Source organism: Prionailurus viverrinus, chromosome B2, assembly GCF_022837055.1.
Source record: "Prionailurus viverrinus isolate Anna chromosome B2, UM_Priviv_1.0, whole genome shotgun sequence".
Lineage (NCBI taxonomy): Eukaryota > Metazoa > Chordata > Mammalia > Carnivora > Felidae > Prionailurus > Prionailurus viverrinus.
The window spans coordinates 63,696,278-64,644,613 of NC_062565.1; the positions used below are offsets into that span (position 1 = coordinate 63,696,278).

The window sequence follows — 948,336 nt, forward strand, 5'->3', positions numbered from 1 at the left end:
ATGGTTCTGGCATTGCTGAAGGATGGATTGAATGGATTTGACAAATCTACATGCATATACACAACTGAAACAAGTTTCAGAAGACACTATCCATAGTGGGTGCACTCTATTTTCTGTTTTATTCTATTTCATTTTTTAGTGATGGTGACCAACTCAATAAATTGACTTCAGAACCAGCTAATGGGTTGCAGCCTATGGTTTTAAAAACATTATATTAGACTACAGTAGGCACCAGATATGTCAAGAGGTATCTTTCCTCTCGTTTCCTGGTATGGGGCCAATAGTTGGAACACCCCTAAAAATTCATAGGGTAGTAGGAAGGGTTCCTTAGTTTTAACACAGCAATATTTTTTGAAAGTATTCTTTTGAAGTGAAGTTACCATAAACTTAGATTTTTTAAAGATGCCATGTGTTCCACACTCACTTTATAGATTAAAATAGAGTCACTTTTAAAACTAGCTTCCTAATAGTATACAGTTGTAAGCTTTCTTCTATATATCTTTTCTTTAAAAATAAAAAACTCAAGGGGCACCTGGGTGGCTCGGTTGGTAAAGCGTCTGACTCTTTGTTTCAGCTCAGGTCATGACTTCAGGGTTTGTGAGTTTGAGCCCCACATCAGGCTCCATGCTGACAGTGTGGAGCCTGCTTGAGATTCTCTTTCCCTCTCTCTCTGCCCCCCCCCCTCACTCTCTCTTTCTCTCTCTCAAAAATAAACTTAAAAAAATTTTTAAAGTAATAATAAAAGAATAAAAGACTCAAGTGCCTAGTGACACATAGCAGTTGTGTGAGGAGGCTGCAAATTAGCCACAGCTAGAGCCTTGAAATTTATCAAAGAAATCTGGCTGAGAGGCTGATTAATAATCAGAGTTGCTAAAATGAGGACTCCCACAGTTTTGCATGGGGTGAAGTTTTACTGTAAAGAAATCTCACCACAATCAAAGCTCTATTTTTAATCTGCTTATTTTGGTTCTGTATTTGTAATTGTAGTTTAATAAGATATAGCAAGTGAATGGAGCCCCATGATGATAGCCATTTCTCTCTGAAATCACTCACAAATAGATGTGTTTTTGCCATAGACCATTAATACAAGAATGTGTTATTTAACATAAACTCCACCCTCACCTCTAATCTTCTTGGCGTATTACTTTTGCTTTCTCTAAAATATGAACATTTCCACTTCCCCAAGGAAGAGAGAAATCAGTGCCCCTCCACCACACATGTGCCTCCAGCACAAGTTGATATATTTGCTGCCTTGTGGATCTTCAATTTGTAGCAGCTGATTCAAGTCCAAAGCTTCTTTCGCTTCTTCCAATAAACCTCACATACTGATCACTCGGCACGTTTTTCTACATACCGTAAACCCTCCTTTTCTAACAGCGGTTCCCAAAGTGACATCAGAATCACTTGAAGGGCCCCTTAAAAACATATCTCTGGGCTTCACCCCCCAGAACTTCTGAATCGGGAGATTTAACATGGATCTGAGAATTTATATTTCTTTTTTTTCTTAAAGTTTCTTTATTTACTTTGAGAGAGTGAGCACAAGTGGGGGAGGGGCAGAGAGAGAGAGAGTGAGAGAGAGAGAATCCCAAGCAGGCTCCACACTGTCAGCTCAGAGCCCGAAGTGGGGCTCCAACTCACGAACCCTAAGATCATGACCTGAGCTGAAGTCGGACCTCAACTGACAGAGTCACCCAGGCGCCCCCGAGAATTTATATTCCTAACAAGCTCCTGAGGTGATGCTGGAGCTACTGGTCCAGTGAGAAAAGCTTCTCATGAAGGTAATGTTTTCAACTCCATTGAGCTACCCCTCCTTTTCATAACCGATAATGACTTGCAGACTGTAATTTTTTGTAGTTACTTGCAGAATAAATTTTTTAAAATAAATATCAGTTGCACCCATAAGACAGAGCTACTGGGAACTTTCATACTTACGAAAACATATTATACTCTTTACAGTGTATATATTAAGGAAATTTACTTGGCAGAACGTAGTACAGAAACCCAAGACTTTCCTTCTGCACTATTATCATTTATCAACCAAAAAATATAAAGTGTGTTCCTGAATCCATGTTACCCTTTATCAATAAAATATAGAAAGATCCTTCATTCTTAAAATCCTCTTTCTCTTTTACCAAAGAACACTTAAATAAACATTGTTTCCATGTTGCATCCTATGAAATTGTATATATATTCACTAGCTTTCACACCCTGGTAAAATATTTGTTTACACTAGGTGGCAGTGTAATCCTGCAATTTGAAACCTGAGCTAAGGCGTCAGACTAGAATTTGATTTCCAATCTTTAGGTAGATAACTTTGATTTTATGTAAATATTCCATTCTTGATTAGTTTTCCTACGTATATACTGAAGTATTGTAATTGATTCCACTTTAAGGCTGCTCTCAGAATAAATGTGCAAATACAATGCAATCTGTTCAGAAAGTCTATTGAAGGAGAAAGACACTAAATGAACAATTAATTTTTTATTTTAATTCTAGCATAGTTAGCATGCAGTGTTATATTAGTTTCAGGTGTACAATTTAGTGATTCAAGAGTTCCATATATTACTGAGGGGTCATAATGATAAGTGCACTCTTACTCCTCATCACCTATCTCACCCATCCCCCTGCCCACCTCTTCTCTCTAACCATCTGTTTGTTCTCCAAGAACAAACCATCTGTAACCATCTATTTGTTAAAGAGTCTGGTTTTTTTTGTTTGTCTCTTTTTTTCCCCTTTGTTCATTTGTGTTGTTTCTTAAATTCCACACATGAGAGAAACCATGTTTTGTTTTGTTTTTTCTTTCTCTGGCTTATTTCACTTAGCATTATATGCTCTAGATCCATCCTCTTTGTTGCAAATAGCAAGATTCCATTCTTTTTATGGCTGAATACTATTGTGTGTGCGTGTGTGTGTGTGTGTGTGTGTGTGTGTGTGTGTATACAACCCCCTCTTTATCTATTCATCAATCCATGGACAGTTGGGCTGCTTCTATAGTTTGACTATTGTAAATAATGCTGCAGTTAACATAGGAGTCATATGTCCCTTTAAATTAGTGTTTTTGTATTCTTTGGGTAAATACCCAGTAGTGTTAAATCCTTGATCGTAGGGTTGTTCTATTTTTAATGTTTTGAGGAACCTCCATACTATCTTCCACGGTGGCTGCACCAGTTTGTACTCCCACCAACAGTGCAAGAGGGTTCCTTTTTCCCCACATCCTCGCCAAAATTTGTTGTTTTTTGAGTTTTTATTTTAGCCATTCTGACAGGTATGAAGTGATATCTCGTTGTGGTTTTGATTTGCATTTCCCTGATGATGAGTGATGTTGAGCATCTTTTCATGTGTCTGTCAGCCATCTATATGTCTTCTTTGGAAAATATCTGTGCATGTCTTCTATACATTTGTTTTCATTGGATTACTTGTGCTTTGGGTGTTGAGTTTTATGAGCTCTTTATACATTTTGGATACTAACCCTTTAACAGATATGTCACTTGTTGGGGCACGGGGCTGGCTCAGTCAGTGGAGCATGTGACTCTTGGTCTCAGGATCATGAGTTTGAGCCCCACATTGCATGTAGAAATTACTAAAAAATAAATAAACTAAAAAGAAAAGATATGTTATTTGCAAATATCATCTCCCATTCAGTAGGCTGTCTTTGAGTTTTTTGTTTCTTTGCTGTGCAGCAGCTTTTCATTTTGATGTCACCCCAATAGCTTACTTTTCCTTTTATTTCCCTTGCCCCAGGAGACCTGTCTAGAAAGATGTTGCTACAACCAATGCCAGAGAAATTAATTACTGTCTGCACTCTCCTCTAGGATTTTTATGGTTTGAAGTCTCACATTTAGGTCCTTAATCCATTTTGAGTTTATTTTTGTACATGGTGTAAGAAAGTGGTCCAATTTCATTCTTTTACATATAGCTGTCCAGGTTTCCCAACACAATTTGTTGAAGAGACTTTTTCCCATTGCATAGTCTTACCTTCTTTGTTGAAGATTAATTGACTATATAATCGTGGGTTGATTTCTGAGCTCTCTATTCCATTCTATTGATCTATCTGTCTAGTTTTGTGTCAGTACCATACTGTTTTGATTACTACAGCTTTGCAGTATATCTTGAAATCTAGGATTTTGATAACCTCAAGTTTTGTTCTTTTTCAAGATTGCTTTGGCTAATTCGGGGTCTTTTGTGCTTCCATACAAATTTTAAGATTGTTTCTTCCAGCTTGGTATCTTGGTAGGGATTGCATTAAATATGTAAATTGCTTTGTGTAGTATAAACATTTGAATAATGTTCATTCTTCCAATCCATTAGTGTGGAATGTCTTTGTGTAATCTTCAATTTTTTTCATTGCTTTCAACATCTTTCATCATTTATATAGTTTTCAGTGTACAGGTCTCTCACCTCATGGATTAGGTTTATTCCTACATGTCTTACTGTTTTGGGTACAATTTAATGAGAGTGATTTTTTTCATTTCTCTTTCTGCTAATTCATTATTGGTGTATAGAAACACAACAGATTTCTGTACATTGCTTTTGTATCCTGCAACCTTACTGAAGTTGTGTATCCTCACAATTTTCAGTGGAATCTTTCTGGTTTTCTATATATAGTTTTATGTTATCTGCAAATAGTGAAAGTTTGACTTCTTCCTTGCTGATTTGGGTGCCTTTTATTTCTTTGTATTCTCTGATTGCTGTGGTTAGGAATTCCGGTACTATGTGGAATAAAAATGGTGAGGGTGGACATGATGTTAGCTGTGAGGTTTTTATATATGGCCTTTATTACATTGAGGTATGTTCCCTCTAAACGTACTTTGTTGGGGGTTTTAATCATGAATGGATGTTGTACTTTGTTAAATGCTTTTTCTACATATATTGAAATGATCATATGGTTCTTATCCTTTCTTTTTATCCTTTCTTTTATTAACGTGATATATCATGCTGATTGATTTGCAAATATCGAACCACCCTTGCATCCCGTGAATAATTCCTGCTTGATCGTGGTGAATGATTCTTTTAATGTATTGTTGGATTCAGTTTGCTAGCATTTTATTGAGAATTTTTGCATCCATGTTCATCAGGGATATTGGCCTGTAGTTCTCTTTTTTTGTGGTGTCTATCTGGTTTTGGTATCAGGTTAATGCTGGACTCCACTAATTAATTAGGAAGTTTTTCTTCCTCTTCTAGTTTTTGGAAAAGTTTGAGAAGATTAGGTATTAATTTTTCTTTAAATGTGTGGTAAAATTCACCTGTGAAGCTATCTGGTCCTGGACTTCTGTTTGTTCGGGAGTTTTTTTATTACTGATTCAATTTCTTTTTTTTGTTTTGTTTTGTTTTATTTTTTTTAATGAAATTTATTGACAAATTGGTTTCCATACAACACCCAGTGCTCATCCCAAAAGGTGCCCTCCTCAATACCCATCACCCACCCTCTCCTCCCTCCCACCCCCCATCAACCCTCAGTTTGATTCAATTTCATTGTTGGTAATTGGTCTGTTTAAAATTTCTATTTCTTCCCTGTTCGGTTTTGGGAGGTTATATGTTTCTAAGAATTTATCTGTTTCTTCCAGGTTGTCTAGCTGGTTGGCATATAACTTTACATAATATTCTCTTACAATCATTTGTATTTCTGTAGTGTCGGTTGTTATTTCTCTTCTTTCATTTGTGATTTTGAGCCCCTTTTTTAACTGAGTCTGGCTAGAGGTTTATCAATTTTATTGATCTTTTCAGAGAAACAGCTCCTGGGTTCATTGTTCTATTCTCTGGTTTCTATATCATTGACTTCTGTTCTAATCTTTACTATTTCCTCCCTTCTTCTGGTTTTGGGTTTTGATTTTTCTTCTTTTTCACTCCTTTAGGTGTATGGTTAGTTTGTTTATTTGAGATTTTTCTTGCTTCATGAGGTAGGCCTGTATTATTATAAACTTTTCTCTTAGAACAGCTTTTGCTGCATCAAAAGATTTTGGACCATTGTGTTTTCATTTTCATTTCTCTCCCTGTAATGTTTTATTTCTTATTTGGCTTCTGGTTGACCCATTCATTGTTAGTAGCATGTTATTTAACATGCATGTATTTGTGCTCCTTCCAGGTCTTTTCTTGTAGTTGATTTCTAATTTCATAATGTTGTGATCAGAAAAGATGCATGGTATGACTTTGATCTTTTTGAATTTGTTGAGACTTGTCTTGTAGCTTGATATGTGATCTATTCTGGAGAATGTTCCATGTGCACTTGAAAAGAATGTATATTATGCTATTTTAGGATGGAATGTTCTGAATATATCTGTTAAATCTATTTGGTCCAGTGTGTCATTCAAAGCCGCTGTTTGCTTCTGGATTTTCTGTTTGGATGATCTTTCCATTGATATAAGTAAGGTGTTAAAGTCCCCTACTATTATTGTATTGTATTATTGATTAGTTCCTTTATATTTGTTATTAATTGTTTCCTGTATTTGGGTTATTTCATGTTGGGAGCATAAATATTTACAATTGTATCTTCTTGTTGGACTCCTTTATTATTATATAGTGTCTTTTTTGTCTCTTGTTACAGTCTTTGTTTTAAAGTCTATCTGGTCACAGGGCACCTGCGTGGCTCAGTCGGTTGAGCATCCGACTTTGACTCAGGTCATGATCTCACAGTTGACAAGTTCGAGCCCCACATCTGGCTCTGTGCTGCCAGCTCAGAGCCTGGAACCTGCTTCAGATTCTGTGTCTCCCTCTCTCCTGCCTCTTCCCCACTAATGCTCTGTCTCTCTGTCTCAAAAGTAAACATCAAAAAAAAAAAAATTAAAGTCTGTTTTGTCTGATCTAAGTTTTGCTACCTCAGCTCACATTTGACATCCATTTCCATGGTAAATGTTTCTCCATCCCCTTACTTTTAATCTGCATGTGTCTTTATGTCTGAAATGAGAATCTTGTCAGCAGCATATGGATGGGTGTTGTTTTTTATCCATTTCATCATCTTGTGTCTTTTGATTGGAGCATTTAGTCCATTTACACTCAAAGTAAGTATTAATAGATATGTATTTATTGCTATATTTTTACAACTTTTGTGGTTGTTTTTCTAGTTCTTCTTTGATCTTTTCTTTCCTGCTCTCTTTCATGGTTTACTGGCTTTCTTTAGTGATATACTTGGGTTCCTTTCTCTTTATTTTCTGTGTATCTATTAGTAGTTTTTGATTTATGATTACTATTAGGTTTGTATACATCATCTACATTAATCAATCTATATTGTCTATATATATGCGTAAGTTTGAGGCCATTCTTTACTACACCCCCCACCACATGTATAGGTACTTTACATCCTTTTATTTTGTTAATCCCTTAACTGATTTTTACAGATATACTTATTTTTACTGCTTTTGTGTTTCCTACTTTCCTTACCCTTACTTATGGTCTTTCTTTTCCCACTCAAAGAGTCCTTTTTACCATTTCTTGTAGGGCTTGTTTAGTGGTCATGAACTCCTTTAGCTTTTCTTTGTCTGAGAAACTCTTTATCACTCCTTCTATTCTGAATGATAGCCTTACTAGATAAGGTATTCTTGGCTGAAGATTTTTTTTCTTTCAGCACCCTGAATATAGCATGCCACTCTCTGGCCTACAGAGTTTCTGCTTAAAAATCCACTGATAGCTCTCTTTGCTGCTGTGGGCATTGTTTGGTCCCCAGCCAGGGTGGGGTGTGCAGTTTTAATAAGGTGTGCACTAGTCTGTTTATGAAATGAGACCTGCCACCACCACCTCCAGGACCAGGGCGGCCTGGGCAGATCCACAAAGTGTGCACATGTGGGGCCTGTGATTTCAACAAAGCGTGTGTCAGGCTTCTGCAGGACCCACCACTGCCACTGTCACTACCACCACAGGACCGAGTTCCCATAAAACAGGTTGGGAAACACAGTGTTGGCGAGGTTTGTTCCAGTCTTCTGGGGGAGGGGACCTGTAGAGCTGGGACTGACGGAAACATAACTGGGAAGGGCGGATCTGCCAAAGCCCAGGAGGCGGGGCCTGGTGTAAGCAAGTTAGGTAGTGAATGTTGGCACCTCATTAGTTCCCTCAGGTGGCCATGTGTTTATACTGGGGAACTGGGAGGAAGATGGCCTGCTAGCTACTTTGTTCCTGGAGAAGTCTCTCAGTGAACTCTGCCCCTCTAGGACACACTCTGAAATTAGTAAATAACTCTTCCTCCTGTATGTCCCAGGCATTTTTCAAACTGCTGCTTCTATGTTGTATCTCTGCAGGCTGTTTGTTATTATAACTGTTCTAACAAAACTGGACCATCTCCAAGGTTAGGAGTATGACTACTTAGGTCCGAATCAGTACCACCACTTTCTAGCTGGGAGACCCTGGAGAGGTAATTAATCTCCCTGTGACTTGGTTTAGCTCATCTGTAAATATGAATAATAAAAGTGCCCACCTTTTGGTATATTTTATAAGGATTAAACTAGAGCTTAGAATGATGTCTGTAACTCATAAAATTTAGCTACAAATTTTGTTACTATAACTTTCTCTCATCTACTTAATTTTCCCATTTAACTCCACACTGCTGCAGTAAATCGTGGCTTATTTCTATCCCCTTAGGAAGGATGTGGCTTATGCTAGAGGCGAAAAACTCCTAGACAGTATTCAACTACTGGAAAAAACCATCCATATATATATATATATATATATATATATATATATATATGTAAATCAGCCAAAAGCCCTCTCCTCCCTTCCATATTCACATCTTTTGTTTTTTTACTACACTTTTATGATTCTTTCTCCAAAAATACCCTTAATGAGCCCTTTAAGCTCACCTCAGCATCAAGAATACCTTCTCTCATTAAATATAACAGAGCATTATATATATGACTTCTAAAATTAAACAAAGCAATTATATATAACATAATATAATATAAAATTGGTCTTTTGTTTTAGAGGTAAAATGTAAACACTATAGAGAAGCAGAAAATATAGATATAGAAAAAAGAAGAAAAAAACTCTCAGTGAGATGACCCACTATTAACATTTTAGGATGTTTCTTTTCTATACACAGTTGTGGTCATACTCAATACAGCCTTACAACTTTCAAAAATGCACATCACTTGAGGCACACATTTTCTTTCACAAAATTTAAATGCAATCATATAGCATATACAAAATAAATAGCAAAGCCCAGGTGTAAGAACTTTGCCTTGAAGCCAATATTACAGCTTTTAATTTTAACTGCTGTAACCTTAAAAGAGAAAACAACTATAGAGAAAGAAACATTTGAGTAACTGGAGGAGATTCTTGCAGCAACTTATGGCTTTTGAAAAGTGTTCTTTTTCTCACCCAAAGCCACTTGGGGCTGTAAACTCATAACCAACTGACTAACCACAAAGCAGCACAGGCATGCACAGACATTCCAGAGGCACCAAAGGGCAACCACAGAGGAGCTCTGCCTCCTGCCATTCCTGCATTTCAAATATCCCTGAAACCATTATTAACGACAGGAATAGCAATAGCAATTGACACTCGGACAGGTGATAAAGAGCCTTTGTTCTTGAAGACTGAACTTAGAGCCCTTACAAGCTGAAAGGGCTCTAGCATTAGCACAGTCAGTGATTCCAGGCAGTTAGTCAGTCTAGGGTGGACCAGCAGGGATGAAGAAGCAGCCAGGGAGTACCAGCTGGTGACAGAGGCTCAGAATTAGGGCTGCTGCCATTATCCCAGTCCGTCTTGGCCAAGGGTTTCCCCAGGACTTTTTCTAGAAGTGCAATATAGGAGAAAATGGAAGGAGGAATGCCTTAATGCCAGGAACTGTGCCTCATACCTAAAAGTTATCCCATTTAATCTACCCAGCTCACGATAATTGCTATGTTACAGGTGAGGTAAATGAGGCTCCAAAATGCTTTGTCTTCATTCCCGCTCTTCCTAGAAGCAACCTCTGTGACCAGTTTCTTATATGTATCCATGCAAAGATAACGTGTGCATACTTGAGCATGTGGTATGGTCAATAAGTGTACATTTACAGATAATACAAATGGTAACTCTGTACATACCATTTTGTAACAGGCTTCAGGCAATCTTTTCATATCTTTGCATATAGAATTCACATGACTTAATAAAACATTCTAATTTACCTTGAAGAAAAAAGCTAGGTAACTTTGTTAAGGGAAACTCCAGATCACAGGCCAAAGCTAACACTGGGTTTATGTGCCACCAAAGCCAATGTTCTTCCTATAGTTTGTTATTTCTGAGTACACACACACACACACACACAGAGCACAACGTGCTTAAGTACATGTTCCATTTCACTGTGCATCTAATCCTTCACAGTTATTTTCTTTTCTTCATAAACTTCCAAACTGAAGAACTTCTTCAAAAGTTGACAAAATGTGTCCATTGTGCCAGTCGCCAACTTGGTGCCCTAATTGAGGGTGCTGCATCCAAATGTTTGCCTTACTGTCGCTTTGCTGAAAGCTACAAGAAAGCAGTAGTAAAGATCTTTTCTATATTTTCTTATGGTTCTACACATATCACAATTTGTCTCATATTTTGAATTCTCCCAGGTTAGGGACCTTGATTATTTATAATCTTGCCCATATGTCCTTTATTACCACTAGTCATCATTTTGTATATTCAGCGTCAAAATTTCAACCAACACCATATGAAAATCACAATGCGGGGTGCTAAGAAAACTTACAGGACCATGTAATGCCCATCTGCCTTCAAGGAAGAAGGATACATACACACACACACACACACACACACACACACACACTGTGAAGCGCACTTTAGCCAAAATAGACCCCCAAAAGAAGATAAGTAGAATCTTAAAGTGTTTTGGAGAAAGAAAGGCAAAAGAAACTGATGCTATTCAGAAGGATTCAAAAGCATCTCACAGAGGAAGTGACATTTTACCTTGACCTTGAGAAATGAATCATATTTTATAGGTAGAGAAAGGCAGAACGGGTTACAAGGCAACTGGAATAATGAGAGCAAAACCTCAGAGGCATGATAATGCATGGAGTGTATTTAATTATGTTAAAGGCATGACCTAACTTTTTGAAAATACTATTTGTGTGTCATTGTTAACCCAGAGGTCAAAAAAATCAGTATCATTTAACTGTAAAGAAGTAAATAATGAGTCGAATGATGTTTATGACTTTCTTGTATTTAGCTGCCCTTCACAGTAATATTTTATCACTGAAACACAGTGATAAATCACACACAAATCAGCAATCCATTTCTATAAGAAACATAGAAATAAGAGTTTCAATTGCAGAGTGGCACCATTCTAGGAGAACCTTTTTGTTGTCTGCAAAGGATTCTCACTTTGGGGGTACTGTGAAGACATAAGGAATGCCAGGTACTCTGATGCCAGCAGCAAGAGTAACAGAGGCTAGATGTCTGTACTAGGACACAAGTTATTTTCTACCACACAAATTACAATTCTTTTTTTTTTTTCATTAATGCTACTAATAGGCTACTAAAATTGCTTAAAGTCAGGTGCGGGGAAGGGTCAATGTCATAAGCAGCAATGCTTTCCTTTCCTCAGAGGAAATTTGATCAGTAAATAAAATGTATATTACTTTTAAAAAACAAAGGTCCAAGAGAATCCTGGGTACATACTAGGTGATAACTTTAGGCTGCAAGAATGAAGGCACAGAGCCAAGAATGGGAGATGTGTTGTGTGCAGGGAAAAGATTTGAAATTGAAGTTGCTCTGAACGGTGAAATGAGCTCTCAAGTGGAGCTCAGAAGGGAGAAAGGGGGAAATGTGAAGTGTAGCTGGAGCAAGTCAAATGGAAATCAGCATGCCCATGGTGTATTTCCTAAAACCTATTCAGTCAAGCAGAACAAAATAGTAAAGAAGCAATAAAAGAATAAATGACCTAGAATTATTGGCCTCACCAAGCATAACTTGCTACATAGGGTTGGTTTCGGAAGCAGATGTAGAGAAATTGCAGCCCCACAAGGCTTTCATCACCGTAGATGTTCTTTTAAGCTTTGTTATCTGACAGGACACTGTTGAAAGCCAAAAGAACGTGTAAAATGTTATTACCAGAATCACAGGAGTAACCAGTAGAAATCTGTCTCTTGGTGCAATATTGGGAAATGTCATTTGGCTACAGATTTGTACCATAATAAAGTTGTCCATAAATACACACTATAAACACAGAAGGCAAGAAATAAATAACTTCAATGTTATATCCAAAGGCTAAATGATAGACCCTTGGTGTGTTATTGTAAGCAGTTATTTAAGAGGGGGGGAAAATGCCAAGTTAGTTGACCTGCATTGGACTATAAATAACCATAAAAAGACTTTTTAAAGAAAGCGAAAGATTATGAAAAGCCTCAGGGTTTTTCTGTGTTGCCTCTAGAGCCCCCCACATTCATTCCTGTTGCTGTGTCCAGAGTTACAAATTCAACTATAATTTTAGCTGCAATTCACGCGTATCCTTCAAAAATAAATGCTTTCTGCAACCTAAGTTTTTTCAAGTATGAAATAGTGAAACTAGCTTTAATACAAAACTTTTCATGTACTATGTTTTCCAAAACATCATTCACCTTCTCTCTGCCTATCATCCTGCGTGTTCTTCCAAGGCATGCTTCCAAGCCCTTCTCAAGTAAGCGCCACCTCTTCCACAAAGCTTCCCTATTCCTCCAGCCAGACGTTCTCCATTCTGATCACTCCTGGGAAAAGCTATTTGCATGAAATGATGTTACATTCAGTTTCATAGGCAGGAGAGTAGAGTAGAGAAAGCAGAGACCTCTAAATTCAGACAACTATAACTTGAGCCCTTGCTTGTTCCACCAGTATGTCTCCTTTTATTCATCTTCTGCCAAATGGGGACTTCCCTTAGAGGCTCACCAGGAGACTCAATGAACTAATCCATGTGGAAAAACTTTGTAAAGTACAAAGTATTCTGCAAAGGTAATTATTTTTCAGAAATATTTAGGCAGCACCTCTTATTTGCAGGACACAGTTTTGAACACTCCATAGTAATCACCACTGAAGAAGACAGATTCCTACCTCACAAGGACCTTAAAATAAGAGACTGATGGCAAGTTAGCATTTCTGTAAGTCCACAGCAGAAACCTAATCACAGTGGGGAGAGAAGAGAGTAACATTAACAGAGGTCAGAGAGTCAAGGGATGGGAAAAGCAAAGACAGTGGTGAGAGGAGAATAGGATCTAGCAAAAAGTTTTCTCATTTACTTGTTTTAAAATAATTAAGGGGTGCCTGGGTGGGTCAGTCGGTTGAACATCTGACTCTTGATCTCAGCTCAGGTCTTGATCTCAAGGTCGTGGGTTTGAGCTCCACATTAGGCTCGCTAGGGGTGGAGCCTACTAAAAAAAAAACAACAACAAAAACAAATGAAGTAACTTAAAAATAACAATTGTATGGTGTTTGCTACATGCTGGGTACCATTCCAAGCATTTACCTAGATTACCTCATTTAATCACACAGCAATCATCAGTGGTAGGTGTAATTATCCCCAAAGTAGTGATGAGGACACTGAAATGGAAGAAAGCTGACCACATTTGTGGGCTGAGAAAAAGGAGCCAATGCAGAGGGGGGAGAGAGAGAGAGAGAGAGAGAGAGAGAGAGAGAGAGAAGAGGAAAGAAAAGACACTATCAGAACTCAGAATAGGAAAAGCTCAAGAATTAGGGGTGATCATTATTTTCCTATCTACATTTTTCTTGAACTCCTAACTTCTCTACAATAGGCATTATCACCTTTATAATAAAAAAGTAAACATTATAAAAATACGCTTCACTTTAATGATTTATATTGTCTAAATTATTCTTTATTTCTTCTATGTGAAAATAAGCCTTCCAGTAAGAGACTTAGCTCCCCGAGAGTGGGAATGGTGCCTTATTTTTCTTTTTTCCCCATCATCTAGCACCTGTTGTGTGTGTGTGTGTGTGTGTGTGTCTACATGTTACTTTTATTTTTTTATTGTTTTTTTAATATATGAAATTTATTGTCAAATTAGTTTCCATAAAACACCCAGTGCTCATCCCAAAAGATGCCCTCTTCAATGCCCATCACCTACCCTCCCTTCCCTCCCACCCCCCATCAACCTTCAGTTTGTTCTCAGTTTTTAAGAGTCTCTTATGCTTTGGCTCTCTCTCCCACTCTAACCTCTTTTTTTTTCCTTCCCCTCCCCCATGGGTTTCTGTTAAGTTTCTCAGGATCCACATAAGAGTGAAAACATATGGTATCTGTCTTTCTCTGTATGGCTTATTTCACTTAGCATCACACTCTCCAGTTCCATCCACGGTGCTACAAAGGGCCATATTTCGTTCTTTCTCATTTCTGCATGTTACTTTTAGAGGAAACAAACCCAACCAAATGCGGATCCTTGTTAATATGACCCCCAAATTTAGCTTTTTTAAATACTAACTACCCTATATTACTGTCCTTAAGTACTTTTAGGATCTGCTTTTAATTGTTTTTCCTCCCCTCTGCCTCTCTCCCATTATTTCCTACCACCACTGCTTACAGACCTTAGAAACTAGGGAAACTTCTGGGGCCAGCCAGGTGACAGATTTGTTCTGTTGTTGGCTGTCAAGCCTTTCTCCTGTAATAAGACCTGGAGGCCCAAGTAGTAATTCGAGCATACTCTCATTTTTGTTTCCTTGTCATTTTCATTAGATGAGTTATAAATTAAATTGCAGTCTTTTACACTTAATCTTAAAGTAATGCAGCTTTCCTTCAAATTATTGATTTTTTTAGTGTTTTAAAGTTTATTTACTTAATGAGAGAGAGAGAGAGAAAGCACACATGTGCGAGTAGGGGAAGGGGAAAAGAGAGGAGAGAAGAGAAAGAGAAAGAGAGCAGGCTCCACGCTGTCAACACAGAGCCCGACATGGGGCTCAAACCCACAAACCATGAGACCGTGACCTGAGCCAAAATCAAGATTGAACATTTAACTGACTGAGCCACCCAGCCACCTCTAATTTGTTGATTTTGAAAATTTTTGTCACTGTTGTTGTTTATTGAGGGGAGGAGAAAGCAAAAATGGCTGTTTTCTCTATATTTTGATATGTATTTCTCCCCCTTCTCTCTTAGCAAACCCATCTCTGAAGTTCATGTTTCTCTTTATTCCTCTGAGAACTGTTTTCCTTACTTTCCTCACTACCTTACATTAAAAATTCAAGGAAAGAAGCCTGGATTCCCAGTTTCCATTCATGAGAATCACTTCCTCCCAAGTTTCAGTGCAAGTCCAATATGGCTTTGTCCAGGGGGAGGAAGACAGTTGTGAGAGGACAAAAGATAAGCATCTTGTTTGTCTCTGTACACAGGCCCTTGTGTGGACCTATGTTTAGCACACTCGCAAGAGGTAGGATGTTGTAAGTGCACACCTACTGTACACACTTGTGGGTGAGAGGGGTCCCAAGAGAGGAGTGAAAAGAGAACTCCTTAAAATAAAATGTAGGTTTTACTCTCAATATGATGATATTAAAGCTGTCACACAATGCCTGATATTCTGAAATGATTTTTCCTCTGAATTTTTTGATCCATAAGAGACATTATAGTTGTTAAAGAATGTAGAATTGCTTGGATCTACCCACAGAGATTTAGATTTAATTGGTCTGGGATGGGTGCCCACCTGGGCATCAGTATTTATTTTTTTTAAGTTATTTATTTTGAGAGAGTGCGTGCACGTGCACGTGAGCAGGGGAGGGGCAGAGAGAGAGAGAGAGAGAGGGAGGGAGAGAGAATCCCAAGCCCAATGCAGGGCTCGAACCCATGAACTGTGAGATCATGACCTGAATCGATATCAAGAGTCAGACCCTTAATCAACTGCGCCACCCAGGCACCCCCGGGCATCGGTATTTCTTAAATACCTTCCTACACTTCCACCCATCCTGTACCCCCATCCCTAAAGTGTAGCCAGGTTGAAAATCACTGGTATAGAGCCAGTCCAAAATTTAAGGTTGGTGGAACGTATATGTATCCTCATTGGATCTTGGAATACATTCTAGATCTTGTTTCTTTTTAATTAAAATTAAGAATGTATCTGAGGTTAAAAGAGAGTCAAAGACTTTCAAATTATCTCTTCCTACAAATATGCACACAAATATTAAGCTAAAATAGCACTCAAGGGCTGCTCAAGGGACTAGCCAAGAAACCTGACCTAGTTATCTTTCTACCAGCTGCATGGGACATCACTAAACTTGTTAATGAGACAGCAAAGTTGTTTAGGAAGAAAAATTCTCTTTACATGTTAATAAGACTCTGAGCCAAGAAAGCAAAAGAAGCATATTTTGTCAAAAGTCTCTAGGATAAGATATTGTACTTAAAAATCATAGTCAAAGAGATTATATAACTCTGGCCTTGAACACCAAGATATGGGGAGCTTTGGGATACAGAAAGCCATTATTTGCTTCAATTCCTAGTTTCCAATTATGTAACAGATATATGCTCAGGTGGTTCAAGTACAGTAAGTTAATATTTAAAATAACAAAATGGGTTTTTTTGCTATGAAAAGCTTTATTGTTTCCCTTTGGTCAGGCTTGGGAGAGGGCTCCAAGGTAATTAAAAAGCAGGCAAAAGCCCTGACACCAAGGGGATGCCAGAGAGGTCTCTCAAATGCTGATGAGCTCCAGAGGTTCCTAATCATGTTTGAGGGTGAGCCTTTTAGAGAGATACTGGCCCAGCCCAGGCTGGGGGCCAGGCAACCTGTGGAAATGAGTCAGGTGGTCGCTATTTCTTTGATGAGTTCCACCGCCTCATCCGGCAAATGGTTCTCCAGGAATTCACAAAGATGGACGTCTGTGGGGGCAGAACCAAGGGCATGCAGATCCAAAAGGTCCTGGTTCAGGTTCTTCTCCAGAACCATGGCAGTTCCATGGCATCCAAGAATTTACCCCACCCATTTTGGGATGGCTCCTGCCCTTGCTGGAAGAGGGAGTGGCTGGTTTTGCATCCTCAAGAGACACTCAGCACCCTCCTGCTTCTCTGCCCACTCCAGGAAGAAGTGGCCCATGCCCTCCAAACCACAGGGTTGGTGTGGAAATAGAAGCCCAGAGAGAGGTAGGTGTGGGAGGCATGTTGGCATGCTGATGAGGTGGTTGATGGCAACCTCCACCTTGGTGGAATAGTTCTGACGAATACAGCCAATAATACTGTAATAATGGATGGTGGTTACACTTATCATGGTTGAGCACTGAATAATGTATAAAATTGTTATATCAATATGTTATACAACTTAAACTAATATGACATTGTATGTTAATTATACTTCAATAAAAAAGTATGTCAAAATGTATGCCAAAAAATGAAATAACAAAACATTTCACTCTTCAATTACTAGTGAAAACTAAAACATTGCACCCCATCTTAGAGGGCATTAACTAAGAAAAATCATGCTTCAAAGTTTTAATTATGAGCCAACTGCACCAGTGGTTGCCACTCAATTCCTTGGCTTTGTTAGCAGCTACATTTCGTTCCTGGTTGGTTACGTCCTAAGGTTAGGCAACTAGATCAAGAGCCTTTTCTGAAGGTACAAGGACTTCTTTCCTGCAACAGACAGAGGGCAATGAAACACAATTCTCATGACACTCAGTTTGAGAGGCTCTTTGCTTATAAAGCCTCTAGGCTTAGGGTGATGTCGTAGACACACACACACACACACACACACACACACACACACACGTTGTCTTTACAAAGAATGCACATTACATCCTCACTAATACATAAACAAATATCTAGGGTGACCAACTGGTCCCAATTTGCCCAGGACTTTCCCAATTTGAACACTTAAAGTCTGGTGTCCTGGAAATCACCCACCCACCTTTGTCCCAAGCAAATTGGGATGGATGGTTACCCCAAAGACAACCAGAATCAGAATCCAGTCTGGGGCAGACTTTAAACTATCAGACTCATCCTTCAAACCAGGTGTTCTTTCCTGATACTGCTAACCAGTGCATGCCAAAGAGGGTCAGATTGATACCATAAGCCACCATGTACACGCTACCACCATGCTTTATATATGTTATCTGGAATCCCCCCAACTATTGTGGAAGGTAGTTGTCATTGTCCTAATATTATAATATAAAGAAATTGAGGCTCTGGTGAATTAAGTGCTCTGCCCAAAACCTCACTGGCAGTAAGTGGTAGAGCTGAGATTCAGGCCTAGTTCTGTCCAACTTCAAAGTCACAGCTCAGTCTATATCATTCTCTGCCTCTTGCATTCGGGTATCTAACACCCACAAATTTTAAGAAGACCTACATAGAGGAGATTTTATAAGAAATAAAACAAAACAAAGTAATAAAATATCAAGAAAGATTGGAAATAATAAACAAAATATCAGAATCTATATGAATTCAATAAAATAGAGGACATAAATAAGACAACCAGAAGCTAATTGATGGATTACAAATTGCCCAAAGTCAAATTCATAAGATTCTTTGTAACAACCTCCCAAGTAGTCAAATAAAATATTTGTTGCCTTAGGCAAAAAGAATTTTCTATTCATATGTATGAAATACTGTGTTCCTAATTATTTGTCCTCAGAGTAATAATGCCTAGTGTAAATATGATTTGTTGCCTATATTTTTATATTTTGATTTATCCTATATGCTTACAAAGAAAAATAAGATTATGAAGCTGCTATTTAAGAACTGTCTAAAAGAGGCAAGAAATTTTGATTTATAATTTAAATCTTAACTATGCAGATTTGTTCTCAGCATATATTTAAGTTTGAGTTAAATCAGCACATATTCTTGGACGAACATAATTGCAAGGATATTCTTCAAGAAATTCATGTCTGCTACTTTTTGTTTGGCAAAAAGTATACTTGTATATTCCTAATTTCTCCCTATATATCAGTCCTATTATCTGCCCTCTTACACTGGATCTTAGGAAAAGTGCATACCAAAGGAGATTTCCTTCTAGTAACCACATAGAAAAAAGGGAGTAGATGTCCATCACTGTTAATGAGAGTGAGTCTTGACAATGTATGACAGTAATGGCAAGGCCTTCATGTGAATTTCTCTACAGAGAAGCAGAAAGGCAGCTTTTTGATGCTGACCCTTAATTGACTTTTTAAAATGTGTGCTCTTACTTCACATCATCTTAAAGTTGTGCGATAACTTTAATAAAATGCTTAATACTCTTAGATGTAGTCATACAACCAGATTTACAAGCGGCAGAATCAACAACCAAGCCTAAAATTGTGAGGGTCTCTAATATTGTGGTTTACCAAACACCACTGAAACCTGGAAGTTTACTGAAAGGTCTTTAGGATATCATTTCCTTCCATTTTTAGAATATCTTTTCTCAGAGAAGATCTGGTCATGGCACATTTCAGAACTTTTTATAAAAGTCTTTTTCTTTAAAAAAATTTTTTTAAACACTTATTTACTTTGAGAGAGAGAGCAAGCAGGGGAGGAGCAGAGAGAAAGGGAGAGAAAGAATCCCAAGCAGGCTCCACGCTGTCAACACAGAGCCCAGCGCAAGGCTTAATTTCACAAACCGTGAGATCATGACCTGAGCCGAGGTCAAGAGTCAGGCGCTCCACTGACTGAGCCACCCAGGTGCCCCATAAAGGTCTTTTTCTGAGAAAAACCTATATAATCTTTATGTTGCATGGCAATGGGAGACCACCAAAATGTTATATTTTATCAAAAATATTCATTTTTGGCAGCTGTTACCAACTGGCCATGATAAAGCAAAATGGATGTAATTTAGTCTCTATGGATTAGATATTCTCTAAGAAATATGCATGACTCCCTGGTAGCAAAAATGACTTCCTTTGAACTTTATGTATAAAATAAATGAAATCTGCCATGGACTGAATGTTTTTCAGCCACAAAATTTATATTTTAAAATCTTAATCTGCAATGTGAGGGTATTTGGAGGTTGGGCCTTAGTGGTGATTAAATCCTGAAGCCACATGGGGCCCCATGGCTAGTATTAGCATCCTCATAAAAGAGGACCTTGGGAGCTCTCTTGTCTCTTCCACCATGTGAGGACACAGTGAAAAAATATTCTGTGAACTAGGAATCCAGCCCTCACCAGATACTGAATCTGCTAACTGCTTGATCTTGGACTTCCCAGAGAAATAGATTTCTGTTGTTTATAAGCCACCCAGTCTATGGTAATTTGTTATAGCAGCCCAAACTGACTAAGACAGACTCTTGCAACACCTTAAACTCATACTGGAGGGCATGAAGAATCAGGGCTAGGAACTCTTCAACAAGCTGATGAAAAATACAGAAGAATCAAGAGTGAGTGAGAGCAAAAGTTCTTTTTATTTTAAATTATATACTGTATGACCTTAGTATAATCTAATGCTATTGCCAGATTTTTTTTTTAATTTTTTTTTCAACGTTTATTTATTTTTGGGACAGAGAGAGACAGAGCATGAACGGGGGAGGGTCAGAGACAGAGGGAGACACAGAATCGGAAACAGGCTCCAGGCTCTGAGCCATCAGCCCAGAGCCTGACGCGGGGCTCGAACTCACGGACCGCGAGATCGTGACCTGGCTGAAGTCGGACGCTTAACCGACTGCGCCACCCAGGCGCCCCTTTTTTTTTCTTTTTTTTTTTTTTTTTAATTTTTTTTTTCAACGTTTATTTATTTTTGGGACAGAGAGAGACAGAGCATGAACGGGGGAGGGGCAGAGAGAGAGGGAGTAGATTTTTAACAGTTATTGTAACTGCTTCATCTACACTATCAGAAGAAAAAAATGGAAAAGAATAACCGGAAATAGAAGCAAATCAAATTTTATGATTCTAATATCTGTAAGCTGAAAATATTATATTGTACTTTTTATTTGGCTATTAAATATGTAGGTGTCTTCCTTCTTTGGCTAGATTTTGCTTCATTACTAATGGGGAAAAGATAACATGTAAATTTCACTATATTCCCAGAACTCCTGAAGAACAGATGAACACTCTGAATAGTGGTAAATACAAACTGATCCATAAAAACAGAAATACCTCTAAAATAATTAAATACTTCTTTGTACAAAAACTCAACTCAAAGGGTTAAAAGCTAAGCACTGTTTCTAAATACAAATTCAATGCAATCCAATACATATGTGTAATTATAAATTATGGGTCATGTTTCCTATTTACCTATGCTTTTTTCTTTTCTACAGGTCTTTATACATTAGCAAGACAAAATTGGGCACAAATGGACAAGTTAATTGCCAATGCCATTAGAATTCTCATATTTCTGTAATGTGAATGAAATTGCAAATTAAAACTATTAATTTGTAAATTTTTTAAAAGGTCACATTGTTACACAGGAGCCTGAATGTGAAGAGAACAGAAATAAATTTCAAGGTAGCTGTTGAGTGAGAAAGTTGGCTTTTATAATTCCCATTTTGTTGAAACTTTTACATCTACCTTTTTCTTTTCTCCAGAAACTTAGACATTGTGTGAAGCTGTAACGGTGTGAGATGCGGAAGGTAATGGTCTGGAAAAATTCTGGATCAAGTGTTTTGGAATTCGTACCAATGGCAAAATGAGTCAAAACCAGGTTGAAAGATTCTCAAAAGCATCTTGTACCTGCTAGTAGCAAACTGTGAGTCATGTTATTTTTTTTTGATCCTCTGCAAGAGTACAAAACAGGAAATAATTTTAGAATCTAATAATATTTCTTTCCTGTTACTTAGACAGTTTTGACTTTATAATTAAAATTCTAATCTTTCTCAGTTGTCACACAAATATCTTCTCCATATCCTGAATATTAGTTGTGTCATGACAATCTCCTGGAAGGAGCTCATCGAACACAGGGTCACAGCAAGGCAAGACATATAATATGAATTGAATAGCAGTTCACAAAAGCCAAATCTAATGAAAAGGGAAAAACCCAAACCCAATTCAATGTAGGTGTTGGTATCCATGTGAGAATAGAGGCCACTGATGATCAAAATTAATCCATCTTTTAAAAATGACAAAATGGGGGCGCCTGGGTGGCGCAGTCGGTTAAGCGTCCGACTTCAGCCAGGTCACGATCTCGCGGCCCGTGAGTTCGAGCCCCGCGTCAGGCTCTGGGCTGATGGCTCAGAGCCTGGAGCCTGTTTCTGATTCTGTGTCTCCCTCTCTCTCTGCCCCTCCCCCGTTCATGCTCTGTCTCTCGCTGTCCCCAAAAGTAAATAAACGTTGAAAAAAAAAAAATTAAAAAAAAAAAATAATAAAAATGACAAAATGATTATATAGTGCTCCTGCATAAATGTATAAACACAATAAAAAGTTTTAATATAGACACTATTACTAAATTCAAAAGCCAACACATAAGAATAATTAAATTATCTCTCTCCACTCTTTACAACAAAGATATTGGAAAACAGGCAGCAAGAGATACCAGAAATCTAGTCAAAAGTTTCAATGGCTCTACTCACCCCAGTACTTCCCCTAAGTAAGAACAGCATGGGGAAGCTGAAGCCCATGTTTGTTGGTACCTAGGTGACAATATTTTCTTTTATACTACTTCAGGGTTCAACTAAGAGATGAAAATCATTTCTAAACCATACTAACTGTTGAGAACCCTGAAGGTCTAAAATTTTACCCTAAGGCAAACTACTAAGATAGGCTACCATACATTCATAGATGCTGACAAAAGGCATAAGATTCCCGGGTCGGAGACAAAGGATAGTTTACTATTCATAGCTATACCCAGAGTATCAGCATTTGCGCTGGCTTGGCATTTGTGCTGAGCCCCAGTAACCACAGGGTGATGTGAAGAAGGCCAGGTGATACTGCATATGTAGTGTGGCGTGATGCCAGAGAGCTTAGGAAATCCAAATCATTTATAATGGGAAGTAAGCCTGTCAGACCTTACCCTGGAGGGAAACGTATTTATTATACTGAAGAATAAACAAACTTGACCTTGCTCCAGATAGAGACACTATCTCAGTGGTCCAAGGCTGTTTACTATACCAACACCCTTGAAAAAGTAATCTGGAATAAAGACAGTCAGAGCCCTCTGCTCATAAGATGTACAGAAACTTAAGAACCTGTGGAGAATTATCTCTCAATGCTGACCGGCAGTGAAAATCTATACTAAGATATAGCTTGTGGTTCTTTAAAATCTCCAGTTGCAGCTTAGTATACACAGCACCATCTTCCTCAGAAGCTCTATATGTACCACCCTAGTCCCCAATTTTCCCATGTTTTTTCCTTTTGCTCTCCAGGGGTTTTTCCATATTGAGGCTACTCCTCTTCAGTAGAGTCTACTCCTTTTACTCAGGTACCTAGGCTTGCCTCTGACACACGTGTTTAGTTCATGCCCTCTGCCAAGATGCCCTCACTGGTAACCTACCAGTAGACCTCCTCACCTAGCTTGTACTGGGACTCTGGTACTGGCCTGATAAGAAACCCTTACCCCTCAGAGAACACATCTGAGCTATGAAATTGATTATTTCTAAGGCTGGTGACTGGTGGTGACTAGATAGTCATTACAGGCAACTGGGATTAGGTTTGGTCTGCTCTAGCCTTTTTTTTCCTTTAATGAGTTTTCTAGGGAAGGAGGGGATTCATCCTGTGCATATGCAATTTTAGTTAATGCGGTTTACAATAGTCTTTCAGTCTGTAAACCCAATATGTTGCCATAGAAACAGATCTCCATCTGAAATGCATCCAATCAATTCTGAAATTGCCATTCAGAACACCTTCATAAATTGGAATGAATCCAACAGGTACCCAAAATGTCAGTGTGTAGGCAGTAAGTTACAGTTCTCCTTTTATTTAATTATTTTAAAAATAAGAAATGCAGAGAACTCATCTTAGAAATACATAAAAACATAAAGATATTCATTCTAAGTAAGAACATCTCTTCTTGATTATTTTATTCTTGAAGCAGCACTAAACTAGAGCAACATATGCCATTCAGAAAAGGCAAGATATGTTTCAAGTGACTAAACAGAATGTGATGGTTCATTTAAACAGCATTATTCTTAGCAAAAACCCAACAAAACCCAAAAATCTGTACATTTATTTATTGAAAGAATTCAATTTTTAGAGTGTATCTTTTAATACTCTCTTGTCTCCTTGAAAATATTTTTGCCATTTAATATGCCCAAATGGAATGTTATTGGGAGTTATGTAACCCGAGAAAAGGGAATCAAAATTTCCAAGTTTCAGGGACAAGTTCAGAAACTTTTCTCCTGGGGCGCCTGGGTGGCTCAGTTAAGCATCCAACTTCTGCTCAGATCATGATCTCATGGCTCTCAAGAGTTCAAGCCCTGCGTTGGGCTCTGTGCTGACAGCTCAGAGCCTGGAGCCTGCTTCAGATTCTGTGTGTCTCCCTCTCTCTCTGTCTCTCTCTCTGTCTCTCTCTCTCTCTCTCTCTCTCTCAAAAATAAATAGAAACATTTAAGAAATTTAAAAAAGAAACTTGTCGCCCATGGAATTTATGACAAGAAAAATAAAAATTAAATTAATTAGATGACCCATCAGCGAAATTAGTCTACCCCAAATGATGATTTGTTTATGCATTGGCAATAAAATTTAAGTGTTTCCCAAACCCCTTCCTGGGGTCCACATTATTTTACTAAAATTTCACCAGGGAAATATTAGTACAGAGTCTATCAGCACTGTTCAATAGAACTTTCTGCAATGATGAAAGTACTGTAATCTTCCTATCCAATATGGTAGTCACTAACTAGTGAGGACTTGAATATAGCTAATATGACTAAAAAGCTGAACTTTTTTTTTTTGAAGATTTATTTATTTATTTTGAGAAGGGCAGGGAGGTCAGAGAAAGAGAGAGAGAGAGAGAATCAGCACAGAGCCCAACATGGGGTTTGATCTCACAAATCATGAGATCATGACCTAAGCTGAAATAAAGTGTCAGATGCTTAACCAACTGAGCCACCCAGAAGCTCCTAAAAAGTTGAACTTTTAAAAAATTGTTAACCAATTTAAATTTGAATTAGGACATGTGGCTAGTGGCCACCATATTGGACAACATACCTTTGTAACTTAATACTCATAGTTAATACTCAGAGTTGGAGTCAAACCGACAAGGTTCAAACTCTGGCTTCCCTACTTTTTCTCTATTACTCTTCTCTCCCCAATCATTGATAAGAAGATTCAATATGTTATATTACTTGTTATATAAATTTTAGCAATTATTATTATATCTCAGTTTCATAATTTACTAGCCATAAGGTCAAGTTATCTAATATCACAGAACCTGAATAATTGCAAAATAGGGTTAATACTAGTGCTACATGGGATTGTTTGAGGATGAAATGAAATGATGCATTAAAGGGTTTAGCACATGCCTATCACATGGGAGTACTCAATACATATTAAATCCTCTGTTAAATTACTATTAAAGTAATATTTTAACATGAGAAATTTTTATAACTTGTGGGAAGTACTGGAGAAAACAGGGAGAGGTTATAACAAGCCAATTAATTAATAATTGGGTAAGCCAGTAATATTGAGCCAGCAAAATTTGTTCACCAGAAAAATTTAAGACTATAAACCCAGGGATTCCACAAAGATTCAAAAACCACAAGAGATTCATCTTAACACAGTCTGTCAACTTTTCCTTTTTTTAGTTACAGCCTCATTAGTAAATATATATATATATTTTTTTTTTCTTTTTAATATGTATTCACCTTGTCTTTCTTAGTATGTATTACTCTTTCCTTGTTTGCAGCAGCTGGTCACACAGGAAAGTTAGGTAGAATAATTATATCACTGCAGGAAATCCTGTTTCAAATTATTCCAAGATGTGCAGTGCCCATCAATGACATACCCAGCTCTAAAAACAACATATTAATAGCCACAACTTTACACATCCCAAAAGATTTTTTAACGTGGTATTCAAATAAACCAATGACTCCCACATTACATATTAACTCCCTCTCTATTTATATCTTAAATGATAAAACATCTAAAACTTAAGAGTTTGAAGGAATTTTTAACACATTATTAAAATGTTTCTTCAAATGTTACAGCAAGACACGAAGTCTGGAAAAATCTGAATTGGAATGCTGCTAGCTGTGGCTTAAAACAGTTTTATTTTATAAATGGACCTGGTGTGCTCGTCTCATCATTTTTCTGGCATCTCAACAGCAGCCAAGGAAAGTTCTTGTCTGTCCAGCAGTGTCTCTTTGGTAGAGTTTAAGTAGGTCAGGGCAAGAAGCAAAAAGCTTTCCTTTCAGTGAGGAATTAGACTCAGAACTTCCTTTATATTTTAAACTACTTTCACTGTACAGTTGCCCAAAAACAAACATATAGCATACCCCTTGTTCCCAGACGTGTGCTCACAGATCCTGAAGAGACAACACACCTTCAGTGTTGGAACTGCAGATTTCCTGGAATATTTTGGACTACGTTGACCACAGTTTGGGAAACTGCCCATGTGATATCAAAGACATGGTAATGTGTCCTTGTAGGTTACTAGTACTCCACCATGGCTGTCCAACCAGCAGCCTCCACTTAATGAGCAGTTAGTTGTCATGACTAGTCCAGCCCTGTCAGAGAAGGTAGTTTGGCTTTGTGTAATTTTGAAGTACAGATTGGAGTAAGAGTAGGAAAGAAAGAAGTGGTATGAGGGTCAGAATTATATTTAAAGATAGCAGGAAGATGACCCAAAGGTAATTTTTCTAAGACTCCCAGATTAGATTATAGCATCTAGTACTGTCTGTCAGGAGGGTAAAGATCACATTTAGAAAAATGCTTGTATTGATCTGAACTTTCAAATAGCACTGACATCCATGATAAAGGTTTTGATAGTAATATTTAAACACTTGATAGTGTTAACCCTCATACTGCAGATGGTAATTGGGGTCACCCCACCCCTTGAGTTTTAGATGAGATTGCCGTGGTCTGTGTAAGTTGAAAGCCCTCCTAGGATTTTGCTGATTTGGGAGAGATTGTATTCTTGAAGCCTCCTCTACTCTTGGATTCTTGCATCCGTGAATGTGCCTCTATTTCACTAGGCATCAATTTAGACAGAAAATACATACCTTTCATCAATTTCCACCATTTATGTTGTTAGTAAAACTGACTGGAGGGGCACCTGGATAGCTCAGTCAGTTGAGCATCCAACTCTTCATTTTAGCTCAGGTCATGATCCCAAGGTTGTGGGATTGAGCCCTGTATCAGGCTCTACTCTGAGCGTGGCATGGGATCCTGCTTGGGATTCTCTCTCTACCTCTGCCCCTCTTCTCCATTCACACACTCTCTCTCTCTCTAAAATAAAACTTAGGGGCACTTGGGTGGCTCGGTCGGTTAAGGGTCTGACTTCGGCTCAGGTCATGATCTCATGGCTCACGGGTTCAAGCCCTGCGTCAGGCTCTGTGCTGACAGCTCAGAGCCTGGAGCCTGCTTCAGATTCTGTGTCTCCCTCTCTATCTGCCCTTCCCCCATTCCCTCTCTCTCTCCCTCTCTCTCTCTCAAAAATAAACATTAAAAAATGTTTTTAATAAAATAAAGTTTTAAAAATTGTTTAAAAAACTAGAGATTTTGGTGTCAGGGTTGGGAGGTAGGGGCACATATGAGAAAAGTTCTTTTCTCACATAATTTCACAAATAACTTTAAAAATCTATCATCACCCCTCTTGTTTTCTCAAATTGTCTCTAGCTCCTGCCATTAGGCAATGCAAGCTGTGAGCCTGAGGTAACCCAGGGACAGCTGGAGAGGCGCCTGCTCCAGCCCAGTGGCACCAGGTGAGACTGTTTGACACCAACAAAATTCTAAGCAGTGGACATGATTCTTAAATCTCTGTAAAACATGAGCCTTAATTTCCTTCACCCTGGAGTAAAAGCAGATGTGGGGCCTGGACTATTTGTGACATAGAATAGAAAATGTAAGTATACCACTGTATGGGAATGATAGGAAGGAATAAAATTAAATAGCTATAAATCTAGGTAAGCCAAAAGACAAATTCTTCATCCCACACTGCCCCAGTTAATCATGGCATAATTAAGAGAAGTCACTTCCACATAGATCTAAATAGTGTTCTAGGGTGGAGTTCAAATGAAATACTCCAAGAAATAAGTACCAGCATACCAAGTATTAAGTAATACATGTTTAAGAAAGACATAAATGAGAAAAATGGCCAATACACAGAGTGGGTATGGGTACTTCATTACCAGACCACAGTCTTTATTTCACCACCAAAAAATTAAAAAGGATAGAAAAGAAAAGAAAAAAATGGAAGCCTTTCAGCTATAACTCTCACTTAAATCTAAATCCTTGATAATCAGAATAAAATTGTACCTTAAGATTTAGCTTCCCAGTTAATCTTGTTGTGTGAACTATTTGATACTGGCTTGTTTCAAATTCTAAATTGCTTTTATTTCCCCCTGTTGAAGGGATTTGGAAAGAATCCCATTTAGAAAAGAAGCCATCAGGGCAGGGAAAGTAGTATTAACACACTAAAGTCACTACATATACTTAAAAGAGTCTTGTAACCTTGATTTAAGTGCTAAGCTAAATATGGTTTCTCATCATATTTCTGTACTTGTGAGCTAATGCCACAGAAAAGCAAACTGAAATGAATGAGGTTCTTTGATTAATTTTCTGGTATAAGACAGTTTAAACATCACATTGGTGATGTAATTTAAATTACAGCAGATGGAAATGGCAGAGTCCTTAAATAGATTTCTGCACACTCTTCCAGGAGTCAGAAGTCTCTTATTTAAGTAACAGAGCCTATATTAATATGATGTACTTGTTGATATCTGCTACTCCTAATGAGCTGCCAGGTTAGAGGGAGTGTGACTCATATGATCCAGATGAATATTGCCACAAGAAACAAGTATACAATTCCCATTCTGTTATTCTAGTAAGTGAAAATGGCTCTGTGTTGTAACCAGGTGAAGGTCTATCTGACACCCTAACAGGAGTTCACCAAGTAAATAGTTTTAGGGATTTGATGTTATTGGTTTATTACCCATCCTGACTCTGATACTCATAATAATATCTGCTTTAGAGGCAAGCATGCTAGGACTCTTACCACTTCAGAACTAAATTAAAACACTTAACATAAACTATAGTTAGGTGTTGGTCTATAAATCCATCATATCTCTCTACTCTCACTCTGTCAAACTGGTTCATGATGACTGAAGATTGAGCCAATTCTTTTCCTACTTGAACTTCCTTGCTGCATGAGTTTCTCTCTCTGGTTCAAGCCAGAGAGGCCCTTCTGGGTCAGTCAGGCTGCTATGCAATTGCTCAGTACTCCCAGCCACCAGCCTATGTACTTACTCTGAAACCGGAAAGCCATAAACCATGGAATGCTTTCCAATTTCCTTTCCCAGGAACTATTTTCTCTTTAGTTTACACCCCCCTCTTTTGTTCTTAGCCATGCATCAATAGAGTTATATTCTATGATAGGCAGAATAATGGTTCCCCAAGGATTTCCACATACTAATCCCCAGAACCTGTGCATGTGTTATGTTACATGGCAAAAGAGACTGAAAATGTGATTCAGGTTATGGATCCTAAAATGGGGAGATTATTCTGGATTATGAAGGTACACCCAGTCCAGTCAGTGGAGCACCTAAAAGTACAGAAATTTGTCCAGCTAGAGTTGGTCAGAGAGATGCAGCAGAAGACAAAAGAGGCAGAGAGATGAGGCAGAAAGGAAGATCAGAGAGATTCAACATCTAAGAAGGGTTTGACCCACGATTGTTGGTTTTGAAGAGATCCACTTGACCGGAGGACATATTATAAAGAAAAGGCCAGGTGTGTCTGTAAAACCTTTTGCTAATATCTTAGGAAGTTCAAAAGGTCAGAATATTCAGTTGCAGAAAGTGCTATTTGAAGAGACTAAAGGTGTGATGCATAGATCCCTTCAGCCATATCAGCAGAAGCCCTAGAGACGAAATTATCTAAGAAAAACCTGTGTAGTGAATTCCCATGACATACATAGGAGACTCATGAAGTTCTTGAGAATATTATAACAATGGAAACACATTCAGGACTGAATGTGGCAGAGAGAGTACAAAATGATAAGAGGCTGTCAGGACCCTACAGTTCCACCAACAGAAAACAGGCTGATAAAACTACTCATTGTAAACATGTGCTACCTTTCATGAAAGGGGAAGCATAACTCAGACAAAGGAACCAAGAGCCCAGAGGGTTTAGCTGAGAACCACAGGGGATTCTTTTCCTTGGACCTCAATATTTAATGGAGTTTGTATGTTTGGATTTCAAAATTACTTGGGACCAGTTGCTCCATTTATCTTTCCATTTTCTCTTTTTTTGAACTAGCATGTCTAGAATATAATGCCTGTCACATCATCATATGTTTGGAATAGATAATTTGTTTCTTTAGTTTCATAAGGCCAAAAATGGAGAGGAATTGTGCTCCGAGAATAATTATACCCACAATTTTACTCATACTTGATTTAGATGAATTGGGTCATTAGATCTGGGATTTTAGAGCTGATGAAATTTAGAATTTAAAATGATGCTGTAATGGATGAGATCTTTGGGGATCTTGGAATGAGATAAACATATTTTGTTTTATGAAAAGGACATGAATCTTTGAGAGCCAAAAGGTGGACTGTGGTAAGCAGAATAATGAGCTCCCAAAGATTTTGATGCCCTAATTCCCAGAACAGTGTTACTTTATATGGCAGAAGGGAAGGCACAATCACTGTGCTAATATGATTATGGTTATGGACATTAAAATAGTGATAGTATCCTGGATTATTCAGCGGGCCCAATGTAATCACTTGAGTGTTAAAAGTGGAAGAGGAAAGCAAAAGACTTAATCCAAGAGATATTAGCAGGAAAGATGAGGCAAGTAGAGAGGTCAGAGAGACAAGTATGAGAAGGACTGGACCCACTGTTACTAGCTTTAAAGATGGAGAAAGAGGCCACAGGCCAAGGAGTGCAGCCAATGTCTAAAAACAGAGAACAATCAGGGCGTCTGGGTGGTTCAGTTGGTTAAGCATCCGACTTCAACTCAGGTCATGATCTCATGGTTCCTGACTTCAAGCACAGAATCCACTTGGGATACTCTGTCCGCAACCTCTCCCCACCCCACCCCCATCTCTGTTTCTCTGCCCCTTTCCCTCCTCTGCTCATGTGCACGTGCTCGTTCTCTCAAAAATAAAATAAACATTTAAAAAAAAGTAGAAACAGAGAACAGCCCCTAGCCAACAATCAACAAGGAAATAAGGACCTCAGTGCTATAACCACACAGAATTGAATTTTGCCAACAACCTGAATGATCCTGAAATTGGATTCTCCCTCAGAGCCTCCAAGTAAAATCCTAGGTTGGCCAACACTTGATTTCAGCCTTGTGGCACCCATAGCAGAGAAACCAACTGAGCCTATCAAACATCTGACTTACTTAAATGAGAAATATTTATGCTGTTTTAAGCTGCTGAGTTAGTGGTGGTTTGTCAGTAACAATAGGCAACTAATACATATTCCCTTACATGGTTAGATTAAGATTATTATAAGAATTTGATTCTCTCTGCATTTCTAGTAGTGTAGTAATAATGCCTCCATGCCCTCATTTTATTTATAATCAAAAGATTATTTTAAATAACCTTGTCTCTCACAGAAGGAATTTGAAATTTTTATTTTGTGCCTTGTGCTTAAAGTTAGAATGTTCTCTTTTATTTCGCTGCTGCTTTTTAGAAGAATCAGTTTATAGATTTAACATCTAAAATGTCCCTATCCAAAATTAGCCACATCACAAGATTGTAGTACTCTTATGAGTTTCTCCCTTGAGTTTTAAATGATGAGTTTGAGTTCCATAACTTGCTCAAAGTGGTGTGCTGAAAGAGAGTGATCAGCTAAATTGGAAAGTAGGAATTCTAGCCCTAGCTCTGATACCAAGTAGGTAGGCGGCTTCTCACAAATCAGTTTACCGCTCTGGATCTCATTTTCTTCCGCATAAGATTAAAAGGTGTGAGAAACCAGGGAGGCTTCCATGATGAGGTGCCACTTCATTGAAATCTGAAACACTGGTAGGCATTAAGAAGGCAGGTTGAGTGCAGGAAGGAGAACAGTCCAGAAGATTTAGCATATCCTGTTCTATGCTACAACATCATTTTCCTGATGAATTCAGTGGCCAAAAAACCAGAGCCCAAAATGGCCCAAAAACTGGTTTAGAAGAATTCACACCACTTATTGGCAGCATCTCTGAGGAGGGTTCTATGAAAAAAAGTGAGGGTTTAGAGAAACTTTTATAGTGTAGTATTTATGGGCAGGGACTTTGTTCTCAAAATGCCCGATTCAGGTCCTGGTTCTGCCATTTATTCACTGTGTGTTTTCTCTAGATGCCTCAGTTGCCTTATCTTTAAAATGTAAATATGTGTGCAAGCACTGCTTAGGAGAGATCTTGGCACATAATATGCATTATTTAAATTACCAGGCACTACACAGGTATTCATCAGTATTATTGCTGTGGAATGAATTGTGTCCTCCCAAAATTTAGATGCCAAAGCCCTGACTCCCAGTGTGGTAGTATTTGGATATGGGGCCTTTGGGGGTAATGAGGTTTAGAAGAGTTCATGATGGTGGTGCCATCATGATGGGATTAGTGCTTTTATAAGAAGACACACCAGGGAGCTTGCTCTCTCTGTCTACCAGTTGAACACACAGTGAGAAGGCTGCTATCTACAAGCCAGGAAGAAAGCTTTCATCAGAAACTGGCCATGCAGGCACCCTGATCTCAGACTTCTAGCTTCTAGAACTGTGAGAAAATAAATTATCTTATTAAAGCCACCAAACTCAGGCTGTAATGGCAGCGTGAGCAGACTAACACAATTATTAAAGAAGAATTTTAGGTTTTGTTCTTAAACTGCTATTTTATTGAACTTTTAAATGATAATACATTAATGTATCATTTATAATTTAAAATGAATAAAACCAAATCAAGGACAAAAGCCTATAATTTCTTTGTAGTGATACCTTCAGTTATCTCAGACTCCAGAATTGAACAAACTGTAGGTTGAATGAGCCATAAGTGAAAAACATCAATGGACAGTTTAATCAATATTCACTCTCAATTTGTAAGGTGTCTCATTGATCCACTTGTCAACTTTAAAGTGATGCAATTAACAAGCACCGCAGTAAAAAGATCCTTTAGGATGATATCAAAAACTCAAGAGAGTACTAAAATGTGGCTTTTCTGATGACATTTAGAAATATATATAAAGTTCTGCAATTACTTCAAAGGAGTACTTTATGAAAAAGAAGTGTTCAAACATTTTTTTTTAATTTAGAGCTTAGATATCATCTGTGAAACTGGTAATATACTATTAGATAAAACACTTAAAGAGAAATTATAAGTTGCTAAATTAAATATCGCTTTTAAAAAAGACAACCATATGCCTGTTATCAGAATATAACTTAAAATGTAATTACTACTACCTTGGAACTTAAATTTAGTAGGTCAGACAGATATTAAACAATCAAATAAATCAGTGTATAATTACAAATAATAATTTGGGTTTGTTTTAATTTTAATTCCAGTTAGTTAACATACGGTGATATATTAGTTTCATAGTCAACATAGTGACTCAACAATTCCATACAACACCTACTGTTCATCACAGCACATGTGTTTCTTAATACCTATCACCTATTTAACCTATCCCCCACCATCTCCCCACTAGTAACCATCTATTTGTTCTCTGTAGTTAAGAGTCTGTTTCTTGGTTTGCCTCTCTTTTTTTCCCCCTCTGCTCATTTGTTAAATTTGTTACATTTCTTAAATTCCACATTTGGCTATTGTAGAGAATGCTTCTATAAACATTGGAGTGCATGTATCCCTTTGAATTAGTATTTTTGTATTCCTTGGATAAATGCCTACTAGTACAATTGCTAGATTATAGGGTAGTTTTATTTTTACCTTTTTGAGGGAACTCCACATTCCACATTGTTTTCCAGAGTGGCTGCACCAGTTTGCATCCCCACCAACAGTGCAAGAGGGTTCCCCTTTCTCCACATCCTCACCAACACATGTTGTTTCTTGTATTGTTGATTTTAACCGTTCTGACAAGTATGAAGTGATATCTCATTGTCATTTTCATTTATATTTCCTTGATGATGACTAATGTTGAACATCTTTTCATGTGTCTGTTTGACATTTGTATGTCTTCTTTGGAAAAAAGAATATTTTTTCCTATTCCTGTCTTCTGCCCATTTATTAATTGGATTATTCATTTTGGGGATGTTGAGTTTTATAAGTTCTTTATATATTTTGGGTACTAACCCTTTATTAGATATGTCATTTGCAAATATCTTGTCCCATTCCATGGGTTGCTTTTTAGTTTAGTTGTTTCCTTTGCTGTGCAGAAGCTTTTTATTTTGATAAAGCCCTAATATTAGTTTACTTTTGCTCTTGTTTCCCTTGCCTCAGGAGACATATCTAGAAACAAGTTTCTATAGCCAATGTCAATGTCAATGCCTGTGTTCTTTTGTAGGATTTTGATAGTTTTCTGTCTCACATTTCTGTCTTTAATTCATTTTAAATTTATTTTTGTGATTGGTGTAAGAAAGTGGTCCAGTTTCATTCTCCTGTATGCTGCCATCCAGTTTTCCCAACACCATTCATTGAAGAGACCATCTTTTTTCCCATTGGATATTCTTTCCTGTTCTGTCAAAGATCAATTGACCAGATAGTTGTGGGTTCATTTCCGGTTTTTTTATTCTGTTCCATTGATCTATGTGTCTGTTTTTGTGCCAGAACCATACTGTTTTGATCACCACGGCTTTGTAATGCAATCTGAAGTCTAGAATTGTGATGCCTCCAGCTTTGCTTTTCTTTTTCAAGGTTGCCTTTGTTTGTGTTGTGGTTCCATACAAATTTTAGAGTTGTTTGTTCTAGTTCTGTGAAAAATGCTGTTGATATTTTGATAGATATTGCATTAAATCTGTAGATTTCTTTGGGTAGTATAAATGATTTAATAATATTGGTTCTTCCAATCCATGCACATGGAATGTCTTACCATTTCCTTGTGTCATCTTCAATTTCTTTCATCACTATTTTATAGTTTTCAGATTACAGGTCTTTCACCTCTTGGGTTAGATTTATTCCTAGGTATTTTGTTGTTTGTGGTGCAACTGTAATAAGATTGATTCCTTATGTCTCTTTTTCCCCATGAAGGGTGATATTTGCTGTGGGTTTTTTGTATATGTCCTTTATTATGTTGAGGTATGTCCCTCTAAACATATTTTGTTGAGGGTTTTTATCATGAATAGATGTTATACTTTGTTGAATGCCTTTTCTGCATCTACTGAAATGATCATATGGTTCTTATCCTTTCTTTTGTTAATGCAGTGTGTCATGTTGATTGATTTGTGAATATTGAACCACTCTTGCAACAAAGGAATAAATCCCACTTGATAGTGGTGAATGATTCTTCTAAAGTATTGTTGGATTTGGTTGCCTAGTATTTTATTGAGAATTTTTGCATCCATCTTCATCAGGGATATTGGCCTGTAGTTCTCGTTTTTAATGGTATCTTTATCTAGTTTTGGTATCAAGGTAATTCTGGCCTCATAGAATGACTTTTCCTTCCTTTTCTATTTTTTTGAATAGTTTAAGTATAATAGGTATTAACTCTTCTCTAAATGTTTGATAGAATTTGCCTGTGAAGCCATCTGGCCCTGTAGTTTGTTTGTTGTGACTGATTTGATTACCAATTCAATTTCTTTGCTAATTATCAGTCTGTTCAAGTTTTCTATTCTTTTCCTGTTTCATTGTTGGTAGTTTATCCTTTTCTAGGAATTTATCCATCTCATACAGGTTGTCCAATTTGTTGACATGTAGTTTTTCATAATATTCTCTTATAGTTGCATTTCTGTGGTATTGGCTTTTTATTTTTCCTTATTTATTTATTTATTTATTTAGGTCATTTATCTTTTCTTTTTGATAAGTATGGCTTGATATTTATCAATTTTATTAATTTTTTCAAAGAATCAGCTCTTGGTTTCACTGATCTATCATATTGGGATTTTTGTTTGTTTTAGTTTCTATATCATTTATTTCTAGTCTAATCTTTATTATTCCCTTCCTTCTGCTGGCTTTAGGCTTCATTTGGTGTTCTTTTTCTAGCTCCTTGCATGTAAGGTTAGGTTGTTTATTTGAGATATTCCTTGCCTTTTAAAAAAAAAATTGATTCGTTATTTTTTGAGGGTGGAGGGGCAGAGAGAGAGAGGGAGAGAGAGAATTCCAAGCAGGCTCCATGCTGTCAGCACAGAGCCCAACACAGGGCTTGGTCTCACAAACTATGAGATCATGACTTGAACGGAAATCAAGAATCAGACGCTTAACTGACTGAGCCACCCAGGTGCCCCGAGATTTTTCTTGCTTCTTGAGGTACACTTGTATTGCTATATACTTCCATCTTCAAAATGCTTTTGCTACATCCCAAAGATTTTGGACCATTGTGTTTTCATTTTCATTTGTTTCCATGTATTTTTCAATTTCTTCTATATCCTGGCTGACCCATTTAATGTTAGTGGCATGTTATTTAACATCCATGTGTTTGTGGTCTTTCCAAATTTTTTCTAATGGTTGACTTCTAGTTTCATAGCGTTTTGGTCAGAAAAGGTGCATGGTATGATCTCAATCCTTTTGTATTTGTTAAGACCTGTTTTATGACCTAATATGTGGTCTATTCTGGAGAATGTTCTGTGTGTATGTGAAAGAATATGTATTCTGTTGTTTTAGGATGAAATGTTCTGAGTATATCTGTTAAGTCCATCTGGTCCAGTGTGTCATTCAGAGCCATTGTTTCCTTGTTTATTTTCTCTTTAGATGATCTGTCCATTGACGTAAATAGGTTGTTAAAATCCCCTACTAATACTGTATTATTTTCAGTGAGTTCCTTTATGTTTATTATACATTTTTTATATATTTGGGTGCTCTAATTTGGATTTTATTTTGTCTATCCCCTCTAAATTTGTCCATAGTACTTTTTACTTATTGCTATTAATCTTGCTTGCTGAGACCCTAAATCAGCCTTTCCATCTAGTCTACGTAAAGAGGTATACACAATGAAGAAATTATTATATAAAGCACAGAGCACTGGCCTGAAAATCAGTTGAGTTCCAGCTCTGCCCCCAGTTAGTGAAATTGCAGAGTTCTTTGGGCTCTGTAAAATTAAGTGGTGCCATACATGTCCTGGTAGGGTCCTTGCGATTTTAAAATCATGGGATAAATGTCTTTTCAATCCCAACATTATTTGGGATCCCAGCAATTTGCTATTTCATAACAAATAAAGGTTGTGTCTCCCAGCAGAAAAAATGAATTTAAAATTATTGATGTATAAACAATTCGTACAAATAAGTAATAAGTAAGAAAACTTGTAAGATACAATAGTCTTGGCTTTAAGAAATATACAATAAAGAATGTTCAGTATAATCAATAATGCACAGGTTTGGTTGTGACTGGAAGGATGGTTAAGGTGTGCAATGTTGAAATCTTTTTCCCTACAGATCTTTAAAAACAAAGAAGATTTCAAATTGCAGTGGGATGGTTTAAGAAATAGTAAAGTTGAGATGACATATATAAAGCACATTCCAAACCTCTGAACATTTCTGAGACATTTTCTTCATACCTAATGTATTTTTTTCCATAAAAGAAGAGTTCTTTTTAATTATCCATGGACATACATTATTAATTAAACTCTATCTTTGAATCATAATTTACACTAAAGTCTCCAGAAGTTAAAAATATGTATGAAAATTTGAAAACTCCACTCAAGAGGTCACTGCAAGGACATTAAAGGCATTTACTTTGTTTAGGTGTGATGTGCCTTATGATTAGGGCTGAGTCACACTGCAATACTCTAGGGGAATTAAACACATTAATCTAATTATGAGAGTTTCACAGCACTCTTAGCAGAAAGACATTCACCAAATTTCAATTATTTTTAGAAGATCTATCTTTGATTTTAATTTAAAATGTGATTAAGTTCCCTTTTCTGTTACCTAAACTGAAGTAAAAGCAGTCTTTAAGTTTATTCAAAGACAAAAGAATAGCATTATTAGTGTTTGGCTCTTTCACATAGCTTACATTTAACAATAAAATGTCAGTTTTCTTCATATCTAAAGATATTATTTTCTCAAGTAAGTTTAATATTTTCTCAACTAGGTTTAATATTGGACAGTCTTGAACCCAATAAGGTGCAAACATTACACATTTTATTTTTTTCCCAATCACTGTCTTCAAATATATTTTGTCAAATCTCTTTTCCTGACCTTAACAGCATCTCAGGCAGATCCTCTAGCTTTTAGGTCACTATGAATATTTTAAAAATCTAGTCCAGTCTAGGCTAGTTTAAATTTCCAAATCTTATATTCAATTTAGTGTTTATAACCTTGCCTTCCAAAGCACTAGCCAATGCAGCCTGAAGGACATGGATGATGTCAAGTTCATGATATGCTCTTTCACTCCTTCAGAGAGGTGGGAACAGAAACATGATATGAAGAGATGGGAATGGGGTCAAGATCATTGGTGCTCATTGAATATCTATGTGCTCCTAGATATTTTGTATCCCTCGTGCATCAAATTGGGGCAATACGACCAGTTCTTAAAGTAGAACATAAAGGCAAATGAGAGATGTTTCTTCTGGTCTAGGCAGTTAAAATCAAGGATATCTTCTATATGTATACTCTTTCCCTTGGCTGTGTGGCTGAAAACAAAGGACTCAAGTCTAACACGGCAGTGTTGAACTAGATGTTGCCTGGGTCTCTGAGTTGCAACTAGGAGAAAAGTGGGCTGCCCAGCCTGCATCAGATTATGATGTAAAGGTATATACATTTCTGTTTCACTAAGCCATTGAGAATCTTTTACCACAATATAATCCACCATGCATCCTATTTAATGCAAAGATAGACTGGGAGGTGAGGCAAAATGAGTAGGCCACACTGGATCTGATCAAAGAAACAAAGGAGAAGGAGAGGATGGGTACATGAAATGACAGCAAACCCACTTGAGGTTGTTTGTACACTGGTGAGAAAGAGCCAATAAAGTAAGAAACTGGCAATGTTATGAAGACAGGAGACCATAAGTGGGTCAGTTTTCATGAAGATAATTGAAAGACTAAGGTTAAGGACACAAGTGAAGAGACAAGTCTGGGAAGGAGTGTTTGCCCAAAGACAAGAGAAAAGGAGAAAACAAATCAGCTGGAAAAATGATTAAAAGTTGCAGAAAATCTTATAAGAACAAAATGGACCACTTTTGCCTATCTTCTGATAGAGATGTAGTCAAAGGAATTTCTAAATGACTTGAGCTTGTATTAAGTTTCTCTCACATACTTAAATTTATTAAGTTTTATCCCCACAGAGTTCACTTAATACCTATTCTTAAGGTATACTAAGCCTGATATCTTCTAAATCTTATGTGCTTTTAATGCATTTCTGGGCAGAGTTACTCATGCTCCTTGCACACTAGCAATATCATAAATTAGAATTGGGAATTACTGAGGTATGAGTTTACCAACCTGAACGTGATAAAAGTCCAACAGAATTAAGCACAGGTTTTACAGGAAGATATTTTGTTTAAATTGAGCACCAAACAGAAGAAAAAGGTTATTTCATTTTTTTTTAAGTTGGAAAAACATAATTTACAGAAAAGTATGATATGCTTTGTATTAAAAATACCAGAAGGGAGGAATAGAGGGAGGAAGGGAAAGGTGCCAGTGGTCAGTAGATAATTGGGCATGCAAATTTACTGTTCCCAATGAATGAGCTGATAGATTTGGAAATATTAACTTATTTTACGTGTGCCAGTATCACTCTTTAAAATCAGGTGATGATTGTCATGTTTTGTCTCTTTAAGAGATCAACCTTTAAATTGTTCAAGGATTCTATTTCAAGAGCACAGAATAATTATTAGTTGGTTCTTCCATACAACTGGTAATCAAGCCTTTTATTCTTCCTTTCCGATATCTCTTATGTCTGCCCACACTGTATCATATTTCAGCCCTTTGTCACCTTATACCAAGATCCTCTAGATCTTCAGAGTTCCCAGCCTTCCAGTCTATCCTGAATGCCTCCTAAAAGTGCTATTTTTATCATGTCATTCTCAGACTTGAAACTTCCAGTGCTTCCCCACTGTGTATAATAGAGAGGTTATTTGCCTGACATTCAGGAATGGCCTTCAAAGGGATTTTTTTGAGGGTACTGAAATTCTGTGCAAACTTTTTTATGCTGTATGTTATTTTGCTGGTAAAAATATCCAGTTTTCTCATATCCTGTGGGAAGCCCTAAAAAAGTTTGAAAACCACCAATCCATAGGTAAAAACCCAAACTCAATGACCAGCATACAAGAAGTGAGATCAAGCATGCATTTCACTAGTGGTCCCTAAGCAGATTTTCTGCTGGGTTAGTTCTTCTCATCCTACTCATTCATTTGTTCATTCACTCAACAAGAATTCCTTGAGCACTTTTATGGTCTATACATGAACTGTGGACACATAAATGAACAGAGAACACATAAATGAAAGAACAGTTTCATCCTTACAGTACTTCCGAGCTCTTATCAGAACACACCTCTCAGGCAGGTGGGGAATTAGGTCTGTGAGTAGGCCTGGGATTTCAGGAATTGAAACAAGGTATGAGAGTTAAAGGAAATGGCCCTTAGGGGTCAAGAACAAAAGGAGAATGAAAGTAATATCCAAAGAGCTCCTCTAACACATCAAGTCCAAAGGGGAGTGGTAGGCGAAGAAGTGAAAGTCAAGCAGTAGCAGATGGAACAAATGAATTCAAGAAGATAAACAGAAGGGTGAGCCAGCAGAGAGACTCTGGAGTGCCCACGCATACAGTCGGATTCCTTGCCATGTAGCCTCCACATGTGCCAGTGGGAGAGGAGGACACTAAAGGGTGCCGAGAGAGTCCTAGAAGCTTTACAGTGCTGGTCACACATAGGCTGATCCTTCAAAGAGGAGCAGGATTTTGTCAGATGGACAGAGGGGAAGGTAGGACAATCCATAAAAGGGAATATTAAATGCAAAGGCCCAGAGACTTGACACATCACGTTTTGGGGAACAAAAAGTGGTTTAAAATAGAGATGTGGGGTAAATTATTTAGAGATGATGCCTAATAACCCTCTCTAAGTATATAGATACTTGGCAATCCAAAAGAAAATTAGACTTGTAATCCAGAATGTTAGAATAACCAGAGGTCACTAGACCAAGCCCCTTTATTTTACAGACCAAGAAACTCAGGTTTGGGGAGGACATTTGTCTCACCCAAGTTAACTAACAGCAAAGTCAACACTGCGTTTCTTATATGCTAGTGTAGGTTTTATTTGATGTATGCACATAACCTGATCCAAACCATTTGGCATCCTACCAGAACTAGACATTCAGAAGAAAAACCGTTTATGACTATAAAATCAGAAGGTAGGTGGGGAAATGGTAATTTTCCACTTTCATAGTTTATAGTACTGAGCATCATTGGAGAGTCTAATAATTAAAAAGAAAAAGGTGAAAAGCATGAAAATGGTGAGGTAATCCTATCGTCTCTGTCCATTCCAGAATTAGGGCCTAGCATTGTGCCTGGTACCTAGTCAGTGGTGTGCTGGAAAATGGTTAACAAGCAGCATTCAGGAAAGGAAGGGTGGAGACTCATTTGTAGGGTTTTCCCATTTCTGTGGTGTAAATATGTCCTTCATGGCCACTTTTAAGCTACCAATGTGATATAAATGAGATGCTAACAACTGGCACTTAGGAGTCAGTACAAGCTGGTTCAAATGTGTTACTACTAGTAGATGAGAATAAACACCTAATGAATCCATCAACAACTAACCACCACCTGTAGAACGTCCAGCCTCCTTCTGGTTTCAGTTAAAGTTGAGCCAAGCCTGTTCATTTGTGACAGACAAAATGAAATAGTTTATCTATTGGTGCATTTACTAAATGAATATAGACACTAAACCCTACCTTCCTAGTACAATAGCACTAGCCTGATCCTCCCTACCTTGGTTCACTACCTTGAACTTGACCTTGCTCTTGGTGGTAGTGTTACCCATCACAGTTTCAGGAACAAGTGTGACACAAAAGCACTGTCCAGAACCATTGGGAGATTCTTTTAGAGTACTTAAATCATCTGGATTTGATTCTGAAATTATTTTGAGATCAAGAAGATGGAAGTCATGTATAAATCAACTTCAAGTGTGACACCCAGAGATAATACCAAGTGATGAGAAAAGGCTATATGGAAACTTAGTGACATTCACAAGCACCTGCTATAGAGGCAGAGGGTCACTCATCACTATTAATATCTCTACTGGTATTGCACCTTTAACATGGCTAAATGTGAATATTAGGCTCTGGATAAAGTACTACAGTTTGGTGTCTCTCCTAGGAGTTGAGCTATTCATTGCCCAGCCACGCTAAAGTGGGTATTTGAATGGTCCTTTAAGGAAAGGCATTCTAGGGCTAGAAAATCATGCTGGGACATCCTCTGCAGGATTTCACCACTTAATCAGCCTAGCTGGCACTTCTGTAACATTCATTGAGAGGGTTTCTTGTTCTCTTTCCAGCTTTTCCCTTGTACCCTCATCTCCCAAATGCACTTTGTGGGAACCAGGCCACACTGGCAGCTCTCTGCTGCCCTCTTCTGTCACCAAGTGGTAATGACTCTAGTGGCCCCATCCTTTGGACAAGAAACCAAGGTCATGCGGAATTTTCTTCAAAACCAGTTATTCTCTGTTCTTTACCTTCCAGCTTCTATATATTTCTGTGAACTGTTGACACCTATTCATGCTTTGTACGCTGGCATAAGAGACAACTACCTCTCCTGGATTCTTTCATAATTTCTCTGTTGACACGTGTGGGTCCTTTCCTGAATTTCTACTTCTTTCTTATTAACAATAGATATCTTCAAAGAGATAATTCAAGGACATCTGCTTCTTTTCCCCCACATTCACTCCTAAAAGAAAATCAGCCCCTTAAAAATCTTCGAACAGCTACAACTGAAGTTATATTTTTCTATTGCAAGACCTAACATTTCTACACTTCTATTACAAATGTAACACTGCTACATTGTTCACTTTTTCTTTTCACAATCCTTATGTATACAGATTTCTAGGATAGAGTTAATAGTTTAGCTAGATGTCTCACCCTGGCCTTCAAATGACAAGAATATAAGATCCAGGTCTCTCAGGAACAAATTGTGTAGATCTTTCTTAAAAAATTAAAATATTACTTACCATGTGGATTTCCAGCAAACTTATGAAAATTCATCAACCCTAGAAAAATAATGGGTAATCACACCCTAAAATCAGGCAAATATGTACATAAACCAAGAGGATACAGGAAGTAAGATTATTGTCTCAGTGTGGGCATTAGCAAAGGGTTTGCTGTAACAGCTCCTGCCCAGTTCATGTAGCCATGAGTTGAGGTTTGCCAACAAGAAAAGATGGTTCTTACTTCCCAGAGGAAATTTATTTTCACTACCCTCTGCAACCCCTCTCCTGTGCAACCCTATTAAGAATGTACAACTCTATAATTTACAGACACAGACACATGCTAATTATTCTATTTTCTAAGGAGATAGAAAAATTCAGTCTGCCAGTATCAGTTCCAAAACGGATGATCTATTGAGGATTAAGTTCTAAGCTTATATTCTCTACATTCATCCATAATAATAAGATTTTGGTTCATTTGAACATAAATGCTGCAGCTGGAGTATCTGAAAGCAGGATTTATTAAAATCTCCACCCAAGTTATTACTGAATATGTTGTCCACATGTCTGACACGAGTTTTCCAAAAGTAAATTAATATTTACTGAGAAGGGAGGTAAAATGAGTCCACAATGTAAATGAATCACCTCATTTCTATTTTAAATAATTGTACTTTATATTACCTTTTAAATTAACATCAGGTATTTTCCATTTTTAATAAAGAAGTATCTTTCTGTCGTTGAGTAAAATCAGCTGATCCAAATCAAATATTATACTATCAAATTTAATAAAAGTAAATCACTCTGAAGTAAGCATAGCTTATTATGAGTAATGTAGTGTACTTACTATAAAACAGCTTTTTTTTTTATTTTTTTTTTTATTTTTTTTTTATTTTTTTTTCAACATTTATTTATTTTTGGGACAGAGAGAGACAGAGCATGAACGGGGGTGGGGCAGAGAGAGAGAGGGAGACACAGAATCAGAAACAGGCTCCAGGCTCTGAGCCATCAGCCCAGAGCCTGACGCGGGGCTCGAACTCACGGACCGCGAGATCGTGACCTGGCTGAAGTTGGACGCTTAACCGACTGCGCCACCCAGGCGCCCCTAAAACAGCTTTTTAAATTGCTTTATTATAATGTTGTCAGTAGGTAAAGGCAGCACCAACAATGGATTTTACATATTCTAAGGAATGAGACATCAATATTCTTGATTTTTAACATGACAAACCTAATTTCATCTGTCATATAAATAGCCCATGGCATAGAGAGTCATCACTCTGCACATGTGAGAAAATATATTCAATCAATTAAATGTAAAAGAATGTAAAAGAATGAACATACCAACATTTAACATGGATATGTGTCAGAACTTAAGATTAAATATAGGTAATATTACTGACAAAAAATTCTTCATTTACCTTTTGTATGTACTGCAAACAGATATGCTTTTGTAGAATCTAGTCTGCCTCAATTATAAGTGGTTAGAATCTACTAATGAATTTGTATGTCTTGAATTTCCAGCCTTTATATCTCAGGCCGTCAACACCAAGAATATAAAAGAATGATATAGTCATAAAGATTTTATGTAAACACATAGTTCAGTGCTTTGAATTAGAGTAAACATAAAGATTAGTCATTAATTTGCTGATGGTTCTTAACGTTTCTTGTCTATCTACCAACTTTTTTGTACATCTAAAGCTGTAGAAAACCAGTATTTCTTCAGTATGGCCACTAGATGGCAGAGACTTGGAACTGGGTCTTGGCCTAAAAGTCGTTTAAACAAAACAAAACACAAAACAAAATTGTTATGAATGGTAGGCATAGAGAAATAGAATTTATAATACTTTGGCTCAAGAAGAAAAGAATTAATAATGAGTTTTTCCTTATACCAAATTTAGGTGTCCCATATAAAGATTTTAGGACACAAGGAGTTTGCAGTTTGGCATACATGGCGGTAGGGAAGAAAATTGGTAATGAGAGACAAAAATATTTTCCCTGAAATTTATCTGTTTTTCACCATAATAAATATTACAACAGAATAGCAATAAAGGGAATCTATAGGGGTTAAAACCCGTGGTTCTCTCTCCTCACTTTGGAATGAACACAGATAAACATATGTATGCAACTACTAGGAACGTACTCTTACAGGTTAACAAATAAGTTGAAGTTTAAATTGAAGCCATCTAGTGGCATACTGAGCAATTTATTTATTTTTCAGAGATTTTTCAATGTTTGTTTATTTTTCAGAGAGCACAAGCAGGGGAGAGGCAGAGGGAGACAAAGGATCCAAAGTGGGTTCTGCGCTGTCAGCACAGAGTCCCATGCAGGGGTTCAAACTCAGGAACCGTGAGATCATGACCTGAACTGAAGTCGGAGACTTAACTGATTGAGCCATCCAGGCACCCCCACACTGAGCAATTTAGATGCCTTTGCATACAACTTCTTATTTATAAATCCCAATAGTAATTTTTACTCCAAATAACATTTTTAACACCTTTATTGAAATAAAATTCACATTCCATACAATTCAGTCACTCAAAGTGTACAATTCAGTATTTTTCAGTATATTCACAAAGTTATACAACCATCACCACAATCTAATTTTGTAACATTCTGTCCTCTTTCAAAGAAACCCTGTACCAGTTGGCTGTCAGTACTCATCACCTTTACTATCTACCTCACTAATCACTAATCTACTTTGTGTCTCTATGGATTTGCTTATTCTGGGTATTTCATATAGATAGAGTCACACAATATATGGTCCATTGTGACTGGCTTCATGCTCTTAGTGTAATGTTTTCAAGATTTATTCATGTTGTAGCATGTATCAGAACTTCATTCCTTTCTAAGGCTGAAAATACTCCATCATGTGGCTATAACACATTTTCTTTATCCATTTTCTTCATCAGTTGATGGACATCGAGATTGTTTCCATCTTTTAGGTATTATGAATAATGTTACTATGAACACTGGCATACAGGTATCTATTTGAATCTCTGTTTTCAAGTTCTAGGTTATATACCTAGGAGTGGAATTACTTGGTAATATAATTCTATGTTTAACTTTTTGAGCAACTGTCAAACTATTTTCCACAGTGTCTGCATCATTCTGCGTTCCCACTAGCAACACACAAGTGTTCCACTGCCATTTTCTGGAGGTTGTTTATTTGTTTGTTTTTTATAGCCATCCTACAGTGTATGAAGTGGTATTTCTTTTTTTTTTTTAAGTTTATTTATTTATTTTGAGAGAGAGAGAGAGAGAGATAGAAATCATGTGTGAGCAGGAGAGGGCCAGAGAGAGGGAGAGAGAGACAGAATCCCAAGCAGACTTCACCGTCAGTGCAGAGCAGGATGCAAGGCTCAAACTCACAACCGTGAGATCATGACCTGAACCAAAATCAAGAGTTGGACACTTAACCAATGGAGCCACCCACGCAACCCATGAAGTGGTATTCCATTGCGGCTTTCATTCGTTTTGTTTTTTTGTTTTCAAAAACCAATCTATCTCCAACTTCATTTTGATTTTCTACATTCTACCTACGAATTATAAAATTCTCAAATTTTATAAGACATTACACTGTTAAATTCACTAAATTCTCATTTATATCTATTCATTTTGGCTCTTGATAAAAGCTACTGTAAAGAAACTTGTTTAAAAGACTACCCATATTGAAATAGCATCTGACTAACTGGTCAAATTATCTGGAAAAAATTTTTTTTTCTCACAACTGCTGTTTTTCAATCTTGACCCCAATCTTCTAGTAAAAATGGCAGATGACACACAAAAATGTTCCATGAATTCATTTATAAAAGTGATATACAGGGGTGCCTGGGTGGCTCAGTTGGTTAAGCGGCCAACTTCAGCTCGGGTCATGATCTCACGGTTTGTGAGTTCGAGCCTTGCATCAGGCACTGCGCTGACAGCTTGGACCCTGGAGCCTGTTTCAGATTCTGTCTCTCCCTTTCTCTCTGTTCCTCCCCCACTCACACTCTGTCTCTCTCTCAAAAATAAATAAAGATTTTTTAAAAAGTGATATACATTGTGGTGAGGACAACTACAACCATTATTGCACATTGTATCAGGCATTTACATCTGATAAGCCACAGGCCTAAGGTGGCAAAGTTACTAAACTACTGAACTTGGATTCAAACCAAGATGTCTGGCTTCAAGGACAATTTTGCTGGCCTCTTTGTTGTGTCCTCTGGAGACGGGAGTATCATATTAAATTTCCCAGTGAAGATTTAATATATGTGTCTGTAGACATATAGACAGGATTTAGATTTGTGATGATAACACTGAGGAGGTCCAGGGACAATAAGACCTTGTATTTCAAAATTTGTGCCCACCCAATATCTTAATACAACTATGCATAAAACTGCAAGAAACATAACAGAATATGAAGCATGACAGTATTCGTTCATTTGTTCTTTCCTTTATTCATTCATTCATTCAAAAATATTTAGAGTGATGATCATATGTTAGATAATACCCTAGGCACTGACAATACATCAACGAACAATAAAAATTCCTGCACTTGGGGACCTTCCTTGCAGTAGATAGACACAGATAAGAAATACAGGAACCTAAAAATAAAATAAGCTCATTTTTGATGGTGAAAAAAAGCTAGAAGAGAATTCAAAAGGGTGATGAAATAAAGAGTTGTGGTGACGAGAGGCTACTTTGGCTCAGAGAGTCAAACAAAATCTCTCCACAAGGGTGACATTTGCACTTATGCCAAAAAAGATGAGAAGGAGCCAACTATGTCACGATCTGAGGAAAGAGTGCCAGGCAGATGGAACAAACAAAGCAAGTGAGAACACATGGAGATGAGAACAAGCATAGCTATTGCAGGAAGAGGCAGATGGCTACAGAGGTTGGGACATAGTAGATGGCAGTGAGACAGGTGGTGATAAAATCTGGGGAACAGGTAATGTCAGATCATGAAGGCTTCTTGGCCATGATAAGGAGTTTGGCATTAGTCTAATTGGGGGACTAGATGTTAGAGAATTTTAAGAAAACAAACAAACAAACAAAAAACCGTGGTCAACAAATATGGTAAAAGTGATTAGATTCAGAATGTATTTTAGAAGTAGAACCAGGATATCTTGCTGCAGTATCAGATATGGGCAACAGAAAGCAAAGAGTTACATTTATGAAATGGTCTTACATTGTAAAATATAATTTGTACTTGTATTTTTGGAAAACAGAAGAGCAAATGTAAATTTCCTAACAGGATTGAAATTAAAATAAGAGAAAAACTCTGTTTCTCATTTCTCCTCTGGAGAAAAATTAAAATTTTCCATCACTACATCAGACTGCGTTCCAATAATTTTAATCACACCATGCCTCTACTGGAAATGACATGTACTTTGTTGTATTTGTTGTGCTATATGCAGAGCATTTTTCTAATAAAAAAATGAATAAACTACTTGGCCATAATCACCAAAAGGCTTCTCATTTAAATAGTTGCATGTGCTCCTAGTGGCAGACATATCTAGGGGTATCTGCCTCACAATCACAGCCTCTGTCTCTTCAAACTACCTTCACCTATAATCCCACCCAAGGAACCAACCAGACATCCATGTTTGTACCATGTCATTTCATTCCCTAACCCCAAGACACATGAGATCGCACCAAGATTGCCCAGGACTGGCTAATTTATTGGCAGACGATTGATAGAACCAAGACAAAAAAGAACCCATTTGTGGTGTAAGTTCTGGAACTGAAAGAAAGCATGCAGACTCAGAATTCAGGAATCCTATAGTTTGGGTGGCTATCTTCCAACTAGAATTCCTGGCTGCGACACTCCCTTCCTCCACTTAAAATATGATGTTATTGACACATAGTTGGCTTTCACTTAACTTTTTTCAAAATAAATCTAATGCAAGCCCTGGCTACAGGGTGGCCACTGGTGAGATATTGCTCACCAACTGATCTATCTTCTCCATTTCAGAGAAAGGATAATTCTGTCTCAGAGTATGAGTCTTCCAAGATCACTTCACTACCACGGTAACCCTCTATGTTTCTAGGAAAGTGAAGGTTAAAAATTACAGCTCCTTTTTCCAAAAACCCTTAACTGGTATTCTGTGCCACTTAAAACTTTCCTGATAGCCACCAAACCAAGAGTGAAAACTTTAAGAAAAGGCATTTTTTTCTGGCCAATTTTATTTGATGCAGCCCTAGTTTGCTAGCTGAGATTAGAATATGTTTGGTGATAAGATGCAGTGTATGAGAGTTACAAGTGTGTTATCACATTCTGCTATACCATGGGGCCAAAATAAAAAGAAAATATGTAGGGATATCACTAAAAATATGCAGGAACCTGATAAGGAAAAGGAAGTCTGCAATGTGACAAAGTCCACAGATAAATTTAATCAAGTGGAGCAAAATTCAAATAATAAATATTCTGGGCACCAAAAGACCTGAAATAGAAACAAGGACAATGTGATACATTTTTAACTGTATATTCCCACCCATACTATATTCCTGTGTATACCCTATACATATATGTATATAAATTCATAAAGAAAGGGCTGCAAGAAGGCACACCAACTGGTAATACCAGTGATTGCCTTTGGAGAGGCCATCAGGGACCAGGAGTGGTCAGAGGGAACTTGGGCTTAATCTAGAATGTCTGCTTTTTTTTTTTTTTTTTTTACAGCAAGAGTATATGTATAAATTGCTTCTATAATTAAATGTGTTTTCTAATTATATAAGGAAAATGTGAAGAAAGGCTTTAAAATGAAAAAAAGAAAAAAATGACATCATAAGAATTATGCTAATGTGAAAATAGTTGCCAAGGACAAGGTGTAATGTTGGACAGTTTGCCACTGTGTGAATCTACGGAAATCGTGGCTAAAGGCTTACAAATTCATACTACCAAATTCTACATAAAGCTTTTTTATAAGTCCCTCTAATCAGTTTTTTCATTGAAGTGGGAAGGAATAAGATCTACTACCACTAAATGGGCACGCTGCGTCAGTTCTCAACAAAAGATGAACTGCTCTAAATTCATTCTCACCCAACCTTGATAAAATCTGAAAAGATGTCCCCATGAAAAAGCTGGAAAGAGATCCACTAAAGCATCAGGACTAATTAAGGACCCTCACTTCAAACCCTTAATGCTTTATGCTTCTATTGAAATGAGTTAATAGTGGACAAACAGAAAGCAATGGATGACAGGTAAGCTGTTCTAAGAATTGTTAAGAGCACAACCTAAAGTTGAAATATCAAATAATTATCCATCTTGTCATTTTTTAATCACCCTGTTCAAACCACCTTGTTATTCAACACGTAACTGAGATTTCTTACCACCAAACCAAAAATTTCCCCAATCCCTTGTCAGAATACTAATCACACTTTCAAAACATGATTTAAAAAAAGAAAAAAAAAGAGAGAAGATAAGGAAAGAAAATAGTGAGAAATTTACTTGCTTGGGTGCCAGATATCTCAAAGTATTCCAAAAGCAAGACCTAATCTAAAGTGTTCTAGAAGCAAAAGATAAAGTCATATTTATTTTCATTAGCTTTACAAACATCTTACCTACCTCACTAAAGGTGTTTAAAAGGAAAATCTGAGAGATGAGATCATGATTTTCTGGCTAACATAAAACACCATCTGAAAAAGTACATGAAATGTTAGGGAAGTTTTCAGAATGTCTAGGAGGAGCATTAAAAAAATTTTCCCTTGGTAGTCTTTCCTTCTGTTTTTGAGGATGGAAAATGCAAATAAATAAGGCAATTTTTTTTAAACACACTCTCTCTCTCTCTCTCTCTCTCTCTCTGTCTCTCTCTCTTTTTCGGTGTGTTTTTGTGTACACCACTGAATCACAGTGAATAGGGTGATGGACTTTCAATGGACTTCCCATTAATAACTACAGCTTTGCACACATCCGTCCATTCTCTTAGTGCCCGTAGGCCCAAACCACACATCTGCACAACAGCTGGGGGTGGCCCCAAAAGCTGTGCTGCAGGCCCCAAAGCAAGTAGACATCACTAGATTCTGGGAGAATTGAACTCGTGATCCTGGCATCCACGAGGCTGTAATCAAAGGAGTTTACAACCAATAACTGCTTGGGTAAAAGTAGTTTTCAAGAATAATGATGGCATGAACAGTATTTCAGAAAATAAAAGTATATTATTGAAGACTAGAAAATAATATAGAATAAATTTCTGATTTCAAATCATGTCCAAAATACCTTTTTGTTGTTTTTTTTAAACCTCAGGTAACTTTTGGTGAAATAACTTTGAGTGTATTTTTCAAACCTAAAAATTTGTTTTTGTGTATTTTAACAGTCTATCTTTTCAAAAAGTAATATGTATCAAAATCAATTTAGAAGATTCTTTGAGTTATAAATTCATTACTAGGGGAACTATAATAAGCTATTGATCAGAAAAGACTGGATAAGCTAAGGTAGGAGCAAATTAGTAATAAACTAGTAAACTAGTAAACTAACAAATTTTACGCTGATGTGGAAAAATAAAAGCAACCATGAGATTCAACACAAATTACCAGCAATATTTAGCTGCATAAACATGGCTCTCAGATCCCAAGTGAATGCAGTAGCCAGAAAAACCAGAAGTGAGGAACTGTGATGGTTCATTTTATGTGCTTTTGTATGCTGTGGCATCCATATATTTGGTCAAGTCCCAGTATGGATATTGCTATAAAGTTATTTTTTTAGATATTAACATTTATAGCAGAAGACTTAGAGTAAAGCAAATTATCCTCTATAATGTGGGTGGGCCTCATCCAATCATTTGAAGCCTTTAAGAGAAAACAGACTGAGGTTCATCAGAGGAAGAGGTAATTCTGCAGTCTACCTTTGAACTCAGGCTGCAGCATGAACTCTTACCTGTGTTTCTAGCCTGCTGGTCTATCCTGCAGATTTGGACTCCCCAGCCCCTACAATCATGTGATCCAATTCCTTCAAATCTTTCTCTGTCTCTTTCTCCGTTTCTGTCTCTCTGTCTCTCTCTCCATATATATATATGTACATATACATATACATATACATATATTTACACATCATATTTGTTCTGTTTCTCTAGAGAACTCTAATACAGAAACCAAAAACAAATACTTTCTCTATTGCCTTAACAAGTTTTTCCTCCTGGAAAAAATAAGGGGGGAGGAACATAAAGACACATACCTATGATTACTTTTAAATAGCTGCATCTCCATGAAAAAAGTGAAGGGAAAGACTTTGGATTCATTTTTTCTACAAATGCTCATGGGGCACCTGCCCAGTTCTGGGAAACACAGCAGAAAATGAAAGGGACAAAGCCTCAACCCTTGTGGAGTTTACCATCCAGTAGCAAGATGGAGATGACAGACAAACAAATACACAGTGGATTAAATGGTGTAAGAGCAATGAAGGAAAGGGAAATAGAGAAGAGGGTTTCTATTTTAAATGTAGTGAGCAGGGACGGCCAAGAAGCTATCAGCAGAAGAGAGAGCCAGGCTGAGGAAAGAGCAAATACAAGGTGCAAGGAGGGCAGGTACCTGGGAAGGCCAGTGGGGCTGGAGGTGAGTCATCTAGGGAGAGAATAACGGAAGACAAAATCTTTCTCTGGGTGATGTGTAAAGCTATTGGAAGGATTTGGACAAAGGAGTGACATGATCTGACATGATTTTGAACAATACTCAGCTATATGGAGGATAGATTATAGGAGGGCAAGCGTGGACTAAGGGAGACCTTTAAGATGCTATACTACAGGCAAGAAAGGATGATGACTGTAGTTATTAGGTGGTAGATATATAATCCCATCCGTACATGGAAAACAGAACTCCAAATTGGAGATGGCCCTTTTAGAAATACCAAGATTTAAAGGTTATACAGTTGGTTATGGCATAGAAGGATGATCAAGGCTTATGCATAAACCCAAGCAAGCGCTCTTGGAAGTTCCTTGGCAGGGCACAGGCAGGAGAATCCATCAGAGACATCACAATTACAAGGGCTATATTTATAATCACAGATAAAAATGCTTGAGATGTTCAAGTTCCACAGCTATAGAGAAAGGCTGTGGGACCAAAAGGAACATAGTGTGCTCTGCAGTCTAAAAAAGGGAGCAATAGCTTTCCTAGCCTGTCTCTAGAATTATCCCAGATAGGCAAAACGTTGGCCATGTTTCCACATTCAGTCTGGCTTCTTGGCACATATATCCTTATAACACAGATGCATCAGTCTGTCTTGGCAACAGCCATTATGATCACCCACCTTAATCTTCTTGCACCAATTCAATGCTCAATAACAACCTGATTATAATGTAGCTTCCCATGGAGATTTTCCTATGAGAAGCAAGTTCTCATACTAGTGATTATGAAATTTAAGTTCTGATAGTTATGCTTTCAGTGTAAGTTAATAAACAGGCTCAGTGTTATATTTATGTGAATGTCATGAGTCTAACTGATATGAATCAATCTACTTGGATCTGAATGCTCAGAAAATTTAAGATTTCTGTCCTGCTAAACTGAGGAGCAGACTCCAAATCTATGATAATGATGCCCTCAGGTCTAGCATTAATAAGCCAGTCTCTGAGGTGATTTGAGTTGTCCTTTGACAAGAGAATAAGTTTCTTAGGTGAAGAATTCAGGAGGAATGTGAAAGGAATGAAATGTGCAAAACTACAGAGACAGGAAATGGAGGATTGCGTTCCCATCATCATTTAGCCTAAATGAAGCAGAGACTAAGTGTTTGAGCAATGTTGAGAGAGAAGCTTGGAAAAATTGTTTAAGGCCAAAATATCCCTTGAATGCCATAATGGGAATTTTGGATTCTTTCCTAACACCAAGGAGAGTGGGAGCTATTTTTAATCAGAAGAGAACTATAGAGGTGTATAGATATGTTTTAGAAAAATATGGCTGATGACGGTGTGGAGGATTAGACTAAAGTAGAGAGAGACTGAATGGAATGGGATGAGTTAGAAAGAGTCTCAGTGGAAAACTACATGGACCTGAATAAAGGCAGGGGCAATGGGGTACAGAGAAGATGAAGAACCAGCAAGACAAGACAAAATAAGCCACATGTGAATATTAATGGAGAAGCATGGATAGATTTAGCCTAGCCAAATAATTGGAAAGCAAACTCATTAACTGAGATAGGCAATGGAGATGGAAAGGCAGGCTTTGGAAGGGGTATATTGAGCTTAGTTTTAAACATGTTGATTTTGAAATGTTTATGGGTCATTCAAGTGGAGATGTCCAAAAGGCAATGGAACGTAAGTCTGTAGTTTGGGAGAACCATGTAAACATAAGCTGTGACTCTGGGATTTGCCACAGACAATAAGCAAAGTTATAGAAGCCCATGAGTTAGAAGTTGGCAGTGGTGTGGATGGTTCACAAGTGAGATGTAAGAAGATTAAGAATGAAATTCCAGATGCTCACAATATATAAGGTGTTGACAGAGTAAAAGGAATCATTAAAAGATCCTTAAAAGTAATCAAAAGTATGAGGAGGGAGAAAAATGAACAATGTTATAAAAATCCAACAGAAAAATATTTAAGGATGAAGAGAGAAGTCAGCATTTCTAAACACTACAGAGTAGGTAAAAGAAAATAATGATGGAAAAGAGACCTTTCCATTTAGCAGTCAAGTCATTGGTAATTTTCATCAGAACCATTTCAGTGAGGTAATGAGTCAGAAATAAAATTGCAAAGACAGTAGGTGAACACAGCTCTTTCAAGAAGTTTCGAAGTTAAGAAAAACAAAATGGCAACTTGTGAAGGAGACATACTCATCTAGGATCTGCTTTCAATCCTCCTAACTACTCTCCCTGCTTCCGCTTGCTCTTCTCTCCAAGTCATACACTATCCTGCTGCCAGATGAATCTTCTAGAATGGCAGTTACTGAATGTGATTCCTTCCTTAAAATCTTCAATGGTTCCTCATTCTTTCTTATTCACACTTCAGCCTGACATTTGACATTTCACCAGGATTGGTCCTCCCTATACATCCCATACCCACCCTCCTACTGTGCCTCAGCCAAGAAGGACTTCTCAGCTGCTCTTATGTACTAATCATTGAGCATACCCTTCCTTCTAATTGATATATTATCTGCTTTTTCTCAAGTAATCAATCTACCTGTTCTTCAGGGGTCAAGTTAATTTCCAAGTCTTTCATGAAAAACAAGGAAGAAAAGGAAGTGAGAATAATTACTAAGAAGTTTTATCTATTTTACCTTACTAGTGGGCTAGAAAGAAGGCAACGGTAAAAAGAGAAAGGGAAACAGCTTGAGAAAGTAAAAATGTCTATACCAATGTAGCGATCAATAACCATACTATTTTGAAAATAGTATCATTCTTGGCCAAGCGTTTATATACTTTTGGTAGTTAAGTTCCCTGTTTACTCCCAGTTGTAATGTCTTGTTTTTACAGGACCATAACAAGTACTGTATTTAAAGCTTTTTAGCCTCTTATGAATACATATATGAATAATTGCTATTTGACAGATTTGGGACCCAGATTTGGAACTCAAACACTAGAGAAAAATACCCTGGGAACTTTTCAAAATTACACATATTCCTGGAGATTCTGTTCTCATCTCACTTGGTTTACACCCCCTACCTACTGGCTTTTGAGTCTTCTCACTGATAAGTGAGGTGCTTGCCTCAGGTATGGGTTTGAGAACCACCGAAGAGTTTGTTGAGTGAGAAAGGTCAAAACTGCTACAGAATTTCAGTTTGGTTATTCCTCGTGAAACAGAAAACACAAAAAATGGAAGCAATTAGCTGGGTGACTTCAATTCCTCAGAATATAAACAATATCCCCCAGGAAAGTATTAAATGGTATCAGGAGATTTTTCCTCCTGAATAGTCACTTAAGAATTTGAAAAATATGCAAGGAGTGCCATCTCAAAGTAAAAATAAATCAGCCAACAGACTGTCTCCAATCTGTTGGGTGATATATTTGGCATATTTTATAATTAAATACGCTGACTTTTAAGAGTCTAAACAACTACTTTGTTTTCTTAATAAGACTGCATGGAACTCTGTATTCCTTGTCAATCATATTGATCCTGCTGTGTCTTGTAGACAGGCGATGCTGCTTTTTCCTGCAACACTGTATTAATACCTCTTAATGATATGGATGCAATTCTATTGAGGCACTAATATTTTTATTCAGTGTATGAACACCAAATAGTCCCAAGCTGTTTTGATAACTAGTACCTTAGACTGTGTTATTGTTGTTTACTCCATGCAATGATAGTCAGTATTTACTTAGCATCTTAAATTTTAATGGCTTTATGTTTATTTTTATTAACAAAAGAAAACAGAACTCTTTGAAATAAGTATCTGATGAAAGATACTAAGGTACCAAAAGTTCAAATTCTATCCCAGGATTTTAATATCAGACACTTGTCAAGACTATATCTTCAGGGATCATTTCTATCGTTTGTTACTAGAGAAGTTTCTCTGAATGTGTAGAGTACCTGAAACTGTGAGGAGAGGGTGCAGTGTTCCTTCCTGTGAAGCTCACTCTGGGTGTTGTCTTTGCAGCTGCCCTTGGTCATTGATAATCGTTCTTCTCCTCCTTTGGGGGAGTAAGAGGGAAGAGACACTGTCTGAGTAGTTTCTGCAAAAATAAAATAAAATAAAGCAAAGTAAAATTAAAAAAATAAAATAAAATAAGAAAATCGTCTCACTTGGCCCTCACTCATGGTGAGCATCAGAATCACTCAGGGAGCTTGTTAAACATACAGACTCTCACACTGGGAAATTTCCATGAGGCCTGAAAATCTGCATTTAAAATGAGAACTCAGGATGGTTCTTGAATTACAGTTTGAAAATTACTGACCCACTCCCTCACTTATACATGATGAAACTGAGCCTGAGAGGCTAAATAACTTACCCAAGGCCACGTAGCTAGATAATGACAAGTGTAGAACTGAGATGGCTAACTCCCAGCTCTGTGCTCTTACCACCCTGTGACCCTGCCTATTTGGACTGCCCTCTCCCTGGATTCCTATAACAGGAGCTGTCATCTCTCTAGTCCTCCTATGAAGAGAAGTTCACAGACAGCAGTACCTACAGGTGCCATAGACCAGAAGGAAGTTGTCAATGTAAAGTAATGAATTTTTGTAATGAATAGTAGAAGAAAGGCTGTTACCATAAGGGGAGTACAAACTATACAAGCACCAATGGAACATTAAGGCAAAATGTCAAGAGCTTGGTGAGATAGACAAAGACTACTATGAAATGGCAAGTTTACTTATTTTACTCAATGTGACTAAAATCATCAATAAATTTTCTTTACTCAGCATTATATTTTTTATATTTGCCATCTCAATAAATGTATAATAAAAATATTTGATAGCTAATAATTAAGTGTAACTAAATCTGATAAGTGAATATCAGAGAGTCTATACCTTGAATTTAGCTTATCTTTCTAAATTTCAGTTTATTCTGTGAAAATATGTACTATGCTAAACCTACCCACTATTCAGAATTATCCTGAGTACAGCAACATTAGATGAATAGGGTCTCATGCTGTCCTAGCACATGGTAGATACTCAGTAAATGTTACAAAATTTTAAAAATATTGTATGGTGGAAGAATCAGAGAGATTACCATTACATACATACCAAAGTAGAATTGTTGATACTTCCCATCGCTAGAGTGCTGTAGAAATTACGAAACATGACAGATCAAAGATGTAAGAAAGATTTAGGAGATTTAAGAGGACACTTATGTATAATAACAGGGATGGAACCAATGGAATACAATGTCAAACAAAAGAAGCCAGAGGCAGTAACATAAACGCTATGATTGTAAACATTAAAAACAAACAGGCATTGACTAAACTATATTTCAGGGAATGCATAGTTAGGAGGCAAAACTACAAAGCAAAGCAAGGAATTAATGAAAACACCAGGATAGTGCTTCCCTCTAAAAGGTGCAGAGGGAGTTGCCATGAGGAAAGATGCATGAGGGATTTCTAGAGTGATGGCCATGTTCTATTTTTTTGACCTAGGTGGCGTTTACATTAGTATCCCCTTAAACATAATTATTTACTTTTGTGTTTTATGTATTTCTATGTATGTATGTTATATGTCACAATAAAAATTTTTTAAGGTTTTTAAAGAGGCAAATTTAGTAGGTAAAGCTAAAAGGAGACACTAGACATTCTTATTAGACATTTGAGTTGTCTCTCCACATGAACTACTAAAATAATAGAGTACAGCTGTGCAGCAGGTTCATGTAAATATTTATCTGTGTCCTGACCCAGAGGACTCACCCTGGAGGTGTTGTTATGTTTAACTGGAAGGCATTTGAACACAGGTTGCCAGGATGCATTCAACACTAAACATATATCCAATCTAATTCCATATGACTTACTCATGAGTGCTGACTATATTCAAAATCTTCAGTCTTAAAAATAGTCACGTTTGCTTATTCCAACAATGCTTTCAGCCATAGTTTCTATGGTTCCCAACTCCACATGGAGAAATAATATATGCCCTAAAGGGTAAGATGACTAATTTTCTGAGATTCACAAGGACAAAAGTTGTCATTTTGTGACTTTGGCTAAACACATCTACAGCAAAATAAATGCAGGATGTTTTCAGAAACTAAACTAAGACGTTAACCAGAACATTAGAAGATGAAAATATAGTCAATGGCCATGGTTTATCATTTCATTATTTAAATTGACTAATACTATCTGACATCTAGATAAAACTGTTTGGGATGAGATACCCATGTTTGTTTTATCATTTGTTTTAAGTTACATAATAGCTAGAAACTTGAAACAAAACCAACTTGGTCTCAGAGTTAGTGACAACTGCTTCCATGCAACTGAATTTAAATGTTTCTAATTTCCTGTGGTTTATTATTTGGAGCCAGAAAATGGACCTAACTTAATAATATGCTACTTCAAAATCAATTAACTGGATTTGCTTTAATGAAATTTATCATACAAACAAAACCGTACAATTTATATGCACAACTTAAAGAATGATAATAAATACCCATGTGCCCACCACAAAACTTAAGAAATAGAATACAACAAAATCTTTGTTTCCCTTTCTCCCCCATAAAAGATAAAAACTATTCTGAATTTTACAAATATCACTCCATGCTTCTCTCTGCAGTTTTTTTTTTTGCCACATGTATGCTGTATATACAATTATGCATACTGTTTAGCTATACATGTTTTAAGCATTATATAAATAGAATCATGTGGTAGGATGAAAACTCAATAAATTTTATTTATTCAGCATTATATTTTTTAGATTTACCATGTCAATAAATATATATGTACTTTATTTTCAATGTTTTATATTCAATTGTATGAATATATACCATAAAGTACCCATTCTTATATTCATACAGAAGGCATTTGGTTTGTTTCCAGTTTGAGTTTTTCTTTTTTTTCCTATTACAAAACAACAACAATGCTATAAACATTCTTAGACATGTTCTTGGTGCCCAAGTGCAAAAGTTTCTTATGAGTGACTATCTAGGAGTGGAATTCCTAGATCATAGGTATGCATATCTTTAAGGTCAGCAGATATACCAAAATGTTTTTCCAAAGTGGTTGTGCAAGTTTACATTCTTGAGGGTTTGAGTTTACTTTTCATTAAATCTATTCATTTACAAACAAAGCAACAATATTAACTTTCCCTTGTAGATTCTTGTGGTTACAAGTATTAGAAGCAAACCCTAAAAGGAGAAATTAATTGGCTCACATAACCAAACTGTAAGAAGGGTAAAGGTAGAGTTGGCTTTGCATGTGATTGGAAGCAGAAATTTGGATTTCAACAGGACTCCTCTAACTCTCATTTCCACTTCTCAGTGAATATGTTATTCTCATTTCTCTCAGAACATTTCTCCACCAAGGAAGGGACATTGTTACTGATGCATGGGGACACTTGTACCTCAATGTTTATAGCAACACTCTCAACAATAGCCAAATTATGGAAAGACCCTAAATGTCCATCAACTGATGAATCGATAAAGAAATTGTGGTTTATATACACAATGGAGTACTACGTGGCAATGAGAAAGAATGAAATATGGCCCTTAGTAGCAACATGGATGGAACTGGAGAGTGTTATGCTAAGTGAAATAAGCCATACAGAGAAAGACAGATACCATATGGTTTCACTCTTATGTGGATCCTGAGAAACTTAACAGAAACCCATGGGGGAGGGGAAGGAAAGGAAGGGACATTGTTTCTGTAGATCCAGATTCACTTCCTTCCAATTTCTTCTCAGCTCCAGGTTGAAAATCCTGACAAAAATCTCTGACTGGATCAGCCTGAGTTACAAGCCCATACCTTAAATTAATAATCACTGTGACCAGTAGGTGATGCACTCTGATTAGGTCACATGACCATTTCTGTGTCCAGAGGATTAGGGACTTTGTTGCCAGATAAGAGGGAAGAGAAAAATGAGCAGATAACAAATATATGCACTAGTGTGAGCAAAACCAGTAAAGAATTATTATAACTGGGATTGTGGCTAAATGAAATAAACCTTCTACCTCAGTCTCACATGAATAAAAATTATCCTTTTTACACCCTAGAAACCAGAGGACACAGAGAATATCACACCTGAGAACTTCGACTCTTCCACCATTAGAAGGTCAGGTAAGACACACTTCTCTTTCCGCTTCCCTGTGGAGGAGCCACAGGTAGGAGAGGTGAGAACAGAAGATACCTCAGAACTTGAGCATATCCTCCTTGAGACTGAACTTGACCCAAAAGGACTGTTGAGGCTATAGAGCTAGAGAAAGTTTTAAATGTCATAACATTTTTTTCTTAACAATATTTTCTTAACAGTTTTTTTCTACTAATCAGAAGTTAGAGAGGTGCTAGGGTGGCTCAGTCCATTAAGTGTCCGACTCTTGGTTTTGGCTTGGGCCATAATGTCAGAGGTCGTGGGTTCAAGCCCCCACACTGGGCTCTGTGCTGAGATTGTGAAGCCTGCTTGGGATTCTTTCTCTCCATCTCTCCCTGCCCCTCCCCAGCATGTGTGCTCTCTCTCTCTCTCAAAATAAATAAACTTTTTTTAAAAAAGAGGCTGGAAGCTTTGAAAAGGGTCAGAATTGTTATAGACAGAAACAAATAACATATGTCCAACAATTGACCTGTGAAATAACACTGTATGCCTTCTAAATTCCTACTTTGTTCTTCCGGCTTATGCAGTGCCGACATAACCTCCTCTCAGCCCCTCCTGGCTGCAGGCTCCCATGTCTCCACTTGGTCCCCTCCCTGCCTCAGCTTTGGGGTCATAGAGCCTTGCCACCAGGATGCCATGTAGAGTCAGCATCCATGCCACCTGGAATGAAAAAACAGGTATATCTGATGCTGTCAGGCCCAGCTAATATTCCCTCACACTTATCATTTCTGTGTACACCAGCCTGACTTTCATATCCCAATGCCTTCATTTCCCTGACTAAAGGTTTTCTGTGGCCAGCAGTGTGAACTCACACTATAGTTTTCACATGCCGAGGAATTAATGCCCTTTGGAAGCAGCCCTCAGCTAATGACTGTCTGGTAGACAGTAGATAGATACTTTAGCTCCTTAACCTTAGGTGTGGGATAACCTGAAGTATGAGCTCAAAATTATTCCCCAGTGTCCCCCAGCAGGATTAGACTCTGTCCACAGCAGGAACTTGTTTGATAGCACAACTGTGAGATAATAGAACAAAATGTGTACTGGCCTCTGCTCCCCAATTCCTGTCACAACACTCCCAAAACTTGTGTAATTTCCTAAGTGCTGAGAGCACTAGCAACATTTTTGTTCTAATATTTGGGCTTTGACTCCACTTCCTGAACAGAGCTCCTAAAAACCTTTGTAATTTCCTGGGTGATAGGGGTGCCTTTGTTCTAATGAGGTGACTCTGGGCTCCTGGATAGCTCCTAAATGAAGGCTGGTCACCGGAAAGAATAAGCCATGATTAGAAGCTTGGAATTTTCAGTCCCACCTCCTATTCTCTTGAGGAGAGAGAGGGACTAGAAATGGAGTTAATGATTGATCATGCCTATGTAGGGAATACCTATGTAGGGAAGCCTCCACAAAATCCCAATAGTGAGAGGTTCAGGGAGCTTCCCAGTGAGTGAACACATCTACACTGGGAGGGTAAAACACCACAAATCCCTGAAACAGAACCTCCTGTGCTCAGGACCCTCCCAGATCTCATCCTGTGCACCTCTCCCTCTTGCTGTTCATCTGTATCCTTTATCATATCCTTTAATAAACTGGCATATGTAAGCAAGTGTTTCCCTGAGCTCTGTGAGCCACTCTAGCAAATTAATTGAACCTGAGGAGGGGGTCATGAGAATCCCCAATTTGTATCCAAATCAGACAGAAGTTGTGGGTAATCTGGGGATCTACGACTTGTAACTGGCATCTAAAGTAAAGTGACAGTAGTACTGTGGGACTGAGCCCTTAACCTGTGGGCTCTGACGCTGTCTCCAGGTAGAGAGTGTCAGAAATTAGCTAAATTGTAGGATACCCAGTTGATGTCATGGGGAATTGTTTGGTGCCTGGAAAACCTCCCACACATTTGGAGACCAGAAGTATCATAAGTGAAGTGTTTTGCATGAGTAGTAAAGAGATACACAGGAGAGGGGAGAACTGGGGCTTTCCCTATAAAGGAAGAAGACTACTGAGTACTGCTCACACAACACTTTTATTGGCTTTCTTCTCTTTCGTTTAATTTCTCCAGTAACCTATTGGTGTTTCCTAGAAATACATCTCAAGTAAAGCCTCCTGTACCCAAATCCTTTCCTTGGGTCAGCCTCTGGAGGGCCACAAATTAAGTCAACAGGGAAACTAAACTTAAGAGCCTCTAAATACATGATCCCGTTGTGTTTAAGTTGGCGCAGATTGCCACAGGGGAGTCTGGAAGGTAAGCTTCTCTCATAATCCTAAGTAGGAGACAAAAGCAAGAGCCCATACCCCCCCACCCTTATTATTACCCTCATGTAATTAATGCATGCAAAATTAGGACACATGTTTCACTAATCTCTTCCCTCACGCCTCCCCTCTCTCCCCTTCTTTCCATGCTGGAAAACAGGCAACCTTTTTGATGTTCCCTATACCATATATTCCTTCTACTATCAGAAAGCAAGCTTCCTGCTTATAGATCATAAAAATTTTCACTATCATTGGCTAAGAGGTATCCTTTCTATACTACATGAGAAACCTATGTGCCAAATTATCCAGATTCAGCTCTTGGTATGTTAAAGGGGAAGATTAAGGAATTTACAAAATTCTCTCTCAACGCTTGTTATATACAATTATTTTTTTTAATTTTAGGAGCTATCACCTGTTTTTATCTTTCATTCTTTCTGGAACATCCATTTCCCTGGTAGAAACATAGATACTGAAGAAAAAATACAGAGAAAAGAAACAAAAGTCAAATAAAGAACACAGAATTTCAGGACCTTGCCTAGGAAAAAAGGTCAATGTCAAACAAATAGTTCTCCCAAGATTCAAAGAATCTTGGAATATATATTTAGCTTATATTGTTCAAAGTTCTTAGATTTTCCCATCCGCAGTTCTTCAGTTTCCAGTGTGTTACTTCCTGTTATGATATTATTCAAAGTAGTTTATTTTTTATTGTTGTTTTTCAAAGAGAGGCAGGCTGACCAGTGGTGACTTCCTAAAATTTGCCCTTCTTAAAAAAAAAAAAAGAAGAGAGAGCCTGAAAGACTAACAAGAGATCAAAAAAGAGATGAAGAGAACAGAGCTGAGAAGTGTATTTATGGAGTTCAGGTCAGGGATGAATAAAAGAATAAAATGAAACTATTACAGAGGTGAACTTGTCGTTAGAATCAACAAAAGGTAAAATAGATATGGATAAAAATATAGTCAGGGACAAAGAAGACATGCTTGAGGAAATATCAAAATGAAATAGAAAAGAACAAAGACATAAAATTATAAGAAAGAAGATGACAAATATGGACAACATACAAATAATCACTGTTCTGAAAGAGAACACATGGAATGCTAAAAAATTCAAATACATATGGGTATGCCTTGTTTTATTGAGCTTCACCTTAATATGTGCTTTGCAGATATTGCATTTTTTACAAATTAAAGGCCTCTGGCAACCCAGAGGCTGGGTCACCTTTAAAGGGCTAGGATAGAAGGGTTAGGCCTTGGCCACCATAATGCAATGTGGTTCCACATTCTGCCCAGATTGGCATCATAGCTGTGTGCTTGATCATCCCCAGCATAGCCACTGCGCATATCCAAGGCTCACTAAAGGGGACAAGGGAAAAAGTGTTGCCCATTATTCATATGAGTAGAGTTTAATGGAAAGAGGCTCATGTGTGGAGTTTATCATTACTATGTATCAAAGGGTTTGGAGAACATTGATTAAGGAAGCATTTTCCTGATTGAAGAAAAATAACTCAGTTATGTTCATCTACCCCTTCTAGAAGGTTATGCACTGAATTAATGTAGTGCATAGTAAAAACAACAAAAAAGTAAAAAAAAAAAAAAAAAAAGTGTTCTGGCAACCCTGAGTTGAACAAGTCTGTCAGTGCCATTTTCCCAACAGTATCTGCTCTCCTCCCTGCATCACATTTTGGTGATTCTCTAAATATATCAAACTTTTTCATTCTTATATTTGTTACAGTGACCCGTGATCACTAATTTCAACTTACTGAAACAGCTCAGAAGATGGTTGTCATTTTTCAGCAATAAAGTATTTTTTAAGTTTATTTATTTATTTTGAGAGAGACATAAACAGCACAAGTGGGGAGGAACAGAGAGAGGGAACTCAGTGCACAGAGCCCGTCAAGGAGCTTGAACTCATGAAACCATGAGACCGTGACCTAAGCCAAAACCAAGAGTTGGATGCCTAACTGACTGAGCCACCCAGGTGCCCCAACAATAAAGTATTTTTAATTAAGCTATGTGCACTGTTTGTTTAGTGCAATAATGCTATTGCACACCTAGTGGACTACAGTACAGTGTAAACACAACTTTTATGGCTTTATGTGATGGTCTGGAACTGAACGTGTAATTTCTCCGAGGTATGCCTGTAATTGAATAAATATCCCTGAAGTAAAGATTTGAATTTCTGTTTTACAAAGACTTGGCTTAGCCAATACCCCAGAAAATTTGATTATGGTTTATTAATCAGACATATCCTAGAAAAGGGATCTGGGGTAGGGAGTTGTAGAAAGTTACACAGGCAAGAAATAAGAAGTGCATGAACCACATCAGCTAAAATAAGAAAGAAGAGAAGTAAATGAATTCAGGAGGTATTTAGGATCTTGACATGCTAGAGATCAGCATAGTATGGTTGTTAAAAGGCCAGCTCTATAATAAAACTTCCTGAGTTTAGATCCCAGCTTTATTTCTTGTATTATCCTGTGACCTCAGCAAGTTATTTTGCCTCTCTGTGCCTCAGTTTTCTGACCTTTAAAATGGAGATAATAGTAGCCACCTATAATAGGGTAACTCTGAAGATTAAATGAGAGGACACATTAGAAAAATGTGAATTAGAAATTTTTAAAAAATAGAAAAAAAGAGGACACTCTTAGCAAAATGACTGGCCCATATTAAGTACTATTAATTATTATTAAATTCAATAGAGATTGGTAATTTTCTGAAGGTGGGAGAGTCAGAGAGAGAGAAGATGAAGATATGCCTAGGTTTCAAGATTAGACAATCATAGCACCATCCCAATCATCCACAAGGAGAAAACAGAAAAGATTATACAAATTTTCTTAGTTAGAAAGGATCCATTCTGAACATTTTAATATTGAGGTGTCTTTTGGCATTTAGGTCAAGGTGTTCTGTGGATATCAAGAGCTCAGGAGAGCAGTCAGGGCTAAAGGCAGATGTTGATATCTTTAATGTGAGCTTGAAGACATGGATGTGGGTAAGATCTCCTTTCTGATGCACAAAATGAGAGAAGAAAAGGAGGAGAGCTGAACCTGTAGAATATCCTCATTATGGCAGAGCAGAGAACTGAGGTTCATGACAAGTGACCAGTGGAAAATAAAGAGGAGGAGAAGGATAAACGATTGAGCAAAAGGCATGAGGACTTCGGAGAGCCTGTGGGCAGGAGCACGGATGAGCAGCCTAGCTTTCGTCAATAGGAGGATACTCTTTCTACTGTAAGAGAAAGAAAACTGTAATGATGTATGTGGAAGCAGATAAGTTTGTAGGTGGCCGTTAGTAAAGCTGAAGGGTTCCTCACCAGTGCTTTGGTTTTGTCTGTAAAGTAAGAGAAAGTCCATCTGTAGCCAAATACAGGAAGGTGGTGCAGAGCAAGGTTAAGAATAAGTGATGATAGGAGAGTGGCCAGAGATGCCCCTCCCCCTCCCCTAAGAGAAGACCACAGTGAGGACACAGCAGACACTGAATGAAAAGCATGAATTAGAGTATTGCATATCGAAAAAAAATTTGCAGGATTTTTCCCCCTGAAGCTTTTCCAGTGTTCTGAACACAGAAACAAGATGGTTAGTTAGATCCAGGATGGAGAATTTGAGGTAAGATGTGGCCTGCAAGGTTTATAACATGGCTGCTTTTGCCATAAAACAAAGTAGGAAATAATTAAATTTGTTCCATTTCAAGATTCACCTGGGAGGATAGTGTTGGCTTATGGTATAGAATACCTGTACCCTGCTTCAAGAGCCTATTATCTATGGAAAGGACTTTAATCCTGTAATAAAATCTCTCATAGCATACAATGAACAGTATTTCCTAGAATTTTTAAAAACTAATAAGAAGGAAGTTTGAATATGCTGAGTAACGTGCAAGCCGGTTATTGGAAAAGGAAAGCATAGTTGAAAGATTATTGTTTAAATGCCCCTTCAGCTATCTGAAAGATTCCATTTTATATAACAAGTTCTATAAAGCACAAGGCTTAGTCAGAGAAACATCAGTCTCATACCTGACTTTTCATACTTAGTATAAAAGTCTGGGGAATTTTTTTATCCTCCATCCGATTATGGTTTGAAATTGTACTTCCAGAAAAACAGGCATTTTAGAATCAATTACTTCAAGCAGTACATGTAGATAAATGCATTTTTAGTTCAATTTTAGCATTCAGTAGTTTGTAGCAAATTGTTTTGAGTGTAAATACGCAATCCCTTCTTTGATCATTTCAAGATATAATTTATTAACTACCTCAAACTTTGTTCACAAAACAGCATCATGGTGTAAGATTGTTAGGGAAGCTTGGCAACAAGTAGAATCTATTCTTGCCTTTTTTCCAAAGGGTCAGTTGTCAATATAAAAAATATGTCGAAGAAAAGGTCAATCAATGAGGGACAAGGCAACGTATTGAAGGGTAATTAATCAAACTGAGGCAAACATAAAAAAGAGAATGCAGAATAATGACAAGGAAAAAATTAATATAAAAATAGTAAGGTGCATGTTATGAACCAAAATTACAAGGCAAATTCTTCAGAATAAACAAACTCTAAACAATGAGTCTATGAGGAGCTGCCATAGGGCTTTAGTTTCTCATGCACTTGCACTAACTCTGAAAAGGTAATGATAATTAGTAACCCACTTTCCCCCTTCTTTGACTTTCTATCTCAAAACAAAGCAGGTCAACGAACAAACGTTAAAAAGTTAAAGGCCATGTGAGAAAGAGCTCATGATAAGACAACAGAGGTGCTCTGTGTCTAAAGGAAGAAAAGGGAAATACAGTTCTTAAAATCAGATAGACTGTGAAGATAATAAAACAATTAGAACTGATAAAGAACTTTATTCCTTAACACTTTTCATTATGGTATTGTTTGTATGGTATATATGTGTATTATTACTTCCACTATCCTCTTTCCATAATCATCTAGGTCAGATGTGGATATAAATGATTTTCAGAAGTGTATTCTTGGTATATACCATATCACACACACACAAAAAAACCAATGGCTCTCTAATAACTAGCCACATACATGGCATTTCTACCCATAATAGTAGAGTAAATAATAATAACTTTCTTTTTTTTTAAGTTTATTTATTTATTTATTTTGAGAGAGACAGAGTCAGTGGGAGAGGAGCAGAAAGGGAGGGAGAGAGAGAATCCCAAGCAGGCTCCATGATGTCAGCACAGAGCCCGATGTGGTGTTTGAACCCACAAAACTGTGAGATCATGACCTGAGCCAAGACCAAGAGTCAGACCCTTTAACCGATGGAGCCACCCAGGCACCCCAATAATAGGAACAACTTTCTAACTGAACTAATGTAAAATATGACATAGATGCATTTTATATTCTACAATAACCCATTCATCTTTATTACTTAGATTTTTTTCTAATTACCAATACTTTTGTTTTGAACCTATGAGAACCTATGCAATCAGTTCTTTGTCAATTCTTTACTAGTATCATTTGAATTTAAGAAAGTTGCATTGCAAAAAAGAATATAGTTTACAATTATATTTGAGGATGAGAGCACTAAAAATCTAATGATGCTTATGAAAACCTGGCAAATAGTTGACTCATATTTGCTTTCATGACCTTATTAGATGTGTAGTAAACTAAGCTGATTCCTAAAGCTCCCTTCCTACTTATTCTCAACTTCCATTATACATGCTATTTTAATAAATTATTTAGTTTCTATTGTTCTGAGTTCTTAGAGTTTTCCACATCACAATTCTCTGGTTTCCAGTGTGTTATTTCCTGTCATGAGATTTTTTAAAGTAGTTTGTTTTTATTGTTGTTTTTCAAAAAGAGGCAGGCTGACCAAGGGTGCTTAAGGATATTTCACAATGCTAGTTCTTTCCTGCATACACACACACACACACACACACACACATACACACGCCCACACCCACAAGTAAGTACACACACATACACTTCTATATACGTACACTTTTCTTACAAAGAGCTGGACATCAGTCACAACTCCTCACACTGTTGAGTTACAGTGGCTTACTCTGTAGATACTGGGTAAAGAAGCAAAGAAAACAGGTAGACTTGCCCTTCAGCTTGATAGCCTCACTCCTCCTGGCACACCAGTCATCCTTCCTACAAGTTACATCCTGTCTATAGACAGACTGGCCCAACAACAAAGTTGTATCTGTTAAAGTGAAACATGCCCAAAAAGGTGTGTGTTGGAGCAGAGGGGCATGGGGAAGGGCAGTGAGTTGAAACAGGAAAGCGGATTCTAGAAAGAGATAATATCCAACCCATCAAAATTTTATATATACTAAGTCAGGCAAATCCTTGTGATTATTTTTACTTACATTTGGCTCTAGAAGATAGCAATATTAGCATATTCTAGAAAAGATCAACTTTAGTAAAACATCATTAAGTGAGAGACATATAATTAAATGTTACTGAGAAAAAAAATTTTTTGAGTCTATTTCATACATTTAAGTTTAATGAAGTCCCAAAAATATGCTACCTGCACACATAAAGTAAACACCAGCTGGGTAACTGGGTGGGGTTGAAAAAGAGGCACTCAATTATTTTAGATTGTTCATTCCTTATATACATTTGGTTTTATGTGTGAGAGTGTTTGTCACCCTGATTCAGAATGCAATGATTTTTAATAGTACTTGTGTCATCATTTTTTCTAAGCCTGCCGAATAATTTATTGTGGAAGAGCTAAAAAGGTGCTCTAATTTGCTAGTATTTCAAAGAATTTATTTCCTCAGGGAAAGAACTGGAAAGATTGGTTCCAAATTTAAAATATCAAATCTGGTAGTTTAGCACTCAAAAATGAGTAGTTACATGGAGTTACCAGTGATACTTTAAAATTCATATTCTGGCTATATGTATAGGGTTTTTCTGGGCAAAATCATAGTAAGTATACCAAAGTGAGATAACAGTCTTCATTCCAAAATGTTCCCCCAAATAACTTCTGAACCATATGGTAGAAATTTGAAACAGATGACTAAATTTGCTGTCATCTTTGATTATTGTCAATAATAAAACCAACAGAGAGAGCTAGACTTTAAACACTAATACCTTATAAATATGAACTTACATGAAACTATAGAAATACTCTCTCAAAATACTCTTTTTCAAAAAAAAAAAAAGGCAAAACCAGAGATGAAGGAAAGAAACAAATATTGAGTAACACTAATTGCCAGCCAGACACTGGGATAGATCTTTTACATACCTTAGATCATTTAACAGTATAGTTAGATAGGAAATGTTCTACAGCAGAGGTGTTTAGTTTTTTTCTAAGCTAGCGTAACTCTTGACTCACATGTTAATAATGCAAAGATTATTCATCCTGCCCTATGTTTCTCTTGCACAAGATTTTCTTTCTTTTAAAAGTTCTATTTTTTGACTCATCATCTGCCCCAGGCTGTCTCCAAAAGATTGGTTTAATACCCTAATGAGTCATGTTCCTCTTCCCAGTCAACTGAGCAGGATATCAAAGCTTCTTTATCTTTCTGGGTGGATACAAAGTCATTAAGCATAAATATGTCCTTCGCCAATAAACTTGTGGGTTGGGTTCAGTTATTAACTTGGTGAGCCTCCACCCAGCAAATTATTCTAGGAAATAATTTGATGAGTGAGGTGTTTTATATTCATATTTCAGCAAACCAGTAATCTCCCTAAGTACTGCTGCTGAAGGCTGAATGACCTGGAAAGTTTGCCATCCCATCCCCATTAGTGCACAACCACCGAGTTTGACAGATGAAAAGATGCGTTGTCAACAGAATCATTTTTTGTTTTCTTTTAAACGGCGTTGCCTTGCTTGTTATAAAGATCAGTAAATCTTTGTTCGTTTCAACTTTGATGAGGCTATGAGCTGTTGTAAAGCACAGAGCTGCATCCTAACTTAGGGAGTATGGAAGTGGGAAATTGGAAGTGAGAGTCAATGATGATCAAATATGGCCCCAAACTGAGAAGTTCCTCCTCCACCTGGAAGAAAAACAGCACTGGGAGCATATACCCTTCTTTCCACTAAGAGAAGAGATTAGATTCACTGGTATGTTTTCGGTATAGCAGCCTGTGGTGTGACAATGGCAAATGATACAACTTCTGTGCCACTCCTCCTTCCAACCAGACATACACTTGATACAAAGGAGAGCCTGAAGGGGTGGAGAGTAGGTAGGTGAGGCCTTTAGGGGACATAGCAAGTTGGGCACCTCCATTTTCATGGGATCAAATACAATTAGTTCTAATCTACTTGGGAGCTGAGTACACTCTTAGTTCATAAAACACCATAAGCAATATTTCATTTCCTAAATGCAAGGACATAAAGGAAATTTAATTTTTGGGGGGAAAAACTCTCCTGAAATCAAATGAGTTAATTTTGTATTGAATTCTTACCATGCAGCTGGTGCTGAGCCAACCAAGCTCCTTACATGCTTTTTTTTTGCTCACAAAAAGCTTACCATAAGTCCATAAAATAGACATTATTTCATCATTTCAAAAATGAAAAACTTAAGACAGTCCACAGCTGAGCCAAAAATTAAGCCAAAGTTTTGTTTGTTTCTTTTTAAGAGCCAGAATTACTTTTTTTAATTTTTAAAATATTTTTATTTATTTTTGAGAGAGAGACAGAGCGAGTGGGAGAGAGGCAGAGAGAGAGACACACAAAATATCTGAAGCAGGCTCCAGGCTCTGAGTTGTCAGCACAGAGCCTGATGAGAGGCTCAAACTCACAAGCTGTGAGATCATGACCTGAGCAGAAGTTGGACATTCAACCAACTGAGCCATCCAGGCGCCCCAAGAGCCAGAATTATTGACAAGTATATTATATTGCCCATATAGTAACCAAATAAAACTAATGTAACTAGCATGCAGTTATATTATAATTAGTTTGTATTATGTTATAATTAGTCTTATAATTAGTTTGTATTATGTTTATATTATAACTTGTTTTGATATAAAAATTTTACAATTTTTATTTTTAAAAATCACAAGATGATGAAGTTTTCAAAGTAAACATTGTACGACAATGAAAAATAACTCTATAAAAAATGGCTAAAATTCCTACTATAAACAGCATCAAGATTCACTTTCAAAAGCAGTGATCCCACTGAAAACCACAAAGGGGGAAAAAAAAGACAAAATAAACAGAGATTTGACACAGGTGGGTTGTAAGGGCTCAGGTATTCTTCTTTATACTTCTCTCTATATTTGTATGTATGTTTAAAATATTTTACATAGAAATATGTTCATAAAAACCAGATCATTACTTATGCAGAACTTCCTCATTCTGTATTCTGGCTATAATCCTTTCCTTGACTATTCCCCAGGTAACCTGCGCTCTGACTTTGTGTCTACATCACAGGCATAACCAAAAATAATTAAAAAAAAGAATATATATGAGGCAAAAACCTATCTTAAGTAATAAGAAAATATAAAAAGACGCTAGGGACAGATGATTTAATAAATTCTTTTAAAATCCCATGCAATATAACAACAAAAACAACAACAAAGCTTCCAAATTAATTTTACAAATTTAGTACAAACCTAATACCAACAGATGAAAAATACAAAGAGAAGGCAGGAAAGGGCATAGGGGAAGAAGGGAGACACTAAGAGAAATTTAAAAGAAAATAAATTAAGAACAATATATTTATGAATATAGATGGAGACAAATGTTAAATAAAATTATGGCAAATTTAATTAAAAACTACATTGAAAAAAATCAACCCCCACCAAAGAAATTTTACTCTCATGAAATGGAAGGAAAAGAGTACCTAATATATATAAATATACACATGCACACACACACATATACACACATGAATCTTTCTCAACCATAGAAAAGAATGAAATCTTTTCATTTGCAATGACATGGATGGAACTAGAAAGTATTATGTTAAGCAAAATAAGTTATTCAAAGAAAGACAAATACCATATGATTTCGCTCATAGGTGGAATTTTTCTTTTTTAATGTTTATTTATTTATTTTGAGAGAGAGAGAGAGAGGAAGGGGTTGGGGCAGAGAGAGAGAGAGAGAGAGAGAGAGGCTCCCAAGCAGGCTCCATGGTTAGCATGAAGCCCGACATGGGGCTCAATCCCACAACCATGAGACCTTGACCTGAACTGAAATTGAGTTGAATGCTTAACTCAGGCACCCCTCATATGTGGAATTTAAGAAACAAAACAGATGAACATAGGGGAAAAAAAAGAGAGACAAACCAGGAAACAAATTCTTAACTATAGAGAACAAACTGAGGGGTACTGGAGGGGAGGTGGGCAGGGGAATAGGGTAAATGGTTGATGGGTATTAAAGAGGGCACTTATTGTGATGATCACTGGGTGTTACATGTAAGTGTTGAATCACTAAATTCTAACTTAAACTAATATCACACTGTGTGTTAATAAACTTGAAAAAGAAAAAAAGAGGTACCTAATAAATCTAAATAAAAACTTGAAAAAGAAAAAGAGGGGGTAGCTAATAAATTTAACACTAATTCTTGATTTTTTTAAACATCCACAGTAAACTAGAAGTAGATGGATATTTCCCAAACATGATTTTTAAAATATTATCTGTTGTATTAGTTAAGGGAACACTAGTTGCTGCAAGAGATAAACCCTAAAATCTCTGTGGTTCAATAAAATGTTTATTTCTTATTCCTAAGATGTCCAAACACTGGCAATGTCAAAGCAGGTGAAGAAAGGTGGTTTTAGGAGGGTAGTGTGTAGATGTACTGTCCACGTGATCATTCAGAGATTTAGGCTAATGGAGCCCCTGCCAACTTCATTACATGACCTCAAAGGCTACCTTGAGAACTGACATCTAATCAGCAAACAGGGAGCAAGAGAAGATCATACATGAGATATTTGTGACATGCATTATGTCAAGAAGTGGCACCCATCACTTCCACTAGCATCCTGCTAATTAGGGCTGACTCACATGGTTGCTTCTAACTGCAAAGAAGTCTGGAATGTGATCTATTTGTGTGCCAGGAGAAGGGAGAAACAGGTTTGCATAGCTAGCCAGCTTCTGCCAAGTTTATCCTCCTGGTCATCATATAGCCTTTCACTCTTCTTCCAACACGGAGTTATGTATCTTCTTCCCAAGAGAAACAGTTCAAAAGCCCATACAGTCACTGAATCTGACCTAGAATCAATAATCTCCAAGAGATGTTCTTTCTCTATCTGGTAATGGTGTGGTCTGAGAGTCCAGCAACCTATAAACTAAAATGATAAATTACCTGCCCCTTTCCCTCACACACATATGTCACTCCATAAAAAGGGAGTCCTACTTTCCATATTCAACTCCTTTTTGTCTTTTATCCTCATCCTATTCTCGGTATTTGGAAATACTCTTGTCTAAGTAACAACCTCAATCTCTACTCGATAACAAGTTGTAGTTTTCATCTCTCAAAAGCTGCCTCGAGCCACCCTATTTAAACGCTGTTTCTGATTCCATTTGCTCCACCTGCACTTTTGCTCCTCCTGCTGCTATTATTCCCATCCCCGATGCAGAGTTTATAAGCCTTTATAAGCCTTGCTAAGAAATCTGCACTTGATCCTAGATAGCTACCAAAGAATTTTAATCATAAGCATGATAACATAATAAAATTTGCATTTTAGGAAAATCACTCAGCAGTAGGGAGAATGGTTTGAATGGACATAAACTGAAGCAGAAGACATTCAGAGTAAGCTAGAAGAACAAAGAAGAAGGAGGGGGGGGAAGGGGGAGGGGGAGGGGAAAGGGGAGAGGAAGAAGGAGGGAGAGGGGAAAGAAGAAGAAAAGAAGGAGGGCTAATTTGGGGCCTTGTTATTATCAGTGAAATAAAATACAATTTTAGAAAAATTACTGTATCTAAGAGACCTTGAACATATCAGCTCAGGAATATTAAAGCTCCTTCATTTGTCTTGTAGAAATAGAGAAAAAGATGAGGTAAATAATATCTTCATTTAAAATTAAAAATCATTGGGGCACCTGGGTGGCTCAGTTGGTTGGGTGACTGACTTCGCTCAGGTCATGATCTCACAGTTTGTGAGTTCGAGCCCTGCGTCGGGCTCTGTGCTGACAGCTCAGAGCCTGGAGCCTGTTTCGGATTCTGTGTCTCCTCCTCTCTCTACCCCTCCCCTGCTCACGCTCTGTGTCTCTCTGTCTCTCAATAATAAATAAACGTTAAAAAAATTAAAAAAAATAAAATTAAAAATCATCTAACATTGAATTTTATACTCACCCTGAATGTAAGAAAGATAGACTATTAGTTTGTTTACAAAGGATTCATTGACTAATTTCAAGCAGGATTAATTTTATTACCCTATTATTTTACTGTCAATAATACAGTAATACAGTAATAATACAATAATACAGTAATAATACAGTAATAATACAGTGTCTAGCAAGTCTAAAAATAATGGATTAACTCTTTAAGGATTAACAAAAGGAAGTGAGTTCTATTTGAATTTTTTTCTTAGAGGCCCAGAATTCTAAATTAAATATTATCTTACCATGCATTGTTAATAAATTGTTTCATTGAATAAGATAAGGTATGTGAAAGCATAAACATAAAGTACAACATTTATTGAAGTCTTCTTTGTACAAGGCACGATACCAAGATAGAAAGAAGAGAAAAATATGTATTCTATCTTAAAGGAACGTTTATACTAACATATATACCAAAAAAGAACTCAATGTAAGATGAATATCTTCCTATGCCAGAAAAGTACATAGGAAGCATTTGTGATTGCCCTGTAAATACAATCACTTTGGCCAGAAAAAATAAATCAGATTCCAAACCGAGGATTTATAAGTAACTGAGCAGATCAAAATAGGCCCCAAATCTACCCTATCCCCTTTCTACTTAAAGAAATATCCAGGGGCGCCTGGGTGGCGCAGTCGGTTAAGCGTCCGACTTCAGCCAGGTCACGATCTCGCGGTCCGGGAGTTCGAGCCCCGCGTCGGGCTCTGGGCTGATGGCTCGGAGCCTGGAGCCTGTTTCCGATTCTGTGTCTCCCTCTCTCTCTGCCCCTCCCCCGTTCATGCTCTGTCTCTCTCTGTCCCCAAAATAAATAAACGTTGAAAAAAAAAATTTAAAAAAAAAAAAAAAAAAAAAGAAATATCCTAAGAAAACATCAAAGCCTAATGAAAGGAATGAAAGCAGTAAGTGGAGTACAACTGACAATGTTATTGACACAGGAGAATCACGGATTTTGAAGCGTAGGACATTAGCATCTTGCTCACAGTACAGAAGTAGAAACTGAGGGCTAGGGTGGTTACATGGCTATCCCAGATTCACACAGTTTTTCAAATCTGAAGATGTAATGTAGCGATAGTCTTTTTGTTTTACCAAATTGACAGGTAGAAGAATAGTCCTCCTGGACAAAACTCAATATTTATGCAGTAGGTATTTTCTACATTTAGATGTAATCCAGTTCAAACCTTTTCCAGTTTGTGAAAGTATCTTAAGAGAAAAGAGAGTTTCAGAAGGAATATCTTCAATCTTTAATCTCTTCTACTTTCCTATCCCAATGCTGTGGTAAGGACAATCTAAAGCAAAAATTATCTAGGAAACTAAAGACTCCCTTTATGCTAAGACACTAGAAAACCCTGTGGCATCAACATTCTTGTCTTAGTCTATTTGGGCTGTTACAAAATATACTATAGACTAGATGGCTTATAAACAACATAAATTTATTTCTCATAGTTCTAAAGGCTAGAAGTCCAAGATCAAGGTGCCAGCACATTCATTGCCTGGTGAGGACCTACATCTTTGTTCACAGATGGCACTTTTTCGCTACATCCTCCCATTGCAGAAAGAGAAAAGGAGGTTTTGGGGGCTACTTTTATAAGGGCACCAATCCTATTCATGAGGGCAGAGCCCTCTATGATAAAACATCATAGAGTACTCATAAGGGCTGTGCCTCATATTGGGGAAAAATTAGTCATAAACTAAATTCTGCTCTTATATCTCCCGACAAAGCATAAAAGCAAAACTTGAAAGGATCAAACTGGTTTAAAATAACTTAGTTACACTCCAAGATAAGCTCAAGAATATTTACAGGAACACAAAACTATTTGAAGCCCAACAAAGTAAAATTTACAATGTTGGCAATCAAATAAAAAATTATCAGGAATTAAAACAATCAGAAAAACACAATCCATCATAAGGAGAAAAATCAATCCATTGAAACTGACCCAGAGATGATACAGATAACAAGACACAGATTATTAGGACATTAAGCCATAACTGAATTCATATACTCAAGAAACTAGAGGAAATATTGAACATGTTAAATAAAGATATGAACAATATAAAAATTATGCCAAATAATTTTCCCTATCCTACATTAGAAAACCACAATGTGTGAAATGAAAAATACACTGGAAATGATTAACAGCAGAGTAGACATATAGAAGGAAATATTGCTGAACTTGAAGACATAGCAATAGGAACTATCCAAAATGAAACAAAGAGGGGGAAAAAACTGAAGAAAATTTTTAAAAGAACACAAATAAGCTGTGGGACTACTGTAAGACATCTAAAATATGTGTAATGATGGTTCCCCTCAGAAAGGAAAGAATGGTAGAGAAGACTATTTGAATAATGGTCAAAAGTACTCAAAAATTTGATGAAAAATGTAAATTCATAGATCCATGAACGCAACAAACCAGAAGCACACACACACAAAAAAAGAAGAAAATTACACCAAAACACGTCATGATCAAATTGCTTAAAATCAGGAATGAAGAAAGGATGGGAGCAGGGGAAGGCATATGACACAATCAGGAACACCAATAAGGATAACTGCAGATTTCTTGTTGGAAATAATGCAAGTGAGAAGACAGTATAGCAGCAACTTAAGAGGAAAAAAACTAAGAGGAAAAAAATGTCAGTCTACAATTCCATACGTATGAATAAACAAAATGAAGTGAAGACTTTTTCAGACATACAAAGCAGAAAGTATGCATCACCAGCATACCTGCATTAAAAGAAATGTTAGAAGAAGAACTAGGAATGATAACAGATGAAAATTTAGATCAACACAAAAACTTGAAGAGCGCTAGAAATGACAACTATGTGGGTAAATACAAAAGATCTCTCTAATTATTTAAATTAAAAAATAATTGACTGTCTAAAACAAATAATAATTCATTATAAGGTTTATAACACATGTAGAAATACATGTAAAATGTAAAATGTATGACAATAACCCAAAGCCTGAGAGGCTTTGCAAATTTTTTACACTACATGCAAAGTGGTATAATATCCCTTAAAAGTAAATGGTAATAACCTAAAAATGTGTATGATAACCCTTAAACTCTGAAATATTATAATAAAGAGCAGTAGCTAATAAGCCAAAAAAAAGATAAAATGTAATCTTTTAAAAAAATTAATACAAAATAAGACAAAAAATAAGAAAAAAAGGACAAAGAAAAGAAGGCACAAATAAAACACCAACAGCAAGATAGTAGATTTAAACCCAACCATGTCAGTAACTACACTAAATGCAAATGATCTAAACATTCCAATTAAAAGGCAGATTGTCAGTTTGGATTAAAAAAGCAAGGCATATCTATATGATGCATGCCTTCAAGAAGCCCACGTTAAATATAAAGACACATATAGGTTAAAAGTAAAATGATGAAAAACGATTTACCATGATAACATGAGTTAAAAGAAAGAAAATTGGAATGTTGGTATTAATATGAGACAAAGTAGATTTCACAGCAAAAAAAAAAAAAAATCACCAGGATAAATGAGGGCCATTTCATAATGATAAAGGGATAAATTTCCTTAAAAAGACGTAATGATCCTAAACATATATACACTTAATAAAAGGACTCAAAATACATGATAGTTTTTGAGTCCTTTTATTAAGTGTATATATGTTTATATATCAATACAGGATGAAATATCAAATCCATAATTATAATCAGAAATTTCAACACCCAACTCTCAATAATTGATAGAACACATAGAAATCAGTAAGGGTATAGAATACTTCAACAATACTACCAATCAACCTGACATAAGTGACATTTCTAGAATATTGCACTTAGCAGAATACCTTTTGTTTTCAAATGTGCACAGAATATTTATGAAAATCACCCATATTCTGAACCATTTAAAAAATGCCAACAAATTTTAAAGGACTCAAGTAATACAAAATATAGTCTCTGAGCACAAATACAATTATAAATCAATAAGAGAAATATCTCTAAAATATCCTCAAATATTTTAAAACTAAATATCATACTTTTAAATATGTCATGGGTCTAATGAAATTAGAAATTAGACAGTATTTTGAACAGAATGAAAATGAAAACAAACATGACAAGGTTTGTAGGATTTGGCTAAGGCAGTACTTAAAAAAAAATTTCAAGTATACTACCAACACTTATATAGAAAAGAATAAATGTGTCAATCAACAGCCTGAGTTAAGAAATTAAAACAAGAACAACAAAACCCAAAGCAAGAAGAAGAAAGGAAATAATAAAGACCAGAGTGGAAATTAATGATGTAGAAAACAGAAGAACAATAGATAATATCAGTGAAAACAAAGCTGATTCTTGGTAAAGATTGATAAAATTGACAAACTTCAAGTCAAACTGATCAGGGAAAAAGAGAAGACAATTATAGCAGTATCAAGAACAAGAGGGGTAACATCACTAAAGGCTCTACATTTATCTAAAAAGATCATAAGGGAGTATTATAAAAAACATTATGCCAAAAAATGTGATAACTTAATGAAATGGACAAATTTTTCCTGAAAGACACAAACTATCAGAGCTCATTCAAGAAAAATAGTAACCACAATGCATTATATCTACAAAATAAATTAAATTTGTAATTAAAATTTCTTTCACAAAGAAAACCTCAAACCCAGACTGAGAGTAAAGTAAACCCGTGAGCATATATTTTCTTCAAGAAGTTTCTATAAATAGAATCACCCATAAGCTAACCATTTACTCAGCTCCCAGATCACTTTAGGTTGCATTTGTTTCTAAATACTTTGGGGGTGGTGGGGTGTGGGGAATGGTTTAGGTAGCTTTTAAAGACATAATGGAAATAATGAATGAGATTCATATTTCCAAATACAAAGCTTTCCTTTTTCTGTACCCAAGATAAAGTTGGCAACTGCTACATATTTAAATAAATATAAGGATAAATAAATTTGGTAGTTGACCATGAAAGAAATAAAGCATAATGATAACTTTAATATAGAAAAATGATTTATTATAGTCCCCCCTCCCCATCTGCTGCATTCCCATCAATATTCCCAATGTAAAATCTAAGAAGTGGAGAGTTTTTCTGCTGAAGAGATTTTAAACATATGAGTTAATTTTGCATTCCCTGTGGAGGTCTGCAAATTGACATAGGAGATTAGAGTTGTATATTTTGTTTATTAAGAGGGTTTAAGCACTGATTTTGGATGCTTCTTGTTATAAATTGATCTATCAATCTATCATTACTTCTCATTACTCCTGCCAGTGACAGGGACAATCAGAAATGGTACCTTTTGTGTGTGTGTGTAAAAGATCTTTGTAATAATCAATTTCACAATATCCTCATGAAGCAGCTTTTTATTATGATACCTTACAGATCAGGAAGCTAGAAAAGGAAGTTATGCAAATGTATAAGGTAATTGATATTAGAAAGACATTTTGAAGTTTTGACTATGTGCTTAATCTGTGAAGTTACTAATATGGCTGTGAGGCCCTGGGCTTAAGTAAATGCAGTGAGGAGGAGGGTAATAGAAACTAGAAGGTTGGGAGAGCAATGGAGCTATGTGTGATTGGGGAAAGCGGAGCAGGATGAGTCTAGTTTGAGATATGTTGAGTAAGAGAAGTCAGCAATATGTGTGATGATGTCTGATATGTGACAAGGTCTGATATGAAGCAGAAGTTATCTGACTAGAGTTGGCTTAAAGATCAGTATTCAAGATAAGAATGCCTGAGTCATTAGAAGATTGAGATTCTTGCCCTAATATGTTTGCTATCACAGATCAAATAGTAACTAATATAAATATTATTTTTAAAGAAAACAAGGTAAGCTTCAAGCATGTAAGGAGGAGAATAATTCAGAAATCATTTCATTACTGTTACTTGATACTAGATAATTATGCTTCACAGGAATGATTCGTGGGATGGTAGTGGGAGGAATGTCTTCTGTCTGACAGATTCTCTCTGAATGATCCAAGCAGACACTCTGTCTGGAAATCCAGATAATCTGAGTTGCAACTCCAAAGTCACTGCTTGACCTCTCCTTTCACACTGTATAACAAAAGCTTTTCTGCAGTATAATAAGTTATGTGGCTATCAGGTTTTTTTCTGTAATATCATTGTTAAAAACTACTGTATAAACATTTTAAAAACTATTTATAGACCCAAATATTTTTTCCTTGAATATATTCACTTCTAACTCAGAAGAATATACAATAAAAAGTCTTCTTTCCTCCATTCACCAAGCACTCCAGGCTCCAAGTTTCCCTCTCAGGAGCAACCAACATTATAAGTTAAAAAAAAAAAGGGGGGCACCTGGGTGGCTCACTCAGTTAAGCATTCAACTCTTGGTTTCCGCTCAGGTCATGATCTTGTGGTTTCATGGGTTTGAGCCCCGCATTGGGTTCTGAGCCGGCTGTGCACCCGGCAGAGCCTGCTTGAGATTCCCTCTCCCCCTCTCTCTCTTCCCCTCCCCCACTCACACTGTCTCTGTCTCTCTCAAAAAAACTTTAAAAATAAAAAATATATATTTAAAAAGAGAATAAGAAACTTTTTTTTTTGATGGTTTGCTGTTACATTACAGGAAGAAAAAATTGGTAATTGAGTTTTATATGGTGGTTCTTCCAGAAAGATCATGGCTATTAAGTTATGAAATAATGTTACAACATTAAGTTATTAACTAATACATTTGTCTTTCTAGTTTGTAGCGGTTCATAACCATTAAGGAAGCTCTGTAATAAAACTTTGTTTTGCCCCATTTCATATTGTTAAAATTCTATAACCTTAAAAAAAATTACCCTTGAGTACTGTTGCCACTCCCTCAAGTTGCACATGATTAAATCTATATACAGAGAAAAGACTGCCCCAAAAGGGGAGTTAGTATCTTATATTAGTTATTGTATATTGTATATTATATATATTTATATATATAAATATATATAATATATAATTATATATTATATATATAATATATAATTATATATTAATATCTTATATTATAAATAGAATAATAAATATTCTATTTATTAGAGAATACTCAAATTCTTACCAAACATAAAAAAAAAAAATATATATATATATATAAAGGAAGTTAGAATCCCCTGTATAAAATCCCCAAAAGAACCATATTCCTGGAAAAAGATGGAATAATTTTGACTGTATTTTTTTAATTAAAATTTTTTAAGTTGATAGTGACCTACTGAAAGCAACAAGAATATTTTAAAGACCATAAATCCCAGGAAGGAAAAAGCAAGCTTACCTGCTTAATGAATTAATGTCTAGCAACAGACAAATACAGACATAGTTTCATGAGGCTATTTTCAAGTTTACAATATTCATTTCTTCTAATGTCTCAATCTTTACCTGAGCCGATATTGTGCAATTTTATAGGGGAGAGATAACCTGATATTCGGTTAAAGAGAATACTCCAGTTAGAAAGGTTTACTGAAGATTCAAAGATGTTCTTCTGTGCCAGGGGCGCCTGGGTGGCTCAGTGCTGACAACTTGGAGCCTGGAGCCTGCTTCAGATTCTGTGTCTCCTTCTCTCTCTGTCCCTTCCCTACTTGTGCTCTGTCTCTCTCTGTCTCTCAAAAAGACATAAATGTAAAAAAAAAAAATGTTCTGTGCCAAAGTTAAATTATATAAATCAACTATAGGATGGAAAGTATTCCAAACCTTCCATTCTTTGAGTATTCATGACTTGTAAGACTCAGCTTAATGTACATTAAATGTGACACAAAAAATGTTAATTAGCATAAATTCTGACTCAAAACCTGGGGAGATAAATGGGAAGTAAATTTAGAATCATAAGGTTTCTAAAGGACCTTAGACACTATAATCTGATTCTCTTATTATATGAGAAAACTGGGACCAAGATTACACAGTATGCTAAAGAATCTAGAACTTTAACCCAGGTAATCTGACAACTAGATCAATGCATTCTCTAATAGAGATAACATAATTTTTCTAATTGTCTTTAATAGATTATTTTATATTCTTCTATTGGTGAATAATTTCCATGAAGTCTTGTCTAAATTTCTAGATTAGTTAAGTGCTCTTCCTCTCTTGGGTTCCCAAACAACCTCTTTAGTACAGTTTATCGGCATCTGAGGAGCATGTCTGCCCATACCAGATTGTAAATTCCCTGAGCATTGGGACTGACTCGATCCTCATTGTACCCTATTAGCTAGTACAGTGCTTGACACACTCTGAATAGATAATAAAAAATACCAGTTGAATAGATCTTTCCTTGAAATCCTTCAATGGCTCACCATGATCTGATCTTTGCCTGCTTCTCTAACCTCACATCCCCAAGTTGTAGCCATCAGATTATGCTTAGATTTAGTTCTGTGCAAAGATCAGTTTCTTGTTACATAGTTCTATCTAAGCAATTTCTTTCTCTTTCTATCTCTCCACACATACACACGTATCCCACTTTATTAACTCTCTGGAATCATTTTCTCTTGGAAGTCTTTCCTGACTCATGACCTCTTCCAGCCTAAATTGGATTCATGCCCTTCCTCTGAGCTCCAGAGGAGCTCCTCCTTGTGCACCTATTTCTGCACTATACACATTACGTTGTAAAGTCATTATGCAAAACTCCAACCAAGTTCTCTTTTATTCACGTTGGTACCCTCAAAAATTAGTACACTGTCTGGCACATAGATGTTTTAAAAATGTGATTTGAGGGGCGCCTGGGTGGCGCAGTCGGTTAAGCGTCCGACTTCAGCCAGGTCACGATCTCGCGGTCCGTGAGTTCGAGCCCCGCGTCAGGCTCTGGGCTGATGGCTCAGAGCCTGGAGCCTGCTTCCAATTCTGTGTCTCCCTCTCTCTCTGCCCCTCCCCCGTTCATGCTCTGTCTCTCTCTGTCCCAAAAATAAATAAACGTTGAAAAAAAAAATTTAAAAAAAAAATGTGATTTGAATAAAAAGAACACATAACAGAGAAGGCATCTTAGCACAGGGTGTATTTTAGGGAGGGGATAGATGTGTAAATGCAAATAATGGAATATTTAATATATTTTTTCTAAGAGATGAAGAACTAAAGGAATAAAAAAGCCTTTCAGTTTTGAGCCTATAAATTCAAATCACAAAATAAACAATAAAGGCCCTTATGAGAAAGGATATTAAAATGGTATTTGGCTATTTAAAAAAAGAGATTAGGAACCAGGAAAGCAGACCATTCATTCAAATGCTAATAGACTGGTAATAATAGGATAACAGGGCACACAGAATCATGTTAGAAATACATACTAAGATGAAGAAAAACCAGAAGATAAATTATATTCAAAACCTATCCCTCAAATGGCCTGGGCTACGGGGCATCATTACAGATGGTCCCTTACTTATGATGGCTTGACTTACCACTTACAACTTTACTATGGTGAGAAAGTGGTAAGAATTCAGTAGAAAACAAACTTCAAATTTTGAAAAAATAATTTTTTTGGCAGAATGCAGTATACTGTCACAATACTGGGCAGTGGTAGTGAGCCAAAGCTCCCAGTCAACCATGCAATCCTGAAGATAAACAACGAATCCACTTAGAATCATTCTGTTTTTCAATTTCAGTACAGTATTCAAGAAATTATATGACATATTCAACATTTTAGTATAAAATAGGCTTTGTGTTACATGGTTTTGCCCAACTGCAGGCTAATGTAGGTATTCTGAGCACATTTAAGGGAGGCTAGGCTAGGCTGTGTATGCTTTGTAAGTTAGATGTATTTCATACATTTTCAACTCAATATTTTTTATTTTTTATTTTTTTATTTTTTTTGAGAGAGAGAGAGCGCGCAAGTAGGGTTGGGGCAGAGAAAGGGAGACACACAATCCCAAGCAGGCCCTAGGCTCTGAGCTGTCAGCACAGAGCCCAACAAGGGACTCAAACCCACAAACAGCAAGATCATGACCTGAGCCCATGACCTGAGTCGAGGTCAGATGCTTAACTGACTGAGCCACCTAGGCACCCCGATTTTTTTTAAGTATTTATTTCCAAAGAGAGAGTGCACTACCAGTGGGGTAGGGGCAGAGAGAGGGGGAGAGAATTCCGAAAAGGCTCTGTGTTGCTGGAGCAGAACCTGACAGAGGGCCTCGTCAGACACCATTGAGATCATGACCTGAGCTAAGATGGAGAGCGGGATGCTTAATCAACTGAGCCACCCAGGCACCCCCAACTCACAATATTCTCAATATATGATGGGTTTATAAGGTCATAACTCTGTCATAACTCAAGGAAGATCTGTATTCCCAAATAAGTGCACAAACCCTTTTCTTTTGAATTCATTTTTATTGAAACATACCTACAAAATTTACCATTTTAACCTTTTTATAACTACAGTTCAGTGCCATTAAGTACGCTCATTGTTCTACACCCATCAACACTATTCATCCTCCAAATTCACTTTTAACACACACCACAGCCACAATTTCCTTTTTTTCATTAACTTTGCTTTAGTAACACAGCTACAAAAAATTCGCCTGGATTACATTCAGAAACCGGGATGAGAAAGTAAATCACAAGATTATCCTTCACGGGCTAACCAAATCATAGGCTTCTTTTAATGGAATTTCAAAGCTAAAGACTTCACTTCATCGCCCCCTCTCCCCGCCTTTGTGGGCATCAGTAACCTAGCAGTAACCATAGCAGCATCCACGATTTCTCCAAAAATGCAAGAAGTCCCTAAAAGCCAGCAGTTTTGAGCCAGCGTGGATTTCCTGCAGCTTCCTTTCCTACTGCGCAAGGGGAGTAGCGCAGGGACAAGGCTCTTTATCCAGGACGGCAGCCAAAAGGTCAGGAAGAGCGAATAAAAATCAACGTGAGAAATAGAGCTGAAGTCTTAGCACTCCCTCCTTTTGCGATCCTCCTATACCCTCCTCTTCAGCATGAAACACAGACTCTCGCCTTGTTTCTTTAAACCCCTAGTCAGACACTTCTACAGGCGTTCGCGCATTTTATTGACGCAAAACTCCCGTTCTCGCGAGAGCTTGGGATAGCCGAATAGAGTGGATAAATCCCGAAATCTGTTGGCACTGGCGCTTGAGAGGCTTGGAACGCGGGGGGAGGGGAGGGGCTAAGTGTCTGCAAGGGGCGGGGCCTAGCCTCAGAGAGGGGAGGGACCAGGGAGGAACGGGGAGGCGAGAGAAGGCCGGGGGCGGGGCCGCAGGGCCGGAGACCTGTTGATCGCAGGTAGCGCTGGCTGGCCGGGAATCCCTCGAGATTGGGGCGACTGCGCATGCTCACTGGCCGTGGTGGGCCGGTAGCCGAGCGGCGGTGACGAACCGGCTCCTCCGCTGCGGTGGTTGCGGTTGCTGCGATGGCGATGTGAGGGGGCCCGGGGCGGGATGGTGCTGACCCGGGTAGGGCCGTCTTTTTCCAGCAGGACAACGAGTTCCTCCGTCCGACAGGCAGTGGAGGAGGCCGAACCCGGCGAAAGGTAAGCCTCTGTCTTCACCGTCTCCCCGGGTTCCCTACACCCAGGACCCCTCCCTCCCTCCCTCTTTCCCACGGGCCCGGCAGGAAGCGGCCTCCTTCTCCTTGTCCCCGCTCGCCCGCTGCGGCCCCTCGTCCGGCGGCTGCCGGTCGGAGCCCAGCCCTGGGCCCGCTGAAGGTCGGTGGGGACGGCTGTGCAGAGTGCCCTCCGGGTGGCGAGGAGCCACGGCGCTCACCGGGTGCTCCCTGCCGCCCCTGCCCCTGCGGCATGTTCTTCGGCCGGCTCTTCCTGAACCTCACTCCAGTTCCCAGACCTCGCCTGCCCTTCGCCGTCTGCTCCATCCTCGCCGCTCTGTCCTCCCTTTACCCCTCTTTCGTAGTTCTGCTCTTTCATCCCCTCCTCCCACGTGCCCTTTCGCTCGGCTGGTCTCTCCGTTGAGGCAGTGTATCCTTTTGCTCCCCTCGATTGCTTCCATCTCGCTGTGCATCCCTAGTCTGGCTCTTCTTCCTGACTCTCCTTACCCTCACCGACCAAGTTTGCCTCTGTGATTTCTTCCTTGGCTCTCTTCTCATTTTTCTCCTGTCGGCACATCTTCGTTCTCTTTTTTGAGTTTACGATTCTGTGTTTGCTTTAATGTTTTGCGCTGGAGTTCCTTCGGTGCCCCACCTTACCTTCGCAGGCCCTTACTCCCATAATCTTTAGCTCTTTTTGGTACCCTGTTTCATCAGTTTCCGTCTGATGGCTCGCGTCCTCCCGTCCTTTTCCTTTATTCCTTTATTTCTGTTATCTAATCTTGGGTGTTTCTCTCTCTCTCTCTCTCTCTCTCAAACTGCTTTTGGTGTTTTGAGGTTTTGTTTTGTTTTGTTTTTTTGCTTTTTCATAGCCTCTTCAGTCTGTTTTACTTTTCATTATATCTCTGAAGAGTTGTCTCTTGTGCTTTCTACCTAAGCTAGGTATCCTCTTAGTATTCTTAATTCAGCCTCCAATTTAATAAAATCTCTTATCTCTTTTCTTCCCTTACTGGGAATATCATCAAAAGAGTGACAGTAGCAATAAACCTCTTATATTTACTGATCGAACCTTTAATTTCTAAGAATTACGTTTATATGTCAGAAGAAGTAAGTTGAATATAGACTTGATGAAAGTATAAAGGGTTAAGATTTGTTAAAAGCTGATCTACAAACATAAGGTTAAAATTTGGAAATTTTGTTGCCCTTCAGTAAATACAGTTGTCCAAGAGCTGACCTTAAATGAAATTTAACAAATTTTATTTTAGAGAATTCGTTAATTTGCTATTTTATATATTTACTATTGCAACTGATTGCATCATTTTCTTGAGGGTCTCTGTTCTCTTTAATAAATGCATATAATTTCTACTAATTTAAGAATAGGTGTAATGTGCCTACTGAATGAAAAACATGTGAGAATAGAAGTATTAAATTTTTGAATTGGGCAAAAGACCTTTCTAACCAGTGTTGGAGCCCCCACCATTTAATTTACATAAAACCGCTCTGTTTAAATAATGGTGTAGTATTTTATTTTGAAGGCATCTGCTGAAGCAGTTACTTTCAGTGAAGTTTGCCTTTATTCTAGGGTTGAAGATCAACTGGATTATGTATTTCATTCTGGAATCTCAAAGCAGTCCACAAACAGTAAATTCTTCCTTACATTGTCTATGTCAGGTAGGACTTAAATTTTTCTGTTTCTGTTGTACAGAAGGGAGACACCAAGGCAAAAAAATGTAGTTTCTTATTCAAAGTGATACTAGAAATAAAAGTGGAGGGAAATACAATTTAGGATCCAGTGTCATTAAGCCACACCTCTGTTGGAAGAACCAGCAATTATTGTGTGTGGTAAGAAGTGACGAACTCCTCAACTTTTAAGACTTTTTTAAAGTGATTTTTCCAATGCAAATAGATAACTGCTGCTTCTGCAGGAAGCTTTCCATCTTTCAAAGACAAATCTTTTTTTATTTTTAGGTAGCAATTCATGAAAAAAGTAAATGCCTACAAATTCTTGTTGTGTTTTTTTTGTGTGTGTGTGTGTGTGTGTTGATTCTGTGCTCTTAGAAATTAAAAAAAAAATTATGGTGGACAACAGGCACAGGACTTGAAGTCAGAAGATCTAAACTAGGGGGATCTGGTGGCTCAGTCTGTTAAGTGCCTAACTTCGGCTCCGGTCATGATTTCACAGTTCATGAGTTCCAGCCCCAGGTCGGGCTCTGTGCTGACAGCTCAGAGCCTGGAGCGTGTTTCAGATTCGGTGTCTCCCTCTCTCTGTCTGTCCCCCAGTCGTGTGCTTTCTCTCTCTCTCTCTCTCTCTCTCTCTCTCTCTCTGTCTCTCTCAAAAGTAAATAAACATTAAGAAAGTCTAAACTATTATGATGACTCATGATATTAATTTGTAGAAGCCACTTAACCTCTATAGGTAGGTGTTTCTACCTGTAATAAGTGGGTAAAAAAGGTGGCCACTCAGTGATCTTTCAGTGGCAAAGAAAGCCTTATTTAAAGATACTTAGGGCCACCACAGGCAAAACTTGCTATATAAATACTTTATTTCCATCTCTTTTAGACTGTGTAAGAGAATAATTGAATGCTTAAATTCCAGATCAAACTGGAACTTCAGTTTTTTAATTTAATTTTAATTTAATTTCTGTGAAAAATCTAGTAGAGTGCTGGTGAACTATATACTAGCTTATACTAATGTTCATATTACAATGAAACAGATACTGTTGCATTCAGTATATAGAATTAAAATGCCCTTTGTCAGGATTTGACACTGAAAAATGTAGGAGTTATTCATGTCACTTTGGTTACCTACATAATTTTCTGTTGTCTTATATTTTAGTTTTGTTTATTGTAGAAATATACCCTTGACAGTGGGGGTTGTTTAGGAATTAGAAAGGGCAAGAATTTCCTTCACTTTGATTCTGCGTATTGAGGAAAAACTGCTTAAAAGTGAATGTGGTGGTATGTATCTGTGCGTATTTAAGTGAATGGCTAGAGGTGGGTGCACATAGATTTGAAATGAGGAATGTGTTTTTTTTTTATTTTTTAATGTCTTTATTTTTGAGAGAGAGAGAAAGACACACAGAGCATGAGTGGGGGAGGGATAGAGAGAGAGGGAGACACAGAATAGGAAGCAGGCTCTAGGCTCTGAGCTGTCAGCACAGAGCCTGATGCAGGGCTCGAACTCACGAACTGTGAGGTCATGACCTGAGCCAAAGTTGGATGCTTAACCGACCGAGCCACCCAGGCACCTCGAGGAATGTGTTTTTTTTTTTTCTTTTCCTTGAGTTGTTTGTCAAGAAGAAAGTCTGGAAATGAATAAGAATAAGCAGAATGGTGATACAAAAATAAAAGCTTAATGAACTCAATGATTTTTTAGAAAAGTTACAAAGCACTGGTTGTTAGGTCTAGATTTTTCAGAAGGAAGAGTGAAACAGCTCCATAATGGGTTTCACCATTTTATTTTTAAAGATAAGCATTTTTTAATAAATGCATACTTAGTTATCAGTAATGTGCTAAATTTAATAAAAATTAGCCTCTTTTTTCTTAACAGGAATATAGAGGTGCCAGGCATATTATCCCAGATTATACCAGGTCTCTCCTGCTTGAATAACGCCTTCTTATTTTGATGAAATAATCCTTATGAGCTATCTCTCAACCAAAACAATATCCTGAGAAAATATAGCATATTTCCTTTTATGGGATTAAGTCTCTTTACACCATCCATAATACAGAAAGTATTTCTACATTATATTATCAATATAGACGTCTATAATTAATAGTATTTTGGAACATTTCTGTCAAGTTTTATGAAATGTCCTTTTACTACAGTTCTTAATATAATCAAAAATAGAAGTATTCCTTTTTGAAATCCCCTTGAAGTTGTCTTATGGGATGCAGCTGCTTCATTCAAGATTGTTTTTAGGTCATTGGTATCTCTGACATCTGCTGCTTGATGTCTTCAAGTTGCCAGTAAGTCATGGCCTGCAACTGGAAGTACTGTTCACTGTAAATGTCTAAACAGCAAGGTCAGGGCTTATTGACAGTCACAGTTTCAGACCTTAGAAGCCTATATTTCCTTTGCCATCACCTTTGTCTTCTGGAATTGAGGACCCCATATGTTAAAACCACCCTCATTTGTCCTCAGGCTTACTGAAAATTCATTCTTTTCCTCAGGAGGGTATGATTAGAGTATAGGTGTCACTAGTCCTATTCTATAAAATTAGTAATTTTATTTCAAAGTATGATAATTATATAATATAATGCTTGCCAAGGGCCCCAGTTTTGTAGAAGAGTTCTGAAATAGCCTTCCAGTTAGGGGGAACCAAAGAAATGTCTTTAGGGAGTGAAATCAGTAGAAAAAATTTTTGAATAGGGAGTTGTAATATTCACGTTTCCTTCTTTTTTCCCCTGGTTTTTCTCAACACCTGAGATCTTAGTGGAAGCCAACTCTTTTCCCTTTAAGGTCTGATGGCCTGTAAATGACAATACGTATTTTTAAGTTTATTTATTTTGAGAGAGAGAGAGTGCAAGCACAGGCAGGGGAGGGGTAGAGAGAGAGGGAGAGAGGGAATCCCAAGCAGGCTGTACGCAGTCAGAGCAGAGCCCGACATGGGGCTCTATCTCACAAACTGCAAGATCATACCTAAGCTGAAACCAAGAGCTGATCGCTTAACCTACTGAGCCACCTAGGCACCTCCTAAATCACAATATTTTTAAACCACGAAATTGAAACTGGTAATAAAAACCTATTTAGTTGAGTTACATTGTTTCTCTAAATGAAGTCTTATTTTAAAAATTGAGATAAGGGGCACCTTATCAGTTAAGCATCTGACTCTAGATCTCAGCACAAGTCTTGATCTCAGGGTCATGAATTCAAGTCCTGCATTTTGGGCTATGTGCTGGACATGAAGCCTATTTAAAAAAAATTAACATATTGAGATGTAAGGAATTGTTGAATCACTTTATTGTACACCTAAAGCTGATATAACACTGTATTTTAACTATACTGGAATTAAAATAAAAACCTAATAAAAAAAGGAAAAAAAGTTGACATAAAATAAAATCATAGTATCAGCTATTTATTGTGCACCATGTACCAAGTACCATGCTTATGGCTTCATGTGTGTGTGTGTATAAAATCTTTTTAATTCTTACCTTTTGACCTAGAAGTTACAAATATTTCCCCATTTGAGAAAAGTAAGATTTAGTAAGTCTGGATTAGAAGCCACATCTCTCTGACGTCAAAGTTACTGCTAGACTAAAGAAAGCAAGATAGCATAGACTTTTATGAAAACATTGTTTGCTTCTTAGAATATTTTTCAAAGAGGGGTTCCTGGGTGGCTCAGTAGGTTAAGCATCCAACTTCAGCTCAGGTCATGATCTCACCATTCATGAATTTGAGCCCTGTGTCAGGCTCTGTGCTAGGAGCCTGGAGCCTGCTTTGGATTCGGTGTCTCCCTGTCTCTCCCCCTCCCCCCCCCCATTCACACTCTGTCTCTCTCTCAAAATAAATAAATATTTAAAAAATTTTTTAAATTGTTTTTTATAGTTATTCATTTTTGAGAGACAGAGAGACAGAGCACATGTGGGGGAGAAACAGAGAGGGAGGCACAGAATCTGAAGCAGGCTCCATGCTCTGAGCTGTCAGCACAGAACCCAATGTGGGACTTGAACTCATGGACCGTGAGATCATGACCTAAGCCAAAGTCAAACACTTAACTGGCTGAACCACCCAGGCGTCCCCCAAATTTTTTTTAAAAAATAATATTTTTCGAAGACAGCATTATACTTATTTTTGTTCTGGTTCTGAGCTTTGTTGTCTGTTGAGATAACCAATATGATGAAATATTTTAAGGGATGCTGGGCAGCTCCCTGAACTAGGTAGTAGATAATGGCTGTGGTTCTTTGTGAATTTCTCTTCATGTTAAAAGAGGTAACTAGTTTTTGGTCATTTGGACTATTCTTGTTTTTTTTTTAAGTAAATAATAACATACTACATTCAAAGGAATTCTGTATTAAGTTACTGGCAGATTTGTTTTATGTCATTGATGTGTCCCTGAAAAGTTTATGTGAGCTGGGTTTAATAAATTAAATCTGTTTTCTCATTGTTGATATAATGTCAGAGGTAGCTTTCATTAAGTGTCCCATAATGAGCAATAGAAGTTATTTGTCTGTTTATGTCATTCTCATTTAGTAAGTCAACCATGGGAATACTCTCAGAAGTTACCAACATTCTTTCAGTGTTTAAAAAAAATTCTTTGTACGGATTTTCTATCACATTAATACAGTTATCCAAAGTGAAGAATGTTTTTTTTTTAATGCTTATTTATTTATTTTGATTGAGAGAGAGAGCATGTGCATGAGCTGGGGGAGGGGCAAAAAGAGAGAGAGAGAGAGAGAGAAAGAGAATCCTAGTGCCTGACATGGGGCTCAGTCTCACGAATGGTGATCATGACCTGAGCTGAAATTTAGACTCAGATACTTAACCTACTAAGCCACCCACGCACCGCCAAAGTGAACAGTATTTTGTTTTGAGAATGCTTTCTTCTTAATCTAAGTGCCAGTTCTAAGATTAGTAATCATGTATTTCTCTTTTATTAGATAATAACTGTTCAAAACCAAATTTTAAAGAAATTAGAAGATAACAGTGCCTTTACAATTTCAGATTTTGTGTTTCTAGGTGTGGGATGTGAGACATTTGAAGATTTCATAATTAGAGAAAAATGCTAATTACTTGGAAAATTAAATGTGGTTAATTTATCAAGGATTATTTTTTTCATTAATGCTGCATTCTGATGTCAGTTTTTCTTTTAGTGGGGGCATATTTATCTCATGGCTTGATGATTATTCAGTCTATTTCCAAAACAGGTCAGGTGTGGACTTTACAATTATGTAAGTTTAAATTTAGGCCATGTAGTTTGGCACATTTGAAGGTTTTGTCGTTTTTCCATTATTTCTTAACTGTAATCTTAGATAAGTTGTATACACGTTTTGCTCTTTAGTTCCCTTACCTGTAAAGTGGAGTAATAATAGCTCTTTTCAGATTTTTATGAGAATTAAATGAAATCACATAAAGTTACTGGTATAATAGTAGGTACTCCAAAAAGTTCTGAATGTTTGTATTTGGTTTCAATTTGATAGTGCTGTTGGGTTTATATCTGATATCAGTAGAGAAACATACAGCTATTTCAAATATACTTTGTCTATCAAGCTGTTCTCATTATTTTCCCTTTGGAAGGTCTCCTCTTCCCCTGTCTCTAAAAGAGAAGAATTTAGTACTCTTTTCTCTTCTTAAATATTTCTGTAATTTGGGCAGTATAGCATATGGCTGACTCTCAGGAATTCATTGTGATGAGTAATCACTAGCAGCAAAAGTTTCTAGACCAGTGATCTTCCTTAATTTACATCTTCCTTAGTAGATAAGCTCATCTTCACTGTGAATCAGTTTTTGAAATGAGAGATGTTACTGATGAAAGTGTGTTGTGCATGTGAAATATTGTGAAGGCAAAAAGAGAGTTAAAAGCCATCTGAATGGTATGAACTTCAGAGTCAGGCAAGTGACAGGTGGCTTGGCCATTTTAGAGCAGGATATAATACAGTGACTTAGCATGTTTAGCCCCTGCAAGAGGGAGCTTATAAAGCTGAGAAGGGTGTCAGGGCTTCAGCCAAACAGAAAGAGAACTAAATGTAAATCAAGAAATAACATATTCAGATGTTTAGATATTTAGACTGATATTTAGACTGAACCAACCAATGTAGACTTAACCAATTTAGGTGGCCAGAATTATACCAGATGGCAGGGTTAGGGATGCACGACTAATCTAGATATCACTGGTTGATTGTTCTCAGTTTGCTGTTGTGTAGTCTGACTTGGTCAGGATTAGCTCAAAGACTGTAGGGGCCTGAGCCTATGTAGATTGGAGTTCTACAATGCTCTAGGTGAGTGGGATTTAGAAAAGGTGGCAGCTCAGCACACTCCCACACCCAAAGTACACATCTTCAGACTTTTCTCAGTTTGCTGTAGCACTTGACTGTTATAAGAGTACTTTTTTCACAAAGTTAGGAGAACAGCATTTTGAAGGCTTCTGAAGGTGCTCCTATTTTGAGCTTCCTGCTTATTCATTAGGAGAAGGCCCAAGAAGATGAATCCAAAGCTGACTAGCTAGTAACAAATGGATTGAGTTAACCTCCTTCTTTGTTCCCATCATATTCATATTTAACATATTTGAATTGAACTGTACGTATTAGATGCTTTCCTCTGTTGGTCCCAGATCCCAAATGTCAGTCTCAGGCCCCACATCTCTCTCAAAGTGTAAACCCCTCATCTATTTGGGCTTGAATGTGTTGTTCCTTCATTTGGTATCAGTTCCTATATGTCTGTCATATTTGGAGTTTCTTGCTATATTGAATATGAACATTTAAAGATGTGTTTATTTTTTGTACAATATGGCCCCTAAAAGCAAGGTTACTGTGTTTAGTGTTCAGCTGAAGAAACAGTGAATTTTTTCCTAAAGCTGGAAAACAAAGTGAAACGTGTTTTACTCACTGGTAAATGGTATATTGATTGTCAATGTGGAGCCTTTCTAGGGGAATTTTAAGATTAAGTTGGCCCATAATTGATTTTTGCCTTACGTTATGTCTTTAGTATCTTCTACATAAGATTAGGCATCATTATTCAGCCTGTCATCGCTGGACCCATTTGTGCCATGGCTGCTAACTTGGGGATAGAATCTAGAAGCTGGAGTTGTTGGCTCTGTAATTGATAGAAGTGATTCCTTTATTCCTTGTGTTGGCAAAGGGAGTGTCTCAGAGTTCTAATTTTTCAACTCCTTTACTCTCTTCCTTAGGAGAAAGAACATCCATCTTTAGGGCATATATTTTGGGTCTGCAGTTTGAGTCAAGGCTGTTAGTTTTTTTATTTCTGTGAGAGGATCTGGTCATCCCTTGTGGTCTCCAGTTCATCTTAAGGAACCTCTAAGCTGTGCCTCTTAGTTTCAGATATTTCCACATCCTTATAGACTTCTGATAACACTTATGAATTCAGACTGTGTTCAAAATGGTTCAAAAAGCTTTTGCTTTAGGATTAGTATAGATGATGTATGAACATCTCCCACATTTTTCTAGATCTCCATATCTGGACTCCCCTTTGTGGATATTGGAGGTCTCTCAGCTGATCTGATGGGAGTGAACATCTCTATAGTCTTAGAAAATATGCATGGTTTTTATGCACCTAGTGCTATTTCTGGGGCAGTTACTACACATTCCATCAGTTAAAGAGATGGCTTGGTATTCCTAGACTAACATATTCAATAGACCTTTGTATATGTAATTTAAAACTTTCTAGTAGCTACATTTTAAAAAATAAAATAAGCTGGGAAAATTAATTTTTATAATATATTTTATTTAACCCAACATATCTAAAATATTTCAAGATGTGATAAATATATAAACATATTAATGAGATATTTATGTTCTTTTTCTGTACTAAGTCTTTGAAATCTAGTGTGTACTTTATGCTTAGAGCATATCTCAATTAGTGTACTACATTTTTAAAAGTTAAAATAGAACATAGTCCTATCAAAATGATAAAGTTATGTTCAGTGGAAAAATTTATACTGTGTTAGTGTTTGGATTAAAATTTAAATTACTAAAAAAAATAAATAAAATTTAAATTACTTTAAAATTAAAAATTCAGTTCTTCGGTCACCGTAGTCACATTTTAATTGTTCAATAGCCAGGTGTGTCTAGGGGCCACTGTGTTGGACAGAGCAGCTCTAGAGGGCCAAGAACTTCTCTTGCAGGTTAACAGGTGACTTTGTTTCTTTGGAAGTAAGCTATATTTTCCTGAGGTATTATAAGGTAATTGTCAGATTGTTCTCCCTGTCAGTGTAAGAGCCTTTCAGTATAAATTTCCCATGTGGTATCAGAGTCAGTTTCTGTTTGAGGTCCCCAGTGCCTTCTTTGGATTGGAGTTTGTAGTTTAGTCAGCTAAATTTTCTTAGGGACCTAGGTAATGGCCCAGGAAGGAATCCTACTTCAACAGACCTCTCAAATTATTCTGTTTAGCTACTTTGCCAGGTCCAGGAAACAGAAAGAACAATTTAGTCTCAGGTAAATCAGCTTATCCCCGTAGCTCCAAATGCTCAGATTAAAGTGACAGATTCTAAGCCAGCAAGCCGACTGTGGAGCAGAGTTCCCAGACATCATCTGGGTAAAAGGAAAGATGTTCTTTCTTCACCTTCTTTCATTCTTAAGAGAGAACAGACCAGGATTTTTCTGTTTCATGAAAGATCCTTTTCCTGAGGAGCAGAATGCCTAAGAATCTGTGTTAGTGAGAGATTGCAAACTCTAAATGCATTTGCCCTGTAGATGAATTTGATTTGAACTACATAGGTATTGTTTGTTTGTTTTTGTTTATTTTTTAGCTGTTTGGCAACATCTGAAGTTTAGTAGATTTCATCTTTAGAAAAAAATTTTTCCAATTTCTCCTTGAAAACTTAGAACTGCTGACATCTCTGGGCCAGCAAGAATTGGCTATACCTATGTGGCAGTTGCTCCCTATAATGGGAAAAGGGAAGTTTATGAGTTTATGAGAAGAGAATCACACAGATCCCCTTTGACTGTGAGAGTCCTCTGAGTTTTTCTTGTCCTTCTCTTTTTGCCTATTCTCCTTTTCCTTTAGTCCTTCTTTGAAATTTTTCTTCTACCAATACTTAAACATAAAAATAATTGTTTACTCCTTTTTTGAGGGGGAATGAAAATCAGATTTATCAGCATCACTCTGTCTATACGTGTACATGTATTATATATTTCTACTTAGAGAATAATCAATAAAAAGACATGGATTTGAGAAAAATGAGACAGTAACAATAGAACAAAAAACAGCAGAATACGAGAGGAAGAGTGAAAGAAGTTACAAACAGACCTAGAACATATGCTAGTAAAGGAATTTTATCATAAAAGTTTATTCATGCATGTCTCTTGTTTTCCTTATATCAGTGTAATAATTCCTTTCTTCAAGTTGGTTGGGTTTAAATAGAAAAATAGTTACATTTAATATTTATGGAAGAGTCCATGTTAATTTATTAAATCTTTGTTAAATATTAAATTGAGTGCCTACTGGGTGTCAGGCAGTGGGGAGACAGCTGTGAACAGAATAGTCAGAAATCCTGCCTTTAAGGGTGTCTGGGTGGCTTAGGGACACCTGGGTAGCTCGGTCAGTAAAGCGTCCAACTTTGGTTCAGGTCATGATCTCGTGGTTCATGAGTTTGGGCCCTGCATTGAGCTCTCTGCTGTCAGCGTGGAGCCAGCTTCAGATTCTCTGTCCCCTCTCTCTCTGCCTCTCCCCTATTGGCAGGTGCTCTCTCTCTCTCTCTCTCTCTCTCTGCCTTTTTCTCTCTCAAAAAAAATAAAGATTAAAAAAAAAAGAAGAAGAATTCCTGCCATTATAAAGCTTACATGTTAGTGGGGAAAAATAATAAAAACTAATAAATTAAAGCCTTTCATTTGTTAGATGGAGATAAGTTTGAGGGAAAACAAAAAAACATAAGGGAGGAAAAAGGATGTACCAGGAGAGTTACTATTTATTTTATTTTTTTTTGAGAGTTACTATTTTAGATAGTGTGCCCAGGAAAGGGCTATTTGAGTTCAAGACTGGAAAGAGGTGGAAGAGTGATTCATTAAAATATTGGGAGGGAGGGGCGCCTGGGTGGCTCAGTCAGTTAAGCATCTGACTTCGGCTCAGGTCATGATCTCACGGTCCGTGGGTTCAAGCCCCGCGTCGGGCTCTGTGCTGACAGCTCAGAGCTTGGAGCCTGTTTCAGATTCTGTGTCTCCCTCTCTCTGTGACCCTCCCCCATTCATGCTCTGTCTCTCTCTGTCTCAAAAATAAATAAACGTTAAAAAAAAAAATTAAAAAAATAAAATAAAATAAAATAAAATATTGGGAGGGAAGAGTGTTCCAGAGAACAAATGGAAATGTCCTGGAGTAGGAATATATTTGGTGTGTTTGAGGAATAGCAAGGAAACTAGTGGGCGGAGTGGTAGGAGATAAGGTCAGAGAAGTTATAGAAGATACAGATTACATGTATCTTACGACATATAGGCTGTCGTAAGGGAATTTTACTGAGTATTGTGGGAAACCACTGAAGGTTTGGAAGAGAGGAAAGAGATATAATTTAGGTTCTTTTCAAATAATATATATTATTATATAACATTAAAATACACTACAAATTATGTATAACTGTATAGTATTAAATATATATGTTATGCAGTATATAAAGGATCATCTGGCTGCTTATTTTGCAAATAGCTTGCAGTGGGTGGCATATTAGAGTATAGGTTAGTTGTTGTTGCTGTAACAAAGAGTTATAAGACATAAAAGGCTGAGCAGTCTAGATAGGTAGGACATCTGTGCTCTGTGAAGCTATTCAGGAGTCCAGAATCTTTCCATCTTTTTGTTTTACCATTCTTTGGGGTTTTGTCCTGATTTGCATGGTCAAAACTAGATCACTATCAAGAAGATGCTCCCCCTTTGAAAAAGGGAAATAATTGCATCAAGAAGAATAAAATACCTAGGAATAAATTTAACCGAGGAGGTGAAAGACCTGTACTCTGAAAACTGTTAAGACATTGAAGAAAGAAATTGAAGATGACATAAATGGAAAGATATATCATGCTTATAGATTAGAAAAATTAATATTGTTAAAATGTCCATAGTACCCAAAGCAATCTACAGACTCAGTTCAATGCATGTCAAAATACCATTGACATTTTTCACAGAACTAGAACAAATAATCCTAAAATTTGTATGGAACAACAAAAGACCTTAAATATCAAAGCAGTCTTGAGAAGAAAAAACAAAGCTGGAGGTATCACTCCCTGATTTCAAATTATACTACAAAGCTGTAGTAATCAAAACAGTATGGTACTAGCACAAAAACAGACATATAGATCTATGTAACAGAGTAGAGAGCCCAGAAATAAACCCAGCTTATAGGGTCAGTTAATCTGTGACAGGAGGCAGAAATACTATGGGGAAAAGACAATCTATTCAGTAAATGGTGCTAAGAAAACTGGACAGAGACATGCAAAATAATGAAACTGGACCATTTTTTTTATACCAGATTAAAAAAAAATCCAAAAGGATTAAAGACTTAAATGTAAAACCTACATCCAAAAAACTTCTAAAAGAAAACATAGGCAGTAAGCTTTTTGGCATTGAGCTTAGCAGTATTTTATATATATATATATGTCTCCTCAGGCAATGGCAACAACAGGAAAAATAAACAAATGAGATTATATCACACTGAGAGGCTTTTGCACAGTGAAGGATACCATCAACCAAACAAAAATGCAGCCTACTGAATGGGAAAAGATAGTTGCAAAGATGTATCTGATAAGGAGTTGATAGCCAAAATATATAAAGAACTCCTACAACTTGATAGCAATAAAACCCCCAAACAACCCAATTAAAAAATGGACAGAGGACCTGAATAGACATTTTTCCAAAGAAGACATACAGATGGCCAACAGACACATAAAAAGATGCTCAACATCACTAGTCATCAGGGAAGTGCAAATCAAAACCACAATGAGATACCACCTCACAACAGACAGAATGACTAGTATCAAAAAGATGAGAAATAACAAGTATTGGTGAGGAAGTGGAGAAAAGGAAACCCTCATGCACTGTTGGTTGTAATGTAAATTGGTGCAGCCACCATAGAGGACAGTATGGATGTTTCTCAAAGTATTAAAAATAGAAATACCATACAATCCAGTAATTCATTCTACTTCTGGGTATTTATCCAAAGAAAATGAAAACACTAATGCCAAAAGATGTATGCACCCCTATATTCATTGTAGCATTATTTATAATAGTTAAGATATGGAAGGAATCTATATATCCATCAAGAGATGAATAAATAAGATGTGCTGTATTAATACAATGGAATATTACTTAACCATAAAAAAGAATGAAATCTTGCCATTTGTAGCAATATGATGGGACCTAGAAGGTGTTTTACAAAGTGAAAAAAGGCAGACAAAGATAGATACCATGTGATTTCACTTATATGTGGTATCTAAAACAAAACAAATGAACACAACAGAAGCAGATTCATAGATACAGAGAACAAACTGGTAGTTGTCAGAGGGGATGGAGGTAGGGGAATGGGCAAAATAGGTGAAGGGAATTAAGAGGTATAAATTCCCAGTTATAAAATAAATAAATCACAGAGATGTAATGTACAACATAGGGAATTTAGCCAATAATAATGTAATAATTTATATAGTGACAGATGGTAACCAAAACTATTGAAGTGGTCATAAGGTATAAAAATAGCAAATCACTATGTTGTACACCTGAAACTAATATATTAATGTATGTTAGTTATAAATTACTAACAAATAAAATAGCAGTTATTGAAAGTGGTAAAGTCTATATGTTTATGATAAAGAAAAGAAATCTATGAAGAAGAGTGAATGTGATCTTTATTCTAATATTTTTAGTATCTAAGGTAATTTTACCAAGGGCAAGTGGTTTATTTTTTAGGCTATAAATATTTGGGGTGTGAACAAAACTATCCATAGCATATCCAGGCATTCTTTTTTGTCAAAATGTTTAAAATAGTTCAAGTGTGTGTGTGTGTGTGTGTGTGTACATACGTACATATGCACACATGCACATTTCATATGTTTATAATTTCAGAAATTACTCTACCCAAGGAGTTATTTTAAAATGGTAAGTTTTATATCTAAAAAATTAATAAGCTTATAATATTTTGAAGATTCATGAAGATTGTTTTTGAGCCACTGAACTAAGAAAGTATTCTTATGTATTATTGCCCTTTGAAGTATATATAGTGAATCCTTAACAAAGATATAATAGTTAATATTGGTATCAGTGAAACTGTGAATGAAAAATCTCTAAAACTTATTTTTAAGCCTTATGCAAGATACAGATCTTTTAGATAAATTGAGATTGTTAAGTAATGAAGCATATGTTTCCTTAAAATGGACTTCTTATGTGTAAAATAGAACAAAATGTTTAAAATGTTATTTTCTTTCTTTCTCACAGGGGGAACAATATATTTTCAATAAGAATCAGTAACTGGAAGTACAAGTTTGGTTATTTAATAATGTTAAAATGAAGCTTTAACCAACAGAGGTAAGAATATGTTACTTTTCTATTTAAGAGATCAGAATATTTATCAAATTTCTCTGAAGAACTATTTCAAAAACTATGAAGGGTCTGAGATTTTATCCCATTTGCAAGCACAAGTTGGCCTGCCACAATGCCATGGATGTGAGCAGAAGACAGGAGACTACCCCTAGATCTAAGAAAAGGATGGGTTGTATTCACAGCAGTAGCAGTAGCAGTAGCTATAGTACCAGGCCACACCTGCATGTGAGTAGTTTGTATTATAGGAGAGGAACCCCAAGCTAAGGGGACCCAAATCTTTTATAATGGATAGTAAGTCTGTCTGACTTATGCCTCAGGGGGAGACTATCTCTACTAATGGAATAAACAGATTTGCTCTTTGTTCCAGTATGAGACACTATCTCTGACTTCTAAGACTGTTCGATAAATATATATCCCTGAAAAGTAGCATGGAACAGAGACAGTCAGTGTCTCCTTGCAAAACATGCAGAAACAGGAGACTGGAGAATTGTCTTTCAACACTTTCTTAACTCTGAATTGTGTTTTAAAGCATGTATTATTGATAAAGATGATTGTTACAGTACTTTTTTGAAATAGTGAAATAGTTCACTATTTTGAAATAGTGAAAAGATGGAAACCACTGAAATACCCAATAATAGGAGATGGTTTAAATTATAATAGTAAACAATTGAAAATAATATTATAAAACTATGTTTATTGACATAGGTGTTCATCAAAAAGTTAAATAAACAGATTATAAAATATGCATGAGGTTTGATCCCATTTTTATAGAAATTTTACAAATGCACACACATATGAAGAATATATACCCAAGTATACATTTTAGTGGATAGAATCGTGAATGTTTTTATTTTTGCTTGTGTATATTTTTTTAAACCTCTTAAATGAATATTTCAGGCTTTTCTAATGAGGGAAATTTTTTTTTTGAAATTTAAAAATGAATAGTAATTTAAGAACTTCATGTAACAGAAAAAAACCTTCATGAATTTTAATGGAAATTAAAGAATTAAAGAATGACTCTGGGGTTGCCTTTATGTGCAATGTGAATAATTAGATTGTTTACTTTTTTCTTTACTATTTTATCTGTAATAGATAAAATCCAGAGTTTCTTTTAACAGTTTGCTATATTATTTATTATCACTTAGATGTCACAAAGGGAAACAAATCTTAGAAAATACATTCTGTTAGAACATACCTGAAATTATAGATTATTGTTATTTAGCACATAAATTATTAGTAAGTATATTTAGTTGATTCTGGTGCTCTTTAGTTGGGATAGACTAAGTTAGGTACACTGAACTAATTTGCTTCATTGTTTCATTTTTATTTTCTGCCTATATATCATACTCTGAAATATGTTTAAATATTAATGGTTTTCTTAAGTTGGCATTTTGTTGTGCTTCTCGTGATTTTTTTTCTGCCTTCTCTTACCAAGGTACTGTCACCAGATTTGTCTTCTGAGTATAAATTGAAAATGACTGAAGTTCAAGCAATGGTAGAATTCTCTGTGGAGCTAAATAAGTTCTACAATGTGGATTTATTTCAGAGAGGGTGTGTATTTTAATCATGAAGATTATATATCTTGCATAGGAAAAGGTGTACAGTTTCCATTTAAATTTAATTACATACTTATATTCCAGTATATATAAGGAAAAAAATGAACTGTATTCAAATAATTATTTTCTTAGAAAAATTTTATTTTAAAGTAGATGTTTGAGAATTATTCATATGAATTTAATGATAATGCTGAATATATGTAATGTGCATTTATGATTTTGTACTGAGCCTTGAAAGGACTTTTATGAAAATGTATAAGATCTCATTTTTGCTTGTAAAAGCTTATAGTGTATGGGAAAAATAAAATATATGCACAAAACAGCTAAGTGGAAACAAAATGATGATCTTTCAAGAAGTGTATATAGAAAGTGCTCTAGGAATCAGAACAGAAAGACATTTTTTCTGGGTTAATATGTTAGGAAAGTCATTATGGAGAGTGCGGTTCAAAGTAGGCATAAGATAAAGTGAAAAACTCTTGGTAGGAGAGAGCAGCATGAATCAAGCCTTGGAAATAGGAATGAATGTGCTATTTTAAAGAATATTTAGTAAATTAAATATTCTCTAGGAGAATTGCAGAAGAAAAGATAGTAAAGAAATGAAAGGTTATGTTTGTGAAGGGCTCTTAGTGTCTGGAGAAGAGTTGACAGTAGGGATTTGGGCAGCCATCAGTGGTTTCCAAGTAAGAATGAAATTATCACTATTATTACAATAAACACTAACATGATGAAGATTGTGATATATTAGATTGATTGTTGTAGAAGAAATAGAAGCATAAGGGACAGTTTAGAAGTGCTTGCAGTAACTCAGGGAAAAAAACCTAAAGGAATGTACTAAGAGTGGTAGTAACGGAACTCTGACTAAAAGAAGTTGGGTGAGAGAGATTTTCTATTAGTTTTTGTTGTTGTTTTGCTTTGTTTTGTTTTACTACTTTTGGCTGCTCTTGGCTTTGCCATCTTGTTGAAAAAATAAAAACAGCTGTCCTCTGCTTTACATGGTCTCTCACTTCTCAGCAGGACAGGCTGAACTTATTTTTATGGCAGAGACAAGAGTCAAAGAAGGAGAGCAGAGGATGCAGGACCCCTTGAATTGCCACTCTTGTTACTTCCACTCCATTCTGTTGACTAGGCAACTTATGAGACCAGCCCGGGAGTCTAAGCTGATAGTTCTTAGGCTAGTAAAACTTACTTAAAAACTTTATGAGGCTTCTCTGTGACTGATACAGTTCATTCCAAGCTCTGGAACCCACACCCACAACTGTCTTTTGAGACATGACTACTAGATGTAATCACTATTTGGGGATCAGAATTCTGTGGGATCATGCCCTTAAATTTCCTAAAAGTCCTTTTGTCAAATTGAATGTCTACTTAGACACTGTTTTAGTTTCTGTAGCAATCTTAAGAAAGGGATTTATAGTCATATTCTTGGTATGATCTTTGTCCATGGCAGCATTTTATTTGGAAAATCTTTAAGGGGTTTGTTTTCCAATCTAACAAGTTCTAGTCCATCTATATTCCCTCTAAGTCCTGTTTGTAAAGTGACTAGTTCTTTCTTTACCTCATCTCTTTCTTGCAAAACCTTATGATACTTAGCAAGGAGCAACGAGTTAACATTTTCATCATTCTTCCTGGAAATTAGCCTGCTCAAGTCCCGAAGTTTCTTAGATACATTGTCCAACTTCTTCTAAGTTATTGCTGACAGTGTATTTTACAAAAGTTTCTGTGATATATTACATGGGTTACCATTTTTAAAATCTCTGTAGTTTACCCATTTTTCTTGCTTCTGTAATTGTAACTGTTACATTAGTCTCCAAATCAATGCCATATATTTGAAGTTTTCCTTATGGTACATACTACTTCAAAGTTACCAATTTGTGTATTAATATGTATTGTGGCAATATGCAACTAATAATAAACACAAAGCTTCAAACACAAAGTTTGAATTGAAATGAAAATAAACATTTATTTTTGCTCACAAGTCTGTGGATTAGCTGAATGATTTTGATCATCTGGGCTGGCCTGGCTGACTTTGCTGGGCTCAGTTATGAGTTCACACTCAACTGGAAGGTTGGCTGGGTGCTAGCTGATACAGAATGGCCTTACTTGGGTGGACTCAGTTCTGTTTTATGATCTCTCATCCTCCAGCTTATTTTCACAGAGGAGGCAGGGTCCAAAGAGAGAATCTATGCAAGAAGACCTTTTAAGACCTAGGCTTGCAACTAGCATTCTTCATCTCTGCCAGACGGTATTGCCCAAAACAAGTTATAAGGCCAGTCCAGATTTATAAACCAAATTAAGCAGTGAAAGTCTTAGATGCCTTACTAACTCCTCTGGTTGCTATGACAGTCTCTCATTTAAAGTAAGAAATGCTGTATATATTTCTTTTGTTTCTCTCATTCATCTTTATATATGCTGGTTTCCCTTTGGGTTTTATTCATGCTGGTATTTGACCTGTGGATCTTGTTGTTTTTCACCAGTAATAAATATTATGGGAAACTGATATAAGTAGAATAATTTTATTGTTTAATGCATACAGATATATAGATATTGGGGCATTGCATATTTTAAAATATTTTTTGAAATCATTTTTTTGTCTATTTTTCTTCAGTTTTTACCAGATACGTGCATCTATGAAAATTCCACCAAGAGTTCCTCACAGAGTAGAAGCTAGTTTGTTACATGCAGCAGGTAAGCCAAGGAATACTTTTAACATTTAAGAAAATCTGAAGCATCATTATAATGGCTAATAATAACATTTAATAATTATTCTTATTTTGGAGGCGCCTGGGTGGCTCAGTTGGTTAAGCATCCAACTCTTGATTTTGGCTTAGGTCATGGTCTCGCAGTCTGTGGGATTGAGCACATTGGGCTCTGTGCACTGACCTGCTCAGAGCCTACCTGGGATTCTCCCTCTCTCCCTTTTCTTTTTGTCCCTCCCCCACTCACACCTTGTCTCTCTCAAAATAAATAAATTTTTTAAAAAGTCTTCTTCCTTTAAAAAAAATTACCATTTTTAATTACAAATATAAGATACTAAAGGGTATCATTATAATACCTTTTATAAGAAATATATTTAAGGCCTCAGTAAAACAAGCATGATTATAGGTTCCTTGTCTTTTGATTTCTTGTGAAGAACAAATGAAAGAATGTATGTGAAATTTCCATGAAAACAAACGTAAGTAGGGGTGATATCAATTACATCATGTAAGATGTAATTTTTAAAAATATACAGTGAATGTGTACATATAATTTGATATATGATTACAAAGGTGTTTTATGATAAAGTTTTATAGTATGCCTTTGAGAATATTTATTAGCTACGTTTTGGTCTGGATTAACTACAGTAAAAAACAAAACAAAACAAAAAACAAAACAAATGCCAGAAAGCAATATATAAGGTATAAGATGGATATATTACAGCAGTTCAGTAATTTACTTACATTCTGTGGAGAGACCAGCATTAAAATGTTTGAGCCCAAACTGGTGGTCCTGACATAATCAGTGGGCATTTTTTAGCTTTCCTGATACAGTATACTCTGTTTCATTCTGTACATTTAGGAAATGAAATGGTTAATGAAACATTCTAGTGAGTTAACATATATGTCAAATATGAATAATGAATTTTGAAGGTATCATTAAAAATAAAATACACCTAACACTAAAGCTATGCTGACCATAATTCACTCTATTTTTTAAATTTAAGAAAATATTTTAGGAATTTGAAGTGTTTAGGATTATCTTTTTAGTATCCTATGTGTACTAAAATGCTAGATTATAAATTTTAATGAATTGTACAAAATGGAGAGTTTATTCTTTCTTTCTGAAGACTCTTCAAAAGCTCAGGGAGACTTCTTGCTTATGACCAAAAATATGTACATTCTTTCTTTTAAAAAAAATCAATTTTTGTGTTGGCCTGGCATACATATTAAAGTATATATTTATTGTCACTTGGACTTTTGTAAGTCTACTTTCTATGAAACACAGAGGTTAAAACCACTAATATTACAAGATAGATTTGGTCCTCCCTTTTTGAACTTCCTTAACCTAGTAAACTAAATGTCTTCCCTATTGTGTCATCTAAAGTTGCCAGTTGAAAAAAAGACCTTTTTATTTATTTTTTTCAGCTTTATTGAGAATTAATCAAATAGAATTTCATATATTTAAAGTATACAGTGTGATTTGTTATATGTACATTATGAAATAATTGACACAATCAAGATAATTAACACATCCATCACCTCACAGTTTACTCTTTTTTGTGTGTGTATTTGTGCGTGTGTGTGTACAATGAAAACACAAGATCTACTCTTAGCGAATTTAAATATACAATACTTTATCATTAAAGGTAGTCACCATGTTGTGCATTAAATAGAACTGAAAGTTTACATCATTTGACCTCTCCATTTCTTTCTCTCATCCCTCAACCCCTAGCAAGTACAGTTCTGCGTCTGTTTCTAGGAAATTGACTGTTTTGTTTTGTTTCCATATGTGATTCCATGCAGTATTTATCTTTCTCTGTCTGACTTATCTCACTTAGCATAGTGCCCTCCGGGTTCATCCATAATGTTGCAAACAGCAGGATTTCCATCTTTTTTATGGCTGAATAAGACCTCTCTCTTTCTTTTTCTCTTTCTCTTTCTCTTTCTCTTTCTCTTTCTCTTCCTCTTCCTCTTCCTCTTTCTCTCTCTCCCTCTGTGTGTGTGTGTGTGTGTGTGATACCACATTTTCTTAATCCATTCATCCACTGACAGATACTTAGATTATTTCCTTATCTTGGCTATTGTGAATAATGCTGCATTGAACATGGGAGTGCAGATTTGTCTTCAAGATACTGATTTCATTTCTTTCAAACATATACCCATGAGTGGGATGGCTGGATCATTATGGTAGCTATAATTTTAATTTTTTGAGGAACCTCTATAAAGTTTTCTGCAGTGGCTGCACCAGTGTGCACTCCCACCAACAGTGCACAAAGGTTTCCTTTTCTCTGTGTCTTTGCTAACACTTGTTATATTTTGACATTTAGATAATAACAATTCTAGTAGATGTGAGGTAATATCTCTTTCTGGTTTTGATTTACATTTTCCCTGATGATTAGTGATGTTGAGCATCTTTTTATATGTACCTGTTAGTCATCTGTATGTCTTCTTCAGAAAAATGTCTGTTCAGATCTTCTGCCCATTTTTTAATCAGATTGTTTTTGCTATTGAGCTATGTGAGCTCTTTTTTTGGATTTTAATCCCTTGAGATATATATGATTTTCAAATATTTTTCCACATTTTGTGGGTTGTCTTTTCATTTTGTGGATGGTTTCCTTGGCTCTGCAGAAGCTTTGTACTTTGATGTAATCCCACTTGTTTACTTTTGTCTTTGCTTTTGGGGTCAAATCCAAAGAACATTACCAAGATCAGTGTCAAGGGCTTTCTCTCTTATGCTTTCTTCTAGGAGTTTTTTGGTTTTAGGTCTTAAATGTAAGTCTTCAGTACAATTGAGTTAATTTCTGTGAGTGATATAAGATAGGGGTATAGATTCATTCTTTTCCATGTGGATATCCAGTTTTCTCAGCACCACTAGGACACTATCCTTTCCCTATTATATGTTGTTGGTACCTTGTCAAAGATTAGTTGACCATGTGTGTGAGTTTATTTCTAGGCTCTGTTCTCTTCCCTTGGTCTGTGTACTTTTTTTTAAATGTCATTATCACACTGCTTTGATTACTATAGCCTCGTAATAGTAATACTATAGCCTTGCAATTAGGAAGTGTGATGCATCTAGCTTTGTTCATTTTTTCTTAATATTGCTGTGGCTTTAAATGAATTTAGGATAGTTTTTTCCTGTGTCTGTGAAAAATGGCATGGAAATTTTGATAAAGATGTTATTGAATCTATAGATCCCTTGGGATAGTGTAGACATTTAACAGCATTAATTCTTCCAATCTAAGAATGCAGGATCTCTTCCTTCATTTGTGTCTTCTTCAGTTCCTTTCATCAGTGTCTTATAGTTTTCAGTGTACAGGTTTTTATCTCCTTGGTTAAATTTATTCCTAAGTATTTTATTATTTTCGATGCTATTATAAATGAATTTCTCTCCTTTTTAAATAATAGAGTGATTTTAAATTTATGAAATAAACATACTAGAAAAACTAACTTTTATTTTTTAATTGAAGTATAGTTGACACATAATATTATATTAGTTACAGGTGAGCAACACAGTGATGGGATTGCTTTCTTGATTTCTCTTTTGAATAGTTCATTGTTAGTGTATAGACAAGCAACTGATTTTTGTATGTTGATTTTATATCCTGCAACTTTAGTGAATTTATTGGTTAGTTCTAACAACTTTTTGGTGGAATCTTGATATCATGTTATCTGCACTAAGAGATAATTCTACTTCTTCCTTTCCTGTTTGGATGCATGTAATTTCTTCTTAGTGCCAAATTGCGGTGGCTGGGACTGCCAATAACAGAAGTGATAAGAGTGGGTACTCTTGTTTCTAACTTTAGAAGAAAGATTTTAACTTTTAACTGTTGGGTATGGTGTTAGCAATGGGCTTGTCCTGTATGGCCTTTATTATGTTGAGGTATATTTCGTCTATGCCTAATTTATTGAAATTTTTATCATGAAAGTATGTTGAATTTTGTCAAATGCTTTTTCTGCATCTACTGAAACGATCATGATTTTTGTCCTTCATTCTGTTAATATGGTATATCATTTATTTGCATATGTCAAATCACCCTTGCATCCCAGGGATGAATCTCTTGGTCATAGTGTATGATCCTTTTAAAGTACTCTTGAAGGGGCACCTGGGTGGCTTAGTTGGTTAAGCTTCTGACTTCGGCTCAGGTCATGATCTTACGGTTCATAAATTTGAGTCCCGTGTCGGGCTCTGTGCTGACAACTCAGAGCCTGGAGTCTGCTTCAGATTCTGTGTCTCCATCTCTCTCTGCCCCTCCCCCACTTGAGCGCTCTCTTGCGCTCTCTCTCACTCTCTCTGTCTCTCAAAAATAACAACACAGGTATTGAGGAGAGCACCTTTTGGAATGAGCACTGGGTGTTGTATGGAAACCAATTTGACAATAAATTTCATATATTGAAATAAATAAATAACACATTAAAAAATTTTTTTTAAATAAAATAGTCTTGAATTTGGATTGTTAGTATTTTCTTGAGGGTTTTTGCATTTGTGTTCATCAGGGTTATTGACCAGTAATTTTCTTTTCTTGTAGTGTCTTTGGTATTGCTAGCCTTTTGAAATGAATTTGAAATGTTACTTCTTGGTCAATTATTGGAAAAATTTGAGAAGGATTGGTATTAATTCATCTTTAAATGTTTGATAGAGTTTGCCAGTGAAGACATCTGGTCCTGGGCTTTTATTTGCTGGGAGATTTTTGATTGCTGATTCAATGTTTCACATTTTGGTCTGTTCAGATTTTGTTTCTTTATGATTCAGTTTTGGTAAGGTGTATGTTTCCAGAAATTTACCCATTTCTTCTAGTTTATCTACTTTGTTGGCATATAATTGTTCATTGTAGTCTCTTACCCTTTGTATTTCTACAAAGGATAGTTATAGTGTCTTCTCTTTCATTTGTAATTATTTGAGTCATCTTTTTTTCATAGTCTACCTAAAGGTTTGTTCATTTTATCTTTTCAAAAAACCAACTCTTAGTTTCATTGACCTTTTCTATTGTCTTTCTAGTCTCTATTTCATTTATTTCCACTCCAATCTTTGTTATTCCCTTCCTTCTTACTTTGGGCTTAGTTTGTTCTTTTTCTAGTATCTTGAGGTATAAGTTTAAGTTGTTTGAGATTTTTCTAGGTTATTTGTATGGCAGAAATTTACATGTAGTTAATATCATTTACAAAGTAAGGTTCTTTTGACATTTTGACAAATATTATTTCAGAAATACCCAATAGAGTACTTTCTTTTTTTTTTTTTAATTTTTTTTAATGTTAATTTATTTTTGAGAGAGAGAGAAAGGGGGGGAGGGGCAGAGAGGGAGGGAGACACAGAATCCGAAGCAGGCTCCACCAGGCTCTGAGCTGTTAGCACAGAGCCTGACGCAGGGCTCGAACCCATGAACTGTGCAATCATGACCTGAGCCGAAGTCAGATGCTTAACTGGCTGAGCCACCCAGGCGCCCCTAAATACTTGCTTTTTAAGTGCCTTAAGTGCCTTTTCCTGGACACTGTCACTGTGATTTTGGTTTAGGTTTTTTGTTTGTTTATTTTTGGTTGGATTTTTATTAGGTGTAAGTCCAGATTGAGTCATTGTCACTATCACCAGCTTCTGATACTAATAACTGTGTGTTATTGACTGTGAAATGTCAATTATCTGATAATTTACTAGTGTGTGGAAAGGAAGTATCTTTTAAAAATAGTTGATAGCAGACACCAATCTTTAAAAGAGAAAGCTTGGGTTTGGAAAGCAATAGGATTTTATAATATATAATTTTAGTTTGTATGTGAAAATATTATTTATGTGTGCATTTTTTATAGCATTACACTAGAAAATTTTTAAGAGGTTACATCTTTTTTATTAAATTATAACAGCCAAAATCAAGAACATGAGAACTAGATTTTGAACATAAGAAGAAAGTGTTAATTTCTTTCATACTTTTTCAAAATAGCAAACTTTTGTCTCTCATGTCTAAAATGTAACACCTAATATAATTTTTCAAGATAGTTTTTTATCCTGGGGTGCCTTGGTGGCTCACTTGGTTAAGCAAGTGACCCTTGATTTCGGCTCAGGTTGTGACCTCATGGTTGTGAAGATCAAGCCCTACGTTGGGCTCCATGCTGAATGTGGAGCCTGCATGGGATTCTCTCTCTCTGTCTCTCTGTCTCTCTCTGCTCCTCCCCCACTTGTGCTTTCTCTGTCTCTCTCTATCAAAAAGTAAATGAATAAACACTTAAAAATATATCTTTTTTAATGTTATATCAGTATATTTTCTTTTTCTCTAGTTTAGAATATCTTTCCTGTTTATGGTACATGATCATATCTATGGATTTTTACACATAAAATGACCTTTAACAAATTACGAGGTGTGCATCTTTCTTCATCCCAATACCATTCCCAGCATGACTATCTTTTATATGTGTGTAGTACCCCACAGGTTCTTGTTTCATCCTCTGAACACCTCTGGGATAATGTGACTCTGGTATTTCAGTTGTATTTTCTGCCATTGTACCCCAGGATAGCCTATCATGTTAAATGTTTAAGTTCATATGAAAATTAGGTATAGTAGATCCAAAATAATGTTCTCATGTCCAGATGAATTTTTCCTTATCAGCGATCTGGAAGAACAAAAGAGAGGGAGGGAGAGCAAGCACAAAGAAAGCAACCAGTGTATTCTAGTCTTAGAGGTACTGATTTGGTTCTCTTTTTATGCCCCTTCTCTTCCAAGATGTGTTTCATTTTAAAATAGTATTTAAGAGTTCCTGGAGTTTGTATCTTTTTAATACTAGTAAATTTGTTAGGAAAAGGTATCCTTCCCAAAAGTTTCTCTAGAAATTATTCCTGTGAATTTGGTTGACTTTGTTTTAATAAGTACAGATCTTTGATGTCTAGACTCATCCTTGATAACATAAATATATTCAGATAGGGGTAATTTTTCTTTATATGGTGTGTTTATTCTCTTTTTACCTCTCTTCCTTAAAAATTCACTTTTTCTTCTAAGGGCTTGGATTTTCTCTATACTTTTATTACACACCCTATTTTTCTGGTTGGATTTGTACTATCATCTTAAGACCTTTCCTTTCCAGCACTGTATTTTACCATAATTCCTATACTTTGTGTGTATTTCTGGAAAACTTTTAGAAGAAGAAAGAAAGTACTGATTTTGTCTGTGAGTTGCAGAAGGGCAAGTTAGATGTAGGAATTAGATGGTATCATACAGCTTATTGCAACACATTTAAATTATTTCCAGCATGAAATTGTGCTGACAGTGAGAGGTTTGAGTCAGGAAATAGCTGTCATCTGCAATAGCATCAGTCATAAAAGACAATGAGTATTTATAGAGCTGTTGAAAATTGATTAATAAGAAAATATTTACAGACTTCTACAACAAAGAAGTCATTCTTGATTCTAAGGAACCGTCCCCAGTTTGAAATGTTAGAGCACTATGTACTATTGTGATAAAAAGTGCAAATAACAACTCCCCGTTTCTAATAACAATAGCATTTTTTAAGAAAGAAACATACATTGTTTTATTTGCTTTTTTAATATCCACCCATCCCTTTTTTCTGAAAAAAATAAATAAATAATTTTTTGCAAATAATACAAATAGTTAAAAAATCTATTAGTCTAGAAAGATTTGTAGTGAAAACATAGTTACTTCTCTAGATGCATCCACTTTTCACTATTTCTTTAGTTCTAATGGTTTCCTTTATATAGGCTTTTTTACTTCCTGGTATGATAAATGACAACTGAAGATTACACTACTTTCTCCCTCTCTTCTCTGCTTTTTAGGAGATGCCATTATGCCCGTGTCATTCTTTGACTGTTTCTTTGACCTTGGCTGTAACTGTTAAATGATATATTGTTTAAACCTCCATTTTCGATTTTAGCAAATAAGACAAATCCTATTTTGTAATGCCTCTTTTTTCAAATTTTCTCTTTTCCTCCACCTTTCAACTTGTTAAATATATCCTTTGTTTTATGTTATCAAACTTTCTAACATTCATATTCTGTTTTGTAACTGTAATTAAATCTTACTGTGCTTTGTCTATGGGTTTGTTCCAAATGTTGAAAACAAGTAAACAGCTTTTCATTTTTCATTTCATTTTCATGAGAGGGAGAGTACTTATAAAATTGAAACGACTATCCAACATAAAGAAAGGATCTTAAGTTTCTGGCAAGACAAGACAAATCTAGTTACCATTTTGGTATTGATCTGGGTCACCTGTTACAGAGAGGTAGCTATAGATATATCTTAGAAGCTGTAAATTCAAAGATGTGGCTCTGTTGTAGTTAATAAAGTAGTGATTTGGAATCAGAATACCAGCTTCCTTTTATGTTACCTTGCAAAACTCACTTAACCTCTGTGAGCCTCAGGTTCTCATCTGTGAAGTGTGTTACCTGCTTTACAGGGTTGTTATATGTTTAAGTGAAAGTTCTCGGTAAACTGTAAAGGACTGTATATATGTAAAATATTATTATTTGACTTCTGGTACTATAAGAAAGAATGAGAAACAGTCACGTTTTGACTTACTGTGTATACTATTTGTGAACCATTTAATGCACAGAGCTAAAAATTATAATAAAGTTATTTTGATGATTTCCTGTGATATATATAATTGTGCAGCATAGTAAGTACATACGATAACATCTCATGTTAATATGTAAATTACAATGTTTTCTAAATTAACAAAGCCATTTCTGGGATAAGAAGAATGAGCTAGAATGACCAAGGGCAAAAAGGGAAATCCGAGGGAAAGAAGAGATCTCACAAAAGACCCCTGAATTTATAACTTGTCAAGGAAATCTAAGTACCTACCCTTGCATTTCTATGCTTATAAAACTAACTTAATCTGCAGATAGTGTTTGAATTTGGATTTGTTCTGCCACTCACTCGTAAGTGTTGTTCTGCCACTTAACTAGCTTTAGGTCTTAAGCAAATTACTCTGTTTCTCTGAGACTTACCTAATCAGTGGAGGGAAATAATCCCTGTCTTACAGTGTGTTTGTGAAAATTAAATGAGAAAATTAGATACAGAGACCTGGTATAATGTTGAGTAAATATTGGTTCCCTTTGTCATGTCCTCTATTTCTACCCTAAATTACCCCAGATGTTAAAAAACTGAAAAAGGTGGACTCTAGGATCTCAGAAACAACTTGATTTAAGGACAGTCATGAAGAAGGAGTTGCCTGTCAACCATATATGTGCCTTTTCTTCCTTAGTTTTCAAGAATTAGCCTTACTAATAACACAGGATAACTGAGTGGTATGGTTTAACCTTTCTATACCTCCTTTGGGTCTTTTCTTCCCCTATGAAACACCTACTTCTTACTAGTGTAAGGGTTCTGTGATATGTAAGAGTGTACTGCATACCTATGTTTAAACTAGTTTATCAGTGTGACATAGAAGACCGAGCACAGGCTTTGGGGCAAACAGCAGTGGCATTTGCTCCTAGATAAATTATTTAAATTATCGGAGCCTTGGTATCTCTAAAATAGATTAGTTCCTGCACTATAAAATTGCCTAAAGGATTAGTAATAATATACATAAAGCACAGTGCCTGGCACGTAAGTGCTCTGTAGATGGTAGCTAGTAGTAGTAAAATAAAACGACTACTTTCTTCTTCTTTTTTTATTGGATAAATTTGACATACAATATGTAAATTTAAGGTGTACCATGTGTTGCTTTGATACATTTGTTTATTATAATGTGATTGTTGTAATAATATTTATTGACATTATATAATTGTAGCACAATATTGTTGCCTATATTCATTATACTGTACAGTAGATATCTATGGCTTATTTACTACTCCTTACAGGTTTGTATTCTTAAATAACATCAAACTTATTTCCCCACCCCCTCATCCCCTGTTAACTACCATTTTACTCTGTTTTTTACGACTTTGAGTTTTTTAGATTCGACAAATAAGTGATAATGCATTATTTTTTTATTTTTCTGACCTATCTCACTTAGCATAATGTGCTCAGGGTTCATCCATCTTGTTGCAAATGGCAAGATAGTCTCCTTTCTAACAGCTGAATAAAATTCCATTGTGTATATATACTCCATCTTTTTTATCCATTCATTCATTGTTTCTGTATCTTGGCTATTGTGAATAATGCTGCAGTAAACATAGGAGTGCATTTATCTCCTTGAAATCTTTTCATTTCCTTTAGATATATACCAGAAATGAAATTGCTGGATGCTATGGCAGATCTTATTTTAATTTTTTAAGGACCCTCCATATTGTTTTCCATAGTGGTCAGGCCAATTTACATTCCCACCAGCAGTGGATAGGGTTTCCCTTTCACCACATTCTTGTTAGCACCTATTGTCTGTTGTCTTCTTGATAATAGCCATTCCAATACATGTAAGGTGATAACTCATTGTGTTGTTGATTAGCATTTCCCTGATGATTAGTGATGTTGAATCTTGTCATGTACCTATTAGTCATTTTGATGTCATTTTTAGAAAAATTTCTATGTAGTTTTTCTATGAGACTGCTATTCATGAGGAGAAAGAAGGGAAATTGCATAAAACTTCAAACAATAATATGTGAGGAAGGTCTTATTACTATATATATATATTTTTTCTCTACTTTGATAAAAATTTCACAGCTAGATAAGCATTTGGACTAATAAGAAATCAACCTTGCTTGAACAACAAAAACATTTTTCCAGTTATTTGTATTTGACCAGATTTTTTCAAAGTCATTTATTCTAGATAAAATTTTTTGCGTGTATATGTATTCCTATCTACCACCACCCAGTGCTTTTATACAGGTGATAGCAGTTAAGAACAAATTAATATCAAGAAAAAAGGAAGGTTGGGGCACCTGGGTGGCTCAGTCTGTTAAGCATACAACTCTTGATTTCAGCTCAGGTCATGATCTCACAGTTTGTGGGTTTCAGCCCTGCATCAGGCTCTGCACTGACAGTGCATAGCCTGCTTGGGATTCTGTCTCTCTCCCTCTCTGTCTCCCCCTCCCTCTCTCTCTCTATCTCAAAAATAAATAAATAAATAAACAAATAAATAAACAAACAAACAAACAAACGTTTTTTAAAAAAGAAAAAAGGGTGGAAATAAGGACTAGCTATCAGAGTAAGGAGGGGTTGTCCCAGTTATGTGCCTTGGCAGTGGTTAATTGGCCACTAGAAATAAAGCTTTAAATATTTTGACATGCTGGTAGATGAACCATCTGTTTCTTCTCTGTTAGTTGTCTCCTTAAGCTTTTCCCAGCTATCAACTTTTCCGGGCCTTCCTTTGAGAGCCATTGAAATATTTTGACAGTTTTGCTGAATTGTTAAGATTTTTCATGATTTGACCCTATCCTACATGTCTAACTTTATTTGCTACCATTTCCTTGTGGATTTCTCCCCATGGAACCACTTCCAGTTTCTCACATTGGAAGAGTTCTAACTTACTTCATATTTTGTGCATGTATTTTCCACCTCATTGTCTCCTTTGTCCTAGTTTAGAAGTTTCCTCTGCTATGTTTCATAACACTTTTCTATAAACATCTTTTTAACATCTTATAATTTTTTGTTATTTATTTTATTATAATGCAATCAAACATCAAGAATCATAAAAGGAGATTGCTTTTTTTAGAATGAGGAAGATTTGGGGTGCCTGGGTGGCTCAGTCGGTAGAGCGTCTGACTTCGGCTCAGGTCATGATCTCGTGGTCTGTGAGTTCAAGCCCCACGTCGGGCTCTGTGCTGATGGCTCAGAGCCTGGAGCCTGCTTGGGATCCTGTGTCTCCCTCTCTCTGCTCCTCCCCCGCTCATTCTCTGTCTCTCTCTCCTTCAAAAATAAATTTAAAAAATTTAAAAAAGTTTTTTTAAATGAGGAAGATTCTGGGGTGCCTAGATGGCTCAGTTGGTTGAGCATCTGACTTCGGCCCCAGTCATGATCTCACGGTTTGTGGGTTCAAACCCCGCATCAGGCTCTGTGCTGACAGCATGGAGCCTGCTTTGGATTCCATGTCTCCCTCTCTGTCTGCACCTCCCCCACTAACTTTCTCTCCCTCTCAAAAATAAACAAACATTAAGAAAATTAAAAAAATATAATAAAATGAGGAAGGTTTAAATAAATAAATCTTCATTTTATGTCACTAATCCATTACTGTTAATAGTAACTGAATGAGCTCAACAATCATGAATGGAAAACTCAGCAGAGTTAGATCTTTCAATAAACTTGGCATAGCTTATGAAACTTGAGTCCATTTGGCATTATAGCCCTCCATTTTGCTTTCCCTAGATTGAACAGCTTCCTTCCGTCACAACCATTGTCTTTTTACCTGGCTTAAGAGATAGTGATAATTACATTGGCATTTGCTTTGGCCTCCAAAATAGGGAGTTAAGAGATTATCCCATTGTAGTCCAATTATTTGCTTGAATGTTTCTATTCAAACTAGATTGGGAACTCTGAAAACAAGGGCAGGGTTCTTATTTATGTTCATATCTCTTAGTTCCCGATACTTTAGAAGCTTAATAAATTATGGTTGAATGAATGCTCACTTGTTCACAAAATAAATAACAGATATCAGTACTAGCTGTTTAAGCAAAGGGAATATAAATGTGAAAGATAATGATAGGAATAAAATATAAAACATAAATTATCACAACTTAATGTAAGTATTCATAGGCCTCTATCACAGGTCTCTAAAAGTGTAGATCAGATGTTTGGGTTAGCAGATAACTGACAGGCAAAGTGACAATAGAGTTCTTTCAACAAGAAATTAGGGCACTAAATTAAGTTTGATGAAAGTTCAAGTATTGAATAAATACATGATAAGGGCTTATTATGTGTAAGACATAGTGCTCACTCCTAAATTATAGCAATGAAAATGATATATGTGGTCCTGACCTCATTGATGGAAGTTATCATCTAGTAAAGATTAAAAAGCACAGAGTGTTTCACAGTCAAGACAAGAAAAGAACTGTACACATATGTTTGGGTCTTTTTGTTTCTAAGACTCTTCGGTAATAGCAATATAAGACACAAAAAAGGAATAGTAAAATATTTCAGTAAGTTTTTGCAGGCAGAAAACAGAAGTGAGAGCTGAACTGCTTTTTAAGGACACCTTCTCCCAGGGATTTCAGGAAGGTACAGCAGGTGAAGGGAAATAAGGAGTGGGCCTGAAATCAGAGATGAATTAAAGGTCTGTAATCAGGTCAGCTGTTATAGTTGGCCACCCCAGACCTAACTGCAGTATGTCAGGAAGATTAGTGTTTACCTTAGGATAAAAACGTGGGGACTTTTCTCTAAGTAAATTGCCATGAGATATTAACATATTAATGCTTCAGAGTAAAGCACATTCTTTATTCCGTGTGTTAAAAATCTACTTTCAACAGACTTTACAGTATATAGTATAGTGTTGCTATAATTTAGGAGTGCACATTGTTGTACAGCAGAGTTCTAGAGCTTTTTAACTTTGCATGACTGAAACTCTGTACCACTGAATAGCAGTTCCTCATTTCTCCCTCCCCGCGGCCCCTAGCAATCGCTATTCTACTTTCTTTGATGAGTTTGACTATTTTAGATAGCACATATAAATAGAATCATGCAGCGTTTGGCCTGTTTCACTTAGCTTAAGTCGTCATGGTCTATCCATACGTTGCTGCATATTATAGGATTTCCTTTTATTAAGGTTGAAAATATTCTGTTGTATAAATCATTTTCTTTACCCATTCACCTATTTACGGACAGGTTATTTCTACCACTTAGCTATTGTGAATCATGCGGCAGTGAATTATGGAAGTGCAGATATATCTTCAAGATCCTGTTTTCAATTCTTTGGGATAAATAGCAGATGTATAATTGCTGGATCATATAATAGTTCTATTTTTAATTTTTTGAGGAACCTTCATTCTGTTTCCAGTAGTGGCAACACCATTTTACATTCTCACCAATAGTGTACAAGTGTTCCAGTTTCTCCACAAGTGCTGACCCTATACATAATACCACTATATGGAGTAAGAAGAATGTGAGACATGGACCTTGACTTCAAGAAGTTTATATTCCTTCTCTTCAGATTCTCTCCCTTTCCATCTTCATTTGACTCTTTTTTATGGTATTGTCAAATACCATTGTCAATAGGGTCTTTCCTGAGATCCCAGACGAGGTTCACCCTCAGAAGATAACATAGCACTCTATTTCTGTCATACTCAGTACAGATGTAATTTACAGAATTCGAGGAGGGCAGGGAAAGTGGGGTTTTTTTTTCCTTTGGTTTGGTGTACTTAACTTGAAACAATGTATGTCACAGAGTAACTGTACAACACATGTTTAGAATTTTTATGAAAAGTATCACATTTTTGAAGATCATATAAAACATTATTTTATTAAATAATAAAATGAATACCCAAATACTCATTCCTTCATTTAAGAAATAGAACATTGTTGGGGTGCCTGGGTAGCTCAGTCGGTTGAGTATCTGACTTCGGCTCAGGTCATGATCTCATGGTTTGTGAGTTTGAGCCCCACATCGGGCTCTGTGCTGACAGCTCAGAGCCTGGAGCCTGCTTCGCATCCTGTGTCTCCCTCTCTGTCTGCCCTCCACTGCTCATGCTTTCTTGCTCTCTCTCAAAAATAAATAAAAACATTAAAAAAGAAAAAAAGAAATAGAACATTACTACTACCATAAAAACCTCCTGTATACCCCACCTCATTTTTGTGTTAATCATTCTTTTTGCTTTCTGTATAGTTTTATCACCTGTGAATGTCATCCAAGTATATATATCTGGTTGAGTTGGAGAAACTGAATAGTAAGCACAAGCCTAGTTGTGTAAGAAAGCTGTAGTATCACTACTGTTAAAAGAAGTCTCCCAGAGAAAAAGCTGAATGAAGTCTCTGGGTCATAGTACGCTTCTGTATACTAAAAAGTTTTAAGACCCCTTTTTGGGGGAAGTTAGCCGACAAGGTCAGGAGTGAATCATGTGAAATTTAGATCTCATCACAGTGCTTCTGGTAAGTTTGTAATATGATGAAGTATTAGATAACAAACACATTGAGTAGGCTGATTTGCCTCTAAACTTAACATTTAACTTTTCTTCCTCCAAGGGAATGGGTCAAAGCAGAAACCTTCTGTTCAGTGAAAAGACTGCCCTCTTATGATCTAGGCAATAGGGCAGAAACTTCCATCAGTGTGCCCTCAGATAAACTGAGCAGTGAAAAGAATCTGGTCAAGCTTTTAATCTGTTCCTAAGTTAAAAAATGATACCATGGCAGCAAGAATCTTTCATATGACAGACCTCAAAATATCTACTTGTTGAGGCACACTAATCCAATATTTATTAGCCACGTTCTAGAACTAAGGCAGAAGAAGGGCTCTTAGTACCTCACCCTAAGTCATCCCTTCACTAGGTTTGCCCTTTTCATCCTACACGGGTTCTGACCTCAGGTCACCACTCCATATGGATACCTTCTTATTCCATTTGAACTCTGGTGTCCCACTCTAGGCTCCCTGCTGTGCAGAGATACCCACCTTGTTGAAATGTTTAGATTCCACCTTGTTGGAATGACCTGACACCAACAACCTGGACGGAGGTAGAACAAACTTGACATGTAAAGGGCATGGTCTTCCATGAGACTGATCTTACTTCAGACATAAGGTGCCACTTAAAGGGTCCACTGGCTACCCTCATTTCTGATTAGATAGCAACAAATTTGGGGTTCCCATTACACTTCAGGTGTGATAATTCACTGAAACAACGCACAGAACTCAGGAAAGCACTCTACTTATTATTACAGTTTTATTATAGCAAAGGGATACATATCAGAGCCAGCCAAAAGAAGAGGTGCATAGGGCAAGGTCTGAAAGGGTTCCAGATTTGTAAAGCTTCTTTGTTCTCTCTGCAAGGAGTCAGGACATATTACCCTCCCAGAAAGTTTGCATGTGACAATATGTAGAATATTGCCAATCAGGAAAGCTCACCTGATTGAATCATTGCTCAGTCTTCAGTCCCCTTCCCCTCACTGGAGGTTGAGCTTAAACCATGTGGGTCAGTCACCAACTCTGTAGTCACGTAGTTGACTACAGCCTCCATCCTGAGTCATCTCCTTACCATTATTTGGGCCTACCATGAATAACTCGTCACTGGGAAATTCTAAGGATTTAGAGGCCTCTTACAAGGAATTGGGACAAAAGCCAAACTCTTTATTCCAAGGATTTAGAGGTTGCCACCCAGCAAGCAGGACAATGGCCAATCAAATTCTTCACTATGCATCTATGGAAAACTAAATTGCTTCCTTCTGCGTGTACAGATCAGTTGTTCCTTTTAAAAGAATCTACCTTGAGATTCCTCATTTACCTTCTCAGATTAAGATAAGTTGTACAAAAATTTTATGATGGTTATAATGTACTTATTTATTCATTTTTTTACATAGAAAGTAGTAAACTTTCAGAAATGTTCTAATACTGCTATGTAAAATGGTAATGGTACTGGAGTAATACAATAAAACTTACGGTATTTTAAAGTATTAATTTACTTGTATTGTGTTTTTACTTTTTACCTGTCAGTTACATATCTTATCTGTTTTAGGTATGACTTTAGCCTTTCCAGCTTCAGTTCATGATTCTCTGATTTGCAGTAAAACATTTCAAATTCTATATAAAAATGAGGAGGTTGTTTTAAATGATGTCATGATCTTCAAAGTTAAAATGTTGTTGGATGAAAAAAAGGTAAACATCTCTTCATATATATTTAAATATTTTTTATAGAGCCTCAAGGCTTATTTCTAACTTTGTGTAAGTATTCAAAAATATCTTACATTGTAATTTCTCTTGAGATTGAAGAAACCCTTGAAGAAATGAATTTTCTGTTATCTTTGGATCTACACTTCACAGATGGAGATTATTCGTAAGTAGACTAATCAAACAATTAAAAATCTTTCGTTTCTCATAACTGGTATCTATTCTCCATTTTGTTAGAAATCTATCCTGTCCCTTTCTTGTTTATTTAAACTACTTCTGTCTAGATACCATTTGTTTTCACTCATAGATGGATCTTGAGAAACTTAACAGAAGACCATGGGGGAGTGCAAGGGGAAAAAAAACAGTTACAGAGAGGGAGGGAGGCAAACTATAAGAGACTCTTGGATACTGAGAACAAACTGAGGGTTGATGGAGGGTGGGGGGAGAGAGGAAAGTGGGTGATGAGCATTGAGGAGGGCACTTGTTGGGATGAGCACTGGGTGTTACATGGAAACCAATTTGTCAATAAATTATATTAAAAAATAAAATTAAATAAACTACTTCTGTCTAACTGGAACAGTCTCATGAGAGTGGTTACACATACTCTTTTGTACCCATGTCCATTCTGTGTGCCCCAGGTAGCAAATCAGACAAGTTGAAGAAATATGATACAATTTCCTAGACTCTAGAAACTCCACTGATAATACCACTACTATGAGACATTTAAATGTAACTGAACTCTCTTTCACTATATCACTGACCATCTTAGTAGCATGAGTGATGCCATGTTAAGGCGGGACTCTTGATATGTAGAGTGTTATCAAGACTGATGACTCTTATACTTTGCAGTTATTTCTAGTTCAGTAATTCCTAGAGCCCTTGAGGAAGTTTTAGGACTGGCTACTCTGAACTTGTTCACACATGCGGACATTCAGTCATATATGTTAGGGACACGTGCTTATATTCATTTAAAACAAGAATCAGAGATTTGTTTAGCAATTCTATCTTCTGCAGTTTTTTTTTCTCATTTCAAACATACTTGTAGAAATACTTTTTAAAAGTTGTACATACATTTAGACTCTTGTGGGAAAAATGGCTAAGCAGTCACATCCTGAAAAGTCTACTTGAGATGTCCTCTTTACTATCGGGGAGGAATAAGAATTTTTGATGTGGCCGCTACTGCTCCTCTATAATACTTGTTTATTACAAAGAATTCCTTAAGGGATTATTTTCAAACCAACTCAGAATTTTATAAATAAAGTAAAATGAAATGAGTAAGTAGTTTAACTATAGGTAGTTACAACATATGTATGGGTTAAAATACATACACACACACACAAACTCATTGGGAATCATTCTCATGGCATTGTTTTAATTTTTTATATGTAGAAATCTGACAGACTAAATATTTATAATAAAATATCTACCAGTTGCTTACTTTCAAGCATCACTTAATAACAAAATTTTGTACAATAAAAGTAATTTTAACTGTCTTTTGGGATTTATTATTATAAGATTTGACTTCTGTTATACTGCAACCTTATAATGAACAGTATACCCTAGGGAGTAAAATTTAGTGTAAAGTAAGAGTACTTCTTAGTCTGTCAAAAAGGATTCGTTTTATAGGAACATTAGTAAAACAACAACAACAACAAAAAAAAAAACCAGTCTATATCATGGACTGGTAGAAAACTAAAGGTAAGATCTGGTTATTATTACTAGATTTAACATTTCTGTCTAATGAGATGTGATGCTTCAAAAATTATTCTGAGTTTTTAAAAAGTAATTAATTAAATATTAGCCTTTACTTTATTATGCCATACTTATATGCAAATGTGTTGCTTTTTATAGGGCAGACGACCTGAACGCCTTGCAGCTAATAAGTAGCCGAACATTGAAGCTGCACTTTAGCCTCCATAGAGGCCTTCATCATCATGTTAATGTTATGTTTGATTATTTCCACCTCTCTGTTGTGTCTGTTACAGTCCACGCATCATTGGTTGCACTGCACCAGCCACTAATAAGGTAAATTTAACCAATACCCTGGTCCTAATTAATGTAGTATCTTTTATTTTATAGTGAAAACATATACATTGATAAAGTTAATTAGGAATTTCTAAATTTATAATTATTAAGTACTTTCATTTTATACTAAAGTTATAAAATAATAATATTTAAGAGCATGGGAATATTAGATTGATAAGTCTTTTAATGAAGAAGTATGAAACAATCTTTGTCAAATAAACTGATCAAGAAAACCAGTGCAGTCTGGAAATAATCATACAGCATTGTTTAGTCTGTACCTGTGTTTTTGTTTTTTAAATGTTTCTTTATTTTTGAGAGAGAGAGAGTGTGTGGGAGGGGGGGAGAGAAAGGGAAAGAGTTGGGGAGAGAGGATGACAGCCTGATGCGTGGCTTGAACTCACCAATCGTAAGATCATGACCTGATCCAAAGTTGGATACTTAACCTGTTGAGCCACCCAGGTGCCCTTGTACCTGTGTTTTTTGTTTGTTTGTTTTTTTAACGTTTATTTATTTTTGAGACAGAGAGAGACAGAGCATGAACGGGGGAGGGTCAGAGAGAGAGGGAGACACAGAATCTGAAACAGGCTCCAGGCTCTGAGCTGTCAGCACAGAGCCTGACACTGGGCTCACGGACTGTGAGATCATGACCTGAGCCAAAGTTGGATGCTCAACTGACTGAGCCACCCAGGTGCCCTGTACCTGTGTTTTTAAGCAGTGCTGTACTATATTCATTCTCTGGAAAAGTATATTCATTTTTTTCTTCTTTTTTTGGCCTCGTCTCTGGATCAGCTAATTCTTTCTTAAATCTGTTGCTATATAATAATTCTTGTTTTCCAAGTCATTAATCAATTTTATGGATCTTTACTAATAAGCTTTTAAACTGTATCATGTACCATTTTCTCCTAAAGGTACATGATATTCTGGATTATAATAAATGCGTTGAGATAATTATTTATTTCTGCCCACTTCCATAGGGAGATGAATTGTTTTTCATTATGTAAGAATACATGTCAAGCTTTTCAGTTTTTTAAACATTGTCCTTTTGTGGTATGGGCAACAGATAGACACTTAAAATCAGTAACTTACATGAAAAAGACTCCAAATTGATTTGATTTCTGAACTGTCTACTTTACAATTTCTGTCACAAATCTGATCCCAACAACTGATACTTAGGATGGTGCTTCAGGAATGTGATGTTAAACTGATTTGTCAGAAAAACTAAGTAGGGGGCGGGGGCGCTTGTGTGGCTCAGTTGGTTAAGCATCTGACTCTTGGTTTCCACTCAAGTCATGATCTCATGGTTCGTGGGATTGAGCCCTGCATTAGGCTCTGTGCTGACAGCTCAGGAAGAAGTCTTTTTCCTAATGACTTGCTTTGCTTTCCTTATACCTGTAACTAGTTGTTTTATTATCTTTTTTTTTTTTTAACTCTTAGGACTTTGAGAGCTTGTTCTCGGTTGCTATAACTTTTGTAAACAGGAAAGTGTTCCTATTATATAATTTTATTGTAAACTTTTTCAAAAAATTTTTAGATATTGATTGAATAAATTAGTATGTAATAACATGAAAGGTAAATGAAATTTCTTTGATAAAGTGCTTCTTTTGAAATATGACTTTGAAATGAATAGTATACAATATTTTTAATGAATTACATGTTAGGTTTTAATGCTAAAAGTTTATTTATAAAATATATTTCTGTAGTTTTCTGAATCTCTTGTTACTGTAATTTCAATAATCTCTAACTAAAATATTTCAGCCATTTTTTTTCTTTTTTTTTTTTAAAAATTTTTTTTTTTAACGTTTTATTTATTTTTGGGACAGAGAGAGACAGAGCATGAACAGGGGAGGGGCAGAGAGAGGGAGACACAGAATCTGAAACAGGCTCCAGGCTCTGAGCCATCAGCCCAGAGCCCGACGTGGGGCTCGAACTCACGGACCGCGAGATCGTGACCTGGCTGAAGTCGGACGCTTAACCGACTGCACCACCCAGGCGCCCCACAGCCATTTTTTTTCTTTAGAATATTGGCTTAATTTCTCTTCTGAGAAATACACAATTTATAGAGGTTAGCTCATCTTATTGATGTTGCTTCCTAAGGCCCCAAATAAATAGAGTTAGTGATATTTACATCACTAATCCTAGTGAGTTAAATGTGTGCTTCCTCTTGCAATGCAGCAGTTTTTGCCACAGACTAGTAGGAGAAAGAGGCAGCTCATCTCCTAGAGACCGTCCAATGTCTCCTAGAGACATTTTTGGCTCGGAATTAGAAGCCAAAGGATTAGCTGTTGGCTCTGGTTAGTGACTGGAAAAGAAAATGAGATGCCACAACAGCTGAGGTTGCTGTTCTTTTATTTAGCTGCCGTGGGCCTTGATCTCCCCTCTGTTGTGGCTAGAACTTTGCCATGAAAGATGCAACACCTTTTGCTGCCTTTTTCCTTTCCTGGAACTGAGAAGGGAAGCAAGGAAGGGGTAAAGAAAAGCTTTTTGCTGGTGCATGCCAGTAGAGGGGTCACGTTAAGGGTAACATTCCTCACTATGCTTTGACAAGTTTTTTCTGAGGTTTTATTAAATGGCTTTTTTCTCCTCTAAACAAAATGAAACAATATTTTACAAATATCATCTTTTTAAATGCTATTTTTATTTAAAATAATTTCTATGATCAACACAACTACAGACATTAAATCAATTACTTATAATAAGTGGGGTTAGATTTCTTTCTTTGCTTGTATTTTACATAATCTGTTTTTAGATTTTTTTTTTTAAGTTTATTCATTTTTGAGAGAGAGAGACAGAGCATGAGCAGGGGAGAGGCAGAGAGAGAGAGAGGGAGACACAAAATCCAAAACAGGCTCCAGGCTCTGAGCTGTCATCACAGAGCCTGATGTGGGGCTCAAACTCATGAACCATGAGATCATGACCTGCGCTGAAGTCCGACGCTTAACTGACTAAGCCACCTAGGTGCCCCTATGTACTGTTTTTATATGTGAACTTTTCTAAGTATAACTTCTATGACTCAATTCTGAAAAACACATTGTGGCAAATGTAAGTTACCATTGACTTGCAACTCCCTTCTTTGCTGGGATGTGGATATTTAATTTTTGCAAAGCAAATTGATTTTGCAAATGAAGACTGCTTTCTGCTTATGGCAAAATTGACTTTCATTCCTGTCTTTTCCATTTTGCCAAACTGTCAAACAGTCCAAATGCTTTGGGCTACTTATAATTAACCAATACTTTATCTCAAAATTGTATATGACTTTAAACATTCAAATAGAATATGCCTTTTACTGTATAGAACTTATGGTATATTAAATGTAATGTTAATATTAACAATAGTTCATATATGATTGAGACAGTACCTTGAACTGCTTGAAGATTGTCTTAATAGAGTTCATAGGCTTATAGTAAAGAGAAAGGAAATACCTTGTTTTTGCTAAATAGAGGCAACAAATAGATTTAGTAGCTTTTCTTTTTCTATATTTAAGTGGGAAGCTATTTCTATAAGTAGAGTCCATATTTGATTAACTTTATGAACTTGGTACCAGTTCTGACAGATTAGTATTTCCAAATTAAAGCTTGATCCTCATTTGTCATTTAACTACTTGGATTCCACACTGTTTTTATTTTTAGAATCCTTTGAGACTTCCTAAAACCCAGTTATGGAGACGTTATCTCAGGCATCTAGTCTTGATTTTTTATATATTCTTTGTCTTTTCATAAATGATTTCAGTTATTAAAGGAAATTTTTCAGAATACTTTAGAAATTATAACTTTGCAAAACCCTTGCTCTTTATTTTTATAAGATTTTCTTTTGTAAGTATTCAATATTCAAATAGCCTATTAGGACAATAATAATGTAATAATTATTTCTCCAGCTTTCCTCGCCCTGTGAAGACAACTTGGCTAAATAGAAATGCACCAGCACAAAACAAAGATTCTGTGATTCCTACTCTTGAAAGTGTGGTCTTTGGTATAAACTACACAAAACAGTTATCACCAGACGTAAGAACTGAAATACTTATGCATCCTTTTTTCCTCTTATTTTAGATGAAGTGTTTTTTAACTGTTGTATCTGTGAATGTGATGTTTATGTTATTAATTATTTGAATTCAGTAATTTACAGATCTAGTTGAATATGATCTTAACAAATTGGTTGGTTCCAGTTGTTTATTGTGAAAACTAACCTGATACTTAGCGATTAACCAGATTTAATGGATAAAGATCTTTGACAATGTCTTTTTTAACTTGTTACTATCACCTCTTGCTCCCTTAACAGAACTGGTAGAATCATTCCAAAGGAGCTTGTAAAGAACAGTTGCCAGAGTTGAGACTCAGCTTGCAATAGTATAAGTACAACCAATATTTCCTTAAAAGGAAAGGGACTTATACTATAGAAGCAGAGTATCTGTCCTGCAGTGCAAATGTAATTTGAATCTCCAATTTTCAAAAACCATAATTTAATCTGTTTGTTTTAAAAGCCCACTGTAATTGAAATTACTAGAGTCACATTTTATATGTTTCAATTACTTGTATGAACAGAAGCAATTCTCTAAAATATTACTGAATTTTTATGGTTTAGAATAGTTAGTAAATGTTTAGAATTTTTCCTTTATTATTCGAAGTTTTAAGTGTAGTATTTTTTGGTTACTAATACTGTATATCCCAAATCTATTCTTTGTTTAGGGTTGCAGCTTCATCATTGCAGACTCCTTCCTACATCATGCGTATCATTTCCATTATACACTTTGTGCCACTTTGCTGCTAGCCTTCAAAGGATTGCACAGCTACTTCATTACGGTAACAGAAGAGATTCCCTCTTGTCAGAAACTAGAACTGGGTATGTTAAAAGTAGCCAGACCTAATCTATAGTTGAAGTCTTCTCTTCATTCTCATTTTGCTAGTTATCAGCTTTGCCGTAGCTTTTCTTTACTAAAACTACAGTGTTTATATGCTTCACTTCTACTTCTTTCTCAATTCCATCTTTTTTGACCCTTGATATTACTTTCTGCAATTTAAAAATTCTTTTTATGCTATTGAGAAATAACTTCTTGGTTCTAAGTTTGAAATGAGTCTTTTGATAGATTTTTTAAAAATATATGTCAATATACCATTCCTATTAAAATATAACCAGAAAACATACTAGATAGCAAATGTTACAATTCTCTACAAAATCATGGGGAGATGAGCTAAATCTGTACTTCCAAATATTTAAGTCTAAGCAGATTGTAGGTGCTTGGATCATTTTTATATACATTTGGTTCTAAGTGATCTCAGATCTTATTTCTTTTAATTCAGAGAATAATGTTACTCAGTTTTAACATTCTGAAATTTATTTAAATCATTAAAATAATCAATCTTGGTTTTAGTCCAGCAGTAATATCTGCATATATGTTACAGTACACAATAAAAAATGATCTTGTCTTGATTTTGCATACCATTTGTAGAATGGTATACAGAATGCTTTTGCACATATTTCACAGAAGATAAATTTTGGAGATTAGCAAAAATAGGTTTTTATTCAGACCTTTCATGTTAGCTTAATAAGCTTTTCTTTTCAAACATCAGCTAATAGTTCATCATAATAAGCACATTTTAAAATTCTCAGAATAAATTAATTTTATCATTATATACTTGAATAAATCAAGAATTACTTTCAAATTTTACTTAATCAGTTTTCTTTGTTTATTTGTTTCTCAAGGATCTCAGTCTTTTAACAGTATTGAGGCACTCTTAAAAATAGTCACTGTTATTGAAAATAATTCTTGGGTTTGAGACTAGTTAGCCTATTATTATAATTGCCTATTTGGGGATATAAAAGAATTGTAAGAACATGTAATGATTTGTATGTCACTTAAATTCAACTGTGAGAAAATGCTGATATTGTGCCACTGCCTATCAGCAGTTACTCCAGTGGATTTGATTAACAGATACCACTCAGTTGACTACTTAGAATACTTAATTCAAGGATCCCAATGTATATACAGATGTACAAACAATAGGAAAATTTATTCTTTTTTGTTCATGTATTCTTTCCCAAGACAAAAATGGTAGAAACATTTTGATCACTCTCTGAAATACTCTTTTTCCTTGCTATTTTGTGTATTTAGAATCCTTCTGTTTCTCTTAGGAAAATCTTGTAGGAAACCACTGCCTCAAAAGTCAACTTTTTTAAATGTTCTCTTTTGAACATGTAAGAAATGTTTGTAGAATAGAACTAATCTAGACTATCACTATCCTCAATTCATGGAACAATGATGCTCATATATTTTTTAATTTGATTTTTTTGGAACTCCAGCACATTTTCTTAGAATCACATTATAAATTTTGGTTAATGACCAAAGTACAAAATTATTAAATTACAACATTGATGAAGGACAATACCAAGTGCCTGAAAAATAGAATTCTAAAAAGAAGCAGTGTGAAACTTAGAAGCCATGAATAATGGTATTTCTACAAGAAAAATCTGTTAGTAGTTTGGATGTTGAATGGTGTAGTAGAATTCATAGAGGCATTATCTTGTAGTGCTTAAGAGTGCATGTTTGGAGCCATTTCTGTCCCTTACTAGCTTTGGGACTGTATACACAAAGTGGTTTTCATTTGAAAGAGTGATTGAGGGGAACCAGATGTGCATAAGTAGGAAGGAAAAACGAGGACATCCAAAAGGCAGAGGGTGTAAAGGAGCTCTAGGAGTAAGACTTCTTAATGGTGTAGTTCCCTTGGGCTTTTATGGGCACCTACTGTGTCAGGTATTAAGCTAATTACTGAGGAAAGAATAGGGTCTCTCTTTAAAGAACCTTGACTTCTCTTCTTTTAATAAGTGATCAGTTCAACATTGGGATGGACAGGAGGAACTCACCCAGCAAGACAGGACTTCTTGGGGCTTTAATGTAGAGAGTTGTACCTGAGATGGGCACATAAATATCGGTATAAGGAAGACATCTATCTGCATATAATTTTCAAATAGATTTAACATGTAATACTTGAGAACGAAAAAGCGCGAGTCACATTTTAAGTTAGATAAAAATATTTCTAAAAGGAAGTAATATTTATTGTTAAATACATAATGATTAAAACAAGCATCTCTTCAAAGCCAAGATTTATTTCAAATATCTTACACAGTATTAGCACTTTATTACTAATTTATTAATATAATTCAGCATGATAATTCATTTATTTATCAGGTTATAAATTATCTTATGGGTAAGGGTGGCTTTTATATATATTACTTTGGCCTTATACATGTAATATAGAAAAATCATAATTAAAAGAGCCCTTATATTTAATATCAGAAGTTAGGTACTAAACGCATACAAACTTTATTCCAAATTATTTGCTTAAAATATTTTATCACAAACCAACTTCTAAGGCAAACCTAGACTTTAGTCTTAAATAGTGATAGAATAAAATTATTAGTACCTTACACATACTACCTACTCAATATATTTATTGAATAATATATATGAATGAATGAATGAAATGGCACAATATAGTTTTTGTTGTTACTTATAAACTATATAGGCATCAACACATAACTTATCATAGTTTACTAGGGATCTTTAAAATCAAGACTCATCTTCAATAAATATTTATTGGTAGCATTTGTTATTCTTAAACTTTTCATTTTTATATTTTCTATTTATTGTGAATTTTAATTTATTCTTCAATGCATCTTCTAAATACCTAAAAAATACTATTAACTATTTAAAAAAATAATTACATATTCTGAATTATTAACATTATTTATTTTTATCCTAGCAAAATTATATTTCAAGCACTAGAGAGTACTTCCATAAAGCACTGTTGACTATCATTATATTCACCAGTTTTAATAGGTGGATATAAAGTAGTTCTTAATTAAAGGGTGTTTATTGTGTTTCCTTCTACTATTTGATATTTTTCTTGAGTTTTCAAATAAGTATATATAAAAGTCTTAAACTCTACCATGCTTTGAAAAATAGATCTAAACCCTATTCCCTCTTTTAAAATAATACCTTGAATTCCTTTCTGCTTTTGCCATTTTCTTTTCTACTAGTTGAATGATGTACATTTTTTTTTTTTTTTTAAATAATGTGTAGTTAAATATGCGTTTGGTGCAAGGAGCTCTTACTGGAAATGAGAGTCACAAGTTCAGGAATCTAGGCTTTGGCAAATGATGTAAACTTTCTGGGCCCTGGTATCTACACTTGTAAAAGCAGGGGTTGATCTAGCTCATTTCTCAGATCCCTGCCACCTCTAAAATTCTTAGTCTAAGAAATTAAAACATAAAAATAACATTGGATTATGAAATGTTGAGTAGTTCATACATTTAAATAGAAAAAAGAACAAAGTAATATAAACTTAAATGTACATCATTTGCAATTCTAATAAGCTAATTAACTAACTGAAAGACTCTGCTGTGGTGTTCTAATCTAACTGCACTGTCAGATCAATACTAAGTCTATTATCAGGTTGGAAAATTCTAGTAAACTTTATTGTAAAAGGAGTATTAGTAACTAGTGCTGTGTGCAATCCTTGTAACTAGCCAAGGCCAACATGCAGGTCCTTTATGAGCGCCTTCTCAGAAGAAAACAGCCACGAACCCAGAAAGACACCTGTCTAGGTATGTTTACAAATAGGTTAAGTAAATAATCCTTTTCTATTAGTATGAAATTTTGCTTTAAATTAGTGTCAAATTTCATAAATACGTATTTATTAATATAGTATGTTCCTACCACTATTATTTTAGAAATTCTAGAATCAGTTTTGTTTGTAAATAAGCTTCAGTTAATTTCTTAATTTATAATATTGATGTTTTTAATTAAAACTTGAAAAGGTAAATACAAATATTTCTTTGGCTATTTTCCATATTCTTTTTACAGTTCCTACAAAGAGCACTTTTTGGAAACCATGTGTATTGCCAGAATTTGTGTTTACTGATAATTACCTTAAATTTGTCCAAAGTCAGCTTATCTTTGGGTAGGCCCAATTATAATGAAATGTGGCTTAAAAACTGAAGCGAATTAATTTCATGCACTATTAGAAATAAAGAAGAGAAATATCTTCAGTATCTGGTTTTGCTTTCTAAGTCAATTTAGATTTATTTTTTACTGTTCTTAGCTTCAAAAGCAAAATAGTATCAAAACATTACTATCCAGATATTACATATTTTAACGGAAATAATCTGATTTCATTATTTTATTTATATGTTTCCCTGCATATTTTAGACTTTTGTTCTTGAATAGCAATAGTACTTAACTTACTGTACTTTCATAAGTATATTGAAGGTTTTTACTTGGTGTTGAATAGGCCCATTACAATTACATTTTTTAAAAGTTATGAAAAACTATAGAAATAAAAAATAAAATCATAGTGTTTATTTCTTGGTTTTCAGAAATATGAACAAAATGAAATTAAGGAGCCAAAGTCTTTCTCACTATTTCTCAGATGAAAATAGCTCAGAAAAAGTTAGGTCAATTTTCACTAAAACTGTTAATGGAGAAACTGATCTTATTGTCAGAAAAGAAAAAAGAAAGGTTAAAGATTTATTTGTGGTTATTATTTTAGAATATAATTTTATATTCTCATATAAAGTATAAAATTAAAGAATTCATAATACTAAATTGTGATCATTCTGACATACTTTAGTGGATGAAAATATATTTCTTGTTTAAACTGTTATATTGCCAGCCTATCAGCTTATGTTTGAGCATGCTAAATTCTAAATAACTGTACAAAATGCTGCGTATATTAAGTTCTATATAAAGAAGGGCCCAGTTTTTGGTTAGATGGGAAAAGACCTGATTCAAACCATAATGAAGTTAAGTGATACTTTTATTGAGGTATTTTTTATCCTTAAAACCTGGTATTATATTGGCATTTTCTGAGCTATGTTATTACAGATATCAGTTGAATGAATGAATAGATGAATGGGTGGGTGGATTTAGAAAATAAATGTAAGATATATTTACCCTTTGACCTAGCATCCCCACTTTGGTTAACCTTTATCATAAAAATATGAGTACTAGTATGTAAAGATATATGTATAAACATGTTTATTATAGTATTTATCTTTATGATAAAACTCTGAAAATAAAGATAAATGCCCATTTTTCAAATGAAAAAGAGTAGAATATGAAGGAAATTTTCTTTTTTAATTTTAGTTAGTTAACACAGGACAATATTGGCTTTAGGAGTAGAATTCAGTGATTCATCACTTACATACAACACTCAGTGTTGTCACAAGTGCCCTCCTTAATACCCATCACCCATCTAGTCCATCTCTCACCAACCTCCCTCCATCAACCCTCAGTTTGTTCTCTATTATTAAGAGTCTCATGTGTTTGTTTCCCTCTCTTTTTTTCCCTTTCCTTCTCCTGTGTTCATCTGTTTTGTTTCTTTAATTCCACATATGAGTGAAATCATATGGTATTTGTCTTTGACTTATTTTGCTTAGCATAATACATTCTAGCTCCATCCACATCATTACAAATGGCAAGATATCATTTTTTTTATGGCTAATATTCCTGTGTGTGTATACCACACCGTCTTTATTCATTCATCAGTTGATGGACATTTGGGCTCTCTTCTTAGTTTGGCTATTGTTAATAATGCTGCTATAAACATTGGGGTACATGTACCCCTTTGAATCTGTAACTTTGTACCCTTTAGGTAAATATTTGAAATGTAATTGCTGGTTTAATTTTTTGAGGAACCTCCATACTGTTCTCCAGAGAGGCTGCAGCAGTTTGCATTCCCCCCTAACAGTGCAAGAGGGTTCACCTTTCTCCACATCTTCGCCAATACCTATTGTTTCTTGTGTTGTTAATTTTAACCATTCTGCAGGTGTGAGGTGATATCCCATTGTGGTTTTGATTTGTATTTCCCTGATGATGGGTGATATTGAGCATCTTTTCATTTGTCTATCAGCCATCTGGATGTCTTTGGGAAAAAATGTCTATTTATGTCTTCTGCCTGTTTCTTAACTGGGTTGTTTGTTTTTTGGGTGCTGAGTTTGGTAAGTTCTTCATAGAGATTGGATACTAAGCCTTTATTGGATATGTCATTTGCAAATATCTTCTGCCTATGGAATGGCAGTTTTCCACCATGTCACCATCCAGTTTTCCCAGCACCATTTGCTGAAGAGACTGTCTTTTTTCCATTGGATATTCTTTCTTGCTTTGTTGAAGGCATTTTTTTTTTTAATTTTTTTTTTTCAACGTTTATTTATTTTTGGGACAGAGAGAGACAGAGCATGAACGGGGGAGGGGCAGAGAGAGAGGGAGACACAGAATCGGGAACAGGCTCCAGGCTCTGAGCCATCAGCCCAGAGCCTGACGCGGGGCTCGAACTCACGGACCGCGAGATCGTGACCTGGCTGAAGTTGGACGCTTAACCGACTGCGCCACCCAGGCGCCCCTGTTGAAGGCATTTTAATAATGTTTGTTCTTCCAGGCAATGGGCATGGAATGCTTTTCCATTTCTTTGTGTTTTCTTCAGTTTCTTTCATGAGTGTTCTATAGTTTTCAGAGATCTTTAACCTCTTTAGTTGGGTTTATTCCTAAGTATCTTATTGGTTTTGGTGCCATTGTAAATGAAATCGATTCCTTGCTTTCATTTTCTGCTGTTTCATTATTAGTGTATAGAAATGCAACAGATTTCTAAATATTTATTTTATGTCCTGCCACTTTGCTGAATTCATATATTCTGGTAGATTTTTGGTGGAGTCTTTCGGGAGTTTTATATGTTTCGGGTTTCCTACATAGAATATCATGTCATCAGCAAATGGTGAAAGTTTGATTTCCTCCTCACCAATTTGTATGTCCTTTATTTGTTTTTGTTGTGTGATTGCTGAGGCTAAGACTTCCAGTACTATGTTAAATACTAATGGTGAGAGTTGACATTCATGTCTTCTTCCTGACCGTAAGAGAAAGACTCAGTTTTTCCCCATTGAGGATGAGATTTGCTGTGGGTCTTTCATACATGCCCTTTATCATGTTGTAGTATGTTCATCTAACCCTACTCTCTTGAGGGTTTTTATCAAGATTGGATGCTATATTTCTTCAAATGCTTTTTCTGCCTCTATTGAGGGGATCATGTGGATCTTATCCTTTTTTTGATTAATGTGATGTATCACATTGATGGATTTGCGAATATTGAGCTAGCTGTGCAGCCCAGGAATAAATCCCACTTGATCATGGTGAATAATTCGTTTAATGTACTGTTGAATTCAATTTGCTAGTATCCTGTTGAGAATTTTTACATCCATGTTCATAAGGGATATTGGCCTATAATTCTCCTTTTTGATGGGTTCTTTGGTTTTGGAATCAAGGTAATGCTGGCTTCATAGAATGAGTTTGAAAGTTTTCCTTCCATTTCTATTTTTGGAAAAGTTTGAGAAGAATAGGTATTAAGTCTTTTTTTAAATATCTGGTAGAATTCCCCTAGGATGCCATCTGGCCCTGACTCTTGTTTGTTGGGAGATTTTTGATTACTGATTCAATTCCTTAATGGTTATGGGTTCATTCAAATTTTCCATTTCTTCCTATTAAAATTGTGGTAGTGTGTGAATTTCTAGGAATTTGTCCATTTCTTCCAGATTGCTTAGTTTGTTGGCATATAATTTTTCATAGTATTATACTTGTTTGTATTTCTATCATGTTGGTTGTGATCTCTTCTCTTCCATTTGTGATTTTATCTATTTGGGGACCTTCTCTTTTGTTTTTGGTAGGTCTGGCTAAGGGTTTATCAATTGTGTTTATTCTTTCAAAGAAACAGCTGTTAGTTTTGTCAATCTGTTCTGTTTTTTTTTTTTTAATTTCTATATCATTTATTTCTGATCTAATCTTTATTATTTCCCTTCTTCTGGCAAGAGGCTTTATTTGCTGTTCCTTTTATAGCTCCTTTAGCTGTAAGGTTAGGTTGTATATTTGGGACCTTTCTTGCTTCTTGAGGTAGGCCTGAATTGCAATATACTTCCCTCTTAGGACTGCCTTTGTTGCATTCCAAAGGTTTTGGCCTGTTGTGTTTTCATTTTCATTTGTTTCCATGTATTTTTTAAATTTTTTCTTTAGTTTTCTGGTTAAACCATTCATTTCCTTAGTAGGTTATTCTTTAAACCTCCTTGTATTTGAGGGCTTTGCAAAATTTTTTCTTGTGGTTAACTAGAAGTGTCACAGAGTTGTGATCTGAAAATATGTATGGTATGATTTTGATCTTTTTGTACTTGTTGAGGGCTGTTTTGTGACCCAGTATGTGATCTATTCTGGAGAATGTTCCATGTGCACTCAAGAAGAATGTGTATTCTGCTACTTCCCGATGAAATGTTCTGAATATATCTGTTAAGTCCATCTGGTTCGTTGTAAAATTCAAAGCTGGTGTTTCATTGTTGACTTTCTGCTTACATGATCTTTCCATTGCTGTATGTAGGATGTTAAAATCCTCTACTATTATTGTATTTTTAACAATGGGTTTCTTTATATTTGTTATTAATTGATTTATATATTTGGATTCTTCCAAGTTGGCATAATATTTACAGTTGTTAGATCTTATTGGTGGATACATCCTTAATTGTGATGTTATGCCCTTCTTCATTTCTTATTACAGTCTTTGTTTTAAAATCTAGTTTGTCTGATATAACTATGGCTACTGTGGCTTTCTTTTGACATCCATTAGTGTAATAGATGTTAGCTGCTATGTCACCTGTAGAATTGGTGTTCCTGGTGATGTTCTCTGGTCCTTTCTAGTCTTTGTTGCTTTGGGGTTTTTTTATTTTTTTATTTTTTTTTTTTTCCTCCACTCAGAGAGTCCCCCTTAAAATTTCTTGCAGGGCTGGTTTAGTGGTCATGAACTCCTTTTGTTTTTGTTTGGGAAATCCTACATCTCTCCTTCTATTCTGAATGACAGCCTTGCTGGATAAAGAATTCTTGGCTACATATTTTTCCCTTTCAGCACGTTGAATATTTCCTGTCACTCCCTTCTGACCTGCCAAGTTTCAGTGGACCGGTCTGCTGCTAATCCTACTTGTCGAACCTTGTAGGTTAAGGTCCTATTGTCCCTAACTACTCTCAGAATTTTCTCTTTATTTTGTATTTTGTAAGTTTCACTATGATATGTAGTGGCATTGACCTGTTTTGTTGATTTTGACAGGAGTTCTCTGTGCCTCTTGGACTTGAATGCCTGGTGTGTTTTTTTGTTTTGTTTTGTTTTGTTTTGTTTTGTTTTTGTTTTGTTTGTTTGTTTTTTGCTAGATTAAGTAAGTTCTCAGCTATAATTTGTTCAAATAAACCTTCTGCCCCTTTTACCTGTTTTCTTCTGGGACTCCTATGATACAGATATTATTTCACTTAATGGAATCACTGAGTTCCCTAAGTCTACTTTCATGATCTAATAGTTTTCTTTCCCTCTTCTTTTCAGCATTGTTATTTTCCATAATTTTATCTTCTGTATCACCTTTTCTTTCCTCTTCTTCTTCATTCCTTGTTGTGACTATTTACCATCAGTTTTGCCTCTCAGTTACACCATTTTTTATTTCAGCCTGATCTGTTTTTAGGTCTTTTATCTCTGCAGCAAGAGTTTCTCTGGTGTGTTCAGTGCTTTTCTTTCAAGCCAAGCTAGTAGTCTTATGACTGTTGTTCTAAATTCCTATTTAGATATTGCTTATATTCCATTATAAGATATTGCTTATATCTGTTTTTAGCAAGTTCCTGACTGTGATTTCTTCTTTTGGGGTGAATTCCTGTATCTTGTCATTTTAGCTAAGTTTCTGTCTTTTGCATGTTTTGAAAGCTTGTTATGTTTCCTGCGCCTGAGAGTAATGCTGTATTAAAAAGGGGTCATACACTGATCAGAGCCTGGCACTTAAGGAAGTGTTTCTAGTGTATGCTGTGTGCACTCTGCTATTGGGTTTTGGGCTGCTCTTCAAGACTGGTCAGCCCTCTGCAGAGTTCCTTGCTTGCAGTGGGGAGTGTTTGGACCTTTAACTAGGTGTGCTCTGATTTGTTTGTTAAAATAAGCCTGGAAAGAAAAGAACAAAAGAATAAAGAAGAGGGGGGGGGGGGGGGGGGGAAAGAAACCTGATCCAAAAGAAAAGGAAAAGGAATGAAAAAAAACCAAACAATCAAAATATATAAGCCTTATTCCAAAGAAAAAGAAAAGAAGAAAGAGAAAGAAAATGAGAAAAGGAAATGAAAAAACAAAGAAAAAAGCCATAAGGCTGATTCCAAAGGGAATAAAAAGAAGAAGAAAAAAAGTAAGCCTGATCCAGTTTCCACCAGAACTGCAGGTGACGCTTTGAAGTACTCTATGACATTAGCCTTGGTACATGCAGGGTGCTGCCTGTGCTGGTCTTCTGGAGGAGAGGACTGCTGGACTCACTCAGGGTCAGACCTGCCCCAGTAAATATGCAATTGCCAGGCACAGAGGGACGGGGCTTGGTGTGAGCAGGTCCCACCTCCACTGGGGTCAGTTGTGTTGCTCTCTGAAGTCCCACCATGTCAGTGGTAAGAGGGAAAATGGTGCCACCCCACTCTCTTATCCTTGGACAGGGGATCTCACACCCCAATTTGTTCAGGAAGCCCTCAAAGAATAGTGAGGGCAGTCAGCACGCCCTACGCCACAGCTCTGGTGTGTGGCTAGGATTCAGAACTCAAAATCTTAAAGGACCAGGTACCACATGGACCCACTCTCCTCTTCTGGAGTAGAGCTTCTTTGTGCTATGTCTGATGTCCTTTGTGTCAGAAAAACAATCCCTTACCTGTGCAGAATCTATGGTTATCTGCCTCTGTGTGTGCGTGCTTCTGTCCGCCTTTCACGGGCACCTACAGGGTCTTTTGTCCTTGGAGAGGCAATATACTTCTTCCAAAAGTACTTCAAGAAGTGGAATGTTCTCTTCCAGTGCGACCCAGGAGATCCCATTACCACACTATCCTATCCACTCCAGGGCCAGCGCCCTCCTCCCCAGGGGCAAACACCACAGCTCCACTCTGGAGAATGTCATACACTCCCAAAACCTCAGAGTTTGAGCTCCACAGACTATTTGCAAAAAACCTGGGACACTGAGTACCTCTCACTCCCCAGTCTATGGTCCAGAGAGGTTTTCCTCTTGTACGAATCCAACACTGCACTCTCAAACCCTTTCTCTTTCTCTCCCTTTTGTCTCTGCACAGAAAGGGTTCACTCCCCACCGTGGCACCACTGTTTTTCTCTCCCCCAATTCTCTTCCACACACCTCACACCTGCACACTGTCTCCCTCCAACTGTGGAGATCCTTCTGCCAGTCCTCATACCGATTTCCTGGGTATCCTGAGTGATCTGACTTCAGTACAGCTGTGTTTGAGGGAGGAGAAAAACCCAGGGTCCCCATATTTCTGTCATTTTCTACTGACCATCAATCAAGGAAATTATAAGGCATGCACACCAAGGAATATTGTGCAGCCATTTAAAAAAAAAATTAGGGCTGCATACCAGATTTCTATGGAGTATTGCTGAGAGAAAAAAGCAAAGTGTAGAAAAGTGTGTAAAACACAATCATGTTTTTATTTAAAAAAAAAAAAAAGTGACTCCAAAACCCATATAAAGGCATACCTCGTTTTATTGTACTTTACAGATACTGCATTTCTTACAAATTGAAAATTTGTGGCAACCCTGCACTGAACGGGTTTGTTGGCACCACTTTTCCAACAGCATTTACTCACTCCATATGTCTGTCACATTTTGGTAATTCTCACAGTCTTTAAAATTTTTTACATTATTTTAATATTTGTTACAGTGATCTGTACCCAGCAATCTTTGATGTTACTATTGTAATTGTTTGGGGCACCATGAACCACACCCATGTAAGATGGTGAATTTATTAATAAATATGTGTTCTGACTGCTCCACTGACCAGCTTTTCCCTCATCTCTCTCCGTTTCCTTGAGCCTCTCTATTCCCTGAGACACAACAATATTGAAATTAGGCCAATTAATAATAACCCTACAATGGCCTTTAAGTGTTTACGTGAAAGGAAGTGTTATACATCTCTCATTTTAAGTCAAAAGCTAGAGATGATTAAGCTTAGTGAGGAAGATACTTTGAAGGCCACAACAGGCCAAAAGCTGAACCTCTTTCTCCAACCAATTAACTGAATTGTGAATGCAAAGGAGAAGTTCTTGAAGAAAATTGAAAGTGCTACTCCATTGAACACATTATGATGAGAAAACAAAACAGCCTTATTGCTATTATGGAGAAAGCTTTAGTAGCAATTTCACTCATATGTGGTATTCAAGAAACAAAACAAAGAAGCGTAGGGGACAAAAAAAAAAAAGAGAGGCAAACCAAGAAACAGATTCATTTTTTTTCTTTTAATATGTAATTGGTTTGCATACAATATCCAGTGCTCATCCCAACAGGTGCCCTCCTCAGTGCCCATCATCCTCTTTTCCCTCCCCCCCACCCCATCAATCCTGTTTGTTCTCAGTATTTAAGAGTCTCTTATGGTTTGCCTCCTTCCCTCTGTGTAGCTTTTTCTTTTTTTTCCCCCTATCCCTTCCCCATGGACTTTTGTTAAGTTTCTCAGGATCCACATGAGTGAAAACATAGGGTATCTGCCTTTCTCTGCCTGACTTATTTCACTTAGCATAACACTCTCCAGTTCCACCCACAGTGCTACAAATGGCCAGGTTTCATTCTTTCTCATTGCCAAGTAGTATTCCATTATATATATAAACCACATCTTTATCCATTTGTCAACTGATGGACAGTTAGGCTCTTTCCATAATTTGGCTATTGTTGAAAGTACGGCTATAAACATTGGGGTACAAGTGCTCCTATGCATCAGCATTCCTGTATCGTTTGGGTAAATTCCTGGCAGTGCTATTGCTGGGTCATACGGTAGATCTATTTTTAATTTTTTGAGGAACCTCCACACTGTTTTCCAGAGTGGCTGCACCAGTTTGCATTCCCACCAACAGTGCAAGAGGGTTCCCGTTTCTCCACATCCTCTCCAGCATCTATAGTCTCCTGATTTGTTCATTTTAGCCACTCTGACTGGCATGAGGTGGTATCTGAGTGTGGTTTTGATTTGTATTTCCCTGATGAGGAGCGACGTTGAGCATCTTTTCATGTGCCTGTTGGCCATCCGGATGTCTTCTTTAGAGAAGTGTCTATTCATGTTTTCTGCCCATTTCTTCACTGGATTATTTGTTTTTTGGGTGTGGAGTTTGGTGAGTTCTTTATAGATTTTGGATACTAGCCCTTTGTCCGATATGTCATTTGCAAATACTTTTTCCCATTCCGTTAGTTGCATTTTAGTTTTGTTGATTGTTTCCTTTGCAGTGCTGACCTTTTTATCTTCATGAGGTCCCAATAGTTCATTTTTGCTTTTAATTCCCTCGCCTTTGGGGATGTGTCAAGTAAGAAGTTGCTGCGGCTGAGGTCAGAGAAGTTTTTTCCTGCTTTCTCCTCTAGGGTTTTGATGATTTCCTGTCTCACATTTAGGTCCTTTATGCATTTAGAGTTTATTTTTGTGAATGGTGTAAGAAAGTGGTCTAGTTTCATCCTTCTGCATGTTGCTGTCCAGTTCTCCCAGCACCATTTGTTAAAGAGACTGTCTTTTTTCCATTGGATATTCTTTCCTGCTTTGTCAAAGTTGGTCATACTTTTGGGGGTCCAATTCTAGGGCCTCTACTCTATTCCTTTGGTCTGTGTGTCTGTTTTTATGCTAATACAATGCTGTCTTGATGATTAGAGCTTTGTAGTAGAGGCTAAAGTCTGGGATTGTGATGCCTTCTGCTTTGGTTTTCTTGTTCAATACTGTTTTGGGTATTCAGGGTCTTTTGTGGTTCCATACAAATTTTAGGATTGCTTGTTCTAGCTTCGAGAAGAATGCTGGTGCAATTTTGATTGGGATTGCCTTGAATGTGTAGATTGCTTTGGGTAGTATTGACACATTTTAACAGTATTTATTTCAGTCCATGAGCACGGAATGTTTTTCCATTTCTTTATATCTTCTTCAATTTCCTTCATAAGCTTTCTACAGTTTTCAGCATAGAGATCTTTTACATCTTTGGTTGGGTTTAGTCCTAGGTATTTTATGATTCTTGGTGCAATTGTGAATGGGATCAGTTTCTTTATTTGTCTTTCTGTTGCTTCATTATTAGTGGATAAGAATGCAACTGATTTCTGTACATTAATTTTCTGTCACGACTTTGCTAAATTCATGTATCAGTTCTAGCAGATATTTGGTGGAGTCTGTCGGGTTTTCCATGTATAATATCATGTCATCTGCAAAAAGTGAAAGCTTGACTTCATCTGTGCCAATTTTGATGCCTTTGATTTCCTTTTGTTGTCTGATTGGTGATGCTAGAACTTCCAACACTGTGTTAAACAACAACTGTGAGAGTGGACATCCCTGTCTTGTTCCTGATCTCAGGGGGAAAGCCGTCAGTTTTTCCCCATTGAGGATGATATTAGCTGTGGACTTTTCATAAATGGCTTTTATGATGTTTAAGTATGTTCCTTCTATCCTGACTTTCTCGAGGGTTTTTACTAAGAAAGGATGCTGAGTTTTGTCAAATGCTTTTTCTGCATCAATTGACAGGATCATATGGTTCTCATCTTTTCTTTTATTAATGTAATGTATCACATTGATTTATTTGCAAATGTTGAACCAGCCCTGCAGCCCAGGAATGAATCCCACTTGATCATGTGAATAATTCTTTTTATATGCTGTTGAATTCGATTTGCTAGTATGTTATTGAGCATTTTTGCATCCATATTCATCAGGGATATTGGCCTGTCGTTCTCTTTTTTTTGCTGGGTCTCTGTCAGGTTTGGGAATCAAAGTAATGCTGGCTTCATAGAATGAGTCTGGAAGTTTTCCTTCCCTTTCTACTTTTTGGAACAGCTTGAGGAGGATAGGTATTCTCTGTGCTTTAAATGTCTGGTAGAATTCTCCAGGGAACCCATCTGGTCCTGGATTCTTATTTGTTGGGAGATTTTTGGTAACTGATTCAATTTCGTTGCTGGTTATGGGTCTGTTCAAATTTTCTTTTTTTTCCTGTTTGAGATTTGGAAGTGTGTGAGTGCTTAGGAATTCGTCCATTTCTCCCAGGTGGTCCAGTTTGTTGGCATATAATTTTTCATTGTATTCCGGATAATTGCTTGAATTTCTGAGGGGTTGGTTGTTATAATTCCATTTTCATTCATGATATTATCTATTTGGGTCATCTCCCTTTTCTTTTTGAGAAGCATGGCTAGAGGTTTATCAATTTTGTTTATTTTTTCAAAAAACCAACTCTTGGTTACATTGATCTGCTCTACAGTTTTTTTAGATTCTATATTGTTTATTTCTGCTCTGATCTTTATTATTTCTCTTCTTCTGCTGGGTTTAGGGTGTCTTTGCTGTTCTGCTTCTATTTCCTTTAGGTGTGCTGTTAGATTTTGTATTTGGGATTTTTCTTGTTTTTGAGATAGGCTTGGATGGCAATCTATTTTCCTCTCAGGACTGCCTTTGCTGCATCCGAAAGTGTTTGGATTGTTGTATTTTCATTTTCATTTGTTTCCATATATTTTTTAATTTCTCCTCTAAATGCCTGGTTGACCCACTCATTCTTTAGTAGGGTGTCCTTTACCTCCATGCTTTTGGAGGTTTTCCAGACTTTTTCCTGTGGTTGATTTCAAGCTTCATAGCAGTGTGGTCTGAAAGTATGCATGGTATGATTTCAATTCTTGTATACTTATGACGGGCTGTTTTGTGACCCAGTATGTGATCTGTCTTGGAGAATGTTTCCTGTGCACTCGAGAAGAAAGTATATTCTGTTGCTTTGGGATGCAGAGTTCTAAATATATCTGTCAAGTCCATCTGATCCAATATATCATTCAGGGCCCTTGTTTCCTTATTTATTCTCTGCCTAGATGTTCTATCCATTACTGTAAGTGGAGTATTAAAGTCCCCTGCAATTACCACATTCTTATCAATAAGGTTGCTTATGTTTGTGATTAATTGTTTTATATATTTGGGGGCTCCCGTATTTGGCGCATAGATATTTATAATTGTTAGCTCTTCCTGTGGATAGATCCTGTAATTATCATATAATGCCCTTCTTCATCTCTTGTTATAGCCTTTAATTTAAAGTCTAGTTTGTCTGATATAAGTATGGCTACTCCAGCTTTTTTTGACTTCCAGTGGCATGATAAATAGTTCTCCATCCCCTCACTCTCAATCTAAAGGTGTCCTCAGGTCTAAAATGAGTCTCTTGTAGACAGCAAATAGATGGGTCTTGTTTTTTTATCCATTCTGATACCCTGTGTCTTTTGGTTGGTGCATTTAGTCCATTTACGTTCAGTGTTATTATAGAAAGATATGGGTTTAGAGTCATTGTGATGTCTGTAGGTTTCATCCTTGTAGTGATGTCTCTGGTACTTGGTCTCACAGGATAGGATCCCCCTTAGGATCTCTTGTAGGGCTGGTTTAGTGGTGATGAATTCCTTCAGTTTTTGTTTGTTAGGGAAGACCCTTATTTCCTTCTATTCTAAATGACGGGCTTGCTGGATAAAGGATTCCCGGCTACATATTTTTTCTGTTCAGCACATTGAAGATTTTCTGCCATTCCTTTCTGGCCTGTCAAGTTTCAGTAGATAGGTCTGCTAGTTCCCTTATGTGTCTCCCTTTGTATGTTAGGGCCCATTTATCCCTAGCTACTTTCAGAATTCTCTCCTTATCGTTGTATTTTGCCAGTTTCACTATATTATGTCGTGCAGGAGATCAATTCAAGTTACGTATGAATGGAGTTCTCTGTGCCTCTTGGATTTCAATGCCTTTTTCCTTCCCCAGATCAGGGAAGTTCTCAGCTATGATTTGTTCAAGTACACCTTCAGCCCCTTTCTCTGTCTCTTCTTCTGGAATTCCTGTGATACGGATATTGTTCCATTTGATTGCATCACTTAGTTCTCTAAATCTCCCCTAGTACTCCTGAATTTATCTCTCTTTTTCTCAGCCTCCTCTTTTTCCATAATATTATCTTCTAATTCACCTATTCTCTCCTCTGCCTCTTCAATGTGCACTCTGGCTGCCTCCATTTTATCTTGCACTTCAGTTATAGCATTTTTAATTCATCATGACTATTTTTTAGTCCCTTGATCTCTATAGCAATAGATTCTCTGCTGTCCTCTGCTTTTTTCAAGCCCAGTGATTAATTTTATGTCTATTATTCTAAATTCTTGTTCCGTTATATTGCTTACGTTGGTTTTGATCAATTCATTAGCTGTCGCGACTTCCTGGAGTTTCTTTTGAGAAGAATTCTTCCGTTTTGTCACTTTGGCTAGCTTTCTCTACCTTATGCGTTTTAAAAGCTTGTGTGCTCTGCACCTGTGAGCACCGCTATATTAACGGCAGGCCATACACTGTCTAGGGCCTGGCCCTTCAGGAGGTGTTTTTTTGGGGGCTTGTTATTTGCTCTCTGTTGTTGTGACTTTGGTTATTTTATTACCCTACTCATAGTAATATTTCGGACCCTACACCAGGTGTGCTTTGATTTGTTCCTTGGAGTAGCCCTGCTGATGTGATTAAGCGAGTACCCCAGTCTGTGTGCCTCGGTACCTAGATCTAACACTTCTAAAAAACGATTCCCTGAGCATCTTAGCTTGAGGCCTCCCCACATTGTGCATGACAGAAAGGATCCAAGAAACAGATTCTTAACTGTAGAGAACAAACTGATAGTTATTAGAGAGGAGGTTGGTTGGGGCAGGGAATGGCTTAAATATGGAGATTAAGGAGTGCACTTGTTGGGATGAGCACTGGATGTTACATGTTAAGTGTTGAATCACTAAATTGTATACCTTAAACTAATATTATTCTGTATGTTAAGTGGAATTTAAATAGAAAGTTAAAGATCAAACCATCCAAACATTCCCTTCAGGCAAAGCCTAATCTCGAACAAGTCTCTAACTCTTCAGTTTTATGAAGGCCAAGAGAGATGAGGAGGCTTCCAGAGGAAAGTTTGAAGCTAGCAGAGACTGGTTTATGAGGCTTAGGTAAAGAAGCTGTCTGTATAACAACAAAGTGCAAGATGACGCAGCAAACTGTTGATATAAAAGCTGCTGCAAGTTATCCAGAAGATCTAGCTAAGATAATTAATGAAGGTGGCTACATTAAACAATATATTTTCAATGTAGACAAAATAGCCTTTTACTGGAAAAAGATGCCATGTAGGACTTCCACAGCTAGGGAAGAGAAGTCACTGCCTGGTCAAAGTTTCAAAGGATAGACCGACTCTCTTATTAGGGGCTAATATAGTTGGTGACTCTAAGTTGAAGCCAGTGTTCGTATACCATTCCATAAATTCTAGGGCATTTAAGAATTATGGTAAATCTACTCTGTCTGTGCCCCATGAATGGAACAACAAGGCCTAAATGACATCACATATGTTTTCAACATAGTTTACTGAATATTTTAAGCCTGCTGTTGAGACCTACTACTCAGAAAAAATATTCCTTTCAAAATATGACTGTTAATTGATAATGCACCTGACCCCACAAGAGCTCTGATGGAGATCAGAATGAGATTAATGTTGTTTTCATGTCTGCTACCACAGTATCCATTCTGCAGCCATGGATCAAGGAGTCATTTGGCTTTCAAGTCTTAATTTCATGTATTTCTTAAATAATAAGGCTTGAAAGCCATTTCATAAGGCTGTAGCTGCCATAGATGGTGAGTCCTCTAATGGATCTGGGCAAAGTAAATTGAAAACCTTCTGGAAATGATTCACCATCTGAGATGCCGTTAAGAATATGTGTGATTTATGAGAAGAAGTCAAAATCAACCTTAAAAGCAGTTTGAAAATTTATTCCAACTCTTGTGGATGACTTTGAGGGGTTCCAGACTTTAGTGGAGGAAGTAAGTGTAGATGTGGAAAGTAAGTGCGGATCTAACAAGAGAACTAGAATTAAAAGTGGAGTCTGAAGATGTGCCTGAATTGCTGCAATCTTGTGATAAAACTTTAAAAGATGAGGAGTTGCTTCTCATAGATGAGCAGTATCTAATACAGTATGTAAATACAATTTTATTTATATATTATGTGACTCAAATATTTATGTGTTCTAATGATTTTAGTTATTAGTGGAATATTTGTTCACATCATAGGTTGATTGTGTTTACCACATAAATGTAACTTTATTTTATCAAATTTAAATGTTTATTTTTCTTTTTATCAAATAGTATACATTGAAGTCTATCTACCTTATGAGATAGGGAGCTGATGAATGAATTCAGGGATGTTCTAGAATGTATTCTTGCGTTTGTGTGAGAATGATCACTTAACAAGGTTGTGGAGCAACAAGACAATGGAGTTTTGTGTGATCACAAAAACTTATAGTTCTTGTAGGAGAACTCATTTTAGTTTGATTTCTGATTAAAAGTTAGGTGTATCTAAACATATTTCAGGCCTTAGTGAAATTTCTTCCTTGCAAAAAGCAGGGAACCTTTCTGTTCTATTAGTTTCTGTATTCCCTTCTAAATATTACCACTTTAATTTAGGTTAATCTGTACACCTCCTTATAGAAGGTTGTAGCATACATTAAATAAATCAATTGTATGGACAAAATATACTTCAGTTTTAGACTGTCTTAGAGAAATCTGCGTGTATTAAACTAAATTAGAAACTCAAAGATTTTTTCATTCATTACCATTATATAAACTTCTGATCCATGTATGTTTTAAGTGTTTTGGCGCTAAAGATTAATTTGACTTGAATTTTTTAGGAACAGCTTTTGTTAAAAAAACAAAAAACAAACAAGGCATGTACATACTTAAGACAAATGTTAAACTGTTTGAAATTTGCAATGTATACAATGCAGTAACACCTAATTATATGTTTTATCTTTTCTGTGATATAGTTGTGCAAGTTACTTTAGGTCCACAGTCAATATTTCCTTGACAGTGTTAACCTCTTATGAGAACTGGAACACTAATAATAAGAACATAGAATTTAATAGGTTTAACATTACCTACATGATTAATGTGTTTATGACAGTATATTACATTGAAATTTACTTCATTGAATATAGTGCAGATATTTCTCAACCTTCTGGTTTTTTAAAGGTAATTTACACTTGACTCAAACCTGGGACTTGAACTGCACAGGTCCATTTAAACGAGTATCTTTTTTCAATATAGAATAGGACTAAATGTATTTTCATTTATGATTTTCTTAACATTTTTTTCTCTAGCTTATTTTTATAAAAATAGAGTCTATAATACATACAACGTACAAAATATGTGTTCATCAACTGTTTATGTTATTTATAAGTCTTCCTGGTCAGCAGTAGGCTATTTAGTATTTAAGTTTTAGGGGAGTCAGAAGTTAGACTGCACGGGGGGATTGATGCCCCTAACCCCTGTATTGTTCAGGGGCCAACTGTATTTAGATAATTTTAAAAATAGATTCAGATCTAATATTGAAATATTTCCTCTAATTACTCTTTACTCCTTTCAGAGGAAATGGATGTAGAAGCTCGACTTACTGAACTATGTGAAGAAGTTAAGGTACTTGGATTTTTTTAAATTAACATTATCAAGTTATTTGAGTGGATTCTGTTTCCTATTCTAAATATTTTATCCAAGAAAACTTAATGATTTATTCTTCCTCAAGTGGTTGATCATAGTAGAATAACAGCTTAGTTGATAAAAAGTTATTTGGCTTCAGCATGAAATTAACTTATTTTTAAAATATACATTATTCTGCATATGAATGAGATAGCAAAGACAACTAATTGTCAGAAATGTGCATTTTCTTCAATTAGTTTACTCAAAAGAATTTCTGGACAATTTTTAAATCATCCTTAAAATTACATATATTTACAAAATGATAGTTCAGAAATGAAAATTGATTTATTTCAGCAGACCAGTTTGTCTCAGACCATTTTTCCAGTAGTTTATTCTTGAAATTAAATTAAATTGATTTTTCTTTTTCCTTTTTTTTTTTTTTTTTTGTTTTTTTTTTTTTTGGCCGTGAAACTAAATGTTCTATTTTAAGTATTCTGTTTTAAGATTACTATATATTTCACTCTTAGTTAGCTACAAATCAGAGACATAAACAAAAATATATATTTGGCTTTGGAATGTATTTCTGTATGTAAATTTGAATAAGGACTAGACCACTTTGAAAAGGTATTTACCTTCTCCTTGTAAAATTATGCATATGCATGATACACAAGTAATTTTGTATCCTCTTCTAGAGGTTTTCCCCACAGCTCAAATAAGAGTATTTTCTTTAAAAATCAACAATGTTATCATAATAGTTGCTCACAAGAACATTAAACATTTAGAAGTAATCTTAATAAGATGTGTACAATTAATGTGAAAAAATCTTCAGTGTTTCACTGAGATATTTGAATAAGTAAACATGATACTTTTGAATGGAAAGAGAAACAGTCACGGAAAGATACCAGTTTTTCTTAAGTTAATAATTGATACATTCATATCAAAATACCATTGGAAATGTTAAAATTTGACTCACTTTAAAGAGCACTTGGAGAAAGGTAAAAATGACTAAGAAAAACCTTAAAAAATACATTTTTGTAGAGGGACTTGCCCAAATGTATGTTAAAATGTATATAAAACTAATGGAAATAGAGAATGACTTCTCTAAAAGAATAGAAAAACAGCAGCTTCTTGGTGGGGACTCAGTTCAGCATCTGAGTCTGTTTCAGCTCAGGTTATGATCTCACTGTTTGTGAGATAGAGCTCCACCGTTTGGCTCCGCACTGACCACCAACCCTGCTTGGGATTCTCTCTGTCCCTCTCTGTCTGCCCTTCCCCTACTTATATATACATACAATACATATACTTTGTATCATATATATACATACACATATGTATGTATTTCAAACTGTTAACAATAATACAGACAAGAGTTGCATGAAGGATGGAATTGTAAAGGAAAATTTTTATTCTTTGCTCTATATCCATCTGTGCTAGATTTTAAAAATACTGTATGTATTGATATATTACTAATAATTTTTTAGGTACACATTTAAATTTCAGTATGTAAATGGACATCATAAAACTTAAGATCAACAACATATGGTAAATTTTGACAGCAAATAGAATAGACAAAAGATATACTATTTGAAGAGCTCTTTCAAATCAATAAGAAAACCTATAACCATTTTTAAGTTAGTATAGGATACTCATTTACAAAATAGGTTAATAATTGAAACATATTCAATCTCACAATCATGAAATAAACAAAATTTTAAGTATTCTCATACCTTTTTTAACCTATCAGGTTGGCTGTGATTTTCTAATAATGTAATGCTTGTTAAGATGTGATAAGATACAGATTCTTATATTTCTCTCATAGATCTTGGAGATCTTTTTCAGATATTAATTTGGCAGTATATATTCAAAGCCAGGGTATTACTTGGCAATCAGTACCAAATAAAAAATCAGAGATTCATATACATTGTAATTTATAATGTAAAAATATTAACCTAAGTAAATACCCAATGGTAGGAGAATGGTTAAACAAGTTATGGGACACTTACAGTCTAAAAAATGTTATACAGGGGTGCCTGGGTGGCTCAGTCAGTTAAGCATTCGACTTTGGCTCAGGTCATGATCTCACAGTTTTCGGGTTTGAGCCCTGCATCGGGCTCTGTGCTGACAGTTCAGAGCCTGGAGCCTACTTTGGATTCTGTGTCTCATTCTCTGCCCCTCCCCACTTGTACTCTGTGTCTCTCTGTCTCTCAAAAATAAATAAATGTAAAAAAAAATTTTTTTTGTAATAAAAAAGTTATAAAACCTGAAAAACATGCTTTCAAAGGGCACCTGGTGGTTCAGTCAGTTAAGCATCCACTTAGGCTCAAGTCATGATCTCACAGTCCATGAGTTCGAGCCCCATGTCATTGGACTCTGTGCTGACAGCTCAGTGCCTAGAGCCTACCTGAGATTCTGTGTCTCCCTCTCTCTCTGCCCTTCCCCTGCTCACACGCTCTCTCTCTCAAAAATAAACGTTTAAAAAAATCCTCATTATTCAATGGAAATGGCATAATAGTATATATGATTCTAGAGTTTTCTCTATGTATATAACTGAAAAAAAATTGAAGACTCCACGCTAAAATGAACTTAATTTTCTTTTTTGTTCTTCACCTGTTTTCCAAGTCTAATATTTAAGTAAGCAGCATTTTGTAATCAAACAAGATCAATGACTGCTATGAAAAAGTACATATCCATAAAAGACAAGATGTTATTTGAGAAAATATTATACAAATGTAAGATCGTATTCCTACATTTATACATATAACACAATTTGTTAACATTTTTTCTAATTTCCTTTTTAACATAAAAATATTTTATTTATATTTTGAGACATAGTGCAAAGATTTATGTAAACCAGAGGAGTAATTTATTTATGCTTGTAAGGATGCTTTCCTAATAATGAAAATACTAAAGTCCTCTAAGAACCTTGGTGCCATGATTTCTGAAAAGGAAAATTAATAATTACAGGGTAGTTAGACAGCCTTGCTTTCAGGGGATTAAAAAAAAGTGTTGTTTACATTGTTCAACCTATGGTAAAACCAAGAGAATTATTTCTACATGTGTGGAGATTATACAAAGAATAGCATTGCTTGCCTTACACACTGCTGTTTAGTTACTGTCAAATGTTTATTCAAGTCCTCTTTTTCTAAACTCCCTTAACACTATTCTTGGAACAAGACTGCTTGTTTCAACTTATTTTAGAGTACACTTTAATCTTCTGTTTGTTCTTAAGAGAGACATGAAAAACTTGTTAGCATCATTTCTAATACGTTTATAAACTATTTCCTGGGGCAAAAGACATTTGTAGATTTATTATACATTGACGAATCAATATTTATTATATGTTGAGTCTCTTAGTTTCCATTCAGGAATTCTGGAATTTTTCAGCATTTTCTGAGTTTGTCCATAAATTTGGGGGACTTTTTCCTTATCTGAAGTCTGTAATTCCTTATTCATTCATTCATTTATTCATTCAATAAATATTTATTGAGTGACTACTGTGTGTACTAGTAACCAAAGTCACAAAAGTGTATAAAACACAATCCCTTCCCTTCTTACTAATTTTGCTGAATTTTTGTTTTATGTCCTCTCTGAGCTAGGATAGAAAATAAAAGCCTACTGAATTGCAAACTTCAAAAATAAGTAAAAATAGGGGTGCCTGGGTGGCTCAGTTAGGCCCCCAACTCTTGATTTTGGCTCAGGTCATGATTTCATGGTTCCTAAGCTTGAGCCCCACGTTGGGCTCTGCCCTGACAGTGCACAGTCTGCTTGGGATTCTCTCTCCCCCTCTCTCTCTGCCCCTCCTTTGCTCTCTCTCTCTTTCTCAAAATAAATAAATACACTTAAAAAAAAAAGAAGTAAAAATAAACTGAGTAAGATTAAGTGTGATAAGCAACATTTTTTTTTTTTAAAGGGAGCATGAAGATATAATTAGTACTCTTTAGGATATGCTGAACTTGAACACGTTTCTTATCACATTCAAATATAGTCATCTAGTGAGTGATGGCTCTAGAGTTCGGGAGAGATGTGGTCCAGATATAAAGATTCAGCAGTCATTAGTGTATGTGATAATTGAAACTATGAGAGTGGCTTTCAACCTTAACCGGAATAGACTACTACCTTCTTTAGGATGGGGAAATGAAATCATCATCTATCTGTATATTTAAGGTAGATTTCCTAGTGTTACTAGCAATTGAAGACAAATTTTTCCAGTAAGATATAATCTGCCTGAACAGTGCTGCCTCAGTGAATTAAAGAAAGGCTTGCCTTCATAACAAAATGCCTGTCCAAAAGAGAAGGAATTATTCTGATGTATAATGTAGTCTTATTTTTCTTTGTTCACAAATCCATATTTTACTTACGCAAGAAATCCAATGGCTTATAGAAGATTCTGCATTTTGTGGTATAGTTTATTACTTTTAACTTTTATCATGAGTTTAGGAGAATATTTAAATAAATGGGACAATTTAATACCAATATTAGAACCCTCGTAACAGCATAGTAAAATTGGTTATCCACTTTTGTTTCCTTACTAAACTGAGCTTCTCCTGTTAATCTTTGATGTAGATTGGAATGTGGGCCCTAGCATTTAAAATGTGCTCAATAAACAGTGGGTAAATGAATTGTTAGAAAAGAGAAAGAAGTGTTTGATGACTATAAAAGGACTATCAAGGGCAAAATAAAACTTAGAAACTTAGGATGAAGGAAAAGCAGTTAGTACTTTAGAAAGTATCTCTGTTCTTTCTGAGGAGTTACAGATTTTCTAAGTACTTCAGTTAGATTGGAGGGAAAAATCTTAAGATTTCATTATCTTCTAACACTTCTATAACTTTCATCATGATTTGTACTTATGTTTAAAATTCTCAAGATTTTAGTGTTTGAGTTGATCATGCTCTTTAGAATCCTATGTGTAATTTTAAACTATATTTGACATTATTTTGGTAACAAGATACCTCAGATATTGAAATATCAATTAAGTTGCTGTAGTAACTGTCAAATTTTTTTAAAAAGCCATTGTTCACTTGGTCTCTATACATATGAGCACGTGCACACACACACACTTTTTAAAACTAAAAATTTGCCTTTGTATTGATGTTCCAATAACATTATATTTAGATATAGTAAGTCTCAGGAAGCAGTGAAGTTTTTTTCTTGTCATTTCAGAAAATAGAAAATCCTGATGAACTGGCAGAACTTATAAATATGAATCTTGCACAACTTTGTTCCCTTCTCATGGCTTTATGGGGTCAGTTTCTGGAAGTTATAACACTACATGAAGAACTGAGACTTTTATTAGCACAAGAGCACCATACTTTGAGGGTAAGTTAAAGAAAAGTGATGTTAGAACATTTTGATCAGTATTAATTATCTTTGAATTTCATTATGAATAAAAAACCTGATTTTTACCCTTATGTTGATAAATTAGAAAAGAGACATTTACTGTTGTGTTATTGTTTGATTTCTTAAGTTAATAATAAAACAATACAGTTAATCACATGATTTGTCTCAGTTGCAACTCTTGCCAATAAGAAAAATCATCTAAGTGTAACTAAAATAGAAAACTATATGATACAGGCTAGCCACTGGAACCCAAGAACAGGTATTAGTCAGGTCTCATTAGAAACAAATCAGGAACAAGAGAGCCATCTTAAACTAATCTAGACTCTTTCTCCGACTTTTCCTCCTTTTGCCTCATTTAGGAATGTGTATTACAAACTTGGAAAGTCAGGGGGTAGTAATCTAGACACACATGTTTGCTGTAGGCTTACTATGGACCTTGTGCAGAAATTTTTGTACAATTTTATTGTATAGCTTATCAAGAGGCTTTGATATATGAAACATCTGACTACTTTTCCAGTCTTATCTCTTTGTATGCTCTGTACACACATTAATTTTCCTGACCTACTTACTAGTAGGTCCTTGAAAACACCGTGTTTTCTTTTTTTCCTTTTTCTTTTCTTAATTATAAAACATATTATCAAAATTAGAAAAGTACATAAAACATGCACATTTTAACAATTAATTACAGGCACATATCCTTTTAACTCTCACCCAGACCAAGAAATAGAAAATTGTGAATACCACAGCAGTGCCTTGTGTGTTTTTTCCAATTTCTCTTCTCTCCCTGACATTTAGAAGTAATCACCATCTTATCTTTTCTGATAAGGAGTTCATCACTTCTTTTAGTTTTACCATCTGTGTATGCATTCTAAATAATACAAGTTGTTTCATCCTGTCATGTTACTCAGCCTATGTTATTGAATTCTATATAAATGAGATGATACAGTGTATATTCTTTTATATCTTCTTTCACTCAAGATTGTGTTTGTGAGATTAATCCATGTTTTTATCAGTAGCTATAACTGTTCATTTTCATTGGTGTGATGTATTTTATTTGCATATACCCACAGTATGTGTATCCATTCTGCTGATGGACATTTGGATTACTCCTAACTTGTAGCTATTACAAACCAAGCTACTATGAACATTCTTGTACATACTTCCTGGCATGATAGTTTCTCTGAATTATTTACTTGTAAGGGAAATTGCTATGCTATGTCATAGGATCTGTATAACGTCAGTTATTTACAAGCAAGTGCCACACTATTTTCCAAAGTGGTGCCAGTTTCCACTGCCACCAACACTTGATGAGAGCTCTTGTTATTCCACATACACCCCACACCTCTTGATTTTTGGCAGACTTTAAATTTTGCCAGTCTGATACCATTGTAGTTTTAATTTGCATTTCTCTGATGACCTGTGAGGTTGAACACTATTTTGTATGACTATTGGCTATGTAGATTTCCTGTTTGTAAAATACCTGTTCAAATTGTTTAATCATTTTTCTATAGGATTACCTTTCTTTTTCATCTTGATTTGGAATACTTTTCTATGTATTGGGCTTTGTTACATGTTTTGTAAATAAATCTTCTCTTGTGTCATTGTTTTTTTTTTCCCCATTATCTTTGTGCTGTCTTTTGATAAATTAGAGGTCTTAATTTTAGTGTAAATGGAACAGAAGAGAAAGGCCAGATATAGACGTATCCATACTTGGACATAATATATCCAGAGCAACATATAGAGAAACCTCAAGATTTCAAGAAAAGTTGAGATTTTCAATAAATGATGTTGGGACAATTAGGTATTCATGTGGAAAAAAAATACTATGTAAAATTCAGTTTAAGATGGATTGAAGACAAATATGAAAAGCAAAGTCATAAAGCTTATAAACTATAATAGAGAATTTACAGAAGAGTTACTAAAATAGTACAGAATAATCCTATATACTCTTCTTCAGAATCACAAGTTACAATTTTGTCATGTTTATCATTCCTTCTTTTTATAGATAGGTTATACACACACACACACGGATTTTTTTTTTCCTGGATCATTTGTTTTTTAGACGCATCATGTTCTTTTATCCATAAATACTTAAGGGCATATTGACTAAGAACAAAAATACTTTCTTACTTAACCATAGGACAGTGATCAACTTTATGAAATTTAATATTGATACAATATTGATATCTAATGCAAAACTCATTTGATATTTTATTATTTGTCTTAATAATGTCCTGCCTGACTTTTCCCCTTTTCCAGGATCAAACTCAGAATCACACATTGCATTCAGTTTTCATGACCATTTAAATTCTTTAGACTCATTTAATCTGGAATAGTTCTTTGTATTTTCTTTGTCTTTCATAAAGAGTATTGGCTAGTTTTGTAGACCATTGTTCAGTTTGGGTTTGTATTATGTGTATTATGTTTCCTTATGGTTAGATTCAGGTGATATAGTAATAGTGGAAATGTACTATATTTTATTTCTTTGTCAATCAGTTTTGGTAAATTATGTTTTTTAAGGAGTTTGTTCTGTCTAAATTTATTAATTTATTGGCACCAAATAATTCATAATATCCTTCAATTATTTTTTTTAACATCTTAAGTATCTGTAGTGTTTTTCTGTTTTATTTTTGCTGTCAGTTATTTGTGCCTTTATTCTTTTTTTCTTGACTGGTCCCATCAGAAGTGTCATTTTACTAGTTTTTTCAAAGAACTAACTTGATGTTAATTGTCTCGTGTGTTTTGTTTTGGGTTTTATTAGTTTTCCTTTTGACTTTAGTAGTTCCTCTTACTTTCTAAAGGTTTATTTTGCTTTTTAAAGCTTCTATAAGTAGATGTTTAGCTTATTGATTATAGCATTTCTTTTTTTCTGCTTTATACATTTAAGTTGATAAGTTTTTCCTTAAGTACTGCTTTAGTACAAGTTTTTAATATGTTCTTTTTATCCTTCGGTTCTCAGTATTTTCTAAATTTTGTGAGCAGTTTATTCTTTGATTCAGGGTTGTTTAGAAGTTTTTTTCTCATTAGTATATAAAATGGTTTATAAAAATAATAAATACATCTATTCCTTCTTTTTCTGGATATAAACATAAACAATTTACTAGTCAATGACAGGACTCCATAGGACTAGTCAATGATAGGACTTTATACACACACACTACCCCAAATGGGAAATTATGCAGCATACCAATAATAATTTGGTTGGGAAATCTTTGATTTAAAGCACTATAGGTAAACAAAACCATTTTAAAGAATACACTAGATATGTTGTCCTATATTTAGCAGTTGTTATTTTTGCCTTGCTCAGAAATCCAAGAAATTGAGTGCCTGCCCATAGTCTTGTGAAATAAGGGACCAGAGACCGTTCTTGTCCAAAAATTGCCATATTTTGTATCAAGTGACCCTGCAATTTGAATTAGAGGTTGGCACTTAGACCAAAAGTAGTCATCTACAGCGTGAACATAGAGAAGACTGGTAATTTTTGAAGGTGGCTGCTGCATTAACTCTGCTGATTTGGAGCATTTTCTATTAGAAGAATGACTGAATAAAGTATTCAGATCATTTGTCTTGAATAATTCAAACATGGGACACAAAAGAAGAGACCCAATTACTAAACAGTGGCAGAAACCAAGAGAAGGTCATAGACAAAAGTCATGAGACAATAGAAGCCATGAATAAACCATTTATTACAAGATAGGGATGAAAGTAAAAAGGATCAAAAGCAAAGCAGGGAGAGTGTCAGAGATAGAGAGGAACGTGAGAATGGAGAAATGACTAGAAAAGGAAAGAACAAACACTGGTTTCTGAACTGCTACTAGAGTGATACTAGGATATTAGTCTAGGTGTTATTTGCTAAATGGCAATGAACAGCATTTCAATTTCATAAGAACTGGCTGTTTGGCTACAGAGTCACTTCCTTGGATGTCCTTACTTTATATCCTTATAAAAATCCCACACAGCCTGAGGTTATCTGACCACATCTCCGTCTCTTGCTAACTAAAGAGCCTGTATTTCCAAGGCTGTGTTTCTTTGTTTCCAAATGTATTGATTTCCTGGTTGCCTTTTTGTTGTTGATTTCTAGTTTATCTTCATTGTGGTTAGAAAAGTCTGTGATTTCAGTATTTCAGTATTCTTGGAGACTTGCTTTATACTAGGAATGTGTATTCATCAGATTGCTGGGTTAAGTGTAAAATATGCTGGGTTAAGTTTATAGATCATTTTGTTCAAATTTTTCATATTCTTCATGAATTTATGGCTGCTAGTGCTATCAACTACCAAGAAAAGTGTGGTAAAATCTCCCATTATGGTTATAAATGTGTCTTATTTGTTGTTACCAGGTAGTAAGTGGCAGAGATGGGATTCAGACCCAAGCAATGGTTCAATAGCCTGTGTTCCTTACCGTTTGACATACTGCCTCTCAAGATAGAGAAGGGAATTATAGCAAGGATCAGAGGCAACTTTGTAGCATAATATTTTACGAGGTTGGGGTTGTCCTGGGTAGAATAAGAACAAGAAGGTAAGCCAGTAGAGAAGCTGATGAACGCAACTTTGAAAAAAGGGAGCAAAGAAGGAAGGCCAAGATAAAATTGGGTTTTTGGAAAACTAAAATGTCAAAGATAAACTGAAATTTTTCCTAGAGCTTCGTTTTTCTCACTCCATTCTAGATAATAAAAAATGGCCTATTTAACTCCTAAAAGAATCAAGGAAAGGTAATTAAGACACAGAGAGAAAGTGCCCTAATGTTACTTAACCAGGAATAATAATCCTTGCCCTGTCATGCCCTGCTCTGATGTATATCACAAAAACTGGAAATGGTGGTATATTATGTCCTTTGATTCCCATTTATGCAGTTGAATAGGAACTTTGTTCATAAAGTTTATCAGTATTCTGAGAATACATTGCTAAGCCTACAGTAACCGAAGTAGTCCAAAGGTCATTCATTGTTTGTACTGGGACAGAATTGGCTGTAATGAAGTATATAGGCTGTCTGATAATGTATTCAGAAACAGTGCAATTGAACTAAGTTACAGAAATGAACGTATGATATGGAATCTCTTGTTGGAGTGAAAGCAAATAATGAGGCAAAGAAAGAGTTGGACTAAAAAGAGGAAATGTAATTCTATACTTGATAAGAACAATGTAATGAATTAGTTTAACATTTGTTCTACCATGTTATGTGATATCAATATTCAGAAAGGACAGATTTCCTGAATCTTGGAAAATTAAGTCAATCAGACTGGTAGAATTTTGTGGTTACATGCCATACACATTCACATTAAAGCATAGAGACTATTATGTATGAATGATTCCAGTACCCCATATTACATAAAAAGATGAAAGGCAGTAATATCAGAATCATGGCAGTATAAAATGTCTTTTGTTTTTGTCCCACCCACAACAACAAAAATTTAGCATCTATCCATGAACAGAAGTGACTGTGGGAGCTGTGGGATCTAATACCATATACTAAGGAACCCTGGAGGCAGCTCACCCACCTGTGCATTGGATAATAAGTGGAAGGATTTCAGTCTTGACCCTGCAGTGGCCTGTTTACCAGCTCTTGATGCTCGTGGCTACAGTCTGGGAACCCCTGGGGAATTAGATTTAGATAGTTACCCAGGGTTGAGAGAACCTTTGCAGAAGTTCATATTTCCAGAAGAGAAGTTCCAGTATTCCATTGGCAAAAAAAAAAAAGTACAAGTTTGGATGCATTAGAATTCTAGCAAGAGGAATAGCTTGTCTTTAAATATATCATCCCTCGCCCAAAATAGCACAGCTTACGTCTAAGAGAACCCTTCTTGGCCTGTGATTTTTCATGCAGAGAAAAAGAAGAATGGATGAGTTGAGTACCCAGCTTCCCTAGCTGTGCAGGACATTGCCAAAGTGGCTCCTCTCTCTCTCTCTCTCTCTCTCTCTCTCTCTCTCTCTCTTGCTCTCTCGCTCTCTCGCTTTCTCTCTCTCTCTCTCTCTCTCTCTCTCTCTCTCTCTCTCATCCCATCTAGAGTTCTAAATCAGGAGTTCCATGACTTGGGGGGGTAAAGTGGAAAGAGACTGGGAGAGTGGCAGATGGGTCTCTCAGAAAGCATTAAAGGGACTCATACTTCTCACTACATCACAAACTCCGTTAAAAGTTTGCTCATGAGCTACTTGGACAGCCTCGGCTGTGGATCCCTCCAACTGGCCATGGGTACCTCCACCATTCCATATGCCTCACCCACACCCTCCCTTCTACTCTGCATCTGGCTCCCTTTGTGCGCTGCTGAAGGCAGTGACAAAAGTAAACTTTGGCAGATCTGTAGCTGCAGGCCAGGAAGAGACCGTAAATGAGCTGTGGCATCACATTTGAGAAATAAAAGATAGGCAGTCAGCACTCAGCCTGATATGTTGCAGGAAGGAGAGAAGGAATACAATATTAAAAAGTTTGCCAAAGAGGGAGCAAGAAATATAGAGCAGGTATATCCATAGAAAGCCTGAGAAAACCTCAGAATCCCTGTCAAGACTGAGGAAATATTTCTGCCCCGAAGACAGTAAATACTGGAGGAGGTGACTGCTACTTCAAATGTTAAGGTAGAAATGCAAAACTCCAAGGAACATGAAACATCAGGGGAAAATGACATCACCAAAGGATCATAATCCTCCAGTAACCGAACCCAAAAACAGGGAGATCAGAAATTTACCCAATAAAGAATTCAAAGTAGCCATTTTAAGGAAACTCAGCTACAAGAAAACACAGAAAGATAATTCAACAAGATTAAGAAAGCCATGCACAAAATGAGAAGATTAACAAAGAGATAGAAATCATTAAAAAAAAAAAATCAAAAGCAAATTCTGGAGCTGAAGAATTTGGTGAATGAAATGATAAATGCCGTAGAGAGCATTCACGACAGAATGAGCCAAACAGAAAAAAAGAATCTGTGATAAAAGATAGGAACTTGAAATTCCAGTCAGAGGAGAGCAAAGAAAAAAAGAATGAAAAAGAGTGAAGAAAGGCTTCCTGATCTATGAGATACCAGCAAAAGTAATAATTTGTAATTATTCAAGCTCCAGAAGAAAAAGAGAGGGAGAAGGGAACAGAAAGCCTATTTGAAGAAATAATTACTGAGAGTGTCCCAAACATGGGAAGACATTTGGATATCCAAGTACATAAAGCTCATAGGTCACCACCAAACCAACTAAATCTAGGGAGGTCCCCTCCAACACACTATAATAAAACTGTCAAAAATCAAAATCAAAGAGATAATATTGAAAGTTGCAAGAAAAGAGAAGATTGTAATCTACAATCAGTGGATTTGTTAGGAAAAACAAAGACTGGAAGAAGAGAGCTACAAAACAGCCAGAAAACAACTAATGAAATGGCATTAATTAATCCTTACATATCAGTACTCTAAATGTAAATGGATTGAATTCTCCAATCAAAAGTCATAGAGTGGCTGAGTAGACAAAAAAAGAACCAACTATATGGTGCCTACGAGAGACTCACTTCAGCTTTAAGGACACACATGGGCTCAAAGTGAAGCAATGGAGAAAGACATTCAATGCAAGCAGAAACCTAAGAATAAGGATAGCTATACTTGTTTTTTTAAGGTTAGTTGTACTTATATCACACAAAATAGACTTTAAGTCAAAATGATAATAAGAGACGGGCAACTAGGTGACTCAGTCGATTGAGCATCCAACTTTGGCTCAGGTCATGATCTCCCGGTTCGTGGGTTGGAGCTCCACGTCAGGCTCTGTGCTGACAGCTCAGAGCCTGGAGCCTGCTTCAGATTCTGTGTCTCCCTCTTTCCCTGCCGCTGCCCTGCTCGCACTTGTCTCTGTCTCTGTCTCTCAAAAAGTGAATCAACGTTAATAATTTTTTTAAAAAAACAATGAAAATGAGATAAAGAAGGTCATTATATAATGATAAAGAGGTCAGTTCTTCAAGAAGATCTAACCATTTTAAGTATATATGCACCCAGCATTGGAGCACCTAAATATACTAAGCAGATACTAACAGATCTGAAGGGAGAAATAGAAAACAATACAGTAATAGTAGGGGACTTCATTACCCCACTTTCAACAATGGATAGATCATCCAGATAGAAAATCAATGAGGAAACATTGGGCTTGAACCATACTTCAGACCAAATGTACCTAACAAATATACATAAAATACTTGATCCAACAGCAGCAGAATACACTTTTTTCTCAGGTGTACATGGAAGATTCTTAGCAAATTTTAAAAGATTGAAATCATACCAAGTATCTTTAAATCACAACAGTGTGAAACTAGAAATCAATTAACAGAAGGAAATCTGGAAAAATCACAAATATATGGATGTAAAACAGCACTCCTAAATAACCAATGGGCCACAAATCTCAAATAAATAACCTAAATTTACATATCAGGGAACTAGAAAAAGAACAAACTTAAGCCCAAAGTTAGCAGAAGGAAGGAATTAACAAAGATTATAACAGAAATAAGACCAAAAAACAATAGGAAAAATCAAAACTAAGAACAAGGTTTGTTTGTTTGTTTGTTTGGAAAAGATAAGCTCAACACTTTTAGCTAGACTGAGAAAATAATTTATAATATAAAATGAAAGAAGATAGAGTGCAACTGATAACCACAGAAATACAAAGGATTATGAACAATTATAAACCAACAAATTGGATGAGTAAAGAGATTGAATCGTTAACCAACAATTACTCATCAAAGAGAAGTCTAGGAAAAGATGGCTTCACTAGTGAATTCTACCAAATATGTAAAGGATTAAAGCTAATCTTTCTCAAATTCTTCCCAAAAAAATCAAAAAAGAACACTTCCAAACTTTTTTACAATGCCAACATTAGCCTAATACTAAAGCCAGATAAAGAGAATACAAGAGAAGTAAACAACAATCCAATATCCTTGATGAATGTAGATGCAAAAATTCTTAACATAATATTAGCAAACTGAACTGAACAGATTAAAAGGATCATACACCATGATCACATGGGATTTATCCCTGGGATGCAAGGATGCTTCAGTACACACAAGTAAATAAATGTGATATACCACATTAATAGAATGAAAGATTAAAATTACATGATCCTCTCAATAGATGCAGAAAAAGTATGTGGCAAAATACAATATTCTTTTATGATAAAAACTCTCAACTAGATATAGAAGGAATGTACCTCAACATAATAGTAATATGACAAGCCCACAGCTAACATCATACCCAAGGGTAAAAAGTTGAAACCTTTTCCTTTACTATCATGAACAGGACAAGGGTGCCCATTTTCATCACTGCTATTCAACAAAGTACTGGAAGTCCTCATTAAGCAATTAGACAATAAAAAGCAATAAAAGACATCCAAATCAGAATGGAAGAAGTAGGGGTGCTTCGGTGGCTTTGTCATTTCAGCTTCTGACTCTTGATTTTAGCTCAGGTCATGATCTCGTGGTTCGTGAGATTGAGCCCCACATCTGGCTTTGCACTGACATCAATGTGGAGCCTGCTTGGGAGTCCCTCTCTCCTTCTCTCTCTCTTTCTGCCCCTCCCCCACTCACGCTCTCTCTCAAAATAAACATTTTTTAAAAAAGGAAGTAAAATTGCTTCTGGTTGCAGATGATATGATTTTATATATTAAAAAATGCTTATGACTTCATCAAAAAACTGTTGGTATTAATCAACAAATTCAGTAAAGTTTTGGGATACAAAATCAATATATAAAACTTAGTTGCATTCTGTACACTAACAGTGAAATACTTGAAAAAGAAATAAAGAGAAGAGTCCCATTCACAATAGCATCAAAAATAAGAAAATACTTAGGAATAAATTTAACCAGAAGTTATAAGATCTGTTACTGAAAACTACAAGACTTTGATGAAAGAAAATGACAGAAACACAAATGGAAAGATATTCCATGTTCATTGATCAGAATTAATATGGTTAAATATCCATCTATAGTTTCAGTTCAATCCTTATCGAAATTCCAAGAGTATTTTTCACGGAAATAGAAAATCACAGTTCTAAAATTTATATGGAACCACAAAAGACCCTAAATAACCAAAGCAAGACTGTGAAAGAAGAGCAAAGCTGAAGGCTTCACATTTTCTGATTTCAGACTATATTACAAAGCTGTAATAATCAAAACAGCATGGTACTGGCATAAAAATAGGCAAATAGACAAATGGAACCAAATCAAGAGCCTAGAAACAAACTTTTGCATATATGGCCAACTTATATTTGACAAAAGAGCCAACTATACTCAATGGGAAATGGTGTCTTCAATAAGAGGTGCTGGGAAAAACGAGTAACCACATGTAGAAGAATGAAATTGGACCCCTACCTAAAACCATTCACAAAAATTAGCTCAAAATGGACTAAAGACTTCAGCCTAACACCTGAGACTATAAAACCCCTAGAGGAAAACAGGGAAAAAGCTCCCTGACATTGGTTTTGGCAGTGATATTTTGGATTTGACACCAAAAGCAAAGGCATAGGTAAATAAGTGGGACTACATCAAACTAAGAAGCTTCTACACAGCAATGGAAACCGTCAACAAAATGAAAAGGCAACTTAGTTAATCGAGAAAATATTTGCAAGTCATGTATATGATGAGCTTAATATTTAAAATATATGAAGAACTCCCGCAACTCAACTAAAAAAAAAAAAACTGATTAAAAAATGCACAGAGGCACTGAAGAGCCATTTATACAGACATGCAAATAACCAATGGGTACATGAAAAGATGCTGAGTGTCACTGATCATTAGGAAAGTGCAAATCAAAATCGCAATGAGTCATCACCTCATACTTGTTAGAATGGCTGTTATAAAAAGTCAAGAGATAACAAGTGTTAGCAAGGATCTGATAAAAAGGGAACCCTTGTGCACTGTTGGTGTGTATGTAAATTGGTGCAGACACTATGGCAAAACAGTGTGGAAGTTTCTTAAAGTCTTAAAAATAGAACTACCATATGGCCTAGCAATATCACTTCCAGGTACATATCCAACGGAAAAGAAAACAGGATCTCGAAGAGATACCTGCACTCCCATGTTTATTGCAGCATTATTCATAATAGCCAAGACATGGAAATAACCTAAGTGTCTGTAAATGGATGACTGGATAAAGAAGATGTGGTATATTTAGGTTTCCCATACTATCACTTTGCTTTTGTGAAAGACCTCCACTAGTTACCTGTTTTTGCTAACCAGAAGAAATACCAAGAAGATTGTTGGTTTTATGAAATGGTTTTATGACCATTTATGAAATTGTCATTGCTTTCTTACTTTATGCCAATTCAGCTTAAGAAAGGTTTCATAGTCGGGTGGTGCCTGGGTGGCTCAGTCGGTTAAGCATCTGACTTCACCTCAGGTCATGATCTTACAGTTTGTGAGAGTTCCAGCCCCACATCGGGCTCTGTGCTGACAGCTCAGAGCCTGGAACCTGCTTCAGATTCTGTGTCTCCCTCTTTCTCTGCCCCTCCCCCATATGTTATCATTCTCTCTCTCTCTCTCTCTCTCTCTCTCTCTCTCTCTCTCTTTGTCTCTGTCTCTGTCTCTCAAAAGTAAATGTTAAAAAAATTTTTTTAAAAACTCAAAGTTTTCACTGGAATCCTCTGTTTTTAGATAGTGGGAGAAACCTGTATATACAATGGAATATTATTCAATTATTAGAAAGGACATCCTTCCATTTGCAACAACACAGATGGACCTTGAGGGCATTACACTAAGAGAAACAAGTCAGGGAAAACCAAGTACTGTATGATATCACTTACATGTAGATTCTAAAAAAGCTGAACTCATAGAAACATAATAGAATGGTGATTACCAGCAGTGGAAGGGTGGTGTGAAATAGGGAGCTACTGTTCAAAGGGTGCAGACTTCCAGTTATAAGATAAATAATTTCTGGGGATCTAATTTATATCATGGTGTTTTAGTTAACAGTACTGTACTGTATACCTGAAAGTTGGGAAGAGAATGGATCCTAAATGTTCTTACCACAAAAAAGAAATGGTAATTACGTGACATGATGGATGTGTTAGCTAATGCTTAAGGTGGTAATCATCTTGCAGTATATAAGTGCATCAAATCAATACCTTGTACTCCTTAAACATGTATGTTGCATGTGGTATGTCAGATACACCTGAGTCAGTATAGCTGAGAAAAAAGGTTAAAGGTATTTAATATCAAGTGAAAGATGTCTTTGTCATTTTAAACTGAGAAATGGAATTATCAAGGAAGATAACTTATAAAAAGCAAAAAAATAAATCGAAAATCAATAAATTATAATGAAGTTTCTATGTGTCAAGAACTATAAGGAATCTGAGATCTGTAAAGGACTTATAAGCACATAAGGTAACCTGTAACCTAGCATACATTTATTGATGCATAGGGGTCCCACATTTGCAGTACATGTCCCATTTTGTAATGGACATGGGCATGCATGTTATTTACTCCAAAGGGAATCTTTATCTACCAAGGCTGTGAGCAAATCTGCTCTTTGCTCCTGAGGAAAATGTATCTCTGTCTTCCTAGGCTATTCTCAATACAAACATCCTTGAAAAGATAGTCTGTAACAAGGACAGTCAATGTTTCTGCTCACAAGACTTAGAAATGTAACAGACCCTGAAGAATTGTCTTTCAACAGTGTTTTTGGAGAACTTATTTTAACCAGTTTATTTCCTCAACAGTTTCACTGATCTTTATTGCTAGTGCTTCCAAAGATGCCTCTTGTGTTACAGTGCTTCCCATTATACCATCAGAGATGCCATATTTAATGTGTATTGTAGCTTGTGCCTAGAATTGTTAAGTCCAGTGTTGAGATCAACATATGCCATTTACAGGTTTGGAGAGCCATGTTGTGTGCTTTGTACTTTGTCCTAGCATTGCAGACTTGTATTCTGCCCTGAACAAGCTCTTGTTAGGGCTGCTGAAATAAGACAGAATAACAGTTGATCTGGCATTCTTTCAGGGACAACTTGAATAAATCTTTACTTCTGTCCTACTAAATAAATACCTTGAGTTGACAGATAAAATACAGAGTACCTGATTAAATTTTAATTTAGGTAAGCAATGAATAACTTTTTTTTTTTTAATTTTTTTTCAACGTTTATTTATTTTTGGGACAGAGAGAGACAGAGCATGAACGGGGGAGGGGCAGAGAGAGAGGGAGTCACAGAATCGGAAACAGCCTCCAGGCTCCGAGCCATCAGCCCAGAGCCTGACGCGGGGCTCGAACTCACGGACTGCGAGATCGTGACCTGGCTGAAGTCGGACGCTTAACCGACTGCGCCACCCAGGCGCCCCAGCAATGAATAACTTTTAGTATAACTTTTAGTATGCAGCGTTTGGGAAATACTTACACTAAAAAAATTATTTGTATTTCAATGTCCTGTTTTGTAGAATTGCCAGATATAGCAAATAAAAATATAGGATGCCTAGTTACATCTGAATTTTGGGTAAGCAACAAATAATTTTTCAATTTAAGTATGTCTGGTGCAACCCTATCAAATAGGATACCAAAGCGGATTTAACCTTGTTTTATATATTTTTGGATTAATGAAGTATGTCTTATGGAGGTGCAGAAAATGGGAAAGAATTCCTTGGTCAAGAAGAAAATAATTTTGAGCTTAGTAATCTTGCGTGGAAGCAGAACATGTGGTAAACATGGCTTTACTCAATATGCACTGATATTTATGATCCTAACCTAAAGCAAAGAAATCCAAGTTGATGTAATGTTTTTGCTGTTTGATTACTTAATATTCTTTGCTATTACTCATTTAAACTCTTCATTTTACAAGCCTTTCCTTAGACTGTAAAATGAAAATAATTTGCTTTATAAGCCTTCGTAAAATAGTATTTCAAAGTATACAATTGTCAGAATTAGGGAAGTTTTAAGAATTTTCATTGATCTCTGTATATTCCTCTGAATTTGTTAAAGTTTATTTATTTTGGGAGAGAGGGAGAGAGCGTGCATACACATGTGAGCAAGCGTGAACAGGGGAGGATCAGAGAGAGAGAGGGAGAGAGAGAAGCCCAAGCAGGCTCCACTTTGGGCTCTCCACTGTAGAGCCCAAAGCAGGGCTTGATCTCAGGAACCATGAGGTCATGACTTGAGCTGAAGTCAAGAGTTGGACACTTAACCAACATGAGCCACCCAGGCGCCCCTCCTGTCAATTTTAGTGTGAACCTAAAACTGCTCTAAAAAAGTAGTCTTTAAAATAATATTTTTTAAAGAAATCTTCATTGGACATCCTCATATGCAAATTTCTGTGCCCTGTTTGGCATCTATGTTTTATTCAGAGTTGTGCCCACCTTTGCTCCCATAACCCTATTTTCTTTGAGTAACATCTCTTCTACCTTGTAGTTGCATATTTAGTGATTCTCCCATAACCAATGACTAGAAGCCAAAGGATTCATCTTAAAATTGGAGAGAGAAAGAGCTATTTTTTCTTTCTGGTTAGATAGAATACATTGTTGTGCTCTTAGAAATGTAAAGTTTGGGGCAAGATTTCCTTCTTTTTGAAAAGAGTAATATTATTTCTCCGAGTAATATTCCATTGTATATGTATACTAATCTTCGTTATCCATTCATCATTCAGTAAACATTTGGGCTCTTTTCATAATTGGGCTATTGTTGATAGTGCTGCTACCTTTGCTTTCCATGTCTGGGGCTCGGCTCTATTAAATCTTGAGTAGGGCAAGATTTGTTATTTTTATTGTGGCCAACCTACTGGGTTGCACAGTGGTATTTCATTGTGGCTTTGATTGGCATTTCACTAATGACTAATGATACTGAGTATCTTTTTGTGTGCTTGTTGGCCATTTGTATTATTTGAGAAATGTGTATTCAAAGAAGTGTGTATTCAAAGTCCTTTGCCCATTTTTTAATTGGTTGCCTTTTGTTAATTGAGTTTCAGGAGTTCTTTATATATTCTGGAAACTAGACCATTATCAGACATATTATTTTCAAATATTTTCTTCTATTCATGGATTGCCTTTTTTACTCTCTTGATAGTATCCCTTTATACACAGGGCATCAGGACAGGAAAAAAAGTCCTAAACTAATTTTTTTAATAAAAGGGTCTTATAAATTAAAGCCAATATATTCAGCAGTTATTTTCATAGTAAAATTTTTAAACAATGTAACTTAACCCTTTTTTTAATTGAAAGAAAGTGTTATCGTTATGAGTCCTACCAATAAAATTTTCTTGGGATCATTCATTTATTACATACAGTTGGAGAAAATCCACATAGCAAGGGAAAAATGGGTTTTTTAATTTAAATTTCCTTAATGTATATATCTATGTTACAGTTAGATTTTCATGCCTAATATCTATGTATGTATGTCTGTGTATATATGTATGAATATATGTCTGTGTGTGTATGTATATATACATAACATATATAGTCCTCATAGAGGCTTATTAGCACAGAAACTTTACATTCAAGAGATCTAAATTTTATAAATACTAATACAAGCTTCTTGAATTATCATTGGTAACATATTTTTTAAAACCAGGCATAAAATATAATCTCTGCCTCTTCTGTTTAACCACTTAACTGGAGAAAAACATGAAAAGGAATTAATTTTATTATCTCTAATCAATATTGTCACATATGCTTTTAATGTAAGGTGAGGTTCCCCTCTCCCAAAGAAAGGAATCCTGTAAAAAAAAGAAAGATTTACTTTCTATTTAAGCCCTTATAAACATATTATTGAGTGCTCTCTCAACTTTATTTTGAACATAAAGTAAGAGAAAAAATTTATTGTCTTCAGTATAAAAGGATATAAAGTCAGAGATTAAGGTTGTATGAAACATGGTGGCAAGTGAAAGATAGAGTTTCTTAAATGACTTTAAAGAGCATTCCAAAACAAAATGCTCAGGGAATAGATCACTAAAGTTCTTATCACTATTTAGAGACTGTTTAGAGAAGGCATGTTAGCTTAAAACACCTTAGGCCATGACAGTGTTTTAAATTTTTTTTTTTTTCAACGTTTATTTATTTTTGGGACAGAGAGAGACAGAGCATGAACGGGGGAGGGGCAGAGAGAGAGGGAGACACAGAATCGGAAACAGGCTCCAGGCTCTGAGCCACCAGCCCAGAGCCCGACGCGGGGCTCGAACTCACGGACCGCGAGATCGTGACCTGGCTGAAGTCGGACGCTTAACCGACTACGCCACCCAGGCGCCCCCATGACAGTGTTTTAAATGATTTTACAGGCTACCTGATAAGATCAGTAAAAAAGGGAGTCAAAGATATGTACACATATTAGTCATTATTGCTGGGATTGAACTTTACACTGGCAAGTGTTGAATATCAGTTTAAACAAACTTTGTAAAGATTTTCTAAAAACCAACACAAAATATTGTTATAGTGATCACAAATTTATGAAACTAATGAAAAAAAATTTAGTATTACACAAATGACTTGGGATAAAATTTCCTATGAAGGCATTATTATACATGGATCCAAAAGGGGCTATATCTCAAAACACTTGGACAAAAGTGAGGATTATGATTGAGTTGAACTCAGTGTTCTTGAGAACTTAAAGGTTCTAGAGAGGTAAGAGTTATATGATCTAGGAGACTCAGCAACTCATGTTTGCCATTGATTGAAGTGACAGAGGCCAGTAGACCAACTCCCAGTGTCAGTGAAACACAATAGATTGTATAAACTACACATCCAACAGATAGATGAGGATATGAGAAGAGTAGAACATGGATTTTATTGTGACAGTCTACCAAGTGTTAGAATATATGTATTACATCAAGTAGTGAGGGTTTATTTTTATTTTATTGAAGTCAAGTTTAAACCAGTGAAATGCACAAATTTCAAGTGTATGACCAAATGAGTTTTGAGAAATCTGTTCACCCCATGTCACTAACACACCAGTCAATATATAGGACATTTCTATTACTTCAGGAAATTACCTTGTGCTGCTTTTCATTTTGTTCCCACATCCCATAAGCAATCCCTCTTCTGATTTCTATAACCACAATTTAATTTTATCTACACTTAAAGACCTATAGATTCAGTAATACAATATGTACTCTTTCTGCATCTGACTTGCTTCACCCATTTTTATTTTTATTTTTATTTATTATTTTTTTTTTTATTTTTTTTTTCAATGTTTATTTTTGGGACAGAGAGAGACAGAGCATGAACAGGGGAGGGGCAGAGAGAGAGGGAGACACAGAATCGGAAACAGGCTCCAGGCTCTGAGCCATCAGCCCAGAGCCCAACGCGGGGCTCGAACTCACGGACCGCGAGATCGTGACCTGGCTGAAGTCGGACGCTTAACCGACTGCGCCACCCAGGCGCCCCTACTTCACCCATTTTTAGATTGATTCATGCTGTGTGTATATCAGTAGTTCATTCTTTTTTTTGTTGTTGTTGCTGAGCAGTATTCAATATCTGTTGTCCTGTTATTTGTTTTCATTTTTTGGCTATTATGAATAAAGAAACTAACAATTCTTTTTGTGAACGTAGGTTTTTATTTCAGTTATATAAATATATAGGAATGGAATTGTGTGACCTTAGAGTAGGTTTATCTTTAACTTTATGAAAACTGCTAATCATTTTTTCCAAAACAGCCATACAGTTTTAAACTCCACCATCAATATATGAGAGTTCCAGTTGCTCATATCCTTGCATTATTTGGTATTTTCAGTCTTTGATTTTAGCCACAACAGTAGGTGCGAAGTAGTATTTCAGTATGGTTTTATTTTGCATTTCTCTGATGACTAATAATAATGAGATTTTTTTATTTTGAATTCAGTTTTGTATAGTGTTAAATTAGGTTGTTTTTTATTGTTTACCTATTTAGGAGTATTTATATATTCTTGTTATAAGTACATTGTCAAATATATGTATTAAAATTTTTTCTTTAGTCTGGGGCTTGTATTTTCATTTTGTTGATAGTGCATGTAGATGAAAATACTTGTTTAAACCCAGTCTCTTTTTTTTTTTTTTTTCTTTTGGTTTTGGTGATTTTTGTGCCCTAAGAAATTTTTGCCTATCCCAAGGTCATGAAAATACTATCCTTTGTTTGCCTCTAGGTGTATTAGAAATACATCTTTTACATTAAAGTCCATTGTCTGTCTTGAATTAACTTTTGAACGTGATTTAAGGTAGAGGTCAACATCCATTTTCTCTCTCTTTTTTTTTTTTAAGTAGGCTCCATGCCCCATGTGAGGCTTGAACTCAGAACGTCATGACTGAGAGTTGCATGCTCTACCAATTGATGCCCCAAGATCCATTTTTTTTTAGTTAGTTTATTAAGTTGTTCCAGCACCATTTAAAAAAATTTTATCATGGAGGTGTAGTTGACATACAGTGTTATATTAGTTTCAGGTGTACAACATAGTGACTTGACAATTCTATACATTACTGACTGCTCAACATTGATAAGTGTAGTCGCCATCTGTCACCATATACTGTTATTACAATATTATTGTCTACATTCCCTATGACATACTTTTCAACTCCATGTCTTAATTTATTTTATAACTGGAAGTTTGTGCCTCTTAATCCCCTTCACCTATTTAGTTCATCCCTTGAACCCCATCCTCTCTGGCCACTACCAATTCTCTGTATTGATGAGTCTGTTTATGTTTTTTTTTGTTTTGTCTTTTAGATCCCACAGTAAGTGAAATCATATGGTATTTGTCTTTCTCTGACTTACTTCATGGCATAATACTCTCTAGGTCCATCCATGTTGTTGCAAGTGGCAAGGTTTCATTCTTTTTATGGCTAAGTAGTATTTCATTATATATATATCCCACATCTTCTTTACTCATTTACCTGTGGATGGATGCTTTAATTGCTTCCATATCTTGGCTAATGTAAATAATGCTGCAATAAACATAGGGGTGAATATATATTTTTGAATTATTGTTTTCATTTTCTTTGGGTAAATTCCACTACCCAGTAGTGGTTATACTAATTTCCACAGTGGTTGTACCAACTTAAATTTCTACCATCAGTATACAAGGGTTATCTTTTCTTCATATCCTCTCCAATTGGCTTTTAGATACTAGCTATTTGGATTGGTGTGAGGTAGTAGTTCATTGTGGTTTTCATTGGCATTTCCCTAATGATTAGTGATAGTATCTTTTCATGTGTCTCTTGGCCATCTGTATATTTTCTTTGGAAAAATGTCTGTTAAGGTCCTCTGCACATTTTTAATTGCATTATTTGGGTTTTTGTGTGTTTTAAATTGTGTAGGTTCTTTGTATTTTTGGATATTAACCCTTTATTAGATATATTATTTGCAAATATCTTTTTCGATTTAATAGGTTGCCTTTTTGTTTCATTGATGGTTTCCTTCACTGTGCAAAAGTTTTTTAGTTTGATGTAGTCCCAAAAGTTTAATTTTGCTTTTGTTTCCCTTGCTTAAGGAGACATATCCATAAATGTGTTGCTAAGGCCAATGTCCCAAGAGATTACTGCCTGTATTTTTAGGAGTTTCACGGTTTCAGTTCTCACATTTAGGACTTTATTTTACCTTTGTGTTTGTTGTAAGCACATGGCCCAAATTTATCTTCTTGCATGTAGCTGTCCAGTTTTCCCAGCACCATTTATTAAAGAGACTGTTTTTTCCCATTGTATATTCTTGCCTCTTTTGTCATAGATTGGCAGTATAAGATTGGGTTTATTTCTGGGCTCTCTATCCTATTCTGTTGATCTGTGTGTCTATTTTTATACCAGTGCCATACAGTTTCAACTACTCTAGGTTTGTAGCATATCTTGAAATCTGGGATTGTGGTATCCGCAGTTTTGTTCTTTCTTAACATTGCTTTGGCTATTGGGGATCTGTTTTGGTTCCATACAAATTTAGGATGTTTGTTTTAGTTCTGTGGAAAAAACTGTTGCTATTTTAATAGGAATTGCATTGAATCTATCAATTGCTCTCAGTAGTATGGACATTTTAACAATATTACTTCTTCCCATCCATGAGCATGGAATAGCTTTCCATTTGTTTGTATTTTCTTCAGTTTCTTTCATCAGTTACTATAGTTTTCAGAGTACAAGTCTTTGATCTCTTGGTTAAATTTATTCCTAGGTATTTTATCCTTCTTGGCACAATTGTACATTCTAACCTTATACCAAGAGGAACTAGAAAAAGAAATCCAGAGATAGTAGAAGTAGAAATAATAGAGTGAAAATAAATTGAGACTAAAAAGTAATAGAAAAGACCAATGAAATCGAGAGCTGGTTCTTTGAAAAAATAAAATTAATAAACCTTTAGCTAGACTCATAAAGAAAAAAGGACTCAAGTAAATAAAATCAGAAATGAAACAGGAAAAATAACAACCAATTCCATAGAAATACAAAGGATTATAACAGAACTATGAAAAACTATATGCCAACAAATTGGACAACCTAAAAGAAATGGGTAAATTCTTAGAATTTTCCATAACTGAATCAGGAAGAAATAGAAAATTTGAACAGATCCATCAGTAGTAATGAAATTGAATCAGTAATTAAAAAACCCCCAACAAATAAAAGTCCAAGCTTCACAGGAATTCTATCACAAATCTAACACAGAGTTAATACCTATTTTTCTCCAACTATTCCAGAAAATAGAAGAACTTCCAGACTCCTTCTGTGAGGCCAGTATTACTCTGATACCAAAACCAAAGACATATAAAGAAAGAAAACTAAAGGCCAGTATTCCTAAAGAACATACTTGCAAAAATCCTCAGCAAAATATTAGCAAACCAAATTTAACAATACACTAACAGTATCAGTCACTGCTGTCCCTGGGATTTATTCCAGGGATGCAAGAATGGTTGAATATTCATAAGTCAATCAGTGTGATATATCACTTTAACAAGACAGAGGATAAAAACCAAATAATCTTGACAGACATAGAAAAAGCATTTAACAAAATATAACATCCATGCATGATGAAAACTCTCAACAAAGTGGGTTAGAGAGAACATACCTTAACATAATAAAGGTGACATATTAAAAACACAGCTAATATCATACTGAGTAGTGAAAAACTGAAAGCTTTTCCTCTATGATCAGGAACAAGACAAGGATATCAACTCTCCCCATTTTTATTAAACATCATACAGGAAGTCCTGGCCATAACTATCAGACAAGAAAAGGAAATAAAAGGCATTCAAAGTGGTAGTGAAGAAGTAAATCTGTCACTGTTTGCCAATGACATAATAATATATAAAGAAAACTGTAGGGTCCCCTCAGCGGCTCAGTCAGTTGAGCGTCCAACTTTGGCTCAGTTCGTGATCTCATGGTTTATGGGTTTGAGCCCCGCGTTGGGCTCTGTGCTGACAGCTCCGAGCCTGGAGTCTGCTTCGGATTCTGTGTCTTCCTCTCTCTGTCTCTCCCTTGCTCACACTCTGTCTCTCAGAAGTGAATAGATGTAAAAAAAAAAAAAAAAAAAAAAAAATTTTTTTAAAGAAAACTCTAAAGAGTTTTTCTACCAAAAAACTATTATAAGTAATAAATGAATTCAGTAAAATCACAGGAGACAAAAATTAATATAGAGAAATCTATTGCATCTCCATACACTAATAGCAAAATAGCAGAAAGAGAAATTAAGAAAACAATTCCATTTACAATTCTAGCACCATTATTTGAAAAGCCCTTCTGTCTGTCTGTCTGTTTGTTTGTTTGTTTTGGGGAGAGCGCAAGCAGGGGAGGGGCAGAGAGAGGGAGACAGAGGATCTGAGGCCAGCTCTGCACTGACAGGCTGACAGCAGCCTCAATGCAAGGCTCCAACTCAGGAACCAAAAGATCATGACCTAAGCTGAAGTCAGTCACTCAACGAGCTGGTTCCCCGAAAAGACTTTCTTTTATTGAATTGCCTTAGCATCTTTGTTGAGACTCAGTTGACTGATAAGTTGAATCTATTTCTTGGCCTTCTTTTCTGTTTCATTGATCTCTTACATATCTTTATATGAATACCACCCTAACTTGATTGTCTTGTAGTTGTACATTCTCCAATTTTGTTTTTCTTCTCTTTCAGATTGTTCTCTTTCAGATCCCTTGCATTTTTATGTAAATTTAAAATCAGCTGGTAAATTTTTATTTTAAAAAAATCTTGCTCAGATTTTGGTTTACATTGTGTGCTCAAGGGTTTAATACACCGGTGTTTCATGCTATTAAAAATGTCTAGAGGCGCCTGGGTGGCTCACGGTTAAGTGTCCGACTTCAACTCAGGTCATGATCTCACAGTTTGTGGGTTCGAGCCCCTCGAGCCCCACATCTGGCTCTGTGCTGGAGCCTGCTTCTAATTCTGTGTCTCCCTGTCTCTCTGCCCCTCCCCCACTCACACTCCATCTCTCTCTGTCTCTCTGTCACTCTCTCTTTCAAAAAATAAACATTAAAAATGAATGAATGAATGAATACAATGAAATTGTTTGTATGTTAGATCCTCCATTAAAGGGTTCCAAATTATATTAATTTTAATTTATTTTGTCTGCTTTTTATGGGAATGTTGTAGGTTTATGTTTTATGCTTTTAAAGCAGGGCCTTTTTGTTTCAGTATCAAGCTCTCATAACTGCCTAGTATACTTATGTACATTTATGTATATTCTGTTCTCCTTTTTCCTTTGTCTCATTTGCTTTTTTCATATGCTGTGGATTGAAAAGTAAATAACTTGGGGCGCCTGGGTGGCTCAGCCAGTTAAGTGACTGACTCTCTTGGTTTCAGTTCAGGTCATGATATCATGGTTCATGGGTTCGAGCCCTGCATCAGGCTCTGCACTGACTGCACAGAGCCTGCTTGGGATTCATTCTCTCTCTCTCTTTCTCTCTCTCTCTCTCTCTCTCTCTCTCCCCCCCCCCCCTCCCTGCCCCCCTTTACCTCTCCCCTGCTCTCTCTCTCTCTCTCTCTCTCAAAATAAATCAATATTTAAAAAAAAAAAAGAAAAGTACATAAACCAGTTAAGTTATATCTGGTAGTGACCATAAATCAGCATTGTGCATAAAGGGATCTTTAAAGTATCCTACTATGAGTACAGTCTTAAGAATTTGGGGCACCTGGGTGGCTCAGTTGGTTGAGCATCTGACTTCAGCTCAGGTCATGATCTCACGTTTCATGGGTTTGGGCCCCGCATTGGGCTCTGTGCTGACAGCTTAGAGCCTGGAGCCTGCTTCGGATTCTGTGTCTCCCTCTCTCTCTGCCCCTCCCCACTTGTGCTCTATGTGTCTCTCAAAGGTGAATAAATGTTAAAAAAAAAAAAAAAATTAAAGAATTTTTGTTTAGTAAACATGTGTGAGGTGACTGTTTTCTTCAAGGTAACATAGGTAATATGATCTATCTGATATTTAAATCCTGCAATCCTGCATTCAAGATTCAAATATTACCTGGATAGGCATGTATAAAATTATTATCATAAATATATTATTAATGTATTATAATTATGTTAATAATACATGTTATTTATTATAAGTATTATAATAAATACTGTGATTTTATATGCTAGTCATTTTATACAAATGCTATTTGTAATATATTATTATACTATAATAAATTTGTTATAAATTTATGCTGTAATAAATATTATTTAGCAATTTAAGCAGCATGTTAGAGTGAACACCGATACATTAACACTTAGTTCTGTAAAACATTGATAAATACCCATTTTGAACGTTGAGAAGCTTTTTTTAACATCCTAGCTGTTTGCTAAATTTTAAATAGTTGATATTGCCAACTAAGTGAATTTTTTAAAATTAGGGTACATACACAAAATTTGTGTTACAAGCATATATACCAAAGTAGTAAATATATATTACTTATCCTAGGTTTGAATTTGTAAATTTAATATTTTTCTATGTATATCTTTTGCCCCAAATTAAGTAGTGCTGCCATCAGGTGGTAGTCATACCTTAGTTCTAGCCACACAGTACATTGAATAGAGTTATTTATTACACATTGCCATAGCAGAAAATTATGGCAGGGGAAAATTAGATAAAGAATTTTGTGTGGGTACATGGAGGGAAGGAAAGGCTTTCTCTTAATAGGGAGTCTTTGTGTAGAAGGGAAGAGATAAGTGGTTTGAAGCAAAGATCTGGAATTTCTTAAATCTTTATTTGAATCCCATATTTATCAATGAGTAGCTATGTTATCTTGGCCAAGTAATTCCCTCTTTGTCCCTGTTTCCTCACTTATTAAATGAAGACATACTCACTTCATAGGGTTTTTTATGGTTTAAATAACAGAGTGAAAATGAAATGCTTAGCATGGAGCCTGGTAGGTAGAATGCTATCAAGAAATGATAGTTATTATTGTCAGATCAGAGTAGATAAGGAGAGAAGGAAAACCAACCAGCCAGTTTTGTAGGCCCAGCAACAACTGCAGGAATCCAGATAGCTTCAAGCTGCATTTCTTCACATTTTACAACCCTCAGGGGAAAACATCTCTCATAGATAGACAGGCAGGCTGAACCCTTTCTTCATCTTTCCCTTAGTGTTGGAGAGAAAGAAGAAACAATTGGACAGTATCTGAAAGTAAAAACACAAACCACATTCTTCTTACAGATGCCTCACATCCATCTCTCCTTAACTCCCTCCCTGACTTCTTCCTCTAAAGACCCAGTCTCATCTACTTACAGAAGCAAGTTTAGTAAGTCAGAAATTTAGCTGGCTAAGTGTTGATGACAAGTAAAATATATCTCCATTTTACTTTATGTTGAAAATCAAAGAACCTTAAATCATATTCCCTTTTAGAAAAGAATCTTAGCTATAATATAATCTCAGGATGTATTGTAATTTGTCTCTCTTCCCTGTACCTTCCAAACAAAACATCTTTTCCATCTCTTTACTATTGCTTCATATTCCTCTGATAGCTGATAGAGCCTTTTCTTGAACAATTAGAAATGAAAGGGTCTAAATACAACAATGATGAAGGAAGTATTCAGCTAGATTCGACCAACATTTGCCAAGTACTTCTAAAACATACCAAGATAAATGTTTGGAGGTAACCAAGATCATCAAAACAAAAACAAAAAAAAAACAAAACAACAACAACAAAAGAAAAGGTCATCAAAACATAGTTCATACTCTAAAGAACACTACACATTGGTAGCAGAGACAATTCATGTATACTAAGTATTTTAAGGAAAAATATGATAAATGTTATAATGGCAGTTATAATAGCTTTTATTTATATACACTTACCAGACCACAAACTGCTGTCACATGTTACCTTGTTTATTCTTCACAATAACCTTAAATGTAGAACAGGGTATTAGGAGAAATTTGAAAATGAGTCATCTGAAGCTCAAAGGTGAAATGTCCTGGAGTCACAATGCCAGTAAGTTGGTCAGTTAGTTCATCTGGCTATTGTTCAGCATATACTTGCATAATTGGCATATAGTATGGTGTAAGTGCTGGCTGATTCTTTGATTTTTTTTTTCCATGTGTTGGACACTGTTCTTGGTACTGGGATCTAATGGTGAATAAGACAAACTAAATCTTTGTCTTCGAGGAGGATAGATCATGGATCCATAATGTAAACCTAAACTTCTCACTCTACATTTTATTGTTTCTCTTATTTCATGCAGTACCAAAATACAGTACTTTAGCAACATTGAGGAGGGAAATTAATTCTTGTATAGGGGTGGTTATAGAAGGCCTAATGGAGGGAAGTTTCTTTTTCTACCATTGATTGACCTTGTAAATCATGCCATTTTATTCATATACCCTTTTGGATTTTTTTCAGGTACGCAGATTTTCTGAAGCATTCTTCTGTTTTGAACATCCAAGAGAAGCAGCCATTGCATACCAGGAACTTCAGTGAGTAGCACAGACCCATAGTTTAAAGGATTATACCTCCTCTTGAGATCTCTGTCTCAAAGTTTTTCACACCAAATATATGGTATTTACAATAGAAGAAATTAGAATTTAAAGTTCAGAAATTCCCTATTTAAAGAAATTTGGTTTAATTCTATGAATAACTTTACCAAAGACCCATACCTTACATAAAGAAGCATATGCCCTATTCTCATCGCTCCCATATCAGACCTATTATAATCTTGGTAGTCCTAAACAGCTCTGGCTCCAGCCTTCCATTTTTCCATCTTATATCTTTATATTTGCAGGTAAGAATCTCTTAACATCTGTAATATATAAATTACAGATTTTCACAAGTGGTCTGACACTGCCTTTTTTTATGAAAATGATCTACAGCTAAAATATCCAGAATAGATGCCTTTCATTTTTCCTACTGAGTATATTTAGATCTGATTTTCTTTGGCTTTAAAGAATATTTTGAGGACATTACGCTGAGTGAAGAAGTCAGACATAAAGAGTAAATATGGAACAAGCAAAAACTAAGGTGAAAAAAGTCAGAACAGTGGTTGTCTTGTTGACTTGGGCTAGGTGTTTGACTAGAAAGACATGAGAGAACTCTCAGAGTAGATAGAAATATTCTGTATTGTGTATCCCTTTGTCAAAATCATACAGCTAAGATTTGTATATTTCAAAGCGTGTGAGTTATACCTCATAAAAACTATAATAATGGAGTATGGGGGTCGGCAGTGAGTGCAGGTATATAGACAAGAAAAGCAAAATGTTAATTGCTGAAGTTGAGTGACAGGGTTTATTATACTATTCTATTTACTTTGATATGTTTGAAATTTTCCATAAGAAAAGGTTTTTAAAAAAGCATTTTGTATTCAAAGTTAAACACCTTGTTTTTAATAGTTATTAATTATATTCACAAACATATGTTAAGTATAGCAGTAGCCGTGGAATACATTTTTTTCAATAGTATTATCAAGTTATTAGTAGACATTTGAGCTTTTGACATTTCTCCTGTATGCTATTCTCAGCAAATCAGTAAATTTGCACATCAAGCAGAGATAAAATTTTGAAATAACATTTAAAAATATAGAAGAACATAATAGAAATTAAATAGTTTATCAACAAACCATAATTTTGTAAGTCCATAATTGTCAACAAACCATAATGTTCACTGTACCAGTTTCTATCTCTGACTACAGAGCTCTTTCATTAGGAGGTTATATCTTTAGGAAAGGGCCAGATGAGAATGGTGAGAGAAAGGGTGGTGTCTATAAAGTGGAATTGAGTATGATATTTTTTAATTACACTCTGACTTAAAGAAATATTTTTCAGTGCTCAGAGTCATCTACAGATGTGCACCGCTATCAAAAATACTTCCTTCTGCAGTTCTCTTCCACCTCTACCTATTGAATGTAGTGAACTAGATGGAGATCTCAATTCATTACCTATAATCTTTGAAGATAGGTATTTAGATTCAGTTATTGAAGGTAAGTATAATCTAAACTATCTAAGTTGTGTGTGTCATTTTCAGTATATTCTTCGTAAGATATATAATACCATTCCTTGCTGTGGGACCCTTTTTCCCCCTCTCGTTTTATTTATCTTTGAGGTTATTAGAAGGTTATAGTCAGTAAACGTAGTCTTAAATCATGTGAGTTCGTACACGTTGTTTTAAATATGAATCTTTTTTTCTTTGGATAAAAGACTTAGATGCACCCTGGATGGGAATTCAGAATCTTCAGAGATCAGAGTCCAATAGAATGGATAAATATGAGACTGAAGAAAGCTCTATAGCTGGACTTTCTAGCCCAGAGTTGAAAGTCAAACCTGCTGGTGCCTCCAGTTTTTGGTATACAGAAGGTGAAAAGCAGCTAACAAAATCTCTAAAAGGAAAGAACGAAGAATCGAATAAATCCAAGGTTAAGGTTACTAAGCTCATGAAAACAATGAAACCTGAAAACACAAAAAAATTAATAAAACAGAACTCTAAGGATTCTGTGGTTTTGGTAGGCTACAAATGCTTGAAAAGTACAGCATCAAATGATCTCTTTAAATGCTTTGAAGGCAATCCTTCACATAGTCAGAAGGAAGGTCTGGATCCCACCATATGTGGATATAATTTTGACCTAAAGACCTACATCAGACAGACAAGTCAAAAGGAAGCTAGCTTTTTGCCAACTAATACAGAGAGAACTGAACAAAAGTCTCCAGACATTGAAAATATGCAACCAGACCTGTTTGATCCTTTGAGCTCTGGCAGCCTAAATCTTTGTGCAAATTTGTCCATTTCAGGTAAACTTGATATCTCCCAGGACGATAGTGAAATTACACAAGTGGAACACAATGTGACATCTAGAAGTTCATCTGACGATTGCCCTGATCATCAAACAGCCCCATCTTCAGGAGTCAGAACAATTGAAGTGAAGCCCTGTAATAAGGATCCTTTCAGTGGAGAGAAAATAACTGTTAAAATAGGACCTTGGACAGAGCTTCGACCAGATGAACTATTTGTGGATAATTTACACCTACCCAACTTTGAGTCCTTAGAATCTAATGGTAAATCTAAATCTATAGAAATAACACTTGAAAAGGAAGCTGTGCAGGATGCAAAGTGCCATTCTATTGGAGAATCATTAGCTAAGTTAAGAAGTAACCAACCTGCTTCTTCTACAAAAGAATACCATGTTGTAGTAAGTGGAGATACAATTAAGTTACCAGATATTAATGCCACATATGCCTCATCTAGATTTTCAGATTCAGGTGTTGAAAGTGAACCAAGTTCTTTTGCAACACATCCAAATCCTGACGTATTTGAAACTGTGCAAGGGCAAGGTCCTTACAATAACGAAAGATTATTTCCTCAAGTTTTGATGAAACCTGATTATAATGTAAAATTTTCATTAGGAAGTCATTGTACTGAGAGTACAAGTGCTTTAAGTGAAATACAGTCATCTTTGACATCCATAAACTCTCTACCTTCTGATGATGAACTGTCACCTGATGAAAATTCTAAGAAACCTGTTGTGCCTGAATGCCACCTAAGTGATAGCAAAAGTGTATTAAACGTAGGAACAGTTGACTTGCCAAAATGTGACGATAGTAAAAAGTCCAGTATTATTTTGCAACAGCAGAGTGTCATATTTTCAGGGCATTTGGACAATGAAACTATAGCAATACATTCCATAAATTCAAGCACTAAAGACCCTTTACAATTTGTTTTTTCAGATGAAGATACTTCCTGTGATGTGAAAAGTAGTTGCAGCTCCAAACCTAACTTGGACACTATGTGTAAAGACTCCCAGAGTCCTGATAAATCTAATAACTCTGCAGGGACAGCAATTACATTAAATTCAACACTGGTTTGTGTAGGTGCCCCTTGTGTCGTTTCAGGTTTCATTTCTACTAATACAGAAGTTAGAAAAGATGAAACTGTAAAAAGAAAAAATGATGATACCTTAAATCTCAAACAAATAAATTCAGAAGCCCAAACAGTTAAAAATGAAACTCACCTGGGTACAAGTGATCCTTTTTCAGCCAGTCCTGATATGGTTAAACAAGGGCTTGTGGAAAATTATTTTGGCTCTCACAGCAGTACGGATATTTCTGACACATGTGCTGTTAGCTATAGCAACTCAGTTAGCCCTCAGAAGAAAACTTCTGAAAAAGAAATTAGTAATCTTCATCAGGAACAGGGTAAAGAGGATGAGGAGGAAGAACAGGATCAGCAAATGGTTCAAAATGGGTATTATGAAGAAACAGATTATTCAGCTTTGGATGAAAAAGTAAATGCTCACTATACAAACAGAGATGCACTAGAAGAAGAAAGACTTATAAAATCTGAAAAACTAAACAGTGATTATCTAAAAGATGGTATAAATATGCCTGCTGTCTGTACTTCTGGTTGTTTGTCCTTCCCATCTGCACCACGAGAGTCTCCTTGTAGTGTTAAGTATTCTTCGAAAAGTAAATTTGATGCCATTACAAAACAGCCAAGCAGCACTTCTTACAACTTGACTTCATCAGTTTCCTGGTATGACAACTCACCAAAACCTCAAATACAAGCGTAAGTAATAGAGCACAATGGCATGTGCTACTAAATATACGTATAGAACATATATATGTATGTCTCTGATAACATATATATTTCATGTTCTCTGGTTTCTGTAATACGGAAAGTCCTTCTTTGATTAACTATCTAAAATGGAGACATGAACTCCGTATACTCTGTGACAGAAGACATGTAGTTCTCCATATGATTGTCCTGTTCTGTGGGCTAGACATTTTTGATACATTTTCCATTGGTAGTTATATGCCAGATGTATGGAATAATTGGGGTTAAAACTCTTTCTTTCATCAGTACCTCATTTCTCCCCCACTAACTTCCAGACAGCATAGATTTTATAAGTGCATCTAGCAAATAAGGGCAATATTAGATAATGAACAAAAGGTTAGTAGAAACTTCCTAAACCTACCAGACCCAGATTATCTCAGCTAAGTCCGTGGTTTCCAGACTTGAGATTTCGTGGAGCAGTAAAGTATTCAGAAAAATTTGAGGATATAAGTTTACTAACATGGCACTAGTTCTCAAAATACTCTGCTGCCTTATTCCAGTTGGAATTATAATCCCTGGAGTAAAAGGTCTGGACATGTCTACAATAGATTTTCCAAGTTCCCAGATTATTCAGATTTATATATATAATTAAGATAAATACTGCCAAAGCTAGTGAAACAAGGGAGGTGGTATGATCTGTTAAAGAATTGTAACACTGAAGGTTATATCACCTTCTGGGTACCTCAAATTTTTCTGAGTCATTAATGAAAACACTTTATGTCTTCATCCAGTGTATCCTGCTCAGTTTAGTAGGGTTCATCAGCTTCTTCTCAGTCCAAATGATATAATATTATTTTAACAATTAACTATTTTAGTTAATACTTTTTGATGTTTGCAGTTCCTAAGTTGATTAGATTTATCACTCATTCAAAATGAGTATATACCACTAATTATATTTAGTCACATCCCCCTCTTGGTTCTGTTCCTTTTTATTGGTATTTTTAAAGGAAAAATATAAATAATCTAAGTGTTATAACTACCATTCTTCCTGTTAACTTGTAGAACAGCTCCTCAGTATACATTTAAATAAAATTGAAAAGAAGCAAAGAGGATAAGCTTTGATTACAGAATAAGCATCAGATTGTCATCTTTCTGGTACTTCTCCCAGCTTTTCTACACAATATAAAATTTGGTAGGAAGCATAACTTCACTCTTAATATTTTCTTAGTTGATTTCAAGTTTAAAGCATTCATTGTATCTTAGCAGAATATGTACTAAAAATAGCAAAGAAAATTACTCTCTGATTTCTAAATTATTTAGGCGATCCCAAATATTTTGATTATTTTAAACCCCAATATCTGCTGGGTTTCTTCTTATAGTTCCCTAAATTCAGCATACTGTCTTTTTGGCTCTAAAAACTGAATATGATACTTAGTAAAGAGTATCTCTTATTATATTTTGTTCAGCTTCCTTCAGGCAAAAGAAGAATTGAAGCAACTTAAACTCCCTGGGTTCATGTACAGTGATATCCCTCTGTTGGCATCCTCAGTCCCTTATTTTAGCATGGAAGAAGAGGATGGTTCTGAAGATGGAGTACATCTTATTGTCTGTGTGCATGGGTTAGATGGTAGGTAATATCTATTTGATATAACCCATGGCAACTCAATATATTTTCCTAATAGATTTCATTTGGTTTTTATTTAATCTTTGAATTGGAAAATATTTTAAATTGCTTAAATTATTTGAATCTTAAATACATTCTAAGACAAATATGTTTAACTTTGCATAGTATTAGATTAACTTTTAAATAAATTTTCCATGGAACTGTACCAACATTCTATCCATGTACCAACAACTTATTTATTTTAACTTTGGATTTTTCTATCTTCTGTTGTTCGTTTTGTCAGCAGTCACCTCATGGCAGTCATTTTGTCTCCCTTTGATAGTCTTCCTAGTGCCCCTTTAGCCTGATGCTTTAAGCCTTATGAACTAGAAAAATCAATACCTAAGAATTAAAGATTCACTAACTAGGTATAATTTAAATTCTAAATATAGTGCTATAGTTTTATGGCAGCTATTTTGGTTACTGAACAGACTTTTTCCCCTAGATTAGGAACTATGTTAGAAAATGCCAAATATTTCTAGACTAGCAGATTATTACTGTGCTATAATATTCTGTAAGAACAAATTGAGGAAAGATTTTGTAAATTATAAAAATACTAAACACAGGTCTAAGCTAGTAAATATTCACGAAATTGAAGATTTTTCTTTAAAAAAAAGCAAAACTTAACTCTCAAGAAATAAAGTATCTCCAATACTGACCTCCCACCCCCGCCAGCCCCCGGAATAAAATTTTCAAAGGATTATTGCCCAAGAAAGACTTCTTGGCCCAGTAGACTCTCTGGAAAATTCTTCTTTGAAATTTTTATGAAACACATTACCCCCTATTACATAAATTATTCCAGAATAATAGGAAAAAAAATGGAATGCAGCTTATTTTATTCCTTGAAGTTAACCTAACCTTGTTACTAAATCTGGAAAAGATGTCAAACCCACACCCCAAAGAGAAGCAGACCTATCTGACATAAATTTAATAATGATTTAATAACACTCTAGCAATGTTGTGGAAATAAACAGGTAAGTAAATGAGTAAGAAAAATTTTTATATGTCCCCCAAAATATCTAGTAAGTAGAATCAATACATTAAGTCACTACAACAACTAGGATTTAATTCCCAGAATGCAAAGATAAGTACCTATAAGGAAATTTACTTAATAATAAAGGAAATTTATTAGTAAAATATAACTACATCAGCAAATCAAGTAAGAAACTATTGATAAAATTCAATGTCCATTCCCAGTTTTGACCACTAAGCACCAAACCTTAAGTTTTAAAAAGCATTAATCTGATTTATTAATATGATTAAGCATATATATTCTCAGCCAGTGGAAAACATATACTTTGTAGTGAAACACTAGTAGTATTCCTTGTAAAATCAGGAATAAAACAGTTATCTCTATCAATGCTTGAAATATCTAAAAGATAAAAATATTGGGAGGGTAAAGTAGAAATCCAATAATCGGGAACATCTTTACATTGCTAATTAAACTGAAGGAAGTAACCAAAAAGCCACTAATTTTTAAAAGCAATAATTATTTTTATGTTATGTATTATATCTAATAAGTATTCTATATTTATAGATATCTTTTAAGTTAGTAATTAAAATAAACTCTCTTAGATTATGTAAATGGAATTTTATTTCTACTTAACTGTTGCAATACCGCCAAAGGAAGTGAACAGATTAAATCTGAAACACGTTCAAGGTTTGTTAAATGATCAACTATAATAGTGATGGAAGGAGTACTTCCGTCAGTCATTCACAGCAACCACGTTCAGCAATCTCCAAAGCTAACAGTATAATAAATACACCGTCCGATAGGAAAGTGAAAGCATCAGTGTGACCAAAACTCCTAAGAAACCAGGTGTGAAAGACATTGTCTGGCTAATGGAAATCAGCTTTGAAATGAAAATTGAGGACTCTATTTCAGAGTGCTTTGTCTGTTCAAAACTGGCAGACATCATATATTTAAAGACAGATATATATTGGTCTTCAAATATATGATGATATACTTTATACCTTTTGCTTTATCTCATCCTTTAGACATAATTTTTCATTGTCTTCATTTTCTAGGTAACAGTGCAGATCTCCGATTAGTAAAAACTTACATTGAACTTGGACTGCCTGGGGGAAGAATTGATTTTCTTATGTCTGAGAGAAATCAGGTACAGTATTATAGCAGTGTTTCCAGTGGAAACAAAGATTTTTGTATTGCTTTCTACCTAAATATTTGCTTACTACAAAATGTCTGTTACAACTAGAAATAACTTTTCTGATTTGTATGAAATTTAACATTAATACGTATCACAAGGAAATTGAAATCACTTACAGTGTGACTTGTGAGCTCTTCACATGCACAAAATTTCTAGAATTTCACATTTCTATGCAAAAATTTTATTACTTAAACCATTGTAAATAACCTTATGTTAAATGTGGATGGTGGGCTAAACAACCAACCTAATGAAGCAAGTGTTATTAAGAACACTGAATCTTTTCTTTTCCTAGAAATTTACTCTTGCTCATTTTAATATAATGAATATTATTCACCAGCTTCTCTAAAAAACATTGATCTTAACCATATTTTAATACCTAAATTAAAAATGTTTATATTCAGTTTTTCATGTGATTATTCATATTCAATATATAATATGTCTGTTTTCCTTTGTTTAGAATGATACTTTTGCTGATTTTGATAGCATGACTGATCGCCTTCTAGATGAAATAATACAGTATATTCAGATATATAGTCTAACAGTCTCAAAAATAAGGTAACTTTTATCATATTCTGTAATATTGTATAACATTTTTATGTCTGTGAATTATAGAAAAATTACAGAATTTGTAGTAGTTTTGTTGCACTATTATGAAATATAGGAGACAATTCAGTTTATCCAATTTAAAGAGAAAAGAAAAAATTTTTAAACTTTAGGGAGAGACCATTATATGTTTCCATTTATATGAATAATCCAGAATTGGCAAACCAGAGACCAAAGTAGATTAATGATTACTTAGGGCTCGGGGAGATGGCAAATGGGGAGGTAATAGCTAAAGGGTATAGGATTTTTTTGAGGTGTTGAAAATGTTCTAAAAATCTCTTGTGGTGGTTGCACAACTCTGCTAATGCACTTAAAACTATTAAATTGTACATTTTAAATGAATGAATTTTATGTTACGTGAATTATATCTCACTCAATAAAGTGGTTACCAATAAGAAAGATTATAGAGCAATGGATATATACAAACAAATGAAGCAACAGAAATACTTCCAAGATTTCATGACTGTACTTTGTAAGTCTGTTTTCCACAAGCAAGAGACGATGATCAGCCAATATAAGTCTCATAATTTAAGCAGATATTGTAGATAGACATGGGAAAGAGAAAAATGTTTGTTTGTTTGTTCTAGTATAGTAGGACTTAAAGAAAAAGTCAAAACTAATCATTCTGCCTCAAAAAGTTTAGTAAACTTTTTGTTTACTAAATTTAACACAGTGATCTTATATTCCTTTTATTCATTTGAAAATAATATTTTAGTTTTTTCATTCATCCACAAAAGTCTTACATCTTTTAGATTAGATTGTCAATTAAAATCAACCATTATTCAAAAGCCTTATCTGGTTAATTGAGGCTTGTTAGTTACCATCATAACTCTCACCCCACAGCTTCAGGAACTTCACCTTGGGAGGGGAGTTTATCCTGAGCTTCTCACTAGCTGTATCTATAAGCCAGTTTAAGATAGCTTTCAAACTCTCTTCTTTCCTTGCTTATTATTCCCAGGGATCAATATACCATCTATTATAAAATGATGGTAAGCAGAAAGGCTCTTTTGATTTAAACTATTCCTTAATAAAAGTGAGGTGCTTTATAAATATTAGTTACTCTTTTGGTATAATCTTAGATTTATAGTAAGATAATACACATATTTTATCTGTGCCTTGAAAGTACTCAAAGAACTCTCCCACTTTAGAGTGTAGACCAGAGAACAAATGAAAAAGATATGTAATTTCTCCTAAGTTATCCTTTATAGGTACAATTTCATTATTTTGTTTTAAATCGTGACTTAATGAGTAATAATTGCAATGTGTGGTTAAGGAGGCCCATTTATCATCCAGTCAAACTGTAGTTTACTTTTAAAATGTATTTGTTTCTAAGCACTTACAAACTATGAATATAAATTTTCTGATAAGCAATATCTTGTTTCTGCAGAATATACATTTAAATTATATAATAGGAATTTTCTACTACATTCTCACATTTTTATCTTCAAAACTTAAGTTACATAATTTCAAAGTATCAAACCATAATTTAAAACATTCTCGAAATTTCCAAATTCTTAGTATTTCACATCAGTGTATAGTGATATTAGCGTTAATATTTCTTTTTAAAATTAATACTATGGGAGAAATGTCTTTTTTTTTCTTAAAGCTTTATTGGACATTCGTTGGGCAATTTAATAATCCGTTCAGTGCTTACAAGGCCAAGGTTTAGATATTACCTCAACAAACTTCATACCTTTTTATCTCTTTCTGGACCTCATCTTGGTACACTCTACAATAGCAGTGCTCTTGTTAATACAGGTAAAAAGTTTTATTGTTCAATATAAAAAATACGGCATGGGGAGAAAATTTAAATACGGATTTAATGTTTTCTAGTGTTTATTTTAGAGCTGATATGTCACATACTTGGAATTGATGAAACAAAAGATACAGCTATTTTTCTACTTTGTCATGCACATGAAACAAGCTGATAAAAGTCATTTCAGAAAATGAATATTATATTGAGATGATATATGTCAGAAGTCACAAAAGCATTTTTAACTGTTTTTAGTTAAACTATCTAAATATTTTCAATAAATGTTTATCTTATAAACAGGCTATTCTGTCGTTCCATTAGTTGAGCAGATAAAAAGGAAACACCTGTATTTAAGGTATTATAAAGTTATAAAATATTAAATGTAGGATGTTAAATCTGATTTTGTAACAAAAAAAGGGATATTATGAAAAAATACATTCTAAAATTTTTGAACAAATTAAATGAGAGTTAAGACCCCAATTTTGATTAGAATGAATATTTTCATTAAGAAAGAACTGATACTTGGGGCACCTGGGTGTCTCAGTCGGTTAAGCATCGGACTTCGGCTCAGGTTATGAGTTTGAGCCCCACATTGGGTGACCTCGAGCCCCACTTCGGGTGAGCCCTGTTTATCTCTCTTTTCTCTCTCTCCCCCTCTCTGCCCCTCCTGGGATTCTCTTTCTGCCCCTCGCTCACTTGTGCCTTCTCCCTCTCAAAAAAAAGAAAGAAAAGAAAAATCTGATACTTGCTTTGCCTTTTGTTTGGTTTGGTTCTTCCCTTGGATTTTTTAAGTAGTTTTTATAGTTTAGGCTATTGATTCCCATTGTGAGAATAAATTAGATTTCATTTGTCTCTTTGCATTGAGCCTTGAAACTCTTATTTCCATTTTCTCTTTTACTTTCATTGACAAAGAAACCATACTGTTTTCCTTGTGCCGCATTCCAAACTCTGGTATCCAAAATAGATTTGGATAGTGGTAGATTTTTATAATTTTAAAAAGAGGACATGAAAAAGATGAAATCAGTAAGTAACATAAACTAGAACCCAATGTGAATAGTATGCAGCATTTTGAATTTCTTCACTAAAATTTAGTTACAAATTTAATCAGTTAAAGAGTTTTTTTTCTCTTCTTCCCCTGTTCCCCTCTGTAATATCAGAAGTAACAAAAGTAGAAATTGATATTGCACAGTTTTGAAAACCCATTCCAGAGTGATTGGGGTTTCACTTAATTTAAGAGGAAGATGCATTTAAGTATGGGTTACTGATAAGTAACCATTGTAAAGAAATACAATTAAATATGAAACTTCATTATAATCAGCTCTTACTAGAAAACATTAACCAATTGCTAATCCTAAGAGTTAGTCCTTATACAATTAGTCCTCCATAACTATATTTATCTCTAGACTGAAGATTCAGTGCTTAAGTATTTGGATCTACTACTGTGTTTGAAGTTTTTCCATCTCTGCTTCTTTAGAATTTGAACAAATATATCTAAAGGTATAATTTTCCCAAATTTGTTCTTCTTAAACCATTATGTATTTCATTACTGAATAGGCTAGAAATAGCAAGCCCTCTGTTAACCACCATTAACCCATAGTTAAATGTATATGTTTATATTTGTTATCAGAAAAAGGAAATATTTTGCAAATATATTTGTTATTAGCTAAGAAGATGCTAGTTTGGTAGATGTCATTTTTGAAGTGAAATGTATTTTAAAATTAATAATCTTGACATATGTTACCCTATATTTCCACTTTTACTCACATGTCATCTATAACTCTCTAGGTCTGTGGTTTATGCAGAAATGGAAAAAATCAGGTTCTCTTTTACAACTGACATGTCGAGATCATTCAGACCCCCGCCAAACTTTCTTATACAAGCTTAGTAATAAAGCAGGTAAGTATACAGTAAGAGTTTTGAAAATATTCACTTGAAAACCTATTTAAAATAAGCCTTTAGCAAATAAATTATCAACATGTCTTTCTGGTGATTAAAAAAGTATCAGTCAGGCGTGCTTGGGTGGCTCAGTCAGTTAAGTTTCTGACTTCGGCTCAGGTCATGATCTCATGGTTCATGAGTTCAAGCCCCATGTCGGGCTCTGTGCTGGTGGCTCAGAGCCTGAAGCCTGCTTCAGATTCTGTGTCTCCCTCTCTCTCTGCCCCTCTGCCACTCACACTCTGCCTCTCTCCCTTTCTCAAAAGTAAATAAATATTTAAAAAATTAAAATTAAAAAATTAAGTATCAGTCAACTGTAACTTTTTAACGTTAATTTATTTTTGAGAGAGAGAGGGAGGAGCAAAGAGAGAGGGAAGCTAAAGCAGGCTCCAGGCTCTGATCTATCAGCACAGAGCCTGACGCGGGGCTCAAACTCACAAGCCATGAGATCATGACCTGAGCTGAAGTCAGACACTTAACCAACTGAGCCACCCAGGTGCCCCAGTCAACTATAATTTTTTAATAATGAAATAGACTCCTAATTAAAGCTAAGCAATTAATAACATAGTTGTTTGATTTTAATGGATTGTATTTGTGTTGTGTAAACACAGGTACTTCGAAATTATCCTTAACTTTTTGACATTTATAATTTAGTACTAATCATAAGTCAGTTTGGCAACTAGGCCTCTGCATATCCTGGCCCTCCTGCCCCCACCTCAGTCTTTAACCCTTTTTATTAAATGCCATATATTTTTCTACCTTCCTATTCAATGGCTATAAAGCTCTTCTGGAAAATGTCAGAAACTAAACTATTAATAATTATATCCTCTATAGATTCTTACTACTGGATGAATCTTGTTACTCATCTCTTATTAACTGATTATCAAATATAGTCCCTATCTTGCGTTACATTCCAGGTTTTTACAACCTGAGGTCCTCAACTACTACTTTGCCATCCTCACTGTCTATAAATTACCTTACCTCTGACTTTACCATCTCTTCCTGTCTCACCCTCACACTCATGTCTCCCTACCATATTTTTTTCCACTGTGTCCTTTGAAATCTCCATTTGAGTGGAACAGACTCAAATGTTTATCTTCTTCAAAGAATGCTCTCTCCATTTCCTTTAGAAAATGGAGACATAAGTGAAAACTAGATACTTCCCCAGCCTACTCTCATTTCCCCACTCCCTCTGGTTGTAGAGCAGATATTGGCAAACTTTTTCTCTGAAGAGCCAGATAAATATTTTGGCTTTGCAGGCCATGTGATCTCCGTTGCATTGTAGCACAAAAACAGACACAGACAATACATAAATGAGTGTGGCTGTGTTAAAAAAAAAAAAACAAAACAGTAACAAAAACAACTTTATTTCAATTTTATTAACAACAATTTTATTTCAAATAAAAAGAAAAGAAAAAGCAGCAGGCCAGATCCCACAGGCCATTCCTTGCTAACTCCTGCTACAGGAGAAGCTCAGTTTCTCATATACTGTGTACTACTGAGAGGGGAGGAAGCAGTCCTCTTGCTTTCCTTTTCAAACTGCAATGATTACTCCTCTATTGTCATAAAACTTTCCTTTGGATTTGTACCATCCAAGCTCTGCTACCTTCTAGTCATCTTCGTTTTTCTTTTTTTTTTTTTTAACGTTTATTCATTTTTGAGAGCCAAAGACAGAGCGTGAGTGGGGGAGAGTCAGAGAGAGAGGGAGACACAGAATCCAAAGCAGACTCCAGGCTCTGAGCTGTCAGCACAGAGCCCGACACGGGGCTCGAACCCACCATTTGCGAGATCATAACCTAGGCCGATGTCAGACACTTAACCGATTGAGCCACCCAGGCACCCCTAGTCATCTTTAATATAATGATCTCCTGGTCACTCCTCACATATTCAGTGAGAACCCCAGTAAGAGTTCATTGACAAATAGAGAATTACACTTGGGAGAAGATATTCTTCTTGGATCTTAATATACCTAATCTTGGCATCATTTTTGGGAATTTGATTAAGTCAACCCTTTAGATGATCATCAAGCATAATAGAGGCTTTCTCAACTATAGTAACCTTCCATTCCGCTCCACTTGGAACCCTACTAATGGCTGCATTCCACTCCTGAAATTTCAATCAATTTTCCATTCTGAGACAACAGTATTCTATTCTCTTTCTCACTCATTCCCTTACTCTCATCTGCTTTTCAGACTATTTAAGATCCCTACTAAGTATTCTTAAATTACCCTGTCCTTCATGGTTCACTCCCTTCCTGTTCCATCCCAGACCCCATGATTTATCATTTTTATCATGCATACATTATTACCCCAGGTATTACCATCATGGCCATCTAGCAACCTGTGTTACCGTTTCTTTACCTGGCTTGTTGAGCTCTACCAAAGTGGATCATACAGACTTGCAAATCACTACCACGGTAGATCCTTGGAGTTACCATCTAGTTAACTCTAATAGCATCTTAACCATTCCCTAGAAGCTTTTGCAGGTTTTACCTCTTTTCATCAAACTTCTAACTACCACTGCTACCTTCACTTCAACAAATGACTTTGTTTTCCTACTTTATCTGCGAGTCAAGGCTATCAAGCAAGAATTTTCCTACTTCCTTTCTTTTTAGCTACAAACATGACCACACCTGTGCTTTCCTTATAGTTCAATAAAAGATATATGTCTATGGTGCAAGAATAATTTCCCTTTCTGTTTTGGAACCCATTCCTTCTCTCTGTCTTTCAACATTCTCCTTTCAGTGACTAATTCCTTAACATATAAAGTTATTTTGTTTTCTCCCATCTTAAGTTTTAATAATAATAGATACCTCCTTTGATCACTGATTCTATTGTTCTATTTCTTTTTTTTTAATTTGTTTTAATCTTTATTTATTTTTGAGAGAGAGAGAGAGAGAGAGAGAGAGAGAGTGCAAGCAGGCGAGGGGCAGAGAGAGAGGGAGGCACAGAATCTGAAGCAGGCTTCAGGCTCTGAGCTGTCAGCACAGAGCCCAAAGCAGGGCTCACACTCGTGAATGGCAAGATTATGACCTGAGCCAGTCAGACACCTAACCGATTGAGCCATCCAGGCACCCGTATTTCTCTTTTTTAATAAGAATTGAGCCTCATAAAAAAAGAAAACAATTACTTTCACTACTTCCTCACCTTTTATTTCACTCTTCAATCCATTATAATCTGATTTCTGTCCTCACTTCTCCATTGAAACTTGCCATATCCAAGTATCTCTTTTCTTTCTTTTAGTTGAACATGCTGTCATTTGTGACTATTGAAAATACCCTCCTTCTTGAAATACTTTCCTACCTCCCAGTCTTTATCAGCCTTTCCTGATTTTCTTCCATGTTGGCTCTTTGCTTCCGACGTAGATTCCTTTTCTCTCCTTGCCCCCTAAATATAGGTGTTCTTGGGCTCCAGCTTCTGTCATATGCTCTTCTCACTCTGTACATTCTTCTTTGACAACATCATTTCATATCCATCTTCACCATTGGTAACTCAAGTATGTATCTTTAGTCCTCTAGGCTGTATTCTAGACTTACATGTCCAGCTGCCTACTAAATAAATACATTTGCTTAGATGTCTCATGGTTGCCCCAAATGCAATATTTTTAGATACCTCATCTTTCCCCTCAGATTAACTTCTCTCAGTTCTACATCTAACACAGTCTGCACAACCAAAAACCTGGAAGTTGTCTTCTAGACTCCTTCTCATTCTCCCCATACATCTGCTTAGTTACTAAGCCCTGAAACATTCAGCCTTCTTAGTAACTAATAGAGGCTTCACTTTCTTTTCTTTGCTATTTTCTTAGTTCAACCTTCATCACTCTTGCTGAAGTTATTGCTATGGCCTCCAAACTGGTTACTCTGCCTCCTCGGTGCCCCTTTCTCCCTAGTCTTACTTCTTCTTTAGATAAAATTACCTTCTGAAAATTACATCAGGCCATATTGCTCCTGTTTGAAAAATCTTTTCATGATGGCTTGTGGCTTTCAGGATGAGTTTTAAATTCCATGACTTACAGCATCAAATCCTTTATAATCTGGTTCCTGATTCTTTTACTGATTTCATATCCTGCTCTTCCCACAGATATATCCTTTGTTTTAGTCATGCCACACATGTTTTATGCTACACTCACCCATGTTTTTTCTACCACCATTCCATGGTGGTAACACCATGTGTTTACTCATCTTTTTAGAACTGATTCTCTTCAGGGCGCCTGGGTGGCTCAGTCCAGTTGCGTGTTGGACTCTTGGTTTCAGCTCAGGTCATGCATGATCTCACGGTTTGTGAGTTTGAGCTCCATGTCGGGCTCTGCACTAGCAGCATGGAGCCTGTTTGGGATTCTCTCTCTCTGCTCCTCCCCTGCTCATGCACACACACACTCTGTCTTTCTCAAAATAAATGGACAGACTTAAAAAAAAAACAAAAACAAATTCTCTTCATCTTCTAAAGTTAAACTCAAATACTACCTGCTATTAAAAGCTTTCTTGATGCCCTCTCTCATTTAATGCTCCTCTACTCTCAGAGTACCCACTAGATTGCCCAATATATACCTAGATTTTACACCTCCACACTGACCTCATCAATGAATTCCAGTCTTCATTTGCCCTCTAGACATCTCTACTTACATATCAAACTGAATATGTCTAAACCTGAACATATTGTTTTCTTTTGCTAACTCTTCTTTCATCATTTTAATCGTACTCTGTCTTCTAAATTACTTAGTTTTTTGAAATACCTCAAAAAACTTTGCATTTTGCAAAACTTTGACCTCACTTCTTTGCATTCTACCTCCCGAGATTGTTAAAATTGTAACTGAACTCTAATTAAACACAGAATCTGAAGCAGGCTCCAGGCTCTGAGCTGTCAGTTCAGAGCCCAACAGTAGGCTCAGACCCACAAACTGTGAGATCATGACCTGAGCTGAAGTCAGACACTTAACCACCTGAGCCACCCAGGTACCCCCTGAGCCACAGTCTATTTAACTAACTTGGTTCTTGCTAATAAAGTAAACCTGCCATGCAGAAGCACAATATTAGTATTAACGCATTGTTGTTGAAAAACTGTTATTAAAATTAGACTACTAACTTTTAAAATGCATTTTTCAAGTACAGTACTGTCAGACACCAGGGTGGCTCAGTCAGTTAAGCATTCAACTCTTGATTTCAGCTCAAGTCGTGATATCACGGTCTGTGAGATTGAGCCCCATGTCAGGATCCACGCTGACAACACAGAGCCTGCTTGAGATTCTCTCTCTCCCTCTCTCTGCCCCTCCCTCACTTGCACTCCCTCTCTCCCTCTCTCTCTTAAAATAAATAAACATTGAAAAAAAAGTACAGTACTGTACTGTCATTTCCCTGTAGAACCATGTCAGAATCTCTGCAAGGAGCTATTATTTTGAAAAATAGATGTTAATATAATGCCTATTCTTACAATATATGGTATAGAAATAAAACAGTGCCAAGAAATTGGGTGGTCATTGGGAGTATAGAGTCTAAGGACAGGTTCATTGATTTTTTTGTTTAATGGGAGATATTACAGTGTTTTATTAATGATAATGATTCATACAAAAGAGAAAATTGATACAAGAGAGGGACAAGACAGCTACTAGAGCCATGTCTTTAACTAGGAAGGAGGGAATGGCATCTCACATTCTAGTGAAAGGGCTGGCTTAAGGTGGGAACATACACAGCTCATCAGTAGAAGAGCAAAGACAGAACATGAAGTCACAGGTATGGTAGGTTAGTTTGGTTAAGATAGGAGTATGTGGAAGTTCTGTTCTGATTCTTCTATATTTTTCAGTGAAAGAGGAAGCAAGGTCATGAGGTAAGACTGAAGAGGGGATAGAAGGTGCTGGCAGTTTGAGGAAAAATAGTCATTTAGCATAGCACACAAATGAATGTTACCTAGCAAGGCTGCCATAGGCTGTGCAATGCGCAGCCCCAAGAAGTGTCATTCTCGTGACACCTGAAGTTGCACAGTATGATAGCCCTTTATGGGGAACACGAATATATATCTTTCAGAAAAACGAAAAAGCCAGCTATGCTGTTACATAGGCTGGTTTCATGCGACTTGGGATAAAATTTTAGTGAACAGCATCAACTTAGATTCAGAAAGCACAGTACCTAGAACAGCTTGGGTAGAAGTAAAGATGGTATACTACAGGACAGTTTTTTTTCACGGTTTGGGCTACCCCTTAAAAGAATTTTGAAGAAGTATGTACTTGTATAATTTTAGGGTGACACCAAAAATATATTTTCTATAATTTTAAATAGTGGCAAAGGATATATTTTCTGGCATATAAGGTAGTACATACTTCCTGTAATTATATTTTCATAAAAATATAAATTCATTCAGTTGGAGTTATATATTCAGTTCATATAGTTTCTAGAACTTGTGTGCCATAAAATCTAATTGGCAGTGCTAATTCTTATTGTCATACAGTCAAGTCAAACTTATTTTTGTCAGAAAACATTGTATTTCATTCGTATTTTGCTTCATTCCCCCAGAGACTTTTATACCTCAGGCCATATGCCACAATAAAATCTGAAATAGATTGGAGAAATGCCTTTCTCTAATAAAGTGGGAGAAGGACAAGTCATTTTTAGGAAAACCCTCATACAGAAGTTGAGATCTAGAATTCAGTTTCCTTAAAGCTATACATGCCCATCCTCACCATCTAGAGTTTTTTTTTTAATTGAAGTATAATTAATATACGATGTGACATTGTATGTATAACTCTGTGCATATATGACATACAGTTTCAAGTGCATGGAAAGTCTTAAATTACCCCTAAAGGTAGATGTATACCAGTTTGAAGACCTCTCTGCTTAGGTCAAAATTATATGACCTAAACTAAGCACCCCAATCCTAATGTATTGTCATTATTGGCTTGTATCTTATTTAATAACCACATGGATTTCTTATTTTTTATTTATTAGTCTGAGCTACATAGCAAAATTAGTAATACATAGTAAAATTAGAACATTACTGGTAGTGGGGTGCCTGAGTGGCTCAATTGGTTAAGTCTCCTAAACTTCAGCTCAGGTCATGATCTCACGGTTTGTGGGTTCGCCCGCGTCAGGGTCCCTGCTGTCAGTGCTGAGCCCTCTTCGGATCCTCTGTCCCCCTCTTTTCTGCCTCTCCCCTGTTTGTGCATGCTCTCTCTCTTTCTCTTTCTCTCAAAAATAAACATTTTTTTAAAAAGGTGGGGAGCCAGCTGTTGGGTAAGCCTCCGACTCTTGATTCAGCTCAGATTATGATCTCATGGGTTTTGTGAATTCCAGCCTCTGCATCAGGCTCTGTGCTGACAGTGTGGAGCCTGCTTGGGATTCCGTCTCCCTCTGTCTCTGCCCCTCCCGCGCACTCCCCCTTCAAAAATAAATAGATAAACATTTTTTTTTTAAAGGCTCCACTAGCAATCCAAGAGTATTTAAGAAAAACATTACTGGTAGTAAAGTGGACAGGAACTTGGTTTTTCAGTGCTTAAATGAGTTAATTAGTTCAAAGTATCACAAGACCTAAATTCACGTAGTTTGCTGAAAAATAAAAATAGAAGAACCTGACTAAAATCCGTGGATGGATCACAAACCTCCTATTTTTACTGAAAAATCTTAAGTATGTATTCTCTTGACATCATACTTCAATAAGGAGAAAATATTATTAATATTAGGCAAGAGTCAGATGAGAACTTAAAAATCAGCTTTAAATGATTTCATATAGGGTGTACTGTTTGTTCTTATGGAAAAGTATGATTTTGTTTCTTTAGGAAACAGCCCTAAATATTGAGGATTATCTTTTAGAAAGTAAGAAGGTCATAAAATACTTCCTTGTAGAATTTTATCCCACCCTATATAATCTCTCTTGTACCCACGCACTACCATGTCACAGTCCTTGCTCTCACTCAGCACAAACACACATTTCTCATACCAGCATGTAAACTACAGAACAATGAAGGTAGGGGTTTTTTTGTAGATAATATATGGAAATTGGAGAACGAATTCATCAGATTTAAAAAGCCATAAACTTATTAGTACTACTAAGGAAATTTAAAAAATTGTGGTCACTTAATATATTAAATATAACATATTAATAGAATATAATAGAATATAATTAATTAATATAATATATTAAACAATATATTTAATATAAAATTAAAAGTTAATTCAAATTAACTTTTATTTAATTTTTATTAAATTTATTATTTATTGTTTATTTATTAAATTAAATTATTAAATATTAAATTTAACTTAATATATTAAATTAAAAGTTAATTTAAATTAACTTACTAATTTAAATCTGGTTACTTACTGCATTATAATTCCATATTTTTTCTTCATAGGGCTTCACTATTTCAAAAATGTTGTGCTAGTGGGATCTCTACAGGATCGCTACGTTCCTTATCACTCTGCTCGTATTGAAATGTGTAAAACAGCTTTAAAGGACAAACAGTCAGGTAACTAAGTAAATTAGAAGTATTTTATCTCCATTTGTTCCTCTGACAGTGCATCCCATTGTGATTTGTATTTGTATTTTACCAACTACAAATGAGATTAAAACTTTTTTCCTATGTTAATTGATCATATTATTCTTTGAAATGCCTGCCTATGACTTTGATTCATTATTTTACATTGAGTTATTTATCAGTTTCTCAGTAAAATCTCTATGTATTAAAAAAAAAAGAAGTATTTCACACAGTTGTATCTACAACATGAGCTTTTTCCCACATTTTTCTTGTAGTCCCTTTCTTTCTTCTTCCTCTCATCTCTCCCTTTATTTCCTTTTCCATCCACTGTTATTAACATCTATCCTTACTCTTTTTTTTCCTTTCTTTTCTCCTGGCATGTGGTGTTTTTGCCAATAAAACCATCATTCTTATGAAAGAGTTCTTTTATCTAATTACAAATGCTGCTTTTGCTGCCTCGAAGGTAATCTGTACTTTGATTTCCTCACAACTGTTGGGATTGGTGATTATGGTAACAATCATGCTGCGTGTTCTGCTGTATCTTGCTTTTCATCAAAGATGGCAGCAAAGACTTACCTCACTTTAATAAAGTAATAAAGATTTTATATATTCTTTTGCTAGTTTTGAATAATAAATTTAAATCATAGCTATTTAGAGCCAGAAGGAGACTTGGGTCTTGTTGGCTCATTTTATAATTGAGGCCCAGAGATGCTAAGTGGCTGATCCAAAGTCACTGGTGATTAATTAATTACAGGCTTAGGGCAAAAACACAGGTGTCCTTCCTTCCCATATTTCCTCAGTCCCTTTTTTGGAATGAGGCTGATTTTTAAATGAACTCTTAATCCTTTGCATTTTCCACAGTTTAACAGTGAGCAGCCTGTTTAGGCAGGGACTCTCTCTTACATATATTTGTATTGGCATTGCCTGGCATGATGCCTGGCACACAATGGGTGCTCTGTTCATTTAACACATTTTTTTTAGCATTTTGTGACATCAAAATAACCTTTTTTTAATTATTATTATTAACTTCTGTTGTAGCAGGGATTTAAGGATAAATTAAGAAGAGATTTAACTTCCAGATGGGTCACAAAAACTAGAGAAATGCCCTTTGTTTTAACAGTGATCTTTGCCACTAGGGGGCAGGGGGAATCTAATAAAGACAGGTTTGGATTTATTCCTATGTAAAAATACTTTTTAAATAGCATAGAACCAGAAATCCAGCTTGACAATCATAATGAAAACTAAGAGAAGATGGGGCGCCTGGGTGGCGCAGTCGGTTAAGAGTCCGACTTCAGCCAGGTCACGATCTCGCGGTCCGTGAGTTCGAGCCCCGCGTCGGGCTCTGGGTTGATGGCTCAGAGCCTGGAGCCTGTTTCCGATTCTGTGACTCCCTCTCTCTCTGCCCCTCCCCCGTTCATGCTCTGTCTCTCTCTGTCCCAAAAATAAATAAACGTTGAAAAAAAAAATTTAAAAAAAAAAAAAAAAAAAAAAAGAAAACTAAGAGAAGAGGTGAGAGAAAAAGTTTTGTATGAATTTATGTGATAATAATCTCTCATATATCTCTCTCTCCTTTCTCTAAATGTACTTCCATATTCTTTTCCTTTCTCATGATTCCTCAGGGATAAACTCTGCCTCTCAGAAATTTGATACTTGCCTCCCTAAAATCCACAGGTCTATGGATATATGTTTGCACTCGTCTATAGTAAGGTGGTGATACACAAGCATTAAAAACTGTTTGCCCCTCGTAAGAAACTTTGTGCTTTTATATACACACACACACACACACACACACACACACACACACACGTATATATACTTGTATATATACGTGTATATATACGTGTATATATACGTATATATACGTGTATATACACGTATATATACACATATATGTATGTATACATGCGTATTTACATATATGTATATATACATACATATATATACGTATATATACACATATATATATGAATATATGTGTATATATGTATATATATATACGTGTGTATACACACACACACACACACACACACACACACACACACACACATAACCTTCATCTCTTATGCTTAGAATGAGCTCAATAAATTCATTGTAAGAATTAACCAAAGAGAGGGAGACAGGAGCACAATTTTGGATTTAAAAGCAGGACCCAAGCATTAAATAAACCCTTGGATGAAAAAAATAATTCTGTCTGACTTTGGAGCCAAACTCACATTGTCTTTCTAACTATAGGAAGTTGCTGTTTTTGCTCAGAATAATGTGGAAATATGTGGAATACAGTTGAATGCCACAAACATTTTTAAAGTACTTGCTATAGGTTCAAGTTTTAAAAGTTATAAAAAGCAAAATGTCTTTTTTTTTTAGTATAGTTGACACACAACGTTACATTAGTTTCATGTGAACAGTGTAGTGATTCAGCTTCTGTGTACATGATGCTATGCTCACCTCAAGTGTGGCTACCATCTGTCACCATACAATACCATTACAGTATTACTGACTATTCCCTATACTGTGTAAAAGGCAAAATGTCTTAGCATGGCTACCTTATTGTCACAATGGTTCAACAAGTCATAAGTGACTTAATGTTGACTAAAACTGTTTGTTCTGTTATATTCATTGCTTTGAGTTAAAGTATCAAATTGACAAGAATTTACAATAAATTTGCAATTTTTACTTGGCTAGATAAATAATGTGGTTATTTATATTTTTTATAAAATCATCTAAAAAATGATGGTCAAAGAAAAAGAAAACCTTTTAAAAGACATTTGTCTGCTTTAAATGGAAATAATAAAACTAAATTTTATAAATTACATAAAAGTTGGCATAGAATTTTTTTCAGTTACTTACATGAACTAATTTTCCTACTTTCTATTTGTTCCATAGGACAGATCTATTCAGAAATGATCCACAACTTGCTTCGCCCAGTTCTGCAAAGCAAGGACTGTAACTTGGTTCGATATAATGTCATCAATGCATTGCCCAATACAGCTGATTCACTCATTGGGAGAGCTGCACATATAGCTGTTCTTGATTCGGAAATATTTTTAGAGAAATTCTTTCTGGTTGCTGCCCTCAAATATTTCCAATAGGATAAAAACATTGTTAGAGACTTGATAATTACCTCATTCAACAATGATTCAAATAATGTATTATATTAAGCTGTAGATGCTGATAGTTCTAAGAATATTTATACCTTTTTGTATGGAAGATAATTTATATCATCCATGTTTAGAGCTTTTTAAACATCAACTTTACTTTCTAGGTAATGTGGCTGTGCAATATTTTTTTAATTTTATCTTTTTACTTTTCTATTACTTTTTCATATATTTTGCTACATAAGTATTTCAGTGAAACTTTAAGCCCATATGTATATCTGATTGTTTATTATTGGCTTTCCACAATTCTCACATCGGACACATCATATTAAAGGCCATTATCGCTAGAATAGCATGAGATTTTAAATTTTCTAGTATTGGGGTATTATTTAGTTAATTATAAATTTTACTTTTAACATTTTACTATGTTTTAACTGGAAATAAAACTATGGCTGCTAAAGTATATTTTTTGAAGAAATCAACTCTAGCCCAGTCAAACCAGGTAGTTCCTAGATGACATGTTAAAAAAGTTTTCTAGAAAAGTCATTATTACTATTGCTATTAAACATATGTCATGCCTATTAAAATATATTTTCTACTGGTGATTTCAACATTATTTCTCATACTGACTTTTATTACTGGAACTTTTCATGTTCATGTTAGCAGCATCTAGAGATTTTTGAATGTTTGAATGCCCTCTGCATAGATTTGGTTGGAATTTTGCTAAATTTGGTAGTGTTGCTTGAACTTTCTGACTATATTTCTTTAACTTTTTTCATGGACTTTCTTGTATGTACATAGTAAGTGTTGAAATTTATGAAATACTTTTATGAATTTAGATAATTTTTAAATATTGTTAAAATTTGTTGAACTAAAAAGTAATGTAAATAAAATAATTCATGTTAAAAATGGAACAAAATAATTACATGTTTGGGGATACAGATGCAAATGTTTTTGATATATGGAGATGTTTAAGTCTTTTGACTTTACTAAAGGTGCTGAATAGCATTAAATTCACTATTTTCCTTTCCTGTTTTACTTGTGAAAATAATAATGCACTAAGGGTGGATAGAAGGTCTGTTTGCATCCACCAGTTGTGGTGGACAGAGGTTTTTGTAAGTATGTGTTGTATAATTGATGCATGTTTTATTTTTAGCATTGTGTTATTGCCTCTGATGTTAATAAATGAACAAATGACTATCTGGAGGAACAGCTAAAACACTTGCTTATTTTCAGAATACTAGAGTATATTTTTATTTAAAATTGGATAGACTATGTTAATTAATTGTATAGACCAGCATAATTATATAACTTACAGCCTTTCTATTTTTATAATTTATATCTTTTGCATATATTAAGTAGTTGAAAGGTACTTCATTGGCTCTCCATAATTCTTTACTTTGTAAAAGTGTTTGAAAATTCAGTGAATTGACTAAGCAATATATACCAAGTGCATTATAACTGGAAAATATAAATATATGCATTAACCACCACATATTTTTGCCACACACATTTTTCATCTTGACATACTTGGCCCTGAGTTTGAAATATGCTTATTCTAAGTTTGAATAATCTTCCAGGTTTATCAAAGGACTCATTCTTACTCATAATCATTTTATTTGAAGATAAATTGCTCTTATAATCATGGTTGGTTGGTTGTTGGTTTTAAAACAACAGTTTTTTTTTTTTTAATATGAAATTTATTGTCAAACTGGTTTCTATACAATACCCAGTGCTCATCCCAACAGGTGCCCTCCTCAATGCCCATCACCCACTTTCCCCTCCATCCCACCCCTCTTTAAAACAGTTTTAAAAGCACATCAATGATTATGGTTTAAAATCTAACAGATTTCACTTTTCATTTACCAGGGAAACTATCATATGTTATTTACCTCCAAATTCGGATTATAGGGGTGGGATGGGGTTCTGAGGGAGAGGGGAAGTGATTGTCTGAAACACTATAATTGACTTTTACAGAATGAATCTCACTGAAGTGTATACCCGTAAGGATTCTTGTTGCAAACAACAAAAAGCAATTATGATTAAATTAAGCAGAAAAAGAATTTATTGGAAGAATATTAGGTAGCTCACAGAATTTCTGGAAAGGCTGGAGAATGAGCTTTGGAAAACAGATAGAAGCCAAAGGAAGCTGGATGACCAAAATTGTAGCCAAACTCTGACCTCAAAAAGAGCTGAAAGTTTGTGTATATGTCTACTAGTAGTGGTGCTTCTGAAAACAGGATTCCAAACACTCTGCTTATTTGAATCACTCCTTCCAGATTCAAAGTCTGATGGGAATGTCCAACTGACCAAGGTTAGTTTATGCCAGCACTCAGGCTGTCAGGCCTCAAAGACAGCAAGTATATCCAACCTTCTCAGCTTCTGCAGTAGAAGATGGCACCATTTCTCTCACCAAAGTCCACCAAGCATATGAAATAGGTTTGATGACTGAAAATCAGATATAGAAACATGAGAGATCAACTGTTGTCCATCTCTTTGTCTTTCTTTTTTTATTTATTTTTTTAATGTTTTATTTATTTTTGAGAGAGAGAGAGAGAGAGAGAGAGAGAGAGAGACAGAGCTCCAGCAAGGGAGGGGCAGAGAGGGAGAGGGAGACACATTCTGAAGCAGGCTCCAGGCTCTGAGCTGTCAGCACAGAGCCTGACGCGGTGCTCAAACTCACAGACCGCGAGATCGTGACCTAAGCCAAAGTAGGATGCTTAACTGACTGAACCACCCAGGCACCCCAATCTCTTTGTCTTTCTAACATCAACATATACCATTCTTCCCATATTTACACATTTACATATTACTAATAGTACAATTTTCCTAACATAATACTATTATCCCTCATCCACTTTCAAGTCCAGAATCTCCATGTGATGTCTATTCCTCTAGTTCTGTAATGATCTTGTCTCAGTAGTATGCAGCCCATAGACAAAATTGTGACCTAACCACCACCACCCCATATACAAAAATAGTGTAAGATAGGAAAGAAAAGAGAAATTAATATATAAGCACATGTGTGCACCAATGGGGAAGAAAATATAGTTAGAACAGGGCTTTGCAAGCTTCCTTGTTGAGAATTACCTGAATTACTTGTTCAAAATACAAGTTCCAGGGGCGCCTGCGTGGCTCAGTCTTTTAAGTATCCGACTTCGGCTCAGGTCATAATCTTGCATTTCCTGAGTTTGAGCCCCTCATTGGGTTCTGTGCTGACAGCTTGGAGCCTGGAGCCTGCTTCAGATTCTATCTCTCTCTCTGCCCCTCTCCTGCTCATGCTCTCTCTCTCAAAAATAAAACATTAAAAATTTAAAACAAATTCCAGAGCCCTATTACAGACAAATTGAAACAATCTCCAGGGTAGGATATGAGGAGCAGCATGTTTTGTCCCAAAGGTCTGATTTAAAAACAAAACCATACAGCTCTCAATTCTGCCACTGGCCGGCCAGGAGGCTAAATTGTTACAATTTGTCACCACTGCCATTTATTCTGTTTCCTTTGTGTTCAACCAGTATCTCAGTGAATGAAATGTCTTTACCTAGTGGTTGATGCAAGGATCTGAGTCTTGAGTGGCCTTGCCTATGTATGATTGCAGATCTTTGTTTAATTTTTATAATTCAACATGGGTATTGTGAGGAGGATCTTATCCAGGAGATAAGATCTCCCAAGTTCTAGTCAGACTCCTTTCCCTATTCCCTTTTCTTCCATGGTCTTCAGGGCCAATCACCCCAGTTAGCACCATGACCAATTTTTTAAGTCCTAACCTAGAGGAATGAGCTAAAAAATGACCAGTTTACAATCCCAACTTCCAATGCAGAGAATACATTCTATCCCCTTGTACCCCACTCTGTGTACAAAAATTGGTACGCCAACAGAACCTGGAATCATGGAGATGGATAGTGAGAACCATAAAGGGTCTAAGATTTTATCCTGCTTGTAGACTTGCTTGCTACAGTGAAATGGATGCCAACAGGAGACTCCCGGGTACCAAAGACTATTACAGCAAAATCATAGTCAAAGCATCAGCATATTTGCACTAGTTCATGGAGCCCCAATTCCCACAGTGATGTAGAGGGCCAGATGACTCCTGTACACACTATGGGTTGCATCACAGGAGAAAAGTCCAGAGCCAAGGGCCAAGCAGTTCTGAGCAAGCAGCAAAGAAGCCAGTCTCTTTTCCCCAGGGGAGCAGCAGTTAAATGGTAGTAATACTCTATTAGATGCCTATATGACTAACTACGGAAATTGCTAAGTATCAGGAGATGGATAAGCCTTGCCGTTAGCATACTCAGCAATAATATGAAGGAAGGCCCAGGACCCATGGCAGATTGCCTCTCCTCACAATGGAAAGCAAAATATATGGACAGTATATTAAATATAACAAGATATTAGTCCCTCTACTACTCTTTGGATCCTGTTATTCTGTCAACAGAAGAAATACTACTGAAAACACTGTTAAGTCATTTGGAGCATATGCCAAGACCTTTAGGACAGCATCTCAAAGTATTTTCTGACCTTCGTCCAAAAGTAAACCTTCAGTAGGGTTGTCCATTATTCTATAAGACCAGTTGGCTTCTGGTCTGATGGGGATATGTGATAAAGCTTGTTAATCCCAGAGGCATCAGAATTCTACAACTTTCATAAGAAAGTGAGTTCTTTGATTAGAAGCAATGTTGTGTGGGATGTTATATAAAGTATATGTAGTATAAGGTATTCAGAAGGAATGTATAAAAGAAGTATAAGTCAGAAGTATAACCAATCCAAATGCAGTATCATTGTTCCAATAGAACAAGTTGCTACCTCCTTCATCATCGTAAGATTCCATTGTAATCAAACCTGCCACCCAGGCTATATAGTGCTATATCAGGGAGACAGATTGTTCACTGCAAGTAGTGGTGCTAGCCAATCAGTCTTGGCAGGGGAAAAGACTATATTAAAAGTATATGTATATCTCTATGCCACCATGGCTACCTGGTAGTGGGTCCAGCTGTGGTGAGAGAATGAGGCTGATTGATGTCTACAAAATGGGTCACTATGGTAGGCAGCCTCTAAAATGGCCTTCGTTGATCACCATCTGCTGGTATTCATCCTTTGTGTAATCTCTTCCCCTTGGAGGGCTCTGGATATACTGACTCACTTCTAATGATAGACCACATCAAAAGTGATGGGATGTCATTCTGAGATGAGATCACAAAGACTGTGGTTTCCATCTTGAGCAGTTTTCTTGTTCTGTCATTCATTCTGTGGAAAACCAACTGCACATATTATGAAGTGACCTTTGCAGAAGCCCACATAGCAAGAGCTGAAGGAGGTTTCCAGTCCCAAAGCCCACAAGGCATTAAATCCTGCCAGTAATTGGGCTAGTAAACTTGGAAGCAGATCCTCCCCTAGTTGTGCCTCCATCTGGGACTGGATCCCCAGCTAAGACCTTGACTGCAACCTCCCTTAAGGCCTAGAGCCAGAGAGCCAGAGGTACACTGGCTCCTGGATTCCTGACCCATAGAAACTGAGAATAAGTGTTTATTGTTTTAAGATATGAAATTTTGGTATATGTGATGGAGTGATAGGTAAGTAGCAGTAATCTTGTTCTGATTAAGAGACCTTCTGAAATTGGAGCCTTTTTTTTTTTTTAATTGAGCAACAAGATCCAAATGTTCTTATGCTTTGGAGTGATTTTGAGAGGTCCTATTCCAAAGGACTATTCCAATACCTTTATATTCCCAGTCCCTGCCCACTTGACTAAACCAGTGCCCATGAAGTGATGTAGATCTTTAGAGCTTTATCTCAAGCCATGTCTCCTTCCGGGAAGGCAAAGTGTACAAAATAAAGTTCTAGCCTCTTGAGAGGATCTCTCCCCCAGGCATCTCTCTCTGTTCTCCCCCACCCTGTTCCTTCAGGGCCTCTGTTAAATGGGGCTCTAAATGCCAAGGCAGTCCATTGACAGCTGAGTCAGTATATTTAGCAAAGCCATCTGTATAACAGCTTCGAATTTTTTCCTCAGTCAACTAGTCACAAGCAACTTGTTAAGCTATATATATAAACTAAGGGTCAAATGTATGTGTGGGAGCTACCTGCTAATAAAAATTGCTTGAGTTTTGTTTCCGGCCCTGATCTGTATATAATACTCTTAGTAAAAGGACTCCTTATCTAGGAGGATCAGATAACTCCCAGTTCTTGATGAGAAACTCAGATTGCATAGCCCCCTAATGTCACACTGTCAGACATTACCAGCGCCCAATAGTTAGCCAAAAAATTTTCTGAAAAATAAAAAATCTAGGGACCTGCACTGTGATTCTGTAAAGATTTCCATAAGTTACATAAAGCCTCCTGATCTGCCACATATGTTCCAAACACCACTGCAACTTTGGAATTCAAGGGCCAATTGGCAGGGCTCCTTCCACTACAGCCTGGACCAGATGGCAAGCCTTCTCTTGCTCTGCACTTCACTCACAACTGTCATCTTTCAGGTCATCTAGTCAATGAGTCAGAAATCACGAATTAGTGCACTGAACAACTAGATGTTTAAAAAACAAAGGAGAATTGAGGGGAAAGAAAACTATTACACGGGCAAAAGAGTAAAAGGTACTTTTATCTTTGTATACTATAAAAGAGATCTTTCAAAAGACCTCTGCCTCAGATTAAGAGGAATACACGGAATTATTCCCTCATCCAACTTCAGCATGATTTGGGATTTTAATCACCAGGAAGGTCAGGGTAGCTTGAGTCGCTCTTCGCGAAAAGACTGACGCTCTCCATCCGCCTTTTCCTGCACACAGCCCAGGATTGGAGCATAGACTCCTAGAAGAGCTCTGGAAGCCCCGCCCCGCCCGGCCACACGCACGCCCCGCCCCTCCTTACGCAGGCCCCACCCAATCTCAAGCACGCCCCGCCTCACGAGAGATCCGCCCCGCCTGTGGGTTGGGCTCCGAACAGCGCCGCTGGCTCCTTCTTCCTGCTCCTTCTTCCTGCTCCTTCATCCTCTGCTGGGCCCAGAGGACGCTGCAGGAGTCGGCAGCATGACTGTAACGAGGCTAGCTCGGTTGCTTGGCTACATCCCGGCCACCGCGTGGAGAGCGGCAAGTAAGGCGCCCGGCCCCGGGGCCAAGGTCGCGGGCGGGGTCGCGAAGGCCGAGCGCCGCGAGAAAAGCCTCCCTCGGGGAAGCCGCGTGTGTGTCGGGAGTCTGAAAGGTGCTGGGTGTTGCAGAGCTTCTCTTCCTCGGCTCAGCCACCCACGTCTTGGTCCTGGGCAGGTCCCTTCACCTCCCGGCTCAGGGGTGGGACTAGGGCTAGAAGATCACCCCAGCCCTTCGAGAGCCTGGACACCTGCGTCCTTCCGGTCACTACTCAGGTCTGGAAGGGCAGCAAACGTTCTAGGTTGTTTACTTTGGAGCTCTCAGGGCGCACTACGCTTTGATGCTCGTGAAAAAAAAAAAGGAAAATTCTTTTTTCTTTCTCACCCTTGGGAACGAGAATCATTCATTTACTTTCATTTACTTATTTAATTTACATCAAAAAATGTAGCGGTTTACTGTATTAAAAAAACTGGAAAAGTGCAGACGTCGCCCCACAGTAGCAAATTAGTATAATAAAAATTAGATGAAGTCGAATTGTTAACTACAAAGAAGTGTGTATGCTTTCAGTAAAAACTGACATTTTTAACCTATTTTTGTTGGAAGCTTTTTTCAATATTTTGAACTTAACCACAATTAGTTTAATTGAGGGCATCCTGGAGAAATTGTGTAAGTTGAAAACAGAATTACTGCTTCTCATATTAATGAACTACAGATTTCTATGCAGTTTGTTTTCTGTATTCATTTCTCCCCAGATATATTACTTGTTAATTGTAAACATTTAAATGTTCCAGGAAAGAATAATACAGAAAGTGAAAGTCCCATTTTTATCTAGCCTTCAGGGTAATAACTGCACGTTTTGTTATGTGTTCATTCACCATCCCTTTCACGCTTGTGTTAAAAACTTAAGAATGAGGTATTTGATACCCAAAACACGTACAACACGAGTAAGTTATGAAGCACAGCTTACATTTATGAACCTATTTTCCAATTTAAGAAACAGAATATTTCTGTTATTAAACAGCAACCTGTGTGCTTTTTCCTGATGCAGCCGTGTAACTTTACATGTTTTTGATCTTTATAGAAATGCCTTCTTACCATTTGTATTTTACTTGCTTTTTTCCTACTAACACTGTATTTTAAGAATCATATATGTTGCTGTGTAAGGTTGTAGTTATTTTCAGTTGTGAGAATATATCGTACAGTTTTTCCATTCCTCTTCTCAGTGGACATTTGGGTAATTCTGGAAACACCAAGACTGGCTGCTACACATTCTTGCATAAGTTATGGGTGCTCTCATGCAAGGAGTGGAATTCTGCAACCTATGGTATAGGCCTTTGCAGTATTACAATGTGATGCCAAGTTGTAAAGGCATTTTCTGTTCCTACTGGCAATTGCATTCCTACCAGCAGTGTATTAGAGTTCTTCTTGCTCCACATACTTGTCAATATTCGATAATCATCAGAAAATTTGATTTTTGCCTGTGTAGGGTTTTGACATGGTAGATCATTGTGATTTTGCTTTAGGCAAAATCTGGGTTTTGTATCCAGTATCCTAGCTAAATTCCTTTTCTCTTTTAACTTATCCAATTAGAGAAGTTAAACATCTTTTCAAATATTTATATTAGCTTTTTTGGTGAAATCTCTTCATTTTCTTAATGGATTTTTTTTTAATGTTTATTTTTGAGAGAGAGCGCGAGCAGGGGAGGGGCAGAGAGAGAGGGAGACAGAAGATCTGAAGTGGGCTCTCTGCTGAAAGCAGTGAGCTCCATGCGGGGCTCAAACTCCTGAACCGTGAGATCATGACTTGAGCCCAGGTCAGATGTTCAACCGACTGAGCCAACTGGCACCCCCATTTTTATCTTTCTTCTTGATATTCTTTACATATATTTGAATGCTAAACGTTTTTTGGTTATGTAAGTGGCAAATAGCCCAGTTTGGGGCTGTTTTTGTCACTCCGTGGTGTCTTTTTTAAAAAAAATTATATACAGTGTAGCACAGTAAAATAATGGTTCTGCATGTACAATCACACATCTTCAAAAGAAAGTTGTCTTTTGATGAACAGATAATCATAATTATATTGTAATTTTGTCTTGATCTTTTGTTTATTGTCAGTGCTTTGTGATCTTGTTTAAGAAAGCCTTTTCTGCCCTAAAGTCAGAATTATTCTCCTATACTTTCATCTCAAAGGACCATAGTTTTGCTTTTTATATTTAAGCCTTTATTCTACCAGGATTGATTTTTATATATGGTGTGAGGCAGGAAACCAATTTCATCTATTTTTCATGTCAATAATCAGTTGTCCCAGGTCCATATAGTAGACCTTTCCCCACTGATACAATGCCAGCTGTCTTAAATCAAGTTCACATAAACATATATGCATGGGTTTATTTCTTGGTTTCCTTTTCAGTTGCATCGATTTGTCTATTCCTGTGCTGATATTTATCAGCTGTCTTAATAACCATACCTTTATAATAAGTCTTAATATCTAACAGGGTAAATCCTCCCATTTGTTTTTTAGAAGTGCCTTGGCTCTTCTTACATATCTGCTCTGCATATCAAATTCTTTAAAAAAAAAAGTTCCTGTTGCGATTTGAATGCTTCTCAATAATTTTTTAAATTATCATTTTATGACTGCTGCTTATGTATAGATACATAGTTGAATTATTAATGCTTTTGTATCCTGCAGCCTAGCTAAATTACTTTATTAAATAATTTATTTGTAGCTATGTGGGGAGGGTATGTATGCTAGGTAGACACTTATATTATCTGCAAGTAATGAAAATCTAGTTTCTTGCTTTCTAATATTTATATCTTTTTTTTCTCTTGCTTTCCTTGCTCAGATTTACAGTAACATGTTGATATCTTGTTTGTGATTGTAAAGGGAATGTGTTCATACTTTAAGTGTCATATTAGCTGTAGATGTGCCCTTTATCAGGTTAATGAAGTCCTATACTATGTCTAGAAGGGTTTTTGTTGTTGTTTATGTATTTGTCTGGTTTTTAAGACAATAAATCTTGAAATTTACTGAACTCATTTTTCTTCATCTTCTCAGTGATTATATCATTTTTCTCCTTTAAATCTGGTGAGTTGGTGAATTGTAGATTTTGCTAATGCTCTAGCATTCCTAGAAAATAATTCAAATTGATCATGATTATATATTTTTTTAAGTTTTATTTATTTATTTTTGAGAGAGAGCACAAGGGGAGAGGGGCGGGGGGGACCAGAGGATCCAAAGCCAGCTCTGTGCAGACATCAGAGAGCCCAATGTGGGGTTCAAACCTTAAACAACTGAGTCACCCAGGCGTACCATAATGATTATATTTTTAATATGTTGGATTTGATATGTTTATATTTTGTTTAGAAATTGGCCTGTAATTTTGCTTTTTTGCAATTTCCTTTTCTGGTTTTGAAATTAAGTTATTCTAGCCTCTATTCGAGAATCAAATTCGAGAGTCTTCCACCCTTTTGCTGTCTTTGTTATATTTTGCTTAAAGAGGTTATTTATTCCTTGAGTGTTTGGTATAACTCGCTATAAAACTATCTGCTCCTTCAGGGAAGATTTAAAATTACTGATGTAATTTCTTCGACAGTTATTGCATTGTTTATCAGGTTTTCTTTTAGTTTTGATAAGTTAAATTTTTCTAGAAAATTGTTCATTTTGTATGCTTTGATTATATAGGCATAAAGTTCCCTTTTTAAAAAATTTCTGCTCTCATTATGTAATCTACTTTTTAAATTTTTTTCCTGTTTATTTATTTTTGAGAGAGAGAAAGAGACAACCAGCAACAGAGACAGTGTGAGCAGGGTAGGGGCAGAGAGGGAGGGAGACACAGAATCCAAAGCAGGTTCCAGGCTGTGAGCTGTCAGTACAGAGCCCAACACTGGGCTCGAACTCATGAATGGTGAGATCCGGACCTAAACCAAAGTCAGACGCTTAACTGACTGAGCCATCTGGGCTCCCCCCATTATGGAATCTATTTTCTTCATGTTATTTATTTTGCCTTCTCTGTCTCTTTTTTTTTTTTTTTTCATATTTGCCTAACTAAATAGTTTACAGTAGTTTTAGTCTCATCAGGGAACCAACTCTTGGTTTTGTTGATGCTCTCAGCTTTTTTTTTTTTTTAAGTTTATTTATTTATTTTGAGAGAGAGAGGGCACAAGCTAGAGAGGGGCAGAGAGAGGGGGAGAGTGAGAGAATCTCAAGCAGACTCCACCCTGTCAGCATAGAGCCCGATGCAGGGCTCCAGCTCACAAACTGTGAGATCATGACCTGAGCTGAAACCAGGACGCAGCCAGTGGCTTACTGACTGAGCCACCCAAACACCCAATCTCTTACTTTTTTATGTCTTTTGTTTGTGCTATCATTTTCTTCTCTAACTGTGGTTATTTTCTTTCCATTTTCTGTGTGTCTCTCTCTTTAAAACAAAACTAAACAAAACATGGAAACGGTGCATCTCCCATGGCATAGTTGGGGCTGCAATAACAAGTTACCACAGTGTGGTTTAAAAAAAATTTTTTTTTTCAACGTTTATTTATTTTTGGGACAGAGAGAGACAGAGCATGAACGGGGGAAGGGCAGAGAGAGAGGGAGACACAGAATCAGAAACAGGCTCCAGGCTCTGAGCCATCAGCCCAGAGCCCGACGCGGGGCTCGAACTCACGGACCGCGAGATCGTGACCTGGCTGAAGTCGGACGCTTAACCGACTGCGCCACCCAGGTGCCCCCACAGTGTGGTTTAAACATCAGACATTTATTTCTCCCAGTTCTGGAGGCTAGGAAGATCAAGGTGCCAGGACATCTGGTTTTGGTGAGAGCCTACTCCTGGTTTGCAGATGGCCGTCTTCTCATTGTCTCCTCACATGGCAGAGAGCAGAAGGCCACAGCAGGCTCTCATATCTCTTCTTATGAGGGCACTAATCCCATTCATGAGGGCTCCACTTCATGACCTAATTACCTCACAGAGGGGTCACCTCCTAATATCACTACATCAGGGCTTAGAATTTCAACATATGAATGAGGGTGGTGAGGGGAACTCAAACCTTCAGTCCATATAATGGGTCTTCTTTTTTTGTTTGTTTTAGAAACATGGTGTGGTGCTTGTTACATAAACAGCATGTGGCTGGATTTTGTTTTGGAGTCTGACAAGTTTATACCTTTTTAACTGAAGAGTCCATTTATAACCATAATTATTGATATAATTGGCTCTATTTCTACCATCTTTTTTCACCTTCTGTTTGTCATACTTTGAGTTAAATATTTTCTTGTTCCATCTTTTTTCCTTCTGCTGGTTTGGGAGATATACATTGTCTTTTATTGGTTATCCTTGAAATTGAAATGCATACCTAAGGAAGTCTAAAGTTAACACCTTATCCTAAACATTACAAGGTGTGAAAATGCTTTGAATTCACTCACCCTCTACCTTTGTTGTTCACCCTTTTAGGTGTGTATATGTGTGAGTTCTCATGTATATGTTGGAATGGGTTGTGGTTTTGATAATCCCACATCACAGTTGTTATGGTTTTATACAGTCAATGAATGAAACTTTTATTTTCTCTCTATTCTTATCTCACCCTTCACCTTTGGGATCACTTTCTTAAAGTAAATTGCTTAGAAGTTCCTTTCATGACAGTCTTTTGTGATAAAGTTTCTTAGTGTTCTTTTTGATACATATCTTATTTTTAATCCAAAAATCTGGTTTCTTTTACTTTTTGTTTTTTAAAGGTGGTTTTAATGGGTGTATCATTTTCTCATAGCTCTATCTTCTGGCTTCTATTGTGGCTATGGGGAAGTTATCTGTCCAATTTTTGTTCCTTTATTAGTAATCTGTCTTTTATCTGTCTTCTTAGATCTTCCTTTGATGTTGGGATTGTTCATTTTACTTTGTGTCTAGATGTACTTTTTTGCCCCTTTAATTTGGCATTTCTTTGTGCTTCCTACACCTAAAGATTCCTGCCTGCTTTATTTCTCATGGTCTTTCCATTATCTCTTTGTGGAATTATGATTAAACAAACATTTGTTAGACCTTCTCATTTTATCCTCCACATGTGTGAGCTTCTCTTTGGTTATTTTCATCTTTATCTCCATGCTTTTTCCTGCATAATCGCTTCAGAACTAAATTCTAGACCACAAATTCTCTTTTCAACTGTATCTGTTCTGCTATTTAGCCCTTCCTTTGAGCTTTAACTTTAAATTGTTATATTTCTTAATTTCTGTGTTTTTTAAGTTGGTCTTGCATAGTCTCTTACTCATTTCTCCTTTTTTTGGCTTTTTTTTTTCCTTGAACACATTAAATAGTTATTTTATATTCTGATGTCAGTGATTTCAGTATGTTGAATCTTTATGGTCTGGCCCTGTTTGTTGATTCTGCTGGCTGTTGGCTTGTGATGGCTTGTTTCCACACATATTTTCCTGAGATTCTCTCTGTGAGACTTACATGAGACATGGGTTGAGAGAGTATTTTTCAGAGGATTTGCTTCTGCTTTTGCCATGTGACCAGGGCACTTCAACTTTAGACCTGGGCCCACTTTATATAAGGTATTCCCCTCGGGGGGTTTTCGACCGTGCAGATAGCGTGCAGTCAGGCATACATAAACATAGGTATGGTCAGCCAGTACTTTCAAAATCTCTAGAAGGGTTCTTTTACACATCCACTCAGAACCAAGGTTGAGATGGACACTTATCCTTCCTTCACAGTTCTCTTCATTAACTGGAAGTTTTTTTCTAGCTCCTTGTTCTTTAGACCAGCAGCATGAGCATCACCTGGAGATTGTTAAAATGCAGAATGCAGATGCCACTCAGACCTACTCAGAATCTGCTTTTGTAACAAAGATCCCCGGGTGTTTTATATGCACATTAAAATCTTCAGGCTTAATTACTTTTCTGAGTGCTGTGCCTCCTTGAGTCTTGGCCTCTGATAGGCTTTCTGTTTTGTTCAGGTTCAAAAGACTCCTCTCCCTGCTGTCCTGGGAGCTCTGTACCCTAAATTCTAGGTGAGAAAGGCACAGGATATATGGTGGTTTAAGTGTTTGGTTACCTCACTGGACTGCTTTGTTAGTTTCTCATTATTTACTTTCTTAAAGGTTCTTTGATTAAAAAATTTTTGTATATTTTTCAACCTTTTTAGATGTTTTATAGCTATAGGTTTTTGGCATCTCTAATTTATCAAACTGTCAGAAACAAGTTCTGAAAAGTTGTTTGTTTTAATTTTTTAACAGTAATTCAGTTTTTTTCTGTTGCTTTTATTATTTCTTCTTTAATAATTAAAAAAATTTTTTTAATATTTATTTTTGAGACAGAGGGAGACAGCACGAGTGGGGGAGGGGCAGAGAGAGAGACACAGAATCTGAAACAGGCTCCAGGCTCTGAGCTGTCAGCACAGAGCCCGATGTGGGGCTCGAACCCATGAACTGTGACATCATGACCTGAGCCAAAGTTGGACACTCAACTGACTGAGCCACCCAGGGGCCCCTATTATTTCTTCTTTTAGAAGGTCATCTATGGGGCACTGGGGTGACTCAGTTGGTTAAGTGTCCAACTCTTGATTTCAGCTCAGGTCACGATCTCACAGTTGGGGAGTTTGAGCCCTGCGTTGGGCTCTGTGCTGTCAGCACAGAGCCTGCTTGGGATTCTCATTCTCCTCTCTACGCCCCTCCTCCACTTGCACCTAGTCTCTCTCTCTCTCTCTCTCTCTCAAAAAAAAAGGTCATCTTGTTTCTTGTAATGTACTTGTAAACACAGTTCAGAGTAAGCTTTGGGTAAGGCCAAATCACCCCCTGATGAAGAAGACATGGGCTTTATGGTGGTGATTTTGTTTCTCAAAGGATAATTTTTGCTTTAAGTTTGTCAGCTATTGCCCATGTAGTTGATACAGTCAGAAGCTTGCTGATGGCCAAAATGTAATACTAACATTAATATACAGCTAACTTTTGAATAATTTGGGGGTTAGGGCCTGAACCCCTGTACCATAGAAAGTCCACATATGACTTTTGGGGTGCCTGGATGTCTCAGTTGGTTAAGCGTCTGACTCTTGATATCAGCTCAGGTCTTGATCTCAGGGTTGCGAGTTCAAACCTCACGTTGGGCTCCATGCTGGGCGTGGAGCCTACTTAAAAAAAAATCCACATATAACTTTTGACTTCCCCAAAACTTAACTACTATTAAAGCCTACTGCTGAACGGAAGCCTTAGGATAATGTAAACAGTTGACTAACACGTATTTTGCATATTACACATATTATATATTCTTACACTAAAGCTAGAGAAAAGGTTATTAAGAAAATCATAAGGAAGAGAAAATACATTTACAGTACTGCGCTGTAAAAAGTCCATGTGTATGCAGACCTGTGCAGTTCAAACTTGTTTGCTCAAGGGTCAGCTGTAATTACTGATGCTTAGTAATTACTGATGCTTACTGATTACTGTTGTTTGACAGGCAGAATCCATAGGAGTGGCTCTGGGGCTCACCTTCACCTCTTTGCTAATCCTTATCATCTGATAAACCCTTTTTTCTTGTTGTCTGCCCATCAAGCTACTCATATGTGTCTCACTGTCACCATGACTGCCAGGTCGCTGTGCATGGACTCGTTTCCAAAGCTATAAAGTTTGTGGGTGCCAAAGAGCACAATGTCCCTATCTTCTCTTGTACTGTCCAGAAATGAGAGGAATTCTCCACATTCTGTCACCCTGTTACCTGTCTGCAAAAATAGTTCTTGTAGGCCTCCCTGATCTCAGAGTCCCCTGAGAAAACTGGTTTTTTAGCTTTTCCTTGCAACTTTTTTTTTCTACAGATAAAGTTCTACACTTTGCAACTCTTCTGTCTTTTCCAACAACACACCTACCTTCCTGTTCCTTACCAAAAACCCTTTTGTACGTTGACTCTTGTGTCCTAGAATTAGGCTCAAGTTATTATTACACTCAGTGTGCGCACATAGAGACATATGCATTACTTAATTTCTCTGAACTAGCCTGCAAGATAAGTAGAAGTACCCCCATTCTGTAAATAGGGAAACAGATTCAGTGAGATACATACAGTAACTTTGTCAGGGCCACATTGCTAATAAGTGGTGTCGCTATCATTGGGACTCGTGTGATTCTAATGCCCTTGGTTTGCAAGTTTTTTGTTGTTGTTGTTGTTGTTGTTTTTTTACTTCTTTGTTGTATTACTGAAGCAAGGGGCCAAGCTGCTGTAATGGTTCTGCTGATGGGACAGGCAGGACACCTCTGCTTTGACAGGTAATTCGGGGATCCATGTTCTTTTCATCTCATTGCTCCACCATCTGTAGGGCAGTGCCGATGATCAGCCCCATATACAGTAGTAGAATTTTACTAGTTATTTACAACCTATGTTCTGAATGGTTGGACATATGTTCTGAATGGGCACTGTCTATACAAGTTATTAAATATTTTAAGTATCACCTTGCTCTGGATTTTGTCCACATCTGCATGGTTGAAGCTGGGTCCCTGCCATGTCTATATTACAACACAAGGAAATGGGAAAAGAAATCCAGGGCAATTAGCTTGTTGCAAAATTAAGGCAACCTAAAATTTACGCATATCATTTTCAGTCACAACCCATTGGTCACAACTTGCACACATGGATGCTTGGCTGCAGGGGAGGCTGGGAAGTGTAATCTCTAAGTGAGTGGTCTGATGCTCAGCTTAATAGCAAACAAGGTGGGAGTGGGAATCCTAGAACTAAACGGAAGAAGGGAAAAGTGGCTACTTGAGACATTTAGCAGTCTCCACCACATTGACCTAATGCCACTTTTTCAGAAAATGATTTTGTTCATATTGAACAGAATTACTGCAAATTAAAGACAGTCACACCTGCCCCATCAGATAATTGTGAGGTCTAGTGACATGTCCTATTTTTAGCTTCTAGCACAGTGCCTGGCACATAGTAGACATTTAACACATATTTATTACTTGTATTATTTACATTTAGTATATCTGTATCACTTAAGAGGAAAAAGATTTTTTTGTTTATTTATTTTGAGAGAGAGAGAGCAGGAGGGGCAGAGAGAGAGAGAGAGAGAGAGAGCGAGAGAATCTGAGCTGGCAGCGAAGAGCCCACCACAGGGCTTGATCTCACAAACCATGAGATCATGACCTGAGCTGAAACCAAGAGTCAGATGCTTTACCAACTGAACCACCCAGGTGCCCCAAGAGGAAAAATATTTAGCTTCAGATTTTGTCTGCATTATAATTGGTAGCCAAGACTATATTTTGTGCCATTTTTATGATTTTGTATAAGTGCTTAGGAATTTCTACAGATTTGGAACATACCAAGATTAATTTTTACACTGAATATCATTTCAAGCTTTGAGTTAAGAGATTTTTTGATTTGCAAAAACAACCAAGCCTAAACAAAAAGTGTTAATTTTATTGTACTGAGTTGAGCTTGAGTGCACAGGAGAAGATGGCTATTGGTATATGTTAAATACTTGCTGATTTTTAGGCTTCAAAGTGAGTTATTTGATGTACAGTAGCATAGACTTACTTAGTAACCCGATGCACAGTCTAGTCAGTCATTAGCCACAATTTAGATCTAATCTGTATTATCACTGAATTATCACGACTTACAGCCTTTCATGCTTTACAAATTTGTAACAGATTTGTAGATGGATAGATAGTTGGACATCAGATGATGGACTGAAGTTTCTATTGTGGAGGATGGCCAAACTTCCTAAATTGGGGTATTTTGATGTCAAATTCTAAAGAATCCTATATTTCAGACAAGAAGTGACTAATTAACAAAAAGCCCATGATTTGGAGTGGAAATATCTTTCAATTGAGCATTGTCCGTGTTCACCAAAATTTTCAATATTATATTTTTCTAAATAGTTAATCACAATGAACCAAGATCAGATTGTTATATGAAGTATGTTAATATAATCAAAACTCAGATTTCTATATTTTCCATTTCTTAAATAAAAATAAATGCTGGGGTGCCTGGGTGGCTCAGTCGGTTGAGCGTCCGACTTCAGCTCGGGTCATGATCTTGTGGTCCATGGGTTTGGGCCCTGCGTCAGGCTCTGTGCTGACAGCTCATAGCCTGGAGCCTGCTTTGGATTCTGTGTCTCCCTCTCTCTCTGCCCCTCCCCCGTTCATGATCTGTCTCTCTCTGTCTCAAAAACAGATAAACATTAAAAAAAATTAAAGAAAATAAATGCTGCCTTATAAGATGTTATTACCAGTTTTTCTCTTTAGCCTTTTAGTATATGTTTAAGTATTATTATGAGAACATAAGAAAAAATGCAATATGTGCTTAGATACTGAAGTGGGAGTTTGAAGGCAAAATGATCTGTGCTCTAAGTCAATAAATAAAAATTTTAAATAAATACATGTTTTCATTTTAATGTATATAGAAATTTTTATATAAATTCCAGGTTGGCTGTGGACTGAGCCACCCAAGCGCCCCTGTAATTTTTTAACTTTTTTATAATTTTGTTTATATAATTTTTAAAAATTTTTGTTAATGTTTTATTATTTACTTTTGAGAGGGAGAGGCAGAGCATGAGTGGGGGAGGGGCAGAGTTTTTCTCAGCCAATTAATATCGTAAATATGAAGCATTTATATAAGTGAGTATGTAGATGGGAGAAAACTATATTAATCCTGTAGATCATTGTCATAGCTTTATTAAAACATTCAGTTATATATTTTTTTAATATTTGTGTTTTGTGGGCTCTTGGATTTGTGGGAGAATGCTAGTTTGTATTCCAGTTGGTCAAACTATAATTTCTCTACTCACTCATACAGTAGATAAATGAAGAGCCTGATGTACTATTTTGAAATTGCTAATACAGTTTGTATGTAATTTTAACTTTATCTAATCTTACAAACAAATCTTATATAAATTCCAAGTTGGCTGTGAACAGTGTATATGTATAAAAAGATACACACACACACATATATATAAATATGCGCATATGTGTGCATATATATATACACATTATACATACATATATATATATATATATAAATACATAAAACTTTTCAAAGTAATTTCTGTGCCCAACATGGGGCTCAAACTCATGACTCCAAGGTTGCATGTTCTACTGACTGAACCAGCCAGGCTCCCCTATATATAATTTTTTTTAACTTTTTTTAATGTTTGTTTATTTTTGAGAGAGACACACAGAATGTGAGCAGGGGAGGGGCAAAGAGAGGGAGACACAGAAACCAAAGCAGTCTCCAGTCTGTCACCACAGAGACTGATGTGGGTCTCGAACTCACGAACTGTGAGATCATGACCTGAACCACTGAATCGACTGAGCCACCTAGGCACCCCTATAATTTTTTATTTTTTTCATAATTTTGTTTATATAATTTTTAAAAATTTTTGTTAATGTTTTATTTATTTTTGAGAGAGAGGGCAGAGCATGAGTGGGGAAGGGGCAGAGAGACAGGGAGACACAGAATCTGAAGCAGCTCCAGGCTCTGAGCTGTCACCACAGAGCCCGGCACGGGGGTCGAATTCATGAACCGCGAGATCATGACCTGAGCCGAAGTCAGACGCTTAACTAACTGAGCCACCCAGGCGCCCATGTTTATATAACTTTTTAAAGCAGAGGGTAGGGTGATGTAGTGATAACTAGAATATGAATAAAATACATATAATGAAAGAAAATTCTAATTATATGTAATGCTGCCAGGAGCTTCCAGATAATACTATGATGACAATAGATAAAATTTGTCACAGTTCTCAGTGCTATGCATGAATTGTCTTATTTAATCTATTTAGCAACTCATGAGCTAGGTACTCTTACCTTCAATTTAGACAGGAGGAAACAGATTTAGAAAGGGTAAGTCACTTGGGGTGCCTTGGTGGTTCACTCAATTAAGTGTCAGACTTTGGCTCAGGTCACATACTCAGGGTTTGCTGAGGGTTTGTGAGTTCGAGCTCCGTATCAGGCTCTCTGCTGTTAGCGCAGAGCCTGCTTCAGATCCTCTGTCTCCCTCTCTCTCTGATCCTCCCCCGTGTGCATTCTTCCTCTCTCTCTCTCTCTCTCTCTCTCAAAAATAAATAAACATTAAAAAAAAAAAGCAACTTTGTAAGTCGCTTGACAAAGGTCCAACAACTAGTAAGTGCTTGTATTAGTTTCCTACTGCAGCTGCAACAGATTGTCACAAACTTAGTGGCTTAAAACATTTTCCAGTTCTGGAGGTGAGAAGTCTCTGGACTGAAATCAAAGTGTTAGGGCTATGTTCCTTCTGGAGGCTCTAGGGGGAGAATCTATTTCCTTCCTTTTCCACCTGCTAGAGGCTGCTACAGTTCCTGGACTCATTGCCCCTTTCCTCCATCTTCGAAGCCAGCAATATCCATCAAGGCTATTTCATACTGCTCTCTCTCTAGTTCTCTCTTCCAGTTGTCTCTTCCCCTTTTAAGGATTCTTGTGGTTACAGCAGACCCACACAGATAGTACAGGATAATCGCCCTGGTCCAAGGTCATCTGATGAGTAGCCTTAATTCGAACTGCTACCTAAATTCTCCTTTACCATGGAACCTAACTTATTCATAGATTCTGGGTATTAGGTTCTGATCTTCAGAAGCCATTATTCCACTTAACCACAGTGGTGGAACTGGCACTGGTCCCTACCTTGGTTTGCCTTGGAGCCATTCCTTTAGAAAGTTGAAAACCCAACCCTGAGGTCATTTTTTCAGGGTGGTTTAGCCTTTTGAACATTATCTTGACAAGGGTTGCATAACTTTCATAGTACTGAAAGTTGTTCAACTTTTCTCTTTATAACCTATAGTGAAAGTGATCTCACTTTTATATTGTAAATGCCTAACACATTTTTAAATGTTAATTGGCAGGAAAAGAAGACCATGATTAGGATTCAAATATATTTTAATTAGGATTAAGATTTATTTATTTATTTATTTATTTTTCTTCAATATATGAAATTTATTGTCAAATTGCTTTCCATACAACCCCCAGTGCTCATCCCAAAAGGTGCCCTCCTCAATACCCATCACCCACCCTCCCCTCCCTCCCACCCCCCATCAACCCTCAGTTTTTTCTCAGTTTTTAAGAGTCTCTTATGCTTTGGCTCTCTCCCTCTCTAACCTCTTTTTTTTTTTTTTCTTCCCCTCCCCCATGGGTTTCTGGTAAGTTTCTCAGGATCCACATAAGAGTGAAAACATATGGTATCTGTCTTTCTCTGTATGGCTTATTTCACTTAGCATAACACTCTCCAGTTCCATCCACATTGCTACAAAGGGCCATATTTCATTCTTTCTCATTGCCACGTAGTACTCCATTGTGTATATAAACCACAATTTCCTTATCCATTCATCAGTTGATGGACATTTAGGCTGGATTAAGATATATTTAAGTCACAAGTCCCTTGCGATTTAAATAGTAAATCCTGTCATTAAACTTTGTACTATTTAGTTACTGTTAATGATCTCATTTCTGGTATTTTGGGCATTGCTTCAGACAGGAATCAGTATTTTATATTAGAAGTTTTTATGATTTTGATAATGGTTAATTTATTTCAGAGCTCTTCTTTTTAAACTGATAATATTAGTTGCCTCCAAGGAAGGGAAATGCCTGTCTGGAAGATAGAGGGAAGATTTTTAGCTATATGTCCTTTTGTACTTTTTGAACTTTGATCAAAGTGAGTGTATTAACTAAAAACAAATAAATTGTTAATTTTTTAAAGTAGAATAAATAAGCAGCTCCTATTTTTTCACTGTCTCCACTCTCTAGAATCACCACTTGTGTGTTGTTCCGTGAGGAAAATGAGTTCTCAAGGAGAAAAATCCAAACCCATCAAACAGTCTCATAAGAAGCCAAAGTTACCAGAAGGTCGTTTTGATGCACCAGAAGATCCTAATTTAGAGAAAGAACCACTGACAAGTGAGTATAGGCACGTCTCACAGATATTACAGGTTTGGTTGCAGAATACTGCAATAGAGCAAATGGCAGGAAAGTGAGTCACATTATTGTTTTGATTTTCCAGTGCATATGGGAGTTATGTTTACACTCTATGGCAGTCTATAAAGTGTGCATTAGCATTGTGTCAAGAAAATATATATGTATACCTTAATTTAAAAAAACTTTATTGCTGGGACACCTAGGTGGCTCCATCGTTGAGTGTCTGACTTTGGTTCAGGTTGTGATCTCATGGTTCATGAGTTCAAGCACTGCATTGGGCTCTTTGCTGTCAGCACCGAGCCTGCTTGAAATCCTCTGTCCCCTCTCTCTTTATCCCTCCCCCCCCAAAATAAATAAATATTAAAAAATACTTCACTGCTAAAAAATCCTAACTATCATCTGAGTTTTTAGTAAGTTGTAATGCTTTTTCTGGTGGAGGGACTTGCCTTGATGTTTATGGCTGCTGACTAATCAGGGTGGTGGTTGCTGAAGGTGGGGGCTGTGGCAATTTCTTACAATAGGACAACAATGGAGTTTGCTGCATTGATTTATTCCTTTCATGAAAGATTTCTCTGTAGCAGAGATGCTGTTTGATAACCTACAGTAGAACTTCTTTCAAAATTGAAGTAAATCCTCTCAAGCTCTGTTACTGGTGTATCAACTATGTTTATGTAATATTCTGAATCCTTTGTTACCATTTCAACAATTTTTTTAATTTTATTTTTTAATATGAAATTTATTGTCAAATTGGTTTCCTTGTAACACCCAGTGCTCATCCCAACAGGTGCCCTTCTCAGTGCCCATCACCCACTTTCCCCTCCCTCCCACCCCCATCAACCTTCTGTTTATTCTGTTTTTAAGAGTCTCTTATGGTTTGCCTCCTTCCCTCTCTGTAACTCTTTTTCCCCCTTCCCCTCCCCCCATGGTCTTCTGTTAAGTTTCTCAGGATCCACATAAGAGTGAAAACATATGGTATCCGTCTTTCTCTGTATGACTTATTTCACTTAGCTTAACACTCTCCAGTTCCATCCACATTGCTACAAAAGGCCATATTTCATTCTTTCTCATTGCCACGTAGTATTCCATTGTATATATATACCACAACTTCTTTATCCATTCATCAGTTGATGGACATTTAGGCTCCTTCCATAATTTGGCTATTGTTGAAAGTGCTGCTATAAACATTGGGGTACAAGTGCCCTTATGCATCAGCATTCCTGTATCCTTTGGGTAGATTCCTAGCAGTGCTATTGCTGGCTTACAGGGTAGATCTATTTCTAATTTTTTGAGGAACCTCCACGCTGTTTTCCAGAGCAGCTGCACCAGTTTACATTCCCACCAGCAGTGCAAGAGGGGTTCCCATTTCTCCACATCCTCGCCAGCATCTATAGTCTCCTGATTTGTTCATTTTAGCTACTCTGACTGGTGTGAGGTGGTATCTCAGTGTGGTTTTGATTTGTATTTCCTGATGAGGAGTGACGTTTAGCATCTTTTCATGTGCCTGTTGGCCATCTGGATGTCTTCTTTAGAGAAGAGTCTATTCATGTCTTCTGCCCATTTCATCACTGGATTATTTGTTTTGCGGGTGTGGAGTCTGGTGAGTTCTTTATAGATTTTGGGTACTAGCCCTTTGTCTGATATGTCATTTGCAAATATCTTTTCCCATTCCATTGGTTGCCTTTTAGTTTTGTTGATTGTTTCCTTTGCAGTGCAGAAGCTTTTTATCTTGATGAGGTCCCAATAGTTTATTTTTGCTTTTAATTCCCTTGCCTTTGGAAGTGTGTTAAGTAAGAAATTGCTGCGGCTGAGGTCAGAGAGGTTTTTTCCTGCTTTCTCCTCTAGGGTTTTGATGGTTTCCTGTCTCACATTCAGGTTCTTCATCCATTTTGAGTTTATTTTTGTGAATGGTGTAAAAAGAGTTTATTTTTGTGAAAGTGGTCTACTTTCATTCTTCTGCATGTTGCTGTCCAGTTCTCCCAGCACAATTTGTTAAAGAGACTTTTTTCCATTTGATATTTTTTTCCTGCTTTGTCAAAGATTAGTTGGCTATACATTTGTGGGTCCAATTCTGGAGTCTCTACTCTATTCCATTGGTCTATGTGTCTGTTTTTTTGCCAATACAATGCTGTCTTGATGATTACAGCTTTGTAGTAGAGACTAAAGTCTGGGATTGTGATGCCTTCTGCTTTGGTTTTCTTGTTCAATATTACTTTGGCTATTGGGGGTCTTTTGTGGTTCCATACAAATTTTAGGATTGCTTGTTCTGGCTTTGAGAAGAATGCTGGTGCAATTTTGATTGGGATTGCCTTGAATGTGTAGATTACTTTGGGTAGTATTGACATTCTAACAGTATGTATTCTTCCAGTCCATGAGCACGGAATGTTTTTCCATTTCTTTCCTTGAATCTTCTTCAATTTCCTTCATAAGCTTTCTATAGCTTTCGGCACACAGATCTTTTACATCTTTGGTTAGGTTTATTCCTGGGTATTTTATGATTCATGGTGCAATTTGAATGCGATCAGTTTCTTTATTTATCTTTCTGTCGCTTCATTATTAATGTATAAGAATGCAACTGATTTCTGTACATTAATTTTCTATCGCAACTTTGCTGAATTCCTGTATCAGTTCTAGTAGACTTTTGGTGGAGTCTTTTGGGTTTTTCATATATAATATCATGTCATCTGCAAAAAATGAAAGCTTGACTTCATCTGTGCCAATTTTGATGCCTTTGATTTCCTTTTGTTGTCTGATTGTGATGCGAGAACTTCCAACACTGTGTTAAACAACAGCGGTGAAAGTGGACATCCCTGTCGTGTTCCTGATCTCAGGGGGAAAGCTCTCAGTTTTTCCCCATTGAAGATGATATTAGCTGTGGGCTTTTCATAAATGGCTTTTATGATGTTTGAGTATGTTCCTTCTATCCCGACTTTCTCGAGGGTTTTTATTAAGAAAGGACGCTGAATTTTGTCAAATGCTTTTTCTTAATTGATTGACAGGATCATATGGTTCTTATCTTTTCTTTTATTGTGATGTATCACATTGATTTGCGAATATTGAACCAGCCCTGCAGCTCATGAATGAATCCCACTTGATCATGGTGAATAATTCTTTTTATATACTGTTGAATTTGATTTGCTAGTATCTTGTTGAGAATTTTTGCATCCATATTCATCAGGGATATTGGCCTGTAGTTCTCTTTTTTTGCTGGGTCTTTGGTTTGGGAATCAAAGTAATGCTGGCTTCATAGAATGAGTCTGGAAGTTTTACTTCCCTTTCTACTTTTTGGAACAGCTTGAGAAGGTTAGGTATTATCTCTGTCTCTTATAGACAGCAAATAAATGTGTCTTGTTTTTTTATCCATTCTGATACCCTATGTCTTTTGGTTGGGGCATTTAGTCCATTTACATTCAGTGTTATTATTGAAAGATACGGGTTTAGAGGCATTTGTGATATCTGTAGGTTGCATGCTTGTAGTGGTGTCTCTGGTACTTTGTGGTCCTTGCAACATTTCACCCACAGAATCCCCCTGAGGATTTCTTGTAGGGCTGGTTTAGTGGTGATGAATTCCTTCAGTTTTTGTTTGTTTGAAAAACCTTTATCTCTCCTATTCTGAATGACAGACTTGCTGGATAAAGGATTCTTGGCTGCATATTTTTTCTGTTCATCACATTGAAGATTTCATGCCATTCCTTTCTGGCCTGCCAACTTTAAGTAGATGTCTTATTGGTCTCCCTTTGTAAGTTAGAACCTGTTTATCCCAAGCTGCTTTCAGAATTTTCTCTTTATCCTTGTATTTTGCCAGTTTCACTATGATATGTCATGCAGAAGATCGAATCAAGTTACGTATGAAGGGAGTTCTCTGTGCCTCTTGGATTTCAATGCCTTTTTCCTTCCCCAGATCAGGGAAGTTCTCAGCTATGATTTGTTCAAGTACACCTTCAGCCCCTTTCTCTGTCTCTTCTTCTGGAATTCCTGTGATAGGGATATTGTTCCGTTTGATTGCATCACTTAGGTCTCTAATTCTCCCCTCTTACTCCTGGATTTTTGTATCTCTCTTTTTCTCAGCTTCCTCTTTTTCCATAATTTTATCTTCCAATTCACCTAGTCTCTCCTCTGCCTCTTCAATCCATGCTATGGCTGCCTCTATTTTATTTTGCACCTCATTTATAGCATTTTTTAATTCATCATGACTATTTTTCAGTCCCTTGATCTCTATAGCAATAGATTCTCTGCTGTCCTCTGCTTTTTTCAAGCCCAGTGATTACTTTTATGACTATTATTCTAAATTCTTGTTTCGTTATATTGCTTAGGTTGGTTTTGATCAATTCATTAGCTGTTGCGACTTCCTGGCGTTTCTTTTGAGAAGAATTCCTCCGTTTTGTCACTTTGGCTAGCTTTCTCTACCTTCTGCGTTTTAAAAGCTTGTGTGCTCTGCACCTGCAAGCACTGCTATATTAAAAGAGGGTCATACACTGTCCAGGGCCTGGCCCTTCTGGAGGTGTTTTTTTGGGGATTGTTACTTGCTCTCTGTTGTTGTGACTTTGGTTATTTTATTACCCTACTCGTAGTAATATTTTGTGCCCTCCACCAGATGTGCTTTGATTTGTTCCTTGGAGTAGCCCTGTAAAGGAAAAACTGATAGACAAGCAGGAGACAAAAACACGCAAACACACAAACAAATAACACAAACAAATAAACAAAAACAAAAACCTAAACACTAAAAACAAAAAACCCCAAAACATGGACTACAAATAAAGAAGAAGGTGGAGGCAGTGCTGATGGAAGAGCACATACAAAGAGAGAAATGACAGGGGTCCGGTGGGGGGGGGGGGGGGCGGCTGTGGGTGTGTGTGTGTGGAAATAAAAGTTGACTAGGCAGAGAGACTAAAAGGCTTAATCCAGAGGGAGAGAAAGGAAGATAAAGAAGGAGGTGGGAAAAACGAAACGAAGATAAAATTACCCAGACAGGGTAGATGGTATATGGCTAGATTATTCTAGAGAAAGAGAAAGGAGTGTAAAGAAGGAGGTGAAGAACATGTATCAAGACAATGGATTAAATATGCCTGTTTAGACAGACCAATAACCAGAGTAACCAGCCTAGGGGAGGGAAGAGATAAGGAGGAGAAATTGGTTGGGGGTGAGAATATATCTATATATCCAGAATTGACCTAGAGTTAATCCAGGCAATGCTGCATTGCTTGTCTCAAGTAGCTGTCTGCAGGGTCTGTGCCACTCTGGTGGATATGCAGTTACCCAGTGCAGAGGGGCGTGGTTTGGTATTATCTGGACCCACCTCCACTATGGACCCCCAGAGTGATCCCTGAGGCCCTTCCTTGGTGGTGGTGGGGGAGGGGGGAATGGTGATCTTCCAGTCTCTTCTCCACGGAGCCGGACCTGGTGGACTGTTGTTTGAGTCGTCCTCACTGTGCTGCGGACGCAGATGGGGCGGTCCTTCTCGCTCCACCAACTGCCTTGACCCTGTGCTTGGCTAGAATTCAAAGTCCCGCTCTGTGTGCTCTGGTGCTGGGAAAGCGCCTCTCAGTGCCGCAATATGTGTTCCCTACTGGCTTTGTCTGTGCCATCGCACTTCAGGGAAGACTGACTTCTGTTGCAGACTTATTGCGACTGAGAGCTGCTGCTCTCACTGCAAGCCCCTGGGGTGGCAGATGCAGGCAGGCTTTGTCTTTTCCCACAGCACTCCAGGGAAACTGGAGCTGCCTTATCCTCCTGCAGACTGAGCCCTCGGCCCAGCCACTGCGCCCCAGGGTGGCAGATGCAGGCAGGTTCTGTCTCCAGGGAGGGAACCACTTTCTCCAGTTGCAGACTGAGTCTCTGACCTACCACTGCACCCAGGCCTGGTTCCCCTCCTCCCCAGGTGCTCGAGCAGGGAGCTGGCACCAGTCCCAAGAAAGCCCCACAGTTAGAGATCGGATCCCTCTCAGTCTCAGTCTGAGGTCTTTCTCCTGTCCAGCTAGGTCCTGCACTTCCCTAGAGGCTCTTTCTCTTCCCTTTGTCTCTCCACAGAAGGGGGTCCCTCCCCTCTGTGCCCACATGGCCTTTTTTATTTCCCCCAGTTCGCAGTTACCCACCTATCTTTTTTCCAGCTTTCCCATTTTCTTCCTAGTAGATTCAGTCTCTTTTCCTCCCAGGCTCTGGTGTTCAAAGTCCTTTGGCTTCTATACTTCTTTGTTTGAGAGACGCGGGACATATGGATCCCCCTACTTCTCCGCCATGTTGGCCCTCTCACCATTTCAACAATCTTCACAGCATCTTCAGTAGGAGTAGATTCATCTCAAGAAACCACTTTCTTTGCTCATCCACAAGAAGCGACTCCTTACCCATTAAAGTTTTTTTTTTAAGTCTCTCTCTCTTTTTTTTCTTTTTTTTTAGTGTTTATTTATTTTGAGAGAAAGAGAATACATGCATGAGCCAGGGGTGGGGGCAGAGAGAAAGGAAGAGAGAGAATTCCAAGCAGGCTCCTGAGCTGTCAGCGTGGTGCTCAATCCCACAAACCAGGAGTTCATGACCTGAGCCAAAATCAAGAGTTGATTGATTTAGAGATCAACAGTTAATGAGCTACCCAGACGCCCCATTGTCCATTAAAGTTTTATCACAAGATTACAGCAATTCAGTCACATCTTCAGGCTCCACTTTTAGTTCTAGATTTCTTGCTATTTCTATCACATCTGCATTTTCCCCAATGAAGTCTTGAACCCTTTAGAATCATTTATGAGAGTTGGAATGAAATTCTTTTCAACTCCTTGTAATGTTGATATGTTGACCTTTTCCCATGAATCACATATGTTCTTAATGGCATCTAGAATGGTGAATCCTTTCCAGAAGGTTTTCAATGTAGTTTGCCCAGATCCATCAGAGCAATCACCATCTATGGCAGCTGCAGCCTTATGAAATGTATTTCTTAAATAATATGACTTGAAAGTCAAATGACTCCTTGATCTTTGGGCTGAAGAATAGATGTTGTGTTAGGCATGAAAACAATATTAATCTCATTGTACATCTTCATCAGAGCTCTTGGGCACCAGGTGCGTTGTCAGTGAGCAGTCATATTTTGAAAGGAATCTTTTTTTTCTGAGCAGTAGGTCTCATCAGCAGGCTAAAATATTCAGTAAACCATGTTGTGAACAGATGTGCTGTCATCCAGGCTCTGTTGTTCCATTTATAGAGCATAGGAAGAATAGATTTAGCATAGTTTTTAAGTGCCGTAGGATTTGTGGAATGGTAAATGAACACTGGCTTCAGCTTAAAGTCACCAGCTACATTAGCCCCCCTAACAAGAGAGTCAGCCTATTCTATGAAGCTTTGAAGGCAGGCATTGGCTTCTTTTCCCCAGCTATGAAAGTCCTTTTTCCATAGAAGGCTGTTTTGTCCACATTGAAAATCTATTGTTTAATGTAGCCACCTTCATTAATTATCTTAGCTAGATCTTCTGGATTGCTTGCTGCAGCTTCTATATCAGCGCTTGCCGCTTTACCTTGCACTTAGATGGTATGGAGATGGCTTCTTTCCTTAAACCTCATGAACCAAGCTATGCTAGCTTTAAACTGTTCTGCAGCTTCTTTACCTATCTGTCTTTAAAGAACTGAAGAGAGTAGGCCCTTGCTCTGGAAGGCTTTATCTTAAGGGAATATTGTGACTGGTTTGATCTTCTATCCAGACTACTATAATGTTCTCAATGAGCAATAAAGCTGTTTTGTTTTCTTATCATTTGTGTATTCACTGACGTAGCACTTTTAATTTCCTTCATGAACTTTTCCTTTGAGTGCACATTTTGGGTAACTGGTTATCACAAGAGGCCTAGCTTTTGGCCTGTCTCAGCTTTCAATGTGTACCTTCCCTGTTAAGCCTACTCATGTCTAGCTTTTGATTTAAAGTGAGAGACATGTGACTCTTCCTTTCATTTGAACACTTAGAAGCCATTGTAGGGTTATTAATTGGCCCAATTTTAGTCTTATTTTGCTCCCGGGAATAGGGAGGCCCAAAGAGGGGGAAAGACAAGGGAACAGCTGTTCATGGAGCATTCAGAGCATTCACAATGTCTATCAGTTAACTATTTTATATGGATATGAGCCCTGATGCCCCAAAACAATTACAATAGTAATATCAAAGATCACTCATTACAGATCACAATAGCAAATATAATAATAATGACAAAATTTGAAATATTGTAAGAATTACTAAAATATGACACAGAAACACAAAGCAAGGAAATGCTGTGTGTGTGGAAAAACGGCACCAATAGACTTTGTTCACTGTAGGGATGCCACAATTTGTAAAACATGCAGTATCTCGGGCTCCTGGGTATTTCACTTGGTTAAGTGCCCAACTCTTGATTTCAGCTCAGGTCATGATCTTGTAGTTCATGGGTTTGAGTCCTGTGTCAGGCTTGTGCTACTGACAGTGTGGAGCCTGCTTGGGATTCTCTCTGCCCCTCCCTCCCTCTCTCTCTTTCTCTCTCTCTCTCAAAATTAATAAACTTTTTTTCAAATGTAGTATGTGTGAAGCACAGTAAAATGAAATATGCCTTTATAGTAAAGCTCCTTCCTTAATTTTTGAAGTATCAAAATATTTTAGTTATTGAAGAGAAAGAATGAAAGAAATATGTTATTGTTTATAATTCTTTATTAACAATAATGAAGCATATTTCACAATGACTAAATTCCCATATTGACCATCAATATGTGTAGATTAAAAAGAAATAATTTCTAAGCCCCTGACATTGATTGATTGTGTTTGATTGTTTTATTCGTTATAAGCCATTATTCATATGACAAAGTATATGAACTGAGACCTGCTTTGATCTGAGTAACAGAAAACCACTTGAGCAGACTTAAACAAGAGGTAGTGTAGGTTGTTATTGGGCTACGAGGTACATAGGTGGGGTACTCAGGGCAGTGATGCTGCTGGACCTTGGAAAAAACAGACCTTAGGAGTAAACAGTATATGGAAACCAGGATATTCTCCCTCCTTCTCTTGTCCCCGGTCTCTTCTTTTTGTTGTTTTCTGTCATTAGACTCCCTTTTTTTTAAAAACAAAAAAAATTTTTTTTAACATTTATTTATTTTTGAGAAATAGAGAGAGACAGAGCATGAACGGGGGAGGGTCAGAGAGAGAGGGAGACACAGAATCTGAAACAGGCTCCAGGCTCTGAGCCGTCAGCACAGAGCCTGATGCGGGGCTTGAACTCACGAACCGTGAGATCATGACCTGAGCCGAAGTCGGACGCTTAACCGACTGAGCCACCCAGGCGCCCCTAGACTCCCTTTTAAGTCCACTGGGCAGAAGGAACTGTTCCCAGCATCTACTCAGGTCAATAGAGCAACTAGCTGAAAATAACTAGTTGTTTAGTTATAATTCCAAAAGTATTTTATTTTATTTTTAGTAGGCTCCACACCCAGCATGGGGCTTGAATTCATTACTCTGAGACCAAAAGTTGCCTGCTGTACCAACTGAGACAGCCAGATGCCCCTCTAATTCAAAATTTCCTAAGAAAAGAGCTCATTGGCCAAGCTTGGATTGGGTGCCTATAGCTAAATCAAAGTGGGTGGCACTGGGGTGGGTCACAGGTGAAGGTGGTGGTTCTCACTGTAGCCATATAGTTGGAGAAAGAGAAGAGGAAGTTTGGAGAGGAAAGGGGTTTTTGAGGATGGTGGGATGATAGACTAAACATTGTTTTGTATTTAGTGTACACAAAATTCCACTCATGTTCTAAAGCTGTGGGTTTTTTTTAAGTTTGTTTGTTTGTTTGTTTGTTTTGAGAAAGAGAAGGGCGAGCAAGCCGGGAAGGAACAGAGAGAAAGGGAGAGATAGAATCCCAAGCAGGCTCCATGCTATCAGCACAGAACCCATTGTGGGGCTTTGATCTCACAAATCGTGAGATCACGACCTGAGCTGAACAAGAGTGGGCTGCTTAACCAATTCATCCACCCAGGCACACCAAGCTCTGATTTTTAAAATGGTACTTTATTTTTATTCTGTACTCTTTTGTATCTTTGAATTGTGGAACATGTGCATGCATTTGCTATTCAAAAAATAATGTTGTAGACAGCATACATGCAAACATACCAGTTTGAAACTTTGGCAAGGCTGCCCTGCTTGTCTAATTTATACAGTCTCCTGAGAGTTAACCCATCTATGCAGTGAAGCATCCTAGGTAAGAAGATAATCAACAGAGGATATAGGGACCTGTATGTGGAACTCTTCAGAATATGAAAACTTCTGTTTTTGTTCTTTCAGTTAAATATTTCAATTCATAGCATCTTTTCTAAGCCCAGTCTAATAACCAGATCAATCTGCCAAAATCATGGAGACCATTAAAGAGTTGGTATAATCTAAAGGTAAAATTCTTTCCTGGTTTTAGCCAAGCACAAAAATCTGAGAGGAATATTTTCATTAAAGCATCATACACAAAAGCAGCAATCCCAGAAGTAAACCCCCACCTATTGCTCAGTTGGTTTTTGAGAAGGTTGCCGTGTTCATTCGGTGGCGGAAAGGACAGTTTTTTCTATAAGTGGTTCTGGGAAAACTGGATAATCACATGCAAAAGAAAAAAATTGTACCCTTACCTTATACCATACATAAAAATTAAAAATGTCGAAAACCTAAAATTAAGAGGTAAGCCTATAAAATTCTTAAATGAAAACATTGGGGAAAATCTTCATGATATTGAATTTGACAACTGTTTAATTGCTATGACACTAAGAACATAGACGACAAACACAAAAAATAGATAAAATTACACATTAGCAAAATTAATAAATTTTGTACATCAAAGGACATTATCAAGAGAGTAAAAAGATAACCTACAGAATGGCAGAAATATTTGTAAATAATATAGCTGACAAAGAGTTAATATCCAGAGTATGTGAAAAACTCCTACAACTCCACAAAAACAACCTAATTCAAAAATGGGCAAATGACTTGAACATACATTTCTCTAAAGAAGATATACAAATAACTAACAAGCACTTGAAATAGGGCTCAACACCACTAATTACAAATCAAAACTACAGTGAGATACCACTTCAACTGCAGTGGGTGTGTATGATGGCTACAATTTAAGGAAAACTGGAAAACAAGTGATGGCAACAACGTGGAGCAACATAGCAACTGTTCATAGCAACTTTATTCACAATAGCCAAAAGAAATGACTCAGATGTTCATCGATAGGTAAATGGGTAAACAAAATGTGGTAAGTACATATAGTGGAATACTATTCAATCATTAAAAGGAATGGCATGTCATTTTTTTTTTAATTTTTTTTTAATGTTTATTTATTTTTGAGACAGAGAGCATGAACGGGGGAGGGTCAGAAAGAGAGGGAGACACAGAATCTGAAGCAGGCTCCAGGCTCTGAGCTGCCAGCACAGAGCCCGACGCGGGGCTCGAACTCACAGACCGTGAGATCATGACCTGAGCTGAAATCAGACGCTTAACCGACTGAGCCACCCAGGTGCCCCGGGAATGGCATTTTAATAATGTGCTACAATATGGATGGACCTTGAAAACATTATGCTTAGTGAAATAAGTTAGACACAGAGGGACAAATACATGATTCCACTTAAATTATGTACCTTGAGTAGGCAGATTCATAGAGACAAGGTAGAATAGAGGTTATCAAAGTCTAGAGGAAGGGAGAAAGGGAAAGTTTTTGCTTAATGGGTATAGAGTTTATATTGAGGATGATGAAAAACTTGTGGGTGTAGATAGTGTGATAGTTACCAATGAGAATATATATAGTCAGTGCCACTGAATTGTACACTTATAAGTGGTTAAAATGATAAACTATATCATAATGGGATTAATATGATAAATGTTATATATATTTCACATAGTAAAGAAAAAAGCACATTTCAAAAGGTAATCATCTGTTTGACACAGTGCCAGCTATTCATCTTAATTTTTGAGCCGCTGCAATTTATGTTGAACCTACCATTTCTTAGAAGCTGGTCTGGTAAATATCACCAAACCCAGCAAATGCCTTTCAGTCCTCATTTTATATGAACTGTCTACAAGGTTCAACATTGTTAACCACTGCTGCTAGAAATCTACCTGTCGTGGTTTTGGTTATGCTTTGCCCGTTTCTCCTCCTATTTCTTCAACCAATTTTTCCTCACTTCTTTTTTAAGCTCTTCTACCTCTGCCCAAAAGTAGAGAGTCAGAAATCTGGGGATATCCTTCACTCCTGCTTCTCCTGTGTCCTGGATCCAATACCTTCTTAACATGTCAAACTCATTCATCCTGCCATTGAAGCCCAAATTCAAGCATCTGTGGTTTTGTTGGTCTCCTAACAAGTTTGTCTTCTTCCTTGTTTCCTTATTTCTGGGCTTGTCTCCCTGCCTATGGTACGCATGTCATTCTAAGAAAAATATATAGGTGGTCCCTTTGCAGAGAGTAGACTTCATTAAGATAATAAAGGGGCGCGCTTGGGTGGCTCAGTCAGTTAAGTGTCCAACTTCAACTCAGGTCATGATCTCATGGTTCGTGAGTTTGAGCCTCGTGTCAGGCTCTGTGCTGACAGCTCAAAGCCTGGAACTTGCTTCAGATCCAAGTCTCCCTCTCTCTCTACCCCTCCCCCACTCACGCTCTGTCTCTCTAATAAACATTAAAAAAAAGTTTGTTAAGATAATAAAGGAAGATTGTTTGCATCTGAACACCCTGTTTGATGCAAAGATGAATAAGGAAAATGAGATACGAAAATAACTATCAACAGGACATCATGTGGTAACTGGCATAAGAGATAATGCAAAAAGTTCAGAAAAAAAGGAGAGAAAAGAGATTAACATTGAGCTTGGTTTAAAGGGCACAATAAAATCATAAGTAGTTAAGGAATGGCAGGGAGACATTTCAAAAAAGAGAAAGACGGGCACCTAGGTGGCTCATTCGGTTGAGCATCTGACTCCTTGATTTCTGCCCAGGTCATGATCCCAGAACATGGGATCAAGCCCTGTGTAGGGTTCTGCACTGAGCATGGAGCCTACTTAAGATTCTCTCTCTCTCTCTCTCTCTCTCTCTCTCTCTCTCTCTCTGCCCTCTTCCCTGTTCATGTGCTCTCTCTAAAATAAAAAAAAAGAAAGATGTGGTCAGAGAAAGAGAGGCCAGGGAGATGCATGCAAGATACAGCCAATGTTCCTGTTTTGCTGCAGCATAGGGTGTATATAGTGGATTAATAGAATATAAAGCTAGAAAGGTAGATTTGGCTCAAGTCTGGGAGTGCCTGAAGTACCAGTTTATAGCATATGGGCTTTATGCAGTAGACAGTGAAGAAAGCTCTCAAGTTTTTTGAATGGAGATTATTTTAATCAGCTTTACTGTAGTATAATCTGCATATAATAAAATTCACCCATTTTAAGAAACAGTTTTATGAATTTTAACAATGTTTATAACCATATAACCAACACAAAGTATAAAACAATTCAATCCCACAAAGAGCCCCTGGTGCCTCTTTATAATTAGTTTCATTCTCCCATCCCCCTGGCAACCATGAATCTGTTCTCTGTCACTATAATTTTGCCCTTCCTAGGATTTTATATAAATGAAATCATACAGTACATAATCATTTGTGTCTGGCCTCTTTCACTTAATGTAATGTGGAGGAGGGATTCTGTTTTAGAAAGATTAATTTATCCTTCTATGCAGGTTAGGCTGGAGTCATGAGAGTCAGAAAACAGAGATGAGTTAGAAAATGGTTGCATTAGTCTAGAATATGACTCCAAGCATGACTCAGGATGGAACTAATGAGAGTAAAGAATTTCAGAAAGCTATAGATTATAATGAGGGTGAAAATTGGGTTAAACAAACATGAGGGAAAAGCCTCCATAGGAGGCTGCAGTCAGAAAGAAGAAAGCTCAAGAGTGTGAGACTTGGAGAAGGAACATATTCAGGAGATAATGAAATCGAAATGGATTGCACAAGTGGATGTGAAGATCACTAGGAAAGAGGATTAAGGACCTCCTTGTCCCCAGTATGTGAGGATACTAATGTGCATGTTGATATGAAGAACAATGGGGAGAGATCAAACTATGAATCAAATATTGATCCTATCCAAGAAGTTAGAAGAGTCTTTGACTTTATTACTGGACTACAGAAAAGCACTGGACAAGTAAATGGTGCAGAATTCAAAAGAGGAAAGGCTGTAAAGATTTGGTGGTAGAATGAGAGACTGGAAGTAGCAGTGAGGTGCAGGGACATCTTGACCCTTTCTTTCTTGCCTAGTGCTATGGACTGAGTTGTGTCTCCCTAAAATCCATATGTTGAATCCCTAACCCCCCAATGGGGATGGTATTTGGAGACAGAGCCTTTAAGAGATTAGTTTTTTTTTTTTTAATTTTTTTTAATGTTTATTATTTTTGAGAGACAGAGCATGAGCGGGGTAGGGGCAGAGAGAGAGGGAGAGACAGGCTCTGAAGCAGGCTCCAGGCTCTGAGCTGTCAGCACAGAGCCCGATGCAGGACTCGAACCCATGAGCTATGAGATCATGACCTGAGCCGAAGTCGGGCTCTCAACCGACTGAGCCACCCAGGCGCCCCTAGAGATGGTTTTAAATGAGGTCATGAGAATTCCCTATGTCGGAATTCGTGTCCTTATAAGAAGAGACACTAGAGAGCTCGCCATCATTCTCTCCCTGCCATGTGAGGACACTGAGAAGGGGCTGTCTACAAGCCAGGAAGAGTCTTCACCAGAACCCAGCCATGCTGGCACCCTGCTTGCAGACTCCTAGCCTCGAGAGCTGTGAGAAAGTTAGTTTCTGTTGTTTAAGTCTACAGTAGTTTGTTTTGGCAACCCAAGCTGATGAAGATACTCGGTGAGCCCCAGAAATATGGGAGATGGAAGAGCTTCCATTAGATGCTTTCAGAGGAAGTCCCAGCAAGGAGTTCTTAGAAAATAGAATGACAGGGTAGGGAATACTTGATTCACAGTAGAGAAAGAATTTTAAAAACAGATACATATTTGAAAATTTTCGGGGTTAATTGTCTTTTTTCCTAGACAGGGACTATGGGATTTTGGTGATGTTCATCTAGTTTTCTAAAGAGACACAGAGTAAGAATTGGGGTTCTTTCTAATAGCTGACTCCTCTTCTGTCCACCCCATATACAGAGCAGTAGTTTATGGGTTAAAAACAAGACTGCAACCAGACTGTCTGAATTCAAACTCTGTTTATCACTTGGTAGCTAGCTGTGTGATCAGGAGCACCTTTCTGAACCTCTTTGTGTCTCATGTTCCTCATCTATAAAATGGAGACAATAATTGTTCCTGTCCCATATGATTATTATGAGGATTAAATGAGTTACTGTGAATAAAGTACTCAGAATTGGGCCAGACTCAAGATGAATAGTCCTTTATGAACACACAGTATTCAGAGTAATAGTTGTTATGTCCATGAATGGCAGTGTCAGCTAACCATTTCATGAAGCCAAAATCCTATGATGAAGAACAATAATACTCATAACTAAAATTAATTGGGCATTCTTAGGTACCTGGCAGTGAGCTGGATCCTTTACATTCATCTCTTTGTTTAATTTTCAACATAGCAAATCAGATATGGTTGTTATACCCATTTTACTGATAAAGAAAACTGAGGCAGTGAGCCAAAGTAACTTTGTTTCACAACCTTCCAAACCCTGTGGATTTGTACTCTGTATTCCCTGCATTCCTTTCCCTCTCTTTTAACCCATCCATACAAATGCAGCCACTCCCCATATTGGGGCCTGAGAACACTCCAAGAATTCTAAGTAATTAATGTAGGTAATAAAGTTCATTGGATATGACAATTGTGTCCAGAAGTGATTTCTCAAACTTGGGGAAAAGAACCACATTTACAGTTCATTTAAAAGACTGCATTGTAATAACCTAGTCAGTAGTATCTAGCCTATTAACTCTGCAACTCGACCACTCTGTCTTCAGAATTGGTCTTCATGCTTTTCTTGTCTCTATTGACTGTGGTTTTTTTTTTTTTTTTTTTCCTGTATCTTCTGTCTTTCTTTAGAATTTCCAGATGATATTAATCCCGTTACCAAAGAAAAAGGTGGACCCAGAGGCCCAGAACCTACCCGATATGGAGATTGGGAACGAAAAGGACGCTGTATTGACTTTTAAGCCATATATTATTAACTTCAGTATCTTTTTCTGAATATGTACATCTGAATTAATTTATTTCTCATTATTTTCTCTCTGTATATCCTTTAAGTCATTTAATCTCTATAATGTGTTTAAAAACACAAATAGGGGTGCCTCGGTGGCTCAGTCAGTTAAGCTTCCAACGTCGGCTCAGGTCATGATCTCTCAGTTTGTGGGTTTGAGCCCCGCATCGGGCTCTGTGCTGACAGCTCAGAGCCTGCAGCTTGCAGCTTCAAATTCTGTGTCTCCCTCTCTCTCTGCCCCTCCCCTGCTCATACTCTGTCTCTCAAAAATAAATAAAAATGTTTTAAAAACCCACAAATAATGCCTTGAAAGGAAATATGCTGCTATAAATTAAGAAGGGGGAAATATTTCTACATTAGCACATTAATTTTAATTTAAATATATTGGAGTATATAAAAGATGATTAGAGCTGCATATTTCATCATATTGCATTTTAAATTAATCAGCTGCTTATAAAGTACAAATGTAAATAAAACAAGTTTTAATGATTTTTATTGCTATATGCTAGGTAATAGTGCTTTTTTAATGTGAGTTAAATAACACGTTGTAGTTTTATAAGGCCACAGTAACAACAGAAAGTCTAGCTCCAGAGACAGATTACTTAGGTTCAAATTTTGGCTCTGCTACTTACTAGCTGTGTGACCTGGGGTAAGTTATTCAACTTTTCCACACCTCAGTATCTTCATGTGTAAATTGGAGATAATACTGCCCTTTTTGGGTAGTTGAGAACTTTAAATGAGTAGGTACATGTACTTGGAACAGTGCATAGCACAAACGTCTCATTAAGTGTTAGCTATCTGTAAATCATAAATGTATTTTTCCAAGTCTCTAGACTTTCTGGGGGGAAATATTTAGAAACTAAGTTTGAAATACTTTAATTGAAATTGTTTTAGGGGCGCCTGGGTGGCTCAGTCAGTTGAGCGGCCGACTTCAGCTCAGGTCATGATCTCGCGGCCCGTGAGTTCGAGCCCCGCGTCAGGCTCTGTGCTGGCAGCTCAGAGCCTGGAGTCTGTTTCAGATTCTGTGTCTCCCTCTCTCTGACCCTCCCCCGTTCATGCTCTGTCTCTCTCTGTCTCAAAAATAAATAAACGTTAAAAAAAAAAGAAATTGTTTTATGAATATAACATTACAAAATCATTAGTAAGAAAATTAGTGATTTTTTGCACTGATGAACTGAGCAGAAATATGCACTAGTTTGTTAAAATAAAATTTAGGTACAGAGGACCAATTTGTGACAAAAGCAGGGGATGAAATGGGCCAGCTTAGTCAGTTTTGATGACTCAAAAGCTCTTGTCCTGTGGCCTTTGGATAACTGGGCAGGAAAAGTCAAGGCCAGTTTATAGACATGGAATGGAAAGGAAGAATAGAAATTGCTGGGCTTGCCTGTGGCAACCCATGCTGGCCTCTGGCCTTACTCTGTCACAGGGATTGGGCCTTCAGCCCCCAGGCTACACTGAAATTACCTAGGAAGAAGGGGTTTGCACGGCCTGTAGAAGATAATGCAGTGGGCTGATGATTGTGTGACATGAATTATAAGTGTAGTATTATTTGAGAAGATTGTAGGAGATTTATTTACATAAATAAACTTTTTGTAATGTGTGTTCTCAGAAACAAACTAACTGGTGTGGTAATTGGGCCTAGTCATCAGTCTTTGTCAACATTTGTTCTTCTAATGGCAGTTACTATGTATGTTGCTAAGTAAGAACCACATTCCTTTAAAAACATTCTGTAATTTAGTCAACCTTCAATTAGCCCACATTCATGGAGGTTTTTATTATGTTACTCCAGAAATACTGTATCAAATTATTTTGTATTGCATATTCTTGCTTGTGTTTATGATGTGATAGAGGAAAGACAACTTTGACACGTCAAACACTAATATAAAGGATGTTACAACCAAAGTGTTGAATTAAGATAACAGAATCCTTAACCTCTGTTAATAGTAACATGTTTCATGACAGCTGTCAAATATATAGGTAAGATTTGATGGCATGAAAACATTTATGGTCTTTATGTCCATCAAACATTAAATGGAAAAACCTGAAGTCTTCAAAAAATGATACAGCAGCAATGGATATGCATCACTCACATCTCCTATGAGAAGCAGAGTTGACTGAGAACCCCAGCTACTATCCTATGGAATCCAACACTGTGTTCCTGCTGAGGACACACTTTCCCCAGGCTGTTCTCAGCCAATGAATGAGTATGCTGGCCCACGCCCCTGGTGGGTGGCATTGACTCAAACACTCCCATTAACCTGCCCAGTACTTTGTTCAGACCATGCTTTCTTCAGACCATCTGAGACTCTTCCTACCCAATCCTCCTTTCCTTCTCTCTCCCCTTCACAGGAGTCAGACTCTGCCTACTTTTCCCCTTTATAATTCAAAACATCTCCCCAATAAATCTCTCACATCTAATCCCATCTTATCATTTGTTTCTCAGAGAACCCAAACTAACATGGATGATTTTAAAAGAACAGCTTATAGAAGAGCAACTTATAGGCAGGATTTTTTTTCTAGTACAATCATAGTCTAATCACTTAAATTTTACATTGGATATTTCTGGGAAATTATAGGTTGTACTTTTATATAGAAGGCACCACGGAGCCTTGTACCTATTAGGTGTTTTGGTAGAATTAAGTTATGCCCATCCTTTTTTCTTATTTTGATGTCAGTTGCTGTGACCTACTAGTCAAAATATAATATTGCCTATTATTAAACTTGAAGAACCAGGGGCACCTGGGTGGCTCAGTTAGTTAAGTGTCTGACGTTGGCTTGGGTCATGATCTCGTGGTCTGTGGGTTCCAGCCCCACATTGGACTCTGTGCTGACAGCTCAGAGCCTGGAGCCTGCTTTGGATTCTGTGTCTCTCTCTCTGCCCCTCCCCTGCTAACACTCTTTCTCTCTCTCACAAAAATAAAATAACTTTTAAAATGTTTGGAAGCCATAAAAAAAAAACAAAACCAGACTGTAAACTGGGGGCTAATACTCAATTTCACAGAAAAATAAAACAAACTTTTAATTAAAAAAATTAATTAAATTAAATAATTTTTTAAAAAATGAAAATAAAAAAATAAACTTGAAGAACCAGCCTAAAGCCATATTCTGCAAGTAAATAACAAATGTTCATTAGATGGATAGAATAGTTTACAATGAGAGAACTTAGTAAAAGTAATTGTTAGTGTTGTATCAAGAATTTTAATGATAATTTCAGAACAGGACAGTAATTTTTATAAGTACAAGATAAGAATGGCAATGGAGTGTTAGTTAACCAATACGGATTGATCAATTTGGGAAGAAAAGCAAAATGAAGAATGCCCGAGTTCATTCCTTCATTCTGTTGATTGTCTCATTTAATCAGTGATTATTTGTCTACCATGTTCCAGATACTCTGCTAGGCTCTGTATATTTGGTGACGAATGAAACAGAGCCCTTGCCATCCTGGCATAAAATCTGATGGATTTGATCTGCACATGAGAACAGTTCCAAAAGACAACTGATTGAAGACAGTGCATTGCAAGTGACTGTATTTCACCCCAACAAAGCCAAAGGGAACTTCCTGTGTTTGATGAAGATACCACTTTCTGGATTTTGTTACTAGACGACTGTTTAGAGACCTAAGTTTTCACCTTTTTAACTCTAAACTGATTCTGTGAGCTATGAATCAAGTCAGATATCCATTCTGTGATCAGTTGTGCTCTGACCTTGCCAAATATCAGACATTGACGTAGACACTGACCAAGAAGATGTGGAGTGAACAGAGTGATATAATTAAAATTCCTGGACACGTAAAGATTCTTCAAGCCATTTCTGGCTCCAGAAAAGCATTTTTGGTAGGCATCCCTCTGCACAACCACTGGCACTAAAGCTGTCTCTGACTTCCCTAAGCTAGGACTGGCTGCTATGAATGAATTATAAAGATTATTGAATGATCCATACAAATGAGGGTATGTGTGAATATTAGGAAATATTTATGATTATTAGTATTCGGTGTTCTGTGTCCTCTGGGGACCGTGTTCTAAGTCTGTCTCCTTCAGAGCTTTCATTTCTAGAAATAGATAACTCTCTTCTGACCCTCCCATTGACTTTGGTCTTGGTCTAACGTATGCTGCTTTTCATCTCCCTCTCCTTAGTGGGAGCAGTACTGTGTATTCTCTCTAAACCACCTTTTCTCTTATGATCACCCAAATCTGGATGGAAGATTTAAAAGGCAGCCTTCTGGGGGTCAGTCAGTTAAGCGTCTGACTTCAGCTCAGGTCATGATCTCACAGTTCATGGGTTCAAGCCACAACTCAGGCTCTGTGCTGACAGCTCAGATTATGGAGCCCACTTCAGATTCTGTGTCTCCCTGTCTGCCACTCCCCCACTCACACTCTGTCTCTCTCTCATAAATAAATAAACATTAAAAAAATGTATAAAAGGCAGGCTTCTCTGTTATTCAAAGTTTTCAGATAACGTAAGAGAACCTACTGTGTTTCTGTGGCGGTTGAACTTTTTGTTCTTAAAACCCTCAAAAGGTCTTTGGAGGCCCCTAAGTTATTTAGGATCCCAAGGAACTTTTGTTTATGTTTGTAACATATATTGATATTTACTATATTAGGAATGAAAACTGAGCAGTCCTTAAAATATTTAATTAGTTTTAAAATAACCCCACAATTGGGGCACCTGACTGGCTCAGTGGAGCATGTGACTCTTGATCTCAAAGTCATGAGTTCCAGCCCCACATGGGGTATAGAGATTACTTAAAAATAAAAAATAAATTAAAAAAAAACATAATAAACTCATTACATGTTAGCATATAATAGCATTTTTTTTGGAAAAATGAAATTTTTCCAAAACCAAAAAAAATTAAGAAGGATGGTATTGTTTCCTATTTTTGTAATTCTCTTTAATGTCTAACAGTAGAAGGCAGCTGTATTTTCATATCATCTTCTGCATTCAGTCTGTTGGGGTATTGGTTTTTTGCTTTGTTTTTTTAATTTTAACATTTATTTATTATTGAGAGACAGAGAGACACAGAGCATGAGCAGGGGAGGGGTAGAGAGAGGGCAAGACACAGAATCTGAAGTAGGCTCCAGGCTCTGAGCTGTCAGCACAGAGCCCAGCCGACGTGGGGCTCAAACTCACAAACTGAGATCATGACCTGAGCCGAAAGCGGTCGCTTAACCAACTGAGCCACCCAGGTGCTCCTGGGGTATTGTTTTGATTGAGGTCTATCTAAGAAAAAAGCTGGCTTCACACAGGTACATAGTTAGAAAAGGGAGGATCTCACAGATCTCCTAAAAGGGTCTTGGGGACCCCTAGAGTCCTTGGACCACACACTTTGAAGAGGTGCTGAGCCAATTTAAGTAGAAAGAAGGTACTAAATGCAGACTCTTTGGAAGGACTAGCAGAATAGGCCGAGCCTCTAAAACCAATATCAGAACCACACAACAGCGCTGGCTGGAGAAAGGAACTGCTGTCTGAAATCCAGGTCAACTGTACATCTTGCAGGCAGCAACCTGCCACCACCACTGCTACGGACCTTGGAACCCCTGAGGCTGCTGCTGACCACACTGGCAAACCAAAGTCCCAGTAGAGTTTTTTTCCCCCTCATCTAACCTATATCTGCATCACTGTCTTATGTGAGTGGACACTAAAGTCAGATGTTTACCCTAGTGGAGGATAGGACATGTACTTTTATCGAATTCTGTGTGGGTAAGGGAGGCTCCACATGGGGAACTATCAGGTGTAGAGATGATGTTCAAAAAATTTTGTACAGATGTTATTGTTGACCACTATCCTCTGAGAAAACTAGTTAGGAATCAGTTTTATTGGGGTATAGAAGTGTAAAATAAAGTATAATGTAGATGTGTAAACATAAGGTTTAAGTAATCCCTAAAACATGCTGAATGGCTATTCCTGTTCATTTGAAGAATGTTTCCATAAAGTTTGGTCATTTGAGCCTATTAATTTCTTTTTATGCCACTTATATAGTCCTTGTTTAATGAAATGAACATTAGTTATGTGAAAGTTGCTTAAAATTCAGTAACAGCCCATATTCATTTAAAATACAGTCTAGGGGCGCCTGGGTGGCGCAGTCGGTTGAGCGTCCGACTTCAGCCAGGTCACGATCTCGCGGTCCGTGAGTTCGAGCCCCGCGTCGGGCTCTGGGCTGATGGCTCAGAGCCTGGAACCTGTTTCTGATTCTGCGTCTCCCTCTCTCTCTGCCCCTCCCCCGTTCATGCTCTGTCTCTCTCTGTCCCAAAAATAAATAAACGTTGAAAAAAAAAAAAATTTAAAATACAGTCTAGGGGCACCTGAATGGCTCAGTCGGTTAAGCGTCCAGCTTCGGTTCAGGTCATGATCTCGCGGTTCTTGGGTTTGAGCCCTGCGTTGGTTACAGTCCTGTGCTGTACAGCTCGAAGCCTGGAGCCTGCTTTGGATTCTGTGTCTCCCTCTCTTTCTACCCCTCCCCTGTTCACACTCGGTCTCTTTGTGTCTCTCAAAAATGAATAAACATTAAGAAAGAAAGAGAAAGAAAGAAAGAAAGAAAGAAAGAAAGAAAGAAAGAAAGAAAGAAAGAAAAAGGAAGGAAGGAAAGAAAGAAAGAAAGAAAGAAAGAAAGAAAGAAAGAAAAATAGAGAATTTGGGGTGCCTGGGTGGCTCAGTCGGTTAAGCATCCAACTCTTGATTTCAGCTCAGGTCACAATCTCATGGTTCACGGGTTCAAACCTCATGTCGAGCTCTGTGCTGACAGTGAGGGGCCTGCTTGGGATTCTCTCTCTCTCCCCCTTTCTCTGCCCCTCCCCTCAAAATAAATAAATAAAAACTTAAAACACAGTCTAGATATATTTAGGCCCTGTATTTCTAACTTAGACGTGGAATGTGAATCTTGTCTACCTACAGCCTTGAAACCGCAAGTACCCCTAATTAGGTGTTGCCAGTACAAAGGAATCATGGACAGATTGAGAAGGGAATTTTTGTTATGCAGGTGTGAGAAGGGGATGAAAATCAAAGGAGCTTGTGGAAGCACCTTAGAATATTGGAAGCTGAAAACATACAATGGAGAAAACTAGGAGAGTGTCTGCAGGGTTGTCTGTCTTTGGACCCTTTGGAAAAATCTGAATTTACAAACTGAGATATTATAGACTGAACTGTAAGCATTATCTTAAAACATTGCCTATTTCTAAGCACAGAAGATCAGTGTAGTTAAGTTGGCACCTACAACTTTACAGATAATTAAAAGTTTGGATTCTTTGGGTTTATCAGAAGAGCTCCTATTTTGTCTCTTCCCTAAGTCAATGACTCAGGTGGATCCCTTATTTTTAAAAAAGCTTATATAAGATTTTATTGTGATAGTATCCTCTCATTTTCTGCTGGTCAGAAATGTCAGAACTTCTGAGTGGGTTGTCTCCCATCAAATCCGAACACTTGATTACATGACCCTCTGCCATTGTCCACACCCACACACTAAATGTTTCAACTGGGCAAAACAACCCAGATCTTTTTACTTCACAGTTTTATATAGATAGGTTAACGCTGATTAGAATGCCCCCTGCCTTTCTCTACAAACACATACCTTTTCTCTCTTCCTCTGGTCCTTTGCTGGAATGAGGCAAGGTATAAATTACATAAGTGAAATGACCTTCTCTACTTCAAAAAAAAAAAAAGATTCCTGTCAGACCTTAATGTTTTTCCATGTGATGAATCCCAACCACCTCTCATCAAGCCTGCCCCTGCAGCAGCTTCTCATCCCTACTGTAGATGCCACTGGGGGCACACACAACACTGCCCTGCATGTATGGACTGTAGTGTTTGTGGTGACTTGGCCCTTGTCCTCCTTCCCAATCTGTGTTTTTCTGTTCTGAAGGTTCTGAGAGTAAGTTAAATTCTGCCAATTAGATGCACTTGATGAGATTTGAAAGGGCATGTGAGGCAGGGCTGTCATCCCGTTGCTAGCTTTTTAGGTGGCAGGCTCAGCCACTCAGACTTCAGATTGTCCTGGAGTGCTGCTGCACTAGGCCCTAGCCTTGTAAGGTCAAGAGGCATCGCAACATCTGTGACTCCGGATTCCTGGGTCACTACTACGTTGGCGTATTGTACTGAACAGTTCCAGATAGAGACTTCTCATTCCCCACCTTCCCCACTGTGGCTGAGGTGATGGCCACCCCCTGCCATAAGCCATTTTGGCCACCTTTTTCCTGAAATTATTCCTAGAAATTCGTTCTGGAGTCTACCCACCTAGCCCTTCCACTGTCCTCACTTGAATACCTTCCCACTTAGAGTAACTAGAGAGGTTTCTGTTTCCTCAGTTGAATCCTGACTGTCAAGCTGTTTATCTGTGAATAGACCACTTATGTCCTGTTTTGTTCCTGGATTCTGTACTTCCTTTTCTCTATATATCTGAAGCTACTTGACCGCCACCCACATGGCAATCCCTACTGCAGCTGACTAATAGGAGTTCCAGAATGACAGAGAAACAGGGTAGAAATTATTAAAGAGGCAATACAAGACTATTTAGCAGAATCAAAGAATATATTACCAGACTAAAGACGCCCACCAATACTAATTCCAAGTCATAATGAAATTATAGACTACTAAGGATGGTCAAAAATCTTCCAAAGAAGAGGTGGGGCGGGGGGGAGTCCATAGAAAAGAACAAATGGTACCAAATTTTCCAGCAGGACACTGGAAAATAGTGAAGCAATCTGATCCAATTTTTTTGAGGGTAAAGTTTTTTCATTTAGAATTCAGTACAGAATTTCATTTAGAATTCAAATGTGTGCATAAAATATGTACAATTAAGTATGAATAGACTAAAAATAGTTTCAGACAGCAAAGCCTAGGGAAAAAAGCTTTACTCCCATATACCCCATCTTAGGAAACTGCTGGTGGATGTGTTTTAGCAAAAGATGGTATAAAAATTAAATAAAATAGATGGGATCCAGGAAGCAAGACATTCAACACAAGGGGTTCAGTAAAGGAAGATTCCAGGGCACAGCTGAGTAATAGCCCAGAGAACAACCAGCCTGGACAAGAGTAAGAGGTGGGAGGTGTGTGGAAGGAAGATATGGGAGAGAGAGGGAAGTGGAAAGATGTATTATTGAATGTGCTTGAGCGTTAGAAAACTCATTGATAAGCATTTGACAAATGTTGGAGAATTTAGGAAACATCAACAGGAACATAGGAAACTATACAAACACAAAAAATGAGATAATTTTTAAATTATCAACTCTAGGGAAAACAAAACTTTGTACAAGAAAAAATGTGTACCTGCAGTAGTACACTGCCTGTTTCAGAAGGTAGCTCAGAATGTATATGATTATTACATAATCACAAGTTTTTAAAACATTATTTGTTGAATTTTTTCAAGTCATGACTTACCTGTAAGGAGAGGAGCAGGGAGAAGTGGGCAAAAGTTGGTAGTGTTAGAGAACTCAATCTACAACTCTGTATTTTTTTTTAATTTTTTTTTCAATGTTTTATTTTTATTTTTGGGACAGAGAGAGACAGAGCATGAACAGGGGAGGGGCAGAGAGAGAGGGAGACACAGAATCGGAAACAGGCTCCAGGCTCTGAGCCATCAGCCCAGAGCCCAACGCGGGGCTCGAACTCACGGACCAAGAGATCGTGACCTGGCTGAAGTCAGACGCTTAACCGACTGCACCACCCAGGCGCCCCGTACAACTCTGTATTAAGAAGCCATTATCAAGAGGTAATGGCTAAAATCGATTACTCCAGAAATAACAGTGTATGTATATCATTTAGAAATATGGAGGTGAACACCAGAAGAACCAACTGAAAGAGCTGAAAGTGGTAGCCCCAGGAGGTGAATTGGCTAGGCAGGAACTGCTGTTTTTCATTAGAAGCTCTACTTCATTAGAAGCTCTATTTTGTAAAATAAATGAATATATTAGTTATTATTCTAAGAATGTATATGGGTTTATTGGGAAAATTTAGAAAACAAAGTATGAAGAAGAAAACAAAATGATCTATGAAACCTCTATACCTGCTTAACCTTTGGTGAATTGTCCTTCAATTGTCTTAAGTATGTAGATATGTTTTTTATGTAGGCGTTATTCTAACAATTTCATAGCCAAAATTATATTTCACTATTTTAATCTTCACTCTCTTAGTCACAAGTGATATTAAACACTTCTCCCTATGTTTATCAGCCTTTTGCATTTCCTATATTAATTGCTTTTACTTGTCTCTTGTTCATTTTCTTTTGGATATTGGTCTTTCTATTATCAATTTGTATGAGACTTTTGCTTTTCAATTCTGCTTGGTTAGGCTGAAATTTTTATTTTTATGGGGTCACTTAAAAAAATTTTTTTTTGGTATAATTTGGCCTCTATGACCTTAACTTATTAATATCCCTTAACAAATTCCTTTGGCGGTTCTTACCCATGATGAAGTTCCAAGTTCTGTGTCCTTCCTGGTCTGGCCTTTGACATCTGTTCAGGCCTGTCTTCTACAGGCCCCTTCCATTCCAGTCAAGACCTACCACTCAAAGCCTCTCAAACAGGCTTTTCAATATCTCCACACCTTGACAGATAAACATGCTTTCTGCCTGAAATGACTTTTCTTTCCTCAAAAACATCTTTTGAGCTATACCTCACCTTCTTGACTATCTTTTCTGCGTTATTTCCACATTCAACTATTACGGACATACTAACTTGTTTTAGAATTAATTTTCAATTCTGTCTCCTCCATTAGTCTGTGGGCTTCCTTACCTATCTTTGTTTAGCTTTGAACCCCAGTTGCAGTACAGTGCTAGGTATTTAATAAACAATAAATGTCGGCTCAGTGTTGAATAATTCATTATTTGTGGTAGGCAGAATTCCATAATGACCTCAAGATTCCCTCCCCGTGGTGTATGTGAACTGTATAATCCCCTCCCCTTCCAGTGCAGGTAGGACCTGTGAATATGATGAGATAGTCATTCTCTTTTTGTTTTTTTTTTTTTTTTGTTTGTTTTAGAAAGAGAAAGAGAGAGCATGAGCCGGGGAGAGGGGCAGAGGGAGAAAGAATCTCAAGCAGGCTCCAAACTCAGCACAGAGCCTGACACAGGGCTCAGTCCCAACCATGACCCTTGGATCATGACCTGAGCCAAAATGAAAAGTCAGACACTCAACCAACTGAGCCACTCAGGTGCCCCAAGATAGTCATTCTCTTGGTTAGTTTACATTATAGGACAAAGGTGTTGGAATAGTTGTTCTAGTGGTCGTGTTGCCTTTGTAAGACTCCACTGTAGCCAACTTGAGGAAGATTCTCCTGCTGGCTGTGAAGAAGATGCTCTGTTGTGAAAGTGCCATGACCTAGAACCTGAAGGCAGCTCCTAGGAGCTGAGAGTGATCCCAGTTGACAGCCAGCAAGAAAACAAGGACCTGAGTTCTGCGACCATAGGCTCTGAATTCTGCCAACCACCTGAATGAGGATGGAAGAGGATTCTGAGACTCCGATAAGATCCCAGCCCCAGCAGACAACTTGATTTCAGTCCAATGAGACCCTGAGGACAGGGCCTAACTGACAGGTAGGTGCCCAGCCTAGTCCAAGGAAGCTGTAGATAAGTTTGTGCTGCTTTAAGTGACTAAATTTGTTGTAATTTCTTATGCACCAGTAGAAAACTGATAGAGCCTTCAAGCTGCTATTACTAGGGCATTGGCCTTGAATTGCAGGAGAAATGACTGAGTGGGCTTTAAGACCTTATAGTTTGGACAACCTGGATCCTTATTTTGATTGTTTGTACACAAAATCCTTCTGAAAGACCTGCCCTGCCAAACTCTAACCATTGCGTCTCTTAAGAGAAACAAAGCCCTATGACCAGCAGGCATTCTTCTCTGTGCCAACCTCCTATTGATCAACAACAAAATTTACTTACTGCTCTTGGGTTCCTTCTTGCCATGCTCTGTCTACATATAATATCATTCCTGTTATTTTGCAGTGAATCTCCCTTCCCTATGGAACCACATATGTGTGAACTACCACCTGCTGTTTTTTTGTGACAACTTTTGTATGCTGCATTAAGCCCGCTTGACTGAATCCTCAATACCCCACAGCCTGGTCTTGTTCATGGCCCAGAAGGTAGATCTGCTTCTTTCACAGACTCCCCTCTAATAACAGTTAACCTGGCCCAGTATTCTAGATTTGGGCTGGGTGGGTCCCTCAGGTGTGATAAAATGATTAATCTAAGTCATTGAAAGAACATTTAAATATATAATACTATTTGCTTTAATTTAGAAAATATAATGAGAAGCATTTTTATAACTTTGAATTGCTATAAAAAGTGTCCACAATTCTTTTAGGTATTGATTTATTAAATAAAAATGCACTTATGAAAGATGAAGTTAGGGCAGGCCAAGTTAATGTGCTGCTTGAGGGAAGACAGAAGGGCTGGAAGGGCTGGGAAGGGCCAAGTTGTGAGGAATTTAACCCAGTAACAGACTTGGTCTCAAAATATCTGAGACTGGGCCTGGTCTTAACATCATTTTTATAAGGATATAAGCTGAGCCACAAGGCAATTGCCCTCTGTTTTCTGTAAATGAACCAAGAACTTCAGGCTATATAAGCGACCTCATTTACCTTTCAGAAACACTAAATTCACTTAAACTACCCATGTTATTTGTGTTTAATTTTTTAAGGAAATCTAAAAATAGTGTACTAGAAATGGGAATCTATAGGGGTGCCTGGGTGGCTCAGTCAATTAACAGATGACTCTTAATATCAGCTCAGGTCATACTGTCATGGTTCATGAGATGGAGTCCCATACAGAGCCTGCTTGGGATTCTCTCTCCCTCTCTCTGCCCCTCCCCCTGCTTAAATAAATAAACATTAAAAAAAGAAAAAAGATAGGAATCTATAAGTACAGCAAGTGCCAAAACAACAGAATAAAGTTTCTTTACCATGTTCAGATGCTTTCCAAAATTTTAGAATAATTAAAATGTAAAAGGCAAAAATAGTTTTAGAAGAGAATAATGCTGACATTTTCAGATACCCTGCCAAAGCAAAGCTCCTCTTCTGGCATGTAGCAGCCTGACTTCAGCGATCACCAGTGGGGGATTGAGCTCCTGCTGACTTCCTGCCAGGCCCCTCCACCCCCACATGCCATCCCCACTGCAGGCAACCGAGCAGGCCTTGTCACCACACCAGGGTCAAGTCACTAAAAAGATGCTTAGGCGAGAAATGTCATAGCTATTTCAGTAATTGAAATATGAAGTATTTCCTGTTTTCCCCTTCACAAGGTGAGTACTAGAGAAATTTTTCAGGACACGTGCAGAACCAATTCAAGACCTACATATCATGATTTAATTTAAGCCCCCTTAGAGAACTTGCTTTTCTCCAAACTTTTTCATCCTACACTTAGTAACATTCCTACACTAGAATCACTCCCAAAAGGCTCTCTAAATACATACTTGTCACAGTTAAAGATAATAAGTGCACGTTAACATGTGTATAACTCATTAGAATGTGTTAATTACTTTTGGTATATTCATTGCCACTTGGCATTAAGCAATCTCCTGTGGAAAGATACCAGCTATCATCGTTATTATTGTGGCTTAAGCTTTTATTATGGAAATTTTAAAAATACACAAAAGTAGAAAGAATGATATAATGTGTCCCCCATGTATGTACCCATCACCCAAGTTTAACAATTATTAATATTTATCAACAGTTATTAATTTTGTTTCATTATCCCCTTATCCACACTTTTTCTCTCCTCTGAGATATTTTATGGCAAACAACTTTCGACTAGATGTGTAATATTTTGTAGAGTGAAGTTAAGCAAATTAAGAGAATAAGTCCCTTACTGGACAGCCTGTCTAGCTGTTGGTGGGTGACATTAGCAGAGGTTGTCAGCAGGAAGGAGGTAGTAACTAGTAGAGGAGTGGGGTACTGAAAGGTCAATGAGGTTTTTTAAATGGATATTTTCTGAGAAAGAAACAATTGATCTTGACTGCAAACCAAAAAAAGAAAGAAAGAAAGAAAGAAAGAAAGAAAGAAAGAAAGAAAAGAAAAGGTCTAATTTTAAGGCTTTGTTTCATCTTAAGTATAGGAATATTGTGTCTATAGTTTCTTTTATTTCAAAGTATTTATTTTAGACTTAAAATACTCATACTTACACTGAGTTTAAACATCCTGTTGTAGGCAGGCTGGCAACCCATTGGTTCTCACTTTCTCAGTTTCACAACCTATTCTTAAAGACCAAGGACAGTGATTTCACAAATTTTAGGAAATATATTAAAAAGTTTCACCATCTTTTACATTCAGGAAAATTATTATTATTGTTTCAGTTCTCTTTGATTATATAGTATATTTCCATTTCTTTTCCTTTGGAGAAGTGGCAGTTAAACTCTTTGGGACTGTTAACTATTCCTTAAACAAATCTCTATTTCCAAATATTCACCATACAGTCAGTCCTTCAAGTAGTCCCTTGTCTATCTTTAAATGTAAATGTAACCCAAGTGACTAAGTCCTCCTTATACTAGCATGTTTGGGAAAGGGGGGCTATTCCAGGACATTGTGTTCCTAACTGCAGAGGTGACCTCCTTGCCACTTGGCCACTCAGTGCCTGTCTGTGGCTCATAGTCCTGCCCATACCTCCATTACCCATGCTTCCTCTCAGAGGGATGCTGATGTTGCCAGTCATGACATGATGCAGGGTGCAAGGAGAGGGCCATACTTCCCTGTACTTCTGACACAGAGGTACACGCTGTTTCTCACACCATCCTCTCAAGGTTTGAGGGGACTGAGATTGTGTTGTGGGCAGCACAAGACAGGGTACACTAACATGATAAGCTAAGCTATTATGGAAAAATCCACTGGGTTTTTTTTTTTTTTTTGATGTTATTGGTTTCCTTCAATCCTTGTACCCTCAACAGAGAAGTATAAATTCTCTATCCCTTTCATCAATCCAGTAAGAAAAGGCCAGTCTTGTGTTTTAAGGCCCAAGTTCTTTTTACTCTCTGACTCCACCAGGGAATCTATTGTGATTCGGATTCTTTGAGGGAGGCTAAACTGGGCTGCCTCTGAAGGAAGGGGGAGGAGGGCTCAGGCTTTGGCCTAAGGAGGGAGTGTGGCCCATTTGTACCCTACCCCAAGCAGCACCCCTGCTGGAAACACCTTTGAGGGGATGGAGTGGGGATACTTGGGGACCAAATGCCAAGTGCCCCAGCCTGGAGAGCTGTATTCATTTCCTAGGGCTGCCACATCAAAGTATCACAAACTGCCTTGCCTGGCTTAAAACAGCAGGAATTTATGCTCTCACCATTGTGGAGGCCAGAAGTCTGAAAATCAAGGTGTCAGCAGAGTCATGCTCCCTCTGAAACCTGTAGAGGCGAATCCTTCCTTGCCTCTTTCTGGCTTCTGATGGAATGCGGACAGTCCATGGCATTCCTTGGTTTGCAGGCACACAACTGCAATCTCTGCTGTTGTAGTCACATGGCATTCTCATTGTGTGTCTCTGTTTTCACATGACCATCTTCTCATAAGGACACCAGTCATATTGGAGTAGGGGCTCACCCTACTTCAGTATGACCTCATCTTAACAAATTACATCTGCAATGACCCTCTTTCCAAATAAGGTCATATTTTGAGGTATTGGTCTCAGGACCTCAACATATCTTTTTTGGGGAGAGACACAATTCAACCCATAACAAGAACCATGGTACAAGATACCTGTACCAAGCCTGCTATGGAGGAGGCAGCCACCAGCCCTTGAATAGGCCAAGCAAGCTTGAATAAAGAGTGTTTTCAGCATCGACCAACCAAAGAACAGAGGCCATCCCCACATTTTCTAAGTTGTGTAAGCATTTAGAGACTCTTACACAACCTGAAGAGGGTAAGGAAAACTCCCTCACTCCACCTCCACCATCCCAAATAATATGACTGCTTGTACTCCCTGGGAGGACAGATACACGGATTCTGCACTTGAGTGCATGGAAACATATTCAGATGATTGCACTTGACATCATGGTTCTTAATGCTCCCTGGGCCATCCCTACCTCCAGCCATTTCTCACTGGCTGCTTTTTCTCTCCTAATGCCTCACTCTTTCATTTTCTGTCCACAGTTGCTAGTGTTCTACCTTTAGAATACTCTTTTAAATTTTCCATTTGAAACCTTTGTGGACCATATACACATAAGCAAAAAAACAAAGGTCATTTCCTAGTCAAAAGGAACCATCTACTCCTAGTCGGCAGGCTTAATAATAAAACATTTTGCAGTGACAATTTCTCTTCAATACATCCTATATAAAATTTGTAAAAAGATCTTATTACCCTGGCTGACCCTATAAGCAGCAGGGAAGAGACAGAAAAACATGTTCCTCTCCTCATAGAGTTAGTCCCTAGGTGTTGAGACTATGAGAGGCTGGATTTTTTTCTTCCAGTTATATAAAAATCAAACAAATTTCTGCTCAAGTTCATTTGAGATAGCACCACTCTGATTTTTCCTTAGTTTTAAAACTAGAATCTGTCTACAATTTTTTAAGTCCCATAAATAGCAACCTCCTACTCAGAGACAAAATGGAAACCTCTGTACACTGCTCTGTAATCAAAGCATCTTCACACAATTGCACATAGAAGTCCAAGAAATAAGGCAACGACAGGCAAACTATATTTATAAAAGCATTTAAATGTTATGTAAAAGCATTTTAGTTATATTTGATAATACAAGTAATTATCAATAAAATTGCCAAACCACTTTATTTATTGAATACTTTTTAAAAATTCCCCTTTAAAACAATGAAAAGGTGGGGCTGTAGGAAACTGCCCTCACCTTCCCTTAATAGAATATCATTAAGACAGTACTAACAGTCTGAATACAGGATCATTTTACAAAGAAGAATTAAATTTGTTTTTTTAAATACATATATGTAGGGCACCTGGGTGGTTCAGTCGATTGAGCTTCCAACTTTGTCTCAGTTCACGATCTCGGGGTTCATGAATTCAAGCCCCACATCCAGCTCTCTGCTGTCCACACAGAGCCCGCTTCAGATCCTCTGTCTCCCTCTCTCTCTCTCTCTGCCCCGCTTGTGCTATCTCTCTCTCAAAAAAAATATTTAAAATACATATATGTACATATAATTTTTCTTCATGGCTGTGCATATTTGTGATCCAATGCCTGAATATACCCACAGCCAGTCCAGGGAAAATTACTGCATTTCACTGACTTATTTACCTAAAGCTTTATTAGCCATAACCTATTAAAATGTAAAAGAGGAAAGGGGATGGTGGGGACCAGAGAATGCTGCCTGGATTCTATTGTTTAAAAACCGAGAGCAGTGCCTGGAGTGTACTGTTGCAGGGTAGAGCGAGAGTGGGGCAGATGCACTTGAGGAAGGGTGTTGGGATGAGGATATTTATCTTAGAATCATGGCTTCTAGACCCTAACCACAGGTCTTAGATCTTGGAAGTACTTAGAGGTATCTAATGTTCAGCCGAGTAAACAGGTGCAGAGACTAATAAGTGACCTAGATGAGCTCACCCTCTCACTAGCTCTAGGGCCAGTACTTAGCTTTCTAGACCTCCAAGTCAGTGCTTGCAACCCTCCCTTCTACCCTCCTCCCATCCCACCCCTCCACTTCATTGCTTCTTTTAAAACTAAATTTAAAATGACTAACTTAGAAAAGGAAGTTTCCAGTTTGAATTCGTTTTGAGGTTTATATGTTAGATCACTAATGTATTTTCCTCTGTATTAAGCCATTTCAAAGTATGACGTATAATGTAGATGAAACTGATAGTCCAGCAAATATCTTTTTAACTTTAGAAACAGTTGCATTTGCAGAGATTCTCAGCAAGCCTGTTTGTCTCTTAACTGCTTCTAGAATTTAAAGGGGAACAGTCAAGAACAGCGTTATATGATTACTTGCCTAAATATGTTATCCTGGCCTCTGGCATCTGGGTAACACTATTAGTATTTCAACTCCCTCTTTGCCCCAGCAGCTATCAGCTTGAATTCATTTCCCCACACAATCCATTACCCTCTGAAAGACATTTAGCAATACATCATACCCTCACACCAAGAAATATGAGCATTGACAGTTTAATAGCCAGTTACAAATCATTTCCATAAAGTTTATGAGTTATTTCTTGGGTTTAAAAGTATTGATACAAACTAAATTACATACTGGTAATTTTTTTTTTATGAAACCATCCATTTTCCTTTATTTACTCCCAAGCAGAGCAAAACAAAGCAAAACAAAACAAAACAGCATACTTGTTACATTTTTCTTAAGTCAAACCAGGGTGTTAACAGGGTGAAGAGTCAATATACAAGGTATTCAATGAAAATTAATCGAGGCCACTCTAAAAAATATCACTTGTGCAAACCAAACCCATTTGTCATTCATATTCTTGAGAATAAGTAACTGGTGAAACTCAATGATCAACTATTTACCACCTGAAATTTTTATAGTGACTAGTGCAGTCATTTTGACTCCTCACTTTCAGCTTCCCAGCATCCACACTAAGGTTAGAATTATTCAGAACTGGCAGATGATCATGTGGTATAATAATATGGTTGGTTTTTAGAATGGCACATTCATCACCTTCCCCATAATGGCTGCTTTTCCTTGAAACTGTTCTCTCACCTGGGACAAGCCCGTCACCTGTATATAGAGAGCACCCTGGCGTCTCCTGTCAACATCAAGGTGGTGATATTAAAGATGGACAAACCTCCCTCCAACTCACTCTCACAAAGGCCCTTGGCCATTGTATCGATTGTCCTTGTGAACCTGACATCATGTCTGTATCATGGGACAACACCCCTTGTATGCTGAGCCCAGGGCCTGGAGCAAAGCCAAAGCCAGACTGGGGTCCCCTTCAGCAGAGGTGTCTGGATGGTGGGAAGCTCCACACCTTCTCACAGAGCCTGTGGCTACCCTTCCACCTTTCCTGGAGCTACCACCAGCTCTAGTTAAATTGATCAGAAGTTAAAACTGGACACCGCCTATGTATTACAAATCCCAGATGTTATCCAGAGCAGAGGAGAATAATTAGGAAATTAAACAATTTATGAACTAATTGCTTCAGAGGCTCTTGAGAAGTAGCTGTAGCTAAATAAGAACGTGGACAGTGCATGAATTCTCCATTCAGTTCCTGCAAGCCAGGAATTCAGGTTCATCAAGTCCTTTTGGAAGGTAAGATTTCTGGTCAAGGTGGAAAATCTTACTTAAGGAAATGAATAATCCCAATTATAGAAGAATCAAAGAACTTGGAATAAACCAAAAAATTACTGTCTCCAGTCCTCTTATCTCATAGATAAGAAAACTCAAGCTTAGAGAGAGTAAGTGTGGGAAACACAAGATCACATGGTCTCCTACCCTCTCATGTAAGACTAAAGTAACTCAACCAACCAAAGCAGCCTCTCTTGATTCAACCTCCTTCATCAGGGTACCCATTGCCAAGGGCACCTGAGAGGTGGCAAATAGTTATCCACCAAGAAACTGTCTGGCCCATGTCCCAGGAATCTTTCAGAAATTGTACTGGGTTCTAGTTTACTGACTTTTTCCCTATTATGAAATACCCCTTTCCATTTCTTTTTTATTTTTTTAAAAATAATTTATTGTCAAGTTAGCTAACATACAGTGTATACAGTGTAGTCTTGGCTTCAGGAGTAGATTCCCATGATTCATCACTTACATACAATACCCATTGCTCATCCCAACAAGTGCCCTGCTCAATTCCCATCACCCACTTTCCCTGCCTCCCCTCCTACCCACCCCCACTCCACTCCCCATCAACCCTCAGTTTGTTTTCTGTATTTAGGAGTCTCTTAGGGTTTGTGTCCCTCTCCTTAACTTATTGTTTCTTCCCTTCCCCTATGGTCTTCTGTTAGGTTTCCCAAATTCCACAGATGAGTAAAAACATATGATATCTGTCTTTCTCTGACTGACTTATTTCACTTAGCATAATACCGTCCAATTCCATCCATGTTGTTGCAAATGGCAAGATTTCATTCTTTTTCATCACTGAGGAGTATTCCATTGTATATATACATACCACATCTTCTTTATCCATTCATCAGTTGATGGACATTTGGTCTCTTTCCATAATTTGGCTATTGTTGATAGCACTGCTATAAACATTGGGGTACATGTGTCCCTAAGAATCAGCACTCCTGTATGCTTTGAATAAATTCCTAGTTGTGAGAAATAGCCATTTTCAAATGAAATATGGATATATATATTTATGTGCCAAACTATACATAGAATGGCTTACTGTTTCTGCACATAGCATTCTGCACAATGCTTTCACTGCCATTCATTAATATGTTTGGTAGGATCATATCAAATTTGAAAAGAAAATTACCAGTCTGAACCAACACCTTGATTAACTCCAAGCAGAATTAAATGTCAATTTGTGAGAGTGCTAACATTATCTTGAAAACAAAATACACTAAAATTATTATAAAAATAAAAATAGACCACTACTTTTACTTGGTTTGTACCCATTTTTGTTCTTAGAATTACAAAAATGAACACATTTGATAATTTCCCCCTAATAGGAGTATGTATATGTATGCATATATAATACATTCAAACAGATAAATACACACATTTACACATATACACACATTAGGTAAAGAAAAGTTAGATTTTTTTTAATGTTTATTTTTGAGAGAGAGAGTATGAATGGGGAAGGGGCAGAGAGAGAGGGAGATACAGAATCCAAAGCTGTTTTCAGGCTTTGAGCTGTCAGCACAGAACCTGATGCAGGGCTCGAACTCAAGGACTGCAAGATCATGACCTGAGGCAAAGTTGGACACTCAACCAACTGAGCCACCCAGGCGTCCCCCAGAAAACTTAGATTCTTAAAGCTGAGCAGGGAATTACTCCTAGGAAATAGTACCCCCAACATTCCCACCCCACTCCCATGCATTGACTCCTATATCCATCAGCATACACTGGGATCTGCTGAGGTAATAAATAACCCTTGGGTTGGGGGCCCAAGGGTCTTTTTAAGATGCGAACAATCACAAACATTTTTAGCCAGGATTATTATTTCTTTGATAGTATAACTGCCTCAAAAACTTAGTTGGTCCCTTCCCTCTTCCTTTGGTTGGGATAGGGACACTCAGCTGATGTGGTTCAAGTGCTCAGCAGGGTAAAGGAAACTTGGTCATTGTGGTCTGTGTGTTCAGAAGAGGTAGAGCCAAAGATCTTGCCTGAATGTTTGGAAAGCTGATTACATATGGAGGGATTGAGCAGATAAGTAAATATATTGAGGATAATAGGAGCCATGTTTCTTACTGTTAGAGAAAAGAGGTGCAAATATGGTACAGGGGAAGACCAGAATAAATGCTAGAGTATCAAACTGGAATTGGAGATAGAGGTATCAGTATGAACATTTGATTTTCAAGGTAGGTGTGTAGATAGTTGATAGGTATTTGTGTACATGTTTTCTTGTGTGTGTATATTCATACATATATCACTTAGCTTTTTCTGCTGAGAAAGCCTAGAAGTATTGATATTTCTGTAGAAATGAGCATATGAAACTCCCAGATTTTGGTTTCTCAATACTATTTTCAATTCAAGAAACTAGGGTTGTTAAATAAGTGACAGATAGGGCTGGATCAAGGAAAGTACAAAATAAGCCTAGAATATCTAGTTTTGTCATAAAGTAAGTATGTGTTCAAAGAATAATAAGCAGAAGGCCATAGGCGCCAGCTTCAAAGATCTCCCACTGGTCAAATATGAAAGATTTTGAGGCTAAATGGTGATCCATTTATACTATGGCAATGTATACTACTGCCTCTAATAATTTGGAAGGCAAATGATGTGCCTCTAGACTTGCAGTTTTAGGGGAGGGGATGAGTTAATATTTGCTGCATTTCACAAATTATTTCAAGATAGATGAGTTCAGACATAACTTTGTTAGTTTACAGGCAGGAACAAAAGGGAATAGAGAATCTAGAAATTTGGAACTTGCAGCATTGAAAGAGGCACCTGCAGCTTAACTCCAAGTAATAAAAGATGAAAACTAAGAAGTGGCTTGAGTTTGCAGCAAGGATCAAACCAAGAATATGGCTGTCAAATTCATGGTTTGCATCAATGAATGGATGAGGTACCCAGTAAGTCCTTTCAGTTGGAAAGAGAGCTCAGGGAAAACACACTAGAGAATGTGTCACTCTAGAATTCTTCAGTCCTTATCAACCACATTGACCTTATTACATTCACCATCTCTCTGTTCTCTCTCACCACAACACACACACACACACACGCACACGCACACACACACACACACACCGTTACTTTTTCTGTACCCCTTGAGAAAGTAAATGGCAGACATGATGCCTGTTATCCCTAATACTTTGTTAATCTATGTGAATTCCACGGCTAACATCATACTTAATGGTGAAAGGCTGAATGCTTTCCCCCTAAGATCAGGAATAAGACAAGGATGTCTGCTCTTGCCACTTCTATTCAGCATTGCTCTGGAAGTTCCAGACAGAACAACTAAACAGGAAAAAAAAAAAAAAAAGATAAAGTAAAAAAAAAAAGTCATCCAAATTGGAAAGTAAGACATAAAATAATCTCTACCTGCTGATAATATGATCATGTACATAGAAAAGATGAAGGGATCTACTAAAAAGATATGAGAATTAATAAATGAGTTTGGCAAAGTTGAAGGATAAAAGATCAATATACAGAAATCAATTGTATTTTTGTATATTAGCAATGAAAAAATCAAGATGACAATAAAAAACAATTTAATTTATAATATCATCAAAGAGAATGTGATACCTATGAAGAAATTTCTTAAAGGAGATGAAAACTGTATTCTGAGAACTGCAAAACATTGTTGATAGAAATTAAGGAAGACCGAAATAAATGGAAAGACATTCCCTGTTTATGCATTGGAAGACTATGTTGTTAAAGTGGCAATACTCCCCAAATCGATCTATAAATTCAATACAAACTCTTCAAAACATCATCTTCCTTTTCTGAATAAATTGACAAGCTGATTCCAAAATTCCAATGGAAATGCAAGAGACCCAGACAAGCCAAAAAGTTAAACAAAACAAACTGGAGGATTCATGCTTCCCCTCCTGATTTTAAAACTGACTCAAGCTACAGGAATCAAGGCTGTGGTAGTGGCATAAGAATAGACGTATAGATCAAAGAAATAGCACTGAGAGTCCAAAAAAAAAAAAAAAACCCCTTCACATGGTCAATTGATTTTTTGATAATGGTAGCAAGGCAATTCAATGGAGAAAGATAATCTTTTCAGCAAATGCTGCTGGGAGAACTGGGTGTTCACATGCAAAGGAATAAAGTTGCACCTGTCCTGGGGCACCTGGGTAGCTCAGTTGGTTGAACGTTGGACTTCACCTCAGGTCCTGATCTGGCAGTTTGTGAGTTTGAGCCCTGTGTCAGGCTCTGTGCTGACAACTCGGAGTCTGGAGCCTGCTTCAGATTCTGTGTCTCCCTCTCTCTCTTCCCCTCCCCTGCTCATGCTCTGTCTCTCTCTGTCTCTCAAAAATAAATAAATGTTAAAAAAATTTTTTTAAGTTGCACCTGTCCCTTACACCATAAACAAAATATTAACTAAAATTGATCATAGACCTAAATGTAAGAGCTAAAACCATAAGTCTCCTCGGAGAGAGCATAGGCATACATTTTCATGACCCAGAGTTAGGCAATGAATGTTTTCTTAGATATGATACCAAAAGCACATGTGATAAAAGAAAAAATAAACTGGTCTTCATCCAAATTAAAAATCCTTGTGTTTCCAAGGACAACACCATGAAAGTGAAAGACATCCCACAGAATGGGAGAAAATATTCACAATTCACATATCTGACAAGGGACTTATGTCTAGAATATATGAAGAACACATACTACTTAATACTAAAAATGCAAATAGGCGCAAAGGATCTGAATCTATACAAATGATGAATGAGTATGTCAGAAGATGCTCAATGTTATTAGCCATTAAGGAAATGCACATCAAAACCACATGCAATGCTGCTTCACATACAGTCTGATAGCTATAATGAAAAAGAAAAAAGAAAAAAAGAGAAAAGACCATTGCAAGTGTCGGTGAGTATGTAGAGAAATCAGAGCCCTCATTCAGTGCTTTGGGAATAGATAGCCACTTTGAGAGAATGTTTGGCAGTTCCTCAAAATGTTGAACATAAAGGTACCATATGACTGAGCAATTCCATTCCTAGGTACATAGCCAAGAGAAATGAAAACATGCCCACACAAAAACTTGTACATAAATAGTCATAGCAGCATTATTCATAAACTTGTTACGTTTGGGATTTCTGCTAATTAGACTAACATATGTGGTGCTTTGGTTTGCTTTAACTGATTTCCAGGTAGGTAGACTATTTCTGTATATGTTTACCACTTTTTTGGTTTGTTTTCTCATTTATGTCTTTGACCACTTTTCCATTTTATTTCTTTTGGAGGCTATTTTTCTTACTGACCTGTATGTAAAGCAAGTCTTACCAAAAACAAGTTGCATTTGACAGGAGGGGTGAGGAGGTCTGAGGTTTAGGGATCCACTGTAGAACTTGGCCCAGAGTGAATAGTGAACAATTAGGAACAAATAAGAATGTCTGCTCTCACCACTTGTATTTCACAATATAAATATTGGGAACAATGCTTCTTCTCAAAAGAGTGGGAACAACCCAAATTCCAATTTGATGAATGGATAAATAAACTGTGGTATATGCACACAATGCAATATTATTACACAGCAATAAAAGGAATGAAATATTGATACTTGCTACAGTATGGGTGAACCCTGAAAACATTATAAACACTACATGAAAGAAGCCGATAACATGAAAGAAGCTGATAACAAAAGATCACATATTGTAGAGTTCCATTTATATGAAATGTCTAGAAAAAATGTACAGAGATAAAATGTGTATCAGTGTTTGCCTAAGGGTAGGAGGGAGAAAGGTGGATGGGGTGTGTTGTTAACACCTTGGGGCAATGAAAATGCTCTAAATTGATCGTGGTGATGGTTGCACAACTCTTAATATACTAAACACCGTTGAATTGCATACATTAAATGTGTAAATTGTGTGGTTGTAAATTACGTCTTCATAAGCAGTTTTTTTAGTGTGCATGTATTAAAGTGGAAGACTAAAAAACTTAAATTTCCAACCAATTAGGGTTTAAGATGTGGCATTTCTTTTCTGTTTTTACATTGAGGGTAGATGAAGTACTGTGTTCAGAATTACCTAGATTATTTTTTCTGTCTAAAGTTATGTTCATTTGAAATACAAATAGGTTCATTTGTTTGTTTATATTCAATTTTAGAGCTATACCTACATTTAATTTTATTTTTTAATAATTAAAACATTTATGTTTCCAAAATAAAAACTATACATGTTATGCTCAGACAAGCATTGATCCTTCCCTTATTCTTCCCATTTTGTTCCCACCCAAGCCCCATATATGACCAATTTCATTTGTTTCTTATTATCTTTCCTAAGGTTCTTTTTTTCTTTAAGATTTTATTATTTTTTAAAGATTTATTTAGGCTTATTTGCCTATCTTGAGAGAGAGAGGGAGGGAGGGAGGGCCAGCGAGAGAGGGAGAGAGAATCCAAAGCAAGCTCCACCCCATCAGTGCAGAGCCCACCCTGGGGCTCGAATTCACGAACGCTGAGATCAGATGCTCAACCAACTGAGCCACCCGGGTGCCCCAAAGATTTTATTTTTAAATAATCTCCATACCCAGATAAAGGGCTCAAATCCAGAATCCCGAGATGAAGAGTTGCACGCTCTACCGACTGAGCCAGCCAGGAGCCCCTGGCAGAAGATTTTTGAGAAAAACCAAGTAAAAAATGAAGCATTAAAAACTTAAAACATAACAGCATTAGGTGATATAACTAATGTAAAATGGATTGACTTGCTTATTAAAAGATAAAAATCTCAGTTTGGATTACAAAGCAAACCTAAATATAATCACCAAAAGGAGATACACATAAAAAAGTGACTCAGAGCTTTAAGGTAAAAGAATGGTGAGAGATATACCAAATTCACACAAAAAGAAAATAGAAACCCCACTATTAATATCAGACAAGGTTGAATTTTATAGGAAAAAGCATTTAAACTAGACAAGGAAGATCATTTTACAATAAATAAAAGGGTTCAATAGAAATGCACTATGGATTGGCCGAGGAATTTCACTTTTAGTTAAGATGTATGTGAAGGTTATGACTACAGTATTGTTTATAATAACAAAAGACAAGAATACAGCTCCCCCACACCGACAATTTCTATCATTAGGATTGGTTGAATAAATTATAGTATAGAATATTATCTAACCCTGGAAAATAGTGCATTTCTAAGGAACAGCATCAAAGATATATTGTTAAGTAAAAAAAAGCAAGATACAGAACAATATGTACAACATGCTTTCATTTGAAGTTATATTGTGTATGCCTAGACAACTTCTGGGAGATCTATTTATTGCCTTTGGGGAGGACGATTAGGGAATTGGAGCTGTAGGTTGAGATTTAAATATATATAATATATATATTATATATAATATATAAATATTTAAATATTCAAGTAGGGTAAGAAAATTCAAATAGTGTAAGAAGGTATGTAGGTACATCTATATATTAGAAGGTTTATACCTACATACCTTCTTACACTACTTGATTTTTCCTGTATGTATTATCTTTTTACTTAAAAAAAGAGCTAATTTTAAAAGTTTTAAGAGATGAAAATCATTTCCAGGCCCCAAATTCTATTGTATCATCATACTGCATAACACTGTTCAATAGAGAATCTCCAAGAATACAGTATAAATTGAAGTATTAACAGTAGAAAATGGTTGTTTATGTTATTTGGAACTTACATACTGCTGAATATTTTGTAAACCATGTGTTTAATTTTGTCACCAGAGGATTGTATGTCGTAGAATGTGCCATAGCGTAAGTCTGGTTATTTCTTTCCACAATGAAATGAATAGTCTACAAAGTCCAGTTTCTTGAAATAAGTGGAAAAGTTTTAGGTGAATTCTACCTTCCCTAAGGTAGAGAAGGCATCATGGTAAAAAAGTACATTGCTGTTTTTTTTATTGGACTAAGGTTTGAATCCTTCTTACCACTTATTTTCTGTGTGACCTTAAGTGAATCATGTTGTCTCTTGCAATCTAAGATTCCTCTTACATAAAAGGGGGATCACTTCTTCACTGATCTTATGAGGGATTGCAGGGATCCAGGAAGATAATGGATATGAGGAAATTAATCAAGCCTAAGGGATTATTAATAATTTCACTACTCAGCATACGTAGACCATGTATTGAAAACATCCTAAAAAGGAGTAGGCAGGTATTCAACTGTCAGTTTACTAGAGTTTTCTGAGAAGACAGATTAACTGAAACAGCCACAGTGTGCTGGCTCGGAACACAGGAGGCTACAGTGCTCACTGAAGTGTGGAAACTGATACCATAATGAAACATGAGAGAGGAAGCTGTTGATCAGATACCTGATTTTTAGGACCATGGAGTGGTACAGAAATACTCAGGGTAAGATTTGAAGTACTTGAGTTACTGGGACCTCAGTGACTCACAGTTGCGGCGAATATACCACTACATCTTGCTTTAGGAAAATTGTTATTTCCAAGTGTGATACAAGAAGAGTAGGGAGAGATGGCCTAAATCAAAAGACAATTCTAGGGGTGCCTGGGAGGCTCAGTCGGTTGAGGATCTGACTTTGGCTCAGGTCATGATCTCAGGGTTTGTGAATTTCAGCCCTGCATCAGGCTTGTTGCTGTCAACCGGAGCCTGGGTTGGATCCTCTGGCCTCCTTTCTTTCTTCCCCTCCCCAGCTTGTGCATGCGCTCCTGCATGTGCGCTGTCACTCTCTCTCAAGAATAAATTAAAAAAACATTAAAAATTTTCAAAAGGTAACTTTAATAATTCAGATTAATGATTAGGAGTGCTCTTTCCACATGTGATCCCACACAAAAGGAACAAAGGGCATTTTACTTTAATAAGGTCAAGGCTGCAGGTGGATCGGCTCTGGGCGGTTAGTGCAGGTGTCATTCAGAGGCAGGACGAGGAGCACAGTGTATGCATTCCCCTGCAATTTGCAGCTGTACACTCACACATAAACCTGTATCTCCAAAGATTAACTAAAATTCTTATGCATTAAAAAGGTATTAGTATGGCGAAAAGGTATTGCTTAATAATTCAGTGCATACATTAACCTAAGAAGGGTTTAAAAGTCATTTATTGGTATGAACAATTCACTGCCAGCCCATTTTCAACTGGCAATTTTATTACCATTTTATGTCAAAGGTTATCATTTCTCTCTTTCATATTTTCTTTTATATATGCTTTAATATTTTTTATGGGACAGATTTAATAATAAATTGTGAGATATTTCTTAATTACGTCTTTACCTCTGAGTTTTTTCACTCTTCTGCTGCTCCTTGTCCCTGGAGCACATAACAGATTTCATCAACAACAAGAAATTAGAGGTCTTAAAATAAAAAGTACTTGTCTGATATAGGCATAGTGATACTACAACAGGAATGTATGTTAAATAGAAAGTGGGGACTGGATATTAGTAACCAATGAGCTTAAAATGCACAATAGATTGAGAGATGCTTTAAAAAAAACCCAAGAGGCAAAATAGGTTTAGGTTCCATATGTGAAAATAAAGTTCTTGGAGCCCAGGAAAGTAGTAATTCTGTTTTCTGCTGATCAAACCACAGCTGAGATAAAGAGTTCAATTTGGGAAAACATAATCTAGAAGAAATATGGAGGAGGGCCACCAGAATAGAAGGAATCTGGAAATAGGTATGCGAGGAAGCACAGAAGGTATTTGGGAGGATTGGCCTGAAGAAGAGAACAAAAGAAGGACACAGGACAATGCTCTGAAAATAGACAAAGAGCTACTAAGTGAAAGAAAGTGTGAATTTATTATATTTATCCACAGAACTAGAATTCTTATGCAGAAATCAGAGGGAAGTACATTAATGGGTTAAATTATTTAAAGTTATGTTTTAACAGATAGACCTATTTAAAAATGGAATATGCTCTTAGGACATAGCTATTTCCCCACCATTCAAGTAGAAGATAAACAGGCACCAATTAGGGACACTATAGAGCAGTGCTATCCAATGGAACATTGTACAGGATTACAAATGTCCTAGATATGTCCTATCAAAACAGTAGTACTAGACCACATGGGCCAAAGAGCCCTTGAAATATGACTAGTGTGACCAAGGAACTGAATTATTTTAAGTAATTATATAACTCAAATTTAAACAGCCATATGGGCATAGTGGCTACCATATTGGAAGATACAGATATAGAGTCTAGAAGAAATTCCTGCATCAGGCTGAAATTTGGAATATACCACCTCTAAGAGTTCTAAACTTACCTCCTAATGCCTCCTCTCATCCTGCTTCCTTCTCCCCACTCCTCATACCCCACTCAAATAATACTAACTTGCTTATATTTCCTTGAATATATGGTGCTATTTCATGTTTGTGAATGGTATATTTTTATGGAATGCTCTCCTCCAACATAATCTACTTTTCCTTATTCTTCCTTACATTATCAGTTATTCTTCTTTTGTAGAATTTTCCTGATACCCCAAAACTTCTGTCCTCTGATATTGGCATGTATATCTTTTTAAGTGCATCAGACAATATTCCAATTGTATTTCTTTTTTTTTTTTTTTTGAGATTTTATTTTTAAAATCCAATGTGGGCTCAAACTCATGACCCTGAGATCAAGAGTCACATGCTCTACTGACTGAGCCAACCAGGTGCCCTGACTCTGAGTTTCTAAGGTTTAGGGCAATTTTGGGTCTCCAACATGTAGCATAACTGGCTTCCATTAGTAGTTCCACAGAAATGGAGGATGCGCATGCCTGATACTCCAACTGACACATGTATTTACAAAATGATACCTAAGAAATCTCCATACGACGGGAGATGTTACAACTTAAAATTTATAGCTAAGAATAAAGAAGTCAAGGTTTTAAGATAATTTGTCCAGTATAACACACAAAAAGTAGAACAAATTGGCAAATGATTGCATATTAAACTCACCTCACTGCTCCATTCCTGAATATCACTGTGTCAAGTTAAATTCAGTTACTTTGGAAGAATTTTAATTAAAGCTCTTAGATTCGCAAGGGATCTCAAGATATATCCTGCCTTTTAGCAGGAGATCCACAAAGGCTAAATAAATTTCCCAAATTTACTCAGCTAGGAAGTATCAGAGTTGGCTTTAAAACGAGTTCTCCTATTTATTAAGAATTTATATCTCTGAGATATAATACTAATTGTTATTTTAAAATTAAATATATGATCAAATTTTCCTGATTCCAAAATAATACTTGTTCTTCATAGAAACATTAGAGAGTACAGAAAAAAAAATAGGAAAGTATGGAGACTAAAGATCATCCATAATCTCCAAATGCAAAGACTGATTCATTCATTCATTCTGTCAATGTTCACTACAAAAGACCACCAGGAACACAGCTGGAATTGAGTAAGTTGGACTTATTACTCATTGCAGTCAGGGAGAATACACATCATGGAGAATCATGGGGTCTCTCAGCAAGACAGTGTCTCAGAGAGAAGATATTACAGGATTTGTGCCTTGGTTAAGTGATTCAGGGAAGGGTCTAAGGAATAAGTGAAGGAGTTTCCTTCTAAACTGGTTCATGTTAGAAAACAAGACAGTTCTGTGATTGGGTATGTCAAATTTTAGTTACAAGAAGGGTACACCCAAATGAGAATGAAATTTATAAAGAAGAAGTCACTTATTTTGTCCAAGAGAGAAAGCATCTGGGAGTAGAACATTGACCTTGTTTTTGTTTTGCCTGTTCTTAGACAAAATTATGAAGTGGCCTTACTTGTCTCATTTCATCATGGTCTCAGGATAAGCTTGAAGTTGTTGATCTCTGAGATGGTTTATGTCTAATGGGAATATAATGTGCCCTACTGTGTCAAGGCCAGCTCTGAATGTCAGGGGCTGCCACTTTTTGTCTTTCTTCTCTATGCATTTATTCAGTCAATAAATATTTATTGAGCACCTACTTAAAATGCAGATAAAGAAATTAGAATATAGTGGATAAAATATAGCCCACGTTTTCCTGGACATTATATTCTAATGTGGGCATTTAACTAAGGAAACAAATAAGTATATAACACAAGGTCATGTAATGCTGACTGTCACAGTCAATGCTATGAAGAAACATAAAGCAAGGAGAAAACCCCGAGTGGCAGGGTTTCTGGTTTTTTTTAAATTTTTTGTTAAAAAAAATTTTTTTAGGGGTGCCTGGGTGGCTCAGTTGGTTAAGTGTCCAACTTTGGCCTAGGTCATGATCTCGCGATTTGTGAGTTCAAGCCCCGTGTTGGGCTCTGTGCTTAACCCACTGAGCCACCCAGCCACCTCAGGGGTCCTATTTTAGATAGTGCGGGCAGAGCAGGCCACTTTTGAAGTGGTCTGATCAAAAGTCTAAACAAAGTGAGGGAATAAACCATGAGATGTCTGAGGGAAAAGAATTCCAAGTAGAAGGAATAGCAATTGAAAGTTCCTGGTGGGGAGGGGTATGTTTGCTATGTTTGAGGAGCAGCTGGGAAGCCAGTGGGGTGGTAAAGGAGTGACAATGGGGTCTCTGGGGAGGGGAAAGTGGGGGAAGGAAGTCAGATCCTGTAGGGCTTTGTAAGCAATGATGAAATATTTGGACTTTAAGTGTGATCATTGGAGGATTTTGAGCAGGGAATAACATGATCTTGCCTATATTTGTAAAGGATCACTCTGGCTGTGGGAGGACAGCAGGCGAGAAGTGTGATATAAGGCAGGAGACCAACTAAAATACAACTTTATTAGTTCAGGTAAGAGATGATGCACTGTTCAATATGACAGCCACATGTTACATGTAACTACTGAGCACCTGAAATGTCCAGGGTCACCTGGGTGGCTCAGTCAGTTGAGCATTGGACTCTTGGTTTCAGTTCAGATCATGATCTCACGGTTCATGGGTTTGAGCCCCAGAAATTCTCTCTCCCTCTCTCTCTCTCTCTCTGCCCCTCCCCTCACCAAATAAATAAATAAAACTTTAAAAAAATATGGCTAGGGGGCGCCTGGGTGGCGCAGTCGGTTGAGCGTCCGACTTCAGCCAGGTCACGATCTCGCAGTCCGTGAGTTCGAGCCCCGCGTCGGGCTCTGGGCTGATGGCTCAGAGCCTGGAGCCTGTTTCCGATTCTGTGTCTCCCTCTCTCTCTGCCCCTCCCCCGTTCATGCTCTGTCTCTCTCTGTCCCAAAAATAAATAAACGTTGAAAAAAAAAAATATGGCTAGTTCAGATTGGAGGTGCCATAAGTGTAAAATACACATGGGATTAGGAAGATAGCTGAAAAAACAATGTAATATCTCATACCTTTTGTTTATTACACACTGAAATAATAACATTTTGGATATATTTGGTTAGATAAAGTATATAATTAAAACTGATTTCACTTTATTCTTTTCACCCTTTTTTTAAAATAAATTTTTTATGTGAACTCTACACTCAATGTGGGGTTCAAACTCATGAGCCCAAGACCAAGAGTTGCATGCTGTACCAACTGAGCCAGCCAGGTGCCCCTCTTTTTATCCTTTTTAATATAACTACTAGAAAATTCAGAATTATTCTTGTGGCTTCCAGTATATTTCTATTAAATAGCACTGGTCTGGAGGCGAGGGTGAAGGTGATGTATTTCCAGGGTGATGTTGGCATTGCTTGCTGATAGATTGGAAGAGGGGTATGAGAGAAAGAAAGGAATCAAGGATGATTCTATGGCTTGAACTTGAGTATCTGGGTTAATGGAGATGCCATTTGCTGAGCTAGGGAACACTGGATCAGAATCACGTTTGGGGGATAGGAGATTGAGAGTTCAATTTTGGATATGCTAAGTTTAGTGTGTCTATTAGGAATCCACGTGGAGGTATCTAGTTGGCAGTTCAAAGGAAAGGACAGGACTGAGGATATAAATATGGGAGATATAAGCGTTTGGATGCTATTTAGTCTTGGGACTGGATGAGATCACCTTAGAAATAAGAATGGTGGAGAAAAGAAGCAACCCAAGAACTGTGCCTAGGAGAAGTAGGGGGAAAAAAAGGAATCTGTTGGGGAAAAAGTCCATGAGAGTGTAATATCTCAGAAGTCAAATGAAGAAAGTGTTTCAAGAATTTGGAAGTGATCGGTTCTATCAAATGCAGCTAAGAGATTCAATTTGTGAAGGACTCAGGATTGACCATTGGATTTTAAAATGTGGATCAGAACATTGTCAGTGCTGTGGTAGAGATGAGTCCTAATATGAATGAGTACATGAGAGATGGGAGTTGGAGAAGAAGATATAGTGATTCAAGTCCATCCTTGGGTTTTGCCGCAAAGAGGAACAAAGAAATTAGAGGTAACTGTAGGGCAATGTGGAGTCTAGTAGTGACAGGGATGGGATCTGGTAACAAGTGGAGAGGTTGCCTTAGGTAGGAACCCACATTGTACTTCCATTTCCAACAGAAGGGAAATCAAAGAACACAGCATGGAGGCAGGTGAGTTGAAAACAGTTTGGTGAGGGCATTTGGAAGTTCTCTTCTGATTGATTTTCTTTTTAATTTTTTTTTTCAACGTTTATTTATTTTTGGGACAGAGAGAGACAGAGCATGAACGGGGGAGGGGCAGAGAGAGAGGGAGACACAGAATCGGAAATAGGCTCCAGGCTCTGAGCCATCAGCCCAGAGCCCGACGCGGGGCTCAAACTCACGGACCGCGAGATTGTGACCTGGCCGAAGTCGGACGCTTAACCGACTGCGCCACCCAGGTGCCCCTCTTCTGATTGATTTAACTTTCTTAGTGAAGTAAGAAACAAGCTATCTTCTGACAAGGGCAGGGAGACTGGTGAAAGACTGAGGAAAGAAAATGTGTAAAATAGTCACCTTGAAGAGTTGGAGAGTGGATATTACTAAAGAAGATTATAGCTCTTGGGTCACTATGACTTTCCCAAACTTTCATAAAATGCAATGATTTCAGTATCCATGTGCATAATTCTTCCAATACTCTGGCCTTGCTCTGGTCTTGTTCCTTGCTCTCCTCTCTTCCAATGATCTTCTCCTCTAGCACTCTATCTTTTCCTCCACTTACTCCCATGATACCCTAGACCTTATCATTTACATGAAAGGGCCACCCTCCCATAAATTTCAATTTCAAGCTCTCCACTTTCTGACCACCACTTTCCAACTTTCTAGCTTATTTCCTTTAGTACCCCAATCCCAGCAATCCTCCACTCCATCCCTACCTTTTCACTATCCTTCTTTTATCTATCCTTCACTGCCCTCCTATTCCATCTCCCTCATTTGGCTCAGGTACCTTTGTCAATCATAGGCATCCCCTTGACTATTGCTTCCAGTCCCTTGCCCTGAATGTGCCTTGTCACTGCTCAGGAGCAGCGCTCTAGCAATTCTCCCCACCTCCACCCCCAGTTCCCTCAAATTGTCTTTCTCTTCTTTTCTTTTATTATACAATACATGCTGTGATTTCTCCCATCTTAACACCATTTTTAAAATCCCACATTTTCCATTAACTACTATGCTTTCTCTCTTTCCTGTATAGAAAAAAAAAGTTCTTAAAAGAGTTACCTCTATCACTGATTTCACATCGTTCCTTCCATTTTCTCTTAGAACCTGCCTGGCCTAACTTTACCACCACCCCACTAAAACTCTATTTTGCAAAGTCTAGTTATTTATTCTCAGTTCTTATTTTACTCTGTCAGAGATTTCATCTTCTTTCATCCTTTTCTTCACTTGGCTTCCAGGAGATCAGAGTTTTCTGATTTTTTTTTTTTTTCTATATCACTGGCTAGCCCTTCTGAATACCAAAATGCTCAGACCTTGGACTTCTCTTTTCTATCTCCATTCACTCCATTCGTCATCTGATTCAGCCTCATGGCATTAAATGCCACACGTATGCTTATGACTCCCAGATCAATATTGTCTTTGGCCAAGATCTGTTTCTGAATTCTAAGCTATATATAACTGCCTACACAACATACCCACTTGAGTGTCTAACTGGCATCTCATATCTAGCATATCCCAAACTGACATTTTATCATCTCTGCTAAACTTAAACCACCCTGTCTTCTTCGTCTATGGTTAATGGCAACTCCACTTTTCCAGTTGTTCAGGCCAAAAGCCTTGAAGTGATCCTTGACTTTTCTCTGTCTTGCATTTCACAATCAATGTGTTAGAAAATGTGCCCATTTCTTACCATCTTAGGCCACCCTAGGTCTCCCCTGACTGCTGCTAACTGAGTGGTTTCATATGTCGTTCACTTTTGGTCTGCAACACAGTATCTGCAAAGCTGTAAGTATGTGGAAGAGAATGGTGGATGTAAGAGGATAAGGAGAAGTTTCCTAAGCAAAAGAAAATAAAACCAGGGAAGAATAAAATGACTGCTAGCCATTTTTGAAGGACTACTAGTAGTTCATCATAGCTGAAGCAAAGGATATAAGAGATAGGCCTGGAAAAATACACAGGGGCCAGATTATGAAAGGCCTTCTATTATTTACTAGGCAGTGTGGACCTTATTTTACAGGCAATGAGGAGTCAATGAAAAGTCTTAAGTAGGAGGGAGCATAAGCTGATTTGTGTTGCAAAGATCACTATTACAGCAAAGGGGAAGAGAAGGTCGACAGGACATAGCTGGGGTAAGGGGTGGAGGGTAGACAGTCAGAAAGAAGAACTTTTGGAATAGCCTAGGAGAAAGATGACAAGGACCTGAAATAAGATAGGTTTTGTGGAGATTGAGAAAGAGAAGACAAAGCTGAGAAACCTTAAACATATAGAATCTTTTAGATCTGGTATATGATTGAATATGGGGAATGGAGGGAATCAAAGGCCATGCCCAGTTTTCTGCCTTGAGTGTATTTGGATGGTGGTGCCATCATCTGAGAGAGGAGACCAGAGCAACAAGTATAGAGGAAAAATGATGAATTTCTGTTGGACCAGGTGCTAGGTCCAGGGACATCTCACTGAAAACATTCAGGAAGTTGTAAGTTTAATAGGTCAGGAGCTCTGGAGAGAGGTTTGGGCAGTAGATGTGAATTTAGGAGTTATTTGAACACAGCACTTTGTTCTAGTCTGGGCAGTGTGAATTGCTCAGTGATGGTACACTATGGGAGAAGAAAAATAATCTAAGGATAATATTAAGTATGTGCACAGAAAAAGAAGCCCCTGGGGGCGCCTGGGTGGCGCAGTCGGTTAAGCGTCCGACTTCAGCCAGGTCACGATCTCGCGGTCCAGGAGTTCGAGCCCCGCGTCAGGCTCTGGGCTGATGGCTCAGAGCCTGGAGCCTGTTTCCGATTCTGTGTCTCCCTCTCTCTGCCCCTCCCCCGTTCATGCTCTGTCTCTCTCTGTCCCAAAAATAAATAAACGTTGAAAAAAAAATTAAAAAAAAAAAAAAAAAAGAAGCCCCTGAACATTCAGAATGGTTGGAAGTAGATGAGAAACAAGAGGGGGTGGTGTCTCAGAAATTCAGGGAGAAAAAGAAAAAAAATCAGGGAGGGATTTCAATAAGGGGAGTTATCATTAAGAAGTAAGATGAGGACTGTCTTAGTCCAGACTGCTAAAACAAAATACCACAGACTGGGCGTCTTTAACAACTGATTTTTATTTCTTACAGTTCTGGAGGCTGGGAAGTCCAAGATCAAGGTGCTGGCTGATTCAGTTCCTGATGAGGATGCTTTTACTTACTTGCTGTCTTCTTGCTGTGTTCTTATATTTGAGATGGGTTGGGGGAGAGTGAGAGAGAGAGGGTGAATGAGTGAGCTCTGATCTCATCTCTGCTTCTCATAAGAACACTAGTCCTATCATAGAGGACCCAACCTCATGACCTCATCTTAACCTAATTACCTCCCAAAGGCCCCACCTCTAAAAAACATCACATTGAGGGGTAGGGCTTAAACATATGAATTTGGGGGAGACACAAACATTAAGTCCATAACAAGAATTAAAGGAGTCCATTAGAGCCAATACTATACTGTCTTAATGATTACAGTTTTGTAGTAGAGGCTAAAGTTTGGGATTGTGATGCCTCCCACTTTGGTTTTCTTTTTCAATATTACTTTGGCTATTCAGGGTCTTTTGTGGCTCCATACAAATTTTAGGATTGTTTGTTTAGCTTTGAGAAGAATGCTGGTGCAATTTTCATAGTGATTGCATTGAATATGTAGGTTGCTTTGGGTAGTATTGACATTTTAACAATATTTATTCTTCCAATCCATGAGCATGGAATGTTTTTCCATATCTTTGTGTCCTCTTCAATTTCCTTCGTAAGTTTTCTATAGTTTTCAGCACACAGATCTCTTATATGTTTGGTTAGGTTTCTTCCTAAGTATTTTATGAATCTTGCATGTCTGGCCTGGTGGAGGACAAATATCAGGAGGCCTGTGTGGCCGGAATGGAGCACATGTTGGGCACAGCAGCTTGTGAGGAGTTCAGAGAAGTAACAAAATTTGTACAGCAACAAAAGGAGAAATGGTGGTGGCAGAGACCAGCCTAACAACAGTAGAGATACTGACAATTGGCCAGAATCTGGACATATTTTTAAAGTACACTGATTGTTGATGGGAGTGATGTATGAGGAGTGTGTGAAGATGGAAGGTGGGAAAGAAAGAGAAGATCAGGAATGACTCCAAAGTTTTTGGCTTGAGGAACCAGAAGCATGAAGTTGCCACCAATGGACAGGAGAAAAACTGCAGGAAGGGAAGGGGTGTGTTAATGGCTATGTGGGTGGAGATCAGGGATCTGGCTTTGGACATGTCCACTTTGGGGACTCTACTAAACAATCCCACAGTGAAGCTGAGTAAACAACTAGATATGTGAGTCTGGGCATTGGGATGAAGATATACATTTGGGAGTTTTCAGCATATAGATGGTATTTGAAGCCACAAAGCTAGCTTAAACCATCAAGGGTGTAAGTGTGGCCAGAGAAGAGAGGATGGCCAAGAACTAAGCCTTCTAACGTAAAGAAGTCAGAGAAAAAGGAGAAACCAGTTAAAGGATTCAGAAGGATAAAAACAAGGACTATCTGGTGTCCTAGAGGTGAGGAAAGTACATCAAGGAAAAGCATGATTACCTGTGCCAGGTGGTGCTGCTGGATCAATAAAACGACTGGATTTACTTGTCATTTGCAATGACATGGTTGGAGCTAGAAAGTATTACGCTAAGCGAAATAAGTCAGTCAGGGAAAGACAAATACCATATGATTTCACCCAAATGTGGAATTTAAGATATAAAACAAAAGAGCAAAGGGAAAAAGAGAGAGATAGAGAGAGAGAGAGAGAGAGAGAGAGAGAAAGAGAGAGAGAGGAAAACCAAGGAACAGACTCTTAACTATAGAGAACAAGTTGATGGTTACAAGAGGGGAGGTAAGTGTGGGGATGGGTGAAATAGGTGATGAGGAGTAAGAGTGCACTTGTGATGGGCATTGAGTAATGTATGGAATTGTTGAATCACTATGTTGTACACCTGAAACTAATATAACACTGTATGTTAACTAACTCGAATTTAAGTAAAAACTGAAAAAATTTAAAAAACATTAAGGAGTCCCTTAGAGAGGTGCCTGAGTGGCTCAGTCAATTGAGCGTCGATCCCGGGGTCATAGGATTGAGCCCCACCCACGTCAGGTGCTGCACTGAGCATGGAGCCTACTTGGGATTTATTCTCTCTCTCTCTCTCTCTCTCTCTCTCTCTCTCTCCCTCTGCCCCCTATTTGTGTGCTCTCTCTCTCTCTCTCTCTAAAATAAAAAATAATTAAACTAAACTAAACTAAACTAAACTAAACTAAAAAGGAGTCCCTTAGATTTGACAGTCAAGAAGCACTTGCTGGCCTTCATCAGAACAAAAGTTGGTGAAGCTGTGAGTGTAGAAATCTGAGGGCAGATAAAGGGAAAAGTCTGAAAGCCAAGACAATGATCTCATTCTAATTTCCCAGTAACTGACTTCAAAGGGAAGGAGAAAAAGAGGAATGTTTTTGGAGAGGGGTGCAGAACTGTTTTAACATGGAGAGATTTGAGCATGCTCAGTAAAGAATAATTTGATACTTTTAAAATACTGCAGAGAAAGGAGATGACAAATGGAGCAAAGTTGTTCAGGAAATGGAAGAGGATGGCACCAAGAGAAAGAAGAGTTGGACAGGAAGCAAGACTTCTGCTGGGATTACAGAAGAGGAAGTAAGTTTGGGGGCAGATAAAGTAACATGCAAATGTTAGCAGGGTCAGCTTCCTGGGTGTGTGACCTGAGCAGTTGCCTAGAGCTCACTCTCAGAAGGAACCCTGTTCTTCATTTAATCTCTGCCTTGAGCACTTTGAAATTCTTAATAGTGTTCTCTTTGAACTTGTATGTCATATGTGAAATTCAGTGGTACAAAGAAGCATGAGAAGATCTGCCTGGCAACCGTGTGCACACACTCAAGTTTAAGCCCACACATGTGGGAGGCAGCAGGCAAGTCACAGGCATACCTGACACAGACCTGGAGAACTACTGAAGGGTGTCTGGGGCTGAGAACTGGGTCCAAATTGGGTGGTGATTGTGGCAGTAGCAGCAGAAGCAACTGTAGCCCAGGAAAAGAGGAGGGCATGGAGGCAGCATCCGTGCCTGCAGTAGGAAGCAGGCTTGCATCTGTCCCAGGACCCCAGCTCCACAGCATCTACACAAATATGAACTTTTTACATGAGCAGTGGGACAGGAGCTGTTGGTGTGCAGGCAGCAAACTTGGTAAAATTATGTCAATTCAAAATGGAAGTTTACACATGGGCATTGCAATCATGCATGTCAGAGAGTTATTAGACTATTTCAGAGTTCAGAAATCCTGGTATTGAAAACTACTCAACACAGTCAAGCAAAGGCCTGTTAAATTGCCATTGTATAAATTTACATTTATAATTAAATTCAGACTTGACAGGAAACTGATTTGTATGAAGAGTTAAATCTTTTTAGAAAAGTTGTTTAGAACATCATGTAGCTGTACTAAAATTTATACTTCAGAATAATTTATCGGAAATTTATCTCAAATGTTGTCATAGCCTATAAAACACTCTTAAGAGCTCCAATAATAGTTGCTTCAGCAGAAAGATCCTTCTCAAAATTAAAAATTATCAAAAATGATTTTCAATCTTGCATTTGAAAAGAGCTACTGATGTTGCTTCCAGTTAATATCAATTGAAAATGAAGTTGTTAAAAGTAAAAAGTGTGCCAACCTAATAAATGAACTTGAAGAAAAGTGAGCCAGAATAGTCTTGTGATTAGGATGTCATGTTAATAAAATACTGTTATTTATTGTATTATATAAAAGTATGAAACCAAAAGTTTTTTTTTTCAATTTGAAAGTTTATGTTTTATTCATATATCACTATGGATAAAGCTTTATATTTTAGTACCCATAACTGCACTTTTTTCTTTTTTCTTGCTTTTTAAAATAAGGGGCCCCAGGGCACCTGGGTGGCTCAGTCTATTACGCATCTGACTTCAGCTCAGGTCATGAGTTCACGGTTCACGAGTTCGAGCCCTGCATTGGGCTGTCTGCCATCAGTATGGAGCCCACTTTGGATCCTGTTTTCCCTTCTCTCTCTGACCCTCCCTGGCTTGTGTGCTCCCTCTTTCTGTCTCAAAAGTAAATAAACATTAAAAAAATAAAATAAAATAAGGGGCCCTGTTTTTCACTTGGCATTAAGCTCTGCAAAACATGTAGCTGAACCTGGGTGTAAGGATGGGATGTTGAGGAAGCCTAGGCCTGATATACTCAGTTTCTTTTTTTTTTTTTTTTTTTCCTTCTAGAAAGTTGGAGGCAAGAAAATGAAAACTGTAGGGAATAGGAAGTTGTGTTCTGAGGGTTGCCTTCAAGGAAGAGTTTTAAAGATCTAAAATGTGGGGTGCCTGGATAGCTCAGTCAGTTGAGCATTAAGCTCTTAATTTCAGCTCAGGTCATAATCTCACAGTTTGTGAGTTCAAGCTCTGCATCAGGCTCTGCACTGACATTGTGGAGCCTGCTTGGGATTCTCTCTCTCTCCCTCACTCTTTTCCTCTCTCCCACTCTCTCTCTCTCTCTCTCTCAAAAAAAAAAATAATAAATAAATAAATAAACAAACAAACAAACATTAAAGAATATAAAGATTTAAGATGTAATGGGGGAATCAGTAAGGGAATATAGCATATTGTCTGGGGGTTTTAAAATACTTTCAACATAATAACTTCTATAAGCTTTTGAAAATTACTACATCTATAATATGCATTTTATGACAAATCATAAAGAAAATTACATTGGTGGATTAACCTATTTCTGCCAAAACATTTCTTAGGTTTAATATCATGTTGTGAAGAAAAGTCAAATACAGTTAGCCTGACTTGATATGAAATAAATGGTATGCTAAGGTCTCAACTGCTATAGATGATAGAGAATGAATGTAAAAATGTCATATAAACTGTAAAGCATTATAAGTACTATAGTTGTTAAATTTAGTTCTAGTAAATGATCTATAAAATGTGAATTTTTTTTTTTAATTTTTTTTTCAAACGTTTATTTATTTTTGGGACAGAGAGAGACAGAGCATGAACGGGGGAGGGTCAGAGAGAGAGGGAGACACAGAATCGGAAACAGGCTCCAGGCTCTGAGCCATCAGCCCAGAGCCTGACGCGGGGCTCAAACTCACGGACCGCGAGATCGTGACCTGGCTGAAGTCGGACGCCCAACCGACTGCGCCACCCAGGTGCCCCAAAATGTGAATTTTTAAAAATGTAGGTTTGTTTATAAAAGTGTAATTTTCCATATTAGAAAACTGGCATATGGCCTCTGTGGAAAATGTGAAAACTTTGTTATATGGAGAAAAAAATTACGGGTCCTTCTTTCAAAGTCTATTACTGTTATCATTTTGATATGTTTTTTTTCCAGATTTTTTCCTCAGCAATAATTAGAATCTAAGTGTGATCATATAGTTACATGTTATATAAATTTTTCATAAAAATTGTTTTGATATTTGCATGATTGTCCATTATGTGGCTCTGTCATATGTGACTTATCCATTTACTTATTGTTGGACATTTAGGTAGTTTCCAATGTTTTTGTAATTTTATATAACTACATGAAGATTCTTCACTGAAGTCCTTTCCAGTTAAAATATTTCTAAAATTAAATGAACATCTTCCATTTCTCTGCCTGTACCCCCCCCCCCTTCTTAACAAACACAAATATGTGAGTCATTGATGTATTTGAATCTTGTTACTAAGGCCATTGTGCATTTGAAAGTATCCTTAGAAGGTGAAAAAACACTAAGCTTAACCCCATAGGAAATTACCTTTATGAATTTATTCTCTGTTTTATGGCCACACAATAGCAATGCCTGAGAATTTCTTAGCAGGGAGGAAAGGCAAAAATTCAGATATTGTGTGATAGTTGGGTTAATCATTGCAGAAAAGAACACAGGCTGGAAACAGGATGAGGATCCCTGCCAGGTATAATTAGCTGTTTTCTATCACCTCTAAACTATTTAAATGGAAATGGGTCATTTGGAATCACATTTAGATTTTCTCCAAAATGACTATTCTAACTAGGAATATTTCACTTGTCCTCTGTTCAGTTCAGTCTGTTTATTTTGTAGTCAGGGGACTTGAAGGAGTTAAAGCACTTTGCAAATGCCTTCCTGTGTTTGGGATTATTTTCCTCCCCCAACAGGATCTGGCTTGTTAGAGCCTCAGATATGTCTAAAGAAAATTCTATGTTAGATGCATCACTGAAATGCTTGCTGTCTCACTAGGAGCCCACATGAAAATGGCATGGTAGAGTAAACTTATTTTTGTCTCTTCTCATGAGTTTTCCACAAAACAGCTGGCCTTTTCTAAAAGGAGGTTGACAAACAATTTACGAGGTTTGAGAAGGGACTAATTAGTATTGTAGGTTGATTAGGGATCACATCTATTTTTATTTAAAAAGTCACACACAGAGAAGCATTTGTTAGGTGGCTTGCTATAAAATTACTTTTCACTAACCACAGCGTTACTGTGTGGCTATTGCATTGGAACAAAGCCCATGATTCTTGATCACTGTTTGAAATTGGGCTTATTTGTAATCGGTGTCCCTCAACTACATGATTTTACACAGCTTTACGCGTTGAAGCAAGAGGTAGTAGGAACCCTGACTTCGGTCTTAATTAATTTTTCAAAGTAGAGACTAGGACTAATGTGCCTTTGCAGGCCTTTCCCATGGGGGTGAACAGAGATGACCGGTACAACACAAGAGTCCTGCATTTGAGGGAACAGTGACCAAAAGGGGCCCCTCCCCACCACCCTGTCCCTTCTTGACCTCTGAAGAGGAGGCCCTTTCAATGCCAGGCCAACACTGGGCCAATCCGTACCTCACAAAACATGCATAATGAATAACACAAAAGAACGCCGAGAGATGGCCTTTTTAGGGTTGAACTCTCTAACTTTAAATCTCATTACTATGCTTCTCTCACTGTCCTCCAGCTAGATTAAGTCTTCTGGTTAGTCTGAATTAACTTGGAATTCCTAAAGAATCAGGATCTCTCTTTTCTCTTTACACTTGTCAAACCTCAGACTCAGGCTACTTTTCCCTACACCACTCTCCTTTCTCTGGCTCTTTTCACCACCCCCCCCCCCCAACGCCTCACCCCCCCCAATGCGGTTTTGGTTTGGATGTCAGCTTCCCTGACCACACCTCGCCTCACTAGAACCCAACAAACAAACAAGCAAACAAACAAACAGAAGACCACAAATATAATAGCAGCAATGACAAACAAATTTAGAGACTGTTGACTGTTTTCCCACAGCATTCTGCTCCTAAGCTTTAAATGATTCCTATACTTTGTTAGAAATCACCTATTTACTGGGGGGTGTCTCCTCTGTTAACTGGTAGCATTCTTATTTGTTTATTTATTTATTTACTTACTTACTTATTTAAATTCAAGTTAGTTAAAATAAGTATAGTATTGGTTTGAGGAGTAGAACCAAGTGATTCATCACTTCCATATAACACCTAGTGCTCATCTCAACAAGTGCCCTCCTTAACGCCCGTCACCCATTTTGCCCATCCCCCCACCCAACACTCTACCAGCAACCCTCAGTTTGTTCTGTGTATTTAAGAGTCTCTTATGGTTTGCCTCGCTCTCTGTCTTTATCTTATTTTCATTCCCTTCCCCTATGTTCATCTGTTTTGTCTCTTAAATTCCACATATGAGTGAAATCATATGGTATTTGTCTTTCTGTGACTGACTTGTTTCGCTTAGTGTAATATACTCTAGCGCCATCCATGTTGTTGCAAATGGCAACGTTTCATTAGTTTTGATTGCTGAGTAATATTCCATATATGTATACATACCACATCTTCTTTATCCATTCTTCAATCAAAGGACATTTGGGCTCTTCCCAAAATTTGGCAATTGTCGATAGCAGTACTATAAACATTGGGGTGCATGTGCCTCTTCAAATCAGCATTTTTGTATCCTTTGGATAAATACCTAGTAGTGCAATTTTTGGGTCATAGGGTAGCTCTATTTTTAATTTTTTGAGGAATATACATACTGTTCTCCAGAGTGGCTCTACCAGTTTGCTCTCCCACCAACAGTGCAAAAGCATTACCCTTTCTCTGCATGCTTGCCAACATCTGTTTCTTCCTGAGTTGTTAATTTTAGCCATTCTGACAGGTGTGAGGTGGTATCTCATTGTGGTTTTGACTTGTATTTCCCTGTGATGAGTGATGTGAGCATCTTTTCATGTGTTTATTGGCCATCTGGATGTGTTCTTTGGAAAAGTGTCTGTTCATGTCTTTTGCCCATTTCTTCACTGGATTATTTGAGTTTTGGGTGTTGAGTTTGATAATTTCTTTATAGATTTTGGACACTAACCCATTATCCTATATCCATTTGCAAATATCTTCTCCCATTCCATTGGTTGCCTTTTAGTTTTGTTGATTGTTTCCTTTGCTGTTCAGAAGATTTTTATCTTGATAAGGTCCCAATAGTTCATTCTGGCTTTTGTTTCCCTTGCCTCCAAAGACATGTCTAGTAAGAAGTTGCTGCAGCCAAGGTCAAAGAGGTTGTTGCCTGTGTTCTCCTGTAGGATTTTTATGGTTTCCTGTCTCACAGTTAGGTCTTTCATCCACTTTGAGTTTATTTTTGTGTATGGTGTAAGCAAGTGGTCCAGGTTCATTCTTCTGCATGTCACCCTCCATTTTTTCCATCACCATTTGCTGAAGAGACTGTCTTTTTTCCATTGGATAGTCTTTCCTGCTTTGTCAAAGATTAGTTAGCCCTACACTTATGGGTCCATTTCTGGGTTCTCTATTCTGTTCCATAGATCTATGTGTCTGTTTTTGTGCCAGTACCATACTGTCTTGATGATAACAGCTTTGTAACACAGCTTGAATCTAGAACTGTGATACCTCCAGCTTTGGTTTTCTTTTCCTACATTACTTTGGTTATTCAGGGTTTTTTCTGATTCCATACAAATTTTAGAATTGTTTTTTCTAGCTCTTTGAAGAATGGTGTTTGTTTGTTTGTTTGTTTTTGTTTTTTTGTTTTTTGTTTTTGACAGGGATTGCATTGAATGAGTAGATTGCTTTGGATAGTATAAACATTTTAACAATATTTGTTCTTCCAATCCATAAGCATGGGATGTTTTTTCATTTCTTTGTGTAGTCTTCAATTTCTTTCATAAGCTTTCTGTAGTTTTCAGCATACAGATATCTTACCATGTTTGTTAGGTTTATTCCTAGGTATCTTGTGGGTTTTGGTGCAATTGTAAATGTGATCAATTTCTTGATTTCTTCTTCTGTTGCTTCATTATTGGTGTATAGAAATTCAAGTGATTTCTGTACATTGATTCTGTATCTTGCAATTTTGCTAAATTCATGGGTCAGTTCTAGAAGTTTTTTGGTGGAGTCTCTCACATTTTCCACATAGTGTGTCATGTCCTCTTCAAAGAGTAAGAGTTTGACTTCTTCCTTACTGATTTGGATGCCTTTTATTTCTTTTTGTTGTCTGATTGCTGAGGCTAGGACTTCCATTACTATGTTGAACAATAGTGGTAAGAGTGGACATCCCTGCCGTGTTCCTGACTTTAGGAGGAAAGCTCTCAGGTTTTTCCCATTAAGGCTGATATTAGCTGTGGGTCTTTCATATATGGCTTTTATGATCTTGAGGTATGTTCTTTCTAGCCCTATCTTTCTTTTTATCAAGAAAGGATGTTGTATATTGTCAAATGTTTTTTCTGCATCTAATGAAGGGATCATGTGGTTCTTATCCTTTCTTTTGTTAATGTGATGTATCATGTTGATTGATTTGCAAATATTGAACCAGCCATGCAGCCCAGGAATAAATCTGACTTGATCATGGTGAAATTATTCTTTCAGTGTATTGTTGGATTAAATTTGCTAGTATCTTCTTGGGAATTTTACATCCATGTTCTTCAGGAAAATTGGTCTGTAATTCTCTTTTATACTGGGGTCTTTGTCTGGTTTTGGAATCAGTGTAATTCTGGCTTCATAGAATGAATTTGGAAGTTTTCCTTCCATTTCTATTTTTTGGAAAATCTTCAATAGAATAGGTATTAACTCTTCCTTAAATGTTTGGCAGAATTCCTTTGGGAGGCCATCTGGCCCTGGAGATTTTTGATTATTCAATTTCTTAACTGATTATGGGCCTGTTCAAGTTTTCTGTTTCTTCCTGTTTCAGTTTTGGTATTTTATATGTTTCTAGGGATTTATCCATTTCTTCCAGATTGCCCAATTTGTTGGCATATAATTGCTGATAATATTCTCTTGTTATTATTTGTATTTCTTTGTTGTTGGTTGTGATCTCTCCTCTTTCATTCCTGATTTTATTTATTTAGGTCCTTTCTTTTTTCCTTTTGCTACATCTGGTTAGGGGGTTATCAATTTCATTAATTCTTTCAAAGAACCAGCTACTGGTTGCATTGATCTGTTCTACTGTTTTTTTGGTTTTGATAGCGTTGATTTCTGCTCTAATCTTTATTATTTCCTGTCTTCTGCTGGTTTGGGCTTTATTTGCTGTTCTTTTTTCCAGCTCCTTTATTTTATTTATTTTTTTAAAATTTTTTTAATGTTTATTTATTTTAAGAGAGATAAAGAGAGACTGAGTGCAAGCGAGGGAGGGGCAGAGAGAGGGGGAGACACAGAATCCAAAGCAGGCCCCAGGCTCCAAGCTGTCAGCACAGAGCCCGATGCGGGGCTCGAACTCACGAACCCATAAGATTATGACCTCAGCTGAAGTCGGATGCTCAACCGACCGAGCCACCCAGGCGCTCCTTTCCAGCTCCTTTAGATTTAAAGTCAGGATGTGTATTTGAGACATTTCTTCCTTTGTTAGGAAGGTCTGCGTTGCTATATTCTTCTCTCTTATGACCACTGTTGCTGTATCCCAAAGGTTTTAGATTGTCATATTTTCATTTTCATTGGGTTTCCATGTACTTTTTAATTTCCTCTTTGATTTCTTACTTAACTCATACATTCTTTAGTAAAGATGTTCTTTAATCTCCAAGTATTTGTGGTTTTTCCAAGTTTTTTCTTGTGGTTGATTTCAAGTTTCATCGCATTGTGGTCTGAAAATATGTATGGTACGATATCGATCTCTTTGTACTTGTTGAGGCCTGATACATGACCCAGTATGTGATCTATTCTGGAGAATGTTCCATGTGCACTGGAGAAGAATGTGTATTCTGTCGCTTTAGTATGAAATGTTCTGAGTATATCTGTTTGGCCCATCTGGTCCAGTGTGTCATTCAAAGCCATTGTTTCCTTGTTGATTTTCTGCTTAGATGACCTGTCCATTGTTGTAAGTGAGGTGTTAAAGTCCCCTACTATTATTGTATTATTATCAGGGTCTTTCTTTGTGTTTGTGATTGAGTTTTATATTTGGATTCTCTCAAGCTGGGGGCATAAATATTTACAATTCTTAGATCTTTGGTGGATAGACTGATTACTTATGATATAATACCTTTCTTCATCTCTTGTTACAGTCTTTGTTTTAAAATCTATATTGTCCGATATAAATATGGCTACTCCAGGCTTCTCTTGATGTCCATTAGAATGATAGATGGTTCTCCATCCCTTTACTTTCAATCTGGAAGTGAGTTTGAGTCTAAAATGAGTCTCTTTTAGGCACATAGAGATGGGTCTTGTTTTTATTTTTGTTTTTGTTTTTATCCATTCTGATACCCTATATCTTTTTATTGGAGCATTTAGTCCATGACTGAAAGATATTTAGAGTGATTATTGAAAGATATGAATTTAGTTCCATTGTGCTGCCTGTAGAGTTGGTGTTTCTGGTGATGTTCTCTGATCCTTTCTAGTCTTTGTTGCTTTTGGTCTTTTTTGTTTTGTATTGTTTTCAATCTACTCAAAGAGTTCCCCTTAAAATTTCTTGCAAGTCTAGTTTAGTGGCCACTAACTCTGTTAGTTTTTGTTTATCTGGGAAACTCTTTATTTCCCTTTCTATTCTGAATGACAGCCTTGCTGGATAAAGAATTCTTGGCTACATATTTTTTCGATTCAGCACATTGAATATATCTTGCCGCTTCTTTCTGGCCTGCCAAATTTCCTCAGACAGATCTGCTACAAACCTGATCTATCTTCCCTTGTAGGTTAAGGATGTTTTTCCGTTGCTGCTTTCATGATTTCTTTCCTTGTCTGTCTATTTTGTGAATTTAACTATGATATGACTTGGTGATGGTTGGTTTTTGTTGAATCTAATGAGAGTTCTCTGTGCTTCTTGGATTTTGATGTCTGTGTCCTTCCTCAGATTAGGAAAGTTTTCAGCTATAATTTGCTCACATAAACCTTCCACCCCTTTTTTCTCTCTTCATCTTCTGGGACTCCTTTACATGAATGTTATTCCTCTTTAATAAGTTGCTGAGTTCTCTAAGTCTTGTATCATGATCCTTTGCCTTTGTTTCCCTCCTTTTTTCCTGCTGCATTATTTTCCATAATTTTATCTTCTATCTCACTGATTTGCTGCTCTGCTTCCTCCATCCTTGCCATTATAGAGATTGCATCTCATTTATAGCATTTCTAATTTTGGCCTGATTAGATTTTAGTTCTTTTATGTCTGCAGAAAGGAATTCTCTGGTGTCTTCTATGCTTTTTTTCAACCCCAGCAGTCATACTTATCATTGTGGTTTTAATTTTTTTTTAACATTTATTCCTTTTTTGAGAGACAAAGAGAGACAGTGTGAGTGGAGGAAGGACAGAGAGAGGGAGATACAGAATCCATAGAAGGCTCCCAGGCTCCTAGCTGTCAGCATAGAGCCTGATGTAGGGCTTGAACTCACGAACCGTGAGATCATGACCTGAGCCCAAGTTGGATGCTTAACTAACTGAGTCACTCAGGTGCCCCTATAATCGTGGTTTTAAATTCTAGTTCAAACATCTTACTTCTATCTATGTCAATTAAATCTCTGGCCATCATTTTGAAGATGCATATTTCTAAATGAATCCAGGTTCTCCCAATGGAAATGGCCAGTGAGGCACTGGAGATATAGACTTGAAGCTGATGTGAGAGATCTGAAGTCCATTGGGTGTCTCCTCCTAGTGGCCTGACATGGCTGCTGAATCCCAGGGTCTTGGCAGTCTGGGTTCAGTGAACCTGCATGGGGAGGAAAATAGGCAGATAACCTGAGAGGCAAAGGACAAAAGGAAAGTGTTGCTTCAGAACCTCTAGGCCAAGGAGTTAGTGGAACTCCCAGTACAAAGTGTCAAGGCAGAGATGTGGAATCTCTGGGGAGCTGATTGAATGGCAAATGAGGCTCCAGGGGAGATGGGAGTTTTGAAGAGCATGACAGAAATTAGAACTTGGAAAAGATTCCCTGATCCAAGGGGAAAGCAGCTGTCAAGGCTGTCAAGGCTGTCAAGGCCTGTAGAGTGGCAGGCACAAGGATGGACCCTCCACAGTTCCTTGCAGTAGAAATGATAGTGAAGTTGTGAGATGCATAGCCCCTGACACAAACACATGTGCTTTAGGAGAGAACAGCAAGGGGCTGAGGACTCAACACTGCCAAAGAAGGAAAGGATCAAAGTGGAGTTTTCTTAAGGCTTAACAAGGAGAGTTTGGATGTAGTTATACAGAAGTGCCAAGAGTGATGTTTCCAGAAAGAAGGGGAAGTCCTCAGCAGAGAATGAGGAATAATGGGAACAAATGAAACCAAATTATGCTCAACTTTCCAGTGGACCTATATTATATAATGTTACCCAATTCCTTTTCTCCATCTTCTTTCTATTGAGGTATAATTTATTTACAATAAAATGCAGAGGTTTTAGGGACATAGTTCAATGAATTTTGACAACTGTATATATCTGTATAAAATCATCACCCCAGTTAAGATACCAAACATTTATATCACCCTAGAAAGTTCCCCTGTGCACCTTTTCAGTAAATCTCCACCCTAGTCCCTTCCCAGACAATTATGGTTCTGCTTTCTATGATCATATATTGGTTTTGTGTATCCTCTAGAACTTCATATAAATAGAATCATACAGTCTGTATTTTTTTGTATCAGGCTTCTTTTACTCCACATAATATTTTTAGATTTATCCAGTTTGTTTTGTAGATAGTAGTTTCTTTTAATTGCTGAGTAGTTTTCCACTATGTAAATACACAATTATTTGTCTATCCATTTTCTTGTTTATGGACAGTTGGGTTGATTCCAGGTTTTGGATATCATGAATTAAGCTGTTATGAACATTCTTAGGTGAGTTTTTTTGTGACTGTATTTTTTTTCATTTTTCCTGGAGTGGAACTGCTGGGTCATAGGAGAAGTGTATGTTTAACTTCATAGAACAAATAGTTCTGTAAAATGATTATAACATTCCATATTCCCACCAGCAATAAAGTAATATTAAGTGTCAGTTGCTCTTTAATATTTGGTATTTGTATTGTTGATCTTTTTAATTTTAGTCATTCTAATGGGTGTGAAGTGGTATCTCATTGGTTTTTTTTTACATTCCCCAATAACAAATGATAATGAGCATCTTTTTTTATCTCATTGGTTATTTATGTATCTTCTTTTTGCCATTTTATTTTATTTTATTATTTAAAAAAATAAATGTTTTACTTTGGAGTGATTTTAGGTTTATAGAGAAGTTGCAGAGGGTCTTTTGCCATTTTAAATGAGTTGTCTTTTTATCATTGATTTGTAGGAGTTCCTTATATATTCTCTAGGTCTTTTGTATTTATCATGTATTACAAATATTTTCTCCAAATCTATAGTTTGCTTTTTATTTTCTTCTTAAAATATATTTTCTAAATTTTATATTTTCTCCAGGTTTTTGAGATATAATTGATATATAACATTGTGTAAGTTTAAAGTTTACAATGCTTTTTCATATGGATAGTGTATCTTGTGTCCTACGAAATCTCTGTCTACCCTAAGGTAGTAAAGGATAAATAATATTTTTAAATAATTTATAATAAATCTATGCTTATTTCCTTTCCCTTTTTTTCCTAAAATGATGCTACTTTTGGTTTAAAATTACTAAGATAATACACACTGTTTTGGTAAGAAGGTCAAGAATGAGAACAGCAGAAAATTCCACATAAAAAGTGTCTCATCCCAGCAAAGTTACAAAACCTCAAAGGCCTAGAAGAAAAGGACTAAGTTCCTTTAAAGGGTAGCGAAGTTCTTTGAGAACATATCCCTTCCACTTCTATCAAATGGCACACGACTCATTATCAATAATTTTGGTGCTCTACATAAATCAGTTTTAGTTTGACTTTTTATATCTAACAAACAAAAGAGGAATGCGTTAGAAGACTTCCTGGTGGTTAAAGTATCTAAAGGGAAACTAAAGAGGCAGCTTCAGAAAGACAGCAGCTGAAGTAGCTGTGAGGATCAAGGGAGCAGGATCCAATAGATGAACAGATCTCAGTAGGGATGAACCATCTCCAACTGTTCTTGTCTTTGTGCCACACAGTTCAAGCTCAACTTTCTAGGGGAAAGTATCTGAATGGCCTAATTTGGGCACATGCCCAGGGGACCTTGGCTAAAAGTCCCTCCTTCAAAACTGGATTCAATAGAGGAAGGAGATAGTTCCCCAGAGAAAAAATGGGGCACTGCTACTAAAGAAGGCGAATGGATTCTAGGAGGACAAAAACAATACATGCCCACAACATGCCTTAAAAAGGCAGAACATATATCTTTCAATTTGTGTTTGTGTCTTCTGCTTTAAGCAGGATGAAACTGCCTTTATTCGCTCATCTTTAAGTCTTCCCTCAAATAACTGGGCTTGGTTGAGTTAAAATATATTACTGCCAACGCCAAATTTGTGAAAGCAAAGCCCATCCCAGGTTAGTTTTGTTGTGGTGTTGTTTTAAATCTTGAAGTGCAATGTGTACTTCTGATGACTTAGAATTTTTCTTTCTAAATTGAGATGCAGAAACTCTGTGGACTCTAATATTAAGTGGGGAAAAAGGGATAACACTAAATAAAATATAACTTGGTCAAGATTGGAAGTGAGTTAGGATTGAAAGTGATACAAACAATTTTTATGCATCAGATTCCCTTTTTAAAAAATCACTTAAAAAGTTATGTTTCTTAATTTTGCTCTTAGACATTATATGTTTTTACAGACAAGTTCCTACATTCACTCTTTTTGCTCATTCATGCATTCTGCAAACATTAATTAAGGTCTTGCCGTGTGCATTAGCAGCAGAGGCTCTGGAGATCTGTGATGAGATTGTGAAAGAACCTGATTTATGAAGATACATGATAAACTATGATAGGATTGAGGGATGGGATTGGCTGTTTTGTTCACTAATTTTTATCTTTAGTACCTAGCACAGTGCCTGAAAAATAGAAGGAACTTAAAAGTATGCTGCTGAATGGAAGACTAAATGAATGGAGGGAACAGTCAACTGGTGGTGTTGGAAGTACAGAAGATAATAGGATGGAACAAGTTCAGGAAGATTTTCTTAGAGTTGTTTAACTCTGCTTCAACAAAATTCTGCTTCAACAAAACTCTTAGAAGAATGAAGGCTTGAGTTGCCAAAGCCCAAACTTGAGGACTGGCTATCCCTCTATGTTTCCATCAGGCTCTGCATTTAGTTACAGATGGAAGTTGGTTATCTTATCTCCAACAAAGACTGCAAGAGTGGGATGTGTCCTTCTGGCTCTTTGTAATCAGGCTTTTTGTGACTGGGGATGCTGGTTGCCCATATGACATTAAAATTTTTTCAGTCTCTGTACTGGGGGTAAAAATATGAGCAGAATTTGAATTTGAAAATTACTTCTTCCTACATTGAGTGGTGTGATGGTGTATGTTCTTCTATAATAGACACTCGCTCAACACTGTATATTTGAAATAACTCCCTTCTGGAGGAAGGTAGAGAAGAAGTGTGTGGAAGTTATATATCTTTGACAGAAACCACACTCTCCCTACACTGAGGAGAGTCCATTGGTACCTAAGCATTGATCACGAGTACTCCACACACCAGTTGGGCAGGGTTTTTAGGAACCACAAACCCATTAACATTCCCTGATATAACTTTTGAAAACAAACGAAAATAAAATCTAGGTCTTTCCTGGGTTTCCTCTCTTTGCATGTTGTAAGTTGTATTTGTTTATATTTCTCCATGTTTGTGTATTCTCTTGCTTTAACATACTTGGTCTCTCTTTAACTCTGACCATTGTTGGATCTAACTTGTCCTACTCAGTTTTCCATCCCAGGGGGGTAGCATGGCTTACGAAAAGAGCAGGGCCTTAATGCCAAAAAGCAAAAAGACCTAGCCTCAAATGCCAGTTATGCTCTTTCATATCTAGGAAACTTTCAACAAAGTATTCAACATCTTTGAGCCACAGTTTCTGTGCTGTTCAGTTATATTTCCGTTTCCTCTTTCTGGGTGCATGGTAGGATTATACTTCTGGTTCCCTTAATATTAGCACATGTCATGTACTTGTCAGTGGATTGAGAATAGAAGTAGACACGTGTTATTCCTGGGGAGAAGGCTGTAAGAAACTAATCTTGTTGCCTTTCTGCTGAAACATGACAGAGATTCTATCAGTCTGATCCTTGAGTGAGGGCAACATGGAGCAGAACACCAACCCAATGGATACATAGCATGACCAAGAAATAAACTTCTATTGATTGAGGTCATTAAAATTTGGGGGTTGTTTGTTACTCAACATGAATTATCCCATCTGGCTGATGTCTCCTAATATGAATAATGATTATAAGATTTACCTCAAAGAGAATTACCAACCCACATTAGAGGATTAAAATGCAGTGGCTTGGGGCGCCTGGGTGGCTCAGTCGTTTATGTGTCCAACTTTGGCTCAGGTTGTGATACAGCTTGGAGCCTGGAGCCTGCTTTGGATTCTGTGTCTCCCTCTCTCTGCCCCTCCTCCGCTTGTGCTTTGTCTCTCTCCCTCTCAAAAATAAACATTAAAAAAAATTAAAATAAAAAAGCAGTAGCTCTTATTACTATTACCCCCCCTTCTGCCAGCTGTCTGTATCTACCATTCTTATCAGACATTCCACTTCCACACTCATACATGGCTCACTCTTGTCCATTTCACTCCACCCCCATAATTCTCTTTCACTCTACCCATAATTGTCCTCCATTGCCCTCTGCCCACCCCCCTACTCCCCCACCCCCGCTTACCAACTCCTTCTCTTAGTCTTCTGTGGAATACCAGCTCCAATTTGGTCAAACTCTCTAAACCTGTTTCTTGTCTTTTTTTCTCCAAATGGGACAGATTTTTTAATTTAATTTTTTTAATTTTTTAATTTATTGTGTGAGAGAGAGAAATTGTGAGCAGGGGAGGGGCAGAGAAGGGGGGGAAGAGAGAGAATTCCAAGCAGGCTCTGAACTGTCAGCACAGAGCTGACATGGCACTTGAACCCATGAACTGTGAGATCATGACCTGAGCCAAAACCAAGAGTCAGACGCTTAAAAGACTGAGCCATCCAGGCACCCCTGGAAACAGAATTTTAGAGTTAAAAGGGACTTCACTTCTCTAAGAATCTGTAGAAACACACATTCAACCTCACTCTTCAGCCATCAAACATCCATAAACACCTTACCATCTGGAGTTCATTGATAGAAGTTACTTCTTCCCGAAGAGCTAGGTACTCTAGGTCACTAGGTACTCTGCCCCACTCTTTTTTTTTTTTTTTTTTTTTTTTTTTTTTTTTTTAGCTCTTAGCATTCATTTCTTAAGGGCACCAAATTATCTTTGGCCTCAAAGGAACCTGTAGTCATTTAGCTGTTCTGACTTCACCTCTCCCACACACAGTTTGGACATTTACCTTACACTCTACAGTTAACTGTAGCCATGCTTTCTATCCCTGTACCTATATTTTCTTCTCTCTGGCCTTTCTAACCATCCTCATCCCTCCCTCAACATTTTACTGAAACACCAGATAGTTGCAGTCCCTGGGAAGTATCACCAGCTGATTTCTCTTCTCTTGCTCCTGGGCTAAAGGAAAACAATGAACTGTACAGACCCATGACTGTGTGTTATCTAAAACTGAAGTAATTGACTTTTCTGGACATTTGGCTTTAGTGCTCATGCTTACTTCTCAGAAACCTCTCCTACCATGGCCTCTGGTTCTCTTCCTGGCCACACTTTACCTCTCTTTTCAAAGGTTCACCTTTCACTGTCCACTCATCGTTTAGCTGGAAATCCCCAGAGTTTTGTCCTCGGGACTCTTTGTTTTTGTCTACATGTCTACATGTCTCTAGAGGAGTCTCATTTTTACCCTATGGCTTCTATGACCATTTAAATGTAGATGATTCTCAACTGATTTTCACTAGCACTAACTTCTCTCTAGATCTTTAGAAGTAGATATGCAATGTCGTATTAGACATATGGAGGTGGGTATCACATGGACATGTCCTTAAGTAAACACCTTTCCCCCTCTAACCACAAAAGTGTACTATCCCTTCTGTCTTGGTCTGAGTTAATGGCATCATCATTTACCTGTCTCCCAACTTAGAAACCTTGGTGTTATTCTCACCTCCTTTCTCTCAACCCCCACATACAGTCAGCTGCCAAATCTTGCTGCTTCTAATTTTAAAACATCATTTGACTTTGTCTCTTCTAAACTCTATGCTACTGGCTTAAAATAGGCCTTTGGCATGTCTTCTTTGGACTTACTGCAACAGCCCTGTCTGTAATTTGTTTCCCTGATCCCTGACAGTATCTCTCCCCTCCCATATCCTCCAGCCTGCCATTATAGTTATAGAAAACAAAGCTAACCAAGTCTTTTCTCTGTGTAAAAGCTTCTTCTGGCTCCATATGCCCACAGGGTAAAGTTCAAACTAGATAGCCTGGCTGTAAATTTCTTAACCTCCTGACTCCATTCTACCTCTCCTCCTTGTTTCCTTTCCTGTCTTCATGTTCTCTGTGCACATCCTATTCTCACTGCTTCCAGCACAAAACCATGCTTTCAGAAGTCTATGTTTAAACGCATATATGTATTACATTTATGTAATATATGTGTACATATACACATACATATATGTAAGTATATTTAAATACATGTAATATATTTATATGTAAATGTATGTAATATTTATATGTAAATACATGTGATGTATATTACATATAGAAAATATATGTAATATATATATATATATATATTTCAAGATATTTCTTTTCTTCCTCTTCATCTGTATTCACTTGAAAAATTCCTACATGGGGCGCCTGGGTGGCGCAGTCGGTTAAGCGTCCGACTTCAGCCTGGTCATGATCTCCCGATCCGGGAGTTCGAGCCCCGCGTCAGGCTCTGGGCTGATGGCTCAGAGCCTGGAGCCTGTTTCCGATTCTGTGTCTCCCTCTCTCTCTGCCCCTCCCCCATTCATGCTCTGTCTCTCTCTGTCCCAAAAATAAATAAACGTTGAAAAAAATTTAAAAAAAAATTCCTACATGTGTTAACATCTAGTTTAAGCATCATGTACTCTGTGAAGTCCTCCTCAGTTCTTCCAGGCTATTGGTATTCTCTTCCTTTTGTCCCAGAGCATTTTATATTTGCTGCAGACTTTACTGTGCGGCTTTTAATTTTTCTATTTATGTGTTTGCGTCTTACATTAGACTGTAAGCTTCTGATTGTCAGAGAACTTTACAGAAGTTGTTCAGTAAATATTGATGAATTAATGCAACATTGTTTTTCTCCCAAGGTGTTTTTGGTATCAGTGTCTTCTTTTTCATTCTTTATATTACATATTTAATAAATAGTCAACTCAAACTTAGATTTTTAATAGCCTCCAGGATGACCATCTAGACAAGCACTGTTCAGTGATGTAGCCACTGGCTACATTTGGTGATTGAGCACTTGAAATGTAGTTAGTTCAAGTTGAAGCAAACTGTAAGTGTAGGCTACACATTGGATTTTGAAAACAGTAGGAAAACAAGAATGTAAAGTATCTCAGTAATAATTTTTAATTTTATTTTGACAATTACTCATATGTTGAAATGATAGTATTTTGGATATATTGGATTAAATAAAATATACCATTAAAGTAAAATTTTCCTGTTTCTTTTTTTTCTATTTTTAAATGTGGCTACTAGAAAACTTAAAAGTATATATATGTGGTGTGCATTATATTTCCATTAGACATTGCTGTGCCCCTTTAATCATGTGAATCATTTCTTGGTGATAAGCCTGTGTCTGTTTTGTTTTTGTTTTTGTTTTTTCCTTAATCCTTGCAGTGGTAAGCAGAATTTCCAGGGAGGAGAAAAATGGTGTCTGTTAACTGGTATTGTTGGACTAACCTTCCCCAAACATCCCTTTTTTTAATGCTACCATCCTACTTGAAGAATCTGCAGGTTTTCTGTTGTCAGCGGCATCAAGGCCATATTGCTTTGTCTGGTTCCCCAAAGAATTAATTCTGTTGCACCTCACTCACCCAGACTTCTCTCTCACTCATCTTAAGTAGTACCCTTGACCTTTTGTCTGTGTTCCAAGATCCTTGAAGTCTGTGCTTTTGTGCATGCTTCTCTTGCTCAGTATTTTCTTCCTTGGCCCCCATTTAAATCAAGCCAGACTTTAAGATATGACTTAAAAGTTCTACCTCCCACATAATGTTTTTTCTGTTTATTGGAACTGACTCTGATATCCTACTAGTTATTATTTGTCAGAGACACACAGTTTAAGTTCTAATTTGTTCAGTTACTCAGCATCTTCACTGATATCACCATTCAATTGAATTACACAAGAATTTTTGAGATCTTGTGCCAAGAACAGGGATAAGTGAGTATGAGAGTCACCTTTATGCAGGGCCTATGGTAGAAATTGGCCCTGCGGAAAACTATAGGACACAGGCCCCATCTCATTGCCTTTCTTAGCATCTGTTCCTCCATGGGCAAGAGCCACGTTTATTCTGATTGCAAAAGCTTCATATTAGAAATTGGTCATATGCCATGATATGCCAAAATAGTCAAATAGCCTCACACAGGGTTCAAATCCCCTGAGTCCTGATTGGGGAGCTCCGGGTTCTAATTAAGTGTCTTCTTTCCCTAGTTTTTCACACGTTAAAGAACACTGTTTATACAGCTTCTTGTTAAAGTAACATCGCCCAGTGTTTGCCTCTTTGTGAAAGGCCTTTACTTTCCTTATGAAAGGCCTTGTTTTGTTTTAGACTCTGGATCCAGACTGCTTTGGATTTGAATCTCAACTCCTCCACTGGGTAGCTCTGTAACCCGGGCAAGTTATTTAACTCTTCCATACCTCATTTTCCACATCTGTATAATGAGAATAACGTTATCACAGGGTTGTGATAAGGGTTAATGAGTTCATAGTTCTTGGCACAGAGTAACCACTCAATGTCAGCCCTTAACATATGTCACTACCAAACTATTTCTCTGGGACTGTTTTCACTATTTTATTCCACTAGTGTCTCCAATTTCTAGGATAGTGCCTGTTTCAAAACTGCAGGTGAATAAACATGGAATGAATAAATGAATGCACTCAATCACTTTTATTTATGCATTTCCAACGTTGCGCCAGCAAGCGCAAAGGCAAGAAAGCAAGTCAAAGTCACCTCCTTGTAAAGGTCTTCCTTCACCGGGTTTCACCTGAGGGCACTCTGGTACAGTGTGATCTCCAAGGTGGGGAAGCCCACAGCGGGCAGCACTAAATACCTTCCCGCAATCACCTTTGGCGAAGGGCCCAGCGCAGAGATCCCCTCCCGGCCGGTTTCCCGGGGAAGTTCGGCGCATGCGCAGCTCGCCCGGCGCCTGGGTTCCTTCCTGCGGCGCCACCCGGAAGCTTCAGCTCCGTCTCCCCCCTCCCCCTCCCCCTCCTTGTGCCTCGCCGGCTCTGGCTGTGCGTGCGGGGCTGGCCCGGCGAGGAGGCGGGACACGTCGGCGCTGCCACCCGCCGCCGCCGCTCCTCCTTCTGTTCCAGCTGCCGCTGCCGCCGCCGTTTCCTTGGCTGAGTCCGCCCGCGGTCCGGCGGCTCCAGGTGTGTTCACCCCGCCCAGCTGCCAGAGCCCGCCGCCGCCGTAGCTGCCCCGGGCTCCTCGCCCCGCTTCCGAGATGGCGACGCGCTCCTGCCGGGAGAAGGCTCAGAAGCTGAATGAGCAGCACCAGCTCATCTTGTCCAAGCTGCTGAGGGAGGAGGACAACAAGTACTGCGCCGACTGCGAGGCCAAAGGTAGCGCGGACGTCGCCGCCCCTAGTCGGGGCCTCCTGCGGCCGGTGACCTTCCCGTCGCCACGGCGCCCGGGGTCCGAGCGGACGCCGCGGCTGCGCCCGGCCGGCCCCGGCCCTGAAGGGAGGGCGGGCGCAGGCTGGAGTCGCCCCTCACCTCCGCCAGAGGCGGTGGCGAGGTCAGGCCCGTGGGCGCCGGCACTGGCCCCAGCGCCTTCTCTTCCCCGGCCCCAGGGCAGAGCCGTGCCCGCGTCGCGATGCTCAGACCCCCCCCAGAGGGCCGGGGCCAGAGCCGGGCCGGGAGCGCGGAACGGGGCGACGGCCTGGCCAGGGCTTAGGGTTAAAGGGTTGCCTTCCACCCGCCTCAGCTCGCAGGTACATCCGTGGGTGGGGCCACCCTTAGTCTCGGTCTCCGCCTCGACCCTTCCCCCGTGACCACGTCGTGCCTCCCGGGGCTCCGAGGCTCGGTATCTCAGGTGGAGCCCTACCTGCCTGTCCACCTGACAGCTTTGTACCGGGCTTTTGCTTCTTCACGAGAAAGAGTATGGTGGTCCTTTTTTGCTGGTTTGGAGTTTTACTGAGTGAAACCATTGGGGAGGGGTCTTTAGTAGTAGTAGTAGTGATAACTGTTTTTTTAAATCTAGATATTAGCCAGAATGAAGAGGAATTTCATTACGTGAGTCCCGTGGACGGTGTGCTTATTATGTTTCTGAAGCTTTTAATAATTATATTGTGTCTGACCAGTTGCTTTGGGAGAACATGTGGACATTGGTTTATGTGACCCATAGACGTTGAAGGTGCATTTTTTAAAGATCCAGAGGTGAAAAAAACCCCCTAATTTTAGTTTGTTCCGTTGGAGGGCTTCTGCCTCAGCTTTTGAAATAGATACACTATTTTTAGCCTATATGTTTGGGTTTGGCGATCTGATTTATATTTAATGTCTTCTAAGTAATCTCATGAGAAAAAGGTTTCAGATTTTTAAAAAGAAACCAGTCATGGGTTCAGGAAAAGATCTTGCTTATTTGTAAATTGGTTTATTTGGTGAGAAATAGGTAGTTCTCCAAAGCAGAAGTCAGACTTTGAGAATGTCATTTAAGATTTCTGTTATTTGACTTAGACTTTTCCTGAAGCTTTACTGTTCTTACTCAATATTGTGTAAATGAGGCACGTTTCAGTGGGCTGATAATGTTTGATTAGACTAAGCCACATGGCATCAGGAAGTCACTTCACTACCATACTACCATAACAGGTACTGGATCCCTGGAAGGTCATGTGGGAATACTGTAACTGACCATGTGTTGAAGCACTTTTCATATAGTACCTTGACTCACCCAAGCTGATATTTATTCTGTGTAACTTTTCAGGTGATGAATTAAAAATGCCTGATTATTGTAGTAAAACTTGTTTACCTCATATTGATTATGTGTGTGGATTTTTGGGGAATACTGTTTTGTATTGAGGCTCAATTACTCATCACTGCAGTAGTAAAACGCTGAAAAATGGGGCCTTTAAAAGGCCAGAAAAAGAAATGAGCTGCATTTTGGGTAATAAGTTACATGCTTAAAAAGAGATCCTAGTATATTTTAAAATCTATTCATTAAATATTAAATAGTAACAGTTTTAGTAAGTACCTTCATTAGGTATAGAAATAATTGAAAAATAATGTTTGTTTAAATTTTTGTCCCCCAAAAAGTACTTTATAAAATCAGATATTCACTAATGCTTCCCAAAATAATTTATAGGTTTTTAAAAAGCCATTATTTGCCACATGGTAACATTTCCATTTCCATCTTTTGAAGTAAGGAGAGGAGAATCATGTACTTTTAAAATTAGGGCAAAAATTTTATTTTAATCTGAGGAAAAGGGAGCATTAGTTTTGCTTGCTATTTGTATTGCCACTGAGGTCCATAGATATATATTGCATGAATGTTTTTATTTTGGTTTTGTTTGGTCTTCTGTTTCTGGGTTTGTTTTTGAGAAATGGAGAAGGTTGGAGAGAAGAGAATAGTATAAAGAGTTTGAGGATGCAATGTGAAGGGCATGAATTCCAGTCATGATTTAGAAAGACCATTACTCTTTCCATGTTGTTACTAAATCTTGAATGATACTAAATTGATCTTCTAAAAATTTATTTTATTTTATTTTAAATGTTAATTTATTTATGAGAGAGACAGAGTGTGAGCGGGGGAGGGGCAGAGAGAGAGGGAGACACAGAATCCGAAGCAGGCTCTAGGATCCCAGCTGTCAGCACAGAGCCCCAAGGGGAGCTTGAACTCACGAACCATGAGATCATGACCTGAGCCAAAGTCAGACGCTTAACCGACTGAGCCACCCAGGCGCCCCAACTTCTAAAAATTTTTTTAATGTTTATTCATTTTTGAGGGAGAGAGAGAGACAGAGCGAGACAGAGCGTGAGCAGTGGAGGGGCAGAGAGAGAGAGGGAGACACACAACTGAAAGCGGGCTGCAGGCTGTCAGCACAGAGCCTGACACGGGGCTTGAACTCACCAACTGTGAGATCATGACCTTAGTGGAAGTTGGAGACTTACCCGACAGAGCCACCCAGGCACCGCTTAAATTGATCTTCTGAATTATTTCACTGTTTTATCTTGATCTTCCAGGAAAAAACATCACAGTTAAGTTTAATTAGTTTAATTAGATTTGATCTCATAGTTGTATTACTTGAAAAATTTGACATGATTGGACCACTGATATAATTAAATATATTTTGTACAAGTTTTGAGTCTTTGCTATGGTTGAACCCCATTATAGAGCTCTTTAGTAGAGTTCTTGGCTTGTTAAATGATTTTGGGTTCATTATTATGCATGCCAGACAACATAGTAAATGCAGATAGTGAAATTCTGATTAAGTGTATTTTTAAAAGATATGCTAAGGGTCTTATTCTACACCTTAGCTATTATACAGAGTTCCATACTGTATGTATATATATATGTGTGTGTGTGTGTGTGTGTATGTATATATATATATATATATTAATGTTTTCCTCACTAATAAACTACATCAAGCTTTTCATGTATTTTGAAGCTATTTCCTAGTTAACTCAGTTTTCTTTAAAAAAATACTTCCTCCACTGCTCTTTGAGAACAAGTACCAAAGACTAAATTTAAAGTGTAGGGCTAAAGATTACCCCATTCTGTTGACTTGTAATAGTTGGCAGAGTTATATCAATTGGATTTTGACATTTTCTTATTGAGTCACCAGTGTGTGTTTCCTGAGTTGACATTATTTAAGAAGTAAGGAGGGAGAGAAGGATGGCATAGGTGCCAGTTTCCTGCTCTTGATTCTACACTTACTAGATCTGTTGAGCAACTAGAGAAAAAAAACAGGCAGATGGGGCTGGACTTCCTCTCCCTGGCCTCATTGGTGACTCTCTGGGAGTTTTAATACAGTTCTATTGGTTATTAGTTGGTGGCGATTTATGGAGCAGTGAGGATTTAGAGCCTCTTGCCAATCTAAAGTTTAGTTTTTAGTATTTAAAGTTTCATCCACGGTTAGTACTAGTTTTGATTCTGAACGTGTATCAATTGGCATGAATATGTTGCCTCTTGCCCAGTAAGTTTTGGGGTAGTAAGAAACAAGGTTTTTTGAACACTTAGAGATTGTTTTGTTTCATCTGTCTGGTATTAAGAGGTTAAGTTCCTTGCCCAGATCAAGCAATTATTTCTTCATTCCACAGCTCGTGACTTGAGGGGACACTGCTAAACACTGTATTGGATTATGGAACTAAAATATTTGTGAGACCTAAGGAGACCTAAGGAGTTTGTTCAGAGAGGACTGCATTTTTGCAAATGAGTAATTCCAAAACAGTGTACTAAGTGTTATAATAGTGGTTATAAGAGGTGCCTCCCTCTCTACTTATTTTGGGCTGCTGTCCCATCTCATGTGACTTTTGGTTGTCTTCACGGTTCCTAGAATGCTGCCTCAAGGCCCTTGCACATGCTGTTCTTTTTGCCTGTGAAGTTCTCTAACAGTTTTTTGCTTGATCAGTTTTACATATCATCCCCTTTCTGCTTAAATGTTTCTTGAAGTGCTTCTCTCTGATTTTCTATATTAGATTAGACTTTCCTTTATACGTGTAAGACACATCCTGAATGTTTTATTACACTTAAGTACAGTTGTAATTAAACATTATTTGGGTATTTATTGGGTAATCTATATCCCTGTTGGATTATAGCTATAAGAGAGAAGAGACCTTGTTTATCTTGTTTAGGCTTGTATCCCCTGCCCTCTACACAATGGGTGACATGTGGTAGGTCTAGTGTAACTCAACAAGTATCTTTTGAATGAATGAATGTGAATGAGTACAGAGCCAAGGGCAGGCAGCAGGGTATGTGGAAATAGTTCACATATAGGCGGAGTGACCCTGTTGGAAAATATTTACAGGAGTCTTGTTTGAGCTAGGTTCAGAAGATGGAGTGGGATTTTAGCAGATGGAGAAGGAATTAAAGGAGACAGCTGCACACACAAGGTGCATAAGAGGTATTTAAAATAACATAAGAGGTTTCCATGTGGACTTTTTTGGGTAAGCTTTCTTTAAGCATGGTCAGATTTGATGGTGGCGGGTCAGGAAGAACTGAAATGGTGAGAGATTCCAGGCATGTCACTTAATTATCACAGTAGTCCATGCAAGAGTGTAAGGACCTGAACTCACTTAATGTTGGGGTATAGGGCAGGAAACAGAACAGCTGTAGCTATTTTAAGGAATAGGGTGTTTACATTGGAGAGGCTGAAGGAGCAAAAATTGGGAACCACTATTGGACTTCTGGCTTCAAGGCTACACACTATTACCACTGCTACTGTTACCACCACTGCCATGGCTTCTCACCCATGGAGCTGGTGAGCCAGCAGATGGGGGAATAAGACTATGGTTACTGCAACCCTTCAATGTCTTGTTAGACATTTTTTCAGTTGCCCTTACTATAGGAAGATGGTCTTTGCTGAACTTGTGCCTTCCACGTGCAAATAACTGGCAGACTAATGTCCAACACTTTGCCTTCAAGGGAGTCTTCTAGCTTTCTAACCTTTTCAAAAAGTAGAAACATGAAGTGAAGGTTGTGAGACCCAGTCCAAGAGTCTACTACAGGCAGTGAGGATGGAGAACATTTTTCATTAAGTGTGTAATGTTTAAGAGTTCTTATGTAAACTTATTTTAAAGTAATTCATATTAAAAAGTAAAATTCACTTGAGAAACTGATGTTTATAATGATGTTGATGCTTATAGGATAAATTCATACAAACAAAATCTTTGATTGTAATTCACCTAAAGAGACCTGCAAATCTGAAAGTTCCCTCAAAATGCTAACTTCAGGTTTGATTGGTCCGTTGTTGTCATAATTCTGCTGATCTTGAGATTTTCTCTGATGATTATGTGTAGAGCCTGGTGTCAGAGCCAGGATAGAAACCACTGGTCTCTCTCTGACTCATCAGAGCACAAGCAGGGGAGGAACAGAGAGAGATGGAGATACAGAATCAGAAACAGGCTCCAGGCTCTGAGCTGTCAGCACAGAGCCTGATGCGGTCTCCAACTTGGAACTGCGAGATCATGACCTGAGCCGAAGTTGGACGTTTAACCGACTGAGCCACCCAGGTGCCCCTATCTTGGCGTTTTAAACCACAGAAACAACTTGATAGACTTGAAAGAGCACTGACCTGGATTAAGTTAGTAAAGCTAGGTTTGAGTCCAGCTTTTGCCTCTTGACTTACTTGGTGACCAGTTGTCCCTGTTCTCATTGAACCTTACTACAAAGATTTATTTCAGCTCTGATGTGATCTGTGTTCTTTTTTGAAACCTATGTTTCATATCACTTCTAAGTCAGTATTTATTGTTGATTTCAAAAAATTGTTTTTTTAAAATTAATTGATAATTTAATTTTGGGTCTTACAGAACTTTGGATCTTGATCAAACCTGTATACTTTTAAAGCTTTTCACTGATGATTTAGGTCTTTCTGAGCCAATTACCTGGTATTATCTTTAATTATTCAAGCTGTATCATATAACCCACAGGAATATTCCTCACAGATTGAGGAATCCTTTTGTTTGAAACTTTTTCCCTAATGCTTTCATGGATTAGAGTAAGATCAAAGAAACTATCACCTGTTCTAGTCATCTACTACAGCCATACTTTAGGACTGTATAGCCATACATAACCATACATTTAGTCATACATAGTACCATATGGAAATGATTTAAAAAATTTCACTAAAAAGAGCTTAGAGGCACGTGGGTAGCTCAGTTGATTGAGTGTCTGACTCTTGATTTCAGCTCCGGTCATGATTCCAGGGTGGTGGGATTGAGCCCCACATTGGGCTCTGTGCTGTTGGAAATATGTACTAATTTCATGCTCGTGTCCATTTTGAGTGGTAAATATGAGGACTTTGAGAGTCTAAAGGGCAGAGAATTATAAGCCTTCCAGTAATTCTCCATTCTCTGTGCATCCTCCCCTTTCCCCCAACAATTTTTCTTTTTTTTGCCTCCATTTCACAAGAGATCCAGTGATTGCTTTTAGGAGTGATTGATGATAGACTTTCATATGTCTATCACTGATCTTTTGTAAAGAGTGCATTTCAAGGACCAATGATCAGCTAAACCCAAATCTTAAAAAGAAAATAAAGGGAATTTAAAACTTCTCTGGGAAATTATATTTAGGATAACTTTATCTTCCAATACAGGAACATTCATTAAAAATTATGGTTTAGTCTAGATGTTTTTTAATTGATGTATTTCTACTCTTGAAAGCTGCTTTTAATGTAGGGTGGTGATGGTGCATTGTGCCAAAAAACTAGCAGAAGTATGATTTTTGAAGTGAAATGATCATCACTAGTATATTAATTTCCTAATGCTGCTATCAAAAATTATCACAAACCTAGTGGCTTAAACAACACAAATTATCATCTTACAGTTCTGGAGGTTAGAATCCAAAATGAGTCTTCTTGAGCTAAGATCAAATGTGTTCCTTTTGAGGCACTAGGGGAGAATCTGTTTCCTTATCTTTTCTAGCTTCTGGAAGTCACCTGTGATGTTTGCCTCATGGCCCCTTCTGCCATCTTCAGTGTGTCATCTTCAGATCTCTTTCTGCCTTTTTGTGTTTGCATCAATACATCTTCTCTGGCTTTTGTAAGGACCCTTATGATTACATTGGGTTTATCTGGATAACCTAGGATAATACTATCTCAGTGTCCTTAACTTAAACACACCTGCAAAGTCTGCTAGGTATTATGATAATTTATAAGGAGCAAATAAAATACAGTCTAAAGTTTGTCATATTATTAGCCAAAAGAATGCCCCATAAGTGCTTTTAGCTCCAAGGAGCTGTACAACTTTTTGATTCTGTGACATTGGAATTTTTTGTTGTGAGACCTGTGGCTCACTTCCTAGGACTTGAAAATCATTGTTTGGGGGAAATCCCTGATTTTAATGGCTTCCTATTGTGCCAAAATGAGTTATTGCTCTATTAATATGCCCTTTATAAACAAAGAAGGGTTTTCTCGAGTTTATGTCTTCTCTTTTTTTTTTTTGAATGTTTTTATTTATTTTTGAGACAGAGAGAGACAGATTATGAACAGGGGAGGGGGAGAGAGAGAGAGGGAGACACAGAATCTGAAGCAGGCTCCAGGCTCTGAGCTGTCAGCACAGAGCCCGACATGGGGCTCGAACTCACGGAGTGTGAGATCATGACCTGGGCCGAAGTTGGATGCCCAACCGACTGAGCTACCCAGGCGCCCCTATGTCTTCTCTTAATAATTCTTTTGTTTTTGACCTCAGGAGAGTGATCCTTTTACTGAGATTAGCTTGCTCCAATCTAGGGTTCATGATAGTAGGATATATATTTGAATAGCTAAATCAGAACAAAACTGTGGATTATTTTTAATGGCAAACAGTGGAGCATGAACTTGATCAGGAGCCTTCACCACTGCACCATATCTTTGTCAAAAACCAAAACACTGCACACGGGGTAAAACAAAGCAGAAAGATGAGTTTATTATAAGGCTTTTTACCTGCAAGTCAGGAAACTCAAGGCTGTGGGAGCAGTGAGTTCGGAGTTGCTCACAGACTAAGGGATTTTTATAGGATAAATACAGAAGTTACTTGGTTGCCTAGTGGTCTTGTTTCTTATTTGGATTTGGGTAGCTTGGTTAGGAACAAGAAGTTCATAGATGGCCTGAACAGACTTGGTGTTTGATGATTGGCTGGTGTCCTTTACTTATTTCTGAGAGAAGAGCTGTAAGTTTCTGTAAGATTAGGTTAAGTTTCCTTCATGCATTGGTGTTGACTGTGTCCAATTTGTCCTTGACATGAGTGACTTCATTTTGGTTTGGTTCTACACCTTCTAGACTTAAGAATATGAAATCACATCTTATATAGATAAAATTTAAAATGAGATTTGACTGGGCTTTAAAACCCCTTAATAGTTTATATGATTTTTATGTCTTCAACTGTGTATAATTATTCTTATGGAAACAAGAATTTCATTACTTCAAAATAATTGGGCTTCATTAAAGAAAAGAAACAAAGGAAAGTTTCTGCATTTCAAACTGTTCTACTTAAAGTTAAATATTGTCCCTAGTGGTGAATGGCCATAGGTGAATACTCAGGTTATTTCTCCTTGACAGCATTCCTTTTTATAATTTTAATATTAAATTTGTGTAATCTTAATAAATGTTGATATATTTATTAATAGAGCTATATATGATGACTATTACATGATAATAATGTATATGAAGCATTTATAGAGTTTGATATATAGTAGGTAGTCAGTAAATGTTGCATTTGTATCTTAAGTCTTGTATAAGACCTATAAACATTTTTGTTTTCTTTTTTCCTCCAATTATTTTATTATTATTATTTTTTTAATGTAAGTATTTTTTTTCTTTTTTCTAAGTGTTTTAGTTCTGGTTTAGTTAACATACAGTGTTATGTTAGTTTCAAGTGTACAGTGTAGTGATTCAGTAATTCTGTACATTACTTGGTGTTCACCATGATAAAGGTACTCTTTAATTCCCATCACCTATTTTCACCCTCCTGTAACCATCAGTTTGTTCTCTATAGTTAAGTGACTGTTTCTTAGTTTGTTCTTTTTCCATTTGCTTGTTTGTTTTGTTTCTTAAATTCCACATATGAGTGAAATCATATGCTGTTTTTCTTTCTCTGACTTATTTCCCTTAGCATTATAGCATGTATAGCATATATCTAGCTCCTCCAATTACTTTTTAAGAGAATTGTTCAAGGTTTCAGATGTAAGAAAACTCCTTCCTCCTCCATATTTTCCCTAAGTTTTATTGTTGTGAAATTTTTCTGAATTTTGTGTTTTGTTTTTTTTTTAACTTAGAAGTTGTAATTGACTATGAGGGTTAACTTTTGGTTGTAATTATTGTAGGAAGTAAAAACAAACAAACAACTATCCAAATATTTGATAGAGACACATTCTGTTCTTTGTAATGTGGTTTCCTTTTCTATTTGCATTAAATTGTTATTTTTTACAAGCAAAGGTTACTAGTCTCTTGTTGCAATTACTCTCTCCATATTGTGAGATTACAAATGATTTTTTTCATTGTGGAAATTTTGCTCAGCTATTGTACAGAAGCAGCTTCCCTTCTATTGTTTATTTACTGAAAATTAGTTGTTACTTGGGATTTGTTTTTTAGCAGGGACAACGATTTTACTTCCGTAGATGAGACAAGGCTATCAGGTGACTGCCTTCTTTTTTGGCCTTTTATCACTTGTCCCAAATTTATGGCAATTATACTTTGACTGGTTTTAACTTAGTTGGTAAAATATGCCTGTAAACAACAGGAAACAATAGTTTTTGCCTAAAATAAATGTTTGTCTAGCTTTCAAAAAAATAGTTGAGGGGACTTCCAGTTTTTAGTCTGGCTTTAAGACTGGAAGGAGCTTCAAATCTCCGCTCCATCCTAACAAGTAAAAAGCTCAGCAAACTGCAAAATCAGCATCTCTTCTTAGATCTTAAGTGAAGGCACAGGGCAAACTGCTGTCCCCAAAATAGGAGAGACAGGCGAATATAGAGAATCACAATTCAATTATAACTGTGGAAACCAGTACTGAGGTAGGAAAACTATTGACAAATTGCTGGAGGCTCACTGTGGACAAATATAAGAGTCAGAACTCCAGGAGGACACAGTTACGGGTAAGGTCCCACACTTTGGTGAGTTTTACCACCAGAAGCTCAACACAGTGAATATGGGGTAAAAACCTATGCTTCTGGCAGGGGAAGGAGAAAAGGAACCATCTTGAAATACACCAGAGCATTCTGTTCTTACTTAGCAAGGTCTGCCTTCTGGAGAAACTGTTTAACTAGAGCTTAACCGACTTGGGGAAGGGAAATATCTAACTCCAGCCACCTGTAGCCTTTCTCAGGAGAGAAGGGAAATGCCAGTTTCAGTCTACTCTAGCCATCCTGTCCCATGGGGGAAGGGGACAGCTGTGGTAGGGGGGCTGAGATTTGTGAAGCTCACAGTACAGACAGAGGCTCACTGAAAGAGTGAGATGTAATCATAGAACTATGGAATGCTTCCCACCACATTACTAAAACTGTCTACAGCAGTTAATTTTATCTAGCACATCATATCCAGCTGTCAAGAAAAAATTACAAGGCAGGGTGCCTGGATGGCTCAGTTGGTTGAGTGTCCGACTTTGGCCCAGGTCATGATCTCAAGGTTCATGAGTTTGAGCCCCATGTTGGGCTTTGTGCTGACAGCTCAGAGCCTGGAGCCTGCTTCAGATTCTGTGTCTCCCTCTTTGTGCCCCTCCCCAGCTTGTGCTCTGTCTCTTTATCTCTCAAAAATAAATAAAAACATGAAAAAAATAAAAAAAAATTACAAGGCGTACTAGGAGGCACAAAAAATAGTTGAGGTTCTTAAATTTCACAGTGAAATTGTGTCACATATCAGAAGTATGGTTACAGGCTACCAGCTCACCTTGTGACATCTAAATATAGTTGGAAAAACATGTAAAAATACTTTCATACATTAAATGAATGTGTAAAGCATATGTAAATGGCTAAGTTACACTGTGTTCAGTTTGAATAAACTTGTTCACATCAAATCTATTCCAACCTCTTCCAGTTTATTTATTTTTTTTTTAATTTTTTGTTTATTTATTTTTGAGAGAGAGAGAGAGAGACAGCATGAGTGGGGGAAGGGCAGAGAGGGAGGGAGACACAGAATCCGAAGCAGGCTCCAGGCTCCGAGCTGTCAGCACAGAGCCCGATGCGGGGCTCGAACTCACAAACCGTGAGATCGTGACCTGAGCCGAAGTCGGACGCTTAACCGACTGAGCCACCCAGGCGCCCGCAACCTCTTCCAGTTTAAAAGGTTCTGAAGTTTTGTAGACGAGAGTATCGGTCCCAAATAATACTGTTACCCAGAGCTAAGGGACAGATCTGTAAACTTTTGCTGCTCAACTGAACTATAATCTTTATATTAGATCTCAAATACTCACATTCAAATTATTTTTAGAATTCACATGAAGTAAGGAGCATTATACTCATCAGTGACATTTCATATATGTATGTGTCCCTTGAAAATGTTTACATGGAGGTTGTAATTACTCTTTATATTAAACCTTGGCTTAATATTTCTTTACCAAATCAATGATTTGAAAAAGTTGGGAGGGGGATCCTTCTAAGTTAAAAGAAACAAGAGATACAGCTAATCACAGTCTATGGTCCTTGAGAGGATGTTTTTGGAAAAAGATATTTACAAGAAAATTTTGTGGTGAAGCACTGTTGTGGGAAATAGAACACATTATTAGATGGCATTGAAAACTTATTGTTAATTTGGTAGGTGTGATAATATTGTGGTTATGGGGAGAAAACTTATATTTTTTAGAGATTCATACTGAAAAAGTTAGAGGTGGTATCTTGATGTCTGAAATTACTTTCCTGTACCTCAACATAAAAAATGAAAATATGGCTAAAATGGCAAAATCTTAACAATTGTTGAATCTGGGCAGTGGATATGTGGGTGTTTGCCGTGCTATTCTTGTTTTCTGTTCTGTATTTGAAAATTTTTGATAATAAATATTAAAACAAGATTTTAGTTTTTAAGAAATAAAATCAAGGTACCAAATAAGTACATAAAAAATGTTCAGCTCTCCTTGGTTGCAGGTTTTTCTTTTTTTCCATTTGGAAGGATAGCACTAATTAACTAGTCTTGACTGATAGTATGTTTCTAGATATTTATATAATTCTCTATCAAATGATATCAACATATATCAAGTATTCTGAACATGCTCAGAGTCTGCATAAACACACCAAGAGAATAAAAGAAGTTAAAAAAAATCAAACTATGATTACAAAAACAGTGTGATTAAGGAATAATTACATAAACTTTTGGCTCTTCATGGTAGACCCTTAGTGATTTTAGGTTGCTGGTCAGAAAAAGGATTATCATGGAGCTGTTTTAGTGCTGTGTAGCTGTTAAAAAAGCATTTGAAAATGCAGTAGTGAATGCTCTGATTTTACTTCTCCATCATCCTGTTTTTTAAGAATATGTTAAAGAGAACTGCCACAAACCATCACAGTATACCAGAACCTCTAATGCTAATCACTATCTTGGATTTTATCCAGGGGTTACTTAAAGAAGTATTCATTTCACAGGTACTTTATGAACACCTATTATGTGTAAGGCACAACTGCTAATTGCTGTATGAATTGAAGTAGTGTAAGGTATGTGAATCCTTACAAGGCTTCTGTTTAGGACTTTCCATTGTAGGACATAGAAACAGAAGTAGAATCAGGTGCTTATGAAAGCCCTAGAAGGGGTAGAAAAGTAGGCTCCATGCTGATGGAGCCTCTAGGACTGACTCCCAGATCACAGCAGAACTGACCTTCCAGGGAACCATTAACTCAGAGCCTGTCACTGAACTGTTGAGTCTAAGAAAACACCAAATTAGCTGTAGCCCAGGGATTAGAAAGCTACATCTGCCTTACAATACCGGTAAACTGGTAAGTAGGTACTGGAATGTGGGGTCTGTCATCATCTGTGTCAAAATTGCTTCACATCCACGAAGTGGGAGACTAGACATTCTATGATCTTGTCTTCCTGCAGAAAATAGCTAAAAAGGGCAGGAGAGTAGTTACCGCACTTTTGCTTTCAAATATTGCATAAGTGCATCTAATTGATGGAAATGTTCTCAGTCAGAACTTTATAAAAGAATCTGAGAAATAGAGTTTTTTAGCTTTTCATCCTCTGAAACCAGGAAGGCACACCAGAAATAGGGTGGAATAGAGGTTGTGTGAACAAATCAGCAATATCTACCATGGTTTCTGTCTTAGCTAGTTGCATCAGAATGAATAGAATGTATGTAGCTTGAGAAGGAAAGAACTAGAAAGTCCTCCAGCAGCCATTTATTTTTTCTTTGTCTTTGGCTCTGTCTCTGGGTCTATAACACATGATTCTTTTTGCCTGCTTCATTCTTTACTAACTGCTTTCCCTTATTCATATGCTTGCCTATACCTCATTAGTTCCTAAGTCTATATGACCTGTTATTTGGCTTCCTAGAGGCGGTTGTCTTTTTCTTTGGGTCATATAGTATATTCCTGGGTGAGATGAACTGGCCCAGCCTGGACCATGTGCCTACCTCTGATCATTGTAACATGGAGGTGATGTGGTTTGAAGTAGTGGGGTTCAGAGCTAATGGGCAAGAAAGAATTCTTGAGACATCTTTGGGAAAAGGTGGTTTTATTAAAGCATGGGGACAGGACCTATGGGCAGAAAGAGCAATACTGGGGTTGTGAGGAGTGACTGATTATACAAGATTTTCTATCCTGTGGACAGGAGGGTGATATTAGGGCTTTAGGAAATTGAGTCTATAGGTTTCTGGAGATGGCATTTTTTCTTTCAAATCATTAAGACAGTTGCAAACTGATGGAGACTCTGCCCTGCATGACCTTGATCTCTATCAGTTAACCATTTGTTTTTCCTTTTGTTCTTGGGCAGCCTGAGGAATGCCTGAGGAATGGGGGGTAGTGACTGTGGGGTGTTAGCTTGTGCTTTGCCCTCAGCTTGCCTTTTGCTCCCTCATCATTTCCCCCCTGAACAATTTTGACCCTTAAATCTCTAAGGTTGTTGAAGGCAGAAGGTCTCATGTTCTGTGTAGCTTCTTTCTGCTGAGTAGGGGCGTAGAGATGTTCCTACTTTTGGCTTGACATTGATCATCTGGGGAGTTTATATATATGAGTTACCAAAGGCAGAGGCAGCTGAATCCATTGTGGACAGTAAGTATCTCTGTGGGTGGTAAGGATCATCGATGTGAAATCATTGTAGTGATGGAGTCTTGGCACCAAGTAGAGACATTGAAAAAGCCAACATACTAGGTAGGATTAATATGGCTATAAGGAATAAGTCCAACAGAGAGACCCCTAACAGTTGACCATAACCCCCCCTCCCCCCAAACCAGTAACTTAACCAATCATTTAAAGAGAGAGAAGGATTTTATAGAGCCTCAGTTTGGGTGTCCGTATCTTTTAATAGGCCTGTGACATTTTTGTGATAATCTGGAGTATATATACATCACTCTCTTAATGGCATATGTGCCACCTTGTGGTACTGTTAAAACATCTAATGCCATTCTATTTTGTAGAACTGTTTCATGCATTTGAGTTTATTTTTGAGAGAGAGGGAGGGAGGGAAGGAACATGTGTGTGCATGTGAATAGGGAAGGGACAGAGGCAGAGGGAGAGAGAGAATCTTAAGCAGGCTCCATGCCCAGGTTGGAGCCCGATGCAGGGCTTGATCTAATGGCTGTGAGATCATGACCTGAGCCTAAATCAAGAGTCAGATGCTTAACCGACTGAGTGACCCAATTGCCCCTGCATTTATTTTAGTGTTTAATAATGTAATGCTGTTTTGAGAGTCATTTGAGGCCTTAATTGTGTAACAGGTGTTATTAGCCATCATATAGACTCTGTTTTGTCTATATGATGTAAGCGTCAGATAATTAATAAGAGGCACTTTTATAGAAACAAAAGAAAAATATACATTAATGGTTAGAGCAAATTATAAACCCAGTGTTTGAGTCTCGAATGCTGCCCATGAAAAGATTTTTGGGTGTCAGGCTTGAAGGATCCTCAGATAGAGTGGGAACAGGCAGCTGGAATCAGATGGGTTTTTCTGGTTTGTAATTCAAATGTATCTGGTGATCCTTTTGAAAGGCCCATTGTAAGAAGGAACTGTCAGTATAAATTGGGGAAAAAAGAATGAAAAAGTACTACCATCACTTTCCTTTGAAGAGAAATTTGAGGTCTTCCATAGGTTCACAGAACAAGAAGGGCTGTTAGTTTGCTTATTGGTTTCCTGTGAATGACTTACAGGTTTTATTCTAGATATATGAGCCTGTGAAGAGTGTCCCTCTAATGTTATTGCAGTGGGTATACATAATATGACCTGGTAGAGGCCTTTCCTTTTGGAGTAAATCCCCTGCTGTATTAGACTTTCAATCCTTTAAATAAACCATGTCTTCTGGGTTTTTATAGGGTGGGTTGCCAGTAGCTGTCACATTAGGTATAGGGAGCATATGGTTTACGTATTCATTTAAAGATTTATGAATTAACCCACCTTCAAGTTAATAATTTAATAAAGAACTGTAGTCTTTATTGATTGGTCTACAGTGAGAAAAGACATTTCATATACAGTTGTTGGGAATCCATCCCACTTTCCACTTATTCAAATAATCATATGCTGATGGGGTCTTATTATTATTCCCACAGAATAACAAGCAAGAAGATTGTCAGTACATGAGCTGTTTCTCTGAAGTTTACCTCAAGTTGTCCAGCATCAGTTTTTAGAGCTTCTAGGAAAAAGCAGTTTTAGTTTTTAATGACTTTAAAAGTTAAGAGAATGGAAGAAGATTGGAAACCTTAGTTAGAGAGCTATAGCCAAATACTTGAGGAAACAAGAAGAATTTAGGTTATACTGTAGTTTATAATAAATAGTATTAAAATTTAGTATCTACAAAGATGTGTTATTGAAACATAGTTTTCCCCTATAATTACCCTCATTTCCAGAGATACCCAAATCAAGACTAATTTGTTTATAAAACAAGTCCAGTTTAATTGCTTAGATAAGCTCGGGAAGAATAGCGATTGACCATGTAGATCTTTTAAAATTTGTTTTGCTGCACCTTTTCATAAGGAATCTATATTGAACTTTAGTAGCCTATCTAGGCCAGAAGCCAAGCCAGATACTTGCCATCACACATGCCTACAGTACCTGTAGACTTGGGCAAATTTCTCTTCTTGAGGTCTCCCAAATATCCTGAGCTTCCTGCACTTGCCAGGAAGTGACATTCTTTACTCACCTGGGAACTCTGTAAGCAAGGTATTAGGCCAACATTTCCAAGGGGCTTTATGCTTCCATGTGTCATAAAGTCAGCTTCAGTTCCTTAAAGCTGTTTGGTCATATCCAAGTCTATTCATGTCTCTCAAAAATGACATTCCAGTCAAAGCCTAGGTAAAATAACCAGTGTTTCCAATGGTGTCCTGTTGCAAGGAGAACAGATTCTTCTTGAACTTCTGCAAATGACTATGATTGCCATAGAAGAAAGAATACTCACTGAGAGTTTTCTGAATTTCAGGGGGCTTAGGTAGACAGAAAAGTTAAATGCTTCAGTTTGTTTACAAATGAATACTTTATCACATTTCTGTAAATCATAGATATTTTAAGGGAAAATGTCCTTAATCCAGAAGAGCAAACATTAGAGAACCAGCAGTGTTTCAGACAAGAGTCACAGAAGTTATAATCATCTTCAGTTCATTTAATTTCATGTTAGTAATTCTTGTTCAGTTTGAACACAGCTTTTAATTAGTTCTGGAAATTATTACCCATTTCAGTTTTATGATTTTAAAAATATAAAAAACCTGTATTTGTTCAAAAAAAGACCTTTTTATGAGTTTCCTTGAAGATGAAACTTATTTTGAAATGACAAATGATAATTGATAAGGAAATTCATTTATTTCTGTGACACAGAAAATTTCAGTAATCAAAATGTTAAGCGATGGTCTTACACCAGAACACATTAAAACTCAGGAATTTCATTTATGAATGTATGTATGTATGTATGTATCTATCTATCTATCTATTTATTTATGTATCTATTTGTATAGTTATAGCATTTACCCAAGCAATACAACCTAGGGCTTATCATGATTTGTTTGATAGTTCTTTCCAAGTAACTTAACATACCAAATAAAAGGTCCTAATTGGTCAAAAAGATTTTATTTACAATTTAAATCTTGAGGAAATTTGTTGAAGAACCTGAGAAAGTTTAAAGCACATGCCTGAGTAGGATTATAGATCATTACCAAACTTTAAAAGTTCAAATTATTTAATCAAGTGACAATAAGAGATTCCAAAGGCAAATATGTAGGGTTATATAGTTGTTAGCAAAACTTAGCCCCTTTAATATTGAGAAGTTTAAACCTTAATAAATCAAAGACCTCATAAAAACAAAACATAGAAACTGGGTTTTTTTGTTTTTTATTTTTGGCAGATAAAGACGAAGAGAAAAAAAATCTTTGTTTATATTTTCTTATCAAGAGCAGACCAACAATCCAAGAAAAATGTCTTTTCAACCAAGAGAAAGCAAGCAGACTTTCGGTCTAATGCCAATACTTGTAAAATCCATTCATTTCAACCTTAGTCCATCCTTACCACACGTGAAATTCCTTTCCAAAGATTTCCCTTCACAAACCTTCTACAAATTTCCTTTACATTAGTTTTCATCCCAAGCCTTTTCCCTCCAAACAACCAGTCTCATTTGAGGACAAAATTATTTTCTTTTACCTTCAACAAAAATGTATTCCCGTTTCTTAGATCTTTCTTACACATACAGAGTTGCTTCCCTTATTTCCATCAGTCTTACATTTTGCAGAATTTTAAGTCTTAGAAACCTTAGTCTCCAGTGAAAACTAAGCAGTAACCAACCAGTTCTGAACTGTTATACTGTAATTCTTTAGATGGTAAATTTCTGAATCAGTTAAGCACAAAGCATGTTTTTTCCGACTGATTTAAATATCTTTAGTTTCTCTGCAGTAAGAAGCCAAAAACACAAACCTATGTTCATTTAGTATTTTATCTTATTTAGAAAAGACCTAGATGTCCAATGATTTCAATCCAATTTATCATCTAAGCAAAACGTTAAAGTTTCAGGTTACCAAAGACTTTGATAGCTATCTTCATAATTATCCATAAAAACTTTGAGACAGACAAAATTAACCATCATTTTAAGTCATCCTTTTGCTAACAAATTGCAGCAGAGATATCACAAGCTTATTTGACATTCAGTAAACCTAGGTAGAATAAAAGTTTCAACTAGTTTAAATACCAAATTATATTCTACCTGGGTCTGCTTAAAAGTCAATCCATTTTTTCCCCTTTCTTGATTTTTATCTGGAGTACTGGTGGGGAATTCTGAAGTAGGCGATGTTAAGTCCAAAAGTGTGCTCTTTGCTCCTTGACATTGAGGGTGGGAGGAAGACCCAATGGTGCTGGAAGCACAAGGATGGTCAAGGAGCCATTTATGCAAGCTGCACCCAAGGTGGTTCAGAAACAGGAGGAGGAGGAGGGAAAGGCTGAAGGAGGTGAGGTGCTCCCATGAAGGCTGGAGGCCGATGAAAGTCCAGAGGGCAGAGAAAGGGGTTTCCCAGTCTTCCCAGGCAGATAAGCAGATGCAAGTTTTTTCCAGCAACAAATGGAATTTAGGGCAGACCATGTCAGGCCTGAGAAGACAGGGAACTTCCCTGAAACAAAAGGAGTTTCGGTAACTGCTTGGGAATATTCCTTAAAGTCCCTGTCCCAAGGTAGACTAACCACAGTTGGCTCCAATTTTAGCTATTAGCCTCAGAAATGAATGAGGGAGAAGCCCCCCATATACCGCTAATTTAATCTGGGTCTATTCGGTGGAGCAGTGAGAGATAGTGTCCCCTTCCTTAGGGATGGCCTGTGTTTCCTGCAGCAACCTGGGTTTTATTAGGAGGAGGCCTGTTTAGACAATTGTAATCCAGTATGTCAGGATGGAGTTTATCAGCTTGGTTCTGCAAGAGTTCCTTAGGTCTGGGCCCTGATTTAGAACCCTAAAGCCCTGGGCCTAGGGTACCTCTGTCTATTTGCCCTGTTTCCTGCAGGAGAGATATAATTGATAGATCCTACTGAGGCCATGCAGTGTTACAGGAGATCAGTCCTTTCTTAAATTTTGCAATCTGAATTGTTTCCAGTGGGTAAAAAGGCATTCCAAGGGGGAGTCCTTAGGAACGGAAGAAGCCTAGAGAAGGTTTGTTACCAAAAATCCCCACTGACTCCCTGGTGGCGTCCCATGCAGGATATGTCAGAGGTTCCCGGTGTCACGAGCCACCGGAGGTGTCCCTTGAATAACAAATCATTATTGGTCACTGTTCCACTGTAAAGGCCCTGTAGGGGGAATTACTTGTGTCCCTTCACTTCTCCATTGCATTGTAGAATACAAGTGGGTACTGGTGAATGGACCAAAATACCATGCTGTGCCATACCATTCAGGCTGTGCCAGGAAGGCTGTGAAGAACCCATCATTTTTAACCTATGGAAAACATTAGAAAGAAAAGTTTTACAAGGGGGAGTTACCTAATTTTATAATTTAAGTAGTTAGTAGGGGACATTCATGGAAAACAGTAAAGATAAGTAGTCTTTTACAGCCAACTTCTCTAGGAAATGGTGCCTGATTTGGCTTTAATTCAGTTGGGTACTGGTTTTGGCCATTTTCAAGTGGAGGTCTTGCAGCCAGAAGTGGCTAGACCAGGGATGTGGAAGGGATCACATTAGACCAATGAGGATGTAACCTCACACGGGAGTCTGAAGATTGCCAGTTGTTCTGGTGACTTAGGTGGCTGTCCTGTTCTCAAGACAGGAATAAGGACAGGAATAAAGAGAGGACATCAATGTTCTGGGTCTTATTTCCATTCTGGCCAGGGTACTAACTTCCAGCCAAAAAACAGACTTCCTCGTCCCTGTATAGTAGCCGTGGGCGAAGAAGATTGCAGCCTGAATAATCGACATGAAATGTTCCAATAAGATGATACTCCTTGGCATGCCTGGATGGCTCAGTTGGTTAAGTGGCCGACTCTTCATTTTGGCTCAGCTCACGATCTCACAGGTCTTGATTTTGAACCCCACCCTGGGCTTTGCACTGACAGCACGGAGCCTGCTTGGTATTCTCTCTCTCTGCCCCTCCCCTGCTTGTGTTCTATCTTTCTGTCTGTCATAAATATATAAATAAATAAACAGTAAAAGAGAAAAAAAAAAAGGCCATACTCCTTGAAAAGCCCCTGAAATGAAAGTAAAGGGAGAGGAAAGGAAGTACTCACTAAGTTCGCACCGAGGCTCAGAGTCCAGATGAAAAGACTCAAAGCCTCACTTTGGGTGCCAAAATGATGTGGTTTGAAGTGTTGGGGTTTGGATCTAATGGTTAAGAAAGAATTGAGATGTCTTTGGTGCAGAAAGGTGGTTTTATTAAACAATGGCAACAATACCATGAGCAGAAAGAGCTGCACTGGGGTTGTGAGGAGTGACTGATTATATAAGAATCTATCCCGTGGACGGAAGGGTGATGTTAGGGCTCCAGGAAATTGAGTCTGTAGGTTTCTGGAGATTGCTTTTTTCTTTTAAATCATTAAGACAGTTGTAAACTGATGGAGTCTCTGACCTGCATGATCTTGATCACTATCAGTTAACCATTTGTTTTTCCCTTTCCTTTGTTCTTGGCCATCCAGGAGTGCCTGAGGAATATCATAGATACCCACCTTGGTGGGTAGTGGTTGTAAAGTGTTAGCTTGTGCTTTGCCCTCAGGTTGCCTTTTGCTCCCTCATCAGAGGCAGGAGAGCTGCAGGAACAGCAAATAGGAGTTCCTTTTCCGTGGCTAAGAGCAGACAAGTTCTCTAAGAAGGAAGAGTAGTTTATATAGTTAAAATATTAATGCACAATTTAGAGGAAATTTTGATTCAAAACACAGATGAAATGGTTAGTTTGGGACAGGAGAAAAAAATCAGGAAAAATACAGATCAGTTTATGTGGAAGGAGAGTAAGAGGGATCTGGAATCTAAGGGACAGTTAGGTGGTGAAGTCATTTGCTGAGAATAAGGATAGTGGGACTTTGTAGGGGGATTTAAATCTATTCTCTGCATAGAAAACTTGCTAATAGTATGAATTTTAAAATAATTTAAAAGTATTTTAAACTAATCTGTTCCCTTATTGATGGGCATTTGCTTTCTAACATGGTTATGAAGAGTCCTGTTGTCAAAACTTTGTGTACACAAAATTATTTCTTCACAATAAGATCTTCTGTGTAAAAAGTGTATGTTAGAGTATGCTGATTAAACTGTGTTTGAGTTGTATTGCCAGGAATCTTGGGGCTAGTTTACCTTCCCACCAGTAGTGTACAAAGACTGGCTGACCCTGTGCACACAACCTGTCACTGGGTGTTCATGTTTTTGAAAAGTTTTCTTAACATGATTGGTGAAAATTTTATGACACTTTAATTTCTTAAAATTAATCATTTTAATGGGCTTATTGGTCATTTTTATTTTATGATTTGTCCCCTTCATTTTGGGAGCAGGGGTTGACTGCCTTTTCCAGATTTTTCTCTTGATCAGTCATTAGGCCACAACACAAAATTCGAGGCAACATTCATACCTGTGAGTATAGTGGTAGGCCACACCATTCACTCCTAGATTCTATAAGCAATGAATGAATCTCAAGATTCATTAAGTGATGGTGGAGTACTTTGGGAAGATTTTCAGGCCCGTATCTACGTTTTTTTCTTTTTTCTTTTTGGTAACCATAAAATTATAGACAGTTTAGAGATAGAAGAGACCTGTCATGTGCCTAGTCTGATCTCCTAGTAGAGCAATGAAACCTATCATGAGAGATTAGAGGACTTGCTCAAAACTTTGCAACAATGAGAGAACTTGGGAGTGAACCTGTTCCTGGGCTATTGCCTTCTGAATCCATAAATGAATGTGTTACTCTTCAGTTAAAAGGTAACTCTCAGCTTTTTAATTTTTTCATTTTCTTTACATTCACAATCTATACAGTGAGAAGGGTTGTAAGTTATGCATTTTTATGCTTAACCAAACCCTATCTGTGTAATAATAGGATGTTAAGAAAAAAATTTGGAAATCACAGGAACAGTTACATATTAATTATTTAGCCGTTTTTTTTTAAACAGTGATTTGGCAATAAATATAAACATATTTCAAAACTTAGAATGTTGGTTGGTGTCTGCAGTGTTATCTAAAAGCAAATACTATCTCGTGAGATAAATCTGTAAATAGTGCTGAGAATAAGCTTAAAAAAGAGGGATTTTTGTAAATATTGGATATCTTTGTGCTTGAGAGGGAAATTTTGCAAATACAAAGTACTAGAATATTTGTGAAAGAGCAAACAAAATAAAGGAAAACTGTAATATGCTTGCTCAAACTTTTGAATTTTTAAGCTGAATTTTTTAATGATGCCATATCACCCGAATAAAGTAAGAAATAGGTTTGACAAGGCTTAAACTTTAAAATTTTTTTTTTCAACGTTTATTTATTTTTGGGACAGAGAGAGACAGAGCATGAACGGGGGAGGGGCAGAGAGAGAGGGAGACACAGAATCGGAAACAGGCTCCAGGCTGTGAGCCATCAGCCCAGAGCCTGACGCGGGGCTCGAACTCACGGACCGCGAGATCGTGACCTGGCTGAAGTCGGACGCTTAACCGACTGCGCCACCCAGGAGCCCCAAGGCTTAAACTTTAGTAGGACAGTCAGGTGAAACATGGATTGTTCTTAAAATTAAGCTTCATTTCATTTTTCCCTTTTATTTTATACCATCCTGATGACTAGTGAATCCTTAAATTATTACCACCATTTAATTTCTTTGCCACAGTAAATTAACATTTGAAAAATGGCAGGGGAATGCTTTTTTGTTTTTGTAGTTTTTGTGGATTTTAAAGTTTTCCAGTGTCCTTATAATATTTTGAACTAATGTACATATTCTTTCTTCGAAAGTTTTAAGATAAAAACAGTTATATACTATATAATAACGTTTCCTCCACAGTATTCTTCCTCTAGTTGACTGTGGGTTGGCAGATTCCTTGCTCTGCTGTTATCCTTGAAAGGACATTACTTTGGTAGCTAAAAAGCATGGGCTTTGAAGGCTTAGTGCTTTGGGTTAAAATCTCAGCTCTCCCATTGCTGCCTCTGTGATTTCATTTTTTTCTTTATCTCCCTCCCTCTCCTCTCTTTCTCCCCTGTCTCTGTCGTTCCTTATAGTGGGAGTGTGGTATTTAAACTTTCTAAGCTTCAGTGTCATTATGTGTAAAATGGCCATACCTGTTGTCACAGGATTATGAGAGTTAACTGAATTTATGAAGTAACGTCTGGCCAAAATAAGGTTTGATAAATGATAAGGGTGTGATAATTATGTCAGGTCTTGTTTTTTTAAAGCAGTTATAGTCATTTATTCATTTTATTGCTTTGCAGGAAACATTTGTGAATTATATTTTGTTTGGTAAATAATGTAATTGAGCAGATTCTGAGTACAAGAGTACTTCATGGAAAGTTCAGGAAAAGAAGGTAGTTATCTTTATCTTTTTTAACCCTTTATGTGCTGGTCCACTAGAGTAGACATTAGAGGTATGCAACAGAAGCCCAGCCCTGCCCTGCCATTTAGGAGTCTTTACTTTGAGGAGAAAGGCAGGCCATAAGCACAAATACTATAAATATAAATACATATGTAATGTGTATTTATACTATATATGTGTATATAGTCTGGACATCTGAGTGGAGGGGGTAGTGCAAACATTGAGTGTTATAGAGGTTCAGAGAAAGTAAAAATCACCAAGAGCAGGAATTGGAAAAGGCTTTTAACAAAAAAGGTAGTTCTTGAAAAGGATAAGCGTGGCTAAGTTATTCTAGGTAGGAAGAAGCTGGAAGCAGGCTTGTCCATATACTTACTTAGTGCACATGCTTTTTATGTTCCTAGAAGCAGGTATAGGTACCAGGCAAAAATGTAGGAGAGTGGATAGACAAGGGAGTGATTATTGTTTTGGGAGTCATTTGCCTGGAAATGTTTACCACAGCCATGAATGGATTAGACACAGATCAGAGGGTCAGTGACCAAGACATGGGGAGGCAGCAGTCAGAAGTGGAATCACTGAGGGAACTCAATAGTGGCCTGCAAGACTGCAAGGAAAACCAGAACAGAGAAGCTTCAGGACAAGGGGGCTTTCAGAAGTTGGTATGTAACAGGGAGAAAGGAAAAATTAATTGTAATAGGCATGTAAAGGGGCTAGAAAAGGTCTCTCTCTCTCTCTCTCTTTTGTTGTTTCTGGATATTTTCTTTGTTCTTAGAAAAGGGCATTTAATTTTGGTAGACATTAAAACTATTTCCGAAGCACTTTATGAAAGTGTGTGTTGTGAAACTCTTCAGAGCTTGTTTTCCACCCTTTGTACAGTAAGAGTCGAGAAAAGTGAATCTTCAGTATGTTGGCACTGTTTCTCAAGTTTTTCTCGGGAAACAGTTACCTTTTTTTTTTTTTTTTTTAAACATTGATGAGGGAGCAAAAGGCAAGCTGATGGCAGAGCATAAGCTAACCTCCCACTCCCGCAGGTGGGGATATGTGTGACATTCCTTAGGGACTCGTGGACGCCCAAGAACAAAGGAAAAGGAAAATCAAATGGTTAGAGATCACAATCATGCAGGACAGAGTCTCCATCAGTTTGCAACTGTCTTAATGATTTAAAAGAAAAAAGTAGTCTCCAGAAACCTAGACTCAATTTTCTGGAGCCCTAACATCACCTTCCCTTCCATAGGATAGAAAATCTTACATAATCAGTCACTTTTCACAACCCCAGTGCAGCTCTTTCTGCCCACGGGTCCTGTTCCCATTGTTTAATAAAACTATCTTTTTGTCCCGAAGAAGTCTCAAGAATTCTTAGCTGGTGACTCTAAACCCCACTACTTAAAAATTACATCAGCACCGTTGCCACATTTCATTGTTTGTTTTGGTTTTGGCATTTAGTTTACTTTTGAAACAAATGCTTTGTTTTTTTCATGAATTTTGATAACTTTTATATTCTATGAAGAAAATTCTTTAGAATTTTTTTGTGGCCTAAGGAATATTGTAGTATATATGTAAATGGCCTTGAAAATGAGGCTTGACTGACATTTTGTCACGGTTATTTTGTTTTATTTGAAGGATTATAGTTAACTCTTGGATCAACTGATAAAATTGACAAAAACTTGTTTCTGGGGTGACCTCTCAGTTTCTTTTTGAAAAATGTGTTTCTTTTTAGCAGATTTTCTCCCTTACCTCCAAGAAGTACAATTCCTTTTGTGTAAGTTAATATACTAATGTCTTTTGATTCAGTGCTATTGGACTTTTGGAACATTTGAATTTGGTGTTGAGGTGTTTATTATGTATATCTGCCCTCTGCTGGTGAAAATGCATTATTGCTCTTAATAGCTTCAGTAATTTATTTGAATGAAGCAATACTCTATATCAACAGTGACCATAAAATTACATTTGGAAAAAAATACATTTATCATTTGAAAGGAATATTTTTTTAGGATAGTCCTGTGTAATGAATTATTCTGCCTAAAAGGCCAGTAGTGTCGTGGGTGAGAAATGCATACCCACTACACTAATGATTATTTTTACATCGTTTGTGTTTGTATTCTTTTTTGAAATTTTTTGAAATTTCTAGACCTATTCTGTCTAATGTGGTAGCCAATAGCCATATTTGGCTATTTAACTGAGGTTACATTTTCAGTTCCTTATTCCCACTAGCCACATTCAAGGCTTAATAGCCACCTGTGGCTAGTAGCTACCATGTTGGACAGTGCAGATTAAAGAATGTTTCCATATCACAGTTCAATCAACAGTGTATTCTAATGTTTAAAATTTAAATAACAAGGATTATTATTTTAATGAAGTAGTTCTTACAGTTGCAATGAATTTCTTTCTTTGCCATGTACCTTTGGATGTGTAATGATAGTGATACTGGTTTTGATTTGCATTTCCCTAATAGCTGATGCTTTCAAACATCTTCTCACATGCTTATTTTGCATCTGTATGTTCTCTTCAGTGAAATAAATCTGTTTTTTTATTTCTAATAGAGTTTTTTTTTTTTTTTTACTGTTGAGTTTTTTTATACACTTAAGACTTTTTTTTTTAATTTTTTTTTTTAACGTTTATTTATTTTTGAGACAGAGACAGAGCATGGACGGGGGAGGGTCAGAGAGAGGGAGACACAGAATCTGAAACAGGCTCCAGGCTGTCAGCACAGAGCCCGACACGGGGCTCAAACCCACAGACCGCGAAATCATGACCTGAGCCGAAGTTGGCCGCTTAACCGACTGAGCCACCCAGGCGCCCCAAGACTTTTTTTTTAAGTTTATTTATTTTGAGAGAGATAGAGACAGCGCAAGTGGGGGAAGAGCAGAGAGGGAGGGAGAATCCCACACAGGCTTCAAGCTGGCAGCACAGAGCTGTACAGGGGGCTTGAACTCAGTAAACCCCAAAATGATGACTTGAGCTGAAACCCAAGAGTGGGATGCTTAACCTACTGAACCACCCACATGCCCTCCCCCCCTCCATTGTCAAGATACTATTGAGTTTTGAAAGTTCTTTATATATTTTAGATACTAGTTTATTGTTAGATATGCATATATTTTCTCATATTCTGTAGCATGTGTTTACATCCTTTTCACACGGTCTGTTACAGTTTTGATAAGGTCCAGTTTATTAATTTTTCCCTTTTATGGATTATGTTTTATGGCAAGTCTGAGTACTGTTAACCCAAATTCTGAAGCTTTCCTCCTATGCTCTTTCCTAAAAATTTTACGATTTTATAATTATGGCCATGATTCATTTTGAGTTGTTTTTGTATATGATTCAAGTTATGAATCAAAGTTAATTTTTTTGCATATGGGTTTTCAGCTGTTCCAGCACCATTTCTTGAAAAGATTATCTTTGAATCTCCTTTGAATTATAAAGTTACAAAGTTACTGTAACTTTATAATAAGTCTTGAAGTTAGATAGTGTAAGTCTCTAACTTTGTTATTCTTTTTCAAAGTTGTTGTTGCTATTCTAGGTTTCCTGAATTAACATATGAATTTTAAAATCAGTTTGTCAGTTTCTACAAAGTAATCATCTGGGCTTTTAATTGGAATTGCTTTGAATATGTAAATTCATTTGGGAGAAAATTGACATCTCTAACAGTATAGAGGCTTTCAGTCCATGAGCATATATATCTCTCCAATTATTTAGATTTTATTTCTTTCAGCAATATTTTGAAAATTTCAGGATACAGGTCTTTTCTCAGATTTATTTATTTATTTTTAGAAATTAAAAATTTTTTACTGTTTATTTAGTTTTTAGACAAAGAGACAGAGTGCCAGTGGGGGAGGAGCAGAGAGAGACAGAGACACAGAATCTGAAGCTGTCCACACAGAACCCAACACAGGGCTCAAACTCACTAGCTGTGATATCATGACCTGAGCCGAAGTTGGACGCTTAACTAAGCCACCCAGGTGCCCCTTGTCAGATTTATTTTTAAGTAGTTTTTATTTTTAAATGTTATTATAAATGGATTTTTTAACATTTCAATTTTTTATTATTGTTGGAATATAGAAATACAGTAGGTTTTTGCATTTTTATCTTGTATTCTGCAACCTTGCTAACCTCATGTATTTGTTTTAGTAACTTAAAAAAAAAAAATAGATTCAGATCTCCTACCTAGCTGATTTGTTATCCTCAAATAAAGACAATTTTTACTTCCTCTCCAATTTGGATGCCTTTACTTTTCTTTTTCCTACCTTATTTCACTAGCTAGAATTTTTAGTAAAGTAGGAGTGGTGACAGTGGACTGACTTCCTTGTCTTGTTCATGATGTTAAAGGAGAAAGCATGCGCACTTTCGCCCTTAAATATGTGTTGACCAAAGGTTTTTCACAGATTTTCTTTTGTGGAATTGAGGAAGTTCCCCTCTATTTTTAGTTGTCAAGACTTTTGAATATCAGAAAGGGATGTTGAATATTATCAATACTTTATCTGCATATATTGAGATCATAGTTTTGTTGTTGTTCTTTAGTATAGGGAATTACGTTTAATTTTGATTGAATGTTAAACTAACCTGCATTCCTGGGACAAACCACACTTGGTCATGATGTATTATCTTTTTCATATATTCCTGGATTTGGTTTGCTAAAACTTTATTAAGAATTTTTGCAAATATCTGTGAAGGGTATTGATCTTTAAGTTTCATTTCTTATGATGTCCTTGTCTGGTTTTGGTATCAGGGTTATGTTGGCCTCATAGAATGGATTGGGAATTACCTCCTACCATTTTGTGTCCCCCCCCCCCCCCCCCCCCCCCCCCGCCCAGTTTCCTGAAGACTTGTGTAGAATTTGTATCATTCCTTAATTGTTTGGTAGATTTCCCTAGTGAAACCATCTGGGCCTAGAAGTTTTGCTGGAAGGTTTTTAACTATAGATTCAATTTCTTTAATAGATACTGGGTTATTCAGGTTTTTTCTTGCGGAAGGAGCTCATTTGTGTCTTTCAAAGAATTGGTGAATTTCTTAGCATAAAGTTGTTCATAATATTTACTTGTTATCTTTCTAATATCTGTAGAATCTGTAGTGATGCCACTTCTCTTATTCCTGTTATTGGTCATTTGTGTTTTATCTCTTTTTCCTAATCATTTGGATTAAAAGATTTATCAATTTTAATAATATTCTCAAGGAATCAACTTGTATTTTCATTGACCTTGGTTTCCTTGTTTTTTGTTTCATTGATTGCTGTTGTCTTTAAGTCACCTTTGCTTTTGAAAGGTATTTTAGCAGGTAAACAGTTCTCAGTGGACAATATTTTACTTTCAGTACTTTTAAAATATTGTTTCACTGTCTTCTAGCTAGCATTATTTCTGATGAGAAAATTGTCATCATTGTATTTGTTCCTTTGTACATTATGCATTTCTTTCCCCCAGTTGCTTTTAAGATGTTTCTATTCATTTGTAGTTTTAAGCATTTGTTTTAATGTACCTTGGGTGATTTTCATGTTTATTGTCTTTAGGTTTTTTTGATGTTTATGGTCTTCAAATAATTTGGAAACATTTTTGCAACAAATTAAAAGAAAATTAAAACATTTGATTATAACTTTTCATGCTATAAAATATTTCATGTTTCAAAGATCATCTAATTCTGTTTTCTCTTGTTGAACACATGTTAATTATAGCTTTCTATTCTCAAAGTGATAAAGAATTTGGCTTAATATTTGCATTTTTTCTTTATGCTAAACATGCAACCAAGAATAATATATACCACAGTGTTATTTGTTAAAAATCTTAATATATCAATGTTTTATTGTTTTATTACTGATATCAAAGATAATGGGATTTCTGGGTGGCTCAGTTGGTTAAGCATCTGACTCGATTTCAGCTCAGGTTGTGATCTCAGGATCATGAGTTCAAGCCCTGCATTGGACTCTGTGCTGGGTGTGGAGCCTACTTAAAAAAACCAAAGAAATAGGGCGCCTGGGTGGCTCAGTCGGTTAAGCATCTGACTTTGGCTCAGATCATGATCTCACAGTTCGTGGGTTCAAGCCCCTTGTTGGACTCTGTGCTGACATCTCAGAGCCTGGAGCCTGCTTCCGATTCTGTGTTTCTCACTTTCTCTGCCTGCCCCCCCCCCCCCCCACTCTCACTCTGTCTTTCTCAAAAATAAATAAACATTAAAAAATTAAAAAAAAGACAAAAGAAACCAAACCACCTCCCCCCACAAAGATATTAAATGGGCTTATTTAGCCATCTTTATTATTTGTGAACTTGAAAGAAAGTAATTGAACTCTGTAGCTAATTCAGAATATCATTTTACCCAATAGTTTCTGCCTTCACCATATCAAAGGCTTTTTAAAAGTAACAGTTCTGTATAGAGTCACTAGTTATTTAAATTACTTTTTCCACATTAAGCTGAAAATTGGTATTAATTGAGCCAGCATCTAAAAAACGTGAAGAAGAAACAAGTTACTTTTCTTTTTTCTTCTTTCAAGTTTATTTATTTATTTTTGAGAGAAAGCACACATGCAGGGAAGGGACAGAGAGAGGGGGAGAGAGAGAATCCCAAACAGGCTCTGCACTATCAGTGTAGAACCCAAGGTGGGGCTCCAACTCACAAACTGTGAGATCATGACTTGAGTGGAAACCAAGAGTCGGATGCTTACCTGACTGAGTCACCCAGACGCCCCACAAGTTACTTATTTTTTTTAATTATTTATTTATTTATTTTGAGAGGGAGAGAGAGAGTGTGCAAGGAGGTGAGAAACAGAGGGAGAGAGACACAATCCCAAACAGCCTCAGCACTGTCAGTGCAGAGCCTGACTCCTGGCTTGAACTCCGTATCCGTGAGATCATGACCTGAGCTGAAATCGAGTAGGATGCTTAACTGACTGAGCCACATGGGTTCCCCCAAATAACTTTTTGTACAAAAAGTAGTTTTGTGTAGTTAGCAATAAGCACAAACTCTGAATAAGTTGAGTATTGATTATATGTTTTTTCTTAAGCTGTGATTTCATTCATTTCACTGGGCTGTTCAAAACTGTTCAGCGGCTCTTCTTGCTAATAGTATAAAATCAAATTTAGAAGTCAAGTCTCTGCAATGTCTTCAGACTGTATTTTCACTTATGCTGTCCTCCCTTGTTTTCTGTTAGGTACTGTTGATCAAAGATACTGTGAGTTCCCACCTCTACGTGTGTGCTTGGTTTTTGTTGTCAGGGCCTTTGCACTTACACAAAGAAAACTTTGCTGTTTTCTTTCTAACTGGCTCCTTGCTTTAGGAATTTATTTGTTATTTACTTATCTATCTATGTATGTGTTTGTTAATTAATTATAACTTATTTAACAATTTGGGAGGTTCACAGCCATCAGCAGTTCCAGTAAAATTTCAGTTGGGAATTTTGGAATCTCCATGGAGTTGTCAGTGTAGTGAACCTTGTAGGTAAAATACATGCATACTTTTGATAGCACATGTGAAAGAATCTGTCTAAAATTGTCTTAATTATTTTTGTTCTCTGCAAACCGAGCTGGGTCACTCAACCTGGCTTTACTGTTTCAGATGTTAGTGCATGCTCTCTTTTGACAATAAATTCATGACCACCTGAAGATACCAATTTGACACTCATGGCATCCGTCAGGCCTTCACAGCCACCATAGGTTTTCTCTTCTCCATCCATTATGTTCTTATGAAATTCTACTTTACTTCCACAGGAACCTGGTGAGGCGGGGATGCACAGTCTGTTGCCCGCTTTCGCCTATAGAAAGTGCCTAGGGCTCTGTTTAAATGCCACTTTATCAGTGTTGTCTTCCCTGACCACTGTACTTAAAATAGTATCCATTCTTTTTTTTAAGCACTTCTTATCTTCCTTACCCACTTAATTTTTTTCCTCCATAGACTTTATCTTAAAATCTGACATCTTATACATTTTATAACTTGTTTGTTTCTCTGTCTTGCTCCACTGGGATATATAGTTCTTGAAGGAAGAGACTAAATCTGCTTTAGTTCCCAGCTCGATCCCTAGCATCCAGAAAGTTCTTGGCACATAGTAAGCATTCAGCACATATTTGATGGCAGTAACTCAGTGAATGAGTGAATGAACAATTAACCTTCTGAGTCTTTTCTGCTCATCCAAATCTCATCTATATTTCCAGGCCCATTTCCAAGTTACACTTCATTCATGAAACTGTCTTTGAATGAAGCTGCCTCCCAACTACTTCAGCTCATCATGATATTTTCCTCCTTTAAACTCATGGCATTTTCGTATCACTGTAAGAATTTTCTAACAGATATAGTTGCACATGATTGGAGTAGTCTCTAAAATTGGGACAATTTTATTACTTGAAATGTTTACAGAGTGACAGACTGGCCTTGTTGGTGGGGGGGACAGGAATTCATATATATAGTTCTCTTTGTGCTAAGTGCTTGTTTAATTTTGAGGGACCCTAAGAGATAGATGAATTCACCCTATTTTGTAGTTATGGAAACTGATATTTAGAGACGTCATATGTTTTGTCTATAGTTCCATAGTCATAAATGTCTGATAGGTGTTTCAAAACCAGGTCTTTTTTTGTAAAAGAGCTTTTATGCTGCCTCATTGAGTAATTTCTTCATGAACTCAAGGTCTATTATAATTATGTGAAGTTTGGTATTTTTACTATTGAATGAAGGCCTGAATGGCATAGAATTACAGCATTTGGTTAGGAAGAGAAAATGTTTGAATAATTGTATAATTAGAGAAGGGAACCAAAAGGGAAACACAGGCACCAAACTTTATCATTCTGTTCATATCTTGGCTTGGTGATTGGTCAAGAATTTGGACAACAAAGTTGGTTGATCTTATTTTGATTTAAGACTCATTTATTGCTATGGCTTATTCTTCGATTTTTGTTTTTAGATGATCTAAGTGATCTTACTTAAAAATTAAAATGAAAAATCTATTAAGCCAAAATCTAGAGGGTAATAACTACCATGTATAATTGGGAGGTATGTTAATTAAAGTTAATACTTATCAAGAACTTATTTGTGTCAGATACTGTTATTTTGTGTACATTACCTCATTTAATGTTTTCTGTGACCATTGTCAAATATCTGTTTTCTGCACCATTTCACAAATAAAGAAGCTAAAAGCTTAGGAAGTGTGTCCCAGCCCACAGTGAAATGGTGGAGTCAGCAGTGGCCTCAAACTTTTTGTCTCTGAGACACATTGAGGAAAAAGCATTTTGCATGGTGCCTCAATATATATATACCTACGTACAACTGAAAGAAATGTTTCTTGAATAACATTTATTCTTACTATAGTATTGCACATTCTGTTTTGTTATGTTTACTTCAGAATAGCTATAACATATATATGGTCATTATCTGCAGTCTGAAAATCTCTGCTATGTTCACTTCCTGACTGTACAATAGTAACCCACTTTTGGTTTCTTTACTTGCTTGTATCCTCTTTATTATAACTACCAACTTATATTTTGATAGCAGAAACAAAAAAAATTAAGTCTTGTAGTGAAAAAAGGTTACTTCCCCCCACTTAGGCTTTTCATTTTAAGCTAAAACTGATGAACTAATTTCTTGTTTTTAGTGGAGATCGTGTTTATTGATATTGCATTTTTTGAACTTGCCTTTTCTCACGGTTTCATGTGGACCAGATATATACCATAGTAAACTGTTTCTGAAAGAAACTTTTATCTAGCTGCACAGAGGGTGATTTGGTAAACTACTATAGGATCTGTGTAAAATAGAGATTAAAGTGGGTTCATATTATTGTTTAGATTGTACTGTCATTCCATTTATTTTCTGGACACTTGAAATATTCACATATTTAAAAAAAATTATGTAACCCTACTTGTATTTAATAAATGCTTTTGTATTAATGAACAAATGGAAATAAATTAAATCTTTCTCATACTGCCATATGGTACCCCCATTAATCAAAATTAAGATACCTATCCACGATTTTCTGAATTATTTTATGTGATGAGTATTTCTAGAATTTTGGCATGAATGTGTATCTAATAATAATGGGACCTAGAATTCAGGAATGAAAGAAAAAAATAGAATAATTGAGTTGCTAATAGGCCTAGGGTATATTAAATAAACCAATGTTTAATATAGTTTCTAGAATTTAACATTGGGAATTAGAATAATATTAGAATAAAATGTAGGATTAAGAATTGTTGGGGAGGAAACATTTTCTTTACCCTTCAGAATTCTTCTGGCTTGTCTAAGAATTAAATTGACATGAGAGATAGATTAACAGGAGAAAATAAAATTTAATTCATATGTGTGGAAGCCATTGAGAGTATGGTCTTATTTTCTTCTTACTTTTGCCTTGACCAGAAGAAAATAAAACACTTATTTTTAAAAGTGAATTATTTTGGCATTTAAAAAGACTTGAAAACAGACATTTAAAACTTAGTATTAAAAATGCATAAATCTAACACATTTTCAAGTGGTACTTTTAGGTGAATTTGTTTCTAGTTACACTGTTTAATAGAACTATGGCATTTTTTTCTTTAATATATTGGGGAGACATATTTGGGTATTAATTCTCATTTTTCTTAGGTATTTTTACCTAAAGGTCTTTTTTTTTTCTTTGTTTTTAGAGAGTGCACACATGCATGCACTCGTGCGTGCACATGCACACAAGTTGGGGAGGGTTAGAAGAAGAGGGAGAGAGAGAATTTAAATAGGTTCCATGCCCAGCATGGAGCCTGATGTAGGGTTCCATCTCACCACTGACCATGAAATCATGACCTGAGCCAAAATCAAGAGTCAGACAATTAACTGACTGAGCCAACCAGGTGCTCCTACCTAAAGGTCTTAGAAGACTATAAATGCATGAGGATTCCAGAAAAAATATGTTAAATTTTAAGTTTAATGTATTATTTTCGTGCTGTTGATTGGGAAATAAAAAGTTATATGACTTGCTGATTTTTCTCAGAGCAGATTTTGTTAAATGACAAAAACAGAATATTTTATTAATTGTTCCCTTCTCCACACAAGCTGTGTTTCCTGTATTTTTATTTTTTCTTGGTCATTGGTACTAGGGTAAATATATATAAAGTTTTCTCCCATTTCAACTTAAAGACTTTCTTTGTTCAGTGGCCATTAGGCATATCATTATATACAGCCCTACTTCAGTCTTAACTTGTAAGGAAATTCTTGAGTATAAGTTGATTCCCTTTGCCGCATTTACTTTTTGCCCACAAGCCTAGACTAATCTTGTATTTCTGATAACCATGATCCATTTTTCTAGTGGCATTTTTCTCACAAGGCTCAGAATTAGAAAATTTCCTTTTTGTCTTGGCTGTGGAATATATGTGAAAATCTCTTTTTGAGATTTGCAAAAAATTATACTGCTAGAAACTTTAGAAAGAAACGGACAAATTAACAAAACAAGACAAAAAAATCCAAAATGTAATAATTCTTCTTAAGTGGTTAGGAGAAATCTTAAAAAAAAATTCAGTATTACTAGAAGTTGGGCTAAGGAAGTAGGTGAAGCTGACCATGAAGGGCCTTGTTAAGTGATGCTTAGGGGAGTTAAACTTTATCTGATGGTTTGTAAGTCTGAAAAGCAGTGTTTATATCCAGGAGGTTATTTCAGAGGACATTGTAGTAGTCTAGGACTCTAGATGATGAGATCTTGAACTGGGGCAGAGGCCCAGCTGGAATGAGATTAGTCATGGATTTGAAAAAAATTAAAAAAATAAAATGATTAGGGTGTTTGCTTGATGGAATGGTTATGGATGATGCAAGAAAGAGGAGTTAAGAAAGACTTCTTTATTTCTCCCCTTAAGTCATTAGCTGGGTAGTATTATTACCAGCTGAGTTGGAGGAATCAGGAAGAGCTGTGTGAAAAGGAGGGTAAGAGGGAAGAGTTAAGTGGAGAGGTGAATTTCATCTTGGGCATGTTTAATTGGTGATGGTGTGGTGTCCAGATTGGTTATTAAGAATTTGATGCTTAGCGGGGTGCCTGGGTGGCTTAGTTGGTTGAACACCTGACAATGTCAGCTCAGGTCATGATTTCACAGTTCGTGAGTTCAGTTTGTGAGTTCGAGCCATGCATCAGTCTCTGTGCTGACAGCTTGGAGCCTGTCTGCCTCTCTCTGCTCCTCCCCCACTCACGCTCCATGTCTCCCTCTCAAAAATGAATAAGCATTAAAAAAAAAAAATTAAAAGAATGTGATGTTTAGAGAAGAGATATGCCACATTTTCTCAATTATAAAAAATACTTTCTTGTATTTCTGATATTGAGAAGTCCCATAATCTATGTACCTTTAATGTGTTATTTCTCCTTAAAAACTATTATTTTATATCATATATAATCAGTGGAATGGGAAGTGCAGATTTTGGCCTTTTAATAATAGTAGGTGATATTAGCAGGAAAAGTGTGGGATACAGGGAAAAGGCCATACTAGTCTTACAAAAATGATTTGTAAGTACAGAGTGCTTTCATGTGGATTTTGTCACTTGAGGTTCATAGTGGTCATTTGATTATGGAAGATGGTGGTATTTTCACTTTCAGATGAAGAATCTGACGTTTGAAGAAGTGTAAATACAGAGATAATTTTTTCTTAATTATTTTTATTACAGTTGTCTATGGAATGATAATTTATTATTCATTTCTACAAATGAAAGCATATAATAAGATGAAGGAAACTATTCATGCAGTACTCTCCCTCACCCTTTTTCCACTCTTCAGATGTTAACATTTTACCACATTTGTTTTCTTTTTCCTGTATGTATACTTTAATTTTTTTTCTGGACTCTTTGAGATATGCTCCTGTATTCCTAAATACATCAGTGTTTATCTTCTAAAAACAAGGACTTTCTTACATAACGACAGTACAGTTACCAAAATGGGAAATCACCTTGATACTATTATCTGATCTATAGATATTACTCTGATTTCACCAGTTGTCCCAATAATGCGAGGAATAACTTTTTGATTTGTCAGATTCAACAAATACGAATGAAAAGAGTGTTAGGAAAATAAGCAAGCTTTTAGATTGATGTTAGAGCATTTGTAAACAGTCTGCTTTCCTAAGATAATTAATGGACATAAGTCTTTGAGTATAGTTCCCTCCTCTGTATCCTGCAGTTAGACTTTGAAGTTTGGAGAGATTAGGGGGTAGACTACTTTTTGTTTTTGCCTTACAACCTCTTCCCATGCCTGATGGAATAGTAGCCCATGCTCCAAACTTTCTTTGGAGGAATCTTGGCAGTATTTTTCTTATTTAGCTTTATCTATTTCTCTCTTGTCTTTGTTTCATACTTACTAAGCATGTGCTGGGCACTGAATTAAAGTGCTGGAAGTCTGTAGATGTAGTGATTATGATGGTTTATTCTCAAATAGTTTGAGCAACAGCCATTTACAAATATTTCATAGTAAATGTTTTATTACTATATTTGATGTAGGGGTGTAAAAGTAGCCCTTCATAGACCCTAAAAAACAAACAAAACCTCATTGGTAATTCTTAAAAAAAAATTTTTTTTTAAATGTTTACTTATTTTTGAGGGGCACCTGAGTAGCTCAGTCAGTTAAGCATCCAACTCTTGATTTCAGCTGAGGTCAGGTCATGATCCCACAGTTAATGGGTTCCAGCCCCGCATCGGGCTCTGTGCTGGCAGTGCAGAGCCTGCTTGGAATTCTCTCTTTTCTTCTTTCTCTTGTCTCTCCCCTGTTCTTCCATGCTCTCTTAAATAAACTAAATAAATAAGAATAAATGTTTATTTATTTTTGAGAGAGAGACAGAGTGTGAGCAGGGGAGGGGCAGAGAGAGAGGGAGACACAGAATCTGAAACAAGCTCCAGGCTCTGAGCTGTCAGCACAGAGCCCAATGTGACTTGAACTCATGAACGGTGAGATCATGACCTGAGTCAAAGTGGGAAACTTAACATACTGAGCCACCCAGAAACCCTTCATTGGTAATTCTTAAACATGTCTTAAACATTTCTTAAGGTATGCCTATAGTGAGGAAGGCATATCCACTTCCTCAGGTCCTTTGTGTTTATTGTTCCTATTGCCTTAATTCCTCTTGCCCAGATAGCTGCATGGTGTGTTCCCCTACTTTCTTCAGATCTGTGGTGAAATACAAATTTTCCTGACCAAATAACAATTACCTTTCCCTTCCTTCTTTCCATTTTTCCTTTATTTTTCTCCATAATACTCACTGCCATTGACATACTGTTACTTTTACATGTTTGTGTACAGCTTTCTGTTAGAATATAAGCTCCATGAGGGCAGGAGTTTATCGGTTTTATCACTGAATCTCCAGAGTCTTAAACAGTAGTGCCTTGAAATAGTAAGCATTCAGTAAATATTTGTTGGTTAAATACATGTGCTGCTATTCTGACTGTAACAGACTTAAGGAAAAAAAAACATTTCTGAGGGAATTAAATGTTATAACTTTAATGCTTTTTCTGAATAGAGAGGTTTTAAAATTCCTTTGTTCTAGAACTTTTCTTTTAAAGGTTTATATTCTATTCGGTTATTGGTTTGGTTGTACATAAGGTTCTTAGCAAATAAGATACTGAAGAGAAACAACTGTAGTGTGTTAAAAGTTGATTTTTTTTTAAATAAAACAAAAATATTCTTTTCTTACCATTTAATGTCAGTTTTGTTTCAGACGAATTGTAGAAGAAATTAATTACCTCTGTTGTTGCAGGTGATCTTTGCACTTACAGGGCTTTTTTTGTTTGAGGTTGTTTTTTGTTTTGTTTCCGTTTTTGTTTTTGTTTTGTTTTTAAGATGGGAAATTTCTGTGAGCTCAGTTTTTAGTAATCATAATTGCTTGGCCGCTATCAATGCTTCCTATTCCAGCCTCCAGGAAGTGATTGATTAAAACAGCATGATCCTTCTAATCAGCATTGTAGTGATTCTTTGAAGCTTGTAAAGCCACTTAGGAACTGTGATTATCAAATGTCATCCCTACATGTCATCTTTAACAGTACTGATGCTACTTTATAGGAAAACATGAATTTGAGGTAGGTTAACCATAGGTGACTAGGTCATACCAAAATATGTTACTTTCAGATTTTAATAAAAGGAATATTTTAAAGAACATTTTATTTCCTTCTTAGTAAAACATTGTATGTTAAATAGTTAATATTTAAAAAAAATCATTCTGTTGAGTGTATTTGCTGAAAGAAATGGTTTGACACTTGTTGAAATACTACTTATGGAACTTCTCTTTAAACTTTTTGGTTTTATGCTGAAACCTTTTTAATAGCACCTGCATCCATGACTTCTTGCCTGACATTTCTGTGTTTCTGCCAGGGCTCTATATCCTGAGATCATCAACTAGTATATTCTCAACTTCAACTTCTACTTCTACTACTGGCTGCCATTCTTTTTTTCTGGTAAAGTAAGGGAAAAGCAATAAAAATAATGTGTGATGTTCATGTCTACATTTAAAGAAATGTACACAGGATTTTTAAAAAAAATTTTTTTAATGTTTATTTTTGAGGGAGAGAGAGAGACAGACAGAGAGATACAGAGCACAAGTGGCAGACGGGCAGAGAGGGAGACACAGAAACCAGAACCAAAGCAGTCTTCAGGTTTTGAGCTGTCAGCACAGAGCCTGTCGTGGGGTTCGAACTCATGAACTGTGAGATCATTACCTGAGCCAAAATCAGACATCCAACCGACTGAGTCATGCAGGCACCCCTACACAGGTTTTGTTTTTTTTTTTTTTTAAAAACAGCCTTATTGTGATATAATTTGCATACTATAAAGTTCACTTATTTTAAGTGTCTAATTCAGTGATTTTTTTAATGTTTTAACAGAGTTTTGCAACTATCACCATAATAAAATTTTAGAACATACCGTTACTCCCAAAAGACCCCTCTTCATGCTTATTTGTAGTGATTCCCCTCCCTGCAACATACATGTACAGGTTCTTTTGCAAGGTTGTAGTTCACCTGTTTACAAGGTAGAAAACATGTTTTCATGGGTTGTTGCTTGGTTTTCTTTCTGATCAGCAAGACCTAGCTGACCATGAACAATGAAAGGCTAATCAGAACTTTTGGGTAAAGAACAAAAGGCCTTGTGATAGCAAAAGAGAGAGCTTCTTCCTTGTTTCATGTTTGATTGTGGACAATATTTTTATGCAGGCTATTCTCTTTAGTATCTTTTTTCTTTTATTTTTTAAAGTTTTATTTATTTATTTTGAGAGAGAGAGAGAGCAAGCAAGCAGGGGAGGGGTAAAAAGAGGGAGAGAGAATCCCACGATGTGGTGCTGAAACTCAGGAACCATGAGATCATGACCTGAGCCGAAGTCAAGAATCAGGTGCTTAACCCTCTGAGCCACGTCACCCTGGAGCCTCTCCTTTTTTTTTTTTTTTTTTTTCCAGTTTATTTATTTATTTTGAGAGAGAGATACAGAGAGTGAGAGAGTGGGGGAGGAGAAGAGAGAGGGAGAGACAGAATCCCAAGCAGGCTCTGCCTTGTCAGGGCAGAGCCCAGCGCGGGCGGGGCTCAAACTCAAAAACTATGAGATCTTGACCTGAGCTAAGATCAAGAGTCAGACTCTTAACCAACTGAGCCACCCAGGCATCCCATCTTTAGGATCCTTTTTTTTTTATTATTAAAAAAAAATTTTTTTTAATGTTTTACTTATTTTTGACAGAGAGAGAGACAGAGCATGAGCAGGGGAGAGGAGGGTCAGAGAGAGAGGGAGACACAGAATCTGAAGCAGCCTCCAGGCTCTGAGCTGTCAGCACAGAGGCCGATGCAGGGCTCGAACTCACAGACCGTGAGATCATGACCTGAGCCAAAGTCGGACGCTCAACTGACTGAGCCACCCAGGTGCCCCTAGGATCCTTTTATTGTGTGTCCCTTTCCCTAGGCATCCACTACTGTGATAGTGTGTTATGAAAATACTCTTTACAGCTCAGTTGATTTTTGCCCTCCCTCTCCCCTGTCTTCCCCCTTGATCAAAATTCTCTATCCTTTGCAATTTCCTTCTTCAACAGATCAAACCAAATCCACTTCTACTGCCTGTAATCTTGGGGATCATGGGGAAAGAAATAAAGTTAATTATAATAATGTGGGAAGCATTGATACTTCTGGAGAGTTGAAAAGATTATTTGCATCTTTAGTCTATATTATTGGCCTCCACAGTAAGTGAGTTGGCATTTCAAAAAGTTGACACAATGAAGTAAAAGCAGTCTGCCAGTGTAAAGGAATTTTGTTTGGAAGGTTGGAAATATCATAGTAGGAGATGGAGAGTTTCCATAGTTGCATATTGAGATATGTCCGCGGCATCGTCTTGGCTCTTTCTCCCCCCTTTCTAGCATTTAAAACCCTAAATTTCTTACTTCTGAAAATGGTGTGGTAATATTTCCTACCTCACATTTATTAGGATTTCGTCAGACAGTATATTTGGAAATATGGTGAACGATGTCTTGAATATTCAGTATGGTGGTGGTTTCCTCTAAAAGAACCTTCTAGCAATTTTGGCAGCAGTAACTCAGGTGGCTCAAGGCCTTAGCTATCATTTGTAAGCTAGAGGCTGCCTACATTTTTATACCAGATGTTGTGCTGCATCCAGAAATCAATAAAATGATCCTTTTCTTAAAGAGATCACAGTTTCTCAGAAAAGATAGCTAAAACAATTAACTGCAAAACATTGTGATAAATGTTAAAAAATTTTGGGGGGAATTGGAGAAGGCTTTATAGAAGAACCAGTCTTAGAAATTACATTTAGCAGTTAATGTTGTACTCTCCGTTCCTTATCTTGTTTTATTTTCTATTTATATAAAGAAAATTCAAAGTAGTTTTTCTGTTTGCTAGTCTATCATGGTAATCAGAAACTTAAGAGAAGTTCCTTCTCAGATGAGAATGCAGTTTCATCTTATTTCTCAAATGGTACAAAAGCTACAAGACAAGTTTATTCAGTATATTCACTGATGATGGATATGAGTTAAGGTGCTAATATTAGTGAGGCCAAATAACATCTTCTGTTTACTGGAGCTTTTAGTGTGATTGTGGTTATGAGATGAGTAATATTAGTTTAGTTGATGCTAGCTTATTTGTGTTGCTTTTAGTGAAATAGTGATATGGATAACTCAAAATAACCCAATATTTGAATTTCAAATAAACTTTTGATTTTTTTCTCAGCAGATTTGATTCCTAGTATGTTAAAATAAATTTTCACAATTTGAGTCATATACTCAGTAAGAGTAGTGAAAACAGATAAAGAAATATGCTGAATGCTTGAGTTAAAGCCTTGTCAAGAATATTCTAAAATCTTGCTATTCTAAATGTGCTTTGTGTATGGCAACATGGGCATCACTGGTTGTTTCTTAGGAATGCAGGATGTCAGATGCCATTCCAGGGCTACAGAATTAGAATCTGCATTTTCATAATATCCCTAGGTTTGTGTATGCACATTAGAGTCTGAGAGATACTGATCTAGAACTGACTTTGCCTTTCCTTAGCTTAGTTTGAGATACAGCTGCTACAATAATTAAACCTTCCAGGTAATTACCTATTTTTATTTCTCTGTTTATCTTAGATTTTTGTGTAAACTTCAGAACAAATAGCTGGAAGTATTGTAAGTGATGGAGAATGGGGAGGCAACTCTAGCTAGAACAGTCATGAGAGTCCTCTGTAAGCAGGTAGTGTGTGAATTGAGGCCTGTACAACAAAGTGGGCCAGACATGTGAAGACCCAAGGAAGAAACATTTGGGCAGAAGCAGCAACAAATGCGCAAGCATGAAGGCCAGACAGGGCATGTATAAATAGTATGTGAGTGGGAGTGCTATGGTGAACTTGAAAGTGCTATTAGAAGCCTTCTTCAGAGTCAGGGTAAACCACTGAGCCTGCCATAAGGCCTCCTGCTATCATCTCCTGAAGCTGTCCCCAAATACTTTTAATACTCTAGCCTCCAATCATACCAAAGTCTTCTACCATACCTCACCTTTGTTAACCTTTGCCAAGAATGTGTGTTGGTATATTCTGTGCCTACTGCCTACTAGTCAGCGTTTAAATATTTAGATCAGGCTTTGTCACCTATGTGAGACCTGCATGCCTTCCAGCAGACTTTGTCTCCTTAGTTGGAGACATTGCCCCTTATGTATATCGCCTTATGCTAAAATTGATACTCCATGTTATAATTAAGATTTATCCATGTTGATACATGCAGGTTATTCATTTTCAAATTGTATGGTGAGATAATCATACTAGTGAACATATAAGTTATTTCCAGTTATTTGGAAACCATGCTGCTATAAATTTTTTGGTACAAACTTCTTAAATATACATGTATTAGTTTCTTTGTGTGTTTTTCAGACATATTCAGCCATGACCCAGAGAAACATTTTACAGCATGACTTGATTTATGTGTGTACGTGTGTCTGTATACACATATATGTAATCGATTTTTTTAAAAAGTTGAACAAAACTGTATTTACCCTTTGTGTGATGAACTTAAATCTTTCTTCCTTCTCTTCTAAAAATAAGTACTTATTGAGATTAATGAGTTGTGATGTGCCATATAAAATAGCTGCTGTAGGGTATGTTATATGTGAGTGTGTATGTGTACTAAATATGCCATATTACATATATAGCTTGGTAAACCTATGTGTATGTGTATCTAAGCATGTGTGAATAGATTGCCTTGTAGAAGGGTTTATTCATCTAGAACTTTTACTGGATTTCACCAAATTGTTTTTTAAGTGGTTATACCTATTTATACTTGGCTTGGCCTCCTCACTCTGGGAACTTAGCTTTTTACTTTTGTGTCTATGGTCTTACAATAGCATTTACTTGGCAGAGTTGGTAAGTACTCATTGAATAGTTTGGTGAATGAAAATTAGGATTTCATACCAGTACTTGAATGGCTGCCATGCTGAACAGTTATTATTTTATCAATTTTAGGTAAATTTTACAAGTCCAGTGTTATAGAGTGAATAACCCAATTTTAATTTTGGTTAGGCTTTTAAAAGTCTATTTTTGGTAGTCCCTGGGTGGCTCAGTCAGTTAAACTTCTGACTTCAGCTCAAGTCATGATCTCAAGCTCAGAGTTCGAACCCCACGTTGGGCTCTGTGCTGAAAGCTCAGAGCCTGGAGCCTGCTTTGGTTTCTGTGTCTCTCTCTTTTTCTGCCCCTTCCCCACCCACTGTTGCTCTCTCTCTCTCTCTCTCAAAAATTAATAAACATTAAAAATTTTTTAAAAAGTCTATTTTTGAAGGTCCCTGACTATATTAGTTAAAATGTGGTAACTGTATTCCAAAGAAAGATGCATTGACAAAATTGCATTATTATTTCAATTGGTAAAAAACGATTGGGGCTAACATTTCCAGTAAGTGATAGCCGTTTATTTTTTCCTTGCAGGAATCAATAAAATGGTTTTTTATAGTTGTATGAAGCTGTATAAAACCTGAACATCAGTTAACATTTAATTATATCTTGCTTTTTGTTCAATAGTAAATGGCCATTTTTTTCTATTACTGCTAGCATGATTCTTGTACAGTGCTTTTATACATTTGATCCCTTTGTCATCTTTGGTTATTGTAGAATGCACCACTCTGGTGCTACAACTTTTTACCTGTATGGACAGTTACTATCACATTGTGCAATTGATGCTTTCTAATTCATTCAGTCATAACATTTGCTGCATCAAAAAAAATTGTGCTATAGAGAAAAGTCTCCATTTGTATTTGGCTGTGAGTCTACCATATTCTGAGGGGAATCATTCTATTTTAAGAACAAAAATGAACGAAGCCACACTTGGAGAGTGTTGAAAATCTTTTCCCATCAGCTCTGGACTCACTGCAGTTTTGGGAGTTGTCTTTTTCTAGAGGAGGAAAGTATTGCGTTTTGATTTTCAAAGTTTCTTAGTATGACAATAACTTGCACTTCAGTAGTGCTTTAAAACTTTCAAAGTATTTTCCATACAAGACTCACCTAAGAATGAGGCAGCCAATGTTGACTATACTTAACATATGAGAACCTTGTTGAGAACCTTGTTACTAGTCCAGGAAAGTTTATGCAGTTCACTGGTGGCAGAGTAGGTTGAATACAGGTCTTTTGGTTTCTAATTCATTTCGATGCTGTTAGCATCAAACATTTAAATAGAATATATCCTAGATGTTTCTCAGGTTATAGGTATCATTTCTGAAATTTAAAAGCAGGATATTTTGGCATAAATTATACATGCGTAAACTACCTCTTAAGGAATTTTCGAGAGGAATGTGTGTAGTTTTACTGCATTGTAATTACTGAGTTTGGTGTTATTTTGTAGATTTAACTCTCACCTTTAGATAAAAAGTATGCACTTAAAACAGAAGTCTAATGTTTTAAAAAGCTTGGTTTTTATTGATACCTCTTACTGTATATAGTTTTTTCATAATCAAGTGATTTATAAAAAATCAATTAAGTATATGTTTCTGAATAGTTGACAAAATTGCCAGATACTACTTTTATTTTTCCATTTTTACTTTAATTATATAAGCAATATACGAAAATAATCATAAGTAGATTTAAAATTATTGAGAAAATACATTCAAAGATATAAAGAATAGTATAGCTAGGGCTTTGTATTCTTGTATCCTTAATGTAAATTTCTGTACAATTTTTTTCAGAATTTTTTAACCATGATCCAAAGAACTAATATTTCATAACATACCTTAGTTCATATATAACCTTTCTTAAATCAGGGTTATATTTGTGATTTATCCATTTTATAGACTTCTTGAGGCAGATGTTATTGTCCCTCATTCTTTCTAACAGTTGATTAAAAAGTTTTCCCAATGTGTTGAATGTAAAATGGGGGTTGTTGTAGTTTTAAAGGGCATTTTCCCTAACTGCTAGTGAGATCATGCATATTTTTATATGTTTATTGTCCATATATTTCTTCTTATGTGAATTACCCATTCATATCTTTTTGTATGTTTTTCTTTTATGTTGGTTGTCTATTTCTTACTAATTTCTACATTTCATTGAAAACTCCTTAATTTATATTTGTTGGCAGTCTTTTTTTGTTTTTATTTTTATTTATTGTGAGAGAGAGAGAGAGAGAGAGAGAGAGAGAGAGAGAGAGAACAAGCTGGGAGGGCCAGAGAGAGAGTAAAAACAAGCTGGGAGGGCCAGAGAGAGAGGGGGACAAAGGATCTGAAGCAGGCTCTGTGCTGACAGCAGAGAGCCTAGTGTGGGCTTGAACTCACAAACTGTGAGATCATGACCCGAGCAATACTTTACACACTTAATAAAGAACTTACTTTATACTGTGGGACATTACTGGTCCTGGTTTAACTATGCTAGTGAAAACACTATTCACATAAATTAGTTTTAAATTCTTAGGTTTGGGAAAGTTTCTAGAAACGCAAAATTAGTAAACTCATTAAGGTTCTTGAAGGTTGATTTATAACCTTGCTGCCAGTGCCATTGTAAACTTTGAGCATGTAGAATTTTGTAAGGCTCCATTGTAATTGTATAAAAATCAGAGTGTCTCACTTAAATGCTGTCATAATATTTATTTTAGTTTTTAATATTTATCTTTGTTTTTTCTCCTTAATTAGGTCCTCGATGGGCTTCCTGGAATATTGGTGTGTTTATTTGCATCAGATGTGCTGGAATCCATAGAAATCTTGGGGTTCATATATCCAGGGTCAAGTCAGTCAACTTAGACCAATGGACACCAGAACAGATACAGGTAAACATTTCCTTTCTGAGAGACTATTTAAAATATTTAAAATGAGGGGTGCCTGAGTGACTCAGTTGGTTAAGTGTCAGACTTCGGCTCAGGTCATGATCTCCAGGTTCTGTGCTGACAGCTCAGAGCCTGGAGCCTGCTTCAGATTCTGTGTCTCCCTCTCTCTCTGCCCCTCCTCTGCTTGCACTGTCTCTCTCTCTCAAAAATAAATAAGCATTAAAATTTTTTTTAAAAAATATTTAAAATGAATTTAAAATCTTTAATCCTTCTTATATCCAAGGGTTAACATTGCAAAGTAGTATATTAAAATGATATGTGCCACATATACAATTTGGATGTTACTTGAATTGTCCACTCACAAATGTTTATTTCTTTTTGGGTATGTAGTGAACTCAGTTTTTAGTCTATTCTTACCTAAAATGTTGACTTTGAAGTCTTTAAAAAATGAATTCCTTTTCTTTGTGTTGATGAAATTAGCTGGTATAATTCCATACTCTGTTTTGTTATTCTGTCAGTAGAGGGAGCCTGGGTAAAGATAAAGAATAAACCACCTCTTGCCTAAGAACTGACTTGAAAGATTTCCCTTCTGTACAGAAATGTTCTTGATTTTCAAACAGGGCCCAATAGTTGGAAGATAGCCCAGTTAGCAAATGTTCTAATGACTGATGTGGATTGTTTTGAGTGGTTTAGCATTGTTAGAGATAAATCTGTAATTTGAAGGGCTTGCCATTTTTATAGTGTGACAGTCTTAAATTCTCAAAATCTTTCTAATACTTAAGGATAACTGCTAAAATAAAAATATTTACTTCTACTGGTTTTAATTTGTAATTCACAGTGAATTTATACTACTTTTTCTTATACCCTTTTTGAACTAGCCAAGTATACAAATATATATTGTTGAACTTCAGTGATACCCCTACATGCCTCCAATCAGAAAACACCAAAAAGAACACAAAAATTGGCACGGATAGGGTGAGGTAAGGGTGAAAGAATAGAATACAATACTGAGGGGAGTAGATCATATAAAAAAATAAAGATTTGGTTAAAAAAAGTAAAACTTTTGTACTAAAGACCTGTTTATGCCAAAGTATATTCTAGATAGAACCAAGATTTAAATATTTAAAAGAAATTAAATCTTAGAAGTATTTGGAAAAAATAACAGATCTTTAGGCTGTAAAGTCAAACAGAACTCATTTAGTTCACTCTTAAGGTTTTGAGGTTTTTGCTGGCTAGGGCATAAAGGAAATATGACACTTTATGTATTTTCATGATCCTTGAGGAGAAAAATTATTTGTTCTATCAAGGAAGCATAGCTTTTTGAACATTGCATATAAGGCACTGTTCTTGATAGCATCTCTATAGTAACTTTGGTAACAGATTTCAAATGTTTTTTCTTAAGTTGTCTTCAAGAAAATGTGAAGTGTAGCTTGAAAATGCAACTTGGTGTTTGTATTGGGTTATGGAGGTACAAAACATTCAAGACCCAAGGTATATTGCCTTTTAATGGTTCATTTCACACTAAGGATAAAACATGAAATCCATGGACAATTCAGTTCTCCAGAAATAATATTTGTCTCAAGTAAGCTGTTAAAAGGGGTTGAATGGCAGTTTATTTGAGGTAGACAGCTGTTCTTTTCCTGTAGCTTAGAGCAGAACTTCCCAGTCAGAGGGCTACAGTTTACTCATTTTCTGTGGAATAAGTTACCGTCAACAACAGCAAGATACTGAATTATTAAAAATGGAAGGCTTTTGAAAACAATTATTAAGTAATACACAATTTTTGAAATTGTATTTGGACACAATTTGAATGGTTTTCAACTGTCAGTTTCTTGAAATAAGAATTATTCTTTTGGAATGCAAGACTTTCGATGAGTATCACCAGAGAATGCTCTGTATGACTTCATATACCACACTGCTCCTCTTAAAGATCAGATCTTCTGTGATAAGAAATAAGGTTAGGATGCGCTCAATTAAAAATTAAATAAGTAGACAATGAAGTTTTAGTTTTAAAAAAAAGTATGGAGAAAAAAGTATAGAGAAGGTTAATCACACAGACAAATGAGCATGACATCTAATATTCTTGTGGTGGGCCTTGTAAGTACTTGCTCTTTAAAAATCATTCTGGGACTGCTGTTCTATAAAAATCCCCCAAGGTTCCATTCTACAGAGCACAACCTTTATCTTAACCTAGAAAATTTTAAGGCAACTGATTCTAAAAAGGCAGTAGAACAAAGTGATTTAGAAAGTTGTCTCTAGATAGTTAGGTTGCCACAGTTAGACCTGGATGAGCTTGACAGGATACTTCACCTCAGGGTGCCTCAATTTCTTCATTTATGAAATGGAATAGTGAGAGTATCTACTTCTGTAGGTTGTTGTGAGGATCAAATAAGTTCATATGAGGAAAGCATTTAGAACAGCACTTGATACATTTTAAATACTCGATGTTAGCTTATCAGTTATTAGTAGTATTCATTCATTTGTTCATTAGGTAAAACCCTCAATACTGCTGCCTTGAATATCTTTCTGATCCACGCAACATAGCTTCTTAGTAAATCCACTGTGATGAATTGGTTGTTAAATGTACTACTGAGTAAATAAATAAATTGACTCGTGTGGTATTATTGAGTATAAATTACTTTTTTGAGAATATTTGTGAAGTATAATTAATTCATTTTTAGTAATATTGCATGTTAAGGCATTTTGAGATGATTAGGTGATCATATTGGCTGTCTGTTGAGGTTGCTCCTATTCAAATTTAAGTTTATCCTTTTGCCTGTAATGGTAGGTATGTTCCATTTAATCCACTTCTATTTATACCTATGCATTTTATTTTTTTACTTAAAAAATTGAAGTATAATTATAGAGACAATAATTTACAGATATAAGTGAGTTTTATGTGTCTTGGCAAATGTCTATACTGTGTCACCAACACCCCAATGAAGATATACAGAGCATTTCCGTTATCCTAGAGAATTTACTTGTGCCAATTTAGGGGCAACTACTACATTGATGTCTGTACCTTTAGGTTGCTACACGCTGAGATTTTTATCTTTTGGATAAGGAAGAGTGAAGATCACAGTGTTTTAGTGTTCCTTACTCATATGACATTTTATAAGAATTTCTTTGATTTAAAAAAGAAACAAAACTTGGGAGATTATTATTTGTAGAGAGAATTACTCTACTGCATATAGTTCTACCCTATGTCTTCCCTTACCACCCCCCTGCCCCGCCAACATTTCATGAAAATTATGCTTCTAGTTTTCAAAGATGGTACTTAGTTTTGGGTAGTTATATATATTTTTAGATCTTTAATAGTAAATGTGGAAACATGATTTAATCTCTGAGCCCAGTCAGACTATAAGTAAAAATGTTCTTTTTTGTATCTCTGTAAAATGTAACTACGTAATAAGTTTTGCTTCAAAGCTTCTTATCAACTGATATTATACGTATACCATATTTATGTCAGTTTTTTATATACATGTTGTGAGTGTGTGAACCAAGTTTTAGGACATCTGTCATATATCATAGCTGTGTTAAAATAGCTATATGCTTATTTTTGAAAGAAAATAATTTATCTACCAAAACTTACTTTGATTTTTATTAGCATGGAAATAGAGTTACTCACCTTACATTTTAATCAAAATTCTTTTTTGAAATGTGGTTCATGGTCAGATTAAATGTCTTTAATTTTGAGTTTATTGTCAGGCACTTTTCAGATTTTTGGAAAGGACTATGTACTTTTATAAATACCTTTTTAAAAAAAATTTTTTTAATGTTTATTTATTTTTGACAGAGAGAGAGAGAGAGAGACAGAACATGAACAGGGGAGGGGCAGAGAGAGAGGGAGACACAGAATCCGAAGCAGGCTGTAGGCTCTGAGCTGTCAGCACAGAGCCTGACGCAGGGCTCGAACTCACAGACTATGAAATCATGACCTGAGCCGAAGTCGGATGCTCAACCGACTGAACCACCCAGACACCCTTATAGCCTTTACTTTTTATTATGTACTGGTTTGTTAACCCCAAGTATTACCATTTTCCTACATTATTTAAATTTTTTAATTATTCATTTTTCAGTGCCTTATTGAAGGAGTTAAAATGAAGAATACCTTATTTTTTTTTTAATTTTTTTTTCAACGTTTATTAATTTTTTGGGACAGAGAGAGACAGAGCATGAATGGGGGAGGGGCAGAGAGAGAGGAGACACAGAATCGGAAACAGGCTCCAGGCTCTGAGCCATCAGCCCAGAGCCTGACGTGGGGCTCGAACTCACGGACCGCGAGATCGTGACCTGGCTGAAGTCAGCCGTTTAACCGACTGCGCCACCCAGGCGCCCCAAGAATACCTTATTTTTATTACAGAGGAACATTACTTGTGCTCTTGTTTCTTAGCTTACTTTGTGCAGAGTCTTGTAAATGGTACTAATGAAACATCTTAGTGAGATTTTGTCCCTATTGCAAAGTATACTCCATATATTTGGTATTTATCATGATAACATTTGGACCACTTTTAATACTTTATAAATCTTTTAGTAATATTCTCTCTCAGGTTGTTTACTACTGACTAGTGTCATTTATTGGTATGGTACTTAGTATTTTCTTGGGAACACCAAGGCCACACAACTGAAATTTATTGTTTATAAAGTATATCATGGGGAACTTCACATTTGAAATTGCCAGTCTCCATAGATACATGATTTATCCTTAGTGAACTTGCCTTCGACATTTGTAGGCATTTTTACCCCATCTTAATATCTTTACCATTTTTACTTTAGCTTTGACTATATTTTGGCTGGAAGGAAAGGTCTTTATTTTTTAAATGTTTTATTTATTTTTGAGAGAGAGAGAGAGAGGGAGCGAGCAATCGCAGAGTGTGAGGGGGGAAGGGCAGAGAGAGAGGGAAACACAGAATCTGTAGCACGCTCCAGGCTCCGTGCTGTCAGCACAGAGCCTGACCGGGGGCTCGAACCCATGGACAGTGAGATCGTGACTTGGGCTGAAGTGAGAGGCTTAACCGATTAAGCCACTCACGGGCCCTGAAGGAAAGGTCTTTAAATCCAACTGTTTTCACATCGTTGTTTCCGATTGTAACAAAAGAATAGAAGCTTTCTTTCCTCTCATTCCATCCAACCCTAGTGTTTTTGCTTTGACTTGCAGCTTTTTGTTTTCTTGTTTTAGGGACAGAATAGTAGGGGGTTGGCTGCTAGTTTCTCTGCCTTTATTTTCATTTGCAGCTTTCCTTCTTGCTTTTCCACCTAAGAATTATACTTATTTGGAGGCATATTTAAATTCTTTCTTTTTCTTTGAAATGTATTACTCACACCCTTCTGCCATAAAAAAGTCTTCCTAAAATACCATCTTCCCCTCAACACACAGCTCTTGGCTTGTTCAGCCACTGAACATTAATTAAGTACTCACAGTGTGCCAGGCACTGTATTCTAGTGACTAGCTCTAATCTTCCTTTAGCAGTTGAATTTCTCAAGCAAGATCTTTACCCACTATTTCATTTCTTTACCTTCTGCTTCTTTTAACTCATTTCTAGTCCCATCATTCTGCTAAGTATGTACTCCTAGAGAATACTAGTTTACCCCTAATGGCCAAATCCAACTCTCCTCCCTACTCCTTGGTCTTCCTGCTTCACTTGATACTACCCCCTGCCTTCTTGAACCTTTTTCTTTGTAAAAGAAGTTGAAGTTATTATTCTACATCTTTTATTTGGTTTATTTAGTCTCCCTTTTTTTTAATGTTTTTTGTTTTTTTTTTTTTTTTACTATTTATTTTTCTGGTTTTTTCCCCCTTTTGGACATTTTCTACAGTTTTGTCTTTAGCCCTATTGTTCTTTAGTCTTTCTCCATAGGATAACCCATTTACTCTCACAGATTCACCTGTTATTTTTTTATGCAGATGGTTCTCCCCTGTCTTTCCAGTAGTGACTTCTATAGTGAATGTCAGTTATTTTTTACATTGCCTGTTAGAGACCTTTGGTATTCATGGATTTATCATTCTTAAGAAGCCTTGGATATCTTTGATATGAAGTGATTGGTAACTTTCCCAAGCATCCATTTTAATTGTATTAATTGTATGTTCTATGAGGCTGGAGTTGGCCAATTTAGTTGATTCCATAGCACTGGAATTTCACATGGCTTTACATATCTGTTCATCTTTGTGTATTAAGTAATTCTTGTGACATAATTAACAATTTTGTTGCTTTATGAAAAATGCTTTGCTATGAAACAAAGGAAGCTGGCTATTAATGCGACGATAGAAATGAAGAGAAATGAATAGATATGACCAGGCATTTTTTTTTTGTCAGATAACATTATGTGTTTGAGTAGAATAAAGAACAGAATATCAAAATTAACTGTTGCTCTATAGCAGTATCAGTAAAACCTCTATATGTTTCATATGGAAACAGGAAAAAAAGATTTATGAAATTGTTTCAGTGTTTCAATGTAGGAAATTTTGGCTACAGTCATAGTTATTAATGGGTAGCATTTATAAATGTTAAGATTGGAAGATGCCTAGTAAGCAGCCTGACACATTTAAAATTTAAATAATAATCTGGTTGTTCAGACTGGTTTCTTAGTTAATGTCATTATTCTGATTAATCTTAAAAGCTTGTGGTGTCCTTTGGTTCTTACTTCTCTCTTTTGTGTGCCTCTATATTCCATCAGTTCTTAATTCTTTTGTTGCTTCTGTTGCTTTCCATTCTCATTTCTCCTGCAATGTCCACAGCTCTAGCTTATTCCTGATCTTCCTATTCACTGTCACCTCCCCATCACTTTTACCTACCACATTCAGAATAATCTTTCTGGAACATTGCTTTGGTCATTTGACTTCTCTTCTGAGAGATTTGTATTGGTTCTCCTCTGAGAATCATAAAAGTTTTATTTTCCTTAAATTGGTAATCATATACTTCTGCCATCTGGCTTCATTGTGTGTCTGTGACCTTACTCCAGATGCTCGACAGCAGATCTCTTTGGCTGTGTAGAGACAGCTGTTCCAGTTGAATTCTTCTGGTGGTGTGTATGTTTGGTTTTTGTTTTGGTTCTGCTGTTGTTGGAAATGTTTTTTGCATATTCCTTTTTTCAAACCAAATCTCCATTCTTTAAAACCCAATAAATCCCTACTGTAATAAAGCTTCTACTAAATATGACTTGTGCCTAATTATCTACTACCATATATTGTTATTTACCTTTGTGCATGTCTGTTGGGTTAATTGTAACCTTCCAGTAGTTAGAAACTGTATCGTATGTGTATTTGTAGTCCTTGTGATGGCCTCCAGAATGCTGGGAACACAGTATGTGCTTAATTTTTGTAATGGCACACTGAGAACAATCTTTGATTTGATATAATTCTGTGAGATAATGTTTGCTATAGTTAGCACTGAATGGGGTAAATGGAGAAAATGAAAAAAAAATCAAGCATATGCTCTCAATTTGTCCTATATTATTTATACAGTCTCTCTCTTTTTTTTTTTTTTTCATTACCTCTGTCCTTTTCTTCCCATGTTCCTATATACTTTTAAATTCTCCACATACAGTAGCTGTAGGAAGTATAACTTAAGCTAGTGTGTGGAAGTTCCAAGGTAATATATGCAGGTACTTGAAAGGCAGTACTTTCTAGTATTTCAGGCCATCCAAAACTGAAACTTATTGCCTTGAAAAGTAATGATTTTGCCATTATTGGAATGGTTTGTGCAGAGGCTGGGCAACCACTTGGAAATCTGTAGCTGGGATTCAAGCACTGAATGGGCAAATGAGAAACAATTTAGATGACGCTGAAGTCTCTTCCATTCTTGATCTTGAGATTCTTTGATTGTATGTTCAGTCTCTTTGGTTACCACAGAAATTGAAATAACACTTTAATTATTTGCGTTTGAATAAGAATGGTATATTACAGTTAGAGATGTGATTCAACTTTTTCCTAAAAGCCAAATTCTACCTTCGAGGATAAAAATTCCTGCACTCTGGGATAAATCATAAGAAGGTGGAATGATTCTCAGATTAAGTGAGAAAGACAAGTTATAGAAGTGTTTTGAACAAAGTTTTGTTCTTTATGCTTTCATAAGGAAAAAAATCACTAGCTAAATGGATATAGATTTCTATTTTAACCTTGTTATTCTTAGAAATACCTGCTGTCAGGTAGCTTGGTAGCTTTTAGTTTAATTTAGTAATAGATTTGTGATAGTATTGACCTGCTTGTCTTAATTAATTAATTAATATTTTATTTTTTAATCTTTATTTTTTTTACATTGTAATATCATTTATTTTTTTCAATATGAAATTTGTTGTCAAATTGGTTTCCATACAACACCCAGTGCTCATCCCAAAAGGTGCCCTGCTCACTACCCATCACCCACTCTCTCCTACCTCCCACCCCCCATCAACCCTCAGTTTGTTTCAGTTTTTAAGAGTCTCTTAGGCTTTGGCTCTCTCCCTAACCTCTTTTTTTTTTTTTTTCCTTCCCCTCGCCATAGACTTCTGTTAAGTTTCTCAGGATCCACATAAGAGTGAAAACATATGGTATCTGTCTTTCTCTGTATGACTTATTTCACTTACCATAACACTCTCCAGTTCCATCCACGCTGCTAAAAAGGGCCATATTTCATTCTTTCTCATTGCCACATAGTATTCCATTGTGTATATAAACCACAATTTTTTTTTTTAATATATGAAATTTATTGTCAAATTGGTTTCCATACAACACCCAGTGCTCATCCCAAAAGATGCCCTCTTCAATGTCCATCACCTACCCTTCCCTCCCTCCCCCCCCCCCCCCCCCCGTCAACCCTCAGTTTGTTCTCAGTTTTTTTTTTTTTTAATTTTTTTTTTCAACGTTTATTTATTTTTGGGACAGAGAGAGACAGAGCATGAACGGGGGACGGGCAGAGAGAGAGGGAGACACAGAATCGGAAACAGGCTCCAGGCTCTGAGCCATCAGCCCAGAGCCCAACGCGGGGCTCGAACTCACGGACCGCGAGATCGTGACCTGGCTGAAGTCGGACGCTTAACCGACTGCGCCACCCAGGCGCCCCGGTTCTCAGTTTTTTCAAGAGTCTCTTATGCTTTGGCTCTCTCCTACTCTAACCTCATTTTTTTTTTCCTTCCCCTCCCCCATGGGTTTCTGTTAAGTTTCTCAGGATCCACATACGAGTGAAAACATATGGTATCTGTCTTTCTCTGTATGGCTTATTTCACTTACCATAACACTCTCCAGTTCCATCCACGTTGCTACAAAGGGCCATGTTTCATTCTTTCTCATTGCCACGTAGTACTCCATTGTGTATATAAACCACAATTTCTTTATCCATTCATCAGTTGATGGACATATAGGCTTTTCCCACAATTTGGCTATTGTTGAGAGTGCTGCTATAAACATTGGGGTACAAGTGCCCCTATGCATCAGTACTCCTGTATCCCTTGGGTAAATTCCTAGCAGTGCTATTGCTGTGTCATAGGGTAGGTCTACTTTTAATTTTTTGAGGAACCTCCACACTGTTTTCCAGAGCGGCTGCACCATTTTGCATTCCCACCAACAGTGCAAGAGGGTTCCCGTTTCTCCACATCCTCTCCAACATCTATAGTCTCCTGATTTGTTCATTTTAGCCACTCTGACTGGTGTGGGGTGATATCTGAGTGTGGTTTTGATTTGTATTTCCCTGATGAGGAGTGATGTTGAGCATCTTTTCATGTGCCTGTTGGCCATCTGGATGTCTTCTTTAGAGAAGTGTCTATTCATGTTTTCTGCCCATTTCTTCCCTGGATTACTTGTTTTTTGGGTGTGGAGTTTGGTGAGCTCTTTATAGATTTTGGATACTAGCCCTTTGTCTGATATGTCATTTGCAAATATCTTTTCCCATTCCGTCGGTTGCCCTTTAGTTTTGTTGGTTGTTTCCTTTGCTGTGCAGAAGCTTTTTATCTTCATGAGGTCCCAATAGTTCATGTTTGCTTTTAATTCCCTTGCCTTTGGAGATGTGTCAAGTAAGAAATTGCTGCGGCTGAGGTCAGAGAGGTTTTTTCCTGCTTTCTCCTCTAGGGTTTTGATGGTTTCCTGTCTCACATTCAGGTCCTTTATCCATTTTGAGTTTGTTTTTGTGAATGGTGTAAGAAAGTGGTCTAGTTTCATTCTTCTGCATGTTGCTGTCCAGTTCTCCCAGCACCATTTGTTAAAAGGCTGTCTTTTTTCCATTGGATATTCTTTCCTGCTTTGTCAAAGATTAGTTGACCATACGTTTGTGGGTCTAGTTCTGGGGTTTCTATTCTATTCCATTGGTCTATGTGTCTGTTTTTGTGCCAATACCATGCTGTCTTGATGATTACAGCTTTGTAGTAGAGGCTAAAGTCTGGGATTGTCATGCCTCCTGCTTTGGTCTTCTTCAAAATTACTTGGCTATTCGGGGCCTTTTGTGGTTCCATAAGAATTTTAGGATTGCTTGATCTAGCTTCGAGAAGAATGCTGGTGCAATGTTGATTGGGATTGCATTGAATGTGTAGATAGCTTTAAGTAGTATTGACATTTAACAATATTTATTCTTCCAACCCATGAGCACAGAATGTTTTTCCATTTCTTTATATCTTCTTCAATATCCTTCATAAGCTTTCTATAGTTTTCATCATACAGATCTTTTACATCTTTGGTTAGATTTATTCTTAGGTATATTATCTTCTTTATTCTACAAATATTTTCTAATTTTTACATTTAGTACTGTAATATAGCACAATTTTTTTCTTAATTTTTTTTTAATGTTTATTTTTGAGAGAGAGACAGAGTGCGAATGCGGGAGGGGCAGAGAGAGAATGAGACACAGAATCTGAAGCAGGCTCTAGGCTCAGAGGTGTCAGCACAGAGCCAGAAGAGGGGCTCAAACTCACAAACCATGAGATCATGACCTGAACCGAAGTTGGACACTTAACCCACTGAGCCACCCAGGGGCCCCTTACAGTGACTTTTTAAAATTAGTTTTTCAGTGTTCTGTCTCCTTGTTTGAGTATTTTTCTTTAGTGACTCTCTTACATGTATGTTGGATCAGGGTGCCTAGGTGGCTCAGTCGGTTGAGCGTCCGACTTTGGCTCCGGTCATGATCTCCAGGTTCTGTGCTGACAGATCAGAGCCTGGAGCCTGCTTCAGATTCTGTCTCTCTTTCTCTCTGCCCCTCCCCCCACTCGTGGTCTGTCTGTCTCTCTCTCAAAAAATAAATAAAACATTAAAAAAAAAGTTAACATGTGTGTCAGATCTTGATTGCTTAACTCCAGTATTCATCACTTTCTCTTGGATTCTTCTCATTGCTTTTTTTTTTATTAAACTTTTTTTCCTTTTTCCTCTCTAGTTTTTTTTTTTTTTTTTTTCTTCAACGTTTATTTATTTTTGGGACAGAGAGAGACAGAGCATGAACGGGGGAGGGGCAGAGAGAGAGGGAGACACAGAATCGGAAACAGGCTCCAGGCTGTGAGCCATCAGCCCAGAGCCCGACACGGGGCTCGAACTCACCGACCGCGAGATCGTGACCTGGCTGAAGTCGGACGCTTAACCGACTGCGCCACCCAGGCGCCCCTCCTCTCTAGTTTTTATCGGCCATTATTTGTTGTGTTTATTTGTTCTCATGTTCCATTTATTTCATATTCATTTCTGAAATATTTTCCTTTTATTTCTAATTCCTGTTTTTATTTTAATTCTGATATTTTGAATTTCTGATTTAGTTCTTTCATAACTTCACATGTCTTTTAACTCATTTTACATGTTCTTTCATATCTTGCATATGTTTTTTGGCTTGTTTTGAATTAGTAGGTGTACAGTGTTGATCTGTTTTCTGAGTGTATTTGTTCTAGTGTGGATTCGTTGTAGAGATGTTATTCTGCTTCTTATTCTCTTTTTCTTCTGATAACTGTATGAGATTTGACCTTGATTCTTTTCTGTTGATCATTTTTATGTAGTATTGGTTTTCTTTACCTTTAAAAGGAATTGAATTTTTTTTTTTATTTTATTTTTGAGACAGAGACAGAGCATGAGCACAGGAGGGGCAGAGAGAGAGGGAGACACAGAATCTGAAGCAGGCTCCAAGCTCTGAGCTGTCAGCACAGAGCCCGATGTGGGGCTCGAACTCACGGACTGTGAGATCATGACCTGAGCTGAAGTCAGACGCTTAACCGACTGAGCCACTCAGGCGCTCCACTTTTAAAAGGAATTGAGATTCAAGATAGCTTTTCTAACTGCACATTGGTTTTTGTGTAATGTTTAAAAATAAGGCTACTTGTTTTCTGAGATTTTTTTTTTGCTCTGTTCCCTTTTCCCACTTTTATCTCAAGCTTTTCTTTTATTTCCATTTTTTTAGTCCATTTCAATTTTGAATCCTTTCCCAGGACTTTCTCCTCAGGGTGGGGCTCTCTTCTAGAAGGGAAATTTGGTGGTTATGTCATGAGAATTCATAGGGGCTAGATTGTTTCCCCCCATTTCAAGCTTATTGTAGACCTTTTGCACATATTTGCTATTGGATTGGGTAAAACTCCTTTTCAGTTTCATGTGCATTCTTCAGACTGGTTCACTGTAATTTCCAGTTTGTATGTCTTCACTGTTTTATTGTTCTGTTTCCAGATCCACTCAGCTCCCCATTAGTGGCAGACATCTTGCAGGGCAGTGGTTGTTAGTGCCTTGTCTCTACCAGATAGTGTTATCGGGTTTGTGGTGATACTCTATCACCAGGTTTTGTTGTAAATATATTCTATGGGTTTTTGGTTTTTCTGTCTAGTTATTATTTTCTTGTTGTTTGTTTTTGGTGAGAAGCTTCTGGGAGCTTTAAAACTGTGAGAATTACAGAATTCCTATGACAAGCAATATTTTATAGAATAAAATTCCAGGTTAATAAAGCTAATTTGAAGAGCTCCATGATTTCATTACATCTGACCTGCTATGTATTAGAACATTATTTAATCTCTCCACGTTTTGACCCATGGCCTCATGTGCATTCTTTTAAAGTTGATTGAGATTCACTTGTATTGATTCCCTGCCAGGATCATGAAATGTGTCCTCAAAGAAGAGCCGAGCAAGGGGGCAGCTTACAGTGTTCGGTTTATGTGTTGCCTGTATGTGCAAAGTGAGATGAAGAAAGAAATGTGATACTGTCTGCAACAAAATTTAATCTGTGAAGTTTAATAAGAGGTTTGCATTTTTAAACAATACATTTGAGAAAAAGTCACATGTATTCTGAATTTGTGCAAGATTATGCCCTGTATTTTCCTCTTGATTTTTAAATTGATTTTGAGGTTTTAAGGTTAAAAAGTCAGTAGTAGTTTTTAGAATTATCTTCCTAGTAACTGTCTGTAGTTCTTTGGGTCGAAGCAGTGAACAAGATGTTACTTAGATATTAGACATTACTAAGATATTATTTAGTGCAAGTCTTTATCAGTTCAACTCTGTTCATTTTACAGTGCCTAGTCTAGATAGAACTGAGAGAGTAGAACTAAAGGAATACTAAACTATTTGAAGAAAAAGGCTTGTATCTCCATATAGAGTGCTATATTTGGTAGGAAATTGTTATGTGGCAGTGAATGAATATCTGTATGAATAGATCATTTTAAAACATTGTTATTATTCATTGCATATAATATTTATAATATTTTAGAGGTGTAGTCACTGCTCTTCCTTGCTTTGTGTGACTATAATAATGATAGAAGATGGCAGACATAGTCAGGCTGGGACTCTGTAGACCTGGGTTCTAGTTTTGGCTTTGTTAACTAAATGGTGGGTAATCTTTAGAAAATCACTTAGTAGTGACTCCTTTCTCTTTAAAAAAAAAAAAAAATCATCAGTATCCAGTGCTATGCTAAGTTCTAAACATATTTTAAGGATGTCTCATTGCTATTTTTATAGTGACCTTTATTTGTTTATGAATTTCTGGAAGCATATTACAGAGTACACAGGGTCTCCTGGGCAGAAAGATGGAGAAAGCATGTTGTATTTGAGAAAGTGAAGTAGTTTCCTGTGACCAGAGTATTGGGTGCTGTTATATATGTCATAGGAGATGAAGGCAAAAGTTTCAGTGGGGAGTTAGTTGGTTTGGTCTTGATCCTATCACTGATAGGGGGAGGGGATAGGGATACATCAGGGAATTCTTAAAATATAAATTGAAGAGTGATGTTTAATGGTATGTTCCATTTAAGAACCTACATCTGATGGACTTGTTCCTGCAGTGGCCAAGGCAGTGAGTGACTAGATCTTAAACTAAATTGGTGGTAATGGGGGAGGGAGGGGAAGGCTGTAACAAATAAAAAAGAGTTAGAGTCACTAAGGCTTCTGACAGAAGAGGGGAGAGTCCAGGATGATTGTTGAGCTGGGCCTTAAGTACCTAGGATGAAAGTAGTGGTTTATTCCTAGACTTCAAATGGTATGGATTTCATAGTACAGATTAATAAAGACTGTGATGTGAAGCTTTTCCAACTTTGTTATAATGGTGTTTAATTTTATTGCTTTAAAAAATACATTCTCTGAATTTGTAAGAACTAGCAAATGAAAATTGGTACCTCTAATTCCACATCATCATTTAAAATTTTTAATTTTTAAATATGTGTGGTTTACTTACTTTGTACCTAGAAACAACAATTAAAACAGAAAGAGAACAATTCCCCTAAAACACAATTTTATGAAACCTGGAGGAATGGACTCTGTATTAAATATTTACAAAGAGTTCCTGAGACCAAAAATGGTGGCCCTTCTTTTCCAGCAGCTGGAATCCAAAAGATCTTGAAACCAGTCCTGAAAAGCTTGCTCCTATGCAAGAAATCCTGGTGGCTTTTGAGAGGAAGATAGAGAACTATTCTGGAAAATTTCAAGTGGTAGTAGAGGTGAGTCACTGACATGAAGAATTTATCCAGGGACTACAAATACTCATTTCCTCTTTTTTTATTAACGTTAAAAAATATATATACGTTCAGATAAGGCAGTTTGAAAATCTTAGTCTTTGTGTTCTGAAAACTTTAATGAATAGAATATAGAACAAGTAGTATTCCCTTGCTCACATAAAATTATATATATGTTGAAATTTTAAGAAGCAAAAGCAGATACATTCAATGATTTAGTCTTTAGCAACAGTTCTGTTTCTTTAAGAAGATGATACTGAGAAAAGGTATCATAAGTAAATCATAACTAAATCACAAGTATATTTATACTTGGAGCATAGGATATACTTGCATGGGATTCTTAAAAATGTATTAATTTCATTTGGTTCATAACCTCTTTGATCACTAGAACACTTTGTTTTCCTAGTAGGAGTGGATGCTCTCATTCATGCTGCTTGGATACCGTAGCTAAGCTTCTCTGAATAATATTTTATTTAGAAACAATGCAGGATTAATGTAGCCCCCTTCAAATTATTCATTGTTTTGGGGAATGAGAATTATATGGACATGGCACAAACTTCAAAGGGTACAAAGTGTGTAAAAGTAGTTTTCCTCTCGTTTCTATTCCTCAGTCATCCAATTTTCCTCTGTAGGAACAACCATATTTATTAGTTTGTTGTGTAGTTTTCCTGAAGTATTTTATGCATCTGTATAAACATCTAGGTAGTACACATTTTTAGCTGTTTTCATATCTTACACAATAACCTTTAATCTTGTAGGTGAGACTCTTCCCCACCCCTCAGAAAATTCAGAAGAGTTTTAATTTATATCGCTTTACCTTTCTTCCTCTAGATTTGGTGTAGACATGTAGCACCTTTCCATTACACACTAACTTGTAAGATTGTATTGATTATTTTAATATTTTGCATTTTTGCCATTGGGATTTTAGAAGATCCACTTGACACATTGTAACCTTATCATTTGAAATAGAGCAATTAGCAATCTTAGTCCTTTGTTTTGTAGCTGCTGTTCTTTTCTCCACTTATTCCATTTTTTTTTAAGTAGCCAGTAAACTCCAAAAGGCCAGTCAGTACACACATAAACATTTATGAAAACTATGCAGGGAGCTTCCTGTATTAATACATTAGTGTGAATTCTAGCTTAACTATTAATGGCTTTTGACCTGGTAATTCTTAGTATCTGAGGGAGAAAGTGCAGGAAACATAGGGACAGATAGGAGGTAGGTTGAGAAAAGAGAAAGAATGCACAAGGTGAAAGAGAGGGGATGTCCAAAGAGCTATCGTTCTTAAACATAGCCACTGAACCTGGACTTGACCGTTTTTGGCTTTAGGTGAGCTAACAACAGATAGAAGTCATACCCTGAAGTAGTTGTATCACTTAGTTGGATTCCAGAGTATTCTGCTTTCCAATATTTTGGAAGACTGAAGAAAGGAAAAAAATTAGCAACTTTTATTCTTAGGAGAATGAATCATTAACTTGGAATTTTAGGTGGCCTGTCATTTATCTTCCGTTTACTATTATTTCCTGATATTGATAAAGATGTGGAGGCACATTTTGTTTCTGTTTGTTCCTGTTACTTCTTACCTTCACACTTATTTCAAGGCTCTTTTTTTCACTAAAACTGATTTTGTGGGGGGCTTAATTTTTTTTTTTCCATTGGAGATACCCCTGTTGACATGAAATAGTGATTTTTTAAAAATATAATTTATTGTCAAGATACAATGTATCCAGTGTGCTCTTGGGTTTCAGTGATAGATTCCCATGATTCATCGCTTACAAGCAACACCCAGTGCTCATCCCAACAAGTGCCCTCCTCAGTGCCTATCACCCGTTTTCCCCTCTCCCCCACTCCTCCTCATCAACTGTCAGTTTGTTCTCTGTATTTAAGAGTCTCTTATGGTTTGTCTCCCTCTCTGTTTGAAACTATTTTTTCTCCTTCCCTTCCCCCATGATCTTCTGTTAAGTTTCTCAAGTTCCATGTATGAATGAAAACGTATGACATCTGTCTTTCTCTAACTTATGTCACTGAGTGTAATACCCTCCATTTCGATCCACCTTGTTGCAAATGGCAAGAGTTTATTCTTTCTCATTGCCAAGTGTGTGTGTGTGTATGTGTATACACACCACATCTTCTTTATTCATTCATCAGTTGATGGACATTTGGGCTCTTTCCATAATTTGGCTGTTGTTGATAGCGCTGCTATAAACATTGGGGTACATGTGCCCCTATGAATCAGCACCCTTGTATCCTTTGGATAAATTCCTATTGGTGCTATTGCCGGGTCATAGGGTAGGTCTATTTTTAATTTTTTGAGGAACCTCCACACTGTATCTAGAGTGGCTGCACCAGTTTGCATTCCCACCAACAGTGCAAGAGGGTTCTCGTTCTCGTTTCTCCACATCCTTGCCAGCATCTGTTGTTTCCTGAGTTGTTAATTTTAGCCATTCTGACTCGTGTGAGGTGGCATCTCATTGTGGTTCTGATTTGTAAGAAATAGTGATTTTTTTTAAAAAACGTTTTTACAGTAGTGTTACATAAAAATAAAATTTCCTAGTACATTTGTTTGCCTACTCCTTGACTCTGCTTATTGTCCTTATATCTGTTCCTGCTTGTTATATTTGTTAACTTTTTCAGTTATTTTTATTTTTTATCAAAGTACAGTTGACATATAATGTTACATTAATTTCAGGGGTATAGCATAGTGATTTGACAGCTCTGTAAGTTATGCAGTGCTCACTGCAAACGGAGATACCATGTGTTACAAGTTTACTTTTTGTATGTTTTAGTTTACTAAATTATACAAATCCCATAAGTAAATGCCAATTTAAACTTTAAATTGACAACCTCAGTTTACTTCAGTCTCTGTAAAACATAAAAAAACTTAGAACTCTTTTGGAATATAGATTTTTATTGTTTTTAGTGCAAAAACTAGGATTGGGTGAAATGTTTTCTACTTAGAAAGTTTCAGAAATAGAAAATTTTATCTATGTTAGATTGTGAAGAAGTATGTTAGCCTGTAGATGTTTTTCAGCATTCCAGTTCAAACAGTAATTTTTGAAATTGAATCTCAGATAACTTGTGAGTCTTTGGGTAGGTGGTGTTCTTTGTATTGGCTTATATGGAGAAACTGAAAACAAAGATTATAGATTGACAAAGACAAAATACTTTTAATAGTAGGTTTTGAGTTTTATTTATTTTAGGGGGGGAGGGACAGAGAGAGAGGGAAAGAGAATCGCAACCAGGCTCTGCACTGTAAGTGCGGAGCCTGATGCGGGGTTTGAACTCATGAACTGTTAAGATCATGACCTGAGCTGAAATCAGGAGTTGGACACTTAACCAACTGAGCCACCCAGGAGCCCCTGAGATTCTTAAGTGGGATTTATTATACTATTTTCAGGTGAAACCTTCCTTTGCAATGATAATGGTACTGATTTTGAATGAAGATTATTTAAGCAAAAAGTACAATATAAAATTCATCTTTCTAGAAACATACGGTGTATAAAATGAGGACATATTGAATTTCAAATGAATAGTAAATAACGTTAATTTTTAAATATATGCTACCTAAATGGCGTTTATCATAACTGTGAAAAACACATTTAACTTACTCTTCAATATATATATTTTTGAAAGTAATGCATATTGACTTTTTATTTAATATATTCTTATAATCATTTCTTTGTCAAGAATTTCAGTATATTTTCTGCCCCCTGGATATTTGACTTTTTTAAAAATCAATTTTGAGGCAAAAAATAGTTTATTAAGTAAATACCTACTTAAAAATATTTTTAAGGCACCTGAGTGGCTCAGTTGTTAAGCATCTGACATCAGCTCAGGTCATGATCTCACAGTTCATGGGTTTGAGTCCCATGTGAGCATCAGGTGAGCAGAGCCCCGCTTCTGGTGAGCTTGAGCCCTGCTTTGGATAAAACGTGAGCCCCGGGTGAGCCTCACTTCTCTCTGTCTCTGTTTCTGTCTCTGTCCTCCCTTTCCCCTCTCTCTCTCTCCCCCCTTTCCTCCCTCTCTCTCTCCCTCTCTCTCCCCCTCTCTCTCTCCCTCTCCCTCTCCCTCTCCCTCTCTCTTCTCCCCCCTTCTCTCCCTTTCCTTCTCTCCCTCTCTCTTTCCCTCCCTTCCTCCCTCCCTCCCTCTTTCTCTCTCCCTCTCTCTGCCCCTCGCTCACTTGCTCCCTCTCTCTCTCTCTCTCTCTCTCAAAAAACTTTTTTTAACCAAACTTGTAGAAAATTTGATTTAAATAATTAAGAGTCCTCTTCTTCCATTTTTCATGTTTGAAATGTGCGAGAGAGAGAGAAGGAATGACAGAATTACATGCTTTCTGTAAAGCCAAAGAATTTTCAAATTTGGTAAATTAAAAAAATTTTTAATGGTCTATTTGGCATCCTTACAAGTATTCCTCCTTTTGGAGAAGTGAAAGTACGTTTGGAAGTTTAAGTTTTTCAGGATGGTGTATAGTATTAGATCTGGCTTGATTGGAAACTACATGGTAGAAGTTAAGGTAGCTAGTTCATTAACCATAACTTAATTCTCATTGTAGTTAAATAATAAAATATTATTATTATTATTATTTATTATTTTTTTAAAGAAGTGTATGCCCTTTATCATCCCTCCTTTCCCTTTTTTTGCAACCAGTCCAGTCATTTCAGCTCGGGGATACTGAATCATAAATTGCCAAAGAATAAGCAACTAAAATTTTGCTTTCTACCGGTAAAATTTTGCTAAAGCTTTTTGGTTGAGAGAACCCAAAAGAAAAGCAGTAATATTTTAATAACAGGAATGATGTTTTAATAATGGAGGCAATACCTAAAGTATTTTTCTATCTTGTGGTGAAATTTCCTGGACACTTATTTCGATTAGCTGGTGCCTGGTGGTAAGGATTTTCAGCCTTGTAACTGGTTCATTGTATTACTCAGTAGAGAAATCATATAACCTCTTTGTGCCTTAGTTTCTTTATCTGTAAAATGAAAACTGAGCTCTAAAGCAAAGAGCTTGGTGTTTGTAAGTCTTGCAGGATGTAGTCCCAGTTCCATTAGATATAGCCTGAGATATCAAAACTACTACTGATGGCTGATGTTTCTATCAGGAGTTGAATACTCGTGGCGACTAATAATCTTGGGTCTGTTACTGAACATCTTGCCACTTCTGTTTCCTTTCCTGCCAAAGTAGGGTAATAATGTCTAAATCAGGGTTTTTTGAAATTTAAAATGGCGTATATATGTATATATATGCAATTTCTATAATATATATACAATTTATAATAATATATATAATTTATGTATAAAAATAAAGTATTGAGGCTAAAGCTCGTTATTGTAGTTGTTAGGCTATTTTCATTATTTTCTTCTGATTACTAGACACAGTTTGCTCTTTAGGACCAATAGAATAAATTTTCATAAGTCCTCTATATGGCCCTTAAATGTAGTGTTTTGAAACTGAAGACAGCTAGTTTGTACCATATTCCTATCAACTCCCCCAATGCCAGCTCCTGTTGTTTTTTCCCCTTGCTTTAACCATCTCAAAATTGCTTAACCTTTTCATTTTCACTGATCCTTTTGTTGCTGACCTTCCTTTCTCACTACTCTGTTCTACTTTTTAGAAACCTAGAAACTATCTGAGCCACTAATATCTTCTTACAAAATGATCTTTCTACATCTGTGATGTCATTGAATCCTTGTTTCTTCTAATCCCAACTAACATATACACCGCATGCACCTGTACCCTTTCACACTTTTGGCCGTGGTCTTCTATAGAAATGGCTCATTATTTCACATTACTTGTCCCTTTCAGATTTTTATACCTTGTTTTTTCTCACCTGCATCCCTAGAACAACATTAAATAATTTGGTGTAATATACATATATGCCTTGTTCCTAATTACTTTTTATTTTGTCAAAATTTTAATAACCTATATTAAATAAAGAGAATATTTTATATAAAATGTGTACAATCATATTCATTGAAAGTAAGATATTTCTCGGGGCGCCTGGGTGGCGCAGTCGGTTAAGCGTCCGACTTCAGCCAGGTCACAATCTCGCGGTCCGTGAGTTCGAGCCCCGCGTCAGGCTCTGGGCTGATGGCTCAGAGCCTGGAGCCTGTTTCCGATTCTGTATCTCCCTCTCTCTCTGCCCCTCCCCCATTCATGCTCTGTCTCTCTCTGTCCCAAAAATAAATAAACGTTGAAAAAAAAAAATTAAAAAAAAAAAAAAAGAAAGTAAGATATTTCTATAAAAAGCATCTCTATTTTATGGACTAATAAGAAAAAAAACTATAATTTACAAGACACCATCAGTTTTAAGATGTATTTCATTTCATTAATGTTGAAATATAAAGAAAAATGTAACTTAGGATCAATGAGATACGACATATATAGTAGATACTGTTTTTAATCTTACTAAATTTTTTGTTAGAATTTCCATGTGTTCTTGTTTGCTTGATGGAAACTTTTAAATTTTCTTACTTTCATAGTTTCTGTGAGTTACTTTTTGCTTTATTGCAGATATTGTGAAAAGTATGAGACAGTTTTTCTTGCTTTAGTTCTTCCTAAATGTTTAATGCTTTTATGATTACATAACTTGGATCACCTTTACTTAATAAATTCCCACCATGACACAAGGATGAAACATCATTTGAATACTTGAGAGGGCAAACATTTTTTCTTTCAAGAAGAGAGAGCTATACGAAAAGTTTCTAAGCTTTTCTCCCCACACACAGAATTTACATGTTAGCTCTCCTCATATTCATGCTAGTATATGTCATGATGTAATAGAGCCTCTGACCTTGTACTGTCAGTTCACTTTACACAGTTTTCCCCCTTACCTTATATACCTTTGGTTTTATTTTGTGTTAGCTATATAAAAAAACCTCATTTCTTTTTCAGTTTTTCTATCCATTATATTTCCCAGCCCCCTATTAATTACTTCACTTTCTTATGATCTCTCTTATTATCTTGTTTACTCTGAGAGAGTATGTTGAGGTGGGTGGGATAGGTATCCAGAAATGAGTGTATATTAGTATTTTGCATACCTTACAACTCAGTTGGGATAAAAAAGTCACTGTATTTTTTTATTTGAAGGAAGATGGTTCTGTGTCCACTTGAGGGCTACAACTCAAGGTCGATGTCTGGAAATCTGTTAGACCTCAGCTGTCTTCTTGGAGATGTGGAGTGTGTCTAGGAGATCAGAAGGAAAAAGAAGGGATTATACAAACTGATGTTTCTACCAATTAAAACATTTTAAGGAACCCAAGCTCTATGTAAATGATGTAAAATAGTAATAGAATAATATTTTGTTTGTAAATGTTTAGTTTCTAATGTAATAGAATGTCCAGGAAGTATTGTTTGGCTAATCCTTACTCACAGAGGATACTGAAACTTAGTTAAACTGGTTGAAGTGATTGTCAGATTATTTTATGCCTCCTGAGTAGTTCTTATTTTTGGGGCTTGTAGATTTTAGGGAGACTTTGGGCCATCACGTGCAGGTTTTTTGTAGGGAGGGGATCCATAGCTTTCAGCAGAATCTTAAAGAGGTTAACCCCAAGGAAATAAACCCTCTTTAGAGTTTTAGGTTAGCACTATTTCTTTTTTATCTACTCTCCATTGTGATTCTGATTGTAAATCATGAAAACCCAGGAGTATTTTGAAACTCAAAACAAAGAAAATTTGGTCTTGAGCTGTTACCGTTGGAAATGGCAGTGTTGTTCAAGTGGTGTACTTAAAACAATAATAAAACTTCCCATGAACTACCAGGAAATTACTTTTAGGAAGATGGTATTATTTTCATAGAAAAAGACATTAGAAAACTATGGGTCCACATAAGTTGAGTAAATGTGAGGAATTAAACATATACTTTGAACTTTAGTAATTTCATAGTTGTGATTTAAATTATTTTCCTTAGAAAATATATCTTGCAAATAATAAATGTTACCTGGTATTTCTTTGTATATATGTGTGTAGGTATGTATATGTATGTGTATATGGGAATTACTTTTTTTATATGAGTAATGAAAATACTTGATTTTTCTTTTTATTTTAGTGCATGCAAGATATGGGAAATACTAAAGCAAGACTACTCTATGAAGCCAATCTTCCAGAGAATTTTCGAAGACCACAGACAGATCAGTATCCTTTAAACTTTATTCATTGTGGGTTTAAAAAAAAATTAACTCATTTTTATACTTCATATTTTAACTGTATTTAGAAAGTTGTGAACTTTACCATGATGTTATTTATTTATTTATTTATTTATTTATTTATTTATTTATTTAAAATATTTTGTTATGTATTTTGAAAGAGAGAAAGAGTGTGCACGCATGAGTTGGGGAGAGGGCAGAGAGGGAGAGAATCCCAAGCAGGCTCTGTACTGTTAGATCTTGGAGATCAGAGAGACCATGTAGAATAATACTAGTATAGCCTTGAAATGAGCAATGATGAAGTTATATATTAGTGCATTAAGAATGGACAAGAAGGAATTGGGAAGATTGCAAAGAAATTGGGAAAGCAGGAGCAATTGGATTAGATTAAAACTGGCTCTGTTTCTGAAGAAGATACTGGGATGACCCCAGATAGTAAAGCTTGCCTGAGGTTCTATGGTGAAGTAAAACATATTCCCAGACAGAAAGTATTCAGTACCAGATGAAGGTTGAAGGGTCAGAAAGGAAAGGTGATAAGCCATGCTTCATGGCTTTGGACAGGTTGAGGTGTCTGTTGGACATATACATGGAGATCCCCATTTAGCTGGAAACATGGGTCTGGACCTTAGAAGAAAGCAGGAAATTCAGTGCAGATTATAGAGTAATTTAGCATGTAGGTAATACAGAAGTGTTGAGTGAAGTTGTGTTTACCCGGGGCAGTGGTCCTGTATTCTTTTTTGTGTGTTTTATTAAAAATCTTGGGAATGCTGTTTTCTTTCTTCTCTGAAAAATGGAGGCCTAGGGCAGAACCCTGGAATAGAGCATGGCAGAAGGAAATAGAGTAGAGCAAAGAAGTAATGTCCTGGGTTTTTACCAGTTGCTTGCTAGTTGTATTTATTTCTCTTCTCTTTGGTTCTCACCCCACAGGCTGAGTTGACGCTCAAATGGAAGAATTTTCTTTCTGTGGAAGTTTGTTTGTGTGTGTGTTGGGGTCAGTTTGGTTTGAGTTGGTTTTTTTTGGACTTCTCTTGAAGATTACAGGGTAAATTCTTGAAGTTCTTAAAGTTTTTGGTAGTATCCTTTATTTGGTATCTTGTGGGTGAAAGTGGCTTCCAAGTTATTTAATATATCATCATGATTCTGTATTTTCAAAGAAGTCTTGAAGGTATTTCAGAAAGGACTGGATGTAGTTTTTTGGTATTCTCTTACATTGAACTGTTTTTTTTTTTTTGTTTTTTTTTTTAATTAATTTATTTTGAGAGTGAGAGAGAGGAGGGTAGGGGCAGAAAGAGAGGAGAGAGATGTGCAGAACCCAGTGTGGGGCTCATTCTCACGAACTGTGAGATCGTGACCTGAACCAAAATCAAGAGTTGGATGCCAGCTCCTGAGCCACCCAGGCACACCTCACATTGAAATGTTCTATCCACTGTTTCATATATGTTGGTAGCAATACTATTTCTTCTGAAATAATTACCATCAATTTTATGATGAACCTTATAGAAATAAAGGATTAATGAGGTAGTGAGTTATTAATTCTGTTATTATTTTTGCTGATATATTTTTAAATGTTTGGTACTTACCTAAAAATTTCAGGAGAGATAAGATTTTTACAGTGAATTGGTTGGTGTTTGGTATCATTACATCCTCGACTTTTGACACACTGAAGATACAATGTTGTGAACAGCAGCTGATGTAGCTTTACTGCTTAAAATAGGTTAGCGGTGTGCTAGGCACTAGCTTGGCATTTTATGTACATTATCTTTTTTTTAATTCTCAAAATAACTCTGAACTAGAGCATAGTATTTTCCCTTTTGAGGGCGTGGAAAGGTAGGATGTTCAAAGAGTCATTAAGAAATTTCTCAAAGCTTCCAGACTTTTCCTCCTGTAGACGGGCACTTGAATATTTTTAAATGATGATAGTCTGAGTAAAATCAGTGTTGCCACTTTTGAGTCTTGATGGCCTTCAACAATAGATAGGCTTATGGTTTGGGACTCTTTGCAGCTAGATCATAAGATTTAGATATAGATTTTAGCTTCTAAGTAGCTGGTGTGATTCATTTCGGGCTTTTGGATTATGTATATTTTTGCTAACGTGTGCTCAAGCATGCTTATATAATTTTTCAAACTAAATTTACTTCTAAAGCATTTAAAAATTATGGTCGTATTTATATGAGGTGTTGACTTACTGTTCACAAAAAGATAATCTAATGGTTGTCAGAAACTACTTAAAAGAGGGATTTTGTCGAAACAGATTTGATGACACAAAGATGACCACTGCGAGTTTAAGATGACATGCCCTGGGCCATGAGACCAGTCCCTATATCCAATATAATACTGTGGCCTTAAAATTGTTTTTACCTTAAATATTATAGCAACATCACTTTATTCCCTTTTTTAAATTATGAAACATTGTGATTTTATTAGGGAAACTAGTAACAAAACTAGTCCCTGTTCTTTATTTCACGAATCATTCTAAATTTTATTGTTCTTAGAAAAGCCTAAAATTGCTGCATTTTTATTGATTTAAACATTGTTGCCTTACCCCTAGAGGCAAATGGAACCAAACTGAGTAAAACTCACATAACATGGGCCTTACTGAATTCTTAACAAGATTTGTCACTTTTTAAAAGCTTTACAATTTACAAAGTTATGCAAAAGCTGCTGTGAAAGTACAATTTCTCATGTGGGATGTGGTTAATTATAGGCTGCATGTACCAGTGCGTGACAAATGATAAAGCTTTACATTAAGCTTTTCATTATTAGGATATTTCATCTTATCTAAAAACTTTAATTACTTCAGTTCCATGAGGTCTATTGTGCACCAAAGCTAATCAGCAGTTCTTCTCCTTTGAGCATTTCAAGATTTTACTGCTGTCAGTGGGAATGTGTCTGGAATTGGAAGATTTTGTTCTTTGGAGTAAATATTAATTTAATTGTCTTTTAAAATGGTATCTTTAAGAAAAGGAAAACAATCTCCAATTACAAATAAATACATGTTAAAATACAAAGTAATGTTAAACTTCTGTGGGGCTTGTATAGTATCATTTGTTAGTTTCGAGGACAGGAACAATTAAGGGTGCTGTACTGAATGTTTTGTAACTATAGGCATGGGGAAGACTCTGGGGTATTTGTTTTTGTTTGTTTATTAAATCCGAAATCAACCACTTAAACTTGAATTGTTAATATATTCCTTTCCCTGATTTCCTGAAAATATTGTTGTTCTATTTCTAATTTTTTTGGTTATATTATTGATCTGTCAGTATAACTAAATCCTTATGTCTCAAATGACACGTAGAGAATAGAAAATGAAGATGACTATTGATTGTTCTCCAAATTCATTTGTCCTTTTATTGTTTCTCAGTTCATCTATTTAAACTTGATGACGTACAAATCATCTTAGCCCTGAATGTGGTAGTTGTTGTTCATTTCTTCCCTCAACTGTGATAATAAGAGCTAAAAATTAAATAGCACTCACTATGTGCCATACACTGTGCTTAGTTCTCTATACACACTAGCTTGTTTAATTCTTATAATAATCCTGTGAGATGAGACTTTAGTGTTATCTCCAGTTTAAAGGTGAGGAAACTGAGATACAAAGTTATATAACAACAAAACCTAACTTCACTTATTGAATTCTTACTGTCTTTTAGGTACTGCAAAATGCTTTATATATATTATTCCCATAACTCTCAACAACTTTGTGAGTTGAGTATTATTATCTGTTTTGGTTTTTTTTTTTTTTTTTTTTTTATTATACCTGGGTATGGGTTCAGCAGATTAGCTGACTTCAAGGTAACAATAACAAGTGCCTACTGGTACCAGAAATGAGGGTGTATGTTGGAGACCATCTTCTTTGAGCCTTAGTACTAGAGTCCACATATAAGGCAAAACTATGGTCAAAATGTCCACTGAAAATTCCTTAAGATGTCTGTAATGATAATTTGTAGACACAGAGACTCTCTATAACTCCAACTTGTTTTGCCCTCATGGGCAAAATTGGGATCCAATTTAGGAATCAGTAACTGCAGGCTTAGGAGCCAACTCCTCTTTCTGTAAGTAAAGTTTTATTATCATGCCCATTAATCTATGTATTTTCAAGGCTGCTTTGGAGCTACAAAGGCAGAGTTGAATAATTGCAGCATAGACCAACTATCCTTCAAAGCCTAAAATATTTACTGTCTGGCCCTCTAAGAAAAATTTTGCTGATCCTGGGAATAAATCATTGTTTCTTTAGGTGAATTAACAATGAAGAATTGGCATACATTTGGGACCTTGTACAAATATACATAAAGACCATATGATATGTTCTTGCTTTAAGAGGTACATAGGAATGGATAGCAACTGAGGACATAAAAATCATGTTTCTTAAATCATGGTCCTTTCTCAGATGACTCCCAAGGAAGTTAAAAAATGCACTTTGTGGTGGGCTTTGATTGGTTTTTGAAAAGTAATATTTAAGGGGTGCCTGGGTGGCTCATTTGGTTGAGTATCCAACTTCAGGTCAGGTCATGATCTAGTGGTTTATGGGTTCGAGCCCTGCGTTGGGCTCTGTGCTGACAGCTCAGAGTCTGGAACTTGCTTCAGATTCCATGTCTCCATCTCTCTGCCCCTCCCCTGCTCATACTCTGTCTGTCTCTCTCTCAAAAATAAATAAATGTTAAAAAAAGTAATATTTAATAACAGGAAGACCCAAGTGAGTTCTTCTGCTCTAGTGATTACTTTAACTTAATTAATTTAATCTTAATATCCTTGGAAAACAACTCAACTTTCATCTCAGAATTTTAGGAATTGCTTACTTTTTAGATAATTTGTGAGAAGGTTTCTTATAAGCAGAACCAGATTCACCTAAATTTGCATTATTTATATAAAATATATTAAATATAAATTAAGATTTCACTTATATCTGTTATTTCTGCAAATTCACAGCAACATGTATTTTCACTAGATGTATTGTTTTTCACTCCAAAAAATTTTAACCTAAAAATATTTGTCTTTTTCAAATTTAGTATTTATAAAACCATCATAGTTTTCAGTATTTTAGTTTTACTGTTGGTTAAACTATTTTATAAGCTCTGTTTCTAACCTTAATGAGTTTTCTCTCTAATAGTAATTTAAAAAAAAAAATTTTTTTTAACGTTTATTTATTTTTGAGACAGAGAGAGACAGAGCATGAACAGGGGAGGGGCAGAGAGAGAGGGAGACACAGAATCTGAAACAGGCTCCAGGCTCTGAGCTGTCAGCACAGAGCCTGACACGGGGCTCGAACTCACGGACTGTGAGATCATGACCTGAGCTGAAGTCAGACGCTTAACCGACCAAGCCACCCAGGCGCCCCTCTAATAGTAATTTTTAAAATCATAAACAGCGATCTTTGTCACTGACATTTCATAGATAAGAGTACTAAATCTTTTCAAGCTTTAAGGTGTAGTATACTCTAAACAATATCTAAAATGAGTGTTGTTTCTGTCTTTAAGAAGGAAAAATATTAGTATTATCCTCCTCTCTGATATTTAAATATAAACATTTTAATATAAGAATTTAGATTTCTAAAAATTTTCTGTAGTTAAAAGAATAGCTGTATATATATACTGTATTATATGCTATATAATACATATTTAACTGTAAATATAATTGCTGCTAAAATATTTATACAAATCTATAAATATATATATGAATAATAAATATACTCCATATCATCTGAAATGAAAATGACCTCAGTCTAAGTGAAGTCTATTTTCTCTTTTTGTGGAGGTAAGTAGTTGTCTCTAACAGTGAAAATTGCTCAGTATATCCACGTTCATACACCTAATCCAAAGGGCCAGATTTTTGATTGTTTCATTTTTTCCTGTTAGATAAACAGAAAAATGTAATATTGAACTTGTATTTACAGTCATGAGCTAACTTAACATTTAGCTGATTTACATGTGAAATAGTTGGAGTAAAATAACATTGCATTTTGTGAAAATCTTGGCATATTGGCTGCTAAAATTTTCACATAGCTAAATAAGCAGCCCGATCACATCTTTTACTTAAAAGGGTCTCCCAGGCTACTTTGAAAATACCATCAGGGCACCTGGGTGACTCAGTCGGCTGAGCCTCCTCGGCTCAGGTCATGATCTCGCAGTTCATGAGTTTGAGCCCCGCATCGGGCTCTGTGCTCTCAGCTCAGAGCCTGGAGCCTGTTTTGGTTCTGTGTCTCCCTCTCTCTCTGCCGCTCCCCTGCTCATGCTCTGTCTCTCCTTCTCTCTCAAAAATAAGTAAACATAAAAAAAGTTTAAAAGAAAATACCATCCAAATTTGACAGTCTCTAGATTTTAAAAGTATTTATTAGCATTAGCACAAACTAACTGAATGGTTCACAGATGAACTGGTGATGATCAGGAACATTCTGAAAGGTAAATGCCAAATATTCCTGGTTTTGAATCACAGCTCTCTCTTGTACTATAAGAATCCCAGAGAACTTTTTAAACTTTCTATGCCACACTTGTAGTTGTGGAATGGCACCTACCTTATAGGTTGCGAAGAGGAGAAGCGGAGATAAAGATCACATAAAGTGCCCTTCACAAACTATCTTTAAAAATGGCTTTCAGTCATTCAGTTTACTTAATAAATTAAATGTTTAGATCTCCTGTCTTGCCTTCCCTGGCCCTCTTTGAGTGCTTTCATAATGCCTCAACTTTTTAATATCCACTGTATATTGGTCTGTCATCTATTATCTGTTGCCTCAACTGGCGTTTATTAACTTCAAATAAGGAGTTATTGACTGAAAATGTATTGTTTTACTGCTACAGGTAACTTATCTTTTGAACAGAAGGATGTCTTACTGGGGATCTACAGAGAGATTGTATTTCAGTGTAATTCATTTCCTTTGTAATTCTGTGTATTTTATTTTATACAATTAAAAGCACCGTCCCAGAAAGAGTTCGCAGGCTTTGCCTGACGACCATAGGGGTTCGTGGTACTAAAAAGGTTATGAATCTCTGTCTGATGGAAGAATTCCCATTTTAGTGAAATTCAGTAAAGCAGTGATTGAGAGGTAAGAGAAGTCATCAATATCAGATAACTCAAAACTCTCAAATCCCACTAGAAGTGGATCACTCTGTCTATGTATAAGGCTACTCCAGCCAACTTCAGAAAATTAAATAGTACTAACTTTGGTTGTAGTTTCTTGACTTCCCCATTCCTCAGCTTTGAAAGAAAAAAAAATGGCCCCCATTCTTCTAATATACAGGGAATCCTCTATAATGCAACTAGGAGAAGCCTGTGGGAAAGAACAGAAGTATTGAAATCACAGTTGTTTAGTTTTTCCCAGTTGCTAATTATTCATGTGTGATGCAGAAATAATGTACACATGACTGGCTTATGGAAGGATTAAAGGAAACAAAGTAGGGACAATACATAGCACAGTGTCTGGTATGTTATGGGCACCACATGGCTATTAGTTTCCTTATACTGAGAGTTTAAAATGAACTTTGATTGAGTTTGGTTGAAGGTGGAGGTTTGGGGAGTGTGGTGGTATTGAGAAATGTAGTTACTTTTTTCCTTAGAATTGGGTTGGGTGGTTTTGTTGAATGGAGAAAACTTCCTGAAAGGGATAGACTTTGGTTGGCAGAAAGAAAAGTAGGTTACAGAGTTTAGTTGCAGAAATAGTGTGAGAGGAAGGCATGGACTGGGGAGGAGGAAAATTGAATTTAGTGTGTAGGCTTTGTGGAAAGGAATGAATAAGGGGATTGTACGTGCCACTGAACTCATGCTTTTCCTTAAGTTATCTGTTTTCAGAGCAGTGGAATTTTTCATCAGAGATAAATATGAAAAGAAGAAATACTATGATAAAAATGCAATAGCTATTACAAATGTAAGTAAAATCTTCATCTCTATTACCAATTGATGTTTGTTGAATGGATCTCAAACTTTTTAACATACAATGCAGCTTAATTTTTTTTTATTGTAAAAATATACTTACAGACTTTTAAAAATTTGAATATTGGAATTTTTTGTCACATGTTTATGAACTCTCACAAAGCAGAACTCTTGATTCAGAAAAGAACACATTCTAAGTGAAAGTCCAGTAACTGTTAAATGTCATTTATTAAGTTAATTTATGAAATTTTTAAAAAGATAAGATCACTAACTGAAAAAAAGGGGAGAGAAAATTATTTCACTCAATTCTGGAAATAAATGAAAAAGAAACAAGGCACTTTATCCTCCCTTTACGGCTTTAGTGGATGTGTCCAGACATATGTATATTAAGACATGGCATTTTAACTGATTACTATCAAGTATTTTGATACCTAATAGTTGAGACCTTACTGTAATGATCAAAGTATTGTATCATTGTTTCTTTTTAGTTTTTTTCTGATTAATTTTTCTCATTCCAGTTAATTACAGTTTAAGGATAATTGTCTTTATTGTTATAGACATTTTTTGGCCTTTAATTCCTAGATTAATAAGCAAGCTATAAAAGATTAATCTTGTGGTTAAGTCATCTATGTATCAAACAATTTGGAGACAATAATTTCATTTTGTATACAAACTGGGTTTTTCTTTTCAGTCCATACAGAGAAGCAATATACTAAAAAATTAATCAAATACTAACAAAATAAGGATATTTTGATCATGAAAAAGTCTTGTTAAAAATGTTTAAAATATCATTAATGTGTATTTTGAAACAAAGACACCCTTGTGTAAGAGTTTGGGCTGCATTGAATATAGGAGAGGAAGTCTTTTGAAAGAATGGTAAAAAATTGACAGTATTGAGAATGATATTTATAATGCCCATAAAACAGTCTAATTGTAGCACTATGGGGGAAGGAAAATGGGCTAAGTTTAAAACATAAGTAATATATGTTCATATGAAATTTTAAGAAATCATTTTAGTTTATTTTATAAAACATGGCTTTACATTAAATACCCTTTTAAAAAAACTAAACATTTTTGTTCTTTTTTATTATATCTATATTGATAGTATTTTTTTATCTTGACAACAGTTTGGAAAAGAGTTTATGTAGTAGTGTATAGGAAAACAGTTTTTGGCACAAAAACAGACACACAGACCAATGGAATAGAATAGAAACCCCAGAACTAGACCCACAAACATATGGCCAACTCATCTTTGACAAAGCAGGAAAGAACATCCAATGGAAAAAAGACAGCCTCTTTAACAAATGGTGCTGGGAGAACTGGACAGCAACATGCAGAAGGTTGAAACTAGACCACTTTCTCACACCATTCACAAAAATAAACTCAAAATGGATAAAGGACCTGAATGTGAGACAGGAAACCATCAAAACCTTAGAGGAGAAAGCAGGAAAAGACCTCTCTGACCTCAGCCGTAGCAATCTCTTACTCGACACATCCCCAAAGGCAAGGGAATTAAAAGCAAAAGTGAATTACTGGGACCTTACGAAGATAAAAAGCTTCTGCACAGCAAAGGAAACAACCAACAAAACTAAAAGGCAAAGATATTCGCAATGACATATCAGACAAAGGGCTAGTATCCAAAATCTATAAAGAGCTCACCAAACTCCACACCCGAAAAACAAATAACCCAGTGAAGAAATGGGCAGAAAACATGAATAGACACTTCTCTAAAGAAGACATCCAGATGGCCAACAGGCACATGAAAAGATGTTCAGCGTCGCTCCTTATCAGGGAAATACAAATCAAAACCACACTCAGGTATCACCTCACGCCAGTCAGAGTGGCCAAAATGAACAAATCAGGAGACTATAGATGCTGGAGAGGATGTGGAGAAACGGGAACCCTCTTGCACTGTTGGTGGGAATGCAAACTGGTGCAGCCGCTCTGGAAAGCAGTGTGGAGGTTCCTCAGAAAATTAAAAATAGACCTACCCTATGACCCAGCAATAGCACTGCTAGGAATTTATCCAAGGGATACAGGAGTACTGATGCATAGGGGCACTTGTACCCCAATGTTCATAGCAGCACTCTCAACAAAAGCCAAATTATGGAAAGAGCCTAAATGTCCATCAACTGATGAATGGATAAAGAAATTGTGGTTTATATACACAATGGAGTACTACATGGCAATGAGAAAAAATGAAATATGGCCTTTTGTAGCAACGTGGATGGAACTGGAGAGTGTGATGCTAAGTGAAATAAGCCATACAGAGAAAGACAGATACCATATGGTTTCACTCTTATGTGGATCCTGAGAAACTTAACAGGAACCCATGGGGGAGGGGAAGAAAAAAAAAAAAGAGAGGTTAGAGTGGGAGAGAGCCAAAGCATAAGAGACTGTTAAAAACTGAGAACAAACTGAGGGTTGATGGGGGTGGGAGGGAGGGGAGGGTGGGTGATGGGTATTGAGGAGGGCACCTTTTGGGATGAGCACTGGGTGTTGTATGGAAAGCAATTTGTCAATAAATTTCATATATTAAAATAAATAAATTTAAACAAAACAAAACAGTTTTATCTTTGGATGATAGCTGTTGCTGTGGAATTCTGCCCCCCCTCCCCCAAGTGTGATAATGGTATTATGTTCAGTTAAGAGGATTTCTTCATTCATTAACAGATATGTACTGGGATAAAATATTTAGGAATTGAGTGCCAGGATATCTATAATTCTTTTTTTTTTAATATATACTTTTTAATGTTTATTTTTGAAAGAGAGAGACATCGTGAACGGGGAGGGGCAGAAAGAGAGAGAGGGGGAGACATAGAATCTGAAACAGGCTCCAGGCTCTGAGCTGTCAGCACAGAGCCTGACGCGGGGCTCGAATTCTGAACAGCAAGATCATAACCTGAGTCGAAGTTCGATGCTTAACCGAATGAGCCACCCAGGTGCCCCTCTGTAATTCTTTTTTAAAAGTTTGTTAAAATTTCCTGCACCTGAGAACACTATTGTATTAAAAAGGGGTCATACACAGTCCAAAGCTTGGCACTTCAGGTGTATGCTGTGTGCGCTCTTCTGTTGTGTTTTGGCTGCTCTTTCCCACTGGTCAGTCTTCTGCAGAACTCCTTGCCTGCAGTGAGGGGGTGTTTGGACATTTAACTAAGTGTGCTTTGATTTGTTTGTTGAAGTAACCCTGGATAAAAAAAGGAGTGGGGAAGCCTGATCCCAAAAAAAGAAAAAAGGAGAAGGGAACAACAAAAAAACCCAAATACATAGAGAATCAAAAAACGAAGTCTGATTCCAAGTAAAGAGAAAGAAAAAATAGAAAAAAAAAAAAAAAGCAGAAGAGAAAAAAAGAAAAGAATGCAAAAGCCTGATTCCGAGAGAGAGAAGGAAATGAAACAAAGTAAACAAATGAGGAACTATGAGCCTGATTTCAAACAAAAAAAGAAGGAGGAAAACAACAACAAAAAGAGTTGTCTGTGGGTGCTTGAGGTTGCTGGCTGTGCTGGACTGGAGAAGAGGCCGGCTGCATTGGCTACGAGTCATCTCGCCCTAATAAATAAGCAGTTGCCAGGCACAGAGGGCGGGGTTTGGTGTAAGTGGGTCCTGCCTCCACTGGGGGCTGCTGTGTTGTTTTCTGAAGTCCCACTGTGTTGGTGTTGAGGGGAAAGTGGTGCCACCCCAATGTCTCATGCTGAGACCAGGGGTTTCAACCCCCACTGTTCAGGCAGCCTTCACAGAATAGAGAGGGAAGTCAGCTTGCCCTGTGTCAAAACTCTTGTGCGGTTTTTTTCTTTGGCATGCGGCTGGGATTCAAATCCCAAAGTATTAAAGGACCCCCAGCATGGTGTGGATCTGTTCCCCTCTTCTGGAATAGAGCCTCTCTGCCCTGTTGATGAAAGGCCTTTGGCTGGCACCTACAGGGTATTTTGTCTTGGGGACGTAATAAACTCTCTTCCATAAGTAGTCCAGGAAGGGGACTATTCTCTCCCAGTGCATCCCGGAGATCGGAAATCACTACACTATGCTATTCACTCTGGGGCCAGCTCCCTCCTCCCCAGGAAGACAAACCACAGCTTCTCTCCAGAGAAAGTCATGGACTTGCAAAACATCAGAGTTTCAGCTCCAAAGGCTATTTGCAAAAAAGAACTTGGATCCTATTTCTCGCTCTCCATCCAGTCCATGGTCCAGAGAGGTTTTCCTCTTCTGCTATCTCGAAGCCACACTATCTCCTATCTCAACCCCTGTCTCTTTCTCTCCCTTTTGTCTCTTCATAGAAAGTGTTCTCTTCCCTCTGTGGCACTGCTGTCTTTCTCTCCCCCAATTCACATCTACACACCTTATACCTGCCAAGCTGTCTCCCTCAAACTGTGGAGACCCTTCTGCCACTCTGCAGACCAATTTCCTGGATGTTCCAAGTAATTTGACCTCAATACAGCTGTGTTTGAGGGACAAGTAAAGCCCAGGATCCTCCTACTTTTCCACCATCTTAACTTATCTCTCTCTTAACTCATTTTTTAAATGGTTCATTGAAACCTGGCAGCTGAGTGTATGTGTGCCTTTCTGTGGAGAGAGAGAACAAGCATGACATAATGCTAACATTTGATAAATATTGGCAAAGTTTATAGCGATATTCATTCCCTATTTTTTATATTTTTTGTAGGCTTCAGAATGAAAAATTTAAGGTGAAGGATTGTGTATTCTTGAGTTTATATTATTCATGTAGTGAAAATTTAGAAAAGTTTACAAAATTCACATTCAACCCAAGGGTTGAATCTATTCATTTATATGCAAAATGATAATTTTTTAAAAGTTTATATTCTAGTAAGTTTAAAATATTCCTGTTTCACAGTAATCAATCTGTAAGTAACTAATCTTATATGTCACTAAGAATTACATTACATATTTATATCCATTGTCTTTAGGTAATGGATTAAACATTCATTCAAATAGTTTCTTATCACTTGTGGTCACAGTCTCCTAGTATACTAAACCAAAAGAGCATGTACCTTTGCTTTTAGAGAGAGTTAATTTCATAGTGAGGATGAGATTAGGTTAAAAAAACATAAGACAAAGTATAAGTATCTTATATCTAAGGTACTTGAGCATTAGTGCATTTAAGGAATATCTAAGGAAGGACAGTTTGAATACTAACTGTGCTAGTTAATACTCTTATAAAGAGATGTCATGAGTGACTATGAAGCTTGATATGACTGTTACCCTGATATTAAGTGGCTCCAAATTGCTTTACCTTTATAGCTTTTGTGTCTGATTTTTATAGTTTTTTGGTCTTCTCTTGTTTTAACTGGTATTTTTTAGTGTTGCTGTTATTATTTTCTTATTTTAAACAAGAGTAAGGGCCTGAAGATTGATGCTGGTTCTCTGTGTAAGGCAGTCATTTAATTTCTTAACCCTTTTTAAAAAAATTATTTTTTAATTAAAAAAATATTTTTTAAATATTCATTTTTTGAGATAGAGCAAGCTGGGGAGGGGCAGAGAGAGAAGGAGAGAGAAATCCCAAGGAGGCTCCTCCCTGCTAGCGCATAGCCAGATGTGGGGCTTGAACTCAGACTGTGAGATCATGACCTGAGCTGAAACAGAGTCGGATGTTTAACCAACTTAAGCCACCCAAGCACACCATTTCTTAACTCTTAAAAAAAATAAACTGATACATTTCTTGCCCTTCTGAAACATAAATATTTTAGAGTATTGTGGCAAAATACAGTACAATAAACTATAGGAAAACAGTGCCAAAGGGTTTTGTCATTTTTCTATGATACTGCCCCCTCTGCCTGCCAGGCTATTTAATGAGTCTGTGAACTAAGCCCCATAGGAATCCATCATGTAGAGTATGAGAAGCTAAGATGGTACTTCCTTCATACCCAGAGATTTATTTGTAGTCGTAAAAACTGGCTTCAGCTAGCTGTTAATAAATATGGCATCTGGTCATATATACATGGTGCTTCTGAGAAAGCAGGAAGGGATATATGTGCTGCTTTGTGGAGGGAGCTTATGGTATAGGGTATATGGTTTGAGTGCTGTGTGGTACCATAAGTGTGAATTAAGGAAGGAAGGTTAAAGGGAAAATGCAAAGTTTAGATAAGACAAAAACAAAGGAAAATATGTCCCAAGTAGAAATTTTTTGGTACTACAGTCAGTATTGTTTTGTAGCCTTAAAGAGAAAAAAATATATTTTATTTTACTTTATTTTATTTTGTACCTTTTTTTATTTAAAAAAATTTTTTAATGTTTATTTATTTTTGAGAGAGAGAGAGACAGACCGTGAGCAGGAGAGGAGCAGAGAGAGAGGGAGATGCAGAATTCGAAGCAGGCTCCAGGCTCTGAGCTGTCCGTACAGAGCCTGACACAGGACTCGAACTCACGAACTGTGAGATCATGACCTGAGCTGAAGTCATATGCTTAACTGACTGAGCCACCCAGGTGCCCTATTTTTAAAGTAACTGCATGGTGCTGGGCACCAGTGTGGGTGGGCATAGCATAGCAACCCTCACTCATATCGACCCTCAGTACTTCCCTTCCTCACTCCTGAGATCTGTGTTAGCCTCTCATTTTGAAACTAGTTATAGAATTCAGAGATTGGCTATTGAAGTTCCCTTGGATTGTTTCTTCCTTTATTTGTTCATTTCATCATTCAACAAACAAGCATTGAATGTATACTATCTGCAAGGCACTGAGATTGAAATGACAATCTTTGTATAATGCTAGCTTACTCTCAAATATTATCCATATGTAATGTACCCGTACAATGAGCTATATTCTAAAGCACAAAGTAGTATCTGTTATAATAGAAGAATAAAAGTGCTATGGGAACACAAAACTTAGGTAGCATTAGTTAATTTTCACTGGGAGAATTTTTAAAGGAGGTATGTTTGAAATTATCCTGCACAGAAAAGTAGGATTTCAGCAAAGAGAAAATGGGCTGAGTGTTAATGCAGAAAGGACATCTCAGGTTGAAGGGACATTTTATCTCATCTGTGCCAAAGTAAGATAAGGAGGAAAGTGAGTTCAGGTATATTATTTGGTATTTGGGTCTGGTGAGTAGTCCATGAAACTGTCTTGTCTAGTGAGTGTAAAGGGGACTATACAGCATGGGTAGATGACGAGAAAATAAATGTATGAGGAAATAACTCTTGAAAGGCAAATAGTGATTGTATGGAAGATTTGAGTGCCAGACTTCTGTTTTTGAGTAAGACATGGTTATTGTATTAATTTTCTCTTGTTACTTAACAGATTTCTGGAAATTTAGTGACTTCAAACAGTACAGATTTGTTTTCATACAGTTTTCTGTTGGCTTAGAGTCTGGGCATGGGTTAGCTCAATTCTCAGCTCAGGATGTCACCAAGCTGAAATTAAAGAGTTGGCCAGGGTTGTGGTCTTGTTTGAGGCTCATTGTCTTCCAAGCCCACGATTGTTGTCAGAATTCATTTCTTTGTGGTTGTATGACTAAGGTCCTATGTTCTTGCTGTCAGATGGGGACCACTCTCTGTTCCTGGGGTCCATCGTCTGATTCTTAACAGTTAACCCCATATTATGCATAGCAGCTTATTTCTTCAAGACCATTGAAGAATTTCTCTCACACTTCAATTCTCCTATTTTAGGAAGGGCCCTGCCCCCTTTTAGTGGCTCACCTGATCAGGCTAGGCACACCCAGAATAGTCTCCCCTTTGATTAATCCATCATTAACTATTGGGATCTTAATTACCTCTGCAAATTTCTAACCTTTGTTATGTAACATTCTAGTCAAAAGAGTCCATCATAGTCACAGTCCTGCCCATACTTAAGGGAAGGGCATTATATAAGGTATGTATACCAGGGGGTAGGAGTTGGGGTGGCCATCCTAGAATTCTTACCACAGTGGTACACAATGAATCTGACCTCCATGCTTGTTACTTAATTGATTGAGTGATAGGAGAATTTGAAAAACTTTGAGTAAAGAAATCTGTTCTTTCTTCCTCTCCCCTTCTCCTCCCTAACCAGTAGTGAATCACAACTGGAAGCACAGTGACTGAGTTGCTAGAAGATCTAGCAGGTCTTGAGTAGATGGGGCTGAACTCTGCCATATTAATTGCTCTTTTTCATCAGCTTTTCTCTCTCCCTCCTGCCTTCTCCCTCACTCTCTTCCCCTCCCTTTTCCACCCTCCCTCTCACTCCCCCACATGTATTTTTATATTCACATTATTTATTTGCCATCATAATGATCAGAAACAAAAAGAAAGTCTAGTAGAGCAGTAAAATGTGTAGATAACTGTAGCTATTTAATACTGACTGCTTGACTTCCTTGGTTTTGTCTTGGAGAATAGTTAATAATCTTTGGGAGTCGGTGACTTTAAGATGAGCACTTGCTTGTTGTCGTTTCAGTTTATCTTACATATTGCTCGCCTCCTTTACCACTTCTTATCTCTCAGAAGCAATCTCTTGAACTCAATTTGAATTTGAATTTGTAGCACACAAAGATTTTAATTCTCCTGTCTGAATTTCACATGAAGTTACTTTTGTAATCAATTGCCATATAATTGAATATTATATAAGAGTTTAAAAACAAAAGTTCACTTGTTTTGTTATGTATGTGTATGTATATAAAGGCTAATAGTTAATACAACAGAAGTAAAATTAAATTCATTATTTCAACTTAGAAATTATTATAGAAGTAATGTTTCTCTATTACTATAAAAGTGAGTTAGCACTAGTAATTTTTTAAGCTCTGTTTGTAATTGATGATTATATAGTTATTTAAGATACATGAGTAATTTCAAGGCTGTGAGTTGCAATGAATTTTAGATGTTTTCTATTAGGGATGAGAAACTTAGGTGAATAATTAGGTAGTGAATTAGTATTAGTATAAAATAGCAGTTTCAAGTTGGCTTTCTTTGTTAATTCTTTTCATTATAATTTTAGTTTCCTCATCTGTGGAATAGAAACGATCATGGTCTCTGTATTTCATAGTACTGTAAGAGTTAAATAAGATAAGGCATGCTGCATTTTTAAAAGGATACCTGGCACACATATTTAGGGTGCTTAATAAATATAACTTATTGTAATGATTATATTGGAGGAAGGTGACAGGAAGTTGGAAGTGACAAATGACTTGAAGCAGGTAGATAATTAACAAATTTGAATACTCAAACTTAACTATAAGACTTTAGATCACTGGCACAATTTTGACTTAGAGTTCTTTGATTAATCCCTCCATGCTTTAGTCTGCCCTTTAATTATGGTCTGCCAGTGACTTGATGTGGCAATTAAAGGACTTGTATTTTGAAAGTTTTCCAAAATCGACATTTCAAGTTAGTGTATTTCAAGTTAGTATATTAAAATTTTCAAGTTAGTATATTATGCAAAGATTTTCAAGTTAGTATATTAAAATTTAGGCTGCTTCTACATATTTGGTGGCTATCATTACTTAGTTAAGTTTTATCAAAATCTCTTAAGTGGCCTATTGATGAGTTTAATTGATGTTGTCTTTTGTATGATTTATTTATTGGTTCAATAAGTGTATTTTCAGGTTTTGTGTCAATTATATGGACATTGGGAATCATACTTTTAAGATGATTTCTGGACTCCTGAAACACCTGAGCTTTGCAGTATATTGAGAGCTCATGAGATAGCCATTTGAGAATTGTTATGATAAAATCTCCACTTGGAAAATATATCCAAGAGTTTCCAACGTGAGTTTGAAACAGTGTATTGCTAGTGATTAAGCCATAGGGCATTTCCCAGTGGTCTTATGCTTTTCAGTATTTTGGAACACTGGATTTTATTTTATTTTGTTGAAAGAGGTGGTAAGTGTAAAAAAATGGATCAAGAAAATAATGTGATCTTTTCTTGAAAAGATAAACATTTTGCCTTATGGCCTTCAAATATCATATTGGCATTTTTATAATACTTCATACCTTTCCAAATGTATTTGCTCACCTTATTCTGACAGGTGGGAGTTGGAAACCTGTTTTGCCTGATCAGTTTTTCTTTTGTAGGAGGTGAGTTTATGCAGTTGTATTGCTTTAGGAGTTTCTTCACATACAGTTTACTTTGGTGGTGGCCTAGAAAGAACCTCTGGGCTTAAGAATAATTAAAAGAAAGACTCTAAATCATTTATTCCTGAAGGATATTTTTACTAGGTTCCCACTGTGTATTCTCTCATGGATGGAGGGATTGAACAGGAGAAGGGTAAGGAATAGAGGGACATTCAGTCATAACAACTGAATTTACTGACACTGCCAATTTCCAGCGAAATTTTCTAAGGTCCAAGTCTTGTTCATTCTCTCTATAAAAATACCACAATCCAGTGAAATGGTGCTAATGTGTAGTTAAAAAATAAATTCTGAATTTGACAGTAAATGTAGATAACTTAATATGAGATTTCAGAATAGTATGTTAGCAAGCAGCAAACTTACAAAGGACAACAATAACTGCTGAGATCGAGCCTCTTTTTGGTTCATCCTCTAAGATGCTCCCTTTCTCTTTTTTTGGTTTCCTTTAACATTCAGAAATATTTATATAATGTAATGTGTAGGAACTATATAAAGCTTCTAATTAAGGATATTGAGTGATCCGATTTGCATTTGAGAATGTCATAGTTTGGAGAAGAGTAAGACTTGGGACAAGGAGGCCAGTTAGGACTGATCTAGGTGACAGATGATGGTACTTTCCTATTAGGGTGCTTAGTGATGATGGCAAGAAGTAGTTTTAAGAGGTTTAGAACACTCGAGAATATCTAGTTTTCTTTGCCTCTGTATTTTCCCCCCCTGCCACTCCTCCCCCTTTTTTTTGTTCTCCCTCATCTATCTCTATGTTCTTTGGTGTCTCTTGCTTCTGATTGTCAATAGTTGACCTCTGTTTCCTCATTCCTTGCTCATATAATGTATTTTAACCCTGCTCATTGAAGAGAAAAGAAAAGAAAAAAAAAAAAAGAGAGAGAGAGAGCCAAACCATAAGAGACCCTTAAAAACTGAGAATAAACTGAGGATTGATGGGGGGGTGGGAGGGAGGGGAAGATGGGTGATTGGGCATTGAGGAGGGCACCTGTTGGGATGAGCACTGGGTGTTGTATGGAAACCAATTTGACAATAAATTTCATTAAAAAATTTTTTAAAAATGAACTTTATTGAAGATAAAATTTATGTGTAGTAAAAGATAATTTAAGATAGAGTTCATTGACTTTTGAAATATATATACCTTTCTGTAACCACCATAGAGGGCATATGTAATCTTTCCTTACTAAAAGGTTCCTTACTGCCTCTTATTTCCCACCCCTGGCCCAGGTAACCATTGATCTACTTTTTTTCACTTTACATTATATTTGTCTTTGCTGGAGTTTCATATGAATGGTATCATATGTATGTACTCTTTGGTGTGTGATGTCTTTCTTTTGGTATATTTCTGAAATTCATCCCTGTTTTTGTGAGTACTGTTAGACCATTCTTTTTTTATTGGCAAATAATAATTCATTTTATGGGTATACCACAGTTTGTTTATTTGTTTACCTGTTAATTTGTCCATTGATTTTTCAAGTGTCTTTCCTACTGAAAAACTCTCTCTGTTTCTTTCTAGCTGAAACATAGTATTAAAGCTTTTTTAGGAGGGAGCATTAAAATGCTTTCTTAAGTTACTGGTATTTATTTTAATGTTTTATTTTTGAGAGAGAGATTGAGAGAGAGAGAGAGTGCAAGCGGGGTAGGGGCAGAGAGAGAAGGAGACACAGAATCTGAAGCAGGCTCCAGGCTCCAAGCTGTCAGCAGAGAGCCCAATGCAGGGCTCAAGTTCAGGAACTGTGAAATTGTGACCTAAGCAGAAGTCGGGCACTTAGCCGACTGAGCCACCCAAGTGCCCCTAATTACTGTTATTTATTAAATAGTTTTATATTCCTACTTCTGAGTTTTAAAAGTGGCCAAATCAGTCAGAAGGAGAACAAACACTTTTACAATGAATTACCTTGAATTAGTAACCCTTGACATGCTAAATATATACCTATTTCTCTTTTATATTTTTGTATTTAGCTATTACAGGAGTTTGGGGGCAAAGAGGTCTTTATGGTACAGGCTATCATCTTAAGTGCATTTGTGTGCTTTTTTATCTGTTATTTTCTACATAAAGTGGCAATTAAAGATATCTAGCAAGTAAATGTCCAATAGGATAAAGTAGCTTTGAAGCCAGGGTTTAAGGTGCCTTTTATCTTTTAAAATCTTTTCTTCTGTGTGTAATTTCCATTAGTAGTTACTAAATGGTTAGTTTGCACAATTACAACAGAGCCAACAAGCAGTGTTCAAGGAAAAAAAACCCTAAAGTTTATGGTCTTGGGTTGTGATTCAAGAATTACAACTGTAACTAACTTAATAACAAGCAAATTGAATGAGGACTTATCTCCCAATGTTATTTTGACATTATGTAATAACCTTTCTGTAATAGCACCTTTTATTTTAAACAGTTCCTTAGAGGCACTGTTGATATGATAGGGCAATATATACAGATGTCAGTTTTATGGCTCCAGAGATCTACTATGCATTTGGTAAACATATTTCAGTTATATTTTGGCAGTAAAGAGAGCAGGAAGATAATGCTTCCATTAAAGTGATCAACTATGCATGTAGAAATTGGGTAGGAAGATGTGTGAAAAGGCTTTCAGATGAAATGCATTTTCATATATAAATTGCCTCTGCTGCATATATAACTGTCTCATAATGCTTTAGGGTAATTCAGCAAATACAGCACTGGAAATGGTGTTTGTACATACTGATCTTAAAGAAGGAAGTGTATAAATTGCTTTATGATAAGTCCTGCTGCTGCTTAGCTGTTATATTGCATTAACCCACTCTTTTATCCCAGACTTTTTTCTTTTCTTAAACAGCTGATTAAAACTAATTAACTTACTATTTCAGCACTGTTTTATTTTCCATTCTTAAAATAGTTATTACAAGTAAAAGCAGAAGTTCATTTGTGTTTTTCTGCTACGTGAAACAATGTGTCTTCATCCTCAGAGCATTAGTGTTTCAAAAGTAATGTTGAGTAAAAGTTTACTATCTGAGAAGCTTAATTATTTTTCAGATACTTATTGTATGATCATACCTGAGTACATATTAAATTTTGTATCATAGCGAACTCTGTTTTAAATCACACATTATTCTGTAATAAATACTTACATTTTTAGAAACTTCACATGGGAATTTTAAAAAAAGCAAAAATATTCTCTTCTTGATGCATTATTTCTCTTGGTTAACATACTTCTAAGTGCTTTTATATCTCAGAAATAGGTGGGTTTTGTTTTTTCCTGTGCCTGTCAGTTCTATTACCTTCTTTTCATTTTGTTCTTCTGACTTTTCATCTGCATTCCACAGATTTCCTCCTCTGATGCTCCTCTTCAGCCTTTGGTGTCCTCTCCTTCTCTACAATCTGCTGTTGAGAAAAACAAATTGGAGGTATGGTAGTGTTCTAGCCAGCTGCATTATGTAGTGTTCAGTGGTAAATAAGCTTTCTTTTGCTGTGTGTCTTAATTTGGGAGTGGTGTAATAGTTGTTTATATTTTGAGTGGTCTCCAGTATTAAATATATTAAATATAACAATTTCTAGAATATTTTCCTATGCCACCAGTAGGATTAAAGAAGTTTGATCCGTTTCATTTCAGAATGACACATTTATTGGTACTATAGATATAGCTCAACATTTAAGAAGCAATTTTTTTGTTGTTGTTTGCATTACTACTTTATACTTCTAGGATTTTTTTTATAGTTGCTGTTGAATTCTTTGATCTATTAAAAAAGTCTTTCATTGAAAATGTTTTCTTTAGAAGATTCTATTGTTTTAAGCATTTGAAGAAAGTGTCAAGTTTCTTTCTTTAAGCAATAGTAGCCATCATTCAGATACAGTAATGTAGATAATATAGAGTTATGACTATGGAATCATCAGTGATAATCATTAGAATGTGTTTGTGGTAGGCATGGTTAGAGTGAATGGTAATGATTCCTAATGAGGAAAACATTACTTTACGGAAGTTTCTTATGCAGTATCATTTTTGTGCTGTGATTGACATTCACTCACTATGCTCTTTAATACAGGAGGCATACTTTTGAAATATCTTTAATTCTTAATAAACATTAGGTATAAGGATTAGGATGCATTCTAAGTAGAGAAAGCATCTTGTAAAAAAAAACCCTGTGGGCAGAGTGGGTTGTTTAGAGATTTGTAAGTAGATGGCATAGCTAGAACATGCATAGGATAGGGAGAGAAGTGAGAGAGCAGCTCACTTCTGAGCCTTCTGAATGATTTTGGTCTTCACTCTGAAGGCCCTGATACTACAATGATGAACTTTAAGGGTGGAAAAGGTAACAGGATCTGATTTTCTTGTCTTCACATTGTTCCTCATATCTGTGGAGAATAAATTATGTGTTGATGGGTGTGGAAAAAGCTTGAGAACTTGCTTTAATCCATGAATAAAATGATGGGAGCATGTGCTAAAATGGGGGGAAAGAGAATAAAAAGGCGAATGTAGTTTTAAGAGATTTTGAGAAGATGGAATCCATGGGATTTAGTAATGAATAGATTGTGACGGTACTTTGGGAAGCCTTGATGGCTTCCAGTTTCTGGCTTGAGTATCTCAGTACATGATGGTTCTATCCGGGGAGAAAGGGATACAAGCTGAGGGTGAGGAACAGGTTTGTGGAGAACAGAGGGAAGGGGATGAATTTGAAGTTGGATATGACTGTGGGACATCCAGGTATCTAGTAGGTAGTTGAATATATAGGTCTATAGCCCAGAGGAAAGATCTAGGCTGGGGGAAGTGGGAATAGATAGAGAGGGATTAAGAGGAGGATTAAGATTATAAAGCAGCCCAGGGAGAGTGTGTTGAGTGATAAGAGGAAAGTTCTGAGAATAGAAAGCTGGGTACACTTGAACATAAGAGTTAGCAAAGGGAATTCACAAGGAGTCTGTAGGGGACAGTTTTAGAGCATGAAGTACATGGTTGGAGTGTTGTAGGTACTTACTAGGTCAGCACACAGACCCAGGAAAGAAGCACTCTAGGAGTATGGATGTTACCATGAGAAAGTGGAAGAATGTCAGAGGCAAATTTTGCCTTTTCAAAATTTGCTCTGAAACTATGCTTTCATGTAAGAAAAAGAGTGGAAATCCTGAATATACCTTTGTACTGTGGTTCCTACCTGCAAGTCTTAGAAAGCAGTGGACATTGGTGTTTCAAGATGGTGGCATAGGAAGACCTGGAACTCCCCTTTTCCCACGACACAACAAATCTACAACTACACATAGAACAATTTTCTCCAAAAAAGACACTAAAACTAGCTGAATAGCTCCTTCACAACAAAGGACAAAAAGGCCGCATTGAGATAGGTAGGTGAGGCAGAGACATGGAGCCACCCCTGGTGCTGTGATCCACAGGTGAAAGGGATCTCACAAATATGAAGAACATCCCTGAGGAGTGAGGAGTGAGTCCTATATCAGACACCCCAACCCTTAGGACCTGCAGTGGGGAGATGAGTCCACAAAACATCTGGCTTTGGAAACCAACAGGTCTTATGTCCAGGATACCCAGAAAACTGTAGGAAAGTATGACTCTACTCTTAAAGGGCATATGAACAGTGACTCACTTGTCCTAGAACCCAGTGCAAAAGGAGTGAGTTGAAAAAGAAGCTCCTAGACCATATGTGAAAGAGATTTATTGCCTAATTTTAAAGTGTCTGTTAGAAGGACAGGGGTCAGTTGGATCTCTCTTTGAAGACAGGTACTAGGCAGAACCATTTTTGTACTACCTCTACCTTGCCAGTGCTGCTCGCCCTGCTCTTCTACACCCCCACAGTCCCACCCTACCAAATTGGATGGGTTGGTTCTTCCTGGGCTGGTGCTGTCCTGTGACCCTGCTAAAGCCAAGAAACGCATGCATTTCACACAGGGGACACCCCTTGAATGCCTGGCTCTGGTGGCCGGTGGGCCTTGCATTTTTGATCCTTACGGAACTGAAACAAACTGGAGGCACAATTTGTGGCAGGCTATCCCCCGCCCACCCCCCCCCCCCCCCATACATAGGGCACTACACAAACAGCTGACTGAAACATACTCTCGGTCTTCCTATGACCACTCCTTCAATACTAGGAGAGGTCACTATTTTTCCTAATAGAAACAAACAGAGAATTAGGCAAATGAGGAAATGGGAATATGCTCCAAAAAAAGAATATGGTAACATTTTAGGGGGAAAAAAAATCTTAATGGCGATAAGTAATTTACCTGATAAAGAATTCAAAGTAATAGTCATAAAGATGTTCATTGATATTGGGAGAATAATGGATGAAGGCAGAGAATTTCAACAAAGAGATAGAAAATATTAGAAAATACCAAATGGAAGTCACAGAGCTGAGCCAAGGAATTAAGATGACAGAATAGTAGGGGGACCCAGTGCTTGCTTTGTCCCTCGAACGCTAGATAAATATCAAATCAATCTGAACACCTGGGAAACCGATATGAGGAATCACAAAACAAACTGCACAACTAGAGGGAGAGAAGAGTTCATATCATGGAAGGTAGTAGGTGTAGAGACTTGATGTGGTGGAGAAAAGAATTGCCAGTACTGTGGAGGTGAGGGAGCCCTGATCGGGGAAAAAGGGGAGAGAGAGCAAGAGTGCAAGCAGGGTTCAGGGCATTGCACAAGAAAAACACTTCCCCGAAACTATTGACAGGGAAAATGAGAAGGGCTGATTACTGCAAGTTTTTACAAGCAGCAGAGCTCAAACTCTGAAGTTTTAGAAATCCGGGCCATCACTGGGGTGGAGCCTGACAGGTGTACAGGGGCTCCTGTGTAGAAGGAGGGCAGAAGCCCAAGAGCTGGCAGTGTGGTCTGAGGATCCCCTGGGTCGCTCTGGGAGAGGATAGTTCCACTTCTTGGAGTGCACTTGGGAAAGATGGCACTGCCTGTCAGGGGACAAAATAGCCGGTGGGTGCCATTGATCTGCTCCATCTATTAGCATAGAACAGAGGCACCTGCTGAGGGCAGCTAACCTGGATGCTGACTTTTTCTGTGCTATACGATGAATTCCAAGCCCCTGCACGTTGTTGGGACTGCCCTTTTGGGACAAACTGGCACCAGCCACAGGGTGATAAGACCCTCCCCCAGATGATGCATGGGTCTGTGCCATCCCAGGTTACTAAAATCTGGAGTTTTGAAACTCAGCTCATGTACCAGAGATAAAACACAGGAGCACTGCACCACTGGGTGGGCAGATGGCTAGAGTGAAAGCAGGAATCTGAGGGATGCCTGGGACACACAAGGGGAGATTGTTCACTCATCTGTGAAGGCTTCCTAAACAGCAGCGGGCATAAACTTCCCTCTCTGGAGACAAGAGAGTTGGCTGACACCATTTTTACCCCTGCCCATGAGCACAGATGGATTTCAGTGAGCAGGACAGCGCCCATAGTGGAGGCTTGAGCCGCTTACACCAAACCTTGTCCCCCTGAGCTGTGTAGGTGCTTTTTTAACCTGGGCAAGTATGCCTGAGACTCAGCAGCAGGCCTCTCCCCCAGAAGACTAGCATAACTGCCTTCTTCTGCCCCCCCCCCCCCCCCCCCCCACTGCACACACCCAGTCTACTGACCATGGAGTGCTGCAAAGCTTTAGCTCTAGGCAAAATAGAACCTAGCCTCTTTTAACAAGCAGACCAAAACACACCTACTTAAAAATCACCACACACACACACAGTGGACAAGGTCCAAACACTCCCCATTGTAAGCAAGGAAAAACTCTGCAGAGGACTGACCTGAAGGAAAGAATAGCCAAAACACAATAGCACGGTGTACACAGCATACACCAGAACAACTTCCTGAAGCACCAGGCCCTGGACAGTATATGACCTCTTCTTAACATAGCCATTACTCTCAGGAACAGGAAGCATAACAGGCTTTCCTAAAACACAGAAGACAGAGACCTGGACAAAATGTCATGATGGAGGAATTCATCCCAAAAGAAAGAACAAGAAGAACAAGATCATGGCCAGGGATCTAATCAAAATAGATATAAGTAATATGCCTAAACTAGAATTTAAAACAACAGTCATAAGGATAGTAGCTGGGCCAGAGGAAAGCATAAAAGACAGAGATAAAAGACTTATAAACTAGTCTGGCCGGAATAAAAAAAAATGCTATAGCCAAGAAACAGAGGAATCAAAGAGTTATATAGAAGATAAAAATATGGAAAATAAATGAAGATGAAAAGAAGGAAGGAAAAATATTGGATAACATTCATATCATAGGAGTCCCAGAAGAAGAAGAGAGGGGAAAAAAGAGAAAGTGTATTTGAGGAAATTATAGCTGAAAATTTCCCTAATCTGGGGAAGGAAACAGACTTCCAAATCCAGGAGGCACAGACAACTCCCATAAAAATCAATAAAAGGAGACTAATACCAAGAAATACCGTAGTAAAATTTACAAAATACAGAGATAAGGAAAGAATTCTGAAAGCAGTAAAGGGAAAGCAATCCCTAAACTACAAGGGAAGACAAATAAGGTTAGCAGCAGATCTCTTCATAGAAACTTGGCAGGCCAGAAGGGAGTGGCATGACATATTCAGCATACTGAATGGGAAAAATATGCAGCCAAAAAGACTTTATCCAGCAAGGCTGTCATTCAGAATAGAGGAGAGATAAAGAATTTTCCGGACAAACAAAAACTGAAGGAGTTTGTGAGCACTAAACCAGCACTGTAAGAAATACTAAAGGGGACTCTTTGAGTGGGAAAGTCCAAAAGCAACAAAGACTAGGAAAGAACACAGAAAATATCCAGAAACACTGACTTTACATGTACTACAATGACACTGAATTCATATGTATCAGTAGTCAATCTGAATGTAAATGGACTAAATGCTCCAATCAAAAGACATAAGAATGGATAAAAAAATAAGACCCATCTATATGCTGCCTACAGGAGATTCACTTTAGACCCAAAGACACCTCCAGATTGAAAGTGAGGGGATGGACAATCATTTATCATGCTAATAGACCTCAAAAGAAAGCCGGATTAGACATACATATAGAAGACAAACTAGAATTTAAACCAAAGACTGTAATAAGATGAAGAAAGGTACTATATCATAATAAAGGGGTCTATCCAACAAGAATTAAATCTAATTACAACTAATCTAATTGTAGATATTTATGCCCCCAACTTGGAAGCACCCAAATATATGTCATTTAATAACAAACATAAAGAAACTCACTGATAATAATACAATAATAGTAGGACACTTTATCACCTCACAGTAATGGACAAATCATCTAAGCAAAAAATCAGCAAGGAAACAATGCCTTTAAATGACACACTGGATCAGATGGCCTCAATAGATATATCAAGAACATTACATTAGCAGCAGGATACACATTCTTCTTGAGTGCTCGTTCACCAGAGTAGATCACATACTGGGTTACAAATCAGACCTCAACAAGGACAAAAAGACTGAGATCATACCATGCGTATTTTCAGAACACAATACTATCAAACATGAAGACACCCACAAGAAAACATTTGGAAAAACCACAAATACATGGAGGTTAAAGAATATTCTACTAAAGAATGAATGTGTTAACCATGAAATTAAAGAAGAAAATTTTAAAAGTACATGGAAACAAATGAAAATGAAAACATAAGAGTCCAAGACCTTTGAGATGAAGTAAAAGCAGTCATAAGAGAGAAGTACATGGCAGCACAAGTTTTTATGTCAAAAAACAAGAAAAGTCTCAAATACACAATCTAACCTTACACCTTTAAAAGAGCTAGAAAAAGAAAAGCAAGTAAAGCCTAAAGCCAGCAGAAGAAAGGAAATAATATAGATTAGAGCAGAAATAAATGTTGTAGAAACAACAAAACAGTAGAACAGATCAACAAAACTAGGAGCTGGTTTTTTGAAAAAAAATTAATAAAATTCAAAAAGAAAAGAGAAAGGACCCCAAAAAATAAAATCACAAATGAAAGAGAGCTCACAACCAACACCACAGAAATACAAACAATATTAAGAGAATATTGTAAAAAATGATATGCCAACAAATTAGGCAATCTGGATGAAATGGATAAATTCCTAGAAACATAAAAACTGTCAATACTGAAACAGGAAGAAATAGAAAATTTGAACAGACTCATACCCAGCAAAGAAATGGAATCTGTGATCAAAAATCTCCCAGCAAACAAAAGTCCAGGACCAGATGGCTTCCCAGGGGAATTCTCCCAAACATTTAAAGAAGAGTTAATACCTATTCTTCTCAAATTGTTCCAAAAAATTAAAATGGAAGGAAAACTTCCAAACTCATTCTACAAGGCCAGCATTACCTTGATTCCAAAACCAGACAAAGACCCCAGTAAAAAGGAAAATTACAGGTCAATTTCCCTGATGCATGGTGCAGAAATTCTCAACAAGCTACTAGGAAAATCGAATCCAGTAGTACATTAAAAGAATTATTCACCACAACCAAGTGTGATTTATTCCTGGTCTGCAAGGATGGTTCAGTATTCACAAATCAGTCAGTATGGTACACCACATTAGTAAAAAAAAAAAAAAAAAAGAATAAGAACCATATGATCCTCTCGATAGATACAGAAAAAGCATTTGACAAAATACAGCATCCATTCTTGATAAAAACTCTCAACAAAGTAGGGATAGAGGAAACATACCTCAATATCATAAAGGCTGTATACAAAAGACCCACAGCTAATATCATTCTCAATGGGGAAAAACTGAGAACTTTTCCTCTGTGGTCAGGAACAAGACAGGGATTTCCACTGTCACCATTGTCATTTAACATGGTATTGGAAGTGCTAGCCGCAGCAGTTAGACAACAGAAAGAAAGAAAATCCATCCACATACGGCAAGGAAGAAGTCAAACTTTCACTATTCACAGATGACATGATACTCTATGTAAAAATTCTGAAAGACCACCAAAAAGTTGCTAGAACTAATACATGAAGTCTGCAAAGACACAAGGATACAAAATCAACATACAGAAATTGGTTGCATTTCTATATACCAATAATGAAGCAGTAGAAAGAGAAATCAAGGAATCAGTCCCATTTACAATTGCACCAAAAACCATAAGATACCTAACAATAAACCTAATCAAAGAGGTAAAAAGATCTGTACTCTGAAAACTGTAGAACACTTATGAATGAAATTGAAGAAGACACAAAGAAATGGAAAAACATTCCATGCTCATGGATTAGAAGAACAAACATTGTTAAAATGTCTGTACTACCCAAAGCAATCTGCACATTTAATGCAATCCCCATCAAAATACCACCAACATTTTTCACAGAGATGGAACACACAATCCTAAAATTTGTATGGGACTACAGGAGACCCCAAATAGACAAAATCAATCTTGAAAAAGAAAAGCAGAGCTGGAGGCATTACAATTCCGACTTCAAGCTATATTACAAAGCTCTAGTCATCAAGACAGTATGGACTGGCACAAAAAATAGACACATAGATCAGTGGAGTAGAATAGAAAACCCAGAAATGGACCCACAACTGTCTGGCCAACTCATTTTCAACAAAGCAGGAAAGAATATCCAAAGGAAAAAAGACAGTTTGTTCAACAAAGGGTGTTGGGAAAACTGGACAGTGACATGCAGAAAAATGAAACTGGACCACTTTCTTACACCATTCACAAAAATAAACTCAAAATGGATGAAAGACCTACATGTGAGACAGGAAACCATCAAACTCCTAGAAGAGAACACAGGCAGCAACCTCTTTGACCTCAGCTGCAGCAGTTTCTTAATAGACATGTTGCTGAAGGCAAGGGAAACAAAAGCAAACATGAACTCTTGGCGTTTTATCAAGATAAAAAGCTTCACACAACGAAGGAAACAGTCAATTAAAAGGTAGCCTACAGAATGGGAGAAGATATTTGCAAATGACGTATCTGATAAAGGGTTAGTATTCAAAATGTATGAAGAACTTACCAAACTCAACACCAAAGAAACAGACAATACAGTTAAGAAATGGGCAGAAGACACGAGTCAACTTTTTTCCAAAGATATCCAGGAAGGTGTTGTTAACAACACAGGAAGCAACAGATATTGTCAAGGATTCAGAGAAAGGGGAACCATGTTGCATTGTTTGCGGGAATGCAAACTGGTGCAGCCCCTTTGGAAAACATATGAAGGTTCCTCAGAAAGTTAAAAATAGAACTGTCATACAACCCAGCAATTGCAGTAGTAGGTATTTACCCAAAGGATACAAAAATGCAGATTTGAAGGAGCGCGTGCACCCTGATGTTTATAGCAACATACCAACAATAACCTAATTATGGACAGAGCCCAAATGTCCATCAACTGTTGAATGGATAAAGAAGGTATCTTGTGTACACACACACACACACACACACACACACACACACACACACACACTGGAATATTACTCAGCCATCAAAATGAATAAAATCTTGCCATTTGCAATGATGTAAATGGAGCTAGAATGTATTATGCTAAGTGAAACAAGTCTGTCAGAGAAAGACAAATACCATATGATTCCAGTCATATGTAGAATGTAAGAAACAAGACAGATGAACATAGGGGAAAGAGGGGAAAAAAAGAGAGCGAGGCAAACCATAAGAGACTCTTAATGGTTTATAGAGAACATACTTAGGGTTGATAGAAGGGAAGTCAGGGGATGGGCTAGATGGGTGATGGGTATTAAGGAATATAGTTGTTGTGATGAGCACTGCATGTTAAATATAAGTGATGAAATAATAAATTCTACTCACTAAGCCAATTACACTGTATGTTAACTAACTAGAATTTTAATTAAAACTTGAAGTAAGTAGGAAAAAAGGAAGTCACAAAGCTGAAGAGTACAATAACTTAACTAAAAAATATACTAGAGGGAATCAACAACAGAATAGGGTAAAGCAGAAGAATGGATCAAGGATCAGTGACCTGGCAGACAAGACAGTGGAACTTGGCCAAAAGCAGCAAAAAGAAATGTTTTTTTAAATGAAAATAACTTAAAGGCCTTATGGGACAACATCAGTTACCTTCACCACTGAATAACAGTCACATTTTGAAGGTCACAGAAAGAGGAGAGCTAAAGGGATAGAAAACTTATTTGGAGAAATAATGGCTGAAAACCTTCCTACACTTGGGAGGAAAACTACCCATACAGATTCAGGAAGCCCAGGGAGTTCCAAGTAAAAGTCTAAGCCCAAGAGATCTCTGGCAACACATAGGAATTAAAATGTTAAATTAAACTGTTAAACTGTTAAAACCTAAAGATAGACTCATGGGAAATGGTGGAGTAGGAAGATCCTGAGCTCATCTCCCATGGAAACACGAAGGCTGGATCTACATATAAAGCAACTCTCTGAGAATGACCTGAATACTAGCATAATGGCTATTATACAACTAAAGATATCTGTAAAAGACTTGTCAAAAGAGTAAGAAAGACAGGGACATAGTTAGATTGGAAAACAAACTCCCCCCCCCCTCAGTGCAGTAATGCAGAAGTTGGGGGGGATATCAAGGTACCAGGGTTCTCACTGATATGTGAGGGGGGAGGGAGGGGTTAAGCCCCATATTGGGCATCCTTTGCCCCAGGGATCAGCACCAGGAAGTTGAATCCCTATAATATCTAGCTTTTCAAATCAGTGGGGCTTAACTGTTTGAGGGCTAGAGGGCTATGGAGAATGGAGACTCTGTTTTTAAAGGGCCTGTGTACAGTTTCACTTACTTGGAGACCCAGCATAGAGACAGCAGTTTGAAAAGTGCCTGGAACATACATGAAGGAGATTGACTAATTTTAGTGCCTGTGCCAGAGGGGCAGGGATCTGTAGGAAATTTCTCCAGCCAGAGAAGCACTGGAGGGCACCATTTTCTTGCTTTCCTTTAGCTGTCAGATACTTACTCTGACACTCTCCATCACCCTTGCTAGCAAACACTCATTTCACCTTCAGGTTCCCCTGTAGCCTGACATATATATCCCTGCAGGCATCCTTCCATTGGTTACCATCCTACCACATCTTGGCAGGCAGCCTCAGTCAGGACCAGTGCCCCACTAGAAGCACCTTCAACCCTCCCACTCCCACCCAGGGGGAAGCCTTGGCTGGGATTGACACTACTCCATAGTGACTCATGCCCCATAGAATAGGGGACAGCCCTGCCCACCAGCATGGCTGCAACAGTTGTCGCTAGGCTTTACAGCAGCCACCCTGGGGATTAACTGCACCTACCAGCATGCCTGCAGCAACCACAGCCAGGCCTCTTAGCCAACCAGGCTGGAGGCTGACTCTACCCCTCCACTGTGCCCATAGCAGTAACAGTCAGGCATTACAGCCAGTCCCACCCACTAGTGTGCTCCTAGCATTCATGACCCAGGCACAACAGGGGGGTACATGCAGCCACACAGAGGATACCCCTGAACCACCTGGTTCTAGTGACTGGGAAGCTTGTGTTTCTGGGCCCCAAAAGATACTTTCTACATAAGGCCACTACCTTCAAGACAGAAATGTAGCTGACCTTACTAATATATAAAAACAGACACAGAGAATCAGACAAATTGAACAGAGGAATATGTTCTGAATGAAACAATAAGACAAAACCTCAAAAAGAGCTAAACAAAAAGGAGTTAAGCAATCTGCCTAATGGAGTTCAAAGTAATAGTCACAAAGATGATCACTAAACTGGAAAGAAAAATGCATGAACTCACTGAGAAATTTCATTAAAAAGATAGAACTACAAAAAAGATTTAGAACTGAAGAATACTGTACTGGGGAATCAGCAGCAGATCAGAGGATGCAGAACAGATCAGTAAGCTGCAGGACAGGGTAGTGGAAATCATTCAAGCTGAATGGCAAGAAGAAAAAAGAATTTAAAATATGAGGATACATGGGGGTGTCTGGGTGGCTCAATGAGTTAAGCATCTGGCTTTGCCTCAGGTCATCATCTCACAGTTTATGAGTTCAAGCCCCACATTGGGCTCTCTGCTGTCAGCACAGAGCCTGCTTCAGATCCACTGTCTCCCTCTCTTTCTGCTCCTCTCCTGCACTCATGTATGCGTTCTCTCTCAAAACTAAATAAACATTAAAAAAAAAAACAAAAAAACCAAAAATACCCAGGATAAGTGAAGGAGCCTCTAGGACAACATCAAGCATACTAAATTCAAAGGAGAAGAGAGAGAAGAGGCAGAAAACTTACTTGAAGAAATAATAGCTGAAAACTTACAAATCTGGGGAAGCAAACAGACATCCAGGTCCATGGAACACAGAGAGCCCCAAGGAAGATGAACCTGAAGAGGTTCACACCAAAACACATAGTAATTAAAATGGCAAATGTTAAAGGTAGGAACTTCAAACCAGCAAGAGAAAAGCAGTTAGTTATATACAACAGAATACCCATAAGACTGTCAACTAATTTCTCAGCAGAAAGTTTGTAGACCAAAAGGGAGTGACATGATATATTCAAGCATGAAAGAAAACAACTTACAGCTAACAATACTCTACCCAGCTAGGTTATTACTCAGAATTGAAGGAAACCCTAAAGAGTTTCCCAGATAAACAAAGGTTAAAGGAGTTTACCACCACTAAATCAGCCTTATGAGAAATGTTAAAGGGAACTCCTTAAATGGAAGGAAAAGGCCATAACTAGAAGAAAATTAGGAAAACATTTCACAGGTAAAACAAACATAGTAAAAAGTAGTGAGTTAATCACTTATAAAGCAAGTATAGAGATTAAAACAGAAAAGGATTATAATCAGTTATATTTATAAAAATTAGCCAAGGGATACACAAAATAAAAAGATGTAAAACATGACATCATATTTGTAAAATGTGTAGGTGGGAGAAAAATTTAGTGCTTTTAGAATGTGTTCACATGTAAGTGACCATCCATGTAATATAGACTGCTATATATGTAAGATTGTTATATATGAACTCATTGGTAACCAGAAATCAAAAACTAATACTGACAAAATAGAAAAGAATCCAAGTATAACACTAAAAAATGCCTTCAAACCACAAGTAGAGCAAGAGGAGAAGAAGAAAGGAACAGAGAATTGCAAAAACAACCAGGAAGCAGTTAACAAAATGGGAATAAGAATATGCCTGCTAATAATAAATGTAAATGTAAGTGGACTAAATGTTGCAATCAAAAGTCCCATTCAAGGTGGCTGAATGGATGAAAAATCAAGATCTGTCTATATGCAACCTACAAGAGATTCATTTTAGATATAGGGATACATAGTGAAAGGATGGAAAAAGATGTTTCGTACAAATGGAAACCAAAAGAAAGCAGAGAGGGCTATACTCAGACAAAACAGACTTTAAAACAGAATGAAAAAAGACAAGGACATTAAATAATGGTAAATGGAACAGTGTAGCAGGAAGTTACAATATTTGTAAATATTTATGCATGCAACATAGGAGCACCTAAGTATATAAAACAAATATTAACAGACCTAAAAGTAGAGATTGACAGCAATACAATAATAGTAGTGGACTTTAATACCTTACTTATATCATTACATGGATCATCCAGAAAAAAAGTCCATAAGGAAGCATTGTCCTTAAACAACACATTAGACCAGATATATTTATTAGATAAACACAGAACATTCCATCCAAAAGTAGCAGAATACACATTCTTCTCAAGAGCATGTGGAACATATTTCAGTATAGATCATATTTCAGACCATGAAAAAGTCTCAGTTTAAGAAGATTGAAGTAATACCAAGCACTTTTTATACCACAATGGTATGAAACTAGAAATAAATCACAAAATGAAAATTGAGAAAAGCACAAATATATGGAGATTAGACAACACACTACTGAACAGCCAGTGAATCTGTGAGGAAATCAAAAGATAAATTAAAAAATACCTTGAGAGAAATGAAAATGAAGCATAGCAAAATCTGTGGGATTCAGGAAAAGCTGTTCTTTTTTTTTTTTTTTTAAAGAAATTTATTGTCAATTTGGTTTCCATACAACACCCAGTGCTCATCCCTGGAAAAGCAGTTCTAAGAGGGAAGTTCATAGTGATACAAGCCTACCTTAAGAAGTAAGAAAAATCCCAAATAAACAATCTAACTTTATACCCAAAGGAACTAGATAAAGGGGAACAAATGAAGCTCAGAGTTGGTAGAAGGAATGAAATAATAAAGATTGGACTGCAAAAAAGAAAATATAGACTAAAAGGAAAAGGAAAAGATCAATGAAACTAAGAACTGGTTATTTCAAAAAATAAATGAAATTGATAATCCTTTAGGCAGACTCATCAAGGAAGAAAAAAAGAGAAATAAATAAAATCAGAAATGAAAGAAGGGAAGTAACAACTGATACCAAAGATAATACAAAAGATTATAAGAGACTGCTATGAACAATTCTGTTCCAACAGATTGGACATCCTGAAAGAAATGGATAAAATTCCTAGAAATATAGAATCTATTAGGAATGAATCATGAAGAAATAGAAAATCCGAATAGACCATTTAGTAACAAGGAGTTTGAATCCATAATCAAAAACCTCCCAACCAACAAAATTCCAGGACGAGTTGTACCTCAAACTCTTCCAAAAAAATTGAAGAGTGGAGAATGTTTCCGGGTTAATTTCATGAGGCCAGTATTACCCTAATACCAAAACCAGAGAAGCATACCACAAAAAAAAAAAAAGAAAAGAAAAGAAAAGAAAATTACAGGCCAATACCCTGATGAACACATATGAAAAAAAAAATTTCAACAAAATGTTAGCAAACCTAACTCAACAAAGCATTAAAAAGATCATACACCATGATCAAATGGCGTTTACTGAAGGGATATAAGGATGGTTCAACATCCTCAAATCAGTCAATATGATCTACCATGTGTAACAAATTAAGGATAAAAATCATGACCATCTCAACAGATGCAGAAAAAGGATTTAACAAATTTCAAAATCCATTTATGATAAAAACTCTCAACAAAGCAAGTATGGAGGGAATGTACCTCAACATAATAAAGGCCATGTATGACAAACCAAAAGGTAACATCATACTCAACAATGAGAAGCTAAGAGTTTTTTCTCAAATATCAGGAAGAAGACAAGAGTGCCCACTCTCACCACTTCTACTCAGCATAGTATTAGTTAGGTAGTTAGGCAAGAAAAAGATATAAAAGGCATCCAAATTAGAAAGAAGTAAAGTTGTCATTATTTGTGGATAAAATTTTATATATAGAAAACCCTAAAGATTCCACCAAAAAGCTGTTAGAACTAAGAAACAACTTCAGTAAACTTGCAGGATACAAAATCAGTATACAAAAATCTGCTGTTTTTGTGCACTAACAAAAAGAAATTAAGAAACCAATCTCATTTACAATTGCATCAAAAATGATAAAATACCTGGGAATAAATTTAACTGAGGCAGTGGAAGACCTTTACATTGGAAAGTACAAGATACTGATGAAAGAAACAGAAGAAGACACAAGTAAATGGAAAGGATTGTATGTTCATAGATTGAAAGAATTGGTATTGTTTAAATGTCTGTATTATCCAAAGCAATTTATAGGTTTCAGTGCAATCCTTATCAAAATCGCAGTCACATTTTTCATAGAAATAGAATGAACATTTCTGAAATTTGTTTTTTTTTCTTAATATATGAAGTTTATTGTCAGATTGGTTTCCATACAACACCCAGTGCTCATCCCAAAAGATGCCCTCCTCAATACCCATCACCCACCCTCACCTCCCTCCCACCCCCCATCAACCCTCAGTTTGTTCTCAGTTTTTAAGAGTCTCTTATGCTTTGGCTTTCTCCCACTCTAACCTTTTTTTTTTTATTTTCCCTTCCCCTCCCCCATGGGTTTCTCAGGATTCACATAAGAGTGAAACATATGGTATCTGTCTTTCTCTGTGTGGCTTATTTCACTTAGCATCACACTCTCCAGGTCCATCCACATTGCTACAAAGGGCCATATTTCATTCTTTCTCATTGCCACGTAGTACTCCATTGTGTATATAAACCACAATTTCTTTATCCATTCATCAGTTGATGGACATTTAGGCTCTTTCCATAATTTGGCTTTTGTTGAGAGTGCTGCTATAAACATTGGGGTACAAGTGCCCCTATGCATCAGTACTCCTGTATTCCTTGGGTAAATTCCTAGCAGTGCTACTGCTGGGTCATAGGGTAGGTTTACTTTTAATTTTTTGAGGAACCTCCACACTGTTTTCCAGAGCGGCTGCACCAGTTTGCATTCCCACGAACAGTGCAAGAGGGTTCCCGTTTCTCCACATCCTCTCCAGCATCTATAGTGTCCTGATTTGTTCATTTTAGCCACTCTGACTGGTGTGGGGTGATATCTGAGTGTGGTTTTGATTTGTATTTCCCTGATGAGGAGCGACGTTGAGCATCTTTTCATGTGCCTGTTGGCCATCTGGATGTCTTCTTTAGAGAAGTGTCTATTCATGTTTTCTGCCCATTTCTTCCCTGGATTACTTGTTTTTTGGGTGTGGAGTTTGGTGAGCTCTTTTTAGATTTTGGATACTAGCCCTTTGTCTGATATGTCATTTGCAAATACCTTTTCCCATTCCATTGGTTGCTTTTTAGTTTTGTGGATTGTTTCCTTTGCTGTGCAGAAGGTTTTTATCTTCATGAGGTCCCAATAGTTCATTTTTTGCTTTTAATTCCCTTGCATTTGGGGATGGGTCAAGTAAGAAATTGCTGCGGCTGAGGTGAGAGAGGTCTTTTCCTGCTTTCTCCTCTAGGGTTTTGATGGTCCTGTCTCACATTCAGGTCCTTTATCCATTTTGAGTTTGTTTTTGTGAATGGTGTAAGAAAGTGGTCTAGTTTCATTCTTCTGCATGTTGCTGTCCAGTTCTCCCAGCACCATTTGTTAAAGAGGCTGTCTTTTTTCCATTGGATATTCTTTCCTGCTTTGTCAAAGATTAGTTGACCATACGTTTGTGGGTCTAGTTCTGGGGTTTCTATTCTATTCCATTGGTCTATGTGTCTGTTTTTGTGCCAATACCATGCTGTCTTGATGATTACAGCTTTGTAGTAGAGACTAAAGTCTGGGATTGTGATGCCTCCTGCTTTAGTCTTCTTCAAAATTACTTTGGCTATTCAGGGCCTTTTGTGGTTCCATAAGAATTTTAGGATTGCTTGATCTAGCTTCGAGAAGAATGATGGTGCAATTTTGATTAGGATTGCATTGAATGTGTAGCTAGCTTTGGGTAGTATTGACATTTTAACAATATTTATTCTTCCAACCCATGAGCACAGAATGTTTTTCCATTTCTTTATATCTTCTTCAATTTCCTTCATAAGTTTTCTATAGTTTTCAGCATACAGGTATTTTACATGTTTGGTTAGGTTTATTCCTAGGTATTTTATGCTTCTTGGTGCAGTTGTGAATGGGATCAGTTTTCTTTATTTGTCTTTCTGTTGCTTCATTATTATTCATTATTATTCCGTTATTCATTATTCATTATTCTGTCGCTTCATTATTATAAGAATGCAGCTGATTTCTATACATTGATTTTGTATCCTGCAACTTTGCTGAATTCATGTATCAGTTCTAGCAGACTTTTGGTGGAGTCTGTCGGATTTTCCACGTATAATATGTCATCTGAAAAAAGTGAAAGCTTGACTTCATCTTTGCCAATTTTGATGGCTTTGATTTCCTTTTGTTGTCTGATTGCTGATGCTAGAACTTCCAAGACTATGTTAAACAACAGCGGTGAGAGTGGGCATCCCTGTCGTGTTCCTGATCTCAGGGAAAGAGCCCTCAGTTTTTCCCCATTGAGGATGATATTAGCTGTGGGCTTTTCATAAATGGCTTTTATGATGCTTAAGTATGTTCCTTCTATCCCGACTTTCTCGAGGGTTTTTATTAAGAAAGAATGCTGAATTTTGTCAAATGCTTTTTCTGCATCAATTGACAGGATCATATGGTTCTTTCTTTTCTTTTATTAATGTGATGTATCACATTGATTGATTTGCGAATGTTGAACCAGCTCTGCAGCCGAGGAATGAATCCCACTTGATCATGGTGAATAATTCTTTTTATATGCTGTTGAATTCGACTTGCTAGTATGTTATTGAGAATTTTTGCTTCCATATTCATCAGGGATATTGGCCTCTGGTTCTCTTTTTTTACTGGGTCTCTGTCTGGTTTAGGAATCAAAGTAATACTGGCTTCATAGAATGAGTCTGGAAGTTTTCCTTCTCTTTCTATTTTTTGGAACTGCTTGAGATGGATGGGTATTATCTCTGCTTTAAATGTCTGGTAGAACTCCCCTGGGAAGCCATCTGGTCCTGATTCTTATTTGTTGGGAGATTTTTTTTTTTAATTTTTTTTTTTTTTTTTAACGTTTATTTATTTTTGGGACAGAGAGAGAGCATGAACGGGGGAGGGGCAGAGAGAGAGGGAGACACAGAATCGGAAACAGGCTCCAGGCTCTGAGCCATCAGCCCAGAGCCTGACGCGGGGCTCGAACTCACGGACCGCGAGATCGTGACCTGGCTGAAGTCGGACGCTTAACCGACTGCGCCACCCAGGCGCCCCTTGTTGGGAGATTTTTGATAACTGGTTCAATTTCTTCACTGGTTATGGGTCTATTCAAGCTTTCTATTTCCTCCTGTTTGAGTTTTGGAAGTGTGTGGGTGTTTAGGAATTTGTCCATTTCTTCCAGGTTGTCCAGTTTGTTGGCATATAATTTTTCATAGTATTCCCTGATAATTGCTTGTATTTCTGAGGGATTGGTTGTAATAATTCCATTTTCATTCATGATTTTACCTATTTGGGTCATCTCCCTTTTCTTTTTGAGAAGCCTGGCTAGAGGTTTATCAGTTTTGTGTATTTTTACAAAAAAATAACTCTTGGTTTCATTGATCTGCTCTATAGTTTTTTTAGATTCTATATTGTTTATTTCTGCTCTGATCTTTATTATTTCTCTTCTTCTGCTGGGTTTGGGGTCTCTTTGCTGTTCTGCTTCTATTTCCTTTAGGTGTGCTGTTAGATTTTGTATTTGGGATTTTTCATGTTTCTTGAGATAGGCCTGGATGCAATGTATTTTCCTCTCAGGACTGCCTTCGCTGCATCCCAAAGCATTTGGATTGTTGTATTTTCATTTTCGTTTGTTTCCATATATTTTTTAATTTCTTCTCTAATTGTCTGGTTGACCCATTCATTCTTTAGTAGGGTGTTCTTTAACCTCCAGTGCTTTTGGAAGTTTTCCAGACTTTTTCCTGTGGTTGATTTCAAGCTTCATAGCATTGTGGTCTGAAAGTATGCATGGTATGATCTCAATTCTTGTATACTTATGAAGGGCTGTTTTGTGACCCAATATATGATCTATCTTGGAGAATGTTCCGTGTGCACTCGAGAAGAAAGTATATTCTGTTGCTTTGGGATGCAGAGTTCTAAATATATCTGTCAAGTCCATCTGATCCAATGTCTCATTCAGGGCCCTTGTTTCTTTATTGACTGTGTGTCTAGATGATCTATCCATTGTTGTAAGTGGAGTATTAAAGTCCCCTGCAATTACCACATTCTTATCAATAAGGTTGCTTATGTTTGTGATTAATTGTTTTATATATTTGGGGGCTCCCGTATTTGGCGCATAGACATTTATAATTGTTAGCTCTTCCTGATGGATAGACCCTGTAATTATGTTATAATGCCCTTCTTCATCTCTTGTTACAGCCTTTAATTTAAAGTCTAGTTTGTCTGATATAAGTATGGCTACTCCAGCTTTCTTTTGACTTCCAGTAGCATGATGGATAGTTCTCCATCCCCTCACTTTCAATCTGAAGGTGTCCTCAGGTCTAAAATGAGTCTCTTGTAGACAGCAAATAGATGGGTCTTGTTTTTTTTATCCATTGTGATACCCTGTGTCTTTTGGTTGGAGCATTTAGTCCATTTACATTCAGTGTTATTATAGAAAGATAGGGGTTTAGAGTCATTGTGATGTCTGTAGGTTTCATGCTTGTAGTGATGTCTCTGGTACTTGGTCTCACAGGATAGGATCCCCCTTAGGATCTCTTGTACGGCTGGTTTAGTGGTGATGAATTCCTTCAGTTTTTGTTTGTTTGGGAAGACCTTTATCTCTCCTTCTATTCTGAATGACAGTTTTGCTGGATAAAGGATTCTTGGCTGCATATTTTTTCTGTTCAGCACATTGAAGATTTCCTGCCATTCCTTTCTGGCCTGCCAAGTTTCAGTAGAGAGATCCATCACGAGTCTTATTGGTCTCCCTTTATATGTTAGAGCGTGTTCATCCCTAGCTGCTTTCAGAATTTTCTCTTTATCCTTGTATTTTGCCAGTTTCACTATGATATGTCATGCAGAAGATCGATTCAGGTTACGTCTGAAGGGAGTTCTCTGTGCCTCTTGGATTTCAATGCCTTTTTCCTTCCCCAGATCAGGGAAGTTCTCAGCTATAATTTCTTCCAGTACACCTTCAGCACCTTTCCCTCTCTCTTCCTCCTCTGGAATACCAATTATGCATAGATTATTTCTGTTTAGTGCATCACTTCGTTCTCTAATTTTCCCCTCATACTCCTGGATATTTTTATCTCTCTTTTTTTTTCTCCGCTTCCTCATTTTCCATAATTTTATCTTCTAGTTCACCTCTTCTCTCCTCTGCCTCTTCAATCTGAGTTGTGGTCACCTCCACTTTATTTTGCAGCTCATTTATAGCATTTTTTTTTAGCTCCTCCTGGCTGTTTCTTTGTCCCTTGATCTCTGTAGCAATAGATTCTCTGCTGTCCTTTATACTGTTTTAAAGCCCAGCAATTAATTTTATGACTATTATTTTAAATTCACTTTCTGTTATAGTGTTTAAATAGTTTCTGGTCAGTTCGTTAGCTGTCGCTACTTCCTGGAGTTTCTTTTGAGGGGAATTCTTCCATTTCATCATTTTGGATAGTCCCTGGAGTGGTGTGGAACTGCAGGGCACTTCCCCTGTGCTGTCTTAAATAACTTGCGTTTGTGGGCGGGGCCACAGTGAGACCTGATGTCTGCCCCCAGCCCACCGCTGGGGCCACAGTCAGACTGGTGTGTACCTTCTCTTCCCCTCTCCTCTTTCCCTTAGTGCGGGATTCACTGTGAGGTGGTGTGGCCCCTGCCTGGGCTACTTGCACACTGCCAGGCTTGTGGTGCCGGGGATCTGGCATATTAGCTGGGGTGGATCGGCAAGGTGTACAGGGGTGGGAGGGGCAGGCTCAACTCGCTTTTCCTTTGGAGATCCACTTGGGGAGGGGCCCTGTGTCACCGAGAGGGAGGCAGACCTGTCCGAAGGATGGATCCACAGAAGCACAGTGTTGGGTGTTTGTGCACTGCCAGCAAGTTCCCTGACAGGAACTGGTTCCCTTTGGGATTTTGGTGGGGATGAGAGAGGGAGATGGCACTGGCAAACGCCTTTGTTCCCCGCCAAGCTGAGCTCTGTCGTCCGAGGTTCAACAACTCTCCCTCCCATTGTCCTGTAGTCCTCCCGCTCTCCGAGCAGAGCTGTTAACTTAAAAACTTCCAGATGGTAAGTCCCGCTTGTTGTCAAAACACATTCCGTCTGGCCCCTCTGCTTTTGCAAGGCAGACTCGGGGGCTCTGCTTTGCCAGCAGGCTGCCCCTCTGCCCCAGCTCCGAGAGCTCCCCAGCTCCAGTCCGTGGGGCGTGCACCGCCTCTCTGCCCTTCCTACCCTCCTCCATGGGCCTCTTGTCTACACTTGGCTCCGGAGAGTCCGTCCTGCCAGTCTTCTGGTGGTTTTCTAGGTTATTTAGGCAGGTGTGGGTGGAATCTAAGTGATCAGCAGGACGCGGTGAGCCCAGAGTCCTCCTCCGCCGCCACCTTCTCCGAATATTTCTGAAATTTGTATGGAACCACAAAAAATCCTGAGTAGCCAAAGGAGTCTTGAGAAACAGGAACAAAGCTGAAGGCTTCACATTTCAAACTATATTACAAAGGTATGACCATCAAAACAGTATGATATTGGCATAAAAGCAGATACCTAGATTGCTGCAATGGAATAGACAGCACAGAAATAAACCTGCATATATATGGTCAATTAATTTATCCCCAAGGAGGCAAGAATATCAATGGAGAAAGCACAATGCCTTCAATAAATGGTTTGGAAAAACTGGACCAGTATCTTATTCTGTATACAAAAATTAATTCAGTATGGATTAAAGACTTGAATGCAAGATTTGAAATCATAAAACTACTAGAAGAAAACATAGGCAGTTAAGTTCCCTGAGATCAGTCTTAGTGATGGTTTTTGTTTTTGTTTTTGTTTTTGTTTTGCATCTTACTTCAAAAGGTAGGGCAACAAATCAAAAATAAAGGGTACTACATATAACTAAGAAGGTGTTGAACAAGAAAGGAAACTGTCAGTGAAAGGAAAAGGCAGCCTATTGGATATGAGAAGATATTTGGAAAGCGTATATGTAATAAGGGGTTAATATTCAAAGTATGTAAGGAACTCACACAATTCAATAACAAGAAAAAAATCCCATAAAAATGTACATTTTTCCAAAGAAAACATACACATGACCCACTAGCACATGAAAAGATGTCCAGCATCACTAATCATCAGGGAACTGCAAATCAAAACCACAGTGAGATAGCATTGTTAGAATGGCTATTATCAAAAAGGCAAAAAATTTACAAATGTTAGAGCATAGAGAAAAAGGATCTATTTTGCCCTGTTAGTAAGAATGTAAATTTGTATAGCCATTCTGGAAAATAGTGTGTCAGTTCCTCAAAAAACTAAAAATAAAACTGTCGTATAATCTAGCAATTCTACTTCTGGATATCTGAAGAAACTGAAAACACTAATTTGAAAAGATATGATTATTGCAGTATTATTCACAATAACCAAGATACGGAAAGAACCAAAGTGTCCATCTGTGGATGAATGGATAAAGAAGATGTTGTTAAGGGTTGCCTGAGTGGATCAGTTGGTTGAGTGTCCCAATTCTTGATTTTGGCTCCGGTCCTGATCCCAGGATTTTAGTATTGAGCCCTGTGTTGGGCTCCACACTGAGTGTGGAGCCTGCTTAAGATTCTCTCTCTCTCTGCTCTTTCCCTGATCCGCATGTGCTCTTCAAAATAAAAAAAAAAAAAAGAAAAATGTGGTTTATATATATATAACAGACACAATTCAGGCATATGAAAAATGAAATCTTGCCATTTGTGACAACATGGATGAATCTTTATGGTATTATGCTAAGTAAAATAAGTCAGGCAGAGTAAGACGAATACCATATAATTTCATCTATATGTGAAATCTAAAAAGCAAAAGAAAGAACAAAAACAAAACTTATAGATGGAAAGAGTATATTGGTGGTTGCCAGAGTTGGGGTTGGGGGGGCATTGGAGAAGATCAAGAGATATAAACTTTCAGTTATAAAGTAAGTAATTTATGGGTAGCAATGTATAGAATGGTAACTAGAGCAACAGTACTGTATTTCATTTATGTAACTTTATATGGTGACAGGAGGAAACTAGACTTCTAGTAATGATCAATTCACAGTGCATGTAAATATTGAATCATTATGTTGTACACCAGAAATTAATGTTATATGTAAATTATACCTCAATTTTAAAAAAAGGCATTGGTCTAATTCAGTAGTTTCCAAAGTCTAATGTCAATAGCATTAGATATTAGAGAGAACCCCAGGGCAGTTTATTTATGCCTATTTGTGCTTTTTTTGTTATGCTTTCAACATTTCTTTTATGTGTGTTTTATAATGTGCATAATATAGTGCTATATATACTTTGTAAATAAATATATACATATGGTAGAGTATATATGCTTGCAACTTTTTAAGGTAGGAGTACATAATAAAAGTTTTTGAAGACCTTATCTTTGATTAAATCACTCAAGTGTCATTTGAGTATAATGAACCCACTGTGTGCTTATCTTTACCTTCTAGGAACTGAACATTTATTTCAGTTATTTTTACACAGAAAGTCTGTTTCACTGTATCATTTGTACATATAGCAACCAAGTTTCAGGAACTATTTTATAATACCAAACACTGCGGTACTTTGTTCTTGCTGAGAAAATAGTTTAAAACAAATTAGGTTCTCACAATACTCTTTGATCTTTTAGCAGCTTTTGATTCTAGAGATGGGAGTCATTTGTGGATCAGACTATATGATCTGAATTTAGACCCATGTTTTTAATGTTGCTTCAAAGCTTGTGTCATAATACCCCTGCTGGAATCAGATTGGATAACAGCCATATTTTAGCAGCTGAAATTCCAGGGTAAAAGAGAATTGAATTGTGCTCTCTCTTTATTAAACATAGGTAAATAATCTAATTCAGTTTTGGTGATTTCGTATGTGCTTACCAGTCATAGTGATTAGAAAGACAAGCTGCTTCTCCACTCTTTTGATTGTGCCTTCCTTGAGAAATTAACTATCTTGTGAATTTATAGAATAATTCATTCCCAACATATTAGTGACAATCACTAATTGCTTTCTTCACCAAACATTTCATAATAGATAAAGGATTTTTCCATATTTCATTTATTCTTCACTTATTAACGGGAATAAGGTTACTCACCTCATAGAATTGTTGGAAGGATTAAATGAGTAAAAACACTGTCTCACACATAGTAAGGGTTCAGGAAATATTAACCATTGTTCTATGGAAGAATAGTACTAAGTACCAGTGCTCCACTGGATGGCAATGAATAGTGCCTTGAGAGTTGGTGTCTTCCCTAGGTCCTCCTGCTGATGAGCTGTGTGGCTTTATCCCTTTCCTAATTTTTGTTCTTCATTTGTAAAATGATTATAATGACATTCTTTTCAGACACTTATTGATTAAATTAAATTAGAAAATAAGGTGCTTATCACAGTGTCTGGCCCATAGGAACTTTTATTAAACCCTTATGTTATAGTGTAGGAATTGCCAGTATTTTCTCAATTACAAATAGTAAAAATTCTGCTGTTGAGAGAGGTGGTTCAAATACCATTTTAAAGGCACAGGTGCAAACAGGCCCATAGGCATTTTGACTAAATGTGCTTATGTGCTTCTTACTCTGCCTTTCTTGAGGTTCATCAGTGTATCTTTAACCATTTACTGAAAGGAAACTAAGATACTAACTAATACTCATTTGTTGTGATTCAGTTACAGGTTTCTAGATATCTCTTCCCTTTAAATGCCTTATGAACGCTCATTGTTTGATCTTTATTTTAAAGTTTATTTATTTATTTTGAGAGAGTGCTCGAGAGTTGGGGAGGGGCAGAGAGAGAGGGAGAGAGGGAATCCCAAGCAGGCTGTGTACTGTCAGCACAGAGCCAGACTTGGGGCTCAAACCCATGAACCGTGAGATCATGCCATGAGTCGAAATCAAGAGTCAGACTCTTAACTGACTGACCCAGGCACCCCGAAGCACCGTTTATTCTTTTATTTCATTTTCCTTTTTTGGCGAGTTTGGGGCCCTTAAGTTTTAATATTATATCCTGTTTTATCCTTCTTGGAAATGCAGATTGTGTACATCATAGTAGCATTACATTTTACCTAGACTGGATTGGGTTAAATACACTAACTGGTCAGTTTGCTCTGTTATCAGGGATATCCTTAACATTTTTTTAAATGAGAAAATTATTATTGTATTTGTCTTTTTAAATTTTTTTTTTCAACGTTTATTTATTTTTGGGACAGAGAGAGACAGAGCATGAACGGGGGACGGGCAGAGAGAGAGGGAGACACAGAATCGGAAACAGGCTCCAGGCTCTGAGCCATCGGCCTAGAGCCCGACGTGGGGCTCGAACTCACGGACTGCAAGATCGTGACCTGGCTGAAGTCAGACGCTTAACCGACTGCGCCACCCAGGCGCCCCTGTATTTGTCTTTTTAAAAATCACATTATGTAATGGACTAAACATATTTTGTCATAATTTTATTTATTTTTAATGTTTATTTTATTTTTGAGAGAGAGAGAGAGACAGAGCATGAGCAGGCAAAAGGCAGGGAGAGAGGGAGACACGGAATCTGAAGCAGGCTCCAGGCTCTGAGTGGTCAGCACAGAGCCTGACTTGGAGCTTGAACACAGAGCCTGACTTGGAGCTTGAACTCACTGACTGTGAGGTCTTGACCTGAGCTGAAGTTGGACCCTTAACCAACTGAGCCACCCAAGCGCTCCTGTTTTGTGATAGTTTTAAATAGGTGCCTGGGTAGCTCAGTTGGTTAAGCGTCTGACTTCAGCTCAGGTTATGATCTCACAGTTTGTGGATTTGAGCCCCACATCGGGCTCTATGCTGACAGCTCAGAGCCTGGAGCCTGCTTCAGATTCCGCGTCTCCCTCTCTCTCTGCCCCTTCTCTGCTTGCGCTCAGTCTCTCTTTCTCTCATAAATAAAGATTTAAAAAAATTTTTTTTAATTATTTTTTCCCTTTTTGCCTCACGTTTACATGTTGTAATGTCTTCATCTGTGTGAAGATCTGTGATCTTGCTCAAAGTTCAACATTATGGTTGGTATTAGGAAGCCTAATCTCTAAGATGGAGTGAGAATTTATTGAAAAAAAGTCTCCTTTGTTTAAAACAAACTGAAATTTCAAAGAAGTTCTAAATACTTTCACCTCTCTCTTAAATTTCTTAAAACATGTTGTATTATCAACATGTAATCTCAATGAGAGTATGTAGTTGCTGTGTTTACTTTTATATTTCAGTATCACTGGATATTGTCATTTTTGAATCCTTCCTTAAATAATTACTGAAACGAATAAAATAAAAATGTTTTAACAGCTGACATTTCCTTAAAAGTGAACTTATCAAAACTTTGGTCTATGTCTTAGAAAGAAAAGGAAAAAAAAAAGGAAGAGAAAAAGAAAGAAAAGGAACCAGAAAAGCCTGCAAAACCTCTTACAACTGAAAAGGTAAAATTCCTTTAAAAAAAAAACCTATTAAGATAACCATTCTATTTTTGTATTCTTATGTGAATGTCTTTGGGATATTTACAATATGTGAATTATCATTCTGTCAGTAAGTATGTTTTGAATGAATATGTGTGCTAAGCATGTCCTTCTAGATTGTCCTATATAAGTTTTAGTTATATATGTACGAGTATAGATCATGTGAGGTCCTCAAGGTCATTCTCTATTAATGACATAAAGAATGGTGTTTTTAGTTTTCATGCACAGACTTCAGTGAAAGTTTAGAGAATGAAGAGTTCATACCTGAAGGGGCCTTCAGAAAAGACTCCATTCATAGGGGTAAGCATTTGAGGTAGATTTTGAATTGTAGGTAGAATTAAAATGGAAGGCAAGAATATATCATTTGGAGAGAACACCTGAGGACAGGCATAGAAAATGAAAATAGACAAAATATATTTAGAAAAAACGTAGTGGAGTTTGAAGAAAGATGATGTTTATGTAAAGAAAGTAGTGAAAAATAAGACCAGTATGGTAGGTTGAACTCAAATTGTAGAAGACTTTAAAGTCTAGGTTGATTATTTCTTAGAGGAAAGCCTGTGGGCATCATTTCCAAGTTTGTAAAGCAGAGATAAACCTAATTCATAACGGTTCTTTTGGAACATTATTTTGGCAGCAGTGTACAAGATAGATGTGACTAGGCAAGCTAGAGGTAAAGAGAACATTAGCTTTTTATTATTACTTTTTTTTTTTTTTTTTTTTTTTGGAGAGAGAACATGCATGCTTGTGTGCATGCAAGTAGTGGAGGAACAGAGGGAGAGAGAATCTTAAGCAGGCTTCGTGCCCATTGCGGAGCCCAGCTTGGGGGTTGATCTCATGATCTAAGCTGATACCAAGAATTGGATGCTTAACTGACTTAGCTGACTTAACTGACTTAGCTGATACCAAGAATTGGATGCTTAACATCCAGGCACCCCAGAACATTAGCTTTTTTTTTTTTTTTTTAATTTTTTAAATCTTTTTTATTTTAGAGAAAGAGAGAGTGTGAGCAGGGAAGGAACAGAGAGAGAGGGAGACACAGAATCCCAAGCAGGGTCCAGTCTCTGAGCTGTCAGCATAGAGTCTGACATGGGACTCAAACTCACGAACTGTGAGTTCATGACCTGAGCCGAAGTCTGAAGCTTAACTGACTGAGCCACCCAGGTGCCCCCAGAGCATTATCTTTTTAAAAGGCATTGGTTACATAATTATGGTAGCTTGACTTTGAATGTGTTTGATCATGAAAATATGGAAGCATGGTAAAGGAGTTGTCAGTAAAGGGAACATCCTTGATAGTATTGAAATTTTAAAAATTGACCTAATGCATGCATAAATTACATATATAAGATGCATGCATTTAAAGCATACAATGCAGATACATACTGGTTCGTTCTTTCTTTCTTTCTTTCTTTCTTTCTTTCTTTCTTTATAATTTTATTTATTTTTGAGAGAGAGAGTGTGTGTATGAGGGAGAGAGAGAATCACAAGCAGGCTCCGCGCTGTCAGCATGGAACCAAATGTGATGCTCAAACCCGTGGACCTCAAGATTATGACCTGAACCAAAATCAAAGAGTTGGTTGCTTAACTGACTAAGCCACCCAGGTGCCCCTCATTTATTAAAGCAATCTCTACCTTCAAAGAGTTGCAAACATGACTTTAGCACTTAAAATGTACCAAGTATCCCAAGACTCTTCAGTCCTTCATATAGCAAACTCTCCACTATCTAACCTCTTCCTAGAGGTCTCCATTCGTTATACCAGTTAAGACTTGTCCATTGTTGCCTAAACATACTTTCCATTTCTGTTCACTGAGTTTCTCTGCCAAGAATGTCCTTTCCTTTCCCCACATTTTACCTGAAGTTTACTCATTCTACCTTTTCCATGAAGCTCCTCCAAATATCTCAACTAGACAGCATTTTTTCCTTCCTCAAAATACTGGCAACGTTGTCATACATTTGATTTTATTACTTCCTATTTATATTATTGTTTAATCGTATTTTCAGATAACTTTTCTTATCTAGCACAGATGCATAGATGTTTCTTGAGATTATGCATCATTCAGGTGGGGACCAAGTCTTATGTTTCTTTGTTTTTTAACAGTTCTTGTGTGTAGTAGATATTTAGGATAAATATATGTACATTGATTCGCTGATGTTTTTCATCTTTTAGTGTCTTGATTGCAAGGTCATGCAGAACAGTTAATAAACTGCAGCTTATTACTAAAATTAATTTATTAAATACTAAGATTGTAAGAACTTTGCTAAATGGAATTCTTTGCAATATTTATTTGGAATACTTTTCAGTTAAAGTTAATTTTTTTTAATATCACTTTGTTTTAATGATAGTTTAATGAATTAAAATCTTACCTTTCATCAAATTAAGTTTAGATGTTAAATATTACATTTTTTTGAAAGTTGTAATTAAGTTGGTAATTATAACTTGGTTACTTAAGTAGCTTTAATTCTCCTCTGGTAACTTTCTCTATAGCATGCATCAGTAATCCCTAAGTGAAATGTCTTACAATTTCCTGTTTCATTAGAAAGGAATTTTAAAATCACTAGTAGATGTTATCTTTTGTTTCCAGAAATTGGAAATATCAAAATAGTTTTTGTGATACTTGACAAGATATATCTACTTTTAAAATATCATATATTTATTTTCTCTCTTAAAAAAAAAACCTTACCATTGAAATATAGTGAGCATTTTGATGTAGTAAACTTACATGTTTCATAGGCTTGTTTGTAAATATTTGCCTTCTATTGCTTCCTGTGAAAAACGGTCACAGCAGTTACCCAAGAACTGAGTCTGTGGGTTGGGAGCTTGAGAAGAGCAGTTCAGAGTGTGTGAACAGTGAGAATCTAGGGTGATTCCTATATTATTTCCTTTTGATACTTAGGTTTTATTAAACTCAGTTCACACATCTTCTGTTATTCTTACTCAACCTACATTAGGACTTCTGCTATTGATGGGAGCCTTGCTGAAAGAATAATCACGTAGAGGGAAACACTTTAGTTCCTATCAAAATTTTGCAGTTAAGATAATGCAGAGTGTATAGGAAGGAAGATATATTTTGTTTTTTAATGTTTATTTATTTTTTTGAGTGAGTGCAAACAGGGGAGGACACAGGAAGAAAGGGGGACAGAGTATCTGAAGCGGGCTCTGTGCTGACAGCAGAGAGCCCGATGTGGATCACAAACTCATGAATTGTGAGATCATAACCTGAGCTGAAGCTGGGCGCTGAATCAACTGAGCCACCCAGGTGCCCCAAGGAAGATACATTTAGAAGTGTTACTATTTGGAAGGGTGTCTGAGTGCTCAGTCAGTTAAGCCTCTGACTCTTGGTTTCAGCTTAGGTCATGATCTCACAGTTCGTGAGTTTGAGCCCCATGGCAAACTTGGGGTTTGCCTCCTCTGCTCCTGTGCTCTCTGTCTCTCTCTTTTTCTGTCTCTCTCAAAATAAATAAATGAAACTTAAAAAAAAAGAAACCAGTGTAACAGTGAGGGAACTGAAAGGAAAATAGTACAAATAAAGAAGCTTTATAGCATCTAGGCATTTTCATATGTGTATTTTCATATGTAATATGCATTTTTCTTTATATTCTCTGTGAACTGATATTTTAAGCAGGCATATATAATCTGCAGAGGAGAAATTAGTAGTAATATTGATGAAAGTAATAGCAATAGTAGAATAAAATCATCAATATAAAGTAATAGTTGGCTTTATTAACTATCTCCTATATTCCAGGAACTTACAGGTGTACAATTTATGTGTACAGTGTGTGTGTAAAGTGACCACCCATGTATTCATGGTATAAATCAGGAAGTAGATCATGGCCAGCACCCCAGAAACTGCCCCACTCAATAGCATTCCCAATAAAAAAAAAAACTTCCCTTCTCCACAGAAGTGGTAATTTCTTTGCATTTTAGAAATAGTTTTTTACCTTCTCTGCATGTATTTCTAAATAGTGTGTTTTTTTATTTTTTAAACATATGAATGAAGTGATATCACAAATATTCTTTTGTATTTTCCTTTTTTAAAACACTTTTTTTTTTAAATTTTTTTTTTCAACGTTTATTTATTTTTGGGACAGAGAGAGACAGAGCATGAACGGGGAGGGGCAGAGAGAGAGGGAGACACAGAATCGGAAACAGGCTCCAGGCTCTGAGCCATCAGCCCAGAGCCTGACGCGGGGCTCGAACTCACGGACCGCGAGATCGTGACCTGGCTGAAGTCGGACGCTTAACCGACTGTGCCACCCAGGCGCCCCACGTATTTTCCTTTTTTTAGTTAGCATTTTATTTATAAGGGTCAGTCATACTGTATTTAGTTACAGTTTGTTCAGTTAATTGTTTTAGTATTTACATATATATTTATATATATAAGTGTTTATATATATTATTTATATATATAAAGTATTTATATAAATATATAAAGTATATATACTTATACTTTATATATATAAATACTTTATAAAGTATATAAAGTATTTATATATAAAATATATATAAATACTAAAACAACTGAACTGAATAAATATATATATTCCTTGTTTTATTTATCCATTCCACTGTTGATAAATATTTGGATTATATCCAGGCTTTAGCTGTTACAAATAGTGCTGCTGTGAACACTTTTGTACTTGGATCCAAGCATGCATTTCTTTAGGATATTCTTAGGAATACAATTGTTGGGTCGTGACCTATCTTGAACTTTTCTATAGGAATAAATGGTTTTTCAAATTGTATACCAAATGTTTTCTGGTCTTGCCACATTTTTTTTTTTTTTTGAAATTTTATTTATTATTGAGAGACAGAGACAGAGTATGAGGTTGGGAGGGGCAGAGAGGGAGACACAGAATCTGAAGCAGGCTCCAGGCTCTGAGCTATCAGCACAGAACCCAATGTGGGGCTCGAACCCACAAACTCTGAGATCATGACCTGAGCTGAAGTTGGACGGTTAACCGGTTAACCGGTTAACCGACTGAGCCACCCAGGTACCCACCACATTCTTTACAATGTGTGGTGTTTACAGAGATTTTACAATTTGCAGTCTGGTGAGAATGTAATCGTCTCCCATTGTATTTTTAATGTCAGTTTCCTTCATTACTAATTAGGTCAAGTGCCTTTTTCATATGTTAATTATCTTGTTTGGATTTCCTCTTTTGTTGGGAGCTCTGGTTCAGATCTTTTGTCTGTTTTTCAGTTGGATTGCTTACCTTTTTCTCATTCATTTGTACCAGTCTGTGTGTATGTATCACATGTAGAGGATACTCATCTTTTTCCAGTTATATGTTTGTAAATATCTTTGTAACTTTACGGTGGCTGGTTGTATTGCTCTTTTTGTTTCCAGTATTTGAATCAGTGCTAGAGAGCATCCTTGTCTTATTTCTGACATCAAAGGGAAAGCTTTTCACCTGTGTGTTAACTTTATTTCTCACAAAAAACTAGTTATTGTTGGTGGTCCCATTTTATAAATGGAAGAGCCGAGACTCAGAATAGGATTTGCTTAATGTTACCTAGTTTATTTGGAGAATTATTGAGTCTTATTTGGAAAAAGGATTTTACTTCTTTTTTTAAGGCAGCACATATTAAACTTCATTTCATATCTCTTCCTGTGTTTAAAAGAATGAGGCTTGGTAGTTATTTATTCTAGAATACTTTTTCTAAATGCAGTTAACAAGTTATTAACGTTATTAATATGATCTTGACACATAACAGTGGTAATAAATAAATGGTTACTTAAAAATAAGTTAATTTGGGGGTTAAAAGGAATCTTAGTACTCTAGTCCAATCCCTTATTTTATAAAGAAATAAACTAAGTCCTAGGAGGACCCAAGTCACCAAGAAGTAATTTAATCAGTGTGAACAGTTGTTGACAGCTCAGAGATTTGAATGAGGTCTTCTGACTTTAGTCCCAAGCCATGTGTGTGTTTTCTAATTTGACATATATGTCTTCAGGTTCCTTTCTTGTTGTAATTTTTAGTTCTGTACGTCTTACATTGTTTACAATGAACTGTCCAGGGGTCCCTAAAAAAGAACTGTGTGTTTGTATATAACCTCATCTCATGTTATCCTGACTAGTGAATTAATAACTTTTATTGATTTGTCAGTTCTAGTAGGGACTTCTTTAAATAAACTTGTTTTCTATTTCTCTTTCTCTTTCTCTTTCTCTTTCTCTATTTCTATTTCATTCTATTTCTTTTGTTTAAATTGTATTTTGTACTTATTTAAATCTCATTGAGGTTTACATTTTTTGTGGTGTGAGTATCCATTACTAACAGGGTCAGCTAAAGCCAGGTTTGCTTTCTTTTCTAAGAGTAGAAAGGTAAAACCTAAAAATTTAATGAATCAGGTGATTAATACGGTAGATGCTTTTGACATTTAAATAAGATATCATTTGTGGTTTAGATATTCTGCTAGAAAAATGTGTATCAATTTGACTCTTTCTAAAATAATTATCATACATTTGACATTTCTTTTTCTTTTAAAATGTTTATTTTGTGAAAGCGAGCGAGCAAGAGTGGGGGAGTGGCAGAGAGAGAGAAAGAGAGAATCCCGAGCAGGCTCCACACTGCTAGCACAGAGCCTGACATAGGGCATAATCTGACGACTGGAAACTCAGGACCTGAGTTGGATGCTTAACCACCTGAGCCATCCAGGCACCCCACATCCAACATAGCTAATTCATTTAGCTTAAATTTATCTACTAGGCTCTCTTCCAAGTAGCAAATATGTTCATGTAGATGAGAAGTAGTCTTACAGTATAGAAATGTATATGGGTTCTCCTTCAGTTTAAATAATCATATCTTAATTTCTTTTTTGCAAGGTTCTAAGTTTTATAGTTTCTCTTTTTTAAAAGATTTTCATGTCAAAATACGGAAAATGGACAAATAGTCAATTCCGTGGTGGTGGTGGTGGTGGTGGTGGTGGTGGTGGTGGTGGTGGTGGTGGTGTGGTGGTGGTGGTGGTGGGGTTAACCCCTTTTAACTTAACTGCTAGTATGCTTCTGGTTTTATTGCTAATTATTACACCCATCATATGGGTTATTATGGGTCAAATTTGGAAACTTCTGAATTGAATGGTAAAAAATCTTTAATGTAGAATGAGCAAACTTTTCTGTAAAGAACCAGATAGTAAATATTTTAGGCTGTGGACTCTAAGCTATCTTTCACAACTACTCAATTCTTTCTTTGTAACACAAAAGCAGTAAATGAGTACTTACAGAAATACTCAGCTGAATTTGTTAGAACCTTCCCTCTCTGCCTCACCAACAACTGAGAATTAGTTGCAGTAGAAGAAGCAGAGTCAGGAAGAGAGCCAGATTCAAGTCCTTGGTCTATGGTTAACTGTCTCCTTGGCAAAGTTAGTTAAGTACAGAAACTCCTGTTCTTTACTTATTAATGACAGGGTTTCCTAAATGATCTCTAGAGGTATTCTTGGTAATAATAGCTTTAAATTTAGAATTATTCCATCTACTGAACACAGGGACAGATTCCTAAAATCATTTGAAAATACCCTTAAAGATGTTTTTCAGTACTCTGCAGGGCTGGTCTTCAGTCAATGAGTTCTCCGTATTATTTCAGACTAGTTTTTCACCTACCATAGTTCTGATCTCTTAATCAGTTGTTTTACTGTTGAAACACAAAATCTAGGGGTCCCTGGGTGGCTCTGTCAGTTAAGCATCTGACTCCTGCTCGGGTCATAATCTCGCAGTTCGTGAGTTTGAGCCTCGCGTCGGGCTCTGTGCTGTCTGTCAACAACCTGGAGCCTGCTTCAGATTTTGTCTCTCTCTCTCTCTCTGCCCCTCCCCCTGCTCACACTCTTTCTCTCTCTCTCAAAAATAAATAAACATTAAAAATAACCCCACAAAATATACTTCAGGAGGAAAGGTAGTTATTCCTAATGCAAGTTACTTTTGTATTTATATAGAATGTACATATCACATATGTACATAAAATTTGGAAAAAATGGTTTACTTTAAGGTATTTAGGTATTATTTGTTTGAATATTTATCTAAGTGTTAATTGCACCATTGTTTTTCTTAAGTTCTTTTTTCAATTCCAGTTAGTTAACATACAGTGTAATATTAGTTTCAGGGGTACAATAGACAAATGCCAGATGATTGCACCATTGTTTTTATATACAGTGGATATATTAACAATAATTCAGATAGTTTTTTCAAAGAGAAGATATTAATATTTTCATGGATTTTCTTTAAGTTCCTCTCTGAGGTCATTATAAGGAGAGTTAGGACACAATTATATACCTATCTTGGAATATTTTTATGTTTTTATGAACTTCAGATTCTCTTAATGTTCAGTTTTATTTCTTTTTTTTTTTAATTTAAATCTTAGTTAACATATAGTGCAATAATGGTTTGAGTAGAATTCAGTGATTCATCACATACAATACCCAGTGCTCATCACAAGTGCCCTCCTTAATATCTATCACCCATCTAACTCATCTCTTATCCACCTTGCTCCATCAATATTCAGTTTGTTTTCTGTCATTGAGAGTCTCTTGTGGTTTGTTTCATGTATTTTGTTTCTTAAATTTCACATATGAGTGAAATCATATGGTATTTGCCTTTCTCTGACTGTTTTCGCTTAGCATAATATATTTTAGCTCCATGCACATCATTGCAAATGACAAGATTTCATTCTTTCTGGTGGCTGAGTAATATTCCATTGTATAATGTATGAGCTCTTCTTTATCCATTCATCAGTCAGTGGACATTTCAGCACTTTCCATAGTTTGGCTATTGTTGAGTGTTTTGCTGTAAACATTGACATGCATGTAACTCCGAATCTGTATTTTTTTATCCTTTGAGTAAATACCTAATAGTGCAGTTGCTGGATCACAGGGTAGTTCTATTTTTAGTTTCTTGAGGAACCTCCATACTGTTTTCTAGAGTGGCTGTGTTCCAGTTTGTATTCCCACCGACAATGCAAGGGAGTTCCTCTTTATCCACATCCTTGCCAACACCTGCTGTTTCTTGTTTTGTTTAATTTTAGACTTTCTGACTGGTGTGAGGTAGTATCTCATCCTAGTTTTGATTTGTATTTCCCTGATGATAAGGGATGTTGAGCATCTTTTCAAGTATCTGTTAGACAGCTGGATGTCTTCTCTAGAAAAGGGACTGTTCATATCTGCTGCCCATCTATTTACTAAGTTACTTGTTTTTTTGTGGTTGAGTTTAATAAGTTCTTCATAGGTTTTAGATATATATTAACCCTTTATCAGAAATGTCATTTGCAAATACCTTCTCCCATTCTGTAGGCTGTCTTTTAGTTTTGTTGATTGTTTCCTTCCCTGTGCAGAGCTTTTTATCTTGATGAAATCCCAGTAGTTTCTGTTTGCTTTTGTATCCCTTGCCTTTAGCAACATGTCTAGTAAGAAGTTGCACTGCCTGAGGCCAGAGAGGTTTTTGCCTGTGTTCTCCTCTAGGATTTTTATGGTGTTCTGTCTCACATTTAGGTCTTTCATTCATTTTGAATTTATTTTTGTGTATGGTGTAAGAAAATAGTCCCGTTTCATTCTTCTGCATGTCTCTGTCCAGTTTTCCCAACACCCTTTGTTGAACAGACTTTTTTCCATTGGATATTCTTTCTTGCTTTGTCAAAGATTAGTTGACTGTATAGTTGTGGGTCCATTTCTGGGTTCTCTATTCTGTTCTATTGATCTCTGTGTCTGTTTTTGTGCCAGTACCATACTGTCTTGATCTCTACAGCTTTGTAATATAGCTTGAAATCCAAATCACGATGCCTCCAGTGTTTTCATTTTCAGGATTGCTTTGGCTATTCAATGTCTTTTGTGGTTCCATACAAATTTTAGGATTGTTTTTTCTAGCTCTGCGAAAAATGCTGGTGGTATTTTGATAGGGATTGCATTAAATGTGTAGATTGCTTTGGGTAGCATAGACATTTTAACAATGTTCTTCCAGTCCTTGACCATGGAATGTTTTTCCATTTCTTTGTGTCCTCTTTAATTTCTTACATCATTGTTTTATAGTTTTCAGAGTATAGATCTTTTATCTGTTTAGTTTTATTCCTAGGTGTCTTACTGTTTTTGGTGAAGTTTAAATGGGATCGATTACTTTATTTCTTTTTCTGCTCTTTGTTATTGGTGTATAGAAATGCAACACATTTCTGCACATTTATTTTATATCCTGTGACTTTTCTGAATTCATGTATTAGTTCTAGCAATTTTTTGGCGGAGTCTTTCAGGTTTTCTATATAGAGTGTCACGTCATCTGCAAATAGTGAAAGTTTGACTTCTTCCTTGACAATTTGGATGGCTTTTATTTCTTTTTGTTTGATTGCTGAGGCTAAGACTTCCAGTTTTGTGTTAAATAGTAATGGTGAGAGTGGACACCCTTGTGTTGTTCCTGACCATGTGGGAAAGGCTCTCAGTTTTTCCCCATTGAGGATGATATTAGTTGTGGGTCTTTCATATATGGCCTTTATGATGCTGAGGTATGTTCCATGTATCCCTACTTTGTTGAGAATTTTTATCCAGAATGGATGCTGTATTTTGTAATATGCTTTTCCTGCATCTATTGAGGGGGTCATATGGTTCTTATCCTTTCTTTTATTAATGTGGTGTATCACACTGATTGATTTGTGAATATAGAACCAGATCCACAGCCCAGAAATAAATCTCACTTGATCATGATGAATAATTCTTTTGAGGTACTGCTGGGTTTGATTTGCTAGTATCTTGTTGAGAAATTTTGCATCCATGTTCATCAGGGATGTTGGTCTGTAATTCTCCTTTTTAGTGGGGTCTTTGGTTTTGAAATCAAGGTATGCTGGTTTTGTAGAATGAGTTTGGAAGTTTTCTTCTATTTCTGTTTTTTGGAACAGTTCGAGAAGAATTAAGTCTTCTTTAAATGTCTAGTAGAATTACCCTGGAAATCATCTGGCCCAGGACTCTTGATTTTTGGGAGATATTTGATTACTTATTAAATTTTTTTGCTGGTTATGGGTCCTTTATTAAAATTATTTTTATTTTATGTATTATCTAATTTTTATTGGAGAGTACAAGTTGGGGAGAAGGGAAGAGTGAGTGGGCAGAGAGAGAGAGTTAGAGTGAGTCTTCAGGAGGCTCCACATGGGGCTTATTCCTATGACCCTGGAATCATGACCTGAGCTGAAATCAGGAGTCAGACACTCAACCCACTGACCCACTCAGGCACCACTATTTCTTTATTAAGTACAGTATTACCTATTCAGTAGAAAAAAAAATATGCAAACAAGCAAAACATTTAAATAATATGTAATTTCTCATAGACCCTCTATCTAAGGATGGCTGTTGTAAACAACTTGTGTGATAATTTTTTTTTAATGTTCATTTATTTTTGAGAGAGAGAGCAAGAGCAAGCAGGGGAGGGGCAGAGAGAGGGGGGCACAGAGTATTGGAAGCGTGCTCACTGCTGACAGCAGAGAGCCTCACATGAGGCTTGAACTCATGAACCCCGAGATCATGACCAGAGCCGAAGTCAGACATTTAACTGACTGAGCCATCCTGGCACCCCCAATTTGTGTTACAGTTTTCTATGCTTGTGTGCATATTACTTATTGGTATATCCCTTGGTGGGGTACTTTAGTTTAAAAGAGATTATTGGCAATGGCATGTGGTCCCCAAAATATGTATTATAATTTTTTTAATGTCTTTTTATTTTTTTATTCTTTTAATTTACATCCAAGTTAGTATATAGTGCAACAATGATTTCAGGAGTAAATTCCTTAATGCCCCTTACCCATTTAGCCCATCCCCCCTCCCACAACTCCTCCAGTAACCCTCTGTTTGTTCTCCAGAACTCACGAACTGTGAGATCATGACCTGAGCCGAAGTTGACGCTTAACCGACTGAGCCACCCACGTGCCCCTTGAGTTTATTTTTGTGTATGCTGTAAGAAAGTGGTTCAGGTTCATTTTTCTGCATGTTGCTGTCCAGTTTCCCCAGCACCACTTGCTGAAGAGACTGTCTTTATTCCATTGGATATTCTTTCCTGCTTTGTCAAAGATCAGTTGGCCATATGTTTGTGAGTCCATTTCTGGGTTCTCTATTCTGTTCCATTGATCTGAGTGTCTGTTTTTGTGCCAGTACCATACTGTCTTGATGATTACAACTTTTTAATACAGCTTGAAGTCTGGGATTGTGATGCCTCCTGCTTTGGTTTTCTTTTTCAAGATTGCTTTGGCTGTTCAGGGTCTTTTCTGGTTCCATACATATTTTAGGATTGTTTGTTCTAGTTCTGTGAAGAATGCTGGTGTTATTTTGATAGGGATTGTATTGAATGTGTAGATTGCTTTGGGTAGTATTGACATTTTAACAGTATTTGTTCTTCCTATCCAGGAGCGTGGAATCTTTTTCCATTTTTTTGTGTCTTCAATTTCCTTCATAAACTTTCTATAGTTTTCAGCATATAGATTTTTCACCTCTTTGGTTAGGTTTATTCCTAAATATTTTATGTTTTTTGGTGCAATTGTAAATGGGATCGATTCCTTGATTTCTATTTCTGTCGCTTCATTGTTGGTGTATAGGAATGCAACCGATTTCTGTGCATTGATTTTATATCCTGCAACTTTGCTGAATTCATGGATCAGTTCTAGTAGGTTTTTGGTGGAATCCTTTGGGTTTTCCATATAAAGTATCATGTCATCTGTGAAGAGTGAAAGTTTGACCTCCACGTGGCCAGTTTGGATGCCTTTTATTTCTTTGTGTTGTCTGATTGCTGAGGCTAAGACTTCTGATACTATGTTGCATAACAGTGGTGAGAGTGGACATCCCTGTCATGTTCCTGACCTTAGGGGGAAATCTCTCAGTTTTTCCCCATTGAGATGATATTAGCATTGGGTCTTTCATATACGACTTTAATGATCTTGAGGTATGATCCTTCTATCCCTACTTTCTTGAGGGTTTTTATAAAGAAAGGATGTTGTATTTTTTCAAATGCTTTCTCTGCATCTATTGAGAGGATCATGTAGTTCTTGTCCTTTCTTTTATTGATGTGATGAATCACATTGATTGTTTTGTGGATATTGAACCAGCCTTGCATCCCAGGCATACATCCCACTTGGCCATGTTGAATAATTTTTTTAATGTATTGTTGAATCTGATTGGCTAATAACTTGTTGAGGATTTTTGCATCCATGTTCATCAGGGAAATTGGTCTATAGTTCTCCTTTTTAGTGGGGACTCTGTCTGGTTTTGGAATCAAGGTAATGCCGGCTTCATAGAAAGAGTTTGGAAGTTTTCCTTCCATTTCTATTTTTTGCAACAGCTTCAAGAGAATAGATGTTAACACTTCCTTAAATGGTAGAATTCCCCTGGAAAGCCATCTGGCCTTGGGCTCTTGTTTTTGGGAGATTCTTGATTACTGATTTAATTTCTTTACTGGTTATGGGTCTGTTCAAATTTTCTGTTTCTTCCTGTTTCAGTTTTGGTAGCTTATGTTTCTAGGAATTTGTCCATTTCTTCCAGATTGCCCATTTATTGGCATATAATGCCAATTGTTCATAATATTCTATTATTTTTATTTCTGTTGTGTTGGTTGTGATCTCTCCTCTTTCATTTGTGATTTTATTGGATCCTTTCCTTTTTCTTTTTGATCAAACTGGCTAGTGGTGTATCAATTTTGTTAATTCTTTCAAAGAACCAACTCTTGGTTTCATTGATCTGTTCTGCTGGTTTTTTGGGTTTTTTTTGTTTGTTTGTTTGTTTTGGTTTTGGTTTTGATAGCATTGATTTCTGCTCTAATCTGATTATTTTCTGTCTGCTGTTTTTGGGTTTTGTTTCTGTTTTCTCCAGCTCTTTAAGGTGTAAGGTTAGGTTGTGTATCTGAGATCTTTCTTCCTTCTTTAGGAAGGCCTGGATTGCTATATACTTTCCTCTTATGACTGCCTTTGCTGTGTTCCAGAGGTTTTGGGCTGTGGTGTTATCATTTTCATTGGCTTCCATGCACTTTTTAATTTCCTCTTTAACTTCTTGGTCCAGTGTGTCATTCAAAATCATTGTTTCCTTGTTTATTTTCTGATTAGATGATCTGTCCATTGCTGCAAGGGGGGTGTTGAAGTCCCCTGCTATTATGGTATTACTACCAATGAATTGATTTATGTTTGTTATCAACTGATTTATGTATTTGGGTGTTGCCACATTTGGAGCATAAATATTTACAATTGTTAAGTCTTCTTGGTGGATAGACCCCTTGATTATGATATAATGCCCTTCTTCATCTCTTGTTAGTCTTTATTTTGAAGTCTAGATTGTCTGATATAAGTGTGGCCACTCTGGCTTTCTTTTGTTGACCATTAGCATGATAGATGGTTCTCCATCCCCTTTCTTTCAATCTGAAGGTGTCTCTAGGTCTAAAGTGGGTCTCTTGTAAACAGCATATAGATGGATCTTGTTTTCTTATCCATTCTGCTACCCTGTGTCTTTTGATTGGAGCTTTTAGTCCATTGACATTTAGAGTACTGAAAGACATGAATTTATTGCCATTATGTTGCTTGTAGAGTTGGAGTTTCTGGTGGTATTTCTGGTCCTTTCTAGTCTGTGTTGCTTTTGGTATGTATGTATGTATGTATGTATGTATGTATGTATGTATTTTCTTCCTTTTCTTTCTTTCATTCTCTGTCTTTTTCTTTCCCTTCCTTCCTTCCTTCCTTCCTTCCTTCCTTCCTTCTTCCTTCCTTCTTCCTTCCTTCCTTCCTTCCTTCCTTCCTTCCTTCCTTCTTCCTTCCTCTCTTTCTTTCTTTCTTTCTTTCTTTCCCCTCCCTTCCCCTCCCCTCTCCTTTCCTCTTTTCTCCCCTCAGAGAGTCCCCCTTAAAATTTCTTGCAGGGCTGGTTTAGTGGTCACAAATTCCTTTACTTTTTGTTTGTCTGGGAAACTTTTAATCTCTCCTTCTATTTTGAATGACAGCCTTGCTGGATAAAGAATTCTTGGCTGCATATTTTTCTGTTTCAGCAGATTGAATATATCCTGCCACCTCTTTCTGGCCTGCCAAATTTCTGTGGGTAGATCTGCTGCAAACCTGGTCTGACTTCCCTTATAGGTTAAGGACTTTTTTTCCTTTGCTGCTTTCATGATTCTTTCCTTGCCTGAGTATTTTGTGAATTTGACTATGATATGCCTTGTTGATGATTGGTTTTTGTTGAATCTACTGGGAGTCCTTTGTGCTTCCTGGATTTTGATGTCTGTGTCTTTCCCCAGTTTAGGAAAGTTTTCTGCTATGATTTGCTCACATAGCCTTTCTACCTCTTTTTTTCTCTCTTCCTCTCTGGGACCCCAGTGATTCTGATGTTCCTTTTTAATGAGTCACTGATTTCTCTAATTCTTCAGTCATGCTCTTTTACTTTGTCTCCCTTTTTTTTTTCTGCTTCATTATTCTCCATAAGTTTGCCCTTTGTATCGCTCATTCGCTGCTCTGCCTCATCTATCCTTGCTGCTGTGGCATCCATTAGAAATTGCAGCTCAGTTATAGCGTTTTTTATTTCATCCTGACTAGTTTTTACTTCTTTTATCTCTGCAGAAAGGGATTCTAATCTGTTTTCGACCCCAGCTAGTATTCTCATTATCGTCATTCTAAATTCTTGTTTAGACATCTTGCTTATAGCTTGTTGGTTAAGTCCCTGGCTATCATTTCTCCCTGCTCTTTCTTTTGGGGTGAATTCCTTCGTTTTGTCATTTTGAAGGAAGAAAAGGAATTAATCAGGTAACAAAAATTTTTTTAATTAAAATTAAAAAGTCATAAACAGCATACACACAAAAAAAATCAAATAAAAGATTTATTAGAGAAAAAGGGGGGAGGAAAATGTTTGAAAATTTGAAAAAATGAATACAATGAAATAGAATAAAATGAAATGATGGAAGTAAAATAGAATTTGAAAAATTTACAAAAACTAAAAAGTATAGTAGAAAAAAATTAAATTTTTTAAATAAAAATTGAAAGTAAAAATGAACTTCTTCTCTTTCTGTATTCAAGAAAAAGAAATGAGGGGCGCCTGGGTGGCTCAGTCGGTTAAGCGGCCGACTTCGGCTCGGGTCATGATCTCGCGGTCTGTGAGTTCGAGCCCTGCGTCGGGCTCTGTGCAGACAGCTCAGAGCCTGGAGCCTGTTTCAGATTCTGTGTCTCCCTCTCTCTGACCCAGCCCCGTTCATGCTCTGTCTCTCTCTGTCTCAAAAATAAATAAACGTTAAAAAAAAAAATTAAAAAAAAAAAAAAGAAAAAGAAATCAAAAAGAACAAAAAAAGAAAATTGAATAGATGGACCAGCGAACAGACTGAAATATGATTGAAATTACATCGTTTTCCCCTAGAAGTCAAACTATGAAGCATTTGTAGTCCATAAACTAAGCAGGCATAAAGACTTGTGTTCCTGAAGAGCTAGGTTGGCCCAGTTGGGTGGGGCTTAGTGCAGCATCTCTGTTCTCCATTAGATGGCGCCACTTAGCTTACTGGGGTGAATTGTTGTGGTGCTTGTAGGTGTATATGTACCTGCGCAGGAGGGGTGAAAATGGCATCACCCAGCTACCTAGTCTCTAGTATCGCATCTCTGTTCTCCCCAGTCTGTAATCGCACACCTGTCCTTTGTCTCCAGCTTCCATCCACTCCCTGCTTTTATACTGTCTGTGACCAAGCCGTCAAGTTGCCAGGCAGCACCTCCCTCCTGAGTTTTATCCCAGATGCGGCTGTTTTTCCCGACCCCTTATGTCTGAGAGACTGCTACTTTGACCTGTTCTGCCCCCTGTGGGAGGGTCTCACCGAGCAATGGCCGGGTGCTGGCAGCACCCAGGAATGTTCGTGGGACCATGCTGCTCCCTATGCCCAGAGACTGAGGCTGGGTGCCAGCCCACCCCAGAAAAAGTTCATGTGATCTTGTAGCAGCAGCGTTTCAGGGATTATGGAAAATCACAACACTCATCTGTCACCAGACTTCACCCTTAACGACCTTGTCCCAGCACCAGTGAATTTGGTTATTCTCTTGGGTCCCCTGGAGCCTTTGTCCATGGGGGTGCCACATAGCCTCTACTAAATGTCCCCCACCCGCCCCAGCAGGGGAACCACCTTTCACTGTGTGGCCTGAGGACCCCTGGACTTTACTCAGCTCCTGGTATTTTGTCCTTCTCACCAGAGCACCGCCAGGTATGGAGCTGTGGAGTTTCAGACTCTGCACTCCCCCAGTTTATAGAGTCTTAATGGAATGTAAACCCTCTCCTTTCTCCTTTCTCCCTTTTTAGTTCAGTCCCTGTGGCTGTTTCCACTTTTCCACTTTGTCTCCAGCTGCTTTTGGGGAGAGGTGCTTTTCCCATATTTCCCCTCCATCTCCGTCCTCTCTCTGCCTGCAAAAGCAGCTCCCTGCCCTCTGCGGCTTCTCTCTTCCCAAGTTCACCTCTCTGCACTGTGTACCTGCTGAATTCTGTGGTTCAGGTTGTGCAGATTGTTGTGTTAATCCTCAGATCAGCTTTCTAGGTGTGCAGGATGGTTTAGTGTTGGTCTGGCTGTATGTCTTGGATACGAGACACACAAAAAACTTCCATGCTCTTCCACCATCTTGGCTCCTCCTACCTATAATTTTTTAATATTAGACTTAAAAAATATTTCTTGTGCAGATATTTGCCACTGGTTTCTTGAAAATCATGAAAGAAAAGTCTGTTCACACTGTTTGTCAATGTAGAATTAAAAAATCTCAGGAAGGAAAGTTCTCTAGAGAAGCAGTAATATGGGAAAGAGAAGGCTCCTGCTTTTGGTAATACTATCATTAAAAAGTTTATCTCAAGATATGAGAAGTATTTGACTCTTAAGAAGATGATACAGATGAATAGTTATTTTTTAAATTAGTTGGTAAAGGAACAAACCAGCAAAGTTGCTTCTTTGGACCACATCTTTTGTGTTAATAAAACTTAAAAATACATTTTTACTTGCTCAATAGAAGTGATTTAATTTTCCAATATATGCAAAAACTACAATTGCAAATCTGTTTTACTTGAAATTTCAATATAGCTATGTAAAAGTAAGCAACAGTTGTAAATCAAATAAATTGTTCTTAGTAAAACATTAAAGCTAAATTAAGTGGCTCATTGCCAGATGCTATATTGATAGGTTATGTTTTTAGCAATCTAACAGAGGCATTTACACAGCCACCAAGCTCTCAAATGTAATTTAGGCTAAATAAACCTTTAATGTGATACATGAGTGCATTTGAGAATAAGATATTTCCAATAATTAATGCTTTTATGGAAATCATGGATACATATGGTGTAGGTGAATAAGCATAGCAGATGTCTCACAAAGCATTATTATGAGTGGGTTTGGAAGATTCCTTTTATTTTCCACAGATCATTTTATTCCCTGCTTAAAGCTCAACATTAAAGAGTAGTTTGATGGTAATATTTTGTTTGTAGATTTAAAAAACAGTAATAGGTGCAGTATCACTATACATTAGGCTTAGGAAGCATTACAGTGCAGTTTCTACTGTAAGTTTTATTAAAGTATAGATTGCTAGTTGCTATTGACAACTTCCTATATTTCTTTAGCTATTAAGTACCTTTTTAAAAATTAATATTTTTTCATTGAAAAAGAAAAGATCACGGTGCTGTGCCTAAGTAAAAAGAAATCATATTTTCTGTGTAATAAATGTATAGTTACTATTCTTTAACCAAGAGACAGGGTAGATAAAAAACTTACTGGATTTTTAATAGCCTCTCCCTTCTTCTTCCCCATAGTATCCATACCATATATATTTTTAATATATATGGTATGGATATATATATATATAAAAAACATGCATAAGGATAAAGAAGAAAATAATATCACCACACATCTGACTACTTAGAAAAAATTATCACTAATGTTTTGATGTTTATCCTTCCTGTTTCCCTTGGAATATATGTGTATCTACATAACATCATACTGTACATATTATTTTGTAATCTACTCTGTTCCTCTTTCATTTAACAGTGTCTTGTTAAATCATGAATATCCTTTTTTCTTGACAAATACACTTTTTTTTTTATCTTTAATAACACTTCATTGAACGGATGCATCATAATTCCTTTGAGTACAGTAAGATTCTTTTAAAAATGTATCTCCTGGGTGCCTGAGTGGCTCAGTCGATATAGCGTCTGACTTTGGCTTAGGTCATGATCTCACAGTTCGTGGGTTCGAGCCCTGCGTCGGGTTCTGTGCTGACAGCTCAGAGCCTGGAGCCTGTTTCGGATTCTGTGTCTCCCTCTCTTTTTCTGCCCCTCCCCTGCTTGTACTCTGTCTGTCTCTCTCAAAAATAAATAAACATTAAAAATATATATATTAAAAAAGAATGTATCTCTTGAGTTGGGGCACCTGGGTGGCACAGTCTGTTAAGCATCTGACTTCAGCTGAGGTCATGATCTCATGGTTTGTGAGTTCAAGCCCCGTGTCAGGTTCTGTACTGACAGCTTGGAACCTGGAGCCCACCTTGGATTCTGTGTCTCCCTTTCTGTCTCCTCTTCCCCTGCCCATTGCTGTCTCTCTCCTTTAAAAATAAATATTAGAAAAGAATGTATCTCTATAGTAATGGAAATATGTATATATAATCAATGTACAACTATGTGATAACTTCTTAAGATCAATTTTTAAAACTGGAATTGCTAAATCAAGGAATATGGACTTGTAAAAAGTCTTTTGAAAAATATTAACAAACCCCTTGAAAACAAAGATGGAAGAATCTAGTCTTGGTTAGAAGACTTTAATTTGATTCTCATTTCTGCTATTTTCTAAATATCTGAACATTCTGAGCTCAGTTTCCTCAAAAATGTATCCATTAATTCAATGGACAGTTTATTTTATTTTATTAAAAATTTTTTTTAATGTTTTTATTTATTTTTGAGAGACAGAGGCAGGACATGAACAGGGGAGGGACATAGAGAGAGAAACAGAGAGAGACAGAGAGACAGAATCCGAAGCAGGCTCCAGGCTCTGAGCTGTCAGCACAGAGCCTGATGTGGGGCATGAACCCACAAGCTATGAAATCATTTCCTGAGCCAAAGTGGGGCACTTAACCGACTGAGCCACCCAGGCGTTCCAATTTACTGTGTGATTTTTAGTACCTACCACATACCAAACACTGTTTTAGGAACTGGAGATAAAGTGGTAAGTGGATGTCCTGTGTCTTATAGAATTGTCCTAACAATCCAGAATGTCTTTAGACATTGCTGGATGTCCCCTGAGGACAAATTGCTCCTCCTTTCAGAATCACTAATTCACATTCTGGATCCATGAAACCGGGTCTTGATGCCATTTGTCATCTTCTGGAATATTACTTTTGTAGTAGTTGTAATTATTTGTCTAGTACAAGATCTAAACTTGTAATGCCCTGGATATACTAGTGCATACTTTCTCTGGTATACTTTTTTTTTTTTCAATTAAAAAATAATTGTATAAGTATATATTTCTTACTTAATTTGAAGATCATTTCTTTACATTCATTTTTTTTCTTCTTTACCTTATTTGTTTTTAAACATTCTTAGATTGCAAGCTTTATTTTTTTAATTTTTTTAATGTTTATTTATTTATGAGAGAGAGAGACAGAGCACAAGCAGGGGAGGGCAAAGGGAGAGGGAGACACAGAATCTGAAGTAGGCTCCAGGCTCCAAGCTGTCAGCACAGAGTCCACAGAGTCCAGTGTAGGGCTTGAACTCACAAACCATGAGATCTACCTGAGCCGAAGTTGGACGCTCAACCGACTGAGCCACCCAGGTCCCCCTTCTTTGCCTTATTTATTCCTTAATTCATCTGGCATTTGACTTAAAGCAGTATAGTCTGACTAGAAAGTAAAAAATGTGCAATGATGAAGGGACAAGGTATTTCTCCACTCACATGGGAGGCATTCATGTACTAATTTTTAAAGGGTATCCACTTATAATATAGTAAAGGAACCCCTGGCGTTGGGGTTTCCAGCTTTCCCTGTTTTGTGGCCTGTCAAAAGATGGCTGTTCTATATTCACATCTCTTTTAGAGTTCATTCCTGCCTTGGTTTATGGCCTTCTCCTACCAGCCTGGCTCCCATTATTATTATTACTACTACTATTATTATATTTAATATTATTAGCTTGGATCTAGAGAAATAGATACTTTTTTCTGGTAGCAATGGTAAACATTCTTGAGGTATTACTCCAAAAATATCCTGAGTGGTTTTTATTTGTAGTTTATGAAAACAAGTCTCATCATTTCATAGTTCCTACATGGTATGAACATCTTTAGGATCTGATGAGGACATTGGTAACAGTGAATATTAATAACCTTATAGAGATGACTATGCAGTCTTTGTTTATTCCCTCTGTACCCAGTACTCTCCAGACCTTTCATCATTTGAAACTCTACGTTTTAGCGTGATAGGCTGTACAGCTTTGATCAAATATCATTAGAACCTTGAGGTGTATTTTATATCCTGTTTCTTCATTTCACCTGAATTCCTGTTCTCTGGGTGTGCCATCTGACTTCTTAATCCCACCCACAGTCAGCCCCTCTCTCTTGTAAAGCATGCCAGCCAAGTGGCAGTTCTGTTCTGGCTACTGTGATATTCTATGTGATTTATGTGTAAGGTTGATAAAAATAATCTTACAAGGGATTTGGGGTGACAGTTTGGTTACTTTCAAGTATATTAAATGCTATCACTATTTTGCATCCAGATGTGTGTGTGTGTGTGTGCGCGTGTGTGTGTGTGTGTGTGTGTGCGCGCGCGCGTGTGCGCGCGCATGTGGTGAGGGGTGGAGGGAGGGAGAGATTTAGAAAGTTATCTTGAAAAATTTCTGGGAGGAACTATTTGGATTGAAGGTAGCAACTATCACTAGCATCCCTGCAGTGTATAGTCACACTGAAGGGTTGGAAGAAATATAAAAATGATGAAAGCTGAGTTTACCATCAAGAATTTTAAAATTGAGAAAGAGCAAGTGATTGAAAGGGGAATGATACGAAAAATAACATTAGCAAAAGGTTGATACAGTGCAACAGGAGAGGTGTCGAATTACAGAAGTGAGAGGTAACATGTTGGGATTAGTAGGAAAGTCTTCATGGCAGTGTTTACATTTGACATGCGCTTTGGAAGATTCTTAAGAAAGAAGAGGAAAGGGTAATAAGCAGAGGGAATAGCATGAAAAAATTATAAATTGTAAGGCATATTTTGGCAATAATAAATAATCCGGTTTAAGTAGAGCGTAGGACAATAATGGAGTATAAGACAAAGATAATATTGAGAAAACCTTAAGTTTCTTGATAAACAGTGGATCACTTTTGATTTTGAATTGGAAAGTATATTGATTAGAGCAATTATTTAATAAGATGATATCCTGGCTGCAGATTGTAAGATGTACTGAAGATGAACAGCAAATCTGATCTGCATTTTGATACAAACTAGCAAACCGAGGAAAAAACTTTTGACCTGTAGGAGATAATTAGAAATCTGAACACTATAAGGTATTTAGTGAATAATAGAGAATGACTCTTGTTTTTTAGTGTAGGTGATGGCATTTGATTGTTTTTTTTAAAAGACTACCTTTTAGAGATATATAATCAGGTTAATCTACTTTTATAAAGAAAACACTCCACATTCAAACCTCAATAATCTCTGGCTATTTCTCCTCTTGAGATGTTAGCCCATTTACCTTAGTAACGATTTCCCGGAACTTATTAGGGGCTGCAAAATGGTGATATCCTAATTCTGTTATTTCTTTTTCATTTAGTAGTTAAAATACTTCTACTGGTTTTGGTTACCTGGTAGTATAATTCATACAGGAAAGGAAGCTTCATTCTTCCCCTTAATCTAACAGTTTTCAAAATAATGAGTTGATTCATTAGTATCCTTCAGTTGTGCACAACTGAACAATTATGTATTCATTAATTAAACATACAGGGTGTGGCCTATCCATTGACGTTATTATCCTTTGATGAGAAGCCTTCAAGCTCTTCACTTATCACTCTCTCCACTTATCATTTTATAGAAAAAAAGTTGTGACTAGTGATAGCAAATTAAGAATAGATTGTGGATTTGAATTCAGAACTCCATAGTTTACTGTTTTCTTAGTTTAAAAAAAAAAATGGGTCCCCAAACTGAATAGCCAACACTGACGTTGTTAGATTTGTGACCTGTTGCTTAAGAACCATAGGCAGCAGGTATTTATTTCCATTAACATTTCTCCATTATTTTCACTTTCCTCCCTTTGTAAATCCTATTTTTAAATATGCTAGTACGTTAAAAATTGATAGGGTATACTCAAATCTTTTTATAATGAAAGCCTATTGCTGTGGTTTTCATTTTATGATGTTTTGCCACATACAAACATATTTGCAAACAAAACAGTATACAAGAAGGTGTTACAATAGAGATTTCTTTTAGGAATTGGCATCCAGGGGATATTCTTGGCTTTTGGGGTAAGATGTTGAGGTAGAGGTTTGTTTATCAGACCTGCTTTCTCCAGTTTTCTCTTTCTTCCTGGCTTCCTAACCCTCATTCTTTAAGAGGAAGAAGAAAAGCTGGGCTGGAGGATACTAGATCTGTGGTAGTGGAAGTGTGTCCCCAAAGAATGTTGGCATTCTTCAAACTGTGTTGGAATATTTACTACTGAAGTATAATACGTGATAGTCTTTTATTTTCCAGTTTGTGGAAGAACCATGCTAATAACATTTTCCACTTACAAATTTTTCTACCATGTTATTTTTAAAAATAGTTTTATTGAGATATAATTTACATATTATTAAATTCTTCTATTCATATGTATAATTAAGTGGTATTTACTATATTATTAGAGTTGCACAGCCATAACCATTGTCCAGTTTTAGAACACCTTCATCACCCCCAAATACCCCTTAGCTATTAGCGGTCATCTATGGCAACCACTAATCTTTCTGTCTCTGTGGATTTCTATTATGGATATTTTATATAAATGATATAACATGTGGTATTTTGTGTCTGGCTTCTTTCATTAGCATCTTGTTTTTAATGTCATAGCATGTGACAGTAGCTTATTTTCTTGCAGTGTATTTTGTTGCAATTATGGAGCAAAGAAGTGGTTGTTCTCTCATCAACAAAATTATGAGCTGTCAGAGGTATAAAAAATACCATGTTTTATTTATTTTGTTTTGTTTTGTTTTTATTTTTAATATGAAATTTATTGTCATATGGATTTCCATACAACACCCAATGCTCATCCCAACAGGTGCTCTGCTCAATACCCATCACCCACCCTCCCCTCCCTCCCACCCCCCATCAACCCTCAGTTTATTCTCAGTTTTTAAGAGTCTCTTATGGTTTGGCTCCCTCCCTGTCTAACCTCTTTTTTTCCCCCCCCTTCCCCTCCCCCATAGTCTTCTGTTAAGTTTCTCAGGATCCACGTAAGAGTGAACACATATGGTATCTGTCTTTCTCTGTATGACTTATTTCACTTAACACTCTCCAGTGCCATCCACGTTGCTACAAAAGGCCATATTTCATTCTTTCTCATTGCCACACAGTATTCCATTGTGTATATAAACCACAATTTCTTTATCCATTCATCAGCTGATGGACACTTAGGCTCTTTCCATAATGTGGCTATTGTTGAAAGTGCTGCTATAAACATTGGGGTACAAGTGCTCCTATGCCTCAGCACTCCTGTATCCCTCGGGTAAATTCCTAGCAGTGCTATTGCTGGCTCATAGGGTAGATCTGTTTTTAAATTTTTTGAGGAACCTCCACACTGTTTTCCAGAGCAGCTGTACCAGTTTGCATTCCCACCAACAGTGCAAGAGGGTTCTCGTTTCTCCACATCCTCTCCAGCATCTATAGTCTCCTGATTTGTTCATTTTAGCCACTCTGACTGGCATGAGGTGATATCTGAGTGTGGTTTTGATTTGTATTTCCCTGATGAGGAGCGACGTTGAGCATCTTTTCATGTGCCTGTTGGCCATCTGGATGTCTTCTTTAGAGAAGTGTCTATTCATGTTTTCTGCCCATTTCTTCCCTGGATTACTTGTTTTTTGGGTGTGGAGTTTGGTGAGCTCTTTGTAGATTTTGGATACTAGCCCTTTGTCTGATATGTCATTTGCAAATATCTTTTCCCATTCTGTCAGTTGCCGTTTAGTTTTGTTGATTGTTCCCTTTGCAGTGCAGAAGCTTTTTATCTTGATGAGGTCCCAGTAGTTCATGTTTGCTTTTAATTCCCTTGCCTTTGGAGATGTGTCAAGTAAGAAATTGCTGCGGCTGAGGTCAGAGAGGTTTTTTCCTGCTTTCTCCTCTAGGGTTTTGATGGTTTCCTGTCTCACATTCAGGTCGTTTATCCATTTTGAGTTTATTTTTGTGAATGGTGTAAGAAAGTGGTCTAGTTTCATTCTTCTGCATGTTGCTGTCCAGTTCTCCCAGCACCATTTGTTAAAGAGGCTGTCTTTTTTTCCATTGGATATTCCTTCCTGCCTTGTCAAAGATTAGTTGGCCATACTTTTGTGCGTCCAATTCTGGAGTCTCTACTCTATTCCATCAGCCTGTGTGTCTGTTTTTGTGCCAAAAAATACCATGTTTTAATGATGCAAGAGGAGCAAGAACCAGAAGTAGCCATTTATTAGGGAGCCATTTGAAATCTGGAATCAGTATTTACAAGACCCATAAGTTCCATGTCCATAGATGTTTGATTCAAAGAATATTGCCCATTTAAGGTCTGTATACTGTCAAAACCAGAATCATGTGGACTGTGTTTCAATTCGTACTGAAATTTTTAATGTAGCTTTCTATTCTCTCTTTATATGTCTCTAAAGAAAGCATAAAATGACTTGAAAATATAAAAAAAAATTAAAAGGGTTGCTTAGAGCCAGATGGTAAATGATGGGAACTGTTTATCCTGAAAAACTGATAATTAAATTGATTGTTAAATGGATGTATCTGTGATTCAATCTTTATTGGAACAGGATATATTGAAGCCTATCAGAATAATAGTAATAGTTCTAAGATTTTGAAATAGGGCACCACATAATTATTTTTTAAAACTGAATTTTGCTAATAAGAAAGGAACATTCTGCTGAGTTGGCATTAGTATGCCTCTACTTAAGATCATTTTAGAAAGACTTGTCTTAGCTCCTGGTTTCAGGCATCGGGCTGGTTGTAGAAACCCCTGTTGTTTTGTATTCCCTACCCATAGGGCTTTGTGTGGGGCAGTGACCTCAGTTTGTCTCTCTGCTTTGCCTTTACATTTGATTTCTGTTCCATGAGAAGATGTTCACCTCAGTCCTGAGCCTGACTAATCTGTGGGTTTTCTCACATAATACTTTTTCATGTGTTTGAAGCTGAAGAGATGTGATTAAGGATGAAATTTTGGAGCCATGTTAGCTACAGAATGTTATAAGTGAAAATATAAAAAACTAAGAATGTCTTCCTTTGATTAAGTAAATGTGATATACTAAGATATACACCAAATTTTCATTTACCATAGACAAGCAATATCTATTGGATATATCAATAGGAAGAAAAAAAGTATATATCAACAGAGATATTGTTTATAAATTTTCATATCCTGTTTCTATACAGTAAAATGTAAGGAAATAGTCATAATTGATGTTATGAGAACTTTAAAGAGGAAGAAGGGAGAAAAAACGATTTGATTTGATTGTGATAGGTATGGTATGTCTTGGTACAGAGACTAGAGAAAGATTGTGAAACTTTATGTATTATTCAAAGTAATTTTGAGCCAGTGAGAGAACTTCTATCTAGGACAGTAGTGTGTGTGTGTGTGTGTGTGTGTGTGTGTGTGTGTGTGTGTGTGTGTTCACCCTTTCAGATATATATTCCTTTCACATACATATATATACATACATTTTCCCCATTTAATTTTACAGAGTCAGTTTACTTTTTTATAAATAGGTATTATTTAGAAGCCTGTTTTCACCACTATAGCAGAATTCTTAAATAAGCAGTTAAATCACTAGGCTCTTCTTTTTATTAAAAAAAATTTTTTTTAATATTAATTTATTTTTGAAAGAGAGAGACAGAGCTGAGTGGGGGAGGGGCAGAGAGAGGGAGACACAGAATCCAAAGCAGGCTCCAGGCTCCGAGCTGTTAGCAACAGAGCCCACCGCGGGGCTTGAACTCACACACCCAGAGATCATGACCTGAGCCAAAGTCAGATGCTTAATCGACTGAGCCACCCAGGCTCCCCTAGACTCTCATTCTTTTTAGTAGGCTAAACTATCACACTTAAGAGAGCTAATCAATACAACCAGAAACTGTGGTTCAGTGGAGTAATCAATAGCTGCTGAAGTTGGTCTTTGTAGATTCTAAAGTTTGACTTCTTCCTCTCAGTAAAACTGGTGTTAGAAAATGTCACTCCAGGTAGCACTTGAAGTTGCTGTTGGGATTTTTTTTTTCATTTGTTTTCAAGGTGTCCAATTTTTTATTTTATTTATTTTTTTTTAAAGTTTGTTTTTTTTTTACAGAGATAGAGTGAGCGAACATGAGTGGGGGAGGGGCAGAGAGAGGGAGACAGAATCTGAAGTAGGCTCCAGGCTCTGAGCTGTCAGCACAGAGCCCGATGTAGGGCTCGAACTCATGGACCGAGATCATGACCTGAACCGAAGTCAGACATTCAACTGACTGAGCCACCCAGGCGCCCCTCAAGGTGTCCTATTTTTTAAAGAGAAATTTAAGAGAATTTTTCAAAACTTTTGTTGTTATGTTATTATGTTCTTATGTATCTGAAAGGGATATTTTGTAACTTCATAGAGATTTTATTTTAGAAGTTAAATTAGTTTTTAAAAGTTTCCTAACCCTTTTATAACCTTTGAAATATAACATGTAGATCTTAAATTTATAGCTTAAAAGTTTATACACTTGTGTAACCAGTGCACAGATCACTATGCAAAACATTACTAATACTTTTGTACTCTCTAATCATCACTTTCCCAAAGTTAATCACTATTCAGATTTCTGAATATAGGTAAGTTTTGTCTCCTTTTCTGTTTCATGTAAATAATCATACAGCATCTTTCTGTGTCTGGTTTCTTTTGATTATGATTGTGTCTGTGAGTTTCATCCATGATACTGTATGTTCTTTTCTTACTGCTAAGTATTAATTGTCTACATTTGCCATACTTAATTTTTCCATTCTGCTGATTGTTGACATGGGTAGTTTTTGGTTTAGGACTTTGATAAATAAAGCTGCTGTGAACATTTTTGTACATGCCTTTGGTAAACATATACGTAAAGCTTATTGGGTGTATACCTGAGAGTGGAAATGCTGGATCATAGTGTATGTATATGTCTAGTTTTAAAAGTTTTCCAAAGTTATTGTATCAATTTATATCATCTTCAACATTGTGTAACAGTTACAATTGCTTTGCATTCTTTACAAAATTTGGTATTGTCATTTAAAAAGAATCTGATGGATATTGAAACTAGTATTTTTATTATTGGTGCTAATTAAGTATATATAATGCCCTGGCAGTTGAGAGGTTATCTTTAAATTAGTAAATAATTTAACTAGCTTGAGACAGTTGTGACTACTACATGTCTACGACTACATTTGCTCTCTTCTTACTGTTTTACCTAGTTGAAAAAAGAAAGAATTGAGGCATGAAAATAAGAATCACTGTCTTACAGAAAGCAATAACAAGATGGTAGTGACCTTATTTTGTTAGTTAAAAACTGTAGACGAAAATGCCCTCAAGCCTAAAAGAAAAAGGAACCAGCTGAAGTTATAATAGCTTTTTAATACTTACTCATTATTAAAGTAACTGTGATGATAAGGAGTGTATAACTTGTTGCAGAAAACCATATTTTAGGTTCTATTACAGGCTTATAGTAAATTGGCAACATTTTTTTTCTTTCATGGAATTTCTAAAATGTTTGTGCAGTCATTTAAAGCTTTATTTCAAGTGAGGCAATAAAAGGGGAAGAAATCCAATTACTTTATGTGCAAAGCTTTCATTTCCTATTTAATGAAAGAAAGAAAGACTTCTGTTCAGTAAGCATGTGAGCTTTACAGTCCCTCACAGTAAATTAGAAATTTCCTTAAATAGATGATAAGAAAAATACTTCCTAAGTAAATGCTTTGATGAAAGGTAGTTTCACTAAGTTAAAGACTTTACTTAAGAATGTCGGAGCCAAGGTGAAAAGGGTCAGCAATTAGATTTGATTGGTCATGAAATTAATAAAAATAGGAAGTGCTTACTTGATGATTAACTATTACAGGTACTGTTTTAAGCTCTTTATATATATATATATATATATATATATATATATATATATATAATTTTATAGGCTTCACTACAACTCCGTAAGATTGATACTATTACTGTCCTCATTTAGTGATGAGAACCTGAGAGACTTAGTAATTTATTTATGGTCACACAGCTATTAAGTAGCCAAGCCAATATTTGAATCTGGACATTCTGCCTTCAGAATATGTACTCTTACTCAGTATGCCTTAATCAATATAAACTCCTAATCAATATGTACCCTTAACCAATATGGTCTCTCAGTATATTAGTATTATAGCCAAAAGTGAAGCTAGAAAGAAGGGAGAAAGTCCAGGGGTTAAGTAATTTCCTACTAAGTGGCAAGCACTGTGTTGGGCATTTATGTGGGCTAATTAATTCTCACAGTAGCCCTAGGTAGCTTTAACATAGTTATCACACAAAACAGAAACATAAGATTTAGAGAGTGAAATTTACCTATGGGCCCATATCTCATAATTGGTAGAACAGATCTTTCTAAAATAGAGACCACTGATAGGAATTCATTATTTTCACATGAATGTCTGCTGTGGATTAATTTAAACAGCTGCTAATATCTATTGGGAAGTAGCAAGCTGTTTATATCTTTAGCACAAAATATTTAACATGAGTGTTCTTGAAGTGAGTCAACACACCATCTACGCTAAATAATGGCAGCATGGTATACTAAAAAGAAGATGGCCTTTGGAGTCAGAAGGACCTTAGTGTTTATGATTAAAAGTTTAGTTTTAAAATGGCAATTCAAAGTCATAATTTTTTTTGAGAGAGAGGGGGTGTAAGTGAGTGAGGGGCAGAGAGAGAGGAGGAGAGAGAGAATCCCACGAGGGGCAGAGAGAGAGAGAGAGAGAGAGAGAGAGAGAGAGGAGTGGGGCTCACCTGAAGCAGAGCTTGTGCTCATCTGAAGCAGAGCTTGGGCTCACCCGACTCAGGGCTCAAGCTCACAGGATGCAGGGCTTGAACTCATGAACCATGAGATTATGACCTGAGCCAAAGTCTGATGCTTACCTGACTGAGCCACCCAGGTGCCCCAAGGTCATAATTTATAAGCATTTTTGGATGGGCCACTCATCTACCTATTCCTGAAGATATACCCAGATTATTCAACAAATGTATTGAGTGCCTGATATGTGACAGAAACAGTAATAGGCTCTTGGTATATAGCATTGAACAAATGCTAGACATAAATCCCTGCCCTTTGGAACTTACAGTCCAGTCATGTTTATGTAGTTGTGATTTGCTCTTGGAAAATTGTGATCTTTTTGATATTGTCTCCTTGCTCTCCATCTGGTAACCTGATAGGTTAGGGCCTGTCTGCCTGATAAATTTCATTTCTGAGAGCCTCTAGGAACACAGGCATTGGTTCCCATTTGCACTAGCTTTCTCCAGGACCATCAATCTTCTTTATCTTTGCGTGGGTGTTCTAGGTTGAATATGCATTTATTGACCATCTTTTATGGGGGTGCAAAGGTGACATCAGGAAAAAATATGTATACTCTGGGAGTTTATAGTTTGGGAGAAAGACAAGGAGCAGAGAGAGAAGAGAGAACCCTTAGTGTCCTACATGTGGTTCCTCCCCAAGCCCTCCCTTTGTTCTTTTCCTCCATAGAAACTAGTCAGAACCTACAAGCAGGAGTATAAGGCTTCATTGTGTTAAGTTCCTTAACTTCACTCATTCCCTTTTCTAGACCCATGGCGATCCCTCAAGTATTCATTGAAGGGATAAAAGAAAGAAGGTGTATTTCCAGATATATGTATATTTTGTTTTCTGGTTCATCTGGTTTTAGTTGATCTTTCAATGATGTTTTCATATCTTTCCTCTTTTCTGATGTTTTGACATGCACACTAGTATGTAGGAAGTTCTTATTGAAAAATTTTCACTATCCAGTCATTGCGGTTGAGTCATCATATGTGAAGATCTCAAATAGATGATGTTGGAAAACTGGTTTAATTATATTCAGAGCCACTATCAAATGAGAATTTGATAGAGGTGAGCTGGTTAACAATCAAAGAGGAGAAAATTGCTAAAGATGTGCCTCAAAATAGAATTATTCAAAAAGTCCTCCTGACTTCACAACTTCCACAGTCTCATTCTACTCACTTCCTTGTGACCTCCCTACTTTTCCCTTAGGAAGAGGTACTCTTGTACCTAAATCAAGTACTGATTCAATCCAATTATTGTCTCATTCCATGCCCTCCATTGAGCAAAAATAACTGCTGACTGGTCTCACTTTCAGTTCCTGGCTACAAATCTCAAAAGGGCATTGAATGTTGCCTTGCAGTCCAATTACCCTTTCCTTTTTTCTAGTATGTTTGCTCTGTGGTTTTCCAGAGTTTTTTCATGCTTTCTCTTCTCTTTATAAACATAATACACAGTCCTTTTCAGTAATGTTTTTGTTTCATGTTTGATTAAGAAAATAGCAGTCCCTCATTTTCTCACCACTGAAACAGTCAGCTTGCATCTGTGCCTTGCCTTTTCTAAAGTGAACAGGTCCTACCCCTCTAAGAGATCAACTATTCCAACTGGGGTCTAGATATTTTACTACAACTTCATTTTTATGTACCCCCCCCCCCCTACTTCCTTGGTGTTTTCCTTTTTTACTGTATCTTATTATCTCCATTATTATGGCCTCTATTTATCACTGTTTTTGAAAGGGTCATTTCTGGTATTTGTTTACATTTTCTTACTCAAGGTTTTCTTCTCATTGCATTCTACTCCAGTTTTTGTTTGTTCTCTCTCCTGATACTCCCCCAGTTAAGCTCACCAGTTACCTTCATGTTATCACATCCAGTGGATTTTTCTCTTATCTTTCTTCTTACTAGTTTTCTGTACAGATGTACTAGTTTTCTGTACAAATAGGCCATTCCCTATTTCTTGAAGCATTTTCTTGTCTTAATTTCATGAACCCCATTCCCTTGAGTTTATTCTCATTTCACTGCCTGTTCCTACTAAGTGTCTTCTATTGGCTTCATCTCCTTTGCTAGACCCCGAAATGTAAGTCCCAAGTTTTGTACTGGGCTCCCTTCATTTGTACTTTCTTTGCCTAAATGCCCTCAATCAGTCCCATGATGTTAATGATCAAGAATACACTGATGTCGGGGCGCCTGGGTGGCGCAGTCGGTTAAGCGTCCGACTTCAGCCAGGTCAAGATCTCGCGGTCCGTGAGTTCGAGCCCCGCGTCGGGCTCTGGGCTGATGGCTCAGAGCCTGGAGCCTGTTTCCGATTCTGTGTCTCCCTCTGTCTCTGACCCTCCCCTGTTCATGCTCTGTCTCTCTCTGTCCCAAAAATAAATAAACGTTGAAAAAAAAATTAAAAAAAAAAAAGAATACACTGATGTCCTCCAAATCCAAATCTAAGCTTGACCCAGCCTCAGAACTCTAGACTTGTATATTCAGCAGCCTTCCTATCATCCCTGCATATAGATGCCTTAGACTGATGATGTCCAAAACAGATTTCGTTTATTAAAAAAATTTTTTTGGTGTTTATTTATTTATTTTGAGACAGAGAGCAAGCAGGGCAGGGGCAGAGAGAGAATCCCAAGCAGACTCTGCTCTGTCAGCACAGAGCCCAATGTGGGGCTCAATCTCCTAGCTGTAAGATCATGACCAGAGCTAATATCAAGAGTCTGATGCTCAACCCCCTGAGTCACCCAACGACCCCCAAAATAGAATTCTTGATCCTCTATCTGCTCCCTCCCCATCTCAAGAAACCACATCACTAGTCAGCTCACTGAGTTGCTTTAAGGCAAAAATCTGCATTGACTTGGTTTCTTTCCCTTATCACCTCCGACACATCACTTCCAGCAGTAAATCCTAATAACTATACCTCTCCCCATCTTCCCTGTTACTATCCTACATCAAGCCACAATTATCTTTCCTCTGCAATAGTGTCCTAAATATTTTCTCTTTTTCTCTGATTTGTTTTTTTAGAGGTTAAATCAGTTATGTTACTTCATTGCTTCACATCTTCCAATGACTTCCTGTTGCACTAAGAGTGACATTGAGCTCCATAGACCTTGTTCTACAGTCATGCAGTGAAGTCTGATGCCCCTGCCTGTGTGTCTAGATTTACCTCTTTATACTCTCTCCCTTATTTACTTTGCTCTAGCCATCTCTTTTTGTGTGTGTTTCCGGAACAAATCAGACTTATTGTGACCTGAAGACCTTTGCACTATTTGTGCTGCCTACAGTGCTTTTCCCCCATCTTCTCAAGGGTGCCTTCCTTGTTCTTGTCTTTAATAGTGCCAGAGAGAGGCCCACCCTGCACAACTGATTTAAAGTAGCCCTCAGTTGTTCTTCATTACAACACCCTATTTTTAGTTACCCAGTGGCACTTAACACTTCCGTTTTATTTGAGATTATGTGTTTTATTGTATATTTCTCCCCTGTACACCCCCCCAACCCCTGACTTCCCCAAAATGCCAAGTGTAGAATGTCAGAACCTGCAACATTGCTGAGCATGTAGAGGCTTAATTATTGAATAAATGACTGTCAGTGGAGTAAGCAGTCCATGTAGAAAATGATGATTGGCAAAAATGATCCTCTTTATGATTGTGCTGTTAGGAAAGTTGAACGTGAAGACTGACAAAATTTAGGGGAGTAAAAACTGAAGGGTAATTGCTACATAAGACCAAATTCTTGGCTGTTTACTTTGCTTGTAATGCATACAGCTCTATCAGGTCACTTTACTCTATGGAGTGAGTATTGAATGAATACAGGCCAGAGGTGATGAATCATCCTTAAGAGGTTTAAAACAAGTAATACAACCACTGAGCCTGTAGTAGGATGTATAAACAGCTTAGTATTCAGGGTATTTTTTCCCCTCCAGCTGGTACTTTTAATAACCTATTTTAAGGAAGTTTTTTAAAAATAAGGAAAGAACAGGGGCACCTGGTGGCTCAGTCAGTTGAGCATCTGACTCTTGATTTTGGCTCAGGTCACAACCCCAGGGTTGTGGGATTGAGCCCCATGTTGGGCTCCACATTGAGTGAAGAACCTGCTTAAGATTCTCTCTCTCTCCTTCTGCCTCTCTCCCCTGCTTGCATGCTCTCTCTCTAAAATAAAAAAAAATTAGGAGCATCCGGGTGGCTCAGTCGGTTAAGTGTCCAGCTTCGGCTCAGGTCATGATCTCACAGTTGGTGAGTTTAAGCCTGGCGTTGGGCTCTGTGCTGACAACTCAGAGCCTGGAATATGCTTCAGATTCTGTGTCTCTCTCTGTCTCTGCCCCTTCCCCACCCCTGCTCACCCACACTGTCTCTCAAAAATAAATAAACATTAAAAAAAATTTTTAATTTTAAATAAAAATTTTTTAATTTTAAAAATCAAAATATGGAAGGTATTTTTATTTTATTTTTATTTTTTTTAACATTTATTTATTTTTGAGACGGGGAGAGACAGCATGAACGGGGGAGGGTCAGAGAGAGAGAGAGAGGGAGACACAGAATCTGAAACAGGCTCCAGGCTCTGAGCTGTCAGCACAGAGCCTGACGCGGGGCTCGAACTCACGGACCGTGAGATCATGACCTGAGCCGAAGTCGGATGCCCAACCGACTGAGCCACCCAGGCGCCCCTAGAAGGTATTTTTAAAGTCAACATCTATTGCTTTTATAGCAAAAGTTCCTGGTGGATGAATTATTAATAAATCTTTGTAATTCTAAGAGCATTAGTTAATACAGTGCTGATAGCTAAACTGATTAATACTTTCATGATATATCTTAGAATATCTGTATGGGCCTTGCCATTTAGAAAGATATTTCTCTGCACTAAAGATTCTGGTGCAGTAGCTGATAGGCTGTATGAAAATGTATACACTTGCCCTTGGTGAGGCCCAATAGCACCCATACTCATACAGGCAGTTATATAGAGAGGAGTTATTTAGGGCTCACTTCAGACATTATTTATAGTCTCTTAATGTTTTAGAGCTGGTAAGGACATAAGCAATCTAATCCAACCACCTTATTCTTCAGATGAAGACATGGGGACAGAGTGTGATTATACAGTGTGTAAGTGATGGCAGGATTCAAATCCCATAGCTCCTGTCCTGAATCTTTGCCAGTGATAATGTTAGCAGTGGGAGTGTCTGCATTGTGTGAATGGATGCTTCAGTCTTCGGATTCCCCATGAGAAGATTTACATGGGGATCTGTGCTCTAGTAAGACAGCCAGAAGGAAAGTAGCAAATACAAAGCAGTTTATAAAAGCAAAAGCACACTCTCGAGGTGGGGGAGTGGGTAGGTTCCAAGAGGAAGGACAAGCCCCTGGTTGTTTTGGGATTGGATATTATTGGGTCTTTCTGCACTGTGAGGAGCTGTGACATACAGTAGGGTGGTCTCTAATGGAGGCTGCTTCCAGTCTTTTGGGGAACTCCTCCCACAGGTTGGGATGGGGAGTTTTGACCCTACAAGCTTCCTACCAAAACCTCCTGGTAGCCTTTTTCTTTTGGGGAGAAGGTTGGGGGTGGGGGTGGGGGCTGTACCTGCATTGCAAATGTATTATAATGACTGTAGGGGTTACCTTGGGCAGAGTGGAAGAGGAGTGCACAAACTAGGCACCTGTGGCTCTTGATCTGTTAGCCCCAGGTCTTGGAAGCCACAATGTCAAGATGTTGTGCCCTGGGGCTTTTACCATCCCTGCCTCCAGCTCATGTCTCTGTCATTTCCCTGATGGACTTGGACTTTGCCTTCTTTCCATTGCTCATTCTGCCTAACAATAACTTCTTTTTAATAGTTGTCTTTAATCAATAATAATGCACCTGGAACAAGCAGTAAGTATGCATATCCAGTGATGGGTGCAGTCAGTTGGCTATTTGTGATTACCCAAATCCTGCAGGAAATACTTTGCAGCTTTCATTTTTGTCTTTGACTTTAGAAATTAATAATTTTTCATATAAGTAGTCTGTTCTTTAGTTGTTGGTAAAATATCTGATAACTTGTGTAATACATTCAGTTGTCTTGAAAATTTTTCATTGTGCTCCTCCCTCTCTGGTATCATTAAGCTGAGGGCCCATATTTCTCTGGCAGAACCAGAAGATATAAGCTTGGAGTTACATACCTTTTCTTTAGTTTAAAAAGAAGCCATAAAGCTAGAAGTAAAGTATTGGAAGATAGCACTGTATTATTCTGAAATAGCTACAACTAAGTGCCAGAGAGAGAATTTCTATTCAAAAGAGAGAGACCAGGTTGGGTTGGAAGCTAATGCAGGGGAGAGGAAGGAGATAGGTAATTAATAGTAGTAGTGTTTGTAGCGGGGGTGCTAGTTAGTAGTCGTAACTATAGTAGCAGTACAGCATGTTAATTCACTGTGCTTTTTCTGAAAGCGCACAGTCTCCAAACCTGTATATGTTAACATGACTCTTAGATTGATTATTATTAGCTAATAACAGTCAAAAAGAAAAACATGGATTAACTACATGTGAACTCCTGAATGCAAGTTGTTGTTGTGGTTGTGTTGGTTGTAGTAACACCAAATTACATCTTTGGATGGAATTCCTACCAAATTACTAGAATAATTAAAACACGAGTTTAGACGTATTAAGTATCAAATAATGTTACCTTGCTCATAACTATATAAAATGGCATTGTGAAATAAAGTAGCTATAAAGTATTTGTTCTGCAAACTGAGGATTGATGGGGGATGGGAGGGAGGGAAGGGTGGGTGATGGGTATTGAGGAGGGCACCTTTTGGGATGAGCACTGGGTGTTGTATGGAAACCAATTTGACAATAAATTTCATATTTAAAAAAATAAAAAAAATAAAAGTTCATATAAAAAAATAAAGTGTTCTGTCTTTTACTAAGAATGATTTCATTTATTATATATTTTACTTTATGAAAACCAAGAACTTTAAATAAGCATCCTCTGTGTTTGAGAATTGAGTGTGTTTTCACTGTAGACTTATTGCACCATATTAATGCAAACAGTGAAAGAATGAAATTCTCTACGAGGTTTCTTGTGATCTAGTAATAAGTTGTTGTGATTTCTAGAGTTCACAGCTGGCTATGAAGAAAACCTTGAAACAGTATAAGGTGTCTGATCAAGCAGGCTGACAATGCATAGTAGCACTCAAATGTTTGGCAATGCTGTGTTCTACACTTGATCTTAGTCAAAAGGCTGAGAAGCAATGGCAATGCTGTGTTCTGATCATAGAACCTGATAAGATGGTATGTAGAGCCTTCAGCTTCTGAGATAATAGGAAGGAAGGAGAGACAGAAGAATTAAATTGTAATAGTAACATTAAAACTTCAAATGTTTATATTTTTTTATTTTTACAGTTTGCAAAGCACTTTTGTAGTTTTTATCTTATTTTACCTTCACCTTTCATCCTTTTATGTTTTTTCTTTATGTAATTTTGAGTTTCTGACCTATATCATTTCCTTTCACTCTACAGAACTTCTTTTGACATTTCTGGAAAGGCAGGTGTATTGGTAACAAATTCCCTCCATTCTTGTTTGTCTTAGAGTCTTTATGTCTCCTTTTCTTTGGAAGGGTAGTTTTGTAGACTGCAGAATTCTAGGTTTGTGAGTTTTTTTTTTCTTTCAACATTATTCTGATCTTTTGTTGTTTGCATGGTTTCTACAAAGAAATTGGGTGTGTAATTCTTATTTTTTTCTTCAGTAGGTAAATTTCTGCCCCCTCCCCCCCAAGCTGGCTTCTTCAGAATTTTTTCTCTTTGATTTCTGTAGTTTGGAAATTGTATGATAGGTGGAGGGTTTTTTGTTGTTTGTTAGCATTTATCCTACTTAGTTCTCTGATGTTCCAGGATCTGTGGTTTGGTGTTCAACATTAATTTGAGTAAATTCTCAGTGATTATGGCTTCAGACATTTTATCTGTTCCTTTTTCTCTTTCTTCCCCTTCTGATATTCCAAACATATCTTACACCTTTTATATTTGTCCCACTGGGATATTGTTTCCTTTTTCTTTTTCAGTCTTTTTCTCTTTGTTTTTCCACTTTGGAAATGTCTATTGACATATCCTTGAGCTCAGAGATTCTTTCGTAAGCCATGTCCAGTCTACTAATGAGTCCATCAGAGGCATTCTTCATTTACATTACAGTGGTTTTGATCTATAGCATTGATTCTTTGTTGGAATTTCCTGTTCTCTGCTTACATTACCCATCTGTTCTTGCATGTTGTCTACTTTTTCTGTTAGAGCCCTTAGCATATTAATCATAGTTGTTTTAAATTCAGTCTGATAATTTCAACATCTCTGCTGTATCTGAGTCTGGTTCTGATGCTTGGTCTGTCTTTTCAAACTCTTCTGTGCCTTTTTGTATGCTTTGTAATTTTTTTGTTGAAAGATGAGTATAATGTACACATGGGGTGAAAGGAACTTTGGCAAAAAGGGCTTTAGTAATGTGGCAGTGAAGTGTGCAAAGAAGGGAAGCATTCAGTAGTCCTGTGATTAGGTCTTGTCTTTTAGTGAGCCTGTGTCCCTAGGCAATGAACTTTCCAAATGCCCATTTCCCTCTACTTCAGATGGAACAGGATGGCTGGTAGGGGCTGAATTTGAGTATTTCCCTATCTCCCGGCCAAGTTATGTTCTAATAAAACTACAATTGGTTGAGGTCTCCATTTCCCCACCCTGTGACAAAACCAAAGGGAGTTTTTCTCCAGTCTTCACTAAGAGAATCTTGGTAGTGCTTTTGTTGTTGTTATTGTTGTTTAATTTTTTTAATGTTTATTTATTTTTGAGAGAGAGACAGAGTGTAAGCGGGGGAGGGACAGAGAGCGAGAGGGAAACACAGAATGTGAAGCAGGTTCCACGCTCTGAGCTGTCAGCACAGAGCCCCATGCGGGGCTCAAATTCGTGAACTGTGAGATTGTAACCTGACCCGAAGTCGGACACTTAACCTACTGAGCCACCCAGGTGCCCCTTGGTAGTGCTTTTGAACCTAAAACTCACAAAAATGTGAGGGCCCCCATATAACTGGATCCCTCTGCAGTTTTTGACTCTCAGATTGTGAGTCTTTAGCACTTGGTCAATTACATAGGATTCAGGTTTTTCTACCCTGAATAGTGCTGGGTTTCTGCTCCAGTAAATTGAAATTCTCTGCATTCTCTTGTCTGTCTCTCCAGTTTTGGGGGCTGCTGTTTGCCTTGTGATATCACTTCTCTGATGTAATCTAAAAAATTGTTAATTTTTCAGTTTCAGCTTTTTATTTGTTAGGGTCAAATAGTGACACTCAGGCTGCTTATTTGTCAGATCAGAAATTTCCTGAAACTGTTGTATTATTTACCTTAATTATTATTTTAGCAGTCATAAGGTGAATTTAATGGTTGTTATTATTATTATTTTACAAATCAAAAACTAAGGCTCAGAGACAGGGCCAGCTGTATAACTTGCAGGGCCTTGTTAAAAAAAAAAAAAAGAAAAAAGTACCATTAAATGTACTAAATAAAATACAAGGCTTTTTTTCTTCCACATTCTCTCAACTTGTCAGCATGTCTTTTATTTGTTAAACAACAACTCATGTTAAATAACATGAGTTCAACATGAGTTCGAGCCCCACATCGGGGATGTAATTTACCTTAAAAAATAATTAATAAAATAGTGTTGCTCTAAGTAAATAAAAATTAAAAAGTTACATCATTAACATGAATTTTATCATTCATCTTTATATTGTAATGCACATTTTTACTGCATTCATAAGAGCATTTACTTCATATGTGGAATCATCAAATTTCCACACTTTGTATTTCTTAGCTTGTGCACACATGTGTATTTTGTTCTTACCAGAATAATGAGAATACTGAACAAAACTATACTGTTTGTATTTTACTTCTCAATAATGCACATATTCCATGAACATTCTCTATTTTTATTTTTTAATTTTTATTTTTATTTTATTTTTTTAATGTTTATCTTTGAAAGAGAGAGACAGAGTGCGAGTGGGGAGGGGCAGAGAGAGAGGGAGACACAGAATCCGAAGCAGGCTCCATACACTGAGCTATCAGCACAGAGCCTGACATGGGCCTGGAACTCACGAACTGCAAGATCATGACCTGAGCTGAAGTCTGACGCTCAACCGACTGAGCCACCCAAGTGCTCTGAACATTCTCTATTTTTAATTAACTGATAAATGAGGAAAGAGTGAAGGAAGAATACTATCCATTGTTCTGCCCTTCTCTTTACTTCTTTGTCATCATTTTCACTATAAATGGTTGGTTGGTACAGGGAAGTGACATAAGTAAGAAAGACTAGGAGATTTTGGTCTTTATTATTTCTTTCTTTTTTTTTTTTAAGTTTATTTGTTTTGATAGAGAGAAAGTGGGGGTGGGGGGCACAGGCAGATAGAGGGAGAGAGAAAGAATCCCAAGCAGGCTCTGTGCTGCCAGTGTGGAGCCTGATGTGGGGTTCAAACGCACAAACCATGAGATACATGACCTGAGCTGAAACCAAGGGTCAGATATTTAACCAACTGAGCCACCCAGGCACCTCCCCCCCCCCCCCCCCCCCCGGTCTTTCTTATTTCTTAGAATATGTTGCCGCCTTCTGCTTTCTAAGTTCTTGTTGAAACAGAAAGCATGGCTTCTTAGGGCTGGCGATACCCTGCTGACCCGGTTGTAGACCTAATATGCTTATGTTAGGAAATCTGTGCTCATGGAACATCATGACCACTACATGAAAATGGGCAGCAAGGGCACATATTGCACATATCTGCTGTGCTTATGCTTATATTTCATTGTCTCATTGGATTTACAAAATCAAGTTAAAGATAAAATGAAGAAGTTCAAGGTGCAATAGCTATTAAACCCTTTGTGGGGCTCTGTGGGACTGCACATGTTACACCCATGAAGCCGACTCTGTTCAGAGATAATGTGACTTGTTCAAAGTCACACAGGTGGGAAGTGTCCAAGCTAGGTTTAAACTTAGATGTTTGGCCAGTGTTCTTCTTTCCTTTTTCTGTATTCGATGTTGTTGTTATGATTATTTTATTATTTTATTTATTTATTTATTTATTTATTTATTTATTTATTTATTTTACAAATTCTTATTTTGAGGGCTGACTTTCAGTGGGTTGCTACAAGGGAGCTGCTCAGCTACATATAAAACCCTGGCCTAGAAGCAGGTTGTCTGTGAATGGTTTAGCACCAGGTTCCTCACGAATGTGTGTTGTGTGATGGGCAAGGGGGTGGCCTCTTTCCAACTGTACCCCAATTTTTTCTTTCAGTTATAGTTTGCTAATAAGTAGTAGTTTTCAAAACCTACCCTTTTTCCTTCTCTGTAAACCTCCAGATTGTGTAAGGCAAAAATAACAATAGTAAGATGAATGTTAAAGACATAGATGCAGATACAGCCTGCTCCTTCTGTTGGGTTAACCGACTGTTTTTCCAGCCCTGCTAATTCATTACTGAGAGGCTGACGGGACATTTGCATGCAGTCCACAGTCTTATAGAACTTTGATAGTTCATTCTGTCCTCAAGGAATTTACCACTGCTAGAAGGAGAGGAACCCCTTTACACCTGAGTCCAGCAGTACTGTAGCTAATTCCTGTCTCCAGACAAAGGCTCTAAGTAGAATTGTGATGAGTATTTCAAACTAGATACCTCTAAGAGTGAAACCAGGCACTGTTAACAGTTAAATTGGAATAACTGGCATTAACTGCAGTTGTCCTGAGCAAACTGAAACATATAATCACCCATCTCATAATGCATTATTCAGACACATGCTGAGCTGAGCCTAAGCATGACATTCCTGTGAGATTCTAGAAGACTTCCTTTATTTCTTTTTAACACCATCATTGTGCTAATCCACATTGAACCACATTGTTGAACCAGTTATGTTTGAGTCTTTTTGCTTGTCTAGAATATAAGGCTCTGAAGATTAGGAACCAAGTCTTACTCATCTTTGTATCTCCAGTGCTTTACAGATCCTGGCACATAACTGTAAAAGCTACCACCATAATCACCATCAGCTGCCATTTATAAAGCACATATTATGTGTCCCCCACTATGACAGGGACTCTGTCTATATTATTTTACTTAATCCTCACAAAAATCCTTCAAAATAACTACCATTTTGCCAATGTAGGCATTCAATCTTTGTGTTTAAATAATGGGAAATCTTGCAGACCTAATGTATAAAGCACTATAGCTCATTTTTGGAGAAACTGTACAAACTAAGATAGGAACTAGAAGATTAGAGATAGGCAAATGTCCAGGTTCTTAGAAGGAAAATGTGTGTGGATTATGAATGCTTACTTATATCATTGAGCTTGACATGAATTCTATTCAAAATTCAATGGGATTTTATTTATTTTGAGAAAGAGAGGAAGGGAAGAGGGCGGGGCAGAGAGAGGAGAGAGAGAATCCCAAGCTGACTCTGCCCTGTCAGCCCAGAGCCCAGTGTGGGGTTTGGACCCATGAACTATGAGACCATAACCTGAGCCGAAATCAAGAGGACACTCAACTGACTGAGCCACCCAGGCACCCTCAAATGGGATTGTTTTTTTAATGCCTTCATTCTTTTTTCAGAGTGTTAACATCACTTACTGGGTGCTTACATGGGTTCCCTAAGAATAGCTTATTGTTTGAGATTCTTAGATATCTTTCTGGGAATGATATAGACAGGTAGGCCTGACAAGCAGATTGTACATAGATTGTGAGCTGTACACACACAATTTACCAGAGAAATCGAGTTAATAGAATTGATGTCAGTGTCAAGGGAGTTAGCTGCATTCTTCAGGGCTCAGTCCTGGACTTTGTTCTTTTCAGCATTTTTATTAACTGAGCACATCAATGTGATGTTCAAATTTTCAAATAACCAAGCGACAAAGATTAGTTAAGACACTGCTTGACAGAACAATTCCTCAGATAATCTTAAACGCAAAAATTCCAACAAGTTGGACAAAAGTATAATTCTGAAATAAGTGCATCCAGACCTCAACTGCCCTAAATATAATAGCACAGAGGAAAATATCAGGGAATTTTAGATGTATGAGGGCTTGGTGTGAATTTGTGGTCTGCTGTGGCTGCCGAGAGGGTCCAGGCTGCACTTAAAGTCATTTCTCACTTGTTTTCTGCATGACTGTGTCATGGAAAATAGAGATAAATAAGTAGATGTTACAAGCCACTTGAAGAGGAAACTTTCTGATATAGCATTGTCTGAATATGGAGTATGCTGTATTACTGTATCCAGTGATTCCCTGATACTGGAAAACTTTCTTACAGAGACTGGCCATGTAAGATAAATGTTACAGTGGTGTTTTAGACATCACATAATGAACTGACCAAATGTCTTTTAAGTCCCCATCCTATTCTGAAAGTTATATAAATCTTTGGTATTTCTCCAGCTCAGTCAGATATTGTTTGGGATCGTGATGTCCCTAGACTATATAGAGAGCCATTTACCAGAAGATGTCCATATGATTCGGGAAGTAAAATGTACATTACAGTTCTAAATTGAACCCCAAAAATACAACTTAAGAAAGAGTATTAAATTCAGAAACAGAATATACGAAGTATTGATAAGTTTAATGTGAAAAAAATTTATAAGTACATTATAAAGAATGATAAGAAAAAAGGAAACTTTAACAAGATTCTGAGTAAGGACAACAAAATGAGACACTGGAAATAAACAGATTATGTACAAGATTATTTCCTGCACAAAAGAATTTTAAGCAGATTGTATATAATTTGGTTGTGATAGCATGCACATATAAACACATATGTAGTAATTATTACAATATCTCCTAGGAATTAAGACTGAGTGATTTTTGTTAATGTATTGATTTTAGACAATTGAATGACTACTGGGTAAACAACAAAGATGATTCAATCTTTGCATTTTTTGCCAACTTTATAGTAGAATATATGATGATGTACAACCCAATAGCTTTCAAGTAACTTGTCATTCATAGATTTTTACTAGAAATTTAGTAAAAGTGAAATTCTACTATAAAGATTTCAACAGGCACCCAGATGAGAGTACTGTTCTGAGAATTGTATGTTATTGAGTAACTTGTTAGAAAATCTATCTCAGATTTCAAGTTGTAATGAGGGAGTAGATTAATGTTAATCCTCCTGTCAGCACCAAAAGCATTGTCTTGGCTCTTGACACTTAGGCAGTAAAGACTTAGAGATTGGTGCCCTAAGTGAAAGTAGAGAGCAGTTTCATTAAAGCACAGTATGCTCTCTAAGGGAAAGCATGCAGGTTCTGTGAGGTGGAACCGGCCCCTTGGTTGTTTTGGGGTTGGATATGTATTAAGTTTTTCTGGACTGGGAGGACCTGTGACTTATAGTGGGGTGGTGCTGAGTGCTCCTTAATTGACAGCTAAGATTATATAACCACTTTCTTACTACACATGCCCATTCTCATAATGTATCTAAAAAGCCCATAAGGGGGGAGTCTTAACCACAAAACACATGTATGTAAATGGATTTATCACTAGCTAAAGGTCAAGCTGGGGACACGTTTTTCCTGAACTATGCATGTACTTTCTTAGGGACAGTTTTTCTAGGCTGTTATATCCTATTCTGTGGGGAACATGACCTGGTTTTCTTGACCATAAAGGCGTTTCTCGGGGGGTTTCTTCTGCTCATTATCTGGCTTCTACCCAACACTCCTAAAACAATGCTCTGATCGTGGCATAGCCAACACACCCCTATGCTTACAATGGTAGTGATCAAATTTTCTTTCTCACTACAGTTCATATGCATAACACATTTCCCTAGGAGTAATTGCTTTGGCTACCGTCTTTGAAAATTGGTGGCCTATCTAATTACTAGAGCTAGTTGGTTGTTCGGTTGTTCGGGTTCTTCCACACTGTAGCTCTAGTTTATTTTTTCAAATTTATCTTTTATTGTTTCTGTACACTTAGACCTATAAGTTAGTCTGGTATGTCCACTGTCTTTCTTGCTCTCCCATACTCAGTTTTCTTCACATGGTGCCTTTAAAACTAATTCCTACCTATTGGACTCCTTCCCATCTTTCCTACAGACTTCAGAGTAAATACTACTTCCTTTTTAAAGTGCTAATCATCCCATGACCACCATCATGAGCATAAGACGCATCTTACACCTTTCATATGCTCTTTATACCCTACCTTGTGTTGAAGTTATTTGTGTACTTGCCTTGTTCCTTCTATTAGATTGTGGTTCCTTTCTTTGTAGCTTCTCTTTGTGTCATTGGAAAAATAGTATCCATGTACAATAAGCATTGGGTAATTTTGAATCTAATTTGTGATACATAGAAATTATTAAGGAAAAGACATCATGGTATGGGGGAAGGAGCCCTATCACAATTTTAGCCCCTGCCACTCTGGTGACTATGGAGTCTTTGGACAAATCATATCACTTTAATATCCTTAACTTTAAAATGAGAGAGTTGAACATACTATATTTTATGTCCCTTCTGCTTGTATGATTTTATAAATGTAAAGGGAAACTGATTATAGATAAACTAGTTAAGGCATAATTTGAGTTGTAGTTAGTTTTAAAGAAAAGTTTTTAATTACTTATAGAACCTAGAAAATTGTATAGCTTCCGTATTCTTATAATATGTATTAATGCTATTATCTACATTAATAGATAAATTATTGGTCACTAAAGCATAGTAAATCACTTTCTAGGAGCTCAGCTGTTATTTCTGTTATTTAACAAGGTGGTAAGTGTAGGAGTTGGAAATTAAGTCTTTTTTTAATGCATTTATAACCTGTGGAGTAGTGTTATAAGTTATAAAAAAATAGGCTGGTGAAGCTTCTGCTAATAAAGGTTTTGATCATTTGAATGAGACATCTGCTTAATATGAGTCTAAGGAACTTATAAAATTTCTTTAAGTAGATCAGTATTCTTGCTTGTTAGAAAATTTTGTTTAATAAATTTTAAGTTGCCTAATTTTATTCATTGACAGTTGACTGCATTTCTCACTTATTAAAAGGCAAATTCCATGTGTGATGTTTTTAGTAGCAGGAGAATTTACAGTGGATTGATTCTGTACATACTGATTGATATGTCTAAGGTAAATGTGAAATAATCAAAGCAGTGACAGTTACATGAAGGAAAAGGGGGTTGGCAAGGTCTTGATTTACTATTATCACCCTTTATTATATCCTTGCCCCCAAATCCTAACAAGATAATAGCATTATTATTCTTTTTTTTTAAATGCTTATTTACTTTGAAAAAGAAAAAAAGAGAATCCCAAGCAGGCTTTGTGCTATCAGTGCAGAGTCTGAGGCAGGACTCGATCTCATGAGCCTAGAAATAATGACCTGAGCCAAAATCAAAAGTTGGATGCTTTAACCAACTGAGCTACCCAGGTGCCCCAATAGCATTTTTATTCTTAAATCTTCTAAAATTTGGCTTCAGGAAATTACATGCTTTATATGATAGCTACATTTCAAATATTTTAATAATATCATCTTGTTATTCTTTGCAAAGTACAACAGAATTGGTATGCTGTAGAACAAAAGGACAAATTAATAATTTGTGTATTAATATTTTTGTTTAAGATTTATTTATTATCTTTGTTACCTGAAAATACTTGATAAATAGTACTTAGTGTTAAATGTAAGTTTAGTGTAAATAGTGTTATAATGTAAAGCTGGTAGAAATCAGATACATTCTTAAAGATTTTTTTCATTTTATTTTTAAAAAAATTTTTTTTTTTCAATGTTTATTTATTTTTGGGACAGAGAGAGACAGAGCATGAACGGGGGAGGGGCAGAGAGAGAGGGAGACACAGAATCGGAAACAGGCTCCAGGCTCTGAGCCATCAGCCCAGAGCCCGACGCGGGGCTCGAACTCGGACCGCGAGATCGTGACCTGGCTGAAGTCGGACGCCCAACCGACTGCGCCACCCAGGCGCCCCAAGATTTTTTTCATTTTAGAACAGATTGTCAGGAAGGCATAATCATTTATACACCTGTTTGTTAACCAAAATGTTTAACTGGAATACATTTTGGGAATCCACTTATAGTTCTTCTTTAACATTAGTCTGGTGAGATAGATAGATATACATATGTATGTATATACATATAAATTCTTTTATATAAAGAGAGTGAAAAATAGGTTTTGCTGTAGAAACTAAGTAGACTTCAGAGTGGCAATGAAGTTGGTGTTTTTAGGATAAACACAGGGTGCTTTTGCTTCTTTCTTGATAAATCCTGGCTATCTAAAAGCCATCACATTGCCTTGTTATTGTGGATGTTGTAATGAGGGAGAAGGAAAAAACTATTCCTAACTTCCTATCTTACTTCTTGAGATTTGTTCTTGATAATTTTAAATGTTTCATTTTTGAAATGCTAGATTATGCTTTATGGTGAAGAAAGGAGATTTATTATTTTGACACTCTCTTCCTAGTTCAGTGTCTGAGGCCTTCCGTAATCTTCCTCTAAAGTCAAAAACTGAGTGTCTTGTCAGCTTTTAGAATGTGTGTCAAGGAGCCGTAGCAGTGGACATGATATTAAATCATGGCTATAAGTAGAGCCTCCTTGAAATAGGCTTTGCCTCTCAATGTATTGGTGATGTTATTGGGCTTAAATATACATTATCATGGAATAAAATGCAAGACCTAGGTATTTTTAGTTTGTGTTTTTTAAAAGATTGAGTCTTTTAGAGGACTGTATAATTTAGAGGATTTTTTAGAGGTTTTTTTTTTAAACCCTTTTAATAGCACTATATAAGCAAAAATGTTTTTGTCCTTCAAGTCTGTATTTCTTAGATATTATAATTCATCCAAGGAAAATGAATACTTTATTTTTATCATTTTACACAAAGATCTATAAACATAATTATAAGTATAAATGAGAATTAATTTTCAGTTATTTTCAGAAAGTCACTCAGAGACATTGAATATAAAATTAATATCTTTTATGGATATGTAGCTCTGAAAGATTAAATATTATCCTGGCTGTGGGTGCCTGGGTGGCTCAGTTGGTTAAGCATCTGACTTCGGCTCAACTCGTGATCTCGCAGTTTGTGAATTCAAGCCCCACGTCAAGCTCTGTGCTGACAGCTCAGAGCCTGGAGCCTACTTCTGATTTGTGGCTCCCTATCTCTCTGCTTCTCCCCTGTCCGTGCTCTGTCTCTCTCTCAAAAATAAACAAACATTAAAAAAAATTTAAATATTATCCTGGCTATAATTTCAAGATTTCTTTTTTTTTTTTAATTTTTTTTTTTAACTACTTATTTTTGAGACAGAGAGAGACAGAGCATGAACGGGGGAGGGTCAGAGAGAGGGAGACACAGAATCTGAAACAGGCTCCAGGCTCTGAGCTGTCAGCACAGAGCCCGACGCGGGGCTCGAACTCACGGACCACGAGATCATGACCTGAGCCGAAGTCGGCTGCTTAACCGACTGAGCCACCCAGGCGCCCTGCAAGATTTCTTATCTATGGATATTGATACTTTGGTGTACCCTTGAATTTTCTCTTAATAGGTTTCAAAATTTTTAAAATTAGGTTAATTTCTTTTTTGTTGCTGTTGTTTATTTATTTGAGAGTGAGAGAGAAAGAGAGAGCACAGCAGGGAAGGGCAGAGAGACGGAGAGAGAGAATCCCAAGCAGGCTCCTCGCCATCCGTGTGGAGCCTGATGTGGGGCTTGAACCCATGAACCATGAGATCATGACCTGAGCCAAAGTCAGATGCTTAACCAACTGAACCACCCAGGCACCCCCCACCTTTTTTTAAGTTTAGAAATGAGGTTAATTTCTTAAGTTTACATTTATGAACAGAGTATCATCTGCATTCAATCTTTGTAGGTCTCACTAATCTATATAAGGCAGTACTTGGATTACTATGAAGATATAAAAGAGTGATCTCAAATTATCTCTGCCACATATCAGTGTTTCATGATACTGCTTCAGCATAATTTTAAGATGAAGAAATACCAGATAGTTTTTTTTAATTAAAAAAATTTTTTTTTAATGTTTATTTTTGACAGAGAGAGAGAGACAGATCATGATTTGGGTAGGGGCAGAGAGAAAGGGAGACACAGAATTTGAAAGCAGGCTCCAGGCTCCAAGCTGTCAGCACAGAGCCCAACACGGGGCTCGAACTCATGGACCGCGAGATCATGACCTGAGCAGAAGTTGGATGCTCAACCAACTGAGCCACCCAGGCACCCCTAATTTTTTTTTTTAACATTCATTTATTTTTTGAGAGACAGAGACAGAGCGTGGGCAGGGGAGGGGCAGAGAGAGAGGGAGATACAGAATCCAAAGCAGGCTCCAGGCTCTGAGCTGTCAGCACAGAGCCCAATGCAAGGCTCAAACTCACAAACCATGAGATTATGACTTGAGTCAAAGTTGGACGGTTAACTGACTGAGCCACCCAGGTGTCCTATACAAGATAGTTTTTAAAGTGATCGACCCTTTTGCCTTTTTAACTTGTGGGACAACCTATGAGATGCCAACTGTAACAGTTGTTGAAATCCATCTGGAGTAACCACTTCTATTTGGAGTAGTTGGTAAGGTTTAGGGCGTAGACATTCCTTACTCATATAGGTTGACCCGCTGTAGGAGCAAAGGAGCAGACGATATTTAGAGCAGTGTTTCTCAGCTCGTGATTCTGGTAAGAAATACGTGTTACATTATGGTCTGGGCTGCGTGTGTTCACATGTGTGCACAAATGTACAAAATAATTCATGAATACTTTACTGTGTACAGTGCGCTCTTGTTTCCTGTTTCACCTTTTTAAATGCCAAAAAACCCTTCTAGTTGTTATCCATAAATTTGGTGTCAAAACCCAATAGTGGGCCATGTCTGCAGTTTAATAATCTGTATTTAGGATATGCCCCTTATTCTTACCTTTATGTTTCTCTTTACCCTGCACAACTCTACACATATTCAGTATTATATAGTTTTCTGTGGAGATGGGTCGACAAACACCCATTTAAATTATGATGCAATTGCAATCAAAAGACGAAAATTCTTGGGACACATATAGATGTGTGACATCTGGAAGGAAAAGATATTTTCCAAACTTTTTTCAGTAGTTCTGAGGATGGGAGTCAGGATTACCAGAGGATCTCTTTTTTGTTTGATTTGGCTTTTCCCTGCTTTCTAAACAATGAGTAATTGCATACTCAGCAATTTTTGTTATTTTTTAAAAAACTTTTTAAAAAACATTTGTTTATTTTTGAGAGAGAGTAAGAAGCAGGGGAGGGGCAGAGAGAGAGGGAGACAGAGGATCTGAAGTGGGCTCTGCCCTGCAGCCAAGAGCCAAATGTGGGGCTTGAACTCACAAAACTGTGAGATCATGACCTGAGCTGAAGTCAGATGCTTAACCTACTGAACTACCCAGGCACCCCATACTCAGCAATATTTTAAAAGGTAGTTCTAATTTGGTGGGAAAATAACTCATAAACCAAAAAAGAAGTCATTTTGGCCTGAAAAAAAATGCCACATTATTAGAATGTAGAAAGTAAATAGGAAGGAATCCCTCACAGGTTTATTCCATGCTTCTTTGCAGGGAAGAAGTTTCAGGGAAATATATCAAAGAAACAATTGTAAATTGAGGGACAAAAAATAAGCTTTAGTTACTACTCTTTCCCTATTTGGCATGTAATATCTGAACCTCAATTAATCTGCAAAGTGAATGAGTTTGGCTAGATTATTTATTTTCAACTTTAAGGCTTTCTGATTTTAAGTTAAATCAGGAATTAGATTTTTATGTACCTGCTAAGCATAAGACATGTATATCTCAACATCTAGAGTATTCCAGGCAGAGGGGTATGAGTGAAGATCAATGAAGACCTACATGAGGAAGCTGCTAGAACCTACTCGGGAGTATTTGAAGTTTGAGTGCTTTCTGGCCACTTAATCCTCAGGTTTTCTTGAAGTGTTGAGTGCTTATACATTCAATGCAAGTTGTCCAGGAAGAAAAAAAGGGAAGGAAGGAAGTTCTAGCAGTTTAAGTATTTAGTTGGAAGGAGTTGCCTCCTTGGTTACTATAAACTATGCTTTCTTTCAAATTACTTTGCTATATACAAAGTAAGTCTTACCAATATTGGAAGGGAAAAATAAAAAAGAATGTGAAATGGATTATGTTAAACCTCTGAGAATTATGTATTATTACAGGCTGGTAATTCTGTGTTTGAGAAGCTTATTAAAGCATTGATACTTGGGATGGTAGGTTACTTAAGTATATAATATAATAAATAATTCTGAAGAGACAGTAGTGACTAAAAACAAGTTAAGTGTAGATATATGTTCTTAGAAATTATATATCTGTCTAGCTAACAAAAATGCACTCATGGAACAAGTTATGAATTCTTTAGGTAGTTGCAGAAGAAATGATTTTATGGGGATAGTTTGAGAAATAAATGTGAGTGAATGAATAAATGTTTTACTTTCTTGGTTTAAGAGAGGTAGGCTATATATTTAATGGAATATTATTCAGCCAAAAAATAGAATGAAATCTTGCCATTTGTGATAATTTGGATGAACCTTGAGGGCATTATGCTATGTGTAATATATAAGTCAGAGAAAAACACCTGTCATGTAATCTCACTTATATGTAGAATCTAAAAAAAAAAAAACAAACAAACAAGATCCTGGATCAGATCTTGGAACAGATCATGTAACAGATGGGTAGTTGCCAGAGGCAGGGGTGGGGTGGAAGGTGGACAGAATGGGTGAAGAGGGTTAAAAGGTACAAACTTCCACTTATAAAATAAATAATTCCTATGGGTGTAATGTACAGAATGGTAACTATAGTTAATAATACCGTATTATTTATTTGAAAGTCGCCAAGAGAGTAGGTCTTAAAAGTTTTCATCTTAGGAAAGAAAATTCTGTAACTGTATATGGTGTTGGATGTTAACTACATTTACTATGGTGATCATTTCATAATGTATACAAATATGGAATCATTTTATGTTGTGCACCTGAAACTAATATAATGTTATATGCCAATTATATCGACATTTAAAAAAAGTGGAAAAAGCGGCTTTTGAGTTGAGAATGTAGTAGATATATGTCTGTCCTATACAACATTTCTGTGTAAATGAGAAAGATAAAGCTCAGAATGTGTAACTGATTTCGGCTCCTGAGAACTGGAAGAACATTGCATTTAAAATGTAGCTGATAGTGTAGAGTCAGGAGAAAATATATCAGGTAGTATTTCATCAGGCTTTTGTTGGTACCAAGGTTTCTCACATGTCGGCACTGTGAAGGAGGGGAATAACAGTGTGCTCATGAAGATTCTGAGGCCTGTCCAGCATCTGCTAATAGAGTGCATTAACAGTAGCTAGCAAATGATAGGAAACACAATTCTTTTTCAAAAAGGTGTAATTTTGGGGCACCTGGGTGGCTCAGTTAAGCATCCGACTTTGGCTCAGGTCATGATCTCGCAGTCCGTGAGTTCAAACCCCATGTGGGACTCTGTGCTGACAGCTCTGAGCCTGGAGCCTGCTTTGAATTCTGTGTCTCCGTGCCTCTCTCTCACTCTCCCTCTCTCTCTCTCTGCCCCGCTCGCGCTTTGTGTGTGTCTCTCTCTCGCAAAAATGAACATTAAAAAAAAAATTGTTTTTAAAGTGTAATTTCATACAAAGGATTTGAACGATTAAGAATAATTACATTAAGATTGAAAGTGTAGGGGCGCCTGGGTGGCGCAGTCGGTTAAGCGTCCGACTTCAGCCAGGTCACGATCTCGCGGTCCGTGAGTTCGAGCCCCAAGTCGGGCTCTGGGCTGATGGCTCAGAGCCTGGAGCCTGTTTCCGATTCTGTGTCTCCCTGTCTCTCTGCCCCTTGCCCGTTCATGCTCTGTCTCTGTCCCAAAAATAAATAAACGTTGAAAAAAAATTTAAAAAAAAAAAAAAGATTGAAAGTGTATATTTACTATTTGGGATCCTAATATGTAAGGTTTGTCATTTCAGGCTCAGTGATCATGCTTACTTTTTTTATGCAATAAGAAATTCTCTGGGCTTCATTACTCTGTGCTTCATATACTTCATTACACAATATCAAAAATATGCATGATTAATTGGGGCTTAAAAGACTTGTTCAACTTATTTAAGAAAAATTCGTAAATCTGATTATTTGTTTTAAAGCTACAGAAGAAAGAAGATCAGCAGTTGGAGCCTAAAAAAAGTACCAGCCCTAAAAAAACTGCAGAGCCCACTGTTGATCTTTTAGGACTTGGTAAGTAGTAAAAGATACAAACCACCTTAAGAGTTAAAAAATAATTGAGGTCTTTACTTGAAATGAATATAATAGCTTTATCATTAGTGTGCCAAAATATACCTGTTAACTGAATTTGAAAATGGTATGATCAGTGTATTCAGTTCCCACAAAAAGGGAAGTCTTTAATAAGAGCTAGTATCTGTCAGCACTGTCTCGGCTGAAATACAAGTAATGAGTTCCTTGGGGAAGGAAGAGATATCAAAGAAATCTTCAAAGGCTTAGTATAATGACATTTCAACATTTAAAATAAAGAGTAAGGATTCTTTTTCTCCTCTCTCCCTCTCACCCCCACTTCTCTTTATTTAGTTTTGCTGGGGGATTCCCTTAGCATAATAATTATGGGGTAGCCTTATTATAATATATGCGGGTTTAAAATAAAATTTAATTTTGGTTAACTGAAGTGATGCTCTTTATACCTAGATCTAGTGGGTACATTCATTTCATATATTTGATGACAATAAGAAGTGCTCATTTTAATTGAATGTCGTATTTATTCTTATGACTGACAGATACATGTTGTCTGCCTGGTAAGCAAACAGGCTTCCCTTCAAGGAATGCTAACATTGTACTTATCTACAAATACTGTCAGCTCTTTTGATATCTTTCTTCTCTTCCTACAAAAATAGCTTTAAATAAATGGTTATTTTTAGTAATATCTGAGCCTTCAGCAGTAATTAATGTAAAATATTTTTTTTTTAGTTTGGAGAAAGATTAACAACAAAAAAAGAAGGATACTTAGTTGAACTTCATTCACTACTTTTCTAAAACTTGAGCTTTGTTCTTAGTAAATTGTTTTCTCTTTTAAAAATTACAATTGAATGTTTTATTCATTTCTTAGGAAACTGGTATAGTGTGCAAATAAATATATCCCAATAGGTAAAAATTTTCTGTGATGGTAAAAGTAAGTAGTATGTATAACTGTAATTTTGAAAATAGGGCTTCAGTCCAGGGGCTCTGAAATAATTATGTTGAATTCTAGTCTGTATAATTTATGTATTTTATTTTCTTTTCTGTAAATGAGAGAAAAGAAAAAAAGACTTAATACCAAGGTAAGAAAATATCTGACTAAAACTATATGCATCTTTGTCTTCATTGTAGAATTTCCTTTCCAGTCTAAGTATCTGGTTTATAACTTAGAAATGTAAAATATAAGCTAGACCCGACCCTTATCCTACAGATTCATTCATTGATTGACCAAATATTTATTAAGTGTCTCCTGTGTTTCCAGGCACCATTGTAAGCATTAGGGAGGTAGCTATGAAAGAAAACTGATAAAAGTACTAGACCTTTTGGAGCATTCATTCTGTTTGGGGGAACAGGGAATAACAGTTAAGTAAAGTATATTATGGGTCTTCTGTGGTAAGTTGTATAGATAAAGCAACAATGAGCAGTTGTAATTCTAAATAGGGTGGCCAGGGCATGGAGGGTGCTGAGTCTTACTGGAGCAAAGACCTGAAGGAGTTGTGGATGTCTGGATGTGTGGGGCAGGAACATTCCAGCAGGAGAGAAGAGCATGTGCAGAGGCTCTGCAGTAGTGGCTTACTTATCATGTGCAGGGACCAGCAAGGGTGACTGTATAGCCAGAGTGGAATAGTGACAGGGGAAAGAAATGTGTGGGGTAGGTTGTAACAAGACTGTGGCTTTTACTCCGAGTGTCCTGGAAATATATTGGAGACATTTCAGCAAAAATGTACATACATTGACCTAAGATTTTAAGAATTATCGTAACTACCATGTTAAGAATAAATTAAAAAAAAAAAAAAAAAAAAAGAATACATTGTAGCAGGGCAAGGCTGGAAGCAGGGAAACCAGTAAGAAACTGTTAGAATAATACACGTGAGAGATGACACTGGCTTAGAGTAGGTGGTGGCATCGGAAGTTAAAATGTTATGGAACCAGGCTGGTACGCTGGCGGAAAAACCAACCAGGACTTGGAGATCTTGGTGGATCGGAGATTTATTTAACACCGGCGGGCTCAGAGGAGACTGTTTCTCCAAAGATCTGAGCGCCGAATGCAAGTGGGGAGGGTAATTTTTAGTAGTCAGCTTCCATATCTGTGGGGGTTTTCACGCACACGGCAAACAAAGGAAAAAGAATCCTGAGGAGGGGTCTCTAAGCTAGAGACCAGAGCTTGTTTTAGCTTCAACCGCCATTTTTGGTGCAGTATTTATTCACTTCTCCAACATTCCCCCCTTTGATGCCTTTAAAAAAACAAAAAACAAAAAAACTTTTAGCAGGCATCACCTTTTAGTTTTACAGGTTGGTACCCTTGGAAGGCTAAGATATGTGCAGTAGTTTGGTGAGCAACAGTGTTTTTAATAAAACATACCATGGCATTCAGTATACAGGGGCCAATGGATACAAGTAAAATTATGTAGAGGAGGGGCCCCACCAGGGTAGGAAGCCAGAATGCCCAATCTGTGAGATCCCATCCTTTCTATTGATTGATACTTTCCTGTTGTGTACATTGAATTCTTTCCTTCAGTTCCTTAACCTTAGTTGTAACTATTTCCTTCTTTTTCTGAAGTGAGGAGGTTGAGGGCTTGCCTATTTTGGAGGGTCACTGCCGCCAGAGAGTTTATTTGGTTTTGTAAGGTTACCAGAGAATCTGCCACCTGTTCCATGTCTTCATTTAGCTCTTGAGATAGTCTGTGGAATAGTCCTATGGATGAACCTATGCCCCCTATTCCGGTTCCTATTCCTGTCGCAATTCCTGCTCCTATCAGAATGGGTAGCAGAACTGCCCGTTTAGCCCAGGACTTGGGGCTAAAGGCTATTAGGAGCTGATCTTCAGTGTATACGGATATCTATGGGGTTAGGAAGATGGAATAACATATCTGAGTCCAGTTGGCCTCTAAGCATCGGTAGGCTGAGTTAGAACACAGATAGAATACCCCAGGGGTTGAACATAGGGTTGTATTCCTCGTTAAGGTTATATTTCTTTCGCATAGAGAGGTACCATTCATACCTTCAAGGACTGTACAGATTAAGATTGTTGGCATTTGTGAGACGTATCTCAGTGGCCAGGGGTCCAGTTAAGACAGAGGTGTTGGTTTTGAGATTTTCAGGAGCTTCCCTGGTCAAAGGGATCGGAGTGGCTAAGTAAGCCCTCCGGCTGAGGGGCAAGCACATCCAGCAGGTTTGGGTGTGATTATCTATTTTCTGGAGGACTTGGAGAGTAGTGTTGGCCCAGTGCTGGAGTGGGGAATTGGTAAGCATTTGATTGAGGGCTGACAGGTTCAAACCCTGGTAGGCTGCCAGGGGAGTGGTCACCCTTATGGCTTGTATTACCCTATCCTGGGTATCCTTTATAACTTTTTGAAGGGCCCTGTCTTGCACCCCCTCCCCCGTTCGAGATCCCCCATTGAGGAAGGTAAGTGTAGCAAGCTGGCTTCCCTCTCTGGAGGCCCTTGTTGTGATATGGGTTCCTGACACTTTGGGTTATCTCTACAGTCCAATACTTAGTCCATGGGGCACTTGGTAACTGACAGAGAGTGGGTGTTTTTCCTTTGTAGCAATCTTTGTGGAGGGAGGTGAAGGTGCTGAATGCCCTTGACCCCCTTATTGTCATATAACAATCCTGGGGGCAAAAGTGGGTAAGTGGCAGTTGTGAGGTTGAGAGAGGTTATCATAATATACAGGCAATACTTAATAATCCTCCCATCCAGAGGAGGTATGTGAGATCCAGCATTCATCTTTTGTCCCATGTCCAGCTTGTTGGTACAGTCTCTATCAGCCCAACAGTAAGAAGCAAGATCAGGGCTATGACACCAGTGAGGGGCAAGGGCTGGCAGAGTTGCATCCAAACCCCTGGGAATCCACATGTTGAGTCCTCAAGCGTCTGTGTGCACAGGCCACCCAGCTTCCGGGGTGTGGCTGGAGCAGGGCTGGAGATCTCAGGGATCAGTGTCTTTTTGAGGGTCAGTTTAAGCAGGTTGACTGGATCTGGATCACTTTGCCAGGTTGAGGGTTCCTCTGAGTTGGCCTTCTCAGCTCTGGAGCAATGGACCCATGGGGTGATACCTGAAACTGAACCCTCTATTTGGTTGTATGTCTGTAAAGTCTACCTCCAAGTCTTCAAAAGGGGCGGGTTTCTGGTAGCTGTCAGATCAGGTTTAGGGAAGATAGGGTTTGCATATTTAGAGGTCTATCCTGTTTTCCAGTTGTTTAAATAATTATATATTCATGGGGTCTTATTATTATCCCCATAGAATAACAAGCACAGAAGATTGCCTATACATGAAACACTGTGACAATTTTCTGAAGTTTACCTCAAGTTGTCTAGGCAAACAACAAACATTTAAAGGCAATCATAACTAGAATTTAACATCCATAATGGTGCATTGTTGAAACAAGAGTTTTTTGCTCTAAAAATCCCCCCTCTCCAGAGATAGCCAAATTGAGACCAATGCATTTGTAGAACAAATCCAGTCTTAACAAATCTGGCCTAATTATTTACATAAGCTCAGCAAGAATAGCGATTGATCATGAGGATCTTTTAAAGTTTGCTTTGCTGGAACCTTTCATAAGGAATCTTGGGTTGAACTTTTAGTAGCCTCTCCAGGCCAGAAGCCAAGCCAAATACTTGCCGTCAGACAGGCCTACAATACCTATAGAATTGGGCAGATTCCTCTTCATGTGGTCCCCAAGATATCCTGAGGTTCCTGCACCTGCCAGGAAGTAACCTTCTTTACTCACCTGGTGAGGCTGCTGGGAACTCTGTAAGCAAGGTATCAGGCCAGCCTTCCCAAGGGGCTTTATGGCTCCATGTTTCATAAAGCCAACCTTAGTTCCTTAAAGCTGTCTGGTCATATCTGAGTCTATGAATGCCACTCTCAAATATGACATTCCAGTCAAAGCCTTGGTAAAATAACCAGTATTTCCAATGGTGACCTGTTACAAGATGAACAGATTCTTATTGAATTTATGCAAACAATTGTAATTGCCACGAAAGAAAGAATACTCACTGAGTTTTTGAATTTCAGAGGAGTTATATACAGAGAAAATTTGTAAACTGAAGCATTTACAAATGAATACTTTATGACATTTCTGTATATCATAGATCTCTCAAGAGAGAGTTTTCTTAATCTGGAAGAGCAAACGTTAGAGAACCAGCAATATTTTCAACCAGAATAACAAAACTATAATCTTCCTCAGTTCATTTAATCCCATGTTCCTATTTCTTGTTCAATTTGAATGCAGCTTTTGAGTTCTGGAAATTCTTACCCATTTTAGTATTAATCTTAGAGATGTCAAATACCCGTATTTGTCCCCAAAGTCCTTTTGACAAATCTCCTTGAAGAAGAAACACGTTTTGTGAGAGAATAAGAACAATTATAAACGACAAAATCTCAGAAATAGACATTGTTAAAGATCTGATGAGAGTTCACTATGATGCAGTTGACAAAGAAATTTGGTTATTTCTGTGACACATAACACTTCAGGTAATCAGAATATTAAGTGATTACCTTATACCAAAACATTAAAACTTTAGGAATTGCATATATATTTGGACATTTACAGCATTTACCTGTGCAATACAACCTAAGGTTTACCATTATACGACAGTGCTTTTCCAAGGAACTTATTACCATCCCAAATAAAAGGGTCTAATTGGTCAAAAAGACTTCATTTACCATTTAAATCCTGGAAGCTTGTTAAAAGCTTAGGAAGTTATAAGTACATCCTAAAAAGGATTACAGATCATTAAAAATCTTAAAACTGTATTTATTCAACCAAGGTGGCAATAAATGATCCTAAAGGTGAATGTATAGCATTATATAGTTGTTACGAAAACCTAGCTCCTTTAACATTGAGAAGCTTTAACTAAGTAATCAAAGACCTGATAAAGATGAAACCTAAAACTTTGGTTTTCCTGGAAGACAAACCTTTGTTTGCATCATCTTATCAAGAGCAGATCAACAGTCCAACAAAACATTGTCATTTGAGCAGGGAGAAAAGCAGAATTTCAACCTTATATCAGTGTATTTTTAAAATTCCATTTATCTCAACCTTCTACAACTTTCTTTTGCTTTCATATTTTGTCCCAAAGCCATTTCTTTTCAAATAACCAGTCTCATTTAAGACAAAATTACTTTCTTTTACCCTCAACAAAACTGTATTTCCATTCTTTATATCTTTCTTATATACCTCCTATTTCCCTACATACAGAGTTGCTTTCTTTATTTTCATCAGTCTTAAGTACATTTAGAATTTTAACTCTTAGGAAACCTTAGTCTCCAATTGAGGATTTAGTAACCAATTGAGAGGTATTTACATCAGAATTTTTTTAGATGGTAAATTTGTGAACCAATTAAGTACAAAGCATGTTTTCCAGTAGGTCCGAATAGCCTTGATTTCTCAGCAATAAGATGTTAAAAACACATATCTATATGCAATATTCAAAGCTTTAGCATCCCATCCTCTTTGGAAAGTTTCAGGTTCCAAGGCCCTTCAAAGTTATCTTAACAATTACCCATGAAAACTTTGAGACAGACAAAATTAATTATCATTAACAAATTGCAACACAGATAACATGAGATTGTTTGACTTTTGCTGATAAGTTTAAAGACAGGTGCAATAAACTTAAAAGTTTAAACATTGAATATGTTTCACCTGCATCCGCCTAAAAGTCAATCAGTTTTTCCCCATTGTCAATTTTCATTTGGGGCACCAGTGGAGATATCTGAAATGGTGGTCCAAAGGGTAGTGCACTTTGCTCCTTTGACTTGGAGGGTGGGAGGAGGAACCAGTGGTGCCTGAGACACTGAGGATGGTATAGGACCACACCCACGTTGGTGCAGAAGCATGAGGGGATGGTGGGCGGGGGGTGGGAGGCAGAAGCAGCAACTGCTTGGGAACATTCCTTAAAGTCCCTGTCCCGAGGTACACTAACCACCGTTGGCTCCAATTAGGGCTGTTAACCTGGGAAATGAAGGAGAATCCCTCACATCTGTTAGGCAGAGGAACAGGGAGGGAGAGTCAGTGTCCCTTTTAGTCTGATTCTATCTCGGCCAAACCAGTAAGGTCCCCTTCTCGAGGTTCCTCCTGATTTCGGCTGGGTTTTTGGGACTTTCCCTGGTTGGGACACTTATTCTTTTTGATGTCCTTTCCCCTTGCAGTAGGTTCATTGAACCCTTGCTCAGGAGGCTCTGGGCCTATCCCTTTGCTTCTGGGTATATTTATGGCCTTCTCACCCCCCCTACTCTGATCCCCCTGAGAGCCTCTTGATAACAGCGGATATGGACTGGCATCTGGAGAGTGCCTGTGCCTGGCCAAGGGCACAATCTGGCCTTCAGTCCTTGTGGGGGAGGGTTCTCTGGCCTGGAAAGGGAAGAGAAATGCGCGGCTGTGGTGGCAGCAACCTGGCAGTGGTGGAGATCCAACCAGGGGAGGAGTTTCAAGCTCAGGGAAGGGAGAAGGGAGCCTGATGAGTCATGAAGAGGGGAACATTAGCTGAGCGGTGGGTTGCTTCTTTGGCTCCCTGGGTGAGTCTCCGGATAAAGCTCCTAAACCTTTGCCTGGTTCTCCTTGCTCCATCCTGACCCCATAATGCTCCTGTGAGGCAGAGTCACAAAGACAGAGGGACAGGGCACCCCCTCCAATGAGGAGACCAGTCAGATGCCTGCCTGGCCATGTCCCGAAGGAACCCAGGTGACGCTCAGCCCCATAGGTCCCAGCCCTACAACCCATGATCAGAAACCACTCTGATATTGCCATAGACCGAGTGCCATCCATGATGGAATAGCAGACAGGCCCACTCAGACTCTGTGGGCCCCTGGGGTCCCCAAGGGCACCTGCCCGTGGAGCCACAGAATCGAACTCTGCAGGCAAGCTAGACCGAGTTGCACATTCACATACACACCAGAGGTTATTATATTCCCTCCCATAGAATTCCTACCTGGGAGACTTATGAAGCCTCGGGGAGTGATCAGGTCCCCCTTCCACATTTGTGAGTGGGCCTCACTAGATTGGGCCCCAGCCTTACTGGTTCCAACGCAGGGTCCAGGTCCTCACCTGCCAAGTCTCCTCGAGTCCAGTGGGAATGGTGGAGCGGGCCGGCCGTAGGCAACCGAGAAGAAGACTGCTGAAATTCAGACAGGGCATGTACTCTTCCTTGCCATCCCTCATTCCCTCACTGCCTTGCCATTCTCCCAAACCGGTGGCAGCTATGGGCCAGCACGGTTGGGTTTCCTGGTCAGGGAACCAAATTTGTTACGGAACCAGGCTGGTATGCCAGCAGAAAAACCAAACGGCACTCAGAGATCTTGGTGGATCGGAGATTTATTTAACACCAGAGGGCTCAGAGGAGACCGTTTCTCGAAAGATCTGAGCACCGAATGCAAGCAGGGAAGGGTAATTTATAGTTGTCAGTTTCCATATCTGTGGGGGTTTTCATGCGCACAGCGAACAAAGGAAAAAGAATCCTGAGGAGGGGTCTCTAAGCTAGAGACCAGAGCTTGTTTTAGCCTCAACTGCCATTTTTGGTGCAGTACTTTATTCACTTCTCCAAAAAGTAGTAATCAGGTTCTGGATATATTTTGAAAATGGAGCCAATATGATTTGCTGAAATTATAGGATGTTTACCTTTTGGAATGAACCTGTAGGACAGGAAAATCTGCTGATTCAGGACAAGAAAAATTGCTACAGCAATGTCTTGAATAGCCATTGGGATCTAGTGGACAAATGGGGTGACTGGCCTTAAATACTCAACTATGGCTGCAGTACTGTTGTATAGTAAATAACCTCCAGAGCTCAGCAGTGTACATCAGTACGATTTTTCTTCCTCTCCAGGTCTGTGCGTCTACTAGGGCATCTCTGCTAGAACTTCATTTGATGTGTTTCCCATCTTCCTGGTGACTGCTGGGGACTGCTTACCAACTCTTGCACTGCACATATCGTGTCTCCATTTTTCAAGATCCTATAAGTGTTTCCCTGTCCTCTGCCACCCAATCTCAAAGCCAGTACCACAGATTTTGGGGTTTGGTGATGGCAGCACCCCTCTTCTGGTATCACTTTCTGTGATAGCCGCCCTTGCCACACAGCAAACGACTCCAAAATCTCCTTGGTTTCTATCAGTTAACATTTATTTCTCTCACTCATGGTCTGTGAGTTTCCTGAGACAGCTCTGTTTTCGACAGTGGAGAGCTTCTGTAAATGGTGTCTTTAGGGGAGAGCCAAGGTTCATTTAGGCCAGGAAAGTGAAGGGAATGTTTGAAGAAGAAGTTAAGGATATATATGTAGGGGATTTTGCTGGTGACTGACAGTTTTAGATCATATACTGGAAGAGTTCCAAAGGTGGCAGCAATAGGAGATAAGGTCAGAAAGAGGGATATTTTGCTGATGGATTTTTTTTGTAGCAGAAAATGACGGGTGTCCTACTCAGAATACAAACACCTCTTCAGTCTTGCTGGTTTATCAACTTCTTAAGTTCTTTTTAAAAATACTTTCTGACTTTTTTTTTTAAAGCTTTGTTATGCATGACATTTGATGAGTTTGTGAAACTCTAGGAGACCACAGAGAATCAAAGGTCTCTTCTAGCTCAAAACAGTGATTCTAAATCAGGATTGATTATTGGTATCTACTTTGGGCAGCAGACTATTTTTCTGCTGCCCAAGGTAAGCATGCCACTCTCCCCTCATGGGACTCTGGTTTTCCCTTGTTAATTGAAACATGGTGGGGAGTAGAAGCAGGTGTCTTGAAGTATGATTTATGGTCATGGAGACATGACAGTATATGCTCATGTGAATGAGACTGGAACAGGCATTAACTTGAAGCACTTGCAGAAAATACACAGAAAACCCTCACATAGTTTAGTTACACACCCACAGAGGGTCCATGAATCCTAAAGTTTATTGTTTGTATTCAGGATCACTTTTAATCTCATAATAGGGTAATCATTAAGATCATTTTTTAGTAATTTGGTCTTCCTTTTGAATGACACTTTGGTGAGTCCATGTTCTTCTTTTCAACTTACTGACTCAAGCTAAACCTATATTCTTCAGCTCACCTTTCCCGATCTACTCTCCGTCCCAAGGTCAAACATAAAATGCTGTCTATCTGCTTTATAGCAAGGGTTAGCGAAATTTTTATGAAAAGGGCCAAATATTTTGGCTTTGTAAGCTACATGGTCTCCACAACCACTTTGTAATATGTAAGTAGCTATAAGCACATATATAAGCAATTGAGCATGACTGTGTTCAGAAATATTTAAAAATAGGCAGTGGGCTGTAGTTTGCTGATCTCTGCCTTATATTCTTGATTGTACCTGCAAGAACTGCTTCATATTTAGGTATTCTAGTTTGAAGCCTGTACAAATATGATTTATTCAGTGTTTTACTCTCTAATACCAGAAGGGGGTCAGATACTTGGTTATCACTTACCTACTAGTCTTGGAAATTACCTAATGTCTTAATTAAGGTTCCTTTTCACTAAGGGCCAGACTGAAAATCCCTGAATGCTCTAGACTCAAAGCAGACTGCAGTCTCAGAAACATCTTGACTTGAATGTGTACCCCTATGTTAGAAGAGAATTTAAATCAGTTTCTAGAGCATGTGGGGGTGGTGTTCTTCACGGCCTCTACCTGTGTAGTTATTCTAGGACTGGGAATTACGCAGTTATGCTAGTCTCCATTTTTTAAATTTTTAAATTTTTTTTATTTGTGTGTGTGTGTGTGTGTGTGTGTGTGTGTGTGTGTGTGTGGATTGCTGCTTAGTTTTTACATGATAGAAACGGACAGACTGCTTAGCAGTTGGTTAGGATAATCCCCCCCAGACTAATACTTCCATCCAGTAGTGCCTTTTGCTTTTTTATTTTTTTTGTAGAAAACCCCATCTGAGAATAGAATCCTCAAGGTTGAGCAAATGCTCTAAGCGAAATGCTTGAGAAGAATCATAAATTGCTGGTGTTAAACGTGACCTTACAGGTTTCAGTTCAGTCTGCCACCAGAGGTAGAAAGCCCTCCTGCAGGGTTTCTATCTTGTGGTCGTCCATGCACTGCATGTGCCCTGCAGCGTAGCTGGCCCCCCTTGCCAGGAGGCTTTGAACAGCAGGCCTGTCAGGCACAGAGGGGTATGTGTGGCTGGGGTGGACCATGGAAGGTATCTGAGAGAATTGGGTCCTCAGTGCTCTAAAAGGCATCATGCAAAGAATCAGTATGATCTTGGTCATGAAAATCTAGCCCAGGGTATATTTAAATATTTTTAAATATATTTAAATAAAATTATGCTTACTCATTTTAATCTGGGGAAATTTCTGCCTAAACATTTCATAGTTTTATTTTAAATAATTTTAAATTCCGAAGTGTATAGAGGCATAGATACAGGTTCCCTCAATTTTTCTTAGTTGGAAAGGAAATATATAGTTTTGGGCAAGTTTTAAAGTTTTCTCACTCATGCTTGTGTTTCAGGAAATACACGCTTTAACTTACTTTCACAATGGCCAAGTGTAAATGAGTTGACAGTGCTAGTTAGATGTAGTTATGAATACATAACCTTCTTCCTTCCTTCCTTCCTTCCTTCCTTCCTTCCTTCCTTTATTGAGAGAGAGAGAGAGAGAGAGAGAGAGAGAGAGAGAGAGAGAGAGAGAGAGAATGGGGAGGGGCAGAGAGAGAGAGAATCCCAAGCAGGCTCTGCACTGTCGGTGTGGAGCCTGACACAGGGCTTGGACCCACAAACCATGAGATCATGACCTGAGCCAAAACCAAGAGTCAGACGCTCAACCAACTGAGCCATCCAGGCAGCTCCCCCTACTTAATTTTCTAGTAACATATACATTCAAATTTTATATGATGAGTGAGATGAATATATTACTCTTGTTTTCTAAGTTTTTTGCTTCTAAAAGCCTTTCTTGGAAAGAAACCAACTAAAGGATAAACCCCCCACAAAAGCACTCTACTTACTTGTCAAGTAGAAAATTCCTACAGGGAAATTTCTCTTCTTCAAAGTTCATATGCTGTGAAATAAAACAAATTTGGAAATGTGCTGACTAAATGCCAGACATAGCAGCTGTGGCCCTGGAAAACCACCAGTGTCCTGTGAACTGTGCATTGACCAGATCAGGAGGATGTTTTTCCAGAGAGAAGGGCAGAAGGAAGGAATATGCTAGCATAAGTACCCTAAATAATTTTGTGGTCTGTTTGGTTTTTTAGATATGGTTTTAAACCTAATGAAAACATGTGTTGCTTCTTCTCAGAAGAGTATGTTCAGGGAACTATTGTAAACTGTTATATTACCCTTTCAAAAGGAAGGAATTGTTTTATTTTTGTGTAACCATACTTCTGGAGGAAACAAAATGCAGGTAGATGAATATATTGCTGTAAGAAGACTGGCATTAAGCAGATCCTTGCAAGTGGTCCTGAGTCCATGCTGGGGAGAAGTGAAAGATAAATCACCTAAAGCTGGTGAGCTATCATTATTTCCATTTTATAGGTGAAGAAACTGAGGCACAGAGAGGTTAAGTTGCCTAAAGTCACATAGCTAGTAGGTTACAGAGCCAGGCCCATGTTCTTAACTATTACACTGCATTGAGCTGTGACACAGAATAAAACTCAAAGACTACCAGGTGACCTTATGCCACACAAAACAGATATTGGATCCTTATCATATTGATAGCTGGTGGCATTGTGTCAGAAGAAGAGCACTGGATTTAGAGGCAGTAACCTGCAGTTTGTGTGGGCTCTGGTGTTTTCATCTAGGAAATGGAAATAAGAACCTCTGTGGTTGATGGATGGAATCTAAATGAAGAAATAAATGTGAAGCATGTAGCACAGTAACTTGTATGCAGGGCTGTGCTGAGACTGTAGCCTGAATACCAGGTCAGGGGAGATGAGTAAGAGATAGCTCAGGCCTTTGAAGGGGATGTGCAGAGGAGGGACTCAAATTATACTATGTAACTAGGACTCCTCCAGACTGTTGTCACACAGCATGGTCTTTGACTGAGAGAAGATTTGCAGCTCCTTGAAAAGCACTAAGGAGGGGCCCCTGGGTGGCTCAGTTGGTTAGGTGTCCAACTTCAGCTTAGGTCATGATCTCACGGTCTGTGGGTTTGAGTCCCGCGTCGGGCTCTGTGATGACAGCTCAGAGCCTGGAGCCTGCTTCGGATTCTGTGTCTCCCTCTCTCTCTGCCCCTCCCCTGCTCATGCCCTGTCTCTCTTTGTCTCAAAAATAAATAAAAACATTAAAAAAAATTAAAAAATAAAAGCACTAAGGAAATTGGGTGGCCTCGAAGAAATCTAGTCTGTCACCATGTTTTAAGCATTTAGAAAGAAATTTGTCTTATACAATTTGTTGGTTTTTTTAAATTTTATTTTTGAGAGAGAGAACATGTACAGGGGAGGGGCAGAGACAGAGGGAGACAGAGAATCAATCCCAAGCAGGTTCCACATTGCCAGCACAGAACCCGATATGGGGCTCAAACCCACGAACCATGTGATCAGGACCTGAGCCCATCTCAGGAGTCAGATGCTTAACCGACTGACCGACTGAACCATCCAGGTGCCCCTACAATTTGGTTTTAAATTTACTTACATGCATGCATACATATATATTTATATATATATATATATACATACATAAATACATATACATATATATACATACATACATAAAACGGACAACAAATAGAGCAAGAGAGTTCATCTTTTAAGGCCACTTCAATCATTTTAGTAAAGTAGTCTAAATACCACCTTTTTAGCAGTAAGAAAATTAACTAAAAAATAAAAATAAATAGCTCCACTTAACTCTCAGGCACATTTTTTTTTAAGGCATTTGAAAACAATTTGAAGCTTGACAATTTTAATATGCTTTCAATGGACATTTGTGACTTGAATTTCACAAAGTAACGCACATGGGAGTTTATTTCATTTCATAAAGCAATTCATGTGTTTTAATACAAAGGAATTCCAAATAACACTTTTATTAAGGAAAGAGCTTTAAATGGTTTCTTTTGTAGAAAATAAAAAAGGTTCTTTGAGTAACATGAAAATTTATAAAGCTTTAAGAAGGAATTTTGCCATTAAGAAGAACATTACTGCATCTCATGGAAGCAGCCTTCTTTAATCAGTGCTATTTCCACTTTAAATTCATTCCTTCCTAGGATGATGCCTCAGTAGTTACTGATGAAGAATTAGACTTGGCAGTTTTCATTGTAGCAAGGGTGTACTCAAGGCTGAATATTCATGCTCAGTCAAAAATGGTAATGAAAAACCTAACATCCATTTACTTATTATATTCTTATCTGCCTTAAACTAGATTAGTAATACATAAAATCTCATGTTGCTCTTTGACATTTTTTATTATTTGTGCAAATAGATTATGACCAGCTAATACATCTGACATTCAAGTAAAGGATGAATTTAATTAATATTTACTGAGCGCCAGCAGAGTTCATGGAACTCTAGTAAATACCAGAAAATGCAGCTTCTCTGTGTGTATAGTAATACAAGTTGGGGATGAGGTTGCAGTCTGGAAACTGGAAGATAGAAAATTACTGCTGAGGAAAGAGTGGGATTATGTAAGAGAATTGGTTGTGAGAATTCAGTTTGAAATCTGGAATAATGCTAAAATTCCCGATTTAAATTTTACTTTCCTGAATTCAGAGGTTAATTTCTTGCTGCTGCTTGTCAGGAGGAGGAGCAAATGAGTTGTTTCAGTTTTGGGTTTTGTTGTTGTTGTTGTTTGTCCTGTGGAGATTTATTTCAAGTAAGATCCGGTGTGTTATGGAGGTCATCTTTGGAGCACCTGCCAGGTGCTATGATAGCACACTTGAAACAGATCTGTAGTTGAGAGTAAGATGTGCTTCCTGCTAACTAGGCAGTGGGTGGAGGAGACTGGCCTGTGTGTGGGTAGTTGTGTGTGGTGCTGTGTGGCAGTGATGCACTGGCCTCTGGACAGTGTGACTCTGGAGGACATATATCTGCTTTGGAGATAGAATTCCAACCTCACTGTCATTGGTGAACTGGAGAGAGGAAGCCCCTGGGATTGGGCTTTGTGTTAAGCATCAAATTAAGGAGGTGGCTCTACTGTGTCTTCCTGGTGAGATGACAGGAGGGAGTGGACAAGGGGTCTGGACTGTGAACATGGTAACAGGGTGCGGTAATGAGGTCTTGTAGCATACTGGGATTGCCTGTCAACCTAAGTATATTCAGATGCCTTTAAAAACTAAAAATATTGAGGTATTTGGGAAGGCTGCCACTTTTGCAGCCCCTGGATTTGGGTGGAAAAGTCAGTAGGCCTGGCTGACCAGATGTGGGTGACAGGTCTACAATGGAAGTAGTGTTGGGTCGTAAGGACTCAGGAGTCATTAGTTGCCTCAGAAAAGGAGCTCGTGTCGAGTACAGTGAGTGGACCTGGTAGTAGTGAAGCCAGCCCTGCCCTGCAGGCACTTTTATTAGTGATGTAGGGCAACTTCTGTTTTAACGCTAGATGGGGAAAGGGCACCTATTTCTGCTTAGGGGCTCCAGAAAAAACTTCTCAAACTGGTTATGGCAGTTGAGTTTTCTAGGTACACCACCAGAATTCTGTTGAAATCCTAGGCCTAATGTGTACAAAAATCTCTTAAGGTGATATGATTAAACTGAGATACTTTATAAAAAGCATTGATCAAAGTACCTGGCATAAAAATATTAGTTTTAAAAATGTGTCATTAAAATGTAAAGTGTTATATTCTTATTTCCTTTAGTTTATAAATTATCATTCAGAGGTACTGGGAATGAGCCAAAAAGAAGACACTAAATATTGTCTGTCTTTTTTTTTTTTTTTAAACCTTTACTCATTTGGATTATTGGTGTTAGATGAGTTCTGGTATAGCCACAGTTAATAGAATCAGCAGTCTCATTTCACCATATTGAGGATTTCTAGATGACAGAGACTGGCCTTCATGACTTTGTCATATTTGAAATGTTACCTTTTTTCGAAGCATCTATCAGTGTCATGATGCAAAGCAGGCCAGTAAATGCATGCTGGGCATGCCTTATGTTCATGTGAGATGTAGCACTGATTTTAACAACTTTTTTTTTTTTTTTTAGCTCAAAACATTTTAACATTTTCTTGTAAATTTATGGTACATGTGCATTTTAAAAGTCATTTACAAACTCAGTTTTCAGATAAAACACTGGTTTTAAACTTTTAAGTTAACGTTGAAAAAAAAATAGTTACCCACAAGCAGCTAACTGTGGGCTTGATCCCTTCCTTGCCTTCGAGATTGAAATTCCTTCTTCATTTTACTGCATTGTCCTAATTTCTTCAGTTTGCTCATTGCCTTTTCAAGGGGTCCTTTGTTCTTCATTATCGTTTTTTATGATGTTGTCCCCAGCTAAATTTCTTCCCATTTGCCTTAGGCTTTTCTTGTACTCTGGATCTCCCATTATTTTTATTGTCCACCAATGACTGTTTCTGCATACTGATTAAAGGGGCTTCTCCCTCCTCCTGCTGCCGGCTGCTCCCACCACCATTCCTAGCTGAGCAAGGAACACAACACTCACTCTGAGGTGCATGTCTGTGGTGAATTCTGATTAGTTTGCACAGACATCCACTTCTCTTCCGCTTTTGTGGCCTCTGAGCTTTTATTCAGTCAGCAAAGACTGTGCTGTTAGTGGACCCTTGATCAAAAGGATTCATTGAACTCACTGTGATACGTGAATACTTTGTTGAACCAGGCTGACTGTACCCCACACTTGCTTCTCTCAGCCTACTTTGCTCATTGATGACCACAACCACCTGTATCCTTGCCTGTAAATTGAGAAGATGCGCTTGGTAGGACAGAGGAGTGGGGAGATGAAGAGGAACTGTGCATGTGGTGCTGAATGGTTTTTGCACCTTTTATGTCACTGCTTTTCTTAGTGCACATAATTATAAACTATATAAAAGTTGGCTTTTAACTTTCAGAATTTTAAGTGACCTGTTTATAATTAGGTACAGTTGTAATTCCATGACTTTTGATGAAATGTGGTTTCATCACTAGAAAAGAGAACTCACTAGCCTAGGGGTCAGAAGACTGGTGTAGTGGAGATTTTGCTGCTTAACTAGGGAAGTGACATTGAACAAGTCTTTTTTTTTTTTTTTTCAATGTTTATTTATTTTTGGGACAGAGAGAGACAGAGCATGAACGGGGGAGGGGCAGAGAGAGAGGGAGACACAGAATCGGAAACAGGCTCCAGGCTCTGAGCCATCAGCCCAGAGCCCAACGCGGGGCTCGAACTCACGGACCGCGAGATCGTGACCTGGCTGAAGTCGGACGCTCAACCGACTGCGCCACCCAGGCGCCCCTGAACAAGTCTTTAAAGGTGTGTGTGCCCTGGTTTCTGTAACTGGAGATAATGGAAGGAGATGCCTTGCCTGTCTCTCACAGAGACAAAAATGGTAACATGTATAAACATTCTTCTAAAACGTCCAGGAAGGGGCGCCTGGGTGGCTCAATCAGTTAAGCCTCCAACTTTGGCTCAGATCATGATCATTGTGAGTTCCAGCCCCCGCATTCACCTCTGCTCTCAGAGTGGAGACTGCTTTGATTTTCTGTCTCCCTCTTTCTCTGCCCCTCCCCCATGAACGAGCAAGCACATGCATAGAGTACCACCAGCCCAGTCCCCTGCCTCAAAAATAAACATTAAAAAAAAAAGTCTAGGAAATGTGATATTTCTAATGATGGTAATATGACAAATAGTCTTTAACTGTCCTTTTTAAAAAAAATTTTTAATTATTTATTTATTTTTGAGAAACAGTGAGACAAAGCGTGAGCGGGGGAGGGGCAGACAGAGAAGGAGATACAGAATCTGAAGCAGGCTCCAGGCTCTGAGTAAGCCATCAGCACAGAGCCTGATGTGGGGCTGGAACCCACAAACTGTGAGATCGTGACCTGAGCCGAAGTCGGACGCTCAACCAACTGAGCCACCCAGGTACCCCTTTAACTCTCCTTTTTAAATACTGAAAAGCAAAAATACACCGTTATAATGAAACAGTCCTTTTTAAAGAATGCTGTTAGAGGCGTCTGGATGGCTGTTTGTTGGGCGTCCGACTTCCACTCAGGTCATGATCTCAGGTTCCTGGGTTTGAGCCCCTCATCAGGCTCTTTGCTGATGGCTTAGAGTCTGGAGACTGCTTCAGATTCTGTGTCTCCTTTTCTCTCTGCCCCAACCCTGCTCACGTTCTCTCTCTCTCAAAAATAAAATAAACATTAAAAAAAATTTTTAAAGAATACGTTTAGCAAGCTAAACACAGTATAGTCAGATTAGCAAACGTTGAAATCCACTGGGAAAACCCTTTGGGAACTTGTATTTACTGATTGTGCAAGGCTGAGAAGTTTTTGTTTAGGCTAAGGATTTTTCAACAATTCTGTGAATGCTTAGCTTTTGTAGTAACAGCAACAACAAAAACTGATTGTGGTAAAACCTCTGATATTACGGGATTATATGAGAAGAAAACTGGGGTAGAGAGAAAAGAAGACAGTTGTGTTGTAGATGTGAAGGCAGAGAAGAGTCACTGTGTCTGTCACAAGGCTGGATAGGAAACCTTGGTCAGACCTGGGAGAGAAAGTTTCTTATCTTAGGTTTTTGGAGTTAATACACGTATCTTCTTTATTCACTTGGAAAATGGCAACCTTTCCATAAAGATCACATTCCTAAGCAGATGCTTCCTCTGTCTCATTCTAAAGGATTCCAAAGTTCCTTGAACTTCTGTTATGAGTTGACTTTCATGGCAGCTCCACTATGGTAGGTGGTTACAAAGAGAGCCTGACTTTGTTGTTGGTGTAGAATGCCTTTCTGAGACTTCAAAAGGTCAGATTTTAAATATACATATATATTTTTAATGGAATGAGAAAATGAAGCTCTTTATAGTGTGGTAGTAGAACATGAAGTCATGTTACCTTGCAGTGAAGAAAATAAGCTATGTAGGCTTTATATTAAGGACAGTAGGTATTTATACTGCTTCTTTAATGATGAAAGTCTGGAAACTACCTAAATGCCCAGTAGTGCAGGATTGAATAAGTAAGTTATCTTAAGTTCATGCAATATGGAATGCAGTCCATTCTCACCCACACATACACCATTTGATCTAAAGAAAACGACTTTGATATATATACGTTGTTTTAAACATATGTTTAGAAGCATAGAAAATGTAGGGACTTTTTTTATTGTGATAAAAATACACAACATAATTTACCATATTAGCCAGTTTTACACATACAGTTTAGTGGCATTAAGTACATTTATTCACATTATTTTGCAGCCATTACCATCATCCATGGTAGTGAACTTTTAGTTTATTCATTTTTGCATTATTTGCATCTTTTACAAGAATGTATTGATCTTATTATAAAAATTGACTTAGATTATAACCCAAGGCTTTACACTAGCTCTGTGACCATGGACAAGTTTAATGTTTTTACCATTTGCAAATGAGGATAATTAATAGTACCTCTCATAGCATCATTATAAAGACTAAAGAAGTGTACGTATATGTTGATTCATTTGTATGTGACATGAAATAAGCACTATACTGAGTGTTGGCTGTTATTTTTGTTGGTTACATATGTGATCCTAAGGGTGTGAAGGGTAAAACGAGACTTCAAAACCACATAACGTGCCGCATGTTGTTTTATAATTTAGACTCTGAATAGGGTTTAGACTTGAAAGTATAAATAAAGTAATATTCTTAAAAACAGACATACATTTCTGAAAGATGTACAGTTTATAAAAGTAATGAATACAGGAGCCCCTGGGTGGCTCAGTTGGTTGAGCGTCCAACTTCGGCTTAGGTCATGATCTCACGGTTCGTGAGTTTGAGCCCCGCGTCTGTCTCTGTACTGACAGCTCTGAGCCTGGAGCCTGTTTAGGATTCTGTCTCCCTCTTTCTGCCCCTCTCCCACTCGTGCTCTCTCTCTCTCTGTCTCAAAAGTAAATAAATGTTAAAAAAAAAAAAAAGTAATGAATACAGATCATTTGCCTGCAATTGGTGAACCTCTCGGTTCTCATACAGTGTATGCTGGCACAATGGCGTTCTGTAAACGAGGTTGACATGTCCTGTGGTAAAAGTCGAGTCAGGATATTTTCTTACCAAAAAATAAAAGATAGTACTTTCTCAAGTTTAAGGTATTTTTTTCATAAATTTGTCCTAATTGTTAGTGATTGCTATTACTTGAAAAAGCAAAAACTGTTAACTGAAAAACTGGAAATACATATTTATACTCAGGCTTTTGCTTTTTTACCTTTGTTCCTCTTGATTGTAGTTTGTTCTAAAGGACATATGCTTCTGTCTGTGAATTTAAACTGCATATATATATATAGTTATAGTTATAGTTATAGTTATAGTTATATGGTTTTATTTCCTCCTAATAAAATGCTTCCTTGTTCACGATACAATTAAATATGTCTGTTTGATGGGGTTGTGTCCCTGTCCCCAGCTCTGCAGCTCATGGATGATGGTACCACTGGCTCACATGTCCTTGTTGAGTTTCTTAACTGAGATGTTGTAGATACCACAAAGATGATGTTCCTTTAATTTTGTTTTTAATGTAGAATACCTTGTCCTTTTAAAATATTTTGTTTCTGGTTCATATTTACATGATGTAAATGGAATGTGGAATGGACTGGAAAACATGAAATAGCTCTTTAAAGATGCCTGACTTCAAAATGAATGTTGCCATTTGTGGTTAGAAATGAAAACAAAAAACTTTCATGAGTCGTATTTGAATTCTTTTAGGTCATAGTTGTATCTTAGCTTAAAATTCTGTATATTATAAATTAGTATTATCTGTGCATTGTTTTATTGCTTCCCCTTTAAATTGTCCATGGTGCTTAATAGAGATAGAACATACAACACACACACACACATATATATATATAGAGAGAGAGAGAGTAAACCTATATTTTTTTTTGGTTCTGATAATATATCAGTGAAAGTGATTTAAAAATATTTGCAGTTGATCTCTTACAAACTAATCTTATGTGGGTTTTACAGTCTTTTAGAAATTAAGTAGTAAAAAATATTTCATTGACCCATTTATTCACTGAAATTAGTAATATGTGACTTACTGAGGCTTAAACTGGGAAATAAAATATAACAGTTTCTATAGTTATATTTTAAAAAAGAAAAGAAACCTGGGAGTTTCTGTGGTTTGTGGTAGAAATACCTAGTATGTGGAAGACCTTCCATTAGATTTGCCAAATATTGGAAACCTGCTCTGTGCAAGACATCTCACTCAACCTTAAAGAAATTTTGAAAGATGACTAATTTGCCTTTGAGGCAAAGAGAGATCAAAAAGATTGTAAATTATTAAACTAGAAGCTTGATTAGGACATGAGTCTCAAGATGATAAGGTTTTTGGGGGTGACAGTGGGGTTAATGGGGTCCAGACCGATGGCCAAGAAAGAATTCTTAAAGATGCTGTTGGTGCAAAACGGTGATTTTATTAAAGCATGGGGACAGGAGCGTGGGCAGGAAGAGCTGCCCTGGGATGATGAGGAGACATTGGTTATATACTTAGGAGTTGGGGGAGGTAAAGGCAAGGGGAAGTTTCCAGTGAGATTTTCATATGCTAAAGAAGACTTCCAGGATATTGGAGGCCTAGCTATTATCAAGCTAAGGTTGTTTTCCCTGTGGCAAAGCACTAGCATTAAGACAGTGGGGAGTTCTGGAGAAACATTTTACTCTGCCTGCCTCAAGTATTTGTCAATGGACTGCAAGTTACAAGGAAATTTAGTTCTGCCATTTCCTTCTGTCTTTGTTTCCCACATCACTATGGAGGGATGATGTTGGGGCTCCAGGAAACAGAGTCTATAGGTTTCTGGAGATTAGGCTATTGATAAGATTGCCTTTTTCCTATAGTTTACTAAGATATTCATGAATAGATGGAGACTCAGGTCTTGTAGGACTATGATCTCTATCAGTTAACCATTTTTTTTTCCCCTTTCCTTTGTTCTCAGGCAGCCAAGAGGAATATCACACATATCCCAACTGTGGGGGGGGGGGGGGGGGCAGGGTTGTGGCCTGTCAGCGTGCCTCATGCTCCCTCATCACAAGAGATTGGAGTGGGGACACTATTAAGTGTTAACTTGGTTGTGGCCACAGGAAAGTGTGTGAGATGTCCCAATCCCTGGACTGCGCTCACAAATTCTCTACTCCAACCCACTCCAAGTCTCACCTTTTATATTTTGTAAATTCTGCACTAATGTAAAAAGGAGAGACAAACTTTGAAAAAAGTTTTTTGAATGGTAGGTTAAGTAAAAAGCTGATATAGGATATTGTCACTCTGTCGGAGTTCCCTTCCGGGTACAGCTCAGTGGCTCGGTACTGCCATCACTGAACGTGGCCATGCTTGAGTATACAGTGAGTTTATTTCAAAGTTTTATGGATACTTCCTACAGAATCAGTTTACACAGTGTATGTTTTTCCTTTCTATGTAGTTTTTTCCCTTATTGTAACTTTTTTTAACGCTTATTTTTGAGAGAGAGAGAGAGAGAGAGAGTGTGTGTGTGTGTGTGTGTGTGTGTGTGAGCAGGGGAGGGGCAGAGAGAAAGGGAGACACAGAATCCAAAGCAGGTTTCAGGCTCTGAGCTGTCAGCACAGAGCCCAATGTGGGTCTCAAACCAAGAACCACGAGGTCATGACCTTAGCCGAAGTTAGACTCTTAACCAACTGAGCCGCCCAGGTGCACCGCCCCCCCCCCCCCCATTGTAACTTAAGAATTCAACATTACAAACATCTTAAATCATCAGAATTTATTTCCAGCATAGGTAAACATGATATGAAGTGATGTCGTCTATCACACACACATGCAGGCATTCTTATAAGAACATGGTATGAAATGCCAGTTTAGTCAGTTATCTCAAAAGTAGTGTCTGTCTCATAAGGTTATGGGGATTAAATGAATTAATGTATGTACTCAGAGTAGTGCCTGGCATATAAAGAGCATCAGGATGCAGAATAACATGAATAGTGTAATACCATTTGTTAAAACAGGGTTTGGATATATTGTACCTAGAAACTGGTGAGTAAAGGATATTTTTGAGAGAATAAACAAAACTAGAAATAGTTTCTTTGGGAAAGAGGAGAGAACCTGGGGGGTAAAAGGGGGACATAAATCTTGTCAACCTTTTAACTGTTTTTAACCATATATTAATTTAAAAAATAATGTCATGTTTTAAGTAATTTAAGAGCATCTACTTTGGGATGAGAATCTGTGTTCTTTTCAGATGGCCCTGCCGAGGCACCAGTGACCAATGGGAACACAACCACGGTGCCATCCCTGAATGATGATCTGGACATCTTTGGACCAATGATTTCTAATCCCTTACCTGCAACGGTCATACCCGCAGCTCAGGTATGTAGTAAGAACATGGTTTTACATCATCACTGCTTATTTCCTTTTTGAAAAGCCTCAAAAGTTCAATTTTGAAAGAATTGTCTCTGAGCAGTCTCTGATTTGAAAGCTTACTGTTCTTTAGGCCAGGGGTTGACAAACTAAGCCTGAAGCTTGATTTTGCAAACAAAGTTTTATTGGAACACAGCCATTCCATTTATTTACATATTGCCTGTGGGTGCTTTTACATCACGAAAGCATATTAAATAGTTGCAACACTCTTTGACCCAAAAGGCCTAAATATTCACTGTTTGAAGTGTGCTGACTCTGGCTTTAGGCAAACAGTGGTGTTTAGAGTGAATAAGTGGGAAAATTAAGACTATTTCAACCTTGCCAGAGATTAACTCGGTAACTTCAGAGGTTTTAAAGTTAACCATAGGTGTATAAATATTGATTATATAAGCTAGTAGTTCTATTTTTATGCTCTATTGAGCCATCCTCAAGATAGTTTATTTCTGGTTGCAGAAAAATCAAGAATAAGAAATTGTAGCAAATTAAGTACTCCTATTCTTTCTTATGAAGATAGTTGTTTTAAGTTAGCCTTAAAATTGTTTTATTATTGAAGTATAGTGGACATACAATGTTTCTACTTTTAAATTTTTTTAAAAATTATTTAGGGCAATATTAATGATCAGGATTTTTTTTCACATTGATGATAAAGAAATTTTGAATTCTGTTCCTGACGTTACATTTTGCCTTTATTCCTTTTTTAAAAATTGTAAGTTGTTTAATACTTTAAATATTTTTTCAGCTTTATTGAGGTATAATTGACAAATAAGATGGTAAATATTTACAGTGTATATTTCACTTCCACCATCAAGTTAATTAACACACCCATCACCTCACATATTTACTTTTTTTGGTGAGAACTTTAGTTTTTTTTCTTTACAAGTTTCAGTTACACAATACAGTATAATCAACTGTAGTCATATTAGATGTCCTCAGACCTTACTTGTTTTATAACTGAAAGTTTGTATCAACCTCTATTTTTTGTCCACTCCCAAGCTCTGGTAACCACCATCTATGAATTCAACTTTTCTTTTTAATTCCACATACAAGTGATCCCATCAAGTATTTATCTTTTTTGAAGGTGAATATATTAACTTTTAGGAATATAGGGTACTCTTAAGCATACAACTTTAAAATTCTATTTTAAATTTATACTTTATAAATGAACAACAGTGTGTTTTGGTACAGCATAATTTTTGAGGTAAAATATTTCTTTTTCTCTAGAAAAACTGAGCCAAATGAAAATTGTTTGGGTGGAAAGTTTTAATAAGAACTTATGTCTTATTAAGAAGACTAATTGCTTATACTTTTATTATGCATTTTTTTGTTATGATAGTCGTAATTACCACTAGAATTGAGCAAATAAATGTCTTAGAAATTAGCTTATCAAAATTGCAGCATTAATGTTTATTTTCAGAAAAGATAGCTTTGTTTTTTGGCTTTGTTCCTTCTCCCCTACCCCAAAACATAAAATGAGGGACTGTTACTACTATTGTTTCAATTAACATTAATTACCTTGTGAATTTGTGCAGGCATGGGTATGCATGTGATAATAAAAATTGTCTAATGCTAATGTTTTGGCTTCAGAAAGAAGCATTAGGTTATTTGACAATCTGAGCACGAAAAGCAGTTTCTTTTGGTCTAGCATTCTAGTGAGGCTGTTTTATCTGCTAAACTTCTTTGGATTCCATTGGAGTATGTGAGTTGCTTTGCAACCACGCAGAGAATTAGACCCTACATCTGAGGCTTCAATGTACTTAATGTGTTCTTTTCTGTATCAAAGCAAGTGGAACAATGCAGACTTCATTTAACTCTTAAGTAGCACCATGACCACAATACGGGGTGCGGCTTCTACCTTTATGAGGGATTGGTTGGTCTGGCCTTCATGCTTTGTGCATTCTGCATCAGCCACTAAGAGTTACAGAGTTGATTTTTTAAATCCCATCTGATTCTTTTTTTAGAACATTGATTTTGGACCAAAACTGTGCCAGTTGTATTGAGCCCTATAAAATATTGGGTGAGCAGAGTTATCTTTCATTGAACTACATGCAAAGATTAAAACCCAGACATGTTTTCAAAATGTCTTTGAAAATGGGGAGGGGGAAAGGCAGGTTAAATTACACATTTTATACATATACTCTAGCTATGTAACTTACTAATTTTGGTGAGTTTCTATTATGTAAAATTTGACAGAAATAGGAATTACTCTGAACCCTATACTCTTTCAGTCCTGATTTTACTCATAGTAAAAATTATATTAAAAGATTTCCCACTCATGTGAAGACGAGAGAGATTTACCTGTTTGGCTGTGTAGTTTTCTGAAGGAGGTTGGAAATACTCATCTGACCAGAATGCACATGTATTTTGGGGGTTCCCAGGGAATCATTCCAGAGTCCTCAAAGGTGACTTACAGAAGCCATCCCTTTCCTTCTATCTCTAATACACATAAACCAACAGTACCTAGACCTGTACAGGTGCTGCCTTGACCTTGGATAAGCCTTAGGATCCCAACAGCCAGAGAGAACCTTTGGTTTAGGGATTCTGCAGCCTCTCAAAGTGTAAATTGACAGACAAAAGTTGTTCTCCTTTAATCCTGGAGTTACACTGCTGTCAAATAGAGCACCAAAAAATAAAAAACAGACATAGGAGTGATTACTAGTCATGCTATGTGGTTTGGCTGTTTTTAGACTGTGACCACATTGAGGTAGATGTTCCATTTTACGTACCTTCATCAGAAGAAATACACGTTTAGAGCATGTGGATATTAGGCTGCTCTAGTATAAGACTGTGGTTTCATTTTCTGTGGTTTTAGTCACTTACAGTTTGGAAGCAGATGATCTTTCTTCTGATATATCACCAGGTGATCAGTAGTAGCTTAACACTTGTCACGGTGCCTCACTTGTCATTTACCTCACTTCATCTCATCACGTAGGCATTTATCATCTCACATCATAAGAAGAGTACAGCATATTTTGAGAGACCACATTCACATAACTTTTATTATAGTATATTAATTGTTCTACTTTATGCTCTCTGTGCCTAATTTATAAATCAAACTTTGTCATAGGTGTGGATGTATAGGAAAAAAAACCATACGTTTCGGTACTATCCATGGTTTCAGGCATCCCCAGGGTACTTGGAATGTACCTTGGAAAGTGTATGGGGGTGTGGTGAGGGCGACTACTATAATAGGTTTCCCAGCCATTGTGGATTTTCCTGTAGTTTCATCTCTTCCACAGGGAATAGACCTCAGGATTTTGAGCAGGTTCTTAGACTGAACAGAAACTAAACATTATGAAAAGATTACTTAGTGAGATGGTTGCTTCATTACCTAACAACTTAAATATTGTGTGCTTAATTCTGCCATTGTGCAGAGCACTTCTAGTGGTCATCAAGCAACTCTGTAAGGTTAGAAGTCCTATCTCCAAGTTTACAGACGAGAGTAGAGATTAAGTGACAGTCTCAGGGCACAGTGTAGCAAGCAGTGGAACCAGAGTTCTAGTCCTGGCAGGCTGGCTCCAGTGCACTTGCTCTTAGTCTCTGAGAGTTTCTGCTGCATCGCTGGTAGTTAGGTAATATTTTATTCCAGTGCATTCCCATATTTGGTATTCCACTGTGTCCGAGTCCTTACACATTTCAGACTTTCTGCAAAACGCAGTGACTTTTCTATCTCAAAATGCTTGCTTAATTTGTCATAATAGATTCAACTATTGTTCTCCTTAAATTTGTGAATACAATGCTTGGATGGTAATTTACTGCTAGTTTTTTTTAGCCAAGATGTTAAATGTTTGATTTTTTAAAAAACTAAGGCAAATTTGTTTACAGGATCTTTAACTTCTACCTACTACTCACCTTATTCTGTAGTTTGAGAAGACCCTTACCCAGTTTCTACCATTCTTCTTAGAATTCTTTGAAAGTCTTCATATCTAAAACAATTTCATGTAAACAAATGTGAATGTGATTGAATAAATGGCTGCAGAGATCATTAAAGTGAAGTTATTAGCTGTGATTGTATAATCTGTGTGCAGATATAGGTTAAGTGAACATTTTTCTTTTGTATTAAATCTGAATGTTTATTTCTTTTTTCCAAAAGTGGAATGAAGATATGGTTGAGAGTATAGGTGAAGTTTTGCTGTACTTCATTTCTGGATAGACTAGAAACATTCTACTATGAGGTTAAAACTGATCTAGATTAGGTTTACAAAAATATGATGCAGCTTTTGAAAAACAAAGGCTTTTCTTTTTTTTTCAAAGACAAAATCAGCCTTTGAAAGACCCTCTTGCAGTCTGCTGTAGTTCTTTATTCTAAGGGATACCAGTTCCTTGAAATAGTTGAAGTGGATCCCCAGCATCTCCCACGAATGGTGGTCCTCACACAGCAGCCACATACTATTGTTGAACCCACTGTGATCAGGATGTGATGGGCAAAAATGCAGTGTCAGTTTAGCAGGTAAACACAGTTTATTATGAAAGAGCTTTGATCTAGTTCTCTCACATTAACAGATTTAAAATAGGAAACATTGTACCTTTATCCTAGATGTTGGTTTTGTGTGGGTTTGTGAATGATCCCGATGTCACCATATTACCTTCTACAGTTGTGTAATTTCTAATTCATTTAGATTTTAAGGAAGGGATGAACTATGTGTTAGTATGCAGAATTTGACAGTTTGTTTTGGTATTTGTCTCAGGGGACGCCCTCTATACCTGCGGCTGCCACTCTGTCTACAGTAATATCTGGGGATCTGGATCTCTTCACTGAGCAAGCTACAAAGTCAGAAGAGGTAGCAAAGAAACAACTCTCCAAAGATTCCATCTTATCTCTGTATGGCACAGGAACCATTCAGCAGCAGAGTACCCCTGGTAATTCATTTTCACATCTGCTTTCAGTGAATTGCAGTAACATTACTAGAAGTATACCCTTTGTATAATATTATTTCTTCCTAATTTTCCATGTACCAGGTGCTTCTTTGCAATTTGTGCAACTACAAAACTGGTATGAAGCATTAGAATTAAAAAGCATACACAGGATTCACAAAACTTTATTTAGAAGTAACACACTGTTCACATATCACTTAATATTGTTTCACAAGCTTACAGGACATGGATTATTTTTGAAGAATTATTTTGATTTGCATGAAGTTTACAACTTTGTGTACAGTATGGTATTTTCTCTGTAAGTAAACAATAACCAATCTGAATTATCACATGAATTCCAAAACTGAGTTTTTAATAATTATAATGAAAGACTAGCACAGTAAGATCTATTGTTTACATAGTTTGTCAAATGCACTCCTTCTAAAATAATGAGCTGGAATTCTAGGACACTTGCTTCCATTAAAGCCAGACACCATCAGCTCTCAGTTGTGTATCTGATAGTGGGAGACAAGCTGTGCAAGTCAGCACAAACAGCACATAATCTCATGCTGTGGAGTTTATATGGCTATTGCATAAGATATATCTAGCCTAAATTTGCTCAGGTTTGTAACTGATTTGTGTGCATTTTGGAAGTAACCAGCTCTGAGGTTGTGAGTCGGTCTGAGCAGTAGGAGCAGATTGGAATTAAAATTTTTGCTGTGGGTTCTTCAGAAAGATGGTGATCCTTTTTCTGTGATCATAGAGGTGAGTGCAACTGTATACAGTAGCCCTGCTTTCTTCATTCATTTTCTTTTCATGGTTCTTAAAATGCAGGTGTGTTTATGGGACCCACAAATATACCATTTACCTCACAAGCACCGACTGCATTTCAAGGTTTTCCACCAATGGGCGTGCCTGTGCCTGCACCTGCAGCTCCTGGTCTTCTAGGAAATGTGATGGGACAGAGTACAAGCATGATGGTGGGCATGCCCATGCCCAATGGGTTTATGGGAAACGCACAAACTGGTGTGATGCCACTTCCCCCAAATGTGGTTGGCCCCCACGGAGGAATGGTGGGACAGATGGGCGCGCCCCAGAGTAAGTTTGGCCTGCCGCAAGCTCAGCAGCCCCAGTGGAACCTCTCACAGGTAGGGGGTCATTTACTCTCCAGCGTCTCCAAAATCAAAGAAATGGGATTCATTTTCTGAATGGTTTATTTAAAAATAACAACATGGCAGAAAAATCTGAGTAAGGATAATGTAATCAGATGGGACTTGTCTATAGGTATCATGAAGTTACATCAAACAGACAAGTGAGCTGTCACTGCCCTTATATTTAGAGTATTCTGTAAAGCAGTGTTAAGCATTTTTTCATTTCAGATTATAATACTGGTGAACATCCTGTTTGTAACAGCTGGAAATTATCTTGGGCATCTTGAGAGACTTCCTCTCTGCTACTTGTGAAATTAGCACCAAGCTTCAACCCAGCTCCCTGGTGGGGCATTTTTATAGTCCACTTAGACCTGCCTATGTTCACTACTAAGTTGGGGGCAGGGAGTGGTTTCCAGTCTCAAAGCACTATTTTGTAAGGGATCTAGGCTGTTCTTCATGTCATATGCCTACTGCCCCTGCTTTATAAAAGTTTGTTTAAAAACCTTTGTACAGTTGAGTTTCCTTTTTACTTATGGACAAGTCCATATCTGTCTCAGACATCCCCTTACATTATAAAATCCCATTTCTACTTGTAAAACTTTTTTCAAATCAGTCTATTTTAGTGCTCCACTCTGACTTTTCTGCATAGACAAAGACCCTTAGATTTAGCTTCATGCTCCAGCCTCTCTTTCCCTTACAGTTCCTATTTGGTGTTCCTCTAGCACTGGGGGGAAATCTTGGTTTCTGTTCAGCTGTTTTACCTTGAGAGCGTTCAGAGAATAGTCTATACTGATAGTTAACATTACTAAAAATCACTGTACATCCTGTGAATGCTTTTACTATCACATTTTAAAGATTTTTTTAAGTACTCTCCACACCCAGCATGGGGTTTGAACTTAAACCCCGAGATCAAGAGTCACATGCTGTACCAACTGTGCCAGCCAGGAGCCCCTACTGTCATTGTGACATTGGTGTCCACCCTCTGGGAACCTTAAGTACCAAATGTCAGTAACAGCTTTTGTGTAGCCAAAATACTGAAGTACACGCAGCTCAAAGTTAAGGTGCTAGATGAACCAGTAAGGAGTTAACGTTGGCCTTTACTTTCAGGCGTGCTGAGGGGTGCTGCTGTTTTCCAGCACCCCTCAGTGGAATCTGTTGGCCAATGAGGTGGTTTACAACCTTTAGTTGGTATGAAGACGTGGACACTATGCCTCATCAGCAATGTGGTGAACATTAGTGTCTTTGCAAGACCACTAAAGAACTTTATTAAGAATACATTCCAACCCTGAGCACAGATTTTTGAATCCACTCTGTACTTTGTGATAAATCTTGCCTTTCCTTTCCTTATCATCAGTCTTAGAAGAGAAGTACCATAGTGAAAGGGTTAGGATGCTTATATACATATATGATTCCAGTCTGGAAGAAAAACACAGGTCTTATACCTTATATAATGAAAATTAATTTTAGATGTTTAGTGGTTAAGCAAAAGAAAATGTATGCTTTACAGCCTTTTTTTAATACTTAGGAAGTATTTAGAACCACTTAAGATTTTAATGAAGACAGAATAATACCTGTCATAAACAGTATATAGTTTTGGAGTATTTGACTTTCTAAAATTTACTCAGTCCTTATAGTTAAAGCACAACATCCTGATATAGTTGAAAGTTAGAACAGTGGACTCAAATACAAATTCAAAGATTGCTTTGGTGTTTTTTCAGTTGAGGTTAATCTTTGGGGGACAAGAAATGGAGTCTTGAAAATGAATAAATAGGATTGAGATCACTTTATGGACAATGCTAAAAAAAAAAGTGGAAGGAAAGAACAAGAAGGAAACAAAATAGCTATTTGCTTTCTCTAGGGAAATAATTGTTTGGTAGTCTACTTACACCCCTGTGCTTTGACTAATTTTCATATTGATGAAAAATACTTCTATAATTGCTATTAAACTTCATTATCTCTTTGACTAAATTAACCTCAAAGGCAGCTTCTAATAAATGTCTAACTGTGGCTCAAGAAACAAGAATTAAAAGTGAAGTAAACGTCCTAAAATAAGCCTTTAATGTTTCACAGATGAATCAGCAAATGGCCGGCATGAGTATCAGCAGTACAAACCCCGCAGTGGGTTTTGGCCAGCCCCCCAGCACAACAGCAGGCTGGTCTGGAAGCTCATCGGGTCAGACTCTCAGCACACAGCTGTGGAAATGAAAACTGCACTGCAAGTTTCATCCAGAACTACCACCTGACATTCCTTGCTAAAACGCATCTAGTTCCCCTGTTTATTCATGTACATATTTTTTTTCTTTTTCCCCATTTGTTCATATTAAGAATTATCTGACTGACCGTGTTGGTCTGTACAGATTAAATTTGATGTGAAAAGCAGGTTGAGAAACTATTTTATGTCAAGGGCAGCTTTGCTCATTTCCCATGATTTCGTAAACCACATTATTTGAGAAGCTGCTCAGTCAACTTGCATAATCAGTTTTACTCTCGATAAAAGTATAGCTCTAATGTTTGCATATAAGGGAAGTAGTTATCATGTTAGTGATACCTCTAACAGTATAAACCCCACCCCCAAATTAGCCAGTAATCCTGTAGGAAGGTACTGTATGATCAAATGTTTAATCATATAAATAGAATGTAAATGTGTCACTGAGCACTATTTTCTAGTGTATCAAAGTTCTTTTATTTCATCATTCACTTCACTGTGTTGTTGTTATGATGTGCTTAACAGGGAACGTGGCTAGTGAAAGGAAGATAAACCTGGATGTTACTACAAAACTTAGTTTAACGAATGTTTAAAGAACTCAAATTTTATCTGCCTCTCTTGTAATTTGGATCTCTTCTTATGTACATAGTGCTAATAACATGAAGACCTTTCTCTGCACTATATGCAAACAGGGTAACTAAACAAAGCCACTTTCAATCCTTGAAGGTATATCCAGGTTTATGACAGTAATTGTGTTTACATTTTATGGTGCCTAGTATTGACAAAATGTTATATCCCTATATTAAACAGATAAATCCATAGACCTTTTTATTTTTGTGGGTTTTATTTCCTACAATGTATACTGCCACCAACCATATGAAAATTACTTAATATTGCAAAGTGAGGAATTGGGAACATTTAGTCAACAAAATACCTGTCCTTTGTTTCTGAAACCAGTTCCACCAATTATAAGGCCAAATGGGAAAAAAAAAAAAAAAAGTACACAAGATACTCACAGTGTATCCCGCAGTGTCACTAGCTGTACTGTACAAAGAACTTCCAGTTTCATTGTAGGGAAAACATGCAGAACAAATGAAGACAAAAAACACACACTTTATACCATCCAGTCAGCCATGTTAACTGGCAAGCTCTGCTTAAACAGATGTCCATCAGATGACAGTAAAGGCTGCTGTACTGAAGTAAAGTGAACAATACCTGAATGTTTGGCAGCCTGACCTCCAAACGTCCTCTCCCACGTCCACCAGCCAGGCAAACTGCACCAGTTGCTGCTTCAGTTTCTTCAATTTACACCTCAATTTTCACCGTGTCCAGGTGGTACTTTGGCTCGTTGGCTAGATTAACCTTCTCTGTCCGAGTGTGCCACACGAGAACCTAGAGGGGAGGGAAATCTTTTGGGTAGCCATGCTTCTTAACGCTGACACTCAACAAGGTCAAGCAGCACAAGTGAAATGAATACCTTGGTGCAGTTATTTGCTTTTGGTTCCAGCTCTTCAACTGTTGTTATCTGTTTTAGAAAATCAGATTCTTGCATCCCTGGCTGGGATCCACGACGCTTAAATACGGCTTTTGGATTGGACAAGATGACTTGAAGACTGACAGCAAATCCTTTGTGAAAAGTGAGAAAAAAAAAAGACTTTAAAATAAAATAATTGGCGTACTTCTCTTTTTTCTGTAAAATTTTGGACACATCAGAAATTCTTCTACATGCCAAGTATGTGCCAGGTCTTGGCTCTCAGAGTTGAATAGTAGGAGCATTACATGTAGAAAGCAACCGGGGCACTGTGGTACGTTCAGTGCCACGACAGAGGTGCACGCACAGGGGCGGGGGGGGGACAAGAGCCACTGTAAAATACAAAGTCTAGGCTGTTGACAAGAAGCTGCTCGTTCGTAGAGGTCATCACAGCCCGGCCTTCGACACTCTGGGAATTGAGAACTAAATGGAAACACAGCTGCAGAGCATACAGACTTACCCTGTCCTCGGGGTGTAAGCCTGCCTGGGTATCCTGCCTGTTTTTTAACACCTTTATGTGTGCTCTCCTCAGAACCAGCACTGCTGCGATTTACTTTTGAGTTTAGAAGACTGAGGAGTACAAGTCAGTTAGCTAGAATATGAAAAATCTGTAATCATTTGGTTTAAATTTCTAATTTGGTTCAATCCGACAAGGGTGGGGTGGGGGGGGGGAGGTTTGGAAGTCAGTACAGGAGGTGTCCAGCCATTTGATAAATTTGGTTTTGGGGTTTAATTTTTTGAGGGAAACATTACTCTCAATTGCCTTCAATGGTTTGGTCATGAAAAATCATTACTATTGAATCTGGTTTAGGAAACCCTATGTTAAAGGCTTAGTCATTAAACACACTGCAAGCTTTCTCAGCAAGCAACTGCTGTTAACCTTTGTGGTTGTTTTGAAAGTCTGAGGTCCTGGACCTCTGCTCTTTATGACTAAGCTAACAATGAAGTTAGATACCCTCCCAGAGTCAAAGCTGCGAGGCCTGATCTCCAGGAACGTTCCTTAGCAACTTTTCGCCCTTTTCTACATTAACTGAATTGATTTATGCTTCTTTTTGCAAAAGCATAGTTAGCAAAGTAAGTTCCAAATGGTACTAGGCAGTAAGTAATTGGGGAGTTGTGAGAAAACCACAAGCAGTATTCTCATCACTCCACATGCCAGACTGGGCCACTTCCATGTTCTAGACCCTGCCCTCTTCACAGGAAAGTCTCCCACTAAGCTAGCTCCCCACAAACACAACTTGGCTCAGCACCTGCTGAGTGAGGCAGAACAAGTAAAACAATCATGAAGCATTAGCCTGAGGACTGGCCCAGTATCTCCCACCAGTCCTGGAGGGTGGCGGCACATTCTAGCAGAAAGAACACTGAATTTAGAGTTAACAAGCCTTTTGATTTTGCCTAGATCCTTGTACTTGGGACACTGGCCAAGTCACTGAAACTTTCTTGATCCTAAAGCTTTCCCATTTCCTCATCTGCCAAGAGGGGTGTGACACCTTGTCAGCTCAGTGTGTCATGTAAAATTAGCAAATGGAAAGGCCCCACTAACTGCACAGCACTGTTCATGAGGTACTATGGTATATACATAAAAATACCATTAGAAACATGAAGGGCAGGTGGCACTGGCTGCCATCTATGGCCAGAGAACAGGGTTTACAGGGAAAGGGCCTGTGAAAGTGGTGGCAGAACCAGGCCACTAGCATTTCACACCACTTGGCTAAGGAGCCTGAAGCCTTCCCCAGACAGCCAAAACAGCCACAGACCTCTTCAGCAAAAAGCCAGAAGTTCAGATTCACACATAAAAAGTAACCTTTCTAACTGGTGATTTTTGTGCTCTAGGAGGCCTTGCCTTTTTTTTTTTTTTCCCCATGTACTTAAAAATAAGTTTCATACTTTTTCTACAGTTGAGGGTCTGCCCTTCTCCATCACTGAAGCTCCTGGTATATTTTTCACATGGCTTCAAGGTACTAATTGTATTTCCCCTTTCTTAAAATTAAAGAACAAAGAGAATCCGGGGCGCCTGGGTGGCTCCGTTGAGCGTCCGACTTCAGCTCAGGTCATGGTCTTGCAGTTCGTGAGTTCGAGCCCTGCGTCAGGCTCTGTGCTGACAGCTCAGAGCCTGGAGCCTGCTTCGGATTCTGTATCTCTCTCTCTCCCCCTCCCTTGCTCATTCTCTGCCTCTCTCCGTCTCTCAAAAATAAATAAATGTTAAAAAATTAAAAAAAAATAGGATCCAAACCATACAGAAGTCGTTCTGAAAATGTGAAGCCAGTTTGATTTCCTTCATTTTCCCAGAAGTCATTTTTTTCTTTTAAAAAAAAATTTTTTTTTTAATGTTTATTTATTTTTGAGAGAGACAGAGACAGAATGCGAGTGGGTTAGGGGCAGAGAGAGAGGGAGACGCAGAATCAGAGGCAGGCTTCAGGCTCTGAGCTGTCAGGACAGAGCCCCACACGGGGCTCGGACTCACGAGCCGTGAGATCATGACCTGAGCCAAAGTCGGATGCTCAACCGACTGAACCATCCAGGCACCCCTTCCCTGAAGTCTTTAACACATTCATCATGGTGACCACTCAGAGATTCAGATTAAGTGTAGTTTCTTGCTTTCCTTGGCTCGGGAATACCTTCTAGCTCTTAGAGTTACACAGCACAATCTACCAACTTAAGCAAAGCTGCCAGCCAGCTGTGAAGCTAGACACTGTTTTGCTGTGGGGCCCTTTCCTGGCCTCACTGGAGAACAGGGTGCACCTGGCAGGCCAGCACCCTGGAGAGAGATTTTCCCGGGTGGCTCACCGCAGCAGCAAAGTGATTTTCTATGATCTAATACAAAAGGGGGAGGGAGGCAATTCAGAGGCTTTTCAATCTCCTACTTTGCCCATATGCCCCTGCTGGGTGAGCTCTTTAAAGGAAGCTGGTCACAGCCAGCCCCAGGGACTACACACTACCCAGGCCCACACCCTGGGTTGCCTTTCAGGGAATCATGACGTGCTATGAAGCTGGGAGAGTTCTCCCTATGAGAGCAGGACAAGGAGTTTTTAAGCTCCTCAAACCACTGCTTCCAACCCAAGATGGAGACCTTGGGTTTTCTTAATTTCCAAGTATTTATGCCTCAAGTATTTTATGTGCCCTTCCTTTTTTCTAGTGAAATTAATTTAGCTTTAAAGATGTTTGCAGTAGCTTTTGAGATACTGGGAGCCTTACAAAAAAACATGGGACTAGGATTCTCTGTCCTGGTCAGCTGTATAAAAAATAAAATGCAAATGAAAACTGGCGATTCACTGTGAATGGCTTGTTCAAGTGAAGTAGAGATAGGGTCCCTAATGTAAGTATGTATGTATCCCCTATGTATGTACGTGTGTGCGTGTATATGTGAATGTGTGTGTAATAAATGTGTTAGACATACATAAACGTAATCTAATACTTATTTTTTCTAATACCTAGCAACATAAAATTCAAAATGCCTGAGCTACAAAAATTACCATGTATACAAAGAAGCAGGAAAATACAACCCCAAATATACCCTATATGTTCAAAAAGGGGAAAGATTGAGCATGCTAAGGAGAGTAATGGAAGATACAAAAAAAAAAAAAAACCCAATGTGATCTCACTGTTGTGAAAAATATACTGGCTGAGATTAGCAGCTGATAAATCATTGCAGAATAAAAGACTAGTAAACTTGAAGAATGAACAATAGAAACTACCAAAAGGACACACAGGAAAATATCAAGACAGACAGACATATCAAGACAGACACACACACACACCCCCAAAGAAACTGAATGAAAGGTTTGGAAAGAGGGATAGGAGAAAAAAAAATGAAAAAACTGAAAACTTACTAAATTTGGAAATCAGTAAGGATATGTAACACTTGACCTGACATAAGATGCGCCACCAAACAATACAGAATCCACAATCTCCAAGTACACATGGGACATTATCAAGATAGGCCACATAGTCTGGGCCAGAAATCAAATCTCAATAAAGATGAAAGAATTCAAATTGTACAAAGTGTTTCTCTGACCACAACAGAATTAAAATAGAAATCAATAACATGAAGCTATCTGGAAAATCTCCAAATATTTGGATACCAAACAATGTAATTCGAAATAGACTATGGATCTAAGAAACCAAAAGGGAAATGAAAAAGTGGTTAAATGAATGAAAACAGTGGGATGCATCTAAAACAGTACTTAGATGGAAAATTAATTTTTTAACAGCTATAAACAAATTTATTAGATAGGAAGGGTAAGTTCCTACACCTTTTTATACTTAAAAAAAAAAAAAAGGAGCAAATAAAACCCAAAATGAATAGAAAATAGCTCATAATAAACCTATGAGCTAAAATCAATGAAATAGAAAATAGAGAAGATCAGTGAAATAAAAAGCATGTCCTTTGAGAAAAGAAGTCAAGAAAATTGATAAATATCTACCCATACCTATCAGAGGGGGAAAATAAGTCCTAAGTTACCAATACTGGGAATATTGGTATGTATTCTACAAATATAAAATGATAATAAAGGAGTATTAGAAAAAAACATTATGGCAGAAAATTTGACAACTTACATAAAAATGGACAAATTCCTTGAAAGAAACAGCTATCAAAGTTCAGTCATGAAGAAATAATCTATGTAGCCCCATATCAATAAAGAAATTAAATTTATAGTTCAAAATTGCCCACACCATCCCCCCCCCCCAACCCAAACCAAAATAAAACTGAGAAAACAAACTAACAAAAAACCTCCAGGCCCAAATAGTTTCACTGATGGTATCTACCAAATGTGTAAGGAAGAAGTATTAACTATTTGTATAGAAAATAAAAAAGGAAGGAACATTTCAAATCCTCTCAAGCCAGCCTTTCCCTAATACCAAAACCAAACAAGTATTAGGTAAAAAATAAAAAAGATTACAAGACAAGGTAAGATAAGAAAACTACAGGTCTAACAACCTTCATGAACACAGAAAAATTCTTAAAAGTTTTAGCCATTTGAATCCAACTATAAATCATGACCAAATGAGGTTTATTCCAAGACTGCAATGTTGTTTTAACATTTCAAAATCAATCAGTGTAATTCACCAACTTAAGATGTTATAAAAAAAGAAAAATCTATTGTAATAAATGTAGAAAACGCACTTGACAAAATCCAACATCAAGATTTTTAAAAAGCCACTCAGCAAACTAATTAAAGTGAACTTCCTCAACTTGGTAAAGGACATCTACAAAAAACCTATTGCCGATATTATATATACTTCATGGTGAAAGACAGTGTTAAAACCCCTGATGATTGCAATGAGGCAAGGTTGTCGCTGTCAACTTTTACTCAACAGTGTACTGGAGGTCCTAGCCATTGCAATAAGGAAAAAACAAACCAAAACCAGACAAACTGGAAAAAGAAAAAGCAAGTCCAGAAAATCTCTTCCTCTTTCAGCCATAAACACATCAGTAATGCTTATCAGTTCCTTCTGTTGTGTATCAACTTCCTCTTACCTCTGCATACTTGTCCCACTGGCATATTCTTTTCTAATTACACATAATCTAATCTTAAAAACAAGGGTGTTACAAACCAAACTTATTTCGAATTCTCACAGGATAGATTTTGGCAACATTACAGTTCAGCCACAATAAAGATACTAATGGCCTTTTTTCCTCCTGACGGTCAGCTCTGGCTAGTGATACTGGAATACTGTGCTCTTGACACACTTCTATTACTGGCAACAGGTCTGGTAATTTCAAAAGTTGGTCTCTACTCACTTGAAATAAAAAGAGACTATCAATTTCCAAATTAAAATGTATACACACACAGTTGTCTCAGGAATTGCTGAAGAAAGATGTGCAATGTGGCACCTCCTTCTAATTCTCCCTGAGGCGACCCCCTCTCCTTTCATATCTCTTCTTAGCAGAGCACATCCAGTCTTTTGCAGAGTGTGTGTGTCAATCTTCTGCACCCACCCACCCCCTTTAATGAGATATAATTCATACATGCCAAAATTTGCTCTTAAAGGATATGTGTGATTAAATGGCTTTTAGTATATTCATAACTCTGGGCACTTTTTTTTAGTTTACTTATTGGTTTTGAGGGCAGACGAGGTAGGGGCAGAGAGAGAGGGGGAGAGAGAATCCCAAGCAGGCTCCGTGCCATCAGCACAGAGCCTGACAAAGGGCTCAAACTTACCAACCGAGAGATCACGACCTGAGCCAAAACCAAGAGCCAGACACATAACTGACCAAGCCACACAGGCACCCCTGGGCACTTTAAAAAAAAAAAAAAAACTATCTGGGGCGCCTGGGTGGCTCAGTCAGTTGGGCGGCCGACTTCGGCTCAGGTCACGATCTCGCGGTCCGTGAGTTCGAGCCCCGCGTCGGGCTCTGGGCTGATGGCTCAGAGCCTGGAGCCTGCTTCCAATTCTGTGTCTCCCTCTCTCTCTGCCCCTCCCCCGTTCATGCTCTGTCTCTGTCTGAAAAATACATAAAATGTTAAAAAAAAAAAAATTAAAAAAAAAACCTATCTTTCTCTATTGAATGGCCTTGGCACCCTTGGCAAAAATCAACTGACCACAATGTGAGGGCTTATTTATGGTCAATTCTCTTCTATTGATTCATATGCTTATCTTTATGCCAGTGCCACACTATTACTGTACCTTTATATACTCAGTTTTCAAATCAGGAAGCATAAATCTTCCAACTTTGCTGTTTTACAAAATTGTTTTGGCTATTTGGAGTTCCTTGCTTTCCCATGTTAATTTTAGGATGACCTTGTCAATTTCTGAAAAAAGGGCAGCCAAAATCTTGATAGGAATTACCCCAAATCTACAGATTAATTTGGGGAATATTGTACCACTGGAGTAATATTATATCTTCTAATCCATAACACTGTCTCCTAATCCAGGAACATAAAATGTCTGTATACTTATTTAGTTCAATTTTTCTAAATGTTTTACAGTTTCCAGTATACAATTCTCATACTTTTTTTTATTACTAAGTATTTTATTATTTCTGACACTGTTGTGAATAAAACTGCTTACTGGTTTCCTTTTTCAGATTGTTCATTGCCAGTGTATAAAGGGGGCATCTAGGTGCCTCATTTAGGAAAGGTCTGACTCCTGATTTCGGTTCAGGTCAGTATCTCGTGGTTAGTAACATTGAGCCCCACATTGGGCTGTGTGCTGACAGCATGGAACATGCTTGGGATTCTCTCTCTCCCTCTCTCTGCCCCCCTACCACTGCTCATGTGCTCTCTCTCAAATAAGTAAAACTTAAAAAAAATGCATTTCATTTTCATATGTTGATCTTATATCCTGCAACCTTGCTGAATTTATTTACTAGCACGGATAGCTGTGTATGTATTCTTGAGGATTTTGTACATAAAAGATCATGCTATTGATTATTTAAGATATTTTACTTCTTCCTTTCCAACCTAGATGACTTTTATTACTTTTTCTCAATAATTACCCTAGCTACCACCTGTATTACAATGGTGAATACAACTGTCAAGAGGGATCACCTTTGTCATGATCTTTATGGGAAAAGCTTTCAGTCTTCAGCTATTTAAAACATTAGCTTTTTCATAGATGCCCTACATCAAATAAAAGATGTTCTTTCCCATTCCTCACTTACTGATCTGTCTAGTGTTTTTATCATGAAATGACATTGAATTTTGTCAGGTGCTTCTTCTGCATCTATTAATTTGATCAGGTGGTTTTTGTGGTTTGTTCTACTGATCATGGTACATTACATTGACTGACTTTTGTATATGAACTAACCTTACACTCCAGTGATAAATCTCACCTGGTTATGGTGTATAATTCTTTTTATATGTTGCTGGATTAACTCCACCAGTATTTTGTTTAGGAATTTTGCATCTATATTCATAAGGGATATTGGTAAGTTTTTTGCTTTGTGATGTCCAGTTTTGGGATCAGGGTAACAATGGTCTAATAGAATGACTTCAAATATGTTCCCTTCTTACTATTTTTTGGAAATGTTTGTGAATGATCAGTCTTAATTATTTTTTAAATGCTTGTTAGAATTCACCAGTAAATCTGGAACTGGGCTTTTCTCTATATAGGTTTCATTGATTACTAATTCAATCTATTTCTTACAGGTCTATTCAGATTTTCTATTTCCTTTTGAATCAGTTGTTTTTTTGTTTTTTGTTTATTTATTTATTTTGAGAGAGAGTGCATGTGTGTGTGGGAAGAGGGGCAGAGAGAGAGGAGAGAGAGAATCCGAAGCAGGCTCAGCACTGTTAGTACAGAGCCTGATGCGGGGCCCAATCCCATGAACCATGAGATCACAACCTAAGCCGAAGTCAAGAGTAGAATGCTTAACCAACTGAGCCACCCAGATGGCTTTTCAAAGCCCCTATGGAATGAAATATTATCTAAGATTTTTCTTTCTAATTTTTTGATTAGCTTATTGTTTGCCATAACTATTACCATTGCCTCAGGAATCTGCAATGACAATCAACATTTTGTTTTTACTTTTGTTTTTATTTAGTTTTTGTTTGAGGTTTTTGTTTTCCTATTTTTTATTTTTTAAAAATGCTCCCAGGAAAAGGCTGTTTGTACTGGGTGAGATCTGAGTGAAGTCAGATAAAGACAAGCTTGGAGAATGGGATTTTCTAAAGACCTGTTAGGTCAAATAATGGAAATTCTCTTAGAATGAAGCTTTGAATAAGTTCCAACCCTGTTCTTCCCTCCCAGTGACTGCTAGGATAAGTAGCTGTTGATTTTCAGCCTGACTCCAAGGCCACCGTGGAACTAGGGAGAAAGGGACAGGAATAGGGCAAGGTGACACAATGTAATACTGTTATTACCAACATTTAACCATTTTTCTTGAACAAATACTCCTCAGAGTGATGCACACTTTGGGTTAACTTCCACAGTTGTGAGAAAGTTGATTTTGATAATCACTGTTTTTATAGAAGATAATATTCAGAGGTCCTTACTCTGTCATTACCAATGATGTTCCTGCCTTTCTCTTTTTCAAACTCCCAATCCCACTGTGACCATTTCAGGAGAATAAGTTAGGAAGCAGCAGCCACAGTAATGTAGGGCATGAAGGTTAAAAATGGAAAACTGCTGAGGAATCAAAAAATGCCTTGAGACAAATGAGAATGGAAATACAACATACCAGAACTTATGAGATACAGCAAAAGCAGTTCTAAGGGGAAGGTTCTTAGTGATAAATGCCTACACAAAAAACAAAGATCTCAAAAAACCTTTTTTCCTTAAAGAACTAGAAAAAGAAAAAAAAATCACCAAAAGTTAGAAGAAGTAAGTAAATAGCAAAGACCAGAGCAGAAATAAATGAAATAGAGACTAAAAAGTTAATAGAAATGATAAATGAAACTAAGAGCTGGCTCTTTGAAAAGATAAACAAAACTGACAAACCTTCAGCTGGAATCACCAAGAAAGAGTGGGCTCAAATAAAATTATAAATAAAAGAGAAGGCTGTGGCTCAGTCAGTTATGTCTGACTGTGGCTCAGGTCATGATCTTACAGTTTGTGAGTTCAAGCCCTGCACTGGACTCTGTTCTGACAGCTCAGAGCCTGGAGCCTGCTTCAGATTCTGTGTCTTCCTCTCTCTCTGCCCCTCCCCCACCCACACTCCGTCTCTCTCAAAAATTCAACATGTTAAAAAATTTATTTTTAATAAAAGGCATTACTATTAACAAGACAGAAATGGAAAGGATAAGAAACTACTATGAACAAATACAGACTAACAAATTGGACAACCTAGAAAAAATGGATATTCTCCAGAAACATACAACCTACCAAGAATCATAAAGAAATAGAAAATCTGAATAGACCAATGACTAGTAAGGAGACTGGATCAGTAATCAAAAAACTCTCAACCAAATAGAAGACCAGATGGCTTCAATGATGAATTTTACCAAACATTCAAATGCTTCCAAACGTTTTATGAGGCCAGCAATACCTTAATTCCATAACCTGACAAGGTTACCACAAGAAAATTATAGGTATCTTTGATGAACATAGATGCAAAAATCCTCAACAAAATGTTAGCTAACTGAATTCAATAATAAAAAAGAATCAAGTGATCAAATGGGATATACTCCAGGGATGCAAGGATGATTCAATATCTGCAAATCTATCAGCGTGATCTACCAGACTAACAAAATGAAGGATGAAAATTATATGATCATCTCAATAGACACAGAAAAAGCATTTGACAAAATTCAATATCCTCTTGTGATAAAAACTCTCAACAAAGTGCATACAGATGAAATGTACCCCAACATAATAAAGGCCAGATAGGACAAGCCCACAGCTGACATCATACTTAATAGTGAAGAGCTGGAAGTTTTCTCCCTAAGTTCAGGAACAAGACAAGGATGCCCACTCTCACCATTTTTATTCAATATAGTATCGGAAGTTCTAGCCACAGTGATCAGACAAGAAATAAAAGTCATTCAAATTGGAAAAGAAGAAGTAAAACTACCATTATTTGCAGATGACATGATACCAAATATAGAAAAATGTTAAGACTCCACCAAAAACTGTTAGAATAAGTGAGTTCAGTAAATCGCAGGATACAAAATCAATATACAAAAATTTTCTCATTTCTATGTACTAGTAATGAACTATCAGACAGAGAACTTAAGAAAACAATCTCATTTACAATTGCATCAGAAAGAATAAAATGCCTGGGAGAAATTTAACCAAGGAGGTAAAAGACTGACATGATGATACAAACTGAAAACACAAATAAATGGGAAATTATTCCATACTAGGGATTGGAAGAATATTGTCAAAATCTCCAAACTACCCAAAGCAATCCAGAATCAATGCAATCCCTATCAAAATTCCAGTGACATTTTTCACAGAAAAGAAACAACTCTAAAATTTATGTGGAACCACAAAAGACCCTGAATAGGGGGTGCCTGGGTGGCTCAGTCAGTTAAGCGGCCGACTTCAGCTCAGGTCATGATCTCATGTTCCATAAGTTCAAGCCCCGCGTCGGGCTCTGTGCTGACAGCTCAGAGCCTGGAGCCTGTTTCAGATTCTGTGTCTCCCTCTCTCTGACCCTCCCCCATTCATGCTCTGTCTCTCTCTGTCTCAAAAATAAACGTTAAAAAAAAAAATTAAAAAAAAAAAAAGACCCTGAATAGGCAAAGCAACTTTGAGAAAGAAGAGTAAAGCTGGAGGCATCATGTTCTGTGATTTCAAACCACGTTACAAAGCTGTAGTAATCAAAACAATAAGGTATTTGCATGAAACAGATACATGGATAAATGAAACAGAATAAATAGCCCAGAAACAAACCCGTGCATTTAGGGTCAGTTAATTTAAGAAAAAGGAACCAAGAATATATACAATGAGGAAAGCACAGACTCTTAAATGGTCTTGGGAAAACCGGACAGCCACATGCAAAAGAATGACACTCAACCACTATCTTACACCATACACAAAAATCCACTCCAAATGGATTAAAGACTTGAATATAAGATCTGAATCCATAAAACTCCTAGACAAAAATATATGTGGTAAGCTCCTTGACAGCAATCTTGTTGATGACTTTTTGGATCTAATACCAAAAGTAAAGGCAACAAAAGCAAAAATAAACAAGTGGGACTATATCGAAATAAAAGGCTTCAGCCCAGTAGAGGAAACCATCAGCATGATAAAAAGGTGACCTACCCAAATGGGAGAAAATACTTGCAAATCACGTATGTACAGGGGCAAATGTCCCAAAATATATAAAGAACTCATATAACTCAACAGCAAAAACCAACAACAATCTGATTAAAAAATGAGCAGAGGACCTGAATACACATTTTTCTAAAGAAGATAAACAACAGCCAACAGACACATGAAAAGATATTCAACATCACTCATCATCAGGGAAATACAAATCAAAACCACAATGAGATATCACCTATGTTAGAATGGCTCATATCAAAACAACAAGTAATGACAAGTTTTGGCAAGAACATGGAGAAAAGGGGACCCATGCACACTGTTGGCAGGAGTGTAAATTGGTACAGCCACTATGAAAAACAACATGGAAGCTCCTCAAAAAATTAAAAATACCATATGATCCAGCAATACCATTTCTGGGTATTTAAAAAGAAAATGAGGGGCGCCTGGGTGGCTCAGTCGGTTAAGCGTCCGACTTCAGCTCAGGTCATGATCTCGTGGTCCGTGAGTTCGAGCCCCACATCGGGCTCTGTGCTGACTGCTCAGAGCCTGGAGCCTGTTTCAGATCCTGTGTCTCCCTCTCTCTCTCTGACCCTCCCCTGTTCATGCTCTGTCTCTCTCTGTCTCAAAATAAATAAACGTTTAAAAAAAATTTTTTTTAAAGAAAATGAAAAACTCAAAAAAGATATATGTACCCCCCACTGTGTTCATTGTAGTATTATGTACAACAGCCAAGGCATGGAGGCAACCTAAGTGTCCACTAATGGATAAATGGATAAGAAGATGTGTTACGCATATACACAACATAATATTATTCGGCCATAAAAAAAAGAAATCTTGCCTTTTGCGACAACATGGATGGATCTTTTTAAATTTTTTTTTTAATGTTTATTTATTTTTGAGAGAGACAGAGACAGAATGTGAGTGGATTAGGGGCAGAGTGAGAGGGAGACACAGAATCCAAAGCAGGCTCCAGGCTCTGAGCAGTCAGCACAGAGCCCAACGTGGGGCTCAAACTCACGAGCTGTGAGATCATGATCTGAGCAGAAGTCGGACGCTCAACCGACTGAGACACCCAGGCGCCCCAACGTGGATGCATCTTGAATGCACTAGGCTAAATGCAGTAAGTCAGAGAAAGACAAATGCCAAACGATTTCACTTATATGCAAAATCTAAAAAAGAAAATCAAACTCACAGATACAGGGAACAGACTGATGCTTGCCAGAAGTAGGGGGGTGGAGGGTGGTCAAAAGTATTAACTCTCAGTTACAAAATAAATAATTCCTGGGCGTGTAAAGTATAGCCTGATGACTACAGTTAATACTATATTTTATATTTGAAAGTTAAGAGAGTTCTCATCACAAGAAAAGCATTTTTAACTATATGTGGTGATGGATGTTAACTAGAGTTCCTGTGGTGATCATTTTGCAATATATAAAATATCAAATCATGTTGTACACCTAAAACTAGTGTGCTGTATGACAAGTATGTATCAATTTAAAAAATGGAAAACTGCTACTGAGTGACTTTTCATAATCTTGTACCTTCTAGCCTTGGCATCTGTGAACTATCCAACTGAAAAACAGATGTGTTAATAGTAGTGTTTGAGGAATCATTTTCATTACACTTAAATTACTTAAATCAGATATAGAAAGCAGAAAATAGGGCTGTATAAAAGGAATGTTGTCTTTCCTCCTTGACTATCATCTCTAAATTGCCACTATATCATGTCAGTCTTTAAGCAGAGATTTTCAAGGTCCTAAGACTGAATACTCGAGTGATATGTGTGCTTCCAAGGGGCAGACAGAGCTACAACTTTCCACATTTACTTCCAATTATACCTTACAATGATTTTCTTCTAGTGCAGGAAAGGAACGAAAAAGCATGGCCTGGCTGTAAATGGATCTGTTAATCTGCTTCAGAATACTGACTGACACTTTATGTTTGCTTCAGGGTAAACCCCTCCCCGCTTTTTGTTGTTGTTGTTGTTTAATTTTTAAAACTCCTCAAAAGCCAGTCACTGTTCTTGTGGAAAAAAATAAAACACTCTTCATTTCTAAGCTGTATTCTTTACTTAATCTATAAACAATTCATTTAAATCTTTACTCTGAAAACAAACCATCACAGAAACTAAATCTTCTAAGGAACCCGTCAGAATGCTGAGTCAGGATGAAAAGAGTGAAAGATAAGTTAACAAGGCTTAATTAACTGGACACTAAAAATATCCACGATGGAGATTTTCGTAAGCTGGTGGCAGAGAAGTATGGCACGCTTCATACTGAGGTTCAGAAGATAAAGTGGTTCTATTGGCTCAACAGCCAAAAAGACTGTGAGGGAAGTGAAGTGCTGTATGTACTGAGAATGGCAGACTCAGAAGGGTTGACAATCTAAGTAAGAATCATGATCTCATGCTTTATTCTAGCTATGACGTCTTCCGCTTCCCATTATTCGTGAGCACTACTGCATGTGTCACTAAGTCACTCTACAACCCAGGAAATACAGCAAAACTGGAGAAGGGATCTGTGTTCCTATTTCTGAAACCCCAGCACTTACAAGTAAATCATTTTTTTAAACGTTTACTTATTGGGGCACCTGGGTGGCTTAGTTGGTTAAGCATTGACTTTGGCTCAGGCCATGATCTCACACTTGGTGAGATCGAGCCCTGCGTTGGGCTCTGTGCTGACAGCTTGGAGCCTGGAGCTGGCTTTGGATTCTGTGTGTGTGTCTCTCTCTCTCTCTGCCCCTCCCCTGCTCAAAAATTTTTTAAATAAAAAAATAAAAATAAAAAGTGTATTTATTTATTTAGAGAGAGAGAGAAAGTGCAAAGGTGGGAGGGGCAGAGAGAGAGGCAGAGAGAGAGAGAGAGAATCCCAAGCAGGCTTCCACACTGTCAGTGCAGTGCCCTACGTGGGGCTCAGACCCAACGAACCGTGAGATCATGACCTGAGCTGAAACCAAGAGTCAGACGCTTAACTGACTGAGCCACCCAGGCATCCCTGCAAGTAAATCATGTTTAAAGTAACAGAAAATAACAAGTTGGCAAGGCCATGGAGAAACTGGAATTCTTGTGCACTGCTGATGGGAATGTAAAATGATGCAACCGTTGTGGAAAGTATAGTGGTTCCTCAAAAAAAAAAAAAAAAAAAAGTCAAACCTACAATTATCTTATGGTCCAGCAATTCCACTTCTAGGCATATACTCAAAAGAATTCAAAGCAGTGACTTCATTTGCGCAGTTATTTGTGCACTCACGTTCATAGCATTATGCATATGATCCAAGAGGTAGAAGCTCAAATGTCCATCAAAGGATGAATGGATAAAAAAAACGTGGTCTCTATATACAATGAAATAGTAGTCAGCTTTAAAAAGGCATGAAATTCTGACACATTCTATCATGTGGGTGAACCATAAAGACATCATCCTAAGGGAAATAAAAAGGACTAATGTTACATAACTCCACTTACATAAGCTACCTGGAATAGTCCAATACATAGTGATAGAAAGTAGATGGTTGTTACCAGGAACTGGGCAGGGGTCAGGGGTGAGCAGGGAGTTAGTGTTCGATAGGTACAAAGTTGTAACTGTGATGATGAAAAAGTGATGGAGCTGGATAGTGGTGGTCGCTGCACAACAGTGTGAATGTACCACTAAATACCACTGTATACTTAAAAATAGTTAAAATGGTAAATTTCATGTTATGTACATTCTACCACAATAAAAAAAAAACAGATTAAACTTACATTCCAAGTGAAAACAGGCAGTCTTTTATATTGGTGGTGATGCTTTTCAGTTGTTATAATTGTATTGTTTTTCAAGTTTATTTATTTTGAGACAGAGACAGCACGAATGGGGGAGGGGCAGGAAGCAAGGGTGAGAGAGAGAATTCTGAGAAGGCTTTGTACTGCCAGTGCAGAGCCTGATGCAGAGCTCAGAAGCCCTGAGATCACGACCTGACCCAAAACCAAGAGTCAACTAAGCCACCCATGTGCCCTCAGCTGTTATAATTTTAAAATCTCCTTCCCTATGCTCAAATTTTCTTCTTGCTTGACCAATAGAAGTGCTTTCTATGGAAATAGTTTTACTGACCATTCTCACACTTTTTCAGTATGGGGCTAGCCCACATCCAACCTCCAAACTAGATCAATGGGTGGCATAGCAGGGGCCATGGCTACTAAAAGACTATTGTGAGTTACAGGAAGAAACAGGAAAGTAGCTTCTGACCACCCACACCAGCTGTTCTTACTTCTAGCTGCACTTTATAGTCACTTCAGACTTAAGAAATACATACTGCCACACGAGGTGCCACACCCACAGATTATGGTTTCATTGGTCAGTGACAAAGCCCATGTATGGACATCTTCTCAAAGCTCCCCAGGAAATTCTGATGTGTAGCCAGTAGGTTGAGACCTACCGAATTAGTCATTCCTTAGAAAGCTCTCCGGAGTACAGTTCAACAACCCCTTTTTAAAAATCTCACCATTAAGAAATAATGGGAATTAGGGCTCAGAGGAATAAGAAGCTGTTCAACTTTTACTTTTGATAATCCTTAAACTAGAAAAAAAGACAAGTTAAAATTCATGAATTCAGCAAACATTTATTCAAGCTACTGCTGTCAGGATGGTGCCCCACCTGCAGGTGCTGGCAGAAGAGAGGAACCCTGTCCCAGCAGAGCTCATGGCCAGCAGGGGAAGCCAGGACAGGCAGGACACTGACAGGAGCACCACCTTGAGGACAATTGCATAAAGGGAACATGTGGGAACAGCATCTATGCTGGATGGAAAAGTGGGAAAAACGTCCCAGAGAAAGCTATCCCTCTATCATTAATGAGTCTGGAGAGGTGACTAGAAGTTAGCGAGGCAATCCTTGGAAGATAAAGTGACATTCCCTCTTCTGGAGGCAGTGTGTGCCACTCTCGATTATGCCAGGCCCGTGAGCATGTGGCAATGCCTGGTTGACCCTGGGGGTTGGCCGTGGTCAAGGGATCTGAAATGAGGGGGACTGAAGTGCAGCGCGTCTGGGTTGGGTCATATGGCTGCTCAAGGGGCCCGGGAAGAAAGCCAGTTAAAGCCAGTTTCTCAAGTCACTGGAGAGACCTGTATGCTACTCACAGCAACCAACCACGTGCCAAGGAAAGCTGGCATGCATGTCAGCCCCCAGGTTAGCCATGCAGAGCAACAATCCTTAATGCTTATTTATAGTAATAAACTGTCTGCCTCTTAACAAGTTTCAAATGAAAATTCTATCTATAGGTGTTCTCTCTCCCACAAGCTCTTAGGAAAGTCAAGGTGGTGAAAAAGGGCATTTCTCCTTCCTTGTGACCTGATTAGAAAGTGTGAGAATCATTCTCTGAAATCCTCCCCATGTGCCATCAGTAATTATGACATGATTTTTCATCTGGGAAATTATGAAAATGAGCATATATCTACTTCTCAACAACCTTTTAAAAAAAGTTTGTTTGTTTTGAGACAGTGAGCGAGCATGAGCAGGGGGGCGGCAGAGAGAGAGGATCCCAAGCAGGCTCCGCACTCTTAGTACAAAGCCTGACATGTGGCTGGATCTCAAGAACCATGAGGTTGTGACCTGAGCCGAGATCAAGAGTCAGAAGCTTAACCAACTGAGCCACCCAGGTGACCCCCTTCTCAAAATTTTCTAATGATGTTTTGTTTTGTTTTGTTTTTCTCTTATTGATCAGTTTCTTTTTGGAATATTTCATCTAAATCAAGGGCCAGTGTTTATCTCCACATGCCATCGTGCACACTGAGTTAGTTCACTGAATGATAATGAGCACAGGTCCACCAGCCAAGAAAGAAATGAAACCCATCATGAGCCCAAAGCAAAGAGTTTGCATGTTAAGTATTACCTTCAAGAATGATCTGAAATAGCTATATGCAGTGAAATTCAAACTTTCACAGAACAGCAGGAACTTCTGCAGTTATCTGTTCTCATCTCAACTTCACCATAACCCAGAAGGCAGGTGGTCTGATCCCTAATCTATAGGTGGGGAAACTGAGCTAGTACAGCCTGCTGTGTGCAGTGGAGCCTGGGCAGCAGCGACACCCCTCCCCCACAGCTGCCTGCAGAGATCTAGCCACACTACGATATTCAGCCACACATAGCACTGAGTTGAGTCCCCTGGACAAACGCATGAGCCATCTGAACTCTGATGACACAGGAACACATAGACCAATCTTGCTTCCTGATGAAGAGACGGATCATTCAAGTGTCTACAGTGTTGTACCAAGTGCTTTGCATTGAATATCCTATTCTGTGAGGAAGTCCATTCTGCTGTTCTGCAGCTGAAGACAACAGAGGCTCAGAGAACAAGAAGTGGGTCACTGGGCTGTAAGCGGGTGAGATGGAATTCAAAGCCAAGTGGGAGCGCCTTCTCCAGAGACACACTAACCTGAGTTTGATCACTGTGCAACTTTGGATGTGTTACTTAGTATGTCCAGGCCTCAATTTCCTTATATTTAGAGGAGGATAATGATACAAGCACATCCCTTGCAGAACTGAGTGAAGGTTAAATAAGAATGCACACAGGGTGCCGAAGAATGCCTGATGCCTGGTAAATGCTCATTAAACAATAATCATGAAGTCTTCTGGGTTTCTCAGATACAAGGGAAGCTTCTGATTTTCAAAATTCTTAGTTCTGAATGAAAACTTTACTTACTGAAATTCTGCAGGACACCACTCCACTTCCCCCAAGCCCTACTAGAACCTGGCCGCCCCAACATCAGGTACCCTAGAGAAAGACCCTGCTTATGAGCACACAGATGCACAGGTGCTCCTTACTCACACACCCACCTTAACCCGACACAGACATAGTACATGGGCACAGAACTGAACATCTTGTTGGGGCCATTAAAAGTCTCTAGAATGTACCTCGTTCTGGAAATAGCTAAGAAATGGGCAACACGCGACCTTTTACCCTCACACTTTACCACCATCCCTGTAGTGTTGTAAGTTCTCAGGACAGAATGACAGTGCCCCTGCAGCTGCAATTCTGTCCCAGAGAGCCCTCACACCACTCTAGTGACAGTCACACTGAACAACCTAAGGACAAGGTCCCAAGTCCCCAAATCCTGCACTGAAAGGCGCCGTATTGTCACTCTACTGAGAACACTAACTTTATCTCCCTTATACAAAACTGTCACGCACTGAAAACAGCACACTTAATTTACAAATGGCTTCAAAGTGGCAACAGGGTTATTACCTCCCTTTTCTTGCAGTATTTATATTTATGAAGCTAAGTCAAATGTTGCCGATTTTTGCCATGCTCATTCGGCTTTGATGATGATTACCTGATCCCAACTAGGCTGAAGTTTACCACTACATTATCTACCAAAAAAGGGTTTGCCAAGTGAATAGAACTAGGCAAAATTCCTTGTCAACAAACATCAAGAGAAAGAAAGCCCTGTACAACTGTTACTTCCCAAGAGCCCAACTCCAACCCTCTGTAAGGACAGCACATACACAATGAATCCAGGGCCTGAAAACTTGGCAAAGAATAGGATTTTCTTTTTCCCTAATGCACAGATTCCTATTTTTATTATTATTTTCCTAGTTTTATAAAACTGGTATTCTGGTTAACAGAATGTTCTAATTACCTGAAATCACCATATCTCTCTGCATATATGTTACAACTCAAAGCAAATTACAAATTACACCAATTAAAATCAAAATTAAATTTAATATATCCATTATCACCATACCATACAACAGTGTTAAAAATACCTAAAATTCTGCTAATTCATGGGCAGAATCTGAAATGGCTTGTTAAAATTTCATAAATATCTGGGGCACCTGGGTGGCTCAGTCGGTTAAGCATCTGACTTCAGCTCAGGTCATGATCTCGTGGTTCATGAGTTTGAGCCCCACAATGGGCTCTGTGCTGAAAGTTCAGAGCCTGGAGCCTGCTTCAGATTCTGTGTCTCTCTCTTTCTCTGTCCCTCCCCTGCTCGCACTCTGTCTCTCTCAAAAATCAATAAACATTAAAAAAATTCATAAATAGCTAATATCTATTTATAAGGCCTTCTGTCACTCCCCAAACCCCTCCCTCAGACCCCATACCCTCACCTGGATGGCCACCCCACCATTCATTCATTCTGCACCTGCCATCACATGGTTCTCAAGTCACACTCCCAATCCCATCAGCCCCTAACTCAAAAATTTCACAAATCCTCCAACATCCACAGAAATGAAGACAAATTTCTATTTCAGCAATCGATTCTCACAATCTGACCTGTTTGCCTCTCCCCTAAGAGCTACACACACCCAGGGGTTTGCTGTCCCCTAAACTTGCCCTGACCCGGGTGAGGCCTGCCTCGAAGACCCCTCTCAAGGGCTACCTCCTCCATGACCCTTGCCCAAAGTGCCCTCAATGGCAGTTCTCCTGTCTCTTAAAATGTAAACCTAAAACATTCCATTCACACCTCATTTTTGTATGTCATGATACAGTAAGTTACATATGTATCATACTTATTCTCTCTGCTGATACAAAACTACTTGGGGGCAGGGGCCGTGTATCCCTTACAGGCTCCACACAGTCCCACATTCAATCAGTGTTTGCAGAGTTCAGTCCATGGTGTTCCTCCCGCACCATTAATATTTGGCAGATGGCCAGCTCCAATAACCAGCCCCTCCACCTTCCTAGGTCTTGGTTTCCTTACTTACCTCACCTCCTTATTAGGAATTAGAGGTGATTCTGCCATGGTGAACTTGTCTATCTAAAGGTCCCAATCCCAACCATCCCCCCAACTTCCTCTCTTTTGGGAATTCAACACAGCTCTTTTCTCTCACAATTTCAACTTCTCTTCTTACATTAAAGGGAAACATAAAAGCAGTTCTCCTACCCCTTGCAACTGCTACCATCTCTCTTCCCTTCTCAATCCTGCCGTATTTCTCGAAAGAGTTGTTTCTGGCCCTCTTCGTGGTGCTTACCACCCCTCCCCCGCACCCACCATTCACCCTACTTCCCCTACAGGTCTCTTCTAAATCATGGATCAGATTTTCATTTTAAGAATGGCCCTTTACATCTCTAGAGACCTAGAAACTACTATATACTAGAAATGGTGATAAACCACAAAGGGACGGAAAAGCTAGGTGTCAACAGAAAAAGTATAAACACAGTGAACCACATACAACCTCAATCCTTAGATCAGAACTTGTCAAAACTCACACCACCTAGAGCCAGACCTCAGAAAGCCTCCCACCCATCCTGTTCCTTACACAGATCTGCTTGCAGGCCTCCCAGCTACTTCTTTCTATGACATCCTCTGTGATCACTCTCCTGCCCAACTGCAACCTCCTTAATCCTTTCAGGGACTGAACTTCCTCCTCCTCTTTGTTCTACTGGATGTCTAACTTTCCTTAGGCAATTCTGACAAACCTTTACTCCTCTTGAATTCAGGCCACCTATTCTCCCATATATCCCCTGTTCCAGGGAACAGCCTACAAGGTCCTAATTGCTACCAACCATCTCCATGACACCATCTATGTGCTTCTGGCTCTCACATTCTCACAATCACCAAGCACCCTCCTCTTTCACATCCATGACACAAGGCATCCAACAATCAAATTCAGGACTCATCCACCTCTTCCCACTGATGACTGCTGCCACTGGTCCACCTCCCCACCCTCAGGATGGGCCCTGCTCCCGTCCCTGGCCTCCACCCCCCTACAGCCACTTTAAATGACTGCTCCCTGGGATGTCACCCGTGGGTGCTCATCTAATCCAGAACTTCAACACACCCATGTCCACAGGACTCCAGGCTAGGAAACTGGCAGTCCTCCTAGACTTCTCATCCCTCTCTGTAATGCACATGGGAGAAGCTATTGTATCACTTCACAATCACATCTCATTTTTAGGAGGCATGAAATCATCCACAGAGGAAACTGTAAGTGACCCTGAGACACCACCTAATGTACCCTTTGCTTTTGTAGATGAAAGCATTAGGAAAACAGATGTGGTACACACTCTTCTTTATGCTATGAAAGTTACCCTTTTTGAGCTTGTGGGATGATAGAAAAAAAAAATCGATCTGGTCTTTGTGCCTAGTTCTCATCGTGCAGCTTATAAAAGCCTTAGCGTTTCCTGAGTGTTGGGAGTGACTTTGTTATGCTAATGAGGTGGCTGCTGTGGGTCCCTGGACAGCTCCGGAGTGGGGGCTGGTTACTGGAGAAACCCAATACACAATCAGAAGGTTGGAAAGTTGGGCCACACTGCCGACCTCTGGGGACAGAAGCTAGAGACGGAGTTCAATTGTGTGGCGGCCACTGATCCAATCAATCATGTCTACATAATGAAACTCCAACTAAATACTCTGAACACACAGGTTCAGTGGAGCTTCCCAAGCTGTGCACACATTCATGTGCTGGGAAGGGGTTATATCCTGATTCCACAAGGAAAAGGCACAGAAACTCTACGTTCTCTGCCAGACTTCACCCCATGTGTCTCTTCATGTGGCTGGTCCTAGTTTGTATCTTCTGTAATAAGACTGTGGTAGAAGTAGAGCACGATCCTGAATTCTAGGAGCCCTTCTAGTAAATTGGCAAACCTGAGAGAAAAACAAATTTATAGTCAGTCAGGAGTGCAGTTGTCCTGGGGACCCCCAGAGTGTTGCTGGTTAAGTAAGGGCAACTGTGTGGGGTCGGAGCTAACTCTGGGTGGTGAGTGGTGAAGCTGAACAACAGCGCACATGGCTGGATTTTTACCGGAATAGAGTCCCCACTGCATGCCAGGCACTCAACTGGGAATGGAATATACTGTCATCAAAGGAGCACAGTGCCTGCCTGCCACCTCTCAGAGTTAAGCATGAAGTGCATGCACATGTTGAGAATTCAAAACAAATCTCAGCCTTAAGTTCTGAATTTGAACAAGTCTACACCTCCTGGCAAGGCTCGAGATTGCTTTAAGCTCAGTTCTTTCAGGCAATGGCTCTTATTGACACCTCCCTGGAAGTGGCCAATGTCGGTCTGTCACTTGAAAGTAACTCCCTGACTTCAAAAAGAGCTAAAACCTCTGTGTGGGCTGCCTTGCCTTTCGTGTAAGAACCAGCCCGTGGTCAGATGCCTGAGGTGCAGGAGCTGAGCCCGAGGCTCAGACAAGCAGACATATTCTAGGTTTCACAGGCTTGGCAGAGCAACGTGGCCGCTAACCCACTGCAGAAGCCACCTGCGTGCGGCTTCCAGGGCAAGGACTGCCTCCGACATGCTGTTCCACCTTGTGGGTGGCTCTTTAACTTTTTTGTTTTTTGTTTTTCAGTAGCAATCATTACCAAGTTTTTTTTTTTTTAATTATTCCCCAGGGCAATAGAAATAATCTTTACTTCTCTATTAACATCGTACATGTAATTCCAAAACAACGTTTCCTCATCTGGGAGCAAAAATAGCAACTATGAAGTCCAAAACGGCAAAATAAAGACAGACACCAAATCTGTCTCCCTGAATGACATGAAAACTTACAGTTCCGATGTCTGATACTCAAATAAACTTCTCGTGGTGGGCAATGCTGTGACTTCCCAGAAATATAGGCAGGACAGACCCTGAGGGGCTTCTACAAACGTGCTCACCCCTCAAAGCAAGACAGTTGGGGAAATGTTCCCTGTTGGTTAAGTTTCAATTCTTAATCAGTTTGTGAAAATCCAGGAGGGACCCAGGCTCCAGCGCTGTCCTTTCCCTCAGCCACCACAGACCATTTTCTACAGGACTTCCCTGACCTTCTAGAGCTCAGCAGGAAACTGGGCTTCCCGCTTCTCTCTCCTTCTAGACTGTGAGCGCTTACAACTCAGAAATGAAGTGGGAAGTACCATTTGTACATGAAGGTCCAAAAGGTCTTTTCCTTCTTCCCACAGAGAGTACATGAATCTTAAGTGAAATGCAAATGAAGCTGTGAATTTTCAAGTTTTAAAATGAGAACTCCCTCCAAATCAGAATTATTATACTATCAACTAAATCACACTCCCTTAAGGCTTCCAAAAATACTAATAATTTACTGAAAACTAATTTGCAAAGCAAGTTCACGTATGAAGAAAATTTAGTGTGGCAAAAGTTGTTTTCTTCGAGACAGAAATCTTATTCCTATTTTGAAACAAGGATAATTAGGAAACATGCAAATCATTCATATTTTATGATACTTCTTATATGATGCTTTGAAAATATACTGAAATGCTTAGAAAAAGCCAAACATCAGTCATGTCATGGAGCAAAGTCTCCCAGAGCAGTGAAAAGGTATCAAATAGTTTGTCACAGGCCAGGCCTAATGTATAAATCCCATGCGCCTTTCTTGAATTTTAAATATACCTATTTGGATCCAAATTCTGAGGGGAATCAATGCAGATGTTCAGTGGGTCTACTGGATACTTGTTCATCTATGTAAAGTTCTTATAACAAAATCCAGGAAGACTTACCCAAGTTGCCCTCACCTTGAAGTTACCATGCAGGGTTATAGGCAGAGATCTTGTGTGTTAGGGGACAGGTCTGCCCAGCCTGTGGTGAAGCAAGGCTCTGGGAAAAGTAAGGACCAAACACCTGTCAGCAGGCTGCTTTAGCAGCCATGAACCCTCACTTAGAATCCAGGGGCCCAGGCTTCTCTCTGAGCTCTTTGATGGAAGCCAGGAGAAGGAAGAGTACATTAACAAAGACCTCAGCGGTCATTCATGCTACATCTCATTCCACACGCAGGGAAACTAAGTCCCAGGGAAGCAAAAGACTTTGAGCAGAAAACTTAGAGAACACTAGGCAAAGTTACACTTCTTATCAGCAAGAGACCAGATTTTCAGAAGACACATTATGGTCAGCCTTCTCTTTTCAGAGCCACGAACTCACACTTGCCTGAGAAAAGGCCTCTTTTGGGAATTCTCAGGACCTTCTAAATATGGCTGACCTACTCTCCATCTGTCTTCAGGAAAATGCTTTGGCTGAGAGGCCAGCTCAGCTCCCAGGCTGCAAGAACTGAAGACCAAAGGGCAAGGCCAGGGCTGGAGAGGGGAGCCCGGGACAGGGTGACGAGGGAAGGGTAAGAACTCCAAGCTGTCCTTGGGGTCTGAGACCATGGCACACATTTACACAAAACTGGCCCTCAGGAAATGTTTGTTAAATGCGGAGTAAAAATATCCTAGTTTGTCACCTCCCGTGACAAAGCTGCCACCGTGCCATGTGCAAGAACTTTCCCCAATAACTCTTACTCCTGGTATCCTTCATGATCTTGCTCCCTCAATTTTATAGTGTCGTCAGAATAAAAATGATGAATCCAGTTCAGAACACAGCCCTCATCCCATCGGCATTGTGAGCGTGGAGGTCTCGACTGCAGTTGGGAAATACACACAAAAGACCGGCTAAGCACAGGGTGACAGAGCTGTGTTCCAGAGCTGAAGATTGATGGGATTAATTTTGAAGCTTTTCTGCCTCCATCTTCTAGGTTAGATGTCAGTGATGAATCTTGCCTCTACGCCTCATGTTTTAAACTGCATCCTTCCAGTTACCAGAGGCATCATTTTATATAACCCACAGAAATGGAGTCACTTTATGATAACGTAGCACTTTAGGACTTGTCGACTACTACAGGTCTTAATTCAGTTGGCCGGTCAGAGAATAAAAACTTTAAAAGACAGTTATGCTCCGTTAATAAGTGTTTGAAAAGCCAGCAATCCAATTTTATGTTCCAGCTATTAAATGTATCAGTAACTACCAAATTTATCAATAAGCATGACAAGGATTAGCTTGTGAATTTCACATCACTGTTACATTTATCAGTAAGCACATGAGGTACTGACACTAACTGGCCTTAGTTAGCACTGAAAGGTACAGGTAGTGGCCCAGCCTAGGTCTCACCACTGACCTGACACCCAGCCCAGCACAGGCACAAACATTTGTTGGACGAAGGGACAGCTGCATCAACAGCTGACAAAAATGGAACAGAATGAGCATTTTCCAATTGCCCACAAAACCCATTTCTGCTTCAATTAATCAAAACACCTGTCTTGAAAGTTTACTCAGATAGTTCATCTGCTGAATAGAATACGATCTAGGGTTTTAACCGAAGTGGTCTTTCAAAGCTTCCTTCCTCCAGGACACAGTTATAAACAGCGGCACCGGCAAGAATGATCAGGGAGGAGCAAGCGTCACCATCCACACTCCTCACCTGCCATGTCGATGGCAAAAGGCCTGTCTGCTCTCCAGCCGGTGTACCAACCAACGACTTTGCCGTTTTCCACCAACGGACGTTCATAGCGTCGCCCGCCAACCAGGCCCACTGGCCAGACAGAGACCTTGCGTGTAGTTCGCATCTATAAGAAGGGGAAAGAGATGTGGTTTAAGTTTCCTTAGGGAAAATAACTCGAAGGGAGGAAAGAAATGTGAGCCACGTAGGAGAATAGGGGTGGGGAGGCAGAGACTGGAGACTTTCAAAAGTTGAAGGTTTCCGGACAGAACCCTGCTGCTGGCAGACTGCTGCCCAGTTCGCTGCTGAGCTGCTTGGCACCATCGGCCGTCCTCGGTCACAAACTCAGCTGGTGGCTCAAGGCTTAAGAGAAACAAAGCGGGGGTCAATATCTGAACGGCACTTTTTTGAAGCTAAGCTATACCATCAAAAGTATTTTCTATTGGTTTCAAGGTTGGATCTGAATACCTTGCGTCTTCTGAACTGAGGGTGACTTCCCTTTAGGAAACTCAGTAGCAGCAAAAATTTCACTCAGAGAAGCCAGAGGAGTTGCCTTCCTATGAATTTTTTATTGTTATCAACACAGAAATCTTGGCTGGGGGCATTAACAATGGCATCCAGGGGCGCCTGGGTGGCTCAGTTGGTTGAGCGTCTGACTTCGGCTCAGGTCATGATCTCACAGTTTGTGGGTTCGAGCCCCGCATCGGGCTCTGTGCTGACAGCTCGAAGCCTGGAGCCTGCTTCGGATTCTGTCTCCCTCTCTTTTGGCCCCTCCCCCACTCTGACCCCCCCCCCCCCATCTCTCTCTCAAAAGTAAATAAACATTAAAAAAAATAATGGGGGCACCTGGGTGGCTCAGTCGGTTAAGTGTCCGACTTCGGCTCAGGTCATGATCTCACGGTCCATGAGTTCGAGCCCTGCGTCAGGCTCTGTGCTGACAGCTCAGAGCCTGGAGCCTGCTTCAGATTCTGTCTCCCTCTCTCTCTGACCCTCCCCCATTCATGCTCTGTCTCTCTGTCTCAAAAATAAATAAACATTAAAAAATAAATTAAAAAAAAGTAATAATGGCATCCAGATACAGAACAGATACCAGGCATTCTCCAGAGTGACGTAAAGAAAAACATACCCTACATCCTGCCTTTCCAGGGAAACTGGGTCCAGCTAGAAAGGAGCACACCTCACGCACCCAGCTGGAGAGGCTGGCCCTCTTCCCACACACCCTGTTGTATCTGGTGAAGTTTTCATCAGACCGCGTTCAACTCAAACTTATTTACTGGATTTCTGTAAGGGCAAAGACATGTTCGCAACAAAGCTTCCTGGTACTGGGCAGGCAGCGTTTTTGGGCAAACCACGGCCACCACCAGAGGACGTGTTGAACAAGCTGTAAGCAGCCCACATGACACCTCTGTGCAAACTAGAAGGTTCCCATTTCCTGAGCACACACACGTGCAGGGGCTGGCAGCTTGGCCATTAAAGTCCAGGCTGGTTTCAGCTCACTCACCCTCTCAGCTGGGGGTGTCCTGGGGCGTGACGTACACAGCTGCCTTTGGAGGGCCTATTGTCATTACAAGTTCAACACCAAAGCTTTACCTTATATTTACTATACAACTGGGCCATGATCAGTTAACCAATGGTTAAAATAATGATTACCAATCAAGGATTTTTTTTTTTTTATGAAAGGAAAATTATATACTTGGGAAATATTTTCAAGTACAATTCAAGTGAAAGTTATAGTAACCAGAAGCTCCCATTTGCCAGGAATTCCAATTTTATTTATTAATCTCTCACCTCACTCCAAAAAAAAAAAAGTTTAAGAGTGTGAAACATTCCAGGTAATAAAAATCTCACTGCATCAGTCGTCCACAAATCTGGAATTAGTTTTACAGTCTATTACTTTCTCAATAAATTAATCACCACTGCCTTGTGCTCATACTAACTTACATGAGGATTTTTAAAAAGTTCTACTGAAGTAGAACTGACTGCAGGAAAGAGTGAATAGTTCTGAGATTACTAAGACTGCTTATAAGGCTGGCCCTCGGCTGGCATCTGGGAACTTGGATTTTGAAACAGTCCTTATGCTGATAAAGTTGTTTTGTCTGCCTCGGCACCGTACACCTGTTTTCCTTTGGGGACCCTGAAACACTTGGGAGGGCAAGAGGTGCCTATGTGACCAGCCCCCATTAAAACCCCTAAACGTTACATGGGTTTCCCAGGGCATTAACATTGCACACCTGTGGTTATAGTTTTGCTGCCAGAGGGAAGATGCGCTTGCGGCATCCCTCATGGGAAGGAGAGAATGTAGGAAGTCTGCACATGGATTCCTCCAGAACCTTCTTCCTGGTGTCTTTCTCCCTCATTGATCTGGCCACATATCCATACTGCATCACTGTAATAACTCTAAGCCACAAGTACAACTATATGCTGGATGCTGAGTCCTAGTAAATCACCAGACATGGGGGTGGTCTTGGGGGACCCCTGAGAGATTTTTTTTAAATGTTTGTTTATTGTTGAGAGACAGAGAAACAGGGTAAGCAGGGGAGGGGCATAGAGATACACACACAGAATCTGAAGCAGACTCCAGGCTCTGAGCTGTCAGCACAGAGCCCGTCGTGAGGCTGGAACCCAGGAACTGCGAGATTGTGACCCTAGCCAAAGTCAGAGGTTTAACCAACTGAGCCACCCAGGCGCCCCTAAAATGTATTTTTACAGTGTAAAACTTGATACATTTTGATACATGTATATAGCCACGAAACCATCACCGCAATGAAGATATCCATTATCCTGCAGAGTTCCCTTGGACTCATTTTTAAATCCATCCCTACCATCACTCTCCACATCCCCAGTGCCCCTATCTGTGCATTCCCCACACCACTGGTCTCCTGTCACTATGCATTAGTTTGCATCTCGCAGAGTCATGTATGAATGGAATCATACAGCATATACTTTTTAAAAAATAATCTTTAGGGGCGCCTGGGTGGCTCAGTTGGTTAAGCGTCCGACTTCGGCTCAGGTCACGATCTCACAGTTTGTGAGTTCGAGCCCCCCATTAGGCTCCGTACTGACAGCTCAGAGCCTGGAGGGAGCCTGCTTTAGATTTTGTGTCTCATTCTCTCTCTGCCCCTCCCCCACCTGTACTCTCTCTGTCTCTCAAAAAAAAAAATGTAAAAAAATTTTTAAAAATCTTTAAAAAAATGTTTATTCACTTTTGAGAACATGTGAGTGGGGGAGGGGCAAAGAGAGGGGGAGAGAGGATCTAAATCGGGCTCTGCGCTTACAGCAGTGAGCCCCATGTGGGGCTTGAATTCACACATGAACTGTGAGATCCTGACCTGAACCAAAGTCGGCCACCCAGGTGTCCCCAGCATATATTCTTTTTATTTAGCTTCTTTCACTCTGCAAAACTATATAACAATTCATCCATGCTATAATGTGTTTCAATAGTTAACTCCTTTATATTACTGAAGTACTTTGTTGTATGGATGTGCCACAGTTTTTGTTTTGTTTTGTTTTGTTTTTTCCATTTGCCTGTGGATGGACAGTTGGGTTGTTTCAAACTTCTGGCTATACAGACAAAGCTGCTATGAACATCTGTGTACAAGTCTATATGCACTTCATTTTTTTTCTAAATATTTTTGAGAGAGAGAGAACGCGCGCACACACACATGAGCGGGGGAGGGGCAGAGTGAGAGGAAGACACAGAATCCGAAGCAGGCTCCAGGCTCCGAGCTGTCAGCACAGAGCCTGACATGGGACTTGAACTCACAACCTGTGAGATCATTACCTGAGCTGAAGTCAGACACTTAACGACCTGAGCCACCCAGGTGCCCCCATTTTTTGTTTTTGATAGATACCTGAATGGAATGGCTGGATCACATGGTACATGTACATTTAACTTTTTAAGAAACTGCCAACTTATTTTCCAAAGTGGTTGTGCCATTTTTCATTCTCACTAGCCACGTGAGAGTCCCCATTACTGCACATGCTCAGCTCACCAACACTTGGTGTGGTCGATGTTTCGCTTTAGCCATTTTAACAGGTACTAGTAGTATTTCATTGTGCTTCTAATTTGCATTTTTCTAGTGACCAATTATGTTGACTATCTTTTCATGTGCTTGTCATCCATAATCTCTTTGAAGAAATATTTATGCAAACCTTTTGACTATTTTTAAAATTATTTCCTTACTATTGAGTTTTGAGAGTTATTTATATATTCTGCATACAAAACCCTTCACAGATACCTGATTTACAAATATTTTATCCCAGTCCGTGGCTTATCATAATGTTCCCTCATAATAATGTGTTTTGAAAAACAGAACTTTTAATGTTGATGAAGTCCAATTCATCAATTTGTTCACAGATCATGCTTTTGATGTTGTATCTAAAATATCTTTGCCTAACTCAAGCTCACAAGAGTTTTCTCCTTCTCTCTCCAAGTATTAGAGTTGTAGGTTTTACATTTAGGTTATGATTTTGAGTTGATTTGTGTGTATGGTGTGACAGACAGACTGAGGTGATTTTCCTTCTCCTCCTTGCGGATGGATATCCAACTGTTCCAATTGTAACGTGCACATGGGTATGTGACTGTCCTGGAACAACTCCATGGTCTTTGGACCTTTGTCAAAAGTCAGTTGCCATATACGGGTGGGCTTATTTATGGACCTACTCCTCTGACCCACTGGTCTGCTTGGGTGATCCTGATGCTAATATACTGTCCTGATTTACTATGGCTTTATAATAACTCCGGTAATCAAGTAGCATTAGCTCTCTTTGTTCTTCTTCCAAGTTTTGACTGTTCTAACTCCTTTTCCTTTCCATAGGAGTTTCACAGGCACATTGTTCATTTCAGCAAAATGTGATTGGGGTTGCATTAAATCTATAGCTCAATTTGGTGAGAACGAACAGCTTAACAGAATGGAGTCTTCTAACACATGAACATAATACAGCTCTTCATTTACTTAGATCTTTTCCATGTAAAAATTTTTTAAAAAATCGTATTTATTTATTTTGAGAGAGTGAGCACATGTGAGCCAGTGGGGGAGGGGCAGAGAGAGGAGACAGAGAATCCCAAGAAGGCTTTGTGCTGTCAGCGCAGGGCCTGATGCCAGGGCTCAAACTCACAAACCATAAGATTGTGACCTTAGCTGAAATCAAGAGTCAGATGCTTAACCGACTGAGCCACCCAGGCGCTCCAGATCTTTAATCTTTCTCAGCAATGTTTTCACGATTTAATTTTTGAATCAATAGCAACATTTAATGCTTTTGTGTCCTAGGTCTTCTCCATATGGGGAAAAAAATCCAGAAAATTTACTAAAATCTTCACAGAAATATAGCCCTCTCCCCAACTCACCCCACCTTCAAATTCCTGTTCCCTCACACACTGCAGAAAATATAAACATTTCTATTTTTTGTTTTATATATCAAACATGCCAAATATACAAAGAAATCAAATTAAATGTAACCTGTGTTTTTCTTCAATTGATACAATGGCTCTCTATTTATTGTAAAGGCACTAAAAATAGTACTGTTCGTTTTTGATATTTCCTTAAAGTGTTTATGATTTTTCAGCCCCTAAACTGCTCTTGCCCAGAGCAGTAAATTTTCAAATATGCTAAACATTGGTAAAAAGACCCCATCTCAGACTTGTGTGTCTTCTTGAAAATGGATAGGTTGAGGGGTCCCTGGATGGCTCAGTTGGTTAAGCATCCAACTTCAGCTCAGGTCATGATCTCACAGTTTGTGAGTTTAAGCCCAGCGTTGGGCTCTGTGCTGACAGCTCAGAGCCTGGAGCCTGCTTTAGATTCTGTGTTTCTCTCTCTCTCTGCCCACCCCCACTTGTACTCTCTCAGAAATAAATGTTTAAAAATTTTAAAAAAAGAAAAGAAAATGCATAGGTTATGCCCTGCATACATCAGATGCCAAAAAATTCTTAAGTGTGTAAGCACTTAACTGAAATGTGGGCCACGGGTAATGAGTTAAGCAGTGTGTGCCTGAGCAGGGCAAGGGACAAAGCTCACAATCAGGAGAGGAGGAGAGACAATAAAAGAGAAGTCAAAACTGTTTTTAAAATAGGAAGAGGGTGCCTGGGTGGCTCAGTTAGTTAAGTGTCTGATTCTCAATATCAGCTCAGGTCATGATCCCAGGGTTGTGAGATCAAGTCCCCCCATCAGGCTCTGCACTGAGTGTGGAGTCCGCTTGGGATTCTCTCTCTCCCTCTGCTCCTCTCCCCTTCTCTCTCTCTCGAATAAAAATAAAATAGGAAGACAGAAATCACCATTAAAGAGAATAAACCATAACTGTGAGACCACCAGTAAGGGGATTAAACATGACCCCAGTGCATTTTATGGCAGGCTTTTCACTTCCGCTGGGCCATGGAAGACATGTAGGATTTGGCCCATAGACTGAGGAATAGCCTCAGGTTCCAAGTAATGAGATGAACCAAAGAAGCAAAACTTCACATTTCTGTGCCAGTTTCTTGCTAGAAAATGAAGGTTTACCTTAGCACATTCCAAGCTAACACTTACCTCTGTTTGATTTTTTTTTTTTTTTTAAGAGAACGGGGTGTTAAAAGGTGAAAGAGTGACTATTTGAATGCAGGTGAAAAGGCAGGATTATATTGCCAAGTATGCTAAATTTAAAAAAAGTTTTGTCATTTGAGTATAATACTTTGGAAAGATCCAGATGCCCTTGCCACGTGTGCACTGTTCTGAGAGTCAACATGAAATGCTTCATCAGACACGCAGCCCCCCGGCACACCACCACTGTGCTACATAGAGTGTGCCAGACATTTCAAAGGAAAATAGCACAGCTATTTACAGAACTTCCTCATTTCACCCCTGGGATCTATCCTTTGTTCCGTGTCCTTTTCACTCAATCTATGCTCTTGAAGGATTCCTTGGCAGCCACCTTCTTTTCTGGGGGGGGGGGGGGGGGGGGGAATGTAACAATGACTATTAAAAGCAAAAGCACTTTTTAAAGAAAAATTTTTAATATTTATTTATTTGTGAGTGACACAGAGACAGAGACAGACTGAGAGGCACAGAGCATGAGCAGGGGGAGGGGCAGAGAGAGAGAGGGAGACACAGAATCTGAAGCAGGTTCAGGCTCTGAACTCTCAGCACAGAGCCCGACATGGGGCTCAAACTCACTAACTGCACAGAGCCTGATGTGGGGCTTGAACTCAAAAACTACAAGATCATGATCTGAGCCTAAGTCAGACACCCAACCGACTGAGCTACCCAGGCGCCCCAAAAGCACTTTTGTAGAACTAAAATATTCTCAGTGTTTAAAAGCTTTGTTACTTCCTTAACACAAAATAGTGGTTACATAACAGACACATCTTCAAGTGCCTGGTATGAGCTCCAACCTAAAACAGAGGACTACAGCATTAAGATATTAAGATATCAATTAGATATTAAGATAAAGAGAAAGCAATTCATATATTTATAACCGTTGCATTATGACAAATAGGTCTGGTCCCCAAAGCATTCTCTTCCTATTTATTTAATACCAAAGTCATAATCTGTCATTTATTCCTCCCACTATGACCCCAATTAAACAGGACTTACAGAGCAATGCTAACCAGCCAAAATTATGGGCAGAGTAATTTCCATGGACCCAATGGCTACAAAGGACACAAAAGACACATCTGGTGCATCTCCACACTCTTCCAGGCTAAATGCCATTTAAACTATCCCAGGGCAGCTGGTGCTTGTTTACCTTTATCTTCTCCAGAAAAGGAGGGAGGCAGGTAAATATAGCCCACGCCTGTGTCTGGTGACCCTCACCAACAATCTGCTGGTGGTTTTTAGCCAACTATTTTTTCTGCAGCTTTAAGCTGCATCCTTTTGGTCCCACCTTTGGGGTATGGCTGACAGTCAGCTACAGGGACTGGAACACTTCAGAAGATCACACGTAGGTGATCATCAAAATGCCCTCAGAGTAAAACAGAAAAGTTAAACAAATGCCTTTAGCTTCCTTTAAGACATACCACTGAGGTGAAATCTTGTTTTATTTTGTCCAAAGGGAAGTGAATAAAGTTCTTGATCTTCTTAAATTTAAAACACTATAGGCAACCTCAAGGAGTAGAATTACAATAAAGAACGTTACATGCTGTATCCTGCTTTTTTAACTAACAATTTCAATGAGAGAGAAAAACACGTGGAATTGTGGCAGGATCCAATGAACTAAAGACACAAAGTAAAGAGCAGAAAAAATGTAAGGAAAGAATACAGAAATAATGACCTGGAGCCAAGGTCACTGTCCATAAACATCTGACATTTTCCAACAGAGAAACTACATTATATAATCCAAAATACCCATAAATTTCCTTTGTAACAACTTCGAAAATTAATGTCCTATCTGTACTTTCTCTTTCTTGCATCTGCCCCTGATGACTTCAGCAATCATTTCCCAACTAACTGATACTTGGCTCGATGCTATTCATTCCACAGTATCCCTCACATAACTTTATATTGCCTTAGATCTTTTTTTGCCTATTTTGATTTCTGAAAACCCCTATTTCCACAGCATGAACTTTTGAGGTGCATAAGCTAATTACTTAATGTATATGAGAATTCTAGAAAGCATAAGTAAGTGTTCCTAATGTTACATTATAAACCCATCTCGTATGTCACTGGGTTAAAGAACAAATCCAGGGGCGCCTGGGTGGCGCAGTCGGTTAAGCGTCCGACTTCAGCCAGGTCACGATCTCGTGGTCCGTGAGTTCGAGCCCCGCGTCAGGCTCTGGGCTGATGGCTCAGAGCCTGGAGCCTGTTTCCGATTCTGTGTCTCCCTCTCTCTCTGCCCCGCCCCCATTCATGCTCTGTCTCTCTCTGTCCCCAAAAAAATAAATAGACGTTGAAAAAAAAATTTTTTTTTTTAAAAAGAACAAATCTAACATTTCTTTCATACTTGCTGTATTTTTTCACTAAACACCTATCACATAATGTATGTCCAGTGCTGTGCTAGGCCCTGAGCAAGGATTACAAGGTCCTTGCCTACCAAGCCAACATTCCAGAAGAGAAAAGTCAATGATACATTGAATTGCAAAATTACTTAATTTCTATGCTGATGAAGGCTGTAAGGGAAGTGTACAGTGTGACAGGAGCAGGCTGCAGACGATCTGACATGATCTGGGAGCTGCTATAGTTTCCTTGAGGACATCAGCATGAGCTAAGCCTAAAGCCTGAAGCATTAACCACAGTGGAAAGGAATACCAAAAATGTTCCAAGCAGAAGGGAATTCGGGTACATGGGCCCCTGAGAAGAAAGTTCCACTGCATTCCTTAATTAAAAAAAAAAAAAGTAGGGGTGCCTGGGTGGCTGAGTCGGTTAAGCATCCGACCTCAGATCAGGTCATGATCTCACGGCTCGTGGGTTCAAGCCCTGCGTAAGGCTCTGTGCTGACAGCTCAGAGCCTGGAGCCTCCTTCAGATTCTGTGTCTCCCTCTTTCTCTGTCCCTCTGCTGCTTGTGCCCGATGTCTAAAATAAACATCAAAAAAAAATTTTTTTAATGAATAAAAAGATCTTTTGGGGATGGTGGATGAAAGGAGTCAAATTTCTCACCGTTGGAGAAAGAATTTACAGCCAAGCAGAAGAGAAGGCTAGAATGATCCACTTGGTTATGGATTAGAGCTGGGGACATCAATATGAACTCATGTTTAATTGAACATTGAGATGGTTATACAGATACAGATATATGTATACACACGGGTTAGTACCAGACACACATTTTCTTGCTTTATCAACTGACAGGGCCCAGAAACAATGACACTCCAGTAACAATGAGCCCACCTGGTGCCCAGGTCTTGGCTTCTAATACTATACTTTAATAAAAGGAACCAGAGGTACTTGGAGAAGTAGCTGATTCTAGGTCTGGGGAAGAAAATATTCAAGACATATCCCATGGTATCTTTAGAGCCAAAAAGTAAGGAAGTTCCCCCAAACAAAAATAAATAAAAAGCTGTACACTTATGGGTACATGTAAAAGGCACAGTCAACTGAAAATGTTCTAATTGGTCAAAGCTGAAAACAATGTGAGCAACAAAATTAAGGAATAATGGATTACACCCTAAAGTGTAAATACTAAATACTAATATCACTTGAATTATGCAAATAATTGAATTAATAAGTTAATGGGCAATAGATAAATCTCCCATTCAGAAGCATTCCAAAAATTTTTGTCAATAACCCTCCCAGGAGATGGAACAAAACTCCCCACTCCTGTATGTGCTGCACACAGGAACTTCCTCCCAAAAGAACAGCCTGGAAGAATGGTTGGAGTGGGGAACACGCTTTACAATAAAGAGGTCTGATGAAACCTACCTCAGCTGAACGATCAAGGTTAACAACAACACTGATAAATTATGTATTTTTATGATGTACTGAATGGGACTTTACATGTGTGGTCTTTTCTAATACCATTCTCCAATAAAAGGAAACAGGGTTCCTTGGAGAAATGGCTGATTCTAGGAGTGGGGCAGAACATACACAAGGTGATCCTGAGCATCTGGGAGCACCAGAACATAAGGAAGTGTTCAAAAACAAAAACTTCAAGCAAACCCACATTGATGGAGGTATGTCAAAAGGACATAGCCAACTGAAAAAGCTCCCAATGGCCAGAACAAAAACACCTTGTGTTATAAAATAATGTTGATTCTCTGTACCCTTGACTTGATGTTATCAAAGTAGCACTTTCCCCCTGTGGTCTTCTTCCCAAAACCCCATAACTCCATAATCTAATCATGGAAAAAAAAAATCAGTCAAATGCCAATAGAGGAGCATGCTATAATACACCTAGCCAGTGCTCCTCAAAACTGTCAAGATCATCAATAACAAGGAAAATCTGAGCAACTGTCATAATCAAGAAGAACCTAGAAAGACAGGACAACTAAATGTAATGTGGTATCTAGGATGGGACCCTAAAACAGAAAAAGGCCGCGAGACAAAAATCAAGGACATTTAAATAAAGAATATACTTTAGTTAATACTGTTTCATTAGTTGTAATACTTGTACTATATTAATGTAGAATGTTAATAAAAGAGGAAACTGGGTATGTAGTATAGGGGAACTTTCTAGTACCTCCTCAGTTTTTCTATAAATCAAAAACAGTTCTGGTTTTTTTTGGAGAAAGAAGGAAGATGAGGGAGTGGGAGCATTCTGAGCTCACCATCTCCCAGGGACAAGCCAAGGCAACAACTACATATACCACAGCTCACTCTGAAAATGACCTGAAGACTGAGAGAACAGACCTTCCACACCTTAAGTCATGAGAAGGCCACACTGAATAGCAGAGGAGGAGCAGAGATGCAGCTGAGAACCAACCCACCAGCATGGCTACCCACGAGCAGGAGGGAGCAGCGAAGGGATTGAGCCCCACACCAGGGATGCCTGGCCCTGAGGACCTGCACTGGGAAGATAAGTCATCATACAGCCTGGCTTTAAAATTCAGCAGGGTTCAGAGTGCCTGGGTGGTTCAGTCAGTTAAGTGTCTGACTTTGGCTTAAATCATGATCTCATGGTTCATGAGTTCAAGCCCAGCTGACAGCTCAGAGTCTGGAGACTGCTTCAGATTCTGTGTCTTCCTTTCTCTACCCTTCCCCTGCTCATGCTGTCTCTTTCTCTCACTCTCTCAAAAATAAATAAACATTGAAAAAATTTTGAAAATCAGTAGGGCTGAACTCCCAGAGAGACAGAGGAGCTAAAGGAAACCAAGTCTCTGCTTTAAAGAGCCAGCAGACTGTATCACCCAAGAAGGGTCCGAGCACAGAAGTAGAAGTTTGAGAAGCACCTGGGTTACGCATGAAGGAGATTTACTAATTTTAGTATCTGTGTCACACAGGTGGGCATCTGCAGGAACTTTCTTCAGCCCACATAACCCAGTGCTTGTGGGAGCCAGTCCTGACATTACCTGCCATGCTAGCACCATTTGCCCTGCCCTGGCACTCCCCTTCAGACACGCCTCACCCAATCTGCCTACCCAGGCAGGCACCCCTCAAAGCGGCTCCCACCCCACCCCACCACACTCAGCAAGCACCCTCAGATGGGACCAGTGTCTTCCCAAAGCAACTACTGCCCAGAATGGGGAATAGCTAACCCCACTCAACAGCATACACACAGTACTTGCAACTGGGCCTCTCAGCAAGCTGTGCTGAAGGAAAGTAGTGCCCACCAGTGCACCCACAGCAGTTGTGGCTGATCACTACAGACAGCAAAGGCCAAGGGCTCTGCCACCCACCAGTGTACCTCCAGATGCTGCAGCAGGACTGCAGGGGACATGTAGGGGATAGGCAGTACCCACCAGTACACCTGCAACAGTCGACAGCTCAGACACACCAGAAGGCTGCAAGCAGCCCACACAAGGGACACCACTGCAGCATCTGGTTCTGGTAACCAGGGGTACTGCTCTACAAGGTACCACAGGATGCCTTCTACATGAGGCTACCACTTTCAAGACCAGGAATTTAGCTAACCTACCTAATACACGCAAACAAACACAGAGAGTCAGACAAAATGAGGAGACAGAGAATATGTTCCAAATCAAAGATGAAGACAAACCACAAAAAAAGCTAAGCTAAATGAAGAAAAGCAATCTACCTGATAAGAGTTCAAATAATAGTCATAAGGATACTAGACTTGAAAGGAAAATGGATGAAATCAGTGAGAATTTCAAAAAGGAGAAAAAAAATTTTTTATTTTTTATTAATTCTTTAAAATTTTATTTTCTATTTTTTAAAATTCACATCCAAATTAGTTAGCATATAGTGAAACAATGATTTTAGGAGTAGATTCCTTAATGCCCCTTACCCATTTAGCCCATCCCCCTTCTCACAACCCCTCCAGTAACCCTCAGTTTGTTCTCCATACTTATGAGTCTCTTCTGTTTTGTCCCCTCCCTGTTTTTATATCATTTTTGTTTCCCTTCCTTATGTTCATCTGTTTTGTCTCTTAAAGTCCTCATATGAGTGAAGTCATATGATTTTGGTCTTTCTCTAATTTCACTTAGCATAATACCCTCCAGTTCCATCCATGTAGTTGCAAATGGCAAGATTTCATTCTTTTTGATTGCCAAGTCCATATACATACACACACACACACCACATTTTCTTTATCCATTCATCCATCGATGGATATTTGGGCTCTTTCCATACTTTGGCTATTGTTGATAGTGCTGCTATAAACATGGGGTGCATGTGTCCCTTTGAAACAAAACACCTGTATCCCATGGATAAATGCCTAGTAGTGCAATTTCTGGGTCATAGGGTAGTTCTATTTTTAATTTTTTGAGGAACCTCCACACTGTTTTCCAGAGTGGCTGCACCAGCTTGCATTCCCACCAACAATGCAAAAGAGATCCTCTTTTTCTGCATCCTTGCCAACATCTGTTGTTGCCTGAGTTAATGTTAGCCATTCTGACAGGTGTGAGGTGGTATCTCATTGTGGTTTTGATTTGTATTTCCCTGATGATGAGTGATGTTGAGCATTTTTTCATGTGTCCATTGGCCGTCTGGAGGTCTTCTTTGGAGAAGTGTCTATTCATGTCTTTTGCCCATTTCTTCACTGGATTATTTGTTTTTTGGGTGTTGAGTTGGATAAGTTCTTTACAGATTTTGGATACTAACTCTTTAAAATTTTTTTTTCAACGTTTATTTATTTTTGGGACAGAGAGAGACAGAGCATGAACGGGCGAGGGGCAGAGAGAGAGGGAGACACAGAATTGGAAACAGGCTCCAGGCTCTGAGCCATCAGCCCAGAGCCCGACGCGGGGCTCGAACTCACGGACCGCGAGATCGTGACCTGGCTGAAGTCGGACGCTTAACCGACTGCGCCACCCAGGCGCCCCTAACTCTTTATTTGATATGTCATTTGCAAATATCCCCTCCCATTCTGTCGGTTGCCTTTTAGTTTTGTTGAATGTTTCCTTTGCTGTGCAGAAGCTTTTTATTTTGATGAGGTCCCAATAATTCATTTTTGCTTTTGTTTCCCTTGCCTCCAGAGCCGTGTTGACTAAGAGGTTGCTGCGAGCAAGATCAAAGAGGTTTTTGCCGGCTTTATCCTTGAGGATTTTGATGGCTTCCTGTCTTACATTGAGGTCTTTCATCCATTTTGAGTTTATTTTTGTGTATGGTGTAAGAAAGTGGCCCAGGTTCATTCTTCTGCGTGTCGCTGTCCACTTTTCCCAGCACCACTTGCTGAAGAGACTGTCTTTATTCCATTGGATATTCTTTCCTGCTTTGTCAAAGATTAGTTGGTCATACGTTTGTGGGTCCATTTCTGGGTTCTCTATTCTGTCCCATTGATCTGAGTGTCTGTTCTTGGGCCAGTACCACACTGTCTTGATGATTACAGCTTTGTAGTACAGCTTGAAATCTGGGATTGTGATGCCTCCTGCTTTGGTTTTCTTTTTCAAAATTGCTTGGCTATTCGGGGTCTTTTCTGGTCCCATACAAATTTTAGGATTATTTGTTCTAGCTCTGTGAAGAATGCTGGTGTTACTTTGATAGGGATTGCATTGGATATGTAGATTGCTTTGGGTAGTATTGACATTTTAACAATATTTGTTCTTCCTATCCAGGAGCATGGAATCTTTTTCCATTTTGTTTGTGTCTTCTTCAATTTCTTTCATCAGCTTTCTATGGTTTTCAGTGTATAGATTTTTCACCTCTTTGCTTAGATTTATTCCTAGGTATTTTATGGTTTTTTGTGCAACTGTAAATGGGATCAATTCCTTGATTTCTTTGTCGCTTCATTGTTGGTGTATAGGAATGCAACTGATTTCTGTAAATTGATTTATATCCTGCAACTTTGCTGAATTAATGAATCAATTCTAGCAGTTTTTTGGTAGAATCTTTTGGGTTTTCCATATAGATAATCATGTCATCTACGAAGAGTGAAAGTTTGACACCCCCCCCCCCCCCCCCCCCCCCCCCCCGCCGGCCACTTTGGATGCCTTTTATTTCTTTGTGTTGTCTGCAGAGGCTAAGACTTCCAATACTATGGTGAATAACCGTGGCGAGAGTGGACATCCCTGTCTTGTTCCTGACTTTAGGGGGAAAGCTCTCAGTTTTTCCCCATTGAGGATGATATTAACATTGGGTCGTTCATATACGGCTTTTATGATCTCGAGGTATGATGCTTCTATCCCTACTTTCTTGAGGGTTTTTGTCAAGAAAGGATGCTGTATTTTGTCAAATGCTTTCTCTGCATCTATTGAGAGGATCATATGGTTCTTGTCCTTTCTTTTATTGATGTGATGAATCACGTTGTTTTGTGGATATTGAACCAGCCCTGCATCCCAGGTATAAATCCCACTTGGTTGTGTGAATAATTTTTTTAAAGTACTGTTGGGTCCGGTTGGCTAATATCTTGTTGAGGATTTTTGCATCCATGTTCATCAGGGAAATTGGTCTATAGTTCTACTTTTAGCGTGGCCTCTGCCTGGTTTTGGAATCAAGGTAATGCTGGCTTCATAGAGTTTGGAAGTTTTCCTTCCATTTCTATTTTTTTGGAACAATTTTAAGAGAATAGGTATTAACTCTTCCTTAAATGTTTGGTAGAATACCCCTGGAAAGCCATCTGGCCCTGGACTCTTGTTTTTTGGCAGATTTTTGATTACTAATTAGATTTCCTTAGAGAAAAAATATTTTTCAAAAGTCAGAGTTTAAGAATATATTTACTGAAATAAAAAATACACTAGAGGGAATAAACTTCGGGATTAGAGAGTGAAGAAAAATGGATCAGTAATCTGGAAGATAGGGTAGTGAAAAGCAACAAAGCTAAAGAGGAAAAAAAATTTTTTTTCAAATGAGGATGGGTCAAGGGACATCTAGGACAGTATCAAACATAGTAACATTTGCATTCATATGAAGAAAAGGATAGAATTTGGAAGAAATTTGTTTGAAGAAATAATAACTAAAAACTTCCTAATCTGAGGAAGGAAATAGACATCCAGGTCCAAGAAGCACAGAGAGCCAGAACCAAACAAGATGAACCCAAGGAGGTCCACACCAAAACACATAATAACTAAAACAGGAAAAAGTAATGATAAAGAGAGATTCTAAAAAGTAGCAAGAGAAAAGCAAACAGTTACATATAAGGGAAAGCCCATAAGACTATCAGCTGATTTTTCAGCAGAAACTTTGCAGGTCAGAAGAGAGTGGCAGGATATATTCAAAGTGCTGAAGAGAAAAAAACCAACACCTAAGAATATTCTATATCTTGCAAGGTTATCATTAAGAACTGAAGGAGAGATGGTTTCCCAAACAAAAGTTTAAAAACTTCATCATCACTGAACTGGCCTTACAAGAAATGTTAAAGGGACGTCTTGAAATGGGAAAGAAAAGACTGTAACTAAAAGAAAATTACAAAAGGAAGAAAATTGCTATAGAGAACAAACTGAGGGTTACCAGAGGGGAAGTTGTGAGGGAGGATGGGTGAAATAGGTGATGGGGATTAAGTAGTGCACTTGTCATGATGAGCACTGGGGGTTGTGTGAAATTATTGAATTACTGTATTATACACGTGAAACTAATATAACACTGTTAACTCAAATTAATAGAAAAACTTTTTAAAAAGAAACAAAATTAACTGGTAAAAGCAAATACACAGAAGGTCACTTATAAAACTACTATTAAAGTTAAAACATGAAAGTACTATCAATTATATCTACAAAAAAATTGTCAATGGCTACACTTACAAAAAGACAAAATATGGCATCCCATACACAAAATGAGGAGAGAAGAATGAACATGTAAAACTTTTAAGAATGTGTTCAAAAAGTTATATACAAACCTCATGGTAACCAAAAATCAAAACCTTATAAAAGACACATAAAAATAAAGAAAAAGAATTCAGGTTTAACACTAAAAAAGTCATCAATCACAAGGAAAGAGAACAGGAGAAGAAGAAAGGAAAAGAGAATTACCAAAAGAAAAAAAAGAAGAGTAAAAAATGGGGTACCTGGGTGGCTCAGTTGGTTAAGCATCTGACACTTGATTTCAGCTCAGGTCATGATCTCATGGTTCATAGGATCAGGCTCTGGACTGACAGTGTGGAACCTGCTTGGGATCCTCTCTCTCCCCCTCTCTCTGCCCCCTCCCCTGCTCATGCTGTCTGCCTGTCTGTCTCTATCTCTCTCTCAAAACAAACATTTCAAAAAGAAATGAAAAGAAAAACGAAAACAAAACGGCAATAAATACATATCTATCAACACTTACTATAAAGTAAACAGACTAAATGCCACAATCCAAAGATGGGTGACTGAATGGATAACAAAACAGGACGTCTCTCTACATGCTGCCTACAAGTGACTCACTTTAAATCTAAACATACTTTAAATCTAAACATACATACAGACTGAAAGCAAAAAAAAAAAAACAAAAAGGAAAAAGACCATCCATGTAAATGGAAACAAAAATAATAATAATCTGAGGTAGCAATGCTTTATCAAATGTACTTTAAAACAAAGCTGTAACATTCTCAACAATAGCCAAATTATGGAAAGAGCCTAAATGTCCATCAACTGATGAATGGATAAAGAAATTGTGGTTTATATACACAATGGAGTACTACGTGGCAATGAGAAAGAATGAAATATGGCCCTTGTAGCAACGTGGATGGAACTGGAGAGTGTGATGCTAAGTGAAATAAGCCATACAGAGAAAGAGAGATACCATATGTTCTCACTCTTATGTGGATCCTGAGAAACTTAACAGAAACCCATGGGGGAGGGGAAGGAAAAAAAAAAAAAAAGAGGTTAGAGTGGGAGAGAGCCAAAGCATAAGAGACTCTTAAAAACTGAGAACAAACTGAGGGTTGATGGGGGGTGGGAGGGAGGTGAGGGTGGGTGATGGGTATTGAGGAGGGCACCTTTTGGGATGAGCACTGGGTGTTGTATGGAAACCAATTTGACAATAAATTTCATATATTGAAAATAAAATAATAAAATAAAATAAAATAAAATAAAATAAAATAAAATAAAATAAAATAAAATAAAATAAAATAAAATAAAATAAATAAAATAAATAAAATAAATAAAATAAATAAAATAAATAAAATAAAATAAAATAAAATAAAATAAATAAAATAAATAAAATAAAATAAAATAAAATAAAATAAAACAAAGCTGTAACAAGAGAAAAAGGGCAGTATGTAATGATAAAAGGACCAACCCAACAAGAAGACACGTTCATAAATATCTATACATCCAATATAGAAGCACATCAAAATATTAAGCAAATGTTAACAGATTTAGAAGGAATTGGTAGTCATACAGTAATAGTAGGAGGCTTTAACACCAAACCTGTATCAATGGATAGATCGCCCAGGCAGAAAATAAGTAAGGTGGCTTTGAATAACATATTAGACCAGATGGACTTAACAGATATATACAGAACATCCCATCCAAATTTTTTCTTGGGATTATTTCAAGTTTCATAGTGTTGTGGTCTGAAAATATGCGTGGTATGATCTTGATCTTTTTGTACCTGTTGAGAGCTGACTAGTATGTGATCTATCCTGGAGAATTTTCCACGTGCACTTGAGAAAAATGTGTATTCTGCTGCTTTAAGATGAAATGTTCTGAATATATTTGTTAAATTAATCTGTTCCAGTGTATCATTCAAAGCCACTGTTTCCTTTTTGATTTTCTGCTTAGATGATCTGTCCATTGCTGTAAGTGAGGTATTAAAGTCTCCTACTATTATGGTATTATCAATGAATTGATTTATGTTTGTGATCAACTGATTTATATATTTGGGTTCTTTCAAATTGAGGGCATAAATATTTATAATTCTTAGATCTTCTTGATGGATAAACCCCTTAGTTATTCCCTTCTTTATCTCTTGTTACAGTCTTTGTTTTAAAAAACAGAGAGTGAGGCAACCCATAAGAGACTCCTAACTACAGAGAACAAACTGAAGGTTGCTAGAGGGGAGGTGGGGGGAGGGAAGGGCTAAATGGGTGATGGGCATTAAGGAAGGCACGTGTTGCAATGAGCACTAGGTGTTATATGTAAGCAATGAATCACTGGGTTGTACTCCTGAAACCAATACTACACTATATGTTACCTAACTTGAACTTAAATAATATTTAAAAAGAAAAAAAGAAAAATTCAACATCTGAAAAAGTTTTTTAAAAAAACATTCTATCCAAGAGCTCACCAAACTCCAAACCCGAAAAACAAATAATCCAGTGAAGAAATGGGCAGAAAGCATGAATAGACACTTCTCTAAAGAAGACATCCAGATGGCCAACAGGCACATGAAAAGATGCTCAACATCACTCTTCATCAGGGAAATACAAATCAAAACCACACTCAGATATCACCTCACGCCAGTCTGAGTGGCCAAAATGAACAAATCAGGAGACTATAGATGCTGGAGAGAATGTGGAGAAACGGGAACCCTCTTGCACTGTTGGTGGGAATGCAAACTGGTGCAGCTGCTCTGGAAAGCAGTGTGGAGGTTCCTCAGAAAATTAAAAGTAGACCTACCCTATGACCCAGCAGTAGCACTGCTAGGAATTTACCCAAGGGATACAGGAGTACTGAAGCATAGGGGCACTTGTACCCCAATGTTTATAGCAGCACTCCCAACAATAGCTAAATTATGGAAAGAGCCTAAATGTCCATCAACTGATGAATGGATAAAGAAATTGTGGTTTATATACACAATGGAGTACTACGTGGTAATGAGAAAGAATGAAATATGGGCTTTTGTAGCAACATGGATAGAATGGGAGAGTGTTATGCTAAGTGAAATAAGTCATACAGAGAAGGACAGTTTCCATATGTTTTCACTCCCATGTGGATCCTGAGAAACTTAACAGAAGACCGTGGGGGAGGGGAAGAAAAAAAAGTGGTTAGAGAGGGAGGGAGCCAAAGCATAAGAGACTCCTAAAAACTGAGAACTGAGGATTTATGGGGGGTGGGAGGGAGGGGGGGGGTGGGTGGGTGATGGGTATTGAGGGCATCTGTTGGGATGAGCACTGGGTATTGTATGGAAACCAATTTGACAATAAATTTCATAATAAAAAAAAAAGAAAGAAAAAAAAACATTCTATCCAAAAAGAGCAGAATATACATTCTTATTAAGTGCACATGTAACATTCTTCAGGATAGACCACACGTTAGGCCACAAAACAAGTCTCAATAAATTTAAGAAGACTGAAATTACATTATGCATCTCTTCCAACCACAATGGTATAAAATCAGAAATTAATTATAATAAAAGAACTAGAAGAAACATAAATGGGGAGGCTAAATAACATGATACTAAACAACCAATGGCTCAACAAAGAAATCATAGAGAAACATAAAAAATACCTGGGACAAGTGGAAATGGAAACACATAACTTCTAAATCTTTGGGACATAGCAAAAGCAGTTCTAAGAGAAAATTTACAGCAATGCAGGCCTATGTTAAAAAAAAAACACAAAATCTTAAATAAGCAATCTAAACTTACCACTAAAAGGAGCTCAAAAAAGAACAGAGCCAAGTTGGTAGAAGGAAAGAAATAATAAAGATCAGAGAAGAAATAAATGGGGATTAAAAAAATAGAAAAGATCAATGAAAGGTCCCAGTCGGTTAAGCATCCGACTTTGGCTTAGGTCACCATATCATGGTTCATGAGTTTGAGCTCCACGTCGGGCTCTGTGCTGACAGCTAGAGTCTGGAGCCTGCGTCGGATTCTGTGTCTCCCTCTCTCTCTCTGCCCTATTCCATTCACGCTCTGCCTCTCCCCCCTCTCTCAAAAATAAATAAACATTTAAAAAAAAAGATCAATGAAACTAAGAGGTAGGTCTTTGAAAACATAAAATTGATAAACCTTTAGTCAGACTCAGGGGAAAAAAAGACTCAAATGAAATCACAAATGAAAGAAAATAAACACATTCCAAATACACGAAAGAAACACAAGGAATTATGAGATTACTACAAAAATTATATGCCAACAAATTAAACAACCTAGAAGTAATGGATAAATTTCTAGACAAACACAATAATCTATGATAATCCATAATCAGGAAGAAATAGAAAATCTGAACAGACCAATTACTAGTAACAAAATTGAATCAATAAACTCCCAATAAACACAAGTCCAAGACCCAATAACTTCACAAGTGAATGCAACCAAAGACTGAAGATGACTTAATAACTATCCTTAATTATTCCAGAAAATAGAAGAGGAAAGAATGCTTCCAAATTCATTCTATGAGATCAGCATTACCCAGATACAAAAACCAGAAAAAGATACTACAAAAAAAGAAAATTATAGACCAGTATCTCTGATAAACTTAGATGGAAAAATCATCAACAAAATGTTAACTAACCAAATACATTCAAAATGGGAGGCCTAGGTGGCTCCGATGGTTAAGCATCTGACTTCGGCTCAGGTCATGATCTGCCAGTTCATGAGTTCAAGCCCTGCATCGGGCTCTGTGCTGACAGCTCAGAGCCTGGAGCCTGTTTCAGATTCTGTGTGTCTTCCTCTCTCTCTCTCTCTCTCTCTCTCTCTCTCTCTCTCTCTCTCTCTGTCCCTCCCCGACTTGCACTCTGCTCTCTCTCTCTCAAAAAAAAATAAACATTTAAAAAGTACATTAAAGGTATCATTCATCACAATCAAGTGAGATTTATTGGAGGATGCAAAGAGGTGTCAATATATGCAGACTGGTAAACATGATACACCACATTAATGAAAAATCATACAGATGCAGAAAAACCATTTGACAAAACTCAGCATCTCTTCATGACAAAAATTCTCAACAAAGTGGGTATAGAAGATACATACTTCAACATCATAAAGACCACACCTTACAAACCCACAGCTCACATCAGACTCAAGGGTGAAAAGGTGAAAGCTTTTCCTCTAAGATTAGGAACAAGGTAAGAATTCCCATCTCCACTTTATTCAATATAGTGCTGAAGTCCTAATCACAGCAATCAGATGAAATAAAAGGAATCTGAACTGGTAAGAATAAGTAAAACCATCATTATTTGTGGATAACATGATACTATATATAGAAAATCCTGAAGACCTCATTAAAAAAAACTGTTAGAATGAATAAATGAATTCCTTAAAGTTTCAGGATACAAAAATCAATAAATGGAAATCTGTTGCATTTCTATACAGCAATAACAAAGTAGCAGTAAAAGAAATTAACAAAACCATACCATTCACAATTACATCAACAAGAATAAAATACCTAGGAATAAACTTAACCAAAGAGGTAAAAGACCATACTCTGAAAACTATGATATTGTTGAAAGAAATAAAAGATGACATAAACAAATGGAAAGATGTACCATGTTCATGGACTGGAAGAATTGTTAAAATGTCCATATGACCCAAACAAACTACAGATTCGATGAGATCCCCATTAAGACAACAATAGTAGGGGTGCCTGGGTGGCTCAGTTGGTTAAGCACCAACTTCAGTTCAGGTCATGGTCTTGTGGTTCATGGGTTCGAGTCCTGCATTGGGCTCTGTGCTGACAGCTCAGATCCTGGAGTCTGCTTTGGATGCTGTGTCTCCCTTTCTCTCTCTGCCCCTCCCCCACTTACGCTCTGTCTCTCTCTGGCTCTCAAAAATAAATGAATGTTAAAAAATGTTTTAAAAAATAGTATTTTTCACAGAACTAGAAAAATTAATCCTAGAATCTGTATGGAACCACAAAAGACCCCAAACAGTCAAAGCAATCTTAAGAAAGAACAAAGTTGGAGGTATCATAAGCCCAGATTTCAAACTATGCTACAAAATTACAGTAATCAAAACAGTATGGTACTAGCAAAAAAAAAAAAAAACCAACCAAACAAACAAAACAGACACACTGATCAATGGAATACAATAAAGGGCCCAGAAATAAACTCATATTTATACTGTCAATCTATGACAAAGGAAGCAAGAATATAGAATGGGGAAAAGACAGTCTCTTCAACAGATGGTGCTGGGAAAACTGGACAGTTACATGGAAAGGAATAAAAGTAGACCAATTTTTTACACCATAAATAAAAATAGTCAATATGGATTAAAGACCTAAATGTGAGACTTGAAAACATAAAACTGCTAAAAGAAAAAGCAGGTGGTAATCTAGTGGACATCACCCTTGTAACATTTTTCTGGCTATGTCTACCCAAGTGAGGAAATCAAAAACAAATATAAACAGTGAGGACTATATCAAACTAAAAAGCTTTTGCACAGTGAAGGAAACCATAGACAAGATGAAAAGGCAACTAGTGAATGGGAGAATATATTTGCAAATGATATATCCAATAGGGGGTTAATATCTAAGATATATAAAGAACTTCTACAATACCAAAAATAAACTGAACAATCTCATTTAAAAATGAGCAGAGGATCTGAATTGTTATTTTTCCAAAGTCAACACAGATGGGAGACACATGAAAAGATGCTCAACATCACTAATCATCAGGGAAATGCAAATCAAAACCACAATGAGATATCACCTCACACTCATCAGAAGGGCTAGTATCAAAAAGACAAGAAATAAGTTTTGGTGAGGACATGGAGAAAAGGAACCCTTGTGCATGGTCAGTGGGAATGCAAACTGGTGCAGCCACTGTGGAAAATAGCACAGATGTTCCTCAAAAAACTAAAAATAGAAGTACCACACAATCCAGTAATTCCACTTCTATATTTACTTGAAAAAAATTAAAAAGACTAATTAGGAAAGATATATACACCTCTATATTTACTGCAGCATTAATTACAATAGTCAAGATATGGAAGCAACTTAAGTGTCCATCAAGACATGAATTAAGAAGATGTGGTATATATACACAATGGAATATCACCCAGTGGGAAAAAAGAAATCTTGTCATTTCTTGCCATCCAATATGGAAGGACCTATCAGGTGATAATCTAAGTGTAGTAAGTCAAATAAAGACAAATACTTTAGGATTTCACTTATATGTATACTCTAAGAACCACTCAACCAAATAAAAAACACAGACTCATAAATACAGAGAAAAAAATGGTAGGTTCTAGAGGGCAAGGGAGTAGGGAGATGGGTGATATAGGTGAAGGGGATTAAGATACAAACTTCCAGTTATAAAGTAAATAAGTCACAGAAATGAAAAATACAGCATAGGGAATATAGCCAATAATACTGTATCAACACTGAACTGTAACAGATGGAACTACACTTATCATGGTGAGCATTTTATGTTTAAAGTTTTTGAATCACTATGCTGAACACCTGAAACTGATCTGTCAACTATAGTTCAATTAAAATTAAAAATAAACAAAACTGATCTAAGAACAAAGTCTATTTAAAAAAATGTTTTTCAAAAGTTTTTAAGGTAATCATTCCTTTCCATCCACCCCTGTCAGATATGGTGCAGACTTACTCTGTGGCCTGGGATCAATTTTTCTCTCATTTTTTTTGTACTCTTATTTATTGTGCAGATCAGGGTAGCATGTGGCCAAATGTGGTCCTGCAGGAAAATTTGGTTTGGCTTGCACAGAGATTTTGTGTTTTAAACTGAGACATGTTCAAATCCAAATATTTCTGGCCTCTCTAAAAATTTGGCAAACTGGGCTAGAATTACATATGCCAACAGTGGCACCAAGGGGCTATGTCCCTTCAGCAGTGCCAGCCCTCCCCGGTTGTCCATAGTCCCTGCCCCCCACCATGCCATCGCCCCTCAATGCTGAGTGTCTCAGGGTCAATCACCATTATTACCAGTTGATTCTGTCACAGGAGATATTCTTATCTCGAAAGTGGGAAACAAAAACATGCCAAATGGTCCATACCTTTTAAGAAATAGGGAGGCAACACTGTTGTATGGAAATAAGAAATGTTTCTATATATTTAATATGTAAAGTATGTATATAAAAGACACCATTAGAAATATAGGTACCACAAGAAATACATGAAACAGGAACATAATTAAAAACCTTAATATATGAAAGCAAATCAGGTTGTAGTTTCAGCTCTTTAAGCTTTAATACAAATTAAGTAACTGCTTTCACATGGCCAGCTTAAGTATACTACGTGCTTGAAAGCATATGAATTCATGAATCGGTATGGACTGTCTGGGAGTAGCTAGCTTGGGCTCTGCTTATTACAAAGCTACAATAGTCATTGGGTGCCTGGGTAGTTCAGTCAGTTAACCGTCTGACTCTTGATTTTGGCTCAGGTCCTGATTTCAGTTTTGTTGAGTTCAAGCCCCATGTCAGACTCTGTGCTGGCAGCATGGAGCCTACTTGGGGTTCTCTCTCTTTCTCTCTGCCCCACCCCCACTCACACGGTCTCTCTCTCAAAAAATGTAAATAAACATTAAAAAAAATAAAGCTACACTAATCAAGACAATGTGATATTAGTGCAAAGACAGACATGGAGATAAATGAAAGAGATCAGAGTTCAGAAGGAGTTCTTACCACACATGGCTAGCTTTTTTTTTTTTTTTTTTTTTTACTTAGATGTCAAGGCAATTCAATGGAGGAGATGACACTTTTTTTTTTTTTTAAACACATAATGCTTGAAGAATTGGGCATCTATGCTGAAAGAAAGAAAAGAAAAAAGAAAAGAAAAAAGGAGGAAGGAAGACAAGAAAGCAAAGCAAGCAAGCAGGAGGGAGTGAAGAACTTCAATCCCCATGTCTCACAAATTCATAAAAATTAACTCAGGGGCACCTGGGTGTCTCAGTGGGTTAAGCATCGGACTTCAGCTTAGGTCATGATCTCGCAGTTCATGAGTTCAAGCTCTGCATCAGCCTCTGTGCTGACAGCTCAGGGCCTGGAGCCTGCTTCGGATTCTGTGTCTCTGTCTCCCTCTCTCCCTGCCCCTCCCCCACTCACACTCAGTCTCTCTCAAAAATAAACATTAAAAAAATTTTTTAGTTAACTCAAAAATTGAAACATGAACCTATATACAAAATCTAAATTTATACAACTTGTAGAACAAAATACAAGAGAAAAATCTTTGAAGTCTTAAGGTAGGCAAAGATTCCTCAGGTAATACCTACAAATATGAGCTTTAAGTTCAGTTTCTCAATTTTTTAAGTCAAAATTAAAATTGTCTAGTCTCTCAAAAGATAATGTTAATTTTTTTTAAAGCAAGTCACAGACTGGAAGAAAATATCCCAGTACATACACCTGACAAAAAAACTTAGATTCAGAATATACAGAATTCTTACAGCTCAATAAAAAAGCCCAAGGGATGAATAGCATTAACCACTATTAACATTAAATGATTAAAAAATGGGTCAAAAGATTTGAACAGACATTTCATCAAAGAAAAATGAATGACCAATTAGCACATGAAAAGATGTTCTATATCATCAGTCATTAAAAATAAAATCAGCAAATTAAAGCCAGCAATTAAAGTCACAATAAGATTTTTAAAAAATCACAATAAGATACCATTATACACCCACCAGGATAGCTAAAATTAAAAGCTGACAATACCAAGTGATGATAAATATGTACAGTAACTGGGCTTCTTATACATTCCTGGTGGGAGGATAAAATGGTATGACCATTTTGGAAACCAATTTGGCAGTTTCTTACAAAGTTAAAAAAATATACTTATCATATGACCCTGCAATTGCATTTCTAGGTATTTACCTAAAGAAAGGAAATTATATGTCCATATAAAAACCTGCACCTAGGGTGCCTGGGTGGCTCAGTTGGTTAAGCCTCTGATTCTTGATTTTAGCTCAAATCATGATCTCAAAGTTCATGAGTTTGAGCCCCACATTGGGTTCTCTGTCAGCCCGGAGCCCACTTCAGATCCTCTGCCCCCCTCCCTCTCTTCCCTCTCTTCCAAAAAGAGCACATGTGTGCGCTCTCTCTCAAAATAAATAAACTTAAAAAAAATCATGCACCTGAATGTTCACAGCAGCTTCATTCATAACAGCAATAAGCTTGAAACAGCCCAACATACATCAACTTGTAAACAGATAAACAATTTGTGATATATCCATTCCATACATTACTACTCAGCAACAAAAAGTAATGAACTAGGTCAGTTAAGCATCCAACTCTGCTCTAGTTTGCTGAGAACTATGACTACGTGAAAAGTTCCAATTCCTTCATTTAATTTCTCCATATGAAAACTAGCTACTGATCTCCCATTATTCTTGGGGAGAACAGTTGTGGTGGTGGGGGAAGGTTGTTAAAGTTCTGGGATTTTTTTTAAGTTTATATATTAATTTTGAGAGAGAGTAGGTGAGCAGGGAGGGGCAGAGAGAGAGGGACATAGAGAATCCCAAGTAAGCTCTGCACCATCAGCACGGAGCCCAATATGGGGCTCAGTCTCACAAGCCAAGATCATAACCTTAACCGAAACACACACACACACACACACACACACACACACACACACACACACACAATTATTCTTTTAAGTTTTGAGAAAAACACATATTCCCATTTCTTTCCCAGGCAATAAGATGTAACCTCTATTTTCACAGAAGTGGGAAATAATAAAATACTCTTTGCTTTATTACTCTTCAACCCTGTCATCTTGTCTCCTTTTCCATTTAAGATCCTTCTACCTCAAGGTTTCTTTCCTAGTATTTAATTAATATCTAACATTACTTCAAAAAAAAGAATTTAAAGCTATTTATAGAGATCACACATAAAAGAAAATTAAAGAGGTGAATGATAATCAATAGCTTTCCTATATACCAGTGAATATCATGGAAACTGGCATTATCACACCAAGAGCAAATATGGAAATGTTAGGCATAAACTTACTGAGAATAATTCAGGAACCATATGAAGAACATTAAAAAAAACTTTATTAGGGAACAGAAATGATGTGAATGAATGCAGAGAATGACCGTGGCAGGTAATGTTGGCTGCCTACTCAAAATCTACTCTCTTCTTCCTTGATGGCTGAGCTTCAGTTTGGTTCAGATGGTGACCAGCTGACATGACTGCAAAGATGGTGACCTTCTCCCATGCCAGGGATATATTCTCACTTGTCAGCAGTTAGTTTGAGTACTGGAAGTTCTAGTCATCAGAGGACCTGTGCTTAGCTGCTTCTGGGAGAGGTTCCCTCACTCCTAAGGGCCTCCTAAGTTTCCTTTTCACCTCAGCACATAGCCATCTTTAGATGTGATGGTGGGAAATGTAGCAGTCATTTTGCAACCAGGAGAAGGACAGCCTGAAGATGAAACTGACACCGTGGAGGCATCTGGGTGGCTGTCAGTTGAGCGTCCAACTCTCAGTTTTGGCTCAGATCATGATCCCAGGGTAATGGGATTGAGTCCCGTGTCAGGCTCTGTGCTGAGAGTAGAGCCTGCTTGGGTTTCTCTCTCTCCCTCTCTCTCTCTCCCTCTGCCCCCCTTCTCTCTCTCCCTCCCTCCCTCTCTCTCTCAAAAAACAAAACAAAACAAAACAAAACAAAACCCCTGACATTCTGAGGATGGCAGCGAGGACCTAGATGGGAAAGATTCTAGACCCTTGATGACATCGCAGAGTTGCTAAGTCAGACAACCCTGAAACCTACTTTATATCTGGACTTCCTGATATGAGAATGTGGCTCCCTGTTCACTACAGCCTGTCCTCTTCCTAGGCTCACTGGAAGAATCCATGTCTCAATATTCCTTACAGTTAGGATAGAGTCATATGGCAGATTTTGGACTGTGGAACATACACAGAACTCATGTAAGTCAGATCCAAGTCTGGTCCTTAGAAACAACCTGTGTGGATGAATTCTACCAGACATTTAAAGAAGAGTTAATACCTGTTCTCCTCAAACTATTCCAAAAAAATAGAGGAAGGAAGAAAGATATGAGGCCAGCATTACCATGATATCAAAATTGGACAAGTCAATTAAAAAAAAAAAAAACTACAAACATTCCTGATGAACATAGATGCAAAATCCAAGAAAAAATATTGGCAAATGGCATTCAACAATACATAATTCACCACAATCCAGTGAGATTTATACTAAGGATGGAAGGATTATTCAATACTCACAAAATCAACATATTCACCACATTAACACAATGAAAGATAAAATTTTTATGATCATCTCAATAGAAGTAGAAACACTATTTGACAAAATTCAGCATCTGTTCATGATAAAAACTCTCAACAAAGTGGGTTTAGAGGGAACATATGTTCAACATACTAAAGGCCATACATGAAAAACCCAATACTAACATCATACTCAATGGTGAAAACTTTTTCCTCTAAGATTAGGAACAAGACAAAGATGTTCATTCTTACCACTGTTATTCAACATAGAACTGGAAGCTGTAACTACAGCAATCAGGAAAAAATGCATTGAAAATAGTAAAGAAGGCACTGAAAATAAAAAAAAAAGGCACCTGGGTGGCTCAGTCTGTTAAGTATCCAGACTCTTTGTTTTGGCTCAGGTCATGATCTCATAGTTTGTGAGTTCAAGCCCTGCATTGGGCTCCACACTGACAGTGCAGAGCCTGCTTGGAATTCTCTCTCTTCCTCTCTCTCTATGCCTCCCCTGCTCATGCTCAAGAAAGAAAAAGAGGGAAAGAGAGAGAGAGAGAAGGAGAGAGTGTTTGCAGACGACATGATAGTATGTATAAACAACTCTAAAGACTCTACCAAAAAACGATCAGAATAAATTCAGTAAAGTTACAGGATATAAAATTAATACACAGAAATCTGTTGTGCTTCTATATATTAATAATGAAGAAGCAGAAAGAGAAATTAAAAAAACACTTCCACTTAAAATTGCACCAAAAATAGTAAAATAACTAGAAATAAATGTAACCAAGGAGATAAAAGACCTATACTATGAAAACTATAAAACGTCAATGAAAGATATTGAAAGGGACACAAAGAGAAAGATATTCCATGCTTATGGACTGGAAGAATATTGTTGAAATATTTGTACTAACCATAGTAACCTGCAGATTCAATGCAATCCCTATCAAGATTACCAATAGTATTTTTCACAGAACTAGAACAAACAGCACTAAAATTTGTATGGGACCACCAAAAACCATGAATAGCCAAAATAATCTTAGAAAGACCAAAGTTGCTATCACAATCCCATATTTCAAACTATACTACAAAGCTTTAGTATTCAAAACAATGTGGTAATGGCACAAAAACACACACATAAATCAATGGAACAGAGTGCACACCCTAGAAACAAACCTATACGTATCTATGTGGTCAATTAATCTATGACAAAGGAGGCAAGAATATACAATGTGGAAAAGACAGTCTCTGCAACAAATGATGTTGGGAAAACTGGACAGCTACATGCAAAATAATGAAACTAAACCACTTTCTTAACACTGTATGCAAAAACAAATTCAAAATGGATTATAGATTTAAATGTGAAACTTGAAACCATAAAACTGCTAAAAGAAAACATAAGCAGTAATCTCTTTGACATCATCCTTAGCAACATTTGTCTAAATAGGCCTTTTTAGGCAAGGGAAACAAAAGCAAAAATAAACTATTTGGAACTACACCAAAATAAAAAGCTTCTGATCAGCAAGGAAACCATCAACAAAACAAAAAGGCAACCTAGCGAATGGGAGAAGGTATTTGCAAATGATATATCCAGTAAGGGGATGATACCCAAAGTATATAAAGAACTCATACAATTCAACACCAAAAAAACCCCCAAACAATCCAATTAAAAAATGGTCAAAGGACCTGAATATTTTTCCAAAGAAGACATACAGATGGGAAACAGACACATGAAAAAATGCTCAATATCACTAATCACTGGGGAGATGCAAATCAAAATCACAATGAGATACCACTTCATATTTGTCAGAATGGCTAGTATCAAAAAGACAAAAATAACAAATGTTGGTGAGGAAATGGAGAAAAGGGAGCCCTTATGCAGTGTTGGTAGGAATGTAAATTAGTATAGCCACGTGGAAAACAGTATGAAGGTTACTCAAAAACTTAAAAATAGAGATACCATATATAATCCAGTAATTCCATTATTGGGTATTCCAAAGAAAATGAAAAGACTAATTTGAAAAGATAATATGCAGCCTTATGTGTACTGCAGTTTGATTTCCAAAAGCCAAGATGTGGAAGCAATCCAAGTATCCATCAATAGATGAGTGGATAAAAATGTGATATATACATACAATGGATTATTACTTGGTAAGATTTCATTCTTTCTTATGGCCATTTGTGGCAACATGGATGAACCTAGAAGGTACAGCGTTACGTGAAATAAGTCAGACTGGGAAAGACAAATGTCATATGATTTCACTTATATGTGAAATCTAGAAAATAAAAAGCAGAACAGATCCATAAATACAGAAAAGTAATGGTTTCAATAGAGGAAGGGTGTGGGGAGATGGGTAAGATTCATGAAGGGGAGTGGGAGATACAGGCTTCCAATTATGGAATGAATAGACCATGGGGATAGAAGAACAGCATAGGGAATACAGCCAATGGTATTGTAACAGCATTGTATGGTGACAGATGGTAAACACATTTGTGATGAGCATAGAAAAATGTGCAGACTTATCAACCACTATGTTGTACACCTGAAACTAAAGTAACATTGCGTGTCTACCATATTTCAGCAAAAATAAAAATTAAAAAAAAAAAAAAGGAGCTGGAAACTGTATTGCCTTAGTATGCAACAACTCTTAAAAACAGGCAATCGACTAGCCCTTTTCCCTTACTAAAGTGACTTAAAAGAAGCTATGTGTTCTTTCCCAAATGTACAAGACTGATCTAAGTAGCAGGAGACCAACCAATTTCTAAGGAGAAAACCACAGAAAAGGTTTTCTGTGTTCATTTCATTTCATGATAACATCTTATATTTAGAATATGTTCTGAAGAGCAGGGGACTTTTGCCTTTTAAATATATTTTAACATTCTTTCTTAAAGAAAAAAAAAGAAGCCACGTGTTACAGTTAGTGTAATGACAAGATGAAAGAACTGAGATGTCAAAATCACCAACTCTGTCCAGAAGAGTCACCAACCCCCAGCAAACTTTGTAGGGCCAATCAACAAGCTTCTACTCTATCATGCTTAACAGATGTTGGGCTCTGCCTGCTGCAGCAGCCAGTATTATTCTGCTAGTAAAGTGAGATTATATGCTTATTGCTTAAGCCAATTTTTTACTGTTTAGGTTGGGGTTTTGTAACTTGTACCTGAAAGCTTCCTGTTTGTTACACATGCCATGTTCTTGGACCAGACGTCTCAAAAGTATGCAGGAATCTTCATATTCATGCCTAAAGTAAAGATCCCTGACAATAGCTTTCTTAGCCATAACTATTATAGGCTGTCGGTTTGGTTCAGTGTTATAAAATCTTTAGCTGCATAATCAGGGAGAAGTATGGTATGGATTTAAGAAGATAAATCTAAGGCATCTAACGAACACATGTGCCTGAATGAAGGAGGGTCAGGAGCACCAGGGACATATTCCCCAGGGAGTAAGTCCTAGGAGCTGGATACTGGTCATATATGTGCAAGATTCACATTTACAGGGACCTAATTCACAAGAAAGTGGGAACTTTCCACTTTGGCAGTCTTTGACTCAATAGTCCCTTTGAGCAGCAGAACTGGACTTTTAATTTTTTCGTCAGTTGATAATGCATTAGAGTGCTATGGTGACTGAAGTAACCTCATGGCAAATTCTATGAGCATTTATGAGAGTTCCAATTTGAAAAAATAAAGTTTCATAGTAAGAAGTAATAGATAAGAAATGTACACAACAATAAACATAGGTCTTTAAATCATGGTACAACATGGAGAAATACAAAAAAATATACTTCACAATGTCATTTATATACACTAAAGTACTGCACACAAAACGCTCCGCATTTCACATGGATACACACAAATGAAACAACCCACAGCATACGTGTTAGAATAGATGCCTGATTATAAGAGTAAAAGAAATAAACAGAACAAGGAAGAAAACTTGCAATGATGGCAACAGCAGGTTAGGACTGGTAAGTATGATTAACTCTATCTCTGTACCTGAAATCTAAGAGAAAGAAAAATACATTTTCAGGATTTCCTGGTGGAAAATATACTCAGAAAGTGACAAATGAATAAAAGACAAACAGGGAGAGAAATGTCTAAAATTACAGAAAGAATTAAACACTCCCATGAAATAATAAAAGAAAATTTGATAGAGCTTTTCCTAAGAGTAGTAAGTAGACTCTGTAGCCTCGGAAAAAGGTTTACAAAGTTATCATGACCAAACTTTAATCAAAAATAAAGATTTGGGTGCCTCACTGGCTCGGTAGAGCATGCGACTCTTTATCTCAGGGTCATGAGTTCCAGCCCCATGATGGGTACACGGATTACTTAAAAATAAAATTCACCTCCCCCAAAATAAACATATAAGTGAACCTTGAAAAAAAACCTTACTAAGAAAGCCCAATCCTTTCTCTCTTTCTCATACCCATACGCAAGCACATGGATGCACACGTGTGCGCATGCACATGCACACACACACACACACACAATGTGGAGGCTGTTTACTCAGTACAAGACATAGCATGGTTTATTTAAATAAAGTTTGTTTACACATTAAGCTCTTAACTTGGGAGAACGGTATCAAAGGCAAAATGAACAAAGAAACAAGAACCAACTATACAGTACTTACAACAAAGTTTAAATATGAGAACAGAGATAGGATAAAAGTAGAAGAATACAAAAAGGTATATCCTGCAACCAGTAAGCATGTGAAAGTTACTGCAGGTATATTAATAACAAAGTAGTTTTCAAGATAAACAGATTATCAGAGACAATGAGGAACATTTCAAAATGATAAAAGGTCTATTCATCAAATACAAAAATCTAAAGGTGTATGCACCAAATAACCTAGCTTCAAAATACATGAAGCCAAAAATAGGTAAATCTAAAAGGAGAAAGGAAATTTGGGGACAATGGCCAAGTAGGAGGATCCTGAGCTCACCTCTTCCCACCAACACAAGATAACAGTTATAATTATGCAACTTACCCAACTCAAAGACTGGCAGAATGGACCTTCCACAATCAACAAGAGAGGAGGCCACAGGGGAAAGGGTAGGAGGAGTGAAAACACAGTTTGGAATTAAATCTCTGGCAGGACTAACCACAAATGAGAGGGACGTCATAAGCACGGAGAAGCAAAAGGAACAGACTCTACACCAGGAATCCTTGGCACTAGGGAACTGCACTGGGAAGATGAATCCCCATAACATCTGGCTCTGAAAACCAGTGGGGCTTAACTTCAGGAGCTAGAAAAATCAGCAGGCTTAACTCTAGGAAAGCCAGAGGGTAACATGAAACTGAGTTCCTGCCTCTAAAGAGCCAACAAAATATAAAACTTGGCCCAAGACATAACACAGAAACTGCAGTTTGAAATGTACCTGGGGTATATGTGAAGGAGATTTATTGACTCATCTTAGAACATGTACTAGAGAAGCAGGGATCTTTAAAAGATTTCTTTGCAGGGGCGGGGGGTGGGGTGGGGGAGTGATGGCAGGGGCCATTTCTCTTCCCCTTCCTCCAGCCTAGATAGCCTGACACTTGCAAGAGGCAGGACTGACTCCATCTATCTTGCTACCTCCTCATGCCCCATCTATGTTCCCTACAGACTGCCCCATCCAACCTACCTTCCTGAGCAGGCACCTCTTCAAAGCTGATCCTACCTACCATACCCAGCAAGGACCAGTATCACTCTGAAGTCATTCCTGCCTTGAGGAGTGGAAGAGATAACCCCACACAGTAGCATGCCCACAGCTCCAGTAGCCCAGCCTCTTAGCTGATAGCACGGGGAGCAAACCATGCCCTTCAGTGCATCTATACCTGTGGCAGAGAAGCTAACAGCTAGGCTGATAGCCACCCCCGCCCACAAATGAGAACCTCTCAGTTGACCAAGCAGGGAACAGGCTCTGCCCTTTGGTGTACCCACAACTACACTGGAGAGACTGACTGCAGACAGCTAGGCTGACTATTGGCCCCATTTACCAACAAGCCTATGGTGGCCTCAGTCCTCATGACAGCTTGGGGAACAAACCATGACCAATGTGCCCACAGCAGGCAAAGCAGGTCACTGAAGCCTGCTGGGCTAAAGGCAATGGCAGCTCATCCACAACAGAAGGGAGCACACAGCCCACACAAGGACCATCAACAGAGTTCCTATTTCTGGTAACCAGGGGCAATTGAGCTACAGGTACCACAAGACCTCTCCTACTCAAGACCACTCCTCTAAAGACTAGGGAATCTAACTAACCTACATGATACATAGAAACAAACACAGAGAATTAGACAAAATGAGCAGACAGAAAAATATGTCCCAAATGGAAAAAAATAAAAATAAAAAAACAAGACAAAAATCAAAGTAAAAGAGGTAAACTAAACTAAGATAAGCAAAGTACCTGGTAAAGAATTGAAACCAATGGTCATTAAGATACTCGCTGAATTTGAGAAAAGTGGATGAGCTCAGTAATAATGTCAACAAAGAAAATATTTTTTAAAAAAATGAACCGTCAGAAGAACTGAAAAATTCATTAATGAAATGAAAAGGAATCATTTAGATGCCTTAGATTTAGGGGATGCAAAATGGATCAGCATTCTGAAAGTCAGGATAATGGAAAGCAACCAAACAGCAAAAAGAGTAACAAAAATGAGACAATGTTAAAGGAACTCAGCAATATCATCAAATGTAATAAAATTTGCATCATAGGGATCCCAGAAAGAGGAGAGAGAGAGAAGGGGGCAGAAAACTAATCTGAAGAAATAATAGTCGGAAATGTCCCTAACCTGGGTAAAGAGTCCCTAACAAGATAAATCCCCAAAGGCCCACATTAAGATGAATCATTGAAATGATAAAAAGTAATGATGGAAAATTATAAAAACAGCAAGAGAAAACTGTTATATACAAGGGAAGCCACATAAGGCTAGTGCTGATTTTTCTGTAGAAACTTTGCAGGCCAGAAAGAAGTGACTAGATATATTCAAAGTGCTGAAGGAAAAAACTTACACCAAGAATAAGATACCCAGCAAGGCTTTTATTCAGAATAGGAGAGATAAAGACAAACCAAAGTTAAGGGAGTTCATTACTGCTAACTAGCCTTACGAGAAATGTTAAAGGGAACTCTACGAGAGGAAATAAAGACCATAACTTGAAGAAAATTATGAAAGAGAAAAATTTACAGGTAAAAGCAAACAAATAGTAAAAGTAGTAAATTAATCACTCGTGAAAACAGTAGAGATTAAAACACAAAAGGAGTAAAATCAATTATATCTACAAAAATTAGTCAAGGGATACACAAAATTGAAAATGTAAAATATGACATTATATACATAAAATGTGGGGGGGTTAAAAATTTAGTGCTTTTGGAATATGTTCAAACTTAAATGACCATCAATGTAATACACACTGTTATACAATAAGATATCATATAAGAACCCAATGGTAACCACAAAATCAAAAACCTATAATAGATACACAAAAAAATAAAGAGAAGAAGAATCCAAGCATAACACTAAAAAAACAGTCATCAAATGATATGGAAATAGAGCAGGAGAAGAAAGGATCAGACAAGAATTACAGAAATATCCAAACAATAGTTAACAAAATGGCAATAAATACATACCTATCAATAATTAGTTTAAATATAAATGAACTAAATGCTCCAAAGAACAAAGGGGGACTAAAAAAAAATTTTTAAAAACCAAAACCAAAAAAATTCATTTATATGCTGCCTACAAGGAACTCATTTCAGACCTACAGACACATACAAACTGAAAGTGAAGGGACAGAAAAACATATACCATGCAAATAGAAATGAATAAAAAGCCAATACATATATTGGACAAAATAGCCTTTAAAACAAAGACTATATATAGCAAGAGAAAAAAGAAAGGCACTACATAATGATAAAGGTATCAGTCCAATAGGAAGATATAACAATCATAACTATCCATGCACCCAATTTAAGAGCACCTAAACATATAAAGCAAATATAAACAAACATAAAGAAAGAAACTGACAGTAATACAATAATAGTAAGTGGCCTGAACACCCTACTTACATTAATGGATAGATCACCCAGACAGAAAAATAGGGAAATGAGTTTGAGTAACACACCAGACCAGATGGACCTATCAGATACATACAGAACATTCTACCCCCAAAAAAGCAGAATGCACATTCTTTTCAAGTGTACATGTAACATTCTCTAGGATAGATCACGTTAGGCCACAAAAAATGTCTAAATAATTTAAAAAGACTTAAATCACATCGTGCATTGCTCCAATTGCAACAGTATGAAACCAGAAATGGATTTTAAGAAAAACTACTTGGAAAAAGCACAAACACATGGAGGCTAAACAGCATGCTACTAAACAATGACTAAGTCAACCACAAAATCAAAGAGGAGATCAAAAGACACACAGAGACAAATGAAAACACAATGGTATAGGGGGACCTGGTGGCTCAGTAACGTAAGCACCCAACTCTTAATTTCGGATCAGGTCATGATCTCATGGTTTGTGAGTTCAACCCCCATGTTAGGCTCTGTGCTGACAGTGTAGAGCCCACTTGGGATTCTCTCTCTTCCTCTCTCTTTGCCCCTCCCCTGCTCTCACACACTTGTACTGCCTCTCCCACTCCCAAAAACAAACAAACAAACAAACAAACAAACCCATGCACACAATGGTCCAAAATCTTGTAGACATAACAAGGCAGTTCTAACAGGGAAATTTATAGTAATACAGTCCTACCTCAAGAAACAAAATCTCAAACAACCTAACCTTACACCTAAAAAGCTAGACAAAAAAATACTAAAAGCCCAAAGTCAGTAGAAGGAAGGAAATAATAAAAATTAGAGCAGGAAAAAATGAAATAGAAAAAAAATCAGTGAAGCCAAAAGCTGGTTATTTGAAAAGATAAAATTGATAAAACTGTAGCTAGATATCACTAAAAAAGAGAGATAACTCATATAAAAACAAAATAAGATATACCAACACCACAGAAACACAAAGGATAAGAGATTATGAAAAGTTATATGCCAACAGATTGGACAACCTAGAAGAAATGGATAAATTTCTTAAAACACACAATCTCTGAAAACTGAATCAGGAAGAAACAGACTGATTACTAGTAATGAAATTGAACTGGTACTCAAAAACTTCCAACAAACAAAAGCTGAGGACTAGATAGATTCACAGGTGAATTCTATCAAACATTTAAAGAAAAATTAATATCAGGATGCCTGGGTGGCTAAGTCAGTTGAGTGTCTACCTTTAGCTCAGGTCATGATCTCACGGTTCATGGGTTCAAGCCCCACAGTAGGCTCGCTGCTGTAAGTGCAGAACCCACTTAGAATCTTCTCTCTTTGCCCCTCCCCAGCTTGTGCTCTCTCAAATACAAATATTTAAAAAATTAAAGGAAGAAAATACCTATTCTTCTCAAACTATTCCAAAAAAACCAGGAAGGAAAACCCAAATTCATTCTATAAGACCAACAATACCCTGGTAACAAAACCAGACAAAGACACTACACAAAAATGAAAACTACAGACCAATATCCCTAATAAACATAGATGCAAAAATCCTCAACAATATTATTAGCAATCCAAATTCAACAATGTCATTTTTTTAGAGAGACAGAATGCACATGCATGAGGGAGGGACAGAGTGAGAGGCAGAGAGAATATCCCAGGCAGGCTCTGAGCCATCAGCACAGAATCCAATGTGGGGCCTTGATCCCACAAACCATGAGATCCTGACCTAAGCCAAAACCAAGAGTCAGATGCTCAACCTACTGAGTCACCCAGGTGTCCCCAAATTCAACAATATGTTAAAAACAATCATTCACCACAATCAAGTGGAATTTACTCCAGGAACCCAAGGGTGGTTCACTATTCACAAATCAATCACTGTTATATATCGCATTAACAAGAGTAAGGATAAAAACCATATGATCTTATCAATAGATGCAGAAAATGCATTTGAAAAAATTCAACATCCCCTCATGATCAACACTCTCAACAAGATGGGTCTAAAGGGAATATACCTCAACAAAATAAAGGCCATATATAACAAATTCACAGGAAACATCATACTCCATGAGGAAAAACAAAGTTTTTTCTCTAGGGACAGGAATAAGACAAGGATATCCACTTTTATTCAACATAGTACTGAAAATCCTAGCTGCAGCATTTAAACCAGAAAAAGAAATAAAAGGCATCCAAATTGATAAGGAAGAAATAAAACTGTCACTATTTGCATATGACATGATACCATCTAGAGAAACATCCTAAAGATGCCACCAAAAAATCTGTTAGAACTGGGGCACGTGGGTGGCTCAGTTGGTTAAGTGTCTGCCTCTTGATTTCAGCTCAGGTCATGATCTCACAGCTTCATGGGTTTGTGCCCCATATTGGGCTCAGCACACTGACCACATGGAGCCTGCTTGGGATTCTCCCTCTCCTCTCTGCCCCTTCCCTGCTCATGCTCTCTCTCTCAAAATAAATAAGTAAACTTAAAAAAAAAACTATTAGAACTAGTAAATGATTCAGTAAAGTTTCAGGATAGAAGTTTCAGGATACAAAATTAAGACAGAAATCTACTGCATTTTTATACATTTATAATGAAAAAGAAAGAAGAAATGGTCCTATCAAAAATAATAAAATACTAGGAATATATTAAATCATGAGGTGAAAAACTTATGCCCTGAAAACTGTAAGACATACAAAAAAATTAGTATCATTAAAAAATTAGTATCATTTAAATGTTCATACTACCCAAAACAATGTACACATTTAATGCAATCCCTATCAAAATACCCAACAGCATTTTTCACAGAACTACAATAATCCTAAAATTTGTACGGAACTACAAAAGACCCCCAAACAGCCAAAGCAATCTCAACAAAAGAGAACAAAACTGGAGGTATCACAATGCCAAATTCAAACTATACTACAAAGAAATAAACAAAACAATATGGCATTGACACAAAACAAATATCAACAGAACTTAGTAGAGCCCCCATTAATCTACAACAAAGGAGGCAAGAATATACAGTGTCAGAAAAAAGAGTCTCTTCAATAAACGGTGCTGGGGAAAACTGGACAGCAACATACAAAAGAATGAAACTAGACTTCTTTCTTACACCATACACAAAAATAAACCCAAAATGGATTAAATACCTAAAAACAAGTCCTGAAACCATAAAACATCTAGAAGAAAACATAGGCAGAATCTCTTAGGCATCACCCTTAGCAACATTTGTTTAGACAGACCTCATTAGGCAAAGGAACCAGAAGTAAAAATAAACTATTGGGACTACTCCAAAATATAATGCTTTTGCAAAGTAAAGGAAACCATCAACAAAACAAAAAGGCAACCTAGTGGATGGGAGAAAATATTTGCAAATGATACATCTAATAAGTGGTTAATATCCAAAATATATATAAAAAAAAAGTCAAACAAACAACACAACACCAAAAATAAACCAAACAGTCCAATTAAAATATGGGCAGAGGACCTGAAGAGATATTTTTCCAAAGAAGACCCATAGATGGCAATCAGACACATGAAATGATGTTCAATCATCAGCTAATCATCAGGGAAATGCAAATCAAAACCACAATGAGATATTACCTTACACTATTCAGAATGGTTAATATTAAGGGTTGGCAAGGATGTGGAGAAAATAGAACCCATGTGCACTTTGGTGGGAATGTAAGTTGGTGCAGCCACTGTGGAAAACAGAATGGAGGCTCCTCAAAAAATTAAAAATAGAAATACCATATGATCCAGTAATCCCACTACTAGGTATTTACCCAAAGAAAGCAGGTATATATTTGAAAGGATATAGGCACCCCTATATTTATTGCAGCATTATTTATAACAGTGAAGGTATGGAAGCAATCCAAGTGTCCATTGATAGATAAATGGCTAAAGAAGAGGTGACAGGTATATGTATCCAATGGAGTACTGGCCACAAAAACGAATGAGATCTTGCTATTTTTGACAACATGGATGGACCTAGAGGATAACGGGCTAAGTGAGATAAGACAAAGACCAATACCATATGATTTCACATATATGTGGAATCTAAAAAACAAAATGATCAAAGAAAGCAGACTATTAAATACAGAGAATGAACTAGTGGTTGCCAGAGTGGGGGTGGTGAGAAGATGGGTGAAAATATATAAAGAGGATTAAGAGGTATGAACTCTCAGTTATAAAATAAATAAGTCACAAAGATGAAAATGACAACATAATATAGTTAATAACATCTTAATAATGTTTGGAAACAGATGAGGTCTACACTTACACTGGTGAGCACTGAGTAATGTACAGAATTGTTAATCACCATCTTGTACACCTGAAACTAATGTAACAGTGTGTCAACTATACTCATATTTTTAAAAAGAGTTTTATACCTGACACTGATATAATACTGTATGTTAATTGTACTTTGATTAAAGAAAGAAATAATTCAAAGTCATAATCAGGAATTTCAACATAGCACTCTTTGTATTGATAGAGCACACTAAATATCATAAGAGATCGAAAGAACTTCAGCAACACTCAGGTGACATATAGAGAACTCTATACCTAACAACTTTAGAATAAACATCCTTTTTAGGTACACATGGAACAAGCCCCCAAATGACAGAATGCTAGAATATAAAACAAATCCCAATAACTCTCAACTGGGTAAAACTACATTGTGTTTTCAAGCCACTAAAAATTAATCTAGATATCAGAACCAAAGATTTAAAAAAAACTCTAAGAACTTAGAAACTAAACAATTGGTAATATTATAGAAAAATATGAAAAAATAAATCAATAGAAGTTTGAAATTATTTTGAAGGGAACAATATGAAAATACAACATCAAATCTGTGAGATGCAATTCAGAGATTTCTCAGATTGAATTATATAGCTTCAAGCATATTTTAGAAAGATAAAAAATTAAAAATCTAAGTTTTTCTCTCAATGAACTAAAAAGAAAAAGAAAAATGAAATACAAAAGAAAATAAAAGAGCCAAACAAAACAATAGATTAGAAACTGACAATACAGAAAAAAACAAGTGAAAAGTTAGATCTATGAACCCAACTCTCAGTATTCAAAACTCAATTCTACCACTAACTAGTTCTGTGGTCTCAGGAAAGTTTGTAAGGTTCTGTAAACCTGTTTCTGCACACATAAATGTGCACAACAACATAGTAGCATCTCAGAGGGTGTTCTGAAGATTAAAGGAGTTAAAACATTTAAAGCACTTATGATTCTGGTATATTACTAAGTGCTGTATTAGAGTCCACTGTCAATGATATCACTTGTTGTTCAGGGGCAAAGATGTTCCAACCTTGGCATAGATATTGGGACCTGTCAGTAGGAAAACTCTTCTTTGATGTTTAAGAAGACATCTATTTTTCCAAGAAAAACTGTACTAGGTAAATTCTACAAACCCAGGCCTGGAATAAGGGGAGCCCTTCCTTTTGTGTCTCAGACATTAGAAGTTTAACCTCTGATGCATGTTTGAGGTCAGCCTGGATATAAACGTGAATAAGAAACAAGTCATTTAAAATCATGCCTAGAAATGTCGCACCAGATTGTTCTATGGAACACAACTCAGAAAACCCTGAATTATTTCATTTGTGTGTGTCCTTGTGAAACGCATAACATTCTGTGAATGGTATTTTAAGTATACATAAATGGTATTGCAGAACAGATTTTTCCCCATTTTTCTATGACCTATCATATTTTTAAGATCTTTTTATGTAGCTCTGTGTACCTAAAGTTTCCCTCAGTTCCATTAGTAGTATATAAGTAGCATTTTTTTCAGATCTAGGACAGAAACAAAAACTAATTTATTACCTAACAGGTAGCATCAAAAGAATAAAATTAAGAATAAGCTTAACCAAGTAAGCAAAATATATGTACAATGAATACTACAAAACATTGCTGAAAGGAATTAAAAACATAAATAAATGGAATGACATCCCATGTCCACAGACTGAAATATAATATTGTCAAAATGCCAAATACTACCGCCCAAAATTTGCAGATTTAATGCAACCCCTATAAAAATCCCAACAATTTTTTTTTTGCAGAAATAGAAAAATCCTTCCTAAAATTAATTTGGAATCTCAAGGGACCCCAAGTAGCCCAAACAATCTTGAAAGAGAATAAAGTTGAAAGGCTGATTAAAACATTTCCTACAAAACAATAGCAATCAAACTAGTGGTATTGGCATACAGATATAGACTAATGGAAAAGAGAGTCCAGAAATAAACCCTCACATGTATAGTCAATTCATTTTTGACAAAAGTGCCAAGATCATTCAATGAGGGAAGGACAGCTTTTCCACAAATGGTGTTGGGAAAAACTATATACTCACACGCAGAATTAAGTTGAACCCCTACCTAACACTATGTACAAAAATTAACTCAAAACAGATTAACATTAATTATCTAAATATTAGAGCTAAAATTATGCAACTACTAGAAGAAAACATAGGGGAAAAGCTTTATGACAATAAATTTGGTGACAACTTATTGGCTAGGACACAGGCAACAAAAGAAAAAATATAATAAACTTTGTCAAAATTTAAAACTTTAGGGCAAAGGACACAAAATAAAAAGGCAACACTAAGAATGGGAGAACATATTTGAAAATCACATATCTGATATAGGATTAACATACATAATTTATCAAGAACTCCTAAAACTCAACAAAACCCACAAATCAACTGAATTAAAAATGGGCAAAGAACTTGAATAGACAGTTCTCCAAAAAATATACACAAATGGTGAACAAGCACATGAAAAGATGGTCAACATCACTAATCATTAGGAAAACACAAATCAAAACCACAATGAGATACCACTTCATGCCCATTGGATGGCTATTATAAAAACAAAAGAAAATAACAGAAAATAACAGGCATTAACTAGGATTTAGAGTAATTCAAACCTGCATTTCCTCTGTTGGTGGGAATGTAAAATGGTGCTGCTGTTATCTAAAACAGTATATAAGTTCCTCAAAAAATTAAACATGGACTTGTCATATGATCCAGCAGTTCCATTTTTGTCTATATATATATAAAAGGATTGAAAGCAGAAACGAACAAATATCCATACAACAACGTTCCAAGAAGCACTCACAATCGCCAACCCCCCCCACACACAAAAAAAGACATGAAATTTTGATACATTGTACAATGTGGATGAACCTTGACCATTTTATGCTAAGTGAAATAAGCGAGACACAAAAGGACAAATTTTGTATGATTTTTACCTTATATAAGGTATCTAGAATAGTCCAATTCATAGGGAAAGTAGATTATAGTTTACCAGGGAGGGAGAAAAAGGGGACTTATTATTTAATGGGTACAGAGTTTCAGTCTGGAATGATACACTAGTTCCGGAGATGGACAGAGGCGATGGTTGCTTATAAAGCGAATGTACCTAATGCCACTGAACAGTACACTTAAAAATAGTTAAAATGGTAAATTTTATGTATATTCAATTTTTGCTTCTTTCCCATTTCCCTTCACATTTAGGGATAAGAGATAACAAGAAACCAAGAATAGGCATTTACTTTTAAATGTCACTGGATTTACAAGAGCCAACCAAATGAACACCTAGATTTGAAACTACAGGACAATCAACTGATTTTCAGAGGAAACCCAGGATTGCTATAAAAACCTTATTATCACCCCCAGAAACCACAAGCACCAACCACCCAACTTCTTAACAGTTGTTTATGTTTTTATTTTTTTAATGTTTATTTTTGAGAGAGACACAGACACAGAGCACAAGTAGGGGAGGACAGAGAGAGAGGGAGACACAGAATCTGTGTCTCCAGGCCCTGAGCTATCCCCAGAGCCCAATGCAGAACTTGAACTCATGAACCCTGAAATGACCTGAGCCGAAGTCTCTGTTTAACCAACTGAGCCACGCAGGCACCCCACATTTCTGTTTTTCAAATCCTCAAACAGAGAAATCAACCTGAAGCCTGACAGACTCCACAACTAAAGGGAGAGAAAAGGCCACATCAAAAAAAGTAGGAAGTGCAGAGCTGTGTACTTTAGGGGAGAAAGGTATCCCAGGTGCTACAGAGGGAAGGGAGCCATGGTCATAGAAAAGGGTGAGAGGGAGAGGAGCACACAGGGTAACACACAAGGAGATGTTTCCCCAAAGCCATTGGCTAAGAGGGGCTAAATTTCATGAGTTCTTGCAACCAGTGGGTCTTAAAGCCTGGAGATTTAGAAGTCAATGGGCTTGCTGAGCTAGCCCTCATTAGCCAAATAACCTGGGAGCACATGGTATAGAAACAGCCATTTGAAGAATGCCTGGGGCACAGAGTGGAAAGATTATTTGCTCTTCTCAGACCATGTCCCTGAGAGGCAGATTCAGAGACCCCTCTCTGGGAACAAAGGAGTTGACTGGTGCCATTTCCTTCCCCTGCCCCTCAGCACACAGAGCCACCTGCAGGAAGCAGCACAGAGCAGACACTGGCTGCCTAACTTGCTTACACCAAGCCTGACCCCCTGTGCTCAGGTAGGAAAGACCTTCTCAGTCATGTTTTCCTCAGTCATAGCACGGTAGGGTGGGGAGGGCTTCCCGCAGAAGACCAGCACAACCCCCTGCCCACACTATGTCTCCCAACCAGAGAGTTCTGCATGGCCTCAGTCCTTGTGGAAGTCATGTCACTTCTCATTTCACAAGCACACCAGAGCATGCCTACTTAAAACTCACCACATAAAAAAATTTTTTAAAAAGGTGGGGGGGTGGGGGGCGCACCTGGGTGGCTCAGTTGGTTAAGCATCTGACTCTTGGTTTCGGCTTGGGTCATGATCTCACGGTTTTGTGAGTTCAAGCTCCACATTGGGCTCCAAGCTGACAGTGTGGAGCCTGCTTGGGATTCTCTGTCTCCCTCTCTCTGCCCCTCCCCTATTTGCACAATCTCTGTCTTTCTCAAAATAAATAAATAAACTTAAAAAAAAAACTCACCACATTCAGGCCAGGGACCAAACACTGCCCACACCAGGCAAGGAGAGCCTCTGCAGAAGACTGGCCTGAAGGATAGGTAGAGTAGCCAAAACACAACAACAGAGTGCATGCAGCACACACCAGAGACATTTCTTCAAGCACCAGGCCCTGGGTGTTACATGACCTCTTCTTGATAAGGCCATTACTTTCAGGAGCAAGAGACATAACTGGCTTTCTAACACACAGAAAAAGGCAGAGACCTGGACAAAATGCCAACAGAATAATTTATCCCAAATGAAAGAACAAGATAAGCCACAGCCAGAGTTCTAAGAGAAACAGATACAAGTAACATGTCCGATGGAGAATGTAAAGAAACAATCATAAGGATACTCACTGGAGTTGAAAAAAGAATAGAAAGTATCAGTAAGACCATTACCACAGAGATAAAAGAGGTAAAAAAGAATCAGAGATGAAGAATGCAGTAAATGATACTGGAAACAGACTTGATGCAATGAACAGCAGAGTGGGAGTATCAGAGAAACGAATTAGTGACCTAGAAGACACAACATAAAAGAATGAAGCTGAACAAAAGAGAGAAAGAATTATGCAACATGAGAATAGACTTAGGGAATTCAGTGACTTCATCAAGCATAATAGTTTTCATATTATAGGAGTCACAGAAGAAGGAGAAAGAGAAAGGGGGCAGAAAATTTACTTCAAGAAGTAATAGCATAAAACTTACCTAATCTGGGAAGGAAACAGACATTCAGATCCAGGAGGCACAGAGAAGTCCCACCAAAAATCAAGGAAAGCAGGCCAACACCAAGACATATTGCAATTAAATTTGCAAAACATAGTGATAAAAAAATCTTATAAAGCAGCAAGAGAAAAGAAATCCTTAACTTACAAGGGAAAAACCCTAAGTTTTTCTCAAGAGAAAAACTGGCAGGAGATTTCTCAAGAGAAACTTGGCAAGCCAGAAGGGAGTGGCATGATACATTCAAAGTGCTGACTGGGAAAAATCTGCAGGCAAGAATATTCTATCCAGCAAGGCTCATTCAGAATAAAGGGAGAGATAAAGAGTTCCCCAGAAAAATAATAAAGAAGTTCATGACCACTAAACCAGCCCCCCCCCAAAAAAACATTAAAGATAACTTTTTTGAGTACAAAGGAGACCAAAAGTGACAAAGACAAGAAAGGATCAGACAAAATCTCCAGAAACAACAAAACAATAAAATGGCAATAAATACATATCCATCAATACTCTAATTATAAATGGACTAAATACTCCAATCAAAAGACACAGGGTGTCAGAATGGATTAATAAAAAATAAAAAAACAAGATCCATCTACATGCTGCCTTTAAGAGACTCATTTTAAACCTAAAGACACTTGCAGATTGAAATCTAGGGGGTGGAGAAATATTTATCATGCAAATGGATGTCAAAAGAAAGCTGGAGTAACAATTTTCATATTGGACAAACTAGACTTTAAAATAAAGACACAAAAGCACTACATAATCATAGACAACCCAACAAGATCCAACTGTAAATATTTATGCACCCAACATGAAGGCACCCAAATATACAAATCAATAACAAACATAAAGCAACTAATTGATAATAACACAATAATTGATAAAAACACAATAATTGTTTAAGTGGACTTTAACACCCCACTTAAATCAATGGGCATCTAAACAGAAAATCAACAAGGAAAAAGGAAACAATGGCTTTGAATGACACACTGGACCAGAAGGACTTAACAGATCTATTCAGAACATCCAACCTAAAACAGCAGAAAACATATCCTTTTGAAGTGTACATGAAACATTCTCCAGAATAGATCATATATTAGATCACAGAATAGGCCTCAACAAATACAAAGAGTGAAATCATATCATGCACCATTTCTTACAATGCTATGAAAATACAAGTTAACCACAAGAAAAAAAATTGGAAAGACCACAAATACATGGAGGCTAAACAACAGGCTACTAAACAATGAATGAGTCAACCAGAAAATCAAAGAAGAAATAAAAAAATACATGGAAACAAATGAAAATGCAAACACAGTGATCCAAAACCTTTGGGATACAGAAAAAGTTGTCTTCAAAGGGAAGTGGATAGCAATCTGGTCCTACCTCAGGAAGCAAAAATCTCAATCAACTTAACCTTCCATTTAAAGGAACTAGAAAAATAACTACAAACACAGCCCAAAGCCAGCAGAAGGAAGGAAATAATAAAGATTAGAGCAGAAATAAATGATATAGAAACAAAAAAACCCAATAGAACAGATGAATGAAACCAGTAGCTGGTTCTTTCAAAAAATTAATAAAGTGATAAACCCCTAGCCAGACTTATTGAAAAGAGAAAGAACACAAATAAATAAAATCACAAATAAGAAAGGAGAGATCACAAACACTACCACAGAAATACAAACACATAAGAGAATATCATCAAAAGCTATATGTCAACAAATTGGCAATCTGGAAGAAATGGATAAATTCTAAGAAACATATAAACCACCAAACGTGAAAAAGGAAGAGATAGAAAACTTGAACAGACTGACAACCAGCAAAGAAATTGTATCAGTAACCAAAAAACTCCCCCAAAACAAGTCCAGAGCCAGATGGATTCACAGGCAAATTCTACCAAGCATTTAAAGAAGAGTTAATACCTATTTTTCTCAAATTATTCCAAAAAATTAAAAAAGGAAAACTTCCAAATCCATTATATGAGGCCAGCATTACCCTGATACCAAAACCAGATGAAAACTCCACTTAAAAAAGAAAGCTACAGGCCATTATCCCCGATGAACATGGAAGCAAAAATGCTCATTAAAATACTAGCAAACCAAATCCAACAATAAAAAAAAAAATATTCACCACAATCAACTGGGATTTATTCCTGTGTTGCAAGGGTGGTTCAATATTTGCAAATCAATCAATGTTATATATCACATTAATAAAGAATAAGAACCATATAATCATTTCAACAGATGAAGGAGAAGCATTTGACAAAGTAAAACATCCATTCATAATAAAAATCCTCAATAAAGTAGGTTAGAGAGAACATACTTCAACATAATAAAGGCCACATATGAAAAACCTACAGCTAATATTATCCCCAGTGGGGAAAAAAAGCTTTTCCTCTACAGTCAGGAAGAAGACAGTGATGTCCAATCTCACCACTGTTATTAACATATTAATAAAGTTCTAGCCATGCAATCAGACAACAATAAAAAGTATCCAAATCAGCAAGGAAGATGTCAAACTTTCACTATTTGCAGATGACATGATACAGATGACATGATACTCTATACAGAAAACCCAAAAGACTCCACCCCAAAACTGCTAGAACTGATAAACAAATTCAGTAAAGTATCAGGATACAAAATTCATGTACAGAAATCCTGCATTTCTATACACCAATATTGAAGCAGCAGAAAGAGAAATTAAGAAATCAATCCCATTTACAATTGCACCAAAATAACAAGATACCTAGGAATAAACCTAACTAAAGAGGTGAAAGATCTATATTCTGAAAACTATAAAACAATGATAAAAGTAATTGAAGATGACAAAAAGAAATGGAAAGACCTTTCATGCTCATGGATTGGAATATTGTTAAAATGTCTGTACCACCCAAAGCAATCTACACGTTTAATGCAATCCATATCAAAACACCATCAGCATTTTTCACAGAGCCAGAACAAACAATCCTAAAATCTGTATGGAACCACAAAAGACTCCAAAGAGCAAAGCAATCTTCAAAAAAAGCAGCAAAGCTGGAGGAATAACAATTCTGGACTTCAAGTTATATCACAAAGCTATAGTGTCAAGACAGTATGGTACTGGCACAGAAACAGACACATAGATCAATGGAACAAGACAGAAAACCCAGAAATGAACCCACAACTATATGGTCAATTAACATTTGACAAAGCAGGAAAGAATATCCAATGGGGAAGAGTCTCTTCAACAACATTGGGAAAACTGGACAGCAACATGCACAAGAATGAAACTGGATCACTTTATTACACCAACACAGAAATAAATTCAAAGTGGATTAAAGACCAAAGTGTGATAGAGGAAACCATGAAAATCCAAGAAAAGAACACAGGCAGTAACCTCTTTGACAATGGCCATAGCAACTTCTAGGTATGTCTCCTGAGGCAAGGGAAACAAAAGCAAAAATAAGCTATTGGGACTACATCAAAATAAAAACCTTTTGCATAATGAAGGAAACAATCAACAAAGTAAAAGGCAACCTTTGGAATGGGAGACAATATTTGCAAATAATAGATCTGACAAAGGGTTAGTATCCAAAACATGTAAAGAACTTATAAAACTCAACACCCAAAAAAACAAATAATCCAATTAAAAATGGGCAGAATAGTTATTTTTCCAAAGATGACATACTGATGGCCAACAGACACATGAAAAGATGCTCTACACCACTTATCATCAGGAAATACAAATCAAAACCACAATGATATATCACTTCACACCTGTCAGAATGGCTAAAATGAACACAAGAAATAAGAGGTGTTGGCGAGGATGTGGAGAAAGGGGAACACTCTTGCACCGTCAGTGGGAATGCAAACTGGTCTAGCACTCTGGAAAACAGTATGGAGGTTCCTCAAAAAGTTAAAAATAGATCTACCTATATAGTCAGCAATGGCACTGAGTATTTACCCAAAAAATACAAAAATACTAATTCAAAGTGATACATGCTCCCCAATGTTTACAGCAGCATTATCGACAATAACCAAATTATGGAAAGAGCCCAAATGTCCATTGACTGATGAATGGATAAATAAGATGTGGTATATATAAACGATGGAATATTAGCCATAAAACAATGAAATCTTGCCATCTGCAATGACATGGATGGAGCTATCTAGTATTATGCTAAGTGAAATAAGTCAGAGAAAGACAAATATATGATTTCACGTATATGTGGAATTTATGAAGCAAATAAATGAATAAAAGGGAAAAAATGAGAGTCAAACCAAGAAACAGACTCTTAACTATAGAGATGGGAACTAGGTTGGGGGGGAGAGGGAGGTGGCTGGGTTCAACAGGTGAAGGGGATTAAGGAATGCACTTGCTGTGATGAGCACCAGGTGATGTATGAAAGTGCTGAATCACTATATTGCACATCTGAAACTAATATTACACTATATGTTAACTAACTGGAATTTAAATAAAAACTTTTTAAAAATCCTTAAATAAAGAGGAAAACAATACCATAAAGTTAAAAATCACAGAGCGTGTCTTTTTAGTGTGCCTAGCAGGAAAGAAAGGTCATAGGCCAACAGTTAAATATAACCATTCAAGAAAAATGAAAACAATTAATAGGACATGAGCCCCAAACACCAGCTCCGATGACTGTGTGTAATAGAACTTTCTGCAAAGCAAGGCTGCAGCACCCCCACCCCCACCCCAGAAAAAGACTCTCCAGAGAGGTCTCTAGCACTTGCACCAGTGTGAACAGATGTAGCTGAGGAACTTTTCGAAGTTACAAAAATATCCCCAAACTGTCACTTGACCTTCAAAAATGACACTGGCATTTCAATCTTGCAATGCCAAGTTTATTTAGATGATAAACAACACATACACATATAGACCATACTTAAATTCTCATTCCCATTGGACAGCAGCATCTTGAGGCCACCAAGGCTGTCACGATTGGTACAGCCATGGTGGCTTGGGGTTTGTGACATTTTACCTTCTGGAGCCTTTCCACAGCTCCTGGGGCCATCAACTTCTGATAGAAGCAGATGTCCAAATGAATAGGGAAGTTGCCCTATTTGCCCACTTTACAGGTAGATCAATTCATTTAAATCTCACAACAACTATATACATTTGTATCAGACTCTGTAAGGAAGCTGAATACTAGGGTTTTCCTCATTTGTAAAATAGTCATCATAGTTGCCACCTCATAGATACCATTGAAAATTAAACAGCAGTGCACACATCCAAATGTCTAGGGTAGGGCCTATGGCACAGCAAACAATCAGAAAACATTAGTCAAGTTCCCCTGAGGTCGTGAGGGATGAGGGCTTTGGGCTCACCCAGCCCTGGACTCCACATTCTCCACTTCCTAACTTAGGGTTCTTTTTTACCAAAACTTCACTTTTCAGACTGGGGGGTGCATGGTCCCTGAATATATATAAAGACTCTCCATGGAATATCTGAGCAGATAGCTTTAAGGGAATAAATTCCCAGGCCCTCAGCATTCCCACCTGCTTCCCTACACCTGAATTCTTGGGTAGAGGGGCAGGTTCCTTCCTTCTGCTTTTCTCCCACTTCACAGAAAAGGGCCAACATCTACCCATCCTGAATCATATTAAATGTACTGTCCCAACATGGCCAAACCTCTAGGGCACTGAACAAAGGTAATTAGAAATATTGTCATTGTTGAGAAAGTTAAAGTCTCTAAAGAATGGGTAATAAATCCCTTTGGAAGACAAGAGGTTTCTAATTATTTGCTTTCAACAAAATTGAAAGAGACCTAAAGTCATCAATAGATCATCATATATATATATATATATATATATATATATATATATATATTTTGCTGAGAGATCACCATATGGTTTTTGGCTTCGAGCTTGAGAGTTCAAAAACTGAAGAACACCACTACAGGAAAAAATGCTTTCCATCTTATTTACTTCTTTACGTAAATAAGGTTGACCTAATGAGAACATAATTATGCTAAACTCCATCTCTTTCTAGCAATCAGTAATATTCATCACTGAACAGTTATCAACAACATAATGCCCCATCCATATCATTAAGAAACCAATTTCCAATAAACATAGCTTTTATGTTTATGAGTTAATTATCCAAATTGGCAACATTTATGGTTTTGTTATTACAACAATTTTATAAAAATGATATGTACTCATATGCATGACATTTATATTGTTTTGATTACTTGTTTACTGTTACTAATTGTAGTGTTGACTCAGTCTTAAGGAATTTTTAAGACTGAGGGTTATAACCATAGGAATTTTTTAAATTTAAATCCCAGGAGCACCTGGGTGGCTCAGTCGGTTGAGCATAGGAGTTCAGCTCGCGTCATCATCTCTCAGGCAGTTTGTGAGTCTGGGCCCTGCACCTGGCTCACTGCTGTCAGCACAGAGCCTGCTTTGGATCCGCTGTCCCTCTCTCTCTGCCCCTCACCCACTTACATGTGTGTGCTCTCTCTCTCTCAAAAAAAAACCAAACATTAAAAAAAATTTAAATTCCATCTATAATCATTTTTGTTACTGCAGATATGTGTGACTAGAGGCTCAAAAAAGGACTTTGAACCTCAAAATGTTATGCTAAGATAAATTCTAACAGAGAACGGAAACAGAAAAAGGAAAAAAATAAAATTTCCAGATGTTATTGAAAAGTATGTTTTTGATTAAGTAATTTTTCTAATGCTTCTTTTTTGAGAGAGAGAAAGAGCATGAGCGGGGGAAAGATAGAGAGGCAGACACAGAATCCGAAGCAGGCTGCAGGTTCTGAACTATCAGCACAGAGCCCGACATGGGGCTTGAACCCACAAGCTGTGAGATCATGATCTGAGCCGAAGTCAGAAGCTTAACTGACTGAGCCACCCAGGTGCCCCAAAAAGTATATTTATCAAACAATGTTGAATATAAAACTGTTAGAGTATTTATAATATCCATTGTATGTATTAGTTTTCATGAACAAATGTATTTATAATTCACTAAAACTCACATGCTCTGCAACCACTTGAAGTGATTTTAAAAAATTAGACATCAATTTGAAAATATCCTTGAGAGTGTGTAATTTTACTAAACCCTTTTAGGAATTGTATGTACAGAAAATGGTGAGGAGCACTGCACCAGACCCCTGGGTGTGACCAGGATTCTTGTAAGAGACTGACCCGGAGGGTGCACGGTCTGTGAAGAAAGAACACGGACAGTCCTCACTGCCCTCACAGGCAAGGAGGCAATCAGGGGATCCTGTGGTTTAACACATATACATACACATACACACACCGCTCCAACTGCTACATTCCCCAGCCTGGCAGAAAATAAGCTTCAAAATTTTTTATTTATGAAAATGTAAGAAATGTTTGAAAAAAAGAAACAAGCTCAGTTGAATTACCAGTTGAAGGCCAGCTCAGTGTCCCCAGTTAAGGCTGGTGAGGGCTGGGCACACAAGGTGATGCTGTCAAAGGGATCCCCTCTGCCTTCTGCAATAGGTGTTGGAAAGAGGAATTCTCCTAACCTTCCCACCCCCAGCAAATGACCTTAAAAATCAAGCTATTGCTTCTAATCGTGTGCTTTAAAAATAGATTCATTGCATTCCTCCCTTTAAATTGCCCTTTCCTTTGTAACATACCATCTCTTCGATTCCATCATTCATGCCAGAAATAATCTGTCCTGCAATATGCTCTGGGCCAAAGCCAGGTACCAGGACTGAAAGTACACAAAAATCACACCCAGGACCTGCCCTGAGCTACATGTAGGCCAACTTCCTAGCTTTCATACACACATTAATCAGCCTCAGACCTCCTAACCCACAGGAGAACAGCCTTCCACCTCCCCTCAAACTAAAATACCCTTTAGATGCTTTTTACTCTCTCACATCCTCCTAGGACTCTTTGTAGACAAGCCCTATTTAACTCTTGTCCCTCTAATCACTGTTGTAACACCCAGTAGTGTAATTAAGACACCCAATTTACGCAGTTCCACTTGGGCACAGACTAATTTGGGAAAGTCAAACACCTGTACGTCCTCCTCCCCTCCAGGCCTCCAGAAACATGGTCCAGATCTCAGCAACAGTATTAAGAGGCATCTAACCAACAAAACAGTGTAGCAGCTATGTGATATACCCCTCAACTGGGGCAGTCACCCACAGAGGAGAGAACAAGGGAAAAAGAACTAACGTTTACAACTTGCCGATAGGTCAGTACTTACAGCACTCACAGGAGGCAGACAGCTCTTGCCAAAACCATGCAAGCACTGAGTGGCAAAGCTGGATTTGAACACGGGGCTGTTTAACTCCCAAGTTTATACCTGAGCTCCCCACCAGCCTCCAGCCTTTCTTAAGTGTGAAGAGGCCTAACACTTAACTGGTTCACACGTACCTTGACACACCTCCTGCCCTTTGAAGGGGCAATGCCAGGAATGCTTTGCTACATACACAAATATTCATGGACCTGATCTCTCTCTCCTTTTTAGCAGGAAAGCTCTTAGAATCAGCATAGGGGCCACATTTATCTTTAAGTTACTACTTAAAAGGCTCAATATAATCCTGGACACACAATACAGACTTCAAGAGTGTTATCTGACAATCTGTTCAGAGATCCTTTCTAGGAACAGATCTCTTCTGTGAGAGTTCCTCAGCGTCTAAGCTTCCTATAATTCATTCATTTATTCAACAAATGTTTAATGAGCATTTACTACATGGTAGGCTCTGCTCTGAACACTAAAGATACAACAGTAAACAAAGGAAAATTGCTACCTTTATGGAGTTTAGATTCTAGTGGAAGAAACGGTCAACTGAAAAACATACACTACATTATATAATGTGAGGTTAGGTACTATATAAAGAATCCACAACAGTCTACAGTACCACTGCCTTGGTACAACTAGATGTACAAATACTTATAGTTTTTCTATTAGTTTACTCCCTTGCCCTTATCAAAGATCTGTTTAAAAAGTTAAAGGTCAAAGATTTGCCTGATGGGTGATCTGAAAACTGGACAGGAAAAAACTAAAACATGCTCCATACACTGCTTTGCACACACTTTTCAAAGCCATGGATTTACATTAAAAGAAGAACAAACCAAAAACTGAAGACTTCTTTTCTTTGCAAGACAGGCTTGGGGAGGATGGTAACTCTTCTCCTAGAACTAAGTCTCTCACTCGATATGCGGGAGATGGGGACGTGGCTGCCAACTCCTCCAGCTCGTCCCTTGCAGTCAAGGACATCTTTCTGTTCTCTGCATATTCACACACCCTCTTTGCTCAGGTTCTTAACCATGGCTCCCTCCACCTGGAGACCTCTTCCCCATGCCCTGTCACCCACTAGGCCCTATCGATCGTCCTACAGGTCTCAGCTCAGATGTCACTTCCTCCACAGTCAGTCACACCACCTACTTTCCATTAGCCATCTCTGTTTTACACTCCCAGGCACCTGCATTTCTTTCAACATGCATAGATCTTAGTGGGTGCATTCAGTCCAGAAACTTGATCTGTGAGGGCTGGGATGCACGCTCTCTGTTCACAGCTGTATTACTCCCTGCCTTAACAAAGCACAGTGCCTAGCACATAGGTGTTCAATTCACATTTGTTCGGTGGACACAGTAGACGTTCAGTTAATGTTTGTTAAGTGGAGGAGAGGGAGTTCTAAGTATATTCAAGTCTCTTCTGAATGCGGTAATGTTTAAGCTCAAGTAGGTAGAAGGAAACTTGCAGAGTGCTATACCACTACTGCTAATACGCAATTATCTTAGATACAGAGATCTCTGTTAATGAAGAATGTTCGGCATATAGCACACTCAGCTTTCATGAGAGAGATGAAGATACAACTTACAAATACCTGCCTTTCAGACTGAAGGAACAAGTCTTAGTTTCTACCTGTAGTAGTAATAGTAACATACGTTACTATTTAAAGTTCTCCTTCCATTGCTAGAGGAGATTGATTGGGTGGCTGGGTGGGGGGGTGGGGGGACTACTGAGTTTCAAATTCTTTTGAGGAAAAGACCACATAATCTGACTTGTGGGAGAGAATATGATCATGCCCCTCAACACAGACATCTCCAAGGTTTTCCTAACATGCAAAAAGAGTCAACCAATGATTTATTCATTTTGTTTTTAATCCAGGGAAATTCCTAATCCCAGAAAAAAAAAATCAGACAAGAAAATTAAGCCTTCTAGGGGTGCCTGGGTGGCTCAGTCAGGTAAGTATCCAACTCTTGATTCCAGCTCAGATCATGATCTCACAGTTCGTGGGATCCAGCCCTGTGTTGGGCTCTGTGCTAACAGTGCAAAGACTGCTTGGGATTCTCTCTCTGCCCCTCCCCCACTTATGTTCTCTTTCTCTCTCAAAATAAATAAATAAACATTTTTTTAAAAAGAAAATTAAGCCTTCTATCAACAAGGAGCAGTTTGGTGAACCTGACAGTGTGGGCCATCAATAGCCAGTGTCACCAGCACATTGGCTGAAGGTTCTACAAGTACGTTTTTGTGCTCCAGGGAGGAGCTACCTCAGCCTCCGTGGGAGAGCAGCCAGCAAGTAGTTGTCTCCCAAATGAGCTTCAGCTCAAATGGACTCAGGTCCTCAGCTTCTCCCATGTGAAACAAGTCAGTACTGTCCCTAATCCCCATTCTATCCCCAAATTATTCTTCCGTTCAATTCTGCCTGTCTGGAAAAGGTATACACTCAGTAGCTATAGTAGCTGATCTATACATATCAAGTGAGAGGAAAATATTAATTTTAATGTTTTATCTTCTTGCAGAAACAATTCTTTCTTGTTCATAAGAACACATTTGTTAAAAAGCACACATATTATATAATACATATATATATATATACACATACATACACATACATACAAGACTATAGTTCATATACTAAGCAGTTTCCACCTGATTTGAAAAAAAAAATTTAAAAATCAAATGGTCTGTAGGGCACCTGAGTGGCTCAGTCAGTTAAGTGTCTGACTTCAGCTCAGGTCATGATCTCTAAGTTCCTGAGTTCAAGTCCTGAGTCTAGCTCTGTGCTGACCGCTCAGAGCCTAGAACCTGCTTCAGATTCTGGGTCTCCCTGTCTCTCTGCTCCTCCCCTGCTCATGCTCTGTCTCTCTCTCTCTCAAAAATAAATAAACATTAAAAAAATTTAATAAAAAACAAAAATCAAATGGTCTATAAATAAGACAGTGTGAAATAAAATTTTCTTAAGATCAAATGATATTAGAGAAAAAAGATCAAAAGGGAAAATTATAAGGTGATATGGCCAAGAAGACAGACCTGAGTTTAAGTGTGGCAGGAGACAGCAACAATATTAGAAAACTCCTGTTCATCAAATGCTTTACTTACCACAATGACAGATTTCTATCTGACTGTACATGTTATATGAGATGAGCTTTAGAACAGTCAAAAGTGCATGGCACAAAAACAGACACATAGACCAATGGAATAGAATAGAAACTCCAGAACTATACCCACAAACGTATGGCCAACTCATCTTTGACAAAGCAGGAAAGAACATCCAATGGAAAAAAGCCTCTTTAACAAATGGTGCTGGGAGAACTGGACAGCAACATGCAGAAGGTTGAAACTAGACCACTTTCTCACACCATTCACAAAAATAAACTCAAAATGGATAAAGGACCTAAATGTGAGACAGGAAACCATCAAAACCTTAGAGGAGAAAGCAGGAAAAGACCTCTCTGACCTCAGCCGTAGCAATCTCTTACTCGACACATCCCCAAAGGCAAGGGAATTAAAAGCAAAAGTGAATTACTGGGACCTTATGAAGATAAAAAGCTTCTGCACAGCAAAGGAAACAACCAACAAAACTAAAAGGCAACCAACGGAATGGGAAAAGATATTCGCAAATGACATATCGGACAAAGGGCTAGTATCCAAAATCTATAAAGAGCTCACCAAACTCCACACCCGAAAAACAAATAACCCAGTGAAGAAATGGGCAGAAAACATGAATAGACACTTCTCTAAAGAAGACATCCGGATGGCCAACAGGCACATGAAAAGATGTTCAGCATCGCTCCTTATCAGGGAAATACAAATCAAAACCACACTCAGGTATCACCTCACGCCAGTCAGAGTGGCCAAAATGAACAAATCAGGAGACTATAGATGCTGGAGAGGATGTGGAGAAACGGGAACCCTCTTGCACTGTTGGTGGGAATGCAAACTGGTGCAGCCGCTCTGGAAAGCAGTGTGGAGGTTCCTCAGAAAATTAAAAATAGACCTACCCTATGACCCAGCAATAGCACTGCTAGGAATTTATCCAAGGGATACAGGAGTACTGATGCATAGGGCCACTTGTACCCCAATGTTCATAGCAGCACTCTCAACAATAGCCAAATTATGAAAAGAGCCTAAATGTCCATCAACTGATGAATGGATAAAGAAATTGTGGTTTATATACACAATGGAGTACTACGTGGCAATGAGAAAAAATGAAATATGGCCTTTTGTAGCAACGTGGATGGAACTGGAGAGTGTGATGCTAAGTGAAATAAGCCATACAGAGAAAGACAGATACCATATGGTTTCACTCTTATGTGGATCCTGAGAAACTCAACAGAAACCCATGGAGGAGGGGAAGGAAAAAAAAAAAAGAGGTTAGAGTGGGAGAGAGCCAAAGCATAAGAGACTGTTAAAAACTGAGAACAAACTGAGGGTTGATGGGGGGTGGGAGGGAGGGGAGGGTGGGTGATGGGTATTGAGGAGGGCACCTTTTGGGATGAGCACTGGGTGTTGTATGGAAACCAATTTGTCAATAAATTTCATAGAAAAAAAAAAAAGAACAGTCAAAAGTGCAGGCTCTAGAACCAGGGTACTTGGGTTCAAAATCCTGTCTCTGAAGAGCTGCATGACCTTTTCAAGTTACTTCCAGATACTTCTACTCAACTATGAAATAGGAATACCAATTATACCAGAGCAAATGACTACATTAGATTCATGCTGCACTTTTAAAAATCTCTGTGGTCTCCAAAGTACTATACTCAGATCTAAATATCAGCAGAAGGATGAAAAAAGAAAATAGGAACAGAATACTACCACCTCAGGGGCTGCTGTGAGGAACAAATTTGAGTTAAAACACATACAACTCTAAGGGTGGTTCCTGGCCCATAGTTAAGTGCTCAATTGATGTCAACTATATTTTGCTTGTATCCATGATAAAGAGTATGTTAACATTTAAAGTGTGCACAAGAACTATAAGGCATGAACAATGGATTATCTTAGCCTATTTCTGTGAATTGAAAATCTGTTCTAAACCTACCTACCTACCTACCTACCTATCTGTGGACTGGTATAACAATTTTATTTGTGTTTTGGGGGGAGGACTTGAGATCCGTGCAAAACTTATACTTTAACAGCATTGCAAATCAAGTATACAATGTGTTAACTGTACAGACTGAGCAAATATTTCATCAGAGTTCAAAACGTTTGAATAGACGTATCTGAACATTATTGAATTCTGTACCAAAAAAAAAAAAAAAAAGCACTACTTGAATACCACCTGGAATAGTTAATGAACAAGAACACTGACTTTAGTTCTTCTATTTTGCTTTTCTAGCATGCCTTAAAAGCAATTACTATTCCATTACTGTTCACACAAGAGAAAATTTACCAGCTTGTAATTTAGGGGCAAGTGGAGTAGACAGAAGAAAATGGAGTCACCCACTATGGTATCCAAGAAGTAGGAGACAACAGTCCAAATGTTTAAAAGACACATACTCATTGCACCAAACAATAACCCAGACATGTCTTCATGTCTATTCATAAGAAAGATAATCGGTGAAAAGTAGGTTGGAGGACAAAGAAGGATGGAAAAAGACAATAGGAAGAGGCAGAAGAGAGAATGTCTTTTAAACCCAAATTGCTATTTCTGGTCCATTAAAATATCAAAATCCAAATGAGAACTGGTCTTCATAGAAAACTCAAAATATAACCATAATTCAAGTACTGTAAACCCAGGGAGAATACAGAAAAATCTTTAGATTTAACATTGACAGCCTAAGAAAATTGGCTGTAGTTTTATACACACAGTTTTAGAAAATTCTCACGTTTTATCAGACTTACAACATGATTACTAATATGCTTTTAGATGGGGAGAAATGAAACCGAAAGGGTGCCTTTCAGGACAAACAGTCATTTTATTGCTACATCTAAGAGATTCTTCTAGGTTTTTTCACTTGGAAAAGATAATTACTCTACACTAAGTAACTGTATCAAAGGTAAAAGTAAAAAGTAGATCTTTCGTCTCCTTTCAGGAAACACAGGCAGAATTTACTATTTGGGAGGGAAGTGCCAAACCTTGTAAATTTGAGTATCTTTTGCATTGTGGCTCCAATAAGCCGCATATAAAGAGGGGAGCATATTGAGGCTTCAGAAAAGGAACAAGACAGAAAATTAAACCTCAACTCCTCTACCTGATCAACACACAAATAGCTTAATAGCACCCAACAGAAAAATCGAAACAAAGGGCCTCTTTAGTTCACTGCTTGCCAGAAATACATCTTCAAGATGCCTTCTCATTAAAGGAGTCCTTTCACGTGCCCCTTAAATGTCTCACAGTCGGCCTGTCTTCTAGTCTTCCCTCATTAAATTTAAAGTTAAAAGTTTTAAAGTTTTTTCTCATGCTTGGAAAGTGCCATTTTTTAACCTTTCGATTCAATTGATTTCCAAAGGTGAAAGCAACTTCACCCGAGAGCATCAGCTTGAGACTCAGGAAAGACTGGTAGGTTTTCAAGTAAAGAACAGAAATCTGATCAATAGTGTTATTGAAAATATGACTAGAGGGGCGCCTGGGTAGCTCAGTCTGTTAAGCATCTGACTTCAGCTCAGATCATGATCTCACGGTTTGTGGGTTCGAGCCCTGCATCGGGCTCTATGCTGACAGTCCAGAGCCTGGAACCTGCTTCAGATTCTGTGTCTGTGTCTCTCTCTCTGCTCCAATCCCTGCTCACACACACACTCTCTCTCTCTTTCAAAAATAAATAAACATAAAAAAAAAAATGACTGGATACTGAGTTACATTTATCTGCAGACTTTTCTTAAAGTAGCTTAAATCCTTCACAAATAAGCTTTTCCAGAGGGTTAGATGGAGAAAGGTGTTCAGGCAGGCAGGATTACCTGTAATCTGTAGTGTAAAACCCCATCAATGCCACAGGATGTGTGGGGAGTAGCTGCTGAGATACTGGAAACCTGGAAAAAAAAAAACCCTTTCCATCTCCTCCAATGGACAGTCCAGTTTCTGGGGCTACTGCTCACATTGAGTTTCATTTGCAAATGGATTTGGATGTTAATGTAGCATTGTGTAATGCAAATATTTCTTTCCTGGCAGCACAGCTCAGTTGAGAGGGGAGGCTGAAAATTAGTTAGCTGTATGGAAGAAGAAAGCAGTACTCCAGCTACCAGGGAGAAATAATTGAACACAGATTGCCTGTTGCGCCTGTAATTTAATTTGGAGACCTTTCATCTTTTAGTTTCCTTCATTTGCAGCCAATGCTTAGTGAGCTAATTTGTACCTGGTTCATTCTCCCCCTTTTATCTTATCTACATTAACATCAACCATGGAAATTAGAAGCACTATGAATAAAAGATGAAGCCTGACTTGGGACATTCTCTCCCTAAGTACCGTGAATTACTTAAAAACGAATTTGTGTGTATGCACAATATAAAGGACTGAGATACGTATGCCTCACCTCTACAGCATCCTTTATCAGTATCCTCCCTTCCCCCAAGGAGCTGCAGTTTTTAGATGTTTAATCTAGTCCTACCTTTTCTCCACAAGAGCAATGTCTACGCTATAATCCACATGGAATCATTGATCCTAGAACTGGTAGAAGGTAGACCATTCCATTAATGTATGAAAGGAAGCATAAATCCCACTAATCTGAATTTTTAGAGAGTTCACTATTGCTTACCTTGCAAGCAAAAGAATATGTTGTAAAAAAGGAAAACTGAATGTATCAACATATATGCATGGTGAACAGAGGTCTACTCTGTCCAAAAACACTGTGTGTGGGGGAGGATGAGAGATGGTGGAGAAAGGGACTAGTCTTGAAATTATTGCCTGGGAGTGGTCCCTGGGAGCTACTGCATCTAAATTCAAGTGTATCATGTGTATGACGTTTTTTAAACATTCCTTCTGTCGTATATTTTGTATACTTGGCACCTGTCCATAAAAGAGTTGCACATACTCTTAAGTTAAAATAAGTTTGATTTTTTTTCGTTACTTCCAACTGTACAAAATTTTAGCGTCTTGTAAAGTTTTTCATGTTTTTCTCTTTATAGTATCCTCTGGGCCAATACTATTTTTTTCTCCTCACCCTCTCCTTTTTATGTTCTCTTTTTCCAATGGACCAATGAAAAAATGTACTGGATTTTTTCCAGTGGCAAGAAGCAACAGATTCTTCTCTTGTTGCTTAATACCCCCCACCAAGCCTTTCTTTCTCTTTGGGAAGTATCAAAGAAAAACTTTGATACTTTGTTCTGAATTGTCTCAATGCCTGTAGTGCCAATTCTTCTGCTCATCTAACACCTTACACCAATGGGCTAGAACCTGGAGATAAACAGAAAATCACTCCTCCTTCACAGTCCATCTCCCTAAAAGGTTGATTAATAATGATGTGCATTACTATACTTACACAAGACTACACATATTTACAGGTAAGGCAACTTCCAAGTTGTAGGAGGTTAAAAAAAAAAAGACACAGAGAAAAAGACATTCTTCTTTAAATACTCTTTAAATATACCAAATCAAAATTATGGTATATTTAATGTAAAGGTATTTGCTTCAGAATACAAACCACCCTATCTTTTGGGAAAAGAGTAAGCAGGATCAAAATAAAAGCCCAACTTGGGGCACCTGACAGGCTCAGTAGGTTAAGTGTCAGACTCTTGCTTTCAGTTTAAATCCTGATCTGATAGAGATCAGGTAGAGAGATTGAGCCCCCCAGGTGGGCTCTGGGCCTACAGCATGGCAGAGTCTGCTTGGGATTCCCTCTCTCTCTCTCTCTCTCTCTCTGCCCCTTCCTCACTTGTGTGCAAGTTCTCCCTCTTCTTCAAAATAAACATTAAAAAAAAAAAAACAAAGCCCACCTTAAAAAATCAGATTATATCTTTAATCTTGGTTATAATAAAGACTACACCCTACAATGTCAAACCTATTTCTTCTGAAGAAACATGAAAAGAAAGCCCTACATTGGGAAAAGATGAAGAAGATGGAAAGCAATTACTGGTCCCTTTATTCATGAAGGAGAGGATGAATAGAAATGAAGGTGGCAACTGCCCTTAAAAAATGGTTTAAAAAAAAAAACCATATAGGCAGAAAAATTAAACTGAAAGAGTACAAAGCAACCCTGTCCTGAGGTTAAAAGAAAGCCAAACAGACGTTAGGATGAAGATGTGGGGCATTTATGTTTAGGAGACATGCAGATTGTCCCATTTACTTAGAGGGGTGGGTGTGATGGAGTCTAACCAGCAGGAGGTCAAGGAATTTTGGGTAAAGGAAAGTAACAGTCCCATGAAGAGTCAAAGAGTACAGGTTTGTTTGTTTTTTCCAGGTATATTTGTGTACAAGGAAGAAAAGTGAAAACCATGCAATCTGGGCTCTTTAACACAACACACATAGATTGCAAAATACCAGCCTCAAGAAATAACACCTGTCCTAATCCCCTGCTGGCTCTGCGCACCTGAGGCCTTCCAAAGGAAAAGAGAGCATTCTCGGCAGCAGGGGACCAGTGACACCCAGGACATCACAGAGAGGACCAGGATAAAATGGGCAGGTACAAGAGTGGCCTGGCTAACTCGCTGAAGAGAGGCCTTACAGAAAGGTCGAGAAAAAGAATTGAGCTGTCCACCTGATACTTCGGGCTGCAAAAAGACATAACCACAGGGCAAAAACAGTCTCAACCCATTTACCAGAGAGTTTCCTTGAAAAAGAGTAAATCTTCAGAATAGGAAAGGGCTTTTGTGGGGTGCAGTAAGAGATAGAGGTTGGACCCACACACACAGCCCGAAGAAGTCACGGTGTTCACTAACAACCATTTCTGTGCCAAAAGGACCAGAAGAGAGAAATTTGTCTCTGGGCTGATTTTTTAGTCACCATCTCCACCTTCCTCCCCATATGGTTCTAGACTCAGAATCACACCTGTGTGCGCTGAAAGGCCTCGGGAGTACACCAAGCCTGCCTCCCCACCGAGCTGGGTGCCTCCCCCACCCCCACCAATGTGGGCTCCATCCTCAAGCCAGTCAGAGTCTTGATCCTGGAAATAACCCCGCGCCTCACCTGTGCTACTCCCTGGGCTCAATCTCGGGACCAGGTGGACTGCAAAGCGCCTGGCCACACTCCCTCCCTTGGGCCACTGTGATCCTCTCCTCCATACTCTACCAACGCCCCCCCCCCCCCCACCCCCCCACGCTAGTGTAAAGAAGCCAGGGCCATTGGAGGTTGCAGGAGGCCCGGAAACGCGCTCCACCTGTAGTCCCGAAAGGGGCCCTGAGAAGTGAGAACTCACAAGTGCAGCTGTAGCCGGGCCGGCCGAGGCCCCCTCCGGCCCTATCCCCCCCACCCCCGCCCCCAAGCTGAGGCGGGCCGGCTGCTACCTCCTGGAACAGCTCCAGACTGTAGGTGTTGTCGTCGTCGGCGAAAAAGAGCACGCCGGGCTGCGCGCGCTGGTGCTGGTGCCTCTGGCGCAACCAGGCGAGACCCGCGTTGCGCTGCTCCGTGGCGCGCGGCAGTCCCGGCCTCTTGTAGCGCCGCGGCGTGGGCACGTGCAGGTGCGTGCTGGGCAGCCCGGCCCGCGCCAGGAAGCGGCTCACCAGCTCGCTGCGCGCCGCCGCGTCCTCCACCAGGATCCAGTGCAGCTGCGCCACCTGGCGGAAAGTGTTGGCCAGGCGGGTCAGCTCGGCTTTCTGCACCGGGCGGCTGTAGGTGGGCGTGATGGCATAGATGGTGGGCAGAGGCGGCTCCGGCCGCGGCTGTGGCTGTGGCCGCGACTCGTTGCGCTTCACCCAGCGGCGCCCGGGGCCGCTGTCGGGACCAACCCTGCGGAGCGGCAGTCGGGCGCCCCCGCGGCCCATCACGTAGGGAGAAAAGTAGGGGCGCGGGGTGAGCGGGGGCGCCGGCCTGCGCGTGTCCACGTCGAGCATGATGATGACGATTAGGATCCAAGGCAGGAGGATGAAGAAGCGGCTGAACAGAACGGACTTCATAGTGCGCTCTTCCCCGGCCTCTCGGACGCCCCGGAGAGGGACGAGTTAGAAGACCCCAGCGCGCAGTTTGGACGGCGGCGGCGCCTGCACTCAGGGAGCCGCGGTGGGCGCGTTCTCCATGGGGTCCGAGGACGCTGCGGGGGGCCGGGAGCCGCGGGGCTCAGCTCCCCCGGCGTGGGGTATCCGCGCGGGTGCGGAGGAGCTTGGGCTACAGGGAGTGCAGGTGGGCGGGCGCTGTCCCCCCAATCCCGGTGAGTCAGCCGGCGGGAAGCGGGACTCTGTCCAGCAGCGCGCTGCTGGCCGCGGAGTTGCGCCCAGCGCCAGGCAAGCGGTGATCCCCAGCTGCTCTTTCCGAAGAGTGCGAGCTGGGAACCGGCCCCAGGGGCTCCTCGCCACTCCCGTCCCGCGGCGCTGCGGGCAAAGGGACTCCAGCCGTGGGCTCGCAGTGCGCGCTCTGGGGGCACCTCTGAGGGCGGGAGGCGAGCACTGAGGGCTTCGTCACATCCCAGCCGGGTCGGCGAGGACCGCGAGCGGACGCCGGAGATGTTATTCCCCCCGCTCTGTTTCGCGCGCCGCAGCGGAAGCCTGCACTCCCGTCCTTCTCTCTTCTCTTCTCAGAACCTCTCCCGGCTCCGGCAGCAAGATCCCAAAGCAAGGAGAGAAAGAAAAAGCGAGGGGGCGGGGGCGCTGCAGACTCCAGCGTCCTCCCAGTCCTCCTGTGGGAAGACAGCAGCGCTGCTACTGGCGGAGAGGGGCTGCGAGGGGGAGGTCGCGAGGGGGGCCCCCGGCTCTCCGCGGGGTCTGCCGCTGACGGCCCCCAGAGCCAGCTCTGGAGGCGGCCGCTGCACTGCCAGAGGAGCGGGAGGAGGGTCCCGCCGGGCTGCACGACCTCCCGGAAGGGAAGATGCTCGTTGCTCGCCTCCCGTCTCCGCGCGCTCTTCGCTTTCTGAAATACTGCAAGATTTTCAGAGATCAGCTAGAAAACCCCACTCACGTGCGGAACACTCGGGAGACCTGGGGTGGGGAGTTGAGGGGGGAAAGGCGAGGAGGGGGAAAGGATCCCTTCTCTCTGGTCCCCAGCTGCGGGGCTGCTGTGCTGGCGTGTGTTCCCAACAGCGGCAGCGAAAAGCGCTTTCGCTGAAAGGCAGAAATCGATAGAAGCCCCGGGGAGACGGAGGGGTGCCACACGTAGGTGTTCGGCATGTGAGATGGTCCACAAGAAAGAATCAATCCGAACGGTTGCTTCCTGACTGCGGGGAGATCATGGGGTGGGGGGGGGGGATTTCTAAAACTCCAGCTGAGTACGTTTAACTTATTTTTCCTTCAGTAATTTGGAGTCCCATTTCCTCACAGTTCGCTGTCATCAGAATTATTCCGTTTGACCCTCCCGACGATCCTTTTAAAGAGGCCTGGAAAGTAGAATCACCTTCATTTTATGGATGAGAAGCTGAGGCTCAGAGTTTAAAGTGATTTATCCGAGGTCAGTGGCAAGTGGCCAAGTGGAAATAGAACGTGGGTCCCCCGAGTCTAGCCAGGGGCTTTCTCGCTGCGAGGCCTGAAGAAATCACTTTGGACACAGCCCGACCGGGAGGGGCTGGCCCTCCGAGATGTAAACACGGTGCGATCGAAATCAAACAGAGCGTACGGAGACATACAGAACCATGGCAGTGTCTGGAAAACCACGAGTAAGCAATTGGCGCTTAGTTAGGACTTTTTCTATCTAGTGGACCTACTAGCTGTCTGCAATGTACCGGGAAGAAAGAAGAGGGGCCACGCTTCATAGTCAAGTCCCAGGGAGATGCTTGCAAAATCAGCAGGAAAGCCTTTCCCCCCGCCAGCCCATAATAAATAATTTCTGAGCCCATCTTCTCTCGGTTGTTTGTCTTGCTCAGTCTGGTTCACAAATCCCTCCAATTGCGCATTCGGTGTGAGGGCGCGCTGTAGAGCTCGGGAGCTGATACCCCATCCTACTCCACCCCCTTCAGCCTTTTTGAGATTCCTGTTTCTTAGTCCTACCCTTGCTGCTCCGACTATCATCAGGCGTTGGCGCGTCCGTGAGTTTCCCTAACTTCCTGCTCAGAGTCTGAAACCTGAGGGTGTTAGAGAGTTTGCTTGCACTCCTGGTCCCCCCACCGCGAGGGCTAGCCTTCAGTTCTGACCCCCCTCTTTCAGCTACAACTCATGCTGTAAACTCGGCAGAATAGTGCGTCCTAACACAGGGAACAATGAATCCATTACATCCCTTCCCTTATTCTCTGCTACCCTAATGGGACTCTGGATATAACACAGCCTCCGGAATATGTGTCCTGATCTGGCCTAGGGTGGCGCAGCCTGAAATCAGTGTCGGTATCCTGGGGCAGTGAGGTGGGGGGGGGGGGGGGGGGGGGACGCAGCAAAGGCTTTTCTTAAATACTGGCAAGCAGCACACACACCGGACCACCATTGCAGAGATTACTGAAGTCTCGTTCATTCTGTTGGAATTTTTAATGCAGTAATTAAAGGCAAGATAAATGCCTTGTGTGTTACCAGGATGGAAGCTCCAGTGGTTACTGAATTGTACTAAAAAAGCTTCACTAATTTCCTTTGCTTGGGAATTCTCAGTTATCCTTACTATACCATAAAACCCATTTCCTAACTGCTTCTTCTCTAGCAACCAGGGCTATTCACAGATGAGACACTTTTAAAATCAGACAAATTTTGGAATATGATATTTTAACTGGTGCTCAGCATTCACAGGTATCATACAACACAACACTTAACTAGCACATTCACATCAAGGAGGTCACTTCATCTTTTCTATTGTCTTTAGTCAGCATTTGGATCCAGGTTTACCTCATCCAGTCATCTGTTGGGGGCATCATGGTTCTCACAGTCAGGCAGACCAGACTATGGTTTGATTCCCAGCTGAGCCACTTGAGCAACTTTAGAAATTCAGTGAGGGGCACCTGGGTGGCTCAGTCGGTTGAGCATCCAACTTCAGCTCAGGTCATGATTTCATGGTCTGTGAGTTGGAGCCCTGCATCGGGCTCTGTGCTGACAGCTCAGAGCCTGGAGCCTGTTTCAGATTCTGTGTCTCCCCTTCTCTGCCCCTTCCCTGCCATGCTCTGTCTCTCAAAAATGAATAAACATTAAAAAAAAAAAAGTCAGTGAGCCTCTCAACCTCTCAGTTTCCTCCTCTGGAAAATGGAGTTAATAAAACACTCCACGGGAACTTGTAAGGATTAAATAGGATAAATAAGATACAGTATTTGGCAGAGGAGCTGGCATTATGCAGGCAATGAATGGTATTTAAATGCAGATAACACTTGCTCAAAAGATGATCTTAACCCAGGAGATCTTGCAGAATCATCACACAGGAATAAAAATGAGGTCTGTTCTGAACAGGACTGACAGTGCCTCCAACAGGGCTCCCACCTATGGGGAAGGTGTCGACGTGTGTCTAGCCTTACTCAGTTGGAGTAGGGAGGGGAATAAAATCGATTTACCCCAAATACAAGGTACAGCTTATCATGCAATAAGGATGACATGATTCCCAGTAACATTTATTTCAAATGACTGAATATGCCATATTGTTTTACATTTAGTGGCTCAAAACTGTGGACCCACATCTTCTAGGATGAAAGATAAAGATACAGAACTACTAAGAATGTCCATTTGAAGCATAAAACCAGGGTAAAACAGTTTTAAGTACAAAAATGTATCATGCTGTTAAAATATTTAGAGAGTTTATCAGGCACTGGAATGGAAACAACTCCTTTTAGTGGAAGCTCGAAGAAAATGCCATTTTTATGAAGCATAATCACTGGGTAGCTCTAGCACTTTTCCATATAGTCTACAATATTTTTATATAAAACAATTTAAACTTGATCTGTGGCTGATAATGAAGGTTAGTGGAAGTCACTAGAGTAATTAAAATAATTACCTAACTTCAGAGCTTCTGTACATCCTCTCAGTGTTTATTTTCATTTAATCTCTCTAATTATTTGTGTAACAAAGTGAGCATCGCTTCATCTGTACTAATGAAGCCTTAGATTGCTGGCATCAGCCACAGCATTTCATCAGCATTCAGTTGTTGTTCTCAGATAAACAAAGGTAAAAAAAAAATCCCATCTGGGGAGTTAACAAAAACATATCGTATAATCACTAAACATTTACATTTTGCCTTGATGAGTAATATGCAACTGTAACTTCTGTAGCAAAAAGCTTGCAGCACGATTAGCGCACTGTATAGAACTGATCCCATTTGACATTTGAGCCTGGAGTTCTGCTAGTGTGACTAAATCAACCTTCAAATGAGCATCTGGGGACATCTCGAATATTCTTAGTCAAGTAAGAAAGGGATCAAGATCTATACACAATTCTATACACAAAATCTATACACAATTAAGTATTTTTAAATATCTATATGATAATATGGGTGTGCAAATCAGGCTATAAAGAGAATCAGAACTAACTCATGTGCAAGTAATAATGTAGTGTGAGGGTATTGATAATCAATACCCACATGAATGTGAACATAACTTTCTGTTAAAATACCAGACAGTTATGTGAAAAGAGTGACATCAAAATAAATAATTCTAATAGCCCCAAATTCCAGGGATACATGACAATTTCATTGATAACTGTCATAAAAATGACATCCAAACCACAAATTAAATGGCTCATTTGGTTTATTTTCTTGCATCTGGATCCTCTACAAATATCATGTTTGGCCTAGAATAGTTCTAAATTATAATGCTTCCTTAAAATTTTAGACTTTTTCAGATAGTATATACAAAATGTGATGTTAGAAGTAATTTGTTCAGTAAAATCCCATTTGTATATGATGGGTTGGGATCAAGGTTACTAAGTAAAAGTGGTTTTCTAGAAAAGTAGAAGTTGGCAATTTATCCTAACAATTTCATTGAAAAATAATTCTATTCAGTTTGAATAATAGCTGAAATAGCTGAGTGTTCTTCCTTTTCCCTTTATTAATGAATTAGGGTACACAAAACCCAATAAAACATGTATAAAGGCATACTAGCATCTTTTATATCTTTCCCCTCACTATCTTAAAAATTGGCATTTACATTAAAATGATAATTTGTTAGCAATAGAATTTTACTGTAAAACTACACAATCTACCTTTCATAGTTGTTACAAGAATCAAAGGAGATAATGTAGATGAAAGTATTTTAAACACTATGGTTTGTACATGTAAAATAGAGGAGATTGGCCATGAGATGATAATTGAAGCTAGGAAATTACACATGGGGTTCCTTATATTATTGGGCCTATTTTTACATGTTTCAGAATTTCCATTATAGAAAGTCAAAATACATAGAATAGATTATTATATATTACAGTTTGTTTACTGGGATTATACTGATGCTACAGTCCAGAAGCTGAGTTGGTAGATTGCCATAACTCATTCAGTCAGTCTCTTAGCCCTGAAAATAGGTCAGTTCAGTGAAACAGTTATGTCCTATTTCAGGGGGTCAATGGTGTATGTGGAAGTGGGGGGGGGCATCTAAATTAGGCCTTATATGGTATGAGTAGCAGGCATTTAATGAGGGGTCTTTCCATAGAAACAAGAGAAAAACAAAGGCTAATGACTAAAACAAACTATCAACTCAGGTTTTGAGTCCAGAAGGCAGTCAGTCAAGAAGATTTTTAGATGCAGCTTTAGATGGTGGAGTGAGGACAAATAGTGGCAATCCCCTGAATATTTGTTGTTGCTGTTTGAATGTCTCTGGTGATGGCATCACATGTTATGGTGAACTTTCTGAGCGACCTACAGAGCAGCGGGCATGAAAGTTTTCCATACACGATCTGTTGTGGTGCTTTTTTGAAATTTATATCAAGTCATTCAGTTTTAATTTGCCAGGCTTCAAAAAAAAGGGAAATTTTAGTTTTTAGTGATGTCAAGTCAGGAGAGTGGAAAAAAACTAGGAACAAGTATTGACAAAAAGCACAGCAAGAGCCAGTTTACAAAGAGGAAAAAAAAAAGTAAGTCAACAAATATGGCAATGTTCAACAACCCACAAGAGTACGTTGTAGTTTATTTTAAAACAGAATTTCCTGCCTAAAATTACCCCCATTTTTATTAAAGATAATTGAAGAAGACTAATTTGTGAAACAAGTTTACTCCCATTAAGTTTGGCTTGATTATTTACACAAGTGCAACAAGAATAGTGAATTATCATATAGACTCTTTTTAAGTCTGCTTTGCTGGAACTTTAATTAAAAATCTCAGAGTGAATATTTAAAAGCCTATGGATGTTAATAAGCCAAATCAGGAACTTGCCACCAGACTTTGCCTGCAATACCTATAGATTTGGGTAAATTCCTCTCTTTTGGAGGTCCCCAATATATCTTAATTTTCCTGAAGTGCCAGGAAGTGACCTTCCTACTCACCTGTAAGCACGACACCAGGCTGGGATCTCAAGGGACTTTTTAGCATTGGCTCCATAAAGCGAACTTTAGTTCCCTAAATCTGTCTGGCCCTATCTAATTCTATGCATGCCATCCTCAAATATAACATCCCAGCCAAAACCTTGGTAATACAACCATATTTCCAATTATGTCCTGTTATGAGAACAGATTATTATTGAACTTAGGCAAACTAAATTGTCATGAAAAGAACACATAATAAGCATTTCCAAATTCTGAGAGGATCAGGAAGAGAGAAAAGGGAAATGTTTTAGTTCTATTTATAAAATTGCTTTAAGTTACAGTTTAAGAGAAAAGGGAAAATGAAAGAAAGAATTTTTAAGTTTATTTTTTTTGGGGAATGGGTGGGGAGGGGCAGAGAGAGAGAGAGAGAGAGAGAGAGAATCCCAAGCAGGCTTTGTGCTGTCAACACAGAGCCCAGCACAGGACTCAATCCCACGAACTGTGAGATCATGACCTGAACCAAAATCAAGAGTCAGACGCTTGACTGACTGAGCCACTCAGGTGCCCCAAGAAAATGAAAATTTTAAATCTGGCAAACAAAGTATTAAAAAAGTCATATTTTAACAAAAATTAATTATAAAAATATAATGTTTGTTTAGTCCCATGTTTATGCTTGATCTTGGGTTAGCAGATCTATGAATCAGTCACTCTATTAGATTTCTAGAAATTCTTTTTTTTTTTAAGTTTATTTATTTAAGCAATCTGTATACCCAGCATGGGGCTCAAACTCATGACCCTAAGATCAAGAGCCATATGCTGACTGAGCCAGCCAGGCATCCCAGATTTCCGAAAATTCTTATCTAGTTCAGTGGTTTGATTTTAAAGTCACCAGAAACCTGTATTCCAGGGTACTTGTCCAAGTCTTTTCCATGAATCTCTTTGAAGCAATTTTGATTGCATTTGATTGTAAAAGCTTTCAGAGAAGCATCAGAGTGAAAAATAACTATGGGTGAGTGATGAAAGACTCCAAAATAGCCACGGTTAAAGATCTGGTGGGAGTTCATTATGATGTAATTTACAAGGAAACTTGGTTATTTCTGTGGCATTTCACATTTTAAGATAGTAATTGGAATTATAATTGTTTATATGGATAACAGGGACATCGACAAGTTTTTAGGAATTGTATACAATCTTCGAAATACTTTTATTCGTAGCATATACTCATCCAAATATAACCTACAGATGATTAAACAGTAATTTTATTTGACAATGTTTCCCATGTATTTTAACATATCAAGTAAGCCTAATTAGTTTCACATTTCTCTTTTTATAAGGGTAGAGAACAAATGTTTTGAATTTTTCCAGGGATCTTGTAAGAAATCCCAAAGTTAGTTTGAAGGCAAAAACACTTTATTCAGAATTTGATTTGGGGAAATTTGTCAAAAATGTTAAAAAGTTTGAACACTTGATTAAGCAGATGATAGATCTCTGTGAAAACTATCCAGTTATCAACCTAACCAAAGTGACAATAAAAGATTTTAAAGGCAAATACAGTTGGTAATATCCTTAAGAAAAAAACCACAGCGTTTTAAATATTAAGAAGACTCAGTAATCAAAGATCTGATAAAGCTAACATGAAGCACAGGAAGTTCTTTTGATAAGACACACAATCTTTGTCCTAGGCAGATTACTCAGGTAAAAAGAAAACCTTTTATAATCTCTTAAATTAGGAGACCAATAGTCTAAGAAACTTTGTCATTTTAACAGAGAGAGAAGACTAAACACTGGTTTTGTATCAGTATATTATGGAACTTGTTTTTTATTTTTAATATATTTTTTCAAGTTTATTTATTTTGAGAGAGAGAGAGAAAGCGCAAGTTGGGGAGGGGCAAACAGAGAGAATCCTAAGCAGCCTCCTCCATGTCAGTGCAGAGCCAGATGCAGGGATGGAACCCATGAGCCATGAAATCATGACCTGAGCTGAAGAGGGACGCTCAGCTGACTGAGCCACCTTGGCACCCCTATTGAGCTCATTTTAAACATGTAATAAATAGCGGTGCCTGGGTGGCTCAGTCGGTGAAGCGACTTCGGCTCAGGTCATGATCTCACAGTCTGTGAGTTTGAGCCCTGCCTTGGGCTCTGTGTTGACAGCTCAGAGCCTGGAGCCTGCTTGGGATTCTGTGTCTCCCCCTTTCTCTGCCCCACGCCCCTCATGCTCTGTCTGTCTGTCTCTCTCAAAAATAAATAAACATTAAAATTTTTTTCTAATTTTTTTTTAACATTTATTCATTTTTTGAGAGTGAGAAAGAGCATGAGCAGGGGAGGGGCAGAGAGAGAAGGAGACAGAGAGTCAGAAGCTGGCTCCAGGCTCTGAGCTGTCAGCACAGAACCCAACACGGGGCTGGAGCTCACCGACTGTGAGATCATAACCTGAGCTGAAGTCGGATGCTTAACTTACTGAGCCACCCAGTTGCCCTGTAAAAAAAAATTTTGAAATGTATAAATAAATCCACTTAATATTAGTCAGGTTTGACTTTGTAACATATAAATTTTTTCCCCCATAAACCTTCTGCAACTTTCCATAATCATTTACGTACTGTCCTACTTTTTCCATTTCTCAGATGAGTCATTTCTTTTTTATTTATTTATTTTTTAATGTATTCTTTTTGAAATTTATTGTCACATTGGTTTCCATACAACACCCAGTGCTCATCCCAAAAGGTGCCCTCCTCAATACCTATCACCCACCCTCCCCTCCCTCCCACCCCCCATCAACCCTCAGTTTGTTCTCAGTTTTTAAGAGTCTCTTATGCTTTGGCTCTCTCCCACTCTAACCTCTTTTCTTTTTTGAGTCATTTCATTTTAGGACAAAATTAGTCTCTTTTTCCCTTAACGAAAACATGTCTTTCATAGATGTTTTCTCTTTTAATAAAAACTGCATCTTACTTCCCTTGAAAACTTTGCATACAGAATTGTCTCTTTTCACTCTTAAGGTTGCTAGTAGTTTCATTTACATATATAGATTGTCATATACTAGCATTCTGTAGCAAACTAGCAAATTTTATGAGTATACCATTTCACAATTTATAGGTACCTATTTTTTTCATGATACTATTTTCCAGTGTGGCAAAAAAGGACATATTTATTAGAAGACTCAAATATCTTTGTCTTTGTAAAACTTAAGGAGTGAAAAATAGATAAACTTATGTTTACCAATTAATGTTTTAATATTTTATCTTATTTGGGGGGGCACCTGGGTGTCACAGTTGGTTAAGCATCCAACTTCGGCTCAGGTCATGATCTCACAGTTCATGAGTTCAAACCCCCACTCTGGCTCTGTGCTGACAGTTCAGAGCCTGGAGCTAGCTTCGGATTCTGTGTCTCCCTCTCTCTCTGCCCCTTCCCCACTCATGCTCTGTCTCCAAAATAAATAAACACTAAAGAAAAATTTAAAAAAATATATTTTATCTTATTTGGAAAGGATCTAGATATTCAATGAATATCTATCATTTAACTTAACTTACTATAACTTAAAGGTTTTAACATACCAAAAGATTTTAGAAACTGTTTTTATGTAGATATATTTTACAAAACATAATCATTATTGAAAAAGTTCATTTATAAACTTTTATTCCACTTACATCCATTTAAATCACTTATTTTCCATTTCACTCAATTATTTACCTTAATCATACTTGAATTAGTCATCAAAGTTTCCTGAGACACTAAACAAAGCTATCCATCATCTTAAGTTATTTTTATTGCAGACAAATCAAGCAAATATTTTTTTAAAAAAATCACAGAACCAAAGAACCTAAAAGTTAAAACACGTGTTTTTCTCCAGTTTTTTTTCCTGTCATGCTTGACATATCTTAAGCAACTTATTTTTTTACTGTATGTTTTGTTCTTAGGTTGAACGTACACCTTTGTAATCTTAAACATCTGGTAGAGATAACATAACCTTAGTTGACTAGTAAGCTCAGGTAGAAGAATTTGTATGCCTGTACTCTATTTAATGTTGATATTTCTGAAGATATGCCTATTTTTGTTAAACCAACAAACTTAAACTAGCTTTTCTTTTCTGAAGATTATCCCAGATCATGTGGACTTGAAAAATATTGGAGTTAGCTTCTATATTTCTGAGAGTTTTATGAATACTTAATTTATAAATACTTAATTTATAAATGCTTATTTTAGATTAATATAGTAATCATTTTTCTTAAGCCAATTAAATACACCTCTTTTACAAATTAACTTTGCCAATATCATCTGGAGGTAGAAAAAAAGATGACATGTACATAACATATATAGACATAAACATACAGACAGATGCAATAGAAAGCCTATAGTTTTAATTTAAAATTTTAACCATGAGTTAGGTATAAACACAGAAACATACAATTTACTAATTTATATTAGAGGCAATTCTCATTTTTGCCTTATTAATTTTTTTTCTTTCAATCTGATCTTTTCATAGGTAACAATAAGACTTGTTTAGGATTAAGAGATCTCTAAAAAATTCTTTTAGATAATCTATAAAGGTCCAAATCTTCCAAGGCATATCTATTTCAATATGACTACAAACCAGTAAGCCATTTTATGGCTTAAAACCACTAGGCCTTTTAACGGATTAATGGTGATCTCAAAACGCATCCCCAAAGAGGTTACAAAAGATGGGTCCTTCACAAGATCCAGAGTCACTCCCAAAGACAGCCAAAGAAAGAAAGACTTAAACAACACCCTCTGAGAACCAGTAACTGTTGGTAAAATGCTAGTCACAAATGGTGTGCAATCCACATTACTGTTCCACCAAATTCTCAGGGTCCCCAATCTGACAATTGCCTGCCTGTAGCCATAGGCCCAAAGTGTATGCCCTGGCAGAGGGAAAGCCAAGCCAAGCTCTCAGTACACAAGATGAGACAAAGAGGAAAGCAATACCTGTCCCTGGTAGGGAACAGGTAGGGTAGGATACTTGCCTGTTATTATTGATAACAATTGTTATTATTGATAGGGATCGATAACCAATGGGTAACCAAAACCAAATTCACAAGAGTCACAATCCAAAGAACTGTTTTGTTTTTTTTAAACAAATATTTTTCTCCTGTCAATCTGAACCCGGAAAAGAAGGGACAAGGAGAAATTTTTACCTTCTCTCTTGACTAGAACTACAGAGATCTGGGAAAGTTGACTATAGTAAGAATTCTTCTCTGACTTTTGTAGTTTCTCCCAGGACCCCATCCACAGACTGTGGAGAGAGTATTAGTGGGGCATCTCAGCCTCTTACAATCACATCCTATTGTCCGGAAACTGTAGAGAAGGCAAAACTTAGGGTCTCTGGCAGGCTCTGAGAATTCAAGACATAAAACTGATTAACAGGAAAAGCATACCAACTTATTTAATATGGTTTATGTGACACAGGCACCCTCATCAGGGAATGAAGACCCTAGAGAAGTGACAAAACCTATGCTTTTATACTAGGTTGAACACAGAGGCATTGTGGAAAAGGCTAACGGAAGATAAGACTTATTTTAACAAGGTCTGTTTGTATAGAATTTCCTCAGCCTCAAATCTTTGTCTTTGGTGATAAGAATGTTTCTTTTCTCCTGGTATGGTGAGGACGTCTTTCACGTGGGAGTTCTATCTCCTGTTTCCAGGAAGGAAAGGGAAGCCTCAGAGGGCCCTTCTTGTACCTGTTGTGTTTCAAGTGCCTTTATCTCAAAATAATTCTTATGCCAAACTGATACATTTTTCAGTGGCATATTCCACCATCCTTCAGGATTCTATAACAAAAAACAAAGACTGCGTATCTTAAATAGTAAACATTCATTTGTCACAGTTCTGGTGACTTGTAAATTCAAGATCAAGGTGCTAACAGATTTGGTGTCTGGTGAGAGCCCTCATCTGAGTTGTTGACTGCTGACTTTTCATGGTGTCCTCACAAGGCAGAAAGGATGAGAGAGCTCTTTGAGGTCCCTTTTGTAAGGGTACTAATCCCATTCTAGAGAACTCCACTCTCCTGAACTGATCACCTCCCAAAGACTCCATTTCCAAATTACCACCACATTGGAGGTTAGGATTTTATCATTTGAATTTTAGGAGGACACAGACATTTAGTCCATTGCATAGTGTTAAAGAAGTGTTACTGTATCTTCTTAAATAAAAATGTATCTCCTATCTCAAGATAGATCAATCTAGTCCCTGTAGGTAAACACACATCATATGAGCACCCTACCTCCAAAATATAAGAAATACAATAGAACATTGTCAATGTTTTAGTTGCCACTTCTAAATGTGGTAGTCCATTGGCTTGAATTAGTTTTTTATTTTTGTAACAAATTAATTTATGAGCCTACAGTTGGACAACTGAAGTGCCTACATTTATTAGTTTCTGTTTTTTGAGTTTCAAACTAAGTAGGGTGTGGCTTGGGCATGTATTCAGTGTTCCAAGTGGAGTATGAATCCCTCAAACAAAGTGAACAGGGTGTTTGTTCCCTCATTCCTTTGCCCATCAGTTTATTGCTTCAGCCTAAGAATTTACCCACACAGATTTAATAAAAAAAGGAACTCATTAAGAAGGCTTGATTCTGAAACAGAAATAGCATAAGGGCTGGAAAAATTGAGTCCATTATTTTACAAGAAAAGTGTTTGGAATTCTATCCAAATAAATGCAATTAAGCCAGCAAAATCATCATTCTCAAACTGTGGTATAATTGCTTAGACTCACACTTCAACTAACTAAAAACAAAAGCCTTCGAACTCCAACTGAGGTCCATGTCCTAATATAATCTCCAAGCCGACTAGGTGTCAAGGCCATCACAGTTGAGGTGCTGTCACTCTCTAGGGTCTGGAAGCACTTGGTCATTTAGAAGGTGGTAGTAAGAAGGCAAAGAAACCCAAGTGTGGGAACGCTGTCTGCCAGGCACAGTTACCTGAGACCCAGGTCAACTCTGTCAAGAGGCTGGCAACACACCCCTCCCCCACTTGGGGAAAAAGAACTGTCCCAGAATGAGGAGACCTGGGTGAGTCCATATCCTAGATACCCACCCACAGTTTACCTGTCTAAACATATTCCTCACTTGGCAGTTGAGTAGGATCCCAATACTTGCCTCCTGCCATCACTCCTAAAACTAAGAGATGCTGTACAAGAACTAACATGAACCAAGTTTCCGCTCAATGCACTAAAAATACTTTAATGCAACAACCTTGCAAAGCAGGTACAGAGAATGAGAAATTTTTCTCAGGTCATACAGCCAGTCAGTATAAGAGACTGAATTTGAATTTAGTTGTTGTTGTTTTAATTTCAAAGCCAACGTTCTTTCCACTATGGCTGTTTTCCACAAATGTAAAAACTGAATGGATAATAGGAGATGTAGAAGTTATTTCAGAACCTGAAGTCCTTGTGATTACATGAGCTGATATATGTAAAACCCTTAGAACAATAACATGGTAAGTATTCACTAAGCATTGGCTGGCACTATTATGATGATTGATGGTAATGTAGGGTGCACTTTTGGCCTCTGAACATGAAATGAATCATGACAGTTAGAATAGGACTGATTTGCACACATTTTTAAAAATAAGCAATCAAGTGGTCATTGTTATGCAAAAACACAAACTGGTAGAAGAAAGAGGCCAGGGTTTGAGGTCAGAAGATCAGGGTCCCAGTTTGGGCCCCTCCCATTTTGCCACTCATAATAGTAAGAACTACCTGGTAGGGAGTTGGGGGGGGGGGGTTCCTGAGGATTAACTGCCACAGTGTGTGTGAAATCCTAATTGTAATTGGCACAAGGCTATGAAAATGCTAGTCAGTATTTAGAGAAAGTAATCTCTTTTGGGCCTAAGGATTTATTGATACTCTGTGTTTCCTCTTTGTTGCTGCCAGCATCAGATTCCTGGTAATTGGAGAGACAAAGGGGTATTTGCCAGACAAACTATAACTGATGTAATATGGCATACAACTGTAGGTTCAAAGAACTAGTTTTCTTTCTCCTCCCTTTTAACAAGGGCACTTGACAACAGGAGAAAAATATCTCCAATAAAATAAATTTTATTTCATTTATTAATTTTTAATGTTTATTTTTGAGAGAGAGAGAGAGAGACAGAGTGTGAGCAGGGGAGGGGCAGAGAGAGAGGGAGACACAGAATCCCAAAGCAGGTTCCACATTCTGAGTCATCAGCACAGAACCTGACATGGGGCTTGAACTCACGAACCATGAGATGGTGACCTGAACCAAAATGGGACAGTTCACCAACTGTGTCACCCGGGTGCCCCTCCAATAAAATAAATTTTAAAAAATTTGTTCAGTGTATTGTTTGTTGATGTGGAGTTCTTCAAACAGTGCCTGCATTTGTTAAGTGCTATGTGTATTAGCTAGTATTATTTATTGTTCTTTTTACTTATAGTCAATTTCTATGACTACAGACTGAATGTTTGTGTCCCCCTCCAAATTTATATGTTGAAGCCCAATCCCCAATATGATAATATTTGGAGGTGGGGCCTTAGGGATGTAATTAGATTTGAATGAGGTGATGGAGATGGAGCCCCCATGATGAGATTCGTGCCCTTACGAGGGAATGAAGAGCAAAGAACACTCTTTTCAACATGTGAGCTACAGTAAGTCAGCACCAGAAACTGGCCATGCTGGCACCTTGATCTTGGCTCTCCAACCTCCACGACAGTGAGAAATACATTTCTGTTGTTGGTAAGCCACTTAGTTTCTGGTATTTTGTTAAAGCAGCCTGATTGGACAAGGCAAACAATACCAGCACTCTGCCTGCCTCACAGGGTTGATACGGAGGTCATACTTGTGAATGTTATGCAAACATTATTAAAAATAATAATGAAGTAAGTAATAATCTTACATTTCTAACACAAGTAATAAAACCTATGCCTTCTTTAAAGTTTTGAACAGCTATAGACAGATAGGTAAGTTATATACAAGAGAAGGAGGAATGGCAGAGGGAACGTTGGGGTGGGGAAAGAGAGAAGACTGGAGCAGACACTAAAACTGCCCAGGCTGGTAGGGGAGCTCTCTGCAGTCCACACATGGCTATTGAGCACCTGAAATGCGGCTAGTTAGAACTGAGATACACTATAAGTGTAAACTGCATGCAAGACTTCAACGTCTTAGTACAAAAGAAAGAATTTAAATTAGCTCATTAATTTGTAGGGGCGCCTGGGTGGCTCAGTCGGTTAAGTATCCGACTTCGGCTCAGGTCATGATCTTGTGGTTCATGAGTTCGAGCCCCGCATCGGGCTCTGTGCTGACAGCTCGGAGCCTGGAGCCTGCTTCCGATTCTGTGTCTCCCTCTCTCTCTGACCCTCTCCTCTCATGCTCTGTCTCTCAGTCTCAAAAATAAATAAACGTTAATTTGTATATTGACGATGGGTTGAAATGATATTTTGGATGTGCTGGGATAAATGTATTATTATTCATTTTATCCCTTCTTTTCTATTTTTTAATCTACTAATTTAAAATTCATATGTGGCTTGCATCATGTTGCTGTTGGACAGCGCTGTGCTCCAGAAAAGGAGGAAGTGGATAGGACACATGAACGAATGTAGAGGGGAGAGAATGCAGTCAATCATGGAATTAAATAGGTCCACAGAATGTTTGCAGAGAACCAAGTGTTGAGGATTTATCGTAGTGCTTCATTTTGTACCCCCAGTACAGGCACAAAATAGGAATGCTACCACAGTATTTGCCCAGCCTGCTTGGAGCCAGCTGCAATGCAATCAAAACTTTAGATCTGGCCCACAAGTCACCACTTCCTAATAATTCCTAAAATTAGGAACTGTTCCTATGCTCTCCTCTTGTTAGCTGCCCCCGCCACCCTTGAGAAAGACACTGTGAACCAAACTATACCTACTCCAAATAGTTTTGAATAAGGCCCCTGTATGATTGGTTTCCTGTCCCCATAACCTAGCACAGAGATGGCACGTTATTATGGTTACTATGTCCCTTTCATAGGTGCTTCACAAATGCCTGTTGAATGAATGACTATTTTAGAAACATTCAGATGAGTTCAACCACTATATAGATGCATCCTATAACTATTAAAATTATAGAAGCTTACTGTCTAAACATTCCATAAACGAGCCAAGTTCACAGGCACACAGCAGACCAACTGCTGCTGCTTTGATTTCTGCACAAAAGTAGAGTTCCTGTTACTAAAGAGGACATAACCACCTCGACAGAGACCCCCTTCCCCTCTCTAAAAAAAAAGAGCCAGCCTCTGCTATTAGGCTTAAAGGTGAAATTTTGTCAGTGTTAAGGCCAGGGACCCAACAAAGGCCTAACTCTTGCCTACCTTTGTGATTCCCAAGGGAACAATACACAAGAAGCAACATGCGAACACACGTGTGTTAATACTTGGGCCACCACTGATACTGCCAAGCTGAGTTCTAATGCACAGCTAGGTTGAAATTTTTGAAAAGGACCCCCTTCCCCCTTCCACGTAAACCTAGGGACCTTTAGCATAGGCATATTTGAAGGACATGGCAGGAAGGAGACATAAACCTGCATCGTCCAAGAAAAATTTAGTCCCTTATCCACCAGCTGCATGCGCCAAGTGAGAGTGGGGATAGTTTGCCTACCCAGCAGGGCTGCTCCTCAGGGCTGGATTTCTCTGTGGAGGCAGGAAGCTGAAGGAGGAGAGAGCGGACGGCAGAGACTAATTGTGCCCTTGGGGTGCAGGGCCTGCCCATTAATAATCCGTAGTCCCAGCATGTTCCTGTCTCAGGCCAGCCAGATGCACAACTGCTCCCCCAGAGCGGGCTGAGCTAAGACAGGAGGCCGAGAGGTGCAGCTGTGCCTGAGATGGCTGACATGTTTCCTTCCCGGGTGGGCGAGGAGGCAAAGTGAGGCTGAAAGGGATGTTGTCAGCCTTCCCCAAGGCTCTGACAGAAAGGGTCCGGATCAAGCCTGGGCATCGAGAGGCCAGATACCCACAACCAGCTCCAATGAAGACTTCATTAAGATCCCATATTACCTAATCGCTTCTCTCAACTGTTTTTTTTTCCCCTGTTTTTTTTTTTTTTCCTTCTTGTCTGTCCCTCTTCCCCTGTCCCTGCTTCTTTTTAGTTGTTTCATTACAAAAATACTCTTACACACATCAGAATTTGCTAGCTTAGTGATGCCATTGTTTTAGCAATAGATTTTTATTGCTAATATAAAACGTTTATTTAGTAATTATTATGTACCACTGTGCTAAGCACTTTAAACGTGTTATGCCATCAAATCCTCACAGCAATACTACTCCAGCTGGATGCTGGAGCACAGCACAGCACAGGCCTGGCTACATTCAGGACAAGTGTTTTGTTTTCTTTTAAGTTTTTTAATCTTTCTTTCTTCCTTTTCTTTTTTCTTAGAATATATTTGTATTTATTTTATTTATTTTTTTATGTAATTTATTGTCAAATTGGTTTCCATACAACACCCAGTGCTCATCCCAACAGATGCCCTCCTCAATGGCCATCACCCACTTTCCCCAATGTTTATTTCTGAGAGAGAGAGAGACAGAGTGGGAGCAGGGGAGAGGCAGAGAGAGAGGGAGACACAGAATCTGAAGTAGGATCCAGGCTCCGAGGTGTCAGCACAGGGCCTGATGTGGGGTCTGAACCCACAGACTGTGAGATCATGACCTGAGCTGAAGTCAGACACTTAACCAACTGAGCCACTCAGGTGCCCCTAGAGTTATTTTCTAAGGATGAATCCATGAAAAAGTAAATGAAAAAATAAATTCTCGGGGCGCCTGGGTGGCGCAGTCGGTTAAGCGTCCGACTTCAGCCAGGTCACGATCTTGCGGTCCGTGAGTTCGAGCCCCGCGTCGGGCTCTGGGCCGATGGCTCAGAGCCTGGAGCCTGTTTCCGATTCTGTGTCTCCCTCTCTCTCTGCCCCTCCCCCGTTCATGCTCTGTCTCTCTCTGTCCCAAAAATAAATAAACGTTGAAAAAAAAAAATAAATTCTCAAATAACCATCTAAGTTGTGAAGTGAAGAAAGAAAAACCAAGGGAATAAAAAATATATATTTTTTAATGTTTATTTTTGAAGGAAAGAGAGACAGAGCATGATTGGGGCAGGGGCAGAGAGAGAGGGAGACATAGAATCTGAAGCAGGCTCCAGGCTCTGAGCTGTCAGCACAGAGCTCAATGCAGGGCTCGAACCCACAGACCACGAGATCATGACCCCAGCTGAAGTCGGACGCTCAACTGACTGAGCTTAGGTTTATAAGCTCTTGCTGTGGTGTGTCATTGAATTTGCCCGAATTTTTCCAGGTCAGGCTTCCTGCTTCCATCTTGCCTTTTATTTACTTTTTGCTCCTTTTCTGTTTTCTCTCCTTTTTTTTGTTCTTGTTTTATTTCTCAGATGAATTTACCCCCTCCCTTTATTATCTTATTTAAAAATTTCCCTACTCTCTTAACACTTTTCTAAAACAGTAGCTGTTAACTGTCAATGATATAAATACAGATGTGCTGACTGTGGTAAGGCCATACACCATCCTCTTCTTCCCCTGTTCTGGCAGTGCCCCTCCCATCCCCTCAATGGCAATGATTCTCAAACTTGAGCATGGGTCGGAACAACCTGGCTGAAGGAGCGTTTGCTAAAATAAGGGTGGCTGAGCCGCACCTCCAGAATTCCTAATTTAGCAGGTCTGTGTGGAGCCTGGGACTTGGCATTTCTAACTAGTTCCCATGTGATGCTGATGCTGCTAGTTCAGTGGCCACAGTTCAGGAGGTACTGCTCTTTGGAGTTCTAACCATGTTCAGAGTAGGTTCTCCCAAACTCCTTCACTGGTTCTTAGGAGACTTGCAGGTTTAAATCTCTGTCTGAGTGGGTTTTTGTTCTTAGGGAACTGTGACATTCCCTGACAATCAACTGTCATTTTAAAACCCCTGGTATCTGGTACACAAAGTCATTGAAGTTTGGGCAAATTGTGTCAATAATGTCATGAGCCAGAAAGCAAAGTCCCATGAGCAGGAAAGAAGTCACTTACAGATATAGACAGATATGGAGGAGAGCCAGTTCAGGTACTCTAGGGTGTTCCTGATTCTGAGCATTATTTTGACAGTGTCCCGATTCCACATTGGTTACTTCCTTTAATGGCAGAGCCATAATAGATGGTCTTGATATGTGGTTCCCTCAGTTTCTTCTCCTCATGAAGGTCCAAGAGAAATTGGCTTGAGTGAGTGTTAAATCTGAATAACTAGCTCAGTTCTGGCTATGCTGGATATTTTTCTGAACTAATTAGGATCTATACTGGGTCTCCCCAAAACTTCTCAGAAGACTAGGGTGTAAAGCAAAGGCAAGGCAGGAAGGGCATTAGGATTCTGGGAGACATGAAATTGGGATTCTCCATCTCTTTGGAAGCCTACCGAAGGAGGTGAAAGCACCTGAAGTCCCATCAAGATTAGACCAAGTCTTCAGTTCAGGTACCTTTTCCTACCAGTAGTTATGTGGATCCTCTTACAAGATCCTCCTTATGATGGGCTTTCTCTAATTGGCTTCTGTTTAACTTGGTTATTTAAACCTCCCACCCAGCCTCAGAAAGTCCCATCAGTCCTCACTAAGGAACTGTTCTTCAGCTCACTTGTGCCCATTGTCCTCCTCCTATTTTATTTTCCCCATAATCCTTGATAATCTTTGTTGTTTGCCTGGCACACCCCACCACCAGTGATGTGGTTCCAGAAGGCTACAGGATTTTCTGTTGTTGCAACAACAGAAAGAGCTCAGTGCACAAAACTGCCCTTACTTCTTATACCAATTGCATATTTGGAGATCCAAGGCCATCCTTATGTTCAACAATTCACTAGAATAACTAAAAGAACTCACTGAAAGCTGCTATTCTCACAATTCTGGTTTATTAGATCTAAAGGATACAGATTAAATTCTGCCAAGAGAAGAAGCTCATAGGTAGAATCTGGAACATTCCAAAGGTTGAGCTTCCAGTTGTCCTCTCATGGAATGGTGGACAATGTTACTTTCCTGGCATTGATTTGTGATAATACACATGGAGTATTGCCAACCAGGAGAGCTCACCCAAGCCTTTGTGTTTAGACCCTTTATAGGGGCTCTATGGTAAACCTGGCTAGTCACCCACAAGGCTGACCTCAATCTCCAGCCCCTTGGGGTGTTGAGCTGACACCCTTGACTGAAAGCCCCCATCCTATATCACATTGTTGCTATGGCTCAAAGCCCCCAGGTAAACAAAGACACTTCCATCAGGCAGGGCATTCCAAGGGTTTTGAGACTACCTCTCAGGGTCCAACAGCAAAGGCCAGACATCTCCTTCAACATGGTTAAATCCACTTACCAAGACCAAATCTGTGTCATGGTGTCACTGAAGGCAGCAGTGTTTGGGGTGGCAAGTCACATAGCTGGCATCCCATCCCATCTCATCCCAATTTCCTTAAGATGAAACAAAACTTACCCTAGTTTAGGATATGAACTTAACTGGTAACATAGAGTAACTGTACTTCAGGTAACTTCATGAATCAGAAGTTCTACTGAGAGAAAGGATTTTTATGAAAGATAGCCAGATGGAATTCATACATACCATAAAGCAAGCTAGGTCACCTCTGGAGGCATTGCCTGGACCAAGGTCTCATATAGGCATCCTTCTATCTCAGCCACATGAGTGTGTACATTATAAAATATATGCTATCTTATGGAGAGAGACTGTGTTATTAACTGTTAGGATCTGTGTGACTAGACATTGCCAGCTACTTGGAACAAATAAATACTCTTATGTACTATATAAAATAGAAAATGAATTCAACATCATGTCATTGGTTACTACAACCTGATCATTTGGGAAGATGCATCACAGATTGAGTCTGACTAATTAGAACACCAGGGAATTCAACCAATCAGAACACCACAAAGCCCTGATTACTCCTTGGTCATCACACAGATGCCAGCTCTCAAAATTCAGTAACTAAAGAATAGTGGTAATTAACACTACACAGCAATACAGGTCAACTAAAAAGGAGAATTGCCTGAGGTTATGACAAATATGGGGTGCGGGGGAGATTATATGTATCCCCAAATATCTCTATTTGGAGAGAACATGTCAAGGGCAAAATATACTGGCAAGGTTTACAAAAAGACCAAAGAAAACAAAAAACAAACAACAAAAAACCCAAAACAAAACCCAACCCAAATTTGAAAGATTATGAATTTCTCATATAAGAAGACTCAAAGACTCATTAACACTTAAAAATATTTTTAGGGGTGTCTGGGTGGCTCAGTCAAGTTAAGCGTCTGACTTCAGCTCAGGTCGTGATCACATGGCTTGTGAGTTTGAGCCCCACATAAGGCTTTCTGCTGTCAGTGCAGAGCTAGCTTCGGATCCTCTGTCTCCCTCTCTCTTTGCCCCTCCCCTGAGCTTTCTCTCTCTCTAAAATAAATAAACATTAAAAAATAAATAAATAAAATATTTTTAAGTAAGGACATGATTAGGGTCAATTTTCAAACTGCAGTGAAGAGTAGGAAGTAAAATTCTCTATTGTTCTACTTTCATCCTACCACCCCCTGCCCCTGAGGCTCCACCCCTGTGTACTAAGCTTACTAGTGTCTTTGAGGGCCAGCTGAGAGTACATCTTCTACCCACCACAACTTGTCTTTGCAGCAGTTTTGGCCATCAGAGAGCTGTAAACGTGAACTGCATTTACTCTCCCTTCCTGTATTTGCTTTTGCCACACTTTCCTTTGCTCGGATGCAATCAGTCTACCCAGAGAGTTATTATAAGGTGAGACCCAGGGAGCCATGCCCATGTTTGCTGTACAGATATTGTTGAAAACCTCATTCATTTCTTTACAGTGTTTTCTCAGTGAAGACCTATAAGAGAAATTTGTCTGTAGTTTCTCAGAACTGGGAATGGTTCAGTTTCTCCTGATTTGTTTTCATCTAAAGGATTATTATAATTGCTATGACCACAAGCAATTATAATTACCTTAAATAATTAATTTTATAAATTAATTACCTTAAAACCTAGTGGTGTAAGATGATAGTTTATTATGCACATGAATCCTGTTGGCCAGGAATTCCAACATGGCAAGGTGAGGTGTCTTGTCTCTGCTCCACAGTGTCTGGGGTCTTAGCAGGAAGACTCAAAGGCCGAGAGTTAGAATCTTCTGTAGGCTCATTCCCTCATATGTCTGATGCTGGCTTTAGCTAAAATCTTCACAGGGGCTGTTGGTAGACTTACATATGGCTTCCTCATGTGGCCTGGGGGCTCCTCACATATGGTGGCTACGTTCCAACTGTGATCATCCCCAAAGAGAGAGAGCTAGGTAGAAACTGTGTCATCTTTTATGCCTAGCCATGGACATCACATAGCATCACTTCTATTCCTTTACACTTGTTGAAGCAGCCACAAAGTCATTCCCCAGGTTCAAGGGGAAGGGAAGTAGAGCCCACCTCTTGAAAGGGAGCAGTAAGTTTCCAGAGAAACACAAGGAATGGAAATATTGTTATGTCCATTTTTGGAAAATATGATTGGCTACAGAACCCTCTGATACATGGTCTACTCTATATACTAATGACTTAGAAATCCTACAGGAGAATTTGCAGCCACTTCAATGAGGTTCCATGACTTCATGCTGGGCGTTGTGTACATTAACGTCACTCTGGCTTCATAATTGTTTTCCCCTTATTTTCCTTTTGCTTCATTCTCCTCCTCAACTTTTATTTTATCTTACGTCTTTTATGTACCTTCTTGAATCACTGCAAATAATCTTGGGGGAAAACTAAGATATAAGTGAACTAAAATGGACCTCCAGCAAAAGAAATTATTTCTAAGTATCAAATTAATTTCAACAGGAAGAATAAGAACATGACGTACAGGATTCAAATACCAACAAATACTCTCTGTTATTCAAATTTCAACCTTAATTTACATTGACTTAGAATGGAAACCCAGAAGAGTAATTGATTTTTTTCAAGTCAATTTTTTTTTTATCTCTACAATGGAATAGCTTTGATTCATCAACTGGAAAAGTATGTTAAATAAGTGAATTCAATTCATAATTTTCTGCAGTTTGGAAATACGAATCTTGAATACTTCTGCAATACTTATTTCATCTACTTAAAAAGTTTTGTGTTGCACTACTTAAAAATAATATACTTTTTCTGAAAAGGTAGGCTAAGAATTCATTAAGATTCTTGGCATAACTTTTTACAAAGAAGATAATACTATTTAATTTTTCAATGAAGCAATTATGTAGTCTTCCTATCTTTTCCACTAAAGATGAGATATTGTATAATTTCTCCCATGGCATAATTAACATTTTATTTGACACATCTATATTAGGGATTCCTTATCTATGAAGAGCAATGAGTTTTATTAAATATGTCATCTACCATATCAGATTTGTTATAATCAAGTTTCATTTTGCTTCATTTCTCACTGCACTACTTCTGGGCTGCAAAACCAATTTACTCCCTGTATATAAATTGGTTATTTCATGACAAGGTAGCTACTATAACTATTAAGTGCAAAACCTACCATAGCACAGACTGCAGTTGCCAATTTAGCTACACCTAGATTAGGAAGCTAAGATGTGATTATACTGTAAAAAGGATTAATTTAACAGCTTTGTGATTATTTCTCATGGACATCCGTCAGCGTAACTAGGGGTTCACAGCAACAGAATTCTGCAAATTGGAGGAGTTAATGTTCTTAAAAACCACGAAGATTTATATGTGAAACACTGAGTCTTTTGTGACTTTATTGTTAGAATTAGAATTAATTACTTAAGGTTTCACTGATCTTTTGGGGGTAAGTTGGAGGACAATTGAATAGGTTAGTTAGAAAAGCAATCACATGACTAATAATCATCATAACGTATCAAGTCACTGTTCCCTTTACACACCTTTCAATTTCCTGCTTTGTTAACTTTGTTTCTGCTGCATTGAAGTGCCCTCCTCCAGCTCCACCCTGTACCCTCTTGCTGGGGTTCTATCCACAGTTCAATGCTTAGATTCCTTACCAAAAATTGCAGGGTCTGGGTCTTTTACACTTCCTCCCACGTAGATTCTCTCCTTCATTCTGTGCTTTGGAGATTGTGCTCATTAGTGTGTCCTTGCATTTTATATGTATCTGTCATTTTCCCACAGCCTCCTCCTAGCTTCCCCTCTTCAGTAAGTTCCTTGTGGGAAGTACTGTGTCTTGTGCATTTTTGTCTCCCCACAGCACTCAGGCCAGGGCTCTGCACATAGAAGGTGGTCAAAATTGTTAATTGAATTATAAATGAAGGTTTGTGTGCCCACAAAGTTGACATAAATGTTTGTAACCCCAAACCATTATGAGATGATTGCTATTACAGTCTGTAAGCCCACTGTCTTGCTAAAGGTATGCATGTGTGTGGCGTATGTGTGAGACAGCATTTGGGCTGCATTCTGAGGCTCTTTTAAAAAAAATTTTTTTTAATGTTTATTTATTTTTTGAGAGAGAGAGAGAGAGAGAGAGACAGACAGACAGAGACAGAGTGTGAGTAGGGGAGGGGCAGAGACAGAGGGAGACACAGAATCCAAAGCAGGCTCCAGGCTCTGAGCTGTCAGCACAGAGCCTGATGCAGAGCTCGAACTCACAGGCGCCAGATCATGACCTGAGCCGAAGGCTGCCATCCAACTGAGTGAGCCACCCAGGTGGCCCAAAGTCCTGAGGCGCTTAACACTCACATTTGTTTGCTCTCCTTAAATGCTCTCATTCAGTCAACGGCAGTGGTTTTAGAGAATGGATAGAGACTGTTGCCTGAACAGTGCACTTCTGCCTTTAGTGACTTCCATCCTCTCCTCCTGTCTCTGACTTATTTGACTACAAGCTTTGCCTCCTCCTTGTAGACGCCACTTTGAAGCCAACAGGCTTGAGCAATGGAATGTGGAAAGGGCCCTCAGTGAGCACCTAGCTGACTATAAACAGGCCAACAGGTGACCCACCGCAGAATATACATAGGTTCTAACTGTCCAATGGGCTACTTACAACTAGGCACAGTTACCAAAAAAGGAAAGATTTTCTGTCACCATACCTCCTCATCTTCCTGCTTGGAAAACAACCCCACCCACCACCTCATTGCAGACAGCCTCTCCTCTGCTGTCCTGCCTGCCGGTGGTGTAATATCCTTTGTTCTGCCTCAGGTGATTTCTTTCACCACCTGTGCCACTGGCTTGCACCCGATCTTGGTCTCACATTTAGGGGCCCCCGTCCAATTGAGAGACACCCCGTTTAGACACCACACCCTTCTGCCTTGCACCATTTAGGTTCATAGTGGGATTTCAGACTGCCTGCCAGGATCTAACCTATTGCTTTCTTAGGAAGTCCCTGCTCAGTCTTCAGAGCCCCTGACTCTTCTTACCAAGGGAAGGAATCTCAATTTTGATGATATTCAAAGTGATATTAACGGAACTCATAAATTTTGGAATTAATGATATTAATATCTCAATAGTATGATTTCAAAGTAAAAATTAATAAAGATTTTTTCCAGACATGGACCTTATTATTATTAAAAATTTTTTTAATGTTTATTTTTATTTTTGAGAGAGAAAGAGATGGAATGAGCAGTGGGGGAGACACAGAATCTGAAGCAGGCTTCAAGCTCTGAGCTGTCAGCACAGAGCCTGATGTGGGGCTCGAACTCACAAACGGTGAGATTGTGACCTAAGCTGAAGTCGGACGCTTAACCGACTAAGCCACCCAAGGGCCCCATTATTATTATTTTTACTCTGCATTAGTTCAGTTTCTAGTGGTTAGGGTTTTACTCTTGAGGCTCTTTTTAGACTGTATGGAAAACAGACAATATAATCTTCTACAGTAAGAGTGTTTTACAGTGACAAGAGTAAAGGTAAATGGTACCCAGTGGGCAAAGTAATGTGTTCATGTCTCTTCCCTTTGCACTCTTATTTGCTAAGACTAGGTCTTTGTGGATTGGAACAGACTGGCTTCTGGAGACGAGAGCGCCAGCCCAAACCAACACTCTGCTTCTGGCACTTTATGATCTATAAAGATTATTGGAAAATTTGTTGGCCTGTTTAATTTTCCTGTTGGAATCTCAGAGGCTGGTTTGTAGCTAATGTTAATGGACATTACTACCTTGAGCACAACAGCTCTATTTGGTTTTCTGTGAAATAAAACATTATGCGACAAATGTTTGGCTGTTAAAGACTTAAAGACAAAAGTATAGTTTACATTAGCAAATGTGAAGGGTTTTATGGCCTATTTTCTGTGCTTACCTCATTCTTGGTACCGGCATAAACGTTCTACTTTATTATATCTATGTCTCTGTTTTTTTAGAACCTATTTTGAATTTATTTGATTTGGTTGTATTCCTTGAATTTTATAAGCAATCAGATCTTTTCTGGGTATAAGGTAGGTTGTACACAAATTTTAGAAAGCAAAAACAGAATAGTTTTTCACATTTAAGAACCATATGAAAATATTTCCAAGAAGGAATAAATATATGATAAAACTTTAATTAATCCTAGTTTCATAAAGAGGGAATTCTGGCCAAGCGAATGTATGGTTAGGTCAGAGCTAATCAGAAAATGGCTGTGTTTCAACTATTGTTAAGAATCTTCCCGAAATGATCTTGCTGCCGTTTTAGTCTAGTGAGTGGAATGTACTGAACATAATTGATTTTTTCTTAGGTGACTAAGGATCTCACAATGGCCCAGGGATAGTGTTGTGAACATTAATTTGGATTAGACCATAATTGGAGACATATAAGATTTAAGAGAGGGGCTGAATTTACACTGACCCCAGGACAAATTGTAAGTCGCTTAAAAAAAAAAAACAACAACAGAAAACTAAATCTCTTTTCTCAGTTCGGTTGTCAGTCACTCATTTCTTTTTCCTGACAGTGACGGGTAGCAAACAAAATCCCCCTAACCACTCCCTCACAAAAGAACACAAATATTTAATTAGACTTGATATTGAGGTCACTTTATCTGAGTAATTTAATGAATAATTTTGATTGAGACCTTAGTATTTACAGCTTTGGTGCTGTGGCACTACAATTAGGGATGAGATCACTGCTTCCTAAAATGGAATGAAAAACTTGGAATGACTCTCTCAAACTCAATTTGTCTTTGAAAATTCAGTAAAATATTGATTGGGAATTCTTAAATTAAGAAAATTACGTATTTCTGGTAGAAACAATAAAGTTGTGTGAAAGAAGATAAAAAAAAAAGTAATTTCCTTTGCTGAAGTACAGGATAATTAGAGCCTAGTGAGAATTTTTAGCCTCGAATAAAAAAAGAAATTTTAACTGAATTACTGGTTGGAGGTAGAAAAGTCATGCCTCACCTATGTGATAGTTGGACATTTAGCATTCTCAATGATTCCCCATATAGGTACACACACATTCAAAATAAAATAAGAAAGCCCTCTTTTAGTGAGGAACTTCTATAAGATGGGATTGGAACCTACCTCAAGGTATACTTTGTATTATGTAAAACTTGGTTTAATAAGCTTGCTTGTTTTTTCTGGTGATCTTCAGTACTTTCTAGGTTTCAGAAGGCAGGGAATTAGATGCAATGAGGGGGACAGAGACAGAATGAGAGAGAGAGAAGAGATGGGTAGAGATGAAAGGGTCTGTTGTGTCGAGAATGTGATCTCACAAGTGTGCGCATGTGTCAGAGGGTGTGCTGTTGGAAGGTTTGACTGGGAAGTCAGCATGTTGATAAATGGCAACCATTGTGGCAGAGAAAGGAGCAGAATCTTCAAAGATCTAGTTAGCTAGGAAGATTTACTCACACACTTCATCAGCACATGTTTTGTAATTTTTTGTGGGTTGCCCAGTTAGGTGGGGTCACAAGAGGAGACAGAGGAGAGACTCAGGAAAACAGTTTATTGCATGCACAGGTTCTAGAAGCAGGAGGCACAGCATATGTAGGGCCACATGGGAAAGCCCTCAGGCTGGTCAGCAGGCAGATGACAGGAGAGGGGAACACTGAACCCATCACCTTTATTGGAGTTTCCTCAGGAAAGATAGTCATGGCAAGAACAACAGTTTAGGATTGTCTAGTTTGACTAATTTTGGTGGGCTTTGGGCTAGGAGGATGATCTGGTGCCTGGCCCTGGGATGATTAAGGCAGAGGAATATTGCCTCCTGGGGTATTTGGGCCTGGGGTATTGCCTCCTGGGGTATCTTGGTGAATTGCAAGTCAATGGCATGTTCCCAGTTGGGCCCTTTGCTGTCTCTAAGAATTGGCAAACCCTGGGAAGGGCAATAACTCCACAGCCAGAAAGTTCTTTAAGATGTCAAAATATCAGAATATACAGAAAGTTAGAAGTATTTACAATATAGCTCTGTCATCACTGAGAATCAATATGTAATATGCTGAAACCCAAGTCTATAATGATAGCATGACATTTCAAGCAGAGGTTAAATGCCCATACTCCTTTTCATAACTCAGACAAGTGAAAGACATTTTAGGCAGATCTTTTTCCAAGGCGAGTGTTCCTGTATGTGCCTGTGTGTGCTTAACTGTTATCATCTCAGGTATAATCTTTGTTTTCCTGAACTGTATTTATCTAAATATAACGTTCTTTTTTAAAAGTTTATTTATTTATGGGGCGCCTGGGTGGCGCAGTCGGTTAAGCGTCCGACTTCAGCCAGGTCACGATCTCGTGGTCCGTGAGTTCGAGCCCCGCGTCGGGCTCTGGGCTGATGGCTCAGAGCCTGGAGCCTGTTTCTGATTCTGTGTCTCCCTCTCTCTCTGCCCCTCCCCCATTCATGCTCTGTCTCTCTCTGTCCCAAAAATAAATAAACGTTGAAAAAAAAATTTAAAAGTTTATTTATTTTGAGAGAGAGAGAGCACGAGTGGATGAGGGGCAGAGAGAGAGAGAGGGAGAGAGAGAATCTCAAGCAGGCTCCACAATGTCAGTGCAGAGCCCTACCCAGGGCTCCATCCCCCAAACCGTGAGATCTTGCGTGACCTGAGCCGAAATCAAGAGCTGGGCACTTAAGGGACTGAGCCACACACGCACCCCTAAGTATAACATTATTTTCTTTAAAAAAATTTTTTTAATGTTTACTTTTGAGGGAGAGACAGAGACAGAGCGTGAGCAGGGGAGGGGCAGAGAAAGAGAGAGACACAGAATCTGAAGCAGGTTCCAGGCTCTGAGCTGTCAGCACAGAGCCCGACGTGGGACTCGAACTCACGAGCTGTGAGATCATGACCTGAGCTGAAGTCGGCCGCTTAACCAACTAAGCCACCCAAGCAAACCATACGTTCGTAATGATAATACATTTATGGGATAGATGTATTTTCCAAGATAAATGGTATATATGTTGTAGGAGTATTATTTTTTCCTGCATTTATGAAAAATATAAGTATACTACACTTTAAGTAAGTTCTCTGAAAAGAAAGTTTACTACTGTTTTAATGTTCAAGGGAGAAGAAAATATGCATGAAAAAATATGCCTTAACATTCTATAAATTCTACATACCTCTGAGTATGCCTGTGTTTGTAACAAATCATATACAACCATGCCCCCAATTTTTTTTTCACAGCTTCTCTCCAAAAGGCATTAGGATGTTTACGTTGTGCATAGATAGTAAACTGAGTAAGCAAGTACTAAAAAAAAAAAAAAAAAAAAAAAAAAAAAAAGCACCGAGTGATGCCTGGCAGAATTTAATCTTTTATTTTAAACATTTGTCTTGATTTTAAAAATTGACATCTTCTCTGGAGAATGTTTCTTTTCACTCATTTCCAGGTGTGTCATTTGAAAGGCCTTCATGGGGGTTAATAACAGACAAGAGCTGAGCTGGTGAGTAATGCGTATTTAATCAGAACGCACTCTTTGTTCCCCCAATCCTTCTGCCTTTGTTCAAGTTCTCTGTTCTGCCTGATAAACACTGTGTGCCCTACTTCCTTCTATAAAAGCTACTACTCTACGAAATCTGTTTGATATTTTCCTTTTACATAATGAAACATTGATCATGACAAAGGGGAAAAAAAACCTTCTCCCTTTTTCTTCAACATTGGAAAAACCTAATTGAATAAATGTATTGTGGCAACTCAGAAGGCAGAGAAGTAGTAAGGTTAGCAGAGTCTGCTCATATTTAGGGTATGTTTTTGACAGCTGCATTTTTTTTTAATGACAAACATCATTTAGATTGCTAAGAATTGCTCTGGGTTTTCCTGTTAGCTAATTCAGATGAAAGGATATAAATAACATCATATAAGCTATATGAGATAAATAGAAACCAAGAACATATTGCTATGAAAAGAAATGAAATTGAACTATATATACACCAAATTCCCCATAAATATGACATCTCTGAAATATAAGTATGATTATAAATTTAATTCATTTCAAAAATATCTAGTATCTGAACTTACACCTTCAAAATGAACTTTGTCACCTTCAGAACTGTGGCAGTGTGGTCAAAAGACTACTGGCTTTTAAGTCTAAATGAGTTATTTAGGCCTTTATTCTGGCATCACCACTGATGCCACTGACACGGGGCTCGAACTCACCAAGCCATGGTACCTACCCGGGTCTCAGTTTCCATAATTATTATTAAAAAAAATTTAGTGTTTATGTATTTTTGAGAGAGAGAGAGACAGAGCATGAGCAGTGGAGGGGCAGAGAGAGAGGGAGACACAGAATCAGAACAGGCCCAGGCTCCAAGCTGTCAGCACAGAGCCTGACATGGGGCTCGAACCCACAAACTGTGGGATCATGACCTGAGCTGAAGTTGGACATTCAACTGAATGAGCCACCCAGGTGCCCCAGCTTCCTGAATTTTTAGTGGTGGTGATTATGCCTACTTCTCAGGGGCACTTGAGGCTTAAATGAGAGTGCACTAATCTGTGCTGTCTGGTACTCAACAAGTATTCCTCTCCCATTTAAGAATAAAATGGCTCAAGGGGCACCTGGGTGGCTTAGTCAGTTGAGCGTCCGACTTCAGCTGGGGTCATCATCTCACAGTCCATGGGTTCCAGCCCCACGTCCGCCTCTGTGCTGACAGCTTGGAGCCTGGAGCCTGCTTGGGATTCTGTGTCTTGCTCTCTCTCTGCCCCTCCCCTGCTCACACTCTATAACTCTCTGTCTCAAAAATAAATAAACATTAAAAAAAATGGCTCAAAACACAAGAGCAAGAAAGAGGAGGAGAGACTCTTGCTGTGTCTCCAGAGGCTATACTGCATCTATTTCGGTTAGCCACATTCGAACGCATAGCACCTGCTGAGCGTATTCCTTCTGAATAAAGGTGGATTTGAATTTTGGATGCTTTCTAGAGTAACCAAAACCAATTCTTGTGAATATAGTGAATGATCAAGTTTGGGTAAATATTTTTTGGTAACATAACAGACACAGGCACACAGGCACGCATGTGCGCGCACGCGCACACACACACACACCACACACACACACACACACACACACACACACACACACGAGAGCACATGCAAGCACACACTCCATTATATGCATCGCCTGACTATGATGAGACAGACTTTGTGTGTCTTGCAATTTCTAAAGACACTACCAACAATGTTTTGAGCTTCAGCAGCACCGCCTGTCCTCCCCATGATGGCCTCAACTAGTGGTACAACAAGCCAATTGACTTGGCAGTGGCTTCTGGAGAGCAATTTTGCAATGGTTAAATGGAAACAAGAATACCTTCCTGGCCTACCTCACCTTAGAAGTTTAAATGGGGGTCACAAGAACTAATAAATGAGTGAAATATAAAGTGCTACGAATTTGTAAGTGGTGGGCTGGAAAGGACTTTAAAAGTCTAAGCTCTCCATTTTTTAAAAAAATTTTTTTTAACGTTTATTTATTTTTGAGACAGAGAGAGACAGAGCATGAACGGGGGAGGGGCTGAGAGAGAGGGAGACACAGAACTGGAAGCAGGCTCCAGGCTCTGAGCCATCAGCCCAGAGCCCAACGCAGGGCTCGAACTCACAGACTTTGAGATTGTGACCTGAGCTGAAGTCGGACGCTTAACCAACTGAGCCACCCAGGCGCCCCAAAGCTCTCCATTTTAGACATAGAAAGTGACACCCAGGAAAGCATCAGGAACACCAGCGACAAGTGGCAGGAATTACCTGGACTCACTACATTGAAGAATGGGAACACAGCCTTTACATTTCCACTTTTCCAGCTGGCAGTGGCCACGGGCCATCAAGAGTCAGTGATTATGAGTCTTCCTGGTTCATACAGAGATGTTCTACAAAGTTGCTGTCATTAAACTCACTTATAAAAACAGAATGGCCCTCATTTTAAAGAAGAAGGCCATAATAAAAAAAATGTTGCCATTGTTTTCTTACCTTCAGTGTCTCCATGTAATCAGAATTTTTTTAATAGTTTTCAGTAAATGTTTTTCTCCCAGCTTTATTGAGGTATAATTGGAATACAAAAAACTGCACATAATTAACATATATAATTTGGTGAGTTTGAACATATGTATACTTTCATGTTACCAAAACCATAATCAAGGTAATAAACATATCCATCACCTCCAGAAGTTTTCTTGTGTCTCCCCCCTTTTATTTTTGTGGTAAGAACACTTCACATGAGACCCTGTTAACACATATTTTAAGTGTACAATGTCTATTGTTCTCTATACTATAGTTGTCATGCTCTTTGATTCATATCTTCAGCCCATCCCTGAAGTGTTTCTTTGTGTTTTGTTATACTGCTTTAACTATATTTGTACCCTGGTGGAATGTAGGCATTGTTGTTACCATCTCTTGAGAGAACACATTTTCTTACACAGACTTCCTGGATTTGGACTAGTTGGATTTTCTGCTAAGTTACATCTTTAAATTCACTTCACATTTTTGTTTTGGCTGCCCTTTCCCATGAGGGCTTCTGTTTATATCACATTTCTTTTCTCTGACATGGAAATCAGCAAACACGTCTGCTGCGGACAAAGGTAAAGCATCACAATAATGAAGAAGCTTACATAAAAGGAAAATTGATGAATGCAGCAGCATGTGTTTGTGATTAAATCAAAGGCAGACTCAAGGCTGCCTAGCAATCCAACCCGATTAACTGTTTTCCAAATCTTGATATTGTACAAAGTAATTGACAATGACAGGGACAAGGGAAAATCAGATGGAAAATTGGGTATATCAGTGGCAGATGGTTAACAAGACAAATTGCCCAGTGTCTTCCAGAATTTCCATATTTCTAGAAATAATTGTTCCTATGACCAAACTTATTTTCACAGACAATAAAATAGTTTTCTGTATACAGAGGGTGGAAAAATATTAAGTTGTTAGTAAGAGGTAATCAACCAATCTTTATCACCTGTGAAGATGAAAGGTCAGTTTTCTGTTACTCTGTACAATTAGACCTTCTAAAGTCATTGCCCCAAACTCACAGATTATTCTGCAATTGTATTAAGTCCTTATTGTTTTCAATAATAATGAGGCTGTAGTTAATAAAAATAATAATAGATTATAAAAGCTAGTATTTATCAGGTGCTAATTATTGTAACAGGCATTATTTCATATTTGTTAAAATTTCTAATTCTCACAAGTGCATTCAGTAGAAACTATCATCTCCATTTTATTTTTTTTTTAATGTTTTTTTATTTTATTTTTGAGACAGAGAGAGACAGAGCATGAACAGGGGAGGGGCAGAGAGAGGGAGACACAGAATCTGAACCAGGCTCCAGGCTATGAGCTGTCAGCACAGAGCCCGACACGGGGCTCGAACTCACAGACCGTGAGATCATGACCTGAGCCGAAGCCAGAAGCTTAACCGACCAAACCACCCAGGCGCCCCATCTCCATTTTATATATGAAAAAAACCTGAGGCTTAGGGTTGTTGAGTGCTTTGCACATAGGTAGTGTGTGTTGGTGCTTAGACATACCTCAAATCCTCTGCTATTTCCACTCTGCTATGACCCCACTTTATTGTTGCTGACCCTCCATAGGTTTGCGAGGAGATAGGACAGCATGCAACAATTTTTGGAATTTATTTCTAACATCATGCCAGTATAGTCAGGTAATTAACTTAGCAATATAAAGCCAGTGAATTCCATTATTAAGACAGAGGCCGGAAAAAGACTATGGGATTTAGACTCAAATGACTTGGTCCTGCCATTGATCAGCCACGAAACTTTAGCCAAATCACTTCATTCCACCGAACCTCAGTTTTTGTGACCTTTATAAGTAATGTGTTATCAAAGGGTTTTGTGATGATTAAATGAAGTAATATGAACCAAGAGTTTTTGCAAATTTTTAAAAACTTTATACAAATGTGAGGGTCGGGCAAGATGGCGGCTTAGGAGGACGCTGGGCTCACCGCACGTCCTGCTGATCACTTAGATTCCATCTACACCTGCCTAAATAACCCAGAAAACCGCCAGAGGATTAGCAGAACAGAGTCGCCAGAGCCAAACGCAGACGAGAGGCCCACGGAAGAGGGTAGGAAGGGCGGCCAGGCGGTGCGCGCTCCACGGACTGGCGGGAGGGAGCCAGGGCGGAGGGGTGGCTCGCCGGCCAAGCAGAGCCCCCGAGTCTGGCTTGCAAAAGCGGAGGGGCCAGGCGGACTGTGTTCTGACAGCAAGCGCGACTTAGCGTCTGGGAGGTCATAAATTAACAGCTCTGCTCGGAAAGCGGGAAGGCTGGAGGACAAAGGGAGGGAGAGCTGCTGAGCCCCCTGACAACAGAGCTCAGTTTGGTGGGGAACAAAGGCGCTCGCCAGCGCCATCTCCCCCGCCCATCCCCCAGCCGAAATCCCAAAGGGAACCGGTTCCTGCCAGGGAACTTGCTCGCTCCGCACAAACACCCAACTCTGCGCTTCGGCGGAGCCAAACCTCCTGCAGCGGATCTGACTCCCTCCCGCTGCCACAGGGCCCCTCCTGAAGTGGATCACCTAAGGAGAAGCGATCTAAGCCTGCCCCTCCCGCCCCCGAGCACCTTGCCTACCCACCCCAGCTAATACGCCAGATCCCCAGCATCACAAGCCTGGCAGGGTGCAAGTAGCCCAGACGAGCCACACCACCCCACAGTGAATCCCACCCCTAGGAGAGGGGAAGAGAAGGCACACACCAGTCTGACTGTGGCCCCAGCGGTGGGCTGGGGGCAGACATCAGGTCTGACTGCGGCCCCGCCCACCAACTCCAGCTATACACCACAGCACAGGGGAAGTGCCCTGCAGGTCCTCACCACGCCAGGGACTATCCAAAATGACCAAGCGGAAGAACTCCCCTCAGAAGAATCTCCAGGAAATAACAACAGCTAATGAGCTGATCAAAAAGGATTTAAATAATATAACAGAAAGTGAATTTAGAATAATAGTCATAAAATTAATTGCTGGGCTTGAAAACAGTATACAGGACAGCAGAGAATCTCTTGCTACAGAGATCAAGGGACTAAGGAACAGTCACGAGGAGCTGAAAAACGCTTTAAACGAAATGCATAACACAATGGAAACCACCACAGCTCGGCTTGAAGAGGCAGAGGAGAGAATAGGTGAACTAGAAGATAAAGTTATGGAAAAAGAGGAAGCTGAGAAAAAGAGAGATAAAAAAATCCAGGAGTATGAGGGGAAAATTAGAGAATTAAGTGATACACTAAAAAGAAATAATATACGCATAATTGGTATCCCAGAGGAGGAAGAGAGAGGGAAAGGTGCTGAAGGGGTACTTGAAGAAATCATAGCTGAGAACTTCCCTGAACTGGGGAAGGAAAAAGGCATTGAAATCCAAGAGGCACAGAGAACTCCCTTCAGACGTAACTTGAATCGATCTTCTGCACGACATATCATAGTGAAACTGGCAAAATACAAGGATAAAGAGAAAATTCTGAAAGCAGCAAGGGGTAAACGTGCCCTCACATATAAAGGGAGACCAATAAGACTCGTGACTGATCTCTCGTTTGAAACTTGGCAGGCCAGAAAGAATTGGCACGAGATTTTCAGGGTGCTAGACAGAAAAAATATGCAGCCAAGAATCCTTTATCCAGCAAGTCTGTCATTTAGAATAGAAGGAGAGATAAAGGTCTTCCCAAACAAACAAAAACTGAAGGAATTTGTCACCACTAAACCAGCCCTACAAGAGATCCTAAGGGGGACCCTGTGAGACAAAGTCCCAGAGACATCACTATAAGCATAAAACATACAGACATCACAATGACTCTAAACCCGTATCTTTCTATAATAACACTGAATGTAAATGGATTAAATGTGCCAACCAAAAGACATAGGGTATCAGAATGGATAAAAAAACAAGACCCATCTATTTGCTGTCTACAAGAGACTCATTTTAGACCTGAGGACACCTTTAGATTGAGAGTGAGGGGATGGAGAACTATTTATCATGCGACTGGAAGCCAAAAGAAAGCTGGAGTAGCCATGCTTATATCAGACAAACTAGACTTTAAATTAAAGGCTGTAACAAGAGATGAAGAAGGACATTATATAATAGTTACAGGGTCTATCCATCAGGAAGAGCTAACAATTATAAATGTCTATGCACCGAATACCGGAGCCCCCAAATATATAAAACAATTACTCATAAACATAAGCAACCTTATTGACAAGAATGTGGTAATTGCAGGGGACTTTAATACACCACTTACAGAAATGGATAGATCATCTAGACACACGGTCAATAAAGAAACAAGGGCCCTGAATGAGACATTGGATCAGATGGACTTGACAGATATATTTAGAACTCTGCATCCCAAAGCAACAGAATATACTTTCTTCTCGAGTGCACATGGAACATTCTCCAAGATAGATCATATACTGGGTCACAAAACAGCCCTTCATAAGTTTACAAGAATTGAAATTATACCATGCTTACTTTCAGACCACAATGCTATGAAGCTTGAAATCAACCACAGAAAAAAGTCTGGAAAACCTCCAAAAGCATGGAGGTTAAAGAACACCCTACTAACGAATGAGTGGGTCAACCAGGCAATTAGAGAAGAAATTAAAAAATATATGGAAACAAATGAAAATGAAAATACAACAATCCAAATGCTTTGGGACGCAGCAAAGGCAGTCCTGAGAGGAAAATACATTGCAATCCAGGCCTATCTCAAGAAACAAGAAAAATCCCAAATACAAAATCTAACAGCACACCTAAAGGAACCAGAAGCAGAACAGCAAAGGCAGCCTAAGCCCAGCAGAAGAAGAGAAATAATAAAGATCAGAGCAGAAATAAACAATATAGAAACTAAAAAAACTGTAGAGCAGATCAACGAAACCAAGAGTTGGTTTTTTGAAAAAATAAACAAAATTGATAAACCTCTAGCCAGGCTTCTCAAAAAGAAAAGGGAGATGACCCAAATAGATAAAATCATGAATGAAAATGGAATGATTACAACCAATCCCTCAGAGATACAAACAATTATCAGGGAATACTATGAAAACTTATATGCCAACAAATTGGACAACCTGGAAGAAATGGACAAATTCCTGAACACCCACACTCTTCCAAAACTCAATCAGGAGGAAATAGAAAGCTTGAACAGACCCATAACCAGCGAAGAAATTGAATCGGTTATCAAAAATCTCCCAACAAATAAGAGTCCAGGACCAGATGGCTTCCCAGGGGAGTTCTACCAGACGTTTAAAGCAGAGATAATACCTATCCTTCTCAAGCTATTCCAAGAAATAGAAAGGGAAGGAAAACTTCCAGACTCATTCTATGAAGCCAGTATTACTTTGATTCCTAAACCAGACAGAGACCCAGTAAAAAAAGAGAACTACAGGCCAATATCCCTGATGAATATGGATGCAAAAATTCTCAATGAGATACTAGCAAATCGAATTCAACGGCATATAAAAAGAATTATTCACCATGATCAAGTGGGATTCATTCCTGGGATGCAGGGCTGGTTCAACATTCGCAAATCAATCAACGTGATACATCACATTAACAAAAAAAGAGAGAAGAACCATATGATCCTGTCAATCGATGCAGAAAAGGCCTTCAACAAAATCCAGCACCCTTTCTTAATTAAAACCCTTGAGAAAGTCGGGATAGAAGGAACATACTTAAAGATCATAAAAGCCATTTATGAAAAGCCCACAGCTAACATCATCCTCAATGGGGAAAAACTGAAAGCTTTTTCCCTGAGATCAGGAACACGACAAGGATGCCCACTCTCACCGCTGCTGTTTAACATAGTGCTGGAAGTTCTAGCATCAGCAATCAGACAACAAAAGGAAATCAAAGGCATCAAAATTGGCAAAGATGAAGTCAAGCTTTCGCTTTTTGCAGATGACATGATATTATACATGGAAAATCCGAATGACTCCACCAAAAGTCTGCTAGAACTGATACATGAATTCAGCAAAGTTGCAGGATACAAAAATCAATGTACAGAAATCAGTTGCATTCTTATACACTAATAATGAAGCAACAGAAAGACAAATAAAGAAACTGATCCCATTCACAATTGCACCAAGAAGCATAAAATACCTAGGAATAAATCTAACCAAAGATGTAAAGGATCTGTATGCTGAAAACTATAGAAAGCTTATGAAGGAAATTGAAGAAGATTTAAAGAAATGGAAAGACATTCCCTGCTCATGGATTGGAAAAATAAATATTGTCAAAATGTCAACACTACCCAAAGCTATCTACACATTCAATGCAATCCCAATCAAAATTGCACCAGCATTCTTCTCAAAACTAGAACAAGCAATCCTAAAATTCATATGGAACCACAAAAGGCCCCGAATAGCCAAAGGAATTTTGAAGAAGACCAAAGCAGGAGGCATCACAATCCCAGACTTTAGCCTCTACTACAAAGCTGTCATCATCAAGATAGCATGGTATTGGCACCAAAACAGACACATAGACCAATGGAATAGAATAGAAACCCCAGAACTAGACCCACAAACGTATGGCCAACTCATCTTTGACAAAGCAGGAAAGAACATCCAATGGAAAAAAGACAGCCTCTTTAACAAATGGTGCTGGGAGAACTGGACAGCAACATGCAGAAGGTTGAAACTAGACCACTTTCTCACACCATTCACAAAAATAAACTCAAAATGGATAAAGGACCTAAATGTGAGACAGGAAACCATCAAAACCTTAGAGGAGAAAGCAGGAAAAGACCTCTCTGACCTCAGCCGTAGCAATCTCTTACTCGACACATCCCCAAAGGCAAGGGAATTAAAAGCAAAAGTGAATTACTGGGACCTTATGAAGATAAAAAGCTTCTGCACAGCAAAGGAAACAACCAACAAAACTAAAAGGCAACCAACGGAATGGGAAAAGATATTCGCAAATGACATATCGGACAAAGGGCTAGTATCCAAAATCTATAAAGAGCTCACCAAACTCCACACCCGAAAAACAAATAACCCAGTGAAGAAATGGGCAGAAAACATGAATAGACACTTCTCTAAAGAAGACATCCGGATGGCCAACAGGCACATGAAAAGATGTTCAGCGTCGCTCCTTATCAGGGAAATACAAATCAAAACCACACTCAGGTATCACCTCACGCCAGTCAGAGTGGCCAAAATGAACAAATCAGGAGACTATAGATGCTGGAGAGGATGTGGAGAAACGGGAACCCTCTTGCACTGTTGGTGGGGATGCAAATTGGTGCAGCCGCTCTGGAAAGCAGTGTGGAGGTTCCTCAGAAAATTAAAAATAGACCTACCCTATGACCCAGCAATAGCACTGCTAGGAATTTATCCAAGGGATACAGGAGCACTGATGCATAGGGCCACTTGTACCCCAATGTTCATAGCAGCACTCTCAACAATAGCCAAATTATGGAAAGAGCCTAAATGTCCATCAACTGATGAATGGATAAAGAAATTGTGGTTTATATACACAATGGAATATTACGTGGCAATGAGAAAAAATGAAATATGGCCTTTTGTAGCAACGTGGATGGAACTGGAGAGTGTGATGCTAAGTGAAATAAGCCATACAGAGAAAGACAGATACCATATGGTTTCACTCTTATGTGGATCCTGAGAAACTTAACAGGAACCCATGGGGGAGGGGAAGGAAAAAAAAAAAAAAAGAAGTTAGAATGGGAGAGAGCCAAAGCATAAGAGACTGTTAAAAACTGAGAACAAACTGAGGGTTGATGGGGGGTGGGAGGGAGGAGAGGGTGGGTGATGGGTATTGAGGAGGGCACCTTTTGGGATGAGCACTGGGTGTTGTATGGAAACCAATTTGTCAATAAATTTCAGAAAAGAAAACAAAAAAAAAACCAAAAAAAACAAATGTGAGTTATTAGTATTAAGGAGAAAGAAGACTGTTTAGTCTGTCAGAACAAATCATCAATAAGATTGGGAGGCTAGGTGAGGTTTCTAGCTGACACCAAATGAAATAACTGAACTTTCTTTGTAAACTCTTGTTCTCAGTCCCATAACATTGATGTATGGTTGTTCTTTTTCACATCTTTAGAAATTTCTTCAGTGTCACTTGTCAAGTCCAGTAACCGTTCCCTGAGGGAAAGGGCACCAAGGGAGTTATGTTCATGGCTGCCCAAATCAACAGGGAGGAGCTGGGTTGGCACCGAGACCTCACACAAAGAGCTGAGATGGAGGGAGCAGTAGACTGGGACTGCACAGGTGGCTGGAGGAGGGCCCTGGAGAGACATTTGGAATCAAGGCTTGACCAACATGGCCATGTCACTCACTGACAGGATGCTTGGCCACAGCCCTGTAGGTAACAGAAACAGAGATGTGCTTCTAGAGTTGAGGAACATGAAATCAGAGGGGACACTGCAAAAGTACCTAGCAAAGCCAACCAAATGTAAGGATGTCCAGGTGCCCAGAATGGACCACATCTTGGTCAAATAAGACAGACTAGACAACACCTTGGTCAAACAATAGCTTTTGTTGTTGTTTACAGAAATATATTCATATCCTCATCTGCTTTAATCACTTTCAAAGACACTACTTTGGGGGACAAAGAGTAGAAAATTAAGGTGGTAGGATCAAAGTCTATATGGATGATAATTTTTATGAATCCTAAGACAACTAAGACATAAAGCATAAAATAGGCACAGATTTATTGTTACTATGGACACGAACCAAACATTTGCATGGCTCATCCCTTAACTAAGGCCTTTTGCTACCAGTGAGATGTGCCAGACTGGTCATACTTACAGTCCCTCACCTTCCTAAGCATAGCTTAGTGGCAGCAGCTGACAAACCAGGGGCCAAAAAGTCCACAATAAGTGTGATCTACAATGAACTCTTTATAATTTTACCTTCTTTCCTCTCTCTCTCTCTCTCTCTCTCCACACACACACACACACACACCCATTCCCTCTAGTTCATTGCTCATGTGCCAGAGAGACAGGTTGTATCAGAAGCAGGGGGCTCATCCTGGCTCATAACTTTTTCTGGGCCACCTCTTGCCTGCCCCTCAGGCATTCAATTCCCTTCTCAGGTGCATCGTTAATCTTTTGCTTTTGTTTCCTCATTCCTGTTCTCTCCCTGAGGTGAAAACATCCCAGCAAATTTGCATATTTGGCTGTCCTCTGGAGGTCTTGGACAGGCTTTAATGACTGTGTTGGAACCATTTTCTTTCCTCTCACTGATCCCATAGATGGAGATGGGGTGGGCGGAGGATTTCACTACTGCCCCCTGAAAGGGAGTAACCAAATCGATAGCCCTGTCGCAGTTTCCATCTGTCAAGGTGACATGCCAACTGGCTAATGTTGAATTATTGATACTCCTTCCCAAAGCGAGTTAACCAAACAATTCAAAATCAGTGAAAAGGGGGCGGTCAATTGCAAATGAGGTTAACTCCATTTTGTCAGGTGGACTGGAAGCTGATGGCTGCCTCCAAGCCAAATCTGCTTGATTTATGTTATCGCTGAAGAGAGGTTCTCAGTGCCACAAAGGGAAAAACACAACAGAACAACAAAATTAGCCTTTTCACTGAGGAGGATTCAGATGATTCTCCAAATGAGCCACACTGACTAGTTAACCTCCTCTTCCCTCCCCAGCAAAATGTGGGTAGCAAAAACCAGAGGGAGTGTTCTTTCATAGTTAAAAGAAATGCCAAGATTTCCTTGACTGAGATCCTTCCATGAATTTGACCTTCAGTCCTAAGGAAAAGGTGACTACTGGAAATACAAAGGTTCACCTCTAACTAAATTCCTACTAATTTTCTACTGGGTATTAAGTTACTAGAGCAATTAATGAACCTGAGATACGACAACCCATTGATTTTACTGAGCAGTGTCATGGGAGATCACAATACATTCTCTTATGTATTCACTGCCATAAATTATATTCTTTAAGGAGCACATTAATTATTATGCACTGAGTAAACAGCTGCTTTATTTTATACACAGAGGTGCCAGGAGGTACTTGTCCTGAAAACGTGTATGCCCAGGCTGCCAGAGGTAATAAATAAATGGGCATGTTGCATATTTCCGTTCATTTGGATGGACCTTTTATTCAAGTGCCTGCCAAGACACATGCATAGACCAGAATGTTTAAAGGATTAACTTTCATAAATTTTAAGCATTCCACAGCATTTCACCCGTCCATATTTTTCACTTTCTCCAAGCCCAGTGAACTGTTACAAATACGGCTTTGCAGCACCATCTAGTGGACAGAAAGGGGGGGTAGTGCACAGATAACTAGCTATAAATTTGAAAGTCCAATTTCAGGTATGGCCCAACCCTCTTGTTCCTTGCGGAGAATCCCAGTAATCCTGAGCTGAGTGAAACAGGAGTAGGATGGCAAGAACTTTGGCTACAGTGTGGCTATAGGGAAGGGCGGGACTGTTGCCACCAACCAAAGCAGTGCATCAATCTGTGCATTTTGATCAGTGGAGAAATCAGTTATTAACCAACAAAGAACCATCGATTTCCCAGCACAGTCCCAGCGAGAAAACAGTGTAACAGAGTATAGCTGTTACTATGAACAACCAGTGTGTTGGGAAATTACCCACCAGCAACTCTGCCCTGGCTTCAGTATGCAGATCATTAAAAGATGGGAGATCCTAAACCCTCCAGAGTGAGGGCTGAAGGAGACTGAAGAATTTTAAATGAAACACAAAACTAATTTGCATTTTGTAGTTCAAAATGGGGATAGATATTATTAATTCTCTTTACATAAAAAGAATGTGAAAACTACATATTTATGGTATGTGGGTTCTTCTGCTTAACTGAAAATGAAATTATTAGGACCAAGAAAAAAAAATCAATAACCAACAAATATTTATCAAGTGCCTGCTTAGTACCAGGCACTCCTCTAGGGGGAATAAACATTAAAATCCCTGCCCTTTATATTAGTATTTAATACCCTGTGTCATGTGATATAGACACAGGGTGCTGCCACAACTGGAACCAAAGTTTCTCTCACCTTGTATAAATACACTTCAGAGTTATATTAAAATACCATTATGGTAAGAAATATGTTTCTTAAAAGAGAAACAATAACCAAACACATTCAGTTTAGCTGTTACATTTTCCTCCTATGTTGGTCTATGATGCGATTATCCTTACTAAGAACAGTAAATGTTTGGGCCTTCAACAAAGTTTTCTCATGGCAATTATCCTTTATAGCCAGCCTGGAAGCAATTTCAGATGAATAACTACAAAGTTGTCAGGTCCTTGGACAAAGTACAGGCTCCTAAAAGCTTGCCCCATGGGGTACACTGTCAAAGAGAGAGATTTGGTATTGGGGTCTGCCTAGTTTTCTCCAGAAGAGAGATTTCACACCGTGTTCTCTGGGGACAAGAACAGTTGTCCAACCAATCAGCCTTGGAAAGAGTTGACATCTATGGAGAATCTGGTAATTTAGGGAAGGCTGAAAAGTGGTGAGAAGAAACATTATGGATAGGACTTAAAAAGCCAGGTATGTGATTTGCAGAAGTGGTCGATAGACTTCTATGTTCCAGACAATGAGAAAATAAGGATGAGTTAGATAATTTCCCTGCATGTGAGGCACTTCTTGTCGAGCAACAGGGAGAAAGAACAGTGTAGTGTGAGGAGTGCCAGTGGTATGAACATGGGGCCTTACAGCAGTTCTCAGACTTGAACGTCTATCAGTCCCTGACGGCCTATTAAGCAGCAGATTGCTGTACTCCATGGCCAGAGGTTCTACTTCAGTAGGTTTGTGGTGGATTCTGAGGATTTGCATTTCTTTTCTTTTTTTTTTCTTTACTGAATGTTACACTTTTTTTTTGTTTTTTTGTTTTATTTTTATTTTTCATTTTATGGTTTATTTTTTAAAATTTACATCCAAGTTAGTTAGCATATAGTGCAACAATGATTTCAGGAGTAGATTCCTTAGTGCCCCCTATGCATTTAGCCCATCCCCCCTCCCACAACCCCTCCAGTAACCCTCAGTCTGTTCTCCATATTTATAAGTCTCTTCTGTTTTGCCCCCATCCCTGTTTTTATATTATTTTTGTTTCCATTCCCTTATATTCATCTGTTTTGTCTCTTAAAGTCCTCATATGAGTGAAGTCATGATTTTTGTCTTTCTCTGACTAATTTCACTTAGCATAATACCCTCCAGTTCCATCCACGCAGTTGCAAATGGCAAGATTTCACTCTTTTTGATTGCCAAGTAATACTCCATTGTATATGTATATATCGCATCTTCCTTATCCATTCATCCATCGATGGGCATTTGGGCTCTTTCCAAACTTCGGCTATTGTTGATAGTGCTGCTATAAACATGGGGGTGTATGTGTTCCTTTGAACCAGCACACCTGTATCCTGTGGATAAATGTCTAGTAGTGCAATTGCTGGGTCATAGGGTAGTTCTATTTTTAGTTTTTTGAGGAAGCTCCATACTGTTTTCCAAAGTGGCTGCACCAGCTTGCATTCCCACCAACAATGCAAAAGAGATTCTGAGGATTTGCATTTCTACCAAGTTTCTGGTGCTGTTTGGGAACCGCTATTTTAGAGGTGGTGAATGAACTAGGGAAGGCTTCACGGAGGAGGTGACATCTCTGCTGGGACTTGTAATAAATGTTAGGAGTTTGACAGACAGAGAGGGGTATGAACATTTTAGGCAGAGAGGACTGCTGTGAAAAGGCGGCACATCTGAAGGTTGGTAAGCCCTTCAGGGTCATCAGAGCACTGACTGGGGAAGGGGAAGAGGCCCAAGTAGCAGACTGGGGCAGTTCTGAAGGGCTCTGGGTGCTACGTTCAGAGTCTGAACCTTGTCCCATAAGCAACATGGAGCTGTCAGAAGTTTTTCAAGACAGTGAGATAATCAGATTTGTTTCCTAGGAAGGAAATTTGTCTACCCTTTGAAGACAGGAGAACCACAAACAGGAAAAGCAATTAGGAAGCTGCTTCGATGGTCCAGGCGATAGACCTGGTGAAGTAAGGGCCTTCACTAAGGCTATGGAAGCAGGAATGAAAAGATGGGAGAAAATGAGAAAGAGATTTAGGAGGCAGAATCAATTGTTAATTAGGGACAGTACTGAATGTAAAACGTAAAAGAGGAGCTGAGAATGGGTCTGTAAGGTAATGCTGGGGTGTCTGAGTGGGAAGTCTTGGTAGAAGTGGAGATACTATAAGATAAAGAGCAATTTTTGAAGGAAAATGGCTAATTCAGTTTTGGAAAGATTAAATTTGAAATATTGCCAAAAAAGAAAAAAAGAAGAAAGAAAAAAAAAGAAAAATGAATGAGACTATGGAGGTAGTACCTGTGTTAAAGTGAATGAAACTAGTGGTTTGGTGATGGGGTTGAAGTTAATCTTTGTTAAAGGAAGACTTTTTCAGGGACAATTTTAGTCTTAAGAATTATTATTTAATTTAATTAAAGCTACAGATTCAAAAAATTAATGGCTTAGGCTCAGGAGGTGTTATGTTTGAGACTCTGTTCCACCCCTTACTAACTCTGGGACCTTGGACCAGTGACTTAGCCTTGTACACATCAACTCATTTAATCTTTACCATAACCTGTAAAGGGGCCACTATTATCCCCAGCTGGGCTTAGTTTCCACATTTCTAGACTAGGAATACGAACAGGGGCTTGTGAGGAATAATTGAGTTTATGTGTGAACATCACCTAGAAAAGGCTTTGCTCACGCAAGACCTTTTATCACTTAGTCCTTAAGCCTTTAGACGTAACTCATAAATCTTAGCTTTCTGTTTATAAATCTAGAAAAATTTGACAATCATTTATAAAGTAACATTTACAGCTAAAAGTTGGCCACCAGTGAGAATGTGTGTGTGTGGTAGTTTTCTGCACACTGACCAAACCATTCTCAGACACCAGTTGGGTGTCCTGCAATTCATCTCAATGCTGACACCATCTAATAGGAGATAGCATCAGATCCCACACGTTAAGGGCTCAGCCCCACAAGAATGCTCCCCCAAGCCCCTTCAGATGCCAGATGCAAGTAATTACCTGTGCTTCTGACTGATCTGCTATGGAGGTCCCAATGACCCCCTCCTTGGGTTTGATTAATTTGCTGGAGCAGCTCACAGAACTCAGAGGAACACTTTACTTACTAGATCACTGGTTTGTTGAAAAAGGATATAACCCAGGAAAAGCCAGATGAAGAGATGCATAGGTTAAGGCATGGGCAAAGGGTTGCGAGCTTCTATGCCCTCTCCTGGTGCACCACTCTCCTGGCACCTCCAAGTGTTCACCAACCTGGAAGCTCTCCAAACCTAGTACTTCTGGGCTTCATTCTAGTCACAATTAATTGAAATCACCAGCCTCTGGTGATTGAACTCACTCTCCCCTTTGCCTTTCCATGGAACTCACTCTCCCCTTTGCCTTTCCATGGAAGTCATTGAGGGTGAGACTGAAAATTCCAACTCTCTAATCACTTGGTTGATTCCATGTGACCAGTCATCTTCTTAAGACACCTAGGAGCATTTCAAAAGTCACCTCATTCACATAATAAAAGACACCTTTGAGGTTCTCCTCACTTAAGAAATTCCAAAGGTTTGGGGCACCTGGGTGACTTGGTCGGTTGAGCATCCGACTTTGGCTCGGGTCATGATCTCGCGGCTTGTGAGTTCCAGCCCTGTGTCAGGCTCTGTGCTGACAGCTCAGAGCCTGGAGCCTGCCTCTGATTCTGTCTCCCTCTCTCTCTGCTCCTCCCCTGTTCACTCTCTCTCTCTCTCTCTCAAAAATGAATAAACATTAAAAAAAAAAAAAAAGAAATTCCAAAGGTTTTAGGAGCTCTGTGCCAGAACCCAGGACCAAGAACAAATATATATTTCTTACTGGAAACCACAATGTCACAACTTAATTTGTCCTATACACTTTAAATTGCATTTATAAATCCAGTTCTCCTTATTTTAAGAAATTCAGTTGTCTATAAACATATGATATCAAGTACCTAAGTAATTCTCATAAATCTAAAACAACTTTTTTTTTAAAAAAATATTTTATTTATTTTTGAGAGAGACAGAGAGAGCACAAGCAGGGCAGGGGCAGAGGGAGAAAGACAGAAACACGGAATCCAAAGTAGGCTCCAGGCTCTGAGCTGTCAGCACAGAACCTGAAGCAGGGCTCGAACCCACAAACCATGAGATCATGACCTGAGCTGAAGTCGGAATCTCAACCGACTCAGCCACCCAGACTCTCCTAAAACTTCAAACTTACAATTATGGGATCTTAAGGAGTGATACAGCAATGGGAATGATCAATGTGGTCTAATTTGAGCACAGACAATAAAAAGGTGCATTATCTGTAGAGAATTTAAAAACAATAATAAAACCAATTAAATGTTTATTAGTTTGCTTTTTATTATTGCTGTGTACTGACATGCTAACAATATCTGTGATAAAACAGTCCTCTGTGCTGGGAGGACCACTCTTATTATCCGTGCCCCATGGTAGATCTACCCTGATCTTAAGTTTTATTGAATATTCCAACACTACTTAAAATCTTAGGGAAATTCTCATTTATTTTTCAAATAAAAACATCAATTTTAAGTTGTCCCTAGGCTTATCTGTTAATTACTCTAATATATCATTAAACGTTATAAAGTACCAAATATTCACTAATTTTTCCCTAAACATAGCTCAAAATATTAATAGTATATGTTTGATTTATATCATCCCTTTACACATTTAATTATAAATTTTCCCAGGGTTTTATAATGTAGACTCAATAGTGAAACACTTGTCATAGAAACAGAACAGTGTAGCAGGTTAAGAATACACATTTTTGGGGTAGACTGCCCTGGTTTTCAAGCGTGGCTGTGCCACTGGCCAACTGTGACCTTGGGCTAATTATATAATCTCTCTGTGCCTCAGTTTCCTCAGGTATCAAATGGGGTATTGAAAGTAAGTAGCTACCTCATAAGGTCACTAATTATTATATTAAACTGTTTAGTATATGCAAAAAATTGATTGACTATGTAAGCTTGGATCTATTTCTGAATTCTTTATTTCATTTTATTAATTTATCCATTTTTGAGATCAATACCACACTATCTGGATTATGCTAGCTTTATGTTAATTCTTAAATCAGGTAGTACAAGTTCTTCAATGTTCTTTTTCAAAGTGATTTTGGCTGTTCTTCACTTGTGAAGGTATCTGGGCCTAAGTTTTCTTGGTGGGTAGGTTTTTAATTTTAAATTCAATTTCTTCAACAGTTATAGGGATAGTCATGTTTTTGAAAATTCCTTATTGTGTTAATTTTGGTAATTTGGGTCTTTCAGGGAATTTTCCCATTTATAAATTGTCAAATGTATTGTTATAAAATCATTTATAATAGTTCCTTATGATTCTTTTAAAACATTCTAAACTATTTCCTATAGTTAGGCTCCTGATTTCATTTTGGGTGTTGGTATTGGTAATTTGTATTTTCTTTCTTTTTTCTTGATTGACCTTGTGAGGGATTTATTCATTTTGTTAACCTTTTAAAAGAACCACATTTCTGTTTTGTTGATTTTCCCTATTAATTGTCTATTTTTGGTTTCACTGGTGTCTTCATGTCTGCTTTATCTTTATTATCTCTCTCCTATTTACTTTTGGTTTAATATTTAGCTTTTCTTTTTCTAGTGTTTAAGGAGGAGGCTGAGATCACTGATCTTTAGGCATGTTGTGTTTCACATATAAGCAAATTAAGCTATAAATTGCCCTCTAAGCACTGTTTTAGCTGCATTCCACACATTTTTATATGTTGTGTTTTAATTTTCATTCAGTTCAAATTATTTTCTTATTGATCTTGTGATTTCTTTGATCCATGGGTCATTTAACAGTGCATCCGATTTCCAATTAGTTTTATTCCTGTGGGCTCCTGACTTGTCCCCTTTGGGACCCCCTGGGTCCCTCAGCCCATTCACTTGCAGTTCTTTTGCATTTATTTAAGAAATGGAGGACAGGGCTGATGCTTTAAGAATAATTATTAAGCTGATTATGCAATTCATATGACATATTTTTGATTGAAAAATTGCCATGTCCTCAACACTGTGACCTTCTTTATCCATAGCTTCTGGGACTAGCTTCACAACTAGAGACAGAGAAGATGTCCTGGTACCTTTATTGTAAATGTTGCCATATATAGGGCTGAAGGCACTTGTATCATGTTCTAGAAAAGGATTTCTGGGGCGCCTGGGTGGCGCAGTCGGTTGAGCGTCCGACTTCAGCCAGGTCACGATCTCGTGGTCCGTGAGTTCGAGCCCTGCGTCGGGCTCTGGGCTGATGGCTCGGAGCCTGGAGCTTGTTTCCGATTCTGTGTCTCCCTCTCTCTCTGCCCCTCCCCCGTTCATGCTCTGTCTCTCTCTGTCCCAAAAATAAAAAATAAACGTTGAAAAAAAAATTTTAAAAAAAGAAAAGGATTTCTACGTTTTATATTGCTGACATACTATTTCCAGCTTTTTTTTTTTGATATGGTGACACATAATCTAATATTTTAAGGGACTTAGGCTTTCCTTCCTCCAAGGGGAAGAAATTCTGATATGGGTTAAGACAAGAGGAGTCCCCAGGAACCACTGTGACTGGTCCCACTAGAGGAATGAGCTTCTATGGTAGTGCCCAGTTGTGGGTCTGGGGAAAGTGGCTGGAAAATAAGCTACTCAGCCTGCCAGTCATCTAGGCCTTTTGATAAAGTCCAGGAGAGTTATCTAAATAGAGTGCAGAACACAGACAGGACAGTGAAGTTCTGGAGGACTTGCCTAAGGGATTTTGCTATAAATATCCCTCAGGATTTTATTGGCTAAAAGCAATGGATGGCTGAAAAGGAGCATGTGGGTTGTCATCATCTCTACCTCCAACATGATTTTTAACAGTTTAACAAACAGTTTAACAAACAACTGGAATAACAGCTTATAAAATAGTAATAGTTATTAAGTACTTTCTGTGCACAGTCACTGTGCTAGGACTTTCTTAACTTAACTTATTCATATCTTACCTTATTTAAGCTAAATACTATTGTTATTATCTCCTTGACATTTGAGGAATTAAGTGATTTGCCTCAGGTCATTTGCAAGGACATTTTCTTCAGACATGTTTGCACCCAATACAACTTGTCAAAAAGGGAGAGACTTTCCTCCCCATCTTGGGCATCTGGTCACTATCTATAATAGAGCCAACTTTGTTTCTGGGGCAAGTGGAAGTCAAATATATTTTAAAAGTTCTCACTAGAACAGGCATCACAATGATTGAAACATTTTCTTCCAATAGTGTGGTCTCTTTACACAGCAAAACAAATGATGCAGAAAAACTCAAGACATTCTCGACAAGCACATTGACAATGGGAGCAAGCATACTTCCAAATCCCATTTGTTTCTCCACTGCATACTAATCCAAGAATTTATCAATTTGAATTTATTCCCTGAAGAATAATTCCAGACTTAAGAATTCATTCTTAAACCTTTAGGGGAAAATTTCATATCCTGCATTAATAATCATATGAATTCAGTAGCAGTGTCATCAAGAGCCCTCAGAAGATCACTCTGTTCTCTCACATAGAGACAGGTTGATGATGAACTGATAAATAGAACCTTGAGAAATCAAAATTTACAACATAATAATTGTCAGTCAGACATATTTTCAATATGATGGCTCTAATAATGTACCTCCTAAGCATTAATTATAATATTAAATAGACAAGCAAAATATTGGCAAAAGATAGCCAGCTATGCTTATCCAGAGTTTCTCCTTTAAGTTAAAAAATGTTTTAATGTTTGTTTGTTTATTTATGTATTTATTTTATTTATTTTTGAGAGAGAGACAGAGTGTGAGTAAGGGAGGAGCAGAGAGCTGGAGCCACAGAATCCTAAGTGTGTTCCAGGCTCTGAGCTGGCAGCACAGAACCTGACATGGGGTTCGAACTCACAAACTGCAAGATCATGACCTGAGCTCAAGTCTGTTGCTCAACCGACTGAGCCACCCAGGCACCCCAATCTTTATTTATGCGACAAAGAAAGAAAGAGACAGAGAGAGAAAGAAAGAGAGACAGAGAGAGAGAGAGAGAGAGAGAGAGAGAGAACGTGAATGGGGGAGGGGCAGAGAGAGAGGGAGGCACAGAATCCGAAGCAGGCTCCAGGCTCTGAGCTGTCAGCACAGAGCCTGACCTGGGGCTCAAACGCACAAGCTGTGAGATCATGACCTGAGCTGAAGTCAGATGTTTAACTGACTGAGCCACCCAGGCACCCCAGAGTTTCTCCTTTAATAGCAAACTCCTGGATACAGGGTTAGCTTTATGGCTACGGGACCTGTGTGGTCACACAGGGCCCAGACTCAGAAGGGCCCTGTACCTGCTTTAAAGCTCTTCTGTCTTCATCATGAAATTCTTAATAATTTTATCTCCAAACTCAGATGGGACAATGGAGCATGCAGGTAGGCAGAGATGTGTACAGTATAATATGCATGTCTACCATTCCTTGATGCTTATCTGCATGCAGCATTTGTGATGCTCCATGAGCACAGAATTCCAGTGGACCCACTGCACATGGGAGTTCAGGAGATTCAAAGGAATAGGTAAATGTATTATGTATATGACTAAGTGGGAATGCTGACAGCCCCAAGAGGTCACATTTTCCATTTGAACTAGAACTTGCTTCAAGCATAGAAAGAAGGCAGTGGTATTCTAAAATACATGAATGACCAAGGGACCCAGCCATATCCTTTTTCACTCATGTCACTTCCCTTTTCACTTACAGAGAAATTAATGACAGAGGAAGGGGAAAGATAGGGCAACCCATAGTTCCTTTCCTTAATCATCAATAAGTTGAAAGTAGAGATTGTTGGTAGAATGTGTGAGTATTAAGAAGTGAAATAAAACAGTTGAGTTAATTTTGTGCAGCATTTTACTGTTTGTAAGAACAAAATACTTATGTATGTATGAACCACAAAAGATGAATTGTGTAATTTCACTAATTCTGCATATGAGTTAAATGCTTTTATATTTGCATTTAAACTGCCACCACACAATCTAAAGATGAATAGTAAAATGTATGCTAATAATTTAAAATTTTAATTTTTCTTCACTTAGAATGATATTACATAGCAAATCCATAATAGGTCAAGAGAGAGACTGCAGAAGGAAAAAGCTTTATGTTTTAGTACCTTTAATGGCACACTGAACAAGGGACCCTACATTTTCATTTTGCACCAGGCCCCTCAGATTACATAACAAGCCCTGCCTGAATTAATTATGTCTCTGCAGCCTGCTAGCAATGGCCAATTTCCTGCTTCTTTACTTTTCCATTCCAGCTGGCCAGTCTGAGTTTTCTCCACTGCCTTTCCCTGCTATCTATCTCCAAGGTGGAGACTTGCCCATGCCTGATCCTGGAATCATATGAAAGCTTCCTGATTAAGACAAAGTATTGGCTCAATACTGTTAGAAAAGAGACAACAGTCCCAAAATGGAGTTGCTTGTGCTAATCTCTGTGTCAAAAATACTGAGACTTAATACCTAACTTAATTAAAGTTTCAGCCTCCCCCAGGAAGGGAATCTTAAACCAGTCAATCTTGAATTACCTGGTCAGTATTCGTGAGGTAATCTGCCTGGTAGACATCTGCCATCCCCTCAAGAAAGGTGACCTTGACACAATTAGCATTCAGCTAGTATAACTTCTTTGTCCCACCCTCTTCTGCCTATTAAAGTCTTTTATTTTGTACAGCTCTTCAGAGCTCCTTTCTATTTGCTAGATGGGAGGCTGCCTGATTAATGAATCATCGAATAAAGCTGGTAATATATTTAAAATTTACTCAGTTGATTTTTTTTTAACAGTATAAAGAACTTGAATGATGCTGGTGCCTAGAGCCAGACCAAATGGCTTCTGCCTTCCACTCCCATGGAGTATGAATTCCTTATCCTTGCAGCTTCCCCCAGTTGTAGACTTGCTGCTCACAGACATTTGCTATTTAGGTCTTCTCATTGTTGCCTTACTGCTTAGCTCTGACCTTGAGAAGCAGTGTATATTCCTACTCTACTGATCCCCTGATTCCAGATTCCCTAGTCCACCATAAGCAATGATGGCTTCAAACTTTTAAAAATTACTTTACTTTTGAATACGTCACACATATACATGGCACAAAATTCAGAAGATACAAAAGAGTAGACGGTGAAAAGTAAAACCCTCTAAACTTTGCCTCTGACTTACTTGTAATAATCCCTGAAGTCAGTTATTCATATCAGTTTTTCTGTATGTATTTCCAGGGATATTCTGTGTGTATGTGTGTGTGTGTGTGTGTGTGTGTGTGTGTATAAACATATATGTATATAAATATTTGATACACAAATACATATATAGTCATGTTTTTAAAAACACAAGTGGAACCTAATATACTTTTTTTTTAAAACTTAAGAATGTAGGGACGCCTGTATAGGGGCTCAGTTGGTTGAGCATTGGACTCTTGGTTTCAGTTCAGAGCATGATCTCATAGTTGTGAGTTTGAGCCCCACATCAGACTCTGCACTGATGGCATGCAGCCTGCTTGAGATTCTCCCTTTCTCTCTGTCCCTCCCACCTCCTCTCTCTCTCTCTCTCAAAAAAAAAAAACAAAAACAAAACAAAGATTTTCTCTCCCTCTGTCCCTGTCCCCTACTCATGCTCTTTCTCTCTAAAAAAAAGAAAAACAAAAACGTATCTTGGAGATTCTTCCATATCAGTACATATTGGGCTCAATTATTCTTTTTAAGGGCTGCATAGTAGTTCATGTAGTCTAAAAGACATTGAAATTGTTTCTAATATTTTGATATTTCAAACAGTGCTGAAATAATTTTCTTTCTTGCACATAATTTCACACATTCGTGATTATTTATTAGATGTGGCATTGCAGGATCTAAGAGAGTAGAATATTTTCATTTAGAAATATAGTAACAAATTGCTGTCCATTTGGGTTGTGGCCGTTTACAGCCCCACCAGCAAGTATGCAAGCTTGTTACTCCATGCCTTCATGAACGTAGTGGATCTTTGAACTTACTGCCCTTTGCCACTCCAACAGGGGAAAATAGTATCTTTAGCATCTTTACCTATGAGTGGAGGTGCAGGATCATGAGTGCAGATATATTTGAATCCACTGGGTAATGTCAATGTATGGGGCCGACTTCTATAACTTGCCAAAACTTTGTATTGTTATACCTCTAACTTATTCCAGCAGATAAAGGGGAAATAATGTTTCATTGTGGTTTTAATTTGCATTTCCCTAATTATTAATAAGGTTGAAATTTTTTTGCATGTGTTCCTGGGCCATTCCTGGTTCTTCACTGATGAAATGTCAGGTAGTATCTTTTGCCAGTTTCTATTGGGTTGTCTTTTTTTTTTTTTTTTGCACTGATTTTTTTTTTAAATCCTCTGATATTAGTCCTTTGTGAATTATATGTGTTGCAAAAATTGTTCCTAAATTTCTCGTTTGTTTTTCTACTCTCCTTAAGACATCTTTCCATCAACAGAAGTTCCTAATTTTAAATTTGTTTAATACATCAATCCTAAATTTTATGATTTATGTCTTTTATACTTATTTACAAAATCTTCCTCTGCTTTAATGTAATATAAAAATAGAAAATTCTTACACTTTCTAAAAGTTTTACAGTTCTGCCTTTTGTATTGAAGTCTTTAATCTGCTCGGAATTCAATTTTTTATAGTGAGAGGTAGGAATTCCATTTTATATTTACAATATGGGTAACTAATTGGCCCATTACCTTTTATTGTGCAATTTATTGAATAGTCTCCTTTTCCCACTGGTCTGTAATTCTCTTGCTATCATGAATCAAGTTTTCATATATGTGTGGTTCTGCTATGAGCTCTCTGTTCTCTCTTATTGGCCACCTTGTCCATGCCTGTCCCAACCAGCACTCTCCTAATTACTATTGTTTCATGACAAGTCTTCATATCTCATTGGACCATATCCTCCACCATATTCTTTTAGTGTTTTGCTCTTCCATATAAATTTGAGAGTCCATAAAATCCTGTTAGGATTTTCAATGTAATTGCAGTTAATCTATAAGTCACCTGGGAAGAGCTGGCATCTTTAAAATTTTGGGTCTTCTTATACAAGTTAAATATATATATTTTCTTAAAGGTTTAAAATAAAATCTTACACCTTTTTTCATGATGAACTTTCCTTAGATGCTTTATATTTTGTTGCTATTGAAAATGGTATCTTTAAAAAACATTTCTAACTAAATGTGGCTGGTGAATAGAAAAGCAACTGGCTTCTTAATATGGGTTTAGTACCTAGTAAGATTGCTACGTTATTGTATGTTTTCTCTGCAGAGAATTATCATTTGCAAATAATGACAGATTTGTTTCTTCCTTTCTAGTCCTAAATGTTGAATAGAAGTGGTGATAGGTGTATTGTCATCTTATCATTGATCCTAAAGAGAATGTTTTCAACATTCCAGGATAAAATTTATGTGCTATTTTTTGGGGGAGGTATGTACTATTTAATTTTTTTGATGTTTATTTATGTTTGAGAGAGAAAGAGAGAGAGACAGAATGTGAGCAGGGGGGAGGCACAGAGAGGGAGACACAGAATCGTAAGCAGGCTCCAGGCTCTGAGCTGTCAGCACAGAGCCTGATGTGGGGCTCAAACCCACGAACTGCGAGATCATGACTTGAGATGGACAGACGCTCAACCAACTGAGCCACACAGGGGCCCCTGGGGGTATATACTCTTAATGGTATTCCAGAAATTCTCTTTATCCCTAGTTTACCAAGGAATTTATATTTAATCTTTAGTTTTTATCATTATGAGAAATGATAAATTTACTATATTTCCAAAAAATTACTGTATTTCTAAATTCTTCTCCATTCTTTCCTCTTTTGCCACCACCCTTTTTGTTGATGATATAGGTTTAGTTTGCATTTACTTATAATACATTTACACCTGTTCTTATTGATTTACTATCTTTGATGGATATTTTTATTCACATCTATAAAAGATGAGGAATTGTCTGTACTACATTATCTCTCATTATTCATTTCTCTTTTCCTCCCAAGTTGCCTTAGCTATATCATGGTAATATTGTCCATATTAATAGTGTTTAGATTCTGTTCTTCAACCATAATCCCTAGATGTGTTTTAGTTTTATTCCTATAGTTACATTTAGAGTTTATTGTCTGTCTTCTTAGTTTTGTCATCTTTTGTTGGGCTACAATGTGTCCTCTAATAATTTCTTCAGCAGGTTCTCATAGCAGCTATATTTCCTGAGATTTTTTTTCCCCTGGAAAATAGTTTGTTGAGTATAAATTCTTGGGTCATATGTTATTTCTTTAGTATTTTGGGGGCTTTTGGAAAATTATACCATTTTCTAGGATCTCAGACCAAACTATTTCTTTCCTTTAATAGATGAATTAAAGGTTTTGCCTTGATGTCCAAATAATTCTTTAATTATCTTTGAAGTCCAGAAACATTACCAAGATATGTCACAGGATTGACAGTTTTGTGTCACTTTTTGTGTTTTTTTGGTGGAACATGGCATGCACTTTTACATGCAGTTTCAAATTTGGCTTTCATTTTGAAAAAGTGTTCTTGAATTAGATCTTTAAGGATTTTTCCTGTTTTGTTATTTCAGTTGAAGAAAATACACTTTTGGCTGGGCAGGAGAGAACTATGTTAGATCTCCTTTTTCTGTCTTTTATATTTATTATTTTGTTTGTAATTACTTTTTATTCTTCATTTCCATGTATTTGCTTCTATTTCTCAACCCTGTTCTCGATTACCTTTTTGGTAGATTTAGCAATGTTTGTTATCTTTTGGGCTGCTCTCAGCGTGGCCTCATTTTTGTAATGATTTTATTTTGCTCATCTTTTTCGAATGCTGCCACTCCTTTTATTGTCTCACCATGCTTTATCTCAGTTCTTGTATCTCTGCTTGAGCTCCCACTTTACAACAACAATTCCTTCCTGATAAATTTATGAATCCATGCTGATATACTTGCTCACAATTCCATCTGTCTCATGGCAACACTTTCATAATTCCATGTTTCAGGAATTCTCATGTTATAGAATTGTACATATGAATTGCCTTGGTCTTGATTTCTCTTCTTCATTGATATTGGCAGCTGCAAGGCTCCTCTTCACGCAGTATCTCTTCTTCATCTTGTCTCCCTGACCCATTACTTCCTATATTTGTAGCCTATCTATATGATTCTTTCCTCATTCCTACTCTCCCGAATTTTCCTTTGTGCCAACTCAGGTCTGTGTAAGCTCCTGTCACCCTCCCATACACACCCTTCCCTGTTATTCCATGTAAGAGGTGGTTGACTTTGCCTCTCAGATGATGCTACTCACCTTATGGAATTGTGCATTCTCCTTTGGTTTGAGCTCTGCAGCCATGGGCATTCAATCTTAGCATCTTTCAGTGCCCGTCTTGACCTTCATCACATCTGACTGCTCTTCCTTTAGTACTATAGTTTGGGGTGGTATACACCTTTTAGTTTCACTGAATATAAAATTTGCATTTCTGTGTCTCAGACTCCTTATTACTTTAAGAAAAGAAAGTAAAAATACTACCTTGACTCAGCCATTTAAAAACTGTGCTATGGGCTTCTTACTTTGTTATTGGAATGGTCTAATCCTGGGCCTATCTTCTGCTCTGCTCTACTTCCCAGGCTTGTCTCCATTCTTCTGGTTCAGGAAAAATTGCACTCCCAGCCTCCTGACACCTGGGTTGCCATCACTGACTGCTGGATGGGCCTATGAATAATGCCTTTGGGTATTTATCAATAATGATGAATAAGACTTTGCCATTTGAAAGAAGAGAAAATGTGTTAGTACCTTTAGTCACTCTTGAGAAACCTAATTAGATACTGAAATAGTCTTATGGGATCTGAAAGATCTGTATCTTTATATCTAGCAGTAGAAGAACTTACAGCTTTCTCCTTGAGAAATGCCCAGTTTTCAGCTCCTAGCTCACGTCATCCAGAGGCTCACACTCCAGTGATTTCCTGCAGTCAAAGTGTCACATCCTACCTGCAAAACTCATAATGGAATCTCTAGTAATTTTCTTTTGTGAATGCATATTGATGAGTCCCTAAAGTAGGACTAATACAATCAAGACCAGATTTTTATGACTCTTGTATGCAACCACAGTCTAAATTAAGAAGAGAGAGAGAGAGAGAGAGAGAAGAGTTGCACAGTTGTAGCTGTCAGCTCAGTGCTGTGGGAAGAAAGTTGGCCAGGCTGATAAGGGACTAGTCCATGCATTTTTTCTGTGCCTTGGTTGTCTATGTGTTTTAGAGGAAATAGGGAAGGAAGGTGCACAGGATACTTTTCTCAGGCTGATGAGTGATATCATGTACTGATGAGCTCAGTCTCTGGGGTCAAGCCCTGGCATTGCCGCCTACTGAAAGCGTGCTTTTGACCAGTTCTTCATTTCTCTGTGCCTTGCTTTTTTCTTCCCTTTTTAATTTTTTTTTATTTTTAATATTTATTTATTTTGGGGAGAGCACAAGTGGGGGAGGGACAGAGAGAGGGAGACAGATCGAAGCGGGCTCCATGTTGACAGGCTGACAGCAGCAAGCCTGATGTAGGGCTCGAACCCACGAACCATGAGATCATGACCTGAGCTGACATCGGACACTCAACCAACTGAGTCGCCCAGGTGCCCCTGCTTTTGTCTTCTCTAAAAAGGGGATAAAGATGACGATAATACCATGTCTTAAGTTTTTGTTTTTGAGGAGTAAAGCCAATAATGTACATAAAGTGTCTGGCAGGTAATTCTTAGTAAATACATATTGTTGATGTTATGATAAAGCTTAATCTTATCTTTTTAATGAAATATTAATAAGGAGGGTCCAATTCTTTTTTTTTTTTTTTTTTAATTTTTTTCAACGTTTATTTATTTTTGGGACAGAGAGAGACAGAGCATGAATGGGCGAGGGGCAGAGAGAGAGGGAGACACAGAATCGGAAACAGGCTCCAGGCTCTGAGCCATCAGCCCAGAGCCTGACGCGGGGCTCGAACTCCCAGACCGCGAGATCGTGACCTGGCTGAAGTCGGACGCTTAACCGACTGCGCCACCCAGGCGCCCCAGGAGGGTCCAATTCTTAATACTGAGACTCAAGAGGAGGATGTATGGGTGAGAGGAACTTGCAAGTGCTGTCACACAGCTGTAAGCAGATCTGATCTCACAGATTTGCAGTGTTTCAGTTGGCTGGCCTTTCTCTGCCAGCCAGTGAAGGCTCCGAGAGCCACACCACCAACAATCAAAAACAACTGCACCTGCATTTGCTCTAACTCTTGTCATTTATGTAGCACTTTCGTACATAGTTTTCTCTTTGCCCTTTCCAACAACTTTGTGACAAGGTCCTTGTCATTCCCATTTTACAAATGAGAACTATGTGACTCACCCCAGGTTGTGATACTGGTAGGAAGTGGAAGCTATTCTCAGCCTAAGTCTTTCCCTTTCTTCTGTGCTCACTCTACTAAGGTGGCTGTTCAGTTGTTTGGAAATTGACTACAATAGCTTCTAAAACATACTCTCCAACGTGCTTCTCAAACTTCAGGGTTGGTGAGAGTGGTCTTTAAAAAAAGAAAGCTTTTTGGTTTGATGTAGTCCCCTTTGTTCATTTTTGCTTTTGTTGCCCTTGCCTGAGGAGAGAGATCCATAAATATGTTGCTAAGACTGATCAGAGCGCTTACTATGTTTACTTCTTATAGTTTTATGGTTTCCAGTCTCACATTTAAGTTTTTAATCCATTTTGAGTTAAATTTTGTGGATGGTGTAAGAAAATGATCTACTTTCATTCTTTTGCATGTAGCTGTCCAGTTTTCCCAACACCATTTATTGAAGAGTCTGTCTTTTCCCAGTTGCATATTCTTGCCTCCTTTGTCAAAGATTACTAAAACTAGTATAATATTTTGTCAGCTACACTTCAATAAAAAATAAGGATTCTTAGAGCCCACCACTAGAGAGTTTGAGGTTTGGGAGAGGGCTGGGAATTCTGCCATCTCAGTGGACCCAGATGTCCATCAGCATATTCTAGTATCCCAGTCTGACCTTCACTACATTTGGCTGCCCTTCCCCTAAGACTGTAGTTTGGGGTTATGCACACCTCTTCATTTCATTAAACACACAGTCAGGTGATTCTGTTCACAGGTAGCCTAGGAAACTACACTTTCCAGGGACCAAGGATAAGTAAAACAGGATCATTGCCTTCATGGAGTTCACAAACAAGTGTGAGAAATGGACAAGTAAACAATCCAATGTCACAGTGTAATGAGACTGTTAAATTCATCTGGAGAATACTCCCATTTTGATCCTGCCCCTTCTATGTTTTTGCTTGTGTGTAGTTATATACACATATTGCCATATTTGTCATTAGCACAATCTGGGAGAATCTTCTCAAATTCTGTGCTTATGAAGGTCTCATATTAGGCTGCTCTATTTTATGACCCAATTTGTGCTTTAAATTGCATAAAATTTCTATAAACTTAACATAGACCTATATGTGTTTACATGTGAAAATCTTTTTCTCCCTTGTGTATGCACAACATTTTTTATTAGCTACTATGAATAATATGAACTAGTTCCTCATAGTCATCTTGGATGATACCATTTGTTTGATCAGTGATATTACTTATCAAGTGCTTTTGTTTATCTGTATTACTTAATTCTCATAATGATTTGGTGAGGTAGATACAAGAATTATTATCTCTGTTTTACAGAGTGTTGGCTTTATCATTATTGCCCTGCTGGTCAGTGGCAGAACTGGAAGCAAACCTCAACCTCTGACTCCTAATGCATGGCTCTATTCATGGCACTGCAGAGCAAAACAAATCAGCAAGCTTTGAGTGAAGCTGCAGAGACTGGAAAATGCTTAACCTGGACAGGATTTCTGTAACATAACCATAGGGATCCAGTAATCTTCACTTAGCAGTACTGATCAATGACCTGTTCTGCCCAGTCCTTAAGACTGTGTTTGAATATTGATGGTGGTAAGCAAAGCACATTACAGGACAGAGAGCAGCAAATGCACCAGGCCCATTAAGTATGAGTAAAACGACCACTTTTAAAAGCAGTTTATGTGCCTCACAGGGAAAACACACACATGGATAAAAGGAAACCAAAAACCAACAACTTAGTACCTTGGAAACCCATCAAGAAAACTTACCTGAAGCAAGGATTATTGCCTCTATCAGAGAGAGGCTAGATGTCAGTGTCTGTTTTATCATTTTCTTCTCTTAGCCATTTTGACCTTCCCTTCGTAACATAGTTAATAATTATATGTGTGCTTTGGAAAGTAAGCCAATTCTTTCCTTGCTCCATATGATCATTTTTATTTGGAATCTTTGACGTACATAAAATACTAGAGATAGTTAAAAACAAGTTTGTATGGATTGGTTAGCAACACCCAGTTATTAATGGATAGACTCATTAGGGAAATTAAAGATATAGTCCCAGAATAAATGGTGTCCAAAGCTGGCAAGAAGCCCTGTTTGAATATTCATATTACCACCCAAACAGCTGGAGATAGAGAGTGCATGATTCACTGGCTTTAGTGGTGGCTTCATAGTGAATAAAGTAGTTTTATGAAAATCAATAGAGTCACTAAAATTACCAAGTGCATTACTTCAAAGATATTAAGCATCATAAATCAAACATGTCAGCTGAAGAATAATGATGATGTTATATACGAACAAGAAAGCATGCTATCAGCTGAGGAAGTGGTCAGAATCTTATCCTAGGGCTTCTGAGGAAAACTAGTTGCTTTTTGTTTGTTTGTTCATTTGCATCCCTCTTAAGGCAGTTTGTTACAGTCTTACAAAGCAAAATACACAATTTTGTAATCACTGACAGACAGTTGGAAGGGAGAAAAAATCCAACCATGCTGAAAGATTTGGCTGGAATTGTCTCCACTCAATGAACAGAGATTGGCCTGGCTGGGAGTGCATTTGTCAACACCATGTACTCTTAGGCAGCACGATAGAGCTGAGGATGTTCCAGAACGGCTAAGTAGCAAAGTGCCTGACATGCTAATTAATTTGAGACTTGGAATGCCAAGGTTGGAGGGTCTGCAGAAAACATTTAGTGTGACCATTCCCGTGATGCTCTCAACTCTTCTACAACCCCAATTCCTTCATGTTTGGGCCCATGAATCCCTCTCCAGCAAGGCAGTCCATTCCGATCTGAGGAAAGCAGCCATTCCATTCATGACCGGAAGGAAGTTCTGAAACAGTTCAGTTCCATTGTAGCCACATAGCATCATCTCAAGTAGTGAAGACTGCCTTCATGTAGGCTGCTCCTGAAGCTTCCCTTCTCCACAGTAAACACCATTAGTTTCTCCAGCTGTTCCTCTGCTTTCATGCTTTCCAACCCTTCACTTTTCTGTTTGGGCTTTGCCAGACACATTCTGTTATTCATGTCCTTTTTGAAGGGTGGTACCCAAACGTGAAATATGGTCAGTCTGACCACTACAGAGTACAGTTGAACTAATTCCTTCCTCACTCTTGGTATTTCAATTTCTGTGAATAGTGAACAACTTTGGCTTCTAAACCCTACAGATGATTCCTACTGATGAAATTATACCAATTTATTCATCCAATATTTATTGAGCACTCATTATGTGTCAAGCACTGTGCTAGGTGCTGGGAATTCATACATCTGCCTGCAAGGCCTGTAGAACATAACAGGACAGATTACTATAAATATGGTTAATGAGATAATGGTGTGAAAAAGGCTATGGCAGGGAAAAGAGTAGGGCTTTAGTTAGACAAAGAGGGGTACCTAAACCAGCCTGGGGTGGTAGTGGTGATGGTGACTGTGAGACTAGAGAGGAACAGGGGGTTAGGTGGGGCTTCTGGGAAGCCTGGAGCTGGGCCTGGCTTCTGATGAATGATGGGAGTAAGCAGGGGGCAGGGGGGGAGGGGAGAATGGCATTCCAGGCAAGGAGATTAGCAAGTGCCAAGACTCAGAAGTGAAAGAGAAAAATAAATATCTGTACAGGACTCCAAGTATTTAAATGTTAATGGTGGGGAGTGCTGAGAGATGAAAGAAGAGGCTTGAAAGGAGTAAAACATACTCCTGCCAAGGGGTTTGGATTTTATTCTGAGCATAATGAGAAAGCCTCTAGGGGAGCAGAAATGGAAAACTCCCAGACTCCTGTGTTACTGCAGCAGAGATAAGACTCAGAGCACAGACATTGGGTCTGGTGACATGGCTTCCTGTGGAGTTTCCTCAGACAGCTTTATATGGTAATATAAATTGTTTTAGGTGCTGACCTCATAGGACATATGAAAGGCAGTGAGTCCATAGTTCTTTGGTCCTCTAGCCCTGTGGTCTTTTCCTTCTACATAAGCTGCTGAGACCATAATGCTGGTATGCCTTTATGAGGTAAAAGGAAGTAAGTAGGAACCATGTTTGCCCATATGTAATGGACATTATCTGTATCTTTTGTACTGCTTGTGGGAATAAATCAAAGTAAAAATAACTTCAAACTCAATCCAAGCTTTCATTCTTGCCCATTTATAACTCTGGACTTTACTGTATAGTATGGCCTAATCCAAAAGGGAAATGACAGATCTGGTTTCCTGGATTGGAGACTGTAAATTTATAGCGGCATCTAGCCGTGAGAGTGTGTGATATTGTTCAGCAAAAATCAATGGCCCAGATTGGGATGACAAGAAGGTAGATGCTTTTTTGGAAAGCAGAGAAGGACCAGGGAGGCAAAGATGTTGAGAATATTGATGAACATAGTAGGCTGAAAAAAAAGCATCCTACAAAACATATTCACTTCCTAATCCCCCAAATCTGTACATATTATGTTATATGGCAAAAATGTGGGTAAGTGTCTTGAAATGAGATGTTTATCTTAGATTATACAGGTGGGCCCTGGTGTCATCACATGTATCTTTATAAGAGAGGGGCAGAGGAAACTTTGATATGAACGCAGGAGAGAAGGCAGTATGAAGATGAAGGCAGAGATTGGAGTTATATAGCTACAAGTCAAGGAAGGCCTGGAGCACCAGAAACAAGGAGAGAAGCACTGAGCAGATGCTCTTCCAGAGCCTCTGGAGGGAGTGTGGCACCTTGATTTCAGATTTCTGCCTCCGAAACTGTGAGATAATAAATTTCTCTTCTTCTAAGACTCCAAGTTTGTAGTATTTGTTATAGCAACCACAGGAAACTAATACAATGAGAGGGTAGCTGAAGCAGGGACATGGAGCCTCAGTTAGACACAGAAGATGGCAGAGGTAAGGAGATACTGCTATACTAGGAAGAATTGGAGGCCTTTATGAGGTGCTGGCAATACAGGAGCAAGACAGAGAGAAATTTGGATGGAGAGGTGGTTGTAGTCAGGAAGAATTTAAATTTCAGAGATGGAATTGAGGAGATGAAGGAAGTGAAAGACTAGGGTTGTGCCTTGTTATCCACACAAACATTGCAATCTGCCAAGGTGATGACAGGTCTTGTGCAAAGAGGAAGACTGTGAATCAGATGCCAGAGTCCACAAGGAATCAAGAAGAAGTGAAGGGAGATAACAGGTGAAGGGTAGGAAGACGCAGAGGGTTCAGGGTGATAGAGCCAGAAGGCAGGTGCCCTAATGGAATCTGGAATTTTATTCAAGATAGATAAATCATGGTCTTGGAGAGATACTGGAGCAAAGAAAATGCCCACCCTGTTTTTTGAGTCCAAGGTACATGACGTGTTGGAAAGTGAGCAGTTGTACTAGAGGGATCTCCTGGAGCAGGGAGTCTGTGTCCTCTGGAGAAATCTAGGAGACCCAGGACATAAAGAGAACATTCATGAAGTGACTGATGATTGATGGGTATTTGTTAACATGTAATGTGATATATCAATTGACTCAACATATATCAGCACTTGAAAACTACGACCAAGTCAGGATATGCCTGATGACGCAGTAATAAAGATGCAACATTTCAGAAATTTGCACATGTGCTCAGGTGATACACATGCTTCAGTATATCCCTGTATTAGCCAGCTCTAGGCCTGCTGGAGAATGATGAATGAGCTCCTTCAGTAATTTTAGTAATGGGCTCATTTTAGTTAGCTTGTGAATATCAAATTTTAGGAAACTTCAATAACTAATTTAGCAAGTTACTCTAAGTAACGTTTTGCAGAATATTAAAAGGAAGGTCTATGGAATTGCTTGTCATTTATTTGTCTCTGAGCATCAAAGAAATGACCTGCAATTTGGGAAGACTTTAAAGACTCTCAGGAGGTCTTTTGTAATTCACAGTAATTCTCCAGACTGAATATGCTTAAATGAATTTGCACTCTTTTGCTTGGTCACTTAACCTGTTACAAGTCACAAAATTGTATTTATGCCTATTCCTCATTTCTCTGTCTTGTCCACAAATATGTCATGAGAGACTTTATTAAAGATTCCTCAGACACCATCAGCTTGAGCTAATGTGTTACTATATTAATAGTATCTAATATTAAGTGCTTTAGATAACTGTCATTTAATTCTCTGGACATCCTTATTAGGGAGGTATTTTAGTATCACTGTATCATGGATGGGGATAGTGTGAAGCTGAGGGGGAGATAAGTAACATGCAGAAGGTCAGCTAGCAAACAGAAGAGCAGGGATTCAGTCCTAGGCAGGGCTTCAGAAACCTTGTCCTTCCTCATTTTGCTGAGGAGCTTTACACTTCCTGAAGGGTACGAATGGGAATGTGTGTCTTCAGATAAAAAAGTGCTCTGTTCTTCCGTTAAGCCCAAAGGCGTTCTACTGGAGACCCAGGTACTACAGCGTTGATTGCTGCCTGCAGCCTGGCCCACGGCTGAGTAGCTCCTCAGGCTGTGTTGGTCCCTGAAGTCTCTAAAAGTGCCTCTCTTCTCCCTGAGTGTGATTCACATCCTGAGCCCTGAGTGCTCCACGCCCAGGTGCCAGGACTGACACCTCCATTTGGGAAAACTAGTGGGTCTTCCACCAGCTGAGAGAGTGGGACTTTCTTCTTGTTGCCATCTTGGTTCTGGGGCTGGGAAAAGTCACATGGTCTCTTCTTCTGCAGAGGGAGCTGTTCTTATGCTCCTGTTCTCTAGGGCTGAGTCTTCTCTCTTCTTGTCTTCTACTTATTCCACTTCTACCAGTGTCCCCCTCCCTGTTCCTATCTTTCTCAGGCTCTTTCTTTTTCTTTGTCTATTCACTACCCTTCTCCTAATCTAGATTCATCCCACCCTTCTCCAGGACTCTTCTTACCCAGAGGCAAGATTTGACTATATATTCTTTCCTTATCAATCTAGTAACCCAATCTGCAAAGGAAATATGATCAGCCAGTCAATAATTGTTCTTATTCTGAATCCATACCAGTTCCTAGTGATCCAAGCTTCCTTTCCTAAGCCTTCCCAAACCATCTTTTTGGGAACTAATCCTAGAGTCTATCTGCAGTTTATAGGATTAATATCTGTAGATATTAATCTATATAACCCATATGAATATAGTATATAAATCTACTTATAATATATGTAAAAATCATAAAGATTATATAAATCTATAAATAAAATAGAAATATATAAACCTATAGAATTTCTAGTTTTGAAAAATATTAGAACAGTATTTGCCTATTGTCAGAGCTCCAGCCTAGGCAGTGGATCAAGGACCTTGTCTGCAAATTCTTTCCATGTTCCGGGATGTTACTCACCAAGGCCTGAGACTTAAACCCATCTAGACCAGACAGAAGCTCTCTGAAAATCTCTCTGTCTCAAGCTTCCAATCCCTCTTACAACATTTATTCTATCCTTGTTGGGTCTGAAGATCATTCTCATGGACGGAGAAGCCTAAAGTAGACTGAGTGTTGAGGGCTGACATTTGGTCATCCAGCAGTACTGCATGGTGCATTCCAAAGAGATAATTTGCATTTAACCCCTGGAGGCTATCTAAATTAACCCTTTTCATTTATAGCTGAGGTAACTGATAATAACCAGAAATAAAATCCAGGTTTCTTGACCCCCAGTTTATACACTTTTTTTTTAAATTAGATTTTACTAACAGGGTTCTCAAATTTTCTAAATAGATCAAACAGATTAGATACACTTGAGACTCTAGATCTTTAAAAAAATTTTTTTTAATGTTTATTTAGTTTTGAGAGAGAGAGAGAGAGAGAGCTGGGGAGGGGCAGAGAAAGAAGGAGACACAGAATCCGAAGCAGGCTCAAGGCTCTGAGCTGTCAGCACAGAACCCGACAAGGGGCTCTAACTCATCAGCCACAAGATCATGAGCTGAGCTGAAGTTAGTCGCTTAATCAACTGAGCCTCCCAGGCACCCCAAGACTCTAGATCTTTAAGGCATATTCTAGTTATTTCTCATTAAAAGAACTTTTCATACCAAATCTATCTCATGCTATGTAGAAATATAAATGCAACATTCAAAGATTGAGGAAAATAGTAAAGATAGCGTGTTAGCATAGATTTTGGCATAATTGGGGTCCTAGCTCTATCAGGAGACAATGGTCCCATTCTTTGAACTTATGAAGTAAATTGATAGGATAACTGTTGAAAAATCCATTCTTTAAAATTCAGCTTGAAATACAAACATAGCTAAATACAGATATAACAATTTGTTATTTTATTCTAAAATCATATACCTTAAAAAATGTGATCTTCCATAAAACGCTTCTATCAGCAAATGGGAGAGGTAAAGACTTTCTCAGTGGATGTGCCCTGGGATTGATGTAAAACATGGACAAGTAACAAATGATAGGGGTACTGATTTCCCAACACAGACATTTTCTTGTTGTCTTTCACAAGAGGAGCATTCAGGTTCATCTGAGGCTGATCCTTGTAGTGGGCCTAGAGGCATGTTCAGGAAAATGAAATCATGTTGGATAATGTACATACAAGGCTATGACTGAAGAACCAGGAGAGAAAGGCTCTCCTCACCACTCATGGGTTCAAATCTACCTTTTTCTTTGAAATCTATGAGTAAACATTCCATTATGGTTAAATTTTCTTCTTTAATATTTACTGGCTCTTCAAATAATGGAAGAAAATAATAGGCTAGATGAAGAAATAAGCGGTGATTACTGTGGCAGGTAGAATATCTGTGAGGTATGTTCTCCATTGCTGAGATGGAGGGGCACCATACAGCAAGGACATGAGAGTAGCCTGTAGGAGGTGAGAGTGTTCCTTGGTGGATAGCCAATAAGACTGGGAACCTCAGTCCTACAACTACAGGGAAATTAATTCTGCCAATGACCTGAGGGAGCTTGTAAGAAACCATTTCCTAGTTGGGATTCTAGATGAAGACATATCTAGCTGACACCTTGATTTGAGCCTTATGAGACCCCGACCAGAGGACCCAACTAAAATGTGCCAGACTACTGACCCCTGGAAATGATGAGAAAATAAACCTGTGTTGTTGTAAGCTGCTAAGTTTGTAACTTGTTACACAGCAATAGAAAATAAATTCAAGGGGCACCTGGGTGGCTCAGTTGGTTAAGCGTCCGACTCCAGCTCAGGTCATGATCTTGCGGTCTGTGAGTTTGAGCCCTGCGTTGGGCTCTGTGCTGACAGTTCAGAGCCTGGAGCCTGTTTCAGATTCTGTGTCTCCCTCTCTCTCTGACCCTCCCCTGTTCATGCTGTCTCTGTCTCAAAAATAAATAAATATTAAAATAAAAAAAATTTAAAAAAAAGAAAATAAATTCAAGTGTGTTCTAGGATTTTTCTTAAAATTATTTGGATTTTACTTAGGTGCATTTAATATTACTCTGAACCCACCAGGTGGATGAGGCATCCTTAAAACATCTGTTACAGTAGAAATCCAACTTGGGATTTAAATCCCAATTTGGGATTTAAATTTGGTGTGGAAAACCTAAAAAAGCTTTAGCTGTTACTATTGGACCAGCATAGTGATTATGCGCATGAACATTGGAATCTGAATCCACCACTCTGCTACTTAAGGGACATTGGTTAAATTACTTAAGCTTTTTTTTCGAAATTGAAAGACAAATATTTCTCTTGTATACTTGATGTGCAGTTTAGTGAAATGCTGTGTTTTAGCAGTGTCCAGCACGGAGCAAATATTTAATGAATAGTCACTATTATTATTATTCTAATCAAAAAAGGAAAGGCTGTGAGGATGGTAAAGGGCCATGACAGCAAGAAAGAGAAAAAAAGCAAAGCATGTACAGGGAAAAATGCATTTATATGTAAGCTTTTCCTGCAGGTCACCAGCTATCACAAGTACTCAGCAGCCAGATTTTATTCACGTGGAAACCTTCAGAGAGCCTGGAGATAGAGTGAGTGCCATTTTTTTTTTCCCACAGTGAAATAGATTGCATCCCTAGGTTATGTGTCAGTCACCTAAGGCCTATTCAGATTCTGTTCCCGTTTTGAATTTAATGCTCTGCCTATCTGCCTGAACCCGAGGCCACTCAAAAGTGAAGCTGAAACTACAGATGATCAAAAAGTGGCGTATACAGATAAAAGGGAAGTCACAAGATATGTCTTTCAAACCTGACTCCATTGGCGGTCTCTGTTTGCCAGGGCTGAGGAGAATGAATGGCTCCATTTTGCAAGGCTTTGGACATCGTCTCTAACAATGAAAGCATGTCTATTTATAAGAGACTTAAAAAATGCAAAAAGAGAGAAGAAAGAAAAACTTGCTACCTCTATCCTTTTTTCCCTAAATTTAATGGGCTTAACGCATTCTATTTTTCCATACATTGGAACAGGAAGCAACATGGAAAGTTAAATCTGTTAACATTTAATGTCCATATATTTTAAGATATAATGGAATTATAAAATGGAAGACATTTGAATGAGATTTAGTGAATTTAGTGGTAAATTTCCAAATAGAATGTGAAAGTGTTTTTTTTTTTTTAATTTTTGCAAACTTTCTAAGATGTCAAATTAATCTTTTCTGGCCTTCAAAGCCCTTCATTTTGTTTCAACAGTAGGTACACTATGGGTGTTATCTATAGGGATATTAAATGTTTGTCTTCTCTAACAACAACAAACATAGGAAAGAAAAATACAACTTTAAATTTTTAATATAACACAAAGTATTTATTACTTAGTGTCTGTCTTTATATAATAAAAAAATTAAGAATTGAGTAACCTTCAAGGACTAGCTCTTTTCTTATTCTTTTTGTACCTTCCCCACAGCCTTATCTAGGTCCAGTAAGTTTTCAAGGAAGGAATGAATTGTTTCAGACTCTAGTCCCTAAGAAGTAGTCTGGTCTGATGGAAAAAGAACTGGATTGAGATCCAAAGCCCAGCTGCCACCAAAGCGTGGCCTTGGCAAAGTCACTTTCCCTCTGGGCTGTAGTTTCCTTGTGTGAAAAACAAGATGGTTGATCTGTTCCCTTTCAGCTCTGACATATGGGAATTTAATGAAGCAAAGAAAATTCCCTGAAGTAGGACAATAGTGCTTTTTATGAATATGTAAGAGATTAAACAGCTACACAATGAGGCAGATTTTTGGAGTATGTACATGTGTAGAAGGATGCTTTTAGGCTGACTCTCAATCTTTTTGACAAAATCTGCTTCAGAGATGTTGAAGAGGTATTGAAAATGCCCCATTTAAAATGTCTTTTCTTCTTCTTGAAAAGGTTATGTGTTATCTACTGGCAATCATTTTAGAAGGTATTACTTACATGGAACATATATTTGTGGGAGTATATGTGTGTGTGTGCGTGTATGTCATCACACCCTTGTGTTGTTGTAATTACAACCAAAGGAATCATCACCATCACACTCCTGTGACAACAACTCACAGAGCTTTAACATTTTTTGTGTTTCATGTCTGAAAAGGAGGGATGTGGAAAAGTGGAAACGACTCATTTCCAGCTGCTTTTGTCCTCAGGTATAAAGCATAACAAGTTTCAAGAGCAAAGGAGGAATGTAAAGGGTAAGAATAAAAGGAATCGCTCTTTGAAAACTAATGGGAAGTGATAAAAATAAGTTACTAAAAGACAGAGCACCTTTTGATACAGAGCAAGCTTTGATTCTGACAGTGCTGGCTCTTGCTGGAACAAGCACAGAGAAATGAGAGCCTTGGCTATTTCAACCCTTAGACACCTACCCCAGAAAATCCTGCTGGAACCAATTACCAAGCATTTTATAGATTCCTGCCATAAGCTCTGCCAAAGATGCCATCTGCTCAGACCCACCTAGCACTGACCTGTTGGTTTCCTAACCTGCACGTGTACTGGTAGGATGCAGCTGCCTAATACAGCCTGCCTGCCTCCAACCCATGCCCGGAGTTAGTCTTACAACGAGATGGCTTAGATAGCTAATGGGTTAGACAGACAGCAGTGCATCCTGAAAATGAGGTCATACAAGCCGCCAGCCTTCCAGTCTCTCTTGGGTAATGAGCCGCTGGGAAATGCATTGAATGGGACCACCTTTAAGAAGACACAGAGAAATACATCATCTATTTACCACCAGGCTTATACCTGACCATGGAGAAAGCTTTCAAAATGAAAAATTATAAAACATAATGCTGTGAAACAGAACTGTAATTCTCTTGTTAGTTGGAATCAGGTCACTGGAAAGAGAGCCCAAGTTGCTTCTTAGACAAATGGCTTGAATGTAAAAGGGAGTGAGAATCTGGGATGTTCCAACTCATACCTTTTCCCACATACCCTGGTTCTTTTAGAGCTTTTTGTTTGCTGAGAAAGATGGGAATGACTCCTCTGAGACATTCGGAAGCAAGGAAGGGTGATAAAAAGCACTTTGGGGTGGAAACAGGAGACTTGGGTGGGCCTGTTGGTGTACTTATTACTAGTGCTTTCACTTGGAGCTAGTTTCTTAGCTTTGATGCTTCTCAGCACCCTGATCTGTAAAACAAAGGTGAGAATACCTTTCCTGTCCACCTCATGGTGTTTTGAAAATTGAAGAGAGAATGTCTATAAAGATCTAAACACTCTTCCTTACAACACACACTGAATGTTATTAGTACTGCAAAGTCATTTGTGTGTTATCATACTTGTATTGCTCTGTGAAAGATTCTTAAAATATCCAGACCCAAAGATCAACACACAGAGACTGTGTTGACATTAATAAAAGCTCAGGTCAAACAAAAATCATTTCCTTGCCTTAATCCAAACTTCCAGCTCTCTTTTCTGGTTATTGTGGCACAAGGCAACATGAGCAGCAGTTTCCTGAAGTGCCCTGTTCTAGGCGGTGCTGGAAGTCCTGCGTGGGAACCAGCATAAGTGTGGGAAATTTTTGGAGATGGTGGAGTTGCAGATCATCTTGAAGAACTATGACCCATGGAAGGACCAACACTTCTTGGGCACCATCAGGCTTGAGTCCACACCCCACCTCAAGGTCTCTGTATGTGTTTGGGGAAACCAGCAGCACTGTGATGAGGCCAAGGCTGTGGATAGTCCCCACATGGACATTGAGCTGCTGAAGAAACTCAAGAATAAAAAATTAGTCAAGAAGCTGGCCAAGAAGTATGATGCCTTTCTGGATTCAGAATCTCTGATCAGGCAGATCCCATGAATCCTGTATCCTGGCCTGAATAAGGCTGGCAATTTCCCTTCCTTGCTGACCTACATGGTGGCCAGAGTTGATGAAGTGAAGCCCATGATCTAATTCCAGATGAAGAAGGTGCTGTGTCTGGCAGTGGCTGTTGGCCACCTATGAAGATGGCAGATGATGAGCTTGTGTACAATACCTACTTGGCTGTCAATTTCCTGGTATCATTGCTCAGGAAGAATCGGCAGAATGTCTGGGCTTTATACATCAAGAGCACCATGGACAAGCCCTCGCACCTGTACTAATGCACAGCTTAATAAACCCTTCTGCTACCATTAAAAACAGTAACAATTGTCACTTACAGTGTTCATATTATGCTTACTTAAAAAACTTTTTCAGTCTCAGATCACTTTTTTTTAGAAAACAACAACAACAATGACAACAACACCCACCACCACCAAACTTCCAGATGGCTGGGATTCATGCACCCTTGAGTCCCTGTATGGGATAGGAACTGTATTCTGTGTGCTCACGGGTCATTTAAAGCTTCTGCTTCAAAGCACTTTCAATAATAGTCTAATTATGGAAAGAGCCTAAATGCCCATCAACTGATGAATGGCTAAAGAAGTTGTGGTTTATATATACAATGGAATACCACTTGGCAATGAGAAAGAATGAAATATGGCCTTTTGTAGCAACGTGGATGGAACTGGAAAGTGTGATGCTAAGTGAAATAAGTCATACAGAGAAAGACAGATACCATATGTTTTCACTCTTATGTGGATCCTGAGAAACTTAACAGAAACCCATGGGGGAGGGGAAGGGGAAAAAAAAGTTAGAGAGGGAGGGAGGCAAACCATAAGAGACTCTTAAAAACTGAGAACAAACTGAGGGTTGATGGGGGTGGGAGGGAGGGGAAAGTGGGTGATGGGCATTGAGGAGGGCATCTGTTGGGATGAGCACTGGGTATTGTATGGAAACCAATTTGATAATAAATTTCATATTAAAAAAATAAAGTTTCTGCTTCATATGTCCATATTTTGGACATTGACTTTTGAGATTTAGCTGGCAGTTCTCTTCAACCTCAGCCAGTAAGTTAATAGGAAAGTGCTCCAGGCTTTTTAGGATTTCTTAGGGTTGTAATAATTGTCCCTTATCCATGACCTCTGGTTTCACAAACACATTTTTATTTTCAAAATTACCCACGCAGCTTAATTTGGAGTGTCACACAAACATGCATTTTAGATAGACATTTATGGAGAGAGTAGTATGAAATATGTAGTATTAATAGTAGTATGAAATATGAGTATCTTAACTCATTTTTGAGTCATGAAACATTTGCAAAATGCTTATATCCCTGAAAAATAAATTGACGTGTCCTATATAACTGATTCAAGTACTAAGTGTAGAAATTCTGACTTGGAACATTGTGTAAAATAAAAGTCTCATCCACGTTTATAAAACATTAAGACTTGGGGGATAGAAAACAAAACTACAGGGTGCCTGGGTAGCTCAGTTGGTTAAGCATCCAATTCTTGATTTCAACTTAGGTCATGATCTCATGGTTCATGAGTTCAAGCTCCACATCAGGCTCTGCACTGACAGTGAGGAGCCTGCTTGGGATTCTCTCTCTCCTTCTCTTTGCCCTGATGGTCTCTTTCTCTCTTTTTCTCTCTGTCCCTCAAAATAAACAAACTTAAAAAAATTTAAAAAGAGAAAGCAGTACTATAATTGTTTCAGAGGAAATTCACCATCTTTGAAGATAATTCTTTGAAACTAGAATTTAAATTTTCACACTAATAATTGAAAACAAGTCTATCCTATGAAAATAGAAAATAAGTATATGTAATTCCAAAGCCACAGGCCTGAAAATACATGCTAGGAAAAAAAGTTGTTTCTGTTTTATTACAGATTCTTAGGTTGGGTGTAATCAACATTTGTTTTATTGACACTTTTGCAATTTAATTGCCGCTATAGTCACTCTCCAAAGACTAAGCAATTGGCCCTCTGTATTATTAAAATAGCTAATCTACATCCCAGCTTTGTCATCCTTTCTTGCCAATATGCTTAATAACATTTCTCCCTAAAGGAGCATTTGCATACTCGTGGTATGTAAAATACGAGAATTGGCATATAGAGCTATAATTGAGGAAAAATATTACTTTGCCCCCCGTCTTTGGAAGGGCCCTATTTGAGTGTAACTTGTATTATTCTCTAGAATTATCCCCAATCACCCTCTGTGCCATCTGGAAAGCAGGAACTCCTGCTTTCCAATATGTGCACTGATGAATGTAGGTTCTTGGAAATTATCAGAGTCTCAGATAATTAAAGGGAGTCTTCTCTCTGCCCCTTTGCTCATCTAAAAAGTAGAGCTTAGTTGTAAATTCTAGGACCCAAGGGGCTCCTTACAGCACTCACAGGCACATGTTACTAACCCCTATGTCCTACCAATGATGGGACAAAGTAGTCCCCTGGGTATAAAATGAGAAATCAGAGTTATGAGAGAATTCTGATCTTCTTTTAGGTTTTGAGCAATTAGGCCATCTACACATTTAAGGAGGCAAGAGATCTCAATTTATAACTGCAGAACTGGAGGGAAGCTTAAAGATTAAAGTCTAACTCCTTATATTAAACAAAGTAACTGAGGCTCCAAGACATTAGATGGCCTGCTCAAGGCCACAGAGAGGACATCTAGTATTAGTGGCTTTTTTTTTCCAGGTAATTATTTATATTTCCTATCTTGGAGACTTCACTGACAAGTTTCCATAAAGGAGGAAAAACATTCTATTATAAACCCATCAAAGCCAACCAACCAACCAACCAACTAACTAACCAACCAACCAACTAACCAACCAACCAACCAACTAACCTGCCTAGAGTTCCTTGTTTCTATGTGTGGGAACATAATATACATGCCTCCATAGTCTCAGAGTGGCCATGTGGAGAAAGAAGGGGCTATACCTAAGAATTTGTGTGTGTATCATCAGCACTGTATGGAGTATTGAATTTCCTCAGGAGTATTCATTATTCCTTGAGAATCAATTGTTGGGAAAATGAATAAAGTTTTACGCCATAAGAAGGCCAATGGGATTAAAACAAGCTCTGGTCTCTAGCTTGGAGAACCCTCTTCCAGGTTCTTCTTGCCCTGTTCGCCACACGTGCGAAAACCTGCCACAGATATGGAAGCTGACAACTGTAAATTACCCTTCCCCCTTCATTCGGAGCTCAGATCTTTGGAGAAACAGTCTCCTCTGAGTCCACCAGTGTTAAATAAATCTCTGATCCACCGAGATCTCCGAGTGCCGCTTGGTTTTTCTGCCAGCGTTCCAGCCTGGTTCTGTAACATATTTGTTCCCTGACTGGGAAACTCAACCATGCCGGCCCAATGTTGCCACCGGTTTGGGAGAATGGCGAGGGGGTGATGGAACAAGGAATCTCGAGGGAGAAGGCGCGCCCTGCCTGAATTTCGGCAGTCTCCAGTTCAGTCGCCTCAGGCCAGCCCCGCTCCACTGTTCCTGCTGGACTTGAGGAGACCTGGCAGGTGAGGACCTGGACCCGACGCTGGAACCTGTAAGGCTGGGGCCCAATCTAGTCAGGCCCACTCAAGAGTGGAAGGGGGACCTGATCACTCCCCAGAGACCTCAGTAGTCTCACAGGTAGGAATTCTGTGGGAGGGAATGTAATAACCTCTGGTGTGTATGTGAGTGTGAATGTGAAATTTGGTCTAGCTTGCCTGCTGAGTTCGATTCTGTGGCTCCACGGGCAGGCACCCTTAAGGTCCCCAAAAGCCCATGGAGTCTGAGTGGGCCTGTCTGTGATTCTGTGGTGAATGGCACACAGTCCATGGTGGCATCGGAATAGTTTCCAATAGTAAGTCACAAAGCTGAGACCACGACGGCTAAGCATCACCTAAGTTCCTTTGGGACACAGCCAGATGGGCATCTTACATGTTGCCTCATTACAGGGGGCACCCCTATCCCTCTGTCTGTCTTTGCAACTCCACCTCACAGGAACATTATGGGGTCGAGACAGAGCAAAGAAGGATTTTTTGGGAGACTGTGGAATTAAGATAACCCCTGGCTCGTTAAGGACCTTATGTGAGTTAGAATGGCCCACTTTTGGTGTAGGAGGGCCCTCTGAGGGAACCTTGGATGTCCCAATTGTCCACTGCATCTGGCATGTTGTCTCCAGAGACCCAGGTCACCTTGATCAATTTCCATACATCAACTCCTGGCTTGAAATTGCCCAAAATCCTCCACCTTGGGTGCGATTCATCTATAGCAAGCAGAGTCAGGCAAAGGTTTTAGCTACCTTATCCAGAGACTCACCCAGGGAACCAAAGAAGCAACCCACTGCTCCCCTAGTGTTTACAGGAGACCCAGAGGAAGATCCCATCTTTCCGCCACCTTCTGACTCACCAGGCTCCCTCCCCTCTGCCCCTGAGCTTGAAACTCCTCCCCTGTCTGTCTCTCCTCTGACCCTGGATGCCGCCCATCTCTCCTCCCCGCCCGGACCCAGAGGACCCAGAGAAACCTCCTCGACAAGGACCAGTGACCAGATTGCGCCCTTGGCCAGGCACAGGCACTCTCCAGATGCTGGTCCACAACCGCTGTACAAAGAGGCTCTCCTCTGGGGATCAGAGCAGGGGCTGAGAAGCCCATGAATATGCCCAGCAGCAAGGGGATTCCCCCAGGGATTATTATGAGAGGCTATACAAGGCTTACATCCTGTTTGCTCCAGAGGCACAAGAGAGCCATGACTAAAGGACAAGGAAGGTCTAGCCACCAAAGAGGGGGAGGCCCAGAACCTCCTTAGCAAGGGGTCAGTGAGACTACTGCAAGGAGAAAGGACATTAAAAGAATAAATGTCCCAACCAGGGAAAGTCCCAGAAACCCAGCCGACATCAGTAGGAATCTCGAGAAAGGGACCTTATTGGTCTGGCGGAGATAGAATCAGACTGAAGGGGATGTTGAATTGCTCCCTCTTCCTCTGCCTAATAGATGTGAGGGATTCTCCCTCATTTCCCAGGTTAACAGCTATAATTGGAGCCAACTGTGGTTAGTCTACCTCGGGATGGGGACTTTAAGGAATGTTCCCAAGCAGTTGCTGCCACTCCATTTGTTTTGGGGAAATTCTGAGTCTTCACTGGCCTGATGTGGACTCCATATTTCCACTTTGGTGGAAAAAACATGGCGTCTGCTCCTCTGAGTTAAGGTTTTGAATTAGGTTTTCCTTCTCTGCCTTCTACTGGCACCTTGCTTCTCTGCCTTCCCCTCCCTCTGCTGTTTCTGCACCAACTTGGGTGTGGTCTATATAATTGGTTCCTATACCCTCCTCAGTGCCTCAGGCACCATTGGCTCCTCCTCCCATCCTCAAGGTCAAGGAGTAAAGTGCACCCTCTTGGACATCTAGGTCTTTTCCAAATAGAATGAATTGCTAAAGCTTTGATTACTGAACATAGGTTTGTGTTTTTAACTTCTTATTGCAGAGAAATTAAGGCTATTTGGACCTATTGGAAAACACGCTTTGTACTGTAACTGGTTCATGAATTTACCATCTAAAAAAATTCTGGTGTAAACACCTCTCAGTTGGTTACTAAGTCTCCAATTGGAGACTAAGGTTTCCTAACAGTTAAAATTCCGCTAAGTGTACTTAAGACTGATGGAAATAAGGAAAGCAACCCTGTATGTAGGAATGTAGGAGGTATATAGAGAGATATAAGGAATGGAAATACATTTTTGTTGAGGGTAGAAGAAAGTAATTTTGTCCTAAATGAGACTGGTTATTTGGAGAGAAATGGCTTTGGGACAAAGTTTGAAGGCAAACTTTGGGACAAAGTTTGAAGGCAAACTTTGGGACAAAGTTTGAAGGCAAACTTTGGGACAAAGTTTGAAGGCAAACTTTGGGACAAAGTTTGAAGGCAAACTTTGGGACAAAGTTTGAAGGCAAACTTTGGGACAAAGTTTGAAGGCAAACTTTGGGACAAAGTTTGAAGGCAAACTTTGGGACAAAGTTTGAAGGCAAACTTTGGGACAAAGTTTGAAGGCAAACTTTGGGACAAAGTTTGAAGGCAAACTTTGGGACAAAGTTTGAAGGCAAACTTTGGGACAAAGTTTGAAGGCAAACTTTGGGACAAAGTTTGAAGGCAAACTTTGGGACAAAGTTTGAAGGCAAACTTTGGGACAAAGTTTGAAGGTTGTGGAAGGTTCATGAAGGGAAATCTTTGGAAAAGAATTTTATGTGTGCTCAGGAAGGACTAAGGTTGAGATGAATGGAATTTTTTTTTTTTTTTTTTTTTTTTTTTTTTTTTTTTTTTTATTTTTGGGACAGAGAGAGACAGAGCATGAACGGGGGAGGGGCAGAGAGAGAGGGAGACACAGAATCGGAAACAGGTTCCAGGCTCTGAGCCATCAGCCCAGAGCCTGACTGACGCGGGGCTCGAACTCCCGGACCGTGAGATCGTGACCTGGCTGAAGTCGGACGCTTAACCGACTGTGCCACTCAGGTGCCCTGAGATGAATGGAATTTTAAAAGTACACTGGTATAAGGTTGAAATTCTGCTCTTCTCTCTCTCAAATGACAAAAGTTTTCTTGGACTGTTGATCTGCTCTTGATAAGACGATGCAAACAAAGGTTTGTCTTCCAGGAAAACCAAAGTTTTAGGTTTCATCTTTATCAAGTCTTTGATTACTTAGTTAACGCTTCTCAATGTTAAAGGAGCTACGTTTTCGTAACAACTATGTAATGCTATACCTTTAGGATCACTCTCAATGTTAAAGGAGCTACGTTTTCGTAACAACTATGTAATGCTATACCTTTAGGATCACCTTTAGGATCATTTATTGCCACCTTGGTTGAATAAATACAGTTTTAAGATTTTTAAAAAAAAATTTTTTTTCAACGTTTATTTATTTTTGGGACAGAGAGAGACAGAGCATGAACGGGGGAGGGGCAGAGAGAGAGGGAGACACAGAATCGGAAACAGGCTCCAGGCTCTGAGCCATCAGCCCAGAGCCCGACGCAGGGCTCAAACTCACGGACCGCGAGATGGTGACCTGGCTGAAGTCGGACGCTTAGCCGACTGCGCCACCCAGGCGCCCCCAGTTTTAAGATTTTTAATGATCGGTAATCCTTTTTAGGATGTACTTATAACTTCCTAAGCTTTTAACAAGCTTCCAGGATTTAAATGGTAAATGAAGTCTTTTTGACCAATTAGACCCTTTTATTTGGGATGGTAATAAGTTCCTTGGAAAAGCACTGTCATACAATGGTAAACCTTAGGTTGTATTGCATAGGTAAATGCTGTAACTGTCCTAATATATATGCAATTCCTAAAGTTTTAATATTTTGGTATAAGGTAATCACTTAATATTCTGATTACCTGAAGTGTTATGTGTCACAGAAATAACCAAATTTCTTTGTCAATTGCATCATAGTGAACTCTCATCAGATCTTTAACAGTGTCTATTTCTGAGATTTTGTCATTTATAATTGTTCTTATTCTCTCACAAAACGTGTTTCTTCTTCAAGGAGATTTGTCAAAAGGACTTTGGGGACAAATATGGGTATTCGACATCTCTAAGATTAATACTAAAATGGGTAAGAATTTCCAGAACTCAAAAGCTGCATTCAAATTGAACAAGAAATAGGAACATGGGATTAAATGAACTGAGGAAGATTATAGTTTTGTGATTCTTGTTGAAAATATTGCTGGTTTTCTAACGTTTGCTCTTCCAGATTAAGAAAACTCTCTCTTGAGAGATCTATGATATACAGAAATGTCATAAAGTATTCATTTGTAAATGCTTCAGTTTACAAATTTTCTCTGTATATAACTCCTCTGAAATTCAAAAACTCAGTGAGTATTCTTTCTTTCATGGCAATTACAATCGTTTGCATAAATTCAATAAGAATCTGTTCATCTTGTAACAGGTCACCATTGGAAATACTGGTTATTTTACCAAGGCTTTGACTGGAATGTCATATTTGAGAGTGGCATTCATAGACTCAGATATGACCAGACAGCTTTAAGGAACTAAGGTTGGCTTTATGAAACATGGAGCCATAAAGTCCCTTGGGAAGGTTGGCCTGGTACCTTGCTTACAGAGTTCCCAGCAGCCTCACCAGGTGAGTAAAGAAGGTTACTTCCTGGCAGGTGCAGGAATCTCAGGATATCTTGGGGACCTCATGAAGAGGAATCTGCCCAATTCTATAGGTATTGTAGGCCTGTCTGACGGCAAGTATTTGGCTTGGCTTCTGGCCTGGAGAGGCTACTAAAAGTTCAACCCAAGATTCCTTATAAAAGGTTCCAGCAAAGCAAACTTTAAAAGATCCTCATGATCAATCGCTATTTTTGCTGAGCTTATGTAAATAATTAGGCCAGATTTGTTAAGACCAGATTTGTTCTACAAATGCATTGGTCTCAATTTGGCTATCTCTGGAGAGGGGGGATTTTTAGAGCAAAAACTCTGTTTCAACAATGCACCATTATGGATGTCAAATTCTAGTTATGATTGCCTTTAAATGTTTGTTGTTTGCCTAAACTAGACAACTTGAGGTAAACTTCAGGAAATTGTCACAGTATTTCATGTATAGGCAATCTTCTGTGCTTGTTATTCTATGGGGATAATAATAAGACCCCATGGACATATAATTTTTTTTTTTTTTTTTTTCTGAAATTTATTGACAAATTGGTTTCCATACAACACCCAGTGCTCAAGGACATATAATTATTTAAACAACTGGAAAATAGGATAGACCTCTAAATATGCAAACCGTATCTTCCCTAAACTTGATCTGACGGTTACCAGAAACCCGCCCCTTTCAAAGACTTTGAGGTGGACTTTACAGACATACAACCAAATAGAGGGTTCAGTTTCAGGTATCACCCCATGGGTCCATTGCTCCAGAGCTGAGAAGGCCAACTCAGAGGAACCCTCAACCTGGCAAAGTGATCCAGATCCAGTCAACCTGCTTAAACTGACCCTCAAAAAGACACTGGTTCCTGAGATCTCCAGCCCTGCTCCAGCCACACCCCGGAAGCTGGGTGGCCTGTGCATGGCAGAAGCTTGAGGACTCAACATGCGGATTCCCAGGGGTTTGGATGCAACTCTGCCAGCCCTTGCCCCTCACTGGTGTCATAGCCCTGATCTTGCTTCTTGCTGTTGGGCTGATAGAGACTACACCATAAAGCTGGACATGGAACGGATGGCAGACTCCCTGGTAACCTGACAAAGCCAAATAAACTCCCTGGTAGCAGTGTTCCTCCAAAATAGGCAAGCCCTTGACCTCCTCACTTCAGAAAAAGGAGGGACTTGTATCTTTCTGGGGGAGGAATGTTGCTATTTCCTCCCTGACAATCAGGAATCGTCAGGACTAAGGTTAAGGAACTCAAGGAAGGAATTCAACGTAGACAACAGGAAAATATCAATTAATGGAGAGGATGGGATCTCACAGACTGGGCATTCTGGCTCCCTGCCCTGGCAGGGCTCCTCCTTTCCATAATTTTACTTGAGACCTTTGGCCCCTGTATACCAAATACCCTGGTACGTTTTATTGAAAACACTGTTGCTCGGCAAACTGCAGCACATATCTTAGCCCTCCCTCTGAGGGTAACAACCCCTAGAGCTAAAAAGTGATGCCTAATAAAAGATCTTTAAAAAGGCATCAAAGCGGGGAATGTTGGGAAAATGAATAAAGTTTTACACCATAAGAAAGCTGATGAGACTAAAACAAGCTCTGGTCTCTAGCTTGGAGATCCCTCTTCTGGTTTCCTCTTGCCCTGTTTGCCATGTGCGCAAAAACCCGCCACAGATACGGAAGCTGGCAACAATAAATTTCCCTTCCCCCTCATTCGGAGGTCAGACCTTTGGAGAAATGGTCTCCTCTGAGCCCACTGGTGTTAAATAAATCTCTGATCCACCAAGATCTCTGAGTGCTGCTTGGTTTTTCCGCCAGCATTCCAGCCTGGTTCCGTAACACAATGAACAACATGTAGGTATAGATAGCCAGTGGAGTAAGTTTTCATATGATTTTGAGATCCTATTTTGCAACTTCTACTTACAGCTTTCATTCATGTATGTGTACTCCTAACATTGCTATAAAATTTTGCATTTCTACAGCTCAACAGGGTCTTATGTTAAAACTTATTATAACTAGGAATATAGAATTTTTAACAGAATAGTACTTACAGTAACTACAATAATAGTTGAATAAAATCAGTAAGAAATTTGAATCTGCACATTTTGAAGGTCAAAGTAACAGTTGGTGTTTAAGTCACCTATAATGCCATTGTCATAATGCTACTATTTGTCATTTTTGCACGTTTTGGGTTGTACCCAAAAACACAATGAAACAAACCAAAATGTGTTTCTTCTGGGTATATTCTTTTCTGCCCATCCCTTGTACTTCAAATGATCACAAAATAACCGATCTGCTTTTCTTAGGCACTAGTTTTTTAAAGACATGTTAGTATCCCATAGAGGCACTATAGTGACAAAAACAATTTACCTCCCTTTTACATCAGTCTTCTTACATGAATTGTGCAACATTTTGTAAATGAGTTTAAATACTGGTACTTACTTTCCAAGTGCATCTGGTACCCCTAAGCTGGCATCAGCCTATTTGTTCCGTAGCCTTAAGTTTCCCTAACTTTAAAGGTAAGACCAATAATAAATTTCGAAGATAGCTATGCTCACCACTATACCACCAACACAAGACCAATAATAAATTTGAATAATAAAATGTCATTGAGGAACCCAGACTGATGAACAAGTAACTAATTAATTTCTAGCTTAAAATCATGTCCCTACCGTGAACAAATTGTGAATAAACAAACTGCATATGTACCTTGGCTTTCAAAAATCAGCTTTGATGAGTTGTTTTTTGGGAAAGCTATAATACTCTGACCATCTCTCAAACATTGCCTTTTTGGATTAAGGCTACATACATGTGAAGTGTCTAAAGTTAGAAAGCCTTGAAATAGAGGTTTTTATAATGCACTACATATACAAGGGCCAAAAGCCACCTTAGCAAAACCATTCTGGTAAAAATAACTACCATAAACACTTTTTCGAATACCATTGCTTAGGCATTTTCATTATGGAAGTGTCTTGACTGATGCATAATTATAAATACTTCATTACTATTGTAAAGAAACCCTAGAGAGAAGGAAGATGCTTCTCTTTCTCTTTCTCTCTTTCTTTTTGTGTATAATTTTTTTCTATCACACAAGCCTATATGGATTGAATAATTTAATCTGATATATTCTTGTTTCAGAGTGATTACTTTATGGAGAAATCAATAAATCCAAAATAGTCTGTCTTGAACAGCTGTCTGAGCATATGGAGGAATATGAGAGAACACTCTGCTGGTGGTTGAGGGGCTGAAGGGAAGAGGAACAGGAAAGAGACATAGTACCACTCTGGAAGGAATTTATATCTTGTTAATTCTTGTAGGAATTCTGGGACTCTCACTGCTACCCTCCGTTTCCCCCAAACAAACAATGCTTTAAACCCTCTTTCCTCTCTTCTTGAATTGCTATATTTACTACGATAAAGGTATTTTTTTACACTGTAGGTGTAAAAGCACATCACAATTTAATTTAAAGCTATGTAAGAGATAATTATTTAAGACTTAGAAGGCTTTGAATGCTGATTGCTCCATTATCTTTGAAGTTTCTTTGTCTTAGTTTAAAGAGGAAATGTTGATTCATGGATTCAGGCTGTAGAGATGTCAATGCTGGGGGGTGAGGTGATGATATGCATAATGTGTTACTGTACATTTCCAGTTTCCTGGTGAAATTGACTGTGATATGGTTGAAATTCTTAGGGTGCTTAGAATCATTTAATTCAGTCAGTTCACAAGATGAAAACAAAAGTTGCTGCTGGGTGGGGAGGAAGTGAAGGTGAGTGATAAACCACACTTAGGGTCAAGAATCATGATGGAAGAAGGGCATGTGGGTGGTTCAGTTGGTTGAGCATCTGACTCTTGATTTCAGCTCACGTCATGATCTTATAGTTTGTGGGTTTCAGCCCCACATCAGGCTATGCGCTGACAATGTGGAATCCGCTTGGGATTCTCTCTCTCCCTCTCTCTCTGCCCCTCCCCCACCCACTCTCATGTGCTGTTTCTCAAAATAAATAAATAAACTTAAAAAAAAGGAATCATGATAGAAGATAAATTCACTTGTGAGGTTTGGGTTGATCTACACTTCTTGAAAATATTGACCACTAGCTATCAGAAAGTATAATAGTGAATCCGTTTCTCCCACTTTGGATCACAGTCTTTCTTATGACACTATATTGGGATAAATGGAACTTGAAAGGACTGAACTTCTATGTCTGGTTTATTGTATATTTATTACATCTAAAATAATTGGTGAAATGTGCTACCATTCTTCGACTGAAAGGCTCTAAATATTTTATATATTCTACATTTGAAATGGAAGGACCCACATGAGTTCTCAGAAAAAAAATCCTGGAAAATTTCCAAAAAGTGATAATAACAACATTATGTGATCATTATAGTCATTTGTAAATATAAGTATGATAAATGCAACAGCTGCTTGAATGAACTTAGGACTGTTGCATTTTAGTAATGAGGGAAATGGTTCATTGCAGCAGTTGGAATAATGTAAGCTCTGCTTGGCTGTGACCTGTTAATTGATCAGAAAATCTAAGCAGAGTAAATCTAAATAATATCTTCCTACACAGTAATTTAAAAACCACTTACTTGTTTCCCATACTGTCTCTGATTATTGATTTCAATATATAACAGGATGTGAGACCATTTAAATGACTTTCCATTAGGTATCATTAGCTGCATATAAGGTGCTAGGGTTCATCCAGAGACATTATTCTCTGGAGAGTATCTTGATGCCATAGCTGCTAGAGTGCACTTCCAAATGACATTCAGCCTTTTTTGCAACTTCTGTTTGTAACTTTATTCATATGAATGCATCATTATTCATTGTATTATTACAGCAATTTTGATATACTAGTTTGGCTGGACCTTTATTATAATTTGCATGTGATATATAACTTACAGAACATTGTAACAGTAAATATTGTACACATTAAAACTAGTGGAAAGTATGAGTCAGAATTTTGTGTAATTTGAAAGGCCCAAGAAAAAACGGCCCCCCATTTTGTTTTCATAGTCAGACAGTAAGCTATATCAATGCTCAACCTGAACATTAGCACCTACAGTGCTAACAATTGCAGACACTGCTGAGAACAAAGACTATGAACGTGCACTCACCAATGAGAATGGGCAGGTGAAGTGTCTTCTAATTGAGCAACTAGATTCTTTTAGTCCCTCTGGGTCCAAAATGCGAAGTTGTTCTCAGTTCTGTGTCCTGAGGCAAGTGGATGGAAAGATGATGGATTAGTCATTATTCTGAATCATCTCTATTCTTGTACTTTTACTCTCCATTTAAAACATGAGCAGTGATGACTTCTCTAGATTGGAGAAAGTAATATTGCTTGAGGATAATTATGTGTTTTTACTTCAAATAGGATATCATGACCCCATATTGCATTGTTTTTTTTTACAGCAGTAAGTGAACACATGCTTCCATCACTGTGAAAACAGGGAGGGTGTATAGATAGATACCTTAATTAGAATCATATATTCCTTTAGTATTGAGTTTCTTTTGTTCTGTGCATGCCAACTCTTGGCTCTGGGTTGGCCTAAATCCTGTTGTTCACAGGAAGTGCTTCCTGTGGCTTCTGAAATGCAGGCTCTTGTCTGGTGCTCTACATGTACTATGATTTAATCCTCACAGCAATCTTATGAGGTATGTGTCATTGTGATCTTGTCAATATTGTAAATGAAAATTGATACATCAATTTAGGTCACTCATCTTTTCATATTAAGAGCAATTTGTCTTTCTTTTTTTTTTGTGAATTGGCTGCTCAGGTTCTTTCCTTTTTTATTCTGGGTTGAGGTTTTTCTTTTCAGTTTGTGGGAGTTCTTTTTTTTTTTTTTTTTTTCAACATTTATTTATTTTTTGGGGGACAGAGAGAGACAGAGCATGAACGGGGGAGGGGCAGAGAGAGAGGGAGACACAGAATCGGAAACAGGCTCCAGGCTCTGAGCCATCAGCCCAGAGCCCAGCCCGGGGCTCGAACTCACGGACCGCGAGATCGTGACCTGGCTGAAGTCGGACGCTTAACCGACTGCGCCACCCAGGCGCCCCTTTGTGGGAGTTCTTAATATGTTAAGAAGATTAGTTTTGTATGTTATGTTTGTGGCAAATATTTTCTCAATTTATTTATCTCTTGAGTTGGCTTCTTATTTTCTTTTGCTACGCAGATGTGCTTTTTTGGGGGGACTATGCAATAAAATATATCAATCTTTTATTGTATGGCACCAGGGACTTCCTTTAATGTAAAGTTAAAACATATGAAAAGACACCTGTGCAGAAGATGAATAAAAATCATAGATTTTAACCTGCTCCAATGTGCATTATATTTTCCCCAAAGAAATTGATTTCTGCACAGTGTGTGACTTGAAACTGCCAAGAAGGGTAATGCCCTCGATCTTGGCTACAAAGTAGGATTTAAGCCTGTAGAGTTATAAAGCCAAAAGATATTTATCATGGATTTTTGGAAGGTGCTCCTCCCCTCCCTGGGAGCCATTCTGCATTATGGCTAAGCTTTCAGCCAAATGTTCATTTTGGGGAGCAAAAGATGTAGGAGAACAAAAATAGGCAGTTTAAAGAGGAATCTGCCAGCAGAAATTGAACCTTATTTTCTTTAACAAAAACCTTTGTTGAAAAACCAAGATTCCTCTCCAGATAATAGTAATGATAACTATAAAAAGTGCTTTGCATATACTTAAAATGTAATCTTCATAACAACTTGGTGAAGTAGATAACATTAGAATCTTTACTCTGCAGATAATATGAGACTTAGAAATGTTCAGTAAACTTACCCAAGTTTACTCAGCTAGTAGTGAGAGACAAAGTTGAGAGTCTGACACAAATTTCATCTGATTTAAAAGAACAGGATCTTAAATACAGTCCTCTTTGGTCATAGAGAAGCTAGCTTAATTTTTCAAGGCCAAGTTGCCTTTAACCAGGTAATTTAGCTTTGAGGGAAAAGCATGACTATTTCTTTAAATACCAGTGACACCAAAATTCTCCAAGATTTGTTTCTTCATTAATCTTCAAATAGTAATAAAAAAAGGTGCTATTTGGGAATGCCAGCTGGTGCAGCCACTCTGGAAGACAGTATGGAGTTTCCTCAAAAAACTAAAAATAGAACTACCCTACGACCCAGCAATTGCACCACTAGGCATTTATCCACGGGATACAGCTGTGCTGGTTCGAAGGGACACATGCACCCCCATGTTTATAGCAGCACTATCAACAATAGCTAAAGTATGGAAAGAGCCCAAATGTCCTTCGATGGATGAATGGATAAAGAAAATGTGTATATATATACAATGGAGTATTACTCGGCAATCAAAAAGAATGAAATCTTGCCATTTGCAACTACGTGGATGGAACTGGAGGGTATTATGCTAAGTGAAATTAGTCAGTTAGAGAAAGACAAAAATCCTATTACTTCACTCATATGAGGACTTTAAGAGACAAAACAGATGAACATAAGGGAAGGGAAACAAAAAGAATATAAAAACAGGGAGGGGGACAAAACAGAAGAGACTCGTAAATATGGAGAACAAACTGAGGGTTATGGGAGGGGTTGTGGGAGGGGGGATGGGCTAAATGGGTAAGGGGCAGTAAGGAATCTACTCCTGAAATCATTGTTGTACTATATGCTAACTAATTTGGATGTAAATTTTAAAAAATTAAAAAAAAAAGAAAAAAATTTTTAAAAAAGGTGCTATGGCAACATCATATTCAAGTTTGGGTTACTGTGAGCTGTGGGGAAAGCTATTGTTTTATTCATCTTTATGTTCCTAACATCTAGTGCAGTGCCTGGCATATATAGTCAATGATGCCTGCTGAATGAATGTGTGAATTAATACATTCTCTCCTCATTATCCTCTTACTTTTTTTTGTTTCTTTCATATCCTCCTACTTACATAATTGATTTGGTTTTTAATTTATTTTTTGACTAGCTAATACATTTACATGGTTCAAAATTTGAAAGACACAGGAAGAGTATGCAGTAGCTCCTTTGCTCCCCACAGCTATGTTCCATCTACCCAGCTCCCCCCTCCATAGGCAATCATATTATTGGTTTCTTCTGTATTTATGCATAAATTTCAAGCATATTTAAGCGAAAATCAATATATATCCCTTTAACACAGTTTGATTCTTTTTAAAAAATGTTGTTTATTTATTTATTAGAGAGAGAAAGAGTGAGCAGGGGAGGGGCAGAGAGATCAAGAGAGAGAGAATCGCAAGCAGGCTTTGTGCTGTCAACACTGAGCCCAGATGCAGGGCTTGATCCCACAAACCATGTGATCATGACCTGAGAGCCAAAATCAAGAGTCCGATGCTTAACTGACTGAGCCACTGAAGTGCCCCACACCATCTGATAATTTTTTTTTAATTTTTTAAGTTTATTTATTTATTTTGAGAGAGAGAGAGCATGAGCAGGGGAGGGGCAGAGAGAGAGGGAAAGAAAGAGAATCCCAAACAGGCTCCACACTGTCAGCACAGAGCCCAATGTGGGGCTTGAACTCATGATCTGCGAGATCACGACCTGAGCCAAAACCAAGAGCCAGAGGCTTAACCCACCAAGCCACCCAGTTGCCTCCACACTCTGATTCTTAAAAACACATATATTATAAAATATGTAAAGGCCTTTAAAAAATTTGAATCGTGTTAGAAAAGTAGAAAGAGAAAAAAAGATCTAATATCCAGATAATCCATTAGAAACATTTTGGAGTATTTTTTCCATCTATGGAATTGTTAGCTACCTTTAGTTACTCTGTTTCATGCTGCTTATTCCTAACTTTACGTCTAACCCCTTGTTAACTAGGAATGGCTAAACAGCACATTCTGGTAAGGTTTCGGCTGGATTGCTTCCGACTCTGGCTGCTGCTGTAGAGAGGGCATCTTATGGTCACACGTAGGAGGTCACTATAAAATGGTGACTTCTAGGGACTGAAGGTTCTTGTTTTCTGACACAAACCACAGCAGGATAAGGACATGGAAGACACAGTTAGGTATTTTGCTGCAGGCACTTTGAGGGGGACTTTTGCAGAATTTATTCATACTTGCGGAGATTAAATCTGGAAGGATGGAGATTTGAACAGTTGTATGCAGAGACTGAGAACACTGTATGGTTAGCCTGTCAGCTCTAATAAATGACAATTCTGAGTCTATGTGGAGGGGCATGTGTCAGTGGGGATATAAGCTGGTATGAAATGGAGAGATGATCAGTGGTGAACTTTGCACAATGACAGAAACTGAGCATACTGACCCAAATTGAATCTTTAGTTTTTTTGTTTGTTTTTTTTTAAACTAAGGGTTACTTCAAGCTAGGGGTTTTATTAGTGCTCTAATTGGAGGGACTGGTAATTTGCACTCTACCCCCTGTATAAATATGTTGGGATAGTAGATGTGCACAGTGTGTGTGTGTGTGTGTGTGTGTGTGTGTAAGCCCACACATCCAGAATTTTAGTACATTTGACATTTTCTATGGGTTCAACAAATTATCAACCCATCCCTTATTTTTGTTTGGTTTGTTGTTTTTAAGATCAGGATTAAAAATATATTCATGTGTGGTTCAGAAATGTGTCTGGATCATGGGAATTTAAACACAATTGTGATTAACATGAGCCCAGCACAGACAGACCGGGTAAGCTGCAGTCCTTATAAATTGGTGTCTGAAGACAGTAGTGTTCTCTGGAAATGCCACAAACCGCACAGGCATTCTCCAAGGTTCTGTCTGGTAAAGCCTCTCTCTTGACTTTCAGCTTCAGTGAATTGAGACTAATATGTTCAGCGAAAAGAGCTAAGACATTCTTACTGTAAGTCAGAGTGTAGAAAATACCTCTGCAGTACATTCACAACATGAATGTTATAAAGTAATTTCGTCCAGTCCCCCTAACCATTGCCCCAGCTCCTCTCAGTGCACTGCGGTGGTTGACTTATTCCTTTGTCTGCCACGTTAACCTTAACGTGTGCCTTAAAAAGTGTCTGGCACATAGTACATGTTCACGAAATATTTGTTGAGTAAATATTGAATACATTTGCATTTTGTAAAAAGGAAATAGGACAGAGAAGATGAAGTATAAACATTGCTCTAGTGACCTCACATAAATGATAATCTTTCTAGTACTCCCCTCACCACTCTTCACTATCTGTCCTTTGATCTTTTAAAATGAGATCCTTCCGGGGCTTCTGGTTTACTGTCTTGACTTACTTCAACCTGTTCTAATAATCTTTGGTAGATTAATATTTCTAAGGGACAGATGTAATCACATTACTATCCTGCATAAAAAGGCTTCCTTCATCATGCCACTCAGAGCCTCTGCAATATATCCCCCACTGTTTCTGCTTTCCTGCTGTCTGCAAAACTCGGATCCTGTGGTCCAGTCAGGCTGGGCTATCTCCCCATTTTCCAGGCAAGTATCACACCTTCCTGCATGCATACCTGTCGCTTCCTTCACTGTGCCTAGCGAAGTCCCATAGCGTCTGCCACATGAAATCCATCAACCCATTTGTGATGTCTTTCATCATCACTACCTCCTCCCCACCGCGTGTGATCTCTTCCTCCTCTGCCTTATGTTGCAGCTTCTTATACCCTTACCTAGGTCTCCTCATTCTTGAATTACTGGAATCTAAGGACTGAGATTTGCTTATCTTTCCATCGTCTACAACAGTGTTTTCCAAATTCCTAGAGATAAGAATAAATGTGGGGCTCTTGTTATCTGGAAATTCTGATTCAGTAAGTTTGGATTGGGCTTCAAGGACTTAAAAAAAAGTGTTATGGATGGTTCTTAATATCAGATAAGTTTGGGAAACTTCTCTAGAGCCCTGAGCAGAGCGCCTTTCACATATGAGTGCTCAGTAAATATCTGTTAAGTAAATTCAACTCCCCGTGTAAGAGGAGTAGGCAGTCCCATATATATAAGAAAACATTATCAGGTTTATACTTGACTTTGAACGCTCAGTAATATTGCAGGAGTAGTTTAATGAGACCCTTAAGGAAGATGATAATTTGAATGTGGGAACAATAATTAAATTTTGGACAAACATCGTTTTTTCTGTGTTGCATATGGGCACAATCATACAAAACTGAGTAGGTACAAAGCATCTTATTTAAAATTTCATTCAGAAATGTTCAAATAAAGTTGCTTATTTCCTTGTAAGATTAATAGCAACAATGGAAATAATTAAACTGCTCATTTTCTTTTTTTTTTTTAAATTTTTTTTTCAACGTTTATTTATTTTTGGGACAGAGAGAGACAGAGCATGAACGGGGGAGGGGCAGAGAGAGAGGGAGACAGAATCGGAAACAGGCTCCAGGCTCCGAGCCATCAGCCCAGAGCCCGACGCGGGGCTCGAACTCACGGACCGCGAGATCGTGACCTGGCTGAAGTCGGACACTTAACCGACTGAGCCACCCAGGCGCCCCAAACTGCTCATTTTCTAAAGGGAATCTTGGGCTCTCATTTATTAGCCCATGGTATACCTAATCACTCCACCTCCTTAAAATATGTAGCTTAAGAAGCAGAAGCAATTTACCACCCAGAATATCACTTCATGGTATGTGGGGAAAGAATTGAAGACAAGTTTAGAAAGAAGACACCCTGAACACATTGCCATTTAATTTTGATATATTAGATTTTCCTCTTCCTTCTTTTGTACATCCACTTGACCTTTTTTTCCCTGTTAGATATCTTTTCCTTATAGCAGGAGTCTGCACACTGTCTTCTGTTGTTGTGTGCTTTGATTTCTACTTGCCCCTACCAACTGCCCAACCTTCTCCCTATAATTGACATTATTGTGAGAGGGACTCTGATAGGTCCATCTAATCTCCATTTTCTTGTTTTGTTGATTTAGGAAGAACTTTCATAGCAGTCTTCTTTCTAGGTGATTGGGAGACTTACAGACTATTTGCCCTTTCCTTAGCATTTTTGTGGCCCAAACATCTTCGTGAAGGCACCAAGTCATATGGTTTAGAATGTAGCCCTACATATGTGTGCAATTACCAAGGGCCATTGTCCTTAAGAAGAGCCATTTGGTGGTGGCGGTTGGGGGGGGGGACAATTAGAAGGCATGGAGGTGGGGAGAACTCTGAGGCTTGGTTATTCTGGGATGATGATCAACTATATTTCATTCCTTCTTAGTTATAAATAATAATTTAAAGGGCATTTTCTTGGCAAATACATTTCTCTATTATTATAGTATATATACACATATAAATTTTTTCCTGAAGACACATACATCCTTAAAGTACTTATAATCATTATCTAAAAATGATGTTAAGTAAGTAATAATATTACCAACTCCATGGGTACCTAGACATAAATAGGGCAGACATCCATGAAATGTTCTGGATTTTACTGTTGCCTTTCTCTTCCTTATCCCTTCCTGACCTTTCCCTATGACTTGCAGGACCCTCTCACATTAATGTTTGCAAATTCAAGGGAGAAGAATTAGTGGAGTGTCAACAAGTGCATTTGAGCTAAATGCTTCAAAGACAGGAGACAGCGACAGTTATGTGACAGGGAGGGGAGAAGCGTGGAACTAATGTTGTTTGACAACAGCAGCTGGACCATGCTGCGGAAGGGATCGTGTCTACCGCCAGCCACCATCTTCTGGAAATCTGGTTGTCCCTGGTCCAAACCCAATTCTACAGACATTGTGAGGCCCATGGTTTTGGCTTAGTTCTTTTAATTCTCTCTAGGCCTCTTCCCTTCTATAGGGTCCACACGTGCTGCCTTAGTCTTGGCCACACTAGCTTGGGTGCAAAGCCCAGTCCTGTTTCAGTTATTTGTTTTTTAAAATTCTCTGATTTCAAACATTGCACAGATTTTAGTAACTCTCCTGAGAAAGAGAGAATTTAGTTTGCAAGGAGGGGTTTAATTAGGGAGTGCTCAGCCTCCTACCATCTCCTTGGTTCTCCCTTTCCCCCTCCTCTTTGGTGAAACTGGAAAAAAAAACTTTTTTCTTCCCCATCACACATGTTCTTTGCACATTCCAGCTCCCTTAAGGGGTATGTCAATATGTCTCCCTGTGAGCTAGGGATGGTTTTACCTTAGAACTGGGATTTGAAATCAGCTTCAACCTTCAGGGATTAGTCAAAGTATTCCTTTCCTCCTAAGGCATTCTAAATTGATATTAAATGATGTTATGAGCAAATGTTTAAGAAGGATGAGGCAGCAGCACAGGGGATGAGACCCTGTAAAAGGATATTGAAGTTAGAGTAAAATGAGCAATGAAAAATGTTAAGAATCAGTGACTCAAACTATTCAATAAAATATATAGATATAAAGGAGATTGATATTAAGGATATAGGGAGGAAGGGGTATGTTTTTCATTTTATTAGTCTCAGCTAATTCCACAGACCAACTTTGCTCCTTCTCATCTTCTCAGTCTTCTCTGAACCTATCCTCTCAGCAACTTCTTAAAACTGGGAGGCTATCTGCCTAGGCAACAATCTAAATTTGAGAAATCAAATAATTTTCTATATTGTAATATAGGTAAAGTTTTAATATTTTTAAGATGATAGTGAGTAACTATGAACTTTGAAATGGTGCACAATTCAGGCATTAAAGAAGATTTGTTCTAGAAATATAAGTTGAACAGAACCGGTAACAGATGGCTCAGCATCAGTGGAAGGTATTAAATGCATCTTTAATTGGTATTAAATACCTCCCTCTCCTGCAGGGAGCAGAGGAGAAAAGAGATTCACAAACACTGAAATGACTTGATTGTCTGAGCACAGCCATGTGCCTTTTCGTTGATCAAGATGGCATATGTTTTTCTCATCATTAAGTGCCCACCAAATCGTGTTGAAGCCTGAAAGAAGCTTATAAACCCAAACCAGGGAATGTGTAGGAATTACAGGTGGGTGGAGAAACCAACTTGGTCTTCTGGTCCTCGCACTGTCACAGATGGTGTGACCTTTGGTAAAACGGTGAGATGGTCTCTGATACTCTAGGCTTTTCATCTACAAGTTGGTAAAATCCCTGCTTATCCCTCTCAGGGGGCCAGTGAGCACTGGGGGTGGTCAAATACTATGGGCTCTTTAGTTTACAAAACTTTTCTCTTAAAATATGGCCATCATGGATAATCAAACTTCTGAAAAGCTGTTATATAAAAGGCAAATTCAGTAGCCCAAGCAGCTGAACTCTGTGTTGCTTCAAGTTAATGTAAAATGATGTTTTAGTCATAGATGTTCAAAATGACTTTATGGTCACATATTTGAGATCAAACAGAAACGTTTTAGAAATAAAATGAGCTAGATTTTCAGAGGTTGGTGAATGTTACAACTTTTCTCTTTATTTTATTTTTTAATTATTTCCTTACTCAACTTTTCCTTTTCAGTATTTTTTCCCTGGCTGCCGGCCCTCAAGATCTCCTTTTTAGCTTTTTATTTTTTACTTTATTTTTTATTTAAATTCAAGTTAGTTAGCATACAGTGTAGTATTGGTTTCAGGAGTAGAATTCAGTGATTCATCACTTACATATGACACCCGGTGCTCATCACAAGTGCCCTCCTTAATGCCCATCACCCATTTAGCCCATCCCCCTGCCCATCTCCCCTTTAGCAACCCCCAGTTTATTCTCTGTATTTAAGAGTCTCTTATGGTTTGCCTCCCTCTCTGTTTTTCTCTTATTTTTCCTTCCTTCCCCTATGTTCATCTGTTGTGTTTCTTAAATGCCACATATGAGTGAAATCATATGATATTTGTCATTCTCTGACTTACTTCATTTAGCATATTACACTCTAGTTCCATCCACATTGTTGCAAATGGCAAGATTTCATTCTTTTGGATTGCTGAGTAATATTCCATTGTATGTATATATCATATCTTCTTTATTCACTCATCAGTCACTTTGGAGAATAGTATGGAGTTTCCCTAAAAAAATAAAAAAATAAAACTACCCTACCACCCAGCAATTACACTACTAGGTATTTATCCAAAGGATAGAAAAATGCTGATTTGAAGGGGCAAGTGTACCCCAATGTTTATAGCAGAGCTATCAACAATAGACAAATTATGGGAAGAGTCCTTTTTTACCTTTTTAAAAGAAGTGGGAGCAATTGACAATGGGGACTATAGATCAAATGGTTAGAAAGGAACTAGGATTGTTTCTTCTTGCCTTGGTAAAATCACAATCTCAGATAAAATATATTGAGTCACTGTAATAATTACAGTGTTTTTAAAAAATCTAGTCCTCTGATTATCCAAATAAAACCAGAAAAAAAATCTCATAGATGTTTTTAGGTAAGAAATTCTCAGCAGAGACATTTCATTTAAGTATAATTAACAATAATTGGTAGAAAAGTAAATGGTAAGAATGATTAATTTATTCTCATTGTATTTCAGTTTTTCTAAGACAGTTACTGAGCAAGAACTGTGCAATTTGCTTTTATTAAAAAAGAATGGACATAATCTACCTTTTGTCATTTAAAGCTGTGCTTGATAGTGTATCTGGAAATGAACAGTATGTCACTGACCAGATGCTGGCAGCAAAATAGCATTTCTACAAGTCTGCAAATATTAAACCACAGACTAGAAAATGATCTTGAAATTCTAGGGTTATTATTTCTCATAAAAATTATGAAAAGGAATTACATTAGCATCTTATTTAAATGCAAACCAAAGAGTTTAGTAACACCTGCCAAGACACAGGATTACAAAGGGAAGCATTTTCACTTACGGGCTTATTATTTTGTTCTGTAGACCCAATCTTGGGTGGCTCTTCAACACTATTCATTCAGAGACATTCTTTCAAAAAATCAAGCAAAACTGGAGGTACATAGGATAGTCTATAAGAACTGCTCAGAAACATTTAAATAATATCACTTTATTAGGTCCCACCAGAAGATAATGAAATGTTTTCACCAAAATAGAAACACTTGGGCTCTGACCCAAGTTTGGTCCTTCATTATATCATGCTTTTTAATGAGGGTAATACATGTTCTCAGAGCCCTTCAGTTCCTATATAAGTATACACAAAGAATAAACTGTCAAATTATGGAGCAGCAGATGATGCAGAGTATAAAAATATCTGAACACCATCATTAAGCAAAAGATGCTATATATTTAAGTGAATATACCATGTATTTATTAGGTGTATTACGTTTAGCTTCCAGTTCTTAAAGAGCTGGCTGGGCTTTAAGTGGGGCTTAATATAGTAACAGTTAGACATGGAACTTAGGACATTTGGGGGCCATTATTATTTTTTTGATGACGATTTTCACTGAAGTTTAAAATACATATGCTTAAATATAAGCAAGATTCCTCATGAACTAAATACACCAGGAGCATACTATCTCGTATGGAAGATAATAATTTTACATGCCACACTCTTTCCTATGACTTCAAGAAATACTAGGAAAATTCTTGGCTATTTCCTCAACTCATTTGTAAGGAACACGTGTATCCTAGTTAGGTGGGGTCCCACCTGATACAATAGCTATTTAAAATTTGTGTTTCTATGATAGTTGATTGAGAAGATACAGGTTAAGTGTGCTTTATGTTTAAGGGTGAAATTTTCAGAATCATTGACAGTGGATAATAATAGAATACAAAAGCTTGAAGAAGGTTTAGGTATTATCTAGGGCAACACTCCTCTCCCCTCTTTCTCCTCCTCACACACACTTTATTACACATTTTTTTTTCCAGATGAGCACATTGACACTCCCAGGGATTAAAGAGATTAAGTGATTTTATCAAGATTATGGAGGTTGTCAGAAGTAGTGCTGAAACTAGTACCAAGGTCTTCTCATTTTGAGGCCAAGCCCTTTCCTTACAACTCTCTGTTCCAGTAATGCAGCTCACAGCATACACAGGAGCACTTCTCAGCAGGGTTTTTGCACGAATCGCACATGCTCGTTCATGCTATTCCCCAGAGCGTGCAAAGCCGTTTCCAGAGATGTTGCATTTCCTTTTTTCATGGAGTGTAGTTCAGATATTAGAAGTCATGTGGGATCATCATAGGAATTACTCGGCTGCGTGGTGTTCTAGCGCTTTACTTTTCTTCCCTCCTTAAGCAGTGCTTCTCAAACACTCTGGTTATTATTATTGTTGTTAATTTTTAAATTGCCAATGTTCTTGTCACATTTGTAAGCTCTTTGACATTTGAACTTGTTTATATCCTCTTTAAGGAGACAAGACCACCAATCATGCACTTGGCTATGCAGCAACTTCAACTTGCTATAAAAGTGTCTGAATGTTTGCCCTCAACTTCTGCACTTAACAAGTGGGGGAAAGCAACAAATAGTTTGCAAACCAGCCTGGCCCGGGACCACACTTTGAGTACCACCGGTCTAAGAGATGCACCTGTAAATAAGGTATTCCCAAATAATACAGCAGGGACTCCAGCATTCTCTATTGCACCAAGTTCCTCCCCACCCTCACTCTGTGTGTAGCAGATAGCATTAATTTCTCCCTGAAAGAGCAGGAGCTATCCCAAACCCCAGACTATCTTTCTAGAGAACTAAATAAACTTCTAAATATCCTCTCTTGGCTTTTAAGAGGAGGTGTCCTTTCTCAAATCTAATTTGATAGAGTGATTAAGAACATTTTCTCTCGAGCCAGCCTGCCAAGATTTAGGCCCTAATGTTTTTTTCTCTACAAGCTGTACAATTTTCAGCTGTGAGATCTTGTACTTGCATTTCTTTATCTGTAAAGGACTTAAAATAGCATCCAGTGGTAAGTAGTTAATAAGTGTTGGCTATTATAATATCCAAAACTAACCCTGCTCTCTGAGCTCTGGATCTGCTTCCTTCCCTTTCCTCAGGGACGTGATGCCATCAATAACAGCCTTTTTCCCTGGTAACTTCAGTCTGCCATGCCTGTGATCTTGTATTCCTTGCATTCACTTTTAATGCCTTCCCCATCCTTTTATAAAAAGGATTTTCTTTTAGAAAAGAAAATCCAAACTTAGTCTTTTACTTCCTTACTTCTCATTCAATATTTTTTGTCTCTCATTCATTTAAAAAATTCAGTGTGTTAGGGAGATACAGTGTGTTGTAAGAGAACTTGTTGGTAACTAAAGTAGATTTAGAGGGAAAGGAAAACTTCCTGGAGGAGGTGACATCTAAATGAAGGATAAGTGGGAGTAAGCTATGCTAAGGAGTAGAAAGAATATTCTAGGTTGATGAAACACTATGGAGTCTTTGAAGAACTAAAAGACAATTCAGTATGGATGAGACATAGAGGAGACTGTGAGTGGAGAGAGATGGGGCTGGAAAGGCAAGTAGGGGCCTGTATGACAAATTATGACAAGAATTGCACTTGAAATTGAGGACACTGGGGAGGCAGATACTGGGAGTGCTATTACAGATGCTTATTTTAAAATAAGATCACTCTGATTCATGAAGGAAAGTTCATAGAAAGTTTTAAGGCCAGTGAAATGATCAGATTTTCCTTTTAGAAATATCCCCAGATTAGAAGGAGCAGAGGAGGATATAAAAGTGTAGAGAACCAGGGAGGCATTGATGGCTTTAAGGGAAAGTGTCAAGATAATATTTGTGTGACTGTGGTTCAGTGCTTCAGAAGAAGATCCCTATTTTAGAAACAGAGAAAAAGGGTCAGGAATTGAGGAGACAGTGGAGACTTGGGATCAAGGTGAGATCGTAGTTAGCCACATGGACTGCCATGTCCTCTGAGCATGGCATTGGCTGGTGCTGTAGTCAGCCACTGAAACTGGATGCTTGCCTCAAGAGCCTGATTTTGCAATATGTCAGGAGCTCCCAGCTTTGCTATTCAGTGCAGCACAGGAGAAGCCAGATACTTACAGGGTGTGGGACCTCAGATGACCCCTCTGGGATGGGGATGGGGGATAGTGCTTGAGAAATTCTCAACAGCCTCACTAATCAGAGGAATATGCACCATTAATATCTTCAGCTCCACTCTGAAGGTTACTGGGACATCCTGACTTCTTGTGAAGACGAAGATGTGTGAATGATCCACTATGTGAAGAACGCTCTGATAACTTTTTAGAGTGATTAAACATCCAACTTCTTGTCATTGAAGATGAGTGTCAGAGCTACAAATATGCTTTGGAACTCAAGGAGCTAAGGAGTGAGTAGGAGAAGTAGAATCTATGGATGCAGTTGAAAGAGTGAGGTTGATTTGGGAATTGGAGGAAGTCAAAATAAACTAAGACAAGAGACAGGCAATTTTGAAAAGTTTGGGTAGAAGCTGAAAAGCTGAACCAGGAGGAAAAGCAAGACTGGAAGGAACATGAGGAATTTAAATTATAACAGCCAGAAGTGGGCTGTGGAGGAAGAAAATCAACTGTATTAGGCACAGATCTAGTTGGACATGCTCGAGAAAACCAACCTCTTTGATGAGATGCTTGGCATCTGGTCTGATGGTCTCTTGGGCATCAGCAGTAGATTCAGGCTTCTCCTCCCCAGTGATGTAGTTAGCTGGAATGAGATTAACATGCTTGGAGGCAGACAACTTTGTTGTTCAGGACTTGTTCAATAAAATGGGATTCAAATTTCAGAGATATTGACTTGTTCCATATAGACATCGCTCTTATTTGGAGTTTTTGACACGGAACTGCCTTGAACCATTCTAGAGACTCAAAATTTTTCTTGGACACACATTTGACTGTATGATTGAGACTGTCCTGGCATCCTCAGTGGCACAAAGCAGTGGTTGAGAAAGGTGAGCTGGGTCATTGTTTGCCCTATACAACTGATGAGGACAGAGACATGACTGGTACCCAAAGAAGAAGAGATGAGTCCTGTCTCAAAAGAATGCTGTTGAAGCCATTTGTTGTTTCTCATCGCTTCTTACATCTCTGATCTTTCATTGGGAGCATTTTTATTGTGCCTGAAGAACAACTCTTAGTATTTTATTTGCTGATGACAAATTTTCTGGTTTCATTTGTCTGAAAACATTTTAATTTTACATTCATTTGTGAAAGATATTTTTACAGTATATAGAATTATAGGCTCACAGCTATTTTCTCTTAGCACTTAAATACATCATTTTATGTTCTTCTGGCATCTATTGCCAGTTCTTATATTAAGAGCTGAACTGTCAGGCTAATTGTGGCTTTTTAAAAGATAATCAGTCTTTTGTCTTTGGCTGCTTTTAGGATTTTTTCTTTGTCTTTGGCAGTTTTATTATGATGTGTTGAAACAAAAACCTTTTTCTATTTTTCCTGTTTCAGATTTATAGTTCTTCTTGAGTTTTTGGCTTGGTGTTTTTAGTCAGTTTTAGAAAATTCTCTTTACCACCTCTTCAAATACTGTTTTTAACTCACTGTCTTCTCTCCTAATAGGACCCATTTACAAATCCCCACTGTGTCTTTTATGTCTCTTCCCTCTCCTGTAATTTTTCATCCTTCTTGAGTTTTTATAGTTTATTTTGAATAATTTCTTCTTACTTATTTTCCAGTTCATTAATTCCTTTTTCAACTGTGCTCAATCTTCTACCAAACCCATTCACTGAATTCTTCATTTTGGTTTTGTATTTTGAAGGCTAGAATGCTCATTTCTTTTTCTTTTTGTATAGTTTCCAGAACTCCACAAAAATTCCCAGTTTTATCTTTCATCTCTTTCAATATAAAACCTTAGTTATTTTATTTTTTTTTTTTTTTATTTTTTTTTCAACGTTTATTTATTTTTTGGGGGGACAGAGAGAGACAGAGCATGAACGGGGGAGGGGCAGAGAGAGAGAGAGACACAGAATCGGAAACAGGCTCCAGGCTCTGAGCCATCAGCCCAGAGCCCGACGCGGGGCTCGAACTCCCGGACCGCGAGATCGTGACCTGGCTGAAGTCGGAGGCTTAACCGACTGCGCCACCCAGGCGCCCCAAAACCTTAGTTATTTTTAAAAATTTAATTGTTGAGAGAGAGAGAGAGAGAGAGAGAGAGAGAGAGGGAGAGAGAGAGAATATGTGAGCAGGAGAGGGGCAGAGAGAGGGAGAGAGAGAGAATCTCAAGCAGGTTCTGCATTGTCAGCACAGAGCCTGATGCTGGGCTCAAACTCACAAACTGTGAGATCATGACCTGAGCCAAAAATCAAGAGCTGGACAATTAAATGACTGTTCCACCCAGGCACCCCTTAAACCTTAGCTATTTTAGGGGCACCTGGGTGGCTCAGTCGGTTAAGCGGCCGACTTCTGTTCAGGTCATGATCTCATGGTTTGTGAGTTTGAGACTGGCATCTGGCCTGTGCTGACAGCTCAGAGTCTGGAGCCTGATATGGATTCTGTGTCTCCCTTTCACTTTCTGTCCGTCCCCACCTTGTACTCTCTCTCTCTCTCTCAAAAATAAATAAATAAAGAAAACAACCTTAGTTATTTTAAAGTCTATGTCTGATAACAAAAATATTTGATTGGAGCCTCTGTGGGTGCAAATATTCCCCCCGCTTTTTTTTCTTGCAGATTCCAATCATGTTGTGTTATTTCCTTGTGTACCATGTTATTTTAAAAAAATTATTGAAGTATAATACTCAAGCAGAAAAGTGTACACATATATGTGCAGCATGTTAAATTTCTACAAACTAAATACATCTATGTAACTTAAATGTAGATTAAGAATCATATCATTACCAACATCCAGAAACCCTCTTTGAACTTTTCTAGAAATGATTTCTTCCTTCTCTCTTTCTCTGTCCACCCAAGAATAACTACTATTCTGTTGTCTCATGGCACAGATGAGTTTTTCCTGATTTTTGTACTGTATCTGAATGAAATGATTAAGTATATATTTTTGTGGGTTTTGCTTTTCTTTTCATTTATGTTTGTGAGCTTCATCAGTTTTATTGCCTATAGTAGCTGCCACTTATCCATTTCCACTGTTGTTTAGTATTCTATTGTGTGATTATGTCATAATTTATTTAGCATTCAATTGTTTATAGTTTTCAATTTGGGTCTTTAACAAGGAGTGTGGCTAAGAATATTCATATATATATCTATATATAGAGAGAATATTCATCTATCTATCTAGATAGATAGATAGATATCTCTATCTATATAGATAAATATCTATATAGATAGAGATAGATAGATAGATAGATATAGATAGATAGATGAATATATGTACTACATAGTTACTTTGATTGCTAGGTCCTGTATTAGCAAAATCATTAAAAATTTGACACTTAGGATGTTATAAGTGTCATTCTCCAGAGAAAATTTGCATTTGCTTCCTCCTAGAACAACCTTAATCTAAGAATTGGAATGATGCTAGGCTGAGGTGCTGTTCCTGTAAGGAACCATAACTGGGTCAGTCTGGTATTTAGAGTGCTTGGCCTTTGGGTCCTAACTCAAAGTTAGCCCCCCACATCTGATCCCACAGAACTCGCCTTTCTAAAACTCTTTCTCTTTTCTTGCTTTTTATTCTTTGACTGGCTCATTTCTGGTTGCCTACTACTTCTCTGGTTACCATGTCTCAGATTTCTCTTTCAATGCCTTCCCTTAAATATTTTTTTTCCTTAAAATCTCAATCACATGTGTTTTCTGTGGGTGAACCATGTTCATGACTTCAACTGCCATCAATATGGTCATGCCTTCAACATCCTTTCTCCTAAACTCCAGAGCAGTACTTTCTCCTGCTTCTTGTATATTTCGAGTAGGTGTCCTATGGAGTTTCAAACTCAATGTGTCCAAAACAGAACTCATTATTTCTGTCAACTCTTCTAATTACAGACTCCATTTCAGGAAATGGTCCCACTATCTTCTTAACTGTCCAAATCAGGGAGTCATCTTAAACTCTTCTTTCTTTCTCATTTCCCTTGTTCCATCAGTCTCCAGTTCTATAGATTTTGGCTTTAAATCCACATGAAACTTTATGTTTGAGCTCTAATACTATGTGTTTGGCTATGAGATTCACAAAAACAACAAAACAAATAAGAAGATACTTGGGACGTATTCAGACTGCAAGGATGGGAGTTTGTGAGAGTTTTTGTAGGCATGGGATTGCTCACACTATACTGTACCTCTCAGAATGCTGCTCTTTAGTATCTAGTCAAAGGACCAGACACTTTCCTTATCCTCCTGCCCACATACTCTATTAAAATACATACCCATCTCCTAGGCATACATTATTCTTATTGTCTACCCCATTCGAGTCACCAACTCAATGAAAAGTATATTTTAAAGCCTGAAAATAACAATTTATACATAACTTGTAGATCTACGTGCAGAAGGTAGCCTGTGTGTTGATAAATTCTTCCTATATTTCTCTCTTCTTTTCCTAAATTCTTTTTTTAATTGAGTTATAGTTGACGCATAATGTTATATTAGTTTCAGGTGTACAACATAGTCATCTGACGATTCTATACATTAAGCTATGCTCACTATAGTTACCATTTGCCACCATACAAAGTTACTATAATATAATCGACTATATTCCCCATGCTGTACTTTTCACCCTCATAGCTTATTTATTTTATAACTGGAATTTTGTATCTCTTTATCCCCTTCACCTATTTAGTCCATCCTCCTATAACCCCTTCCCCTCTGGCAACCCCAGGTTGCTCTCTGTATTTATGATTCTGTTTTTATTGATGCGTGTTTGTTTCAGTTATTTTTTTTTTAGATTTCACATATAAGTGAAATCATAGATATTTGTCATTCTCTGACTTATTTCACTTACATAATATCCTCTGAGTGAATCCATGTTGCCACAAATGACAAGATCCCATTCTATTTTATGGCTGAGTAATATTCCCATATATATATACCTCTTCTTTATCCATCCATCTATCAGTGGCCACTTAAGTTGCTTCCATATCTTAGCTATTGTTAGTAATGCTGAAGTAGATATAGGGGGGCAAATATTATTTTGAAATAGCATTTTCATTTTCTTTGAATAAATACCCAGTAGAGGAAGCACTGGAGTATATGCTATTTCTATTTTTAGTTTTTTGAGAAACCTCTATACTGTTTTCCATAGTGGCTCTACCAATTTACATCCCCACCAACAATATACCAGTGTTCCTCTTTCTCCACATCCTTGCCAATATTTGTTATTTCTTCTATTTTTCATATTAGCCACTCTGACAGGTATAAGGTAATATCTCATTATGGTTAAAGTCATTGACTTTAATTTACCTGATAATTAGTGATGTTCAGCATGTTTTCATGTACCTGTTGACCATCTGTATGTATTTTTTGGAAAATATGTTTTCAGGTCCTCTGCCCATTTTTTAATTAGATTGTTTGTTCTTCAGGTATTAAGTTATATAAGTTCTTCATATATTTTGGACATTAACATCTTATCAGGTGTATGATTTGCAAATATGTTGCAGTATAGTGAGGTTGCCTTTTTGTTTTGCTGATGGTTTCTTTCACTGTGCAAAAGCTTTCTTTTTTTTGGTGTAAGCTTACTTTTGCTTTTTGTCTCCCTTGCCTGAGAGACATATCCATTAATATGTTGCTAAGGCTGATGTCCAAGAGATTATTAGCTCTGTTTTAAGGTGTTTTATGGCTTCAGGTCTCATATTTAGGTTTTAAATCCATTTTGAGTTTATTTTTGTGTATGATGTAAGAAAGTGGTCCAGTTTAATTCTTTTGCATATAGCTGTCTGGGTGTCCCAATACCATTTATTGAAGAGACTGTTTTCCCTATTGTTTTTGCCTCCTTTGTTGTAGATTAATTGACCATATAAGTGTGGGTTTATATCTAGGCTCTCCTGTTCCATGGATCTATGTTCTATTTTTGTGCCAATACCATACTGCTTTGATTACTATAGCTTCGTAGTATATCTTAAAATCTGATATTGTGATACCTCCAGTTTTGTTTTTCTTTCTCAAGAGTGCTTTGACTACTTGGGATCTTTTGTGGTTCCATACAAATTTTAGGATTATTTGTTATAGTTCTATGAAAAATATTGTTGGTATTTTGATAGGGTTTGCATTGAATCCATACACAGCTTTAGGTAGTATGCTTTGGGTAATATCCAATTTTGACAATATTAATTCTTCTAATCCATGAGCGTGGTATATCTTTCCATTTGCTTGTGTCATCTTAAATTTCTTTCATCATTGTCTTATAGTTTTTTAGATTACAGATCTTTCATCTCCTTGGTTTAATTTATTCTTAGTATTTTATTATTTTTGTTGTAATTGTAAATGGGATTGTTTTCTTAGTTTCTCTTTCTCGTACTTTGTTATTAGCCTATAGAAATGCAACAGATTTCTGTATATTAATTTTTTATCCTGCAACTTTACTGAATTCATTTATTAGTTCCAATAGTTTTTGATGGAGTCTTTAGGATTTTCTATATATAGTATCATGTCATACGTAAATAGTGACAGTTTTATTTTTTCATTATCAATTTGGATGCATTTTATTTCCTTTTCTTGTCAGACTGTTGCAGCTAGGACTTCCAGAACTATGTTGAGTAAAAGTGGTGAGAATGGACATCCTTATCTATCTTCTTCCTGATCTTAGAGGAAGAGCTCTTGAGTTTTTCACCATTGGGTATGATGTGAGCTGTGTGTTTGTCATAAACGGACTTTCTTATGTTGAGGTATGTTCCCTTTAAACTCAATTTGTTAAGGGTTTTATAATGGAAATATTTTGAATTTTGTCAAATGATTTTTGTGCATGTAATGGGATGATAATATGGTTTTTAACCCTCATTTTGTTAATATGATCTATCAAGTTTATTGATTTGCTGATATTGAACCACCCTTGCATCCCTGGAATACATCCCTCTTAATGGTAATGAGTGATTTTTATAATGTGTTGTTGAATGCCATTTACCAATATTATGTTGAGGATTTTTGAATCTATGTTCATTAGATATGGGCCATTATTATTATTATTATTATTATTATTTTTGTCTTTATCTGGTTTTGGTAATCAGGGTAATGCTGGCCTTATAGAATGAATTTGGAAGGCTTCCTTCCTCTTCTATTTTTTGGAATAGTTTGAGGAGAATAGGTATTAATTCTTTAAATGTTTTGTAGCATTCACCTGTGAAACCATCTGGTCCTGGAGTTTTTGATTACTGATTCAATTTTGCTACTAGTAATCAGTCTGTTCAGACTTTCTATTTCTTTTTCATTCAATTTTGGAAGGTTATATGTTTCTAGGAATTTATCCATTTCTTTTAGGTTGTCCAATTTGTAGGCATGTAATTTTTTGTAGTAGTCTCTTATAATCCTTTGTATTTGTGTGGTGTTGTTACTCCTCCTCTTTTATTTCTGATTTTATTTTTCTGAGTCCTCTTTTTTTCTTGATGAGTTTGGCTAAAGGCTCATCAATTTTATTATCTTTTCAAAGAACCAGCTGTTGGTTTGCTCTTTCCTATTGCTTTTTTTTAAGTCTATTTTTAATGTATTTCTGCCCTGGTATTTATCAATTCTTTCCTTTTACTAACTTCGGGCTTTGCTTGTTCTTCTTCTAGTTTCTTTAGGTGTATGATTAGATTGCTAATTTGAGATTTTTCTTGTTTCTTGAAGTAGACCTATATTACTATAAAATTGCCTCTTAGAATTGCTTTCACCGAGTCCCATAGATTTTGGACCATTGTGTTTTCATTTTTGTTAGTTTCCATGTATTTTATGATTTTCTCTTTGATTTATTCATTGACCCATTGGTTTATTTAGTACCATGGTGTTTAGCCTCTATGCGTTTGTGTCTTTTTTCAGTTTCTGTTTTGTTTAGTTCTTTTTCTGAGGTTTTGTGTTGTTCTTTTGTTTTGAGCATATTCCTCTTTGTTTGAATTTCTGTGTTTGTGACTATAAATTTGGCAAAATAGCTACTTCCCCTAAATTTGAAGGAGTGGCCTTGTGTAGGGATATCCCCTGTGTAGACTACGTGAGCCTGGCAACTTTGGCTGTCTTTCTGGGGCTATAGCAGGGATGGGTTGGATTTTGGGGCACTTTGAACTTGGCCACCCTTGTGGGATGGCTGGAGCAAAACTGGGCACAGGCTGTGGGGTATCCCAGGGCTCTCCATGCATAGAGTGCCATGGTAGGACAGCTGAAGCTGAAATGAGTGCAACTAGGGGATCCTAGGGTATTTTGTGCAAGGGGTTCCTTGGTGGGACAGTTGGAGCTGAAGTGGGAAAAGGCCAGGAGATCCGTGGGTGCTCCATGCAGGGGGTACCCTGGTGAGTCATCTGGAGCTGACGTGGGCGAGATCCTAGTGTGTCCTGGAATGCTTTGTGGAATGTGTCTATGTGGCCTTGGTGAGATGACTGAACCTGCAGCTGTCCAGGGCAGTCTTGCTGTGTGTTGTACGGGGGCTGCCTCAGTGGGAAGGCTGGGGCTGGTGTGGACTCTGGCCAGGGGGTTACTAGGGCAGCTAGCCTGTTAGGGCATCCTGATGCTCCTCCTGTCTGCACTATCAAGGTGGAGAAGGAACACATGACTCTTTGACCCAGGAGAGAATTTCAGCAGCGGCTCTACCATTTGGCAGAGTTGTAGGGCTGGTTTTTTATATTCTATTTGCTCTTTTAAACCAAGGGCTGTGACCCAGGGCATCAAGACCTCGTGTAGGATAGGGGCTAGAGCTCACCCAGGTGGTAGGCCAGCTAGGGAGCCCAGACCCTGCTCCCATCTGTGCTGTGAAGGTGGATGGGGAATATAAACAGTGGTGCTGGCCAGCCCCTCTGATCCGGAGTTCCAGTAGGAAGCCAGCCATTTGGTGGAGGGCTAGTTCCTTTATATTCTAGTTGTCCTTTTAAACTGTGGGTTTTTTTCTGTATCCCAGGGCAGACAAATCAGTTCCTGGTCCCTCAGTACCATCTCTCCCCACAATTCACAGTATAGGGGGGAGATGTTCTCATCATTATTATGTTTCTATCTTCCTGCCATTCTCTACGTGGTCCCTCTAGGCTTTGTTGTGCAGAAACTGTTCAGTTAGCTCTCAGTTCTTCTTCAGTAGGAATTGCTTTCTATATGGGTGTGGATTTGGTGTGTTCATGGAAGAGGTAAGTTCAGGATCTTCCTACGTTGTAATCTTGGACCCTTTCCCTATAGTAAACAGATATTTCTAAATTCTTATGTTGTTTATACCACAGAATTTATTGTAATTATCTTGTTTTTGTTGCTTATATTTTTAAATGCATTGATTTTGTCTCCACAAGTTGAGTTAGCTTTCTGAGGGTGGCAGAGGTAAGGCCAGTGTTTTCCAGTCCTTTGTATTCCTTGGTGCCTGGCATGGGCCTGGACTGTATTGGGAGTCTGGTAACCATTTGCTCTTTGACAGAATTAGTCAATTTATGAAAAATAGAAATCACTCAAAACCAGTAGGATTTTGACTCTGATTCATAAAAGAAGAAAAAACTTGTTCATATAGAAAACTTGTCTTCTCTGCCTCTCTAAATAAGTACCAACGAATATGTCTTGACCTCTTAGCAAAGATAAGTATTATACACAATTCATGGTTCTTAAGAACTTGTAAATGGGGATAGAGGACAGTTACACATCAAAATAATTACTGACGTAAAATCAGTGGCTTCTAATATACTCGCATTTGTATAAGATGACTTACAGCTTCCAATTCCTTTCATATATCAACAAGAAAATGATTATATCCGGGGTGATATCATCACATAAGCCTGTAGTGACATGGTTGCCTTTAAAAGATTCTTTTTAAGGTTCACACACAAGAAAAGACATATTATTGATTACCTTAATGTAAGTAAGAAATCAGATATCCACTGAAAATGGCTTCTTTAAAGAGATTCCTATGGAGGAATAACAGGTCATGTGGAATTTGTGTTAGGCTCATGGGCAGCATGGTACCAAGGTAAGAAACCTGGATAAGGAATCAGAGCTCCGGGGCCATCTCTAACTTCTACCAATTGCTGTTATGATCTTGAAGAAATCATTTAATATCTCTGCATCTTAGTTTTCTTATCTGTAGAACAAGACTATTAATACCATCCCTGGCAAATTTTTAATTTTATTCATCTAATATAACACATATAAAACAATTTTATAATTAGCTAAGTACCGTACCACTGCAAAGGAGTCCTTACTGGGAGACTAAATCAGTAGCAGGGATGTGTTTATGAGGAAGAACGCTGCAGCCAAGTGGTCTGGGTGTTAACCCCAACTCTCCCACTTCACAGCTGTATGGACTCAGCAAACTTCTCATTTTCTTATCTGTGAAACAGGATTATAATGATAGCATCTACCTCACACAATTGTGGAGATTAAAGAAAATAACACATAAAAATTACTAGCACTGCCTCATACATAGTAAGATACACATTGCCATTAGCTATTATTATTGCTAATTATTTAACACATGATGAAAAAATAACAGGTTGTTTGAGATGTTATTGATATGCTGAGAAACACCTGGTTGAAGAATGAAATAACGCATTAAACAATCATTTTCTATTCTACAGTTTACATTTTTAGGGATATTGGCAAGGTCCCTGTCCTCCTGGACTGATGTATAAATAGGATGGGGAGAGAAAACGAATAAACAAAGAAATAAATACATTAGGAAATGACTAAGATGATGGATTCAGAAGGTGCTATAAACGTAATGAACAGTGTGTCAAAGCCTCCATAGTCGTGTGGTCAGGGAGGGCTGCTTGGAGGAGGGGATGTTCATGCCAATGTCTGAAGGATGAGAAAGAACCTATCATAGGGAGAGCGTGTGAAGAGAATGCTGAGACAAAATCCTAAGGAGGGTAGGGGCTTGAAGACTTGGGGATGGAAAGGGGTGGACCGGCTGGAACATAGTGTGGATGGGAGAAAGTATTCAATAAAGTTGGAAAGAGGGGTTAGTTCATATGCAGCCGTTTAGGTCATGACAAAGGGTTGGATTTTATTCCATGAGTATCAAGAAAACTTTGAAGCAGTTTGTTTAGGATGGGGATCAAAGAAAGCAATATAGAATATTTAATTATATATGCCAAAGGCCTTTCCAGATAAGTGTAAGTAATAAACAATTAATCTACAATAAATTATTTTGTTCAATTAGCAGATTTGGGTGGATTTAGACCAGTTTTCAAAATAAATCTAACTATTTGCCATTAGGACCTTAATTAAACATAGTATTTAACATCAGTACTCTAGATTTAGATGACTTTTTGCTTTGGGGAATCTATGCATTTTAAATCCATATTATTGGTTTAGGTGGAAACCACCACATTGTTTATGCCATCCTAGGACATTTAATCTCACTGCAGTGTGCCCTGCAGTGAAGATTAGTAACTTCTTATTTTTTAGACTTAAAAGGGAGGGGTTGCTCTTGGTTGTGAATAACAGAAAAATAGACAAATAGAACCTTGAACACATATCGGCTTATTTGTTATTATATTTTGTTTGCTTCATGCAACAAGTCCACAGTAGGTGGTGGTTCAGAGGCTCAAGTTATATCAGAGTCCACTTCTTTGCAATTCCTTGATTTCCTCCCTTATGGTCCCTAGATAGTTGCTGCAGCTTCTAGCAACACATTTAGACCCCAGGCCAGAAGAAAGGGGTGAGAGAAAAGGGTGGTGCTTATATCAGGAAGTCAGACTCTCTTAGACATTGCACGGAAGTCTACTTGTACCTCTTTCGCTTGAACTTTTTCATGGGGTTACCTTTATTAGAGTAGGTGAAGTTTTAGTTTTTAGCAGCTATGGTAGAGAAAGAAAAGGAAATGAGGTTGAAATGGGTTTGAGTGAGCCAACCTATGTTATTTTGCACTGCAGGGTTATCTCAGAACTTTAGTTCCCCCTAGCAGTAACAAGATCTATAGCACATAGTGAACTGCGGCAAACTCCTGGCATGAAAAATTACAGTTGGAAATGGTTATCTTGGGAGATAGTTAAATAAATTTTCCAGCTGACTATGAAATTTGAAAGTGAAGGTAAACATCTGCATCAGGTAGTAAATAAAATTTTAGGATTGACTAACTTCCATAATTGATCCCAGATTTCAGTGATTAGAGTCTCACACACAGCCATCCATTTAAATGATCTTTGTACTTGAAAGGGTGAGATAGTTGGCTTCACTTAGCTATATAATAAAGCATCCTAATGTAGAAATGCAATTGCTTCTGAGTGAGTTGGGCTCTTTGGCTGAACCCCGGCTTGTGTGTTTTCATGTAACTTTAGGGTATTGTCCCTGTGATTTATTCTTGGATGGAAAAGAGGATGCAGACTCCAGATTTTATAGTATCTGGAAATACCTTTAAAAGGGAAAGGAAAAGCAGTTAGATGGCTAGAACTATAACAATTATAAATCCTAGGTGATGTACTTATAGAACAATGAAAGTGATTTGGCAGGAAGCTAATAAATTTAATCAATTTTTAAAAATAAAAAAAAAACCCACCCTAATCACTGATTAGTCAGTGTGTGCAGTGGAAAGCGTGAAATGAGATGTTAGCACGACCTCCACCACTTGCTTGCTGTGTTCTCTCGGCAAGTTTCCTCAACTGTAAAGCAAGGAAGGCAAGGATAACAAAAGGTATTGTACTGGACAGTTGACATTTGGCTACACAGCAGCCAAATGTGTATTTAAGCAGCCCTTAAATTCGAAGGGATTCCCCAAATAGGTGGGTGGCCTGGGGAAAATACTTCTTCCACAAAAGGGAAAATATTTCCTCTTTTCATCTTGTAGAAGCCAGAACCCCAGGCAGCAAATAGATTTTGCTGAAAATCATCATGAATTGCTTCCTAAGAGCACAGCCAATTCTTGAGAGAGAGGCCCAAAGACCCGTTAGACAATAGTTTTGAAAGGGGTTGAGGTATAGTCTAGAATCCAGGTGGGCCAGTGTCCAGGGACCAGGGGCAGCTGCTACATAGGCGGTTTGGATGGTAGAGCCTTGACCGTGTCTTCCCCTGCTTGGTTCCTGTTTGTTCCTGGTTCCCTGGGCTTCAGGTAGAGTCTTCCCAAATTTCTACTTGCCATCTGAGTTTCTTTCTTTCATTATTTTTATTAGTATATAATTTCATGTAACATATAACATTATATGTTTCAGGTGTACAGCCTACTGATTTGCTATGTATATACATTGCAAAATAATCACCACAGTAAGTCTAGTTAACATCTATCACTACAGTTACCAAAATTTTTGTGATTGTGATGAGAACTTTTTTTCACTTACCATTTTTTAGTATATTTTATTTTCAATCCCAGTGTAGTTAACCTACAGTGTTATATTAGTTTCGTGTACAATACACTGATTGCAACAGTTCCGTGTACTACTCAGTGCTCATCAAGATTAGAGTAGTCTTCATTTCCTTCACCCATTTCACTCATACTCCCACATACCTCCCCTCTGGTAACTATCTGCTCTCTATAGTGAAGAGTCTGTTTTATGATTCATCTCTTTTTTTTTCTTTTGCTCATTTGTTTTGTTTCTTAAATTCCCCATATGAGTGAGATCATATGGCGTTTGTCTTTCTCTTACTGGTTTATTTCATTTACCATAATACTCTCTAGATCCATCCATGTTGTTGCTAGGGGCAACATTTTGTTCTTTTTATGGTTAATAATATTCCAGTGTGTGTGTGTGTGTGTGTGTGTGTGTGTGTGTATAGTACCTCTTTATCCATTTGTTTATTGATTGGCATTTGAGTGGCTTCAATAGTTTGGCTCTTGTAAACAATGTTGCAATAAACATAGGGGTGCATGAATCCCTTCAAATTAGTGTTTTCATGTTCTTTGGGGAAATACCCTGTAGTATGATTCCTGGATCATAGAGTAGTTCTGTTTTTAATTTTTTGAAAAGATCCATACTGTTTTCCACAGTGGCTGCACTAGTTTACATTCCCACCAACAGTGCAAGGGGGTTCCTTTTTTCCCCCACATCCTTGCCAACACTTTTTATTTTTTGAGTCTTTGATTTTAGCCATTCTGACATGTGTGAGGTGATATCTCACTATGGTTTTGATTTACATTTCCCTGATGATGAGTGATGTTGAGCAGCTTTTTTTAGGAGAACTTTTAAGATCTACTCTCTTGGAAACTTTCAAATATACAGTCCAGTATTATTAACTATGGTCATCATGCTGTACTACAGTGAGAGTCTGATATTTGTAACAGGAAACTCTAATTAGCACTAGTGGGGGCAGTGGTGTAAGGGGTATGGTGCATGTCACTCAGACCCTCTGTCAGGGAAGGCCTGTGTCCTGCTTTCTGCTTGTGCTGCAGAGAGATGCTCAGCAGCAGGGAGTTGCTTGTGTTGGAAGGCTGCCAAATCCCTACTTCATTGTGTGCTATGCACCATTCATACATCCTTAAGTGTTTAAAAATCCATCCCTTTGGGATGTTCATTTTTACAAGCATTTAAAATGCTGCTTGGGAATCTTTAGTCACTTCATTAAAAGACGCCTTCTGGGTGTGCCTCAGTTGGCTGGGTTAACTAGTGGCAACAAATAGTGACACTTTAGAATGCTTTTAACTACCAGGAAGTTCATCTTTGCTGCGTGTAAAGCTGTTATCTCTTCAGGCAATAGACTAGTACTGTTCTTGAAAGTATCAAATATGAAATTATGTCTCCTTCCAGATTAGCCATAGCTAGAGAAAATACATCCTATTTATTTTTACTGAATTTGAATAAAGAACTAATCTTGGTACAGTTTTGGTAGTCAATACCTATTTGGTGATTCATTTAATCTCAAAATTATGGGGAAGGGAAAAGTAGCATATATTGAACTCCTATAATATATCAGGCACTGTGCTGGGCACTTAAAAATGTTTTTATTTATTTATTCTGAAAGAGAGAGAGAGAGAGAGAAATGAGTGGGGAGGGTTGAGAGAAAGGAAGAGAGAGAATCCCAAGCAGGTTCCACATTGTCAGCACAGAGCCTGAAGCAGGGCTTGACCCCATGACCATGAGATCATGACATGAGCTGAAATCAAGAGTCAGACGCTTAACCAAATGAGTGACCCAGGCGGCCCCTCCTGTCCCCACGCTCTCCTGGCACTTCCATATATTCTTCACTATATAATATTCCCTTGAACATTATATAGCATTAGCTTCACTTTATAGACAATTATCTGAGATTCAGTTTGTTTAAAACATAAAATTAGCTTATGGGTTGCCTGTGTGGCTCAGTTGGTTAAGCATCTGACTTTGGCTCAAGTCATGATCTCATAGTTTATAAGTTCCAACTCCACGTCAGGCTCTATGCTGACAGTGGAGCCTGCTTGGAATTCTCTCTCTGTGTCCCTCCCCTGCTTGCTCTCTCTCTAAAAATAAATCAACATTAAAAAAAATTAGCTCGAGATCCCCCAGCTAAGAAATAATGGCAAAGGGATGTCACGTTTGTCTAAGACCCATGTCTTCTCATTCACATGATCATTGAATATTCAGTTGCTACCTAGCTTGTAACAGAGATATAGTTAAATAATGAACAAGTAAGCATCTCTTCTCCCAAAGAACTCATTGACTGGAAGGCAAAGACAGACTCAACAACCAACAATATATATACAATACAGTGTGAGTGATCCATGCTGGAAGCATATAGAGGTACAGGGGAGGGGGTTAGCTGAAATGGTGGACAAGGAGGGCTAATGAGTGAAGTCTGTGCTATGTTTAGGAGGAAGATTATGTTAGGGGTCAGCCAGGTATAGCAGGGAGAGAGATGGATCTATCTATCCATCCATCCATCCATCCATCTAATCTATCATTATGGACCGAGTATTTGTGTTCCCTCCAAACTCATATGTTAACGCCCTAACTCCAACTGTGGCTATATTTGGAGATATGTCCTCTAAGGAGGTGATGAGGTCAAATGAATTCATAACAGTAGAGCCCTGATCTGATAGAATTATCAGATGCATAGCTGGAGTGGACTACATTGGATCATGTAATTAAAAAGTCTTATTTTCCAGATGAAGAGACTAAGTCCCATAGCTATTAAACAGTTTGTTTAATGTTGCTCAGTAATTAATGACTGAGACACACCAGAAGCCATGTTTCCCTAACTCAACCCCATACTTTCTGGGTCACAGTGGAGTAGACCTAGAAAGAGGGTTTGACGTCCCCATCCAGGCCACATCTACTTCCACTCTAAAATGCACTTTTCCCTCTCTGCATAACAGTTAGAAATAGAATAGATTCATTTCTACAAAGCTTAATGGAAAATGATATTCTTTTTGCTGGAGATGTTTATGGTGGAGATCTATATCTATATCTATATCTATCTATATCTATATGATTTCTGAATATTAAATCAGTATTTTTAAGTAAGAGATACTTGTTATTTTTTTTACTCCTTCCATCAGTTTTTTTGAAAATGTAATTTTTACTGTAGGCAGTTTTTTTTTTCAAAAGATATTACTAACATCTTATTTTTCTTAGCGTCATAGATTTTAACAGCAGGTCTACACTTAGATCATTTTAATTATTCATTTGCATTGCATGTGATGTGCTGCTTTATGTCAAACCAGTACTTTCAGAAACTGTTTATTTGATGTCTCTTATTTCATGTGCTATTTCCTGATTATGAAGAGAAGAAGGAAAATAAATTACATTTGTTGTAAAATCGGCTGAACTGACCAAAGGCAATTTCAGATCTATAAACCTTTAGTCATGGCCTCTTAACAATGCAAAAGATTAGTTTGGGGGAAGATGAAACATTTGAAGGTCAAGGAAACCCCCGTTCTCGGGGGGGGGGGGGTGGTGCTCTTCCCCTGCCCAACTTGTGTGGTGTGCTTATTTGTCAATTTGGTTGACGTCAGTGTGTGCCAACAAGTCACATTCTTCTGGCAATCAGTAGCTAATATGTAACATGAAGAGGTATCATTAAGCTTTACTAATTTTGTAAGGATCATTTAAATAAATAGACATCAAGTAACTAAAAGCCAGTAAAGAATATGGTAGTTTAAGAAGGAAGAGATCCATCAAGTATGGACCAGAGAGAAAAGATTTGATTTCTAAAGTGAGATGTATTAAGGGATACAGAATTTTCCTGGCTCCAGCAGGCCCTTTGGTTATAGCTGATCAAATCTGTCAAAGCAGAGGGAGAGAGAGAGGGGGAAGCTGAAAAGGATGACTAAAAAGGAAAAATGAAGTGAGCAAATTAGCCTCTCTTGGCTGTTCACACTGGGTTTCCCCTTGCCAACTGTGTCCATATCCTGTACCTCATCATACCTACCAGACCCCTAAGTGATTGTTTAGCGTCTGTCTTTCCCTGACTGTGTTCAAATCTCTGCCCCTCACTAGCATGTTATTTTGGACAAGAGACTTAACACTGGTTTGCCTCCGCAGTCTCCCTACCTGTAATGGGGGGATAATGAGAGATTTACCTCATAGGGCTAGTGTTTGTAGAAACTTAGAACACCACCTGGCTCAGGGTTAGCCCAGCAAGGATAAGGATTGCTTCTGTCTTGTTTCTCACTTTATTTCTAATGTTTTAGCACCAGGCTTGGCTCATTGTAAGGCCTTGATAGTTGTTTTCCACCATCTGGCCCTAGCCCCAGCAACCCTCTAAAACCTCCAGTCTCAACTATCTCCTATGTACATCTCAGGAGCTGGTCATCTCAGTTTTCTTCTGTGGAACCTCTGTCTTCAACTCAGGGCCTTTGAAGTGGATGGGGTTCTTTGGTTGAAGTGGGCCTCAGAGGTGGGCTGGATTCTCTCCAGATACCTCCCCTGGGGGCCTCTCCTGGTCAGAGGAAGGTGGTGGCTCATGCCCACCTTGTCCAGAGAGGGCTATTTTTCTAAGAAACTGGGAGCTTCTATCTACCTCATGAATATCCTTCTGTATGAAGTACTTTTTCTAATTGAAAAACAATTTTTTTTAAATTTAAATGACATAGTAGTAAGTCAAATTGCATAGCAGTAATTATGATGAAAGGAAAGTTTCTTGCTCATTTGTCCTGCTCCACATTCCAATTTATAGAAGTAACCATGTTTTAAACGATTTTCTGTTTTAGTCATTCCCTATAACAGCACATTAAGTATATATCTCTCTTGATTTTCCGTTTTTGACTTTAGGCAATATTTTCTGATTCCTCTCTGCTTCCTATCACCTTACTCCAGTGTTTTGTAGGTTTATTTTTTAAATGCTCTTCTGTCTTCTGAATAACGTTCCTGTCAGAGTCCTTTCTGATGGTTTACTGTGGTCTTTCTTTTATGTTAATGCTGATGTCAGGTGATTCTCACTTCTGGTGTGTCACACGTGCTTCCTGACAGTGGGGGAGATCTCTGGCAAGTAGGGCATCACTCTGGGCACACTGTGTCCTCAGATTTTGAGGGAGTAGACTGCACCCACCGATAGACTGGTTGAAAACTTCAGGCTGTCCAAATGCACTTTGACCCCAAAGCACTCACACCTGAAGCCTTAAGATTATCCAGGAGGTTAATTCAACTTCTTTGGAAAGGAGCCCTCTATTTTGCCTAAAGGGTAAAATGCTCTCACCGCATTTTAGTGGAGTGGGAATGAAGACTGAGGGTCAGGCTGGGAAATCTGGAGTGCACAGCAGTTCCTACAGCAACTTTTAATGAACCCCTCCTCCCACCCCACCCCTATCTCTCACTCTTGTTATGCACCAATAGAAAACTCATACACGTTCCAAGATTTACTTGTGGTCCAGAATCCAATGTAAAGAATTGAGAGTGATGGGATGAATAGCTGAGATGCAAAATAAGTTTAGGCTAGTTTAGTGTATTATTACTAGATAGGACCCTAACAACAATCTGTGAAATATGAGATTTGCAGGTATAGGCCAAGGAATAAGTAAACTTGAATATGTTGAAAAGAGGAAAGTTTCAAATCATTATAAATGGAAGCTTAAAGATACAAGCATGATGAGTTATCACATTGAGGCTTAAGTTAAAAAATTAGATTGGGATCAACAGAATATTACATAGCCATTACTGACAAGCATCACCTTCAACTCTGGAGCTATAAGAAACACAGAGCCCACTTAGTCAGACCCTTTATTGTACAAAGAGAAAGATGAGACATAAAAAGGTTAGTGATGCCAACCTTTAAGCCACTTCTTAATCCCACTAAGCCCATTAGACTGTAAATGTAGACAGCCTGGAATCATTTTACAACCTCTCTGCTCCAGCCTTCCTTGTTACACATTTGATTCATTTCCAAGGACGAAAGTGTAAATGTGCTTTCAGGATGTTGACTGTTCAATAATTTATTGAGGCTGTAAACACATTTCAGCACATTTAGGAAACAGATTTTCCTTATTTTTTTCTATAGCATAGTCTCTAAACAATTTCTGGTCAATTAAAACCTCTTGTGACCAATGGTATTATCATTTCCATCTTTTATAATTTTCAGAAAGATCTATCCGAAAAGGAATTTATCACCATGCTTCATATCTAAGAATTACCTTTCTACTATTTTTGTCCATGTTGCAAATTTTGCCAAAACCATTTCCTTTTGTCAGCCAGAGCTCTAATATCATTTCTTTTATAAAATATTATGTCATCCATCATTATTAATGTCACCTATCTCCTCTTTGTCATGTTTATGTCTTTCTTGTATACACAGCTCTTTGATATTTTGAATCCTCCCTGTTACCATTTCCTTATTTTAACTATCTCTCTGTAATACCAAGGATATAACACATTTTTGTTTTTCTTTGAGAGAGATATCTCATAGGAATCAATCTTAACATATTTTTCTAGCAATGGTTAGTATAATAGGAATTTCATTTGGGAGTTTACTTTTTTCCTCTTAACTCAGTTTGACTTTTCTTTTTATTCTTCCTTTCCCATTTGCCTACAGATATATTCCTGATATCTAGGTTCTATTTTACTATATTTTTTACAGAAATATACATCATTTATATAAATTTTACATCATTTATATAAATAAAGTCCATAAAATTATTTCCTAGGCTAATCACAGGATTTCAAGATTGGAGGAATGATAAAGCTTATCCAGCTCATAACTTATTGGAAACTTGCATTTCCTTGATATATCTACCTAATGTTTATTCCAACTATGTTTGAACAATCACCATCTCCCAAGTTGGTTTCCTACACGCACAGCTTGATTTTAGAAAAATTTTCCTTACATTGGGTCAAATCTGTATTATACCAAGTTATCTCCTTTCTTTGCCCCCTCAGTAAGTATCCTTTCCTCTATATTTAACATATCTGATGAATAATGATACTGTTTGCAAATCTTTTTCTTTTGGCTCTTGTAAAGGGCTCCTTTACTATTTCAAAAATTCACCTACTACTTCTCCCTCTTTCAATGAACATGGTTTTTAATTTGCATCATTAAACTGTAAACTATGTAATATTTCTTAAAAATTAGAAAGGTTATAAAACCAAAATCATATAAACATATCCATTCAAGTCATATTTCTTGAAAGAAGTGATTGTATGGCAAGAATGAATTAAAGTTTGTTATGGGAAGACAGTCTCATATAAACTGCATGATTTTCCCCGCCAGACACTGTATTAGTGTTTTGTTGCTCTCACAATAAATTAGCACAGAGTCGCCTGGGTGACTCACTTGGTTGAGCATCTGACTTTGGTTTATGGGTTTGAGCCCTGCATCAGGCTCCACACTGTCAGCATGGAGCCTGCTTGGGATTCTCCCTTTCTGCTCCTCCCTCCTTGCTCGCTTGCTCTCTCTCTCTCTCTCTCTCTCTCAAAATAACAGACAAACTTAAGAAAAATAAATTAGCACAAACTTAGAAGCTTAACACAAATTCATTAACTTGCAGTTCTGTAGTCAGAAATCTGCTATGGGTCTTACTAGGCTAAAATCAAGATATCAGCAGGGATGTGTTCCTTTTTGTAGTCTGTGGGTAAGATCTGAATCCTTGACTTTTCAGCTTGTAGATGCTGCCTCTAAATTTCTTCTAGAATTTTCGTGGTTTCATGTCTTATATTCTGAGTTAATTTTTGTGTATGGTGTAAGGTAGTGGTCCAGTTTCATTCTTTTGCATGCAGCTATCTAGTTTTCCCAATATCATTTATTGAGGAGACTTGTCCTTTCTCCATAGTATATTCTTGCCTCCTCTGACAGAGATTAATTAATGTGCGTGTGTGGGTTTATTTCTGAGATATTTTCTTCCACTGATCTATGTGTCTATTTTTATTCCAATACCATACTGTTTTGATTATTATCAATTTGTGGTATAGTTTGAAATCAGGGAGTGTCATATCTCCAGCTTTGTTTTTTCTCAATATTGTTTTGACTCTTCAGGGTCTTATGTGGTTCCATATAAATTTTACAACTATTTGTTCTAGTTCTGTGAAAAATGCCATTGGAATTTTGATAAGGAGTGCATTGAATCTGTAGATTGTTTTGGGTAGTATGGATATTTAAACAATTCTTCTGATCCATGAGTATAGAATATCTTTCAATTTATTTATGTCATCTTCAATTCCTTTCCTCAATGTCTTATAGTTTACAGAGTACAGGTCTTTCACCTTCTTGGTTAAATTTATTCCTAGGAATTTTATTCTTTTTGATATAATTATAAATGGAATTAAAAAATTTCTCTTTCTGATACCTCATTATTAGTCTATAGAAATGCAATGGATTTCTGTATGTTAATTTTGTATCCTGTGACTTTACTGAATTCATTTATTAGTTTTAATAGTTTTCTTTGGTGCAGTCTTTAGGGTTTTCTATGTATAGTATCATGTCATCTGCAAATAGTGAAAGTTTTACTTCTTTCTTACCAATTTGGATGCATTTTATTTCTTTTACTTGCCTAAATGCCATGGCTAAGACTTGCAATACTATATTGAATAAAAGTGGTGAGAGTGGACATCCTTGTCTTGTTTCTGGTCTTAAAGGAGAAGATTTTATTTTAGATATTAGCTGTGAGTTTGTCATATATGGCCTTTATTATGTTGAGGTATGTCACCTCTATATTCACTTTGTTGATAGTTTTAATCACAAATAGATGTTATGTTTTGTCAAATACTTTTCTCATATCTATGGTGAAGATATGATTTTTGTCTTTTATTTTGGTAATGTGGTATATTATATTGAGTGATTTGTAATCATATTGACTATTTTTGCATTCCTGAAATAAATTCCACTTGAACATGATGTATATTTCTTCTAATCTATTGCTGAATATGGTTTGCTAATATTATGTTGAGGATTTTTCCATCTATGTTCAATAGGTATATTGGCCTTTTCTTGATAATATTGGTAATTGGTAATTACCAATTTGATATTTTTTTTTCTTTCTTTCCTTTTTTTTTTTTGTGGTGCTCTTATTTTGCTTTGGTGTAAAGGTAACACTGGCCTAGTAAAAAGAGTTTAGAAGCATTAACCTCCTCTTCAAGTTTTTGAAAGAGTTTGAGAAGGATAAGTATTAAATCTTTGAATATTTGTAGAATTCACCAGTGAAACTTGGTGATCTTGAACTTTTGTTTTTTTGTTTGATAACTGATTCTGTCTTCTTACTAGTAATCAGTCTATTCAGATTTTCTATTTCTTCATGATTAAGTATTGGAAAATTGTTAGCCTCTAGAAATTTATCCATTTCTTCTAAGTTACTTAATTAGTTGGTGTATAATTGTTCATAGTAGTCTCTTATGATCTTTTGTATTTCTGTGGTATCAGATGCTACTTCTCTTTCATTTCTGATTTTATTTATTTGGGCCTTTTTTCTTATGTTCTTAGTGAATGTGGCTACAAGTTTTCAGTTTTATTTATCTTTTCAAAGAACCAGCTCATAGCTTCATTGAGGTTTTTTTTCTATTATATGCTTAGTCTTTATTTCTGCTCTTATCTTTATTATTTCCTTCCTTCTACTAATTTTGGTCTCCATTTGTTATTCTTTTTCTAGTTTCTTTAGGTGTAAAGTTGAATTGTTTATTTGGTGTTTCTCTTGTTTGTTGAAGCAGGCCTGTACTGTTATGAAGTTCCCTCTTAGAACTACTTTTGGTGCATCTCATAGATTTTGCTATGTTGTATTTCTGTTTTAATTTGTCTCTAGGTACTTTTTGACTTCTCCTTCCATTTCTTCTATGACCCAGTAGTTGTTCAGTAACATGTTGTTTAATTGCCACATATTTGTAGTTTTTCCTGGTTTTTTTTTTGTGTGTGATTCATTTCCTGTTACATACCATTGTGATAAGATGAAATGCTCAATTTTAATTTTTGTACATGTATTGAATTTTATTTTATGGCCTCACATGTGATCTATCTTGGAAAATGTTCCATGTGTACTAGGGAAGAATATGCATTCTGCTTTTGGATGGAATGTTCTGTATATGTCTATTAGTTCACCTGGCCTTATGTGTCATTAAAGGCTATGTTTCCTTGTTTGCTTTCTGTCTGGATGATCTATCATCAATGTAAGTAAGGTGTTAAATTCCCTACTATTTTTGTATTGCTACCAATATCTCCCTTTGTATTTATTAATATTTGCTTTATGTATATTGATGCTCCTATGTTGGGTGCATATTTATAAATGTTATATCTTCTTGCTGGATTGACCTCTTCATCATTATGTAATGACCTTTTTATCTTTTATTACATCTTTTTTAAAGGTTTATCTTGTCTGAGTATAGCTACACCAGCTCTCTTTTCATTTCCATTTTCATGAAATTTCTTCTTCTATTTCTTTATTTTCAGTCTGTATGTTCCCTCCCTTTTTTTTTTTAAGTCTATTTCTTTTCAGAGCTGGGGGAGGAGCGGAGAGAGAGAGAGAGAGAGAGAGAGAGAGAGAGAATCCCAAGCACTGAAGTGCAGAGCCCAATGCGGGGCTTGGTCCCACAAACTGTAAGATCATGACCTGAGCCCAAATCAAGAGTTAAATTCTCAGCAGACTGAGCCATCCAGGTGCCCCTGTGTGTTCTTATTTCTAAAGCAAGTCTCTTGTAGGCAGTATAAAGATGTGTCTTGAGGTTTTTTTAATTCATTCAGCCATTCTATGTCTTTTGATTGTAGAATTTATTTCATTTACATTTAAAATAATTGTTGATAGGTATATACTTATCACCACCCTATTAATTGTTTTCTGGCTGTTTTTGTAGTTTCTCTCTGTTCCTTTCTTCTTCTTTAGCTTTCTTCCCCTATGGTTTGATAACTTTGTGTGGTGTATGTCTAGATTCCTTTCTCTTTTTCTTTTGTGTACTTACTGTAAGTTTTTGCTTGTGGTTACCCTGAGGTTCACATATACTGTCCTATGTATATAGCAGCCTACTTTAAATTAATAGTTTTAAGTTTAAGTTTGAACACATTCTAAAACTACATTTTTACCTACAAGTTTTGTGTTGTTGATGCCACATTTTACATCTTTTTATTTTATGTATCTCTTAATTATTCTAGTTTTAGTTCATTTTGCTACTTTTGTCTTTTAACCTTTATACTAGCTTTATAAGGGGTTAATCCACACCTTTTACTATATATTTACCTTTCCCAATGAGATTTTTACTTTCATATGTTTCCTTATCATTAATTACTGCCATTTATTTTCACCTTCAAAGAGTTCCTTTAACATTTCTTGTTAAGCCTGTTTAGTAATGATGAACTTCTTTAACTTTTGGTTGTCTGAAAAACTCTTTATCTCTCCTTCAATTCTTTTTTTTTTAATGTTCATTTATTTATTTTGAGAGAGACAGAAAGCATGAGTGGAGAAGGGACAGAGGGAGAGGGAGAAAGAATGCCAATCAGGCTCCACACTACCAGTGCAGAACCCAATGGGGGGCTTGAACTTATGACCATGAGATCACAACCTAAGCTGAAATCAAGAGTTGGATGCTTAACTGACTAAGCCACCCAGGTGCCCCTCTCCTGCAATTCTGAATGATAATCTTGCCAGCTAGAGTATTGGTTGGAAGTATTTTCCTTTTACCACTTTGAATATGTAACTGGCTTCCTAAGTTTCGGCTGAAGAACTCTGATAGCCTTATGGAGTTTCCTTTGTAACTCACAATTTGTTTTTTCTCTTGATTTTCTCTTTAACTTTTGACGTTTTAATTGTAATGTGTCTTGATGTGGATCTCTTTGGGTTCATCTTATTCCTGAACTTAGATGTCTATCTTCTTCTCCAGCTTAGGGAAGTTTTCAGCTATTATTTTTTTAAATAAGATTCTGCTCCTTTCTCTTCTTGTTTTGGAACTCCTACAATACGAATGTTACTCTGCTTGATGTTGTCCTATAGGTCCCTTAAATAATCATTTTAAAAAATTCTTTAAAAAATTCTTTTCTTTTTGCTGCTCTGTCTGGGTGGATGCTATTGCTTTGTCTTCCAGCTTGCTGATCTGTTCTTCTACTTCATACTGTTTGCTGTTGAACCTCTAGTGTATTTTTCAGTTGTTGTAATATTCATCAGTTCTGTAACTTTTGTTTGGTACTTTCTTATATTTTCTGTCACTTTATTGAAGTCTGCACTGTGTTCATCCATTCTTTTCCTGAGTCCAGCGAGCATCTTAATTCCTTATTTTCTTTTTCTTTATCCTTTACCCTTTGTGCTCACTGCCCTGGGCTCACTTACCAAATTGTTAGAAATTTAATCCTTACCTTCTGCTCTGAATTCTTTATCAGATAGATTACTTTTCTCTGTTATCATTAAGGTCTTTTTCTGAGGTTTTGTCTTGGTCTTTTGTTTGGACATGTTTCTCTGTTTCCTCATTTTGCTTGACTCTCTGTGTTTGTTTTTATATATCAGGTGAAACAGCTACCTTTCTTAGTCTTGAAGGTTAGTTTTGGAGTCTTATGTAGGTGATGAACCTTCTTATTCAACTTTGTTGTAGCTCTTGGTTGTCTTGGAACCTTCGTGATTATCTAAACTTCCTGATTTATTCTTGATACGTCTTCGTTGTTGAGGGTGTGCCAAGACCTGTCAGTGATCCAAGGGGAGGAATCTCATTTAGCATGTAGTTTCAGGCTGATTGGAAGCCAGACCCTCAGACAGCAGCTTTTAAAATATGCAAATATATACAGTTCTGTGAGCCTGCAACTGTAATATCTGTTATCCTCCAGACCAGATCTGGAGGTGCCTGCCCATGGGTGACAGTTACAAAAATTGGGGCTCCAGATGAGTTTGGAGGTTCCTTTCTGGGAAGTCTCATTGGACTATAGGCCAAAGGAGTCCACAGAATGGTGTCTCCCTCCTTATATTCCCTGGAGCACTTCCTTAGCCTTTAGATGAATGGGAAATCTGAAGCCTGTACCTAAGCCTGATGCTCCAGACTAAGTTAATAGGCTTCTTTTCACAGGAAAATTGGAGTTGTGTTTCAGTGTGCTCTTTGTGCAGTGTTCTGGGGGAGGGGTGGTTTGTGAAGAACTGTCATTTTGATTGTTAAGTTCCAGGGAGCCCAGAATGCCAGCCTCCTTGGCCACCAGGGCCATGCAATCAAAGGGCATCCCCTGTGTGGATTGTCCCCACCTGTTGGTTTACCCACACAGCTGGATAGTGTAAGAAGTGGGGCATGCTCATGGCTTCACAAAGGTAAAGGGAAAATGTTTTGACTGTGTAAAGCCACAGCTGCAGTAGGAATGCAGTGGGAGAGTGCCTTGTCTGTGTGCACATGCCAGCTTTAAGCTGGGAATAGGAAAATGTAACTACCACTGGTACTCATCAACTGCCTATACTCACTGACTTTAGTAGGTAGTGGGAGAATGCTGCAACCATTTGTGCTCACCTGCCCTAGCTAAGGAGCAGGGGAGTGCTGTAACTACCTGTGCTCTCCTGCTTCAACAAGGCAGTGGACCACCACTGCTGGCCCTGGCCTGTCTTAGCAATGTGGCAAAAAGGTGCTGCCACTGAGTTTGTTCACCTGTAATAGCAGGGTAGGTGCAGAGTACAAAAATGGTGTTCACCAGTGCCTGTCTCCGGGGAGAGTTTCAGTTGTCCCTTGCCTCTCCAGCAGATGCTTTTATATTAGCAAATGAATTTCTTTTACATATAGTTTAGGTGCTGTTCAAATGATGTTTTTTTTTTTTCTTTCCTTTCATTTTCTTTTCTTTTCTCTTTTCTTTGGGTCTCAGTGTGAGTGAGATTGTATGCAAGCCCTTTAAAAGGGGGATCTCAGTTTCCTATAGCCCTTTGGGTCCCTTGGATGTTAGTGTTGTTGGTTTTCTAAGCCATTCTAAGTCATTTTTGGGGCTCATCTGTCTGGTGAAGATCCCAGGGGTCAGGGTTTCTCATGTGGGGCAACAACCCCTTGCTTCTCTGATAGTAGCACTATACTACTGATATAGGCTGGTGAGCCTCTCCCTGTTGTGTGTTGTATGTGGGGGTGCAGTTTGGTGAGACTAAAAAATGTGATGTGGTCTTTTATCACTTGTGGAGAAGCAGTTCATCTAGTTTTCATGTATTTTTCAGAGGAAAATGATCCATAGTAGCTATAGATTTGGTATGTCTGTGGGAGGAGGTGAGTTCAGGACCTTCCTACACTACCATCTTGCAGATAAACATCTTTTTAATTCTCTGAACCAGTAGCTGCAGAGTACTTACTGTTTAAAAGGTATTATGTTAAATATTATGAAAGATGCTAAGAGAAATGAAAATTGTGTTGTGTAAACCATCTCTACCAGACAGAAATCTTGCATGTCTTCTGTAATAATACCTCTTCCTTCTTTCCTGCACTCGGTGGCCATACACTTTTGGACTTAGATGAAATGTCACATTACAGGCAGTGGTCCTGGCAGTCACTGAGGGGTGCATAGGATCTGAGCAATCACTGAAGAGTTGATTGATGCAACTCCAAAGTTCAGGGCAGCTAGCCTCCAGTGGGATAAACCTTGCTCACACACAAAAAAAGGGAGATTGTGGGTTGACTAATTATCTCCCCTTCCTTTTTCTGGAATTTGGATGATTCTTAGGGTCAGTTCCTCCTCACAACTTTCTGGGGAAGTTCTGCATGCTGAGTGAACTTGAGCCTGCGGAGTAACCTCTATATTTCTCCGTAACTAGTTGTGAAGCAACAGTGCAGTACAAAGTGCAACACTTTGTATCATATTATCCTTTCTTTTCCTTTATCCTTTACCCTTTGCACTCACTGCCCTGGGCTTGCACTTCCCAAATTGCTAAAAACCTAATCCTTACCTTCTGCTCTGTTTTCTAGAAGACAAGGGCTAAGGCACTATCTAATTAGGCTTTCTCCAAATGTCAGGAAATTAGAGAGACAAATGTTCCCAAATTCATGAAGCTTTTTCTATTAAATAAAAGCCTTAAAATAATGGTAAGAGTCTTAAACATAAACTATAAACATAAACTACAGATAAACAAAGAAACACACTGAGGGAAAGTTTCAAAAGAAACACCATAAAACTGCTTTACTTTTTACAGGGTTTGCTCTTTTGCTGAACTTCATTAGCTATCAGTCACTACTAACCTTGACTTTTTGTGAAGGACGAATCCTTTATAATACCTCCTGTTATTAAAAAAAAAAAAAAGGACAAAAAACACCCTCACTTCTGCAGGCAGCATTCTTCTTTTGAAATTCTTATTTTTCTAAACAATGAAAAAAGCCTGAATTTATTTATTTATTTTTTTTTAAAGCTTTTTTTTTTTTAATTTTTTTTTTAACGTTTTTATTTATTTTTGAGACAGAGAGAGACAGAGCATGAACGGGGGAGGGGCAGAGAGAGGGGGAGACACAGAATGGAAGCAGGCTCCAGGCTCTGAGCCATCAGCCCAGAGCCTGACGCGGGGCTCGAACTCACGGACCATGAGATCGTGACCTGGCTGAAGTCGGACGCTTAACCGACTGCGCCACCCAGGCGCCCCAAAAAAGCCTGAATTTAGAGCTCACTCTAAATCCTCAGATTTGAGTTCTGGCTTTTTGACTTCCTGGCTATAAAAAATGTAGGAATTGCCTTCTGCAAGGTGAGGAAACCTAGACTCGGGGAGAATGAAACAGTGTAAGATAACACCAAAATTTGGACTTTTTGCCTAGTATCAAATAAACAGCTTTTATAAGATTTTCCTTACAAAGCCTGTCCCAGTGTCTATGTCACCCACATATGCTTCCTTTTACTGGTTGGTTATCAGCTCACATTCAGCATCTCTCTTGTCTCCCTAACCAGGTTGTAGGGGTTTGTGGGCAGGTTCTCTCTTGGTGTTTTTGATTTTCCCACATGGCCCAGCAGGGTGTCTTTTATAGAAGAGGGACTTGACAATGGTCAACTCATTATTGGAGATAACTGGCAATGATCACTTATGTAGTAAATACCGAATGTTAACTGAGAAATTTTATTTTGTCTTGTTTTTAAGTCAACTCCACACCCAACATGGGGCTTGAACTCATGACCCCGAGATCAAGAGTCACTTGCTCTACTCACTGAGCCAGCCAGGTCCCCCAAATGAGAAATTTTTAATATCCTTTCTGTATCTAGACATTGACCAGTGGGTGAAATCAAGAATATAATGATATTCTCTGTACCCTGACTTCGACATTTTTCTATTCAGTTATTAAAGTCCTCTGGACATGACCAAAAGGGGGAGCATAGGATATAACTCCATGCCCAGAAGAACATTCAGGTGCATGTTCAGATGCATGTTCAGATGTACCTGTACCCAGTGGTAAGCGAAAGCAGAAGAGCTACATGGTTTGCATGATGGATGGTAGACGTTCTTCTTCCTGGTTATGTTACACAAACACTTCTAGAAGACTTACTCCTTTAGCTTTACAAAAGTTGGCCCAATAGCCTGAACTGAATATGTTTTTTCTATTTTTATTTCTCAAAAGTAGCAATTTAAATTGTATTATTCGTAGGTGATATTTACTTTGGTTAAAGCGTGCATCTTAAAGCAGACAATTTTCTTTTAGTCAAAGGGAGATTGATAGATAGTTTTAAAAATAGATCAGCCTATTGTACATGTCAAGCTATAAAAATAGAAGCCAGGTCTATGCTTGACAGATTCCAAAGATAGTCTTTAGTATGATTAGCTAATACTCACAGTACTGCAGGTCTCTTTAATATTAATGAACCACTAATGTCAATGTGAGAAAGTCTGCAAAGAGCATGGAAGTTTTTAATATAATTACCTAGGCAGGCTGCAGTAAGATTTACATTTGGGATTTTGCAGTAATTAGAGAAATACTCATGAATAAGCATATGCTAAAATACATCCATTTTACAGAATACAGTGTTGTGTGTATGCTACAAGAAGAAAGATAGATGGCTGTTACAAATCAAGAGTTGTTACTTTCCCTGAACTTGCTTTTTGGTCAATACATTGAAAACATATCTATCTATACAACAAGGCATCCAATATCTTCTGTATATCAAGTTCCCAGACGTGTTGAAATTCTTTGCTCTCTGCACTGCATCCTTGGATGTCCCTTTAAACCATGTGGCAGGATAAGTTATTCATATTATAATGTATATTCACTTCTGATGAAGACTCAGGAAGACTGTAGTTTACTTGGGTTTGCTGGTCTCTTCATTTCTCTCTTACTCCCTTTCTTATATATCATGATTGTTTGCAGGTCTACATCAGAAGTTGCTTGAAGACAGTCTCTTCCTTCATTTTGAGGAAGCCTAAACTTTGAGTTTTGGCTAGGAGTCCCTGAGGAGGGAGGGGATGGGCAAGCCACAAGCCTAGGTCAGATACCTTCTGAATAACTATACTGTATGCAGCATCACAACATCATTCTTTATTATCATGTCATATTTGCTTATCTCTCTTCCCACTGGACTATATAAATGTTTAGTTGTTGAATAAATGAATGAATATTAATATGGCTCTTCCTTCAAGAATTTTTAGTTTCTAGAACTTTTTAAATTATCTTTGTTATGACATGGAAAAGGAAAATTATATGAGCTCCTCTCCAATGTTTAGAAGTGGTAGGTAGGTATACTAAGAACTTCCAAGAAAAGAGAAATAGTATTCATCTAAAAATATTTACACAGTAGCACTGTTAGTGTTCCTACAATAAATGAAATCCAAAAATTCAGTTGAGAAATTATTTTGGCTCATGTGCAGCCAGGTCTGAATTTACAACTATTTCTAAAATTTTAGTTACTTTTTTCAGGACTATAAATATAGTATTTGTTATTTTTAAGAAAGTTATAATATATGGGAAAGTATTAAAAATGACCATAGTGTCACCATGAGATAATTATGCTTATTTTCTGTTCTTTTAAGGTTTTTTCAGTGTTATGTGTGAGTATACGTGTGTATACACACATATATTTTTACAAAAATACAGTTTTACTTCATATATTTCTTTCAGACCTAGTTTCTATTCTTAATTTACTGGTCATCTTTCCTTGTGAATGGGTAAGTTTATTTGTACATAATAGTTATAATGTTTAAATATTATTCCTTTATATGGATGTATAATAATATATTTAATATTGTAAATGTATTTATGAATTTATATATTTATTTGCATATTTGTAAAATTATTATCTCAAATAATTATAAAGAATATATAAATAATTGAAATAATTCAAAAAATAAAATAATAAAATTATCTTAAAATAGTTTTTTTTTAATTTAGAGTTGTGGTCTTTTGGTCATAAGGATACATGTCCTAAGTTTTGATGTATAGTGCCAAAAGTTTGTGTAGAAAAACTGTGCCAGTGTATACTCACTCCCAAATGGCATGCATAAGCTTACCCATTTCCTCACCTAATTAGTCTTACCGGAGGTAATTATTCTTTTGCATCGTTTTCAAATTGTTAAGTGAAAAATGGCACTTCTCAGTTTCATTTGCATTTATTTGCTTACTAGTGAGGTTGAACTTCTTTGGTCAAGTTTTTTTTGGTTATAGGTAGGCTAAATTTTTGGTTTAACCACAGAGTTGGTTAACTTCTGACCAATGTTGGTTAAAGAAACAGAACTTTGCCAGTCTCCCTGTACCTCTCCTAGTTGAAGCCTTCCCTCCCATCATAACTTTTATAATAACTAGTACCTTGCTGTTTTTGTAGTTGTGCCACTTTCTCTGGACATTCCTGAGCAACAGAGGCTTGTTTGCTTGTATTTGAACAGTATATGAACAAAATACAGCTGCACATTTTCTTCTATGGCTAGCTTGTTATGCTTAGCATTGTGTGTGTTGGTTCACTGGTAGAACCACCTATGAAAGTGGTTCTTGGTTGTAAGGATTCTCTACCAGCTTAGCAAAAACTTACCTGGAACTGCACTGCCGTTGTGACTCTTCCTACCCAAATCTTCCTTCACCCTTTCCTTTCATACAGTCAAACCTGCATTGTAATCTGAAGGCTCTCCCAACTTGTATTGATTTCCTTGGGCTGCTGTAACAAATTAGCACAAAATTGGTGGCGTAAAACAACAGAAATTTACTTTTTGTAGTTCTGGAGGCCAGAAATATGAAATCAAGATTTATTTTTCCACCCAGGTTTGGAAATAGAACCTCCATGATTCCAGTGGGCCTCTTCCTGAGGAGAAACTTAAGAGGGGTGGGTTAGGCATCTTAAGGATACGTTAAGGCCCTGATACTGTAGTTGGTTTCAAGGCCACATCTGGTACTCATCCTCCCCTCCTCCTCTAACCATTCTAAATTTCCATCATCTGCAGCTGCCACCTCAACAGGTCTTGGTGGTTTACCTTTGGAAGGTGAGATTCAAACCTTCGTTTCTCTTCTCTTCTCTTCTCTTCCCTTCCCTTCCCTTCCCTTCCCTTCCCTTCCCTTTCCTCCTGAGAGAGAGAGAGAGAGAGAGAGAAAATGAATGGGGGGAGGGGCAGAGAGAGAGAGAGAGAGAGAGAATCTTAAGCAGGCTCCACACTCAACTCAGAGCCTAATATGGAGCTTGATCCCAAAACCCTGGGATCATGACCTGAGCCAAAATCTAGAGTCAGACGCTGAACTGACTGAGCCACCCAAGCACCCCAAATCTTCATTCTTAAGGGTCCTTGGTAATCACACCCTTCTCAGACGGGTTGTTGCACATGTGCACTCTGTACAATGGAACAAGGGAGAATTAGCTTTTGATTCTCAAACCCATGTATTCTTCCTGTGGACACAGGAGTACCGTATTGAGGTCTCTGATTTAATGTATATGCTGCATTATGGAAGATGGCACCCCATATGTCAGCATTGTCTCTGAGCTGGTACTTCGGGCTTGCTCTTAAAAAGTCATTCTTGCACTATCTTTGCTTCTGGAAGGCTGGCATGTGATATAACCACTGGTCCTGGGCATATGCTTCTGTTCCCCTGTGAAGAAGGTAAGGGAGTGTAGTAGTCTCCATTTACCCCTCTGTCCAGATCCATTTTCTGTTCTGCCATGCCTTGCTCCATATCCCAGGAGGTTTACCCTTTGAGATGGTATCACCAGGCTGGATTCAGGCAATGGAGATACGGTGGGTGAAGAGAAGTATGAAATTGAAAGGAAAGTGGAGAAAAACAGTTAGGACATTTTTTTTTTTCTGCCAGACTTTCCTGCTTTGGTATAATTATGCCTGACTGTGTCCCTTTATGTGCTTCCGTAGCTCCTTCTCTCATCGGAATCCACAGTCTCAGTATTTCCTAGGAGGGGTAACAGCTTCTCTCAACATTTCTTTAAGCTTGCCTCAAGTTGGATACTATGTTGTGTGGATTCCAAGCCTGTGGACCAGGTATCGTGTAAGCCTCCAAATCGTGGTGCTTGCTGTGGTTCCGAGGACAGAAAAGGCAAAATCATACATGGAATAGGTATTTATCATTGTGAAGGTGAACCACTGGCATTTCCAGGATGGAAGGGGTCCAAACTTGTCACAAGTGGCCAATTGGGGTCTTTGAGAGATAAACCATATTGGGGATTCAAACTGGCTTCTGTTGGGCTGGTGGGCATTCAGAAGCAGCAAGAACTAGTTTGGCTTTGGTAAGTGGAAATCTGTGCTTCTGGGTCTATGTGCTTCTTGCACTCCATTCATGTACCCATCATAGCCAGGGTGGCCAATGATGAAAACTGTCTAATGGCAACTGGTTGGGTCATTTTGTCCTCTTGGTTATTTACTGCCTCTTCTGTGGTGGGTGCTTTCTGGTAGCATTACCATGTGACACAAAAATCTCCATACTTCGTGTCCAGTGCCATATGGCAACCCTCATGCCTCTCCCCCAGGCCTCCTTGCCTGACGAATGTATTAAATATGGTTCTTTGGGATGAGCAGATATAACAAAGAAAATTCCAGTTTTATACAAAGTTGAATAGCTCTAGAGACTATTAAAAATATAATAATGTAGGTTGGTAAGTTTAATTAAAGTTGTGATTACTTAAAAGTTAGAAACATCATATTTTTTATTGTTAGAAAACACTGCGAGCCTTCTGTCAATGGAAGAATGATTCTGAGAGAGAGAAGGAGGCCGAGAACTGTTTCCTGGTGGTTACCAGGCCTGAGTCCTCATTCTAGCTAGACACTGCCAACACAGACACAGGGATGAACAAGACAAAACCAAGGTACAAAGCCATATAGGTGTATGAAGCTAAAGAGGATATGACCTGAATTTGAGGCAAAGAACTCTCAGTAGTAGCTGACAAACGAAAGCAAGACGGATTAGCCCAGTATTTTAAACCTCTATCTTCCCACCAGCTAGAATAGGAGCCTTCTGGGCCTTTGGAGCAAGAAAGCTTCTGGTTTGAGGAATATGCCATAAGGGACCCTGCTAAGGGCCTTATGAAAAGGCACAGTTGGAGCAAACAGCCTGCTGACAGTTGAGATTTGAATTTCAAATGCAGGAACTTCTGAAAGAAAAACAGTCTTAGTGCAACATAAATTGCTTCCAAACACTCAAAGACACAGCAGAAAGGGCAACAGAAAACCACATGAGGCAAAACAATTTTGATAAACTTATGGAATCTGCTCTCTTTTTTTGCATCCCTCAGTGCCCTACCTCCTTCTGGCCCCAAGTAACCAAAGAAGCAGTAAAATTAATTGAAACTGTGCAGGAAGTTCCAAGAAACTCTGAGGAAGCAGGTATATTTGAAAACTAGATTCTATGACTGAATCAACAGTCTCTAGGGGAAATATCCCCTAGAGAGAGAGAAATTCGTGATGGAGTGTGAAGTCAGGCAGTCAATCAGTATATATTTAACTTGTAAAGATGGAAGATATTGTCCTGTTAACCAGCTACTAAGCTCTTCCTAAAGGCTCAATAAGGTGCATGTATAGCAGTTAATCACCACAGGTTTTGTCATCAAGCAGTCTGCAATAGATTTCGGACACCTCAACTGAAAGAACCTTCACTTCATGCCCTGAAAAAACCCATTGGAGTATCTACCACGGTGTGGCTGGGGCATGAGAAGTGCCAAATGTGTATGTGTCACACGCTCAGAAACCACCAGAAGGTTAATTCTTTTCATAGCAAGGAAAATACAATTTTGTGAGCCACATCTGAGGAACTGAATAAAATGAGTTGGAGGGTGGGTTTTAGAATAAATTTGAAATGCACAGGGAGATCGCTGTTTTACTATGCCTGTTTTCTTTGCATTTATGTATCCCTACTGGTGACCCAGTCAAAGAGCAAATGTTGGATTCCTACATTTCAGGCTGCAGACATATTATTCTACCAGTGGGAAATAAGATTCTCACAGCCCTATTACAGGAAGCCAAATTGCTTCATCCTCAGAAGCCAGAGGATTTCACTAGCTAGCAGTAGGGAGCCCATACAAAGCTGTAATTTGCAATCTGAATCTAATTTCAAACCTCATCTAAAAAATGAAAATTAATATGTTGAAGAAACTCCATGTATTACTTAGCTAGCTTCCCCCCCAAATTCCTTAGAATTTATGGGTAATCGATTTTTTTGAAGAAAATTAGTTGGGGTTTAATCACTGTTTCTCAGATTCTTTGATTTTGAGTATACTAACTATGGCAAATATGGGTGAAGGTTCACTGTCCATATTAAGAAACGATTCATCACATTATCGAAAGAAATGAGTACCTTTCAAATTTTGCCAGCTTAAGAAAAAATTTTGCCTATTAATAAAAGTGAAAAATATATGTGAATTCAGCCTTAAAATAGACTGGTAGGAAGTGCTGCACCAAAGTGAGAGTGAATATAGGGGCTGTCACTCCCATAGATGGAGAGAACGACGTGCATGAGAAAGGTCACACAGATTCAAGCTTTGGCTCTGCTCACCCGCACCAACCCCTTTCTAAAACTGAATTAATGAGCTGGCTACTGTCTCCAGCTTTCTGTCCATAACAAGTTCACAGTGGAACAAAGGAAAAGAGCAAGGGAATTTCACAACTGAGAAATGTCCTCCCATAACTTGAAAGGTGCTCTGTAGGCAAGACACGATAAGGATATTATTAGACACATCTCCCTTCAGTGGGGGAGCTCGGAAATGAAGGTATAGGGTTAACCTCAAAAAGAAAATGGCAAACAATACCAAAAGCTTTTCAATTTCTCCATTTCCTATTGGCTATCTGGAGTTCTTAACAAATAATGAGAATCGGCCAAGTTGTGTTTTTCCTTCCTTTGCTTCTTCCCAGCCTCTGCCAAACATAAAAGCTGAGAAATGATCACAAGTTGGACAGAAGGCAAAGAATTGAGTCTGAATAATTTACCAGCTGTTATTCAGTTCTGGATAAGTAGAGCCTGAAGGACACATACATGGTAGAGGTCTTGTGGGGCCTGAAGCTTACATAATTGCGGAGGGTGGGGGAAGAGCATGTTTTATGAAAAAGAAGACCCATTTATGAAATCAATAATAGGTACAAAAGTGTACAATTGTTCAGAATGAGAAATCACAAGGAATTATAAATTTTTAAAACTTGAGAAATAGTTCCACATCTAGGATGTGTTATTTCTTGTTTCAATTACTGAGCTAGATTTTTTCTATCCACACCATCACTGGAGAGGCTATTATCAGGACCAGGTACAAAATATGTGAGGTACAGTGCAAAATGAAATTCCATGGATGCTTGGTCAAAAATTAAGAATTGCAAGATGGAGACGGCAAAGCATTAAACCAACCACGGCTCAACTGAGTGTGCAGTCCTATGTGACTGCACACAACCTATGTCCATAAAGCAGGCCCTATGAGAACTGCAAAATACAGGGAAGAAAACAAATAATGCAGTATTTTTATTAATTATGGACCCCTTCTGTGATAGGTTTTTCCTACATTTTTTTGGCTATATATACTTTGATTGACACTTCATGTGATCACTATTTTGTAGTATCTTTTTCAAGGGGGTAGACTTAAAAGATAATTATGTCTTTCTTTTAGAATATTTGATTGAAATTTGTCTTTTTTTAAGTTGATTTATTTTGAAAGACAGAGTGAGTGTGGGATTGGCAGAGAGAGAGGGAGAGAGAGAGAATTCTAAGCAGGCCCCACACTGTCAGCACGGAGCCCCATGTAGGGCTTGAACCCAGGAATTTGTCTTTTTTTAATTGTAAGCTTAGAAAAATTTCTTTCAGCATCATAACTCATTATTGTTCATGTTTTTAGGATTGTTGTCAATTTTGGAAAAACTATTGTTAAGTTTCTTTCTCGCAGGAGCTGTGAGAGTTATTTTGCACAGATAGACTTTGTGCCACCTGCATGCTTCTGGTGCCAGGCTCTCTAGAACATGTTCACTTTACAGTATAACCCCTGGGGGAGTTGGCAAAATGAGTTGAAGTCATTCCTTCATTAGAACTGCTAGCAATAACATTAAAATGATATCTCAAGTGAATTGAGTCCCAAATTCAAGTTCCTTTTGGCTTATTCCAAAGACACAGATGGCCCCAACACCAACAGACAGGAGGAAAAATGTGACTTAGTTTGGGGATGGGTGAAAGTCAAGGTGGAAAGCGATAGTGCCCATAGCTGATTATCATTAAAATATCTCACTTTTGCAAATTTTATAATAATGTGTGACATGGAAAGGGCCCATGCAAGCTTAACTCTCATTAGTCTCTTAGTAAATCTACTTCTGATGGAAAAACGCAACACACTGGCATCTGGCAATCTACCCAGATAGAGTAAAATATGATGCCAGCCACAAAGCAGAGCTATGGAGCTGGCTATAATATAAGCTGGACAAATGGTGGTCATTATCTTTGTTAGAAGACAGGTGACTTTTACATTCCACATGGCAAGGGCTCCTGGCTAGATTTCCATGGTTTTTTTTAGGTGCATGTTACCATTTAGATATTGAAACAGACAGCAATGGCCTGATGGGCAGTGATACTGTAGAGTAAGATGGATGAAAAGAGCTTACTCACAATTATTTGAAGTAAATGGCCACTTCTGAACAGATCATTTGGCATTTACTCCTAGAAATGTGCTTGCAGATTTAGTACAAAAAGTGTTTCCCAGAAAACTAAAGTTCTATTCTGAAAAGAAATATTTTACTCATTTCTCTAAAGGACTGGAAATATAAAAACCAAGGATTGCACCTTGGAAAAAGACTTAATTTGGCAATGCCCCTTCATGTCATTTAGATATCAGGTACCAAGCCTTTCTTAGAGCTTAATAGCGGATGTGCTTCTCAAACATTGGCTTTATAATCCAGGTTTGAGAGAGAAACAAGACAATAGGCTATAGACAAAGAAAAGAGACTGTAATGATAGGCTGCCATGTTGAAAGTGTCTGTAGAGTCAACGTTCAATTCTTTGTGCCAGAGAAAGGAGCAGTAACATGGACAACTGAACATGGAGTAATCTGCTCAGCTGGTCAGGGGTGTTGCCTCCCTCTCTGGGGCAAATTCCATGGTCTCCCTTTCACCCTTATCCTTTTTGATCTCCTAGTTCCTCTGAGACTGATGAACTCTTCTTGAACTCCTCTCTTTCCTTGACTTTGCCTCCTCCACACTCACCTTAACTCCTCTGATAGTCAATTTTCTGTTCCCTTCACCTTCTGTTCTCTGTGTTCTCACCATGCTCTTTTACTCTCTCTCAACCTTATGGATACTTTCTGTGGATGCTTTCATTCTAGCCTTCATTCCTTCCTCTTCTAGTCTCACCTGATGGACCCAGTGGCTTTTACAGCTTCAGCATGCCCAAGATCATCCTTCTCTTTCTGTCTCCCCAGTCTTCCTGGTTACTCTTGTCACTGCCTTGGGTCATTTCTACTCTTCCAACTTCTATTCCTAAAATCTCCTTCTAAGCTGTCCTTTTCCTCTCCATCTCCAATAGCATTATTTTAGGTTAGAACCTCATCATTGCTTCACTGATTAAAATAATCTCCTAATTATTCTTTGTTTCAACCCCTATCCTTTTAATATATTTATCTCAATAGGATAAGATTAAATTATTATGATCTTCTAAACATTTCCTCTAATTACAATTAGAATATTACTCTCTACTCTCAAACACCTTCCATAGCTCCCCACTGACATCCTTCGTAAAGTACAAAATTCCTTGGGACAACATTTGGGATTTTCCCTAATTTGACTTTCATCTTTCCAGCATTATTTCATACAACTCTTTCTCATTCATCCTTTGCTTTAGTAGAGGAGGAATAAAAGGAAAATGTACAACACAGAGTCTCTATGTGGATAAATGAGAGCTGACCAAACTTCGTATTTTCCTCAAAGCACCAACAAATGTTTTGATGAGAGATTTAATGAGAAAGGACATGTAGCTAGGTTAATGGCTAAGGAAATGAACGGAGGGACTGGGCCAGTAATGAGCACAGATGCTCCTAAATGGAACAAGCTGGATACATAGGCTGGCCTCACCCAATGGAATGGGTAAAGCCCTTGGAAAAAGCAACTCTTCAGTTAGTGAGGCAGGTTTTGCAAATGTCCCTCAGCACTGCTCTTGGAACACCAAAATCTCATAAAAATTATTATTGGCGGACTGACAATTTCTACCTTTCTTCCAGAAAGCCAGGGAAATGCTCCAGAATACCTAACCTGACATGCTTTCCCTAGATCTATTATCTCTTTCTTTGCACTGATATTTTATGTCATCTTTTGTGAAAAGCTAATTTTAAGGCAGTTTTCTCCACATTACTTTTTCTCAGAAGAAGGTCTGATTATTTGGGGACATAAAAGGAAGTGAGGAAAATGCATTAGGCAAAACTAAGGCTAAGATATTAGAAAAAAGTGGCACTGTGATAAGACAGAGACAAAAATCACCTTGTTTACATGTTTTTATTAACTTCTTGGAAGAGATGTGACAAGACAATATATATTCTTGTTCTTAAATACCCAAATCCTATTTTGCTTTACCTGACCTATTTATACCAATTACACATTTGTAATAAAGATTACTTCTAAGAAACTTATGTTGAGATCATATTCTATCCTTTCACCCATTACATACACAAACACAAGACCACACATATTCACAACATATATGAAGAAATAAGATGAAGTCAGCATTTAAATCTCATTCAAAATGATTTTTTTTTTACATTTAAGTTTTTTTTTATTTCAATGGCAGTGTAGTTAACACATAGTGTTATATCAGTTTCAGGTATATATTTTTAATTCACAATGAATCCTCTTCGTTTAATCATATTGGCTTTGAATAAAATGAAAAGTGAAAACAATGGATACCTGTAAGAAATGAAGTACCAAGAGTTTTAACTTTAGGAGAGGGTATTTTGGTGTAGTTTGTGTTTTAACTGAATAGAAGAAATTTTATCACTCTGAAAAGCCATGTATATACCATCAAAATTAAAATACACAAACTTCCAGGTATAAGATAAATAACTCATAGGGATATAATGTACAGCATAGGCACTATGATTAATAATATTGTAACAACTTTGTATAAAGACATATGGTAACTAGATCTATTGGGGTGATAATTTTGTAATGTATAAAAGTATTAAATCACTATGTTATATACCTGAAATATAATATTATATGTCAATTATAGTTTAATAAAAAAAAGGAGAAAAAAACAAAAAAATTAAAGTATGTGGTGATTAATTGAATTAAAATAAAGGTCATTAAAAATTTCACAGATTTAGGGGCACCTGGGTGGCTCAGTCGGTTAAGCTTCTGACTTCGGCTTAGGTCACGATCTCTCCGTTCCCAAGTTCGAGTCTGGTGTGGGGCTCTATCCTGACAGCTCAGAGTCTGAAGCCTGCTTCAGATTCTGTGTCTCCCTGTCTCTTTGCCCCTCCCACACTCTGACTCTGTCTCTCTCTCAGAAATAAATAAACATTAAAAAAATTAAAATTTCACAGATTTAATCATTTAGACATCTTAAAATTATTTTCAAAATTAATTATTTTCAAAAGTAAGAACACTAAAGTAATGAATAATTATGTAGCCTTTTTAACCAAAGAAAATTAGTTTACTAACATTAATTAAGTCTCTTACTGCCATTAGAAGTAAATTAAGAATATTATTAAATTGGTTTTACAAATGGCTAAATTGAGACAGACAGATATTAAGTGAATTTCCCAGGATTATAGTCAAGTCAGTGGAAATTGGAACCTGTGGATTTTAATTTATATTTGTATGGTTGTAATGATTATTAAAGTGTGCTCTCCTACACATGCCAGTTAATGATATTGGTTATAAAAAGAAAATATATAAGATCTCTCACTCTTTTGAGAATCATGTTTCTTCTGGTTAACTTTTACAAAATGTTAAGAACAAAATTAATACATTTCTCATGCAAAGTAATAAAAATATTTCAAAAATCATTTGGGTACATAAAATAAAAATAGCTTTGTGATAAGAATAGAAAACACTGATTCATATAAAAACAGGTGGAATTTAAGATACACATCAAGGAAAACCATGACCCATTTCCTTTTGATTCCCCCAGTCCCTGCGTATTATCAGCTCATGGTTTGCATCTTGGCTTCTAATTCTTTTATAATTTCTGATCACTTAGGGATCCCCTTTTTGTCTTTCTACTTAAGCAATTCTTCGGGATATTATTATTTTTAAGAGACTTTTTTAAAGAGCAGTGTTAAGTTTACAACAAAATTGAAAACAAGGTACAGGGATTTCTCATATACTCCTCTGCTCCCAGACATGCACAGCCTCCCCCATTATCATTATCACTCACCAGAACCAAACATTTCCTTGTAAGGATAAAACTACATTGACACATTGTAACCACTCAAAGTCCTTAGTTTACCTTAGGGCTCACTCTTGGTGTTGTACACTCTAAGGGCTTGGGCAAATGTATAATGACATATATCCATCATTATTATATCATACAGAGTAGTTACACTAAAAATTATCTGTGCTCTGCCTATTCATCTCTCCCTCCATCCCCATCTCCCCACTACTGACAACCACTGATCTGTTGTCTTCATAGTTATGCCTTTTCCAGAATGTCATATAGTTGGAATGATACAGTATGGTTTGGTTTCTTTTACCTAGAAATATGCATTTAAGTTTCCTCTTTTTCATAGCTTGATAGCTTATTGCTTTTTAGCACTGAATAATATCCCATTGTTAGAGTGTAACAGTTTATTCATTCACCTACTAAAGGACATGTTTTGGTTGTTTCCAAGTTTTGACAATTATGAATAAAGCTGCTACAAACATACTTGCGCATGTTTTTGTGTGGACATTAGTTTTTGACTCCTTTGGGTAAATACCAAAGAACGTGATTGCTAGATTATATGCTAAGGGTGTGCTTATTTTTGTCAGAAACCATCAAACTGTTTTCTAAAGGGCTGTATCATTTTTCCAAAGTTGCTGTACATTACCACCAGCAATGTATGAGAGTGTCTGTTGCTCTACATTCTCTCCAGCACTCGGTGTTGTCAATGTTCCGGATCTTGGCCAGTCTAACAGGTGAGTAGTAGTATCTCATTGTTATTTAAATTTTTATTTCCCTCAAAACTTACGATGTGGAGCATCTTTTTATATGCTTATTTGCCATCTGTGTATCTCCTTTAGTGAGGTTTCTGTTAAGGTCTTTGGCCCATTTTTCAATAAAGTTGTTTGTTTTATTTCTTTATTTATTTTTATTATATGAAATTTATTGTCAAACTAGTTTCCATAACAACACCCAGTGCTCATCCCAAAAGATGCCCTCTTCAATGCCCATCACCTCCCCTCCCCTCCCTCCCACCCCCCATCAACCCTCAGTTTGTTCTCAGTTTTTAAGAGTCTCTTATACTTTGGCTCTCTCTCCCACTCTAACCTCTTTTTTTTCCTTCTTTTTTCCCTTCCCCTCCCCCATGGGTTTCTGTTAAGTTTCTCAGGATCCAGATAAGAGTTGTTTGTTCTCTTATTGTTGTGTTTTTTTCTAAATTTTGGAGAACAGTCCTTTATCAGATGTGTCTTTTGCAAATATTTTCTCCCATTCTGCAGCTTATCTTTTTATCCTCTTGACAGTATCTTTTGAAGAGAAGAATTTTCTAATGTTAATGAAATCCAGTTTATCAACTGTTTCTTTCATGGCTTTGATGTTGTACATAAAACAGTATCACCATACCCAAGGTCATCCAGACTTTCTCCTCTGTTGTCTTCTAAGAATTTTATAGTTTTGCACTGTACATTTAGGTCTATGGCCTATTTGGATTATTTTTGTGAAGGGTGTAAAGTCCTTGTCTAGAATTGGTTTGTTTGTTTGTTTGTTTGTTTTTTGGTATTTGGATATCCAATTTTTCCAGCACCATTTGTTGAAGAGATTCTCTCAGCTCCATTGTACTGCCTTTGCTCCTATGTCAAAGATCAGCTGATTCTCTTTATGGGGTCTATGTCTTGGCTCTCTATTCTGTTCCATTGCTCTATTTGTTTAGTCTTTCACCAATACCATACCACCTTGATTACTGTAGCTTTATGGTAAGTCTTAAAGTCAGGAAGTGACAGTCTTCCAACTTTGTTCTTCAATATTGTATTGGCTATCTTGTGTCTTTTGCATCTCCATATAAACTTTAGAATCTGTTTGTGAATATCCAGAACACAAATTGCTGGGATTTCAACTGGGATTGCATTGATAATATAGATCAAATTAGGAAGAACAGACATCTTGACAATATTGAGACTTTGTATTCTTAAACATGGGATATATTTTCATTTATTTAGCTCTTTGATTTCATTCACTGATATTGATTTTTATCCAGAATTTTAGGGTATGCATTCACACAGTCTGCCATATTGCCAGAGGTTTCCTAATTTTTCTATATTTCTTGACTTCTGACGTTGTAAAGGAGAAATAAGCTCTACTCCCTTTCCTTGGTATTCAGAGATGGAGACAGATAATATCTGTCTTAGCCAGAAGGTCAGTCAGTACTCTCAGAGCTTATTTCTAGAAGGTGAGAAGATGTGGGCGTTGGCAGACTCTGAAACAAAATAGGAGAGAGGAAGTGGACTAGAGGAGCAGGGAACCAGGAAGGTGTTGACATTCCCTCAAGGAGAAGCCATTTAGACCATAGAAGCAAAGCAATACTTCTCTGAATACACCTGAAGCTACACACTGACACCCCGTGTTGCTTAGTAATCAACCCAAGGTATAAGACAAGGGAAGGAAGTTGAGTACATCTTATCTTAGATTTGTAAAATATTTAAACTTTCAAATCCACACATTCAGGTCACAAATGTAGAAAATTTCAGGGTGAATTTACCTTATGTATTTTTACAAGTTAAGTTTATCTTTAAACTTCTAAATAGTGTTGAGCAGAATTAGAAAGCTTTTGGATATCTGAACACTTTTACTTTGGCATACAGATCTACAACAAAAATGATGCCATCCTTTTGTCAATGATGGCTGACATTAATAATGCTCTTTCTGCAATATGTAAATCTATGCTATTTTTGAATTATGTCTCTCTTCTTAATGTGCTTTGTCAAAACCACAATTATTTATCATAATAGTTTATCATACAAAACAAGAGGTGATTTTACAACATCCACTTTCCTTGTTCTCTTTAGCCCTGTTTTATGATGTGATAAGAATTTAACAATATTTAAACTTGTTATGGTTTTGGAGAAGTCTCAAGGATGAGATCTATACCATGATGCTTTACTTAAAAGCCCAATTTTGCATAGAGGTCAAGAGAGCACCAAGATTTTTAAAATACTTTTCTTTCTTTACTTTCTTTATATATTTAATATAACATTAAATCAATTAAATCCAATCCACCAGGCTATCAGACCATTAAAAGTCACCATTAAAGCCACTAGGACTTTATTTGCATTCCTCAGTACTATTTCCCTGGAAACTCAGAAGACACACAGTCTTTGTTCATCCTCTCACTTCAGATCATGTCCATCTGGGTACCCATTTTCATAACACCCTGGACCTTTGCCTCTTGGCACTTAAGCATAGTTGCAATGATATGCTTATGAAATTAATGTCTAACTGTACATCTAGACTAAGAGATCCACTACGGCAGAGACAGTGGTCTGTTTTGCCTTCAGTTGTGTCTCTAGCATCTAATCTGGTGCCATGCTCTTAGTAGATATTTTCTGAACGAATATATTTTTTGAATGAATATATTATGTAATTATGGACTGGGTGTACTATACCATGCAATAATTCTTATAATGGAAAAAAAAACTTCTGATAATCTTCAGGACTGGCACAAATAGAAGAAGTGCAGTAAGTTTCAAGATAAAAAGTTATTGACTATCACACAAACTTTGTAGTTGATTTGAGATCCCTTCTGGGAACGAATTTGGCAAGGGAAATGATTGTCTACTGTTTATTTCTTCTTATGTATTAATTCTATTCTATGTTGTGTCTTTATTTTCTTTCCTCTGTCTTCTAAAATCTATTATTTGATTTTCTATAAAGATAACTATGCAATAAGTTCATGCAAATACCATTTTAAATTACTAAATTTTTGGTGAACAAATATAGAAACAGAAACTCCAGGGGAAATCTATTATACATTCTTTTTTGATCTGTGTATGGAACTTTTTATTCTTTTAACACCTAAAACATTACAGGGACTATTTGTAATTGTGTTTAACAATTCTACCTCTGCACAATAATTTTCTTTAAGAGACATTTACAGTTTCTCCCTATCAACAAATTGTGACATTTAGTTGACAGAAGCCTGTTTGATGAAACATAGCTTAATTTAGTACCTATCCCTAGTATTTATGTTTGAATCTTGGATTTATTGTGGCATTGGGGTCCCCTTATCACTATCAATAAGAACCTGTACAGTTTTATTTTAAAATGTTTTCTTAAGGACTGAGAACAACTGAGGGTTGATGGGCATGGAGGAGGGCACTTGTTGGGATGAGCACTGGGTATTGTATGGAAACCAATTTGACAATAAGTCATATTTTAAAAAATAATAAACTAAAATGTTTTCAAAGGAGTTTCAAAATCTGGATACATTTAAAGAGAAATATGGGATCTTTAATGAAAGAAACATACTGTTTATAACATGCTGGGCAGATGAAAACGACATCCATTTCAACTGATAAAAATATACCATGGGAGGGGTTTTGGTCCAAGGATTTAACGAAGATGATCATATATGAGGAAAATGAAACAAAAATGACTGGAAACAACAAAAAAATATTTTGAAAGCTGATACTTCTACTTCCTCGAGACAATCAACTTCACTCCCCTCTGATTCTAAAAAATATCACACTATAAGGAAAGATGCAAGGAAGTTAATTTGCTCAAAGTTAAATTTCAAAAAATTATTTATGCCTGTTACATGGGCAGAGCACAATATATATTTCTTGAACGAAATGATTTTATTAAGGGAATGAAGTTACCCCTGGTTGCTACTTTTTTCCATGTTTCCGACAACAGTAATCAAATCACTTCAGTGGGGCTAGGGTTAAGGACTTTTATTCTGAAGGCCTTTGTAGTTGTCAGTCCTTTCAACAGATGGGACTAGATCATCAGCTGGAGTTACTACAGGCTGTCCTTCCTAGGTACTTTCTCTTGTGGTTCATCACTTTGAGAGTTTACTTGGTCTGGTTTGAAGAGATCTGAAGTTTGCATAAACCCAAAAGTTACCCTAATTTCATTGTTAAAGTTGAACAGGATAGAGGATGGTCTCTGTGGCCTGGATGAAGAAATGAGGGATTACTATTTGGATTTCTGTGGGGCTGGCTAAGCCCGAAATCTCAAATCTTTGGGTGCAAAGCAGCCTTAGTCTCAGAGGTAAGTTTGCTCCAGGGCTCCCTGTAGGTTGGGAAATAGCAGGGGAGTTTCAGGTGTGACAACTGTGGGTTAAAGGGGGGTATTTCTTAGGTCAAAGAATTCTTTTTAAGGCAATTGTCTAACTTCTCTTTATAAACGGAAGGAAAACTAGAGAATTACACACATCTCATAAGGATTGGCTGATGATAATTTCATTTATTTTGGAAGTGCTTTTATCTGATAAGAGTTCAAGAGGCAAGATGTCTAATTGCAAGATTTTTTGTTGTTATTAATGATTAATATGTTGATTAATAAAATAATTTTTAAAATGGACTTTAAAAGGAAAACATGCTTCTACTGTAGTATTTTAAACAGAGACCCTTGGCTTTGCAAATGATCTGAAGAGTAGCAAAAATAATATTATTCTGAAAAAGAATGGATTTTATACAAAAGAAGAATTACTTGGGAAAGAATAGCAGCACAGAACTTCCATGTTACACCCACAAGACCTCTCTGCTTCATGCAAACAGCTGGACTTTCTTTCATTGGTGGATCTTGGACTAGAGAAGTATTTATTATGCAATTAATTAAGGAGGACAAGGTTTCTAAAAGTTTTACTGAGGTGTCTTAAATTTCATTAATTTAGGCAAACATTTATTGAATGCTCATCATGTGCTAGCAATTTGTTAGCTGCTGAGGACTCAAGACAAACATGATATTGTCTGTGCTGGAAAGCAGTAATCCATTGACTTAAAAGCTCATAAAAAGAATATGTGATGCCTGGTGCATACTTACACAGTGTAAATTGAAACTTTTTTTTCTACAGTGAGCATTAAATTTTAAATTCTAAAAAAGAAATCAATACTACCTTACAAAAAATAATATTTCTCCTCTATAGAAAAAACATAACAGGAAGTATAACAGCTCTAGAAATCTTGGGTGACAGAGATCTAGAAACTCCAGAACCCGAAGTTGGGAGTGAACAGCTCTGTGTGACAGTGGTGTTTTCAAGTAGAGTTGGAGTTGCCAACATTGGTTCTGACTCTCTCCTTGTCCCAGGAGTTCATGCAGAAGCTGATACCTGATGTTTCAGGGTAGAAATACAGATTGGCTTCCAAAAAAGGAAGAACTTGCATTTGATGACATCCTCTCATAATTTGCCATTCTAGACCCTTGGATCAGGAAGAGTGTTGGGTGTTGTGAAGCTCCAGTGTACTGGGGAACCAAATGAGTGTGGGAGAAGTCAGCTGTCAGATATATTTGGCAGTAAGTATTGTTAATTTGGTTTTCACACTCTATTACCTTGCAAAATTAGATAAATCAAAGCAGTGAAATAATATTTTTTGTTAAATGAAACCTTTAAAATACCTTTATCACAGACCAAAAAGGTTAAAATTCATACTGAGCTTCTAATTTAAGAGTAGAAAGAAGGCTTCTTAGGAAGTGGGGGTAACTAGGTAGTAAGGTCGTCTTATAAAATGAAAATCAAATTACCATAGTGTGAATTCCTAAACATTCAGGATGTCCCGGGGAGGTTTGATAATGAATTATTATGTCCTAACTGATATTATGTAATAAGGAAACATTATATAAAAAATTTTAAAAATCAAATAGAGGTTTCAAAGTATTTTAAATGATTTTTTAGTTGCAAAATGAATTTCTGAATCTAGATAGCACAAGTTTGTGGTTTTAAGAAGCCCCTAAAAGAGGTATGATCTCGGCAATATTGTACCATTAGTAAATATAACTAACACACTGAAGAATGAGAACAGTCCTAAATGAGATATTTCCCCCTCAGATATAGTATAATCAGATTCTCATTCGTGTGTGTCATTGCTTGTGCCAGCCCACTACACAGCCCACAGTGGATTTTTAGGAAAGGAAGTTATTATTAAATGAAAACATTTGCTGTCTCTATACTTATGATTTTTATTTAGTCTCTTGGGAAAGTATAATTTATTTCTAGATCTTATAATATGCTTATCTACTAATCTATGCTTAGCCCCCTTCAATTCTTTTAATCATTTGGTTTGGAGGTGCATTGTTGACACAAAGGCAGATGGTTTATCCCAACTGCTCTTTCTTCCCTACAACTAAACAATAAAAGAAAATTAACAGTGCCTGGTATGTGAGGTTATTTGAAAACCAAAAAGCCCTGTTATTTCTGTGACTCATGTGAATCAAACACCTAGTTTGATGGATGGGAATCTCAGTCCCTTGTTCTTGGTGACTCAGGGACCACTCTGGGATTTTAGAGCTGGAGGAAATCATAAATATCATACAGACTAGTGGTTCCCCAAACTGGCTCTGTTTTAGAGTCACCAGAGGAGCTTGTTAAAAACTCATGCCAGGACTTACTCTAGATCTAGCAAAGTAGAGTCCCAAGGCTTTGGAGTGGCAATTTCCCTTGGTGATTCTGGTTTGGGGATCAGTGGTCTGGTCTTACATCTCTACTTCACAGAAGTCTAGAGAGACTGTGGGTTGTGTGTCATGAATAAAATACATTTAATTGAATTAAATGACTTGTCCAAGGATTTGGTGGTAACAGAATAGGGACCAGAATGCATGTGTGCTTCATTCCAGTTTTCTTTTTACATCACCCACCATTGCTATGGCCAACATCATTAGAGAGCACATAATTTGTATCATTTGTGAATAAAAAGGTGCCAGAAGTGCACATGCACAGGTAGGTATACACATCCAAGACCTTTTGCGATTTCTAACTGCCTTTGATACACCTTTCTCCAATTCTTTCCCTCAACATTTTAATCACCTTACAGAGTTCTCTCAACTCCATCTTCTCTTTGGCTATTTAACTCAATTTCCTCTTAGTGCATTCAAAGGCCATTCATATGTTTTCCCTCTTTCTCTACCAAGATTTTTTGGTACTTTACCAGTAAAGTAGGACTGGTAATTATGTTATTTCACTACCTTCTATTCTGCTCCTGTCTTCCAGTCTGGTGACTAGACATTTAGGTTTAGGTCCCCTGTATTTATTTTTCAAGTAGTTTACCTTTTCCCTTATTATTTCCAAGCCTTTATATGTTTTCATTGGCCTTTGAGATATTTCTTACACTTCATTTTGTAGTTCACTAGTTTGGTTCTCCATAGGGATCTTCTTTGTCTTTCAATTCATCTACTGAATGTTTTAGTCCTTAAATATCTATGTCTCTATAATAATTATATATCTAGCAAATATACTTATTAGAAGGAATTGGTTCATGTGATTATGGAGGCTGAGAAGTCCAAGATCTGCAGTTGGCAAGATGGAGACCAAGGACAGCTGATGGTATAGTTCCAGCCTGAATCTGAAGGCCTGATCACCAGGAGAGCCAATGTGTAAGTTCCAGTGAGAGTCTGAAGACAGGAAAAGACTGATGTCCCAGCTTGAAGGTAGTAAGGCAGAGAGAGAATTCTTCCTTCCTTACTCAGTCTTTCATTCTATTCGGCCTTCACAGCATTGGATGAGGCCCACTCACGCTGAGGAAGGCAATCTGCTTTACTCAGTCCACTGCTTAAAATATTAATTGCCTTCAGAAACACCCTCACAGAAACATCCAGGAATAATGTCTAACCAAATATCTAGGTACTCCATGACCGGTCAGATGATGAATACAATTATCCTTACAAGTACCATCAACTTGACACCAATTTGCATCTTCTTAACCTATGCTCAATCTCCAAATAAAGACAACAACAAGGCCATAATTCTGCCTAACACATTACAACTATACAGACTAGAAACACACTAGCCACTTTTAAGAAGAGGCTACTCCCTAACCTTCCCTGTCACTTTACTAAGGTTGAAAATAGAGAATACTTACAACTGTTCTTTAAGCATAGAATTTTATTCTTTCACCACAGTGTAGTGCCAGTAATAGACATGTTATTACTGTTTGCAGCAAACATAGTGACCAATGATTATATACTATATATATATATGTATATATGTATATATATACATATATGTATATATGTATATATACATATATGTATATATACATATATATGTATATATACATATATGTATATATGTACATATATGTACATATATATATGTACATATGTACATATATATATGTATATATATGTACATATATATGTATACATGTATATATACATATATGTATATGTGTACACATATATATATACATATATATATATAGTCCTATTTAATGGTATTTTTCTAACACAAAGATCTTTGTCCTCGTGTCTTAGACCTCATTCCTGTGCTGTCTGTATTATTTCTACCTATGTTAGTGAAGTTTATCACAAAGCTGCATTGAACACATTCTTACTAAAAGGTATTCCTGAAAGACAAATATCATATGATTTCACATTTATGTGGAATCTAAAAAGCAAAACAAACAAACAAAACAAAACAGAGACAGACTCATAGATTCAGAGAACACACTAGTGATTGTCAAAGGGGGGGGGGGTGGGTGTGGGAAGGTGGCCAAAATAGCTGAAGGGGAATAAGATGTACAAACTTCCAGATAAAAAAATAAATAAATCACAGGTATATAAAATACAGCATAGGGAATCAAGTAAATAATATTGTAATAATGTTGTATGACGACAGATGGTGGCTAGACCTATTGTGGTGATCATTTTGTAACGTATAAAAATATTGAATCACTATCTTATACACCTGAATATAATATAATATTGTAGGTCAATTATACATCAATAAAAGAAGACATTCCTGTATAAAAATCAGTTTGCCAAGATAATAAGGTACTGCTTAATAATCATAGAATCCTCATTAAAAAGTCATCTTTGACATGTCCCAATATAAAACAAAGCCATTATATCTGACATAAACTCAACTTTCTGCCTTATCACCCAATTAGCATATTCTTGGATTTAATTTGGGATTTCCAGGCAGGAACTGGGGAAATGTTGGTGGCAGTTGTATATTCAAAGCTTCCCAAATTATCCTTTAAAATATAAAAGAATGAAGTAAAGTCAAGCTGCTGCTAGAAATATTTATATAACACTACTCATTTTTGAAATTAAAATAAATGTCTCTTCTATAATATGGACCTTAGTTATGGATTTTTATAGCTATTTGACATCACTTTAATTTACAAAATAAACTATATTTCCCTGTATTTGGATTTGTGTTTTCAGACTGTTGTAGTCAGGGAGCCCCTAGAGCAGAGTCTGAGAAAAAGCCTTGTTTAGGTAGTTAATGTGGGAAGTGAGCTTGGAAGTGAAATGGGAAAGCCCTGAGTCAGCACTGCTGTGGGTGGCTAAGGCTTGATGCCACCCAGTCCTTTTGGCAGCATGCAGGACACTTATCAGTATTTTCACCTGCGGAAAGGATGGGAGAAGCATTTGTTCATCCCAGCCCCCCACTGGTTGAGGCTTGCCCATGGGGCATTAAATCCCCTGCGGGTTCCTCATGAGCATGTGTGGGGCTGAGTGGGCCCCGTTAGAACCAGACATGGGGTGCATGCTGGAGAAGAGGTACTGGTTAGGTGGAAGTGGGCAGAGTCCCTGAGGAAACGTCCTCATGATTGTGGCTGCACTCAGAGGAGGCTGAGGAGGCTATGGGGCCAGATTCCAGAGTGTCCAACATGGGCTACCAGTATGTAGTTGAGAAAAAAATCCAGATCAAACAGCACAAAAATTATTCATAAGGAAAACAATCCTATCTGGAGACTGAACACTTTCCCTGACTGCTCATATCTGTATTTCTATACATAGTATAAAGACAACTTATCAGAGTTGGAGAGATCATTGAGTCACTTAATTAAATGTAATAAATCTGATGTTTTAACATTGGGTAGGGTGATTAATTCTGTATTCCCAAATCTAGCCTCACTTGGAACACACCCCTGGGGCACTTTATTCTTACATTTATAAATTATGAACTCAATGAACCTAATATTTTGCTGATAATGGTTGTATAATACATTAAGGCTTGCTTGCTTTAAACAGACATTCTATTTAATAGCAATTAGGATGGGGGAAAATGTCCTTTTTTATGGTCCATCTTTATTTTCAGACTTCCTTATAGTTTAGCTTAGTAAGTATAGGGTCATTAATACAATATGAATGCAAATCTGTCACAAATTTGAACAAAACAATTATAAAGATGCAAAAAGGAATGAAAGCTGGACTGAAAAGATATGGTAAGTGAGGAAAATGAGCATTTTTCAAGATACACAGAAACAGTGGATTTAGAGAAGAGGGTACAGAAAGAAACCCTTGCATTGACACATCAGGAAGGTTATTCTGTGGTGTTTGGACTTTTCTGCCATTCAAAGCGCTCAATGGCTTCCTGTCTTTTTGAAGAACAAGATCAAAGTGAGTCATCCAAGGACCTCCACAAGCCAACCCCAGTCTATCTTTTCAAACCTGTTTCCCAGAGCTCACTTGCAGGAATGGTCTACTCCAACCCTACCTAATCAGAGCACTTTACAAATACTAGCTCGTTGAATCTGCACACATGTCTATGAGGTACTGTAAACACCTGCCCCAGATCATCAGCTAGGGAGTGGTGGAGCCAGGATTCAAACCCAGCCTGGCTCCTCAGCCTGCGCTCTTCACCATCACATCTCTGGCTGCCCAACTGCCCTCCAAACTCGCCTTGATATTACTTTACTGCAGCTTTGCTCTCTCTGATGGAGAATGTGCTCTTTTCTTCTTTCTACCCTTGAAATCCAACTCATCCTGTAAGGCTGAAACCAAGTTCTGCTGTCTTTTACAGAGCCTCCCATGGCTACACGGGTCCCAGTCATCTCATCTTTGGATTTACAGCATTCTTTTAATTGGCGGAATTCATTTGGCACCTGTCGCCTACTGTCTTCACTGAAAATTCTCTGCGTGTGTATGAACATTTTTCCCTAATTCAGGCATTCCCTCATTGGAGATAGGCTAGAACCTTATTTTCCTCTTAAAAAGAAGTAGTTTCACTTTGTGGTAGACTTGAATATCACGAGAGCAGGACCCCAGATGGACATAGGCATGGTTACTTTTTGGGTTACCTTATAGCACCTACTACTACTTATGCTTTGTGCATAGTTAGTGCTCGAAATTCGTTGACTTGAATTAAAGTTGAGAACTGTGATGATTTGAACTGTCATGGTTTCACTTCTATTATTAAAATGAAAGTTTAATATATATTCCATATTCAAAATAAATGCAGATTGGCAATTTTAATACTATATATGACAGGTAATTTTAAAAGTGTTCAGCACTGAAATGTGGCACTAGAAAGGTTTGCCTATTCTCCTTTTACATGTAGAAATTGCAATTTCACAGTAAATTTCCAGTGGCCACCCTAATAGTATTAATTACAAATATGAGGGCATAAATATAAATTAAACACACTCATACATTCTCATACACAGACTTCCAGTGTTTTTTCAGAGGGGGAAAATAGAGAGAGTCGAAATAGACAAAGATGGCATCTTTTGCTCATTTCCTGCCTCACACACTTGGTCCAAAAGCCAAAAATGTGTATGTGTGTTTAAAGCCTTGCATGTTGGTAGGTCTAGTTTGCTTCTCTTTGCTCTTGAAATCAGCAATTCCCAGGGTGAGGAAAGGCAGGTGACCGTGGGAAGTTGGCAGTGGATTTGGGAGGACAGTTTTCTCACATCGAATTGACACTCTGAGTCTTAGCCCCTTCCCGTCTTTATAAAGCTGAAATGTATTTATTGCATCCCATCTGTTGAACATAACAATGGAATTAATAGCTATCGGTTCTTCTCTGCATGGGAGAGACCACAGCATGTGTTCCATATCCTTTGTTTCTCACTCACAGTCCCTTTCTCCTTCACTAGAGAGCCCTTTGGGTGGAGGGAGGCCTGCTGAGGCACCTCAGTTAGGCTCAACCAATCCACAGACCCTGTGTGACAGTGAGTCAGCTATCATTTTGCTAGGAAATGGCTCTTTCTAGGGTAGTATCCAGACTCCACAAGTAAATATGTGGTAAAGGTTCTTTTCTTTAACTGTTGTTTGATTATATCCCTGTTACTCTATCTCTGTTAGTAATTTCTCTCAAATTATATCACCTTAGATAAAATAAACACCCCTGAACACAGGGTCTGAGATTATCAATTTTTCCCACGTGTCCTTGGTGGGAAAGTCTTTCATAGAGAGAAAACAGCCTTGCAGATGTGTAGGGTGGAACATGTAATTCCCAACAATGAATTTCAAGTACTAATTGAATAAGAAAATTTATTTACTAGCTTTCCACCTACTTGATAACTTGCAGGAAATTAAATTATCTTGAAAGTTTAAAAAATTTTTATTTTGAGCAGTATAATTTTTTGTTTGTTTGTTTTTGGTTAAGATTGTTGACCTTAGGAAGGAGTGCTCCTCAGCTATTCTAAGAGGATGTGACAAGAAACACATTTTCTACTTGCCACCAGGAATGTGTGTTTGTGGTGGGGTGGGGTGGTGAGGGTGAGAACTTATTTAATCATTTCCCTTGATTATTTAAAATTATAATTATTTTGTATAAAATTTAACTTTACATAAAGAAATTTTCCTGGTAGCAACAGGCATACCTATTAAAAAATGAAGGGGGTGCCTGGTTGGCTCAGTCCGTTGTGTCCGACTCTTGGTTTCAGCTCAGGTCATGATCTCAAGGCAGCCTAAGTCTTTACTTTTTAAAACACTTCATTGTTATGGCAGAATTAATACTTTTGTTTCTTTTAGCCCATCTAGGATGGGCTTTGCATGGGTGATAACAGTCTATCTTCCTAGGGTTAGTGTGAGAATTCAATGATACAAGCCCTTGCTACTCCAAGCATGATCTGTAAGCCAGTAGCAGCAGCAGAGTCACCTGGGAACTTATTAGAATTGCAGAAACTCAGGCCCTGGATTGACTGACTCATCTGCATTTTAATAAGATGCTGAGGTAGCTGTGTGCACATTAAAGTTTGCGAAGCATGGATGTAATCTGGATGGAGTAACCGGTGCATAGTAAGTGCTCAATGGATGTTGGCCATAACCCCTTGAGTTCTTAAAACCATATGTGTTACTTATATTTTTCTTCCCATTTAACAGGTGAGGCGACTCAAACACAGTGAGTAACAGGGCTAGGATTGAAACCTAGATCTTTTGATTCCAAAGCCTGTGTCATTAATATTACAAACCTTTTCTCAAAAGGAAAGTGAATTTCTTGAGTAGTAAAGCCCTTGGTGCCTCTCACCACTCCTTCAACTCTCCTTTATCCTTCAGTGCTCAGGTACCTCACTGTTGAAAGTCCAATGTGCTTTTCCCCGATCAGAGTACCACCTGTTCCTTGTCCCGCATAGCTATATTCCAATAAGGTTCAAATGAAGGTTATGTGCTATGTTAATCTTCCCAGAGGCATTTACTTCAATCAGGGTTTTCTGAATGTAATCTTTTTGCTCAAGAAAAGTACTTCTGTGGGGAAGAAGTATAGATTTTGTAGGATTGGTGTGTGTGTGTGTGTGTGTGTGTGTGTGTGTGGTGACAATGGCTGTGGACTGTGGAGATCTCTCCTGGCATCCCTTAATCCCAGCTCTTGGTAGACACCTGCTCCATTCATGTGTAAGACTTGGGTGAGACTCACAGAAGTCCAGATTTTGGAGAGATGTTTCTATTAGGAAAAATCAAATCACAAATGAAAGTGGGAGAGCAAAGAGAAGAAAGGTAATAAGAATATCTGGACTGTGGCTCTGAGGTTCAACCAGCAAAGTCCAGAACATGGAAGGAACATGATTTGGGGGCCAGAGCTGTAGGTGAACAGTTGTATCACAAAGACCACTTGTCTTACCCTGATTATGCCACTTTTAAATTTAAGTTGGATTTTTGTTTCTGATTTTGCTTTCAAGTTCTTAGCAACAGTCTAATAGGCTGTAGGTTTAGCTATGTGTCTTAATCTTAATTGCTTTATATGTAAACTTGGGGTGCTTTTCAACTTGCTCCTGTTTCTCACCTTGTGGACACATATGGATTTAATTTATTTTTTGCATATTTGCTAATAGGAATCGATTGAGCTTGCTTATTCTCTTTAGGTCTGTTTTGACTTGCTAGCTTCATTTAAAATTGGGGCTTTTATTTAAAATTTTTGTTTATGCTATAGTTTTGTCTCTTGGATCAAGACCACTCCCCAGATAATGAATTCAGAACTCTGGAGCAAAGCAGGTAGGTGTCCAATTGCTTTTCATTCTTTTTCCCATTGTTATTTATATTTTGATTTGTGTATGTAGGGTTTCCAAGTGTATCATGGGGTTGGGGATAGCATAATTTGGGGAAGAAGGTAATATTTTGCAGGTATGCTTGGATAGGTGTGAGGCATGAAAAATAATTTTCTTGCCCCATTCTAGATCAATTTGGAAAGTCATTTATTCAGGACTAAAATGTAATAGCAGAGAAAGCCTGCCATCAGTAAATATGACAGACTCAGGCAAATCTGGTATTCTGGTTCCAAGGATTTTTTTGTGATTTTCTACACCATCATAATGAAGAAATAGAACTAGTTCTTTTTCGGTGTGCCCTTGAATTCTGAATTAAAGAACTCAGAGGTTGATATTTCTTCTCCTGACATCTCTCCTGCTTCAGCTCCCATAGGTACCTGTTCTCTTATAAACGTATACATGTACTTGTATGTACACATGCACTGCTTTATCGTTAATAAAAGTTATTTTATAGACCCTTTGAATTTGGATGTCTATGGCAATTACTATAATTACATAGCACATTGCACCCATCACATGATGAAATGTGAAAAGTAATGGTCTGTCATGTGGCATCAATATTACACAGTATACACTTAACTGTGTGTGTCTGTGTTTATTTGTGGCGGGTTGAATCTCAATTTGTAAACTCAGGTGGGCAAGAAATGTAACTTTATGTTTGGATTTTGAGGTTTCGGTCTGCTGGGAGTGGGCAGAAAAGTCCTTATGTTAGCTTTTCATGGAGTTACATCTCCCCTGTACAATGTTCCTGGTGTTGCTCCATAATTCCAAGATCTTACATAGTTTTAAGATGTTGAGACAGTAGACAGGGAATGGTTGCCGGTGCCCATATTTCCACTGAAGTCCTGGTGTCCTTGTCCTCTTCAGATCCCACTTTCTGCTATTTGGTGTTATTCTTTGGTCATGGAAACCCTTCCCTGGCCTGTCTATGGTCCTGTCTTCCTAGACATACAGCACAGCTGATATCTCTGCATTCTGGCCATCTCTTTTTGTTCTTGGGAATCATGCTCCTTTTTTGTCCTTCCAACCTTGAGGAATCTTCTGGTCTTAGAGAAATCCATATTTTTTCATGTTTATGCCCATTCAATCCCCTCCTCTTAGACCTTTGGGAATGAAAGCTGCATTTACGCTGGAGAGGCCATTCATGCCCTTCCCTAAGGAACTTAGCATGACCTGAATGGGAGGGGAAGGGAATTGGTGACAAAGGGGCAGACACAGAGAGCTATCTCGAATAGAGGCAGTATCCTCTATTCCTTTGAGTACACCTCAAAGTATCATTTATTTATGTATGGGATTTTTTAATGTATATTTCATTTTGTAAGAACTATTCCAGAACACTGTGCTGATAGCCTTTCCTTCAAGCTGCAGAGTGTGCAAGCAGTGAGGAACCAACAAGTGTTCATCCACTCCCTGTCACTTATTAAATAGCCCATTTGGTAGAAGAGATACAAATTGTAAGCTATGCAGTGAAATTACCTTTCTCTGATAAGTTTCTAAGGACAATTAATTTTAGGTGCCTGGCAAGTATACTGTGCAAAGAAGTGGATTGTTAAGTGGTTATGTAGGGCCAAGGTTTTTTTTTCCTTCTAATAAAGCACTGAAAATCTTACCTTTTAAATATACTCCTTGGTTAATGTAAATTATATCTGCAGCATGACAAATATTTTCCAAAAACAAAGAATTTTCATGGAGAGAAATTAAATCAGAAGTAAATGGATGGGTGTGAAATCCTTTCATTGCTATAATAATAAGATAATTTATGTAATACCTCAAGCATCCAAATCTTTTAATGGCTTTTTTGAAATATAAAAGGCTGAAGAAAATCAGTTATGCCTGTTGCCTCCTTCACTGAGTGTTTATTTGAAAAACTCCTTGTTCAGTTAATGTTCTCTTGAAAAATAATAGAAACTCTCTGTATGGAATGGAGAGACAAATTGTTTAGTGGTTTTCTTAGTGGTTTTCTCCTCAGAAGTTTCTGTAATAGTTATGGGGGAAATGTTTTCTCAGTGATAAAGTTAACCCTCTTTTTCGTCCAGTATTCTGATAATAGCTTATGATGTTATATCGTACCTCAAATTTTTAGCACTACTTCAAAACAGATGCTCAAACTATCATCAGATTTTTTTTTTTCCTTTTAGATTGACCACTTCCCAGACACACGTCACCTCACTGCTGGATAGTCATGGTAGCCTTATAGAGCAGACCTTCTCAAACCATCTGTGGTGAAGGGCAAGTTTCTAAATCTGAACCTTCTAGTCCTATACTAATTTCCTTACAGAATAGAAACAAGGAGCTGGAAGACTGGCACTGATGTGTGGACCACACTTGGGGGGTTTCTGGGGTCCTGTTCTAGAGTCTACTATCTCTGACCATTCACCATGCCATCCTGGTTATATTCCTAAAATATGCTGAAATGAAATCCCTACTCATCATCCCATAGCTCAAAATTCTGCAACTTCTGACAACATTCAGCCTGTGTCCCAGCCACAGGCTGTGGTTCTCTCCTTTGCTCTCTCAACCTCTCTGCAGTTCTCTTCCTTTGCTAGAAAGTCGTTCCTCAGCACACAGCTAGAAAGCAACCTCTGTTCGCTACACTTGGCTGCATTATATCCAGATTGCCTATAACATACTGAATCACAAATACTGCTCTCTGCTTCATTTTTTTCAAATGGATTGCATATGGATTAATGAGTAACTAATGAATTTGGTGGGCAAGAAACATGGAATGTTTTTAGTCAAGGGATGGGGGGGACAGGGAGCAAGCCACCATATATACAACAGACAGGGGTGGTGGTGTAAGGGGGATAGTAGGGACAAGGATTCTTAACCTTGGGGTCTTTAGGACTGCATACATGATAGTCTTAGGGGAGAGTTTAGCCCTGATTTGAAGAGGTGTGTGTGTGTGTGTGTGTGTGTGCACAGAAAGTAGGAGATTTATGGAGAATTATATGGAGATCATACAACTTGTGCATAGTTTTAATTGATTTTTTATTGAGAAAATTGTTGATTCACATCTGGATGTAAGCAATAATACAGGGAGAAATCCCATATACCCTTTATGCAGCTTCTCTCCTTGGGCAGATGCTACAGAGCTATACTCCAGTATCACAACCAGGATATTGGCATTGATTCAAACCACTAATCTTCTGCAGATTTCCCTAGTTTAATGTGTACTCATTTTTGTGTATGTGTCTATGTAAGTTTATCTAATGTGTAGGTTTGTGTGCCCACAGCCACAGGGAAAATACAGAACAGTTCCATCAGCACAAGGACTGCCTCATTGCCCTTTTGGAGCTCCCTCGCTCCATTCCTCCAGCTTTACCCTGGCAGCCATTCATCTCTCTGCCATTCCTAAATTTTGTCATTTCAAAAATGTCACATAGGGGCGCCTGGGTGATTCAGTCAGTTGAGCATCCGACTTGGGTTCAGGTTATGATCTCAAGGTTCATGAGTTTGAGCCCTGTGTGGGACTCTGTGCTGACAGCTCAGAGACTGGAGCCTGCTTTGGATTCCATGTCTCCCTCTCTCTCTCTGCCCCTCCCCCACTCACACTCTGTCTCTCAAAAATAAATAAACATTAAATAATTTTTAAAAATAAAACAAATGTCACATAAATGGAAGCATATATCATGCAACTTTTCAGGATTGGCTTTTTTCACTTAGCGTAAGTCTCTGGAGGTTTATACCAGTTGTATACGTCAATAGTTCCTTTTTATTGCTAAGTAGTATTCCGTGGTATGATTGCATCAGTTTGTTTAACCATTCACCTACTGAAGGACATCTGGGCTGATTCCAGTTTTTGGCTATTACAAATAGAGTTGCTATGAGCATTCATGTCCAGGTCCTTGTGTGAGCATAAGTTTTATTTCCCTGGGATAAATGCCCAAGAGCGCATCTTCTGGGTCATTTGGTAGCTGCACGTATTGTTTAACCTTTTAAACTCATTATTTAAAATAGTTTTCCTACTCCACATTTTTGTATTATGACACAAAGTGCAGTTTCTTGATCAGTTACAGCTCTGATATTAATCCCTGAATAAAATCGTCTTTCCTTAGTCTTTTTGCCTTGTTTAAAATCATCTTAAAACTCATATCTGATTTTATACTTACATCACATCTATAAGCTCAGTAACATTTTACAGGAAACTGAGACACAGAGACATTAAGTAACTTGGGTCATACAGAGAATTAATAGCATGGTCTGAAACAAATCCCAAGACCCCTAAAGTAGAATTTTTTAAACTATATGTGGTGACACATTAATGGGTCATGAAATCAACTCAACCAGTCACAACCAGAATGTTTTTATAAAGAAACAGACTAGTCTAGAATACAAAATATCATAGTGCATTGCACATAGTGGTAATATGTATTGTGCAACTTTTTGCATATATATGTATGTATAAATTGGATGATGGTTTAAAATGCTTTCCTTACAGCTTAGTTCTTTCCATTAAAATGCCTATATAATTACTTTGTATTTTCCCTGTGCCTAACAAGGACATACAAAAATCCAATTAGTCTAGAGGTTTAACTAATAATTATTAGTTAATATTGATGTGAAGGAAGGTTTGAAAGGAAATTGTCTCTTATCTATAGGAATTTGTCAAAATGTTTTTGTCACCTTATGGAACTTTATTTTATTCATCACTTAAGGCAAAACTCATATACAAACCCTTCCAGATTCTAGAAAAAAAGGGATCACTACCCAACTCATTTAATAAAATCAGGTTAATTTTGATAACAAAACCTTACAAAAGCAGTACAAGAAATTAGAAGGGAGAGGACTTCCCCAAGTCCCCACATTTAGAAACAGTTGGAGCCATGATCCAACTCCAAATTTTCTGATGCTTAATAATATGCTTTCCCTGAGATCTTACCCTGATCCTCTGTAGGGTATTTTCAAAGTAGCATATGGTGGTTAGGTCGATTTTGTTATGAGCAGTCTGCATATGCCAGGGCTTTTGTACAGAGATTATATAAGCTGTTAGGAGGACCAGGAAAGAAAGACTGAGTGTCTGCAAATATTGGAAGGGCTGTTATGTAGGAAAGGGAGAAAACGTTTCTATCTTACAAGGCAAGGCAGAATTAGGATTAGAGTTTGGCATTTAGAATGAGGGAAACTTGTTCATCCCAAGGAAAATATTTCTAGGTAAGCTTCCCAGAAATAAAATAATTGCCTAACATGGTCTTGAACTATGCCAATAAAGAAGTACTCATTAACCCCCTAGAAAGCTATCTATCCTAGCTGCTGGAGACAAATTCTTCAATTGGACCAAATATTTGTTAAGATCTTTTTCCAAATCCAAGTTCCTAAGAATCTACCGTTAAATGAATTTCTCCCCTGTTAGTCATTTATCTCTGCAAATTCTACCCACGCACCATATTTCCTTGCAATCTGTTTAAAATTAAAGAAATGATTTTGAATTGAAAACTTAACTACCATGATTTTATCTCAAGTAGACATAATTTATCAAAAACCGAGCTTAAGGAATATGCATTTTTTTCTCCTGGTTTTTTGAATTGGGTCATAAATCAATTAACTCATATTATGGAGCGGAATAGAATGGGTTGAAATATGAAATTCAGTGTTATCAATGTGAAATAGAGACTTGTCTGATCATAACCCTCAAGAAGTAGGTAGGGGCAGATATTACTCAATTGGAAATTCTGACAGAGAGAGGAAAAGTGATTTGCTAGGCCATGGAGCTAATAAGTGATCACACAGCTATTATACAGTCACACAGCTAAAGAGTCCTGCACTTGTTAATGCTCTTTGGTGACTCCATGAATAAATATTAAACTTTCCATGGGATAAAATGCATGAAGATAAATTTCTGACTTCTAACAAGAGCATTTTCAAAGGGTTATAAGTCCAATTGTGAGTTATTATTTACACAGTAAAACTCATTATTTCCTACTTTGCTTACTAATATGTTATTTTAAAAAAAGCAGAAGATGCTGCCTCCTTCTGTGGGGCTTCTTTTCCTCAGGAACTAAAGGAAGCTTCCTTTATAGATAGACAATTATATTCTGAAAGCAAAACATTCTAAATCATAAGATTTTACCTTTTGATCTTACATTTCAAACCTTCTACCATAGATATTGATTCGGGTCAAGTACCGTCAGGAAAAAATGTGAGTATAATTAAGATGCTAAAGTAATTAAATCCCTCTCTTTTTACACTGTAGTGTCAACCAGGCAACACTTTTATTTCCTGTGCTCTCACATGGTTTCCACTATACCTTATTGTGTTTGAGACCCAGGTCCTGTCCACTGCACCAGAGAAGAATGGACGTTGGTTCCAACGTCTGGCAGATGTTGTTCATAACATCTCTGGGCCTATAGTAATGAAAAGAGGTTTGGTTAGTTTCTAATGTAGAAAATTCTAGAGGTTTGGTTTGAACTGACAAGGCATGGAGGTGCAGAAGTTGATAATGTGGGAGTGACTTCTGTACCTAAGCGAACCATCTACAAGAGAATAGGCTGGCCAGGTTATTTACAGTGAGAACTATATTTTGTGCCTTTGGATGGACTTCTCATTCTGCTGCTTGCTGAATGGCCCCTAGGACATTTTTTAAATGTGCACAAATGAAGAAGAAGATGGCAAGGAGGAGGGCCCAACCTGAACATAAAGCCTCTGCTAGTACTGCTGTGTGAGCCTGCCTCTCTAATAAACTAACTACTGCTGGTGTTATTTCAGGTCTGGGCCACTGCAGATTGCTTGCAACCCTACAGAGCATGGGGAGAATTTTCAGAAGTTGTTCTTTGGGGCTTAAGTCTGTGAGAGGTTTAAGAAATCCCGCATGTTGGGGCACCTGGGTAGCTCAGTTGGTTAAGCCTTGACTCTTGATTTTAGCTCAGGTCATGATCTCATGGTTCATGGGATTGAGCCCCACAGGGGGCTTTGTGCTGACAATGCAAAGCCTGCTTGGGATTTTCTCTTTCCCTCTCTCTCTCTCTTCCCTTCTCCCGCTCAATCAATCCCTCTCTCTAAACAAACAAACAAACAAACAAACAAACAAATAAACATTTAAAAAATCCCACATGTTGCCAGCAACTCCAAGAAGCTACTAGGACAGACTCTGAGTGGCATAGTGTAATGAGAATTGAGTTCAAGAAATCATTGCTGAGGGCTTTGCTCTTACGTGTGCACCAAGTGTTTATATTAGAACTATAAGGAGAAGAGTACATTCTACTTGTTAGGGTGAAGGGGTAGCTTAGCTCTTCTGCTCTTCTTGCACCTCCAGACAAAGCTCTAGTAGCAATTTCTGGGTCTTACTTTTCAGTGGAGGAATTTTGTAATTAAAGAAGGAGCAAAAGTAGATGCTTATATTAAATTCTTTGTCTTTACCCAGAAATTTTATATAATTTTTAAAAGTTCCATTTAATTTTTAAACATTCTTGATTTTGTCATCTCTATTTTATTCTATTGAATTATTTTTTAAAAATTACAATTAAAAATTATAGATTCACATATAGTTGTAAGAAAGAATACAGGGAGACCCCCAGTTTTCTCCAACAATAACATCTTGCAGAATTATAGTATAATATCACAATAGGATATTGACATTGATACTGTCAAAATATACAATGTTTCCTTCACCACAAAGATCACTCATGTTGCCCTTTTACTAGCCATACCTACTTCCTTACCACCTCATCTCCTCCCTGGCTCCTGGAAAACACTACTCTGTTCTTGATTTCTGTAATTTTGTCACTTTCAAGAAGTTTACATAAATGGAATCATATGTTATGCAACCTTTGGGATTGGCTTTTTCACTCTTTAATTCTCTGAGAATTCACCCAGGTTGTTGCATGTTTCAGCAGTTTATTTGTTTTTATTGCTGAATAGTATTCCATGATATGGATGTACCACAGTTTGTTTACCCATTCACCTGTGGAAAGACATCTGGATTTACTCTAGGTTTTGGCTATCATGAGCAAATCTGCTATGAGCATTTGTGGCAACTTTTGTATAAGGACAAGTTGTTTCTTCTATTTTTTTGGTCAGTTTTGCTATACGTTTGGCAGTTTTATTTATCTTTCCAAGCTCTTTGATACATTTACTGTTTTCAATTTCACAGATTTCCATTTTACCTTGTTTTTCTTTTCTTCTATTTGCATTGGGTTTGTTTTGCTTTCCTTTTTTCCCAGTTTCTTGAGGTGGGAGTTTAAAGGATTGCTTTGAGATCTTTGTTCCTTTTAGTATCTTCCGTTAGTGCTGTAACTATCCTTTTTAGCACTCCTTTACCTATGTCACATATATTTTGATATATTATATTTTCATTTTCATTCAATATAATTTAAAAATATTCCTTTAAGACTTCCTCCTTTACCCATGATTATTTTTTTTAATGTTTATTTATTTGAGAGAGAGAGAGAGAGAGAGAGAGAGAGACTATGAGATGGGGAGGGGCAGAGAGCGAGGGAGACAGGGAATCCCAACCAGGCTCTGCACAGTCAGCGCAGAGCCCAACACAGAGCTTGAACTCACAAACTGTGAGATCATGACCCGAGCCAAAATCAAGAGTTGGATGCTTAACTGACTGAGCCACAAAGGGGACCCATTAACCAAGGATTATTAAGAAATATGTTGGTTACTTTCCAAGTGCTTGGAGATTTTCTTACTATCTGTTTGTTATTGATTTCTAAATTCATTCCATTGTGGTTGGAAGACACACTCTATATTATTTCAATCATTTTAAATTTGTTGGGGGTTTTTATGGCCCTAGGGTATGGTTCATATTACATATATATGGTCTATATTAACCTATGTTCTATGAGCACTTGAAAATATGTATTCTGCTCTTGTTGGGTGTAGTGTTCTATATATGTTGATTAGATTGCATTGGACGATAAGTTCAGTTCTATATCCTTGCTGATTTCTGTCTAATTGTTCTATTAATTGTTGTGAGGGAGAATTGAAGTCTTCTACTACAAGTATGAGTTATCTATTTCTCCTTTAGTTCTATCAGTTTTTGCTTTACTATTTTCTCATTTTTTTGTTTGGTGCATACACTTTTTTATTACTTTATTTATGTATTTATTAAAGTGTAGTTGAAACACAATGTGACATTAGTTTCAGGCATACCATATGCTGATTTGACAACTCTATACATTATACTATGTTCACCATCTGTCACAATATAATGCTATTACAATACCATTGACTATATTCTCTATGCTGTATCTTTCATCCTCATGACTTATGCATTCTATAACTGGAAGTCTGTACCTCCCACTTCCTTTCACTCCCTTTTGCCCATTCCCCCATTCTTCTACCCTCTGTCAACCACTAGTTTTTCTATGAATTATGGGTCTGTTTCTACTTTTTTGTTTGTTGTTTGGTTTTGTAGATTCCACATATAAGTGGAGTCATATGTTATTTGTCTTTTTCTGACTTATTTTACTTAGCATAATACCTTCTAGGTCCATCCATGTTGTTGCAAATGGCAAGATCTCATTCTTTTTTATGGTTGAGTAATTTTCCATTGTATATATACCACACCTTCTTTATCCATTCACCTATCAATGGACACTGAGGTTGCTTCTACATAATAGGAGGTCAGCATTAAATCAAAGACATGACAAAAAAAGAAACTACAGGCCATTATCCCTACTGAACATAGATGCAAAAATCCTCAACAAAATATTATCAAACCTACATTAAACAATACATTAAGAGGATCATTTACCACAGTCAACTGGGATTTACTCCAGGGATGCAAGGATGGTTCAATGTCTGCAAATCAATCAATGTGATACAACACAATTAACACAAAAGATAAAATCATCTCAATAGATGCCGAAAAACTATCTGATCAAAATCAACATCCATTCATGACAAAAACTTTCAACAAAGTGGGTTTAGATGTGATATACCTCAACATAATAAGGGCCATATATTACAAACCCACAGGTAATATCATCCTCAGTGGGGAAAAAAAACAAGAGTTTTTTTTGCTAAGATCAGGAAAAAGACAAGGATGTCCACTATTACCACTTTTATTCAGGATAGTATTGGAGGTTTTAGCTATAGCAATCAGACAAGAAAAAGAAGTAAAAGGCATCCAAATTGGTAGGGAAGAAGCAAAACTGTCACTATTTGCAGATGACATCATACTATAAATAGAAAACCCTAAAGACTCCACAAAAAAACTATTAGAACTAATAAGTGAATTCAATAAAGTTGTAGGATACAAGACAAATGTACAAAAATTTGTTACATTTCTAAACACTAATAATGAAGTAACTGAAAGATAAATTAAGAAAAACAATTCCATTTACAATTGCATCAAAAAGATTAAAATACACAGAAATAAATTTAGCTAAGAAAGTGAAACACTTGTACTCTGAACACTATAAGACATTGATGAAAAAAAACTGAAGATAACACAAACAAATAGAAAGATATACCATGCTCATGGCCTGGAAGAATTAATGTTGTTAAAATGTCCATACTATCCAAAGCAATCTACAGATTCAGTGCAATCCCTATCAAAATTCTAATGGCATTTTTCAGAGAACTAGAAAAAATAATCCTAAAATTTGTATGGAACCAAATAAGACCCCAAAAAGCCAAAGAAATCTTGAGAAAAAACAAAGTTGGAGGTATCACAACCCCAGATTTCAAAATATACTACAGCGTTATAATAATCAAGACACTATGGTACTGGCACAAACACACACACACACACACACACACACACACACAAATCAAGAGAACAGAGAGTCCAGACATAAACTCATTAAATTATCTAGGCCATTTACATTTATAGTAATTATTATAGTTAAATAATTTTTACCATTGGTATATGAACATTTAAGACTTTTCATGGCTTCCTAGTGGATTGAATTCTTTTATCATTATATTATGTTCCTCTCGATCTCTAATAAATTTCTTTACTCTGATGTCTACTTTATCTAATACTAATAAAACTACTTCTGTTTTCCTTGATTCATGTTTATATAACATACACCCCCCACCTTTCTATAGTTTCAACCCACCTATATTTATATTTGAAGTTTCATGTAGATAGCACATAACTGAGTCATGTTTTTAAATACACTCTGCCAATTTCTCTTTTAATTGATGAATTTAGACAATTTATATTTTATGTAATTATTGTTATGTTAGGGTTTATCATTTTAATATTTTGTTTTCTGTTTCTTTAATTTCTCTGCTTTACTCCTCCTTCCTGTTGGTTATAAAAACATAATTTAAAATTCCATTTTGATTTATCAGCAGTGTTTTTGTTTCTACTGATAACACAGGTTGGGGAGTTGTTATTGGCTAGCTGAGACAAAAGTTCTGGAGCCTGACCTAGCCTTCTCTGCCACTATCCTGGTAGGGGTGTTTCAATGTCTCATAATGGCAGTAGAAATGTTGAAGTCTAGGGGTGCCTGGGTGGCGCAGTCGGTTAAGCGTCCGACTTCAGCCAGATCACGATCTCGCGGTCCGTGAGTTCGAGCCCCGCGTCAGGCTCTGGGCTGATGGCTCTGGGCTGATGGCTCAGAGCCTGGAGCCTGTTTCCGATTCTGTGTCTCCCTCTCTCTCTGCCCCTCCCCCATTCATGCTCTGTCTCTCTCTGTCCCAAAAATAAATAAACGTTGAAAAAAAAATTAAAAAAAAAAAAGAAATGTTGAAGTCTAGGCTCCCCACTTGGTTGTTGCTGGCATGGTGGGAGTGATGCCACAGTTTCCCTGTTGTGTTTGGCAGGAATAGTGCAGTTATTATCTAATGGTTTTCTGTCTGGCTAGACTTTCTCTTTACTGGCCTTTTGCTGGAGAGAGCAGGCTTCTGTAGGAGCTTACCCCCCTCCTACTCCTGCCCCATACTCATCAGCATCTCTGGGTGCTAGATTCGTTAACTCTAAAACTGGGATATATAAAGCTAAAAGAAAACTCAGGAGGCTTACCACCACATTAATCCTTGGTTCCTGAGGTTCCTAGACAGTTTGCCTTCTCTCTACATTTCATGGTCTTATGTTTATTTTATACAATGACCAAAGCTATAGTTGTAATTAGAAGAAGGAATAGGGAAAAGTATGTCTACACCATCTTCCTGGATGTCCATACTTTTATATTTTTGACAATATATTATTACATAATGATTTTATAATTTTATCTTACATTGTATTTGAAATTCTTGGAGGGCAAAATCTCTTTTTCCCCTTGGTGACTTTCACTCATTGCCATTTGTTTCCTTATGTTGGGTGATCCCGATTTGAGCTGAGACTAGGACTTACAGTGAAGATGTTTATCTCCTTAGAGAATTTTCTTTTGCTTCTACTAGATGCCAAAATATGCTACCTGGGATGATTTTAACATTCACTCAGTCTGTATTTTTATTTGGTTTAATTTAGCCTCGGGTTCACCTAATTCCTCATTGCCTCTGTCTCAGGCTTAGTCTCCTGATTGCAGTACCAATACAGGCATCTTTCCTTCCTTTTTTTCTTGAAGATTTTTGGAGGGGAACCGGGGTGGCTCAGTTGGCTGGGTGTCCAACTTTGGCTCAGGTCATGATCTCACGGTTTGTGGGTTTGAGCCCTATGTCAGGCTCTGTGCTGACAGCAGGGAGCCTGCTTGGGATTCTCTGTCTCCCTCTTTCTGTCCCTCCCCTGCTCTCACTCTCTCTCTCTCAAAAATAAACATTAAAAAAACATTTAAAAAATAAAAAGATTTTTTAATGTTTATTTTTGAGAGAGAGAGAGAGAGAGAGAGAGAGAGAAAGTGCACATCTGAGTGGAGGAAGTCAGAGAGAGAGAGGAGGGAGAGAATCCCAAGCAGGCTGTCCATTATCATTGTGAGCCTGATGAGGGGCTTAATCCCCCGAACTGTGAGATCATAACCTGGACTGAAATCAAGAGTTAGAGGGGTACCTGGGTGGCTCAGTCAGTTAGGCATCTGACTTTGGCTCTGGTCATGATCTCACGGTTAGTGGGTTCAAGCCCCACGTCAGACTCTGTGCCGACAGCTCAGAGCCTGGACCCTGCTTTGGATTCTGTGTCTCCCTCTCTCTCTACCCTTCCCTACTTGTGCTCTGTCTCTGTCTCTCTCAGAAATAAACAAACATTAAAAAAAAAGAGTTAGAAGCTAAACTGACCAAGCCATCTGGGTCCCAGCATCTTTCCTTCTAAAGTTTGTTTTATATACAAACATATAAAACCTGCCTTCTTTCTTCCCATGTATCTAAGTGTGTGTGTATATGTGCTCAGGTTTTAGTTCATGGGTTATTTTTAGAGGTTGGGAACCATCTTGCAGAGTTTTCTTACTTTCTTTGAACCTAGAAAGTCAATAAAATTGTATTTTATGAAATTCAGCTCTTTTGTAGAAAAAGAGTTGTACTGCCAGAATCTGAAGCTATATTTCTTACCTTTTTCAGACAAACCAACCAACCCCCACTCACGCTTATTCTCAAAAGGCCATTGAGAACATCTCACAATATTAGAGCTGCTTTTCCAAACCATATTCTGTGGAGATTTAATATCGTGTGACATAAGTGGTAATAGATTTTCTTCGAAAAAAGTTTAAACATTTCATGGTAAAAATTTTGGATAAATCATGTATACTGTGTCTTCTGCTCTTAGGAATACACAGTGCATATTATCATGTTAAAGCTTCTGAGAATTTGTGCAATAAATAGAACTTTAATATTGTGATTAACCCTTTATTTCCCAAATTACGTGAATGTGGAATCTCACATCTTAATTAATAATTAATTGGGACTCTTTATTCACATCCCACAGAACACTAGAGTTTTGTGAAACAGCTTGGTTAGTGCCGACTTAGAGTCTCTGCTTGGAAGCAGTGCATTGAGAATGAGGCGATATGGGTGCTTAGTCCTGGCTTTGTTGAGCTGCAGGACATTGGGTGAGTGTATAACCTGCTTGAACCCATTTCTTTCTTTAAAAAGAGGTTGAAGGAAATGGTTTCTAGAGTGTTTTCGAGCTCTATCATTATTTTTGCTCAATCAACACCTCCTCTATGGTGTAAGGATGAGAGCCATGGAATAGTACTAGAAGTGTGTGCTCCCAGCGCATGCGTAGCTGGGTCAGTTAAGCGGCTGACTATTGATTTCAGCTCAGGTCACGATCTTACTGTTCATGAGTTGTAGCCTGGCATTTTGCTCTGGGCTCGCAGTGTAGAGCCTGCTTCAGATCCTCTGTCTCCCTCTCTCTGCCCCTCCCCCACTCGTACTAGCTCCCTCTCCCTCTCAAAAATAAATAAACATTAAAAAAAAAAAAGTGCGCACGCGTTGCTTTCCAAGCTTACTATGTTGCTCACCTTCCCTGCACTCTGCTCTCATGCTTTACACTACAGAAGACCTGCCTTTATCGGAATTTCTTTCTACCACCCACACACGCCCCCCCTCCCCCGCCCCCGCCCCCTTGTGCCTGAGTTGAATACTCCTCTTCAGAGCTAGTTTTCAGTTTTTTCAATCACTATCACAACCAGCTAGACCAATGATGTGAGTGCAATGGGAAGAACCCACATATGATTGTACCTTGCCTGCCTGTGTTCATAAGATAGACAGACTGACCTTGAGCAACAGGAATTCATTCAGTCTCTGCTCTACTTTCCTAGATTTATTGTCTTAAAGTGAGAAGAACACTCACTGAATCTGGAGGCAGAAGGCTGGGTTTGAGGGGCAGTTGAATGATTTTGGGTCCCCATTTTAGCCTGAGACTCTCAGTTGGTTTCCTCTCTCTAAAGCAGTAGTGATGTTAATTGTTGCATCTATAATACAGAGCTTGTGTGGATCCTGGGTGATAATAAACCAGGAACTGGGCTGTATACTACAAAAACTGCAAAGGGAAGGTGTTATGAAAGGTGAATGATGAGTTTTGTGATTGAGGTTACTTGCAATTTACAGAATAGTAGGTTGAAACAATAACTAGAGATGCACATGCTGAGGCTATTTATGAAAAAAATTTCAGGAGATAATGAAGTTTGAAAATTCAGTTCTAGACTTTCTCTCTGCCCTTCCTCTCCTGTTGTGTTTTTATGTAAGAAGGAAAAGGCATAGGAAACTAATTAAAAAAAACAGTCATGGGGCTTTCCAGGTAAATAAAGATTAAAGAAAAAATGCAGCCAATTTAGGTGAAGACATATTCAAATGCCAAAGTTTATTTTTAGTCAAAAATCCCCTTATCCTTATTCAACTCATAAAAATGAAAACCGATAACCTAGAAGTGAAAGTTTATGTATCCTTCTATTTTGTCTCAGAAGTCATTCAGTTCTAATTCCTTTGTGAATTCATATAATCCTTTGCCAATGAATTAATGAATAACATTCTTCTAAGTGGTTTCCTTTGAGAATGAATTTTTGTGTGTATAGCTTATTAAATCCTTTTTAATATCTATGATTTTACCATATTAATAAAAGCATCAAACTTATGCCCTTGAGATGTAGAAGAAAAGTTATAAGATTATCATTTCAATATTCAATAACCTTTCTTGCAAAAGCACCATGCTATGATATTCTTTCCTATAAAACCAGTAAGCGATACAAATCTACTTTATCAGGCTGGCTTGGTGGGCAAATATACCTTTGTCACTGCTGTCTGACATTCTCTCCATTTGAAGAAACAGGACTACAGAAAAATGAAGGGAACCTACTCTAAAAGGAATGAGTTACAGCTTGGAACATTTCATGTTGATATGATTTGGATGTCGGATTAAAAGTTTGGATAGACCCTGCACTGTGTGATGTGGCTCAGCATCACTGAAGTACAGGACATAAACTATCAAGAAGAAGACGGCCATGTCCTCTCCCCATCCCATGGCCCATTTCCCTTCTGGGCTCCCTGGTATGTAGGATTAATATTTTACATTCTTTGAGGATGGAACTTCAGGACCAAATGCTTGACGTGAAAGTCATGCTAGAGGATACTAAGAAACACCTTCTCTCTGACTCAAATGTCCCATTTTCTCTCATTGCCTGCCTAATTCCCACTTAACCTTCTGGGTTTTGGCTTACATGCCACCTATAAAGGAAAGCAATTCTACACCCCGTAATTCTAGACCCTGTAAAAGGGGAGTCAGGTCCCCTTTTCTGTGCTCCAAGGCACCATGCAGAAAACTTATTCAAGGTTATTCAATTTCTCTTAAATTAACCTTTTTATTTTCCCCTCAATTCCCGCTCAAGCACAATCAGCACTGCCCAGAACTTTCTATAGTGACGGAAATGTTCTAATCTATGCTATCCAGTGTGGTAACAGCCACTAGTCACATGTGGCTATTAAGCACTCAAAATATGGCAAATGTAACTCAGAAACTGGTTTTAATTTTATTTAATTTTAACTATATTTATTCAAATTATCTAAACTTAGATTATAAAGTAGATATCAATTATAAATACTTTATTCAAATTATTTATTATAATTAAAATTTAAATAGCCACATGGTGGCTTTTGGCTATCATATTGGACAGCATTGAAATAGACTGTAAGCCTCTTGGTGGCTGGGATTCCAACTCATTTGCCTTTGTATTTACAGTACTGGAGGATGGAATCCCAACACTTTCTATGCACTCAAGAAGTACCTGCTGACAATTAAATGAATGTCAGTGTTCTATACTAATTTCATTATCACATTTTGTTTGATAGCTGAGACCCAGAAACCTGATATGGCTTTATCACTTAACATTTATGTCAAGGTGACCTAATTTCTCTGTGCCTCAGTTTCCTTATCTTTAAAATGAGGTATCAATAGTATATACCTCATAGGGTTGCAATGAGCATTAAATAAATTTATCACTTAGTAGTGTTGAGTACCCCAGATGGCAGATAGTAAGTTCTACTACGTAGTAGCTATCATTATATTGATTTTGCAGTGTTGTCTTTTATTAAGATAAGGAATGGGATAAAGAAACAAATAAGAAGAAAATGAGGCAAAAAAACACTACCTTAGTAGCATGTATTGAATTTTGTGCAAGATCATTTAAACTAAACACTTTAGGGACATTTATGCATATATTATTTTATTTGAGATTCTTAACCATCAAAAGGGCTAAAGAGAGGGAAGCAAACCACAAGAGACTTAACTATAGACAACAAGCTGAGGGTTGCTGGAGGGATGTGGGTGGGGGATGGGCTAAATGGGGGATGGCCATTAAGGAGTACACTTGTGATGAGCACTGGGTGTTATATGCAAGTGATGAATCACTAAATTCTACTCCTGAAACCAATATTACACCATGTATTAACTAACCAGAATTTATTCAAAAAAACTTTTTTTAATGTTTATGTATTTTTGAGAGAGAGAGAGAGAGAGAGAGAACACAAGTGGGGGAGGGGCAGAGAGAGAGGGATACACAGAATCTGAAGCAGGCTCCAGGCTCTGAGCTGTCAGCACAGAGCCTGAAGCGGGGCTCAAACTCACAAACCCGTGAGATCATGACGTGATCCAAAGTCAGATGCTTAACCAAATGAGCCACCCAGGTCCCCAACTAACTAGAATTTAAATAAAAATGTGAAACATGAAATAAAAGGGGGCTACCATTCTGATGTGCTTCATATGGGATTAACTACAGTGCCTTGTTGAGACAGCACAATAAACAATGGCAATAAAATGGAGTAACTTTAGAATACGGATGAAGTGACAAGTTTTAAGACAACAATCTTACTATCATTTATAATATAAATTCAGTGCAATTTTGACAAAATGTATCTTATAAAGAATGCCAGTAAGGATGCTGACAAGAAGGACTTTATCTAAGAGCAGTCTTCCATTGATGTCACTCTGAGCCAGCATGGTTGACAACCAGGCTGGGTCTCTCTGCAATGACAAATCACTCTTTTCTCTCCTAGTTTGACATCTTTTTCAATACACAGTTGATGAGTAAAATTTAAAAATGTCGTAATCCTGAAAATGATTTTCTTCTTTATATTCAGATTGTTATTCTGATTTATTGATATGTCTATTTTTACTTGGGGAAGGAGAATCAGATGGTGGCTCTTGGCTATGGAAACTCAGACCATGCCCTCCCCATGTGGGGGGAATCTTCAGGCATTACTGTCCACTTTTTAGGATAATAAAACTAAATCTCTGGGTGCCTGGGTAGCTTAGTCGGTTGAGCAGCTGACTCTTGATTTCAGCTCAGGTCATGATCCCAGGATCGTGGGATCAAGCCCTGTGTGGGGCTCCACACGGAGCATGGAGCCTACTTGAGATTCTCCCTCTCTCTCTCTCTCTCTCCCTCTCTGCCTCTCTCCCCAGCTCCCACTCTCTCTCTCTCTCATAAACAAATAAACAAATAAATAAAGCTAAATCTCTGAGAGATGCTATTTGCTCAAAGCCACATGGTTCATAGCAAATAATAGAAATGGAAGTAGAGCCTGGGTTTTGTGACTTCTAGTTCCACCAGTTTCCAATGAGTTTTGAGTTTAGAAGACACAGGAAGAAAAGAAAGAAGGAATAGAAGGAATACCCAGGGGTGTCTGGGTGGCTCAGTCAGTTAAGAGTTTGACTTTTGGTGTCAGCTCAGGTCATGATCTCATGGTTCATGAGTTTGAGCCTCATATGAGGACCGTGCTTGGGATTCTCTCTCTCCCTCTCTCTGCCCCTCCCCTGCTCGTGCCCTTTCGCTCACTCTCTTTCTCAAAATAAATAAATAAAACTTAAAAAAAAAAAAGAAGGAATACCCATAACTAAGTGCTATTGATTTCTCTGGAATTTAGCCTTTTACTAATCCTAATGACATTCTTGGTGTAAGCAACTGATCCTCTCCTTGGGAGAATACACATAAAAATATTTTTGCTAACAATTTTGGGTAACAATAGTCTCTGAAATTCACTGATGGACGCTTATTTAAAAATTCTTAGTGTGGAGGGGCGCCTGGGTGGCTCAGTCGGTTAAGCGTCCGACTTCAGCTCAGGTCACGATCTCGCGGTCCGTGACTTCGAGCCCCGCGTCGGGCTCTGGGCTGATGGCTCAGAGCCTGGAGCCTGCTTCCGATTCTGTGTCTCCCTCTCTCTCTGCCCCTCCTCCATTCATGCTCTGTCTCTCTCTGTCTCAAAAATAAATAAAACGTTAAAAAAAATTCTTAGTGTGGAAAGAATCTAATTTCATTTTAAGACATTATAAATAATGCCTCAGAATCTCTGCACACATAGTCATTGCTCTTCTGAAACACCTGCTGGAAAAGGGCATACCCTCATAGGATGAGGATAGATTCTGAACAGCTTGTATCATTCTCTGTTATTGAAAACAGTATCTGTATATTGTGTATCTTCTTCTACTTTCATATTTGATGTGGTCATGACAAGCTATGAAGTTAGAATATAATGCCTTTTTTTTCTTTAATAAGGAAGCATTATTGCATGTTCCTCCCTACCAATAACCTTCAAATTTAGGTAATGTTACCAATTTTACTACCAAGGTATGTATTTCAGAGGTATTTGCTTCCCAGGAAGTAATATACTGTATTCTAATTCCAAGAAGTAAAGGTGGAAGATGTATTAGCAATTTGGTGCTTTCAAGTTTATAAAATTGTACTAGAATAAAAGCAAGACAAGAAAATATTTGAGATGCTTTTAATAATGCTGATATTTTAATAATTTAAATACGTTGCTAAAAGGAATAGAGAAATTGTGTTAGGTAACGAGAGATCATTTTAAACACGGATATTAATGTTAAACATGCAATCCACTAACTGCAAGTTGCTGGTGGGAACAGTATAAAAATTTAAAGAGATATAATGAAGGTTTTATGTCTGGTTTAAGACCTCATTTTTATTTCTCATTGGGAAAATGTGAAACCAGTTCTTAGAACAGTAATTTTAAATTGTGTAACTTAAGAATGAAATAGACTTAAGGAAACAAGGGTAAAGAAACGTGTCTTCAATATTTCTTTAGAAAATACAGTAAGCCATGTATTTATTTATTTTATATCCTCCAAAATATATAGAAAATAGCTTCAGGACAATTTGGATAAAATGTATTTTATCTGTTATTGGAGTTACTTTTTATTCATTTTAAAGGTACTCAGACTATCTCCTTGAAGCACAAGCTATTTTCATGCTAAGAGGGAAGGAGTGAACATTCATGTATTTTCTCACACAACATTCCTATGGTAATATAATGCAACAACAGTGTTTCCCATCGTTAGAAAAAAAATCTATAACCAGGATTGTCCATTATTTCTAAGGAAGGCCATACTCTGTCTACCCCTGATCATGGTCTCCCTTTTATAGGCTGATTTTATCCTCAGCAAACAACTTCTAAGAGTACTCATGAAACAGATGGACTTACATGTGAAAATACCTGGTAGGGATTTAATTGTAATAATTTTTTTCCTGCAAAAGAATAAGGGGAAAACTATATCTCTTTATACCAGTTTTTCTCAGCGCCTGATACATTCAGTACAATTATTAGCTCAGTTCAACACCTGTTTGTTGAGCACTTTTTATATAGCAGGCCCTGTTCTGGGGAAACCAAGATGAATATGACCCAGCATCTGCCTTCAGAAACCTCACTGGGAAAGGACAAGAACTGATTCATAAGGATATGATTTTGATACAATGCAGCTGATGCTTTGAGAGATGTGTGCAAAGAGTATGCCAAACATGAGAAGACACTAAGCACAGCCTGGAGAGATAGGAATGCTTAGTCAGTCAAAGAAAAGGATGCAGTGTGGTGTGTGACGATGTTCCCAGAACATGTGCCTGCATGAGCAAAAAGCAAGGGGCTAGAAACAGCACAGTGCATTTGAGAATCGCTGGGATAAGAAGCTATGTGGCTGAAGAGACAAATGGGGTCCATGTTGCATTCCAAGGAAGACCTCATACACCATGCTAACTAACGAGCCTGGACTTTAACCTATATCCTTATCCGTTTATAAGAAACAAACATGTAGGAGAAGTCTGGGGAAGAATGAGAGCTTTGGAGGTCATGAACATGTAGGTAGAAACTGTAAAATGAATGTGACTACTCAAGGAGTGTCTGTGAAAGAGTAGACTGGAGAGAGAATCCTGGAGAACCCCAACAAGTAAAAGAGTCCTTAAAAAAGGATAAAAAAAAATGGAATAGGAGGACAACAGGATACCATCATGTCATAGAAGCTGTGAGGAGCACCAGAAAAGTCCAGTCAGATTAAACCAGAAATTGCATGTCACCATTAGGAGAGAGAGAGTAAAACACTGATGGATTAGTGAGAACAAGAGCCAGATTGTAGTCAGTTGAGAAGAAAGTGGGAATTAAGTGTAGTCAACTCACATGAAATTTGGACAAGTATAAATGGACCAAGTGGCTTCAGAGAGTTTATTTTGTTTCCTCTGCAGGAGAGCCCCAAGTATATTTAAAGGCTGATGGTGGGTGTTTGTGGAAATGAAGAAGGAATATCACTAGGGTCATGATCGTATAAATTTACAAGGGACTGGGATAAAGATTCTATTCTGATGAATTGTCTTTCAGTGAGAAAAGGGACAAGTCTTTCCCTGAGATTGAATACAAGAAAGCAGGAGATATTGGGACAACTTTAAAAACATTTAAGTAAAAAATCTTTTTGAGCAGATAATACTATCCTATGGTTCAAAATTTGAAAGTTATACAATGAAAAATGTTCTCCGCCTTCCTGCTTTTCATTCATTACCTTCTTAGAAAACACTTTAGTGAACACCTGCAGTATGCAGGTACTTTTTCCTATGCTGGAGACTCAACAGTAAACAAAACAGAGAAGTTCCTGCTGACATGGTGCTTCTATGTGTGTGTGTGTGTGTGTGTGTGTGTGAGAGAGAGAGAGAGAGAGAGAAGAAGGAGAGGGAGGGGACTGATAATAAAGAAATAAAACAAAAAGGAATATAATATAATATAATATAATATAATAAATATAATATAATATAGTATGATCTAATATAATATAATGTATCAAAGTTCTCTGATGAAAATAAAGCAGGTAATAATTATGGGGAGGTAGGCAAATTTTGTATTTATGCAGCGTGATCCAGGAAAGCTCTCTGAGAAATGGGTTGGAGTAGAGTACTGAATGTGGTACAGAATGTGCTGAGTGGTTATCTTATGGAAGAGTGTCCCAGGTAGTGGGGGCAGGAAGTAGAAAGGCCCTTATCAGGAACATGGTGGCATGTTTGAGGAACTATGGGAGGAGTCTAAGTGGAGCTAAGGAAAGAAGTGGGAGAGACAAGTATTGGTTCTTTAGAGGTGATAGGAGGTCTACAGCTTTGTAGACTTCAGATTTTATCCTGAGTGGTTTGCTTCAAAGTGCAGTTATGAAGTAAATGCAAGACATGAAAAGATCTTATTAAAATGGAGCACTGGGTATTGTATGTAAACGATGAATCAAGGGAACCTATCCCTGAAACCAAGAACACACTATGTACTCTGTATGTTAGCTAACTCGACAATAAATTATATTTTTAAAAATGCAGATTCTGATTTAGTAGGTATCAGGTGGAGCTTGAGATTCTGTATTTCCAACAAGCTCCCAGGCAATGTGATTATTGCTGGTCTGTAGACCACACTTGGAGGTAATGGTCTAGAATCAATAATGAGGACACTTATTCTACCCCAGACCCTATGGACTTAGGGGTGTAGGAGAACAAACAGCTACTGCTTGTGAGGTGGGAATACAAAACGGGGTGGCAGGTTTCAGTCAGAGTAAGAAGTTGCAGGAACATTCTATGAAGAGACTAAAGATATATGCAATTTGGTAATATATTGCTGAGTTCTTGAGGTCACAGTGTAAGTATTCGGGGTAAGTGTGTGAGACTGGATTGATGAAGGGATGTTCAGAATTTATGAAAAAGGTAGACAAATAATGAGGATGACCTGGCACTTTGAACTGCTCCTGGTGATGGAGATAAACACAGATGTGAGGAGGGATGGATTTACTCCTGATGTTCTCTAAGGGGAAAATGTACCACAAGTTCTAATTTTAGTCTTCTTTATAAGATTATAAATTTATAATGCCTTTATAAGAGGCAGTCTGGGGGTCTCCACTCCTTTTAATGGCAGGATCCAGTCCTGGGATGACGTGGCATTAACTGGAGCAGACACAGCTTGGAGGGTCCTATTTACATTCCTCCATGGCCATCTGGTTTCTCCCCTCAAAGCAACCAATATTACTAGTCTCCTGTGTACCCTTTCAGAGCTATTTTATATAGATAAAAAAGTCAATAGGAATATAAAATATTTCAATAACACAATTAACAAGCTTGATCTAATGGACATAGAAAGAATATTACACTTAACAGCTGTGGAATACACATTTCACTCCTTTCAAGGACTCATGAAACATTTACGCAGATTGATCCATAGTGGTCCATGAAGCAAGTCTCAACAAATTTCAAAGGATTGTTATCATAGAGACTGTACTTTCTGACCATATTACAATTATGTTAGAATTTAATAACAAAGAGAAAAAGTCTTGAGGAAATCTAAAATATCTTTTCTATCACTAAAACTTTAGCTATTATTGTTAAAAACAAAAAGTCTATATGTTTGAAATTTAAGCAACATAGTTCTAAATAACTTATGATCAATATAGATCATAACAAATCAGGAAATATTTAGAACCAAATGACTTGGAAATTCTTTTATTAAAACTTATTGGATGCACTTAAGGCAGTGCTCAGAGGAAAGTTTTTAGCCTTAAGTACTTCTATTAGAGAAGAAAAATAAAAATAAATTAATCATCTATATTCAAAAGTTAAGGGAAAAAAACCCAAAGCAACAAAATTAACCAAGAGAAAGTAGAAAGAATAACAAGGAGTATGAATTTAGTGAACTATAACACCAACATGTAATAGAGAGGCCCAGCAAAGACAAAAGGTGATTATTTGAAGAGTACATTTGAGAAATCTAGGTGAATTTAATAAAAAAGGAGAAGACAAACATTAGGAAAAAAAGGACATATCTATAGAGCTACAGAACAAAATGATAATAGGAGGATATCATAAGTAGCATCGTTTATAACAGACTTGGACATATTCCTAGAAAAATATAATTGACCAAGGAAGAAATAATGGAGTTGCTTATGCTACGCCCCATGCCACCAAACTGAGACTTAACTACAGTTTTGGCTTTTCCAGAAATGGAATCTTAAACCAGTCAATCAGAAATCACCTGATCAACACTAGTTAAGTAATCTTCCTAATAACTCCTGCCACCCTCTAAAGGAAATTAACTTTGCAATAACCCACCTGTTTTTTTTTTTGTTGTTCCAGTATGACTTTATTGTCATTTAAAAGACTTTCATTTTGGGATGCCTGGCTGGGTTAGTCAGAAGACTGTGCGGCTCTTGATCTTGGGGTCATTAGTTTGAGCCTCATGTTGGATGTAGAGATTACTAATAAAATCTTTTTAAAAAGTCTTTCATATTGTACAGCTCTTTGGGGCTCTTTTGCAAGACTGGATGCTGCCTCATTTGAATTGTTTTTTGCTCAAACACAAACACTTAATATTTTTAAAAATGTTTTTAATGTTTATTTATTTTTTAGAGAAAGAGAGACAGAGAGCAAGCAGGGGAGTAGCAGAGAGAGAAGGAGACACAGAATCTGAAATAGGCTCCAGGCTCCAACCTGTCAGCACAGAGCCCAATGTGGGGCTCAAACTCATGAACTACGAAATCATGATCTAGCCAAAGTCAGACACTTAACCAACTGAGCCACTCAGGTGTCCCACACATAATATTTTTAATATCCCTGTTTATCTTGTAACATATTCTTATATGCAATAAATTAATTACTTTCTAGTTAAGTCTTCCTACCCAAAATGTATAGGCACAGATTGTTTTTCCAATATATTCTAGCAGATACTCAAAGAACAAGTAATTGCTTTCTTACACAAACTATTCCAGAATATAGAGAAAGAAGAACACTTGACAAATCACTGTAGGAATTTGGTTGTCATGATCTTGATATCAAACCTAACGAGGACAGTTTGGGAAAGGAAAATCTAACTTGTGAACTTAGAAGAAAAAATCTTGAGCAAATATTCACAACATGAGTGTATAAATAGGTATAGTGTATAAATAGGTAGATAAGGAAGGAGGGGAATGTGTCTTAGAAAGAAGAAGAAAAAGAAGACAAGAGAAAGATGTCAAAAGCACAGGATCAGGAAAGTTAGTGGGTTGATACTAAAAATAAGCTTCACTTCCTTTATAATTTTGACACTTCTTGCTCTAACATTACAAAGTGTTTGAAGGAAATACCTCAAACTTTTAAATTTGTTTATTCACACATTTATTAAGCCCCTTCTGTGTACAAGGTATACTGAACTAGGAAATTACAGGGTATGCTCTGAGGGTTCTGTGAGGAACGCAGTGGCATCTCCCCAAATTCCTCTATAAAACACACAGGAGAACTAGGATTAAAAAAGTGGGCCACAGACAATCATTGCAAAACTAGGCAACAGTATTTCCACAAACCCCAAATTATGAGCATGTAATGACAAATCACCAACAGTTACAAGACCTCCTGGGTATTAGCACCTTCCAAGAGAAGGCAGAAAGAAGCAATGAGATGTCTGACAAACCTGATGACTTCCAATAAGCAAACACACACATTTACCTGAAAAACTCAGACAGCCAAGCTGGGAATAGCAACTGGAACTGAGGGGGATTTTCATGATCCAAAAGTGTCTGTGGTGAGGCATGGTCTGTGATAAAGACTGAAGGAGCCTGAATAGACCGAGCGGTGTTCATTCTCAAAGCTACCAAACAAAGGTCCCTCCTGGACAAAGCTGGGCGATAGTCCAAACAGAAAAAACTGCTGAGACGAGAATCTAAATTGAACAGGTCATGGACAATAGAGACCATAGAAATATAAAGTCCAGATCAAAGTGTTAAGGGAGAATAGAAACAGAAGATCTTAGAATTTAAGTGTTCATGTTGTTGAATACTTTACAAAACAACCAGGAGAGGGTGGCCTAGACACGTTAAATTGGAAAAATTATCTAAGCCAAGCCTCCTTTATAAAAGTTCAGAAAATCTAATTCTATGTCAAAATGAGCAACAGAAAAGGATAGAGTTCAAATTACATTTAAATGTATTACAGGATTAAAAGAGAGAATAAAGAATAGACTCTATAGGTAATGAAGGAATATGGGATAAACGTTCTTGCAAAAATAAAAACTTAATATTTCAAAATGAGGTAAAAGAAGATACAAGAGGCGCCTGGGTGGCTCAGTCGATTAAACATCTGACTTCAACTCAAATCATGATCTTGCGGTTCTTGGGTTCGGGGCCTCAGGTCGGGCTCTGTGCTGACAGCTCAGAGCTTAAAGCCTGCTTTGGATTTTGTCTCTCTCTCTGTCTCTCTACCCCTTCCCTGCTTGTTCTCTCTCTCTGTCAAAAATAAATAAACTTAAAAAAACTTTAAAAAAAAGATATAAGATATGAGAGATGAATCAGAATGAAGAAAACTCAGTAATAAGGTGGTAAAACTCAAGAAAGAATAAGACAAAAAAGAAAACATCATTTCAGAAATCGACTAACTACAAGTATAACAAAAGAACAAATATACGCAATAGGTAATATCTCACAATAAAGAGAGGATAAAAAGAAGGAAAAAACCGAAGATCAAAAAGAAATGAAGATGCCAGGGGCTGGGGTTGGGGCTGGGAGTGCATGGTACACTGGGTATTTAGTGCTTGATGGATACAGGGTTTCATTTTTGTAAGATGAAAAGAGTTCTGGAGGAGGATGCTAGTGATGGTTACACAGCAACGTGAATGTACTTAATGCCACTTAGGCTTAAAAATTGTTAAGACGGTAAATTTTATGTTATGTGTATTTTATCACAACAAAAAAACTGAAAGGAAAAGAAAAAAGTGAAAGAAATGAAGAGTATCAGCAAGCATGTGATTTATTCAAAAGACAGAGAGGACCCTGTGTGTGTGTGCATGTGTGTGTATCTGAGAATACCGACTCAGAACAAATATCTGAGCAACAGACCTAGTGATTTAAGAGGGCAAGAAAAGTAGATTATCAGCTTTTCAATAACAGTGCCTTACCCTGAAGAAAACAGAGTAACATATTGGAGACATTGAGGGAAATAAACTGTGACCCAAGGATTTTATATACAACTAAACTGACTTAAGTATGAAGGCAGCAAATTGCCATCAACATGCAGAAACTTGGGGAATGTTGTTTTCGTGAGCTTTTCCTGGGGGGTACACTGGAGCTTCAGACAATCAAAGTAACTGGAGAGACATTGCCATAGAAGTTGATAGTGAGCATTAAGTATTTATTTGTATGGAGAACAAGCAAAGGGCAAAATGAATAGAATGTAGTACGTAATGGCTCTTTGCTCTGACAATATAGATATGGTAATATTCTAAAAAATGAGAGAATGGGAATAGCACATGTAAAACATTTAAAATAGTTTTTCAGTAATTATAGTGGTAATAGTTTTGGTATTGTAACTCTGAGAATGTTTTGAGACATGGAAAAAACATTCATTTGTCCCCATTGTCTTTGAGATCTAGGATTCTTGTGGACAAAAGGAGACTTGGATGAAACAAGAGGGGTTTTTTTGTTTTTTTGTTTGTTCATTTGTTTTTTAACCACAAATACTGATCTAATTGGATGAAAGAAGAGTTTAATATGGAATTTGAATTGGAAGGATAAGTAGGAAAACATGAGGGACTTTATCTTTAAATAATAAATATACATATTTACATTTATAGTTTTATACATTACATAATTATGTTTGTCATATAAGTAACTATATATTATACATATAATTAAATAGAATTATTATGAGTATAATGGACCAATCTAGGAAAGAGATATATATTCTCTAGGAAAGAATAATAGATATAATGATACCTAAGTTGCCAAGTTCCCTCCTTATTCATTTAGTCCTAGGGGTAGTAGCTGCTTCCTGAAGTTGCTACCTTTGTACACTTAAGAGTTCTCATTTACACCTTTTAGTAGTTAACCATCTTTACCTAGTTAACAATTCTTTAAATTTTACCAGCCCCAATGACTAGTATGTTTTCTGTCTGCTGATTGGACACTGGCTGATGCAGGCAGTGTTTGTACCCGAGACTACGGAATAGAATCACACATTTAGATGCACTGTGGTGAACTGCTGGAGGTTTGTGAGGAAGCCAACAATGCTCTTAAAACATTGTGTCAGAAAGTTAAATGTGGCTGACTCTTTGGAAGAGGGAAAGCCAGGAGGTAAGATATGCCAGTAAAAGGTAAAAAGAGTGACTCAGGGTGTTGGCAGAGAAGATAAAAAGGAGGGGAGAGAGAGTTAAGAAAATCTAAGGGGAAAACAGGATTTAGGACTGCTTAGAGAGAAAAGTGAAGGACATGCTGAAAATTTTAAACTGTAGGATTTTAATGTGTCAAAATGATCATTTTAGGCCAAGGATATTGATAAGGACACCGGGAAATGGATCTTGTTGGGAGAAAGGTGGTGATTTGGGTCTGAGACATTTTAGGTTTTAAGTGATAATGAGATATGGGGGTGAAAATGTCTGGAAGGAAGTTGAGTATAAAGGTCTGAAACTCTGGGAGACATCATCATCAGAGCTCTAAACTAAGATTAATTATTCACTTACTGCTCAGAGGCACATTCAGTCTCTAATATCTGGGTGTTGGTATTCAGAACCGACTCAGCACATTCATGGTCTCAGCCTCTGGGACCACACAGTCAAGTGGGATGCCTCCATTAACTTACTCCAACATCCTCCCTGTGGAGCTGACACTGAGGACCTGAGGGCCTCTCAAATGTAAGCAATAAGGTTAGAAGTTGAATTCGGGCATTCTGAAGTACTTCTGTTTTACCATACCAGGCTGCCTGTCTAGACACATTAGGCACTTAATGCCCTCCTTCCTCTTCCCACTAACTGAAGTGAAATCTCAGCTCCTTACTGAGATGATTTCTGCAACAGGTGAGGTGGTTTGCTCGCCATGGAAATTTGAATGTTAACAGACATCAAAGCCTTCCTCTAAAGGGTGATGCTACCATGGTGGAATTTTGAATGCCAGTCAAGTCCTGATAGGCCTGAAGCTGTACTACACCAGAGAGTATCAGCTTCCTCCAAGGTCTGAGCACCACTCTGCCTGTGTACTGGGCATTCTCTTGGACTCAAACCAAATAAAAGAGAATTAGTCAAGTGGAGAGATGCCTGAGTACATCAGAATACATTTCAACTCCCCTTTCACTCATGAAAAGCTAAAATTTTGCTGACAAGGAAACAAGAGACCCTGGTGTGTTTGTGATTATCTAGCCAGCTGTTTTCTTATTTTATCAGATATTGAAAATGTAATGAAAAGGAATAGAAAATATATTTGTGTCTTGGAGGTAGAGAGACCAAATATTGTTTCTTTGGCTGCTTACGGGCACAGATATTTCAATGAGGCAGCCTGGTTTAAATCTTAACCCTACTGCCTACTAGTTTGTGACCTTGGGAAAGTAATCTAACCTTTCCGTGCCATAGTCTCCTCACCAATGAAATGTGGATACTTCTTATGACTGTTCTTAATATATCTAAAGTGCTTACAACAATGTCTGGCCCCTAGTAAACAGTATGTAAGTATTAATACTATTAATGTTGCAAAGCTTATTACATCCCACATACCTGACTCATTTGGTTATTCCCAATTTGCCCGTCTGAGCCCCTGGGCTAGTGCCTGCATAGATGATGGTCCTATTCTCAAGGAATTTCACTTTAGTTGGAAAGGCAAGAGTTATGGCTTTGAAGAGATAACACACAAGTGAGCATAAGTAAAAATGCCAATTGCATAATCGAGTCCATGCTTGCTGGGAGAGTGGGGGATGGATGGGTTCTAATGCTGGAAAAGACCCAGGACTATGCCTGTTAGAAAGCAGGTATGCATGTGGAGGGGACAGATATAGAGTGTAGAGAGAAAGTGAGCAGTAAGGAGGCTGCTCTGGACTAAACTTTTATGCACCAGGAGCATTGTGATAAAGAAAAGAGGAGGTCAGTGAAGCAGGTGGGACCTGTGTGAGAAAGGGAAAGAAAGAGACACTTGTGACAGACATTAGCCAAGAAGGCCAGTCCCTAAATCTTTCTTGATATAAGGCTGTGCATTTAGGAAGAATAACTGAGTTCTCAGGCCCAGGTAGCAGGTGGAATAATGGTACCACTTCCCAAAATAGAAACACCATGAGGCAGGAGCTGGCTTTGAGAGGACAACACATTTACAGCTTCCCAGATGTGTTTGTTGGGAGGACTGGACAAGACACTACATGCAAATCACTTAGCACAGTGCCTGGCACAGAGTCAGTGCTCAATATATGGCAGCTAATATCATCTATGCACTCTGGAGGTTGAACTGCCGTAATTTAAGTGTAATGCTAAGACATGCCGGCCATGAATGTACGTAGAAATGTGCATATTTTCTCACTCTTGTTTGTACACTTGGGTTCTTTTTCCTGAAAGAAACAAAATACATTCTTATAGCTGCAAGATTTAACTTAAACTCTCACCATGATTTTAGCTAGGATTAGAAAAATGGTTAAAAAAAGACGGTAAGTGAGGACTTCCAAGAGGCCTAAGGGAAGGAAATTAGTCAACATTCTGTCACTTTTCCCTCTGATTACAAGTCTCCCTTAGAGCCATTTTTTCCCCACATAGAATAAAGGAAAAGGAAAATCTTGACAGCCTTTGGTTCAGAAACAGTTGATGATATTGTTAGAAGAAGTACGTTTCATTATGCGCTATAAAACTTGCTGAGCGTGCTGATGGCATTTATAGAGTCGTGTGGGGAGAGGCCTGAGGAGTCCTGGTTGCATTAGAATTCAGTGTGTACAGTGCAATGAGTTTAATTTGTGAAAAATAAATTTAATAATTTGTTGCCTTATGTCTTCTTTCTAGGAAGACAACGCAGTCCTTTGCATTTTACTTAGAAAAGCATTTACTTAAAAGCTGCATGAGCGCTGAAAGCAAGCATTGAGACTCCAGCTTCACACCTCTGATGACAAAATTACAGACTATGGTGGGGAGGACGAGGTGTAAAGGAGCAGGAAATTAGTGCTATTTGTTTTAGGATGTTTTCATTGAGATCTGGTACCCCTTTTTTAAAAAATGTGTGTTTGTCTTCTTTCACTGTCAAAGCCAACTGAAATTCTAGGCTCAAAGAACACTAGAGCCGAGAGGTGGCTTGGCAGCCCCCATTTTACAGATGGGGACATTGAGGGGGTTATGTGTTCCAGGCCATAGCAGAGCCCAGAATCCTGACCAGAACCTGGACCATGATGCCTGCTTGCCTGCTGCCTCCCTGCTGCCTGCCTTCCTTCCCCACCTCGCTGATGTCACAGAATGCTCATTACTGGTAACCAGGAGGGGATTCTTTAAAGCATTAAAAGGCTTCAGAATTGGAGGGGCTTTTGAGAGCACCAGCCTCAACTCTGTAAACTCTGGAGCTAGCTCAATGTTGAGGATAAGAGTAAGATAAGGAGGGCCTGGACCTAGCTTCCCTGACTGAATTCTGGGCCATTTGTATTTCTTTAAACCACTCCAGACCACTGAACTGATGATTCAGAGATTTCCTGTCAAAGTAACCACAACAGAGCTCATCCTTCTTAAGACTGGTGTACTTCATGCTTCTACTTCTTCTGCTATTCTGGGCCTAGAGATCTCCTCAGCAGACTAGAGGGATAGATGGGGCAAATGGTCTATAGTCTCTTCTAGCCCTAACATGGCATTTTGGTGACTCTGGATACAGTCCATGGCTGAATTCCCTAGACTCCTTTGATAAACCTTTTGCGGCATCTAGATGAATTGTTTCTCTTTCAAACAACTCATGACATTTCCTGCCTCTGCACCTTTGCAAAGTCGTTTCCTTTATTCTTGCCTTATTCTAATGGACTTGATTATGCTCCCTCTGGAATGTGGGTGCCAAAGAAGGAAAGACCTGTCCTGTTTGCTGCAGTAGGTCCTTGTCTTGGAACAGTGCCTGGCACATAGCAGATACTCAATAGTGAATCCAAAATATTATAGGTGCTGCTTGGTTCCCATCTTTTGAAGCCTTTTTAAAGCAGAATTAGGAGTCCTTGATCCTCACCTGTGGGATCAATCCTATCTTAGACTCTTTGCTTGGTTGTGACCCAAACACAAGAGTTGTCAGGACTTTTGCCGGGAAAAGATACAACTTGGCATAAAATTAATTTTGCTGCTACTTGGGCTCTGTCCTTGGGCCTTATCTCTGGACATTGGTGTCTCACTTTTTTACTGGCCTTCAGAGCGCATCTGACTCTGATGATGAATCTAGCACCCTTCCCCACTGTGTGGAGGTGTATTGAATCTTACTAGCTTTGTGCTTGAAAGGCCATGCCATCCTTCCATATATCAAGTTCTGCTTGCCAGGCTGACCTTCCTTTTCCTTCTGGCAGCTGCAACTGACTCTGTCCTCACAGTGCCTACCTTATCCCGGAGGTAGATGACTCTTGGTCTCTATCCTTCCCTATCTTGCATTGTTAAGTCAGGTACTTCATGATCCATGTCATGTTCTATGTGGGAGTCACTCTCTTGGTACCTGGCACATCAGTGTCTGTTAAGATGTTTGCCTTGTCCTGCCCATGAGCCGGGACTCTCTCCCTAAACTCTAGGCTGCTGACATGTGTCCTAAAGGGCACTGACTGCTTAATTTATTGGTGTTGCCGCCTTAAGATTCCTCTCTTAGTGCTGTGTCTCCTGTGGAGTCACCCTGCTACCTGCAGTTGGGTTGGCAAAGCCAACCACTGGCTTAGATGGCCTCTGGGGTGTTTTATCATCGACTCCAGTCAGCAGAGTCCACTGACTACATTGGTCTTTCTGCCTGAGATGAGTCCATGTATCAAGATCATGTTCAGAGAAGAGTGGTGGTTTCCTCATCTAGGTTAAGAGCTAGCATTCTGGTGTGAGTGCCTAGACACCAGGTGTGTGGCTTAGGCAAGTTACTCAGCTCTAAGCCTCAATTTCTTCACCTGAAAGGTGGGGGAGGAATGCAGGCAATAACACTATTTGTCTTGTATGGTCATGATGAAGACTAAATTAGAAGTAAGTGTAACCAGAAAGTGTTGTAGCCCATTGGGCTCCCCTGCTGCCTCAGCCCTCTGAACTACTCTATCCTATGAGCCCCCATAATACTTATTCTCTATACTCTCATTTTGTATTTAAAGATACTATATTGTAACTGTAATTTTCATTTTTAGATCCATGTCTTACATTTCCAGCTATAGCATCAGTTCTTTTAGGTAAAAATCTGTGCCTGGCACCACCTTGTATCTCCCAAGCCTAACCCAATGCCCTGCATATACCAGATACATGGTAAATGCTTATTTTTATTCCTAGTATGGATAATCATCTCATTTATTCTAAAAATCAAGCATTACTGCCCCACAAACTCTGATAAATTTGCCCAGCCCAGAGTTCATTTCCCCTGTTGATGGTGCACTGGCAAGGATGAATGCCAAGGCAGACAAAAACAATTATTAACCATCCTAGGGATTATGTAGGTGGCAGGTGTCCTGGAATGATGTTCCTTAAATGATGTTCTTAGACTTATTTGCAGTAGCGGTTAGAAATAACAATGGTCATACTAAAAATCTGCTTTCCAATTAGCTCAGGAAAAAGAGATGGCATTTGGGACTCAGCCAGTAGGAAACTAAAAGACTAAAAGACCACAGTATTTCAGAATCCTGCTTCACTTGTAATGGCGGCTCCTTTCCTCACTAGATAGTTTCGGATTTGGCCATTTAATTGATTGGTAAATTTCCTGACACCATGTACTTTGACTTTAATTACTATTGACCAGTAATGGAGTGAAAGGTGGCACAAGTATCATTAGTAAGTTCAAGGTCACATCATCTTTCTTAGAGAGAAGAATTTAACACCATTAATAACTTAAAATTTGGGAGCAGCTTTTTGAAAAGAAAATTATTTGGGTTCTGAGTTGAAAAGCAAAGGCATTTGTGCTCATACACTGTAACATATCTACAGTGACAGGATTCAAGGAGAGGGGTGAATCACACAAGTGAAATTATTGTGGGATATTCCAGCATTTAGATTGGAGGCTACAGGGAGAGGCTGTGAATGAGGATCTGAACTTGGAGGAACAACACCTGGGTTCCAATTCTTCACCTTTCTCAACTGCAAAGGTGGCATTGTCTCTTTCTTCTATAAAATGGGGGAACACCCGTTTTCCTGTCCTGCTTTCTCAGAAGGTTGTAAAGATCATATGTGGTAATATTTGTGAAAGATCCTCATGGGTTTAAAGATGCTGAGTAAGCATAAGTCAAACAAAATGGCTACAGACCCAGACCTGGTAGTCCTGGACCTGGTGGTCTTCCCAGTGCCTGGTATGGAGCCTGGACAGAGCAGGCAGTAGGGTACAGGGTGTGCCATGCTGGTGAGTGCTATCATTTCACTGGAGACAGAGACTGGCTGAGCTGAAGGAGGGCAGGAAATTCTTATGAGGTAAACTTTTCTTTTCCTTTAGATTGAATTTGAAAATTCTGACCTAGAGATCTAGAGGCTTTTGTTCCGATCATGAGGAAAGGGTCCAGAAGGAAACACAGTCAGGTACAAGACTTCTATCTGAGTAACTCTCCTTAAGAGAAGAAATCTCTAGGTGCACTAAGAAACAAATACTTGCTTTTCTGCAGGTAAGTCTTCTTTTGGAAGGAGAGAACTGAGAAAAATGGACTTAAAATTACAAAGGGAATACTGTTCAGCAAAGAGGAAAGAGGGTGGTTTTTCTCAAGGAAAGAAAAATGTCACAGTAGAGAGAGAAAGGGAAGAGTTTTATGTGTGTTCCAGGGTTGGAGGTAACATAGCCCATTACCAGCAGAGGCCTGGGTAGACTTCTGGATATTTTTAAGAAAAAGAAAGGTAATTACCTTTCTGAGATGACTTAAGGGCATTTCTCTTCAAGGCCTCTTCAATTTCTTTGCTGAGTCTATAAACTTTGTGAGGGAAAACAGAAATGTATGTCCACTTCAAGAATAATGTGACAAGTTATCTTTTACAGTAAACTCTTGCTTTTTAGAAATTTTTATTTTTTAGTGCTGAGAATTCTAAGAAACAAAGAATAATATTAAAATTTGAAAGTAATAGGTTATGAGAATACTTCAGTAACTAATTTGTTAAACTGTTATATAGTTTCCCATTAGGTTAGTTGTCTTAAGTGTTAGCTTCTAGGAATGTAGCTCCCAAACGCTATCTCTAAAGAGGGTGGAAATGATGAAAAGCCAAAAGCCAAATATCTCTGAGACACACATAATTTCAAACTTGAAGCAATCCATTGTCCAAATCACAGGGCCTTAGAAGGAAATTGCCAACATCAGACTGTCCACATTTCTCCAAGAGAAAGCAATAGAGTTCAAAAGAGACGTATAAATAACTGACCCAAACAATAGCCTCAGAGAGTTTCAAAGAGGCTTCCTTAGAGACAGATGCTTATAACATTTTTTCAGAATAATTCAACTTTCGTAGCATTAGTAACATTAGCCTTTAAGAAGTACTTCCCAACTATTAAACTTTGGGGGAAAGAACCCACTTATCCACCGGCAAGAAACAGCTCACACTAGAATGATCCATTAATCCCTGAACTAGGTCTATAAATTAAATGGCTTATAGAGAAAAGAATTAAAGAATTTACAATCTTTGTCAAAAACTCAAAATAATTCCTGTTATTTCTCTGTTTCAAATAAAGATTCATAGGCAGATACAAACAGTAATGATTTTTAAATTAAAAAGTTTTATGAGATTTTCAAGTAGACGAATAAAGCCAGAGGGTCAGGCTTTTCCTCTGAATAAAAAAAAAAAAAAAGTAGAGTGGAAAGGAGAATATAAAAGCTAAGCAGGAGGGAAGAAAAATATTTTGAGGCATGCCCACTAAAAAATATTTACAGAGTATAGTAAAACTATTTAATCTCAACTTTTTATTACTGAGAATGGTTCCCTAAGAAAATTAAATAGCATAAAGAAGATTCCAGGTAGGATCCAGAACTTAATTATGAGACTAAGTCATGCTTGTCATTAACAGCATAGTTTGCAAACCAAAAATGTCTCACCTGATGAGAACGTGTTTATAACAGAAAGGTTGGGAACAATCCTACTTAACAATGCTTTGGTAAATCATCAGTTGGAGTTAAATGTTTATAATAATAATTATAATCTTTTAGTGAGAAACATAAGAGAAAAATTTAAATTGATTCTCCCTCTCAATGTATATATGAGAAAATGGGGTTTCTTTCTTTCTTTCTTTATTTTTAATTTTTTTTTTCAACATTTATTTATTTTTGGGACAGAGAGAGACAGAGCGTGAACGGGGGAGGGGCAGAGAGAGAGGGAGACACAGAATCTGAAACAGGCTCCAGGCTCCGAGCCATCAGCCCAGAGCCCGACTTGGGGCTCGAACTCACGGACCGCGAGATCGTGACCTGGCTGAAGTCGGACGCTTAACCGACTGCGCCACCCAGGCGCCCCAAAAATGGGGTTTCTTTATAATAGGATGTTTGGCAGGGGGTTACAACTAGTTGGCTAAAAGGGTGTAGGATCATGTTTTAAAATTTCCTGTTCAGGCTTCTTTTCTCTATCATAATGCTTAACTGAAGACAGTCATAGAATCATAGAATTTAACTCAGTTTGGGAAGAGGCATGAAAATTTGTGTTTTTGGTATCCTTTTCACTGAAGTATAACATATATACTGAAAAGTGCACAAGTCTTAAGTATACAATAAACACATCCACTCCAGCAGAGAAATGAAGCATTACCCAAACTGCAGGAAACCTCTAGCACCCTTGATGTCAGAGCCCACACTGGACAACCCAGATATTCTATATCCAGCTGAGGAATGAGCAAACTGAGATCCACATTGGATAAATGATTTTATTAGCCCAAAAGCAAATTACTAGTGAGAACATGAAACAAGTTCTTATGCTGCTGACTTCAGTGCTTTTCCACTAAGTTAATTCCATCTAATTTAACTAACAATCTGAAGCCTAACACAGCATAAAACTGCAGTAAGAGTGCCACAAACGTTTGTTGAATGAATTAATGAAATCATTCCTGAAGTTCCTCCTGTTTCATACATTATTTCTGAGTCCTTGGTGTGTTTTTCTTGGTCTCTCACTCACAGTGCAAGGTATCATCATATCTTGTTGATGATCCTGGGCTGTCTGAGTATTTCTGAATGAGATGCTAGGAAGTGGTATGTGTGGGTGCTGTTGCCCTTTATAGGACTTTTCTCTAGGAAGGTTGAATGTGAGTCCATTTCATTGGGTGAACTCCTATGTCCATATTTGAAGAACTTGACTCTGGGGTGATTTTATCTTGATAGAAAGGAATCCTTCAAAAGCCCAGAAAATGAAAACTTCTAGTGTTTTAGAAGCAGTTGTGACAGAGGGAGGTGCGTGACCAACTCCTCATGCAGAGTTTCGTTAAATCCTATTTTCATTTCTACATCTCATTTCCATTGCCTTCTAGGGGTGACCAAAAGTTGATCTATTTTTTATCGTCACCTTGCAATAACAATTCTAAATAATAGGAGTAATTAGATACTTTTCAATCTTCAAAAATTAAGTTGGTCTGGTTCTAAACAATTGTGGTTGCTATTTTTTCAACTTTATTGTGACTTAGCTTACATATAACAAAAGTCCCCTACATTAAGTGTACATTTGATGAATATTGGTAATTAAAAGTCTGATGAATTTGGGGAATTGTATTCAAGATAAAGTAGTGTTCCATCACTCTAAAAATTCTCGTGTCCCTTCACAAGTGATACTCTGATCCAACTTGCAGTCCCAGACAACTGCTGATCTGCTTTCTCTCATTGTGCTTTCTACCTTTTCTAAGAATTGTATATAATGAAATCAAATAATATGTACTCTTTTGTGTTTGTTTTCTTTCACTTAAGATGCTTTTGAGATTTGTTCATCTTGTTGTATATATTAATATTCCTTTTTTCATGCTGAGCAGTATTCCATTATATGGATATATCACACTTTGTTTATTCATTCCGTGTTAGGTTGTTTTGGTTTTGGGCAATTGTGGGATAATGCTCCTGTGAACATTTGGTATATTTTCATGTAGACACACATTTTCATTTCTTTTGAATAAATGGCTAAAAGTAGGATCAATGGATCACATATTTAACTTTATAAGATATGTTATACTGATCCAAGGTGGTGGTACCATTTTGCTTTCCACCAGCAATGTTGGAGAGTTGTCATTGTACTACATCATCATCAACACTTGCTACTGTTAGAATTTTTAATTTAGGCTGTTATAGTGGTGTGCGGTGTTATCATGGTTTAATTTGAGTTTTATCTCATCATGGTTTTAATCTGATGGCTTGTGATGTTGAGAATCTTTTCATGTACTTATTTGCACTTGTTTATCTTCTTTTGGAAAGTGTCTATTCAAATCATTTTTGTCTATTAATGGGTTGTTTGCCTTCTTATTATTGAGTTGAAGGTCTTTTTTTTTTATTTAGATAAAGCCTTTGTCAAATGTATTTTGGGAATATTTTTCCTAATCTAAATTTGCCTTTTTTGTTTCCCTCAACTGTGTCTAAGAATAAAAGTTTTAATTTTGATAAAATACATTTTGTCAGTTTTTTTCTTTTACAGGTCATGTTTATAGTGTTCTATTTAAGAAATCTTTGATGTGGGTCACAATTTTTTTGCTTGTTTGTTTTCTTCTAGATGCTTTATGGTTTTACTTATGTTTAGGTCTATGATCAATTTTGAGTTAATTTTCATGTATGATGTAATATACAGATTGAGGCTAAGTTTTTATACAGATATCCAGTTGTTCCAGCACAAGTTAAAGGCTACTTTTCCCCCATGGAATTACCTTGTCTTAGGAAAGGAATTGGCATATTATAGAAATAGAAAGGAGGTCAGTACAGCCTGAATGTAGTGAGAGAGGAGGAGAATGTTATGCAGCAATGTTGGAGAGAAAAATAGGGGCCAAACTTTGTAAGATCTAGGTATTGCTAAGAAATTTGGATTTCATTCTGATAGTAATATAATTGCTTCAAGCATTTTAAACATGGGCACTGGATGATCTGATTTATATTTTAAAGAGATAATTCTTCACTTATCTGAACCAATTCAGTGAAACCATGCTGATGAAGGTCACTGCTGACCATGCAGTAGTAAGCTAAATTTGAGGGAGTTTAATTATTTATTCACTGGGGCAAAATTTGACCCCATAGTTCAGCAGCTCTTAAATTTCCAACCATACATTTGCCTTTTCCCCTCTCTTTGCAGGAGTCTGTTCAAAACCAAAGCTAATGCATTTTTTGAATGCTAGTTTATATACTGTTACTGCCAGAAATTTTTGCCAGGGATACTGAAAATGCTACCTGGTGCTTTATGTCCTTTTGGCTTCTCTTCCTTTTGCTATTTCCTTATTGTCAAGGTAAACACTGTGGTAATACCAATAGAAAAAAGCTTAGTAAGACTTTTTAGTTATTAGAGATTGCATACCCCTTGGTGATTACTACTAGCTTAATTTAAACTATGTGAAATTAACTAAACATGAGGAATCTAGGATAGCATTGTCATAATAAAATTTATAATGCATTGTGATCATCCATTATACTTGAGGATGATTGAATTAGCTTAAATATAAAGAAATATTTTGATCCAGAAACGTTTTGTTCTTAGAGAAGGTTATAAGAGAAATTGTAGAGATCCTAATCACAGAATTGGTTTATTTTGGCAAAATTTTGTTCAAGGCAGTTAACTGGTTATGTTATATCTAGATTATCTTTTCTATTTAATTCCAAAAGGCTTTTAAAAATATTTTTAATTTATTTTAAGGGGATTTATTTATTCATTTTTAATTTATTTTTAAAAATTGACATGCAAGTTAGTTAGAATATAGTGCACTAATAATTTCAGGAGTAGAATCCAGTGATTCATCCCTTACACATAACACCGGTGCTCATCCCAACAGTGTCTTCATTAATGCGCCTTGCCCATTTAGGCCATGCCCTCTACCACAACCACTCTAGCAACCCTCTGTTCTCTATATTTAAGAGTCTCTGAGGTTTTGTCTCCCTTCCTGTTTCTATATTATTTTTGCTTCCCTTCCCTTATGTTCATCTGTTTTGTGTCTTAATCCACGTGAGTGAAGTAATATGATATTTGTCTTTCTCTAATTTTGCTTAGCATAATTCACTCTAGTTCTATCCATGTTGTTGCAAATAACAAGATTTCATTCTTTTTGATTGTGTACTCCAATCACAATTTGATACTCCATTTTGTATGTGTGTGTGTGTATGTGTGTGCGTGACACACACATACACACACACGCGCACACACTACTTCATCTGTATCCATTCACCCATCGATGGACATTTGGGCTCTTTCCATATTTTGGCTATTGTCGATAGTGCTGCTATAAATATTGGGGTGCATATGCCCCTTTGAAACAGCACACCTATATCCTTTGGATAAATACCTAGTAGTGCAATTGCTGGGTCATAGGGTGGTTCTATTTTTAATTTTTTGAGAAACCTCCATACTGTTTTCCAGAGTGTTGCACCAGTTTGCATTTCCACCAGCAGTGCAAAAGGGTTCCTCTTTCTCAACATCCTTGCCAACATTTGTTGTTACCTGAGTTGTTAATATTAGCCATTCTGACTTGTGTGAGATGGTATCTCATTGTGGTTTTGATTTGTATTTCCCTGATGATGAGTGATTTGGGGCATTTTTTCATGTGTCTGTTAGCCATCTGGATGTCTTCTTTGGAGAAGTGTCTATTCATGTCTTCTGCCCATTTCTTAACTGGATTATCTGGGTTTTTTGGATGAGTTTGATAAGTTCTTCATAGATTTTGGATACTAACCCTTCTTATCTCATGTCATTTGCAAATATTTTCTCCCATTCTGTTGGTCGCCTTTTTGTTTTGCTGATTGTTTCCTTCTCTGTGCAGAAGCTTTTTATCTTGCTGAGGTCCCAATAGTTCATTTTTGCTTTTGTTTCCCTTGCCTCCAGAGATGTGTTGAGTAAGAAGTTGCTGTGGCTAAGGTCACAGAGGTTTTTTCCTGCTTTCTCCTTGAGGATTTTGATAGCTTCCTATCTTAGATTTAGGTCTTTCATTCATTTTCAGTTTATTTTTGTGTATGATGTAAGAAAGTGGTCCAGGTTCAATCTTCTGCATGTTGCTATCCAGTTTTCCCAACACTATTTGCTGAAGAGAATATCTTTATTGTATACTCTTTCCTGCTTTGTCAAATATTAGTTGGCCATACGTTTGTGGGTCCATTCCTGGGTTCTCTATTCTATTCCATTGATCTAAGTGTCTGTTTTTGTGCCAGTTCCATACTGTCCTGATGATTATAGCTTTGTAATACATCCTGAAGTCTGGAATTGTGATGCCTCTAGGTTTGGTTTTCTTTTTCAGGATTGCTTTGGCTATTTGGAGTCTTTTCTGGTTCCATACAAGTTTTAGAATTGTTTTTTCTAGCTCTGTGAAGAATGATGGTGTTATTTTGATCGGTATTGCATTGAATATGTAGATTGCTTTGGGTAGTATCGACATTTTAACAATATTTGTTCTTCCAATTCATGAGAATGGAATATTTTTCCTTTATTGTGTGTGTGTGTGTCTTCTTCAATTTCTTTCACAAGCTTTCTATAGTTTTAAGCACTTACAGCAATGAACAGAACATCTAAGCAGAAAATCAAAGGAAACAATAGTTTTGAATGACACAGTGGACTGGATAGACTTAACAGATCTATTCAAAACATTTCATCCTAAAGCAGAGGAATACACATTCTTCTCAAGTGCACATGGAACATTATCAAGAATAGATCACATACTGGGAAACAAGTCAGCCTCAACAAGTACAAAAAGATTGAGGTCATACCGTGCATATTTTCAGACCACAATTCTATGAAACTCAAAATCAATGACAAGAAAAAATTTGGAAAGACAACAAATACTTGGAGATTAAAGAACATCCTATTAAGGAATTAATGGGTTAACCAAGAAGTTAAAGAGGAAATAAAAATGTACATGGAAGCCAATGAAAATGATAACACCACAGCCCAAAACCTCTGGATGCAGCAAAGGTGGTCAAAAGAGGGAAGTATATAGCAATCATAAATAGGATCCTAAAGAAACAATCCTAAAGAAGGAATAAAAGCCTTAGATATACAACCTAAACTTACACCTTAAAGAACTAGAAAAAGAACAGAAAATAAAACCCCAAACCAGAAGAAGATGAGAAATAATAAAGATTAGAGCAGAAATCAATGCTATTGAAACCAACCAACCAACCAAACTAACAAACAAAAACAAAACAAAACAAAAAAACCCCAGTAGAACAGATCAATGAAACCAGGAGCTGGTTTTTTTTTTTTTTGAAAGAATTAACAAAATTGATAACCCTCTAGCCAGTTTGATCAAAAAGAAAAAGGAAAGAATCCAAATAAATAAAACCAAGAATGAAGGAGAGATCACAACCAACACAGCAGAAATACAAACAATAATAAGAAAATATTATGAGCAATTACATGCCAATAAATTGGGCAATCTGGAAGATATGGAAAATTTTCTAGAAACATATAAACTAAAAAACTGAAACAGGAAGAAATAGAAAATTTTAACAGACCCATAACCAGTAAAGAAATTAAATTAGTAATTAAAAATCTCCCAAAAGCAAGAGTCCAGGGCCGGATGGCTTTCCAGGGGAATTCTATCTCACATTTCAAGAAGATTTAACACCTATTCTTTTGAAGCTATTCCAAAAAATAGAAATGGAAGGAAAACTTCCAAACTCGTCTATGAGGCCAGCATTACCTTGATTCCAAAACCAGACAAAGACCCCACTAAAAAAGGGAATTACAGACCAATTTCCCTGATGAACATGAATGCAAAAATCCTCAACAAGATACCAGCCAACTGGATCCAACAATACATTAAAAGAATTATTCACCATGATCAAGTGGGATTTATACCTGGGATTCAGGGCTGGTTTAATATCTGCAAATCAATCAATGTGATATATCACATTGATAAAAGAAAGGACAAAAACCACATGATCCTCTCAATAAATGCAGAGAAAGTATTAACAAAATACAGCATACTTTCATGGTAAAAACCCTCAGGAAAGTAGGGATAGAAGGATCATACCTCAAGATCATAAAAGCCATATATGAAAGACCCACTGCTAATATCATCTGCAATGGGGAAAAACTAAAAACTTTCTCCCTAAGGTCAGGAACACGACAGGGATGTCCACTCTTGCCACTGTTTTTCAACATAGTATTGGAAGTCCTAGCCTCAGCAACCAGACAAGACAAGGAAATAAAAGGCATCCAAATTGGCAAGGAGGAAGTCAAACATTCACTCTTCACAGACAACACAATACTTTATATAGAAAACCCAAAAGATTCCACCAAAAAACTGCTAGAACTGTCCATGAATTCAGCAGTCACAGGATATAAAATCAATGCACAGAAATCAGTTGCATTTCTATACACCAATAATGAAGCAACAGAAAGAGAAATCAAGGAATCTATCCCATTTATAATTGCACCAAAAACGATAAAATACCAAAAGGATTTTTATTTAAAATATATATTTGTGCTTAAACTAGTTTTAGTATATGCTTTAACTTTCAGAACACTAAATATATTAAAATTAAGAGATAAAAAATGAAGGTTAAATCAAGTTGAATAAATAGGTTACTGTTGTTTTCTCTTCTAATGAGTTCCATATGATTAATATCAGCTATTTGGCTGATCAGTTCTACAGATAAGTTTCAAATTTGTATCAGAACTATATAATTTGTCTAATATTGTAAGAATGTTGGTTAGGAAGACAGACACTTTATTAAGTAAAATGTTGGTATTAGTCTTGATAATCTTGACGTTCCTTAAATTTGATTTCTTGATATTACCTCCACATTAACCAAATTTCACTTTAAAGATTATTTTAGGTGTTTAAATATTGAATTCAGCTTTAGTCTTTTGAAGTTTTAACATTTACTGAAATAGCCTTGCTAGAATGGAGTTAGCAAACTTTTTAAAATTATTATTATTTTTTAATTTGAGCATAGTTGATATAAAATGTTACATTGGTTTTAGGTGTATAACATAGTAATTCAACTTATCTACACATCATGCAATGCTCACCACAGTGTACCTACCATCTCTCACCATATGATGCTATTACGGTATCATTGATTATATTCCCTATTCCCTATGCTGTGCTCTTTTATTCTGGAGTTGGGAAAATTTTTAATTTTAAGAGATGTAGAGAAGCTTCCACTTCTGTTAGATTAGATATTATATAAATTCTCCCACTAATAGCATGTAGAAATTATAAGATGAATATCTTCAAAACAAGGAGAAAATTGAAACTAGAGTGATAAGCTAGAACTAATGTCCTGCTTTTCCTGGACTGTCTGTAATACAAGAAATGGAGGCCAGGGTTTTGACAACTTCATGAAGGAAAAGGAGATAAGACCTTTTGTCTAACAAGATGTGCAAATAACTAACACTCATGCATAAAGGTAGGACGCTCGAAGGTCTAGACTTTCAGTGAATGTTTGAAGTAGGAAAAAAAATCATATCTTGGTGAAATCAGTCAAAAGGAAGCTTTAAAAATCTTAGTCCTTGGCTTCATGTAGGGAAAAATTATTGCCTCAAAATTAATAACCAGCCTATCTGAACATGAGCTCAGGGTTTGAAATCATAAAACTGCACAGTTCAAGAAAAACCATGCTAACAATTTAATTTATAGTACTTCAGGTGGGTAGTGTACCAGATTGGTAGAGCACCTACCAGAAGTAAATACATATTTATTTGGTGAAAGTCATTCCCAAACTGTTTCCATTAAATTAAGCTCAACCAAATAAAAACACACACACAAGAAAACAAACTACAGTAAGCAGAGTCATCAAAAACAGCCAACAATGAATTAGATAGACTTGACCTAGGATCTGACACAGGATCTAGAATGTTGAAATTATTTAATGCAGAATATAAAATAAATATTATTAAAATGTTTCCATACATAAAAAAAGAATATTGTAGGGGTGGCTGAATGGCTCAGTTGGTTAAACATCTGATTCTTGATTTCAGCTCAGGTCATGATCTCATGATTCTTGAGTTTGAGCCCCACAGTGTGCTGTTAGCACAGAGTCTGCTTGAGATACTCTGTCTCCCTCTCTCTCTCTGCCCCTCCCAGACTCACTGTCTCTCAAAAATAAGTAAATATTTAAAAAAAAGAAAGTTGTATATATGACTAAGGACTAAGACTGAGCATATTTTAGGAATTACATAACTTTGGAAAGGAACTAAATAGAATTTATAGAACTAAGATATATTTATTTAATTTAAAATTCCATGGATGGGCTAAACATCAAAGCAGACACAGCAAAAGAGTAATTAATAAACTGGAGAAAAGATCTGAAGAATTATGCAGAATTTAACACAGAGAGATTAAATAAATATGGAGGACAGGTTAAGAGATATGGAGGACAGAATGAAAAGGTCTAACACATGCCAAATGGGAGTTCCAGAGTACTGAAAAAGAGAGAGAAAGTTTATTTTGAAATGTTAATATTTTTTATAATGAGAATTTTCCACAATTGAGGAAAGACACAGATTCTCAGATTTAGGAAAACAACAAATCCCAAGCAGAACAATACAAAACTAATATTAACCCAGTCACACTGTAGTCACACTGTAGTCAAAGTGAGATCATCAATGACAAGATAAAAAGTAACTTGTTAAAACAGGCAGGAACCTATCTTCAAATAAAAGTTAGATTGATGTCACAGCAGCAACAATGGAAGCCAGAGATTACAAACATACCTTCAATGTGCTGAAAGAAAATAGAAGTTTATCTAAAATTAGAAACTTAAAATTAAAAAATTTTTTTTTCTATTTAACTTTATTTTTTTATTTTTTAAAATTTACATCCAAATTAGTTAGTATACAGTGAAGCAATGATTTCAGTAGATTCCTTAATGCCCCTAACCCATTTAGCCCATCCCCCCTCCCACAACCCCTCCAGCAACCCTCAGTTTGTTCTCCATATTTATGAGTCTTTTTTGTTTTGTCCCCCTCCCTGTTTTTATATTATTTTTGTTTCCCTTCTCTTATGTTCATCTGTTTTCTCTCTTAAAGTCCTCATATGAGTGAAGTCATATGATTTTTTTCTTTCTCTGACTAATTTCACTTAGCATAATATCCTCCAGTTCCATCCACATAGTTGCAAATGGCAAGATTTCATTCTTTTTGATTGCTGCTCAATACTCCATTGTGTGTGTGTGTGTGTGTGTGTGTGTGTGTGTGTGTGTATCACATTTTCTTTATCCATTCATCCATCGATAGACATTTGGGTTCTTTCCATACTTTGGCTATTATTGATAGTGCTGCTATAAACATGGGGGTGCATGTGTCCCTTCGAAACAGCACACCTGTGTCCCTTGGATAAATGCCTAGTAGTGCAACTGCTGGGTCGTAGGGTAGTTCTATTTTTAGTTTTTTGAGAAACCTCCATACTGTTTTCCAGAGTGGCTGCACCAGCTTGCATTCCCACCAACAATGCAAAAGAAATGCTCTTTCTCTGCATCCTCACAAACATCTGTTGTTGCCTGAGTTGTTAATGTTATCCATTCTGACAGGTGTAAGGTGGTATCTCCTTGTGGTTTTGATTTGTATTTCCCTGATGATGAGTGATGTGGAGCATTTTTTCATGTGTCGGTTGGCCATCTGTATGTCTTCTTTGGAGAAGTGTCTTTAAGACTGAGGATTCAATAAAGACATTTTCAGGCAGGAGTTGACCACCAACAGACTTCATTAAAGGAATTTCAAAAGCATGTACTCAGGACAGAAGAATCGAAAAGAATCCAAAGCAGGTTCCAGGCTCTGAGCTGTCTACACAGAGCCCGACGTGGGGCTTGAACTCACGAATGGTGAGATCATGACCTGAACCGAAGTTGGACACTCAACTGATGGAGCCAACCAGATGCCCTTTAAGCTGAAAAGGGAGTTATAATGTATTGAATTGTTTTTCTCCCCAAAAAGATATGTTGGAGTCCTTATCCACAGTACCTCATAATGTCACTTTATTTGGAGATAGGATCTTTACAGAGGTGATCAAATTTAAATGAGGTCATTAGAATGGCTCTAATCCAATATGACTGATGCCCTTACAAAGAAGAGAAAGCACATAGTATTACAGATAGCACATAGAAGGAAAACCATGTGAAATTGGAGGCAGTGATCATAGGATGCTTCTACAAGCCAAAGAATGCGAAAGATTGCCAGTAAACCACTAGAAGCACAAAAGACAAACAATAGATTCTTCTGCACAGGCCTCTGAAGGAACCAACCCCACAGGCCCCCTGATCTTGGACTTCTAGTCTCTAGAACTGTGAGACAATATACTCTGGTTGTTTAGGTCACCCAGTTTGTGGTTATTATAGCAGCCACAGCAAATGAATACAGAAATTGTTTAGAATAAAATTTCCAATGTAACGAAAGTTCTAACAACTTTATATATTTGTAAAGATAAAATTCTATATTTTAAGCAAACTATGTATGTTAAAATTTTTCTGGTAAGTCATTAAAAATTAAAATATTTATCTTTTACATCAGTAGAGAATAAATAAAATAAAAAATGAATTACCATTGGATATATGGCTGATTCCACATCTGGGACAAGAAATGTTCAAGATAATCTTGGAACATTTTCATACCAGAGAGCAAGAAAACCCTCAAAGACTATTACTAACAGACTCACAAACTAGTCTGATTAGGCTGCATTGGCCACAAAACAAAAATTTATACACCAATAAAGATAGCCACAATGGATTAAAACTTATGAAATATATTTAAATCTAGAAGTTCAAAACGATACTAATTATTTATGATTTATAAATAAATAAATAAATAAATCATTAGTTACTTTTGGAGGGTTCTAAAGAATGATCTATTTTGGAAGTTAAAATATATCAAAAAATAATCTTAGGATCTGCTGGGAAAATGATGGAGTAGGAGGATTCTAGTCTCACCTCATCCCATGAATACACCTAGATAACACCTACCTCAGTGTAACAACCCAGAAAATGACTCAAAGACAGGCATAACAGACTTTCCATGGCAAAACATAGAGAAGAGGCCACATTGAAGAGGCTAGGAAGGGCAGAGATATGGTTGGGAATAAAAGTGACCTATGGGAGGGAAGACAGGTGTAGAGAGCAGAAATAAATGAAATAGAAACTAAAACCAAAAACAAACAGCAACAACAAAACAATAGAACAGATCAATGAAACCAGGATACTTTTTAAAATTTATTTTGAGAGAGAGAGAAAACATGAGTGGGGAAGGGGCAGAGAGAGAGAGGGAGAAAGAGAGAATCCCAAGCAGGCTCCATGCTGCCAGTGCAGAGCCTGATGTGAGGCTCGATCCCATGAACTCTGAGATCATGACCGGGGCTGAAATTAATAATAAGACATTTAACTGACTGAGCCACCCAGGCACCCTGAAACCAGGATTCTTTAAAAACATCAACAAAACTGATAAACTTTTAGCCAGATGCATCAAAATTTTTTTAAAAAGGAGATGACTCAAATAAAATCAGAAATGAAAGAGGAGAAATAGCAACTAACACCACAGAAATAGAAAAGATTCTAAGAAAATATTATGGAAGATTATATGCCAACAAACTGGACAATCTAGAATAAATGGATAAATTACTGGAAACTATAACCTACCAAAACTGAATCAGGAAGAAATAGAAAATTCAAAGATTGCTTACCAGCAATAAAATTGAATCAGTAACAAAAAATCTTCAAATACACAAACAAAAGTCCAGAACAAGAAGGATTTACAGGTGAATTCTACCAAGCATTTATAGAAGAGTTAATAATTAATCTTATCAAACTATTTCAAAAACCAGAAGAGGAAGGAAACCTCCAAATTCATTCTATGAGGCCAGTGTTACCCTGCTTCCAAAACCAGATAAAGAACCTACAAAAAAAAAAACAAACCAAACTATATCAGATGTATCTGATGAACATCGATACAAAAATCCTCAACAAAACAACAGCAAACCAAATCCAATAATACATTAAAAAAAATTCACCATGATCAAATGGGATTTATTCCCAGGATGCAAGAGTGGTTCAATATTTGCAAAGCAATCAATGTGATACATCACATCAATAAGAGAAAGGATAAAAATCATATGATCATTCAATAGATGCAGAAAAAGCACTTGACAAAGTACAATATCCACTGATGATAAAAACCCCTCACAAAGTAGGTTTAGAGGGAACATATCTCAACATAATAAAGGCCATACAAACAAACCCACAGTTAACATTATACTTAATGGAGAAAACTGAAAGCTTTTCCTACAAGATCAGGAACAAGACAAGGATGTCCACCCTCACCACTGTTTTCCAACATAGTACTGGAAGTCCTAGCGACAGCAATCAGACAACAAAAATAAATAAAAGGCATCCAAATAGGTAAGAAAAAAGTAAAACACTATTTGCAGATGATGAGTTACTGTATATAGAAAACCCTACAGGCTTGACCAAAAAACTTCTAGAACTGTACATGAATTCAGTAGAGTTATAGGGTACAAAATCAATGTATAGCAATCTAATTTCTATACACTAATAATGAAGCAGCAGAAAGAAATTAAGAAAAACAATCACATTTACAATTGTACCAAAATAATAAAACATCTCAATAATCTTAAGAGGTTAAAGACCTGTACTCTGATAACTTAAAACACGATGAAGGAATTTCAAGGCAACACCAATAAATGGAAAGTTATTCCATGCTCATGGGTTGGAAGGAAAAATACTGTTAAAATGTCTATACTATCCAAAGCAATCTAGAGATTTAATACAATCCCTATCAAAATACCAACAGCGCTTTTCACAGAATTAGAAAAACCAATCCTAATATTTGTATGAAACTGCAAAAGACCTTGGATAGCCAAAGCAATCTTGAAAAAGAAAAACAAAACTGGAGGTATCACAATTCCAGATTTTAAGTTATATTTCAGAACAGTAGTAATCAAAACAGTATGGCACTGGCATAAAAATAGATACATAGATCAATGGAACAGAACAGAAACCCCCAAAATAATCCCACAATTATATGTTTGATTAATCTTCAACAAAGGAGGTAAGAATATGCAATGGGAAAAAGACAATCTCTTCAACAAATGGTCCTGGGAAAACAAGACAGCTATATGCAAAAGAATGAAGGTGAACCACCTTCTTACAGCATACACAAAAATACACTCAAAATGGATTAAAGACCTAAATGTGAGACCTGAAACCACAAAGATCCAGGCAGTAATTTATCTGACATCAGCCATAGCAACATTTTTCTATGTATGTCTTCTGAGGCAAAGAAAATAAAGGCAAAAACAAATTATTGGGACTACATCAGAATAAAGTTTCTGCACAATGAATAAAACCAAAAAAACTAAAAGGCAAGCTACTGAATAGAAGAGGATATTTGCAAATGACAATTATGATAAAGGGTTAGTACCCAAAATATAGAAAGAAATGATACAACTCAATACCCAAAACCCAAATAATCCAATTAAAACATGGGCAGAAGCCATGAACAGACATTTCTCCAAAGACGACACACAGATGGCCAAAAGACACAAGAAAAGATGCTCATCAGTCATCATCAGGGAAATACAAATCAGAACTACAATGTGATATCACCCCACTCCTGTCAGAATGGCTAAAATAAAAATCCCAAGAAACAACAAGTGTTGGTGAGGATGTGGAGAAAAAGAAACTCTTGCATTGCTGGTGGGAATGCAAAATGATGCAGCCACTGTGGGAAACAGCAGGAAGTTTTTCAAAAAATTAAAAGTAGAATTACTATATGATCTAGCAATTCCGCTACTGGGTATTTACCCAAAAAACATGAAAACACTAATTTGAAATGAAATATGCACCCCCTATGCTTACTGCAGCATTATTTAAAACAGCCAAATTATGGAAGCAACCCAAGTGTCCATAAATAGATGAATGAATAAAGAAGATGTGATATATACACATGTATACACACACAAAATAGAATATTATGCAGCTGAAAAAAAGAATGAAATCTTACCATTTGAAATAACACAGATGGATTTAGAGGGTATAATGGTAAGTGAAATAAGCCATCTAGAAAGACAAATACCATATGATCTCACTCATACGTGGATTTAAGAAACAAAAAAACATAGGACACCTGAGTGGCTCAGTAGGTTCATCATCTGACTCTTGATTTCAGCTCAGGTCATGATTTCACAGTTCATGGGATCAAACCTCATTTCGGGCTCCATGCTGCTAGCTTGTAGTTTGCTTGGGATTCTCTCTCTCCCTCTCTCTCTCTCTCTGCCCCTCCCCTGCCGGTGCACTTTCTCTCTCGAAATAAATAAATAAACGATTTAAAAAAACAATCTTTTAAAAAAATGTTTATTTATTCCTGAGAGAGAGAGAGAGAAATAGAGAGATATAAAACATGAGCAGGGGAGGGGCAGAGCGAGAGGGACACAGAATCTGAAGCAGGCTCCAGGCTCTGAGCTGTCAGCACAGAGCCCGATGCCGGGCTCGAACTCGAGCTGTGAGATCGTGACCTGAGCTGAAGTCCGTGCTTAACCAAGTGAGCCACCCAGGCGCCGCAATAAACATTTTTTTTTAAAGAAACAAAACAAATGAGCAAAGGAAAAGAGACAAAGCAAAAGCTGACTCTTAACTATAGAGAATAAACTGATGGTTACCAGAGGGGAGGTGGGTAGTGGGGGAATGGGTGAAATAGCTGAAGGGCATTAAAAGTACACTTCTGGTGATGAGCACTGAGTAATACAGAGAATTCAACAATATACACTCTCAGGTATATATTGTACAACTGAAAATAATATAATACTGTATGTTAATTATACTGGAATTAAAAATAATTAATCCTAGATTTCCCAAAAGATATTTTGAGTCCTCATTCTATGCAACTATATGTCTTGAGAGTTTCTCTTTATAGACCTATTCCAGAAAAGAAATGTAGAACTTTCAAAAAAAAATCAAATATCACCATTTTAAGCACTCCCGATGAATTAATAGATTTAGATGATAATCACCAATTATCAGACAAGACCATAAAAAAGAGAGAAATAAAATATATGTCCTAGTGGGATTACAAGATACCATCTATGAGATCAAGTTAAAAAAAATCTAACCTAAAATTGATCGAGGTTCTGGTCTAGTTAATAATTTTCAGGAAATACAAGGAGAGAAAAATGTGTTTAATACCACCGTATGAATACAATTAACAAAGTCAGACTATAGGAAACCATAGGACAGATGACCCAGCACATTCAACACATTAAAATGAAATGAAATAAAATGAGATGAAAAAATTAAGTTAAATAGATGGAGGGAAAACATACAGATTAGAAGAGACTTAGAAGACATGGTAATCAAGAGGTGTAGACGTTATTTAAATATTTAATTTTTTAAGTAAAAAAGGTATAAAATCATCGGAGAAATAGGAACATTGAGTGAACAGTTTACAATACTTAATATTCACTTTAAAATTTTAAAGATGCAATAATGATGTTCTGGGTATGTCAAAAGAAGAGCACTTTAAAATAATCTGTGATGGTGGTGGTGGATGTGGTGCTGTTTGGGGGGAATGAATAAAATTCTAGAGAATAATTGGCCATGCACTGATAATTATCAAAGCTGGGTTATTGGTATATTAGGTTATTTATTCTTTCTAGTTTTATAAATGTTTGAAAATTCTGTGACACAAAAGTTAAACACAATAATAACCCCTACTTCACAGGGTGATAGAGTAAAGAATTATTCTATTTACTAGCACAGGTGTTCTCATGTAATTAATATCCAGTTTTTTAAAAGTCTCAATCAATTATAAATAAGACAGAAAAAAAGAGAATTGTAGCAAATTTAGGGGAAACAAGAAGCACAAAATAAGAAAATTTCAAATTCACTAATAGTTAAAAGCCAGTGTTAAAGTTTATATGGAAGAGTAGGAGTGCAAGAGCATAAAGACAACTTGAAAAGGAAAATAAATATATTTGTTTAGATAACAAAACAGTGGAACAGAAGAGAGAGAAGAAACATTCCCATGTATCTTAAAGATGATAAATGTCATTGTAGATTGGCAAGAAAATGATGAACAATTCCATAAAGGATGGAGTATTTAGGGAATTAATTTGGAACAATAAAATAAAATCAGATTCCAGATCCCTATTTCATATAAAAAATAAACTCCAAGTGGATTAGATACCTGAAAGGAATAATAACATATGATATGATAGGATAGAATATTATACTGTAAATTCTGGGTAGTAAAGGATTTTTTAAAGAAGACCAAAAAAGCCCAAAACCAAAAAGGAGAAAGACTGGTTAGATTTGACAATTGTATCTATTACCAAAATGAAAAAGGATTATACTTACATACTACTGATAACTGAATCAATAACATGGCTAACTCCATCAATTAAAAAAGACCAATTATGTATAAGTAAAATTGGCAAAAGAGTTGAACTAGCAACTCCTAGAAGACAAAACCTCAAAAATAGTTCAGAAAATTCAACATAAAACAATGAGATGCCATTCACACATGTGAGATTAACAAAAATCTCAATTCCAAGTGTCATTGAGGAGGCTGAGTAACACTGACCAGCAAATCTACTTCTAGGCATTTACCTATAGAAGAGAGGATATACAGAAACTCTACCACATTTACAGAAGGGCCACATACAAGAACATTCATAGCATCATTGTTTACGTGAACAAAATACTGAAAACAAATGTCCACCATAAGCAAAACTGATGAAGAACAATTGTGTATAATTACGTGATAGATTACTATCAAGCAATCAAAATTAATTACTATCACAAATATCAACATGAATGAATCTCATAAATATAATGTTGAGGAAAGAAATGAAATCACAGACTAAATATACATCATGGTAATATTTATATAAAGTTTAAGCACTTCCATAAATATATGTAACAAAATTATAAAGAAATGTATTGGAATGTCAAATGTAAAATTCAGGGGGCGCCTGGGTGGCTCAGTCAGTTAAGCGTCTGACTTCAGCTCAGGTCATGATCTCGCAGTCTGTGAGTTCAAGCCCCGCTTCAGGTCCTGTGCTGACAGCTCGGAGCCTCGAGCCTGCTCCAGATTCTGTGTCTCCATCTCTCTCTGCCCCTCTCCCACTCATGCTCTGTCTCTCCCACTCTCAAAAATGAGTAAATGTTTAAAAAAAATAATAAAAAAAAACCAAATGTAAAATTCAGAATAGTAGTTATGGGTTGGAGACATGTGGGTATGTTCATAACAAGCAATAAATGGGTTGGCAGTATTTTGTTTCTTAATCTGAGTGGTGGGTGCATGGGTATTTATTATAGTACATTTACAGTTTATAAATTTTATTATTAAAATTAAATTTAGTAAGATTAATAATCTATTAATAATAAATTATTAGTAAAACAGAAAAATATGAATATATTCATTGAATTTCTTAAAAGTGCTAGGCACTTCTTGACACTGGAAGGGAGTATCATGTTGAACAAGAAAGACAAAGTTTTTAGCTTTATAGACCTTAAAATCTACCTGGGAAGATAAATACTAAACAAATAGTTACCACTCTAGATGACTTGCCATTCTCAAACATATGGTTTTTTAGGAATTTCTGCTTTCTCTTTACCTTGCCTGCTCTTTTCTTGACCCATTTCTTGCCATGTAGGTTTCCACAGTCACAAAGCTTTCCCTAATATCTCCCTGCAGTATTGATCCTGCCTTCCTCTCTTAGATCACTGTGCTCTCTTTTTTAACCTCTGTATTCCAATTATTGGTTTACTTTTCTGTTCCTGCCAGTAGTTTGTGAACTCTTTAAAAGTGGGAACCATTTTATACCTAACCACCACCTTGATACATGATAAATGTTGAAAAACTGTTTACATGTGAAAAGTAAAGTACTAAGGCAATTATGTAGATAATACAAGATTACAATGAAAGCAGTAAACTAAATCCTTTGCCTCAAAAATTAAAACCCTGTTGGGCAAAAATTTATTTTAACATGGCAGATATAAACACAATAATACCACTAGACCACTAAAGGTTTTTAAAATTGTATAAAAAATTATTTTATCCTATTCACTTTTCAGTGGTGACTTTTCCTTGTGCATGAAACTTCTTTTATATGCCATCAAAATAAGTAGGTTATTCAACAGAGAAATATTGGTGAAAACATTCCCATTCAAGGACAGTTTTTTCTATATTTGACTCATGCAAAATTTTATTATTGACCAATTTCCAGGAAAATACTTGTCTTTTATAAGTATATCCATAATAAAAAACACTAGTATTTTTTTAAGCTAGTGTTTTCCTTGAGTTGATATATAAGGACTTCTCTGAGTTGCTTTATATGTATAAATATTGATATCTTGTAGCAATTTTTGTTATAAATTTGATTACTACCTTTGATAGTATGCTACCGCAGTGTAATATAAATTTTTTTTTCTCAAACTACTCCCAAGGATTAAGTCTTAGTAAATAAAATTTTCAGAAAATCTATTAAGCACTTATTATCAGAGTCCTTGTGATTCAAAGGATACCAATATGTTATTTTTTTATGTTTGCTTGCATGTGATAGCAGCTTGAAAGTGAGATGACAGCTTTGGAATTACATGCATTTTGGTCAGAACATATTAGAAAAGATACATTCTCTGCTGCCTTATGACTAAAATCTTTTTCAAGATTTCCTACACCAAATAATCTCCAATCACATACAAATTTAAGAAGAGAGTGAATCAAATACCTTAAAAGCATAAAAACACAGGTGAATTTAATTTTCCATTATCCCCATTAACTAGAATCTGGCTTTTGCCCTAAGACTTACTCTCACAAAGACATATCCTATTTCTATTACCAGGGCCTCGTTGGCTTTTATTAGAGCACCTCATCAACACAGAGAGAAAGATAGTAATTTGGTACTGTAATTCAAAAGATTTTTTCTAAGACTTCTTTGAGATAATATCAGAAAGTCCCCTTGATATCTACCTTAAAAGAAAATTGGATCTTAAATTTAACTCTATAGAAACACATCTTTTGAAGTATCACAAATAAAGCAGGTTTCCTGCCTGGGGACACTTGCCTCTTGCTCTAGAGTATTGCACTTATGATACTATGGAAAATGGAACATCGCTACATTTATTTGTATCAAAATTTGCCCTAAGAAGGGTGCCCACTATCTCCAGTATTATTTCATGTTGAATTGGGAGTGTTGGACAATGCATCCAGACATAACAAAAGAAGTAGAGGCACAAGAATTAGGAAAAATAAAGAAATAAAACTATCTGTATTTGCAATTTATGAGATAGTATTCTTGGAAAACCTGAGAGAATCAAAAATAAAATTAACACACACATAAATTCTGTGAAGTAACAGGATGCAATTTTAACCTACAAAAATCAATAACCATTTAGAAGACATAATGGAAAAAAACCTCCATTTATAACAACAAAAAATATAAAACACTTAGGCATAAACTTAAAAAGAAATGTGCAAAATCCATGTGAGGAAAACTTTAAAATATACCTGCAAAGCACAGTAGAAGATTTTAATAAATCGAAAGACATTCTTCATTTTTGAATAGAATGAATAAACATAAGAGTTAATTCTCCCTAGGTTATTATGTAAATTAAATGTGTTTGCTAGAGGAGCATTGGTGGCGGGGTGGGCTAAATGGGTGATGGGCATTAAGGAGGGCACTTACTGGGATGAGCACTGGGTGTTATATGTAAGTGATGAATCACTAAATTCTACTCCTGAAATCATCATTACATTATATGTTAACTTGTATTTAAATAAAATTTAAAAATTAAAAAAAAGTTTTTTTCTAGTTTTTTTAATGTGATCCAATAAACATCCAACAAATTTTATTGCTAAAGCTAGAGAATTTCATTCTAAAGTTTACACTTAAAAATATACAAGAGAAGCTAGGAAAATTCTGAAAAAGCAGAATAATTAGTTTTACCAATTATAAACATATACACATTTGTATAATTAAAATAGAGGGTACCATTGCAGAAAAGATAAGTAAAAAAATAACATAGCAATTTTAGAAATAGACCCAAATACATATAAAAATTCAACATATGGAGACTTCCTGAGGAGATGGTGGAGTAAGAGGACCTACAATCACCTCATCCCATTGAAACAACTAGGTAACACTCACATCAGTTTAAGTAACCTAGAAAACTACCTGAAGACTGGGAGAACAAACCCTACAACTAAATTCAGGGAAGGGGCCACACTGAAGAAGGTAAGAAGGGTGGAGATGCAGTGGTGAGCTATACCCTGTGGATCTGGCCATTGGAGGGGAGGAGCTGGTGGTGCAGAGAAGATCAAGAAACAGTATCACACATAGGAGCCTACATGCGGAAGATGAAACCCCAGAGTATTAGGCTTTGAAAATTACAAGAGATGAATTTCATGGGTTCTTACAAAAAGGGGGACTTAGGGGCACCTGGGTGGCTCAGTCAGTTAAGCCTCTGACTTCTGTCAGGTCATGATCTCACAGTTGGTGGGTTTGAGCCCCACATCAGGCTCTGTGCTGACAGCTCAGAGCCTGAAGCCTGCTTTGGATTCTGTGTCTTCCTCTCTCTCTGCCCCTCCCCTTCTTGTGCTCTGTCTCTCTCTCTCTCTCTCTCAAAAATAAACAAACATTAAAAAAAAACATTTAAAAAGTGGGACTTAAAGCCTGGAACTTTATTATTTTAAAAAAAATTTTTTTTGATGTTTATTTATTTTCAAGAGAGAGAGAGAGACAGACACAAGCAGGAGAGGGACAGAGAGAGAGGAAGACACAGAATCTGAAGCAGGCTTCAGGCTCTGAACTGTCAGCAGAGAGCCCTACGCAGGGCTCAAACTCACGAACTATAAGATCATGTCCTGAGCCAAAACTGGACACTTAACCAACTGAACCACCCAGGTGCCCCAAAGCCTGGAACTTTAAAAATCAGTGGCTTGGCTCTGGGAGAGCCCAGAGAGTGACAGGAAATTTAGTCCCTGCCCTTAAAAATATAGCATGACAAACAGCTCATGGAGATATAGTGTAGAAAGGGTAGTTTGAAAAATGCCTGGGGCATATGAGAGGGATAGTTACTTACTAAACCCAGAATCCACTGAAGGAGTTCTCGAGGAACAAAGGAAGTAGCAGGCACCAGTCCCCTCCCCTGCCTCCCCGCTGCAGGAACCAGTCCAACACCAGATTTCAGTATCTAACTGACTTATACCATGCTTCTCCCCCTGCAGTTTGGTGGATCTACACCTTCCAGCCAGGCCTGCCTCAGCTCTGGCACTGCAGGTGTCCCCATTCTCCCCCTCATCTCCCCCCAACCCCACCAATCCAAGACCAGTGCAAACCTACCCATACTGTATCATATGACTGGGTGTTTTGCAAGGCTTTGGTCCCAGCAGCTGTAGCTGGTCACCTCATGGGGAGGACAGTGCACCTTGTTAAAACTGCATCCCTCATCATGCACTCTGCACAGTGGCCCCCAACCATGATATTGGCAGCAGCTGTGGTATCCTCTGTGGAATAGGAAAAGAGCTACCATCCCAGACTATGAGTCTGGAGTTCTCTCTTGTCCAGCAATAGAGTGCATGCAGAATGGAATACAAGAGAGGCTAATGTCCAGGAGGAGACAAGGGCCCCGAACAGGGGTTCTGTCTCCATATTTATTTAGCTCACAAGATATTACACACATGAACGTGGAAAAAACAATCAGACAGTAATCATTAACTTGCATGTGTAAAAAGCAAAGGGTCTGGGGGGCAAGTGGAGTTTGTGATCAAGGTACATTGGCACCAGATGTAAAGCAACTTCCTGCAGCTGATATAATAAGTTTCTCGTGATCCCATTTCAATATCTTGCTAACTAGCCTCAGACACTTTGACCCTGTGGTGGCGGTTTTCCTTCCTAAGTTTTTTCCTAACTCATTTATGTAAGTAGAACCTATTTCCCCACAAGCCACCTTGCTAAAAGTGCTTGCTAAAAGCCCCACCCACCACTTCAGGAGCAAGAGACATAGATGACTTTCCTAAGACACAGAAATACACACAAAGTTAGGTAAATGAGGGGGCAGCAGACTATGAGAGAATATGAGAGAACAGGACAAAAATCACAGCAAGAGACATAAATGAAACAGAGGTAATATGTCTGATAGAGAATTTAAAGTAATGATCATAAATACACTCACTGAACTTGAGCAAAGAATGGAGGACATTAATGAGATCCTTAACACAGAGATAACCAATCAGAGAGGAAAAACACAATAACAAATTAAAAACACACTAGATGGAATAAATGGCAGGATAGAAGGAGCAGAAGAATCAATCAGTGACCTAGAGGAGAGAGTAATGGAAAGTAATCAAGCTGAGCAGGTGACAGAAAAAATATGCAAAATTAGAATACACTTAGGGAAATCAGCAACTCCAGCAAGCATTAACAACATTTGCATTATAGGGATCCCAGAGGAAGAAGAGAAAGAAAAGGGGGCAGGAAATTTGTTTTAAGAAATAATAGCTGAAAACTTACTGAGAATCTGGGGAAAGAGAAATTCAGATCCAGGAGGCACAGAGATTACACAAAAAAATCAACCCAAGAAGGTCCATGCCAAAACACATAGTAATTAAAATGGCAAAAAGCAGTGATAAAGAATTTAAAAAACAGCAAGAGAAAAGAAAAGTTACATACAAGGGAAACCCCATAAGGCTATCAGCAGATTTTTCAACAGAAACTTTATAGACCAGAAGGGGGTGGCATGATATAGTCAAAGTACTAAAAGGAAAAAATCTGCAGCCAAGAATACTCTATTCAGCAAAACTATCAAGGGGAGACAGAGTTTCCCAGACAAACAAAAGTTAAGGGAATCCATGACTACTAAACCAGCTCTACAAGAAATGTTAAAGGGAACTCTGTGAGTGGAAAGAAAAGACCATAAATAAAAGAAAAGTAGGAAGCACAAAAGAGGTAAAAATAAGTATACCTATAAAATTCAGTCAAGGGACTCACAAAATAAAAGGATGTAAAGTGTAACACAAAATACCTAAAATGTGGGGAGAAAAGGAGTAAAGAATGGGTTAAAACTTTGGTGACCATCAACTTAAGATAGAATGGTATGTAAAGAAGATGTTACATACAAACATAATTGTAACCACAAATTAAAACTAGTGATAGTAATGCCAAAAAAATAAAGAAAAACCAAAGTATATCACTAAAGAAAGCCAACTTATTGGTGAGAGAAGAGAATAAGGGAAGAAAGGAACAGAGAAGATCCACAAAGACAAACACAAAATAAATTAAAAAATGGTAATAAATATATACTTTGGATATAAATGGACTAAATGCACCAATCTAAAGAATACGGTGATATAATGGAGTAATCAGACAAGACCCATCTTATACTTCCTATTAGAGACTTGCTTCAGACCTAAAGACACCTGCAGATTGAAAGTGAGGGGATGGATGGGGTGCCAGGTGGTTCAGTTGGTTAAGCATTCTATTTTGGCTCAGGTCATGATTGCGGTTTGTGAATTCTGGCTCTGCATCAGGCTATGTGTTGACACAGCTTGGAGCCTGAAGCCTATTTGGGTTCTGTGTCTCCCTCTCTCTCTGTCCGTCTCTGCTCACACTCGATCTCTCTCTCTGTCTCTGTCTCTCAAAAATAAATAAATACTAATTTTTTTTAAAGTAAGGGAATGGAGAAACATTTATCATGCAAATGGATGTCAAAAGAAAGCCAGGGTTGCTTTACCTACATCAGACAAAATTGAGTTTAAAACAAAGACAATGAAAAGAGACAAAGAAGGACATTATATAATCATTAAGGAACAATTGACCAAGAAGACATAAATTGTAAATATTTATATGCCCAAAATGAGAGCACCAAAATACATAAAATAGTCAATAATAAGTAGGAAATCATTCACAGTAATAAAATAATAGTAGGGGAAATGAACACCCCACTTACATCAGTAGACAGATGGTCTAAACAGAAATCAATAAGGAAACAGTGGCTTTGAATGACACACTGGACCAGATGGATCTGGCAGATACATTCAGAACATTCCAACCTAAAGTAGCAGAACACACATTCTTTTCAAGTGCACACAAAACATTCTCCACAAGAGATCACATATTAGGTCACAAAACAAGTCTCAACGATTTCAAAAAGATCAAATTTATACCATGAATCTTTTCTGACCACAACTCAATGAAACTAGAAATCAAACACAAGAAAAAATCTAGAAGGAGCACAAATACATGGAGGTTAAATATCATTCAGAATACAAGGAGAAGTAGATACATGGGTCAATCAAGAAATCAAAGAGGAAATAAAAAATACATGGAGACAAATGAAAATGAAAACACAATTGTCCAAAATCTTTGGGATGTAGTAAAGTGGTTCTAAGAAGGAAGTTCTTAGCAATACAGGTCTACTTTCAAGAAGCAGAAAAATCTGAAACAACATAACTTTATAGCTAATGAAGTTAGAAAAAGAACAAACAAAACTCAAAACCAGTAGAAGGAAGGAAACAATAAAGATTAGAGCAGAAATAATAATTAATAATAACGAAAACAACAACAAAACAGATCAGGAAACCAGGAGCTGATTCTTTGAAAAGATCAAAAAAATTGATAAACCTTTAGCCAGATATGTCAAAAATTTTTGAAAATGAGAGGATTCAAATAAACAAAATCAGAAATGTAAGAGGAGAAATAATAACTAAATCCAGAAAAATACCAAGGACTGTAAGAGAATATTATGGAAAATTATATGCCAACAAACTGGACAACCTAGAAGAAATGGGTAAATTATCAGAAACATATAACCTAAAAAAATGGATCAGGAAGAAATAGAAAATTTGAACAGACTGATTACCATCAATGAAACTGAATCAGTAATTTAAAAACTCACAAGAAACAAAAGTACAGGACAAGGATTTACAGGTGAATTCTACCAAACATTTAAAGAAGAGTTAATCCTTATTTTCCTCAATCTTCTCCAAAAACTAGAAGAGGAAGAAAAACTTCCAAATTTATTCTATGTGGCCAGTATTACCCTGATTCCAAAATCAGATAAAGAAATAGCAAACCAAATCCAACAATACACTAAAAAAAAAAAATCATTTACCATAATCAGGTGGGATTTATTCCCAGGATGCAAAGGTGGTTCAATATTTGCAAATCAATCAATGTGACACATCACATCAATAAGAGAGATGATAAAAACCATATGATCATTTCAACAGATGCAGAGAAAGCACCTGACAAAGTATAACATCCATTCATGATAAAAACCCTCACCAATATAGGTTTAGAGGGAACATATCTCAACATAATAAAGGCCATATGAAAAACCCACAATTAATATCATACTTAATGGTAAAAAGCTGAGAGCTTTTCCCATAAGGTCAGGAATAAGACAAAGATGTCTATGCTCTCTACTGTTATCCAACATAGTACTGGAAGTCCTAGCCACAGCAATCAGACAACAAAAAGAAATAAAAGGTATCCAAATTAGTAAGGAAGATGTAAAACTTTCACTGTTTGCAGATGACAAGTTACTATATATAGAAAACTTGAAGGATTTTACCAAAAAACTACTAGAACTGACAAATAAATTCCGTAAGGTTGCAGGATACCAAATGAATGTACAGAAATCCACTGCATTTTTAGACAGTAATAATGAAGAAGCAGAAAGAGAAATTAAGAAAACAATCAAATTCACAATTGAACCAAAAATATTCCAATACCTAAGAAAAAACCTAACCAAAGTGGTGAAAGATCTGTACTCTTAAAACCATAAAACACTGATGAAAGAAATTGAAGACAACATCAAGAAATGGAAAGACATTCCATGCTCATGGATTAGAAGAATATTGTTAAAATGTCTATACTACCTAAAGTAACCTACAGGTTTAATGAAATTCCTATCAAAATACCACCAGCAGTTTTCACAGAATTAGAACAGCCAATCCTAAAATTTGTATGAAACCACAGGAGACTCTGACTAACCAAAGCAATCTTGAAAAACAAAAACAAAACTGGAGGTATCACAATTCCAGATTTCAAGTTATACAACAAAGTGGTAATAGTCAAAATAGTATGGTACTGGCACAAAATACCCACATAGATCAAAGGAACAGAACAGAAACCACAGAAATAAGCCCATAATTATATGTTTGATGAATTTTCAATAAAGGAGGCAAGAATTTGCAATGGGAAAAAGAGTGTCTTCAACAAACGGTGTTGGGAAAATTAGACAACTACATGCAAAAGAATGAAACTGGAACACTTTCTTACACATATGCAAAAATAAACTCAGAATGGATTAATGATCTAAATATGAGATCTGAAACTAAAAATCTTAGAAGATAGTATGGGCAGTGATTTATCTGACACCAGTCATATCAACATGTTTCTAAATATGAATCCTGAGGCAAGGGAAACAAAAACAAAAATAAAGTATTGGGACTACATCAGAGTAAAAAGCTTATGCACAAAAAAGGAAACAACACCAAAACTAAAGACAACCTACTGAATGGGAGAAGATATTTGCAAATGACATATATGATAAAGGATTAGTATCTAAAATATGTAACAAACTTATACAATTTTTCATGCCCATTTTGGGGGGTATTGAGTTTTGTAAGTTCTTTATCCACTTTGGAGAACAGACACATGAAAAGATGCTCAACATCACTGATCATCAGGGAAATACAAATCAAACTACAATGAGATATATTTCATACCTGTTAGCATGGCTAAAATCAACAACACAAGAAACAACAAGCGTTGGCAAGTATGTGGAGAAAGGGGAACACTCTTTCACTGTTGATGGGAATGGAAACTGGTGCAGCCACTTTGAAAAACAGTATGGAGTTCCCTCAAAAAACTAAAAATAAAATTACCCTATGATCCAGCACCACCCAAAGAATACAAAGCATTCATTCAAAGGGATACATGCACCCTGCTGCTTACAGCATCATTATCTATAATAACCAACCTATGGAAACAGCCCAAATGTCTATCGATTGATGAATGGATAAAGAAGATGTGGTACATATATACAATGGAATATTAGTTAGCCATGAAAAAGAATGAAATCTTTCCCCTTGCAATGACATGGATGGAGCTAGAGAGGATTATGTTGAGTGAAATAAATCAGAGAAAGACAAATAACATATGATTTGACTCATATATGGAATTTAAAAAACAAAACAAGTAACCAAAGGAAAAAAAAGAGAGAGGCAAACCAAGGAACAGACTCTTCACTATAGAAAATAAACTGATGGCTACCAGAGGGGAGGAGGGTAGGGGTATGAGTTAAATAAGTGATGGAGTTTAAGAAGCGCACTTTCTGTGATGAGCAATGGGTATTTATATGGAAGTAGTGAATCACTGTACTGTACACCTGAAACTAATATTACACACTGTATGTTAAGTAGAATTTAAATAAAAACTAAAGAAAAAAAGAACTTCTGCAACTTTAACACTAAATCCCCCCCCCACCTCCCCACAAATAATCCAATCAAAAATAGGCAGAAGACACAGACATTTGTCCAAAGACATCCAGATGGCCAACAGACACATGAAAAGATGCTCAACATCACTCATCATCACGGAAATGCAAATCAAAACCACAAAATGTGATATCATCTCACACTGTCAGAATAGCTATAATCAAAAATCCAAGAAACAGGTGTTGGTAAGGATATGAAGAAGTAGGAACCCTTGTGCACTGTTGGTGGCAAGGCAAACTGGTGTAGCCACTGTGCAAGACAGTATGGAGGTTTTAAAAAATTAAAATTAGAACTACCCTAGGATCCAACAATCATACTATTGGGTATTTACTCAAAGAATACAAGAACACTAATTCAAAGGGATTCATGCATTCCTATGTTTATTGAACTATTATTTACAATAGCCAAATTATGGAAGCAACAACCTAAGTGTCCACTGATAGATGAATGGATAAAGATGTGGTTTATACATATATATGATGGAATATTATTCAAGCAAAAAAAATGAAATCTTGCTATTTGAAACAACATGGATGGATCTAGAAAGTATAATGCTAAGCAAAATAAGTCAGTAATAAAAGACAAATACAAATACCATGATTTGACTCATGTATGGAACTTAAAACAAATGAACAAAGGAAAAATAATAAAGACAAACGTAAAAACAGACTCTTAACTATAGAGAACAGATGGTTAGTAGAGAGGATGTAAGTTGATAAATGAATAGGTGAAGGGGATTGAGCACACTTATCTTGAAGAGCACTAAGTAATATTTGGAATTCTTGAATCACGATATTTTACACCTGAAACAAATATAACACTGTATGTTAACTATACTGGAATAGTAATAAAAATTTTTTAAAGAAGAAAAAAATTCAACATATGATGAAGATGGCATCTCAAACCACTAGGAAACATGTAGCCTTTTTCATGAATAACTTAACAATTGATGATTATCATACTTCACATCACATACCAGAATAAACTCCAAGTAAGGCAGAGTGCTACTGTAAACTACGAAGCCATACAACAACTAGAAAAGAACAGGTGAAGGTTTTAAATAATGGCTGGGTGAGTTTTGACTCAAATCCAGATACAATAAAAGTTTGATACATTCAATTACATTAAGAAATACTTTTAAATTACCAAAACCACCATAAAGAAAGGCAAATAACAAATGGCAGACAAGGAGAAAATATTTGCTACCTTATTGTAGATAAAGGGATAATCTTTCTAATACATAAAATTTTCTTAAAATAGATTAAAAAAACCCTACAACCTAATACAAAATAAGCAAAAATATAAGCAATCGGTTCATGGAAAAAAATATATACAGAGGCCCTCAAATATATAAAAAGTTCAATAAGTTCTCTAAGAAAAATGCAAATTGAAACTACATTGAAATACTATTTATTAGAACAAGACTTTAAAATCTCAATAACATATTTTGTATACAAGACTACAAGAAACAAGTTCCCAAATATTGCTGATGAGAATTCAAAATGATATAGCCTCTTTGGAAGGGATTTGGTATTATCTAGCAAAATTACTTGACACAGCAGCAATTCTCACTTGTAGGAATTTAACCTGAAGATACACTTTCACAAATGTGAGGAAAAAAATATGCACAATGTTATTCATTGAAGCATTATTTGTAATAACAAACTATTGGAAACATCCCAAATGCCCAACCACAGGAAAGTACTGGAATAAATTATGGTGCACTCACACCAGGAACACTATTTACTGTAAAAACAAAAGATTAAGGAAAAATTCTATGATTTGGTATGAAATGATTTTCAGGCTACATTGCAATTTGGAAAAAAAAAAACAAACCCAAGTATATACAGTATACTGTCTTTTGTATAAGAAAGATAAATGAGGCTATATACATACATTCTTATATTAATATAGATGTGTGTATTGTAAAACAAATACAGGAAGGATAAGCCAAAAATTAATACAAAATTTTACCCATAGAAGGTAGGTGGGAATGCAGTGGAAGAACGTGAGCCTCCTCGGAATATATAAACTTTTGAATAATGCAAGTGCTTTGCATATTCAAAATAAAATAAAATTTAAAAGAATTTTAAAAAGATAAATCTAAATGAATACAAATAGAAACACATGAACCTAACTGCATATCAAATTGGCGATATAATCATATGGAAAAAAGAAATTCATTCAAGTAAATTTTAAATATATTACCTTGACTATATATCATAAATGGGGTTTTCTTGAAGTAAAGAAAAACTGCAAAGAAATCCTGAATGTTGTTTTGTTATTGATAATGGTATCAGTTTAGTAATACTATACATATTTTGTATATATTGTAGAAAAGGGAAAATTAATGAATATATTGATGTGGTTGGGATCCAATATTTTCACTGTGAAAGAAAAAAGATACTAATTTGAAATGGGTTTAAGTGTTTAGATTTGGATTGTAGCTGTCAGTGTGAACTCCTGACTTAAACATATACATATATTTCTTAGTTCTGTCCACTAAATGGGTTTAAAGAACGACCTCCCATTTTCCAACAACACACCTTAGCATTCCAATTTCAGCTTCTAAATACATTCCCTGCTAAAAGAAATCAAAAGGACTTCCTGCAGAAATACTTGATTGTGAGAAGGGATTAAGAAAGTGCAAGGTAAGTCTGGGACATTTTTCATCAGAATCATAGGGACTTATTAAAAGGACCTAAAGCTGTCTTTTTTTTTTTTTTTTAATTTTTTTTAACGTTTATTTATTTTTGAGACAGAGACACAGCATGAACGGGGGAGGGGCAGAGAGAGAGGGAGACACAGAATCGGAAGCAAGCTCCAGGCTCTGAGCCATCAGCCCAGAGCCCGACGTGGGGCTCGAACTCGCGGACCGCGAGATCCTGACCTGAGCTGAAGTCGGGCACTTAACCAACTGAGCCACCCAGGCGCCCCCCTAAAGCTGTCTTAATAGAATCCCACTTGTCATACCTGGGACAAATAGAGAACTGAAAAGAATAGCATAGGTAATGGATTATAACACAGCTAACCAAAGAAAAACCCATGAATCCATAGTAATACCCATAAAAAGGCAGAAGGGTATGAAAGGCAATTCTTTATAAAAGAATGTCAGCTAATTAGTGTAAAAATAATAATAGAATTAGAAATTTTCCATTTTTAAAGCATCAATATAATAATTCATTCAGGCAAAAATCATGAATGGATGGTGAAACCATTGAGTGAAGATTTCTCAGGCATGAAATATTAACATAGACCTTCCAACTTATTATCTCACAGATGACATAGTAATTTTAAAATGTAAGAGATTTCTTTACAATGTAGACATCTGGGGAACACCACCATAACCAAATGACCAACATTAGCATTATCAATAATGGTACAAACTAACATTTTATATTTTCTGATGTGAAGCAGTGGGAAATATATCTAAGTAGTATCCTTGCAAAAATGTTTAACATGAATTATATCATAAAAAAAACAAACTGAAATTTGGGACACTTATAGAAGACAATTGGCCCAAGTTTTTCTTTTTTTTTTTAAGTCAATGTCATAAAAGGCAAAAAAAGAAAACAACAACAACAAAAAAGGTGAAGGAGAATATCCTAGTCTAAAGGAAGCTGAGTAGAAATGAAAACTACTGAACAAGTGATTCTTGATTAGGTCTTCGAAAAATAAAATAGGTATAAGAGACATTTTAGAATAAGGTAAGAAATTCAAATATAGATTTCAATTTTGATGGTATTATTGTATCAGTGTAAATTTCCTTATGAGTGATAATCTTGCGGTATTGTGGTTAGGAAGAGACTATGGAAAGGAAGGGAAGTATCTGTTTGTAGGTGATACATGCTAAAGCACTCAGAGCTGAAGTGTCATGAAGTCTGCAACTTATTCTCAAATGGTTCCAGGTGGCTGTAGGGGAAGAAATAAATAGCAAAAAAAGGAAATGGTAAACATGGCAAAATGTTAATAATTGGTAAATGTAAGTAAAGAATATATGTTTATTGTATTATGCTTTTAATGTTTTTTGTTTGCCTTTTTTAAATAAAAAATTGAAGTAATAAATAAAACAGCAAAAATGATTCTTTTTCTGAGTATGTTTCTACTCTATTGAGAATCCTAAGACAATTTTACATCATTTGCATTCAAGTGGTAAACATTCAAGCATAGCAACATTCCCTTAGAGAATGCAATCAGATTGGCCACATTCCAAATTACAGGAGTGGAATTTACATTTTCATTTTTCTGCTTCCATTTCTCAGTCCTTCACCTCTTCCTTCACAGAAATACTTCAATCTTAAATGCCCCATTCTAGCTAAGGAGGAAAACTGTGTAATGGGATTTCCTAAAGTCACAGAACCTTCCTTTCTTGTCATGCCTCCTAAAAGGTTTTACATTTTTAAGGAGACTATAGAAAAAATAATAAATGATTCTTACATTGGAAAACTATTCTGAGTGGGGCTAGCTCTTCTGTGTCTTAAAACAAAATACTCACATTTGAAGACTTATTATAAGGCAAGCATTGATGTAAGTATTCTTGTATCTGACTTATTTTTTACCCCAGGTGCAACTAAAGGTGGCTAGATTAGTAATTTTCACTTCAGAAAATCATGAACTACTCCCTGGCAATTTATGGTCTTTAGATAGCTTGCTTCTTTAACTTAATTTTTTAGGGTTTTTCCTTCAATGCTCTCATTACTTCTCCAAATGGCAAAATATATGAGTTGACGTGTCAAAACTTATGCAAGCTTTATAACTAACCACTGACCAAGGTCAAAACTTACGCAAGCTTTATAACTAACCACTGACCAAGGCCAAATTGGTGGGGGGTGGAGGGGTGGGGGGGAAGTGAGCCATCGTTTTGTAATTAGAGACCACTGGTCTGACCAGTAAGATGAAATACCAGGAGAGAGACCACACTGCAATTTTTTTCCTTTACCAGTTTTTCTGAAACTCAGTTCTGTTCATCTTCCTGTGAGAAATTAGACATTCAAAGCATTATTACTGTAGGGTAATGATTTCTATTCTGTTAAAGCTGACAGCTTCCATTTCTGTAAAATAACATTCCAAAGCATATGGAAAATGGAAATAAAGTCTCTCTTATTCTCCCTTGTAATATTTATCTTTTTGTTCATGATGGTACCTAACTAAAATTAGAATGTCCATCAAGGCTGGTAGAGCTGTGTGGTCACCAAACAGACACTGGTTTTCTAGGGCCTGAAATTGATATGATTTTTATGACCCATTTTAAGAAAAATCATAAAAAGTTAAATAGTCAAGTACAAATATGAATGTTATGAATGTTATGAATATTTAGAATGAGAAAGAAGTGATGTTTAAGAATAACTTTTAGGGGCACCTGAGTGGCTCCATTGGTTAAGCGACTGACTTTGGTTCAGGTCATGATCTTCCAGTTCACAAGTCTGAGCCCCACATCAGGCTCTAAGCTGACGTGGAACCTGCTTCTGATTGTCCTCTCTCTCTCTCTCTCTCTCTCTCTCTCTTTCTGCCCCTCCCCCATTTGTGCGTGCACTCTCTCAAAAATAAATAAAAACATAAAAAAAACTTTTAAAAAGCTAATACCACAAACAGAAAAATCCTGAAAAAATATATTTTTTATTAATCAACTGCCCAATGCATATTTTCATTTTTGACTCTAATCTCTTCATCACCTTTTACATGAAATGTCAATTTTGTGATAATTTTTAATAAAGAAAATGAGAAGATAGTTTAGTTTTTCACTAGGCACTGCTGATTAAAATTTATAGAATTCAATTTTTCAAAAATATTTCTCCTTCCATAATTTATTATTGGTAATACCATGAAATTTTAGAATTGTTGTCAAATTTGGAAAAATCTCTACCAAGTTTTTTTCATATATGAATGATAGGATTTCAGATCATTATTAAGTACACTTTCAATAGGAGGCAACTGATTACTCAAGGAATCTTCCATGGACTAACTCATTTTTCCATATAGTTCAAACTTCATTTCTCCTTCAGTACCCTCCTAGTTCTAGGACTAGGAATTGTGGGCACCTTTGTGTAACATGCTGAGTAGAGTGGGTGCAGGAAATGGTAATTTTTCTGGGAACAAATTTTATGCAGAGTAGCTAGCAGTGATTTGACAATGCATGGAATTAACTGTGAATCATTGAAGTGTATTCCCCTGATCTCAACACCACATAGCTGCTCTAGGTCCTCCTGGCAGAAGGGATAGTGTGAGGGTGAAGCTGCTGTAGAAAATAATAGTCTTAACCGATGGCAATAAAATTATCTTACTTTTGCAAATTTTTCTAAAGCATATAACCCTGTGCACATATTACTTGGGATTAATCTTCATTAGTTTCATGGTAAATCCATCTCTGGCCATTACTACAATACAAACAAAGCTGCCCTTTTCTAAGTCTTTAGTAGAATCTGTTGAAAAATCAATACAGGGATCATGCTTTGTTGCCCTCTCCATCCATCCCATGCCATGCACATCTAAGTAAGAGCAAGAAGAAAAAAATATTTTTACTCTTTGGTTAGTGCATCTTTATATTTGAATTTGCTCACATGCAGAGGTAGGGATGAATGAAATTAGGAAGCTTTTTTAGGTACATAGTGGTTATATGGCTTAACAGAACATTGTTCAGAAACGTTTAATTATAGAATCAGTTAGGTATCCAATAATTGTACAGAAAAATATTTCAAAGAACATTTTCAAAAGTAATAAAGGTTTAGAATTTAACTGAAAACTTACTAGGTGGAAGGGACTAATTTTGATCTCAAAGGAAATGGGAGAGATTAAATATGATGTCCACAAAGGCAAAAGTATATTAGCATAACACTAAAAAAATCCAACAGAAATATTTGTAAAAAAATAAATAAGGGTAAATACCATTCTGTGCATTCTCCCTCCTCCTAGGGAATTAGTTATTTAAGTAGGGCAGAAAATTTGGTGGGATATTTCCTTTATGAAGGAGATAGCAGGTGGCTGTCTGTTGAAGTGTGAAAAACAAGTAGAATCATTTGGATATAATTAAAAAAAAATTAATCAAATGACAAAAAATACAAGCAGAAAATAATTTTCCTCTTCTCTTGCAAATTTCTCTATGCAGAAATTTAGGAAGATATTGGAATTAGAGGAGACAGTAAACTATGAATCTAAGAAATTATAATTGCTAACAAGAAAGAGAGAAAAATTATTTGGTAATTTAGACAACCAAAAGATTTTTATCTTTCAAAATACATTCAATATAGTTTTCTTCTATTCTTATGGTTTTAAAAATCGTTTATACACAAGTATTCCAAGGAACAACACATGCAATATCGCAATATTTTCTAATTACAGCCCAAAGAAACTAACAAAGATCTTTTTTTTTAACCTGAGCCCAGTAGAGTCTGATAAAAAAGCTTTTTCTTTTCAAAATTTAATTTAAATTCTAGTTACTTAGCATACCGTGCAATATTGGTCTCAGGAGTAGAATTCAGTGATTCATCACTTACATACAACACCCAGTGCTCATCACAAGTGCCCTTAATATTCATCACTCATTTAACCCATCCCCCTACTAACATCAGTTTGTTCTCTATCTTGAGAGTTTCTCATGGTTTGTTTCCCTGTCTCTTATTTCTCCCCTCCCATATGTTTGTCTGTTTTGTTTCTTTAATTCCATATGAGTGATATCATATGGTATTTGTCTGTCTTTAATTTATTTCTCTTATTTTCCATTTTCCATTTTATTTTCCATTTTATTTCCATTTCCATTTTCCTTTATTTCCACACTTGCTACATTCACATCCTTGCAAATGGCAATATTTCATTCTTTTTGATGGCTGAGTAATATTCCATTGTGTATACACACCACTTCTTTATTCCTTCATCAGCTGAAAGACAGTTGGGCTCTCTCCAAACTTTGGCTATTGTTGATATTGCTGCTATAAACATCGGGGGTGCCTGTGTTCCTGTGAATCTGTATTTTTGTAACATTTGGGCAAATAGTGCACCTAGTAGTGCAACTGCTAGATCATAGGGTAGTTATACTTGTAACTTTCTGAGGAAACCTCATATTGTTCTCCAGAGTGGCTGCAACACTTTGCATTCCCACCAACTGTACAAGAGGGTTCCCGGTTCTCCGTATCCCAGCAAACACCTCTTGTTTCTTGTGTTGTTAATTTCAGCCATTCTGACAGGTATGAGGTGGAAGCTCATCATGGTTTGATTTGTATTTCCCTGATGATTAGTGATGTTGAGCATCTTTTCACGTCTCTGTTAGCATGTGGATGTCTTCTTTGGAAAAGTGTTTATTCATTTCTTCTACCCATTTCTTCACTGCATTATTTGTGGGGTTTTTGGATGTTGAGTTTGATAAGTTCTTCACAGATTTTGGATACTAACCCTTTATCAGATACGTCATTTGCAAATATCTTCTCCATTCTGAATGTTGCCTTTTAGTTTTGTTGATTGTTTCCTTCACTGTGCTTTTTTTTTTCGTAAGTGTTTTATGGTTTTCAGAGTACAGATCTTCTACCTCCTTGGTTGGGTTTATTCCTAGGTATCTAATTGTTTTTGGTGCAGTTGTAAGTGGAATCAATTCCTTGATTTCTCATTCTGTTGCTACATTATTGGTGTTTAGAAATGCAACAGATTTCTGTAAGTTGATTTTATATCCTGAGACTTTGCTGAATTCATTTATTAGTTCTAGCAGTTCTTTGGTGGAGTCTTTTGGATTTTCTACATAGAGTACCATGTTGTCTTCAAATAGTGAAAGTTTGACTTCTTTCTTGCTGATGTGGATGCCTTTCATTTCTTTTTGTTGTCTGATTGCTGATTGCCTATGTTACATAGCAATAGCGACAGTGGACATCGTTGTCTTGTTCCTGACTATAGGGGAAAGACTCTCAGTTTTTCTTCATTGGGAATTACATTATCTGTGAGTAGATATGGCCTTTATGATGTTGAGGTATGCTCCATCTATCCTTCCTTTGTTGAGGGCTCTTTTTGATTTTTTCAATGAAGGGGGTGTTTGTTGTGTGAGAGAGCTTTAAAACAATAGACTGAGAATCGGAAAATTATGTTTTATTTCTACTTCTGTCACAAACTAGTTCCTCTGTTGTAGGAAAATTACTTAAATTGAGCCTCAGTTTTTTTCACCTGTGTAATGAAGATTGGAATATATAATAACTAAGATTTATTTAAGTTCCAACATTCTATGAGTCAATGTGTGTCTGATGCAATATTCTTTTACTCAGGTGAATGGATCAAACAGAATTTAGTCTACTGAAAAATGAATAAAAATCAATTAATAATAAACATAATAAAATAATAAATGATAAATAAATATCCATGATATTAATGAAACTAGTTTGTGAGTACTAATGACCCTATGATTATATTGGGCTTTTGCCTAATGCTGCCACAGCCTATTTGCTGACAAATCCCAGATTCACATAACCAGTATAAACCTATTTGCACTCCAACTTGTGTAAGGAACTGACTACATAACTATTCCTTGTATATTTCTCATATATTCAAATTTAGGACACATAAAGTCAAATTCTGGACTCTGCCTCTACCCCTCTAACTTGGAAATAACACATTCCATTCTATTTCTATGACCTCCCTGATCCTAGTAGCTTGAATGGGAACTACAGCATCTGCCCTGACTCCTCTTCTGCATACCACTACCATTCAAGCCTGTGAGTCCTTCCCAAAAGAAGAAGAGAGAGAGAAAGGGGCTGAAGGTGTACTTGAACAAATCATAGCTGAGAACTTCCCTGATCTGGGGAAGGAAAAAGGCATTGAAATCCAAGAGACACAGAGAACTCCCTTCAGACATAACTTGAATCGATCTTCTGCACAACATATCATAGTGAAACTGGCAAAATACAAGGATAAAGACAAAATTCTGAAAAGCAGCTAGGGATAAACAGGCTCTAACTTACAAAGGGAGACCAATAAGACTAGTGGCAGACCTATCTACTGAAACTTGACAGGCCAGAAAGGAACGGCAGGAAATCTTCAATGTGATGAACAGAAAAAATATGCAGTTGAGAATCCTTTATCCAGCAAGTCTGTCGTTTAGAATAGAAGGAGAGATAAAGGTCTCCCCAAACAAACAAACAAAAAAACCTGAAGGAATTCATCACCACTAAACCAGCCCTACAAAAGATCCTAATGGGGATTCTGTGAGTGAAATGTTGCAAGGATTACAAAGTACCAGAAACATCACTACAAGCATGAAACCTACAGACATCACAATGACTCTAAACCCATATCTTTCAATAATAACACTGAAGGCAAATGGACTAAATGCTCCAAGCAAAAGACACAGGGTATCAAATGGATAAAAAAACAAGACCCATCTATTTGCTGTCTACAAGAGACTCATTTCAGACCTGAGGACACCTTTAGATCAAAAGTGAGAGGATGGAGAACTATCTACCATGCTACTGGAAGTCAGAAGAAAGCTGGAGTAGCCATACTCATATCAGACAAACGATACTTTAAATTAAAGGCTGTAACAAGAGATGAAGAAGAACATTATATAATAATTACAGGGTCTATCCATCAGGAAGAGCTAATAATTATAAATGTCTATGTGCCAAATACGGGCGCCCCCAAATATATAAAACAATTACTCATAAACATAAGCAACCTTATTGATAAGAATGTGGTAATTGCAAGGGACTTTAATACTCCACTTACAACAATGGATAGATCATCTAGACACAGGATCAATAAAGAAACAAGGGCCCTGAATGATACATTGGATCAGGTGGGCTTGACAGATATATTTAGAACTCTGCATCCCAAAGCAACAGAATATCCTTTCTTCTAGAGTGCACATGGAACATTCTCCAAGATAGATCACATACTGGGTCACAAAACAGCTCTTCATAAGTATACAAGAATTGAGATCATACCATGCACACTTTCAGACCACAATGCTATGAAGCTTGAAATCAACCGCAGGAAAAAGTCTGGAAAACCTCCAAAAGCATGGAGGTTAAAGAACACCCTACTAAAGAATGAATGGGTCAACCAGGCAATTAGATAAGAAATTAAAAATTATATGGAAACAAATGAAAATGAAAAGACAACAATCCAAAAGCTTTGGGATGCAGTGAAGGCGGTCCTGAGAGGAAAATACATTGCCATCCAGGCCTATCTCAAGAAACAAGAAAAATCCCAAATACAAATTCTAACAGTACACCTAAAGGAAATAGAAGCAGAACAGCAAAGGCACCACAAACCCAGCAGGAGAAGAGAAATAATAAAGATCAGAGCAGAAATAAACAATATACCATCTAAAAAAACTGTAGAGCAGATCAATGAAACCAAGAGTTGGTTTTTTGAAAACATAAACAAAATTGATAAACCTCTAGCCAGGCTTCTCAAAAAGAAAAGGGAGATGACCCAAATAGGTAAAATCATGAATGAAAATGGAATTATTACAACCAATCCCTCAGAAATATAAAAAAATTATCAGGGAATACTATGAAAAATTATATGCCAACAAACTGGACAACCCGGAAGAAATGGACAAATTCCTAAGCACCCACACGCTTCCAAACTCAAACAGGAAGCAATAGAAAACCTGAACACACCAATAGCCAGCAAAGAAATTGAATCAGTTCTCAAATATCTGCAAACAAATAAGAGTCCAGGACCAGATGGCTTCCCTGGGGAATTCTACCAGACATTTAAAGCAGAGATAATACCTATCCTTCTCAAGATTTTCCAAAAAATAGAAAGGGAAGGGAAACTTTCAGACTCATTCTATGAAGCCAGCATTACTTTGATTCCTAAACCAGACAGAGACCCAGCAAAAAAAGAGAACTACAGGCCAATATCCCTTATGAATATGGATGCAAAAATTCTCAATAAGATACTAGCAAATCGAATTCAACGGCATATAAAAAGAATTATTCACCATGATCAAGTGGGATTCATTCCTGGGATGCAGGGCTGGTTCAACATTCACAAATCAATCAATGTGATACATCACATTAATGAAAGAAAAGAACCACATGATCCTGTCAATCAATGCAGAAAAAGCATTTGACAAAATTCAGCATCCTTTCTTAACAAAAACCCTCTGGAAAGTCGGGATAGAAGGAACATACTTAAACATCATAAAAGCCATTTATGAAAAGCCCACAGCTAATATCATCCTCAATGGGGAAAAACCGAGCTTTTTCCCTGAGATCAGGAACACGACAGGGATGTCCACTCTCACCGCTGTTGTTTAACATAGTGCTGGAAGTTCTAGCATCAGCAATCAGACAACAAAAGGAAATCAAAGGCATCAAAATTGGCAAAGATGAAGTCAAGCTTTCACTTTTTGCAGATGATATGATATTATACATGGAAAATCTGATAGACTCCACGAAAAGTCTACTAGAACTGATACATGAATTTAGCAAAGTTGCAGGATACATAATCAATGTACAGAAATCGGTTGCATTCTTATACACTAATAATGAAGCAACAGAAAGAGACATAAAGAAACTAATCCCATGCACAATTGCACCACGAAGCATAATATACCTAGGAATAAACCTAACCAAAGATGTACAAGATCTGTATGCTGAAAACTATAGAAAGCTTATGAAGGAAGTTGAAGAAGATACAAAGAAATGGAAAAACATTCCCTGCTCATGGATTGGAAAAATAAATATTGTCAAAATGTCAATACTACCCAAAGCTATCTGCACATTCAATGCAATCCTAATCAAAATTGCACCAGCATTCTTCTTGAAGCTAGATCAAGCAATCCTAAAATTCTTATGGAACCACAAAAGGCCCCGAATAGCCAAAGTAATTTTGAAGAAGAAGACCAAAGCAGGGGGCATCACAATCTCAGACTTTAGCCTCTACTACAAAGTTCTAATCATCAAGACAGCATGGTATTGGCACAAAAACAGATACATAGACCAATAGAGTAGAACAAAGACTGCAGAATTGGACACACAAAAGTATGGCCAACTAATCTTTGACAAAGCAGGAAAGAATATCCAATGGAAGAAAGACAGTCTCTTTAACAAATGGTGCTGGGAGAACTGGACAGCAACATGCAGAAGGTTGAAACTAGACCACTTTCTCACACCATTCACAAAAATAAACTCAAAATGGATAAAGGACCTGAATGTGAGACAGGAAACCATCAAAACCCTAAAGGAGAAAGCAGGAAAAAACCTCTCTGACCTCAGCCGCAGCAATTTCTTACTTGAGACATCCCCAAAGGCAAGGGAATTAAAAGCAAAAATGAACTATTGGGACTTCATGAAGATAAAAAGCTTCTGCACTGCAAAGGAAACAATCAACAAAACTAAAAGGCAACTGACAGAATGGGAAAAGATATTTGCAAATGACATATCGGACAAAGGGCTAGTACCCAATATCTATAAAGAGCTCACCAAACTCCACACCCGCAAAACAAATAATGCAGTGAAGAAATGGGCAGAAAACATGAATAGACACTTCTCTAAAGAAGACATCCAGATGGCCAACAGGCACATGAAAAGATGCTCAAAGTCGCTCCTCATCTGGAAAATACAAATCAAAACCACACTCAGATACCACCTCATGCCAGTCAGAGTGGCTAAAATGAACAAATCAGGAGACTACAGATGCTGGCGAGGATGTGGAGAAATGGGAACCCTCTTGCACTGTTGGTGGGAATGCAAACTAGTGCAGCCGTTCTGGAAAACAGTGTGGAAGTTCCTCAAAAAATTAAAAATAGATCTACCCTATGAGCCAGCAATAGCACTGCTAGGAATTTATCCAAGGGATTCAGGAGTGCTGATGCATAGGGGCACTTGTACCCCAATGTTTATAGCAGCACTTTCAACAATAGCCAAATTTCAACAAGAGCCTAAATGTCCATCAACTGATGAATGGATAAAGAAATTGTGGTTTATATACACAATGGAGTACTACGTGGCAATGAAAAGGATGAAATACGGCCTTTGTAGCAACATGGATGGAACTGGAGAGTGTTATGCTAAGTGAAATAAGTCATACAGAGAAAGAGATACCAAATGTTTTCACTCTTACATGGATCCTGAGAAACTTAACAGAAGACCATGGGGGAGGGGAAGGAAAAAAAATTTAGAGAGGGAGGGAGCCAAAGCATAAGGGACTCTTAAAACCTGAGAACAAACAGAGGGTTGATGGGGGGGGGGGAGGGAAGGAAAGGTGTGCGATTGGTATTGAGGAGGGCATCTGTTGGGATGAGCACTGGGTGTTGTATGGAAACCAATTTGACAATAAATTTCATATTAAAAACAAAACAAAACAAAACTGTTTATTGACATCCTGCCATGGTAAATGAGGATTTAGCTCAGTTACTCTTCCCTAAACTCTCCCCTCTCCCTCCTGCCATCATAATTATTTCACTACTCTTCTTCATTCCTCTTTGGATCAAATTTGTGCCCCTCAAAATATGCATTTTCCTTTTATTTTTGTCCAGTAGTAACAGACAATCTATCTTGACTCCTTACCTTGTAAAGTGAGGTCTTCAATTCCTTACTCTTAGAAGCATCACTTTTACTTTCACATTAACAATACCAAAAAAAAAATGCCTTCTGAGCTATAACCACAGTTAAGTTTCCCATGCTTTGCCTTTTCTTAGGTCTTAAAAGTTGAGAAATCAATAAGCATTCCTTTGCATTACCATAACTATGCAAATATAGTTCATTGCTGAACCAAGCAGTGATTACATGATAGCATGTACTTTTCATGTACAGTGTCCCTCTTAAGCAAATTTCTAATTGCTTTCTATTTTTTATTTAGTCAATCCTCAGGTTTGTTCTGCATTTCAAGGATACTATCAAGTCTATGGAACATACCCCACTGCACATACCTTTTATCTTTTTTACTGCATACTTATTTCTGGACCTCACTTTGAGAATTATTTTGCCACACATTAGTAATGTTAGGTCTTCTCTTCATTACTGTCCCAGGTTAGATTCATTGTTTCCAATATCCTAGGTCTTGTTCATTCTTAGTTTCCTGTTTTCTCTGACCCATCTTAAGGAATCTCGTAAAGATGGATGCATACGAGAGAAATTTTCTGAGTTCTTGGATATTTGAAAACACTTTTATTCTATCATCATACTTGATTAATAATTTGGCTAGGTAAGGCTTTTAAGTTCAAAATCAGCTTTCATCAGAATTTTTAAGGCAATTCTGCCTGCATTCTAGCAGTCTGTACTGTTACTTTTCCTTTCTGAAAACTTCTAGGATCTTCTCCCTGAACTTGGTGTGGTAAAATCTCTCAATATTATGTTTAGAAATGGATGTTTATTGCACTCATGCTGTACATTTCCTGGCTTCTCTCAATCTGAAAACCTATATCCACCATAAACTGTGGTATGTTCCTTTCTATTATTTCTTTGATGTTTTTCTCCTCTCAAATTTCTTTGTTTTCAATAGTCACATACTAATTTTCTAACTGTACCTTCTTGCTATTTCATTGTTCCCTTTTCATAGATGCTATTCTTGCTATATGCATGTAACATCTTCTAACATATTAGTATAATAACTAGAATATTTAAAATTTCTTTTCCATTCCTTAATTTATCTTTCTTTCTCTTGGAGTATCTTACCAGGTTTATCTTAGTCTTATTCTTTAAATATTTTCCCTCAAGTGTCATGTAATTCATAGCTATTCATTGTTTTAGAATAATGGAAAAGAGAAATAGAAGTTATACGTAAGTGGCTTCCTTAAAAAGTGAGTGAGTAGTCATCTTGCCCTTAAGTTGAAGAATCCTAAAATGAGAAGATAGGTTTTATCCAAAAGTGTCAACATTTCTACTTTAGGTTTTCCAAACTATTAAATTTCTTTAGAAAAGAAATGTTTAGTTTTTATTTTCTTGGTATGGGAATGCTAAAAGTAGGTGAGCGATATGGGGTGACTACTTTTTCTTTACATATTTTTTTAAAGTAAGTCTTTATTTTCAAGTGTTTATTTATGCAGAGAGAGAGAGTGAGTGAGTGAGTGCAGGGGAGGGGCAGAGAGAGAGAGGGAGAGAGAATCCCAAGTAGGCTCTGCACTGTCAGTGTGGAGCCCTACGTGGGGTTAAATTTCACGACCATGAGATCATGACCTGAGCCAAAATCAAGAGTTAGATGCTTAACCTACTGAGCCATCCAGGCGCCCCATACATATTTAATTAATTCTTTTAATTTTTTTAATCAGCCCTAGGTCTCTATCCCACCCCTGTCATACCTGGCTTCTTCATGGCCAGAGCTCTTTCTACACTTCCACCCTTCTATCTGCTTTTTGGACTCCAGAAACTTACTGAACTATTTTGTCAAACACTGTCCCTTTCCTTGTCCCCCTGGATCTTATACTTGTACTATCATTTAATCCAGTCTTGGGAGAAAGAGTTGATCAACATATGTTCTCTGTCTGTTGTCTTGAACCACTATCAGGATCTACATTCTGTTTTTCATAAAAAGTAGGGGCGCCTGGGTGGCGCAGTCGGTTAAGCGTCCGACTTCAGCCAGGTCACAATCTCGCGGTCCGTGAGTTCGAGCCCCGCGTCGGGCTCTGGGCTGATGGCTCAGAGCCTGGAGCCTGTTTCCGATTCTGTGTCTCCCTCTCTCTCTGCCCCTTCTCCGTTCATGCTTTGTCTCTCTCTGTCCCAAAAATAAATAAACGTTGAAAAAAAAAAAAGTAACTTAGTTTTGCTTGACATTAAGACACTGAAGTTAATCATTTAAAAGCTTTATGGCATTTATATTGTGCTTTGTAACCTTAGTTCTGTTTTCTTTGTTCTATGTTTAAATGGATTTAATGTCTATCACCATTTTTTTATTAGTTTTTCATTCCTAAGTTCTAAATTTTGATCCCCTCTTGTATGGATTTTATTTCAAAGGTTTATTTAAAAAAATACTTCTAGGTGCTATATTCCCTAAGTTCTTTCACACTAGAGCAGACAATGTGTCTATTGCCTTTCAACCTAAAGAAGCACTTAACTGATTATAGAAAACGTAGGTCACACTTTGTTGTAATGCTGTGACATTACTGTCTTCTGGTATTCGACATGGCAGAAGTCACCATATGCCATGGTGTCTCTATTCATTTGATTGGCTAGATTCCATTCTTGAGTCATTTTTTTTGCCCCTCAAGAAAGTGAATGCATGTTATATTTTTTTCCTTTCACATTCAAGAATATCTGTTTGTAGCCTTCATAGCTGAATGGAATATTAACTGGATGCAATATTTTTGGATCACATTTCTTTTCCTTTGCAGTTTAGTAGACAGTGCTCCATTGTCCTCTCCCCTGGAGTGTTGCTCTGGAGAAGATTAAGGCCAGTCTCCTTTTGTTCTAGATTATAGCAATTTGTTTCTAGATGCCTAAAGAATTTTTTCCTTATCTTCTAAATTCAATAATAACAGAGATATGATTTAGAATGGATAGTGTTCAATATTTTTGTCCTGGAATAGTATATAAACTTCTGAGTCACAGAGCCTTTTATTCCTACAGTTCAGGATTATCTTTCTATTTGTTATTGAAACAGGTTTTCTGATTCATTTTTTTGAGTTCTTTAACTCAGGGACACTTACCATCCTTGTGTAATGTCATCTTTTTCACTCTTCCATAGCTATTATCTTCTATTTCCATTAATCTTTTTATCTTTTTCCTTTGATTTTACTGTGCTTACCTCAGCCTTTTCTTTGTGTAAGTAATTTATTTTTCAGCCCTGTCCATTCAATTTCTTTCCATATGTAATTTATTAGTTTTGTAATGGCATTATTTTACTTTCAATTTGTGTCATTTTTTTCAGTTTTATTTCATTCTGTGTTATTATCTTACATTTAAGCTCTTATTTTATTTATGTTCTTAATAGCTTTTCTATGGTATGAAACACTGGTGAGACATTTTCCTGTGTTTTTTAGACTCTGGTTGCTATAGAATTTCTTTTGTTATTTTTTGTTCTGTTTGCATAGTTCTTATGTCATTATATTTTTGTGTTGTTTGTATTTCCAATGAATCCTGTATGTAGACTTTGGTTTTGCCCTGGTATAATCTGGTAAATTCTCCAGAAGTCTATCCGATATTCTCTGAGTCTTTCCCTACAAAATATGGTTTGAGAGCTGGTTATTGAATTATTCTTACTTCTCAGTGGCCTGAGGATTTTGGTGTGTGTATTTTGGAAGATGGGTAGGAATTGGGAGACAGCTGAGCTGGGACTGGGTATAGCCTATTTGTTCAATTATTCTATACTTTTACTATTTGATTCATGGTTTTTGTTGAAGTGTTCACATCTACTACCCTTCTGGATTTGTCAATTTTACTTTGTAATCCTGTCAGTTTGCTATGCCTAATGGAATGTTATATTATTAGGTGCCAAATTGTTTTATTGTCTTGGGAATTATTCTCTATTTTTTGTAATTCAACTTACTATGAAATCTATTTAGCTTTTGAAAAGTTTATATTTAAATTTTCTTTTTGGTTTGGTGTTAGGTATACCTTTTATAACCACATGTATCTGAATTTATATCATCGTTACTCCATCTGATAATCATACTGAGAATAAACTGAGAGTTGATGGGGGAAGTGGGTGATGGGCACTGAGGAGGGCACCTGTTGGGACAAGCACTGGGTGTTGTACAGAAACCAATTTGACAATAAATTTCATACCAAAAAAATAAAAAATAAAAATAAATGATAATTTCTTTTAATGGGTGAGCTTTATTTATCACATTCACTTTGATATCTTATGCATTTGGGCTTATTTCTACCACCTCCTTTTGTATTTTCTGCTTACCATTCATTTTCCTTGTTTTTTTTTTTTCCTGCTATCCTATCTTCTGTTGGATTGATAAAGTATTCTAAATTTTTCTTTTTCTTCCTTTTTTCTCTCTTCTTTTTCCTCCTCCAAATCCTCCTATTTGTCCTCCTTTTGATTCATCTAGTTTGGAAGGTATTAAGATTGTTTCTATTTATAAATTGGTTATCTAGGGTTTACCTTTTAAATTTTATGTAGAGCAACATACAGAAATGAGCACATGCATAACAGTACACCTCAATGAATTTTCACAAAGTAAAATACATGTGTAATAACCCAGATCAGGAAGTAGAACACTACCAGTACCCCCAGACCCCTAAAATGTCCCATCCCAATTTTCTCTTCTTCCCTTCCTAAGTTTAACTACTACTCTGTCTTCCTTACCATAGATTAGCTTTGTCTGTTTTGAACTTTATGTATATGGAATAATAAAATATAACCTCTTTGTGTATGACTCCTACTGCTCAATGCTATGTTGTTAGACCCATCTATGCTGTTGGATGTAATGGTGACTCATTTGCTTTAATGTTGTAGACTACCCCATTGTATGAATACACCACAATTTATCATCCATTATACTGTTGCTGGCCATTTAGATTGTTTCTAGTGTTTGGCAATGATAATTAATGCAATTTTAAATATTCTTGCTCCTGTCTTTCAGTCATCATTAGGTTGGGTATGTTTGTAGTAGTGAAATCTGAGATTTTTAGGTTATAGGCTACACATGCATTCAGCTTTAATAGTTACTACCAGTCTTCTGAAGTGGTTGTACCAATTTATATTTCCATTTATAGTGCATGAAATTTCTTGTTGATCCATATCCTCACCAATATGTAATATTACTAATTTCTTTAGATTTTTCCTATTCTTATGAGTGTGTAGTTATAGTTATACAATTTTTCAACTCCCTGATGACTACCGATGTTACGTACTTTATATGCTTGTCATCCATTTATTCTTTCATGAGTTATTTCTTCAGTGTTCAAGTTTTTGCCCACATTTTAATGGACTTTCTATTTTTATAATGCTTCACAGGAATATTTTACATATTTTGGATAATAATCTTTGTCAGATAAAACATAAAAGTATTTTCTTTAGTTTGTAGTTTTCTCTTTTATTCTTTTGCTGGGGTCTTTAGATAAACAGAAGTTCTTAATTTTGTCTCATTTATCAACACTTTTCTTTAGAAAGTTTTTCCTATCCTGAAGGCATGAAGATATTCTCTGTTTTCAATGTTATGGGTTTTTGTTTTGTTTTGTTTTTTTGGTTATCAAATGATCCTTTATTGAAATAGTTTCCTTTATAGGTTTTAACTAGCTGGGCATTTCACTACACCACTACTGATGTCATCTATGATATCACAAGGGTGGCAACCATCACATTGCAGCCCACAGACTGGGAAATTCCCAGGATTTCTTTAATGGTTCCAGAGAGTTCTCTGGCTAGAGATTGGTGCCACATCTGTTGACAACCCCATCAAAAGTGGTATTTCCACTGTGTTTAGCATTTTTACACTTCTTTCTGCCTCTTGGAAGTTCCTTGAGGGCTTTGATAATCAGGGCAGAAGCATAAGGCACCATTTCAATCCAGGAATGTTTGTTCTGAATGGTCACTTTCACTGTAATCCTCAGACCCTTCCAATCACCTGATGTCTTAGCAATATCATCACCAACCTTCTTTGTAGACAGGGCCAGGGCAGATGGCGCTCCGTATGAGTACACCTCTAGTATATGACTTTGATCTCATTGGGGTCAAACTTAGGAAGCATGGTGGAGGCACCTGGTGTCAGATGAACCTACTGAAGAAAGCTGTACCTTCGCCTCCCCCTAGCTGAAAGCCTAGAGTCTATGTGATATTTTATTATTACCATTCACATGGACATATATATCCCACTTGCCCCAGAATTGAGTTTTGTATCTTATGTGAAGTAGGATATCAAGAATATCCTATGGATATGGATATTCCATATGGTCAATATGGATAACCAATTGACCCAACATCATTATTTAAAAAAAAACATTTTTCTCATTATTTTTTATACTTTATAAGAAAACAAATGGTGTTGCATGTGTCTATTCTCTTCCGGTGTCTATTTGTCTAATCTTGTGCTAATACCAAACTGTCGTAACTACTGTAGCTTTGCAATACACCGTGATAACCCTTAGAGCAAAGTTCTCCAATTTTGCTATTCTTCAAAATTGATTTGTCTTGTCTTAGTCCTTTACATTTCTATATATAGATAAATTAGATAATATTTTTTTAATTTCCACAAAAATACTTTAACATTCATAGCATACAAGCTATAAATTAAGCATAGATAAAATTAATTAATTATAATTAAATTATAACATAGGCATTAACTCCTCGACATTGGCCTTTGAAATGAGTTTTTGGATTTGACTCCAGAAGCAAAGGCAACAAAAGAAAAAATAAACAAGGAGGACTATAGCAAACTAAAAAGCTTCTGCACAGCAAAGGAAATCATCAAAAAAATGAAAAGCTAATGTACTGATAGAGACAAAATATGAACAAGCCATATATATGAGAAAATATGTGCAAGTCAAAATATCCAAAATATTTAAAGAACTCATGCAACTCTGAGCAGAGAATTTGAAAAGACATTTTTTTTCCAAAAAGACATGTAGACGGCCAACAGACACATGAACAGATGCTCAATATCACTAATCATTAGGGAAATGCAAATCAAAACCACAATGAGATATTATTTCACATCTGTTAGAAAAGCTAGTATGAAAAAGACAAGAAAAGGGGCACCCCGGTGGCTCAGTCGGTTAAGTGTCCAACTTTGGTTCAGGTCATGATCTCAGATTCGTGAGTTCGGGCCCCATGACTGGCTTTGTGCTGACAGCTCAGAGCCTAAAGGCTGCTTCGGATTCTGTGTCTCCCTCTCTCTCTGCCCCTCCTCTACTTCCGATCTGTCTCTCTGTCTCTCAAAAATGAAAAAACATTCAAAAAATTAAAAAGACAAGAATTAAGAAGTGTTGGTGAGGATAAGGAGAAAAGGGAACCCTTATGCCCTGCTGATGGGAATGTAAATTGGTATATCCACTGTGAAAAACAGTATGGGGATTCTTCAAAAAATTACTAAAACTACCATATGATCCCACAATTCTACTTCTAGGTATACCTGAAGGAAACAAAAACACTAATTTGAGAAGATACATGTACCCTCGTGTTCACTGCAATAGTATTTATAACAGCCAAGATATGGGAAAAACCTCTATGTCCTTTGATGGATGAATGGATAAATAAGATGTAGTATATGTATACAATGGAATGCCATTCAGACATATATAAAGAATGAAACCTTACCACTTGTGACATCATGGATGGACCTGAGAGCACTAATGCTAAGTGAAATAAGTCAGACAGAAAGACAAATATCATGTGGTCTCACTTATATGTGGAATCTAAAGACAAAACAACTGTGGGACACTTGGGTGGTTCAGCTGGTTGAGTGTCTGACTCTTGATTTCGGCACAGGTCATGATCTCACATTTGTGAGATCAAGCCCCATCTTGGGGCTCATACCCGATGATCATAAGATCATGCTCAGAATGGAGCCTCCTTAAGATTCTCTCTCTCGCTCTCCCTCTGCCCCTCCCCACTCTAAATAAAATAAAATAAAATAAAATAAAATAAAATAAAAATCAGCCAAGGAAACTAACAAAGACCAAGCTCACAAATACAAAGAACAGATTGGCTGTTGTGGGGCCCAGGGGTTAAAATGGGTGAAGGGGGTCAAAAGGTACAAACTTCCATATACAAAATGAATGAGTCATGAGGATATAATGTACAGAATGGTGACTAGAGTTAATAATACTGTATTGCATATTTGAAAGTGACTGAGAGGAAAATCTTAAGTCTTCATTATAAAATAAAAAATTAAAAGTTATAACTATGTATGATAAAGGATGTTAATGAAATTTATTGTGGTGATCAGTCATTATGTATACAAATATTGAATCATTATATTGTACACCTGAAACTAATACAATGTTATATGCCAAGTATACCTCAAAAAAAAAGAGTAGAGGAAGGAGTTAAGATGGTGGAATAGTAGGGGGACCCTATGCTTGCCTCAACCCAGACACAGATAAATATCAAATCATTCTGAACACCCAAGAAATTGATGTCCAATTTCTTGGACTGAGAGATCAAATTGTACAACTAGAAGGAGAGAAAAGGCCACATCATGGAAGGTAGAAGGTGTGGAGATGTGATTTGGGGGAGAAAAGAATCATGGGTGCTGTAGAGGGGAGGGAGCCCTGATTATGGACAGAGGATAGAGAGAGAGAGAGAGCAAACAACACACAGGGTATCACACAATAAAAACACTTCTCCAAAACCATTGACAGGAAAAATGAGAGGGGCTGATTATTGTGAATTTTTACAACCACTGGGGCTCAAAGACTGAAGTTTTAGAAGTCTGCACCATGGCCAGTGTGGAGCCCAGTGGGTGCAGTGGTGCTCCTGTGGAGAAGGAAGGTGGTGGCCCAGGAGTGGAAGGTGTAATCTGAGGATCTGCTGGGATGCACTGGGAGAGAAGGTTCTCCCTTCTTGGAGTGCATCTGGGAGAGATGGCACTGTATCTCAGGGGACAAAAGAGTCAGCAAGTGCTATTGTGCTACCCAGTTTCTTAGCATAGGGGCAGAGACACCTGCTGAGGGCAGCTAACCTGGACACCAGCTTTTTGCTGCACTTTACTCTAAACTCCAAGCTCCTACATGTTGGTGTGACTGCCCTTCTGGACAAACTGGCACCAGCCCCAGCACAGCAAGACCCTCCCCAGAGAGTTAGCGTGGGTCTGTACCATGCCAGGTCCCTGAAGTTCAGAGTTTTGAAACTTAGCTTGTGTGCCTGAGATAAAACACAGGTTCACTGTGCTGCTGGGTGGGCAGATGGCCCAGATACAAACAGGGTGAAGGCAGAGAACTGAGGGATACCTGGAATACATGAGAAAGGGGAGATTGTTTGTTCTTCTGTGAGGGCTTCCTGAACAGTGGAAGCATAAACTCCCCTCTATGAGTTGAGAGACTTGGCTAACGCCATTTTTCTCCCCCACCTACCAGCACTGACAGACTTAGTGAGCATCACAGTGCCCACAGTGGAGGCTGGAGCCACCTACACTAAGTCCTACCCCCACCCCCCCCCCGCCCCGTGCTCTGCAAGTGCTTCTTTACATGGGCAAGTATGCCTGAGAACCAGAGCAGCGGGCCCTTCCACAGAAGACCAGCACAAATGGCCTTGCACACACAAGTCTACTGACCACAAAGCGCTGCAAAGCTTCTGCTCCAGTAGAAATAGAGTTGGGGCTTTTTTAACAAGCAGACAGAGCACAGTTAGTTAAAACTCACCGCATGCTGAATAAGGTCCAAACACTCCCCACTGCAGGAAAGTCCTCTACTGAGGACTGACTTGAGGGAAGGAGCAGCCAAAACACAGAATCAGAGCAAACACAGCATACACCAGAAATGCTTCCTAAAGTGCCAGGACCTGGACAATATATGACCTTTTCTTCGGAAAGTCATTACTCTTAGGAGAAGGAAATATAACAGGCTTTCCTAATACAGAGAAGAAGATAGAGAGCTAGACAAAATGCCAAGATGGAGGAATTCATCCCAAAAGAAAGAACAATAAAAGATCATGGCCAGGGATCTAATTGAACCAGATATAAATAATATCCCCGATCCAGAATTTAAAACAATAATCATAAAGATACTAGCTGGGCTTTCGGAAAGCACAGTAGACTCCAGGGAACCCCTTACTACAGAGATAAAAGACCTAAAAACTAGTCAAGCCAAAATAAAAAATTCTTTAACTGAGATGTGAAACCACCTGGATGTAATGACCACAAGAATGGAAGAAACAGGGGAGTGAATGCATGATACAGAAGATAAAATTATGGAAAATATTGAAGCTGAAAGGAAGAGGGAAAGAAAAATATTGGATCATAAATGTAGACTTATGGAACTGAGTAACTCCATAAAGCATAATGACATTTGTATCATAGGAGTCCCAGAAGAAGCAAAGAGGGAAGAGGGGACAGAAGATTTATTTGAGCAAATTAGAGCTGAAAACTCCCCAATCTGGGGAAGGAAACAGACATTCAAATCCAGGAGGCACAGATAACTCCTATCAAAATCAACAAAAGCAGGATAACATCATGACATATTGTAGTAAAATTTGCAAAACACAGACATAAGGAAAAAATCCTGAAAACAGCAAGGGAAAAGGAATCTCTAACTTACAAGGGAAGACAAATAATGTTAGCAGCAGACCTATCCACAGAAACTTGGCAGGCCAGAAGGGAGTGGCATGATAAATTCAACATCTGAATGGGAAAAATATGCAGTCAAGAATACTTTATCCAGCAAGGTTGGATAGAAAATTTGAACAGACCCATAACCAGTAAAGAAATTGAATCAGTAATCAAAAATCTCCCCCCAAAAAAACAAAAGTCCAGGGCCAGATGGCTTCCCAAGGAAATTCTACCAAACATTTAAAGAAGAGTTAACACCTATTCTTCTCAAACTGTTCAAAAAAATAGAAATGGAAGGAAAACTTCCAAACTCATTCTATAAGGCCAGCATTACCTTGATTCCAAAACCAGACAAAGACCCTACTAAAAAAGAGAATTACAGGCTAATATGTCTTGTGAACATGAATGTAAAAATTTTCAACAAAATACTAGCAAATTGCATCCAACAGTATATTAAAAGAATCATTCACCATGATCAAGTGGGATTTATTCCTGGGCAGCAAGGATAGTTCAATATTTGCAAATCAATCAACGTGATACACTGCATTAATAAAAATACTTTCTCAACGGCTTTTTTGCATCTACTGGGAGGATCATATTGTTCTTATCCTTTCTTTTATTAATGCATTGTATCACATTGATTGATTCTTGATAAAAACCCTCAATAAAGTAGGGATAGAGGGAACATACCTCAACATCATATACAAAAGACCCACAGGTAATATCATCATCAATGGGTAAAAACTGAGAGCTTTTCCTCTATGGTCAGGAACAAGACAGGGATGTCCACTGTCACATTGTTAACAAAGTACTGGAAGTGGTAGCCTCAGCAATCAGACAATAAAACAAAATAAAAGGCATTCAAATCAGCAAAGAACAAGTCAAACTTTTACTATTTGCAGATGACCCAAAAGATTCCACCAAAGAATTGCTTGAACTGATACAAATTCAGCAGTCACAGGGTACAAAATCAATGTGCAGAAATCTTTTGCATTTCTGTACATCAATAATGAACCAACAGAAAGAGAAATCAAGGAATCAATCCCATTCACAACTATACCAAAAACAACTCTGAAAACTATAAAAAAAAAACTTATGAGAAAAAACTGAAGAGAACACAAAAAAATGGCAAAACATTCCATGCTCATGGATTGGAAGAACAAACACTGTTAAAATGTCTATACTACCCAAAACAATCTACACATTTAATGCAATCCCTATAAAAATACCACCAGCATTTTTCACAGAGCTAGAACAAACAATCCTAAAATTTGTATGGAACCACAAAAGACTCCAAATAGCTAAAGCAATCCTGAAAAAGAAACACCAAGCTGGAGGCATCACAGTTCCAGATTTCAAGCTATATTAAAAATCTGTAGTTACCAAGACTGTATGGTACTGACACAAAAACAGACACATAGATAATGGAACAGAATAGAAAACCCAAAAATGGGCCCACAAACGTATGGCTAACTAATCTTCAACAAAGCAGGAAAGAATATCCAATGGGAAAAAGACTGTATCTTCAACAGATGGTGCTGGGAGAATTGGACAGCAACATGCAGAAGAATGAAACTGGACCACTTTCTTACACCACACACAAAAAATAAATTCAAAATGGATGAAAGACCTAAATGTGAGATAGGAAACCATCAAAATCCTAGAAGGAAACACAGGCAGCAACATCTTTGATCTCGGCTGCAACAACTTCTTACTAGATACTTCTCCTGAGGAAAGAGAAACAAAAGCAAAAGTGAACTATTGGGACTTCATCAAGATAAAAAGCTTCTGCACAGTGAAGGAACCAATCAACAAAACTAAAAGGCAACATTCAGAATGGGAGAAGATATTTGCAAATGACATGTCTGATGAAGGATTAGTATGCGAAATCTATGAAGAATTTATCAAACTCAACATCAAAAAAAACCCACAAATCATCCAGTGAAGAAATGGGCAGAAGACATGAATAGATACTTTTCCAAAGAAGACATCCAGATACTAACAGACACATGAAAAGATTCTCAACATCACTCATCATGAAGAAAATAGAAATCAAAATCACAATGAGATACCATCTCACACTGTCCAAATGGCTAGAATTAACAAGGAGGCAATAGATGTTGGTGAGGATATAGAGAAAGGGGAATTCTCTTACACCGTTGGTGGGAATGCAAACTGGTGCAGCCACTCCGGAAAACACTGGGGAGATTCCTCAAAAAGTTAAAAATAGAACTACCCTGTGACCCAGCAATTGTACTATTAGGTACTTACACAAAGAACACACAAATACTGTTTCAAAGGGGCACATGCACCCCAATGTTTATATCAGCACTATAAACAGTAGCTAAATTATGGAAACAGCCCAAATGTCCATTAGCTAATGAATGGATAAAGAAGTTGTGGTATATACACACAATGGATTATTGTTCGGCCATCAAAAAGAATGAAATCTTGCCATTTGTAATGACATGGATGGAGCTAAATAAGTCAGTCAGAGAAAGACAATTACCATATAATTTCACTCATATGTAGAATGTAAGAAACAAAACAGATGAATGTAGGAGAAAAAAAGATGGTGACAAACCATAAGGGGGACTTATAACTATAGAGAACAAACTGAGTGTTGCTAGAGGGGAGGTGGCGGGGGATGGGCTAAATGGGTGATGGGTATTGAGGAGGGCACTTGTGATGAGCACTGGGTGATACATATATATAAATGATCAATCACTAAATTCTACTCCCAAAACTAATATTACACTATATGTTAACTAACTAGAAGTTAAAAACTTGAAACATCAAAAAACACACAAAAAATGGTATGACTCATAAATAAAACTGCTAGAATTTTTTTAAAAAGAAAAAAGAGTAGATACAATTTAGACCCTGAAACCATGCCAATAAACTTTGCACTCTTAAAAGTTAGGTAAGTTATAATTTATTTCTAAAAATATCTGAAGTTAACTAGTATTTAAAAAAATTTTTTTTATATTTACTTATTTTTGAGAGAGCACAAGTGGGGGAGGAGCAGAGAGAGAATGAGACATAGGATCTGAAGCAGGCTCCAGGCTTTGAGCTGTCAGCACAGAGACTGATGTGGGGCTCAAATCCACAAACCGTGAGATCATGACCTGAGCCGAAGTCAGACACTTAACCTACTGAGCCACCCAGGCGCCCCTGAAGTTATCTAGTATTTTCATCCACTTCTCGAACCCAAGAATCTAACTACACATCAAGTATGGGTTGATATCTATTTTCCAACACCTTGGATCTTTTTGTCACCAAGTTATCTGACTATAGTATTCTAAATTGAAAGTTCCCTCATTACATTGAAATTATCTATTGTTTAACGGCATCTATTGTTGCTGGATAGAAATCTGCTTGGTTTAATGTTTAATTACCATTTTTACCATTACCATTTAGTAATCTGTCTTTTCTCCCAGTACCTGACACAAGTGTCTCTTAATTCTTGATTTTTCCTAGTTTAACTATGATGGGTCTAAGTGTGAATATGTTTTCAATAATCCTTCTTGGTTCTTAGAGTTCACTTTCAATTTGAGGATGCATGTCTTTATTCAATTTTCAAAAATTCTTAATTTTTTTCTCTTTCTTACTTTTTTGTGATTCTATTATCTCCTTTTGGAAGTCTTATTTGCCTTTTAGTCTATCCTATATATTTCTTAAAATATATTTTTTTGTCTAAATTAGGGCGCATTTGAGAGTTAAAAGGAATGCCACTGATAATTACATCATTTAACATTTTTTTCAGATTTTATTCCTTATTCTGTGATCTTGGTGAATCCTCAGTAATACTTTCCAATTTATTATTTTCTCTTTTATTGTTCCAAAGTTTACCAAATGCTTAGAATTTTTATTTCAATCAATAGATTTTTAATTTCCAATGTCTAGTCCTTCTACTTTTAACTTATCTCACTTGTTTCATTCTGGTTTTTTACTGTCTTTATATAGTTTTTTACATTATATATATATAATTATTATATATATAATTATTATATATATATAATTTTCATTTTAATCCTTAAGCATTCGAAGCATGTGTTTTCTAAAGCTTTGGCTGGATAGTTTCATAAAATTTCACCTGGAATGAAATTTTGTTACAATTGTTGATTTTTGGCTAGGTCACATTCATAGCATTAGAATTCTCCTTGTTTTGAAATTTTGTTTTGCAGCCTCATTTTGAATGAGATATCCATCCCTCTTTCTTCTTTTTCCTCACACTTCTCTGTCCAGTGGTTTTGGAGCTTTGTTCTCTCAACTTCCTGAACCTCAGCTTTAGCCCAGATACTGTACACAATTGCAGAACACCTGCCTGTGGTCTCAGTAGGGACAGGACATCAGGCCTCTGGCCATGGGCATTTGGCCCAGTTCCTTAGGTGCATGGAGTGTTTGGTCCTCCTGCTTTTGAAGCAGTCTACAGTCATCACCCCAGGTAGTGGGGGGCTGCATACTTCCAACCTCCGTTCACCAGAAGGAGCCTCACCTTGCTCCTGTTTTCAAACCGGGCTCCAGTCTTCGGATTTCCATGGAACACCTTCAGTTTGCCTTCACTGAACTGCCAGCGGCCACTGCCTGCTTCAGGACTAGAGCCCAGCATGCCTGTGACCTCGGATCTACCCGGCTCTGCGTTTTTCTTCTATTTCTGTACACAGCAATGCTTAACAGGTTTTGAACCTGTGTTTTAGGTGTTTCCTTTTATATCTTTATATACTTTTGCTATGTATTGGATCCAGGGGGTACATTAAAGCAGGAACTAACTGTTCTATTGTGACCAGAGTAGATACAATTTTAAAATAAAGAAGTACATTGCATTTTTCTTAAGCTAAAACAGGTGATGGTAAAATATCCAGATTTACCAAATTTGGAGGACATTCAGAGGTATGTATTCTTTGTGTAAGTCTCTGAAACATTTTTATAAATGTGCAAAAATGGTAGTACTAAATGGGATGAACAGAACCTTTTGTCCATTGGATTGTTTAAAATATTTTTTGCCAAACTGCAGTTATTTCTTTCCTAAATTATATCATATGGAAATCCTTTCTATTAGCAGAAGCACTTTCTGGTACTATATGACATTGTGACTTGTCTATTTTGAAATGAGACCTATATTACTCAGAAAGACAAAAGATTAAATTTTCCATGGAAAATAATTATGGACTCTGCAGAAAAAAAAAAAAAAGGACAGAGGAAAAAGCACATTCACTCCAGTGTTTTGAATAGTGCCTGGCCCTTAATAAATACTTGTGGAAAAAATGAAAGGATCTGGGACTTACACCATTGCTGGTTAGCACTATGGAGTCAAGGGATTCGGGTAGGCAACACAGCGTGGATGGGAGAGCTGAGCACAGCATCAGGGCTCACAGATCTAAGGTAATGGATCAGGTAAGAGGGAGAGGTGAAGTGAAGCACAAAGTTAGTATAATTGTCAGGGTGTTTGTTGTTTTATAACCTGGTTGTAAAAAACAGTGATTTTTTTATTTTGACATTTTTATGTGGTTGTGAGTTTTCTGAGTCACATCAAAACCATTATGTCAACTCAGCCATGTCTAAATGTCCTGCTTCCCATTTTGAGCCTATTTTCCTGAGCTCTACTCGTCACTCAGAGATGAGGAGACAGGCCACAGTGTGAGGTTATATATAGATATCCTCCATACTGCGAAGGGAACACATTTGGAGGGAAGAAGTACATGAGTCATCCCCGGCTGCAGTCTCTGGACTGTGGAACCTAAATAGAAGGTCCATTCAAGGCTATATTGGAATGAATAGCAGTTTCTAGCAACACAGCTTTACCAATCTTTATCTCAGCCAAGCCCCTATAGGACAAAGAGAATAGGTTGGATCTTAAGGAATCAGCCAGAAGTGACTATGGTTGAGTCACGGTAGCCTCAGCTCCCGCTCTGCTACCATCTTAGCCCCTGTGCACAACAGCAGTGGGGTTTCGGCTTCTGAACTGCTTATGTGGGAAACAGGTAAGGACCTTTCTTGGAATTACTTACTCCCAAGGCCCATTCCCAAGAGAAGAACTCTTCAATAACTACTGACTCAACTACTTTATCATATTAAAGGAAACTACAGTATGTGAAAATATTTTAACGCACAGGTCTCATTTAGCAGTACAAAGTTTTCTCCCCGTCATTGTATATTCTAAGTGACAACATACTCTACAGCTGAACACAAATACGTTCCGTTTAATTCTTCCCAGGTTGACACTTGCTCTCAACTTATTAGCCAAAGACTGATGATGATAGTAAAGAGAACTTTGAGCAGTCTCCTGAATAGGTGGGGAAACCAGTTCCAGCAGGTTAAAATGACTCCTACTTCTTAGACTGGTTTCTAGGGACTCAGAATCTATATAAACACTGTGAGGAAGTTGGACCAAGACTAAATCAATCAGAATTAAAGACTGTACAAGAAAGACGGGGAGGGGAGTTACACCACAAATTCTCATGTCTCTTGGCTTTATTGCCACAGTATTTCAAAAGGATCATAGTTGCGGGGCACCTGGATGTCTCAGTCGGTTGAGTGACTTCGGCTCAGGTCATGATCTCATGGTTCATGGGTTTGAGCCCCATGTCGGCTCTGTGCTGACAGCTCAGAGCCTGGAGCCTGCTTTGGATTCTGTGTCTTCCTCTCTCTCTGCCCCTCTCCATCCCCCTCTTTCTCAAAAATAAAAATGAAACCTTAAAAAAAATTTTTTTAAAGGGGTCACAGTCGCTTCTTTAATTTGTGTCATTGAAAAGGATCAGCCAGGGCAATGGTTTATTCATCCCTGTGATTCATATATTATCTCAACAGGGAGGCAAAGCATTTATGTTTGTTTAGTGCTTTGTGCATGGGATTTTCCTTCCACTATCTCAGTTTTCCCTCACATTTTCCCACACAGCTTATCATTTTACATATAAGGAAATTACAGATGGGAGGTAAATAACTTGGCCAAGGCCTTCAGCTTTAAGTATGAGAGCTAGTACTGAAACTCAGGAAGGCCATATAGTATCATGGGTAAGAGGGTGGAATGTTGAACCCAACTTTCCATTTAGTCACTTCTGTCTGGCTTTTGTCAAGCTACTCAACCTACCTGTGCCTCAGTTAACTCAGTTTTAAGTTGGAAATAATAATCATACCTCCTCCTGAGGTTGTTATAAGTTAAGAATTTATAGCATAGTTTGACACATAGTCATTTTTGCTTATAATTGGTGGGAGTATAAATGGGTATTTCCTCTTTGGGAAGGCAATTTGGTATTTGCTTAAATGGGAAGTCTAATACATCATCATTATTATGGTTGTTAAAATTGAAATATGATTGAGAAATATATGAAAAAACTTATCCTCCAGATATACTCACACACATGCATAAAAGTATTTATACAGGATGTTCATTTTGGCACCATTAGTAATAGCAAAAATTGGGAAAACAGAAACGTTAATTAGGAACAGATTATATTAAGATACACAAAATGTACTATATGACCTCCAAGGTATATGGCTAACTGAAAGAAAAGGTGGCATATTATTTGCACAATTCTGCCATTTGGATTTGAGTGTGTGTAATACAATATCAATACTTATATGTACGTTAAGTATATCTTGAATTATATACAAGAAACTCTTTACCATTGGTAGGCTTTGGAAAAAGAGGTTGAAGAGTTAATTTTTTATGCAATTTTTTAAATACAATGGAACTAATTTTTAAAAATACTACAGTATTGCATTATTAAACAAATGAGAATTATTAGTTACTCATGTGCAGTTGGATTGACTTAATCCCCCAATCTTGGTAGGCAAGACCCTTTTAGTGAAATGTAGGGGCTTGTAAGAACCAGACTGTCCACGGAAAGCAGCTATAATCAATTCTGAGATCCAGAGGATGCCTCTGAGTATCAAAGAAAGACTGGAACTCACAATACTTTTGTCAGCACAATTAGGATTTAAAATAAACATCTAGCATCTGTATTTCTTTCATATCTTATGACTCTCCTATCTAAATTCTACTATTTCTTCTGCCTCATCTCTGTATTAGTCGGCTCAGACTGCTATAACAAAATATCATGACTGGATGGCTTAAACAGCAGGAATTTATTTCTCACAGTTCTGGAGGCTAGCAAGTCCAAGATTGAGGAGCTGGCTGATTTCGTTTCCTGAATTCTCTGGTGAGGGCCTTTTTTCTGTCTTGCAGATGGCTGCCTTCTCACTGTTTCACATGGGGTGGGATTAGAGGAAGCTCTCTCACATCTCTTCTTATAAGGGCACTAATCATATCAAGCGGCCACACACCCTTGTGACCTCATCTAAACTTGATTACTCACCAAGAGTCACATCTCCAAATACCATCATATTAGGAGTTAGAGCTTCAATATGTGAATTTTGTGGGGACACAATTCAGTCTATAGCACTTTTACTTGAGCTAAAATATTAAGCTTATTAAGTTTTATAGTAGGATACTGTCTTATCAGCTTATTGTTTTCTAAAATTTATGGAATTTCCTTAATCAGCCATACGGAATGCCTGTAATCCAGGTCAATTGCCTAGAGCACATACTCTTAAACAATATGTGCTTAAATGGTGCATACTGAAACTCTGGTAGAGAAGTGGTTAAGACAGATTGTCTCGGGTTATGCATCTATTCACTACTGTATATACTCCAAATTCTCCTAATGTCTTTTCCTTAAAAAGGTCTTCCCTGACACTAGATGGAAAGAAGAGGACATCCTCCACCCCTTTAACTCTTGATAGGTCTAAGAAGAAAATTAACACTGCTATCACAATTTGTAACTATTTTATTTTTGTATCTTTTTTACTTTATTTTATGACTCCTGTACAAACTGTAAGCTCCATGAAGGCCGGGACTATGACTATTTTGTTCACAAGTGTGTCCCCAAGCCAGCACAAACACTCGCTAAATATGAACCAATGTTCTTGGATCAAGTTAGATCATAAGAAGGCTACATTTTCAGACAGTGACATGTCATTGCTTTTGTAGAACTGTCTCTCAGTTGTTGGCCACGGATTTTTATCTTGGGTTACTTTCAAAACTAACCACGTAAATTTAGCTATTCATTGTGAAACCAATATCGATGTTGTTTTTGATATTCTATTCCTGCTATTGTCACACAGGAGACAGGTTTCTCCCAGGAAACTTTTATCCCCCAAACATTTATAGGTGATTATTTTACATTATAAATTATAAAACACTCATTAAATATAATTAAGTTTCCATCCTTATCATGGCTAGGAGAAAACTCCAGGTTTTATGCTCAAACATAGCCACCCTGTGGACTCTTATTGTAGGCTTCCCTCTACCACTTTAGGTACTGTTTTATGAGTCTTATTGTAAATAACTCCTCCTTTGAATAATTCATCTCAAATGAAATAAAATGTAAGTACACTACATTGATGAAAATAAGTTATATTATATTGGTTTTATTTGTGTTATCATTTTCCCATTTTACTAGGTTTTTGCTGCTAATATTTGGGTCCATGACATATTTTGGTTTCTGGCTCAATACTATCAGCATCTGGTCTCCCTTTGTCCTTACTCTTTTCTCTATTTCCTCCTGTTCCCTCCCACCAAAATGCTGTTACCAAAGACATCTTTCTTTCCCATTATGCCACTGTGGCTGCCACCTCCTCTATCATGAACTGTCCCATAAGATCCTACAGTGTACCATGTGCACTTGCTTCCTTGGGGTGTGCCTGCTTCTTCTTTGTCCTATTTCTAGAGTTCTCGTGGTTTCATCTTCTCTACAATACCTCTAATGCTCCCGTAACACAAACTGTTACCCATAGAAAATCCGCGCCATTTATTTCTTCTGTGATAACCCTTGAAATCCATTTACTGATAAAAATAATTTTAAACCTTAGGAATAATACTCATCTATCACTATCCAGATTTTCTATATTCATAGATTAGATTATAATTATAGTGCTTTATTTCATTAGTTGTATTGATAAATAGTCCTGTGTAATTGTAAATCAAGAATCAGAAGTAGTCCCTTAACCATCTCTTATCCAAACCAAAACTATATATTTTTTGATATGTAGTATATATATACTATATAGCACGAAGACACATGCATATACACTTTCCTCAAAATCCTTTCAGAATGACATAAAATAATAAATTTACCAAAAGACAAAATGATGAGAGGGAATTAGAAAACTGGGAAAACATACTGTTAATCTGGCAACTGATTAACTACTTTTCTTTTAAGTATAAGGTAAGAATTCAAGTCTGAGAAGAACTAAGTTTGAATCTTTCACATTAAGCTTCCTCACGTGTACAGGTAGTAAAATGAATTATAATTGAGCATAGTGTTCCAAATTCATTACTTAGAACATAACATAGCAGGTACTAAATTGAATTGAAGAATGAAACTAAAGAAGATATCATAGGAAGATAAACTAGAATCTTGTAAAATTAAAGACCCTGTTTTTCATTTAAATTGTTTAGTTGAAGTTGCTTAACTAGGAGTGTGGAAGAAAATTGCAAAGTGTCTTTACTTTAGACATGGTTGTATTCACTAACATGCTTCAACCTGGTAATAAATCAGTCTGGGAACCTTTTACATAAAGGGATGTCAGTATAAATTAGCTTTTACATTTTATCGTAAGTAGTATCATCATAAAATATTTAATCAAGACACTAAAGCTGTCAAAGTAGGTAGATAATTTGAGACATGGTATGTTAAAAAAAAATCCAATTCTTTCATGTCGGGATTTTTCCTAGTTATATAAATTTTGATCTGTGACTTTACCAGAACTTGCCACAGTAACAACAATAGATAACTCGTTTACAAATTATAACTATAACAAATGTTTGGCAATCAGAGATGCTAATTAAATACTTTGGTTAGAAACTAACAAGAACAGACTGAATTTAAGGAAAATAAACACCAAAATGCTTTGTCCTATTTTGTTCTGCAACAACAACAAAATATTCTTACCATATAGATGGTTTTTTCTATTCTTTCTTTTTTATTTAGGTTATCTTTCCATATATTTTTCAATTGTTTCATGGATTTGGATAATAATAATAATAATAATAATGGTAATTTGACTTTACCTACAAGATCAACATGGATCTTTTCCACACTCTTCTTAGGCAGGGAGAGAGGAAACAGATAAAGAAACTGAAACCTAGAAAGGTCAATGGGTGTCCCTTCTGCCCTGGCTTCATATATTCAGAAGGCAACAAGTGCTCATCTTTTGGCTGCTTGTCAGCCATCTTGCTTGCCTCTTTCTAGTGGAGGATCCTTGTTTTCCTTTTCACTGGCTCTTTGACTCACAGCCTGCACCAGTTAACTGTTTCCTGCCTGGGGCTCTTCTTGCCTTCTTCTATGACTGTTTTAGCTCTGCATTTCTGAGTATGATCTTCGACTTTAATATTTGTTCTTTGCCTCCATACAACCACAGAGGCCCTGAAAGCCACTTCCTGCCATCTGCCCAAGTTCCTTGAGCCTGTGTCAGCCAGGTCAGCTCTCCAACCATGAAAGGAAGATCAGATTTCCTGCCATGGAGCAATGAAATCTGGATGATAATGCCATTGAAAGCACTTTTGGAAAATGCCATTCAAATTGTTGAAAATGACAGCCATCACAAATTCTTGACTATTTTCAGTCATTACCAGCCTGGCTACATTGATCAAACAAACATATTGTGAAGGTAGATATGTGAATTCCTCTTACTTTTTAAAACTGAAGTAATAAATTCCCCAGGTATAGACTTCAAACATCTGTTGACTTAATTAGAGAAGAAATGCTTCATGGATGAATTCTTTTCTTAAACTTGGTTGTCTTTTCAACAGATGATACAGCTAAAACAATAGGTATGGAGCAGGTGTGGGGTAGTCTGAGTCCTAGCTCGCGTTTGGCAAAATTCTGACTACAGAGTGAAGTCATTAAAGATATTGTCAGTGAGATTGATGATGTTACACATTTTGAACCGGTCCTTGACAAATTATATAAAATGCACACTTCTTCTCCAAAGACACATCATGAATGTAGCAAAATGTAACACACAATACACCCTTTTTTCAGGGGCAAGGATTTTATTAGTTAACTGAGGCACATTCAGATTGAGTGAAGACAGGTTCTGAAATAATTCTACTAAAATATGTCATTGTAAATGGTTCAGAGACAAATGGAAAGAGAAGCATGAATGATTTAAAAGGGGGTGTTTAGCACACAATCCTCCTCCAGAGTATGATTCCCCTTCCATGTTGGAGTGGGGAAGGGAGGCCTTGCAGAAACAGGTCCCAAGGGTTGTGAGATCATGGATAATAAACCTGCCTCCAGAGTGCCTGCCAGTCCATGTGTTGATCTGAGTTTCTTAAGCAGGAGTGATATGCCTTGTCATGTGAAGAAATCAGAGGCATATCTTCCCAGATGGATTGGGTCACATTTTACCTCCTCGCCTCCAACAGTTGGTGACTTAAAGTATTATTTTGTATTAAAAGAGAAAGAGAGGAGCGCCGGGTTGGCTCAGTTAAGCATCCAACTTCAGCTCAGGTTATGATCTTATGGTTCGTGAGTTCGAGTCCTGCATCTGGCTCTGTGCTGACAGCTCAGAGCCTGGAGCCTGCTTTGGATTCTGTGTCTCCCTCTATCTCTGCCCCTCTCCCGCTCACACTCTGTTTCTCTCTCGCTCTCTCAAAAATAAATAAACATTAAAAAATTTTAAAAGAGAAACAGATATATGATATATAATTTTAAGTTTCCATGTACTTTTAAAATAAAGAATAATAGGGGCTCCTGGGTGGCTCAGTCGGTTTAGTGTCTGACTTTGGCTCGGGTCATGATCTCATGGTTCGAGGGTTCAAGAGTTCGAGTCCCGCATCAGGCTCTGTGCTGACAGCTCAGAGCCTGGACCCTGCTTTGGATTCTGTGTCTCCTTCTCTCTATGCCCCTCCCCTGCTCATACTCTGTCTCTCAAAAATAAATAAACATTAAAAAAATTTTTAATTAAAAAACTAAAGAATAATATTCAAAGAAATCTTGTGCTTGCATTGATTGACCATCTCTTCAACTAACGGGATGCATTTACCTTTGATTTAAGGATACCTATACAGACATGCTGAAAAAGAATGGAAAGATAGTAAAAAAAACTGTGTATCTACATATGGAGTCAGAATAGACAGGTAAAGAACAACCTTAGGAAGACTGGAGCAACTCTAGAAACCAAGGCTGAAATCCACGGAAGTCTGAATAAATAAGCTAGTTCTCTTCCTTATTTCCTACCTGCCTCTTTTCCATAGAACTAAAGCAGAAAGTCATTGAGTCTCAGGGTTCAGAGAGACTTTTTAGGGCCATTGAATCCAATCTTATTACATAAACATTCCACAAGAGTCTTAAGAAGTGGTTTTCAAGTGTCTTCTGGAATACTTTCAAAGACAAAGAACTCATTACTATTTAAGGAAGCTCTTTCTACCTTCCAGGAATGGGAATTGTTTAGAAATACAGGGTCCATTGAACACTGGTTTCTAAAGTCAGATAGCAAGAAGGAAAATGGGCCTAAGAAATCTATTTATCCTGCCTTCTCATTCAGTGCTTTATTCACAAAACTTTAGTAGAAATACTTGATTATAAATTGGTCTAAAGGAAACTGACTTGGGAGCTGTAAGGGAGGTCCTAATTCAAGCCAGAGAGAAAAGAACAGATGACATCATAGGAAGTTATGAAATCTAATTCAGCAGAGAAACAGTCAGAGTATTGACCACAACCTCAGACAACTCACTCCACTAGTGGCTCATAGAGCTTTTTTACTGAAGAATATTTCCTCCTTTGTTCCTCATTTTCCTCTCCTGGGTTCAAGAGTTTGCAGGTGTCCCAGATACACACCATTACCTTGTTGGTGGGGGGGTAATATTTTGAAGTTATTGTCCTATTTTTGAATCAACAAAATTAAAGAATTTACACTAAATCACAAGCAATTCTGGCATTCTACAGAAAATTCTACAAAAAAACAAAAATTACAGTGATTCTATAATTACCCTCAATTCTAGAGAGTAAACTGCATGTCACTTTCAAGTAAAAAAAAAAGGAACTTAGGACATCATTTTGAAGTGATAAAAGCATTGCACTTATAATTAAGCCATGGATTCTTCTCTTTTATCAAGCACAGAACTTCTTATAAACATTTTATTTGTATTTTATACATTTATTTCATAATATCCACCACTCTAGGATATCATCACCAGTCCCTTTTAATGCCATATTAACTGGAAGTCTATACAAAGATAGGATATGTATGAAAGCCAACCAAATTTGGGGATCTACAGACTGACATTTAGCTCCTACTCACCACCAACTAACATGAAGGCTTATAGAGGAATGTGCCTGGGCCACGAATATGCATAGAATTCTCCATCAAATCTCTTCCTATTAGTGACACCATGAGGAAAATCATCCTATTCAAACAATAGCAGAAGAAATTCTAGTGATCCAAACCTTTTTAAAGCATGACTAGACATCCTAGGATAAGGAGACATGTGAGGAATACCACCAGCATTAAAGAGAACGAGCAAGGCCAACATACAAAACACTGACTTGAGGAATTAATAATAATCTGAGGTATAAACTATCTTGAATTTACGTATACTAAGTTCTCCATTCTAACAGCCTTAAGAGGTAGATACTGTATTACCTCATTTTATGGAAGAAGAAATTAAGGTACGGTGCAGCCACAGGCCTGGCTACACACATGCAGGGAACAGTCTGTTCCTTCTATGAAGTGTCCCCTGTGCGAACCCCTAGGCCCACCTGGCTAGAGTGGCTCCAGCATGTCTAAGAGAAAAGAATTCAGAATGGAATTCAATCATCTCAGCTTCAAAACAGAAAGCTGAAAGCTACTGGGAATGAGAAAGCTAAGATAATGCTTAAAGCAGAAAATTTTTTTAAATCAAATTATTAGCAGAAAAAGATAGTCTTTTCTACAACCAAAAAAAAAAGAGACTATTATTGAGCATATTGTAGTGGAAGAATTGGAATATAAATTATTGGCAGGAAACTAGGAAGAGCAAAAATCTAGCAACAATTGGCCAAAATGCATAATAATGTAAAGAGACTCCAGCATTAGTGAAAAGAAGTGAAAATTACACGTAATTTTATTGAAAGCTCAGAGAAATAATGGAAACCATTGAAAATTCAATGAACACTCTTAAATAAGAGCAGAGGTTGATATATGAAGAGCTTATTAAAGAAGAGAGAACAACCAATGACTTGAGTGCCATATCCAGAAAAACTGACACACAGGCTTTGGATCACTCAGAAACACAGAGTTTTCACAGCCACGTCCAGAAAAGTTCCTGTAGACAAAGTACCATCACACGCTTTCAAGAGAAGTGCAGATTCTGAAAAATTCTTTCAGCAAACCGGAGGATGACATGGGCACTGGACAATTATGATTACCAGAACTTTGTAAAAGTGAGAAACAAACATAAACAGAAGCCAACATTAAAGGGAGAAGTTCCTTTTTTTTAAAATTTTTTAAATGTTTTTATTTGAGAGAGAGAGAGAGAGAGAGATAGCACATGAGCAGGGGAGGGGGAGAGAGAGAGAGAGAGAGAGAGAGAGAGAGAATCTGAAGCAGTCTCCAGGCTCTGAGCTATCAGCACAGAGCCCGATGCGGGGCTTGAACTCATGAGATATGAGATCATGACCTGAGCTGAAGTCAGATGCTTAATTGACTGAGCCACCCAGACTCCCCTGGGAGAAGTTCTTAGAACACTACCCTGGAAGAACATAGTATGAAGTGTAATAGCAGAAGAAAATTATAGAAAAATTCTGTTTCTAGAAGAAAGAGAAATAAAGTCTGTTAAGAACTGTAAAACTAAGGGGTGCCTGGGTAGCTCAGTTGGTTAAGCGTCCAATTCTTGATTTCAGCTCAGGTCATGATCTCATGATTTGTGGGCTCCAGCCCCATGTCAGGCTTTGGGCTTACAGCACAGAGCCTGCTTGGCATTCTCTCTCTCCCTCTCTCTCTACCCCTCCCCGGCTCACTCTCTCTGTCTCTCAAAATAAATAAACTTAAAAAAAAAAAAAGAACTGGAAAACAAACTGGAAAACTGCAAAAAGGTAGGGAGTTTCCAAATTAAAGACAGATGATATACTTCTGCTTGTTCGTGATAAACAAGAAGATGATGAAAGTAAAAAGGGGAACAAAGAAGAAACAAATTTCCAGTTGAAGCTTGCAAAAAACAGGAACAGGAAAGTATATAAATGTCAATGAAATACATTTTTCTTGTTTAAAAGAAGTTAAGAGAATGAGAAAAATGTAGCAGAAAGAGCATGGATGCTTATTTAAACTAAAGTTACTAGTAGAAAGTTACACCCAGGAGAAGAAAAAATAGGAAGACTTTTGAGGCTTGAAAAGGAGATATGGGCAAAGGCAGAAAAAAGGAAAACTGCTGCCAGGTTTCAAGAAAGAGATTTACATACACTTGAATAAAAATTTCTAGATAGGCAGGGCGCCTGGGTAACTCAGTCAGTTGAGTGTTCCACTCTTGATTTAGGTTCAGTTCATGATCTCAGGGTTGTAGGATCGAGCCCCATGTCAGGCTCTGCACTGAGTGTGAAGCCTGCTTTGGATTCTCTCTCCCTCTCCCTTGGTCCCTCTCCCCACTCACGCGCTCTCTCTCTTTCTCTCAAATACAAAAAAGAAAGAAAGAAAGAAAGAGAAAGAAAGAAAGAAAGATCTAGATAGGCAAAGGAAGAGGAGAGGGCAGAAAACCAAGAAGACTGGAAAAATTAATAGTGAAAACATGCTAGTAGATATCCCTCCAGGCTTTACAAATTTATCAAAGTTTGGAAAGAATGGACCAGATATATAGGACCAAGTTCTGGGACACTTCTGCCTATTCCCCACTGGGCACAGGATACTGTGAGAAAGGAATAAACAGAGACCCAGAAAGAGCTCCTAAGTGTTAAAAATGCGAATAAGTTCTGGCACAAAAACAGACACTCAGATCAATGGAACGAAATAGAGAACCGAGAACTGGACCCACAAATATATGGCCAACTTATCTTTGACAAAGCAGGAAAGAATATCCAATGGAATAAAGACAGTCTCTTCAGCAAGTGGTGCTGGGAAAACTGGACAATGACATGAAGAAAAATGAACCTCGACCACTTTCTTACATCATACACAAAAATAAACTCAAAATGGATGAAAGACCTCAGTGTAAGACAGGAAGCCATCAAAATCCTCGAGGAGAGAGCAGGCAAAAACCCCTTTGATCTTGGCTGCAGCAACTTCTTACTCAACACGTCTTCGGAGGCAAGGGAAACAAAAGCAAAAAATGAACAATTGGGACCTCATCAAAATAAAAAATCTTCTGTACGAGTGAAGGAAACAATCAGCAAAACTAAAAGGCAACTGGCAGAATGGGACAAGATATTTGCAAACAATATATCAGCTAAAGGGTTAGTATACAAAATCTATAAAGAACTTATCAAACTCAACACCCAAAAACAAGTAATCCAGTGAAGAAATGGGCAAAAGACATGAATAGACACTTCTCCAAAGAAGATGTCCAGATGGCCAACCGACACATGAAAAAATGCTCAACATCACTCATCATTAGGGAAATACAAATCAAAACCACAATGAGGTATGACCTCACACCTGTCAGAATGGCTGACATTAACAACTCAGGCAACAACAGATGTTGGCCAGGATGCGGAGAAAGAAGATCTCTTTTGCATTGTTGGTGGCAATGCAAGCTGGTGCAGCCACTCTGGAAAACAGTATGGACGTGCCTCAAAAAAATAAAATAGAACTACCCTACAACCCAGCAATTGCACTACTAGGCATTTATCCAAGGGACACAGGTGTGCTGTTTCAAAGGGCCACATGCACCCCAATGTTTATAGCAGTACTATTCACAATAGCCAAAGTATGGAAAGAGCCCAAATGCCCATCAATGGATGAATGGATAAAGAAGATGTGGTATATATATACAATGGAGTATTACTCAGCAATCAAAAATAATGAAATCTTGCCATTTGCAACAGCATGGATGGCACTGGAGGGTATGATGCTAAGCGAAATTAGTCAGAGAAAGACAAGTATCATATGACTTGACTCATATGAGGACTTTAAGATACAAAACAGATGAACGTAAGGGAAGGGAAGCAAAAATAATATAAAAACAGGGAGGGGGACAAAACATAAGAGACTCTTAAATATGGAGAACAAACAGAGGGTTGCTGGAGGGGTTGTGGGAGGGGGGATGGACTAAATGGGTAAGGGGCACTAAGGAATCTACTCCTAAAATCATTGTTGCACGATATGCTAACTTGGATGTAAATTAAAATAAATAAATAATAAATAATAAATAAATAAATAAATAAATAAATAAATAAATAACATCAGATAAGAAGACATACAACAGAAAACAATAAACAGAACAATCTTGTGCATGTAAAAAAAAATGCGAATAAGTTCAATAAAACAATATAAGGACCAGAAAACTATTTCCCAGAGCTACCAAGATAGTGAGTAGTTCCAGGGGATTCCATTTACTCATTCAGTCATCTGCGGTGACTGAATCTAGCAGTTACTAGAGCCGTTCCCATGGTTAGGGAGTCAGGTTGCTGCTGCTGCAAAGGGCCTGCAGTGACAGCTACCTCTGGTCCCTGAGGTCACCTAAGAACACAACCTGACAGCACCTTGCCTGCTCCCCTGCAGCACCTTTTGCCTCCTACTCTGGGGATTCCTTGTTGTTGCTGAGGAACTTCTTGACACCAACAACTATACAACCTGCAATTATTGAGGGGTTACCCCACGGAACAGTCCTTGACCAAAAGGAGAGGGGACTGGGCAAACACTCTTTCCCTTCAGAGGGACTGTGTGGAGATGCATACCTTTCAGTTTCTTTTCTGAAGCTATGCTGTGGGACCTAGGACCCAGCACTCGGCTTTCATGAAGCTGTGGCCTTCTCGGTAATACTCTTTCCTCTCTTGCCTCACACCTGTTGCTCTCACTCCTGGTTCTCTGGTACTGCACTCCCCAGTAGTAAGATTTTACCTCAGGTGCTGTCTTCTAGAAAATCCAGTCCAACACAATATAGTCTTCGAGAAGGGCAGAATCGGTCCTGAGATGTTACAGCCATGACCACTCTTCCCAGAAGAAGCTGCATCTCGTGGGATCTCGGGAGTTCTTCTGAGGTAGGCTGGGGAGTCCTGGGATGAGAAACATCTGAGTGCTGGGTGCCAGAGGCACCTGAGCTCCTCTGTAAGGCATCTGGCTCACGCTACCTATCAGCCAAACCCCAGTGCTCTGGGAAGCATTGGCTCCCCCTGCCCCATTCAGAGTCACAGTGCAGTGGGCCTTGCCCCAGGGGCCTGGCCATTTGTGGGGAATGGGCTCTTGCCCAAAGGTGGTGCAGGAGCCAACCACTGAGGCCAGACGTAGGGCAGCAACTATACATATGTGGGCTGCAAATCCATAGATTTCCAGGAAGGCTCACCATGTACCCAGACAACGAATGAAAAAAGACCATTTCTTAGACATATCAGCATGACATTTCAAAGCAATAAATAAACAAAAGATTATAAAAGCTTCAATGGAAAAAAAAATAATACATCATTTACAAAGGAACAAGAGTCAATCTGGCATAGCACCCCTAGAGGCTAGAAACAGGGGAGAAATGCCTTCAAAGATTACAATCAGCCAAACCCCCAGCCAGGGTGAAAGCGAAACAAAACAAAGAAACAATTCAGACGTGCAAAGAATTAGATAATTTACCCCATACACATCTTTTTTTTTTTTTTTTAAATTTTTTTTCAAAGTTTATTTATTTTTGGGACAGAGAGAGACAGAGCATGAACGGGGGAGGGGCAGAGAGAGAGAGAGGGAGACACAGAATCGGAAACAGGCTCCAGGCTCTGAGCCATCAGCCCAGAGCCCGACGCGGGGCTCGAACTCACGGACCGCAAGATCGTGACCTGGCTGAAGTCGGACGCTTAACCGACTGCGCCACCCAGGCGCCCCCATACACATCTTTTTAAAAGAAGTTACTCAAGAATGTATTCCAGGAAGGGGCGCCTGGGTGGCGCAGTCGGTTAAGCGTCCGACTTCAGCCAGGTCACGATCTTGCGGTCCGTGAGTTCGAGCCCCGCGTCGGGCTCTGGGCTGATGGCTCAGAGCCTGGAGCCTGTTTCCGATTCTGTGTCTCCCTCTCTCTCTCTCTGCCCCTCCCCCGTTCATGCTCTGTCTCTCTCTGTCCCAAAAATAAATAAACTTTGAAAAAAAAAAAAAAAAAAAAAAAAAAAGAATGTATTCCAGGAAAACAGGTATATTCAAGAAAAAGGAAGACAGACTGAGAGGACAGTGATTTCAAGTTGGAAGGGCAAAAAAGAATTCTAGGATAACAGATAAGCAGACCGCTAAAAACAAAACCAGCCAGACTGGAATAGGAGAACGGAAGTCTGGGGGGGGAAAGGGAGCCGCACGGGCTAGTATGATGTAAAGTCTGAAAATGTGAAGAAGCTGGTCAAGGCAAATGCCACAAGAAATCAAGAAAGCAATTTGAAATTCTAGGCAAAATACCTAAGAAAGTCATGACCTAAAAATGAGGGAGATTATGATGATTACATAATTTTAAGTAATTGGGGAGTATAAGAAAAATTAATCCATTTGACCTTGATGCTTGGAATTGTCCAGCAGTGGCATACCGGTCAGGAAATCAGGGAAGGAAGTGTAATTCCAGCCCACTATTTGGCAACATTGTAATTTCCTTCACAGTGGGGGATGTTTACAGAGTAGCAATAATAGAATGCTGTTTGTTGGCTTCCATGTTTTAGCATGAATGTATATATAAGGCAAGAGAGGTTTGGTTACAGTGGAACGGATAAAATGTAATGATAAACTCTGAGTGTAGTTGATAGAAGACAGGAGGTAGAAGGAGAGGGATGGTAGGAGTGTTCATATTCTTATCTCACAGAATGGGGAAATAAGAAATACTCTTGAAGGTGTATGGAAAATTCAGCCGCAAGAGTCAGATGACTTTGGGATTAGAGTGCAATGAAAAGTGAAGAGCAAAACCTAGGATAGAATCCTAAAGAATATCAAAAGTTAAAAAGGGGCTCCTGGGTGGCTCAGTCAGTTAAGTGTCTGACTTCGGCTTAGGTCATGATCTCACAATTCGTGAGCTGGAGTCTAGCATTGGGCTGTCTGCTGTCAGCACAAAGCCTGCTTCAATCCTCTGTCCTCCTCTCTCTCTGCCCCACCCACCCCTCAAAAATAAATAAACATTAAAAAAAACACAGGTAGCACAGTAAGGACACTGTGAAGGCACAAAAAGGGAAGCAGAAGAGCAAAGGAAGAAGGTGAAGGAAAGGAAGCCTTGGGGAGAGGAGGAACTCAACTGTAACAAATGCTGCTGAGGTCCAGCAAGATAAGGACTGGGTGTGTCCTTTGGATTTGGCCGCAGGGTGAAGAATAATGGGAGCTCTAGCGGGGAAACAGTGTGTTGACTAAGAAAGTGAGGCACAGGTGCAGCAGATTTGGGTGATGCTGAAGTTTGGGGGTGAAGGAAAGTAAAAGGGTAGCATTCAGTGACACTGGATTATAGGACCATTTTGGAGTTGTCAGATATAGAGGGAGATGGACACTTTCAAATGCCGATAGGAAGGTGGTGGTGGAGAGGGAGGGGTGAAGCCGGAAGGATGTGGGCTGATGGACTCCAGAGACCAGAGAACAAAGTCCACAGGAAAGGGCACTTCCTCCTTTGCAGCAGGAGGATGGAGGGATCGGCTGATGTAATTACAGTTAGATGTGCAGCAGCAGGAATTTGGGGAAGTTCCTGTCTGACAGCTTCTGATTCCTCTATGAAGGAAGAGGCCTGCCCAGGTCTGCTGAAAGAGAACAAACAAGCAGATTAGGGCTTGCTTTCTTGCGTGACTTTTTCTTCAGCACTCAGCAGTCTAGGGTGAGGCAAGGCAGGTGGAGAGCTGAGTCCATTCAAGAATGGGGTTTTGCCAGGTGGGTGTAAGAGGCAAATAGATACTTTCTGGGAGCACAAATGGGGGAAGGCAGGGGCAGGCCAATTAGCAAAAGGTTAATTGTCAAAAGCTAATTCTGCAAATAGTGAAAACAACTTCAATTATGTACTGAAATAAACTTTTTTTTAAATGGAAAGCAGGAAACAAGAGGGTTATAAGATGCAATTTGAATAATGAGTCTAACACAAATAATGTTTACATTTAGGACTTATTAACCTAACTTGGGCTGGAGGAAAGCTCTGAATGCTTTCAGGGGCAACGGAAAAATTCCAGAATGTAGGGTTTCTCTGCTACTTAAGCTCAGTCTTAGCAGACAATCGAGAAGCATCCTAGAGAGATAGGCCCAGCCCAGTTAGGTGCCAGTTAGGGCAGGAAACATCTGATTGTAAATTTCTATGGAACTGTTCCACTGTGATGGGAAAGATGCATGCAAATGTGGACCGTTCTGGAAAAGGGCTTGATATTCCTGAAGGCAGCCAACTGGGCATTGTGTTTCCCTGGCCTCAGCTCTGCTCAGCTTTTCTGGAATGGCATTTTGGCAGCTCAAGTCCCTTCCTTCATCAGGCATCTGTGGGACTTCAGTGATGGTACTGGCTCAGGAAGAGAGCCCTGCCAGGTGATGGGGAAATCCAGTCCAATGGCACAATCATTTTGCAATGACTGAAAGAGCTGCTTTTGACTCAGGTCCGCTCAGAAGGTCTAGCAGTCGGGATTCTGTGGCATGAAGACAAAGAGCTCCCCATATTAGGGTATGTTGGGAGATACGAGGCATTTCTGAAGGAGACTGAGATGCGAAGTGTTTGGGCACTGTTGCTATATACCCCATAAAATAGACCTGACCAAGGTCTATTATTAGAGACTAGTTTCAGCCTCTTCTCTTTGCTGCTGTTGCCTGCAAGCTCAGAAGTATCACTTAGCAATACACTGACACATGCTTTTTGTGCCAGAGGAGGCTGAGAAGAGAAGGAAAGTGGGGACTGTGTCTGAGTGACCCTGGCTGACAGAAATCCCAGGGGAGAGTATGTGACAGCTTTAGCTTTGTGCTTCATACTAGAATGATTGCTTGGTTTGGACTGCATCATCACTCCTTTGCACTCTCAAGGACATACAGAGATGCACATTCCTTTGTTCATTTATTTATTTGAACATTTGTTTAGGATTTTTATGTGCCATGCACTGTGCTAGAAATCAGAGATGGAAATCCTAATGAAAACAACATCCTTATTCATGAGGGTTCAGGGTCTGTTTCCTTCTTTTTCCTCTGAAATCCCCACAGCACATTACTTGGGTCTCCTTTGAGACTTTCATTTCCCCTCACTTTGAGCAATAGTTATTTATTTAAATGTCATCCCCTTTTATACTTCTGGCTAGATTTTGCAAAATGGCTGTGGTGCATCTATTTGACCTGCAGATTTGGTTTTTTTTTTCCTTTTACCTCACATAGAACTTTAAAAAAACCCTAGAATTAGTTACCAGATATAAAATTTAGAAGAATTCACCTAAAAATGTGGATTTATAAGTTCTCTTAAAATATCAGAAGATCTGTAGCCCTGGGTACAGTTTCCCACATCCGAAACTGGGTCGTAGCTGCACTTTAATGAGCCTGCACTTTCCAGGACACCCAGTCACTTTGCCTACTTGTAGTGCCTTTTTTGCCTCTGGAAATCTTGAGACTAGTTAGGAAAATATGATGGTAGACTAAGTGTGAGTCAGTAAGAACTTGGATCTGCTCCAAGTGGTGGCTGGGAAAAAAACAAGGAAAGAACACAAGAAAGAAAATGTAAAGGAAGAATGTTCAAGATTTAGTGACCAATGCAGTACGGCTTGAGGAGTTTTGACCCAGAGTGGTCAGCAGAGTGATGATGTTTATGATAAGCATGGTTGGTGGCCAGATGCTTTTTACCAGATGGTGCATATATCCTGCAGCTGCTTTGAGAGTTGGCTGGTAATGACTTGTAGTTGCCCCCTCCTCCAGAAAATTGCCATCTACTGAAGGAATGAGAGCACAAACACTGAGAGGTTACACATGGCACTCTCTGGGGGAAACAGCACACAGTCGGTGATTCATTGACAAGGATGTACAAAAGACAATCCTTCTTGCTTCATGGTGGAATCAGCTCAGTGGTACAATTTATGCTTCACAGTTCCCCACAGATCAGGCTGAGGCTGGATTCCAGTTGGGACCACTGCCTTATTTAGTTTCCTTCTCCTCCATAGGTCACTTGCTTGGCTCCTTTTATCCTGAGAGTGCTCTCTCAATAAATCATGAACACCAGAATCTCAGTGAATCTTGTATTCTTGGGAACGCAGGCTTAGATAGTGTTCATAACAGAATTATGTAGTTTAAAACCTGGGAAATGGCTGATGGTGGGGAGATAAGATCTAGGAGCTCCTCCCTGTAGGGATTCTTTTATAATCATGGTTTTATCTCTAGCTCCCAGCACAAGGCCTGGCAAATACATTGAGCAGCAAATTTTATTTTGTTTGTCAAATGGATTTGATTTGGAGTCTATTGAGTTCGAAGGAGCAGCAGGACATTCAGTGTGAGATATGGTACACGGGCACAGGAAAAGGATTGTGGCAGCATATTTTAGACTTTCACAGGGAAAGAAACAATTCAAGAAAGAGGCAGTAATTAGTGTCAAGTCCAAATAAAGTCTTGAGTCTTTTCAACGTAAAGCAGTCAATATTTGTCTTTATTTCAATTAGGTACATAACTCCAATTACTCTAGATCAATGATTACAGTCCTTTAGTAATGTTTGGGCAAAATTCCAATTAGTGAGTTTTGCTCCCTACTAGTAAGTAGGTCCAGTGGACAAGATTAACATTTGATTGGGGGAGTACTTGTGGATTTTGTTTATTTCTTCTGTATTCTATTGCCAAACAATTGAGCGAGCCACCTGAGATTCTTTTAGGACAAGGGAGTGTGCAAAATAAATAAAATAATCAAGTGTTTGTTGTACTTACCCTTAAGAGATTTATGCCTATCTCTCTTCACTACATCGATTATGTTTTTTACAAATAGAAATTAAAGAAAAACAGATAAGAGCATTCAGATATCCCAAAATGACACTATTTATCTTTTCAAATACAAGTCTCCAGTAACCCAAGAAGAGTGGTTTTGAATGCTTTACATCTTGGTTGTCTAATTTCATCCCATAAACTGTAATTATAGCTCTTTATAACATGCTAAATAATTCCTCCCCTACTGGATGTTTATACCTTTCAAATATTTATAGACTGTCATCACTCCTTAGTCATCTCTTTGCAAAGTTGCACATATTTTGTTCCTGTAATGTTTTTCATAAATCAATTTCCTCAATACTAAGCTGCTTTTCTTAGTTCTCCATTCAATTTGTCTCCATCTTTTTAATATAGTGCTAATCAAAGTTAAATGAGATATTTTGGGCTCAATTTATCCTAAGGCTGTTTGAGAGGGTTTCAAATTTCCTCACCTGGATTAGAGTTCCTCATTTATATATAGCTCAGAATAGTGCTGACTTTATCGGTGTTTTTATCATTTTACTTTGAAGAGTCATAACTAATTTCCCATGTAATGGCACTCAAAAATCTTTGTGCCATTACTGTTTCTTCACTGATCATTGAATATGCAGGAATTAAATGAGTTCAGAATAAATTTCTATAATTTGCTTCTTATTATGCAATATTGAATCACAGTTCCAGCTTCTTAATATCCATAAACTATTATTATTTCTCATTGTCCTTCCAAATCAGTAATATCTGGAAACTTAAAAAAATATTCCTTTCATTCTAGATTGTTAAGAAAGATATTAAATTCTTCCTTGCAACTGCATTTTTAGTCTTTCAACATAATGATTTCTTTTCAACCAATGTTTCAGTTGCCCTGGCTGTGTCATTATTATGATAATTTATTAAGACAATTCCCTTTGCTAATTATATCTTAAGCATATCCTCCTGCTGATGGGATACTATACATACACCCTGAGTGTAACAGATGTATAAAAATAATATGAAATGCTCAATATTATCTTCTTCAAGTAACATCATTCCTCAACAACCATTTCCTATATTTATATATTTCAAGTTTTAAAACATTTTCACTTCCCTTTTTCAGGTTAAAAGCCTCATGGGAGGGGTACCTGGGTCATTCAGTCAGTTAAGCCTCTGACTTCGGCTCAGGTCATGATCTCCCAGTTCATGGGTTTGAGCCCAGCGTCCAGCTCTGTGCTGACAGCTCAGAGCCTGGAGCCTTCTTTGGATTCTGTGTCTCCCTTGCTCTCTGCCCCTCCCCCACTCATGCTCTGTCTCTGTCTCTGTCTCTCTCTCTCTCAAAATCATAAATAAGCATTTAAAAAATTTTTTAAAAAAGCCTCATGAGGCACCTGGATGTGTCAGTTGGTTAAGCATCCAACTCTTGGTTTTGGCTCAGGTCACGATCTCATGGTTTGTGAGTTCAAAGCCCCACATCGGGTTCTGCACTGACAGCTTGGAGTCTGCTTGGGATTTTCCATCTCCCTCTCTCTGCCCCTCCCCTGCTCACTCATGCTCTTTCAAAAATAAATAAATAAACATTAAAAAAATAAATAAAAGCCTCATATGAGTTCCTAGTGCCACATGGGTAATAACGTGGGTGTGGCCCCTGAAGGGCCCACTCACTCTGACCCCACTCCACCTCCCTGTTCTCAGCTCTTTTCACTCAGCCTCCAGAGCCCTATGCTCCACCACACACAATGGATTTCTTTAAAGACTTTAGAAGGATCTCCACAGAATTCATTCTTCCCTCTCCCAGTACTTATTACCTTAATTTGTACCTCTATAACAGCCTTTGTTTCACTCAAAGCTTTACTGTTATTTGTTTGTATACATTGTTGTCTCCCACACATCATTCTGTGAGTTTTATTTTTCCCTGCCTAGTGCCTCATAGGAGAAGTACTGAAAAAGTGTTGAATAATGGCGACTCCAGATTTTCTACCTAGGGTTTTGGGTCATAGTCTAGTTGGGGGGGGGGGTGTTGGAAACTAGAATACCTGTCCTGAAGCTGTGTTGGTAGAGCAAACACATGGCATTTACTTAGATTGCTTATTTGGGAGTGACTCTGGATGACTCGATAGAGGTCATAGGGGGCTACAAACCTCTGTGCACCCCTTGATGTTGGAAACAATCAGGGAGGAAGGAAACGAGGACAGTAAGGCTCAGAATGGTGAAAGGACTTGCAGAAGTCAGCCTGTGATAGACTGGATTAAAAATCATGGGCTTGGGTTTTCACTCTTGCTTGTGTTCCCATGATTCATTATTCTGTTTTACTTGGGTGTTTCTCTTAATGCCTAATTCCTGACTCATAATGACATCTGACAGAACAGATGACATTTTTCTACCCTCATGTAATCTGTTTGGAAGATAGAATCACCTTGTACCATCCTGACCCCATATTAATCAGTGTCTAGTCAGGAAAACAGAAACCACTCCAGGTTCTTCAAACAGAGGGGCTTTATACAAGGCATTGGTTTCAATGGTGTAGGAAAACCTGAGGGAGCAAAAGGCAGAAGATGGGGTAACCAAGAGTTAGTGATTGTAAGAAGTCACCACCAGCCCTGGCTGGAGGAACACAAGGAAAGACACAGTGTTGCCAGACCCAGGATGATTCTCACAGTGGGCGCTGCTGGAGGACAGAAGCCACACCACTGGCAAATCCATTGTCATTGCTGCTGCAGCTGCTGAAGGCCATGTAGGGCACAGCCAGCTGGCTTCATGGCTGCTTTTGTGCTGCTTTAACTGTGAACAGTGCCATCAGCCCCAGTCCACAAGGCCAAAAGGCCATTGAAGCCTGAGACCATCCACTGCTGTCAAAAACAGAATTTGTTTAGAAAAATAAAAATAAAATTTCCCTTTTCCTTCAGCTTTCCGATCTTCTGCTAGTGCCTCTTTTTGGAAGAAGTGATCCAGAAGTCATCTGGCTAAGAAATCAGGGAAATTTAATTTTCAGTGTTTCAGGCCTAGAATGTAAGAAGATAGAAAAGAAACTAACAAAGATGGGGAAATGAGTGTCACACACCCCTAATTCCACCAAATCTTTGGCATAATTCCAATCTTCTACTCTCCCACGCATGAAATAATAGCAGCTTAAATTTAAATATTAATGCAACAAACTTTATAACCTGGTAAAAGTAGTTTTGGCATGTACAAAATTTCCAGTTATTTCTTTAGATCAGTGTTTTCTACAATGTATTCTACAGAATACATCCCGAAGAAAGATCTATTGGTCCCATGAGTTTGAGAAACTCTGCACTTTATACTCACCCTTGGAATTGCATACTTCATTTAGTACACGACGGTCTCTGAGAAATGTATCAGTCTTAATCGAATTTGACATTTTTGACTTTGTAATTGCTATGCATTAGTGGCAAAAATTGTCACAGTCTCTGCCACCTGGAGTTTAGGAGAGAGATGCAGGGAATAAAGTAAGCAGAGAAATCGTGTGTGTATGTGTGCGTGTGTGCGTGCGCATGTATATGTAATTTAGGTCAGGGTTATGAACGAAACAAATAGGATGCAGTAATAGAAAATAATACAAAGGGTGATAGACCGAATTAGCTGGTATGTTTGGTGCAGATGCAGAGGAAGTGACATTCTGGCTGAGACCTTAAAGAGCAGGTGGAATCAGTCATAATGCAGAGTATGCCACCACAGGGCCACTAAATAGCCTATGGATCATCCCCGTCAGCAAATTTCTCTGGAACCCTAGTAAAATCTGTTCAGAAATTGAGAATAAGCATTCGAAACATTTATAGTAATTTGATAGACCACCTTTATGTCTGTTAAATCTAAAAATAAAACATATCTCTTTAAACATTTTTTCTAGTTGTTAATTTTTATGCTATTTTAGAAAGTATAATTCCGTGATAGATTGAAGAAAAGATCTGATCCTTTACTGCAGATAATTTGAGAAACTGCTGTAGCAGAAGTAAACTTCGGTTACAAAATCTCTAAAGAAGGAAGTGATGGCTGAGTTTGAGCAACTGACAAGAGGCTCATGTCTGGAAGTGTAGTTGTGTGTAGAGCTTTGAGGACAGAAAAAAAAAATAAAGTGACTTGATTTTAAGTGCAGTGGGAAGCTACTGAAGAATTTTAAAAAATTTAAACAGATGCGTGATACGATTTAGATTTTTAAAAATTCTAACTGCTTTATGAAGAACCAGCTAAAATTAAATGAAGAGTGTAAAACACGCTGACCAGCCTGGAAGCTTTCAGAAGTTTTGGGAGCAATGATAATGGCTTAGACTGTGGCTGTGATAGACAGGCAGGGGCTAACTGGGGGAGAATTGGAAGAGAGCTGACACATGACTGAGGATTTGGAGACAAGTGGGGAGACAGGTCTGGGAAAGGGGGAACAGGAAGATGCCAGATTTTCTCTGAGGAGAAGATAAGGCTAGATGTATATACATTCAGGGATCAGCAGCATTTAGTTTTCATAGCATAAGGACTAGGTAATATTGAAGAGAATGCAAAGGAAGAGTGGAGGGCTCAGGACAAACCCTAAAGAGTATCTTGGCTCTTGAAGGCTTTGAGGAGTCCAGCTTGAGCAGAACTAATTGCCTCAAGGGCATGTTGATTCTTAGACATTCAGATTTGTGTCTAGATATCACCAACATTAAATCCCATTCGGTAAATTTACTGAGCACCTGTGTTATTTAGAAGCTGATGGAGGTGTTGAAAAGGTAAAAGACAAACAAGACTCTTAAGAGTTTGCTATCTGGAAGGACATGTAGGATAGCTACACAAATGTAAGACTTATACTGTAAGTACTGTAAGAGAATTATAAATGGAAATGGGAATCTGCAAAGGGAAAACTGGAAAGCTTCATGGAGGAGGTGGCATTGACCTGGTTTAAAGAAGATGCATGAATTTGAATCAACAAAAAAAAGATAATACGTGTATATACATATACATGTATGTATAATATATAATATTAGCCCCATGCATATACACACATTTATATTTATTTCCACATCTTTGTTGGTACACAAATAGTGTGTGTGTGTGTCTATATATATATATATATATATATATATATATATATATAACTATACTAACTATACTAATAATAATAAAACTATACTAATAATAACATACTAGTAACTATATATAGTGTATATATAAATACTCTAAAAACTATATATACCAAAAGCTACATGTATAGTATATAATACACACACACACACACACACACACACACAAACCTATGAGTTCATAGCTCCATTCTAATTTCAATTCAATACTACAGGGTTTAATCTTTCTCTGACAGAACCTTGGCTCTCAGAGTTTACCATGTATTTCTTTTTTGTTGTTGTTCAATCTTAGAATACACTGGTAGTTTCAGAATTGCTAACTCATATCTCTGTAAGAAACACATTCACTAACTAGAATATAGTATACTTTTATGATAATTTTTGTCTTTCCTCTTAATAGTATTTGATCAAAACATTGCTTTCTAAAGTTTCTTAGGTTAGTTCTTTTCTTCTCCACCTGTGTTAGTGTGGTAATGTTATTCATAGGTTAGGTTAGTAATATTTGTTAGAGCCTGTATTCCATTTTGGGATACCCCCACATCCTATTATATTTTTTTCACTTTACATTGAGTAAAACTAACTCATTTGGGGGTATAATTCTTTGGGTTTTGACAAATGCTTAAACCCACATATTCACCATCAGACATGATACAGAGTACTTTTATCATCACCTAAGTTCTTTACATTGCCCTTTTGTAGGTAACCCCTCTTCCAATTCCTGGCAATCTTTTTTCTGTCTCTATTTTAGCCTTTTTCAGAAAGTTATATGAAGAGAATCATATAAAACTGGCCTTTTGGGTCTGGTTGCTTCCACTTGGCAAAATACACTTAAAGTCCATGATTTTGTTGGATGTATCAACGGTTCGTTCCTTTTTATCACAGAATAGTATTCCACTGTGTGGATGTGCCATGCTTTGTCATCTCTTCACTGATTAAAAAATATTCGGGTTATTTCCAGTGGGGTGATTATGAATAGAGCTATGGGAATCATTCATGTATAGGCTTTTGTGTGAACACAAGTTTTCAATTCTCTAGGGTAAATACCTAGGAGATTTAAATTTTTTTCCCCTCTGTGTTTCAACTTTAAGTCATGTCTAGTGACCAATTCTCAAGTTCACTGTTTGTTAAGTCTACTGAGGGCCACTGAAGGCATTCTTCGCTGTCACAGTAGTTTTCATTCCTTCCATTTCAGCTTGATTCTTTCTTACAGCTTCTACCTCTTTGCTGAAATTACTCAGCCAATATTGTATGTTGTCCCCCTTCTCCACTAGAGCTTTATCATAATACTCATAGTTATTTAAAATTCCCTGTCAGGTAGTTCTGACGTCTCTGTCATATCTGAGTCTGGTTCTGTCAATTCCCTTATTTTTTGACAGTGTGTTGTTTTTTCTCACCTTTTCATATGCCTCATAATCTTTTGTCGAAAGCCAGACACCTTGTTCAGGTAGCGATGAGGCAAATAGATTTTTATGCCTGGAAATGCATATACCTGTCCTTCTGCTAGACTTTTAGCATGTGAATTTGAGTTAGGAGTTGGAATGAGTTTGACATTACCTTCCTCAGCTGCAGTGCTTACTCTCAATGTACCACAGGAATCAAATTCCTTTATTGACTCCTTGTGTGTCAGCAAGGGGATGGTTTGCTTGTAATCCCCCCCCCCCCCCAGTGTTTGCTCCACCCTTAGAGTTAGGTCTTCCCTTTGTGCTGTGCCTCAGAGAAGGTCTGTCTCCACTCTCTTGGCCATTTTCCAGCAACATCCATTGTCACTTGTTACTCTGCTTGTGAGCCTGGTGGTGAGGGTGGGTGAGGAAATTCTCTGTTATTATTAAGACTTAGTCTTAGGTAGGCACTGTGTCTGTAGGGTGTGGTCCTCTGTCCGCCTGTTCTTCTCTTCACTGTGTTATGGATCCAAGAGATATATTCTAGAGACTCACCTACGGTTAGGATGACTACCTCCTCCCAGTGTGCCAGGGACTTACCCAGTTTTTAGCGATGAAAGCCCAATGTCCATCCTAGGCAAACTGGAACTAGAAGTAGAAGGTTATTTCCTGTTCCTTTCCCCAGTTGCAATGGGTTCTCACCTGTGTCCTATAGATGACAGTGTTTGTTATCATCCTCCTTAATAGCGTAAGGCTTTTGTTCCATAAGCAGCATAAAGGAGAAAGGTCCTACTTGGGGTTTCTTATCCCCATAGCAGATACTGCTATTTAGCTTTTCAGTCCTCCAAGGTCAGGGATGCATTCCTAGTGTGCTCTAGGTGGGATTCATGGAGAAGAGTCTGCAAGAGAGTGTAAACTTCTCCAACAAGCTCTGCTTGGGCTCTACTGGTTCATGAACTATCCTGGCTGAGTTCTTCCACAACCAGTCTGATTGTGTCTGTCCCAGGTAAGCAAGTGGCCATGTCTAGTCTCCCCTGCAAATGTCTGTCTCTCCTTATATTTGGGGCTTATTGGTTATCCTGTGACCTCAGTTCTCTGATAGGTTCAAAAAAACTGATGAACTTGCAGTGAGTTTGACAGGGTTTTTTTTGTCATGAATGACAAACAAATGACATATTTTTATGCTATGCCCCTGAGCCAAATCTTTCATTTTTAACATTTTTAGTAACTAAAAGAATATCAACTGTGTACACATAGCACACACACACACACACACACACACACACACGCTCTATACAGTCAGCTCATACCTGGCCTAGGTTGGCAAGTATACTCATACTGGGCCTGTTGGATGTCCAGCTTAGAGCAGACAGGTTTGGTTACAGATTCAATGGGCTATCCTGAAAATGTGTCATTTCCATATCTCTTTTGCATGCAACTCAGGAATATTATGAAAGTTTCTTTAGCACCTAGAATGTCAGCCACCAAACTGACATTCTATCTCCCTGCATATCAGGCCTTCTATTTTCTTCACAAATTGGATTTGTATCATTTACTTAGCTTTATTTTTGCTGTAGTAGATTAATTAAAATGTATTCAATAAAGACATATTGAATGTCTTACAGAGAATAAGGCATATTAGAGACATAAAGAGTATGTTGAGTTTTTATGGAAAATCCCAGTATCTTGTCTACTTAGAGCTCAAAGGTGTTTTGTAAATTGATATTTTGTGATTTTCAACTTTATACAAGTCTCTGTGTTGGGAAACTCCGTATAAGCAGATTCATAGAAAGCCTTCTGCTAACTGTATCACCTGGCATTTCTCCATAATGGCATATTCTCAAATATGTACAGGTTATCTTTATAATCTTTATCCTCCCTGAATGTTTAACACATTTTAAACCAACTAATAAGATGGTCTTTATACCTACAATTGACTTTTTAATTTATATTAACCACTGCCATAATTGCTGTTTTATTACCTAGTACTATGCACATTGTTTCTGTCTCATAATTATTATCTTTAACCCATAAGTATTACAAATATCATGTGTTTCATTTTGCAGCTACTCAAAAAAATGTTTGTTGAACATTTGCCACTCTTTTGCATTCTTTATCCCTTATCAAAGACAAATTATTTACAAAGAATATATTCTTTAAAAAGGGGACTATATCATTTGTTACTACTGTAAGTATAATTTTTATTAAATACATTTATTAGCATTAGTTTCCTGGCTGTTTTTAATAACAAAATAGTATAAGAAACCTAAATGACAATAGAGATGGTTCTGGAACTATATATAGCCACATAATTCAAGTTTTTATTATTTTTTATCACTATTAAAATTTTGTTAAGTTAACAAACCATAAAAATAACTTATTTTTGCTATATAATTCTATATGTTTTAACATGTGTGTGGATTCAGGTAACCACTAACACAATCAGTATGCAGAATGGGTCCATCACCACTATAATTTCCCTAGTACTATCTCTGTTTATCCATAACTCCCTTTGCCCCAATCCCTGAAATCACTCATCTGTTCTTCCTCCTCACAGTTCTGTACTTTTGCCTTGGATATACTGCATCTTGCTTATTCATTTACCTATCGATAAACATTTAGATTGTTTCCAGGTTTTGGTGATTATAAATGAAATTGCTATAATTATTTATGTACAGGTTTTTTTCTGTGAACACAGTTTTTATTTCTCTAGGTTAAATGGGATTGCTGGGTCATATGGTATGAGTATTTATAACTTTGTAAGAAACTGCCAACCTGCTTCAGATTGTCTGTATCATTTTGGATTCTATGAGCAGTATATGAGAGTTTCAGTTGCTCTGCATCCTCATCAGCACTTTGGTATTATCAGTGGTTTGTTTATTTATTTTTGCCATTCTTGTAAGTAGGTAGTGGTATCTTATCATAAATTTAATTTGCATTAGCCATAAATGGGTAATGATATGAGACATCTATTTATGTACATATCTGCCATTTGTCCATCTATATATTTTCTCTGGTGAAGCATCTATTCAATATTTTGTCCATTTAAAAAATTGTGTTGTTTGTTTTCTTATTGTTGGATTTGGAGAGTTCTTTATATATTCTGGATATGAGTCTTTTTTTTTCTTTTTGGATATGTAATTCGCTAATATTTTTCCCAATCTGTAAATTGTCTTTTTGTTCTTTTAGTAGTATCATTTGTAGAGCAGAAGTTTTAAATTTGGATAAAAACCAATTTATGATTTTTTAAAAGTTTTATGGATTATGCTTTTGGTTTCACATCTAAGAATTATTTGCCTAACCCAAGGTGTCCATAAGAAGACAGACCTACTGAGAGTAGGCATTCATAAGCTTGAGTGAGAGAAAACAACCAGCAAAGCTGACCTCTCATCTTATCAAGATGGGGGAACACTACAGGTGTTGAGCAGAGAATGAAAGGATATTTTCAATGGACTTTTATGGATGATTGGTCTGGTAAAGGTATACTACATGAACTGAAAGAAGGAGAGGGGTAGAATCATAAAGAAAAACTGGAGACTACTGAAGCAATCTAGGTGTGCAGTGTTAAGGACTTAAACTAGATTGTGACACTAGTCCATGGAAATAGGAAGGAACATATGGATGGGACAACCATTTTATTTATTTCTTTTTTTTTTTTTACCATTTTATTTATTTTTTAAATTTACATCCAAGTTAGTTAGCATATAATGCAACAATGATTTCAGGAATAGATTCCTTAATGCCCCTTACCCATTTAGTCCATCCCCCCTCCCACAACCCCTCCAGCAACCCTCTGTTTGTTCTCCATATTTAAGAGTCTCTTATGTTTTGTCCCCCTCCCTGTTTTTATATTATTTTTGCTTCCCTTCCCTTATGTTCATCTGTTTTGTATCTTAAAGTCCTCATATGAGTGAATTCATATGATACTTGCCTTTCTTTGACTAATTTTGCTTAGCATAATACATCCTAGTTCCATCCATGTAGTTGCAAATGGCAAGATTTCATTCTTTTTGTTTGCTGAGTAATACTCCATTGTGTATATATATATATATATATATATATATGTACATATATGTATATGTATGTATATACGTATATATATGTACATATGTATATGTGTATATATGTATATGTATATATATACGTATATATATGTACATATATATGTACATATATATACGTATATATATATACACACACACATATATATGTGTATATATATATATATATATATATACATTCATCCATTGATGGACATTTAGGTTCTTTCCATACTTTGGCTATTGTTGATAGTACTGCTATAAACATTGGGGTGCATGTGCCCCTTTGAAACAGCATACTTGTATCCCTTGGATAAATACCTAGTGGCGCAATTGCTGGGTCATAGGGTAGTTCTATTTTCATTTTTTTTTTTGAGGCACCTCCATACTGTTTTCCAGAGTGGCTGCACCAACTTGCATTGCCACCAACAATACAAAAGAGATCCTCTTTCTCCACATCCTCGCCAACATCTGTTGTTGCCTGAGTTGTTAATGTTAGCCATTCTGACAGGTGTGAAGTGGTATCTCATTGTGGTTTTGATTTGTATTTGGGACAACGATTTTAAAGAAAAAAAATTAACTCCATATATAAGATCTACCAAAATGAGAAGTAAACAGAAAAAATTAATCAAGTGTGATTCTAAGATTTATAACTTGGGTGATTAAAAGAACAGCAGGGAAGTTAGTAAGGCCACTGGTTGTAGAAAAAAAAATCATGAGTGTAGATTAGGATATCTTAAAGAGGCTTTATGTATCCCTGCACCTAGAACAGCACCTAATACTCAACATATGTTATTCTTCAAATAAATGACCTGGAGGCTTTGAGATGACAGGAAGGAAATGAGAAGAGAACTAAGGAAATATCTGGAGGTAATGTGAGGAGAACCAGGGCAGTGTGGAATCTTGAAAGTGGTTGAGCATGGTTTAAAGATGGAATATGTCACCCAAGTGGTAAATACAGTGAGCAGGATGACACATTACAGAGATCATGAAGCTTATGCAATAACTTCTAGAAGTTCCAGTAAAGTGGTGGGGAATGGAATGTAGTTCTGGAGGGGGTGAATAATGAGAAACTGGAAACATATAGATCACTTGTCATTTGTAGAAGTTTGGCGATGAATGGAAGTTTAAAAAAAAAACAAAGAGTAGCCATGGAAACATCTGGTCAAGTTTACTTTTTTTTTTTAAGCTAGGGAAGTTTGTGTGTGTGTGTGTGTGTGTGTGTGTGTGTGTGTGTGTGTGTAAAGGTAGAGCCAGTGGCAAAGGAGAAGTTAACAACGTTGGAAAAAGAATGGTAAGTATTAAAGAAAGGTCCCTTGGGACTTGGCTGGAAGGAGATTACAAAATTCTATTTCCTACCTCAATCTTCACTCTTACCTTCATCCTCTGGATTTGTAACCAAACTGCACAACTGTTAGAGCATTTATATTTTTCTGAAAAACTACTGAACTACTCTGGGCACAACTAACTTATTAAGTGGTGCTATTCTGGGTCAGTTCTTCTGTTGAATTAATCCAGTTTTGCTTCTTCTCACCTTCAAACATTTCATGTGATAATCTCAATCAGCAATTAATATTTATTGAGAAACTCTCTCTGTACTGAGCATTGTACACATTGCAGACTGATTGGTTTCTACTATGAATTCTTAGGAATGGCACAGTTATTAAAGCAGAACCTTGAAAATGCCTTTTGGGGAATTATTCCATATAGATTTACACAGCTGTAAAATGCATGCCCAGAAATCTATTACACTCTGAGTTTTTTGTTCCTTTTATTTTACAAAATATAAAAGAAGAAATTAAAGAGAAAAAATTCCATTTAAATGGATTACTAGATGCAGTATTATATGAAGAGAAGGGTTGGTCAAGAGCAATGATTCATGCAATTACTTTGGAAGGAAAAATGACGAGATTATTTAATAATTATTTTTCAATTAAAAATATGTTTATTTTCTTATACTTGGCAGTCGTGACTCATGTGCCTTGGATCAGACTGGGCTTTGTGACCTCCCAATGATTTTTGAATGATTGTATCTATGACATAGACACAATTAAAAGTTTGTCTCATTGACACTTAAAGAAATGCTCATTTTTGTTGCACTTTTGAAACTCAAAACAAAAATCACTCCTTTCTGTGTTCATAACAGTAAAGATAGCTACAGATATCATATCATTAAAATTAATGAATGAATGTGTTGTAGTTAAGTCTATGAACTGCTAAGAGGTACCAATGACAAGTAAACTGGTGACTTATCTTTGTATTAACACTGTTCATTAACAAATGTTTTATGAAAGTAGTAGGTATCAGTTTAAATGAACATACAGCTACCAGGTTAGGCTTGTTTGTTCATTCATCTAAGTATTTATTACAAACCATTTAAAAGTGCATATAATGTATGACCTCTTACAGAAAGCTCCGAGGAAGAAAAATAGCAACCACCTTGCAGTTTGCTAATTTATACTTCTAACCAACGAAGTATTTTAAAGAACTTGGGAATAGTTTTCCTCTGAGACCTAAATCTTGATTCAGCATTAAATGGACTTCGATTGAATAGGCAATTACCAAAAAGAGAAAGAGTGGCTCCAAGACTTTCAAGGGAGCCTGTCCCTGATCAAGGTACTCACATACATGAAGATGATGGATAATCAGCCTGTCAGTACTTAAACACTGAAATACTCCCAGCCAGTTTTTATATACTCATGGTCCCAATACCCCCAGTGCTCCTCCCCTCTCCCATCCACCTTAAACTCCCCAAAACCCAGCAGTTGGCAGAGCAGGGGGCCCCCTCCACCCTCCTGCTGGAATTCCACTTGGCTGGAGCCCACATTATATGAGCTCTTAGAGATTTGGAATATCCTCTCTGAATAAGCCACTCATAAATAGTGTGATCACTGATGAGTCCTCAGAAAAATAGAGTCTAAGAGGCACAATGTGCCTAACAGAACAGTGCCTGAGCTGCAGAACACAGTTCCACTCCCCATCGTAGGCCGGCTTTGAGACCCTAAGATCTTTAAACATTTGAATTCGACAGTGTCTCTTAGTTTGATTTCATGCCCACTGTCTTAGTCAGTTTGAGCTGCTATAACAAAAATACCATAGACTGGGTGCCTTAAACAATAAACATTTATTTCTCACAGTTCTGGAGGCTGAGAAATCAAAGATCAGCATGCTGAAAAATTTGATATCTGGTGAGAGCCTGCATCCCAGTCCATAGACAGTCACCTTCTCACCGTGTCTTCACATAATGGAGGGAGTGAGAGAGCTCTTGAGGGCGTCTCTTTTATGTGGGCACTAATCCCACTCATGAAAGTTTCTCCCTCATGACCTAATCACCTCCCAAAGTCTTCAACTCCTAATATTATCACCCTAAGGGCTAGGATTTCAACATACGAATTTTGGGGGACATTCATGAAGTCTGATGAGCATTCACTCATATACACTATGGATTGTCAGTTACAGTTCTCATCATGAATTAAGAAAAGGTATTCTAGATTTATGGACTAGTCTTTTGAAGAGCTCTGTTAATATCAGCAAACATCCTCAAGTCAGATCAATTCAAAACAATGACAAGCTAGAGATCCTGATGAAACCAGTAGAGCTGATGGGACCAGGGGGTCGGCACAGGTGAGAAGGAGAACCAAGCTCTTGACCTGTCTCCCTCCTTCTCTCTACTAATAACATTCTGGAAAAAACAAATATGTTCTACACTAGCAGCCTCTACTTCCTCTTTCTGTTCTAATTCTTTATTTATTTTCACCATTTTACAGAAACTGCTCCCACCAAGGTCACAATACAGCAAACTTGATTACCTACTTTTAGTTTTCTTCCAATGTGTTATCTCCTCAGCTTTGGTATTAACCTTGAGAGCAGGCATGTGTCTTGTTCACCGTATTTTCACCAGTGTCTATCACAAATCACAGTGACTGGTTCCCAGGAAGCACTAAGTACATTTTTACTGAAAGAATGAATAACTCTATAACTCTCCTTATTAACAAAGGAACAAAAACCATTCTCTTCTTTTTGTGTTCTCATAGCATTTGTCATAAGATCTTGTATTGTCATTTATATTTACTCATCTATGTTCCCACAGAATTGATCCCACAACTGTGACTTGTACGACCTTGTATCCAGCCTAGCACAGGGCCTGCCATATAATAGATGCTTAGTAAAAGTTTGTGGAATAAATAAAGTTGGTGACTAGCATTGATTCAGTTACTCTAATAATTTATAATAAATCACTCCAAGATGGAGTGGCTTAAAACAATAATTACTTATTTTCTCTTAAGGTTTCTGTTTTGCCAGGAATTCAGGAAGAGCTAGGTTGGATAGTTCTCATCTTTGGAGGGGAGAGTGCTTTCAGGTGGCTGTGGTCAGGTGTCAGCTGGAGCTGTAGGAATCTGAAGGCCTGGCTGGGGCTGGAGGATCCACTTCCAAGGTGCCTCACCCATTTGTCTGGCAAGTTTGTGCTGCCTCTTGACAGTTCTGTTCCCCACTTTGTGGGCCTCTCCACCGGTCTGCTTAAAAATCTGTAAGACAAGGCAACTGGCTTCCCTCAAGCAAGTGAGGACACAGAGGTGGAAGTTGCATGAGTTTTTATGACCTAGGCTCAGAAGTCACGTGTTAGCAAGTTCACCATACTGGTCATACAGGGCCAGCCCTCATTCAGTGTGGGAGGGGACTTTTCATGGCCATGAATATCAGGACGTGAGGATTACTAGGGCTGTCTTGGAAACCAGGTAGAATAGATGCTCAGCCATTAGAAAACAAAATTTCAAACCGAGACAGAGCCTCTGTGTAGGCACTCTTGTAAAGGTAGTTGTGAGCTAGGAAGCTGGGAAGAAACCACTGTTGCTGAACAGGATGGTGCCTCTCTTTGAAGTGATGGCCACCTGGATGGTTTGTAAGTCTCCTTGCCACACACGCCCATGACTCAGTTTTTTTCCTGATGGAGTTGCTGACAGTCTATGGGGAAATATTCTTTAACTCCATCCCCTAATCCCCAAGATAGCAAGCCCATCTCACAGAAGGCAGGACCAGTGTCTGGGGTTGGTTAAGGCTTAAGCAGCCTACACTTGTCTTTGGGCAGGAGCGTGACTTGGTTTCTTTGATATATTGAGGCTGCTATCAAGTCCTGGAATAAAGTGCCAAATGCTTGCCTTTGGGTCTCTCAGCATCCCAGGGCTCAGTGACAGCATGTCTGCTGGTTCTGATATGTCCTTGTTGGGGCACCTGTGCTCTGAGTAGCCTGGAGGAGATCCATTCCTACAACCTGCCTCTGGGAATCATTTCATAAGATTGAAAGTAACTGTAGAAGAGAAGGGCAGGAACTCAGAGGAAGCCTGGAGGAACCCACAAGAGCCACATATTCCTTGGCTATAGATTTAATAACAAGCACCCTTCTGAGCTGGGGGAAAGTCTAGAATGTGTTTACATATCCTTTTCATATTCAGTTACTATAATACTTCAAATGATCAGATAAATTTAAGGGGCTAAGAACACAAATTATATAAAATAATAGCATATTTAATAGTAATTAGAAAAAGGGGATTTGGGAATACATAACTATTTATATTCATGGAAAATAAACAATAACTTTGGAGGTGATAATATTTCTTCTTACTTTTCCTTTTTTGATTGAGGTCAAATTCCTGCATTACATGGTGTTTATACTAATTTTCTCTTAAAAATTTGAATGTTTTGTTTTAATTAAATGTAGCTAAGAAAGATGTTTTCAGTGTCTTATTTCAGTATAGCATCTTAAATTGAATACGAACCCTCAAATATGCATCTAAATGCTGCTGAATTTCCAAATAAAGACTCCAAACAAATGTTATTATTGAACAAATGTTATTCCTTTTTCAATTTAAACAAGGCTCTATTTTTAGTCCACAGGCTGAATTTATTTGCTTAGTTATGCAAATGATGGTTTATTATCAAATTCTTGTATTAATTTCAACTTATTTCCACTGGTATCTTATTATATGCTAATCAAATACTCATAAAGTCTATGAACTTTTCCCTTTCTTTATTAATAAGTTTAGAGTGATTAGTACAAAGGACTCTAAACTGTGAAAATACTCAGTATTGGATATGAATTTAGGGCTGGCCTTTGAAATGTAAACTATTTCTTAGGAATAAATTAGTCCTTTAAAAATGTTAACTTCTCTTAGCAAACCAGCATATCACATGGACTGTAGAATGTTCCTTTTTTCACATTTAAATATGTCTGAAATAGGATGCATCTTAGAGTCGATTGCTTCTTAGATTCCATGAAATACAATACATTATTGCTTCAGGATATTAGCCAATACTCCAATGGTCTGAAAAAGGTTGTGGAAAACACCTAATGTATGTAACCAGGATGGTCCAACTACTCAAGTCTTTTGAGGATGTCAGTTATTTACTCACTACACTTTTACTTTGCTACAAAATAATAAAAACAACAAAAACTCCTATCAAAAATAGTGGAAATAGAGTTGCTTTTGATAAAAGAGAGTAATTTTTTTTATAACACTACTTTTTTTCTCCATAGGTCTTATGCTCCTGGGAACTACTGAGAAGTTAATTCCTGAGGTTGGATAAAATGGCCTTTGATCTACTCTTTCCTTTTATTTGAAAGGCTCTTGGAGGAAATTATATAACAATAAACCTTCTTAACATCCTTAAAACACAATTCACTATAAAAAAACAATTTGTTATAAAAAACAATTTAAGATATGTCACATGTGTCTTGTGTTCTATTTTAAAAAGTTTAGTTCCTAAAGGACCAGTTCCTCCTAACAATGGCCTCACCCTTCAAGGACATAGCTGGAACCATGACAAGGTTGAAAAATAGTTACATTGGAGCATGGCTATAGTATCTGTACAGCTTGGGTAGGTTCTAGATACAGGGAGTTAGAAGTTATACTTTATAATAAGACATTGTCATAGTAGTTTCTCTTTGTCCCATATATATTTATACTCTGGTTAAATTCAATACTCTGTAGATATATTAAATAGTGATTAGAGCTAACATGTACTGATAGATTAGTATCTACCTGGCACTGGCTAAGTGTTGAATGTTTTACATGAAGCATAGACATACTTCTTTAGTGTCAATGCAGGAGTGTTAAATACTCTCAAAAGTTGGGGTGATGAAAAAGTTTAGGTTTTCAGGTAGGGTAATTACTATGTATACAACCAAGACATGTAATTACTATGTATACAACCACTGTGCTTTCTGGCTGTTGAGACAGATGTCCAGAATTTTCTTAAATACATAGATTGGACACAACATGATCAATTATTGCTCTAAATTTTAAAAATTATTACTTAAGGTTTTGGAATACCTCATGTAAACTTATGTTCTTTAGAAAATATAATGCATAGCTCGGCACAAAATCTATAGCCCAAAAAAAACTGATATATTTGCCAAAAGGTGGTGGAAAAGGTAAGGATTTAATTGTAGTAGTTATATATACAAACACGTATAGGTTTGTGCAGACACTATGCCATCATCTACTGCTGTATAACAAATTACTGCAAAATTTAGTGACTTAACACATCACTTTATTATATTTCACTATTTTGTTGAAGGTTAGGAATTGGAGCAGGGGTCTGCTGAGGAACAAAGTTTGTTTTGTTCCACACAGCATCAATGGAGGTCACTGAGAGGTATTCAGTTGGTGGAGGGTCTGGTCAGGAAGATCCAATAAAAGCTAGCAGGCTTCAGCAGGGGATGCTGGAAGGCAGGGTTCAGCTGGGACTAGTGGCTTGAAGACATACACAGTGGCCTTTCCAGCATGGCAGTCTCATAATAAACTTCATATATGGCGGCTCAGGCCTACCAGAGAATATGTTCCAAGAAAACTGAGTAGAAGATGCAAGTCTCATTGTGGCTTAACCTTGAAAATTCAGGATAGTCTATTTTTGAAAACCCTCCATATTCTAATTTCCAAAGCAATCCACTGAGGTCAGCCCCCATTTAAGGGGTAAGGAATTAGACTCTATCTCTCGATGGAAGGAAAGCAAAGAATATGAGGCCAACTTTAATCTACATAAAACTAGACCAACTGATTAGGCACCTGGGCACAGCAATTATCCCTAGACTCCCTCTGTCTGGAATGCTTATGGCTGGATGGACAGCGTTTACTTCTGCAATGTGGTCTGGTTCTCTGCCAATGGAAGATGCATCCAAATCCCCAGATATGAGCAGTTGGATTCATGTGTTCTACTGCTGCTCCATTTTTTCTTCACTGAGCCATTATGATCAAAAAAATTCTTTGTGTGAGTTTTTTTTTTTTTTAAGTGTCTCTTATTTATTAGTTTTAGAGCTTTTCCCAGTCATGGAGTACAGAAAATGAGAGCTTTAAGGGACCCCAGAAATAAAATCTGGTCCTACTTTTGAGAGAGAGAGATACAGAGCATGAGTGGGGGAGGGGCAGAGAGAGATAGAGACACAGAATCCCAAGCAGGCTCCAGGCTCTGAGCTGTCAGCACAGAGCCTGATGTGGGGCTTGAATTCATGGACTGCGAGATCGTGACCTGAGCTGAAGTCAGATGCTTAACTGACTGAGCCACCCGGGTGTCCCAAATCTGGTCCTATTTTATAGTTGAGGTTTAGGTTTAAAGTTAGGTTTAAAGTAGGTCACAGTTTGTGACCTGTCCAAGGTCAGAAACTGATTAGGGACAGAGCCACAGCTGGGATCTCCTGCAGCATGCTTGAAGGGAGGCAAACCTGATTTATCTATAGAATGGGTACTCTGTTCACCTGATTGTTTCCCCTAGAAATAGACCATTGGCTTTGATTCAGTCTCCCATTTTATCATGAAATATTTAAAAAGAAACTACTTACTTTAAGTGCACCAATTTATAAGACATAATCTTATATATCTAACCTATTTTCTCAGTTCCTATTCAATAAATGTTTACCAAGTACCTGCCAAGTTGTGGTATATATACACAGTTGTGGTATATATACACAGACATGACTGCTTTCAAGAGGTTGTCTTTCCAGTTAGAAGGCCATAACACAAAGTTTACACTAGTCACTTTGCTGTGGGATATTGAATTTCATCATGCTATTTTATCTTTAAGTATTTCTAGAACATGTTTTCCCTCCTCCTTTCATTTACAGAACAGACCAAGAGGCCTACCATTCTGAGTTTTTATTCTACTCAGAGTGTAGATTTGGAGTGGGTAACAGTAATAACAATCCACAGATCAATGAAGAAGTTTAGCTATTATTGCTCCTTTTGTTTCAAGAGATGTTTGCGCATTAGATGAGGTGACAGATAGCTTTGACTTTATCTAGTCCATGGGGTCTCTAGGTGGCTGCCCTAAATACCTACAGTCGTGGTAGCTGGGATTTTCTGTTGATGTGTGGTGCCCCATCACCATTAGCTTTTGTCTTCTTCTGCTGTGGCTAATTTATCTTTTTCCCGGACCAGCCGGGAGAGGGGGAGGAGGTGTGGACAGGACTGGCCTCCAGACTGTGATAACTGTCTTCGATAACACGTCCACCCCAGCCGTGGCTCCCCGGGCTGGGCGGGACCACTCTTCCCGCTCAGCTGGGAGGAGCCCCAAGCTGGTTGCCCTGCCCGGGTAGGGGTGGAGAGGAGCGGGTGAACAGCAGCAGATCCCGATCCTTCCCTGGAGACGTCAAAGACCCCGCGAAGGCAGGCCTTCCGGGGAGGTGGGGGGAAGGGGAAAGTGAGGTGTGTCCCCGGGGCAGAGGCTGTCAGCGCTCAGGCCAGGTGGGGGTGGGGAGAGTGGAGGCACTACGCTCCCCAGGGATCCGGGCCGGCGCCGGTTCCCGCGGGTGGGGAGAGGAAGGAACCAGATGGGCGGGTTCAAGCGTCGGCGGCGGCGGTCCCGGGGCCGCCGGCTCCTCCCCGCGAGTGTGCCTGTCTGCCGCTCGCCGCGCTGAGGCAGTGCGGTGGCGGGCGGGCCGAGGCTGCCGCCCAGCGCCCTGGCCGCGGCCATGCCCGGGCCCTAGCGCGCCTGCCGCAGCCCGCGCCCCGCGCCCCGTCCCGCGCTCCGCAGCCCGCCAGCCCCGCGCCCGCCGCCGCCTCTTCAATGGGCAACCTGCTCGGCGGGGTCAGCTTCCGCGAGCCCACCACCGTGGAGGACTGCGACTCCACCTGGCAGACGGACTCGGAGCCCGAGCCCGAGGAGCCCGGGCCGGGCGGCGGCGGCGGCGGCGAGGGCCCGGGGCAGGAGCCCGAGCAGCCTGCGCAGCCTCCGGAGCGAGCGGGCGGGCGGCCCCGCGCCAGCCCCGCGCCGGACGGAGACGCCGAGGCGGCGGGCGCCGAGCAGGTACGCGGCCCCGCGGTGGCCTCGGGCCGGGCCGGGGCGCCCCTGCCCCGGGAGGAAGGACGTCGCCGGGGGCCGGAGCAAACGCCGAGCGACCCCTGCACGCGCAGGGCAGGGGCGCCGGCGGCTGCCGGTCCTTTGCGGCCAGACCCCTCCGCGCCGGCCGCCGTCCCGCAGCCCCGCGGACCTGGGGGCCTGCGGTGCCGGAGCCTTTCGCTGCCGGCCTGGGGCCTGACCGCGGGCACTGCGAGAAAGTCCCTGAGGGCAGAACCCAACTTGAATGGGTGTTTTCTTTGCCTCTTCGGCGCAGCTGGGTGCTGCGAAGGTGGGGTGGGAGGAACCTGTCTAAAAATAGAGGATTGTGAAAACCGGTCTAGTGCGTGTCATTGGGAAAAATTACCCAGAATAAGGTGGGACTGCAAGTGAGGAGCAGCGAGCACCCTCCCCTACCGTGGGGTTTACAGCCATTCAGAGTAGGGTGGGAGACCCCCATCCGAAGTTAAAACGCCCTAAGTAAGGCCTTTCAACTGAGGAGTTCAGGGCACTCTGCAGAACTCTTGTATCACCCAGAGACTTGTTGATCCAACTGTCCTTAAATCATTTGGCTAATACAGGTTGGAGGAGAGGTTAGTAAATAGTTAAATATTCCCGATTAACCTCTGACGGACTGAAAATAATTGAGAAAACTTTAGAAAGGGGGAACTGTGTAGCCAGCCCTCTGGAGAAGTGCGCATCCTGGAGGTATGTTAAGGTTTGTGGTTCTGCATTAGGCCCTCCTCTTTATAGCAAGGGGGAAATGAGAGTGAAAAAAAAAAAAAAAATGGAGCCCAAAGTCAGATATGACCACTGGTTGCTTGACTGGAGTAGAGGAGTCACCACCTAAATATTACAGCCAAGGCTGCCTCCTTCATCTGGATGATCATCTCTGTTTAGGTGAGGAGGAGACAAAGTCTTAGTGCAGGCTCTATGCTAAACACGTTGTTTTAGTCACCTGCGATTTCGGGGGTTGGGTGGGAGTTGCTGTTTTTAATCCCCATTTTAGACAAACCTGAGGCTTAGAGAGTAGAAGCTTGCCCAAGAATACTCAGGGAGAGAATGATGCAAACCCAAGTATGTCTGTGACCAACGTACAACCTTTAACCTGTCAATATCGTGCGGATCCCCTTGCCCCTTGTGCTCTGGATTGCTGATGGGTCATTTTGAATTGCAAATTCAACCCTCAAAAAGTATTAGAGGCTAGGTTCCAGTTTTTCTCTTTCTCTTGTCTCCCAATTAAGTAACCTTCACAAAGAAGTCTGGGGTATCAAAAAATTCCAGCCCAGATTCAATCCAGCTAACCAGGTCCCTCTGTATAAAACAGTTTCATAATTAATGTTTCAGTTAATTGTGACCCCAGAAAATGGTAGACCACAGCAGCCCTCCCTTTTCCCCTTTAGTGATTTATTTTTGTTAGTGTCACCATTTAACTTCTTTTAAAAATCTCCTTTTTATTTTTGCTTTTGTTCCCTCTCCCCATAGTCATTTTCAAGTACTACTGGACCTACCTTTAGAATATATCCCAGTCTGACTACTTCTTACCTCCTAGGAATACCTGCTGTATTCCTAGTTCAAGTGAATATTTAACAAATGATGGCGCCAATAAGTAAGATGAGTAAGTCTAGGGAAAAAGCATCATCAGAGGTTAAATTAAGAATTCCCCTGAATTTTATATCCACTTGGACGTCTAAGTGGAGTTCTTAACTATATCGATGAATGGAGCCTTAGTCCAGAACTGCAGTCATCAGTCTGTTGGTGGTGTGGAAAGTCAGGGGAGATATGTGGTCATTAAGGAGTAATGAGGAATAAGGACTAAACCCTGGGCACTCCTCAATTTGGAACCTATGCAGAAGAGGAGGAGCTAAAGAGAAGGCTGACAAGGGACAACCAATGAGATAGGAAGAAACCAGTAGAGGTGTGACATCTGACAGTGTTGCAGGAAGGAGGGAGATATTTCACGGGCCCAGTGCTGCTGGGAAGTTGCCTGAGTTGAGCACTGAGAAATGGTTTGGTAAAATGGAGATTAGTTAGTGACACTGAAAGAGCCATTTTGATGGAATGCTGAGGATGAAAACCTGATTGGGGTGTGTCATGGGAGAAGAGGAGGAGATAGGGGTTATGCACAATTGTTTGGTGATATTTTATCAAAACAGGAAGCAGAGCTATGGCTCTGTATTTGAAGGGAGATTTGGGTCAAGGAAGATTGTATATGTTTAAGCTTAGAAATTGTACACATATGTCTGCTGAGGGGAATGATCCAGAAGAGTCTAGGGAAAAAGCATCATCAGAGGTTAAATTAAGAATTCCCCTGAATTTTATATCCTCTTGGACGTCTAAGTGGAGTTCTTAACTATATCGATGAATGGAGCCTTAGTCCAGAACTGCAGTCATCAGTCTGTTGGTGGTGTGAGAAATTTTGATGATGCAGGGAATAGGAACAATATATTAAGGAACAAAATCCTTGACTGGGCAGGTGAGAGGGGAAAGGGTAGAGATTCCAAAAGGAGCAGAAGCTGGAGGAACAAAGACAGATGCTTGCAGGTTGGTACATTTAGAGGTTGGAGGATGCAGTCATTCTCATAATAATCTGGAGAAATAGGTAGGGCATGAGTCATTATCTTTGTTTCACAGATAATAAAACTAAGATTCAGTTAAGTGGTTGGCTTAAGGCCTCACAAATAAGTAACAGAGTTAAGACAGCCTAAGTCTTGGGCTGTTGACATTATACCCAGGTTTCTATAATGCTCCTTCACTTTTAGTGGAGCTGAAATGGATTCATGCCTAATTAGTTGGACTTGCAGCCCAGAGCCTGGAATTCCACATCCTGTGCTGTCACTGAGCTCGAGGGCCTTGTTGAACTTCTCTAAGGCTGGGTTACCTTGTTTCTAAGAGGGAAACACTAATATCTGCCATCCAGGTGTGTCGTAAAAATCAAATGAAATAATATACATGTAAGTGCTTTGTAAATGGGAAAAGTGCTTTCTGTACCAATGTAAGATGATGATTCATATGGTTGTAGCTCAGGCTAAATAGATTCAGAAACTTGCTAGGCAGAGCTATTTTGAACGTGTGGCAAGGACCAGAATTTAAGCTTTTCCTTGCTTATGTAACATGACAGAGTAGCTAATGTTAAACATCAGAGGATTTGGTGTTAAAGTAAGTATCTCTATACTTGTAGTAATAGTGAGAATCACACCACTTGAAAAATGTGTGAAAATTGCTTGGAGGATGCTAATCTGTCAATACAGATGGGGGTAGGGGATGATGAGAAAGGGATTTGGGAGGTGAAGCTCTTAATGAATATTCAGACCTAAACATTGTCTTCTGTTTCATTATTGTTATCTGTCTTATTGTCCTGGATGACATGGGACACAAAGCACTTTCTTAATGCATTATAACAATACATATAGTTAGAGAATTTAAATCCATTATATTGACCTGTATCTTATACTTTTAAAATCATTATGGTGGTGAGAATTTTTATAAGTTAAATAGTATGGATGAACTACCACACATAAGTTACTACAATCCGAAGTTCATTCCATTTGAGAGCTTTTACTGCTTTGTGTATATATATTATAAATTTGCTGATTTATGTCACATAGTGTTATCACTGGATTAACAGATTATTCATGCCTTTGTATACTTGTTATGGTGCAATAAAGGATGGAGTTTAGAAAGCTATTTAGGTTGTTTTAAAAATCCCCTTTCCCTTTCATGAGTATTATTTGCCTTTAAGTTCAGCTAAATGTTGCAAATCAATGATAATTTTCTTTGTAGAATTTATTTTCCTAACAATTTTTTAATATTGTGTATTCAAAAAGAATTTTGGTCGTAGAATCACTTGTGTAACCTCTGGTAAGGTAAATGTCTTAAATTCATTTTGAGTTCTATTTCTAATGAGTATTAATCTAGAACATTTGGCCTCCATAGGCTTTTGGTGAATAGTATCGTTTTTTATTTAGTAAAACATTTTAGGACAAAGGTTATTGGGTTCAAATCAGGCAAATAGAATGCCAACAAATGTTGCTACTGGCATCATTAAAAGCAAATGTATAATATTGTCATTATTCTGAACAGCTCGACACTTTTCAGGCTTTCCTTATGGATGTTCATTATTTTAGGTGTTCTAGAAATTTCTCAGTGAAATTATTGTGCTTCAACATGTAAATGGAATTTTACTTTTCATTTTAGGGTGGTGATTCCACTGAAGCAACTGCCAAACCAAAGAGAAGCTTTTATGCTGCGAGGGATTTGTACAAATACCGACATCAGTACCCAGTAAGAGTATAGAATGTTTTTTCTGCAATGTAAAATATTTCCCTTCTGTTTTTGTTATTTTGTGGTGCTAGTGAGCAAACATGCAAGAAGGGTCCCTGTGCCTTTTTTATATATCCATATGCTGGAGATTGATGTATTTTTTTCCTTTAGCAGAACTTCAAAGATATCCGATATCAAAATGACTTGAGCAATCTTCGTTTTTATAAGAATAAAATTCCTTTTAAGCCAGATGGTGAGTAATCTGCTACCTTGGTAAAAAGAAAATGTTACATAATAACATACACCTAGTTATTCTTTGTTTATTCTGTGGTCAGTACATTCTTAATGCATTTGTTCATTGGTTGGCTTTACTTTGCTATGTAGTCTAAGGTGTCCCCAAAGCCCTAGACCCTAGACTTGTGAACTTCCACTTGGCAAATTCTAGAGGAATAACTGTGGATTAGCAATACTTTCCCACCATTTGTTCACAGGGGCTATTGTCTTAAAGGTAGTGGGGGCCACTTTTGTGAGAGGGAAAGAGATGAAATTTATAGAATCATAAAATACTAGATTATTAAGAAACCTTAGAAGAGATCAGATTAATCTTCCTTATTTTATTTTATTTTATTTTATTTTTTTAATCTTCCTTATTTTAAAGATGAGGTCACTGGGTCTTAAAGCGTGAATGACTGACTTGTCTGGTCACTCGATTATAGGGTTGGGTCTAGGATCCACAGTTCAGTATTTTTTTTACTATGCCATATCCCCAAATTATTTAGAACATAATTGAAAAGTAATATTTGTATTAGAATGATCTTTCCTGTTGACTTTTAGATTCAGGGGTCAGGGGGTCCTGGCAGTCTCAGTTCACTGTTCCAATATCCTGGGAAGGGAACTACAGAGACACTACATCTCCATTCAACCCTGCCAAATAAACGGCCTCCTCCTTCACAATTCTACAATTACCCTTGTAAGATCTTTTCTAAGATTCTCCCCCTATAGGGAGAGGATGCATCCACTATGGTAATATGCATATTTCACCAAAGTACCATGCTGTGGTTCATGATGGACATCCTAATTTTATCCAGGTCAAACCAGCAAAGTTGGCTTTTCTCCTTGCCCTTATCTCTGTGAAGTGACCAGATGGCCCTGGCTTCTGCTCTTTGCTCTTAGTGGAATCTGAGCCAAATCCGCAGCCAAGTAAATCAGGGAATGAGGGTCATAGATTGCAAAGCTTTCCAAGTAGCCGGACTGTGTATTCTTTGGTGAACAAACTGGAGGAAGGCTGTCTGAAGGCCTGATGGCATGTTGGGAGGAGGAATTCCCTGTACTGTGCACTGAGAGATGCACCAGTTAGGAGTTAGGACCTAAGAACATTGCTCCAATGGCCAAATCCACTGGTCTTTAATTAATTTAATGTTAATTAAAGTGTCCCAAAAGTTCGTTCAGACTTGGGAGGAAACCTCTGGATAAAAGTGTTCTGTTGTATTTACTAATGATAAAAACACACTGTTTTATTTACTAATTGAAATAATATTAATTAAATTATTAGGGTTTTTTAGGACCTGGGGCAAGAAAACCTTCAGAAGAAATGCAATGATTGTTAATTTGACTCTGATTTGAATTTAATAAAATTCACTTAAAGTAATGCCTTCAAATATTAAAAACATTGAACATGAAAGTACTTAACTGAATTATTTTTGTATTTCTAGTAGTGAATTTATTTTTGAGGTAGTAATTTAAAGTAATAAATTCAAACACTGTTATTAATTTTTTGTAATTTTTATCACAAAATTTATTTTGAAATCATGTAAGGTTGGTGGGAGTCAGGAGTTTTATCTAAGGTCACATAGAATGTGTTCTAGTTTATTATATAAATTACACCAACTCACACAATTTCCTATCGTGTGGGTGTATCCACACACATACACATACACTTGCCAATAAGCGTAAGCCTGCAGTGATGTATTTTACTTGTGTAAGTAGGTGGAGGGGTAGTTGGAAGGGAGATTATGGAGGTAAATAGTTTTAAATTGCTGATAAAGCCAATAGTATGATTCAAAAACAACTTTTTACTCAGCCTTCCAAGAGTAGGCCTCAACTACAAACTGGTGATCTCTGGAAGAAACAAGAATGAGATGAGTTATATTTAGAGAAATATTTTGTGGTTTTTTTTTTTTTCCTTAAAATTGACTAATTGGCCACATAGTCAATTGTGAGGACATAGACAGAATTTGAGAAGCAGGAGGATTTTGTTATACAGTTGACCCTTGAGCAGTATAGGGGTTATGGGTGCCAACCCCTGTGCAGTCAAATATCCGTGTGTAACTTTTGACTCCCCAAAACTTAACTGCTGATAGCCTACTGTTGACTTTAAGCCTTACCAATAGCATAAACACTTGATTAATGCATATTTTGTTATGTGATATGCATTATATACTGTATTCTTACAATATAGTTCAAACCCATGTTGTTCAGGGTCAACTGTAATAAGTTCTTATGAGGAAACAATAAAATGTGGTGAAGAGGACTGACTTTTTGGAAACAGAAAGACCTGTGTTCTATTCCTACATTTAGTCTTTTGTTAGTGTGTGACTTTGAACAAATCACATAATGTCCTCATTAGTAAAATGGGGATAATAGTACTGGTTTGGGAGAGTTCTGTGAAGAGTAAGCTGGATGATATATACTGTATGTAATTTGGGTCCTTTTTCTTCCATTTTTCCTTCTTCCTTTCTCTTTTCTCTCGCCTTTCTTTTATTCCTTTTTTTTTTTTCCTGGCCTACATTCCTTTTTTTTTTTTTTTTTTTGGCCTACATTCCATTTTGATCCCGTCTTGTTTTTAAAGAACTGTATGACCATCTAGGGCAGGGGTTGGCAAACTTTTTCTGTGCAAGACCAGGTAGTAAATATTTTCAGGTGTGTGGGCCATTAGTCTTTATTGCAACTACTCAACTCTACTATTGTAGTGTAAAATATATAAATGTGAATGTGCATGGCTGTGTTCCAATAAAACTTTATAAAACAGATGGCAGACCGTACTTTGTCAGCCTCTGCTTTAGAGTAACACTGATAGACTTTCTGTGATTTGTGGTGCCACTGATTTTTTAAAAATTAGGCTTATTATATAACTGAGCATATGGCATAAGGTATTTTTCTTTTGAAAGCATTATTTTTGTGGGGGTCCTTGGTGGCTCGGTCGGTTAAGCATCTGACTCTGGATTTTGGCTCAGGTCATGATCTCACAGTTCCTGGGATGCCCCACATTGAGCTCTGTGCTGACAGAGCAAAGCCTGCTTGGGATTCTCTCTCTCCCTCTCTCTGTCCCTCCCCCACTTGCACTGTCTTTCTGAAAATAAATAAGTAAACATTTTTTAAAAACAATATTTTCACATGCTATAATTACATTTCAGAGGTTTTAATATAAAGATTGATTAAATATTAAAATGTCATCAACAGTGTCTTAAATGTCTGGCTCATTTTCTAAATGTTTACTGTCTAGGTGTTTACATTGAAGAAGTTCTAAATAAGTGGAAAGGAGATTATGAAAAGCTGGAGCACAACCACACTTACATTCAATGGTCAGTTACATTTATGTATCTTGAACCATGTCCTATTTAATCATGTATGTTTTTCAGATAGCATTAATATAATAATATTATTTTTCTAAAAAATAGGCTTTTCCCCCTGAGAGAACAAGGCTTGAATTTTTATGCTAAAGAATTAACTACATATGAAATTGAGGTAATGCAAGCTCATTTCATTTTATATGCGATGACCAAATAATATTGCTATTTTATTGTCCTGGTAACTATTGAATCATTTCAGCTGACTTTTTTCTCCCCCTTAGGAATTCAAAAAAACGAAAGAAGCAATTAAAAGATTCCTCCTGGCTTATAAGATGATGTTAGAATTTTTTGGAATAAAACTGGTTGATAAAACTGGAAATGTTGCTCGTGCTGTTAACTGGCAGGAAAGATTTCAGCATCTGAATGAGTAAGTAAAGCCCCAACGGCACACCAGGGGCCAGCATGTTATCTTTTCTTGGTTAGAATTCTCCGTGGAACATAGGAACAGCTAACTAGTAGATGGACCCAGGAATCTGAATTCAAAAGCTAGTCTGAAATGCATTTTATTCCTTGTCCCATCTAAAGCACAACAAAATAGCTATAAGAAAGAGTGAAATTCCAGGTAGAAATAAGGCCATTCTGCTTCACAGCTGTTTCTTCCTGAAACCTCTCTACTGCCCAAAGCCAAGTGTGGCCTCTCTCCCTCTTTATAGCATGTATCTTGGCATTTGTACTTATTTTGTGTATGCATTTTTCCAGCTCCCCTCGGCTAGGCTGTGAGCTTCTTGTGGCACAGTCTGTTCCTCAAGCATGGTACCTTCTTAGACTAAATCTATAAATGAAGCCCATGACATAAAATATCATTTTATAAGAAGGAAATGGGCTTGTACGTTTCTAAAAAAGGGGGAAAATTAGAATCGTCATTATTTAAGTAAAAACAAAAGCCCATTTTTGCTTAATAAATCCTAAAATCTGTGAAGAGAATTTTAACATAGTTTATTTGGAATTGATTTGCTGGGTTTTTTTTTTTTTTTGCCTGGATATTTATAACTTTCATTAATACTTATACCCAGAGTTTATTTTTCTTAGTATTTTCTTTGTATGCAAACTGAATTTTTTTCATTTTAATTATAGGGTGGCTTATGAATGCTGGACCATAAAACCAGCAGCTTTAAAGCATTTTTTTTAAGCACATTATAATTAGCCGAACTGGGCAAGTACTAAGAGAAAAAAAAAAAAAGCTAACCTAAGAAATTTTTCTTTGCTGAAAACAGTTTTGAGCATCAATTAACTGAATTTTTTGGTGTTTTTCTAGAACTTTCATCTTGCTTTGCTAAAATGAGTATAAGTATTAATGTTTAAGCCTTCTTTTTACTTTATTAGTTATAATCAACACTATTAAAATGGTAGCTTGTACTAAAACACTGAAGATATGGGCGTAAAGCTTTATGATCCTGACTAGAAGACCCATTAACTCATAACTCAAGTTAAACTTGATATATATAGGGCACTTATAGCAGAAGTATATTATGCCTCTGCCTAAGCAATGCGGGTCGCTGTCTTTGCACAGAATTTCTAAGCACTTAATGTCCCACTGTCAATGAAAGCTGTATGCAAATAGCCTATTGACATGTAGGATGGTAAACTTTTATTTTAGAGAATCTCCATCCCCAACTTGTTAATTTTGGTTGGAATAGAAATCTTGTTTAGTAACTGTTTGTTGAATGAATAAACACTGAACAAAATAACATTTGCCAGCTTAAATCCTCCTTGGGGTTTTATTTTCAGATCCTCTAACTGACAGTTGGAAACAGAACCCTTCTGAAGGTTTTAATTAAAATGATCTCCTGGCTTTGGTCAGGGGAAAAGAGCCTGAATTAACCGTCATATTCCCTTTGCCTCATTCAGATCCTTTTCTTTCTGCCACCCACTGTCTCTCGTTTTTCTTTCCCTGGGTGTTGCACAGAGCTTTTATTTGTGTTTTAATCTGTATGACATCTTGAGTTTTTTAGAGTAGGCAGGAAACTCAATATATTTATAGTAGCCCAGCGGACCAAAAAAAAAACTGAATGAAAGTGAAATGAAATAATGTTCAGTGAACAAGTGACCATGACTAAAAGAAGTGAAATATTTTTGAACATGAGAATACAAACATATAGACCAACCACTAAGCTGTATTTCCAGTTTTATTTGTAATCACCTTAGATTACTGAGCCATATTTTAGACCCTGGAATTGCTTCTAACTTTTATCTCCTGTCTCCTGGTTCTTGCCTTTTTGTATTCTCTCTTCACCTACCTAGTCTTCCTGACTTTTTCAGGGCAATTTACTGCCCTTACTTCTGTTGGGAAGCCCAGCTTCTCCCTTTTATCTGCTTTGCAACCCCAGAGGCTGCTTACAATATTGGGTGGGTTTCAGCTGGTGTCCTCTCTTCCTTTTTGTCTTCATTTGCGAAATTTATTTCAAATCATACTGACACACTCAATTTCTTTCTTGTACAATTTTGTTCCATAGTCCTGATTTTCATTCTCTTGAACTCAGTGTAAATATTGGGTTGTTGTGTACATATTTTATGTAATGTAAATATTTTAAATTGAAGAGTGCATAGATACAGATAAATGTGTACAGAAATTTTATCTTGGTCATTTGTCTTCGACTGGATGTTTGCAATTGAGCTGGTTGCAAACATAGACAATTTTGTTGGATCATATAACTCATCTTTGGGATTTTTTAGAAAAATGTTCCCTCGCTTTTCCATGTATCTCTTTTTCATAGATTTATGAAGCAGATGTTGCTTAAGGTTTTGGAGAGTATATACCCCATACTAACCTAAGTCATCTCTGCTATTAATGGCAGATTGTCTTAACCTCATTCAAATTTGTGTTGTCTCAGAAGACTCTTAACTTCTCCACTATTAAAAAATATAGATTCATGAGGCTGAAATATATCTCTGCTGTGTTTTACCTTTTGGCCTCAAAGAGTTGAATATTAAGATAATATTTTTGTAGGAAACATCCAGAAGAATGGGGATGATAAAAACTGCCAGACTTGTCTTTTTCAGTGTTTATCTATCCTGACTCATTAAGAATTTTGTTTTGTCCAGACAAACTTTATTATTAAAATGTAAGGCTATAGAACCACCCCCTTTTGTCCCTCAAGTAATTTAACATCCTTCTTCACCCTTCCCAAATAAGTAGCTAGTTATTTATAAGCAAAATGCTGTAAGTACTTCTGGAAACCAAAGCAGGTATATGCATTGCTTGTATAAAGTTCAATGTCTGATGTATAAAACAGATTTTAGGAAGTTAGAAATAAGTGGTTGTTATGGTTGCGTGTCAATATTGGGTAAATAAATACCTGAGCTGCTGATGGCACATGATTAATATGTGTAGCTGAAGATTCTTTTAGGATGGTATTTGTAGATGAGGCAACTATTGGCCCAGTGATGTAGGGTAGGTATATTATGAATTGTGATAGATAAGCTTGAAAAGCATTCATCTGATAACGGCCTTAGTTTGAGGACAGAGAAGAAGTTTGTGCAATTTGGGGAAAAAGGCATCTTTGGAGTCTATGCCATTAGAAGCAAAATTTAAAATTCTCCGGGAAAAAGAAGGAGAGAGAAGGCATGGATGGAAGACAATTAGGTAATTAAGTGGGGATAGGTACATATATGGTGGTCCTTAGTACCAGATTTAAATAATAGCAATAATATTGATTTTAAATAGTATCTAATATTTTTTAAGTTCTACATGCCCTGAACATGTCTCAACTCATTTTATTCTTCTAAAAGTCCATTGAAATATTGGCCATTTCCCCTACTTTACAGGTGAGCATATTGAGTCAGAAGAAGATACCATACTTTCTTATAGCTGTATGTGGCAGAGCCATGGTATAAACTCCAGGTCTGACTTCAGAGCCCATGCTGTTAACTGTGTTCTGCTAAATAAGTCAGTTTTGCAGCCTTTGTCAGAATTGTTCCAGTAAAGTAGAGTGGATTTTGTTGCTTACCTTATGACTTGGCCAGTGTGGTGGATTTTCCTGACACTCTAAATCATACCTTCAGCTGATAGCTGACGTTGCATTCGTGTTTGGGACTAGTTACCTGTGGTGGGCACAGTACAGCAGGCGTCGTTGCAAATAAATGCTCTAGTAGATCACATCCTCAGTGTATTTAACATTAAACAACAATTCAACATGAGTGGGAATAAATTTTAGACCTAAATATCTCTCAAATATGAAGAACTGAAGAAACAAGAGGAATCTATATTTCACATTTGAATTTCACATAGATTGGCATTACATTGAGGTATAAGAGTTTAATAACTTCTAATTTATCCTTCTTATGGTGTCTAATATGACTTTCACTAAAATTGTAATGCATATTTCCATGGCTTACAGTTCCATTAAAAATGATTTTTCTAATACTTTTTATTCCCCTACTTTCCCTCACCTGATTTCCCCACTGCATTTTTTGTTCAATCCTCTCTTCCAGGTCCCAGCACAACTATTTACGAATCACTCGTATTCTCAAAAGTCTTGGTGAGCTTGGATATGAAAGTTTTAAATCTCCTCTTGTAAAATTTATTCTTCATGAAGCTCTTGTAGAAAACACTATTCCCAATATTAAACAGAGTGCTCTGGAGTATTTTGTTTATACAATTAGAGACAGGAGAGAGAGGAGAAAGCTCCTACGGTTTGCCCAGAAACATTACACGCCTTCAGAGAATTTTATCTGGGGACCGCCGAGGAAAGAACAGTCAGAGGGAAGCAAAGCCCAGAAAATGCCTGCCCCTCCCACCTCTGGTCATATCAGTCAAACTTCTATGCACAAAAAATCCAAGGACTCTAAAAATTCCTCCTCAGCTATTCATTTGAATAGCAAAACAGCTGAAGAAAAAAAAGCGGCACCTGGAGGGGCTGGAGAAGAGGCAGACAGGCCTAGCACAGAGCCCAGCAGTGAAGCCACCAAGTCAAAGACAGAGGACGGTAATGCTGAAAATTCAAATTCTCAACTGGAAAAAGCAGTCAGCCATCCTACAGAGAGGAAGGAAATTGCAGTTCCTCCTGAAAAAGATGAAGAAGGTGAAAATCACAACAAAGACTGTGAAAATCCTGGAAATACAGGCTCCCCTGATGATGTACCATTACAGTGAATTATCAGAAAACCCGCAAACGTGTATAGGTAAGGGAGGAAAAACTGTACAATATATCCTGAAGAACAGAGGTCATTTCAAATTTTAGCTATCTGTTTGTGATTTCTGTTGTAAACAGTTTGTTGTTGGTTTTTTATTTTGAATGATAATGAATTTAATATTTAGTAAGAAGTTTTAAGCAAGACCCAATAAATGAATGTATTCTCTAACACTTTTAGGATGTGAGTTTCCAAGTTCTGTACATAATAATTGCTTTTAAATTATTTTCAGTGTATGTGGAAATAATCATGTAGTATTTGATATATCAAATAAATTCTTTTGGGAGATTACGGTCTACATGAAGAAAATCAAGAGGATAAATTTCATTATTTTGCCACATAATTGCCCAATTTATGGATTCATAAAGCTGGGAAAACAAATTTGGTCGATTCAAATGTATTCAGAAAGTAATTTGGAATCTTCATTACAACACCTCAAGATGTTTCTTTTTAAATTCTGGTATGTGAAATGGATATTCTTAGGAAGCCATAATCACCCAGCCCATTTCTTGGGCTTCCCACTGTCCTTTCCTCTTTTCCTGTCTCTGCACTTGCCTTCATTTGCCATCTTTGTAGGCCAGCATGTGCATTTCTAGGGTACATTCCAGTGATCCCCTGTACTGAAATTTAAATCAAACAGAGGGGCACTTTTAACTGTATAATATCAAGAATTTGCTTTTTTAAAATAATAAAAATGTTTTTCTATGTTAAATGCTTAAAAACAAATTTTGATGCAAAAGTCCAAGAAAAGGATTTTGCTTTTATGGCTGTTCCATATAAATTCGGTGCTTGTTTCTGAATGCAAATGACTAAAGAATTCAAAAATAAGGAAAGAAAATACACATTTTTAAATAGCATGCTTCTTACACTGGTAACAAGGCAGTGGTCCCTAAAACCTTGACTATCTCAGTGTTCTGTGGGCTGTGAAATTAACAATATTGCTTAGTTCAGTGCATCTTTAAAAAAGAAAACAATTTGATGTATCTCTAAGTAGTCAAACCTTGAAATTCAGAACATTTAAAATTCTGTATTCTCAGTTTTAGCAAGCACTTACTGCGTTAATATTGGTTAAGAGTACGTAGTTTTACTTTCTGTAATATTATTACTAATGTTACACATCAGAAAATAATCACTGTGGTGAGAACTTCAAAGCATACATACAAATATAGTTAAAGCAATTAATAAAAAAAAAATTCACTTTCATTTAGAGAAGAATTGGCAATTGTGTGTCTCTTGGGCTTTTAGATTCACTTTAACCCCCAGAGAATTTTTACTGTGTCCTATTTGTTAGTCACATCATATCATCCTCTGTTAACCTTTACAATCGGGGGATTTCCAGCAGAGGATTTCTAGAAAAATATACCAATTGTATGCCTTTAGAAGTATGATTTTATTGCTTTGAAGTTTACATGCAGCATCATAGTTGCTCAAACTTGAGTTTTTAATATATTATTAACCAAGTTGTATATCATATTCCAGTTATAAAGCATCTTCTCATTTCTGGTTCCCAGAATATCCCAATTTTTGCTTTCTACTTTCTACAAAAGCAGAAACAATTCTGCTTTTGCATTTCAATTTCTTTTTTGTATGGGCCCTGTAATGTGCTGCTTATAGCAATGTCCCCATAGAGCTCAAAAAACAGTTTTACAGGGTAAGATGAGAGTAGTTGTTACATTGAGCTGAACTGTAGGAACATGATTAATTCAAAATATCTTAGCAATTTTGAATACATGAAAAAGTGTTCAGACTGCTTTCTAAGTGCAAAATATTTAAAATTTGTGACTAGATATTAAAATATTAATAAACAGTGGACAGAGACTAAAATAAATGGATATAATCTGAATTGCTTAGAAACTGTAGTATATCAGAGCCCTTAACAAATAAAAACACTTCATTCAACAATTTAACTTTTAGAATATTATTCCTAATTAGGGGTTTGATTAGATTGCAACAGTTAATTTGAGAATATTTAGTCTCAAGGGAAAAACTGCCTGGCCTACATTTATAAACAGTGGCCTTTTCCCAGAATGTTGTTTTTAAAATCCATATTCATATGTAACAGTATGATTCCTACATTTAATCCGCAAATAATTTATGAGAGAATTCCTCAGTGGAGAACAAATAAGAGGATGTCATTCCTTTTGCAGATAAAAATTATGTCTATAATTTTTTTCTATAAAGAATACTTTGTAAAATTAATAGTTTTTTAAATAATATCTATAGATACGTATTTATGTGGGTCTTAGATATGAAACAGCCTTCTGGGTTTGTCTCTAATGTTTTGTATTTTTAAAAACTACCATATGCTTGCAGAAATTTACTGAGAAGCTGTTTTAAAAATGCAGCGAAGCATGGCCAAATAGCTAGAAACATTATTGAATCTTTGCAAATATATAGACTTTATTGTTGTACCTTGGACTGTGAGGATATAAACATTGGCTATTGATAAAATATTTACTTGCATTTCATGGCAGATGTTATATCGCTTGGTTAGTCTCGTACATTTCTAATATTTTGTGCTTTCATATCTCTAAGGAGATAATATATGTGAAAGTATTTTGAAATACTGTAAAGTGATATATAATTACAAGATATATTTCTGTACAGCAGAGAAAAAGTTTATAACATTAAGAATATTGTACCATTATACAGTTTCATGCTCAATCTCATAAGAAACTCAAAAGAATCATGATAGAAGAGAAAATGTGTCTGCTTTTTCTAAATCAGGTCTAGTTCTCAGTTCAAAAATTATTTTGTATAGTTTTGTTTTGAATTTTGATTTTGAGACTACATTTTTCAGCTTCGAGGATAAAATAAAATATGCAACTCAGGAGTTACTAGAGAAGTTCTAAGATTTTTTTTGCTAAGTATTAACAATGTAAACATGAAAATGTCATTTCATATCTATCATAGTCATTTTGTTTCATATTTTATATAAAATTACCTACATTGCTTTTAGTTTTTATGCTTTAATCTGAGTGAAGATATGATCTGGTGAAAAAGGAAAAACAGTGCAATGTTACATCTGTTACTCTTTAAAAAGCCATTTTTGTAGGTAAACTCCCATATCAAGTGGTCAAAAACTGGTTGAGCTGATAGGGAATATTTGGTTCATTGTATAAAGTTAAATTTCCCAAGTTTGTAATAGAGTTATGATTGGATTTATACTCTTGAGTAAATGGGCCTTTTTTTTTTTTTTTTTTTGTCTTTCTATAATTGAGGCTCCTCTAAAAGCTTTATTTTCTAACCTGAGAAAAGAAGGACATTCTTGATCTTACTTGATTATAGATTCATCTATGGGTCTTTCATGCCTATTTGTGCTGAGTGGGGAATCCTTTGTTATAGGAATGGTTTTGAAGATTTCTAATTTGTCTCCCGCTTAGAAAACTCCTCTTTGTTTTTTGGGCTATATGTGTTAAATAGAAGGTAGGCTGGAGTTAGACATGCTAGGATCGTTTCAAATGTGAGGTGAGGTTATAGAGAACGATGATGGAGTCAATGTAGGATCTAGAAATTAGGAGTTACATATACTGACTTCTTTCAGCTTTGAATTCTGTAGTGTTTATTACATGAACAGATTTGTGTGGGTAATTTCTAGGGTGACAGTGAGTACTACCCTGCCTCCATCCCTGTTCTAGTTATCCAGCCCACCCAGCAGATTGTGTTCAGGGACAGACTGTGGTTTTAGAAATCCCTTATTATTGAAGTTAATAATAATATAGTTATAAATATGAATGCCTGGAGGTGTCCAGATGTGCCTTAACTAATGTAGATGGTTTTCATTCAGAAGTTTAAATTTTTACTCCATTGTAAAATCTTGCCATGAGGAACTTTCCAAACCATGAATATCAGTTATTTTAATGAACTTTCTTTGGTGCTTTTTCATTTTGGAGAAATTTCCCTTTGTGACAATAGTATTAGTTCATAAGGAGGTGTATTTGCCACAGTGTTCGACAGTGTGTTATGTTTGACAAAATGTATTTACAGTAATGTTAACTACATTGTTACATTTACTTACGCTTTTGTTTGATTTTGCTACATGCTATGAATTTCATTTTAAACATTTCTCAGTTACTACAAGTAATATTTGTCTGTATTTTGCTTCTTGTTCTTAGCTGCAGATGGATGTAGAAAATGGAATTCTATTAGAGAATTATTTAGAAGTTTAATTCCAGTAGATAGTTGGAGGAATCTGAAATTACTTTTCTTATTAAAAACATTTAAAAAGCACTGTTTTTGCTTTTTTTCCTAGATTAGAATGTTATTTGTCATCTTTTTTTCTTGATCTGTTGAGAATTATTGTTTTAGTTATTTGTGGGAAATAGCTTCTTAATGTTTCTTTCTTTAATGAATTAAAGTTTTCATGTTAGAGAATACAATTAAGTGCTTTATTTTATGGCTCATACTGTGCCAGGAAGTAGAGTGCAAAATGGGGAGTAAGAATCAGGTGAGCATCTTGGTAAAGTGGAGCCAACACTGGGTTCCAGTCTCTCCAAAGTCATGACAGATCCTCAGAGCCTCCTCTGGTTCAGAAGAGTGTTGAGCTTTCTGATCCCTGGCTTCTGAAGAGGGTGGGTTACCTTAGATTCTATACATAATTTTAATATGTTACCAATTTTCACAAAATATCTGTTATAATTTGCTACCATTTTGTAGTTAGGAAATTGTGAGCAATTGGACACTTGCTATGTAAATTGAATCTTTAGAACTATTTTGGGAAACATTGAAATACCATTTCCGCCCACCCTTCCTCCTAGTTCTTCAATCAAAGTTCTTTTAAGTTGTTCTTTCATAGATATATATTTAAAAGTTTTTATAAGATGACTCAGTGTACATTAAAAATGAAGTGAAAGTGAAAAGACGTTGATAAGTTGTTAGGCTAAAAGACTCTTTTTAAACAAAAAATCCAAAACCTTATGAAAATATATTTAAGCTATGAAATTTATCATATTCTCGTTTTTAATTTATGGCAGAGTTTGTAGAACAGTTTATGTCAATCAGAGAGATTAGTTATATAATAATCTTGGTTCTAAGAAATGTTTAAGTCCTGTAGTCTTTGGTCAGATGAGCATTATTGTTTTTGGTGCTAATAGAAAATTTAGTTTCATGTGGAGAAAAGGAAAATACAAATGAAACAAAAGATTAGAGACAATAACAAGAAACCTACAACAGAAATAAACAATAACCAATTCTAGGTTTGTACAAATGACACAATTATTGGAAGCAGACGAGGAAAGATCCATGAAAGCTTTATGGTAGGGATGTGATTTTGGAATTAGCTCTGTTTTTTTGTGCATAGGTGATCAAGGGATTGGCGGGCAAACAGAATCCCATTAATACTCCCATTTCAACCATGACTTCTTTCTACTCTACAGTAAACTGAAACCTTTCAGTACACTGATAGAAGTAGGCAAATGATCAGATACCAAGTTTAATTTTTTTTTTTGCCAGTGTGTATCAATAGTTGGTGGTTTTACTAACAAATTAAATTGGGGGAGTGGCTGAGTTAAGACTCAGTAATGTGGTTGTCTACACATGAAGTAACTATCGCCCATACGAGAGTTGACAGTGTATTAATTGTCATTAATACAATCAAGGCATTACAATCAAGAGAAATAACTGAGAGCAAAGTGTTAGCTTCTCCCTTAATAAGCATTTTTCCTTTTTATTAAAAGACCATTTACTTGTTTCTTATTTTATTATTTTATTAAAAGACTTACTTTATTAAAAGACCATTTCCTTATTTCTTAAGATATTGGCCTTTTGTTAGTATTACCTAAGAAGATAGATGGCCAACTGGGTCCAGGCACTATCTCACTTTGGAAACTATTGTGTCCTTTGTTTTTTCAGTCTTTCAAGAAAATGGGTATGATTCTTCAAAAGATGTGTGTTTTACTTCGCACATAAGCTCTGACTCTCCAGCAGCTGCTGGGTCTTCTCTGTGCCCTGTGTTCTACTGCAGTATGAATTACAGAATGCTGTGCATGTCTGTTAGTACCAATACCATGTGTATGTGGTAGGAGTTGTAACCAGTTTCTGGATCTGTATGGTACTATGAAACACTTGTTTTATAATTCTGTAATTGTATGGCAGTGTTATGCCAAAAATGTATAAAGAACAATAGTTTCCGTTGCTTACTGCTGTATTTTAAAATATTGTTTCTGAAATAATATATTTAGAGTTCCTTTAGAGTAATTATTTTTAAAAAACTATTGCCAAATATACATCCTGTAAAATGAATAAAAGCCACTTCATCTTGGTTAACATTTTAGCATTATGTTAGAGTACATTATATTGGTTTTGCATGATTAAAATATTTTTAAGTAGCTGGGAAAATGACTTGCTGTTTTTCTATGATTAGACATATATTTTTATGATTATCAATGAGATCACCATTATTTCCTTTTATTTTGTAAAATAAATATTTTATTTTGAAGGGTGAAATCTTATTTACATATGAAGTTACTTTTGTTGCAAGATTTTGGAGGGCAGGTCACTTGTATGTGTAAATACTTGGATATTTGTTTTATCTTTTTTGCTTTTCTCTAATGCAAAGTTCTAAAAGTATATTTAACACAGATAAATGAAAATAACTCATGGAGATGACATTTTTTGACTTAATAGGGCTAGTCTTTTTAATAAGAATATAGTTGACACACAAAGTTACGTTAGTTTCAGGTACCACATAGTGATTCAGTTTCTCTATACATCCTGCTATGCTCTATGCTCACCACAAGTGTAGCTGCCAGCTGGCACCATACAACACTTATATCATTGTATCAAGTCAAATTTTCCATTACAAAAAATGCAGTTGTGAGGTGAAAGAGTTGTCCAGATAACTGGACAGTGTGGATGAGGAAGAAGATGAGCTTGGATAGGCTCAAGCTCTTGGATGAGCTAGATAGGCAGCAAAAGAGAGGACGAAAGAACTAAAAATAGACTGTGGTAAGAGTCAGAATGAAATGACATTGTGCATAATTGAGAAACTTAGAGGAAGAAAACAGCAGCCACAGTGGTGAGGGAGCATGATTTTAACTGCACCCTTTGGGATGAATTGTTTAGTAGGGAGGAGTGTGCACAAGCAGTTATTGTCGTGAGGGAGGAATGGATGCATTCTGGTGATAGAGAAGTCTTCTTTCCCCCCAGAGGTTTAATGTCTGTAGGCAAGGCAAAATCCTAGGAGGTTGGAGATTCTCAGTATAGTGAGAAATTCAAGATTGGGTCTGCATGTCTTTATGAACATAGAATTTAATATGGGAGAGAATTTGGAAAAAAAGATTTGTGGCCTGTTCCTTATTTTAAGCCTCAAGTGATGTAAAGCAGGCAAGCTGGTGTTCCAGGGAGGGAAGGAAATCCCAGCCTGGATAAAAGTAACGATGGGCAGTTTGGTTTCCTGTAGGTGATTGTATGCTTCGTTGATTGTGACTAAGAGGCTGAACTGACACAGGGAACATATAAGGATTATCCTGCCCTTGGGATTATCCCCGAGAAAATGTTGGATTAATTGGAAGAGCATTTTAAAATAGGTTACTAAAGACAGAGATTAAGAGCCAGCATGGATTTAACTATACAGAAAGACTGGGTTTATTAATTAATTTTGCTATAATAGTTAGCATGCTACTACTTTTATAACCATAGCGTATATTTAACACTACCAATGAATATATAAATATTTTCCTTTCGAATGGTGTATAACATATTTTCGTTGTGATTAAAATAGCCTGTTTTATCAACTCTCAGCTTTGGAAAAGGAAGATTTTAGAGGAACAAGAATAAACAAAGAAGTGGTAGATGAGGCGAACCAAATGAGATCTGACAGCTTACCTTAGAATGCTGAGTTTGTCTGAGATCTTTGAAAGGATGATTTGACTGTTGTCAGAAAGAGAAGTTCAAGAAAAAGCCTGAAGGACTAAAAAGTAAGGGCAAAGAGGCATTTTGTTTAATGGAGTAGAGCTGTTTTTCAGGCCAGAGAGACTTGGTCCACATGGCAAAGTCATCAATTACCATTGGCTGTGTCGCTTTGGACCAGTCATGTAAATTCTCAGGGTATTTAGCCTCTCATTGATAATATCTATTTTGTGAGTTTCTTGAAAGGATTAAAGTGTAGGTTAACCACCAGGGACATATTCGAGATACTCCTTTATGGTGGCTATTATTCTAGAAGAAAATGAGATGTTTGATCATGACATACATTGTGTAGCATTTATCTCAATGGAAATCTAATGTGTTTACCAGGTTTATAGATAAAGCTGAAGATTTACTTACAATTTTAGGGTACTCTTTTTACCATAGCTCCCAGCTATGGAATTGATGATTTTATGTTACATATACTGATATTGACAGGATAGAAAATTCCCCTCACTGTGAATATAATGAATGTGCAAAAGAGCCCTTTATTACGTCCTTAATATTTGTTTTTGAATTAGTTTACCTTTTTTGCCAAGAAAGAGCTGGAGTATGAGGCAGAGCTGAAGCCTTTTGATCAGGATCAGAAGATGATCTAGTTTATGTTAGGACACCATCAGTACTGATTTTTATTAACAGCATGAAATTTTAATTCCAAACCCTCCAAGTAGATATTCACTTCATATCTTAGTGGAAGGCCTCTTAATAGTTAACATTAAAGAGGTGTATGTAGTTAATTCTACGAACTTGTGGCCTAATTGTTATTGTTTACTTAAAATCAGAACTAGGAAGATGAATAATCTTGTGCTAAATAAGTACTCATCTTTCAAAATTCTAAGTTATAGGCATCTTCATACTGTGAAATTTAAATGGGGTCACCATAGGTCTTAGGCCATTGTCTTGTTCAACCATTTATCCTTTCAGAATGCCACACACATGCTATAAATGTGATATGAAATAAATCCTCATGATGTAAATAGAAGTTGAACAGCTTCATTTTCCCTAGCATTCATTTTGATGAATTTCCCCTCATTTTGTCTGTTTCAATGTACAGTTATGGGAAGAGGAATTACGGACTTTTATAGTTAGTAGTGAGCGTGGATCCTAATCTTACATAGATATAGAAGAAGTGACATGACTTTCCTCCCTCAAATGCTACAGATGCAAGAGCTTGAGATAGAACCTAAGCCCCCCCCCCCCCCCCCGGCTCTCTGTTCAGTGTGTTTGAGGCCATGAGTGGCCCCTTTTAACTCTTGAGCATTCTTTGCTAATTAGAATGGATTCAGAAGCATTAGCCCAGACAGTGGGCTGACCTATGATACAATATTAATCCAGGACTGGAGTCCTCTCCATGGAAGAGTTTTACTCACTGCTGAGAGTATTTGCCACTGGCCATTGATCAAGTTTAACAGGTTCTGAAGCAGGTTCAAACATTTCCATGTGGGAAAGAAACCCACTGGGGCTCTGAAAATGGACTTTGAGTACATTTATCTCTGACCATGTGCCTCTCTGGACACAGTAGCTCATTTAGATTTCATCTCTGGGGGGAACATGGAGCTGGCTGTACTGCTGCCACCCGGACATTTCTAATCTCACTGAATGACATCTTTATCTCCAAACTGGAGACCAGGGAACTACCTCTGAATTTTCATCTGTCAGCACATCCAGTTTGACAACAAATTCTGTTAATTCTATTTCTCACAGTTGTCTCCAATCCACTCCCTCATTTACATCTCCATTGTCCCCATAAGCCTTTATCTGTTGCAAAAGACTCCCTAATCTTCCCTCTGCCTTCAGAAAGAACGCAACCTTTCCAAGATGCCACAGTGTACCTTTGTATCTTGGGTGCCTATTATAGGGCCCAGCACATAATAAACACTCAATAAGCCTTTATTGAATTAAAAAAATGTTTAGCAGTTATATCTTGAAACAAGACGTGTAAGGGTAGGGACAGCTATTTTTTGATCCATTTCTGAAATATAAAGTTTCCTCAAGACAAGTAGACTTCAAAATGAATTAATATTTTTTATTTTAGAGAGAGCTCAAGCAGGGTAGAGGGGCAGAAATAGAGAGAGAGAGAATCTTAAGCAGTCCCTACCCTTAGCACGGAGCCTGATGCCAGTCTTCATCTCGTGACTGTGAGATAATGACCTGAGCCAAAATCAAGAATCAGACGCTCAACCAACTGAGCCACCCAGGCACCCAAAATGGATTACTTTTACGACAAGTATAAAGATTCACATTGAAACATTTCATAAGAATTTAACACTTTGACAAACCTAGATCATAGTTTCTTCCTGGTTTCTTGGGTCACTTAGTAACAAATGCCATTAATTGGTTGTAAGCTGATTTAACTGAAGTTTCAAATTTGAGGTTAAATAAAACAAAAAAAGTACATAGTTCTACTTTTCCTAGTGGTTTGAAATTTTAGGTAAGATGAAGTAGTTTAAAAATCACATTTATTGGATCAACAAAGTCCCTGTTTCCATCCTGGCTTAGAGTTATACAAATAGAAATAAACAAGCATGAGCATGAGATGAAGTCTCTCTATATGAAAAGCACCTGGAGCATTGGTAGAATAAAAACAATTCCCTTGGCAGTTCACAGCATAGCTGACTTTTTTTCCCTCTGGTTTTACACTTTAGACCAAAATTCAGTTTGACAGTAAAGGCCGCACTTTAAGAAATGGCTTTTTCCCTCAGTGTTTGATTTTCTGATTATATCCCTTCTCTTATGTGAGCTTTTCTTTTTCCTACATGTTGACCACCAAATTGAAATGAAAAACTCCATTATCTTAAGGTTTCATTAAATAGAAACCTTATGGAAGTTTTCATGAATGAAAGTAAATTGTCATCCAAATTCTTTTAAACTTCATGAGCATTCTTTATAAGCAATCCTAAGAAAGGCTTGATTGAGTGTGTTATATACTCAGAAAAACTTGAGCTAAACTTGACTTGTGAAAAGGATGACTCTTCATTTGTTCTTTTTTTTTTTAGCTTATTGTAATGAACTCAAATTATAAAAATATAATTAAGTCACAAAATCACTCACCTGAAACTCAGATATTAAAGAAAAGCTATTTTGTAATAGCTTATCTGATCTTCTTCACAAGTCACACCCTGATGATTGGTAGGGACATCTTTAACTTGCCAGTGGTACTATTCCTATAATTTCCTGTTTATATTTCTCCTTCTAGTTAAACACCCGGAGTATTCAAAATTTGAATAAGGACCAGAATGGCCCTGTTTCTTTCGGTAAATTATTAGTCATTTAGATTTTATACGTTCCTCTCATTCCTTGCCCAATATGGCATCTGGAGGCATTGAGGAGGTGTATTAAATATACGGCAGCAGAGAACAGGTGGAAGAGATTCCCGGAGTGTCGTCTGGATGGTCTCTGGAAACCATAAAGTGGCTGGGCCAGCTTGTTTCTGGATTGGCAACTGCTAAAGTTCAGCTGCTCTCAGATGGCTATCTGGACTTCAACCGGATGGTGCTCATGATGGAACTGATAACTTTCAGTCTTGAAATTCCTACAAAGAGAAGCCAAGTGGATCCTCCTCTGGCCATCTCAATTTCACTGCTCCATGCCAGGGTGGAAGTGGCTGCCAGAAAAGGTTTACCCAGAAGCTGTCACCCACATAAGTCACCTGGGAGAGTGTGACACCAGGAATCCCTGGTGCCTTCTGGCTTCTGCCTTCCTAGGGACATTTTTACAGACTCTAATATGAGTTGATTAAAGAGAAGGTTATTTATGCAGAAAGCAAAAGAGAAAGGAAAATTATCCCTATAATAATAAACAAAGAGTACTTTCTTCTTTAAGTAGAATCTAGAGTTGGAACAGACTAGAAAGTAGGAAGTCCAACATTTACTTCTACTAATAAACAGGTTTAAAGGGTTCCCTTGGAATCTGTGACAATCTCCTGTTCAGTTTAGATCTAACCTAGGTCTTCCAGCTCCCCAGTCCTGTGCTCTCTCCATGAGGCAAGGTTGCAGATTTCTATGTAGTTTCCTGAATAGATGCCGGCTGAAAGATCTTCTGTTAAACTATATGCTAAAGTCTACCTTGTTTTCATTCTTTGGTTCCAATTAGTTAAATAACTATTTCAGCTTGGAGACATCTGTGTGACAGAGTTTTGGTTTTGCGATTTGAACCCCATCTCCTCAGCTCGGCCATGTGGCCTTGGGAAAGGCTCCTAACCCTTTATGAGGTCCAGTTTCTTTCTCTGTAAAGTGGGAACAGTAACACTCTATTGGAGATGTCTGAAAGTTATAGAATTGAAATGTTCATTCCTAACACAGAGTAGTTAATATACTATTATTGTTGTTGCTATTTCTCAAATACTTGTGGTTTCTGAGTGTTTCTTTCAAAGCCCAAAATTTAAAAGAGAGGAGGAAGGAGGTGAGGAAGAAAGGAATGAATGAAAAGACACAGAGCCAGAGCCAGATCTTTATATAATTTTAGATCACTCTTTGATTTTTCTTTAGTTTGTTTTCCGATTACATAATAACACCTAATCCTTATTTGTCTACTTTGATGGTTATGAGAAAAAATTGATATCACAAATGGAAGAAACACGGCCTACGCTGTTATTATGATATTTATGATATAATTATTTCGGAATCTTGAATAATCTACTTTTTAATTTAAGGAAAATCTATAAAATACCCATCAGGGAACTTGGCAAGAGAAATAATATAATATTTAATGGGGTTCTGAAAGTTAGTTTCCTCTTTATCATCACTATTTTTGTGTGGAAAGCAAAAAGATCAGTGAGGTACTTAGATTTCCCAAAAGCATTTTCAAGAGAATTTTGTCCATCTAGATAAAACTCTGCTAAGCATTTCCCTCCACTATGAATCTTCAGGTCTCATACAACTACTCTGTAATTGCACAAATGCTGATTCAAAGTAAAGTATGAGAATTCTGCTAAAGAAAATACCCAGCCCTGGGAAAAACAATTCAAAGTGCCCATTACTGTGATAAATCAGGTAGTTTTTGGGGGATAAGTATACATAGATCTATAGACTGGGTAATCTACAAAACAGCTGCTTTCAACTTTAAACACCTAATTATCTTAGTAAGTAGCTTCCTTATGGACCCCAGGGAGACCTGTATATGTATTTATTGACATTCCTTCAAGTTGGGGCTCAGTGAGGTTTATGAAGAGATTTTTTTTTTCTAATATGGCAGGGAATTATCTTACATATGGAAATGTTTCCAACTGGGAATTACCCTTCCCCCATTACCACTCCTCCTTTACTACCATTAATTTGAAGAAATTGTTATTCTGGGAATTAAATTAATAACACAAATAAGTAATGGGTGAGATTGCATTCTGTAGTAGTCAACTTTTAAGACAGGCTGTCTAAAATAGGAATAAATTTAACAAAACATGTGCAGATCTGTGCATTGAAAATTATAAAAGATTGTTAAAGACAAGAAAAAGGAAAGATACTATATTCTTGTACTAGAAAACTCATATTGTGAAAATGTCTGTTCTGCCTAAATTGATCTATAGATTCAATGCAAGCTCAAGAGAAGTCCCAGGACTTCTTTGTAGAAATTGGCAAACGGACACTAATAGTTATATGGAAATGTAAGAGACCTAGAGTTGCCATAATAATTCTCAAAAAGGAAAATAGTGGCACATAGGTGGTTCAGTTGGTTGAGCCTCTGACTCTTGATTTCAGTTCAAGTCATGATCTCACTGGTACTCCTGAGGGTTGAGCCTGCTTGGGATTCTCTCTCTCTTTCTCTCTCTCTCTCTCTCTCTCTTCCCCTCTATCCCACTCACACATTTTCTCTCTCTAAAATAAAAAAAAAATGAAAAGAAAAATAAATTCAAAGGACTTTTTTTTAATTTCAAGCCTTACCTAAGAGCTACATAATCAAGATAGTGTGGCCTTGGTGTAAGGATAAACAATAAATAGATGAAATGAAATAAACAGTTCTGAAATAGATCAACATACATAGAGTCCACCGATTTGAGACAAAGGTGACAAAGTAACTAGATGAGGAAAAGGTTATACTGGATAGTGCTGGGACACCTGGATATTTAAACAGGAAAAAAAATGAGCCTTGACTCTTACTTACACTACACAAAAATACGCCCAACGTGTATCATAGAAGTCAAGTAAAATCTAAATATATAAAACGTCTAGAAGAAAACAGAGCTATTTTTCAAAATTTTAGGGTAGGCAAAGATTTTGTGGATAGAACATAACTATATCCATAAAAATTTATAAATTGGGTTTGTTAAGGTTAAAAAATTCTGCTCTTCCAAAGATACCGCTGAGAAACTGAAAAGGCAAGCCACAGATCAGAAGAAAATATCTGCAATACATTTATCTGAAAAAGGACTTACATCCAGAATACATAAAGAATTCTTACAACTCAAAGATAGGACAAATGACAATTAAAAAGTTGGAAAAAGATTTAACAGAATCTTCCCAGAAATATACATGTGCAATGGCCAGTGAGGACATGAACATAAGGACATGGAAATATTATTAATCATTAGGGAAGTATAAAGTAAAGCCACAATAAGATACTATTACAAACCTTCTAGAATGTTAACATTTAAAAAGATTGACAATGTCAAATGTTGGAAAGAATGTGGAGCAACTAGAACTTTCATACACTGGTATTGTAATTTACACTGGGAATGTAAAATTCTGTAATTATGTTGGAAAACAGTTTGTCAGTTTCTTATAAAATTAAACATATGTCTTCATATGACTCAGGCTTAGGCATTACACTCAAGAGAAATGAAAACCTATGTCCACAAAAACACTGGTACACTAATATTCATAAAAACTTTGTTCATAATAGTCCCAACCTGGAAACAACCCAAATCCCTATTTACAGATGAATGGATAAAAATTTGTGAAATATTCATGCAACTTATCCAGTAATAAAAAACTACTTACATGCAACAACATTGATGAATCTAAAAAACATTCTGAGCAAAAAAGGCAGACTCCAAAAAATATGCATGAATGTCTATGCTCTGACTGTATATATATGAAGTTCTAGAAGAAGTAAAACTAATCCTTAGTGATAGAAGTCAGATATGCAGTTTCCTGAGAAGGAGTTGGTGTTGATTGCAGAGTTATGGGTGAATCTGGGGGGAGGGTGCTGAGAGAATTATTCTAGATTTCCAGTCAAAATCAGGAAAAGTAGAGCCAAAAGGTCCATCTAACTTGGAGTAAGTGTGAAGAATCTAGGAGGATAGTAATTCTCTCTTTATGCTTTTATACTCTTCATAAGAGGAACCAGTTCCTACACCCTTCCCAGAGTTTCAGGTTTATTGCCTTTCTTAGCTTACAAAGTAGTTCAAAGTCTTCATAAACATCAAATTAGCAGTTGAAATTCGAATGCATTTCTGCTCAGTTATTTTTCTGTCATTTCAGTTTCAAGTATTCTTTGTTCTGTCAGCTTAAGTGTGATATCTCCTGCTTCATCATATTTTGATTGTGGCATCTCTAATATTAGCAACCGGATCATGTTCAAAACAGGGAAAATAATTCTTTGAATTCTATCCTTATTGGAAATCTCTTCCACATTTGTCTTGTCCTAGCTTTCTAACTAGGTTCTAACTAGTCTCCCTACCCCCAATCCATTCTACAAATCACCATGTGAATAATTCTTCTAAAGCCTTTCCTTGGTTAAATCACCTACCTTCTGACAACCCTTCATTTTGCTTACTAAATAACATCAGACTTAGTAGGTTTTCCAGTCTGGATCCTTACTATCTTTCCGAATTAGTATCCCACTATTCTCCTGTGAACGACACATGTTGTAGCTAACATTGACCACCAGTCATTCCTTGAATACTTTCTTTCTTACCTCTACCCTTAGCTTGTGCCTTCCTTCTACTTGGGATGCTTCTCCCTTCAACTTTGCCTTTCTAGCTTTCACCAGTCTTGCAAACTACTTTGCATGATCTCTCTTTACCATCACTCACAACTGATAGGATTCCACCTACTTAAGGATTTTTCCCTTCTTCTTGCACTTGCTCCTGTATTTGATTATAAACTCATAGAAAGCTGGGGGTCAGTCTCTGACATCTCTGTTTCTCCCATAGTGGTGGTCTTGCATCTAGTAGGAAAAATACACAAATTGAATGAATATGAAGAATGAATCATGCAAGTTCATGTGGTTGAAAAGCAGAAGAGTGAGAACCAGAACTTCTGTCTCCTTATTCCTCACTCTATTACTTTTTACATCACTAGTGTTGGGAAAATTTCCCATAGGACTTTGAATTGCCTCCAGGAGAAGGATGAAGAGAGCACATTGTTCTAGCCATTTAAAATTGAATCCAAGAAGTTAGTAAAATTTGCTGCAGGGAGTCATCCTCACAGAAATATTAGCTTAGATGCCTTTTCTATTTCTAATCTTCTATGGTAGAAGAGCAAATGGCCTGTAAAGTCACCTATGGAAATTGTGACTATTCATTAAGTCTTTTTATATGTACTTTTTCTTTTTAAATGGAGCTTGATTGGAGGCTTATAGCATATATTGTATGTGGTCAACACTTTATCAATGGGTCTCAAACTTGTTTGTGTTAGGGGAACACTTTCACAGAACAGAATTTTGGATGGCCCTTTTTTCCTTTATTATTATTATTTTTCTTGAAGTATAATTAGCCTACAGTGTTAGTTTCAAGTGTACAATAGAGTGAATTGTATACAATTCTATACATTTCTCAGTGCTCATCAAATTAAGTGTACTCTTAATCTCCTTTGTTTCACCCATCCTTCTATTCACCTCCCCTCAAGCAACCACCAGTTTATTCTCTGTGTAGTCTTCAACACAGAGAACAAACTGGTTTTTTTGTTTGTCTCTTTTTTGTTGTTCATTTGTTTTGTTTCTTAAATTCCACATATGACTGAAATCATATGGTATTTGGGTGGCACTTGTTGAAGGCATTGGCTTGCACCTGCGTTTGTCATGGCACACTTAGCAGGCCACCCTTTAACACCATGATGCTGTTTGAGAGGAATCATATGCTATCTTGACTAGCTTACTTATGTCATTGCATGTTCCAAGGAAAGTAGAAGTTTTCTTTGGTTTGGCTTGACAGTCACTATAGCTCTTATACCTTGCACCAAATTACACATCAACGTTCTGATAAGCAATACTAGAATGTATATTGGCTTGGTTGTAGCAAAAACACGTTTCCGTGTGTATAAAAATGTAATCATTTGCCTTTGATATGACACACATGTGGATATGTGCTTCTTACATGATCCAAGTTGAGGCGGTTGGACAAAACAACTGTCCATGTGGTAGAGGCTGTTGGCTATCCTCCAAAATTCATTCTCTTTGTTTTGTTGGGATAAAATTGTAGCTGGGCACATGGTTTTTCAGCCAGAGACTTTTTCCTCAGCCTCCTTACCACTCCATGAGGAGCTGTGACTGAGTCCTTGCAATAGAATGTGAGAGGAATGACATGTGTTGATTCAGGTATGTGCTCTTCTTTCACAAGTTAGAACTTAAATGTGTCCATGGTCCAGCTCCCACCATGCAGTAAGGTCAATACCTAGAGTGGACAAAGGTTTTCTGTTAAGGGCCATAGAGTAACTTTTTGTTAAAAATTTCAGTAAATTTCAGTAAAATTTTCGGTTTTGTGATTATACAGTCTTTGCCTTATGGTACAAAAGCATCCAAAGATGACACATAAACAAATGGTCATGGCTGTTTCCAATAAAATGTTATTTATAAAAATAGATGAAAGGTTAATTAGGCTCACAGGCCTGCAATTTTTTAACTCCTGCCCTGTAGTCAAGAAACTATGGAGACAAAGAAGTACCCAAATGACTCAATGGAGCTGCCCACCAGACCAGACCACTCACCCCAGGACTATTTATGAGAGAGAAATACACTTTATTTTTTTTAAGCTGCTGTGTTCTTGGGCCCCGTTGTTCAACAGTTTGGCTTTCCCTCCTAACCAGAACACATGAGCAGGTGTTGTTGATCTTCCTCAGGGTCAATTTCCCATTTGAAAGCAGGAAACTTTAGTTGGGCACTAGCCATTTCAGATTGATTCCTCACTATGTCTTACTTCCTCTCTCAAGAAGGCTTTAAGTTATTACCTCCTCTCTATCCATTTTGTTAAGGAAGAAAGATTAGTTGTCCCAAGAGCCATCTGTCTATTTGGCCTATGGTCTTATACTTTCTTGAAACCAACACAGGTATTCCAGGGTCTTCTCTGACATCTGCCAAGCTTCCTGGGGAGCAGAGTCGTACCTAGATATAATATGTGAAGGAGGATTTTTGATCCTTCCTCTAATCAAAGGTCTCTTTCCTCTATTTAGATGTCTCTTCTGTATCTATACCTAATCTTGGAGCACTGCTTTTGCCTAGCTGTAAATTCAAGTGACAGTTCATAAAACTTCATATGTCTTTCCCCCCCATTGTTTTGTTCTGCTTTTTCCAATTACAAATTACATGACATTTAGAGAAAATTTGGAAAATATAAAGTTAAACTATACACACTACAGCTCCCACACATAATCATGGCTAACAATTCTGGTGCATTTTCGATTCCTTTTTGGCTTGTCTTTAAGCGTAATTTAAGAAAACTCTTCAAAATCCAATGGTATAGGGTGTAGAAATTAAAGCCAGTGGAAACTGGTGATAACAGCCAGCATGGCCAGTTATTTCTGCCTGAGGATCAGGGAGAGTTCGATGGAAGGGGTAATATTTCAGTTAGGTCTTAGAGTACTAATAGCATTTTGAAGAAGAGTGAATAAGGGAAAAAATCTTATGATAAAAGAAAACCATAGAGGCATTAAAGTATACATGTATATGAATAATTTAATGGCTGACTGTGGTCCTGAAGAATCCATTAAAATTTTGTGCTCCAGTTTCCTTGTTTATGCATTGAGATAGTCATATTTGCCTTTTTTATCATTTTAGAAAATGGAATATGTTAAGATAATCCTTTTTCAAGTACTTTGAACTCTTCAAAGGAAAGACACCTAAAACTCTACAGTATAAATGAGGTATCAGATTTTTGCCACTCTTACTATCTATTTTGATTTCATTCACTATAATAAAGTGAAATAATTCTCCTAGTCATTTCTATGAAAAATTTACAAGAAAAAAGTATATTTTAAATAAATATTTATTTTGTCATCTAGAATTGTATTTATCAGCAAAAGCTTATAGAAAATCATACTTATTTTAGATTAAATGAGGAAAACATTAGCTTATTTTTTCTTACATGTTTTTTAATGTCTCTATGATAGTAATATTTCACAATAACTTATAAAGTTAATTTTTAATTTTAATTATTATTAATTTGGTTGTCTAAAAATTAGACTATGTGTTATTCAAGAACCACTCTTTAGTGTCATGAAAAATCATTACTGTGTGTTCAAAAATAAACATTTCAATTGCAGACATTTGCAAATAGTTCAGAGTATGTGTTAATATGACATCTATTACATTTCAGATATTTCTGCTTCTCAGGTTAAAAAAAGGCAATCTAAAAAGCAATAGAACAAAGAGAAAATATTGACAAGTAATCTGCTTAAAAACCCACATGAATACTTGGAAATGTCAGATCTTTACTCGTTATAATCTTGAATTCCCCATGTTTTATATGATAAGCATTCTAGCCTCTTGTTAGTTAGGTACCATGTCATATAAAATTGTACGGGATTACATTTATATTAAAGATTGTATTTTAATGTTCTCATCTACTTATTTAAACAAGAGTAATTTCACTGTCATTCTGCAAATTAGATTTTATAGTTTTACTAATCAAAAGTAGGTTTATTTTTTAAAGAAACTGTAATTCAGGTATGGCAGGTATAGAAAATAAACTCAAGTGTATGAGAAACATCCCAGTTCTTATTGTCTTTGCATGAAATTAGACAGACCAATTCCAACATTAACAGACTTCCAGGAAACCCAATCTGAAATCAGTGTTGGGGTCCCTGATTCTCTTAGGATCATAGCATTTGGGAGGTTAACACAGTGTGGGATCAGGAAAAGGGCCTCTACTTGCTGGGCTATCATGGCCCCAGCTGAAATATCAAAGCTACAATCTGTGCTTCCTTGAAGTTTCATGGCTCTCTGTTCAGTGTGAGGACAGGGCTGGCCACACTGGGCGGGGGGGTGGGGGGGCAGGTCTCTCCAGCCTAGGCACACCAAGGAGCCATCTTTTTGAGGTCTTGCTACATTTTTGTGGGGACACTGTGCACAGTGATGCACTCTGTGCCCTGAACATAGGGCTAAATTGAGGGGAAAAAGGGAGTTTGAACCAGGCTGAACCCTGCTCACCAGGCTCTATGCCCTGGTATGGGGCTGATTCCTTTTACTCTGGACAAAGGCATCATTTGTTCGTAAGCTGTATTCCTTTTGGCCTACATCTACCCACAGGGGCACATCTCCCAGTTGGCACAAAGGCTTCATATGTGGAGTAGCTGTGGCACTTTCCTTCTGGCATTACCATGGAGCGCAGCACAAGTTGCTGCCCTGTGCACAGCCTCAGATCACTTGTCCTCTTCCTGCTACATGAGAAGGAATCTAATCTCTTCCCTCAGCAGGGCTGTTTCTCAAACACGGCTGTTTCTTCTCCTGGTCTCCTCCAGGACTTGCAGCACAATCTCTTTTGAGGATTCAGGATTTTGCAAATGAGTGAAAAGACTGTGAGTACAGGTGGTTTGGCTCTCTGCCTGGCCAAGATAGCCATGGAAAGGAATTATCAGGGCCTCATGACTCACTTGCAACAGGAGACAGGTGACAACTAAGAATCCAGGACACACCCTAATACTCCAAATCACCCAGCACACAAGTATTAAGGGGAAATATTAAGTTATAATGCTTATGAATTGCCACTCCTCCCACCTCTAAGGAGGAAGGACCAGTTCTCTGGTTAGACCATCTGATGTGGACTTGAGAAGTACTGTCCAGGATGAGGAACTGGGTGGGGAGAGCCCAGAAGTCAACACAAAGGATAAAAGAAAGGAAAGGGGCTTATAAGGCAGAGAGGAACCGTAGCAGAGAGGAGAACAGAAAGGGGAGTCCTGAGGAAGAAGTGGGGCAGTTGACATGTCAGTGGGATATTAGAGAGAGTTGTCTTAGAGGATCCTTAGGAACTCCTACTGTGTACTGTGTATTGTAATTCTTCCACCACTTTCTCCTCAAGAGACTAAGTGCAGATCTCATTGCTTCTCCAGGCTTTTGGGGGAGAGGGGAGATTTGTTATTTTTTAGGTCATGTCACTGTGCTGAGATTGTCCTCCAGGCAGCCTCATATAGTTGGCACATGCTTATTCTGCATCATCACCAGGGAGTGTGCTGTACCCTGCAGCCACAGAAAAAAAAAAGACAGGATCAAAGATAAGGATTAAGTCAAAGATGAACTGATATACCCCTATGAGAATGGCTAAAATTGAAAAAAAAAAAAAAAAAAAAGGAAAATGCCAAGTGTTAGTTAGGATATGGAAGAACCAGAATGTTCCTTCATTTATACGAGCTTGTAAATTGGTATAACAATTTGGGAAAACCATTCAGCAGAATATATATGTGTGTGTATATATATATATATATATATATATATATATGTGTGTGTGTGTGTGTATATATATATATATTTACCCTATGACCTAGCAATTAAACTCCTAGTGGATGCCTAATAGAAGCACATATACATGTGTGTCAAAAGACAAATACTATTAATTACAGCCTCAAACTGCCCATCAAATTGACATTGTAATTTATAAGCAAATTGTAGTCTATTTAAGAATGGAATTCTATAGGGGTTCCTGTCTGGCTCAGTCAGTTGAGCATCTGACTCTTGATTTTGACTCAGGTCATTACCTTGGGGTTCATGGGATTGATCCTTACATTGAACTCTGTGCTGACAGTGCAAAGCCTGCTTGGGATTCTCTCTCTCCCCTCCACCTCCACTCATATGCATGCTCTGTCTCTCAAAATAAATAAATAAACATAAGAAAAGAATGGAATTCTATATAGGTCATTTACAACTATACACGGCAATAGACATGATTCTCACAAACGGAATGTTGAATGGTAGAAGTTAAATATAGTAGAATTCCTACTCTACGATTCTATACATACAGAGGGCAGATATAGGCAAAACAACACCAGTAGATTATAAGACAGGATGGCGGTTATAATTATGGAAGTGCTGGTGATAGGAAGGAAGTACAAAGGAAGCTTCTGGAATGTTGATGATGTTCTTTTTTTTTTAAATCTGGGAACTGTTTATATTGAAGTGTTCAATTTGTGAAAATACAGCAAGCAGTATAGTTATTATGTGCACACTTTTAGGTATGGTTCTCATACTTCGATAAAAAGTGAAACCCCCCAAAATGGGTTTAAATATTGGCACACTTTACATACTGTTTTTTTTTATAAGACTGTAGTTCCCTCATAAAAATATTGAGTAGGAACAGAACTGAATAATGAATCATTTTGTATCTATCAAATCCTGACACAAAGAACCAAAAAGTATCATTAGTTTAGGAACTTGGGAAATGAAATGATCATTTCTTAAAGATAATCAACATCAGGCATTGTCTGACATTTTTGTTTCTCCCACAGTAATGCCAAGATGAAAGCAAAGATTAAATGGGATCATATTATACATGACAAGTGCAGTGTGTTCATACAGTGGAATCAATAAGTGAAGTTATCTTTATTTCTAGTGGCTGTAACTATGTGGTCCAAGCCAAGAGGCACACAATTATCAAGACAGTATGTCTTTATAGCCTGACTGCTGTTGCTCGTCTGTACCTGAGGGCTTGGACTGGATGCTAGTCCTGGTGTGTCTTGGGGCCCCTGTGTGGTTTGTGGAAATGAGTTTGCTTTTAAGGAATCTAGATGAGCAACTAATGTTGCTCAACATTTATTGTTTGCTTTGTGCCTGGCACTGTTCAAGCAGAGCTGATTAGACAGAGGGGAGAAGTTGTACAAATTGCTTGAGGCAGTGGTCTGGAAGGAGGCTTGGGGTGTGCAGAATATTGCGTATCATTGCAAAATTTAGATGAAGTTTTTGTTTTGTTTTGTTTTTTGTTTTGTTTTGTTGGGTTTTTTTAGTTGGATGACCCTGTTGGTGGGGTTTTCTTTTTTTTTCTTGTTGTTTTGTTCATTTTTGGTTCTCAACCTTTGAAGTAGGTAGTATTTCACATAGGACAAAACAAAGTCGCAGAAGATTAAGTAATTTGCTCAATGTCATACATTCATTAAGGGGCTGAGCCAGGATCTGAACCCCAAGAGTCTGATTCCAGAATATAAAATGTTAATAATCCCACTATGCTGAGTACTTGTTACTTGTTCATGCTTATGTCAGCGACTCCAAACAGGGACAGAGCAGGATGGGCCAGCCACAGTGCAAAGGCAGGAGGCTTCAGATGTTAGAGATTAATCCAGACACCAAATGACATCTAGATCAAGGAGTCTTGGAAATCTCTGGTAAATGTTTTGCTACAAGGTTTCAAACGTAATTCAAGCTTATTTAAAAGTCTAAAATAGTTTGTATACAAAAAATAAAAGGCTCCATCCTAATCACCTAGCTGGATATATATTAATACCAAGTAGTCATTTAAGCTATTCTGTCTTATTTGAAGTTTTTAATCAATATTCCGAGATAATATACTTCAGTTGCCATAAAATTCCTTTTTGCATTTTTTAGTAATTTAAAGTATTCTTCTCCCTGTCAACCAACATTTAAAATACATTTCTTTCATATTAGTGGGATTTTATGTGCCTGTTAAATACCATGTGGAAATAATCAAGTCCCATTATGAACCCAATGCCAATTCAACACCAGTTTCAAAGAAGTTACTTAGTGTCAGCAGCTATGCACTTTTTAACTTGCAGTTTAACTTTTAAAGTCCCTTTGTTTTAGTTTTGAGTCCACTTATTTGATGTAAGTTAATTACTTTGGCAGGATCTGGACCATGTTGGAATTACAGCAGGTGGCCGGCTGAGGATGGCATGGATGGTGTCTGGTGGGGGAGGCTTATTGTTTCCTGCCAGATGACTAGCTTTCTCTTTTTTCCTTCAGGGACTTTCCTGGGCTTCTTCAGATCACTCAGGCTTGAGTTGAAGAGTTATTTCAGTTACTTAGAGAACTAATGCAGATTTCCCACTAGCCTCATTCTCGTGTAAAGTCTTAGCCAGGGAATTTGGTTCCTGGACCACATGTATAGCAATTAAGTCATTTGAGGAAATGATAGAGCAAAGAGGAATAAAGAGTGATAGTGTGAGGTCTACTAAGGAAAGGGTGGTTAAGTCTGAGAAGGTAGCATTTAAAAAGAACCCAAATGGTAAAAAGGGATGAGCCATGTAGAGACCTGGAGAAAGAACACTCCAGCAGAGGGAAGAACAGGCACCAAGATCCTGGGGCAGGATTGGACTTGATGTATTTGAAGAACAGAAAGAACTGTGTATGTGCTAGAGTTCAATGATGTGAATTGGGGATGAGGATTAGCAGAGGAGATAGAAACATAGGCAAGAGGAAGGCCACGAGAACTTGTAGGTGATGGTAATTAGCATCGTTCTTACTCTAAGTGCAATGGAAAGCCTTTGGAGAGTTTAAGTGGGGAGTGACATGATGCAAATTGTGCTATAAAAGATCACTTGGTTGTGGTGTAGATAATGGATTATATGGGGAGAAGAATGGAACAATTAGGAGATTATTTGTATACTTCAGGTAGGAGACGATGGTGGCTTTGATTTTATTAGTGGAGGTAGGTGACAAGAGAAAGGATGCAGGATACATTTGAGGGAGAGCTGATAGGATTTGTGATGCACAGGATGGAGGAGACGAGGGAAAGTTATGAAAGAGCGAAGTCAAGAATGAGCAGTTAGGTGAGTAATGTAATATCTACCAGAATGAGAAAGATCTTATTTATTTCTTGCAATGGCCCTGTGAGATGGTTCTATTATTCCATCTATCCTATATAATCCTTATATCTATCCTATATCTTTCTATATCTCACCTACATCTATCTTATATTGTTCCTATATCTATTACAACAGACAGGAAAATCAAACCTCAGGGCTATGGGGTAATTTGGCCCTGAACATTCAATTAGAAAGTAGTGAGCAGGGATTTGAGCCCATTCTGTCTGAATTCAGAGTTCATACCCTAGTCACCACTCTAAGATTACCTTTTAGTTACCAGCCAACGACTATCATTGTCAACATTTTCTTTCAGACTTAAGATGAATTCTCATATTTTAAAACAGATATGAGACATATAATTTTATTTCATTTTTTTAACGTTTATTCATTTATTTTGAGAGAGAGAAAGAATGCGAGTGGGGAGGGGCAGAAAGAGAGAATTCCAAGCAGGCTCTGCACTGTCAGCGTGGTGGGACTTGAACTCACAAACTCTGAGATGGTGACCTGAGCTGAAATCAAGAGTTGAATGCCTAACCAACTAAGCTACCCAGGCACCCCTGCAGCATATAATTTTTATAAATTATCTTTCCCATCAACTATTATAATATTAAAGTATTATGAAGTATGTTTCATAACTTCATCTTCCATATAAGCCGTCATCCTTCAAATGTTTTCTTTCAAAAGAATAAGACTTTGAACATCAATGTGTGGGGAAGAAACAGGTAAGCGGCCTAAGAAAATTTCCTCAAGGAGAGAAAAAAGAAGGAATAAATGTTTTATTTGTCTAATTAAATAATTATTTCCCTAAGATTTTCACTCAGATGTATGTGTGTGTGTATATATATATATATATATATATATATATATATATATGAAAAATTTATACTTTTACAAAAAATCTCTTTGTACATTATTTGTGAACTGTTTTAAGAATTATTTAGTTTAGTATTATTCTTCAGAATTAACTTCAAATTTCAAAAAAAAAGTCTTTAGGTCTCAGCTTTGAGGTGTAGAGCAGTTCACCTATCTCTTAGTGTCCAGTGGAATCATAATATGTACTCTGCCTCACTGTTTTATTCTGGATCCTGTGGTTTCAAGTAATGGACACTCAGTCAAGCTAGTTTGAGGGATAACACTAACATGAATAATAGTTATCTTAGACTGGCTTTTCTAGAAAGTAGAGACTGAAGCAAGTCAGAATTTTAAAACCCGAAGTTGTTTCAGGAAAGGCAAAGCCAGGGAAACCAGAGGGGAAGAAGGGAAACTGCAAAGAAAGATGAATCATGGGGTGTGACGCATTACCACCTTGGCTTCTGCTTCGTGGGAGCTGTGACGAGACACAGCAGGTCTTCTAGGGACTTCTCCAGACAGGTCTTATGGAGAAACTGTGCTTTAGAGCAGCCCAAGAATGTGGAAAGGAGGGGGTTATCTGCCTGACTCCCTCTCATCCCTTTCCCATTGATCAGTGTACGCCTGGGGGTGTCTGATTCCTTCCCACTTACAGTTTGCATCGTGAGGCACCTTCAGTGACTGCTCAGGAAGTTTGGCAGAGATGCCTGGGGTGTTCAGCAGAGGGACCTTGCACTCCCAGCAATGTGGGCTGTCTGGGAGGTGGGAGGTAGGGAGAGTTTGAAGAGGTATCTAAGATTTGTGTCTGATATATCTAAAGGGCAGTAGGGCTGAGCATTATGCTTGGATTATCTTACTGAAACTTCATCAAAACCCATGAGGTAGTCGTTTTATGCCTTAATTTACAGAGAAGGAAAATTTAAATAATAAGGGCTGGAACTGGGCTTTCACGTAGGAAATCAGACCCTAGAGCTCACATGTTCACCTCTGTACTTCGTTTTTGAAACTCATCCAGAGGGTCTTATTAAAGTTATGAAATTCCTCAGAAATATACAGTGGACTCTCCTGGAAAATATGTTGGGGATTGGAAGCGAGGCCAGCCCAGATGTTTCAGAGTCATGTACCTTCATGGAATATCTGCTTCTTCCTATGATTCCTGTCCTTTTTCTTACTCTGTGAGCCAACCAGCTTTACTCTCTCTTACCTTTGACTAATGAATAATAACAGCCTCCACTCACTTTCTGTCTCTTGTCTGGCCTCTCTATTCTAACTCATGGTATTCTAACTCAGACTCTACCCTTGTGTACACTGTGCCCGTGTCCTGGTTTGCTCTTTCTACATTTCTCAGGGAAGCATTGGCCTAACATCGTTTTTAGAGTGTGTTGGAAAATAATCCTATTAAGTGCTTAATAAAAGTGAATTCCTTAGAAACTATGGATACATCACAAGAACCCTGTTTGGGATGGGACCTAAGTATGTACAGAAGGTCTCATAAACAGGTTCTGAAGGACAGCCATGTATGTGCCATCCCTAGAACGTTCTCTTTCTTTTCTGCCTTTGTATAACATGGCCTGAAATTCAAGGCCCTTGAAAAGAGGGTCTGACTGGCTGAGTGTAAGTGATATACCATCCCTTAGCTACACCAGGCAATTTTCACAAGGAAATTACTTGAAGGAGCCTCCAGTGATGCCTGGATTCAGTTTCCCAACAGGATTGCACATAATAAAGGAGATAATTACCTAGGAGGATATTAGGATGCTATAAGAAAATAAAGGGATGCGTATTGGGTAGACAAAGTAGGGCAAATGTTTCCCATTCCCAGTCCATCTTTTCTCTTACCATGGCACACCACTCACCATTCGTTGGCCAGTCTATGAGTGGGCTATTCTATAAAATTGTGGCCAGCCTTAATGCATTTCAAAGGAAAATATAAATGACTTTCCAATTATCTATTTTGAATTTTTTATGCCATCACTTTCTTCTGTTCGTACATCTTAGATCTAATCATGGAAAATGACTATATTATAACCATTTATCAGACAAGACTCTGGCATCATATTCTTTATTTACAAATACTTCTTCAGCATAGATCTTTAATTTACTACTGTGTCGGGTTCTATGGGAGATAGAGAGGCACTGGATAAGATGTGATGATTGCTTTTTGGGTGCTTAGAATTGAATATAGGGAATGTAATACAAAATAAATAATATAAAATAAAATAATAGAATATAAAAGAGTGCATAATCAAAGATTGAAATGTGCATCTATCTATCTGGCGGTAGCATGGTTGAGGGCATAACTGGTCTTAATGTAAGAGGAACTAGGTGTAATGTGCAATTTAAATTTTGGAAGAATCTGTTTGATCCATGAAAGAGATTTGTGGTGTGGCAACCAAATGATCTTTGTCCAGGCTATGTTCATCTAAATTATAATTTTTTACTATTCATTTGTTCCAAAAGATGGGACAGCAATTGATTTAGACACTGTCTCTCTTCTTCTGTGCATAGTACAAAGATTTCGACCCAGGGTTATTCCCTTTGGCCACAGCCCTGCTATGCAGCTTTGCAGGGAGGGGCTGCTGTTCTGCCATTTGTAAATGGCACAGGGTTGACTGGCCTGTCGACAGCTATCTTTCCATTGCTAATGTCATGAAACGCCTCTGGCAGCATAAATAACTTTATTACTAAGCTGTAAAGTAGAGCAAGTTATTAATATTGTATGAATTGCATTCTATTCTGTTTTTTTTTCTCTAATGGGGAGAGATCTCACCATAGTCTGGAAAATATATCCCCGAAACTGCTGAGTAGCTTGTATTGAAGGAAATTAATTAGGAAGCCCCATTGCTACTGGAAATTTTGATTGGAAGCTGGTTTTAATAAGTTCAGGTTTACTTCTAAGATGCTCATTTTCTTTAGGAATTCCATGATTAAGGCAGCCTCACTCTCAGTGGTAACTACAAGGAATTGGATTTTACTGTGTAGTGTAAACAGATCTGCGATCGATGAGATGACATTCTGAGCATTATCAAGAGGCTTGTGAACTGCTTTGTTGTGAGAGGTAATTGACACTGAAAGCTTTTGAAAATTGAGGTTTACAGGAGCAGGCCCAAGTCAATGATGTTTTGTTTCATCTTAGGTATTTGAATAAGACATTAGTTGGCGGGTACTAATACCACTTTACGAAGCTCAGGCTTAGGCAAGACATTAACCTCCTCTACAACAGCAGAAGTTAAGTTAGAAAGGATAAAAATAAAATTCCCTCCAGATCAGTGCAATTACTCTTTGAGGAACAGAGGAAGAAAGGGGTCTACAGATATCACAGACTGAGCTTTGTTTGATGGAGGCTTATTTATTTCCCTCAGGCCATTAATAACCACACGTTAAATTTTCTCCTTTCTTGATGTAAGTTGATTTAAAAACAGAACCCTCTGAAAAAACTCAGGATTCTAGTCCTGAATTTTCTACCAGCTCACATGATTTTCAGCATTTTTTTTTGTCTCCAGTGACAGAAAACACTCATATTATTGATCTGCAAAATATTGATCTCCCCAGGAGGGTTCCTGGGTGTGTGCAATTCCTGGATCACTGCCAGGGAACAGACTGACACCCTTCTCTCCCACTATCCACATGTCACTATTTTATTAGTAGTAACAAAGTACTGTGACACACTTCCAACTGATTGTGACCTACCAAGTCTCTCGACACCTGGCTGAGATCTGCTGTACTCACAGTTTGGCTGACCATGAGTGAATTGCTTAATTCCTCTGTGCTTTATTTTCCTTGCAAGTAGGCCTCTTCCCGCTCTAAAATTTTGCCAGCACTCTCATATAACAGTAACTAAGCCAAATGAGGCCTCTTTGTATATTTAAATCATGCTAACATAAGAAATTGCCCTACTTATTGGAAGTCAGAGTTCTCCCAACACCATATTCTAAATTTGACAATGGCATGGGGATATGATTGGGCATAGTTATACTCACTGGTGTTCAACAGGGTTATGGCTACTCCTTTAAAAATATCCTTTCTTTAATGTCCACGTTGGATCTATTAACCATTAATGCATAATGAATCCAACTATACTATGATGTAAATGTTAGTGTGGTATAAGCATAAAATATATTTGCAATTCATTCCAGCCATTAGGGCACTAGCCTGTGAGTTCCATGAGAGCCTGGCCTCCGGTCTGGTTTATTCCTATCCTCAAAGTCTAGCACAGAGGAGATGTCCATAATAATATTTGTTGAGTCAACTAACAACTTCCACAACAATGACCACATATAAAGTAGTGGTGTTTTTTATTTTTTGTATTATCAGACTCTTTTTGTCCACATGTGACTGAAACCCAACTTGCATGAACTTAAGCAAAAAGAAAAGATGTTTTAGTGTTGCTTTTCCTAAAATGGAAAGTGGATGCCTGCCTGTCCTAAGAAGTACTCAGACACCCAAATCAAAGGCTTTCTGTCTCCTTCTGTCATCCTTGATTTGTTCCAGCTTCCTCTATGCGGTGACTCATGGCCACAGGTAGCACCTCAGTTCACATTTCAGTTTTACCATCAGAGAGGAAACACCTTCTTCTTCAGTTTGTCTGGCTCCAGTTTTTTTACCCAATATTCATTGCAAAGGTGAGGGGCAGGGCAGAGTTCAGGAAAAGGTCTTTTATCATGGATTTGTTAGTTCCTGTTTATTTATTTATTTTACATGTTTGTTTATATTTGACAGAAAGACAGATCGTGAGCAGGGGAGGGGCAGAGAGAGGGGGAGGCACAGAATCCAAACTAGGCTCAGGCTCTGAGCTATCAGTACTGGGCCTGACGCAAAGCTAGAACTCACGAACTGTGAGATCATGACCTGAGCTAAAGCCAGACACTCAAACAACTGAGCCACCCAGGCACCCCAGTTAGTTCCTGTTTAAAAGTAGATTAAAGAAGGGAAAGCTTTAAAAGGATATTTCTTAAACATTTTATTTTAACAAATTAGTTTGCCAATCTTTTGATGTAAAGCCAAAACTTTTTTTTTTTTAATTTAACTCTGGGAATATTGTTTGGAGCTCTATCTTGCTCTTCTTGAAAAAAAAAAAAAAAAAAAAAAACAGATCTTCATGCAGCTTTTCAACTGTGATTTTTTTAAAATGGAGCAAAGACTTGAAGATATGTGCAAGCGAGCTGAATGTATAATCCTCCTAAATGTTTAAGATCCCCCCCAGTTGTGTATATGGTATTTGCCATAATTTATTTGATAATTGTGTGTGTGTGTGTAATTGTTCTCCATTTTTCCAAAAACTTTCAAGACACATTTCACAAAAAGAAAACTTTCATCTTTGCTGTACTCATTTTTTTGTTTAATATCTAATGAAATTGCATACTTATAATAAATAAAAAGAAATTAAAATAATTAATGAATCAAAATAAATAAAAGTGGCATACAGTTGTGGCAATAAATGCAAGTGACTCTTGATTAGCATACAACTCCAAAGGGACAACTGAGGTATGCAGACATTCTGAGAGATGCCAACCAGCCGGTGTTTAGTGGGCTCTCTGGACCAGCTGGCCTTGTTAGGAGGGGAAGGAAGAACATCTGTTGCTGTGGTGATTTGCGTTTAAGAAAGGTAATAATATCTCTGCCTTTGAATCTTCACTGTGCACAGAGGACAGACATGCACCTGTAAAAACATATAACGTAGAATGTGATGGACCTAATGAACATGTGTACCAAGAGAGCAGAGAGGAGGGAATCACTATTTCTGCTTGGAACTGCTTCTTTAAGAATAGCAAAGGGGAGAAAGGACATGGCAAGTTCCAAGGCAGTGATGTGTGAAAGAACCACGCAGAGCTTGTGACCATGTTTAACTACTGAGAGTCTCAGATTATTCAAACTGAAGAAATGCCAAAACAAATTTATGCAAATTGTGGTAATTTTAAATGTTTACCTTTAATCAATTAAAACCATTAACACACATAAAAAGTGCTGTTCAAAAGAAATCACAGGATTTATTTTAAAAAGCCATCCAAGCAGTTGAGGCCTAGATGGGGCATATTAAAAATCGTACGATAAACATTTGATGAATATCCTGTCAGTGTATTTATGTGGCTGTATGTGTAATATCATCTGGAGAATAATGCAAAAGCCTAACTTTGAAGTGGTTATAAATGTTCCACCATAGCCAAATGGCTCTCCTCCATGTATGCCTACTTGTTCATATATACCTGGAGCATGGCATATTAAGGTGATTGCAAACTGAAAATGGTTGCGAATGGATGTGATGTTCAGTATGTTTTAAAGAGCCACATTAACCAAGCAATAATGGAAGATAAGAAATTATTAAGGGCCTTGAAGCTATGCTAAAAAAAATTGGAATAAAGGTAACAGAGAACACAACAGTTCCCCTCTCTGAAAAAAAGCTATTGGCAGTCACAAGCCAATATTGTATTTTCCCATTTTTTTATATCATTTCCGTATAATACTGTAATGCTCTCCTAGAAGTATTGAATTATTGTGTACCCATCAGACTGGATAACAAATACTGAAAAATACCGTTAGTTCAGTAACTTGGGATGTGGAATGATTTGGCTTTAAAGATAAAATTTTGGCTTCGGTTGAATATGAAAAATGTTCCAGAAATACTCAGCACTGCAGCTTTGCACAAATTCTGATCTAGATAAAGTATCCCAGGCTCTCACAGTTTCTGCTGTTCTTCTACATGCTTCCAGCATCATCATTCACTCTGACATAATCTACAAGGGATTTGGCCAGCAATGTCTCTCCCTATGGTGCTGTATCTTTACCCTAGCAGGTATGGCTCATGGTGATGGATGTCATAAACACACACAGACAGCATGAACATAAAAAGGTTGTGGGGGTCTCAAAGAAAAGAGTAGGCAGAGTGATGCTATTTGTCAAAGAATGTGATGATCAAGTCTATTTTCTCATAGTTGTTAATAACTCCACACTTTTTAAAGAAAAAGGGAGTATACTTTTGGAAACATTATCAGGGAGGATACCTTTTAATTGAAGGAAGTATATTTGACAGTAAGTCATGGATGGATTTTTAAGAGCGACGAATACTACTATAATGAGCACCCGTAAACTAGAAGAAATCATGAGGTAGTTGACAGCTTTTCAAGCATTAAAAACTATCCTTTTAGCCCTGAGTCATAGAGTTTGATTCTTTCAGGCTTGGCCAGGCACTGACAGGGCTAACATGTTGACTCGCAACACGATTGACTGAATGGATAAAGGAAGATTTAAAAATATACTTGATATTTCTAGGAGTCATGCAAATGTAAAATTGTTTGAAATTTTGATTTTTTACTTATCTTGAAGTTTATTTTCCATATGGAATTAAAAGATCTAGTTTAAATGATTAGATTATAATGTTATAATTCAATTATTGATCAATAACATGACAGAATTTTAAAAGCCAGTGCAAAATGGTATATGGGGTAGAGGTAATGAAATGTGAAGGTCATACTTTTGGATTTTTGCATTAATGATCAGACTCAGATGTCTGAATGGGCCCTGAGGTGATCATTTGTTTGGCCTTGTTTAAGAGATGCAATTGTGAGCTGAAGTTTGTGTGTCTTGTCTCCATTTACAACTTGTCCCATTTGGAACTTAAGAGTTTCTGGCTCTGCCTATATATATATATATAGCGAGAGAGAGAGAGAGAGAGAGAGAGACCACATGTGCATGCAAGGGAGAGGCAGAGAGACAGACAGTGAGAGAGAGAGAGAGAGAGAGAATCCCAAGCAGGCCCCATGCTGTCAGCCAGATGCAGGCTGGAACCCACGAACTATTGAGATCATAACCTACTCTGAAATCAAGAGTCAGATGCTTAATGAACTGAGACACCCAGGCGCCCCACAAAGGGCAATATTTTTTTACTGATTTACAATAAGAAGAAATTTATTATATATCAGTATATATAAATATAAATGTATAATATAAACATAGTATTTATAGAAACATCTCTAGATATTACACAAATATTAGTTATGTATATTATGAATCTATGTAAGTTATATAAATGTACATAGGAAACAAAAGCCTCGCAAAACAAACTTTATTCTTCCTACTAGTAATGCTTTTTGACCACTTTTAGGGACCAGTGTGATATGTAGGGTTCTCAGATCAGTGCATCAGCACCATCCTGGCCCAGTCTCATACAATTCCACAAAAGAAATGCTGTGCAAGCCAGCAAGAGTAATTCTACTCCAACGCATGAGACCAAGCTTACTGTCCTATAATCTATTCTATTATTTCACAGTTTACAAAATGCCTTATGACCCTCTAGATTGACCATTCCCATTTTTTTTTTTGCCTTTCTAGCTCTCCATTTGTGTTCTGAGAAAATTTGATCAGCTCAGTTTGAAAGAAATGTCTGTGCCTTCATTATTTAGCTGTAGACAAAAAGAATAGGATGTAGTCCTGGTATGATTAATTTCTATCCCAAACTTTCTGCATTAAAGGGGCTAATTCCAGCAGGTGGGTATTCTCTGAAGCAAGCAGTCACCCTAGGTATCATGTATTTAAGACATGAATATGCCTGGGATTTTGGACCCCACTTCTAAGCTTCTTAACGGCTCTAGTCCAGGAGACATTGACCAGTAGGAATTGTTACCTGATTTTACTGGAGGAGAATCCAAGAAATAAAGGATGAGTGATTTACTCGGAGTTCCATGGAGACTCCATGGAAGAGACAAGGCTAGATCCATGTCTTTTTTTTTTTTAAATTTTTTTAATGTTTATTTATTTTTGACAGAGAGAAAGAGGGAGGGAGGGAGACAGCACAAGCGGGGGAGGGGCAGAGAGAGAGGGAGACACAGAATCTGAAACAGGCTCCAGGCTCTTAGCTGTCAGCACAGAGCCCAACATGGGGCTTGAACCCACAGACCGTGAGATCATGACTTGAGCTAAAGTCAGACACTTAACCGACTGAGCCACCCAGGCACCCCTAGATCCATGTCCTCTTACTCATAGTCTATGGCACTATATTTCTTTCAACACAGTGGACTTAGAAACCTTACAGGTATTAAAACTGCTTTGTTCATATCATTTCTTCAAAAAAGCCAAAAAAAAAAAAAAAACCCAAACAATTTTTGTTAGGATGATGCTCTTCAAATAGTTATGTTCCTTGCTATATATCTTATGCAAAATTATAATGACTCATTTGATCTTTGCTCTGGTATTCATATAAGGTTAGCAGTCTATAATTTCCTGTGACACTCCCTTTTCCTTTTTATTAGATAAGGAAAACATTTCCCTTCTTTCATCTTTTGTGTACATGTTTTGTGTATCCTTTATAATTTCTCAGAAAGATTGAATAGCGGTTCTGTAGTGACAGCAGTAAACCAATTTGTGATCCTTCAAAAAGATTCAGTGCAAGTAAAATTATTACTCTGTGTTAACAAAGTAACATATGACACCTAATACATTTTACTCTGATCTTCATGTCCATAACTCTGGCTTTTCCAGAATTATGTCTATGAGAGTATATTTTAAAATGTGCAACAGACATTGGTCAAACTGAAAGCAAAGATTTTTATGCTTTTCCTTAAAAAAAAACAATTTAGAACCAATGGTGTTATGCTGATGGGCATTCTGGGGAGCATTAAGGGCTACTGGTTGAGGACACTGGCAGCCCCAAGCTAAGAATTCAAAACCCTTTCTGGGTCTCAGTCAGGATCCTGGTGTAAAGATTTTTTAGTAAATATACGATACCCAGACAAGAGCCCACACTTGGTCTAAATCATTATGATGACTATATTAGACTTGCTGACTACCCCATTAAATCTCTACAATGAAGAATAACGCTTTAAAAGTGGGTGTGTGTGTGTATTTCAAAACAGATGTTTAATTCACAATGTAGATGACTACTTTTTTTAAAAAAAGAAAAGGTTCCAGTAGAGGAAGAAATATAAGTAATGAACTCAGCTAGAGGTCAGGAAGGAATTCAGCTGGAGGTAATAAATCTGTTTTGTCAGAAGTTACTATCAGATTGTCACATCACAGGAAAATCTCTGGTTTCTCTTCAAAAGTCTGAGCATGGTTTTTAATTCTTCTCTGATGTTTATTCCCACTACCTGGCTCTTCATGGAGAGGGGTTCAAAGGGTTCAATATTTTCTAAAACTTACTGGATTTAATTCTCCTCTTCCCCTCGGTGACTAAAAAGATTGCAACCTATACATCCATTGCCCTTCCCCGCCCCCACAAAATCTCTGATCCTGGTTTTCCAAGAATGAACTTTAGTTGCTTCCTAAAATTATCATTCAATACTACCAGGAATTGAGAAATCCAGAGTACTGAGTGAGAACTTTTCTGCCAAGGCAAGGGCCAAATACATCCAAAGAACATTTAAGGGCAGAGAGAGAGTGATCTGTATCCACCCCTTCTGAAGCCTTTTGCTGCTCATGGGTCTACCCTTCCTTCAGGGGAACTTGTTTTCCCCTTGAAGGACTTGCTTATCCCAGCCTACCAGTGGATGGTAGGGCTGTTCTGTTCACCTGCTAGTTCTCCCTGCAGAAGCTGTCTTTGTCATATTTAAAATGAGCCTAGAGATAAGATAGGCCTGCACCGGGAAAAGTTCAGAGTGCCTGGCTGAGGTTGGTAGTAGCAGAGCATGGAGTTCTGGGAGTGTCCAGACAAATTATTTACCCTGATTTATAGTAAGCATTCCACTGGATTCAGGGGTAAAGTGATTACTTTATGAGAATAGTTTCCTGCAGAGAACAGCCATGAGGGGCTGGTTTTTCAGTGACACATATTAGATGATTCCCTAGGGTGGGGCAGGAATATCTCTCTGAGGAAGTCATTACTTCCAGGTTGAGCTATCAACAAACCATTCCCTGTCTTTGGTCTAATTAAACTATACACATTTTGGGGGTGGGGTATAAAACAGAGCTGCTGACATGTCAGCATTTATGCTGCTGACACAAATGTTCTGAGTATAGTTGATGTGAATGGTGCTGACATAAACCTTCTCCTTGAGAACAGCTGCTAGAGGTCCTTTTTTCACTATCTTCCAGCGGATTAACTACAAGCATTGTCTGGGCTAAGAGTCAAAGCATCTACTACTGATTTTCTCTCCTCTAATAGGACAAACCAACCTATCGATTTTTCAATTTCTTATTTCTTTTATGCCAATAACTACCTAAATTAGAGCATGGCTTCTTTTCAAGTTCGGTATTAGAAGAGCACAGTACTGATTACCTTTGCACTAGAGTCTTAGTTTGCAGGGCTTTAAAGATGACATTTAGTTTAAGGCTAGAAAATAGAGGCATGATTATTGTTGTTGCATTAAATAAGTTACACTGTAATACAGATTTCATGTTAATATGACTTTTGAACGATTGACCTAACTGACAGTTGCCACTGGTGAGAATTTTGTAGAGCAATGTGAGGAAAGCTGCAGATCTTCTTCAGGGAGAATTGCGCACCCCCTCAACATCATACACACAAATTTAAAGGGTTTAAGAACTCCTAAAGTCACCTATGAAGCAGAGGTCAAGAGCCTCCTTCACTGACATGATCAGAGATGACATTTGCCACCTACATTCAGGTGTACATTATCCCCAATAAGGATTTTATTTTTATTTTTTTTTAGTGTTTATTTATTTATTTATTTATTTATTTATTATTTTTTTAGATAGAGAGCGAGCAGGGGAGGGGAAGAGAGAGAGAGAGAGACCGAATCCCAAGCAAGCTACACACTCAGCACAGAGCCTGATGTAGGGCTTGAAATCACAAACTGCAAGATCATGACCTGAGCTGAAACCAAGAGTCCAATGTTTAACCGACTAAGCCACCAAGGAACCGCCCCCTCCCCCTCATAAGGCTTTTAAGAGATCACATCTTCCCCCCAGTATCTTTCTGTAATATTAATACTCAAGAATTTTGTGAATTAGCAGGATCTATTGGGTCTTGGAGGTGTATTAGTTCAAGTCCTCCAAAAAGCTAGTGTCAAGGCAGGATTAGATGTGCAAAAGATTCACTGGGAGGAAATGCCAGCAAGGGATAAAAAAGGAGGGAGCAGTAGCTGGTAGGTGACCCGCTCAGCCTGGAAGCTGATCTGACACGTGTGAAAAGCAGAAGGATTCGATAGGAAGAGTCTCAGACCACAGTGCTATTCTAAAAAGTGTCCTGAAGGCCAACTGAAAGTCCTTGAGCAAAGGCTGCACATTAGAAGAGTTCCCCATAAGGCAGGATGGCCTGCAGCTAGTGACTCTGCCTGCCCCAGCTCTGCCTGGGAGAATCTGAGGGTGGGAGGAACATTGTTCCAGGCATGAATGCTGTGGCAGATTCGGAGATGTGGCCCCTGGAGGCTGCCCGGCAAACGTTCCCTGTTTAGGGACTCTGGAAAGGGTATCTGAGCAGTGGTCTTTGTGGCCACTACACGGGGATAAGAGGGTCTTTGTAGGTACAGAAAACACAAGTTCTTTTTTTCTCCCACTTCATTACATTTTGAAAGCTGCTACTCTTTGGCCAGTGTGACTCTACCAGCCAAAGTGTATACAGGCACAGGTAATAGAATATAGTAAAATTGTGTCTTAGTTTCTTGCCTCCGTACAATACTGTAGCCACTCTTATTGTTCAGTAAGGGGCTGGGGAGGTGTGAACATTGTCCACAGATGTTAAATACATCAGCTTTTTACCAAAACCTTTACCTTTTGTCCTGGGGCACTCAAAACAACAAGATTCCTGTTTAACAGGAAAGGGCATATAATTAAAAATTGTTATTTAAGGTGTGCTGTTTCAAAGGGGCACATGCACCCCCATGTTTATAGCAGCACTATCAACAATAGCCAAAGTATGGAAAGAGCCCAGATGTCCATCGACAGATGAATGGATAAAGAAGATGTGGTATATATATACAATGGAGTATTACTCAGAAATAAAAAAGAATGAAATCTTCCCATTTGCAACTATGTGGTTGGACTAGAGGGTATTATGCTAAGTGAAATTAGCCAGTCAGAGAAAGACAAACATCATATGACTTCACTCATATGAGGAATTTAATATACAAAACAGATGAACATAAGGGAAGGGAAGCAAAAATAATATAAAAACAGGGAAAGGGACAAAAGATAAGAGACTCTTAAATACAGAGAACAAACAGAAGGTTGCTGGAGGGGTTGTTGATGGGGGGATAGGCTAAATCGGTAAGGGGCATTAGAGGGAGGGAACTTGTTGGGATGAGCACTGGGTGTTATACGTAGGGGATGAATCACTGGAATCTACTCCTGAAATCATAGTATGAAATGCTAACTTGGATGTAGATTAAAAAATAAATAAGTGAAAAAAAATTGTGGTTTAGGTATAGAGCCCGCAATACTCACCAAAGTCTGATAGAAGTCATGCTAATATCCAGTGTCTCTGTTTGGATTAAGTCCAAAGCTTGGTGTCCAGTTTGTTTTTGTTTTTTTTATCTCTGTTCCCCCCACCAGCTATATGGCCTATGGGCCTCTTTCTTTCACTTTTACAAAAGACACATGGAGGATTCTCTTCCCTAGCCCAGAGAGGGGCTACTCTCCTGTGGGCTGTGTTCTCCAGGGGAGTGAGCTGCACTAGAAGTGGGCTGGATGGGAGAGGAGGGTAAGGAGTCAGGGACAGGCTGAGGAATGCCAAAGAGAGCTCCTCTGTGGTAGGAAAGTGAAATGCTCCCAGGACTTGGGAGTTTTTGATAAATCAAAAAAAATTACTATGCCATGCCAGACCCTATACCAGGTGCTCAGGACATATAAGTGAACAAAATAAAAAAAATCCCTGCCCTTTTGTAGCATAAATTCTAGCAGGGAGACACTGATATGTATGTGAACAAAATGCATAATTCAGTTATATCTAAACACATATACTCCTGTAAGCACGGCTTTTCTTAAAATTGCTTTTCATCAGCAATTGCCTCATTTGCTATTCCCAGAAGGAGAAATCTCTTCCCGCTGTTTTCTTTGTCCCTTTTAGATTCTTTCATCTTGGCTTCCTGTTTCTCCCCCAGGGAAGGGAATACTTCCTTTGCAGAAATTCATCAAGTATAACTTCCAGAAAGTCACTGACAGAGTAAAATGACCCGGCCTGTATTATTTAGTTAATATTTTTTGATCTCTGACAAGTTGGCTTTTTCAGTAGATCTTAATACATTTCCCAAAAACCAGTTCAGAAAATAGATTTCAAACATAATTGGCTAAAACCAAATTAAAACACACAGGTTTTCAGTTCTAAAATCGATGGCATTAACCTACTGGACAGGCATGGTACTGGATAAAGACAGCCACAAGTCTCACTGATTATGATCCAAAATCCACAGATCTCCTCAGTAATAAATAGGGAAAGAGACAATAAAAAGTACTCAGCTGCGAGGAAGGCAGACATTTTGATTCTCCCTTTGCTACATTAAATTATACGGCCTGCAATCTAGAGAGATAGGAGGAGAAAGCCAAGTGAGAAATAATGACTTCAAGTGTATAGGACTCACAGTTAAACCCTGACCCTATTTCAGGGCCCAGCCCTAGATCAATTGATAATACACAATTTCAGCTGGATTTAATGGAAGACTTTCTTTCTTTTTTCTTTTTCTCTTTCTTGCTTTCTTTTTTTTCCTTGAGGAAGGGACTATTTAAGGTCCTAAAGGTCTTCTGGGTTCATCTTTAGGGAAAAACCAAAACTGAGTTGATTCTTATTTAAAATTAAATGATACACTTTAAAAGACAGTATCAATGAATCCTCAAACTGCTTCTCAACCTCAACTCCAGGCCTATACATAGATTCTATTTCTAACCTCTTAAATTAAAAAAGCAAAAATTATCTTAGTAGCTATGGGCAGTCGACACTTTAATGAAACTTGATTAAAGCCAACATTCAATTAAAAGACAATGTAGGTCACAACCTGAAATAATTTACAGAATGTATGGAAACATCCTTCATCCCTCTTATGAACATTTTCAAGAACAGGTCACACTGTCTTTACTCCCTTTCCTCACTGGCTCCAGCTCTGTTCTGCTGTTTGGTGAGGCTGCTCTCCTTTACAGTGACAGAGGCTCCACCCGTCCATCTCTGGCTCATCTTCAATACTCTCTGTACCTTTGGCCTCACCCTCTTTTAAAATTGCTCTTTTCTTGGCTCCTGTGACCATCTGTTTTCTTGGATCATTTCATTTGGCCTTTTGCAGATTTCTTCACTGCCTCCATTCTTTTCCTCTTTTCTTAAATAGAGGCGGAATCCCCAAATCCAGGCATTGGTCCTCTCCTCTTCAATATCATCCATACCATAACCTCCACAGCTGTGCTTTAAGCCCCAAACTTTTCTTAAAGCATCAGCTCTGAATTGGAATATACAACTACCTGCTGAGCATCTTAAAATGGATGTTCCTTTGCATATCATGTTCTGAAACAGTAATTCATTTTCTGTCCCCTTCTTACTCTCCCTATGTTTTCAATATCATCTCTTTTTGTTCTTTCCGTCTCTTGGGCCAGAAAACTTGGTCAGAATCATCTTCGAATCTTTCTTCTCTCTCATTCTCTACATTTAATCACTTGGCTACTTGAATCTATTTTTTTCATAATTATGAATTTCCATTCCCAATGCCATTTTTCATAATTAGGCTTATAAGAGGCTGTCTGGATTACTATAATAGCCTTTTAACTGGAATTCCTTTTTCTCTCTCCCTTTCTTTAAGAAATACTGATCAATTCTGTGTCATGTGCCGACATCATGCTGGAAGCTTGGGAAACAAAAGGAATTAGACCAGGCTCCTTCTTTGAAGAGCTCACAATGCAGTGGAAAAGAAAGATGTGAAAGATACTCACTCCCATAAATCATTGCACACATGGATGGTGTGTAGGTGGCCCAGAGAAAGGGGTGATTTTTTTTTTCAGGAAGTGGGCAGAGGACCTTAACAAGGGCTTAACACAGAAGGTGGCTTTGGGGCTGAGATTTGTGGGATAGGATTTCATCAGATGGAGAGTCATGAAGAGGGCATTCTCGGCCAAGGTAACAATGTGCACAAACTCACAGACACAACAAGGTGTGTGGTTTGTTTAGCAGTCTGATGTCACTGAATACAGACTAAGTGGGAGCAGGAGACTGGACAGTGAATTGGGCTGGACTGTGAAGTGCCTTGAATGAGGTGTGTGGGTTTTGTTGTATAGAGACTTTGGAACCATTGCTTTCACTTCCCACATCTAACTAAATACTGAATTCTGAATACAATCAATACACTGATGGTTGAATCTAATCTATTTTCTCCAATGCCATTCACTCTGTTTTGTTTCTGCCCCGATTCTTGGGGGCTTTTGGCCAAATTCCCCTTTATAAGAATGAGAACATTTCTGTATCCAATCCTCAACATTTAATTAATTATATTTTCCTTTTCTTATAGAAAACAAGTGGGATTTGGCAATATATGGCAATATCAGGATCTGTGTGCAAATTCCTTAGAAGACAATCTACACACACACACACACACACACACACACACTTTTTCATTAAAATATGGTTGTCTGAGAAATTTCCCCATCCAGAAATTTTGATTGCTTATTGTTTTTGGCTACTACAGAATGGAGAGATAGTTCCTCATTAGTCTAGCCTCAAATAACATTATGAGTAGCCCATGATTTCTGCCAGCCACTTCTGCCCTAAGGGATATAATGAAAAGGGACAGAGCACCTGCCACTGCCCCTGATGTGAATGGGAAGCAAAGCCCTCCAGGTCTGCCTTTTTAGGAGGAGTATGCCATACCTCCTTGGTGGATCCTAGGCTGCTTGGACTGTTGCAGTACTCCATCTAGGGTATTCCACAAGGTCGCTAGTATCTACTTGTCCTGAGTAGAAAATAAATGGAACTGGAGAACAAATCTTTGTCCAGTTTCAAAATGTCCCTTGGTGTTTGAAAACTTCTGTCCCATTTTTTATTATACAGAATCAAAGTAGGCCTATCTTAGAAAACAGAACATCCCTAAATCCCTAATTTTGGAAAGATTTTTAAACAGGCTCTCACTAGGCCTCACCCAGTTTGTTGTGCTACAAACTAACGATCTCCTTGCTTCCTGTCTTTCTTCTTCTGTTTATTTTACATTTTATTCTCTGATTTTGCTATTTAAAATGCATACCTTCCACTTGTGTGTTTAAACTTTCTAGTATGCCTCTTGTTACTTATGGGATAAAGTTCCAAATTGCTTGTCGTGTCATACCTTGCTCTGCAACCTCATCACCCCTCTTGACTCAACACCACCATATGCAATTTCTAGGAATAACCCCCAATGTATGTAAGAACTGTATAATGTGTGCCTCTATAAGAGATTCTTGCTGCAGTTAGGAATTTGTTAGGCTAAACAACCCACTAGGAAGTCTATAGATTGATTTCTGAAGGCCCCTGAACCTCTTGAAATGAATCTTACTCATATAATCTTATATTAGTAAGAAATTTCTGAAGGCCCCTGAACCTCTTGAAATGAATCTTACTCATATAATCTTATATTAGTAAGAAATATATTAGAGCTTTTTTCAGGGGGATAAGCTCCATATCTTCTGTAAGATTTTCAAGTGGGCCTTTATAATCTCATGGTTAAGAACCACAGTAAATGTATTGAGGGCTTGGGCACTAGATAATAAAATTTGATAGAATAATATACAGAGTAAGAATGGATGTCAGTCAATGTTTTAGTCAGTTCACCAAGTCCAGAACCTCATAAAATGTAAAAACTGAGGCCCAGGGAATTACAATAACTTGTCTGGCATTATTTACACACCGAATAACACCATTTAGATTTCATTGTGTGTTATCTTCTCTATTGTTTGTTATTTCATATATTAATATTACCTTTTCAACCACAATAAAGTAGAAGCTATTTGAAAGCAAGAGCCTTTCCTTGAGGTGCTGCTGCTGCTAAAGATAATTTTTGAGGAAACTGACTAAAAACATGACTAATGTCACAGGCTAATTATTAGTAAGCATCAAACCAAGATATAAGACATATACAGTGTTCATATCGCTACTTCTTAATAGTTAGAGAACTCAATCTTCTCAAAAATCCTGGAGTATGAAAATTTACTTATTTAAATATAATACACTCAATAGATCAGGCAATTTCCAAATAAGCGTGAGATTTTTTTAAATGAAGTGTTCTTGAAATGATGGATCCACATATTTGCAGATCTGAGAACACTTGTTTTTCATGTTACCCAGTGGATTTATGGAATGATTAAAGAAAGAAACTGCCATTTACCTGAGATATCTTTTATTAAGCTATGGGAAGCAGAGGAACTTGCTTCACATTTTTGTTTAACCTTTGCCAGATATTTCAAATCCTCTCATCGTTTTACTGATTTATAAAAGGGCTTAGGAATGGTTTTATTTTGTTAGAGAGCTAAAGTGCCCTCTCCTGTTTCTTTTCTGTCACTACAATCAAATATCAGTTAAGATACTTGATTTATAGAAAAGTTGTCCTTATAGAAATAAAAGCAATAAATTCATTCTGATAAAACTAAATTAAAACTATGGATTCTAATTATAACAAAGGAAATTATCATTAAGTAAACATTTACACAGTTTGTAATTTGATCTGCAAATAAAATCCCAAATATTTGTCTTAATCATGTTTTTGTCACTTATGTTTTATATTAAAAATGCAAATTCTTGTTTATAAAGAACACTTTCAGCTTTTGAGATTTATGTAGCCTAAATTTTTTACTATGTTGACTAATATCTTTTTTAAAAAGATGAATCAAACAAATGTTTCCAATTTAAATGTTCAGAAGCACAAAATCAAGGAGGGCCAATCATGATTTTATTCATGTAATTAAGTTTACCACTGAGAAAAGAATCTCCATCTCATTAAGATGTTGTGTGATTAGTATTCTGAATAACCTAAAAATACAACTTTTGAAGCTTTTTGCAAACTTAAATTTTGACTAATAATTATGCATACTAGTTCCCTTCACTACAAGATCTCAAGTTAGGTCAGATTCATTTCAACTGCTATTACTAACAGCATCATTAAAAAAATAAAGAAATTTTATCTCCAAGTCTTAATATTTCAGTTATCTACATGCTTAGGGGCCTAGAATCTGTAGAGACCATTCTTTTAGGAGTTCATAAATCTAATCACTGCAGAAAATTTCTCTCTTTATCACTCTCTTTTTTATAGGACCGACTATTCCATCACTTCCATGGTTATTAAAATTTTCTAGCTGTTGGTAACTATTCAGTTCTTGCACAAAGACACAAGTCCTGGCTGCTGGCCTTTTGGCATCTGCTAATATTTTCATAGACCTCAACTGAACTTTCAGTCTGTTCATCGAATTTCAGAGGCTGACAATAGAAAACACT

At 37.6% G+C, this 948,336-nt stretch overlaps 5 protein-coding genes, 1 long non-coding RNA gene, 1 other non-coding gene and 5 pseudogenes across 20 annotated transcripts; 9 read left to right on the forward strand and 3 right to left on the reverse strand.

Moving 5' to 3' along the window:
• Positions 1-56,411: 56,411 nt before the first annotated feature.
• Positions 56,412-56,621, forward strand: LOC125166961 (small nucleolar RNA U3). The gene has a single exon (XR_007152644.1). It is a non-coding gene; the product is annotated as a small nucleolar RNA U3 (small nucleolar RNA).
• Positions 56,622-64,179: 7,558 nt separating this feature from the next.
• On the forward strand, positions 64,180-64,386 carry LOC125165193 (NADH dehydrogenase [ubiquinone] 1 alpha subcomplex subunit 1-like; annotated as a pseudogene).
• Positions 64,387-86,236: 21,850 nt separating this feature from the next.
• FAM135A (family with sequence similarity 135 member A) lies at positions 86,237-206,190 on the forward strand. 9 transcript variants are annotated; one of them, XM_047859531.1, is made up of 24 exons: positions 86,237-86,514; positions 88,105-88,193; positions 101,602-101,691; positions 103,142-103,257; positions 105,868-105,947; positions 122,481-122,620; positions 122,728-122,798; positions 124,484-124,657; positions 128,529-128,655; positions 129,337-129,490; positions 133,175-133,252; positions 150,102-150,151; positions 155,312-155,467; positions 181,164-181,237; positions 182,579-182,733; positions 182,951-183,802; positions 184,472-185,309; positions 186,764-186,924; positions 188,989-189,080; positions 189,586-189,683; positions 191,338-191,489; positions 193,270-193,380; positions 201,754-201,867; positions 204,760-206,190. In XM_047859531.1, exons 4-24 carry the CDS (start codon positions 103,181-103,183, stop codon positions 204,963-204,965), a joined length of 3,960 nt encoding a protein of 1,319 aa, XP_047715487.1. In that variant the 5' UTR covers positions 86,237-86,514; positions 88,105-88,193; positions 101,602-101,691; positions 103,142-103,180; the 3' UTR covers positions 204,966-206,190. The 9 variants fall into 9 exon arrangements, with proteins under 9 accessions (XP_047715487.1, XP_047715489.1, XP_047715481.1 ...); XM_047859533.1 differs by having other exon boundaries at positions 183,539-183,802; XM_047859525.1 differs by having other exon boundaries at positions 182,951-185,309.
• Positions 206,191-211,892: 5,702 nt separating this feature from the next.
• Positions 211,893-243,212, forward strand: SDHAF4 (succinate dehydrogenase complex assembly factor 4). Its single transcript, XM_047860692.1, has 3 exons — positions 211,893-212,054; positions 226,762-226,911; positions 242,933-243,212. The coding sequence occupies exons 1-3, from the start codon at positions 211,991-211,993 to the stop codon at positions 243,040-243,042; spliced, it is 324 nt and encodes a 107-aa protein (XP_047716648.1). The 5' UTR covers positions 211,893-211,990; the 3' UTR covers positions 243,043-243,212.
• A 9,510-nt stretch (positions 243,213-252,722) lies between these two features.
• On the forward strand, positions 252,723-297,890 carry LOC125166693 (uncharacterized). 3 transcript variants are annotated; one of them, XR_007152497.1, is made up of 7 exons: positions 252,723-254,604; positions 255,016-255,155; positions 273,416-273,557; positions 274,826-274,909; positions 279,732-279,760; positions 282,170-282,282; positions 295,900-297,890. It is a non-coding gene; the product is annotated as an uncharacterized LOC125166693 (long non-coding RNA). The 3 variants fall into 3 exon arrangements; XR_007152498.1 differs by lacking the exon at positions 273,416-273,557 and having other exon boundaries at positions 252,724-254,604; XR_007152499.1 differs by lacking the exons at positions 273,416-273,557; positions 274,826-274,909; positions 279,732-279,760 and having other exon boundaries at positions 252,729-254,604.
• Positions 297,891-302,372: 4,482 nt separating this feature from the next.
• Positions 302,373-505,072, forward strand: SMAP1 (small ArfGAP 1). Of its 2 annotated transcripts, XM_047860688.1 has the most exons (11): positions 302,373-302,726; positions 348,850-348,983; positions 371,879-371,964; positions 379,755-379,830; positions 393,182-393,262; positions 419,597-419,677; positions 472,927-473,017; positions 496,245-496,372; positions 501,109-501,280; positions 502,109-502,422; positions 504,496-505,072. In XM_047860688.1, the coding sequence occupies exons 1-11, from the start codon at positions 302,609-302,611 to the stop codon at positions 504,628-504,630; spliced, it is 1,416 nt and encodes a 471-aa protein (XP_047716644.1). In that variant the 5' UTR covers positions 302,373-302,608; the 3' UTR covers positions 504,631-505,072. The 2 variants fall into 2 exon arrangements, with proteins under 2 accessions (XP_047716644.1, XP_047716646.1); XM_047860690.1 differs by lacking the exon at positions 393,182-393,262 and having other exon boundaries at positions 302,374-302,726.
• LOC125166691 (elongin-C-like) lies at positions 333,663-333,997 on the reverse strand (annotated as a pseudogene).
• A 498-nt stretch (positions 505,073-505,570) lies between the features above and the next one.
• Positions 505,571-597,829, reverse strand: B3GAT2 (beta-1,3-glucuronyltransferase 2). 2 transcript variants are annotated; one of them, XR_007152496.1, is made up of 5 exons: positions 597,221-597,829; positions 531,957-532,101; positions 506,109-506,257; positions 505,847-506,023; positions 505,571-505,687 (listed from the first exon to the last, which is right to left on the reverse strand). XR_007152496.1 is itself a non-coding variant. In XM_047860691.1 (4 exons), the coding sequence occupies exons 1-4, from the start codon at positions 597,827-597,829 to the stop codon at positions 505,937-505,939; spliced, it is 990 nt and encodes a 329-aa protein (XP_047716647.1). In that variant the 3' UTR covers positions 505,800-505,936. The 2 variants fall into 2 exon arrangements, 1 of the variants encoding a protein (XP_047716647.1); XM_047860691.1 differs by lacking the exon at positions 505,571-505,687 and having other exon boundaries at positions 505,800-506,023.
• A 72,859-nt stretch (positions 597,830-670,688) lies between these two features.
• Positions 670,689-671,211, forward strand: LOC125166070 (60S ribosomal protein L10a-like; annotated as a pseudogene).
• Positions 671,212-839,572: 168,361 nt separating this feature from the next.
• On the reverse strand, positions 839,573-840,100 carry LOC125166631 (60S ribosomal protein L12-like; annotated as a pseudogene).
• A 2,620-nt stretch (positions 840,101-842,720) lies between these two features.
• On the forward strand, positions 842,721-860,034 carry LOC125166454 (coiled-coil domain-containing protein 112-like; annotated as a pseudogene).
• A 29,822-nt stretch (positions 860,035-889,856) lies between these two features.
• On the forward strand, positions 889,857-907,605 carry OGFRL1 (opioid growth factor receptor like 1). 2 transcript variants are annotated; one of them, XM_047858641.1, is made up of 7 exons: positions 889,857-890,323; positions 894,551-894,637; positions 894,788-894,869; positions 898,119-898,197; positions 898,294-898,360; positions 898,467-898,612; positions 902,677-907,605. In XM_047858641.1, exons 1-7 carry the CDS (start codon positions 890,084-890,086, stop codon positions 903,335-903,337), a joined length of 1,362 nt encoding a protein of 453 aa, XP_047714597.1. In that variant the 5' UTR covers positions 889,857-890,083; the 3' UTR covers positions 903,338-907,605. The 2 variants fall into 2 exon arrangements, with proteins under 2 accessions (XP_047714597.1, XP_047714598.1); XM_047858642.1 differs by having other exon boundaries at positions 894,791-894,869.
• Positions 907,606-948,336: the final 40,731 nt, after the last annotated feature.

Bases quoted from the DNA above. Each gene is read 5' to 3' on its own strand.
- FAM135A (XM_047859525.1), top strand. From the start codon at position 103,181: ATGACTGAAGTTCAAGCAATGGTAGAATTCTCTGTGGAGCTAAATAAG. The intron at 129,491-133,174 runs GTATGTTAAAAG...CCTTGTAACTAG, and splicing joins TTGTCAGAAACTAGAACTGG to CCAAGGCCAACATGCAGGTC. The intron at 150,152-155,311 runs GTACTTGGATTT...TTGTCATTTCAG, and splicing joins AACTATGTGAAGAAGTTAAG to AAAATAGAAAATCCTGATGA.
- SDHAF4 (XM_047860692.1), top strand. From the start codon at position 211,991: ATGACTGTAACGAGGCTAGCTCGGTTGCTTGGCTACATCCCGGCCACC. The intron at 212,055-226,761 runs GTAAGGCGCCCG...TCCACTCTCTAG, and splicing joins CACCGCGTGGAGAGCGGCAA to AATCACCACTTGTGTGTTGT. The intron at 226,912-242,932 runs GTGAGTATAGGC...GTCTTTCTTTAG, and splicing joins AGAGAAAGAACCACTGACAA to AATTTCCAGATGATATTAAT.
- SMAP1 (XM_047860688.1), top strand. From the start codon at position 302,609: ATGGCGACGCGCTCCTGCCGGGAGAAGGCTCAGAAGCTGAATGAGCAG. The intron at 473,018-496,244 runs GTAAGTAGTAAA...TGTTCTTTTCAG, and splicing joins TGTTGATCTTTTAGGACTTG to ATGGCCCTGCCGAGGCACCA. The intron at 502,423-504,495 runs GTAGGGGGTCAT...AATGTTTCACAG, and splicing joins CCCAGTGGAACCTCTCACAG to ATGAATCAGCAAATGGCCGG.
- B3GAT2 (XM_047860691.1), bottom strand. From the start codon at position 597,829: ATGAAGTCCGTTCTGTTCAGCCGCTTCTTCATCCTCCTGCCTTGGATC. The intron at 532,102-597,220 runs GTAGCAGCCGGC...CCCTTCTTATAG, and splicing joins GTCTGGAGCTGTTCCAGGAG to ATGCGAACTACACGCAAGGT. The intron at 506,258-531,956 runs GTGAGGAGTGTG...CTTTTCACAAAG, and splicing joins TTTTGCCATCGACATGGCAG to GATTTGCTGTCAGTCTTCAA.
- OGFRL1 (XM_047858641.1), top strand. From the start codon at position 890,084: ATGGGCAACCTGCTCGGCGGGGTCAGCTTCCGCGAGCCCACCACCGTG. The intron at 894,638-894,787 runs GTAAGAGTATAG...TTTTTCCTTTAG, and splicing joins AATACCGACATCAGTACCCA to CAGAACTTCAAAGATATCCG. The intron at 898,361-898,466 runs GTAATGCAAGCT...TCTCCCCCTTAG, and splicing joins TAACTACATATGAAATTGAG to GAATTCAAAAAAACGAAAGA.